General features: G+C 36.7%; 16 protein-coding genes and 5 long non-coding RNA genes across 43 annotated transcripts; 11 read left to right on the top strand and 10 right to left on the bottom strand.

Moving 5' to 3' along the window:
• The first annotated feature begins 2341 nt into the window (after window positions 1–2341).
• Window positions 2342–17734, top strand: LOC133530897 (serologically defined colon cancer antigen 8 homolog). 9 transcript variants are annotated; one of them, XM_061868963.1, is made up of 17 exons: window positions 2342–2714; window positions 3386–3497; window positions 4359–4515; window positions 5645–5778; window positions 7333–7503; window positions 8204–8338; window positions 8546–8640; window positions 9196–9352; window positions 9781–9942; window positions 10874–10979; window positions 11175–11308; window positions 11581–11685; window positions 12062–12155; window positions 12522–12639; window positions 14525–14798; window positions 15681–15754; window positions 16548–16743. In XM_061868963.1, the coding sequence occupies exons 1-16, from the start codon at window positions 2599–2601 to the stop codon at window positions 15741–15743; spliced, it is 2133 nt and encodes a 710-aa protein (XP_061724947.1). In that variant the 5' UTR covers window positions 2342–2598; the 3' UTR covers window positions 15744–15754; window positions 16548–16743. The 9 variants fall into 9 exon arrangements, with proteins under 9 accessions (XP_061724947.1, XP_061724948.1, XP_061724942.1 ...); XM_061868960.1 differs by lacking the exon at window positions 15681–15754 and having other exon boundaries at window positions 2351–2714; XM_061868962.1 differs by lacking the exon at window positions 15681–15754 and having other exon boundaries at window positions 2352–2714; window positions 14552–14798.
• Window positions 17735–21711: 3977 nt separating this feature from the next.
• LOC133531067 (cysteine-rich PDZ-binding protein) lies at window positions 21712–24471 on the top strand. Its single transcript, XM_061869164.1, has 2 exons — window positions 21712–22453; window positions 23584–24471. The coding sequence occupies exons 1-2, from the start codon at window positions 22281–22283 to the stop codon at window positions 23711–23713; spliced, it is 303 nt and encodes a 100-aa protein (XP_061725148.1). The 5' UTR covers window positions 21712–22280; the 3' UTR covers window positions 23714–24471.
• Window positions 24472–26196: 1725 nt separating this feature from the next.
• Window positions 26197–36584, top strand: LOC133531066 (uncharacterized). The gene is made up of 4 exons (XM_061869163.1): window positions 26197–26405; window positions 33903–34052; window positions 34993–35106; window positions 35892–36584. Exons 1-4 carry the CDS (start codon window positions 26358–26360, stop codon window positions 36297–36299), a joined length of 720 nt encoding a protein of 239 aa, XP_061725147.1. The 5' UTR covers window positions 26197–26357; the 3' UTR covers window positions 36300–36584.
• Window position 36585: 1 nt separating this feature from the next.
• LOC133531065 (uncharacterized) lies at window positions 36586–105530 on the bottom strand. Its single transcript, XM_061869162.1, has 5 exons — window positions 105193–105530; window positions 58293–58474; window positions 46201–46342; window positions 45171–45361; window positions 36586–42047 (listed from the first exon to the last, which is right to left on the bottom strand). Exons 1-5 carry the CDS (start codon window positions 105368–105370, stop codon window positions 38262–38264), a joined length of 4479 nt encoding a protein of 1492 aa, XP_061725146.1. The 5' UTR covers window positions 105371–105530; the 3' UTR covers window positions 36586–38261.
• Window positions 105531–109604: 4074 nt separating this feature from the next.
• Window positions 109605–148135, top strand: LOC133531141 (protein FAM98A-like). The gene is made up of 11 exons (XM_061869267.1): window positions 109605–109838; window positions 111171–111403; window positions 113888–114021; window positions 119305–119440; window positions 121173–121327; window positions 139566–139766; window positions 141531–141617; window positions 143046–143170; window positions 143983–144097; window positions 145713–145842; window positions 147056–148135. The coding sequence occupies exons 1-11, from the start codon at window positions 109801–109803 to the stop codon at window positions 147229–147231; spliced, it is 1530 nt and encodes a 509-aa protein (XP_061725251.1). The 5' UTR covers window positions 109605–109800; the 3' UTR covers window positions 147232–148135.
• A 1990-nt stretch (window positions 148136–150125) lies between these two features.
• On the bottom strand, window positions 150126–161606 carry LOC133531139 (BUD13 homolog). Its single transcript, XM_061869260.1, has 7 exons — window positions 161399–161606; window positions 159739–159922; window positions 158495–159381; window positions 157791–158011; window positions 155783–155876; window positions 154285–154469; window positions 150126–154176 (listed from the first exon to the last, which is right to left on the bottom strand). Exons 1-7 carry the CDS (start codon window positions 161497–161499, stop codon window positions 154004–154006), a joined length of 1845 nt encoding a protein of 614 aa, XP_061725244.1. The 5' UTR covers window positions 161500–161606; the 3' UTR covers window positions 150126–154003.
• Window positions 161607–162547: 941 nt separating this feature from the next.
• LOC133531140 (dentin sialophosphoprotein-like) lies at window positions 162548–178794 on the bottom strand. 5 transcript variants are annotated; one of them, XM_061869261.1, is made up of 24 exons: window positions 178714–178793; window positions 178277–178306; window positions 177182–177205; window positions 176628–176639; window positions 175749–175829; window positions 174761–174817; window positions 172848–172919; window positions 172129–172161; window positions 171438–171482; window positions 170938–170988; window positions 170397–170414; window positions 170128–170145; window positions 169837–169860; window positions 169486–169512; window positions 169032–169049; window positions 168810–168824; window positions 168621–168644; window positions 167906–167935; window positions 166972–167016; window positions 165934–165981; window positions 165211–165240; window positions 164620–164643; window positions 163546–163569; window positions 162548–162709 (listed from the first exon to the last, which is right to left on the bottom strand). In XM_061869261.1, the coding sequence occupies exons 1-24, from the start codon at window positions 178765–178767 to the stop codon at window positions 162653–162655; spliced, it is 861 nt and encodes a 286-aa protein (XP_061725245.1). In that variant the 5' UTR covers window positions 178768–178793; the 3' UTR covers window positions 162548–162652. The 5 variants fall into 5 exon arrangements, with proteins under 5 accessions (XP_061725245.1, XP_061725248.1, XP_061725246.1 ...); XM_061869264.1 differs by having other exon boundaries at window positions 171438–171449; XM_061869262.1 differs by lacking the exon at window positions 165211–165240 and having other exon boundaries at window positions 178714–178794.
• Window positions 178795–214461: 35667 nt separating this feature from the next.
• On the top strand, window positions 214462–579200 carry LOC133531230 (sperm surface protein Sp17). Of its 4 annotated transcripts, none has more exons than XM_061869382.1 (5): window positions 214462–214593; window positions 263392–263616; window positions 472765–472944; window positions 572914–573020; window positions 577878–579200. In XM_061869382.1, exons 2-5 carry the CDS (start codon window positions 263487–263489, stop codon window positions 577983–577985), a joined length of 525 nt encoding a protein of 174 aa, XP_061725366.1. In that variant the 5' UTR covers window positions 214462–214593; window positions 263392–263486; the 3' UTR covers window positions 577986–579200. The 4 variants fall into 4 exon arrangements, with proteins under 4 accessions (XP_061725366.1, XP_061725367.1, XP_061725370.1 ...); XM_061869383.1 differs by lacking the exons at window positions 214462–214593; window positions 263392–263616 and adding exons at window positions 288079–288240; window positions 461343–461407; XM_061869385.1 differs by lacking the exons at window positions 214462–214593; window positions 263392–263616 and adding exons at window positions 323211–323231; window positions 461343–461407.
• LOC133531232 (uncharacterized) lies at window positions 259586–711947 on the top strand. The gene is made up of 2 exons (XR_009801507.1): window positions 259586–259700; window positions 711828–711947. It is a non-coding gene; the product is annotated as an uncharacterized LOC133531232 (long non-coding RNA).
• On the top strand, window positions 293492–294140 carry LOC133531056 (uncharacterized). Its single transcript, XR_009801441.1, has 2 exons — window positions 293492–293675; window positions 293747–294140. It is a non-coding gene; the product is annotated as an uncharacterized LOC133531056 (long non-coding RNA).
• Window positions 432614–433955, top strand: LOC133531210 (uncharacterized). Its single transcript, XR_009801503.1, has 2 exons — window positions 432614–433023; window positions 433403–433955. It is a non-coding gene; the product is annotated as an uncharacterized LOC133531210 (long non-coding RNA).
• LOC133531091 (uncharacterized) lies at window positions 435644–436909 on the bottom strand. Its single transcript, XM_061869194.1, has 4 exons — window positions 436263–436909; window positions 436109–436186; window positions 435836–436024; window positions 435644–435761 (listed from the first exon to the last, which is right to left on the bottom strand). Exons 1-4 carry the CDS (start codon window positions 436472–436474, stop codon window positions 435644–435646), a joined length of 597 nt encoding a protein of 198 aa, XP_061725178.1. The 5' UTR covers window positions 436475–436909.
• On the bottom strand, window positions 581288–583890 carry LOC133531070 (reticulocyte-binding protein homolog 2a-like). Its single transcript, XM_061869166.1, has 2 exons — window positions 583538–583890; window positions 581288–583298 (listed from the first exon to the last, which is right to left on the bottom strand). The coding sequence occupies exons 1-2, from the start codon at window positions 583613–583615 to the stop codon at window positions 582369–582371; spliced, it is 1008 nt and encodes a 335-aa protein (XP_061725150.1). The 5' UTR covers window positions 583616–583890; the 3' UTR covers window positions 581288–582368.
• Window positions 585051–600178, bottom strand: LOC133531072 (uncharacterized). 2 transcript variants are annotated; one of them, XM_061869167.1, is made up of 5 exons: window positions 599897–600178; window positions 599168–599272; window positions 594329–594382; window positions 586020–586081; window positions 585051–585189 (listed from the first exon to the last, which is right to left on the bottom strand). In XM_061869167.1, exons 1-5 carry the CDS (start codon window positions 599966–599968, stop codon window positions 585066–585068), a joined length of 417 nt encoding a protein of 138 aa, XP_061725151.1. In that variant the 5' UTR covers window positions 599969–600178; the 3' UTR covers window positions 585051–585065. The 2 variants fall into 2 exon arrangements, with proteins under 2 accessions (XP_061725151.1, XP_061725152.1); XM_061869168.1 differs by lacking the exon at window positions 594329–594382.
• LOC133531073 (uncharacterized) lies at window positions 600448–605874 on the top strand. The gene is made up of 4 exons (XM_061869169.1): window positions 600448–601264; window positions 603838–603918; window positions 604342–604425; window positions 605753–605874. The coding sequence occupies exons 1-4, from the start codon at window positions 601205–601207 to the stop codon at window positions 605846–605848; spliced, it is 321 nt and encodes a 106-aa protein (XP_061725153.1). The 5' UTR covers window positions 600448–601204; the 3' UTR covers window positions 605849–605874.
• LOC133531118 (uncharacterized) lies at window positions 606553–608570 on the bottom strand. Of its 2 annotated transcripts, none has more exons than XM_061869234.1 (3): window positions 608394–608570; window positions 608067–608151; window positions 606553–607214 (listed from the first exon to the last, which is right to left on the bottom strand). In XM_061869234.1, exons 1-3 carry the CDS (start codon window positions 608408–608410, stop codon window positions 606642–606644), a joined length of 675 nt encoding a protein of 224 aa, XP_061725218.1. In that variant the 5' UTR covers window positions 608411–608570; the 3' UTR covers window positions 606553–606641. The 2 variants fall into 2 exon arrangements, with proteins under 2 accessions (XP_061725218.1, XP_061725219.1); XM_061869235.1 differs by having other exon boundaries at window positions 608337–608424.
• On the top strand, window positions 608582–610638 carry LOC133531119 (uncharacterized). Its single transcript, XR_009801465.1, has 2 exons — window positions 608582–608834; window positions 610512–610638. It is a non-coding gene; the product is annotated as an uncharacterized LOC133531119 (long non-coding RNA).
• LOC133530985 (uncharacterized) lies at window positions 612642–618408 on the bottom strand. The gene is made up of 2 exons (XR_009801422.1): window positions 617477–618408; window positions 612642–612967 (listed from the first exon to the last, which is right to left on the bottom strand). It is a non-coding gene; the product is annotated as an uncharacterized LOC133530985 (long non-coding RNA).
• Window positions 624928–802704, bottom strand: LOC133531231 (E3 ubiquitin-protein ligase CBL-B-B). The gene is made up of 14 exons (XM_061869387.1): window positions 801741–802704; window positions 667298–667444; window positions 664857–665000; window positions 661639–661764; window positions 661247–661362; window positions 659832–659938; window positions 651096–651205; window positions 650103–650179; window positions 648287–648384; window positions 638176–638413; window positions 635474–635586; window positions 634149–634618; window positions 633161–633312; window positions 624928–632656 (listed from the first exon to the last, which is right to left on the bottom strand). Exons 1-14 carry the CDS (start codon window positions 802280–802282, stop codon window positions 632439–632441), a joined length of 2658 nt encoding a protein of 885 aa, XP_061725371.1. The 5' UTR covers window positions 802283–802704; the 3' UTR covers window positions 624928–632438.
• A 6207-nt stretch (window positions 802705–808911) lies between these two features.
• LOC133531055 (uncharacterized) lies at window positions 808912–853551 on the bottom strand. Of its 2 annotated transcripts, none has more exons than XM_061869150.1 (2): window positions 853268–853551; window positions 808912–810725 (listed from the first exon to the last, which is right to left on the bottom strand). In XM_061869150.1, exons 1-2 carry the CDS (start codon window positions 853310–853312, stop codon window positions 809841–809843), a joined length of 930 nt encoding a protein of 309 aa, XP_061725134.1. In that variant the 5' UTR covers window positions 853313–853551; the 3' UTR covers window positions 808912–809840. The 2 variants fall into 2 exon arrangements, with proteins under 2 accessions (XP_061725134.1, XP_061725135.1); XM_061869151.1 differs by lacking the exon at window positions 853268–853551 and adding an exon at window positions 815971–816286.
• A 77504-nt stretch (window positions 853552–931055) lies between these two features.
• Window positions 931056–1060262, top strand: LOC133531229 (irregular chiasm C-roughest protein-like). 5 transcript variants are annotated; one of them, XM_061869379.1, is made up of 21 exons: window positions 931056–931455; window positions 1014161–1014342; window positions 1023269–1023419; window positions 1029530–1029610; window positions 1029960–1030111; window positions 1030899–1030990; window positions 1031225–1031333; window positions 1031818–1031991; window positions 1034665–1034767; window positions 1035367–1035500; window positions 1036028–1036154; window positions 1036459–1036604; window positions 1036812–1036965; window positions 1037879–1038117; window positions 1039034–1039192; window positions 1039794–1039841; window positions 1040433–1040518; window positions 1042131–1042285; window positions 1045648–1045728; window positions 1057194–1057286; window positions 1058901–1060262. In XM_061869379.1, exons 2-21 carry the CDS (start codon window positions 1014211–1014213, stop codon window positions 1058936–1058938), a joined length of 2454 nt encoding a protein of 817 aa, XP_061725363.1. In that variant the 5' UTR covers window positions 931056–931455; window positions 1014161–1014210; the 3' UTR covers window positions 1058939–1060262. The 5 variants fall into 5 exon arrangements, with proteins under 5 accessions (XP_061725363.1, XP_061725361.1, XP_061725364.1 ...); XM_061869377.1 differs by having other exon boundaries at window positions 931060–931455; window positions 1036025–1036154; XM_061869380.1 differs by having other exon boundaries at window positions 931061–931455; window positions 1036025–1036154; window positions 1057194–1057295.
• The last annotated feature ends 594 nt before the right edge of the window (window positions 1060263–1060856 follow it).

The raw sequence follows: 1060856 nt of genomic DNA, 5'->3' as shown, positions 1-1060856 counted from the left end.
CGGGCACGACAGACGATGACCGTTTTAGTCTTTGGCGTTGAAAAGGTTAATTCGAGTAAATTGCGAAGATTGATAATGTGATCGATTTGATTTTAAAGAACGTCAAAGTACCCATTTAAAATCGAAGTTTACTACTAAAAATTGTAAAAGCACTAGTACTTATCGAAGGCAATGAAGTAAACGCAAATGCCTACCATACTGTACTAAGCAAAGGCCCCAAATGGCATGTCGATATTACGAGGGCACGCGACGCAACGCGATGGCGCTGCCTTGCACTGCTGAAAATGGATTACGTTACGGCGACCTGAGCTTATAGAAAAATATTCGTCCACGGTCGGAGAAAATAGAGCAAAAACATCTGCACAAAGTTCTCAGAACGGATTGTTTATAGTAGATATTACTTATGTTCTGTCATTATCAATAAATAAATTACTTATTAAATAATTACACTGTGTACCGCTGAAACTGAACATGGTTGGAGAAAAGAAATCAAAAATATATGCACAAAGGTTATCAATCTGGATTGCCTATAAGTAACAAAGATGAATAACTTCACTAAGGTAATTATCATAGAGTGAAATGATGATGTTTTTAATTAAGTATTAAAATTAAGTCAAATAAAACTTAGATTTATTTTATTAAAAAGTAATATAAATTTAATATATACCTATAAAATGACATAATCAGTAGCTATGCTTAGCTGATTTCTCCAGCATTTTTCATTTAAATTATAAATGATATTAAAATTTGAAACCACTACTCATGGGCTGAAAGCCCGTTTAAAAAAAGCGCATACAATAAGTACAAATATCATTATTTGTAGAAATCACCACTACTGTAAAGTCGTGATCAAAAATGTGTTATGATGGTCATAAGTAGTAAACACATTCCCTCTTGTATTTATCAACTAAATCACAATAAAAAAACTAATGGACACCTTGAGGGCTCGATGTAGACGAATGTATGGGCACGGGGTATATTTCCCCAATTTTCATATCGGTCCCATGGAATTCCTTGTTCGGTATGACCATTATTAACTAATTCAAACGGGAGTTAATCGCGTATTAAGTTTTACATTTACCTCCGACGTTCACGCCGAGACCACGGGGACAACGCCAACTTCGAAACGTTGGAGGTAAATTTAAAACTTAATACGCGATTAAGTCCCGAGTGTATTGGTTAGTAACGTGTCAAAATCGTGAGTCTTAATCAGTATGACCATTTTAATACATTTTAGACATTCGGGATCACGACTCCCCCAAATCACCCAGTATAGGTATATACTATCAGCAACACTGTTAACTATACTATCCGCAAACCAAAATGCCGCCCTGACCACAGAAGTGTGAATGAGTAGTAATTGTTATACTATCCGCAAACCAAACTGAAGACCACGGTCGTCAGTGTGGTTTGCGGATAGTAGGTATAACAATTACTAGTAGGCCTTATTTCGATCGAAATAAAGTTTACGAATGATCAACAGCAGTGAAATCAGGCCAGTATTTTGTGTATGCGATTTTTTTTCCGCCAATGCCAATAAAAATATATTATTTTGAGTCCTAAACGAATAATAACCGACGAAGGCTCAGTAAGACGCGTATAATCAGATAATAGTTATTATTGACGGCGTTGCGTGATTTCAGGCCGAGACTGTCTTTGCACGCGAGACACTACCTGTCACCAGTACTAAGAGTTGGGAGATTCTCAAGGCTGGTTTTATATGTTTAGTTTGTTATTGAACAGATAAATTGACATAACTTACAAATATTTTCATTTTTATTTTTAGTTGTTAAGCATCATCGAAAACAATGTCTTTGATAATGAATGTATTTCTAGTATCCATGGATACTCAATATTTTTACAATACGCACTCCAGGTTGAATAACAAAACTATCTTAAAAATAAGCTCTCAAATCTCAAAAAACTATATTTCCATGATTTTACAAATATATAACGAGATCAATGCATTTAAGTACACTGTTTTCTAATTATTTTTTAAAAAATGTTAAAAAGTAGGTAAATAAATACATACAGCAGTGACCCTGAAAGTAATTGGATAAAATAGATACAAACCTAGTTGAATAGCTACCAAGTTCAAGGTTTAGTCACAAAGTATTATATTGCTATCAAATATCTAATTCACTAAAATACAACTTTTTTTTCTTAGAGGATTTCAAAACTTTGTCTCAAAAACGGATGCATCTCTTGGCCTATGCCATCCCGAAGAAAACTTTTCCGTTCGACAAAGATAGACATATCACCGCAAAGCACTAGTGTGAAAGAGACAAAACACAGGAAGCATCGAGACTTCTTTCAAAAACCATTCCTTTTTCCACGGCCACGTCGACGGCGCGCGTTCAAAATGCATTCCAATTTTGAAAATTGCTTGTAAAATTCTCGTAAAAAATTTAAATATAGAACTGGCAGTGGCTTAGTATAAAAATTACTAACCTAACGATTTTAAACTTTAATCCGAATACAATAAAGTTATAATTACAATAAATTATTTTTAAAATTCTTGAAAGAACGCAGTAACTGTTTATTTTACATAATCGATTTTAAACGTTATTTAATTGAGAAAAGGTGTGTTTTTCAATAATGGGTTCGACGAGTTACTTGACGAAGCCGAAGATAAGTGGGTACAGGACGAAGAGCGGGTCCAGTGTTGGATCCGATAAGGAGATCAACGGCAAATTGCGACGTTCCAAAGTCAGGCAAGTCATTTTGCTTTCTAAAAAAAAACTTTTTTCTTTTTAATACATGATTAGTTGCTAAATTATTAAAGAAATAAAGTTTAATAAATCGCGAATTATTCAATGTCTGAAAATCGATAATTCGACTAAATCTACAAAATTAATGTATTTATACAACGTCTGATTTCAAATCGGAAAACATATTAAAATTAAAAACACTAAAACAAATGCTTACTATTTAAATAATCCTATTACTCATATTGAAAATAACGCTCGCAGTATAAATTTGTAACATATACTTTTTTAATTAAAAAAATATTGGATTAGAGAGACACATAATCAGCGTAGTTACTACTCTGTTCTCAAGTGCCCTAATCAACAATTTAATTAATCATGCTAATGACGTCAAATAATCAACTTGTAATGACTATCACCACTAGATACAACTTACAACCCTAGCAACCAAATTGTTTACTTGACAACCGTTAACATGGCAACGTATAATCAATACGAATTTCGAAACCCAAAACCATTGCACACAAAACTTTGGCGCAATGCGCAACACTACGCGTTCCTTTTTCAAATTTTATTTTTCTTTTTAAAATGTGACTTAAGTAGGTTTTTAATTACAAAAGTAAGATTTAGGTTAGGTTTTCGTTGGTAACAATGAGTTATCCGTATTTTTCGTATAGGAGGCCGAAGATGGACTATGGATTGAAGAGAGTGCCAGATTACACCGAGCTGGCCTATAAGGAGGCTGTGTCGAAGCTGAGATATTTCTTATCTGGAAACTATGCGCCTAGTGTAAGTATACTAATTTTATTTATGAGTGAACTCTGAAACTATAACGCGTAAGAAATAACAGGCCAATGATGTGTAGGTACCTGACACCAAAATCATATCTGAATGATAGATAGGTTCCTGTTAGTTATCATTCGTGCCTGCGTCTCGCTTGAGCTCATAGATACATACATGTACGGACAAGTCCGAAATGAACGCGGGAATGATAACAAACGGGGGCCTAGTCAAGATGCCAATCATCGATAGATAACGCCAATCGATACTTACTTAAATAATGCATGGTAATAGTCACGTGACTTTTCGTATCACCTGTCATCCAGATACAATGCAAATCCTCTTTATTGCACAACCTGAATAAATGTACATGGAAACACATATAATACATGAAGATGGAGGTAAACAACAGGCGGCCTTATCGCTACAGAGCGATCTCTTCCAGACAACCTTTATCCACTACGGATACGGAGTTGATGTCAGTTGCCATGTTCTAATTGAACTGTAAGACATCAATGCTTGTTTTACAGCAAATAATTATTTCATGTCTAGAAGCATTTACATTTAAATAAGGTATACCTAAGCGCCTAAGAAGGGCCATCATTTTCTTAATTTTTTATTTTTCTTATTTTTCATGTGAACTTGCAGTTTTGTCTATGGTACTACTTGGACCCAATTACAATTATAAAAAGTATGAAATTTTGGAAATAGGCAATCTTAAGAACCGCGCTTACTTATTCAAATGAAATATTAGGTCAAAAGTTTTATTTCGAGGTTCTCAACAAAAAGACCTATTTTTACGTCTCTCGAGTATGTAAGTCTAGTAGAAATTTCACAATTTCTGTGTCGTAACATAGGCCTCAATTTCAGATCCGTAGCTATGGCGGTTCGGCCTCCATCAAGAACCTGGACGAGTCCGACGGCGACCTGGACAAGAAGTATCTCTTGGACAAACCTCGTCCGCGCCTGACCGCCAAATATGCGTCGCTGTATGCGGATAGTCTGAACAACTATGCACCGCACACAGGTAAGAAAATATACTCCATAAATGGTACAGGATGCTTCGTCAAAATTCCGTACGCGTCGTCAAGTGTGGCAATGTTTCGTATCGATACATTGTCCCTTTAAAATCGGTGAAAACTTGGTGCAGACAGGATTTATCATATCTAAGGATGCCTTACGGTCACTAAGAATGCTGCTAGGTCAGTGGTGTCACTCACGAATTCGAGCCAATAGTACAGTCTAACGCGACTAGTTGCGACCAATCGCGCGCGTGATGCGAACTCGTCAACCAATCACGTTGTGGCGTTAGACTACACGGTTGGCTCGATGTCGTATGCGTGACACCGCTGTACTGGCCCCATTGTTATTGCCCGTAAGGCTCCGTCCTTAAATTTATTAGTTGACTGAAGAATCTAGGAAATAATTGTGACCTACCTCTTATAAGCCGGAGTGTCTCAATGTAAAAGCCTCCATAAAGAACTTGGACGATTTCGATGGGGACGTAAACAAGAAGTATCTCCGGCTAAACCTCGGCCACGCTTGACCGCCAAAAAGGTATGCGTCGCTGTATGCTCACAGTCCTGACAACTATACGCCGCATACAGGTTTAATAATGATTGATGTTTTGATTCTTGCTTCTTGCTCTAAAATTTCAACATTGAATTGAACCTAGTGGTGATTGAGATTCACAAACAAAACATAAACTCCGTGGAGGCTTCTTCAGCCTATCTTTCCGGACCGATACGACCTTCAGACCTTTAAGAAAAGAGCTTATTCCCGTCAAAAAAGGCCTGCAACGCACATACAACCCCTCTAGTGTTACAGGTATCGATGGTCGGCGGTAATCGCTTACCATTAGGCAATTCGTATGCTTGTTTGCCTCCTATATCATAAAAAAATATCAACATTTCAATTAATTCATCGTCGGCACAGATATTATTTATAGCTATGTAGGTATATTTGTGCCACTGCACTGCTAGGTCTTCCTCAACCAAATTTTCGGAATTAGATTGCAGGATTCTTAAAAGAAAGCTCTATGAAATTAATTCGGAGAGTTGAAATACTTAGAGACATATTTTAGAGTGTAGCTTAAATAACACCATTCCACCACATATCTTTATGCATGCCTTTAATTAAATTCGATTTCGCATCAGGAAAATCAATTCCGATACCTCCAGCGACCGCTCCAGCGGATCTGACAGGCGGGACCAATCCGGACGTCGTCAACTTCATCCAGAAGCAAGAAGAGTACATCGAGCAGTTGGAGCGAGAGAGCCAGTACTGTAGGGTAAGCATCGTTAACACTCGCTGCTCACAACATACCATGACTTCGCCGCCAAAGTGCCCTAATGCCCTGCCCTCAGCAGGAGACCGGGTAGGTATCTTAAACTTTAAAGCCTAGTAAAAATAGTCCCTAAAATATCAAAGAACCACTAATATCGATCAAACATTCCGTCTACACAAGTATTTATCCAAGTTTTTTTTAAATACTGGAATAACAGCAATTTTACGTCCAAAGAACCGCTTTTAGTTTGCTGATCCCTTTTACTTATTTGTGTTGTATTTTTTAATAGAGGGTATATACGTTATACGTTAAGTTATATTTAAACAGAGTCCATTTAACGAACATTGTGAATTCTTCTTCTCTTCTTATTCGCGTGAAGGGTTCAAATTTCTTAAAACTACATTTTTTTTGCCAATGCTTTATCACTTCTAGCCTTCGGGGTGTAACCCTCAGGAGACCTTCCTCAGTGCATATCATTGAGCACAACAAACACTGTCTCATTGGGGGACTCCACAGTCGCAGAATGTATCACCTTGTCGCCCAATTCCCCATCTCAGGAGGTCTTTTGACAGACCAACTCCCGTCTAAAGTCTAGCAAGACCTTTCCAAGCAGGTGTTCAAATTGAAAAACATATTTTTGAATTCATGAATGCTTCTATAAAGCTAAAAAGAACTAAATCTAGAGAGAGAGAAAGTTCCGTCGTTTCTGAAGATGACACATTAAGGTTAAGGTTTAAGATCATTTAATCTCATTAAGAATTTTACAATTCACTTGCACGAGATAAAACATTAATAATGAAAAGATTATAATAATATGGATATGAGCGCACAGGCACTAAATTATAACATTTTAAAACGTAAAAAAGGGGTACCTGATCAAACAAATATTTATTGACCGCGCGCTTTCGAAAATGCATGCAACTAGTGACAGTAACACCAAAACAAGTAATACACGGAGTCATTACAGCTAGATATGACATGATGCGTACGCTGAGCGTAGTTCGATTTGTACACATGAGGTTATACTTGTTTACTCGTTTTATTTGTGTTTCTATCATTTGTCAGTACCATACATATTTAAGTTTAGTTAATAGGTATCTTATATGTTTTTTTTTTTATATAAATTACCGTAATTCTGCATATCTACGTTATTTAATATTTATTCGATATATGTTTTTTAAGTAACGATTTAAAGTGAGATATTGATTTTGTTTCTTTTATGGTTTTTGGCAGTTTATTGAATAACTGAGCACCTTCGCAAAGTATACTTTTTTTCCATAGTTGGTTCGCGACGGACGTACAATTAAGTCATCAGCATTTCGTAGTTTCATTTTTTGCACCTGATATTTTCGAGTAAATTTTAGCTGAGATAAGATGTCATTTTCAGTTATTTTTCGTACCAATTACAATTGTAATATATGTAGGTTTGAGTTACGTTTAAGATTTTTGTTTCGTTATATAGTGTTTTGGTTGGGGTTAAAAAGTCATACATTACGGCCACACTGTCTATTAAGTTTAAGAATAAGGTACCTACTAAATATATTTTGTACCGACTAGGACGAACTAAACAACCTCCTCGGCAAGGTGAAAGAAGTGATATCTGAAAACGAGCATCTCCACGAAGCTCAGAAGAACAAGCTGATTTCCCGCATGTTTACGACTCACGGGTCAGAGACCGACGATCTGGATGATGTTGGAGATAGCACTGGGCTGGATAGCGATCATAAGGTACGGAGGGTAGAATAGTTTAAGATACAGACCATAAAACAAGCTGATTTCCCGCGTGTTTACAACTCACGGGTCGGAGACCGACGATCTAAATGGTTTAGGGGATATCACTGGAATGGACAGCGATCATAAGGTACAGGGAGTAGAATAGTTTAAGGTACAGCGCGGAATATGAAACAAGTTTATTTCCTGCATGTTTACAACTCACGGATGTGAGACCGGCGATCTGGACGATGTTGGAGATTTTTGTTTACACACGCTTCTGAGATTGATGATCTAGAAGACAGTTCAGTTTAAAGTATAGTACAGTTTAAAATAAGAACGTAGTTTTCCGGTTTCCCCATTTTAAGAAAATATCAAGCTTACCTGGACTATACCGCATTAATTTTCTGGGTACTATATATGTACAGTTTGAATTGTTAAGACTGCTTTTTGGTCTGAAAAATGTTCCTTTAAAATATCTTGCAAACCCACTTACCCACTGAGATTTTAGTAAATAAAACACAATTTCTGATATTTATACTTGGCATGTTAAATTCCGCAACTAGAATTAATTCAACAGCAAACTTGACTTTGTTTTCTTATAAATTTATTTCCGTGCACTCCACAACTACCTCATAACCGTCAATTTTGAACCTTCTATCCTTGATTTAAGTTTCAAAATACCTCAACATTCTACTGAAATGAGCATCATTTGTAGGCCACGATAACCAAGACACGCAAGCCCAAGACTCGAACCACGAGACTCGAAGGTCCGAATATAGTCTTCGAGTCACGCATCTCAGAATTGGAAGCGCAGTTAGCGCAGTCGAAAATCGACCTTAAGAAGGTTCAGGTAAGATTTAACGTTAAATAGGTTTTAGTATTCTATCAAGTTTTTCATGCAAATTGTATTTTCGACATTTCGCGATCATTTTGCTTGCAAATATGCTACTTAAATGCTCAACTCAACTCCAGTTTTATTGATAATTTTAATAGATGCTGCAAAAGTAGGATCTATTTCACTTGCTATTTGTATTTTATGACTTTTAAAATCTTCCAGGATGAAAATAACGAAAATAAGCGTAAGCTTGCCTCTGGACTCGTTGACTCAACTTGCCTTGACGGCTTTAAGCGGCAGATCGACAATTTGCAAAGGTTAGTTATACATTTTAGTCCCCACTAAAACCAATACCAAGTATTATGGTAAGCAAGTTGGTACAGTCAGCATCAAAAGTAGCGGATGAAACAACGCGCCAAAAGTATCTGATATTCCGTATAAGTTTTCCAAATGTAGATAATTTTCTAAAATTCGCGTTCAAAAATATATCTTTTACACTCTTAGTTGTTCTATATTAAAGACATCACTTTTTGTTAAGCTGTTACAGAATGGTAGATACTTATGAAGCGTTATTTGATCTGCTACTTTTGATGCTGACTGTACCTACCATTGTCGCCACATTGTCGTTAATAAGGAACTCTTCAAATAAGCACATGTACTTTTTTCTTACACACATTAAATTTTCTCTCGGAGAGCACTCTGTGACTAAGTGGAACTGCTGATGAAGACCATACGGCATGTTTTGTTTAGCGTGTGAATTCGGTGTATTATTCAGTTTCATCAACACAGAAATTTCCTTGTTTATTTTACATTTTTAAGTTTTCCTGTTTATTCATTATTAAATTTTAAGAGGTCAGCATTTAATTTTTCAGAGACAAATCCTCCCTGGAGTCCCAGATCTCCAAACTGAAGACCAGCCTGGAACAGCGCGATGGCGACCTGGATGGGCGGTACAAGCGTAATGACGTCATCGAACAACAACTGCGGGACGAGAGGAATAGTTTGGAGAACGAAGTTCGCAGGTTGAAGGTATGATTACTAATTGCCGAATATTTCCATCATCCGTAGTCCTTACCAACCGACTCTCAACCATGATCTAAATCGATGAAAAAATGAATCGACCAAAAACTGTGACCGAAAGTGACCCCTAACTACAGAACTACAGAATTATTAAATTTTTCGTTTTTTTACCCGTAATCAACATAACAAAATCGACGGAGTAACGAGTAACGACATCCTTTGTGAATAAAGTGAATCATAGTAAATGTAAAACTTAAAGTTAAGTATATCAATATACTTGTTGTCAAGTGAGAAACAGTTATTGGGTTTGATTATCGCTCCGCTGTGGGCCGCTTTCCCGAGTTTCTTCTGATCGCTATCATGCTCGGTGATATCTTATATAGATACAATCTTTACATCCGCAATGGTTGTATTTAAAAATTCAAACTACTCTCCAGGAGGATCTTGCATCAGAACGCGCCAAAATCCGAGAATTAGTCGGCGAAGGATCCCGCCGCGCCATACAAGAGCGTTCCGCCGCGGAACAGCGGTACAACGCACATTGCGACTCGCTTCAGCATGAGCTAGCTGCACAGTATGACAGTGTGGCGAAGTTACAGGTTAGTCACGTTACCTTAATTTTACTAGGATCACATCCATAAGAGGGTCATTCTACAAAAATCTCATTCCTCTGGCCATACCTTTTCGTAAATTCCCAGGAAATTCCGCTTTATTAGCATCTCATTTTTGGTGACTATGTAACTTGTGTCAAGTGCTACAACCAAACAGCTAAGCGTAATCTCCTGGGAATTTGCGAATAGGTAATATAGCCAGGCGAATGAGATTCCAGGGGAATGAGAGTAGAATGACCCCAGGATCCTGACGTGGTTACAATGAGTCTAACTTTGAAGCAAATAGCAACAAACCGTAATAAACTTTTATTCAAATCGATCCATTCTTCAAAAAAAATGGTGAAACGAAATTTAAAAAAAGAGATAAGAAAAATTATTCCGAGGAATTGAGAAATCCTTTATTTTCGAACTCGGTTAAAACTTCTTTATTTCCGAAGTCGGGGATTTATTGTCATTGAAGCATTCTCTGCAGATGAACAATTCAAATTGTGCTCTCCTTCCAAATGTTTACCTTAGTTCTGGTTTCATAGAGGTAGATTCATACTTAGATTTGGACCAAACTATTTCTGTACAGAGTTTTCAATATGAGCAGTTTGAAAGTGTCACCATAAATGAAAAATTTCTATGATAACATGTTGTTTATTTAGACACTCCACACTTTGTTACAACAAAGTCGGTGCAGAGATAGCTTAGACAGACTTTAGTGGTAGAGTGAAAGTGGGTCATAAATAAACAATAGTTTGGCCCAGGACTGTCTCATTTCAAACATAGACAGAGAGAAAAATACTCTTCTCTCTGTCTTTGTCTTACGCTAGTAGTAGCACCCAAGAGAACAGGATGAGTATAATTTTCCTGGCTCTTACTGACTGATAAGTTGTGTTTGCCAAACTATAGAAGATAAGTATGATTTATCCCGTAGCTGGACCTGGAGCGTCAGCGTCGTGAAGAGAACGAGCTGAAGCGAGAACTGTCCATGAAGAACTCCGCCATCGAGGAGTTGAAGATGGAGCTGAAGAGCAAGACAGGTAAACAATTCGCCAATAATCCAATGGTTTTTTAAATTAAGGTATCCAAAATATGCAATGGCGTTTTCCGAAAAGACAATTAGAGTTTTTTTACTACAAAAAAATAGAAGTGAAAACAAGCATTAGCCCACCAACTTTTTCTCAAAAAACTCAAAAGACAACATGTAGTATTTACTTTAATTACTTCTTACCCAGCTTCACTTCAAGCCGACTTAACTCAAGCTCACGCTGAGAAGGCCTCTATGGAAGAGGAACTGGCTTCAGCTCGCCTGGCTATCGAGCGTCACCAACGTCAGGCGAAGCACGAGGCTAATCGGCTCAACTCGGAGGTATAAATTTTGTAGATTAAATTTAGGACAAACAAACAAACACCAAATACATTTAATTTTTGAGGATTACATCTTCTATTCCGATCCATATTGGAGTACCTTTGACTATCTTCCGAATTGTCTTGTCTGCTAAACTTTTGTTCAAAGCATTAGTTTGAATCTCATTATTAATTAATCTTGAAGTAAGTAATTAACATTCTTGCAAATTTATTTTTTGGTATACTATTACGCGAAGGATTCTTATTGGTCCTTATTTGACTAACCTGTTTTAGATCCAGTCGCTTCGTCAGCGTCTAGACCGCGCTGATGCAGACCTGGTGCACTCACGACGAGAGAATCTTCGTCTCACCGAACAGATCTCCACTCTTGAGAAGGAGGTATGACTTTATATGTTTATCATCATCAACCGTCAGATCAGATTCGGTAACCTTTACCTTAGTAATCAGTTCCAAAAAAATTCATATCTTTTTATTTATTTCTTTATCTCGAAGTCCAAGTCCGGTCAGTTTTGAGTAACTATTTATTACTTTTGCCCACTGACCCAGTGAGATTGAACAACCTGGTATTGTATTTGTATATATTGTTGTTTAGAACTAGAGGGTTACAAATATATTCGATGATGGAATAAGATCTACATTAGTTATCCTAAATATTTAATCTATAAAAATTATGACTTCATCTACTCGGTAAATGATGTTATCAATTTTAGTATTTGGATAAAAACATTGTTTTAATAACATGTGACATCCACAGCTGAACATGAAGAGTTTAACTCCAAATTCTCCTGAGAAGAACAAGAAAGAAAAAGAGATGTCATCAATGTTGGAATCGATTGAGAATAAACACGGTAAGGGTCCATACAAAATGCACACTTCAATATTTTCCGAATCTCTTTCAAACACAATTGGGTAATCCAATGGGTAAACTATTGATGTTTTGAAATTTTCATTGACATTTTATTTTATTTCGATAAGTTCAAAACATTCATATTTTACCCTTTCATCTTTATGCATGTTTACTGTATCGTGAAAGGGCTTGACTTCAATAGTTTATTCATCAGATTGTTTAATTACATCTATTTCCCCTTATACAGCAAGATCTTTAAGCACTTCTAAACCTTTTAAAGCGACAAGGTACTTTATAACTTTAGGAACGCTTTTATTAGCACCTTTGTAAATTTTAAAAAGTAAAGTTGGAACATTTGGTCCCGCAGCAAAAACGGTTGCCGAGTTGGAGTCCATGATACATTCACAAAACAGTCTGATGGAGAAACTCACCGGAGAATGTCGTTTGCTCACAGACAAGCTAGACGACGCAAACCGTAGGCACAAGTACGAATAAATTTCAACTCTAATGCATGATCATAACGCTCACTTTACTTCAAACTTTGGATCGTTTGAAACTGATAGATAAGAATTCACACACACATACACACACACACATAAAACACTCAATGACTTATTAGTAGTTTATAAAGATAATAATTCACACGCATTTTACAGTCGATGACATAACAAATAACGATACATTTAAGAATGATCTTAACTATCACTATCAGTTTGAAATAAACCAAGAAGCACTTTTAATCAATCATTTATCATTACCCATTAAACTCGAACTGTTTCTAACGTCGTGCTGTGTTTTTATTGGTGGCAGGCACGCAGTGTCGCAGCCGTACAGACGAACCAATCAGAACACAGCGCGATCGCTCAAGATCCCGCGATCCCTCGACCCGCCGTACCCGGCGCCGCTCCGCAAAAGAGTCCGATTCGTCGAATAATTACGCGCCAATCACCATTGGCCCGCTGACGACCAATCAGGATCTCGAAGAGAGAGGAGAGAAGGTGTACAATCTGCCGCTTATGATTCAACAGCCCTTTTTACGGGAGAAAAAGGAGCCGATCAAAGTTGACATAAGCGTGAAACTAATACCGAAGCCGAGGAAGAAAGATAAGAAGAGACGTGAAGCGGTCGTTGAAGTGAAAGAGGAAAAAGGAGTTTTGAACACATTTAGCATGGAAGTCACTGATAGTGATGTTCAAGTTTTGAAGAAGACGGAACAACCAATAGAAAGCAAAGTAGAGAGTAGCGATAGTGAGCCTATGGTGGTTGAGAAAGAAGATGTTCCTGAAACCATAGATGGAAATAACACAGTTGATGTTGCACCCGCTTCCCCAGAACCTAAAAAAGATTTAGAAAATCAAGCAGACGATACAGTTGAAAAGCAAGGAGAAAACACAATCGTAGAGAAGTCAGAATATACCGTTACAACAAATACAGTCGCAGAACAAGATCCAGAAACAACTACTAAAGTAGACGAGCAAATCGTTGAACATCTAAAAGATGATGAAAATGAAAATGACCTACCGGAATCTCAGGTAGAAGAAACAAAAGAACCTGAAATATCAGAAGCTCAAGAAAACAATGAAAATTAAAACTATTCAGAAAATAAACTGACCACTATACGAGAATTATCTGTGACTGAAAGTAACGCGAAAGATTTAGGTCTAGGGTTTGTGCAATTGTAGATGCTTGAAGTAGTTAGTTAAAGCTAATATTATAAAAAACTTAAAACTTTATGTAATAAATTTGAAGTTGATAGTTAACGATTAAAATTACCGGTGTTGATTTTGTCATTTATGAATTAATAATAAAAAAAAAACGTTTAAATAATATTTAACGGTCCTAACTCCAAACTAATTTCAAATGTTTGTTTATATTTGTTTTTGTATTGTTATAATCAGTGTTGAAGTAAATATCGATTAAAAATAAATGTTGAAACGTTTTGTTAGAGTAGATATGCGAAGTTGTAAACTTAGAAACATTTAGTAGGTATGTTTAATGGGTAATGATAAATTAATTATGTGTGCAATAAATAAAATAAAGTACCTATTATTACTTTTTCACTTCTTATTTATTATATTTATTTATGTAGTTTAAGTAAACTAGGAATGGAGAATTGTAGCTGACACTTATCACTATAATTTATTATTTCATATTCTTATTTCGTTTCAATGAATTGGTATATTATGATGACTATGCCTTTTTTGCGTTATCGTTCTTCTTGTTTTCATATTTTAATGATTTTAAGATGCTGTGTTCATATATATATTATATTTGAAAACAACTACTTTTATGTTTTGTTTTATATATACCTCTATTTGTTTATTAATATCATTCAATCATGTAATTTCACAGCTCCATTAAATTTTTCAGAACGGAAAAAACACAATTGCTTTGCAGGAACGCAGAGCTTATGAGAAAACTGCGTAACCTGTGGTCTTCCCATAAGAAGTACTGCACAACTACCATCGCACGAAGCTACACGCCTTTAAGCGGCTACCCCAATAGCTCATTTGACTTAGACCGCACTTATTACACTTCAACACCGTATAGGAATAGATTTAGAAGATATGACGAAGGAGCGCTAACTAGACAATTTAGCGATTTGTCTATTGATAGAATAGATTCTGATGATGATCCTGTTAAGGTAAAGAGTTCGTTTGATGTTGGTGATGGGACTGTAGTTTAGAATAGTCTGCTTAGAAATTTAGAATTGGCAGTATATGTAATGTTTGATAGTGACAGTAGTGACGCTGAGCATGTTCATGTAATTAGGACAGATTAAACTTATTCATTTAAATCTAGAAACAATCTTATAGAAACTTAATTAGAAGGCTCGTTATTGTTGAATTATCTGAAATGACTTTTTCGGGCTCGGCCCCTAATCTGTTAAACAAAAGGTTATAGTTTCCTTTATGCAGCGATTACACTGCTACTGCCAATAACCCCGACATAAGTAACGGGAACAAGCTCGTTTAAAAAGCAAATTTACTATCCTATTTATATGGTTAAAATTAATGAAACAGTCAATTAGGGGATAACACGTTTTGTTATCTCAAAAAAAAATGACCACCTTGGTGGCTATTAATTGATCTCTGAATGATCTCTGTCACATAAATTTGAACCTTAATACTATCGCGATAGTTGCTTTTTAAATGACATGTTTGCTCTGGCTCGCGTCGACGTTGCTCTGCATAAAATAAACAAAGGTTTTTCTTTAACAGACTAGGGGCCCGGACCGAGCCTGAAAGAATCATCAGAGATAATTCATACTGTAACACCTCCTTGACAAAAATTCTGATCAAGTAAATCTCTATCTGAACATAATATAAATATCTGCTATGAAAAATTAAATATTAAATCAATCCAGTTCCTAAACATCAACAATTTGTCAAAAGATAATCATATTATGTCCTTTTCCCTTCTTGAATATACGAGTAGAATCAAAAGTTAAAACATTTTTACATAAAGTAAATGTGTAGATTTTTGCACTTGTGTGTGAGTTGTGTGTGCATCACTTCTGATTCAGGGCGGAACTGGCAACTCTGCAGCGTCAAGTAGACAGCCTGGGGCGCTCCATGCAGTCGCCTAGCCCTCGCACAGGTCAGTGGCATTATTGTCTTCTTTATCCGCATTATCAACTTCTCAAAATTATTCATTGTGGACAACATTGCTATATTGTCATCTATAGCAATATCAATATAAACTCCACAAAAATTTTCATAATTAGCAGCATTGATATTGTCTTCAATCGATATTAATAAAAACTGCTCAAAATACTTGATCATTTATTTCATTCCATTTATTATTCTTAAGTAATACAACAACAACTCTGTCATCTTCACCACGTATAGCCAAATTGACTTCAAGTACTACAGAGGTATCGTGATTATTATTTATATTGTTAGTTTCGATATTTGTATCCTTATTTTATTTTGTTTTTTTTTTTTAGGTAAACTAACAGTCACTACAAGAAAGGCTTAAATATAAAGTATTTTAACACTATTTACACTATGTGTGACCAACACCGTTCACCACTTATTAATAAGTGTATTATTTCCTTGAAAATTAAGAACATTGACATAATTATGATCTTGCCTCTATATGAAAAATTTGTATGACTCTAGCTAATAATATGTCGCATAAATTTACCTTTCTCGCAGAGTTAATAAAAAACTTAAGATTTAAATTTTGAGATACATCTACATCATACATCTCAATTTTTACTTCCCAATAAGTACTAAAGGTAATATTTTCTTTAAAGATGTGTTCATCTTTAAAGAAAATATAGATCTGTATGCATGGTTTGAAGAAGTAATCAATATTATTTTGTGCCATTGTAAAGAATAGTTAATTAGCAAATACTATAATAATTAATATTAATCAAATATTTTAGCACCAACCCCGCACCTACCCTCAACCGACCGAAATGCACCTCCCGCCGCCGGTGGCGGACCAGACCATCCCCGAGCTGACCCCACCGGACACCCCGACCAGCCAGACATCAGACCAGACACCAGAGACCACAGACCTCTGAGCAAACAGGCTTCTCGAACATCTATCAAAAGTTACCAAGAACCAGACCATACCAACCAACCAGATAGAAGACTTGCAGAACAGACAGAACCAACACAACTTGATGATAATATTAAAGAGGACATAGCTGATGAGAAAGAAGTTGAATATGAAAAAGAACAACATGACCAAGAAAAATATCCTGTAGAAAATGTAGAACAAGCATATGAACAAGGTTACGAGAATCCTGATCAAAATTACGCAGAGAAAACCGAACCGTATTACGAACAAACTGAAGGCTACGATCAGAATTATCAAGAAGGTCAATTTGAGAATTACGAGCAGTATCCACAACAATATACTGATCCTAACGCTCAATATGAAGGACAATATGAAAATTATGCGACAGATGGGTATCAACAAGAATATGATCAAACACAATATGTTGATCCTGCTACGCAATATGTTGATCCGAATACACAATATGTTGATCCTAATACTCAGTATGTTGAACCTACGACACAATATGACGCACCGCAATCAGAACAAGCACCTACGGAACATGAAGCACCTACGGGCAGCAAAATAAGCAATTCTCCAGTGAAGGGCCAGAGTTAGCTTTAGTTTTTGTGCAATATTTGTTTTATTTGTTAATTTTTGTGTTAGTGATAGTTTTACGGCGTTTATTCCTACTGAGCTGGATTTATTTTATTTTTCATCATTTTTTCTTTATCTTCCCGGCTTTCTGCAACGGATCGCTAAGGGAGGGGTACGCACAGCGCACAACAACTTATTTATTTTATACTTATGAGAAAGTTTCTTTTAGTAAACTTTTACCCCCTTATTCATAAACGTCTACTAAAGTTAACCGACGTATATTGGACTTTAGTCGACGTTTATGAAATTATGAATTAGGGGGTTAGTGGCAAAATAAAAGCATACAAAATATGTAGTAAAAATTTCTAGTTCAGTAGGAATTCAGGTTTTTAACGTGTATTGTAGATGCTTTCAGTGTTAGTTCGTTACATTGTATAGAGACAATATTTTGCTCATTACAAACAAACTATATCCATAGTCTTTTATTAAGTAAAAGCTTTTATCTGCCAAAGACCCCAAGCCAAGACAAGACAAAGACATACTATTCACAATTTCTTCTCCTATTGCACACAGCGCATCGAGCATGCGCATGTAATTCAGCCGAATTATTTGCGTGTGCATGTACAGTCAGCAAAACTATTTCCTTAGCACCGCTGAATAAATAATATTAGTATGGTGCTAGCTAATAGTTTTTATGACTGTACGCGGTGGCGGGGCAAGACCAAAATTGTATGTGGGCAAGGTACATTTAGCGAGGCCCTCTGGTGGCACAAGAAATAACGAATATTTTTACAGTGTGTCCGAGATATACTTATTGAAGGCACGAGGCCCCTCGGACCGCGAGAGGCCGTAGGCGTTGGCGTTGGCCCATGTCGCCCACGCCTAACGCCGCCTCTGACTGTACGTCATGCATATTAATTATTTAGGTACCTCAAAAATCGATGTAGACTAGGGTCATACATTGATGTAAGTAAAAGGGGTAGATATGTGACGTTAATAGTTGACAAAACTAAAATCTGGTCCAGCACCCACTCATTTGCAAATACTACACACCATTATAATGTACATGTGCACAACGAGCAACAGGGATAACCAAATATAGTTAACAGTGCTGCGCAAGCGAGACCCCTATATTTTGCGTATTCCTCGAGGTGCAACAGAGAAAAACTAATAACATTATACAAATGTGTAGGCGAGACGTACATACTTCTTACATTGTCGTCTTAAAGTGATATTAAGTCATTTCGATTTTTAAAAAATACAATGATTTGATATTACCTTATCTTAGACCGTCTCTCACTTCAAGCAAATATCTGAGCGAGCGAGTTACACTGAGATTAATATCAAATGATTGACTATCATATTTTTAAAGCATGAAATTGACCCTCGTTTTTTACTTCTGAAACCCTGGTCGACTATTCACTATGTTCAACTAACGTGTCGCTGTCGCCTCGAGAACCAGTATAACGATATGATCTCAGTTGATAGGGATCTCGAGGTTTCACTTCTGATGGTTTTTCGGAAAAGACAAGTACGCTTGACAAGAGATAATGTAATCACTGGTAATTCGTAGTTACTCCTGGTATTTATATATTCCAATCGTTCACCGAGCGCACGACTCAAGATAACCAATATAAAAGTGTGAACCTTGTTTATTCATAGTTACGATACGTATACGGATTCACTTATATTGGACAAGTTGTAAGTCATGGGAATAAGCGCCTTCAACGGCGGTCTTTATTAGGTAGCGTCAGGAAACAAATATTTATAAAATATATACGAAATTAAAATAAATAGGCACTTTATTTATTTTATGGAAAACAATTTTTTTTTTCGCTAACACAAATAAAATATGTAAAACTGTATGTATTTTATATGTAAAACCGATAGTTTATCTATACAATTAAAAAAAATATGCGGAGAGGGCGGTATAAAAAGGAAAATTATAATGTATGGCGAAAAAAAAATTGTATCAAAAACGAAACCGAGCATCATTTTTAATTTCCACAGCTGCAGCTCGTTTTAAAATAGAAATAAGTGAAAGTTTTTTTCTCTAAACATTATAGTTTTCATTTTTTTAACGTTAATACTGATTTTGAAGTTATATTTTTTTTAATAATTCCCTATCGAAGGCGAAATTAGCAATGTCCCACTTTTCTCGATTTGAGACGGCAGCGTGCCCTTACATTAGAATGTTCAATTTAAAGTATTCGTTCTGATTTTCATCGTTTTCATTTTCATCACCTTAGTTGCTCTACAAAGAGGACAAATTAAAACAAATACTCAAACGGTAAATACGTAGTTAGGGAGTTTCGTTCTGTTTATAATCAGCAGTTCCACTACACTAAATGCCAGTTTTTGGATGAAAATGCTTAATTTGTAAACAAAAACCACAAAAATAACTATATGTGTACCTATAAGACTTTAAGTGTTCCCTCAATTCTTCATGGATTCCATCATTAGAACTTTGAACCCGGGACGGGACCATCGGCTTTATAGGCAGGGTCACTGCCCACTAGGCCAGACCAGTCATCATACATTTTACTTGACAAATAGAGATGATTATTATTTATTTCTTTTGTTTATGATAAAAGGTTAAATTTGATTGATCTAATATCTGTTCTAAATATTTTTACACAGTTTTCAACATACATAAATACATCTTAAAACTACACTATAACTCGCATATTAAAATTGTAAATCGAGCTCTCGTTAAAAATGTTGTCCATAGTTTTCCTATTGTTGTACAAGTACTATTTAGTAATTTTTGATGGACTATTCCCGATATTTGGATTTCAAGTTAATGCAAGATATTGTTTTAACAATACTATCAGAAAACTGAATTTTTGGTTAACAACCGGTTATTCGTATATTAAAATAAAAACCGGTTACATTCTATAGTTTCAAGGAATAGGAGCACATGATTTAAAAAGTTGCATTATTTATAAAAAAAATTGCTGACTCTACAATGCATGAAGTGGGCAGGCCTACTTGACACTCGGATAAACGTGTTACTCACATGGGTAATGCATTATTTAGCTGTCGCGCTCACTCAATAACAAGGAAATTTTTAATTTTATTTAGAAAAAAATATGTTTTCAAATGTTATAACAGTACTTACGAATGAAAAGTGATACCGTGAGCTTTGTTTTTGTGCTTGGAGCTATTGAAGCACTGGAAAAAGGCGCAACACGGCATTCTTTGGCAATATTTTATCGAATTTGATGACAATGTTGACACTTCAGCGTCACCCGTACGACTAATTCAATATAGGTCCCGGAACCTATATTTTGTGGCTCACGATCGAGCGCCTGGTACCTCATCTACCCCTATTACGTACATCAATGGGGTCATACCAAGATAAGTTGGCAGCGATTTTGACAGCCCGACATTGCAAGTGTTTTTTTAAACGTCAAACTTCTATGAAATTATGACGTTTACTTAACACTTGCACGGGCTGGGCTATCAAAATCGCTTGCTGACCAAAACTAATCTTGGCAGACCAAAACCTGTCTGCCCGAGCTCTAAAGTAGCAGCGAGACTGTGTGGGTTACTTACGCGGATAGATTTTGTACTGGAGCGGGTGGCTTGTGTTGAAAAACGCTCAAGTCGCTTAATATTTTAAAGCTATAACAGACGGGCGTACCGGACATATCTCTTGTTCTCACATATAGCTGCATCCTTAACAGACTTCTGACGGACCACTTTAAGAGCTTACCCCTCTGTCGAAAACCTCGGCCATTGGGGCATTGGGGTTGGTTGGTTGTATTGTATGGACTCGCTTTTATCTGACATGGCTATTTGTACGTTCCGTACAAAAAGCCATATATTTGACGTGCTCCTCACCCGCAAAAATCGGCAGACATGTTTTGTACAGAAAATTACAGACAAGGCGTCTCCAATTATTAAACCCTTCAAACGCCTTCCACTAGATCGAGCAGGCTTCGGACCAGACCAAGGCCACGGTCTGGTACGCCCATCTGCCATTATTATTGTATATGCAGATTACTCGTGCACGCACAAAACTTGCGCATGTTACAAACATTAACTATATAATATTTGACGCGCTCTTCACCCGCAAAAATCGGCAGACATGTTTTGTACAGAAAATTACAAACATTAACTGCATGCAAGATCCATTACAGCTTGAATATGCAAGAGCGACAAAGAAGCAAAGCGGTTAACTTCGATTTTTTAAGTTACCGCCAATACATTCACCCTTCCCGATATCGGGCCCGAAATCAGTCCCGATGTTGAACTTGATAATCGTTTTCCGTTTCGCAGAATATCAGCACATCGTTAACAATTTTTGAAATGTAAATAATAATTTGTCTCTAATTGCCAAAAATGTGCAATATTTGATATTTTTGAATATGAACCATTTTTATACAATTCAAATATTGTTAACGATGTGCTGATATTTACTGAAACGGAAAAATACTCTTGCTAGGGAACGACGTCGGGCCTGATATCAGGCCTAATAAAGTGTGGATGTAATTGGCCCTGTAGGCCCCCAAAACGTAGGCCTCCAGCAAACGTAGTGATTATATACTCTTTGCCTCCAGCAGCTAAACGTTTACAAAATTTGAAAGCGCCCGACGTCCGACTCGACAAATGCTGTCATGGCTCCTCTACATGATGGCCCAGCGTAGGCCAGTCCTAGGGACGCATTTATGCGTTAGAGGGAGCAAGTGATATTGCTATCTCATTTCACCGCATAGCTGCGTCCCTTGGACTGGCCTACGCTGGGCCATCGTGTAGAGGAGCCCTTTAATTAAGTGTCAATTTGACGTTTGACGTTCTGGTCAGACGTTACAATAATATTACTATACTTACTTGTTGTATTTCTATTATTCTCGTATTATTACTATCCGCAACAATTTAGAAGTAAATAAAACAACAAAATACCCAAGTATTTTAATTAAATTTCTCACAACCATACGCAAGTCGTTATAATTGAAACAACAGCACTTAGAGGTTATGTTTGTAAGTTTGTGATCAAAACAAACATTCTACGATGGTTTGTGAGAAATGCGAGAAGAAATTGGGACGTGTGATCACACCAGACCCGTGGAAGACTGGGGCAAGGAACACTACGGAGTCCGGCGGTAGGAAGGTGGGAGAAAACAAAGCTTTAACGGCTACAAAAGGACGCTATAACCCGTACACTTCGAAGTTCCAAGAATGCAAGTAAGTATACCGATATTCAGAATTAGTAACTTATGAATAGCAGTAATTTATCATTTAACCGTTAAGTTTCATGTCAATTCAATCAATTAGTTAATTCATCAATCAAATTCAGTCAATTAATTAATTAGTAACTAAGTAATAAATAATAAGTGCATAGAAATTTGTTTGCAGAGGGGGGGGGGGGGGTCACTTAACTCTGCTGCTCTGTACTTCATGATTTTATTCATGGTATTATAGATAGTCAGACCAAGATAAGTTGGCAGCAATTTTGACAGCCCAAGTGCAAGTGTTATTTTAAACGTCAAATTTCTATAAAATTATGATGTTTACTTAACACTTGCACAGACTGAGCTATCACAATCGTTGCCAACTTAGCTTGGTCCGACTCTATATGAGTCTTAACTATGAGTAAAAGTTATTATTTTTATGGTCTTACATATCCTCAATCATAACAAGTTGTTTTTTTTTAGTCTCTGTTACTTTATTGACCCTGAGAACATAAACATACATTGTTGTGCATGTTAATAGTTAATCTATTACAACTTTTAAATGTCTTGTATCTCGGTGTAATACTAAACAGGTACTTTTTTTTCATACATCTGGACAGGCTAAAGCTCTAAGCCTCTAAACATGTACTGAGATGTAAAAAAAAAAGTTCATTTTTTTAATAAATGGCTTCTGTCGAGTGGGACAATTTAGCCAGTGTCAAGTAGTGAGAGCTAAGTTACGATAATCATGCAGTATTTGGTTAGTACATGACAGTGTACGGTTATGAGCTCTTGTAATGCGATAATGCGTAATGCGATGGGTAAACCAAGTGAAGCACCCAAGGTAGTATGGAGGCCAAGACACACTTTGGGTTGCTATGCCAGAGGAGTAAGTTACTAAGTAAGTAGACTACCCGGTGTTGACTTCAGAATGGTTAAAGATAAATTTTGCATTATCTGCACACTTCCACATTAGTTTACTGCATAATAAGCTATCAATATTACACTTTAAACAACATTAATGAGCAAAAACAAAGAATCACAAGGCTATAATTTATTATCTTCAACATGATTCAATTTAATTCCACTGTACAACATTTTATAAATACATATTTAATTAAAAGAATTTGTGTAATATTCCAGGATCTGCCGTACAAAAGTGCACCAAGTGGGCTCACATTACTGCCAGGCGTGTGCATACAAGAAGGGCATCTGTGCTATGTGTGGGAAGAAAATTCTGGACACTAAGAACTACCGGCAGAGCTCTACATAGTGTCAAATATGGTTTAGTTTTAAGTTAAATAATTATTTTAATGTGAGTTGTTAAAGATAAAACAGTTTTAAAAGGCACTTATATAAACCTATGCCCACCTATGCCACGAATAATGCTACCATAGCTTTCGCGTGGAAACCGCCGGACAGAAGCAGTGGCCCCGGGTGTCCTGTACACTCTTGGCAACGGTCCGTCCTAAGAGAGCTATGAGCAGTCGGGTTAAGCTGGAACGAGGCCAGAAGGCGAGCTGAAGATAGGAAGGCGTGGCGCGAGCTTGTGGAGGCCCTTTGCACCTCTGGGGTGCTTTAGGACAACAACAACAACAACATGCCCACCTCTAAAGTAATTTTATAGCTACAATGCACACAAACACAGTAGACTTTTGTTTTGTTTGTGTGTGTCTATAAGATTGCTTTAGATATGAGTTTGGCTTAGGCGAGAGCTTCAAGGGAGGCGCATTTTAAAAATGGTTTACATCTACAATACTCTAGACAAAGTATTAAGACTAATAGCTGATGTATGTAAAAATTACATTTATAAGTATGTATGTACATTGACATTAATGACATTAGTAGACCTGTAACAGCCGTAACCCACTCAGTTGTAACATTTATGTGAATATGCAACTGATGTATGAAATAGTCGGCATATAGGGCAAAGAGACTAGGAATACTAATGTACTTACTTAAAACAATACATTACGATACAAGTGCGAAAATTGTACATTAATTATTTAATATACAGGAAATTTTGAGAAATGTTTATTTATTTCCCAAGTAATATTAAACAAAAATATCTACATTCTTTTGACTTCATGAAATTAACAAACATTAGAACTGGGAATAAAGTAATTAAGCTATAATAACAGATTAATCCTTAAAAAAGTGAAAACGCGCATGTGACACCACTAAAGTTGCCGTGTATAGGCGTGGTGGCCGGTTACCATCAGGCGAGCCGTGCGCTGTATCCATATCGCTCAAATATACTAGATCGAAAGAGTAGCAGATATCTATGAAATTTTAATTACTGTTTTGTACTAAGCTCGTCAAATAAAAATTTACGTTTTTAAATTTAATTAAACGCATTATTTTATTCATAAACGTGTACTAAAGTTACGATGCCACTAATAATCGTTTGTCCCTTTCCATCATACCAATACGTCGGAAAGGGGCATACGATTATTAGCGGCATCGTAACTTTAGTACACGTTTATGAATAAGGGGGTTAGTGTTTAGTTCAAGCACTTGAACTAAACAATAAGCTAACTTCTTCCAGAAAACCACCTAGTAATTAAAAATACTAGGCGGTGGACCTACAACCATTAAGTACATGCCAAGTACCACCAACTGTTGTCAAGATTTCACGGTAGATGTCGCTGTTCCCTCGGCAAACTGGGTAACGACTGTCTTTCACCGAAACAATAAGTACTTTGGTCGAATGTTGATGTTTGGTTTCCTCACGATAGTTTTTCGTGATTTATTTTTTCATGAGTCTCCACCGTGAAACGTGATAGACTCATCTAAATTCTCTAATAAGAATAAGATAAATCTATTATTTGTGAATATAGTACGGTTTATGTCAGTTAAACCGCACAAATATAAAAACATTTGTCTTGAATAAATAAATATTATAGGATATTATTGCACAAATTGACTAAGTCCCACAGTAAGCTCAATAAGGCTTGTGTTGAGGGTACTTACACAACGATATATATAAATATTTATAAATACTTAAATACATAGAAAACACCCATGACTCAGGAACAAATATCCATGCTCATCACACGAATAAATGCCCTTACCAGGATTTGAACCCGGGACCATCAGCTTCGTAGGCAGGGTCACTACCCACTAGGCCAAACCGTGTCTGTTTTAAGTATATGTAAAATAATTTGTGTGGTAGTAGATAGTTACTATCGCGACTAATGGTCCTACCGCGCTGCTTAAGGCTCCCGCAAAATACCGTAAAACTGAGTTGCTCTGAACTATTTTATGGGTTCCGTACCAAAAAGGTACAAAAAAACCCTTATGGTGCGTACTCTCTCGAGAACTACTTAAGCTATCGATTTGAAATTTGGAATAGTTATGAACAACGCTAACCCGGACACATTGAAAGTATTATTGTTTATTTTATTTATAATAACTATGGGAAATGCCCAATATGAAGAGGGGGCAAAATTTCAAAATCTAGTGACTAGGTCAAGTGGGGTATAATTTGAAAGAGCTCAAATTGACCATTCCAAAATTATTTTTTGTAGTGGAATAAAATTGATTTATGAAGAAAAGTGTGAAAAAATATCATTCCCCCCCCTTATCTCCGAAATTTAAAATATAAGTGTCATATTTATTTTATAACCTTTTTCTAATTAACAAAAAAAAAATCCAAATTTAGTTTGCAATTTAACTAACTTTAAGTGCCTTTATAACTCTTGAAATTTGCCAAAGGTCACCATCGCTTGAATATCCAATAATATTACATTACGTCATCATTAAATTACATTTAACAAACAGTAGTTTTTCGATGCGCTTTGTAAACATCAAAGCATGTCGAATCAGTAATTAAGTATGTTTCCAATTTAAAAATCAATTTCCTAAGTCCGATAAAGACAATTTCAATCCTCGTTTAGCCGTGTGGGCGGTGGAAAATGGTTGTGCTTCATTTTATAATAACTGCATTTATTTTTGGACCTATCGTAAGTATTACTAATAATTATATTAGATATAAATCCGCAGAACTCAGCAGGAGGCCATCAAGATCACACACAAAAAATACACATTAGGTACACAAATATGTTTATAAATTGCACTCCCTAAAATCATATTCCGTTGCAATAAGAGCAAAAAGTAAGTATATAAATAAGAGTCCCTTTTCGGAACTATCCGTTTGTGTTTTTTTTTTGCTTTCGGAATTACCCGAGTACACCTTATCGCTTTCATTGCTAGACCATACCATACCATAAATAAAATAAAATAGACCAAGTACACGTTACACTTTCAAATTTCTGCTCGCTAGAAATAGCCTAAAAAGTCTTAATTTACGAAATTCCACTTATCTATTATTATTATTGTAGTTTGTGGGCCTTTGAATGCCACGTCGACCAGGCATTGGTCTATTGTGACAGCCCTTTAAAGTTCATTACTGATGCCCGTTGAATCCAGGAAATTCCAGATTCTTTGGGCCGTAATGTTCTGTACCTCATAGGGTTGCAATACGTGCCGCCCTAGGTGGGTACTTCTTTTTGACATTAGTGGTCCACAGGAGCAGAGAATGTGCATTGCAGTCTCCTCTGACTCATGGCAGAACCTGCATGTCGCGTCTTGTTTCTTTCCGATTTGAAACATGTGTTTGTTCAATTTACAGTGTCCAGTCAAAATTCTGGTCACCGCGCAGGCTTTGTATCTTTTGAGCCCTAGAAGCTCCCTAGCAGTTTTGCTGTTGAACCCTTTGATTAGAGCTTTCGAGTGTTCTTGTCCTTTTACGAACTTCCACCAATCGTTTGCCCTTATTTTTTCTAAATTGCTGAGCAGTGAATATGCATCCCGTTTTGTGATTCCACAGAACGGTTCTGGGCCGACCAGGGGTGTGTCTGCGCCCTTTCTAGCAAGTTCATCCGCTTCTTCGTTTCCGTTAATGTCGGAGTGCCCTGGTACCCATCTAAGTGTGACTTTGTTGGAGTTTGCCAGTGCATTGAGGTTTGTTTTACAGTTCTGGACTAGTTTTGAGTTTGACTCAAGGGATTCTAGTGCCAGCAGAGCAGCCTGGCTGTCTGAGTTGATGTAGATATGTTGGTGTCGTAGGTTTTTATCCAGGTTAATCTCCGCACATTTGTTGATGGCGTAGACTTCAGCCTGGAAGATTGAGGCCTGTGTGCCCATGCTGACGCTGGCTCTGAGCTTAGGTCTCTCACCATAGATCCCACATCCTACATCAATGCCTTTCTTGGAACCATCCGTGTACCAAATATGGCTTCCCTCTTCGACGTACATTTGGTTGTTGGTCCATTTGTCTCTAGGAGGTATTTCTACTGTGTACAGTTTAGTAAATTGACATTCAGTGTGCGTGTCATCGGTGGGCATGCTAAGGGTTCTATTTGCAAAAACCCAGGCCTTTAGTTTGGTTAATGCTTGAGAGCGCCATTTTGGCCTGTTTAGCGTGCATATTCTGTAGACGCACTGCTTAGCCTCCTTTTGCACCTGCAAGTGGAGTGGTATAATATCCAGCAGTGCGTCTAGGGCCGCTCCCGGTGTCGAGGAGAAGGCGCCTGTTGCTGTTAAACAAGCCGTGCGCTGCAGGCTGTTTAGAGTTTCTATTGCCGTCTTTTGGTTGGTTTTGTTACACCAGACTGCGGAGGCGTAGGTAATTATGGGCCTCACAACCGCTGTGTATAACCACATAGCAATTTTGGGTCTTATGCCCCATCTTGCTCCTGCCATTCGACAGCATGACCACATGGCCATTTTCGCTTTTTGTATAATATTTCTTAGGTGAGGGTTCCAAGTTAACTTTTGGTCGAAAGTGACCCCTAGGTACTTGACCTCGTCTGAGAATGGTATTGTTTGTCCATTAAGTCTTGGTTCTGTGAGCTTTTCGAGCTTTCGTTTCCTTGTGAATGGTACTATTACCGTCTTGCTCGGATTAATGGACAAGTCATTTTCTCTACACCATTTGAATATTGTGTTTAGAGCTCCTTGCATTAGGTTTGATATCGTGTGGAGGCAAGGGCCTTTGATGATGACTACAAGGTCGTCGGCATATCCTTGTGTGTCATAGTCTTGGCCTGACATAATTGCAAGAAGTTGGTCCACTGCCAGGGTCCATAATAGAGGGGAAAGAACGCCTCCTTGTGGGCACCCTTTTGTGGTATAAAATTCATGCTCTATAGTATTGAGGGTCAGAGTGGCTACTCTGTTCGAGAGCATGCTATGTACCCATCTGGTGGTGGTTTCGTCAACACCCTTTGATTTCATACCATTAAGTATGGTCTCTGTGGGTGTATTGTCGAAAGCACCCTCTACATCAAGAAACGCACATAGAGCGGTTTGCTTGTCCTCTAGGGTTTTCTGCACCTTGTCAACCAGGTCAAGTAGGGCAGTCTCCGTAGATTTTCCCTTTTGGTAAGCATGCTGGTTTACACTTAGTGGTCTTTCCACCAGGTATTGGGCTCTAATGTGCTGATCGATGATTCTTTCCATCGTTTTGAGTAGAAACGATGTTAGACTAATAGGTCTGAAGGATTTAGGCTGTGAGTAGTCCTTCTTCCCTGCTTTTGGTATAAATCGTACCTTGACCCGAGTCCATTTATCTGGTATAATTCCCCACGCGAAACTTGCTCGGAATATTCTGGCCAGATGCGGGAGGAGGAGATCCTGTCCTTGCTGAAGAAGCGCCGGAAACACTCCATCTTCTCCCGCTGATTTAAATGGTTGAAATTTTTTTAAAGCCCATTTAATTTTGTTTGGTCTAAAGATGTTGGTTGCCAAATTCCAGTCGATATTGCGTGCCCTGTGGATTTGAGGATTCCTTTGGGCGCAAAGTTGTATGTTACTGGTTGTATACGAACCGGGGAAGTGTGTGCCTCTGAGCAAGTCAAGAGTTTCCTCTTCTGTGTTCGTAAATGTGCCATCTGGTCTTTTCAGGAGACCGAGATAGTTGGTTGATGTCTTGGAGAGTATTTTGTGAATTCTCGCTCCTTTATGAGTTTGGGCAATCTCTTCACAGAACCTTCTCCATGACCTTCTTTTTGCCTTCCTGATTTGTTTATTATATTCAGTCAACGCTCTACCATACCTTTCCCACTCATTCGGTGTGGTTGAGTGATTGAATATGCGACGTGTAGACCTACGGAGGTTTTCTAGCCTTTTGTTCCACCACGTCGTTGTGTTAGTAGTTTTTGACTCTTTCAGCGGACAGCTTTGTTCGTAGGCCCTACTTATGCCTTCAGATATTAGGTTAACTGCCATGTTAAGAGAGTCTGGTGTTTTGACATATTTTGGGACATCCTTTAGACGTTTTTCGAGGTCAGCCTTATAGGCTTCCCATGACGTTTCTTTTGGATTTCTACGCGTAAGTGGTTCCCTATCTAGAGAGCCTTTAACACTGAACAAAATATGTTTGTGGTCCGACATTGAGTTTTCGCTGCTGACACGCCAGTCGGCTAGGCAGCTTGCCGCCTTTTCAGTAGCGAAGGTTATATCTAGTACTTCTTGCCTAGCTCTAGTTACGAAGGTGGGCATATTACCCTTATTCAACAAGTGCAGACAATTAGTAAAGATAAATTGGGATAGTAACTCACCCCTTTTGTTGATTCCAGTGCTCCCCCAGATGGTGTGGTGGGCGTTGGCGTCACATCCCACAATAAGTTCCGCCTTTTGTGCTTGAGCGTACTCAAGCACTTTAGTCAGTTCTTCTGTGGGATCTTGCTTCTCTCCGGGCAGGTAGGCGGAGCAGACTATTACCTTGAGTGCTCCTCTCCCTTTGAGATCGACGTAGGCAGCTACTTGGTCTTCACTGCATAGTTCTGTAACAGGCAAGAAGTTAATATTTTTGTTAAATACGATGCAGGCTCTCGGTTTAGCACCTTTTTCGTAGATCAGTACCTTTCCTGCTCTGTTCAGTCCTGATGCCATGGACTTAGTGTTGATCCATGGTTCTTGTATGAGGGCGATGTCCAGGCCATTTTCGCCAAAAAGTCTTTCCACGACCGCTGTGGCCGCTATGGCGTGATGTAGATTGGCCTGTAGGAACCTCACCCCCCTACCCTCTAAAGCGTCGTTACTACTTGGCACTGCGCTGGGCACTGGTGTGCCCTTGGTGCCGTCTTCGGTCCCCATTACCCCTTGGGCGGTTGTTGCCCCTGAAGCCTCCCCGGTTGGCGAGAAACCGCTGCATGCCCGATGGTCCTGGGATGGGATTGGAGGTTGAAGGAGCCGCCCGTTTTGGACCAGAAGGCACCTTTCGGGCAGGCTTTTGGGATAAGGTGTTGGGTGGGGTAGGGTTTGCAGACTGCGGTGGTGGGTCTTGGGTAGGTTGAGTTTCGGACTGTTGGGTCTTTGGGTGGCCCTTTAGCCGAAACTGGACCTCCCGGAAACCTAAGTTTGCCTTTAGGCCCTTTTTCTGTAGATTCTCCACAGACAAGTCATCTAGAGATAGGGTTACCATAACCCCACTCTTCTCGACTTTGGTGTGGAGAATCTTCCAGTACTCTGTGTACAGCCCCTGGTTCTGTGCATAGAGTAGAGATAGCGACTGCTTTACCTTAGAGTCGTCTATCTCTGGAATGAACACCATCCCTATGTTCGGCTTGGGAAGCTCATTTTCAGGGATGACCCCGAGGTTGGCTTCCGGCCATGGTTTTAGGGAAGGTGTTATTTGTTCAAGCCAGGCTTTAGATCTTTGGTCACTACAGGTGATGAGTAACCAGCCTGGCTTGTAAGAATAACCTTTGAACTTCGGTCCCTCGTCCATCTCCAGAGTCGCAATCTTTTGCAAGATGGTGTTGCAGAGGGACTCCAATTGCGCGACACTCATCGGCTTGGAATCCTTGATTCCGACTCGGACTTGGCTGAGGACCTCGTTGTAGGGTTGTGAAGGTTGGGGTTGGGTTGGGGGGGTCACACTCACCCTTGGGTTCTTACAAATGTTACCCTGCGGTGACTTTTCCTCCGAGCGCGGCCGTTTGGCCGGTTTAGGCTCGGGTCTGGAATGTGTGGACCCAAACTTGTACCCCAATTTCTTAAGTTCCGTAAAGCTCTTTGCGGACAGTTGTAGCGCTTCCTCGTGTGCTACTCCTAGTCCTTTAAGAGCTTTATAGCGGGCCCTTCGCAGAGCCCGTCAATTTCTTGACGGACTTACGTGTATCAGGGTTGGGAGCCTCCGTTGGGTTGTTTGGGCAATGAGTATCGCTCCTTTCAACCGTGTCGGCGCTCTCCACTCCCTCCATGGCTTGCTCCGATGTTTGGGCAGAGTCTTCCGCACCTACCATCAGGGGCATTAGTTCCTGGCATAGGTCTTCCAGGGTACCTTCAGTTTTTTTGTTAGCGTTCTCCATACAAATCCCACGAGAAGCTAGGGAAAAATGTGGTCAGTTTCCAGCAGAGCCCCGCTTGCCGGAACAAGGCAAAAATACACCTCGAGGTTGCCCGGTATCGAGGGTCATCGTTAGCGACTGAGCTCCCCCTCAGCCACGCATCTCTCGGCACGATTGGTCCACCTTAGATTGGGGTTTTTTGTAGAGGTTGTCTCCTCTTGGAGTGGAATAGGAGTGGTGTAAAAGGAAACCTATTAGGGTTTGCATTCCGGGTCCCAAATGTGCGGAATATCATTCCGCACATTCAGGCTCCGGACTGCAAACCCCAGGAGAAGGAAAGGTGAGACGGGAATAACAGACAGGAAATGACAATTTGGAACATGGGATTAATGACTGGATTTCTGGGGTGGGAAAAGGAACACCTGACGGGTGGGGATGCCACATCATTTGGCGTGGCCCACACCAGGCGAGGCCCTCATACTTGGCTACTAGTGGTCTGGGGTAAGTTGGTAAATGTAGCGACGCCCATTCCGACCACTAGCATTGCCCGGGGGGGACGACCCACCCACCAATGAAACCCTGGGTGGGTTCGGCCCTGATCCGCGGCGGCAGATGCAGGGACGACGGGGACGTGTATGATGGACTTGAGGTGTTGGCCAATAGCCCAGCGTCGCATACCTGAGCGTACCTACTCCCTCCTCCCCCCCAATCCACTTATCTAAGAATCTTCACTCATAAACTGAAATAAATGACATATACATACTAACAAGGAAGGGTACCCAACTGTCCGACTCCGATTTGATTCATTTTGATATATGTTATAGAGTAGTCTAAAATAACGGACACGTATTTTTTTTAGCTGCCCAAACTCAACCTATTGGGAGAAATTGTCCTCCAAAGTACTAAAAAGTTACTAAATCTTCTAACTCCTATAGAAAGTGATGCTCAAGCAACTTGCTAGTTAATGGCTGGTTTGAGTATATGTTTGAAAGCAGCAAAAAATAATGAGCACGTGTTTTGTTATATCGGCTAAAACTCATTTTTTCCTAAAAAAATCGACATTCGAAGTTTTATAATATCTTATCACTATAGTTACACATAAAGACGGGTGTTTTTTTAGGAAACCTTGGGTTTAAGCAGATATAACAAAACACGTGTACATTATTTTTTCCTGCTCTCAAACATATACTCAAACAAGCCATTAACTAGCAAGTTGCTTGAGCATCACATTCTATAGGAGTTAGAAGATTTAGTAACTTTTTAGTACTTTGGAGGACAATTTCTCCCAATAGGTTGAGTCGGACAGTTGGGTACCCTTCCTTGTAAGAAACCACCTGCCGCGACAGCAGAGGACGCTGGTTCGATTCCACGGGGCATTGGAGGCCATGGTCACTTTTTCTTAGTACATATATGACATTTATTTCAGTTTATAATTTATATAGTCTACCCTGCCTACGAAGCTGATGGTCCCGGGTTCAAATCCTGGTAAGGGCATTTATTCGTGTGATGAGCATGGATATTTGTTGCTGAGTCATGGGTGTTTTCTATGTATTTAAGTATTTATAAATATTTCATCATCATCATCATTATTGGCCTTCGAGTCTATTACAGACTATACAAGCAGTGTCAGGCAGGGCGACAACGTTTTTTATGGCTGTGTAAGCCAATACGGGAGCGGCAAACACGCCCACAAGCCTGGCAGGTGTAGTTTGCCCCTGCCGAACAGGTATACAGGTACAGGGGTACAGGTAATATTTATATATTATATATATCGTTGTCTAAGTACCCTCAACACAAGCCTTATTGAGCTTACTGTGGGACTTAGTCAATTTGTGTAATAATGTCCAATAATATTTATTTATTTATAGTAGTGTTTCTACTTAAAATAAAAACAAATTAAAATATTTTGTGAAAATAATTTAATTTGTTCTAATATTTGTAATAGAATCTTCACTCACTCAAATAGCATTGTGTGGAGTCAAATGTAACAAGAAGTGCTCTGAAGTGGTTTTATCTATATTCCGAACGTAAAATTCATCATGAAATACCTATGGCGTAAGTGGCGTAACTTATATTTATTGAACCTATTGAAAACCCCCCGCCTCGATTTTACGATCGGTCGACGACATCTTCATCGGGCTGTTCTGTTTTCAACAATTCCAGGTCTCTTCTCTCAGTCCAAAAGAGTTGCCATTTCTAAAGACCCAGATTAACGACGAGAAGCATGCCACGGCTTTCAACAAGCTGCTCAATTCCATCGTCAAGACCAACCGGAAACGGCTGGACACTATCAACAAGTTGACCAAACTGCAGGTATCTTAATTTTTTCCCGTAGTAAACTAGATACTTTTATAATTTCACCATGTCCGTCGGTCCGTCCGTCCGCGGCTTTACTCGTGGTCGTTAGAGCTAGAAAGCTGCAATTTAACATGGGCTTGTACAAAGGGCTGCGAAGGTACTCCCTTAAGCTTGTAATGTACATGATACTTACTAATAGCTCAAGTTTACCCTATTCTGACAGAATGGTTACCACGGAACTCTACACTGAGCATGTCTCGACATGTTCTTGGCCGATTTTTTGTGATATATGAGGCAAACCAGCATACGAGTTACCTGACCAGATTATTAAAACCCTGTACTGTATACTCTCCTTTTCTGAATAACCCTAATATACTACAGTATGTATCTGAACGTACTTAAACCCATTAATGGTTAGGTCAGACAGCAGATTTTCGCAACACTGAAATCGTAATAATTTTTTTTTAAACTGTTTTATACATATTGCTGGTCTAATGTTGAAATTTCCTACGGGAGAGTCAATTTTTTTTTCGCGATTTCAGTGTTGTCCCCATAGTAAAAGTTGCTCAGTATGACCTGAATGTTTCGGTAATTGCTTTACGTTCAGATACATACTGTATAGGGGGTTATTAAATTATTACGTCTATGGTAAGTTATTACGACTCTCTCTCTTATTCTAAATATATATATTTCTATTAGATACCTATCAAATAATATTACTTCATTTTAAATAAACAAACGACATCTGTAGCAGAAATCAGAAATACATCTGTTTCCCTTCTTGATAACATCATAATCTCTGTTGTGGCCAATGGGTCATCGGACAAAGTCGTTACTATTTACAAGTTATTAAATATTTTAATAGAATACGGTTGTTATTAACATATTAACACATTTATGGACCATATGTTGTCTTCAATAAAGAAATTTTAAATTAAATAATAATCTGCCCTAGGCCATGGATATATACCCTTCGTTACAAGACACACTACGTACCTCGTCGCGTAGGGACAGCGACGAGTCAAGCAGCGAGAGCGATGAGAAGAATAACATCATCTATCTAGTTATAGTACGTATCATAGTTAAACTATTTGTCACACGTCAATAATATTCCCCTTCCCTCTATCACCCAAAACCCCTCCTCACCCACATCAGTCTCCCGAGCGACGGCGTCTAGACAACTCTATGGCTGCTGCATCTACCTCGCCGCACCTACACCGTTTTCCAGACTGCTTAGACGTCGACGCTCGGGAGACGCTAGTGTAGGGGGTCTCTAACGCCTATAGGCTACGAAACGCACGCTCCGCGCTTGGACGCTTGTCGCTGACGTCGACTGCCATATAGGTTGTTTTAACCAACCGGCGTCGAGCGACCAGCGGCGCTTTGCAGCATTGCATCGAGCGTCCAAGGAATTTGAGCCGTACACTGACGACGCTCCCATATCTTTGCATTTTTTGGACACCCCTATAGTCACCGGCGGAGTGCCCAGTCCACCAACCGTCCAGAATCAGTGAGCAGTCTGCCTCTTCTTCATAAGGCGCTATGTCAAGCTCCTAAGCCTCTGTATCACTGCGACCATTCCTTATCTATTGCGATCGCAATCAATCTGTGCAAAGGCGTCTCATCTGCTTCTATACAAAGCCCTGTGTGTTACATATCCCAAAGGTATTGTAAATACCCCTACAATGTACTTGGCACCAGTAGTAATGAGACGTAGGCATACCACAAATCCAGTGAAGGCCTTTGTTACCATAGAAATAAGGACGTGTTCCAATGATTTGACAATTTTGATCGTCACCAGCTATTTGATGCTGACTTATATATCAGACTAACCTTCAACCGTATTACTTTCAGCCAGACACATATTCAATGTCCAACGCGTCACAAGACCATCGTTCAATCCAACCCGCACCAACCACTGAACAACCCAAACAAACTAAACCACCAGCGAGATCACAGTCACTACCACAAAACATACCCACACTTCACGATTACTCCAAACTTAAGAGCTCAAACCCTAGTCCACCTCCTATACAAAATACATTATCTTCTATACAGAGTATAAGCAGAGACGGCTTAGATGCACTACGGGTAAGTATAGAAAGATCATGTAAAAGTAGAGAGGTAAAGAAATGCAGGAACGCGTGTAAAGCGGCGGTGAAAAGCGCATGTTCAGAGTATGAGTGTAAAAAGAAGTTGAAGAAGAGATTAAAGAAGACTTGTAAGAGGGAGTGTAAAGACGAGTTCAGGATTGGATGGTAAACTATCAGATACGTAAAGTAAACGTAAGTAGATGTTATCTCGTTGGAATAAGAGTAACGAATGGGCAGTTACTTGACTGTGTCGAAAATGGTACAAGCAGTTCAAAAGTGGCACCTAAAAGTTAAAAGAAATAACTTCTGACGCGTTTTTACTTTAACTCAGATAATCCTGAAGTAACATATATTAAAATATATAGTAGGTGCCTATTGCTATAAATGTAATTTTGTTTGTTAGAAAAAATATTTTTTTCAGAGAATTTTATTAGGTAAATAATAATAAAAAAGAATAACATTTTAAAATTGTCTTTATTTCATTTATAATACATCAATAAAATACTAATTGTATAACCGCATAATAACTTGTTAATTTGTAGGTAAATACATCGCTCGTACAGACTTAACCAACAACAAAAAACTATTCCTTTATAACAAAATAATACATTTCTTGTAACTGTTATTTAAACGCAGTCTGGTCAGGATTTATATAAAATTACTAAAATAGTGGTATTAATTATAAAACTAATATCGTGCCAAAAATAATTTAGATACTCGTTCAAATGATAACTACACCAATATCGTAGGCGCATTTAAGTATTTCGTTTACGGAATAATTTGTGCTTATAATCATTTTATTTATTGAAAGGTTCATAATAATAATTATGTATTTTTATTCTCATTTCTTTTCCAACATCTCAAGAATATATTGGTTGTTGAAATAAAACAAATCAAGGCCGTAGCGACATCTATCGGAAATGGAAGACATTACTTCTGACCAGACTTGTCAAATAATTCAAAACTTATACATTTACTTATTTTGAACTACTGGAAATGTCAAATTTTAAAATGAATAAACTATTGCCACGAAGAAATGAAATCTTTGTATATTTTATCCTTTGGGTCACTTCACATTATTATTTGTAATAATATATGTCCGATTTCTGAATAAAAAGGTACCTTGGCGATTTGCCGCCTTATTTAAAAATAATGTTAATAATAAATAACGCTAACTATTCTATAAAATGGCCTTGAAATGCTCGCACATTTCAAAATAATGATAAATCTACAGTTTACAATATTGTGGTAGAAACTGAGGACGGAATGTCAAAACAATTGAATACCTTCTAATAAATTATAATCTCAATTAATTTGATATTAGGTACTTGGAATGTGTTTGAATTAAAAAAGTATTTTTTATTGTGACAGGTCCTTAACACTATTTTACGAACATTAAAATTGCTTTCACAACCGAAAATAATTCTTAACATTTTTATTTTTAATTCACAAAATACCGAAAATACTCTAAGATCATTAGTAGAAATGTAAAATTAGAAAGGCACATGTTTTAAAATTTTGTTAAGGTTATTAAGATTCATAATTTTATCCCAATATAAGGCACTTACGTATTCTTTCGATGATTTTTACACTTTTCTCTTATATCTAAATGCACTCACATAAGTTCTGATACAGTTTCTGACAATGTAATGAAATAGCTTGTGAAAGTGTATACTGGAATTATTTTCGGTAACAGTTCAAAATGTTACGACAATTTAAATAAGATTGTATCACATAGTAACGAAGTATTATTTAACAAGACATTAAGATATTATCGTTTGACGGTTTATTTCATTAAACATTAAACTATTTAAAGTGAAAAGGACATTGTGCAGTAAATAAATTACTCGTAAAATAGGTATTCAGATTTTCTCGAAACAATAACCCCCTTATTCATAAACGTGTACTAAAGTTACGATGCCGCTAATCATCGTTTGTCCCTTTCCATCATACCAATACGACAGAAAGGGACAAACGATGAATAGCGGCATCATAACTTTAGTACACGTTCTTGACTAATCGTCTTGTTAAGACTGCAAAATAAAATAAAGAGACACCAAATAAGGCTATTAAAAGTTAATTTCTCAATTGAATCTGTATCAGTACTTTTGTAAGTCTTTAATATGTGTTTTTACAAGTATTTACCACCACTTGGGCTTCTAGAACTAGACTTAATCGAAGTCACAGATATGTTGCCAGAACTACCGCTACTTACCAGTTTAGGAGGCGGCGAACTGGGCACCGAGAACGTTTTATCCGTCAAATTCTCCTGACTTAACGATTTTTGACTCATGAAGACAGGAATCTTGGAAGACACTGTTACAGGTTTAGATTTATCAGCTGCTTTCACCGGTATACTGCTTGGTTTAGCTGAAATGACCGGTTTTACAGCTTCAGCCGATCTTAATTGCATTTGGTCGAGTTGTGACAATCTCCTGTTCTCCAAATCAGTGCTTGTAACTATAGTTCCTTTTGGAGATTCGTACGTCGCTGTTCTGAATTTGATGGTAGTGTTTCTTGGTAAATCGAAGTCGGAATGTCGTTTCTTTGGCTCATCTTGTGTCGTTTTCGTTCGTTGTTCTTGTCTGGCTGAATGGTGCCGTTCGTTTGAGATGAAGTCGTTTAGCATTTCAGGGTCCAGTTCGTAGGAAAGTGGGGGTTCGGATGGAGGTACTCTTTGTCTACTTGAAACTTTATCTTTTTCTTTCTGTTGTTGCTTTTCTGTCCTTGGTGTGACGACTTGGATTTCTGTTATATGATCGTTCTTTTGTTCGGGTTCTTGAGGACATTCTAATCTTTGTTTCTGCGAATCTGACATGGCTACCGGATTGATAGTGTATCGTGTTTTGGTCACTTCAACTGTATCGTCTTTTTTATCTTGCATATCGTCTAACTCTCTGATTATTCTTATTCCCAATTTAGATAATTCTTCTGGTGTCTTTTGTGCCATGAAGCTAGGGTCGTTAGTTATTTTTTCCATCAACGCTTTAGCTTGTTCCTCGTCTAGTTCAGTATTTAAAATAATTGTTTCTGTTCTTGTGTACGCGGGTTCTTCACTTGTGAAATGCATGTTAGGGTTCTGTCTTTTTATTTCGTCTATTATCTTCTTGTCAATGTCCGCAACATCGCCTTCTTCCAAGTCCAATTCATTTAAGTCTCCCTTTTTAGAAATACCAAAAGTGACTTGTTCCACCTGCAAAGGAGCATCTCCTTTAGCCGTTATGTATTGCGTAGATACTTTCTCAATGTTTTGTCTGATAACTTTATTACCAAATTTATCCTCTGCAACATTTACCGTCACCGTTTTCTGGACAGGCTCCTGGGTCATTGTCAGTGACATATTTGCTGGTTCCATGTACAATGTCCGTCCATCTTTGTCTTCAGTTTTTCTCTTTATACCTTCAACAATATCTGGTATTAATCTTATATTTGATTCTCCGATTTCTATGCTTTTAGTATAAGATTTTCTTTGCTCTTCAGCTGGTTGGGATTTTTCTGTAGTTATTGTCACCACATTATTGCTCTTTCTTGGCTCTGTCCATTCGCTTGAGAATGTTTCCATTTGAGGTTTCTTATCGAATTTCATACTATTGTTAGATCCGACTCTGATGTTACTTACGAACTCATCGTAGTCTTTTAATTTCGGGTCAGCGGTTTTCAAATTAAAATTGACAATGTCTGGTTGATGTTGGCTGATAGCTGATTTAGATGCATCAGTCATTGGTGTCGGAGTCTCTTTACTTGTAGCAGCTTCATTCTTTTGATCAATATGTACATTCAAAATTGGATTTTTCGCTAACAACTTTTTCATCATATCAGATTTAGGTCGTTCCAAACTGTTCACGTAAGTATTACGACTTACTTTCAAATCATCTGGAATGTTAGTATCATATGTCATGTGTTTTTCATCAAATTTGACAGGCGATTCTTTTTTAGGACTCATGTCATGAGTGCTATCCAAAGAGCTCATGTTGCTACCGTCTGAAGTAGATTTCGCAAATTCTGATACGAGTTTTAAGTGCACTTTCATGTTTTCGTCAATAATCCTCCTTGCCAAATGATCTGATGTTTCATGAGACTCACTCTCAACTAGAGGAGGTGATTCGGGTTTTTTAATTTTCTTCTGACCTTCTTGTTCAGTCTTCTCAGAGTCTACTGAGCTAGTGGAACCTTTGACAATAGCATCCTCCAAATTGCCAAATTCAGAAGCCTTTTTCAAGCGATTTCTTTGGAATGTATTAAGCCCTTCCATAGCAGAAGTCTTAGCAATATTTAAGCTAAGTCTAGGCTCTTTGTGTTTAATTGTCACTCCTTTCTCTGGATCCATATCAGGTAGTGTATCTTCGGCTGTAGAATCAAAGAACGTTGATTCTACAACGGACATAGCTTTCCTCTTTTTAGGGGACAATGTTTCATTTATTTCACCATCTTCAGCTGATATGTCTAAGCTTTGCGCCCTCTCTAAAGTACCAGTAGATGGCATATTTGTTTTAACTCTCAATTCGAATCGCGATAAGTCACCTAGTGAGGCGGCTTTGCGTTCATTCTCATCCAGAATCGAAGTGTCGTCTGAAGCAGAGTTGAGAGTGTCATCTAGCGGCGAACTGTGGATCGTGACATCACTGTTGTTTAATTCAATAGTTGTCGATCCTTTGTCGCTTTTTTCGCTATGATTTAAAGATACAACCGAGTGGACGTCTTGGTTAGAAGAAAGGTTAGATTTGGAATCTTCGAAGTAATTGTTGAGAGAATCACTCTCCCGTTTGAATGGTCTGTGAACTATATCGTCAATGTCATCTTGGCTGAAGTTAATTGATTCATCAGCGTTGGGTTGGGGTGCTGGTTTGGTTTTAATTGCTTTGGGTGTCGAGGTATTGTATGATGTTGTAGTAGTGTTAGGAGACGTCATGGAATCATGCAATAGACTTGAAAATTGCTTTTCACTCTTCAGGAAGTCATTTACATTTTTTAGTTGTTCAATCATGCTGTCATCTGTTTTATTTTTCTCAACTTCAGGCGGTGAAGGCGCTTTGCCTTTAGATTTCTTATTTGGCTTTGGAGCTTCATCTTTCTTGTGTTCATTTCTGTCATTATCCTTTTCGTAAAGTAGTTCTGATGAACTCTTCCTGTTGCTTCTTGCCACTTTGGCAGCATCGAACATGTGCTGAGGTAGTTCTTGTGGTATACCATTTTCGTCCCGTTTAATTCCACTTGAGTTAAGATCAGTTCTAGCAAAAGCAGTCGGCGCATTTTCAGACGTCTTAGACTCAGCACTTGTATTTAATTCTTCTGGTTTTACCCTAGCATTGGGAATAGGCGGTGCCATCTTTTCTCTCCTTTTAGCAACTACAGGTTTCTTTACTTCTGTCTCGCTTTCTAGTTTAACATGTGAAGCCGGCGCTGGCCGTTGCGGTTCAGGTTTATCTGGTTCATCAACTGTTTTCTTCTCAACTGCCACCATGCCATTTTCGACATTCTTCTGTTTTAAAACTCCATCATCCGGCACATTAGGCGGCAATACTCTAATTCCGAATTTCATACCTCTTTTAGGATCATACTCTCTCTTTTGCACTTCAGCGTGTTCTAGATTAGCCGTCCCGTTTTCTGCTTGAATAATGACATCTCCAGTTGAATGCCTTACCTTGTTCTTTTCAGTTTTATAATCGACGGGTTTAGCCGTAATCTGAGCAACATCTGAATGTCTATTCTTATTCAGTTTAATGTTCTTCTCGTTTTCTCTTTCTAACGTTGTGGGGAGGTCTTTCTTCTCCTTCTTGTTTCGCTCCAGGGTTGTGGGGACGATCTTTTCTGTGATTATCTTTTTGATGCCCTTTTGTTTGGTCTCTAACGTGGAGTTGTTGGAGTGAGACGCGTTGGGGGACTGCGGTGGGTGGAGGAGCTTGCCTTCTTTCTCGAGCTGTAATTAAAAGAAAAAATAATCAGTTCAGTGGGTATCCAAAACATAATTATATGGACATATTCAGACAGATTTAGTAGATTTAGTAGTTCATGTGTCATTCTCCTAACTTAATTCGTTGGAATAGTAATCTGAGCCCCTAGTATCAATTTATTCGATAGCGAAACGTGACGTACGCGTTTGCGTTAAGTGTAATTTTGTGTGGGATTTTGAGATTCCAAAACCTCCCGCTTGGCGCTCTGTTTCTAAATCCCATACAAAATGAGACTTAACGCAAACGCGTACGTCACGTACAGACGAGTTAAATGGTAACTGATCGGCCCTAAGTAAAGTACACCATGTTACTCTATATAGGTTAGTTTACACATAGTTTACACTATTAAACTATTATTCTCATAAGTCATAGTCATAGCTATCCTAAGATATTGACAAACATACAACTTCATATGCTAACAGTTGTGCTAAACTATAAACAAACTACTATGTTATAACATAGTATCATTCGAGATCAAAGTCAACACGACACAGACATAAACACATCCTTGCGCCGAACAATAGTGTGCATTCCAAAACGTATTATATTGTCTCTGGTATGGAAAACAGTCATTGTTCAAATCTATAATAACTTACACATCAAGCAAAACTGAACCTTATTAACTATGCACAAAATCCTATTTCGATTACCTTTTTACAACCATTATGACGTTTTAATAATTATGTAAGTAATTTTTCAACCAGTTCTAAGAGTCCTCTCGTTTATTCGTTTGTTCTTAGGCGGCATGTGTCTACTTTTAATGGTTATCGAAAGTCATAATGTCGAACGAAAAAGCATTAGAAATGTGATATGAATATTTAATGTTTTAAATGTCATTGGTGTTGCGTAATAAGTAAATGGGTACGAAACTGATGTTTAGCTAGAAAGTAGAGTGACTTTTGAAGTCAACTAAAAAAAAATATCGAATTCTTTTGACTTCTCATCATTAGTGGCCTTACCATAACTGCCTTAGCAGTGTCAAACTGATATACCTATTCGCTAACGTCATGCATAACTTACTTTCTATACATCTCGCTCGCACTAATATGCCAGTACGAGCGACATGCATAGAAAGTAATTCACGCTCACGCTAGCGAATATGTCAGTGTCAACGGGTGGTAGCCAGTGTTGGCCGAACGTTAATTAGAATTGAAAATATTGAAAATTAACCAATACAAATTGAATTTGAATTGATTAAGTTGAATTGATTTATTAAAATGCATACAATATTGAAAATTAACCATTACAAATTGAATTTGAATTGATTAAGTTGAATTGATTTATTGAATTGCATACAATATTGAAAATTAACCATTACAAATTGAATTTGAATTGATTGAGTTAAATTGATTTATTGAATTGAATTGATTGATCGATTGAATTGAATTGGACCGTCCGTTACGGACTTACGGTATACTTACGGTTCAATTTGTAATGGTTAACTTTCAATTCTAATTAACGTTCGGCCAACACTGGTGGTAGCCATAGTTTCGCTATGTTAGTAGGTAAATTACCTCCGTAAGTAAACAACAATTTTACCAAAACCAAACACATTTGGCCTACCGGGCCCTTAGGATGCAACCAAAGAAGTGCGTTGAGGATAAATAAATAAGTAAGACACTCAATCCTGAGCCAAGTGCTTTTTCATGCTCTCCCGCAAAGCACCTATGTACTTAAGTATTAGAAAATGTTGTGTAAGGCTCTGGTCGTAAAAAAGCGTAGAAAGCAGTGAACAATACGGCACTTTCCTCACGAGGGCAATTATCCATCGACGAGAGAACTCTCGCTTTCCGGGATGGCCTGGAATCTAGGGAAAGATTTCACCGGCATTTTTTCTCACAGAAAAAAGATCAATAGAGATATTAGCCATCGGAGATTTCACGGCAATTTTACTTCTTGGTATTTGTTTTCAATTTAATGTTATCGTAAACTTGGGCTAAATGTATTACCTAGTGTAAGTTTTGCATGCCAAGTGTGGCAGAACATGCATTCATGTAACCTATCTACTGACATGACAAATTGTAATATCTGTGTAATGTTCTAGCAATATAAATGATTCTGATTCTGATTGATAATATTCAAAAATATTTATTTATTATTTTAAAGGAGTTTCGTGTTATCGATTAGTCTAGGCAATTATTTCTGGTTTTTGTTAGATGTAAGTATGAAGTCCTAGACAAAACTGCTAATGTAGGTAGAGGACACTGTGTAGCTCCATATATTGTGTGCGAAAGTTGTCAAAAATGTACGTCTGACAATTCAGTTACCATAAGCATACCATTGGTATAGCCCCGAACTGAGCAAAGCTTGTACTATGGGTACTAGGCGACGATATTCATATGTACTTATATACATAGAAAACACCCATGACTCAGGAACAAAAATCTGTGTTCATCACACAAATAAATGCCTTACTAATGAGTCTTAATGGAGTTCCGGGCTAAATATCCTCAAGAATTAATTAAAATTGACAGTTACAATGAATTTAAATTATATTAGGATAGAATCGTCATCAGCAACCGCGATGCGGCGTATAAAGTTAATACTCGTACTAAAACGAATACTATGGGTAAACCAATTAAACAACACTTAACTACACGAAAATATTTTATAAAATGTGACAATCCAAATCAGAAGGGACGCGGCGCGCCAATATTATTATTATTATTTTTTTTTATTTTTATAGGACATTATTACACAAATTGACTAAGTCCCACAGTAAGCTCAATAAGGCTTGTGTTGAGGGTACTTAGACAACGATATATATAATATATAAATATTTATAAATACTTAAATACATAGAAAACACCCATGACTCAGGAACAAATATCCATGCTCATCACACGAATAAATGCCCTTACCAGGATTTGAACCCGGGACCATCGGCTTCGTAGGCAGGGTCACTACCCACTAGGCCAGACCGGTCGTCGTCATATTAATGCGGCACTAGGCGACGTAAGCGCTGACCGCCATAAGGTCCCTTTTGATATGGATTGTCACAAATGTTTTGTGTTAAATGACTTTAGACCCGTTTACATAACTAATATGTCTACAAAATGCGAGTTTAAAGGATTGTACTCAAGACTCACCGTGCTAACATCACCAGTAGAGCCAGCCCTCTTCAGTAACGGATGCCGCACCGCCCGCCCCGCGCCGCTCACCCTCCCCCCCTCCACCACCTCCAACTCCACAGGGTAGGGGGAGGCGAGAGACAGGATCGCTACAGCGTCTTCTAGTGGAGTTCCGGAGAACTCTATCTTGATGCTTTTGATTTTGTCCCCTGAAAAGATGAAGATTGAATTAATGACGTGAAATATTCCTAAGCGTTCAATTCACGAGTATGAAGCGCAAAGATGAGGAGAGCATCACAAGGCAGCGTCGGTCTGCTAATATTACTCATACAAGGTAGCGTTTTTGGCCCTCTAATATTCATCATAAGGATTATCACAAGGCAAGGTTTTGCGCCCGTTACTATTCCTCATAAAGGGTACCATAAGGCAACGTTTTGAGTCCACTATTATTCTTCATATAGAGTAAATACCACAAGGCAACGTATAAGACCCGCTACTATTTCTCATAGAGTTCCATAAGGTAACTTAGGTTTCACTACTATTTCTTTAAGAGAGTACTACAAGGCAACATTCTAGGTCCTCTACTCTTCCTAATTGTTAAGTACCAAGTTCCAGCTTGGCAGCCGCTCTGCAGCACCGAATGCACACACCAGAACCCAAAAGGGGTCTTTTATCTAACTCAGTGTACCTCAAAGTAGAGTTTTAGACCCTTCACTATTCCTCATCTCACAAGGCAACCTTTCGGGTTCGGTACTATTCCTCATAAAGAGTATATTTTTTCTGTTTATAAAAGTTATGTGTTACCAGGTACCAGGCTTAGCAGCAGTCGCCAGGCCGCTTCGCAGGAACGAATGCACTCCTACACCGTCCCGAGCACCAGAACCCGAAAGGGGTCTTATCTAAGTCAGTGGTGTACCTCAAACAAGTTTTAGGCCCCCTACTATTCCTCATAGAGAATACCACAAGGCAACCTTTTAGGCTCACTACTATTCCTCTATAGTAAGCATCTTTTCCTCTACTTTTTATTTCTCTTCAAGTAATATTTTACCAGGTTCCAGCTTCGCAGCAGCAGCCGGGCCGTTCCGCAGCACCGAATGCACTCGCACGCCATCCCGGGCACCGCCCGAGCACCGGAACCCGAGACCCGTGAAGTCGCGTGCCCATAGCTTCACTAGCCGAATTCTGGCTCGCTGGAAACAACAAATAAATGAATTAATACAATTAAATGTTTTTATTTTCTGCAACATGACGCCCATGAGGGTCCAAAGCTAGTTAAATTCTTGAGTCAGAGGCAGTTCTTGTTGAATTGGAACCTTTTGTTAATAAATGAAAGTTCAGAATAGATTGTGGAATATGTACAAACATTTGTACCGGGGGTCTGAGGAGGTTAAAAGTATTAAAAATAAGTATGTTTCAAAGATTGCATAAATCCGAGAATTTTGGAGGGGTGTCACCGTGGTCGGGTTGCTTAGAGGTCCAGCGCGTTAGCCGCTTAAGCTGAAGATGCCGTTTCGAATCCGGCCTCCACCACGGGGGCTCGGTCACTCTTTTTTCAGTATATAATATCTATTTCAGTTTTTCGTTAAATTTAGTTTAGTTCAAGCTAAGTAAATAAAACTAAGAGGAAACAAAACCCACAGACAAGTCGAACTTGAACACTCTTTTCATTTTGAAGATAATGCGATTTTGAACAGCGTATGAAGACGTTAAATCGCCTGTTCCATTGTCAGACCGAGGACAGGTGGTACCATTACAGAGAAGATACATCTCTTTAGGTATTTAAATAAAAGTACACAAAATCTACCCTCAAATGGCTCCTTAAGCCAGTTGAGGGTAGATGAAAACATTACATGATCATATAATGAAGGTTAAAGTCAGGTCGTTCAGTGACAGATCCAAGCGGTTTTGTATATGGTATGGTTTAACCAATAAATGTTAGAACTACCCGAAAATGTTCAAATTGTTTGTTTACTTTTATTTAAATACCTAAAGATACACAAACAAAAACATTAAAACTAAGAAAATTAAAAGCTGATACTAAAACTAAAGTAATTAATGTAATAGTAATTAATGTAATGTAATTATTAATGTAATAATGTCTATAAAAGAATAGATAATCAACTATTTTCACATTTACATAAAGATGGACAACATTCATTCAGCATTCGATATAAAACTTTTAGTGAAACTGCACGTGGATACCAACTTGGCATTAGAAAGCTAATTGAACATAATTTCCTGAAGATATAAAAACAAAACAGTAGAAGTTAATAAATTTAATAATACATTACTCGAATGTTAGAATACTAAAGTTTAATACTTGATTACACTTTACACAGCATTTTATAACAAGCAGTTATTGACTTAATGGCCGATTTATAGAAGTGGTTACGGAAATTCCCTCACTGCGAGCTATACGGCTAACGTATTATTTAGCTATTTTGAATTATACCTAAGTACCTACTAAGCTGCATGATGATTTTGTGTCATCCACGATGACGCGCAGATTTGTCAAATCTAACCTTTATTAACATGACCATACGCCATACGAGTCAATGCACGCGCCTTCGTGAATGACACGGTCTATATAGTTCTTACAATCAATACTCGTAGAGAGGCGAATACAACAAAATTGTGAATGAAAAATCACAAACTATAAATGGAGATAAGAATTCTAACTTTAAAATAGCTTGGAAATCATGTCTATAGGTAAACAAAGTGATGGTGTGTTGGTTCCCCTTCGTTTAAATTCAATGCCTATACTGACTGTGTATGTACAGTCAACCAATTTGAATCCTAGGCCACTATAGAACCTTGTCGCTTTAACTAGTCTATACATGACATGCATCACTCAATAAGCACTGTCGTAGAAGTCATTATGACATGGTTCTATAGTGGCCTAGGAATCAAATTGGTTGACCGTACCTAGTAAATTTTTCCCAAATGTAAAAAAGAAGAGTTTAGAGATCAAGTTTTAATGTATGAACTGACCAGTCTTAAGAATCAAAATATTATAGGCTTATAGCCACTATTTAGTTATCATATACGTCGAGATATTCGGAGGATTTTTGTACATTTTATGATAATGATTTGAATTTGAAATCGTTAAACCACAATGTTGCATCATTTTATGTACTATATGAGGAACGGAAGAATCATTTTCGTGGAAAATGTCATATTTCTAGAGCCAAACCTTTGAATACAGATACCCAAAGCTGCCGAAGTCAGGTTCATTGCGGTCTGTGTATGCCCACTGATAACCAGTTCGCCGGACGATATCGCCCTGTCAGTTATTCGCGATTGTCAACTTTTGCGAATAACTGATAGGCCGATATCGTCTGGCGAACTGGTAATCAGTGGGCCCCATTAAAAGTGTTAATATACGTGTATCGGAATGTTGTGTCTGCCTTTTGCAAACATGTCCGACCTCTGCCCGTGTACCCGCCACTCACGCGTCGCCTTGTCAGTTATTCGCGATTATCAGCTATTGCGAATAACTGATAGGGCGATATCGTCCGGCGAACTGGTAATCAGTGGGCCCCATTAAAATGTTAATATATGTGTATCGGAATGTTGTGTCTACCTTTTGCAAACATGTCCGACCTCTGCCCGTGTACCCGCCACTCACGCGTCGCCCTGTCAGTTATTTGCGATTATCAGCTTTTGCGAATAACTGATAGGCCGATATCGTCCGGCGAACTGGTTATCAGTGGGCCCCTTTAAGTGTTATTATACGTGTATTGGAATGTTGTGTCTACCTTTTGCAAACATGTTCGACCTCTGCCCGTGTACCCGCCACTCACGCGTAACAAGACCTCCATATTTCCATTATCCTTATCGACGATCTTTAAGTCATCATGACATCATGCTTGCATCCGTGAGACAGGCATAGCCTTGTTTTTTATACTAAAGTAATCCTATAAGATTAAAACGCAATAGTCAAAATACCTATTATTACTTTTCAAATTTTATATGGTTGCAACTTAAAACCTTAGAACCTGTTGCCGGCTTTGGCAACCTACTCCACTCCTAAGAATAGGTGAAGGCATTAAATTTTACATGCTTGCAATCCATCCATCGGTTTTGCCGACCAATTTATTTATTTATTTATTTAACACCAGTATCTATACAATTTTTGACTGACCTACTTGTTTCAATTGATGTATGAAATAAGTGAAATGCGTAAACGCTTTTTTTAACTTGCCTTGTTAGTATGTATGTTAGTTAGTATGGGTCAAATCTTGGAAGCTAAATTTGACCCACTATCCAATTCCATTTGAGCTGAAATTTTGCATGCATATGTAAATCGGATGAAATTGCAATATTATGATGACATGGAGCTGATCTGATGATGAAGACAGGAGGTGGCCATGGGAACCGTGTGATAAAACAACGCAAACGATTTGTGTTAGGGGCTTTTAGAATTGTATCGATGAGTATTAGTTGTCTGTGTAAAGAAAAACTTTTTGCCAAAACTTATTTATCCAAGAATTGCTCAAAAGACTATTGTGACGTTATCTATGAAAATGGACCTTATTGTCGATGGCGCATCCGGCGTAATAAACGATGCTCCGATACAATTACAACGCTGCGCGACGCAGTGCGGCGTAAGCGCCATCGACAATAAGGTCCCTTTTCCTAGATAATGCCACTATTAAAGTTATATAAATTTCCTGCTGCATTTCTAACGCTCGTTCAAAGCTTGTAGCGATATTGGAACCGTTTGTTTGTATGTGTATTATTTGTACTGTCGTTATCAGTGTCACCATGAGTGATTGTATATATACCTTAATACAACGACATAAAGTCTATGTTCAGTCAAGTTGCTAAAGTCAGCAGATGACACGACACTATGTATTTGCAGTGGCCTTCAGCATCTTTACCATCGTTCACACTGTTAACTGAAATTAAACCTTATTGGAAAGTCATAAGGTCCACATTGGTCAGTTAATGAGTGGCTGTATCACGAGTTTTGTTTTGTGCGAATTTGTTTGTTAGCCGGCAAAATAAAAGCCAACCGCACAAACATTAACGACCAAGGGCTTCAAAGGAAACAGGCATTTGAAAAATCATCATATTCGATGATAGTTGATACCATTTGATATGAATGAGGGCTACCGTTTTTGCGCTCACCAGTTGGCGCCACTGTAGACGGGCGTCCAGAAAAAGAGCTCTCGAAATTCTATGTATTTAAGTATTTATAAATATTTATATATTACATATATCGTTGTCTAAGTACCCTCAACACAAGCCTTATTGAGCTTACTGTGGGACTTAGCCAATTTGTGTAATAATGTCCTATAATATTTAAAAAAAAATCTCATATGCTTTTAAAAGAATACGTTCTAATATACACAAAAGTATAACCCATTGGTTGACTGGTAGAGAATGCCTTAAGGCATTAAGTCCGCCATTTGTACCTTCATGTGTTGTGCAATAAAGATTAAATAAATAAATAAAAGTATCTTACGTCTAAATTTGTCCTTTTTTAAACCTGTTTAATTTTGCATATATGTAATTTAGTTGAATAATCAAAACTTGAAAAAGATTTACCATAATTATGAATAAGTAGTGACAATTTGCGATAAAAAAGCTTGCAACCCCCGAAAATACTATGCATTTGACATTTTGAAAGACCTCCGTCTACACTAGCGCCCCTAGCGGTGAAATTTAACGCGTTAGTCCTCATGAAGTATATCATAATTTACAATTTCATGGAGGACTGTGGAGGTACATAGGAAATCCATTTCCAGCAATGGACGCGAATAATATGATGATGATGATAATGACAGACTTTATTGACTGTCTTGTTTGTATTATTTAAGCTTTAGGTGATACCTAGAAATAGTAAGGTTGGAAATGCAGCTCAAATTTACAACGAATATCAACTTTAACGTAGTTTACATACGACTTAAATTTCAATAAAGGAATATCGTTAGGGATTTGCTCGACTTAGATAAAGTTAATGCAATAGTGAATTAGGCAAGAAGGTTAATCTAAGCTAAGACCTAATCTGTGACGTTGGTGCTGGTGACCTAATATTTAGTCTTAGGTTTGATATTAATAGTTACTTAACGTATTACGGTTAATTAATATACCAATATATTATTGACGACCGGTCTGGCCTAGTGGGTAGTGACCCTGCCTATGAAGCCGATGGTCCCGGGTTCAAATCCTGGTAAGGGCATTTATTCGTGTGATGAGCATGAATATTTGTTCCTGAGTCATGGGTGTTTTCTATGTATTTAAGTATTTATAAATATTTATATATTATATATATCGTTGTCTAAGTACCCTCAACACAAGCCTTATTGAGCTTACTGTGGGACTTAGTCAATTTGTGTAATAATGTCCTATAATATTTATTTATTTAAGACAAATGTTTATACATATATATCGTTGTCTAAGTACCCTCAACACAAGCCTTATTGAGCTTACTGTGGGACTTAGTCAATTTGTGTAATAATGTCCTGTAATATTTATTTATTTAAGACAAATGTTTATACATATATATCGTTGTCTAAGTACCCTCAACACAAGCCTTATTGAGCTTACTGTGGGACTTAGTCAATTTGTGTAATAATGTCCTATAATATTTATTTATTTAAGACAAATGTTTATACATATATATCGTTGTCTAAGTACCCTCAACACAAGCCTTATTGAGCTTACTGTGGGACTTAGTCAATTTGTGTAATAATGTCCTGTAATATTTATTTAAAATTTATTTATTTATTATGTATATTATTGCGTAGTAATCCGAAGCGTTGGTGGCCTAGCGGTAAGAGCGTACGACTTTCAATCTGGAGGTCGCAGGGTCAAACCCCGGCGCGTACCAAATAACGCCTATTGCCCACAGGAGAGAAAACTTGTCCCAACTGTACAGTTTTCTCTCCTGTGGGCAATAGTTAACAGCTTGTTGGGCATGTAGGTAATGATTTTATCATACTAATCCTAATAAAAGGAGTACCTTTTCATGTGGCTAAGGGTTAAATAAGAAAATTAACCTATGTAACCCTTAACTTTTGGTCATGTCTACAGGAAAGATGCGAACACAGTTTTTTCTTTGACCCATTTATAATAAATACAGTATTTATTTAGTCACCTGCAATAATTTACATTTTACGGGGTGAATTATATAGGTCATACTGAGCAACTATTACTTTGGGACCAATCCCAAAAGAACGTACTCCTATCTTAAAGGCCGGCAACGCACTTACAACCCCTCTGGTGTTGCAGGTGTCCATGGGCGTCGGTAATCGCTTACCATTAGGTGATCCGTCTGCTCGTTTGCGTCCTCTACCATAAAAAAAAATGTATGAAACATCCCATTTTTTTTCATCATTCGGGGTTGGTCCCATAGTAAAAGTTGCTCATGTTAACGGCACTAATCATGGGACATTTAAGAGAAAATTTGGAGTATTTTCGATATTTCACCGACATCTGTAAAATTTCTACCGCTTTATGCTTTAAAAGTTGAATGTCCAATTCGTCCTTTATGTTTTCTATGTATTTAATGAAAGCTACTGCAATTGGTTTCTATATTATTAACCAATTAAAACTATGGTTTTTTGCTCCAGTCATGGGATGGATGGCGCCATTAATTTTCAAATTAATAAATATCAATGAAAAATTAAACTTAGCAGCTCTTTAGCCCTTGTTTTACAGGATTTGTCTATACCATCCCATTACTGGTGCCTGTTCCATTATAGGGGGGTTTACTATATGACCCCCTTATATGTAAGGTATAGTAAATGCATGAAATGAAATTTTTTTAATTAAGAAAAGATACTGTGTAAACTGTGTTTGTTTATTAAGGAATAAAGATATATTATTATATTTACCCCCTAAATTATTGCAGGTGGCTAAATAATCCTGTATAAATAATTCAATATGCAATATTTATTAACTTAATCATAAACAAGAATATAAAATCGAGTAACACGAAAACATTAAGCAAGAACTATAAAAAATATGTCAGCCATTATCGGCCTTAATCAAATTTCTACAAACACAATTTCCACTACGGTCAAGGAATCGAATCGATCTAGCTATTACGTGGTTAACCACATCTTCCATCCTGTTCTTTCTGGTGGTGATAGAGTGGGAAAGATTCGCATTAGCATTGTAATCGTCAGGATAAGATTGGAATGCTGCATATTCCCAATGCTCCTGATAAGTCAGAAACCAGTATAAAGTTAGCTAAACTAACTAAAGAACTAATCAAAATATTTATCATCACACTTGCTCGAAAAAGATCATTTCATGCTGGTGTACTGAAGGACAATAGTACATTACGATACAAGCGCGAAAAATAGGAAATTCGAAACGAGTGGCGATATATTAAAACACGACCGAAGGGAGTGTTTTAAATCGACACGAGTTGCGAATTACCTATTCGCACATGTATCGTACAACGTTTTACAGTACATATGGCCCTTTAAATGTTCGACACAGTAACGTAATATGCTAATTTTCGCACGAGTGCGGTAAAGTAGCACCATGTGTACTGTAATAGTTATTTTTTTACAAGGTGGCAAAGTTGTTGTTTAACCGCTCGTGCTTATAATGATACCCGAGCAAGCGAAAGATTCCAAAATTGAACCATGAGTGTAGCGAGTGGGTCGAGAAGTGGAATCTTGAGCTTTGCGAGGGTTTTAAGGCACGAGGGTTTCGGTCACGAGGCACAATTTTTTTCACCACGCCAATGCGATGAAATACTAAAAAAAAACAAAAACCAAATCCAAATTAACGTAATAAAAAATGTTTCATTCAAAATCATCATTTAAAAGTCAATTCTACCAGCTAACATAAAGAAACAACTCAAAATTTGCATCTGATTACCCCATGTGTGGATAAAATGCAAATTTCTCATTCGTTTTTGATCATTCAAGAGGGCCTTTACCAGTTGGTGTGGTGGAAAGGCCTATATTGTTCCCGCGGGAGTTATGGATTGTGAAAAAAAGCTATAAGTCCCTGGGAGGTAATAGCTTTTTTTTATTATGTCACTAATTCATACAAACGAAGTAGTGTAAATGAGTTTTACTTTTAAAATACTGTCGTTTATAATTTAGTATTTTTGTTTATGTGTATAAATATTTAATTTGATTAACTTAATGGCTGTTTAAAATATTTTTACATAATTTTCAATCTCAGCACTCTGACCACGCTAACTTTACACAAACTTGGCAATAAGAATGCTTACAAGTCCTTATATACTCCATAATTGCGGTACCTTTGGCAAGTTTGGCATGAAAACTTAGCGTGGTTCGTCTCTGAGGATTCCCTACAAGTGTTTCACTGGGTGTTTTTCTTACCCTATCTGACATTAAATATTTTAATTTATGTAATTTTTAAGTAAAACCACTAATTTATAATACGAAAAAAACCGTGACCGTCTCGTATATACGGGACGTATGGCAACCCTAACAATAGGACACACTGTTGAATTTTTTGTCCTTTTGTATTTCTACAACTGTGGGAGGCATTTGAAAGACTTGCTTTCCTTTCTTGCCAGTATTTACAAGAAAAAAACACTGGAATATTGGAATTTTAATTTTTGAGTAAAATACGTTAGACAAATACTCGTTAAGCGACGTGAACAAGACTAGATCGGAATTGCATTGCGATATCGAATGCCTGTGACCGGTTATTTGCTAGAATATTGCGACTGGGCAAATCGTTAGAAATATCTGTATCTCGGCGCATAGCCGTTTACTCTTATACGATGAGATTTTTAAATTAAGCTTCAAATTAAGTATCCCTAATGTTTCGAGTGTGACGTTGCGCTGGTGGTCCCGGAAAAAAATGATGGCTAACGCATTTAATTTCGCCGGTAGGAGCGCTAGTATATATGGAGGTCTTTCTAAATGTCAAATTCATAGTATTTTTGGGGATTACAAGCTTTTTTATCATGAATTTTCACTCTTTATTCATGATTATGGTAAATCTTATTTATTATTACATTACACAGGTTTAAAAAACGGCAAATTTAGACGGTAAAATACTTTTGTGTATATTAGAACAATTCATTTTTAATAAGCATAGCCGAATTTTGAGAGCTGAGAAAACGGTAGCCTTCGTTTACAGGTAGATTCCTGGTTCAACATATTAAACAAATATCACTGGCCAATGGCCATTCAGAGAGGGTATGCCGCCATTTTTGGCACATTTGGTCCGGGTGAACATCAGAGTGGGGAGAAGATTGTATTTGTTTATTTGTTTAAGTAAATGCAGAAGTAGAAATTAAGCAAGGACATCAACATATACCAGTAGCGGCGCGTGAAAATTCTGGCTAGGCAACTCGGAACAAAAAAAAACACCTTAACATTATGTACTTTTTTTCATGATAAAAGTGAGACGTGCGCTAGATGTGTCCTTGGGCGCGACCTTTTGCGGTTAGTGTATAACCACCTTTGCCATACTATTATACACACAACATACAAAATATCACTGGTTTAGTAACTTTATATATAAATTTGTGCACACAAGTAAGTAAAATCACATAAAAACATTTAAAACTCTAATAACAACAAGCTTTGGTAACAACCGGGACGGGAGTGTTCACAAACACAAATTCTAAAACCTATTACTACAAACCTACAAACAGTACTTTCTTTGAAGAAACGTTCTTTATCAAATTATTAAACTTGAGACTACATAAGACTCTTGGATTTTTCTATTAAAATTCATCTTTTTTTTTAAAGGTTTTTTCCAAAAAATGGTATCAATGATAGCAAAGTACTGTATAATTTTACTCATTTACTCAATTCAATGTTTTTGTATGGCAATATTAAGCATGCGCGCGGCAAACGCCACTCGATTCAAAATTGTGAACCATTATACTCCAATATAAATCTTACCTGTTTGTATTTAAGGTTTAAATTCAAATGAAGCAGCATGTTAATAATAACTGACGTTATCGCGGCCGTGTACAGAGGGCCTACCGCGTACCCCGAAGTTCGCAAATTGCGAGCATCTTTCCCTGTCACCCTAGTTACGCCATTGGAGTAAAAGAGAAAGTAGCCCGCAATTTGCGTACTACGGTGTTCGCGGTAGGCCCCTCAGTGCTCGCGGAGTTTATGAACATGTGCGTGCATTTTTCCAATATAAAAAAAAAAACCTTATACTATTACGTTTAAGGTTTTTATTCAAATGAATAACCCGATACAAGACCGAGTTGCTTTGAAGCTCATTCGCGTGGACTCTCTATAGCAAACTTTATGAGCGTGTGCGTGAGTTTTCGTATCTGTGTAGTGGCGCATGAGTGAATAGTCAAACTTAGCTTCACTTCGCGCGCCTGCTATGATTAGTGCTTTAGTAAATCGTGTTATCAATTCCAAGGTAATGTAATACGTAGTGTTTTCATTATGGATATATTTTTAATTTTAATGATGATATATAAGTTTGGTTTATATAGCAATAAATTTTAGGCAAGCCGGTGGGAATCGAGTTGTATGGACCCGCCGCCCCTGACATATACATACTATCTTACTTGCTTAGAAGCTTTACAAAAGTATAGGCCAAATCGGACGACGCTTTGGGGAAGGATATACTTACAACATATAAAGTGGTGACAAAATTGGTGCCAATGTCAAGATTTTGGGTTAAGACGTGAGTTATCGGAGTGTAGTGTCAGAATCTAAAAGTCAAAGGTCCTCGTCCCGATTCGTCAGTAATAAATGCAGTGCAAGTTACAACACAATACATGTAAAGACTCAGCATGCATAATGTATTATACAATCGAGGAATGCTACTAACTGTGGAAATTGCTGAGGTTTTGTTCGTGTTTCGGCCTTAAGAAAGATAATAAAAGTACAGTATAAAAATCTTACCTACTACCTTCTTTTAAAATAATCGCTTCGAAAGTCGAAAATAATGGGTTCCCGGCCTCTGAATACTTTTTAGAATATTAACCGGTCTGTGAAATTGTTCAATTATTACCCAAAAAATTATGGACAGAACCGTAAAACCACCCAACTATAGTCCAAAGCTCCCAACTATGGTCCACAAATAAACTCAATTATTCTCGTTCAGGTGTGTATTTTACTACATTTTTGTAGTTCTAAGGCAAATTATGTTTATAAATGGAAGGTAAAACATTGGTATAGATACTTAATTTCCTTTTGAACTTGTGGACCATAGTTGCAGTATTGGACTATAGTTGGGTGGTTTTACGGAACTTAATGAAAGTTTGTATACCTAATAATAGTTTATAGGTAAGCAACATCGAATAGAATTGTTTCGTAAACTTAATTCTAAACATTCGTCTTTAATGGGCGCTCCGCCACTCTTAATCATACATTTTTCAAATCAATAATTATACATTTAAATCGAAAATATCCATGACGCAATTGTAACCACCTTTATTGCCTACTTGTACATGTGCATTACTCTTATGTCATGCCGTCTGTCAAGTAATACAAACATTACCGTTCCAAAAACTGTCATTATGCAACTACTTTCACTGATGACATGTAACTTCCACATATTTACATGTGAAAACGTTTTATTTGCGTGGTAATCAATTTGTCTTAGTTAATCTCTCTAGACTAGCCTTTTTAACTACTTTTGCAAAGGATGCCTCTCTATTCATTAGCATCTATTTAGTTTTATTCTTGTTGATGTCTGTATTGTTTGTGGTTTTTACCTCACAGTCAGCCTCAACTCTGTCAAACTTTTCATACATTTCGTATGATTTGATGGAGTTTAGACGCAGGCATAAATCTGGAGAATGACCTCCACCTATACCCCACCTCCGAATAACCAAGGGGCGGCCCATTAGGCTATCGAAAGATATCGATTCTGATACGCGGATATTTATGAGAACGGTTAACTTAAGTGCGTATTTATAGGCTGACTAGCTTCTGTCCTCGACTTCGTCTGCGTGGAGTGATTAAACTATACTATGTCCGTCCCCGGGCCTCGAAAGATTTAAAATAGGCCCTTGAGGCATTGTGCGGTCACATCTGAAAAATCGATACGAAAAAAGTGCCAAGAATATATACACGACTTTATTGCCCATATATTAAGATAGTGTATACATATTTTTTGCACATTTTTCGTACCGATATTTTCAGACGTGACTGTACCAAGGATGCTGGCGGCATTTCCTCGTTGTATAGCAATAAATTAAATTACCTGAATATGTTCGTCATCTTTGCTTTGTTCGGGTTTGGTGAACTCTGCGTGCAACGTGGAGCCCTTCAAGGGTAAGGTCGGGGCGTGCTGCCAGGCGCGCTCGTCTTGACGGAACCCGGGGTTGTCGAAGGCGAACTCATCCTTCACGGATTCGGGGTCGGTGGAGAAGACTAGGTGCTTTCCTGTGGACAAAGAGATAGAGTTGAGAGAAAATTTAAGAAGACTACCTATTGCTTTTATTTAAACCTGGTTGTCTTGGTAGGCAATACTACTTTCGATAAATAGAAACGCCTCAAATCAGATCATCCGTTTGGGAGCTACGATATCATGGACACACAGGTACATAGCTTAAATAAATAAAACACATCGCGTCGGTGGTTAAAAATGAAAAATATTAGAACGTTGAAATTTTTTTTAGCGTTTAATAGTCAACACGGAACCCTTATTTTAACATATAAATCAAAATGATGAAATAGTAAAATAGAGTCAGACCAAGCTAAGTTGGCAGCGATTTTGATAGCCCAGCCTGTGTAAGTGTTATGTAAACGTCATAATTTCATAGAAGTTTGACGTTTAAAATAACACTCGCACTGTGTGGGCTGTCAAAATCACTACCAACTTATCTTAGTCATTATTGCCATTAATATAATAATTCAGCCTATATACGTCCCACTGCTGGGCACAAGCCTCCTCTCATGTGCGAGAGGGCTCGGGCTATAGCCCTTATTAAAGTCAAATTTAGATACTTCCTCACTTTGCTCTTTTCAAAACGGAGCAAAGTTAGGTTAGACGGATTCTAAAAACTTATCGACGTGTGTAGGATGATTTTTTCCTTCAAACAAGGCATTAAAAAATAACTACTAATTACTATAATACATGAAATCAGAAAAACAAAATGTCAAAACCGTTGCCTAACATTGACAGCTTTAATTTGCATATTTACGAGAATACCGTGAAGTATTACTTCATTTCAACACCTATCGATAAAGTCACACACAGCATATCACAGATATGATCTAATGAACAAATTAACAGAACCGCGTAAAAAACTTTAATAACGCTTACTTTCGACTCTAGAAATCGAAAGTATTGAAAACTGGCACTCTGCGAGATGTGAAATTAAATAATTATAGATTACGACTGTGATTTGCACAGCAACCTGTAATTATTTTATGTAATATATTTAATGGCATTAGTATTAATTATTAATGAAATATTTAGAACTGTTGTACCATAATTAATTCATAAATCACAAAACTAGGCCAGGTACTAACTTTATGTCTACTACTTGTTTTTTCGTAATATATATTTGTATATTTTCGTACATTGCATAATACACAATAAGTAGGTAGGTACTTGATCTCTGACATAACTAAGGCAATTGGTAATCAATTATTTTAATTTTAAAACGTAAACTCTTGAAGTATCCGAACTTGTGCATAGTTTTATTAATTCATATTGTTGAATGTACTTGTGTAAGTTAACTTCGTAGATATCTATTTGACCTATCCTAACTATGTAGCAGCCATAAAAGTTTACGTTTAATGTTGTTTTGGTAACAATTCGCGGTCCGACAAGTCTTGCGCGACTGACCATGTCGGCCGTGCGAAGGTCATCTCCTTATTTGTTAATTCGTCATGTTTAAGATGACTTCATAGATAGACCTTCCTCAAGAGAGGAAGGAAAATGGATGCAACGTTATGGTTAAAATCAAACCTGAAGAATAAAAGTAGTTAAGTCCTCGAGTCCCAAAGCCGTTATACACTCGCGATCAAAAAAATCGACTCAAACTAATTTTTAATTTCAACGTTTAATATCTCCGGAACCAATCATGAGATCAAAAAAGCAATTGTACCATTTTAGAGCTAACAGTGTAAGCTTTCAATACGAGCAGGCGAAAATTTTCAGTTCATAAAAAAACAAGCGATCATACCAAGGAGGTGTAAAATTTGGGTGCAAAAATGACCGTAACAACGAAAGAAAAAACATTTTCATGAACGAATAACAATTTATTTTTGTAAAGGCCTACTTACTCCATAATTGGATTTTTACTTTTCTTAAAAGGATAAGATTCTAAATTCGAAAACAGTAAAGCTTCTGGGATTAGGAGAATAGTAGTAATAAAACCGAGTTTCGCCCCATCAGAATAGTTTTGATGCAAAGTACAGTGAGCTGCGAAATTGTATGGAGAAATTACACATACAATCCGCAAAAATAACAAAATTAATTGAAAAGTACTTATATAGTGTATGTGTGTATTATATTTGTATGTATATGTTATTATCAGTGATCGGTTTTTTGGATTCGACAGGGGGTGAACGACCTCAATCATTATGTTAGTATGGATATGCACCGGGAATCCGGGCTTTATGTTGTTAGAAAAGGCAAAAAAATACAATGTGTTTATTTTATTACACTTTAAAACATCTAAGTAGCTGATAGACGAGTACTTTCTCACCGTTCTTTTGTCTAAATCGAACAAATGAGCACAAGTGTTTACACTGACAGCTCATTTGCTGCCTCCAAAGCGGCACATTTTGTACCGTTTGGATAAAAGTTCGGCGAGTAAATACGCGTGTCTATCAGCTAATATATGGTTACTACGGGTTAATTGTTTGAATAAATGAATTCGTTATCAAAAAGTGAATTACACTTCTTTCAACTGAGAGGTAGCTTGAGAAAAACAATGTCCACAATGTCAAATGGTTTTATTGCTCAGCAAAAATAATTAGAACTGAAATCCAGAGAAAATAATGAAATGTCAATGTCAAGATTTTGAAGTATTTTTTCCATCATGACAGATGTGAAGGTTTTAATATATTTTGCTTTAAATAAAATGTTGAGATTAGGAAAAGAATAGAAGTTTTTGTCTCAACTGGTTGCCATGTAAGAGTAAAAAAATCCTTAGAGATAATTTAAATTGTTTTATTTTTGTACGGTTTGTTCGGTATCGCGGGAAACTGTCGTATCTATATTAACTTTTCTACTTGATATCCCGCGAGGGAGAATCCAAATAACCGATCACTGGTTATTATATGTATTTTTGTTTGATTTGTTTTGCTATTGTAATTGTAGCACCGCTCACAATCTCTCTGCTTAGCCTTAAGGTTGACTGGTAGAGAATGCCTCGTGGCATTAAGTCCGCCTTTTGTACTATAAGATTGTTTTTCTTTTGTGCAATAAAGATTAAATAAATATATCTTGAATGGGTTTGATCACGAGATTTATCATTTTACGCCTCACGCTATGTATCCTTTTAACCCTAATCATACCTTGTATGACAAAATACGATATATTTACTTACTGTAGTGAATCAGATTCTATACAGATAATTAAGGTCAACCGGGATAAATACGTCACTTGAGGTAAATGCGTCTTTTAAAGATTTCTTCTAAACAGAATATTTTTGGGCTTGGCTTGTGCACAAATCACGCGAGGGTTTCTTTTAAATTTTTGGTGATATTTGTTGGCGATAAGTAAATCTTGTTTATTTTCTATTATCGTTATGAACGTGATGTGTATTTATTATACGTGTGTATTGCAACCCTTCGAAGTATGGTCACCGAATTTTAAGTGAAGTCGTCTATAAGATTTATAATACGTTGCGCTTCGAAGTTATCTTCAATAGACGCATTTACCAAAAGTGACGTATTACCAGTTAAAAAAAAATACAAAATGGCGGAATTTCAATGGTTCGCGAAGTCTACAGCTCACAGAGACTAGACTAGTGTACACTTAAGGCCATTTCACTAGTGTGAAATCAGCCTCGTTCACACGATGGATCAATCTGCCATGTATGGTATGTTGCGTGATCACGCGAGTAATTATGTACATGTACAATTAAACAGTGACACTGTTTTACTACCTACACATTTATTAATTATACATGTAATTAAGTAACAAGTTAATAACAATAATAATAATTCAGTCTATATACGTCCCACTGCTGGGCACAGGCCTCCTCTCATGCGCGAGAGGGCTCGGTCTATAGTCCCCACGCTAGCCCAATGCGGATTGGGGACTTCACATACACCTTTGAATTTCTTCGCAGATGTATGCAGGTTTCCTCACGATGTTTTCCTTCACCGAAAAGCTAGTGGTAAATATCAAATGATATTTCGTACATAAGTTCCGAAAAACTCATTGGTACGAGCCAGGATTTGAACCCACGACCTCCGGATTGAAACAAGTTACATGCTATAAAAACAAATCTTCTAAATAATTACATGCCAAGTAAACAAATTTTACAATTAATGATCGCATGGCATACAATTTATGATGTTATTTTCTTTATTGTTTTTATATTATATCGAAAACAAGCATTTGGAAGCATTTTTCAATCAATCAAGCACTTTTTTAACTATAAAATATAATAATCACAGAATTTAGTGCTATTGAAAACAACATATAAGATGGTTTGGAACTGACGTATGTCAAATCTTTGCACAACTTAATGAGTCATTTCAAGTAATACGCCTACTATAAGGCCCTCGCAGACGTCCCTTTCAGCATTCTGTGATCTGTCGCGGACGGCAAAAGGCCTAGCTGCCGCCGCGCCCCCGCGGCCGCGACGGCGCACCGCGCTCCGCAGTCCTGCCAGCCGTGACAGCTGTGCCTACTGTGACAGACATATGTTTATTGTTGTTTGTTTGTGTTTGGTGGTTTTTTATTTTTAATTGATATTTATTCTTACTTTGTAGTTGTACTTTTACGTTGCTGTATTTAGTTATTAAGTTTTTATGCAGGCCGTGACCCAATCTGGTGATAGCACATCTTCTAATATCCATCCATGCCATCTGTGCTCAAAAACCTTTGAAACTAGTCGTGGCTTAAATATTCACAAATCCAAAATTCACCGTCTAATTCTCAGCCAGAATGCATCTGTGCTAAACCTAGGTAACACACCACCCATTCATCATCATCCCTTCCATATCCGTCTCAGTAATCTTAAGCAAAAAATCCCAGTAATTAAACGGATCCCCCGGGGTGCCAGAATCTCTGTAGCAACCCATCTTAGCCACCTCATTAAAAAATGCTGCGACACCAACGCTATTGAAGACTGGCACAATCTTCTTCTTTTCCCATATACCATTTTACATGCAAAAGACAATAACGACAATATATCTTTAACACAGAAAATTAAAAATAATTGCACTGACTTTTCGATCCCTTCAACTTCAACCACACCTAGACATCCCCCTAAGACTTTCAATCAAATTAAAGTTATTGAAAACAAAATCAGCGAGGGAGACTTGAAAGGCGCCGCTCGACTTCTTTTTTCTAGCGATGTGCTATCGCCAGATAATCCAGACACTCTTTCGGCTCTACTAACTAAACACCCCCCAGCTCCCGCGACCCCCTATTTTTTTGACCCCCCAACAGCAACGCAGTCCTGCTTGCAGATTAAAAACAACGACGTGTTTAATGCTATTATTTCCTTTAAAACCGGCTCCGCGGCAGGACTAGATGGCCTCAGCCCTCAACATTTAAAGGACTTGATATCCCCGTCCTTAGGAGAAGCAGGTGAGCACCTTATTAGTAACATTACGAAATTAATAAATGTCATGTTCTCAGGTAATGTTCACCCAGACATTTTGCCCATTCTATACGGGGCAAATTTAATTGCCTTGACTAAAAAGGATGGAGGGGTGAGGCCAATTGCTGTTGGTGCAACACTTCGCCGATTGGCTTCCAAAATTGCAGTTCGACACATCCTGCCAAAACTTCAAAAATCTTTTGAACCAACTCAATTAGGCTTTGGAATCAAAGGAGGCTGTGAAGCCGCCGTGCATGCCCTCCGGACCTTCCTTAGCAACGGCCAGTGCGAAGTGTTGCTCAAAATTGATGTCAAAAATGCATTTAATTCTTTGGACAGAGATACCTTGTTGGCAGAAGTAAAATCTAACATTCCAGAATTGTATAACTATCTCCTCCACTGTTACGCGGATCCAACTAAATTAATGTACCGGTCAAACGAATTGTCTTCAGAAGTCGGCTGCCAACAAGGAGATCCTCTGGGGCCTGCAATTTTCAGTTTGGCAATACACCCTATAATCAAAAATTTGACATCTAAATTTAACGTTTGGTACCTGGATGACGGGACCCTAGGAGGTGACTCAAATACTGTATTAGCCGACCTTTCCGTAATAATTGATAAATTTAAATCCATCGGCCTAGAATTAAATTTCGACAAATGTGAACTATTTATTCAAAATTCTCATATTAACCTTGATAACTTGAAACAAAAATTCAACCAACTTGCACCTAACATTAAGTTACTCGACAAAAGTAACCTTTGCCTCCTGGGATCCCCTATATTCGAAGAAAATTTTGCAAATTTTGTTCAAAATTCTGTTTCCAAATTCGAAAATCATTCTTACCGGTTGCTAGAAATTAGCCCTCATTATGCGTTAAGTATTATAAAATTCTGCCTATTTGTCCCTAAATTAACTTATGTGCTTCGCTGCTGTCCCCTTTGGAAAAATCAAAATCTTCTGTTACAGATAGACTGTTTAATTAAAAGTAATCTAGAATCCGTTCTCAATATCCAGCTAAACGAGCAGTCTTGGACCCAAGGATCCCTTCCCATCCGGCATGGTGGGTTAGGAATCCGCAAAACGTCCAGTGTGGCTTTACCAGCATTTTTGTCGTCAGTCCATAGCTCATCCAGTCTCATAGGAAAAATCCTACGTACAAACTGTGAGGCTACGGGCTTGGCTGATGCCAAAAATGCTTGGCCAGTTGCTTGCCCCGGTCAAAATTTTCCCGAACACCCGAAATCTCAAAGGAGCTGGGACGACATTGCATGTAAATTTACCGTATCTTCTTTACTAAATGAATCCGACACCGAGGGACGAGCCAGACTCCTAGCTGCAGGAACACGGGAAGCTGGATACTGGCTCCATGCGCACCCCTCCCCAAATTTAGGCACGTTTCTAAATCCCGACACACTTCGTATTGCAGTTTGCCTTCGTCTCGGGGTCCCGGTCTGCGCCCCCCATCGCTGCCCCTGCGGAAGTGAAGTTGACCAACTAGGGCACCACGGACTTTCCTGCCAACGAAGCGCTGGCCGCTTTTCAAGACATGCTGCCCTCAATGACATCATCCGCCGGTCTCTAGCCTCAGTTAATGTGCCGGCCCTTTTAGAGCCGACCGGCATATCCAGAACTGACGGCAAGAGACCGGACGGGATGTCCTTGATTCCGTGGAGTATGGGACGGGTGCTGGTGTGGGATGCAACGTGTGTAGACACACTAGCCCCGTCACATCTCCACCGAACTTCCATGAGGGCAGCGACAGCGGCAGAGGCGGCGGAGAACGCCAAGGTAGGAAAATACAGGGGTATCGGCACCGAGTACAATTTTATTCCATTCGGTGTCGAGACCCTTGGTCCGTGGGGCCCTGGCGCTCTGAGTCTCTTCAAAGATCTGTCTAAGAGACTCAGAGACGCCACAGGAGATCAAAGAGCTGGCAGCTTCCTCGCTCAACGCATCAGTCTAACGATCCAGCGAGGAAATGCTGCCAGCGTCTTCGGTACTATGCCGCAGGGGCCATTTTTAGATTATTTTAGTTTTATTTTAGATTTAATTTAGTAATATTTTAGTTTTAATTTATATTGTGTTTTTATATTAAGAATGAAAGTTGAGTAAAATCGTTTTATGTAGATTCAGTTCTGCTTATAACATAAAATTTCGCACTCTCTTCTTGTTTTATGATATAGGCGGCAAGCGAGCAGACACATCGGCTGATGGTAAGTCATTACCGTCGCCCATGGATATCTGCAACACTGGAGGGGTTGCAAGTGCGCTGCCGGCCTTCAAGATAAAAATATCTTCTTCCTCGCGTTATGCCGGCATTTTTGCCACTGCTCATCCCAATCCAACCGGGGTCCGCTTGAAAACTAATCCCAAGAATTGGCGTAGGCACTAGCTTTTACGACAGCGACTGCCATCTGTCCTTCCAACCCAGGTAAACTAGGCCTTATCGGGATTAGTCCGGTTTCCTCACGATGTTTTCCTTCACCGAAAAGCGAATGATAAATATCAAACGATATTTCGTACATAAGTTCCGAAAATCTCATTGAGTATGTCGACAGAGACGTACTAGCCGGGGTTTGAACCCACAACCTTCGGATTCAATGTCGCACGCTCTTACCTAGGCCATCAGCGCTCTTAAGATAAAATTAATAATATATTAAAACCAAAAAAATACTTAATTGATAAAAGAATAAAAATAAAATGTAACCTAATAAAAACGAATACTCCAAAAATATAAATTTCTCGGTACATTATACATTATAATATGTAAATTATGGATAAAGAAGATAAGTATCTGAAAAAAAAAAACTCCATGATTTTCTGAGTTTTCCGCATTTTTCTAATGATACGAATGTTGAGCATAAATGTTTTAATTTCAACCTACATAATTATATATCTGTAATTTATACATTCTACTAAATAATTATTAGAAGTAAATACTTAAAATACTTAGATCTTGAAAGAAACCCATTCCTCGTATCTAATAACCAATGACTAAGAAAAAAACGCATAAAAAGCCGTTCATAGCTTAATTATGCAAGAATGCTCATTATAACTACGTAGTTATAGCTGAAGACAGTAACCTATATTCAACGTTCAACCATTAAGTTAACTTTCGAGTGATCAGTACCCCTAGTGTAAATAAATTCGATTTCGAAACGTGACGTACGCGTTTGCGTTTAGTCTTATTTTGTATTGGATTTAGAAAGAGCGCGCCAAGCGGGACGTTTTGGAAACTCAAAATCCGATACAAAATGAGACTTAACGCAAACGCGTTCGTCACATGATGTCGATCTAATTTACACTAAGGGTATTGTACCAAAGTCATAACTATACTTAAGAGCAATGAAAACCGGTCTGTTTGTATCTACTTACTTAAAAAAGGTAACCGATGTTATAAAACGCATAGCCAGATGGAAGTATAAATAGTATAATGACGACCGGTCTGGCCTAGTGGGTAGTGACCCTGCCTACGAAGCTGATGGTCCCGGGTTCAAATCCTGGTAAGGGTATGTATTCGTGTGATGAGCATGGATATTTGTTCCTGAGTCATGGGTGTTTTGAGTTGGGAGCATGAGCCTTATTGAGCTTACTGTGGGACTTAGTCAATTTGTGTAATAATGTCCCATAATAATATTTATTTATTTATAAGTGGGAATGGCCTGTGCCCCTAGTGTAAATTTATTCGATAGCGAAACGTGACGTACGCGTTTGCATTTAGTCTCATTTTGTATGGGATTTTGAGTTTCCAAAACGTCCCGCTTGGCACGCTGTTTCTAAATCCCATACAAAATGAGACTTAACGCAAACGCGTACGTCACGTCACGCTATCGAATAAATTTACACTAGGGATACTGGTCATATAGCACCAAAGACCAATTCGTGGAGTAAACGACTAGTCGAGTGGCGACCATGGGAGAACGTCCACAAAGTAGACCCCAGATGCGTTGTGACGACGACATCAAAAGGACTGGCAGGAAGAAGTGGCTCCAGGTCGCACAGAGAGGCCTACACCTGAAGAGTAGAGACGGGCTTAAGATAGAGAGAGTCACCATTTTTTTTATTGTAATAATGGCGTATTTTTGCAGTAGTTTATGGGTTATGACTAAAATAATGAAAAGCACTAGTTTTTTTTGTCGATTTTGAAGGGAATGTATGTAAATAGGTGGTTAATATAGATAGAGGATGAAAATAGTTGTATCGTTTGTATGTACTTTACCTATATGTTTGAATCAAATTTTGCATACTAAATTAGACCCATACCCCATTATTCGATTGAGCTGAAATTTCATGTAAGTTGGGTACCATCGAGCTAGTCTGATGATGAATTAGAAATGTTTTTTTTTTAGAAAATCTATGATAAAAAAAGGTAACCTAATTATTTTTGAATTTGTTTAAATTGTCTCGATCAGTCCTAGAGAAAGAAAAGTATAGTCGGCGATATACCTGTAAATTTCACAAAAATGCAGTAATATAGTTTAATTAATCAATAAATCGTTTATTGACAGCCAAGGTAATAAGAGGGATAAAGTAAGACTAAGATGACTCTGAATTGCATGTCATTTGCTAAGACAAAGTGTGGCAATGACATCATTAAGGATAAGAGAATATGACGTTTTTTATGACACTCCCCTCCTCCCAAGGTGAAAATCGTTATAATTAAGTCACAAAAACGATAATAACTCAAACTAGGTAATAAATCGGCCAAGTGCGAGTGCGGACTCGCGCACGAAGGGTTCTGTACCATTACGCAAAAAACGTCAAAAAAATCACGCTTGTTGCGCTCCACTTAAATATTTATTTTGTTCTGTTTTAAGTATTTGTTTGCAGAAATACAACATCTGTGAAAATTTCAACTGTCTAGCTATCACGGTTCATGAGATATAGCCTGGTGACGGACGGATAGACAGACAAACGGACAGTGGAGTCTTAGTAATAAGGACCCGTTTTTACCCTTTGGGTACGAAACCCTACAAAAAGTGTATAAAGCGATACAAACTGCACATCTATGCTCTATTATGCAAGAATGCTCATTGTAGATCGCAGTAACCGTAACCTATATTCAGACCTCAACCATAAGTTAACTTTCAAGTGATTTGCACACAAGCGACATATTCAATACTAATGTTTATGCGAAGCTCTTAAGGTGCAGTGGGCAGCCAGCAGTTTTTGAAAATTGGTAGCGCTTGTGGCCTAGAGGCGTGCGACTTGCAATCCGGAGGTCGCGGGTTCAACTCCCAGCTCGTACCAATGAGTTTTTCGGAACTTATGTACGAAAAAGAGCCCTTGAGGCCTACTTGCAGAATAATTTTTTTGAATTTTTTGATATATCATTTGATATTTACTCATACCAATCGCTTGTGAGGAAACCGGACTGATCCCAATAAGACCTAGTTTACCCTCTTTGGTTACCTGGTTGGAAGGTCAGATGGCAGTCGCTTTTGTAAAAACTAGTGCCTACGTCAATTCTCTGGGGATTAGTAGCCAAGCGGACCCCAGGCTCCCATGAGCCGTGGCAAAATGCCAGGGAAACGCGAGGAAGATCATGTAGCACTTTTTTAGATAATACCTACAATAATACCGTTGCCAAAGAATATGAATAGCAAATCTTGAGGCTATAGTAACTTCATTAATTCGAAACTTTTAAAAAACTATTGCTCGTCAGAAGAATATCACGAATAGTTTACATCGAAAATGCACCATTAACAATTTGAAACTATTTTTGCACAAAAGCTATTGCGTGGAAATTGCTACTATTGTGAGGTAACGCACTTTATGTAACTAAGGCCGGGGTCGTTTTCACCCGCCGCCCGCGGCCGACAGCGGCCCGCCGCCCGCGACGTCTGAATGGTATGTTCGGGAATGCTCGGGAGTGGTCGTTTTCGCCCGCCGCCGTTTCAGACGCCGCAGGCGGCGGGCTGCTGTCGGCCGCGGGCGGCGGGTGAAAACGACCCCGGCCATAAACATCATTTCTATTACTCACTTTCTAAGAATAAATGATTTGTTTTTGTATTTACTAAAAAATTTAAGCGGATAAGGAGTTTGATTGTCCTTGTGGAAAATGAGCCAGTGGACCAAACCACTTTTACAAATGTTTTACTAGCTTTAGTAAAGTAACATGTATATTAAGTCAAAACAAACAATAACTGGACCATTATGATGACTTTTTGAATAAATTAATTCAATTGAAAACGCGTATCTAATGTTATTTCAGATCGAACTCATCGATTACTTTTTTAAGTGGCAAATTCTTTAGGCGCGTTCGGCGTTTTTTTGAGATAGGAAAAAACCGTTGAACTCGCGAGACTATTACCGTTACTTTAACCGACACCTCTGTATATAATTAGTACATATATTGAGTATATGTACGTACATAGATACACATGCGTGTTGAAATTTTTGAGATGGGATTATTCAAGTTTTCACTTCTGCCGTTTCACTGTTTTTTTTTTTTTTAATAACAATGATACCGATAGATTTTATTTCTGCTGCCACTATTGTGTAGCCTTTAGCGGAGGAATCGCTGACTCCCGAGTCACAGGCTCTGACCTAGTTCGGGAGACAAAAGCTGGACCCTGGTGAAACCATTACAAACCTAATTATAAGCTTTTCTGTATCTAGCAGGGATCGGAACCGGTTTTTTTGCAAAAACATCGAAATAACCATATATTTCGGTTTATTTTATACTCTAAATGTAGGACTCAGTTGTGTTTTCAGATAACGACTTCGTATTATTAGATTGCCTAATTAGAAATGAAGTAATTAACAAAGAACGAAAAAATACCGTTTTCGTTCCCATACAAAAAATACCGGTTTCCGATCCCTGGTATCTAGTATAACATAATATCGACACTCTATACTGTGTTAGGTTTTTTAAGTGAATAAAGATTTATTTAAATATTTAAAATATTTATTTAAATATCCGCGATCCCCGGCACGCACGCACGGCCGTCCGCCTCAGCGCTCAACGAGCTACGTTTGGAGAAGGACCTACACTCATTGCACCTTAACCGTCTGCGACAGTGAACGAACTGCGTGGGCACTGCGATGTGAGGCCTGTCTGCTGTCGGCGTTTTTTCAAGTACTAATTTAGGCACAAAAAACGTAAAACTGTACACATAAATAAAATCACCAAAAAGGCATGGACAGAGTTAAACGTAAGCATAAAAACCAGCAATTTAAGAGCATGGACAGAGTTATTTCGGAAAAGCGTTAACCTTTCATAATGACTTTAACTTTCATGCACGGCTAACCCTTGATTTGGCAGTGTCCAAAATACTGTACACAATCTTTGACCCCTTTTTGTATTTTTTTTATTAAAACGACTTCTTCTTCTTCCTCGCGTTGTCCCGGCATTTTGCCACGGCTCATGGGAGCCTGGGGTCCGCTTGACAACTAATCCCAAGATTTGGCGTAGGCACTAGTTTTTTATTAAAACGACTTACGACTTACTTATTATTACGACTACTGAGCGTCGAAGGTGAACTGAAGATTTTTATTTTCTTCGTCCAATGAAGTTTGTGCTGTAAATAGCTAAAACATCGGTCTCGAAATACCTAAATGCAGTAAGATGACTAAAATGCGACCACGGCCGTTTTCAGGGTACCTAAAGGGTCAAACGGGACCCTATTACTGAGACTCCGCTGTCCGTCCGTCCGTCCGTCCGTCCGGCCGTCCGTCTCTCATGAACTGTGATAATTAACCAGTTGAAATTTCTACAGATTATGTATTTCTGTTGCCGCTATAACAACAAATACTAAAAACAAAATAAAATAAAAATTTCATTCCAATCTCGAGGTTCTCATCCAATCACCGAAGTTAAGCAACGTCGGGCGGGGTCAGTACTTGGATGGGTGCCCGTTTTTATAGATAATGGTACGGAACCCTTCCTGTGCGAGTCCGACTCGCACTTGGCTGATTTTTTGAATTTCGATCGCTAGATCCGTTGAACCCTTAAACCGCTTACGAAGCCATATATGGCTGATATAATATTCAACTATTTCGGGAGCATTTAAAGTACAAATTTCAACAAAAAAATTTAACCTGCAGTAAGGGGGGTATCCTACTAATAGACTTGAAAACCAGTGGTCAATACTACTAGATTCCCAATTTATATTACCACTTATTTATAACACTTTTATGGGCTTTGCCTGAAATAAAAGATTTAATAATAATAATATATTGCTCGTATCTCTAAAATAGCATTTCATTGTTTTCCACAGATTTTTGAGTGAAGAAATCAAGCACTCGAAATTAAAAAATCGACCCCCTGGATCCTTATAATATAAAAAAAAGTTAGTAAAACTTTGATATAACTATACGTGAAATTTCAAAGCAGGAAGCCATTTAACTCAACAGCATTTCAATTCGTGTCTAAACATCGGAATCCTGTCTACAGATAAAACACCAATATAATAGCCACCGCATAAGCATGTACAAAGGAAACACACTCTAAAAGGCTTGATAATAACGTTGAATACGGATTGTCATGATTTCACCTTTGACACCGATTGTGTTGGGTCAGGCTTTCTCTGTAACGTCTGCTTTTCCACAGATAGTAATAGCTAGCTGATATAAGGGGGCGTCCATAAATTACGTGAGGGGTTTTTGAGCATTGGTGAGATTTGACTCGAACCCCTCCACCCCTCCCAAATCTTGCGTGTAATTTTAAAATGTTGTAGTCAAAATCAAAATCTTTATTTTGTAAATAGGCTTATGCTAGCTCTTTTACATGTCAACTTACAACTAGGTATATATTATATTTTAACATAAGTAAACAATTATAGTTAATTTAATTAAATGCATTTTTATCCTCTATGAATTCACTAACAGTATAATAAGCTTTTTGTAAAAGCTGTCGTTTCACAATAGTCTTGAATTTATTTATTGACGATTTCAACATATTACGGTAACTTATTATAAAACCGCACACCGTTTGAGTATAAATGCGTTGGATTTATTAAACAAAACATCATTTGATTTATTATTTTCATTAAGAGCAATAAAGACAACGGGGATCAAATCTTTAATATATCAACACAAAATTATTTATTATACAAGAAAATTTTTGGCATATTTTAATCTAGAAACATGTTTTACTTTTAATTAATGATTCTCTCAAATACGTGATATTTGCCTAAAACCTCTCTCCCCCACGTGAGATTTATGCTTGGAACATCCCCCCCCCCCCCTTGAAGCCTTCGCGTAATTAATGGACGCCCCCTAAACCGTCGTACAAATGTAGTAGATGTTTGTATTTCTATGTTGGTATTATAATAAAACAGCTGATATGGAAGGTAGAGGGAAGGAACAAAATCTCCATATACCAAAAAGTGTCCGACAAAAAACCATAAATAGGTGGCGCTACAATACCTAGAATACTTGAGAAAAGAATCTAATCATAGACAGCGCATGTCACTCCGTCAATAACGCCTAGATTCTTAGCTACTACTCTGGAGAGATTTGGAACTATTATTTATAGCTGACAGCTGGACACTTTTGCAATAGCCTAAGGAGTTTCTGTTCCTTGCCTATACCTTCCATAATATCTTACCTCTGTCTGTTTTCCACAGATAGTTAATACTCGTAACTAGTGGAGGTAAACTGTCGTACAAATATAGTGTTTGTGTTTGTAAGTTGGTACTTTGTAATCTTGGTATTACAGTAATGAAGATAGCTGACCGGAGATCGTGAGTTCAAACCCTGACAATGAGTTACTCGAATCTTAAACTTATATGTAAGAAATATCATTATTTCAATTATTTATCAATTACTATACTTTTAGTTACTGTTAGAGAGAAAACAGTGAAGCGTTTTTTTATACTACGTCGGTGGCAAACAAGCATACGGCCCGCCCGATTGTAAGCAGTCTCCATAGCCTATGTACGCCTGAGAAAAAAATTAAAGTTTTAAGAGGGAAGTATACCACGTGATAACCCATACAATAAGAGAAAACGTATGTTATTGACACAATGACAAACTAGGTTTATTGTTAATGTTAGTGGAAACCGTAATAATAAATAAAATAAAACCCTTACGCTATGCCAAAAATATCTTTATCGATTTGGAAAAGAGAAAGAGCTGATACTCACCAAACTGCTAGATCAATTTTTATCAAACATAGCTAAGAACCCTCGCAATTTAAGGAAACTCGCTTCCACGTAAAACGCATAGAAATCAGTCCATCCGTTGGAGAGCTACGATGCCACAGACAGACAGACATTGGCATCAAACACATAACACCCCATTTTTGCGTCGGCAGTTAAAAATACCCTCTCACAAAACCTTACCCGGGTGAAAACAAAGAAATATCAAAAATGTCAATCACCCCTCTTAATGACTTTAAAACAGTTTACACGAGTAAAGTGTTAATTAGAAACTGTTGGCAACCATTAAGCGACAATTACACGAGGAATGCTGGTAACACTGTCTAGAGATGAGATCACTGGTGTAAAAAGAAAAAAAGTTGTGAACTTCTCACGGGCATAGAGATTACTTTTTAAATGTTGGTACTTGTTGTTTGACGACCGGTTTGGCCTAGTGGGTATTGACCCTGCCTACGAAGCTGATGGTCCCGGGTTCAAATCCTGGTAAGGGCATTTATTCGTGTGATGAGCATGGATATTTGTTCCTGAGTCATGGGTGTTTTCTATGTATTTAAGTATTTATAAATATTTATATATTATATATATCGTTGTCTAAGTACCCTCAACACAAGCCTTATTGAGCTTACTGTGGGACTTAGTCAATTTGTGTAATATTGTCCTATAATATTTATTTATTTATTTATTTATTTTAGCGCGCTTTACAATGTTACACGATTAAAAATTATTTATCTAAAGTCTGCCAAGCCATTTCCGATATCAGAAAAAACCGGCAAATTTTAAAAATGTAGGCGCGAAGGGTTGTCGTCCCATAGAAAATTTGAGTTTCGCGCCTTTTTCCAATGACAAAGTTGTTTGACCGGCTCGGCTATAGCTCTACATATATGGACTTACCGACACCGACCTACCGCTCTTTTTATCACTCACTTCACTTGGAAGGAAAAACTTAAAAAGTAAGTACCTATACCTACCTAAAAAACATACACTTGTAATTTAAAGGACCTTACGTATTTAATTTAAGTAGAAAGTAGTAAGTGTTAATAAGTTTCAAACAGTAATTTTAGCTTGTTCGACGTATTGAGGCAAAAACAATGTGGCATGTGGCAATTACCAAATCTTTAAATATTTATAAGTAATTATTTAATAAAAATTGAACAGCTGCACTAATATCGGATTGGTAGATTTACTTTTGTTTGCCGGACAAACATTTTTTTTAAATGTTTAGGCGCGCATTTTTTTTATACTACGTCGGTGGCAAACAAGCATACGGCCCGCCTGATGGTAAGCAGTCTCCGTAGTCTATGTACGCCTGCAACTCCAGAGGAGTTACATGCGCGTTGCCGACCCTAAACCCGCCCCCCCTCGTTGAGCTCTGGCAACCTTACTCACAGGCAGGAACACAACACTATGCGCATAATTACATATCTCATACTAAATTTCGCGGATTTCTTACTGACAAATTGGTTTACCTATACTTTGGAAGCTGATTATACCTACCCATCTTTTTTATCACAGCAATTTACACTTGATAGACACAAGAAAGTGAGTATAATCAAAACAAGTTGCGCTAATAATAAAGCGACCTACTGAATGACGAATTTTTTGCGTTTTTTCGGCCGTGTGCGAACCGGCCTGCTTTCCAACCGGTTTTTTATTTTATGTACTGTCATAATACGGCTAGACAAAGCTGTGGGTTCTTTCAACGTGATTGTGTTTACACGACTGCAGAATTTGCGTAGTTATGTCTAGGTCTCGGTTATTTCTTAGTAAGTGTACGTATTTTTCTCAATTTCTCTTGCAAATGGAGAGCATCTTGATCTTTTTTTGGAATTTTATGGCCTGTATGCTAGTTTTTTAAACCAAAACTCATAGAACTAGACACCGGTAAAACTGGCGCCATTTATAGACATCTTTGACTTCGCCAACGGCCGGCTTCAGTAACTGGGCTGACCTTATATTCATATTTCCTTTATAGGCGCCAAAAGGCCATTGTGACAAAATTTTACCGAAAGCAACCACTATTGTTATACTATTACCCAACCCACGTGGTTTTTATTCAAATGACTAAAGCTCAATGAATTAGGGCCACGTTACTCAAGCGCAGCTGAGCGGAGTCTCTCGCGGCTGTCAAAAGCATGCGCGTGCGTCAAACTAACAAAAGTACAGATTTTTAGGGTTGCCAAACATAATTATGAATATTTATACAGGGTGTAAAGAAATGGTGAGGATCCGTTTAAAGGTATATTCAGTATCGTGTTCTAATTAGGAAAAAGTAGAAGAAACATTTTTTGACGCGAAAAAGATTTTTCTATGGGGCAGGTCCTTTACCTCGCGGCCAACCCTCCATACAAAGTCTTTCTTTCATTTTTCCCTATTCAGAACACGATGCCCTCAAACGGACCCCTCCTCCCCTACTAATTTTGTTACACATGGTATAGAAGAAAATTCAACGACATCCTGGCTCTATTTGGATTGAAAGTGACCCTACTTACGAAGCAGAAGGTGCCGGGTTCGAATTTCAGTATATTATTTGTGTTTTTCTGGCGAATATTAAATTGTTCTATAGTTATGGATGTTATATCGTCGCCTAGCATCAATAGTAAAAGCTTTGCTTAGTTTGGGGCTACGTCGATTATCCCTAATATTTTACACAAAATAATTATTACATACTCTAACGCCACGACAGCAAGCAAAATATTATGCTGCATAAAGATAAATAAATAAATAATCAATCAATAAATAAATATTATTATTATTATTTATTATTATTATTTCTTTATTTAAGATCATCGGGGATCATTGTGTTAGTAAATCTTATCCAAGTGTTAGAACTATAACTATCTATACATAACTATACTTAATAACTACACTGTACAATTATTTATTACTGCGTGCGTGTATCAAGCAGCAGTTATTCAAATACATTATAGGGACATTCTTACACAGATTGACCAAGTCCCACGGTAAGCCAAGAAGGCTTGTGTTGTGGGTAATCAGAAAACGATATATGTTATATACAAATACTTAAATACATAGAAAACACCCATGACTCAGGTACAAATATCACACAAATAAATGCTCTTACCAGGATTCGAACCCAGGACCATCGGCTTCATAGGTAGCGTCACTAGCCACTAGACCAGACCGGTCGTCAAAGAAAAGTAATTTTAAATGCGTATTTTACTTGAAGAAGCATGTAATATTTTCTTAGTAACTAGGTACTATAACTAAATAGCTACAGTAAGTTATACATAGGTAAGTTATTTTTCAAAAGATAGTTGAATATAGTAACATTCTTACTTTACAACATTCTTAGTTTTGTACGTTGGCTTTTTGTTACCATATTTTTGAAGTGAAAACTTCTTTAGGCGCATCGGTTATTTTTTGAGATGAGAAAAAACCATTGAAATCGCGACACTGTTAACGTCACAGTAACTGACACCTAATAAAGCCCAAAATATTTCCTGACGATTCAAAAAATACACACGTGAGTATTGTTCAAGTTTTCACTTCTGTCGGCACATTTGTTTGCTATAATTTGTCGTTAGCAGTATCTATCTGATTAATCTAAAACATATAGCTTTTTTGGCCCAAAAACAACTTCATACTGTAATCAAAAAGTGATTACTATTTATCAGCTCCTCCCTGGAAATCCGACAGGTACATTTTGGGAGGCACTGGAATGACATACATATGGGTTCTAAAGGCACAGTGTATAATATTATGTAAATATGTGTTAAGTGTGTAATTGTAATTTTATTCAGACGTCATTGTAATTTTAATTTATTGTTTTGTAATTTTAATGTATTGTAGTGCAATTTTAATATTAGTTTTAGGTATGAGTTTTGATGTTTTTCTTCTTTTTAAATTTCTTGTTTTTTACATATTAGTTTAATTTTATTGTAATTTATTTTCCTTTATTATTTAGTCGTTGACATGTATTTTTATTTTTAAATTTGTTATTTTTATTATTTTTGTATTTTATCTATGGGCATGTATATAGTTTGAAATAAATAATTTGAATTGAATTGAATTTTTAAATAGGACGTTTGTCCACGACGTTGTTCAAATTTAGAATTGCAGCCGTATTCTCAACCGGTCGGGTTGCGAATGTTGCGATCGATTCAACTCACGCGCACAATGGCGTTGCCAAACCTTTGTAGCACAGCACAGAAGCTGAATGAACTAACTGCCTAAATAATAGGTTTATCACTTATGTCAGGTGCGTCATAAACACTTGGAAAAAATCGGCGACATTACAATAGTTAACGATTTGTATAAATTCTACTAAGATTCTTATCTTTTCTAATATAATGTAGCTGAGTTTTGGGAAAAGGATCTGTTTCACAAATTCTGAGGAAGTATTGGATAGCTAATTAACAAATAAATTAAGTGCCAGATAAAACTTCCTGCAAAACTTAGCACTTTATCTACCAGCTTATTTGAGGATTGTGAAACGCCAATGATGACTTTATTCGTCAGATATCTAAGTGGCAAGTAGCTTATTCAGGTCAGAACTTTACTTTGGACATTGTGGAACAACCTTAAAACTAGGTATACATATATATTTGCTTGACATAATACAATCAGCTTCATGCAGCTTCTTCAACCAGTCTGTAGCTGACAATAATAACTTCTTAGCGAGAGCGACTTCTTTCCTCAGTTTAACTTTAATTGTACTCGGGTTTAAGGTAGACGTAATAGTATTTTATGCAACCGTTGTATAAGAGGGATCAAAAAAGGCGAGTGGCGTGGGTTACAATTGTAAACGAATACCTAGGCATACGCCACGAGCATTTTTGGGCCTACTTATACAACTTTGCGTACAATACTTTTTCTACGACTACTGACTTGTAAATAAAATTAAAAAAATAATTTTATAAGCGCGGGATACGCCAAAATTAAAAACATTGTCTATGGTGAACTTTGTTTTGAATTGACATTCACTAGACGGTGACGACATTAAAAAAACAGTTTTTGTAAGTTGGCAGCAATGTTTACTTTGGTAGCTATTAATTGCAGTGTCGTTTTAGTGATGAATAAATAAATAAAAAAATATAAATAAATAAATAAATAAATTTATTTATTTATCACTCAAACGACAGTTTGCGTACAATACTTTTTCTACGACGTTCACTAGACGGTGACGACATTAAAAAAACAGTTTTTGTAAGTTGGCAGCAATGTTTACTTTGGTAGCTATTAATTGCAGTGTCGTTTTAGTGATGAATAAATAAATAAAAAAATATAAATAAATAAATAAATAAATTTATTTATTTATCACTCAAACGACAGTTTGCGTACAATACTTTTTCTACGACGTTCACTAGACGGTGACGACATTAAAAAAACAGTTTTTGTAAGTTGGCAGCAATGTTTACTTTGGTACCTATTAATTGCAGTGTCGTTTTTAGTGATCTTAATGCACATTGTAAGTGCTGTTATGAGGAATAGACAATATAGATTTTTCTTCAAATCTATTATGTCTTCTTCCTCCTCGCGTTGTCCCGGCATTTTGCCACGGCTCATGGGAGCCTGGGGTCCGCTTGACAACTAATCAATCAAATCTATTATGTATGTTCTCATATCAATATTCATGAAAGTTACATGACAGATAACAGTAGAGGAGTAGAAAAAGTAACATAAGCCTTTTTGATGACAAGGGCAATATTGGTAACTGTAGCACCGCGCAGAAGCAAAAGGAAGTTAATGTCAGGAGATAAGAAGCAAGATAGACCGTTTTGTTGAAAATGGCAACATTGCAGTCAGTCAGTGTCACGTTTAATTGATTAGGTAATTATTATATTCAAATGTTTCATAAACTTTTCTTAAGATTATAAATCAATCGAGTCAGAAGCGAATTAACATGGACGTAGACTTATTATACAGCAATAACTCTAATTTTTAGGGTCACGTATTTTAAAATGTGGCTTCCCAGGCTAATACGTATCGCCGCCTCAGAAGTCAAGGACAAAAACGAGTTAAATAAAAAAAAATACAACATTTTTCATTATTACGCCGCCGCTGGCGGATTGGCGCCCCGGGCCATGACCCGGATGGCCTTAGGGTAAATACGCCCCTGCTCCCGAGCATCGGAGTCTAGTCAACTCTATGGCTGCTGCTCGACGGAACATTGGCGCAACTGCGCAGCGACGCCATTTTCCATAGCAGCGCTGACTGTCTAGTGTCTGTCTGCCGACGCTCAAAAGACGCTAGTGTGGAGAGGCCCTATCAACAAACATACATGGTACGGCACAATTCGTTAAAATACACGATATTTTGTTGGAATACGTTTCGCGAGTTACTCTACAGTATCATGGTGATGGTGTGTCAACTCAACGTCAAAGTCATGCGGATTTAGAAAAGTGCCGGGTACGTGACGCTATTTTTTTCATATTCTGGTAAAGCTAAGAAGCTGATATTTGGCATGATAACGTTTGATAACTTAGTTCTGCAATACGCATCGCGTCCCCGACAAAGTAGACTTTTTGTGTAATGCCTCACAGATCAGACAAAAACACCCGTACATATAGCTATCAAATTCGTAATTGGACATTTCCATGACATTGAAAAGTAGTCAGTCTTACAACTCTACGCAAAAAAAATCAATTGCAACTGCAGCTGATGCTGCATCTTGCAATAAATGCATTGAGTACAGTAATTAAAACGTCCAATGCTCGAGTAAATTACGAGTGCTCGCCAATTATGGACTGGCGAAGGCCATTTTTAATTGATTAAGCTGAGAACAACTAGAATTGTGAAAAAACTTGGTAGAAAGTTATATAAATTCATTTTTCTTGATTATGTCGCTTTGTTGAAACGCGCGAATGTGAGAAATTCTTAAAAGAGAGACCCCAAACTAGCGTTGTCTAGTCAGCGCAATAGATTGTGTCGCTGCGCAGTTGCGCCAATGTTGCGTCGAACAGCAGCCATAGATTTGACTAGACGCCGTCGCTCGGGACCTCAGGAGACACTAGTGTGGGGTCTCTCTAAGCGTCCAATGGTGGTGATGTGCTGTTTTGCAAACTTTTGCATTATTTTAAACAGCGAGAATTCGCTAGTATTGTCAATAAAGTGTATGAAGTCTTTTCTGTTGTCTTCAGTGTCTGTCTGTCGATCCGCCGCTTTTATAGGACTAAACCTACTTTTTGTCAGTAGAATGAGGCGGTGAATTCAAATTTTCTACGAAAAACACCCCTTCGCGGCTCATTTTTTTAAATTTCCCGCATTTTTCTAATAACGGAAATGGCTTACTAAACCATAATATTACAACGTACAGATTAAAAAAATACAAGATTTCTTATTACTTATAAATCTTATAATCTTCACTAAGTTCACAATTGTTCACGATTTTACAATAGCGCGAACAGCGCGATGCAACTGTTGCTTAGTCTGTGGCATCTGTTAGCAAAGATGGCGTCATTGTAATTAAACTTATGCAAGATAATTGTTTAACCATTTACCTTTTCGACCTTGACATTTGCGGGGCTTCACGGTATTCGACATGCCGAGCCTGCTTCACTAATAGGTTAAATGGTGTCACTGATTGAATGATAATAAAAGCGAAATTAGTAAGTTTCTACATTTATTAGTAAAACACTTTCGATTCCTATATTGTATTATTCGGACAAAATTGATCTTTGTCTCATCTGATAAGATTTTATGAGACTTCTATATATTCTTACTAGTGTCCGAACTAAGATTCCGTTTTGGTTCGACCGAAGGTTGGGTTTCCGCCAAAAACCTGCCGAACCTTTCGGCATCGCTAAAACTTACAACTTTGTTTTATGGTAGTATTCGACCGAAGATTCAGTTAAGATATCGGCAGATTTCGACATATTAAAAATCATGTATCGGCTGAAGGTACGATTCCGTTCCGAACGAAACTAAAACAACAAAACCGAACCTTCGTTTTCAGTTTCAGCGAATAATCCAGGGTAGATCGGACACTACATTTATCGTTCTAAATAGATTATGTTTAGGTCTCATATTGCAAACTGTACGTGTGACCTAGAGAAAATTTAAAGACATGAAACATTCTAGTGTTCTTCCTTCTTTTACACATTGAACATCTTTGATATTCTTTAAAGAAAACTATTACTTCCTTACTTTTACTTACTACTTCCCAAAATATTACACTGCTTCTTCATCAGCCGTATTACTTACTCATCCGAACACAAATCTTATTCCGAGGAAAAAACACTCAGTGTCTCTGAATTAACATCCGTCAGGTTCAAGGATCCTTTATTACGCAGTTTACAACTATTTGTCAAAGTCGGCCATCATTAAACAATAGCCACTGGAGATCTAAATGCACTAATTGTATGCTCGAGGGCGAGTCGAGTTCTTAAGAAAAACCAGTGTGATGTGACACCCACTGTTTACCAGTTCGCCGGACGACATTGGCATTATTATTATAAAAAAAAAAAGCCGACTGCACACTAAAAAAGAGGAAAACAAGCCCCAAAAGAATATTGTTGTTGATGGTAAGTATCGCAAGCGGGGACCAACAGAGGGTTACTTATAGTCATTTTGGTTGTTGGTCCCCGCCTGCGATACTTACCATCAACAACAATATTTTTGTGGGGCTTGTATTCCTCTTCCAGTCGGGTTTTTTGTTTTTTCATAATTTTATTTATTTATTTATAACCCCCAAAAATCCTATCGGATTGCACTTCCGTGATCAAGACGAATCTAACGATACCTCATACATCAAAATCCATCAAGCCGTTTAGGCTACAGGAGGCCATACATAATCTCGAAAAACATTACCCTCCTCCCTTTGGTAGTCGTGTAAAAATACTCGACTCGCCAAGCAAAACAAATGGCATCTGTTAATTATAGACCATAAACAAGGCGTTTTTACATTTGTTTTTATTTAAATATTTTAAATGTGGAACTGCGTAACCTTGTGTTACCAGCGTTAAATAATGGAATATTGTCCTCTAACGACGTTATGTTTGGATGATTGATCTATATATTATCTTGTGCTCAGAAGACTCATAAGGTAGCTAAGTTTACTGAATGCATTGTGTTTCTGACAATGACAAGGTACTTTACGTTAAATTTGAAGGTTCCGTCATACCAGGATTTTATTTATACTACGACGGTGGCAAACAAGCATACGGCCCGCCTGATGGTAAGCTTGGGCTCTGCTCTAGATCTGGAATGACATCCGCTGTGCTCTGCCCTACCACACAAAGCGAGATGACATCCACAATGCCCATACCACTCTTTTGGACGTTGTTTAAGGACGTACCCGGGTCCAAATATTAAAAGACTGCTAAAATAAAGTTTGGCAAGGCATTTCGGCCAGTAGAAAAAGGCCGAAAATTTAACACATTCCCCGCTGAACTACGGTCGTAGCCGATAACATGGAATTCCCGATATGTAGCGGAAATGTTTCGTAGAGCCAACACGACAACGTGTGTCGTGATTAGGCGGGACGGCTTTTCCAACTGACAAAGTGGGTTTGCCAGACTATAAAATAGTCGTGTTGGGTTTTTTCGTGAGTGCTTAAAAGTAGAAAGAGCGAAGAGTTATACTTGAACCACGAGCGGAGCGAGAGTTTCCAGTTAATTGTAAAGTTTTGAGAATTAAACATGGACTTTGGATACTTTTCCTGCTTTTGCATGCTAGTTAATAAAGTGTACTTTAATTCGCAAATTTTAAACGATACAGAATGTTTTTTTTTTTTTTGTGAAAAACAAACCTGTAAATGGAAACGCTTAGAAAACGCGGGGTAGGAACGCTAGTGTGTACACGCCCTTACCCTTAACTAATGATGTAGTGTGTGTAGAAGTAGCTATATTAATATTATAAAAATAATTGAAACCATTAAATTTTAACACGTAATAAATTTAATAAAGCTTCGTAATGAAATCTTGAAGTGAGTTATTCGTAATTTACATATGTTACTGCTAAATGTCAGTAGGTAAAGGCAAACTCGTAATATTCAAGTTGCTCGCTGATTATAGTGATTATTTTAGGTCAAAATGGTTTATACTTTATACGTTACATAAGTAAAATAAGCAATTAACTTTGAGTTGATAGGTTATCAACTTAAAGTTAATTTCTAATAGTGAAATGTGGTCAAATCAAATTATAACACAAAAGGATCAAGATTGGTTTGCGCCTAATGACCGTCTCAAGTGGACTCCCGCCATGGGAAATGAAATGGGGTACCTATATGTAGAGGTACTTACATACTTATATCTAAGGCATCTATAGTAATAATAAGGGAGGACGTAAGGAATGTAAGGATGAATCCTTCGTAAAGGCAGTTATTAAATAAAAGACAAAGACAAAACAAAACGTACGTGTCAACTTGAACCATTCATAAAACCACCCATAATTTCTAAACCACATCGCAAACACAACTTTAAAACAAACAGTTAAAGTTTATTTTACACTGATTTCATGTTGATAAGATTCTGAGAACTTATTTTAATGTTGTTTTGCGAAATTCAATCTTAATGTTAAGGTAATACGGGCATACATAACGTCTGAGGTGATGTCATTTTTAATTCCGCTGTTGTCTTTGGTTTTATGGGTTGTTGTTCTATGTTTATGGTTGGTCGTAAGGTGACTATGGGGACATTCCAGATATGGACTTAAGTATTAGGTAGTGCAGTTTGAAAAACAAACCGATTGACGTCAATCAATGAAATATGATGATCTGATCGGAAACCATTCAATGCTTTGAAACTCCTGGGTGTTTGTAGGGCAAACTTCCTAATGATTAGCATTGGCACTAAAAAAAAAGTATCAGTCACAGTATAAACCTATTTTTCTACTCGTCGACTGTAATGGTTGAATTAAGATTTCGTATACCAAACTGTAATTGGGTACTTTTCATGTATGGGCTCGCAACTCAACTATAATATTCATTTCGAAACGGTTTAGTCGACTATAATGAAATGGACCAATCACAGCTCGCCGCGGTCAAGAGGATGAAACAAAACGATAGCTCAAATTAATTATTTATTTTAGGTTGTATAGTAGAAACAATTGCTTCAAAAGTCATAAACGCACATGTGACACTCAACATCCAAAGACTACGAAAACCGCTTACCATTGTTTGTTAGTGTCCATAGGCTACGGTGGCCAAAATCGAGAAAAAACTGTCTAAAAATTGAATTTAGCAAGGAGCAAGTACCAGGGCCTCATGAGTAACGAGAAGGTGTCGTTGACCAACCCGCCGCCGGCGGCCGGGGCGCGTACGAGTATGAAGGTATCGCGGCTGCTCGCGTATCTTAAATAGCTGTTTACCTCTGGCTTGTTTATCTGTATGATTTTATTAGTTTAAAGTATTATTTTTATTGACTCAAAGAAAAAGTATTGTATACAATAGTGATATAATCAAGCTTTTCAATCTCGTACCTCACTTTGGCAACTCAGTAAGCTTCGTTGCCAAAACACGGTACTCGACTGAAAAGCTCTCTATTATATCACGATTGTATAAAATACTATTTTGTAGCAATATATAGCAAAGTTAACACTACTGAAAACACCCAGACAACAACTACGCAAAATAGTAGGATTAATTACAGGAATAAACACACTAAACAAAACCTGCTTAACATAGGTAAGACAGACAGCCCCATGTGTAGAGCGTGCATGGAGGAGGAAACAGCAAAACATATTCTTCTAGAATGCAAACAGGTAGAAGTATACAGGAACAAATACCTAGGAACGCCGAACACACTGAAAGAGGTATTTAACAACCTAAAAAACACTGTTAGTTTTGTAGAGGAGCTGGGGTGGCTATAGAGTTTCGTTTTTCACGCAAAATAGGCAAAATGGATGTCGAGTTGAGAAAAAGACCCTAAAAAACTAACTAGCAAAGTTACATTCTTGAATAAGATGTGTAAAATCTAAGACAATTTAGTGCTTCGAATACATTTTGCGGTAACTCTAGTCTGTAAAAGTTGACGTTTGACAATTCAGTGCCATCTGTTTTCGATGTCAAACTAAGGGCACGTTTTTTTCTTAGACTTTACCTCTCTATTGCAATCAATTCTCTTTGATATATAGTCTGTCAAACAACTTTGTCAGTAGAAAAAGGCGTGAAATTTAAATTTTCTATGGGATGATACCCTTCACGCATATACATTTTTTAAATTTGCCCCTTTTTAGGGTTCCGTACCCAAAGGGTAAAACGGGACCCTATTACTAAGACTCCGCTGTCCGTCCGTCCGTCCGTCTGTCACCAGGCTGTATCTCATGAACCGTGATAGCTAGACAGTTGAAATTTTCACAGATGATGTATTTCAGTTGCCGCTCTATAACAACAAATAATAAAAAGTACGGAACCCTCGGTGGACGAGTCCGACTCGCACTTGTCCGGTTTTTATTTCTACTGACGGAAATGGCTTGAAAGACTACCTAGTATTAAATATGCCAAATTAAATTTAAATAAACCTGTCGTTTTAAAATGAGAGCGTAACTTCGCAGCAGCCTACCGCGAAAACCGAAATTCGCAAATTGCGGGAATCTTTCTCTTTTACTCTCACTAAGACGTAATTAGAGTGACAGGAAAATGTGCCCGCAATTGACGAACTCCGATTTTCGCGGTTATAGCCTGTAAAATCTTCGCTGATCTCAGGTGTTGTCGAGGTGATAAATAATAGTGGACTGTAGTATAGACGCTGGTTTACTTCAAAAAATACAAGAATACAAAAAGTGGCAAAGTGAACAGTCGTTGGGAATTGGATAACAACGGTAAGTTTTTAAAAGCTTTGTAAACTGTCAACGTTTTTGAACACAAAATTGCCATATTTAAATTAGAACATAAAGACATTGAGCAACGATTGAATTAAACATTTCATTGAATATTTTAATTAAAAAATATGCAATCTGAATGAAATTAATTATTAGAATATTTGGATACATTAAATTAAATTATATAAAAAATTATTGATTTTTAATTGCAAACATTAATGACTTAACCTAACGAATAAAGGATCAAAAATGAGTCCATTTTTGAACGATTCGTAACATAGCCCAGCTTCAGCTTTAGCTTGATCATACAAGCAATTATTATTTCAAAACATTGGTAATTAAAACCTACATTCATCTCCAAACTGGTTTCAATGAGCCTCTCTGTTCGTTCATTAAGTTGAGGTATAAAAAATAGATGTTTTGGCGATTGGCGAGTATTTGTGACTCGATCAACGCTAACCTCAGTTTGTCCTTGATGGTTGTTTACAATTATTTTAAGAGAAGTATACCACGTGATCGACCAAGAAGAGAAAACGACGACCGGTTTGGCCTAGTGGGTAGTGACCCTGCCTACGAAGCTGATGGTCCCGGGTTCAAATCATGGTAAGGGCATTTATTCGTGTGATGAGCATGGATATTTGTTCCTGAGTCATGGGTGTTTTCTATGTATTTATAAATATTTATATATTACATATATCGTTGTATTAGTACCCTCAACACAAGCCTTATTGAGTTTACTGTGGGACTTAGTCAATTTGTGTAATAATGTCCTATAATATTTATTTAAATATTTTCCACTCTCCATGATTTTTTAGTATGTTATTGACACAATGAACAACTAGGTTTATAGGTTTTCCTTTTTATCCAAAATTCGCAAACCAATTTTTTTTTTTTTTTCAAAAAACGCGAAACTTATAAACCTACAATATATTATGCTAAAGCGATCGACATTAAAATCAAAGTGATTTGTTAAGATTTAGTTAGTGGAAAACGTTTTCTCTTTCATAGAAAGAATACCGTTATTTCGCTAAATTCGAAAAGCTATTCTTCCCTTAATTTAGGATATTTTGTATTATGGCCTCTCCAAACGTTCGGGCCGCTACGCTGCCTTCCGCTCCCAGTCGGAGGGCTCTAGTTTGCATATCTTCATATAAAAAAAACCATTTTACGTTGCAACCACAGGATATTCTTTTAACAAGTTTAAAATCTTACTTAATGTTAAAGCCTAATATTAGCGATAGTCTCCACACTAGGCAAAGCCTGTATCGTGGTTACCAGTTTAAAGATACTTAAATATAACAATTTTGACACAATTTTTTTTACATGTATGTTTTTTTTGATATATACACCATATATCTATTTAAATTGCTTGAGCATAAAGGTGCATATGTCTTTTCAGAACGTCATTATATCGTTGCTTAATGAGAGAATGAGACTCAACTCAACATTGGACATGTACATTGAACAAATCCCTAGCCAGCATTATCTAAAATCGTGTGCCATTTCTTGCAAGGTCAGACTCAGACATTATGGAAAATATTTTTACATAATTTTATGTATATTAAAAATAGCTATGCCCCTGCGTTTGACTTTTTCCGATTATTAGAGTATTGTAGTGTACTATTGTAAGATTAGAAGCGAAAACATAGATTTTATACAATTATTTTAAATGCTCCTAACTTTTATAATAATTACAATTCCAAGAAAAAATCAACGTAGGGGCATAGCTGTGCTTGATGTACAACAAATTGTTTTCAATAATGTCAGTACGCAGAGAGGAAAATGAGGACTAGGTTTGTATAAAAAGGCGATTTCGCGCTGGTCCTCCACTTTCGTCTTAAGCCGAATTTGATGAAAGAGTTTTCAATTTGTTCTCCTTTATAGCTCGAATGGTTAACAACGTTAAAAAAGTGAACATTCTATTCTTTAATGACAGTAACGAAAAAACGCCTGGTTGCTCCTAGGTTTGTAACGGCTTTCAAAAGATCAATAAACAGCTAGAATCTATTCACGATTAGATTTTACGGAATTAAAAAAAGTTAAGGTTAAAATGTCGGATCTGTCGAATTAAAGCTTAAAGGCATTTTGTACTTCCTCATTCGTTTAAGACAGCCTTGACTTGGTTACTGCAAAAACGCTTCAATGGGACGGAACAAAAAAACTGTAACTGCTGTTGTAAGAATGAGAATCACCATGTTTTTGTCCATAACATTATTACGGATTGTTGGCGACGTTCGTCTGATCATTTAAGCCTATTATATTTCTTATAACATCGTTATTAAATTCATAAAAAAACGTCTATTGTGAGGTTTTAAGTTGACGTTTGGCACCCATAATTTCCGCCCAAAAAAAAGAATTTGTCAAAAATTTAAATGTAAAGATGTAAAGTTAGACCAAGCTAAGTTGGCAGCGATTTCGATAGCTCAGACTGTGTAAGTGTTAAACGTCAAACTTCTATGAAATTGTGACGTTTAAAGAACAGTTGCACTGGCTGAGCTATCAAAATCCCTGCTAACTTAGCTTGTTCTAATTCTATACTGCATCCCAATTATCACTTCTAATAAATTCGTTTTCAATATATTAACCCGATACATCAAAAATGAATCTTAAATTTAATCAATACGTACCAAAAGCTAGATTTCAACTAAAATGCACATCTACAAACTTGTAAAAATGGCTGCCGACCAAAGACTAAACAATTAAAACACGAAACACGTAGTCAACGTGCGTAGAATTCCTTTTAAGGCGACTAATCTGTGGGCCCGGGTCAAGGTGCGATGTGCCAACTGCCATCTACTTGATTGAGATTTATATCGTCATGTTGGTACTTGAGGTACTAGGTGGGTTGAGCTTTTAGCGCCGTACAGAAAGTTATTTTAAGGAAGTTTTTTTTTAAACATTGGTATGGTTTTTGACTGTTTGATATTTTTTAACGTTTTTATTTATAGTACAAATTAAGTGTATAAAATACTTGATTTAGCCGTCCAAAGTGGTAGGTATCTCTAGAAGGTACAATACCTGTGTCACTAAAACATTTTGAAAGCATTTATAGCATCTTTTTCTCATACTAGTATTACTCTACGAAACAAATGATTTTCACTTTTCTACTTTTAGACTAAGTACAACAAGTGTATTCATTACCTACTTTAGATCCGTAATATTTAAAAAAAGAGCATTTTTTTTAATACATGCGCAAAGTCAAAGGCATTTTTATTAAACCGGGCCTCAAGCTTATCTGATAAGAAGTAAATAAACCCGTGTGTACACAGCCTTGTCCAAACAGGTTGGTAATGCGGCCTTATCTTATTGTGAAACATTGTAAATAACCGGTAAAGGAGTGTAGGACAAAAGGGAAATTGGGTTAGGCTTTTCGGAATTGAGTCACAGGAAATTCTAGCGTTTCCAAGCCCAACCAATTTTTTTTTAATCTACATATCTTTTTATCGACCTATAAATTACAGAAAAACGTTCGCTTTAAATCGATGCCTCTACAGACCTTGCAACATTCGCATGCGATTTAAGATACTACCGGCTAAGTAGATTCAACGAATTTATTTGATCGATCCAGAGCCGCAATGTATTCTTCATTCATTTTACATGTTTTGAATGACAAAAAATACCATCGGATCGTAAAGATACTGTCTGGAACCAGGCACGGATATGCCTATGGACAAATCGGTAAACAAAACGATTCCCCTCCTGACATTAACCGATTTATCCGCTAGAAACAATTGCCAGATAGATCTGACGCCACATTTCGTCGTTTTTGAGTCAAACCAAGATAAGTTGGCTGCGATTTTGACATCCAGTTCAAGTGTAACACCACGGTAAAATCAAAAACAATTTTAACCAACTGATTTCCATTTGCATCCAAGAATACTCCCAATTCTACGAATTTGCCTATACTTGCCCGTATAAACTCTAAATTTCTGAAGACTTGCAGGTATAGTATAGGAGTTCTTTTTTGGGTTACGTACCCAAAGGGTAAAAACCCTATTACTACTCCACTGTCCGTCTGTCTGTCACCAGGCTGTATCCCATGAACCGTGATAGCTAGACAGTTGAAATTTTCACAGATGATGTATTTCTGTTGCCGCTATAACAATAAATACTAAATTCAAAATATTTTTTTGCCGTTTTTAGGGTTCCGTAGCCAAATGGCAAAAAACGGAACACTTATAGATTCGTCATGTCCGTCTGTCTGTCCGGTTATGTCACCAATGGTACGGAAACCTTCGTGCGCGAGTCAGAATCGCACTTGGCCGTTTTTTCTGTGGCAAAGGATAAAAAAAATAGCTTAGAAAAGATCAAAAAAGCTTGTAATAAACACTGAAAAATAGAAATTCTGATACACGAAATAAAATGTGTTACGGGACAGTGAATGGAATGCTTCAATGACTGCTGTTTGTACACACAGAATGATTAAATCACGAATCAGCGCAGATCTGTTTTTGTGTCATGACCAACTGGGCCGGTGAGAAAGCAATAATGATCTGACTGACACGCGATCAATGATCAATGATCATGCTAACAAGTAACCAGGCGGACGGTGTTTGTAAATGCTTATACTTTGTAGAACCCGTCTGCGGTACTACCTAAGTCCTTAGCAAACTATGTATGTCAGTCCCATCAGATACATCAGAGCGGCCGGGGTGTTCCAAAATATCTGAACACCGACAATAGAGGCGTGTTCAGATATACAATACACGTATAGTGGAGCCGTTAACCACGTAGAGTATGATGAATTGCCTTATGTTATATCTCAACCATTTTAAAAATGCACCCCTTCAAAGTTTTATGGCGCTAAACACGACTGCCCTTGGCTGATGTACCATTATCTATCCATTCACCTGATTTACCTATCGCACATTTAAAAAATAATAATCATTCGATAGCTCATGAATTAGGCCAATTAGGGCATAAATTCGAAGCATAAATAAATGTCACAGAGAATTTTCCACAATTACTAGAGAATTAATAATAAAGAATAAAATTGTCTTCAAAAATTACCTTTCATGCTTTCCGACATTTATGCTTGAAATTGATGCCCTAGTTCATAAGCTATCGAATGATTTTTTTAAATGTGCGATAGGTAAATGAACAGATAATGGTACATTAACCAAGCGCAGTCGTGTTTGGCGCCATAAAACTTTGAAGGGGTGCATTATTAAAATGGTTGAAAAAAAAACAGGTATTGGGGGTGATTTGTCGATAAAATTCATCGTACTATACGTGTCAAAGTCAATATATTCTTTATTCAAATAGGCCTAGCAATAAGCACTTTTAAATCGTCAAATATTACAAATATCATCTTAATCTAAATATCCCTGGTTAACGGCTCCACTATACGTGTTACAAACACATTGTATGTGAGCACCTTGGCCGCTACGATATATGCACTTTGCAGCGACCACTAGTGGAAGTGCCACTCTAGCTAGACATCATTTTTTCGTTCGTCATAGTTTCGTATTTGACGGTTATGGTGAAATTCCACACTAAGGGCTACACTACTACTGGCTAAGGCTAGGTACACACGACGGCGTTAATTTTACGCGTGTAATTTTGCACGTTGCCATACTAATGTTGCTGTCACTACGATATTCGGTAAAATATCGTATACGGGTAAAACTAACCCCGTAACGCATGTCAAATTTATTTATTTATTTGAACATTAATAGCTGTAAATAGAGTTGAATATTATAACTGCCATTACTTCCGAGATATATGCTTTTACCGTATTTCTTTTTACCGTATTTCGTAGGTACTTCCATACTTAGCGGACTAGTCAGGTCAGGGGTGAAGGCTAGTTAAAATGACTTATTTAAAGTCCTTTATATCTTCGTTTAAAAAAACCCTAGTGTAGTCGGTTTAACAGTCGTGCCATATTTCCCACGCCCACGACTTATATTGAAAGAAAAAATGTATACGTTTTTTAGCCAATAGGATTACAATCTACTTACGGAAGCGGGTAGCAGCGGTTAAGAAAAAACAAACGAGGTTTTCACGAGACCGAATTTACGAATTTATATGAACTCAAAAGTAAACAAACGAGACTGAAGATAGAATAAGTTAAAAAAAAATAGTTGTAAAGTTTCAAAAAGTCGAGTTCACTATAAAATAAAATAGAGTCTGTGCGGAAAGAGAAGAGTCGTGGAATGTATGGGGCCCAATACATTCCACGACTCTTTTCTTTTCGAACAGACTATATTAAAACATCGTATACAAATAAATAAATATATGGACATTTACAAGTCCATAATAACCATAACGCAATCGTCAATATCAAACATTTATACATTGAAACAGTCTTATTGAAATATTTCTTTAAATATTTGTTATTTATTCGAATTTCAGTACCTAAAAAAACAACAAAATTTTGTGCTTATATCTCAAAGATTTCTAGTCGTTTGTTTACATTTTTTCAATATTTAATGCACGGAAGTGGAATTCCACCATTTAAAAAAAAAAGTTAAAAAAAACAGGTAGTGTTGGCAGCACCCCGCGCATCTCGCAGGTGCGCGGGCGCGGCCCGCTGGACCGCATTCCGCCGCTGACCCACATCGCGGAGCTATAGTGCGGTCGTACAGCAATGGCTCTTGGATAGGAATCGTGTTTCATACTTTAAAATAATTTAAAAATAAAATATTGATTTTATTTTGAAGTCGCAGCACATCTCACTCGTACTTAAATGTGCGTGCTAGAAACGAGTTACAGTTTTGTCAACATTGTTAAGTTTATTTAATTTTGAGTTTGACATATTGGTACCTTTTTGTACAGCAGAATAGATACTGACTGTTTTTTACTATAGTCTCGGCCAGGGTTTGGGTCTCTACGATGGTCCAACGCGGATCGGAGACTTTACGCAAACACCTTTGAATTCGTATTTTTTTTCGTGTGATATGAGCTCCGTGACCTAACTAGAACGCACTACCTATTGACCATTAAAAAATGTAGCTAAATAACAGTAGCCAACATTTAATGTTCGGTCGTTAACTACTTGTCAGAAATCTGGTTTCCAATATACAATTAAGTATACGGATCTGAGACGTGTCCTAAGTAACAACTTATTAATTTTATCATTATTTAAGATCATCAAACCTGATCAAACATTCAAGTTCGCGTGAGTCACGGAGTGTCAAGTTAACTATTTAAATATTAGCAAATTCCAATGTAATACGATACACTTGTGGGGCGTAATAAACAAAATTGTAACCTTACGTGTTTACGTCTTTATTTTTATCGTAAAACTGGAAGCGAATAGGTACTTACATGAAAAAAATGCTACCTATGTTAAAAACTCAGGAGATTCATTATGAAGTAGCCAGTTTATATCTTGTATAGGTATAGATCGTGTCATTCGCAAAGACACGTGATGCGACTCATAATTTCATGTTATTAAAGGTTAGATTTGACAAATCTGCGCGTCATCGTGGATGACACGAACTATAATCTGTTTGCACGGTAGCGCCATACGGTATGGTATACTTTTTAAACTGAAATCAAACGAATCTTTTGAAATATTAATTAATACTCATAGCGAGTTCACTTACATCGAGTGCAAGATTAGTATTCTTGAAATTACTGACTCTGGTCGGTTAGTGTTTGGCGACTTATGCATCAAATTTAACAAGCCATAATTAGTAAATCTATGTTTTATCCTTATCTTACAAATTCATAACAGATTAATACAAACGATTAACTGCTAATTCAGACTTTTAGCGCTTTTGTGGATGACGCCATAAAAATGTTGTTAAAACACACCCAACGCAAAATCAAAACATTGAAACGCGTACCAAGTTGGTAAACGTTTTGGAGTTGGTGTATCAACTGTAAATCTACCGTTTTACTGAGGCGGTTGGCAAGAACTTAATATTTATTATCAGCTACGGACTAGTAAAAAACTCAAGAGATTTCAACTACTAGTCACTAGTTGAAGGCATGGCTGCATGAAGCTAATTTGTATTGTTAAGTAAAAATGTAATATATTACCTAGTTTTAGTCCCAAAGTTTATCTACCATCGCGAACATTTATTAACCGCCTGAGATAAATAGCAGAACTATACCAATCGAACGCAGCCGCACTATAATCCCAAGTACCTGCAACGTATCAGTGACGTCAGCACTCGTCCTTCAGATTCCAGGGATTTTTCCCCTTCCCAAAACATTTACTCTTTTGTTTCTATTCTGGCAACATTATTGACGCGCTTTTGAATTTGGAATCCGAACCGCGCCGAATTTGATTTATGAAGCTTCTTGTTTTTCAATTTTGACGTTTTGATCGACGGCCAGTAAACTGCCAATAAATTGACGTGTTTTGTTTTTGCGAAGTTAAATACTGTTTTTTTTTTTGCTAAAGTCAAAGGATCATATTAATAAAAATACCGCATACATTGCCATAGATCTAGGAACCTCCTCCTTCATGAAATTGAAGGCGTTTTTTTTTATGCGCTTTTAAAAATATTGACCGAGCAATTGTTACATTTGTGACATGTGTAACCGTGCGTTCTTCTTAACTACGCCGTAGCAAATCGTTATGATCAGCACATAGAACATTTCATGACAAAAACCAGTGATTGACAACATGAAAATATCGATATGTCCGTTATCGATGTTTACCAAAACGTTATAGGCGGCAAATTTAAAAATGCGAGTCGGGTTATTCTCCCATAGAAAATTTGAATTTCGCGCCTTTTTCTACTGACGAAAGGGCTTGCGCAACTATATCTTCTTTAATAATGTTATTAATTATCTATGGGTTTGCCAGAGTATAGCTACCACGAATTACAGGACGTCCGCTATCTTTTGTTTTTAGTTTTCTTTGATTTTAGGATTAGTTCCCGATTCACCGGATTCTTGTTTCGCCGGAACTTTTTCAGTTACAGAAAAACAAACAAAACTATGGAAATATCGTGGCTTTACCTGTAAAATATTAATCGAACCGATTTCTAGGTAATTATAATTATGTCCTATTGTGCAACAACAATAAAATAATAATTCACACAATACTAAAATACAACCACACGTTTTCTTTACCTAACTAATTTTATTGCAGACTTATTAATATTTCCGCCGAAACAAGAATCCAGCGAATTGGGAACTAACCGATTTTAGGACTGTATAATACTAGTTTTCATTATTAAATTTAGGTAGGTATACAAATATGGATTCGTAATTGATCTGCTATTTTGAAGCATCTAGATCGGTACGCTGCAAGCGGCAACACATGGTTATTTATTAATCAAAAACTGCCAGCATTCTCGGCACCATGCCACGGGGGCCCATTTTAGATTTACATTTTTAGTTTTATAGTAGGAGTTTTAGTTTACTTAATTGTAGTTTATTTGTATAATTTGAATTATAGTAATTGTATTTCTTTTTTAATAATCTGTAATATCTCAAACTTATCGAACATTGATCGATGTTTGATTTTACCCAACACTCGTTTTCACCAGTAAACGTTATATGTTATGATAAAACAGTTCATTTCAGACTATGGCAAGAGTCGATTGTCAGTGGATCATAGGCAGAGAGAATCACTCTAAAGAAATTGATGACGATAGCCACGATAGGGTTTTTTTATCTACTGCTACTGACAAAATTAGGTTGTCAGGCAATTCATTCTATTCTTGCGTTTCGTTTCAATCATAACAACTTCTTTCCAACAGTAACAACTATCTTCATATTCTCACCATCTTATCTCATTAAATTGAACGCAGTCACGTTACGTTATCTTGGTCTAGATTTTTTATCTCAGTTTACTTTCACTCTGTGAGTAAACTAGCTTGGAATCGACTTGTTTATAATATCGACTACGAATAACCTTGATGCTAAATTGCTGAGTGGAACGAAATTACTATTATCTTACTTTACGGTTCCCTTAGTAAAGTATTATTTTCTTATATCACGATCACGCAAGCTTCCAGTCCGCTTGGTAAGTGGACATCGTAGCATATGGACGCTTACAACACGCGGTGTGTAACATGCGCGTTGCCAATATATACTAGTATCCAAGGATTTATACTAAGGGTAAAACAACTTGTAAGTTTTCAAGTTATGATTATAATTGATTTGAGTGAATGTGGTATTACTTTCTGGGTCATTCCTAAATCAACTTAATCCTCGGTGAATTACGTAGTCGAGGAAGAGTTTAGCGCGTATGAAAAAAGACACATCAATTAAATGCTTAAGTTGTTAATATTAATTCCCTACACTTTACACCATATAACTTATGTTAAAAACTATTGTTTGGTTTTCATGTGCGAGAAGAGCCTTGAAAATGAGTTGTAAAACGTGTATAACATACTGCACGTATTAAAATTAAAGTATTTCCTGTATTATCATCGCTTAGCATCAACTTTCAGTATTCCTTAATGAAGTGGATTTCATTAATATTTTTATTTAATCCGCTATATTTATCATAGTTCCCGTGGAATCTTAAAAAAACATACAGGACGGCTATCGTAAAAACGAAATTCGAAGAACGTTCTCGCTCTTACTAATTGGAGTGGCAGAGACGCAGATAGGTAATCGTCAATTTTTGTATTCTGATATTTACCCTCTGATATTTATAGGTTATTTATTTGTGATCATGACACCCTTATTGTTGCAAACGTCCATTAGCTTTTTTTCCAAAAAGCGTTAGCTCCTTACCAAAAAGCGTTAGCTTCTTACCAAAAAGCGTTATCAGCCGAATTCTTATTTACCGCCGAAGTGGCATAGATAATTCGTATTTAAAATTAATCAGTTATTTGGTTGTGACCTTTAGGACGTCCGTTTATGGATTTTAATCAAATCAATTAAGATTTAGTGACCTCTAAATCGTTATGGCTATGATAGCTACAATGGAATAAATTATAATTCAAAAGTGCTACTATATTATGTATGGAAATTATCGCAGTTAACTTCACAGGTTTGCTATTATAATTCATTTATTTGATTGGTAAACGAAATATATGGCGTAATATTAGGTACATATAAACAGCTTAAATTTAATTTACCTAAGGTTTAATCCCAGTGACAAAAAATGCTATTATTATTTACAAATAATCATATTCCATAAATCTATTGAGTATTATTTTGACTCAAATTAACCAGATTCAGTCACACTTTTTAGCGAAAGGACGATTTTGTTTACCAGTATGTATGTATGTTCATCTGTTCCCCCATAACTTCTTAAGTTCTCAGGAGTATTATAATATTTACTATTTTTTTTTTAAATCATTAAATCCTACCCGAAACATATCATACCATATAGGTATTAAGCGATTGACGGAATTTTACATTTCCGTCAGCGTCATTTTTTCGTAACTTCGAAAGGTGTTTTAGTCCGGTCCGAAGCCAGCATAACTGTACGCGGACTAACCGGATCGCCATATGAAATAGGACCTCACCCCGTTTAAGGTAACTGGCAAATGACAAGTTATTTAAAACCCATTTCAGTCGTATGGTATGTTTTTTTGGCATGTTCACTTTGGGCAGGTGATCGGTATTTATCGTACTTATTTATTCTAGTTTTTTGGGTCTTCTACATACCGTTACCGTTAGCAGTGCTAAATAATAATTATTCGAATGCGTGATCATTTTTATTAAGTATTCGATTTCTCTTTTGCGTATTTATGCAATATACTTTAAACCAACCCTACCACGAACCACGATATTATGGAATATAATTAGTTAAATTGATTGATTAACTAATAAAAAGTGATTGACTTGATGTATCTACACGACTACTTAGTAAATGAAAGTTAGTTGAACGTATATTATATATCTAATAAATAAACTAGAAAACGTTTGCCTTTCGTCGTTTGTACGCTGATTAAAAATTATTATATTCATCGCGTTTTCACATTATTTTTCGAAGTATAGTTCGTGTCATCCACGATGACGCGCAGGTTTGTCAAATCTAACCTTTAATACCATAACATTACGAGTCAAGGCACTCGTCTTCCTGAATGACACGATCTATATCTCAAGTAACTGAACTCTAGTTTTAACTTTACAGTAAGTATATAAGTGACATTAATCCACCAAATCTTGATTTTTCACCATTTACCTATAAGAAATACATATTTTTCAAGTTAATATCATTTTTCATTATTTCGAACAGGAACCTCGTCTGTTGACACAAAACGGGTATCCAACGGACATGACAAGTGAAACCACTCATGAAAAGTAAACAGAAAGTGTTAAACATTCATCGTTTGCTTATACTGACAGTTGGCCGAAGAATTTCCTGTCAGTGAGTTAGAATAACATGCGATTATTTTTTATCGGAACTTGGATAATCTGGCTTCCGTTTTGTTAATTCCACATTTTTAATTACGTTACGCTGCGTTCATACAATATGATTTTCGGATATGATAGCTTTTTACGCGAACTAATTTATTTTTGTTAACAGGTTTAAAATCTGGCAAACTTTTACGCAATTCTAACGGTGGTATTCGATAAACTTGGTAAGCCGGTAGATTCGATAACAATAGGATAAACGGGTTTGTTGAAGAAAAAGTGTAATAAAATATCTTTACAAAAACTTTTTACCTTGTTTTTTAGTTACTTCGTCAAACCTATTTTCTCCGTGCTCTGATGATCTATGTGCGTTAAACTTCTGGTCATACAAACTGTTCTCTTACAAAGAATATACCAAAGAGATTTTTTAAGTTAATGCGCTCTAAGTTTATTTTTCAAATTGTTCAAGAAAATAAAATTTAATTAATGTACTTATATATCTATGACCAAAATGCATGTAATTTTTTTTATAGTCCTTCTTGGACGACTACGACAAGTATGAAAAGTGCTACCTACTGTGTATTATTAATTTCTACTACCGTTAAGTTTTTCTTGAACTACAAAAGGATAATAATTTTATACAAGTCTCAGTTACGTTTCACCATGCATCTTAGATTCTAGTATATTTACTGTATTTACACAAGATAGCCGTGTCTAGCTTGTTAGCTCTCTAGATTATCTGTATACGATGCTACTGAGATTTCTACTATGCTGTTCCTACTCTTTATTATCTGTTATTTGCACCTTTCACTCTACTCACACATCTTGATCTTGTGAGGCTTTGTGAATATGATTGACGTTTTATTTATAAGACAATTTTCATACGTCTGGCGCAGAATTAGAATTTCTAATACTATCTACTGCCCAATGGTGCTTCTCAATTCTTTTGTACAATAATAAAAATGACTATGTGTTTGTAAAAAAATGCTGGTTCTTTAACTATGCGTAGACATCGGATTCAAGGGGGCATAATTAATGACAGGTAGAGAGTTCCTGTAACGATAGATTAAATTATCGATACTTTTTCCTAATACTAGTGGTCGATATAGGTATTTCTTACCTGTCGTTAAATTTTTTGCCCCTAGAATCCGATGTCTGTCTAAGACACTTGTTTTGCAATAGTAATGGTACTAACAAAATACTGTTGTAAAAACAAAATCTTACCTAACACGACATAACCAGCCATTCACTTTTATTTTTAGCAAAAGCCTACTGCGAGATGGCAGCACATTTTTTACTCGTTCTGTTAAACAAAATGATACGCCTTCTACGTTTTTAATTAACTAGTACATGACTATGGATAGCAGTAATTAAATTGTTTATCCTCTGCGGCCGATCGTTCGTGACTTGTCCGAATTAATTGACTGACTCATTAGAACCTCGATATATTTCGAGCTACAATTTTAAATGTATATTTATGGGACATCAATTTTCTTTGAGTCATAATATTAAGCTATCGAGCATAGTGAGAACGTGCCATCTTGAACGTCAAATTCCTATGAACATGTGACATATAATGGTAATTACTTTCACATTTTGTCAACTGCAAATGTCCGAATTAATTGACTGACTCATTAGAACCTCGATATATTTCGAGCTACAATTTTAAATGTATATTTATGGGACATCAATTTTCTTTGAGTCATAATATTAAGCTATCGAGCATAGTGAGAACGTGCCATCTTGAACGTCAAATTCCTATGAACATGTGACATATAATGGTAATTACTTTCACATTTTGTCAACTGCAAATTTAGTGCTGACTTAGACGAACTTTAGCTATATTTTTTTCGCCATTCAATAAGAATTCACATGATTTGACACCAATTATTAAAAAGGATACAAAATATCCACTTACATGTCTTTTAACTCTTGGGAAAACCCGCGTATTTTCTGTGGTCATTACGAAAGTTAACGACTTGGAATTTTTTTTCTAAGACTTATTGTCATATAGTTACCTCATAAAAGGTTTGTACATGCTAATAAGAATCCTTATAAAGTAAGAAAATTAGGCTTTAAAGTCCGTTTATTTTATGATGTCCACAGAAAAGACGCGTAAAAAGGTGATTGACCTTCTTCTGTTATATTTAAATGAATTACTAGAAAAATGGCGAAAATAAGAATATCAGTCTATAACCGAAGCTAATCTAATCACCTAACACAATCAATTTAAATATCAGCGTCGTCAAATTGACCGTTACGGCTGCGTAGGAGTTTATTACCAAGTTAGTTTTGGTTGCTTTCCCTAACTAATAGCCTGTGCCAGGCCTCACGCTTCCAGTCATTAGGTATACGTGACTAGGGAAAGTGTATACGTGAGTTGGAAGTACTTTTGGAAATTTACTATCTGTTTTGTTATTGTTTATTATGTCATCAACTTGCCGCTTTTGATATATTGAGCCGGTTTTAAAAGAGTTATCTAATAGGAAGGAGCTCTCTGCGTTTAGAAGGAAACAGAAACATTCTTACATTTAAATTACGGTGTATTGTTAACTTTACTGGTGTGGCAGTAGTTGAAAATACCAATCTAAACAACTTTAAGTTACCCTTCTCAAATCTACTCAATATACGCACAAAATCAAAAATTACGTTTAAGCGAATCATAATAAATACATACTGATCTAGTAAGTACCAGTAGTGCTTGAGGTACTTATTCAATACTTAGATATTAGGCAACTTTCAGACGAACAATTTACTTTATTAGTTGGTTGAAAAATTTGAAGTCTCAATCAAGTTTACTTCCCTAGTAATAACATACCTCTCCATTAACTGGCTTCGTATTTCATTAATTATTGCGAAAGATAAAAATATTTATAAATATACCTACACTACGACAATATTGCCTACATTTACTATTTTACTTATTTATTTTTCTTGTATACTTAACAAATTATTAAAGTCAGTCCAAAGAAAAGATACTTAAGAATTAATATTTTATAGACAAGAAAACGACTCAGATCTCAAGGTTTAGATTTAATACCTAGATTACTTAGATATATTATAATTTACTAGCCACTTCCAAGAATTGAGTGATACAAAATAGAGTTGCAAAATTGATTGTTTGACAGTATTATACGCTATGTACACAGTGTATTAGTTAATCATAGAACAAACATAAAATGTGACTTATCTATACAAAATAGGTACAGAATTTTCCACTATTACAGCGCGTTAAGCGAGTTAATATGCCGTTCAGGTATGTGAACTATGTAATAGTACGCCAGAGTAGGTCAGTTTACCTGTCTTATCTTAAGAAGGTATAAGTAAGTACTAAGCCAAGCACGCACAGGCAGCCATGTTTAAATTTAACATTATAACCAGCCATTGCGATATCACCTTTATTGTTGAGTGGGTAAGACATATCATTGATATGTAGTATGGGTTTTCGTCAATTTGGATTTTACGCTTCCGAATGAGCATCGAGTGTAAAACACAGCGAATAATGCATATTTAACGTTGTCGTCACTTATTAGCAGATTTGCGGTTACGATTTCTTGTAAGTTTATGCCTAGTAAATGCGATCTTGTTAAGACTTCAGAAGTCGAGATTAAGGTCATATATCTATATGCATATTGTTATAGGTATACGAATTAATTACTGTTTAAACATTTAAGGTTTAGTATTTTTGTTGATTATAAATATTTTAACAAGAACATATTTAATTTATTTCTGTCTAGCAATGTACAAATAGGTACATTTTAAACCTATTACCTGTTTACTTTCATATTCACTTGAGAAATACCAAGCTAAATCCTGTGCTTGTCACACACCATAATTATTTACTATCCACTTAACACATTCAATGCATTTCTCACCAGTGTATTCAGATATTCTCGGTAAGTTACAGCCAACATAAAATAAATATATTAAAATTATTTGATGAGTGTTTTAGCTCATTTTCTATATTCAATAATGAAAGATAGCTATCATCATACAAAAATATGGTCTGGCAAATCATTTTATCAGTAACTGTCTAATAAATACAATTATACTCACCCGTTTTTGGGGTTATAATACTAGCAGGCACTGTGGTTCTCTGCGTATGCTCTACTGACAAGCAACTCTTGCCAAACTATACAATGAGGCATGGCAAACAGTGTGCCATGCCCCTATAACTCTACAAAGACATCTGTAATGACAGATTGCCGAGTATGGGGATGATTCACCATAAATCTCATTTCTATGAAAATCTGCCAGACTTTATAACGTTAAACTCGGTATAGAGTTAGCTTAGACAGACTGTATTAGGCAGCCTACCGCAACGAAAGATTTATATTCTTTTAAACCAATTCCGTCAGTAACAGATGAATAAATAAATAAAATAAATAAATAAATATTATAGGACATTATTACACAAATTGACTAAGTCCCACAGTAAGCTCAATAAGGCTTGTGTTGAGGGTACTTAGACAACGATATATATAATATATACATATTTATAAATACTTAAATACATAGAAAACACCCATGACTCAGGAACAAATATCCATGCTCATCACACGAATAAATGCCCTTACCAGGATTTGAACCCGGGACCATCAGCTTCGTAGGCAGTGTCACTACCCACTAGGCCAAACCGGTCGTCAAATACTATATATATTTAGACAATCTTAACAGCCCGGACAGTGCAAGTGTTATTTTAAACGTTTAACTTCTATGAAAATGACGTTTATTTAACACTTGCACAGGCGCCTATCATAATCGTTGCCAACTTTGCTTGGTCTGACTTTTTTTCTATCTCTGATTTATCTTCATACTAGCGACCCGCTCCGGCTTCGCACGGGTTACACAAAACCTTAACAAATTACACAAAACCTTAACAAATTACACACCTAAACCTTCCTCAAGAATCGCTCTATTGATAGGTGAAAACCGTATGAAAATCGGATCAGTAGTTTTTGAGTTTATCGCAAACATACATACAGACAGGCGCGGCGGGGGACTTTGTTTTATAAGGTGTAGTGATGGAATGCTCCAGTGACAAGCAACTCTTGCTAAACTATAACTAGCAACCGTAAAGCAAAACAATAATTTCGGCCATTTTAAACGTACAAAGCAGTAGACTAGAACTACTCTGAAGCATTTCCTATTGACTTCCGTTGTAAAAACTCTTTGCGCAATACGAAAACGTGTAACTTTGAATTACAAGTCAGTAACTTATTTATTTCTTTATATCGACACAGTAAAAAAATACCTAAGGTGGCTTATTTACTATATAAGCTAGGCTATGTTATCTTTTATTTTACTTACCTGCGTATGTTACTCTATTTTACTATGACTATTAGTTTAATTTATCAAGGAAGATTAAAAACTGACTCATGGACATGTAAAACATAAAAATACGAATGACGTGCGTAGGTACTTCTTGATGACAACGATATTAAGTATCCGAGGAAATTTAGAGTTGTCTCAGGAATGACCTCAGACAAAATAAATGTATCGATAAGTGCATATCGACTAATGACCTCACTAGAAAATGTAAAGGTATGACTACATGAACCAAATTCAAATAAAAAAAAATATCGCGCCTAAAAAACGTTAGGAAAAGGTATTTTAATGAGTAAAATTTAAAAGAATCCATGTAAGACATTCGACTCGATGGAGCCGGTTTCCAGTTTAGGAATCGAGCGTTATTTAAATCCATCGAGATGACTCGTTTGAATATTTTCCCTGAAGCTAAGGTCGTTGCTTTCGAAAAGCCAAGTTCAAGTGGAATCTTTGGCTCGAACATGTGACGTGATAAAAAATAATTATATGGTAGGTATTTTTTGGGTGCCAACTTTAAGTGTTTTTTTATGATATCCACTTTTACTTGATTATGTATAAGTGGAATATTTCTTAATGTGATTTAAAAAAACGTGGTATTAATTGCCGATTTAAGTGCAAATTTTAGCGAATGCGCTTTTATTTATCTATCATACGGATACACATGTTACAAATCTTTTTTTTAGTAGTGAATAATCTTGATTTCCTTCTCTGTTTACAAAGCTAGTTAAAAAAACCTGTGTACAGACCCTTTCATACAGATGAAGGGGTCTGTACACAGGTACAGAAGAGATAGAAATCTAGGTAGATGATAACTAACTAGGAACGTCAACTTGTGCCTAAACTAAACTATTAAACACTACATAGACCAAGTAAACTTCTTAAGTATTTAGGTAGGTATTAGGTATATGTATATAGCTGTTCTCTGATTTGAATAGAATGTTGTTTTCAACTTCCAAGTACATAACTTAGACGCAAACTCCTTACCTTTGCGCGACTTCCAATACAACTTTCTCAGATAATATGCCGCAGCTACCAAAAGAAGTGCTCCTATAAAGGCACCTATCGCCGCACCAGCAACGCTACCAGCACCGTAGCAGGCGTGCTCTTGACCATAAACACATTTCACAAAAACGAACACCAAAAACAATTTCCCGAAACCCATTTTAAAACACTACACTTTATGGCACATAATATTTTTCCAACGTTCACCGATCACATTCCTCAATAATTAAAAATAAACGAATGCTTTGACGTTTTGATTTTGAAATTCGAACGGCGCGGACGTAGGCGTGCGCCGCGTCGGCCAGCGCGGTGGAGTGTGGTGGTGTGGTGGTTGTTTTGGCGCGTGTGTGAGTAGGCTCTGATTGTGGGACAGAGAACGTGTATACAAAACTTGTTTGGACAGTGGGATGGTGTCCGTTCAGGTAGCAGGACACCATGAATTTGTAATAATGGGAAGTTTACTTTTTGCTTTGGATAAAAGCGGATGTTCAGAATAGTTCAGAAGTCAAGATAGTGTGAGTGTCTTTGACAATATAGGTTGTCATTTTCTTATTTTTGCAACAAGAACTTTACCGTAAGTATTCAAAAGGAATGTTGTCATTTTTTTAATATGAATACTTTAATTTAAAAAAGTATTACATACCTGCTTACCTCTCAAAACGGATGAACAACAGGTTAAAGTAAGTGAGCGAGACTATAAACACAAAAGAGCGACACGAAACCTTAACCAGTGTAACAGTACTTAAACATGGGAAACATAAATAAATCTAGAATAAAGAAAACAAGAATATACCGAAAAGAGATAAAGAAGAAAAGATAAATATCAAAGATGTATTTGATAAACGAGCACCATTACGACAGGAAACTAACAAAAGAACAACTAAAATAAGACACGCAGAAGAAAGTATAATAAGTGCAGATTTAAATGTTAGCTTAAGTCACAATAAAAATCTACTCAGAATAATCTCGCCTGAAAGAAGTGAACTGAAAGTAAGAGAGCCGAAACAAAAGATGACAGAATTTGTTTTGACAGAAAATTTTCCTCTAAGACTATTTGAAACTGATAGGTATAACTAACCTTTAGAATCAACCTGCATGTCTGACTCCTCAGTGCTGCCTGATGCTTTAACAAATGACATACAAATAATTTTCAGGATTGGACTTATTAAAAAAAATATATAAAAAACTAGACTGGCCAATAGGCACACACAGGCCAATATATTTTAGTAATCACTGACTAAGGTTAAGTATCGGGCTTTCGGTACATGTCAATATGATTCATACTTATACGTATACATAATAAAATTCATATACCTATTAGAAATAAAGAATTTCTAATATAATAATAATAAAGAAAATCAGATCACGAGAGTTATTTTACAATTTTGTATATAAGGTTTTTTTTGTTTTGTCTGAATTGTCTGTTTTATGTTAACCTGTTTATGTGCAATAAAGTGACATACATACATACTTTATTGGTTACATTTAATATTTGGCATTAGCTTTTCATAGAGAAATACAATTGACGTGACGTTGTTATTAACGTAACATAAACGTCTTTCAAGTCCAACAAGTTGTCGATATTCTGTTTTTTGTCCCTTCTATCATATCGACATTTATGTTCGAAAGGGACGAAATTGAACAATCGTTTGCTAAGGTTTATGAATACGAGGGCAAATAAATAATAACCTAGTTCCAACCAGGCATAATTTCAGCTCTGGGAAAGAAGGTCAGATGGCAGTTGGCAGTAACTTTTGTAAAACTAGGGGACTGTTATCCAACGTAATAATAAAAAGATTAATAGAACAGATACTTAAATACTTACTTAGAATAATAAAGATATCAGTACTATTATTTTATTACACTAAAATATATAAAAACATTATTTAAATACATACTGCTTTTTCTAACCCTTGGAGGGGGTGGAGGAGGAACCGCTGCTGTCTCACTCATTAAAAACCCAATGAAATCACTCAACTGTAAATCTAAATAACTAAATTCAAACACCACTGCTTGAATCAACCAACGATAAGAAATGAAAACAATCACACAATAACCTGATATTGATATCGCAGATTATTTTCATATCGATAAAATTGTTTGTCGTTATTGGTGACAGTGGTGTTGTTGTATTTAAATATTTATCAGTTATCACGTGTATGCTAGATTTCTCCTGAAGACGTAATCGAAGATAAAGTAAGTGTTATCTTAAGTTTAAGTCACTGTATTCGCTTACCACTATTTGATTATGTTTGAATTTTGAATGAATTTAGAGTTTTGAAAAAAGTAAATGAATAATACAGTGCTTTAATTCATTGTATGAACCTATTGCGTTAAGAATGATGAGAATATTTGCGATAACAATGCATTAACATTAGATAACCAGCGCTAGGCCCTCTGCTTGGCATATACTGAGGTTGGAGCCCATTGCCCAATCATTAGGTATTAAATGTATTATTTACCTATTTTCCTAATTAATTTGTATAAATTATTTAAAGTTATTATCGAACACATATTTAATCTTTGATAGAGTATTTAAGCAATTCTAAATACATATGTACCAGTTATTTACGTCACCGCTTACGCCACACTGGTGCCTTTGCTGTGAGGACATAGAAATAGAAGCGAAATGATTGATGATTGCACCGAATGACAGGTTCCGATTGGATAAGATTTGTATATCTTGTTTACTCTCTTACTCTAAGTTGCTTCTAGAATACATGACCGCGGCCGGCAAAAGCGTCTACGAACGTCGTCTGCGAATAACCTGTTAAGGCGTCCTTATGGCAAGCGACAAAGTGGGATGTTTTGCCGGCCGCGGTCAGATGTTACATTTACCTGTAGCGTTACGTGAACAAAAGATTTCCTTTGGCAGGATTAATCCTGCTTGGCTTAAGCCTTAGGACCCAATGATGGATTTAAGAAGTGGAGCCACCTAGATTTTTGATGTAAATTTTTAGGGGGGGGGGGGGGGGGGGGGGGGGGGGCTCGCTACTTTATTTTGATATCTATATCATTTAAGCTACTTACTAGGCCAAGTTTTCGTTCAACCACAAAATTTCTAACCAAATTTATAACCTTCCCCTCCCCTTGAAAGTTAAATTCACATACATTTCTGGACCTGCTGACTTAACGGTTATCCACACCTGTACAACTCAAGCGCAGGTAACACACGCACACATACACACTTGTTTACACGCAGCTTCCAAACATCTACCCGTGAGCATCAAGCAACAGTGAACCTTATTGTACAGAAATAAGAGTGTAAGCGTTGGTAATATTCATTTGGTATTCTGTACTATCACTGACGTACACATACGGATCGGTATTTAAATTAATATTAATATTTTTTAAATTAGACTCGAATACAAAACAGGTAAAAAGGCTTGGAAGATAGTATTCATGAGGACTCATTGTTGAGTGTGTGTTTTAGGGTTCCTTCGTATATGTACTTACCTAATATTATGTAGGTATGTAATGTACTTACCTAACCCACATAGGCGCACCATAGGCGTATCGTATGCAACTGTGCATAGGTTGGACACCTAGTACAGTATCAGTAACTACCTACCTTGATGTTTATTTATTAAGTTTGTATCTTATGTAAATGTTGTGGCATGTGGTACAGTGGTACCCAATTACCTACCTGGTTATTTTATTTATTAATGATAGTAAGACACAAAGTATCTATCTATTCTATCTAGTTCTCTATGTCCTACCCTTACCATCGACTTGGTCGTTTAATAAATTAAACAGATAGAATATCAACCGACTATCTAAAGATCAAACAAACCATCGTGTTTGTTAAACGATTCTCGCTTGGCTACAAAATTGTTGATCAACAATACGTCGGCTACGCCATTAGGAGCTGTAAATAACTGGCAGTAATCTAAAAACATGACTATTTATACTATAAATGCCATAAAATCTTTCAATAACAAGCAAACAAGTTTTGGTGTAGAATTGAATGTTTATTTTATTAGTAGGTTTATCTCACAATTTAATGCTTTGAAAAAATCGTTCTGTTAAGTTCTAGAGTAGAATAATTATCAATTTAGAACTCAACGGAATAAACTTAAAAAAAAAAGTTTTAGGCAAGTTGAACATTATTTAGATATCTTTTCAAATTCTACATAAATTGCGGGTTTTTCTTTAACAGTTGATTAAGGTTGCCAGTGTTTAAATTCATATTTGTATCCGTCCATTAAGTATAAATATCAAAGATAAATATAGTCAAATTATTCACATTCCCGAAATGAAAATATTAGAGGAATTTCAAAATAACGTTATAATCATATATTCTATGCTGAAACAACAATTTATAGATTTGTGATCATAACGATATCGATAATCTTCTTCTTTGTACCGATAACGAAATAGGTTTTTTTAGCCTGGCAATACTTAGTTTGACTAGAGAAAAGCGGAAAGCCTACAGCATCAGCAGCAGAAATTAGCCGATGGAAAGTTGGATAAAAGTCCTAGAATATCTCTGCTGATCGTTAACATTAGGTTTTATTTTTAGTCATAAGTCGTAGTTGCAAAAATCTACAGCAATAACTAGCTTGTTTGTAAGTGTAACCCGTCGTAAAGATGGATAATGACATATTGGATTCTCTTAACGATTTGGGGTGAGTTTTAGGCCGTATGTTGTGTATTTTAGAACATATTTATGAGTATTTGTGTGATATTATCAATACTAATCTATCTACAAGCTCTCGTTCCGTAAAAAGTAGTAAAATTCTCGAATTTTTCAATCTGTACAGGTTATAAAACATTGATCCATTTTTGCCGATATTCTGTGTACCTGATTAAATTATTGCATGAATATCATAATATGAACAATTTAGATGCCAATACTTTCATGTATATCCCAGTTGCTCATGTATGCAGTTGCTATGTGTATGTGAACATTGTGAACAGTAGAAGTTGTATCTCTGACTAAAATCTATTTCAGTATTGCACAATTTTTATTTTTGTTTGTATATTGCATGTTATTACAGCAAGTACACGTTTTATTTATTAACCATTCACACAGTAGAACAAAGTTCACTCTTCCTTCCTTCAAAAACTAAGAATTAAATCACCTAAATACACCTAAAACTTGTGGACCCCTATTTTAGTATGTTCTTAATGTACATAAAAAGTACACAAAATAAATTAGTGTATAACTCCTTATCTATTTATATAATGCAATAACTATTGCACACCTCAAACAACAAAATTTTAGAAATAGCAAAATAAGTACAAGATCACATGTGGTGTAAATAGAAGTTGGCCGTAGCAACAGCCTCCTGAAGACTGTCTGAACGCTTAGATTGGCCGCCTCACAAAGTACTGGGTAGAGATGGTGATGGGCAGGGCTAATAAATAACCCACCTTTTTGTCTCTTGATCCTCTCTGCACACAGTGATTAATGTTGATGTAGTGGTGTTTTTATGTAATTACTAACATTGGGTGTAAGTTATTCTAGTTTTACTTACAACAATTATCTCCTCTGAATTAAAGAATTTTTTTAATACAGTGGTGTATCTACTAATCATTTTGCAAATGTCATTTTAAGGTACATTTCATTGTCTTCATTGATGATGTGCATTACAGCAATAATATCATGTCACATTATATAGTTTGTGCCACAACACACAACATAAACTAATTGTGTTTGGGGTTGTTAGAATTGTCTCAATAGGTATTACCTTCCTTGACATTTTATATATGCTAAATATTGTAATTAATTGACTGACTATGTAAATTTAATTTTTCTTGACTTTTTATCTGTTTGTATGTTTTCATTTTCCTGACATCTATTTTTCTAGTGTGTAAGCGAATTGGTGTAGTACTGTAAGCTTGCACTGTGTTAAATAAATAAATATAAATATAAATATTAGTTACCCATGAAAAGAACAGTCAGTGATAAAAGCTTGTGCCAAAAATGAAATTTTTGCCAAAAACTTATTTTCCAGTTACACTGGCCCTCTAACCGATGAAGCTGCCTTCGCCAAAGCAGTTGACGGCGGCCCAAAGTCCCTGGAATACACCAAACTGATCCACATCCTTGCTGAAGAGCTGAAGAAGCTATGTAACCTTGAAGAGACTGTAAACATGATGAATGATCCAGATGAATCCAGCTCCTTCCTGTTGGAGCTTAGTTCCTTTTTGAAGGAGCTGGGGTGTCCTTATAAGAATCTAGTTACAGGTATGCTAAACATTAAGAAGTAGAAAATATGTTTAAGTATTTTTATAGATACCACTAATCCATGCAAGGCTGTCTTGGAAAATTCTCGGCTGGGCCGAACTGGAGGACGTCGCGCTAGAACGTGAAAAATGGAAATCCCTTTTGAGAACCCTATGTCCCTGATGAGGGAAACAGGATACCATTATCATAATCATCAATTTTTATAGATGTTTACTTATAATTTGTATAGCATGCGGTTTGTATGTGATTGTGACACCATTTCTGACATTTATTAGCTTGTACGTTTTTAATGTAAGTCAACAGTTGTCTGTGAACTTGAAAAAAATCATGTTTACATTCATATAAGTGTATCCAAGAATATCCAAGGTATCCAAAGGCCTACCTGTCTATATTTGGCTTAGGACCAGAATATTATCTGTATTACTATATCATTGAATAAAGCATAGTTCATATAGAATTGGTACGCACTAGAAGATTGTTATTTTTTTAAGTTAATAAAATAAGAAAGTTATGAATGGTGAATTTTAAATAGTAATGTATTTAGCTTTCAAATATGTATAAATAAATAAATAAACTCTGTTATGTAAATAATTACGAACTGTTTTCATAATGGACCCCCGTCATTTTCTGAACAACACTTTTGTCGACATTTTTGGCGTATTGATTTCTTGTAGATCGCAATGAATTGATACCCTGGACAATTTGACTAGTCTTATTTAATTTTTTTTCATGATTGCCCAGTAGTTTTTGATAGATTGAAATTGGGAACAATTCGAAGGATTCATCTCGCGGGGTATGTAATTGGCCTGATTATTAGCATTCCATACCAAAACTTTTTTTGGGTAGTGGCAGCTGGCTAAATCTGGCCAACATTTCACAGGACCGTTATGGGTTCTAATAAATACCAATACTCATTTCTCTAAGCACTCTTTAATATAAAGGTCCGACTTCATTGTTGACTATGTTATAAAACTTTTCTCTTACAGCCGAAATTATAAATTCCTTGCCATATCATATGTTTTTTTGCGAACTTGTCAAGTTTCACGAACTTATATTATTCGGGTAAATTACCTCTATTCTTGGCCATATAAAACTTCGAACCGAGTAGTTGATTAAAATCGAGTTTTACATACGTCTTGTCGTCCAACAACAAGCAACCTTCGAATTTTGTCAATACTGGGTCGTACAATAGTCGAGCTAGTGTTTTAGCTTGTCGGATCTGTTTAACAGTCCGATTTGGCTGTTTTATTGCTCGATAGCTCTTATAGCCACCTCTGAGGTGAATCATCTTTATCTCTCTAGAAGTTTCTTTGAATTTTTGGGATAAATCGTAATTAGACCGTCCTGAATTTTGTTTGAGTGACCTTGGGACTTTTTTTCCAAAATCTTGTTATCTGTAGTAGGTCTGGGAGACCTCCGATTAGTTTGTGTTTTCCTGTCGGCTGATAGAGTCTCCTTGTAACGTTTTATGACCCTACAAATACTAGCTTTTAGCATCTTAAGCGACTTAGCTGTCTTGGTCCGGGATCGATAAGAATTTTCGAAGTATTTGTGCATGATCAATCTCCTGTTCTCAATTTTCATGGCCGAAAACTTTAAAATGCATAAAGCTAGGAAAATAATATTTTCACCATTAATACTTTGAAGGTTGGTGATTGAACTGTAATTGTCAATTTTTTTCCCGCCATGGAATTATTATTTTTTAAACATTGCTAATTATGTGCCAATTCTATATGAACTATGCTTTATCATTGTCAGGCAGATTATATAAATAGATATATTAAATAAAATAACATAAGACATTTTTTTCCAGCATTTATAATTAAATATGATTTATTTTCAGGCAACTTAGATCCATATTTTACAGACTAACATGCATTCAATGATAATAATTAAACTCTAAAATTAATCTTAGTCACATAATTTGTTTCTGCTGCACCGTTTGCTTGTTTTTTTACCATTTATTACCATTTCGAGCATATATCTTAGTGGTTACTCTGTGTGCATCTTATGACATGGGCAAGGGTAGCATATGCTCTGTGTGCACCTAAAAACTGGACCTGGGTATGTCCAGAGAGGTATGGGCACTGTGAATGTCATCTCACTTTGTGTGGTAGGGCACAGCACAGCGGATGTCACTTCAGATCTAGAGCAGAGCCCAACTGGGGAAATACCTTACAGAAATAACACTAGACCCTACTCATAGTGTTGTTTCTGCTGGTGAGTAAGGTTGCCAGAGCTCAACTAGGGTGTGGAGTGTTAGGGTTTGCAACACGCATGTAACACGTCTGGAGTAGCAGGTCTCCAATGTCTCCATAGGCTACGGTGTCTGCTTATCATAAAGCGGGCCGTATATTTGTTTGTCACCGACATAGTAAAAAAACCTAAAAGCTGTAACTGCTACTACATGTTGGCTTTAGCTCCAAATGTCTGTAACACTTGTGGACAGGATAGCCTTTTTTAACTTATTCAATAATTATCCAGGTCACATGTCCTCACGCCTGGAGACTAAGGAAGACAAGATCCTACTACTCGACTACTTGATCTCAGAGCTGATGGCAGCCAGGATTGTGGGGGTTGACCGGCCTAAGGAGAAACCGGGGATGGAGATTGTCATGGTAGGTTGTTGGCTTATTATCATGGCTCATAGAGTACATACCTTTTTAAAATAGTTAGCTGATCCAGCAAAGCATTGTCTCTCTCCGATGAGCAGTAGATTTACTGGGGTAGTGATTTCACTATCAGAAAGAGACAACGCTTTGCTGGATCAGCTATCTCTATTAAGAGGAATTCCTAGTTGCGATTTTTCCATACAAACGCTCTCGACTGATTCCTCCCTGGATTTTCAACCTAGAGCAGTGATTTTTTCAAATAAGATCAATATCATCAATATCTGTGCCGCTATGTTTTGCTTTTTTGGATTATTTTATTTTGAAGAAAGATACAGCGCCTCGAAAATCGCAAAAACGGCTCAATTGAATTGGCTGTAAAAAAAGGCACAGTATACAAATATGACAAAAAATATCCAAAAAATCAAAACATAGCGGCATAGATTATTTCTTCCTCTTGCAGTTTCCAAAATTTCATAAAGATTGATTGCGTTTTGGAGGAGGAAACAGTCGAGAGCGAAACCTCGATTTTTGAGTTTTTTGCGTGTGAATTTTAGTCCGAGCTGCAGTTGTCCTTATCGCACGAATTAGAGGCGGAGACAGTTTCTAAATATACGTACACAGAAGGAATAGTGATGGGCATAACATGTTAATGGTTAAAATGAGAAAAAATACACCAACAACCAACAGTCGATCGCCGTAATATAACCAAAATACCACGTAGTTCTAAGAAAAGGGTGCCATGTGTTTTCAGACTCTTTAATGTAACAACTATTATGTACCATGGTTTCGTAATAAAGATTTATATTCTATTCTATTCTAAAATGTACCCGTAATGGCCTGTCACTTCAAACCGTTTTTAGGGTTCCGTAGCCAAATGGCATAAAACGGAACCCTTATAGTTTCGCCATGTCCGTCTGTCTGTCTGTCTGTCTGTCTGTCTGTCTGTCTGTCTGTCTGTCCGAGGCTTTGCTCCGTGGTCGTTAGTGCTAGAAAGCTGAAATTTGGCATGGATATATAAATCAATAAAGCCGACAAAGTCATACAATAAAATCGAAAAATTTAATTTTTTTTAGGGTACCTCCCCTACACGTAAAGTGGGGGTGAAATTTTTTTTTCGCTTCAACCCTAGAGTGTGGGGTATCGTTGGAAAGGTCTTTCAAAACTAATATGGGTTTTCAAGAAACATTTTTTGATAAAGTGAATATATTCGGAGATAATCGCTCCGAAAGAAAAAAAAAATGTGTCCCCCCCCCTCTAACTTTTGAACCATAGGTCCAAAAAATATGAAAAAAATCGTGGAAGTAGAGCTTAAGAAAGACATTAAATGAAAACTATAGCGGACATGATCAGTTTAGTTGTTTTTGAGTTATCGCAAAAAGTTTTCCCTTCATAGTAAAAAGACTTATTTTAATTAGGTACTGATTATGCAAATTTGCCTATTTGTTTAACTCAGGTGAAAGGTACCGTTTCATCCCTTGGTTAACAATTTACTATACTTTAAGCTACAGTTTAGCTTATTGTGACGGAAGAGTAACTACGGAACCCTACACTGAGCGTGGCCCGACATGCTCTTGGCCGGTTTTTTTTTTGTATTTTTTTACATTGCAGGTCATGTAGTGCTTATGTTTAGTTATGTTTACTATTAAAGGCCTGTAAACAAAGCTAAGTAGGATAATAGGTACAACCTGCTTATTTTGATTAAAACATCATAAATACCCATTAACAATTTGATTGTCTTGCATTGCTCACACTTGTGCGTCACAAGTAAACCACTAGATAGCAAATTTACATTACGGCTAGCCGATATCAAAATAAGGGCCATTTTGAAATGCGGCGGTTCAACGATTAAGGTATGTTGCGGTAATACCAGATGTGGGTGAAGAACGTAGGAAATTCATTTCTCCCTAATTTGGCTTTCTTTTTTAATGTTGGCAACATTGTGTAAGATGCCATTTCATTGCCTCGACTGCCAGTGTCCCAGCGCCACTCAGGGATATCGGGCTTGTGCTATGCGCAATCACATAGAGCAAGGTAAATTTCGGGTATCCGATCTTCGCCCTTTTTTTTATACTACGTCGGTGGCAAACAAGAATACGGCCCGCCTGATGGTAAGCAGTATCCGTAGCCTATGTACGCCTGCAACTCCAGAGAAGTTACATGCGCGTTGCCGACCCTAACCCCCCGCCCCTCGTTGAGCTCTGGCAACCTTACTCACCGGCAGGAACATAACACTATGAGTAGGGTCTAGTGTTATTTGGCTGCGGTTTTCTGTAAGGTGGAGGTACTTCCCCAGTTGGGCTCTGCTCTAGATCTGGAATGACATCCGCTGTGCTGTGCCCTACCACACAAGGCGAGATGACATTCACAGTGCCCATACCTCTCTTTTTGACGTAGTTTAAGGACATACCCGGGTCCAGGCCCTGTAATATATTTTGTGTATTGTGATGAAAATGTGATTGTTTTTGTAATTGTGTTAATGTATAATTTCGTTTTAGATGTTTATTTATAAAACAATCCAATCAAGAACAGACCTAGGATTGCTGTAGACCAATATCCAATTTTGACCCTTCCAGGTAAAGATGGGAAAGAAACAATACGATCTTTACCCATTTAAAAAACAGCAGTGTAGGTCAAATTTTAAATTTTCTTCAAATTACCTACTTAATTATCACATTTATTGTTTTCTTGATCACACTTTCGTACCCTTATTATTATCCAGTACCAACGCGACGGTAAATCAAAAGGAAATATTTAGGTAGTCTATTTTGTATGTATGTGTATGTACACCTACTTACTGACAATGACATTTTTTTAATTTCCGCTGCTCAAAGGTTGCCTGGAGATTGCGTTTTAGCGATTAGACCGCATGTTGTTTACCTGTGCTTATGTTTCTGTTTTCTTTTGTATTGTTTTCTTTATTCCATTTTTTATTCCATTCTTTTTAAAACCTTTCTACATAACATTAGGTCTACTTGGGTGGCTTACAAGTTAGTATTTTGTTTAATATCTTGTAAACAGAACAACTATGAAAGTTACAAGAAATCAAACAAAAAACTAACATGTATACCGCCGAAGTAGACCTAATATTATGTAGTACGAAAGTACCTACACATACGGATGCATATGTAGATGTGAACGCACACATATATAGTTAGTTTCGGATACAAAATAGAGATAGCACTTCGAAATTAGTTTCCTTAAAATGCTTCAAGAGGGCTCTCTTTTCCTATATATTTTATTCTATTACTTTACTCTTTGCATACGATCCTTACATTTTATCCAAAAAAAGATTGTATATCAACTATATATATAATTGCAATATTTTACCGTCAAAATCGCAATTGTTAGCACATTGTTTACTTATCAAATTGCCTTATGACATAAGTATCAAAGTTTGAGAGCCACAATTTTACCAAATGTTTGTATCAGGGTTAAGATCGGATACAAAAATATGAAAAATAGAACATTCGCTGACAACTTTTAAATTTGTATTGTTGGCTGCAATTTATATACGTAGGAGAAGGCTAAACTCCGGACCTATTTCTTTGTGATACCTTATTCTCTTTCCATTTAAACCAACTTTTATTCACCATCCGATGTTACCCCTTGATGGCAAAACACTCGTTACCCTAAAAAAAGTATGTTTCATCTTTACACGTGTACAAAACTAAAACCTTTATATATTGAAGATTACCAAAATTCAGGCTGAATCTACGGTTATTATTTAACGATTTGCTCCGTACTTCAAGAATCTGACACGTTCTAGAAAAAAAAAATCGCGAGTTCTCTCAATTGGTCCCAAAATTGACCGGCACTATTCCAAGTATTCCAACATACCTTACCCAGATTGTCATTGCGATACGTTCTTCAATAAGACGGCACAAGTTTAGCCCCATCGTACTACTACTACTATTTAGATTGTAGGTTAACCATACCTACTTACAAAATTTCACAACACACTATGATCACACCCAACTTATTGTCACGGATAGGTACGACGACCGAAGCAAGGACCTCATTCTTTTTTGTAGTCTTTATCTGAATTAATTACTAGATACAGTATAATATAATAAATAAATAATCAATATAAATAAATATTATAGGACATTATTACTCAAATTGACAAGTACCACAGTAAGCTCAATAAGACTTGTGTTGAGGGTACTTAGACAACGATATATATAATATATAAATATTTATAAATACTTAAATACACAGAAAACACCCATGACTCGGGAACAAATATCCATGCTCATCACACGAATATATGCCCTTACCAGGATTTGAACCCGGGACCATCAGCTTCGTAGGCAGGGTCACTACCCACTAGGCCAAACTGGTCGTTAAAATAATAATTAAAAACAATATTATGTGATAACATCAAACACAACTTGTGTCGGGCAGCGCAGGATGAATTCCGGCCGGCTCGCCGGCAATGTCAACGGAACGGCGCGCAATGAGCGGGCGCTCGCGTCTCGCATCTGTGTGCGCGCACTCACACTTAGATAGCTCCCGCTCCCGCCCACCGCAGCGCGACAGAAACATAGCTTCAAAAATTCGAGATTTGAAAAGTTGCTCAGCTAGGAATTGCTCTTAAAAAGGTGTCACTACAGGCAAAATAATAATGCTACTTTCTTTGCACATTATACATTTTTTTACTCTAAGAAAATGTTGGGTTGGGTGGGTGGCTTCCGAGGATGCGCAGTGTTGGTATATAAAAATTATTTAAGTGATGCACCGCCTGTGTTGGTAATGCATAGTTTGCCCGATAATAGTGATATTGGAAAAATCTGATTACTTTTTATACATTTCCTTCATCCAGCTCTATCTGTTCTGTTCTGAAATGGAATTTATTGGCAACAAAAAACATTTTGACAAAATTTACAAGTCTGACGCTGACTGTATTTTTTTTCCAAAACCTATAAATGCTAATCATCCTTAATGTGATTTTAGTTAAGATATTTTTTGTTATTAACATAGTTTTTAAGTGTTATTGTACATAAATAAAAGTTTATGAGCCACGAGCTTCAAATAAACGTTAATTTAATTTAATTCAAAAGATAGGGATGGTTTCCTAAGACCATTTTTGCTTAGCGGGATCTGGTTAGCGCTATGCTAAGCTGTCCTCACTCAGTGCCACAATTAAAAAATTCACTTTGTATAATTAATATTATAAATCTTCCAGACTGGTTTTAAACATCTTGATCTTTAATAATTATTGATCATATACATACACTAAGGCAATAGGTGTATTAATTGGGATATACTTATTCTTTTAATTAATTTCAGCAAGAATCTCCCACTGCCAAGGATCTGAAGGAGATACTGATAGCGCTAAAGTTCAACAAACCACCGCCCAACATCACAGCTGAGATGCTGTTCTCGAAGTTGGAGTCGAAACTTAAGGACACCATACAGAAAGAAGGTAAAAGCCTTTAGTAATGTTAACTTTTCTGCAAGAATCTCCCACAAGGAGCTGAAGGAGATTCGCATAGCGCTAAAGTTCAACAAACCACCGCCCAACATTACTGCCGAAATGCTGTCCTCCAAACTGAAGTTGAAACTTAAGAACACCATACAGAAGGAAGGTAGGGCAAACCTGGGCTATTCGGTGATACTTGGTTATTCAGTGAACTATCACTGAATAACCAAGCCACTGAATAAACTGACTAAGTTTTATTGTCTTTTAGCCGAGTTGCCCTGTAATTTTATTGCTAAAACGATGTCTAAGAAATAGCACGAATGTGGCTAATGTGGTGTAATATGGTTCCAAGTCATAAAATTACCAGGTAACTTGGCTAAAGACTATAAAACTGACTATCACCGAATAACTATGTAAGGTAGAAGTACTAGTGCTCGACGCTGCACTAGTCATCGACATGGGCACTTTATTTCATGGAAATAGAGGTTAAATTTGAACAACGAAGATTTTTCTGTATTCGAACTTAATCCTTGTCACTTTGACATAAAGCGCCCATGTCGAGTACTAGTGCAGCGTCGAGCACTAGTACTTCTACCTTATCACCAAATAGCCAAGGTTTGCCCTATTATTTATTATTATATTAACTAGCGATCTACCCCAGCTTCGCCCGGATTACATACAATTCATCTTATTTATCGTATAGCAGTTACACTAGAACATTCTCAGTACAAATAACACACCTAAATCTTCCTCAAGAATCACTTGATAGGTGAAACTGAATGAAAATCCGTTCAGTAGTTTTTGAGTTTATCGCGAAGGCCCTGCCTACGAAGCTTAGGTCCCAGGTTCGAATCCCAGTGCGGCATTTATTTCTGTGTGTATCACTAATATTTGTTTTTGAGTTTTGGATATCACAAGTATCACAACAGCCGGGCTAAGATGGTCGCTTTTTTATCATCTGTCATCATGTCTGTCACGTTCTAACAAATAGGTAAGTGCGAAAGTGACGCATGACATGACAAGTGATAAAAATGCGACCATGATACCGCCGCAGTTGGGCTAAGATGGTCGGCTTTTTAACGTTTGTCACCATGCCTGTCACGTTCTAACAAGTATGTAAGCGCGAAAGTGACGGGCATAGTGACTAGTGATAAAAATGGAACCATGTTGCTATTGCAGGACTAGGTAGTATAAGATTAGAGATGCAACGAATAGTGGCTTGGCGGAATACCGAATAACGAATATCCGGCGAAGTCATTGGCCGAATAGCCGAATATTCGGTTAGAAGTTGTCCCTAAAATGAAGTATATTCGAATTCGAACGCGCGCGTGTGTGCACTGTGCAAGTTGCAACTTGTGTCTTGCTGTAGGCAGTCTTTGATAGAAATGGCGCTTATTCTGCACGCATTGTTGACATTGCGGTGCGTTAGTTTCATCGTGTGTGTAAAAAATTTATTCTTCTCATGTTTCGTACTATCTATGAATAAAAAGGTAGTCTGAAAGATTATACTGATCTTAATAATTGATTACTTGTAATTTGTTACTTTTTTACCCCTCGATTACCGTTATCTGCGTGTTAACGTACTATTCGTTATCCAGCCGAATACTATGCTACTATTCGGTATTCGGCCGAATAGAGAAATTATGACCGAATAGGCCGGATACCGAATAGTGGCCGAATATACGTTGCATCTCTATATAAGATGGTTCATAATCATCTTTTTTTGTGTCCACAGGTCAACAGTTAGTAGGGAAGCCATTATACAACAAAGCCATGACCGAAAAAGACTGGAAGGCACTCGAGACAGCCTTCTCGGAGATGTATGAGGAATACAGGTTGCGGAGAGAAACATTGATCACTAGGTTGGAGTGCACGGTGCAGAGTTTTGAGGTAAGATGTTTTTACAAATATGTTTACAATGGAAAAAATAACTCATTTTATCAGAGGCAGTTTTAGAGGCCGAGCGTGGCGAGAACTGCTAAATGTCGAGCATAAAATGGCTATTTATGCTCAAATTTTCACTTAAGAATGTAGGTTGAGGAGTGAAATATTGATCACTAGGTTGGAGTGTCTACGATGTAGAGTTTTGAGGTAAGAAAGTCTAAATACCTAATCTGATTCTTAAGAGATTGAACTTTAGAGCAAAATACAACCAAGTATTTTTTTATTTTATTTGAATTATATTTTTATCAAGTGAAGCGAGGAGCAAGGCTCGGAAACCGGTTAAATTTCCAAACCGTTATATAAGGACGCCTTGACAGGTTATTCGTATAAAGATACATGCAAATCTCGTCCTTATGGCAAGCGACAAAGTAGGACGTTTGCCGGCCCCTGTCACAAATAGTAGTAAACACATCAAAAGCAAGCAACTGGACTAGTCCTTAACAGGCTAGTAGCGCCATGTACAGATCCGTACAGCGCCATCTACGTTGGGAGTAGGGAGGATATGCCGATTCCAGCTCACTTTAGGTATTTATCTCCCCCTCCCCCCCTCACCCCCCCTCACCCCCCCTCACACCCCTCCTCACACCCCCCCTCACCCCCCCTCACACCCCCCCCCCCTCAACCCCCCTCCCCCCTCTCCCCCTCCCCCCACCCCTCAACCCCCCTCCCCCCTCCCCCCTCTCCCCTCAACCCCCCTCCCCCCTCCCCCACCTTCCCCGCCGCCGCCTCCCCGCCCTCCCCCCCCCCGCCCCCCTCCCCGCCGCTGCCCCTGGCCTGCGCCACTTGGTAGTTCGGCAAAGATCCGTTAGATGGCGCCACTAGCCCCCCCCCCCCCTTCCCGCCGCCTCCCCGCCCTCCCCCGCCCCCTCCCCGCCGCTGCCCCTGGCCCTGCGCCCCTTGGTAGTTGTGCATATATCCTCGCCAGTTGGCGCTACTTTCTATGTTTAAGGTATTTATCTCCCGAGGGAAAACTTCGCTAAAATAGATGGCACCACTTTGTACGTGTACGACAAACAAAAAGTGACGAGGTGGCCTCCAGTGGCGAAGGTCGGATTCGAACCAGCGTCTTTAGCTGACCGGGGCGTCTTTAGCCAGTTAACGTCATGAACCCCTAGGCCACCCCGTCACGGTGAAACTGGTCCTAATTTCTCGTTACTGGCTCAATTTAGGTATTTATCTCCCGACGTGTTGCATCAGCCGCCACCGTGGCGCCGACGGCCACCTGCAAATTCCTACGTGGGCGTCGAGGTCGATCGAGATAAGAGAGAGAATAAGTTAGATTTAAAATATGCATATATATATTTATATGTTTATATATTGGCGCTACTTTGTATGTATCTGACGCCACAGAGCACGTGTACGCGTCAAGGTCCAGGTCGATGGCATCGGCTTGCTCCAGGTGCGGTTGGTTTTGGAGCTTGTGGTCAACAAATATATGGACTTTGTACTTTTCCAACTGCCCAATAAGTTTGTTTTAAAATATGCATACGGGCATATTTGCAAGAGCACATAATATAGAGTGGTTAAAACCGGATAGAAAAATGTATATTTTCTTGAATACCTGGGTATTCGATATTTATCCAGGTACTAGTCGTAATGTTAAACATACATGTTTTTACTTACATTACGGGATGTTTCATGTTAATCTAAAAGTTGTAACTATTTCTAGTTACATCTGGTAACATTTACATCACACTTTTTAGAAAAGGGAGTTTCTAAACCTAAGTATGTCGTTAACTAGCAAAGTCGAGTATATCTGTATGTGAATAATAAATAAATATCGAATATCCAGGTATTCAAGAAAAATACATTTTTATATCCGGTTGTAACCACTCTATATTATGTAATAGGTATTTTTTTAGCTGACCTAATTCCGATTCCTGGTACTGGTGAACTTATTTATACCACGTCGGTGGCAAATACTGTCCGCCTGATGATAAACTGTCACCGTAGCCTATGGATGCCTGCACCTTTAGAATTGTTACACGCGCATTGCCAACACTTTAAAAACCTATACACTGCTTTTTGAATTGGGAATGGGAAATTTCCTATAGCTCGTTGAACAATAATGTGGAGAAATGATCATGTATGCGCAGGTGTGTAGATAGATAGGTATACTGAAATAAAAAAAAAAGTTTAAAAGTGAATGAGTAATTATTTATTTACCAATAATTTAGCTATTTTACAATGTCCCCATGCAAGGGTTTTATTACCATTGTTCAAAATGAATCTCTTTTCATCTTTACCACAGAGAATTTTCTTTCTTCTAATTTGAGTGTACATATTGTGCTTATCACTAATCAAATTATACATGTTATCATAGAGAGTTTTACTCAAGTCTAAACAGGTATAGTATTTATTAAAATTTAACCTACGTACAGCAGCGGCGTTAACACCTTTGTTTTTTTTTATACATTTAATTTCGTTATTGTCATCCGAGTCTAATATATACGCATACATTTTTGCCCTTAACCCAACAAATTCTCGTATTATTCTTCCATTGTTTTCGTCCTTCATCATGCCCACAACCTTTTTATTGACTTGTGGTAAATTATATACGTTGTTTTGAGGCAAATCTGAAGTGTCAAATCTGCTTTGCAAGTCAGGTTTAATGTCTTCGTAAAAGTTATCTGTTTTGATATGATAAACAAAAGAGTCGGTGTCCGTGTATAAAAGGCTTACATTATCACCGTATTTATTTAACATGTAATCATAGTGGAAGTTGTACATGATTTGTTTACTCAAATCTAATACACTAAAACCTACATAAATAGGTTTGTCGTATACAATTATGGTTTTGTTCATTTGCACAGCTACCAGTTCTTCAGAGAAAATAGAGGCACTGTGGAAATTTGGTCTGGAAATGTAACGATCGAGACCATATGTAGGTTTTGTTCGTTGCTTATGTTCGCTGTGCAAAGTATCCCACTGTTTACACAACTTGACATCAACCCTTTTCTCGACATTTTCAATAGTTTTCCCGAATATGGAGTTATTCATGAGTTTAAAGAAATCTTTTTCAAAACTGTTTTTAGCTTGGACTCTCATTTGCGAATTTAAGTCAATATATGATTTTAGCCAAGATGATTGATTGAAAGTGAGAATTCTATGAATTTTCTTACAAATTAACCCTTTTTCAATATATAGTTTGAGGTTAGCATAGTGCACAACATAATTGGTTTTGTTATCGAATGTTAGCAATAACTTTTTAATTTTACCCTCAATTGGTAGTTTGGTTTCAGCACAGAAAGGGTAATCATTATGCAAGTCATGTAAGCTATGTGGATACTCCAAATCTACTTCCAATATATATCCAACATCAGAGTCTATCCGTTGTGTTGATATATCAAACAGTTTAACCTCGTCTTCACTCATCCACCTAAAGTTATCGATTGGAAGCGGGCGTCGCATGGCATCACCGTAAAGATTATTTATATCCAAATAGATGATAAAACTGCTGTCCTGATTCACGTCATAATCATGCATGAATATATTATTGGCCTTAGCATAGCGGTTTGACGCTTGACAGACACCACCTCTTATACCTTTCTTTATAAATTGAATCATTTCATAGTCCGTAAACAATTCTAGGCATACTTCGGTATGTTTCAACATGGCGTCCCAACTCAAACCGGGTGCAGTGACATATTGACACGGATCTAATTCATACGCACCTATACACACTTGTCTAAAGTTTTCAAACACTTCAGCCAATAATAGAACGTCTGTCTTTAAATATAAGTCACAGTATTCACCCAGAGTTGTAATATTGAACGCATCCCAAACATCTTTTGCATGTTGGTAATCCTCATCGGAAATATTTAAGTCCGTGAGGCTGCTATAGAAGGCGGCCTGAGGGGGTAGCGCAGTTTCCTCAAGCCGCCTCCAGTCACTTACATACTCGTAAGGGAAAACTCCCTTACGCGTATGTAACTTCATATATTTCTCACGTTCGTAACAATTATCGGATGGTGGTAAGAAATTTGGTAGTATTTTGAATTGGTCCTGTGAAAGGTTTGAAACTAGTTTATCCAAGCTACTTGACATGAATTTATACGAGTCGACAAACCTTAGACTGTATTCGTCAATCCTTAAATCGAATGAAATATATTTTTCCTTGTTAATGGGAATGCAGGTTAACTTTCCCTTAATCTTGGCTAATTCCTTAATGAATAGATGACAATCGTAACCGCTCAAATTGTGAAAGACGACTGGTATAAACTTTGGTAATTGGTAATTCAAATTACATGAATTGTGTGTTTTGCCTCTAATATTACCCGTTAAATGACAATGATCAATTACATAAGCTTCATCATCTCCAATTTTTTTCTTGCAAATATGACATATATTGGAGGATGTGTTAGCACCGGTGCTGTCGCTGTAATTTTTTTTTGGTGGTACGACTTTTTGCAAGATTTTTATGATTCTATCAGCGTCTTCACGAATGCTCTGTATAAATTTCTCCACACAATCTTCACCGCGATAGATAACAAATTTGGATAAATTATTGTCATATTCACAATGAATATAATAGGAAAAACTACATGGCACATGTTTATGGGTGTTACAAGTAGCACTTGTAGTAGTAGACTTTTCATTATCTAACGGAACTAAAATCGATTCAAAGTCACCATAAATTACAAATGGCACTTTCATTTTATTTTTATAATTTTTGAAACGTAAGTATTTATTATTAGGCTTAGGTAGCTCTACAAGTGTCTCCCCACAACCAATTGCTCGGTGTCGATCTAGTTTATTTTTATTTGCAAAGGGGTGTAAACACCCATCACATATCCATGTTGTTTTTCCATGCTTACTAATTTGCGAACTCACTAAACGAGACAAATTTTTAATCCAACAATAATGTGAAACATCACCTCTCTCAAAATATAACAAATTTACATGATTTTCGCAAGACATTTTCGAAATACGTAGAGGTACAATAGTCAGACCCCTGTCATCCCTTTTCTTATCTGTATCAATACCATATACATTAACACTGATTTTATTTAATTTTTCAAACTTTTTAATGTCCGAGAGACAAACCGGATCTTTTATACCTGTCACGTTAAAAATGTCTGTATAATGTGGGTACGATGAGGGACGATCACTGTTTTTATCAACTGGATAGAGAGCACTAATGATGGCCCAATAAAAACACTTGTTATCACGATTTTTCACGTTAACACATGCATTCTTCGATTGCACCTCGGGTGGCAGTGGTATATATGTAGATCCTTTGAGTGGTTGATATTTGTTAACGTTGACGTTGAGAAACTCAATCTTCTCGAGACCCCAACCGCTGTCCCTTTCGTCGAAATCTTCACATTTTTTGGAAATACACAAGGATATTTGTTCAAAATACGATGGAAAATCCATACAGTCTTTATGCAGAGCCACGTTTTTTGTGTTGAATGACTTTAGATCACGTATCACTTCACCTTCAGCATTGGTTTTCACAAAAGTACCAAAGAGTTCAACATTTATTTTTACATGTTTATGTGTTTTTAGTTCAATGGTAATCAGCTTTTCAAGCGTTTCTCCAATATTCAACAAATACATTTTAGGATCCAAAATGTCTGCACTCCCATTAATCCGGTATGTAATTATTCTGCACTTGAAGGCACTGTCAACAATGTAAACAGCACCGTCGGCAGACTTTTCTTGTGCACAAAGCAGGATGTGGCGGTCACTTTCCGAATGAGATATCAAACAGTTTGATAATACATCTTCGTTACAAAAGTTGCAATGATGTAACAACGCCATGGTGATGCTTCAATTCACTCGCTCAGACAACGGTACGGTCGTGCCGTGAGGCGGGCTGCGGGCAACTAAGTGAGTTGCATCATGCCATGCGCTGACGTCTGCGGTGCGCGGCGAAGCGGGGAAGGGGAGCCTGGCCGGCGACGCGCCATGCGACGCCCACACATGATTTGCACGTGTCGACACAGAGTGACTCATTATTGCATCATCGGGCTTGACTGAGAATGGTTAGAGAAAACGGGGATTTCCCGTCGACCAAACACAAGTGAATGATTACATATCTTCAAGTATACTCTGGTGAACCCACTTTGTGAGTAGAAAAAAAAGACGTAATATTCAATTATTACTGCGCGTTATTACTGTACAGCCTACAATTGCATTGGTGTAGGGGAGGAAGAAAGATAAGGGTTCTATGTTAAAATAAATAATAAATAGGTTAGTTATTGTTTTTTATTTTTATTTTCATGAAACTTTAACCGTTTCAATTGAAAATATAGGTATTACACAAAATATCGGTGGCATAACACTTGATTTCAGAGTCGACAATATCGTTTACATTGCACAAACTACCTATAATATTGCGTGCATGTTGAACATTAGCGGGGTGATATATCTTGAAATGTTTCTTGAAGAAGTTGAGACGGTTTTCGTAGGTAGACTTTATTTTGTTCAAGTATCCGATACGTGCGTTAATACACTCCATAACACATTCGATATGACTCCATTCCATGTGGTTTATCACCAAGGGGTGTGTGTTCATCACCGGTTCATTGTCACAGCTGAGTAAAAGTAACGGTACAGGAGAGATACACATCCGAAGACGATCGCACTGAATCAGCTCTGGTGAAACACACATTGGGCTATGAAAGAAGTTTCCAATGACGTCAACTTTTTCCGCAAACATTGCATTCCATTCTTCACAGGTGAGTTCATAATGGCCATTAAAACTGACACAGGTATGTAATCTGATTTTAGCTTGAATAAACTGCAACTTCAAGTATACATGGATATTTGCAATCGGAGCACTTGCACCAGCAGGACAGCGTTTGAGATTGTAGACACTCTTGCTCAGCTCACAGCAACCATCACCAGCACCGGAACAATCAATCGACGGTGTGTAAGAAGGTAAAAAAATGTTTGAATAATTCATTTTTTAAACGTATTTTCAAAGTTCCAAGACACGTTTACAATTGAGGGTGGTCAATGCTCTACTGAATGATTTTACGTGTGGCACTGGTGAGAGCGTTGTACTCAAACAGTGAATCATTGATAATGAGACAGTATGCCGTGGTGTTGGCAGGTACATTCTCTTTAAACTCCATTTCCAATTTAATATCAATAGCACCAGCTCCCGAGTTGAAGCTGTCACACTGTCTGGACGTGTCAATGACTATTAATGGAGAGTGTGTCTTGTAATGAGCATAATTTACTTGAGGGCTGGTATGATCACGGCTGTAGTACGATCGTTGGAAATTGGTAAATGCGTCATATAAGAGCGCATAGTTGTTTGTTTTAAATTCAGCCGAAAAAGGATCGTATGGATAATACTGTGCGTTCAAATACACCCTGCAATTGGTAAGATTACAATGGTCGAATATACTCATATCTTTGGTCTTGTCGTTCCTGCGTGCCGTTTGGAAACCAACAATGAGATAGCGAGGTTTCTCCAGCTGAGTACTAGTCTTGATGCACCAAATATGACGTTCTGAGGAAGGTAGTATGGGATATTCATACAGTTCCCACGTGCGGAACGCTATCTGAACTGGTATGCTGCCCTCAACATACGACATTAAGCGCAGTTTCTCCTTATCAGATACTTTTATGACTGGCATCCTCCATGTGACACGAGTGATTTCAATCTCACCATTTGGAGTCGGCGGTTTTGGTACCGTATTCGGATCAACGGGTGCTAAATCTAAACAGTTTACATCTATACTGGCGCGATTTAATATCAACTCGTGTTTCCCATTCATTATTACCTTCTTGTAATCCTCGGCGAAACCCAAGAAATGAGATAGTGGTATGGTTAATGTAAACTTGTCATGTATCTTTTTAGCACCAACTTCCCACCCCGCTGTCTGAAGACTATGGTCCATTTCCTTGGTGTATGAGATTAGTCCCTTAATGGTGGATGTGATGCCGCAGTTTCTCGCTCGATCAATCTCCACACCGTTCAATTCATAACGAATGTCTTGAAATAAAAAAGCAGCACCATTGTTGACCAGTAGACAGCCTTTCTCCACAGTGCCTTCCACTAATATTTGACTTTGACTCGGTAGTAGAATTAGATCTTGACGGTTGATACATATGTGGATGTTATCGTTGTTTTTGAAAGAGTCATTATACGGAGTGTATGGGTGAAATTCTATACTTTCTATACTGTCATCGAATAACACCTTCTCACCAATGTTTAAGATAGATGACGAGGACATACTTTGAAACCGATACTCTGTAAAAATGTACTGTTTTCTCTAGTCAATTTCCTTGGTTGTTGTTGTTTTTGTAGTGACTGCCGCTGTCTCTCGTTAATACGACGAGTTGTAGTAGTTCTCTCGACGAGAGCAAGATCTCGACTAGTTGTGAAGGTGTTGTTACCAAGGCTTTTATTGTTATGTATAATCATTTTTTTTTTACTTTTTACGAATATGCAAACGAAGTGCAATGCTTTCACCTCGGAAATTTACCGTATTACCGTGCTCGTTTACAATGCGCAATTCAATGTTTTGTATGCGATTGTTACTCTTCTTGACGGGTAGATATATAATATTGGTAGGTTGTTCAATAATTTGGTAGCCGGGCGGGACGTCAGGTGAAAACTCGTGTAAAACATGTGACGGCTTGTTGTTTACGAATGAGCCCTCCACAATATTGCACTCTATTCTTATAGTGTTTGTAATGATTATGTTAATTGTTTTATCCGACCAATGTGATGTTTTTGCTTTAAGCTTTTTCGCTGAATAACCAAACAATGACCCTATGCTGTTTGGTTTGTCAAAGCGAATATCATACTTTGGCGAGAATATCATACACTTGGAGGTATTGTTATTTACAAAGATATCCACCAATTTTTCACCATCACCTTTAGCCCTCTTTGTCATTTCCTCGTTCAAGAGGTGTATTATACTGGAGAGCTCGTATGAACCTTCAGGAATTGCGATTACATCATCCCCATAGTGAAACATATTATTGCTCTTATCAACATTAGGAATAGTGTTGAAAGTCTTAAAGTACACGAGAGCACACTCGTAAAAACCATCATTGTCCAATTCTAGAGCCGGTTGAAAGTCTACATTCAACACAGGCTCGTTACCGCTCAGACTTATTGTGAATGATGTCATAGACATGATACTGACGGGTAGACGATTAATGTAAGAATGAAACTACGCATGTAATGCTCATTATATTTATTTAAAACAAACGCTTAGCATTGGTACACAGGAAGGCCAAACATAAGTGTCCACAATTTACAGTATTAAATTTCTGTAATCGATTGTAATTATACTCTACTCGCATGTTGCGCTGTTGTTTGGTACTAGCGGAATCATTTATATAATCAATAAACTCTCGAGGTGGTCTCAAATCACCAAAGCTATCAAAATATAGACAATAATTACCCTTTTTCGCATAGGCACACCAATGTGTACCTTCACCCTGCTGAGAGTCTAAATTGATAATACCAGTTTCATAATAGTGAGGTTTCTTTGGGAGATTATCTCGCATGAAAACACCCCTAAAGTAGGGGATTTTCTCTCTACGTGCAAATCTCACAATGTCCACATCGGTGAGAGCTTGACCAATCGGAGGTAAATCTAATTTCTTGTTTTTTTTTTTTTCGCCACTTTTGCAGTTGCCGTTACTGTTGCTGCTGCTGCTGCTGCTGCTGCTTCATTAGCCGGTGTAATGTAGAGTCCCATTCCACGTTTATAAGGTGCTAAATATAAACCTCTACCGACAATCTTGCTTTCATTGTTATTATTATTATTTCTATTCCTGACCATTTCATAAATATTTTTAGCAGCAGTGGTAACACCGCCGGCCAAAGTTCCCGTGGCTGCTAAAGCACCCAGTAGCGGTATCAAAGCTGGTAGGAAACCGCCTCTCTTAGGTATTGGAATGACTCGCTGTTTCTGTTGTCCCTTAACAATTTTCCCTTTAACAAAATGTTTCGCAGCTTTTACACCCACTTTTAGTAGTGTATTAGTAGTTGTATCCTTCTTTTTCGCAATGTGTTTTTTTACAGCATCACGACTTGCTTTAATGACTTTTGATATGGGAATCATACCCATACCGTGTTTAACTTTATATTTCATAATCTTATCTACCGCTAACGCGGCAATACGTTCACCAATTGAATTGTTACCACGCCAACGATTTTCAGCAGCTTTGGCCAATCGCAAATCTGCTTGATGACGTCCCTCCAATGTTTTATCACGTGAGTAGGCAATATCGTGTAATTTACAAGCTTCGTCAAGCGGATTCACACCGGGATCGTTGCGAGCCAATCTCTCCTTCAATCTAGTACCGGGACCGCAATAATTGTAACCGGGTATGTGCGCTTCGAATGGTAGATTATTAATTAAATTATTTATAATACCCCCACCGCTACTATGAGATCGCAGTCGTCTAGGTCGTTTGGGATTATGCTTAACACTAACCCCGCCAATGTGTGTTATCATCTCAAGTATCTATACTTGACTGTGTACGTGAGTATAAAGTATGCCTATATATCTATATAATATTTAAACCTTTGAAATTTGATCATGTATGTGTGTATGTGTGAGTATAAAATACATGTCCTAACGATTTGATACATCACAGTGAAATGAAGCTTAAAAAACAAAACACGTCACTGGCTATTAAAGATTGGAGTGTTGTGCTAGATGATAATGTGAAACCAGCAATGACTCATCGCTCCCTTAAACATGGCTCGTTGCTGGCGAATAACATTAGATGTCTCATCTGTGGACCTTCCAACTGTGGCAAGACAAATGTTCTGTTGTCTCTGCTCTTACATCCGAACGGTGTAAAGTTTCATAATGTTTATCTTTATTCGAAATCATTGAATCAACCTAAATACAAGTTTCTGAGTGACGTTTTAGAGCAAGCGGGTGACATACCGTTTCACACGTACAATGATAAGAGTCAAGTCGTCCCACCGGAGGAAGCTGCGGAGGACAGCGTCATTGTATTTGACGATGTGGCTTTGGAAGATCAAGATGCCATTCGTCAGTACTTTGCAATGGGACGTCATCGTTGGTTAGATTGTTTCTACTTATGCCAGACATATAGTAGGATACCTAAACAGTTGGTACGTGATAATGCCAATCTTATATTGCTATTCAAACAGGACGAGTTGAATTTAAAACATGCCTATGACGATCACGTGAACACCGATATGGGTTGGGAAAAGTTTAAGGAAATTTGTCGCGAGTGTTGGCAGAAAAAGTATACTTTTTTAACAATCGACAAGGAGAGAGACATTAATAAGGGTCGATATCGTAAAGGATTTGACGTTTTCATTATTGTATAAAATTTAGTGTCATCTCCGGTTTATTATCAGTTTTATGTTGTCAGCTACTGAAGAACAACGTCGTTTAATTTATATCCTATCAACATATTAGCATCGGCCGTACCAAAAGCAGCAGCAGCAGCAAAAGCAGCATCAGCACATACACTATAAAATAAAATATGTTTGGTAATAAAAAGTTGAAACGGAAACTCGTAGATTCCATTGAGAGTGTAAAGAGAAAAGTAAAAGCGTTGCGAGCAGATAAAACTTTGCTTGACACTTCGCTAGCTCAAACCTTTGAACCAATTACAAAACCGCTCAATGTTTTAATGACTAAAGCTTTAGAATCTAAAGGTAATAATAATAATGATGACAATGCTAAACCAGCAGTAATGAATAACCCCCAGCTCCCTTTGATAAAGACCTCCACACCATTGTCAAAACATTCACGTAAAAGGAAATATCTGATTAAAACCGAAGAACCCAATAGTAAACTGATTAAGTGGAGTAATAATCTTTTTACAAAAACACAACAGTTTGATGATGCTGCTGATGATGATGATGATGATGAAGATGATTCTAATGATGATGCTGATAATGATGATGATGATGATGAAAGAAAAACAGAGGGAGATGAAGAGTTTAGCGATGCTGAAGATATGAAGTCGGCTCTTGAATTTGATGAAGGTGGTGGTAGTGGTAATAGTAGTATTGATGATCTACAAAATAAATATATGAAACATCTTTTAAAAACATCAAAAATACCATTTGGTGTTTATCTCAAGGATAATAAAATGCATATTGGTAATAGTCGGGTTAAAATCATTGATGACGTGTTACATATTAAAGATTCACGATTCAACCTAACTCCTGGACTGTTGGAACTTATCTTTAAAAGAATACCAAACAAGAATATAGTTTTGAGAAAAGATGTAGAGGATTACAATAATATTTTAGACATTACAAACGCTCATCGTAGAGGATTCTCGCCAAACGGCCAATTGAGTGGAGATAGAAGTGTAAAATATCAATGTTACATTAAACAACCACAAGAATCAAAGAAACATAAAGAAGGTGGATGTTTGAACTCTGGTAGAAGAGATGTATTAACAACTAAAACTTTTTATCCTAAAACTGATTATATCTATTGGGATGATCCCAACGAACTGGTGAGCCGTTTACAGCTTTTGATAGCATCACAGAATGCTGGCAACACCTCTCATTCGAACGAGATCAATGCAATCGTTGAGGAACTGACTGAGAGCGGTATAATTTTAAAGTAAGAAAACAGACCCTCTTCTGTTAGCTGTTTTTAAACCTGTTCTGAGCTGTTATCTAATAAAACAGACATGTTTTGTAACTAAGCCTCTCCCCCCTTGCTACCTTGTTATAAATACCGATGAGGCCTCCCCCATCGTTCACTTTCACAATGCCTCTTAACAAGTTTGGACAATACTTGGGTAGCGAGTCTACAATCCGTGACGACTTGAAAGTGGAACGAGATTTAGTAAATTTTGAAAATAGACGGGTGGCAGGAATTCATAAATCTTTTCTTAAAACTGATGCTATTTGTAGGGCTGAATTGGATGAACAAGTAGTATTTTTAAACACAAAGCTAAAGGCAAATATTAAAGATATAAAAGATTTACGGGTAAAGGTTGAACAATTATCAGCTAGAATTACTACACAAACACACGCACCACAACCAGCCCAAACACCATCAGCAACGGCAATAGCTCCAGGAAAGCGATTGAAGAAAAATGAGTAAAGCTCAAGTGGTCAACGAGATACACAGGTATGCGAGAAAAACATTTCCACGTCGTCGATTCATTCAGAGGGGGCTCGATGACACATGGCAGATTGATCTAATTGATATGCAAAAGTACTCCAAGGATAATAACAACTACAAGTATATTCTAGTGTGTATCGATACCTTTTCCAAATACGCTTGGATGCAACCGCTAAAGTCTAAGAGCGCTGAAGATGTTACAAAGGCAATGAGCAGAATTTTGAGTGAAAACGGGAGAAAGCCCAAGAATATTCAATCAGATGATGGAAAAGAGTTTTTCAATGTCAAATTTAAATCGCTCATGAAACATCATCATATCAATCACTACTCTACCTATAGTGTCATGAAAGCTTCCATAGTGGAAAGGCTAATTATAACCTTAAAACATTGTATTTGGAAACAATTTAGCATGAATGGTTCCTACAAATGGATACAGCTGACAAGTGAAGTGGAACAATATTACAATAACAAACTGCATCGTACTATCGGTATGGCACCGGCGAGTGTGAATAAAAACAACTCTAAACAGTTGTTACATAAAGTCTACAATCACATTAAAGTCAAACCACGTGCCAAGTTCAAGGTCGGTCAACATGTGAGAATTAGTAAATATAAATCCACTTTCGCCAAAGGCTACACCGGCAATTGGACTACGGAAATATTTACAATAACTAAAGTGCAAACTACTAATCCAGTGACCTATTTACTTCAAGACGCTAATCACCAACCCATCTCTGGATGTTTTTATGAACAAGAGTTGCAGAAAACTAAACACAATGACATTTATCTAGTGGAAAAAGTTTTAAAGCGTCGTGGAAATAAAGTGTATGTAAAATGGCTTGGCTTAAATGAAAAAAGTTGGATAGAAAAAGATAACATTGTGTAACTATTTTACTCAATAAATATTCATTTACTCCAAATCAATGAGGTTTCACTCAATAAAACATTCCTATATTCAGTAATATGAATTTATTATTAATACGTGTACATTAAAACATTTACATTCGCAGCGAGCTAACAATTTAAAATTAAACAATGACAAGGAATAAATGCATCATCACCTTAATATGTACGAGCATTCTTACATTTAGGTTCACATTCATAATCACCGGAAGCTATTATGTTTGGACCTAGCACACAAAATATTACATTGATTAAATAATTAAAAGATTTAGTATTGAACACCACGCGTGAAAATAGTTCCGCTGTAACGCCACCTAATAACGCAATCCAGTCTTGATAGTTGATTTGAGCATCTCCCACTATCTCTTCTACGTCATCGTTTAAATCGTCCCACATTACAATTAACGGGTAAATATGACAATCGTCATGGTGACCTTCGATATACAATCGTTTTAACAATCTCGCTACTTCCGCTCTAAATGTGTGAAATGGCATGGGGAGGCGCCATCTATTAATCAGAGTATTGTTCTGGAACGCTTTTATCCACTTGCTTTTACATCCTTGATAAAAAGATTTCATTTCATCGCTCGTATCGCTCTCAGAAGCGCTCTCTAGGCAGTTTGTTTTTCCCTTGTCCCCATCGTCTTGTTTTAACAGTGCCTTTGCTGTTGCCATCGGTTGTGGTCCGGGTGACGATTGCGAAGTGGAGCTGCTACAGCCACCGTCACAGCCGCCGCCGCCGCTTGTGGTGGTGGACAACCAGCACTGGCAGCACCAAGTGGTGATGGTATTGTTGTCGGCTGGGGAAAATATAATAAAAATATTGTTATTATTTATATTAAAAGTCAGCAAGTGTTCCTAATTGAGAACATAAGGGATAGGTCGAAAGTGATAGATTATTTAAACTACACAGACAGAACAGAGGTGAAATACTCAAATGTTAATGTGAGTATAATACAACTATACCTACATTTGGTATGTGATGAAGCTTGTGGATCCATGATTTCAACGCAATATTCGTTGTGACACTGTAGTGGGAATATGGTTCAACATGCTCTTTTATAGCAGAAAAATTCAGTGGAGGGGTGGGGTGTAGACGGGCGGGGCGCATGTGGTAAAGAAACGTGTGAAACGGTTCTCATGAACTATATGAAAAGAGGAAAAGATTTGTTTGTTAAGTTATCGTACAGGAAACGAAACTACATTATTTTGTAATAATTAAAATATAAATATATGTACTTACCTCAACTTTCGGTGCAAACTGAATCATCTTTGTCGAGCGAGGTCAAATGTAGTCATTTACATTATTGCTCAACGAGCTATAGGAAATTGGCATCGATACATGCGAATTTCACATAACGCCTAGTCTCACTACGATTGCATATATAGTCGAGAAATTAGGACCAGTTTCACCGTGACGGGGTGGCCTAGGGGTTCATGACGTTAACTGGCTAAAGACGCCCCGGTCAGCTAAAGACGCTGGTTCGAATCCGACCTTCGCCACTGGAGGCCACCTCGTCACTTTTTGTTTGTCGTACACGTACAAAGTGGTGCCATCTATTTTAGCGAAGTTTTCCCTCGGGAGATAAATACCTTAAACATAGAAAGTAGCGCCAACTGGCGAGGATATATGCACAACTACCAAGGGGCGCAGGGCCAGGGGCAGCGGCGGGGAGGGGGCGGGGGAGGGCGGGGAGGCGGCGGGACGGGGGGGGGGGGGGTAGTGGCGCCATCTAACGGATCTTTGCCGAACTACCAAGTGGCGCAGGCCAGGGGCAGCGGCGGGGAGGGGGGCGGGGGGGGGGGGGGAGGGCGGGGAGGCGGCGGCGGGGAAGGTGGGGGAGGGGGGAGGGGGGTTGAGGGGAGAGGGGGGAGGGGGGTTGAGGGGAGAGGGGGGAGGGGGGTTGAGGGGTGGGGGGAGGGGGAGCGGGGGGAGGGGGGTTGAGGGGGGGGGGGTGTGAGGGGGGGTGAGGGGGCTGGAATCGGCATATCCTCCCTACTGTTGGGTATCAAAGTTGCGGCTACAATTTCCTTTGCTCATAACTAGGGAATGCTAACCGGTTAACCGGTTAACCGGTTACCCGGTAATTTGACCAACATTACAGTCGGTAAAATACCGGTAATTTCCAGCCGTAACCGGGAATTTACCGAACGTTGTATAGGCAAATAAAAATGTAACAACCTGTTGAATTAGCCCATCTATGTCTTCGTACTTACAAAAAAAAAACAATTACTACGGTTTACGATTACGAAGAGACACTTAAAATACTTACTTTTCTGCATCTTATGATCTCGTCGGAGTGAAACTAGGAAGCAATGTTTTGTGACAAATGAGTGGTCGCTAATCCCTCGCCCTTTCCCTTCTCGCCACCCCTACCCGACCCGCCTTACTATGTTCAGTGTCCTTTGTTTTAGTCTGTAGTGTCCGACAAGTGTGGAATGCGAAAGAACATTTTCTACCGCTGGTTACTTGTGTTCAAGATATCGTTCACGAATGTCTAAGCAACGTTCTAATTAACAGAATGATCTGATGATGACATGTTCCTGATTCCAACTCCTATCTTAATAGCCCGGTAACGATTTTAGAGCAAACATTTTAAATTGATAGATTTAGTCGTTGGAATTGTACACCTTTTGTTACGTAATATCTAAATAACAAGTATTGGTTTCTATTAGCACGTTTTTTCATCTTGCCTTTTAATAATGAGGTCGCAAGCGTGCATCCCCGGTAATAGGTGACGAGAAGGGATAGTTTTTAAAAATTCATATAAATTATGGTAGTAAATTATACAAAATGATGTATAAGAACAGTTTCAGCAAATGTTGTAGATTGTTTAAGTATCAAAATTACGTTGAAATTAAGTCAATTTTCAGAGAAATTGTCACTTATTTTGAAGTAATTTCTGGAGAAAATTTATTTCGTCTAACTTTCATTTACACTACTTCAAATTTATAGTAACAAAAATGTAGTTTATTAAAGTTGAAGTACAGGATATGTGTAATACAAAATTACCATTTTTAGCAGTCCAAACTTAACGAAATTTACAAATAAGATTGACAAAATCACTGCTTTTCGCGCGTTTACCTAAACGTCGATCAGAAAAAAAATTCATTACTAATTAAGTGAGTCTGTTTTAAAAAAAAAAAATTATAATCAAAGATAACAAGACGTGCTAAAAGAAACCAGTACTTGTTATTTTTAATAGTTAACAAAAGGTGTACAATTTCATGCGCTTAATCTATCAATTTGACATTTTTGCGACTAAAATCGATAACGGCCTCTTAAAGTGCAATTTTAAAGTAACTAGTGTTAAAATGATATGAAACTAATCTTGCTGTTAATTTTTTATTTCTTATATTTACTAGATTTTAATGAATGTTGATTACGGTTTTAGTTACTTTAATAACAATATTATATTGATAGATGTGTAAATGCAAACTTGTATGACATTTAAATGACGACTGTCACTCTTTAGTTATAATTTTTGTTACCCTTTGATGACTGCGATTTTTAAAGAATTAAAAAAGTTTGATGTTACTTATTTAATGTACAAGTTCATTTCGCTTTGAAATGATACATGTTTGATTTTTTATTTAATATGATTAGTAAATATATCTTGTTTAATGTTTATAGTTTATTTTCATTATTTTGTTTTGTCGATGTTTCTATAACGTGCTGTTGATTACTTTTAAAGGTTACTGACGAAAATAAGGACACAATCAATAATAATGCAAAATCAATGTTTTTTATTTCATAAACGTATAACCGGTAATTTACCGGTTAACCGGTTAGTGGGACCTCGCGTCGGTAAATTACCGGTAATGAAAAACGCCCGGTTATTGCATTCCCTACTCATAACCAAGACTCGGAACCGGTTTTAAAAATAGCAGTTATTTCACTTTTACTCCGAACTTTCATAAGAAAGCGATTGTTCTAAGAACTTTATTGTAACCTAAATAAACCGGTTTATTCGGTATATCCGGCAAGCGACGAGACGGCTGGTCGGCCTGGTGGTGTGCCGCATAGACAAAGACAGTGACATTGGAAGAAACCGGTTTTTACTGTTCAAAACCGGTTAATATGAAAACTATGGAAATGTTCTCCTACAAACCGGTTTAAAAATAACGGTAATAATAACGAAACCGAAATTTTACGGTTTGGAAATTTAACCGGTTTCCGAGCCTTGTTCACAATCATTTAATGAAACCTTTTTTTTCAGTGGTCCGAACGTCTCAAAACGAAGAAAGACGTCATCCAATCCGCATACCGGCCGAAACGTGACCAAATGAGAATGAAACCCGACGTCAAACTGTCGGATTTCCTCGCTGCCAGGACCTCGTTGTTGCAAGTGGAGAAAACGTCAAGCGCGAGCGTCAGGAAAAATACACAGAGCGACGTTAACAAAGTTATCATTGGACAGGTATGTTAAAACACATCCACCCATCATTCATCCATCTATCCATCATACCATCCACCATCTATCATCCATCCTTCCATCCATCCGTCTTTAAAGTCATCCATCAATCAATCCAGCTATTTATCCATCCACCTATCCATTATACTATCGCCCATCTATCATCAAAACTTCCATCCATCCGTCTTCAAAGGCATCCATTAATCAATCCAGCTATTTATCCATCCACCTATCCATTATACTATCGCCCATCTATCATCAAAACTTCCAGTCATCCGTCTTTAAAGTCATCCATCAATCAATCCAGCTATTTATCCATCCACCTATCCATTATACTATCCACCATCTATCATCCAACCTTCCATCCATCCATCTTTAAAGTCATCCATCGATCAATCTAGCTATTTATCCATCCACCTATCCATCATACCATCCACCATCTATCATCCAACCTTCCATCCATCCATCTTTAAAGTCATCCATCGATCAATCCAGCTATTTATCCATCTTTTCATCCATTCATCAATCATTTATTTCTTTTCAACACACTTGCTCGAAAAAGATCTTATTTAATGCAGGTGTGCTGAAGGACAAAGGCCTATTTTGTTCCTGGATTGTGAAAAAAAAGCTGTCAACTCCCTAGGGAGTTATAGCTTTTTTTTTTAAATTATGTCACTTATTCATACAAATCAAGTAGCATAAATGAATTTTACTTTTAAAATACTGACGTTTATAATTAAATATTTTTGTTTATGTTTAAAATTATTTAATTTCATTAATTTAACAGCCGTTTAAAATATTTTTACATAATTTTCAATTGTGGCTGAATGCCGAATAGGTCTGTGCCTTCGATGCCTCATCTACCAAGAAATGACAAAATGGCGGACGAATGTTGATATGTCACCGTATTTGATAATTATTTCGCTTAAAATTTAGTTTTTTCTTCGCAAGTGTGATGAAAAACATTGTGTGTAACTCCGGGGGTAAGAATATTGCAAACTCGGGTCTTTAATTCCCTTCAGCCTGCCGCTGTCGGGAATTACCACCCTGGTATCCAAAATTTCACTTACCCCCCTCGTTGCACAATGTACTATAGTCTATCGTGTCCTAACACTAGGCAAAGGCTTTCTCTTCCACACATCTCGGTCTATGGCAATATTAGACCAATCTTTTCAAAAAGGTATGTATGTATGTATAAACTCTTTATTGTACAGAAGACAAAATATAAATATGGCACAGGATTAGCAGTACAAAGGCGAACTTATCCCTTTAAGGGATTTCTTCCAGTTAACCTTTGAGTAGATGAGAGTTGATGAAGAATGGTAGACAAATATAGCACTGAGTACAATAGACTAGAGGAAAGTCAATAAAATTATAAAAGAGGGCAAAAAAAATAAAATAGAAGTAATAGTATAACAAATATTATATTAATACAGAAATAAGTCAAATAAGTTAAATCTGGTCAGATAGCCACAGCTTCTTTAACTCCCCTTAAGCGAAGCTACGGACCGCGATTGCCTTAAGGAGGTAGGCAACTCATTCCAAAGCTGAACCGCTCGTGCCGCAAAAGATTTACCATACGCACGAGGTTTGTGATGAGGTGTTGCTAGTGCAAGATTGGCACTCGATCGAAGGCGATGGCCACTACCGTCTGCCATAAATTTGAATTTTTGTAAGAGATAAAGAGGAGAAGAAGGAATAAAAAGAAGACGTCAAGGCGGTCCTTCGAGGCCTACCTTCACATGTTACATACCCTAATAATTATTCTAGGTCCCCGACCGCGGCGGGCGCCCCCACGAGGCGCAGCCGCCGCCGCCCGAGATGCCGTCGTGGCAGCAGCGCTCCTCCGGCCCGCAGGTAAACGTTCACTGTCTCTAAATAAATAAAAATTAAATAATTTATTTCAGATATACCAACCCATAAGACATTACGAAATGCAATTCAAATATATTTTTTATGATGTATTAAAAAAAACTACTTACTAGTTCTCGTTCAAACCAATTTTTGGTGGAAGTTTGCATTTTCATTCTGTTATTTTAGAAGTTACGGGGGGGCACACACATTTTACCACTTTGGAAGTATCTCTCGCGCAAACTATTCAGTTTAGAAAAAATGATATTAGAAACCTAAATATCATTTTTGAAGACCTATCCCTATATAGATACCCCACAAGTATAGGTTTGATGAAAAAATTTTTTTTGAGTTTCAGTACAAAGTATGGGGAACCCCCAAAATTTATTGTTTTTTTTTTCTATTTTTGTGTAAAAATCTTAATTCGGTTCATAGAATACCTCTACTTACCAAGTTTCAACAGTATTAGCTCTTATAGTTTCGGAGAAAAGTGGCTGTGACATAATCGGACAGACAGACGGACATGACGAATCTATAAGGGTTCCGTTTTTTGCCATTTGGCTACGGAACCCTAAATACAAAATAAATACTTCGTTATATGGCTGTATCTCCTATACCGTGCGTCGTAGCGCAAAGATAATCAAAGGGTTGTCGGCCTTATAACTATCCGGTCTATATGTACTTGGCTGGCAATGCCTTACTTCTCGGCCTCTGTAGTAATGTACTATTACTGTATAGGGACCGTGCGCGTTGGAGGTTCTGCCATCTTGTGGGCTACATCGGAACAATAAACATCACATTTACGCCTCGCGCCAAAAATCTGACGGCTCCTGTGCTGCCTCCTACAGTTCATGCACGTTCCCTATACAGTGTTTTACAACAGTACGAAGTCGCAGAGGAAGTTTTTTACAAGAAGTGTTCTATCAGATTACACTAACATGCATAGTAGATGGCAAAGCCCTAAAACTGTCATAAAATGCACATATAGCTATCGTAACTAGCAGGCTCGGAAACCGGTTAAATTTCCAAACCGTTATCATGTACTTGGCGCAAAACATTTTCATTACAGTTTCGCTGGAAAAACCGTTATTTTAAAACCGGTTTTTATGAGAACAGTTCTTGTCTCTCTGAGAACCGGTTTCTTCCTATGTCGGTGTCTATATTTACGCGGCTCACAACCAGGTCGGCCGGCCGTTTCGTCGCTCGTCGAATATACCGGTTTTTTTAGGTAAATAGTTTTTAGTAAAACATTTTTTAGGAAATAAAGTTCTTAAAACGTTCGCATTCTTATAAAAGTTCGTTGGAAAACCGAAATAAACCAGTTTTTACCGGTATTTTATAAACCGGTTCCGATTCTTGTTTAAAAGAGAATGAGAATGTAACTGGCAACGAATGACAAGAAAAAGTAGTTTTACCTACCCATTTGTTTATCAGGGTGGTGGCGGCCGCGGCGGTGGAGGCGGCATGGGCGGTGGTGGGGGCGGGCGCGGGGGCGGCGGCGGGGGTGGGCGCGGCGGCCGCGTGCAGGGCGGGTACAACCAGGGGCAGGGCGATCAACGGTAACTATTCATTCATAGATTTATATCATGCGTATTTGTATATTATATTTCAAGGTCTATACTCTGTATCTTTTATATAAATACTCTAAAGATACAGAGTATAGTAAGGGCGCAGTCGGATGAGAACAACGCGCGCGCCGCCTCGGCTGAGGCACGTCTACACTGGCAGCTTTGTGCGCGAGGACATTGCCTCGCGCGTATTCGCCCTGTGTGGACCCGCCTAACAATTTGACAAAATGTTTGATACCGAACACATGTATGTGTTTCTTTGTAACCAGGAAATACCCCAGTAAAGCTAATAATAGATAAACTTTTTTGTTTAGACTGGTGGATTGCATATAAAGTTCTCTCTCCCTCCTGGTCGCATAACAAATTTTGTCATATTTTTAATTTATGAAAATTATGATTAAAATTGTAAGTCATAAAAATCTTTTCAAAATTTTTCCTGAACATAACTGGGTTTTTGTCAGAAATGAGTCATGTCATAATTTTTATAGTCATAAATTTAATTCACATAAAATTTAAGGTTAGGTTTGTTAAATAGTTCACTAAATATATAACTGCTATGTAATTCATCAAATATTATGGCTAAAAACGTATGACACAATATATTATGACTTTTCATTTGTATGCGCAATGATGATTATGACACAAAGTTGTTATGCGTATCAAAGATATGACTTAAACTTTTATGCAACCCAATTTTTTCTATACCCATAGTACAACTTTTGTTTATTACATGTTGTTTTAATTTATTTACTCCTATTATTATATCCCTTTTTATGTGGTTTGAGACCTTATATTATTTTCAGACCCCAAACGAGCCCGGCACCCTTCAACCAGAACCAGAGCCGCAACTACCAAACCTACGAGGTCCCTCCCGGCGGTTACAACAACAACCAGAACTACCAGAGTAACCAATACCAGGTACAGTCATAGTCACTCATGATAGAATTTTAAAATAGAGGTGGATTGTCAAAGAAAGCTTTGTCATCATTATCTCAGCCATAAGACGTCCACTGCTGAACATAGGCCTCCCCCTTGGACCTCCGCATGTACCGGTTGGAAGCGACCCACATCCAGCGTCTTCCGGCGACCTTAATAAGGTCGTCTGTCCATCTTGTGGGTGGTCGGCCTACGCTGCGCTTGCTAGTCCGTGGTCTCCACTGGAGCATTTTTCGACCCCACCGGCCATCTTCTGCGTGCAATGTGGCCTGCCCATTGCCACTTCAGCTTGCTAATCCGGTGGGCTATGTCGGTGACTTTAGTTCGTCTACGGATCTCCTCATTTCTGATTCGATCGCGTAGAGAAACTCCGAGCATAGCCCTCTCCATAGCTGGTTGAGCGACTTTGAGGTTCGAGATGAGGCCGATAGTGAAAAGCCACGTTTCGAAAACTTTGTAGTCACAGTAAATTTGCTGCCATCTTCCGACACATGATTAAAACTTTTAGAACGCCATTTGACTTTGATTCTTATAGGTATGTGTTAAATTTGTTAAATATCAAAAAATGGCGCCATCTACTAGAGGTATCTTTGACTTGATGAATGATATTTTTCAGGGACCTACTCAACGCTCGGAAACCGGTTAAATGTTCAAACCGTTATCATGTACTTGGCGCAAAACCTTTTAATTTCGGTTCCGAAAACCGTTAGTTTTAAACCGGTTTTTAGGAAAACATTTCCATAAAGTTCTTGACAGATTAACCGGTTTCGAAAAATAAAAACCGGTTTCTATATATGTCGGTGTCTTTGTTTAGGCGGCGCACCACCAGGCCGGTGCGCCGTCTTTTTAGGTTACAATTATATATATATTATTTATTTATTTATTTTTATTTAATCTTTATTGCACATAAGAAAAGACACTGTACAATAGGCGAACTTAATGCCGTAAGGCATTCTCTACCAGTCAACCATTAGGCAAAGCAGATAAGTTGTAGGCGGTGCAAAAACATGAGGTATATATAGGTGATACAATTGATACATGTACGAACACAATACATTCATAAGAAATACATAAACATAAACATACATATATATAAATAATATTGATACAAATACATATACTTACATATATATATATATATATATATATATATATATATATATATATATATATATATATATATATATATATATATATGAAATCAGATGAACTTACAAAGCAGAAACATTAAGATTTTCCAGTACTGTCAGCAAAGTGCTCACTTAAGGATTGTAATAATATAACGTTTTTTGCGTGATTTCTGCATGAGACAAATTATATCAATTTAGCGCAAACGAATATTTGAAAGTAGATAGATGCGCATATATTTATGTATTCATAGTGTATAATGACTTATAATACGCAATAATAAAACGCAATCGTTTTTTGTATGGAAAGCGAACCACCTTATGAAAACACGCCATTAGATTTATCAGTGTTTACAAATATGTGAACATCTCACTATTGTCAAGAAGTCAGTGCGTAATCATTCTTACAAGACTTGTAAAAGCGCCCTTAAAGTCTACAGAATAAAGCTCATTTTTGCTTTTGATTTCAGGGCAGCCAGGGTTACCAAGGCCACCAAGGCGGCTACGATAGCCAGAGCAGGGGATATGACAACCAGAGAGGTTATGATAACCGAGGCGGTGGTGGTAGTTATCAGAACCAGGGCGGTTACCAGAATCAAGGTATGGTGTATTAACTGCATAACCAAACTTAGAATCAATTTAGAAAGTTTGTATAACTTTGTATTTTTACTTTATACTTTATTTATATGTGGAGTAGCTAATGTATTTTAATTAATATGTTGTAATTTTAATTTCTTTTTTTATGTTATTTGTGCTAGTTATGTAAGTTGACATTATTATTATTACCAATATTAAATAAACACACCTAAAAAAAAAAAATTTGTAAAGAACGTTAAATAAGTTTTTAGCAAAAAAATCATTTTATGGTAGAAGCTTTTATCGTTGACTGTACTATTATTTCCACAGGCAATTAATACTCATCGATACAATTCTTAAAACCCCAAACAATTTAGGTCCCATGACCACCTGCTGTCTCAATCATCAGATCAGCTCCATGTCATCATAATATTGCATTGTCATCCGATTTACATATGTATGCAACATTGTAGCTCAATAGGAAATCGGGAAGTGGGAACAAGCTAACAGGGCACGTTAAATAAAAGCTTGTAAAAAGGACAGGTTACCGGTTCGTTGCAATTTTTATTAAAAGTATTTTTGGGTAATACGTGTTTCACTGTGCGGCGGGAATGTTTTCTTGTATTTATAACTTTGTCTATTGTAAAATAATTACCAAACTATGAATTAAAAATAGAAGGTAAGCTTCAAATGCGCTTAGAAATATTAAAATAGTATTGGTTTTTATAGTTTTAACCTGTTTTTTGGCTAGTGTAAAACATTCCCGCACCGAAAACCCCGGGGTATGCTCTTAAAACAAAAAATGAATTAAAAAAATTGGAATATAGTATATTATTATTGATAAACTTAGTTTGATTAACAAATACAAAAAAGAACTGAATCGACAAAATAATAATTATCACAATTGATCACAACATTTCAAAAATCAGTTTAGAAATGCTACCCACAGGCGGGGAGGACAACTAAACATAAGAAAACATTTTGGCACAAGTTGAAACTGACACGCTTAGCTCGAGCTTCACACTCGCTTAGTCAATCAAAAATATAAAATTCAAAATAAATAATTTCAATTTCAAGTGCAAAAAAAAATACAAAAGTAGTTAATATCTGCATACACGTTCGGGGATCGAACCCGGATCGTCGCTGCTACCACCTTATTTGTGATTTGGTATCTTGACTTGATTTTTATATGTAAGTACTTAAACCATTTTCAGCTTGAGTTTTTGTTTTCATCTAGGTGGCGGTGGCGGTGGCTACAAAACCTACCAAACCCAATCCTACCAGAATCAGGGGTACCAGAGCCAAGGGTACCAAGGGAGGGGGTACCAGAACGAGCACGACGACCGCACCGAGAGGAGGGGCGGAGGGGGAGGGGGAGGGAGGGGAGGGTACGGGGGGAGGGGGCGGCGCTAGAGTTCATTGGAAGGTGTTTGATAGCAACGTGGTAGTTTGGTTTAAAGTCTTAATTTATTCAGTTTCATTAAAAATCACCTGTTGCATGGTGTTCGGCGGTTTTAAACAAGTTAGAAAATTCAGGGACAAATCATGCTGTCCCTTTCTAACGTATGGCACTATCCCTTTCGGCTATTCGGGTTGTCAATATTTAAGTCATTATCTGGTTGTGCACGCGAAGGGTCGTCAAATTGTGCCTACCCTAATAATTGCTCTGAGCAACGCTGAACCGAACGGAGACGAGAATGCCCGAAATGATCAGTCTCGCCCCCCTAATATTGCTCGATTTAATATTAATCGTGCCCCAAAGTTTGTCAGCAGAAATAGATATTTGTTTCGTGGTAATTGAATTGTCAAAGATCAACTTTCCACCGGACCTTTGTCATTGGATTATATATGATGCTGGACAGCGCCATCTATCAAATTCTAGATGTGTCGAATTTGAATACAATCAATCAATTTGAATGTTTGAATTTGAATCATAAGTTTTCAAGTACCTAATTTTAATTATTACTGTTTGCTATCAAATGACTTTATAATAAACTAATTATACTTATTTAACACCTTGATCATTAAATGAATTGTTAATCTCAAAATGTTTAGTGATTATTTGATTATTAAGCTAGACTTATCGAATGCGAAAATAAACATTTTTAGGCATATAAAATACATATACTAAAACAGCAGAGAATGTATGAAATTTGTATGAAAACTGCCCATTCACACTTTGCATTAAATCAGCTATAAATAATTACAATAGAAATATATACACAAGTTATGTATAATCATGTACAACTCAATAGAACATACTTTGTTGTATGTATTGTTATTTTTTTTAATACACTAAATTAAAGACTGTAAAATGTGTTTGTATTTTATTTCAACCTTCTAGAATACACACGGTAGTGTGTCCAGCCAAGTGAAGAAAAAAAAACTTTTTTTTTCGGTCATTTGGGCCCTCTACACACTTCTCTGATACCATCGCCCACACTATTAACTGTCCATCGCTGGACCTTATTACGAAAGAGATAGTGTCCACCTATTAACAGTTAAAAGTGTTGCCGTTTATATAATGTAGGTATAACGTTACATTTCGGCATTTCATCGATCGATTGATTTCGTTGTACCTACAACTTAACCGGCTAATGTCCTAAAATCGCATGCGATAAATTTCAAGGTCTGCAGAGGCGATAAAAGTTACAAAGGTCAATAGTGGTAAGACCATTGAATAAATAATAAGAACGGTTGGAGGGTCTGCCATCTTGTGCCCTGAATCGGAAACATAAACATGTACATTGACACTGACGCTGCTGCCTAAGCAAGTGCTGCCATCTACCGTTCTCGTACGGTTTTATGTGCATAGTAGGTTTTGCCATCTTGTTGGCTACATTCGAAGCATAAACTACACCTCGCGCCAAAAATCTGACGTCTCCTGTGCTCCCCCCTACAGTTTATGCACGCTCCCTATTGGAAGCGTGCAAAGCGGGTGGTGGGGGAAGCCGGAACGATCATAGCGCTTGATGTGGCCAAATATGGCAAATATGCTACGTGTGTTTCTGTCAATTCCCATACTATTCCGTTATTTTGTTCACGTTTTTTGCTTTAAAATCATATTTACCATAAAAATAGTGGACGAAACAGTAATAGTAAACTTTATATATTTCCAACATTGAGCTAGAAATTAGGCTTTTATATCATATAGTATTATTCCAGGCTTACCAACGTAACGGCTAAACATTTTATCTAGTCCGTGTCAACGCAGTTTTGCTTGGATGTTAATAAAATAGTATGACTAATACAGTGTACCAACATTAGGTAATTGTAATATTAGTTATAATGACAGTTAGGCGGCCGGTACACTTGTAAGTTTTACTTACGTAAGTAGGGACCCAGCGATACTATAGAGTGAGAGATGAATATCATTATCTCATTCTAACAAATAGCTTTGTCCTTACTTACGTAAGTAAAACTTACAAGTGTATCTCAAGCCTTACTGAAAGTCCGTCAGAAACAATTTTGGCACAAACGTTGTGACAAGCGAAAGAACATCTGTTTTAACATAAAATGAGTTGATTAAAACCTATGAAGAAGGCAAAACTTTTATACTTGAAAGCATCATACGCGTCCCCAGGAAGAGGATGACGAAGTGGGCCATCAAAACATAATAAAATATATATTTTTTCACTGAATTTGTAACGAAACAACGACGAAGAAAATTAACTGAATATTTTATTTTATATTAACAGATAATTTTGACTATTTTCAGTAAAGCAAAAGTCAAGTGTGTTTAACATTAAAAACGAAAAGATTTCGCACATTGGTAACTGTATTTTATAGTAAACATTTTTAAGGAATAATCTTTATTTTGTTGAGCTCATTATTTGACAGCTCCCCAGTAGTTGCGAACGCTAAGCGGCGCTGCCATCGTGCACGCTCCCAATAGTACTACCGTACAGAAACAACACATACAATGACATGACATGAGTTAGTCTGTTCGGAAAGAGAAGAGTCGTGGAATTTATGGGGCCCAATACATTCCACGACTCTTCTCTTTCCGAACAGACTCTATATCTATGGCTTATAGTTTATACAGCTCCAGCTTATAAAACAAACGAAATAGAGCAAAGACAAGTTTTGTATGAAAACCTTTACCTCATTGTTTTTTTAAAACTTTGGAATCTGAAGCGACAAAAACTACTTACAGGCATACATATACCTCATCCTATTGTAAGTACAAAGTTTCGGAGCAATCTAGCTAGTCATCTTAAAATGAGAGCGTAACTACGTGTGTGGAGGTCCGAGCTTGCTGCGGACTCTTATGGAAAGTAATTAAAGGTTTTATAAAAAAAAAAACATTCACATTTAAACTTCCATTTATTTACACAACATCATAATCCCTGTTTATTTGTGTAGCTAACTTCAATACATAATTCAACTGCATTTCGCAAACTCTTGTATTTCCAACCGTATCTCTTCAACATAAAGTCCACCAACCAAACCACCAAAGTTTCGAAACGCAAAAGCGTCATAAGACCTTGCGAAAGTCAGTCGACGTACAAAGTGATTATTTCAAAAATATCAACAATACCAATCAAAAACTATCCTTATATATATCGTGTATAAGGTTCAATATTTCAAATCATTGGACTTAGGCTTTCATAAGACAATTCTTTTTTTAGTTATTGTAAACTTACTTAGTTCACATAGTTTTCGAGTTGTTTTTCTTTAGTGAGTCAATCAAATTTTTAGTTTCGTTTAATGTCTCCTAGCTCACTCCACATTATTTTTCACCACATTATTAATACAATTAATTCACATTATTGTTTGATATTTCTTTAGCATGATACTTAGATATGATATTTTTTAACGATTCTATACATCTCAGTTGTCGCCAGGGTCACGAAAAATTTGATTGATTCAAAAAATCTAATGGAAAATAGGTCTCGGATGAAACGAATGTTGACTTACTTCTTCCGCGTGGGATTGGGTTATTTGTGTCATTTCCATCCAATCAATTTCAAAAACTCGAGTAGCCTACGCGTAGGTAATTGAAGTACCTACATGCACCAAAGAAGGCCCATCATTATTGTTATCATGTTTAATATGAACTTACAGGTTTTGTCTATGGTATAAGCGAACTTGGACGCAAAATTTGAAACTATTGAGACTTATAAAACTATGAAATTTTGAAAGTAGGCAAGTTTTTAATCGGACCATCTTTAGTGCAGGTAGTCGCACTCGGTTATGGTTGTTCAATATTTACGCTATGGAATGTCTAATTTAACTAGAACCCTAAATGACGCAACAATCACGTTTTTACCACCCAGAATTCTTCATCTGTTCTGTCCGAGATCTATATTTTATATGTGTATAAATTCATAATTACTTTCTGAAGTCGATTAAAAAAAAAAAACGGAAACTTGCTAATTTAATAAAAAATAGTTACTCTATAAAATGATGCTATTAAGGTGTTAAAAAAATCTATAGAAATCGTGGTCATCGTGGAGTTTCTACGTGATGAAATTGACTCAATTCTCTTAGGTTCATAAAATTGTCTTCCAAATATTGACTTTATTTCTGAATAGATAAGTAAATGAAGAAGTTTTGGAAGACTGGGGATAATATCGTACAGTCTTTGGTATTATGGGACACTACGGTCAAATGGGTTATCTCCCAAAATCTATCAAAATCATTATAATAACAAAAACATATTTTGAACAAACAAAAACAAATGTGACGATGCAATTTGATCTAAATGACAAGGGATCATAGAATAAATATGTCATATTTTTTGGGTATTTTGTAACGCATGAAACGTAGTATAAGATTTGTCTCCTTGCTCACGGGACAGAACTATTTTCATAAACAGTGTAAACTCCATATAACGTCGACATTTGTTGGTTATAGTTGCTTTATTTCAATATTAATTTCTCTCTATTTAATGAAAATTCTTTATAGCGTCAAAGAACGTCCGGTCCCTTGAGTGTCGCTTTATGGAATTTACACTTTTAGTGCTGCCCCGTGAGCAAGGAGACAAATATAAATATTTACCCAAAATTCGCGAGTTTTCGGCTAGTAACCAGTATACTAACATCGATATAGGTACGATATTTATCTTCTATTTCACACCGTAAGGTAATTAACTGACAAAAAAAAATTTAAGTTTATCAGTAAATTATCTGACAGTGGTCTACTTTCACGAACATTTTACATATAGTATTATACATAAGTTTTTATAGGGTCGGCAACGCGCATGTAACACCTCTGGAGTTGCAGGCGTCCATAGGCTACGGTAACTGCTTACCATCAGGCGGGCCGTATGCTTGTTTGCCACCGACGTGGTATAAAATATATATATAGGTTATTTTATTTCTAGTTTATCCATGTACAGTTAAGTTTAACAGCAAAAGTGGTTAAGTGGGCGAAGTGTGTAAATCTGAAGGTAAATTAACTGTTCAACTGTATAATTTTGAACCGGATTCCTTTATTTGGTATAATAATGATTGAAAGTCATAATGTAATGATAGTCATAACTCTGAAACCGTTAACTTTCCAGGAATTTCCTTACGTTATCCTATAGATAGGTTAGTTTTGTTTAATGGCAATCCTGAAGAGTTACGCGTTTCTGAGAAAAACCAAATTATGGCTAACGAAAATGCGGACGAACAATACATTATGACTTAAAAGTTTTGGGAAACAATAGAGACCCATTTTTAACATCTCGCTTAATGACTTTTGCTGACTGTAGGTAATTTTTTATTTATCAATTCGCAAATGGCTCAAAATTTTTTTGGTTGTCATGTTTCTGACCACTCTGTCACTCTTGTATCTATGTCTTCTATCAAATAAGTAAGAAAGTCGAGTGCTATCGTATGTCTTTCTAACTGTAGATTATATTTTACATGATAAAAATTAACAACGGAATTTCATCTCATACAAAAAAACTCCACTCGGTCACATTTTTTGAGAACAAAAATCAAGACAACGCGGATGTAACACCTCTGGAGTTGCAGGCGTTCATAGGCTACGGCGACTGATAACCATCAGGCGGGCCGTATGCTTGTTTGTCACCGACGTGGTATAAAAAAAAGACCGATTTTTTTTTTCACCCAAATATACGAGTATTATTGTTGTTTTGTTTACCAAAATTAAGATACTTATTGTTTGTTCTTGGACTTTTTTAAATACTACGTTGGTGGCAAACAAGCATACGGCCTGCCTCATGGTAAGCAATCACAGTAGCCCACGGACGCCTGCAACTCCAGACTACATGCGCGTTGTTGAGCCTTTCCGCACCCTCGTTGAGCTCTGGCAACCTTACTCACCGGCAGGAACAACACTATGAGTAAGGTCTATTGTTATTTGGCTGCGGTTTTCTGTAAGGTGGAGGTACTTCCCCAGTTGGGCTCTGCTCTAGATCTGAAGTGACATCCGCTGTGCTGTGCCCTACCACACAAAGCGAGATGACATTCACAATGCCCATACCTCTCTTACATACATTTAAATAAAAGTATTGATATTATTAAACTTACATATAATTTTGCTACATTTCTGAACATTAAGAGGAAAGTGGAGGACCCGTGTGAATTCGCCTTTTCATACAAAAGTAGTCCTCATTTTCCTCTCTGGATATTAACATTTTTGAAAATATTTTGACACAATTTGTTGTATGTCAACCACAGATATGCCCCCTAAGTTTGATAAAAAAATTATATGAAAACTATTTCGCTCCAATTTTTACAATCATTAAAAAATCTAAAAAAGTCTAAAATATACATCAAATTATGTAAAAACGTTTTCCATAATGTCGATATACGGAGAGGAAAATGGGGACTACGTTTTTACGGAGAAGCGGCCGCCCCCTTCCCTCTTAAGCACTACTTATATTTTTTTAATAGCTGTGTCAATGCCAATTAAAGTGCAAGTAAGATTTAATTTTATGTAGAAAATCTTTCCGATAAGTGTCTTAACCGAGTCAATCTAAAATGAACTTTAACAGTACACATATAAGGTCGCTCTGCGCTCGTCTGTTACTCTGGTGTTCGAAGTAGCTTTTCTCATAGCCGTTACGGCTTCTCCAAATTGCCTTTGTATGTGAAATTGGACTCTATATCTTGACATATAAGATCGATTTGAGAAGGTCAGTGCTCTCATAACGATCGAATTTTAAAGTGTTAAGTGTATAAAACAAGTCAATCCAAAATGCACTCAATAACTCTAACCATAAAGTCGCTTATAGATCTTCCGTACTCCATTTGTATGCCTCTTCTTCTTGAGCTCGCCTTTTACTCTGGTGTTCGAAGAAGCTTTTTTCGTAGCCATTGGAACGATCTACGCCGTCCCAGCGGTAACCGGGACGAATGTTGAAGCGGTTTGGCGGAAAACTGCCTTTGTAGGTGGGCCGTTCTGAAATTAATATTATAGTTCAGTACATAGTTGCATAATGGTTATTATAGTTGTATGAGTTGTAGTATAATGGACGTTCCCGGGATTTTTAAAACTAAACTAACATACCTGGTGGCAGTTCCCCTCGTTCCCTCTTCTTCTCTCTCATATAAGCCAGCATTGGATCTCCCTCTCTCTCGATGTTTTTAAGTCTGCTTTCTAGGTCGACGTCATCTTTATGTCTGGCTAAAGGCTTCGATGCCTCATGCATGAAATCTTGGACGCGGGATTCTTGGTCTTGTATTTGTTTTAAGCTAGAAAAAAAAAATTGTTTCAGATAATTGAATTTCATACTATGTATTTGGGAATCGTGGGTGTGATCGGTGGCTGGTAGCATTTTATGTCACTTTAACGTCAAACGTAATGGCTAATATGGATAAGTCTGTGTTAAAAACAAAACCATACATGTATTTTTTTTTATTTTATACTACGTCGGTGGCAAACAAGCATACGGCCCGCCTGATGGTAAGCAGTCTCCGTAGCCTATGTACGCCTGCAACTCCAGAGGAGTTACATGCGCGTTGCCGACCCTAAACCCGCCCCCCCTCGTTGAGCTCTGGCAACCTTACTCACCGGCAGGAACACAACACTATGAGTAGGGTCTAGTGTTATTTGGCTGCTGTTTTCTGTAAGGTGGAGGTACTTCTCCAGTTGGGCTCTGCTCTAGATTTGGAATGACATCCGCTGTGCTGTGCCCTACCACACAAAGCGAGATGACATTCACAATGCCCATACCTCTCTTTTGGACGAAGTTTAAGGACGTACCCGGGTCCAACATGTACATGTATTGTTAAAAACTCACTGAATTTAATCTGTTACCTATAAATATATATATTTTTTTTGTGTTTGATATTGTCAATCGACTCCTTTTAAAATTGGGGATCCAGTTATATACATTTTTACATCAACAGATTGTAAACTGATATTTCATAGTTTTTATTCAAGCTTCTAACAAATTCGTAATAAAATAATAATTCGATAATAAAAAAAAACTGCATTCATTTTTATATTATTTGTGCATGAAATTTAAATAAAATCATATCCATGTAATACTTTCGTCGAAAAATTACTTCCGGGCGCCGATCATTGATTATTATTATTCTCTTTCCATCCTGTTACTCCGGTCCCGGGCAGCTCGGGTAACCTCCTCCCACCCCCTCCCCAATACTCCCAACTCTTGCTCCACGGAACGGCGCCAAGTATATTTAGGGCGACCATTTTTCCATGACCATGTGACCATGTTTGTTTTGAGAATAATAATTAGACAATTAAAAAAAACTGCATACATTTTTATATTATTTGTGCATGAAATTTAAATAGAATCATACCCATGTAATACTTTCATCCGAGCGCCGATCATTGATTATGATTTATGATATATGAAGACATGAGATCCTCCTTTAATCGCGAGTGTTTTTAATAGTGTTACGTATTATGGAGTTTAAGAAATACATAAAACATGCCGTAACGCGTAATATGGGAGTAAGTGTAGCGCGCAAGTGGAGAACTTTTTATGATTTCTATACATAAAAAACAATAAGTTTGCTGTAAATATAAATAAACTTACCCTTTGCTCCATTTTTTGTATTTCTCGTCTAGTTCCTTTTGCCTCTCTGCTTTTTCTTTCTGCTTCTGCCTCTCTTCTGATGTATCTCTTTTACCTAAAACATGACATTCAAAATTTTAATCACAATATTGCAAATCATCTAAATAATCTCACATGGTCCAATGGTAAAAAATCTCAACTGAAAAAATTAAATTGTAAGCATTATTTTTTCCAAAGTTTCAAAAGTTTCAAAGTTTCAAAGTTTTTATTTGCTAGAATCATGGTCAGGTACAATGTGATGGACTTAAAATAATATGGATCAGCACAATTCACCATTTTTAGTGGCATGCAAATTAAAATATACAATTTGCAATAAATGAATTAATTGAATTAAAATAAAATTAATAGCATTACAACTAAAATAAAATAAAATCACAGTCATAAAGAATATACAAATTTACAATGTCAACTTCTAACCTAGGTATAACAATTATTTAAAAAATCATTTAATTTATAAAAACATTTATCAATTCCCAACTTGGAATTATGGCATACCACCATAAAAACAAGTTGTACCTATCTATATTCTCTTCCGAGCTTCACTGCGTTTTGATTTATTCATTTTGGCGTAAGCGTCTATTCATTTTCATCGAGCGAAAACTCATTTAATTTAAAACACGGGTTCCGTACAAGTTTAACTTTATTTTATTTTTAACAAATTTATAGTTTTCAGATTGTTCCCTGTATGTGAAGTATAAGACGATTTATTATTAAAGCTTTATTTTCGACTTTACAAGTTTTGCAATGTGTTTCTTTTTTACAACTATTTTTTCCATTTCTTTGTTATGTGACCCCTCTGAGGTAAAGCCTCCTCCATTCTTTTGCACCTTCTTCTATCCTTTGCCATATGCATCCAACATTTTTCTGCTGTGTTTGTTCTGTCATCGGTCCATCTTTTCTTTTGTCTTCCCCATTTTCTTTTGCCTGTTGGGTCCAACAGTATAAGACGATATTGATATTACTTGGCAAATTTCATAGATCTAGTTCTAGGTCAACGGAAAGTAGTTCATAAATTTTCATTCCCTCGAGTGTCCAAATATACGTTTTTTGCGTTAACTTAGAAGTTTGATTTGTTCACAGCTTCAAATGAACTGTAGACCTGATTATATAGTTTTTATTTCCACTCGATATCTCCCACGCGTTCCGCGATAAAGGGCCTTGATAGACGGATGGACGGACAACAAAGCAATCCTATAAAAGTTCGGTTTTTTTCAGGTAACGAACCCTAAGAAAGCACTGTTTGTAAAACTGCTTTAAGTTATTTTAATTAATTTATATTCTTTGTGTTTGGAATGTCGTATAGACTAAGTTTATTACATTTCTCCAGTGACTTCATTGTTCACCCTACTAAATGCTTCCTCCTCTCTCCTCCTGAACGCTTCATTTTACTGTCTCAGTGGTCCAGCGTCTTGTAGCCTAGCTAGCTTTCCTTCATTCATTTACTAATTCAATCATTCATATCATCAAAAAGATAGGTGAAAAAGCTTTAAAGGTCTAGCAGAAGACATAAAAATATTTTTTTTTCTAGAAACTACTTTAGCGTTTTTTCCCGAAAATTCATCCTACTAAAGACTTCCTCCTCTCTCCTGAACGCTTCATTCTCCTGCCTCAGTTGTCCCGCATGTTATAGTCTGGCTAGTTTTACTTTCATCATACAATACATTCATTCAATCAGCCGAAAGATGTCCACATCTGAAGAAACAACTGTAAAAATGTAATAGAATAGAAGTTACTTACTCTTCCTAGACACCACCTTCGCATTTCTCCCAGACACTTCATCTTTCATACTACTAAAGGCTTCCTCCTCTCTCCTCCTGAATGCTTCATTCTCCTGCCTCAGTTGTCCAGCATCATGTAGTCCAACTAGCTTTACTTTCATTATACATCCTTTCAATCATTCATATCAACCAAAAGATGTCCACATCTGAAGAAAAGACTGTAAAAATCTAATAGAATAAAAGTTACTTACTCTTCCTAGACACCGCCTTCGCATTTCTCCCAGACACTTCATCATTCATCCTACTAAAGGCTTCCTCCTCTCTCCTCCTGAACGCTTCATTCTCCTGCCTCAGTTGTCCAGCGTCTTGTAGTCCGGCCAGCTTCCCTTCGAGTGTTCGAGCCATTTTCTTGTGGGTTGGTGGTGGACTATCATTTTTTCTTCGGGGTGGTGACTGGTCAGAGTCACTGTTTCTAAAAAAAAATTATACATATATGTCTTATTTTGAACAAATACAATAGTCTTAAAGGAATGCATCCTAAAGGAGTCCAAGTCCACGTTTTTAGCAATCTAATACAAAAAATACTAAATTTTTCTAACAGCTGAGCTGAGACTTGTTTCTGAATGAGATTGTCTGACTATCCATGAAAGAGAGATTAGTTCGGTTTCCTCATAATGTTTTCCTTTACCAAAGAGCAACGGGTAATTGTATAAAATGATGAAACCTCTGACTAGGCTTAAATCATGCCGTGGCAGGCGTTCAAGATCAGAGTAAATGTCAAAATTCTTAAATTTGTTCTAGCTCACTCGCATAATTAAGACAAATTATAATAATACCTAATGTAGAATTTGTCATGTGGTTTTTGCTTAACAGTGTGCCAGAGGACACACATACATTCAGCCAGGTAGCATTGTTTTTAAAAGCCTTCAGAAATTAAAGCATTAACTAACTGTACCTTCTATTCTTAGCACCATTTTTTCTAGGCGGTGATAAGTCAGAATCTGACGATTTTCTCTGTTTATCCTTATTCTTCTGTTTTCTTGGTGGTGACAAATCAGAATCAGAACCCCTTCTTGGCGATTTCCTTTTCCTTTCAATTTTATCGTTCCTTCTTGGTGAGGTTGAACTGCGTGAGTGCTTGGTTTTTCTTTGTGGGGACCTTGAATGTCTTTTTGGAGATTTTGAGCTTTTGCTTGATTTTCTTTGTGGTGACATATCGGAGTCTTGTTCTTTCTCCCAGTCTCCCCAACGGCTAGGTTTTCTTCTTTCTTTAGGTCTATTTTCCCTTTTTCTTGGCGGTGATTGATCGGAATCATACTTTCTTTGATTCTTTCTTGGAGGCGATACATCAGAGTCATAATGTTTACTTCTTTCTTTTCGACCTTTTCTAGGTGAGTCTGATCTTTTTTGTTCTTTTTGAGATTTTCTTGGAGGCGACTGATCTGAATCGTAATTCTTCCTTTCTTGACCTCTTCTTGGGGGTGATTGGTCAGAATCATAATTCTTTTTACTTCTTTGATCTTTCCTTCTTGGTGGTGACTCATCCGAATCATGACCTCTTCTCTTCTCTCTTTTTTGACTATTTTTTCTAGGAGGAGACCGATCCGAATCATAATTTTTATCTTTTTTAGGTGATCTTTGCCTCGGTGGACTAATATCACTATCGCTATTTTGAGCCTTTTTAGAACCTTTATCTTTAGTCTCCGAGTTATTTTTTTCTGATTCTTTTTCGTCTTCAGAATCACTGTACATTTTACCGAAAATTAGTTCATTTTCCTTCTCTTTCTCTTTGATGTCTCTTTTTATTTCTTGTACTTGTAGTCTACTGTTGAAACCATCATCCTGAAATAGTTAAAATTCTGGTTAAAATAACATCAATCTATAAAATCAGATCAAATCAGTTAAAATAGCAATTTTAATGTGTAAGTTCGAGATATTCGTCTTATTTTGTAATAAGTTAAGGTATGTGGTTATATTTGAGTTGTGAGTTCTACAATAGCATCATGATAGCATCAAAAGTAGCCCATTATTGTGAATAGGATTTTCTTTAACGACAGGGTCGATAGGCTACATTTTTAACCTCCTTTAAAGCATTTTATGCAAAAGTTGTTGGGTTAAAGTTTTTCAAATACTCTAGCCACATACAATAAATATCATGTCTCTCAGTCATAAGGATATCTCAAAAAATAATCAACCTACCTGATTAACAACTTTCCACTTGGAGCTAGTCTTAAACTGTTCCATCTTCCGCACCTCCTCGGGCCTCTCATCGATAATGCCGGCAATCTGCGGGGCATCCTCGCCGCCATCCAACATGTCCAACTCATCACCGTCCAGGGGACGGAGCTTGGACAAGTCTATGTCATCATCAATTAATTTGATTCTGTTGATAAAATTTTAAGGAAAAATTTACATTACAGCAAGTTGAACAATCACCTGTTTTTCATTGGAAAGAAACAAGATGCGGCATGCAGGTTCTGCCGGGAGTCAGAGGAGACTGCAATTGCCATTCTCCTACCTACTAAGGGCAATATGTATTGCAACCTTATGAGGTACAGAGAATATTGCAACATTATGAGGTACAGAGCATAATAGCCCAAAGAATATGGAATTTCCCGGATTCAACAGCCATTAGTAATGAATTTTAAAGAGCCACAACATTAGATCAGTGCTGGGTCTACATGGCAATCAAAAGGCCCTCTAACACAATAATAATAAGTCAATTTACGTCTTTTAAGTACAACCTTAAACAGTAATTACTTTTAACTAAGTAAACAACAAGTTTCTAATAACTAAGCGGACACATTTTGTGAATTCTAGTGAGTTAGCACATTCACATTTTGACGACCGGTTTGGCCTAGTGGGTAGTGACCCTGCCTACGAAGCTGATGGTCCCAGGTTCAAATCCTGGTAAGGGCATTTATTCGTGTGATGAGCATGAATATTTGTTCCTGAGTCATGGGTGTTTTCTATGTATTTAAGTATTTATAAATATTTATATATTATATATATCGTTGTCTAAGTACCCTCAACACAAGCCTTATTGAGCTTATTGTGGGACTTAGTCAATTTGTGTAATAATGTCCTATAATATTTATTATTTATTTATTTATTTATTCAGTGCCGAAAATGTGGCCTGGCTTGGATGTCTCGTTTGGCTGGGTGGCAATTAAAGTGTTACCCTGTTTTAAACCCTTTGTCAGTGAACTTTCTCTCTATCTCTGTCTTTTTCTTAGTTCTGTTTTGTTACATTTAAATTTAAATTTTTTATTTTATGTTTACCTGGGTGCCCTGAAAACCAGTGCCATGTCTATGGAGCTGTAAGCTGTAAGCTTAAGGTATGAGGATTTTAACTGTGCTTTTTACGCAGTATAACAATGAAATGCCTTGTACTTTCTCCTGAAAGAACTCAATATAGCATAACACTTATCTAATGGTTTTAAGATTGTAAAAATATTACTGTAATCAATAGAGGGTGCCAACAACTAGCACGCTAGCCTCATATCGGACAGAATAGCGAGTAACAATGACATATCAACATGGCCAAACTTTGCGAAGTTTCTGATAAAATAACGGACCTAAGTGCTATTTAATGCAGTCAACTTTATACGCCAAACTTAATCAACAAGTCATTCAAGTAAAAAAGTTGCTTATTTCTACTTTTTCTCTCAAAAGGGAAGAAGCTTGTTTTTGAGGTTATACCTTTAAAATCTAATTTAATACTAACAAATCTTCACTTTTACACAGATAAACGCTTTTGAGCGTCTTCATAATAGTATAAATTACATTAGAAAGAATAGTTGTATAACAGATACTGGAGAAAATAAGAAATAAGCTTGAAAGAATTATGTTCAATTACCCTTTGCCTTTCACGACCTTTTTCTTCTTTTTCTTTTTGTCACATGACGATCCAGTTAAATACTTCTGTAAATAAGCTTTCTGGTCGATCTTTGCAGTCATTTTTAGCACTTACTCAAGTCAAAAAGTAGTTTGTAAAATATAAAATTAATCGCAGTTTCACAACAAGCGATCAACAACGAACACTTGACGTTTGCGTTTGACGTTTTAAGATAGATTTAGTGATGTGCACGTAGATGTACAAAACCGGTAAATTACATTATTACCGATTATTCGAAAAGAAGTTGCAGTTCTTACATTTATTATAAAATGAAAAAAAATTTAAAACATTACGCTTTTATACGATAACTGCGCGAAAAAAGGTGTGTTAAGGCATATGTAAATAGCAGTATCGGAACTAATATACATAATTTGCGTGCATCAATCAGCGTGAGCGATCCTCAAAGTTGAGTCAAAATAAGACCAAAACCGTTAAATCTGATTTGGGCTCCAGGGCTCCGTTATGTCAATAACCATTTCAATAATTTACTACCGCGGTTACCGTATCTCATGGACGCTTGGAACTCCTCGAGTTTCATATGCTCGTTGCCAATTTTTTGTCATTACAACGTGTGGTTTTGCTTTACCTGTCTCTATGTTAAGTCTTATACATAGTAACTATAAGTTGTCACTTAAACACCTAGAGAACACAGCCCACTGCGAACCACAAACGAAGTTTTGCCTCTCTGACGCAATTGTACATTCGTCCGTAAGTGCGACACCGTGGCAAAACTTCGTTCACGGTTCGCGGTAGGCCCTTAAATGTAACAGCTTCTTAAACGAACGACATATTCTGTAACATTTCAAACCCAGAGCTGTCACATGCGTCTTTCTGATCACTTATACGAAAATTCAAAGTTACACAGGCTCAGGCTCTACCGGGAGGGGGTCAAGAAAATGTGACATGTTGTGACAAAAGGGAGGGGGAGTCATAAACTTAGAGGGGCTTTCCAAACGTGACCAAGTGTGAGGAGGAATGGGGTAGAGGGGGGGGGGGGGGGGGGAGATGCCGAAAAACCTAGAAATTCGTGTGACATTTTGGTTAATATGATATGTTACTTTAAAATCTGCGTTTAACAGGAAAACGTAGGTTAAAAAAAGACCATAAAGGTAATTGCTGCAACATCGCCTTTATTGGCATTTTATTTTCTTATTTAAATAAAATTCCTGCATCCGTGAATACTTGAGCGCCGTCCATTAACTAATTAATACTTATTTAATTGCTGTCATCGTCGAAGTTGTCCTGACTATTGCTTTTGCTGAATAGGGATTTCTGGAAAAAAGTACAAAATACTAATTTAAACTTTCAAGATTTTTACACGTTATCATTTACAATGTGAGTGTCAGCCGTAGTGTCCAAAACGTAAAATAATGGGGCCTGAGTACACATAAAAAAAAGAAAAAGCATTATTATAGACTGTCGAGCCATTTTTATTAGTAAAAGCGGTAAATTAAAAAAAAAATGTACGCGCGAAGGGTTATCGTGCCATCTGAAGTTCGCCCCCTTTTTATTGTCAAAGTTGTCAGACAGACTATAATTGGCATCTTAGATATGACTAAACTTAATTCGATAAATAATATTTAATTCTTATTCGTATGCTTGTTTTCCACCGATGTAGTATAAAAAAAACCTCGTGCTCGATAGACTCCTTTTTAAAAGATAGATTTAAAAACTGGAGTCGCTTTTAAGAGCTTACCCCTTTGTCGAAAACCTTGACCAATGGTCATATGTATTGTATGGACTGACGTTTATCTGACATGGCTACATTTGACGTGCCCATCCCCCGCAAAAATCGGCAGTCTGATTTGTGCAGAAAATTACAGAGAAGGCGTCTCCAGTTGTTAAATCCTTCAAGATAGACTCAGACTAATTCAATCAAGAAAAGAAGAAATGCTGTCAGTTTGAATTGAGATTTAGACGATACAACTGTATAGAGTCAGACCCAGATAAGTTGGCAGCAATTTTGACAGCACAGACAGTGCCAGTGTTATTTTAAAAGTCAAACTTCTATGAAATTATGACGTTTACTTAACACTTGCACAGGCTGGGCTATCAAAGCGCTGCCAACTTAGCTTGGTCTGACTCTAAAACCATAAAGATTAACATACCTTAAAGCTTCTAGATTTGTAGGGCTGAAATCCAAAGGTGTTTTATTAGGTCGGTCAATAAACTAAAATAAATATTTACTCCGGCCAACGCTTTCAGTTGTTGTGCGCATTTTTAAAAAATATATATTATATTTACTCTCAATTGCTCAAAGGTTAACTGGAAGAACTCCCCTAATAATAAGTGTGCCTTTGTACGTTGTATATATTTTATTTTATTATGTATTACGTACATACATACATTATTTCGCGTCTATTTTTAATGACGAATATTGTCAAGATTCCGTCTAAGCTAACTTTGCATCGAATAGAACAAAGTGATGGAGTGTCAATATAAACGTTATATTTTCATAGATATTTGACATTAATGATGACATAGCCACAATTTGGCATTGCAAACGCGATGCAGAGTTAGTTTTGTCCGACTCTAAAGAAGAGACGCTTTCCACATAGATTTTGGTACATTGACCCGCCTGTTGCTATCTCTATTGCCCTCGCATAATTGAGTATTATGGCTCCATCGGTATTGTCGATGATTCCGCCAACGTCAAGGTTTAGGAAGGCCCGTGCTTTATGAAGACAATTGGCCGGTGAATATCAGCGGTGCAGTTCACTCAGATGAAAATCGAATGTAGGTCTACCTACAACCAGGACAAAACAAACATAAATGATTAAAATTATCTACTACAAATACAAGTTACTGTTTTTTTATGTGTTTAGCTAAAACGTTCATAAAAGGGTAGGTAACTAATGTTAGCAGAATGTAAGGAATTTTAGGGGAGAGGATGTCATATAAGGGAGTGGCGACACGATTACAATATCAAAATACGTGTTCGAGAGTACCCTCCGCCAGACCACATTCACATAGAGAGTGGTCTCGATTCTCTCGAAGACTCTCGATCACGTCTTTTTTAAGCGAACAGTTATATTACTGTCAAGCTCGCACAGTGACATTGACAACCGGCATCATGGGCGGGACAGGAAAATAATTAAGTATGCAAACGAAAATCTATGTAAAAGCGTCTCTGCTTTACCTATGATATTTAATCATTATTATCACTGAAATGTTAAACATACCGAGAAATCAGAGCTAAAGTAAGGCTGAAAAAAGTGATAAATGAGTTAGGTTAGGTTAGGTAATACGCATTGCTTAGGGATGTAATTCAAACCGGTTATTAAATGTTTTTTAGACAGTAATACGTATTGCATAGGGATGTAATTCAAAACCGGTTATTAAATGTTTCTAGAACCGGTTAAACCTGCATAATTTGAATATTGGGTCTTCATGCAGTTATCTACAGGTTGAATTGAGGTTGAGAGGTGTATATGTACCTACATACCTACATACCTACATACATGGTTGTTCAGTATGACCTCATACTGAACAACCATTACAATTAAGCCCCGAAATCGCAAAAAAAAATCTGCTGTTCGCTGAAAAAAAAATACTGACATGATTCGCCTAAATGGATTTTTTGCGTTTTCTGGGTTGGCTTGGCCCCATTTTTTCTTTGACAATACACATCTATTTCAAATTCTCTTTGGTATAAGTAATTCAGTTATTTATTTATTTATTTAATTTTAATTGCTTACATTAGTTAGACCTACATAGGTACCTATTGACGCTTCAGAGTTTGGTCAGACTCACTTTTCTCAATTTTTACGCACCTTAAAATCGTTCTTCGATTTGAAATAGGGCTGGAGGGAAAAAGTTTAATTTATATTTAATTCATTAATATATGATAGGTAAGTAAGTACTATACCCGCGCTCCGGGGGGCCTACCGTGAAAACTTTTAAACTTTTACTCTCACTAAAACGTAATTAGAATGACAGAAAAAAATGCCCGCAATTGACGAACTTCGATTTTTGCGGTTATAGCCCGGTCATTCCTGGTGCAAAGGCTGTCTGATGTGTCCCTTGCCAATCAACGCGGCAACAAGGTTGATGAGTTCGCATCACGCACGCGATTGGTCGCAACTAGTTGCGTGGGACTGTACGCTTGGCTCGCATTTGTACACAGCGGTGCCAGTGACCAGTGCTGGCATCATTGTTAGTGCCCGTCTTTACGAAGTAATATATATAAGTCAATAGCACCGAGGGGTGCGCGGGGAAGGCCTCTTTCAGTAGTTTTACATTGTGTGTTTAACTTTAGATTTGTTTAGGGTTCTTACATTTAATTTATTTAAGTTAAACAAAATACTACTAATAGATCTAGCCAACCGGTAGATTAATAAGCAAAGGAAAAAGTTTATCACATAAATAATATATATAATATGCCACATATCACATTAATATATATAAACGTAACATAACGTTTTCTCAGCTAAAATGTTACTACTGCTGCTGATATTGTAACTACTTAAGATAGAATAGAATATTTTTTTACATACTTCATATTCTGATGAGGAGCTCTCATCAGATTTATATGACTCGAAGGGCTGAAATGAAAGAGTATTTATTATACTTTATAAGTGCCGCCAACACCGCCTACACGACCTAGCTACACTCAGAACCACCCCAAACTAGCGTCTTCCGAGCGTCGGCGTCTACTGAATGCTATGACTGCGGCTCGACGCAACGTTGACGCAACTGCGCAGCGACGCGATTTTCCATAGCGCTGACTAGACGCCGACGCTCAAAAGACGCTAGTGTGAGGTGGTCCTAAGGCCATAATCATACATGGATTTTTTGCGTAGATTCTCATAATAAAGATGCATAATTTTTCCACATTTATTTAATAATGCGATAGTAAATTTAGATATTTTATATAATATATAATTATTATTAGGCCTTTTTTGTATAAATAACTAAATATTATACTACAAATACAAATATTAGGTACACAAATTGACTAACTCTCACAGTAATCTCAATAAGGCTTGTGTTATATATAGTTTATATTTCTTTTTTTTCTATATATGTCAACGGCACCAATCATGGGACATTTAAGAGAAAATTTGGAGTATTTTTGATATTTCACCGACATCTGTAAAATTTCTATCGCTTTATGCTTAAAAAGTGGAATGAAAGCTACTGCAATTGGTTTCAATATTATTAACCAATTAAAACTATGGTTTATTGCTCCAGTCATGGGATGTACGGCGCCATTAATTTTCAAACTAACAAATATCAATGAAAAATTCAACTTAAGCAGCTCTTTGGCTCTTGTTTATGGTAAAATGTTGTCAGCGATTAAAAACTGATGGTAAATACTTGTTTTACAGAATTTGTCCATACCATCCCATTACTGGTGCCTGTTCCATTATAGGGGTGTTTACTATAATATACGTTTACGTGTACCTAGGAAAAAATTGAAGTCAGGTTCTCTTCTTACTGATATATTATTTTATATTTTACCAGTTTAACTAGTAATTGAAACTATATTATTCTTAGTCTGTGCAATATAGTATAAATAAATAAATATTTACCTGGAACTTTGATTTATACGAGCTTGAGCCGTAGCTGCCTTGGACCTAATACAGAATGATAAAGTTACAAAAAATGTATACAGTTTAAATTCATGTACTACTATTTAAAATTACTTGCCAAATTTCATAGTTCTACGGGATTTGATGATTCCCTTTGGCAGTGTCAAAATATAGGTACGGTTTTTGCGTCATATATTTTTTTTTATGTTAACATAGAAATTTGATTTTTCACAGCTTCAAGGGACTGTATATCTGAATACTTATATGGTTTTAATTTCAACTCAATAACTCTATGCGTTCCCGAGATAAAGGGTCTTGAAATACAGACGGGCGAACAACAAAGGTTCCGTTTGAGGTACGGAACCCTAAAAAAGCATGATTAACGTATCAAATGGACGAACGATACAATACATTGTTGTCATTGATTATAGTTCGTGTCATCCACGATGACGCGCACATTTGTCAAATCTAACCTTTATTAACATTATTACATGACAATACGAGTCAAGGCACATATATATCACTACCACATCAGTAGTAGTGTAAATAAATTCGATTTCGAAATGTGACGTACGCGTTTGCGTTTAGTCTCATTTTGTATTGGATTTAGAAAGAGCGCGCCAAGCGGGACGTTTTGGAAACTCAAAATCCTATACAAAATGAGACTTAACGCAAATGCGTTCGTCACTTTATGATGTCGATCAAATTTACACTAGGGGTACAGTACCCCTAGTGTAAATATTTTCGACAGCGAAACGTGACGTACGCGTTTGCGTTAAGTGTCAGTTTGTATGAGATTTTTGACTTTCCAAAACGTCCCGCTTGGCGCGCTGTTCAAAAACCCATACAAAATGAGACTTAACGCAAACGCGTACGTCACGTTTCGCTATCGACTAAATTTACACTAGGGGTACAGAATTCAGGTAGGACCTACTTTTCCGCTTGGCGAATAGACGAAATAATTCTGTAAAGTGTAAACGACATGTTAAATTAAGATTACCTATAGCTTACATAATCGGTTTTGGTAAAAAAACCGATTACATACCTAAGCTTAAGTCTATTAGGTTAGGATGCGTATTCTGATTGTAATAACAGGGGGCCTACCGCGAAAACCGAAATTCGCAAATTGCGGGGATCTTTCTCTTTTACTCTCACTAAGACATAATTAGAGTGACAGAGAAAAATGCCCGCAACAGACGAACTTCGATTTTCGCGGTTATAGCCCAGGTAATCAATTTGGTTTGCATATGTTGTGGATATGATCTGTCAGTGTCAAAAGTGACGTTTCAACAAAATAAATACTCTTACCAGAGCTATAACCGTGAAACTCGAAGTTCGCAAATTGCGGGCCATCTTTCTCTGTCACTCTAATTACGCCTTCACTGGAGTAAAAGAGACAGATCCCGCAATTTGCGAATTTCGGTTTTCGCGGCCGGCTCTCAGGATTTGAACCCGAGACCTCCTACTTCATAGCCAGGGCCACTACTACTAGATTTCTATATCAGGCACTTTTTCTTACATTTTTAATAAAAATGGATGTCTTGTTTAAGTTTTTGTATATTGAAGGGGATTTTAATTTATTTTATTTTTATAAGTACCAAATGCACAATATTCTGTTTTAAATCTGTACTTAAGCTCTTTTTACACACCTTGTAATTCTTCGCCCGGTATGACTGAAAAAAAATACTATTTTCAAAAACATAATAAACAGTTCATTTCAAATATAATATGATAGATCAGATAATCGTTATTAAATATATCTAATTTGTGTTTATTTATTTGTTACTTAAACAATTAATTACTAAGATAAGACTGATGATATGTTAATATTGGAATACCTTATCCGGAGGATGCTGTTGAAATTAATGAAATAGATTGCATTATTGTGCATTTCATAAACTACGAAAATAATTATTACATTCAAATTCAATTTAGATTTACATGTACTTATTTGAGGAAACCAATTAATAAACAAAAAATGAAAAAAATAAAGCACATATTAATATAAACAGGAATAATGTATGTTTTTATATAAAATAATAAACCTATTTATAACTCACGTATGAGAAGTGGAGAGACTGTAAATGAATGAGTATTTGTATTTATTTGCTAGAATCATGGTTAACACAGATATTACATCGAAATCATTAGTCACCGATTTACAGCGTAGTATTAAATATAATCTCATTAATCTACATTACAAACTGTTTCAAACTACCATATTTATTAACATTAAAACTACTATTACAAATTATTCAAATTTATATTGCGACATCAAAATGATATGTAAATGATGTCAGCCGCTTATGCAGTACGTCTTGCTTGAGACTCGATTTTTTTTCAGAATATCTATTAAAATTAATATAGAAAAGTAGTTCTAGAATTTAATACAAGACCCATCGTAGGCAAAACATTGAGGAGGTTTGTGTGCCGATGGGGAGTTCAAAGAAAAACCATAGTTAATTTTTTTTAACATAATTTAAATTAAGCAAATAAGAAATTTGAAATATTTACCCCTAGGTTGTGTGTTCTTGTGTATTTCTGAAAGCAAAAATTACTGGCATTAAAATTAATTTTTAACTTTTATAAATCAGATTAAATATAAATCTTAATATTTTGTATCTACAGTATTCTCTATGGACGCATTATTTTGTATTTTAGTGTCATTTATTTTTACAAAATCTCTAACGTTTATTTACAAAATAGCAAATCTTTGGGTTGCATTTTATTATAATAAAAACCATTACTGACAATTAATTAAGTAAATGTATGGTACTGTTTAAAATAAACCAAATAAAATATGTCGAGATAGTACAAAAATCTCATTTAAGAAAAAAGTTTTTAGTTATCATTGTATGTACTTACGTTGAACTTCTTTGATGACGGGGTCTGTTAGAAAAAAATCATTAAAATCTTAATATTTATAAGATATGTTTTTGAGAAACATAAGAAACTAAAGCCTGACCAGAAATATACGATCACGCGCCATATTGCGGAATTTTATTGGAACTAAATTTCTTATACTAAACTGAACTGTCGCCCTATACATGAGAATAACAGCGCCCTCTTGACAATGATCATAAATTTCTGGTCGGGCTTTATTAATATATCGTTGAAGCATCAAAAACAAATTAATTATAGGCTTTAGGTACTTACGTATTCTACTTTCAAAACCTGCAAGGAATGTCAAAAAATACAGTAAATATTTACGGCCCAGACTACTAAAAGTATTTACTTTTATTGAGAATGAAGAATTAAAGAAAAAAAACTGTCAGGTGAATAATACGTATTAAATAATCAAGATGTAAGTTTTATAAATGCTGAATTGATGCTAGAGGTCTGAAATTTGATATATGGACTCCTTGTTATGAATAATAAAATATATATTTAAATTATCAATATTGCCAATTGAATAAGTTACTTACACCCTGGCCTTCATATTTCTGAAAACAAAAATAATTAAATTAATCATTTTTTACAACGAAATATATATAAAAAACAAGGTTTAATCCAAAAATATTATTTCATTTAATAGTCAAATAAAATACCAATTGTTATTGATATATAAAATAAGTAAATTAAGATTAAAACAATCAATCAAGATTCTTCATGTTTTTTATGTGTTTCCATGTACATTACTTTCAGAGGTTGTGCAATAAAGAGGATTTGTATTGTATTGTATCGTATTAAAAATTGAGCATAATCGGGGATGATGGCAAGAGGCCTGATGGGGTGTCCTTGGTTCCTTGGAGCCTGGGTCGGATGTTAGTGTGGGATGCTACCTGCGTAGACACACTGATACCGTCCCACCTCTAACGGACTAATTTAAATCGGGCACAGCGGCGGAAAGCGCCGAAATTTTAAACGTAATAAAAAGAGCCTCGGTAGGGAATCCTCTGTATATATCCATCATGTATATTTTATTGTAGATTAAAAATAATCTGAGCTGTTATAATAGGTACTTACATCATTGAGGTAATCCAAATAAGACGATAGTTCAGCTACGCGCTGGCTTGACTGTAAATATATATTTTTTTATTTAGGTCTTATTGAAATCCATACTATTATGATCGATGCAAAAGTAACTTTATCTGTCTGTTACATATTCACCACTAAACTACAGCACAAATTGAAACATAACTTATTACACTTTGGACATAAACTAGGTAATCGTATTTATGTAATAAAATTAAGTTAATTTTACGGTTATCTCATCGTGCTGCGTGCCGAGCGCCAGTACGCGTGGCGCGGCTATCGTGACCACTACTCATGTACGGTTAGCGCTTGAAAATACGTGAGTTACTAAAAACACTTGAGTTAAATCCTAAATTTAGCTTAAGAGATTTTTTTTCCTGGGGGTAGGGAGAAGTGATAGAAACTGAACGAATCACTTGCGTAGAGCTGCGGGATTCGCATAGTATTCATTAAAACTTTTATATAATCAACAATAAATAAAAGTAGAATACCTTGTAACTTCTCTGAAACGATAGATTTTTTTTTGAAATATTAACCTAAAATACCGGTTATTGGCCTAAAATACCGGTTTTGGTAAGCATTATAAGAAGAGCATCAAATTCAATAAAACAAAATGTAATTAAACTCGGAAGATTACACGAAACGTTTTAAAGGCGCTTGGCTTAAAACTTCATGTTGGTGGATTGTACGAACTAAATTAAAAATGTTTATGAATGATCTGCTGACATGTCAGGCAAGTATCTCTTAATACATAACTGTATATTGATAAATCAAGACTTCGAAAAAGGCATCGATTGATGAAATACGTGTTTTTTTTAATCTAAATTATCTATGGTATATTTTTGAGTTCAAATGTAAACCAATGTAAATATACGTTATAAGTATGTAACCGTCTAACTTCAAACAACAAGCGTAAAGGACGCACTTAAGCGGCAGAAGGAGATGGATATATGGATGTTTGCATCGTGTGTTGCCTGTTGAAGGTCAGAGCGCCCGCACAATTTTTTTACAATTCCTTGTCACAGACTGACATGACTGAGGGTTTTTTAAAAAATTATGTTTAAAATTTTTTCGTTTTAATTTAGTTTCATGTTTAGTTATATAATATACTCTTCTTGATATAAACTGTATAATGGATATAATAAAGTTAAAACGTATGATGTGAAAAAAATAAAAACTCACTTCTGCATTAGAGTTGCTACTGTCTGATCGTGACTAGAAAATAATAATTTGTTTAAATATCATTCTAAAATGATGGCTGAGCGCCCGCTGCATTGCGCCTATTTCACCAACTTGATAACTGGCACTTACAACTTGACACTGATAACCCTCCGTTTTTATGTAAATATTTTACTGATTTCAAAATATTTTTCTTGCATTTACATTAATATGAATATTATTCACAAAAATGTGAATAAGGTGATTACCTTATTCACATTTTTGTGGTAAAATTGTTTATAATTGCGAACCTTTTCTTCTTGTTGACATCGGTTACATTTAATTACTTTTAATTGTCAAAGAGTACTCCTTGCCAGTAAAATAAACTAGAACCACTAAAAATCTAAGGGCTCCTCTACACGATGGCCCAGCGTAGGCCAGTCCAAGGGACGCAGCTATGCGGTGAAATGAGATAGCAATATCACTTGCTCCCTCTAACGCACAAATGCGTCCCTAGGACTGGCCTACGCTGGGCCATCATGTAGAGGAGCCATAAAGCCTGACCAATATCACGCGACATATTGCGGAATTTCATTGGAACGAATTTTTCATACTAAATTGAACTGTCACCCTGAGAATAACAGCGTCCTCTTGACAATTATCAATTGATCACATATTTTTGGTTGGGCTTAAAACTTGGCGAAGGCCAAATATAATCTTGCCAGGCTTTACAAAAAACTTACTTCATATGTTGAGTTTTCATCATCTTCTCTGTCGCTATCAGATCGTTTGCTGCTGCTTGATCGCGAATAACTCTGAAAAATAGTACTTGAATAAAAAAAATGCATAGTGTGCCAGTTAGCAAAATAGTAAGTGAATTAAAAAAAAATGCATAGTGTGCCGGTCAGCAAAATATCAGCGCGCGAGGATAACTAGACAGGAGTAATCGTTTTCATAATACAATTGAATTATCATAGGAGTCTTTTAAATATGAAGAATAGATGATGGCGTATATGAATATATAATAGCAAAAATAGTTATAATACGCGAAATAAACATAAGTTAGTAGTCTCCAAGTTTCGTCTACAGAAAGTTAAAAAATCGTTCATGGGAAACTGTGTAACATTTTATAACAAAGTACCCTTAGAGGCATGGAACCTGCCCTATACTTCATTCAAGCAATACGTCAAAAATGCACTTCTCAAAAAGGGATACTATAAAATAGATGACTACTTGGGAGACACGGAATCATGGCCAAGTATCCAGTCTCAAAAGCTGTAATAGTTTTGCGTGCAGTGTCCCGGAGAGGCATATGGCGCTGTTGTTTCTAGCTGTTCAACCTTATGTATTAATGTTTGTTATGTTTTAATTATTTTGATGATGACATTGACATATTAAATACATATTAGTTATGTATTCTGTAGAACTAGTTTTAAGATTGTTAGCTTAACAGTCTCTTGACGTGAAACATGTATTTCATACAATTTTTTATTTTTTTTATTCTTTGACATTTGGAGAACCTTTACACCTCCAAATCTTATTAATGTCATTATTATTGTGTATTATTATTTTTCTCAGACCATGGGGACCTTATACATCTCCAAACTTAATGTATTAACCGTGGAGACTATACGTCTCTGTCATACTGTATAATATATTTGACTTGGTACATACTAGTTATGTATTCTGTTGCATTAATTTATGAGACTGCTAGTTTAACAGTCCAGACGCGGTTTATTTATTTAGTATAAATTTTATTTTGACACTTGGAGAGACTTTACACCTCCAAATTTTATTAGTATTAGTACTCTGACATTGGGGACCTTTTACATCTCCAGATTTAATATGTTTTTAACCATAGAGACTATACATCTCTATTGTATTTTAAGATTATTATAATGTAATGTTTACCCAGGTATTGGCTGTTGTATTTATAAATGTTGTTATGTATTTTTTCATGTCACTATATGATGTTACTATAAATGTTGTATTGACTTGTAAGAGAGCCCTTGAGGCCTACTTGCAGAATAAATTTTTGAATTTTGAATTTGAATTTTGAATTTGAACATATGATGTTTTTCATATTTAAGAGGGAAGAATAGCTTTTTGAATCTAATGAAATAACGGAAATTTTTCTATGAAATTCCATTACGGGAGAAAACGTTTTCAAAATCTTAACAAATCACTTTGATTTTGATGTCAATCGCTTCAGCATAATAAATTTTAGGTTTAGAGATTTCGCTTTTATGTTTTTTTTTTGTTTTGCAAATAAAAAAAAGGAAAACCTATAAACCTAGTTTTTTATTGGTGTCAATAATATACTACAAAATCATGGAGAATGGAAAATGGTGTATGTCCCTCTTAATGACTCATATATATATATATATGATCATATTACTATGATAACATAATTGCGGCCTTGCGCACGCGCTGGTCCAGTTAACTTACCATAAGGACGAGATTTACTTGTATCTTTATACGAATAAACTGCCAAAACGTCCTTATGGCAAGCGACAAAATAGGACGTTTTGCCGGCCGCGGTCACATATACTAATGTCCTAGCGAACAACTTATCTGAAATATTCCGTTATCAGTCTACTACAACTTTATAATGTAATATATGATTTAATGATGAAGTATAACATAAATTACTTACTTCATCATTGTTATCGTCATCATCATCTTCTCGGTCGCTGTTAGACCTTGCGTATTTCTGTAAAGGTAAAGATTATCTATATTAATTTTTAGCATGACATAGTAAAGTAGGTAACATATCTTTTTGTTAATTCCAGCAATTAATTTCATAATTGTTTTTTTTTACTTTATTAAGTATACTAAGCAGATATCGTAGAATATCATGTGAAGCATAGAATTGCATATTATGGCTTAAAAACTAGCACGAGATCAAAAACAATTCCAAACAGCATGCTTTACAAGTAAGCGTACATGTTACAAATTAATTGAACACCATATCATAGTTACAGTGAAAAATATCAGAGAACAAATAACTATCTAAACATTAAAATACAAGAGAGTAATAAACTTTATATTATAAAGATAAAACCTCGCAAATGAGACAATCTTAGAGTCAAAGCAGATGTCATCGGTCAGTGAGAGGAGGAGAAAAGGGTGTCAACCAAGCATTCCTTAAACCTAGCAATGTGTATTAGTTATTAACAGAACTTTCGGGAACAGAAAATACCGATCAAATTCGGTGTATGGCCGAATTTAAAATGGCCTTCAAAATAGATATATACATATAATCACGCCTATTTCCCAGAGGGATAGGCAGAGACCATGGATTTCCACTTGCTACGATCCTGACATACCTCTTTCGCTTCCTTCACTTTCATAACATTCCTCATATATGCTCGTCGGTTTAGGGTGCTCTTGACCTGGCCTTTCTTCAGGGTTTCCCCGATTTGATCAGAGAAATTCCACCGAGGTCTACCCCTTCCAGTTCCCTCTTCTACTTCTCCCTTATACACTCTCTTTGTTAACCTACTTTCACTCATTCTTTCCACGTATCCAAACCATCTCAACATACCTTTCTCAACTTTTGTCACTACATCTTCGTTCAGTCCACACTTTTCCCTAACACAGATCCCTAAACCCTAAAACGGATAAAACTTGTCAAATCTTACTTCGTAAGTCGAGTTATCATCATCATCATCTTCCCTGTCGCTTGACGCCTTGGAAAGACTCCGCGAATTAAATAATGGTACCTAAAAGAAAAAATATTAGCGACATGCAGTAAGTTTTCTTTTAAGCGGATGTTACGTAAACATTTGCTAAAATAAGAGTTCAAATAATATACATATGTGTATGTATATGTATGTATGTGTCTTATATTTATAGTGTGTATTAGTTTGCTTTTCTTTTTAATTCATTGATTTTTTTCTCTCTCTTCACCAATTGTGTCTCTGTTTGGCCCTATGGTTGACTGGTAGAGAATGCCATTTGGCATTAAGTCCGCCATTTGTACATTTTTGTATATATTTTGTGCAATAAGGTTGAAATAAAATAAATCAATATATATATTTTTATTATTTGAGCGGTATTCAGGTTTTAAAACTTGATAAGGTTTTGATTTTGTTATGATATGTCAAATTGGCGCGTCATCGTGAATGGCTTGAACAAACTGTAAAATAGTATTTTTTTTTTATCTTTCAAATACTAAAATCCATTTGGATTGCCCACTCTATCTGGTTTTGTAATAAAATGACAGTTCAATTGTCACTCTAATTACGTCTTAGTGAGAGTAAAAGAAAAAGATACCCGCAATTTGTGAATTTCGGTTTTCGTGGTAGGCGGTATCTGTCGCGTAAACGGAGGACGCTGGTTCGATTCTAGCCCTGGGCACTGGAGGCCTTGGTCATTTTTTCAAGTGTGTATGAAATTTATTTCGTTTATATTTGAAATAGTAGTGCGTCTAGTAAACTAGTAAAAACCAATATTAAAATATTTTCATAGAAAGTAATTTAATTTGTTCTTAGAAATAATAAACCGGAGAAAATATTTACCAGACTGCGGCGCTGAAATTATATTATACTATTGTTTAATAATGCAAAGACAATGGCGAAAAGTGGTTATATGGCAATTACTGCTATAAAGTATATGAAAGAAATAAAACAAAATCAATGAGTCACAGTCACAGCTAAATAAAGGTTTTAAATTAAATCAACAGCATAAAAAAGGTCAGGTGGGCCAAGAGAAACATGCGAGTGGCGCCATCTACTCGAGCATAGGCCAAAGGTATGGCAGCATCTTTTCGAGCAATGGCGCCATACCTTTGAACTATGCTCGAGTAGATGGCGCCACTTTTTGATACTTAACAAATTTACACATATCAGTGAAAGAATAAGGATCATAAAGTCAAATGTCGTTCTAAAAGTTTTAACCATATGTAAATTTACTGTGGCTACAAAATTTACTTTGACAATCCACTTCTATTTCAAGTTTCTTTGTGCATAGTGCATACCTCACAATTAATTTTTTATCAGTCAAATTTTCGGTAACGCTAATTCCCGTCATGTCACTTGTCTTATGTCAAGAGTTGTTCCAAAACTTTACTCACACTATCAGGGTGATTCTGGTTTTGCTAAAACGAAATAAAATAGATTAACTTATGACTATCTAGCGAGTGAAAAAAAAAATCCAGACTAGAGAGAAAATAGAGTCAGACCCAGATACGTTGGCAGTGATTTTGATAGCCCAGCCTGTGCAAGTGTTAAGTAAACGTCAAAATGTTATTGTTATAGAAGTTTAACGGTTAAAATAACACTTACACTATCTGGGCTGCCAAAATTGTTGCCAACTTATCTTGGTTTGGCTCTAATGACTCAAATAAAAGAATATCATAATTATTTGACGTTAATCTGTTTGCGTAACTGTGATAATTGTGATGAATATTAAATTTAAATCATGTTTATGTACATCTCAATACGCGATTTGATGTAATGTCAGGGGGGCGAAACTGATCCTTTCGAGCATTCTCGGCTCCGATCGGCTTAGTATTGGCACAACTTGACGTCCCTTTCTATGCACAACCACAGATGAGATAATGACTTGAATTTTGACAACCCTAAATAGCCGAAATGGATTTCCATGCATTAGAAAGGGACAACACGATTCGTCCCTGAATCGCTGTCAAACTTAGGTTTTGTAGGAAGTTTCTTTTCTGTACGGTAGTACTATTATTTATTCTGTGGGAAGGATCATATCCTAATAACTTTACTAGTCCCTCTACGCTGTGTTTCCACCGACTTGTCACTATTGGCAGTGACATACAGGCGTAATCGAATTTTAGTTCACTTCACTTCTTTTAAAAAATACGGTGCAGCCAGAAGTCCAGTGGGACTATTTCGCCAGTATCAAGGTATTGGGAGCTTTGTACGGTTAATCCAAGACAGTGTACGGTGATTTAATCAGCACTTGTATAGCGATAGCTGGACTTTACAAGTAGCACGTGGACTACCGGCCGTTGACTCCAAAATGGTGTTTAAACGCGTTTCAAGATTAATTCTTCATTCACTGCACACTACCACATTAGTTTACTGTATAATTAGCCATCGATCTTACACTTTAAGGTGGTTCGACTAGGTTACCCAAAGCTTAAACCTCACTAGATGGCGCCACAATTTTAGTTTGTAATAATGTTGAGGATTATTACCGGGTTATTGTCGTCATCATCTGGCTTAGGCTAGAAAAAAAAAACGATATTTTTAGCTTGTAGTGTAGAAATTTTCATGACATATAATTTTTCTGGATTTTGGCTTGAGATTTTAAGAATGATCAATTGATCAAATTTCAAGTTTAAACTTTTTCATTTTTCAAGTATCGGTTTTATTAAAATTTCATTTATGCGTATATCTATTTTGTCTTATTTAGATTATTAAGTATAATATAAGTAACACTACAACTCCTAGCCGCTACTATATTATTTTTCAAACTCGACGCGGATAGGCTGACAGGCAGGTGTCATCTTAGTACAATTTTGCGAGATTTGGCGTTTTTAGGTTATAAATTAAATACTATAATTAAAATTAAAAACCGGTTAACATGCATGAAACGCACATCCCTATCTAAAAACCGATAAAAAAAACTCACCGCAGGCAGCGCCAGTGCCACAGCTAGCAACATGGAGAAGATGACGCACTTCATATTGAACGATCTGTGTCTGTATTCCGTGCCACAGCTTATATAGTCAGCGGGTTCAAGTGTGAAATTAGGTATAATTTGATAGCGTGTGTGGATTAGTCAAGGCGATGGTTTGGAAGAGGGGTTCCGTGATTTGATCTGGTAATGCGATAATGAGTAGGGTTATTATTATTTAAATAGAAACACAGCTTTATATAATGAATTCTAACTAGAGTTAGTAGACAATCATGACGAAAAAAATGGCACATTAAAAAAAAGGAAAGAAAACTAGACAGCGTAATACGGTTGCTAACCAACTTTAAATCTAAATCAGATTTCAAAATAAAAAAAAAACTTAAAGATGATTTTGGAAACAATATAAAATGATACCTCACTCGAAATATTACGTTGATTTTTTTTTGATTGTCACCATATTGTTTCATCATGTCTCTAGTGACATTCGAACAATTAGTAAAATCGACCCACAGGTTTTGTCTCTTACAACATCGCGCGGCGGCGGCAGCGGCGAGCGGCGGCCATAGGTGGGAACAAAAGGTCGGATCGCTGTGTCTCGCTCCAGCCTATGGTCGCCGCTCGCCCGCCGCGCGATATCGTGGCCGGGCCGTTAAGTACCACGAACAAACATAATAAAAGGCTAAAAATCTTTATTACAGTACATATGGGGCTACTTTATAGCACTAGTGCGAGAAGTAGCATATTACGTTACTGTGTCGAACATTTAAAGGGCCATATGTACTGTAAAACGTTGTACGATACATGTGCGAATAGGTAATTCGCAACTCGTGTCGATTTAAAACACTCCCTTCGGTCGTGTTTTAATTTATCGCCACTCGTTTCGAATTTCCTATTTTTCGCACTTGTATCGTAATGTACTATTTTGTAGAGTGAAGAGTGCAAACCTCAATCTCCAAAACAATATTTAATTTAAAATCAGTTACTGTAATGCCATATGATAAATAAATAATATCTTATGATTTTTATTTAATAGAAATTGCAATAAAGTAAATAAATAAATAATTTAACAAAGTTTGTTTGTACTTATTTAATAAAAAATAAATGTAACTACAAGGTTTTACGGTGTATATTAAATTATTTGTAAATTATTCATTTTGTAAAAGTGCCTAATTATTATGTACTAGTACAGTTAAATTTATATCGAATTCTAGTGTAAATTGATAGGTACTAATCTGTATATATTTTAGGATACCGTACCCGAAGGGTGACAAACGGGACTCCATTACTAATCTCTACTGTACATCAGTACCCCTAGTGTAACTTTGATCGACATCATAACGTGACGAACGCGTTTGCGTTAAGTCTCATTTTGTATAGGATTTTGAGTTTCCATAACGTCCCGCTTGGCGCGCTCTTTCTAAATCCAATACAAAATGAGACTAAACGCAAACGCGTACGTCACGTTTCGAAATCGAATTTATTTACACTAGGGGTACCGACATACAAAAAAAAAACTAAAGTAGATGATAAACATTATACTCTGTGTCTTTAGGTATTTAAATAAAAGTAAACATAATCTACCTTCAAATGGCTCCTTAAGCCAGTTGAGGGTAGATGCAAACATAACATGATCAAATAATGTAGGTTAAAGACAGATCGTTCAGTGACAGTTCCAGGCGGTTTTGTATTTAGTTGATTAACCAATAAATCTTAATAGGTAGTATTTTTCAAAAAATTGAGGTGCGGTGACGGGTCATGCGATATCATCTCAACACAATTTTGCGTGATTTTGTGTTTTATAGTTATAATTTGTATGGAGAACACATCTGGCACCGTACCCAAGCTTATTGAAAAACACTATATAGGCTCTATGAGCTGTAGACATGATTTAGAAAAAAAAAACACGTCCTTTAGGGTTCTGCAAACATTTTAAGAACCCTAATTAATTGAATGGCTACGATAATTCCGAAATGAGTAATTTTCTCAAACTTTTACAATTCAAATTAATGAGTCGATAATCTGTAAGGCCATGTTAGATCAATTATTGGAACATGAACCTTATAATTGCTTTCGTAAATTCAATTAAAGACATTATGACAAACTAGTTTTTCACATGACTCGCTTTGTGAAATAGTATTTTATACAATCGTTATATAGAGAGCTTTTCAGCCGAGTCAGTACTCGGCAACGAAGCTTGCTGAGCTGCCTAAGTAAGGTACGAGATTGAAAAGCTTGATTATATCACTATACAAGACTTTTTCTACAAGTCATTTAAAATAATACTTTTTTTTACTATAAAACCTAAATAATTATTAAAAATGATAAATATCTCAGTAGACATAAACGCGTGACTCCCATCTCGCGCAGTCTTTTCTATGGGAACGCGGCGCGGCGGCATGTGATTGGTAATTTTTTTTTCAACACACTTGCTCAAAACGGCTTTTTTATTCCACCGATTTTTGGCTCATAATCCTAGATATTAAACACGCGTGCTTTTTCAGTATATTATAACACTCGTGCTTTTTCATTATATTATCCGACTGAGTTAAGAATTAACTAATTCCTGCCTGAGCCTTCTTAAATTGGTCGAGTAGATTTTACAACGTGGACTGGCGGGAGTCGGCGCCCCGCGCGGCGCCGGGGCTCGCGGGGGCCGCGGCGGCGGGGCGAGGGGCGGCAGGCAGTATGACAGATGCAAGACTTTTACTAACCGATTTAACAATTGTTTGATTAATATGAGTTTCTTTGACGACCGGTTTGGCCTAGTGGGTAGTGACCCTGCCTACGAAGCTGATGGTCCCGGGTTCAAATCCTGGTAAGGGCATTTATTCGTGTGATGAGCATGGATATTTGTTCCTGAGTCATGGGTGTTTTCTTTGTATTTAAGTATTTATAAATATTTATATATTATATATATCGTTGTCTAAGTACCCTCAACACAAGCCTTATTGAGCTTACTGTGGGACTTAGTCAATTTGTGAAATAATGTCCTATAATATTTATATTTATTTATTTAATTATTTTTTCCTCGCAAGTGTGTTGAAAAAGACACATCGGCTTTCTTATTGCGCGGTCGCTTGCAGCTCGCGCGCACAATATCGCCTCATGTGTAATGACCAACTTGCCACACTGGTATCACAATGTACTATTATAGTTAACTACAGCGTATCGAAATGAATCTTATAGTTGAGTGGGAGCCTATACATGAAGTACACAATTATAGTTTGGTACACGAAATCTTAATTCAAACATTACGGTTAACGAGTAGAAAAAAAAAACATTTTCGAGATTCTTACATTTGCTGTTATAATATGACAGCCGTTGTTATCAATAGTAACGTCAACGAGTACATCAAACAGTAACAAGTTCATATCGTATTTTAATAATGCTCCCACATTGGCTTGTGCAAATCAAGTTGAGATTTTAAAAATCTGAACACGCAAGTTACTCTTGACTCTTGACCTCAACGCTACGCTACGTGCGTAGACTGCTACGCTGCTACGCCGCTACGCCGCTACGACGGAGGTCATTGCCCTGTTTCTTATCTTTTACGAGTATTGCTTTTGTCTATATTGCCCTTTGTATTACTTGTTAATGTGTATTGGATATACAGGGTGTCTTGGGATTGTATATGGGAGAAACGTTATGCGTGGCTGATCTCAGATAATATATATTATTTTTTATCTCTTAAAGATTAGTTAGATATACGAACTTGTTCAATCTCATTTATATAGCTATGTCGCGTTTGGAAGGTATTCCTCGGAATACCTGCGTCAAGGTTATCTAAAGGTACCTTGACGTTAAGCTGAGTGGAAACCTTTTTAGTGAAGTTTTAACCCGTTTTTGTGTCATGTTTTTGTTAATTTTATGTTGTTCAAACGTATTCTATTCAATTGATAATAATACTTATAAAATCATAGCTCATATAACTTATCATAGGAGTTCATAGTGATAAAGTATAAATTATGCATGTATGTATGTCATTTTATTGCACATAAACAGGTTAACATAAAACAGACAAAACAAAAAAAAAAAATTATAAAGGCGAACCTATCCCTAAAAGGGATCTCTTCCAGCTAACCTTTGAGAAGATGCGAAAGGAATTATTATAGTAGTATTAATGTAGTTATTATATTTCGCTCATAATGTGTGTTTTTATTTGACTGTACACATCTTAACGCTCTATGGTTGACTGGTAAAGGATGCCTAGAGGCATTAAAACAGTTTTATGTGCAATAATAAAGTTTAAAATACACATTAATTAATGAGTGAAATCAGTAACATTAAAACAAGATCTTTTTTTTATAAGATTGCTACTCCTTTATTACGTTTGCCAAGGCTAAAAGGTTACATTGTTATTTTGACTACTTGTCTGGCCTAGTGGATAGTGACCCTGCCTATGAAGCCGATGGTCCCGGGTTTAAATCCTGGTAAGGGCATTTATTTGTGTGATGAGCATGGATATTTGTTCACGAGTCATGGGTGTTTTCTATGTATTTATAAATATTTATATGTTGTATATATATATCGTTGTCTAAGTACCCTCAACACAAGCTTATTGAGCTTACTGTGGGATTTAGTCAATTTGTGTAATAATGTCCTGTAATATTTATTATTCCCTTTATTCATGTATTTATTATTATTATTACATTGGATTGCGACTGCAGCGGCGCTTTAAAAAAAAAAAACCATAAATATATTTTAGGACATTATCACACAAATTGACATCATCCCGCAGTAAGCTCAATAGGCTTGTGTTGTGGGTACTTAGACATCGATATTATATTAAATATACATATTTGTAAATACTTAAATTCATATAAAACACCCACGACTCAGGAACAAATACTAGGCATGTAATGTACTAATTCGATGGACACACCAACAACATTTTTTTCATAAATGTAGACATTTAAAATTTGCAATGCAATCAAGTGTAGGCACTGAAATCATATGTTAGCCGTGACAATAATCAATCAATAGCATGGTTCAATAATTAATATTTCAATTAAACTGGATTCTGCTATTGGAAACTAGTCTTTACGTATTTTGTATTAGTCCTAAAGTATACGTATCATAATTTGTTTAGGCCTCATTAAAATTAATAATAATGTCTTATATTATCCCTTTTATGTAATTTTTTATTTGTCAACATATGTGTCATCTTCAAGCAAAAGGGTACTTATTGTCGGTTGACAATAAGGCGCTATTTCCATATAGCTTCAATTTAAATTCAACTTTATCGAATACCGACCTTTTGGTTCAAAACGCCACATAATAAATATACATAGTTCGTGTCATCCACGTTGACGCGCAGATTTATCTAATTTAACCTTGTATAACATGTCAATACGAGTCAATCCACACGTCTTCGTGAATGACACGATATTTACTTATTTCCTAATAATTACCTCCATACGCTTAATATTCTAAATTAGAAATTTCTCTTACTTTGGACTCAAAATCAGCACTCGCAGCAAAAAATAACTTTCTTCTCTTATTGCACAAATACTATCTATTCTATTGATAACTTTTAAACTCCAAAAAAAGAGCGCACTCTCAACTTAAAGGACGCCAACGCAGTCCAGTAGTTGTAGGTGTCCATGGGCGAACCTAAGTTACATAGATATTATTTTTTGTACCTGTTTGTATTTTTGCATGATAACATACCCCTCCTCCAACATACTCCTTTATTGTTAGTCGGTTAATAAATAAACAAAGAACTAAATCACGGTTCACTGAATTGAATTGAATTGAACTGAATTGTTCACTTGAAAGATTAAAAGGCTGTATCTTTTGGACCGTAAGAGATAGTCACTGGGTGATGTTTTATTTTATTAATATTGGAAATCTGAATCACGCTTGGAGACGTATCCTGATTGTAATAACAGGTGATGAGTTTGATCTGGATTTGTTATGTATTTGAAGTCGGAGTGAAAGGCATGGGTACAGTGACTGTCATCTTGGTGTGGCACGGCGGATGTCATTCCAGATCTAGAGCAGAGCCCAACTGGGGAAGTACCTAGTAGGAACCTTGCAGAATAACACTAGACCCTACTCATAGTGTTGTGTTCTTGCCGGTGAGTAAGGTCGCCAGAGCTCAACTAGGTTGCAAAGTTTTAGGGTCGGCAACGCGCATGTAACTTCTCTGGAGTTGCAGGTGACGTTTCTATTTGATGAAAACTTTTGGCACTAACAGATTGTTGGCATTTTTATACTGTGTACTACTTTTATATAGTATTATTTCAGGCTGGACAACTTAAAGGCTAAATATTTTATCTAATATATGTCTAAATAGTATGATTAAAACAGTGTACCAACATTAAGCGATTGTAACAATAATGACAGTTATTGAAATCCCGCCAAAAGCCATACTTTTGGTGGGTAAAGTAGATTTGCATTATCTGTGACACTTACTTCACTCTGTCTGTCAAGAGAGAAACAATTTGTAAGAGCGTTGATAAGATATTATTGTAAAAGTTGCTGATTAAAACCTCTGAAGAAGAACTACGTTTTCATATTTAAAGCGTCATACGTATCCCCTGAAAGAGGCTCACGAGGTGGGCTTTCAATTCAGAAGCCGGGATGAGTTGGAGCAGCTTGCTTTGAAACCGACGCCCGCCGACTTGGGAAAGACACTATTTCTATAAATTTGGAGCCAAGGTCAGAGAATTCCATTTATTTTCGCCTGTTTTCACTGTGTTTTGGCAGTCAAAGGAGTTATTGCTGACTAACAAAGCTGGGAGTTGGAGAAAGTGATAACTGTATACGAATAATTAACCTATTTTAACAAACTTTTTTTACTAACTGACGTCCGTGATGCATATAAGAAAATAAGACATCGTCGCTTGTTTTGTGTCGTGAAATATCCTATCAAGAGCATGTTTCATGTGGTTAGCGTTTGTTCGTGTGCATATTTTTTTTTTGGTGATTGTGATGCTTATAGTAACTAGCTGTACTAGCACCTAGTGACTAATAATGTGTGATTAGCTTCTTATGAGCGTTTGATGGTGAACGGAAATAAATTTCAAGGAGTGATAGGAATTGTTGTCTCATAATATAGCATTAGATATTGATTTTAACAATTTATGAAGACTGTCAGTTTGTTCATAATTGTTACTGTTGCATTTCACTCTAAATTACTGGCCTAACTGTCATTCCATTTGTATATTTAATTTTTATTGTCAGTCTTTAATAGTAAATCTGAAAATGGGAAGATCTCATAGTCGTAGTAAAAAGCGTGATAGAAAGAGTAAGAGAAAGTCAAGAGTTAGCTCTGACACACATAGTAGACATGTGAGTAGGTCTGATGATAGGACACACACACATAAAAATAAGAGTACAGAGTGTTGTAATGATTGTTCATCTCATTCCCATAGCTGTTGCCAAATGTCTAAGAATAGGACAAGTTCAGAGTCATACCGTTCTATGACTCGAACACCACCATTCTTCTTGGGGTCAAATAACTTCCCAGTCTCCCATAGTGTGGTGCCAGAATTTGACCCTAGTGATAATAGCCAAACTATACTTACCTGGTTGAACAAAGTGAATGAATGTGCCCAGATATATCATTGGGATGACCGACAGATTTGTCATTATGCCATACCAAAATTAAGCGGTTTAGCCAAGAAATGGTACCAAGGACTGCCATCCGTTCTATTTACATGGCCTGAATGGACAGAGAAATTAAAAACAGCTTTTCTTATTAATGAAAATTATGGAGAACTTTTGTCAAACATGCTGAAACTTCGTTGTAAGATTGGACAGCCTTTAGAAAATTATTACTATGATAAAATGGCATTAGTAAATAAGTGTGAGATATCCGGTAAAAAGGCTGTAGGCTGCATAATCCAAGGTATAGATGATAAATTTGTTAGAATGAGTGCCGGCGCATGCATGTTTGAAAATCCAGAACAATTACTGAATTACTTGCGCACCGTTTCTCTAACTGATTCAAATAATCTTATATACAGTAAGAATACACCATCAAACAAAGCTGTACATGGCCAAAATAAAACCAATGATTCACTCACACAACCCCTAACTTGTTTCAATTGTAATGATGTTGGACATATTAGCACTAGGTGTACTAAACCTCTGAAAAAATGTACTTACTGTTTCAAGCTAGGCCATGACTTAAAAGATTGCCGTAAAAAGGCTGGTTCTGGTTACAGTAATGATAGAGAAGAGCATAATTTAAATGAAAAATAATAATAACGACAATATTATTCATTAAAAATATTTTATCCTTGTGCGGCTGTCTTCAGAAATTTGTTAGTGTGTAAGGAGGAAAGTAGTGACTGTAGAAGTAGACAATGTCTGATAAGTATTTAAAATTTTAATTATACCTGTAATACATGATCCTAATAGAATGTCACATCTAGTGATTTGGAGTGAAAAATAATAGATAATTTACCATCAAAGGAAGTTATATATGTTGAAGATGTTATTAAATAGAAAAATAATAATGATGATACATGTGAGAAGTGGTTAACAATTTGAAGGTTTCTTAATTGTAATTTTAAAGCAGTAAAGTTCTAGAATTTCAATGCTCATCAAACTAATATTTATGATAATAACTTGGAGTACAAGAGACTTACATGAATGTTACATATTACTGTTTAAGACACTATCTGTTTCGATTTATCTGTTTGTTAAAATTGTGAATAGATCACTACCAGAGAAAAACGTGATATACTATGTACTTGTGAAAAATGTACATAACTGTTACATAATATTAAGTGAGCTTGAAATCTTATGATCAGACACATTCATAGCAACTTGTTATAGAGTGAAATAGAGAGACTTGTTATACTTTTAAGAAATATGTACTTATCCATGATTAAAGTGAGTCATTGCAGGTGAATAGGTGCATTGACATAGTGAATGAGTAACAGTGAGTTACTGACATGTAAATCCGTGTACTGATGTAGTAAATGAGCAATAGTGAGTCAATGACATGTGAATCTTTTTATTAATGTATTAAATGAGTAATAATGAGTCAAGGGCATGAGAGTTCATGTATTGAAGTATTAAGTGAATAACATTGAGTCAATGACATGTAAATCCATGTATTGATGTAATAGGTGAGAAACAGTGAGTCAATGACATGTGAGTCCATGTATTGATGTATTAAGTGAATAACAGTGAGTCAATGACATGTAAATCCATGTATTGATGTAATAAGTGAGAAACAGTGAGTCAATGACATGTCAAACCATGTATTGATCTAGTTTATAAGTAACAGTGAGTCAATATCATGCGAATGCATGTATTGATCTAGTTTATAAGTAACAGTGAGTCAATATCATGCGAATGCATGTATTGATCTAGTTTATAAGTAACAGTGAGTCAATATCATGTGAATGCATGTATTGATGTAGTTTATAAGAGTGAGTCATTGCAGGTATTGAAGGAAATGCCTGAAATGATGTAGTATACTTAACTGTGTAAGTTAACCTTGATTATTTGTTTTGTTGTGCATTAAACGTAATGTTGATTATTTATGTTTACCCCTTTAAAACGCAGTGTCGCGTTTTACGCCAGGATTGGCCGACTGTTGGCATTTTTATACTGTGTACTACTTTTATATAGTATTATTTCAGGCTGGACAACTTAAAGGCTAAATATTTTATCTAATATATGTCTAAATAGTATGATTAAAACAGTGTACCAACATTAAGCGATTGTAACAATAATGACAGTTATTGAAATCCCGCCAAAAGCCATACTTTTGGTGGGTAAAGTAGATTTGCATTATCTGTGACACTTACTTCACTCTGTCTGTCAAGAGAGAAACAATTTGTAAGAGCGTTGATAAGATATTATTGTAAAAGTTGCTGATTAAAACCTCTGAAGAAGAACTACGTTTTCATATTTAAAGCGTCATACGTATCCCCTGAAAGAGGCTCACGAGGTGGGCTTTCAAGATCTAAGTTCGTAACAAATCCGATTCAAATTCATACCTACAAATACGTACGTAACAAATCCGATTCAAATTCATACCTACAAACACGTACGTAACAAATCTGATTCAAATTCATACGTAACAAATCTGATTCAAATTCGTACGTAACAAATCCGATTCAAATTCATACGGTAGAACGGAACGGTGGTATGTCTGTGGACAGATCTCTGCCAAATTCCTTGACAGAAATTAGAATTTGTATGCTATTTGTATTCATAAATTCATAATACCTCCGTAGACATTGTAATGAAAATTGCATACAAGTTCTCGCACAGTCTAAATGGGGCTTTATTCGTGCCATAAATTGTCAGATTTGTTCGCTAGACACATAATCAGATCCATCTGGCAATGTGTCGGCCCGATTCGAAGAATGAGATACGATAACGATAAGTTCTGGTTTAGATATCGTTTGTATGTCGTAAATTGACAGAAGCAGCTCGATTCGGGCAACCAATGTCAATTTTACGTAAGAAATATCGTAGATAGATCTTATTGGGATCACAGCGGAATTGAAATGAACGTTAATTTTGACATGTCGTTTAGTTATCGATCTTTTAAAGATCTTTCCATGATCTTAAACATGTCTTAATCATTCTACGAATCGGGCCGTTTGTCTGCCGAACAAATATGTCATCTAAGGGTATAGATATAAGTTTAAATAAATAAAATAAATAAATATTATAGGACATTATTACACAAATTGACCAAGTCCCACAGTAAGCTCAATAAGGCTTGTGTTGAGGGTACTTAGACAACGATATATATAATATACAAATATTTATAAATACTTAAATACATAGAAAACACCCATGACTCAGGAACAAATATCCATGCTTATCTCACAAATAAATGCCCTTACCAGGATTTAAACCCGGGACCATCAGCTTCGTAGGCAGGGTCACTACCCACTAGGCCAAACCGGTCGTCAAACCACAACGTAATAAGTCGTCAAAGTTTACAACGTAATAGATCGTTATGACAGCGCCTGCCATGATAAATATGTGAACCTTTGTTAGTTCAAATTTTTATACTTTTTGTCATAAGTCACTTCTACCACCAAACAATTTTTGTCGCTGTCAACGACTAGGCTTACGCAACAATTATACACCTAACAGGGACATTTTGACAGATTCTTATATAAAAACACCCTCCATATTTCGTTAGGTTAAGAGCCAAAAGCTTTTAAGGATTATGAATTTTCTCTCTACCAAATTAATTACTTAAAGAAGAAACTCCATATAAAAACTTACATTACATGTAATAAAATTTATCATCTTTCGCTTCGAGTAACAAAATTATGTTCATCCCGTCTGCCCTATACTACTGTACTCTAATATCTTTGCCGAGTATAAATTTGTCGCATTTTGTTCCTTTTTGGTGTGAGAATGATAATTTTTGAGTTCCGTGGTACGGGGGAATTCTGATCTCTGTACCACGAAATCCTCGTAAACGCGGTAGCGATATGATTTTTGTTGCATTATTCTATTATCTTTTTACCACATCGGTAAATGTTACTATACGCCCATTTGCATTTAAGCGATAGATGGAATAATAGCTAGCTTCTACTAACAAGGAAAGGTACCCAAGTATCCGATTCCGATTTGATTTATACATATTTATATATATGGTCGGTTTGAGTATATCTTGGAGACCAGGAAAAAATAATGAGCACGTGTTTTGTTATATCGGCTGAAACTCATTTTTTCCTAAAAAAACCACATTCGAAGTTTTATAATATCTTATCGTCCATAAAAATAATATTGTTTTTTCACTTTTCCTACTACATCTATACCATAATGCCACGTAACTGATTTTGTTAATTGATTCGTTATTCCGTTGGTTGTCGGAGTTTGGCGCTCCTTTCGTGGTACGGGGGTTTAACCGGTATGGATTATCCTAGTATTTTCAGGTGAGACCCACGACCTTTTCATAATTTCGTTAGCTGTAGACTTTGTTAGGGTTCGGGATCCGTTTTGTGGGACAGGGTGTGGCCGGTACTATAATATCGATATTCTCAATAAAAAAAATTCCAAAAATTCGTTCCTTCATACTGTTGCTGTTGCAGACAGAGGCGCGTGTCGTGGTACCCGTACCACGACACGCAGCACCCCGGTGTTGCCGGTATTATGATATCCGCATTTCTAAGTATTTTTACCGAAAAGTACAGCTCATCATTCTTTTGCTTAGAGAGTGCCAGGGGGTGCATCTCGTGGTACCGGTGGAGCTGGTACTATGATAATCACGTTTTCACGATATCGATAAATTTCTTTCATTATTTTGTTGCTGTTGTAGGGTACCACGGTTCGGGGCGTGTGTCGTGGTACGGGTGAGGCCAGTACTATGATATCCGCATTTATACGTAAAATATAAGTTCATTTCATAATTCTATTGCTCTTTAAAGAACGTCGCGGTTCGGGGTGTATCTCATGGTAGGAGGTAGCCGTGGCGACGCCATGTCTGCGAAGGATGCAGAGTACTAAAAATATTTTAAGTGAAAAATTATAGATTTCGTTTCAGCGGTTTGGCAATATAGATTTATCCGACTTTACAGCTTTATTTGCAGTTTTGTAACAACAAGAGACTACTGTTTGCTAGAGCGAGAAATCGATATTGGTTGGTGTAACCATTACCACCTCATTCCCTCCCCCTCCCCTCATTTTGGTACCTAATTATCCTAACCAATTTTCTCAGGATTCAAATCTTAGTTGATTTTGTTCGTCGTAAATTATTATCAATGAGCGGAATTCTTCATAGCAAAAATCAAACTATCAGAGGGATTGACCTAACTGTTTTATCGACTTATCGATGTTACGGAATAATATCGCATTAGGTATCCATAATCAACTTAAAAGATTATTCTGTAACATTTGACCTCTTTGATAAGCAACTTGCATGTCTGTATTAAAGTAAATCATGTCAGCGTCACATATGTCATTTATGTCACTTGAGTTTTCATGAGTGATTTCCGTGCCATGTTACTAAAATGGTTAATCCTAAAAGAAAACAATTAAAAAATGGATACAGAAAGATTCTTATTTCAGTTTCAAAGAAGATTCTTCCACAATATATTGCTCTAAATGTTACGTTCATTTACATCGTAAAAGTATTTTCTGTTTTATTCTTTACTATTATACCAAAATACAGTGGCGGTCAGCTAATTAGGGACACCGTTAATTTGTTTGTATGTATATCCAAAAGCCTGATTTCATTAGTTTAACTTTGTTTCGTTAAGTGACAAATATTTATCGATAAGTCGATAAAACAGTTAGGTCAATCCCTCTGACAGTTTGATTTTTGCTATGAAGAATTCCGCTCATTGATTATTATATTTCGATGTACATACATATTTTCCACCAAAAACGAATTTTCAATTGTGATTATTTGATCAACGAACATCCTAATTCTAAATTCCAAATTCAAATCACCAGGAGTCGTCAACCTTTGACCGCATCGATTACGACGCCAATTAAATTAATCTGAACCAATGGTTGCTCTGTGCGGCGTTGCTAGGTTACCGATCGCTCCCCTGATGGCTAGACGTGGATGTATTTGGGAGGATAGCTAGGATTGTGCGACATTAAATCAGGTCAATTCGAACGTACATCGACTTAAATATTTCCTTTTTTTACACAAATTGACTAACTCCCACGGTAAGCTCAAGAAGGCTTGTATTGTGGGTACTACAGACAACGATATATATAGTATACCAATACTTAAATAGATAGAAAACATCCATGACTCAGGAACAAATGCATGTGCTCAACATATAAATACCAACAAACCGGCGTAAACAACTCGGCCGGTACTTCAAAACCGCGTACGTGCGATCAGGATAACAGCGCAACAACCACGACGATGACTAATACCGGAGCCGGCGTGCGTGCAAAACCACCTATGTCACACAATGAAAGCGCGCACGCAAATGCAACGATGTTACACTTAGATACAAGCGTTGTGCGTTCAGACCTGCGAATGTGTGCCGAAGAGTTGCGACAAACAGATGTAGCGCACGCAAAACCGACTATGTTACACATAGAACAGAGCGGTGCGCTTTTAGACGAGCGAACGTGCGGCCAAGATACACAAATGTTAATAGCTGATAAACTTAAGGCGCCGGGGCAATGGAAACCGGAGAACCCTTCCGAGGAGTGGACATTAGTCCAGAGGAGAAGATTAAGAAACAGGATTGTAGGAAAAATAGGAACAGCGTCTATGGACTCCAGTGCTAATTTTAAAGCGGCCGATATAAAGATACCGTTGTTTATCTACAATGTAAACAAGTCTACCATGGAGAATGACATAGCTGCGCATGTGTTCAGTAAAACAAAAATAAATGTATCGCTGCAAAAGTTAAAAATGAAAATAGACCGAGGATATGACGCTTACAAAGTACTAGTGCCAAAAACTAAGCTTAACGTGTTTCCAAGTGAAGATTTCTGGCCAGAGGGGGTACTATTTAGGCGATATGTGAATTTTTCGAGGCCTCCGCTGAGGGATAGTCAAGGCAGTCCTGATGAACAATTTAATGGCTAGTCGTGAAGTGATGGAAGACTGCAGATTTATATCTTTTAATTGCAAAGGTCTCTTGAGATCTGTAGACTGTGTTAGGTCATTGTGTCAGTCGGCAGAGGTCATCGCACTCCAAGAAACGTGGTTATTACAGCACGACATACCGCTCCTGGGAACTATTGACCCCAATTTTGGCTACTACGGGAGTACAGCTGTTGACCTATCGGCGGGAGTACTACGTGGTCGTCCTCATGGGGGTGTCGCACTCCTGTGGAGTAAGAACCGGTTCCCGTGCGTTTCCGTGATTCAATGTCGTAGTGTTAGACTTGCAGCGATTAAAATTTTAATGAATGACAGATCTTTAATAATATTTTCTGTGTACATGCCAACTGATGAGCGTGAGAATCTGGGTGAATTTACAGAATGCTTAAGTGAAATGTATGCAATTATAGACAGTGAAGAAGTCGACTTAATATATTTGTTAGGCGATTTTAATGCTCATCCTGACACGCCGTTCTTTAATGAGCTGAGTGGTTTTTGTAGGGATATGCAATTATGTATGGTGGACTCAGAGCTCCTACCGGAGGACTCGTATACGTACATAAGTGACAGCCATGGATGTATGCGGTGGCTTGACCACTGTGTGACCACAACAGCGGCTAGACAAACTATTGTTGGTGCTAAAATACATTATGACGTATACTGGTCTGATCACTTTCCTATAGAAATTATATGTAACGTAAGTAAAAGTGTACCTAAAAATATAACTCTTAACAGTAACAATTTAAATGAGAACTTGCTAAAAGGCATAATATGGGGTGAGCGTGAGCAATCCCAAATAAAAGAATATTTAGATATTTGTAATTGTAAATTAAAGGATATTGATTTTCCGAGTGATTTAGCATTATGTTGTGATAATTTATGTAGTAATTCTGATCACAGGAAAACTATTGAAAACCTGTATTATTCTGTTATTACAGTACTTCGGGATGCTTCTATTGCTAGTTGTGAAAGAAAACAGCCCAGAAGGATTGGCAATGTAACTGGCTGGAACAAACATGTGAGGGAGGCTCACCGGAGGGCAAGATCTTGTTTTCTAGAATGGTGCCGGTATGGTAAACCCAGATCAGGTCGATTGTATGATGAAATGTACCACTCTAAGAAAGAATTCAAACTCAAACTTAAATACTGTCAAAACAATAAAGACCAATTAAGGATGGACATGATTGCCTCTCATCACAAATCTAAAAACTTCGCCCAGTTCTGGAAGGCGACTAATAAGATCAGTCCAAGGGTGAGTTTACCGGCGAGTGTGGAGGGGGTTAGTCAACCCAGTGATATTGCCAACCTCTTCATGAACCACTTTAAAGTGGACCCTCTGGCGGCAGATGGGAGTGAGCCGGTGTTCGGAGCTGGGTGTCGTGTGCGTGGTGATCCAGTCAAAATAACACCAGCAGAAGTTTCAAAGGTAATTCGTAATATGAAAAGAGGAAAATCACCCGGACACGACGGCCTTAGCATCGAGCATCTGCAACACGCGGGTGTTCATCTCCCCAGGGTTCTTGCAATGCTGTTCACTTTTTGTATTCGTCACAACTGCCTACCGCACGATCTCATGAAAACGATAGTTGTACCCATTATTAAAAATAAAACCGGCGATGCTTCCGACAAGTCCAACTACAGGCCAATCTCTCTGGCTACTATACTGGCGAAGGTGCTGGATGGTGTGCTTAATACGTACTTAAGCAAACACATACTTTTGCATGACGCACAGTTCGGTTTTCGACCTGGGCTGTCAACTGAAACAGCAATACTATGCCTTAAGCACACCGTGCGGTACTATACCGACAGGAATACGCCAGTGTACGCGGTCTTTTTGGACTTGTCGAAGGCATTTGACCTGGTGTCATACAATGTGCTCTGGAAGAAGCTGAGCAACGACACAAGTCTGCCGGCTGAAATAATAGAGACCTTTAAATATTGGTACGATAACCAAACTAACGTGGTGCGATGGGCAGGGGACTATTCGCAGGTTTACAAGATGAAGTGTGGAGTGAGGCAGGGGGGGCTCACATCACCCACGCTATTCAATGCTTATGTAAATGGGCTGATTGAGGAGCTCAGCAGTGCCGGTGTGGGTTGCTCGGTGGACGGCTGTTGCGTCAATAGTATCAGCTATGCCGACGACATGGTACTGCTGAGCCCCTCAATCGATGCACTCCAGACATGTTGTCCATCTGTGAAAGGTTCGCCGTGACTCATGGACTCAAATAAAACGTAAAAAAGAGTGAAATATTAATTTTCAAATCCGGTACAAAAACTTACCCCATTCCGCCTATAACTCTCGGCGGTTTTCCTCTTAAACAAGTTACAAGTTTTAAATATTTGGGTCACTGGGTCACGGATACCCTAAAAGACGACGTCGACCTAGAAAGGGAACGCAGAGCACTATCGGTCAGGGGTAATATGCTCTCACGCAGGTTTGCACGCTGTACACGCGAAGTTAAGGTAACTTTGTTTAAATCTTACTGTCAGACGCTGTACACGTGTAGCCTATGGAGTGATTACACCAATAGGACGTTTAGTGCTCTGCGGGTCCAATACAACAATGCTTTTCGAGGACTGCTGGGGCTGCCCTGGCGCTGCAGCGCGTCGGGCATGTTCGCCGACAGCGGCACGGACGGCTTCCACGCCGTGCTGCGCAAGCGCGTGGCGTCCCTGTGGGCGCGCGTGCAGGGCAGCCCTAACACTCTATTAAAGGTGGTCGCCGAGAAGATGGACAGTCCTATGATCACCCACTGGATGTCCATGCATGTGAGACCAAATAATAATTTTAATTTAATTTAATTTAATTTAATTTGATTTAATTTGATTTAATTTGATTTAATTTGATTTGATTTAATTTAATTTAATTTAATTTAATTTAATTTAATTTAATTTAATTTAATTTGATTTAATTTAAGTTATTTAATTAATTATTTTAATGTAGATTTTATTTATATTAAGTAAATTATTAGATTATAAATTATTCATTATATTTAAGCAAAACTATGGATAATTATGTCCGAAATAAACGATTTCATTTCATTTCATTTCATTTCATTTCATTTCATTTCATTTCATAAATACATGCCCTAACTGGGATTTGAACCCAGGACCATCCGCTCCATAGGCAGGGTCTATACTCACTAGGCGAAACCGGTCGTCGACACTTGTATTAATACAATATTGATATATCCTTGTCATACCCTAGACGTGAAGGTTTGTGCGTAGATGTGATGAAAGCTTAGATTTTGGTCAGAACAGTGGAAGGCGAAAGGCCCAAGGGCCCGCAACAAGTAGATGGTCTGACCAGGTTAAGAAGATCACCTCAGGCAAACTCCAACAAGCGGTGAGGCCTACGGGAAATCGAGACCGATGAAGACAAATCACCGGAACTGTAAAATCATGTGGTCTCGATTATCAGTAATGGGCATAAAGGGAAGTAAGTACTCACTCCATGCATCTATTGTCAAGTAGCATTACTGATATATCCGCTACTTGACGCCAGATGTTGACTACGAAAATAATAAGCGTTTTGGTAAAAATGATGTATGGAGTGAGCACTCTATGCTTACTTATTTCTCTATGGTAATGGAAGACCGACAAAGAAAAATATAAATATAGTTGAACCTAGCAATCCTGTCACATTCGGTAGGTACACGTTACCCATGTGTCCCGATTCCACTTCCACGTAGTGTTCCATTTCAAATTTTAAAACGAACGCACGGCCGTTACTCGTAAAAGTGACGAGTGCTTCAAATGTGTTTGAATTTTTAACAAGGTTCGAAATTCGAAATACGCGTTCTTTTTTTTGCGGGTTATTTTTGAAGGGCGTTTTTCTTTTATTAAATGAGAACGTGTTTTTGACAAGGTTCGAAGTACTTTTTAAGTGGCGTTTTCTCTTGCGTCAAAATGTAAACAGGTTTTTAAGGGCTTTTTGTATAATACAAACGTTTAAAGAAAGTCAATTGTCTTGTTTTAAATTTGAACTATATTGATTTTCGAAACTTGCTTTCGGTAATGTTAATCAATTTTAATTGAATTGGTTCCTGCTGAACACAAGGTATTAAACGAAATAAAAAAGATAAATTTCATACAATGACAAGCCAGTTTTTTTTAATTAGCTTGTAAGTAAAAACGTGCAAGAAATGAGTATTACATCACGGAATATTGGTGTTGCGGACATTTGGGCGGCGTCCGCGGAGCCAAAGCCAACACGTAGAAACACTAGAAACCCTTTTGACACTTTAATGAAATGTAAGGGGTACACCGAGCCGATGCTGTCCTTGACCATGTCATGGGTTGCATACAAAGGTAGCACCCGCCAGGGTGTAAGGACTATTGGGAGTTGATGGAATCTAAAATGAACTAGATTATTTAGTGAATATATAGGTTATACTGACCGACTTTTACCATGGGATTAAACCCGAAATCGCGAAAAAAAATAATTGGCTGTTTCATACATTTTGGCTGTCCGACCTTGACATTTTCTATGGGAGAGTAAATTGTATTTTCGCGATTTCCGTATTGTTCCCATAGTAAAAGTTGCTCAAGCGCTGGTGGCCTAGGGGTAAGAGTGTGCGACTTGCAATCCGGAGGTCGCCCACTCTTACCTCAGGAGGGTTCAAACCCCGGCTCGTATCACCTCTCGGAAGTTATGTACGAAATATCATTTGATATTTACCAGTCGCTTTTCGGTGAAGGGAAACATTCGTGAGGAAACCAGACTAATCCCAACAAGGCCTATGTTTACCCTCTGGGTTGGAAGCTCAGATGGCAGTCTCTTTCGTAAAAAAAACTAGTGCCTACGCCAAATCTTGGGATTAGTTGTCAAGCGGACCCCAGACTCCCATGAGCCGTGGCAAAATGCCGGGACAACGCGAGGAAGAAGAGTAAAAGTTGCTCAATATGATCTATATGTTCAGCCCGTAAATTATTAGGTACAGGCGACTAAATAAACACCCTGTTTAGTCACCTCGCCATTTACGTTTCCACATTCTACCCTCGAGAACACAACTCTCCTGACTCAATCTGGATGGCCGGCTAAGGCAGAGGCAGAGAATCCTGTCCCACACATCACACACCTTCGGGTGACACGACCACGCCACGCCCAGGAGGACTCCGACACGTGGGGTCGCTATTCCCCAATAGCTCGCCACAAGCTGCCTTGCGTTATTGAGGAGAGGTTAAGTATTAAAATATCAAATCAACACAATATTTTTGAAGTTTGAAGCCGCCCCACATATTATGAATTCAGAACGAATGGTAATGAACTGTCAATTCATTCAGACATCATATGGAAATCTGTCAATTTCATTACCATACTTATCGCAGGAAATACGCATTCACCCAAGAAGTTACTACTTAGACATTATACAGACTAGAAAGGACGTGAAACGCAAGATTTTGAGGAGAGTCTTATTCACCTAAGTGCCAAGTGGTTCGTTATTGCAGCACAGAATTAGTAATAGGTTGTAAATAGTCGGTTTATTAGAGTGGAGGCAAAGAGAAAAACAGATTACATACAAAATTTTAAATGCTTCTAACTCCTATAATAATTGAAAATTCGGAAAAAGTCAAACGTAGGGGCATAGCTGTGGTTGATATACAACAAATTGTGTCATAATATTAATATCCGGGGCGGAAAATGAGGACTAATTACGTTTGTATGAAAAGGTGATTTCGCGCCGGCCCTCCACTTTCGTTTTAATGACAACATTTAGACATCAAAATGTACCATCAGCCCTAAAAGCGCATGGCGACTTTATGGGCTTCTATTGTTTCCCATACAGTTTTAGGTCATAATGAATTGTTTGTCCGCATTTTCGTTAGCCATAATTTGGTTTTTCTCAGAAACGTGTAACTTTTCCGGATTGCCATAAAACTTACCGTTTTTTTTTTTTTGCCCAGGAAAAATCTTCGAAAGATTCCCCAGCGCCAACTAAAAAACTAACCTAACCTAACCTATCTAGGATAACCTAAGGAAACTCCTGAAAAGTTAACGGTTTCAGAGTTATGAGGTTATAACTAATGATAATATGACTATCAAAGAAAGGAATCTGCGACTTTATCAATGATTTCATTTATTCTCCATGCAATTTTGCAGCTCATTGTACGTTCGAATTGGGCTCATGAACAGAGCAAGGTAAAGTCATTGAATGCCACATTTTTCAGCGGAAACTTCATATATGTTTCTTGTTTATTCAAAGCGTGACTTTTATAGTAAAGTAGCAATTACTCCCTAGATCTGAAAATAACGGTTACAAGCCAGAACAAATGGGGTCACAAGGTGATTGAATGGTAGGGGTCATACAGTCAGAGATTTAGTGGTCTCATTTGTCTTTTTGGTTCCCGAAAGTTGGTGATACAAATACCCACAATTTTTCTTAAATATATATTGTTTGGAACGGATTTGAGTGATGTGAGTCATGGTGGACAGAAATAAGCTACATACTTGAACTTTCTTTATAAAAATCCAAAGTTATAAAAAAAGTCGTAGTTTTTTTTATGGCTCGAATTTACAATTATAATATCAATTTGCCCGACGACCAGTCTGGCCTAGTGGGTAGTGACCCTGCCTATGAAGCCGATGGTCCCGGGTTCAAATCCTTTATTTACGTGATGAGCACGGATATTTGGTCCTGAGTATTTTTTAGATTAACATCAAAAATGCGAAAACGTTAAACCACTTCAACCTTCAATATAACTAGCATTCCTATAGAATCGATACACTTAATGCCACGATGCGTTACTATTTTTACTAAACGTCGTATCTTAATACAAATTCCACGGCACTTACAACCTTTCGAGAAATATATGCATACAAAACGTCCTAATTTCATAGAGCAGCATTGTGACTTACGCGCTTTTACTTCCAAGACGTCTATGCGTATAGCTTGTGCAAAATGTCGAAGTATCATAGAGAATTACTGTGACTTAAGACCTTTAGTTCCGAGGCGTGTTCGCGTATAGTTTGAGCAAAAGAGCAGAATATCATAGAATATTAATGTGATTTAAGACCTTTGGTTTGAAAGGGACGCGTATAGTTTATCAATTATTTCAAGACCGGCGAATACTACAAGGCTAGCTGAATAGAAATGAAGTGCTATCTACTGTTTACTAATTCAGTTGTCTTAGATTATCTATTTATATCTATTTGTATCATGGTTCAATAATTAACAAATAATGTAGCTTTATTACTCCGTAACTTACTTTTGTATGGAAATCAATCTCTGTGTATTTTTGATACGACATACACAACCCGGTCTCAGCGACATTTAACAAGAACGAATAATCTATAGGGAGCGTGGAATACGCGGTAACATCTACGAATTGCTGAAATCCTACCTCACTGGTAGAAAACAAGTGGTTCAAATAGATAATATAAGTTTAAAATCGAAGTGTAAAGTAACTCTGTCATCTAATTCTAAAGAAATTACTCATGGTGTACCACAAGGGAGCGTATTGGGACCACTGTTATTTCTCATTTATATAAATGATATGCCACAAGCAATTGGCTACCCAATGGTTCTCTTTGCTGATGATAGCACGGTAATAGTAACAGGCGATGATCCACAAACATGTCAAAATAATATAGATAATGCACTAAAATTAATAATCAATTGGCTTAATCTCAATCATTTACGTATAAACTTAGAAAAAACTAAAATTATGAATTTTTATCAAAGGATCAATAGAATGGCTGACATAAATGTGACATATAATAATTATATAATTGAGGAAACTAACAATACGCAATTTCTAGGATTAAATTTAGACAATAAGTTAACGTGGAAAAACCAAGTTGACTCTATATGTAGTAAATTATGTTCATTTTCACATGCATTGTTCAAATTAAATAAAATAGTTAGTCGACCAGCAGTACTCACTGCTTATCATGCATACGTAACTCCCACACTGCGCTATGGTATCATTTTCTGGGGAAATTCGACAGATCGAAATTTGGCTTTTAAAGCACAAAGAAAATGTTTACGATCTGTTTGCGGGCTAAGGGAAAGTGATGATTGCAAACGTTTCTATATTGACCTGAAAATTTTAACATTCCCCTGTCTATATATATTTGAAGTTATTATGTATGTAAAGTTAAATAAACATAAATTCACTGGCTTTAATAGTATTCGTCAACGACACAAAATTACGTGCACAAAGTCACACACAGCCCTGCGTGAAAAAAGTGTATTTGGCATGGCGAATACATTATATAATAAGTTACCTGACAAAATAATAGAATCAGACATGCCTCAATTTAAGATATACTTGTTAGACTTTTTAATAAAAAACGCATTTTACTCAATTAAAGAATATTTAGATTATAAGCCATATCTCTATTAAATTTATTGTAATGTAATTCATGCATGCTGCATGCTTAGGTTAAGATAATTTTTGTATAATATTTGCATGCCCAATCGCAGGCTGAATACACTGTTCGTAAAAATGTATTTAAGATCCACCTGACTGTATTTTAGCAAATAAATGATTTGATTGATTGATTGATTGATTGATTGATTGAGCGTGCATGAACTGTAGGAGGCAGCACAGGAGCCGTCAGATTTTTGGCGCGAGGCGTAAATGTGAAGTTTTTTGTTCCAATGTAGCCCACAAGATGGCAGAACCTACTATGCACAAGAAAACACGTGACGTGTACATGTGCATGTTTATGGTTCCGATTCAGGCCACAAGACGGCAGACCCTCCAACGCGCACGGTCCCTATAGATATTATTGAATTATAAATAATCTGTCATTAAAAAAATCGCTTAGAGTATAATAGACCTTCCAGTCCACAGACAGTGTTTCTCCAATAATATTTACACTTCTACTAGTAACCCTTTCGTTTTAGAAATAATGTATTTGTATTGAAATAGGACGATTTTACCAATCTACGGGCCTTAAAGGGTTGGCAATCAGTCCCTTGTCAAACTACTATTCCGATAATTTGTGAGGGCATTTGTCTAAGGAAACTTCATCGATTAGGGAATAAAGACGCAATTGTACATCTTGTTTTGACAGTTCGTGATGTGGCGCAACGGACATATGACGAATTTTGTTAGTTCGATAGGTAGATATCATTTACATATTTACACAGGTGCATTGGGTTAACTTCAGCAACAGGGTAATTTTGAAAATTGTTACCATCTCCTAAAATTGCCGCAATTGCCGCAATGTTGCAGTGTATAAATAGTTTAGTTAATTAAAACTGCCTCGTCGTAGAACGGCGTACTCCTGGGTCACAACGGAAGAACAGCGCTGGCTTTGCCAGCTACATGCTGAGTTGTGACCCTTTTATGGCATTTTGGCCATTTTACCACTGTGCGGTTTAAGAGGAACTTCCTCCCGCGCACGCTCCGGTTGTGGAATGAGCTACCTGCCGAGGTTTTCCCGAGGGTCTACAGTATGAGGTTCTTCAAAAAAGGAGTGTACAGATTTTTAAAGGGTCGGCAACGCGCATGTAACACCTCTGGAGTTGCAGGCGTCCATAGGCTACGGTGACTGCTTACCATCAGGCGGGCCGTATGCTTGCTGGCCACCGTCGTGGTATAAAAAAAAAAGAAATGTTAATTCATTGTATTGTCAACATGTTTTTGTCATCCGTGTCTGTTTTGTCATAAATAAATGTATTTTCTTTCTTTCTTTCTAAACTATTAGCTCTTCATTCTTTCGCAACACTCAGTTGCAACAATATGGATAGAGTGGATATACTTATTTATAAAACTTTATGGGCCTTTTAGTTAAATTATGTTTTATCCCTTTCTTACAACTTAAGTCAAAATGACAGATAAAGACAGACGACTCATAGCTAATTCAGGCCAGTAGCTTGTTTATGAATAACGCCAATTAGAGTTCAGAGGAGTAATTTTCAAAATCGTTAATATTTTGAAAATTACTCTGCTTTCAAATGTATCCTAAAGCACTTTAATTAATGATGTCACCTTTCTTTTTTTCTTTTCGATAAAATAAATAAAAGGATTTAGTCGATCTATCTATGTAAAATACTACGTCGGTGGCAAACAAGCATACGGCGCGCCTGATGGTAAGCATTCCCCAAAATATTTATTTATACAGGATGTAACAAAAATAGTGGGATCCCTTTAAGGGTATATTTGGTATCGTGTTCTGATTATGGAAAACTAGAAAAAAAAAAAATTTACGCGAAAAAAAAACTTTTTTCTGGGGCAGGTTGTTCAAGTCGGCCCACAAATACAAACGAATCCCCACTATATTTGTTACATCCCTAAAAAATAATAATTGGGGACAATCTTATATATATAATCTGATCTGGAAGAGATCGCTTCTTAGCGATAAGACCGCCTGTTGTTACCTAACTTTTACGTGTTTTTTCATTTTCTGTCTATTTTTAACTGTATGGATCACAATAAAGAATATTTACTTACTTACTTAATATCAACCTAATCTCAAACTACACCAAGCAAATACACAAACGAACTACATAAGTAACGGTTGACTGGAAGAGATCCCATGGGATAATTTCGCCTTTGTTGCATTTAATTCTCCTGTAGCTGTGTTTCTCGATTTTTTTTTCATGTAAAAAAAATAATATACATACATACAAATACTAAGGGTTATATGGGAATTCGAAGAAATCAGTCCGTTGTCAAACCCTTCTATATTTTCTGGGGAATTGGTTTGAAAGTTCAACGAGGGTGAGCCAGGTCGTTAGGGTCGCAGTACACGAGGATGATAATATTACACCTCGTGTACGTAGCACGATTGCACGTTCCTGATATACTGCAAAATAGAAAAAAATGTAGTATACTTTAATAATTTTTTTTCAAACTATCAAAGGGTCTAGCAGGCTAAGCGAACAAGAAGTGCCCCCAACGACGGATTTTGTCGATATTTCTGGTAGTGTACTGTTAGGTCCTAAGGACCCTCCATGCTTAACATCAGACCTCGATTCTCTTTTGTTTGCGAGTTATTCAGGATAACGTAAAATAATTAGGGTATCATTGAAAGTGTCATATTTTATAAACGATTCAAGTTACGTGAACCAAACAAAATTATATTTGATAACAATAAAAAAAACTACAAAATGCATATTTTTTACCAGCATCCTGTCCTTAAACTTCATTGCAAGAAAAAAATATTTTTTTCCTTCCGATTTTTTTTTTACTTTTCGCGGAGGTACACCTCCAAAAAAAATATGCATGAGTAGCCACTAATTCCCACTACATACACATATAAAAATATTTGCACAAATGTTCGTGCTTCATGTCAAAAAAAAAACGATTCTCCAATAAGTCGTTACTGGCATTATATGTACAGATAGAAGTACCGGTATCAGCGTAATTCGTCCCATTCGTTTTTCGTTCATTTCTTATGTCCGTCTCATTCTGTGTTCGTCACTCATTCTTTATTCGTCTCGATCGCTATACGTCCCTATCGTCTTAAGTCCAATTATGTAACCTGTCTCTTTCTTAATAAGTCTTTGTGGTTTTTGGAATTTTGAAAATTGGAAGGAAAAAAATATTTTTATTTTTTGCAATGAAGTTTAAGGACAGGATGCTGGTAAAAAATATGCATTTTGTAGTTTTTTTTATTGTTATCAAATATAATTTTGTTTGGTTCCCGTAACTTGAATCGTTTATAAAATATGACACTTTCAATGATACCCTGATTATTTTACGTTATCCTGAATAACTCGCAAACAAAAGAGAATCGAGGTCTGATGTTAAGCATGGAGGGTCCTTAGGACCTCACAGTACACTACCAGAAATATCGACAAAATCCGTCGTTGGGGGCACTTCTTGTTCGCTTAGCCTGCTAGACCCTTTTCTTACAAATAAATAAATAAATATAACCGGGACATTCTTACAAAAATTGACTAAGTCCCACGGTAAGCTCAAGAAGGCTTGTTTTGTGGGTATTCAAATATGGAGGGGGGGGGGGGGGGGTATATAATAACTAATATATAAATACTTAAATACTTAGAAAACATCCATGACTAAGGAACAAATGACTGCTCATCACACAAATATATGCCGTTACCGGGATTCGAACCCAGGACCTTCGGCTTCATAGGTAGGGTCACTACCTACTAGGCCAGATCGGTCGCCATCAATGTATTATCACTTATTTCCAAATTATATTGGAAGAGATCGCTCTTTATCAAGAAGACCGCCTGTTGTCTGCTTCTTTCTTTAAGCTATTATTTTTCTTTCAACGGTATCTTTTACTGAGGTGTGCCAATAAAGAGTATTCAAAATTAATTCTTAACAAGCAGTAACGTCTTCGGACGATGCTATTAAGCTTAGAATACATTTCAAAGTGGAAAAATTACTGCCTTGGGTGAGACTTGAACTCATGGTCTCTGGATAAATACTCCAGCGCTCTGCCAACTAAGCTACTGAGACCTCATCCAGCCCCCCTCCCCCTTCCAGGCTAGGTCCCCTATGGGGCTAGGGTCCTCTAGACCCATATGGTGGGAAAATTTTGCTGGCTATTGATGATTTTTACACTTTATATTAATTTATTCTAAGCTTAAAGAGTAGATATTCTATCTTTTCTGTCTATCAATCTATCTGCTAGCAGTTTGACGTTGTAAAAACGTTAATTTTAACCCGTCTGTAGCCGTCCTAACCCGTAAACTGCCGGATTTTAGCGGTTTTGCAGGTTTGTTCCTGGTTCGTCGTATTCCTGTTTCGTCGGATTCCTGATTCGTCGTATTCTTATTTCGTCGGAATGATATACATATAATTAAATATGTCGTGCAGTAAACCAGTATTTACTAAATATGAAGATTTAATGTAAAGGTGAAGTCACGGTAATTGCATAGTTTCATTTCATATTGACATTTCGACGAATCAGGAATCCGACGAAACAGGAATACGACGAACCAGGAACAAACTGTTTAGCAGCCACGGTTGCGTTAGGGAGGTTTGTTTAACGGTATAATTAGAAAATTTCTAGCTCACCTTTCAGCTTCGAGCTGCATTTTGCTAATTTTCTTTGCCAGACTTTAAGGTGAAGTACATTTCAAGTTTAATTTTAATAGAGAACTACTAGCTGTATTTTTTATTTTTATATTCTTAATTATTTTGACAAATATTTATATTTATAGAAAGTGTTTTTATATTTTATTTACTGTTTTATTTTATTTTTGTTATTAATTAAGTGGTCCTATTATTTCTATTTTTAGATTATTATTCTTTATTTATTCCGATTCGTAGTTATTATTATTGTTGTTATTGTGTTGTGACGATCTTTTTAGAATGCATTTTGTTTTGACATATAAAATATAATGTACATTTCCAATAAGAAATAAATGCATCTTATCTAATCTAATCAGTGATTTAAACATTCGCCATTTTTAAAGAAAAACAGCATTGAAGAGACATACATAAACATTGAAACTTGAAATAAAGTACTTATACAGTGTGTAAATCCAATACGGGCAAAAAATCAAACCAGACATAGCATTTAATAAATAAAATAAATAATAAATATTATAGGGACATTCTTACACAAATTGACTAAGTCCCACGGTAAGCTCAAGAAGGCTTGTGTTGTGGGTACCATGACAACGATATATATAATATACAAATACATAAATATATAGAAAACATCCATGACTCAGGGACAAATATCTGCGCTTATCACACAAACATTTACCCGTGTAATCATGAATTAAGAAGTTTTTTAAGTTACACTTAATTATCTTAATTACCCCGCAGTTAATTTTAGAATATTTACCGAGCAGCAATGTACTGCAAACATTATGAGGCATAAGATGACATGACATTATGAGATACTATCAACCAGCGTTGACAGTTACTATAAAAAGCTCATATCTCGTAACTCATGTGTTTCTTTACATTGCTGGTTTATTTCGAATTATTTTGCATGGTTAATATTTTCATTGTATTTTTAAGAAAAAGTTATCTTAATATAGATTTTAGGTTTTTTGCTAACCACGGTTTAAAGGTTTGCCCCATTGACATATACAATATCTAAGCACGGGCCTTACGGACAATAAGAATGGGGCCAGTACAGCGGTGTCACGCACACGAATTCGAACCAATCGCGCAGTCACAACGCGATTGGTTGATGAGTTGGCATCACGCGCGCGATTGCTCGCAAGTCTCGCAACTAGTTGCGTTAGACTGCACGTTTGGCTCGAATTTGGGTTGGCCGCACTAGCACCATTCTTATTGCACATAAGGCTCGTCCTTAGATATATATGTCAATGGTTTGCCCGTATTGAATTTACACACTGGATGACACTGATCACAGGCCTTCACGTCTATTGCAGACGATTTAAGCTTTGCTGTTTAGACAACGGGTTTGATGACTGTGGAGGCCGATGCGCGAGCAGCACGACCTCCCACATTTATGGCAGAGAAAGCTCATGCCACCTGAGGTTCCGGGGTTTGCTTTCTGCGCCGCCTTCTGCTATCTAACACATTAAACCAAGCTTGGTCGCATAGCCTTCTCCCCTCCACAACACGCTTGCACCATCCATCACGGTCTTCAGCTAAGGTTTCCCAGGCATAGTGGTCGATTTCAAATGCTGACATGTCTCGCTTAATACAGTCTTTAATACGCAACATTTTTTTTATACTACGTCGGTGGCAAACAAGCATACGGCCCGCCTGATGGTAACATACCATGGTGACATACCATCGTCCACACTGACACAGACAAATGTAGGTATTCATTATTACAAGTAAACTAAGTTCACTGTTGGTCAACTGGGAGTTTTGCTGTTAGTATTAAAGATATAGTACCGGATTCGGTACGCCAATCTTCAGAACCGAATTTCCCGATATTGACGCCCCTTGGTGGTCAACTGGGCCCGCAGAGCACTGAGCCCGCAGGTCCATCGCTTGGCAGTCTGTTATACACACTTGGTTATTATATACGTGTTGTTTTCAAGGAAAAAGTCATATATAAAGTATCGCAGCTGCTTCCTCGCCGTGCAAGATTTCACAAATCGCCACTGATTTGTAATTTTTTAATTTGTTTATTTTTTGTTTAGCATTTACTATACGATGTGATGTATTGTGACAGACCCAGCAGACAGGGTCCCTGTCTACGAAGCAGGAGGATTCGGGTTTGAAACCTTCGATTTGATTCCTGGTAAGGGCATTTATCCTAGTCATTTATGCTATAGGCCTCATTAGTCCGACATGTCGGACTAATGAGGCCTATAGCATATTGACATATGATTTAGAAATGTTTATATTTTTAATTTTTGTGTAAAATTTATTATAATTTTTTAGAGTGAATTTTTGACCTATGTTCGTGTTTTTTTTTATCGAAAGAAAGTCAAAAACTAAGGCGAAAAGGATTCGAATCGCTTTAGCTCCTAGAGAAAGACCCCAAGATTACTAATTTAATTTTTCGCAGCCGTAAAATGATTTTAAAAAACCACTACGACTTTTCAAAAACTTGTTTTCTGAGCTTACTGCACCTTTAAACGTGGCGTTGATTTTCAAGCCGTTTATATTTAAAAATCTAAGCAAAATACCGCACTGAAAAAATCAACATTTCTCCCTCTCCGGGAAGTAAATGATTCCTGTTAAAACTGACGTTTGATGGATTAAAAATAGGAATGGCCTGTCACCCGGGCCCAAAGTGGCCCCTTTGCTCACCCTCTTATTGCTCAATCGTTAAGTGTCAGGTTTGTTTACTCCTTGCATATTTTATGGTCAGTATTAAAGTTTGAAAATGTATTGTTTTGGTAAAAACCAGCAAAGTTCGTGTCGGATCAGGGATGGTGAGTTTTATACGTCAGGTATAAATCTGATACGAAAAATGTATGTATAATATATGTGTATGTATGTAATTTGAATGTATAAAATAAATGAATATTATAGGACATTATAACAATAACACACATTGACTAAATACCCTCAGTAAGCTCAATAAGGTTTGTGTTGAGGTTACTTAGATGATATATATAACATATAAATATTTATAAATACTTAAATACATAGAAAACACCCAAGACTCAGGAACAAATATCCGTGCTCATGACATGAAATGTATGTATGTATGTAATGTTAATAGAGAATAACGAGACGCATTTCTTGAATAAGTATTCCAAAAATATTTTCTTAATAAAAAAGAAACAATATAAGTATTTTGTTTGTACAGTCGAGTTCCTAAATATGAATACCTTTCTTTACCTTAATCCATTGTAATAAGGTGAAAAAATGTATACATATTTATGAACTCGACTGTACCATATATGTTGCCTATTATTTTAGGCGAAGGTGAAATATATATTTTTGAATTTTCTACTAAAAAAAGTAAATATTCATCATCTTTGTACCTCAAAAGCATCACCTTTTAACCCCACAAAAATGAACCAGTATTCTGATTTTGAACCTTACACCCTTATTATAAAGCTTATAGTTTTCCTACACCAACGCTTGAAAGCGAAACGTTTTAAATGCATAGTCAAAACATGGCGCTAACGACGTTTTTACTTAACTTATCAAGCCATATTCAGTAATAGTAGACGCAAATCAAACTGACGGCCAGGGTCATATCTCTATCTCTCTCACCCTACCAACGACCACGCGAGTGTGAATGAGAAGTTTTACGACAGTTTGGTTTGGGTGTACTATACAATTGTAGATCCTATATCCATAAGGATAAGGTGTTTTATCTACCTATAATTATGTTTGCCGAGACTGGGGGCCTACCGCGACTACCGAAGCTCTCAAATTGCGGGCATATTTCTCTGTCACTCTCATTACGCCTTGATCGGAGTAAGAGAGAAAAATGCCGGCAATTTGTGAACTTCGGTGTTCGCGGTAGGCCTTCTGAATTTCTTTGCTACGACTTTAAGCTTTAAGACTATATCATGTCATTCACGATGACGCATGCGTTGATTCGTACTGTCATGTTTTTAAAGGTTATATTTGACAAAACTGCGCGTTATCGTGGATGACACGAACTATATTAATATAATATTGTCTTGTATGTTTGTACCTTGAAGGTGTTCGCAAATAGAGGGTAGGGAATGTCATTACATTAGAGATATGGAGGACGTGACCTATACCTATAAATATGTATGTATAGTATTTTTAGACAGACTTAGGTAGAAAGGAATGAAAAAAATATTTGCGGATGCTGTAGAAAGGTGTTTAGGTAATTATTCGTATTTAGGAGCTTAGGATATAAGTTAGATAATAGGTATATTATAGGACGGATGTACATATACTTACGTAATATTTTGATACATATTGAAATTATTTTGGGATTTAGATTTACTGAGCAGAATGACTGGTAGACTGCCTTTTGGCATTAAGTTCGCCTTTTGTACGATAAGTTTTCTTTTGTGCACTAAAGTTTAAATAAATAAATGACAGCACAATTGAAATAGTTATTTACGATACAAGTGCAGAAAATAGGAAATTCAACGAGTGGTGATAAATTAAAACACGACCGAAGGGAGTGTTTTAAATCGACACGAGTTGCGAATTACCTATTCGCACGTGTATCGTTCAACGTTTTACAGTACATATGGCTCGTTAAAGTTTCGACATATGCACGGAAAGTGCTCATTCCCGCACGCGTGCGGGAAAGTAACACCATATGTACTGTAATAACGAGGGGGGTACGTAAGTGAAATTTTGGATACGATGGTGATAATTATAAAACCCGACCCGAGTTTGTAATATTCTTACCCCCGGAGTTACACACAATGTTTTTCATCACACTTGCGAAGAAAAAATTAAATTTTAAGCGAAATCATTCTTAAAGACGGTTGCATACGAGTATCAAACGTTCGTCCGCAATTTTGTAATTTTTTGACAGCGGTGGCAGTATGGTTCCATTTTTATCACTTGTCACTATGCCCGTCACTTTCGCGCTTACATACTTGTTAGAACGGGACAGCCTTGGTGTCAAATGATAAAGAGCCGACCATCGTAGCCCTACAGGATAGAAAATAAGGATTGAAAATTATGTTATTTTAAACTGCTGTTAAATTAATCAAATTAAATAATTTTAAACAAACAAAAATTTAAAATTATATACTTCAGTATTTTAAAAGTAAAATTCATTTATGCTCTTGGTTTGTATGAATGAATAAGTGATACACACAATCCATAACTCCCGCGGGAACAACATAGGCCTCTGTCCTTCAGTACACCTGCATGAAATAAGATCTTTTTCGAGCAAGTGTGATGAAAATACATTTTTCAACGTAGACATTTTTTCGTCGAGTAAAAATGGGTGTGATGTATGTGGGTACTTAGCCAAATATATTACCTAACATATAAGTGAGTAGCACTAGATTTCTTTGTCTCGATTAAATACTGTAACGAACGGACGTGTGTTATTTCTGCAACCCTTAGTCGGACGCCACCCCCTTCATCCCTATTTCTCAGTGGCGACGAGTCGTTCGGACCTTTTGTGCGTGTACTGTGCGTGTTGTGTTGGTGAAAAAAAAATAACAATGTCAATCGGCAAAATAGGCGAGTTTAAGATCGCGTCGGACAATTGGCGGTTATATGTAGAACGACTTGAACAGTATTTCTTGTGTAACAACATTAAAGCTGAGTTGCAAGTGCCTACGTTAGTGACCGTGATTGGTGCCGAGTGTTATGAGCTCCTAGTCAACTTATGTACACCGGATAAACCTACTTCAAAAACATTCGCCGAACTAACTACCATTTTAGAAAAACATCTGCAACCGAAACCCAGTGTTCTTGCCGAACGTTATAAATTTAGGCATAGAAAACAAGGAGACAGTGAATCGATGTCTAATTACGTGGCAGTTTTGAAAAAAATGTCTAAGACGTGTGATTTTGGGGCGTGGCTCGAAGAAAGTTTAAGGGATATAGGGTATAGTGTATATGTAGTTCATGATTAAGTGGGAAGGTGTGATGTATGTGGGTACTTAGCCAAATATATTAGCTAACATATAAGGGGGTAGCACTAGATTTCTTTGTCTCGATTAAATACTGTAACGAACGGACGTATGTTATTTCTGCAACCCTTAGTCGGACGCCACCCCCTTCATCCCTATTTCTCAATGGGGAAAATCTTGAACTTGTAAGGTAGATAGCTACTATCATAGAAGATATTATCCATGTATCTAAGTATGTATTCTGTATAAATAGATAAATATATGTATTTATCGTCGTCGTATTAATTGTATTTATCGTCGCATAAATCTCATAATACTAGGTTTGCTTAGTTTGGGGCTAGATTGATCAGATTCAGGTTCAGATGATATATAATCATATTTTAATCCATTTTTATTTAATCTGTGTTAAGTTTATCCTAACATATCTATGTATTTATTTAATTAACTATTCTTCAAAAGCTGGTACAGGTACAGTCAGCATCAAAACTAGCGGCTGAAATAACCTTTCATAAGTAACTACCATTCTGTAACGGCTTAACAAAAAGTGATGTCTGTAATATAGAACAACTAAGACTGTAAAAGATATATTTTTGAACGCGAATTTTAGAAATTTATATATATTTGGAAAAGTTATCCGGAATATCAGATACTTTTGGCGCGGTGTTTCATCCGCTACTTTTGATGCTGACTGTACAACACATTTATAAATAAATAACAGATTTTGACGATTTAAAAGTGCTTGTTGCTAGGCCTATTTGAATAAAGAATATATTGACATTGTCTTTGATTATAATCCCAAAATATGCCTACTATACAAGGTGCCCGTGAGCATTGCGAGACATTTTAACTAAGCATTCCTGGTAATATTTAGAAACTAAAATGTCATATAAAATTTTCTGAATTAGGCCTAGTTTCAGAGATGATTAAATGTTTTTCGAAATCATTCTTTCGCCATAAGTCGGTACATAACACATTTTTGACTGCGATATTGCCACTTTGAGGTCTAGTCTGGACATACCTATTGATTGACATCGAAAAATAAAAAAACGTATTCGAGAGGCTACCCCCAAATAAAAAAAAACTTTTTAGTTAATTTTAGGTTGTGTTTATCAATGAAAATTACGAGTTTTGTACAGGAGTGTTCAAAAAAAGGGGGAAAAAAAAAAATATTTTTTTTGTCGAATTTCACAAAAAGTCATATAACATTTTTTGCTTCTGTTGCCATCAGGAATGCACCGTTAACATCTCTCGCAATGCTCACGGGCACCTTGTATAGGAAATCATGATGATTCCTCATGAATGCCAAAATTAGTTCAACTGTAAACAAATCATCTTACTGTCGAAACTATTACACATTGTACACGTCACGTCTAAAAATATCGATACAGGCAAAGTGCCAAAATATGTATACACGACCTTATTGCCCATATGTTAAGGTAGTGTATACATATTTTCTGGCACTTTGTCTGTATAGATATTTTAAGACGTGACTATAACATTAGTGAGTACGAAAGCAATCGTAAAGAGGCCGTAGGCCAAGTATACGCGAATCCAACTCGTACTAAAACGAATCTATTTATAAATAAACAAAACTGAGAATACATACATAATAATCACAGTAAACTACATATCCAAACTAATGTTGCCAGACTCGAATTATCTGCGTCTCTATTGCTGGAACACTCGGTCGGAACGAAGTCAAGAAAGGGTTGTGACTTGTGACTGAAACTTGTGACGGAAGTGCGATAAGGAACTTCGTTCCAACATCCTCATCCTCATTCTCATTCTTTCTCAACGTCGCGACGGGTTTTCGTGACGGAAAAATCTTACACTTTTTTTCGCTTTGCCCCCGTCCGCCAAGTCCATACCGTCGATAAGGAACTTCGTTACAAAGATTTTGATTTTCGCTTTTCGCGGTATCGCCTCGGATGAATTGACGATGAAGTAAAAAGTGAGAGTTACGCTTTGAAACAGCGGAGTTTCGTCGAATATCCAAAAATTTGTAGCAGCAGCAGCAATTTAAAAATGCGACTTTTTAGTAATTTATGAAAAAAGAGGTGAGGCACAGATAGGCCGAACTTGTCTATTTTTTTTTTCGTCATTTTTCGACAAATCGCGGTTAGGGTCCTTATTCTGTGCAATATAAGCGCAATTTCACTGTATGTCCTAATAAAACTTCTCTCGTAACTCCACGGGTAATTACATACATGTTTTTCGGGACAAGTTGTGATTTCGTATCTATTCTACCCAATATAAAATGGCCCAAATTCTCGGTGAAGTATAGAATGCCCAATTGGCAAAAAAACGGTGAAAAAGCGAAAAACCGTTGTATCTGGACTATCTGGCAAAACTCATAGCGCGCCCCCATCAGTGTTCCCATAGACGCGGAGCGAGACGGTCGCGCGGACTCCGACGTGCGTTCTGAATTCAAAATCTGAAGTGACGTTCTGTGTTGTGTGTACCGGTTTTTCGGATTTGTAAGCTGCCAGTTACGTGAGTTTTTTTTTAATTTACTGTTTAAAAGTATGGATTCTAGTATGTGATTTAGATTTATATTTGTTGTACTTGGATATTAATATACGTGATTAGCTTAGATAATCAGGTGTTTATATGATAAAATACTGTAGATACTTAAGTTCTTGATAAAAAACAGTACTAGTGAAATAAAAATGTTAAGTGATTTTTATTCCTAATGCAAATTAGAGTGAATTCGGTCTCGGTACAGGTTTTGCATTAATAAGAATGAATTTAAATGCACATTTGTACTTACATACAAATTTAAATAAATAAATAAATAAATATTATAGGCCATTATTACACAAATTGACTAAGTCCCACAGTAAGCTCAATAAGGCTTGTGTTGAGGGTACTTAGACAACGATATATATAATATATAAATATTTATAAATACTTAAATACATAGAAAACACCCATAACTCAGGAACAAATATCCATGCTCATCACACGAATAAATGCCCTTACCAGGATTTGAACCCGGGACCATCTGCTTCGTAGGCAGGGTCACTACCTACTAGGCCAGACCGGTCGTTGAAATTTATTACTAGTATTTTTAAATTGACATCGATGTGATACAAGTTAAACAGAACTTGCGTTAATTAATGTTAGTTTTCTCGAAAGCGCTCGAAACGGTAGGCGTTTTCTATGAGTGCGTAAATTCGGAAAAATAAATATTCTCGAGAGTGATGCGTACTTTTTTCCTTTTGTGTTATGATTGTGTTGTGTTGTAATTCACAGTAAATTAAATAAAAACCGAAACGACTACAATACGTGTTACTTTAACGCAACACACTTATTTATATTATATTATATTTGTGCGAGTTTCTTCCATTCGAAATTCGAATCTCAGAAGCGGCATTAGAATTTTAAACATCTTATCTTGATTTGACATTACTGGCTGATGATTTTTGCATAGATCAATATACCTACATGTAAGATAAGTACGAAAGAAATGCATTACGACCTACTTGGCGTTTATTTTGCGTGACATACGACCTACTTAAAAATGAATAAAATCATGTTGTACCTATGTGTAAAGTTCGGACGTAGTTCTAACGCTATGATGTGTAGCAAACCGTAGCGCGTCGTAGTTTTTCCGATATGTAGCGAGAACTGTCCGTAGCAGCAGCGATTGTGATCCGTAGGCCAATTTCTAGTTCAGCCAAACCCCGAATCTGATTTGTAACATTTTGGTAATAATTACGATTTTGATACGACATACGACCTTAAAGATAGCTCACGCTGGTTGGTGCATGCAAAATGAAGTGAGAGTGGTGATGCGTGCCAATCGCTAAGACGATCGTCAAGGTCGTATCAAAACCATAACAGATTGTTAAATTAGAATCGACCTCCTTAAGGCTAAGACCGCGGATTGGACGCAAGCGGCGCGCGGCGCGGAAAGCGGTAAATCAAGGGCGGTCATACATTTAGAAAGAAAGAAAGAACATTTATTTAATGCCACAACGCATTACATTTAGCTAAAATAGGATCCCCACTTAACTCCCCATAATTTGTATTTGGTCGAGTGCAATGTATGAATGGCCTTGATTTTTCGCTCGCCGCGCCGCTTGTGTCCACTCGCGGCCTAATTCAGTTTGTCGACAGTTTTCATCTTATATAGGGACACATATTGAATGTTAAAACAAAAATAGATAGCAAATGACCAATTTATCACAATAATGTGGACATTAAAATAATATATGTAAATGATGAAAAAATACAGATCATATAATATATATTTTTTTTATTTTTTTTTATTTAAAATATATATAATAATTCAGCCTATTAACGTCCCACTGCTGGGCACGACTCAGGTGTTAGGCTGGTTTTGTGCCGCGCCGACCGTCGGTGCGGACTTGCGGAGCGATCCGCACCGGACCAATATGTATTAAGTTCAGGGAGCGTTTTACCTCTACACGATGGGCCATCATACTGACCCACTAAGATGGGCCAGCAGCGTGTAGAGAGGGTAGTGGTGTCGGATGGCTTACGGCGCGGCGAGATGACGATGGCATGGCCGCGGTGTCGGTTATTCGGTGCCCTATTGATTTTCCGAAAAAAAAATACGCCGATTTTCGATTCGCCGACAACGATTCGCAGACGGGTTTTTTGGCCGAGCAGTAGTTTGGAAGAATGTCATTACGCATAATAGTCGTTTGCACGAGTAGTCAATACGCAGAACATTGATACGCATATTTACTTTTTATAGAATAATCATTTAGTAACTGTTGTCTGCGAATCGATAATCAGCGAAATAATTGTCGGAGAATCATTTGGTACCCGGGTTTTTCGTCCGCATCAAAGGTACACACAAGGTTATACATCTTCAAACTTAATGTATTAACCGTGGAGACTATACGTCTCTGTAATATTGTATAATATACTTGACTTGGTACATACTAGTTATGTATTCTGTTGCATTTGTTTATGAGACTGCTAACTTAACAGTACAGACGCGATTTATTTATTTAGTATAAATTTTATTTTGACACTTGGAGAGACTTTACACCTCCAAATCTTATTAGTATTAGTAGATTGGGGACATTTTACATCTCCAGATTCAATGTATTTTTAACCATAGAGACTATACATCTCTATTGTATTGTAGTAATTATTTATTTTAAGATTATTTTATTTATTTATTTAAGCCATTTAATTCCTTAATAATACATTTCATAATTAAATTAATAAATAATACATTAATAAAATAAATTAAATCAAATATTATCAAATAAATTTACATGCATTTTCAAATCAGTAATAATTTTATACAATAAAAGTCATTTTTATTATTAAGGACCTTTTGACGAGTAAAGGCCTAAGATTAAGATTTTAAGATTACTATAATGTTTACCCAGGTATTGATTGTTGTATTTATAAATGTTGTTATGTATTTTTCATGTCACTATATGATTATAAATGTTGTATTGACTTGTAAAAGAGCCCTTGAGGCCTACTTGCAGAATAATCTTTTGAATTTTGAATTTTGGTAGTGGGCCAGCGATGGCGCATACACGTGGCGAATTCCATAGTACGTGCTCTCAACCATCGCATGACCATCTCGCTGGTCCAGCGCTGGACCAGCGTGTAGAGGAGCCATAACCATGGCATGGCCATCTCGCTGGTCCAGCGCTGGACCATCGTGTAGAGGAGCCATAACCATCGCATGGCCACCTCGCTGGTCCAGCGCTGGACCATAGTGTACAGGAGCCATTAGAGTAAAGCTGATGGGGGACAACCCACGCGCATATGTACTTCATACAAATAGTCGGTGCGAAGCGCTCCGCGCCGACGGTCAGCGCGACACTAAAAACAGCCTTACATATAATATCCCTCTTTTTCCGTCTGGGATTACAAAAAAAATAACCTAAAGCAATAAACGATTTTTAAACAGTGTTCGTGACTAAAATTCGTTCGTGGTTAAAATAGAAATACCCGGAAAATTATGACATTCACGATGCAACTGCATTTTTAACAAAACTTTTACCACAGAGGCCGTTCAGGTTTTGGAAATGTGATAACAATTTGATATTAATCTTATGCTCCTCTTAAACCGATATGTATTCGATATCAGTAAAATACACCCAAAACTACACAGAACCCATGTCGTTTAACGAAGACGGATTGCTATTTAAATGGCAATTTGCTTTATATAGCTGTTTATACAGCTTTTATACCGCTTCATGTCTCCAAGTTTTCAAATCATCGAACTTAGTCGAATATTCAGCTATACAGGGTGCTTTTTGACAAAGCAGCGAGGAAAAATCAGAAACTATGAGAGTTTAAATTTATTTGAAGGAGTCACGAGGCATGTATTGGAGACAAAAAAACAAATTTAAAGATTTTGGAAGAATATTGTTTTTTTATGTTGTTGACACTATGATTAGGGATTGCAAACCGGATTGATTTTCAATCCGGCCGGATCCGGCCGGAATTTGGCCATGATCCGGCCGGATCTGGCCGGACCGGATCTGGATTGGTATAGGGATATTAAAGTTAATTAAGTGACATATTTTTCTAGTTTTTTGCGTAATAAGTATTCCTAAATCTATAATTTGAAGTTAATAAATAACTTCTTAAAAATAAAATAGAACTTAGTAGTAAAAAGTGTTACAATGTCAATATCACTTTAAAAACAAAATATGAAATCGGTTTTTTATTATATTTAACCATTCACAAGTACTCAAATTTTACGATTATATTTATGAATTTGAGTAGTTTACAAAGCCTGATGATGGGATTTGGGGTGGGAAATGGAAGTCCTTGAAAGGACAAGTTTTCGTAACTGTTATTTGATTGAATTCTTTGTAACGTTGACATCCATTCTAGTAACAAAAGAAGATATATATTTTACTTTTAATCAAAGTCATATTAAATGCGCTACAATATTATCTTGCTCTCATTTTTTTGTGCGTGAAAGTAGTAGAATGTATGATTTAAAAAAATGTTGTTTAGGGATATAAGGGCAAATTATAGGGAACGAAATACGACACAGCGATCTCGTGCAAAAATAATAGAGTGTAGGATTAAAACCATCGCGGAAAGGGACTCCCTAAGAAAAGTTACATGGATCAAGTAAAGAATTGGCTAGACGTAGAGTAGTACGTACGTACGAAGATGTAGGAAATTGCATAAAATTGGATGAAATTGTGAAGACAAATGATTCCTACTTAAATTTGAATAGAAAAGAATCTAGATCTACTAAAGATTATCGATATACATATATATGATGAGCTCAACTCAAGTCGGTTGGATACCGGCGACTTAATCCTGTTCATTTGTTTAGTTTTAATCTTCTATTACAACATTATGACATAACATTAACCTTCTCTCTAGCATAAATTACAAATGCCTTCCATGGCATCTCCTTCCTTTAATTTTTCCTTCTATTACAGTATTTATGTAATCGTCATATCATGCCACCAACATGAAAGAAGAAGAAATTCTCTCCTGTTCCCAGTTATCGTCATAATAAATATATTTTTATCTCACTATATTTAAACTTCTTCACTAGTTTTTTGTTCTATCCAACTTTATATCTCTCATCCGTCGCTTTTTCCTCACCTAAAACGCACAGCGCGTGCTGTATTTAGGCGTCTTTTTTATTTTACCGGATCCGGTCCGGATCCGGTAAAAATCACCGGAAGTAGCTCTTGAAAAGTGCCGGATCCGGCCGGATTACCGGATCCGCCGGACCGGATTGCAATCCCTAACTATGATGCATTGTTTTAGTAAATAAATTTGGGCAGTTTTCTTTTGTTTTAGTTGATTATCATCTTCGTCGCGTTGTCCCGGCATTTTGCCATGGCTCATGAGAGCCGGGGTCTGCTTGGCAACTAATCCCAAGAATTGGCGCAGAGACTAAAGCGACTGCCATCTGATCTTCCACCCAGAGGGTAAACAAGGCCTTATTGGGATTAGTCCGGTTTCCTGACGATGTTTTCTGTCACCGAAAAGCGACTGGTAATTTTTTTTTTATACCACGTCGGTGGCAAACAAGCATACGGCCCGCCTGATGGTAAGCAGTCACGTAGCCTATGGACGCCTGCAACTCCAAAGGTGTTACAAGCGCGTTGCCGACCCTTTAAAAACCTGTACACTCCTTTTTTGAAGAACCCCATACTGTATACCCTCGGACAAACCTCGGCAGGGAGCTCATTCCACAGCCGGAGCGTCCGCGGGAGGAAATTCCTCTTAAACCGCACAGTGCGCGACCATTTAGGCTTTAGGGTATGAGGATGAACACCCTGCCGACGGCGAGCGGTGCGGTGATAGAAAGTGGCCGTTGGCATCATTTCAAACAATTCTTCAGAGCACAGCCCATTGTACAAGCGGTAGAACACACACAAGGAGGCAAAGTCTCTCCTTAGACTTAAAGGTTCAATGCCGCTTGTGAGTTTGGGATTGTCGACGATTCGTACAGCTATAAAATATAATATATAAAATGATTATACGAGTAATTTATAATTTTGGGTATGTCCACAGAAGAGGGCTGATAAATAATTGTTATGTTAAACCGTTATTCATATGTAGCTATTTATTATAGTTTAAACCAGGGCAGGGATCGGAACCGGTTTTTTGCAATAACTTCAAAATAACCTTATATTTCGGTTTATGTTATTCATACTCTAAATGTAGGTCTCAGTTGTGTTTTTAGATAACGACTTCGTATTATTAGATTGCCCAATTAGAAATGAAACAATTAACAAAGAACGAAAAAATACCGTTTTCGTTCCGATACAAAAAATACCGGAGTCCATTGGTTTTGACTATCAATTCCCGTAATTCTACAACTTTTGACTATTTGACCGGTTCTGTTCCCAACTGGTCATATGGATCTTTTAGTTAAATAAACGTTCATGCATTCCGTGACTCCTATAAGCAAATATATCTGATTTTTCACTACCCCATTAGGATGAGACACTCTGTATAAGAGGATGACAGCATGTATAAGGAAGTTATATGGAGACTGAAGTTTCGCTAAGGGCACGAAATTAAGTTTTAACTTTTTGTGCCTTATAATGTGTAATACATACACATTTATTATATATATATATATAATATGTATTTTAATATATGTATGTATATATCTTTTTTATATTTGTATATGATAATTATATTGATTAGTTTTGTGTTTATTCTGTGCTAGACTTCTTTTATTGCATCTGGAACACCTACTGACATAACATTTTTTTTTTTTTTTTAATTCCGCTACCTAAAGGTTGTCTGGAAGAGATCGCTTTTTAGCGATAAGACCGCCTGTTGTTTACCTCTTCTTTATGTGTTGTATTATTTGTACTGTTTCTGTATTGAGGTGTGCAATAAAGTATATTTGTATTGTATTGTATTGTACATACCTATGTATACCTATACAGGTTGGAAAACCGGTCAAGTGCGAGTTGGAGTTACACAAAGCACTATATATGCTACTACGTTAACTAAAATTTTAACCAAATTGCGTAATTAACAAACATTGGAACACGCAATTAACCAAACTTACAAAAAATTTAGTAAGTAGAACCCTAATAGGTAAATAATATCAAAAGTACATTTTTGAAAAGCAATAAAAACAACTAGCACAAAGGCAAATTCCAATACAAAATAACAGAATTCATAATTTATGTCCATTAGTTTTAACGGCCAAAGAAAAGGGAAGCCAGTGAACATTTTAATTACGTTTTCTGCAAAACAAGAATTCTGGCAGAAAGTTAATCTATGTGTTTAGTATAATTGATCCATTTGGACAAACTTTTCAGGCTTTTTAGAATCATTAGCTGCAAATTTCCACGTTAGCTCATATTTAGGCATATTACAGTAAAAAAAAATCTCGACCAAAAGTTCGATTTACTACATACACAGTCTGTATGTAGATGTAGGCATTTGACAATACGTGCTACACAGGGTTGCAATACTTATTCGGAACCGATATGGGACAATACGGTAGTATATGGCGTTACGGGGAGGTGTACAAATACGTATTCACATAGCTTTGTTTACTTGAATCCAAACTGGTTAAAGAGACATGATTTTCACCATTTATGTGCGCATTTTACAGCGGTATTGATATATGGGATGAAAACGGGACAGGTAAAAATACAGGACGCGATCTTTCAATACGGTCACAGTCCCGTATATACGGGACGTATGGCAACCCTAGCTATAGTTATGACTCACCCTTCTGTCATACCCTTGACATGGGTTTTATGGCTGCTTTATGACGTTTTGACACTTAGCTTACTACTTGAAATTATCGTTTTTATGGGCTATTAGAAAGCTCGTAGGTATTTAAGTAAGGTTAACTAGGCTAATTGGCTGCATACTGACTGTAGCATCAAAACTAGCGGATCAGACTACGCGTCAAAAGTATCTACCATTCTCTAACAGCTTAATGGCTCGTCCACACGATGGCCCAGTGCTGGACCAGCGAGATGGCCATGTGATGGTTATGGCTTCTCTACACGATGGCACAGCGCTGGACCATCGAGATGGCCATGTGATGGTTATGTCTCCTCTATACGATGGCCCAGTGCTGGATCAGCGAGATGGCCATGCGATGGTTGAGAGCACACACTATGGAATGGGCCACGTGTAGATGCGTACGCACCATCGCTGGCCCACTACCTTTGATGTGCGGAAGAAAAACGGACACCGTGGCCATCCCATCGCTATACCGCCGCGCCATTCGACACCACTACCTTCTCTACACGCTGGCCCATCTAGTGGGCCTGTATGGTGGCCCATCGTGTAGAGGAGCCATAACATAAAGAAATACGACTCTATGTAGATAGATAGATAAAGCGTTTATTTGAATTCTGCAAATACACACAATTTAGAATACATAGGCAATCAGAACTATTAGACTTCTACAGATACTTTTGAAGGCAAACTGTGGGTCTCCCCATATATATCGACGCGCAATCGGCAAACGCCGATAGGAAAAAGTTTTATGTCTGCGCAGTAGGACCTGGCATTATGCTGAGTGTTCAACTTTTTCAGTATAGTTATAAATATACAGTGTACAAGTTAGTTATAAGTTTTTTTTTCTTTTTCTTTATTTGTATGTATTGTATAACTGTGTACTTATACTGAAATTCTATTCTATTCAATAAGAGCGAAAAAGGCTCGGCCGACGTCTGCAACTTTTTCCTATCGGCTTTTCCTAGCGACTTACAATCCAAAGGTCGCGGGTTCAAACCCCAGCTCGTACCAATGAGTTTTTCGGAACTTATGTACGAAATATCATTTGTTATTTTATCAGTCGGTTTTCGGTGAAGGAAAACATCGTGAGGAAACCGGACTAAACCAATAAGGCCTAGTTTACCCTCTGCGTTGGAAGGTCAGATGGCAGTCGCTTTCAAGAAAACTACGCCAGTTCTTGGGATTAGTTGCCAAGCCTGGGGACCAGGCTCAATGGCAAGATGATGGCGTTTGCCGATTTCGCGTCGATATATCTGGGGAAACCCTTAAAATATATCTCTGTTTTGAAAAGTACCTATTCCAGTGTGAAGGATGTTATGCATGTTCGCGTCCATACTTCCGTCAAGTTCTTTAATAGAAACTGTTACCAAATATCCCGTGAGATGGCGCTGTACCGGGAGCGGCGATTTCTACATCACGCTATCAAAATGTTTCTAGGGATTGTATATAAGGGTTTGGGATTATTTTTAATATATTGGCTTTATTTATGACTGGTTGTCTATATTTATAGTCAATCCTCCTAAAGTAAAGAGCGCCCTTTTTGAAAGAGTTAGGAGTACATACCTTGGCGCCTTGCTCATCTGCTAATATTAGTCCTGTGGTAGTGGTAATATAAGCGTCGAAAATCTGAACTTTGATGGGACGACATATTCATACTGTTTGACAGCTGTCATCATCACCATTTTTGCCTCCAGTCGCTCACTGCCGAGCACAGGCGTCTCTTCGTGTACGCCACTTATCCCGGTCCTGGGCTAGTCTCATCCAGAATTGTCCCGCGATTTCTCGAATGTCGTTGACATAAGGGCTGATTTAGACGGCACGCGAACTCGCGTGCGATTTTAGTTATATTGCGGACTATTGAGGTTACAACCAATTCGGCGACCGATCAAATACCGCAATGTAATGGAACTCAAATGCGAGTTCTCGCACCGTCTAAATCAGCCCTAATAGTCGCAGGCAAAGTGAGCCAAAAGTGAGTATATTTATATATATCTAGTGGAGATAGCTGTGTTTTTGAAAATTCGTGGAGCTTTTTTAGATCAGCACAATACGGTTGCCAAAAGTTTGATTAGCAATCTTGAGGATTTTGTTTAGTAATAAATTAATCGATTATCCCTATAGAAAATTTGTAACAATTTATACATAAATCTAAAAATATGAAAAATGCTTCTTAAAATGGGAAATTTTAGTTTTGATTCCTTTTTAGGGTTCCGTACCCAAAACGTAAAACGGGACCCTATTACTAAGACTCCGCTGTCCGTCCGTCCGTCCGTCTGTCACCAGGCTGTATCTCATGAACCGTGCTAGTTAAGTAGCTACTCAGTTGAAATTTTCACAGATGAATGTATTTCTGTTGCCGCTATAACAACAAATACTAAAAAGTTTTTTTTTAACTTTTGAAAAAAAAAACAACAAACTTAACAACTTAACTTTAAAAACTTTTTTAAATATAAAAAAAAAAAATTCAATAACTTGATATCCACGGTCCGGGCACGCACAGCTGATGCTTACGCTCAGTGAGAGTGATAGAAATCCAGAATCTGCGGGGTCTTAATAAGCTTTGAAGAAATACAAGGAATTGGCATCTATCAAACTCTACAGTTGTTTGCGAGACTATATTCAAACCATTTTACAAGCTTTTATTTAACTTGGCCTGTCACTGTCAGTATGTATGTATATATCTTAGTGTGGGACAAATCTTCCCGATTTCCGATTGAGCTGAGATTTTGCATGACAATGCAATATCATGATGACATGGAGCTGATCTGATGATGGAGACAGAAGGCCATTGAAACTCTGTGATAAAACAACGCAAACTCATTGTGTTTGGGGTTGTTAGAATTATCTCGATGAGTATTAATTGCCTGTGGAAAAAAAAAGTACAGTCAGCGATAAAAGCTTGTACCAAAAATGTAATTATTGCCATAAACTTATTTAAGCACAAATTAAAATGCCTTTAAAATAACAGTCCATTTAAAAAAAAAACATCAACATGAAAAACAGTTCTGTAAAATGGCAACGGTAAGTGCGTTGGAAATGCCGAGTTATTTTTGTCTGTAATCTGAACGAGTGGATGAAGGATGACTCTCACACCGAATTAATGTTTGTTTTTATTCGATTTCGAACTGCTAAGTACCCGTACCATGACTCACTGACAGTGTCAAAACTGACATATGCGCTATCGAGAACGTAACTTACTATGCATCTCGCTCGTAGTCGCATATAAGTGCGAGCGAGATGTATAGAAAGTATAAGTTACGTTCTTGATAGCGTTTATGTCAGTGCTGAACTGGTGGCAGCCACAAAGGTCGGCCTGTATTATTTTATAGGATAAATGAATTATTGAAATTTTATTTTATTTCACTTTATTAGGTACACTATACAGTACCCCTAGTGTAAATTTATTCGATGGCGTAACGTGACGTACGCGTTTGCGTTAAATCTCATTTAGTATGGGATTTAGAAACAGCGCGCCAAGCGGAACGTTTTGGATACTCAAAATCCCATACAAAATGAGACTTAACGCAAACGCGTACGTCGCGTTTCGCTATCGAATAATTTTACACTAGAGGTACGGATATCTAATACAGTTACTTTATATAATAGCATTTGCGTCAAATCCGGTAGTTTTGGTTTTTTGCAGACGTTTTGTTTTGCAGCGATTATAACCCTAAATGACTAGTTAGGGTTCCGTAGCCAAATGGCAAAAAACGGAACCCTTATAGATTCGTCATGTTTTTTAATAGTCATACATCCTTGCTTTGCCCTAACAGGGCCCATGTGGAAAAAATGATTTGAAGCAAACGAACCCCGTTACAAAAGACGACAAAGTTACTGGATGAATCGTACAATATTATGAAAAACATACAATTTCATATTATGGCTTAAAAACTATCACCAGATCCAAAACGAGTACACAGCGTGCTTTACAAGTAAGCGCAAATATTACAAATGCTACATTTAATTACCATTGCAAGGGCGCACCGGGTCTTTTGTCCGAAGGGTGTGGTTTTTCGCCGGTTCCGTGGGAATCTGCGGATCCTGCAATGGAACTGTTAACACAACCAAAAACTGTCGGTCCGATTCGAAGAATGATTAAGACACATTTAAGATCTTGGAAAAATCTTTAAAAGATCTATAATTAATCGATAAGTCAAAACTGACGTTTTGACATATCTAAAAATATTCTCTTAAATGTTCCATGATTGGTGTCGTTAACATATGATATTTATTTCAGTTTATAATATAAATGTTAGAAGCTTTTAAAAACTTGTGGGGAATTCGTTTTTCGCTAGTAACTTTTAAAACTATTGGCCCTGTGAGCTGTAGACCTCGCGTTAAGCTAAGAAAATGTAAAAGTGAAAAATACTTAGTTCGTCGAGTCGTTACCACCGTAAACTCACAATGGACTTAAGCGCCATAGACGCTATTGGCGCTTAAGTCCTTTATGCCAATTTCCGCATTTTGACAATAATCCAAAAAAAGGATTTTTTAAATACCACGTTGGTGGCAAACAAGCATACGGCCCGCCTGATGGTAAGCAGTCACCGTAGCCTATGGACGCCTGCAACTCCAGAGGTGTTACATGCGCGCTGCCAACCCTTTAGAAACCTGTACACTCCTTTTTTGAAGAACCCCATATTGTATACCCTCGGGAAAACCTCGACAAAAAAATCTATTTCATCATAGAATCTGGTCACAAAATTTCACGAGAATCGGTTGAGAATTGCGACCTGTAGGAAAGAACATCGGACATACGAAAGCAAAATACCCGAGTTTTGACTTCGCTAACGCTTCGGTCAAACATCGAATAGTCAGAAACAGTCAAACGAAGGGGCATAATTTTCATTTATTTTATACGAGATAAGCTGAAGTTGGTGTTATTTTAGTGAAATGGTGTGATAGAAGGTTTTAATAAATACATAAAGAAACTTGAGAGGAACTCCACTCAAATAATGACTCCGCAGAAATTATCTTGATTGAGACATTTGTGCCTACATTACACCCTGACGTCTCGCTTTGAATAAAAATATCGCTTGAGGGGTTGAAGAATTTTGGAGAAAAATAAAATGATAATGTTGAAAAATTGCAAGTTTGTATATTTGAATGATATAAATAAATCTTAGTCTCCCTTCTTTTAGCTATAGTTTGGACAGGGGCAGTCTTATTTTAAACATAGATAGACAAAATCATACCGTCTTTGTCTTACGAACTAGACAGAGAGAATCATACGGTTCTAGTACACCCAAAAGAGGGATCAGTATAGTTTTTTTGTTCTTATTTACTGCCGAATTTGGTTTGCCAGACTAGTAACTCAAGTATACATTTTCAATCATATTTTCTAAATTATAACTTAACATTAACATTTAACAAAGAATAGTAGCTGTATTCGGATTTCTAAATTTTTTATTAAAGTACCTTAACGACACCAATTATGGGACATTTGAGAGAAACTTTGGAGAATTTTGATATTTCACTGAACCCTGTACAATTTCTAGCGCTTTATGCTTTAAAAGTTTAATGTCCTATTCATCCTTTATGTTCTCTATGTATTTAATGAAAGCTACTGCAATTGGTTTTAATATTATTGAAAATTTTAAACTATGGTTTGTTGCTCCAGTTATGGGATGTATGACGCCATTCATTTTCAAACTAAAATTTATCAATGAAAAATAAAAGTTAAGCAGCTCTTTGGCTCTTGTTTACGGCAAAATGTTTATGTTACAGTATTTGTGTATACCATCCCATTACTGGTGCCAGTCCCATCATAGGGTCGTTATATATCATACGATTTTGACACGAGTCGCAGTTCATCCCGTGCGTATCAGTAGATATTATAAGCGCGAGCGGTCGTATCATATCAATAACAAATCATGATCAGATTTTTATATCTGAATGGCGCTCTAGATGAGTGAAGAAGATTTATAATTACAGTCCAATTCGAACGTACACTGACATCAGGATGATATTTGAATCATGATACTTAGTTATCGTGCGGGTCGCCCGCGCCAATACATGCACAGACAAGTGCAAGCGAAATGCACGATGAATGACATCAGTTAGATGTCATTCTGATATCAGTGTACGTTCGAATTGGCATGTAATGCCGCAAAGGTAGTCCGTACGACATTTACTTAGTACGAAATTCAAGAAAATATTCATGTCATGATATAACGTTACGTGTTAAAGTTTATAATTGTCATGTGACATACTTATGTCATTTTGTCAAGCGTAATACTTACGTGTCATCTGATCCAACGCGACAGAATGTACGAGTGTAATATGCACGCATACGTTTCTTCTATGGAAGGTAGAGGCAAGGAACAGAATCTCCATATACCAAAAAGTGTCCGACAAAAAACCATAAATAGGTGGCGCGCTACAATACAAAGAATACTTGAGAAAAAAATCCAATCATAAACAGCGCACTTCACTCCGTCAATAACGCCTAGATTTTTAGCTACTCTAGCGCTACTCTGGAGAGATTTGGAACTATTATTTATAGCTGACAGCTGGACACCTGCAACAGTTCTGCCTAAGGAGATTCTCTTCCTTGCCTCTACCTTCCATAAACACGTCACTTTTGACACTGACTTTGACAGATCAGTATCATATCGGAAACAGATCGAACAACTAAAACTCTGACTTCCGGTTCGAGCGCCATCTTGATAGTCAAGCCTCGTTATTTATTCCTTTGTTGTTTACTAATTAATATTATTTAAAGTGTAATATCGATGGCTTATTATACAGTAAACTAATGTGGTAGTGTGCAGTGAATGGAGAATTAATCTTAAATCGCGTTTAACCACCATTTTGGAGTCAACGGCCGGTAGTCCACGAGCTACTTGTTAAGTCCAGCTATCGCTTTACAAGAGCTGATTACCGTACGTTGTTTTGTACTAACCGTACAATTTCAGTCGTATTTAAGGCTCTTAATACCTTGATACTGGCGAAATAGTCCTAGAAACTTTAGTCATTATCTAAAATTAGATATTAATTAAATGTCTAGACACCATTAATAGATACCTTAAAAAATTTAATATCTTTACTGACTTGCCTTTATGTGTAATATTCGCTGTTTGATTCCCAATTAATTATAAAAAAAAACTATAGTAATCATAACCAGTGATCGGCACGGAGTGTGCCACTTCGCGGGATTCCGAGTAGAAATCTTTATATGGACATGACTCAAATACCGCGATCTTGTTCGTAAAAGTAATTCTATTGAGTGTTATTTTAAATAAGAGTTTATAAATATCGGCCCGATTCGAATTTTAAGATCGATCAATCGAACGTTAAAAATTGTATTCATTCATTCTTCCGGGCCTTATTCGCGAGTTTTCGCGAATAACTGACAGGCCGATATCGTGCGGCGAACTGGTAATCAGTGGGCCCCTTTAAAATTATGGCTTCAGTCCAGTGGGACTATTTCGTCTGTATTAAGGTATTAGGAGCTTTAAATACGACTAAAATGGTACGATTAGTACAAGACAGTGTACGGTGGTCTTGTGTAATGATTGAACCATAGTTTACTTTTTTGTACATAGTGTTCGTTTGTCTTTCATGTTTTACTTTTGACTCTCAATTGCTCAAAGGTTGACTGGAAGAGATCTCTTATAGGGATAAGTTCGCCTTTGTACATTGCCACAATTTTTTATTGTATCTTTACCTATCCCTTATGTACAATAAAGTGTTTACATACAGTGTACGGTGACTTTATCAGATCTTGTGGGTTGACGTTTTTGTTTGAAGAAACGTCACTTTTGGCCACTGACATACCTAATCTATGTCGTATCTTTAGCAAATGTTTGACGTATCTTAAAATTTAAATCGGGCTGTAAGATTTTTGCTCGAAATCCCGCGGTGTGGCACCTTCCCTGCCAATCACTGAACTGTATTTATGTATGGGCGACTTCTCTTTCTCGTAATTTAAGAGCAAGGCGCTTGTCGGTGGAGTAGACGCCAGTTTCCGCGGGTAGTTGCCTGATAATGAAGATTTTCATTTCATTTCAAAAATATTCAACATTTGCTTTAAAGGGGCCCACTGAATACCAGTTCGCCGGACGATATCGGCCTGTCAGTTATTCGCAACATGTAAAATTAAAAATAATTCTAGTTTCGCGCTTCATAACGAAATGTTATCTACTAATATGATTAGAACTAATGGCTGTCTTCTAATTAATATGAAGTGTCAGTCTGTGTGTCATGGTAATTAGTTTTAGTGTTAATCTACATTAATTAACGTACATTTGTTTGTTTGTGGCATGATGTTATTTTTTGGATATTTATACCTGAGTCGGGGGTGTTTTCTATGTATTTAAGTATTTATATTTTATACGAGTATATGTCGTTGTCTACGTATGTTGTGTACGTAACAACATAGGCATAATTGAGCTTATTGTGGGACTTAGTCAATTTGCATAATAATGTCCTACGTATAATTTTTATTTGTTTATTTATTTACTCAGTCGAGTTATTACTTGTTTGTTTGTTTAAACTTTATTGCACAAATTTACAAAAAGAGTACAAATGGCGGACTTAACGCCTTGAGGCATTCTGAACCAGTCAACCATTGGGCTAAACAGAAATAGTTTGGTGCAGGATTGTAAAGAGTATATGGAAATAGACACAAGTCGAGACTACTATGATATTATACTTACACAAATATATATTTTAAATATACCTACATATATACATATTCCATATATATAAATAAACACTTGTGAACTATTCCAAAATGTTTTCTCGATCCAATCTCACTTGCACGTCTGCCACGAGTTTGCATTTGACATTAACGTTAGCAGCTGCGTCGCATTCCCTCTCTGTCTCTCCAATACTTCAGTGCGAGTGAGATAGACTGCGATTGAGTTTTCGCAATCGCTTACGTAAACGTCAAGTGTCAACTCGTGGTACGGCTACTTGTGGAGAGTGGGTAGTTTCGTGGGTATTATGTTATATATATCGAATTCATGTAATTGTATTGTTAGGTAAGAAAAATATTGAAAAGTAAAGAAAACTATTACAAAGTTTTTGTATGTATGTACATATCCAAAGTATTAGTTTTTTTTATTTTTTTTATTACAAATAAATCACAATTACAGAATATTTGATCAAAAAGTATCGTTAAACCACAATGGTTTGTCTCGATACTCCATTCCGCAGTATTTAATAATTAGAAATACAATGCAATACACATATACATCCAATTCGTAAATGACATTATAATTGCAAATATCACAAACTGAACGCGTCTGTTATCATACCGGCCGGCCGAGCAAAACAAGAACCGGTCCACGCTTACTCGATACAGGCTGCTCCTGCTGTTAATCATTAGAGCGCAGTGGGTGTCGAAAAACGCCTAATTATGAGATATTGATAATCAGGGCCGTCTAACCCTACAATAAGGCCTGGACCTAGGAGCCAAGGCAACCTAGCAATGGTTATGAGATGGAAAACAACCCCCCCCCCCCCTGCGCCACCTACAATTGTAAATGCCATATCAAGTGCCTAGGGGCCCTATCTTTCTAAATCCGGGCCTGTAAATAATGAATGCCCACTAAAATTGCCCAATAATCGGTAAATTCTGAGTCGTAAATAGTTGCCGCCCCGTAACATGCCTACCTTAGTCAGCGTCTAGCCGCTTACTCATCAAATTACATGATTCATCCCAAAACGTCACGCCTAATCTATTTTCATGAGATTTGGTCTTAGAACGTAATGCTCATCAAATTAGTGTCAGACCAAAATAACTTGGCAGCGATTTTGACAGTCTACACAACGCAAGAGTTATTTTAAACGTCAATCTTCTATCAAATAATGACGTTCACTTAACACTTGCACAGGCTGGCCTATCAAAATTGCTGCCAACTTATCTTGGTCTGACTACACATAAGTATCGTATGAAAATTCAACAAGAATAATTGTTAATGTCAATATAATTTATTCAATTTGTGACATCGAAATGATATCTAAAATAACTACTTACTTCTGACTAGTACCTAATGAGCGAACAGTCTAGGCGCTCGTCTAACGCCCTCAACGCGATATTCACAAAGAAGCTTAAATCCCTTCTAATAGATCAGGCATACTATCGTATTGCCGACTTTATGAGTGCGCTGGTGCGAAATTGACCCAGCAGCGTTTGGAAAACAGGTTTTTAGTACCTAACCTACCTACAAATGTTACTGTTTCCTTGTTTTGTTACTTATATATAATGATAAGGACATAGATAAGTACTCAATAGTTTTTAGATTTATGACGTGTAAAATGTACTATGTTTATATTTACCAATAAAGTCTGTATTCTGTATTCAGCATGCTGTTAGTGCTGCCGCGCACACGTCGTAGCAATGAGGGCTTTTCTAAATGTTATCAGCCGTCCGTGCGTCTCGCTCGCGCCAATACATGTACGGACAAGTACGAGCGTAATACAAGCGCAACTGACGTCATATACATGGTGTAACACAAGGAACCCGTGAGATTTTAACAGCGTATTCCTGATCACATTTCGGGTTAAAGATATTTTATTTGTCTCAAAAGAATTGTTTCACTTATTGAAATAAGTCGATACACACAAAAAAAGGTTGGTGGAGCGTTAATAGTAATGCAAAATACATATTATTTTTATTGGAGGGAACAGGGAGAATTGAACAGAGAGAATTCCAGAAAAAAAGTTATGACATTTAAAGACTAAAAAAGACATACATTTTTTTCTGGAATTCGCTTAGTTTCGGAGTTAATACTAATTAAAAAAACTTTTCTTATTGTTACTAAGTGCAAAACGCCTTTTTGAAGCGATGATGCCATTATGGGGCGTAGTCTAAATAACCTTATTGATAGATGGCAACAAGAGACAAGTAACATTTTGAAAAAAACTAGGTTTTACGAGAAAAAAAAGTAAAAATTCATTGTAAGTCCCACTAACACTGGTGAATATATACCTAATATAAAATTATTGCGGAATTAACATAAACTCATATAATATTCTTTACTTCTCATGGCCTTGGAAATGCGTGGTTAAAATCTTTCGGGTTCCTCATGTTAAGTCTCATTTTGTATGGGATTTAGAAACAGCGCGCCAAGCGGGACGTTTCGGAAACTCAAAATCCCATACAAAATGAGACTTAACGCAAACGCGTACGTCACGTTTCGCTGTCGAATAAATATATACTAGGTGTACTGATCTTTGTAATGCAAGAGGCGATTTAGTAAAGTTTTTAACCTATATACAATTTTGTGACTCATCCCAAAACGTCCCGTCAAAGAGCAATTTAACGAGATTTCGCCAAACCACGTTATTAATACGTTTTAGTAAGCTATACACAGGAAACGCAAATGAAATGAAATGTAACGCAAAAGAAATTTAGCTGAGTTGTTTACCTATTATGTTTTATTCAGCGTCTGGGCCGAGGCATTTAATTACGTGACTCATCCCAAAACATCACGTCAAAGCGCAATTTCACAAGATTTGGCCAAAGCACGAACAGCTACATCAAACGCCCATCAAATTATCATAGACATAAATATCGTCTACAAATCTGCCTAGCCCTGCAGACTAATGAATTCACTCGATGTCAGCCTTATTAATGGAGTTGATCATTCACATTCGTTTATAGAAATCTTCAATCGAAATTTAGAAAGTCCGCTAGCTGGCGCGGCTGCACGGAACTGGCGCATGCGCGCGGGTGTCATTATAAAAATAAATATAAATGTTTGGGGACAATCTTAAGGGGCCCACTGATTACCAGTTCGCCGGACGATATCGGCCTGTCAGTTATTCGCGATTGTCAGCTTTTGTCAATAACTGACAGGTCGATATCATAGTCTGAACTAGGAGTTCCTGTGTTTCCGACAGAATAGGACAATATTAATTAATTTGTAATTATTCACTTAATTACAATTATAAATAGTACACGCTAGACACTACAAATCTTATCACCTTCACAAAATAACTTACAAGTATTCTATATGAAAGTACAGTAAGTACTCATTTTACGACTATTGGTAAGCTCTCTGTATCATCGTATGTCATATTTTGAAGGGCGCGTCGTAGAGTATTTTTATGGCTCCTCTACTCGATGGCCCAGCGTAGGCCAGTCCAAAAGAACGAGTGAAATTGCCATCTCATTTCATTGCATAGCTGCGTCCCTTAGACTGGCCTACGCTGGGCCATCGTATAGAGGAGCCCTTACAACCAGCATAGCTAAGTGGGTATAAGTCTAGTTTTGCATTTAACCTGTTGTACAAAAATGGGCCCAAAAAGACAAAAAATCTAGATGAAAATACGTGGTTTCTTTGTACCGTTTGAATACATATAATATCTTTGCGCCTTTTGTAACTATATTCAGTGTTGAAAGAAATTTTGGTGTGCTGCAGTGTTGTGCTTAATATAAATAGTTGACGAACAGTTAGTACTTCACATGCTTTATAAAGGAGTTCAGTGGGGTATAAGAATGGGCGGTAAGTAGCTACCTTTAGTACAGCTCTCTGGGCTCTTTCTAGGTTTATAGTAGTGTTGTTTTAGCTAACTTTTAAGTAACTTAGTATCGATTGACAAAGTGAGAAGTATACTTGCTTGATTAATTTTTGATCACGGATCGAACGAAGTTTTTTGAATACAAATATAAATTTTCGAACTCTTTAGCACAATGCTTCGATGTGATTTTTAAAAGAGAGGGTTTCGTTAATCATGACTCTCGAATACTTAATTTTGTCAGTAATAGCTATAGATGGGCATGTACAGGGATTAGTTTTTAAGCATAACCATTCACGTAGACAAAGTCGCAGGTAGAAGCTGGTCGTCTATAAATCTGTGCCTAGCCCTGTAGACTAATTCATTCCGTGGGTGTCAGCCGCGTTAGTGGAGTCAAGTGTGATCAATTGGCTGTTAGCGAATGATATTTGTACCTACAGGTAGGTCAGGGAGTTCACATTCATTTGTGCACGGCTATGGGAACAAATGGTGTAAACCTATATAAAAAAAAATGGGAGTCGGACTCGCGCACCGAAGGTTCCGTGCAAACCTGTAGGTATATAAGTAAAAGTGATTGCGTTGACATAGAAGTTTGATTTTGTTACAGCTTAAAGGTACGAGTATTATAGACCTGAGTATTTCATATGAATTTCAACTTTATTACCTCTATGCGCTCATGAGGAAAGGGGTAGTAAGTTTAAAATTATTAAAAATATTTTTATTATTTGTTGTAACTAAAAATTTACGGTTTTCGCTATTTTTCCTTTATTTGTGCTATAAGACGTTGCTTCGCACGAAATTTCAAGATTCTGAGTTCACGGGAAGTACCCTGTAGGTTTAGATTCCCTTGCGAGTGTCGAAAATTTGCGGAAATTTGCGGCATTAACGGCTGTACCTTTTGATTGCGTTGGCTTAGAAGTATGATTTTTTCACAGCTCCAAGGGATAGTAGACCTGAGTGTTTGATATAAATTCGTGCTTGATACCTCCACGCGTTCTTGAGAAAAAGAGTCTTGACAGACAGACAGACGGACGGACGGACAAGAAAGGGGTCAGGGTTCCGTTTTTTCCTTTCGAGATACGGAACCCTAAAAATAGCAGTTTTGTTTATGTTATGATTTTAGCAGGTTACGCACACTAACATCAGTATGATATTATTTCTATTATATGTATTCTTGCATCTCACTCGCGCTAATACATGTACGGAATAAGTACAAGTGAAATGAACACGCGAATGTTAACTGACATTATTTTGGTATGTATCCAAATGTATGTTCTAATTAAGCTCCTTGTGGTCCAGAATAGCCTCGTGCCCAATGTACTAACTACTACTAACTTAAAATTAAAATTAATAATTTTTGAACAATCAGTACTAGCGGTACGCCAAAAAACGCTGCAAATTGTGTTAAAAGTATGAAAACCGGTACGGTAGATTTTTAGACCAATTTCAAAACCAAAAAGAAAATAAAAAATCGAGAGGAGTTATGACTTTTTTTGGATAGGATTTTTTTTTACAAAACCTATCGTGTGTAGTATTAACTGAAAGGGAATTTAGGCCTATTCTAAAATTATACCACTTCAATACATTTCAGTCAACTGTATTTCAATTAGAATAGAAACAATTTTCAAAACATAGGTACCAAGTTTGGGCTCCTCCGAATACGATACCGTTCAATTTTTTTTGTAAATTATACCTACCTTAAATTGTACCTAATATCCTTATATTCAACCCTAAGAAAGAAATTTTGAAAATACTTACGTTTAGTATTGGTTTGAAAATTTTCCTTTTTTGAAATTTGCAGCATTTTACTGAATTTCGGGGTGTACCGCTAGGACTACAATCTGACGTACAATGGAGTTTCAACTTTTATAAAAACAAGTTTAGTAGTCATTCATTTCATTTGTCTCATTAAATTTTCGATCACATGAAATTCAACCCAATTGAAAACACAACTAGATTCAAACTTCCCTAGCTATATTTTTGTGTGGTGAGCGGCATCGGCACGGGGATAGGTATTGCCAAAGACAATTTGAAGCAGAGGTGTATTGTCAAAGAGAACTTTGTAGCCACAGTAAATTTACTGCTATATTTCAACAAATTATTACAACTTTTAGAAAGCCATTTCACTTTGATCCTAATTGTTTCACTGATGTTTTAAATTTGTGAAATATCAAAAAAGGGCGCCATCTTACCGAGCATCGCCTAAAGGTAGTGCCACCATACCTTTGGCCTTTGATCTATTAGATGGCGCCACTTTTTGATATTTAATAAATTTAACACATATTACTGAAAGAATAAGGATCAAAGTCAAATGGCGTTCTAAAAGTTTTAATCATGTGTCTAAAGATGGCAGTAAATTTTCTGTGGCTACAAAGTTTTCTTTGACAATCCACCTCTATTTCAACTTCTCTTTGGTATTGCCAATGTGTTTCTAGGTAGAACATTCATAGCGAATTGTGTAACCGCGTTGAGACAAAAGCTTCGCATTATAAAGGCGCTTACACACGCTGTCACCGCATCCGGGACTTTGTGTTACCCACGTCATAACCTTTACGTTAGCCATTCAAAGGTAAGCCTTAACTCAGTTTAATTAAAGGCGTAATTAGTTTGGCTTCGAGATGTAAATGTATTGGAGATAAGTTTTGGGTGGGAGGGGAGTAATTATTTTGAATCCCTTGTGTGTATTTGTAAATGTATTTACATTACATATGGCGCTAATTTACTCAATCTAAAGATTTCATCATTTTTAAAAGTTGTTAATCAAAAGTTATATCGTTTTAGGAGTACAATATATGGGTTAATTATTTGCTCGTGTTACAGGAATACACCCGGTATTATTATACGGTAACATAAGTAACATAAAGGATGATGCATTTTAGTGTGTTTGCTTTACGCGGCGTCATACGTATTTGGCGAACGAGGCGCGAAGCGGTGCGGCACGGAGGTAAAGGGGCCCACTGATTACCTGTTCGGCTGACGATATCGGCCTGACAGTTATTCGCGATTGTCAGCTTTTGCGAATAACTGACAGGCCGATATCGTCCGGCGAACTGTTAATCACTGGGCCCCTTAACAATCCTTTAGAACGAACTCCACCGCACCGCGCCACTCAACGCTACTCCACGTTCACATCTAAATGGCACCGCTTCGCCTTCGCGTCTAGATCCCTCACCTAGGACACTTCCATATAGACCGCGAGCCAGGAACAGATTTTCATGACCAATCGCCTCCCGGGCAACAACTCGGCTATATATGATGAACCCTCGTGGATGTCAGCTGCCGCTCTGTTGGTAGGTTCACGAATCGTAGCCATCGAAACACGTAAAAAAAGCCATCGTCTCCTGTTTGACACTTTGTCAGATGATAATTCAGATGCTATTGTTAATTTAAAAAATCGTCAGCCAGTTATATTACGGTGGTAAGAACGTCAGCTGGCATGAACATTAAAAAAATAAGCGCTTTACCTTTTTATGATAGCAATAACAAATCATGAAACTTTGCATGTAGCATTTTATCAGGTGAAATGCCTGAAATGCCATAAACGGATTACTCAATTAACACATTACGTATACTCTACGGATATAAAGTGGTAAGGCGCGTATTTTTTATTCCTTTTACAGCTGACGGTCTTTCCACCGCGATACAACCGGCTGACGGTTTTTTTTATAAAATAGCATTTAAACTGCGATGACTGACGAAATATGCTTCTGCCCCGCGGTCTAATACGTATCACCGCACCGCTCCGCGTTGGCGTCGAAATCGCATCGCTTCCTTTTCCAATATTAGATATGAAACAAATACCTTACTATACGTATAGATCAAATTTTAATACTTTAAGCGCCAAGCGCCCCATTTCCAATACAATATGAATACGCTAGCGTCTTGGCAGTAAATGTGTCCAAAGCTTTAACTAACTAACTAACTGCTTTGGCTCAGCGATCCAAAAAGAATCTTGGCCTCCGAAACGAGAGAACGCCACCTGTCCCGATCCAGCGCGGTTTCCTGCCATGAATTGGCATTCAGCCGACGCAGGTCCGCCTCCACGACATCACACCAGCGGTACCTGGGGCGCCCGATCGGTCGACGGCCGGTTGGTCGCCCCAAGTACGCTTCCTTGACTACGCTCCCAAAAGCTTTCGCTTATCGTCCAAAGCTTTAGCTTATCTATTTAGTTACACAGTAATATACCTGTACCCCTAGTGTAACTTTGATCGACATCATAACGTGACGAACGCGTTTGCGTTAAGTCTCATTTTGTATAGGATTTTGAGGTTCCAAAACGTCCCGCTTGGCGCGCTCTTTCGAAATCCAATACAAAATGAGACTAAACGCAAACGCGAACGTCACGTTTGGAAATCGAATTTATTTACACTAGGGGTACTGGTATAATTGCACTAGTTTCTAAACCACGTCACAGTCGCAAATCTAATCCCTTTACAAAGTGCCGGTAAACGAGCTGCCGTGCGTTGAATGCCTTTTGAAAAGTTAAGCTCCGACGTGCTACGGTTTAAGCTGGCTACATTCATTCACCTACACGTTTAAATTCTATTTTTCTACTCGTCGACTGTAATGGTTGAATTAAGATTTCGTATACCAAACTATAATTGGGTACTTTTCATATATGGGCTCCCAACTCAACAAATGATTAATTTCGATACGCTGAAGTCAACTATAAAAAAATCATTCGATACCTCTCTGTCGGGAGGTATGAGTGGCCGTATCCGCCGTTAGGCTGCGACGGCTGTATCGGGTCCCCCCCCACCGATGTGGGGAGGTCATTCCACGTCTATATGGACGTGTGTGCTGCTGGTGAAGGCCAGCTCTTCGCTACCGATCGTTAACTCAGTAAATGCCTAAGACATCCTGCGGCCACCACACAAAGGCTGGCTTACTGCCTCTATTAACTTTTTCTTTTTTGGTAAAACTTTCCTTGCCACCTGTTACCTTATTAGCCAAGCGTGACTCGCGACAAAGGCCGACGTGGAATTAGCGAAGTAACTCTAATTAACCCCAATTTGGTGATTAGTTAATGAATATGGTCACGTAACATGCCGAATGGGTAATTGGATAATATCATTATTTACGAATGTGTTGTTTTAATTATTAAATGGATGGTTGACATCATCAAATTGTTCAATATAAGGGGTTACAGAAATAGTGATGTTATTTAAGGGTGTAAACGGTATCGCATTCTGTCGATAAAATATAAATAAATAAGTGTTTGGGTAAATAAATATGTCACTACCACAATTCTGACGGATTTAACGACATATATGTCAAAAGCCGTTCAGGCGATTGGGCTGTACGGCATGCCATAGAAATGTACATACATGCGCTCGAAAAACATTGCCCTCCTTCTGAAGTAGTCGGGGAAAAAGCGCTATCATTTCTCAAAAATTCTACATCGGTACGCTTTTTTTAATGGTATGAAAGATATAACTACAGGATGTTTATTATATATTTATTTACTATGGGATCAACCTCTAAATTAAGAACTGTACTAGTAAAACTACATCAGTTAAAATATGTATTGGATAGGGCCACGATGTTTACCTTATACTATGCGCTGGCAAACTCTCTGCTTTCTTACGGTCTGACATGCTATGGTAGGACATTTAAAACTTATTTAGACAGGATTAAATCATTACAGATACGCTTTATGAAACTATTAGTAGACAACAAAACTAAAACTCGCTGTAAAAAAAGTGACTATGAGGAATTATTTGTGGAATGCCGTATGTTGCCGGTGCATGAGGAAGTAGGGATGTTGCTGGCATTAGAGCAGTTCAATAAAGATGAATTTAAAAACTATATTAATCGCCCTAGATTAACAAGAACAATAAGTAAAAAAATGTTAGAGGTTCCGTCGTGCCGTAATAATTATTACAGTACATATGGGGCTACTTTATAGCACTAGTGCGAGAAGTAGCATATTATGTTACTGTGTCGAACATTTAAAGGGCCATATGTACTGTAAAACGTTGTACGATACATGTGCGAATAGGTAATTCGCAACTCGTGTCGATTTAAAACACTCCCTTCGGTCGTGTTTTAATTTATCGCCACTCGTTTCGAATTTCCTATTTTTCGCACTTGTATCGTAATGTACTATTATGGAAAAAGAAGTAGAAAGTATGTGGTCTGGTCTGGTCTGGTCTAAATCGGAAAAGAAGATTAACTTTCCCATAGAAAATATCAAGGTCAAACAGCCAAAATAGATTAATAATTTTTTTTCTCGCAATTTCAGGATTGCTCCCTTGATAAAAGTTGCTTAGTATGACCTATATATTCACCCCGTAAATTATTGCAGGAGACTAAATAAACATCTATGATGTATGAAGATAAGAACAGTTCTTAAACTGAATTAAAAAAACAAACAAAACAACAACAACAACCCTCAATGCGCTAATGCTACTTTATCGCTCATTACAATTATTTACATAAAGCTTTTCATACCGTACCCCTAGTGTAACTAAATTCGATTTTGAAACGTGACGTACGCGTTTGCGTTTAGTCTCATTATGTATGGGTTTTTGAACAGCGCGCCAAGCGGGACGTTTTGGAAAGTCAAAAATCTCATACAAAATGACACTTAACGCAAACGCGTTCGTCACGTTAGGATGTCGATCAAAGTTACACTAGAGGTACAGGATTAACTTTTTCACAGTTAAGGCCCATTTACATGCGACGATTACGGTGGTAAATAACGGGGATGAAGACACAAACAAATAACAAATTCTACTAAATTAATACAAAATAGCAATTTTCTTGTTTTACATAACACAATTCAAAATGGGGTCGTAATCGTCATCGTGACGTTACGATCACGTATCGTTTCGTAAGAGATGTTTGGTGCGTTGTGTGTTGTGTACGATTGTAAAACTTTATCTGTCATTTATGCATTTTGTATATTATTCGCTACGTGCACGGCTATTGTAGTTCAAATTTCCTTTATTTTGTCGATATCTATATTTCTTTATGAAATTTTCCTTATTAAATGGATTATATGGTATAGCCATCCACTTCGCACGTTACGTAGCCAATAGACTTTTAAATGGAGCGTAAATATATTCCACGGGTACCCTATAGACAGCCGCCGCCCACCCGGCCGTCCGAGACGCCGCTGGAGATACGACATCCAGTACCCGTACCATGAGTCACTGACAGTGTCAAAACTGACATATACGCTATCGAGAACGTAATTTACTTTCTATACATCTCGTTCACACTTATACACGAGTACGAGCGAGATGCATAGAAAGTAAGTTACGTTCTCGATAGCTGTCACGAACGTATTGCGAACCGGCTAATATTTGCCAACGTCATGGAGTAGATGGCGCTAGTAGTCACGTTTAAGTTATATAACCGCTTCTAGGTTATTGGTATTTTTTTGGCTGAAGGTCAGAGGGTAGATGAGAACGACAGTAGGAAAAATGAGGTTGTGTATTTTTTCTTTTAGATCAAGTTAAGAACGTTCTTATGGTGTTATTAGAATAATGATGTGTCTCTTGTTATCAGTCCAACGTTATCAGTACTCAGAGTGAACAGTGATCCAGTGAGGCTAATATGAACTTAAGGTAAACTTTGTGTGAGGAATGGGGTCGCTATAAGGGAAGGTATGGAGGCGACTATTAAGCTTAAGAAACCAGGTGGATAATCATGTGTAACTCATGTTATATGTAGGTAATAAAGTCGGACACCAGCACAACTCATATCGTCATCTCACTGATGTCCAGGCCTCGTATAGGTATGTAGTACATTTACATATCGCTTTCCAGTATCCGTAAAAGCATTAGCTCATTCGATAGGTTAATAAGTATGGTAAGCTTGACGACAATAGCGTTTATGTCAGTGCTGGTGGTAGCCACAGCCACACTGCCCGTCGCCGGCGCGGCGTCACGTGGACCCATGCCGCCACCGATCGAGAACTATGGCATAGTATGCAGGAGACCTATGTCCATAAATGGACATCCAATATAATTTAAATTATTATAAATTATAATCGCAAAATTTTACAGGCATAGATTAAATAGTTTCAGCAATCAGATAATATAATAAAATCGCCCATTCAAATCGTACATTGTAAATGGCCTTTAAGCTAACCTAAAACATGTTCGAATAATGGATGGCAAACCGCAGGACCCGGCTTACGCTGGCTTAAAAATAACGGCAAAGTCATTAATTAAATTTGGCGAGGGTCCCACAGGGGAGCGTTATAGGACCACTTTTTAATAAGGCTTGACACGTGTAAACAAAAACAATAATATTTAGGTGGGTTTAAAAATTTTGGAATTTGATACAAATACATAATATTTTATTCGAGTTTGTCTGTCGTGTCTTGTATCGCGCACGCATAAATTCTAAGAAAATTATTTTAGTACCCAACCTATGCCGCGTTGTTAAGTCTATCGAAAATGGACGCTTTTCAATTCTCGAGTTATGTAGCTTTTGATCCATAATTAAATAAACTTGTTGGGCGTAAATAATAGAATAAGTAAGATTGTCACCGAAGTATTATAAATTGATCAATTTATTTACAAAAATGACGGGCAAACCCATTAATTAAGAGGTGGTGGTGAGAATACCACAGGGGAGCGTTATAGGACCTAATTTAAAAATGTAGGAAGTTGTCACAAATAACATATTTTAGATTACATGTACACTAGTGCGTACATACTTAGCACATTACGTAACTATGTCGCAAATTTAAAGGGTCACGTGTACTGTGAAATGTTTTACGATATGTGCGAATAAGCAATTCGCAACTCGTGTCAATTTCTCCATTCGGTAGTGTTTTAATATTATCCCCACATCATTCGCAACAAGCGATTTTCCTATTTTCTCACTTGTATCGTAAATAGCTATAACGTATCTTTAAGCGTAAACGTCATTTTAGATATATGCCGACAGGTATCCCGTTCGTATCTATAAAATAAATGAATAAAATTAAAGTTATTGGCAAAAGGCATGTACATTTAGGTGTTGAAGTCCCTGACGTCTGAGCTAGGTAACAACCTGTGTTACACAAGTCAGTGTCCTCTCCCAAACAATAGAAACTATTATGACTTATGACTTATTAAGTACATTTACATTTTAGACTGAAAGTAGGTAAATCCACCTCAACCTCAACCTCAATTGTTGTTTACTCCGAGAGTACGTCTGAATGTCTGTCAAGATAGACCAGTTTGACAGCACTAAATAATTTAAAGGCTTGTTTTAATGCTAAAAAACAATGCCGTTCTAATAAGAAAAAAATACAGTTCAATTACATTTTATATTTATATATTTTTTGTGTAGATGTGTATGTGTGTGTATGTGTACGAGTATATCAGGGCTTGCTTTCTGTTTGTTCATACTCTATAGCTAAAAACCACTCGTAAGCATGTATTAAATGGGATGTATTAAACTGTAGCTGGATTATTCAAACGACGTGCTTATTTCTCGTAATATGACAGATGCTATTATAATAACGCATGGGAATTACACCAGGTACGTAATTGTCAATCAATAGCACCTGGCTTTGCCCTTGCAACGTTATGTTATATCAAAGAGAATTTGAAATAAAGGTGTATTGTCAAAAAAAAAAATTGGAGTGACGTAAACTTACTGCCATCTATCGACACATAATTTAAACTTTTAGAACGCCATTTGACTTTGATCCTTATTCTTTCACTGATATGTATTCAATTTGTAAAATTAATTAATTAAGTGCTCAACGAGGGGGGGCGGGTTTAGGGTCGGCAACGCGCATGTAACTCCTCTGGAGTTGCAGGCGTACTCGTACATAGGCTACGGAGACTGCTTACCATCAGGCGGGCCGTATGCTTGTTTGCCACCGACGTAGTATAAAAAAAAAAAGGGGCGCCTTCTAATAAATTAAAGGATCAAATTATTACAATATCCAGTACAGAGCACACTTATGATACTCGTATTGGTGACATTTTTGAATTTGATGGAAACCATTTTTTTAACAAGAAGATTTGGGCTGATGCAATTTGAACGGAAAAAACTCCACTGTATAAATACTTACTTTAATACATACGTACATTCAACGACCTTCCGTTGCAGAAATTAGATTTTATTGAGCATCTACTGAAATAAACTTTACGTCTCACTCATGCACGAGTAAAAATAAACTCTATTACAAAGTCGTATACATCATATTACAACATTCTCACTGAGAATGGATTACAACGTTATTGTAGCGGTTACTTTTAAGAACCGTAAGTTAAAATGTAGTAATTCGCGACTTCGTGGATTGTAAATGTAAAATTGTGCTTTACGCACGTTTTAATAAAAAACTATTCTATAGGTAAGGGAATAGAATCCAAATTGCAACGTCTTTACTGCTGACGGATTACAAAGTTTCTATTGCGGTTCCAGTTAGCATTATTAAAAAGTGACAACATTACGGACAGCAACATATTTTGACATGAATAATAAATAAATAAATATTATAGGGAGATTCTTACACTTCACTAAGTCCCACGGTAAGCTCAAGAAGGCTTGTGTTGTGGGTATTCAGACAATGATATATATAATATATCATTGTCTGAATACCCACAACACAACACAATAGTATTTGTATACTTAAATACATAGAGAACATCCATAATTCCGGAACAAATGTGCCCATCACACAAATACATGCTCTTACCGGGAAGCCAGGACTATTGGCTTGCCTGCCTATGAATAGGCAGGGTCACTACCCGCTAGGCTAGACCGGTCGACATTTGCGACAGCGGTCGGTAGTAATGTCGCGCTGCAATACCGCAGTAATACTGGGCCTGAATCTGAACGGTAACTTAAGGCCCTCAGCACATGGCGTAAGCGTAAGAGACTCGTAAGCGTATCGTAATACGCGCGTAGAACGACAGCACTACGCACGTACAAGTTCAAACAAGTCCGGAGCGTCGTCGTAGCGTAGCGTATGAGATTTCTGTCGTCATTACGACAGGCGTAGTGTAATACACGCGTAAAAAACAAAACTTAAATCTTCGAGAAAGTATGATCCTACTTCTCTTGTACCTACATCCGCTGAAGACATCTGACTCCATGATTTCAACTAATGAGATTACACTTATAAAACAATTACGCTTCTGCGACGCTTGGTGCCTAGAACTTTACGCGTCTCGTACAAACAGCAACACTCTTGGCTGTCCATTGGTGGAGCTTATGCTTTTTGTAATAAGGTCCACCGATAGTCAGTTAATGTGTCAGTGTGGGCGATGGTACTTGTAACGTTTTTACGATACGCTTACGTGACGCTTAGGCTTTAGCTCCGTGTGCTGAGGCCCTAACTGTGACAAGTAGTAACAAATATTAAGAAAGCCACCGAAGATCTCATGTTATTGTCATCGTGACAACATACTTATGCCTTGGCCGAACCTAAGCCACTCTGTGCTAAATCGTGATTTCTCCAACCGCAAATGTAAATTTGTACATCTGTTGTGTATTTATATTCGGTTTATCGGAGAAATGTTTGATGTTCGAATGTCAGTGGTTGGTAAATACTCGTAATGCGCGCTCGAATAAAAGCGGTAAAGGATGTCAATGTCAAATTGATGTGTTATCGATGCCAAATTATTATTTTCTTAAACATGTGCACGTAAAGATCGGCAAATTATTTTCTGAATGGACTTTAAAGGTGACATTTTACTGTTGAATAGGTATCGCCAGGAGAGTTGAGGTGAATGATTACACACACAGCTACACGGAGTTACTATTACCAAAAACAGTATTGAATTAATGAAGGAGTGAATGTGACTTATGAGTGCACGATATTAAGGTAACAAAAATTAAAAACCTTGAAGAAAATGTTTGGTTCATCTTGAGGTTAGCAGTTCAACTTGCTATTAATTTCAAAATCTCGCTGTTATTCAAGTCCGACCTGAAATATATGATTATTGTCAAGAGGGCGCTGTTATTCTCATGTATAGGGTGACAGTTAACTTTAGTATGAAAAATTTAGTTCCAATGAAATTCCGCAATATGGCGCGTGATCATATATTACTGGTCAGGCTTTACATGAGTTTGTTGTTGTGTGCGTGGTTTCAACTTTCCTGGTGAAGTTTATATTAACTGCTGAAGCGTTGACGCGGGCGATGGCACTGTCAATTTATTTGTTGAAATTGTCATTGACGTCGCCTGCCTCAATATTGCAGTAGGTCTAGTACATGATTAGCTCGAGAGCGAGAGTAGCTTGTGGCGAGATAGACTATCCGTCTTTGTATAACTATGTTAATTAAAGAGGGGCGGGTAGTCCATCTCGACGCGAGATACTCTCGCGCCAATCATGTGCTAGCCCGGCTGCGTTGAAGGTGACGTTCGGATGTCGACTGCAACTACATTACTGTTGCAGCATCGTTGTTGCCGCCGCTGTATCTGTCAGTTTATTTCATAACATGAAAGACGGAATGGACGTCATAATCGCGGCAGTAATGCGGCGGTGAATGCCACTCATTGAACATCAGCAATGTAGCGCTACAACACTGCAGCAGTGATTTTGGTGCAGTATGAATCCGTCAGATTAAGGCAGATTTTTGAAATTCGAATGACGTTGTTTCATCGTTCCTATTAAGAAGTTACAAAGATGCATTGATATTTGTAAGAGATTTTGACAGTAGAGTGCGCCGCTCCGTACATACATTTATGTGGTAATTATGGTTGTCGAAAATTGCAGTTCGACAATTCACTTACTTACTACGGTGACGCAACGACCCAAAGTGAGTCCTGGCCTTCGACACCAGATCACGCCATGCCTCTCGGTCTTGCGATAGCTGTCGTGAGTCGCCATGGCCGAGGTTGAGCAGGTCTTGAGCTATCACGTCGTTCCAGGACATCCAATCGGTCGAGTCCCATTTGGTTGTCCCAAGTACGTTCTCCTCACGTCTCGATACGACCTTCAAACGCCTTTTAAGGCCGGCAACGCACTTATAAAACCTCTGTGGTATTGCAGGTGTCCATGGGCGGCGGTAATCGCTCACCCCCAAGTGATCTGTCTGCTCGTTTGCCTCCTATATCATAAAAAAGACGATCCTCTCCCATTCTCTCTAAGAACATTCACAACATTTCGACAATTCGGTTGCCATAAAACATGTAAGGAAAAAGTGTGGACTGAACGAAGATGTAGTGACAAAAATTGAGAAAGGTATGTTGAGATGGTTTGGACACGTGGAAAGAATGAGTGAAAGAAGGTTAAACAGTATAGCTCGCAGAAGGTTAAAGAGAGTGTGTAAGGGAGAAGTAGAAGAGGGAGCTGGAAGGGGTAGACCTCGGCGGACTTTCTCTGATCAAATCGGGGAAATCCTGAAGAAAGGCCAGGTCAAGAGCACCCTAAACCGACGAGCGTGTATGAGGAATGTCATGAAAGTGAAGGAAGCGAAAGAGGTATGTCAGGATCGTTTCAAGTGGAAATCCGTGGTCTCTGCCTACCCCTTCGGGAAATAGGCGTGATTATATGTATGTATGTATGTATGTATGTATGTATAAAACATGTGGCACCATAAACTGCAATCTTAAACTACATATTTTTATTTTAATGGTCTCTAATGAGACCATGTCAACATGTCAATTGAGACATGTAACTATTTAATGGAAAGCAATCCATATCAAATATAATGACACAGTGACATAAATACCTTAAGCTGGCTATACACACTAGGGTATGCCTGCGCAGTTTTGCCTGTACAGTTCATCTGCGCAAGCCAAATCTGTATAGAAAACTGCACAGTCGAATGCCACACACGCTCCGACTTACCTGTGCAGTTGGTAAAACTGCGCAGGCATACCCTAGTGTGTATGGCCAGCTTTAGACTCAGATAACAACTTAGTTCTAACACATTGATGCAACCAATTCTAAAAAATATGTATACACGACCTTAGTCCTCGCTTACTTCGCTACACCATTTTACACAAGTCCATGATTCTTTATTTCCATTGATTCTTTTCACTGTTAATTGGCTGCATGGCTAAAGCGCTGGTGGCCTAGCGGTAAGATCGTGCGACTTGCAATCCGGAGGTCGCGGGTTCAAACCCCGGCTCGTACCAATGACTTTTTCGGAACTTATGTACGAAATATCATTTGATATTTACCAGTCGCTTTTCGGTGAAGGAAAACATCGTGAGGATACCGGATTAATCCCAACAAGGCCTAGTTTACCCTCTGGGTTGGAAGGTCAGATGGAAGTCGCTTTTGTAAAAACTAGTGCCTACGCCAAATCTTGGGATTAGTTTTCAAGCGGACCCCAGGCTCCCATGAGCCATGGCAAAATGCCGGAACGCGAGGAAGAAGATGTCGCGAGACCGAAAATACCGACCACCATTTTTTTTCACGTGAGTGACGTCACTCAAGCACAAACAAGTGTTCAATTTGTAATAGCAACGGTGAAAAGTTTGCACTGCACATTTGACGTTTTTTTTAATTTTTTTATACTACGTCGGTGGCAAAAAAGCATACGGCCCGCCTGATGAAAGCAGTCTCCGTAGCTATGAGTAGGGTTCAGTGTTATTTGGTTGTGGTTTTCTGTAAGACGACGACGATGACGTATCTTTATTACTGATAATGGCGGCTGCCTTTTTGGCGCGAACATTTATCGTATTTTAAACAGTTTTTCTTTGTATATAGCGATGTTATTCATGAAATAAAATTTGTTGGCTGTCGAAGCTAAATGCGAACATTTATAAATATATTTAAAAAATGTGGAATAGCCAATAGCTTCATCGATTTCTTAGTCCTTGACTGTACCCAAGTATAGAAGGCTTGCCACCTCGTTGAGCATCTCTATTATACCCGAGGCTTCGATCATGGACCTGTATAGTTATAGATATACTTTTTACTATACTTACTTAAGTAGGTCGTGTTCTTCTCTCACTCTCTCTAAACGTAAGCGCGAGCGAGATGGATATGCGTGCTCGGGACCGCGGATATCATGTTTTTTTTTTAATTTGTTGTAAGTTTTGACAAAAAAGTAATCGATGAGTTTCCTTAAAAATGAAATTGGGCATTTTTAGAAGTTGGGTAACAATGTACTTAGTCAGGTCATAAGTTCTGTCAAAAAGGTTTTGACACATAAAAAAGCTATAGGTAAAGCTCTCTTATTAACTTATTATTCATACATATGAGTTGAAAGCTTATTTAATGCTGAATTACTTACAATATAATTTATTGTAATTTGCTGTCTCAGTTTTGCATAATTTTATGTAATATTAGGACGAATGTTATAAAAAAACATGCAATAAATACGCGACCAGTTGACCAATTTTGATCCCTATTTATTTGCTTTTCTTTTTTACATGGTTGAATCTTACATAAAACAAAAGCTGGATCTTTTATCTTTCTTAAAATATACCGGGTGTTTCCTGTAACACGAGAAAATAATTAAACCATATATTGTACTCCTAAAACGATGTAACTTTTGATTAACAACTTTTTAAAATTATTCTTAGATTTTATCTCTTTCATACAAATATTATTTTCAATGTACGCTGACATCATTGTGTTTGACGTTGCTTGTCACACTTTAAACGTAATAAATTCGCAATACATTGTTTTTGAACAAGTTGCTACGTTACCAATCATTTATTTTGAAACATGACAGTTTCTTATACATAGAATATACATGTATAGAATCTATGATAAACTAGCATTACCTAGTTTGCGTCTGGAACAGCGCCATCTATCAGGAAATTGGGTCAACAAACTAAACAAATTGCGCCTTGTAATTAACTTCAATGTGTAATAAAAATTAAAACATAAGTTATTTTTAAAAGTTGCTGAACAAATGTTGGTGAGTTTGAGGAGTACAGCCTACAGTTTAATTTATTGCTCCATAGGAAACACCCGGTATAATTCATTTGTATTGGTATTTCCCAAATTGCAACAGTAAGTGTTTTACCACCTACTCGTTGGATGGCAGTCAAAAATTTACGTGTCACTGAAAAGTACCCTAAGTTTGAAGGGTATTAGCTGAAGTACAGACTTGTCGGAGAACTAAATTCTGGTGATAAAATAACGTTCTAATAAAGTAGGTTCATATAAATAAATATTTTATTAACGTGACACTGATTTTTATTCCAAATCCAGCCGCGTATTCGTGTCTATCGAAAATCCCTAAGTAAACAAGTAGTAAATAAAGACGCGTTCTTTTCAAACTATTTATGTCACACTTTGATCAGTATAAAACAAGTTTTCAAAAAATGGCAAACTATTTTTTTTATTAAAAGCTTTGTATTAAATTTTATCAGTTAAAAACTTTGTGACAGAACTTATGACCTAACTAAGTAATAAGTCATAAGTCATTTATTCATAAAGTTGATTTACACGTTACCAACGTTAAAACGTTAATATTATGGTACCATCGAGCTGATCTGTTGATGGAGACAGGAGGTGGCCATAGCAACTCTGTGATGAAACAACGCAACCTAATTGTGTTTGGGGTTTTTAGAATTGTCTCGATGAGTATTAGTTTTAGTATTTGCCTGTGGTGAGAAAACAGCCAGCAGTACAGTCAGCGATAAAAGCTTGTACCAAAAATTAAATTTTTGCCAAAAACTTACTGTCCATCGAGTGAAAGTCAAAAAATCTGGATTCGAATCGATGACATCAAATTCCTCAAGATTGCTAATTTCATTATTTGGCTACCGTATTGTTATATAAAACACCACTATGATTTTTCAAAACATCCGACCTCTGAACCTACGGCACTTGAAGACTGGTATTTAAACGGTTGTATTTTTTGTGCGTGTACAATAAATAATAACTTACTTACAAATATGTATTATTGTAAACTTACTTGTAGTATATTTATTTATCTATTGACACTCAGTAGGGCAGTTTCCTCTAAAGATAGATAAACCCGTAGCCAAGTAATATCGTGAGCACGGGTCAGGGCCTCAGGGAATATGGATTAACGAAACATGGATGTGCTAAACTAACATTTTGTTATAAATAAGTAATAGACGAAAATTTATTTCGTCTATTACTTATACAAAGGAAAAAATTAGCAAAGCCTCTAGTGTCTAGGGCTGGATTCGAACCAGCATCCTCCGTTTACATGACAGATGCCTGGACCGCTCGGCCACCCGGGCTCGTTGGCATGGGCCGAAATTTCCAAATATATGACAATTTCCGAAGGCTTGTGGCCATGGGCGCCCCCAGGATTACTTTCAGGGACGTGCATAATAAATGGAAAAGAAAAATCGATGCAGTAATTTATTTTTCTTGTGTTATATAGTTCCGAGTAATGCTATCAAAATTATTGCAGACTTATATTGGTCCAACTCTAATGCTGGTGCAGACGCGTAAAAAGACATGTATTTTTTAATATTTTCTCTTCTGCTAGGGTACAAGTGCACCCCCTTGCACCCCTCTGCCGGCGCCCATGCTTGTGGCGCCCCATGGCCACCCCTAAGGTACAACAGTATGATTCGACCTCCTAACCGAATCAACCTAGGTGATTCCGGGCTAGTGAAGAGAGATGGCGCTGCCATTAATACTCTACAGGTCACCTGCAATAATTTACGGGGTGAATATATAGGTCATACCGAGCAACATTTACTATGGAACCAACCTCGAAATCGCGAATGAAAAATTTACTCTCCCATAGGAAATGTCAAGGTCAGACAGCCAAAATATATGAAACAGCCAATCGGTATTTTTTTCCTTTGCATATGACATTTATTTTCTTTATAGTTTAAATAGTAGTGTGTTTACTTGTAAAAAACACAAATTAAAATATTTTCATAGAAGATAATTTAATTTGTTTTTAGAGGAAGAAGTAGGTATAATATTCTAAAGGTAGATATCGCTACGCGCTCCCCTGAGGCGAGTAAAAATGTAGCAAATAATGAAAAATCGGAGAAGTGCGAGTCAGACTCGCGCACGAAGGGTTCCGTACCATTATTTATAAAAACGGCAAAAAAACTATGTTTGTTGTATGGGAGCCCCCGTTAAATATTTATTTTATTTTGTTTTTAGTATTCGTTGTTATAGCGGCAACAGAAATACATAATCTGTAGAAATTTCAACTGGCTAACTATCACGGTTCATGAGATACAGCCTGGTGACAGGCCGACGGACGGACGGAGGGACGGACGGACGGACAGCGAAGTCTCAGTAATAGGGTCCCGTTTGACCTTTTGGGTACGGAACCCTAAAAAAGGGAGATTCTATTCGGGTAAGATTGATAAATGCAGCGTAATTAATTTTTCCTTAAATAAAGGAATTCCATTGGCAGAGCCTGCTGTCTACAAAATGTATTGGTATAATGCGGTTCAGATACCTATTATATAATTAGTAAAAATACATTACTGATATTGTCAATAAAAAGAATAGTTTATTTAATTCAAATTTTTACTGTCAATTCACTGTTTACTGTCAATTTTAATATCATTGGGCATACCTGGTACGTTATCATAATTACAGATTATTGTCTTGACCGTATAACTACGGAACCCTATAAAACGAAGATTTTTTAAAGCAAGCTTGTGAAAACTAAGTTAATATTTGACAATATTAATTCAACTGCTGTTAATCAACTTTTTTGATACTTTCATGATTTACAGACTAACCTCGCAAAACTTATTTTGTATTATTATCGAAATAATACAGATCGACGCGACTTAGATAAATAAATGGCCAAAGGTAGCCAAAGAAAAAGTTGTCAGATCTCAGCGAGGGTGCGGAGTGTTAGGCTTCGCAACGAGCATGTAACTCCTTTGGAGTTGCAGGCGCACAGAGGCTACGGAGACTGCTCAACATCAGGCGGGCCGTATGCCTGTTTGCCACCTACTTATTATTTAAAAAAATAAGAATATTAAGAAATATTATTGACTGTAACTTATTATCTTCGTACATCCATGACACTATTCCCGTAAAAACTTATTTCGTTTTATTCTAGAAATAATACGGAACGCGTCCACGTGGCTCTGTGAGATAGAATCGCCCCGAGTCAAAACCTTCATCAAATGGCTGTCGAAATGTAATCACAGATTAAGGAAGGGTACGCCTAGGGTTGCCAACCGTTGTGTACAGATTTGCGATACATTTGCGATCAAATTGCGGTACTAGGGTATAAAATGCGGGACTCCTTCACCCGGCCTAACTGGGTAAGGTATATTGGCCGTCAACTTATTGAAAGGCAAGAAAAAATTACTTTCTAGGCAGGGTAGTGCGAGAGAGCGCACGGTGTTTTCGTGCGTTACTCTAAATTAAAATCACGCGCTCTTTACTTCATAACTAAAAGTTCTTTTCTGTGTTTCTAATCTAAAAATGGGACAATCGTCGTTCCGCGCGGGCCTTTTGCGGGACACATACTCTAGGGCTCCAGAGACGGGACGTCCCGCGTATAGTGATAGCCGCCCATAGGGATGCCACAAAGGGGAAAGCTCAGGGTCCCGGTTCTGATTTAACAATTTGATACGGTTTTGACCTTTTTTGATACGCATTAAAATCTCTTTTAGTGGGTTGAGACATTATTGCTTAATCAGAGGGCCTACCGCGAACCACGTAAGACGTGTTGCCTCCCCGTCACACTTGCGTACAAATTTAAAGTGTGAATGAGAGGCACCACGTGGAACGTGGTTCGCGCTCGGCCATCTGTATCCATGTGTAGGTCGTTCAGTGACAGATCCAGGCAACCAGTTAATGTTATAGCTATACGAAAATGTACAAACTATTTGTTTATTTTTATTAAAATACCTAAAGATACAGAGTATAAAGCCCGTAAAGCGGTATTGGGAGCGTGCACGACTGTCACGCAACCTAGTGTCCGCAAGTCTAGGGGAAAACGTCAATTCACTACATCTTATAAAACTACTCCAAAACTAAAAACTACTGAACGGATTTTCATACGACTTTCATCTATCAATAGAGTGATTCTTGAGGAAGGCTTAAGTATATAACTTGTTAAGGTTTTGTGTAAATTGTTTGAAATATAACGATGTTGTCGGAAAAAGTCACGCTGGCTAGGAGCTTTAATCGAAAACGCTGCCTAATCCGTTTGAGCTATAACAACACAATGTATGGTGGGGTTGTTTCTCATTCATAGGTCTACAAAAAAGTCCGCGATGTTAAATGTCTATCTTTTAAGGATAACTTACTATATCCATTCTTAACTTCTAGAAAAAGATCACGTAATATGTGGCATTTGCAATGCTATTTACATGGATACATTATTAACAATTATCAAAATAAATACGTTAGTTATATTAAGCATTTCATACAGATTACAATGGTCTCAGATTACACCATTCAATTTAAATGAATATTTCAGGAGTAATCGTAAATCAAAGTTTCATTTCGAGCCATATAATTGTACGAAATGTTAAAGACGCTGTCCGCAGTTAGTTCAAATTTTTACCACCTTATGCGCTGGGATCGCTTTACTTACCCCCACCACGTACTTCGCACGGTCCCAATATAACCATATATTTCCACTTGACTGTACACGCATATTGCCATTGCAGCTATATTTAAACTAAACTTGAACTTTGTACTAGTTAACCTTTATCTAAATGTCAGTTAATGCTATTTATAGTCTGGAAACTTGTGTGCAGGTATCGTAAATCCTTAAATCAAAACCGGACAAGTGCGAGCCGGACTCGCCCACCGAGGGTTGCGTACTTTTTAGTATTTGCTGTTATAGCGGCAATAGAAATACATCATCTGTGAAAATTTCAACCGTCTAACTATCACGGTTCATGAGATACTTAGAGCCTGGTGACAGACAGACAGACGGATGGACAGCGGAGTCTTAGTAATAGGGTCCCGTTTAACCCTTTGGGTACGGAACCCTAAAATCAAAGATACATGGTAAATACTCAGTTTCTAGTTATTAATTTTACAAAGGAGTAAAGTTACGTGCTAATGATGATAATTATAACCATGTTGATTGAACCACGAGCGTAGCGAGAAAGTAGAATCTTGAGCGTTGCGGGGGTTTTAAGGCACGAGGGTTAAACAAATTTTGCCACCGAGTGAAACGCAACATTTTTCACCACACCAACCAAAAAAAGAAACAAATCAAATCCAAATGAATGTAATAAAAAGAAATCATTCAAAACGATGATTTTGAATGATATTTTTTTTATTACATTTATTTGGATTTGATAAATGATGATTTAAAAGTCAAGACTTTTGGTTGTTATTTCATCCATATTTTTAGCTGAGTGTACTTAATACTTTTACGTGTGGTGCATCCATCCATCAAGGCGATGAATGAATGAATGAATGAATGTTTATTTGAGACAAACAAGCGTATATCGTTGTGTGTTACAGTTTTGGTTTTGACCGATCCTTGTTTTGCCATGACTGGCGTACAAATATTGTTTTTTACTTACTAACTAAATTAACTATGTACAAGATATAAACCTAACCTTACATACTACGATAAACATTACAATTTTATGCAATGCGATGCGGTTATGCGAGGGTTAACGCTACACAGCCTACACAGGGCGGCTTTGGCGAAGGCTAGACGTATAATAAATACTATGATATACTGATATTTATCAAATATCGTGATATCTATCTATGGACTGATGTTTATCTGACATGGCTATTTTATTCTAATTTAATTTGAATTTTAAACGTTTTATTCGGATTTTTTATATGGCTGTTATATTTTGTAAATGTCAGTAATGTTCAAATATTTCTAAATGTCTATAATGTTTTAATTTATTTTAAATTTTGTTTTTTTTTTTTTTTTTTTTTTTTAACATTGTAATGAGATTGGACCTATGTTGTCTTAAATAAACGGATTTATTATTATTATTTGTACGTACGTACAATTACCATAAGCCATACATTTAACGTGCCCCTCGCCTGCAAAAATCGGCAGAATGTTTTATACAGAAAATACAGACATGTCAATAATAAATAAATAAATAATAAATAAATATTATAGGACATTATTACACAAATTGACTAAGTCCCACAGTAAGCTCAATAAGGCTTGTGTTGAGGGTACTGAGACAACGATATATATAATATATAAATATTTATAAATACTTAAATACATAGAAAACACCCATGACTCAGGAACAAATATCCATGCTCATCACACGAATAAATGCCCTTACCAGGATTTGAACCCGGAACCATCGGCTTCATAGGCAGGGTCACTACCCACTAGGCCAGACCGGTCGTCAATGATATGTCATAGTTTTCAATTGTTTGGTATATTTAAATAATGTCCTTGTTATAAGAACGGAAAAAAAATTAGAATGTCCTTCAGTTTCCTAAAATGTACTTAGCCATACCTCGGAGTTAATGGAGTAAAAAAAAACCGTGTATACTTACTAAATAATACGAAAAGTGAAACTTTTTTATTGATTAAGTATCGGACGTAGTGGAACGTATTTTATTCACTTGTTATACCCTTCGCCACGAAATGTCGTGGTAATGACCTGAGGACATATATGTCCTATATGTCCTTCGGAGACGGGACTAGAAAGTCGTCTACGTATTTTATGTTTAAAGCTAACATCGCTATTCCATTACTGAGTCTATAAAAGTATGAAAGATATGCAAAAAAATTCTCAGGATGGCCGAATAATCGGAATATATTTAATATGTCAGTCCTTCGAATTGAGTGAGTTTTTGCATGAATTTAATATTAAATAGTCGGGGAATTTGTTTATCTTAGATAAAAAAATTATAAACAAAAAAGTCCTGAATAAATTACTTGCCACTTATCTGACGAATAAAGTGATCGTTGCCATTTCACTATCTTCAAGTAAGCTTAACTAGTAGATAAAGTCAAATAAAGTGCTAAGTTTTGCAGGAAGTTTTATCTGGCAGTTTATTTATTTGTCAATTAGCTATCCAATACTTTACTTGGACATTGTGAAACAGGCCCTAAGAATAAAACATAGGTAAGTAAATTGCTAATTTGATTTTAAAATTCACCATCAGTATTAATTAAGTAAATATGTGTAATGAACAATATGACGAAAACTTTGTGTATCCTAAAGTATAATCTATTTAATACGTTATTCTACTATCTAATTTTTGCAGTCCAGATAGCGGACGTAAAAAGAACTGTTGGGCGTCCAACTCTACGTTTTAAGGACTCCTGCAAGCGGGACATGGACAGTTTTGGCATTCGGACCGACGGTTGGGAGAAACGCGCCGAAATGAGACCGGAGTGGCGTGGCGTCGCGACATTAAAGTCGGAATATCAAAGCACGACGATGACTGGCTGGAGCACCTTAAGCAGAAAAGTCTTCGTCGTGCTTCACCACCTCCTGCGAACTCACGATTTGTATGCAATCGATGTGGAAAGAAATGTCGCGCTGCTATAGGACTTTATAGCCACCAACGGCGATGCCCAGCCCCTTAGACCCACAAGCGCCGCAACAAGCATCTACAACAGATGGTGTGGCCAATGATGATGCGAATACTTTTCCAGATAGACTATGGAAAACATTTATTACGAACATTCAACACTAAGTGTTAATACAAACTACGAGTATAGTTACAAAATAAAATAAAATTAAAATAAAACTTTAATAAATCTAACAAAGGCCACGCGGCATAGTGCCGAAAACGCTGGCAGCATTTCCTCGCTGGTTTATTAAACTAGTACGCTGAGCGAGGAAACTACCAGGACTTTGCACTCCTGTGGCGTCTCTGAGTCTCTTTAACAGGTCTTTGAAGAGACTCAGGGCGCCAGAGCCCCACGGACCAAGGGTCTCGACACTGAATGGAATAAAATTATACTCTGCTGCGAGACCGCTGATTTCCCTACCTTAGTGCCCTCTGCCGCCGCATAATTATTATGTATGCAATTTTTTAGATCAATCGGAAATTGGGAAGTGGGTCAAATTTAGCTTATAAGATTTGACCCACACTTACTAACAAACCAACTAAACTAACATACAAGCTTGTAATACTTATTTATTACAAGATTTTACGTAAAAAGTCTGAAATAGCACTGCATCTAATACAAGCTGTTTACCACTTACCTCGTTATCTGTAAGGTCAAAGTTTACTTAAAGTAGGGCATAAAGACCCGGTATTGAACAAACAGTATATGGAAACAAAGCAACAGGTTGGAATCACGAATTGTCAAGGTTAAGATGGTGGTTCAAATGCTGCTGCAGGCATTTTCGTGTTATTGCCAATAGGGTTGCATTAAAGATTTGTAAGAATATCTTCTCGGGGCAGAGGTGTAGGGTTAGAGCCGGCGTAGCTTTATTTGACGTTCATAAGCGCATTGTAATATTACTTGTTTGAAGTATTGTACCCAGTTCTGGTGATGAGATCTAAGAGGAATCGAGGGAACTCCCTAAATCTTATAGGCTTACATAATATACTGATTTTCATTAACAAATCCAGCAATTATATTTAAAAGTGGCATTAATTTTTATGTGTGGAACTGGTGATGAAGAACAAAACGGAATACCTCAACGACACCTATTTTAAGTCTTGGGCCTAATCATAATTATTGTATTGGTAATTACGTCAAAATGAAATCAATATCTAAAGTTTAAATGTACCTGTAGACGGGATGTTCGATTTGCTCCCAAATAGTACATATTTATCTGTAATTGGTTATTTTTCCAGAAATAAACTAGATAAACTAGAGGAATCTCTATCAGGCAATCCTATTAGCCGCCTCAAAGAGAATTCTGTTATGTAACTTATGTATGAAGGCAACAAATATGTAAAACTGACAATTATTATTCAGTGCTAGGCTGATCGTGTCACTATTCCGTAGTAATGATATTTGCGCAGTATATTGACTTAGAACAAAGACCTTTCATTCAAACTAGATATTGTGTCTAAGGGTGTTTGACATAATTATTGAAAGTCATAATGTAATGATTGTCAGATTATCATTAGTCATAATTCTGAAACCGTTAACTTCTCAGGATTTTCGTAAGGTTATCCTATAGATAGGTTAGGTTAGGTTTTTTGATGGCAATCCTGAACGCGTTTCTGAGAAAAAACTAATTATGACTAACGAAAATGCAGATAAACAATACATTATGACTTAAAACTTTATGGGAAACAATAGAGACCAGTCTAGGCTACTTCGTGACCATAAACGACTTTACGTTGGAATTTTTGTCTCTTTTTAGGGTTCCGTAGTCAACTAGGAACCCTTATAGTTTCGCCATGTCCGTCTGTCTGTCTTTCTGTCTGTCTGTCCGAGGTTTTGCTCCGTGGTCGTTAGTGCTAGAAAGCTGAATCCCGGCATGAATATATAAATCAATAAAGCCGACAAATTCGTACAATAAAATCTAAAAAAATAATTTTTTGAGGGTACCTCCCCTACACGTAAAGTGGGGGTGAATTTTTTTTTTGCTTCAACCCTACAATGTGGGGTATCGTTGGAATATGAAAAAAATCGTGGAAGTAGAGCTTAAGAAAGACATTAAATGAAAACTATAGCGGACATGATCAGTTTAGCTGTTTTTGAGTTATGGCAAAAAGTTTTCCCTTCATAGTAAAAAGAATTACTTTAATTAGGTACTGATTATGCAAATTTGACTATTTGTTTAACTCGCGTGAAAGGTACCGTTTCATCCCTTGGTTAACAATTTACTATACTTTAAGCTCTAGTTTAGCTTATTGTGACGGAAGAGTAACTACGGAACCCTACACTGAGCGTGGCCCGACATGCTCTTGGGCGGTTTTTTACAAGCTTTTATTTACTTTCACCTGTTCCGTTGTGTGTCTGTCTGTAATTAAATCTGCAAGTTCAATTTGACTAATTTCCTGGTTTCCGATGAAGGTGAAAATTTGCATACATAAGTATGTAAATCTGGTGATAATGTACTATTATGGTACCATCGAGCTGTTTTGATGATGGAGACAGGAGGTGGCCATAGTAACTCTGTGATAAAACAACGCAACATAAATATGTTTGGGGCTGTTAGAATTGTCTCAATGAGTATTAGCTGCTCGTGGAAAGAAAAGTACAGTCTGCGATAAAACCTTGTACCAAAAATGTACAGAATCTAGAGCAGAGCCCAACTGGGGAAGTACCTCCACCTTACAGAAAATCACAGCCAAATAACACTAGACCCTACTCATAGTGTTGTGTTCCTGCCGGTGAGTAAGGTTGCCAGAGCTCAATGAGGGTGGGAGGGGGTTAGGGTCGGCAACGTGCATGTAACTCCTCTGGAGTTGCAGGCGTACATAGGCTACGGATACTGTTTACCATCAGGCAGGCCGTATGCTTGTTTGCCACCGACGTAGTATTAAAAAAAAAAAAAAAAAGTTATTTTTGGCAAAAAAATATTGCTAGGTAATTCTCTCGAAAGTACCTATAACGTTAAAGTGTACTTAAGTAATCCCTTGAAATCAGCTGTTAAGCTACTTTCATGATAGTGAATCAGAAAGAGATTAAAATAAGTGTGTGTACAAGTAGGCCAATTCGAACTTACATTTTGATGTCAAAATTATATTAAACTAAGTAATTTTGCTCTAATTCTCGCGTGTATATTCGAATTGGCCTTAAAGTTTCAACGGAATGGTCTAGGCAGAACCCTTGACATCCTTGACAAATCGAGGAAACGTTATACTTAGCCCAAAAAGTTCGAGGTATCAAAATACGTTCTGAAGAACGTGCCATGTGTAATATGGACCCAATTCTGCTCTCGTGCTGTGAAACATCGGTTTTATTTTATCTCTCGCGTCAACTGATGCTCCATATGAAAGTTAATTTTTATATGGAGTACCTGACACGCAAAGTATTTGTAGAAATTTTTTGGAAGTTTAGCACATTAATTAATTTAGAAATGTATCATCTAAGTAATAAAATACTGGAAAACATATTTCATCGATTATTTTTAGGGTAAAAAATTTTTTTTGAAACGTTTGAAGTCAAAGTCAAATATTTTATTGGTATAGATCGTGTCATTTACGACTACACTTGCCTTAACTCGTATTGTCATATTATTAAAGGTTAGATTTGTGTTTTCTTATTATTTTATTTGTTTTAATTTATTTAGATATACAATTTACAGACGAACACTTTAAAAAGAACAAACACAAATCAAACTTACAACTAACTATAAAAATAAACAAGCAATAGTTTTCTTATTTAAGTATTAAAAAAAAAAAACTATATTATATATTATATATGGACTGGGCCCCTCAGGATGGATCTCGGGGCAGTGGAAGACCAAAACGGAGATGGCGGGACGACCTTGATGCATTTTGTAAAGAGTGGCGGGAGTGTGCATTGGATAGGACCAAATGGCGAGAAAGAGGGGAGGCCTTTGCCCAGCAGTGGGACACGCTAACAGGCTGAAAAAAAAACATCGTTGTCTAAATACCCAAAACAAGCCTTATGACCTTACTGTGGGACTTAGTCAATTTGTGTAACAATGTCCTATAATATGTACTTATTTTTACTTGTTTTCTATGTATTTAAGTATTTATAAATATTTATATATTATATATATCGTTGTCTAAGTACCCTCAACACAAGCCTTATTGAGCTTACTGTGGGACTTAGTCAATTTGTGTAATAATGTCGTATAATATTTATTTATTTATTTATTAAGAACACTGTACTGTGTGATCTATTAATACTGCGATCGCGTGCAAATGGGCGCCCAACCCAGAGCTAAAACTGGATTTACGTGGAGCAACGTGGCAATAGGCCTTAATTTATTTCGGCTGTTAGCCGGAGAGCCTATTTTATTTTAGTGATGTTCGCGGTCCCGGGAATAATACTTGGAAACATTACAACATTTTAGATTTTATTATAATAAGTCCAGCTGAATGTTGAGTCTCTTTTTTTTTAATTTTAATAATTATACTGCGTGTATTTTTGTTAGTTAATTAAGGCTTTAATGAACACACTTTAATAGATTTTATAAAAAAATGGATGATTTTTATTTTTTAATACAAAATAATTTAGCTAGCAACGTATTGAACGTAGCGAACTACATTGCCGCTCGTTTTTTTTTTCGAAAATTAATTGTGCTCTGGTATTTAAAACTAAATTTAAAAGATCTTACAGAATTGTTTTACACCATTAAAACCTACGTCTAGTTTAAATCTGTAGTTATATAAAAAAATACCTACCCCCTTATTTAAAAAAGTGTACTAAAGTTACGATGCCGCTAATAATCGTTTGTCCCTTTCCATCATACCAATACGTCGGAAAGGGACAAACGATTATTAGCGGCATCGTAACTTTAGTACACGTTTATGAATAAGGGGGTTACTGTATAGTTATGGACATATGATAGTTTAGTAAGTAGCCACAACACAAGTTATATTGCGCGTATGTACAGTCAAGGTATTAAATATCGAGACAGACAAAGTACTAAAAATATGTACACACGACCTTATTGCCCATATATATATATATGTATATTATATACATTGTTGTCTAAGTACCCACAACACAAGTCTTAATTATTGAGCTTTTTGTCGAACTTTAGTCAATTTAAGTAATAATGTCTTATATATTTATTTATTTACTTATTTAAGTTATTTAAGTATTATTCATTTAAGTTTTTTTTAAATTGTAGATGCAATATACTTGTAGAATATACTAGTATTTTTGATTAAAATAGTTTTTTCGGCATATACGTAGGTTCCAAATTAACTCACATAATTTTCTCGTATTGTTTCAGATCAACCAGTAAACCAAATATGTTATAGCCGCTTACAGTGACCGACAGTGTAGTGAGCTTCCGCTAGTCTTTTAGTGCACTCAAGTGCAAATAAAATGGGGTGCAATACCAGTGCGGACGCGAAGGCGGCGAAAGAGGAGACCGGGGCAAATGGAGCTCAGGAGAAAGAGAGTTCTGAAAAAAATAATCAGAATCACACGAATGCTGTACCGGTGAAGGGTAAAGGTAAGTTATTTCTTAGATTGTCATTCGTCATCAACTAAGTTATGGGTAAGCTTAGAAACAAATTAAAAATGGAAAAAATAACTGTCTTGGGTGGGACCTGGAGGCCTACCGCGAAAATCGAAGTTCGTCAATTGCGGGCATTTTTCTCTGTCACTCTAATTACGTCTTAGTGAGAATAAAAGAGAAAGATCCCCGCAATTTGCGAATTTTGATTTTCCCGGTAGGCCCCCTGAACCCACGACGACTGGATCGCTAGCCCAGTGCTCTGCCATCTGAGCTACCAAGACCGTACCCAATATAGCGAATATTTCCACTATTTATGAGCCTTAGGGAGGCTTTTTTCCATTTTTAATTTGTTTCTAAGCTTAATAGCATCGTTCGCAGACGTTTCTGTTTGATAAAAAAATGTGGATAAAACCGTCTATGAGATAAGACCGTCTACAAGCTCTTTCTTTGCTTATAACTCTTGCGTTTGTACACATACGATACTTACAGAAGGTCGGTAGAGTAGGAGCGAAGCTGTTCCATTCTGACTGTGTGTGAGCGAAATACTTATACAAATACGAGAGTTCTTGCCCTAGGGGGGAAAGGGGGGTGCAAATACGTATTCACACACATTTTGGACCCGGGTACGTCCTTAAACTACGTCCATAAGAGAGGTATGGGCATTGTGAATGTCATCTCGCTTTGTGTGGTAGGGCACAGCCAGTGGATGTCATTCCAGATCTAGAGCAGAGCCCAACTGGGGAAGTACCTCCACCTTACAGAAAACAGCAGCCAAATAACACTAGACCCTACTCATAGTGTTGTGTTCCTGCCGGTGAGTAAGGTTGCCAGAGCTCAACGAGGGGGGCGGGTTTAGGGTCGGCAACGCGCATGTAACTCCTCTGGAGTTGCAGGCGTACATAGGCTACGGAGACTGCTTACCATCAGGCGGGCCGTATGCTTGTTTGCCACCGACGTAGTATTAAAAAAAAAACATAGCTTTAAGTGCTTTAACTCACATAAGTGAGGAAACAAAGTGGTTAAGAGATGATTGTGACGATTTATATAGGTATTCTGCGTATTCTGCAGCGGTCAAAAGCGGTCAAATATACGGGACATAAACGGGGCGTGATACTTAAATACGGTGACAGTCCAGTATATATACGGGACGTATGGCAACCCTACATATAACGGTCTTTCCAACTAAAATGTTATATGCCACATTGACCTTAATTATTTTCTAAGAAAACATGACACATTATAGGAACTTTGCGCACAAATGGCATAGAGAATATAAGGATAACTAGATATGTATAAAGTAAATTGGACGTATTCATATGATCCCTTTTAATCGCATTCTCACAGTAATATTGAGAGTGAATATTCATTCCACTTTACTTTTTCCTTCACACCAAAAAATCAATATCATGATCTTACAATTTTTTTTTATACTACGTCGGTGGCAAACAAGCATACCCGGCCCGCCTGATGGTAAGCAGTTTCCGTAGCCTATGTAAGCCTGCAACTCCAGAGGAGTTACATGCGCGTTGCTGACCCTAAACCCCCCTCCCCATCGTTGAGCTCTGGCAACCTTACTCAACGGCAGGAACATAACACTATGAGTAGGGTCCAGTGTTATTTGGCTGCGGTTTTCTGTGAGGTGGAGGTACTTCCCCAGTTGGGCTCTGCTCTAGATCTGGAATGACATCCAATGGCTGTGCCCTACCACATAAAGCGAGATGACATTCACAATGCCCATACCTCTCTTTTGGATGTAGTTTAAGGGCGTACCCGGGTCCATTTAAGGCCTAACCCGGTCCACAGGTTACAATTCTATTTACATATAAATGCGAGCGTTGTAAATACATAAAATACGTAGTATATAATAATATGGGCGTAACGATAAGTGGCTCAAATTTAAGATACAAGATTTGAATCAAATATATTACAAAGAAACAAATAAACGCAGTGAAGCTAAATAAAAGCATGTAAAAAATACGGAACAAAAAACAAACAGTATTATAGTCACGAAAACAACTAACTACTTCTAAAACACTAAGTCCCCTACATTGATTTACTCGACTAAGTTTTTATGTCCAAGATAAGTTGTGTCAGCCAAATAAATACTGCTTTTATTGCAATAAAGTAGGTTTCTTATAGGTAACTAACATTGATATCTTTGATACACAGGTAAACATGTTTGTCATACCTGTGACCATACATCGTTATCGCGGGAGCAAAAACAAGCCTGGCAAAGATCGCATGTAACAGAATGTCTGTTTTGTATAAATAGAATTTTCTGCCTACACAATACACATTCTAAACCTCTAAGATGTGCTTCTGGCACGAAGTTTTCGTTGGAAAAGGTCAATCAAACTCGTACACTATGTGTTTTAGTTTGAAGTGGTTTTCTCCAATAAAAATGGTCAAATTATGCACTATAATTTTATTAAAAATATATAGCACAATATACAGAATAACACCGCATATGCATATGCGGTTATATGCATTTTAGGAATATTAGAGACAAGAAAAAATATATTACCAAATAACGTCCGTTCAGTACGACTCGCATTCGGATCTCTGGTTGGTGGGGTCATCCCTGCCCCGCGCGCCCTCACCCCGAGCGGCGTTCGGTAGTTGCCGGCAACACTATGTAAAGCCCGACCAGAAATATATGATCATTGTCAAGAGGGCGCTGTTATTTTCATGGGTGACAGTTTAGTTTAGTATGAAAAAAATAGTTCCAATGATATTCCGCAATATGGCGCATGATCATATATTACTGGTCATGCTTTAAACGCTTACCTATGAGTCAACGTGTCAACTTGAATAATAAGTTGCTAATGTATTTAATTTTTGTGTCATTAGTTACTTCTTAAATTTTACTTTGGTTATCGTAATAGATGACCAAAGTTTAATCTAAATTTTCTACTGCTATATTTAGAACTTCACTTCTGTTAATGTTATTTGTCATAATCTTTTAGTACTGTCCAATCGTTGTTGCTCCGCGATAACAATGTATGCTTAAGACTAATAAATTATGTTGATGTTAACAATTCAGATTACTATTGAATATCTAAGAAAGAAAGAAAAGAGATGTGTTTAATTGTGCAATTTAAATACGTTAACATAAGTGTACAGGATCATATAAGAATATATAGGTATTGAATAACTTTTGCATTGCAATATTAATAAAATAAAGCTAACCCGACATTTTAAGTGGCATTTTGGTGGAATCAAAACCTTTTAAAATATTGAATTGAATAGGAATCTCGCTTTGGCGTGTAAAATATGGTTAAAACAGCAAGGAATTCTAGCCAAAACTTGCCACACAAAAAATAACACGGAATAGATATTCTGTCAAGCCATTTCCGTTAGCAGAAAAAAGCGGCTTCGCAAAATGTAGGCGCGAAGGGTTATCGTCCCATAGAAAATTTGAAATTCACACCTATTTCTAGTGACAAACTTATTTGACCGACTATAGTATACGTACGAGTAAATAATTTATTGTAAAGATTTATTATTTGTTGCTGAAATTAACCGATAACTTTTATAAGCACGCCATCTATGCAATTTTCACAAAACTACTGATGACACACCTCAATCTGTATTTACAGCTTACTTTACACGGCAAGTAGTTGTGTCAGTAGTTACACTGTACTTTGTATAGATGGCGTTGAAATCAATGTTGAGGAAAATATAGGGCGGGAAAGCTTAGTAAAGATTTTCTTCACATAGCTACAATGTTAGGATATTTTTGCGCCTCTGCCAAGGATTATACGTTGTCAGCGGCTTTTCTCACAATGAAATAAACTGCTGAGTCGTGATTAAGTATTATTGCTGAACTTGTAGAAATTTAACTGCGATGCTAGAAAATATTTTTTTAAGTTCATTCGTTCGTCTGACGTGCTTGGAATTTTCAATTTGGCTTTTTATAAAAAGTCAATCACTATCAAAAGCGGGAATAACTTTAAAATGCATGAAATGATTTAAGTGCATGTTTCTTAAACGGGATTTAAATGAAATTGAATGGGGAATTGAGTTCACTCCTTGCCTGAAACACTTTTGACGCATGCCCGTCGATATTTTAACTTGATTTGATTCTTCCATTACTCCAATCTAAGAGACATTTCGCGAGTATTGGAAATTGAACCAACGGGTCTGGTATAGTGGGTACTGGGTAGTGACCCTGCCTATGAAGCCTGGTCCTGGGTTCGAATCCCGGTAAGGGTATAATTTGTGTGATGAGCACAGATATTTGCTCCTGAGTCATGGATGTTTTCTATGTATTTCAGTATTTGTATATTATGTATATCGTTGTCAAAGTACCCATAACATGAGCCTTTGTCCCTATAATATTTATTTATTTAAAATAAAATTTAATTTAAAATAATATTTCTAATGAGGTGGCCATTTATTATTATAGCGAATACTCGTATTAAAAAAAGTCCTTGCGTCCCAAAAAAGCAGTAACTTAACTCCATTCCATTTTCATTATGATGTACGGAACTAGAAAATTAATCTAGGCGAATTACTGTATTACGTCTTACGCTTAAACTATTTACTCAGGTAACCAGTTTTTTTTTTTAATTAGGTATGTGAGACCCGGGGAAGGACATACAATAGTTTTTATGGTTCCGTACCCCTTTGGATACGCTTTGGGCGTAAGGGTAAAACGGGACCCTATTACTAAGACTCTGCTGTCCGTTTGTCTGTCTGCCTGTCCGTCTGTCGCCAGGCTGTATCTCATGAAGCGTTATAGTTAGACAGTTGAAATTTTCACAGATCATGTATATCTGTTGCCGCTATAACAACAAATACTAAAAAGTATGGAACCCTCGGTGGGCAAGTCCGACTCGCACTTGTCCGGTTTTTTTAATAATCTTCATCATTACACGCAGGTGAGGTCGCGGGCAGAAGTTATTTAACAAGCTTTTATTTATCTTCCAATGTACCTATGTATGTATGTAACTATGTATGTGGGTTAAATCTTGCAAGTTAAAATTTACTCCTACCCGGTTTATGATGAAGCAGAAAATTTGCATACATATGTAAGTCGGATGACAATACAATATTATGGTATCATCGAGCTGATCTGATGATTGAGACAGGAGGTGGACATAGGATCTCTGTGATAAAACAATGCAATCCAGTTCTGTTTGGGGTTTTTAGAATTATCTCGATGGGTATTATTTGCCTGTGGAAAGAAAAGTACAGTCAGCGATAAAAGCTTGTACCAAAAAAGAATTTTTTGACAAAAACTTATTTTATGTGAACAGCTTTGGCCAATCGAGGAAAAAGTATAATAATGCCGCGGGTAAGTAACTGAGGTAAACACATCACAGTCATTGATCAGAGTTTCAATTCTGACAGCGTTATTTTGACCAATCACTAATGATCTTTCAAGATTAATGTATTTCCTATTTTCCCAAAGGCTTATTTTTGTGATGAATCGCCTTCTCTTTATTTATTTAACATCTTAAGTAGGTTTTTTATAATGTGAATATAAAAGTAAAATTAAAAGTAAAAAGTAAAAAGATTTGATTGCTTTGCATTAAGGTTAAAAATAGGCAGGTAATTTGTGTCAGTACAGACATGCTATGCCTATTTGGAAGTTGTAGTAAGTCGTTAATATGTAATGGATTCATAAATCCGTAGATAAAACCTTGAATATTTGTTACAGTTATACAGGCTGTATCTAATCATATTGGTGGATGATGGAATCCTAGTTGTGTATTAGCGAAACTACGTCTTTAGTATTCTAGGTCCATGTTGGTATCAGATACTTTACAGATACCTACTTTTTTTTTAATTATTATAACCTTTATTCATTCCATATCTTAGGTTAGGATTTTTTATAATATGGATATAAAAGTAAAATATAAAAACATTTACAAAACAATACAAAAGATATAAACACATTATAAAAAAACCTAACCTAGGGTGCCGCCAGCAGCGGGGTAGGGCCCAAGCTGCCGGTGGTCAGGGCCGCAGAGAGGAACCGTCGGACTATCCGCGCCGTGTCCAAGATCACCGCCTTCTGCATCTGACCCTTGATCCAACCACCTAGCGAGAGTCTCAAGGTGTTGGTCGAGACTCTTTGCTTTGAGACCGTTTATTGACACGACTATCGGAACGATGATCGCCTTTATTATTAGCTTTTACTATAATTATTCTTAGAAAATAAATTCGCATTTGGAGTTCTGGGAATATTTTATATAATATATATCAATTTTATCATACACAATATTACAAAAAAATAAGTTACTCTAAGAAACCTTGACAACACGTTTTTATCGGTTTGGTTCTTTATCTCCTAAAAGACTTATTTTCTTAATGAAACATTTCCTGTCTTAACTCAATTCCTTTCCAAACACAAACCAATTAATTAGATTACTATCCAAACCTCCTACAAATCTATTCGGTAACTTGAATTCAACCTAAACTTCATTTGCAAAAGATTCACTTTAAAAACCATGTGAAGTTAGATACGACTTTCGAAAATTTATAAGTGTTACTAAAAATATTCAACCTAATTTGAAGGAGCGCTCAACCCAAAGGTATTCATAGACTTTATAATTAATTAATTAATGAAACACGGTATTTTTTTAAAGTCTGTTAATTTCAAGACTGCATTCCTGAGCTTACATTAAGTACCTTTCTGAAAGAAACCGGTTTTCTATATTACTCTATCTTGGAGATAATTAATGATTTATTTTTATCTAATAGGCCCCTAAGAGCGTGTACAATTGCCTTAGGGCCTGTTTGCATATTGATTAGTGTTTATTATGAGTTTATACATTTGCTACTAAACGCAAGTATTACCTCGGATACTTACTCCTACTGGTCAACATGAGGAAACAACTTAAAATTTGCAGTATTTAAAGAACAGAAGAGCCTTTATGAGGTCGGGTGGTAGAAATAAATATTGTTCTACTATAGTATAGTATACAGGGTGACCTTAGCCATTGGACAAACTCTGAAATCCCACGTAGGGTTACTTCTCAGGAATGCTCTGACGTTAATATTTTTTAATTAGAACAAAAGATATAAACATATTTTTTTCGAACAAAAGTTATTTGCAATAATCGACAACAAAAAGAAACACACTGTGTTAATCTTTGACAGTGTTTTTGACAATTTGTTCGAAATATTTGATAACAATGATGACATTTTTCAAAAGTCAGAAGTTTTATTAGTGTCATAAATAAAAGAAAATAATCAAAAAGGTCGAAGAAGGTTCCATACTATTCTTTTAGGATATTACCTTAGGAGCTACTAACACATACAGGCTGCTCCAAAGTAAAAAAGCGGCCAAGTGCGAGTCGGACTCGCCCGTGAAGGGTTCCGTACCATTTATGACGTATTAAAAAAACTACTTACTAGATCTGGTTCAAACCAATTTTCGTTGGAAGTTTGCATGGTAATGTATATCATATATTTTTTTTAGATTTTTCATTCCGTTATTTTAGAAGTTACAGGGGGGGGACACACTTTTTTTCACTTTGGAAGTGTCTCTCGCGCAAACTATTCAGTTTAGAAAAAAATGATATTAGAAACCTAAATATCATTTTTGAAGACCTATCCTTAGATACCCCACACGTATGGGTTTGATGTAAAAATTTTTTTTTTTTTAATTTTTATGACGTATTAAAAAAAAACTACTTACTAGATCTCGTTCGAACCAATTTTCGGTGGAAGTTTGCATGGCAATGTATATCATATATTTTTTTTAGATTTTTCATTCTGTTATTTTAGAAGTTACGGGGGGGGGGGGGGGGACACACTTTTTACCACTTTGGAAGTGTCTCTCGCGCAAACTATTCAGTTTAGAAAAAAATGATATTAGAAACCTCAATATCATTTTTAAAGACCTATCCATAGATACCCCACACGTATGGGTTTGATGAAAAAAGATTTTTTGAGTTTCAGTTCTAAGTATGGGGAACCCCCAAAATTTATTGTTTTTTTTCTATTTTTGTGTAAACATCATAATGCGGTTCATAGAATACATCTACTTACCAAGTTTGAACAGTATAGCTTTTATAGTTTCGGAAAAAAGTGGCTGTGACAGAATCGGACAGACAGACGGACATGACGAATCTATAAGGGTTCCGTTTTTTGCCATTTGGCTACGGAACCCTAAAAATGGTAATTTGTTAATTTCTTCGAAACCGTTACACCGGTTGTTATGATACTTTGTACACTGGTTCTAAAAACCCCAAATGCAAATGTACATTTTGGCTTTGTCCAATGGCTAGGGACACACTGTATAGTTCCACTTAGGAAGCAGTGTGTAAACGACATAGATATAAGAAGTAAGGAGATTTGTAACGAAGCATAATTTCAACGCGTCTCGCTGTCTCCAACTGTCCCCCACCACATCATTAAAGGCGTGGCCAGACAACCAACTCACGCGCTGTGATTGGCCAAACCGCGCGGTGTAGGAGCCTAGAGCGGCGGCACTAGAGTGAGGACAATTCGATAGAGCTATCGATATTTTACATGTTCTGAAAATGACCTTAGAGTTTTGACATATTTGTTTTAAGTAATAATTGCCATAGACTTAATTTATATTCCTTTAAATTATTGACCTTATTTACGAGCTAAGAATTTTAAGGTACGTGTAAGGTATATTAGTTGAGCCATAAGTTCTCTCACAAAGGTTTTTACTGATAAAATGTAATACAAAGCTTTTAATTAAAAAAAAACATTTACCATGATGCGAAAGCTTGTTTATGCTTAACTAATCAAATTGGTTTAAATTTCAGTAATTATTTGATGTAATGTTTGTTTAAATTGTTTACTTTGGGATTGTCGTTAGACGCGAGCGCTTCATTAAAAAAAAGTTTCAGTTTATTATAGCATATTTCGTCACCAATTGAAAGCAATTCCAGCATGTTATATAGTAAGTATAATGCACCATTAAATAAGCTTTTATATCATATGTACGAATAATAAGGAAACAGTAATCATAATTATCAGTAAAAATCTTTCTGATAGAACTTTTGGATCGACTAAGTATACAATATACTATTATTTTAAACATATTTATATTCTATCTGTAACTGTAACTGGAAACATTTTTCTTGAAAATGATCCGAACAAATAACACTTTTCTCGCTCATAAACCAGTTAGGGCCCTCTTCCTGTAGCATCTATCTATTTTTCGTTAATACTGGGATTTTAAGGGAAACTGAAAAAAATTGCAATTATGAACATATTTCTTTTTTGACTCACTGTAAACTGTACCTCTGTAAATTCCATTCACCACCGTTTCTTTTTCAATTGTTTACTCTAAATAATTGTATATTATTATTTTCAATTGTAGTATTGTTTTTTTTTACTTGTAAACCTTATTATCCACCACAGGACAGGCTATGCCTAGTGTGGGGGCCAGCATAAATGTAATACTGTTATTATTTTATTTCTGAAATAAAACATTTGTACAATTGTCCTTAATTAAATCAGTTTATCTTTTGGCTTACCTTTTCGATTTTTAATCCAAATTAAAAAGTATTAAATTAAACATTAGGTGCATATAAAATAATTGTAAAATTTTACTTGAAAAATAATTACTTTCGTATGAACAAACATTTTTATCGATAACGCTCAAAGATCAATATATGCACGAGCACCACTCTACTTCGCGGCGTCAATGAAGGGAGCGGTTGGCGGTCGTACCAAGAAACAATAATGTCCCTGTGAATATCGTTAGCGGTTTAATGCATTGCGCCGTTGCTAAGGACACTACAAATAGTTTTCCATGACAAATTGCCACGCGTTTGTATGACAACATGGTCTGACTCAGAAAAATCATATGTCACTGGATTTATTTGTTAAAATGTGTGGTTTTATTGACTAATACGTGAAAAAAAATGTACTATGTAATTTCATGATCCTTATAGTTTTTGGATGCACTCCTATTTCGACACAAAATAGCGCTATAATTCGGCATTTCAATAAAATTGACGCGCACATTGTTCAATGACAGCTAAGTTGCTACTGTCTTACGGCGGGCCGGTATGGCCACGATGTGGCCATGTCGCGGCGACACGCGCCACGCCTCCGTCAGCCATCTAGTACTTTCTATGATCTGAGGTAAACGAAAACCTTAGAAACCTTCACGTTAAATAGTAAATGGTTGACAACACCTGCCTCAGGATCGATAGTCTCAATATTTAAGTAGCCGCGGATTAAAGGACTGTTTACGACCACTGGTTTCGTATTCTGCCGTTATTGGGTAACTCGATTTTTACTAAAAAAAAAAACATTTTTTCCGAACGATTGTTAGTTACAAATATACTTAAATTGCCATGTGTGAGTGAATTGCAAAAAAGTACAGTACCCCTAGTGTAATTTTAGTCGATAGCGAAACGTGACGTACGCGTTTGCGTTAAGTCTCATTTTGTATGGGTTTTTGAACAGCGCGCCAAGCGGGACGTTTTGGAAAGTCAAAAATCTCATACAAAATGACACTTAACGCAAACGCGTACGTCACGTTTCGCTGTCGAAAATATTTACACTAGGGGTACAGTACATAATAAATTTATAACATAATGTGGGTCAAATCTCGGAAGCTAAATTTGACCCTCTTCCCGATTACTGATTGAGCTGAAATTTTGCATGCATATGTAAATGGGATGACAATACAATATTATGATGACGAGGAGCTGATCTGATGATGAAGACAGGAGGTGGCCATGGGAACTCTGTGATAAAACAACGCAAAATAATTGTTTGGGGTTAGAATTGTCTCGATGAGTATTTGTTGCCTATGATTAGAAAAGTACAGTCAGCGATAAAAGCTAGTACCAAAAATTTTTTTTTTCTTCAAAAAACTTATGTTAAGTTATATCTCTCCTGATTTTGTTCCTTCCTCCAAAAACAAATAGAAAAGGGAAGTGTAAGCCCTCTACTCAAGTTTCTGTTAGTTATTCCAAACAGGCAAGGGCTGAGTCAGCGCGAATGCGTTTGAGGCTTTATTTGGAGCGGAAAATTCGAGGTTGTAGAACCGACTTACGTAATATCTGTCAAGGCTTGAAGTCTTTGAGCTACACCGGTTCCGACACGTCGGAAGGGAAGAGCCCAAGCGATATCTTACCGTACAAATTATTATGATTTGTCTTTCACCTGTTACTGTTGTCCTTTCGCATTTTCTCAAAGGTTAGCTGGAAGAGATCCCTTTTAGGGATTAGTTCGTCTTTGTACATTTTTTTTTTGTTTAGTTTTGTCCGTTTCATGTTAACCTGTTTATGTGCACTAAATTGACATACATACATACGTAGATAACCTAAACAAGAGATACTCGGTTCTCGGTTCAAAGAGACAGCCATGTTGGTTTTAATACCTATTGTAAACGTTGTATGTTTTATTTGGGTGTTTATATGTTTGTTTTCAATATTGCAATAACCAACTGTACTTACTAATTTTGCTGAGATTTGACATATACCTCGCTCCATCTTGATTAGATTAGGATAGAAAATATGGGTAAAGTTTTCTACATACAAGTGTCTTAGATGTAGTAGAATGAGTGTTTTTGGTTTAGGGCATGCATGTTTACCTGTCTTCAACACTGGGCAAAGTTTAGTACGGAGCACTTAAAAATATGAGCGCACTTAAGTTTTCACCCCATCTTCCACTTCTTTCCTTTTAAAAGATTTTTTTAGATTCTTTTTATTTGCCGTATTATAATTACTCGGATAAGCATGGAATTTAGGCCAATTCCAAGAATAAAATCTGATACTGATCTAACATGGATCTGATATCATTCCAATATGAGATGGTTCTAATCTCCTTTAGAAGACCTGCTGAATTGTGCTCAATCAAAAACGTCAATTTTGACACTGAGAGATCAGAATCATAACAATTTCAAAAGAGATCGAATAAAGGGGTTGTCTTTGAGGTTCAAGATGGCGGAGACGTCTCGAGAATATTTTTTTTGTTTTGCTCATTCATGTCGTTTAAAGTGAAATATTGATAGCTTATTATGTAGTGAACTATCGTGGACGTGTGCAGCTAATGAAAAAATAATTTTGAAACGCGTTTAACCATGTTTTAATCAACACCCGGCAATCCATCGTGGCTTTTAGTAAAGTCCAGCTATCTCTTTACTAAAAGCAACTACCGAACAACGTCATGCTCTACGAGCACACTTAAAACTTACCACTGAATAACGACACTTGATATAGGGAGCGTGCATGAACTGTAGGAGGCAGCACAGGAGCCGTCAGATTTTTGGCGCGAGGCGTAATTGTGATGATTTTTGTTCCGATGCAGCCCACAAGATGGCAGAACCTGCTATGCACAAGAAAACACGTGACGTGTACATGTGCATGTTTATGGTTCCGATTCAGGCCACAAGATGGCAGACCCTCCAACGCGCACGGTCCCTATTGGCAAAATAATCATAGATTTGACGGAGGCCATATTATTAAAGAAGAAGAAGATCGAATAACTAAAACTCGAATCCAAAAACGGCAGTTTTGACACTGACAGATCAGCGTCATATCGGAATGGGATTTAATAACTACTCGAATTGGCCTGTAGGTATAGTTTCTATAACATTTTTTTGACAAAAGCCCTGATAAACTCAGAAAAAGTATCATCATTCACTGTTTCTGTCTTAGACTTTCTCTTTTCCTTTATCTTAAATCGCACTTTCAATTTTATTCAATTTCTATTCGACTTTTCGCGCTGCGAGAACTAAAAGTTTATTCGAATTTTAAGAAGCTCAACTTGATTTGCGAAGTAATGTCAAGTCAAGTTTGGAACTTGACAGTTCGAATAGACTACAATGAAGCTGAAAGAGCAAATATCACCTACTCAGGATGTAATTATTAGGTAATTCGATCTCGGCTGCCTTTGGGACCCTGGCTCCATTCAAACTTGTAGCAAGGCATAGGAGATGGCGATTTACTCTAAAGTAGGGGAGACCGAGGTGAGTTAACAACATAGACTTAATATTTTCTAAAGACGGGCCATACGCGTGCGTCCGTGAGGGACAGAACATACGCAATGCGCCTAATTAAAAAACACGTAACATTCCTGATAACATAGCAAAAACAGTGTACGTAATTTGGTCGGGTTCATTTTTCCCCACTATAAAAACGGTGGCCAACAAACAACGTTAACGTCACTTAGGACTTTTTAGTAGTAGGCAGAAAGGAAATTGAGATTATGACAAGGACAAGAAATAATAGCGCTTTCTCTGCTTCTCCTATTGAAGGTTCCATAAGACCATCCCGTTCGGTCATTTTCCCCCACCTCCCACATATAATACAGTTAAATATATTCATATTCATTTATTTCGTATATGCATGATACATTACACGTCAAAACATTTTAAAGATAGGATTAACACTTAATATTAATACATTTTCGATCATTATGAATAAGGAAATATATTTATTGTTAACACAGAGGTAGGTTGAAACAACGTCAATTTTGAAACGTCTATTTGTTATCCAACTCAAACAAACGATATTGAGCCTCGTCCCACTGTTCGCTGATCCCTCAATATGCGTCCTTACTTCAAGACGATTACAAGTACCGCCAAATTGAGGTTGTTTCAACTTACCTCTGTTTTAACTCACCTCGGTCTCCCCTACGGACGGGAAGCACGAAGAATGTCGTATATAAGTACGTGTATGAGTTGTTGATGTAAGTAGTTGTATGTACGAAATGTCATTTGATATTTACCAGTCGCTTTTCGGTGAAGGAAAACATCGCGATTCATGAAATGAAATCATGTGGTCAGCCAACGGATAGGCTTGATCACTTTTATTTTTATTTTTTTATTACATTACAGCTTTAAACAGTTCTACAAACTACAAAAGAGTTACAGAACCAATTACAGGTTATCACTTATTAAATTAACACACAATTACATTTTATATGTGGCTACTTAAGAGCCCCCAGCAGGCTCGGTCAAATTTCACCTTCCCATACAAACGGAGTTTCCTTCTCATTTTAAACTAAGTGTTGGATTGAAATGAAACTTTGCACATACATTCAATGTCAATGACATGATATTATATAGATATAATATGCCCTAGAGGGCTAAAATTAGTTTATATTACTCCACCTTATAAAATAAACGAAATAGAGCAAAAACGGTATCTAAGCTACATAAACTAATTTTAGGACTAGATATACCTTATCCATTTCAATGAAAAAGTTTCAGAGCAATCTAGCTAGTTATTTTAAAATGAGAGCATGACTACGTTTGAACGGAAAACCGAGCTTGCTGAGGACCCTTAAGAACACAAAAAATAATAATAGTAATATTTTTTTTTGTTCCCTAGTTATCAGGTAAAAAAACTAAGAACCGCTGCCTCCTATGCCTTGGGTCACACATCGATGCACGTACGAGTGCCTTGAGACCACTATTCACAATTAGTTTACTTACAACTTAATTACTTAACTTAACAACCAGGGGCTACGGTAATAATCGAATTTAGAATTGTTTATCTGCCTGACAGGCGTATTCTGATTTTAATAACAGGGTGTAAATGAGATTTGAATGAATGAATGATATTCCGAAAAACTCATGGGTACAAGCCGGGGTTTGAACCCGCGTCTTCCACACGTCACACGCTCTCACCGCTAGGCCACCAGCTCTTTAACGTATTTCCCAAAACATTCACATTATACTCATAGTGTTGTATTCCTGCCGGTGAGTAAGGTTGCCAGAGCTCAACGAGCGGGGTGTTTAGAGTCGGCAACGCGCATGTAACTCCTCTGGAGTTGCAGGCGTACATAGGCTACGGAGACTGCTAACCATCAGGCGGGCGGTATACTTGTTTGCAACTGACGTAGTATAAAAAAAATTGCCTTAAAAATATTTATTGCTACATCGGCTACAAATTTCGTAGAGGCTCTACGGAATTCGTAGCGGTTCTACGCCGCATTCAGATGCAAATTGTGTTGCCATACGTCGTCGGTACACTCAACTTTGTAAATGTGGGTCACACAGAATTGTACGAGTACACTTTGTTTCGAGATATCAGCCCGCGTTGCCAACATGCCAATCTTCAACGCTCCGTAGCGTAGTGTAGTTATCTCTCTCTATCACTCTTCCTTAGTGCGACAGGGACAGTTGCGTTTCGTTCGCTGCGGACCTGTTTAAAAAACAAATGATATAGAGCAAAAACAAGTTTTGTATCAAAAACCTAAATTCGCTTTTTTTTAAACTATGGTATTTTTATACTACGTCGGTGGCAAACAAGCATATGGCCCGCCTGATGGTAAGCAGTCTCCGTAGCCTATGTACGCCTGAAACTCCAGAGGAGTTACATGCGCGTTGCCGACCCTAAACCCGCCCCCCCTAGTTGAGCTCTGGCAACCTTATTCACAGGCAGGAAAACAACACTATGAGTAGGGTCTAGTGTTATTTGGCTGCTGTTTTCTGTAAGGTGGAGGTACTTCCCCAGTTGGGCTCTGCTCTAGATCTGGAATGACATCCACTGGCTGTGCCCTACCACACAAAGCGAGATGACATTCACAATGCCCATACCTCTCTTTTGGACGTATTTGAAGGTACATAAACTAATTACAGAACTAGATATATATACCTTATCCTATTGTAAGTACAAAGTTTCAGAGCAATCTAGCTAGTCATCTTAAAATGAGAGCGTAACTACGTGTGTATGAAGAACCGAACATACAACCCTATAATAATAAACATGAGTTTACATTGGTAGAGGAAATTATAACTTTCTGGCCGCGTTTGGTATCGAGCGGTCACGCTTCACTGCGCCTACCTGTTTGTTCAGCCTCCTATATATCTGATTCCACAATCAGATTTATAGCAGACTGAACACGCTGACGTGTCCACACACGTGTAACGTGAAAGCTGAAGCTTAGAGAATTACAATCATTTGTAATTTTTCCTGATCGATTAATGCAGTCACATGAACTCATCGGCGGAAAACAAAAAAAAAACAAGTTTAAGCTCATTATTACACAGATTGACTAAGCCCTACGGTAAGCCAAGAAGGCTGAGTGTTGTGGGTACTCAAACAACGATATATACATATAATATACAAATACTTAAATACATAGAAAACATCCATGACTTATTAGGAACAAATATCTGTGCTCATCACACAAATAAGTGCCCTTACCGGGATTCAAACCTAGAACCTTCATATGCAAGGTCTCTAGGGTCAAGCCATTTTAATGTTAACAGGTATAGATCGTGTCATTCACGAAGACGCGGGCCTTGACCCCTATTGTCATGTTATTAAAGGTTAGATTTGACAAATCTGCGCGTCATCGTGGAAGACACGAACTATACGTACTTTTTGTGATTTTGTGATTTGTGATACGTACTGTAGGGCGCCATGAACCGTGATTGCTCGATACCAATGCGGCCAGAAAACTATCATTTCTGCTACTATTGTAAGCTTATTTTTATTATAGGCTGGATTAAGTCTGTCTGTGTCTGTGTCTGTATGTGTAATTACAGCAAGTAGAAGTTTACATACAAATTTTTTACTCGCTTTATATTTCCATAATCAACCAAGCTGTGACATTTGAAATGACAACTTGTGGCAATGTAATCATTACCATCCCATTAAAAAGTTTTGAACAAATAAATTTCAGCCGTGAAATTAAATAAGTGCTTTTGAAATAATTATTTTTACCATTAGAAACGAAATAATAAAACAGGTACTGAAAGGTAGGGCGCAGTGAAGCGTGATCGCTCGATACCAATGCGGCCAGAAAGCTATCGTTTCCGCTACCATTGTGGCGAGCACGTTTTTAATATCATGGCTTTAGCCAAGTCTTCAATATTCTATGTGGATTCTTGGCAGAGTTTGAAGGTGCATTAAAATAAGATAATGTATCAATTCAAATCTAAATTATCTATACTCTGAAACTGTTGACCACGAATCTGCTTTTCATATGGCGTTGCAGTCAGCAGTATTACTGCAACAGTACTGCAGCCCGACGCTACTGTCGCGCTATAATACTGTTAAATTGGTTATATAAACAAATTGAGCGAGTACATGTTTTGAATTTAAAGTTCCTACTCACTCTAATTTCCTTGTATTATAATTTCTTTGTATTATAATTTTTTTGTATAAAAATTTCTTTGTATTACAATTTCTAGCAATAAAAACTAGCACCAGACATAGATTTGTCATCTAAATGTTTATGTGTAATGTCGTTTAAAAATGAGAACGTAACTTAAAGACTGTATGGCGGCGGTAAGGTTTGTGCGACTGTAAAATTGAATAAGATTTTTTTCATAATTTTGCAATGAAATGACATGACTTACATTCAAATTAGGTCCGGAAATACTAAGTGTCCGGTGCGATGAGTGAAGATGATATGTAAAGGAATTTCATACAGCGTTGCAAACCTAGGCCTGTAAAGCAAGCTTCTTTTGTTTTCAAACGTTTGTGACACAACGTCTTGGCATTCAACCATCAAATAGTGGTAAATTCTTAATTTGATTTTGGCTGTGTAAACCCTTCTAAACTAAGAACTAAAATTTTTGTCATTTCAAGTTTGAGAAAAGCACATCTCGGCGAGAATATCGTCTAATACGAGTATCTACTTGGCCTGCAACCCTTCGTTTCTCGGCCTCTATCGTAATGTACTATTAAAAGGGTTACAGGCAATATAGTCTAGTGGTGTTTACGTACTCTTAACGTATTTCGTAGGTGGAAAGTGAATATAGGTTACCTATCCGTGTGATCCGTTGATTGGATCCGTGCGGGCGCTATCGGTATCGGATGCCTATCTGCCCGCATTCTCTATAAACTGCATAGTTTACTTGTATAGTAGAACAGGTACTGGAGGCCAATTCGAACTCTTATCCTGATGTTATCCATTTTGTTATCATTTGCTAATACATAATTTAGATTTCACTCTGATGTCAGAGTACGTTCGAATTGGCCTGATAGTCAAATTTCAAATCGTTGCAATATATCACGAAATTCCACGGATGGTGAAACTGAGAACAGGTGGCCTGGAGCCTCATTCTCAAATCGAAATTTATATTAAAAGCGTATGTAAGAAACACTTTATTGTATAAAGCAAAGACAGGTTACATCAGTATATGTTGTAAGGATATTTAAATCATTCGATTAATTGATATTTAATATTACTTTGGCAAGAAATCCGCACTCCTGAAAACCTATAAAATGACATCCATGACGACTTTTCATGGCGCCATCTTGGATTCCAAAATAGTCATCATTTATATTTCATCACATATTTCAAATACAAACTAAATATACCGTTACGGTATCGGTATTTTTATAACGTTATAAAGCCCCGTGTATAATATAAGCATTAATAGTAGTGGGTGAGACTACGCGTGAAAATTATCTATCTTGCTCTAATATAATATCATTTACTTCATTTAGGTACCTAAATCATTTGTAAATCATCTACTCGTACATTGACTACATTAACAATTAATGAGAATTACAGTAAAATGTGAATAAAGTTACAATACAAACTTAAACTAATTAAAAACTAAAAATCTATATCTAAAGGCCCCTGGGGCATAGTGCCAAAGATACTGGCAGCATTTCCTCGCTGAATCGCAACGCTTATTCGTTGAGCGAGGAAGCTGATTCAATTCAATTCAATGATTTAGGTACCTAGATGATGATTTTTTTATTTAGGTTACGTACATAATTGGTTTATATCATTTATTTTCATAATAGGATTTTACTATCGCTTTGTGACGACAAACAGTAACATTTACTTGAAAAATAAATTAAATTAAATTATCTGTTTACACTATACACATACGTATTAACTCTAAGGGTTAAGGTCTTCAAAAAAGTCTGATATTTTATAATATCCTTTTTTACACAAGTTCCGGTTGATGACTGATTTAAATTGACTTAATGGAAAAAATTTAAAATTGAATAAATTTACAAAAAAAGATGCTGACTGCACTAAAAAGAAGCATATAAAACAAATATCCCGAAAACTGACGAGGACCTTTCCCTTTTAGAAGGCGGTTAAAATAACACATAATTTTCGTGTCTGAATAAGTCCTCTGCTTTTTTACCTTGCAGCCATTGATTTATAGCTGCGCTTCGTTCAGGTTCACTGTGAGAATTATTCCTCATCTCATGAGTTAATTTACATATGTTAAAGCGGGTAATAACTTTTACCGCTATTTAAAGTATTTAACATATGGAGAAGAGGAATTATTTTGCACAATTATAGAAGAATGAAATAGGGAATATTACGCGAAACTTTCCGTTACGTGCCACTACCTCAATCCATCACAATCTGAGGGTCCACCGCGAAACAAGATAATCGGAATTCCGTTATCTAACCTTTCTATCACTCTTGCATATTCGAGCGATGAAGAAGCAGATAACCAAATTTCGACTTTCGCGTTTCGCGGTAGGACCTTTGAAAACAAACCGCCTTATCAAAAAACAGTTTAAGGCACAGTATGTATAAGTTACTCTATGGTTTATGAAAGGTGCTAGTGCTGCACTCTGGCGGCAGAACATTGCAGTAACTATTAGGAGAGATGGTTGAGTTAAAGAAAGTGGTGCTTTACGAGGCCGTGCTGTACTGTTGCAATCGTGGCCCACAAATAGTCTCGCCGTAAGATCAGCGCTGACCTTCAGGTCAGCATTATGCTGAAGGCGAGATAATTTCGTGGTAGCTTCATGTCTAACTCTTACGCCATTCAGACAGCACGTCTCTGGAACGGTCTTCCCCCTAACATTAGAAAAGCTTGCTTTCAAAAAATCTGTGCGTGATATATTTGCTGGCAGTTCAAAGATCAATTACGAGTAGTATCAGTCTCACGAATTGGTTATATATATATATGGTTTAAGAAGAAATTTATTCTCAAAAAGAATTTACAAAATTCGCTTACTTGAGAATACAATATTTATATAATATATCTTAGGACTAACATGCAGACAATGTAAGATTATATATATATATTTATTTATTTATGTAATGTATGTATGTGTCTGTATGGTTTAAACGCACCTCCTACAATCTTTTCTGCTTTGCCCTAAAGTTGACTGGTAGAGAATGCCTCATGGCATTAAGTTCGCCTTTTCTTTTGTGCAATAAAGTTTTAAATAAATAAATAAACAGTTTCAATATGTTTTAGCCTTTTTTTATAATATATATACTTCTGTATGTAATTTAAGTTTTACCACGAAATAAATGATTTATGATTATGATTTATGGTATTAAGTTGTGGTGATACTTGGTCGTAAATTTTTGAGAGTGTTCTCCAAAATACGGATATCCATGAAACAGTAATATTGAACAGCAAAAAAGGGGTTTAAAAATGTTTGCGTGGTCATGGCTGCTTTTAAACGAGGGGTGACTGGGGCAATCGGTCAATTCATCGTCGGTCACAGACAGGCGTACATGTGGGAGTAGGTTTCACGTACCAGATAGTTGAAAGTGGACAATCGCTTCTCGTTACAAACGTAGTCTTCATTTTTAGGGTTCCGTAGCCAAATGGCAAAAAACGGAACCCTTATAGATTCGTCATGTCTGTCTGTCCGATTATGTCACAGCCACTTTTTCTGTCTGGATGTTGACATTGACACTTATAAAATATAGCTAAAGTTAGACCAAGATAAGTTGGCAGCGAAGTGTCATTGTAAACGTCAAACTTCTATAAAATTATGACGTTTACTTAACACTTCCACAGGCTGGGCTATCAAAATCAGTGCCAACTTATCTTGGTCGGACTCTACGCCCCTTCGATTGACTTTTTGGATTTTTTACCGAGCGCTAGCGAAGGTCTGTTTCAGCTTGGACAAAAATGCTTTCACATGTCTGGATGTTCAACAATACAGGTTACATTTTCTACCGATTCTCGTGAAATTTACAAGGTCCAAAATTTGAAATTAATTATTTTGTCGATTCCGTGTTCGGATTTTTTTTAAAATGGTTAAGCCATGGGGATTCGCGAGATCTACAGCTGACAGAGCTACTATTTATTGAAATGTCAGCTTAATAGGACTAATGAAAAAAACTCAAGTATATGATATAACTAAAGAAAGTCCAAAATAATGCCTTGTACATACAAAACCATTTGTTTCATAAATACGGAACCCATTGCGACCATTTCTGATTGCGGTTGGACAGGCGTTGACGCGAGGACGGCGATTGGTCGACGCCATTGATTTATTACAGAGCTGCCGCTGTTACTGATACCGCATTCGAACTTTAATAGTAGTTTATGTATCTGTTACATAAGGAATGAATCAAAAACAGCTGGGTTTATAAAACGAGCTGCTTTATGTACACCCCTTCAATGACATTATGAAATCCTAATCCTAAATTATCCTAGTAAAATGCGGATATGGCACATTTTTGAAAAAAAAAAAAAATTTTAAGTCGTTTTGTGCCAATTATATCATATTTTTTGTTATTTTAGGAATCATTAAAAAACGATTTTGCTCAGAAATGGATAAGGCACAAACGTATTCTCAGCCGATGATTAGACATTTCGCTCGCATTCATTGGTGCACATGAGATGCATTCGAGGTGTGTCAAGGTCATATGGTGGACATGTCAATAACATGATCAACACCTTTTTTATGTAAGAATCTGCCTCATGTTGTACCTTATTTTTAATATTGTATTTTTTATCTTATCCGTAAATATTTTTTTTCGTTTCGTTAAAGTCGGATAAGATTAACAATTACTTTCATAAAGACATTGTTTGACTGAAAAATGGAATTCCTAAACCATCTCTAGTTTAATTAAAAATAAACAAAACGATACTTCTATTAAAGAAATCTTCGTAAACTTCGAAGTAACATAAATCATGAGTAGGAAAATGCCTTCATAAAACCTTTGGGGGTTGTTTCAGTTTCGAATAAAATATGATTTCATAAAAACGAGCCTTATAAGAAGCGTTTATCGTTATTACAAATATATTTTTAACATCATCTATTTGGAAAAGGCCTTTTTCTTCCCTGCTGGGAGGTATCAAAGTGGCACTTTTCTGTTCTATGACACAAGTTTTTTACTTTCTTGCATAATATTTTTTTAGCTTAAATAATATTTTAAAACATAATTATTTCCACATAGGTGATGTAAAAAGCAGTATGTCACATTGTAGCAAACTTATTTCTACCTAGGGCGTAATCCTTAACTACGCTCATAATTTAAGGTACGCTCATGCCGTAAATATGCCATTTTGCTCCCTTGTGACACAATATATTTTTTTGTTTCAAGACGGAAAATATGTCTTAAATGTTAGATTAGGTTTTATAAAATATTAATGTATTATCAATGAAAGAAGATACAGTCACTAAAACTATTACCTTTGTCACCAAACTATTGCCAAGCTAATACCTTTGCTGACTGTACCAGAAAAAGTAACGTGAAAATACAGGATGGTTTAGGATCTACATAAAATCGGTAGTTTTAGAGTGCCATCTATGAATTTCGTGAGCCTAATGGAGGTCGCGCATTGGCTATTATATAACGTTATATAACATAGTGTGACAGGGACAACATGATTGTGTTTTATGTTGTCGTTCCCACACAATGTTGTATAGCATTTTATTACAGCCAGTACGGGACAGCTATATAATATGATGATCGGGCTTTTATCAAGTATGTAAGTGCAACCATATATATGTTAACAGCACCAATCATGGGAAATGTAAGAGATAATTGGGAGTATTTTTGATATTTCACCGACACCTGTAATTTTTTTTATCGCTTTATGCAGTAAAAGTTGAATGTCGTTTTCTACGTACCGTAAAACCACCCAACTATAGTCCAAAGCTCCCAACTATGGTCCACAAATAAACTCAATTTTTCTCGTTCAGGTGTGTATTTTACTATATTTTTGTAGTTCTAAGGCAAAGTATGTTTATAAATGGAAGGTAAAACTAGGAGTAAACCAAAAGAAACATTGGTATAGATACTTAATTTCCTTTTGAACTTGTGGACCATAGTTGCAGTATTGGACTAGAGTTGGGTAGTTTTACGGTATTTAATGAAAGTTGCTAAAATTAGTTTTAATATAATTAACAAATAAAAACTATGTTTTCTTGCCTCAGTCATGGGATGTATGGCGCCATTTGTAAACTAATAAATATCAATGAAAAATTAAATTTAAGCAGCTTTACTGCTCTTGTTTATGGTAAAATGTTGCCAGTGTCTAAAAATTGATCGTAAATAATTATATTACAGGATTTATATATACCATTACTGGTGCCAGTCCCATCACAGGAGTGTTTACTATATATTTGTACATGCAAATTCATGTCAATTCCACAACCACGCTATATGAGTTCATACAGATAACCTTTAGCCACAAATTATTATTAGTATGGAACCCAACTAAGCCTTCATAAAGACATGTCATGCCGACCCTTATCAATAAATACACACCAGTTAAACCCATTACGAAGCTTGTGACAGCCATTCATTATTAATTCCATGGGAACTTGTATTATGAAAGACACGATTTTTAAGTTTATTTTGAAGTGAAAACTTCTTTAGGCACGTTGGGCATTTTTTGAGATGGGAAACAACGATTTAACTTCTGACACTGTTACGGTCACTGTAACCTACACCTCTGTATATAGGGTTTTTATTTAGTCACCTGCAATAATTTACGGGGTGAATATATAGGTCATACTGACCAACTTTTACTATAGGACCAACCCGAAAAAATATTTTAGTCTCCCATTGAAAATGTCAAGGTTAGACAGCCGACAGCCATGTATGAAACAGCCAATTTTTTTGCGATTATGGGGTTTGGTCCCTTTTCCTCCCCAAAGTTGCTTAGTATGACCTATATTTCATCCCATAAATTATTACAGGTGACTAAATAAACATGCTGTATGAGTACACACGTAATTGTTCAAGTTTTCACTTCTGTTTGCACTCCCGGAGGGCCACTGTTTTTATTTTCATATATTCGACTGGCGGCATGCACCAAACCGTAATGAGGGGCGGAAGAAAGGGAAGGCCATTGCCCAGCAGTGGGACTCAAAATAGGCTACTAAAATAATATAATCACAAAATTGTATCAGATAACTAGATATCATACGTAACCTTGTATCTCTAACGTCGAATGATGGTCAAAGGTTTATGATAGTTCAGTTTAAATTCGCTTTTGGTTGGACTTTACTTAGATAAATATGCTATTAAAGATCCCGATAACCCGGATATTGTACATTTTATCTTAAAGCGTCCAAAATATGCGTTATTACACTAATAAAGTCAGAATATTCTTACCTTTATGACATCCTTTAAAATGTTTCACACAAATTATTTATCTGAAAACTGTCCCAACTAAACCTACCTTAACTCATGACGTAGCCACCCTTGCTATATTCCACACATACCAAGTTCACCTCAAAAAACCAGTATAAGATGAACTATTTTAAGCATACAATTGTTACTGATCGAGAGCCCATATTTCGCTGGTTATTTAGGAATACAGTAAATGTTGAAAGGAACAACTGAGACTTCGCGCCGCCGCGGCACAGTCCTCCCGCTCGCGGAACGGAACGCACGTCGGTTCCAAATTCGAAATTTCGACCACCCGCCTTTTTAAACCAATCAGCGTTACGCTCGTGTGCAACGACCAATCGAAACCAATTAGTGCATTCAAAAACGGATCTCTGTGTGTCACAGGTAAGTTTTCTATTACATTTTTGGCAGCCGGTTTTCTTTGGTTATTAATTAGATTAGAAGTAATTAGTAGGGTTCCGTAGGTTATATTTACATGTATAGCCTTGACAGGGGACTACCTGCGAAGGATTTATTAAATCAACCTTGAAATGGGTCCAATTATTTAGTAAGGGTTCTTTGTTACGGCTTTTTATATTCTGAATATGATCGCAGGCATAAAAAGGTACGGGAAATTCTTTCAGTAAAAGTAGCGGTAAAATTTTATGTTTTCATACAAAAGGTGAATTCTTTAAGATAATACGCTGTAAAAACTTAATTAAATGTAAAGGAAGGAGATGAATAATGAAGTGATTTGTCTCTGGAAATGTCCACAATTCATTTTACGAAGAGTTCTCGGGTTTTAATTTAATGTTATTCTTCCTTTCTTGTTCTAACATTTTAGTTTTCAAGCTCCAAAGAGTAATATTTCTGTATTTTGGAATACTTTCAACTTTTAGTTCACTAAGTTTCGTTAAACAGGTTTCAGAAGAACTCAGGGTTTTCGAAGTATTATGGGGCTTTGCAGAAAACGAAACGAAACGCTATCATTTATAGAAATGATAGACATTATTTTACTTTTATCGTAGCATTTCGTTTCGTTTTCTGCAAACGGTTGTCATGTTGGCTAGGTCCTACAGGTATTTTAAGACAATTATGTTGACTTTTAATATCCGTTTACAATCTTTGCATTTTACACTAAAAAACTGTTATTTTTTTAAATTAGTTTCAGTAGTTAATGGTAAAAAAAGTTGTCAAAAGTTCCATACAAGGCATTGCCTGATTTGAAAAACTTACAGTCATGACATGATCTACCTATTGTACAGCTGTCTATATCTAACTAGGCTTGTTTGTGATTATGGGTGAAAGACGAGTTTTATTAGGAACTAGCGACCCACCCCGGCTTCCCACAGGCTCCACAAAACCTTCTGTTGATAGGTGAAAACGCACTAAAATCCGTTAAGTAGTTTTTGAGTTTATCGCGAACATACAGACATAGAGAGGCGTCGGGGGACTTTGTTTTATAAGGTGTAGTGATTACATGTACAGATTTTTGGTAGAAAATCGCTGTTTTTCCAAAACAGGCAATGGTTGGCATGTAAGGCAATGATGCTCAAGTCAAATTCTCTAGTGATAGTTCTTAAGGACATAGTATTTTTATAAAATTTTATCTGAGTTTATAACCGTTGCGCTATAATTGTAAAGAAAAAAGTAAATAAATTTGGGGACTATCTCAGAAAGACCAACCCAGCCCAAAAAAAAGCATAGCTATCTCTACGGGTACTAAGTGCTGATAGGTGCATACTTAAATACATAATACATACATAACAGGTACATAGAAAACATCCATAACTCAGGAACAAATTCGTAATAAACACACAAAAGGGTCACTATCAACTAGGCTAGGAGGCTGTTAAATTTTTTTACAGTACACGTGGTGCTACTTTACCGCCCTAATGCAGTAATTAGCACTATACGTGGCAATAGCGAAAATTTAAATTACAATGTGTACGGTAAATTGTATAATACACGTGCGAAAAGGTATTTCCTACTTTTCACACATGTTTCGTAATGTACTATTAAATCAGTAACATATCACGGCAAGCTACACTGTCTGGGGAAACACTTAAAAACTAATTGAATTAAGTAGTTTAGCTGTTATGAAATCTGTTTATATACCGGTTGTGGCCTGCAACAGGAGAATAAAGTTAAACTGTAGGCTGTACTCCTCAAACTGACCAACATTTGTTCCGTGACTTTTAAAAATAGCTTGTGTTTTGATTTTTAGTACACTTTAAAATTTATTCTAAGACTCAATGTAAGTATTGCGAATGTAGTAATGTTTAAAGCGTGATGAGCAACGTCAATTACACTGATGATAGCATACATTGAAGATAATATTTCATTTGTATATAAAATAGGAAGTCAAAACTTCATAATTTATTAAAGGTTTTGAACAAAAATAAAATAAAATTTGAATAAAAATCCTGTAAATTGATCTAATGGACGCTCGATATTGGTCTGGTCTGTCATTGCCGTTTAGTTCGTGTAGCTACCGTTGGCGCTTGTTGCGTATGCAGCTGTAATGTTCAGCCAAGGTGTGGTTGGACCGGAACGATACAGTGCTATGTTTACGATGCTTGATATATAAATAATCTTTAATTAATTTAGTCCTTATCTTTTATCTATTTTTCAATTTGTTCACTCTATATTATTTTACGTCTTTTTCCTTCTTGTCTGTTGTCTTTCGTGATTTTTCTCACTTGATGGTCTCATCGGATGATCAGCGCTGGAAGCCACCAGCCACATGTTGAGATGAGGCCATTTCGTGGCACTTTATACTTTCTTTGTTTTGGTTATATTATGTAATATAATGTGTCTTGTTTGTGTTTACGAATAAAAATTATTGAGGACTTCAATCTATGTTCAGAGTCCCCAGTAAGCTCGGTTCTCCATACAAACGTAAATACGCTCTCATTTTCAGACGACTAGCTAGATTGCTCTGAAACTTTGTACTTACAATAGGATAAGGTATATCTAGTCCTGTAGGCCTAAGATGGTCGGCTCTTTATCATTTGTCACCATGCCTGTCACGTTCTAACAAGTATGTAAGCGCGAAAGTGACGGGGATAGTGACAAGTGATGAAAATGGAACCATGCTGCCACCGCTGCTGCGGTAACATGGTTGCATTTTTATCACCTGTCATGCCATGCGTCACTCTCGCACTTACATACTTGTTAGAACGTGACAGGCGTAGTGACAAGTGATAAAGAGCCGACCATATTAGCCCTTTAGTAACTAGTTTATGTAGCTTTAGATATCATAGTTAAAAAAATACAGCGAATTTATAATAAATATAAATAAAGTTTTTTATACAAAGTTTGTTTTTGCTCTATTTTATTTACAGTTTATACACGGTGACCTTAGCCATTGGACAAACCCTCAAAAACTCACGTAGGGTTACTTCTCAAAAATGCTCTGACGTTAATATTTTTTTAATTAGAACAAAAGATAAAAAAGTAAAGTTTTCGAACAAAAGTTATTTGCAATAATCGACAACAAAAAGAAACACTGTGTTAATCTTTGGCAGTGTTTTTGACAATTCGTTCGAAATATTTGATAATGATGACATTTGTCAAAAGTCAGAAGCTTATTAGTGTCATAAATAAAAAGATAATCAAAAAGGTCGAAGAAGGTTCCATACTATTCTTTTAGGATATTACCTTATAGTGGGGTTTTTAGGTGCACTCAATGTATGGGAACCAATATTTTTCTCATTAAAGCATGAGACTTGGCACACTTGTTACTAAGGTGGACCAGAGTCGAAAACGCCCGGGAGGCAGCGGGAGACACCCCTCTAGGGGGGAGGGGGAGGGGGTGAAGTTTTCCTACGCCGCGCGCACTGTTGGTCGTTATAACTACTAAACTATAGCTACTAGGGCAAGTGTGGTATCATTTTCGGATAAATAAAAGATGGTCAATCATTTTCTAAAACAAAAAAAACACCTTTACATAGAAAAAAATTGAAATACGGCCCAAAATCTAAGCTCTTTTGAGTAAAAAAAATCTTTCAAGGTCAATAAATTTTTAATGATTACCGATATCGGATTAAAAAAAATATATTTAAAAAGGCGCATTAATACAGATTCCAAAAATATAAGTAATATTGCAAATATTTAAGAAAAAAATTGTTTAAAAAAATATAGAACACCGCGCGGCAGAGTCGTAAAAAATTCTTAGCCAATTATGAACATCAAAAACGAGTTTTATAGGTTGCTAGTGTCCTGTAAGCTGTAACTAATAAGGATGGAGTTTTCATTAGATATAGTATATCATCATATCAGCTCATATATGTCCCCACCGAGGGGCTCGAGCCTACCCTGCATTAGGGTGATCGGGCCTTAGTCGATCACGCGAGCCCAGTGCGGGTTGGTCGACTTCACACACAAGCTTCGAGTTTCCTCGCAGCCGTGTGCAGGTTTCCTCACGATGTTTTCCTTCACCGTAAGAGCGTCGAATAAACGTACATATGAAATCGAGATTCGAAAACACATTGGTATGCGGCCAGGATTCGAACCACGACCTCCCGCACAGGAGGTAGCGGTCTTAAGCATTACGCCACCGACGCTCTCTATATATAGTATATAGCTCAATTTTAATAATTATTTGATAGAAGACATTTTTTTATCGTGTGTATAAGCATATTTAAACTTATGGCTCAGCTGGGCACGATTTCAAGTGACCCAAAATCTATAAAGAAATTAAACAAACAGTATAGAATTTTACTTAAAAATGTTTATTATTTACATTGTCCCCCACAATCGCAAAGCTCCGTGCACTTAAGTTGCCGCTGAAAGCACCGGCACCTCGAGCCGCCGCACCTCTTTTTGCATCTGCACCGGATCATTTCCAGGCATGCATCTGCAGCTACGGGCAAGTCTGTCCATGTAGGTTGCCAGCTTTCACTGACTTTTCTCCATCCCCAGTTAGATGGACAGGGAAGATTTTGATTCGGTGACATCTGACCCCATACATGGACTGCTTGGAACACTGCCCGCAGGAAATGCTGGTATAGAGCAGCTTTCGTCGGAGGTATATTCTCCAATTGGCGGTCTTTTTTCGAGAATAGGTGCTTTCGGGCTTCGTTTACGGTTATAAATGAACTGGCTCTAAAACAAAACAAAAAAATTAGTTACTAGACTATTTTATTGTATTGCTAGTTTTAAAAAGTGCTTATTACCTGTCATATAAAATGACGACAAACTTTTCGATTACTGTAAACGCCTCGCTAGTACTCCCCTCATATGCTGCCAGAAACCCTTCTGTGGCATTGGGAAATGCGTTCCATGCATCTATTGCACTTTTTTTTCCTTTCCCGTTAAAATAGGACACAGTATCACAACCTGTGAAGGCATGGAACAGGGGGAGGACTTTCGCTTTTTGTGGCCCTGTAAAAGAAAATAATATGTTTTATATAGCCCGCCTAGCGTTATAGTCTCAGTGCATTCTATTCTATTCTAGCTAGTGGCTAGGGCGTAACGTAGATAAATACAATTTATAATTATTTTTTACCTAGAGTTTTTGCTATTTCGTGACAAGGAAGGTACTGGTGGTGTTTACCAGTACCTACGTGTACCCACAGCTCTTCTAGCTCAGGTACTAGGCGGGCTATATAAAACATATTATTTTCTTTTACAGGGCCACAAAAAAGTCCTCCCCCTGTTCCATGCCTTCACAGGTTGTGATACTGTGTCCTATTTTAACGGGAAAGGAAAAAAAGTGCAATAGATGCATGGAACGCATTTCCCAATGCCACAGAAGGGTTTCTGGCAGCATATGAGGGGAGTACTAGCGAGGCGTTTACAGTAATCGAAAAGTTTGTCGTCATTTTATATGACAGGTAATAAGCACTTTTTAAAACTAGCAATACAATAAAATAGTCTAGTAACTAATTTTTTTGTTTTGTTTTAGAGCCAGTTCATTTACAACCGTAAACGAAGCCCGAAAGCACCTATTCTCGAAAAAAGACCGCCAATTGGAGAATATACCTCCGACGAAAGCTGCTCTATACCAGCATTTCCTGCGGGCAGTGTTCCAAGCAGTCCATGTATGGGGTCAGATGTCACCGAATCAAAATCTTCCCTGTCCATCTAACTGGGGATGGAGAAAAGTCAGTGAAAGCTGGCAACCTACATGGACAGACTTGCCCGTAGCTGCAGATGCATGCCTGGAAATGATCCGGTGCAGATGCAAAAAGAGGTGCGGCGGCTCGAGGTGCCAGTGCTTTCAGCGGCAACTTAAGTGCACGGAGCTTTGCGATTGTGGGGGACAATGTAAATAATAAACATTTTTAAGTAAAATTCTATACTGTTTGTTTAATTTCTTTATAGATTTTGGGTCACTTGAAATCGTGCCCAGCTGAGCCATAAGTTTAAATATGCTTATACACACGATAAAAAATGTCTTCTATCAAATAATTATTAAAATTGAGCTATATACTATATATAGAGAGCGTCGGTGGCGTAATGCTTAAGACCGCTACCTCCTGTGCGGGAGGTCGTGGTTCGAATCCTGGCCGCATACCAATGTGTTTTCGAATCTCGATTTCATATGTACGTTTATTCGACGCTCTTACGGTGAAGGAAAACATCGTGAGGAAACCTGCACACGGCTGCGAGGAAACTCGAAGCTTGTGTGTGAAGTCGACCAACCCGCACTGGGCTCGCGTGATCGACTAAGGCCCGATCACCCTAATGCAGGGTAGGCTCGAGCCCCTCGGAGGGGACATATATGAGCTGATATGATGATATATTATATGTAATGAAAACTCCATCCTTATTAGTTACAGCTTACAGGACACTAGCAACCTATAAAACTCGTTTTTGATGTTCATAATTGGCTAAGAATTTTTTACGACTCTGCCGCGCGGTGTTCTATATTTTTTTAAACAATTTTTTTCTTAAATATTTGCAATGTTACTTATATTTTTGGAATCTGTATTAATGCGCCTTTTTAAATATATTTTTTTTAATCCGATATCGGTAATCATTAAAAATTTATTGACCTTGAAAGATTTTTTTTACTCAAAAGATTTTAGATTTTGGGCCGTATTTCAATTTTTTTCTATGTAAAGGTGTTTTTTTTGTTTTAGGAAATGATTGACCATCTTTTATTTATCAGAAAATGATACCACACTTGCCCTAGTAGCTATAGTTTAGTAGTTATAACGACCAACAGTGCGCGCGGCGTAGGAAAACTTCACCCCCTCCCCCTCCCCCCTAGAGGGGTGTCTCCCGCTGCCTCCCGGGCGTTTTCGACTCTGGTCCACCTTAGTAACAAGTGTGCCAAGTCTCATGCTTTAATGAAAAAAATATTGGTATTGTCCTATAACGACCCCACTATTAGGAGCTACTAACACATACAGGCTGCTCCAAAGTAAAAAATGGTAATTTGTTAATTTCTTCGAAACCGCTAGACCGGTTGTTATGATAATTTGTACACTGGTTCTAAATACCCTAATGCATATGTACATTACGGCTTTGTCCAATGGCTAGGGACACACTGTACACCTCATGTCATTGTATGTGCAAAGTTTTGAATGAGAACGAAACTCGATTCGTACGCGAAGGTGATATTTGGCCGCTCGTTTTTGCTCATATCTTGAATATCCGTACAAATAGCATTATAATTACTTCGGAAAAAAGTTTTACCATTAAAGTTCTTACAAATTTAGTTGTTTATTTTTACTCTATGATCAATAAAAAAGGAGCGCTGGTGGCCTAGCGGTAAGAGCGTGCGACTTGCAATCCGGAGGTCGCGGGTTCAAACCCCGGCTCGTACCAATGAGTTTTTCGGAACTTATGTACGAAATATCATTTGATATTTACCAGCCGCTTTTCGGTGAAGGAAACATCGTGAGGAAACCGGACTAATCCCACCAAGACCTAGTTTACCCTCTGGGTTGGAAGGGCAGATGGCAGTCGCTTTCGTAAAAATTAGTGCCTACGCCAAATCTTGGGATTAGTTGTCAAGCGGACCCCAGGCTCCCATGAGCCGTGGCAAAATGCCGGGACAACGCGAGGAAGAAGAGAGCTCAATAATTTAGGAGGACACATTTTTCTTTCGGGCGATATATTCCGAAAATATTCACTTCATCAAAAAATGGTTTCCGAAAAAGAAACGAAGAAAACTTTTATTCGTACAAAAATATCTTTCATATACTTTACCCTTCATTTGGCCAGTTTCATAAAAACAAGATCGTTAAGCGCTTTAGTACAGCGATAGCAAAGCTTTTATAATTAACTTACTTGCTCTGAAGGAAGTTCTAACGATGCTGCAATTAGCGGTTTTTGTCTCGGATTAGAAGTACGGTATGGATCAGTTAAGGCCTGTTCACACTGGACACTTGTGTGTAGGTGTGCACGTACGCGTTGTAATGCACAGACCGTTATGACGAAAGTGGAGGACCTGCGCGAAATCACCTTTTCATACAAACGTAGACCTCATTTTCCTCTCTGGAATTAACGTTATTGAAAATATGTTGATTCACTTTGTTGAATATCACAGCTATGCTCTTAAGTTTATTAAGAATTTTTAATTTTTATAGGAGTTAGAAGCATATACAATGTTGTATGAAATTCAAATTGGGAAGAAACAAGACGCGACATGCAGGTTCTGCAAGGAATCAGAGGAGACTGCAATGCACATTCTCTGTTCCTGTGGACCACTAATGTCAAAAAGAAGTACCCACTTAGGGCGGCACGTATTGCAACCCTATGAGGTACAGAACATTACGGCCCAAAGAATCTGGAATTTCCTGGATTCAACGGGCATCAGTAATGAACTTTAAAGGGCTGTCACAATAGATCACTACCTGGTCGACGTGGCACTCAAAGGCCCAAAAACCTCAATAATAATAATAAAAATATGTTGTATGAAATCTGTTTTTCGCTCCTTATTTTTGTAATAATACAAAAATCGAAAAACCTCAAATGTAGGGGCATAGCTATGGCTATAATATACATAAAATTATGAAGAACTATTTTGTAAAATGTCGATATCCAGAGAGGAAAATGGGGACTACTTTCGTATGGAGAATCGACCTGTCTCTTTCCTCTTATGAGATACGGCATATCGCTTGCGTGACATGTGTCTGCGCGGCTTCAACATTTTAGTGCACGTGCACATGCACGACCTACGCATATATAGCTGATGTGTTCTGGCCTTTATATTTCAGGGACTTTTTCATTTCAGCATTAGGTATACACTATCATTGAAATGGCTGTCAAGTGCATTGAAAGGGTATTACGATAGCTTTAAGTAGGTAATATTATCTCTGTTATTCTATAACCGTTTCGTTATCTAATATGACTAGCAATCCACCCCGGGTTTGCACGGATTAGCAAATTATACACTTAAACCTTCCTCAAGAATCACTTTATCCATAGGTGAAAACCGCATGATAATCTGTTCAGTCGTTTTTGAGTAAATCGCGAACGTAAACACACACAGACAGGCGCGGCGGGGGACTTTTATAAGGTGCAGTGATTTTAGACCTTCATCATCATCATCATCATCATTTAAGAGCATGGCTCAAACTTTATTTACAGCACGGTTTTTTTTTAATTTATAAACGAGGAATAGGACAACTATCCGCCATTTAAATGTCTAAATTAAATCGTGTAAGTTATTACGTTCACATAGAAATATGTTGTATTTATTATGAAACTCACCTTCACTTTGTTACGACTCGTTTAATAAAACTCATGTTTTAAGAACCTTCATTATGTACCAGATATAAACTTCTGTTATACAATAAGTACATTAAGAATGGTTAAATTTAATGGGACCGGGAATTGTCAACTTTCAAGATAAGAAATGATTCTTTTAATTATTAAGTACAGAACCCTAAACTGTCTTATTAGACAGCCATCTTCCGTTATGAAAGTATAGTACAGTCGAGTTAGAAATTAGGTCAAAGTGTAAAGATACAGTCGGCCCCATAATTGCCGCTTCGGAAACTTCGTTACTTTGTTATCCAGCACCGAGTTTGGCCGATCGATCCGCGAAGTACAGTCTCACAGTAATTACATTTTCGAGTAATTATAATTTTTTTTTAGCGGTATCATGGTTGCATTTTTATCACCTGTCATGTCATGCGTCACTTTCGCACTTACATACTTGTTAGAACGTGACAGGCATGGTTACAAATGATAAAGAGCCGATCACCTTAGCCCATAGATATAAGAAGTAAGGAGATTTATAACGAAGCATAATTTCAACGAGTCTCGCTGTCTCCAACTGTCCCCCACCACATCATTAAAGGCGTGGCCAGACAACCAACTCACGCGCTGTGATTGGCCAAACCGCGCGGTGTAGGAGCCTAGAGCGGCGGCACTAGAGTGAGGACAATTCGATAGAGCTATCGATATTTTACATGTTCTGAAAATGACCTGAAATTCATTTGTAGTTTTACATGTATGTAAAATGTATAATTAATGGTGCAATAAAGAATATTTACTTACTTACTTACCTTATAGTTTAGACATTTTTGTTTTAAGTAATAATTGCCATAGACTTAATTTATATTCCTTTAAATTTTTGACCTTATTTACGAGCTAAGAATTTTTAGGTACGTGTAAGGTATATTAGTTGAGCCATACGTTCTCTCACAAAGGTTTTTACTGATAAAATGTAACACAAAGCTTATAATTAAAAAAAAAAAACATGTACCATGATGCGAAAGCTTGTTTATGCTTAATTAATCAAATTGGTTTACATTTTAGTCATTAGTTGATGTAATGTTTCTTTAAATTGTTTACTTTGGGATTGTCGTTAGACGCGAGCGCTTCATTAAAAAAAAGTTTCAGTTTATTATAGCATATTTCGTCACCAATTGAAAGCAATTCCAGCATGTTATATAGTAAGTATAATGCACCATTAAATAAGATTTTATATCGTATGTACGAATAATAAGGAAACAGTAATCATAATTATCAGTAAAAATCTTTCTGATAGAACTTTTGGATCGACTGAGTATACAATATACTATTATTTTAAACATATTTATATTCTATCTGTAACTGTAACTGGAAACATTTTTCTTGAAAATGATCCGAACCAATAACACTTTTCTCGCTCGTAAACCAGTTAGGGCCCTCTTCCTGTAGCATCCATCCATTTTTCGTTAATACTGGGATTTTCGGGAAACTGAAAAAAATTGCAATCATGAACATATTTCTTTTTTGACTCACTGTAAATTCCATTCACTACCGTTTCTTTTTCAATTGTTTACTCTAAATAATTGTATATTATTATTTTCAATTGTAGTATTGTTTTTTTTTTTACTTGTAAACCGTATTATCCACCACAGGACAGGCTATGCCTAGTGTGGGGGCCAGCATAAATGTAATACTGTTATTATTTTATTTCTGAAATAAAACATTTGTACATTTGTACAATTGTACTTAAATAAATCAGTTTATTTTTTGGCTTACCTTTTCGATTTTTAATCCAAATTAATAAGTATTAAATTAAATATTAGGTGCATATAAAATAATTGTAAAATTTTACTTGAAAAATAATTACTTTCGTATGAAAGTAATTATTTTTAATGTGTGTATATAGTATATCCAAACATTTTTATCGATAACGCTCAAAGATCAATTATATGCACGAGCACCACTCTACTTCGCGGCGTCAATGAAGGGAGCGGTTGGCGGTCGTACCAAGAAACAATAATGTCCCTGTGAATATCGTTAGCGGTTTAATGCATTGCGCCGTTGCTAAGGACACTACAAATAGTTTTCCATGCCAAAGCGTCAATGTAGAATGCATAGACAAATTGCCACGCGTTTGTATGACAACATGGTCTGACTCAGAAAAATCATATGTCACTGGATTTATTTGTTAAAATGTGTGGTTTTATTGACTAATACGTGAAAAAAAATGTACTATGTAACTCCATGATCCTTATAGTTTTCGGATGCACTCCTATTTCGACACAAAATAACGCTACAATTCGGCATTTCAATAAAATTGACGCACACATTGTTCAATGACAGCTAATTTGCTACTGTCTTACGGTGGGCCGGTATGGCCACGATGTGGCCATGTCGCGGCGACACGCGCCACGCCTCCGTCAGCCATCTAGTACTTTCTATGATCTGAGTGTGTAGCTATCACGGTTCATGAGATAGGTACAGCATGGTGACAGACGGACAGACGGACGGACGGACAGCGGAGTCTTAGTATAGTAATATGTATTAGGACTCTACTTCGTTCAATAACAATTTATTTTAGTTTTAAACGCACCGCCTACAATCTTTTCCGCTTTGCCCTAAGATTGACTGGTAGAGAATGCCTCATGGCATTAAGTTCGCCTTTTGTACATTAAGTTTTTCTTTTGTGCAATAAAGTTTTAGATAAATAAATAAATAATAGGGTCCCATTTTACCCTTTGGGTACGGAACCCTAGAAATATAATTATCGAAACTGCTTACAACATATTAAGACAATTGATTGAAAAATACGATAGCATTTTTGCCAAAGCTGAAACTGAGCGCTGTCAATTTAAATTATAAAAACAGTCAACCAATAGTAATACAGGATGAAATTGTTATGTTTGATCATACGATGAAGGTCATACTGAACCATTTTTACAATGGGTCCAGATCCGAAATCGCGAAAAAACCTGCCGTCTCATACATTTTTTTTCACGGGTTTGGGGTTGGCCCCATAGTAAGAGTTGTTCAGTATGACCCACATATTCACCCCTCACGTATGGTCCACATAACAATTTTACCCTGTATACCTGTACCTAGGTAGAATTTTTATGTCAAACATATTTTTAATGCTATTAAGAAAACCAATCATGCAATGCAAATTGCATAAAACTAATCATGTAATGTCTTATTAGGTATATAGGTAGACAAAATTATATAAATCAAAATATATTATGATTTTATATTAGCTGTATCTGTCGATTTCCTTGATAATGCATGACGCCGCTTTTTACTGTTTTCACCAAATTTTATGTTAAGAATAGAATAAAGAAACAACGAAAATGGTCTTGAAAAATAAGAAGGGGTTTAAAAAACAGTACCTTGTCAGTGAGATAAAATTGTACGTATCACAATCAAAATCACGACTTGATATGCAATCGTGGCGTGTGGGGTACGAAATGTACTGAATTTATAACAAGTCAATGGCGACGAAAAGGTTAAAGTAAAATATCTGTAACTGCGTTAAATATTTATATCTCCTGTTGACCCACTATGACGGCCAAGGGAATAAAATTTTCAATATAATGTTCGCTAGAATACTTTGTATTCTGTCTCGCGATATTTTTATTGAAACTTTATTTCGATAGCGTCATTCGAACATTTTATGATCGTGTGACATTGTAGCTAAGTGTACAAATGGAGCGATAGTAATGGCATTCTAAAGGATCAAATGATTCAGAATGAACCCATATTAAATAAATAAATAAATATTTGGGGACAATCTTATACAAATCGACTTAGCCCCAAACTAAGCAAAGCTTGTACTATGGGTACTAGGCGACGGTATACATACGTATATACATAAAAAACATCAATGACTCAGGAACCGGGATTCGAACCCAGGACCATCGGCTTCATAGGCAGGGTACTGATCCTGCCTGACGACTGCTGACGACAGGTCTGGCCTAGTGAGTCACTACCCACTACCCACTGTCGTTAGCGGTCGTTACTACTATAGCAAGATTGCAGCGACACATTGCTACCGCAACAACTGACTGCATTGCTACCGCAAATGTCAAAAATCCGGGCAGTAACATTGTTTTTGTCAGCAGTAAGTTCACGCTGCAATAGATATCTACTACGAGTATTAGTGAATCTATTACGAGTATTTTCACTCAAACTCAGAACTTAGTATTCATATAACGTTATGTCACTGTTACTAGTTACGCTGCAATTTCCATTATTGCGATATTGAGATAGTTCGTGCAATGAATGCATAATAGTGGATAGTTAGCAGGTGTAGCCAATGAACGTTATTGGATCAATTTTAATTGTTCGATAGAGGACGCGCAGCCAATATGGTATCGGTAAAGAACTTAAGGTTCCTCCTCCCGCAAAATACCGTAAAACGATTTTACTTTGAACCATTTTTGAGCAGAAAAAAAATATAACAATGTACATTATAAGCAATGATATGGTTTTTTTGGAAATCTATTTTAATTTAAATAAGTGAAAAAAAAAGTTTGAAGTCACACCTACTTCTTTCAGTTGTATCCTTATTACTACTGCAACTTTTATCGAAAATATATGAAACTTAACAATCTTTCTCAGAAAAAACAACACTATAAAATGATTTGGTTTTCTTGCTTTTTGCAAATTCCTATGCCTCAATTCTTAAAAAATAAGCCTAAATCCTAGGTCTCTACCATTACCCCGATCTCGTCCGTATAGTCAGTGCGGGGCAAGTTGTGTTGATGGACGGAAATGTGCGGCGTTGCGCGCGCGAGCAAGCGAAATTCTAATTCAAACGCATAGTTCTGCGCGCTCGATTTTTTGCAGCGCGACGCGCGCGAGGGCCTTGGCGTCTGATGCGGCCTTAAGTAAAACCCATCTTGCATGAGTGTGGATAGACATTCCGGTGCGAAATTTGTTACATAACGTAAGGTTAAGTAAGAAATATTATTTGAATAAATAAAAATAAACCTTTTCGTTGTCGTTATTTTGTCCCATCAGCCAAGCGACAATAGTAGGACAGTTTGTTAGAAGAAATATTACAAGGTGTAAGAAAAATAGTGGGTATCCGTTTAAGGGCATAACTATTCGGTATCGTGTTCTGATAAGCTAAAATTAGGATAAACAATTTTTGAAGTGAATTTTTTTTTTCTACGGGGCAAGTCGTGCAAGTTGACTAAGCCTACAATACAAATGCCAATAATTTTTCGCGAGAAAAAGAAATTCTACTTTTTCCTAAACACGATACCGAATATGCCCTTAAATGCAAAGCTCGGAACCGGCTTATAAAATACCGGTAAATACCGGTTTATTTCGGTTTTCTTAATATTATTAAAATTAAGTATAAACTAAATAAATAAAAACTAATAAAATAAATAAATAAAACTTGTTGCACTTAGTTATAATTAACTGTGTCGCTGTACCTATACTGTTTGAAAAATTCTCGGTTATTAATATTATTGTAACTACATAAATATCATTTCATCACTATTAACTTTTTCCATATTGATATTACTACAAAAACAACAAGAACTCGAAAGTTTTAACAAAAACTAAAAATAAAATACTACGCCAAGTTATAAAGCGTTGAGTTCAAGTGTTGGCTTTGAAATAAAACGACATTCGTTACAAATGTATGTGAGAAGCAAGCCATATTGTTGAGTGTGGGTTTTATTCATGTCGTAATATAACTGTTGTACTTACGTTTGACTTTTATATTTATTTTAAATATAATAATCGTTTTTACAGTAACATTAACTAAATTATTATTCGATGTAATTTTAATTTTGTTCGGAATTTCAATGACAGGTATTTTGAATAACAGTTTTGAATGATTCACGGTTAGTATCGACGGGATTAAAACCGTGAACAAGATGTATGTAACTGCGTTGAAGTATCGGGAGCTCAATAAAAACAATACAAGAGGTAATCACGGTTTATATCCCGGCCGATTTAAGTCTCAGATATTTTCAGTTGCAATAAGAATAGTAAAATCAAAGAGGTTTGCAAATAGATAAATGATCTAACATTCTGAATTAATCGTACGAGCGAGCGAAGCGAAGTGCATTCGATTCGGAGCACACGGTTGGCTAAGGGCACATCCCGGCATTGCAATGTTTTTAAGCTGAACTATCAGAGGATAGTTTGATGGACTATAACTTAAGTAAATTTGTGCTTATTTTAATGAAATTGGGTAATGGTGTAGTTTAGGGCATTATATTTTAGTCATGAAATTATGAGCAGGCTCGATCAAGGGGTTATGGAGCTAGAAGAGCCTACAAGTTTTAAAAAATATTAGTGGGGGGTCTTGCTATTCTGGTCATTTATTTGCAAGAAAGTATGGTCGAGTTTGGTATCAAATTATAGGGCTCGGTTTACACATTTATTATATTGTTTTTTTTTTTTTTTTTACAATTGTATAATATTTAGCAAGATAAAAACGAAATAAAATAAACATATATAGGTATTTGACATTTGACAAGAAAGATTATGGCTTACCATAGATACAATTTATTTTAATCTTTATGGTTACTTTCAAGGGCTCCACAGACCTTGCAATAAATCGCAGGCGTTTTACGATCCTTCGCTGAATAAGTGGTGCATTCAATTGTCAATCAACCTATCTTTTTGGCGAACCACGAGTTTTCAGTTCACTACTAGTGTTGTTTACGTCAAGTATTAGTCACATTTGGTAAACATTGATATGATTTAAACATTGATAACGTAATAGCATGAATAATAAGTACCTTCAGTAACCAGTGACTTAAAATAAGTTGTGTCTGCCCCCTTCGACCTATAGGGATGGTGGCCTATCGTATAGTTATTTCCATGAGAATGGAACGAGAACAAAAGCCGGCGCAATATACAGCAGGATTAACAACTCGTGGAACGCAATCAACGGCTGGTGCTGTGGTTTGAACAGGTAAACAAAAGTTGATAGAAATTGAATCCTAATGTTTGACTTATTTAAGGTTAGGTTGAAGGTAATTTAGTCGTAAAGCTAATATTACAAGTAGATAAACTTTTCGGCTTGAGCTGATGAAAAAAGAAATCACCCAATAGAAGAAACGAAACGAGAGCGAAACATGTTAAGGAATCATCGACTTATAAAATACGTGAGTGACCCCTTTTCATGCAGTTAGCCATATTTGAATATGTCATTATAGATCAGTAGTACAATACATTTTTGAAAAAAAAATGGTAAGTTTTTAATTTTGATATTTTCATCCATCAAAAAAAAAATGGTCACTGTACTAGTTTGTTTCTATTCGTGCAATACTATAGCAAGCATAATACACTAGGAAGGGATGCAGGAAGGGCATCGCAATAGCCTGTCGGACGATTTGTCTGTCGTGTTTCATGTAAGTCCACTTGCTTATCAAGAGCATATGTGACCAACGCTAAGGTAAACCAGTACGAACCTACTCCTTAATTATACAATGGGTTCTTTGTACCTCAAGGTTCAAGTTAAAGTGGCTAAGCAAAGTACTACGTACCCGCGCTCCATCGTAATCATTATGGAAGCTGGAGGTAAGGAATGGAATCTCCATGTACCAAAAAGTGTCATCAAAGAACCTTAAATAGGTGGCGCTACAATACCTAGAATACTTGAAAAAAATTCAATCATAGACAGCGCACTTCACACCGTCAATAACGCCTAGGTTCTTAGCTACTCTAGCGCTACTCTGGAGAGATTTGGAACTATTATTTATAGCTGACAGCTGGACACTTTTGTAACAGTTCTACCATAAGGAATTTCACTCCTTTTAATTCCACACTCCGTAGTAATCACAATAACATGCAGCCTATCGTGTAATTCATATTATTAAAAAACCTATAAGATTGTTTATTAGAATTCCAAAAATTTACTCCAATAATATCTGAATGTTGGAAAAACAATGCTTATTTTCTTATTAAACGAATCTAGAACAAAGGACGATATAAAGCAGGAATAACCTTGTGGAATGGAGTAATCAACCCGGGCTGGTGCTGCAGTTTAAACAACGGGTAACAAGAGTTTCAAGAAATTGAATCCTAGGATAAACTAGGTTTCATCCATGTTTGACCTACATAACGTTCTATTCTATAAATTCTGTTTAATTTCTTTTTCTCTTGCATTTCTTTAATGAAATAGGAAGTTCACTGGTTCAATATTATTTTAATGCACTCTTGTTTTGAAGCGAATTAAAATCGTAATTGTCAGGAATTATAGTCTATCTAAGGATATAAATAGAAATAGATATAACTTATTCTTAAGCACAAACACAACATATAAAATTATACATAAAACAGAAAAACATAAAAAGGAGAAGTACCACGAAATTGTCTCATCTCATCTCAGCATGTTGCTGGCGACTTTCAGCGCTGATCTTCCGATGAGACCATCACCAGGTAAGAAGAACAATAAATATAAAACATATAGAAAACAAGGACAGTAAAAAGTTTCAAAACATTACAATACATCTGGTTGTACAGGTTGTTATGTACAGCTGTTAAATCGGTCCAAACTCATCATGACCGTTCATTACGCCTGCCATCATGACTAACGTGAAGTGACGTGAAGGTCGACAGATAAAAACAAAAGCAGTACTTTCTCGATTTTAAAATCAAAATAAATAACATTCAGATGAATCATCATCATATCGTCCCTTTATCGCGCACTGCTGAGCACATTAGCTGAACCTTCTTCTATTACGCCACTTGTACCGGGCCTGAGCTAATCTTATCCAGAAGTGACCCGCGTTCTTCCGAATGTCGTCTAACGAATGAGCCAACGGACGCCAGGAGCTTCTTTATTCGAAAGCGGCCACCACCCCGTAAATATTTTAGTCCACCTCAGATGATGATGGCAGCATCATTACTGTTGTTACGTTACTGCTGGCAAGCGTGACGAGGCCAATGCTACTATCTTCTCGTTAGTCTAATTACTTTTGGAACGTTCAATAAATCTCTCCGTTTATCAAGGATATTAATCTTGTCTGGACACTGCGATGTTCCGAATATTAAAGACCGTATATCGAGCCAGAATTTAAGGTTGAGGGGGCACTCTAAAAAACTAATCAAACCTCCATGTGTTAGCAACCGTAGGAAACACTTTTTACCAAATAAATATGTGGAGCTCTCTACCAGAAACTATTGTGAGTGCACAGTCGGTGAACTTTACCCCTAGTGTAAATATTTTCGACAGCGAAACGTGACGTACGCGTTTGCGTTAAGTGTCATTTTGTATGAGATTTTTGACTTTCTAAAACGTCCCGCTTGGCGCGATGTTCAAAAACCCATACAAAACGAGACTTAACGCAAACGCGTACGTCACGTTTCGCTATCGACTAAATTTACACTAGGGGTACTGTTTCAAAAATAGACTAGATACGCATGTAAGTACTTTCAAAAGTGCAAAATAAATATATGCAAGTGCTGCGGTATACACGCAACAGATTTTTTTAATACTACGTCGGTGGCAAACAAGCATACGCCCCGCCTGATGGTAAGCAGTCTCAATAGCCTATGTACGTCTGCAACATGTGCGTTGCCGACCCTAACACTCCGCACCCTCGTTGAGCTCTGGCAACCTTACTCACCGGCAGGAACACAACACTATGAGTAGGGTCTAGTGTTATTTGGCTGCGGTTTTCTGTAAGGTGGAGGTACTTCCCCAGTTGGGCTCTGCTCTAGACCTGGAATGACATCCTCTGTGCTGTGGCCTACCACACAAAGCAAGATGACATTCACAATGCCGGGTCCAGCTCTCCAGCTCCAAGAGCTGCTAGTGTATCACATAAAATAATAAATATTTTATAAGTGACACTGCCTGCGTCAACTATGCAGCAGTTAACGATGCAAGATTAAAGGTAATGTTCGAATTCAGACTGTACCATCATTTCTGCAGCAGCAAATGTCAAACATAACCGATGTTGCTGCCCGGGTTTTTGACATTTGCGGCAGCGATATAGTCGTCAGCAATGTCGCGCAGTCTGAATTTGAATGCCACCTTTACCATACATCGACTTGGTAGAAACAAAGTAAATACTAGCGCTTTCACACTCTGTCGTTATTGCTTGCCAAGATGGTGCAAGCTTAAACGGATGAGGGAAGGCGAATCTTATTCTTTGATTGTACGTCAACAATGTAAAGATACATTTCCTTCATACGTCTGGACAGGCACGACCCGTATCACTTCAGTCATGCAGTTTTGTATTCCAAAATATATGCCCTTTTTATTCGTTTCTCAACATTTGTCTTCTCTACTCTGGACATACTTATTCGTTGTTGAATAATAGCAAACAAGGAAATTCCCACCTGTTCTGAGCCCCTAGTGTAAATCTATTCGATAGCGAGACGTGGCATATGCGCTTGCGTTAAGTCTCATTTTGTATAGGATGTAGAAACAGCGCGCCAAGCGTAATGTTTTGGGAATTAAAAATCCCATACAAAATGAGAGTTAACGCTAACGCATACGTCACGTCACGCCATCGAATAAATTTACACTAGGGGTACTGAACTTAACGTAAATCTAAAACAAGTGAACGGGACCTAACAAGCCTTCATATTTTATTTTACTACTTTTATTTCAAAAAGCACCCAAGCACAGTCGAGACCACAAACATCCTTAAACCAATGTTCCAAAAATATATTTACACGCCTCGAAGACCGACAATTTCAGCAGGCATTCTGATTTTAATAATAGGGACCGTGCGCGTTGGAGGGTCTGCCATCTTGTGGCCTGAATCGGAATCATCAACATGTACATTTACACGTCACGTGTTTTCTTGTGCATAGTAGGTTCTGCCATCTTGTGGGCTACATCGGAACAATAAACATCACATTTACGCCTCGCGCCAAAAATCTCACGGTTCCTGAGCTGCTTCCTACAGTTCATGCACGCTCCCTATAGGTTAAGAATTCGATCTGCGGCGGCATCATGGTTCAATTTTTATCACTTGTCACTATGCCCGTCACTTTCGCACTTACATACTTGTTAGCACGGGATAGGTATGGTGACAAATGATAAAGAGCCGACCATCTTAGCCTTGCTGGATTAGATAATGGATCTGATCTGTCAGTGTCAAACGTGTTGTTTTTGGTTGAAGAAATGTCACTCAGTGAACTCGACCGTACATTTATGCCACTTGTCACTTACTGCTTTATATACATGTGTAATTCCCATCAATCAAAATGACCTAAGTACACTTGTGTCACTAATAATGTAATACCTTACAGCAATGGGAAGTCATTACAAGCTTTTATTTAGTTTCACCTGTCCCGTTCTCTGTCGGTCTGTAATCAAATCTTGCAAGTTAAATTTGACCCACTTCGCGGTTTCCAATGAAGCTGAAAATTTGCATACTAATGTAAGTCGAGTGACAATGCAATATTATGGTCCCATCGAGCTGATCTGATGATGGAGACAGGAGGCAGCCACAGGAACTCTGTGATAAAACAACGCAACCTAATTGTGTTTAGGGTTTTTAGAATTGTCTCGATGAGTATTAGTTGCCTGTGGAAAGAAAGGTATAGTCAGGGATAAAAGCTTGTACCAAAATGAAATTATTGCCAAAAACTTATTTCATATTGAAAATAACTCAAGTGGATTTACGTCGCCTGTCGCTTAGTACCTGAAGTAACGGGAACATATTTGTACAAAGTTTTCAGTGATAAAGTTTGGATACTTTGCATTTTTCTCTTCTGTTGGTTGGTTAAGTTATTTTGTCAAGTTTTTGCATTTTACCTTTGAGACTGCTGACATATTTGCTTTTAGAACGAAGTTTGTGTAATAACATTGACATTAATGAAGTTTTGCGGTATTTTATCTTTATTTTAGTGTGAGTCGTTTAGTCGTAAAGGCATTTATTTGTGTGATGAGCAAAGATATTCAAACCTAGAACCATCGGCTTCATAGGCAGGGTCTCTACCCACTAGGCTAGACTGGTCATCAAAACGCATTCGTATTGTAATGTACCTGATGATGCAAATAAATAAAATGAAATCGTATACCAGTTAATCACATCGTTTATAGCCATTAGCCACGTCGCAGTCATAACAATACCATATCGATCCAATATCGTCTACTAATGGGATCCCGGTGAATCAAGCGTAATTACTATGTAAGCCGGTATTACATTCGATGCTCATAACGCTGTAGCACAATGTAGGACAATGTAGCGGCCGGTAAACTATGCTGGCCAAGTTGCTATGGATGGCATAACGAGGTCGATAAGGATACGAGGCTGGCAAACTATAGTCGGCTGAGAATACGTATGTGCCATATGCATTTTAGAGCAAAATCTTTTTTTTTTTATATATAGACTAGGTCGGTGGCAAACAAGCACGCGGCCCCCTGATGGTAAGCAGTGCGTGGCGGCACGTGATTAGTAATTTTTTTTATAGTTGACTACAGCGTATCGAAATGAATATTATAGTTGAGTTGGAAGCCCATACATGAAAAGTACGCAATTATAGTTTGGTATACGAAATCTTAATCCAACCATTACAGTCGATGACAAAAAAACTAAATAATATGATTCTAATGTCATTCTAATATCAGTATACAGTCAAGGTATTAAATATCGATATGGACAAACTGACAAAAATATGTACACGCTACCTTAATATATAGGCAATAAGGTCGTGTATACATATTTGTGGCACTTTGTCCGTATCAATATTTAATATCTTGACTGTACGTTTGGATTGGCCTGTATCTGTCCCAAAGTAAACATTGTAAACACTATCTTGGATTAACAAGCGAATATTTCAAAGCAATCAGAACAACGTCGTAGCTACAATCGTAGTGGCTCTACGGATTTCGTAGCGTCTACGCATTTTCGTAGGCCCTCAAATTGTTGGCAAGTTTGGACCCATCTGAGGGACAGGATTATAATTAGATAATCAAAGTATCCTTAAGATTGTGGGTTTAATCTTGGAAATTTGTCCCAACTGTTAAACTGAGGCTGATATTTGGATTATGATTTGGGGATTGGACTGAATTAATTTTAAGTGGAATACTTTATGATAATCATGATGCCTTTATGGATTTTTTAAATCTGCTTTAAAAAAAGAAAGAAGTCTTTTTCCGTTTGTTAATTATTCAAAGATGGCTACGACTAAATGGGTCGTTCCAAACTAATTTGAATTTGGAATCTTATGCACGAAAATACGGTCAATAATTAAATGTGTTTTTAACAAACCAACCCAACCTCAAAAGTGTGTCGAAAAAAAATATCACAATTGATCGGCCGTTTGGGTGCCACTCGGGGTGATCGGGGTGACAGTTATCGAGGTCATGATAACTGCTTTTTTTTACGTAGTTGGTGGCAAACAAACATACGGCCCGCCTGATGGTAAACCTTTTAATTCCGGTTTTGTACGTAATTCCGTTATTTTTTAACGGTTTTTAAGAGAATTCCAAAAAAATCTTGTCGGATTAACCGGTTTAGAACAATAATAACTGGCTTCTTCGTGTGTCGCTGTCTTTGTTTCCGCAGCACACTACCAGGCCGGCTGGCGCTCTCGTCGCTCGTCGAATGAATCCGTTTATTTGTCATATAACACACGGTTGCTGCGTCGCCAGTTCCTTTTTCTTTGAACTTGAATGGACACGTTAGCGCGTGAAACCAAAATAAACCGGTATTTATCGCTACTTTTAAAACCGGCCTTGATCCCGCGGCGTGGCACCCAAAATGCCGATCACTGATTGGCTAATTCCACGAGACTGTAACGTCAGTTACCAATTCTTTCGTGTGTTCTTACATTAATTAAGCAAATTTAAGTGTCTGAATGTCTGGCGTAGCCCTACAGGTAGATATCTGGATACTTAAATTTGCTTAATTAATAGAACACACGAAAGAATTGGTAACTGACGTTACAGTCTCGTAGAATTACCCGATTATGTCTTTCCAGGAGAGACAGTCTTTACGTATACCGACCGACGACCGGCCGGACCCGACCCTGCCTACGAAGCTGATGGTCCCGGGTTCAAATCCTGGTAAGGGCATTTATTCGTGTGATGAGCATGGATATTTGTTCCTGAGTCATGGGTGTTTTCTATGTATTTAAGTATTTATAAATATTTATATATTATATATATCGTTGTCTAAGTACCCTCAACACAAGCCTTATTGAGCTTACTGTGGGACATAGTCAATTTGTGTAAATTTATTTTATTTTATTTATTATTACCTACATTTTGAAGGCAAAGATAGGTCAGTTTCTCCCAAAACTACCCGTTAAAAAGCTTCTTAATTAAGGTAGTTACAGTTTAGTAGAGTTGACAGACACACGTAAAACTGTTTTATGTAGCCATTGTAACCGTGTGTTTAATGTGTTTTGGCCACATGGACAGTAAAAGCATCATTACTTTGTGTTGATGTCTTGTAGAAGTAGATTTTCAAACAAGCATACGGCCCGCCTGATGATAAGCAGTCACCGTAACCTATAGACGCCTGCAACTCTAGGGGTGTTACATGCGCGTTGCCGACCCTTTAAAATCTGTAAACTTCGTTTTTGAAGAACCCCATGTTACAGGCCCTCGGGAAAACTCGACATGGGAGCTCATTCCACAGCCAAAACGTTCGCGTGGGGAAATTCCTCTTAAAACACTGTCACCTAAGACTGTCTTGGCACTGAGGCAGAGGTGAGCGGAGATGAAGGAGACGTATGGGAATCAACTGATAGCAACGATGGACGAGGAGTAAAAATCAGTGTCACATTAATAAAATAGGTACAATCGTTTATTTGTATGGACCTAGCTACTTTTTAGAACGTTATTTTATCACATGCAATTACTTTTCCGACAAGTCTGTACTTCAGCTAATACCCTTCAAACTTAGGGTATTTTTCAGTGATACGCAAATTTTTGACTGCCATCCTACGAGTACGTTTGGTAAAACACGTCCAGTTGCAGGTTGGCAATACCAATACACATGAATTATATATTTTAAGAAAGATAAAAGATCCAGCTTTAATTTTATGTAAGTTTCGACCATGTAAACAAGAAAAATAAATAACTAGGGATCAAAATCACCTCAAACAGTACCCCTAGTGTAAATTTATTCGATATCGTAACGTGACGTACGCGTTTGCGTTAAGTCTCAATTCGTATGGGATTTTGTGTTTCCAAAACATCCCGCTTGGCGCGCTGTTTCTAAATCCCATACAAAATGAGTCTTAACGCAAACGCGTACGTCAAGTCACGCTATCGAATAAATTTACACTAGGGGTACAGGTCGCGTATTTTTTACATGTTCTTTTATAACATTTTTCTGAATATTACATAGAATTGTGCAAAACTGAGACAGCAAATTAAGTTTAATTATAATATAAGTAATTCAGCATTAAATAAGCTTTCAACCCATATACTATAAGGTAATTATAGATTATCACAATTAATATCAATATTATTTAACAATTTACAGATTAAACGCAGTAATTAATGATATTTTATTCACTAAGAGATAGTCAATTGACCCTTTGGACAAGTCACGTAGTCTGTCACGTGACTTGTCCAACGGATTGACTGAGGCGGTAGATTTGCGGGAACAGCCGGCTTATAAAAACACAAGCGAGTACCTGAGTAGCCATTCTGTTGGCAACCTCGGAATAAGACGGATCTCTTGGAAAAATACTATTCCAAGAACTGTTTAAATTGAATTACGATTGTAGGATATTGATTGTTATCATATTATTGTAAAAATGTGGTTAAAAGGAATGACGGAAAATACATGTTGATATAAAGTTGTTGTTTTTATCCTGACCAAACGACCTCAACAGGTCAGAAGTGGGATAAAATAAGGCTAAAACTTGCCTTTCTACGCTCACCTCTCGAAACAACAACAAAAAAAAAAACGTAAGTACATTTTTGAATACCTATGATGATTAAGGATAAAACTATGTTTTTATTTATTTATTAGATGTGCATACAGTTTAATTAAAAGTAACTCCGATTTTAATGATTGCATACATGGTATTAAAATGACTTGAAAGATCGATATCTTTAAACAATTATTGGAAACACAATAGTTTTGTGGTTGGTATTCTATCGATGTTTTTTTTTCCCCCTTTTTCTTTTTATTTCTTAAAGTAATCTTTACCAAACCTTCATTACTCTGTGTCATAGCGAGGCGGTAAACACCACATTTAAATTGACTTCTTATTGAAACGTGATTCCCTTACATAATGGTACCTAATACCTAACCTATTTTAAACTTGCATCAGTTACGTTACGCCCTATTATAACTATGTTTTAGTATTTTGAAGTGTCTCAACTTGACATCAAATAAATCACAAGAAAACATTTTTTTTAATTAATTACACTACTATGCTTTACTTTAATTGAGTTTAATTAGTGATAGCGTGTGTTTTTCCTACAATTAAAATACTTAGCTTTAGTTTTCATACTATAAATATATATAAAAAAAAAAAAAAAAAACTATAGCCATCTCAATAAGCTTGTACTTTCAGCAAATTATTTGATGTCACCCTATCCAAACTATGGTTTGTCTGATTCTTTAACTTAACTTTTACGGGATTTTAAGCTTACAGTGTAAGTTTCAGACGCGTAACATGACTAGCGAGGCTGGCTCGAGGAATGAGCCAATACCTCGTGAGGAAAGGATTGAATTGGATAAGGACGGAGGCTATGTGAACAGTCGAGGGGAAGGACTGACACATAGATATCATGATGGAGTGCCCGGAGATAAGGGTAAAGGAAAGGATGACGGATTGACTGGAAGTGCATCGGGCTTGCGGACAGAGCCGACAGCACGTGGACAAGACATGACACACAGGAGGAGTCGCTCACGTCGTCGATCAAGCGACTACGACAGCGAGGAGGAATACAGAAGGAGGAGGAAAAGGAGGACAAGGAGGAGGAGGAGCTATTCATCAGGATCATCTGGAAGATCACCCGTGCTACCGGCCAAAAGGACTCGAGGAGATAGAAGTAAGGGATATGATCCTAATATTATGCTAGATAAATTTTTGAATATCCTTGATAATTTTAAGCGTTCGGATAAGCCCAAATTAACCTTTAACACAAACGTTGTGCCTGAATTTGACCCGAGTTCGAAGGAGCAGACCATTCTCACTTGGCTAACGAAAGTGGAAGAGTGTGCACAGATTTATGGATGGGAGGACAAAGAAATAATCCACTATTCGTTACCCAAGCTGACAGGTCTAGCTAAAACATGGTACCAGGGCTTATCCACACTGCTATTCACTTGGACTGAATGGAAACAGAAGTTAATAGAATCATTTCCTTATCGTGAGGACTACGCTGAACTATTAACGGAAATGTTAGCCAAGAAAGTCAAATATGGCGAGTCGTTTGAGCATTACTATTACGCAAAAGTTAACTTGCTCAACCGCTGTAAGATCTACAACAAACATGCAGTTGACTGTCTTCTTAACGGCATCGAGGATCGCACTGTTAAGGTTAGTGCTCAAGCGGCTCAGTTTAAGGAACCTGAGGAGGTACTTAAATATTTTAGAACTATAAAGGTCGGCCAACCTCGTGACAACAACGCGTCTTTCTTAAAAAAATATAATAATAATAATGAACGTAAGACTACATTTACCAATAGCCGTCTTTCAGAAAATAGTAGTAAACCGGGTTCTACCAATTCAAATATACGGTGTTTTAATTGCAACGAGATTGGCCACCCGAGCTACAAATGCGACAAGCCTTTATTGACTTGCACGACTTGCAATAAGATAGGGCATCAGGCTTCTAATTGCTATAAGAATAAAAATACAGGTATTAAGGACAATCCTCAGGCTCCTGACAAAAACAATGTTACCAAACAGGTCCTTAATGTTACCGTAGATAGTAAAGCCAGTGATAAGTTTATTCATGACATAAAAATAAATGGAGAACTTGTAAAAAAATGTCATATTGACTTAGGATGTGAATGCACAATAATAAGGAAAAGTGTAGCAGCCAGTCTAGGGCTTCAGATCGACTGTCAGCGTGACTTACCACTCTTGAATGGCGTAGGACCTAACTTAACGCGTCCTATAGGGACTTCTGTTGTAAATATAGAGGTTCAAGGTATAAAGGAAACTAATATCGAGACATACATAGTGGAAGATAACGTAATTAATTACCCTGTGATGGTAGGGCACACTTTTACGGAAAGACCTGATATTATTATTACCAAAACTCCAACCAAACTTTTGATCCGGAGACTCGCTAAGGACAAAGTACACCTTTTAGTGGAAAAGGACACCGAAATTGAAGGTAAAGCATTGGAACCAATATTAGTTACCACAAACACTCTATCAGACTGCAGTGTGTACGTCAGCGGGTCGCTGAGAGGTCCCGAGGGAAAGGAATACTATGTCTTTCCTGGTACGTATGTCATTACAAATCGGCACACTACTTTGTTGGTGTATAATATTTCGGCAGACAAGATATGCATTCAGAAGGGTAAGTTATTAACACGAGCCCTTTTAAAAACTTCACAGGACTCAGGACACATACTTAACGCCGGCTGCGTGACTTTTAACAACGACACAGCCAATAAGGAAATAAATTGTAACCCCAATCTGGATTATAATCAACGCACGGAATTGGACAAGGTATTACTTCAATATAGGGATTGTTTCTCCAATAGCCTCAAGGATCTTGGATTCACAAACACAACAGAGATGGTGATTGAGCTGGAAGACGCTGATCCAGTCGTCTATCGCCCTTACCGCTTGCCTCATGCTGAAAGGTTACAGGTAAGAGACATGGTACAAGATATGATAGACAACGGTATCGTTAGAGAATCATGTTCCCCTTATGCCAGCCCTGTTGTCCTGGTCCAGAAAAAAACCGGTGAGAAGCGCTTATGTGTTGATTATCGTGCTCTCAACAGGAAAACTAAAAAGGAACACTACCCGTTGCCCCGTGTCGAAGACCAACTAGACTTATTAGCCGGTAACACCATGTTTACATCCTTAGACTTGGCCTCGGGCTACTACCAGATACCCATGTCAGAGGAATCACGAAGAAAAACGGCATTCGTAACACCCGATGGCCAATTTGAGTACACCCGCATGCCATTCGGACTTGTCAATGCTCCGTCTGTATTTCAAAGGACGATACATAAAATCCTTAAGGATGCCCATATAAAATACGCGTTGGTCTACATGGACGACATATTGATTCCCTCGAAGGATTTCACCGAAGGCATGCAACGTTTAACGGAAGTACTGGAACTCTTGAGAAAAGGCGGTCTCACACTCAAGTTAAGTAAGTGCAACTTCTTTTTGGACACCATAGACTTCCTGGGTTTTGAGGTAAGTGCTAACGGGATTCGTCCAGGGAGCCGAAAAACAAATGCCGTATCGAAGTTTTCAACTCCTACCAATCAGCACGAGCTACGTCAATTTCTTGGACTCTCTGGCTTTTTTCGGCGATTTATCAAAAACTATGCTGCTATAACGGCACCATTGACGGACCTACTAAAGAAAGACTCGCAGTGGAACTGGTTCCCCCGGCAACAAGAAGCCTTCGTTAATATAAAACAGCAGCTCATAGATCGACCAGTCTTGGCATTATATGATCCAAAGGCTGAAACAGAACTACATACAGACGCCTGCAAGGAAGGCGTAGCAGGTATATTATTGCAGCGTAACTCTAATGGCGTCCTTCAACCGGTATCGTACTTCAGTCGCAAGACAACAGCAGATGAGCGCAAACTGCACTCCTATGAGCTGGAGACGTTAGCAGTTATTGCCTCCCTCAGCCGTTTTCGCGTTTACCTGGTAGGTATCCCATTTAAGATTCTAACCGACTGCAACGCTCTAAGGGCGACCTTGACAAAACGTGACCTCGTGCCCCGCATCGCCAGATGGTGGGTTCAACTGCAAGAGTACGACTGTACTATAGAATATCGACCAGGCGCCCGGATGTCACACGCCGATGCTCTGAGCAGGAATCCGGTGGACACTGCAGAAAGTGAGACTCATGTTTTAGACGTGCTGCAAGTACAGCAGGCACCTTGTGAACAAGACTGGATTTCGACGGTACAAATGGCAGATGAAGAGGTAAAGAAAATTAAGCTTATTCTCTCTGATCCCGACTCTACAGAGATCATAGACATACACAAAAATTATACACTGAAAAATGATCGCGTCTACCGTATCGTCGGCGAGGAAATAAAATGGTTAGTACCTAAGGGCGTACGCTGGCAAATACTAAAAATGAACCATGATGACGTAGGTCATTGTGGATTTGAAAAAACACTCCAGCGTATTCGAAACCACTACTGGTTTTCGAAAATGCGACGGTTCGTGAAGAAGTACGTGACTTCTTGTCTCGAATGTGCTCACCACAAGAAACCCGGTGGAAAACAAGAAGGAGAACTGCATCCCATCGAAAAAGTAAGCATTCCATTCCATACTGTGCACGCAGATCACCTGGGCCCCTTCGTGAGGAGTAAAAAGGGGAACTGCTATTTACTAGTTCTGGTCGATGGTTTCACGAAGTTTGTCAACATAGCAGCTGTGAAAAACACCAAATCAGCGACATCAGTTCGTGTGCTAAAAGAACACATAAAGTGTTTTGGCGTCCCAGTTCGTCTTATAACAGACAAAGGTACGAGCTTTACTAGTAATGTATTTCGAGATTATATAAAATCTTTGGGAACAAAACACATCATTAACGCTGTCGCGACGCCCCGAGCAAACGGGAAGGTCGAAAGATTCAACAGAACCATTTTAGATGCGTTATCTACAATGAGTCATGGTGAAGACGATAGGTCATGGGACGAACATATCTCTGACATTCAGGTAGGTATAAATACCACCCAGCATAAAACGACACGAAAGAGCCCATCAGAGTTATTATTCGGATTTAATATCATTGGCAGATCAGAAGGTAAACTTGGTTCAATTTTTAATGATACAGTGCATAGAACAACGCCCGAACAATTATCTGATGTAAGACAGACCGCATGTGACAAAATAGCTCAACAGCAAGGTAAAGACGCAGCTAATTTTAATAAACATAGAAAGCCGTCTACACAATATAAGGAAGGTGACTTGGTACGTGTGGCCAGACAACTCCCACATGATGGTAAGTCTCAGAAGCTTGTTAACAAATATCAGGGTCCTTACCGTATACTAAAAGTTTTACCTAACGATAGATTCCTTATAGAGGACACACCGATGACTCGCAAAAATGGTAGAAAGTATGAGGCTGTTGTAGCCATAGATAAAATTCAGCCATGGATGATATTCACGAGAGAATTAGAAATCGGAGATTCAGATGAGGATGTCGATAATAGTAGCTAGGTAATATATACATACTTTTAAATTCTTGAGGAATCATATATTGGTTATGTTGATTTATCCACTAGGCTGGTTTAAAAAATTGTCGATTACTTAAATACTTATCCATTAATTTAAATAATACCTAAGTGGCTAATGTTTTGAATACCTATATTCTAAAGATTTGAGTGTTATATTTGATTATATTTTAACTCCTTAAGATAATTATGTATCATTTGTTAAGGAATTAAAATAGACGTAGAAATATTAATACTCGTTAGTCACAAAATGTCAAATTATTTTGGGCGAATAAGTGTATGACATTAAGTAACAAAAATTATTTAATTATTATGTCACCATTTTGTTTCTAGATAAGTAATTAGTTTTTTTTTTACTGTTTACAAATAATAGCGAAGGGACTCGCTATGTGTAGGATGGCCGAGCTATAAGGTAATTATAGATTATGACAATTAATATCAATATTATTTAACAATTTACAGATTAAACGCAGTAATTAATGATATTTTATTCACTAAGAGATAGTCAATTGACCCTTTGGACAAGTCACGTAGTCTGTCACGTGACTTGTCCAACGGATTGACTGAGGCGGTAGATTTGCGGGAACAGCCGGCTTATAAAAACACAAGCGAGTACCTGAGTAGCCATTCTGTTGGCAACCTCGGAATAAGACGGATCTCTTGGAAAAATACTATTCCAAGAACTGTTTAAATTGAATTACGATTGTAGGATATTGATTGTTATCATATTATTGTAAAAATGTGGTTAAAAGGAATGACGGAAAATACATGTTGATATAAAGTTGTTGTTTTTATCCTGACCAAACGACCTCAACAATACCTATATGAATAATAAGGGATCTTAATCTATAGCTTTTTTATCAGTCAAAACCTTTTTGACAGAACTTATGACCCAACTAATAAGTAACCTTTTTAGTCCGGAACCATTCGTGGGGCTCTCAAAGGGAACCATTATAACGGCTATAAAAGACCACACTAAGACTAAACATCAAAAACAATGGGACAGTCTCACGGGTCTAAAGCACTCGAAGCTCTTTATGCAAGGAGTAGACTCCGGTTGGAGCAAAAAGATATGGAAACTTAGCAAAATACAACTTGTTGATACCCGCACGTCTCCTCTCACTCCCTCATCGTCTTGCTCGCTCTTATAGATCAAAGTCGAACAAAAACACAGTCATTTGAGATATTAAACGTAGAAACGGCTTCATAGTTGATTTATATTTGACTGTGTCTTTAACAGTATGGGTGGTATTGATTACCGATATTTATTATGGGAATAGTGAAGTTGCAATGTTCGAGTAAAAAAACTCTGGAAGCTGAATCATTGATGTGTAGCCACGGACTTTAATTGATGAGCCATTTAGAGTTCAGTTCACATTGGAGATTACATAGCGTTAGTACAGACGACCAAATTAGCTAGAACTGTAGGTGGGTCAATAATAAACGTCGGTTACCATACCAAGGTCATGAAAAACTTTGACTATGGAATCAACCCAAAAATCGCGAAATGATGTTTGCTTTTTTGGTAATTTTCGGCTAGTTAAATAAAAACGATTTTTACAGTACATATGGTGCTTTTCCGCACTAGTGCGTAAATTAGCACATTTAGTAACTATGTCGAAAATTGAAAGGGTCATATGTAGTGTACACATGTGCGAATAGGTGTTTTACACCTCGTGTCGATTTAAAATACTCCCTTCGGTCGTGTTTTAATTTATCGCCAATCGTTACGAATTTCCTATTTTTCGCACTTGTATCGTAAATAACTATTTTAATACAGTTGCTCAAAAAGTGTTACTTTACGTAGCTGTTAGAGCGTTCGCAACGTTGGGTTTTGCGAATTAGTGCTTTTTACTTTTCCATCTCTTTCAAATTTACATCTGACCGTAATCCATACGGACCACACCAAAGAGTTTGGATGTCCAAAAACTTGATGATGTATGTTTTTATTACACAATTACACGTTTATTACGTCCAATAGTACATTATGATACAAGTGTGCTAAGTTGGTCATTTCACACGAGGCGATACCTATTGTGCGCGCGAGTTGTAAGTTGAACGTTGTACAATACACGTGTGAAAACATAATTCGCAACTCGTGTCTATTTAAAACACCCTTCAGTCGTGTTTTAATTTATCGCCACTCATTGCGAATTTCCTACTTTTCACACTTGTATCGTAATGTACTATTAAAATACATCCCGATGTTTCGAACTCTTTACAGCGTTCGTGATCAACCTATGGCGGTAAGGGCTTGTGCACAAATCACGCGAGGTTACTTTTTGACTCCCCCCCTCCCCCTTGGTGATATTTGGCGAGGTTCTTGGCTACTCTCTCGTCCCCCACATAACCTCACGTGTATTTTTTTGATTTTTTTTCATTCGAACTAATTTTGAGATAAACAGTATTGTATATAGTAAATCTTGTTTATTTTCCTATTTGCGTTATGAATGTGATGTATATTCATTATATGCACTCCAAAATTTCGTAAAATAGGTTTTATATCTTAGTTTCGTTCACTGTAAAAAAATACACGTGAGGTCTCCTTGTACCCAGCTAACGTGATCTGTCGTGATTTTTTTCGTGACCCCCTCCCCCCCCTATCGAATCTCGCGTGATTTGTGCACAAGCCCTAACCGAAGTCAAAATTACGATTTTAATGAAATTAGATTCAGAAATAGTTTGAGCTCTAGGGAACGACATAGGATAGTTTATCAGGGATATCATTATTATACGCTGACGAAGTCACGGGTTGAAGTTAGTTATAAAAGCGGTATACCACTCAGAGACTACATCTTAGAAACTATATGTGTGTAACGAACTGAACACTCCCTAACTACTAACACTCTAACCCTGACTCTTATCTATAACACTTTAAAGTCCAATTTCGTTAAAACTGCTCCCCTCTGGCCGTCCAATGTCAAAATGGTCTTAACTTCTTTGGAGATACGTGGCCCTTAAGTCAGTTCGCGTTCGCTGTTGGTGTTTATTGTTATATAAAGGTCGTAAACGCCTTTCAGTTAGGTGGAAGATGTGACGTTTTTTAAGTTAGAAGTGGGCTGAGAGAGTTTCTGTACATAATTAATAAGGTCGTAAGCGCCCGTCAGATTGGTTGAAGATGTGACGTTTTTAAAATTAGTGGTTTGAGAGAGTTGGTGTATCTTATTTAAAAGGTCATAAGCGCCCTTGAGTGTCGTAGACTATGTAACGTTTTTAGAGTGGGAGATGTTGAGACGCTTACATTATTGAGCTTGGATTGTGCATCGATGCATAAGTAATCGCATCTAGGATAAAGTGGTGCAGTTAGAACAGTATTACATGTAAATTAATCGGGGCGCGCGGTTGGGGGCAGTTTGTATTGCAGATTTTGGACTTTATACTCGTAGCTAAGTTATTAAAGGGTCGTAATAGATCATTTTACTTTATCTACTCTAGAGCATAATAAGCAATTTTATGCCGCTTACACGCAACTTAAATGTAAATTTTACAAGTATGAGAAGTGAAAATATATTTCTTAAACTTATTTTTAAACTTATGCCTCTCCGAAAGCGAGGAGGAACGGTCATAGGGATTAGGGATCATCATTCGACGCATGAAGTATAGATGACATAAATATTATTTTTACATTTTAGTTACATATTTGGTATTTGCATATGAAAATTGCAACCTTACTGCTATTTAACTAACAAAAATATTTATAAATTGTGTTAATTTTTTTAGTAGGTACCTGGTATACAAATCTTCATGAAATATGAATGTTCATATAATTTTAATTTTAACTAGCAGGGTTAATGTGAATGCAACAAGCTGTAAGATGCTATTTATAAGAGATAATTATAAAATGAATTATTTATAATTTCAAAACTTATATTTGTTACAGGTAAGTGATTGGATATTGAGTTACAAAGAATCTACATACTTCATCGAGGTTTTTATACACCAAAGACATACATATTTATGCATACTTTTAAACTGGCCAACATACCATGCAAAACAACCTTAAGGGCCACTTGCACATTCCACTAACCTGGGGTTAACCGGTTAACCGAGTGTCAAATTGTACTAGTAACCATGGTAACTAAAACACATGGTAACATGGTAAAAATATGCAATCACTTGCTTGAAAGTATTAAGTCGTTGGATGGAGTTCAATTGGATTTCAATGCTGTATAAATGTTATAACGATTTAAATGAGTATTTTTTTAAATTTAGACCAGTTATTTATAATTATTTCTTAGACATTAAATTTAGTAAAACATATAAGATATATTCAATTCAATTCAATTAATTTTCAGAACACGTGAAATTCCGTCATATTGTACGCTCGAAATGAGCAAAATTGTGGATACCTTTATATCTATAACATTTTTATACTTTTTACACAATTTTGACAATAAAATCTTATCTAGGTTTAACCGGTTAACCCAGGTTAGTGATTGGTACAAATGGCCCTAAGAGTCGTCGCCAGAAAGTGGCTTCCATACAATCGAGGTTACGCTCTCATTTTAAAACTAAACTAGTTAGGTACCTACTGTTATTCAAGAATGACTATTCTGTTTATTCCGTTCCAGTATGTCGTCGGCAAATAGAGATTACGACAGATAATGGAGGATCCAGTGACGTGCAGCTTTCATCTCGCCGGATAAGTAGATTAACAGGTGTATTCTGATATAATAACAGATCAAGAATTCGATCTGGATTATACCGGGTGTTTCCTGTAACACGAGCAATAAATTAAACTGTAGGTTGTACTCCTCAAACTGACCAACATTTGTTCAACAACTTTGAAAAATAACTTATGTTTTGATTTTTATTACACATTGAAGTAGTATGTCTTTCCCATCACGGAACAATGGTGTTCCGGACCTTTGGGAGGCGTGCGCGGAGCCGAAGCCAACACGTAGAGGCCCTTTTGACACTTTAATGAAATGTAAGGGGTACACCTAGCGGATGTTGCCCTTGCCCGTGTCATGGGACGCACGCAGAGGCAGCACCCGCCAGGATGTAAGGACTATTTGAGAGTTGATGGAATCTAAAATGAACTGGGCTATTGGGTGAAAGCGATGGACTAAATACTGGGCTATGGGATAAAAAATAAGTAGTATAATTATTACATAAGTAATATAAAATGAATTTTTAAAAGTAATTATTACAATTAATAATGTAAACTAAAACTAAAATATGACTAAATTAAATCTAAAATAAATCTAAAAATGGCCCCTGCGGCATAGTACCGAAGACGCTGGCAGCATTTCCTCGCTGGATCGTTAGACTGATGCGCTGAGCGAGGAAGCTGCCAGCTCTTTGATCTCCTGTGGCGTCTCTGAGTCTCTTAGACAGATCTTTGAAGAGACTCAGAGCGACAGGGCCCCACGGACCAAGGGTCTCGACACCGAATGGAATAAAATTGTACTCGGCGCCGATACCCCTGTATTTTCCTACCTTGGCGTTCTCCGCCGCCTCTGCCGCTGTCGCTGCTCTCACGTTGAAGTTAATTCTAAGACGCAATGTATTGCGAATTTTGTTATATTTGAAGCGTGACAGGCACCGTCAAACACACTGATGTCAGCGTACATTGAAAATAATATTAAATTTGTATGAAAAAGTTAAAACTTAAAGATTTCATAATTATATCGTTTTAGGAGTACTATATATGGTTTAATTATTTGCTCGTGTTACAGGAAACACCTGGTATATGTATCTGATCTGTTAGTTTCAAAAGCAACTTTTTGGTTGAAGAAAAGTCACTTTTGACTTATTCTTAACCTATTATTAAAATCAGAATACGCCTGTGTCTTCAAGACAACACTGAATCCATTAACTTACTTAACTATTTATTATTACACAATGTAGATAAGAAAAAACAAAACTTTTGACCAATAAAATATTTTCATAGCCTCAATAGCTCAGTTGGTTGGTAGCCTATAAAGCTGGAGGTCCTGGGTTCCAATCTCAGTTAGGGCATTTATTTGTGTGTTCCTGAGTCATGGATGTTTTCTATTATATTATATCGTGTAGTACCCACAACACAAGCCTTATTAAGCTTACTTTAGGACTAGGTGTAAAATTTTGTTATAACATATACTTAATTAATAAATAAAACATCTACAAATAACACAAATAAATTTATAATCACATAAAAAATGATATAAAATTAGATTATCCACCACGAACTTAAAAATAATACAATTTTTAAAGATACCCGCGACGTAGGCTTCGTCAGGTGGCCACAGATGCAGATCAGCAACATGCTTCGTCACGAACATACCAATGATGATATCCGCAACAGGCTTCGTCATTGTTAGGGTTCCTTAGTCAACTAGGAATCCTTATAGTTTCGCCATGTCCGTCCGCGGCTTTGTTCCGTGATCGTTTGTGTTAGCTGTCATTCGCGCGGGCGTCTCACTCGCACTTGTATGTACCTACGGATAAGGATTCAAATATCGTTTTGATGCCAGGTTCGAACTGGCCTATTACTTTAAAATCTAAAAGCATTTTAGTAGTGTCCGACCGAAGATTCGGTTTCGGCCAGTTTTGGCCAAAAAGTCATGTTTCGGCCATAGTTTCGGTTTCGGCCAATAACGGCTGAACCCAACGATATAGTACTTCTTACTACACTATTGACAAAGACCAAAAGTTGGGGAACAAGTAGGACAACCATATTAATATAGGTATTGATTTATGTATACAGAAACTAATTGCTTTATTGGAAAACACAATTCCTCTAATGAGGGCGCCACTAGACGCTCGACGCAGTCTTAATATGCGTATAAAAGCGGTTTTATGATATTTTTTCAACGATTTAACATGTCTGCAAAAGTTTCGGTTTCTGTTTCGGCCGAAACTAGAGGCAAACCGGAACCTTCGGTTTTGGTTTCGGTAAAAAAATATGTTTCGGTCGGACACTACATTTTAGTAAATAAATTGCTCCATTATATAAGTAAGTCTTTAAGCTCTGAATATAAACTCAAGGCCCGTCGGAGTGGGTGTAATCGGTTGAGAAGTATCGATTTCGATGAAGCCTTGTCCGATAATTTTACATTTTACCTTTTAGGTAAAACCTCAGAACTACAGTGATGTAAATACGGAATTTGACACGCTATTTTACTGCTCATTTCTGTCAAGTTAGGGCGTAGAATGGCGTGAACGTGGATGTGATTTATGTCGTTTTTGATTTACGATCTACAGATTTTGTTAGAAGTACAAGCCTATAGGTATGTACAGTCAGCTGAAACGATAGATTTTTTGCACGACTTTTGAATATCTCTGCAGCGGTTGTGTGTTCTGAACGATTGATTCTGACAACTGGGTTTAAAAAAAAAGTTGGACAATTTTATAAAGGCATCCAGAACCCAGTTTATAGATTACCTATAGGTAATATAGGTACTAAATACTTAAAAAAAACTAAAAAAATCGGCCAAGTGCGAGTCGAACTCGCGCACGAAGTGTTCCGTATCATTATCTAAAAATCACTTTTTTGTATGGGAGCCCCCCTTAAATATTTATTTTATTCTGTTTTTAGTATTTGTTGTTATAGCGGCAACAGAAATACATAATCTGTAGAAATTAGACGGACGGTGACAGACGGACTGATGAACGGATAGACGGACGGACGGACAGCGGAGTCTCAGTAATAGGGTCCCGTTTGACCCTTTGGGTACGGAACCCTAAAAACGTCACTCAAGCGAATCACCGGCGTAAGTGATGTACGATAAGCTGCAGAGTTAAGTGATATGTGACATTTGCACATTTGTGATGGTCTTAAATTGTGGGTCTTGCGACTTAATTTGTGATGGTCTTAAAACCCAGCTCGGTGTAGAGCAGAAACAATCATTCTTGAAAAAGTGCAAAAACTTATAAATAAATTCTGTCATTTTTATCAAACAGACGAAAAGTTGATGGTCTTAATGAAGCTTGTTTTCGAAGAGACGTAAAATATCTAAAGTTTATACATAGGACTAATTGAATTAATATTTTATGTATGTGTGGTGGTCAAATATTGTGGGTTCAGAGCAGTGCATATAACAAAAAAAAATCTTTCTCGAGAAAAATGCAAAAAATATAGTTAAAAATCCGGCCAGGATCATTAAACTATTATTACTACGTATAGAATCGACGCAGAGAACCAGTATTTTGCGCCATGAGTTGTTGTTTTAACAAACCAGTACCTGGGCGACCGAGCTTAGCTCGGTTATAACTATTTATTGTAATATGGTGGTCTATAGGTGATAATCTTAACTACATTTTTTTACTAAATTAAACTTGTCTAAAACAATAAAAATTAAAAAATTATATATAAACTTGAACATATTAAAAAAAAAAAACAAAAGTTAATCACCGGGCAAGATTCGAACCCGTAACACTCGTTTAGCAGTCCGCGTCTTAACCCGCTGGACCAGACGGATAGTGGCCGGCAACACAAAATTAGCGACCATATTCTGCGTCGATAGAAAAACGCATGAAAACTCGAAAACACGCGTTTTCCCAAACATAAGACTAATCTAGATAGATTGTATACCCCCAAAAACCCCCATATACCAAATTTCAGCGAAATCGTTAGAGCCGTTTCCGAGATCACAGAAATATATATATATATATATATATATATATAAGAATTGCTCGTTTAAAGGTATAAGATAGAAGCGGAGCGTGAATCTCGCGGCCTAAACGCGTAAGCGCCATGATTTTTTCGGCGCGTACGACGTTTTGGTCGCGTGGTACAGTTTGCGACTGCGACAATTTTATTGCATTGTTTGGTATGGCTTCTCTAAATGTAGTAATAATAACTCAACGGTCAGGGGCCCATTTCTCAAACGGTATTAGTCTAATATTATTAGTGTGTTGCCATGGTAACCCATACGATTTGACAGTTCGTAGGTTAATTATATTAGTCTAATATCGTTCGAGAAATGGGCCGTTGGATCCTTATTATGCACAGACACTAGGTCAAACAATTATAAAGTTAAATATTATTTCACTATATCTTTCTTATTTCCTCTTATAATAGATTGCTAATTTGTTAATTCATTATACGTCAAACAAATATTGCGCTCGGTTTGCTTTCCGCTCAGAGACACATATTCGTATAACGTCAAATCATATAGGTACCTATTATATGTCGAAAATGTTTAAGAGAATAGAATTGTTTGAGAATAAGTTTTTGGCAAAAAAATAAATATTGGTACAAGCTTTTATCGCAACTGTACTTTTCTTTCCACAGGCAACTAATACTTATCGAGACAATTCTAAAAACCCAAAACACAATTAGGTTGGGTGGTTTTATCACAGAGTTCCTATGACCACCTCTTGTCTCCATCATCAGAGTAGCTCGATGGTATTATAATATTTCATTGTCACCTGAGCACCCGACTTACATGCCAAATTTTCAGCATCATCGGAATACGGGAAGTGGGTCAAATTTACCTTGCAAGATTTGACTCGTACAAACATTCATAGTTACATACATTGCAAGTTAAATAAAAGCTAAAATACATGCATACGTTCTCTACTAATAGAAAATAAACCTTCCAAAAGAAACAAAAGGAAACAATAATGCAATTTTCCATTCCGTTACAGGTTATTTATTTGGGTATCAATAAGATCCTCAGTGACATATGAAGATCGATTGGGCAATGGGGAGTAGGCACGTGAATTCAACGTTGTTGAAGAGAAAGTGTGTCGACTGATAAATACGATTGAAATTGGGCTTGGTATTACCTATTCTTCTTCGGCCGACCGAAGAGCTGGCGGCTTCCTCGCACAACATCAAACATCAAACATCAAACATTTATTCAGCAAATAGGCCACAGGGGCACTTTTACATGTCCATTTTTACAAACAATAAATAAAAAAATAAAAAAACAATTACAAATATCGAATCTATGAAATAATAAATACTTTATTAGAGATGTATACTGTCTCTAAATGTCGAATTACACAAAAAAAACTATGATAAAAAAATAAAACCATAAAATACTAAAATTCTTTAGAGATGTATAAGTCTCTACGTGTCAGAGATAAAATATAAAAATATATATTAAATTATCCTTAGAGATGTAGAGGGTCGCCAAGGCTTGAATTCTTATATAAATAATTAAAAGACAAAAAAATTAAAACAGACAAGAACCGAATGAAGTGTCTCACGTTAATGTCACTCAAAAGTAAAGTTACATACTTTAACATAACCTGTACCCCGTGTAAGCTTAAACAGACCGGTCTCCACAAACAGCACCCGTTCACGAGTATGACGTGTATCAGTATTGCGATACAACGAGGAAATGTGCAATGCCTCAAGGGCCCATTTTAAATTTAAGCTAGCTATAGTAATCCTCTGTATATATCCATTATGTAAATAAATGTATTATTACTTCTTTTCTCGTGCCGAGGTTTCCCTAAACAGGAGCATTCCACGGGCTGTCCCGTACGGACGCATTTTATTTCCTGTGTTGTGCCTTTTTTCGGCGTTTAAAGCAGGCGATTATTTATCTGTGCATATTTTTGACCATTGGTCACCGAAAAGGAAACTCTTGTACCTGCACATTTTTAGAAAATTCGCGTTTGAACAGGACAATGGTAGAAAAATTCATGGAATGCTCCTAAAGTGGATGCGCAGAACGCAGCGGAGCTGACAGCCTTGGTATTACCTATTATGGCTCTTCTACACGATGGCCCAGCGTAGGCCAGTCCAAGGGACGCATTTATGCGTTAGAGGGACCAAGTGATATTGCTATCTCATTCCACCGCATAGCTGCGTGCCTTAGACTGGCCTGCGCTGGGCCATCGCGTAGAGGAGCCCTTAAGCATGAGAGTATGGTTTATGGTTTAAGAATTTATTTCTCCAAAAGAATATTACAATTCACTTACATAGAGAAATACAAACAATCATAATATACATTATTTACATAGTGCACGAATAGCATAAAATATATTCTAAAACAAAACAACTTATTTATTTTTGTACGAAAAAAGGGGGTACATAGTGTGAATCTGCAACTGGTAAGCCAAGTACAGTACAGTGAGATTGTCATCGCGCGAGCGCGGGCGGACCGGGTTGTCGCGCAGACCAGCGTAATGTGACCGAGACATTAATAAAGAGAGCGCGCCAGAGATACGCGTTTATACTGGTTGGTCTGAGCGGTCAACACGAGAGTATTATTCAAAATTTATGGCAAAAAATCGAAAGTGTACTTTAGCCATCATCTAAGCCCAGCCATTAATATAATTGCTGAAGGATATGTCCTTGTGGCTACAACTGCTGCCTACCTGCTGGCCTTGAGGACGTTTGGATTTTAGTACCTACTTTATTGATTATACCTATTTTATTAAATATTTATAGCGTAAACTTTGCATATTATATGTTCACATAGTATAGCAAAGATAATTGAGTATAAATAATAATAAAATAAAATAAAAATTATTTATTTTCAGATTCCTCCGATCCATAGATTGTTAGTTACAAGACACTTATAAAACTACATTAGTAAACTATCTTATATTACAGGTTTCATACAAATATCTATTTCTTAGGTCGTATGATATGGAGTTCGGTATAACGGCGGAGAATATCCGAATCCCACCTCTCTGCTATCATTCTCAGGATGCTGTTTGCGCTCCCCCTCATCCGCCTCACCACAGATGCCGTCTTCTTCCTCACTATAGCATAAAAGTCCTCTACAGCGGCATCGGCAAACATTCCAGAGGCGCTACAGAATCGAGGAAGCCCAAACAGCATTCTGAAAATGTTATTATATTGGATACGCAGGGTATTATAAGTCTTCAGCCTGAAACTGGCCCACAGGCCACACGTGTAAAAACTTTGACAGTAAGCTTTGAATAAAGTCAGCTTCACTTGGGCACTACAGCGTGCGAACCTGTGTGCCAGCATCCCACCTCGGACCGACAACGCTCTGCGCTCCCTCTCGATATCAAGATCGTCTTTCAGGTCCTCGGTCACAATATGCCCTAGGTATTTGAAATGTGTGACACGATTCAAAGGATATCCGTTCAACATTATTTTGGGCGTGTAGGCTGGACACTTTAATTTACCCCTAAAAATCATGAACTCGCTTTTGGCAGCGTTGTATTTCAAACCGTGCTGCTGCGCATAAGTCTCACATGTTTCAATTTGCTTTTTTAGCCCTGATACTGATGGGCTCAACAGCACCATATCGTCCGCATAACTTATATTATTTACACAAACGTTATCAATTCTACAGCCGGCATGAATGCTGCTGAGCCCCTCAATCAGTTCATTTATATACATACTAAATAATCTAGGCGAGGTTAGCCCCCCTTGCCTTACCCCACACTTTAGCACATATGGATCTGAATATTCTTTAGCCCATTTTACCACGTTTATCTGCTTACTATACCAGTGCGACATGATTCCCGTCACAGGCGGATTTATGCCTGTCTCTTTCAATTTTGACCACAGTATATCATACGACACGGTATCGAAAGCCTTAGAAATATCTAAAAAACAGGCATAAACAGGCGTATTTCTCTTAACATAATAGCTTGCTGTATGTTTTAAGGCTAATATTGCATTTTCCGTAGACAGTCCTTCACGAAAACCGAATTGCGCATCATGTAATTTAACGTGTTGGTTTAAACAACTATCAAGAAACCTATCTAGTACCTTGGCGGTGACTGTAGCCAAAGAAATCGGCCTATAGTTACTTTTATCCGCAAGATCTCCTGTAGAGTTTTTAACAAGGGGAATGACCACAGTTTTCATCAAATCAGGAGGTAAATATGTGTGTCTCAAGCATAGCGTGAACAGCATAGATAATAATCTTCCAATGTGCGAACCCGCGTGTTGAAGGTGTTCAATGCTGAGCCCGTCGTGCCCCGGAGACTTACCTCTTTTCATATTAGCTATAGCTAGTCTAACGTCTTTAGCGGAGACTACAATAGGCGTATCTCTCATATTGGACTCAGCATTGAACCCCTTACATACGGGTTGAAAAGGGGGCTCCACCTTAAAATAATCCCTGAACAAGTTAGCAACATCTTTGGGTTCACTAACGCCATCTACACTAGCCGACAGACTTGGTTTACAATTTAACTTTTTGGTACTTTTCCAGAATTTATTAAACTGTTTAGTCGCGTGTTGTGTTGCTAAAATGTCAAATTTAATCTGCTCCTGATTGTTTTGACAGAACTTAAGCCTAGATTTAAAAAAATTACGACTAGTGCACATCTTTTCATAAATGGGACCACTCCTGGGTTTCCCATGTAATACATATGTCAAAAAATCTAACCTAGCTTGCTTGTGACTGTTGGATACATGTTTATATAGAGGCGTATTGTCAAAGTAAATTTTGTAGTCTAAACTAAAGTTACTGCCATCTTTCGACACCGGACTAAAACTCTTAGAATAACATAGGCTATTTCACCCATGTTGTTTCACTGATATCTATTAAATACGAGTATCAAACGGTGTCGCCATCTACTCGAGTAATGCCAAAGGTATATCGCCATTTCTAGAATTTTCGAGCGCGTTTTTTTCTTAGATTTTATTTATCTTACATAATACATTTCATGGCCTTTGTCTTGTCATGGGTTTGACGTATATCGTCTGTCATTTAACTAGTTCTATTATTCATAGAGCGACATTATTCTCATTTTATCGCGTCGCTAACAAGTTTCCAGCGGCACAATGGCTATCAGCTCTATTCTAACGCCGCCATAATAGACAAATACATAATGGACAAATGTATTCTAATTGAGACACACAAAGCCATTGCCCGTTAAGAGGAAACATTAATAGTCATTTTTCCATATAAACGTTCTCGACATTTTTCTCTATGGATTTTGGACCTAGATAAATATTTTTTTTAATGTTAGTTTGATATTACCGGTACCTGTGTCTGCACGTTTTGATTTTTTCGTAAGTAACTAGGTTACTTCAAACAGCGTTAAAAACGGCCAAAAAATGCGCCGTTAACAAAACGGCTGGGATAAAAAATCGGCAACAATAAACGCAAAAATATATAATAAATAAACGGTCAGACACAGATAATATATTTCTCATTCTGTACCCCTAGTGTAAATATTTTCGACAGCGAAACGTGACGTACGCGTTTGCGTTAAGTGTCATTTTGTATGAGATTTTTGACTTTCCAAAACGTCCCGCTTGGCGCGCTGTTCAAAAACCCATACAAAATGAGACTTAACGCAAACGCGTACGTCACGTTTCGCTATCGACTAAATTTACACTAGGGGTACTGTTCCCAAAATTTTGTTCGAATTGGTTAAAAGTTTTGTGGAGGAAAATGGCAAGAATGAAACCTCGTATCTGAGATTTATACATAGGATTTTTGGCCTAAGCTGCAGTTGTCCTTATCGCACTAATTTTAGGAGCCGCTCCCGTCACCGCGAAGGAGATATTTACCTAAAAATCATATATCTGAGAATGAGTTTCTAATCAAATACAATGAACTGAAATAGATGCCAAGTCATTTAAGATTTTTCTTTAGTATATAACATCAATTTCAATTTATATTTTATATATAGTAGTGTAAACATTTGAAAGTACAAATGAAAACTGATTTATAAAACAACAAAAACAATTAGATTTTTGAAGTTATTACTTGAGACGTCGCAATGACTTTTTATGTAAGTTTTTAATACCCATAATATCAAAGACAAACTAACCCTAAGCATAAGAACCCTTCTCTGTAAAAAGCCACATTTTGTATGAGATTTTTGACTTTCCAAAACGTCCCGCTTGGCGCGCTGTTCAAAAACCCATACAAAATGAGACTTAACGCAAACGCGTACGTCACGTTTCGCTATCGACTAAATTTACACTAGGGGTACTGTTCCCAAAATTTTGTTCGAATTGGTTAAAAGTTTTGTGGAGGAAAATGGCAAGAATGAAACCTCGTATCTGAGATTTATACATAGGATTTTTGGCCTAAGCTGCAGTTGTCCTTATCGCACTAATTTTAGGAGCCGCTCCCGTCACCGCGAAGGAGATATTTACCTAAAAATCATATATCTGAGAATGAGTTTCTAATCAAATACAATGAACTGAAATAGATGCCAAGTCATTTAAGATTTTTCTTTAGTATATAACATCAATTTCAATTTATATTTTATATATAGTAGTGTAAACATTTGAAAGTACAAATGAAAACTGATTTATAAAACAACAAAAACAATTAGATTTTTGAAGTTATTACTTGAGACGTCGCAATGACTTTTTATGTAAGTTTTTAATACCCATAATATCAAAGACAAACTAACCCTAAGCATAAGAACCCTTCTCTGTAAAAAGCCACATATTTTTTTACTTTAGACAACATGACTTTTACTCAGAATTAAGTTTAATGCCCACGGCTATTTTCTGCTACAGCACTGCACCGCTCCCCGTAGGTAGCGCGTCCTCACTTACTGGAATCTATATAATGGCCGCACAGTGCGGTTCGAGGTATTTCCTTCCGCGAACGTTTCAGCTGTGGAATGAACCCCCTGCTGAACTGTCAAGGGATTACAGAATGGGAATGTTTAAAAAAGGAATGTATCTATGTAGTAGCCACTTACCAAGAGAGAGAACAAAAAACATGCAATTTTTGGGAAGGATCACATATTTTTTCTTCTCTTCATCTTCAGCGATTACTTTTATTATTTAAAACACGAAATAATTAAAATTCAAAAACATGATATCTGCGGTTCCGAGCACGTACACTCATCTCGCTCACGCTTGCGCTCAGTGAGAGGGAGAGAAGAACACGAAGCTACTGGGTCTTCAAATAAAATCGCCACACACGTTACACATACTTCTAGTTTGCTCTACTCGAAATAGCTCCACATGATATATCTAGTTATCTTCGATCAACACCGGGAAGGGATACGACATTCGTACTATTTCTCCTCTGCCGAAGCATAAGTACAGTCAGCATCAATAGAATCGGATGAAATAACGCGCCAAAAATATCTGACATCCCAGATAACTTTTCCAAATATAGATAAATTTCAGAAATTCACGTTCAAAAGTATATCTTTTACAGTGTTATTTAAAGACAACACTTTTTGTTAAGCTGTTACAGAATGGTAGATACTTATTAAGCGTTATTTGATCCGCTACTTTTGATGCTGACTGTACAACTTTACCTATGGGGCGGTGCATGTGACTCGTCCGTACACAAAAAGAGATTGAGGTGTGCAAGATTTGTCTTTGACGTGTGTCATTTTCTATGTTATTGTTAAGATATCAGAGAATGTATAGATAAAGTTCGATTCGTAACTTTTGATGCTGTAACAAGAGCGGCCATCTTTTCCAGATAAAAGAAAAAAAACTGTTTTGCATGTTTACTGTTCCGCAGAAAACTAGTTTTACCTTAAACCTTAAGCTTACGAACTCTTTATCTGAGGCAAAAGAAAAGTTGAAAAAAAACTTTAATAACTGAAAGCGTGGAGCGGAAATTACTAACCATAAACCATTTCGAGGAACTACAAGAAAACCAGAACAAGGAAAATATTCCGGCTAGTAGGTATTATACGTGGGCAATACTGAAATTTCCTAGACTGCGGCACTTAGAGATGACGCAGTGAAAAGTGTAATTTTTGGTTTAATTTATTTGAGTGTGATGTGTATTTTGGGAATGCTGGCAGTTTGAAAATTGTGTGGCGAGCGTATTCATAATTTTAAATCGATAATTTTTTCATGCTACAATTTATACTAATTATAATGTGCCCTCAGTCCATCCTATGAAGAAGCCCAGTTCTCGTGCGACTGTTTGAGGTAGGTTTTTTTTAAATTGAGTTGCTTTTATATAAATCTTACAGATAACAATCTAGAAGGAAGTCTTTCAACAGCGACTATCCAAACTAAATATAAAATATACTAATAAGTTAATAAAATTTGATATAATAAGTTACTGAAAAGTCGCATATCAGCAGCTTCAAACAACCTTAGGTATCCAAATGAGTTAAATATAAAAATCCTACATGCACGCGTATACGTCATGAATGAATAAAAAAAACGCGAATCTAAATTTGGGGCAAAATCACTACGGAGTGGGAGCTCGAAAACTCGAATCGGGGATCTGGCAGACCCTGCCGGCGGTGGCAGGATGAACTGAAATCCTTCTCGAAGGAGTGGCCAGACACAGCACTGGACAGAGATCAGTGGAGAAATTGGAGGAGGCCTTTGCTCAGCAGTGGGCCAGGACAGGCTCCAAATAATATTAATTAGGTTTCCTCACGATGGAATGAATATCTGGATGAAATTATATCGTTTCCTAAAATAATAAATATTGTAGTATAACGTCACAAACGGGTAATAATACTAGGAGACAACTTTTTTGTCACGTAGAACCTGCACTGCGTCCGAATGTTATCTGAATTGCAAACTACATCTACGGCAAGTTACGTTCAGATTTTGAGGATTATATTATATTCATCAAAAGCTTCTAGATCTATCTTTGAAGTTGAGAGTAACTGTTTAACTTTAAGTATTTTTAGTTTAATGCTTTAAAGTAAAAAGTTTTAATGTATAAGTCCTGAAAGTTATAGTTATCTAGAAGAAGATTTTGACGCTCTGTAGAATCGGTTTATAAGTGTTTTCTTAACTTCTTTTGTTAAAAAAGATATAAAAGATAAGTATTTGTCTGAAAATAAAAGTAAGGAAATTATTAGTTACTATTTTCGAAGGAATTTAATGGAAGCAATAAGAATAAAAGTATTTACTCGTATGTATTTGGGACATTAAAACTCAATCAGCCAAGGGTATTTAAAGTATACATGAATACTTAAACATAACACTGAAAAACAATGAAAACGGCTTGCGTTCTCTCGAAATTTGTATGAATATAATAAAATAATAATATTCATATATTTATTCAAACAACAAGATCCACTAAATATTTTTTAGTATTATTAAAAACTAAAACCTAAATACTATGTTAATATTCGAAAACAACGAATGACAACGTAATTTTTATTAAATGTTCGATTGAGCACTCATTCCTTATAGCGATAGTAATCAGGAGGCTGTTCGGGATAGTGAACCGTTTTTAATGTTTTTGAGTGTAACACTAATGACGATGTCTACTTACAATAAAATAAAATGAAGGATGTAATAAAAATAGAACATTCCTTCCATAGCGTGACAAAAACACAAACGATAATGGTGCCTTTATTTGATACGTAATAGTAGGTAATTATTTGGCTTCTTTCATAATTAACCAGTGCCTATATCTGTCAGCATTAATGATGACTTACAATAGAATGGTCCCAATCCAGGTCGAGGCGTCTGACACTTTTCTATGACGGGTGATTGGCTACAGAAAACGAAGTCTCGGAAGCCTGGGCCTGCAGCCGGACCATTCTAGCGTGAATCATCCTTTAGGCTTCTGACCACTGATTATTTTTCTGATAGATTTTTTTTGGGTCTGATAGTGTCAAAGATTAGGCTCAAGGGCTAAATATTAGTTTATGCATCTCTATTCAAATGTGTAGTTGCAATGACTAGGTACGTTTCTACTGCGAAAAATATTTCTTATAGATGGAATCTTTTTTTTCAGTCGGTCCCTCAATACTGAGGATCGTGACATCATGTCCTTCTGTTGAAGGCCAGGTTTCTGCACAGGGTTCTGTTCTTCACCAAGTGCATGGCCTATTGCAGGTTTATAGAATAGAATAGAGAGCGTTTATTCATGGCAAAATAAAACATAACATTACATATAAGCCACGAAATGAAATGGTCCCGACTCAGCATGGTGCTAGCCTGGCTGGGCTAGTTGCTAGTTTTAATTGCATAGGTGCAGTAATTTGAGCACACCATCTAGTAGGAGGAGGACTCTGAGATCTCGTGCATTCAGCTTTGCCCGTCATTATTCTCTACATCACTTTTTCCAGGCTATCTGGGAAGCGACGTGTGAGGTGTTCGAAGTAAATAAATATAAATATTATAGGACATTATTACACAAATTGACCAAGTCCCACAGTAAGCTCAATAAGGCTTGTGTTGAGGGTACTTAGACAACGATATATATAATATATAAATATTTATAAATACTTAAATACATAGAAAACACCCATGACTAAGGAATAAATATCCATGCTCATCACACGAATAAATGCCCTTACCAGGATTTGAACCCGGGACCATCGGCTTCGCAGGCAGGGTCACTACCCACTGGGCCAAACTGGTAGTATGTAAGCATTTGGTCCTTGCATATCATTGACAACCAGCGTTTTATGCGTAGCTCCTCCAGTATGGACTAATTGGTACGCATTGCCGTCCACGGTACCCGTAAAAGCCAGCGCCGACACCACATCTCAAACGCGTTCATACGCTTGGTACCTAGTTAGAATAGTTTATTTCTCTTTCTTTTCTTGCCACCTCATTATGTTGTGCAAAATATTATACTTTTGATGGTTTATTTGTTAATATTTATACCTGAAAGTTTGTGTTTGGATATTTGTATGTTCTTTAGTCATGTATAGACTACTAAACGGTTTAAGATAAAATTTGGCGCACAGGCTATAATAGATATGTGATACTGTATTTCATAATTAATCTCTTAAGAGATTGAAATGGGGTTTTAAAAGGGGAATGGGGGCAGTTTTACGACTATCTATAATGGCGCTGTAAAAGCGTATTTAAAAATGTGACGTTATCTATGAAGTTATAAACGATACTCCGATACAAATACAACGCTGCGCGACGCAGTGCGCGGTAAGCGCCATCGACAATAAGGTCCCTTTTCATAGATAATACCACAAGTATCTAACACTGACCTTATGTCAATCAATATTGAAATCTTCATATTTCAATGCACATCAGTAGCATAGGAAACAGCCTTGACCTGGAATCTAAATCAATTGTGGATTCGTTAAGGGTCGCTGATACGTCCGATAACTTCCAAAAGCAGGCACGCAAAGGTCGGATACGTCCTACTCCTTAAAGTCATATGTGCTAACACTTTTAACCATTGATAGATTTTATTGCTTTGCATTAAGGTTAAAAATAGGCAGGTAATTGTGTCAGTACAAACATGCTATGCCTATTTGGAAGTTGTAGTAAGTCGTTAATATGTAATGGATTCATGCATCCGTAGATAAAACCTTGAATATTTGTTACAGTTATTCAGAGTGTATCTAATCAAATTGGTGGATGATGGAATCCTAGTTGTGTTTTAGCGAAACTACGTCCTTAGTATTCATGCTGGTATCAGATACTTTACAGATACCTACTTTTAGATTCACGTTTGTCAATATAGGTTCTCTCGTATCTTTGCGTTATGTCTTCTTTGTCCTACCCTTATCCCAGTGTATCTGGTGTCGGGTCTTCCCGTACATTTGCGCCAAAGAATTCTATTTCGGGTTGTCTGTGGGTTAATGTTTTGCTTCTGGATCTCTTTGCACGTTAAATCACCATGTGGAAGGTGTGTCTTTGCTTTATGCCAAAAAAGAATATCAAATCTCACATTCGATCTATCGGGCTCAGTTGTCCTCACCTCGTATATTTACCGGACAATTGATTCTGATTATAAGTTTACAATTGCTTACAATACATTTATTCGCACTGGGACCATTAGTGGTAATCGGGCGAGTTTAACGACTGGACATTGAATAGCCAAGTTTAGGCGTAACCGTAGATAACGATCGACCACTTTGAAGGTTAGAGAAGTTTGTAATATTAATTATTAGGTATACAATAGTACATTGTGCAACGAGGGGGGCAAGTGAAGTGTTGCAATACTCGTGTTTGCAATATTCTTACCCCGGAGTTACATACAATGTTTTTCACTACACTTGCGAAGAAAAAACTAAATTTTAAGTGAAATAATTCTTGAATACGGTGATATTTCAAACATTCGTCCGCCATATTGTCATTTGTTTACAGATTGGGCATCGAAGGCACAGACGTATCCGGTATTTAGCCACAATATTTTTTTTTTATAAAATTTCAAACGGCTATTAAATTAATCAAATTGAATATTGTTTTACATAAATAATACAAATAAATTACAAACCCCATGAATCTAATTTCAACGCCAAATGGTACAAAAAGGTACTCTCCACCGAGGCTCTTATATTCAATAGACTATTCTATCGATATCAATTTGCACATCACTAAGCTCGCAAAATTCAACGGTTTGACGTCTAAATTATATGACACGAATGTTTATGAATACTAAAGCAAAGTAATACGTGATGTACTGTCATTTCACGTTTTACAGCCAGAATTTATGACAGTTCATGGCGGATTAACAGCGATGACATGACGTAAAATGTTGATGTTTTGTTGAATTTAGAATTTGGTGACAATTTTTGTTTTTGTTGGCAATGGATCACTTTTGTCTTAGAAGGTTTTACAACTGGAGACGCCTAGTTTGTAATTTTTTGTACAAAACAGTTTGCCGATTTTTGCGGGGGAGAGGCACGTCAAATATATGTTAGATAAACAATAAGTCAGTCCACACATTGAAGGTTAGATATACATAGAATGCATATTTGAATCAAAGTGCCAAGCTTCTGAAGTTCTGACTGTCTCACAATCAATTTGTTGATTTGGTTTGGCCATGCTTTGATTACTCGCGCACGGTGTCAGTGGGGCGAGGTCAGTTTTTTTTTATCTATCTGTTATCTGAAAGGTTAGTTCAATTATTTGAACTAACCTACCTATCGTCAAGGAAAACTTAACTTTAGAAAATTTTTAGTCCCCGTTATGAATGTCTTTATACACGCTGTTTTTAAAGTTCAAGTTCAAGGGTGTATTCCTGAGCTTAAATTAATCGTAAGTAACTGTCTTAAAGAAACCCAGTGCCGGATTAACCCTTAAGCAAAATAAGCACTTGCTTAGGGCACCACGTCTAGGGGGGGCACCAAAATCGGAGGAAAAAAAAACGTGCAGGCTGCATCAGCATCGTAGTGTAGTGGAGTATGTATACAAAACTTTATGATACGTGTGCAAGTACCCATCTAATAACGAAGGGTCGTAAAAGTAAGAGAGTGAGGACACATAAGCACGTCTCCAACGTAGGCCCTTGCTTTGACCTTACGCGGAGGCCCCCAAAGCTCATGGCCAAAAAATCTTACCATGCCCAGCCGATTTTTTCGACGTAGATTACCGATATTGTAGCGATCTCTGCTCTCTTGCGCGCCAGATTTGTCAGCTAGGCAGAGTTGCTGCAGAGCCGCGATCCTACGATCTAATTGTCAAAATAAAGGGCCCCGCGAATTCCAAAAACCCGCATCTTAATTCGTGCTTTCGAGTTAAGCCAAAGGCAGAGTAGTAGGAGAACCGTGATATGTTGATTTTGAAGCCACTATTTTGCAGTTCGGCGTTAGGTCTTATGCGACGCTAGGCTAGTAGGCCTTCTACTTTTTGCAAATGTCGATCTTCTGCCTTATTTTCACTTGCCCATGGGTCCAAATCCAAGCTTTCCTCTCTCGCAGCTGGGCCTTCTGCTTTGCTCACACTTCGCCACTGGTTGTATTGTATGATAAAGCTCCGGATGTCCAGCCATTCCCACCTCGCCATTGGTCAATTCCAAGCTTTGCTTTCTTCCAGCCCGACCTTTGGCGTCATTTGCACGCGCCAATCGAACGCTCCGTGTCAATCTCATGAAAAGCTAAACCTTAGACTTTGCCTTTAAAAACACTGATTTAAACTTTCACGACTTAGGCCAATCAAATTAGATAAACATAGCGTTTTGAGGAATGAATTCCCAGCAAGCTGGAAATCGTTTTAATACTTTCATTTGGTCCTAAATGCGTGTAATCCGAGTTTGCTCCATCCCAGGAGGTGTGCGTACATTTTGATTTCAAAAATGTGTTCAAGAACGACTTGTTGTTATTGCTCAGAGATCCTTAGGAGATATTTTTTTCCTTGGATTGCCAAACCACTCCATATAGAAGGAACCTACCATTAATTACAATGGCCCTACCATAGGTTTGGTGGATCAGACACTGATGACACTGCAGAAGGCGTTTTCAGATTATTAACATGATTTTACCAAAAATAAGGAAATTAAAAACGGCGGCCAATTTTTAACAATTCTGACTATGAATATACATTCAGGTAACTTTCGGATCATGATTAGAACTAAGTAACTTCCCGTCGGACGTACCGTTTTCGATCTACAAGCAAAAAACTAAATCTACTTCCTTGCGTTGTCCCGGCATTTTGCCACGGCTCAGGGGAGCCTGGGGTCCGCTTGACAACTAATCCCAAGATTTAGCGTAGGCACTAGTTTTTAGTAAGCAAAAAACTAAAAAAGAGGAAAAAATTATGCACACCTCTTGGGATGGAGCAAACTCGGATTACACGCATTTATAGGAACAAATTAAGGTATTCAAACAAATTCCAGCTTGATGGGAATTAATTCTTCGAAAAAATCTAATTTGATACATTATTTGTGACACAGTATTATTTAAGAAAACGGGAATTAATCGCGTTCAGTTAAGTTCTAAAATTACCTTCAACATCAAGATGATGATGTTGACTTTACTCAGTCTTCTCCGAGACTATAGGGACAACGACATCCTTGAAAAGTCGGGTCAGAGGTAATTTGAAATCTTACGCGATTAAGTCCCGTTTTCTTAATCAATAATTTGCTATTTAAGACTCTTGTGGCCATCTTGTCAGAGCTTAGCCTCACATGAATAAACTTAGCAGGAAAGCTCTAAAGGTTGCAAAACCCTGTGCGGAGCATGGCCTACGTCCTACACGTCTTCGCTTACAATTAGACATTGGTTGGCTTGGCTCTACCTCCGGCCTTTTGCGAAGCACGGTCTTTGGATTTGCTTACACTTGACCATTTTTTTATTCCAAAGTCTGCTCTAATTATAATCAAAATACACTGTTCAAAGCTTTCGGGTTACTCTTAGGCAGGTGTATAAGTCATGTTCCGAGTAGGTACCTTGTGAACCAAAGCAGGTTTTAATCGCATAGTAAAGCACACAGTGATAGATATAGGTACTCGTAATTTCGGTCATTTCGTTTAGGCCAGCTATTCAGTCCATTCAGTCATTTCAGCAGTATTCAGTCATTTATTGCCTTCATAGGTACATATTAAGGTGATACATAAGAATATCGCGACTGCAGGAGCATTAACTACTATTGCAACAGTACTGCTGCTGCAGCATTGTCAATTTCCGTGATAAAATGATGTGACGGATTAAAAATTCTATTCTCAGCAGTAATGCGGCAATAAACGTCAGTTAATTCATCAAGAAAATTCCATGTAATCTTGATGAGGGGGCACCACGGTCTAGAAATGCTTAGGGCATCAAAATATCTTAATCCGGCACTGAAGAAACCGGTATTCTAAATAACTCCATTTTGAAGATAATTAATGTTTTATTTATATTCGATAAGGGTCCTACGAGCGTGTACACTTGACCTTGACTTAAAGGTTGTTTACTTATAGATTAGTGTTTAGTATGGTTTTTATACATTTGCTGCTATACACAATACTATATCGGACGATCGATATTCGAAATGTCATTGATACTTAATAATTTTCAATTGTTTGGTGGATTTAAATATACCTAATGTTCGTTTTACAACAACGCTATGATATACTTTTTACGAATAATAATAATAATAACTAGGTTAGGTTTTTTATAATATGTTTACATGTATTTTGTATAATTTTTTGTATTTTACTTTTATATGACGACCGGTCTGGCCTAGTAGGTAGTGACCCTGCCTATGAAGCTGATGGTCCCGGGTTCAAATCCTGGTAAGAGCATATATTTGTGTGATGAACACGGATATTTGTTTCTGAGTCATGGGTGTTTATATGTATTTAAGTATTTATAATTATAATATATTATATATATCGTTGTCTAGGTACCTACAACACAAGCCTTATTGAGCTTACTGTGGGGCTTAGTCAATTTGTGTAATAATGTCCTATAATATTTATTTATTTATTTATTTATATCCATATTATAAAATCCTAGCCTAATATGAATGAAAGAAAAACAAAGATAGTAACTATGCCATTCCAATTCCTTAAATGTACTTAGTCATTCCGAAGTTAACGGAATTTAAAAAGACACCGTGTACTTTATAAACATTTTTGTACTTTTCGATTTTGTTTTTTTTTTCAATAAGCAGGTCTCGTATTCGAATTGACAAAAGCGGGGCCGGTTTTATGATGTTGCGAGAAATTAACAACGAACCTATTAATGCTTTTATATCTCAATCTATTACCATTCTTTTCCAATCTAACTATACTTATAGTTTAAGTACAAAACCAGACATATCGGGTAGTAGTAGATATGAAAAAGCTGCTTTAATGTCCCCAAAGACAAAACTTCGTTTTTTTTTTTAAGATAATGTCTTTAATATTTTGTATTTCAAACCAACGGGAACAATGCAGGTGTAAAGTCAAGGTATTAAATATCGGCACGGACAAAGTGCTAAAAATATGTATGCGCTCCCTTATTCCCCATACATACCTAAAGGTAGTGTGTACATATTTTTGGCGCTTTGTCCGTATCGATATTTAATACCTTGACTTTGATTTAATACTTCAGTTTGATATTATATGCACGTATTATCTATCCTGAAACAACAAGCAGTTATATCCTTTCATAGTTATTGTAGGTTTAAGGTAGCTTTTTAAAAAGGCAGACTACGGCTACTTCCACTCCATCCTGATCTACGGTGCCGACATGTGGGGAACAACGGCTGATCGTGATAATGTGTTTAAGATCCAAAAGCGCGCTGTTCGAATAATTGCTAGCAAACCTCATGATCATCCCGCTCAGAGCCTATTAAAAGAGCTGAGAATACTCTACGAGTATCTGGCGTCTTCATTCTTGAAGCCTGACAATATATTTCGTTAGTACTTCTACTTAAACTAAAACAAATCGGTTTGTAACAACAAAGTTTGTCTTAAGATATTGATAAAAAAATATATACTTCATTACATAAGTTTAGTTATTTTTCATCACACTTGCTCGAAGAAGATCTTATTTCATGCAGGTGTACTGAAGGACAAAGGCCAACGCTGCACGCGGGCTCCCCCGGAACTTATGGATTGTGAAAAAAAAAGTTTTTTCTTCGCAAGTGTGATGAAAAACATTGTGTGTAACTCCGGGGGTAAGAATATTGCAAATTCGGGTCTTCAATTGCCTCCAGCCTGCGGCTGTCGGGACAAAAATTTCATTTACCCCCGTATCCAAATTTTCACTTACCCCCCCTCGTTGCACAATGTATTATTTAGAATCGGAAACCACCTCGCCACTTAAGCCGTCTGGGCTAAACAGCAGAATCAAGATGAACCGACTATAAAGCTCTTGGTGAATAGTCCAGAGTCCAGTCATTAGATAAAGTGCCCCATCAAATATTCAATCGATCGATAGTAGTACGATAGTGGATTCTTGTTTATCATTTCTGGTCTATTCTGTTTATCTAACGACCAATGAGAGTAATTGGGTTTGTCGATAGAGAAACATCGATACAATATTTATTATCGTACACATGGTGCTACCTTATTTACCTATTTCGAAAATTTAAAGGGCCATGTGTACTGTAATAGTACATTACGATACAAGTGCGAAAAATAGGAAATTCGAATCGAGTGGTGACAAATTAAAACAAGACCGAAGGGAGTGTTTTAAATAAACACGAGTTGCGAATTTGCTATTCGCATATGTATCGTACACAGTTTTAAGGGGACAGTTTTAACAGACGGACGATATCGGCTTGTCAGTAATTCGCGATTCGCGAATAACTTACCGGCCGATATCGTCCAGCGAACTAGTAATAAGTGGGCCCCTTTACAGTATATATGGCACTTTAAATTTCCTACATAATTACGTAATGTGCTAATTATCGCAATAGTGCGGCAAAGTAGCGCCATATGTACTGTAAAATGTTGTACGATACACGTGCGAATAGACGATTCGCAACTCGGAACGACTTTTCTCCTTTTCGCGTTTGTGTCGATCCGTGGTGCGAGTATTTTTATAGATTATACAATTTACATGACTTTTTAATTAAATTGCCAGATTTATTTTCTTTGGTTACTGGATTGTTCTAGGATACTGCTTGACCCCATAGTTTTAGGAAAAAACGTTACTTAGTTTTCTTTTTAAAAAGATACCTCAAGAGAGCAATCTAGCAACTAATTCAAAGTCTGCACCAATATGCGGTATTTTTAACTCTCAACATTAACTGTTTTACCTACACCGTTATACTAGATGACAAATGGTCTTATGTTTATTAAAGCACTCTTTAATTTCCTCCTAGTTACAAAGACAAATGACAAGAACGTTAATCGTCAAGAAACTTATTATCTTTTCCGACCATAATAACGGGCATTTTAGCTGTTATTCACATTGCTGAAGGAGCTGATCGCCTCAGCAGAATCGCAGGATAAGTGATGTTTTAACTTAATTTGTAGAAATCCAAGTATCGTTCTCAATATATGAAATACTAGCCTGTGAAAAAAGTCCATACCACAAAAATACATACGACGGAGATGAAGATGCTTGTTAGACCGGGTCAGAAATGAGTTCATCCGTGGAAGTTTTAAAGTCAGATTCATTGATGAAAATCTCGCTGAAACTCTTCTTAGGTTTGGACCCGTAATGAGGACACCTGAGAATCATATTAAAAAAAAGGTCCTCAGTATAAACACCGGTCCGAGGAACCATAGAAGTCTCCTTCAAACTTGGATGTCCGTCGTCATTCATTAACTTCAAATGTTCAAATCGATGACACGACCCTGAGCCGAAGTGTATGGCGAAGATTGAAGAGGAGTGTCAACCCCAAATGAAATGGGATGAGGCTAGGCAAAAAGAGAGAGAGATAGAGATTTGCCTGTGACTTGATCCGCGCAGAAACAACGATGAAATATGTATAGACAAAGCTCAAGTTCAAAAACATTTCTGTCCAGTCGTCGGCTCCAAGTTCGCTAAGGTATTTTTGGACAGAAACTGCTTCGGATAGAGAAGCATGGCGGTCTTTGGTGTCGGAGGCCAAGATCCACTTCGGGTCGCTGTCCCACAGTAGTAAGTAAAGTTTTTTTTTTTTTGTTAGAATGGCTTTTGCTGCCAGGGCACTTTGCCAACGTCAAGTTTATTACGGACAAACTTAGGAGTGCACCTATGATTTAGCCCAGAATTTTGAATTTAGAGAATTATATACATAGTAAGTAAAGTTCAAGTTGACTTCAAAAAACAGTCCACACGACTGATACTTATCTGACACGTATCATTGACAATTATTCCTTCTACATTAATGTAGTAATATCCGTTACCGGGATTTGAACCCAGAACCATCGGCTTCATAGGCATGGTCACTCCCCACTAGGCCAGACCGGTTGCAATATACCCACGATCCAAAAATATTTATTTATAAAAAATAAAATAAAATAAGACCCATGTCTAACCCTCTACTTATACTGGTTAGCATATGTTAATGGATTTCATAAAAGGGAATGACAGCGCGGCCATGTTGTTATACAATTGACCAAAATGGCGGATGAATAGCAGTTTTGTCGGTTGATTTATTGAGGTAGCGAAACATTCCTTTTCATCAGTTTTCTATTGACGATTTTGCCCTACTTTGTTAGTGATACAGTTTTGATTAAATCGTGTTATTAGAGGTCGATTCTTATTTTTTATGGTTTTGATACAACCTTGATCGTGTTAAAGATTGATTGATTGAAATAAATTGTTGATTGACTGATTGGCGCGAATCTCACGCACGACGATAATAAATTACAAATATTTTTTTTATTTTTTATTATTTATTTATTATAAGCAGTAGATAAGGAGGAGGTAGTAGGTATTACTATTGTATTTAAAGTGTGCAATATATGTGTTAAAATGGCATAACTTGTATATATGGACTTTAAATCAGGAGGCGTATTCTGGCTTTGTTATGAAAATGATCTGTCAATATAAAAAGTGACGTCTTTGGTTAAAATGTCACTTTTGAGATCATATACATATATGTATAACAAATCTAGTTTAAATTCGTAACCTGGGGGCCGATTTTTGAATTTCGACCACTCGATCTCCTGTATTTTGTTCAATAATATTCGTATCTCCACTACTAGACATTTAAATTCTCCTATTGGAATTGAAAACGAGTGGTCAATACCACTCGATTCCCAATTTCCATCGAATGTATTTAAAAATTTGCATTTCGCCGTTTTCCACAGATTTTCGAGTGACGAAATCGGCTCTTTTTAATATATCTCCTTTAATTAATTTATTTAGGCATTTAAATTCTACTAATAGAATTGAAAACGAGTGGTCATTACCACTAAACTCCCAATTTTCATTTCTCGTATTTTTAAAATATCAATTCGCCATTTTCCGCAGATTTTTGGGTGACGAAATCGAGCACTCGGAATTAAAAAATCGGCCCTGTGTTTTTAAAATAAGGATATATACAATAGGTCTGTATAACGTTCGTGACCGTTAACATTAACATTGTTAAGAGCGCTTATTGCAAATTTTATATCGCATATCATTTCTTTTAACCGTTTTTATGCTACTTTTTCTTTTATTTTATTATAAAGGCATTTTAATACATGACTACTTACTTTGTTGCAGGTATGTTCACACTGTTACCAGAATCACAACCATCGACATAAACAGGTATTTTAAAAACCCTAAAACCTGCAAAAATCCGCTTTTTATACCAACCTGTGCAAACCTTATCACAGGAAGATTCAGAGCAGAAAATTACGGAAGCGTTTTAAAAATATGTTACGAGACAAAATGGTGTTTAATATAAAAAAGGGCTTAAAGACATCTTACTAAACAATTGACTAAGGACTGAATGTAAGAAGAAATACGGTTAAAATTACGGTAAGTTTTCTATCATTGTGTGTTGCCACAAATTTAAAATTGTCTTTATAGTCGCAATGCATAAGCTTTTTTGTTAGCCTTTTAGCCTTTGGTTATGTTTACTAATTTTGTTTTCCCCGAAATTTACCGACAGTAACTTTGAACGATGATAGACGCGTAATTATTTTACCATTGGATTGTTTGTTCAAAGTCAAATTAACTGTCTAATATTTTAAATAACGCAAAAAATTCGGACTTGATGCTATATATGGTACTGTCCTGCTGCTGTTCTTCTCATAAGCGTCTTCCGGCACCCGATATCGGAAAGGCGCTTCCAATAATTTCGGCCATATTGGAGCCTCCCGTCAGCTGCCAGACCGAAAATATTTGTTTGTGTGCGTATGTAAAGCCATAATGTTTGTTATAGTGTGCGTGACAGCTAAAGACGTTGCCCCAAAATCCTAGACCGATATTGGATCAGACAAATTGAAAACGCTCTAAGCCCTATCAATCCCATCAATGATTGAAATTGAACGTAACAAAATAAATTCAACTCTGATCCAATTGTAAATGGTTTAAATTACTTTAAAGTAATTAGTACTATGAGTAGAACCGTGGGCTTTACGTGGTTAAGGGACTGGTGCCGTCAACCCACCTGGAATTGCTGGCTACAAACATTCAATAATATAAATTACTAAATTATGGAATGCTTGTATCCAGCAACTCCAAGTTAGATACTACAGAGTAACAATAGATCATCTTAGTGAAGTGTCAACGCTCAAGGGGCGATTCGAACTAGACTTCAACCGAGACGTTGTTAAAGACTTGGAACTCCATTTTCACCCCCTTAGGTTACTTTCCAAAATTCCTTGTTTAGCAGAGCTTTACGGCTTGACTTCAATGGTTAAATTATCATCAGGTGTTATTAATAAATAAATGATCTAGAAATTGAGGTTTGCGCTCTTCAAATACGTGTCATGGCCTAAACCTTAACCCCCTTATTCATAAACGTGTACTAAAGTTACGATGCCGCTGATCATCGTTTGTCCCTTTCCATCATACCAATACGTCGGAAAGGGACAAACGATGATCAGCGGCATCGTAACTTAAGTACACGTTTATGAATAAGGGGGCAAGAGTTCGCAGCATGCTCGGTTCTCCATACAAACGTAGTTACGCTCTCATTTTAAAACGACTAGCTAGATTGCTCTAAACTTTGTACTTACAATAGGATAAGGTATATGTATACCTGTATTTAGTTTATGGAGCTTCAAAAATACAAATACAGCGAATTTAAGTCTTATATACAAAACTTGTATATGCTTTATTTCGTTTGTTCTATAAACTGGAGCTATATAAACTAATAACAGGTTCTTACTGGTTCTACATAACTTCCGATTTTGTCTTGATTCGGCCTTTTGTTAAGGAAAGAGTCAAAGTCGTCTCGTCATCTCCAACATAATATAAGAATAAAAAAAAACTGGATTACGTAATTTTTCCCGTGTACTTTCTAAAAGTTGGCAGGGATGTCATAAGCAAAGTTGTACTCATAATGCCTTGTTTGCCTCGAGCATCAACTGTTTAAGGGCTTGAGGACTCTAAATCAAAGTTGCATTAAGTTGTTTGCTTTAGTTTCTTTGTTTAAATGTAACAATATCATATTTTTGAATTTCGAATGTCTCTTCAGCTAATTGTACTGTTGTTGAAATGTGAAGTTCGTGACGAGCGACACTCGTGCCTAATAGTGTTTCGAACTTACAACTGGAGATTTTCGCAGTGGAATGTTATTGATGTCTTTCTTGGTAAAATGGATAAATTTTCATTACATGCAAAGGCAATTTTAAATTTCTTTTTTATTTTCGCTACATGCGTGGAACCGCGCTAGTAGTCAGAGACTTAAAAAAACTCGAATAAAAGGTAAATTTAACATTCAAATCATTCTTCCCGTCCCGTTCGACCTTCTTGCCAACCTTCTCTCTTATTTACGTTCCGTTTCGTTATCTCCTTTCGATCAATTCCTACACAATTTTAAAAGTCGAATAGCTCTTCAGCAAATTGTACTGTCGTTGAAATGAGAAGTTCGTGACGAGCGACACTCGTGCCTAATTAATAGTTACTGTCAACACCATTCTGTAAATAGTATTTCGGAGTTATATATTCTGTCTCGTAGTTTATAAGCTTAGAAGTTTGTTTTGTAGTGGTTTGAAGATGTATAAAATTGAACTTGGCTTGGTGTTAAGTCGAAATTTGATTAGCTATACGCACCTATACATGTATACCTATATGTACCTATGATGAGCCAACCCACCGCTGCATTTTTAGTTGCAATAAATAGTCATAAGCGTATGGACCTGTTTTAATTTCTTCTTACACCTTCACTCCAAAATGAACCTTAACGTCTAGAACATATGGTCCATCGACCACGGATATCATTTACGGTGACCTATTTCGCGGAGTGAATTTAATGTAATTTGGAGTTAAATATGGACAAATCAGTGCAAAAAAGTGGACAATAAAGCGGATAATAAAGTGTTAAAGTGAATTAAAGTGAAAAGAACGATATAGATTGGTAACTTTGGGATTTACAACAAAATGTTTCTACAACCGTTATTGTTCGAACTAAATTGAACTGAGTGATTTGGCATGTTTCAAGGGACAGTGGAATAGTGCATTTATACATATACAGCGGCAAAATAAGATAGCAGTGGACATTACGTACTTATATGCAGCGCGAACTTACCTACGTACTTATGCGCTTACCCTACACGGTAAAAAGTGAGTGCCGGGTTGGAACATTCTAGAACTTAGTGATTCGGTATTTAATTTGGTGATATTGTGGCAGTGAAATTACACAATGGAGCAAATAGAAAAACGTATATTACTTCAGAAAGATACTTATGAAAAGATAAAAAAGGCTTATAGCAACTACAAAAAGTCGCCTAAGGAAAGGATAACTATTGGATATGTACAAGGAAGAATGGATACTTTAGATACATATTGGAAGGAGTTTAAGACAGTTCACGAGGAGATACTCTTATCGATTTCAATAGAAGATAGACAATTACTTCCGTACTTCGCCGATGATATGTTCGACCAGTTTGAGGAGTTAGTTTATACATATAAAGGAGAGTTAAAGACGGCGTTATTGAAGCTTAGTTCTGAAATCGCACCTGTAAACACGTCCAACCAAATCACTGTGAGTAACACAAGTACATCCAATAGTGAAGTCCGTTTGCCTAGAATTTCCATACCGACTTTTAATGGGAATTATACAGAGTGGCAATCATTTCACGATCTTTTTGTGGCATTAATTCATAACAACTCGTCATTGGAAAACGTACAGAAATTACACTACCTGAAAAGTAGTCTGACGGGCGATGCTGAAGTATTATTACGGCAGTTCTCAATCACCGGAGAGAATTATACTGAGGCGTGGGCTATTCTGAAAAAGAGATATAATAACAAGAGATATATCGCGAATACCGTTTTTAAGAAGTTTTTTGGACAACGAGCGTTGTCTCAAGAATCGGCTTCTGCGATTAAGCAGCTGTTAGATACTACTGTTGAATGTATGAACGCGCTGAAGAATTTGGGTTTGCCTACCGATCAGTGGGGTGCAATCGTCACGTTTGTCGTCATATCTAAGTTAGATGTCAACAGTCATAAACAGTGGGAAGAGACAATTAGTGAAGATAGTTCTGATGATCTGCCTGGATTTGAAAGATTGAAGCAATTCTTGGAAACGCGGTTTCGCACACTAGAGATGGTAGAACCTGCAAGTAGAAGTTACAAACAACCACCGAGTATTAAACCGAAGTCATTTCATACAACGGCAAGCAACGATGATCTGCAATGCACCTTCTGCAAAGAAAAGCACTACATACATAATTGTAAGCAGTTTAGTAAGCTACCCATTGAAGAGAGATATAGCCACGTTCAAGGCAACAACTTGTGCTATAATTGTCTTATACCGAATCACACCGTGTTTAAATGCAAACAACGCACGACATGTCAAATCTGCAAGAGGAAACACCACTCCTTATTACATAGAGAGAAGGAGCAAATAAGTGAAGATAAACAGGTTACAACTGCAACGAAAGAGGATCCGCCTGCACACACAAACGAAGAAAAGTTTGTCACCAAGGTCACAGCGCATGTGGCAAGCGGAGAACATCCTGGTGAGAATATATGGTTAGCCACAGCACTGGTAGACGTCACATCGAGTTCAGGTCAGTCACACGTCTTCCGTGCTCTCATAGATCCAGGTTCAGAGGTGTCACTAGTAACATCAAGAGTCGTCGATTTATTAGGTTTAAAGAAAAACGAGATCAGCGGCGTCATGTTTGGTGTTGGTGAAGGTAATCGCACATCTCTTAAGCACTTAGTAGATTTACAGATTACGTCTAGATATGATACAAATTTCTCATTTAATGTAAACAATGCATATGTATTGAGGTCTATAACGCGTTGGTTGCCTGAAAGGGAAATTAGAGGCTATAATTGGCCACAGCTTAAGGATTTACATCTGGCTGACCCCACCTTCAACGTACCAGGTAGGATAGATATTTTACTTAGTACGAAAATTTATGCAAAGATAATAGATAGTGGTTTGATTAGGGGGCCAGGTGACGTAATCGCGCAGCACACTCGTCTCGGGTGGATCTTGTCAGGTGATATTGAGGTCAATTCAAACAGGTCTCATTATGTCAGGAGCTTTCACATCACAAGACAGATCAAGGAAGAAGACAATCTACTAAGAAAATTCTGGGAATTGGAAATACAACTTTACACAACCAAGAAAGCTTGGTCTAAGGAGGAAGAAAGTTGTGAAGAAATCTCCAAAAATACAACAGTAAGAGATGAAACAGGTAAGTATGAAGACTATGAAGTACATCTGCCTCTGAAACAAACAAAACAAGAAACAATAAAGGTTTGCGGTGAAACAAAGCAACAAGCAACTAACAAATTCCAACAACTAGAAAGGAAGTTCCAGAGAAATGGAAAACTAAAGGAAGAATTCACGAAAGTCACCAATGAATGTTTGAATTTAGGTCATATGAAGAAGGAAGAGAAGGAAGATGAAAGGGAAGGGATTTACCTAGCCAACCACCCTTTCATTCGTGAGGACAAGGACGCCACAAGGGTACGGGCTGTATACGGTGCGTCGTCGAACGGATACAACGGTCGATCCTTAACTGACAGCATGCTCGTGGGGCCTACCTTGCAACCTGACTTACGCAGCCTCATCATTCGCTGGAGATGTCACAAAATCTGTGTGGTAGGCGATATAGTCAAGATGTATCGTCAAGTAAGAAAGACAAACAACCATACCGATTTACAGCGAATAGTGTGGCAAGACGAAGCTTATGGCAACTTGGAAAGTTATCAGCTGTTAACAGTCACTTCTGGAACCGCCGCGGTACTTTGGTTAGCAGTACGAACGCTACTTCAATTCGCTGATAATGAATCTGAAAGGCATCTTAAAAGCGCGGCAGTTGGTAAGGACTTCGTCTACATGGACGATTTGTTGACTGGCCATGAAGACTTATCTGAAATGAAGGTAATATGCAATGAAGTTAACAAGTTATTAAAGAAAGGTGGCTTTCACGTACAGAAATGTTTAAGCAACTCTGAAGAGTTGTTAAAGTACTTACAAGAGGTTAGTGACAGTAAAGATACAGTGAACAGTCTGGAAATAAAGCAAGATAAGGTAATAAAAATACTTGGACTTACCTGGGACAGGAACGAAGACACCTTTAAAATAACGGTGAACTTACCGGAACTCAGGAATCCTGTAACAAAAAGGTTAGTTTTATCAGATGTGGCCAGTCTCTTCGATCCCTTAGGATGGCTAGCTCCAGTCGTCATAACAGCGAAAGTCATGGTACAGAAATTATGGCTTTGCAACCATGGGTGGGATGAAGAACTGCCCGCTGAATTGGTTAATGAATGGGTTACTTACCGGGATGAGCTGAACGAACTGCAAATGATCGGAGTCCCACGGTGGTTGAAAATCACAACCGGCTGCAAGGATTTACAACTGCATGGGTTCCCTGACGCATCATTCGTTGTCGACGCCGCAGTAGTTTATGCGAGAGTCGTAAGTAGTCCGAAATTAGAACTTTACGCCGCAGCCTTGTTTGCAGAGCTATTGCATGAGCTCTCAAACTTACTGAAGACGAGAGAAGAAGAAGGGAAAACCAAGACAAGTCGAGGAGATTATTTGACAGCAGCTGAAATGGAAAAAATAAAAATGAGATGTATAAGATACTACCAATATATTTTGGTATATGAAGATAAAATTAAGCATCTGAAAAGGAAAGGTGAAATTCAGGCAAAAAGTTCTTTAATCACACTGACCCCATACTTAGATGAATCTGGTCTGTTGAGGGTAGTTGGCGGCCTTTACAGCTCTTCCATAAAAGAACAAGCAAAGCAACATATCAAAAAACTAATGATAAAAGAGGCTTCCGTAAGAACTTTGCACATAGAAATTCTGATTATAATGAATGATATACATTCGAAGCATATGTTGGATTATCTGTTTAAAGGCAACTATCAGACAAGTTACACTCGGCTGCAGAACATGTATTCTGGAAGAGGCTACAGTTTCCGCTTACCACTACTTTACATATAAACCGCACGCTTGTATATCACCATCGTGATCTACATACCTGAGTCCAAAGGGGTAGGCGGTCAGCCTTTAAAATACTTACATCCAATTACAGTTTAAAAGTAAATACCTATTTTAGGTAGCATCCCAATCAGACTTAGGTATAGTCGCGAATACCTAAGTAACTAAGGTTAAACGTTCATTACATAACCGCTTTCCCGTTGCGTATCTCAATACATGTGCATACTTACCTATAAACGTAACTTGTAATCATTGAGATGATTTAAGTGGTTATTTAACAGATAAACCACTCGTTATTATTTCGTCAACATCAAACATCATTCAAAAAGAGACTTTATTATGATAGAATAAGAATTATAATCGAGTGTGTTCATTAGATTGTTTGTGAAATATAAGATGTAACGAGTTTCCATGTTCGTACTTAATCATAAACATTATTTACTAAAAAGTTTGTTTAGCTAACATTAAGTTTTGTATTTAGTAACTAAAACAATCCATACAGTCCATTACAATTGAATCGTGTTAACCGTGTTAGCAAACAAAATGTTATTTTCTAAGATAAAATGAATTTATAGTCGTAAGTACGCAAAAAATGTTATATATTACATGCCCTATGTCAGATCGCTTTTAATATTTGTGATATATTTGCTTATATTATTTTGTTAAATTGCTCAGTTTACATTATTTAGACGCGAAATGAACTAATTAGGAAACATTTACTATTGAAATTATACTTTAATTCTATGAATCTAAGGTTCAAAGCAGTTCATTCATGGTTCATAACATATGTTCATACACCTCTTAAATGTAAACGAGCACTTGGGTGATGGGATTTGTTTACTTCTTTTACATTATTAATTAGTTAGCACACATTTTGTGGGTACCTAGCTTGACTAGTTATGTAGTACGTAATTAGCACCAAGCTAACTTGTTCGTGATATAATAATATTTTCTACGGCCCGACCATAGATCGATATTGTGTTTCCAATGAATAAAATGTACCTACATTTTGTTAGATTAGATAATTACCGCCGATACAGTAGTTTAAATTGTATTGAGTAAGGAACTATAGTTTTTATGACTATTTGGTTTCATAGTTTGCATGCCGACTGTTAGTTGTTAACTTAATCGACTAGATTTTTATGCCCTATGTTTTTTCGGTTAAAGTTTACAATGTACTGGTGTTATTATGCGGGTTTAGGTCAACGAATATTTTCTTACTCATTCTAGAGCTTGGTTTAAAAACTGTTGTTTTTGGTGGGCGATATGTTAAGTCGAAATTTGATTAGCTATACGCACCTATACATGTATACCTATATGTACCTATGATGAGCCAACCCACCGCTGCATTTTTAGTTGCAATAAATAGTCATAAGCGTATGGACCTGTTTTAATTTCTTCTTACACCTTCACTCCAAAATGAACCTTAACGTCTAGAACACTTGGTCTACTATATTAACCTCGTACTAAGTCCCAGCGTACTCAAGCGAGTACAAATTATATTCGAGTTTTGAACTCATATCAAAAGTGCAGAAATTGGCCTGGGTCTGTTCTGTTCTTTTTGTGTCTGGTCAAATCTGTATTACATGTATGTAATACAGAATTTGTATTATGTTATGTATATTATGATTAGGTATATTGTATCTTAAAATGGGGTTGTAGTTGAAAATATACCGGGCACGGGCAAGTGTACCTTTAATACTACAAAATCAAAGGTCCTACAAAATCTTGTGAACTTAATAAGCCTGATATTTACTATTCAATAATTTCTGATATGAAAATAAATTGAATAGGCAGCTCATAAAAGTCGACCTAAGATATTAATTTTATAAATTCCACGAACTAACATAAAGTTTGGAATTGAAATACATTCCAATGAAAGCCTCTAGCTAGTATTTATTTCTAAATAAACTAGCGTATAAAATGTTCGGTATTTAAAATACAGTGAAAGCGCGAAGCCGATTCTTTTCTTAGGCATCGTACATTCGTATTCTTCTTTCACTCTCACTGAGCGAGATGGCTGTGCGTGCCCGGGACTGCGGATGTCATGTTGTTGAATTGAATTTTTTTGTGAGATCTAATTTAAAAAATTAGTCCGATCAAAAATAATATTGCTAATTTTTAGAAGCAATTTTCATATTTTTAGCTTTTGTGCGTAAATTTATAGAATTTTTCAAGGTGTGTTTTAGACCTATGTTGATGATTTATCGGGTGAAAGTCAAAAAATCAAGATTCGAATCAATAAAGTTACAAGAGAAAATCCTCAAGATTGAAGACTATTTTTGTGATCTTAAAAATCTATCTTATTTGATAAATAAATATTATAGGGACATTTTTACACAAATTGACTAGTGCCACGGTAAGCCAAGAAAACTTGACGTGTTGTGGGTACCAGACAACGAATATAATATACAAATACTTAAATACATAGAAATCATCCATGACTCAGGGACAAATATCTGTGCTCATCACACAAATAAATGCCCTTACCAGGATTCGAACCCAGGACCATCGGCTTCGTAGGCAGGGTCACTTACCCACTAGACCAGACTGGCCGTCAACCATTCATAGATAGATAGATAGATAGATTTTATTCGGTATTAATCATACACTGTCACATTAAATACAATTTAGGCACAATTAATTTCAAAATTATTATAAATTAAAATACAATGTCAACTAATTATTCCAATTCACGTAAATATGAATGATAACGATTTTAAAATTCTAATGTATTAGGAAAATAATAAAATATAATTCAAATTAACTATTTACAATTAGGCACAATATAAATAATCACAATTACATTAGAATAAAAACATTTATCAGAATAAACTATAAAAGAACATGTTTGATATGGTAACGGGGATTTGGACGGAATTCATTCATCCAGGAACTTATTTACCGAATAGTAGGCCTTCATTATGCAATAATTCTTAAGTTTAGAAACAAAAGCAGAATCTGGGTCAACGGTTCTGATTGGCTCGGGTATTTTATTATAAATCTTAGCACCCATTACACCAAGAGACTTACCAGTTTTTATAAGCCTATGTGCAGGGACAGCCAGCGCCGGCTTTTTCCTTGCGGAATTTACCTTTGCCACAGGGAACTCATGCGGGTTTCTCCTCACATACTTGCCGACCTCGAAAACATAGAGAGAAGGTACTGTCAATATGCCAAGTTTAATAAAAAGCTGTTTGGCTGGCTCATCCGTTGGAACACCACATATACTCGTACTACCTTCAAGTCAGCCTGCTCCGTTACACCAATCAGCAGGAGTCACTAACGCTGCAGTCTGGAGCCCGATATATTTTTTGTTATGGTTGTCAACTGATTTTGATGATACCGCGAAGATCGCTTACGCGGATCTGATTCGTGCATGCGAAACGAAGTTAAAATCGTTTGTGAAATGCGCACCAATTACCAAGATGATCGTCAAGATGTCTCCGAGGAGTCTTCTTATAAGGCATGTCGCTCGTACTTATTCATCAAAGGCCTTTAGCAACTTGACCAAGGCTCGGAAACCGGTTAAATTTCCAAACTGTTATCATGTACTTGGCGCAAAACCTTTTAATTGCGGTTTCGCTCGAAAAACCGTTATTTTAAACCGGTTTTAAAGAGAACAGTTATTGTCAAATTAACCGGTATAGAGCAATAAAAACTGGTTTTTTACTATGTCGGTTATTATTTTTCGGGCAAGGCCTCGCACTTATTATTGAGCGTGACATGCCTGAGAACATGACTCAAGGTCATATTAAAATAAGATCAAAACCTATTTTTTTAACAGAATTGGCCTCCATGGTTCGATAAGCTTTGGTTCGTGTGTGGGTGTTAATGTGATACATCAACGTAAATAGCTTTGAACTATTGATATTTTATTCCAACGAAATACTACATTTTATAAGATAATTTAAATAGAAAATACACTTTGATTTAAGCTATAAACTTTTATTTGAGAAAGGTATGATATTAAAATATATTTGTGCTTAATTTTGATTGAAGAGTTATGCTGCTAAATCCCGATGTCCTTCTAAAAGGACAAATTCAAATAGTATTTTAAACTATAATGTAATAAAAGAAGGTTCCAAATTAATTCAAGTATTCTCTCTTTGTTTTCTTATAAACAATTTCATCATGAATTATAGTTTGGCAAGCCATTTTCATCAGTAGAAAAAGGAGGAAAATTTAGGGGCTTTTTTAGTAGGGGCGAAGTAATGTCCTCCCATAGATAATGGGTTTGCCAGAGTATTTATCACTCAATTTTGTTCATCGGTACGTCGTCTTAATTTACATTAAGTCTTCTTCCTCGCGTTGTCCCGGCATTTTGCCACGGCTCATGGGAGCCTGGGGTCCGTTTGACAACTAATCCCAAGATTTGGCGTGGGCACTAGTTTTTACGAAAGCGAATGCCATCTGACCTTCCAACCCAGAAGGGTAAACTAGGCCTTGTTGGGACTAGTCCGGTTTCCTCACGATGTTTTCCTTCACCGAAAAGCGACTGGTAAATATCAAATGATATTTCGTACGTAAGTTCCGAAAAACGCATTGGTACGAGCCAGGGTTTGAACCCGCGACCTCCGGATTGCAAGTCGCAAATAACTGAATTTTAAGCGAAATAATTCTTAAATAGGGTGACATATCAAACATACGTCCGCCATTTTAACGGCTGTTATATTAATCAAATTAAATAATTTTATAAACGTCAGTATTTTAAAAGTAAAACTCTTGGTTTGTATGAATAAGTGACATAAAAAAAAGATAAAACTCCCTAGGGACAGGAAGTTATAGCTTTTTTCTTCACGATTCATAACTCCCGCGGGAACAATATAGGCCTTTACCCTTCAGTACACCTGCTTGAAATAAGATCTTTTTCGAGCAAGTGTGATGAAAACATATTAAAATGATTTTCAACAAGTTTAAAAAGGGATCCAAACATGTCAAGCGTTTATTAGACTCAATAATGCGTGAGTGACCTGTTTAATAGTACTGCGTCGGTGCAAGCCTACGGCTCTCCTTATAGTAAGTAGTCTCCGTAGCCTATAGACGCCTGCAACTTCAGAGGTGTTACATGGTCGATGCCAACCCTAAAGGGGCCCACTGATTACCAGTTCGCCGGACGATATCGGCCTGTCAGTTATTCGTAAAAGCTGACAATCACGAATAACTGACAGGCCGATATCGTCCGGCGAACTGGTCCCACTCATTACCAGTTCGCCGGACGATATCGGCTTGTCAGTTATTCGTGATTGTCAGCTTTTACACTCAAATCTCACACGCTGTGTACAAAAAATTTCCTAGAATATAAAATAGTTAATAGTTTCGCTCTCTGTAATAACAGCTTCATAAACAAGAATTTGAATAAGAGAACAGAAGTTACGGAACCCCAATATCTCGGTCATAGGGATTCTATTTACTGGCTTTGGGCCAGAAAGCCTATATCAAGGACCCTCGAACAGGTGGTAAATAGCAAACCATAATCCGTAGGACCGTTTCGGGGAATTTGAGGAGGTATTGTTATGTAATATCGTGACTCGTGAAAACTCGTTTACCGTGTACCTATAGGATGCTTTGGCATCTGTTATTTATGATTACAATAGGTTTAGGGCACATTAAAGATGATAATAAGTACATAGGTACCAAATAGGCTAGATGTCTTAATATTAGGTACTTTCATTTCTCATGGTATGAAATTGGGTCGTTGTTGTTTTAAAAAAAGGTGCAGAAAATTATACGTTTCTGCTCTAGAGCACTATACTTTCTAAGTACGTTTTTGGTATTTTTTTATGATAAGCAATTAATGTTGGTTTTACCGTTTAAAATTTAATATGTTGTCCATAAATAACTATATTTTTACCTAAATTGTAAATTAAAAGTACCCTCAAGATACTCAAGTTGATACTTGCCGTGTTTTTTAAATGCACGTGTATATTACTTTTCTCGTATTCGAAATGAAAATTAGAGTGTTTAATTTGGGTGAAAGGCACAATTTCAGTCTCGGACTATTGCCGCTCTCCCTGCGTTCGAGCGCAAAACTACCTCGACGCAATTAGGTGCGTTTCCAACCCCTGGTTAACAATCTACTATTATCTTTTTTATTGATTATTCCCTCAAATTGTTTTGATTTGTACAAAGTTTTTTTTTGTTTTAGGAACATATTATGACGCAAAACCGGTAATGCAAGTTGTTTTTTTTAATCGATGTATTAGGTGTAGTGAAAGGCCTAAATATATGCCTTTAGATGCTTTATAAAAACCGTTTGAAAATGTATCTAGGCCGAGATTATTATGATAAATATTTTTACAAACAGCACAAAGAAAAAATTACGTAAATTCTGACCGTAAATCTGACTCTCATTTGTCCAGTTTTTTGTACCTTTTTTGATCAATTGTGCCATTTCAAAGGGCGAGGCCGGACCCAAATTATGTGAAAAATGGAGGCTCTCTCGATAGCAAATTACCTTTATTATTGACCTTAACATGACCTCGTCTTTCTACAGAGCACATAACTGGAGTAACATTTATAGGAAAAAACTTTATTCAAAACATATACAGGGTGATTTTTAAGTCCTGAACAGCAACAACAACTCCCGATACAGCTTCCTTAGACTAACGCGAGTTAAGCTAATCACAATTAATTAGCTCCTTAATTAACTACTCACTTTTTAGGGTTCCGTACCCAAAGGGCCAAACGGGAGCCTATTACTGAGACTTTGCTGTCCGTCCGTCCGTCCGTCTGTCACCAGGCTGTATCTCATGAACCGTGATAGTTAGACAATTGAAATTTTCACAGATGATTTATTTCTGTTGCCGCTATAACAACAAATACTAAAAACAGAATAAAATAAGTATTTAAGGGAGGCTCCCATACAACAAACATATTTTTTTTTGCCGGTTTTATAAATAATGGTACGGAACCCTTCGTGGGCGAGTCCAACTCGCACTTGCCCGGTTTTATTTATATCCCTAATTATCAACATTCATGGTCAACCTACTAGTCACGTGACTTAATTGCAATTCGCAGACTTATGAAATTTATCATTGCCAATGTCATTTTTTTAATGTTTTCAGTCATTTACTTCTCAGGGATGCTCTGACGTTAATATTTTTTTAATTAGAACAAAAGACAAAAAAAATAAATTTTTCGAACAAAAGTTATTTGCAATAATCGACAACAAAAAGAAACACACTGTGTTAATCTTTGGCAGTGTTTTTGATAATTTGTTCGAAATATTTGATGATGATGACATTTTTCAAAAGTCAGAAGCTTATTAGTGTGATAAATAAAAAAAATAATCAAAAAGGTCGAAGAAGGTTCCATACTATTCCTTGAGGATATTACATTAGGAGCTACTAACACTTACAGGCTGCTCCAAAATAAAAATTGGTAATTTGTTAATTTCTTCGAAACCGCTACACCGGTTGTTATGATACTTTGTACACTGGTTCTAAATACCCTAATGCATATGTACATTTCGGCTTTGTCCAATGGCTAGGGACACACTGTATATTTAAATTAAATTAAATATTCGTTTATTTCAGGCCGGGGCCTATAAAGAAAAATGTTAGTTACAATTCCTTAAATTATGTTAGCACCTACTCGTTATATTAAAGTATATATAGTTTAAAGTTATATTAGAGTATATTTAAGTTCCCATCTTGGGTTTCTTGAGCTTACTGTGGCGCTTACTCAATTTGTGTAAGGACTAGTAAAGTTGGTAGATTTTTCTAAAAATATGCTTTTTATTCTACATTTCCCTTAGTGTCACGTTTCGACCTTACATTCCTCTACATTCCAATTAGCATCACACCCGTATGTTCTCCATATTCATAGGGCTATTACATTTAGTACTCAATTTAAATATGAATCGAAAAATATCTACGAAACACGAAGACCACAAGAACAAAGGCAGCTTAATACGGGGCTTATCTGTGTGACGTCACAAGCCCACCTGGCACCCCGCTCTACAAGGATGTGAGAAATTGACGCAATACATTATTATTATATTTACGTAAACGGGAAATATCCTAGGACGGCGTTTACTTTGTCTCCGCGGTCTCTGAGAAGATTCTTGTAAACATCCTTAATTTTAAAACTTTATATAGCCTTTATTAACCGTTTAATCAACAAGTAGTATAATAAAAAACAGTAAATTTATCCGTACCCTATCACCCCGTATCGCACTTAAAGGCCTACAGGGTAAAGGGTACATAGCCCTTAGATTGGTCATAGTGCTGCGCATTGTTCATATTGCCGCGTCGATACGACATTTTATTAATGTCACAATTATTGTAGAATATGAGATCTATATTGAAAATTACTGTCTTACTTTAAAAGTGCGGCCCCTGTTTATAATTATATGAAAATTAATAATATTTGTTTTGATTACGTACAGACACGATGACGATAGTAAATATTTTGTCGATTATAAAAGTCGTTATCGATTCTTTAGCATCCCATCACTATAGTTTTATATACGGCCTGTGCGGGAAGGGAAGTATATTCCCGTAAAATTAAGGGGTTTTGAAAAATGCCTATATCTTTTGTACAGATCCGCGGGCCACGGCAGCTGTATATACACAAGGATATAGTCGGATATAGTAGGATATAGTTAGGATAATAAGAATTATTTTTATTTCAAATTGATTATATTACAGGTCTATAGGGACCTTTAAAGTCAGGATATGGTACGGGAAAAAGTAGGTCGTACCGCAAATCTGGCTTCCTCTACACGGGAAGTATATGACTCGTAAAGCACTGGCAGTAAGTTTGGGTTTAGCGCTGCCGCACCGAATGTATTAAGGCTGTAGGTGATCGGATTTTTAGAGCATCTTGCTTATTATCAAGGTCTACTTTTCTTCGCTAATTCCTTTGTTGCGTCGACTACGTGGGTTGTAATGTCAGGCAGCTGTGGTTACTACCTCCTATCGTGCTGGGGTAAGCAATTTATGTATGTATATAGCTAGCGGTAGTATAATGATGAAAGTTTATGCCGCATCCATGAAAACAACCATTCGTGTACGACCACTGACCTCCGCGACTACGTGCTCGCCGCAATACCCGCGAACATGTTTAGCTGTTATAATATTTGAAGTTGCAACTAGCTTCGTACATTTGGGGTTTAAGTTGGTCGTACTAAAGTTAGACTGGATAAGGGCATAAAAAATAAACATGTACGTGTTTTTTACTTTCTACAATTGATACTTATATCAGAATAGTACATTATATATTGAGGTACCTACTTCAATGTGGACAAAGTCGCGGGCCAGTCCGCGGATATGTCGTTTATCCACCAGAGTTTACAAGCCGTCTTCGTATTTTATTATTAAAAGATTTTATTTAACTTGCAATGTATGTATGTATGTTTGTTCGGGTGGAATCTTGCAACTCAATTTTGAAGCAGATATCTTCAGCCGATTAAGCTGAAATTTTGTATACACGTTTAGTTTGGATGACAATAGATGATAAATTATGTGACGTCATTCTAAATCCAACTTGGCGGACCATTCAAGATGGCGGAATAGTTATTTTTAATGCACTTCTACAATATGGGTATCAAATGAAAGGGATTGTTGACAGTAACTCGAAAAAATATGTGACGTTATTCTAAATCCAATATGGCGGAACATCCAAGATGGCGGAATAGTTATTTTTAATGCACTTCTACAATATGGGTATCAAATGAAAGGGATTGTTGATAGTAACTCAAAATAACTAAAAAGTAAAAAATAAAAATTGATTATATTACAGGTCTATAGGGACCTTTAAAGTCAGGATATGGTACGGGAAAAAGTAGGTCGTACCGCAAATCTGGCTTTCTCTACACGGGAAGTATATGACTCGTAAAGCACTGGCAGTAAGTTTGGGTTTAGCGCTGCCGCACCGAATGTATTAAGGCTGTAGGTGATCGGATTTTTAGAGCATCTTGCTTATTATCAAGGTCTACTTTTCTTCGCTAATTCCTTTGTTGCGTCGACTACGTGGGTTGTAATGTCAGGCAGCTGTGGTTACTACCTCCTATCGTGCTGGGGTAAGCAATTTATGTATGTATATAGCTAGCGGTAGTATAATGATGAAAGTTTATGCCGCATCCATGAAAACAACCATTCGTGTACGACCACTGACCTCCGCGACTACGTGCTCGCCGCAATACCCGCGAACATGTTTAGCTGTTATAATATTTGAAGTTGCAACTAGCTTCGTACATTTGGGGTTTAAGTTGGTCGTACTAAAGTTAGACTGGATAAGGGCATAAAAAATAAACATGTACGTGTTTTTTACTTTCTACAATTGATACTTATATCAGAATAGTACATTATATATTGAGGTACCTACTTCAATGTGGACAAAGTCGCGGGCCAGTCCGCGGATATGTCGTTTATCCACCAGAGTTTACAAGCCGTCTTCGTATTTTATTATTAAAAGATTTTATTTAACTTGCAATGTATGTATGTATGTTTGTTCGGGTGGAATCTTGCAACTCAATTTTGAAGCAGATATCTTCAGCCGATTAAGCTGAAATTTTGTATACACGTTTAGTTTGGATGACAATAGATGATAAATTATGTGACGTCATTCTAAATCCAACTTGGCGGACCATTCAAGATGGCGGAATAGTTATTTTTAATGCACTTCTACAATATGGGTATCAAATGAAAGGGATTGTTGACAGTAACTCGAAAAAATATGTGACGTTATTCTAAATCCAATATGGCGGAACATCCAAGATGGCGGAATAGTTATTTTTAATGCACTTCTACAATATGGGTATCAAATGAAAGGGATTGTTGATAGTAACTCAAAATAACTAAAAAGTAAAAAATAAAATAAAAGTATTTTTTTTTTATAAAAGCTTTTATTTAAATGCTCTAAAAAGAAGAAAATAAAATTTTAACCATCAACTTATAACCTCATTATACACAATTTATATGTTCATAAAAGCTTGTACCTATGAGTATTAAATTAAATTAAAATTTTTGGAAATTTAAACTAAGCAGATCAAGTTACTTAATTAAAGAGGTACTAGTTTGTTTATACAATTAAATCGCGCGACAAGCTTTAATGAACGTATAAATTGTGTACAATGAGGTTATAAGTTGATGATTAAAATTTTAAAGAAAATTTTTATTTTCTTCTTTTTACAGCATTTAAATAAAAGCTTTTATTAAAAAAATTACTTATTTTTTACCCTTGAACTGTGTTTTACGAGTATATCAGCCTGCACTGTTAGGTGTTGATAATGGCTCCGTTCTATTATTGAATTGTTCTTGTTTTTCCATTGCTTGTAGATACCTGCTCAAGTGGACCAGTGTAAGTTTTTTGCAACTTAATATCACAATAACATACTATACACATACCTATGTGAATTTGTGTAGGATCCGAAATAGAGCAAGGTCCCAGAGCCGCCAGACCTCGCTTTTAAATTTCCTGGATTCATCGTTATAGAGTTAATTTCTGATATATTATGTCGGCGTAATTGTCTAAGGTTTGACATAATACTCTGTATTCGGCATGAATAAATGAAACTATAGTCTGTCAAGCAAAGTATGTCAGTAGGAATGTACAGCAAAGGGAAGTAGAGCAACACTCAAAAAGCAGTATTGCGTTAAGAAAAGCAGCAATGTACATCGAACCAAAATATGTAACTATCATAACCTCAAATTTTACAAATATTTACGATCAACGAGCATGATTGTATATTGTGTGCACCTGGACTTTGCTTAAGTTCATGCACAAGCTTATTTAATATATTGGTATTTAATGATGATAGCAGAAATTTCTCTTGAAATAGCAACGATTCAGAATGTAAACAAACATGATGGCTGTCCACATTCCACAGATAAAATACAGATGACACGCGATTTTGGAATTATTAGAAAACAGTGTTGCTAACCCGTGATTATTAAAATTTGCCGCCTTTTGCTACTGACAACATTTGCTTGACCGAGTATACAGGGTGTCCCAGAAGTACCACGCCACACTGAAATCGGAGGTAGGTCAACTCCAGAGGAACATAACCAGCCTAACATGACCCCAGTAAAAGTTGCACCGTTTTCGAGTTATTAGCAAAATTCAGAATTTTGATAAATTTCCCGTTTTTTTACATTTTTAGTACCAGCATCGACTTAAAACGCTATTAAAAATAGTTTTTTTTATTTCTTTTAATAGCTGTTTAGTTAATTCAGAAGTGCAAAGTGCTATTTCGTCTATCACTAATGTAAAATGCTGAAAAAAATCGATTAATCCTGATTTAAATAATCAAATAAACATGAATGTCAACTTTGACCGCCTACCATGGAAAAAAAATATTAGAAAGGAAACAAACAAATAAAAATACTAAATTAGGCATGTTATGCAGATTTAGAAATGGTATGACACTTGTACCTTCTGCGATAACATGAGGCATTCTTATCACATTAGCGATAACCCATCCAACGAACTTAAAACTGGAATTCCGAAAGCAGTCACTGTGTGGTACAAATAATGCTGCGTACAGCGATGGATCATCTGTTATTTGATCGAATTATTGTGCCTGGCTAAAATACCAACTGTTAACTTCTTATCTGGAGGCTAAAGAGTAATAAACTGCTGGATAAAACGTCGATGATAATAAAAAAAACTGTTTTGTCTTTTATTGATTTATTTGAACATTAAGTAGGTTAATAAGTATCACAGTAAATATTCGAATTGTCTTCCGTGGACCCTAATGCATAACAAACATCTCCTCATAAAACTTCGGCTTAATCTTCATAAGTTGAATTCCGATATGGTACGGGCTGCGTCGAATACTCGTTGCCGCAATTCTGCTTCAGAGCGGATTGGTTTGGCGTAAACTTTGTCTTTTAAACACCCCCAATAAAAAAAATCAAGTGGGTTTAAATCCGGTGATCTTGGTGGCCATAAAATTGGTCCTAATCGCCCAATCCATCTCCTGGGGAATGTATCGCTGAGGTGCTCGCGGACTAGCCGAGCGTAGTGTGCCGGGCAACCATCTTGTTGGAACCACATCTTACGTCTCAGTTCCAACGGCACATCTTCCAACAAACCAGGCAAGTCTTCTTGCAAAAATGCTAAATAATTTCTACCATTAAGAATAGGAGGCAGCTCGACCGGTCCTACAATTTGCCCATTAAGGATTCCACTCCACAAATTAATTTTAAATTGGTGCTGGGACCGATCTTCTCGTTCTTCATGTGGGTTTTCTGTCTGCCAACTATGGATGTTGTGCAAATTAAGATATCCATCTCTTTTGCAAGCCGATTCGTCAGTCCACAATACTTCGTTGAAAAAATTCGGGTTTTGTCTACACATCTGTATCATTCTTCGGCAAAATTGGACACGGAGTGCGTAGTCGGCTGGAAGAAGTGTTTGGACTCGATGGATGTGGTAGGGGTGGTATTGATAACGCTTCAGAATTCTTTGTACCGAGGATTTTGAGATGCCAGTGCGGCGTTCCACAATCCGCACAGAAGTCCCTGGCTCCGCTCGTACTTCTTCCAATACCGCATCGTCGTCGACAGTCTGAGGTCTTCCTGCTCGGCCATTTCCTCCGGGTAGCCTTCCTTCTCGATATGCGTTGACAACTCTTAAAATAACTTCATGCGTCGGTCGATTACGATTTGGATATCGGTCTGCGTACAATGTTGCTGCCAATCTTGCGTTGTACGAAACATTGCCTTGATTTGAAACCCTCCTTGTTTCGCCATAAATCAAGTGCATGTCAGCGTATTCACTATGCAGGTACTGGTGATTCGCCATTGTTGTTAATCAGTGTCCAAGGGGTGCCAAGTTGTCGTTCAGATCCATAAACAATCCAGAAAAATAGCAAATCAGAGTCCGGGGCAGAGCCAAGTCGATAAAGTTTAAGAAAGCAGGAATACAGAAATAACAGAGAACACAGGTATTGCACAAAGCGCAAGATAATCAACTGATGTGGCTTTAATAAGCTACTGCTATTAATAACTACTAATACTCATGTACTCCATCCCCCCTTTCTTTAATGAGATAAGACACAGCCTAAGAGAAGGCTTGAGAAATTAACATGTGCGTCAGAGGGAGAGCTATTGTTGGTCAATTTCAAAAGGGAGATAAAGATTAAAAAGACCACGATGCACAATACGATTAGAAGTAGCACTAATGATGTTTTTACTTAACAATGATAGCTTGCGCATTTGGTACAATCATTTGATCAGATAACAAATGGGTCATTATTGCGACTGCTTTCGGAATTCCAGTTTTAAGTTCGTTGGATGGGTTATCGCTAATGTGATAAGAATGCCTCATGTTATCGCAGAAGGTACAAGTGTCATACCATTTCTAAATCTGCATAACATGCCTAATTTAGTATTTTTATTTGTTTTTTCCTTTCTAATATTTTTTTTCCATGGTAGGCGGTCAAAGTTGACATTCATGTTTATTTGATAATTTAAATCAAGAGTAATCGTCTTTTTTTCAGCATTTTACATTAGTGACAGACGAAATAGCACTTTGCATTACTGAATTAACTAAACAGCTATTTAAAAAAATAAAAATAAACTATTTTTAATAGCGTTTTAAGTTGATGCTGGTACTAAAAATGTTAAAAAACAGGAAATTTATCAAAATTCTTAATTTTGCTAATAACTCGAAAACCGTGCAACTTTTACTGGGGTCATGTTAGGCTGGTTGTGTTCCTCTGGAGTTGACCTACCTCCGGTTTCAGTGTGGCGTGGTACTTCTGGGACACCCTGTAGATCAAAATCCATTCAGAGATACAACACAGTTATTTACCACTAGCTGAGTATCACATGTCACAATTGACCTAAATCGTTTAAAACACGTCAATCCTTGTTGCATGCGATATTCTCACGCCATTTTGACATGCGAGTGTGCTTAACAATGTATTAGTAAATAGTTATTTACGATACAAATTCAGAACAGGAAATTCGCAACAAGTGGCGATAAATTAAAACGACCGAAGGGAGTGTTTTAAATCGACATGAGTTGGGAATTACCTATTCGCAAGTGTATGATACGTTTTACAGTACATATATCTTTTTAAATTTTCGATATATGCACGGAAAGTGTTCATTCCCGCACACATGAAGGAAAATAGAACCATATGTAGTTACTGGAACCGAATTTAAACAAGTTTCTATGAGAAACATTTTTATGACAAGATCGTAACTTACACGAAGAGGTTTCGTAATAATTGGGGGCATTGTTTCTAGTGACAACTACTATCCTATCAGGTCAAGGCGTGGGGTAATGTCATGTCAGAGCGACATTTAAATGCAAACCGTCACGCTAGCCCGTCACGTCTTGCGGCCGATAAAGGGTTGATAATGCCAACGTTAAAGGTTATTCAACAATACAAGATAACCCTTCAAGCTTCAGGGCTTTTTGTTGTGAACATAAAAATTATGGAAGGTAGAGGCAAGGAACAGAATCTCCATATACCAAAAAGTGTCCGACAATAAACCATAAATAGGTGGTGCTACAATACCTAGAATACTTGAGAAAAAAATCAAATCATAGACAGCGCACTTCACTCCGTCAATAACGCCTAGGTTCTTAGGTACTCTAGCACTATTCTGGAGAGATTTGGAACTATTATTTATAGCTGACAGCTGGACACTTTTGCAACAGTTCTGGCTATGGAGATTCTGTTCAAAATTCTAAAAGCCCCAAAATACAATTAGGTTGCGTTGTTTTATTACACAGTTCCTATGGCCGCCTCCTGTCTCCATCATCAGATCAGCTCAATGGCACCATAATATTGCATTGTCACCCAACTTACATAATATGTACGCAAATTTTCAGCTTTATTGGAAGGCGGGAAGTGGGTCAAATTTAACTGACCCGTGCAGGACGTGTTACTAGGTGGCCCAGGTAGTCTCTTTTTACATTCCGATCTTCAGCCATCAAGATGCCACCAGAGTCTGTGAGCTTAAGTATCCCCTTTGATGTTAAATTCAGTCACTAGGTCTTCAATTTTGCGGTTTCTAAGGACTGTCCAGCTGCCATTAGGTCTTCATTTGAGGCCCAGTATCTTACGGCGAATTTCCCTCCCGGCTACTAGCAGCATATTTTCTTGCTTAAGTGTCAGTGTCCATGCTTCACATTCGTAGAATACAGGGCTTCAACCCTTATCCGTGAGCGACGTGATTAGAAAGATTTTAAAGAACATATTTTACTATAGAACCAACTCCGACGTAGCAAAAAAAGAAAATATTCTGTATCAAACCTTAAAAACGCGTTTTTTTGAAGATCTCGAAAATGTGTGTTATGTTAGCCTACTTAGAGGCTGTGGTCTAAAAACTTGAAAACTACGAAAAAGTGTTAAAAAATAAGTCAGCCTAGACTGGACGAATCATTACGAAAGATTTAAAAATTATGCAATGAGTTCTTATGAATTCATCTGGTGGAGACCGTCATTGACAACATGTTAGTATCCCGCAGAATCTGTTTTTATATCTATACCTACCTAATTACCTGTTTTTCGACTCATTACTATTTAGATAACGTACCCAACTAGCTATCTGATGATCAATCCGATGATATCCGATGATCGCAATTATCCAGATAAAACAACTAACTGTACACCAAATCTCTTAACAATCACACAGAAAACAACAAAACATTTACCCCAGAGCAGCGAGCCGTATACAGCCACAACTCGTATCTATGCAAGGTATACTCAGGTATGTTTGCCAGTTTAATTCACTAGACATCAACATCCACTGCTCACCAGTATAACTGTGATCCGTTTACGTATAAATATATAATAATAAAATACATTCAGCCTTTTTACGTCTCACTTCTGGCCACAGGCTTCCTCTCATGCGCGAAAGTTCGCACGGAGCTATACAAGTATGATCTATGTACTGACCTTGCAAAACATGGCTAAAAGTGCAACCACACCGCAGCTAATTTTTGTGGAACAACAACATGACATAGTAGGTAATAAGTATTAAGCTAATTTACCTAATTACTTACTGTTGCCCAGTGTTGGACAAGAGCGTTTCTTGTATTGCAACTTTTTAAGTGACCTTTTTTGCCACCTTTTTGTTATTTCTAGTCAGGACCGCGAGCCCTTTTCATCCTTATAGGAGAAAAATAGTGTCCCATAATTTCCATACATTTTTCAAACTTTCCTTTTTGTTACCGCCATGCAAAGTATAGGTATGGGGAAATGATAACACAGGAAAAAAAATCTGGGACATTTTTTTATCCCATCAGGATCCAAAGAGCTCGTGATTCTGAGTAGAGAAAATAAAATTTATGAACAAATATAAAATTTACGAAAAATACAAAATTTATTAAAAAATACAAAATTTATGAAAAAAACAAAAATTATGAAAAAATACAAAATTAATAAAAGTGGCATTTTTCTAGAATCGCTCACTCACTGAGGTTGGGGATCGAAAGTATGGTTTATTACGAGTTACACTTATTGCCGCAGCAAAGGTGCTGAAGGATGAAAAACCCCGTATTTATTAGTAAATCAGGGGTCATATTGTACTGGTTTGGTTGACAATGGTTTGTGAATATATTGCCTCGGGCGCGGAAATAATTAAACTCGATTTCGGTACCGAGGCAGATACGGCACGTCCGGGGGTTATTCTCGAGTCTTAGTAGATTAGAATTATGTGGGTTAGGCGCATGAAGAGTTGGGAGGCTGTCTGGTAAAAGGTGTCTATATAGTCCTAATAGTAAGAATACGCTTTCTTTTCTCTTTTTTGTCAACCTGTTTCTTAATTATAATAGGTGTATTTTTTAGATGGAATTGCATATTCAAAAAACCGGCCAAGTGCGAGTCGGTCGAAGGCACGAAGGGTGCCGTACCATTACGCAAAAAAAAGGCAAAAAAATCACGTTTATTGAGTAGGAGCCGAGCTTAAATATTAGTTTGATTTTGTTTTTAGTGTTTGTTGTTGTTGTTATAGCGATAGCGGGAACAGAAATACATCATCTGTAAAAATTTCAACTGTCTAGATATCATGTCGGTTCATGAGATACAGCCTGATGACAGACAGACGCACAGTGGAGTCTTAGAGATAGAGTCCCGTTTTTACCCTTTGCGTGCGGAACCCTAAAAATCGGTTGTAAAGTACACAATCTAGAATCAAAGAACTCAAGAAATCGTAAACAATCACTAAATAATATTGAATACGATGTATTTAAAATGTATATTTGTTTCAATGAGTTTCCGATATTTCACGGAGTAGTAAAAATGATGTGGGTTAGTCAAATGAATAGTTGGGTCGCAGTGGCCGGTTTTTTGATGTTTCATCAAAATCGATTCGTTGTTTTTTAAATTAGTAATTTGAATAAGGATTTGTATTTAGTTTTTTTCATTAGTATTTTATTAAAAGCGTGCATTTTAAATTTTTACTTAATATTGTATATTACTGATATTATGTACTTAGGAGCATTCCATGAAGTTGTCCAATTGTTCCATACAAACGCAAATTCTCCGAAAATTTGCAGATACCGGATTTTTTTTTCTCTGTCTGGACTCGGTGTATGGACAAAAATATGCCCAGAAAAATAACACTGTCACAAAACTCGTGACTTTTTTGCCAAACAATTTTCGTTAGACAGTGAATATTCTGTACGTTCTGTACATGTTTCTATATTATCTGATTCCACCCAATATTTCTGATACCGTGCTGACATTTCAGAACGTGACATATTGAAATGTAGGCACATTCAACCGAGATCTGAAGCGAGCGTTCAGAAACCGTATCTCTATGGAGTACTGATAAAGCGCACGAAAGAACTAACCGAGACTAGTAAATAACAAAGACTGTTTATTTTAGAGATGGGCCGAATATTTGGTAATTACCTATTCGATGCAGGTAGCGATGTAAAATGTAAGTTTCTCCAGAACTATAATTAGTCATTAAAACACAACACGGTGATGCTTGTTGAATACATATTATTATTATTATTATTTAAACTTTATTGCACAAGTACAAGTATAACGTACAATAGGCGGACTTAATGCTTTGAGGCATTCTCTACCAGTCAACCACTGGGCCAAACAGAAATTTGCTAAGGTGGGTGCAGTGTGAAAAAAAAAATTCCAAAATTAAATACTAAGTCTAATACTACTAAGCCAGTATACAAACTAATAGGCAATATATATAATACTTTTATAAACTACACAAATTATAATACATAGGATATTTAGATTATTTGGAAAAAAAAAAATTACGAGTTCCTTGCCTTTTGACCAGTTTGTTTCGAAGGAATTAATATTATATTATTGTTTCCAAGGAAGTAATTCATAATTAGCTGCAAATGTAATTGAAGTGTTTTGAACAGGTTTATTAGAATGATACAAAAACTCAATATTCGGCCATCTCTAGTTTATTAACCTCTCGTGTGCCTCGATTGCTTTTTTCAAATAGTTTCCTCGTAGCGCTGAATTCCTCGTCATGTTAACTCGCTTGCATCTTGGAGGAACCGTGGGTTCGCTTTGGAATCCTAATCCTAATACGGATACTTAGCGCAGAAACTGTTTTTTTGAAAGCAGTCAGATAGCAGACAGAAACAAAATCTCGGAACCGTTTTGCCAGAGCAGGCAGCGCTCTGCTAAAGTAAGATGGTAATATTATAACCTAGTCATATTAATTTCTCATTTTACCACATGACTAATATGTAGTCATGTGGTAAAATGAGAAAGCACGTGCTTTCCTGAGTTTAAGATCTAGTAGAGTCATTCACGTATTGTCATGTTATTAGTTAGTACCTGGGCGACCGAGCTTTGCTCGGTTATAACTATTTATTGTAATATGGTGGTCTATAGGTGATAAGCTTAACTACATTTGTTTACTAAATTAAACTTGTCTAAAACAATAAAAATTAAAAAAATATATATAAACTTGAACATATAAAAAAAAAGTTAGTCACCGGGCGAGATTCGAACCCGTAACACTCGTTTAGCAGTCCGCGTCTTAACCCGCTGGACCAGACGGACAGTGGCCGGCAATACGAAATTAGCGACCATATTCTGCGACGAAAGAAAAACGCATGAAAACTCGAAAACACGCGTTTTCCCAAACATAAGACTAATCTAGATAGATTGTATACCCCCAAAAACCCCCATATACCGAATTTCAGCGAAATCGTTAGAGCCGTTTCCGAGATCACAGAAATATATATATATATATATATATATATACAAGAATTGCTCGTTTAAAGGTATAAGATTAAAGGTTAGATTTGATAAATCTGTGCGTCATCGTGGGTGATACGAACTATATATAGCAGCCGTTATTATTAATCGGTCTCTGGCTCAACTAAACGGAGCGGAGATTGTACACGTGTTCACTCCAACAATGTACGACGTGCAAACTTGGTGACAAAGGCTGAAAGCTAATTCGGGTCGCTTGAGTGACGGCTGTCACTTTTGAAGACATCTGTATAATAATATACCAATAAGAGCAAGAGAGAAGTATACAACGTACTCATTCATAGAAAAAGAGAAAAGTTTTTTCCATTTCTAAATATTTTCCATTCTCCATGTTTTTTTTTTGTATGTTAGTGACACAATGAAAAACTAGGTTTAGAGTTAGAGGTTTTCCTTGTTCAAAATTTGCAATACAAATTAAAATTAAAGCGAAACATATAAACAAAGAATATATTATGCTGAAGCTTTGTTTTTTTTAGAATATAGTTATTGGAAACCGTTTTTTCCCGAAATGGAATTTCATAGAAAATGTACCGTTATTTCGTTTGGATCGCTAAGCTATTGTTCCCTCTTAAGAGGATTTGATTGCGAGGCGTGTTTTCTGTTCGTAGGGGCTTTTCGCTACATGCGGTTTTTCCCGTAGAATTAAATTTATGAATATAAAAATTATGTCATAACTCATTTATGACAAAAACCCAGATATGCCCAGGAAAAATTCTAACAATTTTTTTTATGACTTACAATTTTATGCATAAAGTGTTATGACAATTAAAAATATGATAAAAGTTGTTATGCGACTAGAGGGAGTCCCGTGAGAAGCGCGAGTCAAGCGACTCCATTTCAGTTTGGGCAAAAATGTCTTCGTATGTCGGACTGTTATCCGCTACAAGTCACATTTTATCAACCGATTCTCCTGTAATCTGGAATAGATGTTATGAATGAAAGAAAACGTGACCGTAGCCTCCAGTGCCCAGGGCAGGGTTCGAACGTCACCTGCATTCCTTAAGAGAGCACGGGAGCTGATATTTAAATATTTCAGGTGAATATATCCGTCTCGCTAACGGAAGCGGCTCCTAAAACTAGTGCGATAAGGACAACGCCAGGTTAGGCGAAAAATCCTGCAAAAATATCTCAAAACAACGATGTTTCGTACTCGACTGTTTCCTCCTCCAAAACTTAACCAAATGTAACGACATTTTGACATTCTAATGGTAATTAAATTATCTGTGTTGAACTGTTTTGCTTTTTAGGCTAATTGATCTCAGTTTTTAAAACCATACTTATCTTTGCAGCCTAGTAAATTAGGCCGTTTTTACGAATATTTGAAGTACACTGGCGCCTAAAAAAACAACTGTATCAAAGAAAGCTTTAGGGTCGACAACGCGCATGTAATACCTCTGGTGTTGCAGGCGTCCATAGGCCACGGTGACTGATTACCATCAGGCGGGCCGTATGCTTGTTTGCCACCGACGTGGTATTAAAAAAAGGCAAAACAGTCCGACACAGATATTAATAATGAATCTGTGTTGAAAAAAACATTGCTCTAGCTTCAAAAACCACGGAGCAAACAGTCGAGTACGCGTTTGTATGGAAAAATGACCACTCTTGTTGCCTCTTAACCACTTAGCTACACGAGTCACGGTGGTAATGGTCGAAATTGGCGAAAATTTGTGAGCAACTGGTCTAGCCAAGGTGAAAATCACTGTCGCTTCGACAACGAAACGCTTTGTGTCTCTCTATCACTCTTCCATATTAGTGGGACAGTGACAGTTGCGTTTCGAAGCTATGGGGCGTAAGCGATTTGCACGTTGGCTACGCGACCAGGGTCGATAACTTTTTGGATGGATGGTGGATTTGAATTACCTAGTAAGATCCTTTATTGTTTTACATTATTGTTAGTCTCAGTGCTGGCTATTAATTTATTAAAAGCCTGCCCTTAACTCGATTAATGCCTATACTTATATTATTCTAACCTAGGAACCTAGCAAAGGTTGCATCGCCCTATTTTTAAACCTTTTGATGTACGCGTGGGCCTTTCTGCTGCGTTTATCTATTCACCCATTCACTCGTTCATCCGTTCACTCGTTCATTCGTGAACGTATCGGTGCATCAGTGCGTTTGCTTGACTCCTTTTGTTTCAATCAAGTTTATTTTCCTAGTTTTAATTTTGTGATTGTTTAATGATTGAAGTTGAAATAAGTTTTTGGCAAATAAATTTTTGATACCAGCTTTTATCACTGACTGTTCTTTTCTTTCCACAGGCAACTTATACTCATCAAGATAATTCTAACAACCTCAAACACAATAACTTTGCGTTGTTTTATCACAGAGTTCCCATGGCCACCTCCATGATCAGAGATTAGATCAGCTCCATGTCTTCATAATATGGCATTGTCACTCAATTTACATATGCATGCAAATTTTCAGCTTGATTGGAAACCGGGAACTGGATCAAATTTAACTTGCAAGATATGACCCGTACAAACATAGATACATATTTATATACATGACAAATTAAATAAAAGCTTTTTTTTTTATACCACGTCGGAGGCAAACAAGCTTACGGCCCACCTGATGGTTATCAGTCACTGTAGCCTATGGACGCCTGCAACACCAGAGATATTACATGCACGTTGCCGACCCTTTAAAAACTTGTACACTTCTTTTTTGAAGAACCCCATACCGTAGCCCCTCGGGAAAACCTCAGCAGGAAGCTCATTCCACAGCCGAAGCGTCCGCGGGAGGAAATTTCTCTTAAGCCGCACAGTACGCGACCATTTAGGTTCTAGGGTGTGGTTCTAGCTTGTAATAAAACACGCAAAACTAACACATATTATGGGATTTTACAGATATGTATTTAATATTTGCGTTATTCAAGTAAATAATGTACGATATGAACAACAGAAAAGTTTGGAAGGAAGCCAAAAAAGGCAAAAAAGGCAAAATGGTATTGGCCTGTCAGATAGAATAAAAAGTTGACAGTTCCGAATAACTGACAGGCCGGTACCGTCCGGGGACTGTTAATCAGTGGGCCCCTTCACGTTTGTCCAGGCTTATTGCCGCTGGCAGAGTCCGCTTGGCAAATAATCCTAAGAATTGACATAGACACAAATTGTTACTATAGCTACCGCCATCTGACACAAACTCAGAGGGGAAACTAGGCTTATAAGGGATTAGTTCGGTTTCCTCACGATGTTTTCCTTTACCGAAGAAAAGCGATTGGTAGATAACAAATGATAAATCGTACATAAGTTCCGAAAATCTCATTGGTTTTATCACTGTCACGAGCTGGGGCTTTAACCCGCGACCTCCGGATTGAAGTCGCACTTACCGCTAGGCTACCAGCGTTAAAATTAACCTTCTATACACGGTAATCAACTCTTAAAGGATACCATTATCTCTACCTCATTTTGCAGTGTACATAGTATCGATTACGCTGACGGCGTTCTTCTCACGTACATTTGAGAGGCTCTCGACCATCACGTTGTTTGTCTTACATCAGGTGTAGCGACACTTTGAAACTGGTATAGAAGCACTTTTATCGTGACGCTACTAAGGAAATGGGTCGTTCAAACAAATAACAGCTCTCCTAAGGAAAAAAAGCTAGAAACCTTAGGGTTTCTAGCTTTTTTTTTTTAAATCTTCAACCATTAAATTAGTTTATGGTTGAAGAATTTCTGTCAACAAGCACATAAGCTGTTGATTATTGTCCACAAGGCAGAATTTTTATTTAAAGATATGTGCAGGTGCAACCCAAATAAACTACGATAGAAAAATTCTAAAGTACCTTTAAATACTTCGAGCCATTGTTGCTTTAAGAAAAAATACTTGATGACACTACTGACAGGATCTTGTGGATCAAGCGAGTGTTTGATGGACAGATATCGAGATATCGCCATGATAAAGTACCCGTCATTTTTTACAACCCTTGATTGAACGACGGATACTGCCATTATCACGCTGTCAAGTAAACATACTTATATACCCAACAGCCAAACAGTAAATCCATGAAAAAAAAAATACTTACCCCATAGTAGCGAGCCCCACGCAGAAACAACTAACACGTAAGCAAAGTAGGCATCCAGGACATTCAAGTCTTGCCCAGGTAGCTTATTTAAGTTAAATAAAGAAATAAATAAATATTATAGGACATTATTACACAAATTGACTAAGTCCCACAGTAAGCTCAATAAGGCTTGTGTTGTAGGTACCTAGACAACGATATATTTAATATATAATTATAAATACTTAAATATATAGAAAACACCCATGACTCAGAAACAAATATTGTGTTCATCACACAAATAAATGGTCTTACCAGAATTTGAACCCGGGACCATCAGCTTCTTAGGCAGGGTCACCCACTAGGCCAGACTGGTTGTCAAAAGTTATAATTACATGTTATTAATTTGATCTGGATTTGATCTGTCTGTGTCAAAAGTGACATTTTTTTAAACTAGAAACGTCAAGGGTACTGACATATCATATCCAGATCAAATTTATAACCTGTTATTACAATCAGAATACTTGTTGTATACACAGTGATTCACAAGCCGTTTACAGTACACAACATAACACTACCCCATAGTAGCGCGCCCTACGCAGAAACAATTCGCACGTAAGCAAAGCAATCAGGTCATCTATGTGTTTGCTCAGGTAGATGTTTGCTTTGCACTATTGTACGTCCTAACACCCACATTCATAACTTATCCTGAGTGATTCTTATGACGTTGTAATAAGGTTTATGAACTGAAATATCGATGGTAACATAGATTGACATTGTTTAGATGACTTAGTTGTTGTTGTTTTGGTTTTTAGCCCGCTTTTAATAATATAGCAAACACGTTTACGCATGCAACAAGACATACGTAAGACTGTCGGCTTTACTTAAAAAAGCTTTCTTCTTTAAAAACTCCAATATTCTTTTGAGAAAATCTCGACATCCTTGTCTTCTCCTATATTACTGGTAACTGTTTAATGAACTCCATATATTAACAGATTTGTGCAGATGAATGCAGGCACATTTATTTGTGACTAATTTCAGCCATACGTTGACAATCTTGTCCGCTAGACTCTCCTATCAGACATATCTGTATATTTATTTGAACTTTATTGCACAATATAACAAATAAAGTACAAATGGCTAACTTAATGCCTAAAGGCATTCTCGACCAGTCAACCATCAGGCTATACAGAAACAGTAGTTGGTGCAATTGTAGGTGTATAGTGAGCTGCAAAATTGCATGGACACATTACGAATAAACTCAGTCAAATAGTCGCCATACAATTTTGCGACTAGGCGTCGAGATACTTGGCGGGAAACGTTGTTGGTTAAAAGGGCTGTTCCCATACAATAAATTTAAAAAATATCCCTAGCTATTGACAATGATATTACCTTCATCCACCTTTCCTTACCACTACGTATAACCTTGTTCGAGTGCCATCTTGATAGTCCCGCCTCGTGATTAATTCCTTTGTTTTTTGCTCATTAATATTGTTTAAAGTGTAATATCGACGATTTTGGAGTCAACGGCCGGTAGTCCACGTGCCACTTGTAAAGTCCAGCTATCGCTTTACAATAGCTAATAAAATCACCGTACACTGTCTTGTAGTAACCGTAAAATTTTAGTCGTATTTAAAGCTCATAATCCTAATTAGGAGCTAAAAATATCCTAATTAATTAAATATCCTTTAAGGATCCTAATATATTTATTTAAATTCAAATTTGACAAAATCTTAGGATCAAATTGTAACATATAAATTAAATCTCAATAATGTACCTATTATATCGAATACACAAAAGCACACGCCATTACACACACAACACAACATGAGCATAATTAAGTTAGATTAATAAGAATTAAGCGTTGTACAGTCTTTTTGTTTTTGTAAGGTAAAGGTAAGGCAGAATATCAGCGATGTGGCTTGCCGCGTCATCATGCTGAGCCAGCGCCTATTCTCTGCCACGACACATCGTTTTGTATTTCTATTGTTTCAGGAATTGTAAACTAGTTTTTAAGAATAATTCTAAGCTGCATGTTCTTCTTATTGTCTATACCTACCTACCATGTATGTTGTGGAAACGAATAAAGTTTTATCTATTTATCTAATACCTTGAAACTGGCGAAAATGTCCCAATGGACTAAAGCCATTTAATTTTAAAAGAATGAATGAACTTGCAACCATATTCTTGCTACACGTGTAGTCTCGAGCAAACGTCTGGAGTGTTCATTACTCGCGCCCGTCTTGAGTCGAGGGGCCCTTTGTCAGCAACACCACTGATCCCACACTATATCGTATAGGTTTCGCCCGCGACTTTGTCCGAAAATCGTTATAATCTTTGATGCCCATTTGCACCTCGGTCTCCTTTTCTATTATATTTATAAATTACAAATATGCTTTTTAGTGGAGCTCTAGAAGCAAAGATTTAAAGAATATGTTTATGATTTCAATAAATATACTTTTATGACGCCAATGATGGATATATCCGCACCGTAGATCCAACGCCGAAGACGGTTTCATCCGTCAGAGACCAAAGAGCAACATAGACCTACGACCTACTTATATTAACACTTCCTATCTATTGCAATGACAAACTCAACGGTATGACGCTAAGATTGAGAATAATTATCAGTATTTTATGTTGTTTTCAATTCATTGTTATCACCATAAAAACGATCCAGCTAAGTAAAATACGAAATAGTGTTATTCGAAGGTTTATCTTTCAAAATACGGCCCTACCACGCGTATCCGTCTAGTAAACATTGTCAAGTGTTTATTACACGTGCTAGTCTTAGGCCGCATTTACACCTGTAAGTTTTACTTACGTTCACTTACGTAATCGACTTACGTTAAATTTTACTTACTGCTTACTGTAATTTTTTTACTACTTTCGTAAATTGGGAAATTACAAGTCTAAACAGGTTCGTGTTTGTTTACGGAAGCGACTCACAGCTTATCGAACTAAATTGATAAGTTGAGAACTTACACCAAAACAATGTCCTCTAAACAAAAACAAAACAAAACCTGGTCACCAGACGAGGTAGAAACTTTAATTACCGCTTTTGAAGCACGTCCCATACTGTGGGACTACATAAATAAAGAATAAAAAATCTTAGGTGGTGAAATTGCCTGTCAAAAATGTGTATCGTTTTTTTTAATGATTGGTGCAACTTTTTCCAAAATACTTTGTAAGCGTAAGCGATTTGTGACTGATATCTAATGCACACACTCAAATTCAAAGGTAGAGGATGACTTTACCTTGCAACATAGTTCGTAATTATGGCAGCATTTCCTCGCTGAATTATTAAAACTTACGCCATTGTGTTGATTAATCTTACCGACGCCGCGTCAAACACAAAAGCTGTCATTCGGACGCCAAGTCACTGAAGTGTCAAAACAGAAATTGAACTTTATGCATAGGTTTGCAGGTAGGTCTATGTTGCTTTGTTATCTGTGACGGATTAATTCGTCTTTGGCGTTGGACCTACGGTGCGGATATATCCGTCATTGGCATCAAAAAACTTAAAGAAGCTGTCAATGTTTTTATCTGTTGTAAATATCAAAATATTCATCACTCAATGACTACTAGCGCCATCTATGCGCAACTTGTAAGAAACTGTTTTTATACAATAAAGCAGTCACTGGAAATCATTCGAAGCAAACTCGTCGTTTTATTTTAGGTTATGTGCTCCAGCAGCTTATAATTACTATTTTACAAGATATTAGTCAGAATTATCAGCAGTTTAGCGGGATAGACTAAAGGACTTGTGTGTTTTACGATTGGACTAAAAAGTGAAGTAAAACTGTGCGAAAATAGTAATTGGTGGAAGCCGTTATTGAAAATCATGGCTGCCAGCTCAAGTTATTTAGTGAACGTACCGAAATTAAAAGGTCGCGAAAATTATAGTGAGTGGTGTTTTGCAGTTGAGAACTTTCTGGTGCTAGAAGGCATGGTTAAGTGCATAAAATCAGATGCAGCTACGACGTCGACAACGACAGAAGATAGCAAAACGAAAGCTAAATTGATTTTGACAATAGATCCGTCTATCTACATTCATATAAGAAATGTCGAGACATCGTACGAGTTATGGACAAAATTGAAGCAACTATTTGATGACTCTGGTTTTACAAGAAGGATTAGCTTGTTGAGGAATCTTATATCAGTTCGACTTGAAAACTGTACATCAATGACGTCCTACGTGACTCAAATTGTTGAGGCGGGTCAGAAATTGTCCGGAACGGGTTTCAATATAAGTGACGAGTGGATCGGTTCTATCATGCTAGCGGGATTAAGTGAAAAATATATGCCGATGATAATGGCCATAGAACATGCCGGCATGGATATCACCACGGACGCCATTAAAGCTAAGTTGATGGACATGGAACCGGAAAATAGTGATGTGACTAACGCTCTAGCATGTTTCCGCAGCCAACATAAAAAAAATAACAAGTCTGTGGTTCGCAAGGATGGCGCGGCCGCACAGACGTCATATGTCAATGTCAAGGAGAAACGAAACGTCAAATGTTATCAGTGTAAAAAGTATGGACATTATCGCAATCAATGTGACAAAATTGAACGTGAAAACAAAATAAGTCATGCTTTTAGTGCTGTATTTTATACCGGAGACTTTCAGAAAAGCGATTTCTACGTTGACAGCGGTGCGAGTTCTCACATTACTTGCAATGAACATTGGGTGATTGATGCTTGTTATTCAGGCTCTTTTGATAAAGAAATTATGGTCGCTAACAAGACTAGAGTACCTGTGATATGTAGCGGAAATATGAATATCACGACTTCAACTAAAGAGTGTGATTACGACATAGTGGTCGAAAATGTACTGTGTGTTCCTAGCTTGACTACAAACCTTTTGTCAGTTAGTCAACTGATAAAACAAGGAAATAAGGTGCAGTTTACGGTGAATGGATGTAAAATCTTTAATAAGAAGAGAACATTGGTAGCTACGGCAACACTTATAAATGGTGTTTATAAACTGGATACAGTGACATGTTTTGTGGCTTCCGTAGTAGAATCGCCGTCCCTTTGGCACCGCCGCTTAGGTCATGTATGTAGTCATAGCATGAATAAAATGCAGAATGCTGTAGAAGGCATCAGGTTGGAAGAGAAGGCAGATATTAGCAAGTCAAATTGTGCTGTGTGCTGCGAGGGAAAGCAGAGTCGGTTGCCTTTTGCTCATGAAGGTAACAGAAGTACAGAGCTGCTGAATGTAGTGCATTGTGATGTTGCAGGCCCCATGGAAAGTCCGTCTCTTGGAGGCTCCAGGTACTTTCTTCTCTTTATCGATGATTACAGCCGCATGACTCATGTGTTTTTCTTAAAGAATAAAAGTGAAGCTCTACAGTGCTTTATGGAATATAAAGCAAAGGTAGAGAATTTTACATCAAAGAAAATAAGGAACCTACGCAGTGATAATGGTGGAGAATTTTGTAATTCAGATTTCGATAATTATTTAAAGCAAGCAGGAATAATTCATCAGAAGTCTAATCCATACACGCCCGAACAGAACGGTTTGAGTGAGAGGACAATACGTACGGCTACAGAGAAGGCCAGATGCCTCTTGTTTGAAGCAAATCTTGGTAAAGAATTTTGGGCAGAAGCCGTTAATTGTGCTGTTTATTTACAGAACCGCATTGTAAAAAATGGGCTGAAAGATCGTACACCTTATGAACTGTGGACAGGGAAGAAGCCAAATCTTGCACACATCAGAGTATTTGGCAGCACAGTCATGAAGCATATACCAAAAGAAAAGAGACTCAAGTGGGACAAGAAATCAGAAAAATGCATACTTATTGGTTATCCTGAGGATGTCAAGGGGTACAGAGTATACAACCCTACGACTAGAAGTATCACAACCAGTCGTGATGTCATTATAATGGAAGATAAGTATACTCATCAAGAAACTCTTGTTCCAGTGGATGATATGCTAGAAAAGTCTGCACAGAGGCCTGGTCCACAATGCCCAGAACCAGTGGGGGATACAGACAAGGTCAGTGAGCTAGAGGACTCATTTGTTTCCACAGGTAGCACAAACTTAAATGATGAAACTTATGTGCCCTCAGAAGAGTCGACAGTGTGTGATGAAGACCTGAATACAGAAAATAAAAGGGTTTTTCCAGTGAGACAACGAGGAAAACCTGATAGGTATGGTTTTATGTGCATGAACGATGACCAACCTGATAATGAGCTCACACTGAAGGAAGCACTAGAAGGACCAGAGAAGGAGTTTTGGGAGCAAGCTGTGCAGGAAGAGCTACAGAGTTTCCAGGACAACAAAGCATGGGAAATTGTTGATGCTCCAAGTGGTGGTACAATAGTGAAGTGTAAGTGGGTTCTTAAAAAGAAGTGTGACTCAGACAATAATGTGCGTTATCGGGCAAGGCTCGTGGCTAAAGGTTGTACTCAAAAGTATGGTGTAGATTATGAAGAGACATTTTCTCCAGTAGTTAGACATACTACATTAAGGCTTTTGTTTGCACTGTCAGTTCAGTTAAACTTAGATATAATTCATCTTGATGTCAAAACAGCTTTTTTGAACGGAGACCTAGATGAGACTATATACATGCAGAAACCAGAAGGTTTTGCTTGTACTGATGACAAAAAGGTACTTAAATTAAGTAAAGCTATATATGGTCTCAAACAGGCATCCCGTGCTTGGCATAAAAAAGTGGACAATTGTATGTTAGCAGATGGTTATAATAAATCTAAAATAGAACCATGTTTATATACTAAAATTGTTGGCAATTGTAGAACCATGGTAACATTATATGTAGACGATTTTTTAATTTTCTCAAATGACCCACAAGAATTAAAACATCTGAAAGAAATGTTAAGTAGTAATTTTAAAATTAAAGACTTGGGTCAAGTCAGGGAATGCCTCGGCATGTCAGTTAAATTTGATACAAAAAATAATGTTGTTACTCTAAGTCAAGAAAAATATATTGATCAGATATTAAAGAAGTTCAATATGTCAGAATGTAAGACTGCAAATACTCCAATGGAGGCAAATTTAAAGAGTAAAAGGGAAAATGTTACATCGGGTCAAAATCCCTACCAACAGCTTATAGGAAGCTTAATGTATCTAGCGGTCTTAACACGACCAGACATAGCTTATTCTGTGTCATATCTTAGTCAATTTAATAACTGTAATAATGAAGAACAGTGGGTTTATGCAAAAAGAGTTCTAAGATATTTAAAGAAAACTAAAAATATAGGTTTAAGATATTGTAAAGATGGTAGTGTCAATATACAGGGCTTCGTAGATTCAGATTGGTGTAGCGATATTAATGATAGAAAATCATACACAGGATTTTGTTTCACAATGTCTGGATCGGTCATATCTTGGAGCTGTAGTAAACAAAAATGTATATCGCTTTCAAGTACCGAAGCTGAATATGTTAGTATTTCAGAGGCCTGTAAGGAGGCGGTATATTTAAGAAACTTACAGTATGAAATCACAAAGAAAATGTACAAAATTACTTTGCATAATGATAATCAAAGTGCACACAAATTGTTAGTTAATCCTGTATTTCATAACAGAACTAAACACATTGATGTAAGATTTCATTACTGTAGAGACCTGATAACTAAAGATATTGTTATAGTTAAGTATTTATGCACAGCTGATATGCCAGCTGATTTACTTACAAAAAGTTTAAGCACTGTTAAGCATTACAAATTTATGGATGCCTTAGGCATTGTAAGAGTGTAGGCAACCTTTATAGTGTTTTGCCATTTATTTAGTTATTGTAAAATATATTTTGAGTGGGGGTGTTGTAAATATCAAAATATTCATCACTCAATGACTACTAGCGCCATCTATGCGCAACTTGTAAGAAACTGTTTTTATACAATAAAGCAGTCACTGGAAATCATTCGAAGCAAACTCGTCGTTTTATTTTATTATCTACTGTTGTTTCTTTTCGGCAGGTCTAATTCCATTATAAAATGTGTAAAACTAATTTGTATATTTTTCTTACAGGTAAGCACCACTTTGATTCATCCAGCTTTAATTCAACATACAGTAAGAATAGTGACTAAGACATTTAAACACCTATAACCTCATCGATACTGCGTCATGGCGCAGTCCTAGAGAGGCATTCAGATTTAATAAATATGTTATTGATATAATAGACATTTGAAATGTTTCATATTTAGGTATAAACATATAACATTAAACATATATAAAATATTCTATATACGAATATTCGCATCATTTTAAACATTCGCATCGACATTCGCATTCACATCAAATGAAGCGAATGTTTTGCGAATGTGCGCAGGTCGTGTCCTGTCTTGTCGACTCACGTATGGGGCAGTGCACGCAAATTGTTTTCAAGTAATGCATTTTGACCAGTAGACAGCATTTATAACATCCCGTTATAAATCTTATCAGGAACGATAATAACAACTACATATTCCCTAACAATGTATTCGCATTCGGATATTCGCATCCTGGAATTCGCGAATGAGAATAATGCGACATTCGTGACATCCCTGGTCTATAGGAAACCTTTTTTTTATCTCGTTTTCGGGACTATGGCTACTTCAACTATTTGCCTCTTAGTGTATGATATGACATAAGTACCGCTACTACCAGTTTTTAACATTGCCATATTCGCTCACGTCTACGTTATACTTTCTATGCATCTCGCTCGTTCTCGCATATTAGTAACAAAATTTAACTATAGTCCGTCTAAGCTAACTTCGCATCGATTTAAACATAACAAAGTGAGGCAGAGGCATTACAAACGTCATACTATCATAGAAATTGCGTCACGTCATTTAGTCATTGTTCAATAACTTTTATCATTTTTTCATACGAATCAAATATTATCTTCAATTCTGTTCATATTATCATGGTAATTGACGTTGCTTGACTTGAAACATACGAATATTCGTAATGCATTGCGTCTTAATATAAACTACAAATCACAAATCAAAGTACTAAAAATCAAAACACAGGTTATTTTTAAAGGTTGTTGAATACTCGTTAGCCAGTTTGAGAAGCACAGTCTACAGCTAAGCCCAACCCGGCATAAGTGCGAGTGAGACTAATATCGTATCAATATCAAATGAAGTTAGATTTTTAATATTCAAATGCCGCTCCTAGCCGCACCTCTCTTAATATCCGGTATAGTTTCCTCGGTAATGCGGGAAATTACTACCGCCGCGTATTTTTAGAATACTATATTAAGGTGTGCGAGGAACTGCTTAGAATGACTGAATATTTTTCTACACAAAGCTAGCCTTTTACCTGAAAGTATTCGCTGTGAAACATTGTTTCATTTAACAATGAGGATTCTTTACTTTAAACTATTCTTTGCTAAAGTTTGCAATTTTGTTTGAAATTATCCAAAAAAGATCTAGGGAATGAAATCCTCAGAGTATTCCATGATCTTTTATACTGTTAATTCTTACTCTTTGAAATATGTTATAACTAATTAATTCAATACCAGAATAACAATATATTTAATGACTTATAACTTACACATTGGTTTAAATTGTTATTTTAATTTATTGGACATAACGATTTTATTGTAATTTTAATTCTAAATCTACTTTTTAATCTGGGGGCACCGCCAAGATGAGCAATGCGAAGCGTAAAGGCACTACCTAGCTTTTCTCGAAGCGCTTCGTCGTTTTTTTAATCCCTCATAACTTGGGTTTGGATTCTCGAGAAATAATGTCAATAGTGGACTTGAATATAATCTTAATTTCGATTGTCCTGACTCCTAAAGCAAAAATATCATTCAGTAATTAAAAAATCTTAACATCAAAAAACTCTTTCTTTTGTCCATTTTATATCCTAAAATGCACACTGTGCAAAGCATGGTCGCCATTTTAAACTTCAGAAATGAAAATAAACCGCAATAAACACAATTTTGGCCGTAATGTGCCGTCTGTGCTATTGCCAAGAGACCGATTCAGACTAACAACTTGTCACGGTTTTGATCTTATTTTAATATGACCTTAAAGATCGCTTACATGTCTGGTACATCTACAGAGAAATAATTAAGCAGAGTGCTAACTCCACTCATCAGTTTTCTAACCAAAATGCGGGATATTTTCTTAGTCGAGATCTAGCGTCAAGTAATGGCTTTATCAACCGGCCTATCCTATTGCTACGACAACGAAACGCTTTGTGTCTCTCTATCAGTTTTCCACATTAGTGCGACAGTGACAGTTGCGTTTCGATCACTACGGAGCGTAAGCGATTGGTACGTTGACTACGCGGCCAGTACCGCTACTTGACACCAGCGGTTGCAACATGGTTCCATTTTTAATTTAAAAACTTACGTATGGAGTTACCACTCCATCCTTACTTATTTCTCTATAGGTACATGCGTAATGAAGTTAATGTCGTACGTGAGATGCATGTCAAGTTCATATCAAAACCAGATCAAAGCCCTAACAATTTTTAAATTAGAATCGACTTCCAAGTCACCGCAATGCGTAGTGGTTCGTTTCGATTTTATATGGGACAATAAAATATGTAAAAATGTGTGTTAGAGATTTTGGAAGTTTGCCGCAAGGCGCTTGAATAGGTACTAAAATCTGGCAACAGTAAAAATAATTTAACATTTCCTTTATTTAACTAAAACAGAACTTTAACGATAGTAGCCTTAGGCTGCCTTTATGCCCAGTTCACATCTATTCTAGTAGCATTCCAGGTCTAGTCATCGAATCCAGCACTGATCTGGATCATTTACATTAATGCCAGTAATTTTCATCATCCAGTGAATTAATGGAAACTGTTACCATAAAAACAATACGATTTCACTAATTAACGTTCAATCCAGCACTGAATTGATGGTCTACATTATTCCAGTGGCGCTGGATTGGACGAAAGTAAGTATCATCATCATTCCAGTTACTAGACTGTAATGCTGACAGGGAATGATTATATTCCAGTGCCGGTTCACATTATTCCAGTAACATTCCAGCGTTGGATTCAAACACTGGACTGGAATGCTTAAGCTCAGTGAGAGTGAGAGAAGAACACGAACCTAATGGGCCTTAAACAAATTCAAAATACGAAGATACAACCCAAATTTTTCTACCTTAAAGTTGACCAGAGATTCAGGCTAATTTGCGGTTTTTTAACGGTATAACTTTTTTTCACTAAAAGGCAGTACTAGATATTGTACAGCCTAATATTCCAATAATATGATAACATGGACGCACTATCTAGTGAAGTAAAAGCGATCAGGGATTTTTAAATTTCCTCTAAAGCTTCAGCAATCCTTTATTTACGTCCAGTTAATTTTTAAATCTGTCTCGTTTTACCGGAGCTAAAAATAACAAATCCACTTTAATTTCCAAGTAAAATTGCCGCTTTATGTCCTAAAAAGCCCACTGTGCACGTTCCGCATTGCGTAGAGGGCTCGTTGACGATAAAACTGGAAATAAAAGATTTTTTCTCAATAAAAGTTATTGCCACCTCTTTATGCACAGTGGTTTGGTTATGGCAGAACGTGTGTTTATAGTTTTGACTTTTTGTTATGAGCGGTATTTTTGCATGGGTACATTCGCCTTTTTACAAGCTTTTATTTAATTTGCGATGTATATTTGTTCGGGTCAATTCTTGTAATCTAAATGATACCTTTTCCAATTATTCGATTGAGCTGAATCTTCATATACTTATGTAAGTTGGGTGACAATGCAATATTACGGTACCATCGAGAGAATCTGATAACGGACATAGGACTCATAGGAGTTAGTCATAGGAACTTTGTGATTTAACATCGCAATCTTATCGTGTTTGAGTTTCTTAGAATTGTCTTTATGAGTATTAGTTATCTTTTGAAGGAAAAGTACAGTCAGCGAATAAACATTTGTATCAAAAATTTCATTTTTGTCAAGAAATTTATTTTAAGTCAAAACAGATTCTAGAGTCCGTCTAAGCTAAATAGACAAGACATCGACTTTGACAGCACAAAGTGTAAAAGTGTCAGTATAAACGCCATATTCATAGAAATATGATAAGAATGACATTTATTTATTTTATTTTCAAACAAAGCTGGGTCGTAGTATATGATATATAAGTAAGATGAAGGAGTTAAATTTCAGTAACATCTCGTACCTTGTTATAGTGAGAATAGTATGACGACTTTCATGTTGAATGCCACTATGACAAGGTGTTCTAAATTCTTTATTTAAAAAATAAATAAATATTATAGGACTTTATTACACAAATTGACTAAGTCCCACAGTAAGCTCAATAAGGCTTTTGTTGAGGGTACTTACACAACGATATATATAATATATAAATATTTATAAATACTTAAATACATAGAAAACACCCATGACTTAGGAACAAATATCCATGCTCATCACATGAATAAATGCCCTTACCAGGATTTGAATCCGAGACCATCGGCTTCGTAGGCAGGGTCACTACCCACTAGGCCAGACTGGTTATCAAATTACTTAAAATATGTCAATAATTTGCAATAGTGAAACAAATATCGGCAACATCAACATGTTTTGTTAGGAAATGAGTCTTCTGTAGCTAGTATATTACATTACAATAAAAATACAATCTAACAATATTTTAAAGGGATAAGTTCGCCTTTGTACACATTTACTGTATTCATTCTGTGTCATGTACTTGTTTTTCGCAATAAATTGTTTACTACTTTGTAGTAGTAATAGTACATTACGATACAAGTGCGAAAAATAGGAAATTCGAAACGAGTGGCGATATATTAAAACACGACCGAAGGAAGTGTCTTAAATCGACACGAGTTGCGAATTACCTATTCGCACATGTATCGTACAACGTTTTACAGTACATATGGCCCTTTAAATGTTCGACACAGTAACGTAATATGCTAATTTTCGCACTAGTGCGGTAAAGTAGCACCATATGTACTGTAAATACTATACCGCAAAAAAGCGATCTAATCTAGACAGCTATTAGGTAGCGGAAATCAATAAATTCAGGTTAGTCTGTGCCAATATTCTAACTTAGCACCAAGCTAATGAAATAAATTTACTCAGTAATTAAAATTAAAAAAAAAAATTAAAAATATTTATTTCGGACTCTGGTTCCATAATTTGTTAGTATAATACACTTACGACTACAACACTGTACAATTTACTTTACAACTAGTGTTAGTGACATACATTACTTAAACCTAAACCTAATATCTCCGGGGAGAGGCGCGCACTGGGGCATGCATCTTATCCCAATAACGCATTATCGGGCAATCTACCCGTTCAGCAAGTGAGCTCAAAATGCTGTTGGTGCTACCCAGAACTCTTCGCATCAAAGATGATATTCTGGTGCGTAAAATTGCGTGGAACCCCGGCACGCCCGCCGCCGCGAACATGCCGGACGCACTGCAATAGCGAGGGTGCCCCATCAGCATCCTGAACGCATTGTTGTATTGAACTTTCAATACATTGACGGCCCTCTGAGAATAGCTAATCCACAGTGCACACGAGTAGAAGGATTGGCAGATTGGATTGGATTGGCAGTTAGCGGCAAAGTAATGAATCCTTACTTTGCCGCTAACTGGTTTACCCTGCTGTCGGCGACATTTTCATTTAATTCAGCCAAATTAGTGCTGTGGCAAACAGTCTTGATAGTTCCGTGCGGTTCTCTAGAATTATGTGGCAATCCATATGAAAAGGGAGCTTATGGCGGTTGGCGCTTACGTTGCGTAGTACCGCATTAGTATTGGCGCGCCGCTAATAATGGCGTAAGCACGACCGCCATAAGGTCCCTTTTAATTTGGATTGTTTCATATCCTAAGGTAAGTGGTTTGTTGAGCTGTTTACTAAATAGGGGACTTAATACCAGGAAATTAGCAGGAAACAAAAGATATAGCGCGCCGGGCGAAACTTGCGATGGATGGATCTTCACGGCCCGATTCGAAGAATGATTAAGACAGTTTTAAGATTTTTGAAAGATCGATAACTAAACGACATCTCAAAATTGACGTTTATTTCGATTCCGCTGTAATCCCAATAAGATTTATCTACGATTTTTCTAACGTCAAAGTGACATTTTTTAATTTTTTAATTTTTTTATTCTATAAAATATCTTACATTGAACTAAACAGAAAAGTGCCGTGAAACCCTGTCGGGTTTGTATCGACACTCCATTCGTGGATACTTTTTACATTATAAATTGTTGTGATACATAGGATAAATTAATATACATTATAACATTATATAAATTTGGTTTGGTTGCCCGAATCGAGCTGCTTCTGTCAATTATACGACACAAACGATATATAAACGAGAACTTATCGTTATCGTATCTCATTCTTCGAATCGCCACTTTCCCGTGTCGATATTGAATACCTTGACTTGAGCGTGATCCACTGCGAGGAATGTCAAATACAAAATGTCAGTTCCAGTTCAACATTTAAAAAGTTCATGCTTTTGTTTAGTGAGAAAACTTCAACAATTTTGTTCAAACCACTGACTCCGGTCCACTGTGCTCATAAAATAATTTTATTCCGACACAGAAGGTTGGAAATGCAGTATTTTCTCAGGTCACTTTTTCCACGAGATATAACATTATGAGCTACGAGCTTTTGTGTTACGAGACGGGGGTTTTGAACTTTTAGTTCGGGCTTTATTCGAAAATGAACAATTTTTATTCTGTTTTCTTTTTTAGGGTTCCGTACCTCAAAAGAAAAAAAAACGGATCCCTTATAGAATCACTTTGTTGTCCGTCCATCTGTCTGTCAAGACCCTTTATCTCGGCAAGGCGTGGAGGTACCGAGTTGAAATTAAATCATATGCTCAGATCTACAGCCCCTCAAAGCTGTAAAAAAATCAAACTTATCATTTAACGTAAAAAAAAGATAAGGCCGTTTACACCGCAAACAACGTATATTTCGACACTCTCAAGACGAAAAAAATATGGGGTACTTCCCGTTGACTATGATAATTTGCAAGTAATATCGTTTTATACTACAAATATAGAGAAAAATATGAAAGAATATGTTACATGAGGACGAGATATAGAATATTTTGTGGCACAAATGAGTGTATGATAAAATGAAACATCGATAAATATGTGATCGATAAGTCAGTCATAGATTAATAATTAAAAGATCTAACTACTTGCTGTATGTTACCGAGAAATTTCAAGAATGCAAATCAGTTACAAATCAGTCATAGGCTCTGGCTACAAAATTTCACGAGAATATGTTAAGAATTGCGACCTGTAGAGGAGAACATCCAGAAATACGAAAGCAAAATGTTCGAGTCGAAGCGGAGACCTTCGGTAACGCTAAGGTCAATTATTTTTCAAAATAGTCTTTTTTGACTTGGATACACAAATGCGAACCGAAAAACATGCACCTAAAAAAAATACAGTGTACTTTTGGGCCAATCTGTAAATACGCGAAATCTCTACTAAAAGCAACTCTCTGAATAGCAATTAATTTAATAGTTGGCACCTTATCGCATCAACCATTCATAATGTCATTAAACGATCGGTAATTACTTGTGATTAGACGTAAATTAATCGCTCATTCAGTTTTTTTTATCAGTGAGCAAAATTTAATTTTCTCCTCTAGAATACAAAAATATAGTTTAATGAAAAGTTTTTTTTTTACTTTACGCATCTGTTAAGATATATGGTTAAGATGGAGATATTTTCGCATTAAACAAATTGCTCTTGAATAAAGCAAATCTCTAAAGAGCAATTAATTTAATAGCTGGCACCTTATCGCATCAACCATTCATAATGTCATTAAGCGATCGGTAATTACTTGTGATTGGACGTAAATTAATCACTCCTATGACAAGGGTCCTTCTATTCTCATATTTTATGTGCAAATTATTCTCAACTTGACATCTTCCTACTTCGTATACTTCGTAAGTGCTTCGCTGTTAATTTATATCAGAGCTCACGCCCGTAATTAGCCAGGGTCGCCATTGCCGAACACGGCATGGATAGCTATATATTATATAATTAGTTTCACACTGATCCTGAACTGATGATATAATTGTATTTTCAAAACATCACAGTTGATTTACCAGTGTAAAGGCCCTCTTGATTCTTCAAAAACCAATGAGAAAGTTGCATTTTATCCACATGTTGGGGCAAAGTAATCAGATGCAAATTAGGAGTTGTTTCCATATGTTGGCTGGTAGAATTGACTTTTAAATAATACAATTTTTATTGCATTCATTTGGATTTGATTTTTTTGGTATTTCATAGTTAATATTTTTCTCGCGTTGGTGTGGTAAAATTTTGTTTGTTTCACTCGTAGGCAAAGTTTGTTATCCCCGTGCCTTGAAACCCGTGCAATGCTCAAGATTCCACTTCTCGAATCATGAGCGTAGCGAGTTTTGCAGCAATTTTGGAATCTTTTGCTTGCTCGTGTATCAATATCAGTACGAGCGGTTAAACAACAACTTTGCCCCCTTGTTAAACAAATAACTATTCTTTCCCATCACGGAACAAGGGTTTTCTGGACGTTTGGGAGGCATGCGCGAAGCCGAAGCCAATACGTAGAGACTTTTGACACTTTAATGAAAATTAAGGAGTACACCGAGCGGACGCTGCACTTGCCCGACCGGCCGACCGACCGGTTTGGCTTAGTGGGTAGTGACCCTGCCTACGAAGCTGATGGTCCCGGGTTCAAATCCTGGTAAGGGCATTTGATCGTGTGATGAGCATGGATATTTGTTCCTGAGTCATGGGTGTTTTCTATGTATTTAAGTATTTATAAATATTTATATATTATATATATCGTTGTCTAAGTACCCTCAACACAAGCCTTATTGAGCTTACTGTGGGACTTCGTCAATTTGTGTAAAATTTTGTTTGTTTCACTCGTAGGCAAAGTTTGTTATCCCCGTGCCTTGAAACCCGTGCAATGCTCAAGATTCCACTTCTCGAATCATGAGCGTAGCGAGTTTTGCAGCAATTTTGGAATCTTTTGCTTGCTCGGGTATCAATATCAGTACGAGCGGTTAAACAACAACTTTGCCCCCTTGTTAAACAAATAACTATTCTTTCCCATCACGGAACAAGGGTTTTCTGGACGTTTGGGAGGCGTGCGCGAAGCCGAAGCCAATACGTAGAGACTTTTGACACTTTAATGAAAAGTAAGGGGTACACCGAGCGGACGCTGCCCTTGCCCGGGTCATGGAACGTACGCGGAGGGCACAACCGCCAGGGTGTAAAAACTACAGAGAGCTGATGGAATCTAAGATACATTAGGCTATTTGGTAAAAGCGATGGACTTAATACTGTGACATGAAATATAAAAGCGGACGCCGGCATAATAAAATGGTGTACTAAAATTGTATTTATCATTACACCGGGTTAGAATGCCAACATCCATTTTTTGGAATCAGTGTGCAAAACTACATTTTCTTCACTAGAGGTTAATATAAATTTTAAGTTGTTTTTTCACTTTACGTAGCTATTAAGATGGACATATATGAGACAAAGGGTAAACAAATTGCTTTTTGATAAACAAATAACACAGGGCCTACCGCGAAAAACTTAAATCGAAATTTCGTTCTCGGCCTCTCTATCCTTGTTCCGAAATTTCTGGACTGGAGCGGACGTCTTTTGGCTGACATAATCGTACAAATTAAAAAAAAAAACCTACCTAGCTCAAGTGTTAAAATGTCCCATAGATCTTAAGAATTACGAGCTGTGGTTCCACAGACCAACCCCAATAGGCTGAGCTTATAGGACGACTACCGGTCACCGCCCGTGTGGTTTATTTATAGGGCACATATAAGATTGCACGAGCGCCGCTTCGATCAGTTGCACCCAATTTTACGACCTGATAGCAGTCGTCTGTACGAAAATAAACCATAACATTTTTGAATTAGTTCCCAAATAATGGTATATTGCAGCGTAAAATGGCGTGGAAAGTCATCTTAAGACTTCCAAATACAAAACAGATGGAATAACAAGATAAGTCAAATTCATTAATTTGTTGAAAATTGTTCCTTGTACGCTAGCAATGCACCGGCGAGAAGTTTCCATAGTTGCGAAACTTTCCATATGAGAATTTCCCGGTAACTTCTGAGAATGTTCTCAAGAACGAGAATTTATCGGAATATTTAATGATTTCATAATATACACCATTTGGATATTTACATATTTAGGTTTTACTCGAGAATAAGTGTAGGCTAATTTCATCCTGCATCATATACCCTCTCGTGGCTCAGTTGGATTACACGCAATTTGCAATGACGAGGTCCCAGGTTCCATCCCCGAACGATGAAATATTTTTTGGTTTTTTTTTGCACTTTAATTTCCTAATTTTGATTGACTAAGCTTTGTAGCAGGGAGAGGAAGGTCCCTGGATCTATACTCTGCACTGTAACTTTTGTATTTTGTTTTTTGTAACTTTTTGTATTTTTATTTTAGAGCAATTAAACATCATTTAGAGGTTGCAACAACAACTTGACACAACGAAAGACACGCATTAGGAAATTTTTCGGTACTTAGTAAATAAAACAGGACTGCGAAGACCAAAAGTGGTAATGTTCTCTGAAATATAACGAGAATTTAAGCAACTTATTGGTAACTTATCACTTATTACCAAAATAACGAACTGTAAAAGACAATAACATATACATTATAACATGTTATTTAATATTATGACAATTTAAACTTTATTCTAAGAACATTCTCTTTTTTATACAATAAGTTTCAGGTTGCAGAAATGTTCTGCGAACATTCTCGAGAATATTTCCGCGATTTGGGAATGTTCTGCAATTTGTACATTGCTATTGTCCGCGGGGTTTTTGATGCAGAGGTTGTCCATCGCCGTTCAACGTGGCAGCTCGGCGAGCGTGATGGGTTCCTTTGCGTCTGGAGTGGCGCGGGCCAAGTAGTATAAAAGATATATAAATGTAGTCCTTTTAATACAACATAAACATTAAAGAACTAAGCGTTTAAAAATGTACTTTTCATTTGGTAACAATGTGTGGCGCGAGTTTCGCAAGTAAGAATGCAAGTGAAGAGGACGCCATCGGCTAACACATGATGGCAGCTAACCAGTATTTTGATTATTGTAAACTTACAGAGCATTGTTACTTTTCACCCGCCGTTACGTTTGTCCCCGCTCTCCCCTAGTAAATAGAAAACTGAACAAAAATTAGCGAACAAAATGTAAAAAGGTTTCCCTTTCCAAACCCATTTTCTCAACTGTACCCAAGTTTACCGACGCTGATTAATGGACGGGAAGTCGAAAACATTCGCCGAGTGTACTTCGCGAAAGCCCTACTTTGCTTCGACTGTACGTCTAATATTACTTGACCTGCAGTATAGTAAGAATTATCCTTACTTTGAGCTCACATTTATACTGGTATATTTAAGAGTTCTTAAGGCGAAAAATAACTTGAACGACCTTGACCGTTACCAGCGCGTGATATATGTAGGTCAATTTTTAAACGTCGCATCGGCTAGGGTGAACTGCTTGTTAGAGTGAAGTCGGTCTCATAACTAGTGACAAATTGCAATGAAGTGGTTGCCGTATCACAGTCGCAATTTTGGCAAAACTTTTTAATTCATACTGTCAATACTAAAACACAGAATGAAGTCAATATTTAAGGGGCTCCCATATAACAAACGTGATGGTTTTTTTTTGATAAGACGTTATTATAGATAATGGTACGGAACCCTTTGTACGCGAGTCCCACTTGCACTTGGCCGGTTTTTTCAGACCTTGTGTCCGTATTGAGAAACTTATATACCGACTATGTTAGTAAAATGTACACATGTAATTCGTTTTAGATAAACTATTTAACATAAGGGGCTACCAGGCCAAATTCGCTGTTTTTACGTCGCTATAGCAAGCTTAAACGTTGTATAAACAATTAAGTTATGTACACAATATTTTAGCTTGGTAATTGTTCTTTAATTTTGTCTACGGATATTTTCAAAAAATATATCGTATCACAAGTAAATATTTTTTCCGTGAACCCTTTTCTTGAGTTAAAATCCATATAAACTCCCTTATAATACAACGCTTAGACACAAAACTGTAACCAATAGTGAATAATGATGTACACTTCAATTACTTCTGCTGATTTTTCAATTATATAAATACGGACGCAATAATTTGCTTGCTTGAGCAAATTCAAGTTGTAAAGGTGAAGAACGAGGACCCTGGGTGAAGGGAGTTCGAACGCGCAAAGTCATTCATATAGGGGACGCCCATAAGTCGCTCCAGACCTGACCTGTTCTATATTGATTTGCCTGTTGTTTGACCTGTTATTTCCAATGCGTCATTATTTGACAGCTCGTAATCACCTTCAGAATGCACAATCAACCTGCAGAATCCTGACAAGAGCAAGGTGATGCGACCCATTACCGTTACGTCCCCATAAATGAACATTCCACAACACAAGTCGTCTTAATAACACTGATGGGAAGTCGTCGATTGAAGCGCTCCTTTCACGTCCACGGTTTATTGCGTGCTCTATGGTTGCGAGAGCGAGAGAGAATCTATCTCTGAACTAGTGTAAGGAGACCTCTTAATGGGACAAATACTTTTTAGAAAAAGGTCACTTCTGTGGATAATACAATAACAGTTAATGGCTTTGGAATATATACAGTGTACTCTATATAGCCACAGGGATGGGACGTTTTTTAACGCTATACAAGGTGGCCAAAAAATATGTGCATTCCCATTGCCAAGGAGGTTTTGGGATTATACTCGTACTGAGTAGTCTTGGCAACTTTGAACGCACCCGGCTTGTAGATCTTGACGCCAAACGTCAGCTCCGAAAAACTCGGCCCAAGCCCTCATACAACTCATCTGGACAGCTCTACTGTGCTCCGTGCAGCCGAACTTTCAAAACTAAATTTGGATTTGCAAGTCACGCTCGCGCCCATGCGCGTAATAGTTAATAAATAATATTTAAATACAATATTAATAAAAATAAAATAACTTGTCAGGATGTTGCCGTCGACGGATACGTCTAGGAGGACAACATCAATAGTTGCTCCGTATAAGCCCAAAACCTCCCTGGTAACGCGAATGCACATATTTTTTGGCCACCCTGTATGGAGTTTTCGTTATTTACAGAGAAATTACGAGTGTTAAAGTGAACCAACTATAGCCAACAAATTTCGACGTTATAGGGAGTAAATCGTTATATCGAGTGACGTTATATGGAGTTTAGGAATGTATTTTGAGGTGTGATATGAGTGTAATATATTTTTACACTGGAAAAATTCATCACACTTATATCAAAGTTTATCCCTGAACTTTGGGGTGTCTATAACATTATTTTATTTTTTCTTATATAATGAAAATGTTAATTATGTCATATCATCTTTAGTAAATGCAAGTAAATGTACAATATATGTGACACATGCTAAAATCGGCTAATTAGAAAAACATTTTTTTTTTCAAAATCTATAACGTAAAGGGGGCTGAAATGATGTATTTTTATTACAAATGTAGAGCCACACTATCCATAAAAATTACAAGCCCAAACTTTGAAAACCCTCTATGTTAATCATAAGATTTTAAACCATTTTATGCCAAATATGCTTTACATCATTTTGAAGAAGAGCTGATATTCTTCAAACTGCTAGATCGATTTTTATCAAATATAGTTAAAGACATGGAATAGAACAATCTCACCCGAGGTAGAGCGGGTTAAGTAGAGAAGATTAAGTAGGAAAGCGGACGCTGGCGTTAGGTTGGAGAAGATAGCTAGGAACCATCACGGTACCGCTAGGAAACTCGCTTTTACGTTAAAAAACCGCATTGAAGTTTATTCGTTTATTCGTTTGTGAGCTATGCCACAGACAGCCTTTGGCATCATACATAGTTATAACACCCCTCTTTTTTCGTCGGGAGTTAAAATATTTATAAGATCAACTTGCACTCCAATCTCGCCCGCGCTTGGAAAGCGATCGGAATAACAACTTTATATGGCTTTTATGCTTTTAGGAGATGAAAGCTCTTATTTAGACTTAGGGAAGTGAGAAAGTTTTTAGATTTATCAATACAACCTTAAAGTTTCTTTCTATTGTGTTTTGTTCGACGTTTTCTTGTTTTGTCCCGTCAGCTTGGAGACAACTGTAACTTAGTATAAAACTTGTTATGACATACGTCTGAAAATATCGATACAAACAAATTTCCAAAAATATGTATATGTTACCGGAAATGTATGTAATCCGTCATTGTATACAATTCCTAGGAAATGTATGTAATTCCTAAAATCGCACGGAAATGTGTAAAACAAATTATATTAGACACATTTCCTAGGAAATTTATACATTTCCTAAATAGCAATCGGAAATGTAAAATAGTTGAGATATCAATGGGTACGCGGGGATAGCGGGGCGAAGGGAGGTTCCATCCAACCGAATTATTGAGAATTTAAAAACATATTGGCCTACTTTAAAAATTATTCATGGTAAACCCAGGTATTAGCAAAGTCAGGGGAGTGTGGAAGGAGCAAATCAGGATATTGACAATATGTTGACCACGTGGATGCAAGATAATAATAATTCACATTGGAGTGAGGGTTTGAGATTAGTGCAACTCATGAAAAACAGAGCTTTTCACGCTGGTATTAAGCAATCTCCTTATGAGGCACTTTTCGGGTGTAAAGTAAAAGTTAGTTTACAGTTGCCCAATGATCTTTTCCGTCTCTAGCCCGTAGATGTTGAAGAGCGGCTTGATGACGTCTGTGGCCTCCCCTTTCTTCTTAGCTTCTTCGATGGAGGCGATCGCTGCGTCCTCCATCTTCGTCAGGTGGCGTATGATGAGGCGGTATTCCGCCTCAGAGCGGGGTTCAAAGCGGATGCCCTCCCCTTTCGGCTTAGTGGAGGGCGGCTCCCCGAGCTCCTGCGTTAGGTCCTCCAAGCGTTACAGTAAAAACCAAGGCACTATGAAATTACAAAATTAAAGAGAATACAAGGAAATCATAAATAAAAACCATAGACAAATTAATCATTATTTTAGCGACGATATGATAGCGTGGCTCCGTTACGTCGTCTGACTTGGTGTCGGATTCGGCAGGTTGCCCCGGAACCGCCGAAACACCACACCCTTCGGCCAGAAGTCCGCGCTTGCGATGGTGTCCTGCAGCGACCGCGGCACGCGCACCACAAATGAATTGACCACATAGCTTATTTCCCATAATATTAAGGTGTATGGTGTATACATATTTTTGGCACTTTATCATCCGTATAAAATTTACGCTGCTTGAAATTTTAACCACCAGCCATACTCTGCTTAGTGCTTTATTGGTCCAGTTTATATCGCGATTTCGGCATTGCTTCAGTAAATAAAATAAATAAATAAAATTTATAGGACATTATTACACAAATTGACTAAATCCCACAGTAAGCTCAATAAGGCTTGTGTTGAGGGTACTCATGCAACGATAATATAGAAATATTTATAAATACTTAAATACATAGAAAACACCCATGACTCAGGAACAAATATCCATGCTCATCACACAAATAAATGCCCTTACCAGGATTTACCTATATTAACCTATAAAGTCACTACGCAGAGTATGGCTGGGGTTCAAATTTCACCCTGTATTTTTAGACATACAATAGTTGGTCCAGAAAATGACCATTTACCATTCATATGAATACCAAAAAGTGGATGTTAAGTGAAATTAATTCCTGTAAAATCATTCGAATGTTTGAGTAAAAGGTAATTTAAACACCAAACAAACCTAAGTTTTATCTCAGAAACAGATCTCATTACATATTCAAATATACGAAACGTCTAAAATAGGAATAATATGAGCGTTTTTATATAACCTCAAAGGTTACTTGTTAGTAATGCGCAAAACCGCGGTCAGAGTCAAAAGAGTAGAATATCTTGAAAATAAAAGCGAGACATTGCACTTTTCGTTGCTATACCCGTACACCGTACCATGAATTTTATGCGGCCTTAAACGCTAGCGTCTATGTCAGCTGTAATGCCAGTGTATCTCGCTTACACCAATGTTGGCACGAGGGAGATGCATCGTGAGTTAGTTTACGCAGTCTCTAGCGAATATTGTGGGGAATAAACCTATCACTATTTAGCAGAGATCTATAGCACAGTTAAACCAAGAAAGTGTATACTAGAAATTTATTCAGTGTTTACATGAGCACTGTTATTGACCGACTTCCACGACACACATCCACCTCCTAACATGAAAACATAACCGGAATAAGAACGCCTATCTATCAAACATCCTCCCCAATCAGCATCCGAGTAACCATGCAAAGATTTACCTGTCTTTTTGTAAACAAGTCCATATTGTTTTGTATGCTTTAGGTATCGCAGCACACGCTTTGCAGCATTCCAACATTCCTCATTAGGGCAATCCAAGAATTGACTCAATACAGCCACGGTATTCGTAATATCAGGTCTTGTTCTCGTAGAGAGATACATCAGTGAACCTATAATCTCACGATATGGGTACTGTTCACTGTCACTGCACTTATTTACAGATTTTTCAATCTTTTGCTTAACTTCCATAGGCGTAGATATTGGTTTACTTTTATCCATATTAAATTTGATTAATAAATCATCAATGTATTTTTCTTGTGACAATTTCATGCTTTTGTCACATCTGTCAAACTCTATGCCTAACATATATTTCACAATGCCATAATCTTTCAATTCAAACTTAGTGGCCAGTTCCTTTTTGAAATCTTCGATGCATTCACCTCTTTGCGAAGCGACGAGAATGTCATCCACGTAAACTAATACAAAGAGTTTAGTTTGCGAATCTATATTTTTAAAATAAAGACAAGGCTCATTTAAAGATGCTTGTAATCCCATGTACTTCAGCTGCTCGTCCAGTCTGATGTTCCATTGTCGACCAGCTTGTTTAAGCCCGTACAGCGATCTTTTGAGCCTGCACACACTGCCTTCAGACCTCAGGTCACATAACATCTTACTAGCTCTTTCATGTATAAGTGAACCTGGCTGCTCCAATCGTGTTAGATCTTGCAAACATTCATCTAGGAGATCTGGCACCTTCATATATATCTCCTCTTCTAATAATCCATTTAAATATGCCGTATTAATGTCCAACTGATGAATTTTAAGATCCAGCTCCACTGCAAGTGCAACTAATAGTCTTATCGAGTCAAGCCTATCGACTGGCGCAAAAGTTTTCTGATAATCGATGCCGTAACGTTGGCTAAAACCTTTTGCCACTAGTCTGGCTTTCTTCTTCTCAGTTCTATCGATATTCAACTTCTTTGTTAATATATATCGGCAACCAACAACATTTCGACCCATAGGTTTCTTGACAACATCGAAAGTATCGTTTTTGATTAAACTTTGAACTTCTGAAATTATTGCGTCTTTCCATCCTTTTCGTTCGTTACCGGATAAGGCCTCCTTTAGAGTTATTTCGGCGACTCCAACGAAATCCACACAGTCTGCATACTCTCCAGTCGACTCAACGCCTTCTTCCGTGGAAACCTGTGGCTCTACATCAACCATGTTGTATATCTTGCGTGGACGCCCAACATGACCTCGCTCCAGTCGTGGTCGCCCTGGACCTCTCTTTACTATCCTCCCCCCATCAACATGAACATCGTCTTGATGATGATCGTGTTGAGATGGTTCCATGACAATATATGGATCGTCTGTCATTTGGCGGGCTTCAACGGGAACATCATCTCCTCCTTCAGGTTCTGGATCACGACTACTCGATGACTCGATGCACTCATCCTCGTGATTGGAGATATGTATTACCGGATTTTCACTAGTTTGAGTCGGATGGAACTCTACATCTACCGATACAGGTTGATTTTGAACATTTATCGATTCTCCCAAGTCGATTTCAAAGGGGTCAATCTTCAGGTTCACGTTTTCTTTACCTTCACTTTTTGCTTCGTGAAATTTCACATCTCTTGACATGATAACTTGTCGTTGTTTTGGCATCCATACTCTGTAACCCTTGCGATCTCTAGGATAGCCTACAAAGATTCCTTCCAGGCTTCTTGGTGCGAACTTATCTTTCCCGGTTGACTTGTCCAAGACGTGTACCTTAGATCCAAACTTGTGTAAGTAGTCTAACTTGACAGGTCGTTCAAACCATTTCTCAAAAGGTATCTCACCTTCAAGACTTCTGGTCGGACAACGATTTCTTACATGGCAAGCTGTTGCTACAGCATCTGCCCAGAAACCCGGAGAAAGTCCTGATGAAATCAGCATACATCTCGCCATTTCTAACAAGGTCCTGTTTTTTCTTTCCGCGACCGAGTTCTGCTGGGGTACTCCAGGAATTGTCAATATTCTTGCTATTCCTTCTTTCTTCAGGAACTCGTCGAAATCCCGATTACAGTATTCGCCTCCGTTATCTGTATGGAGATAAGTTATTTTACGTCTGAATAGATTCTCTACGTGATTTTTATATACCTTGAATGTAGTGAAGACTTCACTTTTCTTACTAAGAAAATATACTTCACACCATCTCGTATGATCGTCGATAAAGGTTACGAAATATTTCGCTCCATTTATTGACGTATGCCTCATGGGTCCTACGAGGTCAGAATGTATGATTCTCAACTTTTCATCGCATGGCCCACTCGATCTAGAAAAAGGCAACCTACTCATTTTTCCTTTCGCACAAATATCACAATCGTACAACTCGGCTACATCTGTCATCTTTAAGTTCATGCCAGATTTGTTTAAGACTCGGACAAGATCTTTCGCATTTAAGTGACCTAAACACTCATGCAACGACCATACGTCAACCTTTCGCTCAGAAATCGCTGACACTCCATCACAATGTTCCTCGACGTAATATAGATTACCTTTACGATTCGCGACAAGTTTAGTGTTACCATAGCTATCTTGAACACTAGCTATGTTTTTCTTGAACGTAACGCTATACCCTTGATCAGTAATTTTAGCTACTGAAATTAGGTTACATCGCAAATCAGGAACAAATAGAGTATTTGGCAGTTGCACTTCAGTTTTAGAACCATTATTACATGAAGAAAATCTTACTGTCCCCTTACCTTGTACGTTTGTGCTCGAATTTGTCGCTAAATTTAGCTTACCGGGCAACGGTAGTAATGTAGTACCAAATTTATCTGTATCGTTGCACAAATGTGACGTACACCCACTGTCGACGATCCAATTTCCATTCTCGTTGCAAACAGCATTAACATCTGAAACACAATTGAATGTTACAAAATTGGAATCAACATCTGGTAATTCATTTAAGTTCGACACATACTTTGCACTATCATTACGTTGTACTTTTATCTTCTGTGTACACTCAGAGGCTTTATGTCCATGCTGGTGACATTTGAAACATTTATACTTAAATTTCGAATTAGCCTGCTCAGGGGCATCATATGCGTGTTGACGATGCTCTATTTGTTTCTTAGGCTTAGAAGATCTCTTTCCTTTTACAAGAAGTGCCTTATCTACACTTTCTTTATTATTTCTGGAATGTTCCTCTTCTAATATCTTAATTTTCAATGCGTCTGGTTTTGGCAATGCATCTCGAGATTCTATGGCACATCTAAAATTGTCAAAACTGGACGGCAAACTATACAGAAGCATTATAGAGATCAAATCATCATGCATTTCAATATCCATGTCCGCTAATTGGCTTACTACATCGAAAAATCGCATGACATGTTCTCGTAAGTCACCACCTTCATCCAATTTACGCAGTAACAACTCTTTTAATAGCGTAGCCTTTTTCGCAGGTCCCTTGGAAGCATGAATGTTCTGTAACTTTAACCATACGTCACGCGATGTCTTACAACCTCTCAAATGTCGTAATTCGCTCGGGGTTATGGATAAAATTAGGTCAGACTTAGCTTTAGAATCGCCAATTTCCCATTTTGCTGCTTCAGCTACCTCAGCTGGTTTCTTGATACTCCCATTAACGTATCCCCAGGCGTCGTTTTTTATTAACACTGCTTCAACTTGGATCTTCCATGTTTCATAATTACTCTCGTTGAGTTGATCAATTTTTACAGTACTACTCATTTCCGCTGAAAATTTCTTTCTTTTACCGTTAACACTATTCTTGAATCGTGCATAGGCTACATAACCACTGTGGGGAATAAACCTATCACTATTTAGCAGAGATCTATAAATATGTCAGTGTCAAACTCGTGGTAAGGATACAGGTTCTAAGTTCTAATAAGTTTTTGTAAAAAAATACCAAATAACGCTCGCTGGTTTAGGTTAGGTTAGGTTAGTCGGTTAAGAAGGCCTATTATGCTAAAGCGTATCATATCAACAATAAAATAAGTAATAATATTTTAAGTATTGCAATTTTAATCTAATATTGTATATATTTCTTTTTCATTTTCTTGTTTTTGACATAGTGTTTAATTTTATTATTTAATAAAAAAAAAGAAAAAATAATTTTTTTTCTTTAATTTTATTTTTATTCGTTGATATGATTTTTTATTTTTATTTGAATTGGTTATTATTTTTTGTGATTATTTGTGGGCATGTAGTCTGAAATAAATATTTTGAATTGAATTGAATTGAATAAATAGTTTTACTAGCTAAACTAAACAGAGTTTAAAAAAAAGTAGCGCTTTTTCAGATTGCTAAAAAAATATGAATAGCAATCTTGAGGCCTTTCTCTAGTGCTCTAGTAGAATATGAAAATGGCTTCTAAAAATGTGCAATTTTATTTTGGATTGAACTCATCGATTACTTTTTTTGGTAAGACTAACTAAAAATAACGATCCAAAACGATAATATTCGCGGTCCCGGGCACGTACAGCTGACTCGCTCACGCTCACGCTCAGTGAGCGTGAGAGAAGAACCTGAACTCACGGCGCCTTAAAAAGTATGAAATGGTGGGGATTTATTTGCGGCCACTTGACTTTTTTCATGTTTAGGTATTTTATGGATTATTTTACTTTTAAATAAAATTGAAAGTGAGATTACTTTACAAAAAGAAACGCCGGTTTGGGCTATTGAGCTGTCAATTTAGTATTTCGAATTTAAAAACAGACTTTCTGACTAATTCGAACGTACACTGATATTAGACTGATATCTAACTGATGATGATGATGACCATCTACTTAAGTCATTCAAATATAGTGCATTTCGCTCGAACTTGTCAACACATGTATTGGTGCGGGCGATACGCAAGATAGCTAAATAATATGATTTAAATATTATTCTAAAGTCAGTGTACGTTCGGATTGGCTTGTTGATACATATGTATACCTAAATTTATAATTTGTGCGGCTCGATTTGCAATTTGCGGAGCAAAACAATGAATCTATTTTTACTTGTTTAACTTACTTCTATTACAACTGAACGCTGTTTTAAAGGAGATGTGCTACTTACTTCCCTAAACTTTTTTCTGGCTGTAATTATGAATTCCTCTACAAAGGCTTTTTAGAGCATATTTTAGCAAAGAAAGGGAACAAAGAACGTCATGAGTCGTCTCGTTTCGGTCTAGTGCTGCTATTTTTAAACGCAGTTTTGCGAACGTTTTTATTTTTACAAGCTTTTTTAGTATGCATCCTGTATAATTGTATAAATATAAAATGGTGAAAATTAAAGAGCGCATGGGTTAAAAACCTTTTTTAGTATAAGTTAAGGTTCTGCTTTCCTGTGGACGTTATAAAATTAATGGCCTTCAGAGCCTAATTTCCGTAACTCATCCTTTAAAGACACGTTATTCTAAGTAAAATGTAATTAGTGGATAACTGTCATTGGCCATCTGTTATGTAATCACTCATATGTAAAACATTCATTTACGGCTGTTGTTGTCCTAAATATCAATAAAAAAAAAAAACGTTAAAACTGTCTTAAAATTTTTTGGGGATGCAAGCTATTATATCCATGTCCACCTGTCATCATTCATCCGGCAGACGTGTGTTCCTCACTCTGTCAGATCTTCAGATGCCCAAGATACTTATCTCCATTGCTGTTTCTTCTTAAACTTCTTAGTATTTATATTGTGAAAGTCTAAGACAAATGTATCAACTTTTTTTTTTACTTTTGTTATATTTACAGACCGGCATCTCGGTTTTTTCGAACGTTTTCAGGCCGAATCAGAACACGTTGGTATTATGTTTTTATAGAGTATCAATCCTATTATACTCGTATATAGTACAGTATAATTAGTAAAATATATTATAATCGTTATTCTTCATTTACATCGCAATTTAAAATTATAATTGTACTTAAAAGATAATTTTATTTTAGGAATAATTTAACTACTTTTAATTTTAGATATGTTGCATAGGTAACTAAATAATTATCCAACGTTAATTAGTCTAGAAAAAAACTAAACAAAAACTAATAAAATTTAAATTAGAATTGAAATAATAATAGAAAGTTCTATTATTTTATAATAAAAATTATACAGCCAAGTAATACCAGGAGACCGATTCTCATTTTAACAACTTCTTACGGTTTCGATAGGACCTTGAAGATCACCCACGCTGATTGGTTCATGCGAAATGTAATAAAATAAATCACAATCATAACCCTATAACTTCAATATTGAGTAAACTATTGTAGTAAAAAATATTGACACAGAATGCACATTTCATAAGTTCAAATATACAGGTTTTAACCAAGGACCTTTAATTTTTCGCTAAAACACAAATAGGATTCCATCATCGACCAATGTTCTAGTATTTACGCGTGACACACACATATTGACAGTCATCTCTATGGCCTCAACCACCAATTTGCCGTCATTCGAATTGAAACGTCAGTGCATTAATTGTTCGAAGAAAATTTTTGTATGCGCATGCGTGGTCTAATGTTGCAAAAATTATACTGATCGAAGGAAAAAAAGAGGCAGGATAAATTTTCATACATAAGTTAATCAATTATCACATTATCTTTCGTAAAATACGATATTAATCCATGAAGTTGTACCTAAAGTGGTTATGTATTCTGTAGCATTAGTTTATGAGACCGATAGTTTAACAGTCCAGACGCGGTTTATTTATTTAGTATAAATTTTATTTTGACACTTGGAGAGACTTTACACCTCCAAATTTTATTAGTATTAGTACTCTGACATTGGGGACCTTTTAAATCTCCAGATTTAATGTGTTTTTAACCATAGAGACTATACATCTCTATTGTATTGTAGTAATTATTTATTTTAAGATTATTATAATGTAATGTTTACCCAGGTATTGGCTGTTGTATTTATAAATGTTGTTATGTATTTTTCATGTCACTATATGATGTTAGTATAAATGTTGTATTGACTTGTAAAAGAGCCTTTGATGCCTACTTGCAGAATAAAGGGTCTAGCAGGCTAAGCGAACAAGAAGTGCCCCTAACGACGGATTTTGTCGATATTTCTGGTAGTGTACTGTTAGGTCCTAAGGACCCTCCATGCTTAACATCAGACCTCGATTCTCTTTTGTTTGCGAGTTATTCAGGATAACGTAAAATAATTAGGGTATCATTGAAAGTGTCATATTTTATAAACGATTCAAGTTACGTGAACCAAACAAAATTATATTTGATAACAATAAAAAAAACTACAAAATGCATATTTTTTACCAGCATCCTGTCCTTAAACTTCATTGCAAAAAATAAAAATATTTTTTTCCTTCCAATTTTTTTTTTACTTTTCGCGGAGGTACACCTCCAAAAAAATATGCATGAGTAGCCACTAATTCCCACTACATACACATATAAAAATATTTGCACAAATGTTCGTGCTTCATGTCAAAAAAAAAACGATTCTCCAATAAGTAGTCACTGGCATTATATGTACAGATAGAAGTACATCAACGATGACGTGTCAGCTTTGATAACATCTGACACATAATATTATCTGCATTTGTTTTTTGCATTTTGTAGTGGAAATGGAAAACATTAAGTGCAAGTCTTGTAAAAAAACATTAAAAAATATCCGTGGGAAACAAAATGCATAGAAACAGAGCAAGAGGCTGATTTATATAGCAAATGCACTAATATGTTAATTTGCATAAATGATTTATTGTGTGGTAAGTGTCGGCTTTTAGTGTATAAACATAAAGCAGTAGCATCAACTTCTGCGAGTACATACACAACAATTGGCGATGCTGGCTCTTCGTCTGCAACCTACTGCTTTATGTTTATACACTAAAAGTCGACACTTACCACACAATAAATCATTTATGCAAATTAACATATTACTGCATTTGCTATATAAATCAGCCTCTTGCTCTGTTTCTATGCATTTTTGTTTCCCACGGATATTTTTTAATGTTCTTTTACAAGACTTGCATTTAATGTTTTCCATTTTCCACTACAAAATGCAGAAAACAAATGCAGATAATATTATGTGTCAGATGTCATCAAAGCTGACACGTCATCGTTGATGTACTTCTATCTGTACATATAATGCCAGTGACTACTTATTGGAGAATCGTTTTTTTTTTGACATGAAGCACGACGCACCGAGCCTATTCATAGCGCAAAAGAAACTCATCAGAATCCTGGCAAATATTGAACTACCCGATAGCGCCGCACCTTATTTCCAAGAATTTAAAATACTTACACTTCCATGCATCTACATCTTGGAAATGTGTAAGTTTGTCCGTAAATACCCTGAATTTTACACCAAACGGGAAAACGCGGTAAAAAATCGTAACATGCGGTACAAAAATAAATTACAATTGCCATCCTCACGGCTTAAGCTGCACTCGGCTGGACCTCTTGTAATGTCCATAAAAATTTATAATTCATTACCAGAAAGTTTGAAAGACGAAAAATCTGAGACTACCTTTATTAGAAAACTAAAAGAGCTACTGATTTCTAAAAATTATTACTCCTTAAATGATTTTTTAAATGATAAGTTTTAAAAATATAGTTAATGTATATAAAATAATATTAGATTACATAGTGCCTTTCTCCATATTTGCTGCGCCCAACAGGGTACATAATGTGAAAACATAGAATTAAGATTACCACCTGTATTTAACCATTATGTGCAATAAATGTATTGAGCAATAAATGTATTGAGTATTGAGTATTGAGTATTGAACATTTGTGCAAATATTTTTATATGTGTATGTAGTGGGAATTAGTGGCTACTCATGCATATTTTTTTTGGAGGTGTACCTCCGCGAAAAGTAAAAAAAAAAATGGAAGGAAAAAAATATTTTTATTTTTTGCAATGAAGTTTAAGGACAGGATGCTGGTAAAAAATATGCATTTTGTAGTTTTTTTATTGTTATTAAATATAATTTTGTTTGGTTCACGTAACTTGAATCGTTTATAAAATATGACACTTTCAATGATACCCTAATTATTTTACGTTATCCTGAATAACTCGCAAACAAAAGAGAATCGAGGTCTGATGTTAAGCATGGAGGGTCCTTAGGACCTAACAGTACACTACCAGAAATATCGACAAAATCCGTCGTTGGGGGCACTTCTTGTTCGCTTAGCCTGCTAGACCCTTTTTGAATTTTGAATTTTGAATGTAAATCCTTCTTCATATTGAAATGTACAATTTTGTAGTATACATAATTACATAAGTGGCTACTTATAAAATGCCAGAATATAACAAAAAGTAAGATATAGAATCGTTATTTTTCTAAAGTAACCTTTTTCACTAAGGGTACCTGTTCTTGAGAGTTACACGTGTGGCCGTTCAAGCAAAATTTATAAGTACCAATTTATTTTCTGGACGAGAGAGGAAAGAACTTTTAAAACCTCGTAGCTTGTTTGTTTAATAAACACAAACAGGACCTTAGTCTTTTTAGAATAAGGTTGGAAATTAAAGAGCAATGTTAGTAGAGAGGTTACTTGGGAAATATAATGTAAGAGTTTCTCCTACTTGAGTATTTTCAGCGTTCGGGTTAGATTAGGTTAACCTCAAATATAATTGAGGTAAATATTTGTATCCCTAATTTGTTTAAAAATATGAGACGAATAGAATTTCATGGCAACAATAAATAAGCATGTTAATTAAGTAAGAATTACTGGTATTTAAACACGATGTCTTGTAACATCCATATACTGTATCAATGCAATTACTATGAGTACACTTAAATAATATGAATATACTTAATGTGCAATTGCTTAAAAAAGTTTTTTCAATCATGATGTGATTTTTTGACACAATTAAAAAAAGGGCCATTATGGTTATCCGTAGCATAGGCGTATGATGGATGGAATATTACTGTCACGCGATTGACAGACATAGATGTACACTATCATTAAAAGGGGGCTAATATTTTTTCAGAGTTTTTAGACGTTTTAATCAAAGAAAAATGCCATGAAAAGATGACACGGAAACTAGACTATATTTGAAAGGCCTCATTTCAACCAAAAACTTAAAAAGTTAAAGGTATCTAAATAAATAAAAAACACGAAAACATATTGAGGTATTATTATTATTATAGAGAAGCAACAAACAATGCAACTGTCACAATCGCAACCTGTACCATGCGACCAAAACGTCTTAAGTGCCTTAAAAATCATGGCGCTTACGCGTTTAGTTCGCGAGATTCACGCTCCGCTTCTATGGTTTGTTGTCAAAACAACAACTCATGGCGCAAAATACTGCTTCTCTGTGCCGGTTCTATACGGAGTAATGATAGTTCAATGCGAAAACATGTCATATAGCTTGTGATATAGCCGAGGGAACTGGTGAACAAAATTTTTAACAGAAATATCTATTACAGTATTCTAAGTATGTTCAGGGTGCCTAGCCAAGTTGACAATCGTTTGCGCTACGATAACGAAACGCTTTGTGTCTGTATCACTCTTCCATATTAGTGCGACAGTGACAGTTGCGTTTTGTTCGCTACGGAGCGTAAACGATTGGCATGTTGGCTACGCGCCCAGATAATTTGAGATAAAACTATAAAACCCACCCGACGACCATATTTGCCAGCCAAAGCTTTCTTTTGTGTCATCTAAGTCATCTTTGTTTGCTGTCAAACTCGAAAGCACGTTTTTTTACGGTTTATCAATCTATAAATTTCACTACTTTTGCAAGTAAAAACCCTGACATAATGATAATATACCCTACAGAGAAACACTTTATTTCAAACAATTACATAAATAAAAGCTGTAGTTGACGCCACTATATCACCGTGACAACGTAATCCCTCCTACATATATAACCAGTCGCGGTGCAAAAAATACTGGAGCGAATACGCGGCCTTTATACGAACTTATTTTAAAAAGGTAAGTTATTTTCTCTAGCAGAAGCGTGCTTATTATGTCACAAAGACGTTTATTTTTAAAGCCCGACATGAAATATATGATCATTGTCAAGAGGGCGCTGTTATTCTCATGTATAGGGTGACAGTTCAGTTTAATATGAAAAAAGTTCCAATTAAATTTCGCAATATGGCGCGTGATCATATATTACTGGTTAGGCTTTACTTAATTGACGGCAAGAATCTCTCGATTTCACGAAATATGAAACATTTACGACTGATTTTTCCAAATTTAACTCATGGAGTTTAAAAATGGGGATGAAGTTGCGATCGGAGACTAGTGAGTAGTAAGTATTAGTAGTTTATGTTACTATTACATAATGAAAGGCACGATTGTGGGTTTATGGAACGAATTAAATGAGTTTCATAAAAGGATCACACGAGTATTTTAATGCCTTATTATGTACAGTTACATACACTGGTTTATCTTCATCCTTTTTATAATTACAAACTAATTAAAAGACAAAGAGATTTCTCAGCGCCTTATAGTCACCTCAGGTGACCGCAAGGCTGGCAGCTACCTCGGCCAGATGATAAGCCTGTTCATGGCATGATAACACATGAGGGTGACTTGGGGAGCATTTTTAGGGTTCCGTAGCCAAATGGCAAAAAACGGAACCCTTATAGATTCGTCATGTCCGTCTGTCTGTCCGATTCTGTCACAGCCACTTTTTTCCGAAACTATAAGAGCTGTACCGTTCAAACTTGGTAAGTAGATGTATTCTATGAACCGCATTAGGATGTTTACACAAAAATAGAAAAAAAACAATAAATTTTAGGGGTTCCCCATACTTAGAACTGAAACTCAAAAAATCTTTTTTCATCAAACCCATACGTGTGGGGTATCTATGGATAGGTCTTCAAAAATGATATTGAGGTTTCTTATATCATTTTTCTCTAAAATGAATAGTTTGCGCGAGAGACACTTCCAAAGTGGTAAAATGTGTGTCCCCCCCCCCCCGTAACTTCTAAAATAACAGAATGAAAAATCTAAAAAAAATATATGATATACATTGCCATGTAAACTTCCACCGAAAATTGGTTTGAACGAGATCTAGTAAGTAGTTTTTTTTTAATACGTCATGAAATAAAAATAAAAAAATATTTTTCATCATACCCATACGTGTGGGGTATCTATGGATAGGTCTTCAAAAATGATATTAATGTTTCTAATATCATTTTTTTCTAAACTGAATAGTTTGCGCGAGAGAACCTTCCAAAGTGAAAAAAAGTGTGTCCCCCCCCCCTGTAACTTCTAAAATAACAGAATGAAAAATCTAAAAAAAATATATGATATACATTGCCATGTAAACTTCCACCGAAAATTGGTTTGAACGAGATCTAGTAAGTAGTTTTTTTTTAATACGTCATGAAATAAAAATAAAAATAAAATTTTCATCATACCCATACGTGTGGGGTATCTATGGATAGGTCTTCAAAAATGATATTAATGTTTCTAATATCATTTTTTTCTAAACTGAATAGTTTGCGCGAGAGAACCTTCCAAAGTGAAAAAAAAGTGTGTCCCCCCCCCTGTAACTTCTAAAATAACAGAATGAAAAATCTAAAAAAAATATATGATATACATTACCATGCAAACTTCCACCGAAAATTGTTTTGAACGAGATCTAGTGAGTAGTTTTTTTTTAATACGTCATAAAATTTTAAAAAAAAATTTTTCATCAGACATATACGTGTAAGGTATCTATGGATAGGTCTTCAAAAATGATAGTTAGGTTCCTAATATCATTTTTTTCTAAACTGAATAGTTTGCGCGAGAGACACTTCCAAAGTGGTAAAATGTGTGTCCAAAGTGGTAAAATGTTGAACAAGATCTAGTAAGAAGATTTTTTTTTAATACGTCTTAAATTGTACGGAACCCTTCATGCGCGAGTCCGACTCGCACTTGGCCGCTTTTTTATTTATAAGTTTAAGAGATTTATCATAGTTTAGTTTTAGTTTTAATTATTCGTTTGTTTTTTTTTTTTTTATAACGATAGGCAAGCGTTTGACCACGATCTCACCTGATGGTAAGTGATGATGCAGTCTACGGTGGAGCACGCTTACCTATGAGATACCTATTTACCCTAGCCTTGAAGAGACCCAGATTGTACTCAACCACTACTACTGTACTGTTGTTGTTTATTGTGTTTGTAATGTAAGTTTTTAAAATTAAAGTAAATTAAATTAAAAGATAAAATAAACGTCAAATAGCGGTAATGCAAACTTTTTCGCGCATCTCACACATCCGTTTTTTTTTAATTCCGAGACAAACTAGAGCCGGGGGCCGACTGCCACATCATTCAATATCAACTAACATGCGGGATTTGTCAAAATTCGCAAGCGCAACTGACACTTCATTTCGAATAAAACGTCATCTCGAATGACATTAGAATACAGGTCAAATCAAATTTCTTTGTTTCACAGAGATGTTATAATTATAAATTTGAATGTATATCTATCAAGCCATTTTAGTCGGTAGAAAAAAGCAGCAAATTAAAAAAAATATCGTCTCGTAGAAAATTTGAATTTCCTTTTTCTACTGACAAAGTTGTTTGACAGACAAAAAATAAGGTATAGGGAGGCTGCATGAACAGTAGGAGGCAGCACAGGAGACGTCAGATTTTTGGCGCGAGGCGTAAATGTGACGTTTATAGTTCCGATGTAGCCCATAAGATGGCAGAAGCTACTATGCACAAGAAAACACGTGACGTGTAAATGTACATGTTTATGGTTCCGATTCAGGCCACAAGATGGCAGACCCTACAACGCGCACGGTCCCTATCGGTTATCGATACATTAAAGTGAAAATTACGATGCACCCACAGATACAGGTTTGATAATATAGGCTGTAAGCCCCTCGTGCGGCAATATGCCTATATTGCTTGGCCGCCCGAGGGGTTAGCTTATCGTGTCAGAATATATTATAGAGAGGTCATGATATGGGTGTAGATAAAATACAGGGTGATTGGCACATGACCTGTCAAAATTTTATGGGGTTAAGGTGGTGTCATTTCCTTCCTTCCCGTCCTTGGAACTTTGGTCCTAGGAGCCACGGTTCTGGAGATAGGATTTTTTAAATGTTTTTTCTAAATTAACCAAAATCTGATATTCGAAGCCCCATAACTTCTTTTAGTGTGGTAGTGGTAGCTTTTGTTTTATTTCGTTCGATTTTAAAACTAAACAAATTCAATTGTATTTTCGAATACCGCTGATTGAAAATTAGACTGTAATTTTTAGGGTTTCGTAGTCAACTAGGAACCCTTATAGTTTCGCCATGTCCGTCTGTCTGTCTGTCTGTCCGAGGCTTTGCTCCGTGGTCGTTAGTGCTAGAAAGCTGAAATTTGGCATGGATATATAAATCAATAAAGCCGACGAAGTAGTAGAGTAAAATCTAAAAAAAAAATTTTTTTTTTGCTTCAACCCCACAGTGTGGGATATCGTTTGAAAGGTCTTTCAAAACTAATAGGGGTTTTTAACCATTTTTTTTTTGATACAGTGAATATATTCGGAGATAATTGCTCCGAAAGAAAAAAAATGTGTCCCTTCCCTCTAACTTTTGAACCATAGGTCAAAAAAATATGAAAAAAATCGTGGAAGTAGAGCTCAAAAAAATCATTAAATGAAAACTATAGCGGACATGATCAGTTTAGCTGTTTTTGAGTTATCGCAAATAAAATCCCCTTCATAGTAAAAAGACGTACTATCCACAGTTCATCCTTTGGTTAATACTCGTAATCTACTATACTTTAAGCTCCAGTTTAGCTTATTGTGACGGAAGAGTCACTACAGAACCCTACTCTGAGCATGGCCCGATATGCTCTTGGCCGTTTTTTTTTCTTATATGGCCGCTAGATGTTAATGAAAGTCAAACAACTGAACTGTGATTTAACTTACAATTTATCTGTACCAACAACAACCGCAAACAAATAAATAAACAGAAATACGTGCTATCAATATAACAGCAACACAAAGCTACAAATGCAGCCAGGAGAAGCAAAAATCCTATTGTAGTTGTAGTATTTGTGTGTTTCGCGGCCGCATGCTTAAGTTGGTGGAGGTTGTATTCAAATATTTAGTACCAGGAAGGGTACAGGAAACCCATTCGGATTTAAGAATTTGATACGGTTTTAAGCAGTGGGGTCCGGTATATGTACTAAGGTGATGGAATTGTTGCAAATTCAGACGTGGTAAAAATAATAAATGTAACTTAAAACTAAACTACCACAAATTACAATCACAATACACAGGGAACAGTATAAAGGGTGTTCATTTAGTCACTTGCAATAATTTAGGGGGTGAATATATAGGCCATACTGACCAACTTTTGTTATGAGACCAACACTGAAATCGCAAAAAAAATTTGGCTGTTTCATACATTTTGGCTGTCTGACCTTGACATTTTCTATGGGAGAGTCACCTTTTTTCGCGAATTCGGGGTAACTCCCATAGCAAAAGTTGCTTAGTATAAATGAAAGATTTAATCAAGGCTCGGAACCGGTTTTAAAATACCGGTTTATTTCGGTTTTCCTCCGAACTTTTATAAGAACGCGAACGTTTTAAGAACTTTATTGTAAACTAAAAAAACCGGTTTATTCGACGAACGACGCAACGGCCGGCTTAGTAGTGTGCCACGTAAACATAGACACCGACATAGGAAGGAACCGATTTTTATTATCATCAACCGGTCAATTAGACAAGATCTGTTCTCATAAAAACCGGTTTATAAATAACGTTTTTTTTTCGAGCGAAACGAAATTAAAATGCCAAGTACATGATAACGGTTTGGAAATATAACCGGTTTCCGAGCCTTTGATTATACACAATGGGTAAGATATCAATATCGTCATCTAAGCTTGGGCGAATGTAGGACGCAGTCCCTACATGTTTTTATCTTATTTTGATTCAGCCTTGAATTTATGCCACCAAGACCAAGTCCCGGTCAAGCAAGAAATCGCTCACCGTAAGAGGAGGTAGATAGGGCACACCCTTCGAAAACCAGAGGGCAACACGGCCAGGATCGCTTTCTCGTGGAGACCGCAGGAGCAGGCGATGGGGTCGGCCGGCGCACACGCGGCAGTGCACCGTCGACGCCGAGTTGCGAGCAGCCGGACTGAGTTGGAGGGACGGGACAGGACAGGAGCGGATGGCGACGTCTCACGAAGGCCCTCTGTACCAATGGGGTACCACAGGACGACAACAACAAATTATGTGAAAGTCGTGCGAGAGATTTACCTAAGTTACTAAGACGATCATTACGGTTGTATCAAAACCAGTTTAAACCCGTAAAATGTTGGTGTATCTGAATCGGTCTCCAGGTAGAATTCAGTTTACGGGTAATGGTTTTGTGAATAGAGAAATAAGATTTATGTTGGGAAATAGTAATAATAAGGAAACAAACATATACACAGAGAGATATAAGTTGGGTTGGGGCTCTTAAAATATTAATTATACGAGGAATAAATCTTTCGATTTCGGGGTCCCATAGTAAAAGTAGCTTAATTTAGCGAGTAAAATAAAATTGAGCCCTGCATCCTGAATCCATGGCGGGAGACCTGTATAACTTTAGTTAGATAGGCACGTTTACGCATGTATGGCTAAAATGACACTGCGGGTGACATTCTGATCCCACACGATACGTTTAGTACATAGCCAAAAACCCTGTGTCCATAAACAATCTGATTTTCCCGACAATTAAAGTGACATCGTATTTAAAAACCCATTTCACCAATGGACTACCCGAGCACACAGAACATTTCAATTCACGCAAATCATTCAACACGGTTCATGCTGCTTTTAACGTGTCATTCGATAAAATACTGAGCGGCGATAAATGTGAAAGTCGTGCTTAAAAATAAAATGACGCAACAGGTATCCAAAATTATGTATTGTTTGAAAGAAAAAATTACATTATTGGAGTGTGCAGTGTATTTTTGTATTCGCAAAGTGCCTATTCAGGCAACTAGTTTTCATCCCGAAAACTAGTTTCCACCCAGGCCTTACTAGTGAAAATGCGTTTTCTCTAAGGCGAGACGGAAAACTAGTTTTAACTAGAGAAAACGCGTTTTCACTAAAAACTGTTTTTTGGTGACATACCAAGTATAACATTTGTCATTTGGTCAAATAGACCAATTAGCCCACCCTCCTTTGTTTTTTAATTTTCTCCTATAATTTTTCATACTTAAATACACTCCAAGAGCCAGGTACTGTAAAAATATTGGTAACTAATTTGTTAGCACAATGTCAACCCTGTAGCAGTTAAAATTTCGTTTTTTTTTTTACAACAAACGTATATTTATGCGTCAGTTTGAATTTGGAACGCGGAAATAAACGAACCGTTGAATAAAGACCGGTGACCGTTTATTTCGCGTATTTTTGTGGCAGATTTATTCAAATCCTAGGCTTTGGTTCCACCATCCGTTGCGAATAATGAATACGTTCGTAAATTGTTTTTGTTTTTAATTCAGTTTGCTTCATTCAGAAAGTAACTACAGGGCATATTTGTGGTGTTTGACAGAGGGAACGTTAAAACAGAATAGTATTTAAGTAAGATGCATTGGCGTAAATCGAAAACCAAAACAAACAAAAACTACATTAACGGGTCTGACGTCTCTGACGCCATTGAATTTCATTATTTTACTTAATCCCACTTTTTATTTTATTTTGTGGTCTTCTGTGACCACAGGCTACCTAGTAGAACCTCGGTGACAAAAACCCACATTTCAGCTAGGTAGCACTAGGTAGACCACACAATGAAATAAAAAAGTGGGAAAAGGAAGTGGGGACCAGTGGGGACTAGTGCAACCTGGATGAAACGTCGGATAAAGGGTAAAATAATGAAATTGTATCAAATATCAAACATTTATTCAGCACATAGGCCACAGGGGCTATTTTACATGTCCATTTTTACAAACAATAATAATTACAAAATACAATTACAAATATGGAATCGATTAAATAATATATACTTTATTAGAGATGTATACTGTCTCTAAATGTCAAATTACACAAAAAAAAACTATGATAAAAAAATAAAACCAACAAATACTATTTTTTTTAGAGATGTATAAGTCTCAAAGTGTCGGGGATAAAAAAAAAACATTAAATTATCCTTAGACATGAAGAAGGTCTCCAAGACTTGAATTCGTATATAAATAATTAAACCGAATGAAGTGTATCACGTTAGTTCAAAAGTAAGTTACATACTTATAACATTTATTACTTTTTACTATTACTTTTGACGACCGGTCTGGCCTAGTAGGTAGTGACCCTGCCTATGAAGCTGATGGTCCCGGGTTCAATTCAATTCAATTCAAATATACTTTATTCATGTAGGCCTAGCAACAAGCACTTATGAATAGTAAGACAGTATTACATATAATTATCTTAATCTAATTATCAGAGCAATTTATTGATGTTGTAAATATTATTCCATATATAATACTAATGAATATAATTCATAGATCAAATTTAATACTAAAACTTTCACAAAATATAGTCATACAAAAAAAAATTTATAAAAAATACTAGTCTAGATTGTTTCTAGAATAAATTCTAAATGTCAAACAAATATAATAAAAACAACAAAGGAAATACATGCATTGGAATATCCATTTCATCATCATTATTCAAATATAATAAATAATTAATCATTTCGAATCACAATTAATCCCACGTTGTTTTATCATTCATGTAGTCTTGTGTGGTATAATAAGCTTTAGAAATAAGTTTACGCTTTACATGATTCTTAAATTTATTAATTGGAAACTCAGTAATATGGTTTGGAAGTTTATTATAAAATCTCACACAATTACCCATGAATGATTTTTTAATTTTATGGAGCCGAGTGAAGGGCACGGCGAACTTATGTTTATTTCTAGTATTCATATTATGAATGTCACAATTTTTCTTAAAATCGGCAATATTTTTATGCACATACAGAATATTCTCATAAATGTATTGACAGTGCACTGTCATGATGTCAATTTCCTTAAATTTATCTCTCAGTGAGTCTCTATGGTTCATTTTATATATTGCTCGAATAGCCCTCTTCTGCAGAACAAAAATGGTATTTATATCTGATGCACCACCCCACAGTAAAATACCATATGACATAATGCTATGGAAGTAACTAAAATATACTAATCGAGCTGTTTTTACATCAGTTAACTGACGGATTTTGCTTACTGCAAAAGCTGCAGAACTCAGTCTATTCGAAAGAGTAGCAATATGGGGACCCCACTGGAGTTTAGAATCTAAAGTTATACCAAGAAAAACTGTACTATCAACTAATTCCAATTCCTCATCCTTCACAATGACACTTGTTTTTACATGCCTTACATTACTAGTGACAAACTTAATACATTTAGTCTTATTCTCATTTAACAATAAATTATTAACATTGAACCAATTTACTACTTTTGAAATAGCATCGTTTACATCATTGTAAGCTTGTTGCTGTCGTTTGACTTTGAAAATAAGTGAAGTGTCATCTGCAAACAATACTATATCATGGTGGGTCTTTACAAGGAATGGCAAGTCATTTATGTAGATAAGGAACAGGAAAGGTCCCAATATTGACCCCTGTGGTACACCCATAGAGACCAATGACCCCGGTGATCGCTGTCCATTCACATCGACCCTTTGTATTCTACCATTTAAGTAGGACTTGAGTAAATCCAGTGCCGCTCCTCTAACTCCATAATAGTGTAGTTTCCTGATTAATGTTTCATGACAAACGCAGTCGAAGGCCTTAGACAAATCACAGAAGATACCTATAGCATCTCGTGACTCCTCCCAGGCATCGAAGATATGCTTAATTAGCTCAACACCAGCATCGGTTGTCGAGCGACCCCGTGTAAAACCAAACTGCTTATTATGCATTAAATTATTGACGTTAAAATGTCGTACTAATTGTGAAAGAATTAATTTTTCAAAAATCTTACTGAACGTTGGTAGCACAGATATCGGTCTAAAGTTAGTGGGGTCAGAGTTGCTACCCGATTTAAATAAAGGAGTTATTTTACTATGTTTCATTAAATCAGGAAACTCGCCGCAATCAACACTGTTGTTAAATATAATTACTAAGTCAGGCGCTATAATTTCTACTAAGGATTTGACAGCATGGACAGAGACTCCCCAGAGGTCATTCGTTTTTTTGACATTAACCGAATTAAACGCCTTTACTACATCGGAGGTACAAACACGTTCAAAATGAAAATCTCCACAACACTCTGGAGCGTTATCTTTTAATAGAGTAACAGCGGATGAGGGTGATGAATTTAAATCCTTAGTTGTGAAAACTGGTACGTCAGTGAAAAAATTTTCAAATTCTGTAGCTACTTCTAAATTGGAATCTATAATTTTGTTATCAATATTTAGTTTAAAATCATTCACTCTGTGTTTCGAGCGACCAGTCTCCACGTTGATTACTTTCCAGGTTGCTTTAATAATGTTGGGACTATTTTTTATTCTTTGACTTAGATAATTTCGCTTAGCTATATGACAATCTATTTTAAACTTTTTCGAATATTGCTTGACATGTTCTTTAAATTCATCACTCGTGTTAAACCGCCGTTCCTCATACAAGGCATACAGTGCACGTCTTCGTTGATGTAAGTCCGCAGTAGCCCACTCACTAAAAACTGATGCACCACTAACTACGACCGATTTTGAAGTAAATATCGCATTATAATGATCCATAAAAGTGTGAAAGAATGAATTATACATACTATTTGGACCCATATCGGAAGACAAAAAGGGTAGCGCCTGAACTAGACTTTGCTTCATTCTTTCTACGCGGTCCGAGGTTACTGGTACAAAAGTTATTTGTTTTCTCAAAGTATTTTTCCTTAATGTCTCAAATACCATTAATTGACCTAAGTGGTCTGATTCTAAATTACTGATAACTTTTTTAGTAATAGGAACAATATCAGTGAAAATATTATCTATACAGGTTGCACTAGTAGCAGTCACTCTAGTAGGCTCCATAAACATGTGGTTGAGATTACCAGATTTGAATAGATTCAACAATCTACAAGACATTGTTGAATTTTCCAAAATATTTACATTAAAGTCGCCGCATATAAATAATTTCTTACTAGAAGATGATATTCTAAGTAGCACAGAATCCATTACACTTTCAAATATTTCAAAATTACTTAATGGCGGCCTATACACACAGACAACAATAAATTGCTCCAATTCTACTGCACTTAGTTCTATAGTCCGTTCAACAGACATGGATACAATATCCTTACGTTCCTTAAATTTTAACTGACTATTTAATATAATTAACGACCCACCATGTATGGAACTAATTCTGGTGAACGAACTTCCCACCTGATGATTATTAAATTGAGGCATTAATTCATTATTTGTTAACCAATGTTCAGTAATACATAAAATATCAACATAAAAATCGTTCATAAAAAGTTCAATCTGTAAATCTTTTCCTCTAATACATTGAATGTTTTGATGCACCAGGTGGATATACTTTCCATGTTTACAGTATTTTTCATTATATTTATTTAAAACTAAATTGCCAGAGACAGAATCTTTTGTCTTAACAGCTAGTTTAAATCATTGGTTATGACTGGAACCAATTCCAAGCTCATACTGGGCTGCTCAATAGGAGCAGAGTTGTCTGCCAAATTCTTGGCAGAAATGTCAAGTAAAAAGTTCAAATCCTGGTAAGAGCATATATTTGTGTGATGAACACGTATATTTGTTTCTGAGTCATGGGTGTTTATATGTATTTAAGTATTTATAATTATAATATATTATATATATCGTTGTCTATTAGGTACCTACAACACAAGTCTTATTGAGCTTACGGTGGGGCTTAGTCAATTTGTGTAATAATGTCCTATAATATTTATTTATTTATTTATAACATGTAGGCCGCGTAAGTGCAAGTGTTATCGCCTCAGATCCGTTAATTACATTAAATTAAATACGTATACAAAACGCGAAAATTTAAGGTGTTATATTTAAAAAAAAACCGGCCAAGTGCGAGTCGGACTCGCGCACGAAGGGTTCCTTACCATTATGAATAAAAACGGCAAAAAAAAAAATGTTAGTTGTATGGGAGCCTCCCTTAAATATTTATTTTATTCTGGTTGTAGTATTTGTTGTTATAGCGGTAACAGAAATACATCATCTGTGAAAATTTCAACTGTCTAGCTATCACGGTTCATGAGATACAGACTGGTGACGGACGGACGGACTGGGAAGTCTCAGTAATAGGGTCCCGTTTGACCCTTTGGGTACGGAACCCTAAAAAACGACCTACGGATCACGCAAAAGTTTAAATAACCCTGTTAGCTTGCTTCTTAACTACGTAATTGTAAAAAAAATAACCTTGAATGTTTCTGCTCTTGATCAATTTAAATCAGATCAAGAAAAAATGGCGGCCTTCAACATTGAACCTTCACAATGATTTATACTCGAAACCTTTGAGGTGGAGTAAATAAATTCTGCCGGCGGAAATTATGTCCGGGGCGTGGCAATGCTTAGTTATTGTTATAGTTAGTTTGGAATAAAATAGGAGTGTTCCGATACCAAATTTGTAATAACGCATTTCATATAAAAGAAAATACTATAGGGAATATTACGCAAAACTACTTAGGGGGCACCACTACCACAATCCATCACAATCTGAGGGTATACCGCGAAATAAGAAAATCGTAATTTCGTTATCTAACCTCTCTATCACTCTTGCATATTCGAGCGATGAAGCAGTTAACTAAATTTCGATTTTCACGTTTCCCGGTAGGCCCTTTGTAAACAAACCGCCCTGATGCATCAATGTCATATTTTATTATCTGCGAAAACTTGTCAAAAAACAGTTTAAGGCACATAATGTATAAGTTACTCTATGGTTGAGTAAAGGTGCTAGTGCTGCACTCTGGCGGCAGAACTTTGCAGTAATGCTCCCTATTGACTTACTACTACACACACACATGGCTTGAAAACGCAATAATAAGTCATTTATTAGTTTTTTTTATAACAGAAATTAGAATCGGCCTGATCCGGCTCCAATACTTTTTACCCAAACGACCTATTTTACGGAAATCAAATTTACCTTATAAGGGCTGTAGAAAAGTCTTAATAGAGTGAACAGATAAAGTCTGTCAAGCAAAGTATGTCAGTAGAAATGTCCAGCAAGTAGGGCAACACTCAAAAAGCAGTATTGCATTGGTATTGCGCTAAAAGCAACAATCTACATCGAACCAAAACATGTAATTATAATAACCTCAAATTTTACAAATATTTACGATCAACGAGCGTCACTAGGAAAGTCTTCGATCTAGAAAGTTAGTGGACTTGGCAGAAAATCGGCAGCCAAATCGACAACGTCACAACAAATTGATGACTCTCATGATGTGACGTTTCAATTTACCATAAAATTCTAATGAAACTGAATCTACTAGGTGAACGAATTGATTACTGTGGACGTGTAAAAGACGAATATCATACGAATGGAATGTATAGTATGTAGCTTTTTGAAATTAGAATTAAAATTTTGAACAAATTTTTACCATATAGTGACAGCTAAAATATAACGACCAATGCATGAGTTTGAGTTATAAAAGTAAATATTGGGATAATTATTTGTGATTTATAACAATGGTGTAGGCATTTGACAAGAGTCACAAAAACAGGAAAACCATACCGACAATTTGATTACCCATTATAGTCAAAATAATGTGTCAATTATTTTTTATTTTATGGTATATTGCGGTTAATGACGTCATATGTATATCAGCAACTTCCAATGTACGTAAATTGTGAGAGTTTCGGGTTTTACCCACTGAAACTCCCATACAAAAATACTCTGCTTTTTTGAAGTATTTATGAGTTTATGTTTTTTGTAGAAAATTCGTTGAACAGATATAAAAGCGCTCGTAAATGTCTCGTTCAATAAATTAGTTTATTAATAATTTTCTAGAACGTATTAAGAGTTCTCATCCAATAGCTACTCATGCGACGTAAAATTCAGCGCAATGAAAATGGCTTATACATTAGCGCAAAGTAATATCTGCTGAACTTTAATCTGATAGCCCACTTTCACTGATAACAATCAGATCATTGGATTCTTCATCAAATTTTAACCTAACATCTGCATTTTGTATTTGTTCTGATGTTTTGAGATGAAGAATCTACGTATGGTATTCTACAGCAACCATCAAATCCTAGATTAGACGGGAAGAAAAATAACAATAAAAACAGTTATTGAGTACATCCTTAAGTTTATTAAAAAATTAGAAAAATTTTAATATGTTGTGTTCACAATTATTAATCTTAATGACTAGTAACAACATAAAAATACTTAATTTATACATAAATCTTAGCCTAATTAATTCATAAAAACTATAATGAGATACATTGAAATTTCATAGAGATCCATTTTAGCCTTAAGTTAATTACAATAGTGGTGATTCATTAAGAAAATACTCATAAAAAGCATAGTAGCAAAAGTAATAATGATTTGTGTCGGACAAGCATTTGAACCTCTGCTGTCTTAATTTTGCAACAGTCGAAAATACATTTACTTTCTTTTTCCGCAAATATTTTGACAAAGAGATATCGATTGCGCAGTAGACCATCGTTCGATCTAGCCCATTACTGCAATGCACCAAAATCGGGTTAAGATTCCAATGACATCCTTCAAAATGTAATGTACTTTCACTGTATTTTCTAACCTCGAACAGCAACTTCATAAAATCACCTGCAGGAGGCAAAGTATCGTGATTTTCCCAATTAGAGTATGAAAAATGGTAAACGGACAATGAATCTCTCTCTTCATCAACTACCACGAGCTTCGTAATTTTTAGATTTGGTTGAATCATCCAACTTTTGATAGTGCCGACTGTGATATTTCCAAATCGGAGCGATTTTGAATTTTGAGGGTGCCAGTAGAGATAACCTCTTTCGTCTTCCTCAGGTTTATTAAGCATCACTATAATATTCGTTTGGTTCTTCAACACTGCTTTCCACAAAGCCTTGGCTCCCTCTGCAGATTGCGGCGTTTCGGTGGCAATGTACGCGTTGGGTCGCTTGTCACCTTCGATGTAACTGGCATTGATGGTGGTTGAGTCTTTTCCAAAAAGATTCACTCGGTTACTCTTGAATAGAAGCCTGTTCTCGGGTCCAGCAAAAGCGTAGTCCTTGAGCTTCGATGGTACTTCAGTCTTCAAAACTTTTTTATGCTGTTTGTAGAGATCTTCTATGAAATCCGATTTATTCATCAGCTTTATGAGGTCCTTTGGGGCCAACGATTTTGATTTTGAATTCCACATTCTGGTTAATTAGCACCGAACTAGTGGATTCAAGCTCACAGAGATTACTAAAGGACAATGCTTTACAATCCCTTATTTATATGATTTTACATTATCCCTATGATACATCGCTGATGATTTAATGACGTGAAATTGATTAATATAATATAAATAGTTCAATGATGGCATAAACATGTTCCAGATTGACGTAAACAAACCGCAATTGTGCCCGATTAGTCGCAAAGGAAAATGTATCTTGTTTGTGAAATGAAAAATCGACTCATAAAAGTCACAACAAGAGAAACAATTTATCATCGTAAAACTAGTTATTTCTATATTTTAAACCAGCTTTCATATTTCACTCAGTAGATTTTTACGATTTTTTAATGATCTTGATACACCCGTGCCTGGACTATAAAATGGGGGGATGGAGCTTTTTTGGTTCACTATCATACAGTCGGTGAAACCGGTTCCTACACTAGCGATCGCTGCTCCTTAAGATCCAGCATGGAAAACACCTACAGCTTCTGCTTCGACAGCATGGGAATCTCGCAGCCAGAAAATCTGAAGAAAGAAAACTCCAAGGTACGTCACTCCAACACGGTGATAATTGAACGAGAAGCTTCCGAGAGCTACATTGAAAAGTTCAAAATTGATAACAAGTTTGTCATCTTGGGCAAGTCTAAGAATTGGGTCTTGATTTGGGATAACTCATCAGATATTTTTTACCAGAGAAGTAAAAATAACAAGTGGCAGCATCTGAACTTCAACGCGGTCAAATTGTCTGAGCTTGGAGTCGGGAAATTTGTGGTCAAGAAACAAAAATTCACGGAGAATGACTATACAGAATTTGAATTGACTGCTACTAGGAAGCCTATTGGGAGTTCAATGAAAGTTATGAATATGAAGAAGCGTCCAGTGTTGCGGCTGAAGAACTTTATTGAAACAAGATCAGTATCAATGATCGATGATTTTTTGGAAATCGAAAATGAGATTACTATGGAGTTTTTGAGCTCTCAAGAAAGTGTTTTCGTCCAAGTTAAATTAGTGGTCTATGCATAAGCAGTCTCTATCACTTTTGTGGGTATTTAAGCAATTTTTTGGTCAATATGGAAAGTAATTAAGCAAGTGCCAATTTAAAACCCAGCTTAAGTCAATAATGTAGCTGTTAATTAGGTTTTGATGCATAGTATATACAAATGAACTCATAATGGACTATTATAAAACTGTAATAGGGAAAATAAAGCAATGAAACTTTTCGATTAAAAGATTGTTTGTTCACTACACTTTAGGTATTACATGAATAATTTGTTTTGCGTGAAACATCAGAACAAAAATTATTTTTGACGTCACTAGTTAATCATTTTTACTTTAATTAATCATTATTTCGTTGTTTTCTGCACTGGGACGTCTAAGCAAGTTGCCTATTGCAATGCCACGGCGCAAATGTAATGTCTTTTGTCGTATCAAGCAGAATTTACTGATTGCGCTTATAGGTTACACTAATTACCAATTAGTAACTATGGATCTAAGACAAAGTACACAGAATTATTTAGAAGCAGAAATACGGTCATAGAAAATTTTTATACTGAAGCATACTGCGTTGAACTCTGATTACAAGTTCAAAATTCCCCTGGTACTTTTCCGTTAGATTCGTTTTATAGAGATGACATCACAAACGCATCGGAAAATAGGTCACATAAAGCCGCGGAAGGTAAACGACCCGCATTCCATAATCGCGTCACCGTGTGAGCGAGATATCAATAACGACGTCATTAACGCAGAGTTAATGATGTGACAAGTATAGATGGTTTGAAGTATCGATCATGAAGATCGTTCAAATTTCACATTGAACATTTTAAGTACTTCAGAATTTTAGCTAAAGAAGTGCGTAATTTTTTTTATTTTGTGAAAAGTATGAGCAGAGTATTGATTCTGCTCGAATATTCTTTTGATGATTGAGTGGATTAAACTATATCGGATCAAAAATAAAAACGTATTTTGAAATTGCACATATAAAATTTATTTAACTTATATGGCGAGAAAGTAAATAATATAGCGTAATAATTCAGATTTATAATAAAAAATCAGATTAAATGCAAAAGTACATAGAAGTTTAATAATTAACGAATTACATTTCTAGATAAACTTTATAAAATTCTTACAAACTATGATTATAAAAGTATAAATACTTACAGAGCCTTATAAATGTTTTCAGCTGCCTTTTTTTACATCCATTAGTTTATTAAAAGTAACAAAATTTTGATATGTTGTACACACAATTATTAAAAATACTCAATTGATACATAAATCATAGCCTAACTTATCTATAACTAAACATTTGGTATAAATTTATAAAATCTATAATGAATTACATTGAAATTTCATTGAGTTCCATTTCAGGCATATGTCAATGGGAGTATTCCAGATTTATTATTATAAATAATATAAGCACGCACTATATCATAGCAAAAAAAGTAACAACTCTTGTCGGACAAGCAGTTAAACCTTTCATTTCTCAATTTTAATACCGTTGAAAATATATTTATTTTATTTGTTTGCAAATATTTTGAAATCGACTTATCAATTGCGCAGAAAACCATCGTCCGTTCTAGTCCATCACTGCAGTGGATCAGAATTGGGTTCCGTTCCTTGCGATAGCTTTCAGAACCTAATATTATTTCATTGTTTTTATTAACCCAGAACCGAAACTTCAAAAAATTAGATGTACGAGGTAAATTATCTTGAACTGGCCAGTTCAAGTATAAATAGTGGTGAACAGTCAACAAACGTCCCTTTTCGTTAACGACCTCAAGCTCGGTCATTTCAGCAGTTTGTGGAATTGTGTCTATTTGAACCGTTTTGACTTTAAGCTTTCCAAATTGAAGTGATGTCTCTATTTCAGGGCTCCAGTAGCAATAACTTTTTTCGTTTTCTTCAGCTTTGTTGAGCATTACTATAATCTTGATTCGATGCTGCCATACTGTTTCCCACAGAGCCTGGGCTCCCTGTGAAGACTGTGGCGTTTCGCTGGCAATGTATGCTTTGGATCGTTTGTAGCCTTGGATGTAGCTGGCATTGATGATAGTTGAGTCTTCTTCGCCAGGAAGTTTAACGCGGTTGTGCTTGAAGAGAGGCCTGTTTTCAGGTCCAGCATGAGTATACGCGTTGCGTGTTGGTGGTACTCCAGTCTTCAAAATTTGCTTATGCTCTTCGGAGCGACGTTCAATGAATTCAGGTTTCTTTATATCGTTGATGAGGACCTCGTGGTGCAATGATTTTGAAATGTTACTCCCCATTTTGGTGAATTAGTACAAAATTCTTGAGGCTAATAGATTCAAGCACGATACAGAGCCAACTGAAGCTTAATGGCTGGTGCTCGCATTTATACCCGGATAGTGTGTCTATGTGTTTGTGCGCGTGTGTGGTTCATACTGCGTTGAACTCTGATTACAAGTTCAAAATTCCCTGGTAATTTTCCATTAGATTCGATTTATAGAGATGACATCATGACACTTCGGAATATATAGGCCGCGGAAGGTAAACGACTTACATTCCATAATATCGCTACCGTATGAGCGAGATATCGATAATATCATCATTAACGCAGAGCTAATGATGTAACAAGTATCGATGATTTGAAGTATCAATCATGAAGATGGTTCCAATTTCACATTCAAAAGGTAGTATGATGATTCACTCTGCAAGCTGTCCTTGCAACTTCCCGCTAATTCCAAACGTCGTTCAAAAAAATAATGCTAGATATTTTTGGTACTATGTTTATTGATATACGATACAAAATGTCGATGCTTCGGATATCGCACATCCCTAGACAGCAATTGCACATGGTATGTAATAGAAAGAGACAGAAAGAAAAGAAAAGGAGGGAAGTATCTAAGGGATATAACGCCTTCCTTAGGTGAATTTTTTTCAGTTCCTCTCCCGTGGGCGCTACTGGAAACGACGTGTCGTGATTAGACTTCCGTAAAAAAACAAAGAAGAAAAAATGTTTTCCGCTCAATCTTCGCAGGTGGCAGTCAACAGATTAGAAGAGAAGATCAGATCTCTAAAAAGAAAACTCAGCAAACTTCAGACAGACTTAAGTCAAGTCAGTTCTGAATTATCTACTGCTCAACGTGAATTGGAAACAGTGAGGTCTAACGTCCGATACTCATCTTGGAAATGAAAGGTATGTTGTATTTCTTAGTTATTTTGAATTGAATAACATCATGCATGACTATCAGTCTTTTGAAAACGCTGCTATTTTGGGTTTATTTACGTTAAGCTAACACCTTGAGATTAAGATATAAAATCAATCAGAAAGTGATAACTCGAGCAAATAGAGTCAGTGCCGGTGAAGTCATCAATCAATTTCATCACACGCCTAGTTCATTCTTCCGCCTAACGAACGTGAGCCGAACTGAATTGAGCGTTTATTGAAGCAATTTACTGTAATAGAACAATATTTTGAGTGTTAATGATATGACCTAAAGAATCACAGTCCTTATGTCCCGTCCTTTTACTTGATACAGTCGAAAATTTTACTGAGTTGACCTTTTTTGTTTCAGATTCCATCTAAATCAAAACTAGAAATACAAAATCAAAATTTCATCAGTTGTGGAAAATTCCGAGCCATCTCCTGAACCATACGAAGGAACACATTCGAATAGTCAACAAACAGTAAGCAGTGACATCATAAAACTCTTGCCATGGAGAAGACGCTTCCTATCACTGGATTATACGAAATTTGGAGCATGTTTTTGAAGACAAACAGCTATTTGATAGTCGTATTAGCAGCTAGTGCAATTAACAGTATTTTTAATTAATTGATGAGTATTAATCAGTATTGTAAACGGTAGAAGCTAAGAAGAAGACTGATCTATATGTTTCTATTTTATCAAAATTCTCAACGAAAGTGCCATTAGATTAAGTTTTTGAGTCATGACATGACAAAGATTCCTAAATTATAATAAGTTTTGATCTCTAAAGTAATCTCTAAAATTAATTTAATTGTAAATTTATAAAATGGTTGTGATGTTACGCACTTTGAATGAAAAATGTACTTTGGTTTTGTCTCTCTAGTTTTGAATCATCAAATAAATGTGTAAGTTATTTGGAAAAGTATTTTTTATTTCTCTCAGGATGTACCTCAAAAAATCAGTTATTTTACCATTGTCGTGAAAAACATCAGACCATTAATTGAAGTTACAACAAATATCTTCCAAACATAACTCAAATAAGCGTTCATTCCGTCATAATTTCAAAAGCTTGTTACTTTCGATAAATTTCAATTTGTTCTCATGCTTTACATAGGAGTATTCCTTTCAAAACCTAAACACTACTCTTGTAACGTAATGAACGCACGTGGGAACTAACTCAGTCCAAATTCCAGTCAATGAAGCGGCTGACCGGCATCTAATACTCAAGGTCAATTCAATTCTACCTCGTCATGTGTGTAGTGTTGCATCATCTTTCATTCATGAATTGAAACCAATCTCAGATTATAACACTGTGATGCATTTTTGATTCATTGCATTTAGGACAATATAAAAACTAAATACCAATATTAGTATAATCAACTACTTATATTGTAGTCATAGAACTTAAAACATAGAGGAAATTATTTTGAAAGTTGAGCACTACTGCTCTTTAGCATTCTTCTTAATAATCTGCGTAACTTATTGGCTAAGATTGCTGGTTATTTCTACAAATCCACAATGTGGTCTGAAAATCTAGATTTTAGTTACATCCAGTGTCTACGTGACTACATACCACAAAGAAATGGGGTCATCGCAATCATGATGTCATCGAAACTCGGATTGGAGGTTAATTGAGGTGATGAGCGTGACAAAATCGTAGTGTAATTTATAGCGTGCAGGTGTTTGTTGTTCATTGTCGAGTAAAGTTTTTGAAAAATTACCCGTTTAGGCAAATACTGGCCATAGATTCAAATTAATGGTTTCTATGCATGATTTCAAAACTCAACAGCTATTTATACACTTTAGTTCATGTCATCATCTCAAAAACTAGATTTTTGGTTCCCAAAAAAGACCTAAGCCCCTTTTCTATAGAAACATTTTAAATAGTTCAAAATTTTAGCTAAAGAAGTGCGTAATTTTTTTTATTTTGTGAAAAGTATGAGCCGTGTATTAATTCTGCTCGAATATTCTTTTGATGATTGAGTGGGTTAAGCTGTATAGGATCAAAAATAAAAACGTAATTTTGAATTGGCACGTACAAAATTTATTCAACTTAAATGGCAAGAAAGTAAAGAATAGCGTAATACTTCAGATCTATAATAAAATAAATTCATATAAATCGAACAATTAATGAGATGATTCTTACAGACTATGATTATAAAAGTATAAAAACTCACAACTCCTTATAAATGCTCTCAGCTGCCTTTTCACATAATTTTATAATAATACGTAACCTAAAGATTACATGTGAATATTAATACTAGTAGTTGAATCATCCTTCGTAATGGCGGTCGTCATTGATAAAGTGGGAAGTTTTGGTGAAAATTATGGGTAAAATATTAGAATATTTCATCTACTCTCACAAATAAAATAAGCAGTACATCAGTAGTAGCAATGATGTCGCAATGACAAAAAGCCCTATCCAATTGTCCAATTGCTCCCATAAGCGCCATCTGGAACAAAAGTATAACATTAGAAAAAGCTTTTTTTGTTATAGAAAGAAACTGTAGCATAATTACCATGGCTTTGAACATATGTGATGGATTTTTGAAAACTTTGACCTCTGACTAATCTTTCAAAATATTTTATAGCGTATTTACATCAATTGACTTACTGGGGCACAGGTATTTGATCAAAGCAGATGATTTTCATTTCATTTTCAGTGATTTTCTTCCCAAAAATAGTAGGATCCGGATTAAACGTAAACTGGTGTAGTACCTTCGAAAGCCTGGAAAATTCACAAATTAGTTGGCTGGGAATAACACACACAGAACAGACAGTTTATGATTGTCAAAAACTTACCCCATGATCTTAATCTTCTGGTACGTCGTCTTGAAAATTGCTTGGTGAATAAAATCACCGGTGACGCCTCTGATTTTCAAAATTTTGCAAATGTCTGGAACGGCAATTGTTATTTCTCCACGACCCGGCATCTCTTGAACCAATTCCATGTCAAGAGAATGGAATTTAAGATTTTCAGTTTCTACTGATCTGAAATTGAAATATGAAACAATAATAACATAATAATTCTTAGGTATAAGTATAATAAGAAGTCAAATACTTTGGAAAACTTACATATGATTTCGTTCTTCACCAGAAATTAGCAAAATTTCTGACGGCAAGATGAGTTCAATTTTATAGGAATTCTCCGGTCTGTAAATAGAAAACAAAAGTTCAAAATCTAGAATTTTTAAAAATAAATGCAGGCATTTACAGTAAGAACACTTACATTTCTTCAATTATTTGGAAAAGATATCCAATTCCCGAGTCATTTTGTATCGGCTTTGTAGAAATGTTATTTATTGTCAAAACAACTTGTTCCTCATCTAAGTGATGCACTATCGCATTTCGCACCGCCTTCAAAATTTCACTCCGAATTTCTTCGCACGGCCACGCGCTCGGTACTTGAATTCCAAAAACTATAGTCTGGTAACCTTCCATAATTGAAGATCTAAAAACAGTTTCAATTCGATTTAACTAACGTTCAAAAAACACATCCAGACAAAACTGTTCTAATTATTATGCAGAATTCATAAATACCTTGATGCTGCGAACGTCGAAACAGGTTTTACGCCGTCGCTTGGACGATATTGTGCAGTAAAATGGGAACTGTTTGTTCACTGTTAATTTATTTGTTGCAATATCACAAAAATTGTCAAATATTCCTGCCAAATTAACTGGAATACAGGAGCGCATGCGTACACCTTCGAGTGGATTTTTGAACTGCCATATTGGTCACTTCTCAAGTAGTTACTCACGAAGTGACAAATACTGAAGATTATCAATCTTATTTATCGATCATCAAAGTCGATTTTTGCTTGTTGTTTCAACTGCATTGTCAATACGTATAAATTTGCTCCTATTTTATAAAGATTATAATCATGCAACGTTGATAGTAAAGCAAAAATAATTCAAATCGAATGAATGAATGTCACTATCACTAACCAAAGCTTAGACCATTTTTAAAAAGAAAATTTGTACTAGTTCTACTGCCAGCGATTATTAGCTATGATTACCATGACTAATTGATTATTCATTAGGATCTTTCTTTTAAATCTGGCTGCAATAATCTTTCTACAATGCTTAAAAGATCTTAATTAAAGTACACTTATTTTTTCATGTGGGGGAGCAACTAAATTGTTGGTAACTTGGAACTGGCTCTGGTGGGGCGAATAGAGGATTCTAATGAACGATAATTGACGTTGCCAGATCGGTGTTTATGAAAATGGTTGATAGTGTGCGTGCATACGTACATGAGCATAATGTGTGCGGGGATGAAATCATAGCTTGTTTACATTTCAGTACGACGAGGTAATCAATGAACTTGATTGCTTTTTTTTGCAATGTATTAACGAAATAAGAACATTTCATTAAATAATGGTTTGTTACAAGAGTAGATAAGGGTCCTACATAGTATTTAGGTTGTTGCTAAGAGAAAAGAAGGTCTTGGAGGCGACATCTATTAGATTATTTTATAAATTGCTTACTACACTAGACAGCTACCGATAAGTCAACTTTCATACTTAACTATATTTACTAACTTACCATAACTATAATGAGTACAAATATAGAAGATTAATCAATAATTAAGTAGTCACGTTACATAATTGTAAAAGAAAGTTCGGTTAGAGTTTCGCACGTGAGGTTAAAGCTCCGGAATTAGATAAATAAACTTCAACTTCACCGGTCAAGGACAGCGGTTTATTGATACCGTAACCTACTATTGGAGCGCTATTGGTATAATTGATTAGTCACAGCTATAGTATTCTGTTTGGCTACCGTACGAAAGTAAGTGTTGTTTTTAACGCTACATCTCAATAAATAATAAAGATAATTAGTACATTGTAAGCAACCAATTAAGCATCACACCTCATTTAATAAGTGCGTAGGCGTTTTGTTCCAAATTGGTGCGCACTGATTACATTAGAATGATGCTTCAAACAAGTTGTTATTATTACTCACTTACTCATCAAATTTCATGACTATGTTTATATCAATTTGATCTTTTTGCTTGATATTCCTGGATGCAAACTTTAAAACAGATCGGCTTTGGAATTGTCTTAGTAATTTGTTTAAAATATTTTAATGCGCCCAATAGTTTACTAGCTTATTAAGTTCTCATTACAGTTTTACTTGTCAACAATCCTAATTGCATACTCAACTACATTTGAAACTTCAAATCTGTAGTTCAAATATTAACACAATTATGCGATTATAAATTGAGAGGCAATAAACGCTTCAGTAAGCGCGTAGTTGTTGTGTGAAAGAGTCCCACTTATGAGTGACTCGTTGATAGTTCATGAGGAGCAATTGAATAAATCATTGTTAATGCGACTCAACGATTCAATTAGCTTTTGAGCATTTGACTTATGACATCTACACAATACTCGCTATGAAATATTGTTTACTTTATTAGTTACGGAAATTCCATTACTTATATCGTGGTGTAATAAATATCAAAGTAACTGTTACATAAAATTTTATTACAAAATACAGCACAAATACAAAAAATAGTTATTCATTGAGCAAAGAATGATGCGTATGATTTTGGATATGACTTAATATAATAGTACAAAACCGTATAGATAAAAATGAACTGATTAACATTAGATAGACAGTTGTGTCTTTGTTTTCTGAGTTTTAATACCGTGGAAAATACATTGAGTTTTCCTGTATCTTCTAATCTTGACAAACAGATGTCTACAGCACAAAACGCCATGGATCTTCCTAGCCCACTGTTGCAGTGAACAACTATCTTGTCGCTAGCTGATTGACTGTATAGCTTTGTCATTAGTACCAAGTCAATGAAGCTGGATTCGTCAGGAGATATATCGTGTTCTTGCCATTTTTCATACAATAAGTGAGTGACTCTCAAACAGTCACTATCTCCATTGGTCACCTCAAGGCTCGTAATTATGAAGCCCGGATGTGTTGACTCAACCTTGACCGTAGTTATCTTAAATTTTCCAAATCGCAGAGTTACTTCTTCCACTGGACTCCAATAGCGATAGCACTGTCTCTTGCCATTTTCAATAGTACTGCACAACATAACGATGATTTTAGTTTTATGCTGCCATATTTTTCTCCAGAAGTCAGAGCTGGTGGTCATTGCGGTAGGTGCCTCACACACGATGTACTTCTTAGAGTGCTTGAAACCATCAACGTAACTAGCGTTTATATAATTCCTCGAGGTTCCTTGTATCTCAATTTTCATAATCTTGTCGTGCTCTTCACAAAGAAATTCACAGGCGTTGGTACGGTCTATCAATTTAACGAGACCACTGCGACTCAGCGTCTTAGAACTTTCATTCCCCATTTCAATTATGTCAGCTGGTGTAAAAAATTTTAGGTTTATATTTACTTAGAAATCCAGCACTGTTCAGGAATGAGCTACAACTGATGTATTGCTAACTATAAATTGCCATTTATAGATCCACGTTTTCCTTATTAACTCCCTGACACATGTATGAATAACTTAGTGGTGAGATTATTGTTACCATTCAATAAATATTCTAAATATTACACACAATAGGCTACTATCAATTGACGTCATAAGAAAACCTCAAATAGGTTCATTTGAGTCAACTAATATAGCTACATGCTGAAAAACAATTCATCCGTGGCGGCATGGGTGAAAACCTGTTGATAATCCCAAACCAAGGACTATTTTGTTTAAGCAAAATTTACTGATTGCAAAGGATATTAAATTTGTTATCCTAGACCATGCAATGGTCATCATCATTTCGGATGTCGAATGGCTTTTTTTGACTATGCAAGCGCTTTTAAATTACTGTGATCCGAGCTCGGGCGTCCAGCATGACATCATAGTGGAATTTATTGCACGCATGTGTTCGATATTCATTTGCCAAGTAAATAGTTTTTGTGTAAACAGACAGATAGACAGCGGGTCGGTGTTGATGAGATGTTTGCAAATTGAAAATGTGATAACGCGTAGATAAAAATAAATAACATTGTTCGTTTTGAGTAATTAAATGACCCAACGAATTGACGTCACCAAACCACAAATGAGGTAAATGTCAGTTTAATAGCTGACTACTGATTAAAATTATCAACAGGAAAGTATATTAATACAATTAACCACAAAACGGAATGACTTTGAAATATAACTCATAATCGCATTACGAATACTTTATTTACTTTAATACAAAGTCAGTATAACAAAATTTTTTGTTGTGATCACACGTCTTCTGTTTCCATCTACTATTGGATTTCTTCGACAATGGCTGCTAACCTCTCAGCAATTTATGGAGCTCGCAGTTTCATGCGAAGATCAGAAGACCCGAAATACGAAGAAATACTTCTTCAAGAGCACTTGGGAATTATCAACACACCAATTGAAGGTACCAGTGACAACTTTCAATTGCCTAAAAACAAGAAGAAGAATCGTAGTTTGGATTACCCATGCTGGGACATTTCCCGGGTGGTTTTGAAATCTCACCGTGGATCAGATTACATCAACGCCAATTATGTGAGAGGACACGACTTCAGTTGCAAATTTATCGCAACGCAGCAACCAATGGCCTATACTGACGATGATTTTTTTAGCATGTGCTTTCAAGAGAACTCTCGGGTGATTGTGATGCTCAATGGTACTAAGTCAGAACCACCAGGCTTTCAGTACTTCCCTACGAACCAAGATCATATCATCTTAGAAGAATTTATAATCAAGACTGAAAGCATCAGGATGGAACTCCAGTACACTAGCACCACCTTGAATGTTATCCACAAACAAACCGGAGAATCAAGGACAATGCACCACTTCAAATATTTGGACTGGCCAGAAAATGGTATGCCAGATTCAAAATTGTTTATTGAGTTTCTGTTAGCTGTCAACAGGCAGGAACAACAAAATTTAGCAGAGGCGGTACAGACCAAGCAGCCTTTATCCGGTCCAATTGTCGTTCATGGTGATAATGGTGTGGGCAGAACTCCAGCATATTGTGTGATTGACATGTGTCTGTATTCTTTAATACATACTGCGACTGTTTCAGTACCATTGACAGTTTTGAAAGTGAGACAACAACGTAATTTCAGTATCCAAAATCTAAATCATTACTTTTTCATACATAATGTCTTGTTTTACTTTTTGGCTACTATTAGATCAAATACTTCAATGTTCACCGAATTTCGCTGTCACTTGACCAAAAAGGACCTGCATTTGTTAGCATTAGATTATTAAACAAACATGTAACCTACTGAGAATAAAGGAATTGTTAGCATTTATCAGTGTATCATTTTTTAAGCCAATCAGACTCATGGTCATAGGACAATTTCTTATTCCTAAAATCTCTTTTTGTTCACAACGAATTACTAATGCATTAATGTAGCATGTGTTGAGTTACGCTATAACTAGATGAGTCATAATCGCAATGAAGGCTATTCGCTTCATCATCTTGATAAGCAAGTTGCGTATTGTGTAACCATTACCAAAACGGACAGGAATAAGGTTGTCAAACTCTTATCGTTCACAAGCTACTTTGTTGATTTCATTCATAGAACGTGTTCGTCAAGGCTGTTTATTCGCGAGTTATTTTTAGACGCTGCCAGAGAGTGAACGTGTTTCGGTACCGATGACTTCATGGTTTTAGTGTTACATTGAGTCAGAAAGTGAAACCAATACAGTTGCTATATTCATATTTTGAATGTGACGTGTGCTTTTGATTGAGCGAGTGAGTAAGTGATGATGATGATGATGATGATACTGAGAGAAGGATTATTGCATGGTCACCAAACAATCATTAGCAATTCTATGCATTATACAAATTACTTTGGAGACAATGTTGTATAATAATATTGAGATCAGTTTCTATGCTTTGAATAATCAACTAATCCAGATCCTAATAAACTGTTTTATGTAGTTCATACTTTTGAATACAAGAAATCAGTGAAACCGTATAATTCTATATCGACGATATGGATGAGAATGTTGCTTTCAAGTGTGAGTGCTTCGCCGAAATTTGAAGTATCAAATGACAAATTATTATTCAATGAATGCATCGGAGGCTGATTTCAAAGCTATCATAGTTTTGAGTTGAAAACAGGAACAAGCCCAAGATCGAGTTGGCAGAGTCTTTTACGTTCAAAATCATTTAAATAGTTTTCAGATCTATAAACTTTCAAAAATATTTAGTGTCACACAGTTTACCGGGAATAAAAATGATTAGAATGAACCTTATATGCACTCTGGCTCTGAGGAAATTCAACTGTTACAGATATGGAATTGTCTGATGCATTTGCTGTTAAAAGGGCACGTCTTAGATGTTTTTGAATCTGAAAGATGAAGTTTCAAATTGACCGCCAATTTTGCACGTAAAAAAATTTATTTTCAAGTTGATGAGTTTTTTAGAATATAATTTTCAAATTTCTACATGGAAAACATTCCTGTTCATTGTATATTGTACCCCTTGACTTAGCTTAAGTTCATGCATAAGCTTATTTAATATATTGGTATTTTAATGGTGACAGTAGACATTTCTCTTGAAATAGCATCGATTCAGAATGTAAACAAACATGACGGCTATCATTCACTATCCACATTCCACAGATAAAACACAGATGACACGCGATTTTCGAATTATTCGAAAACAGAGTTGCTAACCCGCGATTTTTCATATTTGCTGCCTTTTGCTACTGACTAGATTTTCTTGACCAAGTATTTATTTATTTATTTATTTATTTAATCTTTATTGCACAAAAGAAAACCTTATAGTACAAAAGGCGGACTTAATGCCATGAGGCATTCTCTACCAGTCAACCTTTAGGCAAAGCAGAGAGATTGTGGGCGGTGCTACTTTAACAACAACAACCAAATATAATACAATAACATACCATACATACATAATACATACATACATAAATATACATACTTATATTTCTTATAATATATACATAAATAACGACAAAACATATAGAGCTTACCCATACATTATTATTTTTTCATTCTGCTAGCAAAGAAAGCACGTAAGGATTTTTTAAATGCAAACTTACTTTGAGCATTTTTGATGCCGTAGGGAAGTCCGTTCCAAAGACGGGCCGCCTGCACGGAAAACGAATTCGACATGAACCCAGTGCGGTGAAGAGGGATAGATAGAGACATATTGCCGGAAGAGCGAAGTTGACGGTCCCGGGTAACGCCGTAGTATTGAAATAGAGACTTAAGGTATTCAGGAGAATGAGGATCATTTAACACAGAAAAAAGAGTACACAACATGCGAACATTGCGTCGTTGATGAATGGGGAGCCAGCCGAGCTGGGAACGAAAAGATGAGACATGATCATATTTACGAAGGCAAAAAATGAAGCGAATGCAGTTATTGAGTAGCCGATCCAATTTGTCGAGAAGTTCTTCATTTAAGTCCGGATAACACACATCACCATAATCAATAATGGGCAGGATAAGGGAATTAATTAATAAAACTTTGGTTTTGATAGGCAGGAAGTGCTTAAATTTATTAAGAGCGTGAAGGGAACCCATGACCTTTCGACTGATCTCGGTAACCTGCGCTCTCCAACTCAGAGTACTATCTAAGAGAACACCCAGATCTTTAACACTTTGACTGAACCTTATTGGAGTGCCGTCAAAACTTACTGGTGTTATCGCGTCCAAGTCTATTCTTGCAAGCTGTCTGGAACTACCGATAATAATGGCCTGGCACTTGGAAGGATTTACAAAAAGGCCGAACTTGTTTGACCACTGCTGGATATGTAAAAGGTCCAGGTTAAGTTTCTCAATGCAAGTCTGAAGGTCAGTCACGGGGCACTGGTCATAGAGTTGCAGGTCATCAGCATACAGATGGTAGGTACAGCAAAGGTTAGGTGTAATAAAGTTAATAAAGGCGGAAAATAGAAGTGGGGATAAAATTCCTCCTTGAGGCACGCCAGTAACCAGCTGCTGGCGGCCCCTCAGGTAGGCTGCGAACCAGTTAAGGGCTGTTTCCGAAACGTTCATGAGTTTGAGCAGAGCAAGGAGAATGTCATGGTCAACGGTGTTGAACGCGTTAGAGAAATCAATTAGAACAAGAACCGTGACCAAATGACTCTCCATGCCCCGCCTAATGTCTTCTGTCACTTTAAGAAGCGCAGTACTGGTGCTATGACTTGGTCGGAAACCTGACTGCACGGGGCTTAAAAGGTTATGCGAATGGACAAATAGCGAAAGTTGCTTATGAACAACCGCTTCGGCGATTTTCGAGAGAAAGGGGAGAATGGAGATGGGTCTAAAGTTATTAAGAGAGGTGGGATTACTAATTTTAGGTAGCGGAATCACAAACGCTTTACGCCAAAGAGAAGGGAATTCGCCAGTGACCAGTGAGGAGTTTATGATGTCAGCCATCACAGGAAGTACACAATCAAGGACTGATACAATCATGTAACGGCTGACATCATCACAACCCACGGCCTTTGACTTGATGGCTTTAATAATGGCCTTTATATTAACTACAGAAATAGGACAAAATGAGAATGAATCTGTGACAGGAGAGGGCATAGATAAGATAGTAGAAAGAGTACTGGTCTTAATAGCAGTGTCAACACGAGAAGCGGAAGAAAAATGTATATTAAGATCATTAAGAGTGAAGGAACTGCCATCGAAACCATTGGAAGGTTTACCTAAGCCAAGAGACTTAAGAAATTTCCAGACATCAGCCATAGAAGAAGAGGAAACATTACTGTGAATAAACCGTCGCTTTGCTGTACGTACCATCTGGTTGCAACGGTTACGAGCTGCCTTAAAGAGTACCCAGTTGGTGTCGGTGCGGTCACGTTTATAGAGACCGAAAGCTTTGTTCCTCCTCCGCATTGCTATACGGACGCCTTCAGTGATCCAGGGAGCCGGTGGACGCCTAACTCTGACTGTGTGAACGGGTGCGTCGTAATGAATCGCATCATTAAACAACGAAACCTTAGTGTCCGTTGATGAGGTTGAGAGCACAGGAGACCAATCGATAGCAGCAGCATCTTTTAAGAGCGATTCAGAATTGATTTTAGCTAAGCTGCGCATATGAATAAGAGCAGGTTTGAATTTAGGAGCCTTAATTTTGTATGACGCGTATATCAGATCATGGTGAGAGAAACCTGGCGCTAGGAATTGACCCTGCTTAGTGACAAGACTAGGAGACGAAGTGATAATGACATCGAGCCAAGTGTCCGATGAGGCCGTGTGATGAGTCGGGCCCAAAGGAATAAGAGAGAAGCTGACCGACTGAAGCAGTGACATCAATTTACGCGAATGTGTCGTATCTTTCAGAAGGTTAGTGTTTAAATCCCCCATGATCAGGTGATGTGTGTACTCAGAACTTACGGACTCAAGAATTCGTTCCAGGTCGGAAAAGTAGTCAATGGTCGGGGGACTGTAAATTACACCCAGAACTGCCTTAACCCCTTTTATATTCACCTCGAGAAATAACCATTCCGCTGAACTAGAGTAAAGAGAAGGAGTTGAATTTAACAGTTTGTATGGAATGGTACTTCTGAGGTAAATTGCTACGCCACCACCACCCTTTCCAATTCGGTCATTTCTGATCAGCACATAACCAGGCAAGGCATAGGATGTCGAGTCTAGGGTAGGCTTCAACCAGCTTTCCGACACTAAGATCGCATGGACGAAGTCGGATTTAAAAGTTTCGATAAGTTCACTATAATGAGAAGGGATACTTTGTGCATTAATGTGGCACACGTTAAAGTCACAGGAGTTAAGAAATTCGCGAGACACAAGGGTACCCAAAGTGTAAGAAGTATCAAGGGAATTTAGAGAATGAAAAGAAATACTGTCATTACTAGCAGAATAAAAAGTTTCGTCATCAGACATAAATATTAAAAATACGTAATAAATATATATAAAAATTTATATAAAATTAAATAAATAAAAAATGAATTGCAAGATATAGCCTCACAATCCTGCTTATCCTGCTGGTTAGCTTGTAAGATTACAAAATTGAATAAAATAAAACATAAACAATTGCATTAGATGAATACATAAAGAAAAAAACTAAAGTAAAAATAACTGGCAGCAAGTCAAAATTGTCACAAAATAACTAGAGTTGTTAACTGAACAGTTTAAGGTGTGACTCAAACTCTCTCGCTCCATTGACGGCATTGACGTACACAAAACAAAAGAAAAATACACATGCCAAACGTCAATGTCTCTGTCAGAAATACCTGATTAGCTAAAGAAAACATTGCACGATTAACTGAATTTATAACAAAAAGCGGGTAAGAAAAGAAAATAAGAATAAATGGGCTATGAACCGCTTACTGCCATGATGCAATAAGAGCAATCAATGAAATAATTTACAACACGAACTATACAACACATACAATAACTTATGGCTTCCCGGCGGGCCGAGATCGGCCTCCCTGGCTGCAGGGGACATCCGCCACGTTGTTCTTCACACCAGCGACGCCGGGCTCGGATGTCGACGACGAACCAGGTTGCTGGTTAGCGCTATGAGGCTTCAGGCGCTCGATGTCTTCCTTCGATACATTTCGATACAGTATTATGTGGAAATCGTTATATTCTTCATTTTAATCCACTATCAACTTTTAAGAAAAGGTCTCCTTTTTTACCATTTCGGTGGCAAGTAAGCATACGGACCGTCTGTAAGCAGTCACCGTAGCCTGCCGCATGCAATCACAGGGGTGTTACATAATAATATAATAAATAAGGTACATTTCATTAAAGTGTCAAAAGGGCCTCTACATGTTGGCTTTGGCTCCGCGCACGCCTCCCAAAGGTCCGGAACACCATTGTTCCGTGATGGGAAAGACATATAATCTATACATCTATACATATAATAAAGCTGAAGGGGGTCGAAAGTCTGTACATGGAAGATATTCGAAAAAAAGTAGGCTGGGGATACTAAGAATCGTTAACAGAACACGTTCCAACAATTTTTAGAATTTTTGTCTGTTTGTCTGTTTCTCTGTTTGTCTGTTTATTTGACCTCGCATCACGTGAAAACGGCTGAACGGATTTTGATGCAAACTTTACTAATCTGTCGAGAAAATGCCCGGCAAAGTTATAGGCTATAAAAATTCAACCCCTAGAAGGGGGGGTAGCCACTACACTCGATTGAGTTAAGTTTGCACCTGAATCTTATGGCGCTACTTAGGAAGGAGGTGCAAACTTTTACAACAAATATGTGCTACGAGTATCGAGTACCCTGCTAAACTAACAGATATGGTGCTGAAATTAAGCCACCGAGGAAGGATTTTGCCAAATTAACTCTAAAGTTAGAAGAGGGGGGTACGAATATCAATTCAATTTCAATTGTGTTGATGTAATAATACAACGAAATTAAACGAACGATTATTGTTGATTTTTGATTTCATACAATTAAATTAAAAAGACAGGGTCCTACGCCTAATTATGTAGAAAAGGAGGTAACATGTTTTTTTTGTCACTGCACCCAACTTGACACATTTCAGATTTGCCCTATGGTTGACTGGTAAGATACCCGCAATAGGGTATTCGACTGTATTTAAGATAAATTATTTCACACCATGCATGAAATAAAGCACTAGATAATTATTAAAAAAACTAAATAGGATAGAAATATAAAAATGTGTCTTGAAAACCTAACTGCTTGACAAACATGCACAGAGAACAAATTGCCAAACGTGAACTATGCATCGTTGAAGAGTTCCATTCTGTTCATCATGACCAATTCCACTTCATCAAATGTCACTTCTATAAATGTAAATACTTGATTTGTTGATGAAAATACAAAAATCACTATATGCATGCCTTTCACATTTGAAGAGTTCCCTCGATTCCTCATGGACCCCCGTCGTCAGAACTCGAACTTGACAAAAATTTGTCTTGAAAATCTAATTTACTTAACAAACACAGCGAAGAGGACAAATCGCCAAACGTATACTGTGTATCGTTGAAGAGTTCCATTCTGATCATCATCAGCAGTTCCACTTCATGAATAATGTCACTTTTTTAAATGTAAATGCTAGATTTGTTAAAGAAAATACAAAAATCATTATATGTATGACTTTCATATTTGAAGAGTTCCCTCGATTCTCCTCCTTTTGAAATGTTGAAGTCGGTTAAAAATGAGTTTACTTACATAGTTAAGTAGTGGCAAAATCAACACACATATCAACACGCGTATAACTGCATAATTATTTAAAAAAATATTTTCTCCGTCATGAATGTACCTGATGTATACCTAATCGTAATTTTATCGTAACCATATTCATACGTATCGCCTCTTTTAAGCACTTAATAATGGCTACGAAAGTGGGTATAATGAAAAAAAAAAATCTCTGATGCTTGCGGTGTAAATGTCAAACGATTTGGGACTCGCATTTTATACGCGTTAAAATGCCATAAGAACTAAGAACTGAAAATGCCTTCCCGAAAAAAAGCGAACCTTTCACGAAAGTCTCGCAACGCATTGAGGTTACGAAACTGTAGCGACGATCGTGATTTTAGGCGTAGCCACAACTACCAGAGACGTTATGCAGGATTTTTCTATCCATTGAAAACCTCATTCTTATCATGTACGGAGACCTGCAGGGCTAAGATGGACGGTTGTCTATCATTTGTCACCATACCTGTCACGCTCTAACAAATATGTAAGAGCGAAAGTGACGTATGATATGACAAGTGACAAAAACACGACCATGATACCGCTGCTGAGCCATTCTTGGGTTTGTGAGAGATCCATACTCACGCCCATAGAGGAACGGTCCATGCTCACGCAGAAAAATGAGCAGGCGGAAATCGAAGGTGAACATGCAGTATATAATTTCATCAACACTGTCTTGGATGAAGGCAATGTCACAAAATACTCGGTAGAGTTCCTTAGTTCCTTAGCTCATTGAGTGCTTCAGGACTCCCAACACACACATTTACCCTGAAAGTTGGAGTTCCAATCATGCTTCTTCGGAATTTGTCGCCTCCGAAGTTATGCAACGGAACCCAGCTAAAAGTAGTGCAGCTGCAGCGAAACCTCATTGAGGTGCAGATCCTGACGGGGTGCGGCGCCGCAGAAGTCGTGTTCATCCCGCGCATCCCCCTTATCCTGAGCAATTTCCCGTTCCACTTCAAGCGCCTACAGTTCTCCGTGAGCGTCTGCTTCGCCATGAACATCAATAAGTCGAAGAGGCAGACGCTGCGCGCCGCTGGCGTGGACCTGCGCACGGGCTGCTTCTCGCACGTGCAGCTCTACGTGGCGTGCTCGCGCGTTACCAGCTGCACGGAGCTATTCGTGCTGATGCTCGCCGGGGAGACTCGCAATGTGGTGTACAAATAAATATTGTAAAATGTCAATGTTATGTAAATATACTATTACATACCTACTTATTAGTATGTAACTGTAGATATAATTATATGTATACATTTAGTTGTGCATACATAAACATAACTGTAAACAAAATGTAAATACTCGGCCTCAAGTTTTTGATATCTACGAGTATTCTCCTTTCTTCTAATCCTACTTCTAACTAATAGGTATTACACCTAAATTCGATAGTGTTCGGAAGTATGGATTTCTATGGGTATATTTCTTTTCATGCTTAGACTGATTTGGATAGGTACAGTCAAGAACGTAAAAAAAAATACAAAAGTGGAACTGTATTGTCCGATATACATCTACTACTCTATGTCGTTTAAATCACGTCAAAAATTTGAATAAGGACGAATTTGAAAAAAATAACAATTGATTTTGGAGTGTAGTTTTATTAGGTGGTACCTAATTGTAAAATATTTTATCTAGACTACAGTCCTCTAGCGTATCCATCTGTCAACTTTACTTCAAGTTCCACCTCCAGGGGAGAGGCAGAGAAATTAGCGGTGAATGAGCCGGTTACTGACACAGACCGAATACCACGCGGGCGGAGCCGCGGGCACAGCTAGTAAATAATAAATTATTTATTCACGACCAACTTGGATCATTATGTGTTAGTGACAATTTTTATCTTAATGCTAATGTTAATATATACATATGTATTTAATTATAGCAAACTATATACTATATTTGAGTTTCTTATAAATAAATAAATAAGCGGATTCAAGAAAATCCGCCTAGTTACTCACTTATTCCTGCGCACATGAGTCATGCAGCAGTTATTTAAATATAGGCCATCAACCCTGTCCGCAAGCATGGTCAGGATGCTGTTGGAGCTGGCCCGTACTCTGCGCACCAGGGATGTGGCTCGCTTGCGCATCGTGGTGTTACAGCCGCTTTGTCGACCCTTTAAAAACCTGTGCTTTCACTCCTTTTTAGGGTTCCGTAGTCAACTAGGAACCCTTATAGTTTTAGTTTCGCCATGTCCGACTGTCTGTCTGTCTGTCTGTCTGTCCGCGGCTTTGCTCCGTGTTCGTTAGCGCCAGAAAGCTGAAATTTGGCATGAATATATAAATCAATAAAGCCGACAAAGTCGTACAATAAAATCTAAAAATTTAATTTTTTTTAGGGTACCTTCCCTACACGTAAAGTGGGGGTGAAATATTTTTTTCGCTTCAACCCTTGAGTCTGGGGTATCGTTGGAAAGGTCTTTCAAAACTAATAGGGGTTTTTAAGAAACATTTTTTGATAAAGTGAATATATTCGGAGATAATCGCTCCGAAAGAAAAAATAAATGTGTCCCCCCCCCTCTAACTTTTGAACCATAGGTCCAAAAACTATGAAAAAAATCGTGGAAGTAGAGCTTAAGAAAGACATTAAATGAAAACTATAGCAGACATGATCAGTTTAGCTGTTTTTGAGTTATCGCAAAAAGTTTTCCCTTCATAGTAAAAAGACTTACTGTAATTAGGTACTGATTATGCAAATTTGCTTATTTGTTTATATCGGGTGAAAGGTACCGTTTCATCCCTTGGTTAACAATTTACTATACTTTAAGCTCCAGTTTAGCTTATTGTGACGGAAGAGTAACTACGGAACCCTACACTGAGCGTGGCCCGACATGCTCTTGGCCGGTTTTTAATTGAAGAACCCCATGCTATAGCCTCTCGAGAAAATCTCGGCAGCTCATTCTACAGCCGCCGTCCACGGAAAGAAATTCCTCTTAAATAAGGGTGAGGATGAGCCCTGCCACACGAGAGATGTAGTGATACAAAACGGCACGTGCTCATCGAAAAACATGGGAAAATAAACACGTTGTTATAAATACCGATAAAATAAATAAGACAACTCCCATTCAAACTTCTCTGATAGCCAGTTTTATAGTTGTTCACTAACTGCTAATCGTTCGTTCCTAGGCACTTCATTATTTGCAAGTTAAGGATTGTTGGGAAAATATGTGCCTGTTACATGGAGAAAATAGTTTGAGAAAGTCTAGAAATATTCCGCTGGAATAATAGTATGTATATATGTATGTATGTGTGTATATATGTATTAGAAGTAAGAACTTTTCTATCATTATAAGGTTACTTCTAATCTACCATTTAACTCATATAGTTTGTAAAATAGTTGTGGTTTTTTAGAATAAAAGTACAGTCGCCGCGCTCCCAAATATCTGAACACGCCTCACGCTCACGGTTCGAGTGTTCAGATATTTTTGAGCACCTCGGCCGCCCCGATATATCTGAAGGTGACTGTACCATTAACTATGGTGACTAGGGATGGCGAGGTGAATTTGGAAAACTGGAAATGGTATACCTGATTCTTCAGAACAATAGGTACATAAATTGTGATGGGATTCAAAATAACGACTAACCTAGAATACTTGAAACTCACTCACGCCATTAGAACGAATAAAATATCTCTGTATTCGACCCGTGATCTCCTACTTTGGAGTGTCTGTTTTTGGAGAAAACAACACAGAAAAATATACCACACTGAACAAAACACTGGTAAAGAGTAATTCGAATTCCCTAACAGAAATAATGCAAATTACAGGACCACGTTTCCTGAATAAAATAGCACAACCACCTTATTTTCTTTAACGAAAAACCGTTCGAAAACTCGAATTGCCCATTATTTAGCGATTTAGGTTGTTCGACACAATAAAAATACAAAACAGTAAGACATTTGTAACTCTTGAAATCCTAGAACATCGCAACATGCCGACGGCATGTTTGAATAAATTTTTACTCGCAGCTCTTAAAAGCGATAGAAAAGAAAATAGACGTACTTGAAATGTGGTATTCGTTATGTAGCGTCTAAACGAAACTAGTGTAGCTCTTCTAACAAATTGACAGTCATCGAAGCGAGCAAGATTCCATCTCACAACATTTCGGAATCAGGTTCAACCTGACTTTATAGCAGAGAAAAAAAAGTAAAGAGCTTTGACTTTTAGATTTAATTTAACATTAACCAAATTTGGTTTAAAATATCTACATTTTTTTGTATACTATTCGGTAGCGGTAAGCAGTCTCCGTAGCCTATGTACGCCTGCAGCTCCAGAGGAGTTACAAGCGCGTTGCCGACCAAACCTCCCTCACCCCTCGTTGACCCAGAGGTCAACCAGAGGTGCCAGAGCAACCTTATTCACCGGCAGGAACACAACACGCGGATGGTATAGATGCGGATTTGCACATGTTTAACCCAAAAACAGTAGGTATTAAATTGTAAATATCCTACTCCTTTCCACTATACTGTGTTCCAAGTTACGCTCGCTTAGAAGATTGTTTTATTACAATACTAATCCTACTTTTGGTTGAAGCACTTAATAGCCTACTTAATAGCCTACAGCACGCGAATGTGTGCTTGAAAAGACCTAATTTTTATGAAGAAAAGTACTAATGTCTTTAGTTGATTGCAAAAGAAAATGGTTTCAGTTAAAAAAAGCGATAAATATGATGTATAGTTTTTATTAATAAAATAATTATTACTAGTACTGTAAATACTAAATTGAGTGGAGTTGTTCGAATTATTTCCTATTCCTACATGTAGTAAGAATTATTTAAATAACTAATTACTGTAACCAATTCTAAATATCGTAAAATATCGGCTAATCATCGGTCGAAGGTCGAAGCTGACATTTTTTTACCGCGATTCTACGCTCGATTATTCAGCTCGATTCTACAACTATTAAGTATTGACTAACATAGATACATAGGTAGTCACTTTGCAGTGAAAAGTTGTTTATTAATATCCAAAAACGATTGTATTTACGTTGTAAGCACCAAAGTTATACTAGGTATAAACTCGGTGCATCGACAAAAAATGTAGCAATTACTTCTAAAATAAATTTCCGTGTAGAAACGAATAAGAAGCACTTTGAGAAAATTACTTCTTACAATAAAGAGTCTGTAAAAACAGTCTGACAAAACTCATCTACTATTTCTTATTACTTACCACAATATTTCTTACAAATACTTTAATCAAACGAAGTTGCTCCAAACTGTCCACAGAGGGCGTTGAAAACCAAACGAGTATAGTTTTACTTTACTAGCTCCCTAGACGAATAAACTCCACTTCTACAAAACGCCTTAGTTTCATAGAAAAAATGTGGCGGTTACGTCATTCTTTCATTGACGGATTTTATACGTCTGTTTTTCTAAAATGTAGTAGTTTTGTATGAAAGCCGTGGCACTTACGCCTTTTTTCTAGCCAGCTTTTAGGCTATATTGTGTGAACACTTAAACGGTTACAGCTTTCTAAGTGTTAAAGTAATTTGTTTTATGTTCAGTTGAAAGTAAGGAGTTGTATTTGAAGAGAAATTTAACGATAGTATTTGCTAAATGCCAAGTGGTTGGAGAAATAAAAGTTATGAGCGTTAATTTACGTGGGAATAATTATTTCACCACACTTGCTCGTACAAGGTATTATAACACGTATGCGGTCCGTAAATCCTCAATTTCGACCTAGGGCTGTAATATTCGTCTCAAATTAGGCAGAAGTTTTATATTTTCCTTTTTTTCTCACAAATGTGATGAAAAACATTGTGCGTGCCACGGGCGGTACAGGAATTATGAACTCGTGTTAATTAAATCCTCGCCTACGGCTTCGGGCTTCAATTAATACTCATTCGTGAATTTTTGTTTACCGCCCTTAGTACACAATGTACTGTTGACGTCAAAGATATATGCGGCTGCCAACAGCAATGTCGCGCCCCAATACTGCAGCAGTAACGCATGCATGCAGTCTGAACCCGAATGTAACCTTTATAATCATTGTACGGTCGGTTCCCCAACTTAAGTAAACAAGTAGCTATACTAAGTTGTATATATCTAGTAGGTAACCGATTGTACATATCTAGTACTTAATGAATAGAATCGGGCGTTACTTTGTGGAAATCCATACTAATTAAAACAAAAATATTACTTTGCTAATCCGCGAAAAGATAACGTGCTAAATAGTCAATCAGTGCCAACCGTTGCGTATTTTTACATGCGATCAATGTTCCCACCCTCCCATCGCAAAAATAAATACGCAAATAAATATAACAAACTACAACCAAAAGTACAAAACTCGACACGTGTTTCTCCTTTCTACGAGGCACCCTCAGGAGATGTTGACGGTTTATCATAAGTTCAATAGGTTAAGTTGTTAAATTGTATAAAGAACTGTGCCCCTAGTGTAAATTTAGTCGATAGCGAAACGTGACGTACGCGTTTGCGTTAAGTCTCATTTTGTATGGGTTTTTGAACAGCGCGCCAAGCGGGACGTTTTGGAAAGTCATAAATCTCATACAAAATGACACTTAACGCAAACGCGTACGTAACGTTTCGCTGTCGAAAATATTTACACTAGGGGTACTGAGCGCCTCTCGCCAATAAACGTTACAGTTTGGCGGGAATAAATATGTATTATACATAAGTTTTAATTTTAATATAAAAAAAAAAAACAAAAAACGTTCTAATGTCCGACAACTGAACATATCTAGTGTAAAATGTTTGGTATGCAATGCAAGCGAAGCCATGAGCCATCTAGCCTACCTTGTATCTGCTGTTGACACAGCACAGAGGTAGTTTCTAAACAGTACTGATACTTACTTAGCTGTGGCGCAGCGACCCGAAGTGGATCTTGGCCTCCGACAAAACAGAACGGATGTGAAATTGAAATAAATGTCTTATACTTTAGTAAAATTTACCACTAGTAAATTTTATATTTTAGGAATGCATCCATGGTAGACACACAGGTGTTACATAATAGCTTGTGCTTGTAGGGCACGGCAATATTCTTAAATCTAAAGATTGAATTAGCTAACGTTCTGACCACTAAGCAGCCACGGCAGCGGTGGTACTCGTCCCAAATGCTCTAGTACATAATATATGCAATCCTTGAAAGGCTAGGCGCCTTTAACCAACTCTAAAGGGTCATCAACTCATCAGGCCTAGTCACTTTTTCTGTAGCATTTGAAATCTAAATCAGTTTATAATTTATAATCATTGTTCATCTGCGTAAAAATGGGGCTGGACTGATGCTGAGAAATGTGACTGTGAAGACTCTAAATAAACTGCACCACATTGTTTTGGAATGAGCCATAACGAAGTATGCAGGATCATCCCTGGATTTCAAAGACCTTACGAGCGATGCTATAGACTATTTACTGAATGCAAAATTTAAGTTATGATTCGCATGTAAATACTTAAATCACAGTTTAAACTTGCCATACGATAAATAAATAAATAATTGTTTGTACTGCATATCTAGTGTTAAATGTTTGGTATGCAATGCAAGCGAAGCTATGAGCCGTCTCGCCTTACCTTGTAGCTGCTGTTGACACAGCACAGAGGTAGTTTAAAAACAGTAGCCAACTGTATTTTAAAGAATACCTTAATGTGATCGTTTGTGGCTATCACCAGTTCGGCACTGACATAAACGCTATCGAGAACGTAACTTACTTTCTATGCATCTCGCTCGTACTCGCATATGTGCGAGCGAGATGTATAGAAAGTAAATTACGTTATCGATAGCGTATGCATAATGTCAGTTTTGACACTGTCAGTGACTTAAGGTATGGTTATGGATAAGAAATACAGTTATACTAACTCTCTCTATTTTTTGTAATTGTCCAGAAGCACCACTCAGTAGGTATAAGTACTTTACTTGTAAAACAATATCAAACAAAAAATCTGTAGATAAAAAGAACAAGAAGTTCCAGGCCTATTCGAACAAACACTGATATCAGAATGATATATGAATCATGTTATTTAGCTATCGTGCGTCTCGCCCGCGCCAATACATGTATTGACAAGTACGAGCGAAATACACTATAACTGAATATACACACGTATATAGATAAAATACACATGTATATATAGAAAACACCGATGACACAGGAACAAATATCTATGTTCATCACACAAATAAATGCCCTTACGGGATTCAAATCGAACCCGAGACCATCGGCTTCGTAGGCAGGGTCACTATCCACTATAGGCCAGACCGGTCATCGAATTTGCGAGCACACTCCTTTGTCTGATGCTCTATCTGTTATTGATAAAGTTAGTTAGTCAGCAGTTAGTATTTGTGGGCATCTTCCGCAAGTCGACAACCATTGTGCCTATTTTGCGTGAAACGAGATAGCGCTACTCTAACCACCCAGCTGCTCCATGAAGCCTAGCAATGTTGTCAGGTTGCTAACTGCCACTTTTAGTGTGCACGGAATCCCTAGGGTTTTAGTAGTAACCACCAAGTGTGGTATTTGTTCCTGTATACTTCGACCTGTTTGTACTCTAGAAGTATGTTGTGTCTAGAGGAAAGGTTGAGAAAGTCCATATGCCTGTATTTCTCAACCTTTCCTGGCCAGTTCATCCGCTGCATCATTTCCTCTTGATCCACTATGCCCCTTTATCTATTGACCTGTTACTTTGTTGCCTCCTTTGCTCACTTCCGTGAGGCTTCGATGACATTCGAGTATGAGTTCTGAATTAAGTTCGTCTCTGCATAACGCTTGTCGTACTGATTTATTGTCTGACAGTATTAGTATATTTTCGTGTTTTACTTGTCGTCTTGCTATAGCATTGCAAGCTTGATATAACAACTAGGTGCTCCTGCTGTTGTAAACGTCTACTGTGGTCTCTCAGAGCCTGTTATTCGGCACTTTGTAGCTCGACTGTCACATTGCGAAATTGTTGGCATTCCTTTGTCTGAAAGGCTCCTATATATAACCGAATATAACCGACCTCATCATTTACTACTTTTGTATAGAAAATTATATTCTACATAATTTTTTGATGTAGGTAGTTAGATAAGCGCTTTATGTATTTACACGCTGATTTTTAAGTCGTGAACAGTAACCACATCTCCCGATAGACTTACATCAAATCACAATTAATTAGCTCTTTAATTAATTATCCATTTAATAATATCCCTACTTATCAATATTCATGGACAGCCTACTAGTCACTTGACTTAATTGCAATTCGCAGCCTAATATTATGACATATTAAATTTTTCATTGTGAATTTTTTTTAATGCTTCCAGCCAGCAAATACAAAGAGAAGTGAATAATTTGATCCTAAGACTCCGTGACATTTTTATGTAAAAATTAGGGTTACCATGAGTCTGAATAAATTTAAGTTAAATATTTAATTAATTATAACAAAATATATTTGCAGAATTTTCAATATTCTTACGCACAAGAGTTCATACTTACGCACAGAGTTTCAGGAAGGAAGGTTTTGACATTTGAATGTTTGTTTAAATACCTTTTATTCTTCTCACACGTGTAAGCGGCATAAAGTTATTTTTTATGATCTAGTGCATAAAGTAAAATCATCTATTAACTTGGCAAGCTATAACTCCCTACGCGGCCGTGCGCGTGCCGGCTCGAGTACTCATTTCTTTAGTCATAAATAAATACGGTGAAATTACCTTAAAAAATAGATGTTTTATGAATGTTTTCCATACAATCGAAGTGGAAAGTAGAGTATAAAACGTGGGCATAATTGCCCATTTTACCCTTGAACTATATCGGAAGTCAGTTACGCTCGAATCAGCAATTTATCGCCTTAGATAAAATGGGTTATTTTATGCACTTTTTGTAATCTACTATATTTAATGTGTTTTTAAATATCCTTTTACTTGATCATTATTAGGTATATTCGAAGTTAATAACTTAATAACAAACTAGAGGTTTTTTTACCTCAAAGTGTATCCTTATTTTAAAACCTCATCGATGTATATGCACTTTGCATGTTTAATGCAACCGTCGCTTGCATATTCATCGCTGCAGGTGGACGATAGTGCTGTGAGAATTTTAAATCGCACGAAAATTTGTACATGTAATAAATATAGTACTTACACGTCCGTAGCGCTTAAGAGTGGTGACAGTGCAATTCCGCCGCAGCTGCACTACTGCTCCGACACTACTGCAGCGGCCTGAACGCGTCGGTGTTATTGTCAATTTCCATAGTAAAATGAACGACGGTAGCGACTGCTGACTTTAACGTATCTCCGAGCGCATCTGCACTCCTACCAACTGCACGTAGCATTTTTTTTATACTACGTCAGTGGCAAACAAGCATACGGTCCTCCTGGTGGTAAGCGATTACCGTAGCCTATTGACACCTGCAACTCCAGAGGATGTACATGTGCGTTGCCGACAGGCAGGCAGACTTACTCACCGGCAGGAACACAACACTATGAGTAGGGTTTAGTGTTATTTGGCTGCGGTTTTGTGTAAGGTGGAGGTACTTGCCCAGTCGGGCTCTGCTCTAGATCTGGAATGACATCCGCTGTGCTGTGTGTGCCCTACCACACTAAGCGAGATGACATTTACAGTGCCCATACCTCTCTTTTATCGGTGAGATATTAATAATACTTTTCTTAAATGTCCCATGATTAACATATACATATGTAACGTAAATGTTCATGCCAAGTTTCATGTAACTAATTTATGCTTATTATTTTAAAATGAAAGCGTAACTTTGATTGTATGGGAGCGACCCTTTGGTGGTGGATCTTGGATGGTTGTGTGGATCTTAAATACACACAACAAATAGTAGAAGTCACTTAAAAGCACGCAACGAGCCTTAGAAGTCACTTAAAAGCACGCAACAAATAGTAGAAGTCACCTAAAAGCACGTAACAAACACTAGAAGTCACTTAAAAGCACACAAAAAGCACTAGAAGTCACTTAAAAGCACGCAAGAAATAGTAGAAGTCACTTAAATGCACGCAACAAATAGTAGAAGTCACTTAAAAGCACGCAACAAATAGTAGAAGTCACTTAAAACTGTGTTTAAATGGAAGTCGGACTCAAACACCGCAAATTACGTACTGATATAATTAAATTTCATATCAAGTAGAAACCAAAAGCGCTGGTGGCCTAGCGGTAAGAGCTTGCGACTTGCGATCCAAACTCCGGCTCGTACCAATGAGTTTTTCGGAACTTATGTACGAAATGTCATTTGATATTCACCAGTCGCTTTTCTGTGAGGAAACCGAACTAATCCCAATAAGGCCTAGTTTACCCTCTGGGTTGGAAGGTCAGATGGCAGTCTCTTTCGTACCTAAACTAGTGCCTAAGCCAATTCTAGGGATTAGTTGACATGAGCCATGACAAAATGCCGGGAAAACGCGAGGAAAAAGAAGATCAAAAACCTTAGTAATCAGGTTTAAATAAGTACCTACATAGGTACTTGTTTATCGCAAGAAAAATCTAATATATTATTTAGTATAATGATATTGCCCTAGGCAACTAAAAAGGATTTTACCATATTTGCCCCGCACGTGCAGCTTGAATTATATACGAGTATTACTTTAGTACGTGAAGTTATTAAAATTATCTCAGTTTTGCGTATTCTATGAAGATAATGAGGTATTTAAAATATTACGATGATTTAATCTCAAATTACCTAAACTTATCCAATTTATTTTGAAAAAAGTAGACGTTAATAATATAAATTGGAGTAAATTTTGCTAGATTAATCTAGATTGTAATTTTATATTGTAGAATAAAGATTTCTATCTTTGTTTAATATTGAGATAAGATGTTTAAAGAGGTCCACTGATTACCAGTTCGCCGGACGATATCGGCCTGTCAGTTATTCGCAAAAGCTGACAATCGCGAATAACTGACAGGCCGATATCGTCCGGCGAACTGGTACTCAGTGGGCCCCTTTAAAGTTAAGAGTCGCCAGTACAGAACCGCTGAATTCACGTTTTCATACAATTGTAGTTACGCTCTGGTTTTATAACGACATGCTGGAATAACATGACAGTTGGCATGAACATTCTTCTTCTTCTTTTCGTGTCGAGGTTCCTTTTTTTATGCGATGGAAGCCCAATAAGCAGCGGTGTTGACAGCCCTGGCTGTCGCGTCCCTCAGATCATTAACATTGAAGTAACATATATCTATGCCTGAAATTAGTTTTCGTAGCTAGAAACCGCAACACAAATGAAATATGGCGATTATAATTTTTGAGTGTAAATCTTCTTATTGCTCTATTTTCTTTGTATTACAGTTTCTAACAATGAAAACTTATTTGAGGAATAGATATGTTACTTTAATGTGCCTGTCAAGTTTATAAAATGCGTTTGCATGGCAGCGGTTCTGTACTGGTCACGCTTATAGTATTTTATATAATTGTGATATAATAGAGAGCTTTTCAATCGAGTACCTTGTGTAGGCAACGAAGCTTGCTGAGTTGCCTAAGCAAGGTACAAGAATGAAACGCTTGGTTATATCATTATTGTATACGATACTTTTTCTACGAGTTATCTAAAATAATACTTTTTTTTACTATAAAACTTAAACAAAGAAAATTGGTAAGTATCTCTGTAGACAAAATTTTTGTAGAAAAGACATAAACGCGCGAATCCTGGCCCGCGCCCCGGGGCCGTTTAGTCTTTTGTATGGGAGCGCGGAGGCACGTAATTGGTAATTTTTTTTTTTAATATTGGACTACAGCGTATCGAAATGAGTATAGTTCTTAAGAATATAGAGTTGGGAGCCCATACATGAAAAGTAGACAGGTTATGTTCGAAATCTTACTTCAGCCATTACAGTAAGAGTGATAATATGTCTCTCCTTAGTCGTCACAAGGGTTAAAGTTCAGGGGTCACAAACATTTTTAAACGGCAGCCCCCATATTTCTCCTTATCTTTTACATAAGTCGTCACAAGTGTTAAAGTCCAGGGGTCGCAAATATTTTTAGACTACAGCCCCCATATTTCTCTTTGTCTTTTACATAAGTCGTTACAAGTGTTAAAGTCCAGAGTTCACAAACAATTTTAAACTGCAGCCCCTATATTTTTCCTTAGCCGTCACAAGTGTTTAGCTCAGGGGTCACAAACATTTTTAAACTGCAGCCCCTATATTTTTCCTTAGCCGTCACAAGTGTTTAGCTCAGGGGTCACAAACATTTTTAAACTGCAGCCCCATAAATATTTTCTTTGATTTGAAAGACATATAACATGACATACACACTTCCCAGGTGGAGTGCCATGCTGACTATCACCGCCGTGGTGAATGGTTTTCTCAACGAATTCATATTTACAGGTAACTTTGCCACATTTTACGCTAATACTGAAGCTAGCATTTGCTTACATTTACCGCTTCAGTTACACTTAATAGAAAACACATAGATTCCGACCAAGATAAGGTTGGCAGCGATTTTGACAGCCCAGAAAGTGGAAGTGTTATTTAAAATGTCAGATTTCTATGAAATTATGACTTTTACTTAACACTTGCACAGGCTGGGCTATCAAAATCGATGCCAACTTATCTTGATGACTTAATTTTTTAGCTACGCTACACTCAGCAAGGTGAATATAAATACATATAGGTCATAATTAACACATTTGCTGTAAGACCAACCCCGAAATCGTGAAAAAAATATAGTTATCAAATACAATTTAAGCATACATTTAAAAGATCCAAGAATAAAATGTCAGAAAAGAGATTTATTTCAATTAGTTCTCATCGAATTTATAATACAGCAACTTTATACATTATTAGCGTTTGCGTCAAATCCGGTAATAAAAAATATTCATTGAGCCAACATCATAAACAAGTTTGAAAAAAATCAGAACTACCGGATTTAATACAAACGCACTCCATTACAAAAGGCGACAAAGTTACTGGATTATTAATGGAACATAACATAATACAATTTTATTGTGATTTAATACTTAAATAGGAACATATGATATTTAATTATTTATCAAACAGCTCATTATGAACATTGGACTTGTAGAATGGAAAAATGTATGTTGCATATTGGATTATTGGCAGCGTTGACATTTATTTTCGTATCGTATTCGTGGTGTTAGAGTGTTACAATTGATTGCATGTAAAAATAGGCAAGTGTTATTTTTGGCACTACAAATGTTGGCTTGCACAAGACCAGTAGCACCTTATTATTTGGCGAAATGCAGAGCAATAATATTCTAGTAATTACTTTCAGGTTATAAACTGAAAAACATATCATATACCGAAAATGTGGCCGATCCCTGCAGTGGTCGAGATGGACTTGAACTGGTGCCTTTAGCTATCACAGCGAACGTCAAAAATTTTTGGCCAACCGACCGCAAACGTGATCCAACCAAATTTAGTATCGGCAAATTTTGAAAGACTAGGCCTTTGATAATATTCTAATACTTGCTTGCATCGTCGATTCGAATCGGTTAGGGATAATTAATAATATTTTCTAACTTTCTCCCTAATTATATTACTTTTAAGTATAAAAGAAAATCTTAGCCAAGCATTCGCAGACTACTTTACCTATACTCTGTATCTTTGGGTATTTAAATACAAGTAATCAAAATCTACCCTCAAATGGCTCCTTAAGCCAGTTGAGGGTAGATGAAAACATTACACATGAAATAATGTAAGTTAAAGTCAGGTCGTTCAGTAACAGATCCAGGCGGTTTTGTATTTGGTTGGTTAACCAATAAATGTTATAACTACCCGAAATTGTACAAATTGTTTGTTTACTTTCATTTAAATACCTAAATATATGCAGTATAAAACCCTGTAGTTGACTCTGTTCACCCAGCTCAAATCACCTGGGTCAATTAAGTAAACTAAAAATACACTTTATTCACATTTACGTCATTCTCAAATTTGATATATTTCAGCGGCATTTATCTATATAAATTTTTGGGTGTAGTAAACCTTTAGAAAACCATTATACATCGGCTCTGCATACAAAAAAGCAACACCTGTATCAATATTTCGTAAAATGGGTCATGTCTGACGTCACTGTGGGGCCGTTTCTGTTTTTACAATCCTAGTACCTGGGCGACCGAGCGTTGCTCGGTTATAACTATTAATTGTAACATGGTGGTGAATAGGTGATAATCTTAACTACATTTTTTACTAAATTAAACTTGTCTAACACAATAAAAATTAAAAAATTATATATAAACTTGAACATATAAAAAACAAAAAGTTAGTGATCGGGCGAGATTCGAACCCGTAACACTTGTTTCTAGCCGTCCGCGTCTTAACCCGCTGGACCAGACGGACAGTGGCCGGCAACACGAAATTAGTGACCATATTCTGCGTCGAAAGAAAAACGCATGAAAACTCGAAAACACGCGTTTTCCCAGACATAAGACTAATCTTGATCGATTGTTTACCCCCAAAAACCCCCATATACCAAATTTCAGCAAAATCGTTAGAGCCATTTCCGAGATCCCGGAAATATATATACATATATATATATATACAAGAATTGCTCGTTTAAAGGTATAAGATTAAAAACATAAATGTGAAATGAGAGCCAAGTTCAATATTAAGAGGGGGTTATCGCAAAACTATAACTTTTAATAATTGAATTTTTACACGTTTTAATTAAGGGCAGATGCCACTAAAAAAAAAACACTCGGAAACTAGACTATAAGGATTGACTCCACTCAAGTATATTTTCGTTGTTATTGAGAAACAAGGTAAAAACCCACGCGACGGCCAAATAATCCGTCGCAAGTTCATATCTTTTGCTTCTTTCTTTTTTCGTAATAGCTTTATACACCTTCAAGCTCAACAGCTCAAGAATATGTGTCATTGTCAACTTCGCCGACAATATAATAATGTCATATCATTCTACACAATATTTATTCCACACATCTGAAGTTTATCACATGCGTTATTCTTCACACAAATATATTACTATACAATCTTCGCAACTCTTATTAATGTTCGACATCGGTCACATTTCTGGTAAAAAGGCACTATCTCTTTCTTACTTACTTATAAGTACGTTGGTGAGAATAGATCGAAATTATACAAACGTTCAACTTAGTAGAGCTGTTCTGCTTTTTACTGATATCCGTGGATAGGTCATATTGTCCGTATTGCCTCCATCTAATACTTCTCACCCAGCAATGCAAAAAATAAATGGAGTTGTGTAGAACCACATTAATAAGAGTTGCAACGATTGTATAGTAATATATTTGTGTGAAGAATAACGCATGTGATAAACTGCAGATGTGTGGAATAAATATTGTGTAGTATCGCTACTAGGTAGAGTCAAGATTGTGTTGAAATAATGACTGTGAAGAATAACGCACGTGATAAACTTCAGCTGCGTGGAATTCATATTGTGTAGAATCGCGACTAGGTGGAAACAATAATGGCATAAACATCGCATAATCCATCTCAAGGTACCATAAAAATAAAATCAAAACCTTATCAAATTGTTAAAACAGAATTGGCTTCCGTTACTGACTAACGTGAATTCTACACGTCATCTTTCAATGCCACGCTAGATTTGAATTTCAACTTAAAATCGCGATGAAAGCAATTTATCATACCGTTTGTAAAGTTTTGGATTTCGAAACGGGAAAGGTAGTGAGTAAATGTGAGTTTAAACGATTTAGCATTTTGCGATGTGACTTTAAGAGGAATAATAATAAGTATATATGAAGATAATAATTTACGGAGAAAGAGCACATAGATAGTAAAGGCAAAGTAAATTATTTGCCTTTGAGACGAAAGTGGAGGACCCGTGCGAAATAGTCCTCATTTTCCTCTCTGTATATTCAAATTATTGAAAATATTTTGACACAATTTGTAGTATATCAACTGCAGCTATGCCCTACGTTTAATATTTTTCGAAATTTGAATTATTATAAGAGTTAGAATCATTTAAAAATTTGTATGAAAACTGTATTACGCTCGTAATTTTTAGAGAGGGGAAAATGGGCTCTACGTTTGTATGGAGAAGCGGCCGTCCCCTTTGGTCTTAAGGTTTTCTAGCCTCTTGATTTACATAATGATATGACTGTTTTCTGTAGGTACATATATAAAGGTTACGTTATTATCATATTTATATCTTATTATGCATTCCCATTGGCTTTTCTTACTTTTTAGAAACTGAAAGCGAGGATGACAGACGATAAATACCGACCATCTTATACCCGTTGCAAACTACTTGTTACATTATATTTTTTGCGGAAGAACTCAATTTTCAGAATTAAATAATAAGTAAATAAATATTTGGGGACGATCTTACACAGATCGATCTAGCCTCAAACTAAGCAAAGCTCGTACTGTGGCGACGATATACGTACGGATATAGATAAATACATACTTATACAGTATGTAACAGAACGTAAGACAAAGAAAGGGACCAATTAATGTTGAGGTCATACTGAGCAACTTTTACTATGGGACCAACCTCGAAATCGCGAAAAAAATGGACTCTCCCATAGGAAATTTCAATACGAGAATGGCCTAGTAGGTAGTGACTCTGCCTACGAAGCTGATGTTCCCGGGTTCAAATCTTGGTAAGGGCTTTTATTCGTGTGATGAGCATGGATATTTGTTCCTGAGTCATGGGTGTTTTCTATATATTTATTAATATTTATATATTATATACTTATATCGTTGTCTAAGTACCCTCAACACAAGCCTTATTGAGCTTACTGTGGGACTTAGTCAATTTGTGTAATAATGTCCTATAATATTTATTTATTTTTATTTAATATCAGACCAGCAAAATGTATGAAACAGCCAAGTTTTTTTTCGCGATATCAGAGTTTGTCCCATAGTAAAAGTTGCTCAGTATGACCTAAACAATAATGGGTCTCTTTCTTTACTTTCGTTCTGTTACATACTGTATATATAGAAAACACCCATGACTCAGGAACAAATATCACACAAATAAAAGCCCTTACCGGGATTCAAACCCAGGACTATCGGCTTCATAGGCAGGGTAACTACCCACTAGGCCAGACGGATCGTCTTAGAATAGAATTATGTTTTATAGTTAAAAGTCACGGAGTTAAGAAAAGGAAAATTTTGTTAGAATTTTGCTAGAAATAGAACAGATGGAAAATAAAATAGATTTGAAAACGAACGTGAGGAAATAGAAAGGAAAAATAATTTCGCTACCTGATTGAATAGGTTTTTGTTGCTTTATTTGCTGCCGGATTTCATTTTTTATACAGTCGTTTCAAAGATGTTTAAGCTAGTGTAAATTTTAAACAAGCTTAAACATTTTTGACAATATTGACGTAAATTTCAAAAATCAACTGAATCAATTCACAAATATTTTTCTGTGCTATAGGTAAATACTATTTGTATTTCAAATTACATTATTTTTATTATTTCAAACCACCGGCAAGATTAATATACTAATTTAATTTTAATAAGCAAGTTACTACTATAAAACTTCACCTAGAAAAATATATTAAAAAAAAATTTTTTATGTATTAACTTACAAACTTGGGAAATACAGATCCTCAAAGGAAATTTGAGCAGAGTATATGGCCGCGCCTAGTAAATATTAGATAGATTTAGAGTAAAACGAAAAATCAAACATTGGCTTTTTATAAATAATTTTTCGAATTTAAAGCATAAGATGTTTAGTGACATATTTCGTCACGAAAAATATTGTTTTCTTAATCAATCTTTCCTATTAATATCGTTCCAAAGCCGTTATATTATTTAGTTCACAAAAAATCGGTTAATTTATGGAACGCGAACTAAAATTCGATCTATCGCCTAACCGGTAAAAAAGGGAACCGAATTTTATGGTTCGCAAGGAACGATATAATACCGGTTAATCTCGTCGGTTGTCATACGAGATAGAGACAGAAATACTTACTCGTTCTATCTTGCTTCGATATTTTAAATTTAACGGATTAATTTCGTACCTCAAGAATGAAATGAGAACGTATTTAGCATAAACCGTTATTTTCTTGGTTTTATTCGGTTCTTGTCTTTTTGTCAGGTAAAATTTCTTGTCATTTAATTATTTATATAAGAATTCAAGTCTTGGACACCCTTTACATCTCTAAGAACAATTAAATGATCGTATTTTTTTTAATATTTGATCTCCGATACTAAACTTAGAGACTTATATCTCTAAAGAATTTTAATATGTGTTGTTTGTATTTTTTATGATAGTTTTTTGTGTAATTCGATATTTAGAGACTGTATACATCTCTAATAAAATATGTAATTGTATTTTGTTATTTTTATTGCTTGTAAAAAGTGCCCCTGTGGCATATTTGCTGAATAAATGTTTGATTGGTTGATCTCAAAATAACAGTTCTTTAACAGTTAACCGCAAACGGGAACGAAATCCATTAAATTCCCGGGTAAATGAACAAAACTAGTTTTAAAGGTAAAACGGTTTCGGAGCCCTGCATCAAATAGTGTCAAAATAATACATATTTACGCACCATTTCCGGTTCATTACAAGCGAAACGCCTCTCCCGGAACATCCTTCATCCATCCACTTAACTTCGCGTAGTTCGGGTAACTTAAGCCATCGCAAATAAGCAAACAGGAAAAATTGGCCTTCGCTCTATCGGCACTTACAATAGACTTAAGTTTCACAGTAAGTTAATATCAGTAGCTTGATTTTTGTGTTGAACACATAGGTATCACAGACAATCTTATAACGGAGAGGGCTCTGGACTCCATTAGAATGTATCCTCAGAGTTAGTCATTTGGAGGAACGCATTCTAGAGCAAAGGAAATTGCTCGCTTCAGTTATTGCGACTAGCATAACTTAGCTTGCATATTGGTACTTGCATAATTAAAATTACAAATACAAATAGAGTAGTTGGTCAAAACGATGTTATGCTTTTCTGAATTTAAGACGTATGGGTCAATTCTGCCTTAAGAAATCAATCTTTGAATCAGTGCACATTTAGTTATAATAATCTTTGTCTGCGCTGTGCCTAATGTCTAATCTATCAATGCTCGTAACATGATTGAAATTATAATTAGAGTATTTAATTATCTACTAGTTGACCTCACGATCAAGGACATCTGACATCAACAAGGTAACCTCATTACAACACAATACAAATGTGCCATTCTCAACCAAAAGGGTACTTATTGTCGCTTGTTGTTAAGATGATATTTCCATAAACATTGAACTTGAAATCAAACTTATCGATAACTGACAATGTGTTTTTTTTTTTATACCACGACGGTGGCAAACAAGCATACGGCCCGCCTGATGGTAAGCAGTCACCGTAGCCTATGGATGCCTGCAACGCCATAGGTACACTCCTTTTTTGAAGAACCTCGTACCGTAGACCCTCAGGAAAACCTCGGCAGGTAGCTCATTCCACAACCGGAGAGTGCTAGGGTGTGAGGATGAACAACCTGCCGACGGCGGGCGGTGCGGTGATAGAAAGTAACCGTGGGCATCATGTCAAACAATTCTTCAGAGCACCGCCCATTGTACAAGCGGTAGAACACACATAAGGAGGCAAAGTCTCTCCTTAGACTTAAAGGTTCAATACCGCTTGTGAGTTTGGGATCGTCAATTATTCGCACAGCGCGCCTTTGGACTGAGTCAAAGGGTCCAAGCTGGCATGCAGGTGCTCCTGCCCAAAGGTGACAGCAATACTCCATATGGGGTCTGACTTGCGATTTATAAAGCAGCAGTCTTTGCCCTGGAGTAAATATCGCTTTGCTTTATTGAGCACACCGAGTTTTTTTAGATGTGGTACCTTTTATTTGCACTTTAAACGTCACAAATAATCTCGGCCGCTGTCAAAGAGTGATTAAGACACGTTTAAGATCTTGGAATATAACTAAACGACATGGCAAAATTGAAGTTTATTTCGAATCCGCTGTGATCCCAAAAATATCTATCTACGATATTTCTAACGTTAAAGTGACATTGGTTGCCCGAATCGAGTTGCTTCTGTCAATTATACGACATACAAACGATATCTAAATGAGAACTTATCTAAACCAGAACTTATCGATATCGTATTTCATTCTTCGAATCGGGCCGTTTTTAACTATTGCACAACTCGATAAAAGAAAACAAAACAAAAGAATACAGCAATACAAACAGACGTAAACAAAACAGGCGGTTTTGTCGCTAAAAACCGATCTCTTCCAGACAACCTGTACGTAGCAGTTTTTCATTGGTATTTCTTATTTGTAGAACTTAAAAGTCGAGTCGGATAAGCTACTGGAAAATATAACTGTTACATTTCCTGGAATCCATTTTCAACAAAGGTGAAATAAGTTTTTGTCCCTTTTGTACGCTTCGCTGATCCTTAAAGGTTTCTTCCGAACTATCTACAGTATAAATTTTATTTAGTTACTTTTTTACTTTGAGCCTCCTTTTCACGCTTAAAAGGAGATTGCTTCTCCTAGATTAGTTACTAAGACATTGCGGAAACAGAACCCCTAGTGTACATTTATTCGATAGCGAAACGTGACGTACGCGTTTGCGTTAAGTCTTATTTTGTATGGGATTTAGAAACAGCGCACCAAGCGGAACGTTTTGGTAACTCACCATACAAACTGAGACTTAACGCAAACACGTACGTCACGTCACGCTATCGAATAAATTTACACTAGGGGTACAGAAGGTTTTCTGTATGTTACTAAAAATATGGTGGCATTACAGAATATTGTACCAAAAGCCGTACAATAAGTTAAATAAATTAAAATGGAAGACAGAGTGAAATAAGCAAAATTGGAATTCAGGGAAAAGGATCCATCCTCAAAAACTCATTGAAATTATTTTAATTATAAAATTCAGAAAGTTAATTTTGACAGAAAGTTAAATTTTATTGACAGCATTTGCTCACTCTATCGCAATGCGAAACAAAAAAATATTTAATTAAGGAATAAAGAAGAGTTGCAGTTCCAATTTCTCCCTAACATACTTAGACAGAGTCAGCAAGGACAAGCAAAGTATTCATACCTGCAAGACATATAACTAGAAAAGTATCTTGACATACACCACATGCTATCTCAGTTTCAAACTACTAATTTTATATCCCTTTAGAAAAGACTAGTGTTTTAGATCTGTGTATGACCCAAATAATCCCTCTCATCACTATCGAAATTATCACGGGATCGATATACGGAGCGTGGTTCATCATACACGAGCACGATTAGTACCAACAAACACTGTGCTATTGAATATGTACAGTTCATGTGACAGCCTAATGTGTTGCGTCACTTACTTCGAAAACTTCATGTTTTTTTTTTGATACGCAGATGGTAAACTAGCATACATATGTATGCCTACAACTTCAGAGGAGTTAGATGCGCGTTGCCGACCCTAATACCACGTACCCTCGTTAAGCTCTGGCAACCTTACTCACCGGCAGGAACACAATACTATGAGTAGTCTAGTGTCATTTGGCTGCGGTTTTCTGTACTTCCTCAATCGGGCTCTGCTGTAGGTGTATCTTCATTTCTATCATTTCAATATTTAAGAGCCGTATTCTTTTTCATACAACCCTTTACTGTATCTTAAACGCTTCTTTTTTACAAGCTTTTATTTAACTTGCCCTGCTAGGTATGTATATTATTTTGTTAGTGCCAAATTATGGACGCTAAATTTGACCAATTTTCCGATTTCCGATTGTAAATTCGCATACGTATACAATTAAATATTATGGTACCATCGAGCTGATCTGATGATGGAGATAGGAGGTGGCCATAGGAGCTCTGTGATGAAACAACGCAACTAATTGTGTTTAAAAGTACAGTCAGCGACAAAAGCTTGTACCAAAATGATTTTTTTTCCAAAAACGTATTTTTTACTTCTAGTATTTCGTCTACTTATTACTTATCCGTAACACACGCCTTATTGAGTTTACTTAGGCTAGATCGATGTGTGTAAAATTGTTTCATAATATTTATTAGTTTTTATTTAATTTACTTTTATTGATATAAATGTATATACATGTTTAAATAAAGCATGCTAGTGAACAAAGCCTCACTAGGTTTAACTACCGCTGCGCTGTAAATAAATATTTTATTTTAATTGTTATTAACAATTAACAATGCTAGTTCTACGTTCTATCTTATGCTAGTTCTTTTTTTTATCACGATTATTTGTTTATACAACTCCGCGTATTTTATTTTTGTACATAATAGATATATATAGAGAATTACTACAACTAGCTTAAATCTAAAATAGGCCCTTAAGGCATTGTACCAATGTTGCGGACGGCATTTTGTCATTGTATTGCAATACTGATACGTTGTGCGAGGACGCCGCCAGGTCTTCGGTCATCAGTTACGTCAACCAGATACTTTACGATTTCTGCAAAGAGAATATTCTGTTCATTTTAATATACAAATTATTAGTACTTCCATAAGAAATGAAATTATAATTTCCTATCACGTTTACATAGATACGAGTAGCATCGTTAAAGTAAAAATAATATAAACGTAAAATATTTCTCAGTAAAACTTTATTACTCAAGTCAAACTTAACACAACACACTACGGAATGTATCATAAGAAATGTAATTACGACCACAAAATCTCATGCATTTCAGAGAGGTTTTTGGACTTCACTTATTTATGTGGGAATTAGGTCAGAAGTGAAAACGGGGCGAGGACAGAATAAAGGAATTTATGGCTACACTCAGGGGATTACTTACAATAACAATGTAGTTCTGTGAATCGCCCCATAATAAAATGTACTGAAAGTTTGGAACTCATTGAATGAAAGAGGGGTTCTGAGTTTATTAAGCCTTAAATAGCTCTGGGACTTATTTACAACAGTTTCAATTAGTTTTTCTCTAGTAACGTAAATCTACCAAAAAAATGTTTTTTCAATGACGGACTCGCAGTTTTCACAGCCACGGATAATCTTTGACAAGTTTGTAGTGAAAAAAAAAATTGGAAACCTTTGTCCAGCAAATCGAGGCTCAATGCTCCAAGTAATATTATTATTAGTTAAAAAGGTAATGCTCAAGTTAATGTGCTTAATAGTTTGGCCCAGGACACAACAAACATAGACAGAGAGCATCTTGTCTTTGTCTTACGCTAGTACTAGCATCCAAAAAACGTGATGAGTAAAATATTCCTGGTTCATACAGACTGACAAGTTGTGTTTGCCAGACTATATAGGTATAATATTTTTTAAATCGAATCTTAGAAAGAAAGATAAAAAATCTAATTTAAATTGTCCTGAGTCATACTAACTCGCATCAAATCAAACATGTCATGTAGACGACCGGTCTGGCCTCGTGGGTAGTGACCGTGCCTATGAAGCCGATGGTCCCGGGTTCAAATCCTGGTAAGGGCATTTATTCGTGTGACGAGCATGGATATTTGTTCCTGAGTCATGGGTGTTTTCTATGTATTTAAGTACCTATTTATAAATATTTATATTATATAATATATCGTTGTCTAAGTACCCTCAACACAAGCCTTATTGAGCGTACTGTGGGACAGGTCGTCTAATCTAGTCTATAGACGTATAGTCTGGCAATGATGAGAATAAACATATATATTTCTTTCTTTCATCGATAAAGTTTATTCTTTCTCCCTTTTTTAGATGATGCACTCGTTGTTTGAGATTCCTGAGTTTGAGATTGAGGGCCCTGAAACCCTTAAATACTAATATAATATTTAAACTGCTGAAGAACACAATCTCATTTCCTTTTCTTTTCCAGACGACAAGAGCCCCACTGAAGAGGAAGCAGCGACCAAGATCCAAGCAGCGTTCCGCGGGCACCAGACCAGGAAATCCATAACCATGAAAACCAGCAAGCCCCAGCAGCAGCAGCAGCAGCAGCAGGAGCCGGAGCCCACCCGCGCCGAGCTGGAGGCTGAGTTCCGTGCTGACGACAAAGGTACTTATCACCTATCTTTTCAATTCGAATATGCCAAATTTATTTTAATGAGGAAGACTAGCGGACCTGAAATTTTGCCTTGTGGTATACTCCATAATAATATAAAGAGAAATTATTCCGGACCTGAAACTAGAGCTGGAGGCGGAGTCCTATCCATACTGATGACAAAAATCTTGGTCAGTCAGTCAATCTTACCAGATTAATTGGCATCAATGAGGAATAACTGCGGACCTAAAACGTTACCATGTGGTAACGTTTCTTCTTCTCGTTTTCTTTTAACCTGTCTTTAAGTTTTTAGATAACTGTAGGTACCATTGGAGTATACAATGATTTTTATTATTAAGGAAGAATTGCGAACCCAGTCGTTGCCGTGTGATATTCTATATTTAAGAAAAAGTAGCGGACCAAAAACGTTACCTTGTAGTACTCTATACTTGAGTATTAGCAGCAGTCCCAAAACCTTTCCTTTTGATACTCTTTTCTACATACATAAACATAGTAACGCCCCAAGACCTTGTTTTGTGAGGGATATGAGAGGAATAAAAGCGTACTAAACAACTCGCAATGTGGTACTCCATACTTGAGGTACAAAACAGTGCTTTGTGTTGCTCTATTTTCTATATTGACAAGGAAAAGCATTTCGATGTAACGAAAAATAATACCAGATAAAAAAAAAAAGTTAATGGAATGCCAGACTCAAAACTTAATATTCTATCTCGTAGTAAAATTATGTTTCAAAAAAAATAGGCAAATCATTACAAGCCCGTTTAGAAGACTGTGAATCAACACCTTGTGACACAAGCCTTAATACATGCTTTGCATCATATCCGACAGAGAAGTCCCAGAAACAGAAAGCCTTTGCTTCCTTAAATTTTCTAAGCCTTTCTGAAGCCTTTCTATTCGAGCCGACTCACTCTCAATTCTCAATACAATTTGCAGGCTAACGCCTAACGCTGTTGCCGCTGCCCCAGGAGTAAAGTAAGGTTACAGAGAAACAGTGTTAGGTTAGGTAGCCAACAAGGAACTAGGGAATCATTGTACCTTAATAAGTAAGCCAGCAATAATATATAAAAATATTTTTAATACTTAACTATGACGTAATATGACTTAAAATTTTTGAAACTAGGTGTTTTTTCGCTTAAAAGCTGCCAAGCCTCAATTGTCTGTTGGTGGTAAAATACATTTACAGATTTTGTATTTTTGTTAATACTATAACAACTAACTATATTTTCTAGGATTGTACAGCTTTGAAATGATCCCATGAGTGTTCCGTGACCAAAGTTTTGTACCGAACACTAAAAATTGTACGAGGAGTCTCAGAAGCTAGGAAACTGTTACTCTGTTATATTTCTTTATTCCTGCCCCACAGGTAATTCTTTCAAAGGAACACCTCACGAAATAGCATTTTACGAGATTACAAAGATTTGAGCTTGTATTTCGGGAAAATGTCAAGGATTCTGTGCATTTCCTATTTGTATTTGAAAGCTGTAAATCTTAATAATGCGAGCAGCTTATGTAAGGGTAGGTGAACTACAAAATGAACATTTTGTACACTAATTTGAACTATAATACATATCTTGGAATTTATTCAGATAACGTAAGACACGATATACATAAACAGGGAGACGGTAAAGAGTATATAAAAAATACTGCTGTCTTCAGTAGAGTGATATGAGGAAGTAGTAGAAGAGAGGGGTCTTGGGGGATATCTAGGGGATAAGATATCTGGGGGACAATACATATCTTACTTCCTTTGACGTTTTTTTAAAACATTTTTATGCGCACAGCCAAAGTAACGTGTTTTTTTTTTTTGTAAGAAGTTTAGAGTTAAGTAAATAGTAGTAGTAGTAGTCAATATTTAAAGAAATGCCGAACTGTATGATGGAGCATAACTAAAGGTTAAACCAATATAATCTGTCAAATATTTATTTATTATTGAAAACAATAGGTTAATTGAAAAAAATTGCGGTCCCGATTGAATATTAGTCGTCCGTTGAAAACAGTTTTCTGGTGGTTTCACTATTTAAAGGTAAAAATATAATTAACAGACATTTTCACTAAATGTTTTCAAAGAATCAAAGTAAGGTCTCACATTAAAGGGAATTGAATGAAAAAAGCTAGTCGCTAAGAACCTGGGTATATTTTATTCATGAATCTTTTGTTGGATAGTTATGAAGGAGGAAAATTAAATATTACGACGGCTGAATGGATCCAGTGGGAAATAAGGCAAGGATCTGAGGGTAAAAGAGTAACTCGAATAACACGCGTAAATAGAATATACTTATTGGTATCTTGAAGAGTATCGAGGTCGTGTAAGTTTCTACATGTTTAAACAGTTGGGCTAGCCATGATGTCAGAACCTTAAATAATATAGGTATGGAAATCACCCTCTGGAGTCGCAGGCGTCCATAGGCTACGGTAACAGCTTACCATCAGGCGGGCCGTATGCAATAGGTTCAAAAATGGATAAAAAAAAGTCGTATCGCTTTTTGGGATCACAATACGGCTTTTTTGTATACCACGACGGTGGCAAACAACAAACATACGGCTCGCCTGATGGTAAGCAGTCACCGCAGCCTATGGACGCCTGCAACTCCAGAGGTGTTACATGCGCGTTGCCGACCCTTTAAAAACCTCCTTTTTTGAAGAACCCCATACTGTAGACCCTCGGGAAAACCTCGAAAGGGAGCACATTCCACAGCCGGAGCGTCCGCGGGAGGAAATTCCTCTTGAACCGCACAGTACGCGACCATTTAGGTTCTAAAATGTGAGGATGAAGACCCTGCCGACGGCGAGCGGTGCGGTGATAGAAAGTGGCCGTTGGCATCATGTCAAAGAATTCCTCAGAGCACAGCCCATCGTACAAGCGGTAGAACACACACAAGGAGACAAAGTCTCTCCTTAGACTTAAAGGTTCAATACGGCTGCCATAAATTTAATTAGCAATCTCACTGTCACTTTTTGTAGAGCCCATCTTGTGAGGGCGAGTCACCGTTTGCCGGAAATAAAATTACATACCGTTTTATTAGGCAGACGTCCGGTATTTTTATCCCATAGCTCCCATAGTCCATAGCTTTGATCTAATAACCTAGTTCATTTTAGAATTCATCATGTCTCATTATCCTTACACCCTAGCGGGTGCTGCCTCTGCGTGCATCCTATGACATGGGCAAGGGCAGCATCCGCTCGGTGTAAGGATAATCTCGGTGTAGCTCAGCAGCTTGGGACGGATGTTAGTGTGGGATGCTACCTGCGTAGACACATTGGCACCGTTCCACCTCCAAAAGAACTAATGTAAAAGCGGGCGCAGCGGCGGAAAGTGCCGACATTTTGGAACGTAATAAACATAAGAGCCTCGGTAGAGAGTACCATTTTGTACCATTTGGCGTTCAAACTCTAGGTCCATGGGGTCCCAGCGCACACAAGTTTTTTGCAGAAATCTCGAAGCGTCTAGTTGACGTAACTGGTGACCAAAGAGCTGGCGGCTTCCTCGTACAACGAGTATTGCGATACAACGAGGAAATGCCGCTAAATATCATCCTTAGTACAATTCCTCAACGGCCTATTTTGAATTTAAGTTAGTTGCTTATAGTAATCCTCTGTATATATCCATTTTGTATATTGTTATTGCAAATAAAAAGTTTTCTATGATTAGTACTTATTCTCAAGACCTTCCTCGCGAGACTTCAGCGTTTCGAATCCTGAATCGCTGAAATTTTCGCTCAATAGAAAAAAAACACAAACATAGATCAGAAAATATATAATTAATTTTGCACAAAAGCTACACATGAAAATTTTTTCGAAACATGAGCAATATTATGCTTGAGGGAACTCGGCGATTACTTTTTTATTTTTAAAACAGACAAAAAATTCAAATTAAAAAACATAATATTCGCTCTCCCGGGCACGCACTTCCTCTCTCGCTCACCCTTACGCTCTGTGAGAGTGAGAGAACACGAACTTACTGCACCTTATAGATGAAATAAAGATCTTCGTCCTCATTATCGTCGTGTTAGTGAGGAAACAATTTACTCCCAATGCCCCAGCAAATGGTTTCCGGAGGCTGAAGGACGGAATTATTGCTATATCGAACGCGTTCGATACTAAGAGTAATACAATAAATATTTGTATGCTTTGGTATATATTTATGACTTGGTTTTGAGGAAAAGTTTATATTTTTTTTAATAAAAGGATAAATGGAACAATTCTCCACTTCGGGAAAGACTCGAACTTGCGAACTCATTATCGTTCTGTTAGTGAGGAAACAATTTACTCCCAATGCCCCAGCAAATAGTATCTCAATAGGCTATCAATGTGGCTCTTCAAATTACAGAGGTGGTCAATGTTTATTTCAATATAAAAAGCCAAGAATGAATTTTAGACAACTATATTATATATTTAGATAAAAGTTTATACAACACCGCAATTAAAGTGCTCAATAAATTGGACATTAACATTAAAACATGTCAGGATGAAAGTACATTTGAGAAGAAATTAAATGACTACTTCATAAAAAACGTATACCCTATAACCTATTAAATAATATTATACAAATGCTTTAGTTTGCACTGATATATTACATCTTACATTCAATAAATCTAATTATTAGTATAGTAATAGCAACACAATCACTACTCGTATTAATACGATTATAATTTGCTTTGACGAAATGCTAATTTTAATTAAAGAAAAATTGAAAAATTGTTTTATCTTGTATCATGCACAAAATCTACTTGTTACAAATTGTTAAGACATAGACATAGACATAGAATAAACAAATTTCGACTAGAAACCTCATAGAGTTAGACCAAGTTAAGTCTGCAACGATTTTGATAGCACACTAAGTGCAAGGCTTATTAAAGCGTAATAATTTCATAGAAGTTGGCGTTTAAAATAATACTTGCACTGCGTGTGCTATCAAAATCATTGCAGACTTGTCTTGGTCTGACTCTCTGACTCTATTAAGTAATAATTTTCTGCTACATCAGCAACTAATTAAAGCTCAGACTAAAGTTACTTAAACCGCAACGGCTGCGGGATATGTAGTTACGTTTTGAACTAGATTTACCAAATAATATACTTAGTTTAAAACTAGACGCTTAACTTGCTTATAAACTTTATTAGCCTGTTGTATGTTTCAACATATTAGCCCTTAGAGTAGTAGGCCATTTACGATTACGTCATTTAAATTTGATTAATTGAAATAAAATCAAAATTCCAATAACTCATATATGGCATATGGCTATTGAAGAGTAAGTACTAATATAGAGTTCAATAAATAGTTTTTTTTGGCGAAAAATTCTGAATAACTAAAATTTGATGTTAAAATTGCTTTAGATCGTGTTCGAACTTGTGGAATCTAACCTCAGTAAAAAACATTCTAGGAAAAAAGGAAAAATATGACAGAAAATTCAGTCAGGAACATCATCATACACTAGTAAAACAATGTGATTTTTAAAATAAAAATTAACATGAACGGCAAAATGGATGTTAAAATTGCTCAATCTTCAAACAATACAAGTTCCAGAAAATCCAAGAAAAGAAGAAAACCTTCGTTTTTCCAAGTCAGTTAAAAAGCCCGATATGGTCCGTAAATCTTGATTTTTCTGCACCAGAGCGTACTACGGGCGTAGTCAGTGATGTGCAGTAATTGGGAAATTGGGAATATTCCAGATTTGAGAAAAAAAAATGAGGAATCAAGTATACCCGGAAATTAATGTAGGGATATTTTCTAGGTTCAATAAACAAACTAATTAATTGAATTTGTGTTTTGCCATATTTGGCGTACCTTACAATCACGTGTCATATGAGTAATACGAATCTTGGAAGAAAATTTCAAATTTTGGTATCATAATATTCTTACCATAGTTACTCCAATAGTTTATAACGACGTTTTCCAAATATCTTGGATTTTTTCTAATCATTACAGTTTCTAAAGATCTAATAATTTGCTTTTTTAATAATGCCTTTCTGGGGATTTTTTTAAATATTCCCAAAAAATATTTTATAAACTCAAAATAAGGTCCCAAAAAATAGTTCGCCGGAACGGAAATTTTGGAGAAACATATCCCACCCCTAGCTGGTAAATATTAAATTAATACTGTCGCTCCCCAAGCCGTCTTACACGACCGGACCACCATTACCTATGCATGCGGCTGAATGTTTCATAGGATTGCATTGATTGGGGTTTATGAACACTTTACAAGTCAAAACCTTATTAACCGAGAAGCGTATAATATAGTCATCTGGAGTTTGCGCGTAGAACCATCCAAGTGTAATAATTGGAAGAATAACACTCAAAATCTGATAAGAAATTAAGAATTTTTTGGAGCTTTGATGCATTTTAAAACCGAAATTAAATAAACTGCGTACATCTTCTTACATTTTTTGGCTAATAGTTTTTTGGTTCCCAAAATTAAGGAACAGGAAATCCCTTGGAATGAGAATCAATATTTTGAGAATTTTTGCACTTTCCAAACAAAGAGCACAATATTTCCACAAACGTGTAGCAAGTTTTACACGGCCAGACCGCCATTATGTATGCATAGGACAGCTTGTATTGGGATTTATGAACACTTTACAAGAGTCAAAAATCACCCAAAAACAATGTTTGGAGGAGTGCTAGTTAATAGATAGTAAATGCACGAAAATTAAGACATCGCAGGAAAAATCACAAATTTTGCACTGGATGCACTTTCCAGGCCAATATTTTTTAAATATATTTTCAAAATATTAAAAAGCGCTGGTGGCCTAACGGTAAGAGTATGTGACTTTCAATCCAGAGGTCACGGGTTCAAATCAAACCCCGGCTCGTACAGTCAGCATCAAAAGTAGCGAATGAATTAACGCGCCAAAAGTATCTGATATTCCGTATAACTTTTCCAAAAGTAGATAATTTTCCAAAATTCGCATTCAAAAATATATCTTTTACAGTCTTAGTTGTTCTATATAAAAAAACATTACTTTTTGTTAACCCTTAACCACCTACGTGCGGTCTCACAGACCATAGATTATTCAAAGTTGTCAATAACTGAACGCGAGTACATCGCACATGCGTCTGTGACCTTGTACCTTTGCCCGGCCCCCCCGCAGTGCCGGCCATGCCGTCGACTTGTTCAGACGTGTGCTCATTTGGATTTGGTGAGTAAAAAAATATCATCGGCGGTCTGTGAGACCGCATGTAGGTGGTTACTATATTTTTGCATGGTCTCCCAGACCGCACGTAGGTGGTTGTGTTATTTTTAATGTCATAATAATCTTTACTATAGTTTGGCACGTTTCTTGATTTTTTTCTAGTAAAACATGCTTCCTAGTGACGCAACAATTGAAAAGTGGCTACAGGAAGTATCGTCTGGTGAAGATGACCTGTCGGATGAAGGATACAGTGACGTAGAACCAGAACTTGCTCTACTAAATTTACCGGAGGAAAGTTGCGAGTCGGATTCTGAGATCGAGGCTAATGAATAACACCGATCAACGATCAGAACGGGATAAAACAAGAAATTTCAACTCTACCTTCCCGACATGCGTCTCGCGAGCCGATTGCACATATAGGAGAGCAAGAGCACGAGCAGTCGGAATCCTCGGATGATGATGTGCCATTGATACAGAACGGTCAAGACCTAGAAAGGAGAATTCTTTTGGGGAAAATCGGTTTCGTTGGTCATATGAACCGCCATCTCTGCGATCAAGAATTTCAGGAGAAGGCGTAAAACCAGCTTACCGCGATGAAATAAACTCTTCATCTACACCACTAAATTTATGGCAGCATTTATTTACTGACGAAATGCTTGATAAAATTGTTCTACACTTTAATATAAAGATTTGGCAAATAAGGCCAAACTAAGAAAAAAGGTTCAAATTTATGAAGACACTGGCTGAACAATTAGTAAGACCACATCTAGAGCGTCGTGCAAATAATCAGCGTCTTCCGCGGGACTTGAAGATAGCTCTGAGCCAAATCCTCAAAAAAGAGACCAGTTTACCAATACTACCGGCAATACTGAAGAATGGTTAACCGTCAGAAAAACGTGCTCGTCTTGTGACCACAAGAAGAAACACAAGACACAGTACATCTGTATCGAATGTAAAAACCCGATTTGCATTGAATGTTTTAATATGCTGTGTGTTGACTGCCGAGAAAAATTCTTACTTTAAAGGCCTGTAATTTTATAAAAACAGCCCATTTCTAACCAAAGTAGATTGTCTAATAGCTTCGTTGATTACTTAATTTTAATATTTTATAATGAAAAGCTTTATATAACATTTCAAAATATTGAGATCTCATGTCCTTAAGGATACCTAGTTTTATGATTAAAAATGTAACAAGTTTCTAAGTTTTTTAGGTTTTAAAGATATAATGTTGTTTATTTTTGTAATAGTTTTGCCTAATAAATGCCTTACACTATGTAAAGAGTACTTACTATATTAAAACACCCTTCAGTTACGTAAAAATAAATAAATCAGGTCCCATAACAAGTAGCGGTCTCCATGACCGCAAGTAGGTGGTTGTGCGATACAAATAGGACGTAGGTAGTTAAGGGTTAAGCTGTTACAGAATTTTTGCGTTTGAAGCGTTATTTGTTCCGCTACTTTTGATGCTGACTGTACCAATGAGTTTTTCGGAACTTATGTACGAAATATCGTTTGATATTTAACAGTCGCTTTTCGGTGAAGGAAAACATCGTGAGGAAACCGGACTAATCCCAATAAGGCCTAGTTTACCCTCTGGGTTGGAAGGTCAGATGGCAGTCGCTTTCGTAAAACTAGTGTCTACGCCAATTCTGGGGATTAGTTGTCAAGCGGACCCCAGGTTCCCATGAGCTGTGGCAAAATGCCGGGACAACACGAGGAAGATGATGATATTTTCATAATATTATTTTATTCCTCAGAATCAGGATCCAAAGATTAGTTCCAAGGAACGTAAATGTTGGAGAAACATATCCCATCACTAGCTGGTAAATATTAGATTACGTAGGTATGCATGAGACTGAATGATTCACGGAACTGCATTGATTGAGGTTTATGAACACTTTACAAGTCTAAATCTTATAAAAGCGTTCTAGAAGCATATAATTTAGTCATCTGGAGTTTGCGCGTGGAGTCATTCAAGAATAATAATTCGAATAAACACTCAGAAACTGCACAGAAATTAAGAATTCCATATTTTACCTTTTATGCATTTTAAAAACGAAATCGAATGGCGTTCATAGATACGCACTTTTTAACTTTTTTGGTTCCCAAAATTAAGGAACAGAAAGTTCCTCGACTCGAAAATTTTAACGACTTCCACAAAATCCAAAGTCGCGGGCAAATTCTACCAAATACTAACCTTGAAGCATCTTCCAGATGAAAATGCTTAATCTTCGATACTTTTCCCCGGAAATCCTAAAACGAGGCACTCAGCGTAATGGGGCGGGTGATGACGTCATCTGTCAAAACGACATGCCGGGCCATGTATTTATCATTATTCATTGCTTAGAGCCGACCATTTCTTGGCTAAGATCAATCTACACCAGATCTATACAGTTCACAGAGCCACTACTTCTAACCTAAATTAATTGTCAAAGCGAAGTTTACTAAAACTATGTTAAATTATGCCACTATCTGGTCTGATTGCATAAAAATGTATACTACTAAATTCTTACTTAGATGTAAACAATATTGGAGCTATAGAAATCTTGTTATCTGCGAAAAACCGATTTTTATGACATTTGACATTGAATAGTTAACTTCCGACGCACACACCAGATGCCAATGGCGAATATATAGGTCTAACGCCAAAGATGGATTAATCCGTCACATACCACAAAGCAACATAGACCTACATAAGACTGTATAATCATACAGTTCAATTTCAGATTTGACAATTCGGTAATAAAGGTAACATGGCGTCCAAGTGACAGCTTTTGTGTTTGACACGGCGTCGAAAAGGTTAAGATATGGGGTGTGGAATTAAAAGGAGTGAAATCTCTTATGGTAGAACTGTTACAAAAGTGACCAGCTGTCAGCTATAAATATAATAGTTCCAAATCTCTCCAGAGTAGCGCTAGAGTAGCTAAGAACCTAGGCGCTATTGACGGAGTGAAGTGCGCTGTCTATGATTTGATTTTTTTCCCAAGTATTCTCGGTATTGTTGCGCCACCTATTTAAGGTTTTTTGATGACACTTTTTGGTACATGGAGATTCTATTCCTTACCTCCACCTTTAAAGAACATTTAAAGTGTCATAATGTTAATGACGTATACGAGATTTCAGCTTGTAATCTCCCATTTCGAGGTGAAACTCTTAATTTGCCCGGATTACTAGTACTTATCATCTGTGTTAGCTGGACGAAAACAAAAGAATTGCTCCTCATTTCATTACCCCGACAAATAGGCTCCAACGACAGTGAAAGACAGAATTAGGGCAATATCTGATCCCAACCTAAGTAATATTCGAGAAAGCTTCCAAAAACCTTTCTGTTATTACATTTTTGGAGCAAGACAAACCCTTTTTGCACAAAGTAATAGTGTTTTCTTACAACCACTCTTATGTAGAAGGCTATAATTGACACAATTCGAAAAACTCATTTGCTTATTGATTAACCAAGTTTTATACGAGCTTATTATTATGACCTTGAAGATCGCTCAGGCTGATTGGTGCATGTAAAATGAAGTGAGAGTCTTGCGTGTAATGCGCGAAAATCGATCGTCAAGGTCGTATCTATACCAGAGGGCTTACCGCGAACCACGTTCGACGTGTTGCCTCCCTGTCACACTTACGTACGAATTTACAAGTGCGACAGAGAGGTAACACGTCGAACGTGGTTCGCGGTAGGCCCTCAGAACCTCGAGTTTAAATTTATTCGATATCGTGACGTGACGTACGCGTTTCTGCGTTCTCATTTTGTATGGGATTTAGAAACAGCGCACCAAGCGGAACGTTTTGGAAACTCAAAATCCCATAAAAAATGAGACTTAACGCAAACGCGTACGCCAGGTCACGCTATCGAATAAATGTAGGGGTACAGTTCAAGACTAATAACTAATTGTTAAGGTGGCGCATCGTTAACCTTTCATATGCGCCTGTCAAAAATTTGCCATTCGTGTAGCAACCATGACATCTTCATGTTTAAGTTGAATTTGGTTGAATATATATGGAGCAGATCTGCTCCTAAGCATACCAAAGGTTAATATAATAATAATAATAATAATTCAGCCTATATACGTCCCACTGCTGGGCACAGGCCTCCTCTCATACGCGAAAGGGCTCGGGCTATAGTCCCCACGCTGGCCCAATGCAGATTGGGGACTTCACATACACCTTTGAATTTCTTCGCAGATGTATGCAGGTTTCCTCACGATGTTTTCCTTCACCGAAAAGCTAGTGGTAAATATCAAATGACATATCAAAGGTTAACAAGTAATAAAACCCTAAAAATGCGGAGCTTGCTTGCTTCCCGAAACTTGCGCTCATTTCGATACTTCGTGCGTAGTGAACTTGCTTTTGCGCTAGCTTATTCTATAAGGTAGTATGCGGCAAAACGGGTATTACCGTTTTAAGTTAAAAAAAAAAACGAAAAATCACAACTATTGAAGTGTGTTTTAAGATTAATTTACATGGAGAATTTAGAGGCTTAAATTGGTCCTATTTGCCTGTGCAATGAAAATAATTGTTTAAAAAGAAGCATATTTGATACGATTTTCTCTGAAGTCGATGCCATGAGTAACCAGTTCACCAAACAATACTTCCATGAGTTTTGTATTTGCTGAGATAAATCAAGATACCTGACGCTTTTACAATTCGTCGTCTTAACAAACCTATTTTCGGTATGTTTAGAAAAAAAAGTAAAAACCGATGAAATCCGTTTATCAGTAAATAAACTAAACGCTATACGCTCCGCTCATCGCTTCGCTCGAACATTAAATTTTCACTCTTTAGTTACCGACATGAAATAACGTTATAGTCTCGTCCATCCCTTTTCCCCGAAATCGGATCAGGCCGCTACTGAAATTCGAACTTGATATCTAATATGCATTATGAATTATAGGGTATTCGTAGATATATTACATTTCAACTTAACCCTCCAAGGATTAAGTTATCAGTCAAATACAGGTACTTATATTTTAACAACAAAACTTCCGTGAGACACTTCTCGTAGATTGTTAAATCTGAATCCGAATCGGGTTTCTAAACTGTCAAGCATCTGTCACATCTTGCGAAAATTGGCATTTTTGCGTTCGCACCTCCTGATTTGATCAGTCGCACTGGAATGAAATGGACTGGTCGCGCCAATGTCCTTGAATTTTATTTTCACCTCAGCAGCTCGAACAAGGGTAATTTGCTGCTTAAAATCAGTGAACAAATAAAGATACTGCTGCGTAAAATGCGATCATTTTGTCCACTGAGTGTTATATGTTCTCACTGCTGACGTGAAAATTTTTATGTACTTCACGAGATCAAAGTTATTTACATCTCGTGTGCTTTTGAGTCCCTTACTTCGCTCAAGATACTAAATTATTGTAGAATCTTTCGCTTGCACAGGACTTAAAATAAGCACTGGAAGAAATATCAAACTTTGCTGTCTTGTTGTACAGTCTGCATTAATAGTAGCTGATGAAACAACGCGCCAATAGAATCTGATATTCCGGATAACTTTTCCAAATATAGATAAATCTTTAAAATGTATGTTCAAAAGTATATCATTTACCGTCTTAATTGTTCTACACATAGAACCATCACATTTTGTTAAGCTGTTACAGAATGGTAGATACTTTACAATTTATAATCAAATTGTGCGTAAAATTGTTCCGTGTGGACGCGGTTTTACGAGAACACAGAAAAAACGACAGATTTGTTAGAATTTATACATGGCTTAAAAAAAGGTTCCTAATGAGGTGATTATCCGTTAAGCGACTTTATCCTTAGTCGGATGAGGTTACATCGCTGTAAAGGCCGAACACAATCAATATGTTTATAAATAGACACAGGTCAGATAAGCTGGGTACACACATGCGTGAGAAACCGCAACGTTATGGTCACTGATAACTGAGATTAAAATCGCTCCCAAATGCAACATGATCGAAAAATAGATGTATGTATATTTATTTATATAAGTTTTTACATGATTCACAATTCTACTTACAAGAAAAGACCTGGCTGTTAGGTAGAAAATGCCTTAAGGCATTAAGTACGGCATTAACCTAATCTATCTTGTTTAGTGCATTAAGGTCCAGTTGCCACATACAGCGGACTGACCAACGTCACTATGCAGCGAAGTACGAAACTTCCCATACAATAAAATTTAGCCTAAACTGACCCTAAATAAAATAATGAATACAAGAAAAAGTGACGTACGCCGCCAAATTACTGCCGCGATTATGACGTTCATTTCATGACTCATTTTATCAATACAGCGGTGGCAACAACGACACAACAACAGTAAAGCAGCTGCAGTTGACATTCGAAAGTCACCTTTACAGTCTTTACTGTTTAGGCTGGTACAAGTGTCGTTTTATATTTCACCAACATCATAGTCGCTAACATAGTAAGTATGAGCTTAAAATAAAAATGTCGAAGGCATACACATTAGTGCCTACCTTTTTACATTTTATAAAAATTTCCCGATTTGATTATTTAAGAACTTGCTAGCCTGGGCAACATTCATAGGCTCCCTCCCTCCATCCAACATTATAACACACACTGATACAAAACCGTGGGCACAGCAAGTACTTACGTGAAAATATTTTGTAAATTAAATATGTAAAAAGAGAGAGAACGCACGCTTTACGCTCCAAAAACCGTTGACTCAGCAAGTCTATACCCAGCTTTAGGGTAATGTGCAAGCCATTGGTTTAATTAACCCTTTTATAGAACGGGGGTGGCTCGGTTATTAATTGATGTGGCGAGGTTTGCAAGCTATTTAGCTTGTTAGGATAATTAAAAAGAAACAGTTAATTTTCCAGATTTTCTTCATCTAATACCGCTCTGGCGATGATTTAGGCTTTACTAAAATTCTGTACTGTTACGCCAGTATTTTGAATTTTTTTGGAACGAAGTTCCGTAATAGGATTGGCGGGTTAGGCGAAAATAAGTGTAAGGTTTTTCCGTCACGGCCCTCTTTTGTGTAAATTCCTTCTCGAGAATAAGTAGCCTAATTTCACCGATTTACTTATATGCTGTAGTGGCGCAATTGCCAAACAGCCGCTTAGAAACAGGTGGTAACAGCGACGAATCCGGGTTCGATCCCCGGACGTGTATGCAGATATTACTATTTGTGTTTTTTTACACTTGAATTTCATTTTTTTTATTGAAACGCGAGCATAGCGTATCAGTTTCAGCTCGTACAATAATGTTTTCTTATGTTTGGTTGTTCTACCTGTAAGTCGCATTTCTAAACTGATTTGTGAGTAGATTCGATAATTATTATTTTGTCGATAAAGTTTATGGATTATTATTTTGTATCTGTAAGTCAATAATATAATTCATTAATAATAATATACAGCGTATATTTTTGTTACGAACACATAATCAAAGGGTAGTTAGTTTAGGCTATAATTAACACACTTTCATAGGTTTTATAAAAAATTGACGACTTTTATTTTTCCATATAAAATAATTCAGCAAGCAATGTATCACTACTTTGTTTTAATTCAAAACGTCTCATTAATGACGCGACGTCACAACTGTCACAAGTGATCATTATGTACGAAATACATTGCCGCTCGAAAAAATTCAAAAATTAATTATGCTCTGGTAGTGAAGCTAAACTATATGAAAATGTTATATGAAAAATGCACACTGTATATATACTTCGTTCCAACCGAGTGTTCCACAACTCTCAGGTATTTCTTTATGTGTGTGTACATACCGTACACAGCCATTCTTAATTTGGCAGCTAGCTGTGTAATTTTTTGATCAAAAAGTGTGTGGATAAACGATCTAAAACACAAAAATAATCACAATTAATTCAGCACACATTTCGATTCAAAGCCATATAGCCACCAAACCATAGCTCATAGTATGAAAATATAGGTTTATTGAAAATTAAACTTATTTGTATATTCATATTCATATCTATTTATTTATAATATCATTCATATTACATGTCAATTTATTATTAGGTACAGTATTATATTACAATTATTTATCCACGTAGTACGTGATTTATTCAACATATGATATACTATGTATAGGTAGTATATTATATCTTTACATTTAAAAATATATCATTGGTTTGTAACTTTTGTAATTCACATAAAATTTTGTCTCAGCTGCAATGTCAACCAGTGACAAACTACATACAAAGACTTGTCCTGAATATTAAACAACTTGCGAACAATTCGCATACTTTTTTTATAAATGTCACGTTTTTTACGAACTTTAACGAAGTTTATAAAACGGGAATGTCGCTTCGTGACTAGGGTGTATAGTAAATGTCTCTAAGTGACGTTTTACTTTCTTACAATTCCTATCAGGAGGCGTATTCTGATTTATTAACAGGTTATGAATTAGATCTTGATTAGTTGTGGAACTTGTGGATCTGGTTTGTCAGTGTCAAAAGTGACGTTTTTGGTCGTAGAATTGTCACTTTTGACACTGCCAGATCCGATCCATAGCTAATCAAGATCTAATTTTATAACCTGTTATTAAAAAAGGAATACGACTGACGTTCACCACCGATCCGATCGTAGCTATCATCCTGGCTGATAACATTGATTTAGCGGTATGTAGCAAAAATGGTGCGTAGAGACACAAAGGAACTCACACACAAAAAACGAGATATACAGCAGGCTGTCTTACCGCTAAAAAGTGATATCATCCAGATAACCTTTAGGCTGTCTGGTCATAACGGCGGAGTGGTGCGGAGTTCTGAGAAATCAATCAATAGCATTGACTGTAAACGGAGCGAAAAAAAAAGAAGGAAAACTAATTTGGAAATAAAATAGAGGTAAAACAAAACAAACCTACCGCCTAACTTACTCCTCCCACTCGTAGGGTTCGAATTATTTGACAACCAACGAAATATTTTATTTTTAAATGTCTGTTCTCTTCCTACGCATATCCCACCTACGCACACATTAAATACCGTTTTCAATCCATATTATTCCCTTGTTCATCTACCCACGACATTGGTTATTTTAATTTATTTGATGAAGTATTCAAACGAAAATTTGTCGGCATTTACGTGGAACGCACATATATTAATTCAATTTAAATAATAAAATTCAAATTTCAAATTCAAAAAATTTCATATTTCAAATTCAATAATTTATTCTGCAAGTAGGCCTCAAGGGCTCTTTTACAAGTCAATACAACATTTATAGTAACATCATATAGTGACATGAAAAATTGATAACCACATTTATAAATACAGCAGCCAATCTTAAAATTAATAATTACTACAATACAATAGAGATGTATAGTCTCTATGGTTAAAAATACATTAAATCTGGAGATGTAAAAGGTCCCTAATGTCAGAGTGCTAATAATATTTTGACATCGTAAGTCAAATCCAAAAACAGAAAGTTTATAGCTTCTATATGTACCTACCTATTAAGTTCGGTAACGCATTTTTGACACCTCTGGAGTTGTAAAACTACAAAGGGGTTAGTTGTGTCCATTAAATTTTTAAATGTTAGATTTAGACATCATTGTCCCAAAAAAGCATAAAATAATTTAATTTGTTTTCTAATAAAATAATATCATCCCCCCAACTTAAATATTTGTGTATAAAAGTCGCAAGGCCACGTCTACTTCCTGACCCTTTGGCCTACTTTTATTTCGCAAAAACAACTAAAAATCCTTCAAATTTATAAGGAAAAAAAAAGCGCAAACGAAATGGCAGTTATAGTAGAATTTATTATTCTCCTAGTTGTTAGTGAATTGACATCGTGCCAAGAATAAGATAGTTCAATGGTTGTGAAGTTTGCGAGTCAGTTTTAGTATAAACCAGAGAAAGATGAACTTGATAAACGCTTCATATTTTAGAATCTGAGGGAGTTCGTCTATAATGGTTCTTCTGATTATATTGTAATGTATCTGCACTACCTATGCACTATGAATATCTCCCAAAACAATTTGAGTAGACTTGATCGGTTATATAATAATAGTTGCAGGCTCATTTTGGGTCTGCGCAAATACGATCATATCTCTTTCTACCGTCGCCAGTTAAATTGTCTCCCAATTTATGAACATAGGACTCTCAGAGTTTTTTGTTTGTTGTTTTCTATCCTGTTTGAGCCATCTTCCAGGTCACCTTAAGTGTAAATTTAATTTTGTGACCCCTCGCCCGGGCAGTGAATTTCGTTCCGCTCGATCTCTTAAGCTTTCAGTTCTTCCTCACCATAGTGGTTTTCTATCATCTTCCTTCACTGTCCAAGCTATCCGTCTCCGGAATGCGCTCCCTCTGACGATAAGACAAGCCCCAAGCAAGATACCTTTCAAACGCTTACTTCATAAGCCTCTGCTAGAACAGGCCAGTACGTAACCCTTAAGCACGAGCAGGTGCTCGTATAATCGCTCGCTCGTTCTCATATATATATATATATATATATATATATATATATATATATATACAGTGATTATAGTGTCACTATATTACGAAATATTTAGATAGGATAGAATATTCTGTATTACTTGATTTCTTCTAAACGCTTTTCACTGCACCGACCATGACATTTTTCTGTTTGGCCATATGGTTGACTGAAAGAGAATAAATATAACATAAAAAAAAAAAATATTTAAAAAAATTGCAATTATGCATAATCCGAGCCGCATTTACACTGGTCCACTAAGTCGTTGACTGAGGGGTGGTAAGAACACCCCCCTGATTTGTGGGGCGACACGCCGTCTGCGCCAAGGGGCAGATATACGGGGATAACGGGTGAGACAGGAAAACTGCCAATGGGCATTTTCTCAAGTAGTCCGTAACGACGTCAAATAGGATGTTCTGTTTCAAATCACGCGAATAAGATGCTATTTAGGCATAATTTGCATAAATATGTTTAATACACGATTTGAGATCGGCAAGCGATAGGTACTACAAATTAATGAGAGTCCCCGGAAGCTCGGCCGAATTTCACCTTCCCATACAAACGGAGTTTCGTTCTCATTTTAAAACTACGTGTTGTATTGTAATGAAACATTGCACATACAATAACTTGAGGTATAGATAGTCCTTTAATTAGTTTATATAGTTCCAGTTTATAAAATAGACGTAATACAGCAATGAACAAGTTTTGTATGAAAACTTCAATTCGCTATATTTTTTGACTGTGGTATCTGAAGCTACATGAACTAATTACAGGACCTTATCCTATTGTAAGTCCAAAGTTGCACAAAAACGATTTGAGCTTTTTCAGATACAAGTACTTAACTTAGAAAGTAACATCCATTAGAAAACCCGAAACCCGAAGTCCGAAAGTCGTTCGTGAGATGCGCGCTAATCACCAAGATGATCGTCCAGGTCGTATCAAAACCAGTAGAAAACTAAAACTAATTGTTTAATTAGAATTAACCTTCAGTTTTGGTTTTGACTTTGTTGGACGATAATATACCTGAATGAGTTTTCAAGTGGCTGAGTGGGGTAAAAAATCTCATGACTAGACAGAACAGATAGAGCGCAATGTTTAATTTATTAAAGATATCATAAGGTTCTAATATGTTTCAATAATGTACATACTTCGATTGAAAAAACAAACTTGTTAAAAAACTATTATTGTTATTATAAGCCTATACGGTGTCCCACTGCTGGGCAAAGGCCTCTCCCATTGATTTCCATACGTCTCGGTTTGAGCAATCTCCGGCCAGTCGTCCCGCCATCTCCGTTTGGACTTACCAGATCCTTAGTCAGTGAGGTCACTAAGCACCAAAAAATAGATCAAATCTAATAAGATTAGAAACTTAAATGAAAGCGTCTGAAAACAATAAAATTAATTTCATGGCAGCAAAAACTTACCTACCATAAATTCAATTTTTATTTCATGGAATTTTAATCTCAATTAAAACAAGACCAAAATCGTAATGATAAATCTAAATCGAGGTCTCGATCTTCAATATAAAACTCGCACACCTATTTCCGTACCACCGAGTGCATCAAACACTACTCTGAAATTAAAATAAGCTCTCTTATAGCCTCGCCACAATAATGGTGTGTTAACAATACTAACAACATCTATATTTAATAGACTTTCATCCGTTGCAATACGGTTCACAATCAGCGGTATCGACAGTACATTTGAAGGCACTATGAATATTTCATGCATTGCATGTAGTTCATTAGTACGGTCCAATTTCGCAAAGCTGCATTCAGGTAAATTGGAATTAGCGCATATTTGCCGGAGTAATACTGGAATTATCACTTCTAATTAGTGTAAACTGAATCAGAATTTACAAGTTCTTATACAGGATATATAATATTGTTATGTCTGATGCTCTGGGGGCTATATGTAGGTCATACTAAACTTTTATAATGGACTTAACCGGATCCCTAAGTTTAATATAAAAAAAAAAAGATATTATTTGGAATTATTGAAAGTCATAATGTAATGATAGTCATATAATCATTAGTCATAATTCTGAAACCGTTAACTTTTCAGGAATTTCCTTAGGTTATCCTATAGATAGGTAAGGTTTGTTTTAGGGCAATCCTGAAAAGTAACGCATTTATGAGAAGAACCAAATTATGGCTAACTAAAATGCGGACAAACAATACATTATGGAAAACAATAGACACCCAGATAAAACACCGAGCATTTTTTCCCCATAGCATAAGTCGTTATGCTGTATTATATACATATTGACCCTTCAAGATATAGTCAGACACAACAAAATTACTCTGTATATCTACCTAACTTGATGCTTGGACCCACAGTCATTCTTTGGGAAACGAGGTCAAAAAGCACTTTAAGATCCTTAATAAACCAGCATCTAAGCTTTTTTCTACTGACGAAAATGAATTGATAGACTATAGCTGCAAATAGATGCAAATCATTTAATAACGGAAAAATAAACAAACAATAAAACTAAGGAAATCCATTATAATTGCCATGAACGGTGGAACAGGCTGGCCGTATTTCCTCGCTGTATGGCAATACTTATACGCCGTGGGAAATAGTGGTCAGCCAGATCGCCAGAAGCCTCCATTAGGCGCGACGACCAATCTTTATACAAATAACTCGCACCTTACCATGCCCATTAATATTTGATAAGACTTCCCTTCGGTCCCATGACAGATGGTTAAGATCCCGTAACACTCAATAACAGAACACTATCAAAATCAATTGAGGTAACACCGTGACCTAATTCCAAGCGGGTCGTATCAAAAGCCTCAAAGGAATTTAACGCCCACAAAATGGAGGAAGTTATTTTGATATTTGTGGGACATAAGATCTTTTGGGAGTGTAGACTACGCACAGATTACTAACGCACTAGATTGAGCATTATAAAAGTAAAGACAACTAGCGGATGTTCTAATCTATTTGAATATGTAAGCGCGACCACTTTATCCATGTTTACAGTTTATACTTATGTAAAATGCAAGTATTATTTTGAGCAGTATACATATTATTCCCATTTTTGTTGCAAGTGGTTTTAAATTGTGACCTAAAAATTTCATCCACTGTTCACAATTAGCCTTTAGTCTTTCGTCAATTTGTTATTTGACGACTTCTCTGGCCTAATCGACAGTCACCCTTCCTATGATGCCGTTGGTCTTAGGTTTGAATCCCGGTAAGGGCATTTACTTGTGCAATGAGCACCGGTATTTGTTCCTGAGTCATGGGTGTTTTCTATGTATTCAACTATTTGCATATAATATATGTATATATTATCGTTGTTTGAGTACCCATAACACAAGCCGTCTTGAGATTACTGCGGGGCTTAGTCAAATTGTGTAAGAATGTCCTATAATAATTATTTTTATTTATAATTATTTTCGTGGCTTGGCTTTGCAATGTGGTTGCGTATCTTTCATATTTTATATTAAGGACATAGATTTCAACACGAACATTTGGGCCAATCCCTATAACAAACCACGCAGTGAATTGACAACTTAATACGGTATCTGTAAGAAATAGTTGATGGGAAATGTACTCCGCCTCAGTGGTAGATAAAGCGGCTTCATTTTATATGAAAGTCGTAGCGCTTACGACCTTTTACAATATATTTTGAGGGCTCTTGGGGTATAAAATAAATCACAGAGATATTTTCGTCATGGGCTGTTAGGCGTGTCAGGAGGGGAAGGCTTGTTTTCTCGTAGATATTGTGCTACAATGTTACAATAACAACATTTTCAATGTGCGGAAAATTTACTATAGGAAATTGTTTTTTACTCCATGTCGATGGCAAAGAAGCATACGGTTCGCTTTATAGAAAGTGGCCAACCGCCTGCAACTCTTATTTAAAAAATTGTGTGTCCGTGTGGTAACTTTAAAGACACTTTTTAAACCTTATAAATATATTTAATATTGTCATCATATAACAGTTCACTAATGTAGTAAAGTGAGAAGGATGAAAATAGACTTATAAAATTTTGGTAAAAATATTAATGAATGAAGGGTTGTTAAATTATAACAATATAATATGTTACCAAAATTGATATATTCTCGATGTATTGCTATCATACGGCCATAAGGGTCACATTGCTCAATTGATGCTCTATTTTAGATTTAATAATCTAATAATTACATTATTATTTCAATAAATGTACTTATACGTTTTGAAGTTTTTTCAATGGAAACAAAATACCAACATAAAAAAAAACATCAAGGAATCTCTTTTAAAAAGTCTAAAAATAAAGGGAAAGCCTCACAACATTCTTGGAGGAAAAATTCAGGCCTTATCTTAACTCGAGATAATCCACATTCCAAATGATACATCCATTTACCAATTGTATTTACTGTTCGGCAAATGTATCGTTAATCTTAATGCTATCAGTTTAAGGTTCATTATTGTGTGATTTCAAATTTCTAAGCTGTCAAAGAACAGATTGGAATAGATTTTGAAATACGGATGGAGAAATAACACGTATCCCTTGATCTAATAATCGTAAGAGCCGATTTCGATTGACCTGAGTTCGGGGAAGCGCAAATCTATCTTGTTTTAGAATTGCGATTGGTCGTAAAGTGGTTTTAGGTAATTTGTTACATTATTTAATGTTCAATGTTTGTTTTCTTGTTGTTACAGGTATGTAGCTGAAAATGTATTATTCACAAACCATTTTGTATATGGAGAACGAGGTACGTATTGTAAAGCGACGTGTTATGTTTCAAATTATCCTTCCGACAACCGATCTGGCGTAGTAGGTAGTGACCCTGCCTATAAATCCGATGGTCCTGGGTTCGAATCCCCGTAAGGGCATTTATTTGTGCGATGAGCACAGATATTTGTTCCTGAGTCATGGATGTTTTCTATGTTTTCAAGTATTTGTATATTATATATATCGTGGGACTTAGTCAATTTGTGTAAGAATGTCCCAAAAATATTTATTTAATTATCCTTCCAGTGCAAGACGATTAAAGTACCTAATTGATATGTTATGTTAAAACAATAAACAGATTCTGTGCCTAATATTTTTGCTAGCATTTGGAAAATATTGCCATATAAATCGTCGATATACTATATACTCATATTATAGTTTAGATTATATTAATTGACCATCAGAATTAACATAAACGAATAAATAAAAACTGAGTATTTATGGAATTTGTATGATAAAAATATATTTTTGCAGCAGATACATTCAAGACGCGTATTAGAACACCACGAATTAGTCTCATTTTGATCTCAATTTTGACATCATTAGCAGTTTATCTCGCACGTATTTAATGGTGCAAGCCAAATTCGCTATGATTCATCATCATTGGCCTTAAAGTCTATTGCAGACTATAGAAATAGTATCACGTTTTTCATGGTTATGTAAGCCAATACGGGAGCGGCAAAGACGCTCACGAGCCTGTCGCTTTGATGACGTGGTAGTAATATGGAAATATGTGGTATGACCGAGATCCGACGCCCCACGAAGGTGCGACATATGGGTCGCGTCATTACCAAGCTGAAATGAAATTAGGGGGGACATGTTGCCAGGCAGAGTGATGGCAGGTGGACCAAAATGTTGACGGATTGGTGGACGCTTTCGAATGAAAGAAGCGCCTGGCGTCCGTTGGCTCGTTGGGTAGATGAAATTCGAAAAATCGCGGGACACTTCTGGGGGAGACTAGCCCGGGACCGGGTTAAGTGGCGTACACGAAGAGAGGCCTATGCTCAGCAGTGGGCGGCTGGAGGTTAAAATGATGATCATGATGATAATGTAGTATAAAAAAAAAATATAGGACATTATTACACAAATTGACTAAGTCCCACAGTAAGCTCAATAAGGCTTGTGTTGAGGGTACTTAGACAACGATATATATATATATATATATATATATTATATATAGTAAAGTAAAAATTGTTTATTTCAATAAATATTCACTTGGATACAGTTTTTACTGACCTCCACACTAGGCTTTGCCTGTCCCCTGGAGGAGAGGATGATAATCCTAAATATCTAGTAATACAATAATGCTAATAACGAATAACAAGTTTAAATGAAATTATTAGACAAAATATTATTAGAGAATTGAACAATAGGTAGATACATTCGTTATTACAGGGAAGACTAAATTGTAAAACTAGACGATATATATTTAATATAGTGAAAGAAGATAGAGAAATAGAGATAAAGATAAAGTAAAATAAAGTTGTTGCATTCTATTAACTTAATAAAGTAAAATATTAGGATAGAATAAGAGTTATGCTTGTGTTTGTATATATGTGTATGTTTGTGTGTGTGAGTGTGTGTGTGGGGCTGGGATGCATAGGAGTGCATATGTCTGTGTACATATGAGTATGCAAGTGTGTATATATACACTTGCATACTCATATGAACACAAACATATATACTTAAATATATAGAAAGCACCCATGAATCGGGAACAAATATCCATACTCATCACACGAATAAATGCCCTTAACAGGATTTGAACCCGGGACCATCAGCTTCGTAGGCAGGGTGGGTAGTGACCACTAGGCCAAACCGGTCGTCATATGGTATGAACTATGTATTCGATTCGGTTTGCAAAATATGGGTAAATGTTGAAATTAATCCTATATAACGGAACTCTCTTATATATGCAGGTAAGATGAATGTGGTCATTTAATGAAGTTCCGATAGGCTGATTGAAAAACCTCATTCAAGTCAACAATACAAATTGGCAGAAGCAGTCCGTACAAAGTAAATAAAGAAGCCAATTTGACGACAAAAGATCAATCGGAGGAGAAATAAAATGAAAAACGGATAATTCATCGTATCGACATAGATAGATTGATAGAATATTCATTATTGGCACACCTCAATAAAAGATACAGCTTAAAGAAAACCACTAAATACCTGATCATGAAGGTACAATTCAAATCCTGACTACACCAGCATTACTGCTGCAGTAATACGGCACGACATCACCGTAAATGTCAAAATTCACGGCATGACTGTAAGAAAAATGCTATATAATTTGGTTGTTTTGATTGTCATAATCAAAATGTCGTTCGATAAAAGAAGAATATCAAAATGAAGGCCCGATTCAAACTTTGAAATACGTCAAATATTTGGCCTAGATACGATATGGATCGCATTCTATCTAATATTTGACGTAGGTATCTTAGCGAAAAGCGCCGTTTTTTGTTTGAAGAAACGCCACTTTTGACACTGACATATCCGATTCATTGTTAAAGATCTATTATTTGATAAAATTCAGTCAGGCCGTGTGTACAGTTCTCGAAAAAAACGACTTTAAAATATTATTATGTAACCTTAAGGCCGGCGCCCCACTGCAGCGCACGCTATGTACACGACCCACGTTCCTATACAAAATTTCGTGGGCTTGCCCACGGTTTGTATTAAAACGTGGGCCGTGGATGTAGCGTGCGCAGCAGTGGGGCGCCGGCCTAACGGAACGTAAAGAAGGATTATAAAGTAGGTGCTCCATTATAATCTATGGCATACTCTTCTTTATTAATCAGGTGTTGTAGGGTGACTATAATTGTAGACAATTAATTTTGTCCTTACCAATAAGTGAATAAACTGTAAAAATATGTGGTTATGTAATATTGGTTACTAAAAATCCGGTGGTGAATGATCCATTAACATTGACTGAGTGTATAGGGTTGGTCCTGCTTACGGCTCATTCATCAACCTGTATTGTATACCTACTATAGAACATTGGATGAGGCGTGGTAAAAAGCCGGGAAAACGCCAGGAAGTTTATAATGATGATACTAAAGCAGTGCCGGATTAAGACATTTTGGTGCCCTAAGCATTTCTAGACCATGGTGCCCCCTCATCAAGATTACATTGAATTTTCTTGGTAAATTGAGTGACGTTTATTGTCGCATTACTGCTGAGAATAGAATTTTCAATCCGTCACATTATTTTATCACGGAAATTGACAGCACTGCAGCAGTAATGTTCAAGGATTAGGTAAGGTGAAGTGTAAGCAAATTCGAAGACCGTGCTTCGCATAAGTCCGGAGGCCAAGCAAACCATTGTCCAAGTGTAAGCGAAGACGTAAGACATAGGCCGTACTCCGCACAGTTTGCAACCTCTAGAGCTTTCCTGCGAAGCTCATTCATGTGAGGGTAAAGGCCGAGCTTCAGAAGGGGCTTAACCATTGGCGATTGGTTCTTGTCAGAACAAGTACCAGTGGCCACAAATGTCTTAAATAGCAAATTATTGTTTACGAAAACGGGACTTAATAGGGTAAGTTTTAAAATTACCTTTGACCCGACGTTTCAAGGACGGCGTTGTCCCCATGGTCTCGGAGAAGACTGTAAAGTCGACATCATTATTTTGACGTTGGAGGTAATTTTAGAACTTAATCAAATGCGATTAAGTACCGTTTTCTTAAATAATAATGTGTCACAATTAGGCCAATACAATTAGATTTTTTCGACCTAAAAATACGTGTAATCCGAGTTTGCTCCATTCCAGGAGGTGTGCATAAATGTTTCCTCATTTTCAGTTTTTTTGCTTGTAAATCGAACGGTACGGCCGACGGAAAATTTGTTCTAATTACGAGTATTATTAAAATTCATATCTGAGGATCCGAAATGTAATTTAACTATGTTCTTACAATAAAATATATTGATTGATTGATTGATTTAAGGTACCTTAATATGTATTCGTAGTAAATTGTAAAAAAAGATCAATCTTTACCAGTGTCGGATCCACCAAGTGCTATTGTAATTGATAGGGGGTTCCTTCTACATGAGTGGTTTGGCAATCCAACGGAAAAAATTAACTCCTAAGGATCCCAAAATGTATGCACACCTCCTGGGATGGAGCAAACTCGGATTATATGCATTTAGGACCAAATAAATGTATTAAAACAATTTCCAGCTTGCTGGGAATTAATTCCCCAAAACGCTATTTTTGGATCTAATTTGATTGGCCTAAATCGTGAAGGTTTAAATCAGTGTTTTTAAAGGCAAAGTCTAAGGCTGAATGCGCGGAGCGTTCGATCGGCGCTTACGGATGAGGCCAAAGGTCGAGCTGGAAGAAAGCAAGGCTTGAATTTGACCAACGGGGAGGTATGAATAGCTGGACGTCCGCAGGGTCCGATCGCGGCGCGTTATCATATAATACAACCAATGGCGAAGTGTGAGCAAGGCAGCCCAGCTGCGAAAGAGGACAGCATGAATTTAGATCCATGGCCAAGCGAAAGTGAGGCAGTTTGTATAAAGTAAAAGGCCTGGCGTCGCATAAGACCTAACGCCGAACTGCAAAAGAGTGGCTTGAGATCGAACCTATGTAATCACTGTCCTCCTACTGCTCGGCCTTTGGCTTAACTCGAAAGCGCAACTTGATATGATGCTTTTGTTTTTCGGACTTCGCAGGGCCCTTTATTACACTTTGACAATTAGATTGCAGGATCGCGGATCTGCAGCAACTCGGCCTGGCCGACACATCTGGTGTGCAAGAGAGCAAAATACGCTACAAAATCGGTAATCTACGGAGAAAATCGGTTGGCCACAAGCCCGACGGTAAGATTTTTTGGCCATGAGCTTTGATGGCCTCCGCGTAAGGTTGGGGATGTGCTTACGTGTTCTCACTCTCTTACGACTTCGTTATTGGATGGGTACTTGCACAATGCACACGTATCAAAAAGTTTCGTGTACATAAGTACTACACTACGACTGCGATGCTGATGCAGCCTGCGCGTTTTTTTTCCTACGATTTTGGTGCCCCCCTACACGTGGTGCCCTAAGCAAGTGCTTATTTTGCTTAATGGTTAATCCGGCACTGTACTAAAGGAAATAGGACTGGTAAAAGTTATGTAAGTTATGAAATGAGAAGATTCGCAGAACCAAAGTTGTGGACATAGCTCAGAAAATTTCCAGACTTAAGTGGAAGTGAGCCGGCCACATTGCTCGCAAAACTGATGGCCGATGAGGCAGAAAGGTTCTCGAGTGGTGACCATGTACTAGAAGACAGCGTGGGAAGGCCCCAGGCTAGATGAACCGACGATCTGGTTAGTAGCGGGAAACCGTTGGTTGAGGGCATCTAATGACCGTTCGTTGTGGAGATTCTCAAGAAGGCCTTTGTCCAGCATTGGACGTCTTTCGGCTGAGATGATGATATGTTATACATAGCAGAGCTCGAGGCCGATTCTATTTTAACTGTTTTGATCGGCTTTCTAGGTGGCCTAGGTATGCCGCAAATTTCACTTAGCTTAATTTTAAACGTAAATTTTTCAATTGTTTTCTTTTTAGATATTATAAATCGGATTCGTAATAATCCAATCAAATATTAAATGGATATTGCGCTACAAACATATTGTCCTCAAACGTACACGACCTACAATAGCCTATTTCTTATGAACAACGATACATTTATCATAATGTACGGAAATCCCCTATTCTTTACCGCACGCCATTGTACGCGGGACGTTCCCGTTTATAGATTACTTGCCGTGAGGCCTCAATTTGATAGCAAAGTTAGATATTGTGCCTTCTAGGAATGTGCCTGTTTAGTACCGTTAGCTTATAATTTTGAAGTGAAATCTTCTTTAAGTGCGTTCGGCATTTTTTGAGATTAGAAAAATACCATTGTACTTGCGACACCGTTACCGTTACCATAACCAACACCTCTGTATATAATTATGTACATATATTGTGTATTTACATACATAGATACACATGCATGTTGGCATTTTTTGTGATGGAATTCAAGTTTTCACTTCTGTCGGCATTCCCGGAGTGCCACTTTTTTTATTTATTTGGGGCATCAACAGAAAGACAACCCTTTAAAAAATAAGCCATAAATAATTGTGAAACTAATTTGCTCTAGGCGTATTTACCCAAATAAAAATTATTCCATCGTACCAACTTTAAAACATTAATTTATAATAATAAGAGGTATCGGCGAGCATGACTTGGATCGACCCCTAAAAATACACGTGAGCGATATAGAGGCTAATGCTACCAAGCATTAGATTTACCAAATATCACCCAAATCTAATCAAAGCTTGTACAGTACGGTTTATATTAGCTACGTCTTTTATTTTGAATATCATGATATTATCGAACAGTTGTTGACGACTGGTCTGGCCTAGTGGGTAGTGACCCTGCCTACGAAGCTGATGGTCCCGGGTTCAAATCCTGGTAAGGGCATGTATTCGTGTGATGAGCATGGATATTTGTTCCTGAGTCATGGGTGTTTTTTATGTATTTAAGTATTTATAAATATTTATATATTATATATATCGTTGTCTAAGTACCCTCAACACAAGCCTTATTGAGCTTACTGTGGGACTTAGTCAATTTGTGTAATAATGTCCTATAATATTTATTTATTTATTTAACCTGTTCAAAAATTTAAACCGAAACACTATACTGAGCGTCAAAATTTACGTATAGAAAGCATATTTTAGCGTAACCATATTTTTTAAACTAGCCCCGCTCTATTCCATTCCAATAGAAGCAATATAACGCCACAAAGGCACGGCTTGTCTCTTACCTTGGCCGCAAGGACGCAAAATAATGATTTCCAGGCCTTGAAGGTTGTCTATTTGTAATCTAGATTACCAACAAAAGGGCACGTTTACTTGTAAATATACTACAAAATAGGTTCTTTTTATTCGAAATAGGCAAGATATCAGGTAGGCAAGGTATCGTTTTTACGAATCAAAAATAATAATAATAAAAAAATTACAATAACAATATGGATATATACACAAGATTACTTTAACTAACTTAAATCTAAATTATAGGTCCTTGAGGCATTGTACCAAGGATGCTGCCGGCATTTCCTCGTTGTATTGCAATGCTGATACGTTGTGCGAGGAAGCCGCCTGCTCTTCGGTCACCAGTTACGTCAGCCAATCGCTTTTACGAATCTAGTTTGTAATGTTATGATTATTATTTTGTCCTGAAATATATGTATGTTAGTTGGGATTATTTTGTTTACGAATTGAATATGAAGGAGGCATTTATGATATGTAAATATTTTTTAACCTTTACGTAACCTATTTAGTGACCTTAGTTTAAAGATTTTAGTATAATTTATTTTTCGATGTTTATTTCTGTCTAGACTTCCAGACAAAGGTCGGATTGGGATGTACTAAACTAGGGAATTTTTTTTTAGTATTTATGAAGGTGTACAGCTTTATAATAAATTATCGTTTGATTTGAAAAGGACAGGATCAGTCAATAACTTTAAAAGTAAGAGGCTTCATACATAGTAAATCGTGGTGATTGGTCGCTTCTAAAATGCCGGTCAATACACGGAGCAATTAGTCGTTACGATCGATGTGCGATCGAGGAATGCAGCACTCATACACGGAGCAATTGGTCGTTACGATCGATGCGCGATGGATGCAGTGTAAGCGGCGCCTGCGTCAAGAATAAGGCAGAATCGTTGATCGCAAAGAGCTATACAATGTCGATTCATCATTACGATATTCATGATTGCACGGGTTTTTAAAAGATAATACAAATACAATACAAATCCTCTTTATTGCACAACCTAGAAACAACATTTACAGAGAGACATACATAATACATGAAGACAGAGGTGACAACAGACGTTTTGTTGCTATTTTCGATATCGTCTTCGATTAAGTAAATAGTTAACGATATTAACATATACTATCAATTCGTCGTTTCGATCGGTCTGTAACGACGGATTGTAAAGATGAATCGTACATACCCCTAGTCACCTAAAAAGAAAATAATTGCGTGAGCGACGATTACTTTTGTTGCTACTGTAAGATTACTTTTGTCTGTAAGGCTGTTCTCGTTGTGACTTCTACTTGTATGTCTTTTTATGAGAGAGAGAATATTTTTAAACCTACACCTGAACCAATGGCATGTAACGTAAATAAATAAAGACATATATAATGTTTGTACTTTTATCGACTCAAAACATTGGTTCAAAACGTTACATTTCAGTAAAAATCTGGAAACAGTAATTCATTCCATTCTCAGCGCAAAGTTTGCTCTCATTTTTAAACCAAATGTTATATTTAATTTGCACAGTCATGTCCAAATGACCGACTAGCGTCTCACTTTCAAAATGGTCTAACATAACAGTGCGCTTCTAATTATAAACCTAATTTCCTTTATTTGAGAGTTCAAAATCGAGTGGAATTCAAAGGATTTAATAAATTTACCTAGTGAGTTGAAAACGACGAAGTTGAACATTTGGAATCCAAAGTTTCACGTAATGAGGATTATAGGATAAAACAAATTTTGAGGGATTAGAAGGTATATCTAGTAGCAGAAGGTATACAGAAGGTCATATATATTATATGGAAGTTTATATTTATATTTATTTATTCAGCACAGTGCAAGCTTACGGTACCTACCAATGAACTTAACACTAGAAAAATATATATCAGGAATATAAAATAAAATAAAGCATTCAAACATATTAAATGTCAAGAAATATAAAATTTACAAATTCAGCCAATTAATTACAGTAATTAGCATTTAGAAAGTGTCTAGCAGTATTGCATAGGTACGCTAAACTATTGGCAAACATGTCGGCATCTGCGTACTGAGTGAGCATTGAATGTAGGCTCGATAGAGCGCGTGAGGTAGGAGCGTGCCTCGCGTAGCATGTGCAAGCAGAAGGCCGCTGTAACAGGCATGGCCGGCGGCGTGGTGTTACTGCCCCGTCCACATCCTGGGGTATCCTCTAAGGAACCAATCTCAACTTCTCCAACACCTCTGGACTGTCGACTCGATGATGAACGACCAAGAGATAGTGATCTAAGAGTAACAATTTCCTCTTCAGTTCAAGTGTATCCAGCCCGACCATCCCCGAGATAGAAGTTAAATGAAAGGGATGTCGATTCTAATTTTACGATATGTTATTATTTTCAACTGGTTTTGATATGACTTTAACGATCTTCTTAGTGCGTCGCACAACTGACGCATACCTTTTGCTTCATTTCGCATGCACCAATCAGCATGAGCGATCTTTAAGGTTGTCTCCAAATAAGATAAAAAAAAATTAAATCTAAATCACTTGATCAGTTTAAGTACCAAAATTGAACTACGTAGCAATTTTTTCTTTATCAAAATACTACAAGGTTCTAATTGTATTATTAACTTATACTGATTGTCTCTCGATATCTTTATATCGATAAGACTACTTATTATTTAGATACATATTTATACTTTTAAGTTGAATGAGTCTATTTTCTATCAATATCTTAAAGTGCAATAAAAAGTATCATATTATTTACCCACCATTGTCGTATTGCGACCTTAGTCAGTTCAGGTTTTCTATCACTCTCATTAAGAATGAGCAGCAAGAAAGAGCGTGAACAAGACGGATTAACAAAAAAAAAGTAATGAATGATAATCAATTTTATTAGTAATTTTCTTTTATATTAAGAAGATAGACTATTTTTAAAATTAACAATAGCTACTGAACTATCATCTGACAAAGTATCAAACAGGAGGCGAAGACTAAATTTTTTTACGTGTTCCGGTGGCTGCCATTCCTCAACCCACCAACGGCGCGGCAGCTGACGTATGTATGTATGTAAACACTTTATTGTACATAAGACAGGTTAAGATACAATAAAACAGAATGTAGGCAATATATAAAGGCGAACTTATCCCTATAAGGAGTATAAGGGATCTCTTCCAGTCAACCTTTGAGCAATTGAGACGAACACTATGTACAAATAAATTAAACTGTGGTTCAATTATTACATGAGTACCTAACCACGAGAGTTTATCATACATATTTAGCCGTTAACCACTGTACGAATTGTCATGGAAATCTGTTCCTGACTTGCGCTCTATTTCTAGCTTTTGTGCAAAAATTGTTGTGGCGTAATTTTTTCTATCGACCGAAGTTGTCTATTCAGGTTTCGGATTGTTGAATTTACTAAAATAATTCCTCAAAATTGCTATTAATATTTTTGCATCCGTATAAAATACCCCACAGTCTAAAAACCGTCCGTCCCGTCAACCATCTAAAAAAGCGCCACAATTTTTGAAAAACTGTGCTGACCGAACCTTGAATATATAGTTTTAACAAAATATACTCCTCGAGGCGACCACTTCGTCGAAATTATGAATTATATTCAATTAAAAGTTACATCGAGATACTTCATTTCTCGCAAAAGTATTTTGCGTAAAAGATATTCGAATTTCAAGATTATTATCTCCATTCGATGATTCTTCAATATTCACTTTAGGCGATTTACATCTCAATTTTTGATTGAAGTTTTGAGAATATTTCAGTTTATTTACATTTAAAGGGACAACCCCCTTGGCGTTACATTGCCGGTCTGCTCCGATTTCAAGTACCTCGGTTCGCTCGTGCAGTGCGATGGCGATATTGACCGTGACGTGAAAAACCGGATTAGCACAGGATGGATGAAATGGCGACAGGTCACGGGAACAATTTGTGACGCCCGGATGCCCCTCCGACTGAAGGGTAAAATTTATAAAACCATTATAAGACCTGTCGTCATGTATGGATCAGAGTGTTGGGCCCTAAAAGTGATGGATGAAAAGAGATTGCATGTAGCGGAAATGAGAATGTTAAGATGGATGTGTGGTGTTACAAGAATGGATAGGATAAGGAATGAGTATATAAGAGGAAGTCTGAAAGTTGCACCCATAATAGAAAAAGTAAGAGCGAATCGCCTAGCGTGGTATGGGCATGTGATGCGGAGGGATGAAAGTCATGTGACGAGAAAGGTATTACGAATGAATGTGGAGGGATGGAACGGCAGAGGAAAACCTAGGAAACGGTGGATGGATTGTGTGAGAGATGACATGAAACGAACGCGAGTGAACGATGAGATGACGGGTGACAGAAAGATATGGAAGGAAAAGACATGCTACGCCGACCCCAAATGAATGGGATAAGGGCAAGCGAATGATGATGATTTACATTTAAAGGGACGAGACTTATTGTTAAGAAATTTAAATACGTTTTGAAAACTACTTGTAATTGTAAATAACATTCTAAAATGAAATATAGCTGTGTTAAAGTGGAATTTGAGTTAGACCGATTATGAAGAACTTATTGTTTTATTAAAAGTCTAGGCTGTATAAACACAGTGAATCGTTCAAGTAGGGCAGAATTGGCCACTAATATACCCTTTGTGGCCATTTATAGTCTTAATCTTAATATACGGTAAAATTAATTCAATTTTAACTGGCCAAAGTCGGCACTTCTTATTTTGTACCGGTCTACTTATGTAATTGGAGCCTGTCAATTTTGAAGTTTCCTACATTGTAGGAAAAGCAGATCAAGATAAAAGTTATGGATCATTGACTTCAGAACCTCTAGTGTAAATTTATTCGATAGCGTGACGTGACGTACGCGTTTGTGTTAGGACTCATTTTGCATGGGATTTAGAAACAGCGCGCCAAGCGGGACGTTTTGGAAACTCAAAATCTCATACAAAATGGGACTTAACGCAAACTCGTAAGTCACATCACGATATCGAATAAATTTACACTAGGGGTACGGTACACTTACAACATACACATAAGTACAATACCACTATCGTTTGGTGGTGGTATTGTATATATGTTTATTCATATTAGGGTAGTATTTTTTATGCTTTTTTTTCTTCTTTGATTCCATATCTCAAAAATATTTAATCCAGAAAGCTTTTAAAATATACAAAACCACCACCAGCTTTTCCGGTTTTCACGTTGTTCATTGACTCAGTAGAAGCCTTATAAGAGCAAGACTCCATTGAAATACAAAATGGTCGATTCATCGTATTGAATGGACGGTATAAAAGCATTCAGTGCCGATCGAATCTCGGTGTATAAAAGATTTACGAGAAAAATATGAGTCTTCAGATGTTTATAGCCATGAAGTACGTATGTAATTTTATTAGAATGTTGGCCTTTTGTCAAGGTACATTTGGCTTATAAGATGTAAAAAAATTGGCTTGTCATTTGATTATCGCCACCAAAAAATGGTGGTGCGCTTTTCCGCCGAAGTTTTATTGTCCGAATCTCACTTCCCAACCAATCTTTCGCAGATGATTTACTTGGTAACCAAAATTCGGCAAATTTTCATTATGGTCACGTTTTACTTGATAGAATTATTGTTAAGTATTTAGATTATTATTTTGACATACAACTTTTGGAATACATTTCACTCGCCAAATAATTCAATTGGCCAACTATTTATTAATACAATACTGCCTAGTTATTTCTCAGAGTCAAGATCGAAGATTAAATTACAAAAATAAATCTTTTGTATTTTATATTAGACTTACGAAATAATTCTGCTACTTACCTAAAACGTTGCGTTTTAAAAAGTGTCAATCAATCAATCAATCAATCAAATCATTTATTTGCTAGAATACAGTCAAGTGGATGTTATCAAATACATTTCAAAGAACAGTGTATTAAAAAGTGTCGTTATGATATTATTAGAAAAACATACAGTTGCTAACAGTTAGGTTCGAAAATCAAACTAATTATTAAGATGAGTTGCCACTTGATCATAACTTCATTTAGCCGACTAAATGAAATGATGCAAATAATTCATTGCGAAATGACATTCGGTAATATAATTTTCGGCAGATTTTTAGTGAAAAATAATTAGTGAAATTCTATAATATTTTATACTACGTCGGTGGCAAACAAGCATACGGCCCGCCTGATGGTAAGCAGTCCCCGTAGCCTTAGTACGCCTGAAAGTCTATGATATAAACCGCGCCTATACTTTTTTAAGCTTTCGCCCAGGTTTCTATACCAGTTTATGGCGGACTCAAAATTCCTATATAATTAGGTTAATTTTACGGTTAACTCACGTATTTTTACTTACTCGTGATTTTAAAGCACGAAGAGTGCATGAGTTTATTATTATTATGACTCACGACAGTTTCAATCTGATTCCTCTATACACTGTACCTACATTAAAATGATAATTATTTTACCATTGAATCTCTCTACAGTTATATAAATTTCGGCTTTAGCTTATATTAAGTTTACGTTTATATCTGTCCACTTATAAATGAATTACTTTAATTCGAACTAAAATAGGTTACACAAATGTAGTTACAAAATAATCTTAAGGTCAACCCAACTTTCCACTTTAGGTACAAAAGAGCTAGCTAGTAAATGAAGCATAATTTGAAACGCAATTACACTGTTCTTCATTTCCTTCTGGTTCGTGCAGTAAAAACCACGAAAACTTGGAAGGCATAGCGGTAGAAATATGGTTCCTAAAAGACGTATATGCCGTAAACATTTGATAGTAATTCAAATCATATATTGATTGGAATATGGGTGCTTTTGATATCAAATGCTTGTCTTAATTCGGAGTTTATGAAAGTTTCTTTTGTCCCATACCGCACAGCCTTCAGGCATCGAACATAAGTAAGGTTATCAGTCATTTCATGGCTTCCTTTGTGATGGTTAAAGTCACTGAATGCGCTACATAGTTAAGTAAAAATGTTTGGTTTTGTATAATTGTCTATTCACCATATAGGTTCATGATATATGGTTCATATTTTTATAACGTCAGGTACATCTTTCGAAGTTAAAACGTCCAAACATTAACACAACCGTTGTTAAAATAACTAGCAAATATTTTAACAACGGTTGTGTTTTAGGTTTCCAAGTGCTAATTTACTCGTAGCCGAAAAGTTGACTGTTGTGGTGTCCCTCAAGGCAATATTCTGGAACCACTCTTGTTTTTTGCTTAGCAAAAAATATTATCTAACTTAGTATTCTTGTTGAATAAAAAATCGTTCCTAAATTGCTACTAAAAGGTATTCGAGGCGGAAGTTTAAATTAAGCCCAATGTCAGCTGAAAAACACCGAAAAATTGCCGACATAATGGGGGCCATGTTAACAGCATTGTAAAGATTTTATTTCGGTACTGGGTCCACATGGCACAAGCCAATTAGCCGGTGAAGGTCAGACGTGTATTGGATATGTGTCAGCTAGATTAATTTGTCTCATACCTTTTCTAACCTATTTTCTAGATAGCGAATATTATAAACGAAGGTAAACTGTAAAAATATTTTTCAAGGTTTTAGTCACTCTTAACACAGGATGTTGCTCTTTACGCCAATACGCAAGTAGGACATCACTTTATTCGTACATAGCACTGTTTCGCTCACACACAACATAAGAGTGATAACCGCGTATATTGTGTCCTACTTACCATCACAAAAATGTAAGTTAGTAGTGGGGTGCGTATAAGTAGGTAGTGTGTTTGAAAATAGTTGTAAAAAAATCCTTTCTTTTTCTACTCGTAGTCTTATATAAAAGAAATAAACTAAAATCGTTATGAAAACTAGCAAAATAACCATAAAGATAGGTTAAGTAGAGAAAGCTAGATTGTGTTGAGGCTATTAGACTTAATTACCTACAATGATTGCAAAAAAACTATTAAACGTATTAACTATACCGATTAAACTAAACCAATATCTTCGTCTAAGTATGCTATTAATTTAAACAGTAACGATGCCATCGGAAAGTAGTTGGGGGCAATATTATCTCAAGTCTTAGTGAGCTAACGAGATACTAGAACTAGTAATTAGTTGGATATACAATGTAGTTAGATAAACATTTTACGCAAGCAAAGCATAATAATTTTCTTAAACTAACACTAGTATGCAAGCGGGGAAACTAAACATAACTACGGGCTACTTGTACCGTTATAGCAGCAACTCGTTTGCTTTGTTTGGTATAGCCGGGTCCAGATGGGTTTAATGTGTAATTTAATCAATCGTGTAATGTAACAGGAATTCTGCGTGTGGGCGGCACTACGAGCCTTACAAGCGCTCGTGCCTGATCTGTCGGCTGTCGATTTTTAGCGCGAACACATAAGCGCTCGCAGTGCCGTCCATACGTTATATAAAATTACACGTTACACCCGTCTAGACCAGGCTTATGACCTGTAGAATTTTTATATGGAATAGAGTATTTTTGGGTACACAATTCATTTTATGTACCAAACATGAAATCAGAAATTAGCTTTTAATTTTTGGGTAAAAAAACATAATTTAGCTGATATGATATAATATAACATATAATGCATTACCTACATAGTAAGTCAATATAGTTACTTTTGTGTTTATAAATTAAAACTAGCTTTAGTACGTGAATTCGTCCCTCTCAACCACATTTTCATCTCAATTATACGTCATTCACTCAAGGAGCTCGGAGTAACCACAAGGCTTTCAACCACATGTCTCCGGATAATACTTGAATTCTTCCGACACATAGTTAGGAAGACTGGAGACAACCTGGAAAAGCTTATGACCAATCGGTCGCCTATATTATGTCACCTAAGAGTTTTTACCTGGGGATCTCCCCATAGTATCTACTATTGGGACGTAAATGATCAAGAATATTTAAATCTAAATAACAATTTATTTGATTTACTCTAATAAAATACACTATCTCGTTTAAGTTCAAAGTTAAGGTTCATTGTAGGGTATGTGAGAAAGTTATAGAAATTAAGTTTAGATTCAGTTTTGAGATTAGCAATTAAGTTTAAATTAAGTTTGAGTCTAGCATTTAAGTTTGGAGGAAGGAACTGGTTAACTGGTTCGGTGGAAGGAAAGAGAAGGGGCCGCAGTCCAACGCAATGGTTCGACCAGGTTAGCTAATTCAAGGTCCATGATGCCTTAGAAGTCGCGCAGGATCGGAAAGCCTGGAAATCTACCATCCAGACTTATGTGGTTCTCGTAGGAGGTCCCGATCCTCAGCAGTGAGGAGAACGAAGCAAGGAGGAGGGATACGTCATTTAAATAAGTGTTCATGATACGTTCATATGAAAATATTACTACGTTTTTAATAAACATATTTATTTTTTCCTTTTTAATGTAAAACGTACCATATTACAATTTATAAATTGTATATATCAATTACAATGAAAAAACGTGGCCCACGCTAGCCAGAGATACTCGCAGATATATTTTTCATTGTGATTGACATCTATAGGCTTATACAATTTATGATACCTTCCTTCAATAACGGATTGTTTCATATATATACCACAAAATCCCGTTATGGATCATACGATTCATTAAACATCAGGGTTACCAAAAGTATGAAGCTCTGCTAAACTGTGGAATGAACTGTCGTCTGCGGTATTTCCGGACCGATACGACCTTCAAACCTTCAAGAAAAGAGCCTAAGATCTTAAAGGCCGGCAACGCACTTACAACCCCTCTGGTGTTGCAGGTGTCCATGGGCGGCGGTAATCGTTTACCATCAGGTGATCCGTCTGCTCGTTTGCCTCCTCTACCATAAAAAAAAGGTCGTAGGCAGCCCTAACTTGGTCATCGGTGCCCAACTAGTCGAAATAAAATATTAAAATAATTTAACCAAGAAATACTTTATTGAATTCATAATAAATTCTGCATTCTTCATTCAAGCTTCAGTTTAGCTTTTAATTAAAACTAATTTTCCCAAAATTTCGGCTTCCATTAAACTAATTTCCAGTTAAAATTACCCAAACATTACAGAAATACCGAATAGCTTAACTAAAAGGTCTTCATTATCATAGAAGTTGTACCATCCTAAATTAGGAGAGAATAGGACAGACGTATGCGTGAAAGCAAGATGGGTCCCTGTCCCTTGGGACTTAAGTCAAAAGTTGGACAGCGAGTATTATGATGAAAGAACATAAATCCCAAATGTAAATTGGACTTTATTGCTTGTCAGTTAAGGTTGCTTATTAAAGAAATGTTGTAGCAGAAATAATATTTCTAAACACCATCCTCCTTAAAGTGAATATATGCAACTGGAAGAATACATAATTCCCAAATACTTTTCTAAATGAGACTGTATTACTTGATTCTTAAGGTTTCTTTTTGTAGAGATACTATGGCAGAAATAGTCCACCGTACATGTACCTAACACCTATGTATAGTCTTTAGGAGTTGATGTTACTGACATTAGTGGACTTTATTGTGAAATGCAGGGAATACAAAAATAATGTAAAGTAATATAAAATGCATATGCTAAAATGTTTGTTTTTTCTTAACCGAGCGACTACAAAAAGACGAAGGGTTTTAGTAGATGATTGAACTACTAGAGTAAAGGTTTTTTATAGTATAGCTGCTATCTCTACACATTTTATATGCTGCACATTAAAAACACCTATGTAAATAAGTTTTTTGTCAATAATTTCATTTTTGACACAAGTTTTTATCGCTGACTACTTTTCTTTCCACATGCAACTAATATTTACTACTATTTAACTACTTTTCCTTAAAAAAATATTTGTAGTTTTACATGTATGCAAAATTTAACTATAATTGTTGGTGCAATAATAGTTATTTATGCAACAATAGAGGAAAGTTAGTTTTTCTTGCGAGGGACCCAAAAACACGAGATGTAAAATAACTTTGCTCTCGTGTGACACATACAAGTTTTCACCTCAGTAGTGAGAACATATTAAAGGTTAAAACAATTCAACATCAAGTTCACGAAATTAAAAAGGTAATTTGTCTCACTCCCTAGAGTGAGGAAAGTCGCACTTTCCACACTCCCTGGAGTGACGAAAGTAGGCTTGTTTGAGCTGCTAAGGTGAAAAGAATATTTTCTTACTTACATACTTATCGAGACAATAATTTTAACAACACCAAACACAGTTAGGTTTCGTTGCTTTATCATTATCACAGAGTTCCTATGGCCACCTCTTGTCTCCATCATCAGATCAGCTCGACGGTACCATAATGTATGTTAGTACTTATAACATTGTAGGTATTAACTTATGTATATAATATTATTGTGCACCCCGTGTCGATGTATGTACGAGTATAAACGAACCTGCCCGTGCATACATATACATGGATGAATGAATACAGATTCACTCAAGTTACTGATAACTTTATTGTTACCTGTACCCCTAGTGTAAATTTAATGGACATCATAACGTGACGAACGCGTTTGCGTTAAGTCTAATTTTGTATAGGATTTTGAGTTTCCAAAACGTCCCGCTTGGCGCGCTCTTTCTAAATCCAATACAAAATGAGACTAAACGCAAACGCGTACGTCACGTTTCGAAATCGAATTTATTTACACTAGGGGTACAGAATAGCATCCTGAAAACGTTGGCAGGTAAGATAGATGCACCACTGCTCATGCACTGGAATGGACTGCATGTGGCAGCCACAGATGCTGAGAAGTGGATTCTAGATTGCCTAGTTATACTCGTATTTATTTTTTTATATTTATTTTTTTGTACTTGTAGATATATTATTAGATTATTATTGTATCTCCTTGGATTTTACGGGCCTATAAATCCCGGTCTTTTGATAGGCTTGCATGGGGATATAGATCCAACACGTAGAGGCCTCTTGGAGAGCTTTAATGTCATGTAGAACGCCTGCTGGAACCCGTTCACGGGCGCAACAATAGACACCAATGAACCGGTCGCAACAGGCATTGGGACTATTGTAGTAAAGTGAACAGTATAACGGTCTATGGATTGAAGTTTGGGAGGACAATGAGACTGGGTTATTGCAAAGACGTCCGGACACCTGCCATAACAATGTTTTCACTAGTTATCGAGGCAGGCGGTGACTCGCCGCCCACTAGATGGGCCCCTGAAAATGCCGTCGTGAAGACGACCAGGAGCAACACCGGTTATTAGATTTATTATTATTATTTTGTATGTCACTAACCTTAATTAATTTTAAGATTTGTTGTAAATACTAACAATTATGGATCTATTGTGGATTCGAATTAAATAAATAATTGAAATTGTTACTGATAACTTTGTTTTCCGCTTACTGCTAGACTAGCTACTTTAGATTAAAACATATTATTATTAAGGTAGGGCACTCAAGGTCTATTAGCACATTGCTTATAATTACATTATTTTTTGTATAAGACTGTTTGTTGCCTAAATAAATTAAAAAAATAATAATAATGCATTGTTACTCAACTTACATATGTATGCAAATTTTCAGCTTCATCGGAAACCGGGAAGTGGGTAAAATTTAAATTACAAAGACCCGTACAAGCATAGTTACATATAATGCATCGGTAGAGAGTACCATTTTGTACCATTTGGCGTTGAAACTCTAGGTCCAAGGGATCCTAGCGCGCACGTTTTTTGGAGAAATCGCGGAACGCCTGGTTGACGTAACTGGTGACCGAAGAGCTGGCGACCTCGCACAACGTATCAGTATTAGGATACAACGAGAAAATGCCAGCAGCATCCTTGGTACAATGCCTCAAGGGCCTAATTTAGATATAAGCTAGTTATAGTAATCATCTGTATATATCCATTATGTACATTATTATTGGAGATAAATTATTATTCATATACGAAAAAGAATTTCGTGTATCTACTAGTACTTTGACAATAAAATAAAATTGACCGTAAACTTTAAAACCGCAATTTACGTATAATCGAACTATCTACCCACCATAGCAGATTTAAAAACATAAGAGGTGAGACGGGAAAGCATTAAAGTGAATTTATAGTTCCCAGGCGATCTGGTGGGACCTAACTTAGTCTTATATCTTTATACAGGGTGACCTTAGCCATTGGACAAACCCTGAAATCCCACGTAGGGTTACTTCTTAGGAATTCTCTGGCGTTAGTATTTTTTTAATTGGAACAAAAGATAAAAAAATAATTTTTTCGAACAAAAGTGATTTGCAATAATCGACAACAAAAAGAAACACACTGTGTTAATCTTTGGCAGTGTTTTTGACAATTTGTTAGAAATATTTGATAATGATGACTCTTTTCAAAAATCAGAAGCTTATTAGTGTCATAAATAAAAAAGATAATCAAAAAGGTCGAAGAAGGTTCCATACTATTCTTTTAGGATATTACCTTAGGAGCTACTAACACATACTGGCTGCTCCAAAGTAAAAAATGGTAATTTGTTAATTTCTTTGAAACCGCTACACCGGTTGTTATGATACTTTGTACACTGGTTCTAAATACCCTAATGCATATGTACATTTCAGCTTTGTCCAATGGCTATTAGGGACACACTGTATAGGAGAGGAATCTGACAACCAAGATTTTAAACTGCATTTTTGCGATTGCCCCTCTTAGGTAATTTAGTCATATTTTAGTTTTAGTTTACTTATAGTTTTTAGAAATAATTTTAACCATAATATTAATATCATAAAGAGTAGGTGCTCGGTAATCCGGCGCTCGTCAATCCCGCTCTATAATCCGGTAGTTTACACAGCCGAACGTCGGATTAGAGCAGTTGCATTGTTCGGTAGTGCCACGTGTTTGTTTACGTGTTTTTATTTCCCTTACAAATCCACTTTTCCGGCATTTCCTACAATCCGGCAAAGAGAGAAAAAATCTGATGCCGGATTACCGAGCTACTTTATGTATTTTTTTACAAGCTTTTATTTAACTTGCCCTGTTGGTATGTATGAGACAAATCTTGTAAGTTAAATTTGACCTACTTCCCGGTTTCCGATGAAGCTGAAAATTTGCATACTTAAGTAGGTCGGGTGACAATGTAATATTATGGTACCATCAAGCTGATCTGATGATGGAGACAGGAGGGAGGCATAGGATCTCTGTGATAAAACAACGCAACCTAATTGTGTTTGGAGTTTTTAGAATTGTCTCGATGAGTATTCGTTGCCAGTGGAAAAAAAATACAGTCAGCGATAAAAGCTTGTACCAAAAATAAAATCTTTGCTAAAAACTTGCGTTAAAATTTTTAGAAGGGTAGAATTTTTTTGCAATCTAAATTTAAAAAATCACACCTGAAATCGTCGCCCCGGGCTTATTCCTAAAGAAATCTGGTTGAAAATTTCTCTCCGACTTTATCGAGGATCATGAGCGATTTACGAGCTGTAAAACGACATTTTTTCCTCTAATGAGAAAAGGATTTAGTATAATCGTAATTTGAGGAATGGTTATTTGAACATGGTATTTTAAAAATCGCAATGAAATAAATAAAAAAATGACAATTTAATTGGAGGTTTACACAGCTAAAAACAATTAACGAATCTACTTCTATTTGATGGTTGAATGCCAAGACATTGTGTCACAATTTGACGTTTAAAAACAAAAGAAGGTTGCTTTAGAGGCCTAGGTGTGTGTAAGTTTGTATGAAATTCCTTTACACATCATCTTCACCTATCGCACCGGATATGTAGTATTTCCGGACCTAATTTGAAGTTATTCATGTCAACATTACATTGCAAGTTTGAGAAAAAGCTAGTTATTATATAAGTACGAGTATCAACAAACAAGATACATTTAATAACCTCTTTTAACTGGTAGATCAGGCATTTTTTCTTTTTCAAGTTCTCAGAAAGACTGGCTGAAAGAATGTCGCCGTCGCCTGCCGCAGACATTGTAATTAAAAAGTTAGTCACGTTTTTACGCGCCAGTTTTTCAATCTCCGGGGGAGACGTTTCAACGTCGTTTTTGATGTAGTTGATGTCATTATTTTCGAGAGAGTTATTTTTGAGAAAGTTTATAGCGATTTTATAAATACAAAATACTTTAATTAGCCCTTTTATGCAAAAAAAACCGGCCATGTGCGAGTCGGACTCGCGCACCGAGGGTTCCGTACAAACCTGTAGGTATATATTATTATATGACGTAACTATAAATTTACTGTTTTCGCAATTTTTCTTTTATCTGTGCTATAAGACGTTGCTTCGTACCAAATTTGAAGATTCTGACTTCACGGGAAGTACCCTGTAGGTTTTGATTCCCTTGCGAGTGTCGAAAATTTCCGGAAATTTGCGGCATAAACGGCTGTATCTTTTGAATGCGTCGGCGTAGAAGTTTGATTTTTCCACAGCTCCAAGGGACAGTAGACCTGAGTATTTTATATAAATTCCAGCTTGATACCTTTATGAGTTCCTGAGAAAAAGGGTCTTGACAGACAGACAGACGGACGGACGGACTACAAAGTGATCCTATAAGGGTTCCGTTTTTTCCTTTCGAGGTACGGAACCCTAAAAAACACGAGACTGCGTGCTCATAGAAAATAAGATGATAGAAATATGTAACTAATTAAATGGAAGTTAGTGTTAAAAATTATAAAATATTAAATATGTTACAGTATGGGGTTCTTCAAAAAAGGAGTGTAGGTACAGGTTTTTAAAGGGTCGGCAAAGCGCAGGTATATATAGAAATATCTCTGGTGTTGCAGGCGTCCATAGGCTACCTTGCGAAAACAAATAACTTTTGTACCAGTAACCTCTGACCGCGTGGAACGAATGAAACAAAGTTTAATTCAGGCGCTACCCTTTCTGTCTTCCAACATGAGTCCTAATGATATGTATAATTCATTCTTTCACACTTTTATGGAAAATTATAATGCGATATTTACTACAAAATCGGTCATGGTTAGTGATGCATCAGTTTTTAGTGAGTGGGCTACTGCAGAGTTACATCAACGAAGACGTGCATTGTATGCCTTGTATGAGGAACGGCGGTTCAATACGAGTGATGAATTTAAGGAATATGTTAAACAATATTCGAAGAAGTTTAAAATAGATTGCCATATCGCTAAGCGTAATTATTTAAGTCAAACAATAAAAACTAGCTCTGATATAATTAAAACAACGTGGAAAGTAATTAATGTGGAGACTGGTAGATCAAAGCAAAGGATGAAAGATTTTAAACTAAAAATTGATGACAAAATCATAGATTCCAGTTTAGATGTAGCAACAGAATTTGAAAAATTCTTCACCGAGGTACCAGCTTCCACAACTAAGAACTTAAATTCATCACCCTCGTCTGCCGTTACACTGTTAGAAGAGAATGTCCCAGAATGTACTAGAAACCTTAATTTTGAACATGTGAGTGCCTCAGATATATTAAAGGCGTTTAAATCAATTAATGTAAAAAAAACTAGTGACCTTTGGGGTCTCTCCGTTCATACTGTCAAATCCTTAATAGAAGTTGTAGCGCCTGACCTGGTAGTTATATTTAATAACAGTGTTGACTGCGGTGAGTTTCCTGATCTAATGAAACATAGTAAAGTCACTCCTTTATTTAAATCAGGTAGCACATCCGACCCTACTAACTTTAGACCGATATCAGTGTTACCAACATTCAGTAAAATTTTTGAAAAAATAGTTTTGAGTCAGTTATTGAAACATTTTAACATTAATAATCTAATGCACAACAAACAATTTGGTTTTACACGGGGTCGCTCAACAACCGACGCTGGTGTTGAGCTAATTAAACAGATCTTCGATGCCTGGGAGGAGTCACAGGATGCTTTAGGTATCTTCTGTGACTTATCTAAGGCCTTCGATTGCGTCTGTCATGAAACATTGATCAGGAAACTGCACTATTATGGAGTAAGAGGCTCGGCACTGAATTTAATAAAGTCTTACTTACACGGTAGAATACAAAGGGTTGATGTGAGTGGACAGCGATCACCGGGGTCATTGGTCTCTATGGGTGTACCGCAGGGATCAATATTGGGGCCGTTCCTGTTCCTTATCTACATTAATGACCTGCCTTACCTTGTAAAGACCCACCATGACATAGTATTGTTTGCAGACGATACCTCACTTATTTTCAAAGTCAAACGACAGCAACAAGCTTGCAGTGATGTAAACAATGCTATTTCTAAAGTAGTAAATTGGTTTAATGTTAATAATTTATTGTTAAATGAGAAAAAGACTAAGTGCATTAAGTTTGTTACAAGTCACATAAGGAATGAGCAAACAGGTGTCATTGTCAAGGATGAGGAATTGGAACTAGTAGATAGCACAGTTTTTCTTGGTATAACTTTAGATTCTAAACTACAATGGGGTCCCCATATTGCTAATCTCTCGAATAGACTGAGTTCTGCAGCTTTTGCAGTGAGCAAGATCCGTCAATTAACAGACGTGAAAACAGCTCGATTAGTTTACTTTAGTTACTTTCATAGCATTATGTCATATGGTATTTTACTATGGGGTAGTGCTTCAGAGATAAATACCATTTTTGTTCTGCAGAAGAGGGCTATTCGTGCAATATATAAAATGTACCATAGAGACACACTTAGAGATAAGTTTAAGGACATTAACATAATGACAGTGCACTGTCAATATATTTATGAGAATATTCTGTATGTACATAAAAACATTGCCAGTTTTAAGAAAAACTGTGAAATACATAATATTAATACTAGAAATAAGCATAAGCTCGCAGTGCCCTTCACTAGGCTCCATAAAATTAAGAAATCATTCATGGGTAATTGTGTAAGATTTTACAATAAACTTCCTAATATTATAACGGAATTGTCTGTTAGTAAATTTAAAAATTATGTAAAACGTAAGCTTATCTCTAAAGCCTATTATAGCACACAAGACTACATGAATGATGAAACACCGTGGGATTAAGTGTGATTGTAAAGAATGAATTATTTATTGTTATGTTATTAATGATGACATTTAGATTTTATTCTAGAAAGGTTCTAGACTAGTATTTTTATACAATTTTGATGTTTGACGATCTTTTTGTGAAATTCTTATTATTAAGTTTACCATATCTATAATAGTTCAATGTTTTTTTTAGAACAATAATAACTGCATCAATAAATTGCTCTGATGTTTAGATTAAGATGATATTTGTAAAATTTGACGATTTAAAAGTGCTTGTTGCTAGGCCTATTTGAATAGAGAATATTTTGACTTTGACTTTGGTGACTGCTTGTGCTTACCATCAGGCGGGCCCTATGCTTGTTTGCCACCGAAGTGGTATAAATAAATTGCGTTACCAGTGTTTGCGTATAATATTTTTTAAAAATGTGTTCTTTTTTGGAATCAATTTACCAAATTATAGGTACACGTAAATGATAACGCTTACCTTAGCTAATTATTTACTGATTTCAAATGTCCAAAATTAACTAATTGGCTATCGATAAATGTCAATTGTGCCTCTATTGGTCAGTTTATCAATGATATGGAATATTTATTACAAATAATAATAATAATTCTGCCTATATACGTCCCACTGCTGGGCACAGGCCTCCTCTCGTGAGCGAGAGGGCTTAGGTTAGGGTTAGGGAATATTTAATTTAGTAAACGTTATATAACCTAGCTATTCGGCCCGATTCGAAGAATGAGATACGATAACGATAAGTTCTGGTTTAGATAAGTTCTCATTTAGATATCGTTTGTATGTCGTATAATTGACAGAAGCAGCTCGATTCGGGCAACCAGTCACTTTGACGTTAGAAATATCGTAGATAGATCTTATTGGGATCTCAGCGGAATCGAAAAAAAACGTCAAATTTGATATCGTTTAGTTATCGATCTTTTAAACATCTTTCCAAGATATTAAACGTGTCTTAATCATTCTTCGAATCGGGCCGTTTGTCATTTATATCATTATCGAAAAAGATAAAAGCTTACATAATAATTTATACGTATTTATTGTACACTATCTGTTGTATTCAATATTCCTTTTTCTCGTACAATAAAGTGTTTACTTACTTATTTACTGATTTATTTACGGGCAAAGTTACGCTCCAAGGCAAAGTTGCATGCTTTCAACATGAACTTAGCATAGTAATAATTAAAATCCTGCTAAGTAAAACCTCGTTATACTCAACTGCGCTCGATACTAAACATCAACAAGTAGGTAAGTAACTAAGTACTTGTAACTTGCTTTAAAATTCAAAGGAGAGTGGCTGTGCCGTGCTTTTGAGCGAAATTAGCAAAATGGAGTACAGTCGACGAGAAAAGACTTTTAGGAACAAAAGACTTTTAATGTAAGGCTATTCATTAAATAAGCTTCATACGTAGAGCTACGTATTAGCCTATAACATGGGTTTTCTGATGCGTAGCGATAATGTTTTGCAGGGGCCAACCGATAATGAGCGATATTATTTGGATAACTTATACTAGACCTACAACTTGCATTTTGGTTTCAAAATGACATCTAATTGTTTTCATTTTGTTATCGTTCATCATGCGTCTCGCTCGCGCGAATATATATAGGCAAAGAGAATTTCAAATAGAGGATGATTGTCAAAGAAAATTTTGGTAGCAACAGTAAATTTACTGCGTTGCACATTGTTAAAACTTTTAGAACGCCATTTGACTTTGATCCTTATTTTTTTAACTGATATTGCAGTCAATGCAGTCTGGAGCAATGTCGCGCTGCAATACTTACTGCAGTGCGTCAACTATGTTTGCCGAGGCGCACACTGATAGTTTCGACGCAGGAGTTAGAAAGCGGTGTGCGACAATACTAAACCATCTTCGCCATAGCCCAAACAGTACCCCAAAATGTAAATGTATTCAATAGCGTGACGTGGCGTTACGCTTTGCGTTAAGACTCATTTTGTATGGGACTTAGAAACAGCGCGCAAAGCGGGACGTTTTGGAAACTCAAAATCCCATACAAAATGACACTTAACGCAAACGCGTATCTCAGATCATGACATCGAATAAATTTATACTAGGGATACAGTATTCTAAACGTGCTGGCGCGCCAGGCGCCATGGCGCAGCGCTGGGTCTCGCCTTTGTTCGCGCGCTGGGTACGGCTGCATGCGCCGCCGCTCGTCGCAACACGCCACTTTTAATTAATTTTTATTTTTGCTTGTTGTTATACCTATCACTTACATCGATTTATAAGTTTTGCTGTGCTATGTACTAACACTAATATGGATATTCGAAATAAAAATATTGAATTGAATTAGCGATGATTGGGCGGCTGGGCGCAGACGCCAAAACGAAAAACCTACTGTTTTCACGCTTCAATCGTAAGAATTGCTGACACAATTTGGCAAAACTCCATAAAGTCGAGATATGGCGATTTTTGGAAGAGATCATAAAATAAGAAATGCTCTGAAATATCTCAAGCAATTTAAAACTTAGTACGTAAAATGTTGACATTAAGCAAAAACATATAACATATAACTTTTCGAATGCTTGTTATTAAATTCGGTCATTTTGACCTATTATACTTTATTTTGACCTCCCTATACAATTTTTTTCTGTTTGTTTACAGGTATGGAGCCGAATATTTCTGCCAAATTGAAGTAGTTCTGAACTATGGATAAAGAGGTACCTAAAAGTGTCTTCCACCAAACTTCTGGTCCTGGGTTCGAATCCCGGTAAGAATAGTTTTTGTGTAATTATTTTTCTCAGTAGAGATATTTCTTGTGTTTTTTTTATGCTACGTCGGTGGCAAACAAGCATACCACCCGCCTGGTGGTAAGTAGTCTCCGTAGCCTATGTACGCCAGAAACTCCAGAGGAGTTACATGCGCATTGCCAACTAACCCTCCGCACCCTCGTTGAGCTCTGGCAACCTTACTCAGCGGCAGGAACACATTACTTTTAAGTAGGGTCTAGTGTTATTTGGCTGCCATTTTCTGTAAGGTTGAGGTACTTCCCCAGATGGACTCTGCTCTAGATCTGGAATGACATCCGCTGTGCTGTGCCTTACCACACAAAGCGGGATGAGATTCACAGTACCCATACCTCTCTTAAGGCTGTACCCGACGCCAACAACCTCGCGCACTGTTTTGTAGCTTATACCTCTCACCGCACCACCCGCTGCAAAAGATCGAGCGCGCAGAACTATGCGTTCGAAATAGAAATTCACTTGCACGCGCGCGCAACACAGCACAGGTCCGTCTAGCAACACGGCTATACGGACAAGAGCGGGATAATGGTAGGAACCTAGGCGGGATTTAGGCTTACTTTTTTAAAGAATTGAGGTACAGTTTTATGAATTTGCAAAAAGAAAGAAAACCAACTCATTCTATAATGTATTTTGAGAAAGATTGTAAAGCTTCATATATTTTCGATAAAAGTTGCAGAAGTAATAAGGATACAACTAAATGAAATAGGGTTAACTTCAAGATTTTTTTTCATCGTTTATTTAAATTAAAATCGTTTTTCAGAAAAACGGTATTGTAGCCGCCGTGCAGGTCAGGATCTCGACGACTTAAATAAAACTTCGATTTATAATGAAGTGAAGTATAATCTTCCCAAAGGTACTGGTTTACAAGGGTTCTTGCCGCAACGGTTCAATGTAGAAAGTAGGTGTTTATAGTATGGAGGATGATGAAAGTGAAGTATAAGCATCCTCCATACTATCAACACCTACTTTCTACATTGAACCGTTTTGGCAAGAACCCTTGTAAACCAGTACCTTTGGGATGATTATACTTCACTTCATTATAAATCGAAGTTTTATTTAAGTCGTCGAGATCCTGACCTGCACGGCGGCTACAGTATCATTTATCATATCTTGTAGATTGTTATTTATTTTTTCTGCTTAGAAAGTGTCATATTCAATATAAAAAATGGTTAAGAGTAACTCAGTTTTTCGTTATTTTACGGGAGGAGGAGCCTTAAAATATTTTAGTATTTATCTATCTTTTATAAGTTTTGTAATGGAATAACAACGTAAATATTATTTAAGCGACATTATTCTCAAGAAAATAATTCAACGTTTTCACGCCTTGTTTAGTGTCTGACTGTACCTATTCTCCTGCCAACAGTACAGGCGCCAAAGCACTCGTAATTGTAGATGTTTAAGTGAACTAACTTTTTGTTTAGATGCTTCCATTGAGTCACGCTTTCTATTCCGGCAAGGTAATTGGTGTTTAAATGTTTTGTAAATTAGTGATTCTTCCCCAAATATATTTAAAAAAACTGTTATACAAAATATATTGCCTTGGCGGGCTCATCACAAGCTTTAATTTTTTAAATTGCCCTGTTAAGGGACCCACTGCTTACCAGTTCGCCGGACGATATCGGTCGTACAGTTATTCGGAATTGTCGGCTTTTGCGATTAACTGACAAGCTGATATCGTCCGGCGAACTGGTAATCAGTGGGCTCCTTTAGTATGTATGTTACTAAGATTGGGTCAAATTTTGGAAGCAAAATTTGACCCACTGCATGATTTCCGATTGAGCTGAAATTTTGAAAACATATGTAAATCGGATAACAATGCAATACTATGATAACATAGAGTTGACCTGATGATGGAGACAGGAGGTGGTCATAGGAACTCTGTGATAAAACAACGCAAACTAATTGTGCTTTGGGTTGTTAGAATTGTCTCGATGAGTTTTAGTTGCCTGTGGAAAGAAATGTGCAGTAAGCGACAAACGCTTTTGCCTAAAATTATTTTTTTGCCACAAACTTCTTCTTCCTCGCGTTGTCCCGGCATTTTGCCACGGCTCATGGGAGCCTGGGGTCCGCTTGATAACTAATCCCAAGATTTGGCGTGGACACTAGTTTTTACGAATGGGACTGCCATCTGACCTTCCAACCTAGAGGGTAAAGTAGGCCTGGTTGGGATTAATCCGGTTTCCACACGATGCTCGGTTTTTTGCCACAAACTTATTTTAATAATATGGGTATTATGGGTATATATTACCCTTGACATGCAAATACCACTTTTAAATTTGTTTCACAAATAATTTACTTCAAACTTCAAATCAATAATGTAGGTATCTAATTGACGACTATTATTAATGAATGTCTTTACTTCAGTGAATGATAAATACACTTTAAAGTACCCAAGCAAAACAAGACCTTATAGATACTAGATCATTAGGTACACTATCCAGTAACAGACAGAAGATATTAATGTCTCCGGTGTAACATCTGGGACTAATAGTTAATATACGGTAATGGTATACAGACTATTACAAATAATGTATGAGAAGTTACAGGGCCCTTATTCGACATGCTAAAAGTGACGTTTCGTGTTGATTTCCATTTGATGTGAGAAATATTGTGACTTGTCGAATTGCTATTATCACCACCTGTCAGTGAACAATATCCACACTAGAGGCGGGGCGTTGTACCGGAATAGTTTTTGGAACAGGTTATTTGTAATAGACTACTTTTAGCTTGTCGAGTATTTAAAAGTACGGACTTTGATTTCTGAAATAAAACAAATATGAAACTTTTATCACCTCGCACCTCCATTCTTACCGTTACTTTAGGTAAAATAAAATTTTGTTAACAGATGGTCGTCTGGGTGTCTGTTGTATCTAAAAATAATGTAATAATATATAACAAAAATATGACAATAGATTCATAGCCTTCACTCAAAACGTCACCATATTTCCGACCCTTACCGAAATAATAAGTCGATATTTGTATAAATAATCCTTATTTGTAAGACGCCTAAGCACGGCAAATACGTAAACTGCCTATTGGGGGTCATACTCGTAAAACTGGTATTTTAGACGTACTTTTGGTACGAGTAACAGAAACGTACTTTTGGTACGCAGTCCCAGCTCTAGTCAGGATTCTAGTTGTCAAATATAAGCGTGTCGAATACGTATTAGTTAACTGTCAAATGAAATTAGATCAACGGTAGACTTTTTTGTCGATGGGTATGGCTGCCATGTTTGGATTTATGACATTTAAAAGGGGATCCTAAGGCAGAGAGTAGTTTTACCTGTACGATTTTGATTCTTCTACTGGACGCAAGATGGAGTTAGCTGCCAAATTCCGATCAGGCTGACGCAACTAGGAAGAAAAAAGTTTTGTATGGAATTTGTTTCGCAAATCATTGCCAACGAAGAAAAAGAAAACGTCAGTGCTATTTATTCTGTCAAGTTTACATCAAGTCTACTGTCAGCCTAATTGCTTTGTTTGTTTTGAAGGCTTCAATGTTTTGTTCGGGTATTTCGTGTAATTTCTTTATTGTTTAGTGCAAAAATCGAAAATAGTCGACCGTGATCAGAGTAAAGAGCGAGTTTGTTACAATGCCAGCGAGAAAACGGTTTACTAAGTGTGAAATATGTGGCAAGCGAGCCACTCGAGAAAATCACGAAAAAAGGGATTTTATGGCGAAATTTCCCTTGGATGAAGACTGGTAAGTATTGCTTTAGATACTTTTGACCTTATTTTGGGTCAGCAGGCTATAAACACATCGAAAATTAGATATTTTACATTATTTTTCGTTGTGAACTAGGGATGTACTATAACTATCGATAACTTTACGTTTTATTTGTATATCAGTGTAAATAATTAAATTAAATATGTGAAATTTCCTTAGAACTAGCATGCAATATGACCATAATTAATTCGTCGAAGCTTAATAATGCATAAATTATCTATCACTTATGCATTAATGGTCATTAGTTAACATATTTTTTTTATTTAGTGATTATTAATCACATTTAATTTTTTTTTATGGTCTAATTTAAGTCCTGTCTTTGTTTGTAATATGAGTTTTTCTTTAGTAGTGCACAATAAAGAATTTTATTATTATTATTATTTAATATATTAACCTAAAATGTAAGAAAATTAATCTCTGTTTTTATGATAAATAAATAAATATTATAGGACATTATTACACAAACTGACTTAGTACTAAAGTTTGAATGGCATGTGTTGTGGGTACTTAGACAACGATATATATATATATATATATATATATATATATATATATATATATATATACCCACAACACATGCCATTCATACTTTAGTACTAAGTCAGTTTGTGCAATAATGTATATATGTATGTACATAGACCTAATTTATAAGTATTTATAAATACATAGAAAATACCCATGTCTCAGGAACAAATATTCATGCTCATCACACTAATAAATGCCCGTTCCAGGATTTGAACCTGGGACCATCGGCTTCATAGGCAGGGTCGCTGCCAACAAGACCAGACCCGTTCTCATGATTAACAGACATATAAATACATAAAAAGTTAAAGCATTGATAAAGGGTTGTTGATAACTGGATGCCGAAAAACATGATTTATAGATGCATATTAGCGCGAAATAATCAGTTGATCATCTCATTAGCAAACACATGGAATATAAACTGTAGATAAAGTCATGTTTTTCCAAGGCTGTATGTTTTCAGATGCAGGCAGTGGGCCAAATTTGTTGGAAACGAAGACCTGATACATCTTCCCATAGAAAAGTTACATTTATTCAAACATGTATGTGCACATCATTATGAAAATCAAGCATTTAATGAAATAAAAAAACACGACTTAAAAACTGAATTTAAATAATTCGGGTCCACATTAAGCCCGACCAGATAGTAGTCCAATTAAGAACTATCCACTTTATAACATGCAACTTAAATGTGGACTCGATGCTAACCTGATTTCGAGTACAAAATTTGTAGACAGGAGCCTATGTTGTTGTTATGTTAGGAGCTTATGTTGTTTATTTTATCGATATCGATAAGAATCGTAAGCGTGTAGCGTACTACACTATTTAAATCGCTTATGTTGCTACTATGGTTCTTTGACAGTTCTTTGTCGTACATTTTGGTAATGATTTGCGAAACAAACTGATTCCACTCGCTAGTATGGAAGTCCCGTCTCTTAAAACGTAGTGATTATATGCTCTTTGACAATGACATGCAGTTGCGTCGATGTAGATCTATCATAAAAACGTACATGTGACGCATGTGACAATTGTCCAGGATGAAAGAAATATCTTGACAATTAACATAAAGCAATACAATACCACAAGAAAACAGATTTATTATAAAAATACAAATTATATACAAAGCTTCATTTTAAAACCAATGGTCGTGGGTTCTAACCCCGGCTCTTAACAATGTGCATCTTGTATCATGTACCGATTGCTTTTCAGTAAAGTAAAATATATTATCATGAGGAAGATGGAGTAGCCCCAGTAAGGTATATTTTCCCCTCTGGGTTAGAAGGTCAGATAGTAGTGAGACAGGGAGATATAGTGAAGAATGCGGATAAACAAGCATTTATTGTGTTGTTAGGCTAGTTCTTTTTTTCAAAATTTGAAAACGAACGCAACAGCATGCTCAAAACCCCCTGTGAGTCAGAATCTGTTAAATTCAGGCTTAAGACGAAACAGGAGCTGAGCCCGTACACAAATTTGAGATTTTTAGGTAAAAGGTAAAAAATATCGCCGTCGCGCTGACGAGTGTGGCCCCCGTACCTAGCTAGAGACTATCCCTTGTGTGTGTACCAACAAACCAAATTTTAGACAAATATGATACGTCTTCTTCTTCTTTGTCGTTGTACTCTTTGCAGAGCGTCGTGGTCAACTGCTGATATCAGGCGCAGATGTTGCTTGCCGTACGATTTCTCGCCATTTTTCGCGGTTGGGGGCCATTCTGGCAAATGCGTTCAGGGGACCCTTCATGGCAGATTTGATTTGGTCAGTCCATCGCATAGGTGGCCTTTTGCGCGGTCTTTTTCCGTTTGCTCTACCCTGCACCACTAGACGCTCTATGGAGTCGTTGTTCCTCCCCGAGACGTGACCGAAAAAACTGAGTATGCGGGTCTTTACGAGAGTCGAAAGGCGCTACTTGATACGGAGTTCTTTGAGGATGGAGACATTAGTCCGAAACTCGGTCCAGGATATCCCCAGCATTTTCCTCCAGCACCATATTTCTATGGCGTCTATCGTCTTCTCCTCTGTCTTTCGGATAGTCCAGGTCTCCGCAGCGTATAAGAATATAGGAAAAACGAGGGCCCGTACAAGCCGAACCTTCGTGGTGTTTGTGACGTTTCGGTGATACGTAGCCTATACGTAAAAACTAGCCAAGACTAATCCTTTATAATTTCAGGATTTTCTACACAGCACAGAAAATGGCACCCATATAGATCTCAATTCCGTTGTCGGCGAGTCAACAACGACACGTATTCTTAATATTGAACTTAATTGGCTCTCATTTCACATTTATGTTTTAAATTAATTATAGGCATAGACATACCATATCCTATTGTAAGTACAAAGTTTTAGAGCAATCTAGCAAGTCATTTTAAGATGAGAGCGTAACTACATTTGTATGGAGAACCGAATTTGCTGCGGACGCACAATGTAGCATAATCGGATTAGGACCAACCTCGAAATCTCTGTAACAGTCATGAAATTTATTATGTATATAAATTAAAGGCCCCGTTTTCATGCCCAAACCATTTAACATTTGGGGACCTCGAGGAATCCGAACCATCTTGGAAAATGTGTACCATCAACACAACAGTCAACATTAAAACTTATTAAATTCTACACAAAAAAGTCCTCGATATCTTTGCAGAACAATACATCTTGTTATAGAGAATACTTGCTGAATCTAAGTTTAACGCTTATACACTTCCAGGGGACATTCTCTTAAAAGGAAACTCGGAGGAATATGAATTCTATTTTTAACTATACATTTGTACGTGGTCTACCCCAATATTAACATTTTACTCTACTGTGACTAAACCAGAAAGAAGGGTGGTAAGGGTTATGATGATTCAGTACACCCAGTAGCTAGGTATTAGGATACTGGACGGATTTTTTTAAATGACGTATCGTTAGATTCCTCTTGCCATTCACAACCTACTTTTACTTGTTCTATTAAAGAAAAATCAATACAGCCGCCTTGAGAGGACTCCGAATATTAAATCATATTTTTTCTTCTAGCGCCTAAACTATTGAGCGGAGTACAGTAAAACAGACATCAGTAGATCCACAGTTAGTATACAAGTGCTATGCAATACAAAGTTACTAAAATTAACGGAAGAAAAAGGTTTAGGGCTAAATAATACGTCATTTAAAAAATCCGTCCAGTATCCTAAGCTACAGGGTGTCCTGAATCCTCAGTACTTATACCCATAACCCTACTTTCTGGTTAAGTTGCAGTCAAGTAAAATATTGATATTGGGGTAGATTATGTACAAATGTATAGTTAAAAGTGGATTTTTTATTCTTCCAAGTTTCCTATTAAGAGAATATCCCATGAAAGGGTATAAGGGCTAAATCTGGGTTTAGCAAGTATTTTTAAAGCAAGATCATTTTTTTTCGCAAAGATGTCTAAAGCTATTTTATGTAGAATTTTATAAGCTTGAATGTTGCCTTACACGATTATTGAATAAAGAACGTAGATTTAGAGTAAAACGCGAATTTCTCCTGGATGGTCCACATTTTCCAAGATGGCTGCGGTTCCTCGAGGTCCCCAAATGTCAAATGGTGTGGGCATGAAAAAGGGGCCTTTAAGGGGCGTATATACATACCAAATTTCATGACTGTTCAGACATTTCGAGTTTGGTCCTAATCCGACTGTGCTAATGCCACTATGTACGTAAACTGTAACTGTACTGCGGACTCAACCTCACGTTATAATTTTTTAAGTATTAACGTTGACATAGTAACGAAAATAATAAACACGTCAATTGAAGTAAACAATATTATTATATGCAAGAAAATTTTGCAAAATAGGTACATTAATGATTAATATGTAAAACACCATTAATTATTGAATTATAATTATGATTTTGTGTTAAAAAATATGAGACCAATTATACAGCCCGATTACACGGGCTACATATTAAAAATGATTATCATGGAAACAGTAAATATACACAGGTGAACAAAGTTATAGTAAAATAGGTGCATAATTTCAGAGCTTGCCTGGCCCACCTGTACCACCTACCATGACCACGGCCGTCTCCTACTATTATTATTTTCTAATACCTATGGCCTTACTAGCGAATAGTATTCCATGTTCTTGATCCAGAATTTAAACCCTTAACTACATATTTGTGGCACTTGGGGTTGAATTTGAAACTCTAGGGCAGTAGCGTGGCTCTATGAGAGCGCCTTATATAGGCTTCTGGTGACCAGAGGATCAGCATTGTTAACCAGCGCGGAAATGCACCCAGCCTTCTGGGCACCCTACCGAGCGACCAGAATATAGGGCAAATATTTTATGTATACGTTTTTGACTTAAGTGTTTTTATCATGTTTTATATTTAAACTTACAGATGTCGAACTACCAGCAAAGTTTTTGAAGAGGTGTAGTTTTTATATTTCCTGGTACCAAACTGATACAGGAAATTGGAACATCAGTAAATAATCTACACCGAAGACAATGAAATATAGTCACATAATACTTTAATGTTTTATTTTATTAAAGAAATCGGTAAAAAAATGTGTTTACTGAAAAAGATAAATTTTATTTTATTTGTAGTTGAATAACAAAATATGTATTTAATCTCCTTTTAACATAGGAATTCTCTTTGTGTAGGTACATATAAATAATAGGTACTTAGGTCTTGGTAAGTAATATAGACAGTACAGTAGGTCTTATCTTAATAATTTGAGATCTCATACATGCGTTCCGATATATCTGATGGCGACTGTACATACAATGGGGTCGCGTATACGAGTACAAAGTGCTTTAAAATAGTTGTTGATAGACCAAGTGAGCGAGCTACTATGGTACCTATCTTTATATCAATTTTATGCATTATGTAATAGCGCAATACAGAAATGTTTTTGGACAAATGTAGTATTATTTTTATAGTAATAAAGGTTATTCATGAACCATCTCGTAATTTAAAAAAACGGACTTTATCTCTAAATCATATGCCTTATATTTACAGATGTGTTAGGTTACAACTTGGTTCGTGAATGTGGTTTAGATTTAGAAGCAACTTGAGACTGGGTGCGGAGTAAATTGCATCAATTTTTTTTACAATTTTGAGCGTTTATAGGAGAATATGTGGAGCGAGCATTATTCGACGTGTAGGTGTGGGTTCAACAAAAAGATCGCATGTCAATAGTTCTTTATTGTCGTTAAAATTCAATTAATAATCGCCTTTATCGACCATCAACTGTGTGGTCACTTTTTAATTGATTGACGTTGTCAGGTACAGTTTCACTACTCGCCGCCGCATTGTTCATAGCGCATTACTTATCCTATCGAATACAAGATGTCGCTGATTCCTGTAAACTTATGTTTAAAAAAAAAGACGCTTTACTCTATGCCATATATTGTAGGAAAGGAAGGGTATTCCCTGTCGTACGTCAAAAAATCCAAGATGGTGCCCAAGCCCATGGACAATAAAGTCTAGCAATAAAATCAACACTTGTCAAAATTTGACATTAGCAATCCACAGTCAGGTGACAATCAAATCAAACCGAACCACTTCGAGTTCAGAGCCATTTCAAACTATATAGTAGTAATAAACAAAGTTGATTTTTGTTTGATTATTTTTTCTATGAATGAGTTTTGATTGTTCCAAATGATAATATCCACAGTTGATAGAATCAACACTTGATACAATCAACATGCGATAGAATCAAGTGTTGATTTGATGTGGACGTGAAATTTGACAGTTGTGCATCTCGAATAAGGCCCCAGTAACAAATTGTGGTTACTATAGGTTAGGTATAATAAGAAGCCTATATACGTCCCACTGCTGGGCACAGGCCTCCTCTCATGCGCAAGAGGGCTTGAGCTATAGTCCCTACGCTAGCCCAATGCGGATTGGGGACTTCACATACATACATATACATACACCTGTGGATGGATATATATACACCTTTCAATTTCTCCGCAGACGTATGCAGGTTTCCTCACGATGTCTTCCTGCACCGAATCAAATGATATTTCGTACACAAGTTCCAAAAAACTCACACGACGACAGCCACGATTTACGAGCCAGATTTGAACCTGCGACCTCCGCATTGAAAGTCGGTCTGTTTATGGGTTGGCTTAGCATATTTTCAAGATGTTTTTTGCATTAAAGTATTTCACCACACCAACTGCTGCCCGTAAAGACTCTATTTATACTTTAGAAACTCATGAGAAAGTTGCATTTTATCCACAAGTGTGGAAAAGTAATGTAATGTAAATTTTGAGTTGTTTCCTCATGTTAGCTAATAGATTTGACTTTTAAGTGATAATTTCCAAAGAAAAATATTTAATAAAGTTCATTAGAATTAGATTTTTATGGTGAAACATTAAATTTTTCGCTCGGAAGCAAGGTTTAATACTCGTGAGATTTTGGAACCTTTCGCTTGCTCGGGTATCAATATTAGCACGAGGGTTTAAATATAACTTTACGTACTTGTAAACAAAAATAACTATTTACTACTACTTCTACAATAAGTATTTACAGAAAAAAATAATTAGGTAATGAGTGCAAAGCCGAACTAATTCCTTTAAGGTATTTCTTCTAACTAACGAAGAGGTTACTGTGAAAAATCGGTAAGTATTATGCGTCGATTAATAGTTTATTTTGATGATTAATATGTATGTTTAATAACAGGGATTTGTTGAGAAAATGAAGAGTCATTAAATTTTCACGAAATAATCAAGTTAAATGAGAAAGTACAAAGTGAAAGTAAATAAATAAATAATAAATAAATATTATAGGACTTTATTACACAAATTGACTAAGTCCCACAGTAAGCTCAATAAGGCTTGTGTTGAGGGTACTTAAACAACGATATATATAATATATAAATATTTATAAATACTTAAATACATAGAAAACACCCATGACTCAGGAACAAATATCCATGCTCATCACACGAATACATGCTCTTACCAGGATTTGAACCCGGGACCATCAGCTTCGTAGGCAGGGTCACTACCCACTAGGCCAGACCGGTCGTCAAAGTGAAAACCATTTTAATGAAAATGAACGTTTAAAGTATCCATCGATACAAAGAAATGTGGCAATTACCTCGCCCATTGCAATTGAATCCGTACGTTTTAATTAAACTAAAGTACGTCTTTTCTTGCTGCTTTACTTTTTTAAGAGGAAAGGAGACGGCTGTTTTTCCATATAAACGTAGTTCCAATTTTCCTTGTGGATATGACATTATGGAAAATATTTGCACGTAATTTGATGTATTTGATGTTTAACTTTTGACATTATTCGAATTTTTGATCATTGTAAAAAGCAGGTGCGAAATACAGATTTCATATAAATTTTTAAATGCTTCTAACTCTTTAAATAATTAAACATTCGAAAAAAACTAAAACAGAGGGGCTATGCCTGTGGTTGATGTAAAACATTTTGTGTCAAAATATTTGCTGTTTTCATACCTATTTTGTATCGTACTGGAAAACGTAACTTACCTGAACATTGGGGAGTGGGGACTCAGTTAAGAAAATATGTTATACCTATGATTATTTCAATTTGATTCCTATAAAAATGTTTAAGGCTGTTTTGAAAAAAAAGGTCAAATTGCTACCTACTGCCGTTACAAAAATACCACCTACCTAACATTGATCAAATAATGAATAATGTAAATTGTGCCACCTCATCATAATGTTTAACTGTGTTTATTTGACAACGAATGTTAATGCAACCAAACATTCATTAATTTTCCATTTTACCGTTCGAAAACGTTACCACAATGTTCCATTTGTCAAATTTGTCACCATTAATACCTGAAAACGACATTTTGACTTACTATATCTATATCATTATTCACGTAACTTGAATGCTTGCCAATGCTGATTTCTAAAATCGATATGGTTTAAATGCTGAAACGAGACTGGGTCATGTCTACCGGATACAGGCAGGTGGGCTAGTGTAGCTACCAAGTGGATGCCAGAAGATGGGCGCGGACGCGGTAGGCCCAGACGGAGATGGCGGGACAACCTAGACACCTTCCTCAACAACTGACCGGAAGAGGCGCTAGATCGGGAGCAGTGTTGGGTAAAAATCAATTCGAATAAGAATAAGAATAAAAACAGAAATTTTATTCTTATTCCAACACAATGGAATAAGAATCCATCGCTTTTTATTTTAAAATAACATGAAATGGAATAAATTATGCAATTTTTATTTTAAATGAAGAATAAAAGACGGAATAATTATTCCAGAGATCGAGTTATTCTAAATAAGGTTTTAGTGGAATAACATGTTATTTAGAATTAGAATGAAGTTTGAAGTTGTCGTTAGGTCACTCTTGCGAGTCGATTTACTACCACTTCCTGATGTTCGATTTGGCTTAAATTTCGTACACTTGAGTAACTGGTGGACTTGGTGAATGTGCAATATTATGGTGCAATGAAGCTGGTCTGATGATGGAGCCAGAAGGTGGCCAAAGGAACTCTTAGGAAGGAATTATGGAAGTTGTCTTGCGTAAGCCCTGGCTTGTCTCCATAATATTTATTTAAGGTCGCCGTGGGATGATGAGGAGGATTATATATAAATCGTATCAAATTGTGAAATCAAAATCGGCCTCGATATCTATATATCATTAGTCACGTAACTTATGGGTTCCATTTATCAAGTAACCAATGGCAGCACGACAAAAGGGATCCAAGATGGCGGATTACACTTTTTATGTTCGGGTAAATTGGTGTTTGATCCTAGAAGGGAGTGTGAATGGGTCTTGGTCTTGTAATTAATCGACTTGTCTAACCTTTTCTATGAAAAATTCTTTGCTCATTTATTTTGTTTCATTTAAATGATAATCGCGGTTGTTTATGAGTTAGCCTGACAGTGTCAGTGTTTGAATCACACCAGAATGATATCTGAATCATATGTCACTTATATTCGCATTCGTACATACGAATATTCGCAGCATTTTAAACATTCGGATCGACATTCGCATTTGCATCAAGTTAAGCGGATGTTTTGCGAATGCGAATGTACGCAGGTCATGTCCTGTCTCGCCAACTCGCGTATGGGGAGTGCGCGCAAACTGTTTTCAAGAAATGCACTTTGACCAGTAGACAGCATTTCTCAACACTTTATAACATCCCGTTCTAAGGTAACTATGTTTTACATATGTACTAACAGTTTTTTTTAATTAGGAATCATAATAACAACTACATATCCCGTAACATTCGTATTCGCCTTCGCATCCTGGACATACGGATTCGTATTCGCATTCGCGAATGTGAAAAATGCAACATTCTTGACATCCTTCATTTGAATGATGTCATTTACTTATTGCACGTCTTGCTTGCACCATCAGATATTTATACGGGTATCTGAATGACATAATTTAGTTGTCATGTCTATGTAAGTTCGAATTGGCCGTATCGTGTGTATCTCTAAATAGTGTGGTCTTAAAATGATTTGTAGCTTTCCATCAGGTCCTTATGTTGTCCTCATGAAGATGTGAAATGAGGACTTGTTATCAGAATTTCTGTTGGAATTTCAGATGGAACGGAGCTTATTGCACTTGAAGTATGAGGACCCTTTTGTGGAAAGCCACATTTGTTTATCACGTTAATAACTCTGTTCGTCGTACGCCGATGAAAAGAGTAGCTCCAGAAAAGATTTTGTAGTTTTAAGATAATAATAGTGTTTGTATATATGAGTCTGTACGGTCCTTAGTTACCTGATAATAAACGATATCCAATTTGATTTGTAACTGTTGTAAACAAAACATTAAATAAGATATCCCTCGGCCTCAAAACAGCCTCCTTTTCATGAAACCCTGTAGGTTAATAAAAAGGAGCATAAAAAAGAACGCAATCCGCAAATTGTCACAAACTTGAACAACGCAGGCAAAGTTGCGCAAATGATTCGAATGTAATTGAAAAAGTTGTGGAATGGAGCGTTTTCAGACTAGCTCGGTATTTGAGAGCTAAGTTGCAATATTAAAATTGTATGGCTGACTTGGTTGGAAATATATTTAACTTTAGAAATAAATTTTCAGGGACAACGGCTATCATGAGATGCCATTTGAAGTTTACGCTAGCGACTGCGTGGGCTCGATCACATGCCATCTCGCTAGCACTGATGTTATTCGTGTAAAGGAGGTCGATTCTAATTAGAAAACTAAATTTAACCATTTATTGATCAGCGTGAGCTATCTTCAAGGTCATATCAAAACCATTTCTAAAGCGCAAACAATCGTCAAATCCGAATCAGGCTCAATGTACCTATCTTGCCAATGTCGACAAGTCTCTTGACAAATGTGGCTTTGCTGCACATGGCTTTGCAGTAAAGTACAGTAATGCATCAGGATACATGGTGTTAAATATAATTTCTTAAGAATAGTACATGCTACCCTGTGAGGGCGTTACAATGTCTTACTTCTATACTTATACCTATGCATAACTGTAACTATTTATTTTCTACCTTAAGGTGGTTCGATTTTCATACAAAAAACAATCGCTATTTATTAATTAATTACAAAATATTATTACATAAATAGTTGCGCATCTATCTACTTTCGAATATTCATTTGCGCTAAATTAATAGAAAAACTTTGTTTCATACAGAAATCATGTGCTGCTCCATGTGCATTCTTTGATGGAAAGCTACATATTTTCTGACGATACGATATCACATCATGCGCTTAATAATTGGCTTTTATTTCCCGTATTTGTCACTTTTTTACAAACTTTTGGATTTTTAAGTACCTCGTACAGAATTTAGTATTTTTTACATGTAACTGTGCTTTAGAGGCATTGCAACGTCAGTGCGACACTCCTCCTTTCGGGAATTTTCGGCTTCGTTCCACTCAGCATTGCTCCGAGCAAAATGACTTGAATTTTGACAACCCTAAATAGCCGGAAGGGATAGTGCCATACATTAGAAAGAGACAGCATGATTCGTCTCTGAATAAACTTCGGTTTGGTGGGTGTCATTTCTGTTCGGTACTACTATTATTTATTCTGTGGCAGCGTACAGCCAATTTATTTTCGATATTTCTAATATTATGTTCTAAAAAAGAGCTATAATTAACGTGACAAGACTTTCTACTTAAGATAAGTATGCTCCATTTCTCGTCCTAAATTAGATTTATAATAAAACTTATCTGAACAATTCAATTTCAAAAGTTTTTAGTTAGAAAGCTTTAACAAACTTAAGATGAACTTTTCAATTAACGAATAATCGAAATTAACAGGCTTCGTCATAGTTGCTACACACACACAAAAATAGTATCCAGAACTGCAATGTATTAAATAAGGATAGATTAAGATTACGCGCCTACCTACGGTAGAACAATAAATCAGTCTTGAATATATTCGCGTGCTGTGTTATTTGGCTCCCTTATATTAATTTCCAGTACATAATATTGGCGACGAGGATGGGATGCGAATCCACGCGGGCATAGCACATTGGATACACATAATCATACCTAATCAAAACATTACTTCGTCAAAATAAAAATAATACATGTCAGTTTGCAACACCGTTTACAAGACCAACTTACATGTAAATAATGCTATATTTAACAGACTTCAAAAAGGGAGGAGGTTCTCGATTCGACTGTTTTTTTGTATGTATGTTACTCGATATCTCCGAGAATCGTGAACCGATTTTCAATTTTTTTTTTAATCGAACGAGTATAACCCTGAGATGGTCCCGTTGGCACCAAGTCGGGGTCTGATGATGGGATCTTGGAGAAATCGAGAGAATTCTTCAAATGTTATCGGTACATGTGTGGCGCTTTTGGTAATATTTGTAGTCGGTTTTATTTTTTGTTAAATAGTTTTTATTTAAACATTATTTTATAATAAATGATAGGTGTCATATTTCTTGTAAAAATAACCCGTAAAAATAAACCCGTTAATGTTCAGGCCATACTGAGCAACTTTTACTATGGGACCAATACTGAAAATTTGAAAAAAATTTGGCTGTAGTATAAATTTAGCTGGTCTGATGTTGAAATTTCCTATGGAAGAGTAAATTTTTTTTTCACGATTTCGGGGTTGGTCCCATAGTGAAAGTTACTTAGTATAACCTGAATGTCAACGGATTTGAGTAATTGCTTTACGTTCTAATACATATTCTATAATTTTTTATATCTTGTAGAAAGTGACTTAAAATATGAAATAGAAAATGCATATACATCAGAATCAGAATCTGAATTGTTTATTGCACTTATACATAAATATCGTGATCGCTTAAAAGTATAACATTAATAATACAGAGAAATCGAAAAATGTTAAAGAAAACAGTACTTACAATAAAATTATATGTTTAAAAGAAGTAGTAGAATCATAAGTGCTTAGAATCAAAAACACCTAACTTTAAAACGATACCAACACTCCCACAGAATCGAGCTGAAATACTTTATTTGACATTTTGGGCGCATTCATGATCCCGGACGGCATTCTATCGAATTCATAGCGACCCCGATTTGCAATGAAATACCACTAAAACAAAATGGCCGCCCTATATAGGACGAACATAAAAATACCCATCGATTGAATAAAATCAGTTACCTTTCATGGGTTCGGAATCAGTTGAGATAATAAAACTTACTGTTCAGAAGGTTTATTATTTATGTACGGTATTTAAAAGAAGCTTTACTTCCTTGAACCATATAATGTATTATTGTTTTTTTTATCGTAATTATAACTATTATAATAAATTATCTTTGCATACAAAATTTTATTGATAGACAAACACTTCACTGTTAATTATGTGAATCATAATTTATTCATGATTTTAAGCATGGTAATTTCACTAAAAATACTTTATTATTACACTGGCATAAGTTTGCTAAACATTTTTTTTATTGTTATTCTAACCAGTATTTCGATTCCATAATATATAAAAGATTTAATCATCGCAGATCATCATCATCTCACGCACACCAATAAATGCAAGCGAGATGACTAATGCAATTAATTTCAAGCGAAATCGTATCATATCAATATTTTATTTTATTGATTCAAAAAAATTACACAGCATTACAGTGAACTAATATACTGTGAGATTTATAATAGACAGTATTTATACAAACTAGGTACATGATACAGTCTAGAAAGCAAAAACAGAACAAATTTAAGAAAGAACACTTATACAAGACAGAAGATTCTCGCTTATCCATCGTCTCACAGAACTTCATACATTCTTTACACAGATCTATCCAACTACTTGCAAATACATCACATTCCGATGCTGATGCGAGGAGCGCGTTAATATATATATTGTAGAGCGCGGACAAGTGGTGATTTGCCATGGGACATAGTGCGTGTTTTAGGCACTTGCTAATAGGCGACGAATTCGTGGTCGGAAATTAAAGGAAAAGGGCCTTACAAGGAAAGGTACCCAACTGTCCGGTTCCGATTTGATTGATAATATATGTATATATGATATAGAGTAGCCTAAAATAACAGACACGTATTTTTTTTAGCTGCCCAAACTCAACCTATTGGGAGAAATCGTCCTCCAAAGTACTAAAAAAATACTAAACCTTCTAACCCCTATAGAAAGTGATGCTCGAGCAACTTGCTAGTTAATGGCTGGTTTGAGAGCAGAAAAAAAAATTAGCACGTGTTTTGTTGTATCTGCTTAAACTCAAGTTTTCCTAAAAAGACACCCGTTTTTTTGTGTATCTTTAGCGATAAACTTCGAATGTTTTTTTTTTTATTTAAGTTATTTTGCATGACTTTTTTTAAGCACATTTTCTTTATTTATATATTAGATATATAAAGAGGTTAGGGTGTCCCTTATTGAAGGATTTTCAGAAATTAATAATGCATACCCAATAAATCGGTTTATTTTATCCAAAAACGCTCTGAAAATAAATTTCAGGTCATTCCTGTAACTGCAACCCGTGCCGACTTTCATGCGATTTTCCCATACAATGTATGAAAATAACCAATTTTTTTCTTTTTCATAACTTTTTTCGTATCAATCGCGTATGTATACTACTGCCGTATAATCATTATTTCACAAAAAATCTCGATGCGTACAGAAAACCAATAAAAAAAAAATCAAATTACTGTCTGACCAAATTTCGCCATAGTAATTTGTATGGGAATTTTAGTTGCAAGTCGGCACAGGTTCCTGTTACAGGAATGACCTGAAATTTATTTTCAGAGTGTTTTGGGATAAAATAAACTGAATTAGGGGGTATGCGTTATTAATTTCTGAAAATCGTTAAATAAGGGACGCCCTAAAAGAGGTATTACTATAATAGCTAGTTTATATCTAAAATAGGCCCTTGAGACACACCCGTCCCGAGCTTCAAGGAAAGGACATCCCATCAGGCTTCTAGCCATCATTCCTAATAATGCCAGTCGGCTCAAGAAGAGCAGGAACATTGATGGTGGCAAGAACTGACGAATTATGTCATGTCATGCTTGCATGACTTAATTTATAACAAACTATAATCATAACTACGTTTTACAAACCACTCTTCCTAACTAGATAAGGAAGAATACATTACAGTTTATATCTCTTTATAATTTAATTAAGCAGACACCATGAACTACCTCGCTCCTCAAAGCTAACACACAGAGCCATGCAGCTTTACTCTATAATTAGTGGCTGCAAGTTCTCGAGTGCATGAGCTTTATCCGCGAACTTGGCTTGGCTTGGCTAATTTCATATATTTTACGGCCATGTTTTTGAACTAGTTTTGTTTGCGGTTGTGTTCACGCAAAATACGGTAATAAATGTTCTAGTCTGAGCTCTGATTCTCTAGGACGCAATATATATTTATGTCAAATTGTGCCTATATAACTAAATAACAATTGAAAACAGTTGGCTAGTAGTTTTATTTTACAAATTATTACTCTGTAAATGGTAATCTTCCGATGTCACTCAAACGGAAGCTCATGGACATGTGTATACTCCCAGTTCTCACCTACGGTTCACAGATTTTCTCTTTGCCTAAAGCTCAGAAGTCCCATTCATAAATACAGATTTAAAGGGGTTCATTGATTACCAGTTCGCCTGACGACATCGGCCTGTCAGTTCGCGATTTTTTTTTCCCTCTGGCTTTTACTCCCTGCCAATTTGCACAGGGTGAATTCGCCAATGTCGGTGTTGACTTTCACACGAGAGGAGAATGTTCGGTAATATTTTGAGCTTGTGAAAGGATGTGGTAGGGAAAACCTAAAAAACAAATCGCGATTGTCAGTGACATGGAACGCATCCTTAACGAACGCGGTTCGAGCTCTTCCGCGGTTTCCATCTGTCATCTGTCATCAACTGTGTGCCCAATGATTAATGTTTTACGTTACTATCGCTATTAAAATATTATCAAACCAGTTCTAAGTATCATTTAACATTACATGGTGCCGAAACCAGGGATAGCCATCAAAAAATGGCAGAAAACAACATAAAGCCGCCCAAACAGTTCATCATAAACTCTAATGAAGATGTGGCGAAAGCGTGGAGGCTGTGGCTCCAACAATTCGAGTGGTATGCCATCGCTACAAATCTGGAAGAGAAAAAACCAGCGGTGCAAGTGGCGGTCTTCATGGCATGTATCGGACCTGACGCGGTGGTTATATACAATACGTTCAATCTTTCAAGTGATGAGAAGTTACAATTACAAACCATTAAAGACAAATTCACAAATCACTTCACTCCAAAGATCAACGAATCATATGAAAGATATATATTTAATACCATAATACAAAAAGAGGGCCAACCATTTGATGAATTTCTCACAGAACTTAAAAGTAAAGTGAAAAACTGTGAATATGGTACCTTAGAGGACAGCCTCATTCGTGACAGAATTGTAATAGGAGTAAGGAGCGACTCCCTTAGAGAGAAGTTGCTAGCTGAACATGACCTTACACTGCAAAAAACTATTGACCTCAGCCGCTCAGCGGAGCAAGTTAAAATGCAAGTAAAAACAATGAAGCAGGCTCCTGCTGTAGATGCAGTTACCTGGAACAGCCAAAACACCAACATTAAAAAAAAAGAAGATAACATCAAGATGAATAATAAAAAAAGAGAAGATAAAAGTGAAGAGACATTTCATTGTGGTAGATGTGACACTATACATGGCCGGAGAAATTGTCCTGCTTTTAAGAAAATATGCTTGAGATGTAACCGGAGAAACCATCTCACCAAATGCTGTAAAATAAAAACTGTGGATTCACTTCTCCAGAATGATGAATATGATAGTGAAGACGGATTCATGGTGTCATCAATAGATACTGATGATGACGTGGGTACAGAAGACTGGTATGAGCCATTAACCTTACCTAATGGAGTCACAGTGATGTTCAAACTTGATTCAGGCAGTCGGTGCAATGTTATTAATCGAGAAATAATGGATAGAACAAAATCACATCTCAGTCCGTCAACAACCAGATATCTGACATCCTATTCAAAGCATAAGATGCAAGTATTAGGCGAAGCTAAACTGGTGACTATAATTAAAGGACGGCAAAACCTTATTAAATACTATGTTGTTGATGAAAAAGTGTCACCAATTCTTGGCAGGAAAACATGTGAAAAATTAAATTTAGTGAAGAGAATTGATGCTATTACAATAAACGATGACTTGTTTGAAGGAATTGGTTGCTTGAAACAGTACAAATATGATATTGATTTAGTAGACAATCCCAAGTTACCAATATGCCCGGCACGTAAAATTCCCCACACAATAAGACAAAAAGTCAAAGATGAGTTGGATAGCATGGTAGAACAGAAAATAATTAAACCAGTGACAAAGCCTACACCAGCTGTTTCACCTATGGTTGTGGTAAAGAAAAATGACAAATTAAGACTTTGCTTAGATCCCTCAGAAATAAACAAAAATTTAAAAAGGAGACATTACCCACTTAATACACTTGAGGAAATTGCTGCCAGAATTCATGGCTCTAAATGGTTCACACTGCTAGACTGTAGAAAAGGCTTTTGGCAACTACAAGTGACACCCCGCACATCAGATTACCTCACATTTAGTACACCCTTTGGAAGATATTCTTGCTTAAGAATGCCCTTCGGCTTAGCATCAGCTCCAGAAGTCTTCCAGCAAGTTATGAGCTCACTCTTAGCGGACTTGGAAAATACAGAGGTATCAATGGATGATGTACTTCTACATGCTTCCAGTAAAGATGAATTAGAGAAGACTACACAGAAAGTACTGGAAAAGCTTAGGAATGCAGGTCTCAAACTCAATAAAGAAAAGTGTGTATTTAGTACACAAGAGGTCAAATTTCTGGGCCACATAGTAACTAGCAAAGGTTTAAAGCCTGACCCAGAAAAAATAGAAACCATCACAAAAATTAAGAGACCAGAAAATATAAAAGAACTGCAACGGTTTCTAGGTTTAATCACCTACTTATCAAAATTCATAAAAAATATGGCAGATATTACCAGCCCCCTAAGACAATTATTACACAAAGATGTAGAATGGGTTTGGGATCAACCACAAGAAGAAGCGTTCCTCAAATTAAAAGAGCTGTTAAAAAACCCACCTGTTCTGGGATTTTATGATCCTCAAGCACCTATTTTACTCTCTGTTGACGCTAGTAGTTATGCCTGTGGTGGTGTAATGATTCAAAAAGAAAAACCTATTGCTTACTGTGCTAAATCTTTCACTAAAACTGAGCAAGGCTACAGTCAATTGGAAAAAGAAGCCAATGCAATCTTAGTGGCTTGTAAAAAATTCCATAACTATATCTGGGGTTGCAAGGACTTAACAATAGAATCTGATCATAAACCTTTAGAAACAATTTTCAGAAAACCACTTACCAGTGCACCACCAAGACTGCAAAGAATGTTATACCAGATTTTGCCATATAACCCCAAAGTGACATATAAAAAGGGTTCGGAGATGTATGTAGCTGACACTTTGAGTCGAGATTGTGAGAAGCTAAACTGTGAAGATGTTAACTCAGAAAACTTGCAAGTATGTGCTATCGTGCCATTTTCAAAAAATCGAAGACAAGAAATCAAACAAGAAATTGAGAATAGCAGTGAGTTGAAGACCTTAAAACAAATTATACAAGATGGGTGGCCTGAAAAAATGGAGCAATTACCAGATAACTTAAAAAAATACTGGCACTATAGAGAAACGCTCAGTGTATATAACAACCTCATTTTCAAAAACGACAGGGTACTAGTACCCATATCAATGGTACCACTAGTGATGAAACAATGCCACCTGGGTCACAAAGGTATTCAAGGCACTATAAGGCTCGCCCGAGACAACGTATTTTGGCCAGGTATGACTACAGATTTAGTAAATTACACTAAATCTTGTACAGCATGTGCAAAAGTACAAAAAGATAATCCAATGGAGCCTATTGTTGTACAAACAGCACCAGAACGCCCCTGGAGTTTTGTGGCAACGGATTTATTTCATTTGAAAGGCAAAGACTATATATTGATAGCAGATGGCTACTCAGGATTTTTTGACCTTAAAGAACTGAAAGGAGTTACCAGCTTTGACATAATTGATAATCTGAAATCTTGGTTTGCAACATTTGGAATTCCAGACATACTATTGACTGATGGTGGTAAACAATATGACTGCCAAGAGTTTAGACAATTCAGAAAGGAATGGAACTTCGAACACAGAATATCAAGTCCACATTTTCCACGGTCCAATGGATTAGCAGAACGCTATGTTCAAGAAGCTAAAAACTTGATGAAAAAATGTATGGAAGACAACACAGACATACAATTAGCGTTACTGCATCACAGGAACACACCCCGACTGGACCTCGGGTCACCAGCACAAAGGATGTTTAATAGAAGGACTAAAACCTTACTCCCTACAAACATTAAACTCTTTACACCAAAAATAATAAGAAATGTTACTAAACAATTACAAAAAATTAAAGAAGACGAAAAGAAATATGCAGACAGAGGAAAAAAGGAAAATAAAGAGTTTGTTACTAATGAAAACGTGATGCTACGAAAAGGTCATCGAAACTGGGTCCCAGCAAAAGTAGTGACAGAAGAAGGTCACCGAGCCTACAAAGTAGAGAGTGATGATGGTGCAATTTATAAAAGGAACTCCTGGCACTTAAAACCGACAGAAAATTCTACAGAGCTGGCCACAAAAGATCCAGTGCCAGGAACAGAAGATCCAGACCCTGTCGGACAACCGTCACCTATAGACCAGTCACCAGTCTCTGTAGGACAGCCGTCACCTATATCACCAGCAAAACCCACACTTCCCGTGGCGGGTCCAGAACCACAGCCGCTACTGACAGCTCCTCAACCTCGAAGTACTCGCATTGGGCGGTTAGTGGTCACGCCTGCTAGATATCGCTGAAAAGGAAGGATGACATGGAACGCATCCTTAACGAACGCGGTTCGAGCTCTTCCGCGGTTTCCATCTGTCATCTGTCATCAACTGTGTGCCCAATGATTAATGTTTTACGTTACTATCGCTATTAAAATATTATCAAACCAGTTCTAAGTATCATTTAACATTACAGTCAGCTTTTGCGAATAACTGACAGGCCGATATCGTCCGGCGAACTGGTACTCAGTGGGCCCCTTTAAGCCCTATGGTGGGACACATACTGTATAGGTAATGTAAAACCAAGGCAGTGGTATTGTTTAGTAGGTAAAGAAGGAAGGAAAGAAGGAGTACCTTTACCTTACAGAAAACCGCAGCCAAATTACACTAGACCCTACTCATAGTGTTGTGTTCCTGCCGGTGAGTAAGGTTGCCAGAGCTCAACGAGGGTGCGGAGGGTTAGAGTCGGCAACGCGCATGTAACTCTTGGAGTTGCAGGCGTACATAGGCTTCGGAGACCGCTTACCATCAGGCGGGCCGTGTGCTTGTTTGCCACCGACGTAATATAAAAAAAAAAGATCGTGTAAATTTAGTTTTCGCTGCTAGTAGGTCAAGTTGCGAACTGCATTCTAGCAGAGGTACTTGGAAATTCTGCCGCCATTTTCATTTCATTAATCTGCAAGTTGGCAGTTTCATTAAAGCCTTAGCAGGCTTTTCAAAATGGCAGCATTGTTGCGGGATGTTAATTATGATAGTTTTAGAATAGAAGAAATGTAGACTAAAGTTTATTCATCTCCTTCTACTATATTTCATTAAGTATGAAATCAAGTTTTGTAAATATAAAATGTTGTTATTTGTAGCCGCCGTGCAGGTCAGGATCTCAACGACTCAAATTAAACTTCGATTTATAATGAAGTGAAGTATAATCTTCCAAAAACAACAAGGGTTCTTGCCAAAACGGTTAAATGTAGAAAGTGAGTGTTGATAATATGGAGGATGGACTCATGAACCTTCTATGAATGATGTCTATGTTTTATGAATTTAATTATTAATGAACTTCAATTTAATGTATGTATTATGGTTATTTCTCATTATTACTTGAATCTGGATTTGTGACTAGAACTAATATTTTAATAATTATAGTATTATTGCTTTATTTTAATTGTAAGAATTTCCTAGTATTACGTAAATGCTATTTTTTGTTTGAATATGTACTTATTTTAGTAATTAAGTAGTTTTAGAATATCAATAATGTTGCTATGCCCTGACAGGGTAACCATGCATGCACTCAATACATGTTAACACCTTAATGTCCTTAATGTAACCATGGTTCTGCAATAAACGAAATAAGAAATAAGAAATAAGGATGATGAAAGAGTGAATTTGCATTATTTGATCAGTACAAAAAATGGCTTAAATGTAGATATTTTTATATAATAATAAGTTGCATTCGCAACATTATTCTTGTTTAATTATTACGAATTGTTTTTTTTACTTGTCTTGTGTATTTATAAAATATGATTTTGTATATATTTATTGACATGTTTTTTCTTTGTCCTGGCGTTTAGCCTCGACTGTGAGCCTGACATGTGTTTGAAAATAAAATAAATAAATAAATAGGAGATTATATCGCGTATAAATAATAAGCTGTACTATGGGGAAGTTTTACACATTTAATATTTTGACAGAGGTGAATATTTATATTTTCTACTAATCTACTGTCATCTGTAATTAATACATTCATGAACAGTAATATAAGAACATACCTAATTACCTACATAATAGGTTTGAAGCAAAGTCTATATTGTCTATTCCTCATAAAAACTTGTGCCTTAAAATCGCTAAAGTTATACTGTGATTAATGGCTACCAACCTAACAATATCAAAATTAATACAGTCTCAAACTAAGTGCATTGCTGCCAACTTACAAAATAGTAATTAGGTTGTATAGTAGAAACAAATACTTCATAAGTCAGAAACGCGCATAGCCACCCTTAATATAGCAACATAGACTACGAAGACCGCTTAGCGTTGTTTGTTAGTCTCCATGGGCTACTGTTGCCAAAATCGAGAAAAAAAACTGTCCAAAAATTTGATTTATCAAGGAGCAAGTACGAGGACCTCATGACTTAAGAGATAGTGTTGCTGACCAGCCAGCCAGGAGCCTAAGAAGATACGCTCGCGTATCTTAGCTGTATATTTGGTTTGTTTACCTATATGATTCTACTAGTTTAATAGTTATTTGTTCTACAAGGGGGCAAAGTTGTTAACTGCTCGTGCTAATATTGATACCTGAGCAAGCGAGAGACCAAACTTGAACCACGAGCGTATCGAGTGGTTCGAAAAGTAGTATCTTGAGCGTTGCGAGGGTTTCAAAGCACGAGGGTTAAATTTTTTTGCCCTGAGTAAAACAAAAATTTTCACCACACTACCTCGAAGAAAATTAACTGTAAGATATCAAACAAAATCAGACCAAATCAAATCCAAATGAACGTCATTAAATATTTATCATTCAAAATCATAATTGTAAAGTAAATTCTACAAGCAATAATAAGAAAACAACTCAAAATTTGTGGATTACTTTGCTTCACACGTGGATAAAATGCAACTTTCTCATCAGTTTCTGAACAATCAAGAGAGCCTTTACCAGCTGGTGTGTTAAAAAGTTTTTTTTTGACACGTAGAAAAAGTATTGTATGCAACGTTGTATAAGTAGGTCAAAAAATGCTCATAGCGAATGTTACCGACAGGATTTTAGAAGCAAACTCCCACAATTCCGCATCATGGTCCATTGTGCGGTATTTTGTAGTCGATCGGCGAAACGCCGCCATTTGCGGGAAAGTTTAGTGATTGATTGATCTCTATACCGTTCCCCCAATGTTTATCGTGCTCCCGAGGAAAACCAGTTAAGTATGAGCTTCGGTTGCAGTACTCCATTTTATAAATGTTCATCTTTATATCTTTATCTCTATATCTATCTATCTATATTTATCTTTATATCTTTTATTTTTGTTTAGGACTTTTCCTAAACAGAAGAGATCTCGGGATGACACATAGAGTGCCCAGAGCCAGATTAGTTTCAAATTCTAATCATTTTCCACCAACAAGTGCGAGAAAGATGCAGGGGAAGAAAATTCGACCGATGCCTCCGTATCTGACTTGACCCTCGTTCGATCACAGCTCTGGAGGCCTTGATCACTTTCTTTTCATATATAAGCATGACATCTATTTCAGTTTATAACTTCCACTTTCCGTGCTTGAGGCACACCCGGAGTGTTACTTGTTTGTGAGTGCAATCGGACGACTGATGACTGAGTGTAAGAGAGTGATAGAGCGAGAGATGCCTGTAAGTAGTATTATTATATAATAAATGAGAGTCAGACATGGATCTCGTGGTCTCAGTTAAAATTCGAATGTTCACTCGTTAGGCGCTAGGAACAACTGTGTTGGTGTTTAAAGTTTAAATTCATTTACGGTTTTTGTTGCGCGAAGATAAACGATAAATGGATTTTACTTGTAAATAATTTATAATTCTATTTTTATAGAGTATTATTTTGATTTGAAAGTACTACCGTACAGAAAGGAAGCTTCCTTCAAAACCGAAGTTTGACTGCGATTCAGGGCTGAATGATGTTGTCCCTTTCTAATGTATGGAACTATCCGTTTCGACTATTTAGGGTTGTCAAAATTCATGTAATTATCATATCCGGGGTTGTGTGTAAACGTCAAGTTACCAAGTTTACTCCTTGGCGTAAAATAGTACAAAGTTGAAGACTGATTTGTCAGTACTTTTTAAGTTACTAATTTTATTTTTAAATGCAAATAAATACATATACGCTACAGATGTGATTTATTCATTTAACAATATCATAAACTTAGTAGTATAATGCTGGTTAACGTGATTTTAGTGAGCATTAGTGGTTCGTCATTTAACGGGGTTTTAGAATAGGAATGCATACAAATTACTTCAATATGTATGGTCATTACATATAGCTAAAAAACGAAAATTGTGTCAGTCTCAAATATTTGTCAGGTGTAGGCGTAGATTACTAACCATTGTACAATTTATAGATTGTAATATGGTACGTTCCAGAAAAAAAAAGGAAGAAATATATACCTACATTTAAGCTGGTAACAATGTTTACTTTTTGAGGTTTGCTAGAAGAGATCCCTCATAGGGATCTTTCCTGCACTTTTATAGCTTCTATTACATACTCTTGATTCGTTTCATAAAGTGTTCATTACGTACTGATAAATTCAGTACCGTGAGCATTCCCTTTTTACCAGCCATCATAATCAACATTACTATTCTCGTAATAAAGTTTTTAATAAATAATAAAGTCTGTTTCGTCGCCTAATCTCTTTCAAAGCCACAATGACAGCACTTCCCCGTTTTTATGAGGCATTAAACTAACAACACAATTATCTTCAAGCATTATTGTTTAATGATTATTTAACGCACCAAAATTACATTGAAAATGTATTGGTTGCGTGTATACGCTCGTATTACAATCAATCACGTATAGTAATGAATGTATGGTCGAGTATACAATAGTATTTTATACAATCGTGATAAAATAGAGAGCTTTTCAGTCGAGTACCGTGTTTCGTACTCAGCAAGCTTCGTTGCCTAAGTAAGGTACGATTGAAAATTTGATTGAAAAGCTTGATTATATCACTATTGTATACAATACTTTTTCTACGAGTCATCTAAAATAATATTTTTTTACTATAAAACCTAAATAATTAATGAAAATTGGTAAGTATCTCATTAGACAAAAATATTGTCATAAACGCGCGACTCCCGCCCCGCACCCGTTTAGTCTTTTCTATGGGAGCGCGGCGGCACGTGATTGGTATTTTTTTACAGTTGACTGCAGCGTATCGAAATGATATCTTATAGTTGAGTGGAAGCCCATACATGAAAAGTACGCAATTATAGTTTGGTACCTATACGAAATCTTAAATCAACCATTACATTCGACGAGTAGAAAAAATATCTTTACAAGTCAACGTTGTTCAGTAACAAGAAAAACAATATTTACTTGTTCTTTTGAAACTTGTGCATTCTTATTCAACTTCTAATGACTGAAATTCCAATGCATTTTTTCCTACTAAGTCAACATAAGACCAAAAGTAGGGCAAAAGCGAACTTCGCCTGAATTGAGTTTGCCGTATCAGACAACGGAGAAGACTTTGCATTTCAATGTTGTTAGGGAAATTCAATTATTTTCTGTATTGTTACACCCATTCACGTAGCATCTTATGTATGATATTTTTATAATATAAGGAGATTTAGGAGGCAAACGAGCAGACAAATCGCTTGGTGATAAGCAATTACCGTGGCCCATGGACAACTGCAACCCCAGGGGTTGCAAGACACCGGCAACTGCAGGAGTTACAACTGGCGTCTTTTCTTGAAGGTTTGAAGGTCGTATTGATCCGGAAATACGGTGGGCGACAGTTCATTCCACAGTTTAGCTAATGATTAATGGTGTTAATGATATATACTAGTTTGCTACCTATGTAGTTGTTCTGACAAAGTTAACATAAGAAGTAGGGCACAAAGCAAACATCGCCTGAATTGAGTTTGCCGTATCAGATAACAATGATTTAAAAAAAGCCGTAGAACCCACTTCTTGGGAGTTTAATCTTTGACTTAGATCTCCTTGAGACTTTATCAGTTGACCACTGTAATTAACTTTCGATGCGTTAACATATAACTAAGCCTAACTTAAGTATTTATCTACAACCGGTAGCTTTGACAAATTAAGTTCCTTTGGTAAGGAAGAATGATAAGGTAAGGATGAATATATAATTAATAATTAATTAAACAATAAAGTATTAGTTATTAATAATCACGGAAGAGCGGTGCCTCCCAACACAGGCAATATTGCTTACCGGGAGACATCATCCCTTAAATATATTAAAACCGGTTACTTGCGTTTTTATACTGGACTGTTTTTTTAGAAATATTTTGTTCCATAAAGAGGAGCTTCAAATGAATCCTGGTTTGAGAAGTGGAATCTTGAGCGTGGCGAGGGTTTCGAGGCGCGAGAGCTAAACAAACTTTGCCTCCAAGTGAAACATTAAATATTTCACCACACCAACGCGAGGAAAATACTAACTATGAAATACCAAAAAAATCAAACCAAATAAAATCCAAATGAACGTAAAATATATATATATCTTTCAAAATCATAATTTAAAAGTCAATTGTACCGGCTAACATAACATTTGCATCTGATTACTTTGCCCCACATGTGCATAAAAAGAAACTACTTATCTCATTAGTCCTTTATCAGTTGGTGTGGTGAAAATGTTATTTTAATCTGCGAGCGATATGCTCAATTATATTATTAAATAGATTTTAAAAATTCGTATAGGCCTAAATGATTTATCGTATTCATATTATTTTGCACGTCTTTATGCAAACATGTAAAATATAATACCAATGACAGTTTGCCGTTTTCACACAGCTTCATTTCTCTGCCAGGCTCGTCTGTCAACGTAATATATTCAGCTTCGATAATCAACAGTAATAATACTAATAATTAACTACACGAAATTGATTGGGACTTATTTATCACAGCACCCACGTCTCCGATATCGCCGCAAATATATTATCGGCTCATTATTGGGTATGTGTGGAAAATGTCAATGTTGGCTTCAAAGGGTTGTCGAAAATTATTTCGGCGAAGAAGGTTTTCAGATAAATTGATTACTAATTATTGTAAATTTAGCACAGGTTTTATAAATAGAAATACATTCTTTTGTACTAGTCGTATTTTGTAAATCGCTGTTTAAAATATATAAATAAATAAATAAATAAATAAATAAATAAATAAAAAGCATTTATTTCGGACAATATCCATAGGTAATACACAAAACAACAAACAATCAAAATATTTACATATAAATTACAAAAAATAAAATAATAATATGAATTAAATTAAATTAAAAATACGGATAAATTAAATTAACAAAAAAAATGAATGAAAATGAATGATGATGAATTTGCATTAGTATAGTTCGTGTCATCCACGATGACGCGCAGATTTGGCAAATCTGACCTCTAATAACATGACAATACGAGTTAAGGCACGCGTCTTCGTGAATGACACGATCTATAATGTTTAAAGGTTATAGATTAGGTAAGAGAAATATCGGGACACGAGAAACATTTGTAGATAATTCTCATACTGTCTCTTGCTCTAAGCAAAATAAACTATAAACACAAAAAAAAAAAAAAAACACAAACTGGTACCCTACAACCCCAATTATAAAAACAAAAGAAACCATATTTCTTTTGTTTTTATAATTGGGGTTAAATATGGTTAATGTAGCTAAATCTGTACGCACGAGAACTAAATTTGCTAGATCGCAGTTTAACTCAAAGTCGTCCTACCTTTATAATAAAATCAACAAAGAATTAGACATTCACTCAAAAACATACCATGAATGTAAATTACATCTCACTAAATGGCTTAAAACTAAAACCTACGACGAAACGGAGAAACTGCTAAGATCGGAGTACTAGATACATACACATACACACACACGCACACACGCGCACACAAACACACACACACAAACACACACACACACACACACACACACACACACACACACACACACACACACACACACACACACACACACACACACATAAACATCCGTCTCAGTCGACATTCACACCTTAAATTTAATGAAACAAATTTAATAAGAATTAACAGGAACAGTGTATCTGATTCTTATTGCATGTCTAAGCAATAGGTTAAAAACTGTGTAACTAGTAAATCTGTATAATTACCCATACTTGTAGTTATAATGTAATATATATAAATATGTACTAGTTGTAAATCTAGGGAAGAGCGGTGCCTCCCAACACAATCATTGTTTTGCTTACCGGGCGGCTTCATCCCCTGCATCACAAAAATGTATATTATTAAGAAATAAAGAATTTTGTATTGTATTTGTATTTGTAACTATGTGTGTTCCTTTTACTTAACATGCCTTTAATATGAATCGTAGCTAGGTACGAGATGCAAGAAAAGAAAAACAGTCAAGTGAAATAGCAAAATTAAGAAAAACATTGGGTTGGCTCGCTTTCAAAGCAATAAAAGGAGACAACAGAAAATAAAATAAAATCATCCGTTGCCTAATGAGACGCCGAGATTGAAATGGGTGAATCAACTTGTTTTGTTTTGTTATCCTGACCCGTTGTCCAAGGGAAAACAGTGGCACAGTTTGTTTGAAGAGACGGTGTATGCCGTTCTATTAACAAGCTTAGTAGGGGGCCCAATATGGACATTGGTTATAACGACCACAAAAACGCAAGTTTGATACATTTAAGTACCATAAAAACAGTATTTCAATGAACTTTTGTCCCCTGGACAACTAATCGTAACCATGGCAACGAGTGACGCTAAAAAGTTGATTTTCCATAAAAACTTCTGTAGCTTTGCCATTTTAAAACGGAAAATGCTAACAAGTTTAAACAAACGGGCACTAGCTACTAAAAATGTGGCTTGCCGCAATTTTTATATTGTTTTATTAGCCTGTAAGAACAAAGAGCATTAATAAGACCAAGAGTGCTCACTCCATACAACGGTTTTGTTACCAAAAATACTATTATTTTCGTAGTCTACATCTAGCGTCATATAGCGGAACTCTCAGTACTGCTACTCGACAATAGATGTCGCGGCCAACAAAATTGCATGATGAGAAAGAGAATATCTACATATCCACGGGTCATTTGCCTGTTAAAAAAGGTATTTAATTTCTATTCACTTCATTATAAAATTTACTAAAAAGGGTATTTTACGAAAAACACATAAAGTAATCTTTATTTTCAAAAGTACCTATTTAACTTCCATGCGGAGGCAAAGAAGTTACCTGCTATCGATAACATAATATCTACAAATTCACAACACACTGACATGACATCCGACATTCCTAACATTCCTCATCCTTGCACGGAATTTGTGCGGTGACTATATATATATATATATATATATATATATATATATATATATATATATATATATATATATATATATAGATGCATAATGCAGCTTGGCAGCAAAACCCTAGCCAAAAAGCGCCCAAGTGCGAGTCGGACTAGCCCATGAAGGGTTCCGTACCATTTATGACGTATTAAAAAAAACTACTTATTAGATCTCGTTTAAATCAATTTTCGGTGGAAAGGACAATGGGCACTTTTGTATGGGGAGTGTCCCATGGATGTATACTGTTGAGACATATGTCGTTTTAAAGCTCTTAATCGTAGTATTATTTTATTGTATGGCACCAACCTTGGACCACTTGCAGGGACCGAGCTATATAAAAAAAGAAGTTGCGCATATAAGCAGTTATATTTCCTTATACGTGGGATATAAAAAGTTTTAGCGTATTTTATTCGAAAGAATATAAAAAATGCTTTATGTTTTTTGTATCAACACCAATGATAAAGTATTTAAAGGGACACAATGAACAGTTTTAAAAAATCGTCATTCTAAAAATTACTTGATACACAGCGAAATAAGAGTGTATACAAATGCCATGTATATCATGTGAAAAGTATTTTTATAAGCTATTTTTCGTATAATATAACTGGGGTCAAATCGTTGCAGGGACCAAAATAAAACCATTTAATGAGTTAATTAATTGTAGTTAATTACGCCTTAACTTTTCTACTCAACGCCAGATGTCGCTCTAAAGCAAAATTCTACTTGACGTAAAACATTTATACATCGCGGTAATCTCGTCAGTCTTACTCCATCATTTTAAAAAGTATAGACTAGTTTATGGATTTCTAAAGTAATGTCAAGATGACTCTGAATGTAATATTGTCAACAATAATTGTCAAAACACGCAATTTAAAATATTCAACATTGTAATTACAAAATAGTATATTTCTAATACGCTATAATTTTCTCCAATCGAAAGGCACTCCATTCCATTGATCTCAGAGAGTATGCTCCTTGATGATCTTCACTATTCATGGGGTAGGTAAGATCAAAGTATTATTTTTTCTCGTATAGCTGCTATATAGCGTTCGACTCCATGGAAAATAAAGGCTCCAAATTATATAAAAAATGTAGCATATATACAAAGTGCAATTTAGATAGTATTCCAGAAAAAAATGCGCCTATGTAAATGCTGAAAAGTTTCCTATCGTATTGTCGAACAAATTCATATCTACTTCTGATCTACGCGACCTTAGAAGTTTGGATTGTCCTACCTAATCATTTTACATTTTATTGTTTTCAGAACAAGAATTATTTTACTTCCCACTGTCTATGTAAGGGGACTTAGAGCGGATTCATACTTTACTATACGTGTCGTGTCGAATGATAGTCCCTATGTCAGTTTCTCCAATTCTATTTTGCGTAGGATAAGTTAAAAAAATAATTAAAAATATGTGTTACCGTATTTTTATTCGTGAAATGTTACCTATATTTCTAAGTTAATGATTGTACTATACTTCCAAAAATATGTCTGACAAACATTTTATATGAAAGCCATTTTTCCATGTAAAAATGAACTGTTATAGGGACCATCTTTTGAATTTATGATAATTTATTCATATTTTAATGTACTCGGGTAGTTAATATTGCAGGCATTATATCAGCACCAAATAAATGCTGTGAATCAGATATATATTAAGTGGCGAATAACGTTTCCAAATCGCATTTTCTTTTGACATATTTTTCTTTTTTTTTGCTCTTTTTTTCACGACCGTTTTGGCCTAGTAAGTCGATGATCCTGGGTTTGAATCCCGGTAAGGGCATTTATTTGTGTGATGAGCACAGATATTTGTTCCTGAGTCATGGATGTTTTCTATGTGTTTAAGTATTTGTATATTATATATTATTATGTCGTTGTATGAGTACCCACAAAACAAGCCTTCTCGGCTTGCCGTGGGACTCAGTTAATTTGTGTAAGAATGTCCCTATAATATTTATTATTGTATGTCCGGTAACAGAACTCCCCAGGAGCACTCGGGTGTGTAAGGTCGCTACTCCCCAACTTATTATAATTGTTATTACTTTCAGCATTTTTAAGTTGTTCATCGGACACTGAGGCCATTGAAGTTTCAAGTTGGCGGCATCAAAATGGAGTACCTAGGTACTGTTTCAAATAAATGGGTGGTAAGTAAGTACATTTGGTGAAGTGGAACTGCTGATGTTGATCAGAAACGGAACTCTTCCACGCGCGTGATTTGTCTTCTTTGTTAAGTTTGTAGCGAGTAAGTTTCAAGTACCAAGGTTTTTAGGAACCTTTGTGTCAAGGTAAAGGTCTGACGATGGGTTCCATGAGGAAGCGAGGGAACACCTCAAATCTTATAGGCATATAGTCATTTTGGATTTTCATCAATACCTTAAGCTTTTTCATTCCCACTAGTGGCATTTAATGAAGTGGAACTACTGATGTTGACCAAAACGGAACTCTTGAACGCGCGAGATTTTTCTTCTTTGTTTTTTTTTTATGATATAAGAGGCAAACGAGCAGACGTCACACCTGATGGTAAGCGATTACCGCCGCCCATGGACACCTGCTAAACCATAGGCGTTGTAAGTTCGGTGCTGGCCTTTAAGATTGGAATACGCTGTTTTCTTAAAGTTTTAAATGTCGTATTGGTCCGGAAATACCGCAGGCAACAGATCATTTCATAGTTTAGCTGTATGAGGCAGGAAGTTTCTAGAGAAATGCACAGTTGAGGACTGCCAACCATCTAAGTGGTGAAAATAAAAATGTTGTAGCGTAGAGCGATGACGAAAAGAGGCGGCAAGGATTAATCCGAGCAATTCGATGGAACACTCGCCGTAATAGATTTGTCCTGATAAGTTTGTAGAAAGTTAGGTTGTTAAAAAACATCTGTGTCTAGATCCAGGTCTGATAGAAAACCTCAAACCTTATAGAAATACATATAGTTTTTTTTGGATTTACATCAATATCTTTGGGCGTTTTACTAAAAAAAAAAGCTACATTTAATCAAGTGGAACTGCTGATATGTTCCAGAACGGAACTTTTCAACGCACACGTTTTGTATTCTTTATTAAGTTTGTAGTGAGTAAGGTTCTTAAGGTGTACTTAATACATCAATGTCCAGTTCTGATGATGGGTTTCATGAAGAATCGAGGGAATTCCTAAAATCTTTTAGGCATACATGTAATAATTTCTGGGATTTTATTTACATATCAAGCATTATTATTAAAAAAGTGTCATTTGACTAAGTGTAACAGCTGATGTTGACCAGAATGGAACTCACCAACTCGCGCGCGATTTGTTTTATTAGTTAAGTTTGTAGCAAGTAAGTTTTAAGTATTAAGGTTTCTAGGAACATTTGTGTCAAGGTAAAGGTCTGATGATGGGTCCCATGAAGAATCGAGGGAATTTCTTAAATGCTATAGGCATATATGTAGTACTTATTGGATTTTCATCAACATATTATCAACTTTTATTCACAAAAGTGACATATGATGATGTGGAACTACTGATGTTGACCAGAACGGAACTCCAACGCGTGCAATTTGTCTTCGTTAAGTTTGTAGCAAGTAAGGTTCTTAAGAAACATTTTTATCAAAGTACAGTTCTGATGATGGGTTTCATGAAGAATCGAGGGAATTCCTAAAATCTTATAGGCATACATGTAATAATTTCTGGGATTTTATTTACATATCAAGCATTTTTATTAAAAAATTGTCATTTGACTAAGTGTAACAGCTGATGTTGACCAGAATGGAACTCGCCAAATCGCGCGCGATTTGTTTTATTAGTTAAGTTTGTAGCAAGTAAGTTTTAAGTACTAAGGTTTTTAGGAACATTCGTGTCAAGGTAAAGGTCTGATGATGGGTCCCATGAAGAATCGAGGGAATTTCTTAAATGTTATAGGTATATATATAGTACTTATTGGATTTTCATCAACATATTATCAAGTCTTATTCACAAAAGTGACATTTGATGATGTGGAACTACTGATGTTGACCAAAACGGAACTCCAACGCGCGCAATTTTTCTTCGTTAAGTTTGTAGCAAGTAAGGTTCTTAAGAAACATTTTTGTCAAAGTACAGTTCTGATGATGGGTTTCATGAAGAATCGAGGGAATTCCTAAAATCTTATAGGCATACATGTAATAATTTCTGGGATTTTATTTACATATCAAGCATTTTTATTAAAAAATTGTCATTTGACTAAGTGTAACAGCTGATGTTGACCAGAATGGAACTCGCCAACTCGCGCGCGATTTGTTTTATTAGTTAAGTTTGTAGCAAGTAAGTTTTAAGTATTAAGGTTTTTAGGAACATTCGTGTCAAGGTAAAGGTCTGATGATGGGTCCCATGAAGAATCGAGGGAATTTCTTAAATGTTATAGGTATATATATAGTACTTATTGGATTTTCATCAACATATTATCAAGTCTTATTCACAAAAGTGACATTTGATGATGTGGAACTACTGATGTTGACCAAAACGGAACTCCAACGCGCGCAATTTTTCTTCGTTGTTAAGTTTGTAGCGAGTAAGGTTCTCAAGAAACATTTTTGTCGAAGTACAGTTCTGATGATGTGTTTCATGAGAAAGCGAGGGAACTCCTCATTCTCCTCAATTCTTATAGGCATATAGTCATTTTGGATTTTCATCAATATCTTTAGCTTTTTTTATTCACATTAGTGGCATTTGATGAAGTGGAACTAGTGATGTTGACTAAAACGGAACTCTTCAACGCGTGAGATTTTTTCTTTTTTTGTTTGTTGTGATATAAGAGGCAAACTAGCAGACGAATCAACTGATGGTAAGCAATTACCGCTAGCCATGGACATCTGTTACACCATAGGGATTGTAAGTGCGGTGCCGGCATTTAAGATAGGAACACGCTCTTTCCTTAAAGTTTGAAAGATCGTATTGGGCCGGAAATACCGCATGCGACAGATCATTTCATAGTTTAGCTGTATGAGGCAGGAAGTTTCTAGAGAAATGCACAGTTGAGGACTGCCAACCATCTAAGTGGTGAAGATATAAATGATGTAGCGTAAAGCGGTGACGGAAAGAGGCGGCAGAGATTAATCCGAACAATTCCTTGGAACTTTTAAGTTTGTAGAAAGTAAGGTTCTTAAGAAATATCTGTGGTAGACACCAGTGTCTAGTGTCTAGGTCTGATGATGGACACCTCAAACCTTATAGAAATACATATAATTTTTTTTTTCATCAATATCTCTAGGTGTTTTATTTAAAAAAAGTTATATTTGATCAAGTGGAACTGCTGATGTTGTCCAGAACGGAACTTTTTAACGCACGCGTTTTGTATTCTTTATTAAGCTTGTAGCGAGTAACGTTCTTAAGGTGTATTTATATCAATGTTCAGTTCTGATGATGGGTTTCATAAATAATCGAGGGAATTCCTGACATCTTATAATTTCTGGATTTTTATTTACATATCAAGCATTTTTATTAAAAAGTGACATTTGACGAAATGCAACAGCTGATGCTGGCCAAAATGGAACTCGCCAATTCGCGCGCGATATGTTTTATTTGTTTATTTTGTAGCAAGTAAAGTTCTTGAAGACATTTGTGTCATAAGGTCTAGTTCTGAGGATGGGTTCCATGAGAAATCGAAGAAATTCCTCAAATCTTATAGGCATACAATACATACAGTAATGTTTGGATTCTCGTCAACATATCAAGCATTTTTATTTAAACAAGTTAGTGATATTGACCAGAACGGAACTCTTCAACGCGCGCGATTCTTATTCTTTGTTAAGTTTGTAGCAAGCTAGGTTCTTAGGAAACATTTGTGTCAAGGTCCAGTTATGATGATGGATTCAATGAGGAATTGAGGATTTTAAATCGATTTGAATTCACAATTGGGAGGAATTGAGGATTTTCGTCAACATATCAAGTTTTTTTTATTTGAACAATTGACATTAATTGATGAAGTGAAACTGCTTATATTGAGCAAAATGGAACTCTTCAACGACAAGTATTTTACCTTAGGCGTGTTTTTTATTTTATTTCGTTTATAGCATGTAAGGCTTTTAAGGAACATTTGTGTCAAGGTCCAGTTCTGATGATAGGTTCTACGAGAAACCGAAGGAGCTTCTCATATTGTATAGGATAGGCATACATATAGTCATTTTAGGATTTTCATCAATATTACAAGCATTTTTACTCAATAAAGTGACATTTGTTGAAGTAGAATTGCTGATGAAGAACGGAACACCTCAACGACTTCCAGATTCTTTATTTTTATTACTCTTCTTTCTTTTTCATTATTCTTAGAACAGGTATTTCTACTAAGTGAACCGAACTGCTACTATTAAAAGTAGGTAGGTAGGTAGGTTAAATAGGTTAAAACTGTAAGGATTATTATGTATAAGTAGTCTTTCTTTTAATTAAACATAGGTAAGTAATTCTATTTAAGTATAAGTGTCTTTAAAAAAAACATCAATCGACTCTTATCTGTCACTAGTTCCAGTTTCAGAGTATAAAATCCGGGTACACAGCCACGGCCAGCCGGGTAGCCAGACAGTTCGAATACGGACAAGTTATTGTGAATAAAAAATCTTATCGTCTTGCAAAAGTTATTGTCATAAATGTATAGGTTTCGAATACATGAATATAAAGTTAAAATGCTGGTAAAAGTATTAGTTTTTATCATTAACCATTTTATATCCCAACAAAACTGTTACCCTTACAAAAATAAAATGCTTTAATTACCTTATGTAGGTTACCTTAGGTAATAAATAAATAAATAGGTAGGGACAATCTTACACAGATTGGCCCCAAACTAATCAAAGCTTGTATTATGGGTACTAGGCGACGTTAAACATACTTATTTAGATAAATATATATTTACGTATATACATAGAAAACACGCATGCCTTAGGAACAAATACCTGTATTCATCACACAAAGAAATGCCCTTACGCGATTCAAACTCGGGACCATCGGCTTCATACTTCATAAGCAGGGTCACTACCCACTAGGCCAAACCGGTCGGCAAAAGGTAAAGATAATTAGGTAAAGACAATGAATACTTAAACGTATTATAAATTGACACCAATATCCATCAAATAGTATAACTAGGTATGCTAAGAGCGGGCTTCAGGCCATTACGTCGCACCTTTAGAATTAAACTAATTTGACTCAAAAAGTACGACTACTTTATATATGTAGTTTGGTAGAACAGTAAGAACTCACTATATGTGTCTCTTTTTCATGCGGTGAAATCCCCCCCACCCGGAAAGGGTAGCGACGCCCATTTTATCGACTCTCGAGTCGACTCCAATCTGATACTAATAGTAAGTAAGTACTTACTTAGTAAGCAAATTGTAGTAGTCATCCCTTCTTAGTAAAAGGAAAGTATTGTAAAGATACTACTTTTTAACCGACTTCAAAAATTTTCTGAACCAATGTTGAAAATTAGTTATCGTTTGAAAGTGGGTATATAGTTCCAAGATGGTCCTATTTTTGACAAAACCACGAGGAATTAAGGGAACTCCCCAAATCTTATAGGCGTTTTTTAGTTTCATCAACAGACCAGGCATTGCCATTCAAAAAAGTGCTATTTGAAGAAGTGGAACTTCTGATCAGGACCAGAAAATAACTCTTTAACGATGCGTATTTCACCCTAGACGATTTGTCTTCTTTGTTATGTTTGTAAAGAAGCTACTTGCTTAACCCTTTACCAGGCCAAGGGATATATTTCACCCACATCTTATATCGGTTACCGTAGTCAGGTTTTAACTCCAAACCACCTACAAAATATTTTGTCAATCCCTGAAAATATTATTTTATGATCTTCATTCACAACACGCTTCTAAATTGCGTAATATATCTTTGGCAGCCGTTTAAATTCACTTGAACGCTAATTTCAGTAAACTACGGATAAATTCGAACACTTTTCATAATTTCTATGAAACAGAAGTACATAGGTCGAATAATTTTTTGATATTTTGTAGATTTTGAGTGTTGAAAGCTAATGTAATCGGAAACATTGCTAAATATTCATGCATTATTGTGTATGACCAGAATTAGGATGTGGGTTGACATTATCCCATGGCCTTATTAGAGTTTAACTGTGTGGGAGCTATATTTCCCATGGCCCGGTAAATTGTCTTGTCATGTCATAAAAACTCACGTAAGTAAGTGATTTTTTTTCAGTGATTGATATAATGTTTCGTAGGAGATTTGGAGTTAAACCTTGACTATTATAACCGATATAAGATGTGGGTGGAATATATCCCTTGGCCTGATCAAGAATATAATAAGACAAAATCTAGTATGACAGTTCATTACTTAGACAGGCGATGGGATAACCTTAACCCACATTTTTATTTCTGGTTTAAAGGAAGATCTCCGACGTTCATAAATACATTTTTTACAAGGCGTTCAATACGGTTGCAACAGCATATAAAGTACGTATTAAGACACGCTGGTTCTTCGGGGCCTGGTAAAGGGTTAACGAGGTTTAAGGAATATTTGTGTAAAGGTCTAGCTTACATCATGGGTTCCATGAGGAATTGAGGCAACCTCTCAATTCTTGATGGAACGTAAAACTGTTTATTGACATAATTGTCGATAGGTATCCCATCTGCTCTAATTTACCCCACTTGACGGTACTTACATGAAAAAAAAACTTCTCTTAAAAATAGGAAACCGACTTCAAACATAGGTATTAGAAAACAATACAAAAACTGTTATTGTATTTTCAGAAACCATACGGAAATAATGAGGATGCATCGACATAAGAAGAATCGAACATGGGCAAGATAAAGTTCAAGAAAAAAGCAAATATAATGTGTACTTGTGTGTAGTCAAAGAAAGTTGAAAAATAAAGCATAATTAATGGCCATAGAATACAGAACCGATACACGAACATTAAGACTATTAAAAATAGACATATAGGTTGATCGTACTACTCGTACTAATGTATTTCTTTTGTTCAATTATATTATTGCATTAAAGTTAGATTCTCTAGATATATATTATTCATAGGTTCTGTATTCTATACGAATTGTTTCAGTGTAATTATTGTACTAAATACCGTTGACCGCCTGTCAACAGTATTTATTTCTACATTACTATCACAGAAGATTTTAGGCCCTACAGTAGTTTTTGAATTAGTATTTACTATGGACAAATATAGCGAAATGTGAGTTTTTACCTAAAATATCAATCTTTTGTGAACGTGGTGTAGAGTATATACCGCCTAAGACTGAAGTAGCTACGCGGGCAACGTTTTCAAAATAGAATCGTGTTCATGGTCGGCCCATGGTAAAAATAATTAGGTACACGTAGACCCGCTAAATAAACCCCGTGGACCCACCAGGAGAACATATTGGAGAGACTAGAGATAATATACCGCTTTAAGGGCGGTCGCACTCGGCATTGACATCTGGCGTCTAGATGGCGGATGGACCTCAGCGAATTTCAAAGAAATATTTATAAACATCCAATGACGTCCGGCTCGGACACCAGATCTTCAATGTCCTGATTCCTGTGGAGTCTCCAGGTTCCATCCTCTCCACGTGTGAGTCCTAGGATTTTTCGCGCTGCCAGACTCCGATGACTCAGGCACGTAGTCCAGATGGGTGAGGATCGTGCAGCCTGGAGGGCGTACTCTGAAGTTCCAAATGGCCGAAGACCGTCTAGACGTCCTAGGTAGGTCCCGCTGGAGAGATGAAATGCAAAAAGACCTTAGCGAACTCGGCGCCGTCGACTAGATGGAAACGGTTTTGGACAGAGAAGCATGGCGGTCTTTGGTGTCGGAGGCCAAGATCCACTTCGGGTCGCTGCGCCATAGCAGTAAGTAAGTATTTATAAACATACTGTACCTTCTGTGTACCTAACCCAAAACGAGATATTTAAGAAAAAGTCCACCCGCCATTCTGACGTCAGGATTGCGGTTGGATCTATGAAATCTTGCATTATACCGCACTAAAAGTATGCAGTTATATGGTACAGTCGCCATCAGATATATCGGAGTGGCCGAGGTGCTCAAAGATCTCTAAACACGCACTCTAACCTCTTGACAGTAGAGGCATGTTCAGATATTCGTGGGTACCTTGGCCGCTCCGATATATATGATGGTGACTGTACCTTCAGTTTACCTCTGTAAATAGAAATAGAAACCGGTGTACCTCTCCCCAAAACAAGCTAGCTAGGCTAAGCTCATGCACAATATAACTGCATACTTTTAGTGCGGTATAATGCAAGATTTCATAGGTCCACCCGCCATCCTGACGTCAGGTTGGCGGGTGGACCGTTTTGTAAAATATCTCGTTTTGGGGAAAGGTACACTGGTTTATATTAAAGGTACACAGAAGGTACAATATGTTTATAAATATTTCTTTGAAATTCGCTGAGGTCCACCGCCATCCTGACGCTTACCATATATCTAAGGACCGACCTTAGGGGCAATAACGATAGTGCTAGTTCAGTTGTGTCATTCACAAATTCGAGCCAATCGTGCTGTCTAACGCAACTAGATGCGATCAATCGCGTGCATAATGCGAACTCATCAACCAATCACGTCGTGGTACTTGTGGCGTTAGACTGCACGATTGGCTCAAACTCGTGTGCGTAACACCGCTGTACTGGCCCCATTCTTATTGCCCGTAAGGCCCGTCCTCAGATATATTATGTCAACGACACAGTCGCGATTTTAAAAAATCACATCGCTTCTGCTACCAAATTGTTGAGCATAACGTTTTCCTATCCATAGGTTCCATCTGTCCAGTAGGATCCACCATCTCGATCCACCAGATTGAAGAGATTGTTACTTAACTGATGGATCGAGATAATGAAACCTACTGAATAGAGCGGGTCGATTGGATATAACAAAGTACGCTTATATGAAACGCTACTCCGGTGTGCGAGTGAGACAGTCAGGCCAATTTGAACTTGCATTTGACAGAAAACTGACTCCATCAAACGCTACCAGTTCCATTGCCGGCCTCTTCGCTGCCTTCTATAGTGGTTCAATCTTACCTTGCTTATGAATATAAGGGGCGTGCACACCGATATTAGAGTAATATTGGAATCATATCAGTTAGTTGCGGGCGTCTCGCTCGCACAAATACATGCGTATAAGTGCGAAATGAACACACGAATGACAGCTAACTGGTATCATTCCAATATTATTCTAAAATTGGTTTAATGTCAGTTGCACTTTCGAATTGGCCTACATAGCGATTTCCTTAGCCTGCACACCGGATCGGCGTGTGGGCCGGCATCTAGCTAATGTAAAGCCACCTCATTGGGTGCTTTTAGCCTTTTGAACGGCAAGAACACCTAAAGATGTGGTGAGAGAAAGCCGCGCGTCCCTCATGCACTGCACTAGCTTTACAGCTTGCATTGCGACCAATGTATGCCGCTCACCGCCCCGCCGGTCGCGTGGGTCCAATCCACGGCCCTAGAAGACGTACTTTACATATAAACAAGAGCACGCGAGCATTTTGCGAGTTGTGTATGTGTACTTGTGTTATCTAGGCGCACAAACGGTTACAATAACAAGAAGTGTACACCGCGTGTGCAGTCCAACACGGGAACACGGGTGCGATTCGAAAATAACGCGCTAGCGACGCATTACGACATTGATATTTTACCCTTTGAACGCCATAACAAAAACGTTACTCACATGCCAAGGTCACGGGCGCAAGTGAGCTTGAAAGTGCATGAGTATTACATTAGGGACTTTGACAGCGATTATAACAGCTATAATCATTAATGTGTTCATGGCCCTTAAATCATGTCTAGTGACGGCGCCTTTAGGTGTTCTTGACGTTCAAAAGGTTAAGGGCGTTTGCTAGCTGGCGCTAGTGCACAGAGCGGGCAAACACGCGCAGGTGCCTTTGTAAGTAAAATCAGTCGCACGCGTCCGCGCCAGTTAGCGTTGCTCATACTGTAAGAGCTCGTTCCCACTATGTCGGATGTCGTGGCGATTTTTAATCGTACGTTCCACTGGCAGAACATTTTATATGAAGCTGTTCACACTCGTCCGACAACGATTTTGTGTCGGATACGACATAAAATGTCGTGCGTTTTGCCAGCCCTCCCAGCCCGGAAAAAAATCGTGTCGTGTCTCGCTCGCGTACGAGTGAATATAGCGCTGTTCACATTTTGTCGGATGTCGGAACGATTTCGCCCGCGCCGCCCGCGCGGCACCCCCTCACACACCCGCGCGTCGCTGCCGCGTCGTTGCGATCGCTTCTTAATTCAGCTATCAAATTCTGAAATATTCATAAGGTAAATCTTTCCTTGAGAATTGGGTGTACCCAATATCTCCTTTTTAGGGTTCCGTAGCCAAATGGCAAAAAACGGAACCCTTATAGATTCGTCATGTCCGTCTGTCTGTCCGATTCTGTCACAGCCACTTTTTTCCGAAACTATAAGAGCTGTACTGTTCAAACTTGGTAAGTAGATGTATTCTATGAACCGCATTAGGATGTTTACACAAAAATAGAAAAAAAATAATAAATTTTGGGGGTTCCCCATACTTAGAACTGAAACTCAAAAAATCTTTTTTCATCAAACCCATACGTGTGGGGTATCTATGGATAGGTCTTCAAAAATGATATTGAGGTTTCTAATATCATTTTTTTTCTAAAATGAATAGTTTGCGCGAGAGACACTTCCAAAGTGGTAAAATGTGTGTCCCCCCCCCGTAACTTCTAAAATAACAGAATGAAAAATCTAAAAAAAATATATGATATACATTGCCATGTAAACTTCCACCGAAAATTGGTTTGAACGAGATCTAGTAAGTAGTTTTTTTTTAATACGTCATGAAATTAAAAAAAAAAATTTTTCATCATACCCATACGTGTGGGGTATCTATGGATAGGTCTTCAAAAATGATATTAATGTTTCTAATATCATTTTTTTCTAAACTGAATAGTTTGCGCGAGAGAACCTTCCAAAGTGAAAAAAAGTGTGTCCCCCCCCCCGTAACTTCTAAACTAACAGAATGAAAAATCTAAAAAAAATATATGATATACATTGCCATGTAAACTTCCACCGAAAATTGGTTTGAACGAGATCTAGTAAGTAGTTTTTTTTAATACGTCATGAAATAAAAAAAAAAAATTTTTTTTCATCATACCCATACGTGTGGGGTATCTATGGATAGGTCTTCAAAAATGATATTAATGTTTCTAATATCATTTTTTTCTAAACTGAATAGTTTGCGCGAGAGAACCTTCCAAAGTGAAAAAAAGTGTGTCCCCCCCCTGTAACTTCTAAAATAACAGAATAAAAAATCTAAAAAAATATATGATATACATTACCATGCAAACTTTTACCAAAAATTGTTTTGAACGAGATCTAGTGAGTAGTTTTTTTTTAATAAGTCATAAAATTAAAAAAAAATTTTTTTCATCAAACATATATGTGTAAGGTATGTATGGATAGGTCTTCAAAAATGATAGTTAGGTTCCTAAAATCATTTTTTTCTAAACTGAATAGTTTGCGCGAGAGACACTTCCAAAGTGGTAAAATGTGTGTCCAAAGTGGTAAAATGTTGAACAAGATCTAGTAAGAAGATTTTTTTTTAATACGTCTTAAATTGTACGGAACCCTTCATGCGCGAGTCCGACTCGCACTTGGCCGCTTTTTTTAACTGCCTCTAATCGTTTCTTTCGCAAATAATACAAAACCACAAACATTTCGTCGACGTTCATCTTGTACTAAGCCTCGCTACCCACTCGAAAAATACACGCCAGCTGCGATCGTGCACGACAGACGACTAGTGGGAACAGTACCGCCGACACCCGATTGAAATCCGGATCCGACATCCGACATAGTGAGAACAGCGGCAACGACACACGATTAAAAATCGCCACGACATCCGACATAGTGGGAACGAGCTCTAAGCCGCACGCCCGCTCCATGCACACGCGCGACGTTGCGGACGCCCTATGCCCTAAACCTTACTTGAAAGTGTGAAGGTTACTCTGACAGCGGCTATATCAGCTATAATGTATTTATGACGCTTTGAGCATAGCTAGTTACGACGCCTTAAGGTATTCTTGGCGTTCAAAAGGTTAAGGGCGTTTGCTAGCTGGCGCGAGTGCACGGAGCGGGTGCACGTGCGCGGGTGCCTTTGTAGGTAAAATTCGTCGCACGCGTCCGCGCCAGCTAGCGTCGCCAGTTACTGTTTTTCGTTAACCCGCTTCAGCTAGCAAACTAATCGCAAATGGTCCGAGATTGGCGCAATAACCATGCATTCTCTTATCTGGATCTGGATGCACCTATTCACCAATGCTTGCTTTAAATTAACTTGTCGACTCATCCTGCTAATATTTGTGCGACCGTGAAGAAAATGTATGCCGTCAGTTATTTTTCAATTTATATGAAATAAAGGTGTTAAATGTATTCAAAAGTTTTTATTTCATATGTATATATAATGGAACGAAATACAGCTACTATCTTAGCTTGGCAAGCAGTTAAGAGTCGCTGATGCTTTTATTGTATTCACTGCGTTAATTTTAGGTTTAAGATTCTTTATTCTCACTAAGAATTTGACAATTCACTTACATGAGAACTTAAAACTACACAATTTAATCCTGCTTCATATGGCAAACGAAGGAAACGTTGCTTTGAACCGCGACGCAATCTCAAATGTTTCACTTTTACACAATTTTCCTGCAGAGAGACAAAACAAGTATGTACATAGTACCTTTTTACGATTTATTTTATCGTAACATATAAACTTAGATTTATTTTCTTGCTGCTAATTATGGTACTCCAACTACTCCATAAATACATTTACTTACCTACTTATTGCTTAGGAATCTTATTTCATGTTTAATAATAAGTTTATATAACGTTTCTAGCGGGACATAACGCGAACTTTAAAAAATGTAATGCTTTTTCTACCTTTATCACTCGAATATGTAAGAGCAAGAGAGATAAATAGACGAAACTTACTAGTTCAAGGTAACCACTCCTTTTATTGTCAAAGTTCCGAATTAAACAAACTTATTCTTCGGTGACATTTTTAGCGTTTATAAGCGACTATACGGATCCAGCATTTGCCGCTCATTCGGTTCTCCTATTGCACGCAAGATGTCAGTACTAGAGAGGATTTGAAAAATCATAATTAAGTAGTTTAGTGCCATTTATTGAGCAGTAATAATTTAAAAAAATATATAAATTACTTTTTCATTATATTTCAGGCATGCAAAGTGATGTAAATGGTTACAAAAGTAACTCTAGATGAATGACATTTTTTAGTTCCAGTTTACGCCGCAGCGCATGATCAAAATTATTAATATCATCTTCCCTGGACACTTTCGGTCTTTGGTGTCATATAAGTAATTAATGCTTAATTGAAGACCTTCCAAATAGGATATGACTCAATTGTATATACCAATAGTAAAAATTACCCAAACTGCTACCAAGGCTCCATCTAGTGCCAGGTAGAACAAACAAAGCGGCATTTACCACAATTAATTAACGAAAAAACTCGTTTTATTACCGCCCCTGCAAGCATTTGAGTGCAAGTATATATATATTAAAATACCTTATAAAAATGTCTTTTAAATGATATATATGGCTTGAGTATACAAGCAAGTTTCAGTGTTTAATAGCAATATTTTTCATTCAAGCATATGTTATATCAACTAATTCCAGCCCTGTACGTACTTAAACGTAAGTAGTGGTAAACAGAAATCTAGAATTTCTCATATTCTTTCATACAAAACACCTAACAACCGGCTACGTAACAAGTACTTTGTAAAACAACAGTTTATATTCGCCACTCTTTTTTTTTAATTGCTCAGTCCCTGCACGTTATCCAAAGTTGGTGTCATACAATAAAATAATGCTAAGAGTCAACCCTTTCAAACGAGATATGTCTCAACAGTATACATCCATGGGACAAATTGCCCATTCTCCTTTGCATGGTAATGTACATCATATATATTTTTTTTAGTTTTATCATTCCCTTATTTTAGAAGTCACAGGGGGGGGGGACACATTTTACTACTTTGGAAGTGTCTCTCGCGCAAACTAATCGGTTTAGAAAAAAAATGATATCAGAAACCTCCATATTATTTTTGAAGACTCAAAATACCCACATGTATGAGTTTGATGAAAAAAAAATTTTGAGTTTCGGTTCTAAGTATGGGGAACCCCCAAAATTTATCGTTTTTTTTTATATTTTTGTGTGAAAATCTTAGTGCGGTTCACAGAATACATCTACTTACCAAGTTTCAACAGAGTTCTTATAGTTTCGGATAAAAGTGGCTGTGACATACGGACGGACAGACAGACATGACAAATCCATAATTCCGTTTTTTGCCATTTGGCTACGGAACCCTTAAAATTTTACAAAATAAATAATCCTAACCTAACCTAACATGGAGACCGTAGCCAAACTACCGTGCCGGGAACCCGCTTAGTGGGTACTCTGTTTGTAATCGCTTTCCTCTACAAAGCGGGAAAACCCTGGGATCGACTACGAGCATAGCGCTACGAAAACATTGGCAGTTAATGTGTTAATTTCATACCAAATCGTTCGATTCCCAAATATATATCAAAATATTATTCGAAAATTAATTCTTAGAAGTATTGATTGACATTCGGGGTTATCACAATAATGAATTTAATAACGAAAGCGGAGCTGTCTCATCACATTATGAGCTTGGAATTCGTTCCTTTATTAAAACAATTTTCTGATGTCGGTATTTTGTTGCTTTTCGTTGTTTTCAGACTTCATTAAGCTGGCAACTGGAGAATATTGAAATTCAATTAAGTTATATCAATTTGTTTGTTTCCAGTCAATGATTGACAGGGTTGGCCTAACTAATCTGCATAACTGCTGAACCGTAGATTGCAAGGCTATTTAATCGGAGGAAAATAAATTATAGACGAATAATGCTTGTTTTATGGAATATTCTCACTTAATTAAATTATGGTAACAATTCTCCACAATATCAACAATTAATTGAACTTTTGAGATTATAAAACCATACAGGTACTGTCATTCATATAAAATTATGCGCATTGGATTCGGACATGTATAAAATTAGATGATGACAGAGAAAATCTGTGGTTGTGCACGCAAAAGGACGTCAAGTTGTACCAACTCTAATGATTGCTCGTAGCAAAGCTGAGCCGAAAGGAGCCGAGAAATCCCGAACGCTGCAGATTCTTCCCACTGCACACTGTCACAATCCGTCACTTGAAATTTTGGCAAACCACTTTTAAAACATTAGTTATGTTAAGTTCCCAATATGGAAGGAATATAATCTTCATATACCAAAAAGTGTCCGACAAAAAGCCATAAATAGGTGGCGCTACAATACCTAGAATACTTGAGAATTAATCTTATCATAGACAGCGCACTTCACTCCATCAATAACGCCTAGATTCTAGACTCAAGCGCTACTCTGGAGAGATTTGGAACTAAATATTATTTATAGCTGACAGCTGGACACTTTTGCAACAGTTCTGCCTATGAAGATTCTGTTCCTTGCCTCTACCTTTCATAGTTCCCAATTTAACTACGTTTTGTTTTATTCATTTTGATTTTTGATGCTTACGATTTCTTTTCTTGGAAAAATAACTAAGTAGTTTAACGCACACAATATTTCTAAATAAAAATCTGTCAAAATCGCTATTATCGTGACAAGTTAACTGGCGTTGCCAGTATATTTCGCCCTTAGTTCAATTTAATTTAATTTCTACAATTCCGTGTAACCTGCAATCGATCAGTCCTATAATCAATCTTAATTACAGTGGAAATTAGGTGGTTGATATTGACAGAATGGGCGGAGATGGTTTACTACGTAAAGTCGCAAGTACCAGGTATACTTAGAGCTTCATTCTCACGTATGTATGTTTATTTGTCCTCAGACCTGTGTAACGCCGCCACGAAGATCCAGGCGTCGTTCCGCGGTCATCAGGCGCGCAAAGTCACCCAGGCGGAGAAGGACAAAGAACTACAGGATTTGCAAGATAAGGTTAGTTGTCATCGGCATCTTTATCATAGTATCATTATTATTATGATCAACATCATCATTGTGATCGTCAACATCATTATCATCACTTATGTGGATATATATTTTGTAGGATAGGTGCATATTACGATGACGAAGCGTGTTGTAGATGTTTTTTTTTGCTTGTTTACGTATATACTGACGAAGCCTTCGTCGGGGATCTGACATCTGTCTTGATATGATTTTAATTGTGTTTTTAATAAATGCTTTATTGTGTAATCAATATTTTCCTTAAGGTGTCGTTTGATAAATTCAATGCCATATGATAAAATACATTAACATGATGGAAAGTAAGCTAAGTAAGAATTATTTATAAAATTATTTTTTAATGTTCTTTGTCATATTTATAGAAAGTTTAAAATATCATTCAAAAACACAAAAAATACAAATATAAATGTTTATATCTTAGCAGTATTATTTTTTGCCTATAAATAACAAAAATAACTGGATTAGTGGAAAGTAATTTTAAGGATGCCTTTTTACTCGTGTTTGTCCCAAAAATACCCCGAGGATTTGAGTTAACTCCGAAATGTTGCTGAAATAAGAAACGGACTGAAATCACAGTAATATTAAAACCAGTATATTAGTTGAACATAAACGCTTTGATAAAAAATAATTCAGTAATTATATTGAATGGTATTTTTTTTCACTAATGGCGAAGTAATGAAGAAGAATTGAAAAGAAATAATAGTTTAACTAGTAAACCCTGATAAAATATGTGTCTAACCATGAATTTTCTATACACGGAACACCGGTGTTCCGGGAATGTGGCAAGAGTACACGGAGTCGGAGCCAACACGTAGGTGCACTTTGAAATGAAATTGCTGCCATATCTAATCATTATTGTTAAATCAACGATTTCCATGATTAAAATAAGCTTTTAAGTACCACATCCGACAGTTACTTAAAAACCCTAATTGTCCTTCTGTTATCTCTTAGACAGAACTTTAGAGTTCTTTTGTTCCATCTTCCAATAGTTCCATGGAAGTCAGTAACCATGGGATCAAATTCATTTCTAGAAACTAGCTTAGGTTAAGATATATTTTCGGTTCAGACTAGTCCTGCATTCTTGCTGCAGCATTGCAACATTACCTACTGCATGTATACAAATAATACAAATCGTGTAATATTCGTATCGTAAGAAAATATAAAAAATAACATTTTGAGGAACATATATGGAATTTCATATTTGCGGCAGTAATGTATTTTCGGGCGTTTTGCAGTCCAAACTTGTTAATACTGCTTTCCCTGATTAAACTGTGCAGTCGTTTAAAAATTTACCCCAGCTTAGAAGTAAATCCTTTGTATTAGTAATGACTTTTGTTTCTTCGCGTCTTCATCCCATTGCATTATTAAATTTTACAAACTGCCTTTATCCTTAACAGGATTAAAATAGTCTGCGCAAATAAGGACTTCATTTCTGACACAATAACATCATTATTTTCGAGTAAGCGTTCAAAATCAGCAGTATTATCTACGTTTACTTATAGGCGAAGGCTTCACCTAAAGATCTCCACATACTCCTGAACATCGTTTTGATTAAACCGCATAAATCTTCTATGATCCTGATGATCTTCTTACTACGTTATCCCGTACGAACTAAATTTATTGAAAGAAACTCGAATTTCCTTGTTAGAAATAACAATTAAATTTGTTTAGAAATTTACATAGAAAAAACCATTGCCTCATGTGCTAAAACTACTATACAACAAAGATTTTATGGCATTTTGTACAACAGTTACATAATAAGGGCTCTTAAAATTCAGGAGCCAAACTTACAAAAGGAGACAGTTTTAAGACCTAATTATGCAGGTACCGTTGCACGCCATATTTTTTACTAAGACGACAGCAAACACGTAAAATGATAAATAGGGTAAATCAATTTTATTTGTAGATCCTTGATGTTACCCTTAAGAGGCTGTCAATACCAAATGTCCTTGAAATTGATGTTACTTAAACAGTTTTTTAAGAAAAACTATTTGTTTTAGTCAAGTAAGAAAAATATATGTTCATATTAATTATATTTCAAAGACCGTGGTTGTACTCGATACACGATTGAACGAAATCGGCTCGATAGAAAATAATTGCAAAGATTGGTCTTAAAATCACAATTAAACGGTTTTATGTCTTTATTGTTTTGACTTATGGGTCTGCAATTAAAATCACAATTTCAAAACATATCTAAATCGTTATTGAGTAAAATATTGCACTAATAATCCTTTTTTTTTATATTTTTCTTATTATTCCCTTGCCCAGGCCCTGTAACATGCGACAGTGCTATCTCATTTACTCCGATACAAATAGACAGTGTGCGCGCTTGAGGTATTGACAGCCTCTTAAAAAATACATCAGTTATACTACTGGTTGTACTACATTGTATGAATATTAATTAGATGAATGCTAAGCAGTTTTATTATGATCCTTTTAGACAAAAGATGCCGCGCTTCAAATGAACTTGATTTATATATCACTGTCAGTCATTTAATGGACAGATAGAAATGCTGGAGTAGATAAAAATGCATGCATAACATGATTACATAAAGTAGGTACTCTAGATATAAAATCGATTGAACAATACCACGAATCGCCCTGAAAGTTATCTCTTCTCACCAATCTGAGAATATTGCTGTACAAATCCATTGATAACACGAGCACCAAGTCCATAGGGATAAAACCAGGTTCATCCCAAACCAGGCAACTAAATTTCTAAACAATTTGTCTAAAAGCCCGTATCAGCCGCCAATCATTGCCCAGGGGATATCTGCGAAACACAACACACCACTCTATAGTGAATGAGATTAATGGCTGGCCGTTTTTGGTGGAATCACCCGGTGGCCAGGAATTCATTGTAGGATTCATTCCTGTGATTAAAGGTTGTGATTATTTGATTAAGATTACTATTTTTGTGTAAAACTGTTTTTTTTTAACCCGCAGGTACATTCTACAAGCTTTTGTTTAATTTACAATGTTAGTATCTCTTAACATTCTCTCTTCATTAACATGTATAATATTAATTGACAGATAGGAAGATATTACAAATTAAACGGGTTTTATAGTTAAATTTACGTAGTTTATTCTTATTGGCATATTAAAATCTACCTTTTTTAAATTTGTATGATAATCGTTAACTTTTGTTATAAAAGACGCTGGTTTTCCCAAACATTTTTGACCAAAAAACGGTATGAATATTTAAACAACTTACATACGAAAAGTATTCTTAGATCTCAAGATTGCTTCTTGAATTGGCGAGAAAAACCTGTTGATCGCCTGTTATTACTTACAAGCAATTTAGTCTCCGTTTGCTCGTGTTCATCGTGACTGATGATTTTGGTCCGTGGTTGTTGCTTAGCTTATTACTTTTCCTTTTTTTAGTAGAATAACTATCAAAATTTATCTTAGAATTTATTAGTTTCTGAAGGTCGATTCCGATTTAAAAAATCGTCTTGGTGATTGACGCGCATCTCACATACGTCTTTCAATTCATTTTGGTTGCACCAACCAGTGTCAGTGATATACAAGGTCGTAAATAAGATCGAACCATAACAAGTTTTTAAATCTCGGACCGAATCTAACTTTAAGATACGTCAAAAATTTCCTAAGGTTACGATATGCATTGGATATCTAATCCATATCATATCCCTATCATCTCGTATCCGTATTATTAGCAAAAGTTTGACGTATCTTAAAATTCTAATCGTGCCGTCTGAAGAATATGAGATCGCAATGCAACCCTTGATAAATTGCAAAACTTTGAATTTATCTGTAATACTTAATAAATAATGCCTAATGATAAAAACGGCCTAATCTTCTTAAACGATTCGTTAAGACTTCAGTTGGAAAGTATATAACCGTATAAATACTTAGCGAAGTTCCACAGACACTTACCTTAATTGAGGATAACTTAATTTGAACTGCTTTGTGTATTTCTATTTAACTTAATTTTGCACCTGGGATTTGAAGTTGTTTTCCATGTTTCGTTTATGAGAATAGACAACTTTGGTTGTTAAGAATTTGTTTTGAGTATGACATATGTAAATACTTCTTAGAGTAAATTGAAAACGTCTCAAAATACGTTTTTATGGATGTAATTTTTATAGATAAATTAGAAAATACTAGGAGGAAAATTAGATAACCATATTTTGTAGTGACTTTTGTAGAAACCAAGCGATAAATTAGAATGAACTTCCAGGATTGAGATTAATTTAATATGAGACAAAGAGCTTTAATGTTCTGTGCCTAACTGTCATATTTAATCACACAATCTTCTAGCCACAGTCGGTACCTGTTTTTACTTGAGCTAAAAAATACTTTAGTACACATTTTCACCCTTTCATCTACAACGAAAGTAAGCAACAGATGGAAATTAAAAACCTTACCACGAAACAATTAAAAACAAAGCTTCACGAATGGTTGAAAATTTTATCCTGAATGAATGAATGATTTTATTGCGTATATGGTAATTCAAATTATACAAGCAAATACAATTGTATATTACAAAATAGTTCCACTGAACACATAATAGTACAACCTGCGCTGAAACCGACGGCACTCTAAAATAAATTTAAAACACTGGTTTTTTCTCTGTCACACACAGATATACAGACACACCCATTATGTATATGCAGTAAGCGGTAAAGCTAGGTTATTTTATTACTTAAATGGGCTAATAAAATATTTTAACAATTACATCCCACTTGTTAACTTGAAATTGAACTTGATAAAAGGAATAAATTATGGTTGTTTTCAGATTGTTTGACAAATATTTTTCCAATAATTATCAAGGTATTCAACCCCAATTTTAATTGGACTTTTTCTTTACAGGAAGACATAGAAAAGATCGACCTCACCGATCCCGACCTGAACAAGGCAGCCACTAAAATACAGGCCTCTTTCCGCGGCCACAAAGTCCGCAAGGACGTCCCCAACTAAGGTGACCACGAGTCTCTGACTTCAAGTCACGGCTTTACTTTCTCCTGAACCACAGCGTCTTCAAAACTCTCTTCGACGAGCTTTTGTGTAGCTTTAACGTCCTATTGTAGATGAATTTCAGATAATAACTGGAAGGTCAATTTCAGTTTTCTGGCCAGTAGCTTACGTATTCTATGTATCTTAGTTTTTATTCGCTTTAGGAATTTTTATAAATCAAATAATGCAATCACTGAATCATACATACTGAATACGAAGAATACTCGAAAAGGGGTTTGAATTAAGGGAAATGATAAAAAAGTAACTTAGTCTAATAAATATCGATAGAGTACAATCATTTTACGGTTTTTACTGTTTTTTGAGCTTAAATCCTACAAAGCATTCTACCTATACTACAGCAGCATTGAAACAATTATATATTCTTTATATTTCGAGTATTTTACTCTCATCTTTGTAAAAACCTTCAGATATTGACCTTCAGGTTCAGTAGGATATTTATTGGTAAATAAATATTTGGGGACAATACACAAATCGACCTAGTCCCAAACTACGTAAAGTTTGTACTGTGTAAGCGTAATGTTAAAAGAAAGCTTGTAGAACGAGGGATTTTGATTATTTTTTTGTTATTTGGGTGGTTGGAGTCAGAGAGCCGTTTACTAGTTATATAATGAGTAATTGTGAACGATATGTCAATTCGTTACTCATATGTATCACTATGTCAATTTTTACCCTTATACTATCTTTGACATTGAGTTGACGTGTCTCATAAATACCAAAAAGTAGAATTAAATCGGAATGAATTGAACTATTTATAATAAATTATGTAATATTAGGACCTCTAACTGTCCCGTCTTTTCTTACTAAACTTTTGGTAACACTACTTCGCGAAACGATATTGAACTTCATGCATTTTGCTTTCTTTTATAACATTCCAGTTCTTTCAATGTTTGTTGAAGATATAAGATTTTATTTTAGAATAATGTAGCGTAAGATATTTAAATAGTTTTAGCGAGAGACAAACTGCTTTCTTTCTGTTAAGATTATTAACACTTTTTAATATATTTGGTTTAACAATTTGTTATTCCATTTTCAATTCTTATTGTTATTATGTTTATCTGTTCTCATCGTATTTCTATTCCGCTGATTGTTCCTGTAAATTGCTGGAAAACATTAGGATTTTTGTTAAATAAAATATTTAATATTCGCCTATAAATAATATGTGTTAGTGTTTTATTTAGTATTATTTCCTATACAGGGGTCGGCAAACTTTTGAGAAGAAAAGTCAGTAAAAATCACAGACAAGCTTTAGGAAGCTCAGTGCCGCAAATGTTGTTTTTATTGGTCTTAGAATTCAATGTTTAATTTTCATGAAAAGCCGGACTCGCTCTATTTGCCGACCCCTGCCTAAACCTAACCTAACCAAAAGTGGTCCTACTTTAATATTCTAAAACTCTAAAAATTCTACACATGTTTGTAATTTAGGTATGGAGCGAATTCATACCCACTAGGTATAAGTACCAACATTTGGCTCAGCTCAGATTCGTATAATACAATATCAGGCCCCAATCGTATTTCCGATTGAGCAAGCACAAGATATGGATGGGCTGAATCTGAATAAGTCTACATAGAATATCGGTATATATCGATATATCGTTAATGCCCCAATACACATGCTGTCGATTTATTGGGACAACTATTCGAGGGTCACAAAGCCGCCTTATTTACAGCACTAGTTTTCTTTCCTCAAATGTTTTCACTGTTATACATTTGTGCAAAAAGAAAACCCTATGTTTCATTTCGGTATTATTTTGGTTTTCAAAAATCATACGTATATCACAAGTGATATTTCTCTCTCTTTTTGTCCAGTACACAAAACAAAAAAAAACGCGGTATGTCTGTCCTTATGGTCATCAACCATTATGGATTCCCAAAAAGTACAAAAAACTGCAAAATAAAACTATGGAGGATGTGTTTAAAAGAAAGAGTCATTAAGCTTATTTTGAGTATCACATACTTTATTTATATACCTCATTTCCTACATTTGACATGGCTTCTACAGTGTGTCGCTGATCTTGGGGCTTTAAATGTAAGGCTAGATTCTACTCACCAAACTAAGCAACTTTTGTTTTACAATTTCTTAAAAAAATGCTATTTGTTAATTTAATTATTTTCATACAAAGTAAATGTGATTTTCAATGTACGTAATCCGATGTTAACTTGACATCGTAACTAATACATGTTTATCTTTAAGAGACGTCAAATGTCAAATGAATGTCATGTCAAGTTCATTAGAATCTAACAATTAAATGATTATCTAATTTACTCTTATTATTGTTTTGAAGGCAATTTTTAGGAAAAGAAAAGTAAAAGCAACATTTTTTGTGAGTGACTTAATTAATTGTTAGAAGTAAGTACAATAAAAATCTAACACTAAATCGAACAGCTCCTATTTATCAGTTAAACACTAAGACTCACTCTCGGTTTCTTCTTGAAATTTCAACATGCCTGCCCTCTCGTCGCATGCAAGTTGCATATCGTCTTAAGATTGTTCTGTGAACAGATCGTAAACTAGCCAAACGAATCTTACCAAAACTGGCAATGATCTTTTCTTGTACTTGAGAGAGGATGGTCAGTAAAATAATTTAAAACTGTCGTGGAATCGTAATGGCAAAGGGTTGTTGCCCACTGCTTCCAGCGTATTTCCGGTAATCGGTAGGCCATCTCTTATTCGTTGAACAGCATTCACTATTACACGAGAGAGGCATCCACAGCCTACGATTGGGAAACCGTTCTCGATAAAATCTGAGAGCTCCGGCTCCATTTCCTCGTGTTTCCCCGTACAACAACACCATATCAGTTAATTTTGCCGCAGTAAACGGTTGATTCGGCATTTTGTATTTATTGAATAAAATAATTTGACAGAAATATGTCAACGGTATTTTTTATTGCCAATGTCAACTTTCTGTTTTTAACAGGTTTTTAAGCAAGTTGTAAGGCTACAAGAAGGCCAAACACAACGATAGTCCTCTTTATTCCATGTTAGAAAGAAAAGTTTGTAAGCGGAATTGAAAATTATCAATGAAAGGCCCCCGTACCAAGGTATTAAGGTAATCTCACCCTCGTACAACGAAATGACGATATTATCGCAAAATCCAATACACTGACTTAACCATTAAACTTTGAGGACTAATAAAGTATCTAATTTTCATTTATTTTTAAATGCCCCAAAACAAAATTAGATCGATTTGACGAGTAGAATCTAGCCTTACATTTAAAGCCCCAAGATCGGCGACACACTGTATACAACGCCATTTCGATCTAAATATTCTGCATGTCACTGTAATATTTCCTGTGAAAATCAGGACTTTGTATGTTTGTAATTTCTTTTCTATCTTCATTTACACTCTTGATCAGTTCATTGGGTTTTACGCTTATTACAGTATCTCTATCAAGGGTAGTTTTTGTATATCTTGTACAATCTTGGTTTTCTTCATTGGTTCCTTGATTTGAAGGATATGAAATGGTATAGTATTCCTTATTTCCATTGTAGTTTCCGAGTGGATTATAGCCGTTACTATAATAATTATCAATATAGTCCTCGTATCCTGTATATACGTTTCTATTTCCGTTGTGATTGTAATTTTGTCCATTGTACCAGTTGTATGCATTTTCTTGAGTATTTGGACGTCGTAATAAATCTTCTTTATACATATGTTCTTTTATTTCGATTTGATTTTCATCTAAAAATATGATTATAAACTATTTATGCTTTTCAGAAATTAAGATGGTATTGACAATTTAAGCAAATCTTAAACTAGAAGATTAACAATAATAAGATTAAGTTTTATATCAATTCCAAGTCTCAAGAAATTTAACACATCACATACCGCTCGAACTACAAAGCATACCAAACTATAGAAATACCTACCTTCTTTCTACAAAATATTCTTATGCGTTGTACTGTAAAACGTTGTAGGATACATATGTGAATAGGAATTCATTCAATCGTGTTTTAATTTATCGCCACTCGTTGCGAATTTCCCACTTTTTGCACTTGTATCGTAATGTTCTATTAATTTATCACAAAGACCACAAAGTGTTCCACTGATAAGTGAAATTTAGAATAATATTTGAATTATCGTGTTAAATGTTTTGATTTGCCTTTCATTTTAATTGTATATTTTAACGAGCGCTATTATAAAAAGTAATACAGGAAGTAACCACAATACCATTTTTTTATGTTAGACATAAGGAAATAAAAATATATGGGTATAATTTAAAATAAAATACAAAAAATAATCATATCGTTCCATTACAAATTATATTGCATTGATCGCATACTAACGAGTAAAATATTCATCCAGAAGAAAAAAAACTTACCAACAATTAAAAAACAGTTAAGTATAAATTACCTTTTGATGTGGTTATTGCTCTGTCACCATCATGGTCCGATATATCGCCAGCTTGCCTTCTTGTATTTATGAACAATGGTTTCGGTGCTTTGATTTCTGTTGTACGAGTATCTTCATGATCGCCAGTTATCGGTTTATTAACAAAAATATGAAAGACGGATTCTTTTTTTGTAGTCTTATTTCTTGGTTCAACATACTTTACAACCACTTTCGTATTTTTAGTTAATAGCTGTTCGTGTTTTTTGGGAGAAACAATGTCAACCGTTTCATTTGTTTCGATGTCATTTATTGGTAAAACTGTTTTTGCATTCTCAGTTATGAGCTGCTCACCTTTCGTATGATTTGTAGGTTTTTTAAGAGAAACAATGTCAACCGTTTCTTTTGTTTCGATGTAATTTGTGGGTTCAATATGCTTCAAAACTATTTTTGTATTCTTAGTTACGAGCTGGTCATTTTCCGAATGTTTTGTAGGTTTTTTAAGAGAAACAATATTCATCGTTTCTTTTGTTTCGATGTCATTTATTGGTTCAATATACCTCAACAGTGTATTTGCATTAGTAACAGATGGTTCATCTTTCAAAGGTTTGATACCATTTGCTTCAACATTGTGTTTTATTTCATTTTGCTTGGCTATTTCATCCACCAATTGTCTAATTTTTTCAATTCCTTTTGTATTATTTTTATTATGAGCAATAGTTGCTATATCGATAAGTATGTTATTAACATCTCTTGGTTCATTTCTTTCATTAGTTGGAACCTTAATTTTATCTGTAGATTCTGGAACAATGTTTTCTTTTGGCTCTATTGTCTGACTACTTAAGGTTTTTCCATTATTATGTTTTGTATTTTGATTGTCACTTTCAGGACCACTTTTCGTCACATTCGTTTTGAATTCCCAGTTTACCTACAGAATTGCATAATATACCTATATTTATTTACTATACACTAACTACACTACTTTTATTGACAAATAAATTTGCATGAATATCTAATATCATAAAATCATTGAAAACCACATTAGAGTTTTCAAATAAGTGAATAAAAATAAATGTGTGTATATTTCATTTGTAACTTCGGCAAAATTGAAAAAAAATATTTATTCTATTAATGGGAATGATTGTAAAGTAAATTTAATTTGTTTACCTCTTTAGTTTCATCACACAAAATCCCATGAAATTGATGCAATACAACCAAACATGTCCAAACTACCATCCCATACATGATGGCCCCCACAACTGATATTTAAACTAAATATACCATTCTTATCAATGTTTAGAAATCATTACTATAAAATCAATTATGAAAGGACAAAGTATAAACATTAAAGGTGTTATTATCGTAGCTATATTTAAACAAAAATGTATCTAATGTATGTGGCCGTTATAAATTAAGTTCTTGCGTGGTGGCAATCAAGTATGTGGCCCACCTGATAATCGGTCACCGTAGTCTATGGACGCATGCAACTCCAGGAGTAAACCAAACCTTTCTTATCATAGGAAAGATTAAGCTAGCTTTCTCAGAAACATTAAGACAGTTAACATTTAATAACATAATAGAAATTCAAGATGGGGTAACATGGATTTAGGTAAGTATATACCTAAGATTTGAAAACTTTATAAACATCTACATGTTGGTCTATTAAATAACTTAGAAAACTAGAAGTAACACAGTAAAGGAAGTTTCTAAGAATTTCTAGGAAATGTCCCATGGCACTCTCTTCTAATCGATAAACAGGATACAAAGGAGAATAATAAACTCATTGTATAGAATGAATTTAGGCCATAAAGCTATAAAAAGTGTCAACAAGAAGCGCCAACGCGTAATAAAGTTCCACCAGAGCTGTGAACGGCAGCGCGACCACGGCGGCGAACCGACGGATGCTGCGATTACTATCTTACTAAATAAGGTATAAAAGGTAGGTTTGTACACCTTACGCTACGGTGCTCTTTGTCGGTAAAAAGCATACAAAACAGAATAAAACACTCATCGTACAAAGTGAATTTATACCACAAAGCTGTAAAAAGTGTTCACAAGATGCGCAACCGCGGGGTGCCGTTCCACAAGAGCTGTGAACGGCAGCGCGACCACGGCTGCTGTAATTATCTTATTAATTTAGGTATAAACGGTAAGTATATATAGCTTACGCTAATTGACGCCTTCTGTCGGTAAACATGATGAAAAATAGAATAAAACACTCATTGTACAAAGTAAATTTATATCATAAAGCTATAAAAAGTGTTAACGGGGTGAGTCAACGCGGGGTGCAGTGCCACTAGAGATAGAGCTATGAACAGCAGCGCAACTACGGCTGCTAACCGACTGACGCTGCGATAATTATCTTACTAATTTAGGTATAAATGGTACGTATGTATACTTCACGCTTTGTAGCGCCCTCTGTCGGTAAACAGGATACAAAACAGAATAAAACACTCGTTGTACAAAGTGAATTTATACTATAAAGCTATAAAAAGTGTCAACAAGATGCGGCAACGTGGGGTACAGTTCTACCAGAACTATGAACGGCAGAGCGACCACGGCTGCTAACTGACTGATACTGCTATAATTATCTTACTAATTTAGGTGTAAATTGTTGTTACCTTACGATCAGTGGCGCCCTCTGTCGGTAAACATGATAAAAAATAGAATAAAACACTCATTGTAAAAAGTGAATTTATATCATAAAGCTATAAAAAGTGTTAAGGAGATGAGCCAACGCGGGGTACAGTTCCACCAGAGCTGTGAACGCCAGCGCGACCACGGCTGCCAAACGACTGATGCTTTTGATCAGCTCTAACCTGCAAAATAAAAATGTTTAAGAGGAAAGTTGACGACTGCGCACTACCGCTTTTCCATAAAAACGATCCCCATTTTCCTCTCTGGATATTAACAGTATACAGAATATTTATACATCATTTTGATGTATATTAACCACACCTTTGTCCCTTCGTTAGATTTTTTATAATTACAATAAGAATTAAGAGCTTCCAATAATTTGTATGAATTTGTATTATATCAATATTCAGAGACGAATATTAGCTTCTGCCTGTGAGCCTGCTACTTCATCCGTGTATACTTTACCCTAATCATTACTCCTGTACTCAATTGAATCGCTAAAATTCTAACAAATGTCAATCGGTCATTTGGAAGCATTTTTCTCCAAGCAAAAACGGAGATATTTGCTCCACCTGATTAGTTAGAATAGGACTACATATCTGATGTCGACAATAGTTATACCTAAACTAAAATCAACCATACCTAAAAAAATATCAAGCTGACTGCATGCGATACGATTTAAAAAAAAACATTTATTGCAAGCCTTGGGGCTCATAATCATTTTTGAAATGTCTTATTTATACAATAAATATAAAATTAAAATGTGGACTAAAATTGGTATAAATAAAACAATATTAAAAAAATACAATGCAAAATTTCCAAATATCAATCCTATCCCAGTCTTAATTACATGCCTGACACAGCACTGCACGATGAAGGACAGTCCAGTCTGTTCGCGATCATCGCTAGGACTGTGTTGGGGCTGGCTCGCACCCGCTGGACCAGGGACGCAGCGCGCAGTCGGATAGTGGTATGAAAACGCGCCGTGGGGCGTTTTTATTCGTAAGTATACCTGCTAGGAACTGGCAGAGATTTCCGGAGCGACTGGTGAAAGATGGTGACCGGTGGCGTAACCTGGAAAGAAGAGACGTCCTTGTAGTACCTAATAAAAGTATCTAGGCATAAGTAATCTAAAATGATTTTTTTTGTATCTAACATTGTAATAGGCAGATCGCCGGGGTGGAGGGGTTGAATCACTTAAACACCGTATGCAGGTTAACAGCTCTAATCTCTTCCAGCTTGTACACTTTAATCCCTAAATACTTACTATTCTATCATTATATATAATTATTGTACGTGACAGAAGAGGAAATCCCTTATCGAGTGGAGGCGCAAGATCTATATTAAATGTGCTGATCACTCAATATGCACGTACGTGCCAATATGAGTGTCTGCCTATCGCAACATACCTATTTCCAGCAAAAAAAACGCCATCGACAGACGGGCGGAAACCGAAGTCAGTAATTGTTTCGTGAACCCGGTATAGATCACATATCGTCAATGTTAAGAAAGAACCCGTATCTGAATTTTTCAATTTATTCGTTTATTTTCGAATTTAACTAATAAAAATACACCTCGTATGGTGCACAAACTCCAACGTCGCTATCGAATAAATTTACACTAGGGGCTCTGGACTGTTCTACCTCAAAGATTCAATGATAGTTCAGAACATCAAGCGATTCCTCGGCTGTATTCTAGACCCGTCCCTATTAAAAAACGAAAGTACAATGATTTGCAATCTCTAAAGCCGATTTTGCCAAAAGACTTTCATATCATATCATATCATTTATTCCATTGAAATCATGTTCATTTGTACATTTTGGTCTTAAATATAGTCAAGTAGGTACATGATACCCTGCTAGGGTGTACAATTTAGGATTTAAATTTATAAATTATAATTTACATTAATTTCTAGAAATAATTAAATGTCAAAACAAGTTCATGCATTTTACCCGATCTTTTTTTACGGAGACACGTTGTTATTTAAGTTCGTCTACTGACCAAGAGAGTCTATTTTGTTAATTAAATAAACATAGAATAGTACATTACGATACAAGTGCGAAAAATAGGAAATTCGAAACGAGTGGCGATAAATTAAAACACGACCGAAGGGAGTGTTTTAAATCGACACGAGTTGCGAATTACCTATTCGCACATGTATCGTACAACGTTTTACAGTACATATGGCCCTTTAAATGTTCGACACAGTAACGTAATATGCTACTTCTCGCACTAGTGCTATAAAGTAGCCCCATATGTACTGTAAACATACATTTCATTTCATTTTGTACCATAAAATTTGAAGCAAAATTATCGTAACTTATCAACTTTCAGTCAATACTAAACCAAAAATCTTGTATCTTACGAATAACTGTAAATTTAATAAAAAGTGTTTGCGTGTGTTTTTTGAATATTTGTAAAATTAATCACTGGCTATCAAAGTATCTCAATGAAACTAACAAGAACATATTTATTATTATGATCTCTTTATTTATCTTGGGTCTTAGGTTAGGCATTTTATATACGATTATAAAAGTAAAATACAAAAAATCATACAAATTACATATAAACACATTATAAAAACCTAACCTAGTGTGCCGCCAGCAGCGGGGCAGGGCCTAAGCTGCCGGTGGTCAGGGCCGCAGAGAGAGGAACCGCCGGACTATCTGCGGTTATTATTATTAATAATACTTTATTTCGGACATCACAAATCACTATGTTAGTATTGACAATACAAATTATATTTAAGTAATAATACTGTATTTACTATAAAACCTAAATAATTAAAGAAAATTATGTATCTCAGTAGTATAAAAGGCTAGTAGATTATCGTAGTTATCCTTTCCACTGTATCGCGGCGTCACGTGATTGGTCAATTTCACTATAGTTGACAGCGTTTGCTTATGAATATTATAGTTGAGTTGGGAGCCCATACATGAAAAGTACGCAATTACATATTGATATACGAAATCATAATTCAACAAGTAGAAAAAATATAAGCATGCTTATTTGCCTATAATGTATAAGAATCATGCACCGTATTTTAAAATTCCAACGAATACAAATTAAAGAAAGTTTTAAAAGTGCAGTTCGTGGAGTGTATCCGTCGTTAGCATTAAACCGTGGTTCTGTAGCAAAGCTGTATAAGCCAGGGCTTGTAGCTCGGACCCGGGTAAGCTGTTGCACATAGGAACACTTAAAACAGTAGAGGAACGTGGGCGTTTTATTCTACAGATATGGGGCAATGCCGAATGTCCATAATTGACCCACTCCATTCGTTTGTTTGTTTGGCCCAGCCGTATGTAATTCCTATAATTGAATCCTTAACTACTAATTATTTATGCAAATAAATGTCGTGTTAGAACTATTATTACTTTATAATTATTACTGTGTTTAATTTATGGGAAAATTGCAACGAAATTAAGCAAATATTTCAATTAGTTTTAGCTTAATACCCATTAAACTCCGCTAGTCGCTTGGCACTAGTGTCACTAGTAATGGCGTGATTTCTAAGATGGTGATGAGTGAAACCATGATATCTCGTTGTAACGTAGTAAAACAGCTGCGTTCGCGATTACCCAGCGTTTGTGTTTATCCGGCCTTCCCCTTGTCTTAAGTTGTAGTGGACTATAAAAAGAGGATGATAACAATCTTATTAATGGTCAAAGAGGATACCTATGACGAAGGCCGTGAGAAGTGGAGGAAGGAAAGGTTGGATAGAGAAACCCAGGGGCAGGACCTGAGAAGCAGCAAATAAGATATGAGAGACACTGGAGAGTGGATTGGCAAAGATCTAATCAGTTTTAACAAAATGTTCATGGGTCCTCGGTAAGTAAGACGTAAGTATAGAAGCAGGTAAACGTGCATGAACTAGGAGGCAGTACAGAAGCCCCCTCTCCCGATTTAAACCACAAGATTGTAGGCCAGAAGACTCTCCGACGTGCAAGGGAGCGTTCGTGAACGGTAAGGGGGCAGCATATTATTAGGGCGCGGGGGGGGGGGGGGGGTTATATTAGCGTAAAGTATCAATGTCAACTTTAAGTTATCAAAGATACCGTTACAAATTGACTGACCTTTCAAAATGTCTTTCCCTTCCGATTCAAATAATATAATATTAATATGCTTATTTTGTTTATCTTTGTTATTTTTATTTTTTATTACATACATGGAAAACCAACAGCTTTAAACATTTCTATAAGATACAATAGAAATACAGAGCCAATTACAGGTTCTCACTTATAAAAAAATAAATATAACAAAGATCAATATAATATAGTTCAGTTACACACACAAGTGTCTACAGCACAAGCCAAGGTTAGTGTGTACAGCCAGCTGCAGAACTACTAACTAGACACTAGACACATAAGGAATGGAATTCATTCATAAAGTAGCCATGCACCTCCACCACCGACCGCAAAAAAATTAACGAAAATACAAAATATACGAAAATACAAATTTACCTAGGAAACCGACGTGCCTATGTAATTACATAGTATTTGTAAGTTGTTATGGAAAATATACGCTACAAAATATTACATTTATCTTTAAAAAGTTACAACTGAAAAGTTGAAAGTACGTCAGTAAGTCAGTATGAGAATTAAAAATTTTGAAAAAACCCACGGCGGTTAAAACTTAGTTGAAAAAGGATGCACAAATAAATGTTTACTGCAGAGCCTTCTGGTGAGTTGTCACCGTAACACCTATCTAAGAACATGCACCAATCAAACCCGAACCCATCACTGAAAACCGCATCAAAATAGGACTAGTAGTTTTTAAGAAATATGGCAACATTGGTTTGCAACAACATCCTCTCACCCCAAACGCATATATCGTCTCCGTTCCGTCGTGGGTAAAAATACTGTTCAACATCTGTGAGCTACGCTGGTGTTTGCTGTCACCGCCCTGATGAAGTGGGCAGCGTCGCGTCCACAACTATCTCAGTAAATACGAGCACTAACCTACAAGGTCTTAAGACTTTGACCCTAATTAACTGAGGACTTTTAGAGCGAGTAATAAACTCCAGACGGGGTGGTGCGAGGGGAGGTGTTTTAGTTCTTTATAGTACAGACTTACATTTTGAACTGACTTGCGACCCGATCCGAAATTTATTAAGTTTTTGGCAAAAATTTCATTTTTGGTACAAGCTTTTATCGTTGACTGTACTTTTCTTTCCACAGGCAACTAATACTCATCAAGCCAATTCTAAAAACCCCAAACACAATTAGGTTACGTTGTTTTATCACAGAATTCCTGTGTCCACCTCTTGTCTCCATCATCAGATCAGCTCGATGGTACCATAATATTGCATTGTCACCCGACTTACATATGTATGCAAATTTTGCTCATGCTCAATCGGAAACCGGGAAGTGGATCAAATTTAACTTGCAAGATTTGATTACAAACAGACAATGGTGAGGTCATAAAAGCTTGTAAAATACGTCAAAATTTTTCGATACATTGGATATGTCAGTGTCAAAAGTGACGTTTTTTTTGAAGAAACGTCATTTTTGACACTGACATATCTAATCTATATCGTATCTTTACCGAATGTTTGACGTATCTTAAAGTTCGCATCGGGCCAATGATGATTGCGAATCTCTCTAAACTACAATGTTACAACTGGAAACAATGTAATGTACTTAATCTTCTTCTTCCTCGCGTTGTCCCGGCATTTGCCACGGCTCATGGGAGCCTGGGGTCCGCTTGACAACTAATCCTAAGATTTGGCGTAGGCACTAGTTTTTACGAAAGCGACTGCCATCAGACCTTCCAACCCAGAGGATAAACTAGGCCTTGTTGGGATTAGTCCGGTTTCCTCACGATGTTTTCCTTCACCGAAAAGCGACTGGTAAATATCAAATGATATTTCGTACATAAGTTCCGAAAAACTCATTGGTACGAGCCGGGGTTTGAACCCGCGACCTCCGGATTGCAAGTCGCACGCTCTTACCGCTAGGCCACCAGCGCTTCCCTAGGCCACCAGCGCTTCCCATGTAATGTAATGTACTTAATAAATTAATTTAAAATTTGTGGTAAAAACAGATCCGACAACGAAGATAATAATGCTCAGTAATAATTACTTATCCAAAATAGAACTTAAAAAAAGGCCTTTCTCGGTAAAAAAGTAAGTAGTTGTAAGTTATGTACAAAAACATTCTGAAATCCAGTGCAACTGAAATAAGTTAAACAGGTATTCAAATACTGACAAATTACTGTATTTTCAAATTCCTTATTGTAATTTAAATCAGTGCATATTAGTTATATTTAAGTCAACACTTTAAGAAGGACTAGAACGGTCCGGGCCCGGGAGAGGCGTCCGAAACTTCATCTCCTCCAGATGTGTTTTCAAATCTGAAATTGCAAAGCAACTTTCCTGGCAGTCACGCACAGACACACCCACTCACACACCCACTCACTCACACACAAACACACTAAATTCCCATAAAGGCAAGCAAACTAATAGGCTCGCACGCTTATGTATTGCATGTAATATTTACGTAATAAATACAAATTAAAATATTGTCATAGGAAAGTAGGAAATTTAATTTGTTCTTAGAGTGATGGCGTAACGTGACGTACGCGTTTGCGTTAAGTCTCATTTTGTATGGGATTGTGAGTTTCCAAAACGTTCCGCTTGACGCGCTGTGTCTAAATCCCATACTAAATGACTTAACGCAAACGCGTACGTCACGTTTCGAAATCGAATAAATGTACACTAGGGGCTCTGTTATTGGCTATGCTTAGTACTCATGTTTTTTATATATTATTCATTGCAAACGCTGTAGAACTTCTCAATAAATAAATTAAATTAAACTTCGTTTTTTTTTAATGACTGGTGATCGTTGATCAAGTGATGAACACGTAAATATAGACTATAGAACACGGAATTATCGGACGCCTCAGCTCGGACCCGGGCCGTCCTAGCATGAGTCGTCCTTTATTGTGCCACTGTATGACGAGATATATTCTGATATCTTTATATGTTTATACTTGAGCTATTGTTGCGAGTTTCAGCAAAACACAAACAACAAACAAAGTACATCGGGTGAGTTCCGTAAGTGAAACAGAATCTAAGCTTGAGGGGAAATTCATGAGCGGCAGTGAGAGCGTCTTTATGAGAATGATTACTGATAACGGCCTGCCCTTATATTGTACTCACACTGTAGTCACTATGAAGTTTGAAGCGGTATTTAGTATTGTTTGTTATTGGTAGGATACTTTCGCTTGCATGTATTGGTGTGCGTGAGATGAACTGGCTCATGTCAAAGTCGTATTATATTATTATCATTAACACGTATAAGAAAAGGCGACTTTCACCAAGATTTTAATAATAGCACCGTTAGCAGCGGTATTATGGTCTCATTTTTATCACCTGTCATGCCGTACGTCACTTTTGCGCTTACATACTTGATAAAGACCCGAGCAGCTTAGCCCTACAGTATCATTTAATTGTCACCATGCCTGTCACGTTCTAACAAGTAACAAGTGATAAAAATGGAACCATGCCGCCACCGCTGTCTGTCGATTGTCAAAACACCGTCTAGGCGCCGCTGTTATATAACTGTTAGACACAGCCAAAAATAATAACCGGTTTCTGGTTACACTTCAAAACTATTATGCGCATTAAAAAGTAACGTAATGTATTAAAAATGAATTAGGTTTAAAAAAGTGCTTTTATCTGAAGTGTTAATGGTCCTCTTTGCTCTTTGTTACATATTGCAATTTAATGGATGACTGTCATTGGCCTTCTTTTATGTAAGCATTTATATGTTTAGTAATATTTACGGCTGTTGTTATCCTGAATACCAATAAAATAAATAAATAAAATAAGGCCGAATCAGATTAATGCAGTTGTAAAAAAGTGTTAAGCTATTTCTTATAAATTGAACCAAGCCACAAGGCACTGGAAGAGAAGTTACCTGAAAAACTATCCCTGGCTCGATTTGCGAAGGAACGTAGCCGGTCGAGCACGGCTGCAAACCATTAACACTGCTTAGAGTAGGGTCTTTATCTAGTCAATTTGTGCAAGAATGTCCAATATTTATTATTTATTTATTTCATGATAAAAATTACACCATAAATTTGCACGTGTTAAAATTATGTTTCACTTCTCAAAACATTACAAGAAATGTTTCTCCCAATAAAAATCGTCATGTATAAAGAAAAATATCTGGGAGACCGAGCTTTGCTCGGAAAACATACAAAAACTCAAAACTGCGCGTTTTCTCAGAGATAAGACCTTAGCAAGATCGATTTTTCGCCCCCGAAAACCTCCGTATAGCAAATGTCATATAAAATATAAATATATATACAATAATTGCTCGTTTAAAGGTATAAATATATAAGATGTATCATTCAAAGCACGGAATAAGTAATATTATTTTATGTCGTGGGCCCTCGCAGATACGCTTGGTTCCTATCAGATACCTATCAGAATATATTGTGTAATCGCCCTCAAGAGCTACACACACACACACACGCACGCACGCACGCACGCACGCACGCACGCACGCACGCACGCACGCACGCACGCACGCACGCACGCACGCACGCACGCACGCACGCACACACGCACACACACACACACACACACACACAGACACACACACAACGGAGAAGCTTCATCCTGCCTCGTCCCGAATTACGTCGCGCGACTGTCGATCTACTGATTTTATCTTTATTTTATGTTTGTGTGTAACCTTATAGTTTAGTAAAAACGTCATCTTAAAGTTAAAATTAGGAGAATTACATTTTGCAAGCAAATCATATTAAGGATAATAGATATGGTTAATATACATCAAATTGCGTAATTTTTTTTCTATAAATGGGGACTACGTTTTTAAGCAGAAACGGTCGTCCCCTTTTGTCTTGTAGTGTTTTTTTATACTATGTCGGTGGCAAGCAAGCATACGGCTCGCCTGGTGGTAAGCAGTCTCCATAGCCTATGGGCACAACCCCGTTGCCGACCCTAACACTCCGCACCCTCTTTGAGCTCTGGCAACCTTACTCACCGGACAAATACAACTTAACACTACGAGTAGGGTCTAGTGTTATTTGACTGAGGTCTTCTGTAAGGTGGAGGTACTTCTCCAATTGGGCTCTGCTCTAGATCTGGAATGACATATGTACGCTGTACCGCACACAAGGCGTGATGACATTCACAATGCCCAATGCCTATACCTCTCTTTTGACCGTAGTTTAAGGACATGCCCGGGTCCATCATTATCGTTAAAAACGAGAAGAAGAAGAAGAAGAGTATATCATAAATTATAATATGTGTGTAAGAAGTTGGTGTATAGTGAGGAAGACTAAGATACATACTTGAAGAGTATCATGGGTTGATTCGAAGGTGCAGTGAGTACTCCGTGATGTAGGCTAGGACATAGAGAAATACGGACTTAATGCAACATACAAATATTCATCTCTGTTTTTGTCACTACACTCAAAAATATATATAACTCCGTATAAGATAAAGTCTAAGAAAAAAACGTGCCTCGAAAAATCAAGAAAAAATTGTGCTCGAATAGATGGCCATATACCTTTGGCCTATACTCGAGTAGATCACGACACCGTTTGATATTTAACACATATCAGTGAAAGAACATGGGTCAAAAAGCCATATGTCATTCTAAAAGTTTTAGTCCTATGTCGAAAAATGGCAGGAAATTTAGGTCACTGCCAAATTTACTTTGACAATACGCCTCTATACTAAATTCTCTTTGCTACACTGTAGTTAATGTGTGTCTGTGTGTCTGTGTGTGTTTTTTTTAAAACAGATTAAGGTTAAAAAAAAAATTGTGATTTTTAATTTTAGGATACGAATCATCATCATTATGTGTGTGTTTATTTTAAAACCGAATTTTATGCATTGCCATTTCAAATATTGTATCTCTTTCCATTATTTTCCGCGTATGACGTAATTTATAAAATCTAAGATACCCCACAACAATCGATCAACCCGTGACGTGTTAATAATTTGGGTCCCACCACAAAACGACGCACACAAAAACCTCATTGTGATACGTGGAGATTTGAACGCTTTTGTCTAAGCACAGTTACCAAATTACCTTTACAAACTCCTATCTATTTTAGTTATATCATTCAAAAAGTAACCTTATTACAAAAGGAATAGGATTAATAGTCGGTTGGGGTTGAACAAAGTGTAAAAAGGTTCTTAAATAGTAAAGGGGAAATTAACAGAGTCACGTGAACTGGTAAAAAGTGGATTAACAAGTTAGGCTATTGTCCTTTGTAACGGAATTTAAATGAAGTTAGTAGAATAATTACTTCCACATTAAAAACTGTCTACTCCTTTTATTTATTTATCCAAATCAATACAAAGATGGTCGGTTCTTTATCTTTTGTCACCATGCCTGTCACGTTCTAACAAGTATGTAAGTACAAAAGTGACGCATGACATGGCAGGTGATAACAATGCGACCATGATACCGCTGCTGTGATATACACAGCGAAATATTTTACTACAAGGATAACGACTTTCATTATACAAAATGGGATGTATCAAATCGACAGAATGCCATTTGGGATATTTTATGCACCACCACATTACGAATCTTTTAAGGGTTTCGTGCGATCTCAAACAGTGTCAGGCTCATTCACCAATAATAATGTGCAAGTTACGGAAGATTTTTTGAAGTGAAAACTTCTTTAGCGGCGCTGTGCACTTTTTGTGAAGGGGAAAAAAATGTTAAACACGCGAAAGGTCACGTGACCGACAGATTCGACAGATTGAAAATTTGTAAGACGGACACGTGACCTGATCGAAAAACTGTTACAATGTCATAGAATTGTTAGTTCTGAAGTGTTATATTTTTTAATGTTATATAAATTGTCATGTTTGTGTACGATAAATGAATATTGTATTTTATAGTACCTACTTTTATACTGATAATTAAAGCAATTCATGCAAAATTATTCCCTAACCATTCCAAAAAATAAAAAATGCACAACGATAATATTCAAGTTTTCACTTCTGCCGGCACTCCCGGAGTGCAACCAGTTGTTTTTTTTTTAATACTACGTCGGTGGCAAACAATCATACCGCCCGCCTCATGGTAAGCAGTCTCCGTAGCCTAAAACACCAAAATTTCACGAGGAAATTCTCATGCTAGTTTCAACTTACAAGGAAAGGTACCCAACTGTCCGGTTCCGATTACATTTATATTTATATATGTTATAGAGTAGTCTAAAATAACGGACACGTATTTTTTTTTAGCTGCCCAAACTCAACCTATTGGGAGAAATTATCCTCCAAAGTACTAAAAAGTTACTAAATCTTCTAACTCCTATAGAAAGTGATGCTCAAGCAACTTGCTAGTTAATGGCTTGTTTGAGTATATGTTTGAGAACAGGAAAACATAATGTACACGTGTTTTGTTATATCTGCTTAAACTCAAGTTTTCCTAAAAAAACACACGTCTTTATGTGTAACTTTAGCGATAAGATATTATAAAACTTCGAATGTCGATTTTTTTAGGAAAAAATGAGTTTTAGCAACATTATAACAAAACACGCGCTCATTATTTTCTGCTGCTTTCAAACATATACTCAAACCAGCCATTAACTAGCAATTTGCTTGAGCATCACTTTCTATAGGAGTTAGAAGATGTAGTCATTTTTTAGTTACTTTGGAGGACAATTTCTCCCAATAGGTTGAGTTTGGGCAGCTAAAAAAAAATACGTGTATATTATTTTAGACTACTCTATAACATATATAAATATAAATGTAATCGGAACCGGACAGTTCCTTGTTAGACAGTTCCCGTCCAGCTTGGCTCCCATTTTCTTTCGTATATGATATCTACTTCAGTTCCTTGAAATACAGTATCTAACAAACTTGCTCTTTCAGGGATAGTACAACCAACAAATCGACTATAAAAATACTATTCTTTATTATATTGTAGTCATGTTCATAATTCATAATACATTAAGTATTACAATTTGAGGATAGTTAGGTATAAAATCGTGTTGTTCACGACGACTCGTGTCTAAGACTCGTATTGCCATGTCCTTAAAGCTTAGTTTTGACTAAATTGCGCGTCATCGTGGATGATACGAACTTTACATGACATCCTGTAACGGCACTCAATATTTCTTAAGTCTAGATAAGTACATGCATTTTATATTCATAGTATGAAATCTACAGGGCGACATCGGAGACGTAATCAGAAATTACTTCAGCCGGGGGAATTGATGCCTATTTCATAGGTAGTTACAAGAAACAAACGTTGTCTTATTTTGTTAATTTTATATTTTATCGTGGTGTATGTAATATAAAATATCAAGTTTGTTTATAAATTTAGTAAAAATATAAAATAATGATGGTAAATGTTAATTAATTTCCAGGTTAATTTATATGTAAATAGATTCAAATTATAAGCAATATGGTCAATATTAATTAACTACAATGTCATTTTAGATAATGCACGATGTATGCACTACCATCCTATCAGTAGCAGGGCAAGACCAAAATTTTACGTGGGCAAGGTACATTTAGCGAGGCCCTCTGGTGGCGCAAGAAATAACGAAAATTTTTACGTTGTGTCCGAGTTATACTTATTTGAGGCGCGAGGCCCCTCGGACCGCGCAGCCGGTGGGCTACGGCGCCCACGCCAAACGCCGCCTCTGCATCCTATTAACAATTACCGAGTAATCAGTAAACTGTATCGGAGACGCGTCGTCGCCATTTGATCAGGGGGCCTAGTTATGTGACAGTCATACATCGACAAAGACCAATGTTTTTTGTTATCGGGATGAGTGATGCTAAATAGTTACGAGGCATGCATTATTAAAGTATCGATTGGCGTTCTCTAGAAACGATTGTCATCTTAGATAGGCCCCCAGGGTGCGTACCGTGCCAATCGTTGTCGCTCCGTGGCGAACGAAACGCAACTGTCACTGTCGCACTAATACGGAAAAGTGATAAAGAGGGATCACTACGCTACGTTACGGAGCGTTAACGATTGGCACGTTGGCTAAGCACCCTGTTGTGATTATACAAGGAGTATTCCAGAATGTCATTTACGAACGATACTTATTTCACGACCAGTTTGGCCTAGTGGATATTGACCCGGGTTCAAATCCTGGCAAGGGCATTTATTCGTGTGATGAGCATGGATATTTGTTCCTGAGTCATGGGTGTTTTCTATGTATTTAAGTATTTATAAATATTTATATACTATATATATCGTTGTCTAAGTACCCTCAATACAAGCCTTATTGAGCTTACTGTGGGACATAGTCAATTTGTGTAATTAGTAGTCCTAAAATATAATTTTTTTTATTTTAATTCTGCTAAAAAGCCTAATTTTAACTCTTGATACTTGATCTGCTTAAATATTTCATTGTGAAAAGTTATATCGATCCGAGTCCGGGCCGACGCTTCCGATGCTTCGTTTTCTATGATTGGTGATCACGTGAAACTGAAGTTTCGGACGCCTAGGCCCGGGCCCGGGCCGTTTTAACCTGAGTCATTCTTATTGTGCAGTAGTGGGTTCAGTGAACAACAAGTTTGCGATAATCGCGTAGTCGCGTTGTATTAGGACGACGTCTAAGTATATCAATCTTGAGGCCTTTCTTTACCAACTTTTTCTATCGATGAATATTGTTCAGTTTTAAATGATATTATTTATTTTACTTTTTACTTGTTGACATTTTTAGATTTTTTTCTTAAATAATACATAGTTATTGTAAAAAATTCTAGGGGACCCTAGCGACATCTACTGTAAGAACGTTACACTTCTTAGACGGCTACCGCAGTTCCAAGTCATATTGGAAATTCACCAGTATCGATGTGCTACCCATACTAAATTAACACTTCCACTTTTAAATTTATTCTAAGCGCAATGTAATATAATATTCTTATTGAAGAAATAATGATCATGATGATCGATGCGGTTAGTTAGTAGATCTATTCATTGAAAATCTAAAACGCTCCATTAATCATTTGTAACTACTTTTACACAAAACCGATTAATTTTTCTTGGTGATATCAGGCACGCAAAGCCGTTCGCTCAGCAAGCTGTTTACGGAGAAGGATCTGAACTTGCGCCTTAAATAATTCTACCTACTATTCTCATAAAAGGAAAGAGTAAGCGATATTTTGATGGAATGTTTCTAAGAAGAGTATAGATAATTTACCTGCTCAGTGACCGTCATCTCTGATTTGACGTCAGCATGGATAGGCTGTACATTCTTGGACACTATGTCTAGACTTCCTCCGACGACGTCGCGACGGTGCCGTGACTGAAATTATTAATTTATGCAGGTGTAATTAAACACAACAATTTTATGTCATTATCGAAGCGCTGGTTGCCGGAGTGGTGCTAGCGGTAAGAGCGTGCAGGTTTTCGGAATTTATGTATGAAATATCATTTGATATTTACCAGTCGCTTTTCGGTGAAGGAAAACATCGTGAGGAAACCGAACTAATCCCAATAAGGCCTAGTTTTCCCTCTGGGTTGGAAGGTCAGATGGCAGTCGCGTTAGTCAAAACTAGTGGTGCCACAATATATTGCGAACAAATTTCTGAAAAAAAAATCTAATAACTGTTAAAAAAATTCTAATCACTGACAGCGCACTTATCTTCGTCAATAACGTCTAAGTTAATGTCATGTCCTTGTGCCACCCTAGCGCCACCGGAGAGATTTCGAACTATTATTAACAGCTGCAAGGTGGACACTTTCGCAACAGTTTTCCCATAAGAGATTGTTCTCCTTACCTCTACCCTCCATAGAATAGGCATTGGCTTCAGAACGAAATTGACATGTTGTAGCAAGTCCTTCTTCAATAAGAACACCACCACCACCACACCACAATTGGTTCGTCTGTGTATTACGTAAATTATAAAATAAAACTCGTTTAACTTACTGGTCTGGTAAAATATCCATTAGTTATACAAATTATGGCGTTTATTACAAAAACTAAGATCCAAGTTTTCATATTGTTTCACAACATACTCTTGGTTCGAAAAATAAGTTATAATAAAAAGCAATTTAAGTCATAAAACTTTTAGGTCGATCGAGAACTGTACGAAGTTACACGATGGCATTTTTTAGAGTTGCGTAGGGATCGATTTTAATATTTGACGACCACTTGCCATCAGATATATCGTAGCGGCCAAAGTGCTCACAAATATCTGAACACGCGTCTATTGTCAAGGCGTTAGAGTACGTGTTTTGCAACGAACAAGTACAGAAAAATATTAATAATTAATGAATTATTACTTAATGCATGTCATTAAGATGTTATTTATGATATGTATTATTATTGGATATTTATGAATAAATTGTGTATTAAACAATTATAGTAATGCTTTTTTTTAATAATAATGTAATTTGAATGCTCAGTACCATTCCTGCCAACGTATCCAGGGGGACAATCGTTTGCAGAAAACGAAACGCTATTGTCTCTCTATCACTCTCCCATATTAGTGCGACAAAGACAGCATTTCGTTTCGTTTCTCTGCGAATGATTGTTTTCTTGGCTAGGCCCCCTGCTAATTTAAGGATTAAATCCAGGTAAAGTGCTGGTTATCGAATCAAATTAAACCTTTTATTATGCGAATAGGCTTCAAATTCAAATGCTCTTTCACATGCCAATAAAATATGTTTTGACAGGGTCACTATCCACTAGGCCAAACAGAGCCCCTAGTGTACATTTATTCAATTTCGTAATGTGACATATACGTTTGCGTTAAGTCTCATTTAGTATGGGATTTAGAAACAGCGCGCCAAGCGGAACGTTTTGGAAACTCAAAATCCCTTAACGCAAACGCGTACGTCACGTTACGCCATCGAATAAATTTACACTAGGGGTACGAACAGGTCATCAGATTGAACTTTTAATTTATAATCTCCAAAAATATATAATCTCCAACGCACGTAAAAACTTAACAAGAATATGCGAGGTATTTAACGGAAGTACTCGTATCTCGATAGAACAGCGAAAAGTCCAAAATAATCTATACAACTGTTATTAAAAACTTTTTCTTCACTAACTTTTTAAAGTTAAAAAAGTTTTCCACGAAAAGAACCATTGGAGCATTTTTTAATACCAAATTGTTTCCTAACACGCTTCGTGTTCGATATCCCTAATGTTATCGTCATAATATTTTTTACTTTTCTATTTCAATTTTATATATTTTACATGAACACGTGACTTATCCCGACCAAAACCATGCTGAGGATATTATTATTATTTTATATAATTATTGCTGTTTCTAATGGGCATAATAATGTAAGTTTTCATTGACCTTTCAATTTTTAAAAGTAAGTATTTACCTCACCTATTTTATTCGAGTTATATAGTTATCAGAGCAAAATTAGCAAAAATATGGATTAAAAAAAGAGAGAGATTCCAAAGAGTGAATATAAACTTCTATTATCTAAATCTCTCTTTTAAGAGTCCGCAGCTGGCTCGGCCGAATTTCACCTTCCCATACAAACGGAGTTTCGTTCTTATTTGGAAACTACATTTTGGATTGTAATGAAACTTTGCACATACATAAGGTATGTGCAAAGTTCTCTATCTATCTATGCCTGTAATTAGTATATAGCTTCAGCTTATAAAATAAACCAAACAGAGCAAAAACAAATTCAAATTCAAAACTCTAATTCGCTGTATTTTTTTAACCATTGGTATCTGAAGCTACATAAGCTAATTACAGGCATAGATATACCTTATCCTATTTAAGTACAAAGTTTCAGAGCAATGGAGCTAGTCGCCTTAAAATGAGAGTGTAACTACGTTTGTATTGAGAATCAGGAGGTCTACCGCAAAAACCGAAATTTCGCAAATTGCGGGGATATTTCTCTTACACTCTCACTAAGACGTTATTAGAGCGACATCGAAAGAGAAAAATGCCCGCAATTGACGAACTTCGATTTTCACCGTTATACGGCTGCGGATTCTTAATCGTCTATTTGAAATTTTCGTCGTATTTTTAAATAATGAAAGGCCCTTAGGAACCGATAATCGCTTTTTCCGAAGAAAAATTTAGTTAGGTTAGATTTACTTACAATATAAATTCTCATACTTAAAATCCCTCATAATTCAAATTCTTATAATTCAGAACTAAAAACATTTTATTTACAATAACAATATACATAATCGATATATACAGAGGATTATTATAACTAGCTTATATCTAAAATAGACCCTTGAGGCATTTAACCAAGGATGCAGGCGGCATTTCCTCGTATCGCATTGCTGATACGTTGTGCGAGGAAGCCGCCAGCTCCTCGGTCACAAATTACGTCAACCAGACAATTCAGAACTTGACAAGTGTATTCCTATTTCCTCTATATTTGTCATATTTCCTTCTATCTTTTCGGTTTAAAGAATCTTTTGTCAATTTTATCATAGAAAATTGATTATTAACTAGCCTTTGTGAATTAATTTTCACTGCACCGCCACTGCACTTTTTCTATCAATAACATGATATTCTTGTACTATTAATTACGGAATGGAAACGAATATCGACTAAAAATTACTAAGCTCAATATGGAGAATTTCGCTTGAGAAATAATGATCATTATAGTTAGTTGTTAAAATGCCTGAGTACGTTTTCAAATTGTACGATCGGATAATGGATGTCTGATAGGTACGACCACAAAAAAAGTTCCTGTTAGTAAAATCAGGGGGCCTACCGCGAAAATCGAAGTTCGTCAATTGCGGGCATTTTTCTCTGTCACTCTTATGACGTCTTAGAGAGAGTAACAGAGAAAAATCCCCGCAATTGGCGAATTTCGGTTTTCGCGGTAGGCCTCCAGACCAAGATATCTCTGCGTGCGTATCTGCTATAAATGATGACATTGATAATTTGCATGGTGATCAGTAGTAGTGTGAGTAAGCGTAAGGCCGAAGTGGACGCTCGAGATGGGCGTGCAGCTGGGCAGAGCGTGCGGCGTGCATGTTAAAGAAATGCAAACGTATAGGAGCGGCCTTAGTGCACGCTGCTCACATCACTTGTGAGCCCGACGCCACGCTGCACGCCCCGCCGAACGCTCCGCTTCGAGCGCCCGCTCAGGCCTTACACTAAGAAAATATTAAATAAATTGTTTTCCGAGGTGGTGATATTAAAGATGTACGATAGATTTTTAAACAGTTAACTCTGATAAACAGGTGATATAATAACATTTGACAAGCAAATATACCTACAACTAAAAAATCGCTCTAAAAAATTACAGTTCAAATTCTTATATAAAGAAAATTAGATATGCTAAACTTTTGTTGAAAAAGATACATTACTTTGAATTGGCAAAGTTTTGCAACTTTTTCCCCGTTTCAAATACGAGTAGGCTGTATACTTTATATATTGAATGACTAAATTTTTAATGTATTATACCAGTATCGTTTAATAAAAAACATTCTTTTAAAAGCAAATGACTAGAAAAGAAGGTGAATTTAAAAGAAATTTAAAAACTCTATCCATATTCGAGGTATCTTCCAGTTTATTTTAAATTTGAATTCTGTGTCCGAGAAACAAGATTTAACTAGTTTCGTCGGTTAAGCTTTTAAAATATCAACTTATTTTGTAAGTGTCGATAGAAAAGAGTATAACACAAAAGAGGAAGAGAGAAAAATACAGGGATTTATTACTATAGTAAATTGCAACAATTCTTTTATTACTTGGTTAGGTACTTGGTAGGGAAATTAAGGAATAGCTTGCCGATAGAATTAACATTCGAGGGTATGCGAAATTGCGAATACGATTAACATACCTAAACTTAGACTTTACTCATAATACCCATAACCATAAAAAAATTAAGAAATGGTGGTAAAAAAACAACTAAACTTTATTATTTCAGAAACTAACCAACGATGCAGATTTACAGTCGGAGCTCCTACCACAAGAGTTGAACCCATTCTTTGTACCTGCGGAAGAGTCGGTAGGTCTTCTAGTTTACATTTTGATTGAAAAGGGTGTTAATATTAATCCCCGCTCTGTGTTAATGGTCCAAGAAGTTTCCATCGCGATACAGCGGAACCTTTGGTCTAGGCTTGGTGCAGGATGGCGATGGACATTAGTTTATAGATGTTTTGATGAAGATTGCTGCAGAAATTATGGTTTATGTTAGTTGATGACCGGTCTGGCATAATGGGTTGTGTTGTTACCCTGCCTATGAAGGCGATGGTCCCGCTAAGGACGTTTATTTGTGTGATGAACACAGATATTTGTTCCTGAGTCATGGGTGTTTTCTATGTATATAAGTTACAACGGTTCCGGACGGTTCTAGCTTGAGTTAGCGCAAATAGTTTGTAAAATTATACTCGTAAATTATAATATAATAATCAATGATCTGACATTACAGCAAATGCAATCCATGCCTTTACCGCTGCGTTTACGTCGGAACTCAGAAGTCGTCACAATACCGGAAAATACTACAATGCAGCAGGTACTATTTCGTCATTTTTTAAATAACAATATTACATTGTGTTTGAAAAATCCTAAATCTAGGCACATGAATACAGAAAACCATCTTCTTCTACCTTGTGTTATCCCGGCCTTCGCCAGGGTCCGCTTTCCTACTTGCCTTCCTCCACTTTGCAAATCCTTTGATTTTTTTGTCAAAATGGCTGGGCCTTACCTTATTTCAGTTTTAAGTTAAGCTTACGAGGTCTACAGCTTACAGAGCTACTAGTTAATGATTAACTTCATAATTATTATGAAACCCCTGTTAGGGTGGTAGACAACAGGTATAAGAAGAGAGACGAGGGGGGGAAGGGGAGGGGGCGGTGCCGCGGCACATTCTACAATGACGAGTCATTCTTCAATCGTCTTATATACTATAGAATAGATAAAGTATAGTACATATTGAATCTATCGGAGGTTAGGGTTTGTGGATCGGAACGCGATTTTTATGACGTCTTTTTTTCGATGACGTCAGGGCTATTAAATTAGTGTACACTGCGTTAGTCTGGAGTAAACTTGAAGCGGCATCGGTCGTTTGGAGCCCGCATGAGGACAAGTACGTCTTGCTTCTGGAAAAAATCCAGAAAGCCTTTCAACGATTCTTATACAAAAAGGTTTACGGGTATTACCCATATTTGTACCCATCAAAGTTCCTGCTTGGCGTTTTAGGGTTTCATTCGTTAGAGGTGAGGCGTAACTACGGGCTATTGACTACTGTATGTAATGTCTTACGTGGGACCTCGGACTGCCCTGAACTGGTTGCACAGCTCGTACGCCTGTTCGTTCCATCTGTGGCTAAGGCCCAATTTAATTTCCGACCACGAAGTCGTCACCTATTAACAGTGCCTAAAACATGCAGTAGGTATGTCCTATGGCAAATCACCACTTGTCCGCGCTCTACAATATATTAACGTGCTCCTCGCATTAGCACCGGAATGTGATGTATTTGCAAGTTGGATGTATGAAATTCTGTGTAACGATAGATAAGCGAGAATCTTCTATCTTGTATTAGTCTTCTTTCTTACATTTGTTCTGTTTTTCCTTTCTAGTTTGTATAAATACTGTCTATTATAAATTTCACAGTGTATTAGTTCGCTGTAATGCTATGTAATTTTTTGAATCAATAAAAAAAAAGATGTTAATGAAACTTACTTGGATCGAAAAACTCTTGCAGGGAATAATAACAATGATCTATCAGGTAGGTTTTCAAGTTATGCACGAATCTTGTGTATTGATTCATTGCTTTGCTCTTCAGTTATTTATTTTAAAAGGGAGTTACAGGATTTGAATAATCTTTTTTATGTTACCAGGTGAAGACGTACACTCGCATCGTCGCTGGAGTCGTTTTGGTGCTGTCCGCCATCGTGGAAATCGTGTCGTACGTTTTGGAGACATACACCATATAATTTAGAAATAAATATCTTCGTTATAATTTTCTTTTATTTACTCTTTGTGTACTTTAGGGTCGGATAGCCGACAGTGAATCAGTAGGACACATTTAACCAACGCTTTATTTTGTAAATGTAACGTTGCTTAATTTGTGTTATTGTTTAAATAAAATTCAAGCTTGTGTTTGTTCGAATGGCAACCGGCCGGTAAATACAAAGAATACTAATGAATACACTACAAAATGAATGAAGAGGAAAGAATAGCTTTCCGATCCTAAAGAAATAACGGTACTTGTTCTATGAAATTTTTATTTATTTAAACTTTACTGCACGATATAAATTGTACAAATGGCGGACTTAAGGCATTCTCTACCAGCCAACCAAATTTCATTCCATTTCGGGAGAAAACGGTTTCCACTAACTAAATCTTAACAAATCACTTTGATTTTAATGTCGGTTTATATAAAGGTTTTTTATAGGTTTCACTTAATTGAAAAAAATAAAAGATTTTTTTTGTTTTGCAAATTTTGTAAAACAGGAAACTTGTAAACCTAGTTTTTCATTGTGCCAATAACATATTAAAAAATCATGGAGAATGGAAATGGGCGAGTACGAGCTATAATTCCCTCTGAAGACGAAAAAATGCAGGGATAAATAAATTGTTGATTAAATTGTTGCTCAAGTAAATTGATGTATTTATATGGAAAATAAAGAAAAATCAACTGAGTGTCATGGTCAGGACAATATTCAGCCCAAACTTTTTAATATGTGCATTGAAAATAAAAAGGTTTTATTAATAAATTTTTATTCTTCATATATACCGCTTCTCTTCTTCGCTTTGATTCTCCTTGAAACGCTTATTTTTCTTCTCCGGACTCTCGTTCAAAAATCTCCGATTAAACCTATTCGTCATATAAGGATCCTCGACTCCCATGGTTTTATATTTATCAAACGTACCCATAAAACTATTAACAGCTTTATTAAATGCTCTTCTATAACTGGTAACAGGCATTTTCTCTCTTAAAGTGACCACTGGTTCAAAAGGTATGATCATACCTGCTGCAGACGCTATGAGAGGTATCATAGGCGCTGGTACATAATAGGTCAAAATCTCCATGGCTCCGTTTACCATACAAGTCCCAACATTTTTCAAGACGGCTGTTACTCTTGGACTATTGAAGAAATCTTGAATAGCTTTAATTACATTATTGTAAAGCCTTATGAAAAAGTTTGGCTCAATTTCTTCAACTTCTGTTTTTGAATCGGTTGAATTGTTTTTGATGTTTGGTTGTATGGTGGTGGCATCTTGAAGAGCTATATTATTTGAAATTGAGTTGGGGGTTTGAGTTTCTACTAAATGGATGTCGTTTTCGGTGTGCTGAGGCTGTAAGTTCAAATTAACAAAGTTTACGGTAAAAGCAAAATAAAGAAGAAGAAAACCCCAAGATTTTTTATTGATGTCAATTGAATATGAGTCCCACCCGATCGCAAGCGGGTACCATTTACAATTCCATCCTTCAAAGTTTATCATCCTCCTTGATGGTTTATTCTCATCTGTCCCCGCCGAGCACAGATGGGAATAGGCGCTACGTAAACATCATTACCATTTATGCCTGCCTCTTGTATGGTCACGGTGGTCACGTGGGGCAGGCACATATGGGAACACACCTCCTGAATTATAAATGTATTATATTCGTGTTCCTAGTAAGAAATAAGACCACAATTTCTGGCGTCCGAGATAAACAGTGTTCTATGCAAAATAAAGAAGGAAATAAATCTTAAAAGTAGGTAACCTTGTCACTGAAAGCCGGCACTTCATAGAAACATACCGTTGTTTTGTTACATTGCTGCGGCAAATATGACAAACTATTCTAGGATAATATAACTGGGATATTGTTCTGTTCAGCTGTTAAGCGTACTATCTCTGATGAACCAATGAAATGTGCTCTCCCTGTATGCATTTTAAAATATTAAATTTTTTGTAATATTTACTAATTTCCCAGATTTCGATCCTCATAAGGATCTTTTTACAAATTATTAGTCCCAAAAATCACACAAGAAAATTCTGGATAAAATATTATCCGAGAGAATTTTAGTAACAAAATAGTAAAATGATAATGCTGGAATCCTAGCGAATCTTAGTTGGAAGATCCCATAAGAAACCTATTCATAACTTTGAGGTTAATATTTTACGAGTTCCCATAATTTCGGTAAGCGATATGAACCAGAAACTTACCACAACTTCGTCCGCAGCGGCGTACACCAACAAACAAACCAGAACTTTGCTTGTTATCATTACGATCCGGGGCACAACATGGTTTCTGCAAAGCATGGATGTATTGGAATGCCGCACTTAACTTAGGCAATAAAAGTATGATTATATTTGAAGCAAAGCAATTCTATTATTGCCCATATTTTCACAAAATATTATGGATTGTTCACAGCTTGGAGTTTTACAAGCGTGCAAAGGCATTCTGCAAAGAATTTTAATAAGTGTGTTCCAAACCAGCAATGAAATCCAAGAAACAGGTTTTTTTCATGACAGGCAATTGCAATATAACACCTTTTAAAAGTCGACATGTTTATGAAAATAAATGAGATTCACGAAGGATTTTGGACATTCAGAAGGATATTTATAGGTTAGCATTGTAGCTAGGTTTCATGTCAAAAAAATGCAATTTTTCTTATAACTAGTACGATCAATTGTGGATCGTTTACATTGAAATCTTTTTCATAAGTTTATCATTTTAAATCTGTGCAAGCTTAAAATACAATTTTTTCTTTAATAATATTTCGCATAACTTGTTAAACTTTGACTCCAATCTTTATCGATCGTAAAACACTTGGAAATTAAATTCAAGTCATAAATTCAAAATGGAAATATAACATTATACGAGTAAAAGTAGGTCGCGCCGCGTATGTTTGCGCGCTGGGGAAACTGAAAATGAATTTCTTTATCTTCTGTATCTTGATACTGATGAGTATCGTGAGAGCGGTTCCGCAGGTAACGCGTTTTATTTTTTGATAGCATTTCGTATTCACGATTGGGAATCGAATTTAAAGAAGATGCAAATACAAGCATGGATATAAGAATTCTTTTAAAACGGCACTGATAAAATGTTTTTGCATATTCCCATTCTGTTTTGGCAGATTATTTTTCCTTATACAGCGTGGGCCCATATAACCCGACAGATTTTAACCACGCGTTCTGAGGTCATGAGAAGCATAAAATATTATATAACTTTTGGTCAAATTGGGCAATTTTTTTTTGCGTGTTTTCTGTACACATGTTATTTCTTTTTATCTTGGCGAAAAAAAAAACATTGCACTTTCGCTAAGTTTTCTTTTATTTACAAAAAAATTGCGAGTTTCCTTTAATACTTTAATGTCTGTCAGTATAAGCCAAATCAAATAGTGCAGCGTAGCAACCAAAAGGCGTTTTTACAGAAACAAATTTTCACAAGAATTGTCATTATCTCAAAACAAAACCGATTTCAGATAACTTTGTATGACATTTTACTTAGTCTCTAAATGTGGTCTCTTGATGTATTCTTATAGATCGATAAAATCAGTCGGGTTATATGGGCCCACCGTGTATAATGCAAACAAAAATAAGCTAACATATTATTGTGCCAAAGAATATTGCAGAAAATAGTAACATCATCGTAAAAAACACCCTTATTAAGTCTTTACATAGTCTCTATGTAGAAACCCTAAACTTGTTAGGTTAGTCAGGAAAACATTACCTACATAGTTGTCTATATTTAATTCTTAATAATTGCGACCAGTAGGGCTAAGATGATCGGTTTTTAGGGTTCCGTACCCAAAGGGTAAAACCCTATTACTAAGACTCCGCTGTCCGTCCGTCTGTCCATCTGACCAGGCCGTGATAGTTAGACAGTTGAAATTTTCACAGATGATGGATTTCTGTTGCTGCTATAACAATAAATACCAAAAAGTACCGAACCCTCGGTGGGCGAGTCCGACTCGCACTTGTCCGGTTTTGTATCGCCTATCATCATGCCTGTCACGTTCTAACAAGTAAAGTGATAAAAATGCGACCATGATATCGCCGCAGGCATGGTTTGACATGGTGGGTTTATGATACCACTGTCAACCAACTTAACCTATTCATTGCGAATCTGACTCGTGGTAGTTTGACTAGGATGTAATCCAGCTTGAGCTTCCGTAGCCAACATGTCAATCGTTAACGCTCCGTAGCGTAGCGTAGTCATCTGTCTACCCATCTTCCATATCAGCGTGACAATGACAGCGTTTTTTTCGTTAAGGAGCGTTAACGATTGGCATGTTGGCTACGAGGGCAGGGGTTATCAAACTCTTTTGTATAATTGAAATACTAGTCCCCCAGAACCTTGAGCCGGCGAAGTAAGCTGCATACAAATGTATTCCTAAGGATTACCGCAAAAATCGAAAATCTAAAAATAGTTATATCCCCTTCTATCGCTCGAATAAGCAAGAGTGATAGTTGCAAGAGTGATAGCAGTGAACGAAATTTCAATTTTCGCGGTAGGCCTATGGTCTCCCGCGATACTGACCTTTTGATCCTAGGACCTTATGTACTTTCTGTATTTAAGCTATGCACTAACCGATGTTATAGCTATGTTTGTATTGTATCTTCTGGATTTTCATGTAATATTATTTTTTAATCTTATCATTTTAGGTCCCTTACGACTATATCCCGCTGGGGCGCAAGTCAGCGCCGAATAACCATCCGTCCGACGTCAACCTCAACTATGAGCGGCTGTATCCTTCGCGCCGCAAATATGTTGATTAAACAGCAATAAATACGTGCGTTTTATTTAATTTTTGCCCTTGGGCCGGGAAGCGTCAACTTTCGACCCGCTACCCAAAACGACGTTGCCGCTTAACGGCCGTAGAATAGTAGAAGGATGAAATGCACCCATTCTGTCGAGGTTCTTAGCTTAGCGCTCGAACGTAGTGAGAGCACCAATGGTCCGAAACTGAAATTGTGTCATTTACCCGATTTAAGCACTACTTTTCATTTCAAATACGAGGAAAGTAAAATACATGTGTATTTAAAAAACACGGCTAAGTATAAACTTCAGCAGTATTTCTTGAGGATATTCTAAATTAACAATTTAAGTAAAAGTATAATTATCAGAATGGAAATTGTGCAACAAAACCAATTAACACCAAAATTCTAATTGATTAACGTAAAAAAAAGAATAAAATGAGCATAGAAAGTAGAGTGCTCTAGAGCGGAAACGTATCATTTTATGCGCACTTTTTAGAACAACAACGACCCACTTTCAGAGCATAAGAAGTGAAAAATAGTATACACACCTCGGGCAGTAAATAAGAAAGCCTCAAATCACATCTATTTTGTGGGCAGTCGTGGAGCCGACCCCAAGCTATATAATACCACTAACACACTATCAACCAACCTATCCTACGACTATAATTATGGTAGGTACGGCAATCAGATTTGGAAGAAGAAAGAGACGAATTTTGAACGGGTGTTGCGATAACTTGTTTTCCCTTTGTCGCCGTATTCCTGCAGTGCCTTCATTATTTATATGTTTGCACCATTCACCGTGTTAAAAGTGTATCACGAGTACTTTAATATTGAATTAATAAGTATAGTATATTAGCAGCAAGGCTTTACGTATTTCAATCCGTCTGTTGGCCTGCATTGTAGGCCGTGGGCGTGACCACACCAAAGGACAAAGGTAAATACCGTGCTACTTTCATGTGGTTGCGGCCTTAAGAGGAACTTTTCGATGTACTCAACGTTAAATAATATATAAAACGTATTTCAGTTTTATGATTTATGTAAAAAAGTACATTTTGATGTAAACGTTGAAGTTGATAAGCTGTTTAAAGGAGACGTTAATATTCAGTATACATTTGACAGTCAATTCAATATGAAAGATTTTAAGTTCAATATTAATCCAGTAACTTTGTCGCCTTTTGCAATGGGGCTCGTTTGCATCAAATCCGGTTGTTCTGATTTTTTGCAGATTTGTGATGTTGGCTCAATGAATAATTCAAGTTTATGACCTCGAGCGCCGAGCGAAACTTTTTCAAATAACAAAATAAACCGCGAGAATTTCGGTTTTTTTTCTTAGATTTGGGCGATTATAGCCCTAAAGGACTAGGTAGTTCTTATATTTATTTCTCAGGGCGTTTTTAAGGAAGACTAATGTTGCTACAGTACCAGACTAGAATTTTCTCTGTAGTTTCCGAGATAAAGTCTTAAGTTACTGTATTGTAATTTATATGTCATTTTCAGTTACTTACATCACCTTGAACATACTTACATCACCTTGAAAATACTTACATCACCTTGAACATACTTACATCACCTTGAAAATACTTACATCACCTTGAACATACTTACATCACCTTGTTTCCTGATGATGGTAGAGTTGACTTTTATGTGGTTATTTTGAATTATTATATTTAATAGCGTTCATATTGATTTGATTATAATGTATTACAGTTCGTATTTTCCTCGCGTTGGTGTGGTGTACATTTTGTGTTTCACTTGGTAACAAAGTTTGTTCACCCCCGTGCGTGCCTTGAAACAACCACAACGCTTAAGTTTTTTTTTTTACTACGAGCGTAGCGAGAGAATTTCGGAATCTTTCGCTTGCTCGCATGTCAAAATTAACACGAGGGGATTAAACAAAAACTTTGAACCTTTGTGAAACAAATAACTATTGCCAATGTTTCGAAAAAGCTTTCGAAAAAGACAAATCAGAACCTAAATCTGTTTTTATAACTTTAGATTTAGTAAGTCGAGATGATTTAAAAAGAAAACAATACATTTGTTCGACTAAAGCACACCTCGTAACTTTAATACAATAAATACAAATACATCAAAAACATCGCCAATAACAATAACATATCTACTTACATACTAAAATATAAATTTCAAATTTTACATCTAGTGGGACATAACCAAATAGAAGTAAACCACGGTGACAAATAACGGATTCAAGATGGTGGATTGAAACAAAATGGCGGACGCCGTGGTACTGTAGGGACCTAGTCCCTTTGAGCGGATCTTAGGGTGTCGACCAGTTGACGTACATCTACGTTTCTGGGTACTGGGGACGCTAGCTCGGCATAGCGGCTGTGGTAATCTTGACCCTGAAATGGAGATAAAATTAGGTACAGATTGTGTTAATTGTAGAGATAATTTAGGTAGGTATTTATACTATTTGTCCAGCAATAAATGTATTTCCACTGATATGACAGATTTACCCCTTAACCTGCTTTCGTCGTTAAACTTTTCAACCCTTTCAACCTAGTCCGATAACGGTGACCTTTATAATTTCCTCTGATGAGCACGTTTATGGCTCGCGAATTTAGACTTAAATGTCCGGTCGCACTGTGCACAATAAAGCTGCCCTTGGTCGTTATATGTGTATGCGTAGGATGACTTAGGTCGAGACTTCCTTGAAGGCGCTTTTGGTCCAGGTGTTCAAGTCCAGCTTCTTACGCATGCTATGGACGCATATTATGTTGTCAACGATGACAATTAGGCCATGGACCTAATTCTCATACACTTCGGATATCTCTCACGTCGCTTCCCGGATAACCTGGAGAGAGTTATTCTGAAGGACAATGTTGAAGGTACCAGACCTCAGGGCCCTCCCCCTACTAGATGATATGCTCAAATCACTGCACCTATGCAATTAAAACTGCACGAGGCCATGCGCTTGGCGAGAGATGGAAACCTATGGAGGAACCTGGTCTTCAACAGAAGGACGTCACGATCCTCAGCAGTGAGGGGCCAAGAAGAGGATACATGTAGGTATGTAAAGCCTTTTAAAAGACGAATATCGTTTTCACTTTATTTCTACTCAGAATCATGATAGTTAGGGAGGTGGCGAGCAAAATTTCGATATCATCAGCACACATGGCAGACGTTATTAATAGCAATAATGATACCTTGAGAAACATAAAGGACCTCGTCTGCCACCACGGTGGCGCTGCGTTGTCAATTTACAGCGTTTCAAATATGTAAAAAAAAAAAGGTGGGCGATATTATTTGCACATGTCTGCCTCTGGGGCTGATGATCACAGTCATCCTGTAAACACAAAAAATCGAAGAGGCAGACATCCAGGGCTCTGACTTTTGAAGTTTTCAATTTTTTAAGTTATTTTTATTATTTAAAAAACTGTATATGAAATGCACACTTGGCAGATTTGAATTGTTCGATTAAAAACAATGAAAAGGACCACGGAAAAATAGTCTGCCAGCGTGATGCCGCTGCGTTGTCTATTGACAGCGCTTCAAAAATGTAAAAAAAAAAAGATGTGCTATATTATGCGCACATGTCTGCCTCTTGGACTGATGTTTCAATTTATCATGAAAACGAAAAAAATCGATGAGGCAGACGTTCAGACCCCTGATATTCCAAAGGCAGACCATTTGAATTTTTTTTTTTTTTTTTTTTTTTCAACTCGACACTCGCGCCAAGCTGCAAATACAAAATTTTGCATCTACTGAATATTATTGAAAATAATTAATAGAATCTATACGAACGATTTTCAAAACTCTTCAAAATATTTGGCTTCTGCCTGTTAACTGCGGCTCCGCAGGTATAAAACATCTCCATAGTTCCTTTCGTAGTGTCTCTCTTTTATCTGGGAATATGAGTGAGAACGGTATAACCCAGTTCCGACCTTTTCCGTATTGCGTACCTAAATGTATATAGCGTATACCTACATCTATAGATACATGTGGTAGTATAGAAGTAAATAGAAAGAAACAGGAGACAGCCTTCCCTCTTATTTTGCACGCTTTCCCTCTCTCTCGCGCTCCCAGGCACTTCCACAAGGACGTCTCGAAAGCGTAAGGCTTTGTACACAGCAGAGGTTGCAGAGCAGGTTCTCCGAGACGCTCATCAACAGTTTTGGAGAATTTCGAGTAATTGGAGTATTTGGAGTCTTTGAAGTTTCTCGAGTAATTTTAGTGTGTAAGCGCTTGATACACATAATAATTGAAAAAATCGGAGCGCGTTTTAGGAAAATGTGCGATTTGAAGTGCGCTATGTGTACTCTGCCTAAAGATTTCAAATAACGTACAAAGCGCCTCTACCATCGCCCGTTTTAATAGGGAGAATCCCTCGCAAAATAATCCCAAAATAATAATAATAAACCTATAAAGAATCACAATAATAACATGCAATACCCGCTTCCCCTTGATTACGTCCATTTCAAACCGTTATAAAGTTAAATATCAGTGAGCAAAGTGTCTGCCAAATGTTTTTTCGTATCCACGGAGTCGTAATGAATCGAATGGGGGCAATGAGAACCGTGTGCAAATGACTTAGTAGAGTTTTTTTTTCAAACACTTTTACAACTCCGTCCCATGATAATGCAGAGCCCTGAATGTCTGCCTCCTCGATTTTCTTCGTTTCCAAGATATTTGTGACCATGAACCCCAGAGGCAGACGTGTGCAAATAATTTGATACCCCTTTTTTTTTTAACAACTTTAATCGGCTGTAACGCGAAAACGCAGCGACGTAGGACCATTATTGACTGGACTAAATCGATTCGTACTGACGTAAACTGCAATCTACCTCGATGTGAAACGTGTGCAAATCATATACCGAAATGCTCGCCACCTCCCTAACTATGAGATCTTTCGATTTTTTTAGGAGAAAATAAATGCCCTAAATTTCCAAATATTTTTCGTTCCTTCCATTCCGTTACATTCATACAGTCAAGGTAATAAATATCGATACGGACAAAGTGCCAAATATATACATACACGACCTTATTGTCTATATAATATTAAGGTAGTGTGTACATATTTAAGTCACTTGGGACACCTTTCTCCTTATTAGGATCGAAAAAAATGTGATAATAAATGAAATAAGGCGTGGTGTACATTTAGTGTAGGTATTTTTTTCTTTTGAGAAAATAATGTATTTATTATGTAAGCGCACACATTAGGTTAAGCAAAGAGTGTTTTATTCGCCAACAAATTCCTCCGCAGGTTTAAAAAAAATTGAATTAATTAATGGTCCCTATCTGTGAAAGCGCACTAAGTGCTATTTGAACGTCTTGTTGTGTAATTTGATATTTTCATCCAAATTGAGTTAGCGACCCTTTTCAAGTAGCAAGCTGTCAAGTTATTGCAAAAAACGTAGGGACAAGAGGTTTCAGCGTCCACTCTTGTTCCGTTATAAACAACTAAGGAGATATAAACACACGAATTTTGGACACAGGTAATGAAATACCAGAGCTGTGATTAAGGGGAAAAATACATTGAGGACAATTCTGACTGAAGGAGGAGAAAGCGAGGAGAGAAATAGAAACAAGAGACATAAAATACCTAAACAGAAACTAAGGAGGCAGATTGGGGTTCTAAAATAGAATTCTCAGAGGAACAAGGACTGTAATTGAATCTTGAGCGCAGGTAGAGGTTGGTTCTACAGAACAATCTCCAGAAGTCTATATTAATAAAATCCTAAGCTTCGCGAGTAGTAAGTATTTACACAAGATTCCAGCAGAAATCAAGGAGAAAAATCGGGAATAATGGTTCCAAAATACAATCGTGAGAGGGCTAAAATAAAATAAGAACCCAAAACGTATACATACAGGAGTAAGTAGGTACCTAACGAGTCGTCAGAAGTAGAACAACCTTTATTACTGCTAAGTTCTTCAGACCATGTAATACTGCTATTGTGTATCGGTAATATTTGTAAAATACTTTATGTAAATACATACATATTTTACTTTTAAGACTGAGTGAGGAATGTCACGTACGTACGTCATCACCAAACTAAAAAGGAGAAAAGAAAAAAAAACGAAGGAAAGAAAAAGTAGGCTTCTTCCACATTTCTTTACCGAAAGTATCTTTCTTTTACAAGTCAGTATCACATTTACAGTGACATCGTTAGCGACATGAAAATTAGTAACATATATAAATACGACAGAGTGAAGAATGTCGCGACCCGATGCCGCACCAAAGTGCGAGACGTAGGAGACGTCATTATCAAGCATAAAAGATATCGGGCGGGACATGTTGCCAGGCAAAGTGATGGCAGGTGGACCAAAATGTTAGCGGAATGGTGGCCGCTTTCGCAACATAGGAGCGCCGGGGCCCATTTACAAACGGTATTAGACTAATATTATTAGTGTGTTGCCATAGCAACCCACCACCACCACCAGATCAGACCTCCACCTTACAGAAAATCGCAGCCAAATAACACTAGACCCTACTCATAGTGTTGTGTTCCTGCCGGTGAGTAAGGTTGCCAGAGCTCAACGAGGGGTGGGAGGGGGTTAGGGTCGGCAACGCGCATGTAACTCCTCTGGAGTTGCAGGCGTACATAGGCTACGGATACTGCTTACCATCAGGCGCGCCGTATGCTTGTTTGCCACAGACGTAATATAAAAAAAAAACCCCATACGATTTAATGTTGTGGGCTAGTCATATTAGTCTAATACCGATACCGTTCGAGAAATGGGCCCCAGGGTCCGTTGGCTTGTTGGGTGAACGACATTCGGAAGACTGTGGGTCACTTCTGGATGAGATTAGCTCAGGACAGGGACAAGTGGCGTATCTGAAGAGAGGCATATGCCCAGCAGTGGGCAATGAAAGGCTAATGTGATGATGATGATATATATATATTACTTACCAGCGCCGTGCAAACTAGTGCGACGACCACACAGAACGCCAAAAGCCACTTCATGGTGCCGTATGAGAGATCCACTCACGCGCAGGTTATATATACTGCTCGTTTTAATCAACTAAGTAAAGCGTATAGAATTATATTTGTTTCGTTGTTTAGTTACGGGCGTAAATAAAGTTGTGATGTGTGAAAAACCGTGGTCATTAATTATCTATGGTTCCTTATGGACTTCTCTTAGGAAGCTAGTCCTGGATTCGAATCTTGGTAAAGGCATGTATTTGCTTTTATCATAAATATGTGTGCCTCAGATATGGGACGAACTAAGTACGTAAATATATTTATGTATATTTGTCTAGTATAAATATATATTTATATTATACAAGCCACACAAAAAATGTTTTAACCAGAAATATCACTGTTGGCGGCTGAGAGATCATAACCAGTGATCGGAACTATGGGAGTAAAACTTAAACAAAACTTATCAAGCGGACGTAAAAAGAGTGCCTTAAAAATATTCGAATATCTATGAATGTAAATATTTTTATGGCTGTAAGTACTATACTATTCCTATCCCTATGGACATGAATATTTTTAGGGCTGTATGCACTATTTTATGTCCGCTTAACAAGTTTTGTTAAAGTTTTACTCCCATAGTTCCGATCACTGATCATAACATATCAAACACCTTAGGTGAACAATAGTGTGGTGAAAAGCGGGAGCGGGGAGACGACCGAACGTGATGGTCTTATATAACTTTCAGTGGGAGTAGCAGAGAAAGCGCTATTATTGTTTGTCCTTTTCATAGTCTCACTTTTCTATTCCGCCTACTTCTGAAAAGTCCTAAGTACCACATATAAAGACGTATTGTTGTTGCCCACCAAAGCTTGGCGGGCAACAATGAACCCAATATATTACGTAGGTTGATTTTGGTATTTTGTCAGGAAACGTGTCTTTAAATTTCATCGCGCTGCGTATAAATTGTCCCTTACGGGTGCACGCATGTGACGACTCTATAGAAGGTATACTTGCTTTGAGTACCTAAAAAATAAATTGAACGTATAGCTAGTTACATTCAAAATAAGCTTCCCGTAAAGGAGAGCAGTCAGACAGCCAGACATACAAAGCATGTTTTTCCAAAGTGAACTAGAGACGCTACGCTTGGGCTTCGCGCTCGCTCGGTCAGTAAAAGAGAAAATTCAAAATTGAAAATAATGCTATTACAACTAATTATACAACAAACTTTGAGTCCTGGGAGCCTAGCCAAGGTGACAATTATAATATGATACTCGTACTTATGTAAATTATAACAGAAATAATGACATATTGACGTTGAGAATGCCAAATCCGGCAGCGCGATTTTAATCAACGTAATTAATATCTTATGTATTTTGTTGCTAGGTAACAATTTGTTGGTCAAAAATCGAATTAATTGATTGAATAATTTTGCAAAAAAAGTGTCATGCGCTGACGAAGAAATCTTAACGCATTTTACCACACTTCTTGTTTTTCGTCTTATCCCCGTTTATCACTAAGCGAGCAATATATCGACATATTATAAAGCCCGACCAGAAATATATGATCATTGTCAAGAGGGCGCCGTTATCTCATGTATGGTGACAGTTCAGTTTAGTACGAAAAAAAGTAAAAAAAATTATAAAAATAAAAAAAAAACAAAAAACCCGACTGCACACTAAAAAAGAGGAAAACAAGCCTACAAGAATATTGTTGTTGATGGTAAGTATCGCAGGCGGGGACCAACAACCAAAATGACTATAAGTAACCCTCTGTTGGTCCCCGCGTTTTTTATAATAATATTTTTTTTATTTATAACTTTTGAGTTACCCCCAAAAAACGAATCAAGACGAATCTAACGATACCTTATACATCAAAATCCATCAAGCCGTTTAGGCTACAGGAGGCCACAAAGAAACGGACATACATACATACATACACTCGAAAAACATTACCCTCCTCCCTTTGGCAGTCGGGTAAAAATAGTTCCAATGAAATTCCGCAATATGGCGCGTAATCATATATTACTGGTCAGGCTTTATAGGTAAAAAACTTAAGTCACCTGTTGTATGTAGTTGTGACGTGTTCGAATAGACATTTGTTTTGTTTGTGTGTGTCTTTTAAACATGTATTGTCTATTCGAACACGCCACAACTACATACAACAGGTGACTTACTTAAGTTTTTTAACTTTACATTATTTAAATTGAGATTGGCATTTGCTATCACCGATCTTGCAGCTGTATGTTGAAATAAACGCGATTAAATATGTATAATATACTACCTTTATTTTCGTTTAGGTATTTTGTTATCATTTATAACGTAGTATTTTCATTAACCGCGTAACGAATAGATTTCAACGACATTTTTATCGGCAAGTATTAAAATATCAATTTATCTACCTGTGGAAACTTGTAATTGGCTTACTGTTTCTATTTCGCAATTAAGTTACTCTAGCTGTAAGTTTTACTAAGAAGAATAATTAAATTAATATCTATCTGATTCCCTTAAAAATAAACGATTGCCTTAATGGGCTGATTATAATGTTATTATTATGTACAACGCTATATATCGGCAAATTGGCTCACTAATTAATTATAGAAAATTCGTACTATAAGTACCACAACTACGGTCACATCACAAGACTGGATGCAGAACATTGCAGTAATACTTCCTATTGAAATTGAAACCTCGCCCGTCCGGGCACCCTCCAATTTAAATGGCCTATTTTGCTAAAGTATTGTGACATTGTGTATTGGATCAATAATAAACCTGTTTCCCAAAACCCCGCGACCTTGACAAGTTGAGCCGTGGCCATTTCGACCGCTGTCACCTCGACTGTCACTTGTCACCGATGATTAGGGTTCTCATGGATGGTTTCAGTGTCTTCCAAGTTGATATATATAGCACATTTCTTTCATTAAATAAATAAATATTAATAATATAAATATTATAGGACATAATTACACACGAAGCGCTGAAGCGCTGGTGGCCTAGCGGTAAGAGCGTGCGACTTGCAATCCGGAGGTCGCGGGTTCAAACCCCGGCTCGTACCAATGAGTTTTTCGGAACTTATGTACGAAATATCATTTGATATTTACCAGCCGCTTTTCGATGAAGGAAAACATCGTGAGGAAACCGGACTATAATCCTAACAAGGCCTAGTTTACCCTCTGGGTTGGAAGGGCAGATGGCAGTCGCTTTCGTAAAAATTAGTGCCTACAAATCTTGGGATTAGTTGACCCCAGGTTCCCATGAGCCGTGGCAAAATGCCGGGACAACGCGAGGAAGAAGAAGAGGACATTATTACACACATTAACTAAGTCCCACAGTAAGCTCAATAAGGCTTGTGTTGAGGGTACTTAGAAAACGATATATATACTCGTAATATATAAATATTTATAAATACTTATATACATAGAAAACACCCATGACTCAGGAACAAATATCCATGCTCATCACACGAATAAATGCCCTTACCAGGATTTGAACCCGGAACCATTGGCTTCATAGGCAGGGTCACTACCCACTAGGCCAGATCGGTCGTCAAATGATGAATGATGAATTGATTGATGATGATGATGGTATCCTGTTATCCCTCATCAGGGACATGTGGCTCTAAGAAGGGATTCTATTCGTTACGGTGCAGCGTGGCCTCCTCCAGCTCAACCCAGGTGAGGCCAAATAATGCAGCCTCCTTTTCCACTGTGCGCCTGCAGGTGGTACGTGGGCGACTTTGACCCCTTTTCTGGGAATTTTCCAAGTCAGACTCTCTTTGATTAGGTAATTAGGTTATTTCAATGCAAAACACACTTAATGAACTTAAGAGACAAACTTAAACTTTGTTCCGTCTTAGAGGTTAAGCAAACAACAAACCTGACCCGGACACGTCCTTAAACTACGTCCACAAGAGAGGTATGGGCATTGTGAATGTCATCTCGCTTTGTGTGGTAGGTCACAGCACAGCGGATGTCATTCCAGATCTAAAGCAGAGCCCAACTGGGGAAGTATGGAGGTACCTTACAAAAAACTGCAGCCAAATAACACTAGACCGTACTCATAGTGTTGTGTTCCTGCCGGTGAGTAAGGTTGCCAGAGCTCAACGAAGGGCGGGAGGGGGTTAGGGTCGGCAACGCGCATGTAGCTCCTCTGGAGTTGCAGGCGTACATATGCTACGGATACTGCTTACCATCAGGCGGGCCGTATGCTTGTTTACCACCGACATAGTATAAAAAAAATACAACTTTAAGAAATAGAGTAAAACCCACTTAAGATTTTGGAGGGACCATATAAAAACGCATCTTTAGCGAAAATAATATTTATCGTGAAAAAATATGTATGAAAACAGCAGCGATCAGTGTAAAATGGAATGTTACGCAGGAAATCGTATTAAGCGGTCTTGTTGGTATTCGTGGTGTTGGTTGGTTTTAATGGAGCAGGTTTTACTGTAGTAGTAGTGGTCCATGGCCACCATTCTAAAGGCTCATACGTAACGGTATTGTATCTACGAACAAACTGCAGCTGCCCCAAAAATGGACAGTACATGCTGAACACTATAATACCTTCTGTACCATTCGCAGTTTCAATAACTTTTTCTGTAGCATTCCGAGAGATATTCGAAGTTTCTGTACCATTAACGGTAGCATTCGCAGGTTTTGCTTGTTTCCGCAATGAATAAGAGTTGTGTAATATATTTAGTACATTTAAACTTTTTCTTAAGTCTAAGAGAGCTCTAAAACGAATCGCTTTTAGTCTGGGAGACCCATAATTTCTTTCCTGTATTCGTAATGGACGAATATTTGGAAAATTTTCAGATAAACTTCTTTTGGAGCTTGACCATTGGTGCCAAAGTCTTGGAAATGGTTTGCTATGTTTTCTACCCATGAGTTCAGATTCTTCTTTTATTATGTGGATACTTGGTCGTAAAAGCTTGTATTTTTCATCATTTATGGTTATTTCGTCCAGTTTCTCAAAGTCAGTGTGGATTGGGTAATGACATGATACGTAGAACTGAAAAAAACATCATTCATATTTTGTAAGATATTTAACTACCTACCTGAGTGGTAAGAATAGAATTTTGATTTTTTTTTTCTGAAGAACTGTTACTGAAGTATATTATTAAACTGACTTCGATTGTACGTTTTCCAATGAGTAAAATTAAAATTACATCATAACTTTTTGAAATAAAACTAGAAATATCCAAAATATTGAGTTTATACGACCCAGTACGACGTTCGTTAAGTGGTTTCATTCTACAGTAAGAGATAGAAATATGATTTATTGTTTACATGATTAATCTGTAATAAAGTAATGATGATGTAATCCTGTTATCCGTCATTAGGGAAATGGGGCTCGCAGAAGAATTTTCCATTTGGCGCGATCCTAAGCGGCTACTTCCATCTCTTTCCAGCCGAGTCTAATGCCAGTCGATTCCTAGCGGAGACCGTGCTTGGACAGGTGGTTGTCAGATCTACGGAGCGTGTGTCCGATCCATCGCCATTTCCTTGCAAGGATTTCTTGCCCTTGGGTTTCTGGTCAGTCTTTTGCCACAATCTGACGTTCGAGATAGTTCGTGGCCAGTAAATCCCTAGGATGCGGCGCAGGCACTTGTTTATAAACGCCGGTGGTGTCCTTCCTCACAAATCTCACAAGCCATGTTTCGCAACCGCACAGCAGGACCGACTTGATGTTAGCGTTGAACAGTTTGATTTTCGTACGCCGAGTGATCACGGTGAACGTCCAACCTACAGGCTTCAGCTGGGCATATGCTGCTTGCGTCTTGTTGATGCGCGTCTCAACATCGCTGTCCGCTCCCGTAATAAAATAATAAAACATTTTTTATCAAATAAAAAATTACATTTACAGTACATATGGGGCTACTTTATAGCACTAGTGCGAGAAGTAGCATATTACGTTACTGTGTCGAACATTTAAAGGGCCATATGTACTGTAAAACGTTGTACGATTCATGTGCGAATAGGTAATTCGCAACTCGTGTCGATTTAAAACACTCCCTTCGGTCGTGTTTTAATTTATCGCCACTCGTTTCGAATTTCCTATTTTTCGCACTTGTATCGTAATGTACTATTATTTTAAGGTCGTAATTACTGGGGCTATTAAACGAAAGCCTCAACGCACGTTGTATTAAATGTATGGGCCGTTTAAACTTAATGTTTTGGATAAGTATTTCTAATTTTATAAAAAAAATCTATGATACCTAACATTGGTCACGTAGGATAGAAAAAAATAAAATTGCCTACGCATTGTATTATTTGCATAAATTTCTCAATGATCAATACAATTTTGATTTACTTACCTGTAAAATGCACAAAATCCACAGCAAAATCATTAAAATTTGCTTATTCCGCTATAAAATCAATCTCTCGACTATTAATCATGTTGCCTATTCTATGTAAGCTATTAAAATTTGTTACGTAAACATAATTTTGTTGAGTTTGTAACGTGGACTACGTTTCAACTATCAAGTTCAAATGAATATAATTGAAATTAGTATTTCAGAATGATGGTTGTGGTCTAGTGTGTTGCTAAATTATTTTACTCTCAGGAGCTGGATTCAGATTGAAAAATTTGTTATCGTTTTGAACTGGTTCTGCGTAGGGGGCGCCACTACCACACTCCATCACAAGAGGGTCTACCGCGAAACAAGAAAATCGAAATTTCGTTATCGAATCCCTATCACTCTTGCCTATACGAGCGATAAAGAGGCAGATATCTAAATTTCTATTTTCGTGTTTCCTTTCCGCCCTTTGTAAACAAACCGCCTTGATGCATCAGTCATATTTTATTATCTGTGGAAACTTGTCAAATAACGGTTTAAGGTATGGAAGGTAGAGGCAAGTAATAGAATCTCCATAGAACTATTGCAAAAGTGTCCAGCTGTCAGCTATAAATAATACTTCCAAATCTCTCCAGAGTAGCGCTAGAGTAGCTAAGAACCTAGGCGTTATTAACGGAGTAAAGTGTGCTGTCTATGATTGGATTTTTTTCTCAAGTATTTTAGGTAGCGCCACCTATTTATGGTTTTTTGTCGGACACTTTTTGGTATTCTATTCTCCTAGGGACTAGAAGTCATAAAAAAAAACACTTATTAGCACGAAAACAGACTTGGAACATGTAATCAAAAAAAATTGAACTGAAGTAGGTAATTAAATGTGAAATTATTAACTGTTCAATTTTCATTGTTTTTATTGCGTATCTCTATATCACATTTTCAACTACTTACTAAAAAGTTTTCTGGAACAAATCGCTCTTTAGCGATAAGACCGCCTGTAGTTTACCTCTAATATAAATTTTCTTTAATATATTGTGTTGTATATACTTTGTATCGCTAGTCGATAAATGAGAAGTCCCTAGGACAATTCAAAAATGCTACGAGAATTCCGGCCTCGGTGATGAGTTGGTATCAGGTAAAATTAAAACGACAAATAATTTTACCGAATTATAATATATTTGCAACATATCCTTACTAAAGCGTAAACCAGACAGCCTCAGCAACAATCCAATCGTGGCCAAATATTCGAACAAATACCAACTAAACAATCCTTCATGCGCCACGGATCCACGTAAAGAAAAACAAAACTTAAAAAACAAAAAAACTGCGTTTTTTTTCGTGGATCCGTAAGCTAGTTTCATTAACTGGTAAAAAATACAGATCCACCGAAAAATTCAACATAATCAAAAACTTAAAAAGATTAATTCAAACCTGTATATTGTCAGTACTCTTTTGAACATTTGAAACTATTTTTTTGGTGATAAAGACGAGGTAAAACGTTCGTTTTATACCAACGTATGTTTTATCTTATTTTTTTAATTTAACGCATGACAAACGCCGCATTAAAATACGCTTTATGTACGATCATTCAAAGATATATTTTAATTTCATGGATTCATTCACAGTAGAGTTAGACCAAGCTAAGTTGGCAGCGATGTTGATAGCCCAGACGGTGCAAGTGTCAAATAAACGTCATAATTTCATAGAAGTTTGACGTTTAATATAGCCCGTGAGTCGTCTGAGATATCAAAATGCCAACTTATCTTGGTTTGACGCTATCAACACAAGTTTATAAATTAAAAAATATTTTTCTGTCCTCCGGGCGGAAAGCGTTAACTTTGCTCCCGCTGCGCTAAACGAAGTTGCTGCTTTCCACCTCCGTCGAGCAGAAAAATAGTATGCGCACCACGGGAGGAAACGTAGGTCATTCCATCCCGCGTGTTTGCCACCCTCGACTTCGGCTCGGGTAACAATTTTACACGCGGCACGCAATTTCCTACTTTTCCTCCCTTAGGACACAAATAACTATTTCAAACACTAGGAAGAATGCTAGGACATTGTGCCTGTTTTCTATCTCGATAGCAAGCGTAGTTATATAGCTATATTCCTGTTCCGCGAATAATACCGGTGTTAATACCATTGTGCGAGCAGGACAGTAATATATAATCAGATAGACACCTGTCCTTACTTTAAAAACAGTATCAAATGTTCTAACTTCGCATTCCAAACCCATCGTACCTTCCAAATTTAACAAGAAACGTTAGTAAACTCACAGGTTTGTATAATGAGGTATTCGCTTGACGTGACTTGATATGATAATCATTCTACATTACCAACCGAAAACACATTTGTCCAAATATAAGGGCTCAATAGACTAAGAACGGGACATGGCCGATGCAACGACTTTTTGCACAGGTGGGGGCGGAGGAACTCAGCTCTGTGTGATTGAGGCGAGGAGGACCAGACCATGAAACACATTATCCAGCGCTGCCCCCTGTATTCCTACCAGGGGCCACCAGAGGATCTGCTGCATCTCACACCCGACGCAGCTGCTTGCATCGGCATCCTGAACGTTGACGTTTAAATTACTAACGAATGATTTTAATGTAAATAATTGCCTATTTTTATATTTATGCCATTCGATTAAGAAATATAAGGGCAACATAAAGATGGGCCATTTAACTTTTTGAACACTTTATGTCAAAAACACAATCACTCAAACGCCAAGGTCCCGGGCGCAAGCGAGCTAAGGTAAACCTTACTCGAAAGTGTGAAGGTTACTTTGACAGCGTCCGCCATGACACCTATAGTTGTCCTTGGCGCTGTGGGCACGACTAGTAACGACGCCTATAGGTATTCTTGGCGTTCAAAAGGTTAACAATTGTATATTTTATGTAGTTTCTACTTAGAATCACGAGCTCTTTCGATATTAATAGGCGAAAAAAACTGGTCCAAGATTTTTATTTACATTCCATTTTTATATTATCATTTTTGTAAAGCAAGAACAGTAACAGAATGGAACGATCGATAAATGTATGGAAATTTCGGGACACTTTTTTATCATATCAGGATTGAAAGAGCTCTGGATTCTAAGTAAAGTCAGACCAAGCTAAGTTGACAGCGATTTTGACAGCCCGGCCTGTGCATGTGTTATGAAAAACGTCATAATTTCATAAAAGTTTGACGTTTAAAATAATACTTGCACTGTCTGGGCTGTCAAAATCGCTGCGACCTTATCCTGGTAATAGAAAAGAAATAAAATAAAACTGTGGAAAGTTGAACGTTTGTCTTATTTATCAGTTATCGGCATATTTTTTGTCCAAGTTAACTCTAAGTCTAACTCCGCATCGTATTTAACGTAACAAAGTGTGGAAATGTCATCATAAATATCAAATTTTATAGTCATTTGACTTTTATGATGAAACTAAAGCACTGTCACAAAAATATGTGTGCAGAGTTATCTTGGTCCGACTCTAGATTTAATGTTTTAGATACATACTAGGGAAAAGCCCGTTAATCCAAACCAGGAATAAATTAAGTGACTTTATTAAATTTACAATCCGAATTTGTCCCAAATATCCTTAACAGTTCCCCTGCATTGTGGGTTAAATATGACCCACAGAATAATAAATTACTTTACCCTTTTATTTGGACTGACACATCTCATTCGCTCAAGAATAATAAAGGCATTTTCGTGTTGGTTCATAATGTAAATGTTCCACATGATTTCCATAATTCTTTATAATACAAATAAAGTACATAATTTACATTTCTTGCGTTCATAATGATTTTATACATAAATAATGCATGTCATGTTATTGTGAAATTAATACAGCAAAATAATTAAACTTTTGGTATTTGTGACTTGTACTGTATACACATTATTTATTTTGATCTCGCTAATATTTTATCATGGTTTATATTCAATTTCACTAAGCGATAGTGTATACACAGCCTAAGATTATAAGATACTATTATTACAACTTTGGACAAGAATATAAAGCTATGTGTGTAATATTATCCATTAGGTGCATTTAGGTAACATTCCAAATAGGACAATTTTAAAAACCTCAAATTCTACTAAACTAAAACCACTTTATACTTTGGTAACAAATAGCCTTGCTATATTGCTTCTAATGTAGTAAAGTTGAACCAAGCAATCTCTGCACAGACTTTACAGTGGCAGAGAGAGGAAGAGTCACGTTAAATTACTAATAAATATGACGTTTAATAATGATATCTTGTCATGTCGAAATTAGCACAGGATTAAGCTTAGGGCGGCGTCCGCTAGCTGGCGCGGGTGCACGGACCGGACGAGCGGGTTTACCAAAAATAGTATGAGTAATGCGCAACAATAAGTTTAAGAACATAGGGCCAACCGAAAACCACGTTTGATATGTTGCCTCTCTGTGGCACTTGTAAATTCGTACGTACGTGTGACAGGGAGGTAACGCCTCGAACGTTGTTCGCGGTAGGCCCTCAGGCGTGCGTGCGCCCGCTACGTGCACTCGCCCACACTAGCGGACGCCCATAGACGGACTCTATATATATTTGAGAAATTCGAAATTACCTCGTATCCGACGTTATCCCAATGCATCTTGGCACAATTTTTTTGATGGCGTTTTAAATTGCTTGCCCTTTTTATCTTTAGACAGCTAAACTTCTAATGGGTCACTAGAACTAGAGATTGTGCAAATTTTTTAAAGATTTCACTTCGGATAAATTCGTGAAAACACAAATATACCAGAAGTGTTATTACACACACATTTGCTATACATTTTATGCCCAAGTATATAATTTGACTAGCGCACTGGTGGATATGTATTTATTCATAAATACCTTACGGTCCTGATAAACTACTTAATATTATTACAATGGTAATATTAAATTACGGGGGTATGATTACAATGGATTGGATTACTTATTATAAAGAAAATTAAATAGCAACAATGACGCAAGAATAAAGAAGCAATCAGGTTACATTATAAAAGTAAAACACAATGACGTACCATATATGGTACAGTTTTCAGAATACTAAATTGAGCAAAATTCAAATTAAAAAAAAAAACTGTGTAGAAAAGACACCGATTTTTTCCAGAATTAATCAATTTAAACAGTTAATTTAAGTTATGAAAAGAGCTCCACTTATGATTTCTTTTATAACTAGATATAGTTTTGTAATACTAAAACCTATATGGCTTGTTTCTTCTCATGTCATTGATTAGCAAAACATTAACTACTAAAATTCAGTCAGGTTATTTAAAGCGCGATAAGCGGTAATAAAATTATTCCTGCACCTTCTATATCAATAAAATAATTATTTGATGTGGCAAAGACAGCCTATGCCTTGAGTTAGTTTTTGGTCTGAAGCTTAAGATATTTTTTTCAATGAGTCAAATATGTCCCACTGCGCATACATAGGGTTAATATTTGAATTATCTTTGCCACGTCGGCAATGACGTAGTGCAATATCAGAAAATAAATACAATTGAAGAAATTTTGGTCACAAGTTAACTATGACTTTACGTCGACGTCATCTTTTCGGATATTCACGAAAAATATATTATGCGATGTCTTTAGATACCTAAGACAAACAGATTGTTAAAGTTAAGTATATGAATTTATGACTTCGCTATTTGGATTTTTTATGATGAACGTCTTGTGGCAGATGACAGCTACGTTTATGATATTGATAATATATCCAGACCAATTTGTGGTATTTTCCATTAGGTATATTTTCTCAAGCGATCGATTACTAAACACCGATTGCTGAGGTTTGCTAAATTAAAAAAAAAAAAACCGAAATACCACAAATTGGCATTGGCCGATCTTTCTTTAAGTCTATAGTTGTGTTGAATTATTTTAATAATTATAATGCTAAAATTTCTCTACTATTTTATTTAAAGTCAAAAAGAGGAATTATAGGTAGATCAATAAATTTGTCAATTTCTTAAAAGTCAGTAGAAAATGTAGGATTCAAGACAATAAAAAAAAATTGGTGCAGTTTAAGCTCGTACAATGTCCAACTAAAATTATACTAGTTTCTTAGTTACATTAAAAAGGAAGATGTTCGTATCAGAGTTCGAACAATAAAAATATATTTACACCAACAATTTAAAGTAGAATAGTTATGCTAAATATTAATATTGCAAATGTCATAAGTCAGAGTGTCAAAATTTGTATCTCATTACAATCATTCATTATACATATTTTTAAAAAATATAATCTATATGAACGACTATTTAAGTAGTTTAAGACAGAATTTTTCATATGAAAATATAAGTATTATTTATTTTACAAATATATTTACAATGCTTAATGAAATTAGCTTATGAGTAAGATGAATACTGATTAGAAAAAGAAAACTGGAATTAAAATTGTTTATGTAACTACGCTTTAAGGTCGAAGCAAAATAAATACATTATATAAAAATGTGCTTTATCGTCTATAGAATTAAGTTTTTTTTTTTCAATAAGCCTATAATACTATCACACGTTTTTTAGAAATGAAACCGTATAGGTTATATGAAACATCTCGCCACGCGTCAGATTAAAAGGCATTTAAAAAACTATTTACAAATTTTTACATACAAAAACACCGAGATTAACAACAATGGCGATTTTTAATTTGAATTATTATCAATTATTTAAATTATGCTAATAGAAAATAAAATCCTTAATCATATCATTATCAATCGTATTCGTCATAATTAATTTAAATCTATTTTTTATAAAATTGATGAGTAGCGTACTTTTATTTTAAAGATTATGATGAATGGATGTAAGTTTTCTTTTGGAAATGACCAGTACAATAGGATAACAGTTTCAACCAACTAACCACTTGACTATGCCAAAGTTTCTGATTGTAGGCATAAAATGTGTTAATCTATAATAAAATCAGAACCGATTATTTTGTAAGTTTTTTTGTTAGAAAATTTGCCTGGTTTGACGACACTCCACATTCTGGCCGGTATAATAACGAAATCACACCTTTTCCGTAGAGTTACTGAAGAAACTACTATAGTTTTTCGTAACTCAAATATTTGTAGGACATACGGTGAAATTGCGCTTATATTGTACAGATAGGGTACTATATATACCGACCAAATTTTATTGAAAGCTCACACAAAAAAAAATCGAAAAGAAACATGATAGGCGTGGCGTTCAATGGATTAAATGTATAAAGTCTACGGCCGGCGAACGGCTTCATCTGTCAAACATATGGGCACGTTTTTTTTCGATTTGACGGCTTCAGTTGTCAAACATATAGCCAAGATATTTTTCGTTTTTACACATCTTAAAATACAATTTATACGCTACTGGTTTCAAAATCTTGAAAAATCAACATTGTCTTGGAAAAAACTGTACGATTTCGTTACTTTCTACATTATTTCTTCGTTGTCATGTGACATAGGTTGCTATACGAGTTCAAATTTACGGGGTGACTTAAATTTAGCAGGCAATACAAAATTTGTGAATCTGGTTCAATAAGTAGCAAACTGCAAAATCAGAATACCTACTATATATGTATAAAATCACAATTTTTCAAACATAAGTAGTAGTAGTTGTATGACGGTAACGAAATGGTAAATTTGGTGCCCTATTTTTAGCCAATGTCACAAATTTTGTATTACATTTAATCTTAAGTCACCCAATAACAGACGTGCCACGAGAAAGTTTCAAAAATTCAGAAGCATCCTTATGGAAAATTTCCGGAAACTCACATTTTTGTGGGATACGAACTTTGCATTTCCAAAATAAAAGCTTCCTTTGTTTCCAGTGAAATTTCCAGGAACTTTTCTAATTTTGGAAACTTTCCGCAACTTGCACATATGTACAGTCACATACTTAAGTCATTTAGGGTTTACTTTACATTGGACATTTAATACCGTCAGTATTGACAAACAAATTAGCTTGAACCTTAAATGGCTCAACAATTAAAGTCTGTGGCCGTACATGGTAATTGTTTAGAACAAGAAACAGGTTTGAAAATGTACAGCTACTAGGAAATGCGTCTTAAGTTGAAGTAGGAACGAACTATTGCTTTCAGAGTATATGAGTCTATAAGTATTATGACGATTCTTACAATATTGAGGTTAATGATACTATCACAAAATGTACAATTTGCGAAGATTTAATAAATAAAGCTGATAATTTGTGAGCAAACGCGAGCTAAAACTAAAATGTGGTAAACTAATGAGACGGCAGTGATGGTAAAAACTGTTAGACTTTTTTTAAATATTATTTAATATTGTAAACTGGTGTAACAAAATTCAAGAGTTCATTAACAATTATGTCCAGTAAATTCCACATAATTTGAATTTATCATATTTGGAACACATTAATCACACTCGCAACTCGCAAGTTTATTATAAACATCAATTTATAAAAATGTTTGTACTATGAATTCAGGAAGGATGCATACCACACGAACTTATTAAAGCGAGCGTGTTCCAAATATGGCACATAAGGTTAAACCGTGTTCCAAAAATGGGACACAATTTCTCGAACGGTATTAGAAAAATATTATTAGGACACGAACTTTCAAATCGTATAGGTTACCATGGCAACGCACTAATAATATTAGTCTAATACCATCCGAAGCCCAAGGTAAAATTAGTCTAACGTTTTCCCATCATTTACAAAGCGATTGAACTATACTAAAACTAGCACTTATTTGACACTTTCGACCCAAATTCGTGTAATATATCACACGCCATTTCCAAGTCGTTCCTAGTGATGCCTAACGCTCGTACTACGATATCTTTGGGGTAACCCTCGCCTACTAGGCGAGCGATGTAATCTAAATTTATGTTTTCGTACGAAACGTTCTCACCGTACTTTCGGCCGTTCTTGTCGTGTGTTAGAGGGTTGAATTTTTTGGCTGGAAAAGAAAATTATTTCGTTAATTTTGATTGAATCTTACCTAATGAGAATCTTACTTCATTGAATTAATTTTAATAAAATAGTTTTTTTTATATGTTAGCATAGTCAGCAAACAAGCAGACGAGCCGCCTGATGGGAAGAGGTCATCGTCGCCCATGGACATAAGCAGCACAGAGGATGAACTTTGCTCCTTTAGCTTTAGTTAACGTTTCTCTGCATATTTAATTTATAAAGTGATAATGCAGTACTTAAAGTAAACTTTAACCTGCTCGAACGGGATCTTCGGCGCTGTTGTCGACTAGGTTGGCTGAATGTACTTGCATTTCCAGGTCTCTCCCCCTATTCGTGGCTACCACACCAAATACCGTAAAACCACTGGCATTGTCGTGGACTTGGTCGCTGGATGACCCCCCCCCCCCCCCCCCCACTAGTACTCGAGGGCAACGGCCTTGGCCGCGGCGCTCTGTTAAATATTATGAAACTAGGAGACTTTAAAACTTACGTGCAACAGCTAATTCATTCCTCTCCGACGCCACATTTTCATACGGCGGATCCTTCTCTTCCGACGGGAATTTTGGCATCGTCGTGGACTTGGTCGGCTGGATGTCCCCCCCGCTAGTACTCGAGGGCAACGACCTTTGCCGCGGCGGCGCCCTGTTGGAGCACAAATCAGAAATCATTGTTAGATGGGTGTACCCATACACACACACTAAAACCCAATTTTTGGCCGAGTTTTACCCCCGACGCAAAAAAGAGTGGTGTTTCCCGTATATATGTTTGACGCCAATGTCTGTCTGTGGCACCATAGCTCTCAAACGGATGGACCGATTTCGATGCATTTAATTTTACGTGAAAGCGAGTTTCCTTGCGGTGGTTTTTAGAAATTTAAAAAAAAAAATCAATCCAGCACTTTCAAGAGACTATCGGCTCTTTTCAAAATGTTGTTAGGTATTTTTGGTATAAAAAAGATTTTACAGTACATATGGTGCTACTTTATAGCACTAGTGCGAAAATTAGCATATTACGTTACTGTGTCGAACATTTAAAGGGCCATATGTACTGTAAAACGTTGTACGATACATGTGCGAATAGGCAATTCGCAACTCGTGTCGATTTAAAACACTCCCTTCGGTCGTGTTTTAATTTATCGCCACTCGTTTCGAATTTCCTATTTTTCGCACTTGTATCGTAATGTACTATTTTATGGCCTAATGCATTCGGGGTTTTGATTTTTTTAAATTTAATACTTATTATTTTATAGTCGATTTTTTCGTGATGGATAAAATTTGGCTGGTATGAAGAGCTCCTTATTCTTGGCGGAATACATGCGAAATTCCAATTTGGAACATTTTCATTTAATTTATTTATTTAATAAAACACCGCAACTTAATTGTTTTTGATGAGTATTAGATGCCTGTTGAAAGAAAAGTACAGTCACCGATAATAGATTGTATAGAAAATAAAAACCTTGACAAAAAACTTATTCTTACCTGTTTTCAACCCTGTCAAATATCCTGTCTGGTTTCTCTGGTATTACTGGTGGGAATTCTAGTCTATCTGAAGGCACTACTTTCTCTCTATTGTCGGGGACAGGTACCCTATCTCTTTCTGGTATTCTATTTTCTATCCTATGCTCTCTTTCTGCTGGTACGGGGGGTATTCTGTCAAGAACCCTTTCCGCCGGGACAGGCCTATGTTCTCTTTCCGTTGGTACGGGTATTCTTTCTCTTTCTGGGAGCCTTTCTGGTTTTTCAGTTCTTTCTCCCGATCGATCGGGTCTGTCCGATCTTTCGGGTAGTCTGTCCGATCTGTCGGGTCTGTCGGATCTGTCAGGTATTCTGTCCGATCTGTCGGGTCGGTCGTCGGAGTTATCAGGAGGGGGTGCGGGGAGGGGTCGGCTGTTGGACTGTGGTGTGTTCGCTCGTCGCGGCTTCTCAAATGCTCTTGGGTCTGGTGGTACCTAGAATTAAAACAAAAGTATGTTGATTAATCCATCAAATGCTGTTAAAACAATGCCTTCGAAATCGACGTTTGATTATGGTTTTATATCCAAACTATATAGGACACATAAGGTCAATTACGTTAATATATAGTACGATTTATCTTTACAATCCGTCGTTACAGATCGATATCTATAGCTTCTTCTAGACACTACCGACCTTTGTCACTTCCACCGACCGAAACCAACTATCGTCAAAATTCATACTTTGTCCGAGCTTCGAGTTGAATGAATGAACTGTGTCATAGCAACGATCAACTGGATTTACATTAAATGAAACCCGCAACAATTAGAAACCTCATGGCATCTAGTTTCTTTGCTCCCCTACCTGCAGAGGATCAGCATAGCTTTAATTTAATTTTTAATTTTAATAAGAAACAAATTACTTCTTTCTTTTCTCATAGCATGTTTTGGCGTTTGTAATGTCTTTAATTTGTGCTAGCCTGTAATATGCCTACGTTTGTATCCTGTCTGTGGAAACCTGTAATTGGCTTCTCTGAGTTTTAGTTTACTTAATCTGTTGGATTTCCAAATAAAAAATAAAATAAATAACATTACCGGACTGCGAATCGGCTATAACATTTCCGTGTTTAATGTTACTCTCCACCAATATACATAGACAATAATAAACGAAATGAAAGACGTTAAACATTTTAAATGTTGTCCATTCCCTTCGTGTACGTTAAGATCATTGATTGTAATGTATACCCTAACTTACCCCGTGAGGTCAGCCGATGCCTCAAGTCGGGTTCAGGTTGTAATTCAAAAAATAACTCTACTGTTATTGTAAATACATTTAATTTATCATAAACTTACTTCGTGCCGCGTATCAATGATGCCAGTAATAGTTTCCGTGGACCCGGTAATGATGGAGGTCAGCCGATGCCTCGAGTCAGGTTCGGGTTCTAATGAAGATCTTCTTCTCGGCTCTGCAATGTATGAAGGACCTTTGTGAGTGAAAAGAAAATGTGTTGTTTGTTACAAATTGTCTGGTTTATTAAGGATATTGTGTATTAAAGGCGGTAAAAAGAAATTACAAATGAGTGTGAATTGAAGCCCGAAGCCGAGGGCGAGGGCTTCATGAACATGAATTAGTAATTTCTGTATCGTCCTTGGCATACAATGTCTTTCTTTACACTGGTGAGGAAAAAAATGGAAAAAAGCTTCTGCCTACGTAAATTAACACCTTTTATGAGCAAGTGATGAAAATGTTTTTTTCGGGGTTTCATTGTTTTAAAACATTTATACTCAAATAATGTAAGTACCAAACTCTTCAATTTTATTATATTGATGTTTATTTAACGAACTTCTAAATCTTTTTTATACTTCAGGACATCCTGTATAGCGCAACCAGCTGTAATGTATATTTATATGTGTCGCGACCCTTACTGCGGGGCGCCGGAGCGCGCACGGTCGTCGGGGACACTAGTACGAGCACAGAATACATAATAGTGCTATCGTACAGAAACGACACTTCCTACAAAATCGAAGTTTCACGGCGATTTAGGGCCGAATGATGCTATCCCTTTCTAATGTATTGCACTATCCCTTTCGGGTTTTCAAAATTTAAGTCATTATCTTGTCTGTGGTCGTGCACGCAAAGGGACGTCAAGTTGTACCAACCCGAATAATAGCTCGGAGAAATGAGAAATGCTGAGCCGTACGGAGCCGAGAATGATCGAAAGGAGTGTCACCCCACTGGTACAGTCACCATCAGATATATCGGAGCGGCTGAGTTGTTCAAAAATATATAAACACGCACTCTAGCGCCTTGAAAATAGAGGCGTGTATAGATATATGTGAGAACCTTGCCAGGCACGCTACATGTTTCATGTGAGTGTGTCACCTTGCGCGCTGGCCAGCGCGATGTCCTGCACGCTGCAGGCGGCGGCCAGGCCGGGCTCGGCGGGCGACAGGCTCTTGCGCGGCGGCAGCGGCGGCGCGCGCAGCTCGCCGTACGCGTTCTCGCGGGCCGCGTGTGTCATGTGAGTGTGTCACCTTGCGCGCTGGCCAGCGCGATGTCCTGCACGCTGCAGGCGGCGGCCAGGCCGGGCTCGGCGGGCGACAGGCTCTTGCGCGGCGGCAGCGGCGGCGCGCGCAGCTCGCCGTACGCGTTCTCGCGGGCCGCGTGTGTCATGTGAGTGTGTCACCTTGCGCGCTGGCCTGCGCGATGTCCTGCACGCTGCAGGCGGCGGCCAGGCCGGGCTCGGCGGGCGACAGGCTCTTGCGCGGCGGCAGCGGCGGCGCGCGCAGCTCGCCGTACGCGTTCTCGCGGGCCGCGTGTGTCATGTGAGTGTGTCACCTTGCGCGCTGGCCTGCGCGATGTCCTGCACGCTGCAGGCGGCGGCCAGGCCGGGCTCGGCGGGCGACAGGCTCTTGCGCGGCGGCAGCGGCGGCGCGCGCAGCTCGCCGTACGCGTTCTCGCGGGCCGCGTGTGTCATGTGAGTGTGTCACCTTGCGCGCTGGCCTGCGCGATGTCCTGCACGCTGCAGGCGGCGGCCAGGCCGGGCTCGGCGGGCGACAGGCTCTTGCGCGGCGGCAGCGGCGGCGCGCGCAGCTCGCCGTACGCGTTCTCGCGGGCCGCGTGTGTCATGTGAGTGTGTCACCTTGCGCGCTGGCCTGCGCGATGTCCTGCACGCTGCAGGCGGCGGCCAGGCCGGGCTCGGCGGGCGACAGGCTCTTGCGCGGCGGCAGCGGCGGCGCGCGCAGCTCGCCGTACGCGTTCTCGCGGGCCGCGTGTGTCATGTGAGTGTGTCACCTTGCGCGCTGGCCTGCGCGATGTCCTGCACGCTGCAGGCGGCGGCCAGGCCGGGCTCGGCGGGCGACAGGCTCTTGCGCGGCGGCAGCGGCGGCGCGCGCAGCTCGCCGTACGCGTTCTCGCGGGCCGCGTGTGTCATGTGAGTGTGTCACCTTGCGCGCTGGCCTGCGCGATGTCCTGCACGCTGCAGGCGGCGGCCAGGCCGGGCTCGGCGGGCGACAGGCTCTTGCGCGGCGGCAGCGGCGGCGCGCGCAGCTCGCCGTACGCGTTCTCGCGGGCCGCGTGTGTCATGTGAGTGTGTCACCTTGCGCGCTGGCCTGCGCGATGTCCTGCACGCTGCAGGCGGCGGCCAGGCCGGGCTCGGCGGGCGACAGGCTCTTGCGCGGCGGCAGCGGCGGCGCGCGCAGCTCGCCGTACGCGTTCTCGCGGGCCGCGTGTGTCATGTGAGTGTGTCACCTTGCGCGCTGGCCTGCGCGATGTCCTGCACGCTGCAGGCGGCGGCCAGGCCGGGCTCGGCGGGCGACAGGCTCTTGCGCGGCGGCAGCGGCGGCGCGCGCAGCTCGCCGTACGCGTTCTCGCGGGCCGCGTGTGTCATGTGAGTGTGTCACCTTGCGCGCTGGCCTGCGCGATGTCCTGCACGCTGCAGGCGGCGGCCAGGCCGGGCTCGGCGGGCGACAGGCTCTTGCGCGGCGGCAGCGGCGGCGCGCGCAGCTCGCCGTACGCGTTCTCGCGGGCCGCGTGTGTCATGTGAGTGTGTCACCTTGCGCGCTGGCCTGCGCGATGTCCTGCACGCTGCAGGCGGCGGCCAGGCCGGGCTCGGCGGGCGACAGGCTCTTGCGCGGCGGCAGCGGCGGCGCGCGCAGCTCGCCGTACGCGTTCTCGCGGGCCGCGGCCGCGCGCCGCGCCGCGCGCGGGGAGTGCCGCGGGGAGGCGGCCGGGGAGCGCGCCGGCCGCAGCGCCGCGATCGACGACAGCGCCGCGTTGAACTCCGACCAGTCCTGCGGGGGAGGTCGACACGACTAATATAGTTCTAGCCTCGTGTGGCCCGCGGTTTTAGGGCGTTCTCGCATTACCCGATCCGATATCGGATGGAAGTAAAACGTTAAACATGTTTTTCTGTATTTATTTATTCCTCTAATAAATCATTATTATTAAAGAACGATAGATAACGCTATTTATTTATAATGTGCTTTTGACGATTCAAACGAGATTGTATAGGTAAAATCCTGCTTGAATAAATGACTTTTTACTTTACTTTAAAAGGCGACGCCTTATAGCACTATCGAGGCGCCCGCCTATGAGGAAAACAGCCGCATGATGGTGCCATATCGAGGATAGATAGGCACCGATATCGGAAAGGCGCTTCTGATAAATTCAGCCATGTCGGAGCCCCCGTCAGCATCGGATCCATAATATTTGTTTGTGTGCGTATGTATAATGTTTATTGTAGTATGCGTGATCGCTAAACGTTTCACTATTTGGATGTAGGATCCTACCTACATCCGATATCGTATCGGACAATGTAAAAACACTCCAACCCGTAACACTAAATACTTCAATGTAATTTAAATCATTTTCAATTGAAACATGAATGGCTCAAAGTTTTTCATCCAATTTCATAACAAAAATAAATCAACTATTTCAAATTCAAATAACATTGTTTTTGTATGATGAACTTTAGAACGATAAACCGATATATACAATATAAAAAAAAAATCTAAAATGTATTAAGTTAAGATACAACACACAAACAAACGGCAGTCTTATCGCTTAAAAGCGACCTCTTTCAAAGGAAGCAAAAACGGAGAGATATTTAGCGATTTGATTTCATTTAATATTAGTGCATAAACCTCGAACGAGATCGTAATGTCACTTTTAACAATCTCGTAACTTTGACAAAAATTGTTACGCAATAATATTTAACCATATCAAAATTGACTCTTAAAATGTTTGCGTAGGTATTATGTAAAGTCTTGGAAATAGTAAAAACGTAATCATAATAAAAGAAGCCATTTAAAATAAAAAAGCGATAAATAAAAACGATAACAACTTACTTTCATTTTGCAAGCACAAACATGCTCAATGCATGCCACACAAAGCAGAAACATGATGATAAAACATGAAAAATGAGCACTTAAGAATAAATGTAAAAACGACAAAACATAACTCAAAATGGGGTTGGCAATTGTCCAAGTCTTTTTGTAGATGGCGCCAGCATAGGTTTTCGATGTATGTAGGTATTTATAGTTATGTTCTTTGGATTTGGCTTTAACCTTTTGAACGCCACGCCTATCGCACGCGGCGCGTAATCGTGAACCGTGTCGGTACGCATGAAGGTTCATATTGGATTGTAGCCGTGCGCGTGTCATATGAGGTCTTTGGCGGTCAAAAGGTTAAGGGCTTTATGGCCCTTTAGGCCATATAAGAAAAAAAAACAAGAATTTGACAATATTCTTAAGATTAATAGCATCTGTAATTGTACAGTACGATACAAATGCGAAAAATAGGAAATTACAAACGAGTGGCGATAAATTAAAGCACGACTGAATCTTTTAAATCGACACGAGTTGCGAATTACCTTTTCGCACATGTACGATACACGTTTTACAGTAGGTACATATGGCCCTTTAAATTTTCGACATAGTCACGTAATGTACTAATTATAGCACTAGTGCGGTAAAGTAGCAGCCAACCCCATAAACAAGTACTTAGACTGTGTTTAAAAATTTCAAATCATAGTTTCATTAATTTTTTTAGAGATATGTCCTTTTTTAACGGAATAAGATAATCAAAGACTTTTTACTTCATATCCAATAGTAAATTTTGTAGCAGGTTTTATATTAAATACAGTTATAGTTCGTGCCATCCACGATGACGCGCAGATTTGCCAAATCTAACCTTTAATAACATGACATTAATACGAGTTAAGGCACGCGTCTTCGTGAATGACACGATCTATATTATAATAAAACTATTCCATTATATGCATAATAAAAACATTCTTATTCAGATTTTTCGCAGTACTTACAACACAAAAAATCTATGAATTGATCGGTCATATAATATATAATTAGGATAATTTGAAATTTTCACAAAATATTTATATTATACATTTCAAACTGTATAAAACATTTTATTCGAGGAAACTTCACTTCAGTGAAAAAATAAATTGTGACTACGCTTTTTATTCGAGTGTTCAAATATAAAATAAGAATAATGCGTTCTCATTCTAACAAATACCTGCTTCTTATGATGGTAAAGCTTTACCATACTATACCACACTGAAGCGTATTCTGATTGTGTCAACATATCATGAATTTAATCTGGATTTGTTATACACCGTGCGCTGGTAAAATCCGACAGACTTTAAAAGGTGTATTCTTGACCGCATTTAGAGACTAAAATGTCATACTTATAAAGTTTTCTGAAGTCGGTCTTGATTTAAAGATAATGTAAACTTTTGAGAAAATGTTTCTTTTTCTTTTTGTTTACCACGACGGTGGCAAACAGGCATACGGCCCGCCTGATGGTAAGCAGTCTGTTATAACTTATAACTTAGTGAAAACGTCTTTTTGGCTGCGGCGCTGCCACTATGAGACTTAGTTTAGACATTACCTACTTACAGACATAAAGTTTTAAAGGAAACTAGCAATTTTTATGTGTTAATAAAAAAAAGCTTTATTTATACCTTGTAATGTTTTTTTTCCTAAGATGTAAAAATAACGTGCCGTGTGCAGGAAGCGAAAAAACCTCACTTATTCGTATTTTTTCGCTCCTTTTGACCGTAGGAATGTGCGGTTAAAATTTGTCGGGTTTTACCAGCCCACGGTGTAGATATGATTTGTTGGTTAAAAGTGACATTTATTTAACCAAATTTTCTCCCGCAGGCGCTCCAGCTGTGGAATGATCTCCCTGCCGAGGTTTTCTCGAGAACCCACAGTACCTATGGGAAGCTTAAAAAAAGGAGTGTACATGTTTTTAAAGGGTCGGCAACGCGCATGTAACACTCCTGACGTTGCAGTCTATACGCTACGGTGACCGCTTACCATCGGGAGCCGTATGTTTGTTTGTCACCGACATGGTATTTAAAAAAACACAATCAGAATAAGTACGTCTCACAGTTGAAATAGCGAGAAACATTGTGTCACTTTAACCCTTCGAACGCTTTATGTCATAAACATAAACATCACTCAAATGCCAAGCTCCCGGGCGCAAGCGAGCTAATGTAAACCTTACTCGAAAGTGTGAAGGTTACTTTGACAGCGTCCGCCATGACACCTATAGGTGTCCTTGGCGCTGTGGGACGCCAAGTAACGACAACTTTAGGTATTCTTGGCGTTCAAAAGGTTAACAATTGTATATTTTATGTAGTTTCTACTTAGAATTACGAGCTCTTTCGATATTAATAGGCGAAAAAAACTGGTCCAAGATTTTTATTTCCATTCCATTTTTATATTATCATTTTTGTAAAGCAAGAACAGTAACAGAATGGAACGATCGATAAATGTATGGAAATTTCGGGACACTTTTTTATCATATCAGGGTTGAAAGAGCTCGGGATTCTAAGTAAAGTCAGACCAAGCTAAGTTGACAGCGATATTGACAGCCCGGCCTGTGCATGTGTTAAGAAAAACGTCATAATTTCATAAAAGTTTGACGTTTAAAATAATACTTGCACTGTCTGGGCTGTCAAAATCGCTGCGAGCTTATCCTGGTCTGACTCTAGAAAAGAAATAACATAAAACTGTGGAAAGTTGAACGTTTGTCTTATTTATCAGTTATCGGCATATTTGTTGTCCAAGTTTACTCTAAGTTAAGTCTAACTCCTAAGTTAAGTGTTCTTGGCGTTCAAAAGGTTCAAAAGCACGTTTATAATAAAAGGCCGAAAAAAAAAACTAAAAGCGAATTTACCAAGCGTATAATTGTCAACGTCAAAAACTTACAAATAAATAAAATCAATTCATTACATCAATAAATATTTTAATAATTACACATTGGGATACAAATGAAAATGCACTCTATCGTGAACAGGTTAAGGCTGTTTATCGCATTAAGAAATGGTAAGCCCGAGTCGTAATCGTATCATGAATTAGGCTCAATTATTGGCTATTGTTTAATAACGGGCCACCTTATAATGAAAATGAAATCTATTCACCTATAAACAGAATTCATTTCAGTATAAGGTGGCTAGTTATTGAAGGGTGGCCAGTTATTGACACCTTATACTAAAATTTATTATGTTTAGTAGATGAATAAAAATAATTTTGAGTATAAGGTGGCCAGTCATTAAAGAGTGACCAGTAATTGACAATTAAGTCTATTTATTAAAACTTCTCAGACAACGCAGTTTTTTTATGTCATCGCAGTTAGGGGTTAAATATAATATATTTTTAACTTATATTCAGTGATCGGAACTATGGGAGTAAAACTTTAACAAAACTTATCAAGCGGACGTAAAAAGAGTGCTTATAGCCTTAAAAATATTCGAATATCTATGAATGTAAATATTTTTATGGCTGTAAGTACTATACTATTCCTATCCCTATGGACATGAATATTTTTAGGGCTGTATGCACTATTTTATGTCCGCTTAACAAGTTTTGTTAAAGTTTTACTCCCATAGTTCCGATCACTGCTTATATTTGTTTGTGTGTTATTGATTTTATTTTGTTTTGTTAGGTGGTATCACTGGTATTCTATAAAAGGGTCATTTTTAGTCGTCAATGCATTTCTTATAACACCTAATTTCAGTTTGGCATTTTTGTTAATTGTCTTTAATAGTTCGTAGGGTAAATCGTCAATTACTGGCCACTGTTTAATAACTGGCCACCATATACTAAAAATGAATTTTATTCACCTTTAAACAGAATTCATTAAAGGTGACCTATTAGAAGCATATAAATCTTAACGCGTTTATAATAAGTATTATTATGTCATGTTTGTCGATACTTCATACTTATTCAAAAATTGTTATAAACGTAGAACGTGTTTTACATTGTGCTTTTCATTGAGTGTTTTGTAAATCTGATTTCTCAAATTCTGTGTAACCTCTTACTATTTAGCTGAACCTAAACGTAGATAGGTACTTTTCGTGCTTCTATATAAAGATATGTTTAATAAACATGGAAACTATAGGTCTAGATTAAGAGAAGAAACTGTAATAATATTTTTTGTATGACCGTTTGTTTCATATTTAAATAAATAAATAAATAAAGAGAGGCCAGTAGGCGACGATTTCACCTATTGAAAATGTATGATTTAGGAATACTATCGTCTATACTGATAACTGTCAAGTATCACTTTTAGTATATATGTATAAATCTATGTTTAAGTTTTAGTCAAACATTGAGCCTTAACAAGCAATATTTCACGATAAAAAACATGCATCAACATTAAACATGTCAAGAAAAAAAAAAACATACTTACATTAAGTACAAAATCACTACAAAAAATAAAAATAAAATACTTTTGACAATACTCGGAATCTCTCTTAATTGACCAAAATTTAAATGCAGCAAAAAGCTTACACAATCCTTACCTGATGCCGCCCAATGTACATTACGATGTTTCAATGTCATTTCAACCTTAATTGAAACATAGCATTTAATTAGTCTCGAAAAAAATGAAACAAATGAAATATAACCAAAATAAAAATACAAATAATTCAATCATCCTTAGCTATAACTTTGGGTGGGCGGCACCAGGATAGTAAAAAAAAAAACATATTTTTATCAGTTTAAAATTGTATTTACGCGCCCTTAAAAAAACCCTATTCTGATTATAATACTTACACGATTGCATCATTTAATATAACTTATTTCATCATAATTTTATAACCAAGGGCGTCGCCAGGGGGGCACAGGGGGCAACTGCCCCCCAACCCCCAAATGTTCCTCTCCCTCCCCTCCGCCATCGGCCTGAACACCTGCCCCCCTCCATCCCTAGACCATCAAGACCATCAACTGGTAACGCCATTGTTTATAATGATGAATGTAAGAACGAAAACTTACTTTTCATACTGTATATTCGATATAAAACGAAATTAAGTACATTTAACATAAACAGGCTTAAAATGACTTGAAACGTAAAATATAACATTGGCATAACTCGAAAAATATTATGAATAATTATAATTTGAACACCAATATGACAAAATCGTTTAATTTCTACAGTTGCAACACATCGAGGAGACTAAAGTTAGGACGCTAAGCACAAATAATTTCCTAAGTATTTCTATCGCATGCGCATGAGTGAATTCCTACTCCCCCCAGTGGCAATGACCACCGGCAACATGGGCAGGACATCAGTATGGGCAGGATATCATTATACGCACGTGCATATAATGGCGGGTCAATGTACGAAATTCTTCGTGCTCGCATCCTTACTTAAGACTTAATTTTTATTTGTTTTTTGTACTTTTTACTGCTGGAATATTTAACATAATAAATGAATATTTATCAGATTTCTTTTAAGTTCACAAATAATAATAAATTAAGTCATACCGAAATTTTACAATTACAACGCAAGCTTTTGTCCGCGAAAATAATTTGTTTTGGTTATATATTTATAGAATTATGCCACTGTTCATCTAAAAGCAATGTAATAATGATTATCAGTACTTTTCATAAATTAATGATACTATACTAAATGTAAATGAATGTATGTTCAAGTCGTAACACGTATTTACAAAAAATACTTATTTACTAATACTTGTGCAAAATTAATAAATACAATAATGTTAATTCATTTGCTTAAATTTCATGTTACAACTTTTCATACACTGTGGTTTCTTTTCGCCAATTTCATTAAAAAAATATATATATATATATACTGATCTTGATTGAATGTTTATAAACAAACCGACAGAGGACAAGCTCAATTTAAAATGAAAGTTTAAATATTGCTGTATAAAGTACGCTTCAAAATTATCATATTATGTGATATTCACATCGCCTGATTTAATTTCCAACATTCTCTAGTTCGTTTTAATTTTACCTAAATAACTGCGTAAAGGAGCCCTCTGATTACCAGTTCGCTGGACGATATCGGCCTGTCAGTTATTCGCGGTTGACAGATTTAGCGAATAACAGACCGATATCGTCCGGCGAACTGTAGCCCTAGTGTAAATTGTATCGACATTATAACGTGACGAACGCGTTTGCGTTAAGTCTCATTTTGTATAGGATTTTGAGTTTCCAAAACGTCCCGCTTGGCGCGCTCTTTCTAAATCCAATATAAAATGAGACTAAACGCCAACGCGTACGTCACGTTTCAAAATCGAATTTATTTACACTAGGGGTACTGGTAATTAGTGGGCCGTTTTACGCAGTTATTTAGGTAAAATACAACCGTCAACTTTTTTCAAATTAATAAACCACAATATAATTAATGGAATGAATTATCGGCCCATGAATACTAAGCACACTTAGAACTTTGCAATTTTAAACTATATTTAACTCAACTTCATTGACTTTCAAGCAACAAATTATGACAAAGTTCATCCGACAAAATAGTCCTAATATGTGTCGCTCTCAATGAAAAGGGGCCGCAGTGTTTAGGCGATAACGTTGTAAAGCATTTTGCAGCCTCTTTAAAAGCGTAAGCTCGCTACAGTCCCTTTTCTAAGGAATGACACAGTATTGGTTACCTATCACGATTTCGATAGTTTTAGTCCGAAGTTTCATTTTCTAAATTTTCATTTGTCCGATTATGTCTTATTCAAAGACCGTCGGGTTTTTAGAAAGGTCAAAAATCTGATCTAACCTAGAGATCGATTCAAAATTAACAATAAGTTATGGTTTTGAACTCTACCCCTAGTGTAAATAAATTCGATTTTGAAACGTGACGTACGCGTTTGCGTTTAGTCTCATTTTGTATTGGACTTAGAAAGAGCGCGCCAAGCGGGACGTTTTGGAAACTCAAAATCCTATACAAAATGAGACTTAACGCAAACGCGTTCGTCACGTTATGATGACGATAAAATTTACACTAGGGGTACAGGTTATACGACCTTGACGATCGTCTTGATGATTAGACTGATTAGCGCGTATCTCAAGTATGACTTTCTCTTCATTTTGCATGCACCAATCAGCGTGTGTGATCTTTAAGGTCGCATCAAAATAAAATCAAAACTGTAACAAGTGGTTAAGTCTGAATCGGGCACCTGATAATGTCTTGTACTAGTCATTCTACTTTTTACTGCAGGTTTTTGCGATATGAAAGAATCTTGAAATTGTAATATTCGTAATTCGTTTTAACTTAAACTAGCTACTAAAACAGGATAAGTGCAGAATAGGCCTCAATATTTGACCCTTGACTTTTTTATTTTTAGAATTTATAGCCTGGAGTATAAATAAATAAAATAAATAAATATTATATGACATTATTACACAAATTGACTAAGTCCCACAGTAAGCTCAATAAGGCTTGTATTAAGGGTACTTAGACAACAATATATATAATATATCAATATTTATAAATACTTAAATATATAGAAAACACCCATGACTCAGGAACAAATATCCATGCTCGTCACACGAATAAATGCCCTTACCAGGATTTGAATCCGGGACTATCGGCTTCGTAGGCAGGGTCACTACCCACTAGGCCAAACCAGTCGTCAACATACAACTATGTTATCGTCCCTGCCCTTTTACTTATAATGACAACTTTGTCACTTATAAAGAAAATTATAAAAATAGCTTCAATATCATTTACCAAGGTATCGATAGTGCGTGCCGCTCTAAAATGTGCTTTATATTAATATATAAAAAAAAAAACATAATTCACAAATCTAAAAAATCAAATACTTGCTTTTGGGGATAAATAAACCTGTAGTAAAAAGTAGAATGACCTACTAGATGCTTTTTTGACAATCAATCGATCGTTTTCGAAAAGCGTTCGGTCAAATGAATATTTGCCAAATGAAATATCGGCATTTTTCTCCGAATCGTGACAAGTGTCACTCGAAATAATGAATGGAATGTGAGTAACATTGCGATTGCGAACGGCACACACACAAAGACACGTGCAAACACTAAGCATGCGGTGATTTCCTCTCGTGTCTCTGCGAAACAAACAAACAGACGATATTGGCTTAGGAATCCATGCGAAATTATTGAGGACTATGGGGCATCCACATTGTGTATGGAAAACTTAGACATGATATATTTACGTGCTGAATTTCTGATAATTTTAACTCATGTGTGGTGCGCCCATTAACTGAGATATATAAAAAAATAGGGAAATAAAATTTGTTTTATTCCCTAATTACATGTACTGGGAAGTAAATTTCAAAAGGTAAATTAAACAACAAAATTGAAATTGAATCGACACAAAAGCGTAACGCTGATATGGCAAGCAAAGCCACTTGATCATGCCAAAAACGACTCGTCAAAATGCTTCATGCTTTAAAAAGCTGAAAGAAATGGCGAAGATAAACGAATATAAATTGCATGTTTTAAATTGATTTTTGGTAATAATAAATGTCAATTTCTAAAATAGAACACACCCATATATTAAGCTAAAATTATAAAAAAAATAGCCACAACCGAATACAGAACCTCATCCTTTTATGAAATTGAAGTCGGTTAAAAAGTGGTATTTATGGTACCTAACATGAAATCGGGAGTGACGGGCAAAGTATCAAAAATGGCCAAATTGTACTTTGCTAGTCGTAATGGGACTTTTGAATAAATAAGAACTGTTAACGATTTCATTCGTGGGTGACGTAAAAAAATAACTTTTAAATATCGAACGTATTACTTGAAATAAAATTAATATCGGTTGTTCACGCAACGCTTTACATCGATTTATATTCGCCAGCTCTCGCCACTGTAATGTGAACTTTAACGCGATGGCAATAAGGTTACCTCCGCATCGTCGATGTCGTCGGTGAGGCCGTTGAACGTGGTGTTCCTGCACGACCAGCCGTTGGCGCTCGCGCTGCTCGATATCGTCACGTCCACGCCTGGAAATAATAAAGTTAGGGAGGCGTAGGTAGTTTTAGGTTATGGGACAAAGTTTGTTGCGGATTTTATGTTGTACCTACATTTATGACGAAGCCTGTGGCGGATTATCACTTCTGTAGATCGGTCAAATTTAATTCATAAAGTTTATGACAAGTTCTTTTTCAACTTAGTGAAACCCAATGTACATTACAATGTACAGTTGCAATCTAATTTTAACCATTCATGAATCGAATAAAGTAGCATTTTTGTAACATTGCTTTTTAAAACAAACGAAATTCAAAACAAGGTTCAAATAAAAAATAGGAAAAGAAATATGAAAACCAGTAATCGATAAGAGCCAAAATATTTCTTGTAGTAAGCTAGGTACGCTGTATATATCCAAATGCTTAAAATAAACAAATAATTATTCTTTTATAATCGAAAGCATAAATCCGTGTTTTACTAATTATTTTCTAAATCTCCCTCTTTCATATGCACATATTCAGGCCGAAAAACAAATGTAGCCTATCATTCCCAACAATTAAGTACGCTTCCGACTTAAATTTAACTTGCATACTGAAGCCGTTTATATATAGATAATTTTCCTATGCATTTTTATATATAGTTTTACAGATAAATTTGGTTTTAACAATATTTGTGAGCGCGTCGCTAACACATACAATTTTCAGGAACAGAAAAGCAAAAACTGCAATAACAAAAGTCTGACTTAAGCTCAAAAATTACCCAAAAATGTAGTTAAAACTTCGTCTATGTATATTCCGTCGCCGCAGAAAAGGCAAATTACAAAGGGTCTGTTTCATAATGTCCAAGTAAAATCCTGAATGAGCCACTTGCCACTTTTATCTGACGAAGAAAGTCATCGATTTCACAAATATACTTAAGTGGTAAATAGTGCCAAGTTTTGCAGGAAGTTTAATCTCGCAATTAATTTATTTTCATCACACTTGCTCGAAAAAGATAATTTCATGCAGGTGTACTGAAGGACAAAGGCCTATATTGTTCCCGCGGGAAAGATAAAGATAATTTTATTGCCAAAATCTGTGTACAAAGGTATAACATGTCATTTATATAGAATATAGGTAGGTGTCTACAGATTGCCCATTCCGAGCGTACAATATTGGGTTGAGTTTGAGTTGCCGGGTTGGGGCTGAGTGTTGTTTGAGTTGGGAGTTATGGATTATGAAAAAAAGCTATAGCTCCCTAGGGAGTTATAGCTTTTTCTTTTAATTCTGTTACTAATTCATACCAGCCATGTAAGTAAGTTTACTTTTAAAATAATGACGGTTATAATTTAATATTTTTATTTATGTTTAAAATTATTTAATTCGATTAATTTAACAGCCGTTTAAAATATTTTTACATGATTTCCAATCGTGGCTGAATGCCGAATAGGTCTGTGTCTTCGATACCTAACCTGTCAAAAAAATACAAAATGGCGGACGAATGTTTCATATGTCACCGTATTTAAGAATTATTTGGCTTAAATTTTTTTTTTCTTCATAAGTGTCATGAAAAACATTGTGTGTAACTCCGGGGGTAAGAATATTGCAAACTCGGGTCTTTAATTCCCTCCAGCCTGCAGTTACTTTTACCACCCTCGTATCCAAAATTTCACTTACCCCCCTCGTTGCACAATGTACTATATTGTTCATTAGCTATCCAATACTGTACTCAGACTGTGAAACAGGCCGTAAATGTATAACTAATTAATACTAACTTGATCCATTGCAACCCGAAGACCCTGATGAACCTGACGAATTCGAGGATACTTGTTTTACGGCAGTCTTTGTGTGTCTAGAAAAAAAGAAACGTATTCATTAGGTAACCAAAAAATTAAGCTCTCCTCTCCAATATCTCAACTAAAGATATTTTTAATACTACTTCGGTGGCAAACAATCATACGGCCCGCCTGATGGTAAGCAGTCTCTGTAGCCTATGTACGTCTGCAACTTCAGAGGACATTGCCGACTCTAACACTCCGCACCCTCGTTGAGCTCTGGCAACACTATGAGTAGGGTCTAGTATTATTTGGCTGCGGTTTTCTCTACATTAGTAAACATAGACGCGTATTGTACAAATAAATTTTGTAGTCGACTAAATTTACTGCCATCTTTCGACACAGGACTATGTAAAACCCCTAGAATGACACATGGCTATTTGACCCATGTTCTTTCACTGATATGTGTTAAATATCAAACGGTGTCGCCATCTATTCGAGCATAATTATTTAACAGCCAGGCCAGCCAAATTGAAATGCATTTTTTATCGTAACTACTGCACGTAAAATGAACTCAAAATCAGTCCATCGGCTCAAATTTTTGCAAGCTTTCTATTGGTATCCCACAGGATTGTTACAAATAAAAAATAAATCCAGCTTACCCCTCTCAACCCCCTAAATTTCCCCCCAAAATAAGCAGTTTTGACTTATTTACAATATTAGTGGCGGTAATTATTTTAACTGTTCCAAATTTTAGCTGTTGTTAAATAAGCCAGGCCAATTTTTCGAGGCACGTTTTAGACTTTGTTTATCTTATACTAAGTTATATATATCTCTTTAATGTCAGTTAGTTACTATTCACGCATTCATTTTGCTCGGACTTGTCCGTACATGTATAAGCACGCGCGAAACCCACGGGCGAATGGCATCATGTAGATATCGTTTTGATTTGAAGTTCGAATTAGTCTCAAAGAGGTTAAGTTTAAAACTTACTTTTCGCCTGAAGCATTAGGCGGCCGGGGGGGCACGAAGGCGTCCACGACGACCTGCTCCGTGCCCTTGATCTCCGCGCGGCAGAACGGGCAGCCCTGGCCTTCCGAGTCCTGAAACAAATAACGGTCATTGTTAGGGCAGCGGGGAACCGGAGCGTTCGGGCGGTCTCGGTTCCGTTCGGCTCAGCGTTGATACGAGCAATCTATTAAGGTTGGCAAAACTTGACGTTCCTTAGCGTGCACAACCACAGATAAGATAATCACATGAATTTTGTCAACCCTAAATAGCCGAAAGGGATAGTTCCACATATTAGAAAGGGACAACATGATTCGTCCCTCAATCGCTGTCAAACCTCGGTTTTGTAGGAAGTTTCTTTTCTGTACGGTAGTATTATTTATTTATTATTTATTCTGTGGTTAGGGTTGGTAGCTCAAAGTTCGCGGACGGGACATCGCCTTCAAAATGACAATTAAATTTGAATTCTGAATTAGAAACCTCAGGGTCAAATGTATCTCCCTGGAACTCCAGGGGTTAGAAGAGCTCAGTTTTGCAAGACTCTATGCTTAAGCTCAGAATAAGTTAGGAAAACAGGGGTCCCAAAATATATTATTCTATTCCGTTACCAGTTAACGATCAAAACGCTAGGATTTTATGTAGAAACAATATAAAAATGAGTCGTGTAGCACTTTAAATAAAATAGCCTAAGCCTACGGTAGGTAAGCCCCAACCCAAATTACCGAAAAAAAAACTTACATCCTTATAAAATCCCATTCACTATTCCAAGAATTGGAAACGATAAACATCGAAATATAGGTATGTTGTACCATAATTAATCATTTCCTTGTTTGAGGAAATTTTAATTTCATTAATTAAAATGAATATGCCTTTGCTCTCGGACCCATACGAGGCATTAACCCGGCCCCAGGGAGGACAGAGCCGCCTTTTCTGCTCTCCACTGGGGTAAATCCTGTCCGGCGCGTCCCAGTCGCGGGGGTGGGCACCTCTCACTTCAGTAAGCCGAAGGGAGGAGGTGGCGAAGTTCGGACAGGGACCCAGGTCCGCGGGGTATAGCGCGGAACCCATGCCCAGGGTTACGGGTGAAGTCCTCAACGGCTGAGATGGCGGAGGTGGAAACCACTGATACGGCAGAGCAGGCGGAAGAGGCAAATCCCAACGGCAAGCTGCCCTCACATATTGAGGTCACAGGTTCCGGTGGAACTAGGGTGGCGGCGGAGGAGACTTCGGTCCAACGGCGGCACCCACACCTCTCCAGGAGAGTTACTACCTTGACGTCAGGCGGCAGCCGGTCGTAAAAATCTCTCGCCAAAACTCATATTAACCATGTCATACAACACGAGAAAAACAAGAATGAGGAATGATAGGGCGTCCCCCTTAAGCGACGGCACAAATGGAGATGCGAATAATACTAGGGCGTTCCCCACAAGCGACGGAAAGAAGAGCCAGAGCATGGCTCCAGTAATCCATATGCGAGCAGCCACCTGGAATATTGGATCCATGACAGGACGAAGCGCAGAATTAAGTGCCATACTTGAAAGAAGAAATATAGACATATGTTGCGTACAAGAGACTAAATGGAGAGGCGCTAAATCACGACAGATAGGGAAGGGTTATAAGCTTATTTATAATGGAACTACAAATACTAGAAACGGGGTAGGCGTCATACTAAGTAAGAATTTAAGTGATAAAGTCGTAGAAATAAACAGGATCAGCGACCGAATCATATCGGTTAAAATTGCCTTAGATAACCAACCATGCCTGAATGTAGTGTCGGTCTATGCTCCACAAACAAACTGCCCGGAAGCTGATAAGGATGAGTTCTGGGAAGGACTGGATGCTCTGGTAAGACATATCCCAAACAAGGAACAGAAACTTATATGTGGCGACCTGAATGGGCACGTGGGCCGTAATACGGATGGATACGACGGATCTCATGGTGGTTTTGGTTATGGAAACCGAAATGCTAACGGAGATAGGATCCTAAACTTTGCCGTTTCACAAAATTTGGCTATCGCAAACACCTTTTACCAGAAGAAAGATGAGCACTTAATCACCTTTAAAAGCGGAACATCAAAAACTCAAATAGATTACTTTCTGGTCGAAAATAGAAATTTAAGGCTAGTAAAAGACTGTAAAGTAATTCCAGGGGAACCGCTGACGTCACAGCACAGATTACTGCTTCTTGCGATCAAACTAAAAAGACCTATAAAATTTAAAATCAATAGAATAGAAAAACTAAAATGGCACACACTTAAAGGGGATAAAGGTGAAATCCTAAGAAACAAATTAGTTGATCATTTAATCGAAAACCAGGGTGACTCTCCAAACCAGCAATGGACAAACTTTGAGAAAACCTGTACTGGAACCGCCAAACAGATACTGGGCATTAGCAAAGGTGCTTTACACAATTTTAAAGATACCAAGTGGTGGAATGACCAAGCTAAAAGCAGTGTAATGGAAAAGAAACGACGTTTCAAAGAATGGCAGACATCTGGTACCGATGAGGATAAAGAAAAATATATAATTGCTAAAAAAGAAGCCAGAAGAACGGTTGCAATACAAAAGGACGAGTCTGACAAAGATGTCTACAAGCGACTCGAACACGTAAAGGATTACGAAATTTTCAAAATTGCTAAACTTCGATCTAAAAGCACACAAGATTTCAGCAGTGCGAAATATATTAAAAGCAAAGATGGTGTTCTTCTAACATCGAATTCAGATATTAATAGGAGATGGTTTGAATACTATAATGAACTGTTAAATGAGGAGTTTCCCAGACAACAAGAGACACAAGAACCTTTAGTTCAAGGCCCAATTGAGGCAGTAACTAGAGAAGAGGTAAGAAGAGCGATCTCCAAAATGAAAAACTGCAAAGCTACGGGTCCAGATGAAATACCAGCAGAGGTTTGGAAACTACTGAAAGAAGACGGTGTCGCATGGCTTACTGACCTTTTTAACAACATCGTGATGAATGGCAAAATGCCAGAATCATGGAGGAAAAGTTCACTTGTACCCTTCTATAAAAACAAAGGGGATGTACGCTCTTGCGAGAACTTCAGAGGAATCAAGCTCACCTCGCACACCCTAAAAATCTGGGAAAGAGTCATAAACCAGCGCCTTCTAAAACTAGTTAAAATAACAGAAAACCAATTCGGCTTCACTCCGGGGAAGGGCACTATGGATGCCATTCATGCAGTAAGAACGGTAATGGAAAAAGCAAGAGATAAGAAACAGACGCTATGGATGGTGTTCATTGATTTAGAAAAGGCGTTTGACAGAGTACCTAGAGCCCTTATATGGCAAGCCTTAAGAGCGCACAATGTCCCCGAACAGTATGTAAAAATCATCATGGACATGTACAGCAATGTTCATACAGTTGTCAGAAGCCCTGCCGGTTCATCCGCAAGCTTCGATGTTAAAGTGGGCGTACATCAAGGCAGCGCTCTGAGCCCATTGCTGTTCAATATCGCTATGAACTACGTAACAGAAAAAATACAAAAGCCTACACCCTGGAACTTATTATACGCTGATGATGTTGTGTTGATATCTGACAGTAAGCACAGCATTCAACAAAATTTGGAACAATGGAGGGAAGCCCTGGAAAATAATGGATTAAAAATAAGTAGGACAAAAACAGAATACATGGTCTGCCACTTTAACCGCGTACATCCAACCGATACTGATATCACATTAGACAATATTAAGCTACCACAAGTTAACAAATTTAAATATCTTGGATCGGTGATATCAGACGATGGTACGATAGACGCGGATGTTACGCACAGAGTCACAGCAGGGTGGAACAAATGGCGCCAACTTACTGGAGTTATGTGTGATGCAAGGATGCCAGTAAGAACCAAGGGCAAAGTGTATAAGACTGCAATAAGACCGGCAATACTATATGGCACGGAAACTTGGGCTGCTAAGAATATACACACACAGAAACTTCACACCGCCGAAATGCGAATGCTAAGATGGTCGAGTGGTGTCACGCTAAAAGACAAAGTTCGCAATGAATATATTCGAGGTAGTCTAAAGGTGGCTCCGATTGCTGATAAACTCGCAGAAACCAGACTCAGATGGTATGGCCATGTGATGCGTAGGCCAGACGATTATGTCGTGAAGAAGTGCCTTTCCATCGCAACATGCAAAAGGGGAAGTGGTAGACCGCTAGCCACATGGCTAACGACTGTCCAAAGGGACATGAAAATTCTCTCTTTAGGATGCAATGACGTATATGACCGCAACAAATGGCGTGGCATGGTTAAGAAAGCCGACCCCGTGTAGCGGGACAAAGGCGAGGACAAAGAAGAAGATTAATTAAAATGAATATACAAATATTCGCAATACCTATACAATTGAATAGGTTCCTTAACCTACACAGTGGGTATTCCAATATCGTTACAATTTGTCGGTCGTGATCGTGACCCGGGAAGCGTTTCCTTATTTCTCGTTTAGTTACAGATATTAAATTTTTAAAACCTACATTATATCGTTTAAAGTATGTAATAGTTGGTATAAAATTACTTTAGGCATCGTTATTAATTACTCTTTTAGGTATAGGGAGCGTGCATGAACTGTAGGAGGCAGCACAAGAGCCGTCACATTTTTGGCGCGAGGCGTAAATGTGATGTTTTTTGTTCCGATGTAGCCCACAAGATGGCATAACCTACTATGCATAAGAAAACACGTGACGTGTAAATGTGCATGTTTATGGTTCCGATTCAGGCCACAAGATGGCAGACCCTCCAACGCGCACGGTCCCTATAGGTTAACCAGAAGAGATCCCTCTTAGGGATAAGTTGGCCTTTGTACTACACAATGATGTATCTGATGTAATCAATATTTCTTTTTTCTGGTACAATAGTGTTTACCTATTTAGTTACTTATTTAATTAGCGGATCATAAATAAAATACGCACTTAACAATAAATAGTAGAACGCATTTTGACGAGTCAACAGCAAGCTCGGCCGATTTTCATCTTCCCATACAAACGGAATTTCGTTCTAATTTTAAAACTACATGTTGCACTGTAATGAAAATTTATATATACAATGACATGAGGTATATATGTCTAAAATTAGCTTATAATTTTTTTTTTAACAATAACAACTTTAGTATTAAAAACTTAAATACACTGTATTTTTTAACTAGAGTATCTGAAGCTACATAAACTTATTATAGGCATAGATAATAATAATAATAATAATAATTCAGCCTATATACGTCCCACTGCTGGGCACAGGCCTCCTCTCATGTGCGAGAGGGCTCGGGCTATAGTCCCCACGCTAGCCCGATGCGGATTGGGGACTTCACATACACCTTTGAATTTCTTCGCAGATGTATTGCAGGTTTCCTCACGATGTTTTCCTTCACCGAAAAGCTAGTGGTAAATATCAAATGATATTTCGTACATAAGTTCCGAAAAACTCATTGGTACGAGCCAGGATTTGAACCCACGACCTCCGGATTGAAAGTCGGACGCCATATCCACTCGGCCACCACTGCTTAGATATTTTTTATTTTTATTAAAAGTGGTCTTCTTAACCTTTTGAATGCCACGCCTATCGCACGCGGCGCGTAATTGTGAACCTTATCGGTACGCATGAAGGTTGATATTGGGCTGTAGCCGCGCGCGTCATATGACGTCGTTGGTTTTATATTTTAGTCTTTTATTCGTTTTCTTACAATTTTTTTAAACAGAGATTTGACACGACTCTCCATACAAAAAACCGAGTATATAAAAAAACCTTTCTGATGGTATTTCGCTTATTCTTATTCGTTCATAGGCAAGTATCCAATTGCGATTTCAGGGTTGGTCCTATAGTAAAAATAGCTCAGTATGATGTTTAGTTACATAATGTATTTCGCCATATCATTGTTTCAACTACGCAGAAGCCCTAAGGCTTCGTTACCTAAGTAAATCTACGTCGGCTCGCAGCTAACAATAGGGTTGTTTCCAATTTTTTGAAACGCTTGTATTACGTTCTATATTAACTAAAAGTTGCCCTAAAATTCAACTTTTATACTAAAAACGGCTTTAAATATGTTAAATTAACAAAATATATTTTGACAGCTGATTTCGCGCCCAAAACGCTCTGTGAAAATTGTGTGACGTCACAGTTTACGGTTTGACACATAACTACATACACACGTAGAAGATACGAACTGTCAACTGACATTTGTCATTTGTTGTTTATCGCCTAACTGTCAACAGTTTCAATCCGAGAGTTGTGACGTCATCAGAATCTTCAATGACGTTTCGAGTTTGGTCACGTGACGTGTGCGAAAAGATATTTTAAATTCAATATTTACAAAAATATGGCCATTAAAGGTCCCCTAAATGTAGTTTAACATGTTCTTATAATCCAAAAGAATTTATTGGGATAGAATTCTGCCCTAAGATTTGTAGATGGAAACAACCCTATTCAACGGAATCCATTAGGGAATGAACAACGGAAAACCGACGTTTCAAATTAATTGACTACGTGGAAGCTCAAAAAGAATGAAGAAATGATTATTTGTTTCGATTTGGATGAAACTGGGAACATTTACAGTGTAATTTAAGAGAATTTCAATTAGGTTTTCCTTTTTGACCTGCCTGAGGCAACGCTTGAAAAGAGGAACAATTCAGTGTTTTATTGATATCCTTATCTTAAAGTAAAATGCTTAATTCTTGAGGCGTTCTATTACTGTACATCCACAAAAATAAATTATAAGGTCATTTGCCGACTTTCTATTCAACATAAAAACTTTACATCTTGTGAAAATTTCGAAGAAGCGCTGGTGGCCTAGCGGTCAAAGCGTGCGACTTGCAATAAGGAGGTCGCGGGTTTAAACGCCGGCTCGTACCAATGAGTTCTTCAGTTTGGCGACCGGTTTGGCCTAGTGGGTAGTGACCCTGCCTACGAAGCTGATGGTCCCGGGTTCAAATCCTGGTAAGGGCATTTATTCGTGTGATGAGCATGGATATTTGTTCCTGAGTCATGTATGTTTTCTATGTATTTAAGTATTTATAAATATTTATATATTATATATATCGTTGTCTAAGTACCCTCAACACAAGCCTTATTGAGCTTACTGTGGGACTCAATCAATTTGTGTAATAATGTCCTATAATATTTATATTTATTTATTTTATATTTAGTTATGTACGAAATACCACTAATATCATTTGATATTTACCAGTCGCTTTTCGGTGCAGGAAAACATCGTGAAGAAACCGGACTAATCCCAATACGGCCTAGTTTACCCTCTGGCTTGGAAGATCAGATTGCCGTCGCCTCCGTAAAAATGAGTGCCTACGCTAATTCTTGGGATTAGTTGCCAAACGGACCCCAGGCTCCCGTGAGCCATTGCAAAATGCCGGGACAACGCGAGGGAGATGATGATATCTAGTGAAATTTTCAAAAACTCTTCTAATTTTAGAATACTTTCCGCAACTTGTTTACCAAGCTGTAAGTTCATCTTGCAACCTACTATAAAATAGTTCGGACGCAAAGGAACAAGTGTTTGCAACAAACAATAACGTTGGATAAGGTCAAAATCAAGAAATTACGTCGACTTAAACCTATTACAATCACTAAATATGTGCAAAAACCCGAGAGGTAAGCTCCATTGAGACAGTTCAAGCACTTACGTGTGATTTTCGTTACATTTGGTTGATTAACTGTACGAGTATTTGTCGTGCTATGTGCTTGTGTGCGTGTAAGCGGTGGTGGCCGAGTGGATATGACGTCCGACTTTCAATCCGGAGGTCGTGGGTTCAAATCCTGGCTCGTACCAATGAGTTTTTCGGAACTTATGTACGAAATATCATTTGATATTTACCACTTGCTTTTCGGTGAAGGAAAACATCGTGAGGAAACCTGCATGCATCTGCGAAGAAATTCAAAGGTGTATGTGAAGTCCCCAATCCGCATTGGGCTAGCGTGGGGACTATAGCCCGAGCCCTCTCGCGCATGAGAGGAGACCTGTGCCCAGCAGTGGGACGTATATACGCTAAATTATTATTATTATTATTATGTGCTTAGCAATGTATCGATTTTTACATGCCAGTTCTTGAACAGTCTAAATAGGGCTTTTATAAGTACTAACAATTTGCCAAGCGGTAAGACACAGTGTACACAGTAGATTTCCGTGTATGTACATACATGTACATGTACCACTACTACTATATACACTCGGCACTATAATGCAGGTGAACTAACGAGGTTGTAACACGCGCCAGGATTCACACGCGGTTAGGGTGTGTGACAGAGACAAAGCTATGCACGTATATAGAGATTTCCCGCTCGCACACACTAGCCTGCCTAAGCCTAAGGGCTATTTTCTCTAAGTACTTACAATTTGCCAAGCGGTAAGACACAATGTACAAAGTAGATTTCCGCACGGCTCTATCGCGGTTGTAACACTAGGATTCGCAAGCCGCTCGGGTAAGTGAGACAACCTATGCACGTATATAGAGATGTCCCGCTCGCACCCCGGAGCCTGCCTAACGGCCGTACTTACAATTTCTCTAAGTACTAACAATTTGCCAAGCGGTAAGACACAATGTACAAAGTAGATTTCCGCACGGCTCTATCGCGGTTGTAACACTAGGATTCGCACGCCGCTCGAATGTGTAAGCGAGACAACCTATGCACGTATATAGAGATGTCCCGCTCGCACCCCGGAGCCTGCCTAAGCCTAAGGGCCGTACTTTCTCTAAGTACTTACAATTTGCCAAGCGGTGAGACACGGTGTACAGAGTAGATGTCCGCACGGCTCTATCCTGATGTCCTTGTCGTTTTCGGCACAGATCTTACACAGTTGAAACGTGCTTCCTGTAAATAAATAAATAATAATAAATTAAATAAATATTATAGGACATTATTACACAAATTGACTAAGTCCCACAGTAAGCTCAATAAGGCTTGTGTTGAGGGTACTTAGACAACGATATATATAATATATAAATATTTATAAATACTTAAATACATAGAAAACACCAATGACTCAGGAACAAATATCCATGCTCATCACACGAATAAATGCCCTTACCAGGATTTGAACCCGGGACCATCAGCTTCGTAGGCAGGGTCACTACCCACTAGGCCAAACCGGTCGGTCAATATGTAACATACATTTGTCATGTCATGAGATATATTTCTAATCCAAATCAGTAAAAGATTTCGATAATGGGTGTTTTCAGGAAGATCTGTAGTTTAAAAAAAAAAAAAACTTTTTCGATTTTTCTTATATGTTACAAAAATGTTGAAAATATCGAGTGACCGTGAAAGCGCTAAATGTCTACGATTTTGTAACCAATTCACTGAGAATCTGTTTACAAATAGTTTTGTAAACAGATTCTCAGTGAAATTTTGAGACCAGTATCCTTACCACGAGTTTGACATATTCGCTAGTAATTGCATAAACTACTGACATTGGTGGAAGCGAGATGCACTGCGTTTGAGTTGAGGCTGACGCTAGCGTTTAAGGCTTGCCCTCATGGTTACATTATTACATGCCCGTATTTGCCTACGTGACAAAACCATAGATAAAACAATCCATGATTCGCCTGATCGATCGATAGTAATGAATTCTTTTGTCGATTCTGTTATTTGTTTTTATCAAACTGATGGAGCCAGGTTTGTAAGGTCTACACGCTCACGCTACTAGTAATTGACCGAGCGTTAGCGAAGTTCTCCGTTTCAGCTTGGGGAAAAATGCTTTCGTAAGTCCGGATGTTCTCTACAAGTCGCAGTTCTCAACCGATTCTCGTGAAATTTTGTGAGCAGGTTCGATGATTAAAGATGTTTTTAACACAAATACAAATCGACCTAGGCCCAAACTAAGCAAAGCTTGTACTATGGGTAATCAACGACGATATAAATACGTATATATGTAGATAAATACATACCTATATATACATAGAAACACCCATGAATCAGGAACGAAATATTACCGGGATTCGAACCCGGGCTCATCGACTTCATAGACAGGGTCACTACGCCAGACCGATCGTCGATTTATTTTCGGTTTTTTTCATAATGGCAGAGTTATGGGGATTCGCTGTACTCGAAGTCTACAGCTCACGGAGCCAAGATATATTAGTAATGAACAATGATGATATATTTAACAGAAATACTGACCCATCTCGCAATAAAGTTCGTACTGCTCTTGTGTGACGGTAATATGGTCTTCAGCCGGAGATATGATGGCGCTGCTCAAGTCTGGATTAACGTCTCTGCCATCAGGGTATAAATAGCTGAAAATTAAAGTTGATGATTTTATGTCATTGCTCATTCGTCAGATCTCAATTCAAGAAGCCCAAGCTTAGATGGTTGGACGGAGACCAGGATATCAGGACCTTAGGAGTGACAAGTTGGAGAAGGAAAGCCACAAATAGATCGGACTGGAGCTTGCTTGAGCAGGCCCACTCGCGGCAGTAATGCCTCAGATCATGATGATGATGATGATGTACGGCGACTACGATACATTTAATAATGAATAGACGATAGTAAAAAAAATAGTTTTAACTTACAATCCCTCTCTATACCCGTCAAGAAGTGCTTGCACCAAACTCTTGTTCTGCGGGATGGTCTGGAGAATTTCACCGTCCACGGTCACGTAACCTATTGCCCATTGGCCCAGTCTTGTACACGATAATCTGAAAAAAAAAAGAACTATTTTTAAGAACTGTTCTAAATTCCCTAGAGAGTAAACTATATGTGACTTTTTTTCCAGAATTTGAAGGCATTTTTCCCTTGGATTAATCGAGGGTCAAGACGGAAAACCCAAAAGTCGCAGGCAGTGCCACGTCTCTACTGGGATATACCACAAAAAGGTCTACTTAAGGGCGACGTATGGTATGTGCATATGGTAGCTATCTTAACAACCTGCAGAAATCCGATACATACAGTTAAATTTAAAGCTAAGTTATCAGACGTTATCATGCCAAATATTGACTTCTTAGCTTTAACAGAAGTGTTGAAAAAATAGCGTCACGCACCCGACGCTTTTCTGAAATGCCCTTAGTATTGTTTACATTCGTTAGATATTATGTTGGCAAGGCTTGCAGGTATGATTTTGAAGATGTCCGTCCAGATGAGGGTAACGAAAATATAACCTAACAGAACTCCTAAAGGCGGTAAGATTTTGTCAAATCCACTTGAATACTTAGCATCGTTTTATCCGCTAACAAGCCTATTTATCATGTTTCGATATAATGATAAGATTGCCAGAGAAATTACTCAAATTTTGCTGTAATGCGTTTTTAATCTTGTTAGGGGAAATGTCCAATCGTCCAAGGACCAAAGCACAATGTGCCTATTAACCTACTTTGGTAAATAAAAGAAACGCGATGTCATTCAAGCACATTTTTTTTGTGGTAAAAAGATTAATATCTTATTTATTAGTAAAATGCTTTGTACCTTCTCGTGTTTATAAACGATCTCAAGATTTCGAAAGAGTTTCTCAATTTGTCGAAATATTTCTTATTCCTTGGTATGTTTTTTGAATTCTTTAAAAAAAAAAACGTAAGGGTCGTGTCGCATCAAAAAGTCAAAGAGCCGGCGTAAGATAGGAAAGGCTCCACCGACAAGTGAATAACTCTTAAGTTCATGATGATGAAAAACGCTTGAGGGATAAGGATTTTTTTTGTTCGAAAGGGTTGTTGCCATCAAGTCAGGTACTGTTAATGGAACCCTGAAGAAATCGAGATAACTCTTCCACTATTATAGCTAAACCTGAAGTCCGTAAAGTGGAACTGCTTACGAAGGCCATGCAATTATGATGATGATATTATTCTGTTTTGTGAAGTCGCTTCTTAATGGTTGGCCGGTCGAAGTATGTTACAGATGGCGCCAGCATAAGTTCGTACCTGGCAATCCTAAGAATAGTGTCAAATTCTTGTTTCTTTTTTTAGAATGTTATGGCCTGGATAAATCCGCTTAAGCCAAGTCGCATGGAAGAAAACCAGAGACTATATCTAGTTTTCTTCCATGAGACAGTTTGACAGTATCCAACTCCATTGTTAAAAGTTCTTTTATACTAAACATCAATTCAAGAACCCAGTAAATTACCATTTAAATACGGATATTCAGGTTATTTCCCGTTCCGTCAATCTAATTTAGTCTGTTTAATAATAATAAATATAACAGCGGTTTTGCGGTTTTACCTGGAAACAGATGTTATATTCTCGGAACTATGTTATTATTTATGAAGCGTTTGAGGTTAGAATTTGAACTAGCTGAATGAACCTTTATGTATATTATTCATGTTAAGTCGTTTCGGTTCTCCTTCGATATTTACATAAGGCGATTGCAAGGCAAAATTGAAGGTACGGTCTAACTAGAAGCCGTGACAATCTTACAAGTTAATGTCAGTTTCATTTCATTATTCCATGCCTAGATTACAGTAAGTATTACGCTACTGTGGGCAGTACTCTACATAAAAATGCTTTCTCTGAATCAAGGTTTCCTTTGGCAGGATTAATCTTTGTGTTTCTAAGATGTTTTTAAGAAGTGCGGCCACCCAGATTTTGATGCAGGTGGGGGGAGGATTTTCAGAGTCGGTGACGTTTGAGCTTAGTAATTGTTTAGGTTCTTAGTCCAGTTTGGCATCATTTTCAACAAAATCAAAGACGCAGACGTAGATTTCATTTCATCTACTTAAATCGGTTCAGGGGTTATTGATTCCCCATACAAACTTCCACCCTCCTTTTCACACTTTTAAGGGATATTTTTTGGAATAAAAACTATCCCATGTTCTTCCCCGGGACTCAAAACCATCTCTATAGCAAATTTCATCTAAATGGGTTCAGCGGTTATTGATTCCCCATACAAGCTTCAACCTCTCTTTTCACACCCTTACAACTATGTTATGTTTTTTCCCGGGACTCAATCATCTCTATACCAAATTTTAACTCAATTGGTCCGGCGGTTTAAGCGTGAAGAGGAAAAAAACCTACCTTATATGTTTCACTTAGGAATAGTGTCAATATGATACCATAAATGAATTCGGCATTCCCGATTTATACGAAAACGATACTTCCCAAATTTGTCCTAGTAGCTTTAATTATATAGATATCAAGATAAAGTTGAGAGAGAGACCCTCCCCCCCCCCCCTCCCTCCTAAAAATGTACATAAACAATCTCGGTGGCTCCACATCTTAAGTCCATGCTAAGGACCAATTCTGCCAAAGGAAATCTTTGCTTCACGAAACGCCGTATTTCATGACCTACAATTGCAACAGGAAACATATGATTGCTCCTCTACACGATGGCCCAGCGTAGGCCAGTCCACAAGGGGCGCAGCTATGCGATGAAATGAGATAGCAATATCACTTGCTCCCTCTAACGCATAAATGCGTCCCTAGGACTGACCTACGCTGGGCCATCTTGTAGAGGAGCCATGAAACATCTACCATCTTGAATTGACCTACATCTGTGTGCAATATAATAGTAGAAAATGGAAATGTAGGGAAAACCATGTCTTTAGATCAATCATATTAGACCTTTATTATTATTCTTCTGCATTTAAAACTGGTAATCGAATGAAGAATACTGTGTACAATTATTTCAATGAAGTATCTTGCCCATGATTTTATTAATAAAAGCTACACTTATTTAATTCAAAATATGAAATATCTAAGTCCTGCCTAAGCGTGTGTCGGTCGGCAGGTGTCGGTAAATATGATTTTGATTTTTCTGATGTGTTCGTGTATTCTAAGAACCGTAGTAGACTTTGGCTAGGACTCACCTAAAAACATAACTGCCAGCCTTATGTATGTACTTCTGTAGCCTCGCCTTCACCTCGTCGTATGTTAGGAACGCGACGTAGCCGGGATGCGTCACCGCCAGGAGTTGCCAGTTCCGCAGCAACGTGCTCCAAGGCTGGAATAACCTAGAACAGATGATAAATGAAGATCAGAATAAAGACTACATCCAAGATCAATCTGGCCGAAGGCGTAGATATTTCCTAATCAAGTTTACATTTTTTATGGTATAAGAGGCAAATTAGAAGATGAATCGCCTGATGGTAAGCAATTATTATCGTCCATGCAGCATCAGAGGGGTTGCAAGTGCGTTGGCGGCCTTTAAGATGGGAGTACGCGAAGTCTTGAAGTTCGTATCGGTCCGATAATACAGCGAGCGGGTTATACAGAAAAAAAAACGCTCTTGAGGGTGTAGTGATCCACGTCACTTCTTCACTCCCCTGGATTACAACCAAAGCAATTGGCTGATACCCGCACGTCAAAAGGGTCACAAATTGTTTGATAACATTCTGAACAATCACAGATTATGTTAATATTACTTTTTAGTTGCAATTATGGAAGGTAGAGGCAGGAACATAAACTTCATATACCAAAAATTGTCCGACAAAAAACCATAAATAGGTGGCGCTAGAATACTTGAGAAAAAAATCATAGACAGCGCACTTCACTCCGTCAATAACGCCTGTGTTCTTAGCTACTCTAGCGCTACTCTGGAGAGATTTGGAACTATTATTTATAGCTGACAGCTGGACACTTTTGCAACAGTTCTGCCTAAGGAGATTTTGTTCCTTGCCTCTACCTTCCATAGTTGCAATACTCAACTTCCGACTATTTTGCCATTATACATTATCGATCTTCAGTCGATAAAAACGATTCGCCTTCTATAAAAAATAAATACAAAGTGACCCTCTCATTGCTCTTGCACATTACATTTAACCCTTAACCCATTTGATATTGTATAATATACTTGACTTGGTACATACTAGTTATGTACAGAATATAGCATTAGTTTATGAGACTGCTAGTTTAACAGTCCAGACGCGGTTTATTTATTTAGTATAAATTTTATTTTGACACTTGGAGAGACTTTACACCTCCAAATTTTATTAATATTAGTACTCTGACATTGGGGACCTTTTACATCTCCAGATTTAATGTGTTTAACCATAGAGACTATACATCTCTATTGTATTGTAGTAATTATTTATTTTAAGATTATTATAATGTAATGTTTCCCCAGGTATTGGCTGTTGTATTTAAGAATAAGAATAATAAGAATAAGAATAAGAATAAGAAATATTTATTTATAAAATGTTGTTATGTATTTTTCATGTCACTATATGATGTTACTATAAATGTTGTGACTTGTAAAAGAGCCCTTGAGGCCTACTTGCAGAATAAAATTTTGAATTTTGAATTTTGAATTTTGACAATCCTTTCTTGTCATTCGATTTTGAACCGTAATGCGTTTTTGTTTTAAGTATGATGGGCAAGTATGTTGCCTCTATGGTTAATGCAACGTACTTTACACCTTGCATACTAATCGCTGCATTACAGTATAAATGAATTAACAATACATTTAAAATAGTCACACTATTTACCTGCATTGTAAACACGAAATCTTAATTGCAAACTAAACTACACTTTACAAGTATGTAGCAAGGTTTACTTTAGAATGTGGTGGTAGATTTCTGTAGGCATTTGTCTAATGAATAACGAAGTACGTAACATTGAGAGTAAACATTTGTTAGGGTTCTATATTGTTAATTATACAGTTTTCCCTGGGGCTCGAGTTATTTACTCTGTGGGAAATATATTGCTTGTTTTAAAAGGCGTAGATTTTAAAATACCGCCGACGGTGGACAATAAATAACATCTGAGTGGTCTTTGATCGTTTTCAAAAGTTAATTCGAAAATTTAGGAATATAGTTGGCATTGTAACTGCAATTGCTTGTTTCCTTATATCGTAGGTATGTAGATACAATTTTAGAGAAACCATTATGGTTTTTCCTACCTAAAGTATTACTGTTTAATGCTTTTAATTGTTGATCATTTAAGGTTAATACTACATTTTGTAAGTATTCAACAATTAATGTCTATGACGTCCAACGGTTTTACTACGATGCTGAACTGTTACAATATGCAGTTTAATTGAGCTAAATTTTATAATTTCCATTTTAAAATCATATTGCACTGTGCAGGAAAACCAACCACACATTAGGAGTAAAAGCTTCGCAAAGCTCCGCCGATAGTTAAAGCCTTTATTTTCTGTAGAACATTATTTCTAATTATGCCAAATGCGCCTTACCGCGATGATATCACTATCAACCCATGTTAGAACTACATCCATACGAGCTATAAAAAGATGGACAATGTTTGTGACATTTATCTTGTAAAGAAGAATGATAAAAATGTATGGACTCACCTAGTAAAGACATCAAACTCGAAATTAGATATGAAGTCGTTGCAAGTGAGATCGATCGTGGTCTTTAGGGCCATGGTTTCCAAGCCTGATGATATTGGATGCACGTTGTTCAGCTCTTCCCGGAACAGCTTCCAGGGGACCAGGGTGCTGGGAACAATAGAAGGTAATATTATTGAAACGTTTCATGATTTTTCTGGCTAGGTAAACATGTTTGACACTAAAGTCCAATTTTAAAATTGTAGGAGCGGAAGGTTGAACACTCATAGAAATTTAGAATCTCGTATCTTTTTAGTGAAAGAAATGGTTTATTATTATTATAATTTGTGGGCCTTCATGAGTGCCACGTCGACCAAGCATTAACCTATTGTGGCGGCCCTTTAATGTTCATTACTAATGCCCGTTGAATTTAGAAAATTCCATATTCTTTGGGCCGTAATCTAAGAAATGGTGGGCTGAAAGATGATCTTTAAATTAATTGGTAATTCAGGCAAAACATCGCATCAGGATAGATGGGAGTTTTTGCGTCAAATGTGATGAGAAGATTTTTCTAAAAAACTCGGATTTGCGTTTTGGTATTGGGTACTTGCGTGTTGTTGGTTGTGAACAGTTTTTAGACACAAAACAGAATGGAAATTTTCAGCCTTAGCGCTGGCGACAGACAAAAGGAGATAGCTCTTTCGGTAGTCAAGTTGTTGAAACGTTCTCTCAAATATATTTTGAATAAGAACAAGTATTACGGTACTAACATAAATAGCATGAATTATTCTGCCGGAAAAGCAGTCAACTAAACAAGGCTAACAGGAAGATAAATTAAAAACACAATCAATTCTACCAGTATATTTTTAGTCTTTCGATATTGAAACAATCTTTTTCCCCGTGAAACCGAGGGCGGTCCTTTTACATTTTTAATCGGTTGACCCCACCCGAGTCCTATTTGAAACAAAGGCAATTTAACCCAAATCCGACCGAATCTGAATCGGGTTATTGAGAGTGATGGTCTATCCCGAAAATTTAAAATCAAAATTTCATTCTCTGCCTCTCTAAAACTTACAAATTCGGACGATAGACAGGCAAATGGATAAAGGAACGAAAGAAATCCATTGAGAACTGATAAGCGGTTCTGACACGATCCTGATTGTCAATTTTACGCGATTGACAAATTATGGTTGACCACTAACAACTGGCCAAAAACCATTCGAAATGAAGACCTATGGAGTATATGCCGACAAACACCCATTGACGAAGAGATTGCGACACGGAAATGGAGATGGATAGGACATACTATTCGAAGAGGGGAAACGAATAATGCTACCATAGCTGTCGCGTGGAAACCGCCGGACGGAAGCCGTGGCTCCGGGCGTCCTGTACACTCTTGGCAACGGTCCGTCCAAAGAGAGTTACGAGCGGTCGGGTTGAGCTGGAGCGAGGCCGGAGGACGAGCTGAAGATAGGAAGGCGTGGCGCGAGCTTGTGAAGGCCCTTTGCACCTCTGGGGTGCTTTAGGACAACAACACACAACACTAACAACTCCGATTGTGATTGTCAAATGCAAATGTGTGATGGAAAGCGGTTGTTAGAAAATATAATAGACGCATGAATTTTTGTTAGTTGTGCTTTTTGATTTACTTCTCCTCAAATTGGTCCAATTCTGAATGCATCTAAGGTGCAGTGTGGCCCTCATATCAAAAAGTTTGGAGACCCCTAATCTATAAGAGTCGGATTTCAGCAACATCAAACATTAACACTAAAATGGATTATTAGAGACCGCAAAAATACAATTTCCTATGTAACCTCGCCCTAAAAGGGATCAATGAGGAACCTTAAGGATAATTACATTGGTAGAGGTTTGTTCTTGTTCAATAACTACTAGTCATTTGATAAGAACTTACTGTGGGACGACGTTGATTTGTCTAAGATTGATTCAAAATATTAAAGCTTCATTTAAGCCTGAAGAATTTGAATTATTATAATCTGAGTGCGTCTCATGACATGGGCAAGGGCAGCATCCGTTCGGTGTACCCCTTACATTTCATTTAAGTGTCAAAAGGCGTCTACGTGTTGGCTTCGGCTCCGTGAACGCTTCCCAAAGGTCCAGAATACCATTATTCGTGTTGGGAAAGACATTCAGAGATACATATACAACGTATTTCAATGGACCTTTCTACAGCTTGTCACTTAACAAGCATGTAAGGTTGTGGTGTCATATACATTTTTAGAACTAGAATCAAGTGACTCAGCTCAAAGTTCTCTAAGCTAAAATTGCAATACTTTCCACATGAAAACACACGGGAAATTTTCAAAATGTGCTTTGGGCATCTTTCCAAAATGGAAGTTCTTTCTGGTAAATTGTATCAGACTTTTCTGACTTTCCCACTTTTTCATATTTTACAAATTGCACATCTGTAGTCTGAACGATACTCATGTTTTAATGGGTTCACTTATGGTGTGATTAATCGCTTCGATCAATCTGACGAGAATCGTGATGATCAGTCGCTTCGAAATGGCCAGCCTATAAGGAGGAGGAGCCTAGGAGGAGGATCGTTACGATCAGTGCCCAATCAAGGAATGCAGCGCTCATACATCGCCCCCGATCGCCGGCGTCAAGAATGAGACAAACATGAAATCGTTGATCGCAAAGAGATTCATCGTTGCGATATTCATGATTGCACGGGTTGTCACGATTTCCGATATACATATAACGCCGGTAGCTGTATAACACTACGCAGTTTAGTTGCGATCGTTCAGGGCAATTAGGTAAACTGATAGTCGATAATTTTTAATGGCCACGTAATGGGTAAGTGTCCGCACTTAGCTAATGGTTGTGTAATATCCCACAATATGTGTACTTGAGTGTAATGTAACACGTGCAATAAATTTTCCTACAGACTGCCTATTAGGTAGGCATATGATATGTTTTCAACGAATCTCGCCTGACTGACCGTTTTGTTTTTGTTTGTTCATAAACCCATAACAAAACACACCTTTGGTTTTAGATATTAGTTAAAATAACAGTGGCGAACTCGCCACTCGCACATCCGTAGATGGAAATGGGGCTGGTGTTTAAATAAGTTCTTGGCAAAAAAATCATTTTTGATACCTTCAAGCTTATATCGCTGACTGTAATTTTCTTTCCATTGGCAAAACAACCCCAAGCTCAATTAGCTTGCATTGTTTTATCACAGAGAGCCACCTCCTCTCTCCATCATGGGATCAGCTCTATGATACCATTATATTGTATTGTCACCCGACTTATGTATGCAAATTTTCAACTTCATCGGAAACCGGTTAGTGGGTCAAATTTAACTTGCAAGATTAGACCCGTACAAACATAGTTACATACATTGCAAGTTAAATTAAAGCTTGTGATAAAATAGGCAAACCCAATGGCAGTTTAGTTCAAAAAAGGCTGAAAAAGCAAGATTTCTTAAACCCCGACAATAAGTAAGGAAAAGTAGGACAATACATACTTACATAAAAGGATTTCATCAGAAGTTTAGCACGAAAAAAGTTATTTAACCGTCTAAAAATTTACACGTGCCTGGCAAAACTGAGCTATGTCAACGGCCTTGATTCTCTTGCCGATCTCTTTCCAAATTCGTTCCGTAGAAAAACTTCGAAATACTGAAAATACTGGATATATTTTTTTCATATATTATAGGAGCCTATAATATCCCACTGCTAGGCAATAGTCTCCCTCCACTTTTCCCAGTCTTCCCGATCCTGTGTGAATTCTCGCATGTCTGACCAAAGTCTAAGAGATGAGTGCTTATTCATATTCAAATTTATTTCGTAAATGCATGGTACATTACACGTCAACACATTATAAATATAAGATTTGATTCTTCAATAACTGACGAGAAAGTTGTATTTTATCCCCAAGAGTGGCTAAGTAATTTGATGCAAATGTTGTGCAATTTCGTCCTGATGGTATGAGGGATGAAGTGATGTAATGTGAAGTATTGGCACGAGGAGTTAAACAACAACTTTGTCCTCCGCCTTCTTCTTCATCAGGTGCCATCTCCGTCCAGGAGGTCAGCGACCATTATGTCTATGTCTTTTTATGCTCCCCTGCGAAACTACAATAACTAATTCGCATTTTTAAGGTTAGCCGCAAGACAAAGTTACGCGAACTCGCCGTTGGCCTTCGGGAGGCGTGCGCGGAGCCGAAACCAACACGTAGATGCCCTTTTGACACTTCAATGAAATGTAAGGGGTAGTACACCGAGCGGATGCTGTCCTTGCCCGTGTCATAGGGGACGCACGCAGAAACAGCACCTGACACTTGACTCTTCGTGAAATCTAAAATTAACTGGGCTATTTGGTGAAAGCGATAGACTAAGTACTGGGCTATGGGAAAAATTGGACACCTGCATAATAAAGCCTTATGCAATTATTTCCGGCGTGACTCGCTCCCGCAAAAAGCGATGTTCAGTATGGCCTACATTTAGGGCCTGTTTCACAATGTCCAAGTATCGGATAGCTTATTGACAAATAAATTAACTGCCAGATAAAACTTCATGCAAAACTTAGCACTTTATCTACCAGTTAAGTTTATTTGAAGATTGTGAAACAGGCCCGTAATGTAGGCCATACTGAACATCGGTTTGGCCTCTTAGATTATGTTCAGATATAAAATAATCGAGCCGTATATTGATAGTTTCAAAACGACTTATTAATCGCAGATCGTAGACCCCAGTCCCGCTTATACACAACTAGTGCCGGAAGCACGGCTGAGTTCCAATCGACATTTGCAGGGTTAACTCGATTTTCCACTTAGCTAAGTGCCCCCATGACGAGGTTAATCACGTGACCCGCGTTTGAGAGTGGGGGAAAAAAGGTTCGACTTGAATAACAACGTAAACATGAAAACAACATTTGTATACAACATTATCCAAACAATTTAGCGCTGGATAATTTCAAATAAGAGGTCATAGTTATGAATCCCGAATCTTTCCAATTAGTTTCTTGGGATTTATGTATGAAAATCATTGGTAATATCGTAAGGAATTTGGACATTTGAGAGGGTGTAACTCATAATAAATAATAAAATGATTTTATTACGGATAAAAAATCCATAGTTGTTAGTTACATTTTCATTTAACTTATAAAATAGTGTTAGGGGAATAACAAAATAATTGTAACCTAAGTACATAGTTATTTTGCTACAGAGTGGAGTTTTGTCCACCGCTGCAGCAGAGGGGAGTCCCACCTGTCCAACAACGCTATCATGATACTGTTAGCGCTGCCCCGCCAGCGGCTAAGTAAAGAGGCGCACCGCTTCCGCATGATAGCCGCAAAGCCGTTGACTTGCGCCTCCGCAAACATCCCAGAGGCGCTACAGTGACGAGGCAGCCCCATCAGCATCCTGAAAGCGTTGTTGTACTGCACTCGTAGGTCGCTGTACGCCCGCGGCGTATAGATACCCCACAGGCTGCAAGTGTAGAAAGACTGGCAGTAAGCTTTGAAAAGCGTTACATTAATGGCGTGTGTACAACGTGCAAACCTGCGGGTATAAGTACCGCACGGCCAGCGACCTACGTTCCCTCTCAATATCACAGTTATCGCTAAGATCTTCGGTAACCCAATGGCCTAAGTACTTAAACTTGCGAACTCTAAGCAGAGGTACATCAGGCAAACTGGTGGTGGGAGCCCATACATGAAAAGTACCCAATTACAGTTTGGTATACGAAATCTTAATTCAACCATTACAGTCGACGAGTAGAAAAAAAAAAATGTGCAACGGTAGGTACATAATTAGTTATTAAAATTCTCGGGCCTCTCTTAACAAATCTCAAACTCGTTTCGTTTTGTAAAATAGCATAGGTCCTTGAATTGTAAGAACCCTTATTATGTAGCTGTTGCACAAAATACTATAATGAAAGGTGGTGTTACAGCTTATACATCAGTTTCATGTACCAAGATAATATAAAGCGAGCTAGATTAAGTAGGAAACCAAAGCGACAGTGAAATATAACGTTAATCTGTAACGTGAAACTGCGAGGATGAAAATAACGTTAATTAAGTTGAGCTGTTTATTTCTCTTGAAACTAGATTAAAAATGTAATGTAATTTACCCAGTTAACAAACTGAATAAGGTCAATACGGATAAGTGTGGCATTTGGGTAAGTGCGGTTAGCCTTTACATTGGGGCATGTTCACATATTTAGCGCGACTTAACACATTGGCTACTTGCGCTTACTGGCAAATGTATGAACTCGCAATAAACAATAATGAATTCAAACAGGCCCAATGTGACGATCAGCCTCGCTACCCGCATGTCACACTTACTGTATCTTACCGACTTTAATGCAAAGGTGTATGCATTATAAATTATAATAGCAGCGAATTAAGGGGAAACCATAACTTTATATCCATCATATTCGATATTAATAAAATTCGACTCAAAAGACACATTCATACGTTTCATAGAAAAAACGCAATCAATTTAAGAGAAGGCTTAAAATTGTGTTGAACCTCTCGTTTTAAAATATAGCCGACAAAATTGATTCAATTTTCCGTTTCATTCCGCAGGGCTATTTTTGTCGTACACTGGATTTAGTCCTTCAACAGTTAATAAATTAATTTTACGGATTTTGTTCAAGGTACTTTCGAACTGACGTAGTGCTCTAATTTTTTTCAGGCCAATTCGAACGTACACATCGGAATGATATTTGAATCATGTTATTTAGTTATCGTACTTATCGTACTTTTCGCTACTTGTCCGTGCATGTATTGACGTAGGCGAGACGCAAGATAACTAAATAACATTCAAATGTCATTCTGATGTCAATGCACATTCGAATTGGCATGTTTATATTACAAATTCTAGCAACGAAAAACTATATAGTTCCAGACACATATCGGTGTTCTGCCTTTTCGCCGAAGTTTAATTGACCGAATTTCACTTGCCAACCAACTTTTCGCAGATGATTTACGACATATATGACAATCAACATTCGGCAAACTTTCATTATGACTTTTTACTTGGTATAATAATTATTAAACAGATTATTATGACACATAACATTTGGAATACATTTCTTTCGCCAAATCATTCATTTGGCAATAAAAATAAATAAGATAACGTCTAGTCATTTGACAAAGACAAGATAGGTGCGGCGGCGAGCGAAGCGAGGAGGTGCGTGTTAAGTGAACTGCGACCAGTAGGGCTACGATGGTTCTACCAAGCCATGCTGCCACTGCAGAATCGACTTTTTTGCATCGAATGATGTTAGATTAATAATATAAACTTTTTATGTTTCATATTAGACTTACAAAATCATTCTACTACCTAAACATTGAGTTGTAAAAAGTGTATTTTGAAGTTGTTGTCCAATCATACAGTTGCGAACTGTTTGGTTGGGACGTAATAGGAATTATTATGTTGAGTCGCTACTTGAACATTCGGCGAAATGAAATTATGCGAGAAATACTGGTTGGGAAATGACATTCGGCGAAATAAATTTCGGCAATGATTTAGAGAACCCTGTACCCCTAGTGTAAATAAATTCGATTTTGAAACGTGACGTACGCGTTTGCGTTTAGTCTCATTTTGTATTGGATTTAGAAAGAGCGCGCCAAGCGGGACGTTTTGGAAACTCAAAATCCTATACAAAATGAGACTTAACGCAAACGCGTTCGTCACGTTATGATGTCGATAAAATTTACACTAGGGGTACAGATATATTATGTTTGTTAACATAATTTACATAATTTACTCTCCTTTTAATACTATTATTTTTGTAATGTTTAATTTCTCGGTGTACTGGCTTGTTCGTTAATAAATAAATAATATTTTGATACTGACTGCTCCACGAATAAGCATAATATATTCTAAGGGCTATAATGTGTCGAGTGTCCACGCTGGACAGACAAAGTGGGACATTCCCGAAACTCTCGCTCGTATTACACCGCCTGCAAAATGGGACGCGCGGTCCAGTTACAAAGGGTCTTCTGAAACCAGTGATTTATGGGTCACGTGGACACAAGGATTGATAAAAATAGTTTTTTAGTGTCCTTTCTAAAATACTCGACGCAGGGGTTGCAAGTGCGTTGCTGGAATTTACGACGGGAGTACGGTCTTTTCTGGAAGGTCGTATCGGTCCATCGGTGCGGAAATACTGCGAGCCACATTTCATACAATACCTCATTCGAACAATACGCATGACTATTAAGAGGAAAGGACGGCCGCTTCTCCATACAAAAGTGGTCCCCATTTTCCTCTCTGGATATTGACATTATGGAAAAGATTTTTACATAATTTTATGTATATTAGAGATAGCTATAGCCTACGTTTGAGTTTTTTCGATTTTACGATTATTGCAAAACTTGGAGCAAAACACAGATTTCATGTAATTTTTTAAATGCTCCTAACTCTTACTATAATTAATAATTCGAAACAAAAACAAACGTAGGAGCATAGCTGTGGTTGATATACAACAAATTGTGACAAAATATTGTCAATAATGTTCATATCCAGAGAGGAAAATGAGGACTACGTTTGTAAGAAACGGCGATTTCGCTCGGGTCCTCCACTTTCGTCTTAATAAAGAAGAGACGCTTTCCACATAGATTTTTGTACATTCACTCGCCTGTTGCTATCTCTATTGCACGCACATCATTATATTGCGGTCCTGCCCCTGATGCCAGTTGTCAATGTCACTGTGCGAGCTTGCCAGCAACAGGCAGGTGAATGTACAAAAATTTAATTACAAACTCCGTTTGATGCTCAACTTTGTAATAGTGTGGTTACTCCAGTCAACGAATGGTATTGAGTAGCGTATTTCGTTTGCTGACAGAAAAAGATAAAGATAGTTTATTATTCAAGTAGGCATATTACAATGCGGTTGTGAACGTCAAATAAAGCTACACCGACTCTAACTCTTCACCTCTGACCCGAGAACATTTGAATCCCCCCTCAATATGAACCGACAAGAAACTCGGCGGGACACATCTGTTCAAAACATTACATGTTATAAAATAATTTAAAAAATCAATTTAGATTACCATATAAATCATGTAATTACATACAGTACCTACTTTTCTTAATAGAAATTTTATTAAAAAATATATATGTGCATCAAATCATACAAATACGTAGTTTGTTTGCTTTTGAGGAACGGAACCCTAAGTGATCATAATATTGTGGTATGATGACATCAAATTAAATGACGTTGTTTTATAATAAAATTCGGTGAATAACTAGACTTCGCCATTTTCTTATAGGTACATTGACTACATGATATATAAATAATTAAACTAATAAATTAAATTTTCATGCAAAACAAGCACTGTGTATGTATGAATGTATCTACGTTATTGTACATAAAAACACGAGAAACACAGTTACATACTAAATTAAATGCAACAAAGGCGAACTTATGTCCATTTCCGGAAAACATCCAGGAAATTTAACTACCCTATAAAATATTGTCAGATTATTGTATGTATTAACCTATATGTGTGCGACGCTACTACACACTACAAGTAACCGTTACTAGTACCCATAGTGCAAGCTTTGCACAGTTTTGGGCTAGGTCCATCTTTGGAAGATAGTCCCCAAAATATTATTAGATTGGGCTCACTAGTTGATCGGAGTACCTAAGCGGCTAAGGCGTGCAAGTTATGGAATGAGCTACCTTCTGAGGTGTTTCCCTTGCGCTATGACATGGGGTTCTTCAAGAAGCAGGTTTTTAGGGTTCTCAAAGGTTGGCAACGCATAAGTGGCTCCTCCGATGTTGCTTATGTCCATGGGCGGCGATGACTGCTTCCCATCAGGCGGCTCGTCTGCTCGTTTGCAGCCTATTACATATAAAAAAAAAAAAAAAAAAAAAAAAAAAAAAAAAGAACTAGTTTGTTCTGTGCGTAACTTTTAATTTCAGTCGATTTATTTGAGGGAAATCCTACCGCTTTTAGTACGATGATTAATAGTTTGTATTGTGATAGTCCATATCAAAAGGGACCTTATGGCGGTTGGCGCTTAGGCCATTATTAGCGGCGCGCCAATACTAATGCAGTACTACGCGACGTAAGCACCGACCGCCATAAGGTCTCTTTTGATGTGAACTGACTGTCACATATATTTGTTATGTTTGTTATTTTAGTGTTCAGCATGTCATCACTGCATATTAAAATAAATTATTACAAAGTTGCGTTTGTTTATAACAAACTATTTAAAACTATTTACTAAGTATAATGATTATAATAAATCTTGTGGTGCGTTCGTTATTTATAGGTCTTATGGATTTATTTATCGTAAATTAAGACAGAGTAACATCTACATAAATATTACTAGGAGAAAACACAAGATCGATAACATTCAAAATGTCATTGACAAGGCTTTTTGCATACAAAACTTATCGGAATTCATTTCCAGAACCCGGAACCGGGATGCGGGCACGGAATAAATAATAATACTACCGTACAGAAGGGAAACTTCCTACAAAGCCGGCACCGAATAAATAATAATACTACCGTACAGAAGGGAAACTTCCTACAAAGCCGAAGCTGACAGCGATTCAGGGTCGAATCATGTTGTCCCTTTCTAATCTATGGAACTATCCCTTTCGGCTATTTAGGGTTGTCAAAACTCATGTAATTAACTTATCTGTGGTCGTGCACGCAAAGAGACGCCAAGTTGTGTCAACCCTAATAATTGCTTGGAGCAATGCCGAGCCGAACGGAGCCGAGGAATCCCGAACGCTCTAGTTTCCTTTCCTCCCCTTGATGTGGATCAAATTTATGATACGATTTTTCAAAAGTAACCTGGCTACGATGACATTCAATTTGCACGTCACCATGACGTCACATGTCCGTCTTACGAATTTTCAATCTGACGGTCACGTGACACCTGACGCCCTGACGCGAGTTTTACATTTTTTCCCCATCACAAAAAATGCACAGCGCCGCTAAAGAAGTTTTCACTTCAAAAAGGACAAACTACATAAGCTTTTCTTATTTTTTCCTAAATTTTCACTGATCCAACCTTTACCCAACTCATTCCAGAAAGTCTCATAAGGATCTAATGAAGTAATAAGTACGTGGGCAACCGTAAAGGGACGTTATTGACCTATAAAGGCGCTAGACCCTTAACTTTACGAGCTGGTATAAATCTAGTCAAAGATATTGGTTCGTTTATGAGAAATCTGTTGATTGTACAATATGTGTTGCTAGGTGTACACCTAGCCGCAAAATTACATGGCCCTTTTTATAAATTCATTCATACATAGAGTGCCCATCCGATTTTGCAGCTCGATGTACGTACGATCCGCACATGAGATCAGATCATTTCTGCACTGAGGAAATGAGACGAAATGTGCCGCGCTGGTCTATCTATCGATTATCTGCTAATAGATTTTTGGAATCCTTCGATTTTCGAATCGAAATAGACTTATCTCTTAATTTCACATATTTTTGTACGGAGATCGAAATGTTCCGTTTCTAAAATATCCGGCAACTTTATTGTGACTCTGCAACTTGTATCGTATGTCTGTATCTGTCATTTTATATGTAAGAAAGGGATAAAATATTATTTAACTAAATCAGGCTCGTAAAGTTTTATGAATAAGGGGAATATAACTTCAGATAGGTCACATACGGGACCTAATCGCGTATAATAAGTTTTAAAATTTACGGACGTTTTGAGGACGGCGTTGTTCCCGTGGTCTAGGAGAAGACTGGCTAAAGTTGACATCAACATCTTCTAGCTGCGCGAGTTGTTCAAACTAGCCGCCAGGGATCGGAACCGGTTTTTTGGAAAAACTTTGAAATAAACATATATTTCGGTTTATTTTATACTCCAAATATAGGACTCGGTTGTGTTTTTAGATAACGACTTCGTATTATTAGATTGCCCAATTAGAACGGAAATAATTAACAAAGAACGAAAAAATACCGTTTTCGTTCCCATACAAAAAATACCGGTTTCCGATCCCTGCTAGCCGCACTTGGTTGTACTTGTAGTGAATAATGTGTGAAAATCGAGAAAGTTTAAATCAATCAGGTCTCATACGTTTGAAAACCTTTACAGCCTTTACGACGTCAATAGATAGTGTGTGTTATCTAGACACAATGCTCCACGTGCTCAGCTATTTTTAAATCACAATACACGCTCGATTCGAAGACATTCTTTACCTATCGGAAGGGTGGAATATACAGCTCTTCGTTTCGAGATGTTTGTGAAATAACCGTTTCGTTAATTATCCTAAACCGTTATGAAAAACGGATTTAGGAATGCGATATGAAACCGGTGAAATGTAGACATGTAAAAAACAAATTTTGCGTTGCGATTTAAACAAACGAACGTAACGGAAAATATGTCGAACTGCGTTTCGATTTAGAGTCAAGCTGGGTAAGCTATATAGGTACATTCATCTCATTTTGCCAATTAGACATAAGTATATTATGTATATTACAAAAGTAACTTTATTGTACTTAACGCACTACTCCAGGGGTTCCCAAAGTGTGCGCCGCGGCGCCCTGGTGCGCCGTAGAAAGTAAAGAGGGGCGCCGTGAGTTCTATCATTATCCGAAAACCACAAATATTCGCGGGTACCTATTTGAGCGCTCGCATCGGTAAATAATATAGCGTCGTGTCACTCTTTTTCGACCGTGATTTTAAATTTACAAGGGCGCCGTTGCAAAATACTAAACTTGTAACTGCGCCGCATGTTGAAAAAGATTGGGAACCCCTGCACTACTCCATTGTATTGCAACAGTTGCTCGTATGGTAAACTGAGTGTATTATCACTTTTTTATAAAATTCGTTTTTCATCCATAACAAAAACTGTTCTCCCGTTATTAAACGTAAAAGAAACAGTTTTCGAAAAAACGCAAGCTATACTGAATAAAATACTTTGCTGCTGTCTAGTTTGTCAAAAAGGGGAAACCAGTGGGTGTTGAATGACACATGTGCCTTTTATTAACTGAGTTAAAGGGTTTCAGGTAAACAGGTTTTACACGTGCTAAGCGATATGAAGCCTTGTGTCGACGTTATCAGGACTTTGCCATTTGAAAACTTATTGGATTTGTTTGCTTTTCTTGAGAAATAGATTTATATTTCTGAAGGTATGAAAGAAAAAGGTTTGCGGTTCTTTGATAAATTGCAATCTTCTTGCAACTTATTCGTAAGGATTTCACTGAACCATACCGGGAAATGGGTCACAGGTGTATTAAGTTATGGAGATCTTTTCATATTGCAAATATTTTATCCTATCTTTTCCATTCTTGTCACAGCACACATCCATCTTAACATTCTCATTTCCGCTACATGCAATCTCTTTTCATCCCTCACCTTTAGGGCCCAACACTCTAATCCATACATGACGACTGGTCTTATGATGGCTTTATAAATCAGTCGGAATGGTATCCGGACGTCACAGATTGTTCCCATAACCCGTAGCCATTCCATCTGTGCTTCAAAACCTTACTAGATTAAACGGGAAAACATGTCTCTTTTCATTAAATAGGTAACCAATGTATATTTATATCGCTACAATAGTATAATTTTAGTATAAAATAATAGCTCGTGGTAAAGCCGAGGTATTTAATCGTAAGTAGGTACCTATACTTTCAGAGTAATTGAGGTAAACCGTTAAACAACAAACCATCGCAAGTTTCGAACGGCGCGTCATATATTTCGTTCTTTTCTAATTTACTGGTTCTAACTTAATCATATCATATATCTTATACTGAAATATAAATTTATCCAATATAAAATGAGGTTTTATATTCCTAATAACGGTTCTGGTACTATAGGCACGTACTGATTCGCCAAGTGGCGCTCTCACCTTGAATTTAAATCCAGCCATTGATATCGTTCAACCGCTTTATGAATGAAAGCGTCATTGATAAACGCCTTTACTATGCCTCTGGACGTTAGCGTTTGTATTGTAAAATTTATAAACAAAGATTCACGGTTACAGTAAGGAACCGTTAACTACAAAACTTTACAACACTGACAGTTATTAACTTTCGTTAACAACTCACGCTAATCGGGTAAACTATTTTCTGAAAACTCCCTAATACGGAATAAATTAAAGCCCGACCAGAAATATATGATCATTGTCAAGAGGGCGCTGTTATTCTCATGAATAGAGTGACAGTTCAGTTTAGTATGAATTAGTTCCAATGAAATTCCGCAATATGGCGCGTGATCATATATTACTAGTCAGGCTTTATAACACACAAGCCCTTGTGTATGTATATATATATATATATATATTATATATATAGGTATATTATAACACACAAGCATACGGCCCGCCTGATGGTAAGCAGTCTCCGTAGCCTATGTACGCCTCCAACTCCAGAGGACTCTTTTGGACGTAGTTTAAGGACGTACCCGGGTCCAGATTTAAATCTAGATTGGTTACTTTTTTTTAAAACTATATCAAGAGCATTTATTTAAATAATAGATATATACAGAGATATTACAGTAACTGTACAAATACTAAATTAAATTAATAACTAGATTAAATCTTAAATAGGCCCTTGAGGCATTGTACCTGATGCTGGCGGCATTTCCTCGTTGTATTGCAATGCTGATACGTTGTGTGAGGAAGCCGCCAGCTCTTCGGTCACTAGATTCGCGATTTCTGAAAAAAAACTTGTGCGCGCTGGGATCCCATGGACCTAGAGTTTCAGATTTCATTTTCTTAGTTACTTGCGGCCCGATTCGAAGAATGAGATACTATAACGATAAGTTCTGGTTTAGATAAGTTCTCATTTAGATATCGTTTGTATGTCGTATAATTGACAGAAGCAGCTCGATTCGGGCAAGCAATGTCACTTTGACGTTAGAAATATCGTAGATAGATCTTATTGGGATCACAGCGGAATCGAAATAAACATCAATTTTGACATGTTGTTTAGCTGTCGATCTTTTAAAGATCTTAAACGTGGCTTAGTCATTCTTCGAATCGGGCCGTTATGCATATTATCCACTCATAGATTCATTGTAGGTGTCTGTTCTATTTTAATAAGACAACGATTTACCTTACTTCCCACCTAACGAATAAACTTAAATTAATTAATGTTTTTCCAACTGACATAAGTATCCGCCTCGTCCTGAAATTTGAACCCACGACTGAGTAGAATCACGCCTACATTATTTTTACTCCCAAAACTTTACGTTCCACCCTCATATCATTTGTAAATGTCCGGAATTCCAGTGACGTGTGTCTGTTGATTGATATGTGGGAAAAACGTCATAAACCTTATCATTATCCTTATGAATTTCACTGACTACAGAAAAAAAAAACACTTGAGTAGCCTACGCTACTATCACCTACGTAGTCAACAATGGAAGAGATTCCTTAAAAGGATAAGTTCGCTTTTATACAGAATACGAATTCTGTACAGTAAAGAGTTAATACATACATACATACTTATATGAAGACGGCTGAATTGATTGGCTTTCTTCTCGGAACTTCTCAGTTGGTACCATTCTCATCAGTAAACTTAGCACAGGAGCGCCGTAACAGTATCTCACGCGTGAGATAGGCTACCCGTGTCTCTCTAATTAATACAGATAGAAAAGTCCGGGTAGACTATCTCGCGCGGGAAATATTGTCGCGGCGCTTCTGTGTAAGTCTACTTGTCACAAACTTCTAAAGCCTGGAGAACTTAAAGAAACTTTTAAAACATTATAAGCACATCTATTGTAAAATTTTGGTTGTTCAAAACATGAACTGACACGTGCGCTTGCGCTTGGAAATCACAATTTAGTAAAAAGTAACTACCATGAAAACCACACTGAACTATCAACGGAGCTACCGAACGAAAAAAACTCAACAAACTGCAGCCAAAGTTCAAGCACATTGTATCATTTGTACCTTTCGAATGACACGAATAGGAGTGCACAGACAGCATTGTTAGGAGTCCTTCAGGAGTTGGGCTCGACTAGTCAACCCCAACCCCCTTCACGCAAAATCGAGTTGCGGAAACCTGCACGTCCTACATAATACAAAACGGCCATGGATTACAAACACGTTGTACCATTTGTATGTGTCGAATGAGTCAGTAGCCCGAAAAGGAGTGCACGGACACAATGCATTGCTCATTGAATTGTCTAGTTGGTGTTGCAAGCGTTACTATTTTAGACAACAGTGAGTAATGTTTGAGTATGAGGTGTTCATTGGATTTCGATATAGCTTATTTTCTTTTTAAAGCAGTAAGTGTAACTTTACTTTAGGGTAAAAGTATAATGATTAGCTTGTTGATAAAGTAATACCTCAGAAACCTCTGCACCTGTCTTTCTTTTAAGCTTGAAGTGTCATTTTCATAGCAGCAAGTGTAACCTTCCTTCCAGGTATTTGAAGTATGATGATACCACAAGAAAAATGTTTTTATAACTAGTCTTGCTGTTATATGTTGTGGCCTTACAGGGACATTCTGTATTATGAATTATGAAAAAAAAAATCTTTGAACCCGTTTTTCTTTAGACAATTAAAAGTGTGCCAAGTCATCTTCTCGGAGTCCTCTAGTGCTTATGCCATGATTAACACCCACAAACATTCATCTGGTATATCCACTTACACTTTAGGATCTCCACGAGCGGTTGTGATTTGCCCTTATCCAACGATTTCCTTCCATCATGACAAGATCGTCGATCCAACTTGTTTGTAGATTCTTAAATACTAATACGATCCTTCAGTTTAGGATGCCAACGCCTACCGCATTAATATTTTACCCAAGAAAGTCGCAGTACTTCCTAAGAACAAAACAAATAACGACTTTGGCTGACTTTGATTCTCAAATAATCGTAAAGTTACTGCCCATCGAAAAGTTCTTTAGACAAAATAATTATAAAGGACACTCCACTAAAAGGTTTACAAATTCCACCAAATTAAGTTGATTATATTGCCAAGTACCTGAAAAACTTTCGAAGCTTCCAAATAAGCGCTTGAAACTTTGGAAGCGAGTTTTACAAACTTTCGAAAAGTTGTTTGAACGAGTTTAAAGTTCGTTATACTGTAATCAGAACATCAAAAGATTTTGGCTGTATTTTTCTTGAAAGAGAACAATAGCGTAGTTCTAATGTAAGTGGAGTTTAAGGAAATCCTCAACATTTTCATATCAGCTGAAAGACATCCATCGCTGGAAGAAGTGGCAGGTGGTGGAAGGATGTTCAAAAAGATCAGAACACCACTTTTTGATACAAGAATTAGAGTATGTCATGCAAATTTTCAAATATGCTAAATTATAGAATACCAAAATGATTCCTTGAATACATAAGGTTTCAATTTAAAAAAATACAGCTCATACCTTAGTTACTTCTGCTGCTGAATTTATTTGTAATTGCAACACATGTTCTACAACATATATTCTATTTACCTATACGAAGAGCACAGTAACTAATGCGTTGAATGAGAAATATCACCAGAGTAACAGCAAATTGACTAAAATAGTAACCTCGTTTTTTTATGCATATCGTTAAAGTTGGATGGTTGCATCCACTGGATTTACATACATCTGTGAAGTACAGCAGCGTCCTACTATTCTGTAATTGACCTAGTAAGTAATATGAAGCCTAAACCTTATTTGGTTTAAATTATTAGTTAAAATAAATCGTTTGATTCAAAATAATTAAGGCCGCGACATATGAGTATTCGAAAAGTAGAATAGCCATAAAGTCTTCGCGATAAATACGTGTCTTTACAATCTTTATTTATAAAGCATCTACAAAGTTGAAGACATACCGTTCGGTTTAAACAACTGACCAAGTTCGGGTGAGCCAACTTAAAGTAAACTCAAATTAAAATCAACCACCTTCTACCTTATCTCGTATAGACCAATCTTTGGACACTTTGAAATTGAAAACACACTGTTCGGTGTGAGCTACGTACAAAGTTGGATGGAAACTTAACGTCAACTGTACCCGTTCTGTACAAGGCTTGACCCAGTTCTGTAACTTATTCCTAACTTTTAGCTCTGAACTAAAAGATAGCTTTTGCAAAATTTGGATTGGGAAGACTTGCTGTATAGCTTAAGCGACGCGCCAAGTTTATGTGACAACGTCAATGAGAATCAATACACTATCTCTCTTAGACGAAGCTATAGACATATTGAAATTGAAAGCAACACAAAGTTTAATACAAACTTAACAGCAACTACATGGTCGTGAAGGCTTGACCTAGATCTGTACCTCAATTGAACTCTGAACTAAAACATAGCCTTTGCAAAGTTTTGAGCAGAGGACATGTACGTTCGGTTTAAACAGCGCACCCCCAAAAGCTCATGTCAACTCCACCAATGAGCCATCACATGCATTCTCAATATATTATATCTTATAGACTTTAGGTCAATTAAGATTAGTTGCCAAATGGATCCCAGGCTCCCATGAGTCGTGGCAAAAGGCCGGGACAGAGCGAAGAAGATGTTGATGAGACTAATCTTTTTGGTGTATGCGACACACTTGCATTCAATACACTAAATGCAAACTTGACTTCATCTGCACCGGTAGTGCAGAATAAGGCTTGACCCAGTTCGTAACTCATCGGGCGACACTCTCTTCAAGTACTCTTTTGGATTGACTCGCGCGTTAACTTTGAATAGTTGGGATTTTCGACGGTTTTGGTGTTTTTTCATGACTAATTTTAATTATGACACTTGCATTTTGACTAATTAATTTAAAAATACTACATAGGAACATTGCCTTTTAAGATTTTTGAGAGTAATCAAGTGACATTGTTCTTGGCATGTCGAAATCGAACAACAATTACTATATTGACACTGTTTTTATTATTTTATTACAGTTTTTAGGTCATGACATCCTTTCAAACACAAAAAGACACCCTTCCAAAGTAGAGACAAGTATAATATATAGATAAAGATATTAGGGACAAATAGAAGAAGGATCTTTACATTCAAATTATACAGAAAATTCTAAGACTGTAGTGGAGTGAATACTAGTCGTAGTCAAAAGAAACTTTTCCCAGCACGCTTCGCTTATTCCCAGTTAAATTATCCCATTAGAATTAAATTATCCCAGACGGCAGTTACTTCTTCGAGGAAAAACTTTTAGAATTAATCTCGCTTCCTACTTATGTGTTTTTCTTTCTAGCGTTGGATTATTACGTCGTTATTAGAACAAATGTGCCATAAAATTCGTATTTTATTGGTTTTTATCGCGACATTATTTATCATGCATCATAAAATTGTTGATGAAACAGTGACAAAGTGCCTAAATACTAAGTAAATAAAAACAAGTCGTAGTTCATGGTCTTTATAATATCGATGATATTATCATTGATACAAATTTTTTCGTTCTTTGTTAATTATTTCATTTCTAATTGGGCAATCTAATAATACGAAGTCGTTATCAAAAAACACAACCGAGTCCTATATTTGGAGTATAAAATAAACCGAAATATATGTTTATTTCAAAGTTTTTCCAAAAAACCGGTGCCGATCCCTGAAATATACAAAATTGCAAAGAATTCACCAGCTTTGAGTAGTATTTTTGCGGGTCCAATGCAACTTTAAACATTTACAGAGTAAGCACACGAGTCACGCATCAATAACCATCGCTCGTTAGTGTTGATGTACACACGGCTTTAGATGGCGTGTGAGAAAACCAGGTCAAGTGAATCAATCTGCTTGCCTTGCAAAAAAGGGCATATGTTAGGAGGAAAATGTATATATTGAAGGCCTTCTATGCAAAGATTATTTCGCTTAACGCCTAGTTAAATTCATCGTGTCACTAGCTACAAAGTCAGTGATTTAACGTAGGTCTAAGGATTTAAAAACCTTATGCAGTTAGGAACATCAGAAAATAGAAGAGATTATCTATAGCGAAAACATAGGTTCCTCCGATGAGGGATGAAATAAAATCCGCCCTGTGCTTCTACTACTGCTCCTCTACTAATGTGTTCCCAATTCCAATGCATTCATTCCCTGATATTCATTAATTATTTAACGGAACTAGGCATGCAGCGTAATTCCACGAAAGCATCGTAAATTTACCGTTACGAAAATTACCATTTCGTTTGCAGAATCCCTTGGGAGTTTTCCCGATGTGTGGTGGATTCAAACACGCGCCAGAAGAAATATCACCCAAAGCGAAGGGTTTTTCTGAGTCGGTTTTCATTCAGGTACTTGCTTTAATATTTTCATCAAACTGACGAGGAAATCATCACAAATTGTTGTAATTACTAGAATACCAATTATTTGAAATAGGGAGTCGACAGTTGAAACATTTTTAGTTACAGTATTTATTTGACGTTGTTCGAAATAAGCCAAAATCTAGAATAGTGGTTATCATTCAGTGCTAAGGGATCACTCGACAAAATCACTCTTCCGTCTGCCGACCCTCAATTGTTTGTTTGAAACCAAAATACTTATGAGTCATTTGTTGATCTGTTTATAAATCTGTTTGTAGGGTTGTTGGTAGGTCTGTTTATAAATTCGCTGACATATTGCTTTCAGGGACCATATGATTAAGATTAAGAACCAGCTCACTATAACTTGGATCTGTAAAATCCAAAGTGAATAGACGTCTTTTGGGTAAGCATGCATCGGCACTTACCATCAAGGGAGATTGACAAATGCTTACCTTTTTTTAAATAAAAAAACATGAACTAAATAATCGTCAAGTACTTAAATCGGATGTTCTAGTATGGACTTGGACTAGGAAACCTCGTGCGCATTATATGTATTATAGACATAAGCTTAATGAAAACTCAGGAGAGGAAAATTAATTAAACTTTACTAGTTAAACTAGGACAGGCGGGCAGATAGAAAGCTACAGCTTTGCTCTTTTCCTTACGGTCATCATAGTGAAATATCCGAAGCCTAATATCATGTGTATTTGGGAATACTTCAGAATGTCGGATTATTAGGAATATCACCAATTCTTATTCTATCATCTGAAGTGTTCGGAATTACCCGAATAAATTCAATGAAATTGGCTAAGTAGAACTAGCCGCACTAAATCAAACGAAGCCTAGTTTTGTTAAAAAAAAAAAAACACGTGCTCATTATTTTTTCATGTTCTCAAACCAGTAATTAAATTAACTAACAATTTGATTGAACAACTATTGTATGGGTGTGAGACGTGGACAATGAGGCAGAAGGATAGGAAAAGCTTTGAGGCTTTTGAGATGTGGTTGTGGAGAAGAATGGAGAGAATAAGTTGGACTGAGAAAAAAACGAACGAGGAAGTGCTGCGAATTGTTGGAGAGAGGAGAAACCTACTGAGGACCATAGAGAATAGACGAGGAAAAATGATAGGTCACTTGATAAGACACGACACTTTCTTTAAAACTATTTTAGAAGGCAAGATCGAAGGTAGAGAGGAAGAGGAAAACCACGAGCAAGTTACACGCAGCAACTAAAAGGAAAAGTAAATGTCGTGTCTTACAGGGACCTAAAGAACTTGGCCGAGGACCGCGAAAACTGGCGTCTACTCCACCGACAAGAGCCATGCTCTTAAATGATGATGATGATGATTGATTGAACAAAACTCTCTACAGAATTAAGCGGTATAGTCACTTTTCAGTACAATAGGCTGAGATTGGCCAGCTAAAAAAAATACGTGTCTGAATTTTAGACTACATTCACATCGTAGCCGGATAGTTGAGTACGAGTACCCTTTCTTGTATGATAAACCTAATGGTTGCCAAACTGTCACCATCAAATCATTCGCAAAATTGTATTGTATGGGAAGTTAAATAGCTCTCTATTGAGTGACGTTGATCAGTTCATTTCATCGATTGTGATTGGTGCAATGTCAGTCTGCGCCGTGCGCTTGATGTGTATGCGCGTATGCAACGGGCGGTAGGCACTCTGCCTGTTACGAGTTTTATAATGTCATCTGTGAATTTAGTGAAGTGCATTAACTGCAATTTAGTTGTGAATGAGACGCTGTGTTTTATACAAAATAAACACATGATTATGGAAAGTGACAGTTTAGTGAAAATATGCTCTTCAGCGTTCAGTGTAGAAGACATCGAGAAGGCTAAATCTTTACTTTTTCACTCTATTTCGACAGAACTGCGCAATATCAAACGCAAGACAAAGAGCAAGGAGGGGAAAAGTAGCAAGGATTTGTTTGACATCATCAATGTTTTTAAAGTAACGGACAGTGAGAAGTTACCCGTGTTCGTGGCCTGTGACCTAAATAAGCTTCCTCCGATAACCTGGGATCACCTGGATGTGTCAAGATTTCTTAAGGACATCACGGTGCTTAAACAGGATTTGGAAATCATAAAGGATACGTATGCTTCCAAATTACTCGTACAACAGATGAAACAAGAATTAATGTGCAACAGATACGACACAGTGGTAAACGATAGTCATCAAGAAGTGGATTTTAATTTTTCGCAAAAAGCCAACATTAATAACCGCCGAGGGGCGCATAACGTGCATTTAAATTTGAATAGTGGACCAATAGGCCTTCCACCGCACTTGTCATTTCGGTCTGGTACGGAAAACGATGAGGCGAGTCACCGTGCGGGCGATACCGGTTGCGTCGAGTTGCCGTCTCGCTCGCGCGTACGTACAAGCTCCGTAGCATCTGCTTCATCGGCCGAAGTGCTCCGCGATCAGCGCGAAGCCAATACTGCGCTTTCTGTATCGGCAGCGCTTGCGCAGCCGAATGACGTTTCGGATCATGCTACTGTCGCGAGTCACTTAGGTCGAGAATCATCATCTGGAAGCGGGGAGCTGAGTGGGCATTCATCGTTAAAGAATGTTTCTAAGGCGCAGGATAAATCTTTTGTAGACGTACTTTTGGCACCGGGGGAGTGGAAGCGAGAAGAAACGAACTCTGAGTGGGTTACTGTGCAGAAAAAGCGCTATAAGAACCGGTTTATTGGCGATAAAGGAACGGCTACAACAAACACCAATTGCAATTTTAGAGCAGCCGAGCCCAGGATTCCGTTGTTTATAAACAATGTTGACAGGAGTACGTTGCCGGGGGACATTGTTGATTACATTCGGGAAAAAACAAATATTAAAGTCACACTTGTAAAAGTATCTATGAAGCAAGATAAGGACTATGATGCTTACAAGATGTTTGTGCCTAGGCAAAGTCTGGACATTTTTATGAATGAAGCGCTATGGCCTAAGAATATTTCATTCAGGCGTTTCATTCATTTTAAAAATAGGCAGATAGACTCAGCTGTTTAGATAAATAAATCATAAAATATTTTAAATGTATAATAATAATCTGAGTAAATGTAATTTTGTTAGTTATAATTGTAAATCAGTCACGCGCTCTGTTGACTATGTTAGATCTTTATGTAAACATGCCCATATTATAGCTTTGCAGGAACATTGGCTATTTAATCACAGCTTGGCATATTTAGGCAGCATTGATGACAGCTTTGGTTTTACGGGCAAGTCTAGTATCGATGACACTGTAGGTATAATACGCGGTAGGCCATATGGAGGAGTAGCGTTATTATGGAAGAAAAGTGCGTTCGACTCAGTGTCTGTGATTGACTGTGCTAGTGATCGGCTCGCTGCAATTAAGGTGCAAGTTTGCGATCGTTCGTTTTTGGTGTTTTCGATTTACATGCCCGTCAACCATGCTGACAACTTGAGTGACTTTACAGAGTGCCTGAGTGAAGTATGCGCTATCGTGGAGAGTGTTGAGCTATCCTCAGTTTATATACTAGGAGATTTCAATGCGCATCCGGTTAGCTTGTTTGGTCGTGAATTATTGAAGTTTTGTGAGGATCAGTCGTGGTTATGCGCGGATATTGTTAAGTTAGGCGTAACGTCCGATACTTTTACGTATGTGAGTGATGCACACGGTTGTACGCGCTGGCTTGACCATTGTTTAGTGACCGAGGCAGCGATGCAATCAGTGACGTACGTGAAGGTGCATTACGGGGCAGTTTGGTCTGACCACTTAGCCTTGGAAATCAGCTGTGACATAAATGTTTTGAAACCTGTTCAAAGTCTGCCCAGCAATATGTATAATAAGGTATTGTGGGGACATAGGGATGCTGCACAAATCGAAAAATACCATTATTTATGTAATGAGGGACTTAGATGTATAGACTTCCCGACGGAGTTTACTGAATGTTGTGATGGTTTGTGTAATAAACGTGAACACAGAGTAGTGATAGATCATTTATATAATAAGATTGTTAATACGCTAAAATATGCGAGTGAGGCGAGTGCATCTGGGTCTAGTTGTAGGAACAGGAAAAGAAAGTGTGTGGTAGGCTGGAACAAGCATGTTTATCCTGCTCACAAAGAAGCCAGGCACCATTTCTTGCAATGGGTATCCAGTGCCGGATTAACCATTAAGCAAAATAAGCACTTGCTTAGGGCACCACGTCTAGGGGGGGCACCAAAATCGTAGGAAAAAAACGCGCAGGCTGCATCGCAGTCGTAGTACTTATGTACACGAAACTTGTTGTCGACTTTGACGTGTGCAAGTACCCATCTAATAACGAAGGGTCGTAATAGAGTGAGGACACGTAAGCACATCACCAACCCTTCGCAGAGGCCCTCAAAGCTAAAAGCCAAAATATCTTACCGCCGGGCTTGTGGCCAACCGATTTTCTCGACGTAGATTACCGATTTTGTAGCGAATTTTGCTCTCTTGCACGCCAGATGTGTCGGCCTAGCCGAGTTGGTGCAGAACCACGATCCTGCGACCTAATTGTCAAACTGTTATAAAGGGCCCCGCGAAGGCACAAAACCAAAAGCAACTTATTAAGTTTTGGTTTCCACTTAAGCCAAAGGCCGAGCAGTAGGAGAACCGTGATTACATAGGTTCGATTTCAAGCCACTCTTTTGCAGTTCGGCGTTAGGTCTTATGCGACGCTAGGCCTTCTACTTTGTGCAAACTGCCTTACTTTCACTTAACATGGATCCAAATCTAAGCTGTCCTCTCTCGAAGCTGGGCCTTCTGCCTTGCTCACACCACGCCATCAGTTGTATTGTATGATAACCCACCGCGATCGGACGCTCCGGACGTTCAGCCATTCATACCTCGCCAGTGGTCAAATTCAAATGCTTTCTTCCAGCTCGACCTTTGGCCTCATCCGCCGATCGAACGCTCCGCGCGTTCAGCCTTATGAAAAGCTCAGCCTTAGACTTTGCCTTTAAAAACACTGATTTAAACTTTCACGATTTAGGCCAATCAAATTAAATCCAAAAATAGCGTTTTGAGGAATTAATTCCCAGCAAGCTGGAAAATGTTTTAATACTTTCATTTCATTCTAAATGCGTGTAATCCAAGTTTGCTCCATCCCAGGGGGCATACATTTTGGGATCCTTAGGAGATATTTTTTTCCTGTCGAAACCACTTGATTTTGAAGGACATAGGACAGTTCGTGGATTAGACACTGGTAAGAACGCGTTTTTGGATTTTTAACATGATTTTACCAAAAATAAAAAATGTCGACCTTTTTATACAATTTAGACTAGGAATACATATTAGGGTACCTTCAATAAATCAATATGTTTTATTGCAAGAACATAATTAAATTACATTTCGGATCCTCAGATATCAGTTTTAATCATAATTAGAACAAATTTTACGTCGGACGTACCGTTTTCGATTTTCAAGCAAAAAAACTGAAAAAGAGGAAACATTTATGCACACCTCCAGGAATGGAGCAAACTCGGATTACACGCATTTTAGGACCAAATTCGAAGAAAACTGATTTTATTGGCCTAATTGTGACACATTATTATTTAAGAAAACGGGACTTAATCGCGTTTGATTAAGTTCTAAAATTACCTCCAACGTCAAGATACTGATGTCGACTTTACCTAGTCTTTTCCGAGACCATGGGGACAACGCAGTTTTTGAAACATCGGATCAGTGGTAATTTTAAATCTTACCCTATTAAGTCCCCTAATGGCTAAGCTCCTACTGAAGCTCTGCCTTTGCCCTCACATGAATGAGCTTCGCAGGAAAGCTCTAGAGGTTGCAAAACCCTGTGCGGAGAACGGCCTATGCCTTTTATGTCTTCTCATACTTGGACATTGGTTGGCTCGCCTCCGGCCTTATGCGAAGCACGATCTTCAATTTGCTAACACTTGACCTTACTGTTGAAACATTACTACTGCAGTACTGTCAATTTCCGTGATAAAATGATGTGTTGGATTGAAAATTCTATTCTCAGCAGTAATGCGGCAATAAACGTCACTCAATTTACCAAGAAAATTCAATGTACTCTTGATGAGGGGGCACCATGGTCTAGAAATGCTTAGGGCATCAAAATGTCTTAATCCGGCACTGTGGGTATCGCATGGTAAACCATCGAGCGGGCCCTTTTATGAGCGGATGGCGGTAACTAGGCGCATTTTTAAGTCTAGGCTGAAATGGTGCCAGGATAATACTGAACGGATAAGGATGGATGTTTTAGCTGCGCATCACGCTAAAAAAGATTTTAAGAGTTTTTGGAAACACACGAATAAACTGAACCCTAGGCCGTCTGTCCCTCTCGGTGTCGATGGTTGCAACGAGCCCGCGGACATAGCAAACATGTTCAAGGACACGTTTTTGGTTAAGCCACTAAATAGTCAGGCAAGTACTCGTCAGGCGGTGAAGAGTGTCACCGGAAGGTGTGGGTCGCCTATTAAGTTTGACGCGGCAGGGGTAGCTTCAGTCGTGCGTAATATGACCAGGGGTAAATCTCCTGGTCATGATGGTATTAGTATTGAACATCTTAAGTATGCTGGAGGGCACCTGCCGCGTGTGTTAGCGATGTTTTACACACTGGCGGTTCGTCACTCGTATCTGCCTGACGAGTGTATGAAAACGGTGGTTGTACCAATAATCAAGAATAAAACTGGTGATCCGACGGATAAGTCCAACTATAGACCCATATCACTAGCGACCACTGTAGCTAAGGTGTTGGACAGTTTGCTTGATCGACAGCTGTGTAAATACCTTAAGTTGCATGATGCACAGTTTGGTTTCCGAGCTGGGTTATCGACCGAAACAGCAATTCTTTGTCTCAAGCACACTGTCCGATACTACACCGATAGGAAAACGCCGGTTTACGGGTGTTTTCTTGACCTATCTAAAGCTTTTGATATGGTGTCATACGACCTACTATGGCATAAGCTGCGTACAGAGACAGACGTACCAGAGGAGGTAATAGGTGTTTTTGATTATTGGTACAATAACCAAACGAATGTCGTCAAGTGGGGCAACGCGTTTTCTGATGAGTACAGGTTGAGGTGCGGGGTGAGGCAGGGGGGGTTATCCTCTCCGCGTCTCTTCAACCTATACATCAATGCGCTCATAGAGAGTCTCAGCAGCACCAGGGTCGGATGTGCCATAGCCGGGGAAATGGTAAACAATATCAGTTACGCAGATGACATGGTGCTGTTGGGGCCCTCTGTTTGTGCAATCAGAAAACTTTTGAGCATGTGCGAGGAGTATGCCGTGACGCATGGACTTAGGTACAATGTGGCTAAAAGTGAGGTTCTAGTTTTCCAGCCGCGAGAGCATAAGGTGGATAGGGTGCCGGATGTCTCGCTGTATGGAGTACCTCTTAATAGAACCAAGAAATTCAAGTACCTGGGTCATTGGGTCACGGAGTGCCTCTCGGACGATCCAGACATTGAGAGGGAGCGCAGGGCGTTGGCTGTCCGGGGCAACATGGTGGCTCGCAGGTTTGCACGATGTACAAGGGAAGTTAAAATAACCCTATTTAAGGCATATTGCCAGTCCTTGTACACGTGCAGCCTGTGGGTTAACCATACTCAGAGGGCAATAAACGCCTTGCGCGTTCAGTATAATAACATACTAAGGATGCTGTTGGGTCTTCCTAGGTACTGCAGCGCTTCTGGTATGTTTGCGGACTCACATATAGATAGTTTCCCGGCCATATTGCGAAAACGGACAGCTTCCATTATGCGCCGTGTACGGGAGAGCCCAAACAGCATCCTGAGCCTGGTGGCAAACAGGCTAGATTGCCCGATTGCTAGACACTGGCACAGTCTTCATATTCTTACATTTTAATTTTTAATTTTAATTGCAGTTATTTATAGTTTATAGGAAGCTTGACATTTTAATTTATTTTATCCTTGTTTATTAAATCCATTTATTATTTTAATTTAATCAATGAAATGCTTAATCATGTAAATTTTAATGTCTAGTTTTTAAATCGATTTAAATTTTCGTTTTTATTTTAATTCTTTTTATAAATGTTATATGTATATGGATCAATGTTGTCTGCAATAAATGATTTAATAATAATAATAAATAATAATAATGCAACCGACCCTTAGTGCAAATAAAATAGAAAATGCTCAAAGTAAGATCATAGCTAAAAATTTCCCGAAAAATTAGAAATTTCTGCCGAGGTTTTCCCGACGGTCTACTCTACAGTTATGGGGTTCTTCAAAAAAGGAATGTACAGGTTTTTAACGGGTCGGCAACGCGCATATAAAACCTACGGATTTGTAGACGTCCATATGCTACGGTGACTACTTACCATCAGGCGGGTCGTATGCTTGTTTGCCACCAAAGTGGTATAAAAAAAATTATCAACTTTTGAGGTATACAATCAATTCAATTGACCGTCTCCGTTTTAACGTTGGATTACTTAATATAAATTACACATATTCCCGTAGTATCTTACTTTTCTTTGCTGGTACAGTACAGTACAATTGAATCAGCTCCCGACACAAGAGAGCACATTCTTTCTATTTTCCGATAGCAATTGAGTTTCACGAGGCACCCACTTGTTCTGATCAGATTTCATGAAAAATCACGAGATTTTCTGCTAGCGGAATACTTATTAGATCTTGAGAAATTTACTTGTGATTTCAAACGAGTGCTTGGAATGAAGAATTTTTATAAAAACTTACCTGTACACAAAATAAAATATTGTGTTAATGAATATATCTCTCTACGAAATTTCTTCCTTTAACGCAAATTAAATTTCTATTAAATAACGCGAGGATTTTCTTTTTGATTCCATACCTGAAACAAAAACAACAAAATTATTTAACAAAACGTAAAAAGAGGACGTAAATCAAAAGTAAATGCAAATAACAAACGGTTTTACTAATAAAAAGTGAGAGTAATAGAGACTTGAACATAATAAAATAGAAACGTAATATTAAAGGATGTTTTGTTTAATTAGAGTAATAACAGCGACACTCTTAACTGACCATCGATGGACCTTATATATTTACAATAAGGTTCAAAAGTTGACAGTTAACAGCTGGACGATCGTAGCCACATGTGAAACCTCGTTGCGGGTATACTTGAAGACCATAAATCAGTCTCCAGTATCCGTAACTTTCGGAACAAAGATGTAAAGGTAAAAGGAACAGTTTATGTAAGGTTATCGACGTAAATGTTTGTGCTAGTTCACGTAAATATTAGATGCGAAATTTCAAGTATCGAAAGAGCGGGGTCACAAGTATTTACATTTTTATATTTGTGAAGCAGAACTTAAGGCAGCACTGTTCCGGCTCCTCGGGTAGAACATGCTTGCTGCTCGAGATAAGTGTGTCTGGCCTTTATATTGGGTACTGATTACACATTGATAAGTGTTTATTGATTTATAACTACTTGCGTTTAGTGGCAAATGTATGAACACGCAATAAACATAATTGAACGTGTAAACCCACCCGATTATCACCCCAAGTAGCCATATCAAATGACAGCCTTTAATCTCGTCGTCTTACATCCGAACTATTCCTCTTCCTTTTTTTCTTAAGAAGTACTTTCATAAAATTAAGAACGTATGAACGCATTCTTAACATATGATCAAATATGTCGCTTTTTTAATTTAATACCAGAAAAAGGAATAACAAATAATAAAAATCTGCGTATCTATTGCAAGCAGTCCGATTACAATATAAAAACAATGATTCACAAAGTTCAAAGACTCGCTGCGTAACAATGGACAATGCCATTACCAAACATTGTAATTGCATTCATGAAGATATACAATGGATAAGCTCAGTGATAACTTTGTAATTGAAATTTGCTACGATGCGTTTCGAATGATGAAACTGGTGATTATTTGAAATTTATCAAGCTAAATCACTCAAAAATCAGAAAAACTAACTGTAGAGGGTCAATAGTTTTAAATACTTAGGCCATATTGTGACATCTGATATGAAGGATAATATGGATATAGAGCGGGAACGGAGGGCCCTATCTGTGAGGGCTAACATGATCGCCCGTAAGTTCGCCAGATGTACAAAAGTAGTAAAAGTCACATTGTTTAAAGCCTTTGGTCCATCTTTATACTCATGCAGCGTATGGAGGTATTATACGCAGAGAGCCTATGGAGCCCTCCGAGTCCAATATAATAACGCGTTTCGGGTGTTGGTGGGGCTGCCCCGCTTCTGTAGCGCATCTGGGATGTTTGCGGAGGCGCGTATGGATTGCTTTCATGCGACCATACGCAAGTGCTGCTCATCCCTGGTGCGCCGGGTGCGGGCCAGCCCCAACCCCATCCTGCGCTCAATTGCGGACAAATTCGACTGTCCATACTTGTGGCGCTGCTATGAGATGCATATGTCTTGCAGCCCTTATTATGTATAAATTATTAATTATATACTAACATTAGATATAAGAATTAATATTGTATACTAACAAATTGTATGAGTCGTGTTACTTGATTTAAATAAATTAAATTGAAATTGAAATACAGATTATATATTGTTTGTCCGGAGGATTCAAATAGCAAAGGGAGCCATGGCTTGGTTAGACAAGATCTGGAAAGATCAAGGTATATTAAAACAGACGAAAGTTAGACTTGTGCGTTCTCTGGTGTTTCCAATCTTTCTCTATGGTTGTGAGACATGGACTAAACGAGCAGATTTGATCAAGCGTATAAACGCGTTTGAGATGTGGTTTTACGGCCGGCTTTTACGGATACCTTGGACAGCTATGCGTACTAATAAGTCCATATTGGAACAGCTACGCATAAAACGCCGGTTGGCAACAATATGCCATGACCTGATTCTCATATACTTCGGACATCTCTCACGCCGTTCCCCGGATAGCCTAGAGAGAGTTATTATGACGGGCAAAGTTGAATGGTGTGCTCAAATCACTGCATCTATGCAATTAAAACTGCACGAGGCCATGGGCTTGGCGAGGAATAGAAGCCTATGGAGGAATCTGGTCTTCAACAGAAGGACATGATGTCACGATCCTCAGCATTGAGGGACCGACTGAAGAAGAATATTGTTTGTGGAGCCAAAATAGCGTGTCATCCATTTTGCTCTCTTCGTTATGCTAGATATTATTGCAGTTAAATTTGTAGACAAATTGGCTAGCAAATGGACACCACAGGTTAACAGCGGACGACTTCGATGCATTCTGCAACGACTGGCGGAAGGATGACCATCACCACCAAACAGTGATGAATGGCGGAAGAAAGGGGAGGCTTTCTCCCAGCAGTGAGACACAAAATAGGTTATATAAAAACAAGGTACAATAAAGTAAAGCCATGACAAAAAAGGTCTCACAAATATTAATAATACGCTCACCACCTATTTCGTTACGAGTTATTAAAATACAGGAAATAAATAAAATTCAAGCAATAAAATTATGGATGCATAAGGAACTCTCATAAAGGAGTTCAACATAATACGACGCCCATCTAAAACCCGCAAGACATCATAAAAGGGGTTGAGCTTACGCGAAAAATAGGGGAACACGGTAAAACGCGTATTCTGTACAATTCACGGATGGTTCCAAGGTGACAAATTTATCGGCAGCAATCCCCTAGGGAGGAGGGGGTAAATAAGTTCTTTCTTCCGTCGACTAATTTGTCCCAGGCGTCCTTTGTTTACGTGGCAGATTTATATTTGAGGTTGCGTGCTGAATAGAATTAATTTTATAAAAGTGAAATAAAACAAAACTGTACTTTTGTAATCATAAAAAGCGATTTCGAGTCTCACATCTTAATTTAAAAAAACTCCAATATCGTTAGCAGGAGGATTTGTTAGGTGGGAGTTTTCATTATTGTACTCAATAAGCGTGAGTTGTTAAGAAAAGTTAATCACTGTCAGTTTTGTGACGATAATTAAGCATTAAATTTCAATAAAACCTTGGTTTTGGTGTTTCTTTTGATAAACTGTAATATTACAGAGTAAAAAAAAGGAACAAAGTTTATTCCCAAAAAGATTTCCGGCTTAATTTGTCGTCATAAAACTGACAGTGATTAACTTTTCTTAATAACTGAAAATCCCAGGCTACAAAAATTACACCCGGGACACTTTCAATGTATCCAGGTCCAATTCAGAAGAATAATAATAATAAAAATACTTTATTGTGCACTACAAAGAACATGTTACAAACAAAAAAAGGACATAAGTGAGTAGAATCTGTGAGTTTGTAGATAATGTTATTCAAAACTATCAGATATGTCATTAAACCACAAAAGTTTTAAGCCAGAGGACGAAAACATCTAGAATAAATGTATATTTCGTAATGTACATTTTCACAGTTGGCTCCATGACAGTAAATATTTGCGGGATCGTTTCAGTATTAAATTTTCTTTTATTTCCATGCATTTTTCCATCTAAGTATGTAACTACATATCGCTCATCATCCATAGAAGAAATATATGCTTTATTTTTATTTCTGAAGGTCGATTAACTAAGATTGTCCCCAGATATTCGCTAAAGTTTTAACGAGAACGAGATGAGGTTTACGGGGTAATCCGTCTTGGAAATTGTTACTCCTTATTTATTATTCTTCTCAATCAACGTTGAGTTTAATGGTGCTCGTTTTTTACCTGTACCGAGTTATTGAACAATGTTAGATAAGATTTGTTTGTTTATTCAGCTGGTGTTTTTTTTAGTGTTGGGCAATTTAATTTTATTAGCTTTTATTAATTTTGCAATGTCCGTACGGATAATTTTTCACTTGTTGGCATCGGGTCTATAAGCGCAAACCATTTTGTACGGTTGTTCGTAATAAAAAATAAATATTTTAATGAGTAGTTGTGGTTGTACAAATGACCAGAGTTCATTTAAATTTGTAACAAATATTTGCATTACTAAAATTATTTCTTCATTTACTACATGAATCCTTCCTTTACTTTATTTTAAGTTAAAGTCAAGAAAGATGATGAATTCTACAAATTTTGGTACCAATCTTCAATCCACCATAAAATATTTATAACTCTCGTCTAATCATTCCCACACGTATTTTTTCGCTAACACGCTTAAAATTTCAAATACAGGAAAGCCTTTACCAAAAGGCAAATATGATGAGAGCAAAATTGAAGACACAGAAGGAAAACCAACGAACGTTCCCTTTTGTCGGAAACGAAAGGCTAATTGTAAATGAGACTATAGGGACTTAGGGACCTTGGCTGTGATAGGGAAAATTGGATACATGTTAAATCGCATCGCAGTACTGGGATTTATCTGAAGATGGGCTTGGGAGTTTATTTTTTTTATACACTATCGAACAATTCTCTTTTTTTAGTGTTCATCCAGTTGCATCGGCAGTTGCTACTGTATCGGAGTTCTAAAACCGCACAGTAAGAATTCAGTATCTACTCTGTACGTCCGGGTCATCTAGAGTCCGCTTTGCAACTCATTCTCCTCTACTACGCACGGTCTTTGGCATCCACTTTAAAGCATTGAGATTCATGTATATCATCCCTAGCAACGTTCAGCCAGCACCTTTAGGACTTTCCCCTGCTACCGGGCCCACGAATTTATATGTTACCGGTTTTCACAACTGACTTTCGTACATATGCATGTCCGGCTGTACTCTTCATGTCGCATTTCTAATCGGATTCGCGAGAAATTTTCTGAGATACCGGCCTAGCTAAGGTGACAATCGCTATCGATTGCTACGACAACGAAACGCTTCGTCTCCCTATCACTCTTCCATATTAGTGCGACAGTGACAGTTTTTTTTTTGTTTTATTATTATTTAACAAAAAAATACAATATTTTAAGTATCTTAATCTAATTTTTCGCCAAACTGTGAAACAGTTTGTTGGCGGTGCGCTCTAAAATAATCTTAAACTAAATAGGTACACTAAAAATTGAGTAATACGTTAAGTAGAAGTAATGAGCATAGTAACATACCTATAATCTAGTGAGATTTGACGTGCCATTTCACAACACAAGATAGATATGATAGCTGTTCATTAAGGACGAATTATTATAATATTTTAGCGGCACAAACACTTTGTTGACAACCGAAAATAAGTAAGAAAGTATTAGGTAACTAGGTTAAGTTTTCATATTTGTGTAGTAAAATCTGTTTAAATTTTGATTTCAAACTACCTATGTTTAATTTAGGTGTTTCAAGTAGAAGAACCCTCTTCTACTAAAAAAATAAAAAATTAAAAAAAAAAATTAAAATTTATAATGAGTACCCACTCATTATAAATTTTGGGGATCAAATATTCTTTTGTTCTTCGACCATAATAGTTTTTTGCTGACGGTTGTGTCAATCTTATGATCTTAGCAGACCTAGTGTCACGCTTACTTATTCTTGGTATTTTACACTCATCATTGTAGTAACTATCAAATTGCTTGTTGGCGGAACCCTAACTATAGATTTCTCTATAAAGAGGGAATGTATAAACACACCCCTGCTATCAATAACTATGTTAGGCAGTTTATTTCTAGACTACTCTCGTGTCGGAGGAACGAGCTAAATTATTCATAATACGGAGGAATCCACGTAAAGGAAAGATGTGACTCGCATTATTTTTGCAGTAACCCGTAAAAAAAGGTTAGACCCGGAGAATGTATGACCTGTGACCCTGTGAGAGATCTAGTTTATAAAAATGTTTATCTACAAACATATCATAAACCCTCTATGATGCCTTCAAAATCCGTAAATAATGGCCAACATTACGATAAACTGTTTTGTTACAACAAATTTCTTATCTTTGATAATGGTCAAGTCAAATGGCGTTCTAAAAGTTTTAATTATCTGTCGAAAGATGGCAGTAAATTTACGTCGCTACAAAGTTTATACACCTCTATTTCAAATTCGATATTTTTTTTTTGCTTGTATTTCTCATATAGGACTGCCAAAAGAGGAGCCTTGAAAATACTACGATATGTAGAGATCGTATAAATACACAGTTCTATCCAGCTGCTGTAGGTATAGCAAAAATAAAAATAGCCATAACCGAATACAGAACCTCCTTTCTATGAAATTGAAATCGGTTAAGAAACCGACCATCCTATAGTCCTACTAGATCACAAACAGGCATTAATGTAATGATTTTTCGTAATTAACGGTGCCGATGTAAATGTTGTCGCGAAAAGCGATCAACTTTCAAGTTTCTTGCGGCATTATTGACACGCCATTGTGCCATTTGTGTCAAACGTCAAACTTCTCCAACTTTGAAGTTGGAGCTTGCAGAGTAAATATTTAAATTCCCGATTTGAATTTTGCTAATATTTTGTAGGTTTGGAAGCAAAAGGGAGCTTATGGAGTGGATGGGGGCTTTCAGGAAAACCCTTTCAGGTGTACCCTTTTTTTCGAAAAACTGACAACTCTTGGGTTATTTCGACATTTTCGACTAAGAATCACGAGAATTGTTGATTGAAATAAAAGAGTGCCCCCAGTCTTTCTTACAAATTTAGGGTCTTACGTTTTGTGACGATCCATACGAAATGTATGTAAAAATGAAAATGCAAAACTGACAGTTGTTTTCCAATTTTTTTTCCTTTTTAATTCGATAGACCTCGTGATTCTAAGTATAAATGATTCAAAAGATGATGGTTTTTAAATGACCAAAAAAAACTGTATAAACTTCAAATGAAAATGCTTTTGATAATAAACTGTTTATTAGAATAACTACAATAAATCAGTTTATTATTTATTATTTTTTTCTGTAGGAGTGATAGGCAGCTTCGTCCTAGTGCATTCAGTGGCAGGTTTTTGCGGACCTGTTTTTCACATTTGCCTGCATCAGCCGATCAAGTCCTGCTGGAGTTGTTAAAACTTTTTGCCTGATTTATCCTCCCCTTTTAAAACACTCTTGATTTGAGCCCATAATAGTCGAGAGAACGGCACTGCAGGACGTTTGGAAAATGTATATAAAAATGAAAATGCAAAACTGACAATTGTTTTCCAATTTTTTTTTCCTTTTTCATTCGATAGACCTCGTGATTTTAAGTACAAATAATTGAAAAGATGATGGTTTTTAAATAACCAAAAAAAACTGTATAAACTTCAAATGAAAATGCTTTTGAAAATAAACTGTTTATTTGAATAACTACAAAAGCTACTTATTTATAATTTAAATAATGATCAGTTTTTTAATTATTATTTTTTCTGTAGAAGTGATAGGCAGCTTCGTCCTAGTGCATTCAGTGGCAGGTTTTTGCGGACCTGTTTTTCACATTTGCCTGCATCAGCCGATCAAGTCCTGCTGGAGTTGTTAAAACTTTTTGCCTGATTTATCCTCCCCTTTTAAAACACTCTTGATTTGAGCCCATAATAGTCGAGAGAACGGCACTGCAGGACGTTTGGTGCTCCTACTCTGCTCTTCGTCAATTATAAATTGCGATTTTTTGTATGTACGACGGAAATTGTATGATTTTCAACATCTCTCTCTCTCTCTTCACTGGCTCAGTGACCCAAACAGGATCTTGGCCTCTGACACAAGAGAGCGCCACTCTGCCCTATCCTGCGCCACTTCACGCCAGTTGGGTATTCCGACATGATGATTTTCAACATAGCCTAGAATTAAATAACGCAAATTTTCGATTGCTTTAGCTATTCTAACCTTCGTACAAAGTATTAAACTGACTTTCGTCGTAATTCGTTGCACTTTAGCTGCATATGTATCCCAGGTTTAACGATTTCTATAATAGGCATGCTTGGATTTTGCAAATTCTATTAGCAATCTTTCTGACGGGGTAGGGTCACTTGTTCCTAAGAGGTCTGCCGTTTCGAGGCCTCTATTCAAGAGACAACATTGGTTATTTCTTATGAAATGCAGGATACTTCGAGGTAAGTGTTTCGAAGTCAAGCAAGTAGGATGTTGCAAATTTTCTTGCTATTTGGAAAATACTAATTTTCAGTGTTTTTTTTTTATATGCGTCGGTGGCAAACAATCATACAGCCCGCCTGATGGTAAGCAGTCTCCGTAGCCTATGTACGCCTACATGCGCGTTGCCGACCCTAACACTCCGCACCCTCGTTGATCTCTTTTATTTATACCGGTATAACGTCGCACAGCGTAAAACGAGAAATATTATTGGAATATACAATACAATAATAAGACTATATCGCGGTAGGAAAGCCGTAGTCATCTTGCTTAGAAACAAAAACACAGCCGTTTGAAAGTTACAGTTTTTTTTTCGGTACAGACCTTAGTACACTTTTTACTAAAAATGCCCGGCTACGCGGATGAGGTGTTCAAAATAAGGTGCTTACAATAGACTTTTTCCATTTCTGCATGACCCAGTTGCATCCGTGTCGGAGAAGCAATAAAACAACGTCAGCCGGACTTAATTAAAACCCCATCGAAAGTGTCAAGTGGTTTTTTTTTATACTACGTCGGTGGCAAACAAGCATACGGCCCGCCTGATGGTAAGCAGTCTCCGTAGCCTATGTACGCCTGCAACTCCAGAGGAGTTACATGCGCGTTGCCGACCCTAAACCCGCCACCCCCCTCGTTGAGCTCTGGCAACCTTACTTACCGGCAGGAACACAACACTATGAGTAGGGTCTAGTGTTATTTGGCTGCGGTTTTCTGTAAGGTGGAGGTACTTCCCCAGTTGGGCTCTGCTCTAGATCTGGAATGACATCCACTGGCTGTGCCCTACCACACAAAGTAAGATGAAATTCACAATGCCCATACCTCTCTTTTGGACGTAGTTTAAGGACGTACCCGGGTTTACTGTGAAATTAATTATATTGGTGGTTTTGAGCATCCATACGCTTCATATGTGCTTTATTGTGGTATAATTTGCTTAATACAAAATTAATTTAGTATGGGTGTTGGCGGTATAGGCGTTATCAACGGATAACAGGCCAATTACAGTATTATTTATTATTAAATCTCATTCCAATATGATACTGATCTCGTAGTGATCTGATACTGATCTGTCAGTGTCAAAAGTGACGTCTTTGGTTAAAGGTTGACATAATGCGCAATTCAGCAGGAGATTGGAACCATCTCATATTGGAATGGTGTCAGATCCATGTTAGATCAGTCTCACATTATACCTATTGTTGGAAATGGCCTGTAAATCTCGTACATTAACTCAATCGGCGGGCTTTTTCTTCTAAGAGTTTTTCCATTTTTTATTTATACTTTTGCTGTAGGTACTCCAAAGGCGCAAAATTGCACTAGTACAGTCAACTGCAATAATATGTTACTCTTCGGAGGCCGCAAATTTTGATGATTAATGATGATTTGATTTTGACGAACGGTCTGGCCTAGTGGATAGTGACCCTGCCTATGAAGCTGGTGGTCCCGGATTCAAATCCTGGTAAGAGCATATATTTGTGTGATGAACACGGATATTTGTTTCTGAGTCATGGGTGTTTTCAACGTATTTGAGAATTTATAATTAGTCGATTTGTGTAATAATATTCCGTAATATTAAAAAAGAAAAAAAGTTACACGCTCGTATGACTCTACAAATGAGATCGTGTCAGATATTGTTCCGGCCTTCATTGTGTAACATATTATTGCAGGTAAATGTACCAATACCCCTCCTTTTGCTTTGCTGTGGTCAGGTAAACAGTTAACACACTAAAATAGTATAAGTATTATATACACCTACACATAGGGAACTCTCAATACTCGAGAAGTTCTCAAGCATTTCGACGCCAAATTAATGAGGATAGATCTCCTATCTTTCGCCCATTGAATCCTTTCACAAATCGAAATTGAAAGGCTTCACGAATGAAAGGAAATTTATGTATGTCTCCACGTGTGTATTAGTGATGGGGTAAACATCGAGTCGAGAGTCGAGCCGAGTCGGGTCGAGACTGAATGTAAAGAACGGAAAGAGAATGTGCTTAAGACGAAAAGGGACAACCGCTTCTCCATACGTATGTAGTCCTTATTTTTCTCCCTGGATAGTCTGGATATTAACATTATAGAAAATATTTTTACGCATGTCGATATATACTAAGTACTACAGCTATTTTTTAATTAAAATAAGAGAAACTTAATAATGGAATTTGTTCTTATAATATCAAAATATGAATAAAAAGTAAAAGGAATGGACAGAGATCTAAGGTTAATATGCAAAACAACGTGTATAAATATTTGATGATCTTTCCGGCCGATTTCGACCATGGCGACCACTTCGACTCCTAGTTAGCTCGGCGCTCATGCGCCCGAAGATGGCTGACATAGCCGATCTTCGAGGTGAACCCCCGCGCACATTGAGGGCACGTAAGGACACCAGCTATGTAGTGAAATAAATATTTACATAATGTATAATATCCTGGAAGGAGAGGACTGCATTTGTATGGAAAAGCAGTCGTCAACTTTTCGCTTAAAATACAGTCTTTTGATACTCGTAAGAAGAGAGGTTTAAAATTAAAGTGGGAACATCGCAATTGTTTTGTGTTCTAGATTAGAAATCATTTGCAAAAACAAGTCGTCTTGAAAGTCTTGAAACATGGTAGTATTTACTATTCTTCTAAAGGATCTGTCGCTACAGAAGACTAACGTTTCAAACAAATTTAAAGAACTTCAGGTTTAAACTGTTTCTATATCAGTCTTAAAGTATTTTCACAAAAAAGACTCGATCGTACCAACACTATTGTGTGTACTCTTACAATTGATTGATTGAAGATTTTAACAGCAATTACTTCGTACAACAAATATGTACCTAACTTAAGTCTAAAGGGTAAGGTCCACAATTGTTCACATTAACGATAATATAACAGAGATGTGACCTTTTGTGAGAATCACGACTTGCGAGTTGCGGGAAGTTTGTTACTGTTTAAAATGAGTTTCGAAATGATCGCCGCTGTCGCTAGGATACTTTGGCAAGTTGATACTTTGACGGGGGACTTTGGAGTATGAGGTAAAAAGGTATTGAGTGCTGTGGTACGGTCACGTCTGAAAATATAGATACGGACAAAGTGCCAAAAATATGTATTCATTACCGTAATATATGGGCCATAAGGTCGTGTATACATATATTTGGCACTTCGATCGTGTCGATGTTTTCAGACGTGACTGAACATGAGATGTATACAAAATAGACTGTGATGGGAAATAAATTATCCGTGATAATCATATTTGGGTATTTAAAAACTATAAAATAACCTTAAGATTAAAAAAATAACTATTTATATTTTCCTTTTTTTTTGTATATCGATGTAAAAATCAGAGTCTAAATCTAGCACATACAGTGTGTATTTTTGATATAACCTCAAACTTGAACTAGACGTAGGTTTTAGTACTATAAAGCAATTCTGAAAGTTTTTTTTAGTTTAGTCTTCACTACCAGAACATAATTAATTTTTAAATTGTATAATCACTTGTGACAGTTGTGACGTCGCGTCAATAATGAGACGTTTTGAGTTATAAATAACAAAGTAGTGCGTTGCTTGCTGAATTATTTTATTTGAAATAAAAGTCGTCCATTTCTTATCCCTCTCGCACATGAGAGGAGGCCTGTGCCCAGCAGTGGGACGTATATAGGCTGAATTATTATTATTATATTTCTTATAAAACCTATCACGAAAGTGTGTTAATTACAGCCTAAACTAACTGCCCTTTGATTATGTGTTCGTATCAAAAACACACGCTGTATATGCTCAGTAAAAAGATTTACCCCCTTATTCATAAACGTCTACTAAAGTTACGAAGCCGCTAATAATCGTTTGTCCCTTTCCATCATACCAATACGTCGGAAAGGGACAAACGATTATTAGAGGCATCGTAACTTTAGTAGACGTTTATGAATAAGGGGGTCAATTTGTGACCCATTTCGTACCTTGACACGGTGACAATAGTATGAGGTCTCTAGCGACATTCATGTTGTTTGGTCACCGTGACAAGGTACAAATAATAATAAAATAATAATTCAGCCTATATACGTCCCACTGCTGGGCACAGGCCTCCTCTCATGTGCGAAAGGGCTCGGGCTATAGTCCCCACGCTAGCTGCGGATTGGAGACTTCACATACACCTTTGAATTTCTTCGCAGATGTATGTAGGTTTCCTCACGATGTTTTCCTTTACCGAAAAACTAGTGGTAAATATCAAATGATACAAGATACACAATGGGTCACAAATTATATCTTTTGACTGTACTTATTTTTAATTTGACTTATATGCCCCTCGCTTTGCTAACATTTGCGGAGTTCTCTTAGATAAAGTGGATTGATGTATGCTAATTTAAATTTATTGCACATATAAAGAAAATGTACAAATGGCGGACTTAATGACACAAGGTATTCTCTATCGGTCAATTATCGGGTCAAACAGCGACATTTAATCTAAGTTGCAGGAAAGATTCAATTTCAAGATTTTTTACTTACTTACTCCGTTGGATCAGCGACCCAAAATGAGACTTGGCCTCCGACACAAGACAGCGCCACTTTTCTCGGTCCTGTGCGACCTCTCGCCAATTGTCGACTCGAAGCTCGCGCAGATCCGCCTCCACCATGTCGCTCCAGCGATACCTAGGGCGTCCGATAGGACGTCCTCCTGCTAGGCGACCCAGGTACGCTCTTTTTACGTTCCGATCTTCATTCATTCTCTCAAGGAAGATTTTTTACTACTAAATACTATTATAGTTTTAACATGTATCGTGTTCTGATTAAGAGGAATTTTGAAGAAATAATTTTTACCGCGAAAAAAAAATATGTTTTCTACAGGGCAGGTCGTTCAACCCTCCATACAAAATCCAAAAAAAATCGCATAAAAAAATTGTCTACTACTTTTTTCCCATTTTTGTTACACCTTGTAGAAGGTTATAACTGTTATAAGAACAATCAGACATTTATTTTATCAGGTCAAAACTCTAATTCAACTTATACCCCGCATAATTATTATATGAAATGAAAGTACTGTTGTACGTACAATATGAGTTCATAATTACTTCTCCACATAACAAAAGGCTCAGCCTGAATATTATTATAATAACAAGGAAAATCCAATCTTTATTTAAATTACGGTTCATACGGGAATAAAATAATTTCGCTTAATTTTGTGAGGCGCTATAACTTTTGTGAGGAGTAGGTACGTAGTGTTGAACATATACTGTATGTACTTAATTGCATGATTTCTATACTAATCTAAATTTTTTTTTTTTTAATGCATGTTAATTGCGCCGCCTCGCAGGCTTCACGTGGCGCGTTGGCAGTGCGCGACCCGCTGTAACTAAAAGTTCATGCAAACAGATATTTCTTCTGTAGGGTTATCTAAAAGGACGTGTGTGCACATGGCATTGACAAGCTCGAGCAGTGTCTGAATAACGTCGCAAACCAGGTGTCACAGTACTTCCGGAGCAATGGACTGGTTCTTAACATCAATAAAACCCATTTTCTTCATTTCTATCTCGGAGGTGGAGCCCCAAGAAACCTTGGAGTGTTTGTGGATGGTGCTCCAGTTAGTCAGGTTCAGACTACCACATTCCTGGGTTTTGAACTTGATAGAGGGCTGCAGTGGGAATCGCACACAGGCAAAGTCTGTAACAAGCTAGCCAGCGCTTGCTTTGCCCTGCGCCGTCTAGCGAGAGTGCGGTGCCCAAAAATTTAGTACGGTCATGCTATTTCGCCACTGTACACACACGCTCCTACAATACGGCGCAGAGCTGTGGGGCCGCGCTGCCGAATGGGAGCGTGTCTTTCGCATGCAAAAGAGAGCTGTCCGAGCCATTGTGCAGGTTGGTCAAAGCACCTCCGCAAGGCCTTACTTTAAAGATCTTCGGATACTTACTCTGCCCTCCCTCGTGATTTTCCAAGTGGCTGCATACGTGCGATGTCACCTTGACGAATACTCAAGTGGAGCGGATATCCATGGGCGAAACCTTCGAAACGCCAGAAAGCTTGTGGGCGTCAAGCATAAATTGGCAAAATCCGCAAAAATTACTCATGTAATGGGACCGGCAGTTTACAACCGTCTGCCACCACAAGTCACAGAAGCGCCGTCACTAGCCAGTTTAAAATCAAGACTCAAACTGTGGCTTATCGAGCACACTTTCTACAATTTTGCAGATTTTATTAGTTAAGTAATTACCTAATGTAAGTAATTACCTAGACGACCAGTTTGGCCTAGTGGGTAGTGACCCTGCCTACGAAGCCGATGGTCCCGGGTTCAAATCCTGGTAAGGGCATTTATTCTTGTGATGAGCATGGATATTTGTTCCTGAGTCATGAGTGTTTTCTATGTATTTAAGTATTTATAAATATTTATACTCGTATATTATATATATCGTTGTCTAAGTACCCCATAGATATAAGAAGTAAGGAGATTTATAACGACGCATAATTTCAACGAGTCTCGCTGTCTCCAACTGTCCCCCACCACATCATTACAAAACGTGGCCAGACAACCAACTCACGCGCTGTGATTGGCCAAACCGCGCGGTGTAGGAGTCTAGAGCGGCGGCACTAGAGTGAGGACAATTCGATAGAGCTATCGATATTTTACATGTTCTGAACATGACCTTAGAGTTTTGACATTTTTGTTTTAAGTAATAATTGCCATAGACTTAATTTATATTCCTTTAAATTTTTGACCTTATTTACGAGCTAAGAATTTTAAGGTACCTGTAAGGTATATTAGTTGATCCATAAGTTCTCTCACAAAGGTTTTTACTGATAAAATGTAATACAAAGCTTTTAATAAAATAAAAAAAACATGTACCATGATGCGAAAGCTTGTTTATGCTTAACTAATCAAATTGGTTTAAATTTTAGTCATTATTTGATGTAATGTTTGTTTAAATTGTTTACTTTGGGATTGTCGTTAGACGTGAGCGCTTAATTAAAAAAAAGTTTTACTTTATTATAGCATATTTCGTCACCAATTAAAAGCAATTCCAGCATGTTACATAGAGTTATGAAGAACTGCGAAAGCAAGTTATAGTAAATTATATTGTAAGTATAATGCACCATTAAATAAGATTTTAACTCATATGTACGAATAATAAGGAAAGAGTCATAATTATCAGTAAAAATCTTTCTGATAGAACTTCTGGATCGACTAAGTATACAATATGCTATTATTTTAAACATATTTATATTCTATCGTTATATGTATAAATGAGGCGAAGTGTAACTGGAAACATTTTTCTTGAAAATGATCCAAACAAATAACACTTTTCTCGCTCGTAAACCAGTTAGGGCCCTCTACTTGTAGCATCTATCCATTTTTCTTTAATATTGGAATTTTTCGGGAAACTGAAAAAAATTGCAATCATAAATATATTTGATTATACCTTGTGCAGTTATTCGAATCGTTGCTAAGAACCTGAATAAAATATACTTATTGGTATAAACTGTAATGTTATAAATCGGATCCCTTTGTTTGACATAATTATTGAAAGTCATAATGTAATGATAGTCATATTATCATTAGTCATAACTCTGAAACCGTTACCTTTTCAGGAATTTCCTTAGATTATCCTATAGATAGGTTAGGTTAGGTTAGGTTTGTTTTATGGCAATCCTGAAAAGTTACGCGTTTCTGAGAAAAACCAAATTATGACTAACGAAAATGCGGACAAACAATACATTATGACTTAAAACTTTATGGGAAACAATAGAGACCCGTTATAAATAAATTGTACTTTATTAAATCAGTTTATTTTTTGGCTTACCTATTCGATTTTTAATCCAAATTAATAAGTATCAAATTAAATATTAGGTGCATATAAAATAATTGTAAAATTTTACTTGAAAAATAATTACTTTCATACACACTATATCCAAACATTTTTATCGATAACGCTCAAAGATCAATTATATGCACGAGCACCACTCTACTTCGCGGCGTCAATGAAGGGAGCGGTTGGCGGTCGTACCAAGAAACAATAATGCCCCTGTGAATATCGTTAGCGGTTTAATGCATTGCGCCGTTGCTAGGGACACTACAAATAGTTTTCCATGCCAAAGCGTCAATGTAGGATGCATAGACAAATTGCCACGCGTTTGTATGACAACATGGTCTGACTCAGAAAAATCATATGTCACTGGATTTATTTGTTAAAATGTATGGTTTTATTGACTAATACGTGAAAAAAAATGTGGTATGTAACTCCATGATCCTTATAGTTTTTGGATGCACTCCTATTTCGACACAAAATAACGCTATAATTCGGCATTTCAATAAAATTGACGCGCACATTGTTCAATGACAGCTAATTTGCTACTGTCTTACGGCGGGCCGGAATGGCCACGATGTGGCCATGTCGCGGCGACACGCGCCACGCCTCCGTCAGCCATCTAGTACTTTCTATGATCTGAGAAGTACCCTCAACACAAGCCTTATAGAGCTTATTGCGGGATTTAGTCAATTTGTGTAATAATGTCCTATAATATTTATATTTATATTTATTTATTTATAATATTTAATGTAACTGTAGGTATAATTATTTCTATTTAACATTGTATTTATTATGCTAATTTTAATTTTACTGTAAATAAGTGACATGTAATATGAATTATTATAAATATACGAATATGAATATGAATATATGCTAACAGGCCGATATATCGTCAACAGTTAAAACAAAATAATTGGGACACAGTCACAGATAACGCCGGAAATGTGCGAAAATGTGATAAAAAACGCTATCAAAACAGTTCACCTGTGCCACACAGCTAGAGGTGGCATGCAGCAGAGGTGGAATTTGGCACATATTATTTTCCATTTGTAATTGCCAACCCTAAATAATATTTATTTATACCACGTCGGTGGCAAACAAGCATACGGCCCGCCTGATGATAAGCAATCAATGTAGCCTATGGACGCCTGTAACTCCAGAGGTGTCCCATCGGGAAAACCTCGGCAGGGAGCTCATTCCACAGCCAGAGCGGCCGCGGGAGGAAATTCCTCTTAAACCGCACAGTGCGCGACCATTTAGGCTCCAGGGTTATGAGGATGAACACCCTGCCGACGGCGAGCGGTGCGATGATAGAACAAATGTTTAAGGAAAATACTTAATATTGTTCCTATTTCATACAGTAAAATTTAAAAAAATAAAGTGTGTCACCTATGGTCTTCGAAGCTGGCCTAGGCCGAATGAGTACTACAAAAATACACCTTAACTTCAATTTATTATCAAAACAAAATTTGCATAAAAACTTCAAAGATTCTTCCCTTTCAAAAACCCTTTCAGACAGATAAATAGAATTACATTTAAAGTGAATATCTTCTAATAATAAAAAAATCTGGTTTTACCGAACCCACTTGCAAAACAGAGGACATCACAATCCTACATAAATGAATAAAAAAACACTTGGGGCGTCATGCGCGGGACTTATCTGTAGTATAAGAAGTTTCCTTGAAAAATCCATCCTTTTGTATTCATACTCGTACATACAAAGTTTCCAAGTAACCACATTGGAATAACTTCAAAAACCGGTAATTTAGAAAATCACTAGTATCTAATTCACCAGAAGCACTTTATACTTTGGCACTTCGCTACCTACTGCAATGCTTACCAAGGCATTTTGCTTACCATTGCTAGAGCAGAAAGTGCTTCTAGTTTAGTAGATACGTATTTCTTTTACCCCAACACATTCCGACCGCCGATCTATATTATTTTTTTACTTATTTAATAAACTCAAGTACTGGACCGCTGAAGAAACTAATTGCTGAGCCCTGGACTAGGTACAAAGAAGTTAAAGTGGTCACACTCTTTGTTGTCTATCTCTTTCGCACTCATAAAGTTTTCCTAACAATATCTACAGTGCTAGCTTTAAATCTATGAAAGTAAGCGCGAGACACTACGATTTCAATTTAATTTTATATAATTTCATTTTGACGCTTGGAGAGACTTTTTACCTCCAAATCTTATTAGTATTAGTACTCTGACATTGGGGACTTTATACATCTCCAAATTTAATGTATTGTTAACAATAGAGACATCTCTGTTATATTGTAGTAATTATTTATTTGAAGATTATTATTTATTTTAAGGAGTACCAACAGCTACAAAAACATTATGCAGATTTAGGTAACAATACAAAGCTAATTACAGGTACAGATAGAAAATGGAATAAACACATGTTCGACAGAACCATATTATTGTATTGTCATCAGAACTACATACAGCTGCCAATTTTCATGACGCTACGATCTTAGGAAGATGGTTAAATTAGTTACCTTAGATTCCATTACATAGTTAGTTACATACAGGTCGACCTAATAAAAGCGTGTTAAAAAACCTAAAAACCTGTGTTAAATGTGTATTTTTAACAACGGATGGACGAACTGACGGACGGAATGTGTAATTTGCTACGGAACGACTATGAAATACTTTTTTAAGTTAGCCTTAATTAAATGAGCATAGTTAACCTTCATTCTCAATAGAGCTCAACGAGTTGCAGGCGTACATAGGCTACGGAAACTGCTTACCATCAGGCGGGCCGTATGCTTGTTTGCCGCAGACGTAGTATTAAAAAAAAGATCCAGTCTATAGGTAGATCAAAAATGCATCTAATGACATGTTTTTCTTAGATCTAAAATTCTCGTCATTTAGGGCGCATGCACACTGGCGATTTGAAAAAAGCGAGGTGAGCGCGCAGCGACTTCGCCCCGAGCTCGCAACGTGTTCGCCGCTTCCAAATCGCTCGCAAATCGCCAGTGTGCGCAAAATAGTGATGATACATTTGCGTGCTGAATTATTTTTGAAAGGAAAACAAATGTCGTATTTTTCAATAAATCATATGTACTTAAGTTAATTAACTAGGGGCTATACTAACTACTACTTCAGGTGGAATATGTGGTCGTGTCAAAAATACACTCTCGTGTAAAATTGTGTGATGATACGGAAGTAAAAAGGCATAAGTCTTAATAAAGCTATTTAAAAATAAAAGCATCATAATTATTTTTGAAGGGAAAACAAATGTCGTATTTTTCAATAAATCATATATACTTAATTAATTAGGAGCTATACTAACTACATTCACGTGGAATATGTGGTCGTGTCAAAAATACACTCTCGTGTAAAATTGTGTGATGATACGGAAGTCAAAAGGCATAAGTCTTAATAAAGCTATTTAAAAATAAAAGCATCATAATTATTTTTGAAGGGAAAACAAATGTCGTATTTTTCAATAAATCATAGGTACTTAAGTTAATTAACTAGGGGCTATACTAACTACTACTTCAGGTGGAATATGTGGTCGTGTCAAAAATACACTCTCATGTAAAATTGTGTGATGATACGGAAGTAAAAAGGCATAAGTCTTAATAAAGCTATTTAAAAATAAAAGCATCATAATTATTTTTGAAGGGAAAACAAATGTCGTATTTTTCAATAAATCATAGGTACTTAAGTTAATTAACTAGGGGCTATACTAACTACTACTTCAGGCGGAATATGTGGTCGTGTCAAAAATACACTCTCATGTAAAATTGTGTGATGATACGGAAGTAAAAAGGCATAAGTCTTAATAAAGCTATTTAAAAATAAAAGCATCATAATTATTTTTGAAGGGAAAACAAATGTCGTATTTTTCAATAAATCATAGGTACTTAAGTTAATTAACTAGGGGCTATACTAACTACTACTTCAGGTGGAATATGTGGTCGTGTCAAAAATACACTCTCATGTAAAATTGTGTGATGATACGGAAGTAAAAAGGCATAAGTCTTAATAAAGCTATTTAAAAATAAAAGCATCATAATTATTTTTGAAGGGAAAACAAATGTCGTATTTTTCAATAAATCATAGGTACTTAAGTTAATTAACTAGGGGCTATACTAACTACTACTTCAGGTGGAATATGTGGTCGTGTCAAAAATACACTCTCATGTAAAATTGTGTGATGATACGGAAGTAAAAAGGCATAAGTCTTAATAAAGCTATTTAAAAATAAAAGCATCATAATTATTTTTGAAGGGAAAACAAATGTCGTATTTTTCAATAAATCATAGGTACTTAAGTTAATTAACTAGGGGCTATACTAACTACTACTTCAGGTGGAATATGTGGTCGTGTCAAAAATACACTATCGTGTAAAATTGTATGATGATACGGAAGTAAAAAGGCGTAAGTCCTAATAAAGCTATTTAAAAATAAAAGCGTCATAATTCCGTTGAGTCACTCACTCAAAATACTGATTTTACACGAACACGTGAGTAAAATAGCCCATTATGGTGTAACAAGTGTTGGCGAACTAAACACATAAAAAAATGTTACAACCACGCTAACATTACGACAACGTATCCTACGCGTAACCTACGCTCTATGACTAACGGCCCAATTCGAACAATTCTTATAAGATGTCACAGGGATACGATACCGATGTGACTCAAAAGTGACGTTTTTGGTTGAAGAGTCAGTTTCGAAAGTGACAGATCGGTACCGTATCGCTGTCACATCTTATAAGCATTGTTCGAATTGGGCCGTAAGACGTGACAAAGCAGAGGGATTTAAAATGTTTACGATCAACACTTCGACCCACGCTACACAACGGTACATCACGTATTTGTAAGATTTTTACGATTCATTGTGATTCAGTTTTTTGGACTAATCTAGAGCTAAATTACTCAATATTCTGCAGGAGTAGGGTAAAGGCGGAAACAGTGGCTGAGTTCCAACAGTGGCTCAGTCGCCCAAATATCGCCTCTCTCGTGTTGAAATTAGGTTAAGTAAGCAACTGTACTGCACCGTACCCGACTTCTTTCTACCGAGCCACTGTTCCCTCCTTGACCCTATATCCCTTAAAGTGTTCAGGGTGCCTAGGCAATATAACATTCGAACATCGACAAACGCCAAATTTTGTTTTTTTTTTTTTTATATCGGAGCGACTAGATGCTCACTAATATCTGATCTGAACACGCCTCTATTGTCAAAGGCGCTAGAGTGCGTGTTCAGATATTTGTGAGCATTTTGGGCGCTCCGATATATCTGATGGCAACTGTACGAAAAGTCACGTGAATACATATTTATGTTTCAATTGGCGTTTTCTATCACCGTTGTCATCTTGGATAGGCCCCCAGGCACGGGCATCAAACTTAAAAAATCTATGGACTATGTGATATTTTGCCATTTTATTTATACTACGTCGGTGGCAAACAAGCATACGGCCCGCCTGATGGTAAGCAGTCTCCGTAGCCTATGGACGCCTGCAACTCCATAGGAGTTACATTCGCGTTGCCGACCTTAACACTCCGCACCCTCGATGAGCTCTGGCAACCTTATTCACCGGCAGGAACATAACACTATAAGTGGAGTCTAGTGTTTTTTGTCTGCTGTTTTCTGTAAGGTCGAGGTACTTCCCCAGTTGGACTCTGCTCTACATCTGAAAGTGATTCCTTTAGACGCATAAAACCACAAACGCGAAATACCAATCCCAGGTTTTTTGGTATTTTGCGGACTTCTAAAAAATATTACGCAAAACGCCAACTACGCATAATACCACAAACGCGAAATACCAACCTGACGTGTTGTGGTGTTTGGCGATTTTATTTATTACGCAATATACCAAACACTTACAATACCACAAACGCGAAATACCAACGCACAACCCACAAGCTATCTGACGTCGAAGTGAAGTTCTTATTTCATGTGACTTTGAATGTCAAAGCTATAACTATAAATAGTTTTAATACATAAGATTTCGAACCTATGGTTTCCAAAACGGCCGACTTATTTTGAAACTGTAGTCTACAGACGGCAAGGCGGACATGCATCTAGTTGGTATTTCGCGTATCGTGTTAGTTGGCATTTCGCGTACTGTGATAGGTGGTATTCCGCATACATGGTATTTAGCGTGATTTGTGTTTTGCGTAATTTCATGTTGGCGTTATGCGTAGTTGGTGTTTTGCGTAGTTGGTGTTTCGCTTAAGTGTTTTTTTGCGTAGAGTTGGTAATTCGCGTTTGCGGTTTTATGCGTCTAAAGGGTTTTCCTTCCTTTCAATCCAGAAATCCCACGAGAATGAAAATATCCGAATCGGAATCCAAAAAATCTTATAATTGAAAATTCTGTTGGCAAGACTAGAAAATCAGTAAAATTCTGTTAGTCATCGTTAAAACCTTCGTTTTTACAGCCGTATATAACACATTCTTACATATTTACAAGTATTTATAATAATAGGCAAACTACCAACAACATGCAGAGTTCTAAACGTCAAATTTCTATGAGATCATGACATTTAACACTTGCACCGTCTGAGTTATCAAAATCGCTGCCAACTTAGCTTGGTCTGACTCTACTTCATTTTTTAATAATAAATCAAAAGCTTCACTACTTACTAGTTTTAATATAAATCTTAAAACGTGCTAAATCGAGTTGTTTACGCTAAACGTAGTTTTAGCAAGTTTGACTTTATACTTTAGTTTCACAACGTCCTATATGGTTTATATACTGCATTGAGATAGAACTTTGTCACCGGGACCAAGTTGTTTTCGTCCATGAATGTTATTCCGATCATGTAGGTAGATAGTTAAAATCCCCGGAAACCAGTATAAGTAGAGATTTAACCTTTTAACCGCCGTACCGTCCGTAGTCTACGGAGACTGCTTACGATCAGGCGGGCCGTATGCTTGTTTGCCACCGACGTAGTATAATAGAAGACATACAATATCCAGCTCATTTCACCGCAGTCTGATGACAAAACTTGACGTGAAACATTCTAAGCGGTTAAAAGGTTAATAAGAACTTGATACTTGAATCTAATTTAAAATAACTAATTTAAAATCACGAAAATTTGCACACTTTGAAGTCAACCTATTTAATTTTTCAAGTATTTTTGTATCTGTAATAAGTACTTAAAGAAACCCTCGTTCGAAGGTAATGAAAGTAAATATTTTGAGCCTCTTCTAGAAAAGACTCAAAATCAATTCAGAAGTGAGAATAAATACATAATAATAAATATCACAAAAATAAATGCCTTAGCGGGATTCGAACCCGGGACCATCGGCTTCATAGGCAGGGTCACTACCCACTAGGCCAGACTGGTCGTCAAGAATGAAGTTAAAATAACTTAAGTACAACAAGTAACACACTAAGACTCACAGTAGACACTAGGGCCGTGGTGGGCTCCAAGCGCCAAGTTACTATTTAAGGAAATGAGTAAAAGGCTCATAGATTCTACCGGTGACCAGAGAGCTGGCAGCTTTCTCTCGCAGCGCATAAGTATTGCCATTCAGCGAGGGAATGCTGCCAGCATCTTTGGCACAATGCCGCGGGGACCTTATTTAGATATATTTTAATTTAGATTAGTTTTTACCATTTTGTTTTATTATGTGTTGTATGTTTACCAATATATGACTTAGTACAAGTAACAACTTTTATACCTAAGTGCATTCTAAAATCAGGCTTAGTTAGATCAAAAAATTTTTGATTCTTATTTATCAGAGTATTCTAACCTTTTGACCGCTTAGAATTTTTTATCTTATTTATCAGACTACAGTGAAATGAGCTGGATATTGTACGCCTTATATATCAGACCACGGCGGTTAAAAGGTAGCCGTAGTTAACCGCCGGGTTAAAAGGTTAAAGTACATTAAAACAGTACCATTTTCTATCATACCAGAGACGCCGACACATAGTTGAAACTGCCGTTTTGGCGAAAGAAACAAGACAACGAAAAGACTTTAGACCCAGTTATAGATAGTAAGAATTTCACTGGTCTGCTTAGCTGAGCATTAGGAATATGGTGTGCGACGTTGAACAAACATTTGAGGTAAGCCTTTTTCCGAGTCACGGAGCACGCCTCGGGTGCGATAAATACTTTGTTCATATGCGGATGTCATTCGAGATCTAGAGCTGAGCCCAACTGGGGAAGTACCTCCACCTTACAGAAAACCGCAGCCAAATAACACTAGACCCTACTCATAGTGTTGTGTTCCTGCCGGTAAGGTTGTCAGAGCTCAACGAGGTGGTTTAGGGTCGGCAACGCGCATATAACTCCTCTGGAGTTGCAGGCGTACATAAGCTACGGAGGCTGCTTACTATCAGGCGGGCCGTATGCTTGTTTGCCACCGACGTAGTATAAAAAAAATCATGCACATCACATAATATAATACTTCTGTGGACTATTATGGTACCTTTAGGTATTCCGTTCGTTTGTCCGGCTTGGGATGTTTTTTTGGCTGAAGACGAAGTACTCTAAAGAGATTTTTTAGATTTGATTTGAATAGCATTTGTTTTTTAAATAATTCGTGATAATTTCCGAGAGCTGGAAACTGTTTTTTTTTTATACTACGTCGGTGGCAAACAAGCATACGGCCCGCCTGATGGTAAGCAGTCTCCGTAGCCTACGTACGCCTGCAACTCCAGAGGAGTTACAAGCCAACATTAAATAAGAGAATAGGGTAGTTGACTGAGTAGTCAAATCAGTTTGAACTGTCAAAACGATTAGTCACTAACAAGTCAAGATCAAGTTAATTTGAAATTGTGTCTGAAATAACTGCCGTCTAGGTTTTTCTAATATTTATCTGATGCTTTATTTAGTATATGGTGTGAAATAACTTATTTTTCATCACACTTGCTCGAAAAAGATCTTATTTCATGCAAGTGTGCTGAAAGGTCTATTTTGTTCCCGCGGGAGTAATGGATTGTGAAAAAAAGCTATAAATCCCAAGGGAGTTCTAGCTTTTTTCTTTAATTATGTCACTTATTCATACAAACCAAGTAGCATAAATGAGTTTTACTTTTAAGATACTGACGTTTATAATTTAATATTTTTGTTAACCGACTTCAAAAAAGGAAGAGGTTCTCAATTCGACTGATTTTTTTTACATAATTTTCAATCGTGGCTGAATGCCGAATAGGTCTGTGCCTTCGATGCCTCACCTGCCAAGAAATTAGAAAACGGCGGACGAATGTTTGATATGTCACCGTATTTAAGAATTATTTTGCTTAAAACTTAGTTTTTTTCTTCGCAAGTGTGATGAAAAACATTGTGTGTAACTCCGGGGGTAAGAATATTGCAAACTCGGGTCTTTAATTCCCTCCAGTCTGCGGCTGTCGGGAATTACCACCCTCGTATCCAAAATTTCGCTTACCCCCCTCGTTGCACAATGTACTATTAAATACGCAATATCCCTACTGAACAGCAAAGCAACATTTGTTCATATATTATGCACATATTATTTCTGCAAATATAGATTAAGCTAAGTATCGGAACATGTACTGATGTTAAAAAAAAACTTCAAAAAGAAATAAACAGTTCAATTTTTTTTGTGGCCTATTATAGTCCCTTTAGGTAATCCCAAATACTGTTTTCGGCTGACGATGTAGTAATCTAGAACATTTGGTAATAGAGAAAGATCTTAATTCTGAATAGTACCTACCTTGTTTAAAAATAGACGGAAGATGAAGAAGGTCCAAAGAAAATTCTCATTTGGTTTAACTCAAAAAAACATACAACCGAATAGAGAACCTCATTTTGAAATCTTGAAGTCGGTAAAAAATTTGATAAACAGAAAATAAAAAATCACACTTTGTGGTTTCCTTAAACATCAAAATCAAATTAATCTGTAGTCCTGAATAAAAAAGGTTTTTACTCCTGACGAAGAACTTGGACGATTGATTATACGTTAAATACAAAAAAGGCATCAAAAATACCTCAGTGTTGATGTAAATGCTGCGGTGAGACTGTTAAATTTTCATACCTGAAACAATCAATAGAGCACTATTAGAGAGATATAAAAATAAATCATTAATTTTTTTATTGAAGAAATTTAATTACGTCCAAAAGTAGGTTTATTATGTGTGTGTATTCTGTTCTGTGAGAGAAATATACTTAAATTAACCTATAGTAGGTATCAGTGGCGGCGCGTCACAAATATTCGTAGGGAACCCGGAGCTAATTTTGGTTTCCTTTTCTCCATGAACCGATCGTGAAAGTACTCAACGGGCTGAAGTTTAGACAAGCCGGTGGGAATCGAGTTCTTTGAACGATCCGCCACTGGTAGGTATAAGAAATCTGTTAAGCCATTAGCCATTATTTAAGTCACGTACTTGAATTACCTCCCCCTTTCCTCTTCATCCTGTGAATAGTATACCTTTAAAATCGTAAAGGCAAAACAGCAAACTCTTCTGAGACCCACTAAATTCATGATTGGCGTAGCTCCTTCGCCGTCACCGAAAATAATTGACGTTTTAAAGTAAACGAGGCTCCTCGGCGTTAGGAGGTAACTCAATTTGCAAATCTAATTTCGTACGTATATATTTTTCTTCATAAAGAAGTCAGTTATAAAGTAAGAAAATATACCATCTCTTTGACAAGACGAGTGCGACTTTATTACTGTATTTTACGCAAGAATCTGAAGGTCTTATTGGTAATAAACATTAAAAGGTAAAGATTCCAGGTCGTCGAAAAGGATCTCCATTCAGCACAATGCCCCGGCAAGGCATAGATCTGTTTTCAGTGGGGATGTTACTAATCTAACTTAAAACTAGAATAAGTGCGGACACAGACATTAGCGAATAATAAACAAAGTTAACATTAGAATTAATAAGAAAAATAAGGATGTCCACATTAATATTTATTTTCCATGCAACAGTTTGATTTAGTAGATCATTTTGTACTGACACCATAATATTGCATAATCACAATTGGCAAACAAGTGTACACCAACACGATAGAACACCGCGAGCTCAATTAATTTCAGAGAAAATAATCAATCACCAAATATGACGTAGATATTACATACATACATATAATCACGCCTATTTCCCGAAGGGGTAGGCAGAGACCACGGATTTCCACTTGCTACGATCCTGACATATCTCTTTCGCTTCCTTCACTTTCATGACATTCCTCATATACTCGTCGGTTTAGGGTGCTCTTGACCTGGCCTTTCTTCAGGATTTCCCCGATTTGATCAGAGAAAGTCCGCCGAGGTCTACCCCTTACAGCTCCCTCTTCTACTTCTCTAGATATTACATAGCATATCAAAAGGAAAAATCTTGTGGAAATACTTACAAAAATCTTAAGAAACTTGAGAGCGAACAGGAAAATAACATTATCAAAAATTAAACGAATAACCCGAAAATGTTAATTACCAGTAAGTCGTCTTAGGTAATTAAATAACAGTAGGACAAATTTACACAAAAAAGCAAATGAAAGCAAGGCTAAACAAAATATCGAAGCTGTGAAATTTACAAACAACGATAATCCAATAAACGAGAGATTGATTGAACAAACAAAAAGGTACAAAAACATTTCACGATATTAGAAACAAATTCGACGCATGAAAAGGGAGAGAATAATTTTGCAAAGCGTCAGATCGAATATAACCGAATCTGTACAATGGAGGAATAAAAACGGATATTAAAAAGGGGAGATGGTTGTAAAAACTATACCGTCAAGGATTTATGTGGCTGGGGGTGAAGTACAGTACAGACCGATTTTTTAAAATTTAGTGAAAAATATTAATGAAAGACTATTATCAAATATACGGGAGTTTTCAGAAAATAGTGTATCCAATTAGTTGAGTTGTTAAGAAAAGTTAAACACTGACAGTTTTGTGTGTGACGATAATTAAGCATTAGTTTAATAATTAAGCATGTTAGTTTTTGGTCACCAATATACAATAACAATAATTGAAACATGAGATATTAAAGAAAACAATGTTTTTTCCATACTTTTGACGTAGGGTGTAGGAAATACAATTTTAAGATATTATAAGCAATATACAACAAAAAGTTTTTATTACTTAATAGATAGATAGAGAATAATATTTATATTACTTTCAAAATTTACATGTTATTTTTCCATAAAAATAGCAGAAATTCACAAAAGTTGCAAAATAAAAATGGTAATAATAATAGTTGCATAATAAATTTTAAAATGTTTAAATCAACAATGTCAATGAAAATATAAAAATAAAAATCAAGTAAAATGTCGTATAACTTTACTAACATCTAAATTAGGTTGTATATAATACTAAGGCTTCCTAGGTAATTAGTCAAATTCAATAGAATAATGTCAAAAAATCAATACAAAAAAGATATAATAGTATAAAAAATTGTTTCGATTCAAGTATTAAAGCAAACGACAAAAGGTAGAAGATCTCTTCATGATTGTAACATTGGTTGTATTATATCTTGGGATAACGAAGGTCTACGATCTTGTATTTATTCTGCCTATAGTGCCTATTCGCAAACCCTATTAGCTAGCGGATCTAGTCTTTCATAGAACACATAAAATATCCCTTTTCCATCTTAACGATTAAATACTTAGTAAAAACGGTAACTGCGAGTCTACTTCTTTCTTAGTAACAGCAACCCTTTATTGACCAGTTTTCTACTTTATCTGCTTGCAATAAGGGTTACGAATGGTGAGTTAAATGTGTCACTGACGGTACAGCAGAGTAGAGCGGGTATTCAAATTGGAGGCGAGCGCGGGTGATGAGAATTCCCGGTAATGTTGGTATTGACGCTTTGGGCTGATTTAGACGGTGCGAGAATTCGCATGCGAGTTTCATTACATTGCGGTATTAAATCAGTGAGCTGAATTGGATGTAACCTCAATAGTCCGTAATGTAACTAGTCGCATACAAGTTCGCGTGCCGTTTAAATGAGCCCTTTGCAGTCTTCATCTTTAGGGATCGGTTCAGTTTTTAGACTGAAATTATTTGTGTCAACATGATTTTCTTGAACTTGTTTCAATTTGTGTAAAAATGAATCCTTTCCTGAGAAGACTCCACATTGTAGGACCATTTTTTTCTATGCATTGTGTCTACCTAAAATTCTTGGTTAACAGTCAAGACATTTTATTTAAGATCCAGACATTTTTCAACTTTCTTTTTCTATATTTTAAACGTTTATCTGTTCGGAAAGAGAAGTGTCGTGGAATGTATTGGGCCCCATACATCGACTCTACGAGGATATGAATGTCATATTGAACAATTTTTACTGTGGGACCAACCCAAAAATCGCGAATAAATGTTACCAATATTTTCTATAGGACAAAATTTTCTTTCCAGGCAATATTATCATTTTGCCATGTGGTTATTTTTCCATACTAATATTATAATTGCGAAAGTAACACTGTCTGTCTGTTTGTTAAGCCTCTTCACGCCTTAACCGCTGAACCGATTTAGATGAAATTTGATATAGGGAAGGGAAGGACAAAATAATATTTTAAGTCCAGAAATTATCCTTTAAGGTGATGATAAGGGGAAGTAGAATTTAATATAGAGAGGTATATGAAAATATTAGGTTTACGTAGACGAAGTCGCGGGAATAAGTTTTTTCTATACCCGTTACAAACAAGATGCCAATTTATACCGGTACTCGCAGCAAGCGGTAACAAATCAGGATTACCAAGATGCGCTGTAACGGTGTGCACTATTAATTGATCCGGCTAAACTGTGGCGCTTAACGGCATTCGAAGACAATGTAGCACATCGCTTGTTGACTGTGCTTAGACCTTAAGACGTTAGGATAAGGTCTATGTATGGTTAATTATATTTTCAACTGTACCGCGTTCGAAGACAATGCACAGCGCTTGATGAATTGAGTGTTAGCAGACTTTATGTCGTTGGATTAAGAGTTATGAATGGTCCGTTGTGTCAACGGTGCGTTACCGCAAGGTGCATTGAGATATTTTTGTATTGGATGGGATAAACAGCACCACTCTTAAGAAGGGGTGTAAGGCCAGGAAATTAGAAGGAAACAAATATTCAACACTATTACAATTCCGCGTTAGCCCCCCTCTTACCTGACCCTTCTTTATAATATTGTTTACAAATTATCAGTTGAAAGCGTGGACGATGGTATACAAGGTGTCAAGAAATTAAAAGAAACTATTGTTGATCCTTCGCAACTTTCTACTACACAGACAGAAGTCGCGGGCAAAGCTAGTGGTGACCATGATTATATTAGGAATACGATATAGACTTTTGGACCAGACTATGTTTGGTATATTTAAAGTTTCAGGTTCCCATAAAGTATTTTTAAACATAATGTTTCCATTAAAATAGAGTTTCTTGAAAAAATGGCACTATCATTAATTTTGTATTTTTTTTTGCTTTTTCTATTCCGAACCACGAGCTCTTTCGATCCTAATGAGCTAAAAAAATGTCCCAGAGTATTTTTTCCTATTGTGTTAACATTTCCCCATATACTTTGTATGGCGGTAACAAAAAGGAAAGTTTGAAAAATGTATGGAAATTTTGGTACACTTTTCTCCTATAAGGATGAAAAGAGCTCGCGATCCTGACTAGAAATATTTAATCATTATCTTTTATCTATTTTTCAATTTGTTCACTCTATATTATTTTATGTCTTTTTCCTTCTTGTCTGTTACCTTTCGTGATTTTTCTCACTTGATGGTCTCATCGGAAGATCAGCGCTGGAAGCCACCAGCAACATGCTGAGATGAGGCCATTTCGTGGCACTTTATACTTCCTTTGTTTTTGTTATATCATGTAATTTAATGTCTTGTTTATGTTTACGAATAAAAATTATTCTATTCTATTCTATTCTATTAACGTTTACCTACTCATACTGAAGCAATTAGGTTTCAAATTGTTTAATGAAATAATATAAGTTTGAAAGGGAAAGCGGGTAATAATAACCGAAACTGTTTTGCTCAACGCCTTACTATCTTTTATAACCAGGGCCCAAAATTTGTAGTCGTTTAGATTTTATAGAGACATTTACGACATTGTTACGACAATGTTATTAACTTGAGTGCTTTAGACGAATTCTACGGTAAACGTTGTACAAGTTTGTAATGTTTCAATCTCAATTACGTGCTTTACTTTTATTTTACTACTAGCATTAATATCATTATCAGAAATAGAAGGTTTTCTGGCAAAAACGAATGTTTGAAAAAAAATAAACATCCATAAATCTGTTATAGATTAATAATTAAGAGAGGTAAATTCTACTTGCTGTTAATTACCGAGGAAATTTCAAGAATGAAAATTAATTACAAATCTTTACATAATTTCTTCATTACATTTATTTTGTACTTAAAAATAAATACATAAACCGTAGTATACAGTGCTAAAAGAATAGAACACGACCAATATATTAAAGAAGAAAATTTCGGACGTGTTGTGTATTTTGCCGTAGCTATCTTCACTTCATAAAATATAGGTATATAGGTAACGTTAAGGTAACATCGATAACAGACATGTCGATATTTCATTTTGTCAAAAACTTTATTTTGCCAGAAAAACTTCTGTGTCTGATCATTATTATATAAATAAGGTAATAGACAGGACTTTCTGGGTTGTTCCTGGAGATCAAATTTCAAAATAAAATAAATTATAAGTTTGTAATTCTCATAAAGTAACACCGTGTATATTTATTCACTTGAAATATACTTTTACCAATTTGGTGGACCCAAAAATGTTGTGGCCGCTTTCGGATGAAAGAAGCGCCTGGCGTCCGTTGGCTCGTTGTCCCGCGAGTTTTCGAATGTCATCCACCACATTCGAAAAATCGCGGGACAATTCTGGATGAGACTAGCCCAGGACCGGGATAAGTGGCAAACACGAAGAGACGCCTATGCTCGGCAGTCGGGCAACTGGTCGCTAAAATGACGATGATAATGATGATGATGATGATTTCCAATTTGCCATAGAGATAAAAGTAAACTGTCACTATAAGCTTACTTATATCTCAGTTATAATTTAAAATAGGTATGTGTTTTCCTCTTCTCTTCGTTATACAGCTCCATTTTCGCTAACTGCACGTGAAAAATTAATTCTCATTTCTTAACACTGTAGTTTTTACATCCTTCTCGGGTTTTTAATTTTAATATTTTCCGTTAAAAAAACCTACATTCCGCTCGTTCCACTTCACTTTATAAATAAAATTAAGAGTTCTTTCTTATTTAGTAGATACCTACCTACTAGTGATTTTATAATTTAAAAGCAGAGCTTGAAGTATCGTTTTTTATTTTCGATTTTTTTGTTATCATGATTCGTTTTTTAACTCATGTATTATATATTCTGTACACACGTAAAGTGCCATGAGTGTTCTTTGTCAAAAGAAATATTGTCTATTATCTATTTAGTATTTTGTGTTTTTTCCTATATCTCGTCACATATGTGCAAGATTTGGATCAAATCAATTAATACCTTATATATGTTGCTAGCTACAATCGCCGATATATAGAAGCGGCCAAGGGGCTCACAAATATTTGAACACGCCTTTAAGGCGTTAGAGCGCGTGTTCAGATATTGTGAACACCTTGGCTGCTCTGATATATCGACAGCGACTGTACCAACTTGTCAATCAAAAATCGAAGACATAACGGATTTCCCAATCTCAACGACGCTGTTTCTGTATCTGGCATAAATGTTGACTGGCAAACTCTTAACAGCATTAAGTGCATCGTTCGTAACTGTATATTTGTGGCTATCTATCACACAACGATCCTTATGCTTGAAGAATAATAAAGACCATTTTATCTGAAATTCCAACAGAAATTCTGATGAAAGGGTCCTTATTTCAAATGAAGCACATGGGATGGAAAGCCACATTTATCTGCATTAAGTTTAAAAAATAAATGTTGCATAAGTGTGGTAAGGTAAATATACCGTTAAAACTTTGATAAGAAGCGTCTTAAAGAAAGCAAGTTAATTTAAATTTTAATTATAATTCGGAAACATCTGCTGTTGGGAAGTTGCTGAACGCTTTACATGTACGTCGTCGAATAATGAGAAAACTTCAAATACTTACTAAAAGGTTTTGAGTAAAGTAAACAGTGCTTGTGGGCGAATTCGGATTATAAAAATGTAATACTAATATGATTTTAGACGAAAGTGGAAAACCCGAGCGAAACCGACTTTTCATACAAACGTAGTCCTCATTTTCCTCTCTGGATATTAACATTATTCAGAATATTTTGACACAATTTGTTGTACATCAGCCACAGCTATGCTCCTAGGTTTGGTTTTTTTTTTCGATTTTTAATTATTATAAGAGTTATGAGCATTTAAAAATTTGTATGAAATCTGTTTTTCGCATAGCTATGGTTAAACATAAAACTGGTTGGTTATGAATAAAATTGTGTAATATTTCATAATGTCAATATCCAGAGAGGAAAATGGGGACTACGTTTGTATGGAGAAGCGGCCGTCCCCTTTCCTCTTAAGCTCGATTTCTCCCTCACACAAAAAAAAAACATAAGGACTCCCTGCCCCCGGTACACAACGCTAACTTTTTTTTTTTAACAGTGTGTAACCAAACAGAACACTGTTTGGATACACCCGGGGCCGATTACAGTTTGAGGTGTGAGTGGAGTCAGTGCCACTACCTTGAAAAACGAAATTTCTTTCTCTCCTAGATTATTGCTCTTGCATATATTATTCTTGCGATAGAGATGCAGATAAAGAAGCAGAAGAAGAGAAGAAAAGTTCGGTGAAGGAAAACATCTTGAGGAAACCGGACTAATCCCAACAAGGCCTAGTTTACCCTCTGGGTTGGAAGGTCAGACGGCAGCCGCTTTCGTAAAAACTAGTGCCTACGCCAAATTTTGGAATTAGTTGTCAAGCTGACCCCAGGCAGCCATGAGCCGTGGCAAAATGCCGGGACAACGCGAGGAAGAAGGAGAGAGGCAGATAAAGAAATTCCTATGATCCTGACATTGACAAGCCACCGTACATATCTGGTACAGCAAGTTAGCATTGACGATATGTGCTAGAGTCAAACCAATAAGTTGGCAGCGACTTGGATAGCCCAGACGGTGCACGGGTTATTTTCAACGTCTGTAGCCGCCGTGCAGGTCAGGATCTCGACGACTCAAATAAAACTTCGATTGATAATAAACTGAAGTATAATCTTCCATAAGGTACTGGTTTACAAGGTTCTTGCCAAAACGGTTAGCTGTAGAAAGTGGGTGTTGATAGTATGGAGGATGATGAAAGAGTGATTTGCAATATTTGATCAGTACAAAAGGTGGTTTAAATTTAGGTGCCTTTAATTGGCCGCGTTAGATAATATGTGGAGCGCTCCTATTGGTGCATCTGAAAAGCCTCCGAATACTAGCCCAGCCCGACGGCTGCGTTTAGCTACTGCATTGATTTTTATACAATAATAAGTTGCATTCGCAACAACGTCAAACTTCTATGAAATTACGACGTTTATTTGACACTTGCACCGTCTGGGCTATCAAAATCGCTGACAACTTATCTTGGTCTGACTCTAAGACTACAAGTCTCTACACCTTCTTAGTCATTTTACAATTTTGAATTAGGAACCTTCTTTTATTCCATTATAGTTCAAAAATTCAGTTTGATTTTGTCCTTTTAAAAAGACATCGGGACTTCGGGGGCTGGAACACAGATAGATGTAGTGATGGCATCATATTTTAATAAATCTGAATACACCCGGGTTTTGAACTGAGCCGGCTAAGTTTTACTTAAAAGTTTAGGTATATTGAACTGTATTTTATTTTACGTTCTTTTCTTTTTTACAGATTTCTGGAATGTTGGTACAAAAAAAGTTGAAATTAAAAAAACAGAAGCAATGTTATTTGCTTAAACTTAGAATATTATAGAATGGAATGTGCTTTTAATTTATTGATACTTGCGTATTATTTAAATTTATTGACATTACGACGCCTTCATATACTGCCATATCTATCATATTTTTCTAGATACATTTTCATAATTTTTTGGTAATTTCTCAAAAACGGCTTTAGCGATTAAGGCTGAGGGCAACCTGATTTCTGTTTGGCAGGTCGGATTGCGTTATAAAGAAAGCTGGCCTTACACACTAGGGTATGCCTGCACAGATAAAGTTGTATATGAAACTAGACAGTCGAATGCCACGCACGCTCCGTTTTACCCGTGCAGTTGATAAAACTGCGCAGGCATACCCTAGTGTGTATGGCAGGGATCGGAAACCGGTATTTTTTGTATGGGAATTGGTAATTATTTCATTCCTAATCGGGCAATCTAATAATACGAAGTCGTTATCTAAAAACACAACTGAGTCCTACATTTTGAGTATAAAATAAACCGAAATATATGGTTATTTCGATGTTTTTGCAAAAAACCGGTTCCGATCCCTGGTGTATGGCCAGCTTTATAACGCAATCCGAAGTGTCGGTAATGGTGACTTTCGGATCGCAACCGCAGCTGCTCTACTGTCGCGACATTACTGCTGCGGCGTTGACGCGGGCGCTGTGTCTGCCAATTTGCTTGATGAAATGAGTGACGTTCCGACGTTCGACGCGGCAACGCCGTATTTAATTATGACGCTCAATCCGTCACTCATTTTATGAAGGAAGGAATTGTCAAATACAACATTAACGCCGCCGCAGTAATGTCGCAACAGGAATGTTGCTGCAGTTAAAATCCGAATTTGACCTTAATGCATCATTTGCTCTCGTAAGTAATTAGCATGATTTAATATTACTCTAACGCTTAATTAATCGCTAGCTGCCTTAAAAGCATCTTGCTAATTGATGCTGCTGAGTTTGTATCTTATTAGTGCTTAGCTTTTTACTAATTATGAGAGGAAATCTAGTGGTTTAATATCCATAACCAGTTCCTAATCACCCGTTAGGTAACTTTACGCCAGCTACCGAATACAGGACGATTCTAGAAACATGATCGGGAATTGAATTTTGTAAATCCAGTCTACGGATTGGTAGCTTAAAACGGTTATTTTAGTCGAAATGTCTAAACAAATAGTTGGAGGAGTGAAGCTGCTGGCTCTGTTCAGTTTTGTTTCATTAATAAGAATGGTTTTATGTCCAGAAAAAGGTAATGATAGTTATTTCAAAGTGATAATGACACAAAAAAATAAACATTTTATTACTTAATTTGCGAATCATAAAAATTGATACTTACCAAAAAATTGTATTATTATTATTTTGGAAATTACATAACGTCGAGTGGATCCTCTATCCTTAATAATATGATTTCCTATTTAAAATGTGAATTGAATATTGATAATATTTTACACAATTCGTCTACCATTGATGTAACCTTTATCAAGTTTTTTTAATCCTACAAATCTTCCCATTCTGATCTCACCTTTCGAGCCACGAGCCATCCTGTATAAAGTGATATAATACTACAGGGATTAGTCGACAGTCGTTCCATCTTGTTCATTTAATCGTCTCGGAATCTCGGCGATAAATCTCGTCGTAATCTATCATCGAAACAGATTTAACATTGATTTGGAGTGTACAATCAAGTACAAGGTTATTATGGACTTCATACATCTATTTACTTGGGTCATAAGTTCTGTTACAAAGGTTTTGACAGATAAAATGTAATACAAAGCTTAAAAAAAAGTTTGCCATGAATTGAAAGCATGTTTTATACTGATCACTCTTGACGGAGGCGGTGAATTTTGCATCGTAAAAGTCATACAAAAACTTGTAACGGTAAAAAACACTCGACCATTAACTGTGCCGAGAAAACAAAACAAATGAACCTGATAAAATCTATCAGTTCTCAATATTTGCGTACAAAAATATCGAATAACTGTAAAATTATACATTTTCGTTCGTAACCGTGAAGTCATGAAACGTGTCACGGGAATTACCTCCATAAAGTGAAGAAATAAAAAAGATATCGCGATGAGATAACGGTGTCACGCATTCTCATTTTATACCGCTAACGAATCGAACCAGTGTACTAAACTGTGACTTTTAGATCCATAATTTTTTTTTTATGTGATTATGTTAGTCAATGAGCTGACGAGTCACCTGATGGGAAGCAGTCACCGTTGCCCATGGACATAAGTAGAATCGGAAGAGCATGCGTTGCCAACCCTTGAGAACCCTGAATACTCACCCATGAACCCCGCTTCGTAGCGTAAACATCAGCATGAAGCTCATTCTACATTCTGCTTGTTATGGGAACAATCGAGCGAAATGCGCGCTTATAATTCGGTGTGCTTATGTATATAAGAAGTGGGAAAAAAGCTTTGCTCCTTTGACGGGAGGTACGGTGATGGTGATATAATCGAGACGATGGCATCAATTCAAAAAGTTCTCCGGAGGAGCATTTTCCCATTGTACAGACGGTAGAACAGCATTTTAATTGCGTTTCCATCTCATACTACACAAAAGGGTATAAGCGAGCTATTATTATTATCTGCGAATCTACAAATGACCAGAGCCGCAAGAGAGGTCCTCGCTAACATTATAGCTGCACGTAGAACGAAGGCCGCTGAAGCAGAAAGATTATTGAGTGCGCACTGCGGACCGGAGTGCGCAGGCATGGATGGTTTTTTATTGCCGGCCTTTAGAATGGCAGTGTGCTCTTTTCTTTAAGGTTTCAAGGTCGTATCAGTTCGGAAATACCGAGGAGACAGTTCATTTCACGTTTAAGTTTGCTAGGCAGGAAGGTTCTGGAGAAACGCACCGGTAAGGTCTGCCAACAATCCAATGTTGTCGTGTAGAGCGCTTTCGGGAAGAAGTGGCCGGGATTAATACAAACTACCACCTACGAGTAATATACTGAGGATCTTGGTAAGGTCACAGAAAAATCGTTTGGATGAAGGCAGCGACTTTTATGTCCAGCTACTCCAGCAGTGGACTTCTATAAACTGTTAAAAGTTAACTTATTATATCTTACGCCAGCACTGCTTCCAGCTCTTGCAGAGTTACAACCAAGACTGTGTATACTAAGTTTTTTGACATCGTAATGGCTCGACCAAACGATCAATTAGGCTATTGGAATAACATCTATAGGCACAGTAACATCCATACGGTCTTAAAGACAGCTTTTATTGATTCTAGAGTGAATATGTAATAAAATTTCAATTAGGTTATGCGATATGTGTCGTATTGTATTTGCAATAAGTATATTTTTTGATACATTTTATTTTTTTGCAATGCAATTTATTTTAATTGCAATGCATGGTGCGGATCACATCTTGCAAGATATATTAGACCCACTTCCCGTAAATCGATTGAGCGGAAACTTCACATAATTACATACATACATACGTAAGTTGGATGACAATGCAATATTATGGTACCTACTGCTGAGCTGATCTGATGATGGACACAGGAAGTGGAACTTTGTGATAAAACAATTCAACCGAATTGCGTTTAGGTTTGTAGTTGCCTGAAAATTACAATCAACGACATAAGGTTATTTTATGTATTTTTGATTCATCATCATTCGCTTGCCCTTATCCCATTCATTTGGGATTATTTGATTATCATCGAATATATTTATTATTGAATTACCGCATGACTGACAACCCTGTAAACCAAAAACAGGTGACCTTCAGCTGTTCAAAACATCGTTCTAAAGACAGTGAGACTTCTGTATTCCAGTCTGTATTTCTGAGGAGTCCTATTATCTATCCCCTGTCCATAGATGGCAGTATTGTGAGCGAATTTGACCGCAGTAAGTGTAATCTCCATTATCTGGGAACAAAACAGCGCACCTTTTTGCAAAACTGCACCTGTCCCACAACCGCAAGCGCAATGAATACTCATCAATGATCAGGATATGTTATTTGCAACTATATTTCAATGGGGTAAGGTTTAAATTTGTATGGATTATGTTCTTGCCTGGTCTGTCGTATAGGGATAACGATGTAGTAGGCCAGTGGTTTTCAACTGGAGGTGTAAGGCAGTGGTATTATAGATTATCTATAACCTATGCTTTTCCTGTCTTATGCTCTCGTAAAGACCCGCATACTCGGTTTTTTCGGTCACCTTTCGAGGAAAAACAATGATTCCACAGAGCGCCTAGTGGTGGTTTAATATTGGAAGAAGACCGCGTAAAAGGCCTTTATGCGATAGAATGTCCAGATCAAATCTGCCATGGAATGACCGCTGAACGAATTTGGGAAAATGGCCAGAAATTGTACGACAAGCAACATCTGTGCCTGATATTAGCAGTTGACCACAACACTCTGCAAAGAGTATACGACTGGGATGAAGAGGATTTTACTAGCTAGGTATATCTTTGTCCGTAGTATATTGACTTATTGCACGTTCTTTTCTTATACAGTGGAAACTGGATAAGTGCAACCTGGGTGAGTGGAAAACCTCTTTAAGTGGACCCAAGTTCCCGGTTCCAGTCCCTTGGCAACGAATTATAAGTGGAATTTCGGGATCTCTACAAGCGGTATTAATTTTTTCGAAAATTTCTTATTTTTACCTCTGTAACTGGAAGCAGCCGTCTCCGAAACCTCTTTGAGTGGAATAACCGTTACAAGGAGGGTAGTTTGTTTCGTTAACCTTATGGTTCGTGTTTTAACTACGTACTTTGTATGGGATCACACATCGTTCAGTTTGGCTCTTTTAGCCATGGTGCGGTACCGTGACTATGAGACTATGAAAGTGGGAAGTTGTTTAAATATAACTTACTTCATAACAAAGGACATATAAAGTCAGGATTACGTACCTATTTTTTTGTTAATACATATCTACATTTTTTTTATACCACGACGGTAGCAAATAAGCATACATACATACATATTTAATGAAGGATGATTATTTAAATCTTGATCTTTTATTTGACCTTACTATACGTGACCTCTATAAGCGACATTACTAGCATCCACAACCTCTGTTAGCGAGAGCCTCTGTAAGTGAGAAAACGTTTTATTTGAACCTGGTTAAGTGGAAAACTGGATAAATGGAAAACCTGAATAAGCGGAACTAAACAGCCGTTCCCTTGCGTTTCCACTGTATATCTTATTTCTTTCTCTCTCCCAAGGAGGTCTCCCAAGGAAATCGATCGATCCCTCGCGGTCCCTTAACATCTTCTTCAATAGCAGAAAGAAATGTTAGAGTAGCAACAAAATGTAAGAGGTGATTAAGAAAAGGTTGACTACAACTGATGTAGCCCATATGTAGTCAACGCATTCGAATAGGTAGATCATTTCTAATCCTTCTTACCAAGAAGTAAGGTCGACTATACATCAATTTAGTTAGCTGGCTTGATCACAACAGGTCCAATGACGTGTATTGATGCATATCGCTAAACCAGCATTACAGGTGTCACCAACCCACTTACTATAAGGAGAAATGACCGAAGGTGAATTTTATTCAATTGAATACCTTATACATGGTGTACTAAAAGGAATACGCCTAATTAAAATGTCCCACATGTGCTAAGTGAATGTCCTGTATTTTAAAATCTACACATAAGGTAAAATCTAAATAAGCAACATATGAAGGAGAGTGCTTCATTTTTCAAAGCTTTCATGACCACTCATTTCCCTAAAACCCCATTGCAAAATTTTAAATGACTGTTGTAAAACGCTGTAACTTATATTCACTCAAACTTCCTACCTTTTGATATTTGGACAAAAAATTCAAAAGGACCCTTTTGTTATTATAATTATTTGCAAAAACAGTAAAATAAATATTACCCTTGATGGATATCACAAAGCCTGACAACTTTCATGTCCATTTCGTTCGTTCGTTGTATTTTTTGAGGGATGTAAAATAAAAAGCGTCGTATTAAAGAGAATAATAACGATGGCAATAAATTAGAATGGGTGACAGAAAAGATTGTCCTGAATGAGAAAATAATTATTCATATAGTCATAATACTCATAATAAATGTTCCTGGCAATGGCATCAGCAAATCGTTAGAGGAGCGTAAACTAGAATGCGGTTTTCGAAAAAGCCTTTTCATTCATAGACATAGCCCGCAGTAAAACAACTCTTACTTATATTACTTTACCAGTGTAAAGATTTCATTTAAACATACAAAAATATCGATACACGTGCAAAGCCACAAGAAAAGCGAGTAAGTATTAATTTCCAGTTTTCCTTTCATTTATACAAAGGTCGGGGGCAAATTGCTCAAGGGACTAAAATCAGTTCCTATTCCCTCACCAATACGGGGATTTATTACGTCTTCGGTAAAAAGTTATGTATTGGAATTGTTTTTAGAGAAAACACTAGCTGAGCGATTTCAATTTAAAAAAACTAATGTTTTATCTCAAACTTACTTGGATTTTTCATACTCACTACCACCAGTTTTGACATTGACATATTCGCTTACGTCTACCTATATTAATTTATATACATCTCGTTTGCACTAATATGCGAGTACGAATGAGATGCATTGAAAATAAGTTACGCAGACGTGAGCGAATATGTCGATGTCAAAACTGGTGGTAGCGGTTTATACAGATCAGATTTCAATTTGGATACAGAATATTTTTTCACGTTTTTTATGTATGAAATTTTATTTTGCTAGATACTAGCGCCGTGAGACACCGTAACTCAAATTCCATACAAAACAATTGCATTACTTGATCAAAAGGCTTTCTCTCAACTAAGACAATCCACTTATGATGATGATAAATGACAATTGAAAACCTACGTGCTAAGCTAATGGTCTCACCCTCACCAAAAAGGATGCCAAAGACCGTGCGAAGTGGAGATGAAAAGTTATTTGATATATTGTCTTTTTTGTATAAACTTGTTTATGTGAAGAAGTAAGGTAACATACATATATACATACAAGTCTTAAAACTGACCCTGACCTCTACAGCAGCTAATAATATCGCTAAGATCAGAGAGATATCTTAAGGATTTTACCAAAAATTGTTTTACTTATAGCAACTTCAATATCAAGTGCATTTTTAAAAATTTCATTCGCGTTTTTGGCGTTATCTAAGATTCTTGCTATTTCCAATCAGTCAGTCACAATCGCCATATTGAAGCTCATTCAACGAACATTCGATCGTCCTTTTCATCCCACACAAAGCTTGCAAACGTATCAATGGATTCTGGCCAAAGGATCGTGAATTGTTTCTTGAATTGTCTGCCTCTGTTATCATTTATCTTTCCTATTATATCGATAATTGAATCGGCTAGAATCATCAGTCTTGCTCCAATTCTATCAGCACATACCTGATATGTATAGCTGACATACGATTTGCACCGGTCTCTCGAACAACTTGTAGGTATGGTGAATTGGAGCAAAATTTACCATCGGAAAAAAGACAATGTGGAAAAATAATCTATATTAACAGAATTTCCAGAATGAGACAAAGCTACTTATATCAAACACAGACACAGCTGCTTATATTATTATAGCTTGTGGTATGCCGACTGATTGCTGGGAGGACATTGCATTACAAAGATCGGAAAGGCGTTCTAGTGTTCATAAGAAAGTAGATCAATATGAGCAGCAGCGTCTGGAAGATCTCTATGCTAAGTGTCATATCCGCAAGACGCGACCTAAGGCGTCCTCGTACACTCGCAACTTGACTGGACAACTCCATTGCGCATCGTGTGACCGCATCATCAAGACAAAGTTTGGTTTTGCGAGCCACATTTGGGCATTTCATAATCGGATAAAAAATGTTGATAAAGTCGCCATTGCCGGATACAACCTCTTCGACCTCTAGCCAACTTAAAACAGGGAAAGTAGTTATTTACGCCTGTATCTCTATTTTTCTACACAGCCCAAATGGCTTAACCGATTTTAATGTGTGAGGAAGAACGTTAATTCGTTATTCTAAAACCAATCGGAAGATTTATCTTTTTTTAAGCCTATAAATTGTCCCACTGCTGGGCATAGGCCGTCCCCTAGACCTCCAATCTCCCCGATTAAGTATCCATTTATAGTTGCTGAGAAATACGACTAAGTTGTTCCGCCATCTCTTCCTAGGCCAGTGACTCCGGCGTTGACATCGTGGCACCCACTCCGTGGCTAGTTTAGCCCATCATAATACAACATGTAAATGAAAGTTAACGATACTCAGATTCCCTAAATCACACAGTTTAAGCACAGATTAAGTTGTTTACGTGAAAATCCGAATCTGTTATAAACCGTTATGTCCATGTCCCCATTTAAGCAACAATTAACTTTATACTGAGCTTCGCCGTAAAACTGTCGTTTAGCTTCATGACGCCTGTCTGGCGTGTATTAAAGTTTTAAAGGTCTTAATATTTTACTTGAAATGTTTCAATCAAATACGTTACCGAAGGAAAGATATTTAACCCGCATCAAAAAGGAGGAGGTTATCAAATACGCCAGGTCAGCTTACACGTGAACCTTTTTTTGCATTGTATTGGACATTTTTATATTATAAGAACTTGTTTTTTGTACAAAATCTCTGAAAATGAATGAATGATATAATTTTAATAATTAAGTTTCTTTTTATATAAATGTGCCTTGATTTCTTGAAGACGATTCGACCGATTTAGAATGTTTATTTTAGTTGCAAAGGATTACGTACTTTACAATATCAGAGTCGACCTTATCCCATTGTAATGACAGGACTTAGAAATATAGGGAACTCTTTAAGTATTGTAGGAAATAGGAATACTTACTAATAATTATTAAAATCTCCCAGATAGCGATATTTCATAAAGAACAACTGCTGATGGGATCCATTATTTGATAGTATATTGTTTTGCAAAGTATGTACTATACTAATAATAAATAAATTCTAATAACTAAAAATAACATCATAATCCAGATAGCTTCGTGGCAATAATTATAAAATGGAAAATGTTCACCTGAAAAGAATCGTCAAGCCAGAATTTATAGAAAAGAAATACAATAATAAAATAAAAATGCGAATAAACTAAATGAGAAACAAAAACAATGTCAAATATGCAAAAATAAATTCATTTAGACAGAATTTTTGAACCATCCATTAAATAAATAACCATTTCTATTAAATAAATAAACCAATTAATTATTAAACCAGGTATATAAACAAAGGCATTTTCATTTTAAACACTAGATGTGACCAAATTGAATATTAAAGTTAATCTGCGACTAAACGTCAAAATGGTATGGAGTTATGGACTAATCTTAATCTCGAATTAATGTTGGTTGTGAGCTACAATAAAAACTAAATGTCACATTTGCAAATGCATTTAGAAACCAGTTCTTAATCTTGTCTAGAATTCCATCCGCATTTTTAACTGATTGTAACGGTTTAAAATTTGTCTAAGACAACATTTAAAAATTAAACTGCTAGATCTACACAAATTCTGTTGTGTTCTGTTTGTTGTTTATAAAATAAAGGTTTTCAAATTGTTTGTAGCAAGTCAATTGCATGAAAAAAAGTCATTTTAAGCACTAGCCTTTGCCCGCAACTTCATCTGCGTACTTATCATGATTTTTACACATTATTAACTCATAGAAACGAGACTTATCGCGTATTAAGTTTTACATTTACCTCCGACGTTTCGAAGACGGCGTTGTCCCGTGGTCTCGGACAGACTGGCTAAAGTTGACATAAAACTTAATACGCGATTTATATCCCGTTTCTATGAGTTAATAATACTTATCAAGTTAAAACTGATATGTCCTTCCCTGTAGCGTAGCTCTATCTCCATACCAAATTTCACACAAACCCGGCCAAGCGATTTAAGCGTGAAAAGGCAAAACATCATCTTAAGAATGATAGGGGATAAGCCTGATTGTCCGCTAATGCTACACTGTGCGGGACTACATTCCCCTATGGGTTCCATACAGTGGTAGCTGGTAGGTTAAGTGTGTAGGTTTAGGTATAATTTTTAGATATAATTTTTAGGCTTAAGTACTAACCCTTTTCAAACTGTTTTTTTTCTTTGTAACAAAATGTATGTGTCACAGTTACATGAAATAAATGTTTTCAATTTCAAAAAACACAGACTTTTGTATTTATAATATTAATATGAATATAACTAGCAAAATAATAAACAACTAAGGTAAGCCGCACATTTGACGCAATCTCCGTAACGATGAGCGGTGTGTGAATCGCCTTAAGAATCAATACGATAGATCAGCCAGCGTCTCGTCAATTTCACCGTCTCCGCGAATTTGCATTTCAAGTATGTTAATATTGTTAATTGATTCTATTACTTGTATTTCAACTTCTGACTCAGGCGTTTCTGCGTATATATTCGATAAATTTTCGCCATTACTCATACAGTATATTGCCGTAATCATCGAAATACTTTGTTGTTATATTCATTTCTGTTGACTTTGTTTTTTCGCCACATGGGTGGTCAAATTATTTTACTCAAACATGCGCGCAAATATCGTCCTTATGTCCGTAAATATTTAGCAATGAAACATCTTCTGTCGGGAACCGTAAATCGAGACATCAGTAATATTTATTTTCTCAAACTTGCAATGAAATGTTGACATGACTTACTTCAAATTCGGTCTGGAAATATTACGTATCCGGTGCGATGAGTGAAGATCATATGTAAAGGATTTTCATACAGCCTTCGACTAGGCCTGTAAATCAACCTTCTTTTGTTTTAAAACGTCAAATTGTAACACAAAGTCAAGACGCCAATGCCAAGGCAACCATCAAATAGTAGTAGATTCGTAATTTGTTTTTAGCTGCGTAAACCTACGAACGATACAAATTGACTACTTTTATATATTTTTTTTATTTCATTGCAAGTCTGAGAAAAAGCATTATACAAATCTCCGAGAGAAACGGGATTGCCGGCCGCATATCCCTATCCGTCGATCTACTACTTGGCCTGTAACCCTTCATTTCCCGGCTTCTATAGTAATGTAATATTCCTTACATTTCTAAGAAAAGCGCTAAATTTATTTGGACCTCAATATGGATTACCTGCCTAATAATTACAAGAACGCTTCGAAATTTCTCGGTGTTTAAATATAGAGTTACCATCAAATAGGCGGCCTAGGTACTAAAACAAATATATGAACGCGCCTCATTTTTAGATCGTAGGAGTATATGTTTAGGTATTTTGAGCACATTGGGCGTTCCAATTATGTGATGAAGACAGTAATTATAACACTTGAAGCGTAGTGAGTGTATGCTCAGGCAAATATGTTTATTTACTCAAGCCGATATTACCTAATTAAACGCGACAAGATACAGTCATTTCTATAGAAAACTAGTGGCTCTGTGAGCTGTAGACCTTGCGAGTATAGCTAAAAATTCAATACATGTATGGCCATGTCCATACATGTCCAAGCAGAAACGGAGACCTGAGCTAACGCTCGATCAATAAAATTGTCAATTCTGCATATCGGCCTAGGATTTTAACATACAAAGCGTTCAAGAATTTTTCTACTTTTTTTCTCTCGACAATAACATTAATCATTAAGCGCCATCTCCAGCCCGATAAGGATTCAAACGTATCAGACTAGTCTATAAGCCATTTTTTTTGTCAAAGTATTATAAAACACTTATTATGCATTCGTGCAAGAATTCAACTTCATACACGTACTGCCGAAGATAAATATAGGTAGCTTAAATTATAAATAGACCATATTATCATTAAATTAAGGCACACGAAACACATTGTCTTTAACGATAAAGAGTTGACATGTCTAAATTTGGCATATCGCGACTAGTTCGCCTAAAAAAAGACGTTAAGTCCGTTTTAATCCGAAGCGACTAATACTTTTTTCAAGAATAGTTTCAAGTCTTAATTTAATTCATGTCGAGTAGTCTAGCCAGCCTCATTCTCATCGCATTCCGATACCAAGAAAGCTATCGCTTCTTCCTCTTTCGTTAAGGTGCATTGTGGGATAACTTCGACAGCGGGTTGATTTTGAAAATGGCAAATATCTAAAAAACAATAGTTCACTGTCATGCATATAGCAGAGGAAAACCAAATAAACGCCAGGGGGCCTACCGCGAAAACCGAAATTCCCAAATTGCGGGGATCTTTATATTTTACTCTCACTAAGACGTGATAAGAGTGACAGAGAAAAATGCCCGTAATTGACGAATTTCGATTTATGCTGCTATAGCACTTATAGCCCAGTATGCAGATTTCCCGATTATCATTTACTGAAAAGCAACTGATAAAAACAAAAAAAAAAAAACAAGTACAGTCAAATAATTTAAATTCCGAGCCATTTCATACCATGTCACAGTCCCACTGCCACTGGGAAGGTGAGTGTAGGTTAACTGGAAGAGATCCCTTAAAGGGATAACTTCGCCTTTGTTCTTAGCTTTTCCTAATTGTAAGTTACTTTTATTATGTGTTTTTGTACAATAAAGAGTTTACTACTATTATTATCAATATGAAAGTCGCTAGGGTACTCATACTATTGTCACTGTGACTTGTCATACCCATTTGTACCAAGGTACAACATGGGTACCATCACCATCGTACCACCTCCCACCAGAAGTCGGTTTCCACCAACTACCCCCTGTTTGGAAGCTTTAGCCCAGCTACGGCATTCCCAATGCTCAAGCCCAATCTTAAATTTCCTGTGTGAAATACAGAATGTATTCTTCCTGGGTGAGGTGTATGCAATATTATCTGTATACCTTGGTGCGTTACAGTGGCGCCTATAAAATTGTTATTTATGAGATGCCAAACAGTGTAAAAACTCGAGTCCAGGAGAGTTCACATTTTCGCCACGAAGAACATTAACTCCCCCCTCTGCACTGTCAAATTTTTCTTTGCAATATTATCACCTGGTGACCCACTCGGGGTCTTAAAGTATGCCGAGACTCGCTCGCTCGACCAGCCAATGAGAACGCTCCTGTCTGTAAGCACACTTCAGAAATAACCTGTTCGTCTCAGTAATGAAACCGCCGTAAATTTCAATTAATTCTCAGCTTGTGTTCGTTTGAACGTTGATTATAATTAGCGGTGGGCTGATAAAGGTTATATTAAAGTGAAGTTTGGTTTCTTATCGAAGTTTTAGGCATTTACGAAAAGGCGTCTATAGAGCATGATAATTACCGGCTGCCGAATAATATTTATAAGTATTTAAATACGTAGAAAACACCCATAACTCATGAACAAATAATCGTGGTCATCACCTTACCAGTCTTTGAGCCCGAGACCATTGGCTTCATAGGCAGGGTCACTAACGACTAAACCAGATAGACTTAAATCGACCAGGATATAAACCGTGATTACCTTTTATATTGTTTTTGAGCTCACAAGATTTCGACGCAGTTACATGCATCTTGTTCACGTGTAACTGGAGATAACGGGTGGGTATGTTGAATTTACTTCATAAACATCAAATTACATATAATAAGTCAGCCTATATACGTCCCACTGCTGGGAACAGGCCTCCTCTCATGCGCGAGAGGGCTCGGGCTATAGTCCCCACGCTAGCCCAATGCGGATTGGGGACTTCACATACACCTTTGAATTTCTTCTCAGATGTATGCAGGTTTCCTCACGATGTTTTCCTTCACCGAAAAGCTAGTGGTAAATATCAAATGATATTTCGTACATAAGTTCCGAAAAACTCATTGCTACGAGCCAGGATTTGAACCCACGACCTCCGGATTGAAAGTCGGACGTCATATCCACTCGGCCACCAAATTACATACATTTCCTTAAATTAGAAACTCTGCTTCCTAAATAGGTATAACCTGTACTTTAGAGTAAACAGCGCTCCTCCCCAAAAATGTAGATGCAGGAGATGTTTTATTTATACAATTTTAGATAACAATTTAAAATTGGGTGTTGTGTAGAAGTTGTGTGTTGTGTTGTGTTGTGTTGATTTAAGTCAATTGAAACTAACCGTGAATCATTCAAAACTGTTAGACCAGATAGGTCATGAAATACAGCCAAATTATTGGCTATTCATAGTACTCAATGAATTAATTCACCCTCTCTTCATGAATTTAAGCGAATAAAATTTACGTTAAAACATGTTTGATCTAATTGATCTTGTTTTTTTTAGTGTATTTCTTTATAGTGTATTTCTTTATTGTAAATTATATTTCATGACCGCTTTAAAACAAATATATATTGTAGACAATTTATTGACACCATTTCCTAGGGCTTAAAAAAGAAGTGACGGGGTAGGTCAGCCGCGTATGCTGAAGACGTCGGTTCCAATCCGGCATCCGCCACTGGAGGCCTAGGTCACTTTTTTCTTTAGTGTATGAACATCTATTTCAGTAAATAATTTAAAGAAGAAGTAAAGTCTAAAATAGCTCCGCCTTGCCTAACGACAATGTTTAATTCCTCGCCTCGAGTTCTTTTTTTTATAAGTAAATATAATTGGACATTCTTACACAAATTGACTAAGTCCCACAGTGCACAGTAAGCTCAATAAGTTGAAGGTACTTAGACAACGATATATATAATATATAAATATTTATAAATGCTTAAATACATAGAAAACACCCATGACTCAGGAACAAATATCCGTGTTCATCACACAAATAAATGCCCTTACCAGGATTTGAACCCGCCGATTGCAATTATAAAATTAATTAACATGAAATACAAATAAATTGCCATATTTCACTTTGTCTTCTGAAAGCAATAGCTAATTTTCCGAAAATAAACGGACTTCAGAGCATATTTTCATCAAAGCACTTTAATTAAATCGGGTGTTATGAATGACGATGTTATTTCTAGAATTTTTTAGAATATGTGTTTAGAAAACACGTGAAAAAACGCCCTACATTTCTTCACAAATGTTCAGTAGACGGCTTTCAATTTAGCTGAATGTGAGAAGGTGAAAAATAGGTATATCGCGTTATTATAAATTACTCATTTAATTTCGTAGAAAAGCCCCCGTAAGTTCCTTTTTCGCCAAGATTGAGATCTAAATAAGTAGTATAATAAAGCGCTTTCTCGACACCTTTGTTGTACAAACTGAATGGTGTTTTCAACGCAGAGCATTCAATATTGCATGTGACTAGAAGCCCGATTCAGATATAACAACTTGTTACGATTTTAAACTTATTTTGACACGCCGTTGAAGAACCCTCACACTGATTGGTGCATGCGAAATGAAGTGAAAGTCGTGCGTGAGATGCCCGCCAATCACTAAGACAATCGTCAAGGTCGCATCAAAATCATAACAAGTAGTTTATCTAAATCGACCTCCAGACCAATCATGCTAAGATCCCGATTTTGCAATACAACGTGCTCGAAATTCTCAGAATCCAAACATTGTATGCTTACAAGAATACCAAGACATGAAAATGTTTCTTAAAAGAAATACCTACCGTCAGCCATCCGAAGTTACAAAATAATTGGACTATCCTGAGAACACAGAACAACATGGCGGTTCGCTAACGAGCCCAATGAGGGAATTGTACTGAAAACCAATTATTGTGAAAGCATTAATTTATTTAGCGGTCGGCGAAAGTGACTGTATTTCATTATTGGTTGTCCAAAAATTCACAAACCGACGATGGCAATTATTGGCATATTATTATTTTTGAAAAATACTCGATAGTAAATATTATAAATCAGGGATCGGAAACCGGTATTTTTTGTATGGGAACGAAAACGGTATTTTTTCGTTCTTTGTTAATTACTTCATTTCTAATTAGGCAATCTAATAATACGAAGTCGTTATCTGAAAACACAACTGAGTCCTACATTTAGAGTATAAAATAAACCGAAATATATGGTTATTTCGATGTTTTTGCAAAAAACCGGTTCCGATCCCTGTTATAAATGCGAAAGTAACTCTGTCTGTCTGTTCAATATTCATGCTTATGTTACTGAACCGATTTAGATTAAATTTAGTACGGAGATAGTATCAGACGCGGGGATAGACGTCGGGTACTTTTTATCCACCATATGCCAACATCGGTTGCTATCCTACTTTGGCCATGTTATACGTAGAGGTGACGAAAGCTTGGAGAAATTGGTCTTGCTCGGAAAAAAAGAAGGCGAAAGACCGCAGGGCCCTACACCAACTAGATGGTCAACCAAGTTAAGAAGGCAAACTCCATCAAGCGGTGAGGGCTACGGGAGATCAAGACCGATAGAGACACATCACAGAAGCTGCAAAAACAAGTAATCACGATCCTCAGCAATGAGGGACCGATAAAGAAAAAGAATTTTTATCTATCATAATCATCATCATTTACGCAGAAGCTAGAACTCGATTAATAGTTTGGAAGACGCAGAGGAATGGCCTGACTTGAGTTGCCAACGGACGAGAAAAGCGAGATCACATTTCACAAGAAATTCCCTGATTTGCGGTATATTAGTAAGAGGTTATTTAGTATCCACATGGTTTATCAAAAGCTGTACTGTTTGAAAATGAAAGATACGATCATGAATGAAAGTAGGTATAGTCAAGACTGAGTATCATTTTCATAGCTCTTCTTATTGCTTGCGATAAATAGCTTAGAAGAGACAATAGATCTTTGCATTTCAAGCACGTCTGCGAAACCCTTTCAAGCGCTATGACGAAACTGCATACGAATCTGCATAGTCGAATGCAGTTGCATCAACATCCGTGGAGAACAATACGCTTGAGCAATGTGTGATTAGTGATCACCCATTAATGTGCCCACACATGGTTGTTTTGCCGGTCGTTGGCAGTGGCAGTGGTTTATTAACTTGGCAACTAAGGTCCAGGTAAGGTATTTCATGCTCAACATCCCAATCAACCCAACCAGTCAAATTTACTTCCTCACTACTTTTTCTCAACACCCTAAAAAACCATATTAAGCAACTTTTCGCCTACCGCCGTCTAAATACCAAATTTCTATTGAATTACAAATTAGTGATCACGCAGATAAATCAAGACCTTTCAAAAATCTTTCCAAGAAACTATTTTCTAAGCCTACATTTTCGATCAATGTCGACATCTTCAATAGTAGTGAGCGGCTGCAAAAGATCGAGCGCGCAGATCTATGAGTTTCAAATAGAATTTCGCTTGCTCGCGCGCGCAACGCAGCACAGGTCCGTCTAGCAACACGACTTGCCCCGCACTGACTATATGGATGAGAGCGGGGTAATGGTAGGAACCTAGGCGGAATTTAGGCTTATTTGTTTAGAAATTGAGGCATAGTTTTATGAATTTGTAAAAAATCAAGAAAACCAAATCATTTTATAGTGTTTAGTGAGAAAGATTGTAAAGTTTCATATATTTCCGATAATAGTTGCAGCAGTAATAAGGATACAAGTACTGAAAGAAATAGGGGTAATTTCAAGATTTTTTCTTCACTTAATTAAATGAAAATAGATTTCCAAAAAAAAACCATATCATTGGTCATATCTTGTAGATGGTTATATATTTTTTTCTGCTCAACATGTATCATATTTAATATTAAACATGGTTCAGAGTAACTTATATTTACGGTATTTTGTGGAAGGAGGAACCTTAAGTATCTTAACCACCCACTAGAAACCACCTAAATACATAATAAACATAATGAGCCAAAACAAGCAATTTTGTTAGCCGCTCACGGAAATTTTCTAATTATAACTAACATTAATAAATAAACACATAATGTTACTTTTCGATTACCTTTAACTGGCTAATTTCAATCACTACAATTTCGAGATCATTAGAAAATTTCAAACAGTCAAAATTTCTAAATCTGTAACAGGAAAAATGGCGAAAATAAACGGTAGCTCTTAAACCGCTTCTAAGACACGCAACGTATTGTCGGCGAAACGAGCCTAATTAAAGCTACTATTAATACGAGAACAAAGAAGTCACTCGAGTTCCGAGTATTCCTATTGCGAAGCGAGACCAATTCTCGGACGAGACTATAAGACCTTGAGATTTAAAAAAAATATCTCGATTCACGGATGAAATATGAGATTTGTAAACAACAGAGGGCCTACCGCGAAAATCGAAAATAAGTATTTTCGTTATCTGCCTCTATATCACTCTTGCATATTCGAGCGATAGAGAGGCAAATAAACGAACGAACGAACAAAGTGGTTCTCATTAGGGGCTCAAAGTATGTAGCAACCCTGCGGCAATTTCCCCCAGACCAGGTGGCATGCGTAAACGCATTTCCCCAACGTTAAAAAGCGGGGGCTCAGTATGAGGTTTTGCACAACTGAATTTTAAAATCCATAAACTGTATTTTTCATAAGTGTTTACTAAGTTTCAAGCCTACATCAGGATTATTAAATTTAGCTTTCAATTAGCGACTAGTCTAAAAAAAATTTGTCTTCAAAATGGCTACTCCACTTAAGTCTGACAAGCTTGAAAGAACTCAATCTTTGATGTACGAGTAGTTACTTTTAAAACAAACCTTACCAACCAACCTATGCTGGTTATTCGCTTCAAACTCGCAAAGCCTTTGGAATAAAAAGCAAGATCCTTGCCATTCATTTTCATTCCAGATCGTTGCACGCGATTCAGTTCTCACAGTTAACAAAAAAAAAATAACCCAACGGATATTCGTGGTGATGTTTTCATCCTAATATATGAAATATTGCAGAAAATTTTATAGACGTTAGTAAATAAAGAGTTTTGATATGACATTTTACAAGGACTCATAAGATTTTACGGTCCTGCTTACGAAGCTGGAGGTCCCGGGATTGAACCCCTGTAAGGGCATTTATTTGTGTGTTCAACTGAAATATTAGTTCCTGAGCATTAAACTGTTTATATATATATCTATATATTAAATCATGATAAAAAAACTTTATTACAGAATATTAAATTTCCATAAAATATTGTTAATAACATGTCATTATCACTACATGTTACTAAGTACATTAAATCATAACATTACATAAATACACAATATTTTAGACAATGAGATCAAGATTTATAATAAAATTAAAATTAATTAAAATAATTAATAAATAAAATAATAAATAAGTAAAATTCTAAATAAAATAAAATTGATAATAATATATCGTCATGTAGTACCCACAAAACACGCCTTATTGAGCTTACTTCTAGAACTTGCATCTAGCCTTTTAAAAGGGTCTTGAAATTTTGACAATTTGGAAATTTACAACTACCACTTCATGAGAGTCATAAACCCTGAACTGTTTGTTAACACAGTGGTCACTATAGCAGATACAAGGGTTCAATTTGTAATAACGCCAAAAAGTTTACACTGCACAATTGACGTTTCTTTGTTACTGCACTGCTATTATGACGTCACAAAAATGGCGGCTGCTTTTTGGCGGGAACTTTATCGTTTATAGTAAACTGCATTCTTTGCATATAGCGATGTTATTCTCGTGACAAAATACCACTCGGCTTATAAATATATTTGAAAAAAATATATGTAGAATATTATTTCAAACAGAAAACTACGTCCATAGAGACTTGTCAAAATGCTGCGTTAAAATGAAATTACGACCGCAATTCAGTTAAACAATGACGATTCCCGTCACATATAAAGATAATAAAAGCGAAATTGAAGACATCTGCACGCCAGGCACGTCTCGAGAAGAAATGTACAATCTTTTAGCCAAATTAGAGACATATATTATGTAAGGCCCTTTAAGTCGATTGACAGGATAGACAAAGAATGGGAAACAAATGCAATATGAATAATCAGATCTGGCGGATTTTATATAAAACAGTTTAATTACTAAGTAAATACTGAAAGACAACGCACAGACTAACCCCATGAAGATTTGGCCTTGATAGAGGTCCAGTAAATAATAGGTAGTGTTCCCGGTACTGGTTTTCTATACAAATACAGTACCGGAATCGGGAATTACCGGTTCTCGCCATACAAACTCAGTGTCGGTAGGATTCTCTAGATCCCTACTACAGTAAATAAGGACTTTTTTATTCAACCCCCAATAAATAAAAACGGGGGTTAAAGTTTTTTACGTTTTCTACGTATCCGAGGAATATTTATTTATATTGACAAATTAAGTTTGCATTATCAGGGATAATGGCAAGAGGCCTGATGGGGTGTCCTTAGTTCCTTGGAGCTTGGGACGGATGTTAGTGTGGGATGCTACCTGCGTAGACACACTGGCACCATCCCACCTCCAACGGACTAATGTAAAAGCGGGCGCAGTGGCGGAAAGCTCCGAAATTTTGAAACGTAATAAATATAAAAGCCTCGGTAGAGTGTAGCATTTAGTACCATTTGGCGTTGAAACTCTAGGTTCATGGGGCCCTAGCGCGCATAATTTTTTTGCAGAAATCGTGAAGCGTCTGGATGACGTAACTGGTGACCGAAGAGCTAGCGGCTTCCTCGCACAACGTGTCAGTATTGCGATACAACGAGGAAATGCCGCCAGCAATGCCAGGAATGCTTGTTGCAGTCAGCGTCAAATAGACTTATATATATCAATATATTTATAAATATGTATATATTATATATATAGTGTAGCAGTCAAAGTGGCCAAATAGCTCGGTACACCATACTAAATATATGGCTACTACGAACTATTTGGCTACTTTGGTTGCTACAAAGTATTTGACGGTGACTGTTCAATGCCTCAAGGGCCTATTTTAGATTTAAGTTAGTTATAGTAATCTTCTGTAATAATAAATTATGTATATTGTTATTGTAAATTAAATTTTATCTAAAATGTGCTTGTCTTGGCAAGTTTTGATGTGGCTAGAAGTTAAGTTAAAGAAGACCCAAGATTGCATATTGTACAACTATTTCACGGGAACAGGGTTTTGTGAATAGTTGATAGTATTAAGTTTCCTGCGAAGTTTGTGACGTGGGAAGTTCGTACCTCAGATTTTTTTAAATATGTCTAATAATCTTACAACTTTTACATAAGTGGTGCGCAGACTATCAAGCACGCTTGACGAACACATGCACCTGACGACATAAGAGACCTTCGTCAAGAACATTATTGAAGCAAAGGAATCCTTATTTAAATTTTTACGTTCACCTACTTATGCCAAAACTGGACATATTTTAAAAAGCCTACAATAAGACTGTATTTTTTCCAACTTATGCTTCATTAAAAAAAAAGTACCAATATATTGGGCTTGATTATGTAAATTAGTTCTGTCTAATCTTTAACTGGTTCCCTGCGATAGGGTACAGTACCCTGGGTACGCCCCATGATATATTCTGTTATGTGTTTTATTCTTGACAAATTGACAAGCCTGCATGAAGCCCTTCTTGAACCTAGTACTCCATCTTCTCCACTTTGCCCGATCTTCGGAATCCTCAGGTGTGAGATTGTTCTCTTCCATGCCTGCATGAAGTCCGATTGAAGAAATTTCTAGCCAAACATTTTTAATCACGTTACTACGCTTGACATCAAGCTAGGTGCTTATAGTATATGACATATTTAAGGCCCCGGTAACGATTTTAGAGCAAAAATGTGAAATTGATAGATTTAGTCGTTGAAATTGTACTCCTTTTGTTACGTAATATCTAAATAACAAGTATTCATTTCTATTAGCACGTCTTCTCGTCTTGCCTTTTAATAATGAGGTCGCAAGCGTGCGTCCCCGGTAATATGTGACGAGAAGAGACAGTTTTTAAAAATTGATCAAAAAATTATGGTGGTAAATTATACAAAACGATGCATAAGAACAATTTCAGCAAATGTTGTAAATTGTTTACGTATCAAAGTTACATAGAAATTAAGTCAATTTTCAGAGAAATTGTCACTTGTTTTGAAGTAATTTCTGGGGAAAATTGATTTCGTCTAGCTTTCATTTACACAACTTCTAATTTATAATAACAAAAATGTAGTTTATTAAAGTTGAAGTACAGGATATGTGTAATACAAAACTACCATATTTAGCAGTCCAAATTTTACGAACTTTACAAATAAGATCGACAAAATCAGTGCTTTACGCGCGTTTACCTAAACGTCCATCAGAAAAAAAAACATTACTAATTAAGTGAGTCTGTTTTCAATTTTTTTTTTTCATTAAAATGAAAGATAATAAGACTTGCTAATAAAAAACAGTACTTGTTATTTCTAATAGTTAACAAAAGGTGTACAATTTCATCGACTAAATCTATCAATTTGACATTTCTGCGACTAAAATCGATAACGGCCTCTTAAGGCAGTAACGTAAGAAATGTCTCGGACCACATGGAATCGACAAACATGTGATCTGAGGCTTCCTTATTTACTAGCCGAGACATGTATACTATTTTTACTGTTCGACAGGGCTGGAAAGCGGCAACTTCGTTAGGCGCAGCGTGTCGAAAGTTGACATTTTCCGCACGGAGAACAGAAAACGATTAATCGCTTTAAGTATAGTAAGTATACGTGCTTGTCAAGGATGACTGATCGACTGGGTAGCGCTTTGAGCGAAAATCTTTTGATGTTGTCAAGACTCTCAGATGATGTTAACAGAAATAGCAGAAAACTGACAATAGGGAGTGTCAAAAAAATGTCTGAGCTTTTAAGGAATATTTCTGAGTCAAATAATTTGTATTGTTTGTTCCCTGGGACGTATGGATAGTTTTATCAATTTTTAGTTATATGAATGATTGAACGGGTTGCACCAGCCGTGGTCACGGAAGAGAGACGTCCCAGCAAAATGCCAATGCAGACATGGAAAACTAATGGAATACGAGTAAAAATAATGAAATTATATCGCGGTAGACCCCTTCATATCACTGAATATGATTTTGACTCCTAAAACCCAGCAATAATCAGTATTTCGTAACTATTTCTTTGACCATCGGACGTAAAATGAAAGTGAAACAATCTCCACCGGACACAGCATTACAATATTGAAAGTCACGAGGGTTATTTACCATAATGTCCGCAATAAATCCAAATCCAAGATGGCCGAAACGGAAACTGTAACGGATCCCACAGCGAGGATACAGTTCTTTATTCCGATTGCTTGAAGAAGTCGAAAACAAAGACAGTATAAGTACGTTACAGAAGAGTAGACTTTTTTTATGATATAGGAAGAAAACGAACAGATGAATCGCCTGATGGTAAGCGATTGCCGTCGCTCATGGACACCAGAGGGGTTGTGAGTTTCCGGCCTTTGAGATGGGAGTACGCTCGTTTCTTGAAGGTTTGATGGTCGTATCGGCCCGGAGATACCGCAGGCGGCAGTTCATTCCACAATTTAGCTGTGCAGTAGGTAGTAGCACGATTTTATTCGAATAGTAAACATTTTTTTATGTAATTTCTACTTAGAATCACGAGTTCAGCCAATCCTAATAGAAATAAGTGTCCCAAAATTTCCATACATTTTTCGTGCACAGCATGTTTCCATTTTTATCACTTGTCATTATGCCCGTCACTTTCGCGCTTACATACTTGTTAGAACGTGATAGGCATGGTGACAAATGTTAAAGAGCCGACCATCTTAACCCTACTGCTTTATATGAAATACCCCCTCTAAGTCTGGTTTGAGCCATTGGCCGAGCAAGCGATGGTAATAGACTGACAGATGACGCGGACGTGGGTTCATTACCGGTCGCCGCCTTTTTGCTCTTTCGGCGCAGCATTCTGCGTACTGCATTATGCTTGGATGCGTTTCTTTGGAGCAGGTGCTATTGTAACGTATTTCTTGAGGACGGCAGTCATTTTACGAACCCGAAGTATGGCGAATTGGTAATTTATAATGTTTTTATTTTTGAAGATGGAACTGAAAAAATGAAAATGATGATGGATGGAAAAAAAGCGCTGGTGGCCTAGCGGTAAGAGCGTGCGACTTTCAATCCGGAGGTATCGGTTTCAAACGCCGGCTCGTACCAATGAGTTTTTAGGAACTTATGTACCTACGAAAAATCATTGATATTTACCAGGCGCTTTTCGGTGAAGGAAAACATCGTGGGGAAACCGGACTAATCCCAATAAGGCCTTGTTTACCGTGGGTTGGAAAGTCAGCTTTCGTAAAAACACGCCAATTCTGGGGAATAGTTGTCAAGCGGGCTCATGGCTCCCATGAGCCGTGGCAAAAATGCCGAGACAACGCGAGGAAAATTTTTGAAGATGGAACTTGGACGCGTAGCAAGAATAGGGAGCTAGAGGAGCTGGTTACGGTGTCCAATTTAGTTGGCGAGATCAAAGCCACACGACTCCGCCGCCTCGATCACCGGGAGGGGATGGAAGAGGATCGTGCTGTGAGAAGAGCATATGTGGGGCACTTATTCTAGAATTTTTATGAAAATACCTTTTACAGTACATATGGGGCTACTTTATAGCACTAGTGCGAGAAGTAGCATATTACGTTACTGTGTCGAACATTTAAAGGGCCATATGTACTGTAAAACGTTGTACGATACATGTGCGAATAGGTAATTCGCAACTCGTGTCGATTTAAAACACTCCCTTCGGTCGTGTTTTAATTTATCGCCACTCGTTTCGAATTTCCTATTTTTCGCACTTGTATCGTAATGTACTATTCTAGGTCATTTAATAAGCATAAAGTAAGTAGTACAACGAATTTAAAAAAAATTGTCTGAAATAAAAAACGGGGTTAATATATTCCTATTTATCTACTTCCGGGTATTTGTAGGATTCTTCCATGTTTATCTGAATAAAAAATATTAGCATCATCATCTTCCTCGCGTTGTCCCGGCAATTTTTCCAAGGCTCATGGGAGCCTGAGGTCCGCTTGGCAACTAATCGCAACAATTGGCGTAGGCACTAGTTTTTACGAAAGCGACTGCCATGCCATCTGACTTTCCAACCCAGAGGGTAAACTAGGCCTTATTGGGAGTAGTCCGGTTTCCTCACAATGTTTTTCTTCACCGAAAATCGACTGGTGAATATCAAATGATATTTCCTACATAGGTACCGAAAAGCGCATTGGTTCGAGTCGGGGTTTAAGCCCGCGACCTCCGGATTGCAAGTCGCCCGCTCTTACCGCTAGGCCACCAGCGCTTCTATGTAAATATTTATTAGCATGATATTCAAAAAACAGGTCATTATAATCTAATGTTTTACGAAAAAAACTCTCCAGTCTCCAGTGGATTAATATTACAAATCACTAGTACTTTAATACAACTTATTACCATATTAGATTAGCCAAGATCTTCAAGATCTTAATCTAAAATATATATAAGATCTTTTTTAAATTGATGGGCGTATCAAAGGATATCGCACCACGCACGACCTCAAAAAAAAATACGTAATCTCCAGCTAAATGTCAAAGATAGACAGCTTGCAGGATTAAAAAAAAAGTATTAAAAAAAATTAGATTAGCCACCTCTGAAGATTAGCAAATCAATTTTATTAATTAACGTTTTTTTTAATGTACATAAGTACATACATACACTAAAATATTCTTTACAGTACATATGGGGCTACTTTATAGCACTAGTGCGAGAAGTAGCATATTACGTTACTGTGTCGAACATTTAAAGGGCCATATGTACTGTAAAACGTTGTACGATACATGTGCGAATAGGTAATTCGCAACTCGTGTCGATTTAAAACACTCCCTTCGGTCGTGTTTTAATGTATCGCCACTCGTTTCGAATTTCCTATTTTTCGCACTTGTATCGTAATGTACTATACATGCAATGAAGGATAGTATTATTTAAACAAGTTTTTTATTTACCTGTAATTACCTTCCACGTAACATACTTGTTTACTTTGTTTTACTTGGAGATATGTGAGCTTACCTGAAAAAAAAAATACAATTAAAAAACTTGACGTATAATAATAGTACATTACGATACAAGTGAGAAAAAAAAGGAAATTCGCACATGTGTCGTCCTAGTAGTTAATGTATGTATGACTGCTACATAATGAAAGGCATTACAATACGAATGTGGGTTTATGAAACAAATTAAATAAGTTGAGAACGACCCGTTTTTAATATATTTTATATATTTCTGTGTCTCACGGAAGTTTTGGTTTTTTTTATTATATATATACTACTACGTCGGTGGTAAACAAGTATACGGCCCGCCTGATGGTAAGCAGTCTCCGTAGCCTATGTACGCCTGCAACTCCAGAGGAGTTGTATGCGCGTTGCCCCTCTGACAACCTTACTCACCGGCAGAAACATGAGTAGGGTCTAGTCTGCTGTAGATCTGGAATGACATCCGCTGTGTGTGGTAGGGCACACCCTACCACACAAAGCGAGATGACATTCACAATGCCCATACCTGTCTTGTGGACGTAGTTTAAGTCCAAAACGCTCCCGGACGTTCCTGGGTCAAGTTGTTATTGAAATAAAGTTCAAAATCAGGTGTGAAATATTCCCTCAGCCTTATAAAGGCTTAAATTGTTCCAAGTCGACGATTCAGATATCCAGAACAAAAGAATCATACTTGCAAAAGATTCAAGTGCAGAGCAAACTGCACCAACTGCGTTTAAGAGACAGTGCCAACAGTTTGCAAACGGTTAAGGTGGTTGCACAACTGAGCATACATTCTGCGAAGACTAATTTTTATAGGGTATCGCGGTGTCGCGTTACTCTCGTTCAGTAAGGTCTAGTAATATGTCGACGAGAACTTTCTCGTTTCTTAGAATTCCTTATTTTCTAGAACCTTTCCGATAAATTTCTCTGGTCTCGGAAAAATCCATTTAATCATGGAATCTGGTCATAAAATATCACGAGAATCGGTTAATAATTGCGACCTGTAGAGGACACCATCCGGACATACGAAAGCACAAAATACCCGAGTCAAAACCGAGACCTTCGCTAACGCTTCTAAAATGCGAAAGAGTCTGTATGTATAGTATGTGTTTGACGACCGCTCTGGCCTAGTGGGTAGTGACACTAGTGACCCTGCCTATGAAGCCGGTCACTACCCACTAGGCCAGAGTATGGTCCCGGGTTCAAATCCTGGTAAGGGCATTTATTCGTGTGATGAGCATGGATATTTGTTCCTGTGTCATGGGTGTTTTCTATGTATTTAAGTATTTATAAATATTTATATATTATAGATATCATTGCCTAAATACCCTCAACACAAGCCTTATTGAGCTTACTGTGGGACTTAGTCAATTTGTGTAATAATGTCCTGTATAATATTTATTCTTTTTTTTAATTATTATTATGTATCTTACCTCTTAAACCGTTGAACCGATTTAGATGAAATTTTGTATGGAGATAGTTTAAGGCCCGAGGACATTAGGATAGTTTTCATTATCATGATGATCATTATTCTATTCTACCCAGACGAAGTCGCGGGAATAACCTAGTGTTTTATATTCATTAAAGTGGACCGCAGAATACAGCCCCTGACCGTGTGAGATCCGTCTGAAGGGGAATGGTACTTTAAATTTATTTGTATTCGCGTATTACTCATGTTTGGTCGTGTGTTACTGACCTTAGCATCCTTTTTATGGGCGTGTGAACAAATACGAGTTTTGCAGATGTATTTAATGAGTATTTGAGACTTGTCCCTTAATTTAGGATATAAGGACCTTGGTAGCGGATCGGTACAAGTAATATAGGGATTATTTAAGTTTCTCATCGTTAAAAACGAAATGGTACTTATTAAACGGGAAGTATTTGTCAGTCTTTAGTTTATAAGAAGCTTTGTGCAGCGGACCTATATTTATTTGAATTGAGTTTAATATATTTAAAATTATTATATCGCATAAACTTTTAAACTTCCTCTGTTTTAGAAGTTAATTAACGAATGTGGACTGTCACCTGGCCCATAATACAAATCGAATAAGTTTTTGAAAAAAAAAAAAACATTTCTGACACAAGCTTTTATCGCTGAATGTACTTTTCTTTCCACAGGCAACTAATACTCATCGAGATAATTCTATCAACTCTAAACATAATTGGTTTGCGTTGTTTTATTACAGAGTCCTATGGCCACCCGTCCCCATCATCAGATCAGCTCTACGGTACCCATAATATTGCATTGTCACCCGACTTACATATCCGTGCAAATTTCAGCTGAATCGGAAATCGGGAAGTGGGTTAAATAGCTTCCAAGATTTGGCCCACACTAACATACAAACAAACAGGGCAAGTTAAATAAAAGCTCGTAAAAACTCTATTGTTAACATTAACTCAATTGCTTTGATGAGAAAGAAGATCAGAGCTGGAAGTCGCCAGCATCATTCTCAGATGAGACCATTTCGTGTGTACTTTCTCCTTCCTGTTTTTTGTTTTGAATAATTTTTTTTTCTTTGTTTGTGCTTACAAATAAATTATTTCTATTCTATTCCATGAGACAAAGATACATTACGCAGACAGTTCTAAAATTGTCTTTAAGTCACTTAAAATTGAGCTTAGGCTTCGTCACTGCACTAGTGCACATTTTAAATGTAGGTAGTAGCCAAATAAAAAGTTAAGCAAACATGAACCTTGAAATATTTTCAACTCACTACACTAATTACTTTTATCACAAACACCTCAGTTTACTACATCTAATAACTTTCGTAACAAGCTTTTGCTCCCAGGAGGTCCGACTTTATGTTTTGTTTGAGTTCGTAATTGGAAAGGCATTTGACAGTATTTCGAAGCTAAGTAAATACAGGATGTAATCTGATACGTGACCAGAGATATATTAATTACTGGACACGATATGTTTATCATCTAGGTCGAAATTCTTTTTAAGGACGGCTAAAACGAAATTTATCGCACGATAATTACTAATGCTAAAAATACAAGAAACAATAACTACGAAATAAATTATATTATATTGAATAATCCATTCATTTACATACGACAGTGGACAATTTATAAACGATTGTTTATCACTACCAGAACATAAACACACACATAACATAAAAAGTTATATTGACTCGTATTAGTTAAGGTTTATATCTGGCATTGCTTTATAATTTATATGCTCATGATACGTGGACACAACGGGACTGAGACCGATTGGAGGCTTTTGACATGTGGTGTTAGCAGAGGATGCTCAGGATTAGCTGGACAGAAAGAAAGACAAACGAAGAGGTACTGAGCAGGAGAGAAGAGACGCCTGTTAGGCACAATAGCTAACAGAAGGGGTAAGATGGTTGGCGACGTGATACGGCACGACAGATATTTTTAAATTTCCTGGAGAGCTGGAGGGAAGGCCCCGGCTCACATTATTCACGTATATCTCAGCCAATTAAAAGATAAAGTTTTTGTCGTGTCGTACGAGGAAGTTTAAAGGCTGGCTCAGCTAAGAGAAGAGTTGCGATTACTCGTCCAACAAGAGCATACTTCTTAAACATTGATGATGATATTTACCAGTCGCTTATCGGTGAAAAAAAAAGTTGTGAGCAAACCGGACTAATCCCAGTAAAGCCATTTTTTATACTACGTCGGTGGCAAACAAGCATACGGCCCGCCTGATGGTAAGCCGTCTCCGTAGCCTATGTACGCCTGCAACTCCAGAGGAGTTACATGCGCGTTGCCAATCCTAACACTCCGCACCCTCGTTGAGCTCTGGCAACCCTTACTCACCGGCAGGAACACAACATTATGAGTAGGGTCTAGTAATATTTGGCTGCAGTTTTCTGGGCTAAGGCGGAGGTTCTTCCCCAGTTGGGCTCTGCTCTAGATCTGGAATGACATCCGCTGTACTGTGCCCTATCACACAAAGCGAGATGACATGCACAATGCCCATACCTCTCTTTTGGACCTAGTTTTTCTTCTGGATTCGAAGGTCAAATGGTAGGATCTCGTAAAAACTAGTGTCTCGGCCAATTTTCAAGTTGCCGAGCGGAACCCATCACTGCCAAAATTTTGCCCAGATGTGACAACAGTACTTGTAACAGTAGTGACTTGCGTATTGCAAGAGCAGTCTTTACCCCTGAGTGAAGTATCACTTCTGAACTATGGCCCCAAAATATTTAAAAAAAAAAATTTTTAGGAATATTTTTTTCACTTACACGACATTAACAAAATTTCATTAAAAATTAAAATTACAATCGTTTAACTGAAAGAAAACGTATTCTCATCAAAATACACCTTTGGTTCTAAATGTTCTAATACTCGTACACAAACGCAAACGTTTGTCAAAATTATCAACAATATGAGACAGAACTTTTTTTAACGTATTTTGGAGCCACTCTGTATTTATATTTTATTATTTTTATCTCCATTTCTGCTAGTGTTGAAACCAGTTCGAGTGTATAAGGCTTGCAGTAAATAAAAACACCCCATTTATCGACATCGAAGCGATTAAGCTATATTTAGCAGTTAGCAGTAAACATAGTTGTTTTTTTATCACATTAACTGCAACGGCAACTATTCTCACAAAACACAGCTGTTTTCATTGGCTATATTTCACTCGCTTCCAAAAGGGAATAGAAAATAAATTGAAATTACCATAGAGAATTGGCACAGGTCATTTGTAAAAACATTTCCAGCGCAGGAGTAACGCTGCAACACAGTTGCATTGCTCTATTCCCTAAGCTATTTCAACCAGCATGACTATGAACCTAACTCCGCAACAAACTATTTGTAATCGAAGAGCGCTCTTATAGGTACTTCTTCGTCATGTGCCATCTCCATCCCGATGGTCGGCGGCCTTATGTCCGTACGTCACTATTTGAAGTCATGCGAATTAGTTTTTCCGTGCTGCTAGCTTCCAGTCGGTCTTTTACATTTCTTGTCCATCACATTCGTCTCCTGCCAAGCCCTCGTTTACTTTCAATCTTTTCTTCTATAAGCAACAGTGAGTCGTATGTTTTTCTATATAATTATATGCCTGAGGCCCGAATTATGCTGCTTTTCTTTTTTTTTATGTTGAAACTACTTTTATCTCATTATTCATTAGTCTTAAAACCCTTTCGTCACTCATTTTCAGTCCATTTAATATTGTTTTTTCTAAGTGTTACCCCGTCTGGGTTTAAAATAACACGTCACATCAATCCATTGGAAGTTTCCGCATTCTACGTTCGAATTTATTCCTTATTCGGAAGAAAAGCTAAAGCTATTTCCAAGTGCAAGTAACAAGACTTATTTATTGAACAGCGATATAAATGAGCTGATATAAATCCTTTATAAAGAGGATTCATTAGTAGGGCAATAAGCTGTGCATTCGATCCTATTCCTGAAAGTAAACTATTTTTGCATTTAATTTAAATAATTTGGTGAGTTATATTGAAGAGATTATTTAAAAAGCGATAAGTGTGCCTACAAACTGTCCTGTTTTTGAGTTTAGTGTATTAGGTATTTGTTTTGTGCTAGTTGTTTGACTAGGTATACTTACTGTCACTTGAATTCTAAATGTAAGTATGTTTATATTATATAATACACTAAACTGTGACAGCTTAATTTGAAAGTGAAATTTTTCTAAAAGCTTTTCTGTTTGAAAATTAAAGACGATCCCTGCTTTGGAAGCCCCAAAGTAAGATGCACCTGCTATAACAATTATACTTACTAACGCAAGAAGTTCAATACATTCTTTGTCCGGAAGATCCTTCAAATAGCTTCAACGAATTCATAATGTTCAGTGGGCGGCCCCTTCCACGGAAGCGTTTACCGGTATGTTTACCGGTAGCGAAATGTGGTAAATTGTGTGCTGATTGCTTAGAAGCTGAGGACATGCATGGAATCAATCAGTTTCGGTAGCGTCACGTTCATCTTCAAGTGATACTTCGGAGCCTAGGGTTCAGTGACTTATTGGTTCATCATTAAATAATTAAACAACTTACTTCTAGTTCACCACACCGCTAACGAAGTATCTCCGTAAAGAGAGTTATTTTCTCCCTTTTCCCTCCTGAAATTGCCTGCCATACCTGACCCAAACATCCGTTTAATGACCTGTCTCAAAACAGCCCACATACGATCGCCAAGGTCACCGGCGGACTAATCCGGCAACGTTGGCATAGGGCCACGTATGTATTCCGATGGGTTGCGCAAGCGCTAGGCCAGTGTATCGTGACCTTGAGATTAATGTAATCAGCGCTTTGCACTCCCGATCGCATTCTAAAGGATGTCTGGAATCTGGAACTTCCTTTTGGCAACCTAATCTAGACACAGATAAACTTTGCCTTATTGGGCTTCGTTTGGTTTTCTAGCAACGTTTTTTCTTTAAATATTTCTGGTATATGTCAAACAATTAGTACAAGCCAGGGTTCAAGCTCACAACCTCCGATTTGGAACCCGCACGTCTTACCAGCCAATTAACATTAGTTTCCGGTGAGGGAAATCATCGTGAGAATAGCAAGAGCACATTTTGATTTTTAAGTCTGCTAATGATATAAACTCTCAACGAAGCGCTATAAATAAAATAAAATAAAATAAAATATTTTTATTTCAGAACCATCAGAATTCCATAAAACATTGTTAGTACCATCGTTATAGCTAGGGGTTAGTAAGTACATTAAAATCAAATCAAATCCAAACATAATAAGAATAATCTATCGCTAATGCTATCGCGTCGACAAATAAACGGAAGTGCGATACAGCGATTTCGAAGATATTCAAAGGTAAGATAAATGGAGGAAAACCGCCTATCATGTAAGACTTGTGTTTACATTTATAGAAGGTCGATCAGTAGAGGACAAGGCGCAAAGCTCTTCCATACTGGCTGTGTCTAAGCGACGTACGTATACAAATACGTTCTTGTCTTATGACGGTCTCCCCAGCCAAAAATGTTATATGCCTGAAGACCCCACATTGAGCTAATGACGAGCCCCCAATTCTTATTCGAATATTCCGAACCAGTGCGCTGTGACTTAGATCCATATACCCGTAAAACATAGGGATTACACGTAAACTGGTCCCCACGACCATTTCACTCGCGCGATATGAATGACAATGGAATTTGAACGACAAACAGACCGCCGTTAGACATTTGGCACCGTGTTACAATAAATCCATATCTTTATATACGAAAATGGGCCTGAGAGCGTAATATATGGCGTCGTTGTTTTCGTAAAGATTCACGAGATTCGGATCCTGGAATGGGCAAAGGAATAGAATAGATAAAGCAGTGTTTATACAAATTTTGTTTAAGAAGGCTTTATAAAAGTATTTTTTTATTCAGGGAGCAATTTATGCCATGTGACAAGATTTGCTGTGCCCAACTGATATGGACGCAATTTAAAAAAAAAACGAGGATCCCGAAGAGTCCTGGAGCAGTTTAAGAATAGCGGAAATAAGATCTCTAAAATCTCAAAACGAGCCAGTACTTACGTTATGTGTAAGTATTATGTACATATCGATTGATTTCCCAGTTACGAAAAACAAGTCCAATTTCGATGAGACACCGCAGGCTTAAATAATCCATCATCTTCCTTGTGTTATCCCGGCTTTTTGTCACTTGGGGCCCGCTTGGCAACTAATCCCAAGATGGCGTAGGCACTAGTTCTTACGAAAGCGACTGCCATCTGACCTATCCAACGAAGAGATTAAACTAGGCCTTACTAAGATTAGTCCGGTTTCTTCACGATGTTTTCCTTCACCGAAATGCGACCGGCAAATATCAAATGACATTTCGTGCATAAGTTCCGAATAACTCATTGGTACGAGCCGGTGTTTGAAACTGCAACCTCAGCATTGACAGTCGCACGCTCTTTCTGCTAAATTCGCGTTGAAATAATCCAACAACTTTTAATCTAAAATTCGCAGAGTTGAAAAAAAAGTCCAGTTTGCACATAGATAATAAGAGCTCGCAAGAAAGGAAAGGTTTTTGAAAGGGGAGAAAAACGAGAAAATGAAACAATGAGACGAGAATATGGACGAACATTGAAAAATACCCTGTATATATCACAAAAGTTCGCAAAAAAGGGAAGGTTTCATAAAGGACAGAAAAACGATAAAATGAATCAACGATAGACAATAAAGGCACAAATCGTAACCTTTGGCACCAGTCCAACGCGATAATACGACACTTACATTTTCCATTCACTCCACGGCCGTCTGATTTAAATTGGCGACGTAGATTTCATTCAAGTTCGTAATCCGTTCCGAGGCAGACAGGCATGGTGACGTCAATTAAAGGGATAATTCTAAAAATTAAAGCTAAGGGTAAAGAAAACCGTCGAAAAATGCTACGACACAACAAATTAATTAATATCAATCGCTTACCCTTGGAAGGGATGTAATGTGCATTAAAATATATACGGTTTAGTATTTTAAACTAGTTATTAACTACCTTCTTTTTTTTTAAACTGAGATTCTGAGCTTCCGTTCTTTTTGCCGTTTTATTACGCTATGGCGAACACTATCAAGGTTATTCATCAGGGTTTACGAGGTAATTAAATAACGATGATTGTATTTACTCCTTTAGGTAGGAACTTCAGAATTGGCCTTTCACGTTTAAAAATACTCGAAAAACAACTGCTAACAACTATTTTAAGCGCAATCTTCTTTATAAAAGAGGAATCTCAAGTTAGTCATCTATTTTATGTCAATACTGAAGAAATATTATTTTTACTCAGCGCGGGTCGAGTGTAAAAATAGCCCATTCACTAAAAGGTAAATAAGAATCAATTGCTGCCGACGCCAACATTCCAAACGAAATCAGTTATAATTCCGTTAAGCATCAAGTCGAAAATCCTATGTATTTTCGACGCGGTCTCAAGTTTCGTGAAGGGTTTTCGGTGAAATGGTATTTAGGTCAGTTATATTAGAGCTCAGATTTCAGTGTGCGAGATTTCTGGGAATGGATCGTTACTTGTGTAAAGGGTCTAGTTCGGAGACGACGATTGCTTTTCAGACGAAAATCTCAAAGAAAGTAATAAAATATTTTAACAAAGAATTTACACTTGAGGTATTCTTTTCAATTATCCACATCGCTGCACTTGAAATCCAACAATATGTAAGTATCTAATAAGCTTTTTATGAAGAATTAGGATAATGCGAAAGTACAACTAAATTATTTATTTTTTATTTAATTATACACTAAATCACTGTACAATTCAAAAGATAATAAAAAAAATTCAACTACCACAAAGGGTATCCCCAAATGATCTGTGCCAATCAAAGGATTGCATTTTTTTTCTATTGGAACGAAGTTCTTTATTGGACCGATCGGACGGTACGGACTTGGTACCCACTGATTACCATTTCGCCGGACGATATCGGCCTGTCAGTTACTCGCGATTGTCAGCTTTTGCGAATAACTGACAGGCCGATATCGTCCGGCGAACTGGTACTCAGTGGGCCCCTTTAGATTTTCCGTATCAACCCATACGATTGAGAAATAATGAGGATGACGGACACGAACACGAAGAACATGAGCATGGACATTAAAAAGATTTCCTCTTACGAGTCACATGTGATATGAAAAGCAGTATGTGTCACATGGTAGCAAAATTATTTCTACCTTGAATTCTATCACGAGTTTCCGTCACGACCCTTTCTTAACTTTGTTGCAACGTGTTCCACGACACTCGTACAATTTTGTTTTACATACGCGAGATTGACATAAATTCAGAAACGAGATCCGTAAGAGGATAGGGCAGCCTGGAGAAGCGATAGCCGCTGTTGGTGAAAGAAAAATTCTTTTATGGTCAACCAAAACAGAGCCCTTTAAACGCTGTGTAACAAACTAGCTCTTAGATCATTGTTTTAAAGGCGTATCTCGATTGAACACCGATAGAATTGCAGAGTTGGCTTCGGCCGTCTCTAACTAAAGATTGAACACGTCTGGCGTAAATTAGTTCTAAATAATTTGCCAGAAATTGTAAACATCAATTCCATTTTTATCTTGTTAAATAACATTGTCGCCCATCAATGAATTTGTTTTCCAATCCGGCCCTGGGGCGAAATCAGTCAGTTGCTTTGTCAGACCAAACCAATAAACTGCTCAATTTGTAAACAAACCGACGGTAAACAAGAAAATTGCCAAGTATCGGTTCGGAATTTTGATTAATAGTCAAAACAACGTTGAAGAATTAGTAAAAAAGCTACGAAAACATGTAATTTTTTATTAAAACAGACCCGTTTTTATATGCTCTTTAGTCTACACTCATTGCAATTGCGATACTTTGATTCATCGATTGACTTCTCGTAAATGTTGTGCATAATGCATATCTAATAACAGAATTTCCACAGGGAAGTGGTTATTTCCCACTTCACCAGAATCAAATATAAAGAAGAGGGGAGTCCTTTGTTCAGTAGGGGGGACAAAAAATCCTTATTATAAATGGGATAGTAACTCCGCCTGGCCGTCTGTCTGTTACCTCTTCACGCTTAAACAACTGCGATTTAGACAAAATTTGACATGGACATAGTTTGATGTCCGGAAAAGAACATAGGACAAAATTCCCGATACATCATCATCATCATTCCACGCAGACGAAGTCGTGGGCAGAACTATCTTATTTATTTATTTACCTACTGACTATGACTGCATACTACACGACAGCCTCCTAAAGCCAGAGCTTTTTGTTCTCAGAATGATCGACCGAACTAGTTTTTTACCCAAAATGTCAACCATTATAAAATGGATGGAAAATATTTGCAATACCTTGGATTGGAATCCGCGGCCTCGATGCCCTAGCCGGGCTATCAACTAAGCTACCGAAGCTGACCCGGCTACAAGTATGGTCAATGAATTTAACTTCAGTACTAATTCGTGCCTTAAGACAGTGACAATAGTATGAGGTCTAGAGAGACCTCATCTAGAGGTCTAGAGCGACTTCCATATTGATTGTCACTCTGACAAGATACGAAATGGTACGGAAATTAAATTATTTGTAAGTAGGCCTACAGCGTTTACATAGCTCATTGATAATGATAACATTGATAACCCACCATCGCCCCGACAAAATGCGCTAAACATTTCAATTCCCCGTTTCCACGTAACTTCGGATGTTGTGAATTCATACACAAACATGATTATCACACGAACATCCCAATCGTTTTGATGGAGAACCAGCTTAAGAGTGACCTTATGGACCGTAAGAACTAAAACTGATCAGAGATCACTTTAATATTGTTTTTTTAGTAACAGGACGATTTAGACGGTCCAGTGTCAGTAGATCTCTGATCTAGCATGGTACAGTCGACGTTTAACTGAACAAGCGGCCTATAAGGTGCGGTGAATATATAGGCCATTACAAAAAAAGTGAGATATGGTTTTCAAAGCGGGGTCCAACTGTCCGACTAACGTTCCTCCCGTGTGTCTCAATGGAGCACCCTTGAAGCGCGTCCATGAGTTTAAATACTTGGATCACGTACCAACGATCTGGTTGACGACTCTGACATTGAAAGGGAACGGAGAGCGTTGTCAGTTCGTGCCAATATGATAGCCCGCAGGTTTGCCAGCTGCTCGTATAACGTAAAAGTCACACTGTTCCGTGTCTATTGCACAACTTTCTACACGTGCAGCCTGTGGGTTGAGTATACACACAGGGCATACCACGCTCCCCGTGTTCAATACAACGACGCCTTTAGGGCGCTGCTGCGGTCACCGCGGTTTTGCAGCGCTTCGAGTATGTCTGCGGAGGCGCGCGTGGATTGCTTTTACGCTACCATGCGCAAGAGGGCTGTCTGCAGTCCGCCGCGTGCGCGCCAGCGGCAGCGCCCCTCTAGCGGTCGTCGCAGACCGACTTGACTCACCATTTGTGAGGCACTGGTTGCCATTGCATGCACCAGGGTCTTAAAAATTAGATTAATTAATTTACTTTTTACCTGAATAAGTATGACATTGGATATTGAATTTAAAATTGTATAGTATTCATATATTATTTTATTTATTTTATGTCTTATTTTTTTTCTTTTATATTAGACACATTTTCTGAAAGTTAGTTTATTTTTAAATTTTAAGATTGTATTTCAATTTTTTGCAAAAAAAAGCTGTTTTATACATGTCGGCTGATAATGATGTTTCGTATGGGAATTGGGAAAGCCGATTTTTTTTCGTGATTTTTTATACTACGTCGGTGACAACAAAGCCTATAGACGCCTGCAACTCAAAAAAAAATCACAGCTTTAGGTTTAAAAAAACACAGTACATATTTCTAATGTAGTCACACCCGTTACAGGGAGACCCGCAAAACTCGAAGTTCTTAAATTTCGAGCAACTATCTCTGTCACTCTAATCGCGCCTTGATTGAAGTAAAAGAGAAAGATGCCCGAAATTTAAAAAACTCGCTGTTCACATTCGCATTTCAAAGTCTCATATAATGCTGGATATGAAAGAGATTCCGCACAGGAAGTTGAATGACGAACTACGCAAGTTTATAAGCGTGGGAGTTATTGTTTACGCCACCAATGTTTATCCTTCGAATGAATGAATTATTTCACTGGGAATTTGGATGGAGTATACTTACGTATCTCAGCCAACGAATTATTGATATTAAAATTTCGCAAGGACATGATAAATTTGTTATACATGATTAGTCTTTCTTTGGTTTTGAAGTCGACTGAAACGAAACAAAGACAACTAGAAATTAATTTAAATACATGTATGATTTTTAGTGTTCCATCTGGACTTCGGGAGCTTTAAGCATGTCAGTTAGTTCGAATGTAATTATTTCATTGCATGCCTTATTTTTGCCCATTGCCCGGTGTCTGTCTATCCGCAATCAAATTTTGCAAGTTAAATTTGACCCTTTTCCCGGTTCCAGATTTAGCTGAAACTTAGCATACTTATGTAACTTTAGGATAATGCAATGTTATGGTGCCATACTCATTAGATAACGGAGACCGAAGATATCCATAGAGCCATGGGAACTCTGTTACTAACCGAGGCAACTTAATTAAATTTGGGGATAAAACAAGATTAGTTTCGTTGTAAAAATGAAATATCTGTATTTGCAGGCAACTAGTGTAGTGTAGTAGTTAGCAAACATTATAAAATATAACTAAAAAAGCAATTACTATCATGTAAAGAACAGATAGAATGTTTTATGAAAACGACTAGAATTACAAAACAAAATATGAACCAATCACAGAACATCGCGAGGGTTTCAAGGCAACATATAGAAGTTGCTGCCACCTTCACTCTTACGTAGAAATAACACAAATCTTCATGCTATTACAACATAATGCAAAAGTATGTACAACCAACGTACGACGCAAATAATTTGAGAGCGATCCAAACACATGTATACATTAAATATTAATAGGCAAAACAAAATGCACCAGATTCATTCACTAAAGATAAGTCTAATGCACACAAGCACAGAAAGGAAGCACACATGCATATACCGACAAAGTATTAATACTTTGACCACGCCTCTTCACGCCCGTATCAATGGAACTGCGATCCATTCATGCTACTGTATGAGATCACAAATAGTTATTCCGATCGCTGGATAGTCGAAGGCTGAAGTGGACCAGTATTCGCCGACATGTCAGTTATTCGCAAAAGCTGAAAATCGCGAATAACTGTCAGGCCGTCAGGCCGATACCGTCCGGCGAGCTGGTAATCAGTGACCCCCTTAAAGCAAAAAAATAGACCGCTACTAACGGTATTACGTAATGAATTCTCCGGGTATCATTTACAGTATTCGGTACGGCTTTTGTACAGAAAACGAGTACGGGAAGCACGTTGGTAAGTATCACACGAGCTATAACTATAAACAATAAAAGTTATACTCGACCCTCTTTCGACCCAAGACCTACGTAAGTTAGAAGCTCATTTGACCTAATACACTTGCTTTGTATGTCTAGTAATACAACCCGACCATTTTCAGGTTATTGAATTTCAAATATCAATAAAACACCTCGTTCAATTGTAGACGAAAGTTTCGGCAGATATAGTGCTAAACTTGGCACAATTCAAAGTGGCACTGTTGGTGCTTAGGTATGTTTAACGATATCTAGATTTCTCACAGTTACACAAAAGTTAGCCGGATGAGAATTCCCTTAGAGATTCGCTTTCGTACGAGTTATACTCGTACTTTTTTACTGTTTGTTGTCCAACCTTATGCAATAAGATCAACTTGTAAACTCATAGAACTTGGCCTATTTTTCACATTTATAGGAACTTTCGAATTTTACATTCGATATGATTTTGACATCGCTCGCTCTGAACTTGACATATTAAAGTGAGATGCCTAAAGCTGGTTTTAGTGTCATGCGGACCGTCAGTAGGGAGCGATCCGCACCGACTATTTGTATGAAGTTCATGTCCGCGCGGACTCGTCAGCCGAACGCTCCCTGAACTTAATACATATTGGTCCAGTGCGGAGCGATCCGTACTGACGGTCCGCATGACACTAATGGCTCCTCTACACTCTGGCCCAGCGCAGGCCAGTCCAAGGGACGCATTTATGCGTTAGATGGATTAAGTGATATTGCTATCTCATTCCACCGCATAGCTGCGTCCCTTAGACTGGCCTACGCAGAGCCATCGTGTAGAGGAGCCCAAAAACCAGCCTAACGAGGCTCGCCTCAATCCCAATCAAGTCCGAACTCCGAATACCGCGAGCGCATTGAGAATACTCGGCCAGATATATCAAGGGCGTGACGAAACTTCCGTCATGGCCGATAAGATATAGATCGGTGTCTTTCTAGTGCCGTGAAATCCCGACTTTTATAGATAAGACAATTATGATTATGACACATTTGTTGTTCTAAGATAAACCATAGTGGTAAAGTTTATATCATCCAAACAATGAATGACACTATGGCTTTATAATTGATATTACCAGTCTAGGCGAATGAAAAATCTGGGATTAAAGTTTTTTTCTGCGAATGAAACATAGCTGGACCTAACTAGATACAATATTTGTTTTCATCCGACCCTATATTGTCAAATTTATAGAAATCACACACACAAATTGATGAAGGATAATAGACTTCTTGCTGTTACTGTCTAAACACGTATTGGTTAATTTTAACAGAAAATTATATTACTTTAACGACGACGAGCGAAGCGCAGAAAACTTCTAGTGTCAGCAGTCACTATAAGCACTGCCACCAAAAAATACCTTTTTTTGGTGGCTCATAGCTACAAACTTTTTCATATCGCCAATTCTAAAGTGTTACTTTGATCCCTCAAAGGAGGCTATTTTTATGTTTTTTCGCATACTTTTATTTGTGTCAAAATATTTTTAAACATCATAATTTCTAGGTGATATGAAATCAGTATATGTCACATGACAGCAAAATTATTTCCATCTTAAATCCCCCACTACACTCAGGATTCAATGTACGCCCTCGCCGTAAATGTCATTTTGCACCCTTGTGACACAATCTACTATCCATCGGTATACAGAAACTACCTATACGAAATGTTGGTATCCATTAGTCTAACTAATCCGATTACTTAACCGTCCTTTATATAACAAGACCATAAACGTCACGTCTACAAGTTTTTACGGCGCCGTATTTTAGGATAATCGAGATATACAGCGGTAATATTAAATTGGAAGTCAGTAAATGCATTACTGCTTGAAAGGACTTTATCAAATTAAGCTCTGTGTAAAGTTAGGACCGGTTTTGTAGCTTTAGAAAAGTGAGACGAGAGACGAAAGTAAACATTTTACCAAAAATATGTTACTAATGAACCGAAGAGTGATTCAAGAATCACTTTTTGTACCTTAGTGTCTGTTATAACATGTTCGCACAGAGATAGGAAGCCAAATGAAATATTTAACCTGGCTTTTCTCTTATTAGGAAAGAAATAGGTAATATGCCATAATAAGTACGATACGTAAGCGTTCGTTAACACACAATCACCTGAAGAAGGGATAATTTAAACTGCATATTCCGATTTTCCATGCTGTCACATACCTGTAACAAATATAAACAATAAGTATTAATAACAAATAAAATGTTAGGCATATGATAAAAATAAAGGAGTGACCAGACCTGCTCAAAAGTCGTAGACGAAAGGCGAAATGTATGAAAAAACGCAACGAATAAGTTTGCCGGTAAAAAAATTGGTCGCGAACTACGTAGTTTATGGTCAGTCAGAAGTTAAAAAGTTAAAAACATTGCAGTCTCGATTTCGGGACTGCAATGTTGCATACAAATTCCATTATTTGTCGAGTTCCAAACTTTAACAAAAGTTGAAATGGCCGTATCAAATGAAGGCATTGGTCCATTAAACAGCTAAACAGATTATAGTTACTGTACTATTACCGGCTTAATTCCATTTTGAAATATTAGTAATTTTAAGACAATAAACGTTTCTTCTTGTAAAATTACACGGCTCTTCGAAAACAGTTCAAGCCCTTTTAATTAGTGAATAACAAGTGCCTAAAATAGGAGGTTATTTTACCCAACGCTCTACATTGTTCCTTTGTTGTCAGAATAAAGGTTATATTTCCTTTCATCACAATTGTTGAGGGTTGACTATTATCCTTTTGCAAGTCATATAAAGTGGGTCACCTAAGCACACGCACAATTCGCGTGACAATGGAGGATTTAAAGGTACAAGTTGGGACACTTGGAACCCGGCGACGGGTCGCAACTCGCAACTGCACTGAAATACCATTCGAAGTCAGCGAAACGAACCCAGCGTCGCGTCGCCGAGCGACGTGCGTGTCGCCCGACCGCAGATCAGGGGGCCTACCGCGAAAACCGAAATTCGCAAATTGCGGGGATCTTTCTCTTTTACTCTCACTAAGACGTAATTGGAGTGACAGAGAAAAATGCCTGCAATTGACGAATTTCGATTTTCCCGGTAGCCGCCCAGTACCTCTCATTACTCGGAACCAACTGCATATGGCGCTGCCGTTCTGCAGTCGGGGTCGAAATTCATTGCCGTCGTCGCCGGGTTCCATCTCGAACCAAAGAGCATTGTAGTATCGCATTTGTCCGATTTGTTTAAAAATGTGATGTAAATTGTACCTTAAAATGTCAAATATTTTATTTGATGTGATGTAGGTTACATTTTTATCAAGTCTTAAGAGGTTAAAGAATTTCAAACATTTTACTTCTTTGGTATAAAGCATAGTTCATATAGAATTGGCACATAATTAGCAATGTTTAAAAAATAATAATTCCATGGCGGGAAAAAAAATTACAATAACAGTTCAATCACCAACCTTCAAAGTATTAATGGTGAAAATATTATTTTCCTAGCTTTATGCATTTTAAAGTTTTCGACCATGAAAATTGAAAAGAGGAGATTGATCGTGCACAAATACTTCGAAAATTCTTATCGATCCCGGACAAAGACAGCTAAGTCGCTTAAGATGCTAAAAGCTAGTATTTGTAGGGTCATAAAACGTTACAAGGAGACTCTATCAGCCGACAGGAAAACACAAACTAATCGGAGGTCTAGGACAAATAACAAGATTTTGGGGAAAAAAGTCCCAAGGTCACTCAAACAAAATTCAGGACGGTCTAATTACGATTTGTCCCAAAAAATCAAAGAAACTTCTAGAAAGATAAAGATGATTCACCTTAGAGGTGGCTATAAGAGCTATCGACCAATAAAACAGCCAAATCGGACTGTTCAACAGATCCGACAAGCTAAAACACTAGCTCGACTATTGTACGACCCAGTATTGACAAAATTCGAAGGTTGCTTTTTGTTGGACGACAAGACGTATGTAAAACTCGATTTTAATCAACTACTCGGTTCGAAGTTTTATATGGCCAATAATAGAGGTAATTTACCCGAAAAATATAAGTTCGTGAAACTTGACAAATTCGCAAAAAAACATATGATATGGCAAGGAATTTATAATTGCGGCTGTAAAACGAAAAGTTTTATAACATAGTCAACAATGAAGTCGGACCTTTATATTAAAGAGTGCTTAGAGAAATGAGTATTGGCATTTATTAGATCCCATAACGGTCCTGTGAAATGTTGGCCAGATTTAGCCAGCTGCCACTACTCAAAAAAAGTTTTGGCATGGTATGCTAATAATCAGGCCAATTACATACCCCACGAGATGAATCCTTCGAACTGTCCCCAATTTCAATCTATCAACATCTACTGGGCAATCATGAAAAAAATTAAATAAGACTAGTCAAATTGTCCAGGGTATCAATTCATTGCGATCTACAAGAAATCAACACCCCAAAAATGTCGACAAAAGTGTTGTGCAGAAAATGACGGGGGTACATTATGAAAACAGTTCGTAATTATTTACACAACGGAGTTTTTTTTAAAATTCATACATATTTGAAAGCTAAATATATTACTATTTAAAATTCACCATTCATAACTTTCTTATTTTATTAACTTAAAAAAATAACAATCTTCTAGTGCGTACCAATTCTATATGAACTATGCTTTAGCAGCTACCCGGCTTATAAATGCCCTTTGTATCCAACATTGACCTTGCAAATTGCAAACCAATCAGGATTTGGCATTATCAAGCAAATGGGCAATATGTCAGACACGCAGACCGCTCCTTTCCTTTTAAATATTTTGCAACCTAGTCTTTGTCTTAATGGACCGTACCATGATCCACAATTTTAACAAATAACTCATATATACCTTATTACAATCGCATAAGATCCACCAATGGTCAAATAGAGTTGCTGTTCCATCGTGCGCACTGTTATCTAACATAGATCTTATTACAGAGGAGTAAGATCGACCTTTGGTTAGTATTGCTGTTAACAAATATGAGCAACCTGACATTTGCCGGAACACGACGTTGTCTTCTAGTGCGTTGCGAACGAGTCCGATTGTGCGGATTCAGATTTAGAAAGGGTATTAGTTAATAATTCAAAGGATAAATGTTCTGAAGCACGAGTATCTTTTATTGGGAAATTAGGTGTCGATTTCTTTCTTTGTGATATCATTAGCAATTCCCGTTTATAAGGAAACAATTTTCGTTGCGAACAATTGGCATCTTAGCCTTTTCTAAGTAAGATCAAAATGCCTATAAGCAGGGTCCTGAACTTTTCGACTTGTCCTGATCTTCGGCCAAAAATAGATAATTACAATTTGCGAAGGTACAACTTGGTTTTTTTACGTAACCGTAACCTCAATTTTTACTCGAAAATCTCGAACTTGTACGAGTATACCGTGTAACGAAAAATGAGAATTCAGATACAAAATTTTTTTTGAGTTGACCCTCAAAAATTTTTTTTTTCTATTTTTGTGTGAAAATCTTAATGCGGTTCACAGAATACATCTACTTACCAAGTTCCAACAGTATAGTTCCTATAGTTTTGGAAAAAAGTGGCTGTGACATACGGACGGACAGCCAGACAGACAGACATGACGAATCCGTAAGGGTTCCGTTTTTTGCCATTTGGCTACGGATTCCTAAAAAATTGCTTCTCTCGAGGAAGAAAGGCAACAATGACTCATGCCCATCCTTGGGAACTAGAAATCTGCTGATAAATACTCTCATAAGGCTCGCCATGTGAATTTGCGCAGTTGCCAGTGGAATTTGAGATCGACATGAAGGTAATCTCTTTTGTTTTGAAATCAAAAGAAACGCAACTGTGTTCCAATTGAAAATGGTTTAAATTACATTGAAGTAATTAGTACTACGCGTAAAGGACCCTAAGGCCTTACGAGGATACTCTCATAGTCAACTAAGTATATTTTAGGATAGCCTTCCGTTGCATAAGTGTTTACTGACACGAGCTACGCCATGATAGATTCACAACAACGAATGTTGCATAAATTATATCTAAACAAGATCCAACACTTGCACATTTGCACAATTCTGCAGCGGACCGACTGGCAACTCCTTTGCATGCAGATAGACTTGGAATAGTAGTTTCTCATTTGATGGTAAAATTAGAAACTTGAGTAAAATTTGAGTAGTCGTATATTTTCTAAATCAGGATCAATTAATAAGGGGATGTGTTGAAAATGATTACAGTAATCAATAATCAGTGTGTTAATTGTTTTTATTTTCATAAGGTAGGTACAATTCATATGAACAAGTTTGAAACCCTGAAGGGCACTGCGATATGTATAACCCGAAGATATGATATGAAGAATCCGAAATATTTTAATCACGCACTTCTCAGGCCAAACGGAAAAAAATGAGTTGAAGTAAATATCGCCAAAAAAAAATTTTTTTCAAAGTATTTACATAAAAAGTTTGTTATGGCAAAAAAAGCACTAAAATGTATTTATACAACCTTTTTTTTTGTAAAACCTAGTTTTTGCAAAGGCGACTTTTATCAAAAAGGATATTTATTTAGACTACACCCCATGATGGCATCATCGCCATCAAAAAGACGATTTGCACTAAGTTATATATAATTATAAGTCAATAATCCACCGAACACTGTCTATGACCGTAATATGATAAGATTCATATACTAGCCGTGTTTTTCCAACCTCGACTTTGGCAGAATCATCAACACCTTGATGGAGCCATTACACGAAAAATTGACTGATTGAAGTTACAATAAGATGTTTTTCTTTTTTAATTGGTATTAACTCTGAAACTAGGCGAAATCCAGAAAAGTTTATAAGAAATTGCAGTCTCCAAATGTGATCAGGAATACACTATTGAAATCTTTCGGTTTCCTCATGTTACTCCGTGTATATATTGCCTTGGGTGGGACACTGGGACAATTCATAGTATCTAATTTGAAATCACATATACCTTTAAATTACGCATGTTTGTCCTTTCAAGCGACAAATAAAAAGGAAAGGGAATAACTGAGAACAAAGATAACATCCGGCTTCAATCAATAGTGTGACGTCATTACTACTGCGATGTTTACAGAGGGAGGAATCTATGGGAAGTTATGGAAATAGGAGTTTTAATTATGCTATTTGAGCCTGAAAATGTATTTTGTTGAGTAGCAGAAAATAAACATAATTTTCGCGTTGATGTCATAAAAAACTTAAGTTTTGTTGAGTCAGGATTTTATCATTATTTTCATATACATTTCGTACTGTAAGTACACCATAATAGGATTGTGTACAGTCGAGTTCATAAATATGTATACATTTCTTCACCTTAATCCAGCAATAAGATGAAAATATGTATACATATTTATGAACTCGATTGTACAATAAATCAGACATCAATGTCTGCCGGGTGTGTAAATCTGGGATCCTTTCACACTTTGCTTTCTGTTGGTCAATTGAGCAGAATTCATTACTTCAAGCAGGATTCACTGAATTTACATCCAAGAACACTTTAAAGCCCTAATGGCAGAACTTCATTCATAATTTCCCATGTAAACACGCAATACTGTGACGTCACGACATTGAATGGGGCCGCAGCGTCTGCCGGATGCGGTCCGGAAGCTGTTCCCGAGCGGCTTTACACTTTCCGTTTTGTCTGTCAATTGGAAGGTCAGTGTTTTTTCTTTGTCGCGTCTAGAGATATGATGTGAGAAAGGACACGTGACAGTGTTTTTAAAATAAGACGGAAGATATTTGGTGTAGCTTGTATTTTTAGGTAAACAGTCACTACAAGAAATAGTGTTAAATACGTTTTTATGATATCAATAGGTTGAATTAAAACGGCCCTGTCTGATTTTATCGAATCCTCCGGTAATCGATTTTATTTCTGAAGGAACTAGTCGATTTTTCGATCAAACAAATCATCAACATATCAATAAATCGACTAGGTAAGTATAGTTTTTTTCGCATCCTCAGATAAATCGATTTGGAATTGCATGTTGCTATTTCTGCTACTATGACGTAGTAATTCCATAACATTAGATATACTGTAACATTATATATATGCTACATATCATATTAGCTCGTGTTGTGTAATACCTATGTGTTATATGAGGAAACATCCTGATATTAACGGGCTTGTATCTATAGATTGAGTTCGTATATGTAGTTCGTATTACACATTACATTCGTATTGATGAGCTAATTGTTTTGAAAATAACAACATAATGCCGTGATAAAGATAGAATGTTATAATATAAAGTAAGGATATAAAAATAAAACCCTAAAAAATCGGAAATAATTCTAAAGTAAATTGTCGGCTTCTAGGCTTAATAATTACTTTTCCTTTTCAATTCTGAACAAATTAACGCACCTTCGTACCGGCGATAAAAACTATTTTCTTAATTACACAGCACTAATGAAAGGAAAAGGAGAAATGGAATGTCTTATTGAGTCAAATTGCAGGTGGCAGTCGTTTAACGGTATAAAAGGTGGGTAATATTGGAATGAGCTCACAAATACGAGAATATTCGCAAAAGAATTGGCATGAAATCTGCAGGTGCAGACAACGCAGTGGAGCATAAAGGTTTAGCAAACCAACCATCATGCTGTTCCTAAAATTTAAGCTACAGACATTGTTAGGCAGCCGATTCCTACACGACTACGGGAATTTTGACAGCCAATTTTTACACTACTACATATTCTGTCTTAAGTTTTATCGTAGCGTAGAAATTATTGAGCCAATTTTGTCGAATGAGATGTTCTGATTCATCTTTTGTACCACATTTTAAAGCGAAATAAAGATATTTGTATATTTGTATTTGATTGTTTATAGACTATATTTTTAACTGTCTTTGAAAGCTTTTTTTTTGCAAAACACATTAGTACCCGTACTATGCAGTGTGGAATTCAAAGGAGTGACATCTCTTATGGTAGAACTGTTACAAAAGTGTCCAGCTGTCAGCTATAAATAATAGTTCCAAATCTCTCCAGAGTAGTAGAGTAGCTAAGAACCTAGGCGTTATTGACGGAGTGAAGTGCGCTGTCTATGATTTGATTTTTTTGTTCAAGTATTCTAGGTATTGTAGCGCCACCTATTTAAGGTTTTTTGATGATACTTTTTGGTACATGGAGATTTCATCTCTTACCTCCACCTTCCATAACCCGTACCACGAGTCACTAACAGTGTCAACACTGACATACACGCTAAGGTCTACGTAATTTATTAATTAGTATAGATAAAGTTTTTCACACATTATGCTTGTAACGTAAAATTGGGTCATTACCAGAGCAATTTTTAAGTTCTTTGAACACATTTTTGACGAAGAGTTTCGACATTCTAATGATATTTTTGAATGTCTGGTAGTGGTCCCTGACTATTACCAAACAGTCAGAAATATCATTAAAATGTAAGATAGTCCTACGTCTTCCTAACATTCTAAAAACCAACGAGTGCCGTTCGAAAACAAATCTCTCTCATAATTCCCGTTCGCGGACCCATTCGCTCGGAACTAACGCGATTTGACTCCGCTAATACAAAATTATGGAGCTCAAACGCAGCTTTCATAAGGCAGAATTTGCTCAATTTTATATTCATGTCTGTTGATTAAATATTAAAGGTCTTTCCAGTATAGAATTAGATCGGTAATTGAATGTTTATATTTATACAGTGACCTATTTATGAAATCTGACTGAATGGTATTGATTGAATCAGGCATTTTGCGGAATTCCATAGATTTTATCAGCACGGCTATAAGAGTATGATGTCGAACGAGTCTCGGGAAGATGTGCTAGACGTGCAAAATAATAATACTACTACACCGGAATATTTAAAAACATTGTCAAGTCAAGCCGAGGCAAGTAAGTCCATTCAGGGTTCAAGCTAATTTGTTTGTCAATACTGACGGTATGAAATGCCCGATGTAAAGTAAACCCTAAGTGGTTCAACAATTAAAGTCCGTGACTGTGTCAATGAGACAGATCAGCAGACGGGAGTTACTTTAGTAAAAGCAAAGCAGCATTTTTTCAATTAGGAGAATCAACAAACCAATACTCTATCGCTACCAAAACCCTAGTCTTAATTCTGATAATACGCAAACTGTCTGTTCACCTATTACGGAGTTAGGCCGATTATCGATGGCTCAAACACGTAAAGGCAATTTGGATGCATTATGGTGAATTTAAGACGCGTTATAGCAATCATCGCTGCAATCAATTCTCTTGTTAAATGCCCACTTATCGAGAGCACGAACTGAATCAAGGTTTTGTTTATTTCATAGCCTATATTATGTTCCACTTCTCAGCAGAGACCCCCCTTTTGAGCGTAGGTGTCTAGTTAGCGCTATATGGAAAATGGTGTCGCCATAGATTTGACTAGGCGTTGACGCTCGGGAGACACCAGTGTGAGGTCTCTCAAGGGTTCCCTTCCCAATGAACCCAAAATCTATACAATGCAGCTTGCGAAAAAGTAGCGGAGACCTGAGCTAACCTGTGGCCCCTCGGGTCAAAAAGTTTTAAGACCCCTGAAAGTAGTAAATTAATTCAGTAGAAAATTCGTCCAGGTGGTTTTGCTATCTCTTTTACGCTCTGCCTCTGCCTCCAGCCATTTTGTATCCAATTCAGTTGCCAATTATTCCTATCGTTGTGGTACATTCGGCAAAAAATTCCTACATTTTAAACTACGGACGGCGAACATGATTAGTGAAATTCAAACATCGATTTTGTTACGCGCCTACTAAACGATCGGCAATGAGATTTCCAACCACAGCAACCTGCTAGTTTCCGACCGTGTAGTGGTTTCTATGAAAGTCAATGTGACCTTGGACCGTCGGAAACTTGGTTTCCAACCTGGTGGCTGGTGGCTATGACAATTCACATAGTACTATAATTTACCCAATGACTCTCCTCGCCTATATATCATCGTCAAAATTGTACAGTCCCACGTCGGACTTGCCCGTTCTAAATGAATAGAAATGCTAAATACCCCAGCATTTATGCTAATTCCATTTCACAACGAGAGCACGTCCGACCAACACATTAGCCCTAATACCATCATCCATGCTAGTGACAATATAACCCTTATTGCAACGGCTTAAGGTTCAGCGAGGGTCAGTTAACACTTTATAAGGCATAAGGGTGTCAGGAATTATGCAAAATTGAATCCTATCACTTTGAAATAAAGTTCAAAATCGAAAATAAAGGCTTAAACAACACAATCGAAGGGCTTATCTTTTGAGGTGTGACTAGTCACATAAGAGCGTTCTTAATGAAGTGTATGGGTTATGTCATTCATTAGATAGGAAGTGTTAAGTTACAGTAATTATACGAATCCATTTCCGTTTAAGTTTTTACAGTGTTACGCTCATTGCTAAAATGATGAAGCGTTGGTAGCCTAGCGGTAATTTCAGACCAACGGTCACTGGTTCGAAAGTCGCTGATGGCTTAGCGGTAAGAGCGTGCGACTTGCAATCCGGAGGTCGCGGGTTCAAACCCGGGCTCGTACCAATGAGTTTTTCGGAACTTATGTACGAAATATCATTTGATATTTACCAGTCGCTTTTCGGTGAAGGAAAACATCGTGAGGAAACCGGACTAATCCCAACCAGGCCTAGTTTACCCTCTGGGTTGGAAGGTCAGATGGCAGTCGCTTTCGTAAAAACTAGTACCTACGCCAAATCTTGGGATTAGTTGTCAAGCGGACCCCAGGCTCCCATGAGCCGTGGCAATATGCCGGGACAACGCGAGGAAGAAGAAGGAGGTCACTGCTTCAAAAGTCGGCTAGCACCAATGAGTTCCTTGGAACTTATGTACTGTGCATTTGATTTCCCAGTCGCTTTTGGTGATGGAAGAATAGCAGGGAAACTGGACATTACTAGTCGGATTACCGCATAAAACTCAATTTCCTATCTGAACCTCTGATAGTCTCTTCTTTGTCGTTGTACTCTTTGGAGAGCGTCGTGGTCAACTGATGATATCAGGCGCAGATGTTGCTTGCCGTACGATTTCTAGCAATTTTCGCGGCTGGAGGTCATTTTGGCTATGCTCTGATAGTAGGATAGCACAAATACAAATATCTTCATTTTTCTTAAAAAATTTAGTACTAAAGATGGTAGCCCCCCCCCCCCCCCCCCCACAATAGACACATGCACATCAAGCAATAACTTAATTCATTATTATATCATAAAAAGTTAAAAACACGAAATATATATCACTTTCATTTCTAGATTTAACGATTCTGATATTGAAAATGAAATGCCGGTTTGCACAAAATATTTCGCCAGTAGAAAAGAGCTAATAAATAAGCTTTTCCATTCATTTTAATTATATTGTGTAATGATTGCTAATAAAGATTTCAATCTAAATTAATTAAGATGTTATCTCTAGTATATATAGATATTATCAATATGGATGATATGTCGCTTCCGCTTGAAATTAGGTAAGATTCTTGACATGCGCCGCAATAATGGGAGCGAATTGCGGGCATAACATACGCTGTGCACAAAATCTTTTATTAGTAATTTATATCTTATACCAGGTGATGTACTGAATTTGAAAATGTCGCATAAGTAACTTATCTTAATGAGTTGTGCAAATACAAATTAAGTATTCACAAATCAAAAATTCTCAACATTGCTTATTTATGTTTGACGACCGGTTTGGCCTAGTGGGTAGTGACCCTGCCTACGAAGCTGATGGTCCCGGGTTCAAATCCTGGTAAGGGCATTTATTCGTGTGATGAGCATGGATATTTGTTCCTGAGTCATGGGTGTTTTCTATGTATTTAAGTATTTATAAATATTTATATATTATATATATCGTTGTCTAAGTACCCTCAACACAAGCCTTATTGAGCTTACTGTGAGACTTAGTCAATTTGTGTAATAATGTCCTATAATATTTATTTATTTATTTATTTATGTATCTTTCACGCAAACTCGGAACCGGTTTTAAAAATAGCGGAAAATAAAATGTTGTTTTAATTTAAAGATTATTAAATAAAGACTAATTAAGTATATTTTTTTTATTTCATTTCTCGCTTGTTAAACTTTACTGTTATGTTATGTATGTTGCACACCGAACGTGCCGTAATACCACAAATGACGTATCGTAACAAATAAGTGAAGATTTCATTTTCTTATCACGAAAATATCGATAATAGGCATTATTTGTAATTTAATTAAGATATACATAATCGCGATTTAACATCGATATAGTTATAAGAGGAAGAGAGGCAAGCCAAGAATTAAATTTCTGAAAATCTATTCGAAGTCCACTATAACTTGGATATTTTTAAATCGAGAGTGAATAGACACCTTTTAAGTAAGTATCCTAGATTGCATCGGCACTTACCATCAGGTGAGATTGTGGTCAAATGCTTACCTTTCTCCAAAAAAAAAAAGAAGGACATACACGGACCAAGTGAAAGAGAAAGTGAACGTCGTGTCGTATCAGCCTGTCAAAGGCCAAGGAAAGAAATACCTGGAGATTGCTTCACCGACAATAGCATAATACCAAACATATTCGTAATACAAACCATATGCGATTGTACACATACTCCACTTTCCAGATGGTCGGTGGAGCAGAAGGAGCGAAGCTCTTTCTTTCTACTGACAAGGACGGGTACCCAACTGTCCGACTCCGATCTGATTCATTTTGATATATGTTATAGGGTAGTCTAAAATAACGGACACGTATTTTTTTTTAGCTGTCCAAACTCAACTTGTTGGGAGAAATTGTCCTCCAAAGTCCAAAGTACTAAAAAGTTACTAAATCTTCTAACTCCTATAGAAAGTGATGCTCAAGCAACTTGCTAGTTAATGGCTGGTTTGAGTATATGTTTGAAAGCAGCAAAAAATAATGAGCACGTGTTTTGTTATATCGGCTAAAACTATTTTTTTCCTTAAAAAATCGACATTCTAAGTTTTATAATATCTTATCACTATAGTTACACATAAAGACGGGTGTTTTTTTAGGAAAACTTGAGTTTAAGCAGATATAACAAAACACGTGTACATTATTTTTTCCTGCTCTCAAACATATACTCAAACAAACCATTAACTAGCAAGTTGCTTGAGCATCACTTTCTATAGGAGTTGGAAGATTTAGTAACTTTTTAGTACTTTGGAGGACAATTTCTCCCAATAGGTTGAGTTTGGGCAGCTAAAAAAAATACGTGTCCGTTATTTTAGACTACTCTATAACATATATCAAAATGAATCAAATTGGAGTCGGACAGTTGGGTACCCTTCCTTGTGAGTCTGAGCGACATACGTATATAAATACGAGAGTAAAGTTCTTGTTCTTATCCTATGACCTATGACGATCTTATCAGTAATCAATGTTATATGGCGGTCTTCCACGCATTAACCTTACCTACAGTTTGCACCATAAGGAGTCAAAAAACCTGACAAATGTGAGTCTGTATCGCTCACCGAGGGATTTTTTTTTTAATTTTGTTTTTCCCTGTACTTGTAGTGTAAGATGATTTTAACTGTCAAATTTCATAGTCAACGGGAACTACCCTATAAGTTTTGATTCCCTTGAGTGTCAAAATATACGTTATTTGTGGTGCGGCATAAACGGCCGTATCTTCTTTTTACGTTAACATAGAAGTTCTATTTCACTTCTTCAAGGGACTGTAGAGCTGAGGGCCTACCGCGAACCACGTTCGACGTGTTGCCTATGTGTCGCACTTGTAAATTCGTACGTAAGTGTGACAGGGAGGCAACACGTCAAACGTGGTTCGCGGTAGGCCCTCTGATTATATGGTTTTAATTTCGACTCGATACCTCCACCCGTTCCAGATAAAGGATCTTGACAGACAGACGGAAGGACGGACAAATGATCTTATAAGTATAAGGGTTCCGTTTTGTTCCTTTTGTGCCCCAAAAACCTTAGAAAATTGAAGAAATCAGATACCACTTATTATCAACTCTTTTAGATGCTGCGTAGGATCGATCTGTGCCGACTTGTTCGCGGACGAAGTCACGGTAAGGCAATAGTAAATTTTAAACAATCGATTGATTTCCCTTATCGGTATGACGTAAATATAAATATGAAAGGAAATAATCATTTCCCTTACTTATGAATGGATCGATAAGAAGCAGGAAACGAAGTTGTTAACGACTGATATGGTTGGTAACTTATAATAGGTTTACCTATTATCGTGATAAGGAAATATATATATTATAAGGTAATGTGGGGTAAGACGAACATTGTTTATGTTACTCGGGGCAAGTCAAACAGTATGAGGATTCAATACAAGTTTTTGTCTTGCCCCGGTGATAATCTTATCCCACCTTACCTTATAGTTAGGGAGGTGGCGAGCAAAATTTCGATATCATCAGCACACATGGCAGACGTTATTAATAGCAATAATGATACCTTGAGAAACATAAAGGACCTCGTCTGCCACCACGGTGGCGCTGCGTTGTCAATTTACAGCGTTTCAAATATGTTAAAAAAAAAAGGTGGGCGATATTATTTGCACATGTCTGCCTCTGGGGCTGATGATCACAGTCATCCTGTAAACACAAAAAATCGAAGAGGCAGACATCCAGGGCTCTGACTTTTGAAGTTTTCAATTTTTTAAGTTATTTTTATTATTTAAAAAACTGTATATGAAATGCACACTTGGCAGATTTGAATTGTTCGATTAAAAACAATGAAAAGGACCACGGAAAAATAGTCTGCCAGCGTGATGCCGCTGCGTTGTCTATTGACAGCGCTTCAAAAATGTAAAAAAAAAAAGATGTGCTATATTATGCGCACATGTCTGCCTCTTGGACTGATGTTTCAATTTATCATGAAAACGAAAAAAATCGATGAGGCAGACGTTCAGACCCCTGATATTCCAAAGGCAGACCATTTGAATTTTTTTTTTTTTTTTTTTTTTTTTTCAACTCGACACTCGCGCCAAGCTGCAAATACAAAATTTTGCATCTACTGAATATTATTGAAAATAATTAATAGAATCTATACGAACGATTTTCAAAACTCTTCAAAATATTTGGCTTCTGCCTGTTAACTGCGGCTCCGCAGGTATAAAACATCTCCATAGTTCCTTTCGTAGTGTCTCTCTTTTATCTGGGAATATGAGTGAGAACGGTATAACCCAGTTCCGACCTTTTCCGTATTGCGTACCTAAATGTATATAGCGTATACCTACATCTATAGATACATGTGGTAGTATAGAAGTAAATAGAAAGAAACAGGAGACAGCCTTCCCTCTTATTTTGCACGCTTTCCCTCTCTCTCGCGCTCCCAGGCACTTCCACAAGGACGTCTCGAAAGCGTAAGGCTTTGTACACAGCAGAGGTTGCAGAGCAGGTTCTCCGAGACGCTCATCAACAGTTTTGGAGTATTTCGAGTAATTGGAGTATTTGGAGTCTTTGAAGTTTCTCGAGTAATTTTAGTGTGTAAGCGCTTGATACACATAATAATTGAAAAAATCGGAGCGCGTTTTAGGAAAATGTGCGATTTGAAGTGCGCTATGTGTACTCTGCCTAAAGATTTCAAATAACGTACAAAGCGCCTCTACCATCGCCCGTTTTAATAGGGAGAATCCCTCGCAGCTGCTCCTGTACAGTAAGAATTTGGTTAGTTTATTCAATTCAATTCAATTCAATTTATTTATTGCAATCATGTTCATTGTATACAGATGTTATATAAACTACAGTCAGTACATGATACCCTGTTAGGGCACAGCAATTTTCTTATGTACTAAATTAACAACTACGACAATGTGTATTTACTTAAACATTAGATGGCCTAAAATGTATTGTTTAAATATTAACTAATCGATATTATTTCATCCTCTAAGTTATCATTTAAATATTCATTCAATGAGTAATAACATTTTTTTAATAAAACAGACTTTATGATTTTAATAAATGTTTTATCACTTTCTAAATTTTTTATGGCATCAGGCAGTTTATTATATATTTTTATGGCCATGACATAAGTGCTGTTGGAATGCTTTTTTATTCTAGAGGCCGGTAGTAATAGTTTGTTTTGGTGTCTCAATAGGTGGGTTGTTGGTAATTCGTATCGTTTTTTAAACATGTGAGTATTTTGCCTTGCAAATTTACACATCTCTAAGATGTATATGGACGGTAATGTTAGAATTTTGAATAGTCGAAAGAGTGGTTGGCATGTGTGTGTGTAGTTAACGTTGGCCAGTATACGGATCAGTTTCTTTTGTTTTATAAATAATGATGGTACGTCAGTGCTATTCCCCCATAAAATTATCCCATATCTTAGCCATGCGTTGGCATACGCGTAGTACATGGCGAGGGCTGTTTGTAAGTTTGTAGTTTTTTTTATCTCGCTCAGCGCATAAGTAAAACTAGAAAGTTTCGATCCTATTAATTGTATGTGTCCTTTCCAGTTTATGTTTTTGTCTATTACGAGTCCAAGTAAAGAGAATTCATCTACTACTTCTATCTGAGTATTATTATAATGAAGGACTAAATCTAGTGGAGCTTTTTGATGGGGGTGGAAAGTGATTAATTTGGTTTTCGTATAATTTATTTCAAGATTATGGTCATACATCCAATCTGATATTTTTTGTAATACTGACGTTAGTTGGTCATTTAATTGGGCATCATTTTCGCATTCAATAAGTAACGAAATGTCATCAGCAAATAGTATGCATGTTTCATCTAATATTTTTGGAAGGTCGTTGATATACAACAAAAATAAAAGGCATCCCGCTACGCTTCCTTGAGGGATCGAGGAATTTACCACTTTGCTGTGTGATCGTATCATTTTTATTTCTCTGCTATTTATATCATAGTATTCTATCTCTGTAAGTTGTACTCTATCTTTTAGATATGATGCAAACCATTTGTGGGCAGGCCCTCGTATCCCAACCCCATACAATTTATCCAAAAGTATTGTATACTTGACTTTATCATAGGCTTTTGTCATATCTAGGAGGACGCCAACACCGTATTTTTTGGCGTTTATGGTGTTTGCAACCTCCTGCATGTATTTATAAACTGCTGTTGTTGTAGATCGCTTTTTGCGAAAACCATTTTGGTTTTCATTGAATACTTTGTATTTTTCACAGAAGGCAAAAACACGATCGCACATGGCTTTTTCAAAGAGTTTTGATGCAGTTGGTAATAAAGCAAAAACTACAATAAAAACTACAATTGAAAAAAATTCACTCTCCAATTAAAGTTTCGAGCGCATTTCGTTTCCTCTTAGCATTTAAAACAAATAATTTCGTAGATTTCAGCTCTAGAAGAAGTTGGATTGTCACCGTGAGTTCAGCGAATAACAATAAACAAAATAATAATAATAAACCTATAAAGAATCACAATAATAACATGCAATACCCGCTTCCCCTTGATTACGTCCATTTCAAACCGTTATAAAGTTAAATATCAGTGAGCAAAGTGTCTGCCAAATGTTTTTTCGTATCCACGGAGTCGTAATGAATCGAATGGGGGCAATGAGAACCGTGTGCAAATGACTTAGTAGAGTTTTTTTTTCAAACACTTTTACAACTCCGTCCCATGATAATGCAGAGCCCTGAATGTCTGCCTCCTCGATTTTCTTCGTTTCCAAGATATTTGTGACCATGAACCCCAGAGGCAGACGTGTGCAAATAATTTGATACCCCTTTTTTTTTTAACAACTTTAATCGGCTGTAACGCGAAAACGCAGCGACGTAGGACCATTATTGACTGGACCAAATCGATTCGTACTGACGTAAACTGCAATCTACCTCGATGTGAAACGTGTGCAAATCATATACCGAAATGCTCGCCACCTCCCTAACTATTAGCTATATAGCTGAATTTGTTAGAATATAACGAATAAACGATGACTTTTTATGATATAGAAGGCAACCGAGCAGACGTATCGCCTGATGGTAAGTAATTAGCGCCACCCATGGACATCTGCAACACCCGAGGAATTGCAAGTGCGTTGCCGGCCTTTAAAATAGGAGAACGCTCTTTTCTTGAAGGCTTGAAGGTCGTATCGGTCCGTAAATACCGCAGGCGATTCCAGTTTAGCTCTGCGAGGCAGGAAGTTTCTGGAGAAACGCACAGTTGAGGACTGCCAACCATCTGACTGGTGAATATGGAAATGTTGTCGCGTTGACTTATAACTTAGTTCTCCAAACTTTTTGACCTGATGTCACAAAGAGGAGAGGATTAGAAGGTGACGGGAGGTTTGGTGGGGTTTACCCTGGCCCCTGGGTGATCTGCCAACGTGCCAATCGTTAACGCTCCGTAGCGTAGTCATCTCTCTCTATCACTTCCATTTTAGTGCGACAGGCACAATTGTTTCGTTAGCTACGGAGAGTTAACGATTGGCACGTTGGCTAAGCATCCTGTTCTACCCAGGTGACAATTGTCACCTGACAATGATAATTAGCGTACATTGCTGGTCCAAAAACGCTATATGTCGTCGTCGTCAGTTAGTCAGAGTCAGGGTGCGTAGCCAAGATGCCAATCATTCGCTCGGTGGCGAACGATACGGTAGTCTCCGTCTATCACTCTTCATATTTATGTTTTGTTCGCGTTGTTAGTGTTTTGTTCGCTACGGAGCGTAAGCGATTGGCATCTTGGCTAAGCACCCAGGTGTCAATTGTCAAGTTGGTTTAATAGGCGTCAGGCCTTCATCTTTCTCCTTTCTTTTTTGGGGTTAAAATAGCTCTATATATGTACGGTGTCCCATGCATTTCCGCCGTTGATTACTGTAATATACAACTCACAAAATCATACTGGTTAATAAGAATACTTATATAAAGTTGTGTTATAATGGTTATCTCTTCATTTTAGGTAGTTAAAATCCTTTCAAGTAAAATTAAAATTATAAAAAATTCGGATAGTTTATCGATATGACTTTATCGATATGGCCACAACTTTTGGTTACTCATCGTACCTACATAAAAATGTGGCTGTGTGTGTGAACGCTACGGTGACAGCTGGCTTAGACTCCATCTTTAGGAATATTATATGTATGATATAAAGACTACGATGTCGTATTAAGGAAACATTAAAGAGCAATACACCGCAATAGTTTACGTATAAATACATATCTTATAAGAAATCTTAGTAATTAACGATTAATTACCAATGTAAATTATCGATTTTTATAATGAATGGTAATCTTAGCCTATCATGAGTGTGATGTGTGGTATATAAATAACCACAAATTCTAAAGTTTTACAATATCATCGATAATTATCGCGATAATTATCAAGGAGTATACTTATCTTGATTGGGAAAACCTTGAAAAAGTAATTTAATAAATGGTCGTTTGTTTCTATCTAATTAATATAGTACACGCAAATCGAACTGATGACCGGAGTCATATCACTATCTCTCTCACCCTGCCTATGATCACGCGAGTGTGAATGAGAAGTTTTAAGACCCCGGACCCGGTATCCGCGTACATAGTACGTCGAAATATCGGGCGCTCAATAACAATAGAAAAGGTAATCGCGGTCGATATAAGTATAATGAAACTAACCGTGATTCATTGAATGCTGTTCTGAGGTCTATTCTTACCACCGAAAGTTTTGCCCGTATTGAATTTACACATAAAAATAATACTCAAATATATATAACAACCAGACATAGCAATCCGTGGGGCAAAATTGTTTGACAAGTAGGGAGTTCCTGTATCGATAAACTCAACTATCGATGCTAGTTCTATATACTAGTGATCACTCAAGGGTTTTCTTGTAAAAATATGTTTTTATTTAGAGTAAAAAAATAACACAGATATCGTTTACGAACCAGCTCCCAAAATTTCACTAGAATCAGTGGAGAAATGCGTCCTGTCGAGAGAAAATGCGGACACAAAAAACATTTTCTACACACTTGCTCGTAAACGGTGTTATTGTATGCCAGCATACTGAGATGCAATGAGCTATATAACGCCCACGGGCGTAAGTTTTTTTAATTTCATTACGCGTATTGGGCATGTTATTTTTTTAAAGTAGGTATAAATGTGTTTACTTTTAAAATACTGACGTTTATGAATTAATTTTGTTGTGTATGTTTACAAATATTTAATTTGATTAAAGTATTAACAGTCGTTTAATTTTTTTTTTACGCTATATTCAACTAATTTCGTGGCTGAATGCCGGATAGGTCTGTGCCTTCGATGCCTCACCTGCCAAGAAATTCCAAAACGACGGACAAATTTTTGAAATGTATTTAAGAATTATTTCGCTTGAACACAAGTGTGATGAAAAACAGTATGTACAAAATGTACTAGTTTGCCCGAAGCTAAAACTGAATTCGCTCTCGCCTGGTCAATAATGAAAAATTTCCAGGAAAACAATTATTTCACACTGTTTTTTTCCTACTCCAGACTCAAAAGGAAATTGCCTCGATAACGCCTGATATGTGTTATCAATATCATTTACACACGAGTTTATCAGGTTATAAGTCTAATCTCACCATTCATGTTCATGTGGACGTGTTATGAATGAAATCGTATTGCATAGATTAGGCATGTATTTACTGTTTATAGTAGACACGCCACTCGTCAAATAAACACGGATATCGTCGTTAATATAAATTTTATCTGAATGTCTGCTGTTAGCGTTAACTGTTAATAAGTATATGTCGTTATCAAGCAAAAGGTACCACATTGTCGCTTGCCATAAGGACGTTCTGACAAGTTATTCCGTCCTTATGGTAAGCGACATTGTGGTACCTTTTGCTTAACAACGTCACATATGTCTGTTTATTGTAGTTTTCAGAGACTTATGTAATTTACGAACTTAATGTAAAAAAATCAATGGTCACTATTGGACACAATGATACATCTAAATAAGTTTTTGGCAAAAATTTCATTTTTGGTACTAGCTTTTATCGCTGACTGTACTTTTCTTCACAGGCAACTAATACTCATCGAGACAATTTTAACAACCCCCAACACAATTAGTTTGCGTTGTTTTATCACAGAGTTCCCTTGGCCACCTCCTGACTCCATCATCAGATTAGCTCCATGTCATCATAATATTGCATTGTCATCAGATTTACATATGTACGCAAAGTTTGAGCTCAATCGGAAATCGGGAAGTGGGTCAAATTTAGCTTGCAAGATTTGACCCACACTAACAAACATACATACTAACAGGGCAAGTTAAATAAAAGCTTGTAAAAAGGTATAGAGGTCGTCCTTAGATATACGTCAATGGCCACTAGGTATCGCGAGTCGCGCGATCTTTAATTATTAGGCCAACTATGTTGAGTACAATATGATCGTCGCTTGAGTACAACATAGTTACGTATCAGGAGCTCAAAACAATGGCAAAGAGAAGAACGGAATGGCGGTTACTCCACCGACAAGGGCTTGGCATTAGAGATTGGCGTATCTGGTCTGTAATCCTTTAACGTAATCTGTGTCAGAGTGAACGTTGAATTTTTGTGACCCTTTTCGGGTAGGATGAAATGGGATTACCTATACGATTATATTTCTGTTTATCGTTTGAACATATTAATTGGATATATTGGATGTCTGGATTAATATCACCATCGCTTTTAATATTTAGTATCAATATTATTCCACGATTCAATTTTGTAATGTGTTTTGTGTTGTTTTGTTTTGTGTTTGTCATTTGTATGTGTGCCCCAATTTGTCGAACCAATCAGTAATTTTAGTAGAAAAACGTGATGATACGATTGAATAGTAATTTGGCTAATTGTCTGTAAACTTTATAGCTAAGTGACATTTATTAATAATTACCATAGCTCAGAATCGCTATACTGTCAATAATAAACTAGTGGCTTTACGTAGACATCGCGATAAGCTTAAAAGTTTTAAAAATAAAAAAATATTTACTTCGTTCTGTATCACATCTCACGATATTCATCACACTAAGTAACTCACTTAAGTCCTTCATGCCAATTTCCACCACACCCTTAACCGCATGTAATAAAAAAGATTTGTTGAAATATGAACTTTAATAGTTGTCAATAGAGTTGAATATCATATCCGCCATATATGGCTTCGGGGTTAATGAACATTTTCCAAAAAACGATCCGACAAAAAATCTTTTCCGAATCTGCTCACAAAATTTCACGAGAATCGGTTGACAATTGCGAGCTGCAGATGAGAACATCCGGACATACGAAAGCATTTTCGCCCAAGCTGAAACGGAGACCTTCACTAACGCTCGGTCAATTACAGAACAATCTTACACATTCCGACCTCGTTAAAACAACACAATGACAACAATGTAGTCTGTTACAATTCGTTTTTTTCTGTCACTGTTTTTCTCATTTTCCCATGTGAATTGAACTGCTAATACATGTGAGAATATAGTCTCTGCTACACAATTATTGCATTACTAAAGAATGTACATAAAACCATGGGTATGACGTAATAATATTTCTGAATGATACAGCTGATACAAGCGTATTGGCAGACAGATATACCAAAAATACTTTAACCCGCAGCCAAATAACACTAGACCCTACTCAGTGTTGTTCCTGCCGGTGAGTAAGCCAGAGCTCAACGAGGGTGCGGAGTGTTAGGGTCGGCAACGTGCATGTAACTCCTTTGGAGTTGCAGGCGTACATAGGCTACGGAGACTGCTTACCATCAGACTGACCGTATGCTTGTTTGCCACCGAAGTAGTATAAAAAGACTGTCAAGCTCTTTACAAAGTGACGTTCTGTTTCGCATCATTTTTGAAAATGGCATCTTGAGTTAGCCTTGTATGACAGCGCGCAGTTAAAAATGGGGTCTTCTTCTTCAGTTCTTCAGTCTACTTCAGGTCCCTCAGGCCTCAGGTCGTGATATCATGCGCCTGGCCTCGTGCAGTTTTAATTGCATAGTTGTAGGGATTTGAGCACACCATCTAGTAGGGGGAGGGACCTGAGGTCTGGTGCTTTATATAGCGACCTATAAAAGTTAGCATAACAGGTCAGGGAGTAGAAAACTGAAATCATCAGCGTCACTTTTATTAACAGAGCTTTTTACTGTCAATGGCATTTTTTAACACGCTTTTATTAGTTCGACCTGTATGTAACTAACTATGTAATGGAATCTAAGGTAACTAATTTAACCATCTTTCTAGGATCGTAGCGTCATCTAATAGGCAGCTGTATGTAGTTCTGATGACAGTACAATAAAATGGTACTGTCGAACTGATCTGATGATGGAGCCGGAAGATATGAACTGGAACTTCATGATGAAACATCGTATCATAGCTGTGTTTGGATTTGTTAGAAACGTCTTGTAATGAACTTTGACCACGATTAGGTTTCAAGGTCTGATGATGAAGCCGGAAGATAAGCACTGGCATTCCATGATGGAATATCGTATCACAGTCGTGTTTGCACTTGTGAGAAAGGTCACGTAATGGACTTTGAACACGATCAGGTTTCAAGGTTATAATAAACCACCATGCAACCTATACCATAAAAAAGCGTGTTTTTCTAGTGTTTTTAAACTATTAATTTATTTGTTACTGGATTGAAATTAAATATTAATCTACATTAGTGTTTGCAATCTTCTCATACTCGATGGCCCTTTCACTGAGGCTCGCGAGGTCCTCAATCCGTCCCTTGAATTTGGTGAGAGGGCATTCCAGAACAATGTGTTCGACCGTCTGCTCAGGGTCACCACACACACTGAGGGAAGTCACACCAGCCCCGTTTATGCCAATGGTAGGTAGTTTCCAACGCCTGTTCGAATGGGTTTTATTTGACTCCATACTCGGCGCGGTTTGTCGAAGCTAGGTGGACTGCCGCTATCTTGTTCTCTACAGGATATTTTTCCACCGTTATGATTGGTTATATGGTCATAATGAGCAGCCATTTGGAGATTGGTCATGGCTCGGAAACTGGTTAAATTTCCAAACCGTTATCATTTACTTGGTGCAAAACCTTTTAAGTTCGGTTTCGCTCGTAAAACCGTTATTAAACCGGTCTTTATGAAAACAGTTCTTGTCATATTAACCGGTTTAGAGCAATAAAAACCGGTTTCTTCCTATGTTGGTTTCTATGTTTACGTAGCACACCACAAGGCCGGCCGGGCCTTTCGTCCCTTGTCGAATAAACCAGTTGTTTTAGGTTACAATAAATTTCTTATAACGTTCGCGTTCTTATAAAAGTCCGGAGCAAAACCGAAATAAACTGGTATTTACCGGTATTTAATAAACCCGTTCCGAGTCTTGCATGACATAGTGAAATATGGGTCAGTTAGTTTGAATTCTAATTTTCGAAGTACGGTCACGAATATCGATACAAAAAAGGTACCACAAATATGTATACACGACTTTATTGCCCATATATTAAGGTAGTGTATACATATTTCTGGCACATTTTTCTTTTCGATATTTTCAGACGTGACAGTACATAAAAAATATTAATGTAAACTTATTAATTCCATAAAATACATAGTTAAATTATATAACATAAATTTAAGTTTTTCCGTAAACAACTTCCGTTTGAAATTAATTGACAAATCACAAACAACATATTGTTTTTAATTAGATTAGCCGATATCAATTATTTTAACCTCCTTTGACTTTTAGCAGTAAATGTTCAATAACTTTGTTATTTAATTAAGAATAAATTATTGGGTTGAACTATGTACAACTATGTACATAGTTACTATAATATTAGGTACCTAAACACACATTGCAGTGAAGCGGGAAACACCTAGACAATTAACAAAGTGTTGTCAACACTTCAGGAATGCCATATTCAAACAAGGAGCGACTGCAGAAAACACCTGAGTACACAAATACCACTTGCCTAGTGTTTATGGCTTTTTTTGTGCTTGTTGATATGAAAAAAAAATACTAAAGGCCAATTCGAACGTACACTGACATATTGTATTAAATATTTAGTGATAATACGTCTCGCACGGACCAATACATGTATACGATTAAGTGCGAACGAAATACATCATAACTGAATGACATCAGTTAGATGTAAGTTCGAAGTGGCCTGTGAAGTTGTGCCTGTGACTCAGCCTGTCTTAATTCGGTCTGTATTCATGTCAGGGGTAGATTACAAAAAATAAAGTAAGTACCTAGTTTATATCCATCTCAGGGTTTAAGCTTTATACATGTCTACCAAGAGAAAAGTAATACAGATTTTTTTGTAATAACTGTTTTACACTTTTTATAAGTTGTTGGATTTCACATTTCATATTGATAGTTATTAGGTTTATGGTAAAAATTATAGTCAGATGATACAAATTGCACTTTCTTCCATACAAAAAACAATTGCGTTTTATTAAGTCACTACACACTATGACTACATAAATATGTGCGAATCTATGTACTTTCGAATATTCTTTTGCGCTAAATTGTTAGAAAAACTTTGTTTTATTCAGAAGTTACGCAAATTAAATAAAATTCGTTTATTTCAGGCCGGGGGCCCATAAAATTTGCAAAAAAACGGACACGTATTTCTTTAATTCCGCTACCTAAAGGTTGTCTGGAAGAGATCGCTTTTTAGCGATAAGACCGCCTGTTATTTACTTCTTCTTAATGTGCTGGATTATTTGTATTGTTTCTGTATTGAGGTATGCAATAAAGAGTATTTGTATTGTATTGTAATACTTTTTATCAATGTAAGACCAAAATAACGGTATTTGCGTGATTTCTGTATAAAACAAAGTTTTTCTATCAATTTAGCGCAAACGAATATTCGAAACTAAATAGGTGAGTACATATTAATGTTACTGTAGTAATAGTGTGTAATGATAAGTCATTACACACTATTACTACACACAATTGCGTTTTATTAAGATAAAACGCAATTGTTTTTTTGTATCGAAATCGAACCATATTAAATTAAAACATGAATATCATACGAAAATAAATAAACAAAAAAATCACAATTACAATTCCAAAGTTACACAACTTTCCTGGTTTCATGGCCGTGTAAACAATTGTCAATCCTATTTCCATGACTTTATATTTAAAATACAATACTGATAGGAATATTTGTAAAGTAATATTTTTACTGTAAGTACATTATTTTATGAACACATCCTGATAACAAGTAATTACTTCCTTCCTCACCTCGCTTACATTGCCAGGGGAATAACTAATATGTTTTATAAATATAAATATGCATATTATGTTAAAAGTTGCATTCAAAAAAGGCTGGTGGCATAGTGACAAGAGTCTGCAACTTGCAATACGGAGGTCGCGGGTTCAAACAATAAATTTTTCGTAACTTATTTACGAAATATCATTTGATATTTACCAGTCGCTTTTCGGTGAAGGAAAACATCATGATGAAACTGGTCTAATCCAAATAAGGCCTAGTTTACCCTCTGGGTTGGAAGGTAAAAACTAGTGTTTACGCCAATTCTTGGAATTAGTTGCCTCCCATGAGCCGTGGCAAAATACCGGGACAACGCGAGGAAGATGATGATGTTAAAGTTGCCTCCAACTAACTGTTAAAATTTGCTTGAATGGATTTTTTTGACAGATATCTCTCAAGGCCGGTGTACACAGCGTGCCTCATGAGTTGCCAATGTCTATGGCCTATGCAGTGCATGCCTTCTCTGATGTAAAACCACATAATATGCATGTGCACCAAAAGTGATTAAATACAAAGGGAGCTGAAGACATATGTATATGCATATGTTACTTTCCATCAAAGGGTCCTTGTACTTCATGTGCAATTAGGACCTTTTTATCAGAATTTCTGTTGGAATTTCAGATAAAAAAGGACCTTACTTAAAGCTTAAGGACCCTTTGCACATCATCTGGTGTGGCCTTTTTTTGCAACTGAGGTGTGCCTCAATCAAACAAAAAAATAACATTACATATATGTAGAATTTGAAAACTATTTGTTAAAGATATCTTATCAGTCTTATCACTTTTGCGTGATTCTTTCAGACAACCTTAGTTTTTAGAAAATAACAAAAATATGCAATAGGCAAGGCAGTTTTGTAGCTGAATAAAGGTTTTTTGAGAAAAATAAATATGTTGTGAGTGTTTTACTTCAACTTCCTGATCATCACACAAATCATGTGCACACACAAACCTTACACTACATCATAATAAACCATAATTTTACTTCAACCATTTGCATTAAATGGTAGACCTAACTTCTAGAGGCCCACTATCGTAATATTCCATCGGTGCCACAGTTCTCTGACCAATTTTGAACCTTAATGCAATGAGATAAGGCCTATGACTGGTCAGGTAAGTGTGTTGCTGTTAGTACCCACACCTTACACAGTAGATTAAGGAAGAATGTTGAGGGCTACCGTTCACCAACAAACTGTCATGCAGTTTGATGAAAAAACATGTACAATAAATATTGCTTTGTATTTTTTATTGAGTAAATAGGTTAAATACAGGGAAAATTAGAAGGCAAAATTGAATCAATTGTATTATAAAATAGAATAGAATTTGTTTCATAATAAGCAACTCTGTTAGTGAATTAAATTTCATTGGATGAAATTTGTACTCATATTAGGTACTAGTATAGGTCAAACATGTAAATTATACTTGTGAATGTTAGTTTAGAAATGTTGAATAACCTAAGCGATGTACATCACAGACTTGATCCATAGTGAGACTAATATTTGCATAAGAACTTAAGAAGCATTTGTTTGCAAAACTAAGTTGTTTTCTATGCAATGTGTGTATTTAAGTAAGCCTAGCACTTAGGCCCTAGGTATTTCTTTATCATGTACACTTAAGATGTTAGTGTGGATATTGATGGTATATTTATTAGTGGAATTTTGAACTATTTTATGTATTGTAAAAAGTACACTAAGTGGAAACTAACCCTGCGTCTTATGATACACCGGGAGTTTTCTTTTATATGTATTTATTTATAATATAATAATAATTCTGCCTATATCCGACAGCTGAGCACAGGCCTCCTCTCATGCACGAGAAGGCTTGGGCTGTATTCCCCATGCTGGCCATTTGAAAATAACTGACACCAATATCGTCTGGTAATCAGTGGGCCTATTTAACCCACCTCATGGTGTTTATTTTATGTTTAGGGGTAAGTTTGTGTCATGTGCTTTTGTGATCCGGATAATAGGCTAGTGTTAACCGACTTCAAAAAGAAATTACGTCATGTATTATTAGGCTTCGCCTTGGATTCATTTGTTTTGCTGTGCGTTTGGCCAAAATGAGGATAAGGGGCAGCTCTATCTGTGAGTGTGGACTGGATGAGGGTACTACAAATCATATTTTCTTGGAGTGTCCTAAAATATGTTATCCTATATATGATTTTCTTCCTCGTGAGATTAGCCAACCAGTAAATATTAACTTTTTACAAACTTTAGTTTTTACTCCGTTTTGTGGTATTTTGAATAAATTCCTAGCTAAAAATAATGTTAAATTGTAGTATGTATCATATTATTGTACAATAAGTTCCTGGATTTAATACTTAACTGTAGTTTGTTCTGTACATAGTGTAGTGTTCATATTGTTTAATAGTTGTATGTAGTCTATTAGTTAGTGGTAATTTGTATTTCTTTGCAGATTTATTGGATACTCCACCAAACACTGTCTATGACTGTGATATGATAAGATTCATATACTAGCCATGTCTTATCCATTGGCAGAATCATCAACACCTCGATGGAGCCATAACACGAAAAATTGATTGATTGAAAAAGAAATTATTATATGAAGAAACCATAGATTCAATGCCGTATTTAGAGGTCTGGAGGCCTCAGACAATAAAGGAGTGGAGGCCCCCAGGCCTCAAATTATTTTCCAAATAAAATGGTAAATTTTCTGAAGTCTATTGTAAGGGCATTTATTTGCGCGATGAGTACAGATATTTGTTCTTGAGTCATACATGTTTTCTATGTATTTGTATTATATATATGTCATTGTCTACCCACAACACAAGCCTTCTTGGCTTACCATGGGACTTACTCAATTTGAGTAAGAATGTCCCTATAAATTTATTAGTATAGTAGTGTACTTTAAAACTTGGGAATGGTAAACCAGATGTTTTTTTTCTCTTTAGTAATTTAAAGGAAAAACTCATTCTACTCCGTTCTGAGGTTAAAATTATGTCAACTGACATAATTTTAACAGTGTTTTCCTGCAGTTTAAAATATGCACATTTTTATACAATTATTAATGTCTCCAACTTGTTTGTTATAAAAATGATGTGTATTTTTTTAGGGTTCCATACTGATGGGTTTATTATGTATTTCTGTTGCCTATAGCGGCAACAGGAACAGGAACAAGAAATACTAAAAACATAATAAAATAAATAAGTCTTTCCAATCTCTTGGTTCTCATCCAATCAACAAAGTCAAGCAATGTCAGGCCGGGTCAGTACTTGAATGGGTGACGGTTTTATAGATAATGGTACAGAACCCTTCCTGTGCGAGTCTGACTCGCCCTTGGCCGGTTTTTTTTAAATATTGTGTTATACCTTGTGGTGTACATGCCCATAGCCCCGTCAGAAGACCATTGCTAGCCCAGCCTGGCTAGGACCATGCTGTCTTATATGTGTAATGTTACGTTTTGTTTTATTCTTTGATTTTGCCACAAATAAATGCTCTTTCTATATATTCTAATCTCATTCTGTAGAATATGTTTTAATTTTAAAGGCATTAAACATTATAATGTTTATATGTCGCCTCCTAGCTTAGTTGGTAGTGAGTGACCTTGCCAATGAAGCAAGAGGTCCCGGGTTCGAATCCCGGTCAGGGCATTTATTAGTGTTTATTACAAATATTTGTTGTTGAGTTATGGATGTAATGGATCTAAGTATGTAGATAACCATATAAGTAAGTATATTGTCACCTAGTACCCATAGTACAACCTTTGCTTAGTTCGGGACTAGGTTGATCTGTAAGATTGTTCCCAAATATCTATTTATTTTAATATCAAGATTGATCCATCTAACAATTTATAAAAGAAGACCAATTTGTCAACAATATGATAGCCCCACCTGTGCAAGTGTTAAGTAAACATTTTGACGTTTATAATAACACATGCACTGTTAAGGTTGTCAAAATCGCTGCCAAATCTTGGTCTTACTCTAGACAATATACTTCTTTTATTACTTGTGTGAATAATAACTGTCAAATTGTTAAATTTTAAACTTGATTGAAATAATCAATAAATTCCTGGCATCCATAATAAGCTTTTGAACTTATAATAAACTGAATTTAAAAAATAAATCAGGCAGTTTAAAATGTCTAGTGGACTCAGACTAAGAAATTAACAGAGTAACTAAGTCTGACAACTTGTCTGGCCTAGTGGGTGACCCTGCCTGTGAAGCAGATGGTCCCAGGGTTCAAATCCTAGTGAGGGTGTTAATGAGCATGGATATCTGTTCCTGTGTCATGGGTGTTTTTGATGAAGTATTTATCAAACTACCCAGTTGACACCAAACATAGTGCGGTGTCACGGCAGACTTCAAAGGAAGTGGCGGCATAATCTTGATCTTTTGGAAAGATTGGCCTAATCTTGCCATAGAACGAGACGCGTGGAAGAAAGAGAGGTAGGCCTTTGCCCAGGAGTAGGACACAACAGGCTAGCAAATAAAATAAAATATATTATATATTTCTGATTTAAATACCCTAAACACATGCCTTATTGAGCTTACTGTGGGACTTAGTCAATTATTTAATAAAGTTATGAGCTAAAACTAACCTGTTTCCAAAGTTGGTTTTCCAGAACTCTGCAGCATCACTTTTCGTTATGCGGAACTGGTCGCCGGCAAACGTCCCGTTCGGAAACATAGCCTTCAGCTCACTCAGCATATGACTAAACACCAAACTAAGCTTCGTCAGATTCCTCCTGTAGTGAGAATTCTCATCAAACATCTTCTCTTTCCCCTCTTTAAACAACTTTATAGCCTGCTTGCACTTCCTTATCAAATTTATAATAAATATGTTAAAATGTTCATTGCTATTCAGCGCCTGCATATTGTCCTCGTATTTAGAATAAATAATACGCAGTCTCTGATATGTGTCCGGCAAAATATCTAAAATGAAAGGAGGACTGTTTTTCAAGTTCATCTTATGATGCTGACACAGTTTAACCACTTTATCCATCAACTCCCAGGTTTTATTCAAGGTTCTTTTATCCGTCGCCAGCTTCGTAGGGCACACGGCACCGGAAAAGGCGCCATGCAGTTTCGAAAATATCGAAGAGATGTTTTTCTGTTGTGATTTCTGACGGGGGGCCGCCATGTTGCCAAGTCCGATGACATACAAATGAAAACAATTACAACGAGACACTGAACTTAAAAAGCATTCATCACTTAATGATAATGGTGCCCAGCGTAAGTTTTCTCATTATCACTGTAACACACCACATTTACGACACAAATATGTACACGGCAACGATCACCCACTGACACATCTCCGACGCGTATGACAAATTGACAAATTTATGAATTAACTCCTGTTTTTTTTCTAAAGTGACCGAGTTTGAGCGTGGAAGTTGTTAGCCAATAGAAGGTAGAACCGCCTAGAAGAGTCTGGTTACTGATTGGCTGAACCGCGAGAGCGTACTTACCAAGAGTACAAGGAAAACATACTACAGTTAGGGGGTTCAATCGGTGTTGCAAGACTAAAACAATTTTTTACCCAATCATGTTTCTGTTGTGTGAATGTTTTTTTTGTATATTTTGGTACACCTGTTTTATCTTTATAAAACATGATAGATTTATATATAAGATTATAAATTCTAAATATCCTTAGCCATAATTTAAAGATTTGCCACGATATAAATGCAAATATTAAATATTTTTTATTGTTAAATAGTAAAAAAACTGCTTTATTTTATTATTTATAAACGCTTTTTTGTGTACCTATTCCATATTTTTGTAGTTGCCGTCAGTAGTTGCCCAGGTTGCCCTATCCTGTGCCAGTTCCCTGTACATACCCCAAAGGAAACGAGGCCGCCAAGCCAAAAAAACAAAGTTTCCAAATAAGTCGTTTTACGAAATTCCTGGTATTTCGTAAAACAAATGTTGGATTTCCAATTTACTCTATAAAGGTTTAAAATTTTTTTTCGAATGGGCGATGCTTCCTCTCAGTAATTTGAGATTAAGTAAGTAACCAGCGAGTGCCAGCGTTTAATTATATGATAATTATATTAGTCAAAAGTTGACGTATGAAAATTCAATTACGACGAAAAATAATATACCGTAAATTGCCATCTATTCAACCGCTGCCAGTATAAAATTTGGAGGTAGGATTATTTTTTATACATTGCTCCTTTGCAAATTTTGAATGCTCGCTCTCGAATAGGAAAATAGGGTTGTTTCCAATTTTTTGAAACGCTTGTATTACGTTCTATATTAACTAAAAGTTGTCCTAAAATTCGACTTTTATACTAAAAACGACTTTAAATATGTTAAATTAACTAAATATATTTTGGCAGATGCTCTCGCGCCCAAAACGCTCTTTGAAAATTGTGTGACGTCACCGTTTAAGGTTTGACACATAACTACATACACACGTAGAAGATACGAACTGGCAACTGACATTTGTCATTTGTTGTTTATCGCCTAACTGTCAACAGTGTCAATCTGAGAGTTGTGACGTCATCAGAATCTTCAATGACGTTTCGAGTTTGGTCACGTGACGTGTGCCAAAAGATATTTTAAATTCAATATTTACAAGAATATGGTCATTACAGGACCCCTAAAAGTAGTTTAACATGTTCTTATAATCCAAAAGAATTTATTGGGATACAATTCTGCCTTATGATTTGTAGATGGAAACAACCCTATTGTATTGGCAGAGAGAAATGTTGCAATCTAATGCCAGTGAAGGCTTGTCAAGCGAAAGCCAACTCACCCCGTCTCTAGTGATGGGTAGGACATCAATTTAAAATGAGTTTGTATGAGTACCTCATTCTCTAAAATGAGGTGTTACAATGTCTTACTTCAAATGAGGAGAGGTACTAGCACTTTTTCAGCATCGACTATTCCATCAACTCCAACGGCAGCAAACCATATTTAATGTAAATACATATTTAGGCATTGCTAAACTTCCTTTTAAATATTAACTTGGAGTGCAATTCTGGAGGTTTAAAACAGAACTTTAACAACAGAAGACATACATTTAAGAATCAAACTAAGGAGTTAAAGTACATACATCCTATTGCAACTTAATTTGATGCTTTTATGAAACTTGTTCTAATTTAGTAGTTTATTATTTTTATTGTTAGATTGTTCAGTATCAATCCTTGCTACTTGATATAATTTTAAGTTTAACATTCATATATTAAAATAAATACTAACCATAAACTACCAAACAAACAATTAACAAACTAAGGAGAACAAATCCAATATTATTTGTACCATTATTATATAGAAATTACTAACTTACCACCTCATAATTTATCAGTAATAATAGCATTGTAATATGATAACAAACGAAAGCCTCAATAACGTTCGCGCGGTAATGCCACAGGCGTGTAATATACACTTGATTTTTGTATGCAAAAGACACAAAGAAAGACCCACAGGTATATTTTATCGCGAAAACAATGTTAATATATTGTTATTTTGGTATAATTATAAGAATGGTCACTGATCACTATTTATAAAACAAAACTAAAGATTACGAACAACTTTTTCGAGTTTCTCGTACTATAAATATGTCAAAATCATAAATGATCGAAATACTATACGAAGCACGTTAACAAAAAGTATTACAAATTCAAATCGTTAAAATGTACATGTTTATTTCACCTATACAAATTATATTTACTTTTTTATTAATAAACTAATGTAAAATATCATATTTTGTGTACGCCACTATATTATATTTCAATAATTTAAATAATATTTTGGTCTCTTAAACGATAACTGTTTCTAAGCTAGCTTCGTAAATGCCCAGTGAGACTTGGTTGGCATTTCAATCGCTTATCAAGTAACCATTTCACTGTCCAGTCTAATTGATTCAGATTATACAAATATACATGACACCAGCAATATGAGTCTTGAGGTCAGGTTATACTGGTATGCGCGTTAGTACAATAATAGCTAACAAATATGGAGGCCTACCGCGAACCACGAAGTTTTGCTTTGCTGTCGCACTTACGTATGAAATTACAAGTGCGACAGAGAGAAAAAACTTTCTTCGGTAGGTTCTTTGATGACTTAGATTTTTCGCTTTTGACAAGTAACTTAGTAATGCTAGGATCAAAATGGCGTAATATGTATGTAAGCTTGCGGACGCTTACGCTTGTTTTCTTTCGTGTTTCATTTTTAACGTATTTTCGATGAGGTGTTATTGAAGCACGGCGCGTGTCTGTCTCACTCCCTCTTTCGGTAAATCTAATTCATTGTTTCATTTTGAAAGGATTTTTGAGGGGATGTCACAGTGAGGCGAGTGAATGGTACAAACACAACGCATTTCTCGGTGGACCTTTTGTCCTTGCAATAAGGTTTGTAGTTGGGCAGTTGATAGTGTGAGCGATGAATGCGATGACGTCAATGACTCATTTCTTCATTTGAATGTCGGCGAGCACCGAGCGCCTCGCGACTCTCTTGCGAGTTGTGAGGAACGCAAGTGAGTTTGAAAGGCTGAGAGTTTTTTTTCAAATTTGAAGTGTTTGAATGGTTTGAGTGGTAAGAGCTGTGTGTGATGCGCGCGAGTAAATGAGTAAAATTAATTGAGGAGTGATGTATGACATTTATGCGGTGTGAAGTTCTGCGACAATTTAACTAAATGAGTGGTACAAATGAGGTGCCTCACGAGTGAGCAACTCAACACTGCCCGTCTCTGCACGATGAACAGCTGGTCGGTACCGATACTCTTCTTGGGCGTGCTGATGCTGTATTAACGGCTCCTGCTAGGGTTTTGAGAACACATATCGACAGTTTAAAAGAATTTATGTTTTATCACTCGAACGAGCTTGCGCATACGACCATGAGCAGCCATCGAATCGATCTACATTCAAATGCTTCACGACACAAATATGTATGTGTATATGTATGTGTTTGTGTGGCTTTTATAAACGTCAAAACTATTGGAAATATACTACCCTACCTACTGTTGCTAATTAACGCGTTCTATTTTACGATATAGGTACAGAAATAACATGTATCAACAAATAAAACTAAACTAGAAATGGTGTCTGGAACCATCAAGCCTTACTCAAAATGTAATGTCATTTAAAATGTCATGAACATAATCATTATGAGACAAACCTAAATTGAAAATCGACTCAAAATGACAGACTTTTCAATATCATGTTTCATAGTAGTATCTAAGTTACCCTTGTAGATGTATTCCTTTTGGGGTGCTGGCAACACCATGTGATTTGCGTTTTGTTATTGCTTAGAGAAATTTCATTCAAAGAGCAACCCTTAGTTTCTTGTAAATACTTACTAATAATTTACTGGTATTAGAAATAACGAAATTAACTTAGGACTAATTCATTTTATGTAATAATTGGTCCATTTCTATATTGCCATCTGTTTCTAGAAACTGGAGAATATTCGTTTTGTTATTGTGGCGGTAGGTACAAGCTTCAACACTAGATGTCGCTATAACTAAAAGTTCTGACTATAACTACATGAATAAACTATAGATGGCGTTGTAATTAAATTTCAGAAGTTTATATTAATATTTTTTAATGATAACAAACCAATGAAATGACTATAATTGTAAATATTGTAATACTCTAATTTCTAACCACGAAGTAAGTATTGAAAAAATATGTTGAAATTGACGCATTCATACGAAAATTAAAAAGAAAGTCAGGTTTAAATTAAGAGATAAGTTTTGCATTATTATGTCGTATATTTTAAATAAAAGTAAGAGTAATTAATAGAATTCTAAGCAACAACTATTTCTCATCCTTAATTAACATTTGAGTGTACTCTATTGAACCAAAATATTTAGCTTTCACTTTAACATTCCGTTCCTGTGAATAAAAAATGCTCTCAGAAAAGTTTCATGTAAAAATTGCTATGACAATATTTGCAGGCGCAAAATTTCAAAGCTCCGAATAAAATCCTAAACCAAAGCGACGGATTTTAAAAATATAGGTTTGCGAACTGATCCTAGTCATCCACATCGAGTGTGATCTCAAGCTATGTAAAAAAAAGAGAATTAAAAAAGCTTGTTACAGCGATACTTAGGGGCCTAGAGCGTTTTCCGATCCTATATCGGATAGAAGTAAAATATACCTACAACATTGTGTTTTTTTTATTGGCTACTTGACTGTTTTTTGTAAATAATGTCAAACGATCTTGATTTTCCTGAGGATCAAATGTCTATATAGGACTCATGGCATTTAAGCAACACAAAGATCAGAATAGTACATTACGATACAAGTGCGAAAAATAGGAAATTCGAAACGAGTGGCGATAAATTAAAACACGACCGAAGGGAGTGTTTTAAATCGACACGAGTTGCGAATTACCTATTCGCACATGTATCGTACAACGTTTTACAGTACATATGGCCCTTTAAATGTTCGACACAGTAACGTAATATGCTACTTCTCGCACTAGTGCTATAAAGTAGCCCCATATGTACTGTAAATGAGAGTTAAAGTCTGACGCTCGCACTCGACGATTAAAACGCCTCTAACAAAATGATAAGGTGATGTGACGTCACATCATATAAGTCTGTCCTAAATGTATGGAAGATCAAGAAAATTTCCCATTTTGACCCTGAAATATTGCGTTTATGTGTATAGTTGTCATACAATTTATTTTTTAATAGAATGTAAGGAATCGAATGGTACCATTTACTTTTCTATTTTTGAAAGACAAAAAAATTCGGAGCCTTGTATTTTTTTATAATCTCAATATAATTTATTAAATTCCACTTTTTTATAATGGATGGCTCATTTTCTATCCATTTAACTAAATTTTGTTATAATATTCAACATGTGTCAAGTACCCATTAACCAGACGGACATCATGCCACAGCGCACTCTTTAACAGGCTGGTTTTCCATAGCCCTATGAAAATGTCATCGGATAGGGCCCATCCGACATCCGATATCGGATTGGCACTTCCGATAATTATAGCCATGTTGACTCCCCCCGTCACCTGTCGGACCGATAATTTGTATGTATGTAGGGATAATTTTTGTTGTAGTTTGAGCTGTGTGAATGACCGCTAAAGCCAGCTCGCCTCGCGGCCCGACTAGGCACGCGGATGTAGAAGTCAATTTTGATACCTACCTACTTACCTACAGTTTAACTGATTGCCTTAGTGTCATAAGGGTCAATTCATAACTATTAAAATATAATTCTTAACTTCTTCCGACACATTTGAGGAAAAACAATGCTTTGGGATACGGCGTAGTGTAGGTGAGATTAGTTGTGCAAAACCTAAACAGTGTATTATTTGTATATCTTTTGAAATGACATCGGAACTACAATTTGATCACGTTTTGTTATCACTAATCAGTTATCACGCTATAAAATGGTCTGTGTTGGCTCTGATCTTACAGAAACTCAGCAGCTCACCAACAGCAAAGACGAGATTGAGTACCTACAGAGGTTAAAGCAATTGACCAATAAGTCCGCCTACGGCCTCGCGGTCCGAGGGGCCTCGCGGCTTAAATACATATAACTGGGAAGCAATGTAAAAATTATTCGTTATTGCTTGCGCCACCAGAGCGCCTCACTAAATGTACCTTGCCCACACTAAATTTTGGTCTTGCCCCGCCACTGCCAAAAACCATTACAAATTGAACCGTAAACCCTAACGAATGGTTACTTTTCACGGTTCAATTTGTAATGGTTAATAGTCAATTGCATTAACGTTTCGGCCTACACTGTGTGTATGTAGTCTGTGTACATAATTATAATTGAGGGAAAATAGTATAATTTCAACTCCTTTAAAGTTCAATTTATTTTATTTTTTACAAATGTATTGTTCTTTCCTACGATAACTCTTAAAATTAATCACTGACATAAACATGTTTACCTAATATGACTTTATATACAATTATTATGAGTATCTTGTGTTTTTTAAAACGAAAAGTACCTACTCTAATCGACGCAGTTAATCTGACCGTTTACAAATAAACAGTACTTATTACAAAGAGTTAAAGCCTATTAAAGTTCTATAAAATGAATCAGTACAATTGATTATATTCTAAAATTTACAAGCTCAAAGTACGAATACCTATCGGCTTGTGGACAAATTACGCGAAGTTTTTTGGCTATTTTTTGACCCCCTTCCCGTCCCTCTTGGTGATATTTGGTGAGGTTCTTGGCTATTTTTTCTTCGTTTCGGTCACTGTAGAAAAATACACGTGAGGTATCCTTATACCCCCCCTCCCCCAACGTAATCTGTCGTTATTTTTTCGTGACCCCCCTCCCCCCTATCGAACCACCCGTGATTTGTGCACAAGCCCTAACTTTACATAATATTTATGACATAATACCTATGTAGTGAGTGTCGCAAGAGACGTATGGAACAGATGGAATCACAAATATTAGTAAAGAAAATGTATATAAGAATTATAAAAATAGCGTGACACTGACTGTCTCATATCCATAGATGCACTATATGTAACATATTGGTGTGTATAGTCTCGGATTTTAAATGTAGAGCAATTATTCATATATCCTATCCATCAGTATTGGCCGGACTTTAATTGCAATTGACCACTAACCATTACAAATTGAACCATAAACCGTAACAGCCGGTTACAGATTAATTGTCAATTGCATAAACGTTTCGGCCAACACTGCCATCTATTCATGCTAACATTAATTCTATTCATAAATAAATGCTTTTATAACTTTATCTCAATCCTAACTCAACGTCATCAGCACGCTACATGGAGAACTTTCCATCTTATTGTATTTTAAAATTGCGCCATTCACACCTATAAGTACATTATCCAACGCGTCCAAAGCGAAAGCGTTTACACCATTAATGTGAAATGAACCAAGCAGAGTAGCTTTCGCATAATTCGGATCTATTTTATACATATTTCCTGTTTCATCCATAGCATATACCTTATCAGATCTATTTACAAAAATGCCTGTCATATTATTCGTTGGTAAGCCTTTAATTCTAATTGGTATACTATTATCTGCTTGCAAAACGTAAGAAGTTTTAGCTGCGACAAAATACATGTTATTACAAGTGTCTATTCTCAAATCATGTCCATTAGGTATTAGAGAGAAAGTCTCCTGTTTCTGACCGTTGTTGCTAATTACTTGCACTCTGTTCTGAGGCCATGTGGCTATGTACATGGTGGTTCCATCTTTAGAAACGGCGACATACATAACATCTTCTCCAGCCGCTGTGTAATGTTCTAGTGTCCCTTCGTCATTATATTTGTACACTCCATTATCAGTGGCCACATATACAATGTCGTTAAAGTTATCTACAGTGGTTGACTGACCGACGACATCCATTTTGATAGTGTGAACTTGATTGCCTTTTAATACTTGGATTTTCATCTTTAAATAATCATCACTTATAAGTGTGTAGAAAACTCTTCCTGACCGCCAATGTACGGAGAAATCTGAAGGTATCCCAGTTAGGTTAATTGGTGCAGCTTTCACGTAGTAATAATTGTTTATCCTCCGTATATCCATGTTGTCACAATCCTCCTGTGTTAGTTTTTGTCTTACTGCGGCTGCATTTATCGATATCACCATCAGTAGCATGACAAGAAGTCCTTCCATCTGAAATTAAGTAAGTTTACGTTAAAACAAGTTACCGTTACAAATTTTTTATTGCCAGTACAGATCTTTCTTTCGTTTGCATATAAGGAATAAAGATAGATAAAAAAATACATTTATTTAACGCTATAAGACATTTTAATGCGAATGCCAATCCGAATGTCCAGGATGCGAATGTCCGAATGGTAATACGAATGTTGGGAAATGTAAAGTTGTTATTATCATTCCTAAACACAAAAAAAACTCATTAGGAATGATAATGTAATGTAAACGTTTATTGCAGACACACAGTCCATAATATACACAGAAAATACAAATAAAATTTAAAAAAATAAAGAATTTATCATAAAATAACACACACCAAGTCAAATAAGTTAAATTAACATTTAAACAATCACAAAATAAAATCAAAATTATTAAAATTCAAAAAAATTTAATTCAAAATAATAACATTTACATTATTATTCCAGGGCACGACCTGCGTACATTCGCATTCGCAAAATATTCGTTTCATTTGATGCGAATGACGATGCGAATGTTTAGAATGATGTGAATATTCGTGGCACCCTGGCATCCCGACTAGGTATATACGTGGTGAAGCTAAATAAGTGTATGTGTAATAAAAGGTTTAGATTTTTGTTGATGTTTATTGTCTATTATTGCATATTATTGGAAAGACAATTGGATTACGCTGCTAAGCTGCTATTGTGTTATTTGTTCGTTTGTTACATCATATATTGTTTTTATGGAAAGTTAGGTAAATCAATGCAGTTTACATATGATACGATTTTAGATTGTATTTATTATTTTACCCTACTGTGTCAGAAGGAGGGTAATGTTTTTCGAGCGTATGTATGTATTGACATATGAGGTGTCGTTAAATTCGTCAGAATTGTGGTAGAAATTTTGAAGATGGCGCTCGCAAATAACTATAAGAGTCAAAATTCCAAGAGAGAGAGAGAGAGTTGACTCTTGGAGACCTTATACATCTCTATGGATAATTTGAAAACTATATAATCTTTTAGTTCTAACACTTAGAGACATTTACATTGTAATGTAAAAATCCAAGAGTCAAAATTCCAAGAGTCTAAGGCAGTTTAACATGCAGAATGCCAGTGAGATGTAATCGAAACAGACACAAATCAATGAAATTTAAGAAACTATAAAACCCTACTAAATCGTTAACCAGTTGCCTATAAAAGTTTTAAAACACTGGTTACTTGATATAAAAATCGGCCAAGAGCATCTCAGGCCATGCTCAGTATAGGGTAACATTCTGTCAGAATAGGCCAAACATTAATTCGTAAGTATCATGTAAGTACATTACATGCAGAAGGGAGTGCCTTCGCAGCGCTTTGTACGTCTATTTACTAAGAAGAGAAGATTTCTTGCAATAATTCAAAAACGGCTGGACCGATCATGTTCGCTATAGTTTTCATTGAAAGTATTTATTAAACTAATGTTTCACGATTTTGACGCCTCTAGCTATTCTGATTATGTGTACTCAGATATCTTTGACATCATTTATTTATTAAGACGACCGGTCTGGCCTAGTGGGTAGTGACCCTGCCTATGAAGCCGATGGTGCCGGGTTCAAATCCTGGTAAGGGCATTTATTCGTGTGATGAGCATGGATATTTTTTCCTGAGTCATGGGTGTTTTCTATGTATTTAAGTATTTATAAATATTTATATATTATATATATCGTTGTCTAAGTACCCTCAACACAAGCCTTATTGAGCTTATTGTGGGACTTAGCCAATTTGTGTAATAATGTCCTATAATATTTATTTATTTCCGACATGCCGGCGCTTGATGTTGTTTTCTGTTTTGTTTATTCTCTTAAACCGTTTGCATTCTCGCAGCAAAATGATCGCGTCCACATCCTTCCTACGTTGATTAATTTATCAAATATTTAAAGTGATTTGAGAACGTTATATCAAATATAGGTGGATTGTCAAAGTTAATTTTGTAGCCACAGATCATAGGCCAAAGGTATGGCGCCATAACTTTTTGCCTGTGCTCTATAAGATGGCGCCACTTTTTGATATTTAACAAAAACACATATCAGTGAAAGAATAAGGATCAAAGTCAAATGGTGTTCTAAAAGTTTTAATAATGTATCGAAAGAGGCAGTAAATTTACTGTGGCTACAAAGTTTTCTTTGATAATCCACCTCTATTTCAAATTCTCTTTGGTAATATATCTATTTAAACACAGGCTGTGTTACGTTGCAATTTTTTTGGTTTAAGCAGAAGGTTTTACAGATGATTCTCCCCAAATTAAAACAAAAAATATTACTACAATACAAAACAATTGTTTTCTTCTCACGGATTAGCAAAGTAATATTTTTTGTTTTAATTAGTATGGATTTCCTCAAAGTAACGAGTGATTCTATTAATTATTCTCCCCAAAGGTGCAGGCAAGCCAGGTGCTACGATTTCTATTCCTATACACAACAAAGCGTGCCTTAGAATATTTTATATTTAAAAATAAGCTTTAGAATCATACGCGATATTGATATTTTATTTAAGATCGCGTTTCCATAAATAAAAAAAATAAAAAAAACGTTTATTCACGTTTCATGCCTTATAAATATTTACAATATACTTCTGCCAAACCACAGACATACCCTGACAGATTATCACATACCTACAACTTTATTGTAAATTGGCTCAATATGATAACAAAGTTTTTGATTAATAATTTCTGGTGTAATTGTTCAAAATCTGTATTATAAATGGATTTTAGTAAATCTGAAAAAAACACTACAATTTAAACACTGGTTGTCAACTGAAGTCGATGTCATATATTAAAAACTAACCCCCTTATTATGCACTTATATAAAAATTTAAGGTAAAAGTTCTAATGCTCGACGCTGCACTAGTCACCGACATGGGCACTTTATGTCATAGAAATATAGGTTAAATTTGAACAACGAAGATTTTTCTGTATTCGAACTTAATCCTTGTCACTTTGACATAAAGTGCCCATGTCGAGTACTAGTGCAGCGTCGAGCACTAGTACTTCTACCTTATATGCCTGAATTATTTTATTTGTATTTTAAGAGTATTCCATGAAAACAGTAAGTTTTTCATCTAATATTTTTTAACTAAATCCATTATTTAAGCAATGCCTAATTATAGGTAGCTCAAATTATTAACGTGTGCTAGGTGGTTCGATTTCTATACAAAAAAACAATTGCGTTTTATTAAGTCATTAGTTCATTACAAACTATTACTACATAAAAAAAAACAGAACAACACATTGAGACAACCACTTAAACGTTACAAAGGCATACTATATACAATAGATTAAAATCAAAGCAAAATAAAAATACAATCTTCTTCTTCCTCGCGTTGTCCCGGCATTTTGCCACGGCTCATAGGAGCCTGGGGTCCGCTTGACAACTAATCCCAAGATTTGGCGTAAGCACTAGTTTTTACAAAAGCGACTGCCATCTGACCTTCCAACCCAGAGGGTAAACTAGGCCTTGTTAGGATTAGTCCGGTTTCCTCACGATGTTTTCCTTCACCGAAAAGCGACTGGTAAATATCCAATGATATTTCGTACATAAGTTCCGAAAAACTCATTGGTACGAGCCGGGGTTTGAACCCGCGACCTCCGGATTGCAAGTCGCACGCTCTTACCATCAGGCCACCAGCGCTTTTTTATAATAATTTAAATAAAAATACAATAAGAAGAATAATTATTATGTGCGCATCTATCTACGTTCGAATATTTGTTTGCGCTAAGTTGATAGAAAAACTCTGTTTTATACAGAAATCACGCAAAAAAAATTACATATTATTGATCAAAGTAACAACAAAACAACGGTTTTTGCGTGATTTCTGTATAAAATAAAGTTTTTCTATCAATTTAGCGGACGTATATTCGAAAGTAGATAGATGCGCACATATTTATGTAGCAATAGTATTGCGTAATGACTTAATACTCGTAAAACGAAATTCTTTTTCGTATGGAAATCGAACCACTTTAATGCAGAATTTCTTTGTTAACTTACGTATTATAGTAAAAGTAGATTATAAAGTTTTTTTTTAAGAACACAAGCGGCTTTATGATGATAATAATACACGATATAAACACCAGGATTGCAAATTAAAAAAAATGAGTGCAAATGTCGATTACGTAACAGTGTAATTCGCCTTTATCCCTTTAAAATTATCACTAATTGCAAACAATAGTGTCAAGGACTGTTTTAATTTATATGATTTCATTCCGTTGCGAAAATTAATTATTTTTTTAAGTTAGGTACACGCATGTAATGTGTGTTGATATAAGCTGTAAACTTACACGAAAATAATAAATAATATGATGGTTATTTTCGTAACAAAATGGAATCAATTAATTGTGGACTCAGCAACTAAACTATGTAGCAATCAAAATTACTTAATAGATCTTATAAAGAATGTATTAATTAAGTAAAACCACAATGACTATATAGATCATGTACATAAAGCTATTTTTTCAGTCCCTAGTTTTTTTTTTCTTTATTGGGGAAAAAAACAGATACAGGCCAGTAAAATATACGGATAAGATTCTAAAATAATAAATTGAGCCTACATCCTAACACAATTCCCACTAGGAGTTCAGACAATAATTTTACGACAGCGTTGTAATCGGAATTTAAAACAGACAGAGAGTTAAACAGACGGATAGAATTTATATTTATTCAATTGATAACGCGATTCTCTTGTGTGACTTTCATAACTTAATTCGTTATATTAATAAGTCAAGTAAGTACAGTATTTTATCAAAGTGTATGTATTGCTCACCCGGTATTGTATTGTCCTAGCCTTAAGTATACGAGTTGCAGGGCAGGCTCTTTGGAATTGTATTTGTCATGTTTAACATTAATATTTAAGCTTGTTAAATACTAACACTTATATGGGTCATGCCTGAATTAAACGATAATTTAATTAAATTTAAATGGTAACTGAAAAATCGGGGGTTTAAATTTATTTTCGCGAACATATGCAGCGACGTAATCACTAAGCGACTAAACTCCTAAAATTAAAAATTAATTAAAATTTACTATGTATTTTTTTAGTTACAATGAGATATTTATTTTATGATAACATATTTGATTTACAATAACAGTATGTATAATGGATATATTCAGTAGTGTAACTAGCTTAAATCTAAAATAGGCCCTTGAGACATTTTAATTTGGGTTGATTTTAAATTTTAATAACATATGGCAGATAAAATTGAAAAAAAAAATTACCTTGATCATTTTCCACACTGACACAACACTCACTCTAGCCGGCAATACTCACACTGATTTGTTTATCATGCACCCTGCTTTATATGCGTTATCTATTGTTTTCGTGAGCAGTACCTATTATCATATAGTAATATATGCAGTCTGTGCTATTACACTGAAAATGATTGAAAGCAATGAGGTTTGTATAGAATTTCCATGCAAAGTAGTATAAGGTAATAACCATCACACTGGATGTAATTCGCACGTCGTCACTCCGATGTTTTAGCGAGACAACGTTATGCGTTTTGTATTGCGATAACCGCATAGGCCGAAAGAGGCCGCAGTCAAGTGACTGCTTCTCCATACAAATGTAGTCTCCATTTTCCTGTCTGGATATTACATTTTTTTACGCAATTTAATGTATATTAACCAAACCAAAACTATGCCCCTTAGATTTTCGATCTTAAATTCTTATAAGATTTATAAGCTTTTAAAAATTTTGATGGAATATGTGAACTCGACTGTACTACATAACAAATGTAAATTTTAGTAGAATGCATGAAAGTTACTGTACCAGCGTACACTATAACACTTAAAGGAATCCACTGATTACCAGTTCGCCGGACGGTATTGGCCTGTCAGTTATTCGCAAAACCTCTGACAATCGCGAATAAAGAGATAAATATAGTTTGTTATTCAAGTAAGCATATTACAATGCGCTTATGAACGACAAATAAAGCAACACCGGCTCTAACCCTACACCTCTGACCCGAGAATATTTAAATCCCCCCTCAATTGGAGGTGGGTATCCCAATATGGACCGGCAAGAAACTCGGACATCCTATGACAGGGCGATATCGTCCGGCGAACTGGTAATCAGTGGACCCCTTAAAGCATACTTGATATTATGGGAACGATAACTGTCGACATTTCTAAGGTTTCTTTACGTTCAAAGTCAAAGAGTTAAAAACCAGTTGATTGAAAGTAGTAAATTCCTTGAAATACTTAATTAAGAAAGAAACCGTACATTACTATCGCTATTATGTAAGCAATGCCACGGGATATTAATAAGCTATTATACAGGATGATTCAGGAGACGTGAGCAGGATCAAGCCTGCGTATTCAGTAACTGTTTCGTATCAGTATTTGTGAGATTAACGTTAAATTCATTTTCTTCTGTTCAAAATTTTTGTTTTATTTTATTTACGACATTTATGGTCACCCTCTTTATAGCAAGTGACAAATTGAATGTCATCGGAGTCTGGTTACTTTTGAAAAATCGTATCTCACTCAAGTGTGACATTTTATTGTCTTCATAATCAAAATGCTGTCATAACGGTTAAAGAAGTTTTATCTTTATTAATTAACTGTTGTAGGGTGTCCATGATTGTAGATAATCAAATTTGTCCTTCAAAAAAGTTAGATAACAGAAAAAAGCGTGATTGTTTTACTTAAATATGACGGCGAACGATTCATTAACATTTACTGATTGTGTGGGCTTGGTCCTGCTCACGTCTCATGAATCACCCTGTATATTCTGATAATATCGATAACCTACTGACTTGTACATTCTGGGAAGACATAATAATAATGTTGTACTTGGCGTCTCTTGTTTTGTTAGTGCTTCTAACGTTTCATAGAAATTAGAATCTAAACAAACCTGATTGCAGGGGCTTAGCCAAGATGACAATCTTACATCCATAAACGCAAATGAAAATTCTATCGCAGTAGGGTATTTGACTGTATTTAAAATTAATTATTTCACACCATGCATTAAATAAAGCTCCACAACATTAATAGAGAAACGTAGATATCAGTTATTTATAAGTAGACACTATTTCTATTTTATCAATCGTATAGAGCTATAAAGAGTAGGTAACTTGACCGTAAAGTCCTTTGCTAGTGTTTCATATAAATTCCATAGTGGCAAATCGTTTTGTGAGTTCGAAAAAAGTAACTGATTTGACTAGTAGTCAAACACTCTATATTATACAACTGGCCCTATTTGCTAAGAGCAGGAAGAAACATACGACCTGGGCCTAGTGAGCCGACCCTTTCCCCCCTCTTTTGGGGGTAAGCACGGTACTATCACGTGGCCACCGGACCAAATCAGCTTTGTTTGACCTAAGGAACAATCATGCATCGCCTGAAACAAAAGTACATACTCATTGCACTTGCTTACCCTTCTAATTCAAGTTCGAAACAAATATAAATTTTGATGGGCTTTATCTCGGAAACTACTTTGAGTCTAGACACAATTCTAGCCTCATATTGTAGGTAGATTTTATTAAAACCAATAACACATTTAAATAATAACAAACTTAGAATAAAAAGTAACCTAAAATTGAAACTACCTACAAACCTAAAATTAAAACCAAAAAAAAAAACATAACATGGGTGACCTAGCCCAATATGTTTATATTAAGCTAGATCACCCAGATCAGAGCCCTGTGGAAGGGTTCCCATAAGGCTGGCTGCATTCCCCCTTTGGATTGCTATGCCGATCCGTTGGGCGAGGAAGGAGCCAGCCCTACGGTCCCCCGTGATATCAATGTTTTTTTTTGAAAGTTGCCGAATTAATTTATATATATTGTAGCAAATTTAGTCTATTTTAAAAACGACATTAAAAGGTACCATCAAAAACTAGTCCTAAAGAAACACGAAATTTTCGCGATTTTCTCGATTTTTGACAAAGTTGCGTTCGATGTTCGAGGTCACTTGGATTATTCGTTGGGCCAACATCATAAACGAGCCTGCAAAAAATCAGAACTACCGCATTTGACGCAAACGCTAATGTATAAAGTTCCTGTATTATCATTCTTCTTCGAAACTTTTCTCAACTTAGACATCTGTACAGTCAAGATGTATGTTTTATCTTTCATTGCAAGTCAGTAAGTAAATCTTATTTATTGTGCACCATAGTCCATACAGTTAAACATACACAGACAATGAAATAAGGTAACAATAGGCGGTATTATTGTATCCGTTTTGCATGGTAGAAAAATGCACAAAATAATCTATTGACGACATCTTCAATTATGATTTTTATATAAGTATAAACAAGTTTTGCTTGTGTGTGTATATCCATCTGAAATCCATTAATTCATCATTCGTTTCATTAGCTTATCGCAATTGCAAGACATATTTGCAGGCGTCCATAGGCTACGGAGACTGCTTACCAACAGGCGCGCCGTATGCTTGTTTGCCACCATCGTAGTATAAAAAAATAATTTCACATTTTTGACCGAGCGTTAGCTAAGGTCTCCGTTTTAGCTTGGGCAAAAATGCTTTCGTCCGGATGTTCTCCTCTACAGGTCATATTTCTCAACCGTTTCTCTTCAAATTTTGTTAGCAGGTTGAATTATTAAATAGTTTTATGTCGATTCTGTTTTTAGAAATTTTTCAAAATGGCGGAGCCGTACATTGATTGAGTTTTAAGATATTCTCGCGAGGTCAACATTACTTAGTATTTAATAACATTTTATTTATTTATCTTTTATTTAACTTGTAATGTGTAATTAATATTGTTCGGATCAAATCTTGAATTAAGTCCCAATATTTCATTGAGTTGAATATTCATATATATATGTTAGTTGAGTGACAATGCAATATTGTAGTACCATTGAGCTGATCTGATGATGGACACTGGAGGTGGCCATAGGAACTCTGTGATAAAACAACGCAAATCATCGTCTAGACTAGGGAGTTGCATGTTGAAAGAAAAGTACAGTCCGCGAAAAGAGCTCGTATCAAAAACTACATTATTAACATAAAACTTATCGCCTCATCAATCGAGAAAAATGACACAAATACCAGCTGTTCCATTTTCCATATTACCAGCATTTGTAAGCAAAACTCCCTCGCTTGCATTCAAAGGCTTGACATGGACAAATCTAATATTGTAACAAAATATTGCGACGAACGTGCTCAAACAAAATTGTTTACAGAATCTTTACTTAGGCAGTAGGGTTGGTAATCTGAATAACTTCATATAAATATAATAATAAAAACTTTTAGCGCAATAAAGCATTTACCAGCGCTAGAAATCCTTCTTTTTTATGATAGCGTAGCTTTGGAAAAACGGTATCATAGACATACAGACAGGGATAGACATTAAAACAAACGCGATCAAACTTAAATTGCCCCTCTTTTTGTGTCGGGGGTTAAAAAAATGCGTCATTTTTGACGGGTGTCAATTTAGGGTTAAAACGGCGTTTGATTGGACAGTTAGTCAAAAAAGGCAGTCTTTTTTCGATCTGTTACGATTCGCTACCATAGATGAACTTTATATAAAACACATTGATGCTGTGTGTTGACCAAATTGATGTGACGGTCATTAGACTACCCTATTGGATTTTACTGAAATTTAGGTCACAATACTTACGTTAGGAGTTGATATGGCGTCAAAGCAGAATTCGGTTTGAGTAGTACCCTTAACTTCCATGTGTATGACCCTATTGAGAGAATGCATTGCAAAACAGGCAAAAGTATTTGCCAAACGATTTAGGCTAGGCGTATTTTGAATATACAAACAAAGTTTGAACGTCGACAGCCCTGCAACGTGGCGATAGATTTTCCAGCGTACACACGGTGAGCACGTAGTGAGTCGTAGGTCTGCAAGGAGGTACGTAGATAGTGCTGGATTATGACGTTTTGATAGCCTAGGCATTTCAATCCAGAGGTTGCCGGTTCAAACCCCGGGTCGTATATGTGTTTTTGGAGAAGGAAAGCATCGTGAGGAAACCAGACTAATCCCAACAAGCCCTAATTTCCCCTCTAGATATAAGGTCAGATGATGGCGTCTGCTGTAAAATCTAGTGCCTACGATCATTCTTCGGATTAGTTGACAAGCGGACCGTAGGTTTTCATAAGCCGTATATTGTTTTTAAGCTCCCGATATTTCGACGCAGTTACATGCATCTTGTTTACGCTTTGACACCCACCCTCTATCTCCGGTTACCCGTGTACAAGATGCGTAACTGCGTCGAAATATCGGGAGCTCAAAAACAATACAAAAGGTAATCACGGTTCATATCCCGGTCGATTTAAGTCTAATGAAACTAACCGTGAATCATTCAAAACTGTTATTGCCAAACGTTCATTGGTCAAACCAAGCACACGCGTTGTAATACTTGTAATTATTGAGTTTCTTCGCGTCACTTAATTCTTTATAATCCAATATAGTATTTTATGCAACAGTTGTATAAGAAGGGTCAAAAAAGGCGAGTGGCGTGAGTTACAATGTGATGCATTTTTTGACCTACTTATACAACGTTGCATACAATATTTTTCCTTCGAGTCAACAAAAATAAATCTTAATTTAGGTAAACAAAGCAAAAGTATATAGCCAAGACGCGCGAGCATACCTTGTTACGCGCCCGGCCGGTCAGCGTACCTCGTAACTCATGAGGCCCTGGTACTTGCTACTTGCTAAATTAAATTTTTGGACAGTTTTTTCTCAATTTTGGCCACCGTAGCCTACGGAGACTAACAAGCAACGCTAAGCGGTCTTCGTAGTCTATGGGTGTTGCTATATTACGGGTGTCACATGCGTGTTTCTGACTTATGAAGTAATTATTTTTACTATGCAACCAAATGAATATTTTGTAAGTTGGCAGCAATGCACTTAGTTTAAAACTGTATTCGTTTTGGTTTTGTTAGGTTGGTAGCCATTAATCGCAGTAACGTTATAGCGATTAAAAGCACAAGAGCTTTTATGAGGAATAGACAATATAGACTTTTCTTGAAACCTTTTATGTATGTTCTTATATTCGTGTTAATGAATGCATAAATGACAGATAACAGTAGAGGAGTAGGAAAAGTTAATAATATGCCTCATAAGCCTGACAATGGCGACAAATGGGTGATTAGGGGAATGATAGATGAACACCTCCTTAGGTACCTCTGACGACACACAGTCATTTTTCATGCGTGCTGTTTTACATTTTTACTACGTGGGACTACAGTGTACATTGCTTGAAATTTGACACTTAAGACAAATGAAAGTTATTATTATTATCAGAATATTATTTTCAGAATTTTCCACCTAATTTATTTTGGACTTACATCCTATTGTGCCTATTGTGCTTGTGTGTCCTTTTTTTGCTTATTCGCTGCTGTATTTACTTATTTTTTGCGACAGTAAATGTCTTTTTTTTGTTTTATTTTTTATTTTTTATGATGGCATGAAAATTAGGAAGCATACTGAGCGGAGAAGCCAAACATGTGAAGTAGCCCTGTTTTTTAATGCGGTCGCGAGTATAATGAATTATTAACACTTATTCATTGATAGAAAATTACCTGTAGGTTAGTTCATGTTTTTTATTCAGTTCTAATTTAGTCACCATCCACTAGTAGCCATAAATGACGAAAAATTTTTACGAAACCCCATGTTGAAATGACACATTTCGACCCTAAAAATCTATAACCTTGCAAGCACGTCAAGCTTCCATTACCTATGCTACAACCTTCTTTCAGCGTTTGAGTGAGGTTCGAGAAAGACATCATTTTTCACTACCCTACGTCAGGTGGATAATGAATGAAGCCTTTACAATCGCCAACGTAACTTTACCATCTTCAGAATAGGAACGAACCTTAATCCAATGGGCATTCGATCGAATTCGAAATGACCAAACTGCGTTGAGAAAGTTGTTCGAATGGAACAGCTAATGATACTTGAGCTCCGATAGCGTAATTATTTCCCCCTGTTACGCCGGTTTTCTTTCAAAGATCGGTAGGAAAGGAAGCTTTTTTTGGAGTGGACGGGTTTTAGATTTTAGGTTTTAAGCGAAGGTCAACACGTGAGTGGCTTTTTCAGCTATATGATATAGTTTTTACGATTTTTTTCATCAATTTTCAAAGTGGGTTTCTAGGGTTGAATTATTGAATACACATTACGCTTAAAAACTAACCAAATCAATTAAATATTGAAATCATTTAATTAAAATTATATTTGTCAGGTGTCAACTAAAACTCACCAATCGTAAAAAAAACAATAAATTAAAACCAACCTAGTTTCTGAACTAGTACTATCTACTATGGCTCTGAACTTGGGGCAGTAATTACTGAGTTTTGGTTTCCACTTGATGATTATATTAGTCTTCAAACACGTCCAGTATTTGACATTAATTTTTATAGATATTCGATGCACAAAACTTATCATCAATATATTTCCACTAATTAAGTATGTTAAAGTATTTTTATTTATTCATTAAAATATACAAAATAAACTCTCATGCAGCAAGAACATAGTTGTGGACACATTTTAGCCTTTTAATTGTTTTATAATCTGCTTTATAAATTATCGCAAATTCTAAAAAAGCAACCTTTCTTTTTTACACACAATCAGACCTCTATTCAATCGGTAATTTAGATTTCCTTCTTTCTCTTCTTTCCTAGTTTTCTAACGTATAAATAGCTCTTGTATTTCTAAGAGATAAATCTCCATTGTGCCGGCTAGCCGTGTCTATTGTGAGGGAATGAATTCTTAAAATGCACATTAGAGTGCAACTAAATGTTACATAAATGTCTAGGGCGGAAAAGCGAGCATTGTTTGCTGTGCATGATTAAAGTTGGTAACTATATAATGGCTTCTAGTCGCGTCTTCATCTGCGTAGATGATTTCTACAAGATAGCCCAAAAATACATTGATAAAGAATTTTTAGGAATATTTATTTTCTTTATTTACAAATTGTAATTAAAAGTTGAAACTACAAACATTTCATTAAATCAAGTATTATTTTCCAAATGTTCTCCTTTATTGTTGATAGACAAACGCAAATATTTGTTAAACGTAAAATTATCAACAATAAGCCACAGATGAAAAAATGTCAACGTTATTTTTTGGCCAGCCCGTATAAACACCGTGTAACACCAGCTTATTTTATTCTTTAAGACAGAAACTATCTTCATACAAAATTTCATCTAAATCATTTCAGGGTTTAAATGTAACGAGGTAACAGATGGACAGACAAAATGTCTGCGTGAAATAATAATGATAATTGACAAAAACTGGTGGCACACATGATTGCATTTTTATTACCTGTCACTTTCGCACTTACATACTTGTTAGAACGTGACAGGCATGGTAACTGGCGATAAAAATGCGACCGTGTTTAGCCCGCTGATTTCCTTGCCCGGACCTCAAACTGTTTCCATATCAGTCATCGAAATCGGTTCAAGCATGAAGAGGTATCAGAGAGAGAGAGAGAGACAAATAGAGTTACTTTCGCATTTACACTGATATTAATTAGGGATTATAATTAGCGTGTGTCACTTTGCTGTCAGTCATCATCATTTTAAAATAGTTTATTGTTTAAGATCTAAACAATAAATTATAAGTATAGTCAAGGTATTAAATATCGACACGGACAAAGTGCCAAAAATATGTATACACGACCTCACTGCATATACATTAAAGTAGTGTTTACATATTTTGGACACTTTGTCCGTGTGGATATTTAATACCTTAACTGTACGAACATAAATTTATAATTACAAAGGTTTTTTATATGTCGGACAGGTAAAGCATAACGTTAGGTTAGGTAATATTTTTTTTTACAATACATACGGCGCTACTTTACCGCACTAGTGCGATAATTAGCACATTACGTAACTATGTCGAAAATTTAAAAGGCCATATGCACTGTAAAACGTTGTACGATACATGTTCGAATAGATCCTTCATTCTCTATAGATCAAACCAGTAGATCCATGAGATTTTTTTATTCGTGAAATCCAACTTCGGGCCGATGGATCTAACGAGAACTTTTTAGTAATTTTTTTTTTTATACTACGTCGGTGGCAAACAAGCATACGGCCCGCCTGATGGTAAGCAGTCTCCGTAGCCTATGTACGCCTGCAACTCCAGAGGACTTACATGCGCGTTGCCGACTCTAAATCCGCCCCCCCTCGATGAGCTCTGGCAACCTTACTCACCGGCAGGAACACAACACTATGAGTAGGGTCTAGTGTTATTTGGCTGCTGTTTGCTGTTTTTAGTAATAGGTCCAGTTGAAATGACAAAAGGAAATGTTAGTATTTTCCTCACGTTAATGTCGTGAAATTTTTTCGAGTTTCACTCAGTGGCAAAATTTGTTACGCTCGTAGTTCAATTTTGGAATCTTTCGCTTGCTCGGGTATCAATATTAGTACGAGGAGTTAAGCAACAACTTTTCTCCTTGTGAAACAAATAACTATTTTATACATTTCCCTACCGTAGTTTTAAGTAAAAAAAAAAGTGTTAACGGGTGGTATGTATAATTAACAAAGAAAGGTAACTGATATAATACTATAACATAAAATGATCAGTCTTTTTTTGTCTCCAGTTAAACCGATAAAAATAATTAATTACAACACGTAAACCTGAAGCACAAAACTAACACCCAAAAAAACTAAACACAACATTCCAAAACAAGTTCCAAGAAATACTTGACCGTTTTTAGTCAAATCAACTCACCTAACCACTCGCGAACTAACTTTTTATATCTAAATGGCATATATCATTATTAATGCTTATTGACTTAAGCCCTTTTCGAACTGAAGCGTGCAAGGCATTGAAAACAAAATGGCGGATCGCTTCGTAGATGTATTGGAGATACGACGGTCCGGTATTAGAATGTCGGAATCATCGAAATGTTTAGGTGAGTTTGGTACAAGTTAAAAACTTTCCTTTGTGAAGTTATATTATTCGAGTGCGAGGAATACGTGAATTTACGAGGAAAGTTGGGTATCGTTTGCTGTTTGGATTTTCAATTTCGCTGGGGTGTATACAGTTAAGAGTTTACCTCTTTTTGTACGTATAGGTGGTGTGATTTCATTACCCTCCTTCAAAGTAAGTAATAGGCATTAAAATAACAGCTATGGAGCGCGTGATGCTCGGGATCTCCCTGCGAGGCTGAATTAGGACATTCGCCAACACACGAACCCGTTAGTTTTTTCTAATTTAATAAAAAAAATGTTATCGTTCAATTACCAATTAAGGAAGAGCGGTGCCTCTTAACACAGGTATTTGTTACTTAAAAAGAGGCACCAATACTTACAACTGTATAAGTAATTCTTAAACCGAATAAACAAACTTCAATTAAGGCGCAGGGTAGGGCAAGGCATTCTCCATACAAACCTTGTGCAAGTTTTATTCGTTACTTTTGGCACTATGGCATTTAATTTTATTTTTTGCTTGTATAATATATTGGATATACGCAGAACTTGATGTACAAATTTTTCTTTATTAAAAAAAATACAAAAAAAAACAAAAATACATCAAGCCAAAAAAATAACTGTAGCGCAAACACAAACGAAGAAAAACGCGCACAAAGTTTGTATGGAAAGAGCTTGCCCTACCGTTTGCCTTAATTTAATTTTAAATTTAAGTTTTTATCAATCATCATTCTTCATAGACAAAGTTACGGGCAGAAGCTAGTAGTTTATTAAATCAGGTGTTCTTCTTCAACCTAGCGTTTTCTCGGCCTAGCGCCAGGGTCCGCTTTCCTACTTAATCTTCTCCACTTTGCCCGATCTTCGGCATCCTCAGATGTGAGATTGTTATCAGGTGTTATTTTGAGGAAATCTAAATTGCTAATTCTTGATATAATAATGTTTATTTTTTATTGTTAGACCACACGAGAACATGTAACGGTGTCAGCGCAAGCGCCGCGCAGGCGCCGTCGCTCGTGACACGGCTCGCGAGCTAGCCTGTTATGGATAATCCTATTGGCTTTCACGATATTAATAACAAAGACCTTCCTATACTATTTCACACGAGACGTGAAGACTAAGCATCAAAATATGAAAAGAGACAAAAATAGACTAATACTTCCAGGTTCTCGTCTAAAACTCCGTTCTTCCGATTTTTTAATTGTCTCTATGAATCTATAATAATAATGAGTTATAACCGAGATAACCGCCATGTGGGATGTTGATTCGACGATCATTGTCCCGATAGTCGTTTCAGCGAACGGTCTGATAGCGAAGAGTCTCGACCAACACCTTGAGAGACTCTCGCTAGGTGGTTGGATCAAGGGTCAGATGCAGAAGGCGGTGATGTTGGACACGGCGCGGATAGTCCGCCGGTTCCTCTCTGCGGCCCTGACCACCGGCAGCTTGGGCTGCCCAGCTCAAGCTGCCCTAGGTTAGGTTTTTTTATAATGTGTTATATCTTTTGTATCGTTTTGTAAGCGTTTTAATATTTTACTTTTATAATAAGATACATATTGTAAAAAGCATAGCCTAAGAAAAAAGGTAAATAAAGGAGAATAATAAGTTATTATTATAAATAAGTTATTAACATTAATAACTTACCGGATTTATATGTCGTTAGAAAGTAATTCAAAATTACATCTTACTAAAATTAACCATTTTCCTGGCTTGAAATAACACTGATTTTCTATTAAACAGCTCTCTATACATAAGTCCTAATAGTGCTTGCATTTTCTCCATATTTCCCTTATATATAGACCTCTTTTTAGTAAATACTTACTTTTTCAAGCTATTGGATGTTTCGCCTTATAGGCAAACTCCCTTTACTCTTAGAACGTATCATCTCAACACACAAGAAGCAACACAAGACGGCCCGATTCGAACTTTAAGTTACGTCAAATATTAGGTCTAGATAATCGCACTTTTGACACTGATCGTATCTAGACCTAATATTTGACGTATCTTAAAAGTTCGAATCGGACTGAGATTAACTCAAGTAGCCTTGGGAGTCCTTAACGAACTAAGATTTAGTCAATTCGAATAACTAGCTTTTAGTTAACATAATTAATTTTAAGTATGCAAGTCTTAAGTATTATTTATCGTATGGCTTCGTTACATGTCACTGGATACAAACCTGTAGAGAATATATTATACTAACAACTTAAAATTTCGCCCTACTCCGATAAGCAGCCACTTCGCCAGCCAGGATATTGAAGTCATTCACATGGCCCATATATTTTATGAGGGGACATTCCATTTATAGTTGGTCAATAAAGTATTTCTATCAGGGGGCACGGTAGAACGGTAGCGATTTTTGACAGTGCGAGCCTTATGGTTTCATTTTGGCAACATTTTACTTGAAAATGCTTTTGATGATGGACTCCTATTTCAAGAAATGTATTTATTTATTTTCAAATTAATTGCACAAACAATACTTAATTATTAATTGTGATATTATGTTTGCAAGTGTCGATGGATGGTTGTGTATCAGATGTGTCTGCGATACTGTGAGGTGGTTGATTATGTTACAATACAATACAATACAAATATTCTTTATTGCACACCTCAATACAGAAACAATACAATTAATGCAACACATAAGGAAGAGGTAAACAACAGGCGGTCGTATCGTGTGTGTTCGTATTATCGTGTGCGTGTGTGTTCTGTTTTTCCTATTGTGGAATCCTATTTTATAATTTGAATTGCACAGTGCTTTAGTTTCGACTGTAATGCTGTATATTATGTTTCCAATAAATATAATAATAAATAACCCTAGGGCAAAGCAGAAATGATGGCCTAAAGTGCTTATCCATCTAAATCGAACGTACTCCGACCGCGAAGACGTGTGGGCGTCCCCAAATAAGGTCACTCATTGTACGATGCAAAACTAGTCTTTAATTATACTTCTATCATTAATATTGACTTAATTATATATTGTCTGTTTGTGCTTATGTAAAGTTGTTTAGATAAGTGTTGATTTGGTTTACAATGATAGCATGTATTGTTTTACAATTTTGCATCTTAATTATACACGGTCTCGCTCTCAGAATCCGTCACACGGTGGACAGTAATGGGCCCATAATTATTTTGTTGTTATAATTTTTTTTTCGTCAGATTTTTATACAATTTGGTGTACCTATAGATAGAGTTCTCTGTTTATATATTTTCTCAACTTGCAATGAAATGTTGACATGACTTACTTCAAATTAGGTCCGGAAATACTAAGTATCCGGTGCGATGAGAGATGATACGTAAAAGAATTTCATACAGCCTTACACACCTAAGCCTCCACAACCAACCTTCAGCAACCTTCTTTTGTTTTTAAACGTCAAATTGTGACACGTCTTGGCATTCAACCATCAAATAGTAGTAGATTCGTAATTTATGTTTAGCTGTCTAAACCTACGAAAAAAACTAAATGACTAAAATTTTTTTTAAATTTAATTGCAAGTTTAAGAAAAGCACTAAGAAACGGGGTTGCCGCACTCTGGGTTGAAATTTGAAATTCTGCTCTCATTGACATAGAAACCGAAGTTGTTATTTTTATGTTTTTTTGATTGAAATAGGTTTTGCCCAGCATTGTTATTGTAACCTATGAGTTTTAGACGATTTGGAATGAAAATTGTTGAGTTATTTTTTTTTTTCAAAATAAATGTATGGAGCAGGAACAAGAAATCATTATTAGTCAAGAAAACAAACCGTAATATCCTCGCAGGTGGTTATACTACGAATTATTTGTGATTTTTTGGCATACTAAATATATCTGTCACGGGTGCGGTTTTCTTAAATCATTTATTGTTTCTATGGAAATGGTGTGTTTATGCTAAATTATAAGTTTCAGACGATTTGAGTTTTTGATTTGAGATATTTAGACTAGGCGTTTTGCACTAAGTAACAATAAAATTGTTTTTTTGTTAATAACATATTCGTGTAGGTCCATTTATATTTATTTATTACACAAATACATTTCGTCTTAGAATAAACTTCTTCTTTTGTTAATTGCTATTAACTCTGAAACTATAGGTGAAGTCCAGATAAGGTTAAAGCAAATTTGAATCTTTATATGATATATACTGTTATAATCTTCCGGGTCCTCGTGAGCAAATTATATATTATACGGAGTATTCCCCTTCCACGTGTCAAGCACAGGTATTCCCTGTTATTCCCACAATTTCCTTGTGATCTATTCCCAATATGCAAGTCGCTTTGTGAGGAAATTACTTTGCCCGAGGGCAAAGCGTAATTTAATCAACAATTAGGTATGGGAAATGGTATATTAATTGCTGTTTTATAATATTATAAGCATTGATTCAGTCGATATATTGTTATTGGTTTCCAGTATTAAAATTATTTTTTAATTGCAAACATCGATGACTTAACCTAACGAATGAAGGATAAAAAATGAGTCAATTTTTGAACGTTTCGTAACAATGCGGAAAGGAAGCGTGCATGAACTGTAGGCGGCAGCACAGGAGCCGTCAGATTTTTGGCGCGAGGCGTAAATGTGATGTTTATTGTTCCGATGTAGCCCACAAGATGGCAGAACCTACTATGCACAAGAAAACACTTGACGTATAAATGTACATGTTTTTGGTTCCGATTCAGGCCACAAGATGGCAGACCCTCCAACGCGCAGGGTCCCGAAAGGTCCTTAGGCACATGAGCAGGACGCTTTTCTTCTGGAAGCCATAAATTATAAAGAAACAAACCTGTTAGGTACTCTAACAATAACTCAGGGTAACTCGCTAAGTAGACCGACAGAAAACTCCAAGTTGTCGGAAACGGGCGAAAACTGGAGAAAACTGCCGGAAACTCCGAGTTGCGGATTGGCCCTGCATAGGCCGAGAGACGAGGTTTTATATCAAGAATTGTGGTTTATTATAAGAAAAATGACGTCACGCTACATAGAGTTGATACCAATTAGTCTTTTCATAATAATTAATCATTTCTCAATCTCTTTAGTTAACTGATATAGATAGTTGACAATCAGTACAGAAACGTCTAACTGATTTTCATCTTATTGTCACAAATTAAATTTAGTTTATGTTAGCCTATTAGATAATACATATTTTTGAATTTTAACAGTGTTTATTACGTAAAAAATATTAGTTTTCCTACGCGTCAATAAATTACGTGATTGGCGTCAACCGGATGAAATGTACGGGCCCTGATTATAACACAACTTCACTACAGCAAAAACTACGTTTTTACATATTGTTTATTCTCTTATAATTCTATTCTTACCCCCTTATTCATAAAGCTTAGCAAATCTCTGTTATTTTGTCCCTTTCGAAGAAACCCAAATGTCAAAATGACGGATAACGATAAAAGATTGTGCTTGTTTGATTTGACATTTGATACTTATTAATAACGAGATTATATATGGACCAGCTCACACTAGCGTCTCCCGGGCGTCGGCGTCTAGCCCACTCTGCTGCTGCTGCTGAAAGAGATACGTATTTGTATAATTTGATATGACATATATATTTTTTTAATTAAATTTCTATAAAGAAATGTAGCTACTAATTGCATGATTTGTATAGTAATCTAAATAGAATTTTTCTTATTTAATGCATGTTAAATGTTTTGACAATATGTGTCCCGCCGAGTTTCTTGCCGGTTCATATTGAGATACCCTCCTCCACTTGAGGGGGGATTTAAATCTTCTCGGATCAGAGGTGTAGGGTTAGAGCCGGCGTAGCTTTATTTGACGTTCATAAGCGCATTGTAGTATGCCTACTTGAATAATAAAATATCTTTTCTTTATCTCTGGTTGCTGTTCGACGCAACGTTGGCGTAAGTGCGCAGCGAAGCCATTTTCTATAGCGTGACTAAACGCCGATGCCCAAAAGACGCTAGTGTGGGCTAGCTCTATATATCGTGTCATTCACGAAGACGCGTGCCTTAACTCATGTTGTCATGTTATTAAAGGTTACATTTGACAAATCTGCGCGTCATCGTGGATAGCACGAACTATAACATGGTTGACACGTTCGCTTGTTTGATTTAATAACAGAAATATAGGCAGGTCCGTCCGTCCGTCCATCCGTCCGTCCATCCGTCTGTCACCAGGCTGTATCTCATGAACCGTGATAGCTAAACAGTTGAAATTTTCACAGATGTTGTATTTCTGTTGCCGCTATAACAACAAATACTAAAAAGTACGGAACCCTCGGTCGGCGAGTCCAACTCGGGTTTATTAACTCATGTGTTTGTACACATATGGTTTAAGAGCTGGTAGACAATTTAGAGTAAGTATAGTAATAAACTTTGCTTCCGAGAAGTCTTATCACAAATTATTAATTAATATATCAGTCTGGCCAAAATTAGCATTATTGCAACAGATTGTTCATCTAAACCATTAATTATATATGAAGACAACGCCACTTGAAATTATGAATACAATTTTTAACCTTTATTAAAAGGGACGAAAATAAGAGTTAAAAAAAACTCAAGTTTTAATATAATGTATTAAGTAATAACTTGAGGAAATTAAACTGATAATAATACTGTTACTATTGTCACTCAAGAGCACTTTAAATCTAATAATCTAATCTAATCTAAATATTATATCTGTAATGGCATTAGGACATCTAACGCCATTAAAGATACTTGATAAAATTTGTCTTACACAAATAAATAAAAAAATACAATCATTAAACAATTCAATCATTAATAAAATAAACAATAGACAACCGATGATCTTATCGTTAAAATGCAATTTGTTCCAAATTAACGTTCCATTTTTTCCTGAAACAGTTCTCAATAACGTAATTGGCTCTCGGACTATACGCCCAGGATTTATACACGTAAGACCGCGTCGTTAGCAACTTCGGCGACCATTGACGTAATTTGCCGATTTAGGTCACTTGTGTTATGGTCGGTGTTTGACCTACTGGTCACTTGGTCCTTACCGAGTTTGACACTGACATATTTGCTAGCGACAGCGTAAACTAATTCATAATGCATCTCCCTCGTAATGACATTGGTGCAAGCGAGATACGTTAAGACTGAGTCGCTAGCGTTTTCTTTTCTGAAAATCCTAAACACAATACTAACGAAATTACATATACTAACGGCAAGTTAAATAAAACCTCGTAATCAAACGTTGGCCTATTGTACTTCAAAGAACGATTTAAATTAAATTAACCAATCTACTAACTAACAACGAAAACGTTACATTATATTTACGATCCCATTCTATTCGATAGCTGCGTCCCTCTCGATTGGGCCTGTAACGCATACGGCCTATAAAGTACGTAGGCCGGGGCCGTAAACATTTTCATGCGATTGTTAACGTTACATATCGTGAAGGTAAGTAGGCTGAGAGACAACGTTGGGAACCGTACTTGATAGAGTGCCATAAAAATTAATCACAATGGAGACAAAAATATGTAATTTAAGATATTAATTTTACGACACTTTATGATTTTGGCTCCAATATTTTGTTTCATAGTAGTGTAGAGACAAACACAATTTTTTGTAAACCTCTAGGGCAGGTAACTATCAAGTATATATCAGATCCAAATTAAAAGATGAAAAATTCACCTGAATAGTTTCGACGTGAAAAGAAAGGTCACCGGCGTATGTCATATAGAGAAATGAGTAAGCGTAGAGTGTTCGCTTCCATTTATAATAAGTTTTAAGTGAGATTTGCGAAAACATATTTGAAATGAGAATTAAACTTAATAAGTATTAAGTAAAATTAAACTTAATATTATTAAGCAAGGAAAGTTCTGTAATGAAGTGATCACTCTACGCTTACTTATTTCTCTACTAACTCCTGCCCGCGACTTCGTCTGCGTAGAATTTGTATATCTCATATACTCTACGTTCCTAATTAATTCCATTCCCCTTTTCACCGCCTTAAATGACGGTTTCCAGAAAGAAAACTATCATATCTCCTTTCCCACGACTCAAAATATCTCCTTACAGGTAACAGTAACGCTTACAGTAACCTTAAGAGGTAACAGACAGACAGACAGAGCATTTTGCATTTATAATATTGACTTGCTATACAAAATAATCATTATCATAATCAATTTATTAATAATGAACATGGCAGGTCATAGTTATTGCCTATATCTAATAGGAATATAAATATATAACATAATTAACATAGGTACATATAAGTAGATGATAGTTACGAGTATGTATGTTACTGTACGCTGTAATTACATATTTAATTTTGTAAGATCACGGCTGTAATACTCAACGAGGTAGGGTAATCATCGTGCTATCTCAGCCTATAATCGTGTACCGTACGTTATGCGTAAATCGCAACCCGGTTAAACACAAGATCGCATCGTCGATGTTCCAAGCTGGACAATTGTTCCAAAATTACATGGAACAGGCGAACATGAAACGGGATTAATTGAGATATCGTTGCGAGGACGTGGAGGTATGAATATAAACTTTTATGGATCAGGTAAGGGTCGAATGTCGAGAATGCCTTTTGGCATTAAGTTCGCCATAAATATATTTTTCTTTATGTGTGCAATAAAGTTTAAATAAATAAATAATAATAATAATAAAAAAATAAAATAAAAAAATAAATAAATAAAAAATCTTTTATTTCGTGTAACAAGAGACACATATCTTCTTAAACTAACTAAAACTAACTAAAGATCTAAATTTCTAAATTTTAAAAATCTTAATTTATTAAACGGGCTTCACCATTTGACAGTACTAGTGGGAGAGTGTAATCTTCCACAGTGTGATAAATATACACAATCCACCCTCTCGGCTATCATCTTCAGAATGATGTTGGGACTGCTCCGCACCCGACGCATCAGGGATGCGGTGCGCCCGCGCATTACCGTGTGAAAGCAATTTACGCGCGCCGCAGCGAACATACCTGACGCGCTACAGAAACGGGGCAGTCCCATCAACACCCTGAATGCGTTATTGTATTGTACACGGAGGGCCCCATAAGCCCGTTGCGTATACTGCGCCCACAGGCAGCAGGTATAGAGGGAAGTGCAGAAAGCTCTGAATAATGTTGCTTTCACCTCTATAGAGCATCCTGCAAACCTTCGAGCGATCATATTCGCCCGGACCGACAGGGCCCTTCGCTCTCTCTCCAAGTCCATATCGTCTCTGAGATCGACCGCAACTATATGCCCCAAATAAATATAAATGTTCCAGGTCCGGGCCGTGGTCGGGGCGTCCGACACTATGATTAGTGATCGGTGATCACGTGATGTTTTCGATAGAAAACCAAGTGTCGGATGCCCCGGCCCGGACCCGGGCCGTTCTAACGTGAGTCATCCTTTAATCTGCTGTCCAAAGGTTGTATGCAAGAAGCTCTTTAGCGATCGTAAGGCCGACAAAGTAGAAGTAGCAGAATCTTATCTCTACTTATATAATGAGGAGTGCAATAAAATTCGTTTCGATACGATGTAGTCAACTGAAAAAAAAATACCAATCACGTGCCGCCGCGCTCCCATAGAAAAGACTAAACGGGCGCCCCGGGCGCGCAAGGCGGGAGTCGCGCGTTAATATACGAGTATCAAAAAAAAGTATTATTTTAGATGGGTCGTAGAAAAAGCATTGTATACAATAGTGATATAATCAAGCTTTTTAATTTCGTACCTTACTTAGGCAACGAAGCTTGCTGAGTTGCCTAAACACGATATTCAACTGAAAAGCTCTCTATTATATCAAGATTGTATAAAATACTATTTTGGTTAGCCTGCCTAAAAACATAAAAAAAATTATTACATTGTATTATTTTATTTAGCTTCACTGGTGGATATGAAAGTACTTTCCGGTGTCTGATTAAGCTGAAATTTGACATACTTCTATGTCCCTACAACGTTTTATAATGATTTAAGTACCTATTCGGATTCATCTTACAAGCATGCATTTTAAACCAGGTGGAAAAATTATTTTTCTTTTAATTTTGTTTATTCCTGTATCGCCAATCAATAATCTATTTTTTCAGAGGTTTACATGCAAAATTTCAACGTTCTAAATCATCCAGTTGTCCAAAATTACAACCTTAAGATGTCGAATTAGAATTTTTAAATTCTGCATGTAAATATCTGAAAGCTCACTAATTGGCGACACAGAAATTAACAAAATAAAATAATTTCGCTTCACCCTAATGTATCTCCTCTTTTGCGCTGGGATTCGAACTCACTAAAATGCCATATCCACGTAAGTGTATAGTTTTTAGACTCGTTGTCACACACAACACAAACCCCAAATTCGTGTGTAATATAACTACCGGACGTACAAACCCACCATTTTGGATTGTTAGCTTGCGTTTTTTGCTGCCCTGTTTTTGACCCGGCCAATAGGTGTGGTTTAAATGTGTGGAGAGAGAAGTTGTAATTTTGTTAATAGGTAATATTAAAAAAAGTTACTAAACTAAAACATATAATTATTATCATCCTATAACTCTTATCTAGTGTAGCAAGACGCCGGTAAATGGTAGACTAAGTCAATAACATTTGAAAAAACAACAACACACAACATATACAACACAACTTTAACATTTGAACTATGAATTAAAAAAAAAATTATTATGTCCATAGATAATACCGATATATCAAAAGCTTTAGCTAAGTTTTTACTTAGACCTACTCGAAGGTATAAAGAAGTGTAAATAGAATTAGGTTATTTAATTCTTTACATACGTAGCGGAAATTGAAATGTGATAAATTGTTCAATATTTTAATATTTAACTTGATTTTGTCTTAAAATATCATCATTATGAGATCTCGGGATCTCAGGCTTTCATTTTGTCACTACGAGTATGATAAGATATTATTATATACACGGTGTAACACGTGGAACCCGAAAGATTTTAACCACGCACTTCTGAGGCCAAAAGAAGGAAACATTGATAAATAAGTTTACGTAAATTTCGGCAAAAAAAATTTTTTTTTTTCAAATTTTTGAATTTTTCATGAATTCAATTTGTACATAAAAAGTTAATGTTATGGTAAAACTACCACTGAAAAATAATTTTAACGATTTTTTTTGTAATACCTAGTTTTTTGCAAAGGTTACTTGTCACTTTTTGACATCTATCAATAAGGATATTTAGACTACGCCCCATAAGGGCATCATCGCCATCAAAAAGGCGTTTTGCACAAAGTTACGATTTTTTTTAATTGGTATTAACTCTGATACTAGGCGAAATCCAGAAAAACACAATTTGTATGAAATTTTAGTCTCTAAATGTGATCAGGAATACACTGTTAAAATACAGGTACAGTCAGCGTCAAATACTTTGTCGCAACCAAAGTAGCCAAATAGTTCTGTACACCATATATTTAGTATGGTGTACCGAACTATTTGGCCAAGTTTGTACAAATAAGCTGCCTCCATACTTTCCATACGTAGCGTGGACATAGAAGATCAGTACGAACCGAGATTCGGCAGCATCCGGCAATTATAATCTCATATCTATAGCATGAAACGAAGATGCATTCAAATATTATATACCGTATTACAAAGGACTAAGGTGTAATATTATATTAGTAAGTAAAATGTTCGTTTCTAATGTATGAGAAAAATCGTCGCACGATTTCAAAGTGTTTTTCGGGTTCCGTACCCAAAGGGTAAAACGGGACCCTATTACTAAATAAGACTCCGCTATCCGTCCGTCTGTCCGTCTGTCACAAGTCTGTCTCATGAACCGTGATAGTTAGACAGTTTAAATTTTCACAGATGATGTATTTCTGTTGCCGCTAGAACAACAAATACTAAAAAATAGAATAAAATAAATATTTAAGAGGGCTCACATACAATAAACGTGATCTTTTTGCCGTTTTTATAGATAATGGTACGGAACCCTTCGTGCGCGAGTTCGACTCGCACTTGGCCGGTTTTTTATGCTAATAACGGTGGCAAAGACGCATACAAAATTGTAATCATATATTTTTTCTTTCAGAGTGATTATTTCCGAAAAAAATTACTTACTTATTAAAAAATATTTGGTGAAGACCCATATTCGTTTTGAATAACCTCACCAACGACACCATACACCATACGGTAGTAAAAAAAAATCATCCCCATTTTACGTAAGAGGGGAGGTACCCTAAAACTTAATATATTAATAAATTAACATAAATCCATGCCAAATTGCAGCTTTCTATCACTAACGATCACGGAGTAAAACTTCGGACGGACAGACAGACACATAAATAAATATTTGGGGATCATCTCACACAGATCGACTTAGCCACAAACTAAGGAAAGCTTTTACTATGGGTACTAAGCGATCATATACATACGAATACATATAGATAAATACATATATAGAAAATACCCATCACATGACTCATGAACAAATATCTGTGTTCATCACACAAATAAATGCCCTTACCGGGATTCGAACCCAGGACCATCGGCTTCATAGGCAGGGTCACTACCCACTAGGCTAGACTGGTCTTCAACAAACAGACGGACATTGTAAAACTTTAAGCGTTCCTAGTTGACTACGAAACTCTAAAAAATGGGTCGATTATTATCGGTGACGATGCGTCAAGCGTAATCGGCAGGTTGGAGCTAATGTAGCATGCATTTTCTTTAGGTGCCCACAGATTACCAGTTCGCCTGATGAATTGTTGATATTAGTCTGTTAATTAAATGCCAACAGCTCACACAATAACAGTTCCATTTCGGGTTTTGTCCTAACGACTAATACGAACTGTGAGTATGTGGCCGCTTGACGATTGCGGCCAGCGTCGAAAGCCGGCCGGACAGTCTGTGGTTTTGAGGCGAAAAATGACGACACTCAAGTCTCTCAACTGCTAGTGGGGCGTGCGACAGAGCACCTCATAGCTCTTTTGTCCTTTTCTTCACTAGACATTTATTGACACAACAAAAAAGGACAGCGTAGATATTGAACGCGAACGCAGGGCGTTGTCCGTCAGACTTGATATGATAGCTCGCAGGTTTGCTCACTGTTCCAAAGATGTGAAGGTAACGCTATTTAGGGCTTACTATACAACCTTCTACACAAGAACCTGTGGGCTGATTATACTCATAAACGGCACAGCGCCTTGCGTGTTCAATATAATAACGCTTTCAGAGTGCTGATGGGTCTGCCCAAATTCGGACCCGGGTATGTCCTTAAACTACGTCCAAAAGAGAGGTATGGGCAATGTGAATGTCATCTCGCCTTGTGTGGTAGGGCACAGCACAGCAGATGTCATTCCAGATCTAGAGCAGAGCCCAACTGGGGAAGTACCTCCACCTTACAGAAAACCGCAGCCAAATAACACTTTTGCCAGAGCTCAACGAGGAGGGTGGGGTTAGGGACGGCAACGCGCATGTAACTCCTCTGGAGTTGCAGGTGTACATAGGCTACGGAGACTGCTTACCATCAGGCAGGCCGTATGCTTGTTTGCCACCGACGTAGTATAAAAAAAAATAATTCTGTAGTGCATCGGGGATGTTCGTGGAGGCGCGGGTAGACTGCTTCTATACCACCATGCGTATGCGTGCTACATCCCTTGTGCGCAGAGCGAAGGCCAGCTCCAACAGCATTCTGAGTATGTTAGCAAACAGATTTGATTGCATGTATTTGAATAACTGCTGCTTGATACACGCACGCAGTAATAAACAATTGTTCTAACACTTGGATAAGATTATTTTACTAACACAATGATCCCTAATGGTCTTAGGTAAATAATTTATTATTATTTATTTAAAAAAACAAGTATGTACGGTCGAGGAAATTGATTCTTTAGCAGTTTACGGTTCACTTTACATTGGACGTTTCTTAGCATAAGTACGTACAACCATATTTACTTGAACCGCAAATTGCTAAAGAATCAATTTCCTCGATCGTACAAAGTAATAAAATCACTTAAATTAAAAACTTATGAATAAAAAAATTGGCCTAAGTCTAAGGCGCTCGGTAGGGTATCCAGTGGGCATTTTATAAAGATAAAGTTTTATGATGACCAATCGGGGAAAATTATAATTCGTCAACTAAGTTGGTGAGATTTCCGTAGACGATCCGCCAGTCTGCCACTGCTTTTTCTGTAGAAAATGACCCGCTTTCATACTTTAGAGTATTTGGAAAGTTAGAGAGACACTAGAGACTAATTTTAGGTTTTAAATTATACCAGGAGTTTTGGCCTGTATCCAAATTGCGGATATTTAATGGGCTTAGTTCCTAACAATCTGGAACAGAAAAGACGAATTTACTCGTAGGCTGGAGTGATTTCATAATTGTATTTCTTGTGCGTTAAGAACAAATATGAGATTATTTTTTTTCGAATTTTTAATTACTATAAGAGTTAGCAGCATTTAAAAATGTATGAAAACTGTTCGCTCCTAATTTTTACAATAATCAAGAAATCGAAAAAAGCCAAACGTAGGGGCATAGCTATTATAAATATTATATAAAGAGCCCATTGTGTCCCACTGCTGGGCAAAGGCCTCCCCCCTCTTCTTCCACTCATCCCGGTTTTGAGCTACGACCGGCCCACTTACAAATATACAGCTCAGTAAGCTGCAGAGTTAAGTGACCGACAACAAGTTTCTATGCAGGGGGGTCACTTATCTATACATTACATTACTGATACATACATTGACATAAGTACCCCTAGTGTAAATTTATTGGATGGCGTAACATGACGTACGCGTTTGCGTTAAGTCTCATTTTGTATGGGATTTTGAGTTTCTAAAACGTCCCGCTTGGCGCGCTGTTTCTAAATCCCATACTAAATGAGACTTAATGCAAACGCGTACGTCACGTTTCGAAATGGAATAAATTTACACTAGGGGCTCAGAATGATTTTTTTTTTTTTTTTTTTTTTTTAATTTATTTAGAAACCAAACAGTCGTATAAACATATCAACAATGCAATACAAACGATGTACCACAACAAAAGGTAAATACAACAAAAAGACCTGGAGGTTCATAAATTATAAATTATGTTAACTGATATAAATATAGTTATATAGCTACTTAATGCAAATTTTTGAATCTGATAGAAAAAATAACTGATATCTGTACTTATATATTAAAACAACTTACTTTTAACTATATCTTTTAGACTAGCCAACGAATTTTGAAAACAATCTACTTCGAATAGATTTTGATTATAGTAACTAGGAACTCGTCTGAAAAAGGTATGCCTGGAATAGTTTTTGACCGAAAAACTAATATGAAACAGCGATCGAGGGCGTAAGGGGTGATGCGGACAACTGAAAGTAACTAATCTTAGTAGATTAGGACAATTAATAATATTTTTTAGAATTTTAAACAAAAACATAACGTCTAAGTATATCCTACGGTTAAAAAAATGATATTTGAATAATGTCCGCTTGACAACTATAATCCCTAGATTTGGTGTAGGCACTAGTTTTTACGAAAACGACTGCCATCTGACCTTCCAACCCAGAGGGCAAACTAGGCCTTGTTGGGATTAGTCCGGTTTCCTCACGATGTTTTACTCCACCGAAAAGCGACTGGTTAATATCAAATGATATTTCGTACATAAGTTCCGAAAAACTCATTGGTACGAGCCGGGGTTTGAACCCGCGACCTCCGGATTGCAAGTCGCACGCTCTTACCGCTAGGCCACCAGCGCTTGTACTGCTGTGCTGTACATGTACGGACAAGTACGAGTGAAATGCACGATAACTCTACGACATCAGTTAGATGTCATTCCTACCCCTATGTTAAACGGTAGATTTATATTACGACATATCCCTGCAGATATTAGAAGAACAAACGCTTCTAATAAACATAAATAAACTGATGTACGACATTGAAAGTCACGGGGCAACACAACAATCGTATTTTTGCTTGACCGTGCACGTTAAATAAAAGTGGGCCGAGGGAGGAAAGTGGGTGATTCCCGCATCTCGGAGTCGAGAGCTTAATCATGCGCGAGATAAGCCGGTAGGGTTGACACTTCGAAGATATAGGAATAAAAGAAGTTATTGGGGAAAAAATGGTACAAGCTTTAATCGCTGACTGTACTTTTCTTTCCACAGGCAACTAATACTCATTGAGACAATAGGGTTGTTTCCATCTACAAATCTTAGGGCAGAATAGTATCCCAATAAATTCTTATGGATTATAAGAACATGTTAAACTACCTTTAGTAAACCTCTAATGAGCATATTTTTATTTAAAACATCTTTTAACACACGTCACGTGACCCAAGTCGAAACGACATTGAAGATTCTGATGACATCACAACTCACCATTTGACACTGGGCTATAACCGCGAAAATAGAAGTTCGTCATTGCGGGCATTTATCTCTGTCATTCTAATTACGTCTTAGTAAGAGCAAAAGAGAAAGATCCCCACAATATGCGATTTTCAGTTTTTGCGGTAGGCCCCCGTTGTCTGTTCTCAGTACAAAATTTAATACTCAAGCCGTAGCCATTTTGGTGGTGGGAAATTAATTGAAGCTTCGATATCTGCACTAAAAATTAACATCATAGAAACATTAATGTATAATGAATACTTTTTCCTAAGTTGGTCGAAATAAATGAATTTTTATATTTTATTTATATTTATATTTATGACTTATAATAACTCAATTATTAAAGAAAACATATTTTATTAGTTTGTTAAAAACCCACACGCACGCATACACAGCTTGCCCCCCACCTAAATGGCTACGGCTTGTGTATCAAATTTTGTACTGAGAATAGACAACGGGGGGGCCTTGGTGTTACGTGTGTATGTACCTATATATTTACTTTACGCTTTGGCATGTACATAGTTATGTGTCAAACCGTAAACGGTGACATCATACAATTTTCAAAGAGCGTTTTGGGGGCGAAAGCATGGGTCAAAATATATTTTGTTAATTTAACATATTTAAAGCCGTTTTTAGGGTAAAAGTTAAATTTTAGGTCAACGTTTGGTTAATATAGAACGTATTACAAGCGTTTCAAAAAATTGGAAACAACCCTATTCTAAAAAAAACTAAACACAATTAGTTTGCGTTGTTGTCACCTCCTATCTCCATCATCAAATATACGTAAATAAACAATGAAAAAATACAACACAATGCAGCCAAAATATAAAAAAGAATTCTAATTATATAGGTAAGCTTGAATTCTTATCAACTTGTTAGAGACTAGAGTCTTTTGTAGGGACTTGAGTCCTTTTCAGAGAAGTCTAATTTTTTTGAAATGCTTTGTCTTTAAGTAATAAGTTAGTTATAGCACACAAACAATACAATAACGCAAAATTTCTTAACTTTTATTTAGGTTAAACCTATGAAATTGTTGACGGAGTCCTATTGAGCTCTCTTAACATCTTAACTTAACTTGAGTATGAGTATACTCAATAAATGACTCGCCTCGGGACTTAGAACTCGGAAGTTTTTTAAGCGCTGAGTTTCGTAAAAACGAGTCGAGTTCTTCAAATTTAGACTCAAGGGACTCGAGTTCCGAGACCAACACTAGCGCCGCGTCACGCGTTGGTATGAATCATGACAATTTAAGTTCCAGCTACCAGTCTCCATTTTCTAGCACTGTGCATGAGTAGCGTTCACGATAGCTTAATGCTAAATGTCGATGCTAAATGATCTAGCTTAATATAAACATATTGGGCTAGGTCACCCATGTTGTTTTTTTTTTAGGTAGTTTTTTTAGTTCTGTAGGTAGTTTTAATTTTAGGTAATATTTTATTCAAGTTTGTTATAATTGAAGTGTGTTTTAATATTCTTTCAAATCAAAACAAAAACGGAAGAGGCAACCCTAATGTCCATTTTCGGCGGTCCGGACCTTTTGTCCCGGGCAATTCAATTTGGTGATAAGGGAGGAGTTTTATCGATAAATAGGAAGACAAATAAAAACCGAATAACCGTATGCGGGGTTAACTGGCAGTGGAAGGGTTATTTGCACGTGCGTATGCTAAGTTTTGTTTTTAACACATTGAGTACCGGGAACCCACTCGGGGGTTCTCTATTCGTAGTCGCTTTCCTCTACAAAGCGGGAACACGCTGGGATCGGCTACGAGCGTAGCGCTACGAAAATGTTGGTAGCGAAAGTGTTAACCGAGTAGTTAAAGGTTTATGATTTTTCTTGTTGTTTTTCTTGTAGTATAGTAATTTAATTATTTTTTATCACACTTGTTCGAAAAAGATCTTATTTCATGCAGGTGTACTGAAGGACAAAGGCCTATATTGTGCCCGCAAAGTTATGAATTGTGAAAAAAAAAGCTGTAGCTCCCTCGGGAGTTATAGTTTGTTTTCAAATTACGTCCCTAATTCATACAAATCAACTAGCGTAGATGAGTTTTCTAACGTGTTTAATTTAATATGTTTGTTTATGTTTAAAAATATTTAATTGGATTAATTTAATAGTCGTTTAAAATATTTTTACATTACATATGGTGCTACTTTTCCGCACTAGTGCGCAAATTAGCATATTACGTTACTGTGACAAACATTTAAAGGGTCATATGTACTGTAAAAAATTGTACGATACATGTGCGAATAGATAATTCACAATTCGTGTCGATTTAAAACACTCCCTTCGGTCGTGTTTTAATTTATCGCCACTCGTTTCGAATTTCCTATTTTTGGCACTTGTATCGTAATATACTATTACATAATTTTCAATCGTGGCTGAATGCTGAATAGGTCTGTGCCGTTGATGCCTAAACTGTTAAGAAATAACAATATGGCGGACGAGTGTTCATCAAACATTGATCACCGTATTTAAGAATTATTTCGCTTAAAAATCGCAAGCTTGCTTCTTCGCAAGTCTGATGAAAACCATTGTGTGTAACTCCGGGGGTAAGAATATTACAAACCCGGGTCTTTAATTACCACCCTCGTTTCCAAAGTTTCCTTCATGTACTGCAAGCTGTTTATAGGGAGCGCGCATGAACTGTAGGAGCCAGCACAGGAGCCGTCAGATTATTGGCGCGAGGCGTAAATGTGATGTTCATTGTTCCGATATAGCCCACAAGATGGCAGAACCTTCTATGCACAAGAAAACACGTGACGTGTAAATGTAAATGTTTATGGTTCCGATTCAGGCCACAAGATGGCAGACCCTCCAACGCGCACGGTCCCTATACACAGCTTAAAAGGTCAAGTTCTTCTGTTGACTTTCGAACCGCAGAATATTTTTGCAAATAAATTATTGATTGATTGATGTAGTTAATACTCGTATGAGATAAGAAGACATAACTCATAATGAATCCACGTACTTTTATTTAAATATGTTCGTTCAGGTCAGGTGACTCGATAGCTCATTGGGCTCATTTAGTCTAAATCCTACAAAGGGGAACAAACACAGGAGGCAAATAAGAAAATAAAAAGTTATACGTACTTACTTAATAATACTTATTGTCTTTGTTTGTAATATGAGCTTTTATTTAGTAGTGCACAATAAAGAATTTTATTATTATTATTTCCTTTATTTCTCTTACTTCTTAGACTGAGGTTTTTTACAATATGGATATAAAAGTAAAATATAAAAACACATTAAAAAAAATACAAATCAAATATAAACACATTGTAAAAAACCTAACCTAGGGTGCCGCCAGCAGCGGGGCAGGGCCCAAGCTGCCGGTGGTCAGGGCCGCAGAGAGAGGAACCGGCGGACTATCCGCGCCGTGTCCAAGATCACCGCCTTCTGCATCTGACCCTTGATCCAACCACCTAACGAGAGTCTCTCAAGGTGTTGGTCGAGACTCTTCGCTATGAGACCATTCGCTGAAATGACTATCGGGACAATGGTCGTCGAATCAACATCCCACATGGCGGTTATCTCGTGAGCCAAGTCTAGGTACTTACTATTATTATTATTATTGTATCTCCTTGGATTTCACGGGCCTATAAATCCCGGTCTTTTGATAGGCTTGCGCGGGGATATAGATCCAACACGTAGAGGCCTCTTGGAGAGCTATAATGTCATGTAGAACGCCTGCTGGAACCCGTTCACGGGCGCAACAATAGACACCCATGAACCGGTCGCAACAGGCATTGGGACTATTGTAGTAAAGTGAACAGTATAACGGTCTATGGATTGAAGTTTGGGAGGACAATGAGACTGGGTTATTGCAAAGACGTCCGGACACCTGCCATAACAATGTTTTCACTAGTTATCGAGGCAGGCGGTGACTCGCCGCCCACTAGATGGGCCCCTGAAAAAGCCGTCGTGAAGACGACCAGGAGCAACACCGGTGTGAGCGGCTCAGGGGTGTCGAGAGGTGTACGCCGCTTTCTACCCAGTGGCTGATAACAGCCACTGTGCCAACTCGCGTCTTATGCAAGTTTTCACTTCCACCCCTGGAGCATTTAGCTCTAACGACTCCTCTCTGGACGGCCAATGAAGGCAAGCCAGAGCTGAGAGTCCTGCGGGTCCCCTTGGGGTCCACTCCGACCGACGAAGACACGCCGGAGACGGAGACCCTGACCGACTCTCGGGAGTACTCGGGTCCGTGGGGTCGTTACTCCCCAACAGCTCGCCACAAGCTGCCCTGCGGTTTATTATTATTATTGATACATTGTGCAACGAAGGGGGTAAGTGAAATATTGCAAGAGAGTCGATATATTCACGACAGCCGCAGGCTGGAGTGAATTAAAGACTCGAGAGAAAGAAAAAAACTAAATTTTAAACGAAATAATTCTTAAATATGGTGATGAAATGTCAACATTCGTCCGCCATATTGTCAATCTTTGACAGGTTAGGCTACGGAAGGTAGAGGAAAGGAACAGAAACTCCTTAGGCATAGGCAGAATTGTCAGCTATAAATAATAGTTCCAAATCTCTCCAGAGTAGCGCTAGAGTAGCTAAGAACCTAGGCGTTATTGATGGAGTGAAGTGCGCTGTCTATGATTAGATTTTTTTCTCAAGTATTCTAGGTATTTTAGCGCCACCTATTTATGGTTTTTTGTCGGTCACTTTTTGGTATATGGAGATTTTGTTCCTTGCCTTTACCTTCCATAAGGTTAGGCATCGAAGGCACAGACCTATCCGACGTTTAGTCACAATTGAAAATTGTGTAAAAATATTTCAAACGGCAATTAAATTAATCAAATTAAATATTTTTAAACATTAACAAAAATACTAAATTATAAACGTTAATATTTTAAAAGTAAAACTCATTTATACCTAGTTAATGGTTAATTAGTAACAAAAAAAGGTATAGAGTTATATTTTTTCACAATCCGTAACTCCCGCAGGAACAATATAGGCCTTTGTCCTTCAGTACACCTGCATGAAATAAGATCCTTTTCGAGCGAGTTTGATGAAAAGTTATTAAACACTAAAAGTCGTAGTGCTAATGCAAAATATTTTTATAAAAAAAGAGAAAATTATTAAATTATTTCTTACTTGATGGTTTCATCGGAATATCAGCGCTGGAAGTCCCCAACTCGCCAGCAACATGTGATGAGGCCATTTAATGACTCTTTATTCTCACTATGTTCTATTTTACGTGTTACGAAATGAATGAATGTATGTTTACGAAAAAAAGAATCTATTCTATTCTATTTTAAAAAACTAAGATAAAACCAAAAAGAACATAGGTATTATTACTTCATTGCGTATAGACGTTGTGGTTTATGATATCTGAAATATTGAGGAATGAATGATGCTATACAATAGATCACAGGACATAGGCTTGCCAAAATTCACGATATTAGTCACACAATAGCTTGGTTTGGCTGCGAATTGCATTATCCAAATCGAGTTGAACGCATTTCAACCGATTATCGCGGTGGTATCGCGATAACCGATGAATCGACGTGGTAACTAAACCTGTTTGTCAATAACATTATCCTATGTGCCTATTAATCTAAAATACCAGTAATCTGATAGTCAGGCAAGCTAGCCCTGTTGCATTTTTGATAGCACAGGGTATTATTTTAAACGTCAATTTTCTGTGATATTATGATGTTTATTTAAAGTAACACTTGTACACTCTGTGATGTCAAAACGCTACAGCTTAGTCTGTATCATGTTTCCTTCTACTCTAGGGTTTTTTATGCAGTATTTTTATATGCGACTGATGGTAAGCGATTGCCTTCGCCCATGGACACCCGCAACGCCAGAGGGGTTGTAAGTGAGTTGCCGGCATTTAAGATGGGAATACGTTCTTTCCTTATATCGATTATACCTGTGGGAATTACTTCAATGTACGGTTGAGGAAATTGATTCTTCAGCAACTTGCGGTTCCAGTAAATTTGGTTGTACATACTTATGCTAAAAGCTGTCCAATGTAAAGTGAACCGTAAACTGCTAAAGAATCTATTTCCTCGACCGTACACTGAAAGAAATGGTTGCATAACAGACAAAAAAAAACTTTTAATACAAAAAATGGGACTTACGATCTATGTGTTACACCGGCCTCACAGCAACAAAATACGTTTTAGAATATTGATTTAAACAAAAAAAAAAAACAAGGATTAATAGAAAAATCACAACTACAGAATTGAAGTGTATATTTAGACTATAATCTACATGGAAATATAAAAGGCTTGAATCGATCCCATTTGCCTATATAATGAAAATGTTTGTTTAAAAACAAGTTTAATCTTTGATACGATTTTCTTTGCTATAAAAGTTAACCACAATCGTGCATCGGCAAATACCGACAGAAATAAAGTCGATGCCATGAATAACCAGTTAACCAAACAATACTTTCATGTGTTTTGTAGGTTATTGCTGAAATAAATCAAAATAGCTTGACGTCAAAATTTACTATGCGTCGTCTTAAGGTTAATTATTTTTTAAATACATATTTAAAAAATTCTAATATTTTTAATACAAATGAAAAAGGGGTTTATTACCAAACAGCTTCAAACTGATGCAAAAAATATGGCCCCAACAATTACTCGGGACAAATCCCTAAACAGAGGTAAAACAAAAAGTTTTACCCCAAACTCCTAACACCCGTTAAAAAGAGGGTAATTATACCCCGTGCGCGAATTAAACTGTCCGTTAGACGAAAGTTAATGCCCTATAAAATTTTGCCAAATATTAACGTTTGCCGGCTTATTTATTTTATTGATGATGGACTTTGGATGTTTTTGCGTTAATAGAAAAACTTTAAGAGGAAAGGGACTGTTTCTTCGTACAAACGTAGTCCCCATTTTCCTCATGCTCGCTTAAAAGTCTGCTTACGGTGGCGTCGTTGATCGGGTCGCCACTTTTCCGAATGGAGGTTGAGGGAGGCGATGGCTGAGATACGCGTCATACTCGTGAACGGGTGCTGTTTGTGGAGACACTGGAGACTGGTCTGTTTAAGCTATAACGAGCTATTATGTTTAGTAAGGAACTTTATTTTTGAGTATAATTACAGCGAGACCTCATTCGGTCCTCGTATGTTTTTTTTTTCTTAATGAATGTTTTAATTATACTGGATTTTGACTCTTGAGACCCTACACATCTCTAAGCATAATTTGATAAACTATACAGGGCGTCCCAAGACTATGGAACATCAAGGGAAAGTACCTTAAATATAAGACATACGATATTTCGCTAAAAGGAGACTTTATTTTATTTTCAAAACTGAGTAATACTGCATTCAAAGACTTAAAAAAAATTACTTTGTCTGGAAATCGAACCGACTCAAATGTGAAAAAAAAAACTTTCTGTATTTTTATGATGCCAATCGAAAGAATGCATAAAAAATAAGTCATGAAATGAATAGAGTAACATTTTTGATAAAAATTTCAAGATTCGGCTTATTCTCAGAAAAAGTAAGCAATTTTCAAAATTTTTTTAGAATACCTTTAAATGCAATATTACTTACTTTTAAAAATAAAATAAAGTCTTCTTTCAGCAAAATATCCTATCTACGATATTTAAGGTACTTTCCCTTGATGTCCCATTGTCTTGGGACGCCCTGTATACTTACACTTAGAGACATTTGCACCTCTTAATAGTTTTGTATTTTTTATATTATTATTGTAGTATTTGTATTTCGACATTAAGAGACTTTATTAAATTATAATACTTTCATTTTAATTGATATTTTTTGCTTGTATGTAATATAACATCCATGTTGACGTGTAAAAGTGCCCTTGTGGCCTATTTGCGGAATAAATGGTGCAGTTTGAAGTCCTCTTTGTATATTAACTAGAGCTATGCCCCTTCGTTTGAGTACACAGTAATGGCTCCTCTACACGATGTGCCATCATACTGGCCCACTAAGATGGGCCAGCATGTAGACAGCGCAGTTGTGTCGTTTTTTTTGTATAATATACTTAAGAACAAAATGTGAACCAGTTTAAAAATAAATTAGACAGTCATATTATATCTACTACTCGTTCATGATAACTATCTTTATGAATACTGGATACAGGTTATATCAGTTGTCAAACTGCCTGCCTGCTTATTAAATAATAATAATAATGGTGGTTGGATCAAGGGTCAGATGCAGAAGGCGGTGATCTTGGACACGGCGCGGATAGTCCGCCGGTTCCTCTCTCTGCGGCCCTGACCACCGGCAGCTTGGGCCCTGCCCCGCTGCTGGCGGCACCCTAGGTTAGGTTTTTTATAATGTGTTTATATGTATTTTGTATTATTTTTGTATGATTTGTTGTATTTAACTTTTATATTCATATTATAAAGTGCCTAATCTAAGACACAAGATAAATAAAGAGATAATAATATAAGGATGAGGAGCGAAAGACAAATTCCATAATAAGTACAAAGTTAAATATTCCTAACTCCTATATTATTATAAATATTTTTTTTTTTTTAATTTTTAATAGAAAACCTTGTTAGTTCGTTGGGGATAAGTAAAAAAACTGGAAGCTTTAAGGATGACTCACGCTAGACCGGGCCGGGGCCCAACCAATTAAAAAGGTTTTCTCATCATCCATTGAGTAACAATATATGTTAGTAACAAAACTAGTTGGTACTGCAATATTATGCGCCATGTTCCCCGCCTATCTTTTATAATTCATGTACAATATGTACATTATCTACACATCATACGTAGTTCCGCAATACAGGTGCGTCATTGACAGTCGACGGCACTAATCTCCGCAAATTGACTGCCGCGTACACTGGCGGGCAGCGCAATGAGCCGCCATGGAATCGAATTTACTATACACGGTATATACTGGCAGAATACCAGCGATGTGGCTTGCTGCATCATTATGCTGAGTCATTAACTAAAAATGTTTTTTATTAAATTAAGTTTGCATGTTTTTATTTTACACTTTTCTTTTTTGTTTGTTTTGATGCCAATGCCATGTATGTTCTGGGTATGAATAAAAAATGTATCTATCCGTCTATCTATACTCACAGTATATATACTAAAGTCAAAGTAATGCCAAAGATAAAGGATCGTAAGATCTACCGATTTTAACACCATGGGCCATGTATATTTAATAATACTTATTACAATAAGTACAAATGTAAGTCGAATGTGTACACTTACAAAACAATGATCAAGAGACAAGTATCTGAATAGTGAAATGACTGAGTGCTGTTCTATTGGAAAATGTTATTTCTAAATTGTATTTGCATGTATTTTAATATGTTTTACTGGAAATAAAGAATTAATTGTTGGATTGAATGTACCTGCGGTCCCAAAGGTTTGAACCACATTTAGGGTTAAGCGAGACGAACGTAATTTTTGAGTTGTGAGTTGCGTAATTTCGGTTGCTCAATTTCTGCCGCATTCGGTTTCATATAAAATGCGTGTTTAGTTCATACAGCGACGCATAATGAGTTGTGTACATTAGAATTTCTGCAGCAGAAATTACGCAGCTTAGAACTCACAAAATTACGCTCGTCTGGCTTCACTCACCGACGCATGTGTAAATTCAATCGTTTGTTCAAATTTACCTATAGTAATTTTACATTCAAAATTCTGACAGTTCCAAGAGCTTTCAAAAACTTACTGGTTGTTATCCGATTCCCCAACGACTGTTCACTTTACCACTTTTTTATACTTCTTATAATTTGGAAGTAAACCAGCGTTTATACTACTGTCCACTCTTAGTAATCACCTCGACAACACCTGAGACCAGCGAAGATTTTACAGGTATATTGATTTATCCCAGCAATTACAAAACTAATGAATGTACTGTTTAGTGAACTGGTTATTCATGGAATAGATTTCATTTCTATTGTTGCCGTTACACGATTGGCTACCTTTTATAGCACAGAAAATTGTATCAAAAATGCTTCCTTAAAAAAAATCATTGTACAGGCAAATGGGACCGATTTTAGCCTCTGAATTTTCCACGTAGATTAGTCTAAACACACCGTTCTAACCTGTAGTTGTGATTTTTCGATTAATTCTTCTTTTTTTAACGGTAAAGCATGTTTTGCTGCTTACGACCATATAATAAGCTAGCGCAAAAGCAAATTCACTACGCGCGAAGTATCGGAATGAGCGCGGGTTCCGGGAAGTAAGCAAGCGCCGCATTTTTGTTTTTTATTGTTTAAGGTGCAGTAAGTTCCTGTTCTTCTCTCACTCTCATTGAGCTGAAAGTGCGTGCCCAGGAGCGTGGATATCATGTTTTTTTAATTTTAATTCATTGTACGTTTAATTAAATAAAAAAGTAGGTAATCAATACATTCCCTCAAACAAGGCTCATCTCTTCAAGGCTAGAGTAAATAGGTATCTCATAGGCAAGCGTGCTCCACCGTAGACCGCATCATCACTTACCATCAGGTGTGATCGTGGTCAAACGCCTGCCTATCCTCCATAAAAAAAAAAAAGTTGTTATAATGTTTTTAAGTGCATTTTAGACCTATGTTCGTAATTTTTTTTTATCAAGCGAAAGTCAAATACTCGGAATTAATATAGGCCTCAAGATTGCTAATTTAATTAATGACAGCCGTATTGTAATCCAAAAAAGCGCTACGTCTTTTTTAAATCCGCTCACTAAACCTACTACAAGTTCACGGAACGTTATTTTGTCCCACAGTGTACTCGGAACAAAGCGAATATTCCCGCTGTACATCAGTCATCAATCAAAAGCCTTATTAGCCTTCTGGCTGATATGTTCTGCATTGTCGTAATTTGCATTGTAATATCTGGTCCGTCGTGACATAACATGAGCATGACTTATGCAACTTAGTGCAGACAACCGATTCGGGAACCTCCTTTATAAATACATAGAAAACACCCATGACTCAGGAACAAATATCAAATCACACGAATAAATGCCCTTACCAGGAATACTAATGTTTAAGTATATTTATCTACACATTTCATATTTGGAAATACTGTCTTTAATATTCGCCCCGCCTTCAACATATACGCAACGCTGTCTGAACACATCAAAAGAATATTTTCAATGTTATTTTCATAAGATTCGCCCCATAAGTTTTTTAAGCACTCAGTTACAAAATTTGCAATACTTTCCCCATTTACCCAGTACAGTAGTCAAGGAAGCGTACTTGGGGCGACCAACCGGCCGTCGACCGATCGGGCGCCCCAGGTACCGCTGGTGTGATGTCGTGGAGGCGGACCTGCGTCGGCTGAATGCCAATTCATGGCAGGAAACCGCGCTGGATCGGGACAGGTCGCGTTCTCTCGTTTCGGAGGCCAAGATTCTTTTTGGATCGCTGAGCCAAAGCAGTTAGTTAGTTAGTTCCCCATTTACCACTTCCAACATTTTACATGCTACCAAGTATGTTTTATTTAAAACACTTGAGTTCAAAGGTTTCAATAAAAAGTGAACAATATATCAACCAAGGAAGTCAGTGGTTTCATCCAGCGATATCCATAATTTTTCATTTTTCACCTCACTATTTAACTACATTTCATTTCCTATGTTTATTTAACTGTATAGTGCACCACTATGAAGAATATTTACTTGTTTACTGCTTAGTCCAGAAACCAAAATATACCAACTAGTTACGCTATGTTAGCTTAACACAGTTATGTATACTGTATACAGCAACGAGAAGCTAGTCACAGGTATGACATAGATACGAGATGAAACCGCCACGTTGCATGATTACATTTTAGGTGTATTCCTCTTGAATCCGCCTGGCCTTGGGTCGGCATTTGAAGACAGACAAATTCGAACGTACACTAATATCAGAATTACACCTGTAATTAATTCACGATATTTATTGAAACTTGATACCTAAATGAAGTGTATAAATAGTATTTTATACACTCGTGAGAGAGCTTTCAGTCGAGTGCCGTGTTTAGGCAATGAAGCTTGCTGAGTTGCCTAAGTAAGGTACGAGATTGAAAGCTTGATAAAAGCTTTTTATTTACAATAAAAATAAACATAATGGAAGCTTGATTATATCACAAGGTCGCCGGAAGACGCTGGATGTGGGTCGCTTCCAACCGGTACATGTGGAGGTTCAAGGGGGAGGCCTATGTTCAGCAGTGGACGTCTTATGGCTGAGATAATGATGATGATTGTGTGTAATACTTTTTCTACAAGTAATCGAGTAACTAATACGTTGTTTTACTATAAAACCTAAAGTTCAGTTGCAGGCGTCCATAGGCAATGGTGACAGTTGACCAACAGACAGGCTTCTTGTTTGCTGGCTGGATATAAAAAATGAAACGAAACCGGTTTATAATGTATAAAGGCCTCAAAGACATTCCGGTAGTGTCGTGTTCCGGCGTTTCCGTTGCGGCTGACACTGACAAACATCGTGCTCTAGTTTAACTATACCACAACACGTTTGTGGCAGTTTTTAAAACCATTGAGAAGACAGTAGAGTCACCAGCTAGTAGCCTTCAGTCTGAGACTACTGACGGGTATCATTACTGGTCACAACACTCTTAACAGACACCTTAAGATAATGGAAATTAGGAGAGACGCCTCCTGTCCACACTGTGGTAAGGAGGAATGGAGGAAACTAGCTTACACTTACTAGCAGAATGTATTATGTATGCGGCACCGCGATATAGCATTCAGTAGAGACATCCTGAAAGAAAACGAACTAAAGGACGTCGAACTTTAAAATGTCCTTCTGTTCTGCAGGAAAACAAGAGGATTTCAGGAGATAAGATACCTGCAGCTCCAACCTCAGAGAATTGGGCTGAATGAACGCAACACGTTATCGACAGCCCGCCTGTTTCCAGCGGGCGTCCCTATACTATATCTACATCTAATAACCTTCATCTTAAGAGTCCGCAGCAAGCTCGGTTATCCATACAAACGTAGTTACGCTGTCATTTTAAAACGACTAGCTAGATTGCTCTGAAACTTTGTACTTACGATAGGATAAGGCATATCTATGGCTAATGTAATTCCTCGTAGTTTATGTAGCTTTAAGAAAAGAGTGGACGACGTAGTTAAGAAAGACCTAGAGAATAAGAATATGCACCCAACGACGACCCGGAACAGATATAGGTAACTGGAGAAAATTGATTAGGAGAGTCGACACAAAATAAAAGTGGGATAAGGCCAGAAGAAGAAGATGCCATTGTTAAAAAAATACAGCGAATTTAAGTTTTTATTACAAACCTTGTTTCTGGCTTTTTTCATTTGTTTTATAAGCTGGAGCTATATAAACTAATTACAGGCATAGTTATACCTCATGTCTAGGGCTTGCAATTCGATTATTCGAATTTGACTTTCATAAAAATCCTCATACACGCTCGCCGGTTTAGGCTGCTCTTGTCCTGGCCTTTCTTCAGGATTTCCCCGATTTGATTAGAGAAAGTCCGTCGAAGTCTACTTCCGCGGACTTTCCGCGCCGTCGCGAATATCCCCGATGCGCTACAGAAATGGGGCAGCCCCATCAGCACACGGAACTCATTATTGTACTGGACCCTAAATGCTGAAAGTCTGTTAAAAAGTGGTTGCAAGTGGAAAACATCGCTCCGGTTGGTGCAATTTTTCCCGCATCTTTGTGGAGTGCATAATGCCCACTTACACGAATTAAACCGTTGTCACAATGGGGCATGTTTGCTGACAGCTTTACTATGCCAAGGTAGCGCTCTAATTGTGAAACGTTTTCAGTGATAATACAATACAAATTACAATTCCGACGACCGGTCTGGCCTAGTGGGTAGTGACCCTGCCTATGATGCCGATGGTCCTGGGTTCGAAACCCGGTAAAGGCATTTGTGTGGTGAACACAGATATTTGTTCCTGTCATGGATGTTTTCTATGTATTTAAGTATTTGTATATTATATTATTATATATATATCGTTGTCTGAGTACCCACAACACAAGCCTTCTTGGCTTGCCGTGAGATTCAGTCAATTTGTATAAGAATGACCCTATAATATTTATTTATAAAAAAAAAACTCTTTCAGTAGATCAGTAGGTTTTCCAGATGAAATAAAAGAAGTCTAGCACAGAATATACACACAACAAAACAATACATAATACAAATAAATAATAAACATGTATAAATAAATATATACATACATGTACAAAATTGCGGCATAAACGACCGAATCTTTTTTTACGTTAACTTAGAAGTTTGTTTTTTCACAGCTTCAAGGGACTACAATAGGACGACCAGTTTGGCCCAATGGGTAGTGACCCTGCCTGCGAAGCCGATGGTCCCGGGTTCAAATCCTGGTAAGGGCATTTATTCGTGTGATGAGCATGGATATTTATTCCTGAGTCATGGGTGTTTTCTATGTATTTAAGTATTTATAAATATTTATATATTATAAATATCGTTGTCTAAGTACCCTCAACACAAGCCTTATTGAGCTTACTGTGGGACTTGGTCAATTTGTGTAATAATGTCCTATAATATTTATTTATTAAAAAAAATACAATACAATACAAACACACACACATATATATATACAAATGCCAGCTATATGGAAAAGGATCTTCTTCTTCTTTATTCTAAAAGATACAGAAAATTTAACAGTGATGTCGGTTTGTTTCGTGTATTCTTTAGATAGGAGAAAGTGCTTTCTACTTAGTTTAATATTTACCTTATAGTTTTTTTCGAAAATGTATGCGAGAACTTTTAAGTTTTGGATTAAAAAACCGCTTTATCAAATACTCGGAATCTATTATTCCCCGATAAGGAAATGGGAAATCCCCACTATTAAATCTTGTGCTAAGTGGGTATTCTGTGCTTGTGTGTTGTGCTTGTGCTGTGTGGGTGGGTGGTGGGGTGGGTGTATGTATATGTATTTATATATCTTTTTTATTTATATTTGTATATGATATATTGTTTAGTTTTGTGTTTATTCTGTGCTAGACTTCTTTTATTGCATCTGGAACACCTACTGACATAACATTTTTTTTTTAATTCCGCTACCTAAAGGTTGTCTGGAAGAGATCGCTTTTTAGCGATAAGATCGCCTGTTGTTTACCTCTTCTTTATGTGTTGTATTATTTGTACTGTTTCTGTATTGAGGTGTGCAATAAAGTATATTTGTATTGTATTGTATAGTATTCTCTCTATCGAATGTTATGTTACACTTTATTTTAATAATTAAATTATTATTGTGCGGATCAACACGTGTAACAAATTTAATCTATTTTAACATACTTCGGTACCTGTCTATTTTATTTAACTTAAAGTTTTGGGTTAAAATATTAAAGGTATACAGAAATTTAAGTATAAAGGTAAAATGCGGAGAAATCTACTAACAATGTATATCAAGGTGTCCCTAATACAAAACTATAATTATGATTGTAACGCACTTACAACCCCTCCGGTGTTGCGGGTGTCCGTGGGCGGCGGTAATCGCTTACCATCACGTGATCCGTCTGCTTGTTTGCCTCCTGTATCGTAAAAAATATTCCTTGAATGTTCCATTTGATAAATTTCAGATCAGCAATTTATTTAAAAAATAGTTTTCACGTTTACATCTAAGAATAATTAAATGGCAAGAGCTTAAATTAAGAGTTACTCAAATAAATTCGTAGTTTACATCAAACACTATATACCTAATTTTACTACTTCTCCATTTTTTTTTCTCTAAGGTTGCTTTTCTACCAGAGATTTGCGAGCACGCGTACCGAGGGATGAGTTGGTTAAGAGCCATAGAATGACTACACGCCGAGCGATGAAAACAAATGAAGTGATTTTATTGGTTCTTAACACATCCCTCGTTACGCATCCTCGCACATATCCGGTGGAAACGCAGCCTAACTCCCCCAGGTCTAGTTGCTGGAACGTAGAACTTCATTTCAAAATTTCATGCAAATGGGCAATACAACAATCATAATAGTATATAGCGTCAAGTATAAATAAATAAATATATCTTTATTTCAGACCCAGAAGTCCATATATGGTTAGGTTAACCATAACGATAACGATAACGATGCGTGGGTGATGTTGGCGTTGCCGCGTCGCTGCAGTGCATCGGGCATGTTCGCGGAGGCGCACACCGCGTGCTCTTCACCACTCTGCGCAGGCGGTGTGTCCACCTCTGCAAACAAACAAACATTTATTCAGCAAATAACAAGGTCACTTTTACATGTCAAATTTTTACAATAAATAACAAAATACAAATGCAAATATGGAATCAATTAAATATTAGATACTTTATTAGAGATGTATACAGTCTCTAATTGTCGAATTACACAAAAAAATTCTTTACATATGTAAAAGTCTCTAAGTGTCAAAGATAAAATATAATTAAAAAAAGACTTAAAATATCCTTAGAGATGGAGAGGGTCTCCGATGATTGAATTCTTATATAAATAATTAAAAGACATAAAATTAACAAACAGTCAAGAACCGAATGAAGTGTCTCACGTTAATGCCACTCAAGCAGAGTGCGTGATAGCCATTTCATGTCTTTATTCATATTTATTTCAGGCTGGAGGTCATTTTAAAAATGATGTTGGCCATTTTTAAAATGACCTCCAACAGGTTTGATTGCCCTTACATGAACCACTGCATGTATACCTATAGATAATAATATAAAGTAAGGAATATGGCTTTATTAGGTTTAAAAAATGTATATTTTATTTTTATTTAGATTTAATTAGTAATTAATTTTGTGACATTTTTATTATTTTTAAATTATTTATTTGACGACCGGCTTGGCCTAGTTGGTAGTGACCCTGCCTACGAAGCTGATGGTCCCGGGTTCAAATCCTGGTAAGGGCACTTATTCGTGTGATGAGCATGGATATTTGTTCCTGAGTCATGGGTGTTTTCTATATATTTAAGTATTTATAAATATTTATATATATCGTTGTCTAAGTACCCTCAACACAAGCCTTACTGAGCTTACTGTGGGACTTAGTCAATTTGTGTAATAATGTCCTATAATATTTATATATTTTTTTAGTCAGCGCAGTTTAGGCAACAAAGCTTGATGAGTTGCCTTAGTAAAGTACGAGATTGAAAAGCTTGATTATATCACTATTGTATATAATACTTTTTCTACGAGTCATCTAATTTTTTTTTTAACTATAAGACGTAAAGAATTAATGAAAATTGGTAGGCAAAAATGTAGACATAAACGCGCGACTCCTCCCTGCGCCCCGCGCCCCGCCCCCGTTTTGTCTTTTCTATGGGAGCGCGGCGGCACGTGAGTGGTAATTTTTTTACAGTTGACTACAGCATATCGAAATGAATATTATAGTTAAGTGGAAGCCCATACATGAAAGTACGCAATTTTAGTTTGGTATACGAAATCTTATTAAACCATCAGTCGACGAGTAGAAAAATGACTTTTCATCCACCATATCACATATTACGCTGTTCCTAAGTGAACAGAAATTCCAGTAGCCACTACAAAGGGGCAGGAAACCGTAGAAAATACTGAATTTTACAATTATTAAGGTTTTAGTTCGAAAGTGGAGCGAAGTTGCTGGCGTATGAAACCTGTGCTGTGAAGTTTGGAGTCTGTTATTATTTTTGGTCGAAAAGCTACTTAAGTCCTGTTACTCCTGTGACAGAATGTCAAACTAAAGTATTGGATAGCTAATTAACAAATCAAATAACTGCCAGATAAAACTTAGCACTTTATCTACCAGTTAAGCTTATTTGAAGATTGTGAAACGCCTAAGATGACTTTATTCGTCAGATAAGTGGCAAGTAGCTTATTGAGGTATTTACTTGGACATTGTGAAACAGGCCCCTAGTCTACCTAGGAAGGTCTAACGTGGACATTTTATTTGAAGATGTATGTAATGTTTAATTTCAGTACCATTTCGTACCGGACCTAACTCGATATCATGTAGAAAAACCGCATCGAAATCGGTCCGTCTGTTCGAGAGCTATGATGCCGCAGACAGATAGACATTGGCGTTAAACATACTAAATACCCCTTTTTTTAGGGTTCCGTAGCCAAATGACATAAAACGTTTTAAGTTAGTTTTTATTTATTTGTAATGTATTATAATTATTATATAAGTCATTCTTTTTTTAGTTTCTGTATCTAGTGATAATTGTACCCAATTGGTGTTTTATTCAATTTGAGGAGTGGCAAAACGGCATAAAATATTGTGTTGTGTTCGTGCCGGTGAGTAAGGTGGCCAGAGCTCAAAGAGTGGAGTGTTAGGGTCGGCAACGCGCATGTAACTCCTCTGGAGTTGCAGGCGTACATAGGCTACGGAGACTGCTTACCATCAGTATAAAAAAAGATTCATAATGGATTTTTCATCACACTTGCTCGTAAACGGTGTTATTGTATGCCTTACGCCAGCATACTGAGATGAAATGAGCGGGCGTAATAGATTTTTTTTTTCGTTACGCCCATGGGCATATTGGGCATACTGTTTTTTTTCAAGTAGTAATTAATGAGTTTTAAAATACTGACGATTATAAATCAATTTTTTGTGTCTGTTTATAAATATTTAATTTGATAAATTGAATAGCCTTATAAAATAATTTTACACAATTTTCAATCGTGGCTGAATGCCGGATAGGTCTGTGTCTTTGAATCCTTCGATGCCTACCCTGTCTAAAAAGACAAATGTTTGAAATTTCACCGTATTTAAGAATTATTTCGTTTATAATTTAGTTTTTTCCTTACAAGTGTGATGGAAAACATTGTGTGTACCGTCACGTCTGAAAGTATCGATATTTTTAGACGTGACTGTACCACGGGCGATACTAGAATTAACACACACTGTTCGTAAATTCGCCCGGGCGGAAAGCGTCAACTTTTCTCCCGCTGCGCTAAACGAAGTTGCCGCTTTCCGCCTCCGTCGAGCAGAAAAATAGTATGCGCACCACGGGAGGAATCGTAGGACATTCTATCCCGCGTGTTTGCCATACTTAGGAACTTTAGTATCTACTGCTTAGTACAATAGATTCTGTGGTATAACTTGGTACTAAAATCACATGCACGAGTAAAAGAGAACGTTTTGTTACTGCCCTCTCACTCGCTCGCAAATTAAACACATTAAAGTTCCGATAGAGCTGTGTGGGGCCAGTACAGTAGCGGATTCATTAATATTTAATGATCTTTGTTTTCAATATTTTTAAAAATGCTAATGAACTAATAATATTAGTCTAATGCCATTCGAGAAATGGGCCCCAGTTTGTGGACTAATAATAGTAGTCTAATACCGTTAATATCGTTCTCGCGCTGTCCCTCGCGGCGTAGAGGAGCGTCCCCCGGGTGGTGGATGGGGGAACGGTCGGTAGTACAGCCTAGCTACGCTACTCGGCTAATTCCAGTGGAATCGCTAACCAACGATGGTGTGGTCCTCCAGCATTCTGGGGGTTGTGCGGCGGGCTAACAACCCTCCCATGGAAAAAAAATTAAAACGTTACGAAACCGAATAAAGAGAAAAAACGATCCGATCCCAATTCCAACAACTCTAGGCGTGAAAAAACGGAACTCCGATTTGCTTCGTGGAATGTGCGCTCTCTATTTAGACCTGGAGCCCTCTACCAGTTAGATAAAGAGCTGCAAAGATACCGAGTGGATGTTGCAGCCCTGCAAGAAGTAAGGTGGCCGGGGAATGGAGAGTGCAATGTCGATAATGGAATATTGTTTTACAGTGGCAATGATGCGGGTCAGCACACTCGTGGCACTGGTTTCTACGTGTCTAAGAAACTAGTAGGGAATGTGATTCGATTTGACGCGGTGTCGGACAGAATATCTGTGCTTCGTATTAGGACAAAACTATTAAATATATCAATCGTCAACGGGTATGCACCTACAGAAGTAACAAGCGACGAGGTGAAAGATGAGTTTTATGAACAACTAGAAATGATATATGACCAAGTGCCAAACTACGACGTAAAGATACTGGCAGGAGATCTTAATGCAAAAGTCGGAAAAGAGGAGATTTTCATACCCACCATCGGGAGACACAGTAAGCACGACCACTCTAACGATAATGGTCTGAGACTGATTAGCTTTGCAACATCTAAAGCAATGGTAATAAAGAGCACGATGTTTCCCCATAAAGACATTTATAAAGGTACCTGGAAGTCTCCAAATGGACAGACTGTCAACCAAATCGACCACATCCTTATTGATGATAGACACAAAAACGTCATACAAGACGTTAGAACATTTAGAGGTGCAGACTGTGACAGCGACCACTTCATGCTAGCTATCAAAATTAAAGTTAGAATTAAAGTAAATAAACAGCTATCTTATAAAGACAAAACGGAACACCTAGATCTGGAAAAACTAAATGACCAAAGTATCAAAGAGAAATTTGAACTAGAGCTGAGTAATAGTTTTAGTGGGCTAGCAGTAGATGACGATGTAAATATATTATGGGAAAATATGAAAAGTAAAATAAATAAGGCGGCAAATAAAATTATTGGGCGTAAGAAAAGACGAAAGAGAAGGAAATGGTGGAATAACGAGTGTGGAGAAATAATGGAAGAGAGAAGGAAATTTAGAATTCTCGCAGAACAGGATAATGGATGGGAAAGTAAATACAAACAGATACAAGTGGAAGCCAGAAACGTCATTAGGCGAGCTAAGAGAACGCACCTGGAGGGCATTGTCAGAGGGATGGAAACGTTGATAAGGGCAAACCAATCTCGCACTTTTTACAAAGAACTTAGCGCCTTTAAGAAAGGATACCAACCTGTCTCCCAACTACTAGAAGATGACAGCGGAAACTCGTAACATCCAAAGAGGACATAAAAAGCATGTGGAGAGACTATTTCCAGCAACTTCTTAATGGCCGGCCTCTAGACGAACCAGTTTCCTTAGCTGACAATGACGCTGTTGACCTTGAAGTCCCACCCCTAACTTTTGACGAAGTCCATCAAGCCATAGTGCGACTAAAAAACAACAAATCTCCTGGTATTGACGGAATTCCGTCTGAGGTCTGGAAGTGTTGTGGTGGTTTAGCTCAGTCTAAAGTGTATGAACTTTTGCTGAAGGTATGGGAACTTGAGGAACAGCCACAGGAGTGGAATGTGGGCGTCATTTGTCCGATCCACAAAAAAGGCTCCAAGAAGAGGTGCACGAACTATCGGGGGATCGCTCTGCTGACATCTGCGTACAAAATCTGGTCTAATGTGCTGTTAAAAAGACTGGAGCCGCATGCTGAAAAAATCCTTGGCGATTACCAATGTGGGTTTCGCAAAAACCGCAGCGCAGTGGACCAGATTTTTCTGCTTAAGCAGATAATGCAGAAGAAGTGGGAGTACGCGCAGAGCGTCCACTGTTTGTTTGTGGACTTCGCGAAAGCCTACGACAGTGTGGATCGGGGGGCCCTATATTCCATCCTCATTAATTTTGGCATCCCAAAAAAACTAGTTTCCTTAATCGCCACGGCAACCAAGAAGAGCAGGATGAGAGTCAGAGTTGGGGGAGAACTGACGGACGAATTCGCGGTAATAACCGGCCTAAAGCAGGGTGATGCCTTGTCGCCTGTACTCTTCAACCTGGCTCTAGAGCATGTCGTCCGCAAGGTGATAACCCTTGACATAGGAGTAGAGTTGGGTGGGAGGCACAAGGTGATTGGGTATGCGGATGACCTTGCTTTCTTAGGGGAACGCCGTGAAGAGGTGGTTGAGGCGGTAAAGGTCCTCGAGCAGGAAGCAACCAAGATAGGTCTCAGGATCAATCAAGCAAAAACCGTATACCTTCACATGAAACGGTACAAAAACACGCGAGTTCGCCGTGACAGCCTTCATGTGGAGGGTTCCGTCTATCAGGGTGTTGACAAGTTCCGCTACCTCGGATGTACAGTCACCGATACAAACACCCGGGAGGAGGAGATTGCACTGCGTATTCAAAACGCACTACGATGTAGTGCAGCCCTCCATAAAGTGTTGGTGTCCAGGCTTCTCAGTAAGAGTACAAAACTAATAATCTATAAAACCGTCATTCGGCCTATTCTCATGTACGGCTGTGAGGCCTGGACACTAACTCAAAAAGAGGAAAGTCAGCTCCTGATAGCGGAAAGAAAAGTGCTCAGGAAGATCCTGGGACCTGTCCGAAGTGACGACGGCTCCTGGAGGATCCGGAAAAACGCCGAGATCGAAGAGTTGGTGGCTGAGCCCAATATCATAGGCGTAACTAAATCCCACAGACTTCGCTGGCTCGGTCACCTACTCAGAATGGGGAAGGATCGCGTAGTCAAGGAAGCGTACTTGGGGCGACCAATCGGCCGTCGTCCGATCGGGCGCCCCAGGTACCGCTGGTGTGATGTAGTGGAGGCGGACCTGCGTCGGCTGAATGCCAATTCATGGCAGGAAACCGCGCTGGATCGGGACAGGTGGCGTTCTCTCGTTTCGGAGGCCAAGATTCTTTTTGGATCGCTGAGCCAAAGCAGTTAGTTAGTTAGTTAATACCGTTCGAGAAATGGGCCCATGGGGTATCAAAATCGCTGCCAACTTAGTTTGGTTTAACTTTAACTTATTTAATATTCTGAGTCCCACGAGAGTTTTCTTTTCAAACGAAGCTGTTTTAGTGGCCACATGTGAAGTTTATACAACGACCATGTTACTCTGATTACGTTAGCTCACCGGCATAGAGACGCACTGAAAGAGGCTGTCACATGAAAAAAAAAAAAAAAGAAAATGCTGTTACTCTCTTCTTTTCTTCTTCTTCCTAGCGTTGTCCCGGCACATTGCCACGGCTCATGGGAGCCTGGGGTCCGCTTGACAACTAATCCCAAGATTTGGCGTAGGCACTAATTTTTACGAAAGCGACTGCCATCTGACCTTCCAACCCAGAGGGTAAAACTAGGCCTTGTTGGGATTAGTCCGGTTTCCTCACGATGTTTTCCTTCACCGAAAAGCGACTGGTAAATATCAAATGATATTTCGTACATAAGTTCCGAAAAACTCATTGGTACGAGCCGGGGTTTGAACCCGCGACCTCCGGATTGAAAGTCGCACGCCCTTACCGCTAGGCCACCAGCGCCATTCTATTCCAGCTTTTACTCTATTATTAACAATTTACTTGTCACGTTATCTTGAAAGAGATTCACTACTGGAAAAACACAAGTCTTCTAACGAAAAAATCTAATTTTATAGGGGTGTTATTTACAATAACAGAATTATTCATAATGGATATATACAGTGCTGTTTTTTTCGTTAATTTCAAGAGTGCATTTCTGAGCGTATATTAAGTAACTTTCTCAAAGACACCTGTATTCTAGTTCAATCAATAATTTATTTATATCTTATAAGCGTATACACTACTTTAGGGCCTGTTTACACATCGATTAGTGTTTAATACGAGTGTATACATTTGCTATTAAACGTAAGTACTATCTCGGACGATTGATGTTCGAAATGACATTGATATGTCACAGTTTTCAATTGTTTGGTTGAATTAAATGTAATGCCCGTGTTACAACAACGCTATATGCAACATTTAATTACTAATAAACTACTATTATTGTGGCGCAGTGATCCAAAGAGGGTCTTGGCCTCCAAAACGAGAGAACGCCACCTGTCCCGATTCTGTGCCACTTCCTGCCAGTTATCGGCTTTGAGTTGGCACAGATCCGCCTGTACACTGTCGCTCCAGCGGTATCTGGGCCGACTCACTGGACGGCGACCAGTCGGTCGTCCCAAATAAGCTCTCTTAACACCCCGACCCTCACCCATCCTCAGTAAATGGCCGAACCAACGAACATTTGATTACTATAAAAAAAAAATACTCTCCCATAGAAAATGTCAAGGTCAGACAGCCAAAACAGACAATTTTTTCGCGATTTCGGGGTTGGTCCTATAGTAAAAGTTGCTCAGTATGTATCTCTGTATCTTTAGGTATTTAAATAATCAACAAAAACCCTCAAATCTGTCTGAAAGTTCTGTGAAGTCTGAAAACCAGCGCTAGGCCCTCTGCTTGGCATATGCTGAGATTGGAGCCCATTGCCCAATCATCCGGTATTAAAAGTTGAATTACCTATATATCTTTCTAATTAATTTGTATTTAGTATTTAAGGTTATTATATTGTACTTTGTTGATAAGGTTTTTTGTGGCAATAAATATTTTTTCTCTCTCTCTCTCAAATGGCTCTTTAAGCCAGTATAGTAGATGCAAACATTACATGATCAATTAATGTAGGTTACAGTCAGGTCGTTCAGTGTCCAGGCGGTTTTGTATTTGGTTGGTTAACCAGTAAATGTTATAACTACCCGAAAATATACAAATTGTTAGTATACTTTAATTTAAATACCTAAAGATACAGAGTATATATATTCACCCCGTAAATTATTGCAGGTGACTAAATAAACACCCAGTATATGCTCGAAAATCCTTCACATTTAAAGGGTTTGGATTGGCAGGCTGTCACATTTAGATAGATGATTAGATCTGTGTAAGAGAGTTCGAATTGTGGACTGAATTAGGCGGTCTAGTACGATCCTGCTAGTATCCGCAATTCTGCACTAATTCATGGCTAGAGTTATGTTGAATAGTGATTTCAAGTTACGAAGAGGTTAACGTCTATTAATATGAGGAGTTACATGCTGCCGACCCTAACACTCCGCACCCACGTTGAGCTCTGGCAACCTTACCGGCAGGAACACAACAATATGAGTAGGGTCTAGTGTTATTTGGCTGCGGTTTTATGTAAGGTGGAGGTACTTCCCCGTTGGACTCTGATCAAATTATGTAAAAATATCTTCCAAAGTATCAATATGCAGAGAGGAAAATGGGGACTACGTTAGTAGGGAGAAAAGGTCGTCCCCTTTCCTCTTAAACCCTGTTTCCAAAGTAACAGCCATAAAAAAAGACTTATGAGCAAATAGGCTAGCAATTTGTCGTTATCAAATTCTTAAATTCCCCGTCAAAGCGATGGCACTTGACGTACACCTACTTTCCTTCAACAAGTGTTTAGTCTGTTCGGAAAGAGAAGAGTCGTGGAATATATGTGGCCCAATACATTCCACGACTCTTCTCTTTCCGAACAGACTATATTAATTTTAACGATATCATTAACTGTAATTTTTTTTTTTTTTTTTTTTAATTTATTTATAAAAGAGAAATTACATCGGCTATGATCGCTTATCTGCCAAACTGCATAGCAGTTTGTTGGCAGAAAACTTATTCTACCCTCCAACATTGTTAAGTAAGTTATTGCTTACTTGATTTATAGCTATATTTATAGTGTGAGTGCGATTTCTTACAAACAATTGTAATAGCTTTAGACAGGCAGACTAGATAAACATTAAGCTAACATAAACATTAGTAGCAATAACAGACTATCTAACTAGGTTTGTTTACCTATTTAGTCAGTCTGTTACTGCATTGTCATGGGAACAGTAGGTATAGGTGCTCGATTTTATTTCAACCAGATACTGGAAAACAACAAACACACGGAGTGAAGCTAAACAAAGTGTGTGGGATAATGAAGCTATCAGGGTGCAGCATCCCACTGCCCCCGAGTGTATTAATATTAGCGCTATACTACCTATACATAATTATACATTTTACGGTAACACGTGCAAGGTATTAACTTCCTTTTACATAAATACATAAAGCAATCGGTTGGCCTATTAATCATGTGACCCGTTCCAGTCCAAGCATTAATGCTTTTTTTAATCGTTTTTTATACACAACCTTTGATACGTTTTGACAGGATCTTAACTGCTCTGGTAATTTATTTAAAATCATGGGCACTAAATATTTTCGAGTACGTTTTCCATAGTAGTTACAGACTTTCGGTATAAACAACCTACGTAGGTTTATTTCCTTGGTGAGGCTTCTTGTTTGTATTTTATGGTCTATCGGTTTTTTATAATCATTACGCTGATACTGTTCCAGAGCTATAAGCAAGGACCGTTTTTCATGCACTGGTAATATGTTGCAAATCGGAAAAAGTTTGTCATAGTTACTTCTATTGGCCTGTTTTGTTTTTTTATCTACTAAATATTTTAAAAACCTAATTTGTATTGCTTTTATTCGATCTAGGTATGAGGGAAAAGTGCGGCCGTAGCTACTTAGACCGTAGGATATAATCGAGTCTACAAGTGCGTGATACAACATGTATAGTGTGGCTCTGTTTACTACACTTCGTAAGTGATAAAATTTTCCGAGCACAGATTTGAGTTTATCACATACGTTATTAACATGTGCCGCCCATGACATGTCGCAGTCTACTGTTACCCCGAGGTACTTAAAGCTATTCACGAAGACGATTTCACTACATCTGCAGTCTCGCCCCCCCTTGTGCAAGCAGTCGTAGTCAATAATTAATTAGATGATGAAGTAAATTTCATGAGATCTCGCGTTCTCGGTTCTCGGAACTCCGGTAGCCGTCTAAGAAGTGTAATGTTGTTACGGTAGATGTCGCCAGGGTCCCCTAGACCCATATGGTGAGAAAATTTGCTGGCTATGGATGAGGTCTAGGTGGCTCAGGTGGCAGAGCGCTGGAGTATCGATCCAGAGGCCGTGAGTTCAAGTCTCACCTAAGGCAGTAATTTATCCACTTTTAAATTTGTTATTTAACAATATTTTTCAATTCCTGATCACCGACTAAATTTCACCGTGTATAATTAGGTAGGTACTACGTAGAGTATACGTAGATCCGTTACGGAATTGAGTATGAAATAATTAGCATTTCCTTATAATTTCTTGTTTGATTGGCAGCAGTACTCATTAAGTATATCGACCTTGATCACACCTAATCTATTCGACCACTTACTGGTTAGGTTAAACATGTAATCTAGATTATCTATACCGGTTGGATCTAGACCTGGGAAATGGTTTAATAGAGTACCTAAGTAACTTTCATAGCGATTGAGAAATAATTGCTCAAGAATACTAATGAAGTCGCATTAAAAATAGAAATGAGTTAGGTACAGTGATGTTCTTAAATTGTTGAGTAATTTAGGGTTAACTTTACATTTTACTTTCATACCGCTTGACAATCAAATTAGCTTGAAGCCTGTGAAGTCACATTAAAAATAGAAATGTGTTAAGTACAGTCACGTACTTTAATTGTACAGTCACGGACTTTAATTGTACGGTCACAGACTTTAATTGTTGAGCCATTTAGGGTTAACTTTACATTGGACTTTCATACCGATTAACAACCAAATTAGATTGAAGCCTACGAAGTCACATTAAAAATAGAAATGTGTTAGGTCCAGTCATGTTCTTATTTATTGAGTCATTTAAGGTTAACTTTACATTGGACTTTCATACCGCTTGACAATTAAACTAGCTTGAAGCCTGTGAAGTCACATTAAAAATAGAAATATGTTAAGTACAGTCATGGACTTTAATTTCTAAGCTATTTAGTGTTAACTTTACATTGGACTTTCATACCGATTGACAACCAAATTAGCTTGAAGTAGGCTTCAAGCTAATCTATGATATTGATAATGATATTTCGTACATAAGTTCCGAAAAATTCATTGACGGTAACGGCAAGACGCGGACTGCTAGAAACGAGTGTTACGGGTTCGAATCTCGCTCGGTGACTAACTTTTGTTTTTTTTTTTATATATGTTCAAGTTTATATATATATTTTTTCAATTTTTATTGTTTTAGACAAGTTTAAATTAGTAAAAAAATGTAAGTAGTTAAGATTATCACCTATACACCACCATATTACAATAAATAGTTATAACCGAGCAACGCTCGGTCACCCAGGTACTGGTACTTTAATAATAACTGTCAAAACTAAAAAATCTGCAAGTGATAGATTTTTTACACTCATATACTCTTTTAGAATTGAACAAAAACTCTATAGTTTTTTTTTTTGTTTCGTGGATCATTTTTACGCCTGACTAAGCTGTTGCGTTCAAAAACCAATATTTGCTTAACAAAATGTTTTTTGTTTGGGTTTACTCTCGTTTTCATCATCGCCTTTATTTTTACCTTTAGTCACGGTTATTGATAGTAAAATTAAAAGTTTAGTTGCAATATTGTACTATTGTTGCATATAGGCCGTGAAATTTATTTGAAGCCCGTGAATAATTTAAGAAGTCATTTGTTTGTTCCAATTTTGTTATTGTAATGCTATATACATAATATACATTGTCAGTTTTTGTCTATAAAACCTACCAGAGTTGCCTGGGGCATCGTCCCCAAGACGCTTCCTGCATTTCCAAGTTGAATTGCCTGTCTTAGCCGCTGAGCGAAATATCCCCCGCACGAGTGTTAGTGTCAGAGGGCCTACCGCGAACCACGTTCGACGTGTTACCTCTCTGGCGCACTTATAAATTCGTACGCAAGTGTGACAGGGAGGCAACACGTCGAACGTGGTTCGCGGTAAGCCCTCTGGCTTGAGTGGACGCTCGAAGCGGAGCGTTCGGCGGGGCGTGCAGCGTGGCGTCGGGCTCACAAGTGATGTGAGCAGCGTGCACTAAGGCCGCTCTTATACGATTGCATTTGTTTAACAGGCACGCTGCACGCCCTGCCCCGTTGCACGCCCAATTCGAGCGTCCACTCAGGCCTTACACCGCTTAAACGGATACCGAAGTTGCAAGTCATATTGATTATTAATAGTAATTACACATGATTCTTCAAATAAAATAAAAAACAAACTTTTTTTTTGCGAGTAGGCCGCAAAGGCTCTCTATCTAGACAATAAAATAACACCTTACATTGACAGTATATACAGGGTGATTTCTTGGGTCGTGATCCAGAACCACTTTTTCTGACTCTGTAAATTATCCATATGGTATCTATTATCATATAGTAGTATTCGATTAAAAGATAATTAGTTTAATTTTTCTTATTTTTCAAGTAAAATTAATCTTATACTAAGTAATCATGGTCACCCTACGACTTTTGACATACGCTGTACGGAATGTGACGAGATGTCACATTGAGTAGGGTGACAAAATCGTATGTAAAAATGTTTTTTCTACTTGTCATCTGAAAAATAATCATAATTATTGGTGATAATAAATAATTAGCAACATCATTAGGCTGATCTTCGAATTCTGTATGATATTTTGTTCTCTTGCTTCACGACCCCGATATTACCCTGTAGTGACATGAAAAATACATAAATAACAACATTTATAAATTGTACATGTGAAGAAAGTGGTGATGGCCGACTGAATATGACGTCCAACTTTCAATCCGGAGGTCGCGGGTTCAAATCCTGGCTCGTACCAATGAGTTTTTCAGAATGTATATACGAAATATCATTTGATATTTACTACTAGCCTTTCGGTGAAGAAAAACATCGCAAGGAAACCTGCATACATCTACGATGTGAAGTCCCCAATCCGCATTGGGCTAGCGTGGGGACTATAGCTCAAGCCCTCTCGGCCATGAGAGGAGGCCTGTGCCCAGCAGTGGGACGTATATAGGCTGAATTATTTATTTTTGTTTTATAGGTGAAACTAATATTTTTTTTACTGTTGAACTTTTCCCCTATTTAATATGTAAACTAACGATAAATTTAAAGTCAAGAAAAGCCTTAAATTACTTCTTAAAAACTATTTGACATTGAAAAGCAATTAATCTGAGCTAAGAAAACCTGTTAAAGGCTTAATAAAATATTAAGTAATTAATTAATGTTTAAGCTACCAATTGTATTTTTAATTAAAACTAAAAGATTTATCACCTGAAGTTATTATTTCGCAATCGACATTTGAAATTTACGACTTAGGTATTAAAATTAATAAGTTAAGATAGGAGCTGTATTGCCTAATTTGGAGTTCAATTTTGCAATAAGAGAACATCATAAATTGTACTAGTGGAATAAAATTTCTCATAACCTCGAACCCGATTAAGAAGAAAAGAAAAGAAAAGAAAAGAAAAGAAAAGAAAAGAAAAGAAAAGAAAAGAAAAGAAAAGAAAGAAAAGAAAAGAAAAGAAAAGAAAAGAAAAGAAAAGAAAAGAAAAGAAAAGAAAAGAAAAGATTTATTAGTAACATTCGTTACAAGTCGGTTTGTAAATTGACATTTAAAGTATATACTTATAAAATTAAAACATCATTATTAGTCTATAAATAACATCAACATTAATGTAGATATTACATTTTGTACATATATTTCATACATTTATTTATTTTTTACGAAATCATTTATGTCATAAAATTGCGCCTGCAGGAGCCATTTTTTAAGTTTGCTTTTAAATACATGTGAGGAAGGTGCATCTCTAATATTGTCCGGTAGCTTATTGTATATTAGAGGGCCGAGGACGTAGACTGACCGTTTGGATTTCGCGAGCTCGTGGGGCACGGGGGCAAGCTGGCCCGCGTTTTTATTGCTGCGCAGACTGTATTTTGTGTTAGCTAACTTTGTTGCAAACTCTTTGCTATTGTAGTGCGTAAATATTGCTTGTTGGATTAATAAAGATGGAAGTGTTAGTATGCTAAATTTTCGAAAGTACTCGCGAGCAGAGACATCGTCACCTGCTATTGCTCGAACAGCTCGCTTTTGGAGAGAAGAAAGCATAGCATTACAAATAACAACGAGATACAACTAACTTTTTAAAACGAAAGTGGAGGACAAACGCGAAATCGCCTTTTCATACAAATGTAGTCCCCATTTTCCTCTCTGGATATTAACATTATTGAAAATATTTTGACACAATTTGTTGTATATCAACCACAGCTATGCTCCAACGTTTGATTTTTTCGTAGTTTTAATTTATTATAAGAGTTAGGAGCATTTAAAAAATTCTATGAAATCGGTTTTTGGCTCCTAATTTTTACAATAATCAAAAGGTCGAAAAAAGTCAAACATAGGGGCATAGCTGTGGTTAATATACATCAAATTTATGTGAAAATATTTTCCATAATGTCAATATTCAGAGAGGAAAATGGGGACTTTTTTTTTAATACTACGTCGGTGGTAAACAAGTATACGGCCCGCCTGATGGTAAGCAGTCTCCGTAGCCTATGTACGCCTGCAATTCCAGAGGAGTTACATGCGCGTTGCCGACCCTATTAAACCCCCCCCCCCCCCCCCCCCCCCCCCCCCTCGTTGAGCTCTGGCAACCTTACTCACCGGCAGGAACACAACACTATGAGTAGGGTCTAGTGTTATTTGGCTGCGGTTTTCTGTAAGGTGGAGGTACTTCCCCAAGTTGTACTACGTTTGTATGGAGAAGCCTCCTCTTTCCTCTTAATTGTTTCATTAAAATCACGACTAAGGTAACTCTTGTTTGTGTAGGAAAATTACGTTGACTTCCGGGTCACACTAATTTTGCTATTTTTCCAAAATGAATGCAAAAAATAATCCAAAAACTTTTTTTTACTTCCTTACTAATTTTTCTCCGAACGGTTTACTGTAATGTTCTGCCGCCAGAGAGCAGCACTAGCACATATTGAAAACTGTAGAGTAATTCATACATACTATCGGCCCGTTTCGAATTTAAGATACGACAAAAAATTCCTACAGATACGATATGGATTGGATGTTGGCAATGCCGGATTTAGAGGTCTGGAGGCCTCGGGCAATAAAGGAGTGGAGGCCCCCTGGCCCCAATTTTTTCAAATAAAATTGTAAATTTTCCGAATTTCTATTGTGGAGGCCCCTCTTTTGTGGAGGCCCCGGGGCAGTAGCCCGGTTGCCCTCCCCTAAATCCGGCCCTGGATGTTGGAACGTTTTTGTTTTAAGAAACGTCACTTTTGACACTGACATATCTAATCCATATCGTATCTTTAGCAAATGTTTGACGTAACTTAAAGTTCGAATCGGGCCGGCCTTAAACTGTTTGACATTGATGCATCAAGACGTTTTTTTTTCGTAAGGCTTTGCTTAGCAAAGCCGTTGCTAACTAAAACCCTTTCATTTGGCTTTTTAAGCGTTTCATAATTAATACTGGTGAGCTGATACCCGTTCCTTAAGCGCTAACCTCTTCATGGGGTATCGATTATAAATATAACGCTTTTTCGATTTTCAACTTTCTCTTCGTAAAAATAGAATCAAATATTGCTTATTTATGTTTAAAGTGAAGGACTGGGTGCCTAGCGCGTTGGCAGCACAGATGTCATAATTTTTGAATTAGGAAGGGGATACCCTTTTCATTTTATCGGTATCTCTGAAAGGGAAACCCCTTCCTAGAGCTAAGTCAAATGAACGGGTAAGCAATTGAAAAGGAAAGCCAATTGTTGGGGCTATTCGATAAACGACTAAGCCGTTTAAAGGTTTTTTTTTTCTGGGAAGGGGTGGACGGGTCCCTAGTTAAGGGTATCCCCTATTAAAATCTTTCGAAAATATCAAATGTAGTCATTTTCGTTACTTTAGTGTCAATTTATCTATCAGTCCGTCCGCCAGTCCCATCCTCTACCCATGTTGATCTTCTCTCCCCACCTAATGTCCCCCCTAATGCGACTGAAACATCGAACTGCGCCATTTATCCCGCACATCTGAATAAGGACAAATTTGAAATTTAAATCCCGCTTTACCCAAATTGATGGGGAATCCTGAGTGTTGAAAAGCTTTCTGCGGTGGGGACATACGGGTGGGAAATTGGGCGGGAGCGCTGCGTTTTAAATAGGTAAGTACGCACTTTTTTAAAACCATGAATCTGTTCATATAAGAAAGGGTCACTCACGTATCTCTTGGGTCGAAGATTAAATAAATAAAAATCATTTATTTCAGACTAAGACCACTACACTTACTAGACTTATTATTATTATTTTTAAATATATAAGAACGGGTCACTCACGTATCTCTTGGGTCGAAGATTAAATAAATAAAAATCATTTATTTCAGACTAAGACCACTACACTTACTAGACTTATTATTATTATTTTTAAATATATAAGAACGGGTCACTCACGTATCTCTTGGGTCGAAGATTGCTCAACGTGTTTCGCTCCATAGCGTTCGTGGACTGACGCAGACGATTTCCCGGCGCAAGGGTGACGGCCGAGCTTTAAACTGTCTGTATCTTACAAAAGTGTTGTTTTTAAAATCATAAACCATAGAGTAAAAAATACATTCTTGACCATCATCTTTTAATATACAATTACAGGCCAAAATGTGATATTATCTATGAAAAGGTACCTTATTGTCGGTGGCGCTTACACCATTATTAACGATGTTCCCATATTATAAACAACGCCGTGCTACGCAGTGCGGCGTAAGCGCCATCGACAATAAGGTCCCTTTTCATAGATAATGTCACAAATATGTATTATTATATACAGTCGAGTTTATTAATATGTATACATTTTTTCAACTTTATCATTTGTAGTAATGTAAAAAAAATGGATCCATAAGTACCTATTTATTCACTCGACTGCAAATTTTGAACAAGTTTATCATCTCAAATTATTAACGTCAAAATTAACGGATATTTAATTAATTGATATCACTTTACAGATTATACAGTCTCATTGCATAACATGTTAATGCATGAAATTTTTTAAGTATTGACATTGCTTAAGTGTCTTATTGTAAAAAAAAACACTTACAGAATGTTATTTTTTATTGTTTCTTATATACAAATATGTTTAATTTATTGTCATTTGATCGCTCAATATTGATATCAATAATTTACATGAGGAATTACTTTATATAAATTAGCAGTATCTTCGAAAACTTTGTCTGTGAGCATGGCTGTTTCTTCCCTTTTCTGAGCCGCGTATCGGAACAGATTGCCCAAAAGCGAAGAATTGTATTCTGGTCCGGGCTTAAAGGTTTGCGGTTCCTCGTACAGCGCTTGCCAAGATTTCTCGGCGTGGGTGTATGAGAGCAGTAACGCGGTTAGTAGCAGCAGCCCTGAAAAAAATAAGGTCATAATCAGAACATACCTACAAATTAAATATGGCCTACTACTAATATTCGGTCAGGGCTACTTGAGGTTATAAGCTCTATGATCTTCCTTCTTAACAGATAAAGGTGAATTTTTCTAGTGGGTGGAAAACAAATCAAAGTTGCCAAGCGAACCCCAGGCTCCCGTGAGCCGTGGCAAAATCCAGGGACAACGCGAGGAAGAAGAAGGTGGAAAACAAGTTAAAATGTTGTGTTGCCTTCAATAGTTCCATAGTTTCAATAGTTCCATTGTGTTCAATAGTTTCTTCGATAGTTTCTTATGAAATACAACTATTATGACAAATTATACTTATCGCGTGTGCGTTTATACGGGTTAAGAGATACCAGGGTGCTATAGTAAACTATTTTAAAGATAGTGAGGAAGCGATAGTAGCGAAAATTACTTACCTGCAATCCTAATATTTGAAACTACCATTATTGAAACAATAATGTAAATTTCAAGCCTGTTGTAACGGTAAATCGGGAGGACTGATTCAAACACACGTATGAATTGTGCGGTATCTATTTATTGACTAATCAGGCGCGGGCGCAGCCGCGCGTTATATCTAAAAGTACGTTTACTACAGAGTCCAAAATTGCTTGAAATATCTCTTTGTAGTTCATATATAAAAAAAGTACATTAAATAAAAAAACAAGGCTAGAAAATACTAAATTTAAACATGGACGCCAATTCGAAGTTACATTCTGATGTCAAAATGATTTCTGAATAATGTCATTTTGTTATCATTCGCCCGTGTGTCTCGCTTGCGCCAAGACATGTACGTGTAAGTACGAGTGAAATGTACGCGCGAGCGAGAACCAAATGACATCATTTAGATATAATTTTGACTTGTAAATGTAAGTTCGAGCACAGTTCTCTTATCAGTGTTGATGCGAATCGAATATTTTTTCCCTCATATTATCGTTTGTTTGTTTAGTTTTTGGTCAAATATGTATGATAATGAATTTTGATCTTATGACCTAATAATACATAATCAGAAAAGCAACGTAATATTATATTGGAATTCACGCACTCTATTTTGTTTAATTTTTTAAGTACAACCACATCGTATATATAACATGTTACATCACAGTAATCTTAAAGTAGGTACTTCACCTGATACAATACGACAATTATGGAGTACATAGCTCTATTATAAATCATATTATTATTTCTGTCTCTGTTTATAACGCTCGGGTCTTCAGCTTTCGAGTCTTCTAATTTATTCATTGTCCAGAGAATTATTACCTACATGCTTTTTTGTTAAAAACTACGTACAAAAACGGTTTTCTAAACTGAAATTTCCAAATATGAAAAAACGCGTCGTTTAAAAATGAAACTTTCTTTGGTGTGTTTTCGCGTGTGGCCGTGATTCCAGGTAAAATAGATGCCGCTATTAGACCCGTTGCCTGCTATTTTTATCCTACTGCGATGTAAGTTTTACTTAGTTATTAGCTCAATTAGACACCGGGACAAATTTCGATGTCTCAGCTTCGCCATAAATATAGCTGGTAATGAATACCTAATCACCAAGTGCCCCTTTTATATGTGTCTCTTGTTACACGAAATAAAAGATTTTTATTTTATTTTTATTTATTTATACAACAAGTTTTCTTTTGTGTAATATTATAATAATCAAATAAATATGTAGCGAGTAGTAGTAATCACTTTATTATACAAATGAAAGCATATGTCTACGGCACCAATCATGGAACATTTAAGAGAAAATTTGGAGTGTTTTTGATATCTCACCGACACCTGTAAAATTTCTACCGCAATATGCTTTAAAAGTTGGATGTCCAATTCGTCCTTTATGCTTTCTATGTATTCAATGAAAGCTACTGCAATTGATTTTAATATTATTAACCTATTAAAACAGTGTTTTTTTGCTCCAGTCATGGAATGTACGGCGCCATTCATTTTCAAAATAATAAATATCAATGAAAAATTTAACTTAAGCAGCTCTTTGGCTCTTGTTATAGTAAAATGTTACCAGCGACAAATACTGATGGTAAATACTTGTTTTACAGTATTGGTCTATACCATTCCATTACTGGTGCCTGTTCTATTATAGGGGTGTTTACTGTATATAAAGCGCGTAAAAACGCGTCGTTTAAAAACGAATCTTTCTTTCGTGTGTTTCCGCGTGTGGTCGTGATTCCAGGTAAAATAGATGCCGCTATTAGACCGGCTGATTGCTATTTTTATCCTACTGCAGAAGGAGTAATGCTATTTGGATATTAATATGCCAGAGGTACTCAGGGACCCGGGTACGTCCTTAAACTACGTCCAAAAGAGAGGTATGGGCATTGTAAATGTCATCTCACTTTGTGTGGTAGGGCACAGCATAGCGGATGAGCAGAGCTCAACTAGGGAACACCGCAGCCAAATAACACTAGACCTTACTCCTTACAAGTATTCAAATATCATTCTAACGTCAGTGTACGATGAGTTTTGGTACGGAATATCACATATATATTATATAATAATAATATTATGTAAATAATAAATAATAATAAAAATACTTTTATTCAGTAACTATGATTTGGTATACAGTAGCTGTGCTGGTGCCTCTTTGTAAGTATTTAAGATACTTGCGTCAAGAGAACACCGCTCTTCCACAGGATGTTTTGCTTAGAATATAACATGTTCGTATAAGTACATATATTATCTTTCGATGATATTGCATTTTAGTTAAGAAAAACAAAAACAATGGAAATATAAAAACTGCAACAAGTTATGTATACATATTTTAAAGGTAGAATGTACAACAATTTTGTGTGTGTGTGTGTGTGTGTGTGTGTGTGTGTGTGTGTGTGTGTGAATATATTATATTAATTTATATCATGTATATTTACCAGTCGCTTTTCGGCGAAGGAAAAAATCGTGAGGAAACCGGACTAATCCCAATAAGGCTTAGTTTACCCTGTGGGGGGTTGGAAGGTCACATGGCATGGCAGCTTTAGTAAAAACTTATGCCTACGCCAATTCTCGGGATTAGTTGCCAAGCGGACCACAGGCTCCCACGAGCCGTTGGCAAAATGCCGGGACAACGCGAGAAAGATGATTCTGATGTCATTGTACGTTCGAAATTAAATGTATTATTCGAAAATCAATATTGTTCCCGTCTGATGTTGATAAAAAGTTATATTTTCCTTATAATTAGTCCGACAATGGACTTATCTTTTTTTAAATCTTGTTAAAAATATTTTACAAGGCTTTGTCTTTGCCTAGATTAAACAGTTATTTTTAGAGAGAGCCCTTTTTATTGTTATTTATAAGCTCATTAAATGGCTTAATCTTTCTGAGAAGTTTATATTGAGAATTGAGAGACGTTATTTTGGACGAAGATGAAGTACCTATTGAAATCCAATAAAGTTTTATCATATTATACAGGATATTTATTTAGTCACCTGCAATAATTTACGGGGTGAATTTATAGGTCATACTGAGCAACTTTTACTATCAACCCCGAAATCGCGTAAAAAATGTACTCTCCCATAGAAAATGTCAAGGTCAGACAGCCAAAATGTATGAAACGGCCATTCGCTTTGTGTGGTAGGGCACAGCCAGTGGATGTCATTCCAGATCTAGAGCAGAGCCCAACTGGAGAAGTACCTCCACCTTACAGAAAACAGCAGCCAAATAACACTAGCTAGACCCTACTCATAGTGTTGTGTTCCTGCCGGTGAGTAAGGTTGCCAGAGCTCAACGAGGGGGGGCGGGTTTAGGGTCGGCAACGCGCATGTAACTCCTCTGGAGTTGCAGGCGTACATAGGCTACGGAGGCTGCTTACCATCAGGCGGGCCGTATGCTTGTTTGCCACCGACGTAGTATAAAAAAAAAAATTTTTTTCGCGAGTTCGGGGTTGGTCCCATAATAAAAGTTGCTCAGTATGACCTATATATTCAGCCCGTAAATTTATTGCAAGTGACTTTAGTACATTGTGCAACGAGGGGGGTAAGTAAGTGAAATTTTGAATACGAGGGAATTAAAGACCCGAGTTTGCAATATTCTTACCCCCGGAGTTACACACAATGCGAAGAAAAAACTAAATATTAAGCGAAATAATTCACAAATACGGTGACATATCAAACATTCGTCCGCCATTTTGTAATTTCTTGACAGGGTAAGCATCGAAGGCACAGACCTATTCGACGTTCAGCCACATTTGAAAATTATGTAAAAATATTTCAAACGGCTGTTAAATTAATCAAATTATGTATTATAATTGTGTTGTTGTATTGTTGTATGTATTTAAGTATTTATAAATATTTATATATTATATATATTGTTGTCTAAGTGCCCTCAACACAAGCCTTATTGAGCTTACTGTGGGACTTAGTCAATTTGTGTAATAATGTCCTATAATATTTATTTATTTAAACATAAACAAAAATGTTAAATTATAAACGTCAGTATTTTAAAAGGGAAACTCATTTATTATGCTACTTGGTTTGTATGAATAAATGACTTTTTTTTGTTCTTCCCAACTCCCTAGGGAGTTATAGCCTTTTTTTTCACAATCCATAACTCCCACGGGAACAAAATGGGCCTTTGCCCTTCAGTACATCTGCATGAAATAAGATCTTTTTCTAGCATGTGTGATGAAAAATACTTAAACGCATTTAAACGTAAAGATAAGTTAAATTAACCTTGCTTAAAATTACATCATGACATGATATAGTACAATCTCTTACTACCTACTTGTCTAGTCGGTAATGAACCATGACTACGAAGCAAGATGTCCCGGGTTCGAATCCTGGTAAGAGCATTTATTTGTGTGTGTATCACAGAGTAATCCAATAGGTTTTTGTCTCTGGCGTTATTCTGCCTTCTCAACGCATGGCCATATGTCCATCCCTACGCTTCCTTGGCATGCGGCCAGTGATCTTTTTCGTGCAAGTGTGATGAAAATACGAGAGTACTTGCTCGATAAGTCTGTGACGGGTTTTCCAACCAAAAAAAATGCCGTTCTTCGGCACATTGAACTTATGTAGGCAAACTTCCTAATAGGGTAACGATGTGTCGTGATTAGCATTAAAAAGACAAAATGGAACCATTCCCCAAACGGCGCCTGTGAAACTAAAGTGACGGGGTCCAAAGTTAACTTGGTCCAAGTAATGAAATCCCGGTAGAATTAACTCGCTCTAGAGTTGAGCAGGAAAACAGTGACGAAGAGTAGATAAGGACAGACAGCACTTATTAGGTTGTAGGCTCAGTACATTTTCATGCGTGCATCCCTATAGTAAGTGCTGGTGGCCTAACGGTAAGAACGTGCGACTTTCAATCCGAAGGGCGCGGGTTCAAACCCCAGCTCGTACCAATGAGATTGCGGAACTTATGTACGAAATATTATTTGATATTCTTTGCAAATAAATAGGTACTTACTTACTATTTACCAGTCGCTTTTCGGCGAAGGAAAAAATCGTGCGGAAAGGTTTTTTGACGCTATTCCCCATGCGACCCATTTCACTAAGGTTTTATTATAAATAATTACTTCGACAGAATAATTTTTAAATAAGAATAAGAATAAGAATAATATTTATTTCAAGAATTTGGCATTACAAGACCAGCAGTACATTGATCCCCACACTAGGCTCAGCCTGTCACGTGGGAATCTCAGAGAAATATCGAAATGGTGCGGTTCTCATTTTAACAGAATACATTATTGTTAAAGCTAAATTAAATAAGATTTTTTTAATTATATGACTAACTATCAAACTAAGCACAAAAACAGTTAAAAAGGTCTCAGTAAGTTGTATGTAAGTGAAAGTGTTTATGTGAGGGTATGTGTGTATATATGTGAGTATGTATGTATGAATATGTGCGTGTGTATAACTACGAAATGTGAGAGAAAACAAAATAAAAGAAAAGTAGCTGTAGAAGTTATTCATCTTTCGGGAGCAGACGCAATTGAATATTGTCGTCTACTACAGTCATTTCAAAATATCCTCTGACTCATCATAGTTCCAAGAAAGTAGTAGGGGTTGGATATGCCTTTTTGCTTCAGTTAAGTTACAGTGCCTTATGTCGCAGATTTTTACTAATTTATTGTATAAGTGCGGAAAGAGATAAGCCGAGAATCTCATAGCAAAAGCAGTTTTAACAGGGGGCTTGGGAATTTTGTACACTCTTTTTAGTATCATGTCTTGTAGATTAGGCTGACGACTGACCATATTGTGTACGTAAAGGGAAGCACGCAGTAAAAACAATCTACGAACACTTAAGACGTGCGCTTTAATAAAAAGTTCAGAAGTAGAATACCGTCGGGGGAGTCCTAGGCAGACTTTCAGAACTGCTCTTTGTGCTCGCTCTAAAGTGATTAAAGTTGATTTAGCAGAACCACCCCAAGCGAGTATACAATAACTTAAAATAGACTGACACAGAGCCAAATATACAACTCTAAGCAGGTGAGTATCCGCAACCTCCCGTAAAAGTTTCATAGTGTATATAAGTTTGCGAACCCTACCAGACGTCGCTGAAATATGTTTTTTAAAGTTAAGGTTCTCGTCGACTATAACGCCTAAGTATCTGAGTGAACTGGTCTTACTTTATATAAAACTGTTCGTATGCCTAAAAGTGCTATGACCAACCTCAAAAAGTTGTGGAAGAATCGAGGTATAGGCCTTGGTACCAGGGTACGATTAGTGTGGGCACTGGTATTCTCCATCTTTATGTATGGTGCAGAAACCTGGTGCATCAAAAGCTTGGACAAGAGCAAAATGTGGCAAGAGCACATGCTTTCGAGATGTGGTGTTGGAGAAAGATGCTAAGAATCCCATGGACTGCAATGAGAACAAATGAGTCTATACTGAGAGACCTAAACATCACCAAACGACTCTCAACGATCTGCCAGGAGATGGCTCTCAGATTCTTTGGGCACATAATTGACATAATGCGATCGCCACACCACAGCCTCGAACGTGACATCATACTGGGTCAAGTTGAAGGCAAGCGCGCTAGAGGAAGAGCCCCTGCAAGATGGTCGGATTCCATAAGACAAGCATGTGGTTCCATGCAGAGGGCAGCCCACATAGCCCTTGATCGCGTTAAATGGAGGGACCTAGTTGTTGGTCACGATCCTCAGGCATGAGGGAACGACGAAGAAGGAGAAGAAGTTCGTATGCCTGAAATTGAGGAATGAAACTATATCATTTAAATATGATCAAAGCATTTTTTATTTATTTATATGAGCCACGAGTGTCCCATTGCAGGACAAAGGCCTAACACTTCCCTTTCCACGTCTTGTGCCTTTCTTGTCCCTTTCTCCCATCACTTCCTATCGAAGGCGTCAAGATCATCTCGCCAATGCCGTCGGGGTTTGCCGCGACCTCGGGCTCGATTTTGTGGGGCCTAATTGGTAGTTGATTTAGCCCATAAGTTATTTGGCATACGGCAAACGTGTCCCGTCCACTCCCACTTCAGCTTAGCGGCTGTTTCAGCCACGTCAGCTATTTGGGTTTTGGAACGTAGTGTAGTATTTCTGATGCGATCGGTTAACTTAACGCCGAGATTACTCCACTCCATTCTATACGTCTTCGTTGTAATTCTCATATTCTGAATCTTCTTTATAGCGTTCTTTTCAACCCCTCTACTCCCCCATATCTTAAAGAGCGTTATACCTATCTCTCCTCCGACAGGCCTTCACGGAAATATCTACTTGTTCCCCCTCCATCGTCTACAAAATATTATACTGACTCTTTCTCTTTTCGAGCTGTTCGGCTGTGGAACAGCCTGCCCTTAGATATTAGGTGTGCGAAAACTCTTCAAAGCTTTAAAACCCTACTGAAAAATCATTACTTGTCTCTTTTTTAATGTGCCGCAGTGTTATATTATGTATGTATGTATATTTAGATATGTATCTAATATTTATTTATTTTAATATATGTATGTATTTTTATATTTTTATGTTTATTTAAATTGTAAATGTACTGTATGTACTGTCTGCTTAATGTATGTGTAATTTTCCTATTCCTCTAATTCATTCGTGCACTATCTGTTCTAAAAACTTACTGTTCTTTATATCCTGCTACCCTAAGGTTGTCTGGAAGAGATCGCTGGTGGATTTTTGAACTTTTGTCAAGGACCAAGTCTGTGCTCCGTAGGTCAGGATGGGAAGAATACACATGTCCATGAGCTTTCGTTTTAGAGATAAAGGGAAATCTTCATACATTTGCTCTTTCATAGACAAATAGCTCTTCCAGGCACTTATGGTTCGTCTTGAGACTTTCTTGTCCTGTTGTGCCTGGAAAGAGACTATTTGATCCAGGTATATGTATTCTTGAACATATGACATTTCTTCTCCATCCACTACTACGTTTCTTTTTCGACTGTTAGTCATGAGCTTGGTCTTTGACATATTCATCATTAATCCTACCTTAAGGCTTGCCCTTCATAGGTTTTGTAGCATGGCGCCGAGTTCCGTAGCTGAAGACGAAAACCAACAGTATTTTTTCGTGAATAGTTCGCAAAATCAAATGCTAGAAAGGGTTCCATATCCATCTCATTAATTATTTCACGATTATTGCGATGTCACTTACCTGGTGGGCGAATTTTAAGAAGATTATTGGTATGGCATTTTTTAAATACTACGTCGGTGGCAAACAGGAATGCGGTCCGCCTGATGGTAAGCCGTCACCATAGCCTATGGAAGCTTTTTAAGGTTTTATCAATTGGTCACAAAGTCAGAAGAGTACCTTTAGGTCGGTACTTACTATGATATTTATTTATTAATTTATTTAACAAACCGCTATTGCACAAAAGAAAACCGTACGAGAGGCGGACTTACTTCCATAAGGCATTCCCACTGAATTGTTAAAATTTTGCTAAAATGGAACTGCTTATACAGAAATATGATAGCAGTTATGGTATTCCGTTCCTTTTATGTTGAAGGTAACTTTTGACAGATTTCAACATGACCATTCTGTTTTTTTAATCACTCCAAAGAAAAGCAGAAAGAAGTTCCCCAGTGTTCCACACGTTCCGCTTGAAGCGGAGTTCCAAACACACATTTACAAGTACACGAGGTTTGTCGCACTTAGTATTTAACTCCGCCATCTTGATTTTGACAAGAAATGTTTTCGGGAGTCTGGTAAAGATTTATGTTTTTACTTTTTATACCTTTTTTAAATGTTTTTAATTTGTTTGCCCAAATTAATGTACTTGTAGAAATGTGTAGTTTCATACAGGTTGTAATTGTCATCCCTTAACCATCTGTGAGGTGAATATAGGGGTACTGTAATGAGAGAATGCGGTCTATCTGTGGTGGGGAATATAAACGCAGACGTAGATTTCTGATATTAAGTATATATGTTTTCTTCTTTTTGCAAGATTATAAAACTAACTACACTTAATGTCTGCCATCCTCCGAATGGCCGTCTGATCAATTTCAATTTCAATTTAATTTTTTTTTCATAAAATATTCATTTTACTCGTCAAATTTATAACAAACAACATACGTAGTTAAATAGGTACATTTTGTTCTCAATCATTCAGATTACAATATTGTTATATTTTATACTATAGATTTCTTATTACCTGATTACATGTCCATTTATTATTTATTCATTGAGTACTACCAAAAAACTCATCAATCGAGTACAAAGCGTCAATTTCAAGTTTTGCTTCTTTATCATCTCAAATCATCTTCTCAAAAGATCTTTAATCATCAAACAGGGTGATAGTTCTGAATTTGCCAGTTACCTGCCAAAAGACTGTGAAGGTTTCAAACCTAATGCTAATAATATGAGCACTCGTCTACATTGAGTCGGTCGATCGTCCTACATTACCAAAACATATTACATGTACATAGATTTGAACCTTAAAACCATTACGACACAGCCGCTTTTAAACAACATTGTTACTTTGGCACGCGCTCAACACGGGAGCCCACCGCTCGCATAAAAGAAACAATGCCTTTGGTTAAACATCTGGGTTTAAAGGGGCCCACTGGTTACCAGTTCGCCGGACGATATCGGCCTATGAGTTATTCGCGATTGTCAGCTTTTGCGAATAACTGACGGGCCGATATCGTCCGGCGAACTGGTACTCAGTCCCTTTATGTGTAAAAATCATTTGAGAAAATTAATACTCTACAACAAATCTACTTTTTCAATCAATCAATCATTTATTTCTGAGAATATGGAACAATGTTGGTTAGTAGAGGGTGTTAGGTCAGCATATTCTGCCGGCATGCATCGGCGTAGAAATATTCAGGTACAATAGTCTATACAAATATACAATATAATTATAAAATTTAAAAATTCAGAAACTAAATAATAACATTTTCACGTCAGCAGCTCGAACAAGGGTTATTTGCTGCTTAAAAAAAAATTATTAATTATTATTATTAAAGAAATCATTTAATGAATAGTAACATTCTCTGATTAACCATGTCTTAAGATTAGTATAAAATGTATGTCCAACTAAACTAGTAATAAATTTCGGCACTGTATTATAAATTTTGCTTAGCATATAATAGGAATTCTTTTTAAATAGGCTCAATTTTGCTACTGGCATGTTCAGAGGTTTTTGTGTAATTGTTCGCTTATTATTGTTGTCTTTAATCAGAAACAGATCCATGTGTTTTTTGACAAAGGTACATGCCTCCAGAATGTATAAACATGTAAGCGTTAAAATCCTGTGTTGTCTAAATATAGGTCTACATGAGTCTAAAGGCTTTCTTCCTTTTATGAAACTGTTTTGCCTCAGAACTGCAGCATTCAAACATAAAAGAAGTTTTTCGAGTTAAATTTGTACTATAGTTAGATGGATTTACAGTAGTAAAGTGTTTTTCAAACGTAAACGTCCAGTGACGTAACTAATGACGTCTAAAGTATCTGAAGGTAGTGCAAATAAATGTGTATCGCAAACGGAAATGAAGGCCCGACTTGCGTGCGGTGTTTTAGCGGGTTAAATATGGAGGGAGAAATACATGCTAGGAAAACTTTACTTTGTTTACTAAACATGGCTTGTTTTTAGGGTTCCGTAGTCAACTAGGAACCCTTATAGTTTCGCCATGTCCGTCTGTCTGTCTGTCTGTCCGAGGCTTTGCTCCGTGGTCGTTAGTGCTAGAATGCTGAAATTCGGCATGGATATATAAATCAATAAAGCCGACAAAGTCGTACAATAAAATCTAAAATTTTAATTTTTTTGAGGGTACCTCCCCTACACGTAAAGTGGGGGTGAATTTTTTTTTTGCTTCAACCCTACAGTGTGGAGTATCGTTGGAAAGTTCTTTCAAAACTAATAGGGGTCTTCAACAAATTTTTTTTGATAAAGTGAATATATTCGGAGATAATCGCTCCGAAAGAAGAAAAAAATGTGTCCCCCCCCCTCTTACTTTTGAACCATAGGTCCAAAAAATATGAAAAAAATCGTGGAAGTAGAGCTTAAGAAAGACATTAAATGAAAACTATAGCGGACATGATCAGTTTAGCTGTTTTTGAGTTATCGCAAAAAGTTTCCCCTTCATAGTAAAAAGACTATTACTTTAATTAGGTACTGATTATGCAAATTTGCCTATTTGTTTAACTCGCGTGAAAGGTACCGTTTCATCCCTTGGTTAACAATTTACTTTACTTTAAGCTCCAGTTTAGCTTATTGTGACGGAAGAGTAACTACGGAACCCTACACTGAGCGTGGCCCGACATGCTCTTGGCCGGTTTTTAGGGTTCCGTAGCCAAATGGCATAAAACGGAACCCTTATAGTTTCGCCATGTCCGTCTGTCTGTCTGTCTGTCTGTCTGTCTGTCCGAGGCTTTGCTCCGCGGTCGTTAGTGTTAGAAAGCTGAAATTTGACATGGATATATAAATCAATAAAGCCGACAAAGTCGTACAATAAAATCTAAAAATTTAATTTTTTTTAGGGTACCTCCCCTACACGTAAAGTGGGGGTGAATTTTTTTTTCGCTTCAACCCTAGAGTGTGGGGTATCGTTGGAAAGGTCTTTCAAAACTAATGGGGGTTTTTAAGAAACATATTTTGATAAAGTGAATATATTCGGAGATAATAACTCCGAAAGAAAAAAAAAATGTGTCCCCCCCCTCTAACTTTTGAACCATAGGTCCAAAAAATATGAAAAAAATCGTGGAAGTAGAGCTTAAGAAAGACATTAAATGAAAACTATAGCGGACATGATCAGTTTAGCTGTTTTTGAGTTATCGCAAAAAGTTTTCCCTTCATAGTAAAAAGACTTACTTTAATTAGGTACTGATTATGCAAATTTGCCTATTTGTTTAACTCGGGTGGAAGGTACCGTTTCATCCCTTGGTTAACAATTTACTATACTTTAAGCTCCAGTTTAGCTTATTGTGACGGAAGAGTAACTACGGAACCCTACACTGAGCGTGGCCCGACATGCTCTTGGCCGGTTTTATTTTATAGTTAGGGTTAACTTTCCTTGAATTCGCAATTGTTGGTTGTTTTGTAGACAATATTGACATTCGAAATGAATTAAACATTTGCTGAGAGATAGTCAGCATAAGTAAATAAAAATAAAAAACTATTTTGTTTTACCATAATTTTGGTTTCAAAAAGTATCACTTGCATGTATAATATATTCATAGTCAGTAAGAATACAAATGATTAAAAATGTCCAACTAAAAAAATACAAAAAGTCAGTCATCGCGGATTAGGGGGAGTCCGGGAGACTTGACCAGGTGGGAGACTTGAACCATTATATAAAGAAAAGTGGCAAAATACAAATATTTCTTGTTTAGCATGCATTTGTCATGTCCAGATAGATATCGCTAGGTGATATTGGAGTGCTGATAACATAAATATTAAATTGTTTTTGGCACTTTTTTAATAAAATGGCTTAGTCTCCCGGACTCCCCCTACGCATTATGTAATTATGTATCATGCTCGGTGTTTACTTAGTGCTCAGCCTATTATAATCGCATTTTTTTTAGTTAATTTATTTATTTGATCGTATGGCATACATATCGTAAAAGTAGAGACAATATAATTAATTAAATGTCTACACATAGACCAGTCAGCCACTTCATGGCTTCGTCGCTCAGGGTGATCAGGTCTTCGGGAGGACCGGCGACATAACGCGTTATAGGGCGCGTTTCAGGTCGGAGAATCCCACCCACAGCGGTGTTTGTAGTAGGCGCATCGACCGTGACCAGTACGAAGTCTATTAAGTCTACCCCAGTCTCTTCTAAGGAGGTCCGAACCCATTATTCTGGAGCCTGGCGTAATTTTAGAGCCTAGTTTTCCCGCCATTGACAAATACCACGATTTTGCCCACTCGCGTTTTAGATTAAATTGAGTATCTGTTAGGTGTTTGGCGATACTACACGAGGGATTTCTAGATTTGAGGCGTAGCTTGTTTGGCTCTAAAAACTCTTCGAAACATGGTAGGTTAGGATTGTTTTGGATCTTGGACACTTCCCGAAGCAAGGCGTCCTTCCTCCTGAGTTCTGGCGGGGCAATCCGTGACAGCACAGGGAGCCAGTGGCAAGGGGTAGATTGGAGCTTCCCAGATATGACTCGCATGGCTTTGTTCAGTTCGACATCTACTTTAGAGGTATGAGCACTGCCCAGCCACGCTGCTGCACAGTATTCGGCTGTTGAAAACACCAGAGATAGCGCTGATGTTCGCAACACTTCAGCGTTGCATTTTTTTTAGTGATACCGAGACACAAAAAGTCAAACTGACAAGTAGTATACATATAAGATACATAGACAAACAGTCGAGCAAACTCAGACACCCTACAACCTAAATGATCGCGCAATGTGCGGTTTAAGAGGATTTTTCTTCCTTGGACGCTCCGGCTGTGGAATGAGCTCCCTACATGGGCTACAGTACATGGTTCTTCAAAAAAGGAGTGTATAGGTATTTAAAGGGTCGGTAACGCGCATGTAACAGTTTTGGAGTTGCAGGCATCCATATGATACGGTGACTGCTTACCATCAAGCGGGCTGTATGCTTGTTTGCCACCGACGTGGTATAAAAAAGTACATAATGTTGTACACAAACTGAAAGGTCTAAACGAAAACATGGAAACTTTGTTATAGGGGCAAATTTGTTCAACCAAATCTTTCGACGTATCTCATCAAAAAGTCCAAGTCATTTTAATATTTCCATTTTTATACCCAATCTCTTTCATGCATGAAACACTTCCTCAACTTTTGCTGACCGTACTAAGGAGCGTTTTAATATGCTAATGGTCTAAAATAAATTCGACGTCGTTTTATGGAAAATGAAGTATAAATTCAATTTTGGGGGTGCGGCGTCTAGTTTTATAATGGGAGGAGTATAAAATGGTGTTCAATATGAGTATTGGCATAAATTACATTTGTATAGTAAAATGCTCCTAGAAGGACTTATATATAGTTTATCTTTATTAAGACATGCTGTCTATTTAAGAGGACGCGTGCAGGAAATTAGAAGGAAATAAAAGAATGGTGCGCCGTGCCAAACTTGCGACAGAAGATTTGACGGTCGGGTTTTAACGTTTTTCCCAATAAATCTGAAAGTATACTTCTAATTAAAATTTCGCTGGTCAAATCCGTCGGCTATTTCACTAGCTATTTTATACTAAAATTATACTGTTATGGTATGCAGGGTAACGATGCACAATTGAAAATAAACGAAAGCTAGACATGTTTTCGTGATTTCTTCTTTCAAGCCGACTTTAACCTACTAGGGTAACGGCGGCTATTAACGCGGGTATCAAAATCGACGTCTAACACCGCGGTGTTTACAAATACGCATTTTGCAAGCAAACAGATCTATTCCCTAAGAAATAAAGCATACACAAAACAAGCTCATTCATTGGTCTATCGTGCCCATTAGTGTGCATTTGTGTGAGTGTAACAAAAAACTCGCGATTCGTCAGTTTGTGCGACGGCGGCGCAAGAACCGGTTGTTCCATACAGACGCGTGACACCACAGGTAAGTGCACTCCAATCTTACTTAGTGTTTTACGTAATAGTTATGGCAAATAAACTAGTGCAATGCCTTTTAAGAGGTTGTGTATTGTTTTCTACACGATTTTGAATTACTTTTAACTTAGTTTTTGACCCGGAAATACGTTTAAAATTGAAAATAAAATACAGTGGTGATAGGCGCCAATTACTTCTGTGGTAAGTAATTCCGTGGTATGCCACGGTAATAGAAAAAGTGGTAGTTATGTTATTTACTCTTTAGTTTTGGTACAAATTATCAATTTTATAATTTTTTTTATTTATTCCAATCTTGATCTATTCACGCTATTAAAGAGCTATTTCCGTGGTATGGAAAGTATTCAACTAACCCTTAATTTTTAACAAAAACTTCAGCACCGATTTCCTTGTTTCTATGGGAACCCTTAATCTGTCAACTTTTTTTTATTTTGAGTTAAAACCTAAAATTTACTTGCCAGTTATGTGATTTTGTCTTTACAAGAAGCTTGTAATATACGTGTTTGATTTGATTTGAAAAACCATCTGTGTTTTATTCTTTTTATGGGTCGGAATTAGGTTTAATTAAACTCCAAATTAAGCCTATTACCGATGGTATGATCAGATTACCCTCGGTAATAGAATGTATAGAAATCTATTACCGACCCAGAGAAATATCGAATGGGTCGGTAATAGGCTCTTAAAGAGTTATCTATTACCGAGTGACTATTTGGTATTGTATTGAAATATCGCATTTAGGGTACCGCAAGTACAGATTTCGTTTATAAAATTTAGACTTCAGTTATCATTATCAGATTTAAATTCTTCTGTTTTCTGATTCAGTTATTACTCTGACAAGGAAGGGTACCCAACTGCCGGACATTTCCGATTAGATTTTTTTTAATATAATTCTATTTATACAGTAGTCAAAAATCTCAGACATGATTTTTTTTAGCTATAAGAATCAGCAATAAGAAAAGTACTGTGATTTGTTAATTATAAACGGGTAAATTATAACATATAATATGTGAGAGACTTTATTTAACTTAATTACCTTACCAAAAATATTAGAATTAAAAAATTTCATGTTTTTATATATAGTCGAAATTTTATAAGGTGGACGTTTACCATTTCACTGTGGTAAACTTTCACTCAGGTGGTAAACGTCCAGCTTATAAAATTTCGACTATAATTTACGCTGTGCCTTATGAGTAAATGTTACTTACTTGTTTTTTTTGTGCAGCTAATTATGTCAGTAAGACAAATTCTTATCAATCTTTATAGCATTTAAAAATTACTTTATTTAATAACAGGCAGGCCTATTTGTCATATACGTCCTTAGTAAAACTTTACTAATAGTAATTTTTGTTGTTTTACATGTAAAACATTCAACTTATAACTTGTTATACAGGTACTCGTGGGTACTTGGTAAGTTAACTATTTAATAGTATTTAATTGTGCCAAAGTGTAATTATAATCTCTTCGAATATATCTCTTATTTTTAACATACTCCTATAGTTTTATTTTTTATTTTTGTGTCATTATTAAAGTTAATGACACAAAAATAATATACAGAACCCACGACGTTATTATTGTTTTACCCCTCGGTATTAGGTTTCGAATTTTGAGTTTGATTTCTATTAACGAGTGCAGAAAAATCATGCCAATTGTACCCTCGGTAATGAAAGCTCAATTCGCGATAATAGAATCACAGCCTGTCCCTTGCCACGGTAATAGAAGATTTGGTCATTTTGGCTTCAAAAAATATTTTAATACATATAATAACCCAAAATGAATCCAAAAACGTGTGAAACGAAAAGTTCATTAAATGCTCTGATGAAAAAAAAATATTCCTGGCTGTTAGACAGCATTGATACCCTTAATTTTTGGATCTCTTTTAAAAAGTTCCTTAACTACCACGGTAATAGGTGCCTTTACCCTAAGGTTTTTTAAGTGTGTCCTTGAAAATATAGTCTAGTTGCAGTGAGATTTTTTTCAATGTATTTGCCCTTACTTAAAATAGGTAAAAATTCTAAATAGAAACTGCAATTTTGCTTGAGCCCCCTATTAAAAAATGTATAGGTAACACACGTTAAAAAAATTGACTCAAATATATTGATACTATATTTAATAGTTTTAACTAGGACATCAGTTAAAACAAATCTTTGTTTACAATAACAATATACATAATGGATATATACAGATGATTACTATAACTAGCTTATATCTAAAATAGGCCCTTGAGGCATTGTACCAAGGATGCTGGCGGCATTTCCTCGTTGTATTGCAATACTGATACGTTGTGCGAGGAAACCGCCAGCTCCTCTGTCACCATGCAGTTACGTCAACCAGATGTTTCGCGATTTATTTAATAATGTAATAGTGAGTAAAGGCCTTAATGATATACTTTATAAATGGTTTCCAAAAAAAATACGACTTTTTTTTCCTTATAAAATAATTCAGCGCGCAATGTATTACTACTTGGTTTTTATACCCAACGTCGCACTTAGGCAGTGTCTTACGTGAGCGAATAACTCGCGAACGCGAAGCGGCGCGGCGCGGATGAATTCAATCCTTTGATACCTATGGAAGTGTCCTACGTAGGCGATCTCCGAATGCCGTTGGGCCGCCGCGCCGCGTCGCATTCGCGAGTCATCACTCACGTAAGCCGCTGCGTTATTGACGAGGAGTCACAACTGATACAAGTGTAAGTGATGACTATGTATACGCAATACATTAATTGCTCTATGTTAGTTAAAGCTAAATAAAAATAAAATCTTCATACTTATAATTTACTAAGAATTAAATATTTAAAAAAATCTGAGTTATATTCCTGCTCATTTTTTGTAGCTATTATTTGGTTTGATTGCTCCACCTTATAGAGTTCAGGAGAAAAACGACTTTGAAAAATGTGTACATAAAATGACGTTTTTGACATTATCTCGGTGATGGTTCAAGATAGGGGGCTGAAAGTTAAGGTGTTTCTAAATCATAAGATAGCCAACAAATAAATATTATAAATAAATAAATATTATAGGACGTTATTACACAAATTGACTAAGTCCCACAGTAAGCTCAATAAGGCTTGTGTTGAGGGTACTTAGACAACGATATATATAATATATAAATATTTATAAATACTTAAATACATAGAAAACACCCATGACTCAGGAACAAATATCCATGCTCATCACACGAATAAATGCCCTTACCAGGATTTGAACCCGGGACCATCAGCTTCGTAGGCAGGGTCACTACCCACTAGGCCAAATCGGTCGTCAAAATGACATTATAAAAATCCGATATTCGTCACAGGGACGACTTCTCCTTCCTTAGCCTGCTAGATCCTTTTAATTTAATAATGCAGTGATATGTTAAGATATGCCATACGATAAATAAATATGATAGAAAATTTCTCGTTTCATAAACCAGTGATATAAGTACTCTTATAAAATATTCTATAATCTGATCAGCCATAAAGGTCCATAATCGGCCGACTCACGCAAGACCAATTTCCTGGCGGTGGTGTGGAACGGCCTTTATGGATGTAACGGCGTGTGAAACGTCGTTTGTGAAAGTGTGGATAGAGTTTATCGTCTACTAAATAAAGAAACAGAACATAACATATTTTAGTAATAAAAAACAACGGATTATATATACTCCGGGAGTACCGACAGAAGTGAAAACTTGAATATTAATGTTGTGCATTTTTGATATTAACAGACGTAACGTAAACGTTCATCAACGGACCTAAGACAGTTAGCATGCGAGTTAAGTCAAGTACAAGGGATACGCTGTCGCTGGGGGGTTAGAACCTAGACTCAGTGTCAAAGTTTGTGTACCTGGGGAGCGTACTATCCTGCAGAGGTGGAGCGGATGAAGACATCGACAACAGAATAAAGAAGGCGAAAGCTGCGTTCGCTCAATTAAAGACTGTTTGGGAGTCGAATGTGCTTAACGACGGGTTAAACTTTCCCTCATCGAATCTATTGTGAAATTTGTGTTGCTTTTTGGCTGCGAAACGCGGAGAGTGACTAAATGCCTAACTAATAAACTTCAGGTCTTCGTCAACAAGTCCCTCAGGTCGATCCTTCGCGTTTTCTGGCCAAAAACCATTCGAAATGAAAACCTGTGGAGTATATGCCGGCAATCACCCATTGACGAAGAAATCGCGACACAGAAATGGAGATGGATAGGACATACTGTTCGAAGAGGGGAAACGAATACTTTCGCGTTACCATAGCTTTCGCGTGGAAACCGCCGGACGGAAGCCGTGGCTCTGGGCGTCCTGTACTCTCTTGACAACGGTCCGTCCTAAGAGAGCTACGAGCGGCCGGGTTGAGCTGGGGCGAGGCCAGAAGGCGCGCTGAAGATAGGAAGGCGTGGCGCGAGCTTGTGAAGGCCCTTTGCACCTCTGGGGTGCTTTAGGACAACAACAACAACAACATTTTTGATATTTTGGAGAAATTGAGTAGCAGTTTTATTAAGAGAGATAATTCTCTATTATAGGTAATTAACTGTCAAATAAAACTTGGAAATAAAATGTGGCGTTTGGAGTTGTGAAAATTGTTTCGATGAGTATTACATTAGTTGCCTGTGGAAAGAAAAGTACATTCAACGATAAAAGCTTGTACCAAAAATGAATTTATTGACAAAAACTTTCTGTCAATATGTTACAAAATTCTTTCAAATTGAACAGGACATAAAATAGCTCCAGCTTACCCACAAATATATTGCCATCCTATAAAACTCCTTTTATTAGCCGTAACGAGAAACCATTTGAATGTTAACCCCATTATATGACTGTTAACATTTAACGGCCCCGTAGGGAAAGGGACCATAAAAAGTGATCCAGTCAGCAGACTTTAGGGCACTTTCACATACGATCCGATACCGTACGAGGGTCCTGCCATCTTGTGGCCTGAATTGGAATCATAAACATGTACATTGACAATTTGACACCTCACGTCAAAGCAAGTCCTGCCATCTACCGTTCTCGTACGTTTTCTTATAGTAGATTCTGCCATCTTGTGAGCTACATTGGAAGCATAATCTTCACATTTACACCTCGTGCCATAAATCTGATGTCTCCTGCCCCCTAATGTTTATGCACGCTCTATCCCTATAACGGATATCGGATGACCTTTGGAAAAATAGCTGTTAGAAAGCTGCCCCATGGCATTAAATCCTTTTTTTTTAATAATACGTCGGTGGTAAACAAGCATACGGCTCGCCTGATGGTAAGCAGTATCCGTAGCCTATGTACGCCTGCATTTCCAGAGGAGTTACATGCGCGTGTTACAGTTTTATTTTTAACCCCCGATGTAAAAAGTGGGGTATTATATGTTTACTGCGAAGGGCTGTATGTCCGTCTGTCTGTGGCATCGTAGCACTCCAACGGAAGGACGGATTTCGATGCCGTTTTGTTTCGTGAAAGCGAGTTACCTTGCATTGGTTCTTAGCTATGTTTGATAGAAATCGATCCAGTAGTTTAGAAGAGTACTGACTCTTTTCCATAATGATGTACGTCATTTTTGGCTTGTTTAAGAAGCGCTAGTGGCCTAGCGGTAAGAGCGTGCAATTTGTGATCCGGAGGTCGCGGGTTCAAATCCAGGCTCATACCAATTAGTAATTAAATATAATTTGATATTCACCAGTCGCCTTTCGTTGAAGGAAAACTTCGTTAGGAAACCCCAATCAAAAATCAATAAGGCCTAGTTTCCTTTCTAGATTGAAGGTCGCTTCCGTACGCTACACTAATTCAAGGAATTAGTTGCCAAGCGAACACCAGGCTCCCCTGAGCCATGGCGATAAGCCGGGCTCCCCCGGGATGTCCCTTCGGGACATCCCGGCGTCAATCAAGGGATATGATAGAGGAACCGGACCTCTAAACTCTCATAACAACCCCAAAAAAAAAAAGATAAGCCGGGATACGAGTAAACGCTGGGAAGAAGATGTTTTCATTTATAATACTAATATGTACCTACTACATAAAACTAATATTTACCTAAGTACTTACTTACCTGAAAATCTGAATTTACATATTCTAGGCCGTATTTGCTTAAGTATATTTATCGGTAGCTACTTTTCCAGCAAGTGTTTACTTTCCCGTGCCGAAAACGTTTCATAGAAATAGTGATTATGTTTAAAAGTTATTCAGTAATAGATTACCCCCCGTATACTTCGCATTTTGTAGCTAAATATTATCAAACAATCCTGCTCAACGTTGCCTGCCGTGCCAAACATGGGTTGAAAAAACAGTGATGAGTGAAACTTAATTAATCTTCGAGTAACACCGGGAAGGGAGTCGGTATTCGCACTATTTCCCATCTGCCGAAACACATGCCCAACTGGGCATAGCGCGTGACTCGTCCGTACACAAAAAAAGATCGAGGTGTGTAAGATTTCTCTTTGACGTGTGTCATTTTTTATGTATTTGTGTCGTCATTACAGATTGGATTATGTATGTAGTGAGTGAGAAGTATGAATGTGTGCACGTTTCCCTCCGCAGAAATCCTAGAACGATATGTAAGGTAAAATCTCGCTTGGGCTCGTCCCTTCCGACGTGTCGGAAGCCAGTGTTGCTCGAAAGAATTAATAGGGTTGTTTCCAATTTTTTGAAACGCTTGTATTACGTTCTATATTAACTAAAATTTGCCCTAAAATTCAACTTTTATACTAAAAACGGCTTTAAATATGTTAAATTAACAAAATATATTTTGACAGATGCTTTCGCGCCCAAAACGCTCTTTGAAATTTGTGTGACGTCACAGTTTACGGTTTGACACATAATTACATACACACGTAGAAGATACGAACTGTCAACTGACATTTGTCATTTGTTGTTTATCGCCTAACTGTCAACAGTGTCAATCCGAGAGTTGTGACGTCATCAGAATCTTCAAAGACGTTTCGAGTTTGGTCACGTGACGTGTGCCAAAAGATATATTAAATTCAATATTTACAAAAATATGGTCATTACAGGTCCCCTAAAAGTAGTTTAACATGTTCTTATAATCCAAAAGAATTTATTGTGATACAATTCTGCCCTAAGATTTGTAGATGGAAACAACCCTATTGACTAGCCGGGTAAGCTGAAGGCGCCGGGCTCGATTCCGGCCTTACAAGCTTGGTCACTATTTCTTTAGTATATTTATTATTGTCTTTCTTTTTAGTATATTTATAAATTTTTAATAGCGCTTCCATAACTTATGTATTGTAAAATATGCTTTATCAGCATTAAAATGTGATAAACTTTACTTTCAGTTGTTTTCCTCTTTTGAACTCCGAGACCTCAGTTATTCTGGCTTGTTAAGTTGTTCGGAACCTAGGATCTGTTTGTAAGATATCTATTTTCCAATTGTGTTTTTTTTTCTCACTGGCACTTTGCAAATACCTGTGAGTTCCTGTTATTGGCTTTCTGTTTTAATCTTGTTGTCCTATTGTAAGTTTAAAGAGGTTGGTTCTGCTTAACATAAATAAATACAGATATTTGTGAGCATCTTGGCCGCTCCGATATATCTGATGGCGGCTGTACCATGGCTTATATAAGCACTGTACGGCGCAGACGACGTGAGCATATAAAATAAATTTGCTTCATCTACTAGGAGCGATCTGTGTTTTAAAGTCAAGGTTTAGCTTTTCTCGTGAAACGTGGGTAGAAAAGCCTTTATAATAGACTAGAGAGTTACGGAGAAGGCTTGTTAGCAAATAATTAGGTATTAAACAACAAGGTTAAAATGAAAGGGACGAAGCTGATATAAAATATACCTAGTAGAAGTGTTTATTTTATACGACATACAATAAAGTTGTGTTTTTCATTTAAAGAGAAATGAAACACTATTGCATTTGAATGGAACACACACCAGGGTGCGTAGCCAACTTCCCAATTGTTAACGCTCCGTTGCGAACGAAACGCAACTGTCATTGTCGCACTAATTTGGAAGAGTGATAGAGACACAAAGCGTTTCGGTGTTTAGCGCAAGCGATTGTCATCTTGGCTAGCCACCCAGTTTCCAGCCTTGTCATCTCTCACACACACACATTAGTGCGACAGTGAAGGTTGCGTTTCGTTCGCTATGGAGCGTAAACGATTGGCATGTTGGCTACTGTCTACGCACTCAGTTCCTCTAAGCAACTAAGCTATCGAAGCTTACTTGTCACTGATGATTTTTTTCCTTATTCAATTCAATTCAATTCAATACTTTATTGATAAAATAAGATATTAAAATTGTATATATCGTAATCATAAAATGTGTCCAAATAATCCCAATATAATTTTAAATCGAATCGAGTCAGCAATAACATAATTACGTAACTCCTAACTGAATATTTTCAAAATAAAAGCATGTCAAACTTACAAGCGGTATTGAACCTTTAAGTCTAAGGAGAGACTTTGCCCCCTTGTGTGTGTTCTACCGCTTGTACAATGGGCTGTGCTCTGAGGAATTGTTTGACATGATGCCAACGGCCGCTTTCTATCACCGCACCGCTCGCCGTCGGCAGGGTGTTCATCCTCACACCTTAGAACCTAAATGGTCGCGTACTGTGCGGTTTAAGAGGAATTTCCTCCCGCGAACGCTTCCCGAGGTTTTCTCGATGTATGGGGTTCTTCAAAAAAGTAGTGTACAGGTTTTTAAAGGGTCGGCAACGCGCATGTAATAAGTATCTTTGTTGTTGCAGGCGTCCATAGGCTACAGTGACTGCTTACCATCAGGCGGGCCGTATGCTTGTTTGCCACCGACGTGATTTATAAAAAATGTCTTAATAACCCCAACGCACTTTTTCTCAAAAGCTTTTTCTCAGCGATGGCATAATTACGTAACTCCTAACTCAATATTTTCAAATTCCGAATCCGCGAGTTAGCAAACGTAAGTTCGCTTAACGGTTTCCCGAAATTTGAATATAGAATAGTATTGGTGTTATTCTAATCGCTAGAAAACACAGGACGAACTAGAACCCCTAGTGTATTTTTTTTCGATAGTGTAACGTGAGGTACGCGTTTGCGTTAAGTCTCATTTTGTATAGGATTTAGAAAGCGGGACGTTTTGGAAACTCAAAATCCCATACAAAATGAGACTTAACGCAAACGCGTACGTCAATTCTCGCTATCGAACAAAATCAGACGGAGCCCATACAATTTTGTTAGTAAGTCTTAAAAACTAATTATTAATTTATGTACTTAACTAGCACTACAAGTAAACAAAAAAAAAAATTAAAACAGAAAAAAAATCATGTCAGAAATTTGAAAACCGTCCTTACACTGGTTTGCCTTTATGGTCTATTCGTTAAGCAATAAGAATCCACAGACAGTTGAACGTTGGTGGGTTCCTAATTTAAACGGAACCTATTCCTAAGGCCTGAAGCTGAACGTTATTATAATACACTCGAAAGCAATGAAAACAAGTCATAATGTACGGAAATTTCTATAAACGAGACCCGGTTTAAATGCTTTTGAGTGTTTATAAGATAGGGTAGTATTCAATTGAATTCAATGAGGTTGAACGCGAACGTATTACAGATGGCGCTGCAATCGAATGGTTCCGAATGAGAAGTGAAATGAGGGCTAGCGTTTTTGTGCTCACCAGTTGGCGCCACTGTAGATGGTCCAAAACAGCTTATTTGTTTTAAATACGTTCTAATATACATAAGTCTAAATTTGCCATTTTTAAACCTGTTTAATTTTGCATATATTTTAGTTGGCAGTTGTTTAAAACCAATAACATTTTATTGAACTATTTGTAATGTTTACCATGTATAATCAAAAATAGAAAAACAGACTCTCATGTAACGAAATTAGATAAGCTACAGAATCAAGCTTTAAGAGTAATAGGTGGCTTTATAAAAACTACTCCGATTCATGTAATGGAGTCTGAGTTAGTAATAGTACCTTTACATATACGTAGATGCTATTTGGCTTACAAATATTGTCTTAAATGTTTAGCATGGACCAATAATAAAACAGTAGAATTTCTAGAAGTACTTGAATTATCTTGTAGAAGGAGGTACTGGATAAGAAAAAAACCACCACTGCTTGCAACTGTTTACTCCGACGTAAAACATGAAAGGATATTCACCTCAAATCCCCTTAAAATGTTCAGTCTGAATACTTGGGTTTCTAATATACATTTCAGAGATGTTATCATTACTAATTTAGATTTAGTGCAACGTGCAAAGAAATTGTACCACCCTAGCGATATAAGAAACAATGTTTTATTTGAAGTTAGTGAAAAATATGGAGATTGGCACAAAGTCTACACAGATGCATCAAAGAACGAAACTAATATAGGAGCCGCATATTTTGACCCGTTGTTTAAAATCAAAAGCTGTTACAAAATAATTTCAGAAATTTGTATTATGTCGGCGGAGTTGTTTGCAATTTCAGAGGCTATATCTTATGCAATTAGTTTAAAATGCAAAAATATCGTCATTTTTACAGACAGTAAAAGCGCTTTGCAACATGTAGCTCGCTGCGCCTCTGGAAACAGAGGTACAGCGATAGCTTATACTGTGCTTGATAAATTGTACTCTCTACCAACTGATATGTCTTTGAGGCTGCAATGGATCCCCGCACACGTAGGATTAAGAGGAAATGAGGAGGTTGACATTTTAGCAAAAGAAGCCTGCACAATTGGAGCAGAAGTTTATATTACACCAGACTATACAGAAAAGTTACATAAATACAACAAGAAAGTACGTGAGATATGGAAAGAACACTTTGATGAGCGTTGTAAAGAAAAAGGTGTATGGTACAGGACTATGCAATGTGAACCTCCTCATATTCCTTGGTTTATGAATGCTAAGATAAGTAGGAAATTGATTAAGATAGGATTAAGACTTCGTTCAGGACACATTCCTCTAAAAAAGTTCGCTTTTATGATGAAAAAAGAGCTATCCCCGAACTGCGAAGCTTGCAATGTTGTAGAGGATGTTCAACATGTATTGGTGGAATGTGTGCGGAACGAAGGTAAAAGACAAATATTGTTGAAGTCAATAAAGCTTAATAGGTTAGATGTAGGCGCGTTCCAAAGCATCTTGGCGACACCAAATTCAGAAGAAGCAAAGGAGGTATATTTATTTATCTATAATTCTATTAGTCAGTATACTGTCAGGCCGTGATTGATGCGTGATTGTAATTTACATAGTTTAAGGTACGATGGGACTGGCATAATCTTTAGATTAAAAGTCCCTAAATAAATAAAAGACAATAAAAAAAAAAAAAAAAAAAAAAAAAAAGTTTTTGAAATACCTCCGTCAACACTGTTCATTGAAAACAGTATTCAAGACTAGTAGCATATAAATCTTAACGCGTATATAATAAGTATTATTATGTCATGTTTGTCGATACTTCATACTTATTCAAAAATTGTTATAAACGTAGAACGTGTTTTACATTGTGCTTTTCACTGAGTGTTTTGTAAATCTGTACCTCTAGTGTAAATTTAATCGACATCATAACGTGACGAACGCGTTTGCGTTAAGTCTCATTTTGTATAGGATTTTGAGTTTCCAAAACGTCCCGCTTGGCGCGCTCTTTCTAAATCCAATACAAAATGAGACTAAACGCAAACGCGTACGTCACGTTTCGAAATCGAATTTATTTACACTAGGGGTACTGATTTCTCAAATTCTGTGTAACCTCTTACTATTTAGCTGAACCTAAACGTAGATAGGTACTTTTCGTGCTTCTATATAAAGATATATTTAACAAAGATGGAAACTGTAGGTCTAGATTAAGAGAAGAAACTATAATATATATTTTTTTTTTTTTTATACTACGTCGGTGGCAAACAAGCATACGGCCTGCCTGATGGTAAGCAGTCTCCGTAGCCTATGTACACCTGCAGCTCCAGAGGAGTTACATGCGCGTTGCCGACCCTAACCCCACCCCCCTCGTTGAGCTCTGGCAACCTTACTCACCGGCAGGAACACAACACTATGAGTAGGGTCAAGTGTTATTTGACTGCGGTTTTCTGTAAGGTGGAGGTACTTCCCCAGTTGAGCTCTGCTCTAGATCTGGAATGACATCTGCTGTGCTGTGCCCTACCACACAAGGCGAGATGACATTCACATTGCCCATACCTCTCTTTTGGACGTAGTTTAAGGACATACCGGGGTCCGACCGTTTGTTTCATATTTAAATAAATAAATAAACACTAGCGCCCCTAGAGGCGAAATTAAACGCGTTAACCCTCACTGCGTGACAAGTGTGCAATCAATTGTAATTTCTTTAATTATGTTTGAAGGTGATAATTAAACTTAATTATTAGAATACCTTAAGAAACCATGAGTGAAATAGTGATCAAGAAGGATTAAAGTTTTTCAGGTTGTATTTTTACCTTCCAAATATGTTCTCACTGCTGATGTGAAGTTATTTATATTTACAGTACATATGGTGCTAATGTACCGCACTAGTGCGAAAATTAGCATATTACGTTACTGTGTCGAACATTTAAAAGGCCATATGTACTGTAAAACGTTGTACGATACATGTGCGAATAGATAATTCGAAACTCGTGTCGATTTAAAACACTCCCTTCGGTCGTGTTTTAATTTATCGCCACTCGTTTCGAATTTCCTATTTTTCGCACTTGTATCGTAAAAAAAAAAAAAAGCGCTGGTGGCCTAGCGGTAAGAGCGTGCGACTTGCAATCCGGAGGTCGCGGGTTCAGACCCCGGCTCGTACCAATGAGTTTTTCGGAACTTATGTACGAAATGTTATTTGATATTTATCAGTCGCTTTTCGGTGAAGGAAAACATCGTGAGGAAACCGGACTAATCCCAACAAGGCCTAGTTTTACCCTTTGGGTTGGAAGGTCAGATGGCAGTCGCTTTCGTAAAAACTAGTGCCTACGCCAAGTCTTGGGATTAGTTGTCAAAGCGGACCCCAGGCTCCCTTGAGCCGTGGCAATATGCCGGGGACAACGCTAGGAAGAAAAAAAAAAAAAGTATCGTAATTTGCGGTCTCGCTCTCCCCCCCCCCCCCCCCCCCTTAGTTGTTACTGGCTGGCTACGCCCTGACTTTTTTGTTCCAAACTGGTTACTTTATTCCACTCAGAACGAGAAGCTCTTCAAAATAAGAGATCTATTAAGTTGTTTTTTTTTTATACGTCATAAAAATTAAAAAAAAAATTTTTTTTTTCATCATACCCATATCATACGTGTGGGGTATCTATGGATAGGTCTTCAAAAATGATATTTAGGTTTTTAATATCATTTTTTTCTAAACTGAATAGTTTGCGCGAGAAACACTTCCAAAGTGAAAAAATGTGTGTCCCCCCCCTCTGTAACTTCTAAAATAACAGAATGAAAACCTAAAAAAAATATATGATATACATTGTCATGCAAACTTCCACCGAAAATTGGTTTGAACGAGATCTAGTAAGTAGTTTTTTTAATACGTCATAAATGGTACGGAACCCTTCATGGGCGAGTCCGACTCGCACTTGGCCGCTTTTTTTATTATATTGTGTCTCAGACACTTACAGACTTACATCTGTAATAAATTTTAGTATTTGTTGGTTGTATTTTATTATCATAGTTTTTTATTGTGTAATTCGACATTTAGAGACTGTATACACCTCTAGTAAAGTATCTCATATTTCATTGATTCCATATTTGTATGTATTTTGTTATTTTTATTGTTTGTAAAATTTTACAGGTAAAAAAAAAGGTAAAGGTAAGGTACAGGTAAGTGCCCCTGTGGTCAATTTGCTGAATAAACGATGATGAATTTTGATGTTTGATGTTGATTTTGAACCTACTATTCAGAGCAAATTATATGAAATAGGTGTATAAATAATCAAAGTATGTGTTTTTTTTTTTGGAAGTCGGTTAAAAGCCACGGAACCTTAAGTACATGTATCATGCAGGATTTACGTTTATCTTAACGTTATTTAGTGCTACGGGTTTATACGTTTTCCTTAACGTTCTTTGTTTACGTTTTTACTCCAAAGAATATTTTCTACACGGGGCCTAGCCAAGTGACAGACGTTGATAGAAAACGCCAATAGAAACTTTAAAAAAATGGTTATTTTAATTTTTAAAAATCCATAATTATGTTAATCTTCATATCAAAACTTATAAAACCAAATATTAGTATATGTGTAAATACATATGAAATAAAATAAGTTTTTGGCACAAAATGTAATGCTTGGTACCTACAAGCTTTTATCGCTGACTGTACTTTTCTTCCACAGGCAACTAATACTCATTGAGACAATTCTAAAAACCCCAAACACAATTAGGTTGTTTTATCCACCTCCTGTCTCCATCATCAGATCAGCTTGATGGTACCATAATATTGCATTGTCACCCGACTTACATATGAATGCAAATTTTCAGCTTCATCGGAAACCGTGAATTAGGTCACATTTAACTTGCAAGATTTGAACAACTTTGCTTGTCAGACAAATAACTATTAAACAGAAATTTTGCACAAACCCTGTAATTTTTCTATCTAAAATTGGGTAAGTAGTAGTTTTACGTGTAAACGTACTGCCTGGCTAAGATGGTCGGTTTTTTATCATCTGTCATTATGGCTGTCACGTTCTAACAAATATGTTAGTGCGAAAGTGACGCATGACATGACAAGTTATAAAAATGCGACCATGATACCGTCGCTGTTTGTATTTTATGAGCTCACTGTGATTCAAATAACTTACAAAACGACGACACACAATACAAATTACGTGTCACTTACGGCCTTTTACTGAACAAGAAAATGCCATAGTGTCTAAACGAATTTGAACCCTAACGTCATTGTTTTAGAGCAGTGTTTGCAGTGGATATATTACCTGGAAGCGTTAGACTTTAATGTGAAAATAGCATTTTCTGAGTATTAGAATCGGTGTGGGAACGAGCGGTTACCATGGGCCTTTCCTATTTCAACTGCGAACAAAAGTGAGGTCATAGACCGGCAGAAAAGTAAGGTACCTATCAAATTTATTGTTGAAACTTATGCGCCTGAAATTTTTCTCGGCGTAATTTTGAACTGATACCAAAGCTTTTCTATTTATTGTTCTAATTTTTTGTTTCCCGATTGCTGTAACTCTACAAGAATACGATAAAGGCGTTTTCCTACTCCTCTACTGTTATCTGTCATTTATGCATTCATTAACACGAATATAAGAACATACATAAAAGATTTCAAGAAAAGTCTATATTGTCTATTCCTCATAAAAGCTCTTGTGCTTTTATAAGCTATAATGTTACTGCGATTAATGGCTACCAACCTAACAAAACCAAAACGAATACAGTTTTAAACTAAGTGCATTGATGCCAACTTACAAAATATTCATTTGGTTGCATAGTAAAAATAATTACTTCATAAGTCAGAAACACGCATGTGACACCCGTAATATAGCAACACCCATAGACTACGAAGACCGCTTAGCGTTGCTTGTTAGTCTCCGTAGGCTACGGTGGCCAAAATTGAGAAAAAACTGTCCAAAAAATTAATTTAGCAAGTAGCAAGTACCAGGGCCTCATGAGTTACGAGGAGGTGTCGCCGACCGGCCGGCCGCGGGCCGCGGCCCGGGGCGGGCCGGGCGCGTCACACAAGGTATGCTCGCGCGTCTTGGCTATATACTTTTGCTGTAATTTGTTTACCTAAATTAAGATTTATTTTTGTTGACTCGTAGGAAAAATATTGTATGCAACGTTGTATAAGTAGGTCAAAAAATTCTCGTGGCGTATCCCTTTACAATGTTCGCCTACGCCTTCGGCTCCGGCTCACATTGTAACTCACGCCACTCGCCTTTTTTGACCCTTCTTATACAACTGTTGCATAAAATACTATTCACATACCATCGTTAATACAGTAAGGTGATCATTTGTTGTTCGAGTTAGTTAATAATACAATTTATATATGTTCGGAAATACCAATATGATTTTTGCATCTGTGAGTCCCCCAATAGGCTTAGCACGGGGACGCCGCGACAATATCTGGTGCGTGAGACAGACTCCTCATCTTCTTTTAGGGGTATTCGTTAGAAAGGGACAGGTAGTCGGGTCTGTGTATTTAAATAACATATTATAAAACAGATACAGTCGATATTAATAATTTAGTATAGGTTTTATAATACATGTGGTTTAGTACGTAAAATTAAAATAAATAAAAACCAACTCAATTATAATATTAAAACTAGAGTATTATTTATACTACGTCGGTGGCAAACATACGGCCCGCCTGATGGTAAGCCGTCTCCGTAGCCTATGGACATCTGCAACTCCGGAGGAGTTACACACACGTTGCCGACTCTGACACCGCACCTCGTTGAGCTCTGGCAACCTCACTCACCGGCAGGACACAACACTATGAGTAATATGAGTTAAACGAAAAAAATAAAATTAAGCTGAATAAATTATTTGTGCTTATAAATGGGTCGTAACTGGAGAGACCTATCTAATACCGGTAGATGTGACGTACTTTAATACTAAAAGCGGAGATTTAAGTCTGTAGGTAGTGAAAATGGTACAGAGTACTATTTGTCGGTATTAAAACTTAGAGGATATTAAATGCTTTTACCGAGAGAAATAATAACTTTGAAGTTTACATGAATTTGCTATTTAATACGGTACGCTTTGAGAAAAGTGTCACTATGCGCACATTTTTACACCTATAATATAATGGCGGAAATGGAAATGGATAGACATCATACATCTGCGAAGAAATTCAAAGGTGATTTTTTTTAATACCATGTCGGTGGCAAACAAGCTTACGGTCCGTCTGATGGTAAGCAGTCTCCGTAGCCTATGTACGCCTGCAACCCCAGAGGAGTTACATGCGCGTTGCCGACCCTAACACCCCTCCCCTCCTCGTTATGCTATGCCTCGGCAACCTTACTCACCGGCAGGAACACAACACTATGAGTAGGGTTTTAAGTCCCCAACCCACATTGGACCAGCGTCAGGGGGGGGGGGGGAACTGCAGCAGCGTTCGGGTGTTCTCGGCTGCCTTCGACTTAGCCATATTAGGGTTAGCTTTTGACAACCCTAAATAGCCGAAAGAATATTATTCGTCCCTGAATCGCTGTTAAACTTCAGTTTTGTAGGAAGTTTCTTTTCTGTACGGTTACTTTTATTTATTCTGTGCCAGCGTGGGGACTATAGCCACATATAGCTATAATAGGAGGCCTGTGCCTATCAGTGGGATGTATATAAGCTGAATTATTATTATGTCTGGTGACGGTGGGCTAATATACTTGTAGGATTCTCATTTATCCGATTTGGAGAACATTTAACTTAATTTACTGTTAACATAAACACGACCCTTAAACCGTAAGTATTCGAACGCAGTCAAAGCTCTCAAAGAAATTCCATTACTTGAACGGCCATAATGGCCAGCTATTTGATACTTGAAACGTTGGCGTTCCTGATATGTAGCCAAGCTAGACTATGTAAACGATAAGGAGGACTATATACTGCATATATAGTCCTCCTTATCGTTTTCGATGGCGGCAACCCTAAATAAATATTATGGACGTTGTCTAGCGTGAGCCCTAATTTGGCTGGCCAGACCGAACTTGCTCTTAAATATTCTATTGCAAGTAGAAGGACTTGTCTCTCTTTCCGTAACTGGCGTTACGTCTAGGCTAGTGAGGCGGTTATCTTCAAACGTTTTGACACCATTATGGATGGCAGAACGCCAAGAAGACCTGATTCCAGCAAGCTCCTCCCAATGCTCAGGGTCGATGGCGCAAGCGCTCAGATCCTTCTAAAGAATAAGCTTTTTGTCCAATAAAATATGTTTGGTACAAGCTTTCATGATGTACTTGTCTTTCAACAGGCAACTATAAGAAATACTTATCGAGACAATTTTAACAAACCAAAACAAAATTTGGTTGCATTGTTTTATCACAGAGTTCCTATGGCCATCTTCCGTATCCATCATCAGAGCAGGACAATGGTACCATAATATTGCATCATCACCTAACTTACCTAACCATCTTACCAGTTACTTACCAATTGTATTGAAGTCAACTCATAATGTATTTTTTCACCTATGGTGTCAGTAAGATACACTGAGAGACATATATTATTAAGTATATCAAATAAATATTAAATCGTGATAGGATTATTAAAAAAAAGTGGTTTGTTAAAAAATTTGAAATTCATTAGTACAATTAATAAAAGTCGTATTATATATCCTTATAAATAACCGATGTTTTTTATTTATTATTACTCTAAATTCAAATTCTATATTGAATTACTATGGAATAAAATAAGGTTCCAAATTTAAAACTGAAAAAGTTACTCTCGAACTTAGGAGGATGAGTATATTTGCTCATTTTGCTCCATCTAGTGTGAGGAAGTCATCTTTAGTGTAACATTAGCGGCAATAACGAGGTATTGATCTATGTAGTGCATTGCCATAGAGTAAAGAACAAAGAAATCTTACCTTTGTTTCAATTATATCCGTAATATTAATTTGGCTTATTTTTTAACCAATCTGGCTTATCACACTGTCATTTCAACAGAAAACGAGCGGCTGTAGCACGGTCGCATTTTTATCACTTATTAGTATGTCTGTCACTATCACACTTACATACTTGTTAGAACGTGACAGACATAGTGACAAGTGATAAAACGCGACCGTGCTACTGCCGAATCTGCTGATCCATATAGTCGCCATTATATATATCGACCCGAACTATGTGTTCACAAATATCTGAATAAAACCGCTATTCTTATGACGTTACAGTGCATGTACAGATATTTTGGACCACCTTGCCTGCTCCGATATATCTGATGGCGATTGTACAGTACATTGGGCAATTTAACTGTTGCAATATCTGGTCTGTAATCTTTTGGTACTTCCTAATTAGTTATAGGAAAAACTTTATTTGAATATACATTTTTCGTATTAATCCAAAAAACCGGCCCAAAAAGTTTTTCGGTAGAAAAAGGTTCGAATTTAAAATGTCCTTCGTCCCTACATTCTTTAACTATGTTAAGTTCAACGATGATTAAATAAAAATAAATAAATAATCATTTATTCTGGTAAAAAAACCCTGATTTTACAATTTTGTTTTCTTCTGCCAAACTGCCAGACAGTTTGTTGGCAGAGGGAACTCCCTTAAATACAGATGGGTTAGCTTATTGCCTAGTGAATTAATAAGTACGGTACAATGATCTTATAGCTTATTGTGGTGGTAATTTAATTTTAATTAATTAATTATTTTTTAATTTTAAGTATTGATATTGTTTTAAAAATATATTATTCAGGATTGGCAAATACCACTAACAGCAGGCAAATGTGAGCCCTTATGATCGCAATTTTCAGTATATTTTCGCACATTTTTCGGCGCTTTCTTAGTAAATTTATAACGGATGGATGGTTTTAATTGTTTAAATTTCATCAGCCTGTTATCATTGACACGTTATTTTAGATAGCCCCACGGAAATAAATCCACTGTCACTGTTTCCCGAAATTAATCGAGCAAACAACGTGTTTTAAACAACACAAACATTTAAAAAATGCTTGCTGCTAGAGGTAGACATTTGGCAGAAATTTTCTTCCGTCTACAATTGCCAACCCTGAATAATATATTTATGAAAAGAAGAAATAGAAATAGATTATTTGGTGTACATGAACTAACCTATAATACATCTTATTCTAGAAAAATCTTACACCAAAATGGATACCGCTGAGCATATGCCGATGAATAGATCCTTAGCCATGGCGCTGGTTTTCAGGGCAACCACAGAGAATTTTGCACTTAATATAACTTAAATTGCCAGAGCTCAACGAGGGGGGGGATGTTAGGGTCGGCAACGCGCATGTAACTCCTTTGGAGTTGCCGGCGTACATAGGCTACGGAGACTGCTTACCATCAGACGAGCCGTATGCTTGTTTGCCACCGACGTAGTATAAAAAAAATATAAACAAAGTGTATGACTTTTATTTGCCCAAGAATTCTAGTAAAACCACTAGGTAATTAAGTCAAGTCCTGATAAAATTAATGCAATTAACGTTTGAACTGGCGCAAACTAATCAAAAGAAACCCGTTTAAATGGGCGTTAGCGACTGTATTTTATCACTATGTAACGTCATTTGTTCCTGAGAAAAATCTAAGCACGTGACAACTTTATTAACTAATTATATTTTAACTTTCAATCTGTATAATCAGTAGTTAAGCTAAATGTATCCTTACTGACTTGAGTTTAAGTTTACTTTTGAATGTATTTCTAAACTAAGATAAGTCATTCTGAAAATTAGCGTTAGGTTTTCCTTTTTATTAAGTTGAATGCAAGTTTACATGCTTTCAGAAATTCAGTCATAAGTGATGTATATAAGGTTGATTCTTGTTTGGAATTTTTAATGGTTTTTAAGATGTTTCAGTTTAATCGTGTGGTTCGTTTCAAATAATAGGTATATTTTTAACTAATTAAGTTTTTGTCCTATGTCATAGTCTAAAGAAATTGTATTTTTAACTCCCGATGCAAAAACGGACCGGTCTGGCCTAGTGGGTAGTCTTGGGTTAGAATACCGGTAAGGGCATTTATTTCTGTGATGAGCACAGATATTTGTTCCTGAGTCATGGATGTATGTATTTAAGTATTTGTATATTATATATATCGTTGTGTGAGTACCCACAACACAAGCTTTCTTGGCCTACCGTGGCACTCTGTATACATGTCTCACAAGGAAGAAACTCTTTATGATATCGATACGGCTATTTGCTTAGGTACGACTCAGCCATTTTGAAAATTTTCCAAGAACTGGATCGTCAAAAAAAAGTTGATCATAAGGTCACAAAATTTCACGCGAATCAGTTGTGAATCGCGACCTCTAGAGAACATCCGGACATACTCCGAAAGCAGATTGCCCGGGTCAAAACGTAGACCTTCGCTTAGCTTCGGTTAATTATGGTATTATAATTCTTGTCAAACTTACAATTGCAAATAATCACTTACCAAACATTCGCATTCTATTAACGCCTTGACAATTAAGGCGTGTTCAGATATTTGTGGGCATCTTGGCCGTTCTGATATATCTTATGGCGACCGTCCAGGATTGTCTAACTATGCAAAAAAATGCCGTCGCTATTTTAAACGCTAAAATACTTAACCATTCCGATTCCAAGCACCTTGATTGCCAATCCTAAAAAATAATCTACACAAATATGAACCCTAAGTCAAAGACAAACTGTATACATATTAATGCTGTTTATAAATAAAAGAGAAACTGGAATGTGGGGACGCTTACCACCTGCTTGTTGAAATGTATGGGAGCCTTACATGGAAATTATGCGACTTTGAACCTTAGGGCATTTGAACTTTAGTGTTTATGTTGTTACAAGTAAGAAGGTCGGTGAACTAAGAAAATCGATGTATCTGTGATATGTGGATATGACTATAGTCTTTAAAAAACTGTTTCTAAACAAATTGTTTAAATACCATCATTATATGGCCTTAATATGGAGTTTAAATTTATTACAGAGTACTTTACATGGCATAATGTACGAGTTAGAATAATGGTAACCAAATAAGGGCCTTGTTTTGTCGATGTTTTCAAGATCTTTAATATCATCATCCTGACAAAAAATCTCGATAAATAAAGATAAGATAAAGGTAATTTATTTCGCATTAAACTAGGTAACTTTACATGAACCTCATTTGGTATGCAAAAGGAGTACCTAAAACTGATATTTTAATTATAGAAAAATATATAGGTACAAGAGATTTGATTTACAAGACATTTCCTACCTGCGGCGGTATCATGGTTCCATTTTTATCACTTGTCACTATGCCCGTCACTTTCGCACTTACATACTTGTTAGAACGTGACAGGCATCGTGACAAATGATAAAGAGCCGACCATCTTAGCCCTGCTGGTCGTAGTGAAAAACAATATGAAAGTCGTCATTGTCACTGTGACAAGGTACGAAATGGGTCACAAATTAAATCTTCACTTTACACCTCGAAGAAAGCCTCAGATCACAGGTAATTGTCGGCCGAAGCGAAGCCGAGAAATTTCTACTCACGAATAATAAATATTCTTTATTGCACCAATAATTGTACATTTCACTTGTAGATGTAAGTAAGTAAGTAAATATTCTTTATTGCACCAACAATTATACATTTTACATACATGTAAAACTATAAATGAATTTTAAAGGAAAATAGAACCAGGACGATGTAGTAGTGTGTAGTGTGTGTGTAGGAGGATGTAGTGCAGGGACGCCCGGCCGGAAGCAGGCGGGCTGTCGATCGCTCGTTGCGTTCACTCAGCCCGATTCCCTGGAGTTGGAGCTGCAGGTTACTGTCCCGGCGGCATTCCTGCAGAACAGAAGGACATCTTTAAGTTCGACATTCTTTAGTTCGCTCTCTTTTAGTGTATCACTACCGAATGTATCATGTCGCGGTGCCGCATACATAGTACATTCTGCTAGTAAGTGCAAGGTAGTCTCCTCCTTTCCACAGTGTGGACAGGAGGCATCTCTACTTATGCCCATTATCTTCAGATGTCTATTAAGAGTATTGTGACCAGTTATGATACCAGTCATTAGTCTCAGACTACTCTTACCTAGTTTCAGAAGATACCTGATTCTCCTATGATCTATGCCACTAATCATGATCTTCGACTGTCTATATCCAGTATCTTCTTTCCATTCTCTTTGTGCCTCAATTTCTTTTATCTTCTCTATAACTCCCTTCGTGACATCGGCTGACATAGGCAAAGCTGGTTCCGGACCAATGAATTCCGTCTCCGCCCCTATCCTAGCCTGCTCGTCTGCCTTCTCATTTCCAGTTACTCCCTGATGTCCCGGTACCCATGCCACCGTGACATTTCTTTGCTTGCCTATCGAGTTTAGCTCCTTTCTGCATTCCCTCACCAGAGAGCGATCGATACCTTTTTTAGTGCTTTCAGTGCTGCCTGACTATCTGAGTAAATCACGACAGCCCCCTCTTGTTGTTCGCTCTCCTTAACTATACGTGCACATCTCGCTATAGCACATATCTCTGCTTGTAATACACTGGCATACCTATCCAGTGGTATTGATACCTTCTCTTCCAGTTTGGGAATTACTACTACATTTTACTTACATGTAAAACTACAAGTAAATCTTAAAGGAAAATAGAACCAGGTCTTATCGCTAAAAAGCACAGTGAGTATATGTTTTAGTTGTGATGAAATCCCATTTTTATTGTTTACTTTTAAGTTTGTACCTCTTGTATTGGTTTGCTTCTCGTTCCACCCTATCGCAATGTAATAAGACTAAAACTTGTGTAGATATTATTGCCGTTAAGTTGCGGGAACCGCCCGATGTCCCGGACGCGAGTAATTACCTGTCCGTCTTACGTCTTACCGCCTTTATGTACAAAATAAGCCTTTTGTTACGGTATCGATTGCAGGCACTGCGCTTGAGGAGTAACGTTTGAGATTTTGTGGAGTTGCCTACGTTTACATTTAATATAGCAGTTAAATAACAATTTTTACTAGACTTAAATTGACCGGGATATAAACCGTGATTATCTTTTATATTGTTTGTCATTTCGGCAGAACGCCACTATATACCAAGATTGGTAATAGAAGCCATTGAAATTCATAAATACAGAAATTTCAATCGTGAAGATGGGTTTAAATTGTCAAATGTGTGGAATCCTGTGATTTGGTTGTTTAAAAAACCATTGATTTTTTATTTTATCATCTGTCATGATGCCTGTCATGTTCTAACAAGTATGTAAGTGCAAAAGTGACGCATGACATGAAATGCGACCAAGATACCGCCGCTGAAGCTACGGCACTACTAAACGTAAGTACCAAATGTATGCGATCGCACTAAACACTAAGTAATCTGTATGTTAACGGCACCAGTCATGGGACATTTAAGAGACAATTTGGAGTATTTTTGATATTTCACCGACACCTGTGAAATTTCTACCGCATTATGCCCTATTCTTCCTTTATGTGTTCGATGTTTTTAATGAAAGATACTGCAATTGGTTTCAATGGCACCTTACCAGGACAGCGCTGGTGGCCTAGCGGTAAGAGCGTGCGACTTTCAATCCGGAGGTCGCTGGTTCAAACCCCGGCTCGTACGAATGAGTTTTCGGAACTTATGTACAGTCAGCATCAAAAGTAGCGGATCAAACAACGCTTCATAAGTATCTACCATTATGTAACAGCTTAACAAAAAGTTATGTCAATAATAAAGAACAAATAAGACTGTAAAATATATACTTTTGAACGTGAATTTTAGAAATGTAGGTATCTATATTTGGAAAAGTTATCTGGGATGTCAGATACTTTTGGCGTGTTGTTTCATCCGCTACTATTGATGCTGACTGTACGAAATATCATTTGATATTTACCTATAGACCTAGTTTTACCCTCTGGGTTGGAAGGTCAGATAACAGTCGCCAGTCGTAAAAACTAGTGTCTACGCCAAATCTTGGGATTAGCTGTCAAGCGGACCCCAGGCTCCCATGATCCGTGGCAATATGCCGGGACAACGCTAGGAAGAAGACTGCAATTGGTTTCAATATTAGTAACAAATTCAAACTGTTTTTTGCTCCAGTCATGGGAAGTAAAAAAAAATCAATGAAAAATCAAACTTAAGCAGCTATGTCTCTTATTCATGGTAAAATGTTGCCAGTGTTTAAAACTTGATGATAAATACTTATTCTACAGGATTTGTCAATAAACAATATTTCTTTATTTGGTTAAGTTAATTAACATTAAACTGGAACTAATTACCATTTGGAACTTACAGTCTACGCACATTTGTACATTTATTTGCAATATGTGTTGAACCTATTTCTTGTCTATTATTTTCTCTTAATTCTGTTACACCTATGTATACTTTATATTTCATGTCTAATCGCATGTTGTATTCTCAGAGCAAAATTGTATGTATGTATTAACTTCCAGTGGAAACTGTTTTGGCTAATGTGTTAAAATACCTTTCTTAGGCTATAAGAATTATATTGTGCTGTTTGTTTCCCTAATCAATAAAAAAAAACCATCCCATTACTGGTGCCACGCCCATCATAGGGTAAACAGGTCCTTGGTAGTAGCGAACTTAAAACATAATCAGACTTTCAAAATTAGTCAAAAATATAGCTTATTTCACCCGCGTCATAAAAATGAAACAACTCAGTTTTGACGCTCCTTACTCAGGATAGGATATCTAATACCTAAAATTACAGACAGACACCCTATCTTCACTGTATCAACGCTAAGCCCTTGTTGTCTAGAGTTCTAGACTAAGGATTAGACTTGTATCAGACCTAGGTATAACATGATCCTATAAATCTGATAGTAATTTGCTCTACGCTTGTTGGTTTCAAGATAGAGCTCTAGAAAATGAAGATATGAAACAAAACTCACATGTATTTATTTTTATAAACCTAGATGTATTTAAATTATTAAACATGAAATAAAACTACGTAAACGCATGACATCACGTATAATGAATTTGTGTAATAATTTCCTATGATAATCATTTATTTACTTTACAGCACATATGATGCTACTTTACCGCACTAGTGAGATAATTAGCACATTACGTAACTATGTCGCAAATTTAAAGGGCCTTATGTTTTTTAAAGGGCCGACTGTAAAACTTTGTACAATACACATGTGAATAGAAAGTCGTGTCGTGGTCGTGTTTTAATTTATCACCACTCGTTGCAAATTTCCTACCGCACTTGTATCGTAAATAATTATTGCTTTGCGAGCTATTACGTAGTGAAAATTTCGTTTTATTAAAAGACAAGAATGCAGAACAACATTGCACTAGCAAGTATTAGCACAGCTAGCGACAAACGACAGAGCAGGTGCGCAGTTTATAGCTCGTTCAGCTTCCCGGGCACCGCTGGCTCTACACCGGTGGGGAAATCGCGGCGTTTCAGTAGCCAGCATTAACAGAGAAAACTGCCGACAAACGGCAGAGCAGCTGCGCAGTTATAGCTCGTTCAGCAGTGGCAGCATGGTTCCATTTTTATCACCTGTCACTATGCCCGTCACTTTTGCGCTTACATACTTGTTAGAACGTGACAGGCATGGTGACAAATGATAAACGGCCGACCATCTTAACCCCACAGCTTTCCGGGCACTGCTGGCTCTACACCGTCGGGAAAAACGCGGTGTTTCACTAGCTAGTGTTAACAGAAAAAACTGCGGAGAAACGACAGAGCAGGTGCGCAGTTTATAGCTCGTTCAGCTTCCCGGGCACTGCTGGCTCTACACCGGTGGGGAAAACGCGGCGTTTCAGTAGCCAGCATTAACAGAGAAAACTGCCGACAAACAGCAGAGCAGCTGCGCAGTTATAGCTCGTTCAGCTTCCCGGGCACTGCTGGCTCTACACCGGTGGGGAAAACGCGGCGTTTCAGTAGCCAGCATTAACAGAGAAAACTGCCGACAAACGGCAGAGCAGCTGCGCAGTTATAGCTCGTTCAGCTTCCCGGGCACTGCTGGCTCTACACCGGCGGGGAAAACGCGGCGTTTCACTGGTTAGTAATAACAGAGATAACTGCCGACAAACGACAGAGCAGGTGCGCAATTTATAGCTCGTTTAGCTTCACGGGCACCGCTGGCTCTACACCGGCGGGAAAAACGCGGGGTGTCACTAGTTAGTACTAATAGAGAAAACTGCCGACAAACGACGGAGCAGGTGCGCAGTTAATAGCTCGTCCAGCTTCCCGCACACTGCTGGTTCTACACCGGCGGGGAAAACGCGGCGTTTCACTAGCTAATAAGACAGTGACAGCAATGGACGACAGAGCTGGTGCGCAGTTTATAGCTCGTTCAGCTTCATGGGCACTGCTGGGTCCACATTGACGGGGAAAATGCAGCGATTTACTGCTATTCTCTGGTATGCCAACTTTGTCAGTAGAAAAAGACGCTAAATTCAAAAATTGTACAAGAGATCGATTGTTCGCACCTACATTTTGAATTTTTTTGGCTTTTTCTACTGTCAAAGTTGTCTTGCCAGAGTATAGTATAGTAGTAATAGACAGAGCTACTGACACACGACAGAGCAGGTGCACAGATTATAGTTTGTTCAGCTCGTTTACAGGCACTGCTGGGATTTCACTAACACGAAAAACGCGGCATTTTTGCATCTTATCATTCTGTTCACTTTTTTTTGTACAATTTCATTAAACTACTTCTAACTTAACTATTTAGTCAGTACTAACTTTTGATTTATCTTACTAAATAACTATATATCAAAGTTTCATTGTGCTAAAATATGCATACCTGACATATCCCGTCGTTTTTAACCCGGTGAAGAGCCAGCATTACATGAATCAAGCACCGAAGGTTGGCAATCTACGCTCGTAGAGTGGCAATCGATATTGTATGCGGATCGTTTGAAGAAATCGCCAACTGTTGGTGCATTTTATTATGTATTTTCTTGTTAAGCGGATGATATATGATAAAAGTACGTGAGAAATGGTATAAAGTTTTTTTCATACAGCATAGGCAACGTTTATGGACATATTTGCTTTTTATATGTATATTTATGTAAATTTCAAGTATCTCGAATACATTACGGCCTGCTAGCTAGCCTAGCTGTAGCCGTAGTGACTCGACCCTACCTACCTTACTAAGTCCTAGGTTCGAATCCTGGTAAGGGAATTTATTAGTGTGTTTATAACGAATATTAAATTTGTTCTCGAATTGTAAAATAATGAGTTGTTTTATAGTACTCTTATTTGAATATATATATTTCTAGATATAATATTATATACCTATATCGTAGTCTAGTGCAAAAAGATGAACACACGGAACTCGTAGACGTTGTTCCTGAGTTATGATTATTTGTATTTTTTTATCAATATTTTATTTACAATAATAATATACATAATGGATATATCCAGAGGATTACTATAACTAGCTTAAATCTAAAATAAGCCCTTGAGGCAATGTACCAAGGATGTTGACGGTATTTCCTCTTTGTAATGCAATGCTGATACGTTATGCGAGGAAGCCGCCAGCAGCTCTTCGGTCACCAGTTACGTCAAACAGACGCAAAAAACTCGCGATTTCTGCAAAAAAACTTGTGCGCGCTGGGACCCCATGGACTTAGAGTTTCAACGCAAAATGGTACAAAATGGTACTCTCTACCGTATTTGTATTTATATATAACTATCTATTACATAAATTCTCATGTAAGGTAGAAGTACTAGTGCTCGACGCTGCACTAGTAATCAACGTGGGCACTTGATGTCAAAGTGACAAGGATTAAGTTCGAATACAGAAAAATCTTCGTTGTTCAAATTTAACCTATATTTCCATGAAATAAAGTGCCCATGTCAGTGACTAGTGCAGCGTCGAGCATTAGTACTTCTACTTTAGTATATGTTCTACAATAAGGTTTCTATTATGATACAAGCCTTATTGGGCTTACGATCAATTTGTAAGACTGTCTCTAGATATTTATTTAGAACAGGCAACTGGTATCTTGAACTACAATCATCCTCGTAATTTTGCATTATATACATCGTATCATTCACGAAAAGGCGCACCTTGACTCGTATTATCATATTAATAAAGGTTAGAATTGATAAATCTGCGCGTCATCGTGGATGAAACGAAATATAGTTTTTTTTTTTTTTTTTTTCAAAATATATTATAGGACATTATTACACAAATTGACTAAGTCCCACAGTAAGCTCAATAAGGCTTGTGTTGAGGGTACTTAGACAACGATATATATAATATATAAATACTTAAATACATAGAAAACACCCATGACTCAGGAACAAATACCCATGCTATGCTCATCACACGAATAAATACCCTTACCAGGATTTGAACCCGGGACCATCAGCTTCGTAGGCAGGGTCACTACCCACTAGGCCAAACCGGTCGTCAAAATATAGTTGGTTCCTTTAATGGCTTCGCTTATTGTCATAGTTGGAGAAGTTCCGACTGAAACTCCTAATGACCACCAACTATTCAGTCTGGGAATTCGGTTTAGTATAGGTGTAGTTAGGGATCCATTTGCAAAACAATGCGTTTTAACAAATCTAGAGTGCGGCTGAACTAACTGTTAGCCAACTTGTGTAAGAGCTTTTGACAGAGTGTGTCAGCACCACTATAAAATTGTCGATAATAGTACATTAAACACTATGAATATCAGAACAGATACGCCTGGCGAAGAATGACGAGGAGAGCCGACCCCAAATGACATGGGAAAAGGCTAGGCAAAGAAGAAGAAGAATATCATCTCGCTTTGTGTGGTAGGGCACAGCACAGCGGATGTCATTCGAGATCTAGAGCAGAGCCCAACTGGGGAAGTACCTCCACCTTACAGAAAACCGCAGCCAAATAACACTAGACCCTACTCATAGTGTTGTGTTCCTGCCAGTGAGTAAGGTTACCAGAGCTCATCGAGGGTGCACAGTGTTAGGGTCGGCAAAGCGCATGTAACTTCTCTGGGGTATGCTTGTTTGCCACGGACGTAGTATCAAAAAAGCTAATTTTACTGTTTAACTCACGTTTTTTTAGACCATTGTTGAAGAGGCTGGAAAGTGATCAATAGATGGATGAGTGAGTTTGAGGGCCGACCCATGAGGAAAGGCCCTCGAAGATACGAGTCCATCTATTGCATTTTCGGCCGAGACATTACAAAGTGCTTTTCACGACTGATGCGGGAAAATTTATTTTTCATTTCTCATGCTCTGAAAGTAGGTCATTGTCTATCTATGAAGTGTGCAGAAAGTGATACGTTTCTGCTCTAGGGTGATTTATTTTTAATTTTGCGATAAGCAACAAAATTTTGGTGATAATAGATTTATTGAACTGCTCCGGTCGAAATGAAAATTAGAGTGTTTAACTCGGGTGAAAGGTACCGTTCCAGTCTCGGGCTAATAGCGCTCTCACTGCGTTCGACCGCGACAATACTTCGACTGAAAAGGGGTCTTTCATTCCTTCGTTAACAATCGACTGAATTATGTTATTATAATATATATCTTTTAGTCGTTTTACGGGAGGCGACATATCATATTTTTACCTATACTTTAACTCAAATAAAAACCGGAAAGTGCGAGTCAGACTCGCCCACCGAGGGTTCCGTACTTTTTAGTATTTGTTGTTATAGCGGCAACAGAAATATATCATCTGTGAAAATTTCAACTGTCCAGCTCAATTAGCTATCACGGTTCATGAGATACAGCCTGTTGACAGACGAACGGACGGACAGCGGAGTCTTAGTAATAGGGTCCCGTTTTACCCTTTGGGTACGGAACCCTAAAAAGGTTTGTGGGAAAAGGCGATTTCGCGCAGGTCCTCCACCTTCCTTTTAACACTATTTTATTAAAAAAACGTTTTTACAACTTAAAATTATGGATATTTTAATCTTTTTATCATCCGAGTGTATACTCGCAATATACACTCAAGACCAGGTAACACGGGACAATTAGTATAAAAGTGTCTATGCAAAGTGACTCATTTTCATTGCTCTCTAGCGTAGTTGCACCAAAGACAAGTGGCCATTTTCTTTTTCGCGTTAAAGTAGTTAAAACCTCAGTTGTGCGGGATCGGGCACAAGTGTATAATCGAGGTGCATTTGGGTCAATGCGTCTTGCGCACTGTTGCCGTCTTGGCGCGGTCTTAAAGATAAGAGGCTTTTTCATCATACTTGCTCGAAAAAGACATTATTTTATGCAGGGCTACTGAAGGACAAAGACCTATATTGTTCCCGCGGGAGTTGTATATCGTGAAAAAAAAAGCTATAACTCTGAAGGGATTTTTTTTGTATCACTAATTCATACCAACCAAGTAAGTAGGTAGGTAAAAATGAGTTTTACTTTTAAAGCACTGATTTTTATAGTATATTTTAATTTTTTATGTTAAAAAATATTTAATATGAATAATTTTACAGCCGTTTAAAATATTTTTACACAATTTTCAACCGTGGCCGCATGCCGGATTGGCCTGGGCCTTCAATGTCAAACGTGTCAAAAAAAGAATAAAAAAAAAATATAATGTGTAATATGGCGGACGAATATTTGAAAAGTCACCGTATTTAAGAATTATTTCGCTTCAATTTTTTTTTTGCCAGTACAATGAAAACATTGTGTGTAACTCCGGGGGTAAAAATATTGCAAACTCGAGTCTTTACGATTAAGATACCTTGCGATATATTGCTCGGTATATTACGATATATTTTGGTTACCATCTCTTAAAATATCGGTAGCTAATTTTTTAGTACCTTATATTTCACAACCTCATCCATGTTTTTTTTTAGGTTTTTTTTTTAACATCATATTAATTTAATTTTTTTTTCAATGTTAATTATGGATACCTATTTATTTAAGATAGTTACAGATTTAAATTTGGTATACTAAAAACTAAACTACAAAACTTAAAACCTAGATCTAAAAATAAATAAAAAAAGACTTAAAATAAAATAAAACTATCCCCTTGCGGCATGGTGCCGTAGATGCTAGCAGCATTTCCTCGCTGTATCGCAAGACTAATTCTTTGAGCGAGGAAGCTGCCAGCTCTTAATTTAGATTGTACAATTATTTTGTTATTGCATGCATGTTACTTATAAGATGTAATGTCTTGAAAAGTTGTGTCCGGCAGAGTTTCTTGCCGGTCCCATATTGGCATACTCTCCTACAATTTAGGAGGGATTTAAATCTTCTCGGGTCAGAGGTGTAGGGTTCGAGCCGGTGTAGCTTTATTTGACGTTCATTGTAATATGCCTACTTGAAATAAACTATCTTTATCTATATTAATCTTTATATTTATCTTTGTATTGGTTACATTGTAGTTACGTCCCATCGAAAAAACGTTGGAAAAAGAAATTTAAATGTAAGAATACATTTTTCGTTAAGGAGCGATCTCTACTCTACCACATATGTGTACAGGAAATGTCTTATCAAATAGTGTTAAAAATACAAAGAACAAAGTAACGGTAAAAACAATACTTTTAAACAGTATTCTAATCAGATTAGGCCATAAATACAGGAAACATCTAAACATTCAATAGCCCTATTTCTTCAGAATATATTAATAATAATGATATCAAGTAATCCGATACATTAAATAAAACCTACACTAAAATAAAACCAAGACTCAAAATACAAGATTCTGGATAACCACAAACGCCATCTGGTACCACACAGAAAAAAAAGACATTCTCTGGTCAGTCGAGATGACTTCACACTCCAAAATTAATACGTCACGAACACATTCCTAAACCAATCAAATTTCAACCATAATTTGATACATATATAGTTCAAAATTGAAGGATTTAAGATTGGCTTATAAGCCTTTTTTCTTTTAAATAATCAAGTTGTTTTTGCACCTGTATACCAGTTTGAGCGGACGTTGCGTGCGTTCACCCAATACGAGCGGGATAGATTAATAAGCGTGCCGCGAGAAAGAGATAGAAATGTAGATTATGATGACGCGTAAGAGGGAGAGGTAGAGTCGCGTGGCGGTAGAGAGAGATGGATTAATTTGATTCCAGTTAGAGTAAGTATGAAGGCTTCCGAAGGCTTAGGGTCATCTTGATTTTGCGGTTATTTGAGATGCATATTTAAAGGGGTAGTTGTAAATCTAAGGGTGCTTTATTTGTACGTTACTGTAAAGAAACTAGGCCTTAACTAACTGTTAATTGACGATGGATTGATATTTGGATGGTTGACTATAAAGCCGATGGCCCGGGTTCGAATCCCTGTAAGGGTATATGTGCGATGAACACATATATTTGTTGCTGGGTCATGGATGGCTTCTATGTATTTAAGTATGTATTTTTCTGTACAATTTGGGAGACCGAAATTTTCTCGAACAACATATAAAAACTCAAAAATGTGCAATTTCCCAGAGATAAGACCTAGCTAGATCGATTCTTCGCCCTCGAAAACCCCTTATATTTCATTGAAATCGTTACAGCCATTTCCGAGATTCCCGAAATATATAAATATACAAGAGTTGCTCGTTTAATTTTTTTTTTCTTTATTGGAGAAACAACAGAAGCAAGTACAATAATAGTATAAATGATAAGTTGTACATTGCAATCGTGCACCTACTTCCTAAAAACGCTCTCACTAAGAACTATACAATACTATATTCTGATTTATTCTAATAAAGCTCTTAAACAATCTATATTGACTAACTAAACTAAAATATAATATTAAAAAATTAAAACTAAAATTAAACCTAAAAATAAAATAACTATACATAATATAGGTAAGGTAATACTAGAGTAAACTATGCAAAACTTAACGCACTCGAGCGACTAGATGGCAATGATACAAATTGCACAAAGATGCTAAGTTGTCTCAGCTAGAATTTCAAGGATTTGTTTTTTGAAACTTACTCTACTTGTATTGAAAATGTCTGCGGCCGTGAACATAAAGGTATAATATATACGTATAAGTACCCATAGTAAAGGCTTTGCCTAGTTTGGGCCTAGGTCTGTGTAAGATTGCCCCCGATTTTTTATTTACACACCTACTTACTTGACATCTATGCTGACATTTCCACAATTTGTCATTGCAAAGCCTGTTCACTTAGCTTTGACAGAATCTACCTAAATGCAAAACATAATACACAAAACAAGCCTTGTAGGTATGTATTAAAGATACATACAACTCCGTATAAGATAAAAAAAGTCTAAGAAAGTAACGTGCCTCGAAAATACAAGAAAAAAATATGCTCGAGTAGATGGCGATATGCCTTTGGCCTATACTCGAGTAGATGGCGACACCGTCTGATTTTTAACACAATGAAAATACATTCGTGAAGAACATGGGTCAAATAGACATTATGTCATTCTAAGAGTTTTACGGCCCGATTCGAAGAATGATTAAGACACGTTTAAGATCTTGGAAACATCTTTAAAAGATCGATAATTAAACGACATGTCAAAATTGACGTTTATTTCGATTCCGCTGTGATCCCAATAAGATCTATCTACGATATTTCTAACATCAGTGACATTGCTTACCCGAATCGAGCTGCTTCTGTCAATTATACATATAAACGATATCTAAATGAGATCTTATCTAAACCAGAACTTATCGCTTTCGTATCTCATTCTTCAAATCGGGACGTTAATACTCTCTCGAAAGATGGCAGTAAATCCGGTTGACTACAAAATTTACTTAGACGATACGCCTCTATACTTAATTCTCTTTGTTATTATAAACACGTTTAAAAAAAAGACAAAGCATTGTTCCCTACAGCGACATCATAATACATTATACACGGTAGTAGACAATGACAAGTATAATTACAATAGTATATTTTAATTCTTATCGCCGCCTAAAGCTATCGAAGCATATTAATTACGTATAGACAAATTGACAGTACATTATAAAAACTTTCATTGATATCCAATTAGAGTTGAGGTTTTTAGACTTAATTAAAATTGAGAGACATAGATAAATATATCGTGTATAGATAATATTGGATTAATTAATGGAGTCAGGTCATTGTCACTGTCATATAGTGGTCTTCAAAAATGATATTTAGGTTCCTAAACTGAATAGTATGCGCGAGAGACACTTCCAAAGTGAAAAAATGTGTCCCCCCCCCCCCTGTAACTTCTAAAATAACAGAATGAAAAATCTAAAACAAATATATGATATACATTACCATGCAAACTTCCAACGAAAATTGGTTTGAACCAGATCTAGTAAGTAGTTTTTTTAATACGCCATAAATGGTACGGAACCCTTCATGGGCGAGTCCGACTCGCACTTGGCCGCTTTTTGAGAGTTAGGAGTACGTACAAAAACTAACATCTAATTATCCAAACATACGTCCATGTAAGAAATAATATTAGGAAATAAAAGGAATTTTATTTTATTTAATCTGGACAAAGTCCTTAAATACTTCGGTCATATTGCAAGAAAAAAAAATATAGGACATTATTACCCAAATTGACTAAGTCCCACAGTAAGCTCAATAAGGCTTGTGTTGAGGGTACTTAGACAACGATATATATAATATATACATATTTATAAATACTTAAATACATAGAAAACACCCATGACTCAGGAACAAATATCCATGCTCTTCGCACGAATAAATGCCCTTACCAGGATTTGAACCCGGGACCATCGGTTTCATAGGCAGGGTCCCTACCCACGAAGCCAGACCGGTCGTCGGAAGAAAAGCTTGTTGTAACCGGCAAAGTAGATGGGAAAAGGCCTGGACGCGGACGCAGTCCAATACGTTGGTCTGACCTGATCCGCACAGTTCTTGGTTCCACAGTCCACGTGGTTCTCCACACCGCCAGAGACAGAAACAGATGGAGAAAGATCATAAGAGAAAAAGCGGCCAATTGCTAGTCGGACTCGCCCATGAAGGGTTCCGTACCATTTATGACGTATTAAAAAAACTACTTACTAGATCTCGTTCAAACCAATTTTCGGTGGAAGTTTGCGTGGTAATGTATATCATATATTTGTTTTAGATTTTTCATTCTGTTATTATAGAAGTTACGGGGGGGGGGGGGGACACATTTTTTCACTTTGGAAGTGTCTCTCGCGCATACTATTCAGTTTAGGAACCTAAATATCATTTTTGAAGACCTATCCATAGATACCCCACACGTATGGGTTTTATGAAAAAATATTTTTTGAGTTTCAGTTCTAAGTACGGGGAACCCCCAAAATTTATTGTTTTTTTTTTCTATTTTTGTGTAAAAATCTTAATGCGGTTCATAGAATACATCTACTTACCAAGTTTGAACAGTATAGCTCTTATAGTTTCGGAAAAAAGTGGCTGTGACATAATTGGACAGACAGACGTACATGACGAATCTATAAGGGTTCCGTTTTTTTGCCATTTGGCTACGGAACCCTAATAAGAGAAAAAGTGATACTAAAGGGAGCTTACTCTAAATGTACGGAATACGCAAGGAAAGTTTTAATGCGTGTGTATTTAAATAATAACAAAAGTGCGCATTTCTTTGTCTCACTTTCTTTCGCTAAATACCTAAAAGCATTAATCGCCTTCTGAGCGCTTTTAAATGAGTTTGTAGAGTTCCGCTGGTTCATAGAAACATAATAAAGTCACATTTTCTTCCCACGAGAAAAGTAGGAGTGTTCGAAGTGTCAGAGGGGATCTTTCTCTTTTAATCCAATGAAGGCGTAAATTAGAGTGACAGAGAAAAATGCCCGCAATTTTCGAACTTCGATTATCGAGGTTAATAGTCCAGGCCAATGTTATTCGAACGTATACTGACATCGGAATGATATATCAATTCATGCACGATATCTGATTGACATAATTTATATGTCATTCTGATAATACAGTCAGTCATTGTAAGTTTGAAATGCTGCCTGAAAGCTATATTATTATCATCCCACAAGAAATCTATGAGTGTTTAGGGAGTGTGTGTCGATGTCGTTGGGGTAAGGCCACGGAGTAAGGTAAGGCTGATAGTAAGGCTCGGAAACCGGTTAAATTTTCAAACCGTTATCATGTACTGGTCGCAAAACCTATTGATTTCGGTTCCGTTCTAAAAACAATTATTATTAAACCGGTTTTTACGAGAACAGTTCTTGTCAAATTAACCTGTTTTGAACAATAAAAATCAGTGTATTCTTATGTCGGTGTCTATATCTACGTGGCATACCACCAGACCGGCCGGCCGTTTCGTCGCTCGTCGAATAAATCGGCTTTTATAGGTTACAATAAAGTTCTTAATACGTTCGCGTTCTTATAAAAGTTCGGAGAAAAACCGGAATTTACCGGTATTTTATAAACCGGTTCCGAGCCTTGGCTGATAGGTTAAGGTACTTATGTCATTATATCGTTACTATTATAATTAGCACGTTTACTACGGGATGTAGTCGAAAGACCCCATGCAAATTATGCTTATTTACAAGTTACACTAATCGCCGCAGCGGTACCAACTCTCTCTGACCGTCTATCTCTCTGTTACTTCTTCTCGCTTGAACCGCTGAAGCGATTTAGATAAAATTTGATATTGATATACTTACCAAGATTGAGGCCCGGGGAAGTACCTATGATATTTTTTATCAATAATAATAATCATCATCATTACACGCAGACGAAGTCACGGGCAAGAGCTAGTTGCTAATATTTATACCCATAGCTTTAACAGTCTAGACGAGTGGTTAAAATGTCGTAATAATTAAAAAAAGGATCGTTAATGGAGAACCTCCTCTTTTATTTTATTTATTGCTTACTAAGAAAGAAACGGTTGTATACATTTACAGTTCAACAGAAACATATGATCCTTTTTTCAAGTCGGCAGAGAAAAGCTTAGACACGGAAGTTTCTATGGCTACCGGCGTCTCTCGCTTCTTAAATGTACACGACAGCGCAAAACGAAAAAACTAGAGTCAGCACAGTTTTTAATAACCCCGGTTTTACGTCCATTTGATAGTCATTCCTCAGATTGAGGCAGACAAGAGCACTGTTATACATTAAACCTCTTTAACACCATAATAGTAACACTTTAAACCAAAAATGTTTTTTAAAAAGGACATCTTTAAGTTGAAATTTCAATGTCGCAATTTGAGTGTTAAGTCATTTTGTTACAATTGAACACTTCAAGCGAAATTGTCCTTTATAAAGGACATTACTAAGTTGAAGTTGGAATGTCAAAGTTTGTGCGTTTAGTCGTTTTGCAATGAGTGTTATTGGGAGAAAAAGAGACCCCTGTGTTATACATACAGTAGGAAGATGGGAAAAAAGTCATAAAACCTTTTGTGTGCTTGAATGAAACAAAAGAATTGTGTGAACGGTGTTTTATTAAGTCGATGGAATGAGTTCGAGGTCTAACAAGGTCACTTTTTAAGACAAATATTTAGTGCCGTTACGTTGTTTGTTTGGTAATTAGTTAGCGGTTGGCTGTGAAGTATGTTTTCTTAGTAAAGCGTACAAAAGAAAATTACTAATTGTATTATCACATTTCGATTTGTATTGACGTCAATAGTACCTAACGTTTAAATTTATTACATTCCGCTACCTAAAGGTCTGGAAGAGATCTTTTTTTAGCGATAAGACCTCTTAACGTGTGTATTGTTTCTCTATTGAGGTGTGTAATAAAGAGTATTTGTATTGTATTGTTTATAAAAAAGAATATGTGCAAATCGAGGAAACCATTTTTTTTGAAAATTTTCCTTGTCTTTTTTTTTTATACTACGTCGGTGGCAAACAAGCATACGGCCCGCCTGATGGTAAGCAATCTCCGTAGCCTATGTACGCCTGCAACTTCAGAGGAGTTACATGCGCGTTGCCGACCCTAAACCCGCCCCCCCTAGTTGTAGGAGTACGTGCCCAAAGGGTGAAAAACTACTATACTTTCATTATGAAATTGAACAGTTATAGAAATTTGAAATTGTAATAAATCGCTGTATGATTTTTCTAATGTTAATAATTAATCTGACATGTTATTTTTAATATTTTCATGTTATTTTATGTTATAGTGCGACTATACCTACTTCAAATTTGCATGCTACACTAAGCAGAGTATGGTTGAACTAAACTATATTATTGTACACCTTTGTAAACCCATATTCAGCAAATAAATAAATACAAATATAAATAAAAACAGAATGCTTACTAAACGTGCACAGTCTCTGTCACTGGGCTATATATTAAGAACCGTAATTAAATAAATAAAATAAATAAATATTATTCGACATTATTACACAAATTGACTAAGTCCCACAGTAAGCTCAATAAGGCTTGTGTTGAGGGTACTTAGACAACGATATATATAATATATAAATATTTATAAATACTTAAATACATAGAAAACACCCATGACACAGGAACAAATATCCATGCTCATCACACGAATAAATGCCCTTACCAGGATTTGAACCCGGGACCATCAGCTTCGTAGGCAGGGTCACTACCCACTAGGCCAAACCGGTCGTCAAATTGGTGGACTATTTAAATTTTAATCGAGTATGTACCACTACCTCTGTCTATAACAGCCAAAAAACATAATAGATAGAACACATTTTTTGTATACAGTCATCATTAGCAAAATTGGTATAGAAAAAATCTATAATGATGTTGACTTAATTGATTTGATAATAAGTAATGTATAAATTAATAGAAATGACATCCAAGACATGCAACAATGCTTAATAGTTTTTTATTTATATAACGGCCGTTTGGCCGCCAACATACACCGTAACAATTTACGGACATTTAGTTTTTGAGGACAATTCCTCAAAAACTGTTTATCCCACGGATATTGTACACATCTTCCAAATAGGGTATGCACGAGGCATCTAAAATGTATGGGAAGATCCGTGGATCCTGATTCAGATCCAGATAATTTTATACATTTCGATTTCGGATTGCAAACCATACTTCCAAGTAGCCCAGGTTACCTACACTGTTGGTGTTAATATACCTACGTGGCTTTTTACTGTAAGTAGAATGCAAGAGTCTAACAAAGTAAACTATATTTAAGTATATAATAATACAGTCAACGAAAAAAAATATCAACTGAAAGACAATTGAAACAATAGTTTCTTATTCGACGTTGCAATAACTGCGGACATTGAACGTGGTCGTGACTCCATCATTAGTTTTTGACATGTGACATGATGTGGACTGTATCACTTATAGTCCACGAAATAAACGGTAAAACAAGGCGACTGAACTTTATACTTTTTTTGGTTTAATAAGTCTGAAAATGCATCTCATACGCTAATATACCTAATAGTATTTTATTTTTAACAAAACGGTAAATTTAAGGCCCGATTTGAACTTTAAGATACGTCAGATATTAGGTCTAGATACGATATGGATTGGATATGCTCGTATCAGTGTGATCCGTATCGTATCTAGACCTAAAATTTGACGAAAGTATTCTAGGTATTGTAGCGCCACCTATTTAAGGTTTTTTGGTGATACTTTTTGGTACATGGAAATTTATTTCCTTACCTCCATCTTCCGTATAATGTAGGTTAAAGTCAGGTCGTTCAGTGACAGATCCAGGCGGTTTTGTATTTGGTTCAACCAATAAATGTTATAGCTACCCGAAAATTTAAAAATTGTTGGTTTACTTTTATTTAAATACCTAAAGATACAGAGTATACATGCTTTTAATAGAATAAGTTAGATACATTATAACATAATACGTAGTATAACTAACATAGGTTATTATAATAGTAATAAGCTACTAATACAATATGGAAAAAATCCGAAATTAATGATTTTTTAAATTAAATTTAATTTAATGCCAGAAGGCATTCTCTACCAGTCAACCATGAGCTAAACCGTGTCGTGAGTTTTAGCCGGTGATAGCTACGAGTATAAACTCAGCTACTTTCTAATAGAAAATCACAAAGTACGCAACATTACCAAACGCCTGAAATAACCTGTATATCTAACTATAGTACTTATAGTATGTACTCGAACATCCCTCCCATCTCAATCAGACTACTAAATAATTCAAAAGGCGGCTGAATCCGCCCCGTACTTTTCAGTTTCAGGCAAACACTACACAGTATTTACTTACTTCTAGCTTCAGCTCTGTATTACCAACTTCTAATAAATAAATCTATTACGACAGATGTTCGAAAACCAGTATCCACATAAAACGAAAACATGATAGAATTTGCCCAGTACTTTTCAGTTTTAGACAAAAACTACACAGTGTTTACTTAATTTACCTCGTCTTACCAACATCTAATTTCAAACCTATACCGACAGGTGTTCAAAAACCAGTATCCAAATAAAATAAAAATAAAAAATTAGACCACGGAGAGCACCCAAACAGCCACGCTAATCACTAATGCAGCTGCAGTCCGAAGGTCGCACGCATCTCTGACAGTGCGGACCGAAACGTCGCCACTGACGCACGCGAGTGACAACCGGCGCGCCGATCGTGTTTTGTTTTCGAACGTTTCGATTCAAGTGACAGTTTGAATTTAGAACAGCGGGTTTCGAGTTGAGAGTGTGTTGATTTTATTCTTAATTATTAATTACGTAAGTACATTTAGTTTGTGGAAATTGGAGGTTATTAGAAGTGTTGTGTATTTTGGAAGTTGGATTTTAAAAAGGACAGTGTTTTTATATGAGGTAAGTTTTTAAACTATTGTTTTTTACAATGTTTAATGGTTAAGTTTTTTGTTAAGCTGAGTGAACGAACTTTGAATACTTGTTATAATAGTCTTTGCGTGACTAAAAGCTTAAAAGGCAATTATGAACCGAAAGTTTAATGGTACCAATTTGGTGTATAAATAAAGTTTGTGTGGTTGTTTATATCCTTGTTAACAAAAAAGGGTTTAGTTAAAAGAAGGCCCAAAGAATTTTTAATATTTATTTATCATGAAAGTAAATACGTAGGTATTGTTTTTCAACATGATGTTATTTCACATTAATTTGTAAATACCATTCAATAGTTTTGAAAAGTGTCAAGTCTATAGAGAAAGTTTATTTGCTACTTGTAAGTCAATAAGAGCTTCGAGAAAATGTCACGAGATGGCGCTAGGAGTATCGATTGAATAGTAATTCTGCATTAAGTTAGGTTTGCATTTACCCACTATTATATTAAATAAGTTATAGTAAAATTGGTAAAATCTGAATAGGTTTAGGATATATGTAGGATAAAGTTTAGGATAATTCATTAGGGTTTTTTTGTTGTAAGTACTTAAAATATTTTCGTTAAGACAGTAATCACTAATCGTGTATACCTACCTACTCATTTTCCAAACCTATGTGTGTAATAATTTTTGTAGTATTTACAGCAAAAATGATAATAATGAATTACTTTTTATTAATTCAACGCGCTACTGTAACAAAACGCAAAACAAACTCGACCAAACGAATTTCTAATAAAAAAGACATTACCAGGTAGTCCGTGTCCTAAAAAAAGGACAATCAAGTCGATGCTATGAACTCGAGATGATCAAAATACAAACTTTCAAATACATCTACTTTTAATTACGTGAACTATTTACAACCTTAAGGCTTCGGGATAGGGTCGGAGGATTTTAAATTGATGGTAAAGTTATTGTGGTAAATAAGTATTTTTTGTGTGGTAACTGGTTTTTGATACATGTTCGTAATTAGGGCAGGTGTTCGATAGGGCGGTGTTTTGTTTTGAGAACTAGATTTTTATTTTCAATGTGAGATATTTAAAGATGGACAGGTTTGAGGTACTTTATAAAGGACAACTTATTTTTATGAGGAAAGTGGTATGATTGGATAATAATTGTTGTATTTAAAGTGCTGATAAAGTTATATGAATGTGTAAATCTGCTATTAATGGGTGACATTTTATTTACTTACATAAATATACAATACAACAACTAACACAATTATTTCTAATATAATAAGAAAATTATGATATTACTTTACACATTATGTGATGTATATGGGCCCAATTACGGGTGAACACCTAATTTTAAAATTAAATTTGCTTGAATGTACAAAAAAAGGAGAGGAACTTCTATTCTAAATTAAATTTAAACTGAAACTCTATTAGAACTTAATTTGTAATGTAATACATTAAAATATAAATTACAATTGTAATAAATTAAAATATAAATGACAATTGTAACTAATAAAAAAAATCATATGTATGTCTATGAATAAGGGAGTACGAGTAGGTATAGTAAATGTTCCTAAGTCATCATTTCCAAATGATTATAATCTGTATCTTTAGGTATTTAAATAAAAGTAAACAAAATCTACCCTCAAATGGCTCCTTAAGCCAGTTAAGGGTAGATGAAAACATTACATGATCAAATAATGTAGGTTAAAGTCAGGTCATTCAGTGACAGATCCAGGCGGTTTTGTATTTGGTTCAACCAGTGAATGTTATAGCTACCCGAAAATTAAAAACTGTTGGTTTAGTTTTATTTAAATACCTAAAGATACAGATTATAAGTAGGTAAGTATGGTAATATGGGCGATTATGCCGTTCAAGAATCGTTTTAATAGTCCGTTTTTTTAGCATTAGAAAGAAATCTTATTGAAAAACATTTTTGATAAATATTTCACGGCAAATATGTAACAATTATAAACCATATACTATCATTTATATTATTTTGCTTTCAGAAGTAATAGTCACTGATTAAAAAAAAAAACGTTTTCCAATTAAAAGACTTGTCAAGATTGTTTACCTTGTTTTTAATGTAAAAAAAAAAACAAAGGCCACGAGCGGTGCTGTTACCAGATCATAGATGCTGCTTAAATCATCTGTAAAAATGTACAAAGCCTGATGATGAGGTAGGTATATAAACAAGCTTTAATTTTAGCTAATTACATTTGAAAGCGTGTATTTAAAAAAGTACAAAAGACGCAAAAAAATAGCAAATCGATTTTTAAATGCACAATTAAAATCAATTTCTAACCAAAATTATAATAAATACTAAAATCGGAGTCGGACTCGCCCACCGAGGGTTCCGTATAGTAGTTATTGTTATAGCGGCAACTGAAATACATCATCTGTGAAAATTTCAACTGGTATCAACTATCATGGTTCATGAGATACAGCCTGGTGACAGACGCACAGCGGAGTCTTAGTGATCCATTATACCCTTTGGATACGGAACCCTAAAAACAAGTATCGCAATTTTTTACATAAGTATAGGTAATTGATTAGTCATATATTTTTTATTATTATCGAAAATACGACTTTCAAACCTGTTATGGTTGACCACCTAGGATTAAAATATAGAATATTGATTGACTTTATAGACATATTATGGTCCCGTTTTCGCATAAATGTCTATACAAGTATTATAAATTTAGATCCCCTGTTGCGTTCAACTGTGTAGGTTATTTTGACCGGATTTAATTTTGCTATTTAACAATTTAACAGTATGATCAACTTTGGACATAGTTAATATGGCTTTAAAATGATGATAATTTTAATTGATTTTTGAAGACCGGTTGGCCTAGTGGGTAGTTACCCTGCCTATGAAGCCGATGGTCCTGGGTTCGAATCCCGGTAAGGGCATGTATTTGTGTGATGAGCAACAGGTACATGTTCCTGAGTCATGCATTTTTTTGTATATTTTTAAGTATTTTTATTTATATATATCGTTGTCTGAGTACCCACAACACAAGTCTTCTTTAGCTTACCGAGGGACTTCGTCAATTTGTGTAAGAATGTCCCTATAATATTTATTTCTTTATGATCAACTAAATTGGGATATAGTTAATGTGGTTTTAAAAATGAAGATAATTTGTATATTTTAATTAAAAGTGAAGCGTGAAACTTATTTCAGTATTCGTAAAACATTTTCATACCTACTTTGAAACTTTTATTCATACGTATTTTTTTATTGTTCTTGAATAAAAATACTATTTTAATACTGGAAACGGGTTAAAATCAATATGTCCTTCTAAAAGTACCTAATTTAAAATAATAACGGTGCCAAGTAAAACGTGTGATACACTTAATATGGGGTTACTATAAAATACCAAACTCATTGTAAAAAGTACACATCCCACTCAATTTGAAAACACTTTTCAATACTAAATACCACTTATAAACTTGCCTTATATAGTATTTATAACTTTAACCTGGCCCACATGACGGCAAAACAACTCATATACTATTTTCTTTATTATGTTACAAGTAGTTTAACACCACGTTATTTAAAACTAGTCTTTACAGCATTAGAATAAAGCATAAAATGTAACAACCTTTAATAGGTTACATGTTCTATACCCGTACTTATTTTTACTTGAATTTATAAATTTTTGACATATAATTATTAGGTGCTCTATGTCCATAGGGATAGGACAAATGGGCACGAGGCTAAAAGGCCGTTACTTTGAAATTTCCAATTCTTTATTTAAACGTTTGAACAAAAAAGCGTTAGTATTGTTTATTAATTTTTACCATAACTATATTGCGTTCGTAAGCACTTTATTACAATGGCGTCAAAGTCTATTTTCGATTGTTTTGGCAGTATTTATTCGGGTTTTATCTTTTAACTATTAAATTTTACCATAATAAAATTGCGGCGCATTAAAATCTTATAACAAAGGTGTCAAAGTCTATTTTCGGCTGACTGAACAGTGTTTGTTTGGGTTTTGCCTTATGGCATTCACAATGCCTGTTCACCTACGCGAAATTCTTCGCGCTTGTTATACGAGTTCGTATGGAGATGTAATAAATGAGCGTTCATCGTTCGATATAATTTTGTGGCTTTTTCGAGGAAAAGGTAACTAGTTTTCAATAAATCATGGCTGCTGATGTATATTTAGTGATATTTTAAATCGATATTCTGAAATCAAATGATTTTGGCATGAACATTTCAGTAACATATGTCTATGTACGTATGTATTCATTGCTAGAATTTGTAATACATACAAAGAAATTAGAGCGTTCTACTCGTTCTAATTTCTTACTACTCTTTTTAACTAAGTACAAAACTTAACCCTTAAATAGGCTTGACGCATTTTTTACTTTTGTTTACTAATTCCGGTACAAATAAACTAATTTCTTTTTTTTTTTAATTATCATTATTTTAAAAAAAACCCCTGTGGTTTTTATATGCCCATTTCCCGTAATGGACGGTCGTAGCCTTAACATTGGTTCGAGCCGGGGTTTGAACCCGCGACCTCCGGATCGCAAGTCGCACGCTCTTACCGCTAGGCCACCAGCGCTTCCATACCCAACTGGTATTAAAAGGTAAAAGTTTTTAACGATCAATAATCATTTCACTTTATAACTCAAATGTCTTTAAGTCTAAAATCTCTAATATAATTTTCCTTAATCAAAAAGTTATTATAATTACAAGTATAACAGTGAAGTATTATTTGAGTTGCCTAAAAGACCTAAAACTTAAATCAAAGATTTTAATTGCTGAAACTCGATGAGATCGCTTGCTAAATCAAAGTTTATAATTATCTGCGAGTTTAAGTTGTACAAGTTTTGCCAAAATAGTTATTTACGATACAAGTGTAGACCGGACAAGCACCCGTACATAAGGAGATCCAAACGCGCAAATGGCATTGGATTGGGCATGTCCTCAGGAAGCCTGACACCCACCTATCCAAGGTGGCCCTGACCTGGAAGATGCCTGGAAAACGGAAACATGGACGCCCTAAATCTACTTGGCGCCGTTCCGTGGAGCAAGAGTTGGGTGTATCGGGGATGGGGTGGGAGGAGGTTACCCAAGCTGCCCAGGACCTGAGTCAGTGGAAGAAAATGGTTTGAGCCCTACACCCCAGCAGGGGGTAACAGGATGAAAAGAAGAAAAAAGACAAGTGTAGAAAATAGGAAATTCGCAACGAGTGGTGATAAATTAATACACGACCCAAGGGAGTGTTTTAAAACGACACAAGTTGCGAACTACCTATTCGCACGTGTATCGTACAACGTTTTACAGTACATATGGCTCTTTAAAGTTTCGACATATGCACGGAAAGTGCTCATATCCGCACGCGCGCTAATTATTGCCATAAATGGGGCAAATGTGCAGGTGAATCGTCTGATAGCAAGCAGTTGCCGTCGCCCATGAACACCTGCAACACCAGAGGAGTTGCAACTGTTGCAAGTGTGTTGGCATTGGCAGCCCTTAAAATGAGAGTGAACTCTTTTCTTGAAGGTTTGAAGGTCCGTAAATACCGCGGTTGACAGTTTATTTCACAATTTAGCAGTAGCAGTGTGTGTGTGTGTTGTGTGTGTGTGTGCTTGTGCGTGTGCGTGTGTGTGTCAAAATACAATATAGAATATGGCCATAAATTAATTATTAGTGTTTTTATTACATCATGTGCACTTTTATATTTTACCGTAAAAAAAACCGTTTTTAGTAACGCTTTAGTTTTACGTTAACAGTTTTTTTAATACTACTTCGGTGTTAAACAAGCATACGGCCCGCCGGATGGTAAGCAGTCTCCGTAGCCTATGCACGCCTGCAACTCCAGAGGAGTTACATGCGCGTGGCCGGCCCTAACACTCCGCACCCTCGTTGAGATAATTCGCGTTGAGCTCTTTAACATAATTATATACATATAGTTTTGTAGTTTCTTTTACAATTTTAAATACAATACATTATAAAACTACAAACTTTGAATTGCCACAACTATATAAAACTATTATAGGTCTTTATACAGTGGTACTATATGAATCATTTATTTAAAAATACATTCAACCGAAAATAAATCTTAATAAATCGTTATAAGGATAGAATTCGTTTATCTATTTCTAACATATAATTTAAATGATAATGTTGTCGGAAATACCAAATTAATTCGTTAGAGACAGCCTATTATTCATGATTGTTAACTTATATTTATTATATAAATAAATTGTTTGATAATATGTGCTATTTAAATTTTGGATGTTAGTGTGTTGTATTTCTTTCTTATAAGGTTCAAAACTAGTTGTTTTTCTACTATTACAAGCATTAGAACAAATTAAATTATTTTCAGAAAATATTTTAATTTATATTTATTTCAAAGGACTACTATATAAATTATACAGCGTGTATTTTTGATATTAACACATAATCAAAGGGCAGTTAGTTTAGGCTGTAATGAACACACTTTCATAGGTTTTATAAAAAAATGACAACTTTTATTTTTTCATACAAAATAATTCAGCAAGCAATGTATCACTACTTTGTTTTAACTCAAAACGTCTCATTAATGACGCGACGTCACAACTGTCACAAGTGATCATGATGTACAGTCAGCATCAAAAGTAGCGGATCAAATAACGTTTCATAATTATCTACCATTCCGTAACAGCTGAACAAAAAGTGATGTCTTTAATACAGAACAACTAAGACTGTAAAAGATATACTTTTGAGCGCGAATTTTAGAAATTTATCTATATTTGGAAAAGTTATCCGGAATATCAGATACTTTTGGCGCGTTGTTTCATCCGCTACTTTTGATGCAGACTGTACGATATACATTGCCGTTCAAAAAAATTTCAAAAATTATTTGTTGTCTGGTAGTGAAGACTAAACTAAAAAAATCTTTCAGAATTGTTTTATAGCACTAAAACCTACGTCTAGTTTAAGTTTGAGATTATATCAAAAATACACACTGTATACTGAAATAGATGTCATATATAGGTATTAACACACTTGGGGCACTGAAAGCCTTGGTCACTAGTACATGACATTTATTTCATTTTATGCATAGTAGTTTTTCTAATTTAAAAACAACGAATGAAGGATTTTATAACTGGATGCCCAGAGTGCTTTTAAAAGTACTTTGATTTAAAGGACTTCGCTAGCAAGCAGGAGCAGCAGGGGGGCAAGTTCAGCTGGGGGGGAAGGCCTAGGGGAGGGGGAGAGGGGCATACATTCGATGAAAAATATATTTGAACTCCACTTAAGCTACCATCAAATATGGATCTTTGTATAGTTCATCCGGTAGTATTTTTTGTATATACATTGGATGAAAAATTTATTTAACTCCTTCTAAGCTACCTCTTCTTCCGCGCGTTGTCCCGGCATTTTGCCACGCCTCATGAGAGCCTGGGGTCCGCTTGACAACTAATACCAAGATTTGGCGTAGGCACTAGTTTTTACGAAAGCGACTGCCATCTGACCTTCCAACCCAGAGGGGTAAACTAGGCCTTGTTAGGATTAGTCCGGTTTCCTCACGATGTTTTCCTTCACGCAAAAAACGAAAAAACTCCTTCTAAGCTACCATCAAATATAAATCTTTGTATGGGTGTAGGGTTTAGGTAGGTTTGTGTGGGATTCTAGGCGTTAGGTGAATTCCCTAGAAAACCTTACAGAGCGGCAAAATGAAAGCGAAGAGTAAATTCGACTATTTCCGCTATTTCCGTCATGTCACCACCAAACAATGTTCATTGGACGGAAATAGTCGTTGGCTTTAATTGTCATTTGTTTTGTCGTCTGCCTTTTAATTGAGCCCATGACAACATTTAAATTGGCCAGACATTCCTGGAAAGGATTATTCAGATATTTAAATGATTTGTGCCAAGTACGAGTAACTCACATAACACTTATAATGTACACGACACACACATAAATTGCACTTCTTTCGGCCCTATTCGAAGAATGAGATACGATAACGTTAAGTTCTGGTTTAGATAAATTCTCATTGAGATATTCTCGTATAATAGACAGAAGCAGCTCTATTCAGGCAACCAATGGCACTTTGTCGTTAGAAATATCGGAGATAGATCTTATTGGGAACAGTGGAATCAAAATAAACGTCAATTTGACATGTCGTTCAGTTATCGATCTTTTAAAGATCTTTCCAAGATCTTAAACGTGTCTTAATCGTTCTTCAAATCGGGCCGTTTCTTCTTTATTTCTTGTACCATTTAGGTCTTTAAAAGGCGTTGCACATTTTTGTGTGAGGTACTGGCAGAATACCAGCGATGTGGTTTACTGCATCACCATGCTGAGTCAGCGCCTTATCTGTGCCACGACACATGGCGTATTAATTTTTTTTTTATTAAATTAAGTTTGCAGGGAATCGACCTAACGTCTAGAATTCAATGACCTATACAAAGATTCATATTTGATGGTAGCTTAAGTGGAGTTCAAATGCATTTTTCATCCAATGTATGCCCCTCTTCCCCTCCCCTAGCCCCCCCCCAACTCAACTCCCGCTGCTGCAACTACTTTTTACACTTTTCTTTTTTGTTCGTTCTGATTTCAATGCCAGGTATGTTGCGAGTATGAATAAAAAATTTCTCTATCTATCTATCTGCGTATAGTTTCAGTATATGTATACTGTACATATTTGTGTACTAATGAAATACATTTTTGGCAAATATTTCATTCGTGATACAAGCTTTCATCGCAGACTGTACGTTTCTTTCGCAGGCAACGAATGCACATCGAGACAATACTAAAAACCCCAAACACTAATAGGTTGCGGTGTTTAATCACAGAGTTCCATGGCCACCTCCTGTCTCCATCATCAGATCAGTTCAGTGGTGCCAGAATATTGCATTGTCACCCGATTTACATGTATGCAAAATTTCAGCTCAATGGGAAACCGGGAAATGAGTCAAATCGTGGAATCTAAATTTGACCCACTTCCCGGTTTCCGATTGAGCTGAATTTTTGCATACATATGATGATATTATATAGCCAGAGATATGTTATACTCACATATAAGGAACACAAAAATACTTGAGTTATAAAAAATAATAAAATTGTACATATGTAAATCGGGTGACAATGCAACATTATGGCACCATCGAGCAGAAGTCCTACCGCTAACCACGTTCGACGTGTTGCCTCTCTGTCGCACTTGTAAATTCGTACGTAAGTGTGACAGGGAGGCAACACGTTGAACGTGGTTCCCGGTAAGCCCTCTGATCTATACGGCTGAGCTGATGACACACTAACAGAGCAAGTTAAATAAAAGCTTGTAAAAATCTCAGCCAGCGTCTACAAGACGTCAAGGAAACAACTTAGTTAATTTTTTTTGTAAAGGTTAGCTGGAAGAGGTCCCTTTTAGGGATAAGTTCGCCTTTGTACATAACATTTTTTTGTTTTATTTTGTCTGTTTAATGTTTATGTGCAATAAAGTGACATACATACATACAATTTCATTTAGTGTCAAGAAACGGTTAAGTAAATTTTTGATCAGCTCTGTTTAACATTCCCGTATCGAATCCGTCACAAGCCGTCACGTACCATCACTAAGCGTCACAAAGCGTCACTAAACGTCACAGAGCATCACAGTAACGCTATGCTAATTAAGAGCCCTGCGGACGACGATTACTTTGGATTAAAACATTAGAACGATACCCTTTAGGTAAAGTTTTATCGTCATTTGATCAGCCGTTATGAACCAATCATTGTAGCATACAAGGGCTATAACTCTTAGTCTTAGTGAGAGTAAAAGAGAAAAGATTCCCGCAATTTGCGAATTTCGGTTTTCGCGGTAGGCCCCAGGGTGTAACAAAAATAGTGGGAATACGTTCAAGGGCATATTTTAGGTGTGGTATTCTCTTTAGAAAAAAGTAGAAGAATTTTTTTTTGACGTTTTAATTTTAATGTTGGCCCTTGTATGGAGAATTGACCAAATTGGACGACCTGCCCCATAGAAAAAAAAAAAAAAATCCGCAAAAACTTTTCAATACCGATTATGCCCGTAAACGGATCCCCACTGCTTTTGTTACATCCTCTAAAATAAAATAGTATAACTACACGATTTTCACTGTAGCTAAGTTTTCCGTTAAACTCACGTATATGTAGGCGCAAAGCTCTTTCTTTTTTAACTGTGCGTTTTTGGACAGACTTTATATGCCTTCTTCCCCACATAAACCTTACCTAATGTTAATAGTACTTAGTCATCGGGCCTTATTGGCAAAAGAATGGGGCCAGTACAGCGGTGCCACGAACACGAATTCGAGTCGAACAACGCGATTGGTTGATGAATTTGATCACGCGCGCGATTTGTCGCAACTAGTTGCGTTAGACTGCACGATTGGCTCGAATTCGTGAGTGACACCACTAAACTAGCACCATTATTAGTGCCTGTAAGGCCCGTCCTTAGATGTCAATGGCATCATCGCCTTCCAATTTTATTTGATAAATTCGCTCCATAGTGGCTTTTAAACTTTCCGGACTAGAAGAAAAAACACTTACCTATGCAAATAAATTAGACTGCTCGCTCCGTTGAAGACACACCTTTACCCATTAAAACATTACGGTCCCTCGGCGCCATACATAGCAGGTTAACTGCCGGTATTCAATCACATTCACATGACCCTTTTAAAAGGCACATACGTCAAGTGAGCTCCATTGTTGTACAGCCGCCCTCAGATACGAGTATATCGGAGCGGCCAAGGTGGTCACAAATATCTGAACACGTCTCTATTGTCCAGGCGATAAATTCCTTCTTTAGACATTTTTGAGTACCTTTATATGTGTTTGCGACTGTACAGCCGCTATCAGATATTCCGGAGCAATACATGACTTAACAGGTGTTAGAGGTATGTTCAGATATTTTTGTGTATCTTGGGTGCTCCGATATATCTGATGGCTACTGTACTGGAGTACCGCAAGGAGATGAAATGAGTCCTGGATATTTTAACTTCAATATTACGGAAACTAAAATATTAGGGTCTTCTTTTATATTACTTGAAAATACTTTCTAAAGTTTTTTTTTTCTCGATTGACGATTTCATAATATCGCTCTATTTACATAATATATTAATAACTGGCTTAAATCTAAAATAGGCCCTTGAGGCATTGTACCAAGGATGCTGGCGGCGTTTCCTCGTTGTATCTATACGTTATGCGAGGAAGCCAGCTCTTCGGTCATCAGTTACGTCAACCAGTAAGGCTAAGATGGTCGTGTCTCTATCATTTGTCACCATGCCTGTCACGTTCTAACAAGTATGTAAGTGCGAAAGTGACGCATGACATGACAGGTGATAAAAATGCGACCATGATACCGCTGCTGACCATTTCATTAATTTTCCTGCGGCTGTAGCACGATCGCATTTTTGTCGCCTGTCACCATGGCTGTCACATTGTAACAAGTATGTAAGTGTGAAAGTGACAGGCATAGTGACAAGTGTTAAAAACGCAACAATGCTGCCACCGCTAGAAAGAAAAAATCTTATTTCCTATTTATTTTTAAGGCTTATTAAATATGTAAAATGAAATGTAAATATGTATAAAAGCTCGCAGTTTAAGCGCGTGCCAATCCATACGTATATGTAAATGAAAACAGTCTGAAACGGTATTATATCAAACTATATATTATATAAGTACAGCGTGGGAGAACCTATTGAAACCAAACAATACCCGTCGGAATTAGGCTGTTACAATAGTTCCAATAAGTACATACAAAACAAACGAATATGACCCAAAAATAGATGATTCAACGAAGATCAAACGGACGGTCGCCAAGCAGAGGGATTCGATAACAAATATCATATCACTCATAGTGTAATGTTGTGTTCCTGCCGGTGAGTAAGATTGTCAGAGTTCAACGAGGGTGTGGTGTATTAGGGTCGGCAACGCACAATGTAACTCCCCTCTGGAGTTGCAGGCGTACATAGGCTGCGGAGATGCTTGCCGTTAGGCGGGCCGTATGCTGACGTAGTTTAAATAAAAAAACATACAGTTTTCAAACTTTCTTTTTGTTACCGCCATTTGTATATGGGGAAATGGTAACACAATAGAAAAAAAACTGACTTTTTTTATCCCAGTATGATCGAAGAACGAGTGATTCTGAGAAGAAATATGTAAGACAGAATTTATGAAAATAATACAAAATTTATGAGTCTCGATTTTTTTATTAAAAGTATTAAAACGCAGAATTGCAGTAAAAATGTTTCGCGGGCCGTACTTTGCCCACCACTGATATACATAATGGATATACGAGTATACTGAGAATAACTATGAATAGCTTAAATCTAAACCTATTGTTAACCACATTTTATGCTAATAAAGAATTTACTTTTAAAGCCCTTGAGGCATTGTACCAAGGACGCTGGCGGCATTTCCTCGTTATATCGCAATACTGATACGTTGTGCATTATTAAACGATTGCGCGCCATTTGTGTTAAGTTTAGCGCGTTTATTCTCATACTTACTCGATCTATAGACTATTCACTACTGTATTTCTTCGCTGCCAGCAGGGGGGCGATTTGTCGTCAAACTAGTTGCCCCACCGGTCAGGCGACAGCAAAAAATCGGTGTCATTGTGGTTCAAAGCGATGTATTCATTATGAATTCATTACATATACATACATTGTTTGATGAGTACGCGAGAGTAATGGAATTGATGGGTATATATTTATTTATTCATAATTATGTTAACATTCAAGTTCTATATCTTTCCCATAATTTTTTAACTGTAATATCAAATAAATCCGAAAGGAAAATACACTATAAATGTGACGCATAATTCTGAAAAGGGACTTGCCACAACGGAATATGAGTGAATTATAAATGATTTTCGGGATAATAACATTTCCGAAATTACCTGAATACACATTTGTCAATCATACATACATTTCTGTATTTATTTTATTTTAAAATTTGAGTCATGCAACTAGACCCACGTTACATATATTTTGTAGGCTAAACATACATAATTATAAATTTCATAAAATGAAAAACGTATTAATATTTTGGCTACAGAACGTATGGCTTCGTTGAATCGTCTGGGGCCCATTTCTCGAACGGTATTAGTCTATTATTACCCCCTTATTCATAAACATGTACTAAAGTTACGATGCCGCTAATCATCGTTGTCTCTTTCCGACGTATTGGTATGATGGAAAGGGACAAACGATGATTAGCGGCATCGTAACTTTAGTGCACGTTTATGAATAAGGGGGTTAGTGTGTTGCTCTGGTAATTCAATACGACTTGGCAGTTCGCGGACTAATAATATTAGTCTAAAACCGTTCGAGATATGGGGCCCCTGGTCTTATGTCGGATTCGGCAGTTTTCCCCGGAACCCCCGAAATACGACACCCTTCGGCCAGAAGGCGCACCAGATGGTCCCCTGCAGCTGATTTATGTATGACAGTGTGTATTATTACGTAAGACAGGTTGAAATAATAGAAAAATAAAATAAAAGTGCTAAGCATCAGGGATCTCTTCGGAAGGTTAGTTGCCTTTAAGAAATTGAGAGAGAAAAAAACAAGATCGAATTTGCCTATCTATAATTTTGGGCCCATTAAAGTAAAAGGCTTGATTTTCATAAATAGGTTTAAAGTACACAATGTACCTATTCCCTTAAAATTTTACTATCTCCTCTGCTTAGTAAGAGTAATAAGTTAAGATAAAAATAGCTTCTTTAGATGCCTTAGAACAATGGCCTCTTTTCTCCCAGCGCCAACTATAACAGAACATTAATTGAAATGTTAAATTAACTGTATAATCGCTTCCCGATTAACCCTTCAAGGCGATTAACGAAGCCAAGCGTTGCGATTAAAGACCAGTATTACTTGGTCTATTACTCGATGTTAATAAGTGAAATTCTGATTTTAAAATATAAAAAAAGAACATCTCCACCGAGCCTCCATGAGGGCAGCGCCAGCGGCAGCGGCGGCAGAGACCACCAAGGTAGGGAAATTCAGTGGTCTCGGCGCCGAGTATAATTTTATTCCATTCGAGATCATTAGTCCGTTCGCAACGCCGGACCGTGTTCGTCGACGTCACCATCCCCCATGATGAGAATCTCGTGAAAGCTGAAAAGTTCAAATCCAGCAAGTACCTTGACTTGGTTCACGAGATTACCGCCATGCGGGAAGTTAAATCGACGATCATTATTCAGATAATCGTGTCAGCGAACGGTCTCATAGCGAAGAGTCACACCTAGAGAAACTCTCGCTGGGTGGCTGGATCAAGAGTCAGATGCAGAAGGCAGTAATTTTGGTCGGTTCCCCTCTTTGCGGCTCTGACCACCGGCAGGTTGGGGCCCGCTGCTGGCGGCACCCTAGGTTAGGTTTTTTATAATGCGTTTATATGTATTTTGTATTATTTTGTGTTTTTATTTTACTTTTATATTCATAAATAATAAAAGTACCTAATCTAATATGTTCAATGAATAAAGGAATTAAATAATAATAATACATGACACGGGCAAGGGCAGCATCCGTTCGGTGTACCCCTTAAGTACATTTCATTAAAGTGTCAAAAGGGCATCTACGTGGTGGTTTCGGCTCCGCGCACGCCTCCCAAAGGTCCGGAACACTATTGTTCCGTTATGGGAAATACATACAAATAATACTAATAAAAGCATGTAACGACCGAGAATTATTTCAATTAAGAATTTAAAACGTATTAAAATCTTAAGATAGAATAAGTAGGGATCATATAAAGGCTAAAACAACGCTTTGTGAGTAAATATTGGTTTGTGAACAATACCCTGTAACTGACGGACCGAGAAGAGAAGACAGTATCGATTCCACGCCCGTGGGAATCGAATTGTTGCGATTAATCGATTGTCGACCGATCAGAAGCGTCAAGACAAGAAGCGAGAATATTGTTTTGTTGTTGTTGTGGTTCTGCACAAAATTGTCGTTATTTTTATCAGTAATAATCTTATGATATTTTAAAATAGATTATAAATTGTTTTAATTTAATTTAATTTATTTATTGAGAAGTTCTACAGCGTTTACAATGAATAAAATACAATAAAAAACATGAGTACTTATAAAAATTAAGATTTAGATTTTTTTATACCGGTGACTGTGTTATATATGACCATACCTACTCTAAATAGGTATGTAGGTCATACTCAGGGCCTGTACATTAAGGTAGTCCGTTGTTGCATGGAAAAAATAAAAATTAAATATTCATAACGAAATAGGAATCCAAAGTTGCGGGAAAATATGTAGAACATATTACTGTCACAAATTTTAAAAATAAGTACTACTTTTACCCGCAAAAAAAGTGTATCAGTTTTTTTTACGCGTCAATAGATTAGTTATCTTAAAAATACATATATTATAGGGACATTCTTACACAAATTGACTAATTCCCACGGTAAGCTCAAGAAGGCTTGTGTTGTGGGTACTCAGACAACGATATATATAATATATAAATATTTATAAATACTTAAATACATAGAAAACACCCATGACTCAGGAACAAATATCCATGCTCATCACACGAATACATGCCCTTACCGGGATTCGGACCCAGGACCATCGGCTTCGCTTCTGCTTTATCTTGTTGTTAGTTATATAAAATAAAACTTCTGTATGTTAAATTACGTCATTTTTGCGTCAACGGCATGATATGTACAGGCCCCGGTCATACTGAATAACTTTTCCAGTGGAGCCAACCCCAATATCGTGAAAACACAAAAATCAACACCAAAAGTCAGAATTATGGATTTTAAAAAGTATGGAGTGTCGAAGTTTGAAAAAATATAATTTATATTTATTTTACTATCTTTTTAAGAAAGGGGAGGCCTCTGCCCGGTAGAGGGCCACGAAGGCTATTTAAAAAATAACTTTCTACGTATAGTTATTATACTTATTAATATTTCTTTAAAATTTAATGTATGGTACCAAAAACCATTACATACTCGGCGACTGTTTAAGAAATTAACGGCGAAATTTTTAATACTTTCTATTCAATACCTATATCTGTATATAAATATTAAATATTGACACCGTACCTGTCTCATTTGGTGTCGCCGTGTCGCTAAGTGGACCAAGACGCCAATCAGGCTTTGTATGGCTTCGGTGCACAGAGTCACTAACAGTAAGGCAACGAAAATAAAAACTGTAATAATAATAAAAACATAATCTTGGACACGGCGCGTCTAGTACGTCCGTTTCTCTCTCTTGTCCTGGTCTATAACCGCGAAAATCGAAGTTTGTCAATTGCGGGCAGTTTTCTCTGTCACTCTAATTACGTCTTAGTGAGATTAAAGAGAAAGATCCCCGCAATTTGCGAAATTCGGTTTACGCGGTAGGCCCCCGAACCACCGGCAGCTTGGGCCTTGTCGGCTGCTGGCGGCTGGTTTTTTTATAATGTGTTTATATACTTTTTGTATTGTTTTTGTATGTGTTTTTATGTTTTACTTTTATATTCATGTTGTGAAAAAGCTAAACTGGAGAATAAAAATGAATAAAGAGAATAAAAAATAAAATATTTGTGATCCTAATAACGTAATTACTCAAATAATGTATGGAAATAGTTATGTGACTTTTCTTATCTGTCATTCTGCATACATTTTTTTATTTTTGTGTGATGTTTGTCGATGTACTTACGGTTATCATCTTGGCTAGCCCTCCTGGACTAATGATATAATCAAAAGAGAACGATATGTGATAGCAACTAGGTGCGTAGTCAACATGCCAATCGTTTATCCTCCGTAGCGTTCGAAACGCAACTGTCACTATCGCACTAATTTGGAAGAATGATAGAGAGACAGAAAGCGTTTATGTAGTAGTGCAAGAAATTGTCACCTTGGCTAGACCCAGTATTTCAAATATTATGTGCACTTTTTAACTTGCACTACTGTTTCTTCCCCATTTACTGTCCTTACTTCTATGTTAATAAGATTTCACGAAGGCGACATTTTGCAGGTTTCCCTCCACTCGAACGGACCAAAATAACTTAATAGCTTATAATAGCTTTGAAGACGTATAAACTTGAAATTAACTTCATTGAGTTTGATTACACTTTGCCAATAGTAAGACGATGACTAAACTTTATTTATTTATTTAAGGAGATCCAATAGCTATTAGTTACCAGCAGAAACATAAATAGAAGTACATAGCCAATTACCGGAACTCACATTTAGATGTGGTATAAAACATATACACTGAAGTAACACGAATACTTTTCGATGTAAAGCGCATGAGATAAGACACGAACCAAAACACAGTCAGCGGCGGCATCATGGTTCCATTTTTATCACTTGTCACTATGCCCGTCACTTTCGCACTTACATACTCATTAGAACGGGACAGGTATGGTGACAAATGATAAAGAGCCGACCATCTTAGCCCTACAGAACTGACAACATTCGCTTACATATAATAAGACCACCTGTGACAAAGCGATACCAAACGCCAAAACGAAACACATGTCAGTCTGTACCCCTGTAAATGTAAATACCCCTGTGTAAATATTATGTACCCCTGTGTAAATTTATTCGACAGTTAAACGTGACGTCGTGAGTCTCATTTTGTATGGGATTTTGAGTAACCAAAACGTCCCGCTTGCCGCGCTGTTTCTAAATCCCGTACAAAATGAGACTTAACGCAAACGCGTACGTCACGTTTCGCTATCGAATAAATTTACACTAGGGGCTCTGAACAATACAGATACTTATTTATGAAAACTAACAGACATTTTATAGACTTCAAAGTATAATACCTTAATTCAGTATTACCTTTACTTTCAACAGTATTGTTACCATCAAACTCGATCTATGCAGTGTCCACACTTCATTATATTTGGCCACGTGTGCCACGTAGAGCAATGGGTAGTATCAGTCAATAATATACACATTGAAATATATCTAAGGACGGGCCTTACGGGCACTAATAATGGGGCCAGAGGGCTTACCGCGAACCACGTTCGACGTGTTGCCTCCCTGTCACACTTACGTAAGAATTTACTAGTGCGACAGGGAGGCAACACGTCGAACGTGGTTCGCGGTAGGCCCTAAGTAGTGCCAGTACAGCGGTGTCACGCACACGAATTCGAGTCAATCGTGCAGTCTAACGCACCTAGTTGCGAACAATAACGCGCGTGATGCGAACTCATCAACCAATCGCGTTGTGGCGTTAGACTGCACGATTGGCTCGAATTCGTGCGTGACACCGCTGTACTGGATCCATTATTATTTCCCGTAAGGCCCGTCCTTCGGTTTGGCCCAAATACTTATCGCCAAATTTCACTTCCCAATAAACATATCGCAGTAGTTTCATTTCCTAAATTAATCTTTGGCAAATTTTCGCAAATAATTTGTTTGATCAAATTATCATTTTGCATAATTTAATTATGTAAAATTTTATTGAGACAAAAACTTATTCAGTAAACGTTTATTAAGGGCAAAACTTATATTCCAAAAAAGAGGTTGGGTAAAATTGACACTTCGCAAATTTGGCATTTGGCATGTCTATTGAAATTTGTATAAAAAAAATGGTGTTGGAGTTTTTATTTTTTATATAATTTCTACTCAGATTCACGAACTTATTCCATTTTAAAGCATAAAATCTGTCCCCAATATTTGGTGTATTACCCCTAGTCCCACCAACATGACCCCCTGGTGGGTTTACGGTTATTTAGCTACGGAGACTGCTTACCATCAGGCGGGCCGTATGGTTGTTTACCACTGACGCGGTATAAAAGAAAGACAATCATAGTGACAGTGGACCCAGTGCATAGGCACTGTGTCCACTGTCCACTGTTCGCCGTTAGTTATTTTTGGCCACGTATGGCACCGGGCAGTATCAGTCAATAACAACACAATCTAGTTAGCATGCAACATATGGTTAGAATACAGCAGTTTACACTACGAGGCGTGGCGGGGACACACGGACCAATAGCACATCGAACATGCTTGAAATTCTAGATTAAAATTATTTAACAACAAAGATTCTTAGAAGAAAAGATGTTTATCGCTAAAGTTAAAGCTAAAGAAAAATGTGAACCTAACTAAGCCGTACATAGGTTACGGAGATTGCTTACTATCATGCGAACCGTATGCTTGTTTGCCACCGGCGTAGTATAAACTACGGAACCCTAAAAATACTCCGGTTGAAGTGGCAGGATCGTGTTCCAAACTCGGAGGTTCTTCGTCGAACGGGCATGCCGGGTATGGAATGTCTGCTCATAAAGGGCCAACTGCGTTGGTGTGGGCACCTTGTACGTATGGCACCATCTAGACTGCCTAAAGTAGTGTTTTACTCTGAGCTAGCTGCAGGTAAACGCAAGGCTGGTGGGCAGTACCTACGCTACAAGGATGTCTTAAAACGCCACCTTTCGGCCACCGGCATATCATGCGAGTCGTGGGAGGAGCTTGCATCTCGGAGATCGGACTGGCGAACTGCTGTCAACACAGGTCTTAGTAACTTCGAGCACACCCGACTTGAAGATCTTGACGCCAAACGCCAGCTCCGAAAAACTCAGCCCAAGCCCTCCTACCATTACACATACAACGCATCTGGGCAGCTCTACTGTGATTCGTGTTGCCGGACTTTTAAAACAAAATTTGGATTCGCAAGCCACGTCCGCGCCCATGCACGTAATAGTTAAGACCCTTTTATTTGTCAGGATGTCGCCGTCGACGGATACGTCTGGGAGGACATCATAAACTACGGAACCCTAAAAATGCCGCCAGTATTTTTGCTGGCACTTTTGGTCGTGAAAACAGAGTGGGGGGTAGGTTTCTATTTGTTTATTATTTTTTCTCAAACTTGTAAGGAAATGTTGACATGACTTTCTTCAAATTAGGCCCGGAAATACTACATATGAAAAAAAAAACATAAAAAAGAAAAAGAAAATAAATAAAAGCTTAATGGCTTGCGTCGTAGCGCCGAAATAATCACATTTTTGTTCCCCTTCAATACCCCACGCACTGAATAACCTTTACATTAGGACATGATACAATCTTCATCATCGTCATCCTATTTTTTTAAATTATTATTTCATTGCAAGTATGAGACAAGTACTATTACAAATCTCGGCGAGAAACGGGGTTGCCGGCCGCGTATCCCTAACCGACCTCGCTACGCTCGGCCGTCTATATCTACTTGGCCTTGCAACCCTTCGTTTTCCGTCCTCTATAGTAATGTACTATTTATAATATAGATAGGTACTAGGTAATAGGTATATAGATACTACTTGTCCGCACAAATATTAGTGCGAGCGAGATGCCCGCGCGAATGACAGTTATATGTTGAAATTGAATTTCAATTGATTTTTCTTGAGGAAGAAAAGTTAAAATTCAAAGTTAACGTGACAAGTTTCAAAATAATGTAATAAAATGGTTTCCTCAGGATCTTATCTTTACAAAAAAAACGACTGGTAAAATATTAAATAATTATACAAAACTAACGAAAATTCATTGGTACGAGCCGGGCTTTGAGCTCGCGACCTTCAGATGGAAAGTCGCACGCTCTTACTGCTAGGCTGTTATTTAATAATATTAAATATTAAGTTGGGCAGACTTTGTCTCCGTATGTCCGTAGCATGTTTTTCTTGTTTGCCGGGTGGCATCGTATCTATGTAAATTGCATCATGTACAGGGTGCGTCCTGTTTTTGCACGGGCTATACAGCGTGTAGTACAGACTAACAAGCCGTGGAATAAGCAATTTGCTTTGATTAGCGTTTTTTGCGTTTTTCCTGCTGTGACTCTGGATTAGAGGTTTTTATCGCGATTCAGGTTAAGTGAAAGAGCATTAGGTATTCATAGGAAGTAAAAAAATAACTGAAAAATGATCTGTGTTTCTAAGCGTGGAATTGAGGAAATAATAATAAAATAAACAAATTAACACATGTTTTGGACTTTAGAAAGGAATCTGACTTCTCTAAAACATTTTTTTTTGGTTAGGAGATCTGAAAGCTTTTAACTCAATATAACTTACTTAAAGGTTGACTCACGTTAGAACGACCCGGCTCCAGGCCGAGGCATCCGACACTTCGTTATCTATATATCTATAGGAAGAATCACGTGACCACCAGTCACTTGTCATAGAAAATGAAGTGTCGGTTGCCTCGGCCTGGACCCGGGCTGTTCTAGCGTCAACATTAATGCGAACCCGAAAGTAAGCGCTGATCTTCCGGTGAGACTATTTGTGGACCACGGTCGCATCCATACGACACGGCCTTATCATCAGTGGCGGAGCAAGACCAAAACTTTATGTGGGCTAGGTACCTTTAGCGAGGCCCTCTGGTGGCGCAAGAAATAACTGACATATGTTTACGTTGTGTCCGAGTTATACTTACTTGGCGTAGGGGATACCGTGATCATGAAGGCGGTTCCTCCAGGGTGAAATCCTTCCATTGCGGTTCCACTGCGGTTGGGTTGACTCTTCGATGGTCGATGGGTGCGGGAACGGGTCGATTATTCCTAAGGTGCATAACACGGACACGTTTTTTTTTTTTGGTAAGACGTCTCCCACGCTTAGCAGAGCCTCTGCTTATCATTAATAATTTGTGTTTACGATACTGAAAAATAACATTGGTTGGGTGTTATACTGTCATTAAAGTAATTCTTAAAATATGCAAGCTGGTATCTATCGCCACGGGCATAAAAGACAGTTATGTACCTGGCACTTGAGGTTTTACAAGTCCAACCACACATAATCATTACTGCACACGTCAATATTGGACGGCTGCACATCATTAATATAATTGGCCGGCGTATGGACAGAATGCGTGCGCTGTGATGTGTTTAAACAGTTGCTCTGGATTCAGGGTTACTGTGGGAACTCATACACTTTACTTTTGTCGAAGATGAATGTCGAATTGGCTACTTGACTGTTTTTTGTGAATAATGTCAAACGATCTTGATTTTCCTGAGGATCAAATGTCTATATAGGACTCATGGCATTTAAGCAACACAAAGGTCAGAAATGAGAGTTAAAGTCTGACGCTCGCACTCGACGATTGAAACGCCTCTAACAAAATGATAAGGTGCTGTGACGTCACTTCATATAAGTTTGTCCTAAATGTATGGAAGATCAAGGAAATTGCGTTTATGTGTATAGTAGTAGTAGTAGTTGTACAATTTATTTTTCAAATAAATGTAAGGAATCGAATGGTATCATTTTCTTTTCTATTTTTGAAAGACAAAAAAAATTTTTTTTTGAGATTTCGGAGCCTTGTATTTTTTTATAATCTGAATAAAAAATTTTTAATTCCACTTTTTTATAATAGATGGCTCATTTTATATCCTTTTAACTAAATTTGGTTATAATATTCAAAATGTGTCAAGTACCCAATTACACAAAAAAATAACATTACCATTTGACTTTGACCCTTATTCTTTCACTGATATGTGTTAAATATCAAAAAGTGGCGCCATCTACTAGAGCAGAAGCCAAAGATATGGTAGCATCTTTTCGAATTGTGTTTAACGATCAAACGAGAAAACTGCCAGCAATGCCATTTTAGATTTAGATTTGTAGCTAAATCTAAAATGGCCCTTAAAACGTTGTCATTTATTGTAAAAGTTAATGTTAATTAAGTTTTCACCACTAGTAACAAAATTAATGGAAAAACGGGACCACTAGCATATTATACGGCACTTGAGATTGTCACAAATCCAACCGCACATATAATCATTAAGTACTGCAGTACGTCAATACTGGCGCGCTGCAAGTCATTAATATAATTGGTCGGTGTACGGACAGAATGTGGGATTTAAACAGTTGCTCTGGTCTGGATTCAGGGGTACTCTGGGAACTCGAACATTTATTACGCACCAATGATAAAGAAATAAATAGTAAAGTAAACTGCATTTTTTTGCCGCATATTTTTTTTAAATTTAATTTATTTATATATTCAAATTTACAACTTACTAAACATTTATATTCTCGCCAAACTGCTACGTTTTAATTTAAACTGGCAATAGGAAATTTGATTGTAAGTTAGTCTAACATTGCGCGAATAACTAATAGTTTTTTGCTTTCTAAAGAGACCAGTCAGTAAGTGGGTTATTTTATTTAAAGAAAAAAAAATGTTTGATTTTTATGTTACCCATTTCTATTTAAATTTCGATTCTTGTAGGAGAAAGTAGCCTAAAATTTCCATACATTTTTCGATCTTTGCATTCCGGTACCGTCATTCAAAGTATATGAAATTGATAACGGAATGGAAATAAAAACCTAGTAACACTTTTTTTTCCTATTAGGATCGATATAGCTATAGTGATTTTGAGTGGAAATAACGTAAAAATTCCCTCTGGAAAAAAAGTCTCGTGTCAACAGATTTAAAAAAAAGTTAAAGTTAAGTCACCATCACAACACCAGAAGTCGTTAAGTGGGTCAAGTACTTACTTAAAGTTATTTGCACATGTTTGGACATTACAGTTGTGTTCAGATATTTTTGAACACCGCCCCAGTTTAGTTATTTCTGCTGCTAACTGACATTCCACAGCGCCGTAAATTAAAATGGAAAGGAAAGTTAACTTTTTGCATCTCGTGCACAACGTGTGAATTGGCATTGTTCGTTAGATCGATCAAAACAGTATTTCATTTTCCCAGTGAGTTTAGATCTTTATAAGTATGATATATGTTTACTTTTTATTGTTTTAGATATGTGTTGTAAAAATCACGTTGTCAAATCATATGTTGTATTTTAATTTCAATTATATCATCATAATTCATAATTATTTATTTGTAATAATACATTACCATTTGGTCTTAATACCACGAAAAAATAGTACGCAATCATGTCTTTCACAGCTACTTTATATAAATGTCTAATTATAACCTTAAAACTAGCATAAATATTCTTTTATCATAAATTATATCTTAAAGTAGAACGTGTCAAAGAACCGGCAGAACTGTTATAAAAAATCTTTCCATTCAATAATTTTTATGTCAGATTTTGTATCCATAATGTATTGGTTACATACAAATCTTAAATACTAAGTTAGTAAAACAAATATAAAAAGTCTTAACCTAAATAAATAATAATAAATAAATATTATAGGACATTATTACACAAATTGACTAAGTCCCACAGTAAGCTCAATAAGGCTTGTGTTGAGGGTACTTAGACAACGATATATATAATATATACATATTTATAAATACTTAAATACATAGAAAACATCCATGACACAGGAACAAATATCCATGCTCATCACACGAATAAATGCCCTTACCAGGATTTGAACCCGGGACCATCAGCTTCTTAGGCAGGGTCACTACCCACTAGGCCAAACCGATCGTTCAACGTACGGTCGTAAATGCCAGACTATTTGGCATAAGTCACTACAGACTTGACCTGTCCAACCAATGCGCCAGTATTTGACAGTTAAATCTACTCGCAATCAATTTCAAAGTCTCGCCTTTTAGTTCTGTAGGTATATGTCTCAAGATTAAGATGCCTGCTTAAGTACTTACTCAACATTCACCGAGCAAACATTGCAAGTAAGATGTAACTCTTTCAAAAAACAAATTAAGTACCTAACTCCTATTTTAAAACAAGTGTATCAAATCCATTAGTCAGCTGCGATCGAGTTTGCAAAGATTTGAAGTGATTAGTCATTGAGTGAGATTGCGTAGTAGCGCTGACATTTCATCAAGACCAGTAGCGGTCATCTATGCGATACATATTGGTTGATTGTCTTCTTCCTTCTCGCGCTGGTGGCCTAGCGGTAAGAGCGTGCGACTTGCAATCCGGAGGTCGCGGGTTCAAACCCCGGCTCGTACCAATGAGTTTTTCGGAACTTATGTACGAAATATCATTTGATATTTACCAGTCGCTTTTCGGTGAAGGAAAACATCGTGAGGAAACCGGACTAATCCCAACAGGGCCTAGTTTGCCCTCTGGGTTGGAAGGTCAGATGGCAGTAGCTTTCGTAAAAACTAGTGCCTACGCCAAATCTTGGGATTAGTTGTCAAGCGGACCTCAGGCTGCCATGAGCCGTGGCAAAATGTCGGGACAACGCGAGGAAGAAGAAGAGTCTTCTTCCTTCTCGGTCACTTTATTAAACGTTCTGCTCTCACTCAATCGGTGAAATCAGTCTTTAGTTCAGTTCAGCTGTTGAGAGCTGGGTCTAGGAATCGGTTTTACATTAGACTTTTTCTAATTTGTGGTAACTGATTGAAATTTGATCATCGATCGAGATTGCGTAGTAGCGGTTACATTTCATCAGTAAGACTAGTAGCATATTATTAATGTAGACATTATGTGATTGATATAAGTTGATAGGTTTCTACCATCTCAGTCACTACCTATGGAGAGTATTGCGCTTTCAGTAAATCGGTCGAATCAGTCTAGTTTGGTTGGTGAGAGCTGGGACTAGGAATCAGTTTTACATTAGACTTTTTCTTATCTGTGGTAACTGATTGAAATTTGAAGTAATTATTAGTCATCGATCGAGATTACGTAGTAGCGATTACATTTCATTAGTAAGATCAATAGCATCTTATTAATGTGAACATTATGCGATAGATATTGGTTGGTAGGCTTCTGCCTGCTCGGTCAGTATCAGTACAGAGAGCGTTCCGCTCTCGGTCAATCGGTCAAATCGGTCTTTTAGTTCCTTTAGTTCAGTTCGGTTGTTGAGAGCTGGGACTAAATATCGGTTTTACATTAGAATTTTAATTTGTGGTAACAGACTGGTTGCAAAGATTCGAAGTGAGTCATCGATCGAGATTACGTAGTAGCGCTTGCATTTCATCAAGACAAGTGGGATGATCTTATTACTAGGAACATTATGCGATAGAGATAAGTTGAGATATAACGTGGAGATATCGGTTTTAATAACTTATTGATTCCAGATTACGTAGATTTAATTTGATTGCAAGCAATTTATAGTAACGATAAAAAGTTGTACTTTAAGTAAGAACGATAATTATTTAATTTCAATTTATTTATTTCAAAAGACAACAATGGTCCACAATCGTTAGTAACATTTAAGGTTTAAAAACTAAGTGTTAGTAGAACAAATACAAAAAGACAAAAAGAAAAGCGAAAAGTACAGCAACAAAAACATACAATGATGATATATGATGAATGATAATGTATGAATGTGAACGTTATTCAGTTCTTTTATACAAGTTTAGTTTATTGTTATTTTTAAGTTTAGATACATTTAGATTTAGTAATTTAGTTTAGTTTTATATATGTATAACATTTTAGCCTACGTTTTTGTAGTATGAAATAAAATTTCTTGGTTTAAATGTGAAAATGAAAACTATACACTAAAATGAGGGTTATTATGACTCGTATATAGAGGTTGGCGCTCTGGAAACGCAATTTTGTATCACCTTCACAAAGAAAAAAATACATACATTTAGCGCCAAAAGAATTTTTTTTTTCTACCGAGGCGGAGTAGGTACAGTTTCGATTTAAATTAGACTCAAAAATATTTGCTTGAAATGAATATTCTGCTCACCCTTGGTCTCCACAATTTTACGTAGTGAATTTACTTTCTATACATCTCGCTCGCACTTATATGCGAGTACGAGCGAGATGCATAGAAAGTAACTTACGTTCTCTATATCGTTTATGTCAGTGCAGTGTTAAGCATTCCTGGTAATATTTAGAAACTACGTAAAATGACATATAAAATTTTCTGGATTAGGCCTAGTTTCAGAGATAATTAGTATTAATTGTTTTTGGAAATCATTCTTTCGCCATAAGTCGGTACAAAACACATTTTTGACTGCGGTATTGTCACTTTGAGGTCTAGTCTGGACATACCTATTGATTAACATCGAAAAATAAATAAAAAAAATGTATTTGAGAGGCTACTCCCAAATAAAAAAAAACTTTTTAGTTAATTTTAGGTTATGTGTTTATCAATAAAAATTACGTTTTATGTACAGGAGTGCTCAAAAAAGGGGAAAAAAAAAACAAAAAAATTTTTTTTTTGTCGAATTTCACAAAAAGCCATAACATTTTTTGCTTCTGTTGCCATCAGGAATGCATCGTTAAATCTCGCAATGCTCACCTTGTATATTACCAAGTCTTGTTCGAATTAAATTATCAACTTATCTTCGTATTTATCTTTTCTGTATGATTTAGTTTCAGTGCAGTTCTGCTAACGTTTATACTTATTCTGGCCTACGTAAGTACATCAGAATCCACCTGCTTGTTAGTCTATCGTCTATGTCATGTTGCTGACGTTACTGTTTGACAGCTTGCTGACGCAACTATTGCTTAAATCACAGAATAAATAATAGTACTACCGTACAGAAATAACACTTCCTACAAAACCGAAGTTTGATAGCGATTCAGGGACGAATTATGCTGTGCCGTTCTAATATATGGCTCTATCCCTTTCGACTATTTAGGGTTGTCAAAATTCAAGTCATTATCTTATCTGTGGTCATGCACGCATATGGACGTCAAGTTGTACCAACCCTAATAATTGCTCGGAGCAATGCTGAGCCGAACGGAGCCGAGGTTGCCCGAAAGGAGTATCGCCCCACTGCTAAAATGTACAGCTACAGCTACCACAAATGTTGTAAGTACAAAACAATTTGTTATTATAATAAGTGAATTTTTATGATTATGACTTCACTTCCGTGAGACACAGATATTAAATATATTAAATAAGCGGCCAAGTGCGAGTCGGACTCGCCCATGAAGGGTTCCGTACCATTTATAATAAATAAATAAATAAATTCATTTATTTCGACCAACTTAGGATCATATTACATTTAACTTATTATATTACATTTAACTTATCATATTTTAACCTATTCTGGAGAGGCTTGGACACCAGTACGTGAATCATATGACAGTGATTCAGGCACTGGCAGTCAAATCTCCGCAAACGCTCTCAAGATTTATGACGTATTCAAAAAAAAAAACTACTTACTAGATCTCGTTCAAACCAATTTTTGGTGGAAGTTTGTATGGTAATGTATATCATATATCTTTTTTAGTTTTAACATCACGTATGGGTTTGATGAAAAAAAATATTATATTTTATGACGTATTAAAAAAACTACTTACTAAGTATGGGGAAACCCCCAAAATTTATTGTCTACTTACCAAGAATACATCTACTTACCAAGTTTGTACAGTATAGTTCTTATAGTTTCGGAAAAAAGTGGCTGTGACATAAACGGACAGACAGACGGACATGACGAATCCATAAGGATTCCGTTTTTTGCCATTTGGCTACGAAACCCTAAAAAGGAAAAAACAATCTCCTAACAAAGCTCCTGACGATATTCCTCGGAACGGAGTGAAACATGTCAAGCATTTTTCGACTTAAATACGTTTGTGACCCGTTTTTAATATATTTTATATTAAGTATGGCTTAAGTTCTTAATTCAATACATTAAAATAAATGATTAAAGTCACATAATTATTACAATAGGTACTAAATTAATTTATAAAAAAAGAATTAAAAACAAAGAATTAAAATACTAATCCAAAATAAAGCGGTCAGTCAAAAAAATTGTTCTTAAATGTAATGAAATAATATGTAGCTATTGTTCATTCGCGTTAAGAATGCAGTAAAATCATCATTTTGCATCGGCCTAGTCACGCTTGTAAGTTGTAACCAATCAAATCATTCCTATTTAGAACGGCTATTCAACTACTATTCAACAACAACAAACGGCCAGTTTACAGTGACCAGTTGAACAACTATTCAACTGGTCACTGTAAACAACTATTCAACTGGTCGCAGGTGAACTTATCTTTCTAATTAGGGACGATTTGATTGGTTACGGTCGTGGCTAGGCCGGCGGACAATAATGATTTTACTGCATTCTTAACGCAAATGCACTATTGAATAGTTCATTTGCGTTAAGTTCGGTACCCCTAGTGTACATTTATTCGACAGCGAAACGTGACGTACGCGTTTGCGTTAAGTCTCATTTTGTATGGGATATTGAGTTACCGAAACGTCACCGAAACTTAACGCAAACGCGTACGTAACATTTCGTTGTCGAATAAATTTACACTAGGGGTACGGGTATATTATATATTTTTGAAAAAGTACGTATTTTTTTTTCTTGTATTACCGGCATTACCGCATTGCAATGTCTAAATTGAATAATAAGGGATGTTTATCTTTAAATTACGTAATTAGTTTCAGTAAAAGCTCTAACAAATCTAAAAGACCATCTTCAATTGGACTTTAAAATATACCGAGACTTGGATCAGTCTTCGAAAAGTTTTACGAGAAACGAGAAATACTTATAGTGTTACAAAAACATTAGTTTACTTATTTATTAATTTTAAATTCTATGGTATTTAAATAATTATACAACTTTAATGGAATCTAATAAAGCATTTTTTTAAATGCCACTTTCATTAATTTTGTTTATTTCATAAATTTTGTGTTTTTTCCACTCAGAATTACGAGCTCTTTCAATCCTAATGGGAGAAAAAAAATGTCCCAGAGTTTTTCCTATTGTGTTACCATTTCCCCATATACTTTGTATGGCGGTAACAAAAAGGAAAGATTGAAAATGTATGGAAATTTTGGAACACTTTTTTATCCTATAAGGATGAAAAGGGCTCACGATGCTGACTAGAAATAACACAAAACTGGCAAAAAATGTCACGTAAAAAAGTGGCAAGGAAGGTCACATAAAAAAGTGGCAAAAAAAAGCGCAATAAATTAACTGTATTTAAACGCTCCAATGAAAACCACACACCTTAACTACCATTTATTTATTTGTAGTTTTATATGTATGTAAAATGTATAATTGTTGGTGGAATAACGAATTTTTATTTACTTATTTATTTTTGACGACCGGTCTGGCCTAGTGGGTAGTGACCCTGCCTACGAAGCCGATGGTCCCGGGTTCAAATCCTGGTAAGGGCATTTATTCGTGTGATGAGCATGGATATTTGTTCCTGAGTCATGGGTGTTTTCTATGTATTTAAGTATTTATAAATATTTATATATTATATATATTGTTGTCTAAGTACCCTCAACACAAGCCTTATTGAGCTTACTGTGGGACTTAGTCAATTTGTGTAATAATGTCCTATAATATTTATTATTTATTATTATTATTTACTTACTTACTTAATATAACATCGCAAACGCACCTAACGCTCTGAAAGCATCCTCCTAATTGTTACAGTTCTATGTACATTTCAATACTTGCTTTGGCGGTTGTACATTACATAATGAATAAGCATTAAACGCTCCAGTGAGAACACACCTTAATATAACATCGCAAACGCATCTAACGCTCTGAAAGCATCCGCCTAATTGTAACAGTTCTATGTACATTTCAATACTTGCTTTGGCGGTTGTAAATTACATAATGAATAAGCAGTAAACGCTCCAGTGAAAACACACCTTAATATAACATCGCAAACGCATCTAACGCTCTGAAAGCATCCGCCTAATTGCCGGAGATTTGTCTGAGGTGTGCCGTAGCCGTTTCGTGCCTCGTTTACACTAGGTATCTACTTGAATGGACACTTGAATGGCATTACTACGAAAGTGAACAGAACAGGTTTAGTTAGTAGCAGAAGTAGCTAAGTTGATGAGGTCTTCAAAATGAGCTGCACCTGCTCTTCTTCTCTTAATAATTACGTCGTATTCATTGTAAACACCTTCCCGATTAGCAACTTCTGAATGAAACACGAAAATAAAAATAAACCAACCTTTTTCACAGTATAGTACGCTTTATAAGTGTAGATCGTTTAGACCAGGGCCTTGGTGATTTAATTTAATGAATTGAAAAAGGACACACTATATACATAGCGGAACAAGCTGAGACTGTCGAGAGAATCGTATACGAAGAAAAAATGACCAAGGCCTCCAGTGCCCAGGGCTGGAATCAAGCCAGCATCCTCGACGAATTTTTCTTAGTATATTTTATTTCATTCTAAGTAAATAGCATATATTACTTTGCGAGGGGCTCAGGCACCTGCCGCGATAGCAGACGACGATGGTTTGATTCCAGCACTGGACACTGGAGGCCTTGGTCACTTTTTATTCGTATATGACATCTATTTCAGTTTGTAATTTACGAGTATATAACCATATAGTAGTGTTTCTACTTGAAATAATACAAATTAAATAAGTTAATAAAAAAAATGTTCCCAAAAATGTTTCTGTCGTGGGACATTAAATCTATTCGATCGATTGTTTGCAAACGCATCTAATGCTTAAACGCGTTTCCCTAATTGCTGAGATTAATCTGAGGTGGTCACTTCATAATGTACAGTGCTTTGGTCTCGACTGTAATGCTGTATATTATTACGTTTCAAAATAAATAAATAAATAATCCGTTAACATTACTTGTATTGGATATATAAGATGAAAGTTCACAATACATTGTGTGATCATTTTATAAAACCAGCAGAATCAGCTTCATTTATTCTTTTCGTTAATAATAATAATATTTAACCGCCATCTGGGATGTTGATTCGACGATCACTGTCCCGATAGTCGTTTCAGCGAACGATCTGATAGCGAATAGTGTCGACTAACACCTTGAGAGACTCTCGCTCGGTGGTTGGATCAAGGGTCAGATGCAGAAGGTGGTGATCTTGGACACGGCGCGGATAGTCCGGCGGTTCCTCTCTCTGCAGCCCTGACTACCGGCAGCTTGGGCCCTGCCTCGCTGCTGGCGGCACCCTAGGTTAAGTTTTTATAATATTTTTTTATTTAAATATGAAACAAACGGTCATACAAAAAATATTATTAGTTTCTTCTCTTAATCTATATATTATATATTTATGTGTATTTTGTGTTGTTTTGTAAGTGTTGTTATATTTTACTTTTATATTCATATTATAAATAGCCTAACCCAAGATTTTAAATAAATAAAAGAAATAATATTTATAAAGTAATTTTAAATTTATAAATGATATGGGGCATTCTTACATCCATAAACCTAGCAATATACTATTACCTACCTTATGCTGATATATTTTGACAAAATGTATATTTTCTGTTGCAGGCAAGTTCCTCGCTAAAGAAAATATACTGTTATTTTCTAATGGGTAAGACATCAAATGTTTAACTGGCGTGGACACAATGATCACATGACAAATGGACAAAGTATATTTAACCACCAAAAAACCACAATTAACATTTTACAAAAACAAGTACGTAAGACAGATTTACTTAACATAAACAGATTTGTTCTCAATCCAAATATACATTAAATTTTTTAAAAGTAATCTGTATGTATGTGTTAACGTGTGTAAGTTATCGATTTAGGAAAAACGGAAAGTTAGTCATTTTTCGTGTTAATCGCACCTCGCATCATCTATTACTCTTAAAACTTTTTACTTGAGCTAGTACTAATCACCATCTAAACACCCCTCCACGTGAGAACGTATATTATTTATATTCCTCCCATTTAGCGACTTGGAACGCAATCAGTCGAGTTGGTATGCAACTATTTACTCGACACTATGTACAGAATGCCATACCTTAATGAGAACTTAAAGGCGGTTACGACTTTCTTTATTTGAACTTGTACGTATCCAACATTAGGCACAGAATGTTCTGTTTTAAAAGGAATACAAAGGCAGTTAAGACGTTTTTGAAATATGTCAAGTGTGGTGCTACAGTTATGTTAGGAGTGCGTTAGTTCTAAATGTTCTGATAATGATACTTATGTATGCAAATTCAGGATTGAGAATTACGTACAATGTGTATATGAAATCGGCTTAATAAGAGCTACTGGATTTTGTGTTTTTTGTGAAAAATATCTTATTAATATTTGTCAGTTTTAATATTCATGCAGTGTCATTCAGAGTCACACTACTTCGCAGCCAAAAAATCGCTTCTATACAAAGTGACGCTCTCGTTTTAAAGAGACATGCTTAAATTACATGAAACTTGGCACGTATATTTCAATAGCATATGTATAACTCTGTATAAGATAAATAAAGTATTTTAAAGAAAAAAAAAAACAAAAAAAAACGTTTCTCGAAAAATCAAGAAAGAATTATGTTCGAATAGATGGTGATATACCTTTGGCCTATACTCGAGTAGATCGCGACACCGTTTGATATTTAATACATATCAGTGAAAGAACATGGGTCAAATAGCCTTATGTCATCCTAATTTTTTTAGTCCTGTGTCGAAAGATGGCAGTAAATTGACTACAAAATTTACTTTGACAATACGCCTCTATGCTCAATCCTCTTTGGTATTAACTTAATGTCAGATATTACTTTTCTTTGCTAAAAACTGTAATACAAAGAATTTAGAGCGAGTAATTTTTTTGTCTGTATAACTTTGTAATAAAATAAAATATGGGATAATTATTCCCTTTATTTATTTTTGGTCTTAGGCTAGGTCATTTATAATATGAATATAAAAGTAAAATATAAAAACACTTACAAAACAATACAAAATATATATAAACACATTATAAAAAACCTAACCTAGGGTGCTGCCAGCAGCGGGGCAGGGCCCAAGCTGCCGGTGGTCAGGGCCGCAGAGAGAGGAACCGGCGGACTATCCGCGCCGTGTCCAAGATCACCGCCTTCTGCATCTGACCCTTGATCCAACCTAGCCGCCTAGCGAGAGTCTCTCAAGGTGTTGGTCGAGACTCTTTCATACCATTCGTTGAAACGACTATCGGGACAATGATCGTCGAATCAACATCCCACATGGCGGTTATCTCGTGAGCCAAGTCTAGGTACTTACTGGACTTGTCCTTCTCGGCTTTCACGAGATTCTCATCATGGGGGATGGTGATGTCGACTCCAGAGGTGTTACATGCGCGTTGCCGACCCTTTAAAAACCTGTACACTCCTTTTTTGGAGAACCCCATACTGTAGACCCTCGAGCCTTTTCGTGCTGGTCCTTCGAGCCTGTGAATAATACACGCTCGCACAATGCGGATCGATAGCGTGTGAGACTAAGCGTGCAGGGTTAATAGTATTATAGATATTGAGATTCATAAGATGAGCGTGCAGGGTTATAGGTATTGAGATTCATCTCATTACGAATATGTAGTATATGTAACCAATTCTAAGGTATTTTTTTAATTTAAAATTTAATAATATTATAAATGCGAATGTAAGTAGGTCTGTCTTTCTGTCTGTTACCTCTTCACGCTTAATCCGCTGAACCGATTTAGATAAAATTGATATGGAGATAGAGACACGGGGAAAGACATCGGGTAGTATTTATGAATCATCATTTTCATTGCATGCAGACGAGGTTGCAGGTAAAACTAGTAACATATATTTCATATCTAGTTTCAATCGCTACTTTTCACTTACTATACCCATGTGAGACTATATAATAACACAAACATATCCCCAGTGTAGATTGCCCTATATCAAAGCTATCACAGTACTAATTTGACGTGGATTGTGCTGGTCCTTCGAGCCGCTGAATAATACACGCTCGCACAATGCGGATCGATAGCGTGTGAGACTAAGCGTGCATGGTTATAGCTATTGAGATTCATCTCATTACTAATGTGTAACCAATTCTAAGGAAAATTGAAATTGATAATAATAGGATTGATGTAGTATTTATAACAAAATCTAGTTAACCTTTTATAGGACACACTATATTACACGGCAAACATGACCACGCTAAAACATCATATTTTTAGAGAAATTTGTTAGGATTTTAAGGAGGCGATGAAGCTTTTATCGTGTATTTTTTAAATCTTGATTGACAGTGGGTTAAATGGATAAAAAATAAGAAATTTATCATAATATTGGATACTGAAATGGAAATGATAAAGGATAAAAACCTAAAAGGAACCAAAATGTGAGTTTTTTTTTTATACTACGTCGGTGGCAAACAAGCATACGGCCTGCCTGATGGTAAGCAGTCTCCGTAGCCTATGTACACCTGCAACTCCAGAGGAGTTACATGCGCGTTGCCGACCCTAACCCCACCCCCCTCGTTGAGCTCTGGCAACCTTATGAGTTCCAAAAACAAAAAAAAACGATACCTTACATTTAAGAAAAAACTATACATACATATACATCATATTTCACCGTCAGAATCGCAATATTCTTGTTTCGATGTATTTTCAGCTCCGGATCCATTTCCGCCAGGTTTTTATTAAATATATTATACATATAGTGTTATTTACCTGTTCTTAAGAGAGCGCTGGTGGCCTAGCGGTAAGAGCGTGCGACTTGCAATCCGGAGGTCGCGGGTTCAAACCCCGGCTCGTACCAATGAGTTTTTCGGAACTTATGTACGAAATATCATTTGATATTTACCAGTCGCTTTTCGGTGAAGGAAAACATCGTGAGGAAACCGGACTAATCCCAACAAGGCCTAGTTTATCCTCTGGGTTGGAAGGTCTGATGGCAGTCGCTTTCGTAAAAACTAGTGCCTACGCCAAATCTTGGGATTAGTTGTCAAGCGGACCCCAGGCTCCCATGAGCCGTGGCAAATGCCGGGACAACGCGAGGAAGAAGATTTTCCCTGTTCTTAAGTAAATATGTATCCCAAAGCTTCTGGCGACGTGTAAAAGGCAAGACACGTGTATATTATTTTCCTTAAGCTTTTATTACAGTATATTATTCTACCTCCGAATCTTCAAGACCTTGGCAATAAGTAAATACAAGGGGCAAACTGAAAGTATTTAGAATAGATAAAGCTGACCTAATTAGGCCGTCACTTTTATTTGAATACGTGCTTTAACTCTTTCTGATCACGTGTACAAATTTTCATTAGGATAGGATGGTCCCGGGTTCAAATCCTGGTAAGGGCATTTATTCGTGTGATGAGCATTGATATTTGTTCCTGTCATGGATGTTTTCTATGTATTTAAGTACACTAGCCCCTTCCCACCTCACCGGAACCAGTAACAGTGCGGGTGCCGCGGCTAAAGGGGCCGAAAAGCTTAAAATACAAAAGTACAGGGGTCTCGGCCCCGAATACATTTTTATGCCATTTGGGGTCAAGACGCTTGGCCCGTGGGGCCCTAATGCTCTACAACTTTTTAAAGAGCTATCAAAAAGGCTGGTCGACTTCACAGGTGACCGAAGAGCTGGCAGCTTTCTCGCACAACGTATTAGCATCGCTATACAGCGGGGAAATGCTGCCAGCATCCTCGGCACCATGCCAAAGGGGCCAAATTTTTTAGACATATTTTAATTTTATTTAGTATTCGTTTTTAGTTTTATTTAATAGATAAGTTAGTTTATTTTTATTGTGCCCGACATTTAAGTATTATACATATTTATATATTATATATATATCGTTGTCTAAGTACCCTCAATACAAGCCTTATTGAGCTTAGTGTGGGATTTAGTCAATTTGTGTAATAATGTCCTATAATATTTATTTATTTAGTATTATTTATTATAAGATTACCCTGAAGCGCACACAGCTCATTCTTGCAATGCATTTTTTGTATGGTTCTTTAAGGTCCTCGGAGGTTTTGTATGAAATGAAATTCTTGAACCTATCGGGATTAAGTTTTTTACTAGGGCTCGCGGTCGTGTCCGTGATTCGTGAACGCGTAGCCGTGCGCCCGGTTTCGTGATTCACGGCAACGGTTTTATGGTCCGTTCCGCACGTGACATTCGGCTACGTGAAATTAGGGTACGTGAATCCGTGTAGATCCGTGTAGGCGTGATCACGGCTTCACGTATCTTAAGAACACGCCGGTTCGGTCCGCCCGCGACGTTGAGTGAAGATACGATGCGGTCTCTAAGAGCTACGAATAAATATTTATCATGAATTTTTTATTCATAGCTCTAATTTCGTTTCATTACTTTTTAATTAAAATTTATTTCCAATAGTAAGGCTTTTTAAATATTAATGAGTAATAAATGAAAAGAACCAAACATTAATTACAATGAATAGCTACTTTAATAAACGAGTTGCTAAAATAATACAACAACACTGTGTGTCAGGAGACCAACTGTGATGTCAGGAGTAACTAATGACAATGAATGTGTGTTCAAAATTCTAAACTGCCCCCTCCAGATTAAATAAAAAATACCACGAATTTGTAAAACAAAACATCGCGGTCACTTCTTTCAACTTCACGAATAAAAGGTAAAGCCCACAGCTACTTATGTATATTGTTTGTTTCATTTTAATAAGTCGCTCGCAAATCTTATTATCTTTGTCTGCACGTGCAACTGCACTTTTTATCTACAAAAAAAAAACCCGGTATGTTGGCTTAGCTTGTTAGTCATATAATAAAACGCTCTAACAATAATATGTCATCCTTCCTGCCTTCAATCTAGAAATAAACAGTACTCTTTAATGTGCCGAAAGTCCGAAACTGATAAGAACTGCAGCTGCGTACTTTTTTTTCCGTGGCCCCGTACATGTGTTTTTGTTGAATTTGTTTACCTGTATTACCTTTATCATACCTACCGAAGATTTGCAGAAATTTACCTACCCTTTTGTTTCTTTGGATTAGGATTGCCTTGTTTATATTTAGGCTACGTTATATTCTTTGATAGTAGCAAGTTTTTACAAGTATGTTACATTCATTTCATTAATACTTAACAGAAAAAAATGTCTTCCCTTGATTTAATACTGACAACCAGTAGCACAGCGTTGCTTAAGTTCATAATTATAATGATACTTACTAGGGAGTTTTACACCTTATATTTATATTAGTGCTATGCAACAAGCAGGTCGCTAGTTTTGACTATTAATCATTAGCTGGTTATACAAAAAACAGGATAACCCCATAAATTATTTAGATATAACCATTATATTCAAATCGATGCAAAAAATACAATTTAAGTTTTATTCACACGTAAATTTTTGTCCCCCGAACGTCCCGTATTCAATATACTAAGTGGTAACTCAATTCAATAATACCTAGTCCTTATTTATTTTTCTCCCGGGCGTGTCGAACCTACGAGACGTGCGATAAGTACCTATCCAACGGAACCGAGCCCGAAGCACCGCACACGAACGTAGGTACGGGCTACGTATCATGGCGTGTCACGGTCACGGCGTGTCACGGTCACGGCGTGTCACGTGAATCCGGTCGCGAACGCAGGTACGAGATACGTACCTTGCCGTGTTCGTGAAATTCGTGATCTTAGTACCGCCGGGCTTAAGAACCCGTAGCTACGGATCGGCGTGTATCACGGATATCAGGAGCCCTATTTTTTACACATAAATATTAATGCAAGAATTTGTTTAACAGTATCATGTGAATACTGAGGGATGTCAGAAACTGCTGATATACAATTTATTGTCAGTGTTTTCTTATTAACATCATAACTGCGATGTAAACTTTTGTCTACGATGAAACGTCGCTCTTGAATGACATGCTTCTCTAAGATCATCAATTAAAGAACTACAAAAGCGATTAAATTTGAATTTTAAAAAGGAAGCGGTGGTGGCCGAGTGGGTATGACGTCCGACTTTCAATCCGAAGGTCGCGGGTTCAAATCCTGGCTCGTACCAAATGAGTTTTTCGGAACTTATGTAGCTTTTCGGTGAAGGAAAACATCGTGAGGAAACCTGCATACATCTGCGAAGAAATTCAAAGGTGTATGTGAAGTCCCCAATCCGCATTGGGCTAGCTTGGGGACTATAGCCCGAGCCCTCTCGCACATGAGAGGAGGCCTGTGCCCAGCAGTGGGACGTATATAGGCTGAATTATTATTACGATTTTAAAAAATAAACAGACTTACTTGCAACTAGGATTTATAATATATAAAATATAACTGAAGCCTATTGTAACTCTGTTATTGGTTGAGCCCACAATAAAAATCGTTTAAAATTGTGACACGAAAAAATTAATGAAATGGAATAACGTTCGTCGTACAATTTCCAAATTGCCAGCAATCTGGAAACACAATTAATGACCAAATAGCATATATCTCAAAAAAATAAAATAAAGAGATATAATTTCATAAATAATATGCCTCTATTCGTTATAAGATCTCTAAGCAGCCTTTACTAAGAACTTTTAGTGTTGCCCTCGTACCTATACATATAATACTATAAATAAGCGTTGATGTTACGATCGTAATTATGCTTGTTTGCCACCATCGTGGAATAAAAAAAAGGAAAAATTAGATATGGGACATTGAATGAAACTACATGCTTGGTTGGAGTAGGTCTGTATGTTTAATTATCATGTGTAACAGCTTTTATATTAGAGCGCTGTACATTTGTCCTGGTAAGGCGATACACACACAGCATCTTCCCTCTTAGAAAAAAAAATAGTTTATTCGTTTATTATTTTTTTACTAAACATAAATCTAACCATAGCAAGTTATAAAAATTCTGTATATTTACAGAAATTAGACAAGAATCGGTTGAGAAATGCGTCCTGTACAGGAGAACACCCGGGTACGGACGGAAATCATTTTTGGCCAAGTTGAAACAAAGACCTTCGCTTTGCTCGGTCAATAACCATCCAAGTAAAAACCAACATTGAATCCTCAGCTCAGTGTACGCTTAATCTGTAGGCGTATTCTGATTGTAAAAACAGGTCATGAATTTGATCTGGATTCGCTACCGATATGATCTGGCAGTGACTAAAGTGTCCTTTCTTCACCACAAATTGACATACCATATAGATGAAATTCATAACCTGTTATTACAATCAGAATATGCCTCCCGTATCGATAATCTCACTAATATCTGGCTCTCTGTAATTATACAGTGGGTTCAGATTACATAGATAACGATTCGTTACCGTAACGGGACTGGTTTTGTGGTTGGAAGCGAACATCCTGATATAAGAGCAGTTTAATACGACTTGACAGATATACATTTCTTGTTGAAATACTACTTATATGGAGTGTGGAATTAAAAGGAGGAAAATGTCTATGTATGAAAAGCGCCCATCAAAAAACATTAAATAGGCGGCGCCACAATACGCCGAAATAAAATCATAGACCTAGTATTTATATAGATGTGCTATACGCATGCGTTCGTGAGGGACAGAACAAACGCAATGCTATAAAACTAAAAAAACGTTATAACATTCCTAATAACATACCACAAACAACCTACGTAAATTAGTCGGGTTATTTGTTGCCCCTCCCCCATTTCATCTCTATATTATTATACCTTTATGGTTCATGTAACCCATGAGCCTATCTAGCGCCACCGGAGTGATTAGGAACTATTATTTAAATCTGAAAGCTGGTCACTTTTGCAATAGTTCTGCCATAAGAGATTTTCCTCCTTTTAATTCCACACTCCATAACTACTTACTTACTTGGCTGGTGACGCGACGACCACAAATGAGTCTATATGCCTCCACAAGAGTACGCAATTTTGCTCGGTCCTGCGCAGATTCACGCTTTCGCCGGTGCCAAGGTCACGGGAATATACCTCCACTCCATCCGCCCAACGATATTTAGGATGACTTACACAGGTTGGCGTCCAGTTGGTTGAGCCAAGTATGCTCTTTTGCCTGCCCGATCTTCTTCCATTCTGTCGAGCGTCTTTGTTAAAACTAAATACTCTAAAACCCGCTGTATAACGATCACATTTAATACGATTTCTCGCGTAATACACCCTTTCACTATGGTCATTAGAACTTTTATTTATTCATTGTTTCACTGTTACGCTTTCCTGCTTTATATTTCTGTTGTAATATTACGGGCGTAACGGACCCCGACCTTGGTCCAGTCCGCATATCTTTTTCTCGCTCTTACTCATAGCTGTGCCCTTAATAGACTTATGTATCTCGAACCGACTTTCACGCTATCCAATAGGTGTCGGTCCGTACCAAGTTTGCAATCCGGTACGCCGGTCTATTAGTGGTTTAAGGGGTGTTTTTGGTGGTCTTCAGAACCTTCTTAAGCGGGTTTTTCTACCTGAATAAGTAATAATTTTAGAACATAGATAATTGCTTTAAAGGAGCTGCTCTTAAGTTTTTTTCACAAAAATGAGGTGAGAAAATTTAATGAGTCATTTGGAAATTACACTTTATCAATGAATCATTAATGTGTTCCGCGTAGCTATTGTTGCAAAGTTTTTTTGTTTATCGAACTAGCTCTTGTGGGATTATTTACAATTTCGATTTCGACTTAAACCTGCCTGAGGCCTGCTAAATTTAAAATAGTAGTTCTTTAAGTCGTTTTAGAGTAATATTCATTTTAACATGTATGATGTTCTTGTAAACTAGATTGTAACTACCTACTTTATTGAAAGATAATAGCAAATAATTTTTAAAAGAAAAAATAGGAAATATTAAATAAGTAGCACTTTATCGGATCAAAATTAACTGAGCCTGTTCTGTGACACCTGTTTCTTATTTATTTTTACTACACAAATTGTCGTCTGCATACGGATTGTTTTCTTCAATTATAGCCCACGGCAGATCATTACTGTTAATAAGGAATAATTCTGGTCCCAGATTGCTGCCTTGAGGAACCCCCAATTATACGAAACTCAGAAAGACAATTTTGTTTAATGACTTGTTTTCTCATCATTGATATCGTATTTTTAGAATTATCCATTTTCCTTTACGAATGTTAGCGTATAAAAATGTGTTTCTATGTGCATTAGTTCTTAGTTTCTTTGTTCGTTTGCTAACCACAGGTCTATATCTAAAGACCAGCTTATATTTTCTCCGCTGCATTCTGAAACATTTCTTGTTACCTACTAGTTAAATGACGACATTATTAAATAACAAACCCTGTTTTGTAGTTTACAATTAAAACAGTTTATTTCACTATAACTGATATGGTAGTTACGACTTTTAGCTTCTGAATGACAGTGTTACCAACCCTGCAAATGACAATTTTCTATTTACAGTTCGCGTGACCTTTATCACAAAGAGTTAAAGTGCAAAATGAGTCGTCGCAACTGCAAAGCAATTTGCAAGGAAATATTTTTCAAACCGGCCAGTGACAAGTTATTAGTGTCAAGTCATAATTGCATAGAACTTTCCATGTAAAAAAGGGCGTAAGTCACAGGAGTTCTTGAACAACTTACGCTATTTTATTCATTCATGACTTTGAACCGGGACAGAGTGACGTGGTACTTTGTAAGTGACTTTCAATCATAGTACAAATATTTTACAGTTCAATTTTAAATGTTATGATTGTTGTTTTAAACTTGTTTTAAATAATATCGAGAAAAGGAATACTTATACAGTAGCATGACAAAATATGTCGAATAATGACTGTTACCGATATTTATTTACAAGTTCCTCGAATTTCTCAAGTAATTTTATTTAATGAGCTACAGCTAAAGTCTTTTTTTTTTATTTTAAACTGATTTGGCGACCGGTTCAATGTCATACTTATGTGTCACTTAAATATAATAATTAAGTGTTAAAGGGCGATTCATGAAGTAGGTATTAAAAGTACATACAGCCTTAAAGTACCCAATGCGAACCAATAAGGATATAACATTGAGAAGTTGTCGTCAATGAGTGTCGGTTGTCAGCATGGTGAAATAGACACCTCGACTATACCTTGTTTTTTGTAGCATTAGAAAAAGGGTAAAAAATCATGTGTTTTTTAGACAAAAATGCTTAAAAAAATTGGTAACTTACTTATGAAACCAAAATAATGTAAAGATATCGTATTGTGATCGTCATATAAATTTAATATAATTTAAGATTTCCTTCGTTGTGTTTGATAAAAAAAGTAAAAGTTATTTTTCTAGTTGTGTCTTTTTTGTAATTTAATTTAGACACAAAGACTATATCCATGGTCTCTCGGCACCACGTGTGAAGATATTGGAGTTGATTAAATATACCATACTCTAAGCTTTAGATACTAAAGAGGGTATCTATCAATTACATAACTCTTTTATGTATTTAGAGGTCTGAACTATCTGTAACATAAGTCGTGAAAAATATGTAACAATTATATAGCAAACACATTTCCTTCCTAGATAATTGTTACAAATATGGAACAATTATATAGCAAACACATTTACTTCCTAGATAATTGTTACAAATATGGAACAATTATATAGCAAACACATTTACTTCCTATATAATTGTTACAAATATGGAACAATTATATAGCAAGCACATTTACTTCCTAGATAATTGTTACAAATATGGAACAATTATATAGCAAACACATTTACTTCCTAGATAATTGTTACAAATATGTAACAATTATATAGCAAGTACATTTCTTTGCTATATAATTGTTACAAATATGTAACAATTATATAGCAAGCATATTTCCTTGCTATATAATTGTTACAAATTTGCTGCGACTTGTGTGTTTCAATGAAAAGACACGTCAAGATTGTTTACCCTTATTATTATAATATTTAAAAAAAACGAGGTATAGGTTAAGGATGCCCATATTTGATTGGATTGGTCTTATTTGAAGCAGTTTAAGATCTAAGTCCCCTAAGACAGACGTTAGTCTGGGTGATAAGATTCATAAGCACGAAATAGTGTTTGTGTTAGATACAGACTATCGTGTACTATGTCCATTTATGTGCTAATCCTAGTGCTTTGTAGCAATTCTCCCTCAATTGCTCAAACGTTAACTGGAAGAGATCCCTTAAAGAGATAAGTTCGCCTTTGTACTAATGATGAGTGTTTTATTTCCTGATTTGTTTTCATTTCTGTACAATAAAGAGTTTTACTACTACTACAAATCGGAAAATTTATCATCAAAATAAAGCCCTACTCATAGTGTTGTGTTCCTGCCGGTGAGTAAGGTTGCCAGAGCTCAACGAGGGTACAAAATATTAGGGTCGGCAACGCGCATGTAAATCCTCTGGAGTTGCAAGCGTACATAGGCTACGGAGACTGCTTATCATCAGGCGGGTCATATGCTTGTTTGCCGACTTAGTATAGTATAAAAAAAAACCCGACCAGAAATATATGATCATTGACAAGAAGGTGCTGTTATTTTCATGTACAGGGCGACAGTTCAGACTAGTATGAAAAATTTGTTCCAATGAAATTCCGCAATATGGGGCGTGATTGGCCAGGCTTTAACTGTGGATATATCGATAACCGAATAATTTGTTTTGAAAGTTTTATTAGGATATATTATTTTATATAAGGTGTTATTTGAAAGTGACTTCACTTCAATAAATAATCAATGCAAATTATATTAGGTAAATGTTGCCATCTATTAAAGAAATATTTTTCTAAAACTAGCTATAAGTAAATCAGTTTTTGATGTAGGTATTCCAAACTAAACTTAAAATCTAAATCTATTAGGTATAATTTTGAAGAAAACTTAGAAATGTTTGAAAGGTGTTCAACTGATCGAAAAGATAACAAACAGGTTGGCTTCCTGTTAAGATGAAATATTGTTACACATTTGGATATAAAACTGATTTATTTTTACAGTACGGGTTTCTGATTTATTTAGGAATAATTAAAATTAATGGTAATTATCTACTGGATAATTGAAATTTATTAGTGTTAGCTTTATGTCATTACCTAAAACGGAACATGGTGTTGAAAAATATGCTTCTTACTACAAATTATTTTATATTCTTACTGTAGCATATCATCGGTTGTAAGCGATGTTTGTAAAAACATTTCTCAGGTATAATTTGTGGAAAGAAACATAACTTGTGGTGATTTTGCTGGAGATCAAACTACTTTAGATTCAATCATTATCATTTTCACTTATAATTTTTTTCCATCTGAATCGTAGAAGGAAAAAGTCGTATCTTTTAGCGCATATTTGCATATTTCTCAGTCGTATGGTATTGTAGTTTATATACTAAATGATGAATCTTCATTATTTTACACATGAATTGTAAACATTGCGTCGCAATAATGTGATATCTAGACTTCTAAAAATAAAATCGACGCAACGGGGTCAACGAAGATAAAAGGGTTTTCGTACATAATAATATGTAACAGTTTAAGTAGGTATATATGATTATGATAGTCAAGGTTTAGTTCATTATATGGTTTTACTTTTACATGTGAAATGATAATATAATAATAAGACAACAAAGCAAATTAAGAAAAAGCTGGCCTTTTTCTTTTTGTGTCACTTTTTCCTAAGTGGTCGTGAATACCAATGTGCCGTCGAAAGTGAAAAGAATTGTAAAAAATTTATATGTAAATTTTTCGGAAACTTCTCATATTTTTGTATGAAAATCGAAATTTTAGTTTTTTGTTTTTTACGAAACCTAAGGTGTATGAGCTTTCTGTAAAGTGACGAAGCCTGCGCTGTGGATCTGTGATATGCTATTTTTTGGTTCATAAAGTGTTATTGTCGAAAATTTCAAAATAAAAGTATTGTTTCCTGTGATTTTTATTTAGTTTCCGAGAACTTTTACCATGATAATTGTAGTATTGATGTAGTCATAATAATTGTGGAGATGGGTTGTTTGTTCTCATGAAATGCGGATTTTAAAATGTTTTTTTTTTTCTTTTATAATGTTCGATCTGTTTTACAATAAAAAAACGACAAATATTTTACATATACAATATACGCACGCAGCAACCGTAACAATTTATACACCTTCTGCAAAACAGATAAAATCATAATTACTTAAAACATTTCTAATTATCAACTTAACGATATCTCGATCTTGTGTTAATTACAATCATGTTAAGACATTATCAAAAAAGAAATTTTAATGCCCCAAAAAATGAGTTTCGGAAACTGAGGGACAATCAGATTGTGAAATTAAAACTAATTAAAAACAAGAAAACCGGAGAGGCCTATTTTGCTTTTAAAAATAACTTGCGTGGGATGATAATGATAGTTATTTACGATACAAGTGCAAAAAAGTAGCAGAAACAACCTGGCGTGATTTGTGCACAAGCCCTGACCTTGACCACAACGTTCATCGAGTTCGTACGAGTATCAAAACCATTTCCAAACCTTAACAAGTTAAATCGGAATTCAGAATACTCTGGTCTGTAGTTTAATCAGAGATGTCTCATTCAACAGTTAATGCGTTCAAGCATAATGTTGATTCTGATTTCGATCATTTGTGATACAAGTGACGAGAGACCGCATTATTGGAGACGGGAGCGATAAGTTTATTTATTTATTTAATAAACAAACAGTCTTTTAAACGAATGAAGTTTACTTTAATACATTAAAAATAGGATACGCTTCATGTTTATATATTGTAAACGTAGGTCCAAAATGCATTCTGATAAAAAATTAAAACTAGAAATAAACCTAAAAATAAATTATAACAGTATTTTATAGTTATATATATAACTCTGGAAATTTTACTTGAATCTAGACTTACAATTTCCTTTAATGAAAATAATTACCTATTTTAACATCATGTTTAATAAAGTACAGAATAAAACAGAGCCATTTGTGCATGTAGCAAAAAAAAACTAAGAGTATCAGTGTATTAATTATCACAATTGTTTATACACTGAAGAATACAAAGGTTTTGTTATTCTGTTTATGTTTCAGTTCATAACGATAATTATTTACTTCAGCTACCGTGACCTTGTCTTCGTGAAATGATGATGATTGTTATAAACTATTCTATTTCATCTAACTCGGTTCAGTGGTTTTACCTGAAGGAGTAACAGACAGAGTTACTTTTGTATGTTTGATATTAGTAAGGATTACCTAGGCATTTTCCTATAACGGACAACTCTTAGGTGAAATTCAAAAAGAACTTGAACTGAATTTATTTTTGTGCCTGTTCCACGTAATATAAGTATGTATAGTAATTTTGGTATTCGAGTTGGATTATCCAACTTTAATTTTGTTAACCTAAACATAATGGTATTGAAGTGGTGGAGTATATTGGGTTTTCTTTTTCGCTCTATTTTCTGTAAACTTTCCTAGCAATAATCTAGTATGCTTGCAAAAAAAAAAACAACGTGCCAATTCAACAAAACGCTGTCGCCTCTGAATTGGAACCCGTGATTATAAAATGGAATCGTAAAGAAACGCATACATTATCTTTCTGTCCCCAATTAGTTTTAATTACTCTGTCTGTTTAATGTCCCCAGAAAATAAGGGGTCAGAATTAAAAATGTGTTTTGAAATATTTAAGATGCATGCCAATTATTGAATGTATCATAGTATATTCATTTGTTTTTATTGTGTGTTTTAAAAAACTACATTAAAACTGACAGGTGATTATTAATAGGAAGTATTACTGCAATGTTCTGCCGCCAGAATGCAGCACTAGCACCTTTCCTAAACCTTATGGCCCGATTCGAAGAATGATTAAGACACGTTTAAGATCTTGGAAAGATCTTTAAAAGATCGATTACTAAACGACAAGTCAAAAATTGACGTTTATTTAGATTCCGCCGTGATCCCAATAAGATTTATCTACGATATTTCTAAAGTCAAAGTGACATTGGTTGCCCGAATCGAGTTGCTTCTGTCAATTATACGACATACAATTGATATCTAAGCTTTAATTGTAATCGAAACACTACATTATACACACAATAGTTTAACTAAAACTAAATAATGTTTAACTAAGTACTTGAGACGTCTGCGGTGGAGTGCCGTTGAAATTACATTGACGTGTTAAGTAAAGTTTAGTCTACAACTATTTAGTTATGATTCTATTATTAAGTTTTTAATAGATAATATGAGTGCTAGCAAAGAAAATTTGAATTGCATGTGGATTACCTCAAAGAAAATTTTGTAGCCACAGCCACAAATTTAGTGCCATCTTTCGACATACAATTAAAACTTTTAGAATGCCATTTGACTTTGATCCTTATTCTTTCACTGATATGTGGTGAATTTGTTAAATATCAAAAAGTGGCGCCATCTTACCGGGCACTACCTAAAGGATATGGCGCCATCACTCGAAAAGATTCTGCTATGTATACCTTTGGCCTTTGATCTATTATATGGCGCCACTTTTTGATATTTAACAAATTGTCAGTGACTTATCAGTGAAATAATAAGGTTCAAAGTAAAATGGCATTATAAAAGTTTTAGTTATGTATCGAAAGATGGCAGTAAATTTATGTCGCTATAAAGTTTTCTTAATCACAATAATGTTCTACATACATAGACATTTAAGATTTTAGAGAATGGTGGAATGTTGAGCACTTTTGAAGCGTTTTCTGAACCGATATTTTTGACGATGACCGTCGTACCTTCAACGGTACTAGTCGATTGTTAACTGTTGCATATGTATGTGTGCTCACGCACACACCCACCGCGCTAACTTACGAATACACGTCAGTACGCTAACAGCAAGCAGTAGTTTCACTTGTCTCACCCCACGTATCTATCACTGGCGACGAGGAAAAAAATGCTCACCCTGAAAAACCCAATTCCACAGCAATTTTACGATCGGGCGGATTTAACAATCGGCCGCCGAGAGATATATAAATAATAAACAAAAGTTGACACAACCTCAAGCCGACCTGAATTTCCCTCCGCCATTTTTAATTAAGATATTAATAAGCTGTTGATACCATCATGATGTATGGTGATTGGCTCCCAGTGGGATTGTTGACATCTTTTATTTATTGCTTTATGCATATTTGAGCGGTTTATTAATATGGAAAAATCATATGGATAGATGGCAATTTTCTATTTAATATTTTTATAATAGTTACGTATAGATGTGAGGCCGTTATTAGAAAATGAACGTATTTTCCTGTATTAGAATCGATCAATCACAGATTTTAAAATAAAAGTTGTTACTCATAAATAATGCAGAAGGCGGTGATCTTGGACACGGCGCGAATAGTATAAATAAATAAATATTATAGGACATTATTACACAAATTGACAAAGTCCCACAGTAAGCTCAATAAGGCTTGTGTTGAGGGTACTTAGACAACGATATATATAATATATAAATATTTATAAATACTTAAATACATAGAAAACACCCATGACTCAGGAACAAATATCCATGCTCATCACACGAATAAATGCCCTTACCAGGATTTGAACCCGGGACCATCAGCTTCGTAGGCAGGGTCACTACCCACTAGGCCAAACCGGTCGTCAAGTATGGCGGTTCCTCTCTCTGCGGCCCTGACCACCGGCAGCTTGGGCCCTGCCCCGCTGCTGGCGGCACCCTAGGTTAGTTCTTTTATAATGTGCTTATATCTTTTGTATTGTCTTATATATTTTAATTTTCTATACTTACTTACTTAAGCCACGAGATAAATAAAGGAGTAATAAATAATAATATTATGCCCTTGAGCCATCCTAGAATCTTGCAATAAACTATAATAAAACCAAATTAATTCAATTTTATCCTCATCAAAGAACGCCATTACAATTAAAACTATCAGTTAATAACACAGAAATTGCAGAAGTAGATAATTTCAAACTCTTAGGTATTACTCTCGACAGCCATATTAATTTTAAAACCCACATATTATGCACTAAAACCAAGATATCTCAGTTTTTATATGGACTTTTTATGCTTCGCAAAACTACTAACTTCAGTACAGCACTAACCGCCTACTATGCCTTTGCTAATTCATGGTTGCGGTATGGTATTTTAATGTGGGGCAACAGTACCGATGCGCATGACATGTTTGTCATGCAAAAAAAATGTATTCGTGTGTTAGTCGGAATACAAAATCGAGATACCTGCAAACCCCATTTTATTAAACACGGCATACTCACTCTACCAAGTCTTTACATTTTAGAATTAGGCATGTATATCAGGAAAAATATTCATTTGTTCAGAGAGCTGCCAAATAAAAGACAAAAATACAAACTTGAACTACCCGCGCCAAAATTAGAAATATACCGTAAAAGCCCTCATTATGCAGCCGTAAAATTTTATAATCATATTCCGAATTATATAAAAGCAGAGGAAAGGGACACAACATACGCGAATAAGTTGAAATCGTTCCTTGCAGAAAAAGCTTATTATTCAGTTACAGATTTTCACAATGATAAATTTGTTAAATAACTTATTATTGATCAGATAGAATTATAGTTAATAAGTATATTCCATACTGTGTTTAATAATACTTAGTTTAAGAAAATATTTGCTATGCCCTTCTGGGGTCCATGAGAGACTGAATTATTTTGTAACAACGTTTGTATTTTTACCATGGTGCAATAAACGATGATTGATGATTGATTGATAGATGTCGCTTTTTGTGGGCGCCCATCTTGTGGTTGCTAGCGAGTTGCCGTATGCCAGAAATAAAATTGGATACTGTTTTATTAGTCAGTCGTCCGGTTTTTTATCCCATAGCCCAGTTCATTTCAGATTCCACAAACACTCAAGTAGTCCTTACACCCTGGCGGGTGCTGCCTCTGCGTGCGTCCCATGACACGGGCAAGGGCAGCATCCGCTCGGTGTACCCCTTTCATTTCATTAAGGGCTTGTACGTGTTGGCTTCGGCTTAGCGCACGCCTCCCAAACGTCCAGAACACCATTGTTCCGTGCTGGAAAAGACTTATAAATTATAATAGTTTGACAATTTAAATAAATAAATAACCGCCTAGGCTGGACTGGACCACAACATCATCCATTTATATCGGTCGGTTGAAACTTTTTATTTATTATAGTTTTCCCAAGGGTCTACAGTATGGGGTCCTTCAAAAAAGGATTGTAAAGGTTTTAAAGGGTCGACAATCCGCATGTAACACCTCTGGAGTTGCAGACGTCTATAGCCTACGGTGACTGCTTACAATTAGGCGGGCTGTGTGGTGGTTTACCACCGACGTGATATAAAAAAACCGCGGGCGACAGTTCATTGCATAGTTTAGCGAGGCAGGAAGTTTCTTGAGAAACATTTGCTAAAGAAACGTTTAAGTGACGTTTCTTCAAATTAAAACGTCACTTTTGACGCGCACATCCATATCGTATCATTAGGAAATTTTTGACGTATCTTAAAGTTTGAATCGGGTCAACAGTTGCTTTTGGCTCGATTCGAAGAATGCAATACGGTAACGATAAGTTCTGGTTTAGATTAGTTCTCATTTAGATATCGTTTATATGTCGTATAATTGACAGAAGTAGCTCGATTCGGGCAACCAATGTCACTTTGACGTTAAAAATATCGTAGATAGATCTTATCGATAACGGGATCGAAATAAACGTCAATTTTGACATATCGTTTAGTTATCGATATTTTCATATTTCCAAGATCTTAAACGTGTCTTAATCATTCTTCAAATCGGGCCGTTTGACTGCCAATAACATTGTAGTGCTCCAATAAAAGTGAAAACTAGGGCGTAGTATCCATAATGATTTACACACGCTATTATCTTAACAATAAACCTATGTTTTGACATACCATTGTTGCTTATTATATTAAAACCCTGATTTCCAACACTAAGAACACGTCTAAAACACACTGAAAGTGTATCTTACAAAAACTGAACTCATGTGAAAACGATCCAAAAAAACTCAGAGCATCCTGAAAATGCTGAAAATATTCCCTGCCTATTTTAATTCTTGATACAGTCAGTAAATGTACCTTGGAAAAGGGTGTCTAGGACTTTTTGCACGCTTTACCCTTCCTTGCTATAGAGTAAGTTTTATCAGAGTGTTCACTCTGTTTCTACGTAATATTAATGAGAATGCACTGTTTTCATCATTCAATATAATTCTAAAGTTATATCATATCATTTATTCAGTAATAGTCATACATTGTAATTTATATATACAATTCACTTAGTTGAGGATGATATAGAATTAGATAAAAATTAACATGTCAACTTGCATAAAGATGGAATGTTCATATATTTATATAAGTAAATAATGTCAGGTCTCATTGTTTTCATTAATAAAATCATTTACGGATTTATAGGCCTTTTGAATCAATAAACGTTTTAAACGCGAGTTAAAACCCGGAATGGTGTTCATGTTTATAATGTCACATGGGATATTATTGTAAATCTTAATTCTAACTACATGTATAGAATTGGCAGTGTTAAGGCAATACCTAAACCGGATAGAAACTGGCGGCGGCCCGTGACCTTCAGCCTAGCCGCGCTTAGCGACCCGTGCGCTCATCCCCGGCTGCGATGCACCTACCATGAGTACTACTACGTCACATACATGTTATCGCGTCATGTCACCAGCAGCCAATGAGAGGCATCCATCGCGTATATGTCGTGATCAGCAGCCAATGGTGTAGCGGCTCGTCATCCCTGCCCGCACCAATGAAGACCGAGGATGACACTTACAATTTGATCTCTCACCGAGCTACCACGTAGCTTATACGTACTTTTAATTTTGCTCTTCTTTATATAAAGTTAATTACATAAAAAATCATGTAAAAATCCGGAATTATATAATTAATTCGAAGAACCCGCTGCCTTCGTCATTTCAACAACCTGCCATCCACATCAGCGCAAATCCTGGCCATCAGCCCCAACGTATGTCTATACGCGCAGGCAGCCAGTTTTCCTAAGGCGATGAGTGGGTTGTTCAAAGTCATGTTGACGCCTGTCCCGGAATTCCTTGCTGTTCCACTGATACTGACACTAGTGGTATAAATTCTCTTTATTTTGTTACTCTAGATGCAGAATAGTGGTTTCAAACCTTGGTTGTGCTATATAGACCAGAAAAAATCGTTCCCGAAAAAACTAAAAACAAAAGATTACTGAAATTCGATTAGCATCATAATGCTATAGACAAGAGCTTAATAAATGACAATTATAACGGATCCCTTTGTTTGGCATAATTATTGAAAGTCATAATGTAATGATAGTTATATTATCATTAGTTATAACTCTGAAATCGGCAACTTTTCAGGAATGTCCTTAGGTTATCCTATAGATAGGTTAGGTTAGGTTAGGTTAGGTTTGTTTTATGGCAATCCTGAAAAGTTACGCGTTTCTGAGAAAAACCAAATTATGGCTAACGAAAATACGGACAAACAATACATTATGACTTAAAACTTTATGGGAAACAATAGAGACCCCAATTATAAACCTAAATTAACGATAGTGCGTAATTTTATTGCCCATGTTCCACCAAAAGTATGTTTTTTTTATGAAATCTATATATTTTAATAAATTACAACTAAAACCAAAATCTAAAAATAAATAAAATTAGCCTTCAATTTAAAATGTAAAACTAAAAATACTTAAAACTAATCTTAAAAAAAAAATTGTCCCCCCCGTGGCATGGTACCGTAGACGCTGGCAGCATTTCCCCTCTGTATCGCAATACTGCAATGCGTTGAGCGACGAAGCTGCCAGCTGTACGGTCACCGGTATAACGTTTAATGAATGTTAAACATATAACTTGGTGAATATGCTACTTACGTGTTGTAATATTTTTTTTTATTTTTTTTATTCTACGTCGGTGGCAAATAAGCATACGGCCGCCTGTTGGTAAGCAATCTTCGTAGCATATGTACGCCTGCAACTCCAGAGGTGTTAAATGTGCGTTGCCCACCCTAACCCCTCTGGCAATCTTACTCACCTTACTTATTTTTAATTGCTTTCATATATTTGCCATAAGGCGAAAAAGAATTGCCTCACTGCTTGGGAGAGTGCGCGGAGGCAGCAACAGCATGCTAAGGACGTTGGCCGATCGCCTCGACTGGCGCTCACAAAATACTGGGTTGATGTGATTATTGGGAGGGACAAATAGGGTAAGACCCAATACCTACTAGGTTAAGTTTCCTGTAGATATATATTTATTCATAAGACTAACATAGATTTTTAAGAAGCAACTAACCAATTTCTATGGATTATGGTCCGAAATAAACAATTTTTATTTATTTTATTTATTTATTTATAAGCTTGTTGTTTTTCTTAAGTTTTATTTCCTTTTTATTTACGGTTGAACTGCTGTTTATTTTACAGAATAAACATTCTGTTTTTTAATCTGTGCCCTCGCTAAATTCATCCGCACTGCATCCGCTCTTTTTTTTCCCAGTCTGGCCTGAAACTTTACATCACGAAGTAATTTCAACCTTAAACATTAAACCCAAAGTCCACATCACCTTCATCATCTTCGTTATTTAGCAAAAGTATTAAGTTGGATTCCTTTTGATACCTAAACTGTTTGCTTAAAAGAGCTTATGTTAATTTGAATTTCCTGGCGTTTAAGACGTTTTTGCGCAAGATAAATGGGGGGTAAATTTTCAACGTGTTTTTAAAAAGAATCCTTTTACGAACGGTTAAAAAGTTATTGCTGGCCTTGTACATTTCCGTTATGATTTGGCTAAAAAATAGTGGATAGAAAGCCCCACCATTTTATATTTGCATGCACAATGCATTTTTCAGCTAAGTATTTGTTTTTATAAAAATGCTTTTTGAATTACGATAAAAAAGAATAAAGAATTTACGAAAACGGTTTGACGATTTTTATCGTTTGTTAGTCGTATACCTCGAAATCAAAAAATCCTTGTAGCTTTTCACCTATTCGCGTTTCACCGTGATAGCGCATTTTGTTGTAGCGTGTAATATCGGTGGTATATTTTGTTACTCGCATATATTTTTAATAGATTTTTACAACAGTAGCAAATTTTAATGTAGCATGTATTTTCAATAGCCTATTTAGTTAGCCGCAATTTTTTTTTGTTACATTTTACCTGGGTCGCATATTGTTATACTGTATTGTATTAATCATAAAGAAAAATGACTATATCACTGGGAAATAATAAAAATACTGTCACTTATTGACCTCATTGTTACAGCCATACATTAACTAGCTTTGGAGAATTTGTTATTTAGGAAATCTACCTCTAAGATTACATATATCACACTCTAAACCAGGATATAAACTACAAGTGCGAAATGCATTAACAAAACAAAACTATAGAGGTATAGTGCTTAAAGGAAATGTCGCGATATGTAATAACGCATTACAAGCAAATATCTATCGAGGTGAAAAGCGACTACAGTGAAGAAAGGCAGGGAAGTAAATATACTATGAATTTTATACACCATTGTAATTGGCGACCAGAAATCATACTACAACAATAAAAATCTGTTCAGAAATTATGAGATCGCGGCAAAACGCGAATAGGTGAAAAGCTACAAGGAATTTTTGATTTCGAGGTATACGACTAACAAACGATTTTTATTTGCTTGACGTTGAAAATATGAATATGTATAATTGAATGAATATGAATAATTATATAAGGGATGTTGCCTGGTATGCATTTATTTAATAGTACATTACGATACAAGTGGGAAAAATAGGAAATTCGCAACGAGTGACGATAAATTAAAACACGACCAAAGGGAGTGGAAATCGATACGAGTTTAGAATCACCTATTCGCACATAATGTATCGTATAGCGTTTCATGGCTCCTCTACACGATGGGCCATCATACTGGGCCAGCGTATAGAGAGGGCAGTGCTGTCGGATGACTTATGGCGCGGCGGGATGGCGATGGGATGGCCACAGCGGTGTTGGTTTTTCGTCCCCACATGAAAGGTAGTGGGCCAGCGATGGTACGCATTTACTCGTGGCCAATTCCATAGTGCATGCTCTCAACCGTCTCATGGCCATCTCACTGGTCCAGCGCTGGACCATCGTGTAGAGGAGCCATAACCATCGCATGGCCATCTCGCTGGTCCAGCGCTGGACCATCGTGTAGAGGAGCCATAACCATGGCATGGCTATCTCGCTGGTCCAGCACTGGGCCATCGTGTAGAGGAGCCATCAGAATATTCAGAATGATATCATCAGTGTACGTTCGAATTTGCCTGATAGTCCGCCATCTTGGACAATGAGTTGAGTCACTGTTTTGACTATAAAATTCCCATGGAGATATTCAATTAAATAATACCTATTCATAGTTTCATATACTCTCATTGAATGTTTTGTCAAACTTTCCTACTGCCAAAACATCATAGTTTTCTTTAAAACAATGTCAGTTACGATATTTTGATTATACGCAATAACGCCCGCCATTTTGAAAAGGACTTATCTCAAAAGACATGATCTTTTGTATACGATTACCAACCTTGTTTCCTGGATATAAGTAGCAGAATGTTTATATATTTTTATTTGAGACTAGATATAGAGTATATTGAGATATGAGTGAGTCACTTTGAGAACAGAATTGAGGGTAACATATGGTAATAATAAAACATGTGTGGTGTAGGGTTCATTGAAAAATAATCCAGATAAGTATTAATGAATTATGAAATTATCGATATTTATGCATATAGAACAATAATATTTACTGAAAACATTAAATAATATTATTGCTTATCATATAAGTTTTGTTTTAGACGTTTTTGTTTAGCCTGATGGTTGACTGGTATTAATGAGATTAAGTCCGCCATTTTTATATTTAGTGCGATTTTTTTTAATAAATTGGGTACAAATACAAACATGATAGATACTTACTTTGAATGAATATAATAATAATAAAACATCAATATATCTATATATGTGTCCATAAGATGATAAAACATACATCGAGCTGAAACAATAATTAAATAGATATAATTTACTAATAAACACACACCTGGAATACTATAAATATGTAATCATTTTAGCGGTTTTAATCATTATAGCTGCCTTAAATAGAAAATTAACATTTAATTAATTTTATTATATTTAGGTGAACCAATTCAATGCTATTTTTACATACATTTAATGGAAATGGTTCCAATGATTTTAGCAATTGTAATGAATTTGACATCAACTGTTTGCACAAATAAAATATCAGATCATTATATTTTTTTTACAATTTATTTCAAGATTTTCAGTATTATTTTGTGAAATTTCTGAATTATAAACTGAAATAAATGTTATATTCTAAAGAAAAAGTCAAGTCCTCCAATGGTGGAGGATGGGTTCAACCAGTGCCAAATTCTCAAATATAATAAAAAAAAACAACATAGAAATTTATATATAAGTAAAAACCAAAAGAGCATTAGAAGACCCTTAAAAACGTAATATAATAATAATAATAATTCAGCCTATATACGTCCCACTGCTGGGCACAGGCCTCCTCTCATGAGCGAGAGGGCTCGGGCTATAGTCCCCACGCTAGCCCAATGCGGATTGGGGAATTAAAATAATAAAAAAAAAAATGTTTATTTATCAGCTCACAAAGGATTTGTAACAATTTCACAGTATGATAACAACATTTAAATTCGAGATGAGGTTGTGATCCTTTGTGAGAGACTGGAGTCTGAACTAGGTATAAACCTGTATTACAGTTCACCAGGCTCTCACCCCCGAGAAAACATTAAGTATACCTATATTAATATATAGGTTTTGGTACTAAATCTACAAGTGTACAACAGAACTGATAATAAAATAAAACTAAAAATATCGGAATAATACAAAATATGTATAAACAAAGAGTTAACACTATTTACGTATCACAATGTCTATTAGTGTTACACAGGAGTTGAAAGTGTGATTAATTTGTAAATATGCTCGTGTGTGTGTGTGTGTGTGTGTGTGTGTGTGTGTGAGTTGCTCGAATTATATTTTAATAACTAGCTGTGCCCGCGGCTCCGCCCGCGTGGTATTCGGTCTGTGTCAGTAACCGGCTCATTCACCGCTAATTTCTCTGCCTCTCCCCTGGAGGTGGAACTTGAAGTAAAGTTGATAGATGGATACGCTAGAGGACTGTAGTCTAGATAAAATATTTTACAATTAGGTACCACTTACTAAAACTACACTCCAAAATCAATTGTTATTTTTTTCAAATTCGTCCTTATTCAAATTTTAAACGACATAGAGTAGTAGATGTATATCGGACAATACAGTTCCACTTTTGTATTTTTTTTTACGTTCTTGACTGTACCTATCCAAATCAGTCTAAGCATGAAAAGGTAAGAAATATACCCATAGAAATCCATACTTCCGAACACTGTCGTATTTAGGTGTAATACCTATTAGTTAGAAGTAGGATTAGAGGAAAGGAGAATACTCGTAGATATCAAAAACTTGAGGCCGAGTATTTACATTTTGTTTACAATTATGTTTATGTATGCACAACTAAATGTATACATATAATTATATCTACAGTTATATACTAATAAGTAGGTATGTAATAGTATATTTACATAACATTGACATTTTACAATATTCGAATATTATACGAATAGCTCCGTGCAGCTGGTAACGCGCGAGCACGCCACGTAGAGCTGCACGTGCGAGAAGCAGCCCGTGCGCAGGTCCACGCCAGCGGCGCGCAGCGTCTGCCTCTTCGACTTGTTGATGTTCATGGCGAAGCAGACGCTCACGGAGAACTGTAGGCGCTTGAAGTGGAACGGGAAATTGCTCAGGATAAGGGGGATGCGTGGGATGAACACGACTTCTGCGGCGCCGCACCCCGTCAGGATCTGCACCTCAATTAGGTTTCGCTGCAGCTGCACTACTTTTAGCTGGGTTCCGTTGCATAACTTCGGAGGCGACAAATTTCGAAGAAGCATGATTAGAACTCCAACTTTCAGGGTAAATGTGTGTGCTATGGGAGTCCTGAAGCACTCAATGTATGGCGTGAGTATGGATCTCTCACAAACCCAAGAATGGCTCAGGTCTCCGTACATGCTACGAATGAGGTTTTCAATGGATAGAACGATCCTGCATAACGTCTCTGGTAGTTGTGGCTACGCCTAAAATCACGATCGTCGCTATAGTTTCGTACCCTCAATGCGTTGCGAGACTTTCGTGAAAGGTTCGCTTTTTTTCGAGAAGGCATTTTCAGTTTTTAGTTCTTATGGCATTTTAACGCGTATAAAATGCGAGTCCCAAATCGTTTGACATTTACACCGCAAACATCAGAGATTTTTTTTTTTCATTATACCCACTTTCGTAGCCATTATTAAGTGCTTAAAAGAGGCGATACGTATGAATATGGATACGATAAAATTACGATTAGGTATACATCAGGTACATTCATGACGGAGAAAATATTTTTTTACATAATTATGCAGTTATACGCGTGTTGATATGTGTGTTGATTTTGCCACTACTTAACTATGTAAGTAAACTCATTTTTAACCGACTTCAAGATTTCAAAAGGAGGAGAATTGAGGGAACTCTTTAAATATGAAAGTCATACATATAATGATTTTTGTATTTTCTTTAACAAATCTAGCATTTACATTTAAAAAAGTGACATTTCATGAAGTGGAACTGCTGATGATGATCAGAATGGAACTCTTCAACGATACACAGTACACGTTTGGCGATTTGTCCTCTTCGCTGTGTTTGTTAAGTAAATTAGATTTTCAATACAAATTTTTGTCATGTTCGAGTTCTGACGATGGGGGTCCATGAGGAATCGAGGGAACTCTTCAAATGTGAAAGGCATACATATAGTGATTTTTGTATTTTCATCAACAAATCAAGTATTTACATTTGTAGAAGTGACATTTGATGAAGTAGAACTGTTCATGATAAACAGAATGGAACTCTTCAACGATGCATAGTTCACGTTTGGCAATTTGTTCTCTGTGCATGTTTGTCAAGCAGTTAGGTTTTCAAGACACATTTTTATATTTCTATCCTATTTAGTTTTTTTAATAATTATCTGGTGCTTTATTTCATGCATGGTGTGAAATAATTTATCTTAAATACAGTCGAATACCCTATTGCGGGTATCTTACCAGTCAACCATAGGGCAAATCTGAAATGTGTCAAGTTGGATGCAGTGACAAAAAAAAACATGTTACCTCCTTTTCTACATAATTAGGCGTAGGACGCTGTCTTTTTAATTTAATTGTATGAAATAAAAAATCAACAATAATCGTTCTTTCACCGGTCTATCTCATTGAAGTCGGTTTTTTTTTCTTAAAAATTATTACTTTACTTGATTTGACTAAATTTTTACTCAGTTTCCCAAAAGATGGCACTGTGCAATGTATGGCAATTAATTTACTGTCGTTTAATTTCGTTGTATTATTACATCAACACAATTGAAATTGAATTGATATCCGTACCCCCCTCTTCTAACTTTCTAGGCACCTTGCCCATTGACGGCGATTTGGGCCAAATTTTTTATCTTTAGTTTAAGTTGTTAGTAAGTTTTATTTTATTATGTATGTTTATTTCTTTGTTTTTGGATATTAAAATCTCACTTTAGAGTTAATTTGGCAAAATCCTTCCTCGGTGGCTTAATTTCAGCACCATATCTGTTAGTTTAGCAGGGTACTCGATACTCGTAGCACATATTTGTTGTAAAAGTAGCGCCATAAGATTCAGGTGCAAACTTAACTCAATCGAGTGTAGTGGCTACCCCCCCTAGAAGGGTCTAGGGGTTGAATTTTTATAGCCTATAACTTGGCCGGGCATTTTATCGACAGATTAGTAAAGTTTGCATCAAAATCCGTTCAGCCGTTTTCACGTGATGCGAGGTCAAATAAACAGACAAACAGAGAAACAGACAAACAGACAAAAATTCTAAAAACTGTTGGAACGTGTTCTGTTAATGATTCTTAGTATCCCCAGCCTACTTTTTTTCGAATATCTTCCATGTACAGACTTTCGACCCCCTTCAGCTTTATTATATGTATAGATGAGAGGCTAGGCAATCCTCAATCTCGTTATAAGTTAGCGTTTGTAGCCAATCAGTGACTTTCTGCTTACATTCTCTTAGTGTGAGAGCATATATATCGGTAAGGTCGTTAACCTTATTGTAAAATTTAGAACTAAGGTAATCAACATGACGTCCTGAAACTGCCAAGCGAAATTTCTGTATACCACAGACACGAACTCGACGTTAATTTTTCGTGAGATTTTTATCAAAGGTTATGGTCTTATGTTTTTTTTAAATGACTTGGCGGAAAAATAGACTTCGTACCGACAGCACTTTACTCTCTCTATAAAGATCAATGGTAGGATACCTGAAGGGTTTCTTGAAAATTACCTTTAAGACTGCACGTTGCGCTCTTTCTAAGCGCAAGGTTTTCGCAGCACTACCCCATACACTAATTCACATACACCTTTGAATTTCTTCGCAGATGTATGCAGGTTTAAAACGTAATATAGTAATGGAAAAGAGGCATTAACGTAGTTGTTTGAATAATTCATTAGTTACTAAATACTTCAACATTGGTTTTCATTTTTATTGATATCAAACATAGTATTGCCCTCACTTTAATTAAACTCACGGGAGACATTGTAATAATGATAATGATAACATTAATATAGGTTTTAGACTTTCTAAAATAATCTTGAAGATTGCCGTCAATATCGCCATTTTATAAAAAATAAATGAATAAAACGAATTCTTTATTTAGAAAAACATTAGCATAAGTTTACATCAGGATAATATTATGTATGTAGACATTTCTTTTCCGTCGCATCTAAACTCCGGCGCCGTTCTTTAAATATCGCCCCCCTGCGGACATTTATACACATACTTCCGTTTAACTATCCCTTCAGCGCCATACAAATCCATCACCCAATGGTATTACCGAGCGGAGAAACCGAACTTCTTTGAAGTCGTAAATGACATTCGGAACTATAACTTTTTTAGGTACAAAAGGTAGTAACTGACTAGGAAACTGATAGTCAATTAAGAGGGGGCTAACGCTGGTCCCATATTGGGATACAGTCCTACAATGAAGGAGGGATTTAAATCTTCTCGGGTCAGAGGTGTAGGGTTAGAGCCGGCGTAGCTTTATTTGATGTTCATAAGCGCATTGTAATATTATTATTATTATTAAATCCTTTATCAGGCAAAACCCATAAAAGTGTTAGTATTACACAACATAACTTACAAGACTATTGTTAGTACATACAGAGATCACAAACACAGACATAACCGGATGAGCATAAAATAATAAAATGTCAATAACTTATCTCTAAAGTAATTTAAATTTAAATGCTTACTTGGAAAATAAACTATCTTTATCTTGAACGCTAAATTGTTGTTTATATATGTTTAAAAAAAGCAAATACCATGAAGAAAATCACACCAAAACTAGACTATATTTCAAACCTGTAGGTATATAAGTAAAAGTTCACCCACCAAGACAATGGAGTCATATCAATTATTAAAAATATTTTTATTATATGATGTAACTAAAAATTTACGGTTTTCGCAATTTTTCCCTTATTTGTGCTATAAGATGTTGCTTCGTACCAAATTTCAAGATTCTGAGTTTACAGAAAGTACCCTGTAGGTTTTGATACCCTTGCGAGTGTCGAAAATATGCGGAAATATGCGGCATAAACGGCTGTATCTTTTGATTGCGTTGGCTTAGAACTTAGATTTTTTCACAGCTCCAAGGGACAGTAGACTTGATATAAATTCCAGCTTGATACCTCCACGCGTTCCTGAGAAAAAGGGTCTTGTTAGACAGACAGACGGATGGGCGGACGGACAACAAAGGGTTCCGTTTTTTCCTTTCGGAGGATTTCTATTTTATTGTACATTTTTAGAATAACTGAGATAAAAGGTAAAAAACCGCTAAACGGCTATATCTTTCATTGCAAATTTGGCGGGGCGTGCCATATGTTTTATTTCTTTCTATTTTCTTGGCGTTATGCCTCCTCTTAATCCTTTCCTTTAAAATTGATTTACACTAGCATCCGCTCGCACTTGACCGTTTTTTCAAGCGGATATGGCCACGTGGTCGCGCCCTCAGACAAGGGGGCGTATTCTAAAAATACAACAGTATTCTAAACTATACATGCGGCTTAGTCACGTATCGTCGCTCCCGAATAGTCGACGATTCGAATCTCGAATTTGAATTTTCGAATTTCGCGAAATGGAGAGTGCTTAAAATTGGTGCAAAGTTCTTTGTGATCGTACATGTCTGGAATGAGGTATGGGTTTTTTAAAAGTTGAAGGTAGTTTTGCTTTTTTGGCAGTTTCGGAAATTACGTGGCCGGCATTGTTCTTGAGTTTCGGTGCTCTGTGCTCTGTAGGAATTTTTCAGTTTTAGACAATGGAATTTCTAGCTTTAGTGGAAGTGTTTCAGGAAATGTTAAGAAGATAAGTGATAAAAAATTTGAATTTCCATTTACTACCAACATTTTCTTGGTTGGTTGGTTACTTGGCGCTCGAGGTCTCAAACTTGGATTAAATTATTCATTGGGCCAACATCATAGATTAGATTAGATTAGATGATTTATTTCATGAAAGACAATTACATAATAAATTTGCATTGATGTCAAAAATATAAGAATTTCTATCATGATCGTCAAAATAAAATAAAAATGAAAATAATAACAGTACTAATAAAAGTGAAAATAATAACAGTACAATACATAAACAAGTCTGCAAAAATCAGAACTACCGGATTTGACGCAAACAAACAAAAGTCGACAAAATTACTGGATCATATGCTTCTGTACTATTTTTTTATTTCAAATAAGTAGTATTTTACACCACTTCATTGCTTACTTCTTACTTCCTGTGGCGCCATAACCCCTTTTTGAGTCTTGGCCTCCTCTACAGTGCTTTTCCATTTGTTCCGTTTGTCTCTCCCCCCCCCCCCCCCCCCCCCCAATTTGTGTACTATCCCATCCACTCCATTGCATGATCACTTTTAATAATAGGTAAGTAATGGTAACCTGCCCGTATAATACTACCTAAAATATCATTCTACTTTTCATAGTGGTCATTCAGTAGAAAATACTTCAATTGAATACTTTATACATTCATATATACAGGGACTAAGGAAAAAATCGTTTATCTAGATTTTATTGTTGTAAAAAAACCTTTGCGGTGGTGGTGGTGCAACATTAATTGCATGTAAAAATACGCAAGTAAGTATAATGGGTTGGCACTGTTACTCTGCACGTTATCTTTTCGCGGATAAGCAAAGTAATATTTTTTGTCCTAAAAAATACCTTTTCAATATTTTAATAATTTGTCTGCCTATAAATTATTTTATATTGCTTGTGTTATTTAACTTAACCGACGTATTAGACAGTCACTTTACATAAAATCACAAGTATATGGTTCGTAGTACGTCAGTGAAAACCTACACCAATTCACCACATTCAGCTGATGACATTTTCCATCAACTAAATTTATCCGACATGTCAGAACCGGTTTCAGAGATGACTAACTGAATCTATGACTGAATCTTGCAAAACATAATTATATGTGTTTTAATCATAGTCTTATGCTATTAACATTTGACGACCGGTTTGGCTTAGTGGGTAGTGACCCTGCCTACGAAGCTGATGGTCCCGGGTTCAAATCCTGGTAAGGGCATTTTTTCGTGTGATGAGCATGGATATTTGTTCCTGAGTCATGGGTGTTTTCTATGTATTTAAGTATTTATTAATATTTATATATTATATATATCGTTGTCTAAGTACCCTCAACACAAGCCTTATTGAGCTTACTGTGGGACTTAGTTAATTTGTGTAATAATGTCCTATAATATTTATTTATTTATTTATTTTAACATAAGAAATATTAATTTGGCAATAAACAGTAAATATCTTCGTGCTTCAATATAATTAATACGCCATTTCCTTTACATGCATAAAATATATCGAACTGTGGAAAATATTTAAGAGTCTTTGGCAAGAGGGAGATGGAAGCGGTAGACCTCGGTAGACTTTTTCTGATCAAATTGGGGAAATCCTGAAGAAAGGCCAGGTCAAGAGCACCCTAAACCGAGCGTGTATGAGGATTGTTACGAAAGCGAAGGTTGCGAAAGATGTTGCGGTTATGTCAGGATCGCAGCAAGTGGAAATCCGTGGTCTCTGCCTACTCCTCCAGGAAATAGGCGTGATTATATGTATTTATTTATGTATGTAGATTCAACGACATTTAAGTATACCATAATTTACTTTCATACTTATTTAGATACACGTTTCGTAAAAAGACATAACTAACTAATTACGTTCCCTAAGATGGCTCCTATGTTAATGTTTCTGTGAAGCCAGACAGACAGACAGACAGAAATAGAACATTTCCTTTTGCAATAAAAGCTTAGGGCTGAAGCTTTGAAGGAAGCGGGAAGCTTTATAATAATGAAGTAGCTGTATAAGCACTGACTGGACTTAATTAGAAAAGTTATATTATATTTTTTATATCACAAAGTTTTTCGTTATGAGTCTACGTAACTTACTTTTAATGTGTCTCGCTCGTACTTGCATATTAGTGCAAGCGAGATGTATAGAGAGTAAGTTACGTAGACGTCAGCGAATATATCAATGCCAAAACTGGTGGTAGACTTAGAGATGTTGTAATTGTCACTGGTGGTTGATCCTACCATGAGTCTGCGCGCGCACTGCTAGGTCCCGGCAGAATACCAGCGCTGCGGCCAGAGTCGGCGCCTTTTCTCGACTACACAGTCGTGACAAAAAAATCCCAGTACTTACCTAGTTAGTACTCGTAGTTAGTTTCTACCTTAGTTTTAGTTTTATTTTTATCATAAGTTTTTTGTCACGAAAATGTTTTTGAAATAAAGTTTTTATCTATGTATGTATCTAATTTGAAAGGCATTATTTTGACATGTCATTTTTATTTATGTGTTACTCACGAATATTTTCCTGAGTTATGTATGTTGGTTGTGTGGATATGAACCTGGGACCTCCTGCGTAGGCATGGCCACTACCTTATACCTTACAAAACAACGCATCTTATAAAAAAAAATCCCGCGCTGCGACGTCTATCTGTCGGCCCGATTCGAAGAATGAGATACGATAACGATCAGTTCTGGTTCAGATAAGTTCTCATTTAAATAGCGTTTATATGTCGTATAATTGACAGAAGCAGCTCGATTCGGCCAACCAATGTCACTTTGACGTTATAAATATCGTAGATAGATCTTATTGTGATCACAGCGGAATCGAAATAAACGTCAATTTTGACATATCGTTTAGTTATCGATCCTTTAAAGATCTTTCCAAGACCTTAAACGTCTCTTAAGCTTTCTTCGAATCGGGCCGTAAATGTCTGTATGTTCGCGATAAACTCAAAAACTACTGAACGGGTTTTCATGCGGTTTTCACCTATCAAAAATGTTTCTTGAGGAAGCTTAAGTGCATAATTTGTTAACCCGTACGAAGCCGGTGCGGGTCGGTCGTATATAATAAAATATTAAACAATAACATTTCAAAAGCTTGCCACTAGGGCTTCCATTAAATCTCTGTTTTAAATATAGCTCGTTGAAATGGGTGCTTTTATAATACGTGATGACATTTTTATTTCGCAAGCTCACTTCGTCAGGTTTCGGTGGGCCATTTTATTTGACTTTTACAGTTAAATTTACATAGGTTACGAAAGAATGATGGGGTTTAATTTTGAAATATCAGGCCAATTCAAGTTTTAGTTATTTATTAGATTTCATTCCAATATAATTCTGATATAATATTGATATGATATTGATCTGATACTAAAGTGAAAGTGACGTTTTTGGATTCGAGATTTAGTTATTAGATCTCATTCCAATATGATACTGATCTGTCAGTGTCAAAATTGACGTTTTTGGTTGAAGTTTGACATAATGCACAATTCAGCAGGTCCTCTAAAGGAGATTGGAACCATCTCATATTTGAAGTATATGTATGTATTTATCTATATAAGTATGTGTACATCGTCGCCTAGTACAGTCAGCATCAAAAGTAGCGGATCAAACAACGCTTCAAAAGTATCTACCATTTTGTAACAGCTTAACAAAATGTGATCGTTCTATATGTAGAACAATTAAGACTATAAAAGATATACTGTTGAATGTCTTTGTGTCATCCGCTACTATTATATACTAATGCTGACTGTACCTATAGGACAAGCTTTGCTTAGTTTGGGGCTAGGTTGATCCGTGCAAGATGTCTCCTAATATTTATTAATTATATATAATAATTATATATAAACGTATACTAAGCCGCGGACAAAAGTACTTAGTTAGGTTAGGTCATAAGTTATATCACAAAAGGTATTGTAAAGCTTTTAATAAAAAAAGTTTAGTAAGTTAGCCATAATTTGAAAGCTTGCTTTATTCTAATCACAACGTGATATAATTAGTTAAAAATTTAGAACGCATCTTTATTTATTACTTGCTTAATTTGGGACTGTCGTTAGACGTAAATACGCTGAATTGTGAAAAAATAGACTTTACAAAAAAACTTTTTTAACAGTAATAACCTTTGTGAGAGAACTTATTACCTGACTAAATAAGTACTACAGCTAAACAAATAGCATTAAACGTATAACCTTGAAGTTCTCAGTCCATTAGTTATATTCCTAATCGTTACTAAATAAATACTAGCTGGTACAGATTTAAAACAGCAATTGAGACTCAACCAAACGTAGGCGCGTAAATGGGTTTCTAGGACGCCTCAATAGATAATATATTTTTACATTTCCCTTAAATTGTTTTACCCTATTGTTTAGAGTTGGTGACCGTATTGGCAGGCGGCCTAATTATAGGGTTTTGGCAACGAGCCTAAAGGGCAGGTTACCTGGAGAAAATGGGTAGTTATAGTAAAGTAAGAAAGACGGACGGACAGGAACCAGTATTTTTAACACAGATTTATTTTAGTGATAATACCGCTTGACGTGTGTGTGGTGCATCTATTATTAATCCATTGTGATTTTATTGAGATATATAATAAAGAGTGGTGTATTTTTTAAACCCTACAGTGACGTAAGTAGAACAGGTAACAAACAATTTTTGTTTTCTACTGTCAACTCAACTGTCTGTAAAATCAACTGCAACTGCGTCTAAATATTAGGAGCACAAAAACAATACAAAAGGTAATAACGGTCAGTATACCGGTCGATATAAGTCTGGTTAAACTAACAGTGAAATTTTCAAAACTGTTACGTTTGTCAAATCTAATAAAATGTGACGGGGTCTCAGCGCGCACAAGTTTTTTGCAGAAATCGCGAAGCGTCTGATTGCCGTAACTGGTGACCGAAGACCTGGCGGCTTCCTCGCACAACATATCAGCATTGCGATACAACGAGAAAATGCCTTGCTTGCATACATCCTATAATATACGAGTACTTACTTAAACATACTTATATAAATATACATATACAGTATATAATATATAAACCTGCTTTCAGATTATTATGAGTCTTAGTCAAGAGTCAAAATTTTCTATGTAGAAATTTCAAAATTTCAGACACACAGTTCGAGTTTTAATTATTCGATCTGTTCCCGATATGATACTTATATTTCCTTCATTCTCGATAGATCCAGTCCATAGATCCACAGTTTCAAATATGACGTTTATGGTTGAAGAAATGTAATGACTAGACATAGAAGTTTTTGTGACAAAACAAGTATTTGAAAAAATGTAACATCGATAAATCTGTTATCGATAAGTCAGTCATAGATGAATAATTAAGAAATGTAAATTCTACTCGCTGTTAAATACCGCGAAATTTCAAGAATGAAAATTAATTACAAATCTTTACATAATTTCTTTATTACATTTATTTTGTACTTAAAAATAAAAACATAAACCGTAGTATACAGTGCTAAATTAATAGAAAACGACCAATATATTAAAGAAGATATCGAACGTGTTTTATATTTTGCGGTAGCTATCTTCACTTCATAAAATATAGGTATATAGGTAACGTTAAGGTAACATCAATAACAGACATGTCAATATTTCATTTTGTTAAACACTTTATTTTACCACAAAAACTTCTGTCTGGTATAATGACACTGGCAGATCATCAGTATCATATCGGAAACAAATTGAATAATTAAAACTGAAATTGGCCTCCGAGCTACACGAAGCGGGTAAAATAAACTGCTACACAAAAAGTACCCATTTTGTTCTTGAACATATTTATCCAAGACAACGGATACTGCATTCGAATTTCCATTATCGACCTATTTAAAGAAGACATTTCAGACGGGGGCTTATTTCGAAAAACAATGGCATCCGACTTAGGTTCAACGCTCGGTACGAATTTAGACGAGCTAAACTAAAACGCGGGGGGCGCCTATTCTAAAACCGAGAGATAATCTGAAGTTTCTACAGATGGAGTTTTGAAAATCAATGTGGAAACCTATAAGCCTGTACTTTATTAAATACCCATGTTCTTATGACCCCTGTTATGAGTCACCCTGAGACCTGTAAAGGTCACCCATTCCATTAGATGGCTGGAGGTTATAGAAGTTTTCATCAAATCTAAAATTCATTGATATTTGGTCTTATCCATCACTTTAATATTTTTATGAGTTAGAAAGAGGCAAAAATATTAATTATTGTTAAATTATGCCTGAAACCTTTATGAATAAGAACATAATTAGGAGTTAGTAATGCTTAATAGTTATACACGGCCCGATTTGAAGAATGAGATACGATAACGATAAGTTCTGGTTTAGGTAAGTTCTCATTTAGATATAATTTATATGTCGTATAATTGACAGAAGCAGCTCGATTCAGGCAACCAATGTCACTTTAACGTTAGAAATATCGTAGATAGATCATATTGGGATCACAGCGGAATCGAAATAAACGTTAATTTTGACATGTCGTTTAGTTATCGATCTTCTAAAGATCTTTCCAAGATCTTAAACGTGTCTTAATCATTCTTCGAATCGGGCTGACAGTGTGTCCGCCGAACCGAACTAAGCCGAAATGTACATATGCATTAGGGTATTTAGAACCAGTGTACAAAGTATCATAACAACCGTTGTAGCAGTTTCGAAGAAATTAACAAATTACCATTTTTTACTTTGGAGCAGCCTGTATGTGTCAGTAGCTCCTAAGGTAATATCCATATAAGAATGTCATCATTATCAAATATTTCGAACAAATTGTCAAAAACACTGCAAAAGATTAACACATTGTGTTTCTTTTTGTTGTCAATTATTGCAAATAACTTTTGTTCGAAAAAAATATTTTTTATCTTTTGTTCTAATTAAAAAAATATTAACGCATTCCTGAGAAGTAACCCTACGTGGGATTTCAGCGTTTGTCCAATGGCTAAGGTCACCCTGTATAATGATGATTATTGATAAAAACTAGGTATTTTTTTACATACCACGTCGGTGGCAAACAAGCATACGGCCCGCTTGATAAAATTTAGTATGGAGTTTGAAACCGATTCAGCGGTTTAAGTGTAAAGAGGTAACAGATAGACTTTCGCAGAAATAATACTATGTGACAATCCACCTCAAAAGGGACCTTATGGCGGTGCTAATAATTAAGTCGTCAAGATTGGTATTCAGTTGTAATTCAGGGGGTGTGCGAACGAAGTGATCGAAATTATTTTTACAACATTTTCTGCGAAATATTTTGAAGATTATACTCTTACAAGTCACCTATGTATTTTAAAGTCAGGGGGTGTAGCCTTATGAAGTTTTTTTAAATATTACGTCGGTGGCAAACAAGCATACGGCCCGCCTGATGGTAAGCAATCTCCGCAGCCTATGAACACCTGCAACTCCGTACCATCGTTGAGCTCTGGCAACCTTACTCACCGTAAGGAACACAACACTATGAGTAGGGTCTAGTGTTATTTAGCTGCGGTTTTCTGTAAGGTGGAGGTACTTCCCCAGTTGGGCTCTGCTCTAGATCTGGAATGACATCCGCTGTGCTGTGCCCTACCACACAAAGCGAGATGACATCCACAATGCCCAGATTATACCTACTTTATATACGCGCCTCTGCCCGTATGGGACTCGATCTTAAACATTTCCTCTTCGTCCCCTTTGGGGTGAATTTCTTAAAATAAAGAAGCCTATGTATGTCGAATTTGTCGTGAAAACTAATAAATTCAAATACCTTGGTTCCGTGCTGCACCAATCTGGTGAAATCGATCACGACGTCCAAGTCCGAATAAGTGCTGCGTGGGCAAAATGGCGAGAAGTAACCGGTGTTATCTGCGACCCTAGGATACCGGTGAAGCTAAAGGCCAGGGCCTTGTGTACAAGAGCATCACCCGTCCAGTCCTACTATATGGTAGCGAGACCTGGCCTGTCCTCGGAAGACATGTCCAGCAGGTTCACGTCACCGAAATGAAGATGTTGCGATGGATGTCTGGCGTTACGCGATTAGATCGCATACGTAACGAACACATCCGTGGCAGCCTTGGAATTCGTGACGTAGCGGATAAGCTGCAGGAAAGTCGCCTCCGATGGTATGGCCATATAAGCCGCAGACCAGTAGACTACGTCGGAAATAGATGCCTCAACCTCACTGTCCAAGGCCCTAGATCACGCGGCCGCGGTAGGCCTAAGAAGCGCTGGCTGGAGGTCGTGAGAGCGGACATGCAAGAGAACAATCTCACATCTGAGGATGCCGAAGATCGGGCAAAGTGGAGAAGATTAAGTAGGAAAGCGAACCCTGGCGCTAGGCCGGGAAAACGCTAGGTTGAAGAAGAAAGAAGCCTATGTCCATTATCAGTTTTTGTACTTTCTAATGCTAAACTTTATCCATAGGTTGTCGTTTAATAACTTGAATTTTGTTAATATTAACGTCTTCTCTAACCTTATTAATTAGGTACGTAATCGTTTAGGGCATTGGGGACAAGTCTAGACGTCCTAAAATTCGGACGTCAGATTCACTCGGCCACCATCACCTTCGCTCGCATTGTAACTTAAAAAGCACAGAATAAACTCCGTTGTGAGGTTAGACTCAACCACCATGCCTGGGAAACCTTAGCTGAAGACCGTGATGGATGGCGCAAGCGTGTTGTGAAGGGGAGAAGGCTATGTGACCAAGCCTGGTTTCATGCGTTATAGCAGAAGGTGTCGCAGAAAGCAAACCAGGACTGGAACCTCAGGTGGTATGAGCTTTCTCTGCCAAAAATGTGGGAGGTCGTGCCGCTCACGCATTGGCCTCCACAGTCACCAAACCCGTTGTCTGAACAGCAATGCAAAAATCATCAGCAATAGACGCAAAGACCTGTGATGATGATGAGGTTAGGCTGAATTTTACGTACCGATATTCTAAATTTGCACGTGTGTAAGTGTGGATATCTCCACATCCAGCCACGATCTATGTCTATTTATATCTAATCGACATACCTTTTGTTTTGGTTTTACTTGGTTTTTCAGAGTAACTTTAATTTTTGTGGTTAGTTGTTCGTTAGGTGACTAAAATTTCACCGTTGGTTAATAAAAAAAAAATCATTTATTTCGGACCACAAGTTCCATAACAGGTTAGTAAACCATTTATATGCAGAGCTTGTAATTTAGACTATGTTAGTACTTATTTTCTTATATACCTATCTACCTACTACATTTCATCATAAGGAGCTAAGGAACAGTGCAGGTTCGACCACTTCGACCAGTGCTGCATATAGCGACTATCGAGCCTACCCGCTATCATACTCAGGATACTGTTGCTACTGTCAAGCACTCTGCGACGCGTCGCGGCGGCACGCTTTCTTATTGTAGCAGAGAAGCTGTCTACCTGCGCGTCCGTCCGTCTAATAATGTCACTGTAAATTTTGTAATGACGCAGAATACATTTTTAGAATTCAGAATTCTGTACTTTTAGGTTCCCAATTTTTTTTTATTCCATTTATATTAATTCGTAGACTTTTTATTGAGGGTAACGGAATGTATGAATCCAAAAAATATATGGAAATATTGTAAATCGAGAGAGCTCGTGATTCTGAAAGAAATTAACATAAAAAAATCAAATTAAAGAAGTGGTGTATCCAATTTTAAATAAAATTGCCCGTATATTTCTGCTAATTCTCTTCAAAACATCCTCACAAATTAAACCAATAATTGAAAACAGCAGCACTTTAGAAATCTTACCTAATCCGAACACAAACCACACATTCAAACCATCTTGTTGTCACATGACCGATTTTGAACGACATTCGATCTTCCGTCAACGGACCACACGCATTGAAAGTCAATGACATTTTATATTTATAATATAGGTTAAGTCTTGACAAAGACCTTAATACGAGATGTTAAGGTTTAAAATTGAGTAACAAAAGTCAAACAGGCCAATTCGAGAGTTATTCGATCTGTTTCCAATATGATACTGACCTTTCAGTGTCAAAAATAACATTTCTTCAATCGAAAACGTCACTTTTGACATTAATAAATAAGTATCACATCGGAAACAGATCGAATAACTAAATCTCGAAAGTAGAAGTGATAATGAATATCTCATAATTAGGCGTTATGAATAACCCCCTTTTTTAATAACCCCCTTTTTCAATAGTTGCTTATTGAATCTGTTTTTACAGACATGATAGGGTGTAAATTGGAATGTTAATTTGTCTGTTTACAGCTAAAAGATTTTATTTGTGACCCATTTCATACCTTGACAAATTGACAATAGTATGAGGTCTCTAGCGACTTTCATACGAGTTACGGAAGGTAGAGGCAAGGAACAAAATCTCCTTAGGCAGAATTGTTGCAAAAGTGTCCAGCTGTCAGCTATAAATAATAGTTCCAAATCTCTCCAGAGTAGCGCTAGAGTAGCTAAGAACCTAGGAGTTATTGACGGAGTAAAGTGCGCTGTCTATGATTAGATTTTTTTCTCAAGTATTCTAGGTATTGTAGCGCCGCCTATTTATGGTTTTTGTCGGACAATTTTTGGTATATGGAGTATATGTTCCCTGTCTCTACCTTCCATAATACGAGTATTCTTTGTCACTGGGACAAGGTACGAAATAGGTCACAGATTGAATCTTTTGACTGTAACTATCGATAGGAATCATATTGTATGAATTTCAAAGGCTTTTATATAATTACAATGTGACCATGTTCATAGATATTCCTATTTTTTCAATGTTAGATTGATTTACTTTTCTAATTTTTTAATAATATTGCTGTCATAAACATCTAATCCAAATAATAAAAAAACAATTAAACTTTATTCGTTATTCGCCGGGATTCTAGATAAATATTAAAATATTAGCTTGACGCAAAATTACTTATTTTTGACGCAAAATAATAAATATATGATTAATTATAATAACTTAATCATCAAACTAATCCTTATAGAAAACTAGTTTTTATCCGCGAATTTGTCTGCGTGGAATAATTATTCTAATTGTTAAAAACCATCAAATGTTCGTAGGGCACCAAACTACCTACATACAAAATTTCATGTAAATCGGTTCAGCAGCAAGATAGCAATAAAAAGGGTCTAGCAAGCTAAGCTAAGAAGATTGGCCTCCGCAAGGGATTTGGTTGTAATTTGAGGTGCAGTAGTGGCAGGTCCTAAGAACACTGTATGCGTAATATAAGCCTTCGATCTTCTTTTGTTTCAGACATATCCACGAAAATGTCAAAAAATCAAGGTAATTTTTAAACTGTTATTGCAGCTAAACCAAGCAAGCGAGAGCAACCAAATAAATTCAGAATTAAGGAGCATAAAATGGGGTTCATAATGCATATTTTTACAGACATTCATTTCCTTGAACTTGGATGAAAAAAATCATGTAATTTTTTTCTGCTCCATTTTTTTGCCAATGTTCGCGGAGACACAACTATCAAAAAAATTACGTGATAAGCCACATTTGTTAACTACGTATCCATTTAAAAACATTTTGAAAAATCATGGTGCGTCGTATTAAAAAAAAAACAATTACGAACATAAGTTTACTACATCATATTATATCAATAGAGTAGTACCTACTACCTAGTGGCATATGAGTCTGTAGTATAACATCCTCTTTCGTTCATTATGAAATTATTAATTGACACATTTTCTAGCTATTTTTTTATGCAATTTTAATAATGTCTGAAAGAAGGTGTAAATGTTGTAATATATGTTTACGCAAAACAAATGGAACTAAAAAAGTGATAAAGAACGCTGCAAAAATTGATTGCTTTAGGTATTATTTTTTTTTTTTTAATTTATGCAAATAAGAAAATGTGTAGTTGTAAATGTATGATGTAGTAGTAAACATATCTTCGTAATTGTTTTTTTTTGACCTGACGCACCATGATTTTTCAAAATGTTTTTAAATGGACACGTAGTTAACAATTGTGGCTTATCAAGTAATTTTTTTGATAGTTGTGTCTCCGCGAGAAGTGGCAAAAAAATGGAGCAGAAAAAAATTACATGATTTTTTTCATCCAAGTTCAAGGAAATGAATGTCTGTAAAAATATGCATTATGAACCCCATTTTATGCTCCTTAATTCTGAATTTATTTGGTTGCTCTCGCTTGCTTGGTTTAGCTGCAATAACAGTTTAAAAATTACCTTGATTTTTTGACATTTTCGTGGATAAGTCTGAAACAAAAGAAGATCGAAGGCTGATATTACGCATACAGTGTTCTTAGAACCTGCCACTACTGCACCTCAAATTACAACCAAATCCCTTGCGGGGGCCAATCTTCTTAGCTTAGCTTGCTAGACCCTTTATAACTGTCTCCAAGATGAACTGAAATCATTACCATTTAGTCTATTTAAGCGTAAACTTAAAAGTTGGTTAATACAACAGTGTTTTTATTCAATTGATGAATTTTTTTACTATTTCCGATATGATTAGACACTGATAATTGCAATTAGATTAAGTATGACATTTGTTTTTTTTTTTTGTATAATATTAGATTTATTAGCATAGTTAATAGATGTATGCGTGTTTGTGTTTTTGCATGCCAGTTGCTGGTAAAATATGCATGTGCTTCTTTACTAAGTCCATCTTGTATACCATATTTTATGCAAAATAAAGATATTTTTGATTTTTTGATTTTGATATCAGACACTACAGATAGACTTGATTTCTCATTCATAATATTAGTAGGAATTATCTTCGCCAAAATGACTATGTAAATGGATTATTATAACTTCTCAAAATGTATAGCATAATCCGTAGTAAAGTTCGCTAAAATCAATGTATCAAAACGACGTAAGCGCCAGACGTTTTCTCCTAACATATTCTCTTTTGAAAATTACACTTTGGTCGTAACTTATAGGAAAACCGTGATAATAAATCACATTGCGGGAACCTTATCTAGTTGAGTTAATGTTGAATTTTGCTTAAATCGAGGGTTGGTTATGTTGGTGGTAATAACTGCTGATGTTTATGTAAGTAGAACAGTTACGATTTACGTCTTCTTTTAATGGTTAAATAGTAGACATTAATTAATTTTGGTTTGAGTTTAATAATGTTAGGCTTCATTTACATGGGTCCAGTCATCAAGACTCGAAAACCGGTTAAATTTCCAAACCGTTATCATGTACTTGGCGCAAAACCTTTTAATTTTGGTTACGTTCGTTATACCGTTATTTTAAAACCGGTTTTTAAGAGAACATTTTCATAAAGTTCTTGTCAGATTAACCGGTTTAGAACATTAATACTGGTTTGTTCCTACGCACGAAGTCTTTGTTTACACGGCACACCGCCGGCCGGTCTGCTATCTCGTCGCTCGTCGAATAAACCAGTTTATTTAGCTTATAATACAGTTCTTTAAGCGTACGCGTTCTTATGAAGATCGAAGTAAAACCGAAATAAACCATTCACCGCTATTTAAATTTCCAAACCGTTATCATGTACTTGGCGCAAAACCTTTTAATTCCGGTTTCGCTTTCCGTTTTTTTAAACCGGTTTTTATGAGAACAGTTCTTGACAAATTAACCAGTTTAGAGCAATAAAAACCGGTTTCTTCCTGTGTCGGCCTCTATGTTTACGTGGCACACCACCAGGCCGGTCGGTCGTTTCGTCGCTCGTCAAATAAACCGTTTTTTTAGGTTACAATAAAGTTCGTCAAACGTTCGCGTTCTTATAAAAGTTCGGAGGAAAACCGAAATAAACCGGTATTTACCGGTATTTTATAAACCGGTTCCGAGCCTTGGTCACCTGAAAAAGGTAATATCTTGCACAAAAAACTGTGAAATGCTTTTATTGTGTTAAAAATAAGATTGTGTCCGATTTTAACGATTTCCTAGCCTAGTCAGTAGTAACTCTGCCTTCGAAGGAAGAGGTTCCGATTTCGGTCCGCCTGATGGTAAGAAGTCTCCATAGCCTATATAAGCCTCCAAATCCAGAGGAAGTACATTCGCATTGCCGACCCTAACACTCCGCACCCTCGTTGAGCTTATTTTTTTATTTGTGTTGCTCTTGTGTAAACGAGGCTTTACTCGCTCTTAAAAATGGAAATGTTAAAGATAATTTAAAATCAAATGATGGATATTTAAAACTTATTATGGACTGTTATATTTAATGCCGGATTAATAAGAACTTATAATTAATATAGTGGGCATTTAAAATGAAGTGCGTTTTTTTTACATACCTGTAAAACATTTTTAAATTGGGTCTTAATAATAAATAAATATATAAAATATTAAAGGACATTATTACAAAATTGACTAAGTCCCACAGTAAGCTCAATAAGGCTTGTGTTGAGGGTACTTAGACAACGATATATATAATATATAAATATTTATAAATACTTAAATACATAGAAAACACCCATGACTCAGAAACAAATATCCATGCTCATCACACGAATAAATGGCCTTACCAGGATTTGAACCCTCTACCATCGGCTGTATTGCAATGTCCTCGCTGTATTGCAAGATTAATTCAATTGAATAGTTTATTTTTTATTAAAACCTTTGATTGAAGTCAAAAGAACGCTGTTACGCAGCGGCTTACGTGAGCGAATAACTCGTGATAGCGACGCGTCGCGGCGACCCAACGGTATTCGCGTTCACAACGAGATCGCCCACATAAGTCACTTCCATAGGTATCAAAGGATTGAATTCACCCGCGCCGCTCGCGTTCGCGAGTTATTCGCTCACGTAAGCCGCTGCGTTATCATCACACGCGTGTGAAAGTCACTCATTTTATTAAGGAAATTGACACATCGTCGACTGAGAATACGATTGTGCTATATCTATTTTTGAGAAAATGAGTTTTAAGGGATGGACCTTGTCAGCGATGGCGGAATAGTTTGGACTTTGGACTCCTCATTGAGAGGCTGGCCAGATATAGCACTAAACAAAGACGAGGAAAAAGAGGGAGGTGGCCTTTTCTCAGCAGGGTGACACAATGGGCTCTGAAATGTAATATATTTCAATTCAATTTCAATTCAGTTATTTATCGCGTCGCATTTGGAGAATAGATAACAATGGCGAAAAAGCGAACTGCCTTGGGCCCTTCATATACGGAACGACACAAATGCTCGCCTTCATATGTTACGTGGGTGCCAAACAAGCACGCTGCCCATGTTTGAATATAAAATTAGCAATTTTATTCTTAGTTAAATGTATGTCGATGTTTATAGTGTCTGTTGTTAGCTTATTAAATTATTCATTGCGATTGTCTTATCTGGGGGCCTAGCGGTAAGAGCGTGCGACTTGCAATTTGGTGGTCGCGGGTTCAAACCCCGGCTCGTACATATAAGTTTTTCGGAGCTTATCTACGAAATATCATTTGATATTTACCACTCGCTTTTCGGTGAAGGAAAACATCGTGAGAAAACCAGACTAATCCCAATAAGGCCTAGTTTACCCTCTGGGTTGGAATGTTGGGTGGTCGCTTTCGTAAAAACTAGTGCCTACTAAATCTTGGGATTGGTTGTCAAGCGGACCCCAGGCTCTCCTCCCATGCCAACGCGAGGTAGAAGATTGCGATTGTCATATATTCCATTGTAACTATCTGCGGCGCGCTAAATATTTTGTTACAAGCTTTTATTATTTACTTTCACCTGACCGTTGTCTGTTTGTAATCAAATCTTGCAAGTTAAATTTGATCCACTGCCCGGTTTCCGATTGAGCTGAAAATTTGCATACATATGTAAGTCGGGTGACATTGCAATATTATGGTACCATCGAGCTGATCTGATGACGGAGACAAGAGGTGGACATAGGAACTCTGTGATAAAACAATGCAACCTAATTGTGTTTGGGGTTTTTAGAATTGGCTCGATGAGTATTAGTTGCCTGTGGAAAGAAAAGTACAGTCAGCGATAAAAGCTTGTACCGAAAATGAAATTTTTGTCAAAAACTTATTTCATTATAATTTTCAGACCCTCTCTTAATAAATGTAATGATTGGTTTGAAAAAAAAAAATTGAAAAAGTTGCCGATGTACTTACATTGTTTCTAAGACAAGGGTGGTTACTTTTGCTGTATTACGTATGTTTCCAAATGCTATAATATTTTTTTTGGATTAGTGTGAAAAAAAAAAAGGTTAGTCAGATTAGCCTAGCCTCAAACTAAGCAACTGTACTATGGGTACTAGGTGACGATATATATACATACGTATATAGACAAAAACATACTTATAAAAATAGAAAACACCCATGACTCAGCAACAAATATCTGTGTTCATTTCATCATACAAATAAATGTCCCTTACCGGGCTTTGAACCCGGCGCCATCGGCTTCAAAGGCAGGGGCACTACCCACTAGCCCGAGAGTTGTCGCCATTTCTCCCATAAAGTGTTATTTTATTTATATATCTTATCTTAGAGACGACGGCAAGAGGCCCGACGGCATGACGTTGGTGCCTTGGAAAATGGGACGGCCAGGGATCGGAACCGGTTTTTTGGAAAAACTCTGAAATAAACATATATTTCGGTTTATTTTATACTCCAAATATAGGACTCGGTTGTGTTTTTGGATAACGACTTCGTATTATTAGATTGCCCAATTAGAAATGAAATAATTAACAACGAACGAAAAAATACCGTTTTCGTTCCCATACAAAAAATACCGGTTTCCGATCCCTGGAGACGGCCTCTAATTTGGGATGCCACTTGCGTAGACACCCTCGCGCCGTCCCACCTTCCGGGCACTAGCATTGATGCTGGTCATGCCGCGTCCGCAGCGGAGGACCTCAAACGTCGCAAATACGCAACCCTTGGCAGTAGCTATATTTTTGTGGCGTTTGGGGTCGAAACGCTGGGGTCGTGGGGGCCAAGAGCGCGTCAGCTTTACAAGAATTTAGCGACGCGTCTCATAGTCACCACAGGTGACCAGAAGGCTGGCCAATATTTCGCTCAACGCATAAGCATTGCCATTCAACGTGGCAATGCGGCCAGCCTTCTGGGCACACTTCCCATCAGTAGCGAGCTTGAGGACATATTCTATTTATAAGACTCTTATTTTAAGTTTACTTTTTATCATTAGTTTTAAGTTTATTTATAGCCTATTTTTAATTTAGAGTGTAAAATGTTTCTTATTTAAATTTTATGTTGCTAATAAAAACTCTTTATATATCTTAACGCTTAAAGTTATTTTGTAACTTGCTAGAATAACACTAACAGCATTAAGTTCCGTGTGAACTTAAACAAAACTGCATTATCCTTTAAAGTGATTACAAACAAAAGCAACTGTGGTTTTGTGTAAATGTTTATTATGTTAGAGTTCCGTGCCGGAAAAGTAAAAAAGAATCAATTCTTTATCAGGGTCTATTAGACTTCACACATTTCTTTTAAAAACAGTTACACCTTTTTTTAACATAACAGTAAATATCTTTTTACTTTTCTGCGGGTGAGAAGGACAGTATTGAAGCAGTTTGCATTAAGAAAGAAAAATAATGAATGTCTAGAATAATTATTTATGATACAAGTGCGAAAAATGGGATATTCGTGACGAGTGGCGATAAATTAAAACACGACCGAAGGGTCGACACGAGTTGCGAATTACCTTTTCGCACGTGTACTGTACAGTCAGCATCAGAAGTAACGAATCAAATAACGCTTCATAAGTATCTACCATTCTGTGACAACTTAACAAAAATTGATGTCTTTAATATAGAATAATTAAGACTGTACAAGATGTACTTTTGAATGTGAATTTTAGAAATTTATCTATATTTGGAAAAGTTATCCGGGATGTCAGATACTTTTGGCGCGTTGTTTTATCCGTTACTATTGATGCTGACTGTACAACGTTTTACAGTATATATGACCCTTTAAATTTTCGACATAGTTACATAATGTGCTAATTTACGCACTAGTGCGGAGAAGTAGCACCAATATGTACTGAAAATCATCATTATCATCTAGCCGTTTTTGGCCACAGGGCTGCGGTTTACCGCTGAGAGCATCGCTCTTGTTATAAATAAAAAAATAGGAACGATCTTATTAAGATATACTTAGACTAAGCCCCAAAAAAACCAATACTTGTATCATGGATAGCAGGCGTTAGACAAAAAAAAAATCCTATTAAACATACAAATAAATGTCTTTGCCGGTATTCGAAACCAAGACCTCAAGCTTCAATCGCAGGGTAGCTAACTAGGCTTATAGGCAAAAAAAAAAACAAACAAAAAAATTAAATTAAAACATTAAAACTTAAATGATTGATTATTTAAGAATGCTTTAAATCTCACAAAAAATCACTAGTCAAAATACATGAACATAACAATGGCGTTGATAAAATATCTTATACTGCGGAACCCTTCACACGCAATTTAATCGCATCTAACCATATTAGTACAAAAACATTGCATAAAAACAGTTTACTCTAAATTCCGTTGCCACATGTGTGGGGCCATGTGCTGCTAGCGTTATCTGTGATATTCTAAACGCTGGAAGCGACTTGCGAAATGTTATGACGTTAATCGTGTGTCCTTATCTGTCATTTTACATTTGTATTTATTAAGAAAAGGACAAAAAATACAAAGATTTGCTATGTTTTATGAAGGGAGTTACAATTTATGGAATTTCCAGCGATTGACGAAACTTACGAAATTTACTGCGGCACATTGTTGGTAATTTAAAAAACATTTTCTTAAGTATTTTTTTTTATTGATGCCATTTAATTATGGATATAAATAATGCAAATAGAGAAGCCTGGATTCAATGTGGTTTAGATACTACTGTTGTTACTACTACTACTGTACTAGATGTTAGAAGTTCGATTTCCTAATTTCTATGTACTTGTGTAGACGTATTATCCGTTTGTGATTCTTAAACAAATAAAAATAAATAAAAAAGTACTTGGCATAATAGGTACACCGCCATTTTGAACTTTGTTTCATCAAGTTGTAATAAAATAAATAAATGTATGTTAATATCAGAATAGAGTACTGTTCTATTTAATTCAATGATTGTAAATTTAATTTTTAATGGCATTTTGTAGAAGATGTATAAGTATTGTTCTTACTTATACATCTTCTACAAAATGCCATTAAAAATTAAATGTCGTAAAAAAAAAAATAACGAATTTTTGAGCCACTCCTTTACTCGTAATACCCTTCAACCATTGACATATATATCTAAGAACGGGCCTTACGGGCACTAAGAATTGTGCTAGTTCAGTGGTGTCAATCACGAATTCGAGCCAATCGTGCAGTCTAACGGAACTAGTTGCAACCAATCGCGTTGCGGCGTTAGACTGCACGATTGGCTCGAATTCCTGTGCGTGACACCGCTGTACTGACCCCATTCTTATTGTCCGTAAGGCCCGTCCTTAGATATATATGTCAGTGACTTCAACTCTGTCGCTTGTCAAGTCAGGAGTAAGCTTGGTGTGACCAGTAAGATGACACTTCCATTCATTCCTATCCACGTCACCCGGGCCACGTGTTCTCAAACATTATTCCAACGCCTACTTTTTTATAATTATTTCATGCCCACTCTCGATAATTATCATTCGTGGTCTGTTCCCATGACTTTTTACACTTGTGGCGAAGGAAATGGATAGTTTATATCTTTTTAATTAAGTGCGGTGCGAAATGTTTTGCATGTGTAGTTGAGATGTCACTATTTTATTAATAAACTTTTAGTAAGACCAATTTCATGGAATAGACATGGTAAATACACGTGATGATGACTGATAGTGAAGGTAGGTGTAAAAATAGTTTTTTTTTTTTGTTAGCCTACTTTAGTATCCCACTGCTGGGCAAAGGCGTCCCCTCGTTTCCTCTACTCGACCCTGTTATTGGCATTTTCACACCATTTTGGTTAGAATGCGTTCAAGCCGTCCCGCCATCTTCTTTTCGATCTGCCTGCACCCCGTCCTGCACCGTCTATGGTGTTCCGTGGTTCCACTCAGTAAGCATTTTGGTCTGCCTTTTCGTTTTACAGATATTTTTTACCGTACATACTGTTGATAGGTTTAACATATGCTAGCTTTTGGGTATCGAAGCCAAAAAAAATTGAAGATAAGGGTTCATTTTGTAACAAATATTGATAATATAAGAAACTAAAGTTTGTTCTAAAATGACAAAACTTATTTGTTTTTTTTTCTTTGTTGCAGATATGTCCCAACCACCTCCGTTATAAGCATGTCAAGACCATGTCAATGACATGGCGGCCCTACCAAACCTGTGGACTGGAACTGGGATCGGAAGTTGGCGACCGGAAGTGTTGCTGCTCGTGCTGCTGAGCTGCAGCTATGGGTATCAGGAGCAGAGGTTCGCAAGGGAGCCGCCTGATCAGGTTAGTTAGCATTATTTATTAATAGAACAATCCTGGCGGCGCTCAGTGGCATCCGAGTTGACAGCGATCTGGCTATCATGGCTCGAGGCGAAGCACGCAGCCCAAGATTGAACGATATGGCGGTGCACTGTGGACGCCCTCTGCCCCAGGGGACATAGGACTTTAAATCAAGTAAGTTATTAATACAAGGTAGAAAACCGCAGTTAAAATTTATGTTAGAACACCAATGTGAAAATGATGGAGACAACCAATTATCAACGGCTAGTTAGGTTTTTCTGACGCTTAGTTTATTGGTTTATTAGACCGAAACAAATAAGTTGTAGCTAAATACCAAATTTTTCTCTCTGAATGATAAAAAGTTTTCCACACTTTCAGCGCCCTAGCTCGGAAAAAATCTCTTTATTCCTTAACATCATGTGAAATCAATGGTGCAAAGGTACATTTTCTCTACTATAGACACTAATTACTGAATGTAGGTTTTAGGTTGTTTCATCACGTTAACTGACAAGCTGTACTTTTAAATGATTATGACTAATGATGCATAATTTGGTTGAGACATTTAATGTCTTGGTGATAGTATTTTCTTAAAGATGGCGAGGTAAAATATTTAATTGCAGCAAAGTCTAGCAACAGGACTTCTTTTAAATCCACGATAATTTCGAGATTCCTGTTTTTCAATCTTTAAGAAAAATGGCGCATGTAGTCCCATTTTAAAGGCTAGCATCGCACTTTTACCCCCTGGTCCGAGGTGCCCATGGGCGACGGTGTTTCCTTACGCTTAGGTGATTTGTCTGCTCGCTTACCCCTTATATCATAAAGGAGCAATACTGCCGTTCTTACTTTTACGTCTCAGGTTCGCATAAAACCTTTATATGCATAAAAGTGTTTTTATTCCTTCATTTATAATATAATTAATTGTATACAAATACAATCAGATAAAGCTATATCAATTTCATACTAATTAGTCCCCAAGCAGCACTCTTGAGCCGAACTCATTAATTTCAGTGTTAATTGTGTTATCGATCCGATCATTTGGGATTAAAGTAGGTTTTTACGATTTTTTAATGTTCTGTCAGTTTTATGATCGGTTGTCGACCTTTAATCTGGTTTCACTTCTGTTTTGGTTCCCCTAAGCAATGTTGAATCTAATTTAAGTAGTTATCAGAAATCGTCATCAAAAATCACAAATCGTCATTTTGAGTAAAATTAACTTATTGTTAGATCAACGATAACGATATCAAGATAAAGATTTAGATTTCTTTATTTCACGATAAAAATCACACTATAAAATTTGCATTAAGTAATCTCAACATTTGTTGTTCAGAACAACATCATGATCATCATACATTACATAATAAATAGTACATTGTGCAACCTCCTTGTTGCACTGTAAGTTAGATCATGGAAACGAGGGTGATAATTCCCGACAGGTGTTTCATTTATCGCCATTCCATCTGAATTTCCGCACTTGTATCCTAATTATTATCGTAATTAATTATAATAATAAAAACAATTGAAACTTGGCAAAGTTAGTGGACTTTTCTAACTATTTTTCTTATACTTTAATTATGTCCGTTTTATAGCTATCAAGCCTTCTTGAAAGTAATAACACTAATAACTTGTTTACTCCTTACGCTTCTCTCAACGGATTAATGATTATTTCTTACGACATAATTTCCGTCATAAAAAAGATGGCGGGACGACCTGGACGCTTTTCGCTGCGTCTGGAACGCATGCACAAAACCGTGATGAGTGGCGGAAGACAAGGGAAGCCGTTGGCCAGCAGTGGGACACATGATAGGCTATAAAAAACAACCAATATACGTCCCACTGCTGGGCACAGGTCTCCTCTCATGCGCCAGAGGGCTTGGGCTATAGTCCCCACGCTAGCCTAATGCGGATTGGGGACTTGACATACACCTTTGAATTTCTTCGCAGATGTATGCAGGTATCCTCACGATGTTTTTCCTTTACCGAAAAGCTAGTAGTAAATATCAAATGATATTTCTTTCGAAGTTCCAAAAATTCATTTGTACGAGCCACATTGAAAGTTGGACGTCATATCCACTCAGCCACCACAAAAAAAATATTCGTCATAAAAAAACATAAAATAATAACGACGTATGTCCAGGAGTCAGATTCCGAATATGTGTCGTTTCCAAGCAAAAAGTCCCACTTTGTCGCTTACCATTATTAGGACGGTTCAACAGGTTATTCGTAAAAAATACAAGTAAATCTCGTCCTTATGTTACGCGACCAAGTGGGACCTTTGACTAGACTTCGACACTTATTTTTTTTAATTATGTAACATTTTTAAAGGTTTTGATCTCGTTTTGATGCCAGCTTGACGATCGTCTTGGTGAATGGCACGCATCGCATCTCACGCATGACTCTTAATTTCTTAATTTCACATGCACCAATCAGTGTTAGCGATCTTCAAGGTCGAATCAAAATAAGATCAAAACCGTATCACGTTTCTAAATCGGAATCGGCCTCGAGACCTACAATATGGTAATTATTAATTTACTTGGTCATAAAAGCAGCATCCGTGATTATTACTAAGTAGGAGTTAGCTCGGAGATTTTTAATAGGATTATCGAGTTTATAACTGGTTAAAGTGTAATAACATGGCAATAATATGACTGTTGTCAGGATATAGTCATATAAAACTTTAATAAACGGGCGCTATTTAATTTTAGTTTTACTTAAGATGAACGCCTTTTCATACAAAATGTAGACCTCATTTTCCTCTCTCAACATTAACATTATTGAAAATATTTTGACAAAATTTGTTGTATATCTACCAGAGCTATTCCCCTACGCTTGATATTTTTCGAATTTCAAGAGTCAGGACGATATAAAAATTTGTATGAAAACTGTGATTCCCTCCTAATATTCACAATTAAAATTGTACTTTGCTTAACATACTTACCCAATTGGGTCGCTGACTTTTCTCACTTTGGCCGATCCTGCGCGGATTCACGCCAGCGTTCGCCGACGCCGAGCTCACGGAGATCTGCCTCCACTCTATCCGCCCAACGATATAAAGGATGACCAACACGACGGCGTCCAGTTGGTCGACCCAAGTAAGCCCTTTTGACTGCCCGATCGTCATCCTTTCGAGGTGGCCAAGCCAGCGGAGACTATGTGTTTTGGTCTCACCTATTATATTCGGCTCAGCTGTTACTTGTTCTATGTATTTCGGTATTATTTTCGTAAGGTAAGATCCTGGCGTCAAAAGAGACGATGGCAGTTAGAGGAACCAAACTTTGCTTAACAAATAATAAAAAAATCATTCTCATAAAATGGTTAATCATAGCCAGGCCGTAATTAACCATTCTAACTCATTAGTTCATTTTATCCGCCCTAGTTATATCATGCACAGAAATATTTGATTACGGTGGTTTGATAGTTTGAATTTGTTAAATTGAGGTATCACTCCTAAATTAAAAAAATGGTATTTCTACAACAGTTTCTAAAACAGGAATTTCCTATATTTCTATGTCTATTCGTATACCCGATGACCCCTCGATAAACAAAACCATGTAAATTATTCAGATATAATCAGAATAAATATTTAACATTATGTCCAACATATCAAAGAAATGCTCAACAATTATGTGTTCTGAATATTCATTAAGAGATTAGCGTGCTATATATACATATATAATTTGTGGTATATATTGAATGCTGTAAACCATAAATATTAGGAGTTAACAATCTCGTGTTTCTGTCAGCGAGTTTTTGAGGAAAGAATTTTAAGTTATGAGATTTTAACGTTTTTATCGACGGCATAATTCCATTAAGTACACATTATTATTTTTCGGCACTTAATGCACGGAATATGATTTGATAGTTACCACTAGGTTTTCGGTGAAGGAAAACATGGTGAGAAAACCAGTATTACATCTGCGAAGAATATTAAAGACCCGTACGCGTATTGGACTAGAGTGGGGACTAAAGCCCAAGCCCTCTCGCGCATGAGAAGAAACCTGCACTATTACTTAGTTTACATAATAAATTAAAAATCAGAAATATTGGTAGGTAATAAAAAAAAGAGACTACGCTATCTCTGAGTTAGCTATCTCAAAAAGTTTCTTAGATAGATTATATAATATATATATATATATATATATATATAAATATTATTTGCAATAGGCAAAAATGAATATAAGTTTTATCACGTAAATCATCATTCCACACAAAGTCCCTGGCAAAAGCTAATTTAAAACTAAAAAGTATCTAAACTGTTCCCTCCGCAAACCATTTTTTTTAACTAATTTTAAGGAATCAGTGTTTACTTTCCTACAAAAATAAGCTTATAGTTCAACAGGGCAATCATTGCACCTTACGTAGGTACTCTTTAAAAGGGGGACGGAACCCATTGCTCATCCCAAAGTTGATAAATTTCCTGTTACAATTACATTTTAACGAACATAACTTACTGATCATTTAAAACACCGGGCATTAAACTTGTTCTCACGCTTTACTTTATCATTATCCCGTTTATGGAGTCGGCTTACTCTTGTTATTAGAAAAACTCATCTAAAACGTATTATTCAGAAAACAATTATCTCGCTTAAACGATGACGATGAGTTGAGCGTGTCGGTGCTCAAATTATAATTAAGTGAAGAGGTTTCATTAACTATTTGCAAATTAAAAATAATAGAACTCATTTTAAGTATCATTAACTTTAAATTATATAAATTGTTTCACGGATAAAAGACGTAAGTGACATTAATCGTCTTAAACTTGGAAATATACGGCACGGAAATATGGTAAACAGTTGAATGAATTTTCCAATGCCACGGTTTTTGCGTGTTGTGAGCCAGATAACTAATATTTTATTCAACTTAATCAGAATGTTAAAATATACATTCTTTATAGTTGATTTTTATACACTTCGGTAGCAAATAAGGAGTATACAATCATCCTGATGGAAAGCGGTAATTCACTTCAACTTCAACATTTATTCAGCAAATAGGCCACAAGAACACTTTCACACGTCAACATGGAATTTATATACAAGCAAAAACAAGTACATCAACAATTAAGTATAAAATACAATTCATTGGAAATATTAATGCAAACTACTTAAAGTATTATTATTTAAAGAAAAAGTAAGTGAATTATTATTATTACTTAGAGATGTATAAAGTCTCTAAATGTCGAATTACAAAAAATAACTAAAATAGTAATAATATTAATAGAAACAAACAAATACAAAAATAAAGAGATACTAACTTAAACTACAATGAAGAACCTTTACAACATAACGTAGTCAACGGAAAAGTAAATGATCATTTAATCGTATCCGTTTCCCGCTTATGACTCGAAACGCGCACATTTAAACAGTTTTAATTTGAATTTATAATTTGTTCGAGCATTAGCATAGGTATTTGTACGATCGTAATGCGCCATTTCGCTATAAGAAGCTACGGCTTTCAACAGGCTTATCAAAAATTGTAGGAGCATTTAATTTTAGTTGCAAATTATGTTAAGGCCTAATCGCTAACTGTTAAACAGCAGATTCTGTTTTGAGAATTTGATATGGTTATTTTACTTTGACGACCTTGACTAAATATTTACTTTATTCACAATAATAATATACATAATAGTACATTACTATAGAGGTCGGGAAACGTAGGGTTGCAGGCCAAGTAGATATATACCGGCAACCCCGTTTCTCGCCGAGATATGTATAGTGCTTTTCTCAAACATGCAATTAAAACAAAAAATTGTAGTCAATTTGTTTTGTGGCGACCTACTCGGCCCGCCACTCTACCAGCGGTGTACAACCTTACGCGCGTAAGTCCGCGCGCCTTCGCGATGCGCCACCGCCGTTGCTTAGCAACGAATATGCACAACAAATCACCTTACCAAGCTAACTGAAGATAGTTGATGGTTGGATGCCAAGACGTTGTGTCACAATTTGACGTTAAAAAACAAAAGAAGGTTGCTTTACAGTCCTAGGTGTGTAAGGCAGTATGAAATTCCTTTACATATCATCTTCACTCATCGCACCTGATATGTAGTATTTCCGGACCTAATTTGACGTAAGTCATGTCATCATTTCATAGCAAGTTTGAGAAATGGATATATACAGAGGATTACTATAACTAGCTTAAATCTAAAATAGGCTCTTGAACCCTCAAGGAGGAAGGAGAAGGAGACCAAGGGTGCTGGTGGCATCTCCTCGTTATATCGTAATACTGATAAGTTAAGGTGGTATCAAAATGATAAAAAGAATTTCAAATCGTTATAACACAATTGGCCTCATGGTGTGTGTGAGTTTTGAACATGTTGGGGTAAATGGTGTTAGTGGAAACCTTAATAGAGGTAAGTTTGGGCAGGGATACGGAAATAATAGACTGTTCTAGGTCAACCACTAGTAGTAGTTGTATGTGAGCTATTTCGATTTCCCTTTTTTCTAAGAATTCTGGTATCATTTGCAGACGTTTGCTTATTCATTTATTACAAGATAGCTTAGTCACAGAATAAACAATAGTTCTAGGTACAGAAGACTCACTGCATAACAAAATACCTATTTAGGTATACTGAACGTGCCTAAATGTTGCCGATTGGACATAATATATATACTTATGTGTTGTCAACATTTTTAATTTTTTTTTGCAACTATCTGCGGTGTAGTGTTTATTTGCTTTAGACATATATCTATGCGACACCAGATCTGGTGCAGACCGCGCGGCGCAGAGTGACATACGTCTGGCTTAGTTCAGGAACACCAATTTAATAAAAGCGGTGGTATTTTACTGAATTGTTTACTCGCGCTTAGCTCCTGACTGGTTCGAGCAATCACTAAGGCACAGTCCAATGAGAAAAAAAAGAATGCGTGTCTGATAAGTCATTTGTTAGAAAGAGATAACGTGATTTTTCAGGGTCGCAGGGTCCGCTTTTTAACTTTTTCTCCTTCACTTCTACTACTCTTCTCTTCTTCTCTCTACGGTCCTCTTTTGTGAGACTGCTGGCGCCAGAAGGTCTTGCTCGTAACTTTCGCACTTAAATGCGACCGTGCCCGACCTGATCTTAAAAAAAGTATTAAATATCAAATGAATGACATTTGAAACCAGGAAATCAGAACAGGACAAAAGATATAGCGTGCCGCGCGAAATTGTTACCTTTTGTCTCAATTACTCTAAAATTATACTTCTGTTTAAAATTGTGTTCTTCAGAACCCTTGGCTATGGCCAAGCAATATAATTTTGGTATAAAATAGCTAGTAATATATTACTATTTTAAATAATGAATAAAATCAGGCGCTAGTTTACTATACGTGGAGATCTTTATTAATATAGATTTATATATAGATAAGCAAAGTAATATTAAAAAGTATTATTTTTATTAATATAATCAGGCGTTAGTTTGCGGAAATCCATGCTAATTAAAGCAAGAAAATATTACTTTGCTAATCCGCGAGAGAATAACGTGTTAGTCAATCAGTGCTAACCCGTTATACTTACTTGCGTATTTTTACATGCAATTCATGTTACCACCCTCCCACCGCAAAAATAAATACGCAAATAAACATAACAACCCACCACTAAGAGTACAAAAACTCGACACGTGTTTCGCCTCTCTACGGGGTTGTTATGTTTATTTGCGTATTTATTTTTGCGGTGGGAGGGTGGTAACATGAATTGCATGTAAAAATACGCAAGTAAGTATAACGGGTTAGCACTGATTGACTAACACGTTATTCTCTCGCGGATTAGCAAAGTAATATTTCTTGCTTTAAATATTATTTTGCTTATTCGCGAAAAGCAAAACGCGCAAAATAAGCAAAGCAATATTATTTGTCTTAATTATTACTAGCTATTTTATACTAAAATTATTTCACTACGGTTAGCTCCCTCTTAACATGAGCTTCAGTTCAACCATAATGATGAAAAATCCGACGTTTTAATAGTGATTAGTCTTTCCTTTTTAGTAGTCTCTGGTTTTAAGTACTAAATAATTAGGTCATAAGGAGATCCTTGAAACTTTGGAGCCTTGGAAGTTAGATTGAAAGGGACTGAATGGTTAGGTAATTAGATGAGAAACTTACTAGGTATTCGGTGATATAAACTAGGCTGAGGAATTTATTATAATTATAGGCAAACTAGGTTAGGATGCTTCAACAATAAGTCTATATTTTTCGTATCATAACTTAAATATAAATATTAACTAAATATGTATAAAATAACTCTCTACCTACTGACTACCCCCCCCCCCCCCCCGATGCAAAGGTGCCCATCACGCTCGCTGCGTTGCCGCAGTGGATTGCAATGGATAGCCTTTGCGTCAGGAAAAACCCGGAGCGGGGGTCAAGGCCCCTTTCTACCTATAATGACTTATCATTTTTATACGTACAGTTAAGTGAATGTCTATAGAGATGGGCGTTTGTACTTCGGAAACCGTATTACTGTCATAGCTGGTACCGACAATAATCCTGTGATTCCTAGGGCTAATTTCTCGAACTGTACTGATCCATCTACGGTTCAAGCTAATTTGGTTGCCAATACTAACGCTATGACATCTCCAATGTAAAGTAAACTCTAAGTGGCGCAACAATTAAAGTCCGTGACTGTATTATTATGTTGCAGGGAGATATTGTCTCGCGTCCGTAAGATAGGCTACGTAATCACTTCTTGACGTTTTAAAGCCATCCTAACTAAGGATGAGACGTTAGAACGGCCCGGGTCTGGGCCGAGGCATCCGTCACTTCGTCTTATATAGGAAGCATCACGTGGTCACTAAAAAAAGTGTCGGTTGCCTCAGCCCGGGCCGTTGTAGCGTGAGTCATCCTTTACGTACGTACACGTTCGAATTGGCCTGTATGTCTAGTTCTCTCAATACCGTTCGAGAAAATCACTAATTAATGCTCAGAGCTTATTAGCAAATTGACTCCATGTTTTTTGTCCCCAGGAAGCGATAGTGGGCTCAGAAGTGATACTTCCCTGCCGAGTAGAAAACAAAGTTGGAGCGCTGCAATGGACGCAGAACGACTTCGGCCTCGGCACCAACAGGAATCTCAGCGGATACGATCGGTACTTGATGATCGGGAGCGACGAAGAAGGTATATAGTTTTTGTATATATACAATATTTAACAGGAAACTTGAATTTCACCAAAAGTAGTACGAAAATGGAACAGAAGCTGTACATAGTGATCATCAAGTTTATACTGACTTTTAGAAAGCTTTTGATAAGGTTAATCACAAGATCTTAGTTAATAAATTGCATAATTTAGGTACTGCTGCTGTTTAACTGATGCTAATCTTACCTTACATGCAGGCCATCAATTGTGGTAATAGTAGGCACTCGGCTTGACTGTTTTATCGCACTCTCCGGTGTACCATAAGGGTCTAATTTGGGGCCATTACGTTTTAATATATTTATTAATTACGTTTGACTGTATTTTAGCTTCAAATTCCTTTTACTCTAGCAAGGTGCACTAGATTCTCGAAGAAAATCCTTTACTATTTGCGGTTTGACTATTATAGAGATTCCCAGTAAGGTGAGCCCCGATTCCAGTCCCTTGAAATTAATCTTATAATTAAGTAGACTTGGTGTATGATGAGATTTGACAACCCTAGCATGAGGTATGAGCTGTCGAATGTCGGCTATGTAAGACAGTGGGACTTAAAATTATCTTACTATTTACAAAAATAGGTACTTATTTATAATACAAACACCTCTCTGTTGCATATCTCATAATTACATAACAACAACTGATGATTGATGATGATATAAATAAACTAAGTTACCCTGGGGTTTTCCTGTTTAGTGTGTAACCCTTAAAATGATGGTCCAAACAGACAAAAGTGAAACCACTATTGGTATTGTTTGTTTGTACTAGATACTTAGAAACGATTCTTATACGTAAACTAACAGTTTTCAGCAAATTCAAAGTGTCCCATATTTCAGTTTCCTTGACCGCACTACACATGAAATAATTTATTTCAAATTAGCCGAGTTAAAACTAAAACTATTTAGTACTGTAGGTCACATGACAACATTGTGTTCATTGCCAATTTTACACAATAACGAAATGGCAGGCATTGACATAATAATATATGTTGCGACCGTGAATTTAGAGGGAGATGAAGAGAGATCAGAGGGAGAGGTGAATGAAACGAATGATAAATGAATTGAATGTCATACATATAAAAAATTGTGAATAAGTTCTAAATTTAAAGTGATGCTGAAAGTTTCATGCCTATAGGCGATGTTTCTGTCTGTTTGGTCTTTTATTACAACAACGCGATATTATTGTGAGTTGTTTTAGGACATTTTTTTTAGATAAGATTCTTATTTTGTATACCATGTCAGTGGTAAACAAGCATACGGCTCACCTGATGGCAAGTGATTACTGTAGCCTTTGAACGCTTGAAGCTCCAAAGGTTTCCCATGCGCTTCGCCGAACCTTTCAAAACCTATACACTCGTATTTTGAAAAACCTCAACTTTGTAGTCCCTCACGAAGATTGTGGAAAGCTGGAAACATGTCAATTTGTATTTTTTCGCTCGCTAACGATACTCTTGCGTTTTTTTTTCTTTAATGCTTGTTAATTATAAGATTGCTTTGAACACTGAATCTGATATCTTCTCGGATCAGAGGTGTGGGGTTAGAGCCGGTGTAGCTTTATTTGACGTTCATAAGCACATGGACGACGTCTGCAAAACAGGAGCGACGGCTCAACACTTTTCACATGCGCTGTCTACGCAACATTTTAGGCATAACTTGGCAGGACAAATTGACAAATCAAAGGGTTCTTGAAAAAGCGCAGCTGCTCAGTCTTGCCGCTCTTCTCAAACAGATACGCTTGCGGTGGCTGGGGCATGTGCACCGGATGGAATCCTCTAGAATACCTCGACGTGTCTTGCTTGGTGCAGTTGCGTATGCTAAAAGGAACGTTGGAAGACCGATGCTGCGCTTTAAAGACTGTGTTAAGCGAGACATGTCAGCATTTGAAATCGACCACCATGCCTGGGAAACTTTAGCTGAAGACCGTGATGGATGGCGTAAGCGTGTTGTGGAGGGGAGAAAGCTATGCGACCAAGCCTGGTTTACTACGTTAGATAGCAGAAGGTGTCGCAGAAAGCAAATCGGGACTGGAACCTCAGGTGGCATGAGCTTTCTCTGCCAAAAATGTGGGAGGTCGTGCCGCTCATGCATCATCCTCCACAGTCACCAAACCCGTTGTCTAAACAGCAATGCTTAAATCGTCTGCATTAGACGCAAAGGCCTGTGATGATGAAGCACATTGTAATATGCCTACTTGAATGATAAACTATCTTTATATTTATCTCAAATTCGATTAATTTTTAACTAAAATGCTCTAAAATGTGTAGGCACGTACTTTAAGCATACCGTACCTACGCGATTTTGTTTATGTGAATCTATTTGGCACACGCAGAATCTTCACGCATTAGAGATATTTAGGTAAATTGCTCTGTTTTTATTTTTATTAGCAGACGCACTATATGCATAGTCCATTAATTGAAAACTTTATGCTAATATGTCCCATACGAAGTCTAGTTTGAGAATGTCTAATTATGCATGTCTTAAACATACAGGATAAATAAATACTCTTATTTTAAATTTACTTTTTATCATTAGTTTTAAGTTTATTTATAGCCTATTTTTAATTTAGAAATAAAATTGTATTTGAATAGCTAATAGTCATAGGATAAACTAAACTGATCTGAATTTCTGAATTTTGTTATTTTATTGTAGAAACTTAAAATCTCTTTAGTAAAAGATTTCATATTTTAATAGCGTTTTTATGTTTTGCTCGAGGGTAAGTATACATTGAATAAATTTCTTCTTTTACTATTGTATCGAACAGGGAACTCTATAATTGAGATATTAAATTCTAGACTACTATGTAGATACGATTATCGAACTTCTACGTGTTCTAGGCAGTCTGCCTGTCTCAATTGCTGACTACAAAGCATATCAGAACTTGGAAATAGCTCAGAAGCTCTTTCCATTCATACGGTAAAGTCTGTGTAGTGTTTAAACTGAGCAATTGTCATGGATAATACAAATTTATTCAAAGTCGTACACTTCAAGTTGTTTTTTTTTTAATAACGGATTTTTTAATGATATTTCAACTCAGGATCACGAGCTCTATCTATCCTAATTGGAATAAATATAAGAGCCTCGGTAGAGAGTACCATTTTGTACCATTTGGCGTTGAAACTCTCGGTCCATGGGGTCCCAGCGCGCACAAGTTTTTTGGAGAAATCGAGAAACGTCTGGTTGACGTAACTGGTGACCGAAGAGCTGGCGGCTTCCTCGCACAACGTATCAGTATTGCGATACAACAAGGAAATGCCGCCAGCATCCTTGGTACAATGCCTCAAGGGCCTATTTTAGATATAAGCTAGTTATAGTAATCATCTGTATATATCCATTATGTATATTGTTATTGTCAATAAATATGTTTATAATATAAAAAAAAAAATGGTGAAAAATAGTGTTGCAAAATTTCCATACATTTTTTGTAATTTCCATTCCGTTACCGCCACACAAACTATACAGTCTATGAGAAATGGTAACGAAATGGAAATAAAATTCATGCGACACCTTTTTAAATAACAATATCTACCTAATAATAAGACTCTTACTTTTATACTGTCTATTTCTGTTTGAAAACTTCCGCAATTGTTTAGCCAGATAAAACATTTCCCAACCTTGACCACACATACAATGTAATACGTAATAACTACCCTTGAAAACTCATGCTATTATGCACCTTGTAAAATTACAATTAGGTATATAATTGGATAGCTTTTCATTAGTAGTTGCTACAGTTATTCATGATGATTTGATGAACGAGTGCCAAGTCGGGGTCAGTGAACTGAGGTTAATATGTGTATAAGATTTTTGAGATGTGCAATGTATGAAAATAAACCGTTTTTTATGCGTGGCGCCTTGTTGGCGTAATCTCTCGCGAAATGTATGATGCAGTCGTAACTTTTAGGATATTTATGTTGTCTTATCTCTACTCACTGTACAGTTTTTTCATACATATTTAAAGGAATTAGGCCTAAGAAGCGCTGGCTGGACATCGTGATAGCGGACACGGAAGAGAACAATCTCAATTTAACTCCTGAGGACGCTAAAGACCGAGCAAAGCGGAGAAGACTAAGTAGGAAAGCGGAACCTGACGCTAGGGAAAACGCTGGGTCCAAGAAAAATACATGTTAAAATTCTGTAACATTTCAAATAACTACTTAATAACTTAAAGAATACTTCAAAGTTTAAACACGATTAGATGACTGACGCTAGAACGGTCTGGGTCCGGGTCAAGGCATCCGACAGTTCGTTTTCTGTGCCGGGTTATGGGTGATCGCATGAAAACGAAGTGTCGGATGCTTCGGCCCTGATCCTGATAGTCTTAGTCATCCTCATATAAGTACGTTAACTATACTTTCCTTTGATCTAGTCGGTTAAAAATCAAAGATAGGTGTCGAAAAATTACGTTTTCGCGTTGTCCGTGGTGAATGACGAATGATTTTGGAAGGAATTCAGCTGAAAAAATTGGCACGGTATGAATTGATTTACATCACCTGTTTAGCATTTAAAAATGACCTTTTGTATTTGAGGAGATACGATACGAAAAAAAAGTGATTATTGGAAACTAACGGCTAAAGAATGGAATGCGCTCCCGCCCTCTGTATTCCCTGATAAATATGACCTCGGTCTCTTTAAAGCAAGAGTGAATAGGCTACTACTGAATCGGTGAGCTCCATCTTAGGCCCTGTCTTCACTTTCCATCAGGTGTGACTAGAGCCAATCGCCGATCAGTTTTTAATAAAAAAAAAAAAAAACTAACTATGCGTAAATACGTAAACATGGGTTAAATTGTTTAGGCAGATTTATATTTGGTACACGTACCATTTTACTAGCAAGCGTAGGAGTAGTAAAAACAGTAAAAGTACTCGTTATGAGAGCCGAAATAGAATCTGTGATGATTTAAGGTTTGAGGAAGATTAGGTGGGAATAGTTTTGAAACGTAATCTCATATCTATCGTAAATCAATTTGGAAAATGAAGTGAATTTCGTTGATATACAAGACCTTTTCGGTCAATCTTGCTATCGGTACGCAAAAATAACACCAATTTCATAATCCCGGTATAATTCAATTCAATTCCATCATTTATTACATTAATCAATAATCAAATTAATCTTAATATGCTAATGTTAGTAAAATACGCATTCATATAAAAATAACTTACTTACTGCTGTGGCGCAGCGACCCGAAGTGGATCTTGGCCTCCGACACCAAAGACCGCCATGCTTGTCTGTCCAAAACCGTTTCTGTACAGTCGACGGCCGCCGAGTTCGCTAAGGTCTTTTTGTCTGGACGCCCAAGGTACCGCTGGAGAGACATAAAAATAAAAAGACAAAAATTGTACAACATAAAGAAAACTGTCACATTCCAAAAACACTACTTACCGCTGCACGTGCAGCAGCATCCAGTGGTCCAGGAACAGGCAGTCTAACCTCTCGGCCTGCACACGTAGCAGACTGTTGGAGCTACCGTGCATCCGCATCAGTGAGACAGTACGCTTACGCATTATGGCCTGAAAGTCATCGGTTCGAGCCTCTGCAAACATACCTGATGCACTGCAGTAGCGCGGTATAAGTAATTGCTTTTTGTGTGAGATCTCAACTGGTGCCGACACCTGATACAAATGTTGTTATACAAGATGTAACAAAAATAGTGGAGATCTGTTTTTAATTATATTTCAACTCATATATCTCTGTTACATTGTAGTAGCTGATTTCAATCAATCAATCAATTTATTTATTTATAGACAACAACTACTACTTATTTACTTGATTATAAAATACAACTCACTAATAATATAACTAACTAATATTTATCCAGATGCCGACGGGTATTGTTTTTAAAAATGTAAGTAAGTATTTTTCATGTCAATAAATGCCATACCGACTTGTGAAAGAGACTTTCGGTAAGGAAATGTGGAAGAAGACTCCTTGGTCGTCATCTTAAATTCTTAAGGTCGTATCACCGAAAGTTTCTCGTGGCTTCATGCACCAGTTTTCTCCATCTGGTTTGGTTTTCAGCTTTCCTTAGAAATGCAGCAACAGGAAAGCCAGTGATCGTTACTTAAAGAAGAAATACTAAGAATGTGTTTTTGTTGTTGCAGGAGATTTCTCCTTGAAGATACAGAACGTGACTCTAGAAGACGACGGGGACTACCAGTGCCAAGTGAGCTCGGGACTGAATGGTATGTTCTTCTTTTGTTTAGTTATCTTATCTTTACGGCACCTGATATAATATAACTGGATCGATTTTTATTCTGATCTCTTTTTTTTTGTCGTTAGGTTTGGATAAAATTTGTCCCTTAATTTATATTTAATTATTAAACACAGTGCAAGCTTACATTACTACACCAATTCGCTTACACACTGGAAAAGTAGATATTAGGAAAAAAGAAAAGAAAAAAGAACATGCAAATAAATAAAATGTCAAGAAAGATAAAATTTACAAATTCAGTCAATTAATTACGATTAATACACAATTTGATTGTGTCCTTTGAGTCCACAATGAATGCTTACTCTACACTCTTTGTACAGGTGAACCCGCCATACGTTCCCGCTACGCTAAACTAACAGTGTTGGTAGCACCGAATCCGCCTAGGATCGTGCAAGGTGCTTTTATAGACGCTACTGAGGAGCAACCAGTAGATGTTGAATGCGTGTCGGTTGGCGGCAAGCCTGCGGCTGAGGTAAGAATTCACTTATTTATTTAAACTTAATTGCAAAAAATATATATAATAATTGTACAAATGACTTAATGCCAAATGGCATTCTCTACCAGTGAACCATAGGGCCAAACAGAGATGCCTACAGTTGGTGCAGAGAGAGAAATATATTGATTGAATTTAAAACGGCAAACTATACTTATATCTACATAAATAAATAAAAACATTACAGCAAATTATTCGAACTCTTGTTTTAGCAAATACTTACGTAACATCCGCTTGAAAGAAAACTTACTTGGAGCTTGTCTAACGCCTGGACCACTTATCTTAAATAAATGATTATCTTATCTTATATGCTTAGGTTGTACAAATCCTGGCAGGGTCGTCATGTGATGTGGTGATTATACCAACATCATAGCAAGCAGTTTGTCCTAATCACCACATCACACTTCTTTAACTCTGATATGCCCCGAACTAGTTATTGGTGTGAACTCCTTGAGGTTACAGGCTCTCTGCTAGTAATTTCAATGAGTAGGAGCAAGTTTCTTCCACACGATCTACAACTACTCAATAGGCATAGAATAAATGAAACGAAAATATTAAAAAGTTAAAGATGGTTAGAAAATTAAACTATACCTTGGCGCTTTAAAATACTGTCATTGGCTCCATTTTTGTAGAAAACAGCATATGTGGTTAAAGAAATTTATTTTCTCAAAATAAATTTAACATTTCACTTAAATAGAGAAAATACAAGATAACATTGAAATATATAATTTCAAAATTATCTTAAATATTATTATTTTTTATTCAGATCACATGGGTGGATGGCAACCAACAAGTAATCAAGAAGAACGTAAAAACGTCAGAGGAACTGCTACCTGATGGCCAAAAGTTTAAAACCAGGTAAATGCATCTTTTTCCTTCCGATAATCTTCTCACATTCGCAAACTCGCTAGTTTTTTGGCTAGCACGTACCGCTAACATCGAACAATCGAAAAACTCTCCCCTCTCTAAAAAAAGGAATCTATCCCTTGATTACGCAAGAGCGATAGAAATTATAAACGATGTCGTCGGTAGTCCTTGGTTAATGAACTAGTAAATTCACATCACTAAATCATTACGCAATAACTGTCACAGGTCCATATTGCGGTTGACCCCCAACAAGGAGCACCACAAGCAGACAATCACCTGCCAGGCGCAGAACACCGCCGACCGAGCCGCTAGGATGGCCACTGTTTATATTGAGGTAACCTGCGACAACTTAGACTTATTACTGATCACGGCAATATGAGTGATGGTTGTTTACTAACTTAAAATTTTATTGGTTTAACTCAAGGCTCAGCAAACTTTTGAAAAGGATAACCAACCGTAGAAGATATTGCCGGAGTCTCTGCTAAATTATGATGCACTCAAACGAGCAGAAACAACCAGAGAAGATTAGGTCTTTTTGTTTTCGCTGTTTTGTAGCTTACCACAAACCACGAAAATAATTTACTAGCTTTAACAGATCTCGAAAACTGTTAAATTTTACTTAATATGACGTGTAATATAATATTTTTATGATTATAATTCTATCTTCTTATAACATCCCACTGCTGGGCACATAACTACCTCTTGTATTTAACAAAATAATAGTCTAATCGTTAGCTTAATGAGAATTTTTTGAACTAGGAATTTTGGAAGAATTTTGAACCTTTTGGCCCATAATCACAACGTCTTTTTTTCAACAGGTCAGATACGCCCCAAAAGTAAAGCTTTCAATCAGCTCAGGCGCAGTAGATGGACGTTTCCCTGAAGGCTCAGAGGCGCGACTGAGATGTGAAGTAGACGCTAATCCAAGGGCCCAGGTGTACCGGTGGTATATCAACAACAGCCCTGTTGTTGGAGATTATACTGAGGAAATGGTGAGTCGTATGTTAATCAATTTGTTTGTTTCAGTCTTTCTTATCCCTCTCTCACTGTCCCTGTCCAACAGAGATGCAAAGTGGAGGCCAACTCGAGGGCCAAGATGTTACTACCGGTCTTCAACATTAGTCCTGATGTTGTAGAATCGTTATTATCTTACGTTTTGTCACACCTTCTTCCTTCGATTCTTCCTCCCTTCCGCCTTTCTATCCTTGCTTCCATCTTTTCTTCTATTCTTCCTTCCTTCCTTTTCCTGTTCCTGATGCTGGTGATATTGCGAAATATTCCTGTATAGTTTCAAATGCCATATATGCATTTAATTATTTTGTTAGCTTGAGTTTTAATAAAAGCGAAACAGTATTTTTTTACATTAACATAATTTAACAGTTCTTTTAACCTGCCTTTTTTTTGGCGTTCTTTTTTCTTCCTTTAAAAGCAAAATCCATTATTATACCAGCAACTAAACACCCATTTGGCCTACACATAAGTGTGTTTTAAACTTTGCTACATAAAAATAACCAATTAAAAGTCAACCGCGCGAAATATCCACTAGATTATCCGATTACCGTTCTTTATGAGCTACGAGTGCGTTCATTTTTCAGCGGCGCATTTATAGTTTATGCATGAACGGCTGCAGTATGGAGCTTTACACAGAGGGCTAGAATGTCAGAGTAACAGATTTATATACGCGTGATGAGAAATTTCACTACAGTTTAGGTAGTCCTACCGCTAAACAGGCAGTTTGTGAGGTTCTACGGCGGTTACCCTGGTCTACACTTTGAAGCGCTGGTGGCCTAGCGGTACGAGCGTGCAACTTGCAATCCGGAGGTCGCGGGTTAAAACCCCGGCTCGTAACAATGAGTTTTTCGGAACTTATGTACGAAATATCATTTAATATTTACCAGTCTCTTTTCGGTGAAGAAAAACATCATGAGTAAACCGGACTAATTCCAATAAGGCCTAGTTTACCCTCTGGGTTGTGAGGTCAGATGGCAATCGCTTTCATTAAACTAGTGCATATGCCAAATCTCGGGATTAGTTGCCAAGCGGACCCCAGGCTCCCCCCAAGAGGTGTGGCAAAATGCCGGGACAACGCGAGGAAGATGAATGACCCTGGTCTACACTTATAATTTAAGGATTACTCCGGAACGCTCAGGGGCTGAGCCGTGGCTACGACACTTCGTTCAAACAGATGATCTGTGATCACGGTCGTGATAATTTCTATGAAATATGAAGTGCCGGACGTCTTGGCCCGGACCCGAACTATTATAGTATAAGTCATTCTTAAATCGTAGCTTAGTTTGGACCTAGGTCAAAGATAAAGATAGTTTATTATTCTAGTTGGCATATTACAACGCGCTTATGAACGTCAAATAAAGCTACACCGGCTCTAACCCTGTAGGGTGTCAGAGGTGTACCTCTGACCCGAGAATCTCTAGTTTAAGTATTTCATTTCTGGAGATGAAGATAATGTTGCTCACAACACATCTCATCAAGTCAACAAAGTCTTAGCCTTAATACTAAAGAGGAAAACAACAAATACTTAGAAGGGTTGTTGGACAGTAGTAATTCTAAGCATGTTTATATTGAAGCTGTTACTCTGTTATATCAGTTCTCTGTGACCCGACGTGGAATTGCTAACTTTACTCCAGTGGGTTAAATTAAAACTGTTGTTTTAACCCGTACTTCTGGGAAAATGTAGTTTTGGCTTGAAATTCCCGTTGTGAATATGGCGAATTCGAGATGATATTTAATAAAAGAATTCCTTGACGTTTTTAACTGTAACTATCGTTTATAACTGTCATTTAATTATGAGTTCCAGGATGAGGTACAAATGATTCAATTTCATTATTGTCGGTTATATGATCGTGATACAAATGTTTTCCAACGGCTGTGGTCATACAGGGTGGCCGAAAATTATGTTGGCTAAGATTTTTTGTATTATTTTAGTACTTAAACGTGTTTCACAAAATATTATAAAAAATGTATTTCTCAGTCTCAGTCACAGATGTAAGGAATACAATATCCATGTACCAAAACGTGTCCGTTAAAAAACCTTAAATAGGTGGGCCTACAATACCTAGAATATTTGACAAAAAAATTCAACACAAATTCAGCGCACTTCACTCCGCCAATAACGCCTAGATTCTTAGCTATTCTAGCGCTACTCCCAGAAGAGATTTGGAACTATTATTTATAGCTGATAGCTTGATACTTTTGCAACAGTTCTGCTTATGGAGATTGTAGTCCTTATCTCCAGCTTCTTTACCGCAGTCATTTAGCTAAGCTTTAAAATATCCTCCTTTACTTTTGTGAAAATTATAATCAAAATGCAGCAGTTAAAATCATTGGTCACCGTAGTATTAGGTCACCTGTATAACCTGTTTTTAGGCGTATTCTTACATTACATAATATAATAATAGTATTACGAGAATAAAATGCTATTCAAATTGTATTAAGAAGGCAATATTGATGAATACTAAAATAAAATAACTAAAATTAGTTAATTTAGGAATGAGAAGAGAAAAAATCAAGTTAGGAAAAAAATATTGGCTTTCAATTCAAAACGTAATATTGATCGCCAATTTTCCTTCAAATAATATTCATTAAATGTATGTAAGAAGATTGTTTGTATATACTACTAAAATAATCGATTGTGTTTTTGTCCTTAGATAATCTTCAATGTAACAAGGAAATACCACAATGCAGTGGTGAAGTGTGAAGTGAGCAACTCCGTGGGAAAAAGTGAAGAGACTGTTACTTTAGGTGTCACATGTAAGTTTATTCATAGGGAACAAAATACTCTTGGACACCTGTTACGATACGAATTTATTAAAAATGTCCTAGAAGCAGAGAGTTGAAGCAAACAAGGAGAAGGGAAGACCAAGGAGAGCATAGAAGGATCAAATTAAAAAAAAATCTCAATTTAATATCGTAACAGGCTGTCGAGGAGAAGGTAGAGGACCGACATATATGGAAATCGCTCCGCCGACAAGAGTCCTCTTAATTATATGATGATGATGATAGGCAAAATGTTGTTGATAATGATGGAAATGATAATGATTTTGATGAAATTGATCTTCATTTTGATTTGTGTGGTAAAGATAAATTACATGGTGTACTAGTATGTAGATTCGATACTATTGGATACACTATTCGATAATATTGAAAAGTCAATAAAAATACTGATCAAAATTCGTTTTGAAACAGTTGAAAAAAAGGAGACCAAAACTGCAACGATGTGATAAAAAAAATCCTACAAAATTTTTACGTATTAAAATCTATAGGTAGTAAGAGAACTGTTTAAAAAAAATGTACACGCGTCGATAAAACATGAATAAAAAAGATTTTTTTTCACATACAACTTATTTTAGATCCACCAGTCTTCCGTACAAGGCCCCGTGACGTCGAAGCAGACGAAGGTTCGACCGTCAGCCTGCACTGCGATGTGGATGGCCAGCCAAAACCCGAGATAAAATGGGTGCTTCACGAGCCTGGTCGGATCGCGGTAAGTGACTACCATGCTTTTAATCAATTGATGACAATTTATTTGTTATAAGATAAACATAGAATTGTATTTGCCACCCAAAACAAAAAAGGAGAAGTTGTATACTTACCTACTAATCTTCCAAGCTACTAATCGTAAACCTCCGTAGACGTTGTCTGACAACTGTTTCATTTGTCAATTACTCCTGGCAATGAATAATAACAAATAATTAACGATTAAATAGCTGCTATTATAGCATGTAATAATAATAATAATACGTACTATGACCTGCATATCTATTCAAGAATGCTAAGAAAGAATTGAGTATCCATTTTAAAAGCAGAATAACAAAATTAATATTTTTCAACAATCTTGTTATACGAGTACACATAAGAGGCTAAAGAAATGCAATTAATGAAGATTAAAAATGGTTTATAAGTACCTAGAAATCAAATAAAGATAGCAGTTTTTGTCAGTTTTCCAATGTCGATTTTGGTATTATAAACAAATTAGACATATTTATGTGAACTTGACACACATTTCAGCAGCCTAAGGGGTCCGAACCGACCCTAAAGATAAAGAGAGTAGACGAGCAATCCGCAGGCAGATATGTCTGCATTGCCAAGGTGGAAGGATATAACGAAATCAGGAGCGAAGCTACGGTTTTTATTAAAGGTTCGTATTCGTTAACCACCAAATATTTTGTCTGGTCTTCAAGCGGTAAAGTTACTAAGAAATTTAACTGCCCTTCATGTTTCTGGTTTTGATTTTCTCTCTTCTTCTTTATCGTTTCACCCTAGACAAAGAGTCGTCGTGATCATCATTTCAGTGCTTGGTTACTTTAGATTCAGTACACCGCGCTATTCCTCTTTGCTTATTACATTTCAGAATTTGTATTCTCAGTTTTGAAAGAACAATTCATAATAATTCGCAAAACGTCTCAAAAAAATCTATTTACTAATTTCTTTATTTTTTCTAGGACCGCCAAAAATTCTCTCCAACAGGACACAATTTGGTGCAGAAGGGGAGATGGTGACGATAGAGTGTGTCTTCCTTAGTGTTCCTAAATCTTTCGACATCATATGGTACTTTGAAGGTCGAGAAATCAAGCCTATTGAAAACCCGGTAAGACACTTGATTACTGCTTCACTATTTTTCCTCAAGTTCCCTTTCTGTCCAAAATATCAACGCATTCTATTTTGATTGTTGGACTTAATAGTTTAAAAGATCTTACATTAGGTACTTAAACCTAAAAAAAAAAAATAGTTCCAAATGTACATTTTATAAACCCATTTAAAAATGTTTATGAAACTTATTTTATTTTTATTTTAGGAGTATGCGCCCTTCGAACAAGACCTGGGTGATGGAATAGTGAAAGCAAGCTTAGTGATCAGAGCGAGTCAATCGAAACATTACGGACTTTACAACTGCAGTGTCACTAATGATATTGGGAATGCTAATGCTGGAATCACTCTTAAACCTATAAGTAAGTTAATGTTAATTGTTAATGATGGATTAGGAATTGTTTTACAATTTAAAAGTATGGTTAAGATAATTAATGTACTAAATAGAGAAGTAGACCACCATGCTAGGAGAAGAAAATTAAATTATGATCGGACACTTAATACGTCAAGAAAAAAAAAACAATAGATGGTAGGATTGAAAGGCATTGTGGAAAGAAAAGGACAAGGAAAAGTTTCATGGATCGAATCAAAAAACTTATACCTATACATACAGACGACCCAGAAGGTGATGGAACTGGCAATGAGAAGAATACACTGGAAGTATATGCACCGACAAGAAAGAGCCTCTTAAATTTAAATAGAATTAACCTTATGCAAAACTAAATATGTATTTTCTATCTTAACTTTTTATAGGCTAGATGATTTTTTTTTATTAATAGTATCAATCGTTCAGGTTCGTTTTTAGAATCAAATGTCTATATGGGACACATTGCATTAAAGCAATACAAAAGTCAGAAATTATCATTGATGTAAGTAAAATGGAAATTATAGTCAAAGTCGTACTTCACTCGCGAAACGCTCCCAACAAAACGATAAGCAAACGTGACGTCACGATCACCGGGAGGTCATCTTGAAGTATGAAAACCATTAAAATTGCGATTTTGTCGGTGAAATATTGCGTTTATGTATATATTTGCTATAAAATATTTTTTTTGGATAAAATGTAAGGAATCGAATGGTAACCCTTACTTTATTCCCTTTTGGAAATAAAAAACCTTTAATTTTCATTTTCATTATCATTTCCATATATTATTTTAATAACCATATTATTGCGATAAATTGCTCATTTTCTATCTATTTTACTCGATTATGTTATAAAATTTAACATGTGTCATCATCCCTATTACAAAATCTTATTCTTTCTCATTGTTCCAGAAACTTTACCTCTCTTTATCATTCTCATCGGAGTCACATCAGGCATCATCGTTTTCTCCGCCTTCATCATTCTCCTGGTCATCTGCAATAGGAGAAGAAGACAGAAGAGTCAGCAGATGAGCGAGAAGCCAGATGTCACTGTTACCACTTGCGATATGTATAACAAGGAGAGCGATAGGAGCTCGAATATTAGCGATTTGAAGTTGCAGTTGCCTCATGGGGACGGTAGTTATGAGTTGGTGAGTATAGACTTTTAAAGTCTTCTTTGAATACAAATACAGAATATTTAGTAGGAATTCAATGTTATGTTTCTTTCTTTCTTTTAGACAGTCATTATTCACTTAGACTTAAACATTAATTATTTAATGTTATTTGTTTCTTTTTTTAGGCATTCATTATTCACTTAAAATTGTATACTTGTTGGTTTTATAAATAAAAAAAAGTTATAGCATATAGAGGTACAAAGTTTCTTTATATCTGTGTCCAAGACTGATGTAGATCTCCTGTCAAAATTAATAGAGGCACTTTGATTTTCCAGTTAAATCACTTTAGTTAAACTGTTCTCATTGAATATTTTGCTTGCAGTCGCGATAAGTAGATTTTTTCTGTTTCAATTAAAATTATTTTTAAAGGGGCACTCAAGTAATTTTAGTCGATTATTGTTGGAACTGATTGTCTTGCTCCTGTTGATAATCCTCGAAATTAATCATAACATAGCTAGTAATAAACGACTAAGAGTGCGTGAGGTCCAAAAGATTAAAATAATATCACATTTTTTTTTTTTTTTTTTAAAAACAAAAAGATACAAATAAAGAAATTAATCTAAAATAATCCACCCTGAATCGTACCCGGCTCAAAGGTCCCCATTATTCCCGCTGCGTTTCCCCGCTGAACTGCAATGGAAACCTGCTGAACCAGATACGACCCAGAGCGAGGATCGCAGCCCCTCTCGCGCAAACGGCGCCCTAATTCTTTAATAAAAGCGCGAGCCTCTGACCCCCAAGGCTCTGCCGTCTCGATCGCCACCGGCACAAAGTCGTACGAGGATTCCAGCGCGGCGTACTTCGCGTGCTTAGCCCGTGCCGCGGACTCCGCTGCTGAGCCAGCACAGCTTGTGGTCTGCTATTATTTTGTAATACATTTAATATTTTGCAGGATTACACCAGTTCAGACAGATCCGACTCTAAACTACAGTCAGGCCTGCCATTGGCCGGGCCTGTGACTCTACCGAGCATACGACTGGACGATCCTCTGATGCAGTTCAGATACAGCAACGATTATTCTGATCCTGCTTACAACGAAAATTATTATAAGGTATGTTTGTTTTGCAAATTGGAAGCTATTAAAGAGGGAAGGAAATATATCGATGTATTCACATTTTAGAAAAATGCCTTGTTGAAGGATGTCCAAACGTTGAAGGATGATATGCGTGGGTCATACAATTTTTTTAGTAAATTCGTTTTCAAAAGTGTAGACATCGTAAAGTAAATAAACCTAAAGGTAATTTTTACGCGGCACCTTTACAGACGGGTTACTTTTTTTCAGTACTTGAGGCTCAAATAAGAAAAACGGGATATGTAGCAGAGTCATCAACTTTGTCCACGGAAGTGACCTTTTTCTAAAATGTATTTGACCCTGATAGCGATTCTATCATATTAATATCAAAAACATAACAGATTTTGAAATCCAAAAACCGCTCCACCGGGATTGCTAATTTCGGTTTCAGAATTACAGAATTTTTAGGGCTACATTTTATTTTGTTCATGAGATATTAAGTCAGACTTCATCATTATTTTCTAGGCATTTATACAAGCTTTTATATTTTTATCTGCGCCTGAAGTTAAAAAGATTATCTATATGGACGAAAAATATTGACTAAACCTTTTAGATAATTTCTTTTTTTTTTTCATTGAAGATCATTACAGGACGTGCGTATGTATGTAGACTAGCGTTGAAAAGCTCTGTAAGTAACTCTTTAAAAACATTTTTCATTGCTGTAGTGGCTAAATAAAAGATCTAGTTATTTAAGTTGATTCTGACTGTCCATACGCAATTGATACTGGGTTATAACATTTTTTTAATGCTAAACTCTAAAACCTCATAGCACAGCAAAGCTAGAATCACAAATACTCTAATATGTATACAACTATGCTCATGAGATCATGACCTTACCCCTACATCCGACCAATATACATCTGTAGCAAATTAGAACTTACCAATTGCTAAACACTCTAAACAACCCTTTATACCAACTACAGAATCAAACCAAACAAACAATTCAAAACATCTTATTTACCTTTACTTGTTTTACAAATTTCGATTTTGACTTCAGCATTATAAAGTACCTTTTCCAAATGCCTTCTCTCCTGATTCAAACCAAATAATCAACTTTTCAAAACGTCCCAACCGCTTTCACTCTTTTTACAAAATTCAACTTTGACTTCAGTAACATAAAGTACATTTTCCAAAATCATAAGTATAGTTACAGTCGCCCCCCAAAGTTTGACCGCAAGCTTGTTGACGTGCGCAGCTGACACGATGCCTTTGTTTGCAGAACCCGGGTGGGTACGTGTATGACTATCCGCAGGGGTACGCACCGCCGAACAATTTGAGGGTACAGTCGCCGGAACCGGCTAACAGGTTAGTGTGGAATTAGATTCGTACATGGGAATGGGAATTGGAAATGCTGAGAGTATCACCATAGAAGCAAGTTTCGTAAAACCATGCAACAATAGTATAATATAATCATGGTCCACAAGTTGAACAGGTAATGAAGTACCTATCAATAACACTTTTCTTTTTGGTGATGCCTCAGTAACTCCTTCCTTATATGAAAATACTGCAATATTCAAATAATATTCACTCCGAAACGAAAATTTTCGAGACTTCGAGTTACTTTTGTTTTTTAGATTAAGCAAGTAAATGACAAAATATTATAGTGCCCTGGTAGTTGCTAGGTAACCGACTTCGTTTACCTACCTATTAATAAAAAATGTTACGCAGGTAACGAAAAATAACTAAAAAATATATAAGATTTAGGGATTTACTTTCTTATCAAGTTCATTTTGAGTAAAATATTTTGATATGTAGGTATTTTGAAATATATACGCATCGTGATTCGAGCTAATATTATTTTAAACAGTATTACATGTCCTATTTAGTCTTGAGGAAGATATTACAATATAATACAATACAAATAATCTTACGATAATTATTTACAACATAATATTGTACAGAAACAGTAGACTAAAATAAAGCTGACTAAATACAAAAATGTTAATACTATATTATTATATATGAATACAGAAATAAAATAAAAATACCCCACAAACGATTAGCCCCCGTAAGTGTTAAATTGGTTAAATATCAAAAAGTAAATAGATATTATAGGACATTATTACACAAATTGACTAAGTCCCACAGTAAGCCCAATAAGGTTGAGGGTACTTAGACAACGATATATATAATAATATATATAAGTATGTATAAATACTTAAATACATAGAAAACACCCATGACTCAGGAACAAATATCCATGCTCATCACACGAATAAATGCCCTTACCAGGATTTGAACCCGGGACCATCGGCTTCATAGGCAGGGTTACTACCCACTAGGCCAGACCGGTCGTCAAAAAGTGGCGCCACCTTACCGGAGATCGGCTCGAAACGATGCCGCCATGCCTTTGGCGTTTGATCTTTTAGATGGCGCCACTTTTGATATTTAACAAATTGTTATCACTTATCAGTGAAATGATAAGGATCAAAGTCAAATGGCGTTCTAAAAGTTTTAGTCATGTGTCGAAAGATGGCAGTAAATTTACTATGGCTACAAAGTATTCTTTGACAATCCACCTCTATTTCAAATTCTCTTTGTCTATAATCAGTACACTCAGATACATTATGATGATATTTGATATTTATGACACAAAAAATAAAATTTAACAACGATATAACTATATTCCACAGTAAATCCAAAGTTTTCTACGAAACCAGAACTACTTTTAACTTTCCCGTGTAAAGACATTTCCACAGACCATTATCCCAAAAACCCACCCTTAAGTGTTAGGTCCAGCCTCATTCACTTCACTATTTTCACTCCCACGTGCCGAAAACCCACTTATTGTGTCTCTCCACAATAAACTTGCTAAAGTGCCGCACGGTCGACATTCAAGCAAGAAGTTCCCTAGTAAATATCTGCAATGTTTTTGTGTTCCCTTCACCAAGATATCCAAAGATTCTTTCTTGTACAGGTCACTTCAAGGCTCATTGACGCGCAGCATCGACACAGCTTCAACTCTACCGTTGTCGGCCGGCAATGGATCGCAGAATAATTCTCTGCAACGAACGAAAACTCAAGACGAGACTGACGCAATCAATAATTTGGGCCTGCCAGTTGGTGGCGACAGTAAGTGAGGTTCCTGTTTTGATTAAGGGAAGAATTTTGTTTAACAAATTAGTTTAGGCGAAATTGATAATGTGCCAAATTACTTCGGATCTTAAGAGCTTGGGTGGAGCTCCGTACATTTTGTTATTTTAAAGGCTGTCCTGAGAGTCATTTGGTTTTGTCCTATTGTCAGCTTATAACTTATTTGTACAGTCACGGACTTGAAATGCTGAGCCTTTTAGGGCTTACTTTACTTTGGACGGTCACGTCTGAAAATATCGATACGAAAAAAGTGCCAAAAATATGTATACACGACTTTATTGCTCATATATTAAGGTAGTGTATAAATATTTTTGGCACTTTTTTCGTATCGATATTTTCAGACGTGACTGGACATTACATACCGTAAGTATTGACAGTCAAATTAGCTTGACGCTTAGATGGATCAACCATTAGTCTCTGACCATATAATATCCACAGTATGTGATTTTTATTAAACAACTTTCAGTAGAAGATTATAAAGTACGGTACTATTCAACAGTGCCTACTTTGCAAGCATCTTCTGTCAGAAGAACTTTAATAAGTTTCACCATCATGTATATGCACATAATTATATGTATTAGTCTATCTTTTATACCTTATATAAGTAGTAGTATTTAACTATTTATATATTTTTAATATTATTTGACTTCACGTTTAATTTTTTTCTTATTATTTGTTATTAATTTTTCCTGCACCAACATACACAAATGTCTCTGATTGACCCAATAGTTGACTGGTAGAGAATGCCTTTTGGCATTTAGTTCGCCATTTGTCCATTTTTCTTTATGTGTGCAATAAAGTTTAAATAAATAAATAAATAGTGACATCAAACCAAAAATAAATAAAAAATTAACACCGTCAAAGCGTCAAGGCATCATACCTAATTATTTTAAAAACAAATAATGTTTAATAAATTAATAAATAAGCAGTAAAAATACCGACAAAAACGCTTCAATCGCAAAAACATTATTCAAGCTTAACTTTATTTTTAAGCGTTCAATTAAACTTTAAAAACACGTAGTTTCAGGCTTCCACGTTTTTAAACAAATATGCCAATTTCAATCGAAAACTTTTATTCAAAAAACATGTCCTATTTTCGTACACCGTGCTGACCGGCGTAAAGTTTATCTGCTTAACGATTTAACTTAAACAAGCAAAGCGGTAAACTCACATGCTTAAGCCTTTTAAAGTCGACTTGAATGCAAAACGCGTTGGGTTGTACTGGACCGCAAACTTTTGTTTTATAACTTTTTTTTTACTTTTTCGTACAAGCTTATTAGCTTTGGCATGTGGTGAAAGCTTCTTACTATACTCGATATATTGGACTAGCTTCTGCCAAAGAATTTGACTGCTCGGAATGAATATAATCAGAGCCCGAAATTCTCGTAACACTTTTGAGCTGTCTTAGGGACTTCTCGTTTATTGACTTCCGATAGTTCCGATATACATATTTAATCGATATATTATAGAGCACAACACAAAATATCACTACGAGAATTCCGGGCTCTGATTATAATGATTGATAAATACTACCCTATGTCCTGTCTCGGGTCTCCAATTATCTTCATACCAAATTTCATCTGAATCGGTTTAGCAGTATAAGCGAGAAAAAGTAACACACAGAGTTACTTTCGCATTTATGATATCAGTACCTGGGCGACCGAGCTTTGCTCGGTTATAACTATAAAAATTAAAAAATAAACTTGAACATATAAAAAATAAAATTAGTCACCGGGCGAGATTCGAACCCGTAACACTCGTTTAGCAGTCCGCGTTATAACCCGCTGGACCAGACGTCCGTCTGTAACCGTGGCCGGTAACACGAAATTAGCGACCATATTCTGCGTCGTAAGAAAAACGCATGAAAACTCGAAAACACGCGTTTTCCCAAACATAAGACTAATCTAGATAGATTGTATACCCCCAAAAACCCCCATATACCAAATTTCAGCGAAATCGTTAGAGCCGTTTCCGAGATCACAGAAATATATATATATATATATATATATACAAGAATTGCTCGTTTAAAGGTATAAGATTAGTGAAAATTGTTTAGAAAAGTAACTAAAGGAACTATTAAAGTAGAATTTAAGTGTTTCTTAATCATAAAAGCATAACAATAACAACATGAGTGTAATTGAAAGCCGAGGATTGCTCTGATAGTGTTAATTTGTAAGCCTATCCAAATATCATTAGAGCAAAAATTCTCATACTAGCATATTGGGAGCGTGCACGACTGTCACGCAACCTAGTGTCCGCAAGTCTAGGGGAAAACGTCAATTCACTACATCTTATAAAACTACTCCAAAACTAAAAACTACTGAACGGATTTTCATACGACTTTCATCTATCAATAGAGTGATTCTTCAGGAAGGCTTAAGTATATAACTTGTTAAGGTTTTGTGTAAATTGTTTGAAATATAACGATGTTGTCGGAAAAAATCACGCTGGCTAGGAGCTTTAATCGAAAACGCTGCCTAATCCGTTTGAGCTATAACAACACAATGTATGGTGGGGTTGTTTCTCATTCATAGGTCTACAAAAAAGTCCACGATGTTAAATGTCTATCTTTTAAGGATAACTTACTATATCCATTAATGGATGTCTATCTTTTAAGGATAACTTACTATATCCATTAATGGATATAGTAAGTTATCCTTAAAAGATAGACATTTAACATCGTGGACTTTTTTGTAGACCTATGAATGAGAAACAACCCCACCATACATTGTGTTGTTATAGCTCAAACGGATTAGGCAGCGTTTTCGATTAAAGCTCCTAGCCAGCGTGATTTTTTCCGACAACATCGTTATATTTCAATGCCACATATTACGTGATCTTTTTCTAGAAGTTAAGAATTCTTAACTTCTAGAAAAAGATCACGTAATATGTGGCATTTGCAAAGCTATTTACATGGATACATTATTAACAATTATCAAAATAAATAAGTTAGTTATATTAAGCATTTCATACAGATTACAATGGTCTCAGATTACACCATTCAATTTAAATGAATATTTCAGGAGTAATCGTAAATCAAAAATTTCATTTCGAGCCATATAATTGTGCGAAATGTTAAAGATGCTATCCGCAGTTAGTTCAAATTTTTACCACCTTATGCGCTGGGATCGCTTTACTTACCCCCACCATGCACTTCGCACGGTCCCAATACAGAATTTATTACTAAAACACAATAACACTTAAGGAAAACCTCTTTTGTATGACCCCAAAACTGTTATTTCAAAGATCTGAGTAACACATTAGTATTGCTCCTTAATGTGAGTCCAAAACTGTAAAAACCTAACACATTTCCGTTGTCACATGTATGGTTCTGTTTGCAGCGCCACCGATCTACGCGAAAGGCGTGGACTTGCGGTACGCGGCCACATACGGGAACCCGTATCTAAGGAACAGTTCACATGGTAAGCGAAATACTTTATACCACAAGGAGGCTGATTCTGACTTATATAAATAAATAATAAATATTTGGGGACAATCCTATACAGATCGACCTAGCCCCAAACTAAGCAAAACTATGGATATTAGGCGACGATATACATACGTATACAGATAAATACATACTTATATACATAGAAAACACCCGTGATGAGTCATGAGGAACAAACATCTGTGTTAATGACTTAGCCCCAAACTAAGCAAGGCTACAAATACCTGTGTACATCACACATAAATGCCCTTACCGGAAATCGACCTCGGGACCATCGGCTTCATAGACAGGGTCGTCAATTTAAAGTGACGCATCGTTAAATAATAAAATCTAAAATTCGGCGTTTTGCTTGCTTGCATTTGAATCCCGAAACGCTCATACCGATACTTCGCTCGTAGTGAATTTGCTTTTGCGCTAGCTTATTCTATAAGTTCGTATGCGGTAAAACGGGTTTTACCGTTTAAAGAAAAAAACAAGAATTAATCGAAAAATCACAGTATTGAACTACAGTATTGATGTGTGTGTTTATACTAATCTACATGGAAAAATTAGAGGCTTGAATCGGTCTCATTTGCCTGTACAATGAAAATTTTTGTTTAAAAAGAGGCATTTTTGATACGATTTTCTCTGCTATAAAGTTAACCAATCGTGTAACGGCAACTACAGAAATGAAGTCGATGCCATGAATAACCAGTTCACCAAACAATACTTTCATAACTTTTTCAGTTGCTTAGTTGTTGATCAAGATACCTTAAACCAAAATTTACAATGCGTCGTCTTAACAATTGTTGAGGTTTTAATTTTGTTTTGATCGGTGTGTAAGAAATGCAATCAGAGTCGTGTTGCGTATTGATGACTCCTGTTGTCATGTTATTAAAGGTTAGATTTGACAAGTCTGCGCGTCATCGTGGATGACACGAAATATACTCGTGTGCGTGAGATGTAGCAATACGCGCGAGCGATCGTCAATGTATCGAAACAAGATCAAATTGTAAAATCAAAATCGGCATTAGGGGCGTTAAGTTTTATGAAGTGTGCGTTGTGTGATGCGGGCAAATAGTTGAGCTGTAGTAAATATCAGAAATTATCGAAGAACCCGCGTTCTCATGATAAACGTAATTTATGCTGCAAGTGTAAAGCGAATTTTATAGTGTGCGGTTTATGATAACTTAATCATGCTACAAGGAACAGGATACTTGTTTTATATAATTTATTTCTCTCTTGTCGGAAAGGATAAAATGGATTTAAATTAAAACTTTAATCGTAAATGAATACATTCACATTGGTTGAGAAGGTTACAACCATCTTTAAGTTAATTAAAAATATCACTAAATCCGATTCATTAAATGGGTCCTGTGAAATACGGATATTCTAAGAAATATTTTTTTATTTTATTTTATTTTATTTCCACACATACAATTATCATTACAGGCTGTACCCAATGCGATAATGTAGCAACAAATTAAATATACAAACAAACAAAAAACAAGTACCTATATCTAACAACTAAATTTTTAATATACTACCTATTCAATATAACAAAGAGTTAATACAGCTACTTTTGTGAATTCACTCATCGTACATGAAAATAGGTCTATATGTGTGGCTATGATGTTCAGGGTACGCACGGCGCGTGTCATCGGCGCCTCGCGCAGCAACTTGGTGCGCCCGCGCGGCGCGGCCAGCAGCCCGGGCTGACGGCGCGCCACACAAGAGCGCGGAACACAAATACCCACCGACCCCAATATATCCGCATTGTATATCTTTCCCCTAAGCAGTTTAAAGATATATGTAACGAGTGCTAGCTCCCTTCTGACTTTCAACTGATTGTATCCGACCATGCCTAAAATAAACAATGTCGGATACATCAGCGGATAAAACGGGTATACGCCGTATTGCCTCATATACATATACCTAATAAACTTATTCTGTATCCGCTCTAACATAAAAATATACTTTGCTTCGTGTGGAGCCCATATTTCAGCATTGTATTCTAGCTGGCTCCTGACCAACGCATTATACAAAGATGTTATAGCCTTCATATTTGTGAATCCATTAGCCATCCTTAGTACAAAACCTAGATTCCTGAATGCTTTTTTACAAATGTTCGAAATGTGCTTTCGAAACGTTAACTCAGTGTTAAAACTAACTCCTAGATCCCTTACTTCTGTGACTCTAATCATTAAATCTCCATCTACCTTATAACTGTTTTGAATGGGAGTACGTGCCCGAGAGAAAGAGATAGTCATACATTTCTTGGTATTAAACTGTAAAAGATTTTTCTGGCTCCACTGTACGACTCTGTCGATATCCGCCTGCAACGTTTTACAGTCATCACTACTATTTACGGCCAGAGACAACTTAAGATCATCCGCAAATAATAAACACTTAGCGTCTTTTACTGTTTTAGGCAAGTCGTTTATCATTAATAAAAATTCGAGAGGCCCTAAATTGCTACCCTGACTCACGCCTGATCTAGTAAAATAAGGTTTCGACCTGTGCCCTTCATATTCTACATATTGCTGTCTATCCCTCATATAGTCTGCAAAAAAATTAAGTAAGTGTGGGGTAAAACCGAAGCCTGCCAACTTTGACAACAACACGTCGTTATCAACGAGATCGAAAGCTTTTTTAAAGTCAAAGTAAGCAGTATCGGTTTGACCCCCGCTATCTACTATAGGTATTATCTGCGCTACGTGACTCAGAAGATTGCTGGCCGTACTTCGTGTCGGACGAAACCCGTGTTGCGCATCCGCGAGCTGCGCGCTCACCTGCTCATATACTCGTTTGTGAATAGCCGATTCAAATACCTTTGCCGGTGTCGACAGAACCGCTACCGGTCTATAATCCTCTGCCTTATCTCCAGATCCACCTTTCGGTACCGGTATCACTCGAGTAATTTTCCAAATTTCTGGGAATACTTCTAGCTTAAGACAGAGGTTAAAGATGTGCAATAGCGGCTCCACCAGCACCATTCTACAGTCCCTAAATACGTACGAGGGAATACCATCCGGGCCAGAGGATTTTTTTGGCTTAAGTTGTTTAAGGGCTCGCCGCACGTCCTGTAAATCTAGCCTGTCAACATGAACCCGCGCCGCGCTGTTCTCAGTGCCCGCTGCCACTATTGCGGCGCTAACCTCCAACTTTGGCTTCTCCACGCTGTATACGGAGTGAAAAAACCTAGCAAATTCAGTACTTACTTGTTCACTGGACAAAGGTTCTCCATTCATTAATATTGTTTTCGTACCTCTGCTCCTTCTTTTAGATTTAATATAATTCCAAAATGATTTAGGATCTCTTGCCATATGATTTTGTACCCGATCTTGATAATGTTCATGCGTTTGTTTTATCAGATTTTTCAATCGAGCCCTGCACTGAGTAAACGCTTCGTAGTCTACGGTTGATTTACTAGATTTATACTTTTTATGAAGGGTAGCTTTAACTTTGATATTCCGAATTATCTCACTCGTGTACCACTCAGGATAGATGCATTTGGATAGTCCCCTCTTTTGTCTTTTTTTTGGAACACACTCCTCTATTATAGAATTCAAAGTATCGTAGAAATAAATTAAACTCTTTTCTAAATCTAAATTAAACAAAGGTGTCCAGTCAACTGCAGCGATTTTTGAATATAAAAGTTGAAAGTCGGCTTTGTTAAAGTTCCATTGAGATATATCGGGGGCGGGTTCCTTGTTGCATTGCGGGGTATGCCGAGCATCGCGCCGAACGCGCGGGCGCACGCACACCGCCAGCGGCGGGTGGTGCGCGTCCACCGGCACAAGCGGCGCTGTCGCCGCACACACCCGCACCTCCGACCCCTCCACTAATTTGTTCAAAACTAAATCTAAACAACGACCGTTACAATTATTGATTTCATTACTCTGAGTGAACCCACAAAATGTCACAAAGAAATCGTAATATTCACATATACCTTTTGAGCATGAATGTAAGTTAAAGTCACCTACCACTATCACATCGCTATACTTACTACAATATTGTTCTATGATTCTAAACAATAACATGTATTCATTGTCATTACTGTTTGGTGGTATATACACGACGCACAAAAAAAACAGAAACTTTTTACGTAAGTAAACAGTAGCACCTGCTAGTTCGAACACATGTTTGTCAATATCCACGTTATCGGGAACCGGTACTCGCCGCAGCTCGAGTCGTTGTGCGGCCACGAGACACGCGCCGCCCTGCTTGCGCCCGTCCGCTCGATCGCACCTTACAATACTGTAACCAGGCGGTATTATGTGATATGTGAACATTATGATCAGATGATAATCAGCTAATGATAATACAATATTTAAGACACAGACTTAAGAAGATAACTAAAATAATAATGATATCTATTTTCCTAATGCTATTACTTGATTTCTAGTGTATTTTGTTAAATATTTATTTTTAGAGCGCTGCGCTCACGCCGCCATCAAAATACTTCACTGTTTAGTGAAACATTCAATTTACGTGCAATGATTAGATTAAGATTAAGATTAAGATATTTATTAATAAAATTATAAATAATTTTACATGTCACACAGTAGTATATACATAAGTATCACAACATATTATTATTACTAGCTGTTATCGTTAGGTACAGTTTTAGCAGATTTGGTCAGTTATATTGGTACTTTTTCATATCTTAGTTTAGTAGTATAATTAGGTACATAGTTTATGATTACATCATTCAGTTGGAGGTATCAGTGGTCCTTAACATAAATTCACTTATTGTGTAGCACGCTAACCCAATTAAAATTTTCTTAAGTTTACTTTCAAATATTGCCTCACTAGTTGAGTTAATGACCTCTTTCGGTAGAGTGTTATAAATCTTTGCACCCATGACAACGAGTGACTTCCGAGTCTTTGCCAGTCGGCAGCGCGGGACCAGCAGGAGGTGCTCGCCACGCGTGTTGCGGCCGTGGTTCTGCCCGCGGGTTGTATATAGCCCGAGATTTGCCTTCACATATTTACAGACTTTTAATATATAAACACATGGCAGCGTGAGGATCCTGTGTTCCTTAAATAACGACTGCGCTGGATAATCATTGGGCTTGCCCGAAATTATCCTAAGGGCACGCTTTTGTAGTCTAAACAGTCTATTGCATTCGGCTGCAGTGGCCCACAGCTCTACACCTTGAATCAAAATTGAGTGGAAATACCCATAGTATGCCGTTTTAAGATTTTGAGGCGTTAGAGTTGGCGCGAGTCTAGAAAGGGCGAAGCACGCCGATGCTAGTCTGCCGGCTACCGCATCTATATGGGGGGTCCAAGTTAGTCCCGAGTCAATAGTAAAACCGAGATATTTTGCTTGCTCAACCTGTGGGAGTTTTATATTGTTCACATATATTTCTAGCGGACATATACCAATTTTTCGAAGTTGAAAGTGCATAATATTTGTTTTATCAATATTAAGAAGCATACCGTTAGATGAAAACCACTTGGCAATGTTGTGTATTACTTTATGGGCTTTAATTTTTAAGTTGTTGAAATTATCTTCATTTAATATTATGCACGTGTCATCTGCAAACATAATATACTCAGGCTCAGAGCACGCCGTCATAATGTCGTTAACTAGTATTAAAAATAGGTTATTACCCATCATCGATCCTTGGGGTACGGCACAATCTCCTATGGGTTCAAGGTTCGATTTCGCGCCACGAACGACTGTGCTTTGTTGTCGGTTGCTGAGGAATGAGGCGATCGTGTTAAGAAAGTTGCCCTCGAAGCCGTAGCGTGCTAATTTCGAGAGGAGCAATGAGTGGTCGATCATCTCAAAGGCGCGCGAAAGGTCACAGAATATCGCTGCGACCTGCCGCCCGCCCTCGAGATGCGCCATCACTCGTGCGACCGCGTCGCGCGCCGCGTCCGTCGTCGAACGGCCAGTCTGGTAGGCATACTGCTGGTTATTTAAAAGATTTTTTGATATAAAGTGTTCCATCATTCGCTTACTTAGTAGACGCTCATAAACCTTAGAAATTACAGGTATGAGGGAAATCGGCCTATAGAATTTAGGTATATGCATTTCACCCTTTCCTTTATAGATGGGCTGAATTTTTACTAACTTTAACGTGTCGGGGTATACACCCGCATTGACGCATTTATTGAATATAGATAGCAGTAAGGATATGACAGTAGGAGGGAGAAGATCAATGACATAGGTTGTCATATCGTTGATGTCCTTAGAATGTTTTCGTTTCACGTCCTTACATGTTTTCAGCATTTCGTTAAGAGTAAACGGTTTAAATAGGAATGCAGATGGTACCAGTGGCAGATATCTGTCGAGATATGCGAGTGCATCACCTACGCACGGACGCGAGTCGTTGTTCGTGTGAGTGTAGTAGTGGTTAAGCTGCGCGGCGGCGGCTGCTGCGCGTGCCGTCTCGCAGTCGCCCGGCGCACGGCTCACGAGCACGTCCAGGGGGCCGCTCCTGCTGCTACTGCGCCGGCATGTCTCCGACGAGATGACGCTCCACATAGCCCGACAGACACTGCCACCTGCACTACACACTATTTTGCTATTTATGAATTCTACACGGTCATTACGTAATGTGGCCCAATACGCTGTTTCCAATTTTAATAGACTCGAGTGTAGCTCGATGTCGTTAGGTTGTTTAGATAACTTAACCTTCGTTGCACGCAATTTATGGCGTAGTTTACGTAAGAGGTCATTAACCCAGGTGTTTACAATCTTTTTAATAGGTTGTCTTCGCTTAGGGAAGTGAATATCATAATAGTGTTTAAGGATGTTCATTACAGATGTAGTTATTTTATTAGGGCATTTATTTTTTATAAAAACGCAATCCCAGTCATATAACTCGAGGCTCTGAATAAAATTGTATTTGTTTTGATTTGAAAAAATGCGTTTAGTTGTAAACTTAATGGGAGAAAAGGAATTTTTAGTATTTATGATTACATTTACACTCAAGTGATCTGACAGGTACATTTCTTTACAAGTCACATCGCAAATCATGCTTTTGTGTATGTTAGAATATGCATGGTCAATACAAGTTTCTGATGTTGCAGTTATTCTAGTAGGTACGGTTACTAGCTGTCTAAAATTGTGTTGTTTAATTATATTTAGGAGACATCTGGTGTTAGAACATTTAGTTAGGAGATCAATATTAATGTCTCCTACCAGTACAACATTATTATTCTGTATACATTCTAGGTTTAGTAATTCATCTAACTTAGTAAGATATAAAGGTACATCACCATTGGGCGGGCGGTAGATACACACAATGATAAGGTCCAGTCCAATGCACTCGATGGCACAGGCTTCGAAGTGGGCCTCGAAGGATAACTCTGCGATCTCCCTGCGTTCCATTGTGATTATATCCGATTTTGTGTAAATACAGGCTCCACCACCTTTCTTTGTCTGTCTCGAGTACTGGGCCCGGAGGTTGTAGTTGAGGATATTGATCGTAGAAAGCTGGGTTTGTTGAAGCCAATGTTCCGTGAAGCATAGCACGTCGAAGGAGTCTTGAATTTGAAGTTCGCATTCTAGTTTATATGTTTTGTTTTCGAGTCTATTTATGTTTAGATGTAAGATGTTTAATTTACTTTCAGTCCTCTTCGGTGGGATGTTATTTAATCTATTATTCGGTATGGTTTCGTCGTGGGCGTAGAAAGGGATGCCATTCAGAAACGCTAACGTTCACGGGCCAAGCCGAGGCCGAAAGGAAATTGTCGTACACTGCCGCTGGTATTCCAATTTTGAAAGAATTGTATGAATCATGTTTTGATTTTATTTGATCGACGGTGTATCGTAGGTCGGCCTGGATGGTTTTCAGGTGTGAGATAATGTCTTCTGGGGTAGTGTTTTTCTCGAAAAAGCACCCATGGAGATATTTTAACACTTCCACACCTTTTAGGCCGGTGTTGATTGCAGTCCCCTTTATTATGTTGCGCTTGAGGCTGCGGCGGCGCTGTTTGTGATGCACAGTCTTCCACTCATTTTCGCATATTTCATTGCTTTCGTCAGAGTTCTGGCCGTTGTCAACGTCATTTTTTGCTGATTCAATTATCTGAGGTTGATTTCTTTGTTCTTGAGTCGTTGATTCGTCATTGTGTTTTTCGGTTTGTGATTTTAAATGTGACGTCGTGGCGGTCGGTTTGCGCGAGGGAACTTGCTTATTTGGTCGGGTAATACGGCGCTGTTGGCTGTGTGCAATGATCTCTCTCGTGCTCGCTGCGGTGACTCGCTTCGGGCGCGCTGGAACCTGCGCGAGAGCGGGACGGCTAGTGGGAGTTGATGCGCAGCTTGACACAGCCGGTGTTGTAGTTACACTGTTATCGCTTAACCCGGCTAAATTTTTTACGCTGTTTGTTTTGTTAGTGGAGATAACGGATTTCAATTCCCGTATTTCACTCGATATTTCGTCGAATTTTTTAACTAACCGATTAATTTCACTTTTCAACGGTTCTATAGCTTCTATGATAGCATTTTTGACAATTTCACTGTCCACTTTAGGCATATTGTATTATTAATTTCACAAATTAGCTTGAGCACGATAATGACGCGTTCAGAGTGCGAGCGAGCGAGAATGATCTAATTTTTGATGGATTTTCAATAATAAATAAAAAAAAACTACAGACAACACCTTGTTTAGTAGATTACCGCAAGGACATAAAATGGGACGTTTTATCAAAAACAGTAAAGGTCCAGAATAATGTCGTTCGCTTGAAAACAATATTAAGACGTTTACGACCGTGTGAAATGAAAAAGTTGGTTTAATACCATGTTTTAATGAAATATAAACTGACCACCAACAGGTTTAAAGAAACGTCAAACTGAGAACACACGGCAATTAAACACAGACATATTTACAGAACAGAAACTATTAAATAAGTTTTAATTGAAAACCTTCTAAGTCAAGTACTTTGCGAACACTTAAAGCCCTAATCATTTATCTTTCGTGATCAAAAATCGTGAGATCAAGCCCCGGTCGCGCCAAAAATGGAGCAGAAAAAATCATCCGTTAATTACATCACACGTTTAGGGGGAGGGAGGGGGCCAAGAAAATGTGACATATTGTGACAACAATGGGTGAGTCACAAACTTTATGACGTCATTTTAACCATAATCATAATAATAGTTTTTGGACCGATAGTCGTTTTTATTGGTTTAATTTTCTTGCCTAATCGGTTTTGTGTCCTAAAATTAGTCTTTTTTTTTCAAAAATATTTTGATCTATTATTAATATTATTAATAATACCTAACTTAAATTGCTGATTTCTTTGAAAAAAATTATGCCAAAAATATGACGTCATACCAGGGGTAGAGCGGTTTGCCAAATGTGACAAGAGGGGGGGGGGGATCAAACAACGTTCGTGTGACGTAATTAATGGATAACCCCAAAGATTACTAAGGGATAACTTACGTTAGAGGCGAAAGGTTACAAGTAAAAAAAAACCGGGCAAGTGCGACTCGGACTCGCGCACGAAGGGTTCCGTACCATTATTTATAAAAACGCCAAAAAAAATATGTTTGTTATGTGGGAGCCCCCCTTCATTATTTATTTTATTCTGTTTTTAGTATTTGTTGTTATAGCGGCAATAGAAATACATCATCTGTGAAAATTTCAAATGTCTAGCTATCATGGTTCATGAGATACAGCCTGGTGACAGACGGACGGACGGACGGACATCGAAGTCTCAGTAATAGGGTCCCGTTTGACCCTTTGCGTACGGAACCCTAAAAAGATTAAAATGTATTTAATACTATGATAAACTTATTACAATATGCGAACCAATTTTTACTCAATGAAGATATGTATTAAATGACATTGTGTGTCAAATAATTAGGTACTTCAAGTCTAACCTCTCTGATAAATGTCAAGTTCATTCAATTTTCCTACGCATTTGCTTCAACACCGATAAAATGTCTGCCCTCGAATTAACTTTGAACGTTACGAGCGCCATTCGAATTTTACAAATTAATTTAAATTTGATGTTATTTTTAATACCATTTTAGAAGATCTGTCTCGGCAATATGTGGCTAATACAGTGAACTATCAAATTAGCTGTTTATATCCAAAAATACACATTTACAGTAGAGAAAACGAAATTAAACAGCAGTTATTTTGTATGGAAATAACACCATTTTCGATCCCTGTTTTTAAGTATGAGTGAGGTGCGCAGCAATTAGGTTCTAAATGAAATCAGTTTTTGAAGTTTCAATATTACTCCTTCAAATACCTTGAATTTATTTTCGCTACATCGATACACGAAGCTCAAGATCTTACGGGATTTGATCAAGACTGCCCACTAAGCCGATTTTGATGAGATTGATTTTATAAAGGCGTCTTGCATATATTAAAAATATTAATCTTTCTTACAAGATTAGAGATTACCGGGTTCTATCTAGATTATTTTTGTAAAAAGACGGGAAATTTTAGGATTACATTTAATTTGATGGTTTATTTTAGTACCTGCCTATCTTAACTTTCGGCCCGATTCGAAGAATGAGATACGATAACGATAAGTTCTGCTTTAGATAAGTTCTCATTTAGATATCGTTTGTATGTCGCATTATTGACAGAAGCAGTTCGCTTCGGGCAACCATTGTCACTTTGATGTTAGAATTGTCGTAGATAGATCTTATTGGGATCGAAGTATCACAGCGGAATTGAAATAAACGTCAATTTTGACATGTCGTTTAGTTGTCGATCTTTTAAAGAACGTGTCTTTATCATTCATCGAATCGGGCCATTTATATGATAAATGAACATAACTAGTCATAATAATTATGTTATTATTGGTTGCTTATGTTGTTTGCTTTTCAATAATTTGTATATTTTTCCAGTATGATTTCTGATTGCATAATACTATGTGGATTTTTAATTATCTTGCAATACATCTACAAACATAGATACGAATCAATTCTTGCAAGTTAAATTTGACCCACATGTATTACGTAAGTTGGGTGACAATGCAATATGATGGTACCATCGAGCTAATCTGATGATGGAGATAGGAGGCAGCCATTGGAACTGTGATAAAACCACACAACCTAACAGTGTTTAGGGTTGTAAGAGTTGTCTCGATGAGTATTAGTTGCTAGTGGAAAGAAAGGTACAGTCAGTGATAAAAGCTTGTATCAAAAATGACCATTTTGACAAAAAACTTATTAGCAAATATTGTAATAAAGACATTATGTTCTAAATAGGCCCCTGGATCCATATAACATTAACAGTAAAATAGTTGACCATTTGAGAAAAAAATCCAAGAATATGAATGAATCAAGGCCATTTATTGTTTGATTTCTACAGGAAAGATGCGTCACACTATTACTATACTTTTGGCCCTATTCGGATTTAACATTGACCTATTAATCAACATGTGGAATTTGTCTCTTTTTAAATCTACTTTTACTTTCCTACACTGTATTTATAATATACTGTGTACTTTAGTCATAACCTCATTTTATTACAGGTTATCCAAACCAAGTGCATACAGCAAAACCGGCGGCCACACCGGCGCCGCCGCCATACTCCGCCGTCCGGAGTTCAGTGGTCATGCCATCAGGTCAGTGAGGTCTGTCGTCTTCATCATTACTATCTCATACCATTTTTTTATTTAGTCTATTTGAGTTTGAGTGTCGCACTGCTGGCAAAGACCTCTCAATGCTGGCAAAGACCTCTCCCATAGTTCTCCATAACTCCTTGTTTTTCTTCCGGATATTTGTAAAGTAAGGCGTCAAAGCCTTCACCGTCGCTATCACCGCCTGGACTCACCCTGTCCACGTTTCTCTATCAGCATCCACTTGACCCAGTCTTATTTGAGTTTTTTTGCCAACGTCAACAATCCGAGCTTTAGGGCGCAGCGTAGTGTTACCATTAGTATTGGCTGACTAAAATAATTAAAACCGAGTTTAAACGAATGTATTTGTTATTTTTTAATCCTAATATATGAAGATTACTTTGCCGTCGGGACGAAAACTTAGTGGTTATGCCATCAGGTCATTGAGCTACGTCGTGTTCATAATTACTAACAATAACTTAACTGAGATTGAATATACCAATGAGAAAATGAATATAGGACGCGTTCAATGTCAGGTAGGCCGTGTCTAAATTAATAGTCAAAAATTAAACAGATCGCGAAATAACGTTACCGACAACGCGTAAGAGAGAGATGTTGATAATTTTTGTAACACTTTATTTAATGATTATAGATACTGGAAAGAATCACTTTTAAAGTTAGCATTCATCTTATTTCTTGAACTGAACCTGACATATACCATAGCAATACTCATCTGTGACTCAGGATTATAATTATTTAACAACACGACGTAAAAAACGAAACTATGTACACAAATTATGTGTGTTGTGTGTTGTAATTATACTGAAATTACCTTCAGGGTGGTCCTATAAAGCTTCTATAACTACTAAAGTTGGCTTTTGTACATGTTTAATGTTTTAATTATGGTAACTGTAGTACAGACAAAAGATTTAATGTGTGACCCATTTCGTACCTTGTCCCAGACAAATAACATGAAAGTCGCTAGAGACCTCATACTATTGTCACTGTGACAAGGTACGAAATGGGTCACTAATTAAATCTTTGCCTGTACATTATTAAATTCATTTAAACCATTCATGCAAAACTGTTTTCCGGTGTTGAGGCGATCATATTAAGTTGATTATTTTAATTCATTCATTGCTTTTGAGCATCCGCGTTCGTGTTATAATTATTTTGAATTGAATTATTTTCTGCTTAATAATGATAATTTATTTATCATCACGCCCAAATCACTTTTTTTATATTATTGTGTGTACATAAGGCAATAATCACATGACTTATTATATGTATAATTAATAAGATAACTCCTCAAAATCGCAATCTTCTATTTTGGAAATCAAAGAAAATACAATAATTGATTCACAAGAGGTAGTGCTTAATGTCTATAAATATTGGGGAATTAAAAAATGATTCGAGTTTTAGCTGAATTTATAGGCATCATTGCTATACAAAATGCTTAATGACATATCCAAACCAATTTTCTGTAATTTTTATTATATTAAAAGAGCAGCATTTTGTTTATGACACCTTTGTGGAAAACTTTTAACATTCATCTAAATTGTAATTGACAATACTTGTATTGTTCATATAATTTTTATATTATGAATATTTTTTTTGCAGGTAATGGCAACCAACCGGCGCAGGGTACACATGTATAGCAAATGCATGTAACACGTCTAGTGTAAAACAATGCTGTGAACTATTCAGTGACTTCGAAGCGTGGCTTTTGGTACCCCGCCCCCCGCTCGGAACCAGGGTGACAGTGGGGACTTAGAGGGGAGTGTGCCGTGCATATTCATTGTAAATGTGTTCCTAAAATAGATTTTTAATGTATGACTGAATGTAAATAAATATAGATATATAAGACAAGTGAAATGTATTTTAAAGTAAAAGTTGGATTTAATTCATTTATTCTGATGCAGCTCTTAAAATGTACAATGAAATTTTATTGTTGTGGGTATTTCACTGTTCAATGTTTAAGAACAATGAATAAGTAATTTCCTGGTATATTAATGATTCGTTTTTTGGAAATATGGAGCGTGCAAATTAAATTTTTATTCTGCTTTAGCCAGAGTCGATTGTATTTCGATTTTCTTTGTGCCGTATTGTAAATAAAATATTTTTCAATGTTTTAAACATTTTGCATTTGTTATTTAAAAGCTTGTAAATATTAAAGTTAAAATAGAGTATCCAGATGTGTATAAATTTGAAGTAGATTTCAAAAACTTCGTACCACCAATTATACTTATAAAAATGGCCCCAAATCATTAAAAATATTTATAACGAATATTGTATTATAAATAACGCTGTTGCTCAAATAACTAAATCGATGTACGATTCCAATTTTATTCCATTATTATTATATTTATAAAATATACAATTCTATAATAATTCTAGAAATAAAACAGACTGAGAATTTTTTGTCAAAATTTTTGAATTTTCAATAAGAAATTTAATATTTTATCAGCTGGCCGATAGATATTATAATTTTTAAGTAGATAAATCAATTTATAGGAAAATAAATGATGAAACTTTTAAGGAAAGTTCATCTTTTCTGTGATAAAACATAGTGTCGGGCAAGCTTCAATTCGAGATTTTAATTTGATTAATATAGAATCATCCCAAATGTACATAGTTTAAACCGCATTATATTTATTGATGTGCTGTCGAAAATTTCCAAGTTTGCGTGATTTCCACACGGAAATAAATCGGAAACTTTTCATTTCTTTCTATGGAAATCGAAGACTACATTTACAAAATAAAAGTTGTCTTTGTTTTCTTTGAAATTTTCTTCAAATTTCCGAGAACTTTTTGGAAATTTCCGCAACTTGCGCATTTGTAATTGTTTTTTAATTCCAGACAATTGTTTTTATAATAATAAAAAGAAAATGTATAAAAATAATGCATGCCAGTGTTTTGTTATTGCATGCGAAATTGATTTGCCATTATTTCCGTATATTGAATAAACCTTTAACTGCGAAACCGGCTTTTATTTAATCTATACCTTACAGGCATTCGAACGTACACTGATAGAATAACTCTATTGTATTCGGGCGATTTTTCGCAACGCGACGACTGGCGCCTATTTTGCTTGACATGAACGGGGGAGTTCTGCCAGCCCAGCTCGTCGAGGAATCCTATCAAACCGTTTGTTGTTGAGTAGAACCTGGGGGAGGTCTCTCGGGGATCCGAGATGTTTTGCCCTGTATGGAGCTACTCCGCTGCATTCCAGCACCACGCGAGATGTTGTTCCTTCTGTCTCCATGCATCCTCGGTTAGGAGACTGTCTGTAATACCTGTTATAAAAAGATGTTTGTTAAATAGTCCATGACTTGTTATGACACTGGTTCCCATACTCAGTCGGATCTTCCCTAGTCGAAGGAGCGCCCTTGTGAGCTTTCAGTTGATGAATTAACTGATTTCATTCGGTTATCGTGTATTTCGCTAATAGTTTAAAATGCAAATACATGACTAAAAATTTGGTCACGATCCTTATCAGTCACAGACAGTAGGTTAAGGACTAATACATTTACTCATTTAGGTTCCGTTGTTTTTGTCCTAGAGTTCCTATAGCCA

This window comes from Cydia pomonella, chromosome 24, assembly GCF_033807575.1.
Source record: "Cydia pomonella isolate Wapato2018A chromosome 24, ilCydPomo1, whole genome shotgun sequence".
Classification (NCBI taxonomy): Eukaryota; Metazoa; Arthropoda; class Insecta; order Lepidoptera; family Tortricidae; genus Cydia; species Cydia pomonella.
The sequence above is the reverse complement of the archived record's forward strand: the minus strand, read 5'-3'. Positions and strand labels throughout refer to the sequence as shown.

What these genes read in the sequence shown, in the direction of transcription:
- LOC133530897 (XM_061868957.1), top strand. Translation starts at nt 2,599, where the DNA reads ATGGGTTCGACGAGTTACTTGACGAAGCCGAAGATAAGTGGGTACAGG. An exon ending in TTGCGACGTTCCAAAGTCAG is followed by an intron (nt 2,715 to 3,385) that starts GCAAGTCATTTT and finishes TTTTTCGTATAG; the next exon opens with GAGGCCGAAGATGGACTATG. An exon ending in GGCTGGATAGCGATCATAAG is followed by an intron (nt 7,504 to 8,203) that starts GTACGGAGGGTA and finishes CATCATTTGTAG; the next exon opens with GCCACGATAACCAAGACACG.
- LOC133531067 (XM_061869164.1), top strand. Translation starts at nt 22,281, where the DNA reads ATGGTTTGTGAGAAATGCGAGAAGAAATTGGGACGTGTGATCACACCA. An exon ending in TCGAAGTTCCAAGAATGCAA is followed by an intron (nt 22,454 to 23,583) that starts GTAAGTATACCG and finishes GTAATATTCCAG; the next exon opens with GATCTGCCGTACAAAAGTGC.
- LOC133531066 (XM_061869163.1), top strand. Translation starts at nt 26,358, where the DNA reads ATGGTTGTGCTTCATTTTATAATAACTGCATTTATTTTTGGACCTATC. An exon ending in ACAAGTTGACCAAACTGCAG is followed by an intron (nt 34,053 to 34,992) that starts GTATCTTAATTT and finishes AATCTGCCCTAG; the next exon opens with GCCATGGATATATACCCTTC. An exon ending in ACATCATCTATCTAGTTATA is followed by an intron (nt 35,107 to 35,891) that starts GTACGTATCATA and finishes TATTACTTTCAG; the next exon opens with CCAGACACATATTCAATGTC.
- LOC133531065 (XM_061869162.1), bottom strand. Translation starts at nt 105,370, where the DNA reads ATGGGTTTCGGGAAATTGTTTTTGGTGTTCGTTTTTGTGAAATGTGTT. An exon ending in AAGATGACGAACATATTCAG is followed by an intron (nt 46,343 to 58,292) that starts GTAATTTAATTT and finishes TGTTGTTTCCAG; the next exon opens with CGAGCCAGAATTCGGCTAGT. An exon ending in CTACTGGTGATGTTAGCACG is followed by an intron (nt 42,048 to 45,170) that starts GTGAGTCTTGAG and finishes TTTTAATTACAG; the next exon opens with CTCGAGAAAGAAGGCAAGCT.
- LOC133531141 (XM_061869267.1), top strand. Translation starts at nt 109,801, where the DNA reads ATGGATAATGACATATTGGATTCTCTTAACGATTTGGG. An exon ending in TTATAAGAATCTAGTTACAG is followed by an intron (nt 111,404 to 113,887) that starts GTATGCTAAACA and finishes ATAATTATCCAG; the next exon opens with GTCACATGTCCTCACGCCTG. An exon ending in ACCAGAGTAACCAATACCAG is followed by an intron (nt 144,098 to 145,712) that starts GTACAGTCATAG and finishes TTTTGATTTCAG; the next exon opens with GGCAGCCAGGGTTACCAAGG.
- LOC133531139 (XM_061869260.1), bottom strand. Translation starts at nt 161,499, where the DNA reads ATGACTGCAAAGATCGACCAGAAAGCTTATTTACAGAAGTATTTAACT. An exon ending in GAAGGCGGTGTCTAGGAAGA is followed by an intron (nt 155,877 to 157,790) that starts GTAAGTAACTTT and finishes GTCATGTTTTAG; the next exon opens with GTAAAAGAGATACATCAGAA. An exon ending in TACAAAAAATGGAGCAAAGG is followed by an intron (nt 154,470 to 155,782) that starts GTAAGTTTATTT and finishes TTTTTTTTCTAG; the next exon opens with CTTAAAACAAATACAAGACC.
- LOC133531140 (XM_061869261.1), bottom strand. Translation starts at nt 178,767, where the DNA reads ATGAAGTGCGTCATCTTCTCCATGTTGCTAGCTGTGGCACTGGCGCTG. An exon ending in GTAGCAACTCTAATGCAGAA is followed by an intron (nt 171,483 to 172,128) that starts GTGAGTTTTTAT and finishes CCGGTATTTTAG; the next exon opens with GTTAATATTTCAAAAAAAAA. An exon ending in ACCGGGCGAAGAATTACAAG is followed by an intron (nt 167,936 to 168,620) that starts GTGTGTAAAAAG and finishes TACACTTTACAG; the next exon opens with AATTATTTCGTCTATTCGCC.
- LOC133531230 (XM_061869382.1), top strand. Translation starts at nt 263,487, where the DNA reads ATGGGGTGCAATACCAGTGCGGACGCGAAGGCGGCGAAAGAGGAGACC. An exon ending in TGTACCGGTGAAGGGTAAAG is followed by an intron (nt 263,617 to 472,764) that starts GTAAGTTATTTC and finishes TTTCTTTTCCAG; the next exon opens with ACGACAAGAGCCCCACTGAA. An exon ending in TACAGGATTTGCAAGATAAG is followed by an intron (nt 573,021 to 577,877) that starts GTTAGTTGTCAT and finishes TTTTCTTTACAG; the next exon opens with GAAGACATAGAAAAGATCGA.
- LOC133531091 (XM_061869194.1), bottom strand. Translation starts at nt 436,474, where the DNA reads ATGGAAGGTTACCAGACTATAGTTTTTGGAATTCAAGTACCGAGCGCG. An exon ending in GGTGAAGAACGAAATCATAT is followed by an intron (nt 436,025 to 436,108) that starts GTAAGTTTTCCA and finishes TTTCAATTTCAG; the next exon opens with ATCAGTAGAAACTGAAAATC. An exon ending in CAGAAGATTAAGATCATGGG is followed by an intron (nt 435,762 to 435,835) that starts GTAAGTTTTTGA and finishes TGAATTTTCCAG; the next exon opens with GCTTTCGAAGGTACTACACC.
- LOC133531070 (XM_061869166.1), bottom strand. Translation starts at nt 583,615, where the DNA reads ATGTATGGGATGGTAGTTTGGACATGTTTGGTTGTATTGCATCAATTT. An exon ending in TGTGTGATGAAACTAAAGAG is followed by an intron (nt 583,299 to 583,537) that starts GTAAACAAATTA and finishes GCAATTCTGTAG; the next exon opens with GTAAACTGGGAATTCAAAAC.
- LOC133531072 (XM_061869167.1), bottom strand. Translation starts at nt 599,968, where the DNA reads ATGAAAACTTGGATCTTAGTTTTTGTAATAAACGCCATAATTTGTATA. An exon ending in ATGGATATTTTACCAGACCA is followed by an intron (nt 599,273 to 599,896) that starts GTAAGTTAAACG and finishes TAATAATTTCAG; the next exon opens with TCACGGCACCGTCGCGACGT. An exon ending in CAACCCATGATACTCTTCAA is followed by an intron (nt 586,082 to 594,328) that starts GTATGTATCTTA and finishes TCTTCTTTCCAG; the next exon opens with GTTACGCCACCGGTCACCAT.
- LOC133531073 (XM_061869169.1), top strand. Translation starts at nt 601,205, where the DNA reads ATGCTGAGGATATTATTATTATTTTATATAATTATTGCTGTTTCTAAT. An exon ending in TTTCTAATGGGCATAATAAT is followed by an intron (nt 601,265 to 603,837) that starts GTAAGTTTTCAT and finishes TTATTATTTCAG; the next exon opens with AAACTAACCAACGATGCAGA. An exon ending in TTGTACCTGCGGAAGAGTCG is followed by an intron (nt 603,919 to 604,341) that starts GTAGGTCTTCTA and finishes CTGACATTACAG; the next exon opens with CAAATGCAATCCATGCCTTT.
- LOC133531118 (XM_061869234.1), bottom strand. An exon ending in CCGCTGCGGACGAAGTTGTG is followed by an intron (nt 607,215 to 608,066) that starts GTAAGTTTCTGG and finishes TTGAACTTACAG; the next exon opens with CCTCAGCACACCGAAAACGA.
- LOC133531231 (XM_061869387.1), bottom strand. Translation starts at nt 802,282, where the DNA reads ATGGCGGCCCCCCGTCAGAAATCACAACAGAAAAACATCTCTTCGATA. An exon ending in CGAACTTTATTGCGAGATGG is followed by an intron (nt 659,939 to 661,246) that starts GTCAGTATTTCT and finishes ATTTATTTACAG; the next exon opens with GAAGCACGTTTCAACTGTGT. An exon ending in ACGACATCGACGATGCGGAG is followed by an intron (nt 638,414 to 648,286) that starts GTAACCTTATTG and finishes CCTCCCCCGCAG; the next exon opens with GACTGGTCGGAGTTCAACGC.
- LOC133531055 (XM_061869150.1), bottom strand. Translation starts at nt 853,312, where the DNA reads ATGAAAAATTATGGATATCGCTGGATGAAACCACTGACTTCCTTG. An exon ending in TGAAACCACTGACTTCCTTG is followed by an intron (nt 810,726 to 853,267) that starts GTTGATATATTG and finishes ACTTAATTTCAG; the next exon opens with ATGGAAGGACTTCTTGTCAT.
- LOC133531229 (XM_061869377.1), top strand. Translation starts at nt 1,014,211, where the DNA reads ATGGCGGCCCTACCAAACCTGTGGACTGGAACTGGGATCGGAAGTTGG. An exon ending in GAGATTATACTGAGGAAATG is followed by an intron (nt 1,031,992 to 1,034,664) that starts GTGAGTCGTATG and finishes TTTTGTCCTTAG; the next exon opens with ATAATCTTCAATGTAACAAG. An exon ending in CCTGCCAGTTGGTGGCGACA is followed by an intron (nt 1,042,286 to 1,045,647) that starts GTAAGTGAGGTT and finishes TTCTGTTTGCAG; the next exon opens with CGCCACCGATCTACGCGAAA.